The sequence below is a fragment of the Tiliqua scincoides genome, chromosome 1 (assembly GCF_035046505.1).
Source record: "Tiliqua scincoides isolate rTilSci1 chromosome 1, rTilSci1.hap2, whole genome shotgun sequence".
In the NCBI taxonomy this organism is placed as follows: domain Eukaryota; kingdom Metazoa; phylum Chordata; class Lepidosauria; order Squamata; family Scincidae; genus Tiliqua; species Tiliqua scincoides.
The window spans coordinates 56,542,498-57,627,105 of NC_089821.1; the positions used below are offsets into that span (position 1 = coordinate 56,542,498).

At 43.4% G+C, this 1,084,608-nt stretch overlaps 5 protein-coding genes across 12 annotated transcripts; 2 read left to right on the forward strand and 3 right to left on the reverse strand.

Moving 5' to 3' along the window:
• Positions 1-9,342: 9,342 nt before the first annotated feature.
• MOB2 (MOB kinase activator 2) lies at positions 9,343-150,403 on the forward strand. Of its 4 annotated transcripts, none has more exons than XM_066629889.1 (5): positions 9,343-9,646; positions 138,887-139,047; positions 139,287-139,380; positions 148,087-148,211; positions 149,060-150,403. In XM_066629889.1, exons 1-5 carry the CDS (start codon positions 9,630-9,632, stop codon positions 149,377-149,379), a joined length of 717 nt encoding a protein of 238 aa, XP_066485986.1. In that variant the 5' UTR covers positions 9,343-9,629; the 3' UTR covers positions 149,380-150,403. The 4 variants fall into 4 exon arrangements, with proteins under 4 accessions (XP_066485986.1, XP_066485994.1, XP_066485978.1 ...); XM_066629897.1 differs by lacking the exon at positions 9,343-9,646 and adding an exon at positions 10,087-10,105; XM_066629881.1 differs by lacking the exon at positions 9,343-9,646 and adding an exon at positions 86,785-86,888.
• A 25,991-nt stretch (positions 150,404-176,394) lies between these two features.
• Positions 176,395-641,102, reverse strand: BRSK2 (BR serine/threonine kinase 2). 4 transcript variants are annotated; one of them, XM_066627576.1, is made up of 20 exons: positions 641,009-641,102; positions 387,253-387,347; positions 309,182-309,267; positions 288,468-288,608; positions 275,987-276,103; positions 260,475-260,508; positions 259,227-259,295; positions 256,918-257,064; positions 249,245-249,276; positions 245,378-245,542; positions 242,242-242,339; positions 235,852-236,002; positions 219,673-219,733; positions 215,454-215,661; positions 211,289-211,337; positions 203,341-203,464; positions 199,164-199,344; positions 197,050-197,139; positions 188,542-188,589; positions 176,395-176,700 (listed from the first exon to the last, which is right to left on the reverse strand). In XM_066627576.1, exons 1-20 carry the CDS (start codon positions 641,100-641,102, stop codon positions 176,525-176,527), a joined length of 2,166 nt encoding a protein of 721 aa, XP_066483673.1. In that variant the 3' UTR covers positions 176,395-176,524. The 4 variants fall into 4 exon arrangements, with proteins under 4 accessions (XP_066483673.1, XP_066483665.1, XP_066483681.1 ...); XM_066627568.1 differs by having other exon boundaries at positions 176,395-176,748; XM_066627584.1 differs by lacking the exon at positions 188,542-188,589.
• Positions 641,103-740,179: 99,077 nt separating this feature from the next.
• On the forward strand, positions 740,180-783,440 carry TOLLIP (toll interacting protein). 2 transcript variants are annotated; one of them, XM_066630806.1, is made up of 7 exons: positions 740,180-740,297; positions 758,804-758,953; positions 760,530-760,712; positions 761,363-761,515; positions 764,730-764,820; positions 773,982-774,002; positions 779,962-783,440. In XM_066630806.1, exons 1-7 carry the CDS (start codon positions 740,265-740,267, stop codon positions 780,174-780,176), a joined length of 846 nt encoding a protein of 281 aa, XP_066486903.1. In that variant the 5' UTR covers positions 740,180-740,264; the 3' UTR covers positions 780,177-783,440. The 2 variants fall into 2 exon arrangements, with proteins under 2 accessions (XP_066486903.1, XP_066486909.1); XM_066630812.1 differs by lacking the exon at positions 773,982-774,002.
• Positions 783,441-794,479: 11,039 nt separating this feature from the next.
• Positions 794,480-864,207, reverse strand: LOC136644014 (mucin-5AC-like). The gene is made up of 49 exons (XM_066619475.1): positions 864,135-864,207; positions 862,586-862,657; positions 861,164-861,425; positions 860,104-860,218; positions 859,272-859,362; positions 858,206-858,315; positions 857,665-857,878; positions 856,479-856,604; positions 855,843-855,960; positions 855,162-855,300; positions 854,358-854,468; positions 853,274-853,343; positions 851,511-851,648; positions 851,236-851,400; positions 850,793-850,887; positions 850,438-850,564; positions 848,564-848,819; positions 847,407-847,471; positions 846,010-846,110; positions 844,607-844,758; positions 843,201-843,339; positions 842,990-843,103; positions 842,191-842,370; positions 840,472-840,711; positions 840,161-840,317; positions 839,134-839,262; positions 836,631-836,775; positions 835,869-835,912; positions 835,593-835,778; positions 822,116-833,944; positions 820,000-820,110; positions 818,313-818,608; positions 816,051-816,219; positions 815,518-815,768; positions 813,956-814,139; positions 812,599-812,812; positions 810,511-810,689; positions 808,660-808,732; positions 805,842-805,951; positions 804,815-804,846; positions 803,429-803,606; positions 801,787-801,891; positions 800,892-800,935; positions 799,614-799,733; positions 799,405-799,500; positions 797,879-798,007; positions 796,525-796,582; positions 795,945-796,056; positions 794,480-794,660 (listed from the first exon to the last, which is right to left on the reverse strand). Exons 1-49 carry the CDS (start codon positions 864,205-864,207, stop codon positions 794,480-794,482), a joined length of 18,405 nt encoding a protein of 6,134 aa, XP_066475572.1.
• Positions 864,208-925,908: 61,701 nt separating this feature from the next.
• MUC5AC (mucin 5AC, oligomeric mucus/gel-forming) lies at positions 925,909-992,426 on the reverse strand. The gene is made up of 52 exons (XM_066619489.1): positions 992,354-992,426; positions 987,287-987,406; positions 982,868-982,918; positions 982,190-982,451; positions 981,301-981,415; positions 980,056-980,146; positions 978,671-978,780; positions 978,251-978,467; positions 977,989-978,114; positions 976,646-976,763; positions 975,460-975,598; positions 975,164-975,274; positions 974,198-974,267; positions 972,753-972,890; positions 972,484-972,648; positions 971,145-971,239; positions 970,096-970,222; positions 968,813-969,065; positions 968,132-968,181; positions 967,388-967,488; positions 966,394-966,545; positions 966,131-966,269; positions 965,914-966,027; positions 961,622-961,801; positions 959,213-959,452; positions 957,817-957,973; positions 956,818-956,946; positions 956,040-956,187; positions 955,022-955,068; positions 954,719-954,922; positions 952,813-953,201; positions 952,541-952,568; positions 944,784-952,361; positions 944,363-944,571; positions 943,278-943,449; positions 942,881-943,131; positions 941,268-941,451; positions 940,038-940,230; positions 938,576-938,754; positions 937,639-937,708; positions 935,379-935,479; positions 934,346-934,377; positions 932,866-933,037; positions 932,399-932,503; positions 931,233-931,273; positions 930,789-930,911; positions 930,556-930,654; positions 929,242-929,370; positions 928,057-928,105; positions 927,300-927,308; positions 927,163-927,268; positions 925,909-926,149 (listed from the first exon to the last, which is right to left on the reverse strand). Exons 1-52 carry the CDS (start codon positions 992,424-992,426, stop codon positions 925,909-925,911), a joined length of 14,502 nt encoding a protein of 4,833 aa, XP_066475586.1.
• Between the last annotated feature and the right edge of the window lie 92,182 nt (positions 992,427-1,084,608).

The following is a 1,084,608-nucleotide window of genomic DNA, read 5'->3' on the forward strand; positions in this document are numbered from 1 at the left end:
CACGGGGACTCAGTGCGGAGATTAGAGGCACAGGAATCAGCACCCGGAGCATTTGCCCCACTAGATCCACTGCTGGAAAGAAGATTCAAAAGTGTTATTGTTTACAGAATTTTCTCTTTGATGAGATTGTCCTCCTAATCTATGTCATGGCGACTGCCATTGAGACAACCTTGCAGATGTGTTTTGCAACTGAGGCAAAGGAGGAAAATACTCAAGATTTTGAAATGTAAAGCATGCCTCAGTGCATGACTGAGTGCAGAGCTTTGATATATGCGCTGTATTGTTCCAGGAACCTACAGGAAGTGTTCCCAATAAAGTGTGCAGCTACTCAGCCACACAACTCACAACCAAGCTCCATGCAGCTGGGACAGAGAAGTCAGTAATGAGGTGATGAAGAAAAAGATAAATACCACCAATATTCAGAAAAAGGAAGTAAATTAAGTTTCAGTGGAATAAGTAAAAATTCTGCCTTAGACATATTTTCAGATGGCAGACAACTGGGTGGATCTAGGAGAAAGAGTGTTGGAAATGTGTGAAATTACATTGAGAGTAACAGAAGGAACAGAAAGATACAACTCATTCTCATTAGCTTAAAAATTATACTTAAAATCAAGGGACTGAATAAAACTTGGCAGTCTCCTGGTAAATGTAAATATAAAATAAAAGAGTTCCAAGAACCTTCCCCATCAAAGAGAGTGAGAAGGACAAAGAAGGAAAACCATGAACAGAAAAAGAACAAACATCAAGACAGGAATAAAATCAAGAAAGAAGAGATTGCCAAACTCCCAAATTGGCAAGACGTTCCATATGAAGAGTGCTGTAATTGACAGTATCAAGAGCTGAAGGGAGTTTCAGCAGACAAAGAACAAGAACAAAGTAAACATTAGAGCAGTGTTTCTCAAACTATGGGTTGGGACCCACTAGGTGGGTCGCAAGCCAATTTCAGATGGGTTCCCATTCATTTCAATATTTTATTTTTATTAGACTTGATGCTACCATGGTATGGTGACTGCATTTGGGGAAATGTTACAGGTCTGTACTTTTAGCAAGCTACTATGTATATTCTTTTAACAATGATAGTCAATGGGACTTACTTCTGGATAAGTGTGGGTAGGACTGCAGCCTAGGATTGTGAAAAATGTTCTTGCTTGATGATGTCACTTCCAATCATGACATCACTTCCGGTGGGTCCTGACAGATTCTCATTCTAAAATGTGGGTCCCAGTGCAAAATGTGTGAGAACCACTGCATTAGAGGTATAAAGTAGAGTAGCTGCCCTCAAGGGATATGGATGAAACCAGATTGATAAGAATTTAGAAAGGTGAGATGGTGAGACTAGGCAGCACATTCAAGCGAAAAAGCAAGCTCAATAGGAGATGTTTTTCTCCAAAATGGGTGACCCAATACTTGTTGAAATGACAAAGGAAAAACATGATGTAATGGAAAGTGAAGAGGTACAACATGACCAGATGTGCATTATTTGGCTGGAATTTCATAGAACACCAGCGAGTCAAAAGATAAATCAGCAGGAGTAGGTAACATCCCAGCTGAACTTTTGGAAGAAGAGAGAACTATAAAACCTAGCCACCTAAACTAATGAAAGAAATGTAGAAGAGTTATGATCTACCACAATTTTGACCACCTATTTCGATAAATGATAAATACAGGTAAATGTTATAAAAGAACCATACATTTATTAAATCAAATTTGTAAAATGCCAGCAAAGATCATTCAAAAAAGGATTGGAATTGATTCAGGTGAACAATCTGCAACATCTACTCAGAAGTAAGTTCTACTTCTGAGGCCTCTAGGTTCAGAGGCTTATTCCTAGGAAAGTGTGCACAGAATTGCAGTTAGAATCAATTTCATTTTAGGAAAAGAGGAACAAAGGAAAGACATCTTTGCAGTCTGGATATTGATAAAAAGAGGACTAGAAATTTGCATAGCACACTTATAGAGCATTTATAGACTTAGAAAAAACCTCCAACAACACAGACTGGCATAAAATATTCACTAAAGTTTACAAAACAAGAACGAACGGTAATGATGAAAATCATATAATTTGTATAAGTTATTATACTTAGAGTAAATTATATTGACAAAATAGCCAAATTTAGTTAAGACATTTATTTAATGTGCTTTCTCTTCCCTGTGCTGCACAGCAAGTTAATAGAGGATGCAATCCATACCATAAAAAGCATGGTAACTAGTTCAGTCATGTTGTCATGTGGAACCATGGTTTAATAATTCATTCTGTGTGACACTCACAAGCCTCAGGCTCATGTTCCTCCTTCCCCTTTGCACACAAGTGCAGGAAGTGTTACAATGCTAGAACAAACCAGAATTTGTATCCAAATACAGCAAACCCAGCTTGTTTCAACCAGAGTTGGAAAACAAATCAGGATATGAAACTGAGGGCCCAAACCTATCCAATTTTCCAGCAATGATGTAGCAGTGGCACATCCCCAAGATAAGGGAACAAATGTTCCAGAGGAGACCTCTGGCCTGAATCCCCCCCCCCCCCAGGATGCAGCACACACCCTATTGGCACAGCTGCATCAGCATTGCAAATTTGGATAGAATTGGGCTGTTGGGGCACAATCCAAAGTGCCCGATCATCTGGCACAAGTCCCTTGTTCTGGTAGATGAATGTCACAAAAGTGCTGTAAAGCATTTTCATTCCACTTGTGGGGGAAGATAGTCCAGCACATGGATGTGCACCAGCCTTCCTGCACCAACGTGGGCCCGGGTCAAGGTGGGTTTGTGCCAGCCGAGCTCAGCCAGCACGGGGATCTGGGAGGGTGTGGGGAGAAGGCGGAAAGGAGGTGTTTCAGAGTAGGGCAGGGTGAGTGGCAGCTGGTTCCATGGGTGGGTGGGCAGGGAGCAGGGGGTGGGGCCAGGATCCGGCACTTATGCTGGATTCTAGCCCCATTCCCAGACAGCCTGGGCCAGCCCCAGGTTGCTTGGATTTGCACCACCGATTTAGGTGGCATAGATCTGAGCAGCCCCATTGAGGCTCCTGCAGTATTATCCAGGGTAAGGGGAATTTTTTTCCCTTGCCCCAGGCTGGCCAGCAGCCAGCCCAAAACTTGCACTGGATACAGCTCAGGCCTGCCAGTCTGCCTGTTGCAGCGCAAGTTAGGTTTGTGTTGTTAGTTTCATAAGCAAATTAAGCAAGTACAAGAATGTAAATATCTTAGAAATGTTTTGGCCCAGCTCATGTGGATAAGATTGTGCTTAATCTTGTCAATCTTCCCCTGAACCTATCTCTGCTGATATATGATTTGTGGAAGCTGCACTATCTTGAGTTCCTTGCACTAGTTTTCTGTCTGAGCCTTGGTGTCTCAGTTGTCTTGGTGCATCTGAGCCTGACCACTATTTGTTTTGTAGAAACACTGAGTTGGTTTGTAAGCTAACAAGTGCTACAGAGGGACATACTGTTTAGGGCATAGGCTGGGTCTTAATTATTCAGCCGGCTAATAATTTTGCACATACTCCAAAATGTCTTCTCTCATGTGTACTGGAGTCTTTGGTTGCTTTGATTTGGAAAGATAACATTGCAAATCTGAACTACGTGTAAACAGATACAGTGGCTCTTGCCTTAGTCTGCAGACAATCAGGAACCATGGCTCTTAGATGTCCAACTGCCCTTTTCATTTTAACATGGGAGGAGAGATGGAGAGGCAATCATTCTGATGCCTAATGACAATTCTATCTACATTTATGGTCCTGGCTGCAATATCTCAGTATTTCAAACTTCAAAGTCTTCATCTTCATAACATCATCATGTGACAGAAGCCAGAACTGAAATTTCGTTAGGCAGCTTACACATGTCTGGAAATTTTGATTACAGTTCTTTAATGCAAAATGGCAGGGATGGGGGAGATGTGCAGCTGGAGGTGTGTGGCTGGAATTTCAAGGGGTGTGTGTTGCTTGCTCACAGTTCCAGTGATTCTCTGACCTCTGGCACAAAGGTCACCTCCACACTCCCATTTGCTTTTCCTCTCCCAAGATGGAAAATATATGTCTGAAACCCTGGGACAACCAGCTTCAGAAAGGGGGAAAGGTGTGGGTAGTGACAGGGCCAGCCCATCTATGAGGCTAACTGAAGTGGCTGCCTCAGGCAGCAGATTGGAAAGTGGTACCCACCTCCATCAACCCACTACTAGCATCTACTGCTCCCAAGAAAAATGGCCCTATCAATTGTCAAAAACCTGAAGGTGTGCCTCAGTGGCGTTGCTGGGGTGTGTGTGGGGGGGTGCGGGCCGCACTGGGTGATGCACACTGGGGGGGTGACACGCTAAAATCGCTGTGGTTAAGGGTAACCCCATCATATTATATACCGTTGGATGTGGAATTTTGAGCGGAATGCAATGCAAAAAACCAGAGTGAAATATCTCCTTTCTGTCAAAAGTTATGGCCAAAAAACCAGAGAACAAAAAATGCATGGATCCCTATGGAAAGTGAAAGTGAGCCGTATCGTGCGTTCACTTGTGAGTAGGCGAACTTGCCTTAGTCCTTCGGAAAGGGCAGGCTGAGAGGAATCCAATGACACCAGAATGGTCCTGATCCAATGAAAGCAGCCCCCCAAAACACCTGAGAAGGAAGTCCCTCCCTCCAAGCAGTGGAATGTATTGAGCCCTATGGAAAACGAAACTAAGTCTCATGGTCACATTTACCTCTGATCGAGGTCTCTGTTCTTTTGAGTTGTTTTGTAGATGTGGGGGCTTTTGGTTTTGTTTGTTTTTGCCTAATTGTTGAATTTTAACGAAGTTTTTGATGATTCACTATGTACTTGGTTTTCACTTCTGTACCATGTACCAGTTTGAACACCTGATGGAAAAGTGAGATACAAATTTAAAAAATGGATAAGAACAAAGGCATGATACCAGAACGAGCCTGGCTGGATCAGAGTAAAGCGCCATCAAGTTAGTCCAGCATCCTGTTTCCCCCAGTGGGTCAACCGGGTGTCCCAATGAAGCTTGCCAACAGACCACGGGGGCAATAGACCTCTCCAGTTGTTACTCCATAACAAATGATAATCAAAGGCACACTGACTCTGAATCAACAGAAAACAAGTAGCCATTGACTGTGTGTGGCCCTTTCCACAGTTGGCATCCACCCAAACTTTGACAGGGTGTTTGGGGGGTGGGGTCTCTAGAATTGAACCTCTAGAGTTGAAGATTTTGTGTACAGACAGGCTTGTGTGGGAGAAGCTGCTTCTTAGGTATCTGGGTCCCAATCTACATATGGCTTTAAAGGTAAGTGGTAGCACTTTGAATTGTGTATGAAAATAGATTGAAAGCCAATTTCAAAACTGGCAAGATATGCTCCCATCAACTAGTCTGAATTACCAAGCTTTTGTATTGTGACGTAATAGAAATTTATGAACAGTCTTCAAAGTCAGTCCCATGTACAATGCATTGTGACAGGCTTATCTGGAAGTGACCAGAGCATGGATACTGTGGTCGGGCTACCTCTGTCCAGGAGGGGGTTACTACTGGTGTTCAGGCATTGCTGGTGAAAGGCACCCAATGCAACAGAAGCCACTTGGGTCTCCAGTCATATATCAGTGCTTTCAGGCATGAACCCGATCCTTTTTAGAAAGAGTGAATTCCTGTCCAGAACAGGTTGAGCACAACTTCCCCAAGGAGACTAATTGCCTACCCACAGTACTTCCATCTTGTCAGGACTGAGATTCAGGTCATCGGCCTTCATTCAATCCATTACCAATCCCAGACACTGATTCAGCACAACCTCTGCTTCACTTGCGTCAGATGAAAAGGAGAAACAGAGCTGACTATCACCAGCATGATGAGAAAATTACACTCCAAGTTCCTGGATGACCTCATTCAGCAGTTTCATATAAATGTTTAAACATACATGAGAGACTAGTTGGCACCTTGCAGGACAACATAGTATATGCTAGGGGGGCAAGCAGTAGTCTCTTCATCTTCTGGAGTCAGTACTTCAGGAACAATGAAACCACGGAAACACTATGCCTCTAGTCCCCAGCCCAGACTTAGGATACAGTTTAAACAGTTTTGAAAAAGCCACTGTGCAGGAGAATTAAAAGGGTTACACTCCCCACCCTTCGCTCATCATAGATCATCCATCAAAATGACCAGGGCAGTTTCAGTGCTAAACCAAGCCTGAAGGCTAGATAAGTCTCAGAATCAGATGGGAAGTTAAATATATTGTCTCCTGCATGTGTTTTTTCCTTTTAAAATAGCAACTATGGAGCCCCTGATCTCAATGGGTAGAGGGAGCTTTAACCTTTTGTTCCAAGCACCATTTTTTTCACTGAAAATTGTCCACCTAGCAGCTATTGGCCTCCAATGGTAGAAATGTAGAAAATGGCACCTTCAGGGGCATATAGCTGCTTGGGGGATTTTTGGTAGGAAAATACCAGAGTGGAAAGGGCTACAGTTCCCTCCATTAGCACTGTAGGCCTAATCTAGATGGTCCCCCATTGCTATTTTAAAGGGGAAAACACATGCTGTAGACAAGTGCACAGTAATGATTAACAGTCCAGTCCTAACCAACTTTCCAGCGCTAATGCAGCCACAAGGCCACGCTGAGGTAAGGGAACAAATGTTCCATTGCCATGATGAGGAAGACTCTGTAACTGCTCCCCCGCCACAAAATACAGTATCTGTGGCTGGATTGGTACTAGAAAGTTGATTGGACTGTGAGAAACAGAGCTGCAAACAGGACTTCCCTGGTTCAAATCTTGCCTTCTGATTTCCTTTGGGGTGTACACCACACCAGTCAAGGGGGCTACACCTGGCAATCTGTTTGGAGATCCAGGGCAGTTTGGAGATTGCCAGGGCAATCTGTTTGGAGATCCAGATGCACATCCTCAGTGTGGTTGGGAACCACACCATTATCCCTTAGCATCTTGCTTTGCTTTCTCCCTTTCAGGCATCTCTTCCTTGCCCTCCTCTTCTTGGTCCTCTCTTTTGTCTCTTGCCTGTCCTCATCAGCTCCTTCTTTTCTTGGCTTCACTCTATTTGCCCTACTCTTATTTATTTAGTATTTATATATTTACTATATTTCTATCCTGCCTTTCTCCCTGAAGGGACCCAAGGCGGCTTACAACATAGCTTGGAATACAACAACACAAATCACAATTAAAACATTAAGGGCGCAATCCTAACCCACTTTCCAGCACCGACATAAGGGCAATGCAGCTCTGAGGTAAGGGAATAAACATTCCCTTACTTTGAGGAGTACTCCGTGAGTGCCACCCAACTGCAGGATGCAGCACGTGTCCCATTGGCAATGCTATGCCAGTGCTGGAAAGTTGGTTAGGCTTTGGGCCTAAAACAATCACAATTAAAAAGTCTTAAAAACAGCAATCAGACATTGATACAATAAAAAGAGCATCAGCAGCAATTTTATAAAACCCCAAGCCTTTAAAAACCATATATTAAAAAGATTTTAAGAGATGTTTAAAAGGCTGCCTTCTCTCTTCCTCTGCCTTTCTACTCTTTCTCCACCTTCTCTCTCTCCAAGTGTTGTCTCCACCTCTGCTCCAGTTCAGCATTGTCATCCTCACTTCCCTCTTCTGTCTCATCTACCCTGCAGCTGGCATCCTGTTTTATGTAGCATTGTTGGGCCCCAGCTGCCACAGCTGCAAGCAGATGGATAGGCTTGCGTCAGATCAGTTGGGCGGTGCACGTGCCTGGCAATGACCATTGCTGAATGCTTCCATGGAAGCTCTGAGCAATCTTTGAGTGAGCTGAGCATGCCTGGCTACGATGGCTCACAGGCTACTTCAGAGTGATATATTTACCAAATACCAAAGTAAATGGTGAAGAGCTCCAAAAGGATGTCTTCAAACTGGATGGATAGGCAACAAAATGGTAAAAGTAGTTCAGTGTTAATAAGTGTAAAATGACGCAACTGGAGCAAAAAATCTCAGCTTCACATAGACATTGATGACAAACAGAAACTACATTTTGGAGTCATGGTGGATAGCTCAATGAGGGTCCATTCCTATCCAGCTTTCCATCACCGATGCAGCCACAATGCAATCCCAAGGTAAGGGAACGAATGTCCCCTTACATTGAGGAGACTTCCAAGATTGTCCCCCACTGCAGGATGTAGCACAGCCCCCATTGGCATGGCTGCATTGGCACTGGAAAGTTGGATAGGATTGGGCCCTGAGAATATCAACCCAGTGTGTGGCAGCTATAGAGAAGACAAATGCTATGCTAGGGGTCATGAAGAAAGGGGTCAAGAATAAGACTGTTAATATTGTAATGCTCCCATACATATCTATGGTGCAGTCACATTTGGAACATTGTGTACAGTTCTGGTCACCACACCTTGAGAAGGATATTGTAGGGCTGGAAAAGGTGTCAAGCAGGGCAACCAATCAAAATGATCAGAGGGCTAAAACACCTTTCTGATGAGGAAGTCTACATTGTTTGGGTCTTTTTAGCTTGGAAAAAGTGTGATTAATTAGGGGGGACATGACTGAGACTTGGAACTGATCAGATTTATCAGATCAGAGACTTGAAACTGAAGATTTATGACAGACAAAGGAGGAAGTTCTCCACATAGCTCATAAGTAGCATGTGCACTTCATTACCACAAGATGCTGCAGTGGCCACTAGCTTGGGTGGCTTTTAAAGGGAACCGGACACAATGTATATAAACCGGCTTTGTGCTCTATGAAGGCTACAGATTAGGATGACTTTTGAGCCATGTTCAGTGCAGGGACGCGCGGTGGTGGGGAGGCAGCTGAAGCAGAGCCTCCCCACTGGAGTCCTTCGAAAGGCGCTGCCACCATGTGAGGTGTGTCGGGTGAGGCAGAAATGCTATGCACACTTTCCTGAGAGTAAGCTCCACTGAAGACAGTGGGACTTACTTCTGAGTAGACAAGCTTATGCTTGTGGCCTGAGGCAGGTGAGGCAGAGCCTCCCCACTCGAGTCCTTTGGAAAGAGCCACTGCAGCCATGTGAGGTGCTCAAGCACACTCAACCCACGCGCTTTGCCAACCCAACACAGCTTTCCAAAGGACTCCAGTGGGGAGGCTCTGCCTCACCTCCCACTGCACATCCCTGGTTCAGTGGCACTGTGCCCCTGGATATCGATGCAGAGGAGCACTACTGCGAGAGATGTGTGCCTGTCCCTCCTCCTTGAGTCTCCAAGCCTTGAGTCTCCTCCAGCAGTGCTCTTCTTAGGCTCCCAACCAGCCCAGCGCAGCCCTTAGAGATGCTGCCGGACTACATTTCCCAGCGCTCCTCGGGAGGGCGGTCGCTTCCGGGTTGCCGTAGCCGGGCGCGCGAGGGGGAGGGGCGGGGAAAATGTCGGAGGAAAGGATGTGTGTTTACTTCCGGCCACCGGGAGTGTGAGCGCCTGGAGAGTGTGTGTGTGTCACTCAGTAGCTCCGGCTGGTTGGCTGAAGGCGCCCGGCGGGCGCTGCCTTTGGGGCGGGAACCCTGCGGAGCCGCCCGAGGAGGAGAGCTGGCCAGGCGGTGCGGGGCAGCCTGAGGCACCCATGAGCCGCCTCAGAGGCCGGAGCGGGCGGTGAGCGAGGCAGCGACACAGTCAGAGCCGCCCGCTCGCTTGCCCGGCCCAGCAGCGCGGCGGCGCGGAGCGGAGTGGCAGACGGCGTCATGGACTGGCTCATGGGGTGAGTAGCCGGCCGGCCGGCCGCGCGGTGGAGCTGCCCTGCCCTGCCCTGCCCAGCGGGCGGCTTGCTGCCCTGCTTCCCCCTCCTGCTCCAGGGTTTGGGCGCTGCAGGAGCTGCACTCAAGACCACTGAAGTTGGTGGGTTCGTCTTCAGCACACTTTGCTTCTCTCCCTCCCTGACTCTCTCAACTGGAGCAGGAGAAGGTGGGCTGACCCTCATATACGGGCAGCGGGGAGGCAGGTGAGGCAGTGCCTCCTCTCCAGAGTCCTTCGAAAAGCGCTGCTGCCGTGTGAGGCACCCACAGGCTGTGAGGCAGGGCCCCCCCACCGGAGTCCTTTGAAAAGCACCACCATCATGTGAGGCACCCACAGGAGGTGAGGCAGAGCCCCCCCCACTGGAGTCCTTCGAAAAGCGCTTCCACTGTGTGAGGCACCCAAGCACCCACACGCGGTGAGGCAGGTGAGGAAGAGCACCCCCCAGTCCTTCAAAAAACACTGCCGCTGTGTGAGGCACCCACACCTACAGGCGGTGAGGCGGAGCCTCCCCACCAGAATCCTTTGAAAAGCACTGCCGCTGTGTGAGGCACCAAAGTACCTACAAGCATTGAGGCAGAGCCTCCCCACTGGAGTCCTTTGAAAAGCACTGCTGCCATGTGAGGCACCCAAGCACCCACAAGCAGTTGAGGCAGAGCCTCCCCACAGAGTCCTTCAAAAAGTGCTGCTGCCCTGTGAAGCGCTCGAGCACCCGCAGGTGAGGCAGAACCTTCAAAAAGTCCTTCGTGAAGCACCGCGGTCATGGGTGGCGCCCAAGCACCCTCAGCCCATGAGCTCTGCACTCCCTCCTCACTCTGCATGTGGGTTGCAGGTGCTTGGGCACCTCACACAACTTTTGCTTTTGGAAGAACTCAGATGCTTTTGGAAGGAATCCGGTGGGGAGGCTCTGCCTTACCTGCATGCCTCACCTCACCCACTGCATGTCTCTGTTGTGCAGTGTTTTTTGCCATCTATGCCAGTGTTAGTGAGACTAGGGAAAGCAATTCCCATTATCCTGAGTAAATATCCTGAGTTTAAAATTGTGATCTTGTGAAGAAATTTGGGAACACTTTTGCTGTCACTCATGCAACACACCTAAGTAGTCATTCAAGAACCACAGGCTACAATCCTGTGCACACTTTCCTGGAAGTAGGCTTTATTGAACACAATTGGACTGCCTTCTGAATATATATGCATAGGATTGTGCTGACAGATTTATAAGGAAAAGCAGGTAAGGGATGCCCTGAGGTACCAAGGAGCTGCGAGAAAATTGCAAATCTGGCTTGCACAGGGTGGTGTAGATGGATGTAGTTCCCATGGAAACCTTAACCTTGTCATGTCACTAAGTTTCCATGATGAATTATTAGTGGTGGGATCCTTGGCATGGGGTACAAAAGGGTCTGGTGTATGGGTGAGATGCAAAATACTCACTTTCATGTGAATGGTTTTATGAGAGTTTGGTGCCCTGTGTTCAGCTGAGTTGCAGGGACACCTAGTCATGTGTCAGTAGGTGACATTTCTTAGGCAGACACCATGGAGCATCACAGCATCTGGTTTGGAATCCTGTGTTGCTGGAGATCAGGGGATACAAAATGGTTGTTAATACTTGGTGGAGGTGAAGTTGATCTGTGTGTACTTAAAAGGAAAGATCTCAAAATATCATAACTTGTTCAGACTGAAAAGTGGAGATGTAATATGTAGTAACATTAGGAAGGAAAATATATGTAAATATATGTTTGTGCTGTTTAACTTGCATGTATTTGCTAAGGTTTGTTTTTTGTCACTCATTGGTTTCCCAGAACATGAATATTGCTTCATTGGGCTGGAGGATAGAAGAAATGTGGAGTACAAATTCTGTGTAATTCATCAATGAAGTGTTCATTACTCAGAATGAAAGGCAAGAAATTATTCAGAAAAGACAAGTTTCAGCATATTTCCGTTAACTTGGGTTTCTGTAGTAGCAGTTGGGTCATGCCTTAGAAGTTTTTCAACACTTGACTTGCCTCAACCTAAAAGATGAGATCTTGGCAGAGGTTAAAGCCAAATTGTTGCCATGCCAGGGAGCTCAAAAAGTCTGGGATTAATAGTACTAATTACACACAGACAGAAGGTAGAAAGCAGTTTGCTACTGGTTTTAGGGTTGAAGATCTTAGGAGGATGAGGGATGCTCGCTGTGACCAAACACAAAGATTTGAATACTGATTGTATGAATACTCTTGGCTTCAATGTTTTTGTGGGTAACTGTACTGTTAAATCTGCTGGTGAGTAAATTCTGCTTCATGAGGGTTAGTTTTGTCACTTAACACTTGTTCTCACATTGTTTGGTGTTTATCCAGTAGTTTAATCCTATGCTGAATCATGATGGTTTATAGCATTTCCTAAAATGGTTTATAGCATATCTTAAAATATATGGAGTTACATAGTGTGGTGTAGTGGTTAGTATGTCAAACTAGGTTCAAGTCCTTGCTCAGCTATGAAACATTGTATATCTTGGACCAGTGACTCTCTTAGCCTAATCTACCTCATAAGGTTAATGTGACAGTAAAAACTGGGGGGAGACCCATGTATGCCCCCCTAACTTCCTCGGAGGAGGGGTGGGATAAAAGTGTGATAAACACTAATAGAAGTGTCACAGCCTTGTACAAACAGGTTTCCTTGGTCATGATGAATGAATATAATGAATGTTTTTCAAAAGCGAACAGAGACCTTCAGCTGGGTGTGATGCTCTTCCAAGATATGTGTTGAAAAATCTAGAACAAGCATTGATTTTATGCCTGTTAACAGGTTATGCAAGCAAACTGTTAAGTTGTGAGGTAGTATATATTAATGTGTATGTCCATTAATGAAGATAAGCATGGTTCTACCCAACACTGTATGTTTACAAGGTTTCTTCTTGCAGATTTATTATAATTGGGGCCAGTACTCTAATTTTGGTGGCATGGGAAGCTCATTGGCATCATGCCTTCCAGTGCTGCCAGGGTAACATGAGAAGCCCCAGATCACAAAAAAGATGGGGAAAATATTCAATTTTTGATTATTAATGGTATGTGGGTAAGAGCCACAAAGTGAGCTCTTTCAGTGTAGTGCAGGGTTTCTTGCAGTAGCACATGAAGGAATTATGGTCCTAGCACTTTTGGAGCAATTATGAACTACATAGTTACCACAGTTTCTGTGCAAATGTCAGTATGTTTTACTTTGTGCTTTTAGTAACTGCTGAAACCTAAAAATCAGTTCTCAGAATCTTAATTTTGAGTTGTACTTGGGAGTTACATATAGTGCTTTGGGTAATTACATCAGTTATGCTCATATGCTTCTATACTTGGTTATATAGTAGATAGCTTCTTGTCAGACTCGGGTAGGGGTGTGTGTGGGTGCATGTTTAAACTAATATTTTCTGGTACTGTTATAGCCCTGCTATTTTTCAAATAACCCTGATATTTCTTATAGGGGATATTGTGTTTGAATCCTATTTCAAGGGAAAATTTACTTTCTGTAATATAATTCAAACTTCAGTAGATGCAAAGATTTGGTCTTTGCTGTTCCCTGAAGCTTCTGATAAACTGTCAACACTTGTGGTGCCTGTTTTGTTAATTTATATACGTTTTGTTTGGGTAGTCCTTTTGGATTTGAAGGAAGAAGCCTTTGGAAAGATGGGATGGAATAAGACTTGGAATTCTGCTGTTATCTTCAGCAGTGCATATATTGAAAGTTTTCTAAACTAACCACATGGTATTTGGTTACTGTAGTGAGGTATTGATATAGCAGGCAGCCTTATCTGCAATTCAAACTTTAAGACAGCAACACGTTTTAAGGGAAGGAGGAGTTCTGAGAATTGCAAAAATAGTCTTAAGCAAATGCCACATTGAGTATTCTGTGTTTTCCCCCTTTCTGAATAAAATTGTTTAGTGTCTTTCTAAATTTTTGTAACTAGAGATGTTGTAAAGCAATACATATCCAATAAGAGAGCTTTCAATGCATTTGGCAAGTATTTTCTTCCAAGAATGCACATGTTCTTAGTCCATCCTGATGCTGGAATACTGTACAGTATGCTGTAATTTCAAAGTCTCCTAAGGTGCAATCCAGAGCTCCACTTGAACTGGCGCAGGTCCCAACGCTGGCTCCTAAGTTCACAAATGTGCCAAAAGTCTGTTTTGTGCAGACTTGGGAGTTAACTGGGCCCGTGTGGGGGCCTGTGCTGCTCTGGAGGGCTGGATTCAGCCCTGGCGCCAGCCCAACAGGGTAAATTTGCACTGGGCAGCATGGGTGGGGAGGGGACATTTTGAGGTTGAGAGAAGGGTAGATTTGGAGGCAAATCAGCCAAGGAAGGCCGTGGAATAGGTGGTGACATGCCAGATCCTAATCCCAGTCCTTGTCCCACACAGCCTTATGTGGGCTGCTTGGATTTGTGCCTGCCATTTAGCAGGCTCAGATTTGTGTAGCCCATAGGGTAAGAACAAAAACATCCGCTTACCTCAAATGACCTCCAGTCTGCACCTAACTTGTGCTGGATACAGCACATGCTACTGTGGCCTGTCTGTTCCAGCATAGGTTAGGATTGGGCTGCTCACTGACTTTCAGTGAGAAGCATAAATTGTGTTTATGCTCTGCAACTTGCAGCACTGGCAGTTATCTTTATTTAGATTTTCACTATTTCCAGTTTAGCATTTACTGAAAATTTCTGGGTCTGGGACTGTGCTGTATGGGCTCAGTGCAGACTTGTTTCTCGGTCTGTTAACTGTGATCAGTGAGGGTTTGCTGTAATTTCTAAACTGTGGTTAAAACTAGCCATGATTAGGGTTAACCTCAGTGTAGACCAGGGGTGCTCAAACTTTCAACTTTAGGGATGCTGGACCTTCAACAAGTGTATAGAAGAGAGAATTTCAGCAGGTGTAACTTGTCATCCCACAGATGACAAGCTGCACCTGCTGAAATTCTCTCTTCTATACACTTGTTAAAGGTCCAGCATCCCTAAAGTTGAAAGTTTGAGTACCCCTGGTGTAGACATACCATTACACTATGTTTTCCCTGAATGGAAAGACAGAATTTGTGTCAAAAAAGGGGAGGGGATATCTTAACCCACATGGTGTTCTCTCTTAACCATCTCTTAACCATGATTAAAAGATGGAAAATGTTATGTCTGCAATGAGGTTGAGGAAGAAGTTTAATTCTGTTTGGAGGGTAGTAACTGAGGTACCTTAAGTTGCCCAGGAATTCTGCACTTCTCTTGCTATTCCTGAATTTTTAAGAACAGTTTTGAGTTTAATCAAGATTAAATGCTATGTTTTCCTGACCATACAACAGAACCAATATGTAGGTTGTCTTTCTGCAGTTTGCTAAAGTTTAGGGGGAAAGAGCTTGGTGTAATTCAGCCACCAAGTCTTTGTGACCTTTCCTTGCACTAGGTAAATACTCAGTGCCCTCTTGCTGAACAGTGTCATGTTAATGTCAAGGTTATTGACTTACCAGCCTGTGCAAATCCTTTTAGCCTTAATAGAAGTTCTACTGTACAGAGGCAATGTTATGTAATATTTTGTACCTTTTAAATGATAGGAACTTGAAGTGGTCCCATTAGAGATAGAAAACACAACATAGAGCTATTTATTTACAAACAAGCAAATTTATTGGTTTTCCTTTTTAGGGTTTGTTAATTTTAAATCTAATGTGAAGGCCTTTCCTCTTTAAAATGAAGAGAACTGGTTGCAATGAAAGATAGTTAATTTGTTGCTACTTTAAGTGTTACAATAAAGTCATACTGTTCTTGCAGTATTATAATTTTCTTAATCTGAATTTTAAAATGTAAATTGATAAGGAATGAAAACCTTCATTGAATGTGACAAGACCATGACTGTTTCAATGGAGGATCTTGAGTAATGCTTATGTGTCAAATAAAAATGATTTACATAAGGAAAACTGGTTTTAGGAGACATATTTAAATGTCCTTTGAAGTTGTTAGTCAGGAGTTGTATTCTAGCATTTTCTTCCTCTTCTTCTTCTCTGAATTGTCAGCACTTCTCTTTGAATAAGGGGGAGTGATTGGCTGATTTCCCCCTGCAGCTTGCTATCCTCTTCTAGAGGTTCCCCAGTGTCCAGTTCTCTGGAGTTTGCAGAAGAAAGAACAGTGAAAATTACACTCCCCCCATTTGAACAAAAGTTGCTTCCATTTGCAGAAGAACTTAGTATAACCATTAAAACTATAGCACCAGTTTGGGAGGGCAAGACTTATGAAGCATATTGTATTTCCCACACTGTTCAGAAATCTCAATTTTTTAAAATTTCATTTTTAAGGCAACATGCAAAACTGTAGTATCCAAAGGACAGAGTGTACAGTATGTTGTATTTCAATATTCTTTCTAACTTAGTGCAAGCAATCAAAGTATTTGTCAGTGTTTTGTAGGTGTTGCCACTAAATTAGTCATGTCTTTTTGAACAAGTTTTAGTTAACACTTTTGCACTTGGTAGTTCAGCTGTAGCCATTTTGTTAATGTAGTAATGTAAGTCATGTAGTCTGTTTGCCATCTTCTTGTCTTTTAGTCACTTAACTCTTCTCTCTTGTCAGTGCCACACCTGCCTATATAAAATAGGTTGAGGCTGCCTTTACTCTGTGAATCATCATAACCTCTTCAGTTGAGTGATCTTTCTTGAGCATACATATCCATGCGCTGAGTTAGAACTGCAGGGGTGCATAGTGAAGTGCCCCCATTGGCTGCTTATAACATCCCTTATAGACTCAACAAAGTTAGAATCTAAGTATCTTCTAGAAATGACATAATTCTTGAAATTTTGACTGTTGGTAGCTGAAGATTGAGTGATTGTGGAATGGAATTTTAATGTCTGTACGCTTTCATTTAACTTAAGATTTTACAAAAATATATTTTCATGTTTACCTATCCAAAGCTGATTTAGCATGTTAGGTGTATGACTTGGGAAGTCCAAGGAGCTGTGAACTGAATGACCTTAGGCAAATCACTGTCTTTCAGCTCTGGATGTCCTTCTAAAGTATGAAATACTGGCCTAACTTATAGGGCAGTGATAAGGTTTACAGAAATCATATTTCTGGAAAACTTGGGAAAAACACTGTCTTATGGTATTAATTTCTCTCCCCCCCCCAGTATGATTGTGGGAGTGCTGGTGCTGCAGCCTTCTCTCCCTTGCAACCATGTACAGCAGTCCAAACTCTCCCAGAGGGAGAGAGAAATCGCTGATATAAAGGATGATTTTTTCGCCATATTCTCTAACTATTCAATTCCATGTTTATGGCCAATCCAGATGGGTCATAATACTGACTAGATCAGTTGTTCCCAAACTGGTGGGTTGTGACCCACCAGGGGATCAGGAAGTAGGGCATTCCCACTGGAGGGAAGCGGCCCTGCCCTGATGGCAGGGACAGTGCTGCAGAGATTGCAGTGCTGCCGCGCAGCTTTTTTTACTTACGTGGGAGTCAGTGCTAAAGCTGCTTCCTATCTAAAGCTATTCCAGTTTTATCTAAAGCTACTTCCAGTTTTCAGGGGAAAACAGCAACTGTGGAGAAGGTCAGAGGGGGCTGTGAGCCTTCAGGACCCTGCAGGAGGCCTGTGCTTCCCCCCAGGTGAGTAAAAAAACCCATTGGCGGCAGCAGTGCCGCAATCTCCCCTCCCACGCAAATACCAATGGGAGGTTGTGGCACCGGCGCTCCTACAGTTGTGCCGGGGGGGGGGATTCTTTTTTTGAACTTTATAAACACCAGAGACATGTTTTGTCTGAAAACCAGAAGTAGCAGAGACATATTTTGTCTGAAAACCAGAAGTAGCTCCTGATAGCATTTTGGGGCACTTTAGAGGTGTGGGGAGGCTTGCAGAGGGGTCTGTGGGTTCCCTGCACCTTCCAGGAAGCAGCTGTGACCCCTGCTAAGTGTTTAAAGTTCAGAATAGAATCCCCTTCCCCTGGCACTGGTGTGATCACAGGAGCAGTGGTTCTGTTGTCGCCCTTGTCCTGCCCCTTAAGGTGGCAGTGATAGAAATTCCCAGGCTGGGGCGTTGTAATGCCCCAGTTTGGGAAGCTCTGCTTTATATCCTTGCATATATATGTATTTTGCATATGCCTGGCATCTCTTATTTTACTCTTCCTGTAGAATATCATGTGTATATATGTAGAGTCTGAACATGTTTAGTTTACCAATATTTTATTATTGATGATATTCACGCTAAGAGCAGGGACTGCTTATTGCAATGGAAATTTGCCCTGTTGAAGTTGTCTTCCATTCCCAAAGGTACCCAGAGAAGACAGATGTGGTAATGACACAGTTGTATGCTTGTATTGCACTACAGGGATAGACGGGTTATCTTGAATACAAATTTCCACTGGGCTTGTGAACATAATCAAAACTATGATTCAAAACAGCAAATTCAGAGGCATACTGTCTTGGATAGGGTGGTACTATTTAGCTGTAATGGCTAATAGTCATTGATTTACTTTTGATAATTTGTCTGAAGTCATCTAACCAGTGGCTACCTGGCTGTGAATTTCACAAGAAAATTATTTGCTGTGTGAAGGAACCTTGCCTTTTGTTTGGCTTGAGTTACTACTAATCAGCATTGCTTGTTACTTGTAATTTGTGAGTTAACCCTAGAACCTAACCTTGTCTGACAATTTTTTAGATGAACCTAAATAGTTCATTCATTCTACTGGGCATCTTCTGCAGGAAAGACTGATGCAGAGAAGCTCAACAAAATCTCGGTACTCCATTCACACATTTGTTGAATGACCCTAGCACCTCTCTGACCTCTGGTTTCCTGCTTCTAATATACTTAATGAAATCTTTGACCCTGCTTTTAGCATTACATTCAAATTATTTGTGTGTGTGTGTGTGTGTGTCAACTTAGGGCACAATCCTAACCAGGTCTACTCAGAAGTAAGTCCTATTGTGTTCAGTGGGACTTATTCCCAGGAAAGTGAGGTTAGGATTGCAGCCTTTCTCTTTTTGCTTTTGCTTTGTCAGAGCTTGTGCTTCTTTTTATTCTCCTTAGTTGGGCAAAACATCTGCAAGCTGCTTTGCTCTTGTAGCTTCCTTGACACTGCTTGCTTTACACAGGTGTCCTTGGAGTTGCTGTAACTTTTGCAATCTGTGATTAACATTTTACCTGCTTTTCTCTTACTGTAATTTTAAATTACGTCCAAGCATTTTGAAGAGACTTGATCCTTTTGACTCTCCCTTTCAAGCTTCTTGAAACGTGTAGCATTATTTTTGAAGTTTCTGAAATTTAAGTGTGAACTGAATAGTTCCTGGTCAGTTTTCTGTCTTGGGGTGTACTGAACTTGATAGCTTTTGTGACCACTACACTTAGATTGTTCAGTGGCTTACAGATTTCACATAATTTCTATTTCTACTTCAGGATGTTACTAAGAAGGCCAGAAATATGAAAGATTGGAATTTATAAACAAAATATTCATGGGTTAAGCATTATGCTGATAATCTAATTGGCTAACATCTGCACTGCAATGAGGCTTGTGAATAGGTGTTACTTTTTCATTGGAAAAGTACTGCTAGTTAGGGTACTTAATAACTTTTTTGAGGGTTTGCTGCCTTTCATCATATTGTTAGAATGGAGTTTGATATTGTAAAGTCTTTTTATGATACTTATTGTCTCAAAGACTGACATTTACTATGTAGATGTATTTCGAGAACTAGTTTTGTTTCTTTTGAGCAATCTGTTGTAAGTAGCTTGGAACAGTGAAGGAGTTAAGCATTGGTGTGATTTGCTATGAGGCTGGCAGCTGCCCAGAAAAGTTAAACAGATTAAAGCAAAAAAAAAATATTCACCTTGTTTGAAAATAGCAGAGATACTGGGAATGAAATGATGAACTGGATCTTTATGGTTCATTCAGGATCGGGGTGGGTTTGCTGAGGCATCTGGAAGTTAGCTGATCTTGAGAATATGCCTGAATAGATAGTTAACTTTGTAACACAATTCAGTCACTCTCTTACAGGTAGACTTTTTCCCTATGCTTTCCATGCTGCATAAAGGAGATCAAATCAAAGTTAGATACTGTACATACAGAGCAACTTGATGGTAGTTACACTGGATGAAAGGATCTTATACACTGGAGTATAAGGGTGTGGTTATGTCTAAGCCATAAAACTTTTCTTCTTTAGGGAAAAGATACCTCCAGCCTTTATAAACTGATATTCCCTCCACCTCGTTTGATAACGAGAAATGTGTGTGAATTTGATATGGGTATTTGCAATCAACTTTTGGACTAGTTGCAATGTATTGCAGGGCTTAGATTGAAATAATGTGTTTCATTTCTGTCACTAGTAATATCCTTTTTTTCCTGTTTCCTTCTTTATCTTGAAAAGGTTGAATAGTAGGCACAGTGATTAAGTTTTACTATTTATTTCCATTTAATCTTTGATCTGGATCTTCTGATCTTTTCCACTTCCATCTCAGTTTAGGACCAGTTTTCTTCAAGATCCATACCAGCTCATACATTCATAGTCAACCTGTTTCAAGTTTGTAATACGTATACATGGCTCTGCATAATACCTTCACTAACAAATATCTAGATTTTTTAAAATGACTTCTTTCCTGTGGAATCGTATTTTAGCAAAAGTACCAGAGAACTTTGGTGTTGATGTTTAGCTTTGGGTAGTAGTGCTTAAAGAAGAGTCTAGGAGACTGGAAACCTGTTGCATCTTGCAGTTGCACCCTTGCGGAGGGTAAGAAATTTGCATTAATTTAGCAATCTACAGAAATTCTGTGAAAGTAATGTGCACAGAGTTAGCACTATACTGCCAGTACTGTGTGCTTCTTGTTTTACATTTTTAAGGAAGCAAATGTTCCCTACTTTAGGTTTGTCCTCTGATTTGACCTGCTATGTTTGGGCCCAGCTCTTGTACAGTCATGCATTTTTAATAGGTGTTTATATAAAGCTGATGCAAGCTAAATTATTTTTTTGCAAGTTGCCCATTATTTAGGAATAGAGCAGGAAAAGAAGTTGCAGTTACAATGAATCAAAATCTTCCAGCAGGCTCATCTCAAACATTGAAGATGTTTGGAAGAAATGGTGGAACTACTACAGCATACTCTTATTGATGACTGCACCCTGAAAGCACCCAGCAGGCTCCACATCATCTTAAGGAATGTAGCAAGATGAAACTGCCTCCCTGCAGAGGCAAGCTTTCTGTAATGAAAGCATGTTTCTGTTCTTCTCATAATGATGCAGCCATTTATCCTGCCTTTTGACCCCTGAGGCAATTAACATATTAAATATAGATAAAACTACAATAATTAAAATATATTTTACATTTAATATAACATTGTATTAGATATGTATCAGTTGTATTATAACTATAAATAGCAAGTACTAAAGGATTAAGAAGACATGGAGCAGCAGGAGAGAAAAAACAAATTGGTTCAGTGGAATATAACTGATAAAGTTGCAAAGCATGACAAAGCAGAGAAATATTTGCCAGGAATTGTAAGGGGGGCAAACTGTAAGGGAGGGGGCAAATGGGCCTTCATGGATAGATAGTTCTACAGCCTGGGGCTGTAACTGAAAATATCCTATTCTAATTGAATGTGCAGTGGTTGGGGAATGAGAACCAGAAACTCAAATGATTAATACAGGTTGCAGGCAGATTTTGGGGGGTAGGAGGGTAGTGAATGAGTACTTGTGGTGTGGTCTATGGCTTAGAGGCCCTGGGGAAAGAGGAGTTAATTGTTGAGAAAATCAAAGAGTTTTGTTGGTCCTAGACAGGGTGATTTTGACTTGTGGAAAAGAAGAGGGGAGAGCACAAGAGATTTCTGAAATTGTGTTCTCAAATGAGTAGTGTTCTGCTAGGTATGGCAGCCCATTAATTATTTTTCATAATTGTAGTATTTTTCTCAATCATGTACTTTGTGCTTGTAATAGCATGATACCTAAAGCTACCAGTACTTTGATATTATATCAGTAAAAGTTAATTTGAACTAATATAATTCCAGGTTTGAATGACAGACTGAGGAAACTACTTTGGTCTGACTTTACAGAAGTTAGCTTCTAGAAGCTCTAGATGCAGAGGGAAATTTAAATATCTGTCTTTCACTGTTTTCTTAGTCTGGCATTTTGTGTGCGTATGCCTACAAAGTTGTTTCATTTCTTTATTGGGGATGACCTGCAGGAGAGTGCTGGAAAGAGTAAGAATAAAGTGCTATGGCTATCAAAATAATAGGATAATATGCATAGTATATGGGCACTAATTGCTTTGGTATGGAGCTGTTCAGAAAATAAGGATTTTTTTTTCCTTCATAGCCTGAACAGGGTTCACAGGAGGGCACTGCTTTAGATTTGGCCACAGGCCAGAAGATTTTTCAGATCTACTGGGCTGTAAAGTGAACACAGACAACTGAATGGACATTGACTTAATTATTTTATTTTGTTAAATCCTTGTATAACTCTGCTGAGTGTTGATGTGAGTTCATTTAGTGGTTGTAAGAACTCTTGTTGTGGTTGTGTTTGGTATGTTTGCTGTGCTGTCTCATGGCCTCTGGAGAATGTGAGTAACATGCATTGGCACAAAGGACAGTTGAAAGAACTGGAAGTTCATCTGGGTTTGTGACAAGACCCTGAATAACATAACATTGGTGCTATTAAAAGGTATATATTTAGCTTTCACACCGACCTGTGTTGTAAAGTGAAAGTCAAGGTCTCTGCTTGATTGTGGGACATAAACTTGTTAGGTCATCCCTTATGGGGACGCTTATGGAAGTTGTAGTCTGTATGAGGGCTGCTGCTATGGAAGTGCAGCACTTGCTCCTCACAAAGCCTACAACTCCCATAAGCAACTCGCTTCCTGTTTGGAAAACTAGGTAAAATTGTACCTTTTTTTCTTTTTTGCTTTTTGCTCTTACCTCAGAACAATTCGGCAAGTCATATGCAAAGAATTTCACATACCCTAATTTTTTTAAACCCCCCCCCCCCGGACTCATCTGAGGGTCATAGAAATTTCCATTATTTTTGGCTCAAAAAAGTCCTCGGCTTCTCTGTGAGAGTGACTATTACTTGAATGATTGCGGTAATTACTTTGGCATGTTATCTCTGGTTTGATTACTGTTCATCTTGTCTTTTTGTACATCAGTCTTCCCAGCTACAGTAACCTAGAATGGTTTGGATACATAGCCAGTTTTTGACTAGTTATCAAATTATCAAAATTTCTATTATCAAATACTGACCTCTAGCCATGTACCTGCTATACTTAGTTATTTAAGAAAATATTTTTATGGGTACACTGTGTTTTTTTAGATCACTTTGAATAATTTATGATGCTTTGAAAGCACTTTATGATGATAATGAGATTGATCTGTGACCTTCAGCTCTGCTGTATAGACGTCATTTGATCTAAAAGTGCTAATTTATGTTTTATGTGCATTTGTCACAGCGAAGGGCCTTTTAATGCTCTTGGGTGGATACTTGATTGCCTCCATTTGTTAGACAACAGTTTGTAAGGATGCTATACTTTCCTGACCACTCAGAGCAAAAGGACTTACATAAAATATAAGAGATAAAACTGATATATTCCTTTATGGATGCAAACTAATGGAATCTAGGGCTGCCATAGGAATTCTCTCTAGTCTCACTGTGTGCCCTTAAGTAATTGGTTCTTGCATTTCTAAAAGCAAAACTATGTGAGAATCTGATGAAGAAAAGGTCTGACAGAGTAATAGATGATAAAAACTGGAGATTTATTCATAACCACAAGAATTGAAATGGGAAGTGGTGGCCTGTCTTCTCCAGTTCCTCAACATATGAGACATGCAATTGTCAAAGTGTTGTGTGTTAGAGGTGTTTCTTCTGTTTGTGCAAGGGCAGAGGAGCAGTGACTTTTGCCCATCTTCTCTTCCCTCTACAGCACCCCCCCCCCGCACCTTAGGTTGGGGAACCTCAGGAGCAGATTTTCACAGGCGCTGGGGCTGTAAAGGGTAGAAAAGAAGAGCAAAAATGCCCCCCTTGTGTGAAGAGGGTTCCTGCCATGAACAGAAGCACCTTAAGAAACAACGCAGACTTCCCCTCATCAGAAATATTCTGAAGAAACACATTCTTGGTATTGACTACATGAAAGTGTACAGAGTGCAACACTGATATTGAAATACAGTCAGCCTCTGCCAAGTTGTTGTTTTGGGTGACATTCACATTGGGTAACATCAACAGTTTCCTTTTTCCAGGGTGAGAAACTGTGCACTACACATTATGCTTCTGCAAGGAGAGCTGTCAGGTAGAAGTATTTTCCTGAAATGTATGTGTAGGCCACAGTGTGTCTGAATGGACCTTGTGATGCTTCATGGTTCTGCATTTTGCGCCTCAAGCTATGGCTTCATGGAGGGGAAGAATTGACTACACCACTTCATTGCTTAATAAGGATGGTGGAATGGCTGTAGATGTCCTACAGTAACAACTGTCGTCAACTTTGCATATTGGTGAAACATTATGAGGAGAATATCCTGAAGAATACTCAGTTGCTGGTATCACTGTATATATGAGGGTGCTGTCTCTATTGATTTTAGTGTGTCTTGATTTATGCAATACCCATCAGTACTGGAAGGATTAGCAAAGGCCTTATGGATATGGCTAATCTTGGGTTGGTATTTTTGTTACTGTGTTTGACATCTTGATTTATATATGCATATAGTGAATGTTTCTTTTAAAACATTGATCCTGTTTTTCCCACAATTTGTCTTTCATTTGCTTGCATCTCCTTTACTTAATATTTGCATATAGTGTGCTGCTGCTACTTTTATTCTTTTCCAGTCTCTGTAATTTCTGCAAGGCAGACATGTGTGTGCAAAGAATCTTCTGTTCGTATCCTGTTTTCAGACCCTGTACTTTTCTGATGCTTTTGCTTAGAATGTGGCTCAGAGGAACAAGCAGTGTAATGCTAATCAGAACAGGGTTTCTCCCCCTTTAAAAAAAGTACTTCCCTCCTGATACTGTTGAAATTTGTTTTTAAAACAAGTTTGTAGTATAATTAGCATTACATTCTAGTACACTGTTGATATCCACGCACACTCTCCATGTTAGTAGTATTTACTGTTTAACAGTGCAATAAACATTGAGATTTTAATCATGCAACAATTCAACAACAGACAAACATGCCGAACTGCAGTGAAGGAAATGGTCTAGGACAGGATATGAAACTTTTTTTTTACTTTAAATTGTTCTCTATTCATATCACATCTGGATATGTGCTGAGGTGTGCCAGCCTCTAACATTAGAAAGTAAGAAGTGACCTTCATTTGATGTATTGCATTGTAAAAATGAAATCTGCACAGTACCCATTCTAGTCCAAGAGGTTTTAAACAGAAGCTTACTTGATTTGCTGCTGGGACTTCAGCTGCTGTGGTCCTCAGTGAATCTAATTACATGCTTGTTATCAGTTGGTCGGTTTACTATTTATTGGCAACATAAATAGGATCACTAAGTGTATAGATTCATTAAGATCCTATATAATTTTTTTGGTGTTTCTAGTTGTGCGTATTCCTTAATAAATCTTTTGTCTAAAACCACAGAACTGGGTACTGCTGTGGTATGTTCAGTGAATTCTCATCCTCAAGGCAGATGCAAGTGAATATTCATCTGGTATAAATAGATTAGGGCAGCAGGGAAGCATTTCTCCAGATGCTCAAACAGTCTGCGTCCCATCTTTGCAGTGTATAGGTTGCTTTTATGCAAAGGTGTTCTGCACCCAAGTCATTTGACGTCATCGCAGCTCTTTTAAACTAGGTAGCATATTTGTAAGCAACGCAGATTTGGGGTAAACTAATTTCCGCAATTTCTTCCCGCTTGCAGCTTGTTAACATGGGTCTTAATATACCTAAAAGTTAGTGCGAGTGTTCTTATGTAGCACATTCTACCTGGCTAGAAAATATTTAATTCTGAATTATTTTAATCACTCAGTGCAGCCTATAACAAAGCTTAATTTAAACTAGTCAGTTATTGAAAGTGTAGTTTGTTTAGTCTGAAATGTTTGTTTCTGTGGAAGAGCTAATAGTGCTGTCATCCTGTGAATACTTGCAACCAGGACTCCAGGCTCTCCATCATCCAAGTTTAATGTTGCTGATTGGTGCTGTATCACTTGTATTTTAGCGTTGTTACAGGAGAATAATATGTCTTTAGCTGCCTGTGTGGAAATACTTTCTAACCTAAAATCGTGACTAGCTCTGGTTTAACCTGATATCTGAAAGAATAGTGCTGGCATGGGAAAAGAATACAGTAGTCTGTGAATAAAGAGTTGTATGTCAAGAAGGTAGGCATATTTGCACATAGGAAGAGGGAATGTGTGTACTAAGCATTTCAAAGCAGTTCTCACATTGGAGCAAAACGCACTAGGCAATCATAGGTCTGACAGGTAGTTTTGGAACTTAATTTGTCTTATTTCCTCTTGTTGTTGGCATACAATGAAAGTATCTAATTTTAAACTTGATGCCTTAAAGGGCAGACCACATCTGCCAAGTTGAGAGAGTTAAGACCCAGTCAAAGGTGGGAAATGGAAGGAAGAGCCACTGATTGATAAGTGTCTTGTGAAAGTGATACATGTAGATAGATACGTTATTGTCATTGTACCAGGAACAAAGAAATTTCAACATACTCCCAGACACATATTGGTTCTGTTTGCACTCAGGTGTGTTTTGCATATATTGGTATAAGCAGCCATTGAGTTACAGCCTGATGTCATGCGGAGAACAGAGCACAAGCAAGGTCTGAAGGAGCCAGTTGGCTCATGGATTTGAGTCGTCCATATTATGAACTTATTAGGAAGTGTCCAACTGCACAGAAGAAGAAAACTTGGCCTCTATTCCTCACTTCAAACATTAGTTGTGGCTTGTCCAAATAGGCCAGATTTTAATGTTTCGAAGTGCGTGTTTCAAAGCCATGTACACTTGGCTAAAGGCTAAAATTTGTCTTAATAGTAGCATTGTATTGAAATGGGGGGAATTTGGTATTGCCTGTTTTTCCTTCTCAGTGGTTCTCAGGCAAACAGCTGCTAAAGAATCTAGGTGGACACTGGGACTAGGGGGAAGGATGGTGAAGGGAAGGGTGTGTAGGTTCTGCCCTAGCTGCTCACAGCATTAGTTGAAGCAGGGGTGGCTTGATTCACCTCTGCTGCCCCTATACACCTTTGGGCAAGTGCTGCCCTTGTGTACCTGCCCAATGTTGCTGCTCCTTGGAACCATTTCAGGCCACTTTGTGGGCAGACCAGTCTTATCTGAAATGTAGGAACTTACAGAATGACTTCAAGCTGTTGCTGGCTTCTCCTTTTAGATCTCCTGCCCCAAACCAACAAGGTCTCTGTTGTGGGGCAGGTAAGGGTGGTGCTCTGCCACCAGTAGTTTTCCAGTAGTGACTGCTGCTGATTGCTCCCAAAGTCATTGCACTTGTGTCTCTCAAGGGTCCTGCCCTGTAGTTTTATAGGTTATTGACTTTACTGTAAATAATGTGTACTGTTGGGGAGGGAGTTGGTGTAAAACCTAGGGCAAACTTCTTTCCTTTTCCAGTAATTGAAAACTTCAAATCATAGACCGGATATATCCAGCACATCGCAGATGCAATTCTATGCTATCCTTCTGGTTTGCTCAACTTGAATTTATTCTATCTTCTTCCTAGAGCACTTTTGTTTTGCTTGCTACTGCTAAACGTTTTGGGCTTCTTTCTGTGTCTGTCCCCAGGCTGACGAGCGGTGCATCCATATCCTGTTACAGCTCTTAAGTGTACTGTGACAGTTTCACAGCTCTCTAGTGTAATGTGAAAGCCAGCAGCATAGGTTTATCAGGAACAGCTGTTTCTGTGTGGTAGATGGCTGAAGTGGGAGGGAAGGAGAATAGTAGCTTTTACAGCACATTAAAATTGACAGTTCTCCTTAGAAGACTACCTTATTAAAGAACTGTATTTTCAGGCAAGAGCAAACAGAAGCAATATCAACACAGTTTTGTATGTTCTTATTTCTGGCCTTCTGTAGTAATACTGCTCTTGATACTGCAATCCTTAGAACAAGTGTCATGCAACCCGAGATTTGTTATTTGTAAGGAAAAAGATTTGTAAGGAATCTTTTATTGTACATTATGTTTGGATGTGACTGGATTCTTACTGAAGATAGTTGTATATGCTGGACCTTAGTAAAAGGTTCAGAATCACTGTGCCCTTGTCTGGGAGAGAGATGGCTGCTTGATTGGATTACCTCTTCTCGGCCATGGCAAAGCATGCTTCCTAAATCCTTCTGAGCAGGCAGGGAGTGGCATTTAATAAATGATAGCTTATTTTAGGAACACAATTTGGGACATGTGCACTTCATTTTTCTTCAGTTGATCTTTCACTGGTCCAAAAAGTGTTGCCCTAAGCATGTTGCTATGCTTAGGGAAGGCAATTTAAATTTCTACCCTTGTCTTTTGCCCTGTAGTCTTAGATGAATTTACAACATTGATTAAAACCATAATTGTAATCAACAGTACAGGTAAGACTTGCCTTGTGTTTAAACTTGTCTAAAACATCTGCCTAAATTTACCCAGCCTTCAAAGGATGCTTGAAGTTTAGATTTTTAGAACAGCGGTTCTCAAACTTCCAGGAAGCTTGAGAACCGCTGTAAGTCCTTGCAGGCAAACGAGGAAGGCAGTCTTTGTTATATACCTCATTTTGAAGGGGAACAATAGCAGTTGAATTGTTTGGGAGTTCTAAAGCTATTTGTTCAATGTAGGGTTAAACAAGAGATGCAGCACATTGGATCTTTATGGTGCTATTAATTTAAAACTGAATGAAAGTAATGCAAGTATCTCCTTAGAAGGATGCCTTTGTAGGTAAGACATTTTAGTTGGTAAATAGGGAACTCTGCAGTGATCTCTCTTCCAGTAAATAATAGTAATAATAATAATAAAATATAATATAATATTGGTAAAGAAAATACAACTGCAGAAGTCGCTGTTAGCTGCTCATCAGCTGTTGAGAATGTGTAGCTGTCTTCCAGAAACACAGCCACATTACTTTTCTCACTTACTGCTTGAAAGTAAGGCCGATCTCTGCCATGCTGTTTGGATACTTGATTTCTCTCATCTTGCCCCTCCTTCCCCCCAAATCCACTTTCCATTCCACCATAATTGGAAACATTTTACAATGGTAATGATCTTGGCAAGCACAAGACCTTGGTTGCTGTCAGAGTAAAGTACACAAATAAGGAAAACAGCAGCTCCCTCCCATCTCTCCCCACCCTTTTCAGTGAAGTGGCTGGCACCACTGTGCCCGTGCTGCGGGAAGGATAGAATGTCTTGCCTGCAGATTTATACAGATGGCCTGGAATCTGTCCATGCTGAGCAAGGGAGGGGAGAGCATCACTCACTGACCGCACTGCTGTTTGTTATTAAACAGGAGGAGGACAACATGTTTAATTTTCTTGTTACTTACCACAAAACATATTGGTGGATAAATTCTATATAAGCAAATCAACCACAAAGGATTCAGGTGGGATCCAAAAATTAGAGTCCTGCCAGCCTAATTTCTGTCCTTGGGAAACAGGTGAAAAGCATTATGGCTAGGATTTTTAAATGCATAGAAGGCCAAACCTGATAGAAAAACTATCAACATATAGTACTGCACTTCCACCAACTTTTCTAGAATTCTTTGATGGTCTCAACAAATGTGGACGGAGTAGTCCAATACATGTGATGTGCTTGAACTTTCAGAAAAGAAATTGGACCTGGAAATAGTACAGGAAAGGAGAGTTAAATTTATCAAGGTGTTGAAGTACTTTCTGTATGAAACACTTTAGGTTTTTGGTTTAGAAAAAATACAAGAGAAAACATGGTAGAGTATTGTAAAATGATGAATGGTGTGGATGGGCAAACTTTTCTACTCCCTTTGAAAAATACTAGACCTTGAGATTATTCAAACTGACAACGGAAGGCTACCCTTCTCTTGAGGCCATTTGCATTGCTGCAACCTGGAGTTCAGTACATACCTTTGCTATGGGGTTGATAGCAAAGCTATCAGCTGACATTGCCTTTGGTATGTGGGTACTCCAGATGGTGGCACAGGGGACCACAGTGTGATTCTCTTCCTTATGGAGGCTCTGCTTGGATGTATCCTAGATGCTAAAGTTTGAGCCAACCTGGAACCACTGGAGAATGGAGAAATCCAGGTTTACTTGTGAACTTCATTTCTTAGTGGTTCCTGGTTGGCCCTGTCTATCCACCTTAAATGAGCTGGACTGCACAGATCTGGAGCAAGGAATAGTACATATCAGCTTGGGATCCAGGACAAGAGGCGCAATCTGGTGAGTTCCCCCACCTTGAACAAACGTTATGCCTTCTCCTGTTCCTTCTATGTGGAGAAGCTGTGGATGCTTGGTCCTGTTTGGGGACCCAGGAAGAGCCCCATCTCTTTAAACAGTCTGGATCATTTAACCCTTCCTACACAATTGCAGGGAGCTTCCCAGATGCTCAAGACTGAGCCGCCCTGGAATTGCTGAGAAGGGGAATTCACAGGCAAGTTCCAATTTCCCCATTTTCTCACATCGGTTTGTAAGGAGATGGTCAAAATACAAATGCACAAGGGACAGTTTCTTTCATTAACTAGAGAGGAAAAGATTGCTATAACATTGTTCTTGCTCAGGGCAACCAAGGAAGCTGAGTCACTAGTGGTTGATAGTTGCTTTTATTTTTAAACTTCGGTGCCGGTTATGATCTGTCAAATGAGAGAATGAAATACTTTAGTGTTTTGGCCTTTGTGGTACTAGGTTATTTCAAGTGGTGCAATTTAGTAGTGTGTGCACATTGCACACATAAGTTATTTGATAGTTTCCCTTCCAGTATGAGAATGCTGAAAGAGACTGCCTGTAGTGAATGGGCGTGGTTTATTTTCTCCCCAACAAATTTTTCTTTCAGCAAGGCTCATCCAATTCTCCAAACTGCTTTCTTTAAACACAAAGGATTTAAAAAGTTACATAGGTTGGAAGCTGCTGCAAAATAATGTTGCTTTGCTGTCCTGCATGGCTTAGGATCCTGTTCTTTATTTTTTTCTTAAATTTCCACAGGAGAAAAGCTGGATGGGAGCTAGAACATGGTCTAGTTCTAATGTTAGAAGAAATATGCTAGGCCCCATGACGGTCTTTCTTTCTTTACTATTCAGAATGCGGATAACTATCGAAAGGGCCAGTCTGTCCCTTCCTGTAGACTTTTTGTTTAGTCAAACACGGGGAAGGAAATTGAAAGATATGATATGGGCACAGGTTGTTTCTTATAATTGTATAGTCTGCTGGAGGTCTCAAAAGAAGCAAGAATAATGAAAAGAAATTATGGAAGAGAAATGTTGTGGCTTGATGTAAACATATCAGACAAAATGTTTCAAAGACATTCTTACTTGAAAAGTTAAAGCACAACACAAATGTAGCAATATCTTTCAACTGTTATGTACTTTGATTGATGATGGAAGAACAATCTGGTCATATAATTTTGTAATTCGCTCTTCTAAAACTGACTTGTTTTGATAGAGGTGCAGGTGGCATAATTGTTCTGAATCAGCCATATGAATAGTTGATTTATTTTGCTGGTGGAGCTAAAGAGGCGTGTCTGCTCATTCTAAGTTCTTTGTTTGAATAAGGTGAAGAGTGCTATAGCCCTGTTAATACATGGTAGGAAAGCAGTCCAGCAACGGGAATTGCACTGTCTTGGAGAAAATTATTAGAACTCTATGTTGTAAAATAAGTGTGGTACAGTGAATTTGAATCTGAATCCACTGGATTTGTATTGCAGTTGAGCCATGGATTCACTGAGGGCCAATCCTAACCCCTTATGTCAGTGCTTTCCAGCTCTGAGGTAAGGGAACAAACATTCCCTTACGGAGGCCGCCATGAGTGACACCCAACTGCAGGATGCAGCACATGTCCCATTGGCACCACTATGCCAGTACTGGAAAGCACTGACATAAGGGGTTACGATTGTGCCCTGAGTGACTTTGGGCAAACTGTTTTTCAGCCTAAATTTTGAGCCTACAAAATAGGCATAATAACCAATTTGATAGACATGTTGTGAAGAGGAACAAATATAGTGCTTTAAAAATGCTGTATTTTGGGTTGCAATTACATTTCAGAATAAATGATTACCGTATTTATCGGCGTATAACACGCACTTTTTCCCCCTGAAAATAGGGAGCAAATGATGTATGCGTGTTATACGGCGATGTCTCTTTAAGGGATCCCGTTCCCAATAGTGCCTAGCGGCGGCACAGCGTCGTGAGGTGATGTCAGCGCTGCGCCTGCCGCATATTATCACAGCTGCTGGCAGCTGATGAATATGGTAAGTGGAGACCCTTTCTTTGGGGAGGGGAGGGGGAGGGATTGAGGTGAGGTGGCATAAGTAATGCTTTGGATGGTGAAGATGATGAGCTGATTTATGAAGATAGTAGCAGTGAAAGCAGCAGTGTTCATTGCGATTTTGAAGATAGCAGTGAAGATGAAGAGTTTCTTGGTTTCCCAGATAGTGATTTCTGAGTAAACTTTTGTAAAAACAAAATATCCAAGTTTCTTTTGTTAAAACAGTTGCTTTTACTGTCCTTTTACATTATTTACCTTATATGTGGTAATAATATTAATAAAAAAAAGTTCTGAGCTACCCTTATTTTTTTCCTGAAATTTCCCTCTTAAAATGAAGATGCGTGTTATACGCCTGTGCGTGTTATACGCCGATAAATACGGTAGTTTTTAAAAGCAATTGTGAATAGCAGGGAGACATCTAAGAGAAGGAAAACTCTGATTCCAAACCTCCACTGCCTTGTGGCAACATCCAGTTGTGGAAAAGGCTTCAGGAGTCAACCTCGAGGCAAAATCAGGAGCTGGAATCCCTCAGGCAGTTCGTGGCTGCACACAGTCACGTTCTGGCAACTCCTGCGACGCTGCTGGAACCAACCGTATTGGTTTCTGCCTTTCCATTGGATCATTCCAGCGACGTGGAGAGGGGGGATTTGCTGCATGGGTAACAGCCTATCCTCCATACCTTCTTTACCCAGGCTTCGCGCACTGGAGAGGACACTCCAACTTCGCCATACGGCGTCGGCACAACACGGGAAGCAGCAGTTACCGGTTATAAGTCTTTGCTCGATTGGCGTAGGGCATGACGCCAGGGGCTGCTTCCGACGGTGGGAGAGATCATTGCATCTCATTGGGCAGCTACCGCCCGCCTTAAGCTGGGCAGTCCCCAGCCAGTAAGGTGTTGCCTCGCCACGGTCCGTTAACCTCACGGGGTGCGTGGGGTTTAGGGTGAAAACTGACAAGCGGATCGACAACTCTGCACCATGCAATAGAAAACAGAAAACTCCTGCCCTAAAGCTGGGCACCTCGAATGTAAGGACAATGACACCTGGCTTCTCTGATGACCTGCAAGCAATAGACGATGCACACAAAACAGCTGTCATCGACATGGAGCTGAGCAGACTGCAGATGGACATTGTCGCCCTTCAAGAGACAAGGCTGCCAGATTCCGAATCTGTCAAGGAGCGAAATTTCTCATTTTTCTGGCAGGGAAAACCACCAAACGAAACCAGGGAACATGGTGTTGGCTTTGCGGTCAGAAATACCCTGCTGAAATCCATCATCCCACCTACTGTGGGAAGTGAAAGAATTTTGTCCCTGCAGCTCTAGTCATCAGCAGGACCTGTCACTCTCATCAGTGCTTATGCACCGACTCTGTCGTCTCCAGCAGAAGCCAAAGACAAATTTTATGATGACCTGGCCACCACTATCAAGAAGACCCCCGTAAAAGAACCATTGTTCATCCTCGGCGACTTCAGTGCTAGAGTTGGTGCTGATAACAGTTCGTGGCCCACTTGCTTAGGTCAGTTCGGCACTGGGAAGATGAACGAAAATGGCCAACGCCTGCTAGAGTTTTGCTGTCATCACGGTCTCTGTGTCAGCAACACGTTCTTCAACACGAAGCCCCAACATAGAGTCTCTTGGAGACACCCAAGATCAAAGCACTGGCACCAGCTCGACCTGATTCTCACCAGACGCTCCAGCCTTCCCAGCTTCAAGATCACACGCAGCTATCAGGGTGCTGCCTGTGACACCGACCACTCGCTGGTGTGCAGCAGAGTGAAACTGCAAACAAAGCGACTTTATCACACGAAAAGGGAAGGAAGACTTCGCATTGATACCAGCAAGACCCGGGATCAGAGAAAAGTGGAGGAATTTGCACAAGCGCTTGAGGAATCTCTTCCAGGCCCGGTCGATGCAAACGCATCCAACAGATGAGAACATTTCAAGAATGCCGTTTACAACACCGCCTTGTCCATATTTGGCTAGAAGACCAACAAGACAGCAGACTGGTTTGAAGCCCACTCTGAGGAGTTGACACCAGTCATTGAGGAAAAGAGGAGAGCTCAAGCAGCATACAAGGCCTGTCCCAGTGAGCGCAACCTGCAGGTCCTCCGAGGTGCTCGCAGCAAAGTCCAGCAGACTGCCAGGAGATGTGCTAACGACTACTGGCTCCAGCTCTGTTCCGAGATACAGATAGCAGCTGACACGGGCAACATTAAGGGGATGTATGATGGTATCAAGCAGGCCCTAGGTCCAACACAGAAGAAAATTGCCCCTCTGAAGTCTGCAACAGGCGAGGTGATCCAGGATCGGGCGCAGCAGATGGAACGCTGGGTGCAGCACTACTCTGAGCTATATTCCAGAGAAAATGTAGTCACCGAAGAAGCGCTGAACAACATTGAGTGCCTGCCTGTGCTGGAGGAGCTTGACAGTGAACCAACCCTAGAAGAACTTCACGTGGCCCTGGACTCCCTTGCCTTTGGCAAGGCACCTGGAAAAGACAGCATCCCTGCTGAAGTCCTAAAGTGCTGCAAAGAGATGATCATCACTGAGCTGCATGAAATCCTTTGTCTCTGCTGGAGAGAAGGTGGAGTACCTCAAGACATGAGGGATGCAAACATCATCACGCTGTACAAGAACAAAGGCGACAGGGGTGACTGCAACAACTACCGTGGCATCTCTCTCCTTAGCGTTGTAGGAAAGTTGTTTGCCCGAGTTGCACTAAAGAGGCTCCAGGTACTTGCAGAGAGCGTTTATCCAGAATCACAGTGTGGATTCCGAGCCAACAGGTCCACCACTGATATGGTATTCTCCCTTAGACAACTGCAGGAGAAATGCAGGGAACAACGACAGCCACTCTTTATAGCCTTCATAGATCTCACGAAGGCTTTCGACCTGGTCAGCAGGGATGGCCTCTTCAAGATTCTCCCCAAGATTGGATGTCCGCCCAGGCTCCTCAGCATCATCAGATCCTTCCACAAGGACATGGAGGGCACTGTTGTCTTTGATGGCTCCACATCAGACCCCTTTGACATCCGAAGCGGCGTGAAGCAGGGCTGTGTTCTTGCACCAACCTTGTTTGGGATTTTCTTTGCTGTCCTGCTGAAGCAGGCCTTTGGAACTACAACAGAAGGCATCTATCTCCGGACCAGATCAGATGGAAAGCTCTTCAACCTCTCCAGACTGAGTGCAAAGTCCAAAGTCCAGCTGAAATGTCTGCGTGACTTCCTCTTTGCCGACGATGCAGCTATCACTACCCACTCTGCCAAAGATCTCCAGCAGCTCATGGATCGTTTTAGCAAGGCCTGCCAAGATTTTGGACTGACAATCAGCCTGAAGAAAACACAGGTCATGGTTCAGGATGTGGACTCACCTCCCTGCATTACAATCCCTGCATTACAATCTCTGCGCATGAACTCTGCGCATGAACTGGAGGTTGCCCCCGGAGGCTAATGGATCCTGAAGGTTTCCTGAGGGCTCTGGGGGATTTCCCCACTGCCAAGACTGGCGTCTCATCTGAGGCCCTGGTTGACCTCTGGAATGGGGAAATGACCAGGGCAGTGGATGAGATTGCTCCGGAGCGACCTCTGCCACGTCGCAGACTTGGAGCGGCTCCTTGGTTCACTGAGGAGCTGCGAAGGATGAAGCGGCAGGGCAGGCGTCTAGAGCGACGGTGGCAGAAAACTCGGGATGAATCCGATCGGACACGGAGTAGAGCCCATTACAGAGCCTATTCCGTGGCGGTGGTAGCAGCGAAGAGATCGTTCTTCTCTGCTACCATTGCGTCTGCTGACAACCGTCCGGCAGAGCTGTTCCGTGTGGTGTGGGGCCTCTTTCATCAGCCCCCCCCCAGTAGACCAGGAGGAATACACGGTCAGCCGCTGTGACGTGTTTGCGCAACATTTTGCAGATAAAATCGATCGTATTCGACACAACTTGGATGCCACATTGACAGTGTCTGACGATGTCCCCTTGGCAACTGCTTGTCCTGTGTTGTGGGATTCTTTTCAGCTTGTACAGCCTGAGGATGTGGACAGACTCCTTTGGAGTGTGAGGCCATCTGCCTGCCTGCTCGACCCTTGCCCAGCTTGGTTGATAAGAGCTGCCCGGGGTGGGCTGGCTGAGTGGACAGGGAGGCTGGTCAACTCTTCCTTGATGGAGGGGACGTTACCACTCGCTTTGAAACGGGCGGTGGTTCGCCCCCTCCTGAAGAAGCCCTCCCTGGATTCCACTGTGTTGGATAACTACCGGCCAGTCTCCAACATCCCGTTTCTGGGCAAGGTAATTGAGCTGGTGGTGGCGTCCCAACTCCAGAGGGTCTTGGATGAAGCGGATTATCTGGATCCTTTTCAATCTGGCTTCAGGCCGGGCTTTGGGACGGAAACCGCCTTGGTCGCCTTGGTGGATGACCTACGCCGGGGACTGGACAGGGGGAGTGCGTCCCTGTTGGTCCTGCTGGACCTCTCAGCGGCTTTCGATACCATCGACCATGGTATCCTTCTGGGCCGATTGGCCGAGTTGGGAGCTGGAGGCACTGTTTTGCGGTGGTTCCGCTCCTACTTGGAGGGTCGGTCCCAGATGGTGGTGCTGGGGGATGCCTGTTTGACACCCTGGCCCTTGAGATGTGGGGTGCCACAGGGCTCAGTTCTGTCCCCCATGCTATTTAACATCTACATGAAACCACTGGGAGAGGTCATCCGGGGGTTTGGAGTGGGGTGCCATCAATATGCTGATGACACCCAGCTCTATCTCTCCTTTCCTCCAGACTCCAGGGTGGCGGTTGAGGACCTGGAGCGCTGTCTGGAGGCAGTGAGGATCTGGATGGGGGCTAACAAGCTGAAATTAAATCCGGATAAGACAGAGGCTCTCCTGGTTAGGAAATCCTCGATGCAGGTGCTGGACTATCGGCTTGCGCTGAATGGGGTTGCACTCCCTCTGAAGGAGCAGGTCCGCAGCTTGGGGGTCCACCTGGACTCGCAGCTGCTCCTGGATTCCCAGGTGGCGGCTGTGGCAAGGGGGGCCTTCGCTCAGCTTCGGCTGGTGCGCCAGCTGCGGCCGTACTTGGATCGTGCAGACCTGGCCACGGTGATCCATGCCTCGGTGACATCGAGATTAGATTACTGTAACGCACTCTATGTGGGGCTGCCCTTGAAGACGGTTCGGAAACTGCAACTAGTGCAGAATGCGGCGGCCCGTGTGGTTACTGGAGGTAGGCGGTTCGACCCTGTCAGTCCGCTTCTCCAGCGGCTGCACTGGCTGCCCATTCGTTTCCGGGCCCAATTCAAGGTGCTGGTATTGACCTTTAAAGCCCTATACTGCTCTGGACCAGGGTATCTTAGAGATCGCCTGCTCCCGTACAATCCGGCTCGCCCTCTCAGGTCATCAGAGAAGGCCTTTTTACAAGTGCCGCCGCCTAGGGAGGTACGTGGGGCGGCTGCAAGAAATAGGGCCTTCTCAGTAGTGGCACCAACGCTATGGAACTCCCTTCCCCTTGACTTAAGAATGGCTCCCTCTCTTGAGACCTTTCGGCAAGGCCTGAAGACCCTTCTGTTTAAACAGGCCTTCTGAGTTCGTGGCCTTTTAACATCTTTTTAACATCTTTTAATATTTTTTTACAGGCCTGATTCTTTTATGACTTGCTGCTGCTCTATGCTCTTTTTACCTATTCTTTTTACTCTGACTGTTGTTTTTAGTATGTGTTAATATGTTTTTATTTGTTTTTTAAATTGTTTTTAATATGTTGTAAGCCGCCTTGAGTCCCTTCGGGGAGAAAGGCGGGGTAGAAATAAAGTTATTATTTTATTATTATGACTTTGTGTACCTTGGCTCAACGATCTCCGACACTCTTTCTCTTGATACCGAGCTAAACAAACGCATCGGTAAAGCAGCTACCACGTTTTCCAGACTCACAAAGAGAGTCTGGTCCAACAAGAAGCTGACGGAACATACCAAGATCCAGGTCTACAGAGCTTGCGTTCTGAGTACACTTCTGTACTGCAGCGAGTCATGGACTCTTCACTCACAACAGGAGAGGAAACTGAATGCTTTCCACATGCGCTGCCTCCGACGTATTCTCGGCATCACCTGGCTGGACAAAGTTCCAAACAACACAGTCCTGGAACGTGCTGGAATCCCTAGCATGTATGCACTACTGAAACAGAGACGCCTGCGTTGGCTCGGTCATGTCATGAGAATGGATGATGGCCGGATCCCAAAGGATCTCCTCTGTGGAGAACTCGTGCAAGGAAAGCGCCCTACAGGTAGACCACAGCTGCGATACAAGGACATCTGCAAGAGGGATCTGAAGGCCTTAGGAGTGGACCTCAACAAGTGGGAAACCCTGGCCTCTGAGCGGCCCGCTTGGAGGCAGGCTGTGCAACATGGCCTTTCCCAGTTTGAAGAGACACTTGGCCAACAGTCTGAGGCTAAGAGGCAAAGAAGGAAGGCCCACAGCCAGGGAGACAGACCAGGGACAGACTGCACTTGCTCCTGGTGTGGAAGGGATTGTCACTCCCGAATCGACCTTTTCAGCCACACTAGACGCTGTTCCAGAACCACCTTTCAGAGCGCGATACCATAGTCTTTTGAGACTGAAGGTTGCCAACTACACTGTGAATAGCAAAATATTTCAAAGAGCTCTTGTTGCATTGAGATTTTTACGCTGCTATAGCAATACTACAAAGAATAAGCTTCATAGAATCCTCATGTTGATTGTAATTACTCAGTGTTGCATTGTTTTCATGGACTGATGTAATGCAGCCAGGTGAAGGGATGATTTTTGGTCTTTCTGCAGATGTTGCTTTCAAGAGGCAGTATAATAGCCTATTTAAGCATATTCAAATTACCAGTGAATTTTCTTAATAAAGATAAAAATATTCTTCATTTGTAGGGATTAGTAGAGTTTAGTGGCAGGGTTGCTTTTACAAAACTTTTTATTCACTTGTAAGAGAAGGCAGAGGGCAAAGCGGGCAGTGTCTAGCAGTTAGTAATGACAGGTGTACCCCAGTATCTGCTGGGAATCAGCAGATACCAGGACAAACACTGGTTACCATGAATGCCCCATATGCCCATTACATCATTTTAAACACTTCTGGGGCGAAAATTGGTAATGGGCGTGCAGGGGGTGTGTGCACAGGGGGTGGAGGCAACCCCCCACTCCCTGCGCACCCATTAGACTCTTTTTAAAACTTGCTGGGCGAGCGTTCTTGCTTAAACAGGCTGCGTTTGAAGTTGGCTAGTGGGAAGGAACAGCAGTGAGGTCTTGCTACTGACCTCACTGCTGTTCCCTTTAACCATTCTGGCTGCTTTGTTGCCTTGTTGCAGCTGGAACGGTTAAAGGGAACAGTGAGGCCAATAGAAAGACCTCACTGCTGTTCCTTCCCATCCAGCTACAGAAACAGTCTGTTTAAGCAAGAACGCGCACCCACAAGTTTTAAAAAGAGTCTAATGGATGCATCCAGGGGTGCATGGGGAGTGGGGGGTTGCCCCCACTCTGTGTTACCCCACGCCCGCCCATTACATCATTTTTAAAAGTTATAGGGGCGAAAACTGACTTGTTTAAGCAAGCCTTTTGCTCCAATTACTTTTAAAAATGATTTAATGGGTGTGGGGGGGGGGTCCCCCACATCCACAGATACAGGCTCTGCAGATATGAGGCCCCCTGTATACCTTTTCCCTTTGCCCACTTCATTCAGTTTATTGGTTTAACTGGGAATAACTAGGAAAAGATAGGCCTTTGATGCCATCACGCAGATTTAGGAAACCCCAGGAGAAATAGGGCACCTTGGGAACACTTCTCTCCCAGGTTAACGGAGAACCTGAAAATCTGAGGGATGGTTTGAAAAGAAGTATTAGTGGAATGTGAGCATCTGAGGTATTGGCAAAATGCTTCTTCCTAAGAGAATTTATACCAAGTAGGTAAGACAGTGTAAAGTTTATTAAAAGACTGAGGAATCAAAAGAGTGGATTAAAGCAAGTCAAGGGATGATGAACTGGCTGTTTGGCCCCGAATTTGTCCCCTGCCACCCCAGGGGGTTCTTGCCCAGCAGGTTCTATGAGGGGTCAAGTTTCATGGCCAAAGGGGGTGGCTCCCCTTTTCTAGATGCAGAGCTATAGATATGCCTGAGAGAGTCCCTGGGGGCAAGGGGGTTGCATCATCCTTGGTCCTTCTCCTCAGTTCCTGGCAGGCCACAGGCCAGCCAGCGTCCTCATCAGTCAGCCACCTTGCCACCACTGACCTTTATCCCTGGCCTGCTCGTGCCTTATGAAGGATTCACTGCTCCCCAATAGCCCTGCCCCTCCCTCCCTCCTTGGTGGTATAACAAGGCTTGCTCCAGGACTCTGCCTCCCTTCACCCATGTTCTTTTCATCCCTCTGCTGCCCTGTTGTGCTCCATCCATGTTGTCCCTGCCCTCCAAGGCTGCCCTCCTTGCAGGGCAGAGCAGAGCAGAGCAGCCTGCTCAGCTCCTTAGATGCTGCAGGCCTGGCACCTGTGGTAGAAAGGGAGGGCCACCAGTCTTTTGTTTTCAGTAACAGTTAATCACTTGCATGACTTGTCTGTAGAAAGCATCTTGACTCTATTAAGTGGGTATTTCTGGACACTATTGCTCCATTTTTTTAGGGTTGTTTATTTTGTTACAAATAAGCACAGGAATTCTGTGAAATGCAGAGCATTATTTTCAAGGCAATTAAGTGTTTTACCTTTTGTTATTTTTCCTAACTCTGAAAGCTAAGAGATTCTGAACATTCATTAAGGATAGGTTTTTATTTGAACATATAAGATTCCAGTAGGAAAGACCTACTTGTTTTGTATTCTGTATACAAGTATAGAAATGTTCATCTTGGTCTGAGGCCAGTGTGCCACAGCACAGTGGTTGAAAATGCCTAGTATAGAAACTGGTGGCGGAAGGATGCTTGTATAAAAAAAATGTTGATTTTCTTTGGTGAAGTGTCCTCTTATTTTCTGTTTTGTCATCTTTGTTCAAAAATTTGGCACTTGGAAGAACTGTCAGGTGAAAATCATTGCTAGGCATTTCTGTGGCAGTTGTTGATTCTGTGTGGTTTTTTCTACCACACCCAATGTCTTTTTCCCTGCCTGAACAAGTTGGAAAAGTGAGACATAATTGTGCTTGTTTTGCTTTGATAAATAATTGTCCTCACTAAATAGTTTTGTCACCATTCGAATTTTTTTAATGAAGAGAGTTTACTGCTGTGTAATTGTCATAAATCCTATTAGATAAGCTTGCTTGCACTAGGTTTCATGATGCCAGCAGGATTCCTCAATAGGAAATTGAACTAGTTCTTTATGTAGACCCACGGTTAACTACAGGTTCCCTTTCCTGCCACCTGATAGCAGCCCCCTTCGGGGAATTTCAGATATCTATTGTTTGAGGTCTAGTCCCACCTCTTAGCAAAACATCTGCAGCCCTTATCAATGTTGTGAATGAGAGAATGCAAGTGTTATATGTCTGAATTGTTCCTCCTCCTTGGTTTCAGAGACGTGTGGTGGAGTTGATCAGTGTACAAGGACTGTATACTGGAGACCAAAGAAGGAAGACTTTGGCTTTCACTTCCCATTTGTAAATTGTCTCTAGGCATTTGGTTGACCAATGTCAAAAAAAGAATGTGGGACTTGTCATATCTTCTGTCTGATCTGGCAAGACTTTTCCAAATGAAACAGAGACTTGTTATAGGGTAGTACCTATGAAGAGGTAGCTTAGAAATAGGGTTGCATAGAGAGAGAAGTTCTATTGCATCAGGCCAAAGGCTCATATAAGCCAACTTCCTGTTTGCCACAGTGGACAACTAGATACTTCTGGGGAAGTCCACAAGCAGATGATATCTGAGCAATCACTGGTTTAAATAGGTAATGGCATCTGAGTTGAAAGGAAGGGGTACATGGGATTCTTTTCCAGTCATTTTATTGAATCCAAGAAAATGTCATAGACATTTTTAGGCAGCAGTAGACTTCCACCTGTGGTGCTTATCGTCCTAACCAGAGAATTTAGTTGCAGAATTACACTATACAAGAACGCAATACCATCACTGGCATTGCTAGGGTTACTGCACCGGGTTACTTACTCGGAGTAGTGGTTTTGGTAACACCACTAGTGGCCAAAATGATGAAAATCTTGGTATTTTCAAATACCATCCTGTTGTTTATAATTCGATGTGTAATTTAATGCAGAATGCAATAAAACAAACCATGTTGACATATCTGTAGTCTATCAAAAGATATGGCCAAATAACCAGATAAGGAAATCAGAACCACCTTATGTAACAAAAAGTGCATTTCTTTAACTCAGAACTGACCAATGAGACTGATTGTTCTGAGAGTCAATGAGGTGTTATGACACAGCAGGAAACCAAAGAGTCATCTCTCACTTCCATGTATTAGACCTGGGGTCGGCAACCTGCCATTCTGGAGCCGCAAGTGGCTCTTTCAGCCTTCTCCTGCGGCTCCCTGCGGGGCCAAGCCGTGGGGGGAGGGGCACGCCCCTCCCGTAAAGCTGCCGCTGCTCACCAGCCCGAGCGCACAGGCGCAGCTCCCTCACCTCCTGCGGCTGCGCCCCATAGGAGAGGGCATGAACGGCTGGCGGAGCAGCTCCTGCCCAAAGAGCCCGCACCGCAGCAGCAGCCGCCGCCGCCGCACATTCCCTGCCACCTGAGCCGCAGCGCCAGCCGCCTGCCCGTGTAGGGGAGGGTGCGTAAACGAACCTGACCCCATGGAGCCAAGGCAAAAGCAAGCAATTGAGTGCAGCTGCTCTGTCCTCCTTCCAAGCTCAGGGCACAATCCTGTGCGTGTCTCCTCAGAAGTAAGTCCCATTGAACACTCTGAGCACACGGGCTGCAGCTGTGCCCCATTGGAGAGGGCGGAGCAGCTCCTCTGCCGAGAGCGAGCCCCCGCACGTTCCCTCCTGCCGGAGCCGCAGCCCGAGCCTGTGCCTTTCTCCTCAGAAGTAAGTCCCATTGAACACCCTGATGACCCCCCTTCCCACAAGCAGCCCTGACCCCACGGAGCCAAGGCAAAAGCAAGCAATTGAGTGCAGCTGCTCTGCCCTCCTCCCAAGCTTAGAGCACAATCCTGTGCGCATCTCCTCAGAAGTAAGTCCCATTGTGCTTGCTCCCAGGAAAGTGTGCACAGGATTACAGCCTTCAAGCTCCCCACTCAGCATCCCCCAGTCACTCACTCACACTCTCACTGCCCCATTTCCTTCACTTGGAAACTTGAAATGGGTTTGGAGACCCCCGCACCAGATGGTATTCTGTATATGTTTGTATACTGTATGTGTAACATACTGTATATGTGCACCAAAGCATATTTCATGGTTGGGAAGTAATCACTGTTAGTATGCCTTTTATTTTATGCAGTTTTGAACTCTTAGCTTGTTTATTCAGGAGCACCTTTGTGAACAGTGTTAAGTAGTACTAAGTGGTCTTGTTCAGAGGTAGTATTGTGTGGAAAGGCATTTACAGAAGTACAGAAGTAAATGACAGTAAAGAATGACAGTATCCTTCACAAGCAGTTCACCTGTGCACAATTTAAAACAGTTGTTCTCCAACTGTGGGTCTGGACCTGATTTTTAGTGGGACCTAGAAGAGGAAATTGTATTATATAACTGTGACCTACAAGAGGGGAGTGCAAACTATATATGCAGTGTATATATACTCTCCTGGGAGTGAGCCCTGTTGACTCTACTGTGGCTGACTTCTGAGTAGACAGGGAGATGAGCCACTCGCAGGCTGCACTCCTGTCCATGCATCCCTGGGATGAAGCCCCGTTGACTCTACTGGGGCTGACTTACCTTTCCCCCTGTTTTTGCACTGGTATGTATGGAGATCTGCCCCCCCCCCACTTCCATCTGTTGGTTCTGTGTGCAAGGGGTTTTGCACTGGTCTTGCTGTGATGTCTATATAGAGATCTTCCCTCTCCCACACCTTTCCCCTGTTTTTGCACTGGTATGTATGGAGATCTGCCCCCCCCAACTTCCATGTGTTGGTTCTGTGTGCAAAGGGTTTTGCAATGGTCTTGCTGTGATATCTATATAGAGATCTTCCCTCCCCCCCCCAACCTTCTCCCTGTTTTTGCACTGGTCTGTATAGAGATCTGCCCCCCCCCCACTTGTATTGGAATCTAGGAAGATCTGGTGAGTAGGTAGATGTGGTGTCAGCAGTGGCTCCTTTGAGGGTAAGGTCTGGGCATCCAGCAGAGTGTGCTGCACAGCTGCAGCCTCTTGAAGGCAATAGGGCCCTCAGGGATATAAGAGCACCTGAGGCAGGAAGGGTTTGTGGGTTGTAGAAGGAGTGCAGGTTGACTTTGGAATCTGACCTGGCTTATTGACTTTGGACTTTGACTTGGATACTCTGACTGATTTGACTGACTTTGGAATCTGACCTTGGATTGTGACTTGGCTTATTGACTTTGGACTCTGCCCTGGATACTCTGACTGACTTTGTGACTAAGGGACTGCTAGAGACACTGGAGTTTGAAGTGCGGCTGCTGTGCCCAAGACCTGCTGACGATCCAGGGTCTGCTGTAGTGGTGGGAGGCTGCTGGCAGGAGAGAGGACCTCTGCAGGTTGAACAGGCGAGCTACCCTGGAGGTGGGGTCCAGCAGGACTGCAGGGCAGAACCAGGGTCATTTGTTGGGGGAAAGGGGAGCTAATTTGCTTTAAGTGGGCATAATTCTCCAGGCAGAGAATGGCCTTGGAATCAGGCAAAGCACCATAGAGGACCAGGTGTCTGAAAACACAGGACAAGAATGTATGACAAAACTAACTAAAAGCTACAAGAGGGGGCTACTTTATAAAAATGGGACCTATAAGAGCATAAAGGTAAAAAAACAACAACTATATATGCAGTGTTATCTTCATTTTAGGTGTCAAAAGGGTTTTGTGGCTCCCGAGGTTTTTTTTCCTCTGGAAAATGGGTCCAAATGGCTCTTTGAGTGTTTAAGGTTGCCGACCCCTGTATTAGACCAAACACTTGAAGTCTTATTCAGTTGTGTGAATGTCATCAAGTTGGCCACTTTTTTGTTGGTTACTGATTTGTTAGGTGACCTTTACTGTTATGTTTAAATGAGGGTAGTGGGAGTTACACCACCCCTAGCGATGCCAATGAATTTAGGTTGTGCAGATGATATTGTAATTTATTCTGTATAGTCTGGTATGGAAGGAGGTCCATCATGGGGTGACATAATGAGCTCTTACACCAGGTGACACAAAACCTAGTAATGTCTCTGAATACCGTAACATCATTAAATTTGGTTTCCTTGTTCCCATACTGATATGAATTAGCTATGAGAGTGTACTGACTGTACTTCTGATCCAATATACTCTGTTGGCTGATACGATCAGTGGCAGAAGTATCACTGTCTGAAGTGGCAATTTAGGACTGAATTATTCCTTTCACAAAGCATAGTCTTTTTGAGGTCCATTCAAGGTTGGTTGTGTTAGTATTCTTTATTCTTATTATGTATTCTTATTATGTGATAGAATAGGAAAGAATAATGGTCTCTGGATTGAGTCTTGGCAAGTTCTTCTTCACATCCTGAGATGACATGTCATGAGCTGCATACTTCTGCCCCTCACGGTAGGGAGTCCCACCTTCCGCCTCCTACACACTTCTCCTTCTCCTTGGAAGAAGATTGGGTGCTTCCCATCTGTGGGTAACTGTCGGTCTCCTCCCCTGGTTTGTACAGCTCAGCTCAGGCTGGCAATATTTTTCCAGATGACTATGAATCACCATTCATGGTTATGAGCCTGGTACTTGTTGCTCCTGGTTATTCTGTGTCATATGTTTCCATGCCTCTACACTTTCCTTTGGGGTTTCCTGTTCCTTAGCAGACACCCCAACCTTCTGTTGCCCTTCTTTCAGAGCTTCTGCCTACAAAGTGATGGTATATTGGGTCTCTAGCATTGTGCCCAAGAGACAATTTGATTTTAATATCTTTGATTTTATCATTTTTTAAACTGGGTGTTCCCTATCATAAGCAGTTTACTCTTGATATTCCTTTGTATACAAAAATTAACTCAGGCTTCTTGTACTGCAGAGGGAACCTCATTTGTACTCTATTTGCTTTTTAAATCTCTCATTAGTGCAACGTCCAGGTGAATGGAATATGAAGTCCTGTGTGCAAAGAGACCCAACTTTGACTTTTGCAAGTGGTAACCTGTGAACAGTTTGAATTGCGTAGTTGATATGAAGATTTAATCATCACAAGGGTGAAAGCTGTAGGAGTGCTCATTTGGACTTTCTTCAATGAATGGATGCATGTCTGAGATGTATGTGGTTGTCTTCTTAACTAAATACTGTACAGCAGACCTCCAGGCAAACCACTCCCCCATTTTGCAATTGGAGAGTATTTTCTTTTCTGAATGATTTGTAAGGATTACTGAGATAATTTATCTGTAGTAAGTATATAGGAAAAAGTGCTATATAAAACTGAGACTTTGCCTTTTCTCCTCCCCCTGCTGTTCTGTACTAGAAAAGCATGTAGAATAACATTCTTGGTGACTGAATTTCTTTGTCTTGGAGAATTCTTAAAACCTAAGGATTTTTGCAGTGTAAACCCCTCCATCTCTTGTTGCAATGCAGTTGTAGAGTGCTTTAGGCTTAAAATGTGCTGTGTGTTATATGATACTGTTATAGTTATCCTATTGGAGATCTAGGTTAAAAAGTTACTCACTTTTTTTTAACAAAAAAATTGTAAATTTATAGACTGCTGACAACACAAGATAAATGAAATGGCATTCTTAAAATAAAGGTAAGCAAACAGCTGTAGCATGTTCCCCCCTCCCCAGGTAAACCTACATGAAATTATGAAACGTGTCCTTGACTTTCTTTTGACCTGGTCCAACTCGGGTTGCAGGATGCAGATCTCCTTGCAGTTCAACTTTTCGAGTGCCAGACTTTCTTGTGTTTGTAACTAGAGAAGCAAGGTCCTCATTTATATTCCAAGTCTGTTACTTTAGAGTTTATGGAACATCCGGTTTCGAACAGCTACAGTTGCTCAGAAGCAGAAATGGGAGCTGATAAGAGATCTGTCAGACATAATAAGAATGCACTTAATGGGATCTTTTCCAACCCCCATTTGAAGTTAGTGTTATGGCTTCTGTTGATATACTGCACTTGGAATAACTTGGGCCTGGGAGTTCAGGTGTGCAGTGTTGATGCCTCATCATTCTGGTTTTATCAGTATTTGTTCTTTTCGTGGTATTAGTAATGTCAGAGTTGGAAACTAAACATACACTTCAGCACATTTATTTGCATTACATTTCATACATGTTTTGATTTCTGAGTATCAGAATAACTCCACATTGTTGTGTTTAAAATGTGTTTGGGCAAACCTTGTATTAGCTGTAGTTCCTCTAACTTTATTATCCTTCCAGGGTGTTCTTGCTATGTACAAATGTTGTTCTGTAGGATATATGTAAAAGTGTTCTTTACCGGGAACAAAGGGGGCATAATTTAACCTCTCTTGTTTTCTAGGAGACATCTCTGGAATGTATCGTGGAGTTTTGAGTTGAGGAATGTGGCTTCATCCATAAGTGACATCAGAGCCAAGACGTGTTCTGTGAAGTTGCTTAGTCATGCACCTACTGCCAACCAGATATGGGTTTTTAATTTGTCTGTGCCACTCATCCTGTCTTCAGAGCCTGGCCCTTTAAATATGCTCCACCACCCTGAGAAGCTGTGTCTTGTACACAGAAAGTTCAGGACAGTATTTTGCCATAGATGATGCAGCTTAATTTCTCCAAGGGCAAGACATGTAACCCAGGGCCTCTGAGAGGAATTTTATCAGGGCGTACAAAGTTTATTTTGGGCCCCTTTGCAAAGGGGGAAGGGTGAAACAGTGGGGGAGGGTGGTGATGGGGGAGCAGAATAGGGGCAGGGAAGGGCAAAACAATGAGGGGGGGGAGGGTAGAGACAACTGAAAAAGTCTTTGGAGCCCAGGTCTCCCCACCCATGTGGCATCAGTAGTGTCCCCAGCATCAGTGTGGGCAACAAGTCTGAGTGGAAAGGAAAATGTCAGATCCCAGGACATTTCTGGGCCCCCCTTTTGACCCTGGGCTCGGGTACAAATTACCCCCTTTACCCCTCTCTCCTAGGCGGATGTAACCCAAGGGAAAGACATGTTACTGCAAGGTGTTTTTTGTGTGTGTGTGTGTGTGTGTGTGTGTGTGTGTGTGTTCTCATTTTCAGCTATAGTTACCAAAAATATCTTGCAGCCCTTTGATTTTTACCTAGTTTGTGGGAAAATACCCTTTAAATTTCCTGGTTCATTCTCACTGTGTGGACTTCTGATCCTCACAGTCAGATCCAATTAGGTCTCTGAACCCTCTCACAATCTGTGCTAGTCATCCCAAAGTGTGTATACATACAGTCCAAGCATAGTGCTGCAGTCACACAACATTGTAGTGGTCACACCAACTCCCCAAACTAGGTACAGTTTTGTAAACTCCAGTCAAATCATGTCAACTATGATTTTCATATTGCTGTTCCTGGGAAAATCCTCATTTGCAGTAACCTTGCAAAAAGAGTTTTTAAGTCTTTTGAAAAAATGCTCACTTCGCACTGTTCATGTCCTTGCTTGTTCCCAGTGCAGACTTGCGTGCCGAGGGTGGGAGAGATGAGATGGAGTCTGTACAAATTACTGTATGTTGAAGTGTGGTAATGAAGTCTGAAGCAAGGCAGCCTATATGCAGTATTTAAAATATTTCTTAGATGACTTTCAGTCTCAGTCAAGGAACAATCAAGATGTTTGACAACATTAAAACCAATTAAACACTATAATCAAACACTAATAACCAGAACTGAAATTGACCAGTGCACAGACTTTAAACAATAGAGTAGTAAGCAATTGAAGAAACTGAAAGAGAGGCCAAATGAAACGTAAGTGTCTTAACTGTAAGTTTAAAAGCATGTATTGGAGGGGTGCAGCTGTTGCCATAGAAATGTCCCGAATCAGTTGTACCTTGGACAGTGGGACATGAAGCAAGACTTCTGGACAGGTTGCTATGGGAAATGCGGACCTCAGCTATGCAGGTCCTAAGCTGTGTAGGACTTTATGGGTAATCATCAGCCCCTTGAATTATGCCTGGAAGCGCATCAGAAGCCAGTACAATTTGTGCAGAGCACAGATGTGAATTCTGATTGCCAGGTTCTTAAAAGCAACTTGGTTGCTTTTGCAATCCTTTTGCACCACCTGCAGGTTCTGGATGCTCTTCAGGGGAATCCCCAATTGAACTGCATTACAGCACTTCCAGATAGGAAGTGACTTGAATCACTGGGCAAGAATCACTGTAGTCAAATCTGCTTTCTTCGGTGACTACAACTGGTACACCAGCTGAAGCTCGGCTGAAGCTGAAGCGTTCCTGAACTGAGCCACCACCTTGTATATCTAGGAGTAAGGTGGTGTCCAGCAGCACTCCCAGACTGTGAATTTGATTCTTCAACGGGAGTGCAACCAGCTTTATTGGGGTTTCTCATTGGGCCCAAATACCCAGAAACACCTCCATTTAAAAAAAAAGAAAAGAAGAACAAAATGCTTTGTTCACCACTGAGCACCTGCTTACCCCTATTCCTAAATTCATTGTTTCTTTTTCTGATTAGGACTCAGCCCTTTTATGGAATTCTTTCTTTTTCCACCTACACTTCTAAAGAGAAAGCAGGGCCTTACTCACTTTGTTGATCTCATATAACTATGTCTCAGAATCCAGCCAGTCCTTTCAATAGGCTCTAGATCAGTATGGGGGGCTAGCTCTGAAATGTAAATGGTATCTTGAGAAAGACACTAGATTCTCAGTGAAGAAGCTGAGACAAGATATCTGCCAAATCTTCATTGTTCTGAATCTCTAGAGCAGCAGTGCTCAAAGTTGTGCACTGGAATTCAGGTCCCTGGTGTTTCCAGCACTTTTAGTTCCAGAGCACTGTGGGACTTCATGACCCCGATCAGGATGACACAACACTCCAGCTAGTTGCATCTATGATGCAATGCTCCAGAAGGCATTGTGCCTGGATTTCCGTGAAGGCGTGACAGACTGGAGTGTTGTGTTGTCCTGATCTGGGGACATGAAGTCCTGCGGCTTTCTGAAACTAAAGGAAGGGAAGAATTTACCCGAACCCCAGATCCAGCACTCGAACTGAGGTTCGGCAAGTCCTGCTCTAGAGGGAAGAGTTCAGTCTTGCTGCTAATTTAAATCTTTGTGAGAGACCCTAACTTGAGCAGGAGTGTAGCTTAAAAGGAAATATTCTGCAAGAAACCTTGTCAGGACAATTTAGGAAGTTAAGTAGTGTTAACCAATTTGAGGGAGTAATAGAAATAGAGTTAATATTAATATGTAATTCCATAAAAAATCAGTGAGCTTGTTCAAGTTCATAGCCTGCTCTGTAAAAAAAAGGTTCAAAGTGTCCAACAGCCCATTTTAATATAAAATAGCATTCCTCTTCCAAGTGGCCCCCTTTAGTTCAAGCCAATAAGGGTCACATTTGTTAACATGGTACTTGGCTTTCTACTTTATTGTGTCCTGTTTCTTGGTGGAATTAGTAGTGCCATTTCCCTTTCCTGTCCACCAGCCTTGATCCCTGAAGCAACGATTAAAATGGGGAGGGGGAAGATAGCTCCTAAGCATTCTCAACCCCCCCCCCCATGCTTACACCTTAAAGCAGTGGTTCACAAACTGTGTGCTGTGGGGACTGAGAGTGCTGTGACAAACTCACAGGGGTGCGGCAAGATGTCTCTGGTGACTTGTTCCCAGCTGCCCTGTGCACCACCATCATCGTGTGAGATCCTGCGTGTTTCTTGCGAGGTCTTATGAGAGTCCCATGTACTGTACATATTTGTTACAATGTTGTGTGTAGTTACAAAAATCAGAACTGTGAAAAGAAAGTCAAGAAAAGCAATTTCAAACTTTCACCTTATCTGAGTAGCCTTCTAGAAATTCAAATCTCTGTTTAGAATGTCCCCAATCTCCAAATTAAATTTGATATTTTCACATTTAGATCCTCTTGTGTTGTGCAGATAATTCATGTAATATTGGCATTTATTTAGCTCCATTATCATGCAATATTTCCTCCTAGTTCCACTTCAGTAAGCCACCTCAACTTCCCTGTGACTAATTTCTGTGAAAAACAATTGCAATTGCATGCAACAATTGCATGGCTCTAAATGATATGGACCAGGGGTGTCCAAAGTTTTTGGCGGGAGGGCCACATCATCTCTCTGACACTGTGTCGGGGGCTGGGGAAAAAGAATTAAATTACATTTAAAATTTGAATACATTTACATAAGTATACATAAATGAATATATTAAAGATGAACTTATATGAATGAATGAAGGTCTTGCAATAGCACAAGGCCTATAAAAGACCCTGCACAAAGCAAGGATGGCCTTTCCTTTGCTGCCACTACTGCATCACAGATGTGAAACAGCAAGCAGTGGAGGAAGCCCTTGTCCCACAACTCACGCAAGAGGTCTCACGCCGAGAGCAGTTGCTTCAGGCCAGTGCAGGCTCCAACAAATCTCCGGAGGGCCAGAGGCTCATTGGAGACTGGGGTCTCCCTGAGGGCTACATTGAGTGGCTTCGAGGGCTGCATGTGGCCCCAGGGTCGGGGTTTGGGCACCCCTGATTTAGACTCACAGTTTAATAGGAGACAAGAAACAAGTCAAAAGGGCCACTGTCTTCACACTAAGCTTACATGGTCAGATGCCACTTCATTGGTGTGGCCAAAAGTTTTGTCCTGATATCTGTAGTAGCTTTTGTAAGCCTGCTCATGTGGATGAAGTATGCCCCCTTTCTGGCTCAGCAGGGTTGGCTTGCCTTAAGCTCCAAGTGCCTGTTAGCTTGATACAAACATCTACAAAGGAATGTTCATTTTGTTGAAGCTGTGGCCCTCAAAGGTGGTGCAAATCCCTCACTGTCTCAAGATGCTCTTATTTTCTGACTCAATAAGGTACCTTTCTTATGCCTTTAGCTCACTTTACTGGGTTTAATGCTTGAAAGCTTGTCATTCCCCTTTGAGACAACCCTGATTCTAAATGCTATTGATACGAAACTACAATATCTCTTCCTTTATTATGCAGAATGTCTGAGATCTTCAGTTCTCTTTTAAAACCCAATTTTATTGTCAAAGTACAAAAATAGTGGTTGGAGGTGACAACACGTCTCTTCAGGAGCATACCAGTAATGGAACTGAAGCTAACACCAAAACAGGAAGCTATTAGTATCTCTTCTCGCTAATGGACCTTTTCTTCAATACTTTGTTATAGGTGAGCACTGATGCAAAGCATTATAGCTTGCATTTCAGCTACCAAGCACTTTTTCCTTTACCACATAGAGGCTGCATTCTTTTTTAGCTTCTAATACTAGAAGCGCCAGAGAGCTTTAAGGTTCCAGCACACGTAGGTCGCATTCTTTTTTTAGGTTCAAGCTTGCTATCCATGCCAGAATTTCTCCAAGTGAGCTCGGAGCTAGAAAATTTTTTCTGTCTAAATATTTCAATATTCACATCCTTTTTTCATGCCTGATATACTTAATCTACAGCTTTCTGTGGTTCCATTGTACCTATACATCAGGGGTCTCCAAACCCCAGCCCGGGGGTCAGATGTGGCCTGCAGCAAACCTCTGTCCGGCCCACGGCCAGCCTCTTGTCCCCTGAAAGCCTCTGGCCCACTCGACTGAACATGACCAGAGCTGTGCTCTGATTGCATCTGGAGGGTGTTCTGAGGGCCGGAGAGGCCGAGTGAATGAGCCCACTCATTCATTTATTCATTCATCTAAGTTCCATCTCTTATTTATTTAAATTTTATATTTAATTTTTTTTCTGGCCCTCAGCACTGCGCCAGATATTTCATGCAGCCCTCTGGCCAAAAAAGTTTGGAGACCCCTGCTAGACATCATGCCTGAAAAATTGTGTTTAACCTTTTTCTTCTTAAAGTGTTCTGTTGGGGTCAGGAAGAAGTAATCTATATTGGTACCATTCAAAACTTGCTTCTCACTTTTGCTTGTCTTCCCTCTGACTTTTTTTCTTTAGGCTTTATGACAATTGTTCCATGCAGTTTCTCTTATTTTGAAAGAAGAACATGGTAAAGAGTAGTATTTAAATGCAGCTAGCACTGTCAGATCTCCCTGGATAACAGAGTGACAATGATAACCCAGGTGGTGCCACTGACAAGCGTGCAATAAAGTAGGGGTTTTCAACTTTTGTGGTATGTGTGTGTGTTTTGCAACTATCATTTTTCTGGATATCGCTTCTCTGAGTATCACAGCTGTTGCTAGTGGTGGGTGGCATGCTCTGCAATCAGGGCTCTGCACCCCTGTGCAGTAAAGCATAAGTTTAGAACCACCCAAGATTGTCTAATGTCAGTCGGTCTCTGTGTGTGTGCGTGTGTGTGTGTTAAACTGGGATGTGCTGCTGAAACTTAAGAGAATACTTCTGTTACCCTAACTATGAGTCTAAACATAAAATGGCACAGTATCTTATAAACTGCTAAAGAGATGTTGCTTCTGAGAAATGCTGATGACACATGACAGTTTTATAGTTTCTAGAGAGGTAGCTGTCTTAGGGCCCAGTCCTATCCAATTTTCCAGCATTAATGCAGCTGCAGTGCAGGCCTGTGATAAGGAAACATCACTTACCTAGAGGAGGCCTCCATGACTGCCCACATCAGCAGGATACAGCGTACACACATTCTGTTGGCATGGCAGCATCAGTGCTAGAAAGTTGGATAGGATTGGACCTTAGTCTCTTGCAGCAAAAGCAACAGTTTCTTGTAACCTCTTAAAGATTAACCAATTTATTTCAAGCTTAAGCTTTTGCATTCTGCTTGCTGAGGATTTAACTTCATGCATCTGGGGAAGCGGACTGTAGTACACAAAAGCTTATGCTTGAAATAAATTGGTTAGTCTCTAAGGTGCTAGAAGAGTCTTTGTTGTGTTTCTGGCAGGTTTAGCATTGCATATTTCACCTGCATTTTTAATATCATGATAGACTGAAAAAATAGCTACTGGCTGATAGTTTTCCTTTCATGTTTTAAATTCTGTTTATGACTGTGCCAATGCCCAGTGCTTTAGCCTGATAAGACTGTTTCTGAGTTAATTTTAGGTGGGTCATTCTGTTTCTCTGTTCCTGTTTGCTCTGATAGTTAAAACGGTTTTTGTAATATTTCTTTCAATAAGAGACGGAAATACTCAGGTCTTAAGAACAGGCACTGCTTTACTATCAAGTATTCTGTTAAAACAATGAAAAGGTGATGATTGAATTTCATCAATGAAAACTAAATATACCATGTATTTAATAAAGAGCTGAACATAGGTGGATGTGTAGGGTTTTTCATACTATTGCAAGAAAGGGAGACGGATTGAGACCTTAAAACAGAGGCACAACCTGCTCACCTTCAGATATACAAGTTAACTTGTATGCAAACAGTTTATCCCTCAGCCAGAAAATCACCATGTTCATGCTGCTCAGCATGTCCAAATCAAACCTCCATTAGCCCCGGGTACTGCTACCTTTATGTGCCTCCAAAGGTGTTGTGGGCAAACTTGTCAGTATATTCTGTTCAGTCCACACGTACCTTGGTGTTGTGTGCAGGCGTACAGACAACCTTGGCTCTTGCCAACTTGAACGCCAAGTTTGTGCAGGGGTTGTAAACACACAAGCACAAATGAAGTGCTGCGGACACAGCAATAATTCATATAATAAAATTGAAGAGCTTTCTTGCAGTTTCTGCTTTTAACAGATACTGTACTATATTTAGCACTTTGAGAACGATCAAATAAAACATTTGTGTGATGGGTGCAGAAAAAGGGCATATTTCCTTTGGGATATAGCTAAGAATCATGCCAATCTGAACACTTTTGTATTTAACATTTTCCTTTTTAAAATAGAAAAATAACTCCTGTATTCCTAATGGAGGTAAGTGGATACACATGCTTATTAGTAAAGTTATAGGTCAAATTATCTGTTCGTATTGTAACTGAAAATACTTAAATCTAATGCTTTATATAAAGAGGGAATATATTAGCAATAGTTTTGCAATATATTTGTCATGCCCACTTGCACTCTGGAAGAGTTTTCTAGAGCATGTATAAGTAGACTGCACTTAATGCCCCGTTTTATACTTGGCAGTTCTCCATTAATGGTTCACCAGCATTCCAGAAGCTGGCCACCCCATTGCTAGAGGTGTTTCCAGTGAATAAGATAGGTTTACAGTCCAGGTCTTAGTGAACACAATGAGCTTACGAGTAAGGTAAAAATACCTCTACCCATTGCCGTGCCTGCCCCAATCAAAAGGTGTTAGTTGAACTAGCTGAATTCTGTTCTTTCTTGTTCTCAGAGTTGGTGCTGGGGTGAGTGTGGTAGATGATGCCTGCTAAATCTTGAACACAGTAACGCTTGAGTACCTTCGTGATCTGTAATGCTAAGCTTCCCAAGATCTCCCTGTCTTGTACTTGTTATTATATGTGTTCAATCTGTGTGAGGAGAAAATGAACCAGGCACATTCTGCACATTTAGAATGGAACTATTGTGAATGGCTGTTTCTGAAAGTAGTAGCCTGGAATATATTTGTATTCACTGTGCTGGCTCATGGCATTGCCAATTCCCTAATCCAGTGCTATTCAAACGGGGGCGTCGCGATGCCCCGGTTTGAGGGTCCTGGTCTCTGCCCCCTTAAGGGGCGGGGGCAGCCTAGTGGCGGGAGAAGGGGGCTGCAGGGGCTTGGGTGCACTTACCCAAGCCGCCTGCAGCCTCCCTGGGGTGCGGGGAGCCCGGCGTCACTTCTGGCAGGGCTCCCTGCAGCAGGGAAAGTGGATGCGGAGCGATCGCGCTCTACTTCCGCTTTAGTGGGCGTGGGGCGTGGTTGCTCTGCATTCATTTTCCCTGCTGTGGGGAGCCCTGCCAGAAATTGCGCTGGGCTCCCCGCACCCTGGGAGGCTGCAGGAGGCTTGGGTAAGTGCACCCAAGCCCCTGCAGCCCCCTGAGCGGTGTGATCCTGGGGCTTGTGCCACTGCCTTCCCCCTGCCGCCTCCTCCCCCCGCCCCTGCAAGGACTTACTGGCTCTCAAACTCTCCCAGAGAGTTTGAGAACCACTGTCCTAATCTGTTGGGGTGTTTCTCTAGGTCTAACCTAAACCAGTGACAGACAGCAGCTCTTTTCCTGAAATGAAGGAATCTTAAAAGCAAATTAGGTTTGTGTGTATGAGTGAGAGCAAGTGCGTCTGTCAGGTTGCTGCTTTGTCCTTGTTTCCTTCTAGTGTGTAAAATGGTTGAGCAGAAACGTTTATGACTTACTGCATTAAAGGTGAACCTGTGCACTTTCTCTTATTCCTCTAAAGAAGCCATGAGGCACCAGAGTGTGGTGTTATAGCTAGGAAATTGTCAGAAAAGCAAATGGTAGCAATGTTAGTTTGATACTTTTCTTTGCATAAGCATCTAAATAAGTATATGCAGTGCTTTTTTTGTGGAAAAAAAGGTGCAGGAACTCACAACTTGTTAATCATTTATTTATTTATTTTTAAACCATTTTTTATTGGAGAAATAAAATATTTTTTATGTGCTTCCCCCCTAAAGATGAACTTACTTCTGAATAGACATGCATAGGATTGGGCTGTCAATCTCCACATCCCCTTCCCCCTAACTATTTTTTCTACACAAGGGGAAAAATACTGTACAGGTGCACTTGTAGCGTGTAGTATGTAGTGTGGCACTACTTCGAGGAGAGGAAGCAGTGAATGGATTCCGAAAAATGGCTTACATGAGTTCCATGTAGTAAAATTACTCTAAGTAACTGTGGGAATAAGAACAAAAAAGAAATTCTTACGTGAGAGGGGTCCTTAGGTGCACATAGAAACAGCTACTTTTGCAAACAAGCGATTAAATATGGTTTAATTCAGGTATCAGAATACTCTGTGTCTTTGGGAAGGCGCTTGGCATGCAATTGTATGTTCTCTGCTGCCCTGAGCAGTTGCTGTGCATTGCTAGAGAGGAGCTGCAAACGCTGGCTGCCGGAGGGCATGCTTGTGGGGGAAGGACGAGGAAGATCTCTGGCAAGGCTGGACAGCATGTTGTACACACGTAGAATCCCTTTTCACCTGCCCTTAGCATGTGAAAACGGGTGCAGATATATATATATCTCTGCCAGGATTAAGAGCCCAATCCTAGGTATGTCTACTCTGAAGTAAGTCTCGTTCTACTCAATGGAGCTTACTCCCAGGAAAGTGCCTAGGATTGCAGCCTAAGAGCCCAATCCTATGCATGTATACTCAGAAGTCCACTTTAGTGAATGGGGCTTACTGTGGATAGGATGGCAGCCTTAGAGTCCAATCCTGTGCCTGTCTACTCTGCCTCTATTTTGCTCCCCCCTCCTGGAATGCCTCCGAAGGGGAGGGGCCCCTGCAAAAAGGTGCCGGAACTCCGTCCCCCCGCGTTCCATTAGAAAAAAAACCCTGAGTATATGGGAGTATATGCTGGCATAGTTTATACTTAATTTTCAGATTTGGTTTGAAAGAGTTGCACAAGCAAAATCCAGTTTTTCATTTAAAAGCACAAAAAATCTTTGGCTTGCTTTTACAGGATTGGAGGGAAGAGTATTTTCTGGGATAGAGGGCTGTGTTGTCCTTGTCAGTGGTCATTAGTAGTAAAATGTGCTGGTCCTCCACTTATTGTCTGAACACAAAGGTAATTTTTTTTTTAATTAACCAAGGCAAAATAATCCTACTCTGCTGTTATGGATCTTGTGCCTAGGAGTCAATTGCAGGCTGAGAGCCAGTGTATTGCAACAGCGAAGAGTGAGCTGTAACCTCACCTCAGCCATGAACTTATTGTTGTGTTTAAATATTAAAATGATTACTGACGTAAGGTTAGACCTAAAGGTTCCTTTCTGCATAGGCAGGGGACTTATGAATTCAATTCATTGTATGTGAAGCTTATTAATATTTGTATTCTGGTTATGTCTCTCTCAATTGTTCTAAATATCTTCCATGGGTTTTCTCATAGATGGGCTTACTCAAGAAATGTTAATGGGATGACTGAGTGAATGGATAAATGTGTTGGCACTTCTTTTGAGCCTGCTGTTCTAGTGTGTGTGTGTGTGTGTTATATAAAATCTTGCAATGTATTGTCAGCATCAGGTGGTCACAGTTTATTGATCTCACGAGACATTTCAAAAAGTGTGATATGCTCTCCATCTATAGTTCTGTAACTTCTGCAAACCAAATGTGTTTGAAAAATCCAGACATCTCAATGTTTTATAACAAATACATAACCTGGCTTTTACTGCAGAGTGTCAAAAAAGGCTTTATTCCAGAGAAGCCAAATGTGAAGCAGAAGTTCTACAGTTTGTGCTTTTTAATTGTACGTGATCCACAGACTGCTTTGGTCAGTCTGTAAAAATTAAGAATATTTATAAACTGTACTACTTTTCAACAGGTGTAGTTCACAAAATGGTGTATGTAGTAAAATAAATCAAACTGTTGCTAGGACCTCCTTGGATAAAAAGATATAGCCAAGGAGGTCCTAGCAACAGTTTGTTTTTTAAGTTTAAAAGGATGGACAAATTCATGTTGTTCTCTTCCTGTTTGAACTGTGTACAGCCCTTCAGTGGACAAAGTTTGTTTACATGTATTCATTTCTGTACTATCTAATTTATTTAAAGAGAATCTTGCCCCGTTCTTGGTTTTCTCTTTTAACACACCTCTGTTCCAACAGTGTGTAACGAACTTCCAGCAACTGAAGTCTTTACTTGGCATTTTGAGTTTAGCTGTTAAAGTGCCAGTTTGACTCATCACTTTCTTTGTGCTGTAAGAAACCGAGGCACTCATATTTTGTCTAGTTGTATGCACATTAACCTGGCTTCTGGAGGGAAGTAGCCTTGCCTCACATCTTTTCCCCTAGGAAAGGGGCTCTAGTTCAAGCCAAATGCTTTTCAATAACACTGTACTCTGTGTTTTTTGAATAGCATTGTTTTGCTTTAATATGACTTATAGAATATTGGGGGGGGGGTATAAAAAGATTGTTTAAACTAGATGCTGTCAAAATAAGTATAGTAACCACACAGTCATTATCTCTCTGTCTCACAGGGTTGTTGTGAAGACAAAAAGAACAGAGCCATGTATACCACCCTGAGCTCCTTGGAGGAAGAGTAGCATAGAAATGTGAAGAAACAGTTGCTAAATACTCATTTCAAGTGTGTATTACTGGTCCACCATTAGGGAACAGTGTAGCAGCTTCTCATTATGTTCTATATGACCAACCTGGTCCTAAACAGCTTGGACTTATCATTTGTAGTTGATTTTTTTAGCTGCCCTGCATTTTTGTCTGAATTATAAATGTGTTGAGAATTAACTTTGAAGTTCATGTAGTGCCCAGTACAGTGAAACATTTATCCTTTTTTGCGTGTTCAGATGTTATGTCAAATGATCATATTCCAAAGTATTTTTAGCAGCAGCATAAGTGCATAGGAATTCAATTTAGTTTTTGTCTAGAGTTAAACAATGAACCTGTAATAGGAAAATGTTTCCTATATTAACCATTTATTATGGCAAAAAGAAATATTTACATAAAGTATTTCCTCAGTTTGGTATCTGGCTAGATATTAACTCTTTTGTTTTGCACTAGAGGGCAGCACTTGCCCAGTTAGTTTTTATAGCCTGGTAACCACAAAATTGCAAGCAACATTTGCAGAAAATGGATGCTCTTTTAGCATGATCCACCTATTACAGCAAGAAAGCGTAGCTAGTTGTACAGAATGTTTTGTAGGCAAACTCCTCAACAAGTGTTGGGGTCGGCCTCTTCAAGGTGCCAGATCAGTATTTCCAGGCAATATAAGATGCATAACGATTTTGAACATACTGCACAAAGTATTGCAAACACTTCCTTTCATCATGAAGTTACTTAGAAAGTAAAAATGTTTTTGTGGCATACTGAATCTTCATTTCATAAACTACAACTAGAAACTCCCTTTATAAAATGAACCTGAAAGGTGAACAAAATACTGCCGGTGTAGCACTTGATCAAACCAGAATTAGAAAGTTCTGTACTGTATGCACAAATGAGAAAACACAGAAGAATGTCAGCTTGATAAATTATACTCTCCAACTTGAGATAACATCTGTTTCCCAGTCAAGCAGAGTCAGGACTCCAGGTGAAGTCCAGTGGAGTCTCCAGCTCACGTCAATAACATTTGCTGTTTGAGCGGTATGATCTATGCTTGGGTTTGATTTAAAAAAATCAAGATTTAAAAATTATTTCTGTGGGTGTTTTTCTTTGCATTTGTAATGGTGAAATATATTACCTTTTGAGACTATTTTGTTCACTCTCATTTGAACAACACTGCTGAAAAAATTGAGCTCCCTGTAATCTTTTAGAAGAAAAGTAAATCTAGTAAGGCTAATAATGATTTTAAGTTACAATGCTTGATTTTAAGTGTGAGGAATCACAGAACAGATTGAACTGTTAATGTAGGTGTCTCACCAGGTCATTCTGAGAGAGCTGCTTTTTCCTTTCTTTTTTGTGGCTTGAGCTGTTAGCATTGTAAGTAGTTGAAATGTGGCAGTGAAGTTTCATGAACAGTGTTTAACATATACCTGGAACTTTCTAGTGCGCCCCTGCAGTTATCACTTGTTGAGGAACTGGCATTTAGTGGTGTGTCTCTTTTCTTAGCCATATACAAGATATATGTTTGCAGAGTTTGAAGTTAAGACTGCCACCTGCCATGCCTGGGGGTATCACCACTTCTAATCAGAAGCACTGTTGATGGTGATGCATTTTCTCTTGAGAATATCAGGGTGTTTAATCAACAATGGTGTGTGTGTGTGTGTGTGTGTAGCATATGAACACATTTAATCATGGAAATACTCTTCCATGCTATATAATTCTGCTGTTGGTATGTAAGCTTCCAGCAGAAGTTATGAGCACTCATGGAATGCAATGGATATGTAATTCCTAGTAAACTTGGTTGCGTATATGAAGCTGAAGTATCTTTAAGAAAAGTCATTTAATTTGAACATGTCATTCTTATGAAGAGGTATTTGGAGGTAGGGGATAATATTTCCAAATATCTTTTTATTAATGTAGGGGCTTCTTCACTAGTAGAAGTAGAAGCTAATCACTATATTTATTTTTCGTTATTTTAGCATGGCAAAGACCAAAAATAATATTATAAGCCTTTACCTCAATGGAAATTCCCTGCTGATTAGTTTCAGTGGAATCTTTATACCTACTCATCCTGAAATGGCTGCTCATTCAAAGTTGTAATGCAAGTATGAGCAGGCATTGTTGATTTTACATGGGGCCATTAAGAAGGTCTTGCTCAAAACTGGAAGTTAGTGAGGTTGCGGGGGCGGGGGTGAAATTTCAAAAGGACAAGATTCTCTGGGTCATAACAGAGCCCATGTTGAAGATATTTGTGGGCATAATGACAACAATGAATGACATATTCAGGAACTCTTAATTAAAAACAGAGTGTTAATAGCCTAAAACTTAGTCTTGCCATTAGGTTTACTAATAATTTCATTTGTATTACTGATCTTTTTCATGGAATTTATCTCCAGTTACTATCTTGTTTATGTTGCTGTGTGGAATGTAGCAGTGAGAGCTTTTAAGATGTTAAGATCTTTATGACAATTCAGCATTGCTTTCTTTGAGTACTGCCTTGATAACTATAGTTAATTGACTTGAGGTGTCTCACTTGCATGAGGTGGAGCACTAATAAATACTACAGGCATTTACGTATGTGAAATGAACTTAATGTAAAACTGAATGATGAGTAATTGTGTCCTATTTGGCAGTACTTGGTCTATGTTAAAAAAAAATCACAATCTAAATAAATGGCTCCCAAACTATGGGTCTGGGGCCCAACATTGGGTCTTGACCCAATTTTGGTTGGATCACGAAACTGATAATATGACTAGACAAGACAGATTAGACTATGTGCATCAAATTTAAACAGTGTGCAACTTGGAGGAAGCACTATGGCCAAATAACCTTTATAGCCACTGAGGCTTGAGTGGTTAGTAAAGCTTTTTTTTTTTAAAGTGGCCCCGATGCTAAAAAGTTTGGGAATCACTGATCTGAAATAATTGCATCATAAGAAAACTGTAGACCAGGTGTGTCAAACATGCGGCCCACAGAAGCTTTTTATCTGACCCTCAGGCTCTCAGCTGCTGAGCCATGCTGAGGTGTTGCTGCTGAAAGCACAGCCCATTTGAAAATTGACCTCTTGAATATGATCAAGATATGTATGTTTTCTCTTCTGTCATTTGCAGCTAATTGGTTCCCAAGTGAGAAAAAGTGCTATTTTTGGTCTTGAACTGTTTAATGTCATCACTTCCTGCCTAATGACATCACTTTCGGCCCTCATCATGAGTTTTGGCCCTCATTCATGAGGCATCATGAATGCTATTCGGCCCTCTGTATGAAATGAGTTTGACACCCCTGCTGTAGACTAACTCAATCCTACAAGTTGGGTGTTTACACAAGTCAATGGTTGATAATTCACAACTGTTGGGCATCTAAGATGAAGCAAGTGATTGTGTCTTTTTTGATGCTATGTAGATTGAAGGCCACTTCAAATATGATCTTTTATTGCTTCTAGTGGACACAATAATCTTGAACAATGTACTTGCTAGGAGGAGCGTGGTTACACTGGGTGAGATCTGTAGAGCTCTTTTGAGCAGAATGTCCTTCTGCCTGCATATGATTTGGGTCCTTAAAGTCTTGAGAACATAAGAACAGCCCCGCTTGATCAAGCCATAGGCCCTTCTAGTCCAGCTTCCTGTATCTCACAGTGGCCCACCAAATGCCTCAGGGATCTCACCAGACAACAAGAGACCTGCATCCTGGTGCCCTCCCTTGCATCTGGCATTCTGACATAACCCATTTCTAAAACCAGGAGGTTGCACATACACATCATGGCTTGTAAACCTGTGATGGATTTTTCCTCCAGAAATTTGTCCAATCCCCTTTTAGAGGTATCTAGGCCCGATGCCATCACCACATCCTGTGGCAAGGAGTTACGCAGACCAACCACACGCTGAGTAAAGAAATATTTTCTTTTGACTGTTCTAACTCTCCAACACTCAATTTTAGTGGGTGTCCCATGGTTCTTGTGTTGTGTGAGAGGGAAAAGAGCGTCTCTCTATCCACTCTATACTTCCTGTGCATAATTTTGTATGTCTCAATCATGTCCCCCCTCAGGTGCCTCTTTTCTAGACTGAAGAGCCACAAATGCTGTAGCCTTTCCTTATAAGGAAGGTGCCCCAGCCCAGTAATCATTTTAGTTGATCTCTTTTGCACCTTTTCCATTTCCACTATGTCCTTTTTGAGATGTGGTGACCAGAACTGGATGCGATACTCCAGGTGTGGCCTTGCCATCGATTTGTACAACGGCATTATTATAATAGCCGTTTTATTCTCAATACCTTTCCTAATGATCCCAAGCATGGAATTAACTCTCTTCACTGCCGCTGCACATTGGGTCGATACTTTTATCGAGTTCCCCCCCCCAAAGATCTCTCTCCTGATCTGTCACAGACAGCTCAGAACCCATCAGCCTGTATGTGAAGTTTTGATTTTTTTTGCCCCAATGTGTATGGCTTCTTCCCTGTAGCTACAGCCCTGTATTCCACACCACATACCATTTTGCAGTGAACTCTGATTCTCAGGAGCTGCTTTGGTGTGAGACTGAAGGGGCTGCAGCAGGAAGGAGGTGATAGAAAAGCTCATTACTATATTGGTGTGCCTCTGGGTCCAAGCTACCATGTTATTTTTGATAGACTTTCTTAAGCCCCTTATATCCCACTTGGAGGAATGTTAAAAATTGGTAAATATTCTCAGGATCATTGAGGGTGTGAAGGTTTATTGTCAGAAGGGTTAACCTGAATTTTTCATTTCCAGTTTTGCAGTGTTTAGATCATTGAATGATTTACCATGCAGTTACTTAATGCATTTTTCTGCTGAATGTTTGTCTACTGAATCTTTTTAAGCTTCTCAGCTGAGTACAGGCAAGAAGTCACTGCTTATTTAGCTACTGTTTATTTGAGGGAAAACTTCAAGAACACATGTAATAGTGTTAGTAATAAATAAGTTAGTAATAGTAGAGCTTGGAATTAAACTTCTAGGAAAATAAATCAAAAAAGCAGATGTTATGTAGTATCCTAAGGAAACAGAACACAACACAGCAATAGTAGTACATTTCCTTGGGTACTACATAACATCTGCTTTTCTGCACTTGGGACCACCTCTGCCTTTGCCGCCTCCCCTGCCCTGGTAGTAATTGCAGTGACGTCATTGTCACTGCAATTACTTCCACACAGCTGCCTCCTCCATTCCCCCTTTGAAAAAAAGGGGGAAGGGAGGAGGCTGCCCAGGCTGCAATGGAGCCTTCTGCACTGCTTGCAAGTGGCACGAAGGGCTCCGTTGAAGTGTTTTGGGGCCACTGGAAGGGTGTCCAGGACAGGCAAGGACCACCTCCAATAGGTTAGCAGCGCTTGCCTCCTGGGTGCCACTTCCAGCGGCCCCAAAGTTCTCAATGGAGTCCAGAAGGCTCTGTTGGGGCCTGAGAAGCAGCACATGTCTCCTCCAAAATCAGGGGAGGCACCCGCCTCTCTCAAGGGTGCCCTTCCCCTTCCCTGTTCCCTTAAAGGGGAAGAGGGGGGGCCCTTAGATGTGGCCGGGAACCTCACTGAGAGCAGCTGCAGGAGCACAGTCACTCTCAGCACAGTCCCCCGCTGCTCTCCTCTTCTCCCCTTGAAGGGGAGGGGAGCAGCCCTCAGATGGCACTGCTCCTGGTGCACTATTGCAAGGCCAACTCCCCGCCCTTTATAGGAGAGGAGAGGGTGGCCTAGAGTGGCAGTGCCCTGGGAGTTGCAACTCTCAACATGTTGATGCTCTAGGGCTCCTGTTTCTTTTCCTCCTATAAAGGTAAGGCCATAACTAGAGTACAGGTTGAGTTTCATTATTTGTGAGGGTTCCATTCCCAGAACTTATGTAGATGGCAAAAAACACACTAAAGCAAATCAATTTAAAAAACAAAGTCCCTTTGATCTGGTGATTTAAATGCTGCCTTGCTGACCTTTTGGAAATGCACACAGAGGCAATCAGTCTCTCTCCAGGCACTTAGGATTCACTAGGAGGCAGCAATCCCTCCCTTCACTAGGAGCCACAGTGAGGGGGAAAGAATGGTGGTGATAATCACTGCCATTTAGCCTTCTTTCACTTCTTTCACTCTTTCACTTTGCTCAGCAGGAAGGGAGGGTTTCCCTTGTGCCTGGAGAGAGAATGATTGATGGTCAGCGGGCTGCCCTCTCTTGCATCAGTGAGGCTATTTTTAAATTACTGTCTTCCTTTAATTTAAGGGGTACTTCTCATCACATTGAGATAGAAAAATCTGTGGATAATTAGGTTATACCTGTAATCACTTGCATGACTGTTTCTCTACCACAATAAAAAGCAGTTTTTCAAACTGTGATTTTAAAGGGGTGCATTCTTCCCCTTCTCCAGGGATCAGCACATTCCTTCTCATTTGCAGTGGCCATTCACATTGAGTCAAATCTGTGTATAAAAAATCTGTGTATAACAAGGTTGGACCTGTATTGTGTACTGTACAGGTCACCACATCTCAAAAAAAAATATAGTGGAGCTGGAAAAGTTGCAAAAGTGAGCAACCAAGAAGTGAGGCTCTGCAGTCGAGAAAAAAAGATGCTGGGGGGACGACATGATTGAGACGTACAAAATTATGCAGGAGTTAGTGTGGATTGAGGGATGTTCTTTTCCCTTTCACACAACACCAGAACCAGGGGACATCCATTAAAATTTAGTGTCCGGAGGGTAGAACAAAAAAAGAAAATATTTCTTTACCCAGCATGTAATTAGTCTGTGGAACTCCTTGCCACAGGATGTGGTGATGGCATCTGACCTAGATACCTTTAAAAGGTAATTGGACAGATTTTTGGAAGAATGTCCATCACAGGTTACAAGCCATGATGGGTATGTGCAGCCTCCAGGTTCTAGAAGTAGGCTACTTCAGAATGCCAGTTGCAAGGGAGTGGCAACAGGATGCAGGTATCTTGTTGTCTTGTGTGCTCCTGTAGACATCTGATGGGCCACTGTGAGATATAGGAAGCTGAACCAGATTTACCTTTGGCCTGATCCAGTAGGGATCTCCTTAAGTTGTTAAGTTTTTCCAAGATAGCCCTTTTTATGGGAATAATTTTTAAAAAATCAGTCTAAGAAGAAGTTTGCATGTGTATTCTTCAGGATGATAGAAATTCAGTGGTTGAGGGTAGAAGTGTGTAGGAGGCATATTTAGGATATGGAGAGCTCTACATTGGTTACATTGCTTACTCATACATCAGTGTCTGGTAAATATGGCAAGAATGTCAGGGCAGTCTGGCTGATAGAGGGCACTCCTGGCAGTTAAAGAACTCAGTTGTCTGGGAGAGAGACTGCTTGTTTAGTTGGCAGAAGATAGTTGCTTTATTTGAACAAGCTTTGGTATGAAGTATTAAAATAGCAACTCTGGAACAGAAGCCCACTCACTTCCTGAGGGTAACCATTTGTAAGCCGCTAACTACAGCCTAACCTTCAGATGAGAAGGAACTTTACTTTAAGGAGGAACAACATAATAAGTAGTTAGCTTTGGCCCCTCATTTGCTTGCTTAAGTCTCATTTCCTGCAGAATTCATCAACAGTGGGGAAGACTTTTTTTTGCCGATAACTGTCCCCCTGTTTAGCTCTGTAAAGCTGACTGAGCTGCTTTTCTCTCCTCCTAAAAAGTTCAGAAGTATTCTTAAGAAGTACACATTTATCTGAAAATTCGTAGAAAACTAATGTGAGATTCCAGTCTATACTTTTGTCCTATCATATATACACCTTCTCCTATATCTTAACTTTCACATTTTTTGTAGTTTCTATACGTAGTTACTGTTGCACTCAAATCTTGTATATTTGGCTTACAAAAAAAGTCAAGCCCTTAAATTATAGTGACTGAGACAGAGAGCAAGGATGCTAAAAGTGTTGCCTGTCATTTACTTTTTGTTTTTTCCTGCACAGTTATTTAATTCTTGTTTCATTTCTTGCTTTTGGAATTTGAAGATGGGCAGCCCAGTCCTACCTTAACTCCCTGCGTGGTGATGCAGTGGTGCCAGTGTGGCTTCCACCACATACCGCAGGGGAGTTTTGGCCTCCAGAGGTCTTCTTGGGGGAAGGGAATATTGGTTGGATTAAGACTGATTTCTGTTTAATTACCTTAATGCAATATAGTTTCACCCCAGTCAGGTAGCAAAGAGGCCAAAGTTCTTGCATCATGGTTAAAGGGTACAGTCAGATAGCATGCACATGTGTGTGTTCAGTTCACATATATCAACCTCAAATTTGCATGCACCAGTGACAGGCAGCCCAATCCTAAGCTGCCTTAGGGTGCCCGGGCTCGGTGGCACTGAGAATGGCTGCTGCTGGATCCTGCACGCTCTGGGCTACTGCGAGAGGTGCCTTGGGAGAAGGGGACTTTTTTCCCCTTCCCCCGGGTAAGGTAAGCAGCCCTGTAATGGGACTACTCACTTTACCGCCGACCAAAAGGTCGACAGTAAGGTAAAGGCACTCATGTAGGGTGCAGAGCACTACACGAGTGCCTTGGATCCTCTGGAGCAGAGCTCTGCGGACCCGCCTCCCTCTCTCCCCCGGCATGCCTCCAGCCTGCCCCCCTTTCCACATCACGCCTCCTGCCCACCCTCTCTCCGCCCCTGCTGGCCTCCCCCCTCCCCTGAATACCTCCTCCCCGCCCCCGCCTACTGTGCCATGGCTCGGCGGTCCGGGAGACCGCTGAGCTGTGGATGCTGTGCAACCGCCACGCGCTAACTCAGCACTGGCCGGTCCTGGGCTAGCATGGGCAGGAGCCCAGCAGTAAGGCTAGCAAACATGCCTTATGGCACGTTTGTGACAGTGCTCAGTGGCATGGAGCCGTGCCACTGAGCACAAGATTGGGTTATCAGTCTCATGCTGATCACTTGTATTTTGGACCACGTTAACTGCACAACAGTTTGGTTCTTACTTTACCAGAATCCTGCATTTCTAGCTTAATGCACAAATGCTCAATATTACCTGTAAATGTACCATGGTTCTTATTTTGGCATGATTCAAACACCTTGTGTGTTTGTGGCTATGTGCTATTGTGGCTGGATTCTTCTATATAGCATGCTCTAAAGCTGTGTGTGTGTATGTGTATATGTATGTGTATGTGATGGGATTGAATAATACTTGTTGCAAAGTATGTTCCTTAACTTTGCCTGAGCCATCTTGTAAAAGTGTGATGTTACTAAATACCACCATCTTGGACCCATCACTGATAAGTTGAGGTAGCATATTTGACAACTATGTCTAGATGAAGTGTAATCGTGCCCCCAAGACATTCACCGCAGACAACCGCCCATAAGTCGATCTCACAGATAAGTCGAGGGCAGGTTTTGAGCCCCAAATCATGGAATTTTCTATGACCCTCGGATAATTCGGGGGTTAAACTTGGGGGGGGGGGGTCTGACTATAATTTTGTCTGATTTTACCAGAGGCCAGATCCTGAAAAATAACCTTCCAGTAATTGTTACCTAAAAACTGTACAGTTTCTAATTTATTAAAAATACAATAAAAGATCATAAGATGCATTTTTGTTCATTAACTTTTAAAATTTTGGTCTTCACAACATTTGTGTAAACAGTGTCAGAGTAAGTGCCTGTAAACAACATACCAGTAGAACCATTAGTCAGATCCTTCTTTAAGGTGCCTGGTGTGTGAAGCCAGAGGCTCTGCATATAACATGCAACATAAAACATGCAATTGGGATTGTGCAGTTAAGTTCACAGCAGGGAGACAAGCAACAGGGACTGAGCTGCGCACAGTTGAAGCCCTCTTTACTCAGAAGCAGATCCCCTACTTTCAATGGGTGTTATTCTTAAGCAATGGTGCATTGCAGCCTGGGACCTTATTTCAGATGGAAATGAGGATCTCATCCTGGCGTCTTAAAAACCAGACCGCTAAACTTGAGGGGTGTGTGTGTGAAATTCTTTGCAAATGACTTGCCTGGAATGTTCAGAGGCAGCAGCAAAAGAAAAGGAGGCATTTCCCTTCTCCAAACTGGAAGGGAGAAAGGGGCTTCTAGGAATTGTAGGGAGGCTTTGTGGGAGTATGTGCTGCATTCCATAGCAGCAGCCCATACAGACTACAGTTCCCAGAAGCGCCTTCACTTCTCTTCCTGTCTGGAAAAGAGGCTAAAATGGCTGCCTCTGAATACCATAATTACTGGTAAAAACTCTCCTTTTTCTCCACCTGCTTCCTGTTTCTCAGCCCATTTCCAAGTCCCGTCCCCCCACTAGGCAGCTGCTGAGCTTCCATAAGCTTCCCAGAAGCTCCCAGAGGATCCTGCCCCATTCACTGCATCGACCCAGGTATAAGTCAACCCAGGATCTTAGGCATAAATTTTTTGACCTATAGGCAAGTATATACGGTATATATTGGTCACCTTTCAGCTCTGTGCCTGGGTTCGTGGATTCCAGTTGTGGGTTCACAGAAGCCTGTGCCTTCTAGTTCCTAAAGATGGGGAAACTGCTTTCAAAACAATTTGTTGGTAAAGAATCAGATGCATAGGTCAAATCCTTTACTGGGACAGAAAGGCAAGAAATAAATAAATACATACATACATTACAGACTTGATGTATCATTGACAGATGAACTGCAAAAGGACATTACCGACTGGGAAGAGTATTATACATGAGAGCTTATCATACATGAACAATCATGTAATGAGTATTGTAGTAGCCACACTCATTGTCCTGCTTGCACTAGGCATGCAGTTACTAAACTTTTAAACTTCGTGAAACAAATTCATGCTTCATTGCTAGGATGTCCAAGGAACATTGATTGTTGATCTATCTGTACATCATTGGTCAAATGATATTTTAATATTCATCTCTCGAGCAGGGATGACCAAACCTGCTTAACAAAGAGCCACATACAATTAACTTCAGATGATTGAGCACCACTAGAGATGTTTGAGAACGACAATATTTAAGAAGCATTTAAATTCACGATGAACATTAAACACAGGTTTTAATTCAGTGGACTCTCAGTTTATACCTTGTAAATAAAGCTCAAAATTTGTTGTTTATGTTTTATATTAATTGTAATGCAAAAAGGAGCTCAGCCAATATATTTCCATGAGCTGCGCATTATATGTCAAAGACCCACATGTGGCTTGCAAGCCACACCTTGGCCACCTGTGATCTAGAGTCACAGCTGCATAATTCTCAAGAACCAGGATGTCCTGTAGTAAGTACCCAATATTTTGTTATTTTTTAAATGGTGGCGTTCAATGGAATGCTGCGTACTGATCTGTTTGCCTCTTCAGTTCTAAATTTAGGCTGGTTTTAATGTATTAGGGCAAAAAGTGTAAATCAATTTAGCAATATTTTATTGTGGGTATTTCAAGGTATAACTTTCATTTAATAGCCCTCCAAAAGGGTTACTTAGAATGAATATTGCAAGCATCTAGAAACAGAGCAGTGTTTCTCAACGTTTGTCCTCCACTGTACCACTTCGCATGGTAGCTCTATTTTGAAGTACCACTGAAAGTAACTGATGATGACATCATTGCCAGTTACTTCTGGGTTCGGAGACCAGATGTGATGCAGCAAACATCAGTAAGAGGCTCAGGTGGACAGAAGGTCTTTTTTTGAGTGTGGAAATGCATGCTTTGGAGCCTTCTACTGCTGTTTGTTGTATCACGTTCTGAGTGGCAGGTGTCCAGGGGTCCCATGAATACCACCAGACACCACCTCAAGTACCACTGGTGGTACCCATACCACTGGTTGAGAAACACTGAAATAGGGCAAGAGAACAATAAAGAGATCACCTAAAAAATGAACTGCTCTATTACTTTTTCAATATTACCAATGCATATCCCTTTTAAATAAATAAATAAATCCATGGTTCTGTGATACCTATTTAGGCCGCTTCAAGAACTTTGGTTGGAAAGTATGATAGACATCAATAAATAAAATGCCAAAATAGACACATAAGATCTAGAGCAGCAGTTTACTGAACTGCCACAACCCACTTCATCCTCTGCCCTGGGTCACTACCGGATACTGCCTGCTGTGCAGCAAAGCCTTACTGAGAGCCACTGGCGGCCACTTTTGGGTCGCTCTGGGCCCACAACTCACTCCATTGGTGCCTGCAGACCCCAGAATGCCTGCAAAAGCAAATCGGAAGTTGTGGTCATGAACTGGAAGTCACTTCCCAAAGGTGTTCTGAGGCCTATGGAGGCCAGTGGGTTGTGAACCTGGCGCGACATTGAAGCAGCCTCCAGTGGCTCCCAGTTAAGGGTTTGCAACACGGCAGGGAGCGTTTAGTTGCAGCCCAGTGCACATTGTCAGTCGCAATCCACAGTTTGAGAAATGCTGGTTAAATGGCTTGTGCTTTTTATTGTCTAGTAGTAGGCTTTCCATGGCAGTCAGTAGATGGGTCTAGGATTGTCAGCCGATCATGGTCAAATATCCCATAAAGCTATGATCCTTGGCAAGTTGGCCTGCTGCCTTCCTAGCGCATTTTTTTTAAAAAAAACCTGCTGTACCTTTGTTTTAATTTCATTAAAAAGAAATGTTTTAACTGCAGGCTAACCCTTGTGTTCTGAGATCAAAGCCAAAGACAAAAAATTGTTGCGTGAATTGTTCACATTCACAATTATCATTACTGTGTTCATTTGTTTCACAATCGTGATTTGTTGCAGTTAGCACAAGTATCAGCCCTGTTGATGGTTAAAGTTTCATTTTTTTCTAATCAAGCCAATGCTTTAAAAATACTTTACCAGTAGTTTAAATGACTACATTTTTTTAAATTGATAAAATGCCCAGCCCTAGCCTAGCACAAAATTTTAATGAGTATTTACATCCATTGTTAATATTTGAGGCACACCTATTTGTGCTGTGAATTAGAAGTTGACTTCCTTAAAAACTGGATTGGCCATTTGAGTAAACCTGCTTTTCTTCTCATTAGATGCTCTTTCCTCCCTATCTGCCTGTGGATACTTCAGAATACTTACAGATAGTGTCTGATTTTTATGGGTTTTGGCATGATAGAAGTAATTAAGTTGACTAGACTAAGCATCATCCCTCAGTGAATTGATATAAATACAAACTTTTTTGTCTTTGTTTTTTAAAAAAAAACATACATACAAAAGTGAACTGCTTTGATCTTCAGGAAAGTTATTAGTGCTCCAGCATAACGGTTTTAATTTCAAAGTTGTTGAGGAAACAAATAAAATGTGAGTGATGAAGGGACATAAAAAAGATTGTAACATTTCATCATTGAGGCTGCAGAGACTTCATGGGGTGCAACCCATGTGGTTCTTCATTTAGCTGTGGATAAGAACATAAGAACAGCCCCACTGGATCAGGCCATAGGCCCATCTAGTCCAGCTTCCTGTATCTCACAGCGGCCCACCAAATGCCCCAGGGAGCACACCAGATAACAAGAGACCTCATCCTGGTGCCCTCCCTTGCATCTGGCATTCTGACTTAACCCATTTCTAAAATCAGGAGGTTGCGCATACACATCATGGCTTGTACCCCATAATGGATTTTTCCTCCAGAAACTTGTCCAATCCCCTTTTAAAGGCGTCTAGGCTAGACGCCAGCAACACATCCTGTGGCAAGGAGTTCCACAGACCGACCACACGCTGAGTAAAGAAATATTTTCTTTTGTCTATCCTAACCCGCCCAACACTCAATTTTAGTGGATGTCCCCTGGTTCTGGTATTATGTGAGAGTGTAAAGAGCATCTCCCTATCCACTCTGTCCATTCCCTGCATAATTTTGTATGTCTCAATCATGTCCCCCCTCAAGCGTCTCTTTTCTAGGCTGAAGAGGCCCAAACGCCGTAGCCTTTCCTCATAAGGAAGGTGCCCCAGCCCCGTAATCATCTTAGTCGCTCTCTTTTGCACCTTTTCCATTTCCACTATGTCTTTTTTGAGATGCGGCAACCACAACTGGACACAATACTCCAGGTGTGGCCTTACCATCGATTTGTACAACGGCATTATAATACTAGCCGTTTTGTCCTCAATACCCTTCGTAATGATCCCAAGCATAGAATTGGCCTTCTTCACTGCCGCCGCACATTGGGTCGACACTTTCATCGACCTGTCCACCACCACCCCAAGATCTCTCTCCTGATCTGTCACAGACAGCTCAGAACCCATCAGCCTATATGTGAAGTTTTGATTTTTTGCCCCAATGTGCATGACTTTACACTTACTGACATTGAAGCACATCTGCCATTTTGCTGCCCATTCTGCCAGTCTGGAGAGATCCTTCTGGAGCTCCTCACAATCACTTCTGGTCTTCACCACTTGGAAAAGTTTGGTGTCGTCTGCAAACTTAGCCACTTCACTGCTCAACCCTGTCTCCAGGTCATTTATGAAGAGGTGGAAAAACACCGGTCCCAGGACAGATCCTTGGGGCACACCGCTTTTCACCTCTCTCCATTGTGAAAATTGCCCATTGACACCCACTCTCTGCTTCCTGGCCTCCAACCAGTTCTCAATCCACGAGAGGACCTGTCCTCTAATTCCCTGATTGTGGAGTTTTTTCAGTAGCCTTTGGTGAGGGACCGTGTCAAACGCCTTCTGAAAGTCCAGATATATAATGTCCACGGGTTCTCCCGCATCCACATGCCTGTTGACCTTTTCAAAGAATTCTATAAGGTTCGTGAGGCAAGACTTACCCTTACAGAAGCCATGCTGACTCTCCCTCAGCAAGGCCTGTTCGTCTATGTGTTTTGAGATCCTATCTTTGATGAGGCATTCCACCATCTTACCCAGTATGGATGTTAGGCTGACCGGCCTATAGTTTCCAGGGTCCCCCCTCTTTCCCTTTTTAAAAATAGACGTGACATTTGCTATCCTCCAATCTTCTGGCACCGTGGCCGTTTTGAGGGACAAGTTGCATACCTTAGTCAAGAGATCTGCAACTTCATTCTTCAATTCCTTAATAACCCTTGGGTAGATGCCATCAGGGCCTGGTAACTTATTGATCTTTAATTTATCAATGAGGTCTGAAACATCTTCTCTTTTAACCTCTATCTGACTTAACTCCTCGGTCAGGAGGGGCCGTTCGGGCAGCAGTATCTGCCCGAGGTCTTCTGCCGTGAAGACAGATGCAAAGAACTCATTTAATTTCTCTGCCATCTCTAAGTCTCCTTTTATCTCCCCTTTCCCTCCCTCACCATCCAGAGGACCAACCGCTTCTCTGGCGGGTTTCCTGCTTCTAACATATTTGAAGAAGCTTTTTATTATTCCCCTTAATGTTGCTGGCCATGCGTTCCTCATAGTCTCTCTTGGCCTCCCATATCACCTTCTTACATTTCTTTTGCCACAGTTTATGTTCCTTTTTATTCTCCTCATTAGGGCAAGACTTCTATTTACGGAAGGAAGCTTCCTTGCCCTTCACAGCCTCTCTAACTTGGCTGGTTAGCCATGCGGGCACCCTCCTGGATTTAGTGGAACCCTTCTTTCTTTGCGGTATACACCTCTGCTGGGCCTCTATTACTGTTGTTTTAAGCAGCCTCCATGCACTCTGGAGAGATTGGACTCTTTTTACCCTCCCTTTCAACCTCCTTCTAACCAGCCTCCTCATTTGAGGGAAGTCCGCCCGTCGGAAGTCAAGGGTTTTTGTTAGAGATTTGCCTGGTATTCTTCCCCCAACGTGCACGTCAAAACGGATCGCAGCATGATCACTGTTCCCCAATGGCTCAGTAACATTGACATCTCTAACCAGGTCCTGCATACCGCACAATATTAAATCCAGAGTCACCTGTCCTCTGGTGGGCTCCGTGACTAGCTGCTCTAAGCCACAGTCATTTAGCACGTCAAGAAATCCAGTTTCCTTATCATGACCAGAACACAAATTGACCCCCAGTCAATATGCTTCTATGTTTCTTTTGAGACTTGGTAATAACATAAAAAGATTGGTATCTTCTCAAAATTGCACAAAATACTAAAATGCAAACTCTCTTCCTTAGTCATTTTTTTTTAATGGCTGAATAAGATCTATACAAAATGTGATTTTTTGCATCAGTGTTTCTCAAACTGTGGGTCGGGACCCACTAAGTGGGTCGTGAGCCACTTTCAGGTGGGTCCCCATTCAATATTTTATTTTCAATATATGACACTTGTTGCTATCGTGGTATGTGACTGCATTTGGGGAAATGTTACAGAACTGTACTTTTGACAAGCTACTAGTCAATGGGACTTACTCCTGGGTAAGTGTGGGTGCGTTGCAGCCTAGGATATTAAAAATTTTTCCTGCTTGGTGATGTCACATCTGGTCATGACATCACTTCTGGTGGGTCCTGACAGATTCTCATTCTGAAAAGTGGGTCCCGGTGCTAAATATGTGAGAACCACTGGTCTGCATAATGATAGTGTTTCAAAAAGAAAGCAGTTTACTTAGCAGCTACTGGCTTTTATCCTTTTGTGGATAAGTGTCTAGATTAAAGCATAAAGAACCCTTGGTGTCCAGCATGATAAAATGTTAGCATCCTTTTTTTTGGGGGGGGGGGGGTTCTCTGAACTGCCTAGGATCTCTCCACAGTGCCTCCACAGTATAATCACAGTATAATCAGAAGATCAAGCAAAGTGTGTTCATAAGTAAGGAAGCAAACAAAAAAAAATTAACACTGGGGCTGGATGACATTAAAGGATTTTTAAAGATATGACATTTGCAGTGCAGAGGATCTTTTTCTTTACAACAGGGGTGCTCACACTTTTTTGGCTCGAGAGCTACTTTGAAACCCAGCAAGGCCCGGAGATCTACCAGAGTTTTTTTACAATGTTCGCGCCATCATAACATATAACATTTATGTGTACAATGTATGTTGGTGTACCTTGAGCCCCACTGAGTATAACAGGACTTACTCCTGAGTAGACATGCCTAGGATTAGGCTGTGAGGCTGCAATCCTAGCCACACTTACCTGGGAGTAAGCCCCATTGAGTACAATGGGCCTTACTCCCGGCGTTTCCTCCCAGAGGCACCTGAAGGGGGGGGGGGTCGGCACTCCGCGATCTACTCATTTTGCCTCACGATCTATCGGTAGATCGCGATCCACCTATTGAGCACCCCTGCTTTACAATATTTGGTCTTGATCGTATTGTGAGCAGCTGTGGAGTAAAACGTAAATACAAGAAAGTACTCTATTCAAGACTTCACTGAAGCCTGCCATCTGGGTGGAGGATGAGTGGGTCACTCCTGGAACATATAGAAAGGAATTCCAAAGGCTAAAATAAAATGTGCTGTAGTCTGTGGGAACAGGAAGCATTTGAAGCATGGAAAGGATGGGGAGAGCTGCATAACCTTGCATTGATTGTTGCAGTCAGAGAGTAGCAGCAGTCTTGCTATCAAAGGCACACCATAGTTCTCTTCCTGTTAGAAATCTGTTCTCTAATGTACTTAAGCCTTGAAAAGAATGCTTTTATGGGATGCTTTAAATATTACAAGAGAAACTTTTATATTTTTCATATATTACAACCGGAAAACCTTTCCATGTGGTGGCAGCTCCACATCATCATTGGCCCACAAATAGTGTCATCTCATCTGTTAATACAATATACTCATTTGGATTTATATTGTGATATATTCATGGGTTTTTATTAATAAATATTACATTAATATTTAGTTTTTTATGTCTCTGTCATGTAAACAGACACCGTATGGAGCTCTTTCATTTTTAAGTTAAGGAAAACATTGTGACCTGTATCTCCTTAAAAGAAGCTGTGGCAGAGGAGAAGGAGACAGGTATGTGATTTGACTAGTAAAAAAATTTTTTTCTTAGATTTGAGACTTCATTTCTAGATTTGAAATTTCAGAGATAAATTTCAAACCTGTTGTGCTAAATTACAGAGAAAGGTACACAAAGTTGATGGCACACACTTGTCCAGTTGAATAAACTGTTTTTATTCCTCTTTTTCCTTTACCCTTGTGTTCTCTGTGTGATTCACACATAAGAAAAGGCTAGTCATATATGAGCGCCCATGCATACAAGCAATGTTAGAACAACATTTAATAGGAGATTCAGGTTGACATAATTACTTTCTAACCAAGAAAGGCTAGAGCAGCCTAAATGAAAGGAATTGATTTTTTTTTTAATGGATCAGTTCATCTCTCTCTATCACTGAATAGCATGTTATCTTGATGTCAGCCGTTGACCATTTTTAATTTTTGCATTTGAAGGGGAAGCAAGCAGATACATCACAGGTGCTGAGATTTTATTCATGTTAGCATTAACATAGGATTTGACATGAACATGAACACGACTTGAGCTTGTTTGTAACTAGAGCTCTTCATACCTGTTTCAGAACACACAGTGCTTTCGTTTATTGAATTGGACTGTTGCACTATCTAGCTCAGTATTGTTCATTCTACTGGCAGAGGGGTTTTCGGTCCTGTAACCAGACATCTGGGGCAGAATCTGAGACATTAATCATGTGAGGATGTGCTATATATCACGTTGCGGTGTCAGTTAAACAACACTTGTACTCATTACTTTTCTCCAGCGAGCAGTTAGCAAGAGGAACCTCTGTATTAGCACAGCTTGCATAATTATTGATGGTGATGCAGGAAAGGAAGTTACAGTATTTTAGTAGAAAACACATCCATAATGCCTGCTGTTATAGATTGGAAAACTGAGGCTGCAATCCTATACATGCCTCTTTGGAAGAAAACCCCACTGCCCATCAGTAAGATTCGCTTCCAAGTTCTGCACTGTGATGCGTGACTAGAGTTTTTCCAGAGCTAAAAAATGAATCTAGGACATTCATGAAAACAAATCTAGATTCCTTTTTTAAAACCTCCTTTTCATGTTACAGTTCGGTTTTCAAGTTTGAGGCAAAATGTCTGACTTGGCTGAAGCGTGCTTTCTTTTGTGCAAGAACAAGTGATGACAACTGTTTAGATGTCTGCAAAGGCCAGTCCCACCTCCCACTCTCCTATGGAAATGCCTGGTATGCATGAGTTCAAGTCTGACACAGCACAGGATTACAATAATATTAATCCAGTGTTCAACAGCAGTGGTTCATGACATTTGTTGATATTGTGTTATATATTGCAGCCCCTTTTGTTCAGCTGCAGCCACATTTCAGGAAGACTATTTAAAGCAGGGGTGTCAAACTCATTTCATACCGAGGGCTGAATGGCATTCATGATGCCTACTGAGGGCCGGAAGTGATGTTGTTGGGCAGGAATTGATGTCATTAAACAACTCATAACCAAAAATTAGCACTTTTTCTCGCTTAGGAATTCATTAACTTCAAATGACAGAAGAGAAAACACACAAATCTTTATCATATTTCAAGATATGGAAGAGCCCATTTTTCGTGGGGGGCTGCCCTTTTAGCAGTAACACCTTAACACTGCTCAGCAGCTGAGAGCCTGAGGGCCAGATAAAAAGTTTCCGCGGGCTGCATCTGGCCGCTGGGGCTTATGTTTGACACCCCTGGTTTTTGACACCCCTGGTTTAAAGTGTGTGCAGTTGTAGTTTACTGATAGGAAAATTGCACAAAGCCTTCCTGAAATTAGAGATTTCAGTCTGTTTTATGTTTTGAGAAGTAGTGTGGTTAGCGCCACTCTCTTGTGCATGGCAAATAGGATGTTGTTTCTTTAAATCATATGATTAAATATTGAAGTTAAGATCTTTTCTCTTAACTGGAAGGTCAAACATGTTTCACTTTGTGTAAAGCTTCAGTGGTGCTACATTTACAATAGTGATAATAATTTTAAAAACTACTATACATTACATTCTGTCGCAAGAAACTTCCCCTCAAATGTATTTCTAAAAATAAAACACAATTGCAGGCTATAGAACTGAGCAAGGTGGTGGTTGCTGGACAGGCTTAAACCTTTGTCCTTGAGCTATTTTTCCCATTCACTATTGCCCTGCAAGGTGTAGTTCCTCCCATGTATTGAGACATTTACTCTTAAAACTTGTTGGTTTTTATTTTGTTCTTGTTGCTCACTTCCTTGTTCATGATTAGTCTCGAATCTTGAAAAAAGATTCTTGTTAGTTCTCACAAACAAATAAAACAAACAAAATATAAAACACTGGAGAAAATTGCACATGACCGCCTGTAACATATAGTGTACTTTGATGCGGAATCAAGTAGGAACTTAGAATTTCTGCAAAGCAAAGGGTTTACAGGTCCAGCCTATTTATACACGGATTTGACTCAATATGAATGGCCCCTGCAAAGGAGAAGGAATGTGCTGATCCCTGGAGAAGGGGAAAATGCATCCCTTTAAAATCAGTTTAAAAAACTGAACTGTCCTTTAACGATAGTCTTGTTAATGAGAGAGAGAGAGGGCAGCTGGCTGACAATCCATCAATCCTTCTCTCCCCAGTGGACCCCTCCCTTCCCCCCTGCGCATGTGAAAGAAAGGTGATCCCTTTGCATTGGTGAAGGGAGGGGCTGAGTGTAATCTATCAGCTCTTTGTAAGCTCTTGGAGGAGGACTGATTGATGAATTGTCTTGTTAGTGACTCTTATCTTACATCGCAAAGGTCATCAAGGCTGTTTTTAAATCACAGGAGCAAAGAAACTTTGTTTTTTAAATTGATTTGCTATAGTACGTTTTTTTGCCATCCATGTTTTTATAGTGCGTTTTTTGCCATCTGTAGTGCGTTTTTTGCCATTTTCTATAGTGCGTTTTTTGCTATAGTGCGTTTTTTGCCATGAGTGCTTGGAATGGAACCCAGGCAAATAATTAGTCTCAACCTGTACTTGTGCTATTTGCAAATGGCATGTTTCATGTTGTTGGTATATAAATAGGAGTTCGAACATGGGAATTTGCTCAGCTCTGCTCCTTCACTCCATGGTTGTTTTCAGAAGCACCCAGGAGTGACTTATTGCCTTTCTGTGTGCAGTACATGTCCTCAGTCCACTGTGGAGGAAAAAACTGCTTAACTCTGCTTGCCTTCAGGCTGTTGGACTAGCGTGTTAAAGCAGAAAAAATAGCAAGTTGCTGTATTTGTGTGTATGTGTGCAGTTCAAGCAGGGGAAGTTCTCTCTAACGTTTTTCTGAAGAATTTTCTACTCTTCTTGATCACATAGATATTGACATGAGAGACTAATGCCCTTCCCTGAATTCAGTCTCTCTTGTTCTCCCTCCACAGTACCTCCACACTTTCCTCCTCCTGCCAGATTGTGTCACAGGCTATATTTTGCAGCAAAGCCTTTTATACCAACTGGGAGTACTTGGGTGGAGCAAATTGGCAAGCTGCTCAGTCGTTTCCTGTATCTGGGCAAATGCTGTGCCTCTACATAATAACCTGATTGTTACTTTTTGGTGACGGGGGAAAAAAATCTCCAATAAGCTGCAAGCTTTCTTCCCGCTCCCCCTTTCTACACAACTTATACAACTGTAAAAACTTGGCACTCATTTAGAAGTGGTGGTTTCATGGGCTGGGATATTTTTGGTTATGATCCAGTATGCAGAAGCCTGCTTATCTTACTCTAAACTGTGGTTTTTCTTGGTGGCTGCAGTAACATCTCTTAAACTGAAGTCTTTGGAACATTATGTACTAGCTACTGGGCACTAAACCTTGTGATTTCATATGCCTTGTGGTCAACAGTGATATTTGTGTAACTCATATATTGTATTGGTATTATTAAACTCTTAATTTTAGGTTTAGGGTAACTTCATCTTCAACTACATTTGGAAAATAAGCTAGCAGTTTCACCCTAGAATGTATTGAGTTTGACATTTCAACTTATTGCTATTGCCTGATTAGAATAATGTGTGGTTTTATTGAACCCTGTGGTGGAAATGTGACACAGAACAGGTTTTTTTAGTAGCATTTACTGTATACTATCAATACCACCTTTGTTTTGGGTTTGTGTGTGCTTGTGTTTTCAGGCCACGAATGCCTGATTGCTGAATAACCTCTACAGAAGTGTCTAAAGTACATTATTTTGTGTGAACACTGTCATTGTGGTAAGATCAGCTCCTCCGCAGGCTACTTTGACTTTAGGATGAAATCAAAAGATGTCCCAGCTTACCTTCTTTCATGATGTAACTGAGTAAGAGTAGAGGAACAGTGCAGAAGCTCACAAGCCCAAAGTGGTCTCCTAATCTTATGCTGGAGGCAAAACAGTATCTTAACAGCTCTTAAAATGCCAGGTTTATTTAAGCCATCAGGCTCTGGGTTTGTGTGTGTATGGGAAGGGGGGTGGCAGGATCTGTCTTTTTTTCTCTTCAGTGTAGCTTCCTTGACCATTGGGCTCTTGAGGTTTGTCTTTGTGGTGGGTGTTTTAACTTCTCAAACATTCAAGCAAGTAGGTTTTGCTCTTACAAACTGGTCAGGTTGTAAAATATAGAGGGCCCTCAGTATCTGCAGCGGATCTGTTCCCAGATCCCCGGTGGATACGAATTTCCACAGATAATTGAATCCGCATAGAGGCCCAGCTCGAACACTGGAGCATAAGAACATAAGAAGAGCCCCACTGGATCAGGCCATAGGCCCATCTAGTCCAGCTTCCTGCATCTCACAGCGGCCCACCAAATGTCCCAGGGAGCACACCAAGATAACAAGAGACCTCATCCTGGTGCCCTCCCTTAAAGTGCTTCTCAAAAGGTTCCAGCAGGCCTTCTGAGGCGCAGGGAGGCCATGCATGACCTCCCTACACCTGAGAGCCTGCTGGAGCCTTCTGAAGAGCACTCCTGGTTTGGAAGTGACTTTTGGACACCTGCAGGAGGCTTTCTGAGTCTCAGGGAGGCAACACATGGCCTCTCTACACATCAGAACACGTCCTGGACATGGCCGGAAGGCATTTCTGGTTCCTGCCATTGAGTGAAATCTGCGGGTGCTGAACCCGTGGGTAAGGAGGGTCCACTGTACTGATTTTCTCTAATAGCCGTCATATGGAGACATACCCTTGTGCCGCTGTAATTAAAAAAGAGCAGAAATTCAGTTGGAAACACTGACAGTTGGCTGCCAGGAGGGAATGTTCAGATTTATTTTAAGGTACTAAGTAGGCCAGTAAAAACAAAGGAGTGATAAAATTGAAGTTGATCTTCACCATGACCACATTAGCACACACTGTTAACTTCATTTTCATCAGTGTACTTAGGAGTCCTTAAGCTTTTTTGATTCCTGCCCTGTTTGTGATGAGAGGAGTAAAAATGAGGAGCAAAGAAATGCCCAGGCTTTTTTTTAAGGAGTAAGAACTCTCACTCCTGCACTGTTTATGTATAAAACATTATGTATAAATGTTGGAAGGAGTCAGTCCTGTTTTTCTCTTCCTAAGATGCCTCTGTTCACCATGGGTTAAACAGAGGGCTATTTGGGCTACTTGCAATATAGGGAGCCACTAATAATTTTGGGATATCTCTCTGGTTTCTCTGAATGTGATCCCCAGGGCATGGGAAATAACAATTCTATATACTCCTGTCTATGTTAAATGTTAGTTACGAAGCATGGATTTCGCAAAGTTTTGGCATGCATATAAAATAAATAAAATTAAGGTACAGAGAAATTGTGCTGCTAAATGTTTAGTGTGGCCTGGCAGCTCATAAATGTGATTAAACTAGCATTGTGAGGCAAAATATATCATATCAAATGGTCGGGCATCCAAATTAGCATTGGACTGCATAGCTGACCGCTGTGCCAGAACCACCTTTCAGAGCGCGATACCATAGTCTTTCGAGACTGAAGGTTGCCAATACAACAGCATAGCTGACCATCAAGAGCTTAAGTAGCTATAATACCGCTCCTATAAAATGCCAAATAAAAACTACAATGCCAGCGAAAGATGATAAAGAATTCTTGTGGCTTACAACCAGGAAACAAGCAAGCAGATCTTGCTGATGTTCCTTACAAGTAGGCCATTCGCAGAATAATTCTAAAACAAATCATTGTGTTCTGCAGATATAAAGAGCAGATTGTAGACATTAGCTCAAATACAAATTACAGGTGTTCCCCCATAATTGTGGGTCCCATATCTGTGGTTTCACTTGTTCGTGGTTCTCAAATTCCCCTCCCCATCATGCTCATGACTCACCCATCTTTGTTTGGAAAAGGAAAATTTTTCTTCGTTTTGCTTTGGAACAAGAAGCAGACAGAGAAAACCTAGACTCATAGCTGCTAGAGGAATGCTATAGGAGGCAATAGGGAGAATGCTAAAAGAAAATCCTCTATCCACTTCCTGTTGGTGTTCGTAATATCTCCTCCTATAACGTTCCTCTAGCACAGCAGTGTTCAAAGTTCCAGGCTGTTGCATGCCCGGAATGTGGTCCCAACCCAGACTGCATTTGAGCGTTTTTCTCAAGCGCAGGACAGGAATGCTCTGCGCAGTTGCATCTGCATGGACATCCTTTCACACGGTCTTCTGAGACACGTCAGAATGCCAGATGCAAGGGAAGACACCAGGATGCAGGTCTCTTGCTGCCTTGTGTGCTCCTTGGGGCATTTGGTGGGCCACTGTGAGATAAAGGAAGCTGAACTAGATGGGCCTTTGGCCTGATCCAGAGGGGCTGTTCTTATGTTCCTATGACACTGTGCAGGCAATGCGATTGCCCAAAGTGTCCCTGTCCCCTGATCGAGGGGAAACTTACCGCAGCACCTTAGTGGAACCTAAAGGTCAGCTCACTGGGTGGACGGATCCATGCGAACACCGGATCTAGGCCCCTGGGGCACAGTTTGCATGGCTCCACTCTAGCGTAGTGGGTGCCAAACCATGGGTCATATCCAGCACCTGTGGAAATCCCTCTGCTGTGTGCATTCTTGGCCCTAAGATTTCTGGGCAGATGTGACTGCCCAGTGCAACGTTTGGGGAAGATCGGAAGCAAAGATATTGGGCTGTCCTGTGGAATGGTAGGTTCTGTTCACACACTGGGGATGGCTTTTCTGTGTAGCAACAGTCTGCACTTTAGAAATTGCTGCTCTGGCAACTGAGATTCTAGGTTCTCTTTGTCTACTTTCTGTTCCAAAGCAAAATGAAGAAAAATCTTCCTTTTGCAAAGCATTTGCAAAGAGAGGTGAGTCATGAGTATGACGGGGGATTTGAGTAGGGTTTACCTTTATCTGCAATTTTGTTTATCTGTCTAGCAGAAGGAACCTATCCCCATGGGATACGGGGGGGGGGGGGGAGAGACACAGGGATACACAGACGGAGATGCCTCTGTAAGTGCAATTTGTAGCTCCATTTATTAAACCAAAAAAGCTCACCCAATTCTATTTCTTTCTAGTCTGAGGGACCTTCGGTTTTGTACCAGTGCATTCCTTTAACTTGTACTCCTTTTTGCTACCCGTCCTTGCCAGGCTACATCTCCTGTCCAACTGGCATCATATCAAAGCTTGGATGGGAGAAAGCACAAAGATGTTAAAAAGCATGTGTTACCCTGGGTCATTTTTAGGGCATTTTAGAAAGGTCACCTTATATACCCCCAAATTGTTTTTGAAGCATAAGAAACAGAATGAAATATGTCTAGTTAAAGTATAGCTAGCTTTCTGCACACTGTCAAAATACACATTCTTCAGGGTTAGCTTTAAAGAGCAAATAGTAATAAACTTAGAGGATACACACCCATGCTGTTGATAAACTGACTCCTGACTCCTCCAAGTTGCTTATCAGTCTGGGCACTTAAGATCCTCTGCTTCGGTTTTGTTTTGTCTCTTATTTTGGCCTTTGAAAAATATTTAGTATGAAAGCCCAAGTGATGTTTTTCTTGTGTCGTTACTGGGCCATTTCACAATGGTGTTGTACTCCTATGTGGAAGTTTTCATGTAGTGAATGTGCAGTTCTCACATGTGGCTCTTTTACTCCTGCTAACATGCATTGTTCATATGTTGGGGAAAACAGTTATGGCTCCTCAGCAGGCATGCACAAATTGTGTCATCAAGCATCAATTTGCATGCATGTTCCCATTAAGTTCCTACATGAAAGTAACTTTTTATGCAAATTATGCAACTTTTAATGCTCCAGAGAAGATCTAGATCATTGGTTCCCAACCTGTGGTCCATGAGACCCTGAGAAGTAGTCTGTGAGTCCTCAGAAAAAAAGATTGCCTTTGATCACATCTAGTATCTCTCTGAGCAAGCACTCCCCCATGGGACCACCAGAGAGTACTGATGTGTTGTCTGTGAGTAGTTCATTCTCTGCCCTCTCTGGTATTCCATGGGGGGCTACCATGGGTAGTCCATGAGCAGACGTTTCCCCACAGACCACCAGAGAAGGTGGAGAATGGACTGCCTGCAGCTGGCACTGAAGTCGGCTGCAGCTGCGGGCAGTCTGTTCTCCACCCTTGCTGGCAGTCCAGGGGGTAGCACTCAGTCTGGAGATAAGAACACAAGAATAACCTTGCTGCATCAGGCCATAGGCCCATCTAGTCCAGTCTAGTTCCTGTACCTCACAGTGGCTCACCAAATACCTCAGGGAGCACACAAGACAACAAGAGACCTGCATCCTGGTGCCATCCCTTGCATCTGGCATTCTGAGGTATCCCACTTTTAAAATCAGGAGGCTGCACACACACATCATGGCTTGTAACCTGTGATGGAGTTTTCCTCCAGAAATTTGTCCTTTTAAAGGCATCTAGGCCTGATGCTTTACCACATCCTGTGGCAAGGAGTTCCACAGACTAACTACACACTGAGATGCTTTCCCATGGACCACTAGAAAAGGTGAAGAACAAAATCTTCTCTAGAAATAATACATCTAATAAATCTCTAATAGTTAATTATTACAAATTTAATTGTATTTTTTGTATGCAGGGGTGTGGGGCTGGGGGGTTGCATGTGGTCCATGATGATTCCAATTTTTGCCTCAGTGGTCCTTGGGTTCCTTGAGGTTGGGAACCACTGATCTAGAGCCACGAAAAAGATCCACTAGATCCTTTGTTCCACAAAACAAAAGCTTCACACACTGCATGAAGCTTTTGTTTTGTGGAACTGGCTGGTAAGCTTCAGTTCTCTTATGTGTAGCCCTGCTCTGGAGCATTAAAAGTTGCATAATTGCTACAGTTCTGTATTATAGAAACTGCATGATTCAGCAGTGGGAGGAACAGGGGGCTGTACAGGGGGCAGCAGCCTAATAAGAAACTGTGCGATCCACTGATTTATGTGGGGCAGCATGCCCAGGACTGGACTGCTGGAAGCTTCCTTCCCTCCCTCTGTAGTATGCATGACTTGAGAGCAGCCTGATTTTTGTCTTAAATGTAATTCAGCTACAAAACATTTGACACTTTTGTAATTACTCTGTCCCACCTACTCTCCTGCTCAGCTATCTTAAGCTTGATCTCTCTTCATGACATTAAAGAATCTGGATACCAGCTACTCTGCTTTGTTCCTCATTTGCCTTGTTCTCCTGAGGCAATCATGAATACTTGAGTAATAAGTCACAGCAGGCTAGAGAGGAAGAGGGAATCTGTGAAGCTGTTTACAGTGTAGTGAGAAGAGGCAAGCGAAACATCAGACCTGTTTCTTCTACAGATTTATCTCTTGAAACTTGGGGTAGGACATATTTTTGAAAACATTTCTTCCTCGACCCCTGCTTCAGCTTCCAATTTTTCTTCTGTTTTGGAGAACATTTAAGAGTTTTGCTCATAAAGAGGTGGAGTATTTTACATCCTCAGGCTTTTGTTTTGCCTGTGGTGATTTCCTTTAGATTTCCGGCTAATTGACGGTTTCTGATTGTTCCCAACCATGACTCTGTGAAACAGGAAAGAGATTCCCTGATGGTTTCCCTCAAATGTTTCTGACAAACAGGTGCTTCTATTCTCATTAGTTTAGGACAAGCACTCTTCATTCTGGATTTTTTCCTAAAATTTTTGTCGGCAAGCATGAGACTCAAGCGGAATGGGTCTTATACACTGAACAGGTAAGGAGAGAGAACCATAATCTTGTTTTGTTTCTTCCCCTCCCCTACTATGAAAAGAGTAAGTTTCTGGAGTGACAACAAAAACCTGCTAAGTATATATTCTACTGCCATTATGACTATTTATTTACAGCTTGTGCTTGTGCATGCACACAATCTTTTCAGTTAAACTAAAGCAAAGTCCACAAGTTTATTTCATTTTTTTTTTAATTTTTGCTGTTTACAAATCTTTGTATCCTTCCAGCTGCTCACTATTTATACACCATGAAACATATTGCTATAGGATACTTACGGGTATGATGTATAGGAGAGTGCAGCAGGCTTTGAGGAAATTAGGAAATGCAAATACGGGGAAGGTCACGCAGGGTGTGTGTGGTGTAGATTTGCAGGGAGCGCTGTGGAGAAGATGCAGGGACTAATGATAGGGGTATGCTGGTGGGTGACATTTCCTTTGTCTTCTGTGCCCACAGAGGATTTATCATAATGCTCTTTGTTTAGTTATGAGGCCTTGAAATATCTTAGGGCGCAGTCCTAACCCCTTATGTCAGTGCTTTCCTGCACCGGCATAGCGGTGCCAATGGGACGTGTGCTGCATCCTGCAGTTGGGTGTCACTCACGGAGCCCTCTTCAAAGTAAGGGAATGTTTGTTCCCTTATGTCAGAGCTGCATTGCCCTTATGTCAGTGCTGGAAAGCACTGACATAAGGGGTTAGGATCGCACCCTTGTTTGTTTAGTTTTTTATATCTGCCTTTCTAAAAAAAATCCACTCTGATTTAACTCTGCAACAATCATTGTACACATAACCATATCTAATAGTGACACAAAACTTTTAAAAGTGGATGCAATCCTAAGCTTAGGTTAACATGGGTGTTCAGCAGTCTCAAATCAAATCTTGGTAGCTGTTAAAGGACAAAAGAAAGGAGCAGAGTAATATTACTCTGATCCTTGTGAACTGATATACAGTTAAGGTAAGGCATGTGTTCGGAAGGGTAGGTTCAGCTGCTGTGAACCTATTGTGGCAAAGAGTAGTAGGCTCACGCTGCATATGCACTGAAGAAACCGCTCGGAGATCTGGTGAGAACTAGACCATCCTCACCAGATCTCTGGAGGTTTCTTGGCCCCTGGATCCCACAGAAAACAGGACTCGGCTTGTTGTCTTAGAAGTCCTTATCCCACGCTTGCTAGTTGCTTAAGTATCATGCATGGTTAACTTGTCCACCTTACCTACCATATATTTAATAAAATACTTTTGTGTGAACCTACTGCTAGTTGATATAGAACAGTGTTTCCCAATCTTTGTCCCTCAAAATACCACTTTGCATGGTCCAACTATCAGAAGTACCACAGTTATGTTTGGGTTGGGAGGCTGGATGCAATGCAACAAACACCAATAAGAGGCTCAGGGCAAGTGGGAGGGCTTTTTCGAGCACAAAAAAATGTGCTGGAGCTCTGCCCACTGAACCTCCTACCGTTGTTTGTCACATCATGTTGCAGTCTCACTGCTGGGTGTCATGTGTCTGGGGGTGCCACATGTACTAGTGGACACCACCATGCATTCCACCAGTGGTATGTCTACACACCAGTTGAGAAACACTGATATAGAACTCTACATGGTAGTTGAACATCAGCATAATATAAGAACCCCGCTGGATCAGGCCATTGATCCATCTAGTCCCGGTTCCTGTCTTTCACAGTGGCCCACCAAATGTCTTAGGGAGCACACAAGACAACAAGAGACCTGCATCCTGGTGTCCTCCCTTGCATCTGGCATTCTGAGGTAGCCCACTTCTAAAATCAGCTTACTAGACAAACACAAGAGCTTATTTGCACTTTCCTTACTATTAACATTTCTTTTAGCATAATTATATCCTAATCTAACCATAGTCTTCCTAAATTTCACCATTTATAGCCCAAACATTTCCAAATTCAAACTGGGAACACTTTACATTTTGGATTGAGAAAATTTAAATTCAGGAAACAATAAGACTAATAAGTCTTAAATGTTCCTCCTTGAATTTAAATTTTCTTAATTCAGAATTTGAAGTGCCCCAGTTTGAATAATCTAGAATGAAGATAGATATGAAGCAGACTGAAGTCTGGATCTGAATTGCTAATCTGTGGATTTTAGGAAGTGTCATCTCAATTGCAGTGTAGCAGAAAAGAGTAGCATGCTGAGGAAAGTCATAAGAGTCTGAGCAGCCCCTATCGTGGCTGTCATAGCTTCTCATGTAATATAAGTGTGCAGTGTTGATTTTCTATCACCTGGGTGCTAATTTGAACATTCACCATAGCCGGTGTTTTCAGTCCCTGGGCACTGTTTGGCCCCAAAAAGACTGTGTAGTTTCTAAATTAAGCAGCATATGTAAGAGAGAGAATCTTTCTAATTAAATACATTCCTAACTTAATGTTTGTCCCATCACAGGTGGACTCATAACACTGTGTAATGGAAACAGTGCCAAAGAAAATAGCCTTTTTCTTGACCAGCTTAAACTCTTACCTTGTCAGCAGAATAGAGTTTGTCCTTGCAGATGTTATCCTTGTATTTTCCAGTTTTAAAAATGGTCTCTGTTCTTCTTCTGAGCAGCTTGTGGGTGCGGGGTCAAAGAGGGGACCCGTATCTGCCGACCCCGGTTTCACTTAACTGTGGCGGGGGGGGGGGGTCTGGAATGAATCCTTGTGGATATGGGGCATGCCTGTATTTCTCGAACTGGCAGAATTTCACCTGGGGGGTCCTTGTCTCTTTTCCTAGTGCAGTTTATAGAGATAAACACTCTTTGCAGTACTATATTAACCTATCAATTCCTTCCTTTGCCCTGTTTGCAGATCGGACTTTGTACAACATTTTGTTTTAGCATGTTGTGACATGCTAGCAAGAGTAAGTCCTGACAGGTAACTTGCCTTCCAGTAGAGAAACATCTCTCTTCTCCTGCCGACCCTCTCTGTCATGGAAAGGTTCATAATCATGATTATTTTAGTCCTCCTCTAATGACTTTAAGACAAATAAGACAAAGGTGTTTGCCATCATCTGACTTGTACAGTTTGCCTTATGAGCAATTGTCTGTATTATTGTGGTACTAATATTTTAGAGCAGGGGTGTCCAAAGTTTTTGGCAGGAGGGCCACATCAGCTCTCTGACACTATGTCAGGGGCCGGGGGAAAAAAGAATTAATTTACATTTAAAATTTGAATAAATTTACATACGTTTACATAAATTAATATATTAAAGATGAACTTATATGAATGAATGAAGGTCTTGCAATAGCTCAAGACCTATAAAAGGCCTTGCACAAAGCAAGGATGGCCTTTCCTTTGCTGCCGCTACTGCATCACAGACGTGGAACAGCAAGCAGTGGAGGGAGCCCTTATCCCACAGCTCACACGAGAGGTCAAGCAGTCGCCCTCACGCTGAGAGCATTTGCATTGCGCCAGCGGGCTCCAACAAATCTCTGGAGTGCCAGAGTCTCATTGGAGACTGGGGGCTCCCTGAGGGGTGGCCCCAGGGCTGGGGTTTGGGCACCCCTGCTTTAGAGTGTGGGGTGGCTCCCATATTCACAGATACCATATCAGCAAATTCATTTATTCATGAATCAGGTCCAACGCCGCCCCGCAGGGTGTGTCACGTGTACTCCTTCGAAGTACTGCTTCGAAGGCAAGGGGAGCAAAGCTCCCCTCTCCTCTGGAGAGGCTTCTGAGCTCAGCCATTCTAAGCCTCTGTCGAGCTCAGATTGAGCTCTGAAGGTTAAAAAAAAAGAAAAAAGTTGAAGCCTCTGTTTTTATCCTTTTTATGGTGTGGGGGGCTGCCTTCTGGAGCATTCATTCATCAGTTCAGTACCATTCTTATTGCCTTGAATTCCCCTTTGCCTAACCTTCAACACAAGCCAAGACACATTTGCTTATTCATGAGTAAACTCAACTGTGTAGTTTAGTCTCTTTCCATAGGGCTCCATACATTCATCAGTTTGGAGGGAGGGACTTCATTCTCGGGTGTTGTTTGGGGGCTGTGTTCATCAGATCAGGACCATTCTGGTGGCATTGGATTCCTCTCGGCCTGCCCTTCACAGTGGACCAAGGCACATTTGTCTACTCGCAAGTAAACATGTACTGTTGCTCAGTTCCTGCTCTGTTATCAGCTTGTCAGTTTCAGCTTCACAACCCACCAACAATCAGGTTGTGTCCCACCAAGTAGGTCCTGACCCACAGTTTGAGAAACCATGTGATACACATTCTTGAGGAGCCTTACTTTTTACTTCCCTTCACTGTGAAAATTGCCCATGTATTGCTTCTCATTGTATCTTGTTCTTTAACTAGTTGCCAATCTTTGATATGCTCTAGAACAGTGGTTCTCAAACTTTTAGCACCAGGACCCACTTCTTAGAGTGAGAATCTGTCAGGACCCACCACATTTGTCATGGCCAGATGTGACATCAAACAGGAAAAATTTTTAACAATCTTGGGCTGCAATCCTACCCAGACTTACCCAAGAGTAAGTCCCATTTACTATCATTGTTAAAGGGATATACAGGGTAGCCTGTTAAAAGTACAAATCTGTAATATTTTCCCCAGTGCAGTTACATGCCATGGTAGCTTCAAATCTAATATATTAAAAATAAAATATTGAAATTAATGGGGTCCCACTTGAAATTGGCTCGTGACCCAGCTAGTGGGTCCCAACCCACAGGTTGAGAAACACTGCTGTAGAACTTCATCCTTTGTCACTTTTATTTGACTCTTTTCCTGAGAGGGTCAGTTCAGTCATGGGTATTTGCTTAGCCTCCTATAGTGAAGACAGATGCAAATAATTCACTCAGCTTCTCTGTAGTCTCCATATCCTCTTGAAACTTTCCTTTTTATTTCCTAGTTATCTAACGTTCCAACTGCCTCCCTGTCCAGTTTCCTACTATTGATGTATTTAAAGAAGTGTTTGTTTGCCTTGATGATTTTAGCCATGCACTTATCATATTCTTTGCATTCCTTGTTGTCAGCTTACATTTCTTTTGCCAGTGTTTGTGTTTCACTTTGTTCTCCTCATTTGGGCAAAACATCCGTTTTTTGAAGGAAGCCTCTTTGCCTTTTTTTTTTTTACTTTCTTGTCTGCACTTGTGAGCCGACCTTCTCCTGAACCTGGTGGTTCTTTTCCTAGATAGAGCCATACATTCTTGCTGAGCTTATGTTGTCGTGATTTTAAATAATCTCAATACACTCTGGAGAGATTTGACCTTCATGACTTCACTTTTCAGCTCTTCATTACTATTTCCCTCATTCTTGAGGTACCTCCTTTTGAAGTCAAAGCTGCCCGTACTGGACTTCATTACATATATGTTGAACTGGATAGTGCTCTGGTCATTGTTCCCAAACAGTTCAACAAAATGCTGGATTGTGGATGTCACAAAGTACCTGAAAAAAGTTTGTAAAGCTCTCTTAACTAGTTGCCTAGAAGAAATTTACTTGCCATACACAACTAGATAAATGTTTATTTACAAACCTGTCATTCTTTTTCATTGTCCAAGGATGAAGCAGAAATTGCAGCTCCCACTCTTCTCATGTTTGGTTCTACTGTGGAGGTCCAACCTTGTTTTTAATCAGCACTATTGCTTTTCAGTGCAGTTTTGTTCATCACACTGGAGGTCATTATAACTAATTTGCTTAGCATTGTACTTAATGGACAATATAAAGTACTTTTGTACCAAAAACTTGCTAAGTTTTAGTATTCATGAAAAGAACACCGGTAGATTATTCTTCTACATCACCCTTGGTGGATAACCTGCACAAGGAGAGTAGTGAGAGGGGTGTTTCCTAGTTGAGTTGCCTGTACTTCTTAGCAGCTTTCAATTCCATCAACAATGTTTTGGGGCACTTCTGTGCAGTGGTTCTGCTCCTGTCTGACAGGTTGTTTCCAAAAGGTGGTGCTGCATACTGTCATTCAGTGCCATGGAAGTGCAATAGTATTCTACAAGTGCTATAGTATTCTACAAGGCTCTATATCATCTCTGATGATAAACATTGGCTGAAATTGTTGAGAGCAGGCCAAGCCATGAGATGGACCAAAGTGACCACTTAGAGCCATGGGGGTGCCCTACGCTCCCTCTGCCTACCCAGTTGCTTCATCCCTTGCTCTGGTGCTGCTTATGCTCACTGAGAGTGAGTGAGAGCAGGATTTGGCTTCTTTGCAAGGGGTGCTTATCAGTGGTGGAGATGGGGCAGGATGCTGTTTGTAGGAGTGAAGGTAACGCAGCTGCCAAACTATTACCTGGCACCAGAAATTGTGACCAGCTTGATTGCAGATCTCTCTGCTTTATCTTTCTGAACACAATGCAAAGTGCTGGTTAGCTCCCAACCCATTTAGGCTTTTAGGTTATAGATTCTGGAATGACTGGCTTTCTCCATAGAATTTGTCCATCCCTTGTAGTCATCTAAGGGGGTCCTGTTGCAGGTACCATCGTCTTTGGAGATGTGGTTGGCAACAACTTTCAACAGGGCCTTCTCTGTTATTCAGCTTATGGAAGTCATTTCCACTGGAGATCAGGATTGCCTCCTCCTTGCTGGCATTCCTAAGGTGCCTTAAAACATCTTGTTTCCGCAAGGCATTAGTTCAGTGGTTCCCAATGTGTGCCTCGCAACACCCTGGGCCGTTGCGAGACACTCTCTGAGGCATTGCAAGAGGCCCGCCGCTTGCCACATGCTCACAGCACAAGCCTGAAGATAATGGTAAGGAGGCCCAGCATGGTGGGCAGAACTGCTGTGTGTGAATATCGTGCATTAGAAAAAGCCCTCCCACCTCCCCTGGCCTCATTACTGCTATTTTTAGGCTCCTTTTGGAGTCCAAATTCAGAAGTAAGTGGCTGGTGACATCAGCGCATGATGCATTTTGCACCACCACGCCTTCCAGGGTTAGGCGCATGAAGAGTGTTGCAAGCCCAGCAACTTTGGGTAGCGTTGCACTTGATTTGATTTGGCGTCCAATCCTATCTAAATTTCAAGCACTGATGCAGTTGAGCCAATGGGACATGTGCTGCATCCTGTCGCGGGGGGGCTGTCACGGAGACCTCCTTGAGATAATGGAACATTTGTTCTGTTACCTCTGGTCTGCATTACGGCTGCATCACTGCTGAAAAGTTGGATAGAATTGGGACTTTAGTTCTGTTGCTGACTACTTGTGCTCTGTTGAATGTTTATTTGTGGGTTTTTTTTTTACTGACTCTGTGTGTTTGATTGATGCCTGGTGCTGCTGATTGGTTGTATGTTATATTGTGCCTTTTGTTGGTTCTTGTTTTATTGGTTTTTTTATTGTTTTGTTACTTGGTTGTCATTTGCTTTGGGGTTTCAGATGAGAATAGGGTGTGTGGAATACTGTAATTCTTAACTAAAGAAGTAGATGGCAAGAAGCTTACATTTATGTATCTGTGCAAGAATTTGATAGGAGAGACAACTGTATTGTGATAAGTTAAGTAATTAGGCAGCCTTCTGCGGTTAATAAGCTGGAGCATTCTTCAAGCCTCTGTGTATTAACATGTGCTGTTCAGTGTTTCTGTTCAGACTGTCTCTAACCATTTGATATTTCGGTAAATGTATGCAGGCCAGTCTAAGGTACATAAGCAATTCAGCATTTTTCTCATGCCTGAAGTTCTCATTCACCTTAAGATTTCTTATTGAGTTTGATTTGTTTGACTTCAACACCTCCCTCATTGCTACCCTCCGAACAGCACACCATGTATTTAAAAATTAAAGATCACCATAGCCATAACTGTCAGAAATGTTTTGTGTTGCCAGCTAACTTGGGTAGATTGCCAACATTCATCAGTGTGTTCATGGGTCTTCTAGAGATGTATAAACCTGATGCTGATGCTGTAAACCTGATACTTTTCATAAACACTTTTCATTGAGACCCAAGTAATCCCAATACGCATCTTTCTTGGTTGCTGTGGAGAAAAGATGGAATCTTCTACCTTCCCTTGAAAGCTCAAAACATGTGATACATAGCAATTCTCAGAATTCATCTGTCTTGCAATCTTTATGCTTGACTTTTGACTTTTTAAACATGGTGTGTGAATATCCCTGGATCGGTTTCGTTACAAAGATTGCCATATGTGAACTGTATTAGTAATAAATGGGATTGCCTTAGATAATTCAAAAGAGTAGGCGCTGGATTGTAATCAAATAGTGTAAAGCTGTAATTAATTCCCTTCCATCATGAAATACTGATTGCTTATAAGATTGAATATGGAACTGGTATCGCTGAGAATTATTTTTGGATGATGTATGCTCCGTAGAATAGAATACTCTTGACTCATTCAAACCTAACAAATACTAGTCAGTCATTTAGAAGACAGTTGATTTGGGTATGCGGGCTTGTCGCAGGAGCTTTAAAATAAATTGTGCGATTCTCTGAAATTCTTGCTGTGTTGAGAATACATTTCCTCTGTTTGTGTAGGCTAATAGTTGTTTTTGGCAATTGTTGGATTGTGGATGCTGTTACAAATTACAGAGTCAGTATTTTCTCAGCTCCTTTGCTACAAACTGAAAAAAAATAATCCATGGCTACAAGGAAACATTTACATTCTCCAGTCGCTTTCTCAAAACTAAAGAGTTCTATTCTAGGATATCTGCATTTGAAAGTTTTTATTGGCTTTTTAATATGGAAGAAGTTTCAGAAAGTGAATGGAGTTTTCAGAGTGCTTTCAGCATGACTCCAATAACTGCCAAGTTAAAAAGGGTGATCTGTTTTGTTGCTCTCCTCTGATTTAATACTAATCAAACTAGCTTTTTAAATGCAAATTTGAACTTGAAGGTTGAGAGCACATACCAAATTTGAAATCTGAAGCAGCAAACCTATTTGACATTACATCATGCCTTGGCTATAATGGCCATGTGCACCAAAACAATACTGTTGCTGTAATTTCTGCAGTGCCTGGGGGGCACAGTGTGAGGACCAAGAACCCACTGATAATGAGTTGTCTTTGGAACTCATTTTTCAGGTTTTTGCAATGGACGTATTTCCACAGAGGAAGTCAGTTTTATTTTACAGATGGACCCTCGTTATCTGCAAGGGTTCTGTTCCTGGACCCCTCATGGATACAGAATTTCACGTGCAGCCTCTACGGGCCTCAGAAAGGCCCCCCAAAAGCATCGGAAGGTGAAACCGGAAGTCACCTTCCAGTGCTTTGGGGAGCTTCAGAACAGCTCTGGTCACGTTCAGAGCTCAGAGGACCCCAAAATCCACATGATTTGCTATTACGCAGAATTTGGTATCCTTGAGGGGTCCAGGAACTGAACCCTCGCAGATAATGAGAGTCCACCTGTAAAATAAAACTGGCTTCCTCTGTGGAAATATTTCTGTGTAATGGAGATTCCTTCAGAGTTAGTCACAGTAGTCATGGGTATGTATGTTGGATACAGTGGGAAGTAAGTGGAAAGAAATTTGAGGTAAGGATAGGTGGGGGTTATAGTTCTGCGATGCAGGAGGTCTTATGATAGAAGCCTTTTATCATTGTACACTGTAAGAGCATTGTTTGAGAATCCATAGGATTCATTTAGTATTTCTAGCATTATTGGAAAAGTTCTTTATCTCCTCCTAATGACTAATAGGAGCAGAATAAGTTATGCAAATATATGTAGGTTTCCTTAAGAGACATGACTTGTACAGTAGTCCACTTTTCTAGTCCTGAATTAGTATTACCTGTTTCTATTTCAATATTTTAGGTCAAATGCATGAAATGCCAGTGCAAGGCAAATAGTGTATTAATGCTCTTTGTTGATTTGTGAATGTACAAGTGTAATTTCACAAGCCATTACTTTATAACCAGCAAGTGTTGAAGCTTAAGGAGAAGCTTTAATACTAAAATACAGGATGTCTCAAAAAAAAATGTACACACACTTTATAGTGTCAAATTAATTATGCCTTAACCCATACATGTACTATAATACTATAATTCACACACATACTGCATATGGTATGCACAGAAGCAGTTGCTTGATCCAATTAATTAGGTAATGAATTAGACCAAGTGCTCAAAATGTCCCGTCCCCCCCACTGGCATCTATACACAACTGACATAGTTGACTAAAGAATCTACAGACATCCACCAGCATGTGTGCTGGGTTGGTTCTACACAACACCAATTACTTCCCTTAGATCAGGGGTGCCCAAATCCTGGCCCTGGGGCCACTTGCGGCCCTCGAGGACTCCCAGTGCGGCCCTCAGGGAGAGCCCAGCCTCCAATGAGCCTCTGGCCCTCCATAAACTTGCTGGAGCCTGCACTGACCCGACGCAACTGCTCTCAGCGTGAGGGTAACTGTTTGACCTCTCATGGTAGCTGTGGTATGAGGGCTTCCTCCCCTGCTTACTGTTTCACATCTGTGATGTGAAGAGGCCAGCCTTGCTTTGTGCAAGGCCTTTTATAGGCCTTGAGCTATTGCAAGTCCTTCATTCATTCATTTAAGTTCTACCTCTAGTATATTAATTTATGTAAACTTATGTAAATTTATTCAAATTTTAAATGCAAATTAATTCTTTTTTTCCTCTGACACAGTGTCAGAGAGATGATGTGGCCCTCCTGCCAAAAACTTTGGACACCCCTGCCTTAGATGTTGAGAGCAGCAATTTTCAACCTTTAACATCTCATGGCACACTGACAAGGCCCTAAAATTGTCAAGGCACATCATCGGTTTTTTTGACAATTGACAAGGCACACTGCACTGATAGCAGGGGCTTGCATCCCCCAGTAACCCTACTAATAATTATTGATCCTCCCCCAAACTCACATGGCACACCTGCAGACCGCTGCACAGTGGCTGAAAATGGCTGTGTTAGAGTGTTGCAGGTTTTCAACAAGGATGGATGAATTAGAGATTAAAATGTGTGTACATTTATGGAGACACCCTGTATGCTGCTTATGCAAGCAGTTTTGTACTTAATTCTTTAGAATAATTGATAAAAATATTTTATGTCTTTAAATGTTACATTTTAACTCTGCGAATTGCCACTAGGAGTGACCATCCATGAATCCAGCTGTCTTTTTGCTTCTCATTGCATTTTGACAAAACAAGTCTTGCCAAACTCCACCTTTTTCCTGAAATCCCTCTGTAGGAGTGATTCTCATTCTGTCTAACTGCTATTTCCTTTCTCCCAGACAAGGGAAGAGTTTGTGTTGCATGTAATTCCTTGCTCAGAAAAACAGGAAAATGCTAAAAGCAATGACTATGCATCACCTTCTGATGCTTGCAATGGTCTTGAATTACACTTTCAACTGCTGCAGGTTAGGCGTGTCTTATTTCAGGCTTATTTTATGTAACCCAAGCATTACTCTAACCTTATTAGAAGAATTGAGTTTGAAATGGTATGTTGACGGCCTTGCAGATATGAATTTGACATTAGGTATGCCATATACAGCTATAAAAGATATGTGAACTGGAGTCCCATTGGGGCAGATTTTGCATTGTATGCTAAGTATTGTACTTGTATTTGCGGAGAAGTTTTGTTTGCATAAAAGGAGAGGACAATTGTTGCTGCTCTCTCTCCCCCTTTTTATCCCCTGAAAATCCACTCCTGAGGATTGGGGGACTCCTATGGTCTGATTTGCAACGAAGGGTTGGCTGGTGGTCAGCAAACAGAAGTAGCTGTAACTATCCAACGTTGTGTCTATCCTCCAGTTTATATTGGTTGAGGCAGATGAGAAGTGACAATTCTACCTGTTGCTGATGTTTTGTCTCTCAAACACAGAACATTGCATTTGTTGTAGAAGTCAGCTTTTAATACCTCTGTAAAGAAGCTTATCTGGAAACACAGTGCAAAGCCCTCACCCTGCCCCCAGCTATTTTATGTTTTCACTACAAACTTGTTAGATAAGGAAAATATTTGCATTTTTCTCTTTTGGGAATTTAGAACCGCTTCACACTAGTAATTGTATTCTTAGATGCACAAATGTCTCCATCTCCCTTAAACAATTCCACCTTTTCTTTCTCACTGCCCTATATGGCAAGATTTCTTCCTGGAATTTTATAGGCTGTCAGATCCTTTCTCTTCAGATCCCTCATCATCACCAGCTCTTAATATGAAGATAGTTTTGGTCTTAGTTCTCATCCCCAGCTTTAATGAAACTTAAATACATATAACTGTATTTGTTTGCATTCATCCCTTGTTAGTATTGCTTCTTTTATTTTATTTTCTCATTGTAAACATTTAGATTGTAAGCATGGGATTGAATCAGTTGTTTAAGCATCTTTTTCGTGTAATGTGTGGTGACAGTGCTCTCTCTCACCCTTAGGCCCTTCCATTGGGTAGTATGAATGGAGAAGTACCATAATAATAATTCTACTGTGTGTCAACAGTTTAACTATGATATCTACCTGGTGATCATTGGCTTGCTTGAAGGTGGTTTAAATTTGGCACTGTTGGCTAGTTGGGTTAAAGAGAAAAAATTCACTGCCACTGGGAACTCTGACTTAATTAAAAGATTTGCATAGTTTGTTACAATCAAATATCCAGGGTAGGTCATTTGCGAGAGGGATCCTAAAGCCAAAATAACAATAAAACCAAAATTTAAAACATTCAAGTGTCCAGACAAATAATTGCAGTAAAACTTGTGCAGCAGGCAACTTAAAGGTGAAGATTCTACAAAAATTAAATGGCCTTTATCTAGCACTGAATACACAGACTTTAGGGTGCCACCACCAAGTTAGCCTTTCTGTGATCACAAACTGCTTTACCTGACGTAGTGATGATACCCAGAGGAAAGAGGAAATGGACGTCAGTGCACAAGCAGGTTGATGCTGGGATCAGAGATTTCTTCAGGTGCCAAATCTTTGAGGGCTTTAAAGGTAAGCACCAGCACTGAATTGTGCCTTGAAATGGAGCATGAGCCAGTGGAGCTCTTTAAGCACTAGTGAGATGTGTTCCTAATGGTTAACCCTAATTAGCAACCTAGCGACTGTGTTCCGAATTAACTAACAACCCAATCCTATCCAGTGCCGGTGCAGTGGGGCTGCTGGGCCCAAGCTGTATCCAGCACTGGATTTGTACAGGCTGGCAGTCTCCTCGAGATAAGGGAACATTTGTTCCTTTGTCCCATATTAAGCCCCAGCCTGTGCAATGATACAACTCATATCCATGCCATCTAAATGGCTAGTGCAGAACCAAGTTGCCTTACGTAAGGCTTTCAGGCTTGTGACAGGGTTAGGATGCATCAGAGGCCTACTCCGCTGTCCCCGCCCCCTCCCATGCCTGAACTGCCACCTCCCCACACCAAAACACTCTCTCCCAACCTCACATGCCCTCACCTGCCTCCCAACTGCTGGGTGCAGCATTTACCTACTCTGGCGGCCATCGGGTGGGATGCAGTGCCTGTGAGACTGTGCAGACATTCCCACCGGTGCTGCTTATTCCTGGGTGTCTAAAAGCACTTTACAGTGCTTTTATGACATCCAGCACCAGCACTCAACAGTCCTAGGATTGGGTTGCAAGTTTCCAGGCAGTTTTCAAAGCCGGCTTCTGTATAGTGCTTTCTATAGTTGAATCTGGATGTCACCAAAGCAGGTAACTATGGCTAGACCACAGCTATTCAAACTGGGGTGTCATGATGCCCCAGCCTGCCAGCCCTGGCCTCTGCCCCCTTAAGGGGCAGGGGCAGGGGCAGGGGCAGGAGGAAGGCAGCGACGTGATCCTCAGGATTGCATTGCTTAGGGGGAGCCCTCCGCGAGTGTCTGCAGGGTTCCTTGATGTTCCAAAAGTGAAAGTGGAGTGATAACGCTCCACCTCCGCAAAACCAGAAGTAGAGTGTGATTGTTCTGCTTTCACTTTTAGAAGGCCTGGGAGCCCTGCAGACGCTCATGCAGGTCTCTACCGCACCCCAGACAGGCTGCTGCAGGGACTGGTGAGTACATCCCAGTCCCTGCAGCCCCCCATAGTGACACAATCCTGGGGATCGCGTCTCTGCCTTCCCCCAGCCCCTGCTGTCTCCCTCCCCTCCCCTGCAGGGTCTTACTGCGGTCCTCAAATTCCCTGAGAGTTTGAAAACTGCAAGGCTGGACTATATTTGTCAAAAGATGTCACAGCTGGTGTATCAGCCAGAGCTGGCAAGAGGTGTTTTGTGCTGTAGAGGCCTCTTCTTGTTTAGTGACAAACCTGGATGTCTGAGCACTCGAGGCTGCAGACCTGTTAGGCTGAATACTGTCTACCTTAAAGACAGTCCTGTAACAAGGGAAATTAGTGCCCAGTGCTAGTAAAAAAAGAGCACTTTCTGCTCCCATAACTGACAGAATTAAAATGTGACACCACCTTTTCATTTAAAATGTACTCATTGAATTGCATACTTAGAATACATTTGGTATTCCAATTTTTATAGCAATTGTTGTTTGCTATTTTGTTGCGGAAGTCTTTGAAAGATTATTTCATTTATTGCAGATATATCTAATGTATGCATTTTCAGTACGTATGAGTTCAGTCCAGTGCAATAACTGTAAAGACTCTCATTGCAGGGAAAACAGAAATCCACTACTTTCTCCCATTTCCAAGAGGTGGGTGGTTCTTAGCATATCTGGTCTTGAACTCTCTTGTTTGGATGTGAATTTGGGCAACTAGGCACAATTCATCTAGTGCAAAAAATAGTTTTTTTTTTAAAAAGGTGACTGTAAAAGTTGTGGGAATTGAGTCTCAGACTGCACCCAACCCTTTAATATTTTTGTGCCCTTATTTTTGTGCCTGGGGCACGTGCCCTCATTGCCCCACCTTAGTTACATTTCTACTTAAAAGAGATACCTACCCACAGAATCTTCATATTGTCCAGACAGAGCTTCAGTTTATTGGCTCTCTTCCAGCCCATTGCTAATTCCAGACACCAGTTCTCTCCTCCCACTGTATTACCTGACTCAGATGTTAAAAGAAAGAAACCTCACACTTTGTCATCTCTCTCTGAAGTTTCATATAGATGTTATGAAGCATGGAGGGCAAATGGAACCCTGCAGTACCTTGTACCAGAAACCCCACAGGGGGCAGTTGTCATCTCCGCCAGCACTGCCTTCTGAAATCAGCTTGCCAAGTAGAACCTGCAGCTGTGAAGCACCTCCACCTGTCCACCAACTCCACCTGTCCAGAACAATATGCTGGGCAGTGGTATCCAAGGACACTATAAGAGTTGCACTCTTTCTCATGACAGTCATTACTTATCAGGGTAACCAAGGCAGTTTCTCTGCCAAGAGCTTTAGCTGCTGAGTTGTCCTGCTGATAGATTGAAGCCACCTCCGTTTCTGAGCTGTCTTATTTCTGAGCTGGCCATCCTGAGGCCAAAATGGAGAATAAAGATGAAATTGTGCCCAAAAACCATTTGTGGGTTGCAGGCTGTAATCTAGACTCAATTTTTAGCTGGGATAGTGGCACGAAACTTAGCCATGTCAGAAAATAAAAATACTCAGTTGGAGATGTTTAGGAAGAAAATTGCATCCATACCTGCGCCCTAATCTAATTTTGTACACTTTTTTCCGCAATAAATATAACCATGATTGAGGCCAATTTCATACAGTACTTTTTTCTCATTTTTTTTTCAGCATCTACACGCTTTCTAACATGTATGGTGTTATGACCTGGATTCACACAGGCACTAACCGCACTGTTCATATTTTTTTAGACATGTTGTTCCTGTTAAGAACATAAGAACAGCCCCACTGAATCAGGCCATAGGCCCATCTAGGTCTATACATAGATGCACACAGAAGGAGTTCATTTCTGGATTGGTCAGGTATAGGGATGTTCTACTACAATAGCAGGCAAATGAATTCCTCAATAACTACCTGGGTCCCTTCGGGGAGAAGGGCGGGATATAAATAAAGTTTATTATTATTATATTACCTCAGTGACAGATCTGAAACTGTGCCTGTCATCTCAACCTCCTCCTCCCACATGTGCAGCTCCACCTCCATGGGATTTGGGAAACTTACCAACATACCAGTCTGGACACAATCAGTGCTTGAGTCTCCATTTCTTCTGTTTGAACAAACTGGCAAACAGAAAATGAGAAGGGGTTCACCCTACTTCCTGGTGACTAACTTTACTCCTGTGGCCTCCGCCCCTGTATCTGCTTGGGGCCTCTATAGTAGAGGCTTACTGTCTGTAATGTAATCCTGTGTAGAGTTGTTGAGTATGCCCCATGAGCTTCACCCTTGTGCCCTGAATGTCATGCTTGGGGTTCCACTGTGATGGAACATGGCCCTGCTCCAGGGGAACAAATTGTCAGGTGCTGCCCCCTGCCGATTCCTTGCTGCCAGATCCCCTCAAGTTGAGTCTGGACTTCCCAAGGGGGGAGGAGATTAGACCTTTGCCTGTCCTAGTCCTCCTTATCACAACAGGGTTCTCCCCACCTTAGCACTGCTCTGTCCTCATGTCCCCCTTCTGCTCCTGTACCTCTTTCCCTCTCTTGGCCCCCCTTCATCATCTCTCTCCTCACTACTTTGCCTCTTGCTGTCTCTCTCCATGCCTCCTCCCTCACTGCTGTCTCCTTCCACCTGTCACCACTATCCATAGCATCTCCTGTCTGCTGCCTCCCTCTGCTATCTCCCCTCTCCTTCCTGCCAGGGCTCTTTATAGGGCCAAGGCCACCCCACCAGCCAGACCTGGCTGCTGCCTATCAGCTCCTCCTTTAACCAGCAGTGGACAAAGGTTGGGTGCCATGCCATGGCCTGGTTAATTGATATGGCTGACTGTTCTCCTGCTCACTTGGCAGGACACATGCCCTGCACAGCAGGGACACCTGCGACATTACCCAGCTGGCTGACAGAACCACACGTTCTTCTGACCAGGTTCCTGATGGAGTATTTCTGTCTTGCTGCTGGCCACCTGTACCCTGCCAGGGATTGCAGTGTATAACAGGACAGCCCTGCATGCTACCAATATACTGCAGAAATAGGTTCATGGCCTTAATATACAACACATCATTGGCCTTGTATGCTGAGATGTGTAAATGATGCCCTGTTCGTGAGTAAGCTGCTGATACAGAGTTCTGGATGTCTTGGCAGAAATAGTAGAATACAGCCAGAAAAACCATAAAATAGCTAAATATAGCAATACTTCTGGATAGAAATAAAGGAATTTATTAGAGAACTTAAAAGTTTTTGGTGGTTTAAGCATGATCTCATCATGCAATGATGTGACAGTGGGGATTAATGTGTTTCCAAAGAGTATCAAAAGAGGGGTATAAAAAAGTGAGGAAGTGAATTTCAACTATATACATGCACATTCCATCTGGTGAGATTCCTGTCTTTAAATACATCTCCTGTCACAGATGGAAAAATATTTGAGAATTCAGAAAAGAGTTCTTCCTTGTTGTTTAAAATGTTTGTAATCCATGCTTTCTCCTTCCATAAGGGAGACACTCAAGGTGGCCTACAACCAGAATCAATACACCAAGAATAACTAAAGTTTGTTTTAGGCCAGGATGGTATTTTTACCAATTCACGTTGGTATGCCGACTGCAGCCATACCACAGTATTTCCAAAGTGGTTCATGCATAAGTGACCTTGAGACTTGATTACTGAACATGGTATATGTGAGACAGCCCTTGAAGACTCTTCAGAAACTGCGGTTGATGCAAAATGTGACAGCACATGTAGTCCTTGTAGCTAGGCAGTTTGACTCAGTCAGATCGTTGCTCCTTTGTCCTGGCTTCCAGTTTGTTTCTAGGCATGTTTCGAGACATTGGTGTTGGTGCTGACTTTTAGAAGCCCTTCATGTCTTGAAACTGCTTCCTCCCACACAAGACAGCATGCCCCTTGAGGTCATCTGGGAGGGCCTCCTGTATTTGTTGCTAATTACCAAGGCTCTTTTGGTGGCAACAAGACAGAGGCCCTTTCTTGTAGCAGCACCTAAATTATAGAGCCCTTTTAAAAATTTGAACTGCCCCCTCCCTATCAGTGTTCCGTTGAGCACTGAATATCTTTTGATTTTGTTTTGCCTTTATACTGTGGTTTTTTAAAGTTGGTTTTCTTTGCTGTGTTTATTGTTGATATATTTTATTTTAGTTTTTAATGTTAGCTGCCTTGGACACCCTTGGGGGGAAGGGAAGTTCCGATATAAATGTTTTAAAATAAAAACAATAAACAGGTGAAAGCAGTAGAATCTGCAATGAGAGGACCCCAACAAAACAGCAGAGCAGTAGTCATGAGCAAACCATAAGGCAAAAGTCAAGCAGAACAAAAAAGGAGTTCCTGACTTTGATCATGGTTTTCTGCCTAGTTACCCATCTTTTGTGTCATGTTTATTGCTTATTTTTACACTTCCTTAAGTTTCCAAACGTATATGTATTGTTAACTAACCTGGCTTTGTGTATAGCTCAAAATCTTATCTACTTCAAGAGATTCCTTTGGAGCAAAATGATATGAATTGTACATTTCTTTGCTAATACACAGTGTTCCAAATAACAGTATTTCTCTCCTCTGGATAAAGCAACTGCAAGACGTTCTGTTCTTGTGCACATGTGCGTTTGAAGAGTGGGGGGACAAGAGAAATTCAGAAATCATACTTTGAAAAAAGCAAATTTTATGTTCTTTGCCTTCCTATGTTTTCATAATGTGTTGACTTGGTAAACAGGAGTTTCATTCCCCAGAAAGGAGTTCAATAGCATGTCTGGCTAGGACCCTGAAATTGCAAGCCTGAGCACTTATAAATCAACTAACATTGCAACTAACCTTTCTGGCATTCAGTAGTGGTAAGTAGGTCACTGGATGAGGTTCCTAAGCCTTTTTCGGTAGCTTTCTGCTTGCCTTGCAGACATGCTGGCACAGGAAGACTGTCCAAACAGGTTTTACCTTGAGGATATGAAGCTGTCCTCCTTCCCTAAGTTTGTATGAGGCAATGCAAGTGGGGAAAAAAGAACCATATGAGGTTTTTCCTGGCATATGTACATTACATGTATCCTATTCCTGAGATGTCTGTTGCACGTTAGATAAATGCTGCAATTATTAACATGCTTTTGGTCCAGCATCCTGTTTCCCATAGTGGGAAATCGGATGCCTTTAGAAATTGCACAAGCAGGGCATGAAGGCAATAGTTTCCTCCTGTTGTTACACCCCAACAATGTCTATTCATTGTCAGCTGGTCTCTGAACCTGGAAGTTCTATACAAGCATCATGACTGGTATCAAGAAATATTAATAAACAGAGGCTGGATGAGAAACGCAAACTCTGGTTCATTTAGTGATCTCATTAAAGTTTATAAAGCATGATTTTTTTTTAAAGAATGAATTTATTTCATTATTCAATTGTGTCGTATCAGTGGTATAATGTGAAACCGTCTTCAGGGAGAGAGTTAGTCATGCCAGTAGGGAATAAATACTGCATGTCTGGAAGTGGGAAAGAACAATTTTGAAGGTTTCCGGATCCCAGTTTTCTTCCATTTCCTTCCTAGCAAGAGTATACAGCGTTCAAAGTTCTATTGAATGCATATTTTGGGATTATGACCTGCCCTCTTTTTGTTTGTTTCTGATTCAGGTTCTGTTGCTTTTCATGTATGCAATAAATATGGAAAGAAGGCACAGCACATTGGACATGGAGGTCACAATTTAGAGATGTCCATAAATGAATTCTTCTGAATTTCTGTCTCCTTCAGATTCAGTCTCTGAAGTTTCCCTACAAAATGCTCTCTGAATTTCTTTGTGTCAAAATTCAGCTTGGGGATTGGGCTAAAGAACTTTTCTTCTGAAACATGAGCATATTACAACTTATCTCGTAAAGTCTTTAACCAAGTCTCCAAATTTGGGCGCAATCCTAACCCCTTATGTCAGTGCTTTCCAGTACAGGCATAAGGGCAATGCAGCTCTGAGGTAAGAGAACAAACATTCCCTTACTTTGAGAAGACCTCCGTGAGTGACACCCAACTGCAGGATGCAGCACATGTCCCATTGGCGGCGCTATGCCAGTGCTGGAAAGCACTGACATAAGGGGTTAGGATTGTGCCCTTTGTTTTTCGAAATTGGGAGCATTCCTAGAGATCTTTGGGAGTTGTGTTTCATGTACCTTCTGAAGAAGTTAAGAATTCAATGGTATGTTTATGCTTCTCTGGTTTAAAAGGGGGGTGGGTGAGTGGGTGGGAGGAGGGGGATATTAGAAAGCAAACTTAGGTATATGGCAGCTTTGCTCTGATAGTAGCACTTTGCATATTCAATATTGCCATCCTTCTGCAGAGTGCAGTGTCCAGTTGGGCAAACCAGAAGAAAAGTGCAATAAATGTTTCTCCATTATGTAAGTTAGATATTTAACTTCTGGCCATTTTAATGGCATTTTCTGTGTCAGTTTTGTTATGATATTGACACATGATTGTGAATACAGTAATTGTGTTGTAAAAAGTGGAGTGAAAGAGTTGCGTAGTGTGGAATTAATTGAGCCCTGGGGAGTTAGCCAAGTTTTTAGAAATTCTGACTCTTTTTATATGAAACTTAGCGTCTAAGATTTGGGCTCAGGGAAAAAGTCTTTCACTGTTTTCATATTCTGTGTGTTGCATTGCTTGGCAGAGCAGTGAATTTTGAACTTCAAAGGCAAAACTGAAAAATATTTTTAAAAACTGAAAGAAAGATTGTACCAATAACAAAGTGTTAAATGTTACAAGTGCCAAAAAAGCAAGATTCTCATCATTTTAATGTGCTGGAGTATTCTGTACTGGGTCGGTTGCTTCTTATTACAATTTCTTATAGATGAACTTGGAGCAAGGATTGTTCATCAGCTGGGATAAACTGGAATAATTAACATACCCTCACTCTTTCACACACTCAGCCCAATCCTGTCCAGGTCTTGTGGTGGTGGAGTCTCACAATCAGATTGGCTATACAAAACCTGTGCTGCCATTGTGTTCTTTGGGGGCATTGGCCCCGTGCATGCAACAGCAACTCCCGAATGCAATGTCAAAGTAGGCAAGTCAATGGCAGGGCAGGATCTTGAGTGGTTTGAGGCAAGATGCTGGAGGAGGAGGAGCTTGGCCATAGTGGCACATACTGAAATAATATCCCTCATTCTCCATCCCAACCTCTCCTCCCATCTCCTCAAATGAAAACCAGGGTCCAAGGAGACCCAATGAAAGTCAGGCAGCCTACAAGGAGGCAAGTATGAAAAAGTTGTGCTTACTTCTCCTGGGCCATCTGGCCTCCCCCCCACAATAGCATGCAGCACACACTCCATCAAAGAATGACCTTCAGTGTACTCAGATGGATGTTGTTCAACATATTTCAGTTAGGAAAGACCGACTCTCCCAGTTATGCAGTATGAAATGTTTTCCCCTTATACTTCCTGCTACTGAAACCCACAGCTATTTTTTTCAGCAAAAACCTCTATTAGCACCAAGTTTTTTCCCCCCAGCATTTTCAGAACACTCTATTTATATTCAAATATTTAGCATGCCTTTTTTGGTTGGACAGTAGTAAAAGTACTTTGAAGTCAAACAAAAAGGGGGCAATTAGTATTGAGGCATCCATTACACTAGGCAGGGACACATGGTGTAAATAGGCTGTAATTTAAATTAAGTGGTCTTTATAATTGTAGTCTAAATTCAGTTTGTCTCATACTTATTGGCCTGCATTTTAAATGAGAATAATGAACTGTGCTCCCTTTTTCAAATTTTTAAGGTATAATGATTTAACAAAAAGGTAGCTTGTTTTTCTCCAGACCTCCTAATATTAATATTTTTGGTGTTTACTGAACACTTTATTTTTATTGCTACAGAAAGAGGCAAATAAATACTAATTGAGCAATACTTGTTAATAAAGTGGTTTGTAAACTCTTAAAATGGTGTTCCTTATTTATATTTCCCAGTAAACACTCTTGGTGTTGAATAAGTCATTATTATGAATGGGATTGAAACAAAGATCCTGCTATATGGTCTGGCAGTGCCCCGTGTTGTATCAGGAGTCTCCACTTAGGTGTACAAGAGTGTGTTCCTGCATAAAAATGGTTGAACTGATTAATTTCATAACATATATGTTTTTTGAGACTTTCTTTGTGATGCCTTTCAGGCTATTGAAGAAAAATGGTATTTTTCACACATATAACTCAAGTCTCAGAATTCTAATGTTATCTCAATTTTTCATGTACTTTTGACAATTGTACTTTGCCAGTGCTCTTCTCATAGTAATGAAGGCATACCTAGTGGTCACTTTGCCTAGTCTCAGAAGATTACCTGTATCTCAAAAATATAGCAAGCAGTAGCAACTGCAGAGCTCAACACTGTAGTGTGGATGAAACAGGATATTTCAGAGAAAGATGCGTTGACAGATAGACTGGGAAAAGAATACTGAATAATCTTTCAGAACAGCCTTTTATTAGCCATGGATTTCAACATCCACGTACAGAGATGAAGACTGATTTTCCAATTATGCCTTGGAATAAGCATAGTCTCCTCAGATCCCCCCCTCCATTTTTGTGATGAGGACTCTCAGATAATACATTTTATCCTTGTTTGAAAGGGTTCAGAACCCTTTTGACTGTTTTCTAAATTTCTCATATCTAAATGAGCCTGTGTTGACTCTCAGTATCTTCCATGTTATAAAATACTCAAACAAAGTAATTGAGCTCTTACTCTTATACAAAAGAATTGGACTTGTAATTTCTTGACTTTTCTTTTGAGGCAGAATGCATTAGAAGTTTTGAATGACCATGAAGATCCTTTAAAAAAAGAAGTAATGGCATATTTTTTTCCAAAATGGCAGGAAAAGAAGGGATATAAAGGATGATGCCCAATTAGATGTCTCTGAGATTAATTTTCAAGACTATAAATTGGTTGACTGTTTTATAGTCATCCTGCCTCAGGCTTGTATATTTTACCTTTTCTGATTTTGAGAAGGGCACTGAAATAAAGCAGTTAGAGGACTGCAGCTTTAGTGTGCGAAGTCCGTTATGCAAGAGCAACCCCTGATTGTCATGAAGGCTGATGAACACAAGTCTTGAAGTAGAAGGTCAGGGTTCTGTCACTTGCTCCTACCGCACAGTGCTGTGTAATATTATTGGACAAGTTGCTGGCTTTTTTAAAAGGGGTGGCACAAATCATGCTTGCTGAAGGTGCCATATGCATGGAAGAGTATTTTTCTTAACGTCCCTCCCAAATTATAGGTAAGTGGTACTTCCTTGCAGTGGCTATACAGCCAGTTCTCTTTATGCAAAACAGCTATCTGGGAATTTGCTTATCTGCGAGGGATATTATTGCCACCTACCTCTTGTTATCTGCAACTCTGTTTTATTTATCTGCAAATATTGTGCTGGTGCCACATCAGATTTGCATTGGTATTGGCCTGTGGAGAATCATAGAACACATCTGTGTCAGCTTCCAGACTTGCCCCACTGTCTTGGGCACCATCTCTGGCAATCCAGCTGGGAATCCCTCACAACCTGCTGATGATCAGAGGCTAATGATCAGAGGTCTCCACAAGGCTACCTGAGGGCTGCTCTGGGGCTAAGGCAAGCCCAGGGAAGCAGCCAAGAAACAGGTGAAGGAGGTGAAGGAGGAAGAACCCTCAAAGAGAACCATTTTTTTTTAGTATTTACCTCAGCTAAGGGGTGTGATAAGCTGAGGAAATTGCTCTTAAGGTTGAAAGTTGATGTGGGGTGAGAGAGCAAGTTGATGCTAGGAAGTCTAGTCCTGGTTACTTGCCAACCGTATGTCATGTAAGTGTGCTCTGTAATGTTGAATTTACCTTTTGTCTTGGTGTAACCTTATTTGTTGTACTAAATTAAGGGCGCAATCCTAACCCCTTAGGTCAGTGCCATTCCACAAACATTCCCTTACTTTGAGGAGGCCTCTGTGAGTGACACCCAACTGCAGGATGCAGCACATGTCCCATTGGCACCGCTATGCCAGTGCTGGAAAGCACTGACATAAGGGGTTAGGATTGCACCCTAAATTGGATTAACCTGTTATCAGCTGGTTTGGGGGGGGGGGGCGGTGGAGTGCTGGAGAGATGCATTCATACAGTATGGTTAACATGGTGAAGCAATCTCCTCTCCACTGCTGAACTTTGAGGATGTTGGGCCAGCTACTTTCAATGCATCAAGAGATAGCCAGCATGGAGGAGGAAGCATTACATGTTGGAGATGTTGCTGGGTCATCACTATCACCCAGCCCTGTATACTTCAAGTTAAGATTCAGGTTCTTAGAGGGTATGGTGAAGAGGGTCCCCTAGAACCTAACCCCATTTTTCCATAGGCTTTATCGGGGCTTTTCCCATAGGCTTAATCAGGGCTTCTCAAACTAGGGTGTAGCATCGCCCCAGCCTGAGCAGCCTCCCGTGGGTGCGGGGAGCCCTGTGCGAGCATCTGAGGGCTCTTTGCAACTTAAAAAGTGAAAGCGCAGCAATAGCGCTCCACCTCTGCAAAACTGAACGTGGAGCGCGACTGCTTCACTTTAATTTTTTAAGACCTGGGGATCCCTGCAGTTGCTCATGCAGGGCTCCCCGCACCCCGAACAGTCTGCTGAAGTGACTGGTGAGTGAATCCCATTCCCTGCAGTCCCCTTAGAGATGCGATCCTGGGGATCACATTGCTGCCTTCCCCCCCACCCCTGCTGCCTCCCCCCCACCCCTGCAAGGACTTACTGCAGTTCTCGAACTCCCTGGGAGTTTGAGAACCACAGGGCTTAATGATTCAGTATCTGCTAATTCAGTATCCACTAGGTTTTCCAGGAACCTAACCGTAGTGGGTAACAAGAATTGACTGTACTTCATTTGAAAATACTGCTCTGCCCAACCGTTCCTGTTTAGGAGAACATATGTAGTTACTTTCATTCCTAAAGCTATCCATACCGTTGGCCCTTTGCTGGTTGCCTGTCATTCTTGAAATTTAGACCTTAAGATGAGCCCTGTTGGATCAGGCAGGCCAAAGGCTCATCTAGTCCAATTTCCTGTATCTCACAGTGACTCATGTGACCTTCTAGTGAAAACTCTCTTAACCTGAAACCATTGGTGGGTGATTTTAAAACTAGTGTGGTAAAGCACTTCCAGTATTAGTTCCAGTAGTCAGTGTAAAGTTAAGGCTAGTTGAAATGCAGCCTTAGTATTCAAGGAGGACATGTGGAGCTTGGTTTTTGCTGATGCCTGCAAAGTATTGCCTTGCCCTCTTGTTTACCTTAGTTTCTTAAATCAGGTGTTCCTACAGTGTGTCTGTTGACAAGGTGGTATTAGTGGTTTGGGGAAGGGTGAATGCCATGCTGCCTTCAACATGTGTCAGTTAAGAAACCCTGTAGTTCTGGAGAACTTGGCATTTAGTGTGCTGGGATAGTAACATGCCTTCTTGGTGAATGCGATATGTGTTTTGAGGTGGATGTGATTCTGGAAATGCAAAACATAGCTCCAAGACAAACTTCAGCATGGTTACTAGCTTTAGTATCATTAAGACTGGCTGTAGACAAGCGTAAATTGCTTCTAATCGCAACTGGATGCTTAACCAGTCATTGTCTTGGAGGGGATATTCATACTTAGCATCTGCTTAAATATTTGCTGTGACTGCAGGGTCGAACCTATTGCCCAATTTGAACATCAACTTTCACCTTTTGAACATCATGCCTGTCTCATTTAGAATTGGACTTGTGTGAAGTTGTGTTGGGCATGGACTTGCAGTTGCTCCACAGTTCACTGGAATCTAAGTGTCAAAGAGCTGCTCCCTATTCACTCAGTACCTCAGTAACACTGTACTGCAAAGAGAGTGCCTGAAAGAAGGTTGCTTGTCCTCCACACTACTTCTCTTGTCCTGTTGCACAGCCGGCGCCAGTCTGAAAAGGCCAATTCAAATGCTTCCTTATTGGCACTGGCTCCTCAGGCTTGGCTTTTACTTGGGGTTTGTAAAAAGGAGCAGCTGTTTGTCTTTTTCAGCCGAGGTGTTTTTTTTTTCCTGTTTCTGTTGCTGCTCTCTTATTGGCTGAGAGCAGGAGGGAGGGAGGGTTAGTGTGAAGTAAGCTGTGTAAAATCTGTGAATGTGGTTGGACTAGTTTTTTGAGAAGGGAAGGAGAGAGGTCTGGTAAAGCAAAGCGAGTCTGTACTAGCAGTTCCCAATTTTCCCCTCTTTCCTTCACATTCTTCTCTAATATGGTTGGGGATCACTGTAACATCAGCGGCGAAAGACCTGTACTCTCCCAAACTACTAAAACTGGATTAAGCTGCAAAATGGTTCTACAGGCAGTAGGCAAGGTGTTAAGGTAACAATATCTTAGAAACTATCTTGATTTGCGGGAGACGATGTCTATGCCACGTTCTCATTCTGGAGCATGCTGGGCTATTAATGCACTGGGGGTGAAGTTGTATTCTTTCTTATAATAGTCAGGGGCAAAATTCCTACTGATTTTAAAAAGAATTGGATTGAAGCCTTGATCCCTTGAGGAAACTGGTGTACAAGAGAACCTTTTAGAAGAAATTATGTTAAGAAGAATGGAACACTTAAGGGGGCTAGCGATTTGGCTTTGGTCTCATTTTCAAATCAGCAAAAATACTGACTTTTCTATTTATTTAGCTATAACTTAAAGTTAAAAGAGTAACTTTTATGAAACTTTTTATTTGTCATACATACCTGTGCTTGCCTGTTACAAATTTTATTGGACTTTAAGACATGGTGATTATTTTTTGTTACTGGTAGAGTTCCAATCCTAAACACATTTTCTCTGGGGTAAATCCCATTGAACTCAGTGATTCTTACTTTTGTGTAAAGGTATGCGAGACCTTTAGCTTGCGAGGTACTTGGATGAAGAATCTACCTCACAGATGCTTGCTTAGTTTTTGCTTTTTGTTCAGAAACTTTCTTGAAGTTGCAGTTTGCTTGTGCTGCTGGATAAGAACTTGTGTTCATAATTGTGTTAAGTCAAGGAAGGTGAAGAATGTAAAAGCATTGTTAGCACTGTGTAATGGTTCATATGAAACAAGAACTTAACGTTGAACAATTGGCTATGTCAGCTTTCTGACTACAGAGTGTATACTTATTCATTATGACTTGAAATAAACTTTACATAGGAGTGAAATGGAAAATAGTTGTCTAGGAATAGCATCTACTTAAGTCAAACATGAGCACTTATTTTAGCCTTGAAATGGATGATACAATAGAAAAGTTATTTAAAAAAAACAACCTGTGTTTGCTCTCCACTGGAGTTTGTTATCCTAGTGCAATTTTTGACAGTCTTCAGGGAATTGCTTCTCACTTTTTGAGGCTAGTTGTTAGAGCAATTTGACTGTCGGAATGCTGTCTCCTTTTCTGTGGTTCATATGCATTCTAGCATCAGTCCATAGTGTGAAGGTGAATCTTAAACTAAGTTTTACGAGTCACCAAGTAAAGGGATAGATCTGAGCTAAATATTTCTCATACAAGACTGGAAGAATTGAAGAATAACAGCTGAGCTTCCAAAGATAAAAATAAAACTTGAGTTACTTAAGAAGGCTACCAAATTAATTTTACCATTTATTAAAATAGGGTAAGTTACAAATGTTTTTGTACAGCAGTATGCTTGTAACTTCCCTTTTCCTATTCCAATCTGGTGGGTTCATTTCATAGGTTTAAGGGACGGATTATAAGATCTGCAGAGAAATGATGCCACCAGCTGTGGAAGTATTGCTCAAACTAGTGTAAATGACTCTAAATACTGGCAACTTCCTGTGACTTGCAAAGGGGAGTATGTACACTTCTGTGTGGTGAATGATTTTGAGAAGTCTCCATAAACCTTTTCTTGGTTCTCTTCTCCTTCCCCGCCCCCACATTTAATTATTTATAATACTTATATATCCATTTTCTCATAGACTCGAGGGGGGGGGTCGGCACTCCGCGATCTACTCATTTTGCCTTGCGATCTACCGGTAGATCGTGATCCACCTATTGAGCACCCCTGATGTAAGTGATGCCTGGTTAAACCAAACAAAGTCTCTGAATAAGTTTTGTAGTAGTGAGGGACAATGCGTTATAAATCCCACTGTGCCATGAATAGTTTTTTGCTGTTCTCCATGACTTGCAGGAACAAACATAAATTATGGAAAAGTATAAGATATTGCAAATGTGCTTAATTGGCATAATTTATATCAGGCGTGGAATTCTGCTTCCCTTATTGCAGAATTTGGGGTTCCTTGGTACAGGGTTTGGCTAAGATTATCTATAGCTCTGAGCAAGAGGTTATGCTGAAAGCAAAGACACATTGAGAGGAATTTCTTTAGTTCCTTCTGGCTATTCAAGAAAGCATTTGAACTAATTGTGAATTAGTAAATGTACTAAGTCACACATCTAAAATGACTTGCTCTTTATGCATTCATGTACCTACCATAAGGTTTCCAACAAGAAAGGAAATGGCCAATTAAATCTTTCCACACCTCTCTGCAATACTATGCTCTGCATGTAATTATTCTCCACCAGCAGGACTGAGGATAAAAGAATCTAGCAGCTTTTATTAGAGTAAATATGCAACTACTGAAAAGGATGAACAGAAATAGCACAAGAAGGATCCGCAAGTTGTGCCTTCTGGTGAGGAAGAGTAACTCATGATCATTTTTCTTCCCAAGTCCCATCTAAAGGAAAATGGCACAAAGGGTCTAGAAGGTTGAAATAACTAACAAATTTCAAATCACACTTTAAAGTTAGGTAGGTTAATCATAGTGAATCTTGGCTGTGTCTTTTTCTGTCCTTTCAGTTTACTCTGCTTTGGAGAAGAAAACCAGGTGACTTGGAAAACTGCAAAGGGTAGATTCAGGAGAAGTGTAGGCAGTTCTTCCTGCCATAGCTAAAATGATAAAATTATACAGTTTGCTGAGACTGTTGGGGGGGGGGGGGTTGGATGCACCTGGCTTTTCCATCATAGTATTTCACCTTTATAAAGGAAGCTTGTTCTCAACAATCTTCATTTTTCCATACACAGGTAGTATAAAACCCTTGGTCTTTTGTGAGGGGAAGAGATCAGGATGATGCTGTGAAGATCACTTTTCTAGTTCAAATTTATGATAAATCATGCTTCAAAATATGAAATGGCAGTAAGATTTGTCTATAATGTCGCCTGAACTGTTGAGATGTTAGGAGATAGGAAGTCAACACACTTAGTTGCAAACATCTTTGGAAACTTTTTGTTTAAAAGTAGTATATAAATAAATGTTTAAGGGTAGGGTCGTATGGATCTGTGATCTCCGACTAGATGTAAAGATTAAATCTACCACTTTGAGAACTCTTTGATGAGTAGCCATGGAGAAGAACCAGGAACTGAGTAGGGTCCCACAGTCCCACTGTAAGTGGCAAATGGAAATCCTGTTGATCATGCACTCACATATATTTCCAAACAGTCAGCAGAATCTGACCATGTTTTCCAGCATATTTGCATTACCATGAGTATTAGAACCCTATTTTTTAAATAAAAAAACAACAAAAAAACACCCAACTTCTATCTCCTTGAACTGCCTTTCCACAGTGGATTGTTGTAAAGATAAATATGTCAAAAGTGACAGTCGTAGATAACTTCTTATGTAATAGTTAAATTTTGTCGTATTCTGATGTGATGAATTTTAATGAGATGCTAGGGAGAAATTAAATGCATTCATAACACATTTCACTCACTTTTCTTTATAAACATGTCAGTTACATAATGGTGTGTATACTTTAAAACCAATTCTTAACAAAGTTTTGTTTGACAAGGACTGGACCAGATTTTATCTCCAATGACCCAAGTTAGGTTTTTTGTAAGTGTAGGCAAAAACCCTCTTAATCACAGCTTGACCTACTCCATAAACAATGCTAGAAAATAGATAATCTAGAAACTTGTTTAAATAGGTTGGAGACTTGTGAGCAAAAGGCAGTTGGGAACTGTCTGAACTATTTTTGTCTTGTACAGTTCTTTTCTCCAACTTTCCACTTAACTGAAATAGTTTAGCAGGGGAAATGTTGGGACGAAGAGCAGATTGTCTGTGGCTGAAGTTTAGTTGCTTTAATCTGATGAAGCTGTTTTATTAGAAATATATATATCAAGACCTGCCTGATTGGATCGTGGTGAGAAGTTGGCCAAAAATTTTAGTGAAACCTTTCTGGCAGAAAAGCTTAGGTAAAGTGTTTATATAGTATTTCACTAGTGCATGATAGTACAGTATGTGTATATTCTGCACTTGACAGAAAACTGTGTCCAAAAAAGCTGATTAATGGAAAACCTGTATATGATGTAAAATTCATATTTTTGCATTTATGTATTTTGCATAATTCTGCTTCTCATACTCATGGAGGGAGGGGCAAACCAGAGTTCACTGCAACAAAATGTTAATCCATGACCTCAGGACATGCTGCATCCAGAGGTTTCTATGCATGCACACATTCAAGCCTATTTTCACAAATTGAAATTGTTATTTTAAAAAAAAGGCTGGGATGCCAGAATAGTGAATTCTGTACCAAAGACACACATCTCCTCAAAGTGATACAGCCCCAAAATAACCGGATAGTTGTGATCTTGACTAGAAAGAATCTAAAATATGTTTTATGTCTGTTTCTGTCAAATATTTTGCAAGGTATGCAAGCTATAGTTGTAATAACAGGATACAAGAATTTCTGCAAAAGGAAAGCTGTTTTACAGAGATGTAGCTCTTGTTAACATCATTATGGCCCTGAACAACATGGAAACTCTCCTGTGTTTTAGCAAACATATTATGTGTAACATACAAATTTCTGAGCTTCTCTTACTCATACTATTTTTTGCTTCAGATTTATATTCTAGTATTGAATCTTGCTAATGAGTACAAGGAATCACTCCTCAAATCTTTGAGGAGAATAAGCAAAAATACCCCTCAAAAAACTGGTTCTGGTTCTCTTGAAGATCTACAAAATTGTTGCTCATGTTAGGGCAGGAATCTGCAACATTATGCCCTGACTAAAAGAGATATACAGTATGCGTTACTTGAAAAGGAAGCATTATGGGAGCATTGCTTAATTAAGTCAAGGAGAACTTCTGAAGTCTAAAATCCTGTTTACAATTGGAGGATGTTCTCTATTGGGTACAAGTTAGGGCATCAGTTTTCAACCACTGTGCCATAGCACATTACTGTGCTGCAAATGGTCTGCAATTGTGCTGTAGTGGTTTGGGGGAGGGTCATATATTAATAGGGCCATTGGAGGATGTAGCCCTTCACTGGCAGTCTAGGTTGCCTTGTCAAATGTCCAAAAACTAATGATGTGCATTGACAATTTTAGCACCTTCGCAATGTGCCATGAAATGAAAATGGTTGCAAATTGCCGAGTTAGATTCTGGTCAGTGGCTGCACAAAATTTCTCTGCTTTAAGCAGAGTTTTTCAACCAGTGGTACTAGTACTGGTAGTGGTACTTCACCTTATGGTAGGTAGTTCTCTACCCAATTGCCATAGTGACCATTTGACATGCTCTGCCTGGCCTGACATTGCTGGAGTAGAGATGGCATGGCTGTGGTGCACCAGTGGGCAAGATATGGCTGGGTAGCTGCCTGACCCTTTAAAAGGCACAAGTTGGGAAAGGAGAGTAAAGAGTGAAGTTTCAACTGTGAGGCAAGCTGCCTACTTCTGTGCATAGCTGCTATTTGGGGTGGCAGTGGTGCTACTCGCAAAAGTAGTACCCACAAAAAAGAGTGGTACTTGCCATTTTTTTCCTTTGCAAGTACTACCTTTTGAACTGGCTTCTTCACATTATTGTTTATTGAATTAATTGTATTTAGGAGTAATAAAATGTAGTTTTATAAACATTGGCTTGGTAGACATTCCCAAGATGTCTCTATTGGTTATAATGACAAACTCTAAAAATGGACATATGCTTTTATCAGTTCTGTGTTTTCATGTGTAGTCTGATGCTAGTTTTGGAATGCAATATCAAAGTGTCATCACAAACCATATAGTCCATAAGACTGTCATGTAAAGATTTTTTGTGTGTGTTGGGTTTTGATTAAAACAGAATTTTATCTAAGGTATAACATTGCAGTGTCAGCTGGGTCCAAGAGAATTTTTCAAAATACATTCAGTGTCATTGATTTTGTTCTAATTGTGTTAATTAAAGATACAATCTTATCCCCAGCTTTGAATTTAATGAGGTAGGCTCTCTTCTTGTGTGAGAGAAGTCACCTATAAGCTAGCGCTGCGGTTTTCAAACTCCCAGGGAGTTTGAAAGCCACAGTAAGTTCTTGTGGGGGTGGGCGGAGGCAGCTGTGCAATCCCCAGGATTTTGCCGCTCGGGGGGGCTTCATGGGCTTGAGTACACTTATCAGAGCCTCTTGCAGCCTCCCGGGGGTGTGGGGAGCCCTGTGCGGCTGTCTGCAGGGCTCCCCGAAGCTTCAAAAGTGAAAGTGGAGCGATCTGATAAGTGTACCCAAGCCCCTGCAGCCCCCCTGAGTGGCACGATCCTGGGGATCGCACCACTGCCTCTTTCCTGCCTCCTAGCTGCTGCCGCCCCTTAAGGGGAAATGGGCCAGGGCCCACAGGCTGGGGCATCGCGATGCCCTAGTCTGAAAAGCTCTGAGCTAGCAGCTTGTAAAAAACCTGGTGTGAAGTATTCTTAAAACACCTGATTTTGAATTTTTGATCTGAGACATTTCTGAAATGGAAACACAAAGGAAATACCTGTATAGGGCTTATAATACAGCAATGTTTACTTTCAGAGTAGTAATTTGTTTACAGTATTAAAGATTTTAAAGCGGGTGAACAGTAAATGACTGTGTGGCATTTACTGGGACATCATTTTCCTGCTGGCGTGACCAAACAAAATTCAGAATGCTGCTATTTGGAATGCCACTCCTGTCAAGCTAATGCACAGCTTCCTTTGTAGGCACTGCCTCAAAAGCATTTTGGTTTTATTCAGTCATGAACCGAACTTTGACCGTTGCTTAAGAAAAAGCCATTGGGTAGCATTCAGAGTACCTTGCTTGGGAGGAAAAGTAATTGTGGATGCCACTTGTGGTGCTTTGAATATTGCACACCCTTATTTCTAGTAACATCCCATTTTCTCATGACTGTATGCTTTCATCTGAGAGTGTGTACAGATGTTATCAAGGCAGAATAATATCTCTTCAGTGCATAGGTAAGAGGTGAGTGAGACCGGATGTGGTAAATAGACGTAAAAAATGTCTGGTTGGTTCTCCACTCCCACAAGATAGAAACCAAATCTCTCTCGCTCAGAGCACTTTGCATGCCTATATGGTTCTTCTGGCAGGACCAGGCAAGTTTGAACTAAAGACAGCCTAGTTAATGCTCTTTCCCCCTGAGGAACTCAAAGCAGAAATACAAAGACTGATGATGCTTGTGCTGAGCTGACATGTAGCACCCTGTTGAAAAATATTTTTCCTTCAACCTGTCTGAATGTTTGTTCTCTGACTGTTTTGTTTACTCCGATTTGTTGATGATGTTAGGTGAATATGGCCGCCTTTGCTTTCCAGCATAGCTTGCTTTCTAATGTACATCAGTAGATTTCTCACTGTACGAGTGTTTTCAGACTATGAATACTGGCACCCTTCTTCCATATCCTTTTGGTACTTGCCTCTGGGGCTGCAAGCTTCAAGGCTTGCTGTGAATTGTTTGCAGTAGACTTCACCTAGGTGTCTGTGCATTCTGCATACAGGTACCTCTTTTTTTAATGCAGCAGTTAATGTTCTTGAAAATAAGCACATATTTCAAAAATGCATAATTTAAAAATTGGAGGAACCATACCAAAGCCAGCTGAACATGCACGAGCACCAGGAAATTTTACCAGATTGTTTTGAAAATTAGCTTGGGTAACTTAAGTTTCAGTATTAATTTTCACAGTGCGCTATTTCAAAACCATGTAAATCAAATCCATGTAAAATGAGAAGTATCTGTACTTCAATCCCTGGTCTCTCCTGGTAGGGCTGGGAAAGACCTTGGAGAACTGCTGCACATCTGTGTAGACAATATTAAGCTACGAATAGTCTGATTCTGTTTAAGACAGCATTGTATGTACATCTTCCATATGACAGCCAAAGCCAAACCTTGCACTCTTAAGCTGCAGTCCTGTTCATGCTCTCTAGGGTGGTTAAATTCCATTGCACAATGGGACTTACTTATGAGTAAAATGTATTGGATTGCACAATTGAGTAGATCATCCTTGGTGTCAAAATTTTGCTTCCACGCCTCCCCCCCCCCCCCAAATACAGTGAAGCAATCAAGAAAATGAAAAAGTTGATTATTCACAAGTGTCAGAAATGCCTGGTCTTTATTGATTCCTTGACAGAGAGCAGAATGTATGGTTTTATTCATATTATATTGTTCAACTGTGTGGACTTACCCACTCTTCTGCAAGCCAAGCATCATCTTGTTCTGTGTTCGTAGCATTGTGTACCATGAAATCAACCTATGTACTGTCATAATGTTGGACTGGTTTACACAGGGCTTCTGCTTTTGTAGAACTATCCTCAATAGTTGTCCCTTTCAGATTATTTTGGTGAAATTACACTAATTGTAAATGTGATTATGCTATGAAAAATTTTGTGTCAATATATCTTTATATGTAATTTTGTATCCAGTGCTGAACTTTTCCATATCACTTCAGTGTAGTCACTGGGTAAAAATTGCACTGTTATATACTCATTTGCCTGAGCTCTGTACATCTGTGGGTATATCTCTCCTGCCAGTGTTCCCTTTGAGCTCTTTCCTAAAATCAGTACGGTTCTGCATCTGAACCACTAGCAAACTCTGAATCTGCTGTTAAGTATTGTATATAAACTGTTTTGACACGTGAGACAGATACAGAAACCTTGCTCTTTTACTGTATCTTAAACCCGCAGAGTTTGTGGATAAAAATGCAAAAAATGTTGCTATGATTTGAGAATATTTCATAGTCCCTTTGCAGAACATCAAATCTACCATAATACCTTAAGGGATATGGGACATCTGGAAATGACTTGCTGCCTTGAGGCAGCTTTTCCAGATACCTTGCTTCCTGTGGGACATTTCCCCTATGCATCAGCAATGATGTGTAACCCATGCTAAACTCTGCTGTGTCGAGAAAAGAAGAAATGCATGGTATAGCAGGGGTGCCCAAACCCCAACCCTGGGGCCATTTGCGACCCTTGAGGACGCCCAGTTTGGCCCACAGGGAGCCCCCAGTCTCCAATGAGCCTTTGGCCCTCCAAAGACTTGCTGGAGCCTGCGCTGGCCTGACACAACTGCTCTCAGTGTGACAGCCAACAGTTTAACCTCTTGTATGAGCTGTGGGACGAGGGCTCCTCCACTGCTTGCTGTTTCACGTTTGTGATACAGCAGTGGCAGCAAAGGAAAGGCCGGCCTTGCTTTGTGCAAGGCCTTTTATAGGCCTTGAGTTATTGCAAGACCTTCATTCATTCATAAGTTCCTACTCTAATATATTCATTTATGTAAATTTATACAGATTTGAAATGTAAATTCTTTTATTCCCTGGCCCCCAACTTAGTGTCAGAGAGATGATGTGGCCCTTCTGACAAAAAGTTTGGACACCTTGATATAGAGGAAGATTTAAACAATGCTTTACAATGGGACAATTTAACAAGTAACAATTCTCTTTCACCAAGTATAGGCCTTCAGGGTGGAAGATTAGAAATCTAGAGAAGACATTTACAGCATGCATGGTGCTTTGCCCACTGCAAAGATGGTGAACATCATGTGCTATCTAGAGAGCGAATGAGAAGACTTGGCCGTGGTATACATTAGTACTGATGACAGGAGAATTGTGTTGATGACACTGAGAAGAACTGTTTTGAGGTCCTGGAAGTTCAATTAAAAATGCTAGATTGAAGTTCAGGATTTCTAAGGTGGTCTGTGTTAGAATCCTACAGATTCCACACGCAGATTCAGCTACACAGGCAGAAGGAATGTCAGGTTCTTAGTGCATGTCTCACGAGTCTACAAGTCGGTGAAAAATGTGCATTTTTGTGGTTTGAGTCAAGTTTCCAACCCTGGAAGCTGGGATGTATCTGGTTCAGGGCCAGGGTGCTGTAGTGGTTTGGAAGATGGACTTAGACCTGGAAGATCTAAGGTTCAAATTCCAGGTTCAAATCTCCCCTCAGCCATGAAGCTTCCTGGGTGACCTTGGGCTAGTCGCTTTCTCTCAGCCTCACCTACCTCACAGGGTTGTTGTGAGGACAAAAGGAGGGGAGCAGCTATGTACAAAGCCCTGAGCTCTTTGGAGGAAGGGTGGTATAAAAATGTGATAAATAAATAAAAATATCTTATAGATGATGATGGTACAGTATAAGTGTTTCCAATTCTCCAAATGGAAATAAGGTAGAACTTGGCAACTGATATACTGAAACAAATGACAAGCATTCATCAGGAACCAGGAAAACAACTAGGAAAGTGACTGGATTGTTAGATGCATGTGTAAAAGAATTACTAGTGGAAGATGTTACAGAAAACTTAAATTAAGATGTTGAATAGAGGCTTACTCCTGAGCCAGTTTTTTTTCAGGAAATGTTGCATCATGCCTTATTATACTCTCTGCGTTGGCTACCAGTCTGTTTCCAGGCACAGATGCTTGTGGTTACTGTAGTTCTCTAAATGGCCTAGGACAGTGTTATTCAAACTGTGCAGCGCAGCTCTTTAGGGAGGCACCAGGAACTCAAAAGAGAGGCGCAGGATGTCCTCCCGCAGTGATACAGTCACACCCCTGGGCAGAATACAAGCCCGTCTTCTGCCCGTTGTCTGCGCTTTTTTTCAAAGCAGAAGAAACGGGAGTTGCTCAGCTGTGAGAGTGGCTGATGCCGCCGGCCTGCCCTCTTCTGAGCATGCTCGGCTTGCAGTCCTTAACCCTCGCTGATCCTTGTCTGGTTGGTTCCTAGTTCCCAGCCTGGAATCACTTCTCATCAAAGTGAAATCTCTCTTTTCAGCCCCCTCCCTCTTCCACTCCCCTTTCGATCTCCAAACCTTCCTACTTTCCTCCCCCTCCCCAAATAAAATGCTTCCTATTTTAACTGTCACCAGGGGTCTTGTTTCCATGCAGTTGGCAAAGGGGGGGGGGGAGAGAGAGAGAAGCACACACTTTACTTGGCCAGGAGCAGAAAAAGGGTACTATTTTAAAAGTGATTTATTAATCTTGTTGTTTGAGTGAAGAGGAAAAGCTGTATTTTTAAAGTGATGAATCTTGCTATTTGAAGGGAATAGCCATTGATGAAGTGATTGCCATTCATCAGCCATTGATGAAGTGATTGCCGACCCAATCCTATCCACTCTTTCCTGGGAGTAAGCCCCATTAACTCTAATGGGACTTACTTCTGAGTAGACATGCATAGGCTTGAGCTGTGCATCTCTTAGTATAGGAGACAAGTCAACTTCCTAACCAAACCCTTATCAGCTCTGATATATTTTCATAGCCTATTTTTGTTTTCCCCACCAGCTACCGGAAAAATTTAATTTCATTAAATTAATAAAAGGTTCAATCCTATCCAAGGAGAATGGGAGAAATGACTAGTTGGATTGGGGTCCACAGGGGTGTGTGTGTGTGTGTGTGTGTGTAATGTTGGTCAGACTGGTTGTTCACAAAGTTCATTTGATAAAACAATTCTATTGGTATGCTTACAAAGTTTAAAAAAAATGAGTCCTCCTGGACCAGACAAAATCTACCTACTCCAGCATCCTGACTCCAACAGTGATCAGCAGCTGATCATTTATTAAAGCATGTATATTGCTGTGTATTAATATATTTTTAAGATCTGCATTTAATTAATATGATTAATATAATTAATATTAATATAGTTAATATTTCTGGCCACTTCCTGTTTAATGATGTCATTTCCAGCCCTCAGGAACATGATGGGGAGTCATGGCCAACAGCCACGGGGGTCAAGGGAGCCACTCACTGGAAAAGTTTGAGTACCACTGGCCTAGGATGATCCTTAGATACTTAAAGGACTGTCTTTTTCCCTTTGAATCTGCTCATCCCCTGGGATTGAGTGAGACTACCAGGTAGTGGCAGTAATCACAGGATCAGTTGACTGCATGAAAGGTTTATGGCATTGTTGATGTCAGAGAATAAGCAGTAGTAAAATGTGTGTGGCAGAATCTTTTACATGTATGAACATGTATGAATGTGAAATCCTTGGAATTGCATGTAATGAAACCTTCCGGATAAGAGATGCATTGCAAGACATTGTATACTCCAGTATTATAAATTAATATTTCTGTTGGCCAGCATGTGGCCAACATACTTGATGAAAGATAGTGATAGAAGCTTGTGATAGAAGCTTATCTTAATCTCTTGAGTAGATTGAACCAATTCGAAAATATTTCCATCTTTTAAATTAATAGAAGTTCCATCATGCATTATTGCAATTCTGCTAACTGTGATTTGTGGTAGAACAGTTAACCAGCCTTACCTTTTGTTTTGTAGCTTAGGAAAAGGGGGGACTTCTGTAAAAACCTATCACAGGCAGCTAGTCCTTTAGAAGTTCAGTTAGGTTTAGGTGTGGACTAGTCCAACACTGAGAACCTTAATGGAGAAGCATGTACAGATGAAGGCGTAAAAGAATTTGCACATAATAATATGTGTTTAAACTGTGGAAGCTGAGTCATACCTGGTGGTAATTATTGGTCTCTTGTTGTCTTGTGTGCTCCCTGAAACATCTGGTGGGCCACTGTGAAATACAGGAAGCTGGACTAGATGGGCCTATGTCCTGATCCAGCAGGGCTCTTCTTAAGTTCTTATGAAGTGAAGCCTTGCATCAAGCCCCTTTAATAAACAATAGCATGAGTATAAAAGCTGGATTTTAAACTTATGAAATTTCAAATATAATTTGTTTCTTTTCTGATATCTGTGTTTTTAAATTGTCCTTTCAACCATGTGGGCTAGAATCACGGGTGACATTTTCTGAATTTTCATTAGCAGAAGTTCTAATAGTTGGCCACAAGTAACACATCTTTGTTCTCAGAGTATATGTCATCGCCTTTTGTTGTAGTTGTAGTCAGAATCCATGATTAAAAATAGAGAAGGGCCTTTCTACAAAGAACAGTGGCTCATAGTGGGTCTGCTGATGACTGCATTGTGGAAACCTTGAGGCAAGAGAAGGGTAGATTAGTGGCATGCAGGACATGTGCAAGAAGCCTTTCTGCATTCCTCAACGGGTTTTCCTGGATTGTAGCTAGTGCCTGGGAGGTTTGTCTTAAGTTCTAGATAAACTTCTGTTTCAGTGCAGAGACTGACTGCTCTGAGTTAAGACTTTGAGCGCATCTGTTTGTTCAACCTTACTGGGCACCCATTGTTGAAAGAAAACTGGGTCTCCATATGCAGCAGAATGAAGTAGTGGAGTGGACTGCACCAGAAACTGCTGATGGGGAATCACAATTTTGAATGCCCTTTGATTTTATTTATTCAGAAAAAGCTCCTTGACAGCAGAAAACAGCTATAACCAAGACAGATCTTTCTCCTTGATATAATTTTCTCCTTGCAAGGAACTTCTGTGTGGGAAAGCATTCTCCACATAAAATGGTATCTCCCACTGACAGTATCAAGGGTTGGTGTCTATTCTACCAGCTCATGGTTCTGTACCTGTAGATACATAGCAGAGCACTCTTTACAGTAAACTATCCATATAATTGTGGAGACTGAAAAAATAATTTTATTTAAAGTAGCATTTCTTCAGCTGTTTTAATGGACAGAAGATTGCCATTATCTGCTAGTTCCTGTAGCGCCACTTTCACACCCAGTTACTGAACTGTTCAGCATTTGCTCACAATGTTCTCTACCTGGGGTATTAAGTAGAGTTCTAAGCCTTAACATTTTTGTTTTAAATCTGGAGAGTACAAAGTCCAGTATCTTAATCACAATTGATCTGGGGAGACCTTGGCAGGGGGAGAGTGTCTAGTACTATACACTTTGCCACAGGAATAAACATGGCGCATTAACTGGACTTCTAAAGTCCTTGTCTCCATCCTTGGGGTTTAAGAGGCTGTCTTCACACAATGAATGCTCAGTTGAGAAGGCACTATTGTGAAAGAAAGTTATGCCACTTGTCATCAGTAAGATGCCTGCCATGCTTGGGCACTGGCTGCTTTACAGCCCAGCAGCATCTGGAGCCAAGGCAGAGATTGCCTTTTAAGGTAAAGAACTGCTGTGAGAATATGAAAGAAAAATTTTTCCCGGGCGTGCAAGGAACTTTCTTCCTTCCTCCCCTTAAATAAACTATTAGCAACTTAAAAAAAAATGAGGGGGAAGGGAGTTCTTGCATCCAACTTTTTTTTTTGAACTTGTGCTGCCTCTTTCTGACTTCCAGTTAGCTATGCCTGTTTGCTGACTCATAATAGGAAAAGATAAGCTGGAAAATGAGGTTCTGGGGTCAGACAGCTTGGCAAGCAAAAGGTTCTTCACAAAGGCCTTGCTGGCCTTCCCACTAGCAAAACCTAGGGAAACAAACTGGCCACAACAACTGAGGAATATCTTTCAGGCTTTGCAGGTAGACTAGATACAGTGTACTCATCTGAATCTGGTACAAAAGCTTGTAGCACTTTACATTGAAATGCTGGTCTAATAAAAATTTCTTATCTTTCCAGTAATGTGTTCTTCAGTACCCTGCAACCTTGTTCATACTCAGTTGTGCTCCTGTGCAGAGAATAAAGAGCTTAGATGAGTAGGTGTAGCATAGTAGCTAAGAGGTTGCTCTGCAAATCAGTTCTTCCCTTTTTGAGATGTCACTGTGCAATGAACTTGCTCTGTGGTTTTAGGCAAACCTCAGCTCTCCCACCCCACCCCCATTGCAATGTGGGGATAACACCTTTTAGGATTGTTGAAGGGATAACACAAAGGATAATGCGTATGAAACACTTCAGGCTCAGAAAGAACTATAGTGTAGTTGTATAACATTGTATAGGTAAACATGACCAATATTATTATTGATATGTTTATGGGGCCAAAATATGTGTTTTTCTAATTTTACTCTTGGCTGAGATTTTAAAAATGCACAACTGTAGCTGAAAAGGTATAAAAGCATTTTTAGCAGAAAAGTCAGTTATTGTTAGAGGTGGGTGAAAATGGTGTCCGTCCGTCCCCTCCATGGATTTTCGTCTTTTTCAAAAGTTAGAAGTGCAGAAAGTGGTGTTAGGTGTTTTTATTCAAAATGTTCATCATAATTATAAATTGTAATTGCTTTGAAAGTGTACTAGGTAGGTCATATAGGTGGTATAGTATGAGCAGATGCAGTCATTATTGTTATGCTCCTGATTAAATAATAAATAAAAACCAAATAAAAGTTTTTTTGGTTTTTTTTTTACAGAAATGAGAAGTGCAGAAAGCAGTGTTAGTGTTATTTCGCTATTGCCTCTAGTTATAGTGAAAGCAGACCATTTTTAACCAGCTGAGGTGGAATATAGAGGTTTAGTAAACAGTCGTATACTATATAAACTTGTTCAAATTGTTTTGAGCAAAGCAGAGCTAAAAAGAATGACCTTTGCCCTCAACGTAAACATTGAGTTTGAAACATTGGTGTGTTTGCTGAAAATGTAAATTATGTTTTCTTGCACGAGCATCTTGCGGTTGAGAAAACCCACTTGCATAACTTCTTAGCCACTTAGTGTACAACTACACTGATTCTGTGGAAGGTTGGCAACTGCTGTTTGAGAAACTTGCCAAAGTTTGACTGCCTGTATAACTGCTGTAAAGAAAACAGACGCCCTGCTGGCCTTGTGGGGAGAGGAGGGACTTCACACTATGCGGTGGGAAGAGGAGCATGGAAGGATGCTTTGGCAGGGCATGGAAGCACTCTTTTTTCCTTTTTTTTTTTAAAGGGTGGGACATGAGAGAAGACAGTCTAAGCAACTAAGAAAACTTGAGGGTAAGGGACAGACAAACAGTAACCTGGGAGGGGAAAATGGCACTGTAGGAATGGAGTGCTCTGTGTACATTGTTGAAAGAGGAGCAAGTGGGTAGGTTAGCAGAGTCTATTGGCTCTGGAGCCAAGGAGATGAGAGAGTTGAACAGGGTACGGAATGTTTGTAGAGGTGGGGGGGCAACTCATTCAGCAGCATCAAATCAGCCATCAGCTTGTCGCATTGGTAGCAATCTTGCTTGCTAACTGACCTTATTTACATTACTTCTGAGTGCAGGTGAGAGAATGACGTACAGTCATGTTTTGGAACTGAAAGGCAGGCTAAAAATTTTCAGTTAAATGAACACTTGAAATTATGCTCTGATCTGCTTCTTTATGAGAAAGAGATCTGTAGGAAAATGCACAGAACATTAAGCTTTTAGAGACATGGCAACAAGTGCAGGCACACCTGCGTTGGCATCTGGACACATCTAGAAGCCTCTGCCTTGTTCTCATTAAGTAGAAGCCGCAGACTTCTGACTCATTGTTTAGTATTGTAAACAAGATAAGAGAATGGAAAACCCCAGCCTGTTGTGTATTGTTTGAGAGGGAATAAAAGCCAGAGAAGGCTGAATCCCAGCGGCCTTCCTTCTGCATCTCGCTTCTATACATGTCTGTCGTTTTATTCTTAGCTAGGAAGCTAGCCGGGAGGACGGACTTCTCTCTCAATCTCATACGATCCTATTCTGGCTCAGCTCTCCCTGCATAAACCCTCTGAGTGAATGTCTCTCATTGCTCTGACTTCTTGCTGCTCGAGTTCTAACTTTCAAACCCTCAGAGTGCTTCTGCTTTTAGCACTCTCCCTCAGGCACCAAGGTTCTAAACCCTGGGTGCTTCCCAAGTAGCATTGCACTGCTACAGAGATCAGTTACTTCTATTTTGTTAGAATCTGTGCTGGACCCTGCAGGCAGCCTGCAACATGCTAACCTTGTAGACTCCTTGTAACCTTGTAGTCTACAGAAAGGGCTACATTAGCATAGGAAACAGTTTGATTTGAAACTTCTTGCATATGCAGTCCAGGTAGTCAACCATGTAAGCTCAACCCTTCAGTTTTCATCACATTCCAGGTTGGAAACAAGATTGGATACCCTTTCTACAAACATCCCAGAAAATTATATATCTCTTGTATGTTTGCATTAACACAGGGACCCTCCTAGATCAGGGAAACTTAGAAATTGCAGTTGGACTTTCTTACAACTACGTATTGTTGCTGCTGTTGATAATGTTAATGATAATATTTGGTGAGAATATAGGAAGCTGCCTTATACTTACTTGGGCCATTGGCTTACCTAGCGCAGTGTGGTCAGCAGTGACTGAGGGGGGCCTTTCAAGTACAGGTCCAGCCTATTTATACACGGATGTTTTATACACAGATTTGACTCAACACAAATGGCCCCTGCAAATGAGAAGGAATGTGCTGATCCCTGGAGAAGGGGAAAATGCACCCCTTTAACCTCCTTAATGAGAGAGAGAGAGAGAGAGAGAGGGCAACTGGCTGACAATCCTTCAATCCTTCTCTCTCCAGCGGACTCCTGTCCTTCCCCCTGAGCACATGAAAGAAGGTGATCATTTTGCATTGGTGAAGGGAGGGGCTGAGTGAAGTACCTTTGTAAGCTCTTGGAGGATGACTGATTGATGGATTGTCTTCTTAATGACTCTTACCTTACATCACAAAGGTCATCAAGGCTGTTTTTAAATCAATGGAGCAAAGAAACTGAAATTGATTTGCTATAGCACATTAGTTGCCATCCACATGAGTGCTTGGAACGGAACCCACTTGAATAATTAGTCTCAACCTGTACAACCAAATTGCTCATATTCTTTCAAAAAGCTTATTGCTTTCAAATTTGCTGGTGTTCAGCAAAGTGCTGGAGCTGAAATTAAAATGCTCAACTTAACTTTTCCTTTGAAATGGAATCTACTTTTAGAAAGTTTTCTTCACATGTCAAAAGCATGAAATGTCAAGGAATGCAGATAAGTTTTGGCTTATAAAATTAAATTTTAGCTCAGCACCTGCATAATTCTCCGTTGGTTAACCCTGAGACCCTCTTGTCTCACTGGAGGCTATTTGAACAGTAATATGGTGAAACTACATGATGATGGTAAGACTACTTCATGCTAAGATCAATGTACTTTCTCTGCTATGTTTTTGTCAGTATTGTTGGTTTTTTAAAATAATGCGGACTATATACAATTATTGTATAACAGAGATTGAATGGCAAGATATTTTTAAACTACTCCCAGGTTTGCATAATGTATATAGCTAACCTTATTATGCTTGCTCCAGGCTAGAATGCTCAATTCAGGGAAGTAACTTACAGTTTAAACAATTTCAGTGTGCCCTCATTACAAACATGGGATGATGAGGCATAGGTTTGTGGTAGAAAAAAATTGAGGAGGAGCTACAAATCTGTCCCGCTGATCTACTGCTCATCTTGGAACTGGTTACTTCCAAATGACTGTCTCACTGCTTGCAATCAATCAGCTCATTCCTTGTGGGCTTTTAAACCTGGTTTTCTCTGTGTGTAGTGGATTCTCACTTTAATCCTCACTGCAGGGCAGGATTGCTAGAGTCCAATTTATACAAGGAACACTATTTCTTGTCAGAAACATTGCATTTGTAAGAAGTAGCCCTTTTTAGATATTTTTCAGCTGTATACTAGCATCATCAATGAGGCTAATGTGCTTTCTTACCTGGAAAGAATGGTGTGTGTATATATCTATAAAGTACAGTAGAACCTCCAAAGTTGACCACCTCTCTATATTGACCACCTCCTTAAGTTGACCTAATTTTCACAGTATGGACATTGCATATACACTATGGGAGACGAACCTCTCTATATTGACCACCTCCTTAAGTTGTATCTTGACCACTTCGACCATTGCACAGAGTATTAATTTACCCTCCGTAAGTTGCCCACTGAACGCGATACTGTGGGCCTGTGTTTTGTCTGGTTTGTCCCAACTTGGAAAAGCAAGAAGCCACGTGACAATCCCTCCCCTATGCCTGCTAGTGCGTGTGTGAAAGGGTTTTTATAGGTGGGCACACTGCACATAGCCGACAGACCTGCGCCGGCTGCCGATTGTACCTGGACATGTACAAAGTTGTGAGAACATAAGAACAGCCCCACTGGATCAGGCCATAGGCCCATCTAGTCCAGCTTCCTGTATCTCACAGCGGCCCACCAAATGCCCCAGGGAGCACACCAGATAACAAGAGACCTCATTCTGGTGTCCTCCCTTGCATCTGGCATTCTGACATAGCCCATTTCTAAAATCAGGAGGTTTCACAATACACATCGTGACTTGTAAACCATAATGGATTTTTTCTCCAGAAACTTGTCCAATCTCCTTTTAAAGGCGCCCAGGCCAGGTGCTATCACCACATCCTGTAGCAAGGAGTTCCACAGACCAACCACACGCTGAGTAAAGAAATATTTCTTTTGTCTGTTCTAACTCCATTTTAGTGGATGTCCCCTGGTTCTGGTGTTATGTGAGAGTGTAAAGAGCATCTCTAGGGACATGAGGGACATGAGGTTGCTTGTGCATAGTGAAGCCACTATCCTTTCACTTTGGTTCCCATCACCAGTGCTTTACTTTACACTTATATTGAAACACAACTGCTATTTTGCTGCCGATTCTCCCAGTTTGGAGAGATCCTTCTGGAGCACTTCACAATCCCTTCTGATCTTTACCACTCAGAAAAGTTTAGTGTCATCAACAAACTTGTCCACATCCCTCCTTATCCCTGTTTTCAAGTCATTTATGAAGATGCTGAAAAGCACTAGTCCCAGGACAGATCCTTGAGGCACTCTACTTTCCACCTTCCTCCACTTTTTTTGGCAATTGCCCATTGACACCCACTCTGTTTCTTGGTCCTCAACCAGTTCCCAATCCATGAGAGGACCTGTCCTCTTATTCCCTGACTGTGGAGTTTTCTCAACAGCTTTTAGTGAGGGATTGTATCAAACACCTTCTGGCATTTAGTCAATCTGAGGAGACCCAATGGAGGCCAGGCAGCCCAAGTAAAAATGTGGTGGTGGTGGTGTTGTTGTTTTTTAGCTGTTGGGGCTATGTAACACGCTACATGCTGTGGGCTGGCAAGGGATAGCATTGGTTTGCCTGTCTGCTATGAAACCAAGTATTTTTTTTAACTTATAATTTTTTTTAAGCTTATGAATTTTCAGGGTTTTTTTTAAACACTGATTGTGGGCTGTTAATTTTCTGATATAGATGATATAAATAGTAAGCATCACAAGAGGATCAATTCTCATTGATATTTGCAATAAAACTTTTTAAAAATCCAATCTAAATAATAACTTGGCCTTGCACTTGTTGTCCTGAGAGCTAACAAGATAATATTTAAATGATATTTTTTCCCGTATGTTGACCACCTCCCTATGTTGACCAATTTCCTCCAGTCCCTTGAGTGGTCAACTTAAAGAGGTTCTACTGTATACTGTTTTATATTATCTGGAGTTTGTGGCATGCCAGCATGTACTGTGGTGCAGCTCACTCCTTTGTGCCCAAGACTGTTTTCTAGTTTCAAACTGTTGAATTTTCAGAATCCCTAGTACCATGTTCCATATCACATGTGTGTCTTAGTAGAGGACATTTGGGAGACAGACAGCAGGTGGCTCCAACCTAAGTAAGTTTAATACATTGGTCTGTTACTTCCTCTCTCTCTCTCTCTCGAGTGGTATTTCAGTAAAGAGCTCTGTAGCAGGTTGCTCAAACCCCAGCCCGGGCGGCCATTTTCAACCCCCAGGGACTCCCAATCCAGCCTGCAGGGAACTAATGAAACTATAGCCCACGAGACACTTTCTGGAGCCCACATTGGCCTGACGCGACTGTGCAAAGGCCAACTGTTCAACCTCTCTCATGAGTAACGGGTCGAGGCCTCCTTCCACTGCTTACTGTTTCACGTCTGTGAAGCAGCAGTGGCAATGAAAGAAAAGTCAGCCTTGTTTTGTGCAAGGTCTCATATAGGCCTTGAGCTATTGCAAGATCTTCAGTCAATCATTTAAGCTCCATCTTTAATATATTCATTTATTTAAATTTATGTGAATTTATTCAAATTTTAAATGTAAATTAATTTTTTTTTCCTGGCCCCTGACACAGTGTCAGAGAGATAATGTGGCCCTCCTGCCAAAAATTTGGACACCCCTACTCTGGACCACTACTTTATCTAGACAGTTTCTCTTAGGAATAGCCATTCATATGCAAGCACACCTTGTCATGTAGTTAGATGGCTCATGACCTCCATGGGCTGGCAGAAAAGAAGCTTGGCTTGGAATATCATCTGACATCTTAATGTTTCTAGGGGGGGGGGGGAAAAACGTCCAGAATAATCAGATCACAATGTGATATATATATACACACATTCCAAAGATTAACAGAATTGCCAAATTGAAACTTAAAAAGAAGAGACATTTCAGAGCTGTGGTAAAATAAAGGGGCATTCATTATGTTTTATTCACAGCTGTGACTATCTAAAACAAAGGACATCTGGCAACTTTAAATGTGATAGTAAATAGGAACAGAACCTATAACTATTCATTGTCGCCTTTCTGGATTTTAGCAAGATTGTGATTTATGACTACTTTTGTGAGGCTCTTCTTAGCTTATTCAGATAGGACAAACCCTTTGTTATGTATATCTGGGTTATGGCTGCTGGTAATGTAACAACACTTCTTCTTCTTCTTCTTTTTTTTTTTTTTTTGAAAGGCAAGAGAAATAAGTTACCTTAAAAATCAAAACATTATAATAACCTTTCACTTGTATAAGATACAATTGCCACTCCAAAACAGTTTATTGCAATGCTAATGTGCTTGACTTGGGTGAAGTATCTATACCAGAGCTGAATGGTGCAGGACTTCTTCATGCTATATTTTAGTTACTGGACATAATTGGGTATAATTTTCTGATAATTAACTAATGTTTTATGTAAGTTTTGATGTCTGTTGAGCTGTGAAATGGACCTGCAGTAGTTAATGCACCTATGTAGTCTCAATGTCTTCTGCTGCTTGAATAAGGGCAGATTTTAACTTGATGCATTGTACTTGGCTGTGAAGGGAACTTATGTATAAATAACTTTTTTCTTTTTCTGCTACTTTGGTTGCCATTTCTGCGTACTATGAACAAAAATATACTTATGCATTGTAAATGTTAAAGAGCGTGTTTGAGCCTTTCACAGTTAACGGAGACTGTGCAGGACCTGGCTGTGCTCTCAGTTTTAAAAGAAGAGAACCCAGAGCTTAATGTTAAGTGTGTGTAAACATCACAAAGCTCCTGAGGAATGTGGAATGGTTGTGATCCTGGGATAATTCAGAAGAGCATTTGAATCTTGAACATGAATTATGGTGCCTAAGGCTGCCACTGATCTGCTACCCAGAAGTGTTCCAAACTTGAGATCCGAGTTGATGCATGCTAGGAAATCACTCATTGTAAAGGAGTTTTAGGACCCGAACTAGATCTTCACATGCCAGCTCACCACTGGTGCACACTGTCGCAAACATTATTATTATTATTGAGAGTATTTATTTACCACTTTTCAACTAAAAGTTCACAAAGCAGTTTACAGAGAAAAATCAAATAACTAATGGTTCCCTGTCCCAAAAGGGCTCACAGTCTAAAAAGATGCAAAAAGAACACCAGCAGACCGCCACTAGAAAAGACACTGCTGGGGTGAGGTGGGCCAGTTACTCTCTCCCTGCTAAAAAGAGGAGCACCCATTTGAAAAAGTGCCTCTTACCCCTTAAGGCATGTTTTTGAGCCTTATCACAGGCCCAGCACTGGAACTAGTCCAGTGCAAATCCGCACTGGGCCAGCTCCAGTGCTGGGCTTGCGGTCTGACGCTCCGTGCAGAGCACGGAGTGGTGGTGAGGTAAGACGGGGTGGGGGAACGGCAGGGAGGAGGCGTTCCAGGGCAGGCAGAGGATGGGGAAGGCGAGGGAGGGAGAGGGGCGGGACTGGCAGAGCTCAGCTTTGCTGAATCCGAAGCCCTGTGTCAGGCTGCGCAACCCAACAAGGGACTCCTTGATTCTGTGCCAGTAAAGAGCTGCCACAGAATCGAGTAGCCCCATTGTGGTGCTACTTCCCTTACCTGGGGGAAGGGGACAAATGTCCCCTTTTCCTGAGGAGCTGCCTGTTTCTGCCCGGGACACTCAGGATACCACGGTAGCTGTTTTGGTACTGCGGTAGCCTCACGTGCTGGACAGCTCAGGATTGGGCTGTCAATCTCCCAATAACAGGCTATGATGCAATGTTGCAGTTGGCCACTTGCCTGAGACAGGTAAAGGTTTGGTCCAGACAAGTAGCTTGCCAGTTCCAATGCTTTGTGATTGGAACATGCAGAGATGAGCTTACATTTTGTTCCAGACTGATAAAAGTGCAAAGATATTATTGATGTGATTGCACATTAATTGTACAAATGTACAATTGTATTGTACAAATTGTACAACTAAATGTTACTGGTATTAGAGGAGTTTCCAGCAGTGATATTTTTCTCAGCTAAATATTCAGCTCTGTGGGGGGGGGGGGGCAGGAAGGCCAGGTAGAAACAGTAAAACTGTATCACATGTAACATTTTAAACAATGCCCCCAGTACGTTTCTCTGGCATCTGCCCCCCCCCCCCCGTAAGGTGATTTGTGCCTGAGACATCCACATCAGCTATCATTTAGATCTTTTTAAGTAACTGTTGCTTGTAGATTTGGTTTGCAGTTGTGTTTTCACTGGCTTACATAGATAAGGTTTAGTTCCTAGAAACTGCAAGAAGATGCAAACGGCCGAACAGAAGAAAAAAGCTTGCATTCCTCAAGCTGGATGATAGCTGACATTTAAGCCTCATGAAACAAACTTTATCTCCCTCTCCAACTCTTATATCCAAGTTCATGTGCTGGTAGCAGCACTTCAAACCAGTCAGGAGGTTGTGATGATGGAGGCTTGAATGACTGTTTCTGAAATACGCAATTTCTCTTTATCAGCACATTCCTTGATAGAATTCCTGTGATATCACGAGGAGGTTGGCAGAATAGGAAAGTAGGCATAATTATAGAAATTACTGCTCACCCACCACTTTTTGTGAAAGGAAAGTGAGATTACAGTGATAATTGTCCATAAATGCAGTTTCTGCCTTTTAGGAAGGTTTTTCCTCTAGAAAACTTGAATCAGGTTTTCTAAAGGAATTGGGATTAGCCGACTTTTATACTTTATCAAAAACATAATGCTATGTGATAGTTGACCAGCAGAAAACTGTGAGCTGTTTGGAAATAAATGGTATTGCATGATAGGAAGGCTTTAATGTTAGATAACAAGCAGCCTGGGTTTTATTTGTTTACTGAAAACCCTTCTTCATTTCTGTGTAAATCTGCCTCATTCCTTTCTCAGTGACTGCTTTTTGGCTTCCTGACACTTTCTCTTTGACTGTTAACCCTCTTCTCTTCCTTTCCATGTATAGTTACTCTCACTTAATGGGGCACTGGATAATTTATCCATCTTCCCTTTGATATGCCAGCAGCTTCCCAGCCTAAATAAACACATCAGTAATAAAAGGGAGTATTAAACATTCTTCAGGAATATTTTTCAGAGTGTCTTTTCCACCATGAGCAGCAGCTAAATCATTTAAGTGTAACCTCTTTTCAGACAGTCACCAGTGCGTTAAGACTTGGTTTTTCCTAAAATGCTCTTTGCCTGCTTGACCCTAGATTACCTTCTGTATGTGATATCTTTCTTGGTTTGCCTTTCTTATTTTTGCCTAGGGAAGAGAAAAGGAGTTAAAGGCATACTCAGAACTCAGCCAGGCTGGCTGCAGCTTTTTTTTGGGGGGGGGGATTCTTGTGGTGACTTCTTTTTGGAACAAAACAACTTTGTGCTGCTGTGCTTTTTCTTGGCTGGCTTGAAGCAAAGTGCGTAGTTTCAGTTGAACTTGTGCTGTGTGCATTTAGGAGAAACTGGTTCCAGAACTAGAGACTAGCACTCCTGGAAAACAGAAGGCTGCTTCACATGTTTATAGCTGGGCCACTTAGTGAAATATAGATCTGAATAGCATTTTCCATGAGCATATGACTCTTCTCATGTTACTTTTGATTGTGAAATATTTGGAGTTGAAGCTTGAATGCAACCAAAGAGAGAACCTGGGTCTTGAGGAGCATGAAACAGAAGCCTTTTTGAGAAGCCAGTAATGCAAAATACAGTAAAAACATTATCTGCTGTAGAATCTTATTATAGTCTAACCCACCTGGTGACCGGACTTGAACAGTTGTGACAGTTTCTGCTCCCATCCACCTCCTATGTTAGCCTTGCTAATGGTGTGTTTATAGATGGGACTTGGAAACACTTTTTGAATGCAATTTTGATGGCTACATAAATACAAGTTCAACTGATGATCAGAGGGTCCAGCTGAGTTTACTGAGCTACATCTTTCACAACAGCTTGTTACTTTCTGATTGATGGTTGAGATGCCCTTGTCACTCCACATCCTCCCCTTCCCCAAGAGTCCCAAGTGCTTCCTTTGTGATTCACTGAATTCATGCATGGCTTTAAATATTTTTCATAGCAGTCTTCTAAAGTGGACACCTGTGGTGTAGATGGCAGCATTAATCGATCATCTGGTAGAAAAAGGCTTAAATAAAACACAACTGGCATGCGATCAGTTTTGATGAGCTTGCCAGGGAACTTTTGGAAATCATTGGAAGGCCATGTACAGCTAGCCAGAGAGTACATGACCTTTCTTCAGTTGCTGTTAAAAACCTAGCAAGGTCTATACAAAGAGTTGGCATCCTTTGCTGATCAAGAAAATTCTCCTCCTCTGCCTGTCAATAGCAAACTCCAGCACTCCACCACCTATCAGTTTGTATGCAACACAGGACCACCTGCAGACAAGGTGCTGGTTTTCATACACTGGAGACTTTCTATGTATACAGGAGAGAAGTGTGTAAATTTAAAGCAGCTCATAATAGTGTAATACAGACTGTGTGCCACTCCCTCCAGGAACATTGGAGGTTGAGTTTTCAGTTGGAAAAAACAGTACTCTAGAACTTGGCCAGGGGAGGTGATACGGGAGGCTGGGAGAAGGATGTATCCTGCTTGAGTCAATTTGGCTTTAGCTTCAGGGGATACTTTGTTGCAGGTCTAGTTGAATTAAGTTGTCAAGAAAAGCCAAGAAATGATAGCCAGGAAAAGGTATGCAGGGTTATATGCATGGGGCGAGTTCAAATAAACTATATCTTTAATCAAAATTTATTATTTTCCTTTTTCTCTTGCAGGAAATCCAAGGGAAAACCAAATGGTAAAAAGCCAGTACCAGAAGAAAAGAAACTCTACCTAGAGCCGGAATACACAAAATCCAGGATTACTGACTTTGAATTCAAAGAGTTAGTCATGTTACCACGTGAAATAGACCTTAATGAATGGCTAGCCAGCAATAGTAAGTATTGTGATACTTCTGCCAGCTGAGCTCTTTGGCTAGCTACTTGTCATGCTGTTGGTTTATAAAAAAAATAAAAGAAATAAGGGGCAGGCTGTTGCATTTGGGTGCTATCTCTTCTACCGTGCAAAATTACTGTGCAATTTAGCAATTGAGAAGCATTAAAATCACTTGTAATTATGCCGCTCACAAGTTCAGATAACTAATGGAACCATCTTGGTGTCGTCTTTCTTTTTCAGCAACAACGTTTTTCCACCACATCAATTTACAGTATAGTACAATCTCTGAATTTTGTACAGGAGAGTCATGTCAGACCATGGCAGTGTGCAATACGTAAGTGTTTGTAACTGTTTGTGGTGTTGTTATGGTTTAGGATTATTAAACTGCAATAGAAGAACGAGGGAGGAAGAACAATGCTTTGTGATTTTTGCCTGGGAAAATGATCAGTATATAATGAAAGCATGGCCACTCTGCGAAGTGCTGGAAGACGAGGCAAAAGGCAAGAAAAAACAGTCTGAATAAAATATTGCTTAGCAAGGCTTTCCACAATAAAAATTTGCAGCAGTTTGGCATGCATCAAGTTCATGATAATGATCTGTAAATAATGTTACGTATCATTCAGATATGATTAATAGCTTGTAAGAGTTTCATTGAGCTCCTCATTGTAAAATAGATTATATCTCTCCCTAGAAAAATTTCACATCTTTGGTTTCCTTTTAGACTTAACAATTCTAAAATTCAGTAGCAAAATTCTGCATCTTGGGGAAGTGCCCACCAAAATCAACATGGAACGATTAAAGGCCAGTTTAGGGGACCTGTTTTACCCCCAAAATGAGAGTGGGCACCAAATAACCCCACAAGTAGTGTATCTGCCTAAACCAGGGCTGTCCAAACTTTATGGCAGGGGGGCCACATCCTCTCTCTGGCACTGTGTTGAGGACTGGGCAAAAAAGGAATTAATTTACATTTAAAATTTGAATAAATTTACATAAATGAATATATTGGAGATGGAACTTATACGATTGTATGAAGGTTTCACGATAGCTCAAGGCCTAGAAAGGCCTTGTGCTAAGCAAGACTAACCTTTCCTTTGCTGCTGCTTCACAGATGTGAAACAGCAAGCAGCGGAGGTAACCCTTGGGTGCGGTTCACATGAGAGCTTGAACAGTTGGCCCTTGTACTAAGAACAGTCACATTGGACCAGTGTGGGTTCCAGCAAGTCTCTGGTGGACCAGAGGCTTGTTGGAGACTGGGGACTCCCCATAGGCCGGATTGGGGGTCCCTGGGGGCCACAAATGGCCTGCAGGCCGGGGTTTGTGCACCCCTGGCCTAAATGGTGTGAGGATAGATTGGCACCTTCTCAGGAATTAAGGAAATCTGCTCTTGGTGTTTTCTCTCTGAAGTTGATTAACTGTGTTTTAAGTAAATGGTTGAACATGAAAGGAAGTGTTGTCACTTTATCATGTTCTTGGAAAAGGAAACCATTGTTAGCTCACATGGAAAATGTAAAGCAAACAACTTTTATTAATGCTCTCTGATGTAAGAAAATCCTTCCAGAAGTGAAACTTAACTTGGAATATTAATTTCTGAGTAGTTCTACAATTTCCAGCCACACTTCTAGTTTGTAGCTAGGCATCAAAATTTCTAGGTACAAATGGAGCAGTAGTTAAATGAAGTTTCATGCAAGAAAGCATTATCTTTCACAAAAGAACAACTTTTGATTTAAAGGACAAGAGCAGAGCTCTCTAATTTTTTTATAAATGTCATATTCTGTGACACTTTTATCCCAAATGTTCAGGTTGTAACCTCAGAAATATGGTGTATATTTCTTAATGTGGGTGGACTAAAGCAAAGTGGAAAAAAATATTTTTATATACTGGTGAAAACTGATAGGCAATTCACCACCCAAGTTCACTATATGAAATTGGGCCCACCCTAAAATAAAGTAGTGGTTATGGAATATTTCTGATGATGTCTTGAGCAAGTGCTAGTGGACACTGTGGTTCAGAAATTCAGTAAATACAATAAGAGCAAATTTGGGAAGCATTTCCCCTTCGCGTGACACACGAATATGCCCTCTACCATTGTTCCATACTGTCTGTACACTTTTCCTTTTGTGCAGCGGACATCTGGCAGGGAGTGCTTAGGGGCACGTAGTCATTCTTTGGCAAATGATCCATTCTGCATTTGTAATCTCATGTGGCTGTTTGCAGGGTTAAAGGAAGGCACTTACCTCTTTGCCTAACTGGAATCCATAAACAGGCGTGTCTGAGGCTGAATAATTCTTGGGGGTGACCAGTGCAAATCTTGCCAGTATCGTATATAGTTTGCACATCTGTGTATGAAATTCAGTGCAGAAGAAGAACCATGCTTATCCCACTGCATAGCAAATATTAGCAAAATATTAAAATGTGCAAGATGCTCAGGGCATAGCAGTAATTCTGGTTTATCCTCAATAACCAGGCAGAGATGGGGTATTGGAGAGAGTGATTTTGAGCCTGTGAGCGCTGTGGCTGAAGGGGTTTGAAACCTGATATCCCTTGTTCAGGCTTGATGTTCAACCAATACCCTTGTATTGGTTTGCTTGTAATTTGCATGGCATTTCTTACACTGAAGTGCAGTCCATACAAAGAATTCATAATGTTTGACACAAATCTGAATTAACTGGAAGTAGGGGGACAGCAGGCTGGTGGTTATGCTGGTTACCTTGGAAGCAGGGAAATATCCCAAGGAGAAAACTCATTGATCAATGTATGATTTTGTTTATCTAACAAAGTTTAATGTTCTATTCATGTCAAAATATCATGCAATACATTGGTTTTAAAAAACACAAGAAAACCAACACGCCCCCCCTCCCCCTCCAAAAAAGACAGAGGGGAAGAAAATGAATTCAAAGGCATTTGTAAATAAAGTGGTATTTTGCCTGGTTCGGAAAAGACAATAGCTCTGACACAGGGTGCTTCTTTCTGAAGGGAATATTCTGCAATTGGGATGTGACCACTGAGAAGGCCCCCTCTTTGCATTTCACTTGCCTCACTTCTGCTGTCCTGTGGAGGAAGGGTCTTTGGAAACGACCTGAATACTCAGGCAGTTCTTTGATACCCAGGTTCCAAGCCACCTTGATCTTAAAGCCTAACATCAGCACTTTGAATTGTACAAGGAAATGTTCTGTAGCCAGTGATGCTGTGAAAAAGTGGTGTGTTGAGTCCTGATCAACAGTCTAGCCACTGTATTGCAAGTGGTCTTCACAGACAGTCCCACATACAACATGTTTACAACGGTCTAACCTGGAGGATTGCAGGGCATACTGATACACTACCAGGCTCTCTATCCAGGAGGGGTCACGGCTGGCACACTAGTGATAGCTGGTACAGGGTGCTTACATAACCCGAAGCTTAAGGCCCTGTTGCGCTTCTTTAAGTGGAGGGCATCCCTGTCCACAGACATTATGATGGTATCACTTGGAGTGGCTGGGAGGCTTACCTTTAAACCTAACGTAGTCCATGAATGAACTGATCCTTTTCACCCTTCAAATTCTTTATTAGATTATGGGTGGGCAAAGGGATCAGTGGTCAGAATACTATCACTCCACTTTCACTTCAGACAAGCTGGGGAGCCCTGCAGCCTCTCTGAGCATTGTGATCCTGGGGATCATGTCGCTGTCTCCTCCCTGCCTCGCCCCTGCCCCTGCCCTTAAGGGGAAAGAGGCCAGAGCCTTCAGGCTGGAGCATCGTGACATCCCAGTTTGAAAACCACTGCCATAGAGCATTCCCTGTGTAGCCATTAGAGGAAATGGTGGTGGAAACACTGCATGCTGAGGGAGAGAGGTAAGCCCACCCCTCCTCTCCTCTTGGCATCTAGCACTGCTGCATCCATCACAGCTGCCTCCTCCTTTTAAGCAGTTGTGATTCTGGATGCACACAGAGCGAAGTAAATGGGGGCTTCTCAAGTAGGGTCAGGGTGGCTTATTTCTCTCCTTCAGCATCTGGCACCACCTCTTCTGCCCCAGAGCCCATCAGTCATTGGAAGAGGAGGCGGTGGCAGCGCTCAGTGGTTTAAGATAAGGAAGGTGTACTTCTCTCCCACTGTTGCTGCCACCACCTTCTCCTGTGCCAAGTGGAAAGAATGCTGAAACTTCAGATTTCCCTCTATGACTATTAATGAAGCAGCGGCAGTGATGCTTGATGCTGAGGAAGAGGTAAATCTCCAACCCCTCCCTGCTTTGTTTACCTTTTTTCTTCAGTATCCAGTGTCACTTCCTGTCACTTCCTCCAATGGCCACAGAGGGGTGCTGAGAGCAGGGATGCCCCAACTGGATCCACCACCTGATCCTGCCTGACACATGCACCCCCGCCACCCCCACCACACATACCACTCTCCTGCATAAAACAAAAAGACCTGCTGCCACTTACATTGCTCTTTCCTGATCTTTGAGAAAGCAGGAAATGCACTCTCTGTTTGATTTCAAGGGACTGCAAGGAAGGAGCAAGGTGGGTTTGTGCACCCTTTTCTTTAAGTCCAAAGGACAGTGGTTCTCGAACTTTTCCGGCTCACGTCTCCCCTGATCCTTGCAGCCATTGGCCACGGCTCCCCATTACAACACCTCACCTCAGTTACCCCCAAAATGGGGATGAAGGTGTTATAATTATACACTAGAAACAAGGCTGCCAGCACTCTGAAGCTGCAATCCTAACCACACTTACCAGAGATTAAGCCCCATTAAACAAAATAAGACTGACTTCTGAGTAGACCTGGTTAGGATTGTGTCCTGAGTTTGTTAGCAGCACACCTGGAGGGTTTTGGAAAGGGGGCGGGGAGTGATGAATTTGCAGGAGGGGAAGACTTTGTTTTGTGTGTATCTGCTAATTGCAAACTGAGACCTAGAGACTGTTTGACTGGAATCCTAACCCCACTTTCCTGGGGGTAAGTCCCATTGAACACAGTAGGACTTACTTCTGAGTAGACCTAGCTAGGATTGTGCCTTTTGTCTTACAATAGCAGCCAACAGAGTACCCCCCCCCCCCCAAGGAGGCAGGAGGAAAAAGGGATGGCTGAAAAGGAATGGGGATTTTTTATTTTTAATCAATTTTTGGAGACAAAGCCATGAAGAGTGACTTTTTTTCTTATTTGAAGGGGGAGGAAAAAGAGAAAGGTGAGCATCCTGGGTTAAGCTGACCCAGACCCCAAGCTTATGTAGGTCTACTCAGAAGTAAGCCCCATTTGAATCAATGGGGCTTACTCCCAGGAAAGTGTGGAAAGGATTGCAGCCACACCCAGCAAGAGTACCCCAAAGTAGATGGGGGCTGCTCACACACACACACCCAACATGCAGATGCCATCCCTGTTCCCCCCCAGGCAAGACGGAGGGATGTGGGCTGGGGCATTTGGACACCCTCCACTAGGAGCAGGCTGGTTCCTTCCTTCCCAAGCAGCCTTGAGCAATCCCAGGATGCCCAGGGTGAGGGGCACACTGGGAAATGTTGTCCTTGGGGCGAGGTTGCACATGGAGAGAGCTCCATGATGAGATGCGACACCTCTGCCTGCCGGCCCAGCCAGCCTTCTCTCCCACCCCCCCAGCATGTTTCACAGCCCTCCCAGCCTCACGCTGCCCCACCCACCTCGTTCACAGCTGCAGAAAAGCAGCAAGTCAGCAGGCAGCAGGTGCAGCTGAGCAGCCTCTCTCCCTGAGATGCCTGGCGATGCCCCTGGAGGCTAGCCAGATTGAATACCTCAGATTCACACAGATACACACAGATTGAATACCTCAGCCAAAGGACATTAAAAGCCCTTTTGTGAAACTGGATAGAAGAGTGTATTCTTCTAGCAGAGTTAAGTGAGATGCTGTATCAATCAACTTCAATTCCTAGTTGATTGGATCAACTAGGGGAAAAGGGAGTTTACATACTTTCAGATAATGAGGAGAGGTAAAAGCCTACAATAATGAGGCATTGAGTGAGGGGTACAGTCACTGAGGGTCACCTGTGGCCATTGGCTGTGTATACGATGCATTTTTTCCCAATGGATATGCAGCACTTTCCCATGCACCATAGTGGTTGTAAGTACTGCTGACAGTTGCTCATGTGTTCACTGCCACCAAGAGTTAAATAACTGCAATCAAGCAGGAGTTGAGACCATCTGCTGAGTTTTATGTAGGGTTTTTACTATGCTGCTAAAACCAGCTGGTATTGTGGTGCCATCTCCTGACAGCTGCTGCAATTACGCTGTTGACTTTTGTTGCAAATTAGAGTTTGAGCTTGACCTTCTTTATTAGATTAGTAGTCATCAGATATTTCTCATTTGTGCAGCATGACAGAAACATTTAAGCCTTACAATTTGTACATAAATGTGAGACTCCTCCCCTCCCCAATATGTCTAGAAAGAATGCAACAAGAGGTGAACTGTAGCACCCAGAGCTATATTGCATTGCCCTCAAAATAAGACAACACAACCATTATTAACCAATTATCTTAATCTGTTGTTTTATACTCTGTGTGTGGGGTTGAACAGCTTCAAGAGCTGTTGGGCAGAACAGAAATATTTCAAATAAATCAGATTCTGTGAGCCACTGCCAATCAGAATAGGCAACAGGGCACTTAAATGGACCACTGGTCTGACTCTGTATAAGACAGTTTCATAGGTTCACCTCTTGAACAAACATTGCATAAAGTGGAGAGACTGATATGTAGGTATTTTGGGAATAATACATTCAGAGGGGAGATTAATTTACAACAGTACCTGGAATAAAGTTTATTTACTGTATTTCTATCCCTCCTTTCTCCCCAAAGGGACCCAAAGCAGCTTACAACAGTGTTGAGAAATAAAAAGAACATAAAATCATAATTAAAAAAATTATTTATACATTAAAACCTTCACAATTAAGAACATCTTAAACAGCAAAGGCTGTTAATATCTCAGCCTTCTACTATGAGAGTAATCAAAATTGTTGCAGATAAAGTTTTATTAAGAAAAGCTTGCTAATATACCTATCACATAGTGGTCCTCCTAAAAGTTCTAATTTAAGGCTAGTAGAGCCGTGGGTCTCAAACCTTTAGCACTGGGACCCACTTTTAGAAAATTTGTCCAGGACCTACCCAAAGTGATGTCATTATTCTGGAAGTGATGCCATGGCCGGAAGTGACATCGTCAAGCAGAAAGTGCTTTACTAAGAATGCAGCAAGCACTGAAATTGCCCATGGCAAGCACTGAAATTGTGCCATTTTCCCCTAGATAGGCAGGCCCAGTTCAATTTAAGTTCTTATTTAAGCCACTTCAGTGTGATCTGGAACAAAATCAATTTTAAATCCAACATGTGCTTTGGGGGGGGGGGGGAGATTGAGTTTCAAAGCATCCTTCTAAGCAGCATTAAAAACACAGAATGATTAGGAGAGGAAATGAGACGGGGTGGGGGGAGGAATCTGTGAAAGACAACAACCCTTTCCAATCAAGCAGTGGTTCCAAACCTATTAGCACTGGAACCCACTTTTTAAAATCACACACCATCAGGACCCGCCTAGCTTTATAAGACTAGAAAGGAAAAAGTATCACCTGCTCAAGCATCTTTTTACTTTACTATAGTAGGGGAGGGAGGACTGCCATCTGGAGCCCTTGTTGAGCTCCATGTGCACAAGACTGGGACCATTCTGGTAGCCTTGCACTCCCTTTTGCCTGACCTCCCACAGGAGTCAAGGCATGGTTGCTTACTTATGAGTAAACACAACTGTGTTGCGTGCAGTGCAATTCTAACTTGCACTGGAACAGGCAGGCCAACGGGCCTGCGCTATATCCAGTGCAAGTTTTGGGTGCTTAGTGGTTCAGCCCAGATCAAGAGGAACCACTTCCCCTTATCCCGGGAAGAGCCACTGCAGCTCTGATGTGGCTACTCAGAACTGTGCCATCGCTGGAGGTAGCACAAATCCGAGCAGCCCAGGGATGGCCCAGGCTACCTAGGAATGGGGCTAGGATCCGGCATAACAGCAGAATCCTGGCCGCGTCTCCCGCTCCCCACCCAGGAGTGCCCACTGCCCACCTTCTCCCGCCCCAGAACGCATCCCTCCTGCCTGCACTCTGCCCTCCTCAGACCCCTATGCTGGCCAAGCTCAGCCAGTCAAACTTGTTGAGGGACTTGTACTGGCCTGAAAGTGCTTTACGGCACTTTAGCGAAACTTCTGGGCAGGTACATGGTACTTACACTGCCTAACATCATGTTAGGATTGGTGCCCTCAGTTTTGCTTTCCATAGGGCTCAATACATTTGTCAGCTTGGCAGGAGAGACTTCCTTCCTCAGGTGTTTTTTAGGGGGGCACATTCATTGCATCTGGACCATTCTGGTGGTGTTGGATTCCTCTCAACCTGCTCTTCTCAATGAACCAAGGCACATTTGTCTGCTCATGAGTAAACATGCGGTATCGCTGAGTTTCACTTTACATAGGGCTCAATGCATTTTGCTTGGCTATCAGCTTGTCAGTTGCAGCTTTGCAACCCACCAAGTGGGTCACAACACACAGTTTGAGAAACCCTGTACTAGAGGATTTGCCTATTTTTTATTTCAATAAACCTGCCAAAATGGTAATTTCAATTTCTTGGTGATGGAAAGGGTAGTCTAGGCCACAGCAACTAATACAACATGCTGTGCACTGGCAAGTAGCCTATTCTGTGTGAGGGTAATATAAGAGATCAGGGAAGAGAACCAAGAATAGGATTTGCTTGAGCTGTTGTTGCCAGATCTTTCAAATAGTCTCACCAGTGGCTGTGTATGCTGTTGTGATGCTACCTTGGAAACAGCAAGCAGCTGTTGCTAGTTCCCTCTCACTGAGCCTGTTGTCCCAAAACTGGGTCTCCAGTCAGATATTGGTATAGCAGTGAGACCTTTGCAATATCACATCTATGGAACCAAAGCATTGAGCAGTGGGGATTAGGCCCTTAGTTGGAATGTTCAGCTGCTGTGCTAGAACACAGTGTGCCTGGGATTACTGGAATGATCTATGTGGCATCGAAGATCCAGAACAGAGGTAATATTGATTCTGTTGATTCTCTCTACAGGCAATACTACTGGTATGATGAGCGGGGAAAGAAGATCAAATGCACTGCTCCTCAGTATGTTGATTTCGTCATGAGTTCAGTGCAGAAGCTAGTGACAGATGAGGACGTCTTTCCTACAAAATATGGTATTTATTCAAAATATTTATATCCTGACATGTCATAGTATAAGCCTGCTAAAATAAGACCACAATCCTAACCCACTTTCCAGCACTGACATAAGGGCAGTGCAACTCTGAGATAAGGGAACAAACATTGCCTTACCTTGAGGCGGCCTCCATGACCACCCCCCAACTGCAGGATGCAGCACACGCCCCACTGGCACAGCTATGCCAGTGCTGGAAAGTGGGTTAGGATTGCACCCTAAAATGAACTTTGCCTGCTGTCTAAATGCCATGGGGAGGGCGGGACTAACGGGGTCTCTTAGAGCAAAGGAGTACCAGACTTCGAGCACTACTATGAAGAAGGCCCTCTTCATGTGCCCTGCAGTTGAACCTCTGATGCTTTGCGACACAGAGAACCTCCCCTGGTGACATGGGTAGGATCATGCATGTGGGGAGATCATTCTTCAGATATCCTGATCCCTTGCTGTTTCTTACCAGAAGCAAATAAAACTGAAGTAACAATGAAATTCCCTGCTCCAAAAATTTGGCCCTGACCAAGACTCTAGCTGCAGCATTTTGCATGAGCTGAGGAGCTCTTTTCTATGTAAAACATGGGAGTTCCTTGTATGTGATTTGGGTCAAGGTCTAAAAGTGGAAAAACTGGCCTCCCCAAAAATCCAGACAGTTATAATTGGAGGAAAACAAACTTCTGAAAGCTTGTCAAGTTAGGATTCATCAGACAAAGTAAAAAAAAAAAAGAGGAATCTTTCAATGCAGTGAATGTCTCTGGTGTGTGTACATTAGCCATAAAGCAAAACGTTACAGATGTTTCACTGAATGTGACTTCTTTTCTCACCCCTCTCTCACGACAGGCAAGGAATTTCCCAACTCCTTTGAGTCCCTAGTGAAGAAGATTTGCAAGTACCTGTTCCATGTGCTGGCCCACATCTATTCCTCACACTTCAAGGAAACATTGGCACTGGAGCTGCATGGACATTTGAACACACTCTACACACACTTCATCTTATTCATCAGGGAGTTCAACCTGGTGGACCCTAAAGAAACCACCATAATGGACGACCTCACGGAGGTCCTCTGTAGCAGCAGCGGGAGCAGCAGCAGTAACGGAAGTGGCAATGGCAGTGGCGGCAGCGGCAGCAGTGCAGCACAGAACCACGTGAAGGAGAGATGAGTTTCCCCAACAGGAGCAAAACAAATGCTAACGTTTTTTTAAAAAAATACTCTATATTATCTGTGTGTATGTGTATGTATATGTGCATATGTATATATATACAGACATACACAGCCATGACAGTTTAAGCAATTATGCTGCCACCACAGGACATGTAGACATACGAGACTGTATGGAGCTTTTGTTTAATGCATCATCCTTGGCGAGAAGTTGCACCAGTTCTACTTTATTGTCTCCTGCTCCCCACTTCCTTTTTTTCTCCCTTATCAGTTGGATGATGAGTGCTGTTTTTAGAGAAGAACCACATTTTTTTTTCTTCAGTTGGGCCGCTGCTTTTTGTTTTTGTTTTCATTCTGCCCACTTCTCCTCCGCTTGTGGGGGTGGTGTGGGGCCCTTGAGTGCAAGCCCCTTTCTATCTTGTCTCTCTTTCTCTCTAGGTTGGTGGTACTGCCATTTTAAAAATATTGTAAGAAGTGTCTTTTACTTGTAAAGTGGCTTAAGATGCAGATATTTTGTTGTTTTGGGGGAGGTTTGGGTTTGTCTTTTGGTTTTACTTACACTGACCCTGTTTCTTTCCCCTTCCCTCGTCCCTTTTGCATCTAGCCCTTTGCTGGTTTGTAATGGGATGCAGAGCGTTTTGGCTCGACTAGAATAGCAATAAAACTTCCAGCATACCTAAAAGATGTGGTTGACCAGGTTCCCCAGACTCAGCTTATGGACCTTGGAAGAAAATCTGCAAACATCTTTTGCTTATTGCTTCTAGTTTCCCTGCCCAGTCCTCTGGCTCCTCCTCTCCCAGACACAAATCCAAGAATAAAAACAGTGAGGGGACTGGAGTCCAATATCAGTGGTAAAAGCCACAAATATTAATTTTGTGTTGAATGGGAGACTTGGAGCAGGATGGTAAGGGGCAGGCAGTTCTTCACCACCTGTGCTAGAGAGATGGCTGTTGGCATATAATTATATTGTTGGCTTATTTTAGTTCATCTGTCCAATAATAATAAAAAAATTCTATCAGGCATAAGCCTTGTTGTTCGGTCTGCAGTGTTGGCACTCATTAGCTTTATTTCCTTGCTAAGTAGATTTGTGGAGGATGAAATATTTACCAGTGTTTCTATTACAGTGTGGGAAGCTATTGACATTCCCTCTGCAACTGATTATAAACCTTTAGGAGCCCGTAGACCACTGCAGCAAAAATTGTAATTGTTGTGGACCACATGCAACCCCTACCCCCTGGACACAAAAAATACAATTAGATTTGATAATAAAAATTTGGATGTGGGGGATGCTGGAAAAGTCAGCTGTGACTGATCCATTTTCCATCCTCTCTGGTGATCCGTGAGAGAGCACTCACTTGATGAAAACATGGAAATGATCAAAGGCATTCTTTTTTTTTTCTGGGACCTCACGGGACCACTGGTGGTCCACAGACCACACAGGTTGGGAACCACTGTTATAAATAAACGTGGCCAACCTTTAGACAAGGCTGTTAAACTTTTGGACAAGTGCTTGGCATTTTCCAGGCAACCTTCAAACATTTGTATAGGTATTTGGCGTCTATTTTAAAGAAGCAGACATTCCAGCCATTTAAATCCTGAGGGAAATGCCCAGTCGCTATGAGAATTGGCATTTGAATGTAGTGCATACTGAGTTGCATTCAAGAAAAATTCATGTTGCGTATATAGTCTTAATTTGTTTTTAATCGATGAATATTATTAAAACTAGTAAAGATGTATTTCAAGTGGGCAAGACTGACAACTTAGAAGATCTTAAAGGAGTTTCATTGGCCAAGTGACAAGAGACTTATGGTCAGATAACCAGCATCACAGGTGCTTATGTGTTAATTTTGTAGACAGTTGTCCTTTTGAATAACACTTTGTCAACATTTCAGCCTTCTCATAAGAACATAAGAACATAAGAACAGCCCCACTGGATCAGGCCATAGGCCCATCTAGTCCAGCTTCCTGTATCTCACAGCGGCCCACCAAATGCCCCAGGGAGCACACCAGATAACAAGAGACCTCATCCTGGTGCTCTCCCCTACATCTGGCATTCTGACTTAACCCATTCCTAAAATCAGGAGGTTGCGCATACACATCATGGCTTGTACCCCATAATGGATTTTTCCTCCAGAAACTCGTCCAATCCCCTTTTAAAGGCGTCTAGGCTAGACGCCAGCACCACATCCTGTGGCAAGGAGTTCCACAGACCGACCACGCGCTGAGTAAAGAAATATTTTCTTTTGTCTGTCCTAACCCGCCCAACACTCAATTTTAGTGGATGTCCCCTGGTTCTGGTATTATGTGAGAGTGTAAAGAGCATCTCCCTATCCACTCTGTCCATCCCCTGCATAATTTTGTATGTCTCAATCATGTCCCCCCTCAAGCGTCTCTTTTCTAGGCTGAAGAGGCCCAAACGCCGTAGCCTTTCCTCATAAGGAAGGTGCCCCAGCCCCGTAATCATCTTAGTCGCTCTCTTTTGCACCTTTTCCATTTCCACTATGTCTTTTTTGAGATGCGGCGACCAGAACTGGACACAATACTCCAGGTGTGGCCTTACCATAGATTTGTACAACGGCATTATAATACTAACCGTTTTGTTCTCAATACCCTTCCTAATGATCCCAAGCATAGAATTGGCCTTCTTCACTGCTGCCGCACATTGGGTCGACACTTTCATCGACCTGTCCACCACCACCCCAAGATCTCTCTCCTGAGAGATGAGATCATGAATGAAATGAGCCTGAACAAAGGGACAGTATTTGAAAAAAGATTCTCACCTTGAGAATCCCATGTAGAATTGGAGTACTGCTTCCTGCCTTGTGGAATAGGGATCACTAATTTTTTTCCCTATGTTTCATAGCAAGTGGTTGTATATTTCATGTTTGTTGGGACAGTTAAATGTAATGGAAAGCAGTCCTAGAGAATTTTCAGTGTATAAACTTCTTTTCATAGTTTAGAGCAGTGGTTCCCAAATGAGAGTCGCATGGACATTCCTGAGGGTCACAGGAAGCCATGTTCCCTGTAAGATGCATAGCTGGAACTGAAGCCCTGCACAGCTTCCCACTCTGTGCTCTGGGACATTTTTATCACTATTATCAGCACGCACCAACTCCATGGATTGCCAGACTGAGAAGCTACAGGCATGTGCCGCTTAACAACCGTTTGCTTCACGATGGACTGCATATATGATGGTGGTCAAAGCACAATAAAGATGTTCTTAATGAGATAATTGCATCTGCCATAGCCTGCAGCAGAGTGTCTGTTTACATAACAGAGAGGCTCTTAATGCAAAGAAGAGGCAATCTATCTCTAGTAACCTGTGCAGCCAGCTAGTGTCTGGCAGGGAGTGTCTGTTTACACAACAAAGGCAATAGACTGGACTGAATGTTCACTTAATGACCAAATTGCGGAACAACAGGGATAGGAGAATGTATCCCCATTGTTAAGTGGCGCACACCTGTATAGTGTCGTGGTCAAAAAAGGTTTGGGAAATACTGGTTTAAAGGTATAAACATTGTTTATAAAATATGTTTTTCTGAGGAACTGTTCTCCAGTTAAAGAAAAACAGACTTATCTGTCCACATAAAAACACATACAGAAGAAATCGCAGTAGTTTTATCCAGGTCAAATTCTCTTCCTCAGACAAAGCAGCATCTGTCATCTTGACTAAAGGCTGGTGCTTTGCAGGTTGGTCTGTATAATGAGATTGGAGCTTTGCTTGAGTATTATTTGGTTTATTTGGAAGTAGCTGAAGAAGCAGTAGCACTCTATATTGATGAACCACTTCCCAAACTTAACCCTGTATGCCAGTGGTTCTCAAACTCTGCTAAAGCGGAAGTGGAGTGCGATCCCTCCACATCTACTTCCACTGCTGCGGGGAGCCCTGCTGCAGGTCGCACCGGGCTCCCTGCACCCCCTGCAGCCCCCCTGAGCAGCGCGATCCTGGGGATCACGCCACTGCCTCCGCCCTGCCTCCAGGCTGCCCTCGCCCTTTAAGGGGGCAGGGGCCAGAGCCCGCAGGCTGGGGCATTGGGATGCCCCAGTTTGAAAAGCCCTGCTGTATGCATATGCAAACTGCATCCTGCCTAGGAAGGTGGCAATCTAGGTTCTCATAACAGGAATAATTCTGTTGGTGGACTACATACCATTCCTTCACTATTGGAGGCACCTTTCACTAGATATAGCTGCATCGCAGCACTGGTTAAGCCTTTGAGAAATGTAACATGAGTGGGGGGGGGGTCGCAACTTTTTATGTCGAACATTATCTTTTTCCATTTCAAGTACTTCTTTCCAAATTCCTGTGTGTGAATTTGCTGGTGGCAACTGATCAATCAGGGCCGGCTTGGCTATGAGGCCAAGTGAGGCAGTCGCCTCAGATAACACATGGTGGGAGTACCCATTAACCCATCTGCCCACTCACCTCCACTCCATCTCCACCTCCTCCTCCCACTTTCTGAATAGGAAAAGGAATATGGGCAAGAAGCAGAAGTGTCTGAAGCTGTAGCCCATCACTCTTTTCTCTGTCATACTTACTTGTCCATTCCATCTTCCAGGAAGAGAAGTAGAGGCTGGTACATCACAAGTTAAGGGGGGCAGCATTTGGCATGGGCTGGCCCTGACTTCAATGCAGGCCTAATTCATACCTCCAAGCTTCTGAGAATGCACTAACTCAGTGCACACTTCTTTTCTCTGTTCAGAGTGACACTTGTGATATCATTGAGGAGAGCTGAAAAGTGATTAGGGAGTTTGAAAAAGGCAAAGAAGAGTGGACTAGTACCAGGGAAACTGAGGGACAATTTGCTCCCCTTCTACTAATCTTTGTATTGCATTACCATTCAGTATTTTCCTCATGTTGTGTGAAAAGAATAATTCTTTTGTGGATAATGGCTGAATTAGTTACTGTTCATGATTAATATAGTATTTTTAATGCATCACCTTCACAATCCCTACCCTCACAAGTGCCCATGAAGTTGTTTTCATCTATGCAATAATAGTAACAACCTATGACTGAGAGAGCAGAGATGTGATGATAGGAAAGAGGTGCTGGTTGTTGCACCATGCTAGTTCCATGTGGGAAGATTTGTGGCAGGGACACACATGAATGAAAATGAAATTTTCCTCTCATACTAGAACCAAGGGTAATCCAGTGAGGCTGATAGGCAGGAAAGACAGCATGGAGAGAAGGAGCTGATATTTCATGCAACTTTGGAATCTGTTGCCATAAGATGTGGTGATGGCCACTAGCTTGAATGACTTTAATTGGGAGATTGGACAAATTCACTGAAATCAGGTCAAGATTGCAATGCACTCACTCTCTAAATTCAACAACAGTATCACTCTGAATACCAGTTGCGAGGGAGTGATGGCAAGAAAGAAGTATACTTTATTGTATGCTGTTCCTTCCATGTATGTTATTTTCCCAGAAATGAACTCAACTAGGTAAGTTTGATTGTTATAACAAGAAATTACACAAGTGAGACCTCTGTAAGCAGTAATTTTCCTTTATTTTATTCAGCTACATTTCCAGCTTGAAGAACTTACATTTGACCAATACGTCAATTCAATGTATTGAATGGAATACAGATGACCTGTGAAGCCATCTTTGCAGCGATCTTGCAGAATTATACACTTCTTAAATTTGATCATCCAATGTTGTAGGTAGTGTTGCACTGCATAGATCAGAGCAAGTAAAAACTTTGTTGTGATGGTGGCTATGCCCCTTTCAGCTAGAGTACTGAGTTCTTTTATTTCTTCCATTTTTATCCTGCCTTTCACTAAGGTCCCAAGGCAGCTAACAGTTTTAAAAAAAAGAAAAAGCAATAAAAAGCAAACTGTTTAGAAGACCATGCAACCAAAACAGCACATACTAACTAGGGGTGCAATCCTAACCAACTTTCCAGCACTGACCTAGCTGCAGTGCAGCCCCAAGGAAAGGTAACATGCCCTTACCTTGAGGAGGCCTCTTTAACTGCCTCTCCACTGCAGGATGCTGTGCATGCCACACTGGCACTGCTATGTCAGTGCTGGAAAGTTGGTTAGGATTCTGCCCTAAGTTATGTCTTACTCTACATTTAGAACAATTGGCATCAGTCTGGTGTTGTTGGGGTCACTGCCTGGTAAGGCAGCATTCCAATTAATCAAGAAAAGACTTCTTGATATTTATTCACAGAATTTATATAGTGCTGCAAGCAAAGTTTGCTCTCCACTGAGCCTTCAAATATCTACCAGAGCAGGCCACATGCCATTGTACTTCATTTTGCTGAAGTGCCCCTATGAACGCAGGGCATTTACCCTGGCCAGGTGCAATGTGTTTCCTTTGGCGGTGCTGTACAGGAGATTTAGCAAGACCCCATATAACGAAAGATATTGCAGATGTGAGTCAGGTAAAATAGAATCTCCCACATGATCTTACAGTGTACACTTCATGAAACGATCCATAGAAAATTTTTAGCTGCCTATTTGAGCAAGCAAGCAGACTGGTCCGACGATATTCAATTGAAGAACTTACTATCATCTGAGGATCCAACTTTAATTGAGACTTTGGGGGCATTTTTAAAGCTTCTCCTGAAACATTGCAGTCCAATCAATAGTATTAGAGAAATGGGGTGTACCTCTTAACATCCTGGGAATTGGTATCACTTTTTAAGTCTGAATTGTGTGTCTATGTATGTGTGTAATATGCCAATAAAGGTTCTGAAAGTGAAAAAAAAATGCTCTACAGAAGCAATTTTCAAACTTTTTATCTAACAGTACAAAGTGCTAAAATGGCAAAGTGTTAAAATTGTCAAGGCACACCATCAGTTTTTTAAGGATATATTTTATCTTTTAAAAATAAATATTCAGATAGTGTTTAAAGTTCGAGAACTAAAATGATAATCATTGTGTTGATGAGTTTTCAGTTTCAGTCCACTATTTCTGACTTTTGTCAGTTCATCTTCCACAACAGTTAATTCTGCACGCACTGAACACAAACTGATCTCTCACCCAGTCCAGGAAAGATATGCCAAGTGACAGGAAAGACTTTCAATGTTTTTACTCAGTAGTGACAAACTTCATAGAATTAAATTGAGGTTTTTGTTCAGTCTGCAACTTTTTGACAGTTCAAACATTTCAACTTTGATTCTAGCACCCCAGTGTAAGTTTTTCCTTAAAGGAGGTTTGTTTAAAACATTTACACCCACCTTTCCAGAAGCTTAAGGTGGCTTACAATACTTGATAAAATACAAAATATAAATTAGAATACAAATTTTAAAAAATTAAAAATGTAAAAATATAATGGGTGTGTGTGTGTATGTATGCACGTGCGCCAGGAAGCAGCTGGAGGTCTCCTCAGGGGAAGAGGACTTTCATCCACTTCCCCTGGGGACAGCCCCAAGCCCCGCAATAGGGATTCTCAAGTCTGCAGTGGCTATTTTGCTGGGACAGATTTGAGAACTCCATGTTGGGCTGGAAGACTCGACACAAGTTCTAGACGCGGCAGAGCAGAGCTCCACCAGTCCCATCCCGGTTTCTCTCCCCTCCTTCCCCCTGCCCCAATGAACCTCACTGCTGCCCAGAGCTCTTCCTTTGCTCCAGGTAACGTGTAGCTGGTGCTGGGCTCAACACCAACTGGTGCCAGTGCTGATGCAGCGCAATCGCAGGTGTGCCTTAAGGCACATTTGCGACCCTCCATGCCAGCAGTATACCAGCATGATGAGCTCAGGATTGGGCTCTTTGTGGCATAAGGCTAGGAAGATAATGGATGATGTGTATAGCCTCTGCTTTTGCCCAGGAGGCAGTAACTCACTGGAAAAAGTAGGGTTCTTGTCAGGAATCAACTTTCTACAGTGCCAAAAGATGTAGCCTTTTGTTTTGTCATATAATGAAAATACTGATCTAGAAAGTTTTGCATAATGAATCCAATAATTCAAATTAAAAAATAAAATTCTGTTCCTGATCGGATGTGCTTAAATATATGAATGACCAAAGTAGCCAGAAATCTTCCTTCTCTTCCCTTACCCCTCTGTGGCCAGTAAAGGTAAGTAACCCACAGTGGCACTTGGTTTTTGAATACTATTTCATTGTATACTAATCTAGCATGTTCAGTAGAGGTTAGTACCTTGCCTGAGATAATGTTTTTATGTTTATTATTTTAGTAATCCTTACACCCCCTCCATTGCAGTCTGGGGGAAGGGGCAGGAGAGCATGCAGGGAGAGGGGCTTGTTTGAAGCTTAGTATTACCAACTCAGGGATTTTATCTAATACAGTGTTTCCCAGACTGTGGGCTGGGAGCCACCAGTGGACCATGAAAAGTTTTTGAAACATTAAAAAAAAAAAAGCAAGCACCCTTGCCTGATTTGCAGAAGAAAATAGCTGGAATGCTAACCTGTTGTATTCTTCATACCCCCAAAGTAAAATATCACACTTCCCCATTTTTCTCTAGTATTTGGTGTGCCATAGATCATGTGTTAACCCAGTTTCAGCCTTTTTGCTGGCCTGGAAGTCCTAACTGCACATCTTGCTGTCCAGTTCAGCCTTCTGGGTGCCCTGAAATGATTCTTAAGGTGTGGGGCAAAAGTCTCTGAACTCGGTTTCTAGTGAGAGACTAGCAAATGTCTACTAACACGTACTATATGTAAGGTCTCTAGCAGCCTCAGGAGAATAGAACCCCAATTATTAATTAATCATTATTTGTCTATATTTTTTTTGGTCTAGTGCAGTGATTCCCAAATCTTTTACCATTGGGACCCACCTAATATTTCACTAGCTATTCAAGCCTCTGTGGCTATAATGGTGATGGGCAGCAGTGCTCCCTGCAAGTAACAGGTGTTTTAACCCTTAAAGCATATACCCTTCCCCTGTCAGTTCCATGAGCCACCAAAACTTGGGTTGTGACCCACTGGTGGCCCAAGGACCCACAGTTTGGGAATTGCTGGTCTAGTGGGTCACAAATTGTCATTTAAAAAAATGGGTCCCAATGCTAAAAAGTTTGGGAAGCACTGATCTAATAGGTTTTTGCATCATTCTGTATCAGGTGTGTCTGGTTTTTTGTTGTTGAATAAACCAGACATTATGAGATGTGTTTTTTTAAACCGCCAAGACCCAAAATGGGTGGTCTCCAAAATGACCAGGATTATCTAACCGGATTGATATCTGGAGTTTATGTACTTTAAAAAATATTTCTCTGCCCAATTCATCATCATCCAATTAACTGATTAATCAAATGTTGCAGCCTTTCAAGTAATACCTTTAATGCTTATAGGATTCCTATACGACACTCCTATTTGGCCCAGTGAGCCTGCCAAGGAAATTGTCTGGCTGAGCAGAGATCATCTGAAATTTTATGTGTCTCTATTCAATAGTGTAAGCAGCCCTAAAGCCACAGGGGTTACAACCCTAACTGCTCCAAAGCTTTTGGACATGTACGGAAGTTGGTAAAATGTATTTGGAGTAGAGTCTTTTGCTCAGGATGGGGTTTAAGAGATGGGGCAGAGCCTGTCTCTGAATGTCAGATGCAAGGGAGTGGCAACAAGATGCAGGTATCTTGTCTTATGTGCTCCAGTGGCATCTGATGGGCCACTGTGAGATACAGGAAGCTGGACCAGATTGACCTTTGGCCTGATCCAGCAGGACTCTCCTTATGTTCTTATTTAGGGCAACAGCAAAGGCAACAGTTAATTGCTTCTGTTGTAAATGGCTGCAGTACTTTTCAAATACCTCTTAACGTGAAATAGCACAGAGCCCATCTTTCTTGTGCTTGCTCAATGTCATTGATCTAGAGGCAGCCCCTTATCATTTCCTTCTACTGCCAGAGGAAAAGTGATTATTTCCAGTACTTTTGTAAGGATGACAAAGACAGGTTTTCCAAAGTGTGGTCAGTTGGTTTTAACATACTTGTGCCATTCCCACAGCATTTATTTTCAGGACGGAGAATGTCCTGTGTTCAACCTACTTCCACCATAACAGGACTGTCCTCATCTCTAGCTGACAAGATGAGAGCCAGAGTCTCAAGACCTTCCAGTGCCTGAGGCAATAAAATAAATCCAAAAATTTTTTCCATCATGAAACTTGAGCTAGCAAATATGGGGTTCCTAAGTGTTTACCCATTTGGCAACTGATCAGACCTAGAGCTGCTCAGCTTCAAAACGGTGTCTGTGACACATCCTCAGATCATGGCCTAGAACTCAGATGGAGGCTGAGTTGCAAGCTCATGCATGCTGAAACCATCTTACAACCATGTCATCATGTCCTTAATTCTGCATGGATCACTTCCATTCAATTTTTCATCCATATTTTTCCATCCATTCATCTATCCAACCATGTTAAAACCCCTTTCTGTTATACTGGGGGAAGAAAGTTTATTCTGCCTAAAGACCTACAATTTGGAGAAAGTGGCCAAAAATAGCAAGACTAGGAGAGGTCATACTGCACAGTTCCTATGCAAGCCAAAATAAGTAGTACAGGCGTCAGGGGCAAATACTTTTTGGTTGAGTTTTTGGTTCATCTTAGAACCATGGCATTGAGAGGGTCCCACAAGTTCTTCTAGTCTAACCCCCTGCCAGCAGCAGGAAATCCTTCTAGAAGAACATCTCCAGAAGGTGCCTGTTAAGCTTCTGCTTGAAGATCTCCAGGAGGGAGAATCCATCACAGATAGAAGTAAATCCTAGTGACATCAGTGGGACGTTTCCAAAGTGAAAATGTGCTTCGTTTTTGTTTAAAATATTTTAAAATAAAATTTAAAGTGTTTTGTGGAAACACGAAGAAGGGAAATGGGCAATACAGTACAGTTGTGTACCATTTAACAACAGATAAGGACTGCATTCTCGCGTTAAGTGGTGCTTGATACGATCCGGACCCTCCGCAGGGAAGGGGATGCTCTGCTCCCCTCCCCTCCAGAGGGTTGCCTGAGCCTCCCAGAGGCAGCATGCGTCCACCTGCTGCCTCTGCAGAGCTCAGACAGGGAAATTGCATCTCTTGTGCAACTTCCGGTTTCACGGAAAAAAACAGAAATTGCGGGAGAGATGCAATTTCTCTCAGTCTGAGTCTTGCAGAGGCAGCGCACGGAGGCTCAGACAACACTCCAGAGGGTGGGCTGGGGTGTGTGCCCTCAATGGCCACGTGACCACATGGTTTATGCGATCCCCATGTAAGATGGAATGTTGCAAAGTGGCGCACACCTGTACACTGTTCCCATAAGAGCTTGACAATCTGTGGCCTTCATTCTCTACTGCAGTGGTTCTCAAACTGGTGGGCCGCAACCCACAAGCCTGACAACTGCTGCCCTTTTCCCTGTAAGGGCCAGGGGAGGAGGAAAGCAGTAACACAATCCCCAGGATCGCAACCAGGAAGTGGGTTGTGAACATTTTCTTAACATTCTACAAGCTGCAGGGAGCCCTGCAGAGGGCGCTGCGGGGCTCCCTGCCTCCCCCAACTCTGGCAGCAAGTAAGTAAAGTTAAAAATGAGCCCCCTTTCCCCACAGAGATCGCGTCGCTACTTTCCACCCCACAAGGACTTACCTTGGTTTTTGAACTCCCAGAGAGTTGAGAACCAGTGCTCTACTATGGAGAGCATCAGATAGCTATCTGATATCTACTATGAGGAGGTACTGTGCCAGTAAAATAATGGTTCCTTTAAGAGAATGAGGTAATAGCTGTGTTCATATATCCCTGTTGAGATATCCATATCTAAAATCTGAAGTTCTGGGGAAGCCGTATCCCTTTGTGGCTTTGAGGGATCACTAACAGGCAGCAAATGGTGCCTTTTATCCCATGTTAAAAAATCTGGGTTTTTAAGTGTGCAATATTGGTTGAGTCTGTGATTAAAATACAACTGATGATGTAACTATGATTTGAAAATGGGACCCGTATGTGTGTCCTGCTCAATTAACAGCTTCTGGCAGAATTGGAAATGAACCAAGAAGCTGGTCAAGTCAATTTGAGAGCCGCTTAGCCATATATCCCTGCCTCATCCTTTTGCAACAGCTCTTGTGTGGTGCCAAGCCTGGAACTCTATTGCCAGCTTGTGGCTAAAGCATCCAATTGCAGATAGTCTGAAATAGGAAGAGAAACTTCTTTAACATCAGCTTTGGAAGAACTTTTGTTTCTGAAACGCGAACCACATCCTAAGGTGTAAATGATGACCCTACTGTAAAGGTCACACTCAAGCCTACTTAGAGCAGTGATTCTCAAACTTCCTGGGAGATTTACTCTCGGGGTAAGTCTTTGTGGGGATGGGGGCAGCAAAGCGATCCCCAGGATTGCACCCCTGCTGTGGGCTATTTTTAAACTAAACACACATGCTCTCAGGATGGGGGTGTGTGGGGAGCCCCACAGAGTGCTCGTAGGTCTCCCTGTGGCTTCTAAATAGTGAAATTCCACTTCTGGATTAATAGCACTTGCAACTTTCACTATTTAGAAGCCAAGGGGAGTCCTGCAAGCACTCTGCGGCTCTCCCCACATCCCCCACACACTGAAAGCACATATGTTTAGTTTAAAAATAGCCCCTCTTCCCCTGCAGGGGCATGATCCTGGGGATTGCTTCACTGCTTTCCCACTGCCCCTGCCCCCTTAAAGGGCACAGGGCATTCTTATACGAGCTGGTGGGTCAGGACCCACCAGTTTGAGTACCACTGACCTAGAGGGTTTGGCACGTGTTGGACTGTGGGAAAACTTGGGTTCAAATTCAGCTACCTCCCAAAGTCAATTCTGTAATAAGAGAATGAGATATAAATTAAGGTAAGGGGAAATTCATATTATGCTACTAAACAAGCAGCTACCACGTTTTCCAGACTCACAAAGAGAGTCTGGTCCAACAAGAAGCTGACGGAACATACCAAGATCCAGGTCTACAGAGCTTGCGTCCTGAGTACACTTCTGTACTGCAGCGAGTCATGGACTCTCCGCTCACAACAGGAGAGGAAACTGAACGCTTTCCACATGCGCTGCCTCCGACGCATTCTCGGCATCACCTGGCAGGACAAAGTTCCAAACAACACAGTCCTGGAACGTGCTGGAATCCCTAGCATGTATGCACTGCTGAAACAGAGATGCCTGCGTTGGTTCGGTCATGTCGTGAGAATGGATGATGGCCGAATCCCAAAGGATCTCCTCTATGGAGAACTCATGCAAGGAAAGCGCCCTACAGGTAGACCACAGCTGCGATACAAGGACATCTGCAAGAGGGATCTGAAGGCCTTAGGAATGGGTCTCAACAAGTGGGAAACCCTGGCCTCTGAGCGGCCCGCTTGGAGGCAGGTTGTGCAGCATGGCCTTTCCCAGTTTGAATAGACACTTTGCCAACAGTCTGAGGCAAAGAGGCAAAGAAGGAAGGCCCACAGCCAGGGAGACAGACCAGGGACAGACTGCACTTGCTCCCAGTGTGGAAGGGATTGTCACTCCCGGATTGGCCTTTTCAGCCACACTAGACGCTGTGCCAGAACCACCTTTCAGAGCGCGATACCATAGTCTTTCGAGACTGAAGGTTGCCAATACAATACTAAACAAGCCACGTTGAGGCAAGCATCAAGGTTACAGTTCCTGCAAATGAACATGTGAAATTACATTTTATATTTACATATCACCTATATGGCCTACCCATCCTGACCTCAGTCATGATTACTACTAGGCTGGGGACCAAAAGACCTACGACTGTGGCCAAATCAGAGTTGAACTGGCTCCCAATCAAAGAATCCTCACCTAGTGAGCTATCTGATTTTGAAAAGGTCGAAGCAGCCTGGTGTAGGACCAAAATCATGTGACAATTACCTGGAAAGAAGGGATCCTCCTCAGGAGTTTTGTCAGGGGTTATAATTACACCTTGTCTGGACTCCAAATCAAAGCAGTGTCCTCTGGCTCTTGCTCTAGCTGTCCTTCCTGGGGTACATACTGTATCCACACTGGGATAACTGCTGAGGATAATGACTAGATTTTCCAGCTGTTGCACTGAAACAAGATCACTCTTGTCCAGGCTGACAACAAATCCATGCAAATGCAGGCAGGATAGGGTGCCTGCCACATCCTGCAACTCCTGATATCTAGACATCAATCAAATGAGACTGCGGTCCAGATAAGTGCATGGGTAAATGCTCTGATACCTCAGGTGAGCCACCAGTGAGATAAGAGTCTTTGTGAACACCCTGGGAACAGAGGCAAGGCTGAGGAGCAGCACCTCCTAGTATTCTTGCCATAGACAAAGCAAAGTTATTTCCTGTATGCTAGTGTGACAGGTACACAGAGAAGCATTCAGCAGCTCCACCAGGGAGTACGAGCTCTACCTGCTTGTTACTAGGTTGCCACTATGGAACCAAGTGGCTCCATCCTGAAATGCATCTTCTATAGCAGGGGTGCTCAATAGATGGATCGTGATCTACCGGTAGATCACGAGGCAAAATGAGTAGATCGCGGAGTGCTGACCCCCCCCTTCAGGTGCCTCTGGGAGGAAACGCCGGGAGTAAGGCCCATTGTACTCAATGGGGCTTACTCCCAGGTAAGTGTGGCTAGGATTGCAGCCTCACAGCCTAATCCTAGGCATGTCTACTCAGGAGTAAGTCCTGTTATACTCAGTGGGGCTCAAGGTACACCAACATACATTGTACACATAAATGTTATATGATATGATGGCGCGAACATTGTAAAAAAATTCTGGTAGATCTCAGGGCCTTGCTGGGTTTCAAAGTAGCTCTCGAGCCAAAAAAGTGTGAGCACACCTGTTCTATAGACTCCACAAGCCTGGGCAGGTGGCTCTGCCCCCTTTCTAAAGCATTCTTGCCAGAAGCCTCTCTTCTTCAGGTGTGAAGTCTTTCTCAAAAAGTTTGGCTATTTTCCTTGCCTCTTACCTTTATATGCTTGCTTTCTGTTGCTTATTGTTCCTCTGTAATTTTCCTATCACCATTCTTTTAGTTAAAGGTTGTATCTGCTGTCTTCCTATACCGGGGTCGGCAACCTGTGGCTCCAGAGCTGCATGTGGCTCTTTCAGCTGTCTGCTGCAGCTCCTCCGCCCGGTGAAAGTGGCAAAGGGACCAGCAAAGGGTCCTCCTTTGCAGGTGAAAGTGGCAAAGGGGGTAACAGGAGGCACCTGTGTTGGGAGGGCAGGCTGCTTCCCTCTGCCCCCTGAGCTCACTGCCCTCCTCTCCCTTCACCCCACCTGCCCCGCATTGGTTTCCATTTTCAATTTTGCCCGCTCTGCAGGCTTAAGGTCCCTGTTTTTCCCTTCCCCAACTCTCCGGCAGGCTCAGCCAATCAGCATCCAGCAGGCTCCTGGCTTTTTCTGTTGGAATGGCTCAGGGCCCTTCACTGGCTGACCACCAGCCAATCCTGAGCCGCCTTCCTCCTCAGCCATTGCGAGCCCTTGCAGCCCCTTTTCCTTGAGCAGGTCCCCACTCAGTGCAAGGAGAGGCTTTTCCTCCTCAGCAGAGGAGACAGCCTGTGTGTCTACTCAGTAGTAAGCCCCATTACAGCAGATGAAGCTTACTCCCAGGAAAGGGTGCCTGGGATGGCAGCCTTGGAGCCTGCTCAAGGCCAAGCGCAAGGACGGGTGAGTGGGAGCCCATGCAGGTCTGTTAGAGAGTAAGCTGGGATGTAGTCCCTGGGCTACTCCCAGGAAGGTGTGGAGGGCTGTAGCCTCAGCCTCCTCCTGTGCAGGTCTACTCACAAGTAAGCCCCGCTGTAGTCAGTGAGGCTTCCTCCCAGGAAGGTGTGGAGGGCTGCTGCCTCAGCCCCCTCCTATGCAGGTCTACTCACAAGTAAGCCCTGCTGTAGTCAGTGAGGCTTCCTCCCAGGAAGGTGTGGAGGGCTGCAGCCTCAGCCCCCTCCTATGCAGGTCTACTCACAAGTAGTCAGTGAGGCTTCCTCCCAGGAAAGTGTGGAGAGGACTGCAACCTGAGAGCTCCAACCAACTTGTCTGCTCAGAAATCCCATTGTAGCCAATGGGGCTTACTCCCAGGATAGTGTGGAGAGGGTTGCAACCTGAGTGAGGGAGGGCAGGCAGGCAGGCAGGCAGGGCAGAAGCTGGCCTGTGGCAGCCCCCCCTTTTCTCTTCCCCACCTCTGGAGTCTGTGTCCTTTTTTCCTTCCAGCAGGGTGCCTCTGGAAGGTGGGGGGAGTTCTTTGGTATCCATGTAAGATAAGCAGATGTCATAACCACCATATGTATTGGAATCCTGGAAGATCTGGTGAGGAGGTAGATGTGGTGTCAGCAGTGGCCCCTTTAAGGGTAAGGCCTGGGCATCCAGCAGAGTGTGCTGCACAGCTGCAGCCACTTGAAGGCAATAGGGCCCTCAGGGGTATAACTAGCACCTGAGGAAGGGGGTGTGGGTTGTAGGAGGAGTGCAGGTTGGAGAGGAGACTGACTGGGCTTATTGACTTGGATACTCTGACTGATTTGACTGACTTACTTTGGAATCTGATCTTGGACTGTGACTTGGCTTATTGACTTTGGACTCTGCCCTGGATACTCTGACTGACTTTGTGACTAATGGACTGCTGGAGACACTGGAGTTTGGTGTGTGGCTGCTGTGCCCAAGACCTGCTGATGACCCAGGGTCTGCTGTAGTGGTGGGAGGCTGCTGGCAGGAGAGAGGACCTCTGCAGGTTGAACAGGCGAGCTACCCTGGAGGTGGGGTCCAGTAGGACTGCAGGGCAGAACCAGGATCATTTGTTGGGGGAAAGAAGGGGAGCTAATTTGCTTAAAGTGGGCCTAATTCTCCAGGCAGAGGATGGCCTTGGAATCAGGCAAAACACCATAGAGGACCAGGCATCTGAAAACACAGGACAAGAATGTATGACAAAACTAACTAAAAGCTGCAAGAGGGGGCTACATTATAAAAATGGGACCTATAAGAGCATAAAGGTAAAAAACAACTATATATGCAGTATTATCTTCATTTTAGGTGTCAAAAGGGTTTTGTGGCGCCCGAGGTTTTTTTTCCTCCGGAAAATGGTTCCAAATGGCCCTTTGAGTGTTTAAGGTTGCCGACCCCTGTCCTATACCTCTCTGTCCCTTTGCTTTGGGGCCACCTTGTGGCTGGAATTCAGTGAGCAATAGCGTAATGTTCACATACTTTTCTGTTATTTTAATTGAAGGTATATCTTCCTCAGCTTCCTTCCCTTTTCAGCCTCCTCATGGATCTATTTAGATTGCAAGGGCATGTTTTTGGGTTGTCATCTTTTAGTTCTATGTTTTTAATACAATCTCTTGGGGGGGGGGGTTTGTTCTTTTTAGGTGCCCACCAAATAGAAAATGCTACCTCCTTCCCGGGGCTGAAGCTGCCTCTCCAATTCAAGGATGCTGTCTCAAGGTTTCCTGCTTTTACTTTTCTCTCTTGCATGATGAGGAGATATGGCTTCTCTTGCCCACCTGTTCTCCAACTTTTTCCTAACATGGATAATGAGCCAGCCTCCAGTGTACCACAGAGCACGCAGAGGAGGAGAGGGAAAGCAGGCAGAAAGAACTACAATTGTCCTCAGTGGCAATCCTGAGTACAGGAAAATGTCTACAAGCCCCAGCTTAGCAACCACACGTTGCATTCCAAGTCGCAGCCCTGGGGTGACACACACAATCAGGAAAGAAGGAAAGACTAACAGAGTTTCTTTCATGGTTAACTAAACTACCTCTCCCTCACCCATCAAGCATGTTTTGGCAAGACAAGGGAAGAAGTAGATATGAACATCTCATTAAATGAAGAAATTCATGGGGAAGGGTGTGTACATGCACACCTTGCTTCCTCAGCATTTGGTTGCAAACAGCTAGCCTGGAAAACAAACCAAGCCACTCTGCTCTTGAATTTTTAGCAGAGGTTGATGTGGAGAAGTCAGCAGGTGAAGCTTTTCCTGCAATGGAAGTAAAAATCACCAGTAGCAAAGAACTTCTGATCAAATGGCTATTAAAGGTTAGCCAGGCCAGAGGTTGGCAGCTTTACCCTGGCCTAGAGCCCTTTTCGTTTGAGTTGAAGAAGGGAGAGCCCAACCTAAGGAAAGCAGCCAAGAAGAGAGTTGGCACCCTGTGGGGTGGAACAGTTTTGTTTTTTAAACTATATCAGGGCAAGAGCTCAAAGATGAGGCTTCTCTGTATTGTGACATCCCCCAATGTGGGGAAACAGGGGCAGTTTCAAGTAAGTGACTCTCCACATGAACAGCCCCTGTGGGAGGCCCAGGGGAGGCCCATCCATCAGGCCAACTGAATCACCTGCCGTGGGCAGCAGGCTTTTGGAGGGGGGCACCCATTTCTGTCTGCCTGTTTGCCTCCAGTGCTCCTTTTCCTCCTTCCACTCCTGGCTTGCAAAAGAAAGAGGAAAATGGAAGAGAGGAAAAGGAAATGTGGATAGGAGGGGCGTTCAGAGCTAGAACATGGGAGAAGGCGGCACAGGGCACTTTAAAGGCCACTACTCAGGTTAATCTTTGCATGGTTTTTTATTTGCAGTGGAAAGTCCAGCTATGTCTAAGTGGCTCTTCCCCCCCCCTACTGACAGCACAATTGTGTGTGATATTACTGTGGCTAAGGATGAGGCCCCCTTTCCCCTGTGCTACTGCATGAGGGAGGCCAACATGCCTCTGTCAGGAGAAAGTCGTCAGCAGGCTGAGCTCCTTACCTATACTTACCTCCTGTCATTTTTTTGTCTTCACCCTACCTCATCCTTGCCAGTTTTAAGGGTGAGGGTCCCTTCAGGGACCAGGAAAAGTGTTCAGCAAGGCTCTCTCATTCTGGCCGTATCAGCAATTTGGGGGGGGGGGGTCCTATTCCATGCTACAGAGATGAACAGTTGCATGGATTAAAAATTGAGATTTTCAAAATGCTGAACTGAGTAGTCAGTACCAAATTCTATGACTTTTCTGTACCCACACTGACTAGATACACACAATACATGCAGTATTCGTTATAATAACAGGCTGAGTCATTTCTAGAATGCTGGGAACATGATTCTGCTTTGGGAATATATATGAATATATAGATATGGGAATATATATGCCATGTGACAGTATGCTTTTTTATCATGTGACCTGTGGTGTATGATACAGGAATTTTCGAGGCTTTCTACAAAGTGCTTTCTACAAAGCAAGGGCTTTCTACTCAGAAACTGCTTTCACAGTACACAAATTTTAGAAATTCAGCTCTGATATCTTGAACAGAGAAGGAAACAAGTGATTTGAATCAAGCTGTGCCAAGTGACAACCTGAACAAATTTGCTTAACACACCAACAAATATGGAGAAAACCAGCTAGAGCATCCTCTGAAGACACACACAAAGCATTATATGTGATGACTTGCTAATGAAAAGAGATACAGTATTGAACCTCTCCAACAATAACTAGTTATTTGTGCAAAAAGTCAAAACAAACAACTTCAATTATAACTTAACTGACCTGGGATCTGGATTCCAGTCCCTTCTAGCATTAGTTTCTCTTCTCAGGCCCAACCACATGCCAGGGCAGCTGCAATAAAACTGACACTGGAAGGCCTACAGAAGTCAACTTCTGGCCTGCCTCTTAAAGATACAGTACACAACGGTACTTGGCAGCCCCTTCTATCTCACCCACACTCCTATAGACATGCTCACGAATATAGACTGCTGAAGGGCCCAATTCTATCCCATTTTCCAGTGCTGATACAGCAGTCCCAATGGGTTGTCCACTGCATCTTGCAGTGGAGGGGCAGTCATGGAGGCCTCCTCAAGGTAAGGGAACATTTGTTCCCTTATCTCAGGGCTGCATTGTGACTGTATCAGCACTGGAAAGTTGGCTAGGATTGGGTCTGAAGGAACACCCACAGAATATGAAGCTGCTGTACACTGTGTCAGGCCCTTGACCCATGTAACTCAGCCTTGCCTACACTGATTGGCAGCAGCCCTCCAGGGCTTCAGACAAAGAGCCTTTCCTGCTCTACCTTGAGATATCTAGGATTAAACTGGGACTTTCTACATGTTAAACATGTGGGCTTCCCCTAAGGAAGAGGGGTGGGGCAAAGAAAGAAGTGTTACATGGGCCATTATTCCCAATAACTAGAGGTGTGATTTTTTTTTTTTTTGTGGTGGTAATGAAAGAAAAACACATAACACAGCTTTTTGCACTTCTCAATTTTGTAAAAAAAAACAACCCAAAACTGAAAAAATTTAAATCGGCCCACAAAAATAAAACACCTCTACATATTGGTCATCACTGTAGGCTGGTTGGGTGGGACTGGGGAGTGTGCATGGGTAACGACTGTGGCTGCATCTGCTGACACTCTTAACACCTATATCACCTACTAGTACACTTTTAAAGCAATTATAATTGATGAAAAAATAAAAAATAATAAAATAAAAACTAAAGCAATTATAATTTATAATTATAATTAATAAAATGTGCTCAAGGAATAAAAACACGTAACACACAACTTTCTTCTCCTTTCCTCCTTGGGGAAAAAATAAAATCTGTGAAAACAGAAAATCGTTTAAGATCACTTCTACCAATAACCAGTGTGCTGTTTACAAAGACCAGAACAGGACAAAGATCGAGGGTGATGGAAGGGGAGATAGGAAAAAAAATGACACAAAGGCACTTCTGTGCAGAGATAGTATGCAATTAACCCATTTTTTTGCCTGGTCCACAGGGGTACACATTTGATCCCTGTTGCATATATGCAGAAATGGCTTAAAACCACCACAGACGTCTTGCATTCTCACCTCTCTCCTCCATCCCCAGCTACCTAAAGGATGAGGCAGATTGAGTGAGCAGACTGGCAAGGTTGAGTATTGCCACTTAGGCCCCCATTCTCTACTGCCTCACAGCCCAACCCTATGCTTCCCGGTGCCTGCTTGGGCAGCAGTGGCTACTGCTATATCCAGCAGGTGCCAGGAAGCCACCAGGAGTCTCCTTGCGGGAGGAGGACTTTAGTCCCCTTCCACCAAGGAAAGCCCCAACCCTGGCAATGGGTCTTCCCATGTCTGCACCATCTATTTTGCCGGCGCAGATGTGAGCGACTCCATGTTGGGCCTTCTCGCCGGACAGAGTTCAGGATCTAGCAAAGCAAGGCTCTACTGGTCCTACCCCGGTTCCTCCCACACCCTGCCCTCATTCTTCCCTCCCCCATCCTCTCCCCAGATACTGTACCTGAAACCTGGTAGTTTCACTTACCCCAGGCGGTGGTGCATCCTATTCCTGCTGGCACTGGACTCAGTGCCTGAATAGCACCGGGGCAGCACCAGCACTACCTACTCTCTCTAGGACTCAGTGCCAGGCCTAAGTAAATATAGGATTGGACCCTCATTCTCCTTCAGTGTATATATAAAGAGGGATAAAGTATAAGTGTGGAGGAGAGAGCAACTCGGTACTTCCGTTTTTGTTCTTCTCTTTAGGTTTTTTTTAAGTTGGGGAGGATGGAGGAAGGAAAAGGAGCTGCAGCAAAGAATGGCAGAGGTGGCTCTTTTGGTGCAATGGAGGAGGGAGAATCTAGCACTTGGCACCACTGTGTAAGGGGTGCAACATCTGGTGGCCTGCTAGACACCAACACAGCACAGCACAACAAGATAAACATTTCAGGTGAAGAAAAAATAAACATACATCCTCCTATGCGACATCCTCCATCCACTCTCTTTTTTTTTTTAAGTCTGTTTCTTCCCTTTTTATTTTCCAAATATACATATAAAAAAATGCATCAGGATGGATCAGTAATGACAAAAAAAGGAAATAAGAATGGAAATAAAGGAAGAATTTTTGTATTATTGTTAAAATCTTGCTGTTCAATTAAAAAATGTATGTTAACCTGACAAACATCAGCTGTTAAAATTCCAATATTCTGGCATCCAGTCCTGCAATAATCCTGATAGTCCAGGATCGAAGTGAGCACAGAAGTGATAGAACTGCCACAAAAAAAAACAAGTTGCAAGGCAGCAGTAGAAACAGCTTAACCACCCAGAGCTGGCCAGTACTAGATCAGTCTGCCACTGCCATTGTATGACACCACTATGCTTGTGCTTTCACCAGCTGTTTCAATTCTGTGACTTAAATGGAAATCCTATGCACACCTTGGAGTCAGGCCCAGTGAACATAAAGGGACTTGCTGCTGAGTAGACATGCATAAGATTGTGCTGCAAATGTATGCATTAAAGTATATACCTCCTTATGGTCTCATAAATACGATAGTCCAGCATCACCGAGGTCCCAATGGTGCTGGAGTACTGAAATTTTACTGGAATAAAAGGGCAAACACTAATACAAGTTGAGCACCTTTTATCCAAAATTCTGAAATACAGAATATTCCAAAATATGAAACTTTTCTGAGCATCAATATGACTCTTTTTGTTCTACTTTTTTGCCTAAAGAAACCTTGTTTCATGCACAAAATTATTAAAAATTTTGTGGGTCCCTTTAGGGAGAAGGGCAGGATATAAATAAAGTTTATTATTATAAATAGTGTTTAAAACTACCTTCAGGCTATGTGTCTAAGGGGTAAATGTAAAATAAACGAATTGTGTGTTTAGACTTCAGTTCCATCACCAAGAGCTCTCATTGTGTATATGCAAGTACTCCAAAGTATGGAAAAAATCTGATATATGAAACAATTCTGGTCCCAAGTTTTTCAAATAAGGGATGCCCAACCTGTACGGAATTTACACTTTTAAAACGAACATAGGAGACTATGGAGTACGAAGCTTTGGTCTCCACAATTTAACACGCAACTGCAACTAGGGCATCTGATTGCATACAGTGTAGGAGAATCATACATCATTAGCCTAGAACTTCAGTGGGCTGTCCTCTTGTGGAAGACAGAGTGAAAAGATTAGGTTTTTGTTTTGCTTTCTTCTTACAAAATGAAACCCTGGGTCATCGCTCGTTTTTCCTGAGGCAGAAGTGTAAGATCAACTGCTTCACATCAGAATAAGTTATTTTGACCAGCTTCAATCTACTATGACCATCAATCATTGGTATCTGAAGCGCTCTCTTTGACATTCCTACATCACACGGACTCACCTGACACACATACAAAAATGTAACCTAATAATCTCTTGTGGTAGATGACACCAAATCCAAAATGCCTGCTGCCAACTTGCCTGACATACTCTGGTCCATGCCCTGAACAACTCCTTTTGCCTTCAGCACCCTGGAGGTACATGCAACATGAAAAGAGGACTCGCACCATGACCTGCCACTACTGTGTGAGCCCAGTTTCCTCCAGGCACTGCAATCTATGAGCAGATTTATGTGCTGCTAAATAAAATGCTGGTTCAGCCACTGATCCTGCTCCACACTGTTCAGATGAGCTGCTCACCTTTTAAAGAAACATTGTAAGCACCACATAAACATTCATGCACTTGTGTCTATCTTTCACCTAATTTTTATTTTAAAGAAATATTTTAAATACATTGCAAAACTGCAGTATGGATGGGGAGCAGAGGGGGAAAATTAGTTCATGATGTCACAAATGCCAGACCAGGCATTGTCCGTAGCTGATTTCTGCTGCATAGGTTTTCAGCTCTCTGTTCTGGAGATGAAAACTCAACATACATTTGAACAGTGCAAGGCTACTTCCAACGTAACTGCACTGTTGTATAAACACATATCACATGTCCTTCAACCAGAGAGATCTACAATAGCAACCTGCAGTGGTGGCCAAGCATTGTAAAGCCTCTTGTGATCTCTGGATGAATCTCAAATACAGACCCAGGGAGCGGCACTGGGGTTTAAGTCTCTTTAAGGCACTGGTTCCCAACCTGTGGTCCATGTACCACTAGTGGTCCACATCACCCTGATAAATGTCCACAAGGTCTAGGAAAATGTCACCTTTGATCACTTCCAGTATCTCCCACAGACCACCAAAGAGGGTGAAGACCACTCACAGCCACAACTACCAGTTTCAGTTGTGGCTGCGGGTGGTCCATTCTGTGTCCTCTGATAGTCTTTAGGGGAGCACTTGGGAAACAGACCACCAGAGAGGGCAGAGACCAGACCACTCACAGCCACATGTGGTCCACGATGATTCCAATTTTTGCCTCAGTAGTCCATGGGCTCCTAAAAGTTGGGAACCACTGCTTTAAGGGGTCCCTGCTTTTACGTTTCCCAAAGTTTGTGAAAGAGGGCCCAATCCTATCCTACTTTCCAGTGCTGATGCAATCACAGTGCAGTCCCAAGGTAAAGGAATCCTTCAGGACTGACCAGCTGGCATGGCTGCATCAGCACTGGAAAGGATTGGACCCACAGTTTCATAAGATCTTAGAATGGTACTTACCTTGTCTGGATGGAAGTAGCCTCACAAGCCAACCAGTCAACACAGGAGAAACAAGACACAATAACAGCCAGTATCTTTACTGAATGAATTTATTGTTTTTGAACTAAAGTTGCTCACAGTTATTTAACAAGGGATACATCAGAAAGGGGTTGGTTTTGTTTTGTTTTTGTCCATTTTAACTGTTAAATGATGTCAGTTTGTGTCCATATGTGTGAGTGTGTGTGCATGTGTGTTTGTGTCTTCAAAGTACAAAATAGGAAGGATAACAAGAGGTATTGCTTTCATTTATTCTTATGTCTTGTGTAAGTAATCCCCTTCCTGCTTGTACCATATGGGTGTTGCTGTATTATTAGTATTAGTATTATTTTGTATTGAAATCCCAGCCTTTTGTAGAGGTACAATGAAACAGAAGCATCAAAATCTATACACAAGGGAAGAGAAAAGAGGGGAAAGAGCTGAGGGTGATGGAGGGGAAACATGGGGGAGAGGGAAGGAGAAAGTGGAGACAGAAAAGACAACAAAAGCAAAAGAGACTAATTTACAGCAATATCATGCAATTAAAACTGTCTCCAGACCTCTGCGTCCTCACCTCCCTCCATCCCCGGCCATCACCTGCCCAGTGTCTGACATGCACACAGCAATACAAGAGAAAAGTTTCAGATTAGGAAAAAACAAACAAAAAACATCCTCCCTTTTTTGTGTCTCTTTTTCCAAAAGATTTTGTCTTCAAACCTATGTACAAGAAAAACAGGTCCGAGAAGGGCAAAAGAAAAAAAGGAAATAAAGTTCATAAAGAACAAAGATGGAAAGAAAAAAAGTTATATCAAAGAAAAGAAAGGTGCGAGGAAGAAATTTAATATTATCATTAAAAAATCTGGCCATACAACAGACACTCATAGAAACCCAACAAAGAGCAATTGAAGGTAACAGGAGAATTGAACACTAATACTAAATCTACATTTTAAAAATATTGGTAAAGGAGAATGTCCCCTGCTGTGTGGATTTTTTTTTCCCTTCGACACACATGATCGTGGTTTTTGAAACCTTTGAATGTGGGCCAGGTCAAGTTACACTTGGTCATGTAAAAGTTGGAGAGAGAAAAGAAAAAAGAAAAAAAAGGACATCAAATAAAATTTGGAATGTTGGTGAGATGAACAAGTTAAGCAGTCTTGTCATCATTCTTTTTCCCCCTCCCCAAAATAAATAGGAATCAGTGTCACCTCTACACAGTAATGAAAGCAGAAGATATATCTAACAGCTTAAATTTTTAAATATATATATATGCATTATAAATAATAACCAAGACCTAATAACTTAAATACGCACAAGGAAGTTCCAGCCCACCCACCCCCTTTTGAAAAAAAAAAGTTTATAAAAATATCTTGCAATACTTTTAAAAGTTTACAGTAGCTTTGTGTTTTAACTCGCCCGTAGTGCTATCTCCTCCATGTCTTGCTCAGATAAACTAAGCGGTGGTCGCACCCACACACACACGCACCCAGGAGGAAAAAAAATTACTCTCATTTCATTTTCTTCTGTTGCATTAAAAACGCACACAACCCAAATAAATAAATAAATAAATAAAACCATAAATAAACAAACCGGCAAATAAATAATACTGATATCTCAATGCAGCACGAACGACACAAGAGTTGCATCCAAATGCAGGATGCAGCAGAGAATTCAGCTGGCGAAAGGAAGTCCCAATGCAGAAGGAAGGAGAGAGGGGCTGGGGTGAGGAGAGGAGGTGAATCAGCAGCAGCGGTGGTGGTCTTGGCAACAACGCCTGGCAGCAGAAGAGGTGGTCCTCCAACAGGTGGATCCTTGTCCCTCCTCTTTGTTGCCAAAGTTGCTTTCTCCCTACGTTCCGTGTTTCTATTTGTTTGACTTTCACCTTGCAGTTTTCCCTAAGTTCGTGTCCTGCCCCTCCAGCAGGTTGAAAAGAAATTTTGGGATTATAAAAACACAATTTGAAAAAGGGGGGGGGGGTGGGGAAGGAAAAGGGACAGAGAACCAAATTAATTGGAGGACAAATCCTCTGGTGAAACTCCTTGATGTTGGGTGAGAACACGGCCTGAATAGATAAGGTAAGCATTTTTCCTCCACTGTAGTCCAGATGCACAAGTGGGGAAAGGGCCAGGGCAAGCATGTGGCCAAGGGCGAGGATGCCACTCCAGTGATTCCGACTGTGCAATTTCGTAACTGAGCAGTTCTCCAGCGCAGAGCACCAAAATAAAAATGGGTGTTGAGGGCGAGTGGAAGGGAGGAGACCCATTTCCTGCAGTGGGAGAGGGGAAGCTGGGAGTCCCCAACAGAACCAGTCCGTGGACAGTCTTACACCAGGGGCCTTCCGTGAACAAGTGTTCGCAGAGCACAGAAGGTGAAGCTGTTGGCTGACATGTTAACTTTTCGGGATAATTCCTGGTAGCAGAGTGGAAACAAGTGGTGTTGTCAGAAACACAGAAAGAGCAGAACAGGAACAAAACGGGGAAGGAAAAAAAAGAATATCAGAAGGGAGAAAAAGAAAAAGGAAGCGGGAGAAGAAAAAAGCAAACCAAGGTCTGCAGAACTGGGTTTGTCATCTGTGCTACCTTTTCTTTTCTTTTCTCGTTGCATTTGTGTTCGTTTCAGAGATATATATTATATCATATAATATATATATATATATATATATATATATATATATATATATATATGCACGTGTGCTCGCACACATGTGTGTGTATACATATACATATATATATATACATATATATATATATATATACACACACACACACACACACACAGTCATTCCATCGTACAAAAGTTGACTATAGACAGTTTTGTACTGTTGTAGCAATATATATATACATTTTTCTACTTTAGAGGCTAGCTTGCTAAAGAATATTCATTTTGGGTTTTTTTGGTTGTTTTCTTTTTAATGATTTAATCTGTTCTCTGTGCTTTTTTTAAAAAATGCATTTATTTAAGGTTGGTCTTGGAGGCCGAGTGATGAGACCATCTTTGCCTTCTCTTTGCCAGCAGGGTACTTAGTGTCTCCTCGAGACCCATAGTCATTAGCATCGGAATCGCTCCGCTTGCTGTTTGCGCTATGCTTGGTTGGCGTGCCGGGGGGATGGCTCACCTGCCCGTTCTTCTCGTCTGAAAAAAGTTGTTTAATTACGTCAAAGAAGTTACTCAATGGGCTGCCTGGGTATACAAAACAGAGGAGACAAAAAGAAAAAGAAAGCAAGAGAGAGAGAGAGAACAAACAAACAAATGAACAATGGGGTTTTAAACAAGAAGAACGTGATGAGCGGTCCAGAGCCACGTGCATGGGGGTGTGTGGAGGATGAAGACAATGAGCAGAAGAGGAAGAGCATCAGGATGGGAGCACTGCACTGCCTGTGGATATGAAAAACCTGGGGTCAAGAATGCCACGCTTGGCAGTGGCACAATTTGGCACCTACAGAAAAGAGCAGGGCTTTGGCCAGAAAGGGCAACTACATGAATGTAGACATCCTGTGCTAAACAATATTGCAGTACACATACGCAGTACACTGGCCCTCTGAAATTCTCCTGAGTGAAGGAAGTCAAGAGAAATGCAAAGTCCCTGGCACATCCATCTCAAGCATCGTTAGTGGAAAGTCCATCCCATTGATTTAAGTGGGCCTTGCTTCTAACCATAGGCACTTTAGTCTTCAGACCTAGCCCTCTCTGTTTCACCAACCCAGAGACATAAGTACTCCAAGGCACATACAGAGCTCTTGCGTACACAAGCTGGTTCCTAAACTTCAAGGGGAAGAAGAGACCTGTATGCTCAAAGAACTTGCTAATAATAATAATAATAATAATAATAATAATAATAATAATAATAATAATAATAATAATAATAATAATAATAATAACAGGTATTTATATACTGCCTTTCTTGGTCTTTATTCAAGACTTTATTCAAGGCGGTTTACATAGGCAGGCTTTTATTTAAATCCCTTATTAAATAGGGATTTTTACAATTTGAAAGAAGGTTCTTTCTTTCAACAACCACTACATTCAAGGTGTTTCGTTCCGATCTGGCTTCTCATTCTGGCCTCCATCCTCCCATGCTCAGAGCAGATGGAATAGCTTGGCTTCAGCTTGTCAGCTGCTTCAAGGTCGCACGGTGCCGGTGGCCTCAAACTGGCGACCTTGTGGATGTTATCTTCAGGCAGACGGAGGCTCTACCCTCTAGACCAGACCTCCTGCTTCTTCCATTGAAATGGGCATCCAAATCTGCTTCTTCCATTGAAATGGGCATACTAATAGATCCTTTTGTGTGTACTGAGCTCCTGTACCTATGAAAACCAAAATGTCTTGATCCATGTCTATGTTTATGCTGTTCTCTTTACATTGTACTTTGTGTGAGGTGCCTCAATCCAAACTAACTGAACCTTTCCTGTTGGGCTTCGTCACCTGCTGTAAGCCAAAAATATATTGTTGAGCCTGCATGAATTCTAGTAGCAGAGGAACATCTGAAAAAAGGCACAGGAGCACCCAAAAAGCAAACCACTCGTGTGAAATATGCACTGATATTTCCTCGCTTGTTATCCCTAGCCTAACTACAATCTGTTTCCCTGTGCCTTACTTTTCTTTGGAAATGGCTAAAACCCATTTAATCCCATAGGACAGGCAGATAATACTGGATATTCCTCTTGTAATGCTACATCTTGCTGAGGCGACTGGCTCAACACCACCCACATGGTTACTGGATTTAGATGTTACTGTTCTATATGGATACATAACCTCAAGGCACAAGTTGCAAGATCACCATAACTTAGATATTATTTACTTCTCATAAAATGAACTCTTTGTTTTGGAATATGCTTTCTGTCCTTTGCACAGACAAAAAAAGCCATTGCTTTCTGCAGGTCATTCTCCTGCAAGCATCAGAATTAGTGTCCAACAGACTTAGGCTGCAATCCTATATACACTTCCCTGGGAATAAGTCCCCATTGAATTTAATGGGCTTACATATGAGTAAACTTGCATAGGATCACACTGTTAGACATTTCCATCCTGACCAGGTTTATATATTAATCCACACAGCTAAACTGTGTCCACACAGTTTATTAATCCACACAGCTAAACATAAACTGGAAGTGATGTTTTTAATGCCTTATAAGGCCTTAGAAGTCATGGGGAAGCCCCCTGGGGCTTCCCTGGGCCTCCTAATGCCTTATTAGGAATAAAAACATCACTTCTGGTTTCTCTGTGAAACTGGAAGTTGCGTTATTTGAGCTGCTAGGCTCAGAGGACCCTCTCAAGGTGAGCCGACCTCACCTCTGGAGGGGGTGCACGTGGTGGGGCCTGAGGACTCTACTGCAGTTAACTGAATCTGCAGGTATGGGATCTGCAGATACAGGGGCCTCTCTGTATCCACTAGAGCAGGAGTATAAACTCATTTGATACAATGGACAGAAGTTAGCATCTATGGCCCCTATGCTGAGGGCCATAAGTGATGTCATTAAGCAGGAAGTGACATCATTCAACAGGTGATGACCAGAAATAAGCACTTTTTTCACCTCATTAGCTGCAAATGACAGAAGAGAAAATATGCCAATCCTGATCATATTTTCAAGATGCAGTATGAGAAAATCCAATGATCACATTGGCCACTCTTTCAGCAGTGCTGCTTCTGTTGAACAGTGTTCTCTCTAATTTTTTCCCTTATTGGCATAGAGTTAATGACCTGAGCAGGACATCGCCACTGTCATCTTAAAATGTACAATGGCCAGTCTCAATTAACTATAATGATCACACCACCCACATCCTCCGACCCTCCCTTGACCCTCCCTTGTTGCCTACTTGAGTCACCACAACCTTCAGTCACTACAACCTTAGCTGGCCCTAAGTTTACTGACTTTCTTAAAAGCTTCACTTCTATCAGCAATCTGCACACCCTGGCAGGCTCCAGCAGGCAGAGGAAGATAAGAGAATAAGAGGACAAAAATAAGTTTTTCAGCTTCCATTTCGCCTGAAGGCTCAATCCTATCTAACTGTCCAGTACTGATGCAGCTGCAATGCAGCCCCAAGCTAAGACATTCACTTACCTTGAGGAGGCCTCAGTGACCTCCACTACCCACAAGATGCAGCACATGCCCTGTTGGCATAGCTGCATCAGTGCTAGAAAGTTGGATAGGATTGGGCCTTCAGTTGTAATGGGAGCTGACTTATCTTTTCCCTTTATTCTCTTATCTTCCTCGGCCTGCTTCTGTTTTATCCCATGTAATTTGTGTTGATTTAATATTTTCCGATTATAAACCACATCGAATGCCAAGGCAGGAAGGTGGTTTATACACGTAGCAAACAAACAGAGAAAAGACACTGCTAATTGAGACATAATTACTCCCATTTTGGAGCACTTGCTAACTCTCCCCATATTTCCCCACCATGACTAGATATTTTGATTATGCCTGAATGCATTTTCACTTTTGGTGTGTCAATTCTATCTCTAAGGAGAGATAAACAGGAAGGAATAATATCTGAATGTGATAAATCTAATCTGTAGAGTTAGGGTCTAAGAAAAATTCTCTTAATTTATAATAATCTATACTCTGAGAGTTTGGAAACCAAGACCCCAACATGATGGCAGAGAATACACATGTATTTTATTTTGCTTCTTGAGCTCTAGGTTTGCCCGACAGGTAAGGTGTCTACAACATGGGGCTTAAAGTGGTCATTGATTCAATGATATTTGAAATGTAAATGTAAAACGTAGGTGATGCAGGTTGCATCAGCAATAGATTCTGGAGGATGGGGTGGAGGATTTGGGGTGCCCTTTACCCTGGGTCTGCTGCTGCCACTCTCCTGCCTGCCCTAGATGCAATCCACATTGATCCACAAACAGTGAGGGGAAAGCAGATCACCTGCCTCCTTATCTTGCTGCAGTGAATTTTTTTTTTTCAAACATGGAAGTGTGGGATTTCCAGAACCAAACAAATAGTCTCTTTAAATCAAACCAGAAGCCCAGCACTCACTTGAAAAATTCACACCAAGAGCAAGGGAAGGGCCTCCTGCTCCTCCTTTTAGGTTGGGATGCTAACTGCTGCTTCCTGCCTTCTCCTCCTATGCAGAGGCAGCAGTAGCAGACCAAGGTGGCACTGGATGGCATTCTGGGTCACACTACCCCTGATATTGTAAATGTATCTCCTATACATTGGCTACTGCCTTAACTATTGGACATTAACATAATGTCCAATATAACATAATGTCTGAGAATAACAGAGGATGGGCAGCCCAAACCTGTGCTTCCCAGCACCCAGGGCTGCAGCAGCGCCAAAATGACTACTGCTGCATCCCATGGGTCTGGGAAGCAACGCGCGGTCTACTTGGGGTATGGGAACTTATGCTCCCTTACACCATGTAATCCCCAGGTGGCCCCAATCCGTCTACTTGGACCTGTGTCCACTATTGAGGGACACAAATCTGAGGCCTCCCGGGCCAGTATGGGGTTAGGACATGGCAGCAGGACCTGCCACCATCTCCGCCCACTGCTGCTCCTTCCCCTGCCCTCCCCCCACCCGGGAATGCTTCTCCCCACCCCGACTTACTGGTCTGTCGCCTGGTGCTTGCCCAAAGTTCCAGGTAGTGGTCCTTGCTCCTCTGCCTGGCACTGGCTCAGCACAGGCTTGCGCTGAGCCAGTGCCCATGTCAGCCAAGTGATATGTGTCATAGGTGTGCCTTATGGCATGTTTTGCAACACTCCGTGCCAGTGCTGGGCCAGTGTGGGCCCATTAGGATCAGGCCCCTAGAGCCCAATCCTATGCGTGTCTACTCAGAAGTAAGTCCCATTATAGTAAATGGGGCTTATTCCCAGGTAAGAGTGGATAGGATTGCAGCCTTAAGCCTCATGTATGAAAGCAATCCTAAAGGAGAAAGAAGAATGCAAGATTTACCCTTAAATGTCCCTTTGTGGTTAATTTGGCTTCCAGTATGGCTTCAGACCCCATGTCTTCATACACCAGATGGAATCAGGAAACAGAAAGTGCAAAAGAAAGCACTAAAAAAAGCTATAGGTGCTGCAATTCATTCAGCAAGATCAGAAGGAAAGGGAAGCACAGAATAAGCAGGGAGAAGGAAGGAGCATGTGCACTGAACTATTTTCATAGAGAGATTCAGAAGACAAGAATGAACCTAAAGCATCAAAGTGGTTTATTTTAAAATGCACAGCATTTGGCACACTCTGATAGAGATTTTTAATCAAAGGTTAATATGTCACCTTAAGATATATTAATCTATAGTCCCCCATTCTCTCTGTATTCTCAACCACTCTGAGGTGAGGTTTTCTTTAAAACAGGTCATTGCTTGTTGTCACTCTTGTGTTCCTTTTTCTCAGTATTTTTAGATGAAATTTTGAGGTGGACTGTAGAATCCTTGCAAAAGGGGAAGAATCCTCACATTAAGGGAGTGGAAAGGTGGGGATAGCAGAGAGGTACAATATAGCCCATTTATCTTTGCATATACAGAGCCTAAGTTGAGAATTTTAAAAAAATGTTCTACTGGGAGCAAACCAACAGGAAAAACTGTCAAAGGATCAGACACTTTGAGAAACCAGTTAACACACATTCTTGACCTTTAGGACATGAGTAGATAGGCTCAAATAAATGCCAGACTGCAAAAAGGTTATCACACTGATCTCTGAAATTCTGAGGCAGAAAACATACATCATAAATGTCAACGACTGTGATAATATCATGATGACAACTACCATGGTTTGCTTGTCCATCTGCAGTACTAATGTGCTTTTTTTTTTTCTTTTCAAGATCACTGGAAAAGGTACTGATTTCATACTGCCCTCCCCTACCAAGGCTACAGTCATGTTGGAGCCACAAAACCCTATCAGAATGTTTTTAAATCCTTTTCTATGATGAAAACTATGCTACAGAAGCTGTGCTTGGGAAACCTAGCATAGCCTATGAAAGGTCTGTTGAAATATCAGAGTGTCCAGAAATCTGTGAGCCCTATTGAATTGAATCAGAAGTCTGAATACTATGAACTTCCCGTCTCTCCTTGGATAGAAATTCATACGGATATGCATTTCAAAAGAGGGGTTGACCTGAACAGCAAAGGTTAAAAGGATCATAGCTACATCAGAATCAGAATCAGACTGAGAATCAGACTGAGAATCAGACTGCTACAAAAGAGAAGTGATGGATGCTGCCAAAGTATTAAATAAGGAACTGAACACTGGATATGAAGGAGAGGATTAGGTGCCAAGGAATTATGACATATACAGTATGTCAGTTTATGAATGTGTTAGAAATGCTACTGAGTGTCACAAGAGAAACACTCCAGCTCAATGTGAACCTAAGTAGGAATTCCAAGCATAAGAAAGAAAGCTTCCAAGATGGACTGCACAGGTATTATCAGCCACCAAACATCCCTCTTTAATTTTTAGGAAACCATGTGATACGATGGAATCATTGTTACAGGCTACTTGACCAAAGCCAAAAAGATTTTATGTAGGTTAAAACAGATAAATGATGCGTTTTCCCCCTTTGAAGCCATATGGAAATATAAGGAGTTGGAGAAAAGAGGATGAGGGCTTGTCAAATTGTGAAAAGGAACTGCTAAGGTTAAAAACTTTTTGCTCCCTTTAAAAGGCCGCATCTTACTCCCATGAATACAACTAGCAAAAAAACTACCAGTGACTTTAACTAACTCTCAGGTCTTTTCCATCAGAAGACAATGCTTTACTTCCTCTTACAAATTAATGTATTTTTAATGGACACATCCCAGAGGTACTTGAACATAAACAAAATTACATGAATCAAAAAGCTGTCAACACAGAGCTATTTTCTACACTTCTCCTATGTGAAAGCTACCCTCTGCATTTATTTTAGTTCTTCGACAAATGCTGATGTTGAGAGAGAGAGACAGAGAGAGATCATTTTTCATGGAAGGTTATGGGGTCACTTTTATTTTTGTTTCAAATATACATCCTTTCTTAATTCACTTCTGGCTTTATTTCTGTATTATACACCTTCAGAAACCCGTGAGTGAATTCTGAGTCACTAGGTACATCCAGCAATCAACACCAAGAAACAATGCTTCATTCTGACACATAATAGAAGAACTGTACTCTCACTTGGGGCTTAGCCTTCAGCTGGCTATCACCTCCAGTTCTGGTTGCCCTATCTTTAAAAAAAAAAAAAGTCAAAGAGCTGGAAAAGGTGCAGAAAAGGGCAGCTAAAATGCCTGAGGGCCAGAAACATCTTCCCTATTAGGAAACATTTGGGAATTTTAAGTTTAGATATATGATGGCCAGTTCAACACCTGGGTCTTCTGACACTGCTGAGAAGCTGTTGTTTTTGTATCACTTGGAAGCAGTATTATGAAGTTGGTTCTACAAGGCACTGAATAGAATGCTGTTTTCCTAATTAAAATCCAGAATGCTAATTGACCAACAAAAGAGAAAAGGTGCTTCCTTTTGAAAAGTAGCAATTAGGGGAACACTACTGATTTCTTTCATTTTTTAAAAATTTTAATTAGCACACTTCAACTCTTACAGAAGGAGAGGTGATCTTCCAGAGCTGTTAAGCGGTTCTCCATATATCCAGCCATGGTGATAAAGGATAATAAGTTTCCTCTTCTTTTCTTGTTTGGACAGGAGAAGAAAGGTGTCTTGCCTTTCCACCTGACTCATCCTCCTTCCCCTCTGCTCCCACAAACATCACAGTCACATGCAGGTGCACCCATGGTGTCAGTCTGCCCCACACTGTTCTGTCATGGGAAAGGATCTTCATCTTTGGTTCACCTTCCCTGCCAACCCCTCCTTGGTCATCTGGTCTTTCCTTCTGCTCTTTTCTCCCATCTGTTGCCCCTCTCTTTGGTCCCATGCTTCTCCCCCCCGACCTCCCCCCCAGGACTCTTACTTTTTTGCCCCACTTGCCTGTCTTCTATCTTTCCCTGGCCCCCTTCCCATACCTCACTCCCATTCATGGTTTGCCCAGGTCTCTCCTGTTATCTGATCTCTCTATGCTTCTATCTCTTTGCTTCCTCCCTCTTTGCTTCCTCCATTCCACTAGGCATTCTCCCCACTGTAGCCCCATCTTTCTTCATTTGGAGGTTTCCCCCTCTCTATTCACTGGCTGGGCCAGTTCATCTCAGCCTTGTTGATGCCCAGCGACAATGTCACCACCAGTCATATTTGGAGCCAGATGGCCAGGCAGAGCAACCTTGAACAAGTTCCCCAACTCTGAAAGGCAGATCAGTATGCCACATGTGGTGAAATGTTTTGGAAGCCTCTCTCCAAACCTCAGTTGCAATAGGGTGAAGTTGTGGCCCTCCCCACTCAGATTTCTAGCTGAAGGAAGCAATTACACTTAAAATAATAAAGCAAATACATTTGCTTTAAATGTAATAGTGGGAGAAGAAATCAATCATCAGCACTTGCCATTCACTGAAAGACTGGTGTTCTAATTCTGTAAAGCAGAAAAGTCACCATAAATTGAGTCCTGAAAACAGAAGGTAGAACTACTTTTTGAAAATTGTCATGCAGTGGACTACCATCTGAGCTCTCCACAAAAAGGGTGTGGGAAAAGGTTAGCACTTTCAAATGAAATATCTAATGTAGAACCAACCAGTGACTAAAGGGGTACGTGATAGAGTTCTATAGAATAAAGCTGAGAGAGAGAGAAAGTCCATTTCCCCTCTCTCTTTCTTGACAGTATCACATAAGATCGCAATGAAGCTGATTGGCAATAAGTTTAAGGACTAATAAAGGAAGGATGTCTCTCTTCACACAAAGTATGATTAACTGAGGGAATTCACAGTCATAAGAGGTCATTATAGCCATGAACTTGAATGGTGTTTTTAAAAGGGCTAATGAAATGGTTGCACTATATGTCTGTCAACAGCTATTAGCCATGACAACTAAATAGATTCTCCATATGCACAACCCCTATACCACTGAACACCAACTGCTGAGAACAAACAGGAGAAAGCAATAATAGTATTGCTATACTATAAATAACAGTAGTGAAGAAAATGGAGGCTGTTCTTGACTATCATGTCTGCATCCAAATCATTGTCTAAATGTTTATGTTAAGTCCAAAGAGCCAGGAATCTCAAGAATGATACAAAAGGATCTGGGAAAAAGTTTCAGAATTAACCTCAGAGGAAGCATGTCCACATAGAGTAGTAGTAGACTGCATTTATTAGCTTTACTCCATTACTGCACTCTAGTGTTCTTTGGGTAAGAGAGTCAGCCAGAGCTACAGCAAGCAAAGTGAGCCAAAAGGAGGACTCAGAAGCAGCCAGCAGCTCACGGTGCAGTTAAAGCATTCTGAGCTGTATGGTCCATGCGCAAACCAACCAAGGGCTGCAACATTGATTTGGAATAACAACTGCACGCAATCTCTGAAACAGTTTTGGAATCATTCGCCATGGCTGTATTGGCTATACAGGACTTCTATTACATTGACGGAAGTACCATACATTCTTGCCGCACAAAGCTGGCAATCCAGGGTGAAGACAGACATAACAGGAAAAAGGGGAGCTCACAGTTTGTCTCTCAGTCTGAGGTGAGCCAACTTCAGAGCCAAGATGACAGAAGTGCACACCAACAACGTGGTCTAATCCATCACTTTTAATCTGGCACGACTTTTAATTCAAAAAGGTTGTCTGCCTTTTTTTTTTAAGTGTTTCATAAATGTTTGTGTGTTTATTCATGAATTGCCTCATGTATTAAAATGGGATACTTTTTTTTAAACAAGTGCAAAACTGTCCTGGCAATGGGGAGGGGTTTCAATCAGCAAAGTGCACAGTTGCCTTCTGCTTGAAACTTGCAGAACCCTTGAAACAACTGAACCCTGGGGCAAACAGGTATGTTTGAACTGAACATGGTGTGGCCACTTCCAATGCAGCCCAATGTCTTGAAAGTTTCCTCTCTCAAAGCCTTCCATCATTTTCTCCCTCTTTTGTTTTTTGATTCTTTCTCCTTCAAGAAAGTATAGTCAGATGTCCTTCCCACTGTATAGTTTGATATTCGGTGCTTGTTTTATTATTCACACTATTACCTGTGTTTATGAAGCATTTTAAAACAAAACAGTGGATCTCACTATGGCCTCTACTCCTAAACAAGCACAGATGACATTTTCCATGGGGTTCCTGGCAGGTGTAGCTATCCACGCTAGCTGGTTCATGGCAACAAAACACACTCACTGCTGACACTCCTTGCAATTTGCAAGGCACACAAAATGCACTCCTGTAGAAAAAGTATAAAAAAGGGCCTCTAAAAAATTCCAAGGAGTGAATAGGCCTTGCAGTTCTGCATATGTAGTACAATGATACTTCATATCACTGCCTTTTTAATTTTGCTTTAGGGTCTGTAACTGACCGACATGCAGAACTTTATCAGGTGAAACCTTAGCATGCCTGGAGATAAATGGTAAATTTCATTATGTCAAGCCACTGTCAAAGTCACAAGGGCTGCACGGCGGGGGGGGGGGGAGAGGGGAGGCAGCCAGACAGCCTGTTTCGCCTGTTCAGACTGACACCATAGGTGCAAAGAATGAACACCACAAGCAAGGCAATCACTAACACTTCACTTATTCTGCATGGAGCAAATATTTTCAAATGATACAAAAACAGTCTGCAGCAGTCATGTAAAGATGACATGTAAACATTCCTTCAGCCATCATTAGGTGTCCTGATAGCTATTATTTAAACAAGTCAGTCTCTTGCCAGCCTTCATTTCCTCTAGTAATACTGATGAAAGATCTCATATAACAAAACGTGAGAGTGCAGACAGAGCATCAAATGGATTATTTTCTGAGAAGTTTAATTAACTTAATTAAAGCAGAACATTTTAAGATTTCTGCAAGGTCTTGCTGCAAGGGGACAGGGGAGATTTGCTGTTTGATGATTTTAGGAAGATTCTGTCTAGGATTTAGAGGACTCTCCAGGAGGAGACTGGGGGCAACACATTCTGGGGGCTGAGATAACAAATCAATCTCCCTTAGAAAAGTGATTGTGAAGATCTCCTGGTACTTGAGCAATGGGACTTTAATGCAAAGCAGTGATCTGCAGATGCTGAATTCTACTCTCACTTATGCCCATGGAATTTCCAAAGCAGCTTTAGTGACATTATAGATGTGACTCCTCAGTTCAGCCATAGCAGTCAGCCATGAAATGCATCACCGTATTTAGAGCTCAGGTACTGCTAAGTGGCCAGCCACTAAAGAGAACCGGCAATCTGAAGTGATGCTGGATGCACTGTCTTACTCCTAAGTCAAAATATATTCAGTTTTCCTTCTGGGTTTCCATATCCCAAAGAGCCAAAGTATGAAAGGAGAAGTTTTTTACAATGAAAGAGCAAGGAAAACAGATCTAGTTGAACATCTCAAGCAAAGTGGGATGTGATGCTTGATGGAAACTTGTTCTCTCTGTATGATCTGCAGCTCTCACTGTCCGTTCCCATCAAAACAATTGGGCTAGAATTATGGGTGTCACTTGCAAAGTGAGAGATTTCATTTGTAGTGGGAGAAACTTGAGAGGAGTGTCCCTAGTCACATTGGGGTGAGACTGGGGGGGATTAAGGTGGAACCTTGTTGTCCTCTTCACAGCATGAAGTGTGGGGAGCCAGGCAGCAGCACAGCAGCAAGGAAAATGGTGCAGGGCTGCAGAGCAGAGAAAGGCCGATTTGAATGTGAAGTCAGAGTAAAGGCTTAAAAGCATATATACAGACACGGCAGGGGGTGGGGGTAGTGAGAGAAAAGAAACTCGCAAGTGGAACAACAGACACGTCTTGTGCAGCTTGAACCATGGCAGGCTTATGCGTGTGTCTCTGATGGAGGAAAAACCGGGTGAAGTATGTGTGTCCAAAAGGCAAGCAAGAGGTCAGGAGGTTATAAAGAGTGTACAGAGCAGGAAAGGTGTCCGCAGAGGGAGGGGGGGGTTGGGTCATCATGTTGTTCCGTGAGGACCAAGGGGAAGACAAGAAGGTGCAAGAGAAATTCTTACCACATTTGGAAAGTCTCCCAGTCATCAACTCCATACAGTTAGTGGTGTCTAGATCATAGAGCAGAAAGAGGAGGGAGGGAGGGAAACATGAAAAAAAATAATTTCCAGAGCTCTTATAAGTCAGTAAAGTAGCAAAATTATCTCCTGGAGCAGAATACGTGGGCTTGGCATTCCCAGGCACTTTCTCCACCTAGCAAAGTCTTCTGAAATTAGTTGTGTACCAGTGAACAAGCATTTGGAGCCTTTCTGTTATTCCACCCACATACACCACTGAGAGGAGGGATGATACTGCTGTGAGATCTTTGGCTTCTAGACTTGGGCCTTTCTGTGCTACCAGTGTATTGCTCTTCTGCAACCAGCTGAGTTGAAAGCAGAATTTTAAAAAGTAACTCCACAAATATACAGGGTGACCCAAAAGTAGGTGGACAGTAGGTGGAATAAATGCTATCATTTACTGTCCACCTACTTTTGGGTTACCCTGTATATACAAATACATTGTGTCCAATTCAAGGTACTAGTACTAACCTTTAAGGTCCTCCATGATTTGGGTCCAGGCTATCTGAAAGGCCACCTCCTTCCATATATTCCAGCCCAGTCTCTTAGGTCATCTGAGGGGGCTCTTCTACAAGTGCCGCCTCTGTCCCAAATGAGAGTGGTGGCAGCTTGGGGACAAACTATTTCTGTAGTGGTGTCACAACTATGGAATTCTCTTCCAGGGAAATTGAGCACTACTCTCTCTCCCATGGCTTTTCAGCGAGCGCTCAAAACACCAGTTTCATCTATCATTTGATTGCTGAGTGGATATCTGCCCTCTGCACTCTGAAACACTGCTGTGGCTCAACTGCTTCCCTGGACTAATCTGTTCCCCCAGTGGTTCAACGATACATGTTTTCGTAGGTTTTCGTTTTATTTTCTTTTGTTTTTATGTTTCACTAACATTAAACTTAATGTTTTAATGCTTTGTTTGATGTTTTTCTTTCTACCTGTTGTGATACTTTGTATATTAATTATGGAGTTTGGTAAGCCGCTTTGCGCATTTGCTTTGGCATGGCAAAGACAGGATACACATTTCTCAAAAAAATAAATGAAGAATAAATAGTGTAAAGTTATCCATAGCAATCCCACCACTGCCCATTCCCAGGGCAAGATCCTAATGTATGTTGATTTGGGAGGAAGCTCCATTCAGCAATGGTCTTACTTCACTCAGTTTTAATATGTTTTGTTTTTTTCTTTGTCCCTCCCACTGGCCCTTGAATTAGTTGTTTCTATTTCAAGACTGAGCAATATCACTGTTAGCTTGTTACTTTTACTACCACCACCACAGCAATAATAAAACAAATAAATGCTGGGATTGCCCTAAATATAAAACAAGCTAAACTGGAAGGCCAGATGCAACATAACAATGTGGTAAGAGACTCAGGGCTTTTTCAAGTATGCAAAAGCACATGCTAGAGCTCTGCCCGCCAAGCTGAGTCTTGTCGCTTTGCTTGATGGTCTTGCTGCCAGACAGTGGGGGTCTGGGGGGGTCCCATACATACCACCAAACACCATCTCAAGTCCCACTGGTTGAGAAACACTGCTCTAGAAATGTACAGGATGCTTCCCTGTGCTAGCACAGATCCTATAACTAAGATTGCGCAAAGATTATACATAGTATCTAGGGCAGGACTATTCGTTACAACTGCTTACAACAAATCCTACTGGAGTTTTTCTCCAAGAGAAAATATACTTTGGTAGGTGGTGATTTAGAACGATGGAAGTAGTGTAGAGGATGATGTGGTCAATTCTTTCCTTGCCTGCTACTTCTCTGTTGCAGTGGCCTCTTCTCTAGCCACTTTCTCCTCCTATGGGACTTACAAGGGTAAAAACTTTGAGCTGGGCAAAACCCGCCAATTTGAAATGGGTTGCATCCTCTTGAGCCTCTTTGGAGAATTCTAAGGAAAAAAATCTCCCATTTCCCCCAAGAATTTCCCAAAGTGTAGAAAGATCCAGCACAGGGAAGCACTTTTTCCATTACCAGCCAAGTATCTACCAAGTTTCCTACTTCCCTGCCAAATAGCAGGGGATGGGAAGAAGGGAAAATTGCAACTCAGCCATCTGGCTAAAGTTCTTCCCAACTTTTTGTGTCTCTATAATGAAGGCTTCCAAGACATCAAAGAGGGCAATGAGCTTGCTTAGCAGTCTTCATTACAATCTGAGGAACAGAGCTTGGCTTAAGTCTTAGAACAGTAGGGGTTTTTTCTCCTAATAAATCTCCTAATAAATTTGCACTTCCAAATGTTCATACTGGCAATGCTGAAACAGCTTAAAGGGGGCTTTGGCTGGCCCCCCATTGTGTTTGAGAAACAGGAGGAGAAGGTAAACTTACAGATGAGAGGTTGGTGTTAAACCACTGCAAAATAGATGAAGAGCTAAGTTAAATCTAGCCTAGAAATTCTGAATAGGGGAACTTGTATTGGATCTCTCCTTACCGATTTTGAAAATTCTTCTCAATCCCCCAGAAAACATTTCCCTATACAGTTTTTCTAAACAGGGAAGGAGCTGCCATGATTTTCCATGATTCCCTGTGTCACATATTACCTTATTCACACAAATTTCCACGTATAAACTGGTTGCAGTAACAACTTCACTAGCTCTAAATATTTATTCATCAAATAGCTAAAACAACAATGCTGATCAAAGCTGCACTGTAGGCTTTAATACACAGAGCATTCCCTCCAGGGCAATACACCCTGCTGAATCTTTCATCAGGTAAAACCCCATCAAGTCAATCAGCATTCCAGGCTAGCACTAAATCTATTTCTGGCACAGATTATTTCTAAGTTTTTCAGCTCATTTATAGAGTTGCAGTTGATAACTTTTGCTTCATTCTCTATCAGCACAGAAACACCAAACCAACAAACACTGTTTACCGTAATGTCAATACACTGAAGTTAATTTAATTCAGGGATGTCAAGACTCATTTCATACAGCAGGCTGAATAGCATTCGTGATGCCTGCTGAGGGTCAGAAGTGACATAATTAAACAAGAAGGGATGATGTCATTAAGTAGGAAGTGATGACCAGAAATAACCACTTTGTTCTCACCTGAACTCACTAGCTGCAAATGACAGAGGAGAAAATATGCAAATTTTTGCATTTGCAAAAATCTAGGAGGAAGGAATCTGAGAACAAAGAGGTAGGACTTGTTGGTAAGGGGGATAGCTTAACATGAGAGGGGCTCAGTAGGCTGTTTGGAATCAGGCTGAGAAAGGGCAAGCATCCGTCACCATCTGGAACTTGCAAAAACCAATATCCTAACAGGAAAGAATGAAGTCCAGTCTCTCTCTCTCTCTCTCTCTCTCTCTCTCTCTCTCTCTCTCTATATATATATATATATATATATATATATCCAGTAAGTAATACATGATGTGGTAGAGGAGATTTCACCACTTTTGACTACAGATAGGAAATTCCATTACAAAAATTCCTGCAAGCAGAAAGCTAGCGCATTGGAAAGAAAGAGCAGAAAAATGTAATCCTCGTTTCTGACCTGAGGTGGCATGGTTCCACCATCTATGAACTTTACCACATGTGCAACATTTTGCACATGTGTAGACCTATATTCCCTGCAGTGGTGTGCAGACCCCTTCTGTTCCAGTGTGGCATTGTGACGTGATGACATCACACATCATTGCCAAGCTTCCAGGTTGCTGAGCTCTGTGCTGCATAGAGCTTGGCTTGGTTGCACAGTCTGTGTGACCACATAGCTTATGGGGAGCACTGGTGTAGATCCAGCTTCATAGAATCATTTATGAGCAAATGGTATGGAAGATACATTCTCATAAGACATAGTTACACATCTGCAAGAATGGAATGTCCAAGATTGTAAAACATTATTAGAAAAGCCTCTTGCTTCGAAAGACACCATTAGATATACTACCATAGCTATGCAACGTTCACCTTCTTGGAATCTACAGATTTGATCTAAAATACTGTCCAGTTCCTCCATAAAGTACAAACGGAGGCTATATAATGAGTACATCACTTGTGCGCATTTCATCATCTACAGGTTCAAACTGTGGTCTCCTACTGAGGTGTATGAGCACATTTCAGAAGCAGAGCTGAAGAGAAGATTGGGAGACCTTTGCTGATACTGGCTTCAAGTTAAGCAACTCTTGATAGAGCTCTACTTCATAGACATTAATTTTTGAAATACTAGAAAGCAAAAATATTGTCTTCCCATAAAACTTGGGCATCTGAGTTGTTTGCTGGGGTTTCCCTTCGCCCTGAGCACGTGAAAGAACGCAAGTCATTATCACCGCCTCCATTCTTTCCCTGTGCTGGGCTCCCAGGGAAGGGAGGGGTTGCTCCCTCAGAGTGAAGCCTTTCTAAGCACCTGGAGAGAGACTGATTGCCTCTGTGTGCATTACAAAAGGTCAGCAAGGTTGTTTTTAAATTGCTGAGCAAAAGGACATTGTTTTTCAAATGGATTTGCTTTCCTGCAATTTTTGCCATCTTATGTGAGTTCAGGGAATGGAAGTTTCCTGAATAATGAGACTCAACCTGTATTGCCATTATAGGAGAGGGTCCCCCCAAAAGGCTGCTTCCACAAAAGGCCCTGCCAAAGATGCTCTCATTTTCATGGTTCATCCTTTGGTTATTCAGACGCCTGCATTAAATGTTTATAGATAGTCACCAGAAACCCAGAAAGGGGAAATTACATCCTTTGCCTCTGCTCAGACTTCCTTTTATTGCTCACTTTCTCAACTTGATTGTAGTTTTTTTTTCACAAACACAGACACTGGAAATTGCATTCCTGTTTAGGTATTACTAAGTTCTGTGAGTAACCAATAATTTTACTAAGGCTTTGTGTCAGAGATTTGATGGCTTTTGAGACCTACACATAAAAAAGGCAAAACCAGGCTCTCCTCTCAAAGCATTTAAATATGTGTGTTAAGTACACATTAGTACTCAGTGTGCTCATTCTCTCTCCCTCACCTGCTGTACCAAGAAGGGCTTTAATGCTCCCCTGTATCAGGGAGGGAAACTGAGTAAGCACAATAGCCAGAAAGGAGCAGACAGGAAGTGTGGCAGCAGCACAGTTTTTCACAGTTGTTATTGTTAAAGGCAAAGTCAGGTTTTCTTTGTTATAGCCTGGCTATCCTACTACTGAAATCTGGAAGCCGCAGCTGTGGCTGAGAACTTTGGAAACTGCCAGAGACATAAAATGAGGCAAGGGAAAATCAGGATATTAGCGAATTGCTGCCTAGAGGAGGAGCCTACAAGAAGAAAGGCATCAGTTATGCTAAATGAACCGACATGGAAATAACCACTCTTTGTTCTTGAAAACATTACTTTTTCCTAACTTGTGCAGATTACTTCCATAGAAGAATCCCTCAAAAGTGATGTTGGGCAGGTCTCAACTACATTGAGACCTTGAGAAAACTGTGGACATTTTCTCAATGTACAGAGGCAAGATTGCCCTTTCATCCAAGGACAAGTCACTCCATGGATTCAGGGACTTCCAGGCACAGTGGATATGCATGGAGATGGCATTATTTCTTCTCACTCTAGAGACTACAGTCCTTCCAGAACCAGTATCACAGAATTTCTGTGATTAACACTGTTCCACCAGTGATCATTTCAAGGTATTACTTTCCTGCAACACAGGGAGTAAAGTTTTGAAGTGCCACTGTACTGAATGGCATTTAATATAATAAATTACAGTTAACTCACAGGACTTCATTTTACCTACGTATTTGGGTTTCTTCCAGTTTGCTTTAGATTAGAAGTAATAAGCAGAGTGAATCCCAAGAAGCAGAAATGAGGATGAGAATGGAAGAACTGGAATATGGAGGTGTGACCACTGGAACACACCACTGAAATGAGATACATGAACACACAAGGAAATGTTGCAATGTCTATCAATGTTGGCATGAGCTTGCAAAGAATGAGAGACAGCAAAAAACAGTCCAGTTCTGAAACCCAGGCAAGCCAGTTTAATGGGCTGGCCCATAGCTCAGCAGGCCAAACAGGGTCAGGAGAGGTAGCAAGTGTCAACCTCCACGAAGTCCCAAGTCCTTGCTGGCAGTGATAAAGCTGGAGAAACATTCACAGATAGGTCTTCCAGCTTGAGGGCATATCTGTTGCAGTATATGGCACCACTTTCTCTCACATAAGCTTTGTACACACAGAAGCCACCCATCACTCACCTGTAGTGGCACCTGATCTGAAACACGTGGGACACTGCTTTGTTAGCAGATAAGCTGTGTGCACCTCTCCAGAGGCCAGAATCAGTACAAATGCTTTGCACTTTAATCTGTAGTTACAAATTAAATGAACACTGATTTTGAATGAGGCTGCCTTGGAAGTAAGTAACTGTTCCTCACAGAATATTACTTGATTCTGAGTTATCAAGGCTGAAAACACATTACGTGAAGCTGAACGGCCTATCATTCCCTGGGTGTCAGGGACAAGACAGCCATTTTTGTGATGGAATGATAAGAGCATTTCTTCCCATGCCCAGTCAAAGCTCACCTAGCACTGACTAGTCTCAACTTCCCATCTTCCCAGTTCCATCTCAAAATAGCTGGTGACCTGTTGGAATCTTGGAATCACCTCCCGTTGGTCCCGTTTTGGCTTCCATGGTTTTTCCCCAACCACAGCCTGGGCTTAGGTATAATTTTAAGTCACAGCCATGTATGAAATAAATGTTTCTCATCTAAAATTCCATCCAGACACAGGTTTGTTTTAGTTTGAAATCACACCACATGGTGATTGCTCATATATTACTGAGCATAAGTTGCCACCCAGGAGAAATGTGTTCTCTGTAGTGACAGTCCACATTGCACCCTCGCAAAAACAGGAAGATCTGGAGGAAGAAAGATGGTAGTCAATGTGAACTAGTGCACAGTTGTTACAGGTAACTGATTTCCCATCCAAATGCAGCAACTGCATCTATAAGCATTCATCATGCAGTGCTGAGCTGCGGGAATGAACCTGATTCTCTCTTATTCGCACTTTATGTATCCCCTCCTCTAGACTAATCAATGTCTGCAGACTCAAATCTGATAGCAGTCTTGCTGACCAGATTTAAAGGCCAGGCACAAGCCCAAACTCTGACCACCTTGATGAGTCTTGGACATCTGACAAGTCTTTTCCTAGCCCTGCTCTCAGTTTTTGATGACTGCTCCTTCTTACTTATTTGTACATTACAATTTCACACATGCTGTCATCGTAAGGGTGATTTTAGAGAACAACATGGAGTCTCACTGGTCTAAAGAGAAATTCTTTTGAGAAACATCTAGCAGAAGGGAACGTAAATAAGTTTAAGACATCCTCATTCTAGGTCAGGGGTCTCTAAACCTTTAGGCCAGAGGGCCACATCAAATATCTGGCATGGTGCTGAGGGCTGGAAAAATAAATTTTAAATACAAAATTTAAATAAATACGTTAGAAAGCCTCAGAAAGCCTAATGCCTTCAGATGGCCAAAAAAAGTCATTTCTGGTTTTTCAGGAAAACCAGGAAGTGATGTTTTTAGACCTTTAGAAGGCATTCTGAGGAGAGGCGCATAGCCTCCCCAGTCCTCAAAACACCCTCCAGATGCAACTGGAGCCCAGCTCTGGTCACATTTGGTTAAGTGGTCTAGAGGCTTGTAGGGACACGTTGATCCAGAGAGTTGCCGCAGGTTGAGTAGAGGCTTGCCACAGGTCTCATCTGGCCGGTGGGCCTGGGTTTGGAGACCCCTGTTCTAGGTAGATGGTAATACTGGTCTGTTAACATCAAGTTTTGTTTCTGGATCACACACTTTCCTGCTGAGAGCTGCTTGCAACTAGTGAGATCTGTTTTATTCTGGGATTTTCAGAAGATGGATCACTGACAAGCAGGGCATGTGTAAGGTTAAGGTGGAGGTGGGGAAATGTAACAAGCAGTTGCCATTTTAGGGAATGCTTCGCCATATTATGGGAAAGGGTCTCTATAGAAGAAAATGTGACATAAATCTGGATATTTCACTACTACTATTTTACTACTCAACCATTTTAACTGCACCAAAGAGGACAGATAAACTGGTACTTCTTCAGAGCTAGTTACCCCCCCCCCCAATCAGTCTTCCACTAGACTTCTAGCTACTCCAATCTGCTAACAAAATATCTTTTCCCAGGATCTAAATTACAGTGTTCTTTCTTTTTAAAAATGGATTGTAGATTCATTGGATCTAGTTTAAAGTATGCCTAAATGTTGAGGGAATTACATAACTTGCTGATGACACTTCCTGTGAGAAGGGGGACAAATGGCTCTTGGGGCAGGGCAGGGCTGTTCACAGGGGCGGGATATGCATTTGGAAAATGGGAACTGGTGCAAGGCAGGTGGGAGTGGAGCAAATGGTAGGGGAGAGATGTGCGGAAGAGTCTTTGCTTTATCTGAATGAAACTAGTTTTTAGGTGCAGCGTGAGGGCTTTGCTGATAAGTGCTTCCAATTCATGTCCTTGCCTGAAGCAAAGCGCTGAGCTGTGGAAGCTACTTACCTGATAACTGCTGCACTGAAGGCTGGTCATGTGTGCTTAACAACTGTGCCTGAATGGTTTCTACTACCCTCTTAAAGCGACGGCTTGGACCTGTGAAAAGACACATCAGACTGTGAGATATGGCAGAATGGATGGTAGTTGTATTGCAGAGTGTGTCAGGGAAGAAAGGAAGAATCCCTTTCCCTCCCTCCCCTTTCCACTTGGTATTAAAATTCACTTTCAAGTTTCTACTTCTTACTTTTAAATCTTTCCAACTACATCTTCTGTCCAATTATATCTTTTGTCTTGTATTCCCCCATTGTGCCACCTTTTCTCCTATTACACTGCTGCACAAGCTCATCTACTGTTAGCCACTGTGTCTTAGTCCTATCTCCCTGCCTGTTCCCATGCTTGCAATGGCTTCCACCTCTCTGTTCAGCAAGTCATTTCATTTTCTGCCTTCAAATCCTTTTCTCAAGACTCATTCCTTTCAAAAAACTTTTTCTGAAACCTTTCACCCTAGACTCACTTTGCTATTTGTTCACTGCTAATGGACTCTCTCTCTCTCTCTCTCTCTCTCTTCTGTCCCTATAAAAAATAAGACTTCTTTTAAACTTCCAGCTATTCCCATCTGCAAGCAAAACACCTTTTCCCAGTATCTAAATTAGGTTGTTTTCTTTTTAAAAATAAAACTGGATCTAGTTTAAAGCATGCCTATGTATTGGGGGATTTTGACATTACACAAGCTGCTAATGTTGCTTCCTGTGAAAGGGGGATAAATGCAAGAAAGGAGAATTGGTGCAAGACAGGTGGGAGTGGACCAAACTGCAGGCAAGCTTTTGGTCAGCAAAATGTGTGACTCATGAAACATGAGTGTACCAGCCATATACTGCAACCAATTCAGTTCTTTGACAACCTTATTTTTGTATTTCAAGATAGGCAACAAAAATAGATTTACAGGAATCTCTGGTGGACTATCATGGTGGATTTATTTTATTTATTTATTTACTTTATTTATACCCTGTCTTTCTCCCCAAAGGGACCCAAGCTGGGATTCAGCTGGATTCAGCTGAAGGGAAGGGATTCAGTTGGATAGGTTGCTGGCTATAGAAACCTGTTGTTGGGAGACTTTTGGATTATAAGACTTGACAGCCTGACTGTGCAACATCTAGTCTGATTTTAAGTACTGAACACCAAAACATGATGTTGTTTGAAAACTTGCTTCTAATATTTTGAAGTCTGTATTTTAAAATAGTTTGTATTTGTAACTCTATTTGTCTCCTTTCGGTGTTGCCTGAAACATGAACACATTAAATGGGTGACGCTCCCATAAACATCCAAACAATGTAATTCATCAGTGGTGGACCTGCTATTAAGTGAAAGGGCAAATGCTCTGGGCATGAAGCCTCGAGCGCCTCTAGGACTGCCGGAAGCACTGAGGCTCCCAACATGGTTGGAAACTGCTTCCAGTTTGCCGAAAGCACGGTTTAAGAGCGCGAGGAAGCCCAGGAGGCTTCCCCAGTGTGTCCTGCAGTTGCGCGAGGCTCCATTTTGCTCCAGATGGGGGGGGAGGGTGAATTTGCGCATGAGAGGTGGCTGCATCCTGCAGGGGGCACTATTCAAATCAAATCAAAAACCTTTATTGGCATAAACAATAAAACCAGTCTGTTAAACAAAAAACATCCGTATCATACATTAATTAGACTCAACTTCTTGAAACAATTCTTGTATAAATACAGTAAAGGTACTTTGTCATATTGACTAATACAGTCTTGTTCCTGCTGGTTAGTAACTGTCTAGGCATGGCAGGGGGTACCATCGCGGACCTTTGCCCTGGGGTGCAGGGATAGTGAAGTTCGCCACTGTAAATCATCATTTGCAATACATGTATTACACAGCATGTACATGTAAGAAATATATACCGGGGAGCAGCAATCAATTGTGCTTTCCCAACATATGCATACCCAACCAAAAAAAAGAGTATGATGTGCCGTTTTTAAACATGACAATCTGTGTGCCATTTGAATACTCTTTCACAGAACAGCTGTCTGTGTAAGAAATGAATGACATCTGAGGCAGCCCTCATTACTATCTTTGCTTCTCCTGAATGGAGACAGCATATCTGTGGCAGTTACCTGATAAAAGCGTGAAAGTGACTGAGTAGATCCCGTTCTCTTTCTGGGCTTCCCCACCTTCTGTGTATGTTATGTCCACTTGGAACTTCACAGGCTTCTGAAAGACCGCGGGGCCTCCTGTGGACTTGTATTCTGCACGAAAGCTTGTCTGTGAGATGACACTGTGACTGAGACTGGGAATCTAAATTAAAGAAAATTGTTAAGAAGAAGAAATAAATGGTACAGTTCAGAGGTGTACCTAGAAGCCCTGGCACTCGGGGCAGTGACGTCACTTTCGGTTTCTAGCCAGAGAAGGAGGTGCTGGCAGCTTCACACCCTTCTCCTGTGCAGAGTTCCTGAAGGGCTGACCACTTCAAGGGGGAGCCACCACAGAAGAAGGAACAGAAAAAGAAGAAGGAGAAGGAACAGGTGACATGAAGCTGCCAGCTGCTCTGGGAAGAACCCAGAAGTGACTACCTTGTGCTGCTTATGGTTCTCCTGGAAGAAAGTGCATTTGCTGTGGTGACTCTGCATCCCCAGTTTCTTCTCCTATGGAGGATCTCCCTTGAAGGGAAACAACTTGATGGGAGCGATACGGAGCAGAAACAGGGAGCCCCCTCAGTGAGTGACCCCTCCTCTAGGAGAACCGTCAGCAGTGCAAGGCATTCAGGCACTCCCCCTGATATAATGCCTAGAGTAGGTGCCCTTCAGGCTCTGCCCTTGTTACACCTCTGGCACAGTTACAAGCCTGATGTCAACACATCTATTTAATGATGATTTATTGAGAATTTAAAAGGGAGTAGACACTTTTCTTGCGCATATGAATTGTCTCCTTTCAAATCTGCCATAATCTAAAATGAACTTCAGTTGGATTTCATGCACAGACGAAAAGAAAAAGGTTTATAACAGACAGGCACCCCTAATATGGGGGGTGGGTGGAGGAAGGAATATCAGACAGTAGGCAGTGGCAGCACTTCTAAAACCTCAGGCCACAGGAGCTGGAGGAAAAAGAAAACCTGTATGCATGATAGTTGTTTTTAAAACAATATAAGTGCTATTCTTTCTAGTTTATAACTCCATCACCCCTTAAGGTTGCATTTGTGTTGAAGGGACAGTTATATAAGAAGAGCCCCGCTGGATCAGGCCATAGGCCCATCTAGTCCAGCTTCCTGTATCTCACAGCGGCCCACCAAATGCCCCAGGGAGCACACAAGACAACAACAGTCCTGCATCCTGGTGCCCTCCCTTGCAAACTTTGCATTCTGGTGCTCTCCCTTGTTATCCCACGGATATGGAAACTGCAGCTATGGGGGGAACCCTATCACTGCTAAATTTGCGGTCCCCCCCCCCCAGCATCCATTAATGTTGCTTATTTGCTTACAGGTTGCTATAAGCATGCAAGCATATAGTAATGCACAGGCAGGATGAAGGAAGCCTGAATGCCTGAAAAGACTATCACATGCTAACAGGAAGCAGTTAACTTCAATAGTCTTTTTAAGTACAGAATCATAGAGTTGGAGGGACCTAAAAGATCATCTAGTCCAACCCCCTGCCTGTAGCAGGAAATCCTCCTAGACCAGGGGTCGGCAACCTGCGGCTCTAGAGCCGCATGCGGCTCTTTCAGCTGTCTGCTGTGGCTCCTCCAGGTAAAAGTGGCAAAGAGTGTGACAGGAGGCACCTGTGTTGGGAGGGCAGGCTGCTTCCCTCCACCCCCTGAGCTCACTGCCCTCCTCTCCCTTCACCCCACCTGCCCCGCATTGGTTTCCCTTTTCAATTTTGCCCGCTCTGCAGGCTTAAGGTCCCTGTTTTTCCCTTCCCCAACTCTCCAGCAGGCTCAGCCAATCAGCATCCAGCAGGCTCCTGGCTTTTTCTGTTGGAATGGCTCAGGGCCATTCACTGGCTGGCCACCAGCCAATCCTCAGCCGCCTTCCTCCTCAGCCATTGTGAGCCTGCCTTTCCCTGAGCAGGTCCCCACTCAGTACAAGGAGAGGCTTTTCCTCCACAGCTGAGGAGACATCCTGTGTGTCTACTCAGTAGTAAGCCCCATTACAGTGGATGAAGCTTGCTCCCAGGAAAGGGTGCCTGGGATGGCAGCCTTGAAGCCTGCTCAAGGCCAAGCACAAGGACGGGTGAGTGGGAGCCTGCGTAGGTCTGTTCCAGAGTAAGCGCCGATGTAGTCCCTGCGCTACTCCCAGGAAGGTGTGGAGGGCTGTATCCTCAGCCTCCTCCTGTGCAGGTCTACTCACAAGTAAGCCCTGCTGTAGTCAGTGGGGCTTCCTCCCAGGAAGGTGTGGAGGGCTGCAGCCTCAGCCCCCTCCTATGCAGGTCTACTCACAAGTAGTCAGTGAGGCATCCTCCCAGGAAAGTGTGGAGAGGACTGCAGCCTGAGAGCTCCAACCAACTTGTCTGCTCAGAAATCCCATTGTAGCCAATGGGGCTTACTCCCAGGATAGTGTGGAGAGGGTTGCAGCCTGAGGGAGGGAGGGAGGGAGGGAGGGAGGGCAGGCAGGGCAGAAGCTGGCCTGTGGTTGCCCCCCCTTCTCCCCCCCAGCTCTGGCTTCTTCTCTGGAGTCTGTGTCCTTTTTTCCCTTCCAGCAGGGTGCCTCTGGAAGGTGGGGGAGAGTTCTTTAGTATCCATGTAAGATAAGCAGATGTCATAACCAACATATGTATTGGAATCCTGGAAGATCTGGTGAGGAGGTAGATGTGGTGTCAGCAGTGGCCCCTTTAAGGGTAAGGCCTGGGCATCCAGCAGAGTGTGCTGCACAGCTGCAGCCACTTGAAGGCAATAGGGCCCTCAGGGGTATAACTAGCACCTGAGGAAGGGGGTGTGGGTTGTAGGAGGAGTGCAGGTTGGAGAGGAGACTGACTGGGCTTATTGACTTGGATACTCTGACTGATTTGACTGACTTACTTTGGAATCTGATCTTGGACTGTGACTTGGCTTATTGACTTTGGACTCTGCCCTGGATGCTCTGACTGACTTTGTGACTAATGGACTGCTGGAGACACTGGAGTTTGGTGTGTGGCTGCTGTGCCCAAGACCTGCTGAGGACCCAGGGTCTGCTGTAGTGGTGGGAGGCTGCTGGCAGGGGAGAGGACCTCTGCAGGTTAAACAGGTGAGCTACCCTGGAGGTGGGGTCCAGCAGGACTGCAGGGCAGAACCAGGATCATTTGTTGGGGATAAGAAGGGGAGCTAATTTGCTTAAAGTGGGTCTAATTCTCCAGGCAGAGAATGGCCTTGGAATAAGGCAAAACACCATAGAGGACCAGGCGTCTGAAAACACAGGACAAGAATGTATGACAAAACTAACTAAAAGCTACAGGAGAGGGCTACATTATTAAAATGGGACCTATAAGAGCATAAAGGTGAAAAAAACCTATATATGCAGTATTATCTTCATTTTAGATATCAAAAGGGTTTTGTGGCTCTTGAGGTTTTTTTTTTCCTCCGGAAAATGGGTCCAAATGGCTCGGTTGCTGACCCCTGTCCTAGACCTACAGTATCTTCAGCAGGTGCCTGTCAAGACTCTGCTTGAACATCTCCAGTGAGAAAGAATTTATCACCTCCCTCGGTGTTCAGTCTACTTCCAGCCTGCCTGTACTGTAAGATTCCATATTTACAGTGACCTGTAAAAGGATGAATGTTTTCAATCAAGTAATTAAATAGACAATGTTAAAGAGTTCGGGGATCTGCAGATTAGTGAAACAGCAGATACCAGATCATTGGGTATGGAGGGTGACTATACTAGCGTTGTCTTTGAAGCTACAGTAAATGTTTATTTAGAAGAGGGCATCCATGAATGCTGAAGGAATTCTCCTCTCCAACCTCTTGCCCTTGAACACAAGAGTAAACAGAAAGTGCCTTATTAAAGGAATGATAATTAAAAAGAAGCTTCCTTAACAGGAAAGCACAATGACAAATGTCTAACTAAAGTTATAGTTGCAGGGAAAAGCAGGACCTTTGCTGAATGGCACTTATTTTGGAGTAAATACATGATGGGACTTTGCTCCTGAGAATTGATAAGGAAAATACCGTACTGTATGGAACCATCATTTAAAATTTGCTTCCAGACAATTGTGCAATTCAGCAGTGCTAAAGGGCTTGAGTGTGGAATCAACCCAAACAACTGGAACTGGATGATCACAGTCCAAGTTTCACTTATTTATGCGTACATGAATTTATGTATGTACTTACTGAGAGGAACGCATGAACAATGTCAGCCTTGATAGAACTCAGTGGTTTGTCCTTAATAACTACGAAGATCTGTTCTTCTTTCTCCAGGTTGATAAAGTTACCAAACCAGGACTTTTTGGCAAGCCTGTCCAGGCCAGGAGATGGGGTGAAAAGAGGGGGGAAAAAACACACAAAGCAAAGACAGTGTTTAGAGAACAGCATCAAGCAACCAATGTTGGGTATTTGTGTACCTGGTGAACTAATACTTAGCTGTGTGACATAAGTCAAGGTATCAAGAGCATCATTTTCGTTCCAAGAAAGCACATCAAAGAATTGTGTGGCTTTGCTACAACAGCATGTACAGCCACAAACAGCTGGCCAGGTACTGCTCAAGCTAATCTAGAGGAGCAGATGCAGTAATGGAAATAGCTACAAAACAGCTTTACGAGATACAGCAGGGAATTGAATAGAAGGCTGTTCAGAGCTGTACCTTGGGTAGAGCAAAGCAGGGCAACTGCTCTAACCCTGCAGTTTGATATCAGGGAGTCCAATGCAATATTTTTACATGCACCTAGCAGAGTATGAATGTGCCTCCACTCTTCCGTTCCAGCCCCCTGCACCATAACTTTGACAAACACAGTGAGTGGGAAGGGAGAAGGAGGAACACTGACACCGTATCAGTGATCAGTGCAACATGGTGGCAAAAAAGTTCTTAGAAGGGGAGGGGGAGGAGGCAGAAGAGTGCTTGCCTGCCACTGGTAGCAAAGCAGGGAAAGGGAAACAACAGACCCTAAGGCAGAAAATATTTTTAAAAAAGGGGGAAGAGTGATCAGCTTGCTATTGCAATGGCTGTTGCAGCAGCTTTGACAAAAAAGACGAACAAGGCCTGCCCACTTACCACTGATGCCACCAGCAAAAATGTAAGAAAAGGAGAGGAATACACATACACCCTAGGGCTTGGTGCACTCCACACTGATAAGAAAAAAGAGATGGGGGGTGCTCTAGCAATGCCACAGGTGCTTGGGCGAAGGCCAGGAGCAGCCTATATCAGCACTCCCCTAGGGACAGTTCTGAGGCTGTTGCTAGGTCCCTGTGCGCGCGCATCATTTTATACACATGCACACATAGTGTCCATGCACATTCTGCCTGTCCAAGTTTTTCTGCACAGGAATGGCATTTCCCCTCTGGTATTTTAAGAATCCCAGTTGGTTTAGCATTCATTGACAGTTCCATGGAGAGTTCACTACAACTGTCTAGTCTTGAAGCCGTTTATTCAACAATCATATCACCCACTTAATATACAAAAGAAAAACATGGAGTTAATGAAGGTCAGTTGTTGTTGTCATTTTTTAAGTGAAAGTCAAGCAAAAATAGCTACAGTTTAGTAAATCTCTCCCTGATCCTCAGTTAAAGTGGGGTCAGAAAGCACAACTCTCTAAAATATTCATAAGTTGCTAGAAGCATCTAGAAGCCAAAGATTAGCATGGGGAACAATAAAGAGAATGGGCCACTCATTAAAGTAGCTTGTTAAGAAGCCTGGGTTAGCACATGAAAGGCCGATACATATTGATGTGCTTGTGTGTATCTCAAACACACCATCGTGATTATGTAGGCTTTGTAACAATCAAGGCATCCAGTCTTTGCATATTAAAGGACTTTGCTGATTCATGGCTATTCATCTAACACACTCGATTTCTTTAGGGCTTGTATTAAACTTAGAGTCACTTAATACATTTTTTTTTTCCAGATGAAAAAATAATAAGGATGAAGCAAGTGCTTTTTCTACTGCAACTACATGGAGTACCCAGCTGATGCATGCAGCTGCTACATATGTGCATGGCACAAAGAAATGCATGCCACCTGCAAGATATACATGTTAATACATGAACATTTTTCCTCTTGAAGTTTTTATATTAAAAGGGGGGAGGCTTTCCTACATAGCAACTGTCTCCTACTGCTCTGTTGGTACAAATTAATTGCAACTGCTGCAAGGCAGAATACAGACCTCTGCGAAAAAATACCATTGTCACCACTACTCATAAAAGGGAATTTCTGCACAGGGCCTCAGTTATTTCAGATTGAAATTGTTTCAAATGGAATAGTGCATTTATACTTTCAAAAGTATAAAACAGCACTCAACTGGAAAGTTAAGCTGGATTGCTTCTCCAATTAAGCATTAAAAATTACAAGTGACTCAAAAATTGCAGAGGCCACAAGCAACTCAGTTTTTAATTTATTTCTTATTTTTTGAGGCACAGAGGGCACATGGTATTTATTGAAATGCGTTGTGTAATTATAAGTGCTAGAAATGTGCTGATCCAGGGTCTGGTCTGAAGGCAGGTGGGAGAACCACTTTGTTGAAGCTAAGCCAGTCTGTGTCTGATCACACCCTAGATGGAAAGTCTGTCTTGGGAACCTCATATACATTGTTGAGTTCCAGTATGGAAGAAAGATGAGATGCAGATAAAATGAATCCTCTCACTTGGCTGGACAGAGGCTTTCTCTGACTTGCCAGGAGACAGGGAATGCTAAAAGAGCACCTTTCACCAATTCCATCTAATGAGAAAGTTGTGACCTTTTTTTGTTAGATGTAGATTATTCATGTCATCATTACCTCAGGACTGGATTAATATAATGTGTTCTATGTCAGAATGGCTTTCAAGGTGAACTGGAAGCTCCAGGCGGTACAGAACATGGCAACCAGCTTGTAAATGGGCCTGGAATACCCTTGTGCTTTGGGTTCTGCCCTATCTTCCTATTACTTTTAGGGCACAATTCAAGGTAGTAGCTTTGCCTTACGTGACTTTAGTCCTATATTCTTTGGAGACCATGTCCTCTCTCATGTTTCATCATGACTCCCAAGATTTATTGATGGCATCCTCTGAATGATGCAATCTAGGAGCCAGATTCAAACAGTGCAGTGATGTGTTCTTAATTACTATGCCTTAGCGCCTTAGTTATAACACTCCTCCCTGCAAACTCTCCAAAATCTGACTGCTCATCTCTGAGAAGCACTGCTCAAATTAATTTTACTCCACTTTAATATCTGATATTTTCATGTGTTTTTAATATGATCTCTTACATCATGATGGCCTCTCCATGTAACACATGCATGCACGCACAGACACACACAGTCATGTGAATTGCTCTGTGGGAGGAGAGTGAAACATAAAAAGCAGGAGTAATACCTGTATTGTTTTGGAAATTGCTTTGAGAGCTTATTCAGTTGAGAAGAAACTAACAGCCCAATACTAATTAACTTTGTAGCATCGATGCAGCCATGCCAATGGCCACGCACTCCATCCTGTGGAGGGGGGGACATTCATGGAGCCTTCCTCAAAGTAAGGGAACATTTGTTCTCTTACCTTGGGACTAACTCAGTACTGGAGAGTGGGTTAGGCCTGCACTGTAATACACATATTAAATGAATGAATGAGTAAAGAGAATAAAGAAATAAACAGAAGGAGAATGTGAACTGGGTACTGGATGGCCTTAGAATTCAGAGGAAGAACTTTTGAGATTTAATAGATAGGAGGTAAACAGAACAAACAGCTTTGAGAAAAGATGCAGAAGTAACTAAACCCCTCCTAGAAAAGGTTCTTCAGGAGAACAGTAGACAATGACAGATTTTTGTTTATATATTTTGTTTATATATATAGATTTATATATATATATATATATATATATATATATATATATATATATATAAATAATGGAAAGAGTATAAAATCCTATGTGATGGGTAGACAGTGTAATAAAACCATTCCTTATACTTTATTTTAAATCACCCCATGGAATTGTCTCATATCTATGTTGATAAAACACTATCAGAAAGGCTTAAAAATCTCTATTTCTATAGAGGCTCTAGGTTCTACAGGGTGTCTCTATATGCCCCTATGGGCTCAATTCTAAACTGAAACCGTAGGGCACGCATACACAGATCCCAATCCAGAAAGTTTCATGTGAAACACATGATTTCGACCTTTGCTGAATTGAGCCTTACTGCAAATCAGCATAGCTCCATCTTCTGGCACATGTTGGGTACTTTTTTTTTTTTTGAACCATTGAAAGAACTTAAATTAGGCAACCCTGCTGAATTCATGAAGTTTCTGCTGGCTCAGGCTGCAATCCTATCCACACTTACCTAGGAGTATGCTCCATTGACTGTAGTGGGACTTACTTCTAAGTAAACATGCATAGGATTGGGCTCTTCCAGTCTAAAGGCAGTTATCTCAATGAATTGTTTCATGTGTCAACAATGTGATATACGTGTAGCTAACGAAGAGCCCAATCCTGAGCTCGGCACAGCGGCACGAAGCTGCTACGCACTGTTGCAAATGTGCCGTAGGGCACGACTGCGAGTCCTACTGCCGGGCTACTGCCCATGCTAACCCAGCACTGATCGGGGCTGGGCTAGCGCTGGGCTAGCACTGTGTGTGTGCCTGGCCTACACTGCTCAGCGGTCTCAAGCCGCAGCACGGTAAGCAAGAATGGGGAGGGGGGAGGCAGGTGGAGGGCAGAGAGAGGGCGGGGAGGAGGCGTGACAGGGAGGCGGGGCGGAGAGAGGGCAGGTGGGAGGCGTGCCGGGGGGAGGAAGCGGGGTGGCAGAGAGGTGGGTCAGTCGGAGCTCTGCTCCACCGGATCCTGTCTGTTTGTGTAGAGCTCGGTGCCCTCACTTTACCGTAAAGTGAGTAGCCCCATTGTGGGCCTGCTTCTCTTACCTGGGAGAAGAGGAAGAAAGTCCCCTTCTCCGGAGGCGCTGCCTGCAGCAGGCTGAGGTGAGTAGGATGCAGCAGCAGCCATTCCCTGAGGCGCCACTGCAGCCACGTGCCCCGGCAGCTTAGGATAGGGCAGTAATTCACTTAAGTAAGTGGGAGTTAAACATGATAACTAGGCACAGGATTAACTAATAACGATGCAATAGACCACGGAGCAGAGGCTCTGCTCTGCATACTGTGTGTTGTTTCTCTGGTTTTGCAGGTCCTCCCACCTGTCCTTGCCTATTTAGCTCTGGATTTGAGGCTCATCTGAGGTCACAGAACAAGGAAGTAAGTGCTGATAATGTCATTACAGCACATGCCGTAGTCTTTTTTAAAAAAAACTTTTTTTTGCTTCCAGTTTCTGTAATCAGTAGGAGCAGGACACTGCAGTTCTGGTAAGTTTGGGAAGTGCTGCCTTAGCCCCTTCAGTTCTTGGATTTCAAATGCTGCCACATAAAAGATGATCCCTGCTCCAACAAATTAAAAGCCTAAAATACACATAAATGAAGGTGCCCTATTTAATTTGTATTAGAAGACAAATATTTAGACTAGACTTTGTGCTAGCAACTGATGCCCCACTCCAATTCCGAAAGTATTTACTCACATGTGACTAAATGTGTGGGAATGTAGATGGGGAGGGACATTCAAATGCACATCTCACTGGAAGAAACACAGTGCAGGTAGACTATATGGATATTCAGACACTCATTCGAAAGTGCATTTGGATGTACATCAGATTTCTACCCATAGTTCCTAATCGGTAAGTGATGAGTGTGGGCGCTCAGTATAGAAGGCTAGTGTGGTATTGCAGAACATTTTAATAAGATGGCACAAGAGATCATATAAAGATATTAGAAGCAAAGTCATCATGAAAATGTTTAGGATGGAGGTGCCAGCTTGATGTTTGGTAATGATAAATATTTGCGTATTTGAATGGTAATTTTTTTCCCTTAAATTCATGTATTAAGATTATGCAAAATTTTAAAAAGCAGATGGAGTCATGCTGCTTTACACCAGAAGGCGATGTGGGCCTATCTGTTTAATTTCTATTAAATTATCTAGGTTTTTCCACAAGTAAAATGATACACATTACCTAGACATGTCAAGGTACATTATCCAGTCATCAGAACTGTTAAATGAATTAGAGTCATTAAAAGATGCAGCAACAGACAAGAAAACACATTTATATCGCATTTGAATCATGACGCCAGCAAGTGTTCTTCTGCAATCAAGACATCTGGTTTCTAAAGCAAGAATAATACAAAGCTCCAAAGTGGCCACAGAGCATAAAGGCCATGATGGTTGAAATAAAAAAAGCAGTTCATTATTTTTTACAACTTTTATTATGTTTACTGCAGGGTGCCATCCAATTCAACTCATTAATTCAGCAATTATATTGGAAAGAGGAAAAGGTCCTTAGGCTCTGAGTTGCATCCAAACTGCCTACTAAGGCTGGCTTTACCTCTTCCCTGCAGTTCTTAAAGGGAGAGCAAAGTGCAGAAAAAGGGTTCAAAGGATCTCATGTAGGAGAGAGTGAAGAAACAGTGATGGTGGTGGTTAAAAAAAACAGGAAAGGAATTAAAAAGGTCACAAAAACAGTTGAAGGAGTAGTCTACTTCATTTTCCATTGTTTCATTTATGTTTCTGTCTATACCACTAACTAAAAGGTGATTTTTATACATTTTTATACAGTTTTATGCTGAATGTAAACCTCCCCCAACTCCCTCAGTCCCTTCATCACTTGTTATTGCCCCAACTGCTGTTGCATTAATCATGGATTACTTAGTTTTCCCAAGGCAGCTTCAGATTTGGGAAAGCTGCTAGGACCATATCACCATTTCCAGTTAGTTACTGTTTTGGTTCATAACCTTCAGCCAGAGCTCATGCTTCAGAGTTCACTCTATGTCTCAACCAAGTGCCAGATCTCTGGTGAAAAGCTTTCAGACAAAGTATCCAAAAGGCAGTGAGTGGTGTGCAATTTTTCAGGTACATTTTCATTAATTGTTATTTGGCTTTTAAGTTCTGTATTTCCTGATCCTATCTGGATTTGCTATGCTAAGGGTTGTCAAACTTCCCCATGCCACAACCCACCTGTTCTGCAGCAGAGTGCACCACTACCCAACTCATTCTCTGGTACCTCTGCCTCAGAAGGCCTCCACAGGCCTCTGGAAGCAGCCAGAATTCTCTTTCACGAAACAGAAGTAAATCAGAAGTGAGGCCTGGTGCAGCTTCCAATTGCATCCAGAAGGCTCTAATTTGGTGCTAACCAGAAGAAAAGGCAGGTGGGAGGGTCCAACTTAGGACCCACTAGATATCAGATCACAGCACCCATCCACAATTTGAGAAACTCTATGCTATGGCAATAACTCTTTTTGAACTTCTGTAGCCACTTTTATTCCTGTATTAACTTTCACTGCATCACTAGGTCATGGAGCAAATCACACTAGACATTATCCTGCAAAGGCTCTTGCAAAAAAAAAAAAAAAATGCAATAAATTCAGAAAATGCAATTTTTCTTTTTTTGGTCATGATACTAAACAGAGTTTTGGCCAGGCTTAGAGTTTTCAAGGCTGGTCCTCCTACTAAATCCCAAAGAGAAACAACCGACCAATATATTTAAGGAAGGTTATTTGGAGCAAGAGTTACTTCCTGCCTACTCAATTCTGTAGAAAGGGGTGTGTTGACTTCACTAGAAACTGAATGTTATCCAGAAGAATTATTTTACACAGTTGGCCTGGTAAAGGACTAACATCTCTGTCTATCATTTGAACTACAGTGAGGGAAGTGGATAGGTAGGGTGGGAGGGAACACAATGAAGTATCTAAGATACTTTTGCATTGTGTTGGCTCAATAGACAACTTTTATTTTTAGGCATAGGATCTTATTAATTGCTCATTTTGGAGTAAAAAAAGAATGTTTTCTCTGATTTGATAGATGTGATTCTGTTTATACCTTTGAGCTACAGCAATTTTTATGCCGAAATATATTCCTTGACTATCAGCACCTCTGATTGTACATATCAGCTGTTTCTACCCCCTGCTCGCAACATGCTCGTGATAATCTTGTGATATGAACTAATGCAACATGCTCGAACATAATCTCGTGATATGAACTAATTTGTTAAGAGTGCTGGGAAAGATGTATTCTGCCCTGTATTGTTAAGCACACAGAAATCACATTGATGAATAGCACTATAGTGAATTACTTACTCTGGGGAAGATTCTGGCGTTAGATTGGACATCTCTTCTGGCGTCGGTACTGTAAATGTGCAAACATATGCAAAGAAAAAGAAGAAGGAAGGAAGAAAAAAAGAAATACAAATTAAATAAAGCCTCCTCTAAAATCCAGTAAAGTAACAGTGGGCTCAAAATCCACCATGCATATATACTTATATCAAATGCTGCAGGTTTGTCTTCACAACTAATCAATGATTCCACTTCTATGTTAACAGTGATCCTGTGTCCACCCAGATCCTATGTACCTAACCTATTTGAATATTTACATACAGAGATCTCACAGTTAAGAATAGGCTCAGCCTGAGATCTTAAATATTATGGTCATCATTATGTTGATTCTCTACCCAAATGCACAGGCTCAGTCATTTATTTACAAGGGTATCAAAATAATGAAACTAGTTCTTTAGCAGATAAAAAGCTGAAACTTGGTGCACTACTAGCCTATAACACACTGATTACAGTACTTACAAAAATTTGAACGTAGGGTATTTTTACCTCTCTTCCTTAAAATTCAGGACATGAAGATAGCCTTACATTATATGGTACAAAAGGTGCTGAAATTTTTAGAATTTGGAACACCCGATTTACACACTATATTCCCTACGAGTTAACATCTGTTTGCCTCCTGCCCGCCCCATCCCATTCTGCAGCACTCTGTCCAAAGGTTGTTGGCTGTTGCAGTTGCTGCTGTTGAAGAGGAAGAACATTCTAGGACTTGTGGGTAAAAATCCATATACCTGCTGGACAGAGGTCTAGACTACAGACACTCTCTCCATCATACTTGATACTGACTTCTTTCTTTTTTTTTAAAAAAAAATAGATTTTATGTTTTTAGTGTTATTTTGATTTCATTTGGCCTCTTTTATTCTTCCAAACCATTTTTTAAAAGATTGAAAGATTCCTGGCGACATTTAGAAAAAATAACACAAGGCATTATCGAAAATGGAATTGTACAGGATATAAATCAAATAAACAAACTTAAACAGAAATGGAAGAAGTGGTCTTAAAGTATTGAATGTGCTACATTAACTTGGATTAGAGTGGACCCTCTGCATCCGTAGGTGCCTTATCTGCAGATTTGACTCACCATGAACACGGGACCCCTGGATCCGGATGGTCCTCCTTGCACATGTGCAAATTTCCCTTAGCCTCTGCACCCTAAAATCAGAAGTTACTTCCACAGGCCTCCAGGGACTGTTCCAGGCCTGTGACAGGCCCATGAGGCACTTCATTGCCGCCTGAGGGCCTCAGAATGGTTTGCGGAGGCCTTCAGAAGCAACTTCCAGTTTTTAGACTCTAACCCTAGGCCAGCGGTTCCCAAACTTACTATGATCACGAAGCTCTTCTTTCATGGCGGCCTCTTCTTTCCAGCTCTTCTGGGCACTGCCATCTTGGAGAGAGCTGGAAAGTTGGCGCCACCATCTCGGATTTGCAAGATGATTCAAGATGGCAGCACCTGAGACAACTGGGAAGAAGAGGCGCCAGAGACATCCCACAGCATCTCAGTGAGTTTGCCATGGCACACAGTTTGGAAACTACTGCCCTAGGACAGCATGTCTCAAATCGTGGGTCATGACCCTATTTCTGGTGGGTCCAGCAAAGCCTCCAATGAAAACATGGGTGATGGAAAGAACAGATAACTAATTGCCTCAAGCTATTCAAAAATCAGCTGCTAACTGCCCTACAAACAGCTGAGCTCCTGCAGTTTGCAAGCTTGTGTAAATATAGGGAGATAAATGTTTGAGCGTCTTTTTTCTGGTGTGTTTTTCCCAAGTCTGTCAATGACAGGTAGTAGGGACAGGTGAAGACTGGGTCACATAACTAAGCCCCTCAAGCCTTGAGACTATTTTTTAGGGCTGCCTCATTATGAGAAATGGATCGAGTGCTTTGCAAATAAATAAATAAATAACTTATAAATAAATAAATAATTTCTTTCTGAATTACCTTTTTTTTTAAAGTCTCCTAAAGGGTCCTAACAGAGTGTCATTTTAAAAAGTGGGTGCCAGTGATAAAAAAGTTTGAGAACCAGTGCCCTAGGCAATGGATCACCAGCAACATTCCTATACATTCTCACAATTTGAAAGAAAGAATAATGTTACATAGAATGACTCTGTGCCAACCCTTTTTCCTAATCTCCACACGCACTCCTTCCAATCTGTGTTTTGGATCTTGCACGTTGATTGGATGCTGTTTTGCTATGTAACTGATGCACTAAGTACTGTTTTCACTTCTTAATTCATGTTCAGAGTCTTGAATGCATAGTTGAAAAAGAAATTTTGGAACAACATTATTTGGCCCCCTTGCAACCCAGTTTCCGGCTGGGCTCTGGGAGAGAGATGGCCTTGGTTGCCTTGGTTGATGACCTGTGCCAAGGACTAGATTGGTTCCTGCTGAACTTCTCAGGAGCTTTTGACACCACTGATCATGGTATCCTTCTGAATTGGCTGGCTGAGTTGGGGCTTGGAATCCTGCTGGAGGAGGGACTACTGTGGCTTTTTTGGAGTGCAGCCAATGTGTGGTCATAATTCCCATATGGGTGGAAACTCAGGAGTGTGACTCATGGATATCTTTTCCCACCATCTAACTGCATGTTTGGTCTATGTCAGTGATTTTCAAACTTTTTCATCTTACGGTACCCTGACAAGGTACTAAAATTGTCAAGACACAGCATCGGTTTTTTGACAATTGACAAGGCATACCATGCTGCTGATGGAGAGCTCACATCCCCATTAGCCCTACTAATAAATGACCCTTCCCCAAACTCTAACAGAACACCTGCAGACCATTCGCGGCACACCATTTGCGGCACACCAGTGTACCACGGCACTTTGGTTGAAAATGACTGGTCTAGGTCTTTTATGAGAGAGAATGCTTTCTTGCAGATATCACAGAGTGAGGAGCTCAGGACAGAAATAAAAGGAATCTGTAGGCCATGAGCAAGGACTACATCCATGACTGGAAGCTATCAGAAGAAGAGACCAGATAATACAGCAACCTTCTCCCCCCTCAACATTTGTCATCTTCAAATGAAAACAGATACTCTTTGCTAGTCATATTATTCTACTGGTGCCTGACCGAAGACAGATTTCTTTACAGAGACCCAAAGTTAGAACAATTCTAATGTACAACTTTTGCATAATGCAGGTCTATAACTGTATTCCCTTAAGACCTGCGGTTTTCAAACTCTCCGGGAGTTTGAAACCCACAGTAAGTCCTTGTGGGGGCGGGGGAGAGGTAGCAGGGGCGGGGAGAAGGCAGTGATGCAATCCCCAGGATCATGTCACTCAGGGGGGCTGCAGGGACTGGGGTGCAGTCACTAGTCCCTGCAGCAGCTGTTCTGGGGTGCGGGGAGCCCTGCATGAGCGTCTGCAGGGCTCCCCAGGTCAGCAGAAGTGAAAGTGGAATGATTGCGCTCCACTTCCGCAAAACCAGTAGTGGAGTGCGAGAGCTCCACTTTTACTTCTGACGACCTGGGGAGCCCTGCAGACATTCGTGGAGGGCTTCCCACACCCAGGGAAGGCTGCTGCAGGGACTGGTGAGTGCAACCCAGTCCCTGCAGCCCCCTGAGCGACGCTATCCTGGGGATCGCGTCGCTGTCTCCTCCCTGCCTCCTCGCTGCCCCTGCCCCTCGAAGGGGCAGAGGCCAGGGTCTTCAGGCTGGGGCATCACGATGCCCCAATCTGAAAACCTCTGCCTTAAGACAACAGTGCCTTGTAGCCTGTGCATCCTGGCAAAACAATATCAGCCTTACGAATAGTCCTGGAATCTTTCTGCCTGATAATTAGCCCTTCCTTCTCACCAGGGTCCATTTTCCATGATGTATCACAATACTATTTGAAATTGCAAAAGCCAAGCACAGTGTTTCTGTTACATGAGGTAATAGAACTTCAGGATTGGGGGGGAGGGGAAGGAAGACAGACTGGTGCTTAAGTGTATATGGAACTTAGGTACACTGGACCAGCAGCTTTGTGCTCACTGTTGGAAGAGTAAGTGGAGCAACACAGTCAAGCAGTGGCATAGAAACTTTCAAGTTCCCTTCCAAGCTGGCAATCTTTGCTACCCACTATCTAATTTTCATTTAATTAGTGTAACTATCTACATGCTGAAAGTAAAACTGCCATTTTGAGAACAGATATACCTTGCAATTTCCTGCGATGGAACCGAGGTGATCCCAGGAAGCTGTTCTTGATAGAGTTGAGCCGTGTTCTCCAGGGCATTCCTCCAATGCTGGGACTGGATGGTGGCGTAGGGTTGGGTGTGCCTGCTGGGCTCTCCTTTGGCGTATGGACAGGTGTCCCCTTGGGGGTAGGGAGGGGACTGCCCCTTGGAGAGGGGTGAGGGGTGACCTGTATGATGGGGATAGATTTGGTGCTTGGGTCAGTACTAGAAGGGAGCAATCTAACAGGAGATATAGGATTTGTTTGCACCGTAGGAACAGCCAGCTGAGGGTTAAACCCAGGAGCAGGTGAGTGGCCCTGAGTGTTCTGTGTAGGGGCATTTTGGGAAGGAGGGACAGTAGCATTGCTAGAGGGGAGTGGATTGGATTTGGTAGACTGGAGTGGTTTTTCAGCCAATTTGCTCTTGGATGGCAAAGTCTGTGTCTTTGGATTGGGTTGAAGTGTTGGCTTTGGTTGGAGGACATGTCCAGGCCTGGAAGCATTCCTACAAGCATCAGACTCCAAGGAGACTGGGGGGCGGGGGGTGAAAGGGAGGTCAGGGGTCTGAGGGGGGATGAAAAATTTTCTGATAGGCTACAAGATATACACACACAGAGAGAGTTTCCATGCACATCAAGAAAAGCAACACACGCGCACACAAGCACACAAAGTGGGTGAATAGAGAAATAAAGCCCATTTAAGTTGCAGTTGTGCACCACATCACAAGGGAGGTACAAGTTATGGAGGTGGGGTGAAGGAGGTGGGGTTAGGGGTTTGCAAAGAAACAAAAAACAAACACAAAAAAACACACAAAAAACATGCAGTTAGCTGGGAACGCAGCATAATCAAAAACAGCAGCAGTGGCGGCAGTGAGAACAACAGTTTTGTCACAAGCATCATCGTATTAACCAACCATGTGTCAGCAAAGAAAAATCACAGAGCAAAAATAACATGGAAACAAAATCAAAATAACAGGGTGGGCAAGGGAGGGACAGGAGAGAGAGAGAGAGAGAGAGAGAGAGCCGTACCCCTGCGTTGTTCTGGCTGACTCACAGGGAGAGAACAAAGCTGAAGGGAGGTGAGGAAGGGGAAGGAAGCATCATTCAAGCCACAGTGAAAACCAACATGTAAGCATGTAGGCTGAGCTTGCCCTCTCCCAGCTCAAATTGTCTACCACAATCAAACACAGTGGGAAAATGCAGATCAAAATAATGTGTGCAGCAGGTGATGATAGAGGCACACAAATTACCACATACATCTATTCCCCAGTCTCTGTCAAAATGCTACAAATTTCAGTAGCATGGTGTCTGTGAGAGTGAGAGACAGACAGAAAACAGGGGGGCTCTATCACTTCATCCCCCTTCCTCCCCTGTCCTTCCATCAAGAGGGGCTCTGTTTTCTCTGGAAGGCTTCAGCATGTGAAATCTTAGGAGATCAAGGAACTATGGCCAGTTTGGGGTTTAACCATGAATCCCAAAGGTCATCAAAGCAGGTTTGAAATCTGCAAGGACAGGAAGTAAATCCCCCCCCCCCACACTTAAGTTTTCCCATCCTATCAACAGGCAGCCAGATAACCTGATTGTGCTGTCAAAAAAAGCACTGCCAAATTTTTAAGAAAACAGTTCCAGTATCACATTCTGTCACTGATTACAGTAATTATGTAGAGGTGTCATTAAGAGAAATTCATAATCCACCATATATCAAGTCAAAAAAATTATGATTTCCTTTAAAACCAACACTGAGATAAGCACCAGTTAGTTTCAAGAACACTTCAAGAAATATCTTTTAAAATAGGCAACAAACAAATTTAGGGAAATCTTGAAAAAGGAATTAGTAAAGTGAAAGAGAACCTAAAAAACAAGATCAAAAACATCTTTTCATAGTGTTAACAACAGCATAGATTAGAAAATATAGTAATAAAAGAATATTTCTTCTTTATTGTGAAAGAGTGTGAGGTCATGAAAAGAATAAACATTGTGCTATAATGTACACTGCCTTGCAGTTAACTTACATGAAATGACACTAAGCATGCGATCCTACATGCATTTTCTTCAGATTATTAGCCCAATCCTATGCTTCGTGCCTGCTGGAGCAGAGGCGCCAAAGTGGCTACTGCTGTATCCAACAGGCACCGGGAAGCCACCAGAAGTCTCCTCAGGGGAATGGGTCTTTTGTTCCCTTTCCCCGGGGAAAGCCCCAAGTCCTACAATGGGGCTTCTCAAATCTGCACTGGCTGTTTTGCCAGTGCAGACTTGAGAGACTCCGTGTTGGGCTTTTCAGCCTCATGCAGAGTTCAGGATACAGCTGAGCAGAGCTCCATTGGTCCCACCTCCTCCTATCCCACCTCTGTAATGCCCTCCCCCGCCCCCAGAAGCCACACAGGCAGTTTCACTTATCCCTGGCAGTGGTGTGTCCTCCTCCTGCCAGTGCTGGGCCCAGCGCCTGACTGACACGGACCCAGCGCCAGCGCTCTCTACTCCTCAGTGCCAAAAACATGCTTTATGGCATGTTTATGGCATCTAGCACCAGTGCTAGGGTTCAGCACTGGCACTCGGAGGGTTCAGGATTGGGTCCTAAGTCTCATTGAAGTAAATGAAATTTCAGTCTGTGTAGACATGTATAGAATTGAGCTGTAAATTCTGCTTTTATGTGTATATATCTTACTGGTTCCAGTGCATTTCTATTTTTGTAATTAACAAATTGAAGCACAAACAATCTAAATAAACTGGTTTTCTGTCATTGTTGCAACAGGAGAAAAGCAGAACCAATATCTTCATATAATAATATGAACACATTTTTCAATCAGTCCTAAAGCAGAATGGGCTCAGTATGAGATGCAATAGGATGATTTTTGCTTTTCCTAATTACTTGTCATCTAATTAGGTATTTACAGGATGCAGTGTGCTTCAATTTAACTCAATGGGTGTTTTACTATTAACCTTAAGGGAATGTGAATGACAATAACACCCCCAATCTAAATACCATTAAAATCAGTGAGACAAGATGGGCACGAGTAACTTAAAACACACAGTACTAATTTCAATGGGGCTTTAAGATAGCTATGTTTATGATGAACACGATCATGCCCATCTTTTCTAAAGATAGCTCTCACAAGCTGAAGAGATAGTTATAGTGAATGGAATGTTCAAAACAGAAGTTAGTGTTTTGGGTCACAACTGTGAGGAGAGTTGTGCAACTGCACTGAACTCGCAGAAAAAAGGCACAACTGTGCAAAACAAGAGTTCCCCATGGGGCACCCAAATGTATCACAGCCAAAGATGTCTCAGCCGGGGGTTCTCTGGGCCGCCCAATGCCTTATAAGGCATTAAAAACTTCACTTCTGGTTTCATGGAGAAACCAGAAGTGATGTTTTTTAAGCTCTAGGTCTCAGACTGAGCCCAGCAGAGGCCAAGGATGGATGTCTGCAGCCTCCGCCAGGCTCAGAGGACTTCCAGAGGCGAGGGAAGCAGAGCTCCCCTCAGTTCCAGAGGGCTGAGGGAGGCATTCACCCTTATCCGTGGTTTCTGGCAACTGTGGGATGTTCCAGAACAGAACATCTGCAGATATGGGGGCCTGCCTGTACTTCATTTAACACAAACTACTGCTTGTGAAGAAGGGAATAAAAGAAGAAGCTTTGCTTCATTTGAGGACTCCCTAAAAACTGAGCAAGGGCCTATTAATCTGTCAGTGAGACTGAACTTATTTCCTGTTTTCCTCTCAAAAAAACCCGTCTCCATAATTCCTTCCTGTATGATCTCTTTTTAATCCTCAAATTCTATTTTTTGGAGCATCATAACACAACACTAGATGTTTCCTGTACTGACTATCCTTCATCATTTGTCCAATGTTGTTCAGCTCAGCTATTCAGTCCCCAGGTAACTTCAGCTTTTACAGTTCAATGCTCACCATGGGTTCGCAACAACTCACAGATTTTCTTCTCTTCGTACAATAAACTCCAGCAGGTTCTTGCCCCCATGTTAGGTCACAATGACACTTTAGGCAGGAACAAAGTGAGCAGTACAGATAGGCCCAAAGGAGGATCTATACCAACCTTTACAGGTAACAAGCTGTATTTACAAACATGTCCTCTCTGCCCCATATCCCTGACTGTCAAAATGTCCCTCAAATGCTGGGGGGGGGGGGTATTAGACATCACTGAATTCACCTGAAGAATTATGACCCCGAAATAATCCCACTTACCCTTGGACTGCTAAGAGGGCTGGTAGAGAGGCCAGATGAAGCTCCACTGATTGAACGAGACCTGAGTGAACACAACAGGAAGACAAGGCCCTGAGAAACCCCCATCAAAGAAACATCATACATCCACCATAACATTTAACCTCTCTATGATGTTGATGTACACATTTTCACTGTGAAATCTCCTGGAGGGTTAACATCTATTTTGCAGAGGTTATTATGTGCTGAAGCAACCAATCTGGTGTCCACCATCAATGTGTCTCTCTTTCTGAGGTCATACATTTTCTGTGAGGATCTGTAAATGCCTCTTGTAAGATTTGCTCCCCTGCAAGTTCATCATTAAGGAGATGTGATCTTCATGCTTACTAGCAGAGACATGATAGTGTAAATTTTGCCAGAAAAATTACCAAAGCTGGTCATAGTGTGGGAGGCCAAGAAATTATCTCATCGACTTTCTTGTTTGTTGAGAATCTCCTCATTTTGAAATCATACATATCTTTTAGGGCCTCTCTCTTAGGGCCTTTCATCATGTCTTTTTCTACTTACTAGCTGGGTAGATTGACTTAAATTAAACCAAAGTGGGGAAGGCCAATTTAAAGTATTGACTGAAATTAAACATTTACATTTCTTATTTAGATACTTCCTAAATAAAAGTGCATTCTGTTGGATTGATTGGTAGGCAGAGACATAAATATTTATAATTAGTGCACCAACTTTGAGTCAACTGCAGAGATTGGGTAAGTTACTAAGCATAAAACAGGAAGAAAAAACCACCCAGATGGATGAGGGGGTAACACCTGTGCACCTGTGGTGTCTTGCCAGTTCCTGGTCGCCCAGTATCAAGCAATAATGCAAGTTCAAGAATTATCATACATTGACTAAGATATTTTCTCTACTGTTCATAAGATGGTGATGTTCATAAGAAGGCAATAAGAAAACAGTCCAGTTTCAGGGGATTTTTTTTTGTAAAATTGAACATTTATTTTAAACCAAATTATTTTTAAAGAGAACATTATAGCAGAAGCCTTTAAAAATCTGATTTTTCAAAAACAATAGATGTTTATTCACCCTACTTACTAGTATGATGTTTCATACGAAATCATCGTTCTATATAGAAACAGCTAAGACTCAGCACATACCCATCACAAACTGTCAAAATCATGGTGGAAAGGTACGGTAAGTGACTCAGAAACAGTGTGGAGATCATATGAGCATAAAAGCAAAGAAACTCCCTCTCAATCCCAGGTCCTAATGCAAGTCCTCAAGACAAAGGACATTTTTCACACATAAGGCTATCTCTGGAACACAGAAGTAAAACCCAAAATGGTTATAAGCAGTGTACATTACAATCTTCTTTCCCTTAAAATTCCTCATTAATTCCATTCACCAACCTCACAAATCACATAAGAGAGGCTCAAAGGCAAACTAAATCATCACATGTGGAAGACATCCCTAGCTGCACTTCGTAGAGAATTAGCCTGACCTCTCACATCCTTAATGGAACAGCCACCATATATAAAAAGAAGAGATTGTGGAGACAAATTCAACAAATAATATACATTATTATTTAGAACAGTGGTTCCCAAACTGATGGGTCGTGACCACCAGGGGAAGTGGAAATGGGTCATTTCCCCTTAAGGGGAGTGGCCCAGTAATGGGTGCCCCAATAGTGCTTCAGTGATCACAGCACCGTGGGAACCCAATGACATGCTAAGGTACTTGGGGGTTTGCTGAAGCCTCCATGAGGGTTTTGGAGGCTCACAGCCTGTTCTGCAAACCTCCATGTGGTTGCCCTGAGCTCCAATTGCCAATTGGAGCTCACTTCTGGTTTGCACGATTAGAAGGCCTTTTGAGAGCCAGGGAAGGTTTCCTGGCCCTCTGAAGGCCCCTGTATAGGAGCCAAGGAAAGAGGTGCGGCGGCCCCTGCAGGAGTAGAGCATTTGCTCTACTTGGGCATTTGCCTCTTGACCTCCCTTAGGCATGCCTGTGGTCGTGTGTGTGTGTGTGTATGAAGAATCTGGAGTCCTAGTGTGATGACAAAAAAAAAATTCAGCAGGAAAAGCTTTGCGTATTTTGCATCTCCAAATCAGCACCTGTTAAGTTTCTGCCTGCCATGCAGTTATTGAAGGTAGAAGGTTATGCCAGAAAAAAGAAAGTCTTGGTCTGAAATCCTAGAAGTATGAACAGGTTATGTTTGCTGGTATGAATAAAATGGTTATACTGAGTCACTGGAGTCTTGGCACAACACTAAGTTCACGTAAGAGAAACAATAACACAATTTTGCCCCTGCCTTCATTCCCATCCCTTCTTTCGTTGTCTCCTTTGTTTCACTGTGAGTCACTTGAGGCAAGCACCAGTCCTCTCATTCCTTGTAATACACTATTCCTTGCATTCACACACACAGATGATGATGATGATGATGCAAAGAAAGAGTTTGAGTATTCTGCAGTGTCCGGTCAAAGTCAGATTGGAGGCCTTGACACACATATTTTAACAGCTTCTCTGAGCTCCTTTAAAATTCCTCAAAGGTTCAGCATAGTTTACCTATCCACTCATGTCATCCCATTACAGAGGATCAGTAACCATGTTAATGAAAAATATTAGATGCTTGTAGTTTGCTCAGCAAAAGGGTGTCAACACAGTTCCCTTTGTGTGCTTGTTTTAAGAACAGTCTAAGGAGAGTCTAGTATGTAGATTAGAAAACTACTACTACTACTAATACGGTATTATTATAATTATTAGGAATTTTTATGTACTGCTTTTCAACAAGAGTAGTTCACAAAGTGGTTTATATAATAAAATAAATACATGGTTCTCTGTCCTGAAAGAGCTCACAACCTTAAAAAAATGCAAAAGAAACACCAGTACCAGCCACATTAAAAGATGCCATGCTAGGCCGAAGACAGATAGTTGCTCTCCCCCTGAAGACACCATTTAAAAATATGTCTCTTTGCCCAATTAGCAGAAGTTATAGGACTCAATACCCTTCGCTCTGCAATATTTGAACAAAGATTCCTACAGGATACAGTCAAAGATAACCAGTTATTACCCTGCTTCAAAGAATGCTTAGACACCAGAACATAGGATCAGACAACAGTGGAGGCAATGAATCTACGAAGATGTTTTGTGTCCACTGCTCCTGTGATCACAGTTCATGTATAGAAATCCTATCCCACACTGCTTAGGCCATATTAATATCAGAAGCATATCCAATTGTACCCGATTGTTTTAAATTAAACTAAATGGCACCCCTAGAAAAAAGCAGCAGCACTGCTCCCGGCAATGACGTTGCCCTGAAATTGCAATAGCTCCTCCTACACCTCAAAAGCCAAGTGGCACCTGTAAGAGCACATGCTTAGTCATAGCTGAAGCAATGAAGATGGGAAGGAGCCAAGCCTGCAGTGGAATCAGCAAGCCAGCCGCTGCTGACCACTCAGACTTCTCATCCATAACGACGGGCTGCACCTGCAAAATCTGCTGTACAGACCCAACCCAACATATGATATGTTGATCCTGTGATCTCCCAACATCAGGTCTAGCTTGGCCCTTATTATATGAAAGCCCTAAGACAGACAGTGCTGGTGCCAGACTGCTATGGCCTGCAGCAAAATCATGCGCTGGACCTTCCATGGCACCACCTGATGGCACGCTGCATGTTACCACTGCCACTGGTATTGAGAGTTCACAGGTTATCCCAGCCAAGCGGGTGCTCTGACGGGATAGAGCCCTTGACATCACCTGTGGGTACAGGCAAAAGCATGACCATCACACACTTACATAGGGAGAACTGCACTAAACCAAGTTTTCTTCCTGGAATTTTGTTTCTGCAACAAAGTTTCATGTCATAATGAAGAATATTTAAACTTTGATCATCAAAAGAAAAGTCTCTCCCCCCAAAGAGAAAGGTCCCCCAACAGGTATAATCCAAAATGGGAGCTTACCCCAATGCGTCAGCACTCGTCATCCTTGGCAGAGGGGAATAAAGAGAGGAGAAGGAGAGAGAAAGAAAGGGATGTGGAAGCAGGTGGAGAGAAGAGTACGAAAAGCAGAGTGAAATACTGGTCGGAGAACTACATGGTCATAATTATCGCCACAGGCATCTGCTGTGGATGGAAGCACCAGTGCGGGAGGGGAGGTTTCATTACTGGACACACAGTTTTATACTACTCATAATAATGGAAGGTGTTTGTATCTGGAAATAAGGGGGAAATACAATAGGTGTAAAAGAAAAGAATAAAACACAGCTCACCCACCCTGACTGTCAGCCGGCAGAGCTACCAGTCTGTGTTGGAATTTGTTGCTTTCCAGGGCAAAACATTAAATTATGCACAGGGAGTTGTGATTACTGAAAAAGATATGCGTCTTCCCAACCTCTTATAGGTAACACATGGTACCTGTGTTAAGAGTCTCCTGTCCTTTTATTATAGTGAGCTGGGAATCTCCTTTTCTCATACACGTATCTACATTTTCATGTACAGTGAAAGCCACTGATCATTAAGATCAACATTTCTGGGTGGGTATAAGTGCCCATTGAACAAAATCACAGACAAAAGGATGCAACTCCCTGGAAATTTCTCCTTGGAAAGTTTGGCAGAAGGTATAAAAGGATTCATATTTTCCAGCTTATTCAAAGGGTACTCTAGCTAAGAAACCTGCAGCTTTTCCTTATGAAATTTAGAATCAAATGTTTTTATTAGATTAAAACCAGTGTCTGTAATGATAACTTTCTCTTCCTGAATACAATGTAAAACGATCATACAATACAAGGCAGTCTGAAACCTAAGCTATCAAGGAGATGTAAACTGCATGTTTATATGAACAGCAGAAGTTTAATAGGTGACAAATTGCAGTTGTATTTAGATTTAGATTTTGCTGTTAGTCAAGCCACAAAAAGGCGATGAACAAGTAGACATCTGTGAATCTATTGTAGATTGAGCTTCCATGAATATCACTCCTTTCTCCCTGTATTCCAGATCCTACTCTTGCTCTTTCCACTTTGGTGGCGATCAAATATTAACCTCCTTTCAAGAAGGTACTAGAGCCTACTTAATTGCAGATTCCCCTGAACCCGTGTTGAGCCAGATTTGGCTCAACCTGAAGCCTCCGAAGGCGATCAGAGCTATATTCCGATCATTTCTGATCATGGTTAAGAGGTGCTTTTTCAAGTGGGTGCTCCTCTTTTATTTAGCAGGGGGAGAGTAACTGGCCCACTTCACCCCAGCAGTGTCTTTTCTAGTGGCCGTCTGCTGGTGTTGCATCTTTTTAGATTGTGAGCCCTTTTGGGACAGGGAGCCATTAGATATTTGATTTTCTCTGTAAACCGCTTTGTGAACTTTTTGTTGAAAAGCGGTATATAAATACTGTTGTTGTTGTGCTTGTTATTTCCAGAGGCTCTTCTGAGGCCCACGGAAGTCTTCACAGGTCTCAAAAAGCATTCTAAGGCCTCTGGGAGGCTCCTGTTTTGCGTCAAAGGCCTTATAAAGCCTTTGGAAAGACTGGGAGGGCTTCCCCAGTTCTCCAAGGGCCTTATGTCTTTAAACATCCCTTCCGGTTTTGATGCAAAACTGGAAGTGACCTTCTAAGGCCTCCCAGGAGTCTTTGAAGGCTTTCTGAAACCTGCAGAGGCTTACCCGGGCCTCAGAAAAACATCCGGATGTGATCAGAGCACAGCTCCTGTTGTCTTTGGAGGCTTTAAAGGGTGCTTAACCACGGATTTTTTTTATCCATGGTTTTTTGGTATCTACGAGGGGTCTGGGAACAGATCCCCCGTAGATACCAAGGCACCACCTGTATGAATAATTTGTTTCTTGCTTTCACTCCTTCCCTCCCTCCTTTTCTACCTTTATATAAAAGGTTCTCAAGATACCAGAACCATGCTAGGGCTTCTTCACAGCTATAGACGTAGCAACTGTACTTCAGGTTCAACTGTACTTCAACATTTCTGAAGTACTTTTTGCTTCTGATCATCCCTATTTGGTCAGCACCAGGACTGCGCAACATAGGAGTTGTAAGGAAATCCTACAACTTAAAACACAACTCAGTAATACAGACCATACAATACATAACACCTCACTGACAGCTGCAGGGCATACAAACCACTCCCTCCCCCCATATTTTAGAAGGCTCAGGTCCCCTGGGCTTTTGGTGCCCAGGGCAATGCCGAGATGTCATGACACCACACTGAGTCATGACATCATTCCCAAACAGGAAGCAGTTGGAATGCAAGCGTGCTCTTGGCAGCCAGTTGGGTGATTTTGCTTCCTGACTGGGGAAGTAATTGGAGCCCATGCTCTGGCACCCAGGGCACACATCCTGTTTTGACCCAAGGGGGATATGCCATTGATGAGGCCCCTAAATCTTCTATCCTGGAGATAGAAGCCTACTAATCTACCCTAATTTGCACTCTCTGCCTGTACACAACCAAAATCTACTCAACTCTCTTGCTTTTCATAAAGATCACTGCTACATGTTCCTTTAGCTAGTGCTGAGGTATTGCTAGATTGACAGATACATACTTTTCCTAACTTGTTCACATTCTTCACATTCTTCTCTGTCCCTCACAGTTTCCTTGCCTCCCCATCCCACTTGTAAGATTCTGATATACATCACACATACAGAGGACAATTCATTCATTAAACCTCAATTTGTTCAGGAGTAAAAAAAAAGTAATTCATGTATCAAGGGCCACGTTTGGTTGTCGGTTATAGAGTGCAGATATCTTTAGAAAGAATGCTCCCAAGTAGACTGGCAGGTTCCCTGAGTCTGTATGTAAACCAATGTGTATGTGCCATAACATATACACAATGCAGAGAAATGAAACAGAAATCTTTCTATCTGTCAATATGGACATATTAATGCTATTCATTTTTCCTTCATGTACTGAAGTTTTCCCTGAAAGGGAAAGGCACTGAAGATTTTAACAATGCGAATGGACATCATATTGACAACGGGAAAAGAAAAAAGGGAAATGAGGCTGTTTAAACAAACAAAAAATAATCCCAGAACACAATAAACCCAGCAGCGCAGACATGTGCATTTCCTACAGTACTGAAGCATGTGAACTACAGAGCTGCAGCAACCCAGATACAGGAGAAAAGCACTGAAGGGACAGGGCAACAGATATGAGAGAGAGAGAGAGAAAGAGAGAGAGAGAGAGAGAGAGAGAGAGAGAGAGAGAGGAACAGTGGCCTCAGCTACCAAGACAACTGTGTGCATCTAGAGGGGCAGGATCCTTAAAGATGCAGTATTCCTCTTAAAATAAACCAAATGTGAGAGAAATATTGAGACATTGATCAGTTACCATTTCAAAAGTGATTGGTTCACCGAAAGCGGGAGTATTTTGATGGGGATTTTTTTGTTGCACCTTCCTTCTACTCTAACATTTCCCTTGACAAATCTCTTCTATTCCTTCCTTAAAAGAACTTTCATCAGGATACATAAAAAAATCAAAGTTAGGACATCTCTTTTCCCCTTTATACGAGAGATTATGGAAGTTCTTTCGATCTGGGTATCGTAGTTCTGAAAACCTGTAGTTCTGAAAACTGCCTCCATGAGGCAGAACTAAGAAGGTTTCCTGCAGAGTTTCTGAAGTATCAGTTGTTCCACAGTGTGAGTACAAAGGCTATTTTCTTCCATTGGAGAAGGGAATGGAGCACGTTGATGCTTTCAGCAGATTTGTGCATACTGTGAATGTCCTAATACGTTTTGAAACTGGGGTGCAGCATGTTCCAATTTAACTTTTCTAATACAGTTTCAAGGCTGAGCTTTAACCATTGTGTAAACTGACTCATTTAACAACACTGTTCAAAAAATGCATATCTCTGGGGGGGGGGGAATAAAAACCAAAGGGGAAGAACTAGAAATACTACCACTAGGGTTATGACAGAATTATCAGTGTCAGACTGAGAAGAAATAGTAGGATGAAGGCATGCCTTTGCTATTTTTGAAAAATCTCTAGCACTAGCTGGAAGAAATGGTAAGTTGGCTGCAACCGGAGTAACAGCAGGAAAAAAAAAGTGTGACAATAAGCTGGATTATGGTGGGAAGACCTCGTGAAAAAGAGTTATTCTTGAGGGCTAATGCATCAAAAGTCTCTAAACTGAGAAACAAGGGGGAAAGGACTACTGTAACTCTGACCTGTCTTGCAAGAACTTTGACAAGGCTAACAAGATGTGGTTTTCGGGACCCCACCTCCTAACAATCACTCTAGACTGAGATTTGTATCATGTCTCTGGCTCTCACAACAGTGCTTGAGGACTCCCTGATGAGCACTGCACAAGACAGCAGCTCATTATTTCTCCCCAGCTTGTGAACTCTTTATGAGTTCCTGGCAGCTTGGTTGCAGTGCTCATTTCCTGCGGGCCCTCATAAAATTGAGTGCCTTGTATGCTGTGCCAGAATCAGACCATCCATCTGCTGACAGGCAGAGTTCCTTCTCCCTACTGCTTTAAATGGGAAACCTATAGGTCATTAAAATTTTTATATAGTGGACTTTTTGAACTGACGGAAAAAGCGTACATGATCAGGGCTTCATTTCAGCCAAAGTCGACCAAAGTTCAGCCCAGGAACCCATTTCCAATATTAGAGTTTGTGCAGCATAGTGACTAAGCAAATCATCTGTACATCAGAAAGTATCCAGTTTGAATCTTGCTTCTGCCTTGAACTCACTGGAGATTTGGGGGGAGGCTTAGGCAAGCCTCTCAGTCTCAGTCCCTGCTACAGTACACAGATACTAATGCTGATCTACTTTGTAACAAGATAATGTATGCAACACATTTTGTAGATAAATGCTACGTGTTACTATGATATAATCAGTTCCAGGCAATGGCTGGTACTTCTTTTTCCTCCAGTTGAGGGTTGCTTGTAGGCCAAGGTATTTCTGAGTATATGCTGGGTATTTCCTTCCTCCTCATGGCTTCTAGGTCAGGGGGTGCAGTTGCTGAATGGGCTTGAGCATCAACGCTTTCTATGTTACAGTTTATAGGTGTAAAATTGCAAAAGGTTTCTAGTTAAGAAACTAAGGGGTGAAAATCACAGGCATTAAGGTCAAGAAGAGATTTCCCATCAACCTCAGGGGCATTTGGACATCATTTCATTGGCTATATTCCGAAGGAAAAAAAGGTTAACAGTCAAAGGTGAACTAAATTCTAATACCAAACAGTGAGAAATTTTCCATATGGATGGAACTGAATAGCCTCCATCTTCCCATTTCATGACTGGCTAATGTGACCTCTTAACTAGGTGAATGTGCAGGTCATGTGTCTTTGTATATGCTAACACAAAAAGTGCCCCCATGAATACTCATACTGATAAGTCGCATTTTTATTATTAAAGGCTTTCATAATGAAGTCCCAACAACACCTTTAAGGGTTGAGCAAGAGGGAATTTTGGTCGAAGTAGTTTGTTATGCAGAAGTCAGAAAGCTGCAACTGCTAAAATTCCTTCTACACAATTATTAAAGCTGCTTGCCAGTGAATGGCTCCATCCCTATCTGAAATGGCAGAGTGAAAAAAGCACAGATACTGTGATTAAGAAAGAGAAGAAAAATAAGAAAATTAGTCATAGCTACGTGGCAGGCAAGCTGATCCTTAAAGGCTGCTCTTCTACAAAGAGATGCTGTCTGTAACAAACGTGAGAAGAAGCCCACCTTGCCTTCAGTTAATTGGCATAGGTTAAAGTTTGGCAATTGGAGGTTCCAAGATCAAATCTGGCTCCATCAATTAGCTCCCCAGTTGCCCAACCAGAGGGAAGAGGCATAAAGGGAGAGAGTGATGGTTGGTCGGTTGGCTAGGGGTGGTAGGAGGAATTGCTGAAAGCTCACTTACAAATGGAGGGGTGCTAAAGACCTGGCTTTCCACCTTCCATTCCCTCCTCACAGCAGCCCTCCTGTAAACTAGCTACTGACAATCAGGATAGATCAGAAACCAGGGAAAAGATCATGCAGCACAGACTAGGGCAACCATACACAAAGGAAGAGAGGGCTCCTGTGCCTCTCATAGATATGCAGAGGAAGGCATTTGGATTGATTAAGCTTGTTATGCATTGCTGTAATGTTCTCTTCTACACAGTCATTAAAAATACAGGACCCTTCTCTACCTTTGCCTCTAGCACAAAACAAGCAATGCATAAAGCATCTGAAGACTGATGTGCCAAATCCAAACTGCCCAATGTAATGATGCTAAAGACAACTAGTTGTTCTATGCCCTCAGCTGGGTCTCTGAAGAGTGCAAGCAAATTTGTCCCCAGTGGAAAAGGTAAGTACTGCATCTTTAAGGAATAGCAGTGAGGTAGAGGAGAGGAACAGATTGTTGGTGTTTTATACCTTTCTTCTTTGTTGAATTTGGGATTGGCTTCACAGATATCCAGGCTTTTACTGAACATTGTTTTACTATGGCAGGAACAAAGTGAGAAAACAAAGTTACTAATGTGGACATTCATATGAGATTCACCTGATGCAGTCCCTGAGACCCACCCACCCAGTTACTTCACCCCTCTTGCAGGAATGCTCCAAAGCAAGGCCCTTGTTCCTTTTATTATTTGATGATCAAAAAGGACCAAAATCTCTTTAAAGTGAAATTGTATTTGGCCATATTCTGCACCAGCAAAGTTCCTGGGAGACTGGATATTGAATTTAATGGCGAAGGATCAATCCCAACATCTGTAGGAATCGTGGTGGCATGAGGTAAGATCCATTTCATACAAACCATGTACTTGGTACTTCTTGCACATAGCTTCCCAAAACAGCAGTTGCCCTAGAATCAAATGCTGGCCCACGCCAGTTTCATATTTGTTATAGCAGAGATGTGACAAACACGTCATTGTTCAGGTGGGAAAATAAAAAGGTATTAATATTAAACATGGTCTGAACGCCACATATTCAGTTTGGCAATTCAGAATGGCTTCTTCTGCTATGCATAGCTTTACATCACAAGTCCCATGACCACTCCCCAAGTACAAGGTCTAGTTTGCAAACATGGACTAAAAGAAATAAGCTGTTAGCAAGCAGGCATGTGACCTGCAGGCAGCTGATCTGACTGGAAGAGACCAGATCCTCCTATCAGTTGCTGTTCTAGAGAAGAAGCAGACTTCTGTTTATTTATAGAACCAGCTTGAAGAAGTTTCCTTCCAGGTTGTAACCTATTTACTGCATGCCACCTCATTTGCTTCAACACAGACCCTATGACACCCGTCTTTGTGGGGACAGGGAACCAAATATCTGTTGCAGGAAAATGCACCATGAATGTGACAGCTGCTATGGCATTGATGTATCTTGGGGGAGATGGAAGCCTGAGCTTAAGTATGATGAACAAGAAGAACTGGATGTATTAAAGCTCCCACAAGCAAAAAAAGAAAAGAAAAATAAGTTTACAATAACCAAAACAGCAAATGAAAGAAGGAAAATTCCCAGTAGAGAAATGCTGAAAACCAAGTTGACTTCAGGGTATTCACCACATGTATGCATTTCATATGCTTTGCGCTTGGTAGCAGTAAATAGGAACAGGAAAAGCAAGGAATATATGAAGAAGCACAGATACTGAGAAGAAAACATCAGCACTGATGGAGCTAGGTAACACTTTTTGCTCACAGTATATCTGAGTTGAGAAATAGCAGGATTAAGAAAGGCCAGCCAAACCAGGATGAAAACACAACAAATATTTGTGCACTTTCAAGTGTGTCTGACAGCCAGGAAGATAATGCAAGGCAACACAACATTTCAAGCAAAGGCAGGTAGAAAGCAATCAGAGGTATAAAGTTATGTTGGTGCAGCTTTTGCAGGCCTTCTACTACATTAAATGAAGGGCAGCTTCTTTGGGGGTCATGTAAAAGAAAAGCTAGATTCCTTTTATCTCCTGTTTCCAAGCTATCCATTCTGCACAGGAGGAACAATTCACAGAAGCAGGAGACTGGCCTTAGAGGTAAAAGAACAAATCAGAAAGAAGGAAGCAGTGTGACACAGGCAATGATTCTTTTGTCTTTCTTGATTTTTTAAAACTAAGAGGACAAGTGGTTATTCTCTTCTAGTCATCTGCCATTATACAACATTATTCAACAAGTCTCTTGAAATAAACCAATAAACCTCGCCTCTCAAAAAGAGCAAGCACACTGTATGTACATGTAATGTGAAACTATATTAGTTTATATCAGTTTAATTGCTAAATTTTGCCCCCAAGAATCTTAGGAAGTGTAGTTTAATAAGGGTCCTGGACCTTCTGTTAGCAAGTGACAAATTGGCAATAACCTTCTAAAGGAACTAGGAACTCCATTGCTTGTAGGCAGGGAAAGATGATGTGGATTTAAATCTGGCATTTAAATTTTAAATGCCTTGCAAGTATGGAGCAAGGGGAAGGGTAGTGAACTGCTCCTTCCCCGAGCAGCATTTAAATTTAAAAAGACGCATTCCCTTTAAACCCTATGCAGGAATGCAGCATGGGGAGGAAAGGGATGATCCAATTCCCATTTGCACTGAGAGAACAGCACTGCATGCCACATGCCAACAAAAAAATTTTGGCCACTATTTTGGATACACGTACTTTGGGTTGACCACTCCTGCCTCAGCCCACTTCACATAACTACTGTTCCCAGATTCCCTGGGAAGAAGGAATTTCTGTTAACCACTTACATTTGTAGTGTAAGTTACCCCCTGAAAATGAGTTTCTTTAGAGTTGTATGACAGCTTCCCAAAGAGGGGCTCTACACAAAGTTACCTCATATGAACTGCTTGGTGCTAAATTTCATGCTGTAAGCCTTAAAGTTTGCCTCATGTTTGGTGGTACTTGTATTTTGCTACTGATGGTTCTAACAGATGATGTTCTTGCCAGATATGCTCAATCTCCAGACACTTAGGGGCATGTTAATAAACAATCCATTTTCCAAATAACTGCTGTGTCATCTGAGGATGCATGCTGAACCTGACTTAACAAAGCTGAGGCCTGCAACAAGGAAATGTTCCTTTTCAAAGTATACACTCATGATGCTATGAATAATCATTCATTTGTTCTATGTCTCTCTCATTCCCTGTTCCCAATCACATACTTGTACCTTCTGTTGTCTAGTACAGGTGGAGCCCATTTATTCGCATGAGTTCCGTTCTATGACCCGACACAATTGAGAAAAAAAGAGTTGTGCTAAATTGCATAGAGTTATGCAAATACGCTGCAGCCTAACACTTGGAGCTGGAAGGAAACTAAGGCAGTAGTTCCCAATCGTTTCCCCCTCCTGCCTCCCCCTCCTCCGCTCCGTACTCAGCCCTCCCCGTTGCCAGCTGTCCCCGCTTCTTTCACAGGTGGGATGCTGAGCTTTTAAGAGTCCAGTCCTATGCATTTCTACTCAATTGCAGTCAATGGGGCTTACTCCCAGGAAAGTGTGGATCGGATTGTAGCCTAAATCTCATGCTTTGGCTTGCTGGGCTGTTTGTTTCCATAGACTGAAGCACGGAGAGCCTGCACCATCTCAGTCTGAGGGGGGGGGGGCAGAATTTGGCAAATATTCCCTGGATTTTTTAAAGCAATCTCCTCTGTTACAGTCGCACTGCCCCTGTGTGTGTGTGTGTGTGTGTGAGAGAGAGAGAGAGAGAGAGAGAGAGAGAGCTCCACTTTGCTGCTCTGGCTACTGAGGTTTCTGGCCACCCCTTCCCCTCTTCAGCCTCTTTCCTGGCTCAGGGGCTCCAGGAGTGTTACTGCTCCTTTGCAAGGGGAACCTCTTCCATGGCTCCAGGGTTATTTCCCTGCCTGTTTGAGGAGACTTTTTGCAGTGCTTTGGGCTGCCTTGATCAGGCAGCAAAGGGCAAAGGAGGCAAAGCTGTGTGCAACTTTTAATTCCCCCCACCCGATCTGCATTGAGACAAACCCACAGATAAAAAAATCCGTGGATAAATAGGTTGCACCTGTACACACATACAAGCAATTCTCCAGATGTTAAGCCTGGCATGCATTCTTATCACCTGGATGCATCCTTTACAAACACACCTAGGCTGGAGAGAGAGACACATATCTGAAATATTTGGACTTTCTTGACCTGACAACTTGCTGCGTAATCGAAATTGCTAGATGGTAGGAACTGCATAGCTCAGGATCAAGACAAGATCTTAGAATTAGTCAACAACCTTTTTCCTAAATGAGGTTTTCTTTCTGTTAGTTATTTTTGCTTTGCCCTACCTAGATGAGAGCCTCCTGCAAATAACTAGAATGTAAGTCTGCTTGCTAAGCTAGGAAGCAAACTGTCTGCAGATGAGTTGCTGAAATCACCAGAAGCTATGCCTGTGGCATTCCAATCTCAAAGAGCTTCATGGTTAACCAAAATCCTCAGCACCCAGCATGGAATATTAGTTTATTTAAAATATCTGTATCCCACTCTTCTAAGTCTGAAGAGCGATAGGGAAGCTAACAACATAATTAAAAATAACCCACCAATCAAAATATATATAAAAGAAGAACAGTACAAAGATAGGAAAGCAAGTGACACAAGTAAACTCAGTAGTAGTTCAGTGTCTATACCCTTAGCTATGCTACTTAGGGCACAATCCTATGCATGACTACTTACAAGGCCAATTGTGTTCAGTGGGGCTTACTCCCAGGCAAGTGTGTATAGTATTGCAGCCTTAGCCTGGCCTCTTTAATAGAAGTGGCCTCATGTACACTTTTACAAAGTGTACATCTTTGAAAAGTATCACCAGACCACTTTTTCAATAATATTTTTCATAATAATTTTTACCATTCACTGCTTCCTTTTTGAGTATCCCACTGCCATTGGAGACAAGAATTACACACACACCAGCTATCTATCCCATCAATAAAGCTTGATAGCACATTGCTCTTTTCACACTCACTGTGATGGACCATCAGCGAGCATGCAATTCTCAGGGCTTCTTACACTTTTTGTTTGGCTGCTGGTCAGCCAAGTAGACCAGAATGCTGGTCTATAAAATTCGGAGGGAGGGGTCTTTCCCTGCACAAAGCCCGACAGCTAAGGTCTGAGCTCATGCTGCAACACTAAACTACATTAGATGCTGAAAAAAAATGGCACGCCTAGATCCCTTTAGGGCCCAATCCTATGGTCCGCAGTCACAAACATGCTATAAGGAATGTTTGTGGGGCTTACCGCTGGGCTCCCGCCAGAGGTGGCTCAGCTCCGGCCAGTGCTGAGCCACCGCCCGGCGGGTGCCCGCGTTCCGCAGCTCGGCAGTGCCTGCCACTGCTGGGCTGCGGAACAGCAAACAGGGTGGGGATGGGGGCGTTGCAGGGAGGGGGGAGTCCAGCGTGACGCGGGGAGGGGGCGGGCAGGCCGGCGTGAAACGGGGGGGCATGCCAGAGGTGTGCCTGGGGGCGGGCAGGAGGATCTGCTCTGCAGGATCCTCGGCGCTCGTGGAGGCTGCATGCCTTACACGAGCGCCTTTACTTTAGCATCACCCTTTGGGCGCTGGTAAAGTGAGTAGCCCCATTGCGGGCTGCCTCCCTTACCCGGGGAAAGAGGACAAATGTCCCCTACTCCCGAGGTGCCTCCCACGGTAGCGTGGGAGGCGCTGGACTCGGCAGCAGCCTTCGTAGTGCGGCCGAGCAGGGGCTCCCCGGGCAGCTCAGGATTGGGCTGCCCATTAGGATTGGGCAGCTTGTTCGTACGTTCCTATATAATTTAAGACACATGGGATTTCCCTTCACCTCTTCAGTATTAAGAAGTCCCATTCAAAAGATTGCCAGGAGATCACAAAGAGCTTCATTGAGCTTATGCTCTCTGGAAACACTATTTTTTTAAAAACCATCCATTATTCATTGCAACACCAAAGCCACCATGTTTCCTCAGTTAGCAAAACGAAATAACATGTTTCATTGTATGTTCATGCCATAGGGTAAGACTTGGGGCCATAATTGCATTTCTGGCTTCGTCATGGTGTCCTCCTCAACCACAGTGGTTTCTTTTAGCTTATGAAGACCTGTATTGGTAATTGTTTTCCTAGCACAGATTTTACCAAGAAGCAAGGATGTGACTATAGAAGTAACAGCAACGAGCACAGATACCTCCCTGCAATAAACGTATCTTCCTTTAAAATGCTTTATGGCTCTAATGCCAAGAGGACCTACACCAAAGATGCTTTACCAAGTAAAAACTCCTGCGCCATTGTGCAGCTGGCTGAGGCCTCTGAACCTCAAGGCACAAGCTTCTTTTCTCTGGAGTTTGGGGACCACTTACCTCTGCCCATGCTGTGCCATTTCAATTGCTCTACGAGCTGGAACCGGTGATCCTCCATCTGTCACGCTGAGGACCTCCATTGATTTCCTCTCTGGTCTCCGCTTCCCATGTCTGTTCAGCATTGGAGAGTCTACACGTTTTCTGGGGGGATCTTTATGTAGAGATAATGCAGTCAACTTAGGATAATTGTGAATACCTCAGAGACTACTGAGGTATTCAGATAATACTTCCCAGGAGTGCCCCCATCACATTTTCTAAACTGTAGAGACATGTGCAACTTGATAGAGAGGTGAAATATTAACCATTCTTCTCCTGTACATCTAACTCTCCCTTCATTCCTGTCATACTTTAACTGCTTAGTCCTATGCATGCCAACTCAGAAGCAAGTCCCATGGAGTTTAATGAAACTTACTCTGAGGTAAATATATATATGATTGTTTTTCAAAAGTGACGTGCAGTGAAACAAATACACAAATACACTGCTCAAAACAATAAAAGGAACACTTAAACAACACAATGTTACTCCAAGTCAATCACACTTCTGTGAAATCAAACTGTCCACCTAGGAAGCCACACCGATTGACAATCAAGTTCACATGCTGTTGCACAAATGGAGTAGACAACAGGTGGAAATCATAGGCAAGTAACAAGACACCCCCAATAAAGGAGTGGTTCTGCAGGTGGTGACCACAGACCACTTCGCAGTCCCTATGCTTTCTGGCTGATGTTTGGGTGACCTTTGAATGCTGGCAGTGCTGTCACTCTAGTGGCAGCATGCGGCGGAGTCTGCAACCCGCACAAGTGGCTCAGGTAGTGCAGCTCATCCAGGATGGCACATCAATGCGAACTGTGGCAAGAAGGTTTGCTGTGTCTGTCAGTGTGGTGTCCAGAGCATGGAGGCGCTACCAGGAGACAGGCCAGTACACCAGGAGACGTGGAGGAGGCCGTAGGAGGGCAACAACCCAGCATCAGGACCGCTACCTCCGCCTTCGTGCCAGGAGGAACAGAAGGAGCACTGCCAGAGCCCTGCAAAATGACCTCCAGCAGGCCACAAACGTGCATGTGTCTGCTCAAACGGTTAGAAACAGACTCCATGAGGGTGGTATGAGGGCCTGACGTCCACAGGTGGGGGTTGTGCTGACAGCCCGACACCGTGCAGGACGTTTGGCATTTGCCAGAGAACACCAAGATTGGCAACCTCGCCACTGGCGCCCTGTGCTCTTCACAGATGAAAGCAGGTTCACACTGAGCACATGTGACAGACGTGACAGAGTCTGGAAACGGCAGGGAGAACGTTCTGCTGCCTGCAACATCCTCCAGCATGACCGATTTGGTAGTGGGTCAGTAATGGTGTGGGGTGGCATTTCTTTGGGGGGCCGCACAGTTCTCCATGTGCTCGCCAGAGGTAGCCTGACTGCCATTAGGTACCGAGATGAGATCCTCAGACCCCTTGTGAGACCATATGCTGGCGTGGTTGGCCCTGGGTTCCTCCTAATGCAGGACAATGCTAGACCTCATGTGGCTGGAGTGTGTCAGCAGTTCCTGCAAGATGAAGGCATTGATGCTATGGACTGGCCTGCCCGTTCCCCAGACCTGAATCTAACTGAGCACATCTAGGACATCATGTCTCGCTCCATCCACCAGTGCCACGTTGCACCACAGACTGTCCAGGAGTTGGCGGATGCTTTAGTCCAGGTCTGGGAGGTGATCCCTCAGGAGGCTATCCGCCACCTCATTAGGAGCATGCCCAAGCGTTGTAGGGAGGTCATACAGGCAAGTGGAGGCCACACACACTACTGAGCCTCATTTTGACTTGCTTTATGGACATTACATCGAAGTTTGATCAGCCTGTAGTGTGTTTTTCCACTTCAATTTTGAGTATGACACCAAACCCAGACCTCCATGGGTTAATAAATGTGATTTCCATTGATGATTGTTGTGTGATTTTGTTGTCAGCACATTCAACTATGTCAGGAACAAAGTATTTAATAGGAATATTTCGTTCATTCAGATCTTGGATGTGTTGTTTAAGTGTTCCCTTTATTGTTTTGAGCAGTGTAATACAGCTCTAGTTGATTATCTAAAGGGAGAAAAGGGAGCTTGGAAGGAAAGGAAGAATGCTAAATTCCAGGAAAGTTGTGTCAAAAAAGTCTCTTTCTCTAATTTGTACTGCTACCAAGTTTTATTTTCTTTCTCCAGTTATGAAATGAAGCCATCACAATACTAGACCAGGGGTGTCAAACATATGGCCTGCGGCCTGGATGCGGCTCCCAGAAGCTCTTTAATCAGCCCTTGGCTCTCTCAGAGCCACCATCAGTTGCTCCCAGTTAAGATGTGCTGAGGTGTCTCTGCTGAAAGGGCAGCCCGTGTGATAATTAGGCCATATCATGGAAAATGTGCTCAAGATTTGCGTATTTTCTCTTCTGTCATTTGTAGCTAATGAGTTCCCAAGTGAGGAAAAAGGTGCTTATTTATGGTCATGACTTGCTTAATGACATCACTTCCTGCTTTCTGACATCACTTTCTGCCCTCAGTAGGCATCATGAATGCTATTCAGCCCTCTGTATGAAACGAGTTTGAGACCCCTGCCCTAAACTAACAATAATTTGGAAAGCAGAGAGGGTAAAGAGCCATTAAAGATAAGAGGATTTTATATTATTTGTTGGTAACCAACTATTTAAGCTCAATGAAGGAATCTTAGAAAGGCATCAATATTGCACTTTTCTATTAAGATAGAGTTATTCACTGCAGAGGGGTCCTGTAATTAAAATTAGAAAACACAGTGTGTGACATTTCTAAACACTGCAAACTATATAGGATTCTGTTTGATGCTACACAACACTCTTGAAACAGAGGAAAGGTCCGCACAGTGCCCGAACTCCTTGCCGCAGGATGTGGTGACAGCATCTGGCCTGGATGCCTTTAAAAGGGGATTGGACAAGTTTCTGGAGGAAAAATCCATTATGGGTTACAAGCCATGATGTGCATGTGCAACCTCCTGATTTTAGAAATGGGCTATGTCAGAATGCCAATGCAAGGGAGGGCACCAGGATGCAGGTCTCTTGTTATCTGGTGTGCTTCCTGGGGCATTTGGTGGGCCGCTGTGAGATACAGGAAGCTGGACTAGATGGGCCTATGGCCTGATCCAATGGGGCTGTTCTTATGTTCTTATGCTTTTACAGTTTGCTGCATGTGTTAACATGAAGAATCTGAAGACAAATCTGTCCTCTTCTGACAAAAGAGGAATGTTCCATTATACCATTTTAAATACTTTGTATCTTGATCTGCAGGACCTTAAGACATTTCATAGCCATATAGAACTGGTGGCATCGCTAGGGGGGTGCAGGGTGTGTGGACTGCACCGGGTGACACACCGGGGGGAGGTGACACGCTCGAGGGGGTGATGTGCCCGGAGGGGTGATGTGCTAAAATCGCGCCGTTAGGAGCTACCATGTCATGCCATACACCATCGGATGCAGAATGGTCAGCGGAACACAATGCAAAAAATGCACAATGCAAAATGTTGAGATATGTCCTTTCCTTCAAAAGTTATGGCCAAAAAACCGGAAGGAAAAAATGCATGGAGCCCTATGGAAAGTGAAAGTGAGCCGTATCGTGCATTTACGCGTGAGTAGGCGAACATGCCTTAGTGCATCAGAAAGGGCTGGCTGAAAGGAATCCAACAACACCTGAATGGTCCTGATCCAGTAAATGCAGCCCCCAAAAAACACCTGAGAAGGAGGTCCCTATTCAGCCCTATGGAAAGCAAGCGAAACCACGTGGTCGAGTTTACTCGCAAGTAGGCGCACTTGCCTTAGTCCATCAGAAAAGGCAGGCTGAGAGGACTCCAAGGATGTCACAATGGTCTTGATCCAATGAGTGCAGCCCAAAAAAAACACCTGAGAAGGAGATTCTGTGAGTGTATTCAGCTCTATGGGAAGGGAAAGGAAGCCACGTGGCAACGTTTACTCACGAGTAGGCAACCTTGCTCTGTTGAAAAGGGCAGGCTGAGAGGACTCCAACTCAGAATGGTCCTGATCCAATGAATGCAGCCCCCCAAAACACCCGAGGAGGAGGTCTCTCCCCTCCAGCTGCGAGTGTATAGAGCCCTACGGGAAGTGAAGCAGCCTCACGGTCGCATTTACTTGCAAGTAGGCAGACGTGCCTTGGCCGTTGGTCAGGCCAGGCAAAGGGGAATGTGAGGACACCAGAATGGTCCCAATCCGATGGGACTGGAGCGCAACAAAAGCCCCAGAAGGCAGCCTTCCCCTCCCACTAGAAAGGACCAACAAAGAGGCTTGAACTGGTAAGGGGAATGTTTTCTATTTTGCACTTGCAGTTTCCCTCACAGCCCAATCCTACCCACACTTTCCTGGGAGTAAGCCCAACTGACTCTAATGGGACTTACTTCTGAGTAGACAGGCATAGGATTGGGCTCTCAGACTTGTAAAGCCAGGTGGGTCTTTGTACTGATGTGCTTGAAATAGAAAGACTTTAAACTAGGCACTGGGGAGGGCTGGAAATCTCACTGATTCTTTGGGGGGGGTTATTGCAGGCAGACTACAGAGAAAACTCACTTGGTGGAACAGGGCTGGCTCCCCCTTATTTAATTATTTCTTTCATTTTAATTTAACTATTTATAATTATTTATTTTAATTTGCTTGATGATGTCACTTCTGGCCATGACATCACTTCCAGTGGGTACTGAACAAATTGTCATTCCAAAAAGTGGGTCCAGGTGCTAAAAGTATGAGAACTGCTGCAATAAGGTGTTTGTACGTTGGGGTGTGTGTGTGTGTGTGTGTGTGTGTGTGTGTGTGACCCTACAAGTTTTCAAAATCACTAAAATCAGAGTCTGGAGGAATAATACCATCATATTATATATCAATCAATGCGTAATTTCATGCAGAATACAATGAAACAAACCACATTGAAAGATCTGTGTTCTATCAAAAGGTACAGTCAAAAAACCAGTGGGGCTGGGCGATAGTACATCACCAAGCCCACCAACTGGGGTGTTGCCCCTCCCACTGCATGGGGTGACATGCAGGCCTCCCGCACCGGGTGACACAAATCCTAGTGATGCCACTGTACAGAATGGACGTGAAGAAGCTTTCTTGCATACATGCTTATCTGTTTAGGACTCTGAACTAAAAAACTAAAACTAAAAGTAATTCAGAACAACAGAATACACATTTGCAGCTTTCCTTTAGCTTCAACTAGAATTTGAAAGCTGGCACCTTTTGCTCAAGTCTAACCTTTCTCAGATTTGTCCATGTGTACAAAAGAAAGGAAAGTACTTATTCTGCATGACATGCCTCTCTGAAGGAAGCAATTTCTGTAAGCGACTATTATTAAACTATCACCACTTCCCTGATCCTTTCCTCTCATCTCTTTATACAAGGCCACAGTTAATGGCTAACGATGAGATATTCATCAGAAGCATGATTGCTCTCAATTAAACCTTGCTGTGCATTCCCAGAGATACCGCTAGGAGCAAAGAATCTGAACTCGCCCACCCTGCTTCCCCTGGGAAAGGAAATGCAACTAACACTTGAATAACAATGCGCAAGAACGCTAAAATATGATGACACATCACACAGTTATATTCAGCTCAGAGATAAAGCGCACACATTTTTTTCTTCCTGTACAGATTAATTCAGACATTAGCTTGCATTAGTGTAGGAAATAAATGGGATGTTATATGATGTGAGAAGCAGGAGGAAAGAATATATCTGTGTAAAAACACTGCACCCATTTGCACAGGAAGTGAAAATTCAACCACTGCTGTCATTGAAGTATTGGCAGCAATGATCCTCTGCTCCCTTCCTGCCAAACTTGATGCCAAAATCAATGTATCGTTTGCAAGGGGAATCACTTTAGGAAGTCAGGTGGAGCACATCAGAAAACACTCTCCCACCATTTCCACATGCTACTAAGTGAGAAGAATGTTGCATGGAATTCATTTATACTCCCAGGAAACACCTCCCTCCTGACTGTGTATACACAGCTAAGAACACATCAGCTGTGTGAGGATACAGGGATACTGATTGTGATCCAGAGGTACTTGCTGTGATTTCAATCCAAAGTTTCAAGTGCATTCTGATACTGGCACAAAATTCTCACATGCAAAGGTTTTCACTTTAATGGATGGGAGCTTTTTGCATGTAGCAAGAGATATTCAAGTAGAGGTGGGTCCTCCCCACTGAAGTGAACATGGAAGGCTTTCCAGTGATGGGAGTTCTGATGTGTACACCAGACTTTTTACACACACAGGGAGCATCTGAATCCAACTGATGAGTTGAAAGTGTGTTATAATATATTTTATATAATAATGGACACCAAAAAACAGGGACAAAACAAAGATACCAGGATCATTTCTGGATATACCTATTTCATTTCTAGGAGGTAGGTCCTCATCCTCATGGCTGGGATATCTCTCTTTCCGATCAAGGAGAAGAAAATAAATCATTTTCTCTTGGTTTTCTCTGGAAAAACAACCACAACAGCAACAACAAGTTTATTGCCAAACTTAATAAAGTTTCCAGCTTGCTGCAGAAAATTTCCAGCTTGCTGCAGAAAATTTATCCCAGTGTTGATGTCTGAAAGGTTGAAACTAAGAGCCAGTGCAGATAATATTTGAATGGGCTTATCTATATGAGTAACTGCTTCCTGAAGGAAGGATAGAGTACTCAGATGAATAGACTACGATGAGCAAGAGTAGTTATTTTCACTGTTATGCTGGCTGCAGTTATGTTTCTACTGGTCCCAAATTATCTGTCTAATATACTGCTTCCAATTTTTGTGAGCACGCACACACATGTGTCTGTGTGAGTGACAGTCTGTACTAGTCACTGAATAAGAAAAATATGGTTTACCAACAGATGAAAGAACTGCATAAGAAGCAGGAAAATCACACAGTACTCTGGCTGTGCAACACACATTTATTTTATTTATTTATTCATTCAATTTTTATACTGCCCTTCCTCCAAAGAGCTCAGGGCGGTGTACACAGCTGCTCCCCTCTTTTCGTCCTTACAACAACCCTGTGAGGTAGGTGAGAGGTGAGAGAAAGTGACTGGCCCAAGGTCACCCAGGAAGCTTCATTATTTCACTGAACCTGTGTAAACTCATTAAACAAATGGAGACTATGCTGCAGCATATAGTCCTCCTTAATCACCCCCATTCATTGGCTTTAATGTCATGCTTCTTTCTGAGAACTAGCTGTTGCTTTCAAGTACAGCACATACTTTCTATGAATGAGTCCCTATGTTTTAGGATTCTCTTGGAGAAATGCTTGGGCAGATCTATGACTAAAGGCTTAATCACATGGGCAGATAGCATGTGATGCAGTCCTTTCTATGCTTCAGAGTGCACACGATCTATGCTTCACTTCAGAGTGCACACGAGGGTTCCATATTTGAATGTTTCCTGATATAACTCTGCTTATGAAAAAGTAGCAAGTAAGGGAGAGGGGCAGCTTTCCATGCAATGAGAGGTTTGTTTTGTTTTGTTTTACATGGAGGAATATCTGAACACAGAAGTCCCTTACCCTTGGTCTAAAGTGGTATAATTCAAGAAGGATTGCATTTTTTAACATGCATTTTCCCCCCAAGTGTTAGCTATTGATTTTGTTCAATAAAACAAGCATATGGGTAAATAATTATGGGGACATGGGAAATATGAGAGAAAGAAACATGCAAGGATGGGGAAGATAGGAGGGATATGAAGGGATCAGAGTGGGGATGTATCTCTTGTAACTGGAGGGGGGAAATCCACGAAAGACTAGATAATGACATGCTCTTTCTGCCCACACTGCATTAAACTCTCAGCAAACTCCATGAACCAAGGATGAGATCTACTGCTAGTGAGAACTGAGAGCAATAAGCTAGATCAGGGGTGCCCAAACTCTGGCCTGGGGGCCACATGCGGCCCTTGGGGGCTCCCAATCAAGCCCTCGGGGAGCCCCCAGTCTCCAGTGAGTCTCTGGCCCTCTGGAGTCTTGCTGGCACCCGTGCTGGCCCGATGCAACTGCTCTCAGCATGAGGACGACTGTCCTACCTCTCACCTGAACTGTGGGACGAGGGCTCCCTCCACTACTTGCTGTTTCACATCTGTGAGGCAGCAGTGGCAATGAAGGAAAGGCTGGCCTTGCTTTGTGCAAGGCCTTTATAGGCCTTGAGCTACTGCAAGACCTTCATTCATTTATATAAGTTCCATCTCTAATAAATTCATGTATGTAAATTTATTCAAATTTTAATGTAAATTAATTCTTTTTTCCCCCGGCCCCCAACACAGTGTCAGAGAGATGATATGGCCCTTGTGCCAAAATGTTTGGACACCCCTGAGCTAGATAAGTGGTTCCCAAACTGTGGGTCGGGATCCATCAGTGGGTAGCAACCCAATTTTTGGTGGGAAACAAAACTGCCCAGCTAAGCTGACAAGGAAAACATAGTGAGCATTATGGAAAATGAAATGGAGCCACGCATATGCACATTTACTTGCAAGAGAGTGAATGTGCCTCTGCTATTATTGAAGGCAATGCAAAGGGGAATGCAGGCCACCAGAATGGTCCTGATCTGATGAACGCAGAGCTCAACAAATGCTCCAGAAGGATGTCCCCCCACCATAGTAAAATTGATAAAAACAGACGCTTGAGCTGAAACTTTTTTTTACTCTCATAAAGCTAGGTGGGTCCTGATAAAGTGTCATTTTAAAAAGTGGGTCCCAGTGCTAAAATGTTTGGGAACCACTTAGCGAGATAGACCACTAGTCTGATTTAGTAAAAGGAAATTCTTTCATTTCCCAAACAGCTAAAAAAGAACAAGTTTATCTTAATACAGGTGGCTTAAAACAGGAAATTGCCACTTTAGTAGGTCAATTTTCAGGGGAAAACAGCATGCAAGGAGGAGAATGCACTCCTTGCAACTCTGGTTCTATCCCAGATTGCTGGCCTGCATGTTATTTTAAAGGAAAAAGGTGGGGCCTGTGATTCAAAGCACACCTCTGGAGTGTGCATTTACACTCTTGTGTAATTTTGCCCTCAAAGGTAGACATTCATACACTAGGCTAAGGGCCCAATTCGACCCAGTTTTCCAGTGCCGGTGCTGCTGTGCTAATGGGGTATGCACTGCTTCCTGCATTGGGGAGGCAATTACAGAGGCCTCCTCAAGGTATGGGAACATTTGCTCCCTTACCTCGGGGCTGCATTGCAGCTGCACTGATGCTGGAAAGTTGGATAGGATTGGGCCCTGAATTAAGTAACAGGGTTCCTGCACCTACAATTGTTTTGAAAAACAGAATTTCAGCAGCTGCCATTTGTCATATCACAGTGCAGCAGGGGTGAGATCTATGGCATCATCATCCAGAGCATTGATACAGCTCCTTTGGAGTGTGCAAAGCACTTTACATGTTCCCTCTTTAATATACAACTATCAAAGTTACAGAAGTTCAACCCTCTGTTACATCTGGCAACTCTTCCCAAACACCCAACCAAAATTATGTAAAGAAACATCTAAGCACTTACTCTTCTGATAGCAAGTCCTGTAAAAGTTTGTTTCTGTCACGGAAACAACCTAATGAGTGCATGCTATCTAAAACATCAGGATCAATATCCTCCAAGGAAGGGAGAGAGCGAATCTGCACCTTTCGAGGAATTGGTTGTTCTGGTTCCGGTTCATTCTTACCCCCTCTGCCAAAAAAAGGAGAAAAGATAAAAAAGGTAAAACACAGCAATGTTGATAGCAATAACAGACCATGAAAAGCCACCTGCTCTACCAAGAAGGAGGCCTGAGCCTGCTTTTCTCAAGGTTCACAGAGTTCAATAGGAGATGAGCATCTTCACTATCTTGCAGATCCAGCCTTTTAAAGAGTAACATCTTTGTGTACCCTATCAGAAAGGCAGTGGAAATCTCATGGGAACATCACTAACAGCCCAACAGCTGTGCAGTGTTTCAGCACCATATGCTTGTAGATCACTTGGAAGAGCTCCCTGCTGCAATTACAGGTGTTGCCCCATGAACAGATCAAACTTTGTGCTATAGGTCTATGAAGTACAGTTTTGTTTACTGATTAATAATGTCCCAAAGTGTGAACTGTGAGCAATTACTGCTTCCAAAGCTTTTGCTTTGGAACAGGTGTGCTTCAGGAAATAAGGCATCTGCAGCCTGCATTTCCATGAATGATTTGGTGCTTTAGGTATTGCGTGCTCAGCTTTAATAGCAACCTTAAGGCAACTCATTTGTTTCACAGAAGAGGTATTTCAAAACAGGTACCCCAAATCAATACTGATTATGTTTTTTTAATATGGTCCAACTTTTCCCATTTCAAATCCAATAGTCTAAAATAGATGTTGATGTTTACTCTTGCATTTCACATTCCACTTTTTGAATTAAGGGCCATTCTAGAACAAAGCAAAAAACAAAAAAACTCTACTTTTCCTTAAAAAAAAGAAAGAGGCAATGCTACTTTATTATTGATGGTCATACATATCCCATGACATTTGCAGCCCCACGTAATGGAAAATGGAGTTAGTTTGCTTGTGGGAAACTTATGTCAAGGGGCACAACTGTCTTTAAAAAAAGTGAAGATATCTGCTTGAGGGTTAGTATAGAATTAAAAAGGAAAAAAAACAGAAGAGGTAAAAGTTCAAAACTGGCATGATATAAAAAAGGCATGGGTAGGTCACATACAAACATGGCTGTTTAGTCACAGTCACCACATATGACACTTTTATTTGATAAAGGGCCCTATCCCATCCAACTTTCCAGTGCTGATGCAGCCACGACAACATAATCATGAAGGTCTCCTCAAGATAAGGGAACATTATCATTCAGCAGGTAAACAATTATTCCTTCCAAGGCACACCCAACCCAGACATACACTGGGATATATCATAATGTTTATTTCAATTGAATTATTTTCTAGTAGGTGTGCTTAGGGCTGGTATCTTGGGCAGAATTAGGAAGTTGTTGAGAAAGATACAGTTTTTCAACAACACAGACTAAGGAAGCCTCAGGGGGTCAGCATTCCTCAATGTTTGTCTCCTGCCATACCACTTTGTATGGTCTACCTATTGGAAGTACCACTAGAAGCAACAATGATGACATCATTGCCCATTACTTCTGGGTTGGCAGGCCAGATATGACAGGACAAACACTAGTAAGAGGCTCAGGGTTGACAGGAGGGCTTTTCTGAGCATGCATAAAGCATGCTTTGGAGCTCTGCCCACCAACCTAGGCCTCCTACCGCTGCTTGTTTCATGTCACTGGTCTTGCTGCCAGGTGGCAGGTGTCTGGGGGTCCCACAAGTACCACTAGATACAACCTCAGGGTACCTCTGGTGGTACCCATACCACTGGTTGAGAAACATTGCTCTAGGTAAATATTTACTGGGGGCCCAACCCCATCCAATTTTCCAGTGCCGGTGTAGCCGTGCCAATGGGGCATGCACTGCATCCTGTGGTGGGAAGGAAGTCACAGAGGCCTCCTCAAGGTATGGGAACAATGGGAACAATCGATTGCATTATGGCTACACCAGTACTGGAACGTTGGATAGGATTGGGCCCTACAACAATAAAGATGCCTCTGACATTAGAAGTCAAATATAACTTTGATATCAACCTGGTACAGGGGATTTTATCCGCAGCATACTGGCACTTTAACTTAACACAAAAGAAAATTCTATCCATAAGTTTCCATTAAGCACATCAATTCTATATGGAACTATACGTGTTTTATACGAAATAGAAAGTGCAGTGTCCTTAGGCAGTTAGCTGTATTTTCTGCACCTGACCTGTCAAAACATTTCATTCTTGCAGACCCTTCTTTATCTACTATCAGTAATGATGCCACTGCTATCATTAATGATAGCAGACTTCAGTAAATACTATTTTATTTATGTTAATATATTTTATTCTGCATTCCCCCTCCTCCCAGAAGACACTCAAAGTGGCTCACAATAAAATTTAAAAACAGTGATATAGTAACAAAATAAAGCAACAAAATGAAGGGTGCAATCCTAACCCCTTATGTCAGTGCTTTCCAGCACTGGCATAGCGGTGCCAATGGGACATGTGCTGCATCCTGCAGTTGGGTGTCACTCATGGAGGCCTCCTCAAATTAAGGAAAGCACTGACATAAGGGGTTAGGATTGCACCAGAAAACAATTACAACAGCCACAAAGAGCAACAAAAGCAAATCATCAAGGCCACAGTGAACAAAATAAACCAAACCAAACATTCTAAACCTCTAAATGAGTAGATTTCAAATAACTCTACATTCTAAAAAAAAATTTTCACATATCATTGAAAAATGTTCAGAGGGGGAACCAATTTGATAACTGCTGACAGGGAGTTCCACATTCAGATGGTCACTGTGGAGAAAGCCCTCTCCCAAGTTGCCACCAATCACATCTATGGCAATGACAGAACCTGAAGGAAGCCCCCAGCTGACCTCAAGGAGTTTAGTTTCAGAAGCAAGAAGGTGGTCCTTCAGGTACCTTGCTCCTAAGTAGTTTAGGGCTTTAACACCAACAACTAGTACCCTGAATTGCATTTGGAAATGAACTGGTGACCAGCAAAGCTGGTATAACAGCAGAGTCACACAGTCAAACCTCCTGATGTCAGAATTCGTGCAGATGTATTCTGTACCAACTGAAGTTTCTGGGTAGACTTCAAGGGCAGCCCAACATGTAGATCATGCTACAGTAATCCAATTGCAATGTACCCAGTCCATGGCTAACCACAGCCAGGTCTGCTGACCCAGGAAAGGATACAACATAAAAGTGTGAGCTGGACAAAGACCCACTTGGCCACAGCTACTACCTGAATATCAAGGAGCAAAACTGTATTCAAGATCACTCTCCAAACTGCAAACCTGATCCTTCAAGGGGAGTGCAACTCAATCCAAAACAGGTTGATAATCCATTGTGCAGTTCACAGGTTTCCTGTGTAACAGTGCCACTCTCTTGTCCAGATTTAATTTTAACTTATTTGCAACATTAGCAAATTATAACAGAAGTCCTGCTTATTTTAAAGGAAAATGGAATTTAAATATGGGCAACTACTGTTTGCAGAATGCATTGCTCCAGCTCTGTGGAGGTAATGCCCCACAATGCCAGAAAGAGACCCAAGTTTTTTGCTTGTGATTTTTAATGGGACTCTTGCCATGGATTCAGCCATATCCAAAGCAGGGAAAGGCTATACACTGACACTGCTCCTCTGACAGTGCTGATAACTGAACAAGGGAAGGGAAGGATGGGGGCTCTGTGAATGCCCAAATTATTCTCTTTTCCTGATGGTTTCCTGTCTTGTAACAGAAGCTATTTACAAGATTCTACTTTCCTCAAAAAGATAAGAAGATAATTGTCCAAACATCCATGAAAAGTTACTTACATATACCATATGTGCTTCTGAATGTGTTCTAGCTGAAAGGAAAGTGAAAAACAAAAGGAATCAGTACCATAGAAAACAACATGTTGCTAAATTACACTGTTGAGGATTGTATTTTGTAGTTTGATCAGTACAAAAGAGCAAGTCTTGGCACAAGGATCCCAACTCATCTATACTCACTGGATGGGAAGCTGTGACTATACCAGCTATTTCACTTTTGCCACCACTCAACTAAAATAGCTTTGCACCTGGTTTACTCCCCATGCTGAGACTGGAACTACACTACACATTTCAGATTAAAGCAACTTGAAGACAAAGAGATTCCAGAATTCATATCTGTAATTCTGAGCAGCACAGCACGCAAAACAAAATATATTGTTTAATGAAAACTAGGTGTCATAAAATGTTATGTCAAATTCCCTAATAGAGGAGTCACCATTTTTCCTTATCCATGAATGAACAATTTCTAGTTCACTCATAAACACCTAACATAAAAACTGGGCTACAGTAGTAGCTTGCCTGAGTTCCTCCCCCATATGAGATTCCTGTTTCCTTAAGAGCTCCATAGTAGGGAGAAGCTCAGCAAATCCAGCCACTTGCTCTGCAGTACGATATTGTCTTCCTTGCCTCTCTTGGATGTTTGTAAAGGGAAGGACGTAAGGAAACCTATGAGAGGATCAGAAATTTCTTGAGGACACAGCAGTTAAGGCTAACTGAGAAACTGACACGATGAAACAGCCAAGGTTTTCACTTCTAAACAGTACCAAATATGGTTCAGAATGACAGTAGCAGGAAGTCTGCGCCAAAGTTTGGCAGATGCTTTTCCACATGCAACCTTCTTTCCTTTTCTACCTAAATGTCATACACAACAAATACCCTGTGTCATCAGATGCCACCCTAGCTAGAACCAATCTCTTACAGAGTGGGCAGACTGTTTGCTGGCTGCTAATTTCAAGTGCATGTGCCTCAAAATGAACTGCTGAGTATGCAAGGCAGTAGGTGTGCAAGTGTGTACTGAGAATACATGCTGACGCAATGCATGATCAAGGAGTGTGCAGGGAACTGGAACATGCGTAAGCCCCAATGTTTGAAAGATGGGATCAGAGGCCCATTAAACTGGCCAGCAAGAACCAAGGCAGCTGTCCTTCCCTTATTATTTTCCACTTCATTTCCAGACTAATGAGATTTGGTGAGCCAAAACATGTGCATCAGTGTGTGAGGTAACACAACAAACTGACAGAAAACTGCTCTGAGACAGTGAGAAGGAGACCTATACAGACAGCAGGAGAATCAAAGGCTTCTGTACGTTATATAACAATCATTCCGTAGACTGGAAAGCTTTACTGAGCATAGACTTCTTTTTTTTAATGAGGCAGCTTGTTCAATGTGACAGGGATTTTCCTAAATGAAAAGTACATGAAATAGGATGTGAACAGTAGAACCTGAAGGTGACTAACAGTCTCTCATTAACAAGAAAAGGAAAGTGTTAGGCCAGCTAGTTAGAGTCTGAGAATGGAGGGATGTGTATGTTTTTTACAGCCCAATCCTACCCACCCCCTCCCATTCCAATGCAGCAGGGCCTATGTGGCCATGTGGCTGCATTCTGTGGAGCTTTTGGCAATGCTGGTGGCCTCCTTGGGGTAAGTGGATATTCATGGCCCAAGATAAGACCCAGTCAGCACAATGGGGACAGGGCAGCTCAGGCCTTCCCACCAATACCACTAACTTATGTGCTGTCTCAACATGCTGCCAGTACCAGATCCAAATGCAATGACAGTCTGTGCCAGAGGAGCATGTGCTCCACCAGCACGGGGGTGGGGCTAGGATTGGTCCATTAGTATGAGAAGCTCCCTTTTATTACTTGTGGTGGGATAGCGAGACTTTATGGACTATGTTGGTTTACAGTATATATGTGCAGTGAAGCAGTCCTCTTCAAACACCTTTTTCTGATTTAAACTCAAACCCACCCACTTGCTATTTAAACTGTTTTGGGAAAGCAAAGTGTTCAGACTCTCACGTGACACATGCTGGTAAATCCTATCAGGTTTCACAATCCCTGGGTTAAAAGCAAATATAAAGTATGGCCTAATTTGTATGCAGGGATCCTGAAAAGCTTCCATCTTATTTATTATAATGCATTTATATTCTGCCTTCCTCCACGGTTGTGCACACAGGTTTCCCACATGGTCTTTCATTCACTGAATGATGCACCATTGTGGTGCACCACTCAAACACAACACACCTTGGACTGGTTAGTCCAATGTTGATTTCATTTGAATGATTCACCACAGCTTGCAATACTGTTTAACAGATGGTTGGTAGTTTAAGGGATACTTTAAAACAGTGGTGCTCATGACTGTTGGCTCATGCACAAATGCTGGTCTGCAAGCACCACCTGCCAGTCAACAGAGAATTTCCAGGGGAAAAAAATAGTAATCATAAAGGTACAGACAGGGTACCCATCTGACACACTGGAAGATATAATTGCTAACACAGCTTTAAACAATATGTTGAAACTCTGAACAAATATATGAATAAATACACACCTGCTAACTGGGTAAGAGGCACTTTTTCAAGTGAGTGCTCCTCTTTAATTTAGCAGGGGGCGAGTAACTGGCATTTCTCACCCTATCAGTATGTTTTCTAGTGGCTGTCTGCTGGTGTTCTTCTGCATCTTTTTAGATTGTGAGCCCTTTTTGGGACAGGAAGCCATTAGTTATTTGATTTTTCTCTGTAAACTGCTTTGTGAACTTTTAGTTGAAAAGCGGTATATAAATACTGTTGTTATAATAAATAAATAAATAAATAATAATAATAATAATAATAATAATAATAATAATAATAATATTTTCTAGATTAACATCAGTGTACAATGCACACCTTGTGTACTGAGAGTGTTTCACAAGATTGGTCCATCTGGCCTGCATACACTATGTAAACAAACATACCATGACTTTGCCCAGAATGAAGATGCTATGGGTAGGGTATGTCCAACTATCTTTCATGTCTGCATATTCCCCAATATTTCCAGGTTATTATTATTATTATTATTATTATTAACAGTATTTATATACCGCTTTTCAACTAAAAAGTTCACAAAGCGGTTTACAGAGAAAAATCAAATAAATAAATGGCTCCCTGTCCCAAAAGGGCTCACAATCTAAAAAGATGCAAATGAATACCAGCAGACAGCCACTAGAACAGACAGTGCTGGGGTGAGGTGGGCCAGTTACTCTCCCCCTGCTAAAAAAAGGAGCACCCACTTGAAAAAGTGCTTCTTACCCAATTAGCAGGGGTACATAGCAGGTTCACATATTAAGATGTGGCAGTTTGGCTAAAGCAATGATTTCCAAGCGAGAAGGGTCTGTTACTTCATCACTCAAAGGATTCTTTGACCCTGAAGTATTCAGTCTGTGTGTCCCGCCTCCCTAGGGACACATCATGAGGCATCTGGAGAGAGAGGTGGCTGCAGCTGATTCTGCAGAGCTCTGCTCTGCTCAGCTGCACCTGCTGCCAACTGACTTGCTGCTTTTCTTCAGCTGTGAAAGAGGTGGGTGGGGCAGCATGAGGCTGAGAGGGCGTGTGAAACATGATGGAGGGAGGTGGGAGAGAAGGCTGGCTGGGCAGACAGAGGTGCCACATCTCATCATGGAGCTCTCTCCATGTGCAACCTCGCCCCAGGGACTACATTTCCCAGTGTGCCCCTCGCCCTGGGCATCCTGGGATTGGTCAAGGCTGGAGGAAAAGAGTGCGGAGGTGCTGCATCTCATCAGTACAGGGTGTGCTCCTGACAGGCTTCAAACTGGGAGGGAAGAATAAGCTCAGCGAAGGAGGGAGCCTGCCTGTTCTTAGTGGGGGGTGTCCAAATGCCCCAGCCTGCTTTCCTCCGTCTTGTCTGGGGGGAATGGGGGTGGCATCTGCATGTTGGGTGTATGTGTGTGAGCAGCCCCCATCTACTTTGGGATGAGTTGTAATCTTGCTCTGTGTCGCTGCAATCCTTTCCACACTTTCCTGGGAGTAAGCCCCATTGACTCAAATGGGACTTACTTCTGAATAGACATACATAGGCTTGGGGTCTGTGTCAGCTTAACCCAGGATCCTCACCTTTCTCTTTTACCTCCCCCTTCAAAAAAGAAAAAAGCCACTCTTCATGGCTTTGTCTCCAAAAACTGATTAAAAATAAAAATCCCCATTCCTTTTTAGCCATTCCCCCTTTTGGGGGGGGGGTACTATGTTGGCTACTATTGTAAGACAAAAGGCACAATCCTAGTTAGGTCTACTCAGAATTAAGTCCTATTGTGTTCAATGGGACTTAACCCCAGGAAAGTGAGTTTAGGATTGCAGTCAAACAGTCTCTAGGTCTCAGTTTGCATCAGTTTGCAATTAGCAGATACACACAAAACAGTCTTCCCCTCCCCCACAAATTCATCACTTCCCCCCTCCCTTTCCCAAACCCTCCAGGTGTGCTGCTAACAAATGCAGGGCACAATACTAACCAGGTCTACTCAGAAGTAATTCCTATTTTGTTCAATGGGGCTTACTCTCAGGTAAGTGTGGTTAGGACTGCAGCCTCAGAGTGCTGGCAGCTGTTTTTTTGTTTCTAGTGTATAATTATAACACCTTCATCCCATTTTGGGGGTAACTGAGGTGAGGTGTTGTAATGGGGAGCTATGGCCAATGGCCACAAGGATCAGGCGAGGCGCGAACAGGAAAAGTTCGAGAATCACTGCTTTGACCCTTAACGTAAGGAAATTAAATGAATGTCCCATTTGTTTTTGTTGTTCTTGCCTCTTCAGACTCTTCAAAGTATTCTACTTTAGGATGATTAAGAGGAACTGGTCAGGAATTGCCCTTAAAAATACAGTCTCGATGCTTTCTTTTATCTCACTGAAGGCATTTTGAGATTTATTGGTTGGGGATATGAGAAGTGTTTTGTAAAGCCAGCCTCTATTCTTTTGTCCCATTTAATTGCATTGAAATATGATGATGATATCACACATGCCTACTTGCTGCTCCTAACATGTTCATTTTTTCAAATACAGTAATTAATGCTTTATTGCTTTTCATCTACTTTAACGTGACAAGCAAGGGTTACAGCAGGGCAATTGGTTTTGACTAGGAGATGACTGTTGGCTTTTCTCTGTGCAATGCCAAGGCGGTTGATCCACAGTGGGAGTTGATCTCATTCCTTCCACCTTCATTTAAACATGGTATTTAAATATGTTTAAGTGACAGAAGCATTTAACAAGCCTTCCCAAAGGGTTTCCCCCCCGCCCCCTCATTTCACTAGTGCTTACCAAGTTCAGTACCATTGATGGGGGAGTGGGGTTTTAAATCTCCAAACTCTCTATATCACGCAGCCTTGTTTGGAGTATTTGCCACATGCATTATAAAAAACACAACAAAAAAGGGTCTATAGACACAGGTACAGTAGAAATGTCAGTGTTAATTCTGAAACAGAAGGGAACCAGGAGAACAATTTTGCAGGTGCCCATGCAGTGAAGATGCTAAGGTAATTATATGACAAGCACTATCAACAAACCACAAAAACAGAAAAAAAGAAACCCAGCAGCCTTATGAAAATGTTGGATGCAAGCCTCAGCCACTGACATCATTGGGGTTTTAAGGATTGATTGTTATGCAACTGGGATTACATCCATGGCTTGTAACTAAATGGAACCCACAATTACTTATAACCCTTAAAATAAACTGATGCCATGCTCCCCAATCTCTGGAATAATCACTATCTATTAGGAATCCACAGTAGAAATGAAAATACAGGATGTGCTATCAGGTTGCACAGAGCCTGTCATCAGGCATAGGAGAAAGATGAAACAAAGTTGATTACAAATGCAAATATTCTTACACATGCAGATAGCACTTCCACTAAATAAGAATCTGATCAGAAAACATTGCCATGACCTCAGAACCAAACTAGGCAATGTAGGGGGACGACGACAGGGACACACCATATCCATGGATCCCATATCCTGGATTCACTTATACTGGATTGGGTCTGAGCCCCACAGTGTGCACTTCCCTACCACATATCCCCTCCAGAGGCGAGGGGGGCTCTGGTCCCCTCACCTCCAGAAACGCTTCTGATTCCAGCAGAGGCCAAGGACATCATCCCCAGCCTCTGCTGGGCTCAGACTGAGGGCTTCCCCAGGACCTCCCAAAGCCTTGTAAAGCATTAAAAAGTCACTTCCAGTTTTCTGTGAAACTAAAGTCACATGGCCTGAGCTCTAGAGCTCTGTCTGAGCCTGGCAGAGGCTGGGGACGGATGTTCTTGGCCTCTGCTGGGCTCAGAAGCCCTTCCAGCCCCCTTCCTCCAGGGGGGCGGCTGCCGGACCACAGGGACAGGCATTAGTGTGAATTGCAGCACAATCCTAACTTGCACTGGAACAGGCAGGCCAGGAGGCCTGCGCTGAATCTGGTGCAAGATAGGGGCTCAAAGTGGCTCAGTTGGAGGCAAAAGGAAAAAAACTCTTCTCCATACCCCCAAATAAGCCACTGCAGCTCCAATGGGTCTCCTCAGACTTGCCCCACCTCAGGAGGCTTGCAGTCATTCCACGGTGCTCGGGAACGGGGGCTAGGATCTGGCATATCTGCTGGGTCCCAGCCCCGCCTCCTGCCCCCTACCCACTCACCTCCGGGACCACCCTCCACCCACCCTTCCCCGCCCTGGAACAACTTCCACCACCCTCCCTGCCTCCTCCCTGCCCACACCAGAGCCTTGCATCGGCCAGTGCAAGGCTCCAACACTTCAATGGCAGAATCCCAGATGCAAGAAGCCCAACATCATGTGGTTTCCAGGATGTTCAAGGTGCTTGGAGAGCTACATTTCCCTGAATCTCTAGTGATTGAGGTGCTGCTATTGCAGAATTGCCAGTGTCAGGAAGTGAGGGAAGAAGGAATACAGATTTTATGGGTTCAAGTGACATTGCCCCATCATTGCTTCACTGCTAGGTAAATGGGAATGGAAGGGGGGAAGGTAAAACAGAGTTAAGGAACTCACAAAAAGAGGCTTGGGGCTCACAGGCTGAGAGCATCTGATCCTGAAGATCTCCCAATAATCCCAAGGAGTATGACATGGTGCAAATTTCAGAAAATTTTTTTGGTGGAAGAGAGTTCTGATTGCTGAGCCCAATTTCAAAGCAGGGAGGAGTTTGTCCATAATGTATGCAAGGCATTAAAAGAATAAACCAGGAATCTCAGAGGCAGAATATAAGAGAACCTGAGGACTAGGAATTCAATCTGAAAGAATTAAAACTGCAAAATTTTACAATAGGAAGTCAGTTGGGTTGATGTTATAGGAACACACAAAAATATTTCAACCTCAATGAATCCTGCTATGAATCCTATAAGATCTCTGTTAATGGCAACAATCACACAATAGCATGGTTTTGTGAAAGGATCATCACAGATTTGGTAAATGAATGTATTATAGACTAACACAAAGCAAACAAAAATGTGGTAAGCTTATACCGAAGCAATTAGCTGGTCATACAAATTGGCCATCAGTCAAACCACTGAGAAGGAATACAAAGCTGATTCTGACACACATTTTAAAGCTGTGCTGAGCCCTAGCATTAAATAAAAGCGTGCTGTTTAGGTGCACTACTTGGTGTCTTGGAATGCTGAACTCATGAGACCTGCAGAGGAGGCCTGCTTACCGTCAGCCGTTTCGAGGCATCCACTTCAATCATCCCCCGCAAGAGATTCTGGCAGTCTGGGGGGATAAAATGTGGCATATGGAACACACCACGTTTCACTTTCTCCAACAGCTGCCGCAAGTTATCATCATCGAATGGTAGGGCACCCTGGAGAAGTATGACAGACGATGAGGAGACAGAAAGGGGAGGTGAATAAGGTGAATGAATGTTGAGTAGAAACAATGGAAGAAGAGTAGAGAGAAAAAAAGAGGAAACACGGGCAGCCCAATCCTACCTAACTCCCCGTGTGGTGATGCAACAGTGCCAAAATGGTGACCACTGTACCCTGTTGGGGGAGTTTTGGCATGTTGAGGTCTCCCCAGAGTAAGCCCCAGCCACTACCATCGGTCAACTTGGACCTGTACCAGGTCTATAGTTCACTTTGACCCATGAGGATGGATCAGGCCTGGGAAGGGGGTTAGGATTCTGCTGGTGTTGCTGCCACCAAACCCACCCGTCTCCTGAACTTGGTCCTCCCTGCCCCATCTCTTCCCCATTCCATCCTGCCCTCCCTCTGCCCATTCCACCCCCACATGGTCTTACCTGCAGCAGCGGGCGTCCCAAGTCCACTAGAACATAGACCCATCTGCTTGCTGCTTGCAGTGACAGCCAGGCCACGGCCATTGGCACAGTCGCATTTGCGGCTGCTGTAAAGCATGTTATGCCAGGGGAATGCATGTCCCACCAGCAGAACACGCCCATAGGACTGGGCTGTAGGAAGCTTCTCCACACTGTGCCATTAAAAACTAAACTGGGATACAGCCCCTTTCCCAGTCCCTGAAAGCTGGATATCCCTTAGCACTGGTTTACCTTTTCCAGTATGGAGAATAAAGCTCATCTTGAACATAACATAATCATTCTTAATTAGAAAATGAGGAACAGAATGTAGCATGAATGGTTTTCAAGAACATTTGCCATTGGTACAAAGATCCACTTAAATTCAACTGAGCAGATTAGTTGGAGTCATAAAGCTTTGATCTGCTGACAGCCCTCCTGGGTAAACTCTTTGTCACAGACCTGTTTATCTGCTCCTCAGTTTCAATCTCCTCTGGGCATACTTACACCAAATACTGAAAAGCTGCTGTTTAGCACTAGAGAGTTTTTCACCTTAGAAATGTCAAATGGCCAGAAGGAATTGCTACTGACCAGAATTTGATCTTTGTGAATAAATGCAAAGGCATTGCTATTATCTAGTTTCAGAATATTCATGCCAGATAGCAAGGTTTCCATCCATTCCTGATTGCAGCTACCAGAAAGAGGGTTTTTAAAGCTGAGCTGAGTTCACAATGAATAAGTGTTTTTCAGAAAGCCTAAAATGAAAGTTAAAAGCCACTGAATGAAATAATTGCTCTTTCAGAAACCTATTTGGTATTCAAGACTCTTTCTCATCTATCTTTTATCTTGGCCTTAAAATTGTAGCCTATTTTTTTTTCTCCAGTTCCTTCTTCTGTACTCTGCAGAAGGTTTTCCAATGTTACCCAATGATTACTTCAGTGAAATTATGCTGGATCAGTTAACTGCCCCTACTCACACCAACACAGCAACTTTTCAAGGGCTGTCTGCTGGTGTTTCTTAACTTTTGCATATATTTTTTTTAGTTTGTGAGTTCTTGGAACAGGGAACCATCTTTCCATTTATTTTGTCATATAAGTCACTTTTTTCAGTTTGTGAGCCCTTGGAACAAGGAACCATCTTTTCATTTATTTTGTTATGTAAGCCACTATGTGAACTTTTTGTTGACAGGCAGTATTGAGCTATTTTTATTTATTATTTATTTCAATGATTTATGTCCAGCCTTTGCCCCCAAACAACAAGAAAGGTGGCTCACAGTCATAAATTAAAATGTAATAAAAACAAATCACAGTAAAAAAAGCATTGAAAATGAATAATGACATTTCATTGATAAATAAGCAAATGACTTACAAGACCAATTACTACTTTGAACTTTAAAAAAAAATCATGGCTTTTGCCAGTCCCCCAATTACAGCAGAATGAAAAACATTCAGACCACTGACTCTCTTATAACTCTTCCCCTTCCCTTTATACTGGAATCAGCATTCTGGTACAGTAGGAAAATACTTATCATGGCTTTCCTTTATGGGAATGGTGTGGATAAGTTGTATTTAGGAGTTAAAGGAAGACACACACACACAAAGAAGGAAAACACACACACACAAAGAGAACTTGAGAAATATATAGATGTCAAAATCTAAAAGAAAAAACTGAGGAGCATTTTTGAAAAATAACAGGTAGTAAAGATAATGACTCACCACTAACAATGCAAATAAAATGACTCCACAGCTCCAGACGTCTGCTTTTCTTCCATCATATTTTTCTCCCTGTATAATAGGGAAACAGGAGATGTAACTGAAGGTTTGTTGGAGGAACAGAACATGCATCCTTCATTCAATCTCAGAGGGAACAATGGGGAATTTTCTTTTTCAAACAATGTATTACACAGATCTCAATTTTTTTTTTTAAATCTACACCTGGCATTACTATGGGACATATAAATTACACAACTACATACAGCATTACCCAAACTAGCATGAGCACTAGAGATTGACATAGGGTTCAAAGGAACCCTTTCCTCACACCCTCCCCCCCCCCCAGCATGAACACAGTGCTCCAGAGATGTGTATCTGAATGAAAAGAAAGGCTGGACGGAGATGGAAGTCATGCACAGACCTTGACCTCCCATTCCTGACAATGGTATGGGCAATGCAGTGTGCCTTATGCATGTGCCAAGGGGGGAGAAGGAGCAAAAGGATTCTAGTGTGTCAAACTCTCAGAAGCAGCAGTGCGTCTATGCTTGATTAGATCATGCCCATCAAATACAATAATAAACTCTGAAGGGGGAAAAAAGGGATAAAAGAGGATACTTGAAATTTTATATTTTAATGATGAGCTCATGGAAAAGGAAATAGCAACTGGAGAACTCTCATTAAAAATTGGTGATCCTTGTCTATGATCTGGAGGATGAGAGGGAGAACGTACTTGGATGCCATGAGTGAGGAAAAGATTGAAGCATCAGCACAAAATCTGAAATGTCAGAGATGCCTTGAGGATATCAGGAAGCTGATTCTTTCCCAGTTGGTCCTTCATGGTGCTTGGAATTAGTCATATCTGCCAGATCATAACATCAGCTGTCAATTCTCTGCTATTGATTTTATGAAGCTTAGCTCCACAATTGTTCCCACTGAAGGTGGAAAACAGCACTTTTTGTGTAATAGGCCACCAGAGGCTTCACATATATTCCCTCTGGAACAAGGATGGCACTGATTTCATCCAGGGCCACACTGAGAACACTACAGAAAATCCTGTAAGTAAAAGGCAAGGGTTGTTGGTTTGGTTGTTTGGTGATGGCATATTGATGTGTTGTCTTTGTTGAGATAATCAGGCAAAAATGGAAAATTTGCAGTGTTCCCTGAGGACTTCCCAAACTACCCAAATGAATGAACCTATAGTCTTGTTTTGGGATTGTTCTATAATGAGGTCAGGATTTCAAATTTGCTTACCCGTATTACTTCTGGACAGGCATAATGTGGCGACCTGAAAAAATAGACATGATGCAATGATTATGAAATCTCTTCTTATTTTTATTTATTATATGCAAGGCCTTTAAAAGCAGCTCTACAACCAGAGCATTTCAGTCAGTCTGTCAGTTCATCAACCCTCACACACATGTGTATGTGCCTACTGTGTCTGTCTACATATCTGTTCTTTCTATATATGCATGTATCCATAGAGGAAATTTCAGAGTCCCAACAGCAACAATAACATTTTAAAAATAAGAAGAAATTAGTGCAGATAAAATGTACAAGAAAGGTTCCTTTTGTGATCTAAGCATAAAAACTGGCATGCCTATATTGTTCACATTTTATGGTGAATGACCCATTCGTATGCATAGAATATTGTTCTGAACATATGTACATTCAGTGTTCATGTCTATTGCACAGGACGATGCATCCATATGGTTGCCTTCTAAAAAATTATTGTTACTATTCAACATTGGTGTTAGTGCCATATTTGTGATCAAGTTCTCAGGCACTCAGCCATCCAGTTTCATGCTTTTCTGGTACAATTCCGGAGCAATTCTGGAACAAACTGATGAACATCTTCACTAAACAAGAAGGTTCAGCTGCATTCCGCAAGGGATTTTTGGCTGCTGGAAGTCTCCTTGAGGCAGGGGGACATTTGTCTCCTCACCCTGGGGTAAGCCCCAGCAGCCGCAATGGGTCAACTTGAACCTGCACCAGTTCTATAGCTGCCGCAAGTCCACATTGATTCATGCAGGTGGATTGGGCAACAGGCTTGGGAAGAGGGTTTGGATATGGCACGCACCCACAGTGCTGATCCAGCCCCCTCCAGGGCCAATCTGCCCACACCCACCTATGTTGCTAACCTCCCCTGCCCTATTCTGCTCCTCTCCACACACACCCCTGAGCTGGACTTATCTAGTCCAGCAGGTGTCCTGGTGGCCACTGGTGCAAGCGGCTCCAGCCTCCCCACTGGCACAATGGATACTGATGCTAATAGTAAACATTTTACAGTGCTTTTGTGACAGTGAGCACCATTCAAACACATGTTCCACTGGCACAGGCCCTGGATAGGACTGCGCCATCTAACGCACACAATATAAAACAATATATGATTACATATATCATCACACAGTGAGTTATCACTTCATGACTCACAGATGAACATGTAAGCATGCAGGAATGCCTGAATAAACATTTATTACTGAAATCATTGGCCATAATGATATTAACACCAGTAAAATTTATTTCACTGGAAATTTCTTTTATTCTTTTTGTTTTTAATTGTTAGAGAATGCTGAACAGGATTTTTCTTACCAAGCAGAAAGTTAGAAAATGTTTGCTGTAAATAAACCAACATTGTGCCTGTAAGCTATATTGTGTAGTCATCATTAAGTATATCATCTGCAGCTCTTTCTGTTTTTACTGGGCATCACAGCTTGCTGATCCATGATTTCTACATATGGCCCATTAGAGCAGTGAAGAAGAAAAAAAATGGACCACAGCACTAACCCCCACCAACGTAACATGTGCTCAGACCACTGGAGGCTGCTGTGCTCCCTGCTTGGCAACTAATTGAGAAACAGTTCCCTGAAATCAATTATTTGTTCCAACCTGCCATGCAATAATTTTGTATCTTAGAAATTATATAGCAGCAGCCATTTGCTTTATAACCTTCATTAGAGGCAGCCTGACAAAGCAAAAGGGACCCAAATGGTTTTGATAATGTTTGCAGATCTCAAACAACACTTCTTTCCTATCATCACATGGCAGATTACTGGGAAGTCTTTATTGAGCACATAATCTCATAGGACAAAATAATCACACAACTGGTCGTGCCAATTTCATTTATATTTGTATCCCTGTGCCATACCCCTGCATTAATTCACTAGGATATTACTGGTGCACAGTGTGCAAGCTTCCTAACTCTATTGTGGTTGAAATGCCCTGAAGAAAGGGTTTCCTTTCACACTCATGGCAGAAACACATAAAAATTATCTGAGTAATCATCCTGTAAGCTAAATGAATAATACAGGCACACGCATATGAGGACAAAAACCTGGTGTGGGAAGCATAAATGCCATGCATTCATGAATGGAACAGTATTGGAATGCAGTTATGCACTGTGGCACATGGTATGTAGTTAGGCACACAAGGCCAGAATATTGAGTCTTCTACAATTGCTACTTTGTATTAACACTCATCCATCCAGGCAAAGTGAGTCTCAGGGTCAAACAGATTCAGGGTCAAATGATGCAGAGACCCATGAGTAAGATTTCCTACTTAAAAAAAATTAAAAAACCAAAGCACCCACAAAGATGGAATTTGGATCTGGGCAGCAACACTGGATGAGGGAGGAATAGTACCCATATATTTTCCTCTGTACAGAAAATAGCAGCTTCAGGGCAAGATGATTTAAATTGGGGAAGTGGCACAGGGAGAAAGAGGTAATAACTCCTCTCCCAGTATCACAGTTCAAACTAAGTCACTCCTCCCTGCCATGACTGGTCCAATTTAAAAAGTGTGGAACAGCTTGTTCATGGATCTCCCACAATGTTAGATTTACTGTGCAGCCCAATCCTAACTAACTTTCCAGTGCTAATGCAACCATTCCAATGGGATGCATGCTGCATACAGTGGTAGGGTGAAGTCACAGAAGCCTCCTCAAGGTAGGGGAATGCTTGCTCCCTTACTTTGAAGGGGGTGGAGCCCCCTTACCTTGGGGCTGCATTGGAGCTGGAAAGTTGGTTAGAATTGGACTGTTAGTTTGGCCTTAAACTTGAAAGAATCCTAGCAAATAAATATGATTGCATCCACGTGTTGAACTTCTCCTGTATAGTTCTTGCTTTGGGCACACAACACAAAGTTACCTGTGCTCGACCTGGGCTCCACCCAACTGGAATGTTATTGCATGGGAAGATTTTTTTTTTTTAAGGCTTGTCCTTGCAGGACCATAGACAAGATACATCTCTATACTGTCGTAACCAAAAACTTTCAACCAGGGGTGTGAAGTTAGTCATCAAATCTTCTAGGCAGTGTTTAAAAAGCAACTGGATGTTAAACCATGCAAAACGAAGTAAGGATTCTATGTAGTTGCATACCGGCTCAAAACAACAAAATGGAAAAAAGGGCCCAGTATGGCTAAAACCATGGATGAAACCAAGATTCAGGAATCAACAAGAAGAAAAAACAGGTTAATGTGACCAGTCAAAAGCTGGACCTTAATTGCTGTGACAGCAGCCCAAGCTCTTGGCATATTCACTCTAAATTTCCTGCCAATTTGCAGCAACTGTGTATCTACAGTTTTATCTTGGCTAACAGTTCTAAACAGGATCCTCCGGCCAGCCAGGATGCACAGAAAACTCATTTCCATGATGCCAATCACCAAACAACTTTGACTGCTTTCGAAAAGAAAATCCAAATTTAATCAAAAATCTATTTATCTTTTCACAAAGTCATGAATACATTTTTGGCTCTTATCGCTAATTATTCAATACATGCGCTTCTAAGCAACTTTCTCTGTGCTTCTTCCCCCAGGCCATCTCCTCATCCTTTCTGCTACATCTCCAGGCAGCAAAGCTACAATCTGCACAGTGTCTTCAATAACAATATCACTCAGTAAGATCAAGAGGCAGTTTTTGCCAGCAGCCTCTGCTGTGGTACACTGGAGGAGTCATGAAGATTATGAACACTCTTTTGCAAGGGGTTGCAAACTCTGTAGACAGCAATGGAACTCTGAAATGCCATTCTGTAGGCCTTGACTAGAGCACAAAGCAGACTCATTGTGCAGCACAGTCCCATTCTGACACTTTCATGGCAGAACTACACACAAGACTCATGTCGATGCTGCAGATTGCCCCTTTTCCTGTCCAAAGTTTCCCTTCAGCAAATTGCATTCTTCTAGCCCAGAGTTTTACAGAAATAGCTGGTTGGAAAGATGTGAGTTGGAGAATGTGTCTGCAGTTCTGCTATCAGAAGTGGTTCACACATTGTGCCCCCCCCATGTGATTATCTTAGGAGTGCAGAGGGCTACTGAGCTCCCATAGTGAACTTGCATCTTATGTAGGCAGTTTATATGTATATAGCTGTTTCCATTTGCCTGATATGTCGGTGGCCTGAAAAACGGATGTCATCCAGAATACACCAACTAGATGGAGGTGTCCATTCATACAAACAGGGATCTCCATGAGATCCCTGCCTGGTTGCAAATCTAACCTTTAGGTAATCACATGGAGATTGCCTAAATATTTACTGCTCTTTTCACTTTTCCACAGATGCTATTACCGGTAAACTGAACCTGCATTCCCTGATTGTTTATATAACAATAACAATAACAATAACAATAATAAAGGTATTTCTATACCGTCATCAGATTTCTGCTCAGACTTTAATTCAAGGCGGTTTACATAGGCAGGCAATACTAAATCCCAATAGGGATTTTTACAATTGAAGAAGGTTCTGTCTTTCAAGAACCACAACATTTCAGATGGATCTTTAATGATCTTGTATCACATTCTGGCCTCCATTTTCCTCCCAAACAGGCATATATTGTATGCTTTAATTGTTTTTATGGTTCTTTTAAGACATTTGCTTTGGTGAGGGAAAAGTGGGGTAGAAATTTTTTAAATTAATAAAATCAGCACTTAGTGCCTAGAGAATCTTCAGACATATGTTAAGGGGGGGGGGGAGAGTCTGTTTCCAAAAAATTGGACCTCCCCCACATCAACAGCCCAATTCCCCCTTCTTCCATTACTTGTGGGGTTCTGGGAACCCACTCCCACAATTGTAGTGTGTTCTTCCCACACAAACAGGATCTCCACAAGTCCCTGGCATTCTCAGATACTGCTCTAAACATTAACTTAGTTTTGAAAGAAAGCACTGGAACGCCACTGTCTCTTAAGCCTACCACCTTCCCTAGAAGACAAACAACCTGCTCTGAGAAATCATGGGACATGATCAAAGGCAGGAAGGGGGACAAAAAGATAACTAAAAATAAGTGGCTGCTCATAGCATGTCAGTCATCTGTTAGATGTACACAATTGGTGAACTGGCTCTTTATATTTGGAGCAAATAATGTTCAGCGCGGCAAGTAATGTTCAAAAAATAGTTCTTCCTGCTCTCATTTGGCATTTGACATCTACATGAACTCAAGAAAAGAACCAGCACTGCTATTTTTGCAGATGGCCAGACATAAGCCAGATCTACCAGCTACATTTTATTTCACAACTAGAGCAGTTGTTTCTCACCAGGTGAACCAGCTGCTGGCATCATGTAGGGAATTTGTATCTAGCATTGAAACATAGCCTTCAATAGTACCCATATCACTTGTGACTGGCTGCCAGGGTCTTAACCCTAGTTTTGAACAAGAGGGCACATGGTAATGTAAAGGGTTATTGGGAAATACAGACAAGGACAGCTGTGATCTAGGGAACTGACTATGCTGCAGTTTGAAGGAACTAAAGTCCTTTTTCCTGTTACATAAGTATTCCTCTTTCATGTCCCCACCAGTGCTCCACCTTGCATTTCTTTTTGGAATACTTTGCAGCTGTCCCTCCTAGTACATTCCTATGCCAGTGCCACAACTAGGTCATCTAACACCTAGGGCTCATAAATTTTTGCCCCCCTCCCATTATGACAAAACTAATTGATTGAGTGATAAATATTTTTCTCATTTAAATACCCTCCATCCTCTAAGGAGCACGGAGTGGTGTGCATGGTTCCTCCCCTTCTTTTTTCCTCACAACAGCCTGTGAGATAAGTGAGACTGAGATATACGAATAATCATAACATGAAATGAAGAATAATAATGGCCAGAAAAAAAATGCAGGGAATATTTCTTGACAAGCAATGAATGAATGTCAGTGCCCTCCCCTGCTATTGCTCCCCTGCACATAGTACTCAGTGACATACTGCTCCTGCAAGTGGAGGTTCAATGTAGCCATCATGGTTAATAACCACTGATAGACTATAGCCCACCATGAATGTTTAGAATCCACTTTAAAAGTTTTTTAAGCCAGTTAGTAACCAACAGCACCCAACCTTCCCACCAGTGGCATCACTAGGGTTGGTGTCACCCCCATTAACTTTATTTTTCTATAGAACAGTACAGGTCACCCAACCAGTCAGTAACCAACAAAAAAAGGGGGGGGGGCTAACTCGATGACACTCACACAATTGAATAGGAGTTCGAATATTAGCTCCAATACATAGAAAAGGGAGCTGACTTATAATAACATCTTATTTGTTCAATGCTGTGTCATAACAACACCTCATTAGCTCTCAGAACACTCAGACTCATTGGTCAGTTTTGGTCAAAGGATAATAACTTTGTTACATAAGTTGGGTTGCAATCCTAGCCACACTTTCCTGAGAGTAAGCCCAATTGAACAAAATAGGACTTACTTCTGAGTAGACCTGATTAGGATTATGCCCTTAGTCATGAATGACTTGTGAGTAGGTATCCCAGGCTGACAAGGTATCTTGGGATGTTTATCCATGTACTGTGAGGAATATTATGTGGAAGTAAGCAACTCTTTAATTAGGTGTAAACTTTGCATCAACAAAAGCTTGGTGCAATCACAGACTATCTTCCCCCTTAGAATAAAGTTAGAAACGAGTCATTCTCAGTCCTCCCACACACACAGAGCTTTCTGGATCAGAGTAAGGATTCCCTGCAGAGGCACTGATGTAAAATGATGTTACATAGAAACAGTTCGTTAAGGACCTCTCGTCAGCCACGTCAGTTTTTGTACAGAATGCCTCTCAGGATTTGGGCTGGAGGTGGAGGCAAACCACACAGATGTGTCAACTTCACCATAGTTACTGCTCACTTTGAACAAAGGTATTCTGAACGAGGCAGCACAGAGGCTTAGTGCTGCAACTTGTTTCTCAATCAGCCTGGCTGCCGGCAGCAATTCTGTTATATCAGGGGACTCAAGTTTTCTAAGCTATGATAAGAGAAAGGGAGAATTGGTAACAGTGCAACACAAAAAAGGAGGGGGAAGTTAGTTTCCGAGAGAGTACCACAGGCAACAAGGAAACATGAAACTGTCACATTCTCAACAACTGCCTGTACATTGACTCTCTTTCCTTTTATAGGTTGCCAAGACTGGTCCAAATCACTTTAGTGCTTGAAGTGAAAATGGCACTAATTAACGTGAAGCACTACTCTGGTAGTTCTCCTGCACAAGCCTCATTGAGCTGGGCCAGAGCACAACTGTGTCTTTGCAGAGAATGCATCAAAGTTCTCAGCCTGAGGCTACCTCCTCACTTTGCCTTCTGATAGGGCCATTGCCACAGGTTGCACTTTGTAGACTTAGGGCCCAATCTTACTCTATCTGAGCACTGGCACTGAGCTCCAGCACTGGTGCTAGTAGTTGCAAACATGCCATACAGCATAACATGGAGGAGGGGCCGCTGGCACTGGGCCTCAGCACCAAGTGGAAATACTATGGGAGCTGCCAAAAGTAAGTTGCACGGCCAGGTGGCAGTGTGGGTTTTCAGGGTGGGGGAGGCATTCTAGGATGGGGGAAGGAACTGGCCTAGGAGGGGGGTGGCGGGGGATATTTCGTCAGCTGGATCTATCCTCCATGTAAAGCTGAAAAGCCTGACACAGAAGTTCTCTCACCTACACTGGCAAAATAGCCAGTGCAGACTTGAGAAACCCCATTACAAAGCCTGTGTCCCCTTTCCCCTGAGGAGACCTCTGGTAGCTTCCACAGAATACAGTGGTTGCTATTTTAGCACCACTGTTCTTCCAAGTGCTGGGAACCATAGAATTGGGCTGCCCCATTGGCTGGAGATGCATTAGGGAAAGCTTGCAACATCCCTCCATTACCTAATATACGCATTACTACTCATTAAATCACAAGAAAGATTAAAAAGAAAGTGAAGCCCCAGAGTGAACTATACAAACATGCCACTGTCTCAGTGATCAGAAAAGTGGACCTGAACAGCCAGGACAAACAAACCAAAACCATTCCAAAGGCAAGCTGACAGTAACGCATTTAAGACACTTCCAAGGCTCTTTAACTAGGTTCTCAGACAAGGAGCCACTGCAGTTCTGTGAAGGGACTATGAGTCTACAGTGATGAGTCTACAGAATTCAGAACAATCCCCAGAATTCTTTGGCAAAACTCAGGCAGTTAAAACAGCTCCAAATCAGTTTAACAATACAAGCTTAAGGATATCTACTCAGAAGTAAATCCCACTACATTCAGTTGCATTTACTCCCAAGTAAGCTTATAAAGGATTGCAGCCCTATAGTGCAGTCGCACTCAGAATTATGTCTCACTCTGTTCAATGGGGCTTCCTCCTAGGATAATGTGCACAGGTACAGACATCTCTTGTTTTACATGGGGATTGCATTTTTTGAAAAGTAGTCTGTATTTCAAAAACATGTAGATTAAAAAATATTTTTACCATAAGCAAGTGTGTAAGAGCCCAATCCTAGGCATATCTACTCAGAAGTAAATCCCATCATAGTCAATGGACCTTACTCCTAGGCAGTGCTTTTTTTGTAAATAAAAATAAAAAAAAGTGCAGGAACTCACAACTTGTTAATCTTTTATTTATTATTTTATTTATTTTTATTTCTATTAGAAAAAAAGCCCTGCATATATACATACGTGTACATATATATGTATACACACACACAAACACACACACATATATACACACACATACATGAACATACAAACATACACCTCCAAACACATACAAACCACCCAACCAGTCCCCCAGACGTCCACCAGCCCCCCCTGAAGGAAATGGCTCAGGCCCTGCTCGTCTCCCAGGGCGGCTGGTGCTGAGGGCGGGGCTGCCCCTGCCCCCCACAGGTAGACTGCTGCTGCCCAAGGAGGCTCCATTCTGGCCTCGGCGGCCAGGCGCTTTCCCTCAGCAGGACGTGGTGCACCCGCCCCGGTCTGAGGCAGCCCACAAGCCGCCGCCCTTCTCACCATCGCGCCGCAGCTCCTTCGCGTTCCTGACGCAAGACCCGGGCCTGATGGCCACCATGGTCCTCTCCAGGAGTGCTTAGCAACCGATGTGCGCTGCCGATTGGCTCCCTGGTTGCCATGGGTGGGGCTCCCAGCCCGGTCCCAGCTGCCCGACCTCAGAGGTAGGAAGGCGGCTAAACTCACCTCTCTGCTCTGGTCATGGCCTGATCAAGAGCTTTCACGGTGACATTCGGGCTAGGTCGAGACTGGTCCTGGCTGGCAGGTGGCAAAAGCCTGGAGAAGGTTGTTGTCCTTGGCACTGCTCCCGCTCGTCCCCGTGGCTGCTGGCTTATTTATCGATACACACACACACACACACACATATGTATGTATGTGTGTATATGTGTGTGTATGTGTGTATACATATATATGATATACACACATACATACATATGTGTGTGTGTATCGCTAAATAAGCCAGCAGCCATGGGGATGAGCAGGAGCAGGTGAGAAGGGCGGTGGCTCGTGGGCTGCCTCAGACTGGGGCGGGTGCACCGCGTCCTGCTGAGGGAAAGCGCCTGGCCGCCGAGGCCAGAATGGAGCCTCCTTGGGCAGCAGCAGTCTACCTGTGGGGGACTGCATAAAAAAGGTGCCGGAACACCATTCCGGTGCGTTCCATTAGAAAAAAAGCCCTGCTCCTAGGTAAGTATGGATTGCAGCCTAAATGATACAGGTTAGGGGAATCTGGTCCATGTGTTCCATTATACAAGGCATCTCAAGAAAATGTATGCACACTTTATTGCTTTGAATTTATTATGCCATACTACACAGAAGCAGTTGCTTGACCTAGGGCACAATCCTAGCCAGGTCTACTCAGAAGTAAGTCCTATTTTGTTCAATGGGGCTTACTCTCAGGAAAGTGTGGTTAGGATTGCAGCCCTAGTTAATTAAGTAATTAATGTGTTAGACCAAGAGCTTGAAATGATCCTCACTGGCATTTATACAGAGCCAACATTGTTGACTAAGGGATCTGTAGCCATCCACCAACATGTGTGCTGGGATGGTGCCACACAGCTCTTCAATTGCTTCCCTTAGATGTTTGAGTATTGTAGATTTTCTGCAATGATGAATGTATAATTAGAGCTCATTAAAATGTCAGTACATCATTTGAGACACCCTGTAAACCTTCAAGTATAAGAGATTTTCTTTGTACTTACACATGTTCCTGATGTACTTTACCTTTATTTTCTCAGCACTGTCTCAAACAGTACCAATCGTGCTCCCACTTAAACCAAGCACATGGCCAACATCTGATACACATTCTCCTCACTGAAAGTGGTTGATCACATCCAATTTCACATCAATTGTGATTGCTTTTTGTACCTTTTTATCTTGACGCTCTCCAGACAAAGCAGATGGATGCTTTCCAGACATGGTTAATGCGGACAACAGAGTTTCACAGCTGAACGTGTGGGAGCATGTCAGAAGTTTGACAGAGTTATTTCAAAAATTTGAAAGCATAAATTGAACATAAGAACAGCCCCACTGGATCAGGCCATAGGCCCATCTAGTCCAGCTTCCTGTATCTCACAGCGGCCCACCAAATGCCCCAGGGAGCACACCAGATAACAAGAGACCTCATTCTGGTGTTTTGGTATTCATTACACAAGCATAGTCTTCCAAAAATGACTAAATCAAACGTGTAAAATAAGAGGTCCCTGTATTCAGGATAAACTCCATGACAAGCTACGAAGATACATTAAGAGTCGCTGCTGCAAAGAGGCTCAGGGTCTACATAGCTGGGGAAAGCAAGACAGGTGAGAAATAAAAGCAGGGGTACAGCAGTGAAGCTAATCCCCAAGTCAGACTGAAACTTATAGATGAAGATGGTATGAATCAGCTTGAAACCTTCATGACAAAGCCATTCTGACTTTCCCCTTGCTGACAGCCAAGCATTTGGGGCTATAAAACCAACCTGTGATATCAGAAAAGCATCACACAGTGGAGAGGTGGCTCTGGGACAGATGGGAGAGCCTTCTCAGCATTTAATTGCCTTGAATTTTCTTTGCCCGGAAGCAAAAGACACAGGAGAGAATGAAAAAATCTGAACTAATAAAAGCAGCACCATGCCAACTCCCCAGTTCCTCTCACTATCTGCTGTTTGCTCAGGGGCCTCCCTGGCTCCTGGAGAAATGCAAAGACTTGCTGAATTACCCCTGCGCTTCAGGGACCAGCTCTCCAGTGCAAAACTTGCCTGGCTCTGCAATTTTTACAGTAAGCAGTGCTTTTGGGGTTGCCCTCCTCCCAACAACCTTAATGTGGCACATTTGAGTCATCAGGGGTTTGGGCATGTGTGTGCCTCAAACATGTTTAAGAATGTTCCTCTCTCCCTATGAAGATGTGAGCAACAGAGGGTTGCAGTAATGGAGAATTTATTGCAGTCAAGGCCTGATGTGCAGTCCGTCAGTGACAAATTATGTCAAAGAAACAGCTAGCCTGCTTCCCCTCCCCACCTCCCCTATTCATTGCTCTCCAAGATATATAAAAACAATCAAGACTGCACTTTTTATCAGTTCCTCCAGGGATGTTTTTATCCATAGCCATCAGTGCATTTGTTAGAGCAAACAATCAGTGCTGATCTAATGAGTAATTCCTAGCAAATGCTAAAACTGAGACACGGAATCTTTAAAGAAAGAACCACTAGCAGCTGCATGCAGGTAACATTCAAGGCCATACAATGCAGCTTTCTGAAGTCAGCCAAAGGTGGGTGACCTAATGGAACCTTAAGTGGATGCTAGAATAGGCAAGATTGATCTGAACAGAGAATTCTTTAATGGAATTCTTGAACTTTCACACTACTACACCAATACAGAGTATCTATTTTGCTGTAGCATCAAACACCATTTGATCCTGACAGTTCACCAGACAAAAGTTAACTGGAGACTCCCTTTGGCACACATCAATGGCACACATTAAGTTTCATCCTGTAATCCAACAGGACCCACATCTAAGCATACAGGAGAACACCATTGTTAAGAGTTAATGGCTCATTCAGGATTCCCTTAAAATATAAATAACTGAAAGCACAGGCTCCACACTGAGGCCCAACTATTGGTGAAACTGTTGCATTCAAAAGCTCTGGTGTTGGTTTATTAAGTGCCCCAAGGAGACCAGTCAAAATTCCGATGCTAACTGTAATCTTTCATCATGTCTCCCCTCCACTTTTTCTTTTGGCAATTGTGTTCCGTGACATTGCATATTCCTTCCTCTCTCTTTCCCATTTTCTCCTTCCAAACCAGATACATCACAAGGTGCCAGTATCAGCCACGCTGGGCCACATGCCAGGAGAATTAATGAAGTGGTGTAATAGCTCACATGGAGACCCAGTGACTGGCGCTGGGCTTAAAATGTATCTGCAAGGCAGGGGATCACATCATGTCTATGTTCTTTTTCATTGCATGCATGTCTCTTTCCATTGATTTCTTTATTACCGCATTTTAAGGCAGCAACATGGGGGTTTGTTCTGCTCCAGGCACCAAGGTTTGAATTCCTGCACTGCCCAAAGACAGCACATTCTCGCTCTGAGATTTTAGGCAGGGCTGACAGAACCATCTGCTGCATTACCTGCTGAGTGGTTCCCTAGGAATCTGAATGATCTAACAACACAATCTAAAATTGGAAGGTGATTGTGTGGTGGTTTTGGGTTTTTTTTTTTTTTAGAGAGGAGGAAATAGAATAACAGAACCAAGTAGATTTTCCATCAGAGAGAAGGAGAAGATATGAGCAGACCAGTAGCAAACAAAAAGCAATGAAATGGAGGCTCATTGCTACCTGCCTATAGTTGATCTGACTTGAAATGTGGCCTGGGGGATAAATGGTGGTAATTATCAATCACATCACCTAAAATTCAGGTGTTAGCTACTGGTAAAATTCCCTGGGGTGGGGCAGAACCTTCTAGTTCAGTGGTTCTCAAACTTTGAGAGTGCTTTACTCCCTCAGTAAGTCTTTAAGGGGAAGGGGCAAGAGCAGGGAAGTGATCCTCAGGATTTCACCCCTAGAGGGGGTGCTTTCACTTACTTGGACTCAGTGAGGGCTTCTGGAGGCTGCAGGAGGTGTGGAGAGCCCAGCACAGCCCTCCGCAGGTCTCCCTGAGGCTTGGAATCTTCAAAAGGAGCAATTGCAATGCACCTCCTGCAAACAGGCAGTGCTTTGCAATTGCTCCGTTTCAAGATTCCAAGCCTCAGGGAGCCCTGTGGAGGGCTGTGCTGGGCTCTCCACACCTCCTGCAGCCTCCAGAAGCCCTCACTGAGTCCAAGTAAGTGAAAGCACCCCCTCTTTGCCCCCGTAGGTAGGGGTGTGATCCTGGGGATCGCTTCCCTGCCTCTCCTCTTCCCCCACCCTTTAAAGGGTCACAACCCACCAGTTTGAAAACCAGTGTTCCAGCTTGTTGTGGAAGATTTCAATGCATTGGGAAGATGTCAATTGAACAGTAAGACCAACACAGCATAACACACCAAGTAAAAGGATAGACATGTATGTCTGGGACAAGGTTGACATTTAATGAAGTTCATTCCCACTCCACCCCCCTCAATACCACCTAACTAAATTGCATTAAACCACTTGCCCAAATGTGCCTTTGGACAGAGAGAAATTGCCTACCGAAGGAGGCCCCGCTGGCTTGCTCCCAGATCAACATTTCTCTTTCAGAAAACTTGTTACAGGACTTTTCACTGCTGAATTGGAGTTGGTTTCACAGTGGGGAATATGTGTAGGTGAATTTTTCATGTTTGCATGACGGGTGTTTAAATTATTGATTGATTTTACATGAATGTTCTGTATTTTTTAACATTCTTTTGTGGGTTGCTATGAGAACCATTAGGCTCAGACGGCAGAATGTTAAATGTTATTTATAAATAAATAAATGAGGGAACAGGATGTGGTGGAAGGCTGCACAGGTTCATTCCTGCTGAATGGGTACTCCAGGTATGTAGCTGATAAACAGCCCCGAAAAGTGGATCAAAGAGACCCTCCTTTCTGTTCTCTCACAGGCTGCTTCAACTCATAGCCTTGTAATCATGAAAAATAAAGTAAGCACCACTAATATACAAGTCTTGGCATGTGTTGATCAATGCAACTTCTGTCTACCAAAATGCTTACTTCCTAGCACTTGTTGCACACATAAGGATGCTTTTCTTTTTCACATCTAACTAGAGACAACAGCAAAGGTTAGGAAAGTCGTTTCTTCTTATGACCAGTAGGTGGTGGCAGTGTACAGGATCTTCCACAAATAGCAAGTCTAAACTCCTTGGGGAAACCTGCAATTGAGTCTCCACTGTAGTCTAAACACAAGGGAAAATCTCACTGCTATGGTCTTTGGGGATTTTAGAAACATATTTAACAGCTCTCTTTCTATTTTTAGGTGTCTGCTGCAGAAATTCATGCCTGTAAGTTTTCTAAGGTTACTGGAATTACAGTTTTCTGCGCACAACCAGTATGTATGAAATCAGAGGTTTTACTGAAAAAGAAAAAAAAAATCTCTATGTGTTGCAGTCATTGTTATTTTTTAAAAGTAAGCATGCATAGTCAGATAGATATACATATTTACTGCATAGATATACATTTACTGAATATCAATTTTTCCGACTGTGGGAGGAAACTTAGTAAAGTATGGAGCCATCTTCTCAAAATGCAATTTCCTATTAAAAACTCTCTCAAAAGCTTGAAAACACGATGTGTATTATTTTTAGTTAACAAAAGAAAAAAATTGTTACAGGAGAGCCAGTTTTTTTTTTTTAAGAATTCCAACCTCTCAGCAAATCAGACTATTTTTCATAGAAACTATTGGTGCCTGGTTCAGGTGGACCTTTGGACAAAGCAGTGGCCTGGACCTCCCAAGATGCAATGGTGTAGCTTGAGCACTTGCCTGCACACAGTCACCTGTGTGATTTGGTCACTCCTTCCTTAACTTTGCTGGGTGCTACCAAACAACTTTTTTTCCCTTTTGAAGGTCCCAACACTGAGCTTTGCCCCGAGTCTGAATCTGCAGTCAATGCTGCAGGAGTCCTTGGTCAGTGCCCAACTTGACCAGTCTCTGATGTCAACTCTGCTTGCAGAGTGGATGCAAGGATAAAATGAGGGGGCAAATTAATTTAATCCAAAACACCTTTGAAATACTAATTTCAAATAGTTTAAAGATTTATCATTTTTCTTGGGAAAATTAACTGTTGCAGGAGTTGAAAAACTGCACGCTAAAACTTCCAAGAGAGTAGTTTTGTTCAAACAACTTACCGTTGTACTGCTGCACTACCTCATAACCCCTTCTGTCCTGAACCTGCTGAGAACATGTACATACATGGGCGCAAGCATATGCACATGCAAAAAATCCAGGAAACTGGGGGAGTAAATTTCTTATTGTACCATTCCTTCCCAGAAAAACAATCTGCAAAACATCATAATTTTTACAACATGAAGCTAGGTGTGGGGAGCACAGTGACTTCCATAAGAGGGAATGGACTCGTTAACCATTTCAGCTTTGTGATCCAATTTTTAACTTACCCGCAGCTTGTTTCAAGCAAACTGTCCCCAACTTGCAATGAAGCCATCCCAAAATCTGCTATCCGGATATTATTCTTTTCATCCAGCAATAGATTTTCAGGTTTTAAATCCCTGTGGCTGTAAAGATAGAACAAATACTTAAGATAGAGAAACTCTTCTTCCCAACATCCTTTACAGCTTACGGCAAATATGAGACTTGGGCCACATCTATTAATTCTAGGAAAGCTTTCACCAGCCTGTGGTAGTTTTGACCACAAGTCACTGGTTCCTTGAGGATAGGAACTACTTGTAGCAGGTGGCCATGGGACAGTTATATTCTGCTTAGTATTGCCTACTGTTGGTCCCAAGAACTCTCAATGCAAGTGCTGTGCTCTAAATGTGTCCAAACATTTTGGAAGGAGGGCCACATTATCTCTCTGACACTGTGTCAGGGGCTGGGGAAAAAAAGAATTAATTTACATTTAAAATTTGAATAAATTTACATAAATGAATTTATTAGAGATGTAACTTATATGAATGAATGACGGTCTTGCAACAGCTCAAAGCTTATAAAAGGCCTTGCACAAAGCAAGACCAGCCTTTTATTCGCTGCCACTGCTGCATCACAGAAGTGAAACAGCAAGTAGTGGAGGGAGCCCTCGTTCCACAGATCAGATGAGCGGTCCAACAGTTGTCCTCATGCTGAGAGCAGTTGCATTGGGCCAGCACGAGCAAGTCTCTGGAGAGCCAGAGGCTCATTGGAGATGCAGGGCTCCCCAAAGGCCGGGTCCCCTGGGGTTTGGGCACCCCTGCTCTAGAGGTTTCTGACCTGGGACCCCAAGATCCAACATTGATTTGTCTGGTTGGCCTTCTGTTGTCATCAGTCCCTGGCTTACAAGGTTTCTGCTATCTGCAAGGCACTTCCCACCTGCATTCTCAGCTTCTATGTTGACTTATGTGGCCCACTGCCAGAACTTAAGGCAAGGACATATGCAGAATCAACACAGCTCTTCAAATGAAGCTGGCTTTATTTACAAGGACAACTTTGGTAGCAGTATTTCTCTCAAGTAATTCAACAATGCAATCCAACAGTGAAACAGGCCTCTCTTCCGATTCCAACTTCCCATACAGAATGTTGAGGAGCTGGCTCTCACATACTCTTCAAGGCTGCCTAACTTCCTCCTTTCAGATAGCCCTTTGAGAGGGAAATTCAAAACCACATTTTTTAAACTTAAGGGTTTTAGTGGGAAACTCATAGCTGGATTTCTAACAGTTCTTTACCACCCTAGGAATGATAGCAACTAATAACAAAGAAATGAATGTAGCAAGATAAACAAGACATAAACAATAAAAATAACATTAAACCCACAAGAACATTAAAGCCAAAAAGGGGGGGGGGGATTGATGTCCAGAAGCAGGCATCATCAGCTCCCAAAGACTTTTTTGAATAACCAGGTTTTCAGTTAATAACCAGGGGAGTAGGGACTCATCTTGGTGGGTCTCCCATAGGAGTGGTATTTCATGTTCCATAATTGCAGTGTTCTGACTGAAAAGGCAATGTCCATTATTCCTACCTGCAGCACTTCCAAAGGCAGGGTAAACATGAAGTAGGACCTCAGGTGTTGATCAGAGTATCAGAGCCAACATGTGAGACAAGAATTTCCTTCAGATAACCTGGCCCCAAATCTTTAAGGCTTTAATGGTTGACACCAGTACCTTGATTTAGGCCCAGAAAAACACTGGAATAGTATTATACCTATATGCTTCATATAGCAAGTCCAGATTACATCTGAGTAGATAAGAGAGATCAACAGAGTACAACAAACTGTCAGGTGAAAACATGTCAAATTCCTGGCATTTATGTCCATATACTTGTGCATACCTTTGTAGTGACACAAGCTATGGCAGAAAACTGGCACAATTTTCAGCATAGTAACATTGCAATATAATGATTTCTGGATATGGTTATTGCAGATCGCATAGTTCAGGTGTGTACTGCTTGTGACTCAGATCATCGTTTACCTGTGATAAACAGATATTGAGGACTAAGAAAACTTGAGTTTGATGTAGGATATGTATACATTATCTCCCAATCTCTATTTGCTGCAAACTAAAGCAGAAGGCAGAGAAACATGTGGAACAATGGATGTGCGCTGCAATTTCCTCCAGAGTTCAACAGCCTGGATGAGCTAATTAATATTCAGAAAGAACCCTCTTGTGACAAAATGAAAGAAAACAAAAACAAAACCCCACAACATGTGCTAATTGCTCAGCATTTAATGGAACATTGCAGGGTAAATGAACTTCATTTGGTTCCTTTCCAGCTGATCTCTCTGGTTTCCTGTCTTACATGATCAGTGTCACCTCCTTGCCCTGTAGGTGAACAGAGGACATAACACTCTTTCATTGTTCCAGAGGCTGAAATGCCCCAGGGGCTTTCTCCACATCGGCTGGAAAGGAGGATTAAACAAGGCAGCGGCTTTGGTGAACAAGCAAGGGAGACTGCTTCATACAGAGCTGCATATGGCGAGAGGGAAGATGAAAGAGGAAGAGATGCAGCACTCAGTGCATCGGAAAACTTGTTCTAGCCTCATTTTGGATGACAGTTAATAAAGACCATAACTCTTCCACTAAAAGTGAGACTAGTGGCAAGTGTACAGATTCTGCATGAAGCATAGCTTTTGAATAGAGGTCAATATGGTTGCACACATGAATATGAGACAGACAGAGGGAGACTTACTAATCAAGAAATCATAAGGAATTGCATCATCTATTAAGTGAAGGCTCTTCTTACACAGTACAACCATGTCATAAAGAATAAAAAAATTGCTCAAATGGATCTAAAAGAGGACTCCTGCGATATAACATCAATGTTGGTTTTCTTTTGCATCAAACCCAAATGACAGGCCCGTTTATCCTGCCAGCCTTTACCATCTCTCTTCTCAATGCCTGACAGTCTGATTTCTCTGGGCCTTGTATAAACATAACACAGTCCTTCCACCCACCCACCACCCACCCCACAACTCTTTTTGTTTTGAGAAACTGGAGGATTTATTTGGGTCCTTTATCTTCTTTTAGTTCACTTTGTTTAAGCTCATGTTTCTCACAGGTTGATTTGCATTTATTGCCACACGTGGTAGTACATGTTTGTTAGGGCGCAATCCTAACCAACTTTCCAGCACTGTCATAGCTGTGCCAATGTGGCATGCACTGCATCCTGCAGTGGGGAGGCAGTCAAGGGGGACTCCTCAAGGTAAGGGTATGTTTGTTACCTTACCTTGGGGCTGCACTGCTGCTAAGTCAGTGCTAGAAAGTTGGTTAGGATTGCACCCTTAGTTATACATTAGTGACAAAAGCCCTTTAGGTGCCGTTCCCTGTCCTGGGCACTACTGTGAGACAGAGAGAACCATCATTGACATTGTTGAAGAAGGAGACAACTCCATCCTGCTCCCCCCATGAGGTTTCATTCTACCATCAAGCCAGCTGCCTGCAGAAACAATCTTGTGGCAGGAGCAGCTCTGATCTCCTAAACCAGCCAATGTTATTTGCCACACTGTCTGGGTGGTGGATGTTGCTGGGTTGGTGTTAGAGTCCAGTGGGCCCTGGGACATAAAGACTTTCTGAGCCCCTGTGTATATGCAATGTAGTGCAGAACTGCCACTACTGGGTCATCACCCCCTTTCTAGCTCAGTCCCACCTCCTACTTAAATGGATGTACAAAAAAGCAGGCAGCTGACAGGCTTAGTGGTAACAGGTGGGCTTGGCAGTGGATGAACAGGTGGGCTTGGTGGCAGTGGCATGTAGTTCCTTCTACCCTTTCTGTCTTAATATGCTCTTAGCAGCAGAAGTTTTACCACTGCTCAGGAAAGAGGATGCACCCAGCCAGACCTTCCGCTTCCATCCAACTTTTAGAGGTCAATCACAATTCTCCTATGGCTCCTAGGAGAATCCAGTTGGTTGTTGGGCGAGTTGTGGCAGCCTCAAAGTTCACAAGGAACCTGGCTCATGCTCAGATAGACCTGTCCTTTGGAGCTGGCCTTAGGTGGATGTTTCCAGGAAGGACTTGTTCTTTGCCATACACCAAGTCTGGGATAACCAGAACCATCAGTGACACTGGCAAGGGAAGAGGGCAACTCAGTGAAGTCTCCTCATCTCAGGATTCTAACAGCCATCAGTTTATTTCTTTGACAGATTTAGATTCTTCCTATCTCTAATGCTTTCTATTTCTCCATCACCATCATATACCATTCAAATGGTTGAGTCCAATCAATCTGCTTGAGTTCTGCTGTGGAACGAAAAAGTTGTCTGCGTGCAGCGCTTTCCATTCCATGCCGCAGACTCTTATCTTTCAGGCCAGTCTTCATAGAAACTTGCACTGGACAGCCGCTTCTGCTGCCTGCTGCCCCAGCAGGCTCTAGCCCCAACTTCTGGGTGTAAGTGGCTGCCCAGTACAAGTTTCTGTGAAGATCAGCTGGAAAGATGGGAGGCTGTGGCATGGGACAGAAAACACTGCCCTAGATAGCTTTTTTGTCACACTGGATCTGGCCCGCAGGCCACGGTTTGGAAGATCCTGCTATAGAATATTGGGGTGATAAGAGGAGGGGAGAATTGTGAGCTTCTGTTGCACAGAGATGATCTGAGTTCTACCAAACTCAAACTCCCTATAATCTGTTTCTATGATCATGTTTGGCACTTAGAGAACATCTCAGACTTTTGACTCCTGAAGGCTGAATTCTCTTTTAATAAATAATAATGTATACAGTCATAACATTATAACTTGCAGAATCATAGTAGCTCTTTTTGTCCCATGACTGTGGTACGCCTTTTAAATCAGTTCTCTCTCTTTAGAGGGACGGATGCAAACAAAGCTCTTATTCTTTTTCATTTGCTCCCACACAAACACACATGCACAGATTACTATGAGCCTTGTCTGCATACCCCAGCAGACATAGCCTCAGGCAATGGAAAGGGAAAGGCTCTAGTAATTGTCATTTATCAATATTCATGTAAAATCTTGTCTCACCCCCTCCATGCCCCCTAATAACCTCTCATAACCCAAATAAAAATAAGATGAAAACAGAACCCTGCTACTCATTACCAGAGGGAATTTTCTTTCAGTGTTCTCCCTCCCCTGTGGAATAATTGGCATTATTTATTACAACTGAGGCCTAATCAGGTTTGCCATTGGGTTTTTCCTGTAATCATACTTTCATTTGTCAGCACTGCAAAATACAGGCACCATACAGGAGTCTGACCAAAAGGGAAAAGCTAACAGAGAGCAAGAGAGAAATTAAACCAATCACTATGTTGCCTGGTGATGTCACAAACAACCAATCCCGGATCTTTTAGCTGTTCTCCCTGCTGTTCCTAAGCTGTGGGGAGTTTTTACTTCTCCTGTTGGGAGAGGGTTTCCTCTTAGGAGGAAATCTAAAACTGGAACTGCTAACGCTCTCCCCCACAGTTCTCTCTCAGGCTCTAACACCATTATTAAGTTACCGACAGCTCTGCTGTCTACAGTGTTCTTGTATTGCTCCCAGAGCTACTGCAGATAGAATTGAAATAGTTCCAAGTTCTGCCCACCATTACAACGTACAAGGTCCAAAAGCCCTCTCAGGCTCCTACAGCCAAGTGCTCTCACAACGCAGCCGGAGCCTGCCTCATGGGGACTCTACCTCCATTGCTGGCTAGTGTTTTCAAAACTAGCTCCCAGTTCTGAGTGCCTGATCCGTCGTGCTACAAATAAGATGATTTTCCAGAGAGGGAACAGTTAACATTGGATTTGCAACTTTAAACATTTTAATAATTTGGGGTTATATTCACTTAACACATACCAGCTCTTGATCATCAGCCTGGATTGCCAGGTTCAGTCCTCTACCCACCCCTATCTTCATACTTGTTTGTGAGATTTAGCTATTGAACATGCATGATGCAAAAGGATGCAAGTTCAGTGTTGCTTTAAAGTCTTGGCCAAACATCCTTTGGCACTGTAATAAATCACAGGACAAAACTCATTAGGGGTTCACTAGCTAGCAGTGCTATTATATTTTCTGTTGGAAGTGATACTTTGTTTGAGAACTATAGGTGGGGCAGCTTGTGAGTTCTCTCATGCAGGGCATAGCTGAGGTAGGGTCAGGGGATTATACCGCCTCCATACAGTAAAGTGTCAGTTTTCAGCTGTCTCCGCTGAGGGTGGTGACTGCGCTTAACTTGCCTGCATGGTAAAAAACACAAAATCAGCCCTCTTGCCCACCTTCATCTTCATTCGGCTCCAAACGGAGCTGATTTCAGATGTGAGGGCCGCACATTTGCTGTGGAGGGGGTGACACTGCAGACACAGGAGGGGGTGCCATGCTGTTCCATGATGTCACCCAGCCCCAGGAGCCACTGGGCCTGGCAACGCAACTGCTCTCATCCTTGTAACTCCTTCTCATACAATGCCCATTGCAAGGTCTAAACTATAGACGTGGACAAAGCTAGCCCATGATTTTAACTAGTGGCATCAAACACAGTTGATTAACAGAGACAATTTCCATTGATCCCAGCTTCAAATCCTAAGACAGAGGTTTCCAACCTTTCCTGATTGACAGTGCCCTCTGTGTTATCAGTAATTTGATCATAGTGCCCCTTGGCCAAAAGAAATACCTGTTTGCTTCCTTCTTTCCCTTAGAAATTTAAAATATCCTGTGGCGCCCCTGTGAGACTGTGTTGACCTGGGGCACTGCAGTGCACCATTTGGGAAGGAGGCACCTCAGATTTATTGCACAAGTATGCACCAATCCAAGATGGCAGCATTAATATGCACCCTGATTTCATAATCTGCAAAAATGTGTTATATGACCAACTGATAAAACATACTATATAACTAAAAATGGGAGCATCCTAAGAGAATGGTTCAGATTGGGCCAAAGGTCACATAAACAACAGAATAGGGCTGGTAGAGAGCAGGCATTCAATATGTGATGAGAATGAATCTAATCCTGCATTCTATTCTAAATTCTGCATTTGCCTAAATTCCCCCCCCCCAAAAAAAAAAAAAACAGAAACAATATGAACCTCCACTTAATTTGTGGTCAGCCGGTAACATCCTGCTTCCAGCTGAATTTAGCTGGAGGTGTTCCATAATGTGAAAAGTTGTAAAGGCATTTCAGTGATGAACCTGAGAGAAGCATGCATACGTCCTGCAGTCCAGTTTTTAAGAGAAAGGCACAGATCCCCTTGTTTCAGCAAGCCATTGGACAAAACTTTTTTATGCTGTCCTATCAATTTCTGGTAGAGTTCTGATAGCATTATCATTAAGGAGGTGGGTTTTTTCTCTCTCTTTAGAATGTCTTTATGAAGAATTGTTTCCAATGCTTTGATTTTTGTTAGCTTATTTGGACTCCAGGTAGGGGAAACAGAAGTATGGCAGAAAATTTTAAAATGGCCCATGGGGTGTGAACAAAGGAACACAGACTGTACTTTCTCTCAAATACACACTGTACTTGGTAGGTGATACGTGTCAGCAGATGCAGCCATAGTCATTACCCATGCGCAGCTAGAGTCCAGCCCAACCATCCTACAATGCCCAATGTGTGGAGGTGTTAGAAAACAGTTTTACTTTTTTGCAGATTTTAGGGTTTTTTTTGTTGTTGTTGTTTTTGCTTGTTTTTTCCAAAAACAAGTAGTGCAGAATGCAGTGTTTTGTGTTTTTATTTATCACTGAAAAAACACACATCTGACCATAATCAGTGGTTTCAGACCTCCTTCAACTCTGATGAAAAAACCTCCTCTGTCTCTGGATCTTTGCTGCCTCTTTCACTGAAACAAGTACTGTGATCTTCCTTTTATTTTAAGCAGAAAACCTGCTTAAACCCGTGGAACCTCATTCCTACACAGACGGGACTGAAGCCAGATCAAAAGTAGCACAGGACCAAAGAAATAAGGAATTGGGCTAAACAGGGAAGGGTTTGAGGGTCTGATTTTGTTCAACCTGATTTTGAAGAAAATTTTGGAATCTGATGTATCCCTAGAAAAGTGGTTCGCAATCTAGCAGGTCACCACCTACCAGCTGGAGAACCACTGCCCTTTTCCCTTTAAGAGGTGGAGGCTGGGGGAAGACAGTGATGCGATCACAGCTGCTGCAGAGGAAGATGAGGCTTTTTAAAACATGCCTTACCTGCTGCTGGGGTCCAGGGGTGTGTGGGAACCCCACAGAGCTCTCTGCAGGAATCCCCGTGGCTTGTAGAAAGTAAAAAAGCTATCACAACCCACCTCCGGTTTCGCAATAGCAATCCGGAAGTAGGTCGCGATAGCTATTTTAATTTCCTACAAGCCATGGGGAGCCCTGAAGAGGGCTCCATGGGGCTCCCCATACCTCCTGGACCCCAGCATCAGGGAAGGCGTTTAAAAACAAAAAAAGTCCCCTCTTCTCCCACAGTGGTCCTGAGGATTGTGTCACTGCTGTTCTCCCCATCCCTGCAAAGACTTGCCTTGGGGCTCAAACTCCAAGAAAGTTTGAAAACTAAGCCCTGGGATGAGCCGCATCCTTGCAAATCTTAAGGAGATATGTGATTTTTGATGAAGTTTAAAATCAGAGATATCTGATACATGAACTTATGGGGGAAAGTATTCAGATTCTCATAGCCAGGATTCCATTCTGGGTCATCAATAAATACAATGCTATGGGGGGAAAGCCATAATAGGACCCGGGGGGGATTTTTCTGTGCTTGCCCACTTGTGGTGGAAGAAGGGGATGCTAGCATGGCATAGAGTAGATACAAAACTATCGGTCTGTTCTATCAGTGAAAAACAAACACCCACATTCTATCATTAGCCAAAGGAGAAGCTTTCATTTTCAGTGTGGTCATGACTGGATAACCTGGTTGATTAGATGATTTGTCGTATTGCTGCCCTCTGGCAGGACAAGGTCAGGCTTCATCATTTAAAAAAGTACATTATGTGTGCCCCCCCTTTATGAAATTAATCCTCTGCTCTCTCCAATTTTTGATCATGATTTCTCAGAATCATGAGAACAACCACATTAATCTAGGAGTTGCAATGCTCTCTGATTACAGTGGTCAGAACAACGATAATAATTATCTTCTTAACAAAAAGGGCATTGTCTCACCAACTGCATGATTATATTGGATCAGCTATGGAGTTCAATCCAATTAATCTTATGAGTTGATAAATGATCACAGCAGATCACCGAAGTGGACAGTAAAGTTCCAGCTCAGGTCCTACACATGAGATCATGACTGGTGAGATTCATCATCCTGGAACTGGGAACCATTGTTTCAAATCCTTGGCCAAGTCCCAATCGCTAAGCCTCAATTTCCCATCTGCAAACCGTATCCAATGGTTTACTTACAAAATTTGGGTGTAAGATGGTTGTGATAAGGATTGCAGAGTGATTGGCATATCAAAAGTGCTACAGAAATTTAGATTAGATTTAAAATGATTGTGTTAGTATAACCACTCATAAATATATGGTTGGAAGATTTATTTCTTTTTAAAAATGGCAATGGTGGGGTGAATGGAGAACCTGGGTTGAAGTGGGACTTGACTCAGGTCTCCAAAATCTGGCACCACAACACTTCCAGCTAGTCGATATCATTATGCAGAAACATGCTAAAAATTATCTGAAAGCACAACACCAATCGCATGGAACATGCCAAAGATTAAACCTGCAGCCTATTAAAACAAGGCACTCCTGATCATGTAAGTAAGCAATAACCTGCAGGTGTTTTGTTTACTGTGAAACTGTAAGTGTCTGCTGGACTGATGAACTACCAGTCCAAAGGACTTATGCATTTGGTCATATAGTTTAATAAGGAAAAATCTCTTGGCCTGATTTGGTGGCTACCAAAGTAAGTGAGACTCTCTCCATTAATTTTAATGAGTTTCAGATTGGGCCCTCAAGCTGTTATTGATTTCTGTCAGCTCTCTCTTCTGCTGTGTTGACTGTTATAAACCCATCTGCGCTACTTGCCTATATTCTATGGACTTGACATTCATCCTATCCCATATCCTGTCACCCTTCTTTCCTTAGAGCTTGTCTACACTTGTAGCTTAGTGCAACTCAAAACATTTGTGGTGCTGGTTTGCAGTGCATCCACTGCCTCTAGATTATCAGGCTACTTACTCCTTTATTTGCTGCTATACTAGAAGCAAACTGTGGGTCCAAACATCAATAGGAAATCCCATATCAGAAAGGTCTTTCCTGCCAAGTGCTCTTTGTATATAATTTGTCAGTCCATCCCCACTCACCAATTGCCCTTTTATTTTTCTCCTAAATGTCATGGATAAATGTACAACTTTTATTTTCATGCTGCAGATTTATGCAGATGCACAAGCAGTCCTACCCAAACACAATGAGGTATAAAAAGTTTACCTGGGTAGTTGGAGCAGAACAGGGCAGGATAAAAAAAATGAGTGGTAGGCAAAGGGACAGATTCAGCCCACATATGAAAACCATGATGGTCTGTTATAAACTACAAGTTCTGTCATCATTCATTTTTGTATCATTTCGCACCTGAGTGAAAATCTTCTCTTCAAAATGATTCAACGTAAACTATACAAAGATGCATATAAAGATATTCAGATTTTTTTCAAAACTGTATACTATTGCTGCAATGCCGTGAACCAGCCTAGACTCAGTGGTGCTTGCTTTTGAATAAACATGCATAGAACTGTGCGGCACATCAAATTCAACTAACAACTGATGCATAAACAAGCTCCACAGCTTCCTTGGATTTCTTCTTGCTAAGTTTCCTACCAAAAGAAAGGCACATGGGAGAAAAGAAAGGCACAAAAGAAAGGCACTCTATCTGCAAGATCATGAGGCTTCCCTCTTTGTCATGGGCATAACAGGGTTGCAAGAAGCCAAGAAAAAATTGCCTCTATAATCACTGCACATTTATTATGTGGCAGCAGGGCCCATGAGAGGGGTGCAAGGCATATATTTTACTGAGTCCCAGGGTCAAAAAGGGGGCCCAGGAGACAAAGGAGGGGAGTGGGAAAATTTCTGGGATCTCATAAAATGTTTGCATATACTGTATGAAGACTAGCATTCATATTCTGTGTAAGCCTGCATATAAGTTTTATATACTGTGGTTCATAAAAATTATGATCCAATTATCATATAAAAATACACAAGCCTACATGCATTTCTTTATTGTAAAAGTTATACCTACTCTTGGGTATATTTGGGGTGTTGAATCAAAAAATGGTCTCAGTTTTGCCCAGTTGGTTCTAGTTTTGGGGACATGGCATTACCACTTTATATTCTGATTCAAGCAGCCATACCCCCAAAACTAGGGCCAACTGGGCAAAACTGAAGTTATTTTTTGATTCAGCACTCCAAAAATATCCTAAATTCATTGAAACATCCTTGGCAACTAAAATAAAGGGTTTGTGGTTTTGGGGGGTTAGTTTTTTTTAGGCCTGTGTTATGATTCCAATGGAGAAGAGGCCTAAAAGAAACTTTGAACCCCTTGATATAAAATTCGTCTCAGAGACCCTGAGTGGTAGCAATGCAATGGCTACACAGTCAACACTCCTCATCTGACTGTAGCCTTCAGCTTATCGGACAGAAGGCAACTTAATGCCATCTGTATTGAGAAACAGCCATACAGCCATTATGTAAATCACAGCTCTTAGCCAATCAAAGTTTAGGAAATGGCATTACTGAGAAATAAGTGTGTGGTTATGGGTCAGTAGCTGTACAGAAACCTTGCATTCCAACCAGCAGGAAAAACTCGGTTTCAGTGTAATTTAAAAATTACTCAGACTTGCTAAAGCAATAAGTGGAAACTAGTTCAATTTAAAACATGGCCTGCAAGTTGCAGGGTAAACTACACTCAACAGTTAAATCATCCAAGTGAGTTAATAAGTATCAATAACAGACTGATAAAGAAAATTACTCCCTACTGGAAAGGAAATTAAAGGCTACAGTGATTCAAATGCCCAGAAGGGGTCTAGGCAAGGCTGCCAAATACCAGAAGGTTTTCTATAACCCAAGGATGCCATAAAATGAGTTTGTTGAATTGGTAATTGTCCCAGGTTCCTTCAGGGACTAGGCTCAATACGACACATATTATTCTTATTTATTGGCAAGTGCCCCCAAGACCCTTATAAATTAAGCCACTGGTCCCACTGGGCTTTGGTTTTCCTAGTTAAGCCGCTCACTGTAAATGAATGTGACAGTAGGTGCTTCCCTCTCTTCAAGCTCACCATGGAAAAAAAAGATTTAGTGTACAATAGTAATCAGATCTGAACCACTTGTCATTATGTATGTTACATTATGTAGCCAAGAAAGAACATGGACAGCCTCAGCACATGTATGTAATAAGCACAAAGAGGACTGGCACAGAACAGTGCACACATAGCACCGTGGATTCCAAACTTTCATCATTCGCTGGTTAATGACCCATTAAAAGGTGCAAGAGTTCCAAGAACATACAGGCTGTTCTTCTATGCAATCTTCTGCCACAAGCTACATGCCATAAAGAGCTGAACTTACCATATTGAATGACTGTGACAAAAGTCTAAAGCAGAAATGATTTGTCGGAAAAACTTTCTGGCTTCTTTTGGTGTTAATCTTCCCTTCTTTACAAGATAGTCAAAGAGCTCTCCACCAGATACATGTTCTAGCACCAAATATCTAAAAAGAGAAATCAAAAAGGTATTTGTTTCCAAGCAATCACACAGATATCTAACACCACAAACCTATGCAAGAACAAACTTCCTGCATAGCCTATTAGTAACTTTGTCCGATTAGTAACTTTGACTACAAAACAAGGCAATTTGAAAACAAGTGCCCTTGTACATTTTTAGCTGGGCTGTAAGCAACTGAATTCTTGGAGTTCTTAGCACGGGTGTAGCAGGAGTCAAGTTCTGGGATTTCAACATCAGGAACACTCAGGTGCTGCCTTTGAAACTTTTTCAAAATGCCCTTAACTAAGAAGCATCAGGCTCACCAAGAGGCAGGCTAAGAAATTTGCACAGGGTCATGCATTGATGACTAGGCCATCGGTTCCCAAACTGGTAGGTTGTGACTCACCAAAGGAACCAGAAGTAGGGCATTCCCCCTTAAGGGGAGTGGCCCTGCTCCAATTGCAGCAACAGCACTGCATTGCTGGCATCCTGCTGGGAAGCTTGAAGCCCAAATAGCTGCTCATTGGAGATAAGGACTGTTTACAGAAGCCTTGGAGGACATTGGAGGGGGCTGGAAGCCTTCAGGGCCCTGCAAGAGGCCAGCTCTGCCCCCAAGGGAAGTAATAAGCCCCTTGATAGTGGTGGTGCTACAATAATTGTAGTGCTATTGCTGCCCCCTTCCCTGCCTCCTTCCCCACCCGCAGAAATATTTGCCTGGCTCCCAACTCCCTGTAGGGGTTTGGGAACCACTGGCCTAGGCCACTGTCTTTGTCAAGGGCTATTATTACTATAATTATTGACAAAATGTATATAATGCTTCTCAACAAAAAGTTCACAAAGCGGTTTACAGAGAAAAATCAAATAACTAATGGCTCCCTGTCCCAAAAGGGCATACTGGATAGGCATACCCAGGATACGGTATGAAGCTCATGTTACTTTAAGGGTATGGTCCTATAGAAATGTAGGTAAAGATAAAGGCATTAAGCCAAGTCGTGTCCGACTCTTGAGCCGGTGCTTATCTCTGATTCTAAACCAAAGAGCTGGTGTTTGTCCGTAGGCAGTTTCCATGGTCATGTGGCTGGCATGACTAGATGCCTAAGCCCTTGGAGTGCTGTCACCTTCCCATCAAGGTGGCACCCATTTATCTACTTGTATTTTTATATGCTTTTGAACTGCTAGGTTGGCAGGAGCTGGGTCAAGCAATGGGAGTTCACCCCATCACATGGATTCAAACTGCCAACCTTGCGGTCAACAGGTTCATCGGCTCAGCTGTTTAACCTGTCCCAGAAATTTACCTGGGAATAAATTCTATTGAATAGTTGAATTCCATAGTGAGACTTACTTCTGAATAAATGTGAATAGCTAGCACTCTTCTTCTGGGTTTAATTCTATTTTTCATTTTTTATACATTTGTTTTAAAACTACTGCAACCCACTACAACAGTTTAGGATGAAAGGAGCTAGATCTTTATGTGAAGCATAGTAAGTGTGAGATACAGGAAGCTGGACTAGATGGGCCTATGGCCTGATCCAGTGGGACTGTTCTTATGTTCTTAAGTGGCTGGAGAAGAAAACATTTTAATGAAAGATTTTCAAGTTTATTACTATATTTTGATTATAGTCTTAAAAGGGGCATGGCTATGTGGGGTCTCTGGACAAGTTCCTATGCTTTAAAATTTACCACTACACACTAATTCTTAGACCTTTTGAAATGTAGATTTTAACAAAATTGGATGCCTTTCTTGCTTTCAACTCAGCATTGATTAATTTCCAATGCTTGGAGGGAAATTCTGCCCCAAAAGACTGCAGACAGCAATCTAGATATGCTCTTCTAAAATAGCATTGCAGAAAATACGAATGCATATTTCAGCTCCATAGTTAGGGATATCACATTATTGTAATAATTTTTGTTGGGAAAAATAATGCACCAGATTAAGCAATAGTCATATGGGGGGAATGATTTTCACACTCCAAGATTCAGAAATAAGAAATGTATAACAAAGTATTTGTAGTTAGTTTGGTTTATTTTTTTGTTCCAAAAAAGTGTTCATTATTCTGTTTATATTTACGTGAGAAGGAGACTGGCAGTAATGATTTTTTTAGAGTATTATGTAATTATTATTAACAGTGCAAACCTAAGCATATTTAGTCAGAAGGAAGTCCAACTTGTGTCAATGATGCTTAATCCGACGCAAATGTACGGAGGATAGTGCTGCAAATAATCTTTATGAATAATACATTTCCATTACAAACTATAAGACAAACAATAATCTAAACAATTGAACAGTATAAACATTAAAACCATTTTCCCAGAATATATAATCATAGCACCTAATACAGCATCACTTCTTTCCATTTACCATTTATTGCATTTCTGTTTTGACTTCCATACGAACAATATAAAAATATATTCAGCACATCCAGAGCACTAATCTCCCATATCCTCCCTTCTCTAACTTCTACATAATAAAGTTAATTTCAAGCAACTAATAATTCCCCATCATATATTTTCCCATTCTCTAATAGCTGAAGGTCTTTTTTTCTGCTTCCAAAATTGAGCTACTTAACGTCTTGCCAAAGTTAGCAAACTGAAAATCACCCACATTTCTTGCTGTGTTCCTAACTAATCTGGGTCACTCATAATGAAGAATTTGGTCTCTTATGGAATTGAAACTCCATTGTTTCATAAATGGTGGTGGTCAGTTCTTTCAAATATATTTGAATGTAAGAACAGATTCATCAAATATCCAAAGGATTCCCTTCAACACTGTTATATCACCAACATAGAAAATCTACATCATCATATATATATTTTTTCCTCAGTCGCCAATACCACTTTACCAGATTCTTAGGACTAGAGGTGTTGTGGGCTCTCAAATGCAGGTACCCAGAGAATTGAACACCTTAGTTCCAATGCCTGTGAGGAGATTGGAAGCAAAACCTGCCTACAAATCTACTTTGAGCAGCCTCATATTCAATTTGAATTTTCATGCTGTCTGCCCCTTCCCCAGAAGCCAAGGACTTTCTGTTCTACTGGGCAAAGCAGAAGTCAGGATAAAAATAATGCTATAGGAAAAATAAGTGGTCTGGCTGCTTATCTGCCCAATCACACTATGAAAAGTCAGGCTACTTATCTCTGTGAACCCACCCTTTTACATTCAAACTTCTTGCAGACAGTCAAGTGGGTTGCTTGCACAGGGCTGAGCTTCTGCAGGCACTCACTAGGAACACATGTTAAAAGCCTGACCTGATTTGGGGTTGAAAATTGGGAAGCTGGTTCATAAAAGATCTGAGAGATTTAGGGCACAATCCAAACCCGCACTGGAGCAGGCAAGCCAGGAGGCTTGCGCTGCATCCAATGTGGGTTACTGGCCAGCAGCAGCTCAGCCAGAGGCAAGGGGAAACTCTTCCCTTACCTCTGGGTAAGGGCTGCTGGCCCCAATGGGTCTCCTTGGACCTGCGCCACCTCTGGAGGTAGCGCAAGTCTGAGGAGAGTGGAGCAAACTGAAGCCGCTGCATTCTCCCCGGGGACAGGGGTTGGGATCCAGCATAACTGCGGGCGGCTCCCCGCACGCCCACCCCCGGGGCCACCCATTGCCCACCCTCCCCACAGCCAGAAACGCCTCCTCCCGCCTCCTCCCTGCGCCCCCCACTCCTACCTGCCCAATCAGCTCGCAGGGCAGGTGCACTGGCACAAGCAGCGGGGAGGAAGTCACCGCAGAGGCTTCTGCCAGCCTCCGTGCATGTGGCCAATGCAGCTTCCTCCCATGGAGGTGCAAATGTGCTTTACGGCACGTTTGTGACCCTCCCGGGACTCCAGGTTATGCCCTTAGTGATATTTAATATGACAATGATGAGAAAATAACAGATACTGAAGAAACTACCAGTTGACAAATGACTAAACAAATGCCAGCAGATGGCTCTGATTGAGTGACAGAAAATCACTCTGAGCCTCTTCCATAAAATACTGGATTAAGAAGAATACGATAAAGGCAAATTAGGCAAATCTTTGTGCACCCCAATTCTATCCCACTTAATTGCTTGTGATCCCATTGGAATTACTTCCAAATAAACTAGTTTGCAACTGTTTAAGATTATATCTTTTAAGAAACAAAATTTTTAAAAAATGAAGGCACCACTGAACATATGAAGCTGCCTTATATCAGGTTGGTCCACAGGCACTCTACAGTCTGTTCTGGCTAGTAGCAGCTCTCCAAGGCCTGCTAACTTTTATCTAGAGATGTCAGACACTGAACCTGGGATCTTATGCATACAAAGTGCTAGTTCTGCCTCTGAGTCACAAGCTCTGAAACACCTGTTTCAACTAAAAATTATTAGCTCACTTTCAGGTTTCTTTTTTAGGGAAACATTATGTTTGAAAACATTTTAAGGGGTGAAAGAAGAGCCAAGAGATGATTACTTGGTGTCATCTTCAGATCGGGATTCAGCAGGAGAATGTGTGTCCTGCCATGATGTACAGGTAGGATAGACAGAGCCTCACCTAACCCAGCAAGTAGAACAAAAAAGTGAAGGGCCTAACAAGTTTAAAAAAAAAGAAGTTCCTTTTGTCTTTCCCAAGTTGCTTCTTTCTACTCCAGCTCAGTCCATTTAAAGCAGAATACACAAAAACACAGAGGGAACAAGGAGAGCCGCCAATCAGCTCAGTTACTATGATGGCTTGCAAGAGACAAAACAGGCAGGGATGTCTGTGCAATTAAAGCCAGCAGCAAGAGTTACCTCCCTTTGCCCAATAATAACAAAGACAGCAATTGTGTCATCAGTCCCTGGGGAGGCAGCAGGAAGAGTTGCCTCCAGCAGGTTAGACTAAAATAATGGGTGTCTTCCAATTTAAAAAAAGCAGCACAGCTGACTTCTAATCACAAAACAGCAGGATGCCTGCATCAGCAAGTTATGGGGAGGCAGCAGGAAGAGTTGCTTCTCTTCTGTTAAAAAAACAGCCATGAAAAAGCAGGGAGTCTGTGCAAATGACCACTTTGTATAGCACTGGGAGAGGCAGCTTTTTGGTTGCTTCAGAGGCTTTGCTGAGCTCTCACTAGTTGCAAGTGGGGCAAAAGAGGTGAGTTTTTAAAAATTGTACTTCTGAGAGGGAGGGAACAGAGAATGTTTTAGAGACTGCACTTAATTTATTTATTATTTCTGGGCAGGGTTGTATGCTTCAGAGACTGAGCATAAGAAGGGAGGGCAGTGGGAGTGTGTACTGCCTCCCTGGGCTTGGTCCTCAGGACCTATCATTAGTGTCCTGAGACCACTGATGTGAGGACCTGAAGGGGAACTTCAGGAGAAAGCTTCCAGGGTCCTGCATCTGTCTGAAGTGTGGAGCAAGCCTACTTTCCCAGGAAGCCTCTGGTGTATGTCATTGAGGTGGAGAAGAGGTAATTGAAAATATTTATTTACTTAGTGTGTAGTTAGTCTGTGGAACTCCTTGCCATAGGATGGGGTGATGGCATCTGGCCTAGATGCCTTTAAAAGGGGTTTGGACAAATTTCTGGAGGAAGAGTCCATCACAGGTTACAGGCCATGATGCATATGTACAACCTCCTGATTTTAGAAGTAGGTTACCTCAAAATGCCAGATGCAAGGGATGGCACTGGGATGTGGGTATTTTGTTGTCTTGTATGCTCCCTGAACAGGGACCAGACCAGGGACAGTCTGCACTTGCTCCCGGTGTGGAAGGGATTGTCACTCCCGGATTGGCCTTTTCAGCCACACTAGACGCTGTGCCAGAACCACCTTTCAGAGCGCGTTACCATAGTCCTTCGAGACTGAAGGTTGCCAATACAATACAATGCTCCCTGAAGCATTTGGTGGGTCACTGTGAGATACAGGAAGCTGGACTAGATGGGCCTATGGCCTGACCCAGTGGGGCTGTTCTTATGGCTATCCAAATGAGTTAGAGCAGTGGTTGCCAAAGTTCTTCTTAGGAGGAAGGAAGGGAACCACTTAAGTCTTTGCAGGGGCAGAGTGATTGTAGCAACACTATTTTCCCTTAGCTTCATTGCAGGAAGAAAGCATCCGTTTGCCCCCCCCCCCATCAGAACAGAATGTCTCACTCAATTGACTGGTGAGATGTTTTGGCATCATCTCATCTCACCCTCCTCAGCCATCTGTGAACGGGTTTTCTTGAGGAAACTTGTCTGAAGATGGGGAGGACAGGAAAAGATAGCATGCTTCATGAAGCACATGAGTTTGCTGCTGTCCCACATAAAGGTGAGCCCAAGGGGGCTTCAGAGGTTATCCTGATAAATGCTTGTAGGCCATCAGGCAGTGTCCAAACAACCTGGACAGCCACTGATGCCATCCATGGAAATAAGCATGATGGAACACTACAAAAGGGTGTAAACAAATCTTTTCATTGACTGCCTTCACATGAGATGAGGTGGATTTGGAAATATCATCAATTGGCTTGGACAACACTGTATCTTTTTTACTCTTCCTGCCATGAAAGACTTTAGGGAAGAGATTGTTAATGTTTGGATCTAGTGGCATCTGGAAAATCTAGTGACATGTTCAAAATTAGCTTTCTAATTAGGGACTCAGATAACTCATTTATTCTGTTGTGGAAAGCTGATGTTTTAGACAGGGTAGAGCCATAGGACAAAGTTGTTCATAGCTTTAAGATATAATACAAATTTAGACACACTACCAGTAACTTTGTATGTAACCAGAAATTGTCCTTCACGCAGATTGTGAAGGTCAAACTTCAGAAAATTACAAGCCTAACATCTTTGTCACCTACAGCAGAAACAGCACAGCCATTTATTTATTTTTAACCGACTTTCTCTTACTAAAAATGCCTCAATCTTGGGTGAAAAGCATACTGAGAGACACAGATAATTCAAGGGGTTATTTACTTTGTTTACCACTCAGAAAATCAGAGGAAATAGAAAGAAATGGACAAAGACATTTTAAAAAAAGATTTGTGCTTGTGTCTCATCAAGAGAATGCAAGAGGAGAACCCAGACAATCCACTCTGAATTAACAGTTCCGCTAATACAAGAGTGGCAGACTTGTTTGTTAGTCAGGGCTCAAGGTGCAGGAGATGACACACAAAGGGGATGATATACAAAGGTGCAGGAGATTATATGTGTTACCTGAGTTACGCAAGATCTGTCTTAATTTACTAGCATGCCAGAGACATGAACTGAAAATATGCTGTTCAAACAACTACATTTAAGATTGCATCCACCTGTTGGTTTTGATTACAGAATGTTACTTTAGCACCCAACTACTACTCTATGTGCTAGAAGTAGCTACCAAATGCATCACACTCTACCCAACCTTAGAATAGGAATATATTCTGCCTACAGTTGTAGTTAAGAGCTATAAAACAATAGCTAGAAGACTAGCTAGAAGTTTATTACCAGGAACTTAGAAATGATTGTTGAAGTCATAGCAATATATAGTTGTATCATCCAGGTTATAGATCAGCCATTTTCAACCTTTTTCAGCTCACAGCACACTGTCAAGGCACTAAAATTGTCAAGGCACACTCCCAGTTTTTTTACTTACATTAAATTACTACATTACAATTAATTTTTAATTATTATAATTAATACAAATAAATCATTACATGACAAAGGGCACAATCCTAACCAGGTCTACTCAGATGTAAGTCCTATTTTGTTCAATGGGGCTTACTCTCAGGAAAGTGTGGTTAGGATTGCAGCCAAAGGCTAGGGGGGACATTGGAGGGGAATGTGCCTGTGGGTCTTACTTCTGAGTAGACATGCCTAGGATTGGGCTTTGGGTTGCACTCTTTTTTTCTCAAATACAGAAGCAGGCAATTGGCACTTCTCTCTCCTCCTCTCCCCCTCCCCACCCCCTCCCACAGGCACATTCCCCCCTCCTCTCATAATTGCAGTTAGCACCTCTCCTACTGTCCCTCCCCTCACTCATCCCCACCTTCCCAAGGTCCAGAATCACTTGCCTCACATTCTCTCCCCCCCACTGCCAATTGCCTGCTCCTGTATTTCAGAAAAAGTGTTACCAAAAGCCCAATCCCGAGTGTGTCTACTCAGAAGTAAGTCCCCTTATAGTCAATGGGGCTTACTGCCAGGAAAGTGGGGCTAGGAGAGAAACTTGAGAGCTCAGCCCAGCTCAGGCATGTTTACTCAGAAGTAAGTCCCATTATAGTCAATGGGGCTTACTCCCAGGAAAGTGTGGATAGGATTGGGGCCCAACGCCCCTCCTCTGAAAGGCAAAGGTGAGACAGGGAGGGTCGATTTGGGGAGCTGCAGGCAACAGTGGCAAGGAGAAGGGACTTCAGCCAGTCCATTCTTAGGCTGGTAGCCTCAGCAGACCTGCTGGCTTCCTATCTGCTTGCCTGCCCCTCCTTCTCACTCACTCCTCCCAGACCTCCTCCAGGCTCCTCTGGCTGCCCAATCAGCAGGCAGGGCAGACAAGGGACTTTATACCCAATCCTAGGTGTGTCTACTCAGAAGTAAGCCCCATAATAGTCAAAAGGACTTACTTCCAGGTAAATGAGGATCGGGTAGCAGCCTTCCTCTTGCTCACAGCAGGAGATGCAAAGCAGCCGCACACCTGAGGCTGCCTCAGTGTGTTGTTATACCTTATATAAGTATGTAAGTTATACCTTATATAAGTGTGACTTATACCACGTTTGCATCACCCCTAGGTCGGTGTAAGTGACTTGTGCCGGCCTAACCTGGGGGCTAGGATTGCACCCTTTTTTTGTTAATCATGGAGGAATTTCTTGGTGGTTTCATTTCTGTTCACAGTGTGGAACTGAAAATATTAAGTGAAAGCAGAAATGACTGTTGGCGCGAAAGGTTGTTGCCCCCACCTGATGAAGACAGGCTGAGGTTTGCTCCTAATTGGCCCACCTGCTGCTGGGAGTGGGAAGTTAGGCTGGAACCTCCTCTCCCCCCATTACTTCAGTCTGAGATTAGCTGGCCCCCGTTGGGCTGGGTAGGAATTTTTTGCTGACATCCTGATTGGCCTTTGGCTGTCAGTTTTTTCGCCTACCCCAGACTGTCCTGGCTAGGTTTTCACATGGTTATGGTAATTTTGGTCACTTTAGCTTGAAGTGTTTGGGGTCAGGGTAGGTAGGCACACCCCAGTGTTTGTCTAAGACAGCAAGGTCAAGGGGTGAGCCAGTACCCCTCACATGATGTCTTCTCGGCTCAAAGAGGCTGGCTGGCAAGCCCCTTTGATTGGACTGGCACACCTGGCAAAGCTTGACCTGTGGGCCAGCAGTCCTGCTGTTTTAAATATTTGGGCAATGTTGACAGGTTGTCCTAGGCCGCTGGTCTGGTGACAGCCTGGAGTCGGACAGTTTCACCCTTTGATCTTGGGGGAGGTAGACGGCTAGGTTCATCTATCCCTATTAACAATCCTACACGATTTAGGACTGGGAGTTTAGTCAACTACCCCCAGTCACCCTGCTGTAACTTAAGATCAATAAAGTGGCCCAAGTTTTCAATCCAAGCCGCAGTCTGGTGCATTTATTTTGGGGGGGGGGGGGTGCGCCGGTAAACATTTTCCACTAATTTTCCACTATGAGAAATTAATTTTCTAAGAGGATTTCAATGAGGCCAAACAGCAGGATAAGAATATTCTAATAACTAAATAATAAAACAAGTCAGAAATAGTTGTTATAAGTGGTGTAGGCTCTCCTGTATGGTTAATGTTGGGATCTTGATTTCATCAGGGGGCACAATCAACCTCTCTGTCTTCCCAACATGCATACCCCCACATCTTTCTCATCAATATTGGCTGTGTTGCTGGTATATAGTTCTGCCAATGCAGCCTGACATATGGCATCACAAAATGTGGTGTTCTATAGCATGCAACCAGGTTCCTGCCAGAAACAGCAAGAGGTGCTGGCTGCATGGCATCAGCCTACCTGGAGCCCATGGCACCAGCAAGCCATAAATAGGGATGGGACGTGGGAGGGGAAGGAAGTGGAAGGACTGTGGCATTTTTTGACTGGGGGGGGGTGAAGAAATGGGATGGGGAGGAGGCAGGAGGAGTAGGTTCAGTGACAATGGTGCATACCAGCTCTTATTCCCTCTTTTTAAAACCTCCTCATCCATTTTCTCTCCTCAGACATAAGCCTCAAAAATAGGTAGTGTATGTCCAAGGAGATAGCTATATTCCACAGAAAATGGAAAATGAAAATTCCAGAGAAAATGTGGTCCTACAGGTAGACCACAGCTGCGATACAAGGACATCTGCAAGAGGGATCTGAAGGATCCTTAGGAGTGGATCTCAACAGGTGGGAAACCCTGGCCTCTGAGTGGCCCGCTTGGAGGCAGGCTGTGCAGCATGGCCTTTCCCAGTTTGAAAGACACTTGGCCAACAGACTAAGGCAAAGAGGCAAAGAAGGAAGGCCCATAGCCAGGGAGACAGACCAGTGACAGACTGCACTTGCTCCCGGTGTGGAAGGGACTGTCACTCCCGAATCGGCCTTTTCAGCCACACTAGACGCTGTTCCAGAACCACCTTTCAGAGCGCGATACCATAGTCTTTCGAGACTGAAGGTTGCCAACAGTCCAGTCCAAGGAGATACGTTGGTGATTGGGAAGCCTACCAGGAGGTAAGTGCAAAATGTTTTCACTTACCTCCTGTACCCTGCCCCCCACCCCACCACCATAGTCTGCAGTATGTACCTTTTTGGCATGGCTGCATGGGTGCTGGTGGAAGGGGATAAGATTGGGCTGTCAATGTCTATTTAAAATGTACATCCTTTCTTTCTGAATATAAATAAAAGTGGCTCACAATCTCAAAATTTAAAAAGCAATTAAAATACAAGAAAATAAGCCAAATGTCAATGAGCAACAATATAAACAACCCAGAGAAATGAACAACTGAAAATACTGAAGACTGCTATAGGAGACTGGCACAGTCCTGTCAAATATACAGGCCTTCAGCTGATGTCAAAGGCTAACAGAGAAAGCGCCCATCATTCCTAACTTGGAAGTGTGATAACAGAGTATTAAGAACTCTCCCTTTAACCTCTAAGTATGAAGACTACTTTTGTTTTATTTTTATTGTTTTATAGCTTTGTTTTATTATTTTATTTTAGAGCTCTTCTGCACAGTTTAACATGAAAACATTTGCTGCACACAGTCTGCGTGTCTTTCTCCCAAGCAGCGCTTTTCTGGGGACATTCTGGCATTTTCCAAGCACTATTTCCAAGCATTATGTACTATATTTAGCAGCTTGGAAAATAGGGCTCCCACCTCCCATGCAGGACTTACTGCATGGAAGATTGTTGGGAATAGGACCATTGCCTCAAATTGTGGGATGTTAAAAGGATTCTCCACCTCCCTCAGCAGCCCCTTTCCAGAGCCCAAAGCACTGTCAAAAGAGGTAAGAAGAGGTCAGAGAACAGGAAAACGTTGTAAGTGAAAGAAAGGGGAATGAGTGGAGGAAGGTTGGAGGAGGGGGGATGTAGTGGCCAGAGGTGATGGATGCAGATAGGCTGAAGGAGATAGGAAGGGAAAAAAATGTTTCTCCCCTCCCCCCCAAATTCCTTCTGAGTTGCCTCTTGTAGTTCTTATTAGATTCTGTAGGACTGCTTTGCTTCTAAAATATGGGCCAAATCCACTGATAATTAGGGTCTAGTGAATACTATGAGAAATCCATCAAAACATGCGAGGTGGGATTAATTCACACTAAACCATAAGAGAAAAAAACATCAGGATAAACAGAACTTTGAAAGAGATGAGATTCTGCTATTTATAGGGAAGGAAGCACAGAGCTCAATATGAGGAATAATTTTCTTTCGTTCAGAGAAAGAGATGATATGAAACAACATAAAGTGATTCTTCTAAAAATGTTTTATTTATCTTAGACTATGTGTGCTTGTCACTTTTCCATCCGTGTCCCAAACTCACCTCCTAATCACAGCTAACAAGCTCCTAACTCAAAGGGCCTCTAAGGTATCATAACATCAGGAAAACTAGCAGCTGCGATAAGCAGCAAAGCTAGACAATCTTTCTCCTCTAAATTCTGAGCAGAGCTTAAAGACACAGAAAGTTGTAAAAACGAAGCAGCACTGTGATGGCATAGTGAAGAAATGCCAACATTTCTTCACTATGAGCCTGATCAAACCTTAGGCCAGCATGTGCTGCCTGGGAGACCAGTAATGCAAAAGTGCATAAGGCAATTTGTGGTGGCCAGAAGGATAGAGGTGCCGGCAGGGAGGCCAGTGTGGGTGGGCACTGGGCTTCTGCACTGGTTGGAGGAGCCCTGGGAGCTGTCAGCGGTAAGTATGCCACCAAGTGGAAGGAGGCATTCTACGGAGAGGGGAAGCTGGGCCAGATCTGAATAGACATATAGAGGTTGCTGGGGCTTGACACAAGCTAAGGGAACAAATGTTCCCTTATGTCGTGGAGACCTCCAGCTGCCTCCCTGGCCCTGCAGGATACAGCAGCAGCTGTTTTGACACCACTATACCACAGCTCAGGCAGCCCTATTCAGATTGGGCTAAAAGTCCGGAAGGAGCAGGTCATAAAGTCAAAACCCTATTCAGTGTCCATAGTTGAGCTTCTCCAATTCTGAAGAATTTTAGAGTTATTTCCTAACAGACTATGGACTATTTTGGTGATCCAAACAAACTGGGACAACTCTCCCCTTCTGATTTTTGCAAGAAGCAGAAGTATACCTCCCTTTTCTGAGACACTGTAGGAGAATAAGAGGGTGAACCCAAAAGCTAGTCTAGAACAACTGGCAGTGAAGGCTGGAGGAGTTGCTGACTGTAGAGTATGTGGTTCACAAAGATGTTAATGTAGGGTCTTCTAATGCTACAACGTCCCTGAGGTATAAGCTGTCTTGTGGCCTCTGCTCTGCCTTCCTTCAGTGGCATGTCACCAAGTCTTTACTTGCTGAAACGGGAAATTGCAGGAGTGGGGTCAAAATTGAAAATAATAAAAGAATGGAAAAGTTGGCTAGTGAACATTTTCTGTAGGTTGGTGCTATGCATTGTGCAGAGCAAGTTCTGAACAAGAATATTAGGGTGTATGAAACAGAACCGGATTGACCATGGCTCTTCATATCCGCCCGAGATACCACTCAGTATCAGTAGGGGGTAGGCTGGCAGAGTATCTAGCCTGTTCATGTCGGTCCAACTTGTTTGGTGATGCTTATTGTGCTTTTATTGGCCGTTCGTTGGTTACATTGTTTTTTACATTTGTTAAAATTAAATGTTTAGCCCCTTTGGTTTATTTATGTGAGAAAGTTAGGTATCAGCTTTTAGGAAGAAGAATAATCAAGCAAACAAAAACGATCTTCCTTAGCAGCTAGGAGATGCACTTCTCAGTGTAGTTCTCAAAGTGCATCTAGTGAATGCAGTGTGGTGGGTGGGTGGAGTGGGGGGCCAGGGAGTAAAAAAAAAAACCAACCAGGAATTCTAGCATTAAAAAAACAGATCAATTGTGTCCACATTATCCTCAAACTCACCTAGCATCCTATGTAATTAGAACACAAGAATAAGCATAGAAATAAACTCAGCAGTAAATAGCATCATGACAATCACATTCTGAATGAAGCCAGTGATCCAAGTCAGAGGTTAAATATACACATACGAGTAGCTTTTTCCCTCCTCAAAATTCCTGATATATTTAGAAATGAAGTACTCCTTTCTATTGATTCACTCCACAATTAGGAAACTCATTATATTTCACAGCTATAGTTGCGCGCAGCAGTGATCTGGCTATTCGAGGATGAAAGGGCACCAGAGAAGAGCATGACAGGAAAACAGGAGCACTTCTACAGCTAAGTCTGCTTTATAAAACATCTTACTACTTCCCTGCTCAGTAGGAGAAGAGTTAAAAAGTGCCCAGTCCAGACCAACATACTACAATTCTTTGATGATTTTTTTTGCTGTGCCATTTTCTATTGATTAAATAATCTCTATTAGATATTAAGCTCCTTGTTATTGGTGCAGCATATAAATTATTCAAGAGCTATATAAATTCTTATGGCAGGCATGAATTTTTAAACCCTAATTTGGGACTGAGCCAAGACCTCTTCGTTTAAAAATTGTGGGATTTTTTTTTTCCTGTTTCCCTGGCAGAATATGAATACACGTGTGCTTGTAATTTTTTTAAAGGGCTGGTTTTAACCACCCAATGCTTATTTAAAGGGAAACATAAAAACAAAACAAAAAAAAGCTTTCTGGGCATATTTAGGATGGAGCGAAAGAGGTGTGTTTGGAGGCTGTCGAACCACTTCTGCCTTTGATTTATTGGGAATGAAAGGCTTTTTGAATGCTGCTTTGCCTGTTATTTATAGTGTGTAGTCGTGCATGCCTAAACACTACCAAGGATTCATGTAGGGCAAGTGATGTTCAGCAGAATTCAGCCAGAGGGATGTCTGGTGCAGGTTGGAAGAGCAGAATGCTCCAAGACAATCTTCATCAGCCAATATTCTTTCTGGGGAAGAGTGTTTCATTGGCCAATCCTTTGGGTACCTCTTGCAATCCCTAAACATCTGTAACATTCAGTTTCCAAATTATTTTTGTTTGTTTGGGATTTTTATTTCATTTTCGTGGTCCACACCCTGCCTGCCTGCCTGACTATGGACTTTTGCTCCTCTTGCTTTCCAGGCAGCCATCTTGCTCTTGTGCCCTGCTGTGACAGCTCCCTGAGCATGGAGAATGGATGATCTAATTTGTTCACTGTGAGCAGAAGCTGCAGCTTCCCCTGACACAATGCTGCAAACCTTCTCAATCTGAGTGAAGTAGTGGGATGCAAAACTGCAACATCTGCTTGTCAGATCACCCTAATCGCCGCAAAGGACAGACAGCCTCTATCTACAGAGAGAAGGGAAAAGCAGTAGGCAAGTTGTACGCACCAGCCCAGATTGAACCCCCATTCTTGCCTCTACAAAAATGCACTCAGTGGTTACAGCTGTATGCAGGATGCATACATTTTAGGAGAAGGATGCGAGACATCCCCATATTGGTGCCACCTTGGCACCAATATCATCATTTCTCGCATTATGTGATTCCTGGATAGACACTGCTGCTGTAACCTGCATCCCCACCACACTGAAGCAGTTTTTCAGTATCAGTGTAAGATTTGGGCTTTCATCTCCTTGTACCTTAGTTCCCTGTTTGAAAAGTTAGAACGAATACGGCTCTACTTCACAGAGATGCTGCCATAACATAGGAAGAATCTGTATTCGTTTACATGGCACCCCACAAAAAAGAGTGGCATTTTTCTATGAATCTGCTGTGGCATATTGTTCTGCTGCAACTTTGCTCAATTGAATAAACCTATATGTTCAGCAGAATCACATTATTTCTGGACAACACCACCAGGTCCAGCCTTGCCATGAAGCAACCTGAAGTAGTTGCACAGAGCAGCACCCCTGGAGAGACAGCAAACAGTTGAGCCCCCAGCCCCTCTATCCACCACTCCCTCCAGCATGCCACTCCATTGGGGCTCTGATCCTCTTCTGACTTGCTGAGAGCAAGTTGGAAGAGGATTGTGGCAGTAGTAGCACTGCTGGAGAGAGAAGGAAAAAAAGCTGCTGCAGCTCCAAATCACTTCTCTCCCACCCATTTAATACTTATGAAGCTCCAAACAGGCATGGAGAAATGAGCTGGAGCCCACAACCCTTGCTTTCACTTTATTTATAAGCACACAGCCCCCCCCCCCTCCTCTATGCTGCTTCTGTTTGAAATATGCTGTTCCTTTGCATTTCAGAAGTGGCATGCAGGAAGAAGTAAGGCAATACATAGAGCTCTGGTAAGCGAAAGGGAAAGTAGGGGCACTTTTCTCCTCCTACTCCCTAGCCAAGGAGGGGACCCACTCTTCTACTTGCCGAAGCTTGGTGTGCAGCCTCTCCTCCATGTGACTTTTGTGTGAAATGAACAGAGTACTGGTCCTCATCATTTCAAACAAAAGCTGTGTGAAGGAGAGGCTGCACACCAAGCTCCGATAAGTAGAAGGGACGTGGGCTGAAGGTGTCTCTCTTCCCCTCCCTAGTAACAGGCGCTTGGCTGGCCTACCCTTCTGCACTCTTCCCTCATCCCCTAGTGAGTGCAAGGTGGCAAAATTGAGGGTGATTAAGGCAGTGCGGGAGCACAGGCCACCACCACACACCACTTTGACTACAATGTGTGATCTCATGATCAAGGATTTCTCCACCAAAAAACTTTCTGCACATAGAAAATTAGCATACCAGGGAGAAGACTAGACTAGACCCTGATATGCTAGATTTCCAGGTCTACACAGGGATTTATATATTTATTCATTGGGTGGGGAAGCATTTGATCATGAGATTCTTCTACCTCTGGGACTCATTATAAGCTGATTCTACTGCAGGCGTAAATCGGCACTGAACCAGCTTAACTCCTCTGAATGCCAAGAAAGCAGGCAAGCAAGCGAGCTAGAATGAGCAGTTGTAGTAAAATGACTGTCAGTTTAGCTGGGCTTCGAAATTTTTATTTTTATTTTTTTTCCAAATGCATTTTCAGCCTTAAATAAACTGTGGAAAAAGGATTTGATTCATGACTGCATTAGGAATCTACTCAACCAAAGCCCCTTGTCACAAATTAAATCATAAAGCAAAAGTCAAACATGATTTGTGAAATTAACATTTATCGAGGAACTATTCCCCAGTGCTGCACTGCGATTAGTCTTTGGCATCCGAAATACCAACCATAATTCATAAGATGCCTAAGAAACCATGCCACCAGCACTGTCATCAAGACATGAGGTTTGATGGAAAGGTGATGTAGTAACCTGAGACTCATTTGTTCTAAGAGGGAGGGGAAGGCATCCTGCTTTGTTATTTATGCTGCTAACATCACATTCCTCCTCCCAACCTTGAAGTGGAAATGTTATGAAAAACATACCCCTTCATCCCTCTCACAAGCACAGTATCACCACTGCTTAGTGTTATTCAAACCAAATTTATTGACTAATTGATTAGGTTTCTATACTGTCAATCTTAACAGTTCATCTTAATAACAAGCAATGACATTTAGCACAAAATCTGTATAATTTTCTTTAAATTATTGTCATTAATTATAACAGCAAGCTATTTACACTTTGACAATGACTATCCTTCATTGGATGATCTCCCTGAGGAACATTTTATTAACCCCATCTTGCAGATGGATCAATGGAGGCTCAGAGATGCAAGTAACTTGCTCAAATTCACACAGCCATTCAATGGTGTTGTCAGGATCAAAATTTCAAGGCTATTGTTTTGTGTCTTCTAGAACCCAGTTACAGTAAATTTCTTGGGATTAAGAGACACCCTAACAGATCATAATGAGCAGAATGTGAAAGACCAGAGAAAATTTCAACAGACATGCAACTGATAAATGAGACACACACTTCATACCCAATGATAAATCCCAGTTCCCAGTCTATGAAGAAAGGGCACTGAAATCAGTGGGCTTTGGTGTGCCTATCTTTGGATAGGATTAGGCTGTTCTTCTGTCATAGAAACAACAAAAGAAAGTGGAAGCCTCTTCCCCTGCAGTGAGGTTATCCCACTGCTCCATTCCATATATAAAGTGAACACACAAATATTTCAGGAGCAGGGCTTTGGCTAATACTAAGGGAGTCATTGCTTCTGTTCCCTGAAGTGATTGCCTGTACAAGTCCTTATCTCAGTCATGGGTAAGGAGGTGAAATCCAACCAAGGAGCAAAGCACCAAAGGGCCTTGCAATACATTAATTCTCTCAAATTTATAGTGAACAGCTTTTGTGGGCTGTTCATCAGATGCATCATCTAGCATGACAGCCTGTATGGCTCACTGTCTAGTACTGCGAATGGATTTGGAGGCACCTCAGCTTAAATCTGAACTCAGCTATGAAGCTTATTGGGTAGCCTGGAGGACGTCACCACTCCTCAGACTAATTTGCTTTACAGTAGGATGTGCAACTTTTAAAATAGCAGTGGCAACTTAAATATATTAAATATTATTTTGTAATATGTAAACATGAGTATTATTTAGCTTCAGGTCAGTTCAAAAACAGCCAGGTGGTAATAATATACAAATATTGTAGGCCTATTGACCTTCAAAGCCTGGTCATTGGGCTGAAACCAAAATAAAGTGCAATCACTTTTACTAAGGTAACCCTTAAACTTTTGGAACTGTCTCATTGGATAAGAATTGCTCCAGCTTTATTATTCCACCCATTCCCATAATATAAAACTTAAGACTAAAGCTGGTCTCTTTTAGAAATTGGCAACAAATTCAGTCTTTTTTTGTATCTTTTTAATAAACTTGAGAGCTGAAGAAACTCTTTTCCATGGTCTTCTAAACCCATTGATTTATGGTAAAATAGCCTCTGTGGGTTAAATATTCCTGCTAAAGTCAACAGAGGAAGAAGAAAACTGATTATTTTCTTAATCAGTATCAGCCTAGTATCAGTGTGCCCCAGTATCAGCAGGAGTTCTGGAACCCAGGCAGATACTTGAAACCACAGATACTGGGGATCCTTGCCAACCTCCGGCGGCAAGGGGAGCTGTGCTCCCCATACCTCCAGAAGTGATGTCAGAACTGGAAGTGACAGCATGCTGGGCTTTTTCAAAAGTGAAGACTGAGGGAAAACTTGCCCCCTCCCCCAGCAGCTCACCACCCACTTGCTCTGCCACCTTCCCCCAGTCAGTAGCATAGCTAAGACATCTATCTGCTACTTGGGGTCAAAGAAGATTTTGAAACCCCCCCCCCATGACAAAATCAAATTTAATTAATAAAGTAAATAAATAAAAAGCATGCCCTTTATTGGTTAGAGACATTGGGCTGAGGTGAAGAGGGATGGTAATTCTCCCCCTGCTAAACAATACACAACACTGCTAAATATAAAAGCACCATCACTTGAAAAAATGCCTCTTTACCCAGTTAGCACGAGAAACTGTACTATGATACATGGAAATAAGAGTCGACTCATAGCTGTATCAGAATACCATATCATTGACTCTCAGAACAATCAGTCTAATAGGTCAGTTTGGTATTAAAGAAATCCATTTTTTGTTCCATAAGGCAGTTGTCTTTTCATTTTCCAGTGAATTGGCCATAACGTTTGATAGAATACAGATATTCCAATGCAGTTTGTTTTTGCTCATAGTAAAAATCTCTGGGTATACCAAACAACTAATGTTTGATGAATTAAAAAACACTATTTCGTCCTACAATTGCTGTAGACATCATCAGGCATCCAAAGGCAAAATTTCACCATTCCAAGGCATGTCAACTTCCTGTTCTCTATATAACAGCAAAGGTCTTCCCAAACTAACAGAGTTGATTAGAGGCATATAATTCACATGGGACTTCATCCTAATGTATTTGTAAAAGGCTGCAATTAGGATAGGATTGTAAAAATCCTATCCACACTTACCTGGGAGTAAGCCTCATTGAATATAATGGAACTTACTTCTGAGTAGATGTGCATAGGATTGGGCTCAAAGACACTTAGGGCGCAACCCTAACCCCTTATGTCAGTAATTTCCAGCACTGGCATAGTGGTGCCAATGGGACATGTGCTGCATCCTGCAGTTGGGTGTCACTCACGGAGGCCTCCTCAAAGTAAGGGAATGTTTGTTCCATTACCTAAGTGCTGCATTGCCCTTATGTCAGTGCAGGAAAGCACGGACATAAGGGTAAGGATTGCGCCCTCAAAATGACAATTTCCTTTAAGTTAGTTTTTACTATCAAGATTACTAAACACTTTCATTTAAACATCCAAACATGCTTAAAGATAATTGTTTAGTTGCATTTTGTTGCAGTTTGTTTTGTTGCATTCTTCATTAAATGACCTTTCCAATGATACATAACATGATGGTATTATTTGTACATACCAAAATTTTTACAGTTTTGTCCACTAGTGTTGTTGCCCCCCTAAAGCTTGTAGGCTGGTGCAATTGCTACCCCTTGCACCCCCTTAGATACACCACTGACTGGAAGTTACATTTTTGTTCCTTTAAAAGAGCATTATGAGGGCTGAGGAAGCCCTCAGCGGCTACCACATCCATGGTTAAATAAAACTGAGGATATGGGATCCACAGATATGGGGGCCCCCTATATTGCATTCTTTTTGGTAGGACCAATAAGAAATATTGAATATTTCAACTAAATTTGTAATTCTAATTGTATTTTAAAGAGGAGAATAAGATTTAATGCAAAGTCTCGAGGATTTTAATTACTAGCAGTTTTATTACTGAACGGTGCAATTTCACATCACAACATAACCACAAACTGAGTGGCCTTTATCAACTCACTCTCAGATAGCAGCGCCAAAAAATGTTCCTAAATCCAGTAAGTAATTTCCACAATGATAAAATGAATGTGATACTAACTACTGAACACTTTTTACACTTAAAACACTAGAGAAATAGTCAGTCATATAAAGAAAAATAGCATAAGAAAATTCCAGTTCTTCTCTTCCTAAGCTAGCGTATTAAGAGAAAAGCAAATGGTAACACAAAAAATGAACTAATAACATATACAAGTATCTTACAGGTAGAGTGACACATTGGTCTACTCGCCACATTAGGAAATGCTCAATGCATTTTCCCCAACCAATTTTTTTTCTTTTCTTCCCTTTCCTGTGAAATGAATAATACCTACAAATATTTTTTGTTTTCATAAACATCATGCAGCTTTAAAACATGGGGGTGTTCTATCAACTTCAGGATGGCTATTTCCCGCTCCACCTGGAAGAGAAAAGAAAAATAGAAGAAAGGGTTAAAAACTGTGCCATAGATTATATCCGGTTCTCTACCTGCTACCCCAACCCATTCACCTCCATTCTACAAAGTTCCATAGATCCTCTTCTGCTTGGAGAAATCATGGAGAAAACAATAGTTAGGAAATGACAAGATTAATAATAAGGGTAATTTGTTTATTTGCTGTTTACATGTTATTAAACTCCCAGAAAAACCCAGATAAACACAAATACCTACCTATACAACTGCTATCAATTGTATAATAGTTACAAAGACAATTACTTTTTTCCTTAAAATAAATAAAACATTCTTTCGGTATCTGCTACAGTGTTCAAAAATTCAAACATCTGTCCATGATCCTTTCAGAACTTCATAAACTGATGCCATTTCAAACAGAAAGATTTCTGGACTCTACTGATATAGCAGAATTCATCATCTCTTCCATAACAGCTACAGTCCATCTCCTACGTAATCAAAACTTCATCTCCAGAAAGGATTTTTAGAATCTTACCAAATCTTTCCTACACATATTTAGTAAGACATTTATATCCCACCTTTCCATTTCAGAATGAAACACCCCAAATAGCTAACATCAACAATTTAAAACAACATTTTTTTTAAAAAAAATGAACAGACAAAACATAGCAAGTGAAAAACAGTGACTAAGACAAGAAAAGACCAGGGATAAATTCAAATATGGATTTGGCCAAAGGCCTGCTGAACTAGAAGATCTTAATATGTTGTTGGAGTACCATCAATGGGTGTGGAGGGGGGGGGTCCAGATGGATCTCCCAGGGCAGGAGTTCCACATACTAGACACTAAGGTCCTTTGCCATATTTTGAATTAGATCTTGGTCTTCCATCAATATAGGCTTTGACACTGACCAACAAACCTTCATTGTATCCAGGGACTCTCTCAACCAAAACCTACTACACAGATTTGCGGTAAAAGGTAAAACGGGGAGAGAAACTATGTACTCCACCTTGGGCTCCTTAGAGAAAAAGCAGAATATAATGCAATTCAATAAAAAACTGATATATTAAAATTAATATTCAATACATCAATAATTCAATATTTATATAATATTTATATAAAATAATAATATATTTATATAAATGAAGCAAAACTATCAAGCTAAAATAAAACAATGCCTTCTTAACTGCAGACATTCTATTCTAATCAAAACATAAGGCATTTCAATGACTGAGAAAATCCTAAGGTCTAGGCTTTTGTGGATCCTCAGAGTTCCATAAGTATAGAACTAAAACCCAATAACATAGGAGATTAGCATACAGCTATTACTACCTAGGCTTGTCTTAGGTCACATTCACACAGTGCTTCTCATGCTCCCAGTTTAATGTTTCATTGTAAACCCTGAAGAGCAAGTAGCAGTACTCTTTTCGGACATCTAGTACAAAATGTTACACAAGGCTTTGCACAAACTCCTGCCCTTCTACCACAGTGCGGCACCCTAGTCCTGGCAGCCGTGCAATTCATTCCTTTGCAGTTTAGTAGACTGAAGACCACTATTTAGTGGGGTTGGGGGAGACAGCCTGAGTCATAAACCTCAGAAATTTTAGAAATTTTGATTGCCTTAGAGCCCAATTCTATGTGTGTCCATTCAGAAGTAAGCCTCATTATAGTCAATGAAGCTAAATTTCCAAGAAAGTGTGAATAGGATTGCAGCCCTAAACATTTGGCCAGCACACCAGTCTCCGGAATGTCTGATCTTCAGTGATGGGTGATGTGCCCATTTGCCCTCGGGCTTACTGTCTCGTTATGTGAAGCTGTATTTCTGAAGTCTTATGGGTCTTATGGGCGAGAAATGCTTCCAAGCAAGCTCATTTGCTTGAGTCCACAAATTTAATCCCTGTGAGTTTTCTTTCACATGGTATCCACAGCATCACAGGGTGATCCAGATTTTGAGTGAAATCCAGCAATGGTATATGCTACTAGAACTTTTCTGACATTTTTTTTCCCATTTAGAATTGAATAAAAAGCCTGCATGAACTGCTTGGGTAATCTTGCCTGCTGATTCAGAAGTCCTGTTTAATTTGGCGCTTATGAAATTAGTGGTAGCCATTTCATTCTGTTTCATAGACGAAGCAGGTATGAATTCAGTGGCCATGAATAACACATGGGCAAGTAGGCTTATGAAATAATGAATTACTTATGCCCTGATTCCATGGTCCAATGAACTGAGAAGGAAACTCACAGGATTGACCATTTGGCTTTAATAGAAACAGAATGATGCAGAATCAGACAAACCCAACTGTTAACCCCATTTAGGAACTGTTAACAGTGCTGTTCTCCCAGAGATGGCATTCTGGTTTGTTTTTATCATGGTGCTGCTATGAATGCACACTTAACAAGTCAAGGAGATACCTGGGCAGCCCTGTTATACTTACTCTCAACAAGAATGAAAACAGAAACATAGAAAAGCTGGTTCAATTTGCACATCGGTTTTCTGATAGTAAGGGCGAATGTAGGAAATGTGCCTGACCACAGTCAAAGACTAATGCCTTGGTTTCACTTCACTTATCATGTTGTCTTGATTGTAGTCACACAGATCACTGTTCACACTGCGCTGCAGCAAGAGTACATTTTTGTGTGGGCAGTAAGCTCAGTTTAGAGTTCAACCCTTTAGCTATATTCCAGGACAAGTTGAGCCCACAAGTCCCTATCTCAGTGGTTCCAAACTTTTTAGCACTGGGACCACTTTTTAAAATGATGCTCTATTGGGACCTGCCTAGCTTTACAAAACTGAGAAAGCAGTTTCACCTTACCAGCTGCTCAAGCCTCTTTTCTTATCCTTTTTACTATGGGGTGTGTTTTTGCGCTCATGTGACATCTGGAGCATTTGTTGAGCTCCACATTTATCAGGGTGGGGTCATTCTGGTGGCCTTCGCCTGGCTGTTCGTAAGATCCAAGGCATGTTTGCCTGTTTGCAAGTAAACATGCATGTATGGCTCAGCTACATTTTCTATAGGGCTCAATACAGTTTCCTTGTCAGCTTGGGGGACGACGACTTCCTCTTGAGCGTCTGTTGAAGCCTGCATTCATCAGGACCATTCTGGGGGCATTGCATTCCCCTCAGCCTGCCCTTTGAAGTGGACTGAGGCATGGTCGCCAAGGAGTATACATGCATGCTGCTCTGTTTTGTTTTCCATAAGGCTCAATACTTTTTCCTAGTCAGCTACCAACTTGCCAGTTTCACTACCCACCAAAAATTGGGCCACAACTCACTGGGGGTCCCAACTCACAGTGTGGGAATGATTGCACTATCTCATTCATTCATACAACAATTAATTAACAGTATTTATATACCGCTTTTCAACTAAAAGTTCACAAAGCGGTTTACAGAGAAAAAAATCAAATAACTAAATGGCTCCCTGTCCCAAAAGGGCTCACAATCTAAAAAGATGCAAAGGAATACCAGCAGACAGCCACTAGAACAGACAGTGCTGGGGTGAGGTGGGCCGGTTACTCTCCCCCTGCTAAAAAAGGAGCACCCACTTGAAAAAGTGCCTCTTACCCAGTTAGCAGGGGTTGAAACAACAATGAAATAGGTTTGCCTAATTCTGTATCAGGGAGCTAAATAAGGAGCTGAAGTTTTCCGTAATGTGCCCAAGGGCTGTCCAGTATGTCCATGGAGAAAGTGAAACCTAAGTATCTCTCTCTGTCTAGTTCCAACACTCAATTCCTTTGATCACACTGCAGTATTTTACTTACTGTGGGATTTCCCTAAGAAACTGGGATTTAGCAATACCTGCTGCTAATTGCTCATAATTCAGAGACATCAATTTTATACCATCAGCAAGTAATTACAATAAGAATCAGTATTCAGAGGCTTCATCTTCAACAGATGCCATCACAGTCCTACAAGTAACAGACCACTCTGTCTTGTCTACTGTACTGGAGTTGAAATTCATTTCTACTTTGCTTATCAGGGCAGTTCTCATCATATGCTTGATCTGACAAGACTGGATTTGCTTTAAAGAGTTTTTATTTTTTTAAACCTAGTTTATATTCAGAATGGTTTTCCTGGTACCAGTTCTCCCATCTGTCTCTAAGCCAGTTCCTCAGAAAAAGGAACTGCCCAACTGCAATGCAGTTTGCCAAAATATTAGTGATGGGCAGCTGTCAAGACACAATACCTTTCTAATGTCCGATGGCAGCTCAGCCTATTTTCACTCATTCTACCACTCTCCAAGGTCAAACCAGTTCTGGGGGAGAGGTGGTAGTGTGCTGATTGGCCTATGGCTGAACTCCCTAACCAGCTTCTATTTGCCTGACTGATGAAACTCATCTCAGACTTGAACAGACTTAGTATAAATCCTACTGAACCCATTTGGAAGTAAGCCCCCCAGCTGCTTCAGAAAGTTTTATAACCCCCTCTCTTTCTTCGAAAAAATACAAACAGTATGTTTAAAGATTTCTCATCAGCTGTATAATAACAGAAAGAAAAAGTGTTGAGAGGAGGATGGGGAAGGGTAGTTCTTGTCACACTGTCATTTGGGTAGCAGGGATGGGAAGGTGAGTCAGGTGACTCAAGTCCGATTCTCAAAAACACGTGTTTTTCACTGACTTGTGCAGACTCGAGTCACCTGCATCAATGACTCGGGCACTCTGAGGCCACTGACTCAGCACTCGGTCCCTACGTATGCAGACTCGAGTGTGTCTGGGTGTGCTCATTTCCTTTTTTGTGGCATGAAAGACCTTGTGGGGCCATCATTCAGACCAGGTGAGTGGCAGAGAAGTTCCAGCCAGGAGGCAGGGAAGGATTAATGTATTGCTTTTGCATTAAGCAGTACAGGGAGAGGCAGGAGCAGGCACTCTTGTCCATCTCTGAAGGAACCGATGGACATTGGATGAGGATGAAGGATGGGCGATCTGATTTGTTTCTTTGGATAAGGTAGGGGAGAAGGGGAAGCCCAAAGGGGTTCTTGCCTTAGAATTGACTAGAGAAACCCAGGGAGGGGGAAAAAGGAGACAGGGAAGCCAGGGGGAGGTGGTTCGTAGCAATTATGCTTTCCAACCACATGGCTCCTGTGGGTTCCATTATTACTTGAGAGAAGGAAGCCTCATTGAACAACTGGCACAAATGGGACTACTTCTGAATAGAGCTGCAAAGGATTGGGTCATATTGGGTCAGACTGCTGTTGCATGTGACTCTTCTCCCTGTCCCTGCTCTCACGAAGTCGGTCCCACCCCCTCCCACCCTGTTTACAGATGGGATGGGGACATTAGGGGAGTGGTTAAAGAGAACCTAGTCACACACTCTCTTTCTCTGTCTCACACACACGCACCCTGGCAGCAGTTCCATTTTTTTGTGCAGAACCACAACTGACTTTTGAAAGGGAAAGACTCATGACTCAAGTCTTTTTGACTTTTTGGTTAGCAGGGAACATGGATTTCCCACATGCAAATCCAAGAGTCAATATACCACAATAGGTCTAATGGAAGGATCAATTGTCCAAAGGAGACATCATGATGATGAAGCAGATCGGTTCACAGCTGGCTCATATACAGCTCTGATATACAGACTGTACATGCAAAAGGATGGGAGAGTGATCAGTGGGAAAGTTCATCTTCCTGTACTGTGAGTAGAACTTTTGAAATGCATCAGAGCTGATAAGTGCAAATGCTTATGTAAGTAGGTTATGCTCTTAGGATTCATCTCCCCCTCTTTGAAATAGCTCATGCTGTTGTGAGTGGAGACTTCCCACCTAAGTACAGGTGAAAAGTAAGTTCTAGTTCTCCTTACTTAAGGATGGGCTGGTCCAGGATACATATTGGTAACTATTGGCAAGACAAATGCAATGAGTAACTAATGTCCCTCTACCACCATGCACTATTTTAGTGACCTTTCATTCTTTTAAAAATAAATTCCTCAGAGGCTGAATGCTTTTTTGTTGAACCACTGAAATCAGGAGTGCTCATGCATGAATTAAGCGCCGAGTACCAACAAATGTCCCTTCCCTGTCCTGTACTGATTTCCAATTATTCTATTTTTTTTATACATGTGTATTCATAGCTATATACAGTAGTCATCTGTAGCCTGCATATCGCTTCTTCAGCATTCTAGAAAAATAACATGCAAATTTTTTTAAAGCAATTAGGCCTTCCTCCTAGCAACAAAGCTAGTCCCCATCCAGTACACTGAGGGGCTTAGAGTAAATGGTATTTACTGGTTTCTGGCTGGTGCTACTTTCACACTATAAATAAAATCATAGTTGTTGTTTTTTTTCCTGGAAAGGCCCTCAGCACAATAAAGATTCATTGCTTTTGAAAAACCCCTGCTGATGACGGCTGTGGCAACATGTCCAGCTTCAATGAGTGATGTGATGCTAGCACTCTCTCAGGGTACTTCTTAGTTACTGTCCAAAACCCTAAGATGAACAGGCACACAAAAACAGAGATTTATGACTTTGGTTGCTCAGACAAAGGCTTCAGCTATAGTTTTTTTTCCTGATTTACTTTCAAAAGGAAGAAGAAATAGATAACAAAGCAAATAATCACTTGCTGAAATGTGGTGTCTTGTGCCAGAATCCACACACTTTAATTAATGGATGCTGCACTAATATTTGGGTTATTTTTCCAAGGGCTTGCCACAGTCATAAGTGAAACTATTAACTGGCAATCCTGGTCCCTGTGCCACCTGAGGACAGGACAGTAGGATGCTGCCCCTCCGCCGAGTGCCCCATTCCACTGTCCAGGGGCCTTTGGAGCGCTCCAGAAGGCTGACAATTGCTACTTTTGTTTTTCAGTGAAAACTGGAAGCAGCTATTTTCAACCTTTCAGAGGGCTGGGGAGGCCACATGTGGCGTCCCTAGTTCCCAAATGAGGGCACTGAAGACGGTACTGCCTCAGGGGCATGGCACCCTGTGGCATTTGCTTCTAATGCCTCCCTAGAAATGCCACTGAAACAAATTTATTTATAGCCCAATCCTATCCAACGCTGGTGCAGCGGAGGCAAGTTTCTGGAGGAAAAATCCATTATGGGTTATAAGCCATGATGTGTATGTGCAACCTCCTGATTTTAGAAATGGGCTATGTTACGAGAATGAATGCCAATGCAAGGGAGGGCACCAGGATGCAGGTCTCTTGTTATCTGGTGTGCTCCCTGGGGCATTTGGTGGGCCGCTGTGAGATACAGGAAGCTGGACTAGATGGGCCTATGGCCTGATCCAGTGGGGCTGTTCTTATGTTCTTATGAGGTGCTGGGCCCACACTGTATCCAATATTGGATTTGAGCAGGTGAGAGGTCTCCTTCGGATAAGGAGACACTTGTTCCCTTACCCCTTGTAGTTTCCTAGCCTGCTCAGTGGGGCTCCTTGGATCTGTGCCAGTTATTTAGTAGCCCCATGTAGGGTTTTTAGGCCCAGGATAAGGGTTAGGAAGTAGCAGAGGCCTGCTCTGTCATCTCCACCTCCCTCCCTGGCCTGAACTGCTCCCCTCCTCCCTACCTGTGAAACCTCCCCTCCCCACCTCCCTTGTTGCCACCTGGCACAACACTTACCTGCCCTGGCAGGGATGCAGCAACTGCAAGATGGGGCAAGCCTTCCTGCAAGCAACACTTTCTGAATTCCAAAAACACTTTAAGGCATTTTTACAACACCATGTGATGGTGATAAGATTGGGCTCCTGGTTTTGTAACAGGGTGGAAAAGCTGACAAGATAAAGGGCTGGTCCACCCATGAGGCTGGATGAAGTGGCCACTTTGAGTGGCGGGTTAGGGGACAAAATGAATTGGTGAGAGAGTGCCCTGCATCTCCCTATCACTCCAACCAGAAAGGAGAGTGAGTGGAAAGAAGATCAGGATGGTGGTGACCCGCATCTTTCTCCAGTGCTGTTGCCGCAATCAAGCAATCACAGCAGTGGTTGCTGCAATCCTGCATCCCCTTCTTACCACCACCTCTACTGCCCCCAGACTCTACTACTTGTTCTAAAAAGTATGAACAGGATGTCGACTTCCACTCTCACACCTTCTCACCCTGCCTAATTTGAAGAAGTGGCAGGTATTACTGAGGGAGAGAGGAGGAGAAGGTGGTAGTGGTGGTAAAGGGGGGTCAGAGTAAGGAAGATTACAAGCACAAGCACACCAAAGTGCACACTAAAAGAAGGTAGAAACTTGGAGCAGTGCTTTAGGTGCAAGTTCACTTTGGGCTGAGCCTGACAATGTACGTATATTAGGAGTAAGAAAGGTAACTGTTGTAATAATATGGAGGCCTTTTATTCAGTACTGAATGATACTCCATAATACAAATGACCTGAAAGCTGACCTCTCTGAGACTTTTCCTAGGTGAATTAATCTCAGAATGAGGCATAGTGATATTAAGGCTCAGCCAGGGCGATCACTGACTGAAAGTCCCTGGTAATCAGGCAGCCCTCCTAGCCAGGACAACTCCTCAGTGCCAATACTGGTGGTATTGGTTGCACCTTATGTGCCACAGAGGGTTGGGAGGGGCCCAAGGGGACCCCATGTAGGAGTTTGCCCCAGGTCCTCAGCACTAGCATTGTGAGGGATGGAAAAATATGGTGTGGTGGTGGTTGAATGGTTAACTAATAATGTATTTGGGGCTCTTCAATCTAGAAAAAAGACACCTGAGGGGGGAAATGATTGAGACATACGAAATTATGCAGGGGATGGACAGAGTGGATAGAGAGACTTTTCCTTCTCACATAACACAAGAATCAGAGGACATCCACTGAAGTTGAGTGTTGAGAAAGTTAGAACAGACAAAATAAAATATTTCTTTACCCAGCGTGTAATTAGTCTGTGGAACTCCTTGCCACAGGAAGACGTTATGGCATGTTGCCTAGATGCCTTTAAGAGGAAATTCGACAAATTCCTGGAGGAAAAGTCCGTCACGGGTTATAAATCATTACAGGTATGTACAAGCTCCTGGTTTTAGAGGTAGGCTACCTCAGAGTGCCAGATGCAGGGGAGGGCACCAGGATGCAGGTTGTTTCTTGTCTTGTGTGCTCCCTGAAGCATTTGGTGAGCCACTGTGAGATACAGGAACCTGGACTAGATGGGTCTTTGGCTTGATCTAGCAGGGCTCTTCTTATGTATTTCTATTTTTTTCCTACAATTTTGTATTTATTGTATTTGTTATAAGATAAACCAGAATGTTAAGCAATTTTGGCAGAAAATTAGGAAATAGCTTTTCCATTTAGGAAGTGGCCTTTGCTTTCTTTGTGACCTTCAACAAGTCAATGATTTCTCTATGACTTCCATTCCCCATCAGTGATATTTGGTAAAACTGAAACAGTTATCAAATCTGGATTGTACTACCTGGGAACAGGGGAAATCAGACTCAGCTAAAATTGCAAGAACAACATGAGGATAATAAATTTCACCTGCCTTTGTCTCCGCTACCTTCAAATGAAATGCCTGTCTGTATTTATTATTGCTACCCCATGTAACCGAATTAAACACAGAAAGCCAGGGATAATGACAAGATCGCTGTACAGATTGCAGTGGAAATTGATACAATGCTGCTATAACTGTTTCCCCATTCTATGGAAGCATTACAGAGAACTGTGTAATAGTTCTATCCAAAGCTGAAAGTATCATGATTCCTACATTATCTCTGCAGGAGTGAATGTCTTCCAAAGAACATGATTTCACATTTGCAGGGAAGCACCAGTGGCTGATAGGTGGGGACATGGTCTGTTGTAATTCTGTCAGTGGACTGGTGAGGAGAAGACACTTACAGTAGTAAACCATATCAACTAACCATAGGCACCGACCTCTGAAATAAAACCAAATAAACCTTAAATATGGGATACAAGTCTGCACTCTTCCCCTGACCTTTGCCAGTGATTGGTATCACTTTTACGCCTCCTTGCACCAGGAAACCCACATATTGCTGTCTGGCTGCAAGCTGGGAAGGACAAGAGCCCTGAAGGGCTGACTGCTTTAATGCAGATACAATTACCAAAGAGCAGTCCAAGCCTCAAACTGCTAGACTAGAGAGAGACTCTGGTAGCCTGCAGTAAACAGAAATCATGGAGTGATATTTGCATAATGAGAAAAAGATACTTCCATCTGCCACACAGACTTTGGGTCGCCAAGAGAGGATTCTGGATTCAGTTAGTCTCCTTTCCTCACAATAGGCTTTTGTCCAGGTTGTGGCACGGGCATTTCTGTTAATGGGAGAAGTCAGAAATTCCTTCAAATGACCACAAAGATATAGCCCTTGGTTTGTGACCTTGCAGGTGCCAATTAGAAGATTTTAGGTTCTAAGCAGGAAGCTGATTAGTTAGTGGGATGCTCCACTGACTCTGCTAATAACAGAGACCAACAATCTGCTTAGTAGGAGCAATGTAAAAACCATCACTTCTGTCCCCATTCTACCCAGTTTCTCTCAGGGGGTCCAGCTTCCCTTTGTTTTAAGTTAATTTCACACCTATGGCTATGGATGTGGATTGCACTTTCCCATTTCCGGACAATATGCAGAGCCTATCAGATGGTTCAGGGTAAATGTCATGGCATCTCCTCTTTCCCAAACACACACATAACATGCACACAAGCACACCATTCTTTTGTATTAATTCTCCTTGCTACCTGTGACTGCTGTAGTCATGTCTTTGTCCTCAGAACTCCACGCTGCCAAATTTGTACCTCTCCTTGGACTCCTTGCAAAACTATGTATTCCAGAGAGCAAAACAAGTTGCATGGACTTATTTCCTGTTCATTGTCAACTTGCATGGCAGTACGCCCTCCCAGGGGTTCAGGGGAAAGTACTGCAAGATTTTAATCTGGCTTTTAACATTTTTTTTACTTATGCTTATCATAGGAATGCCTGGTAAAAATTCAGAGTACAGGGGACCTCCATATCCGTGGATCTTGTATCCATGATTACAGGTATACACTGGTGGGGGGAAATTTTTAAAAGTTATCAGGGCAAAAATCGGCTTGCTTAAACAAGTCGATTTTTGCTCCTATAACTTTTAAAAATTATGTAATGGGCGCACAATGGGACAACCCCCCGCTTCCTGCACCCCCCACACACCCATTAGACTGTTTTTAATACTTACTGGGTGCGTGTTCTTGCTTAAACAGGTTGTGTTTGCAGCCAGTAGTGAGGTCTTTCTATTGATCTCACTGGTGCTTCTATTAACCATTCCAGCTGTAACAGCAAATACAAAGCAGCTGGAAAATTGGCTCGATTTTCACCCTGGCAAATGTTTAAGGGAGTGTGGGGGTGGGGGGTGTAGGGGTAGGGAGCATCCACAGTATCCACGGAGGAGGGTTCAGAATGGATCCCCGAGGTTACCAGGGCACACCTGTATTGGAACAGCTTCTGCTCCACACACCTGGACAGATTTAGATGACTATCTCCTTCCCCTCTTCTCTGCCACTTTGACTCATCATCCAGTACTGGGAGTCCAGGTTCATGATGTGTTTCAGATGACTGAAACACAGAAAGCACAGAAAAGAGGTACTGTATTCTGAAGTAAGAGTCTTCTTCTGTGCATTCCATGTGCCTGTAATATTCTGGAATTAGGCAAATTCAGCTATAGGTATACAAAACTGCATCACTAGCTAAGAAAGACCATTCTTCTCCCTGAAAAGTGCCTCCTTCAGGGACTTTAATCATATCAACAGATTTTTTTTAAATTCAGTTTAATCTTTCCAATCCTGTTTATAAAGCTGTCTCAGCTCATGACTACTACATGATGTTCACTAGTCATCGTTTTAGCCACCAATCAGAGAACCAACATGCTCTTGTATGGCATCTGTGTGCGATGAGAGTCTCTTTTAACCAGTATCTAAGTTGCAGGCAGTAGTGATGAGAGTTGACAAGTAGATTTATTCATTCATGCAAGATTATCTGCTATTCAGTGGTACATGACCAGTGGTGTAGCTACTGATCATGTAGCCCGGTGCAGAGCTCAAAATGATACCCTGGAAGTGACGTCATACCCAGCCTTTTAAAAAAGTGAAAATGGGGGAAAATCCCTATCCTCCCCCCAGCAGCTCACTGCCCACTTGGTCTGTGGCCTTCCCCCAGGCTCCCCCCATATTAGCACCTTATTGGTTTCCTGCTGTATCATAATAACACCTAATTAGTTCTCAGAACAATCAGTCCTTTTGGTCAGTTTTGAGTTAAGAAAATCCAGTTTTTGTTACATAGTGCTTGTTACATAGTGCAGTTGTGTTTTTATTTTCTGGTTATTTGGCTATAACATTTGATAGAATACAGATATTTTGACATGGGTTTTTTTTTATTGCATTCTGCACTAAATTCCACATTGAATGGTATATAACATGATGGTATTCTTTGAAAATACCAAGGTTTTCACAATTTTGGCCACTAGTGTCAAGTTCAGGTTGTTGCCCCCCTAATGCTTATTGCCCAGTACAATTGCTACCCCCTGCACCCTCTTAGCTACGCCACTGTACATGGCAATTAAACCACTTGATGTATGGTTTTGCGACAATGCACAGAAGAATTAGCCTTTCTAGAAGAGGAACTTAGAACTGTCCCTGATATAACAACATCAGCTTCAATAATGTTGGGGATAACACTGGTTTATTTTGCTCTTATCTCCACAGACCCAGGTAGATCTTGTCAAGAGGGCCAATTATGAGCAATATGGCTAAAGCAATAGTTGGTTGCTGTTTCCATTCCACCACAAACGTTCAAATCAGCCATTCCCATTGACAACTCATTCAGAGTTGAAACTCTGGGGAAATTTGCAACTCACCATACTGAGGCATTGCTCTCAAGGTGCACCAATATAATAAATGTACGTTGGTTTTTCAGAAAGTTGATTCCATTGGTACAATTCAAGTTGTGCAAAGGTGCTGAGTATCCTGGGAAAAGGTTCTGCTCTGGCATCCCTCAACCTGCTCCATGATGGTATATTGGGTGCAACTAATGTCAGTAGTACAGTGGGCCCACTGTATCAGCTGGCTCCACATCCACAGATTTAACCATCCACAGGTTAAAAGTGTATTTTAATTTTTTTGGTTCATAAAACCTGCAGCATCCTCCTGTCATTTCACAGCTCTCTCTGCAGCACACCTTGTTTGCCTCAGACTTGCCATTAACACAAGCTTAGGCAATTTATACGAGTCTAAGCCATGCATGCAAATTGCACAAATTTATGCAATTTAGGGTGCAATCCTAACCCCTTATGTCAGTGCTTTCCAGCACTGGCATAGTGGTGCCAATGGGACATGTGCTACATCCTGCAGTTGGGTGGCACTCATGGAGGCCTCCTCAAAGTAAGGGAATGTTTGTTCCCTTACCTCAGAGCTGCATTGCCCTTATGTCAGCGCTGGAAAGGAAAGTGCTGGGTTAGGATTATGCCCATAGGCTATTTTCTCACCATGACATCTGTGAACTTGCAGATTTGGGTATCTGAATGGGGTTCTGAAATCAACCAACCAATCCCCCCCTCCCCATGGATATGGAGGGCCCATTGTTCTGAGGATTCAGGAGTTACTCTAGCCAAGTGGACCATTTGACAGGTAATGCTCATTGGCTACTGCCTGACTTGGCAGTCCTCTGATGCAACCTTTGACCATCACTAGACAAGGAATGCAGGAACTCTGATGAGTGTTGAGGACCTTTGCCCTTTTGTAGAACTCTAACAATGCAAAACTTTGGAGATGGTGGTCTTTGCTTTTCAGCATTCCAAGAGGGTATAATGTTTGAAATGCCTCAAACATTGCTACTGATGGAAGCACCCGCACTAGTTCTCCCCCCTCCCCATTCACCTTTCATGAAAAAGAAGTATACTGTATGCTGTTGGAACAAAACTGTAATACTCAGGAGGATACGAGACATTGTACAAGGCAAACAGCACCACCACAGACCATTATCCAGGGCCTCGGAGGAAAGCCAAAGGACAGAACATACACAATCAAAAAGTCAAGTCTGCACTTTTCTCTCTCCGCTGCTATTAAGGCAGGTGAGGGAGGAGTGGGAAAGCCTTAACTGAAGTTGTGCCAAGTGTACTTTGGTGATTGATGAAGCTAGGCTGACCTAGCCTTACCCCTCTTCCCTAGTGGGGCTTCTATGGCAGAGTTACCCACACTTGCAACTTATCCCATTTCCATTTCTTTCTTTGCCTTCTCAATCAGCGGCAGCAGCAACAGAATGCTTGGGTTCAAGCTCAATGAGCTGTTTATAGAAACAGGGAAACTAACTGGCAAAGTAATAAAGTAAGCATTCTAGGAAGAGGGAAAACCCCTCCTAAATCAAATAAGTTTCAGGAATACATTGTGCTTCCACACCCCTGCAGACTCTTTAGCAATTAATGTCATCACCTCTTAATAATATCTGTGCTGATGACAAGCTCAATACAAAGAGATACAATAATGAGATATTCAGAATGATGGGGCAAGCAGTGATTTTACTGAGAGGCATAACAATTCAAAATGTTGAAGCACACTCTTCTGCTTTGCTGGCTCAGTCGTGTAGCTGAGGGGGTGCAGGGGATAGCAGTTGCACCAGGCAGCAAGCTTTAGGGGGGCAATAAGCCGAGCTTGACTCTAGTGACCAAAATTGTGAAAATCTAGGTATGTATGGATAATACCATCATGTTATATATCATTGGAAAGGTAAATTAATGCAGAGTGCAATAAAACAAACCACATTAGAATTTCTGTATTCTATCAAAAATTATGAATTACCCAGAAAATGAAAACACAACTGTCTTGAGGAACAAAAAATGGATTTGCTTAACTCCAAACTGACCTATGAGACTGATTGTACTGAGAGCCAATGAAATGTTATTATGATACAGCATGGAACCAATAACTGTTTATTTATTTACTTAATTAAATTTGATTTCATCATGCGGGGGGGAGGGGCTACAAAATCTTCTTTGACCCCGAGTAGAAGATAGATGCCTTAGCTATGCCACTGACTGGGGTAAGGCAGCAGAGCAAGTGGGTAGTGAGCTGCTGGGGGGAGGAAGTGGGTTCCTCCCAATTTTTATCTTTTAAAAAGTCCGGGCGTGATGTCACTTCCAGTTGTGACATCACTTCCGGGGCAACATTTTGAGCTTGGCACTGGGCTACACTATAATTAGCTATGCCACTGGTTGGCTGCCTTAGGGCCCAATCCTATCCAACTTTCCAGCACTTCTGCAGCGGAAATGCAGCCCCAAGGTAATGGAGCAAACATTCCCTTACCTTGAGGAGGTCTCTGTGAATACCCTCTCACCACACGATGCAGCTCACACCCTGTTGGTACAGCTGTATCAGAGCTGGAAAGTTGGATAGGATTAGGTCCTGAATTTTGTACTGAAATGAAAGCTACTGGGATTATTCTAGAGCAGTGTTTCTCAAACTGTGGATCAAGACCCAAATTTCAGGTGGGTCGCCATTCATTTCAATATTTTATTTTTAATATATTAAACTTGTTGCTACCATGGGATGTGACTGCATTTGGGAAAATGCTACAGACCTGTACTGTTAACAAGCTACTATGTATATGCTTTTAACAATGATAGTAAATGGGACTTACTCTTGGGTAAGTGTGGGTAGGATCGCAGGTTAGGATTGTTAAAAAGTTTCCTGCTTGATGATGTCACTTTGGTCATGACATCACTTCTGGTGGGTCCTGATAGATTCTCATTCTAAAAACTGGGTCCCGGCGCTGAATGTGTGAGAACCATTATTTTAGAGACTTCCTAACACGGAAGAATGCAAATTGTCTACTTTTGTGATAGTGGCTCTACTTCCATTCAAGAGTAATCCTCAAGGTCCTACTACAAGTGAATAGCTACGAGTCTAGGTGCCAAAGCAGAAATGTAACCTAGAAAGTGGGACAAATTGGGTTTCCATGGAAGAATATTGGATCCTCTGACAGATGATTCCAGCCATACAGACTGCCCTGATCCATAATCACTGCTGCCTGCATTGCAAACAGGCATTAATACATGTTAATGTATTTTGAGGCTGGATTGTGTACTGGATTCATCCACCCCCAAACCATCTCATCCTTTGTAGTGGTCATGCACCATGTATGTTTCTGACAACTATCATGCACGGAAGACAATCGCACTGGTATTCGTGGTATCAGGATGCAAATAGAAAGCTGTATTAATTCCTTTGTCATTCCACATGCCAAATTTCACCACTACTATAAGTGATTTTTAAAAGCACCATTATTTGGTTCTTCTGCCTAGCATGGTGTACTTCCTCATGCCCTATTCTTTCCATTGTATCCACAGTCCTTCCTGGACTGTGGAGAAGGTCAGTGCAACCAAGATAACTTGCCCTCTCATCAGGATATAGCTTCCCTCCAAGAATTTGCTTCGCACAGGGCTGCTAAGCAAATATAGCTGCCTCACAGTTCACTGAACACACACGCACGCAAAGCCCCTGTTCTATGACAGAGCTGTTTTTCTCTCTGAAAACTTTGTGCAATTTAACAGCGCGATGCAGTAGCAGAGAGAAAGGAAAGAACAGCCATGTTTCAATCCAAACCTTTCCTTGGTTGTTATTGTACGCAGCCCAGGCTGCACAGTATGAGACAGCAAAGAAAAACAAGCACACATACACAGCCCCCCCCCACCAAAGCAAAATATCATATCATAAAATCAACCTCCATGTTGACAACAGAAAAGCTTTCTGTTTTCAGACCAGCATCACCTCGGGCTCACTGTGTGACAAAGGCAATGACAATAAACTTCTCAGACCCCCTCAGTGAAGACAAGAACATGCTCTGCCTGGTACGGGCAGCAAGAACAGCAACAGCATGAAATCATCCTATCAAAGCCACTGACAACCAGGATCCTACCTGGCAGGGATCTGAGTGATCAAAGCAGCAAGAAAAGATCATTTTATGTTCAAGTTATTTAGCCTCCTTTGCTTTCTCCCCATACCGCCACCCACGCGTCTCTCTCATTAGTGGGGACACTGGTGACATTCTGCCAGCCAATCAATATCAAGCGGTCATAGATAAGAGTTCTGTTAGAAATCTGTAGGGGAAGCCAGAAACAGCACAATCCTCAAGTGACTGGTGTTTATAGCTTTTTGAGTCACCCTGGGCACTGAACTCTCCCTTTTCCTTAAGAGAATTTCTCATTTTGTGGTATTTTGATGAATGCATTTTCCACATAGAAGAAAATCAGCTTGGAGAATCTCTCTCAGATGACTGCGAATTTACTTGGGTTTTATAGAGGTCTGTTGACCAAGCAGCCTCCCTCCCAGTTTGTTTTGCCTAGAAGGACTTAATATTTACTTGTTTTCAATACAAGTTTCCTTGTTTTCAACAGTTTTCTAAATCTTGCACTTGCTGTTCAGATAGATGCAGAAGAGTGACAAGTGACAATGAACCTGTGCATTCCAAGTGCAGGAGTCATGTAGGTTACACCTGCTCTCTGCCTATACAATTTCATGAAATAGGTTTTAACCACAAGTGAATGTTAATCTGTTTTTCAAAGTTCAGTACAACAACGTTGGTTGTAAATAACAGATCAGAAAACAGAACGTTAACTTTGTTTTCCGTTTAACCCTACCTCACCCTAGTCCTACACGACAGTTCACAAAATTTGAAGCACATTCTTCTGCTTTGCTGGCTCCCTTAATTCTGAACTGCAAAGATAGCTGTTGGAATTATTCTAGAGCAGTGGTTCTCAAACTTTTAGCACCAGGACCCACTTTTTAGAATCATAATCTGCCAGGACCCAACAGAAGTGATGTCATGACTGAAAGTGACATCATTCAGCAGGAAAATTTTTAACAAACCTAGGCTGCAATCCTACCCACACTTATCCAACAGTAAGTCTCATTTACTGTCATTGTTAAAAGCATATACTTAGTAGTCTGTTAAAAGTACAGATATGTAACATTTCCCCAAATGCAATCACATACCATGGTAGCAACAAGTCTACCATATTAAAAATGAAATATTGAAATGAATGGCAACCCACCTTTAATTTGTTTGTGACCCACCTGGTGGGTCCCAACCCACCATTTGAGAAACACTGTCTAGAGGCTTCCTAAAATGGAAGAATACCAGTGGTCTACTTTTTGTGACAGTAGCTCTACTTCTGCTCATGGGCAAGCATTGGGCTCTTGCTACCAGTGAACAGCTCATCTCCTCCATTTTGTTATAGAAGGCATATTGGACACAAATTGGTCATAACCAATCCCTGTGATAGATTCAGGTTGCTCGCAGTTTTGGGGCAAAGCCCTGCATTGGGCACCCTATAGCACAGCTGCAGGGTGCACTGGGCATTACTCGTGCCACCATTACTGAGGGCTCAGGTATCAGCTTCACCAGGTGAACTCTCTGATGGATGTGGGCCATTGGTCAGAACCTAACTCGGCCAATGCTTTGTCCCACCTCTGTTTACAATATATCTGGACAGCACATCACATTGAATCAAAAGATACAAAGGTCAGTGCTGCTAATGTACACTTTACTTGTAGGACACTGCAAGTTTTACATATGTTGCACTTTCAGTCCAGATTGGTCTTCTGCTCTGTGTCATTTTTTTTGTAAGGACAGAGAGAGTATGTACATAAAATCAAAGATGGTATTTCTTGTACAGAATTCTAGCACTCTAATATTTTCTCTGCATCCCAGCTGTAAAGCTCAGAATGAGTAACAATGAACCCTTATGGCTCTGTTGTTTGCATATTTTTTAATCCTCACAACAACTCTGTGCAACTGGTAATACAGCAGAAAGGCAGTAGTATGCTCAAGGTCATACAGTGATCTTCAGTGCAAAGCAGAGATTAGAACTTGTGTCTCAACACTTTGTCACACTGGTCCCCTTGGCTAATTTTTCACAGGAACCTGTTTCCCAAGGCACCCCTCTTTCTCACCATTGGACTGTGTGGTCCTAAACCCTCCCTATTCCTTGCTCCCAGCTGAGGATCACGGAAGGCACCAACAGCACATTTTTGTAACACTTTGCACCAGGTTCATAACCTATAACAGCTATTTTCAACCAGTGTGCTGTGGTACATTGGTGTTCTGTGAATGGTCTGCAGATGTGCCACAGAAGTTTGGGGGAATGTCATGGATTAACAGGGCCATAGGGGGATGTGATCCCATCACCAGAAGCATAGTGTGTTTTGTCAATTGTCAATAAACTGATGGTACGCCTTGACAATTTTAGTGACTTGTGCCTTTAAGTGACTCAGTGTGCCATGAGATGAAAAAGGTTAAAAATCACTGGCCTAGAACATGGTGGCCACTTTTTAAATTCTGCCCATGGTGGCTTCCTGTTCAGTCACCACAAAAAGAAACATCAACACAAAAAAATGCATCAGCAACCTCCACAATGCAAGTCATGGGTCAAAATGGTAAACTTATGGAAATCTAGTTAAAAACAAACACCTGTTTTTCATAAGCAAAAAGCTGCCATGGATTATCTTCGAAGTATACATGCTCCACAAAACTTTATATTTTATAACTCACCTTATGGATGGGTACAAGGTGGGAAACTATATCTCAGTGTTATGATCTGAAACCACAATGAAAATGTCCATCATTCCCCCTAACCTGACATAAAAATGAATTTTTTTAGCATTTCTAGAATTATTATTTTTTTAATTGAAAATGCCTGGGTCAAAATTGCCAACTTTTTACCCTGGTTTGGCTTTGGCACCTTAACCAGTGTATGATAGGCAGATGTTTAGTGGCTGAAATTTTTCCTGGCATGGAATGTTGGGGAAAATGCTCATCTGCTAAATCAGGGGTCTCCAAACTTTATGGCCAGAGGGCCGCATCAAATACCTGGCAAGGTGTTGAGGGCCGGAAAAAAAAATTTAAATATAAAATTTATTTAAATAAATTAGAGATGGAACTTAGATGAGTGAATAAATGAATGAATGGGCTCATTCATTCAACCTCTTTGGCCCTTGAACACCCTCCAAACGCAACCAGAGCATAGTTCCAGTCATGTTTGGCCAAGTGGGCCAGAGGCTTTCAGGGGACAAGAGACTGGCCGCGGGTCGCATCTGGCCCCTGGGCCGGGGTGTGGAGACCCCTGTGCTAAATGGCTGCCTTTTGCACAGCTGTTAACAGCATTGGAGTTTTGTCAGAGGAGAAAAAGCTGGCAACCATAGTCTGCATTTACCATTTCAACAGGAAATTCTGAAGCCACTATTTTTCATCTCAGTTTGCAACAAGAAAATAAAATGGGCTCTCCAAAGGTTTACAGTTTCACACAGTATAGGAAATCAATTTCCCAACCAGTCCTATTGTGAAGCATATGCTAAGCCAAGGATTTGTTCCTAGAGGTATCCATAGAATCATAAGTACCTTCCTTTTCTTTTTTTCCTGCAGAAAAGCCATAAGAGCAGAATGTGCTTATCAATGGGTTAAAAGAGAATCCTTTGCTACTTTGTATTCTAGATTGGAAAAATCCCCCCATTTCCACTTTCCTTGGTTTGGCACCCTGCATTTTGTTCTTAAGTTGCAGCCTTTTTCTTAGCTCCAAAGCCCACCAAACATCAATGGGTCAAAATGAGCATCTTAGCTCCTTTGTTCAACAGAGCAATGTGGGGTCGCAAGACACCTTCACACAGTAGCCACCACTGCAGCTGTGATGATTAAGATATCAGCATCATTAAGAGATGCTACCTTCTGTGCAGTCAGCTTTCCCGTAGCCGCCCACTGCCCCTGCCATACTGGAGCAGCCCACCTCTCCCTGGAGGGTCCCTACAGCTAGCTGTGTATCATGCTTGCACATTTCCACTCACACACAGAGCATATGCTCATTAATCATTTGAGATCCAGCAGCAACTGCTGCTACTGCCTGGAAAGTAAGGATATTATCTTTTTGAGACTGTACAAAGATTCCTCCTTCCTTCCCTAACATTGGTTTTAAAGGTGAATTCTCCTACTCAGTGCTACAGAACAGAGAGGTAGCTGCAAGCTGCAGAGAGGTAGCTGCGAGACAGGGATACAGGAAAGGAAAAGATTTTATACTGATGTTCCATAGGAATGCAAGTGGGATCCCTGTAGACTCCTTTATGGTTGACCACAACCTAAAAGGACCTTAAAGTAGAAGGGAAAGTCATTCCATTTAGACGGCATTTCAGATTTTTAAAGAGCTAGAATTCTACAGATGGAACTTCAAGGTGGATGGTGGAAAGAGCAAGAGATTCACCACAAATCTGCTAGAACCACCTCCATCCAGATTGCTGCAGTTGTAAGTCACACAGATCCACTTCCTTACCTACCTCCATCATGTTATTAACTTCTTTGCAAAATCCCTTTAAATCAGTGGTTCCCAACCTTTAGGAACTCATGGACAACTGAGGCAAAAATTAGAAGCAGCATGGACCACATGCAACCAGGACCTCAAAGAGGAATTTTATCAGAGGGTACAAAGTTTCTATTGGGACCCCTCCTTCAGGGGGAGGGGAGGGGATGAAACAGAGTGGGGGATGATAGCAACAGGGGTGGGCATAATAGGGGTGGGGAAGGGACAAAACATAACCAGGGAAGGGTGGCAACAGCAGAAAGAGTCTTTCCAGCACTGGCATAGTGCAATGGGATGCACTCTTTTAGACTGAAACTCTGTCAGGACCCACCAGAAGTGATGTCATGATCGGAAGTGACATCATCAAGCAGGAAAATTTTTAACAATCCTAGGCTACAATTCTACCCACACTTACCCAGGAGCAAGTCCCATTTACTATCATAGTTAAAAGATTATACATAGTAGCTTGTTAAAAATACAGGTCTGTGACATTTCTTCAAATGCAGTCACAAACCATGCTAGCATCAAGTCTAATATATTAAAAATAAAATATTGACATGAATGGCAACCCCCCTGAAATTGGCTCAGGAGCCACCTAGTGGATCCCGACCCACAGTTTGAGAAACACTGCACTAGGGGTTCTGGAATGGAACCCTAGCGGATAACAATACACAATCTGTAATTAGATAATATTTATTATAAATTTGTTAAATATTTATAGAGAAGATTTGTGGGTTGCTGCTTTTGTTGCTGGCTGCAGCTGCAGGTGCAGACAGTTCGTTCTTCGCCCTCCAAGGGAGAATGCTGAAAATGATCAAAGGCTATCTTTTTTTCCTGAGACTTTGTGAACTACTTCTCAGGATTTCAGCACTGATTGGGAACCCGAGCTTCAAATAAACCAGGAAATCCTGCACTTCCTGCTTTGGAAAAAGAACTGCACAATAGAGATAGGTAACAACAATATTTTAAAATTTTGGTGGATTTGGCACTGGGTGGGGAAATCACTTGCACCGTCCCTGATGCAATAGTTATATATACAACAGCTGTAGAGCAAGAGCATATATTTTGCATGTATATGGTCCTATTTCAATTCTTGGTGCCTCTAGGCAGTGTTGGGAAAGACCTCTTCCTGAGATACTGGAGATCATGCGAAGGCAGCTTCACAGGCCATCCCACAATAAGGAAGCAGAAATCCAAATACCATTCTAGGAAGGTCTGCTGAAGAATGGGCTCAAAAGTTCTGGAATAGATAATTATGTTTGTTTATTTCGTTTAACAAAATGGCACTCCCTACCTCACCTCACTTCAGTAAGACCATTACTGAATTGATTAATTATAAAAAGGATTCAACTCCATTGCACAACAGATGTTTTTAGATTCTTAGGCTTCATAGTGTTATGGTGTTAGAACAACCAGTACTCTACTTCTTGCAAGTCATGTTACTTTTCATCCATGCACCTGTAAACATGTAGTGAACACAATCAAGTAGTACAGTTCTATCTGAGCATTAAAATAGTATTTAAAAAAAATGCCCTGATACCACTATTCTGACTTTAAAAAAATTCAAACCTTATAAAAGGTATGCACTTGGCTTTCTCCCAAGGAGCCTAGAACTATCAAAGGATACCTCTGACAGATCTTTGAGACAGTCTCCATAGGGCTAGAAGAAGTACAATTAGTAAGTGGGATAGAAAATGTTTCAGTCTTAATGGTTCTAGGAGATGGGCTGCAGGGCAACCATCTACTATTACAAGACTGTGATAAAATGGCTCCAGCTGACAATATTGGACCAGTTTTATGGTCCAGTGGAGGTGTCATTGCTCGAGAGATTGATCAAAAAGCAAGCTGTGCTGAATGGCAGTTCACTCTGTGAACTGGATGGAGCTGCACTGAACTTCAGAGAACATTCTTATTCATTCATTATCCAAAATATTTGTTTGCTGACTTTCAGTCCCATTGAAAAGGCCCACAAGGCAACATATAACAGAACATGTATAAAAACCACATTAAAAAACAATGGAACCAACAAGCATGCTGCAGAGGGTGAAAATAATAGGATGGTGGGTTGCACCCGGGAATTGAAAGACAGATCAAGGCCAGAGTATGAGGACGTTAAGATGCAAGCTCTCTCTGCAACTACCAGGCAGCAGCAGAGTTGAAAGTGGTACAGAGAATACCTTAGAGAGGAAGTACTTGTTATCACTAGGGTTTGGAAGTACATTTGCCTAAGTGTTTGCTCAATGGTGGTTCCTCCTGTCCCGCCCTCCACCAATCCTCCTGGTGCATCTGAATTAGCAGCAGTTAGCATAGGAGCAGACACAGTTCATATGTGGCTTGAGCTGATGAGGAGCATTCTCCTTCACACTGCCATTACAGCAGAAGCATAAAGGAGAGATCTGTCCTCTGAGTTGGGTGCTTCCCTCTCCCATCACCTAAACATCACCCGATGTTCCTCGGACAGGGGCAACCCATCTATTAGGCAAGGTGATATGGACTGCATCAGAGCCATATGGTGGGGGCAGCAAGAGTGTGGTTGATTCAGGGTGCTCTTCACCCCAAGTCTGCCACTGCCTTCACCTTCTTCCAACCAGGCACAGATGCAACCTGCACAGATCCATTAAAAGCAAGTGGAAAGTAGATTGCCCACCTCCTTACCTTGTTCCTGGTGCAGTTTCTTCAAATACGGAACTAGAACAGATTGGCCTCAGATGTAGATATTCTGCTCAGATGCCACTTATCCCAGCTTTAACTGGACCTGTGTATGTTTTTATGTTAAAATGCTCTATCATGCAAGCAGAGCCTACTTATTTAGGTCTTCATGCATGAAGGCTAGTCCTGGTTCACATTAAATTGTTAGTCTGAGAGCTACAGGCGATTTGTACATTTAATTAAAAAATTATTTAATTTACTTGTATGGTCCCACAATGCAAAACCCACAGTCACAATTAGCTCCATAAGCTCCAGTAAGATGTTGGAAATGTGTCCCCTTGAACAGAAGGGGACTTTCCAAAGCAGTGTAAAATTGCATGGGCCCTACTATTCAAAAGTGAAACAAAACAATCTCACTGGAGAGACACAGGCTCCTGGGTGCACCTAAAGTAGTTCTTGGGTTTCTCACCTCTGGCATTATACCAAATCACAGCTGATGTATATCTGCTTACTACACAAGAAGGACTTTGAGTCCTAAATTGTAAAGACAAAAACAAATTTACGTCAATACTGATGTTGCTGGGGCCTCTGGGGCATAGCCCTGCCCTGTGGCCCTATATGGCATCTCTATCCCTTGATGGTGCATTTGGGGCTATCACTTCAACCATTACTGAGAGTTGAGGGGTCAACGTCACAAAGTAGGCTTTCTGATAGATGTGGGCCTTTGGCCAGAGTCCAACCAGGCCAAGCCTTGCCACCACTGCAGTCAATCCAAAAACCTCAAATGGTTCCCATCCCCAAGGTTCCCCTTTGAAATACCAGAGAGGTAAAGTCCTGGGCCATGTGTTTTCTCATTTAGCTACAGTCTCCCTGGCAGGGGCTTATACACTGAGGCTGTAATGCTGTGAACAGGGCTGGGGGCTATGGATAATGAGGTTTCCTGGTGTTTTCCCCTTTCCCATTGGTCCCTATGGGCTTATTCCTACCTAAGCCAGGTTTGTAATTGACACTGTTTTGCAGGTGGTGGGGGTGCATCTGTAATCTGAAGGAAGGTTGGAACATGGCACGCACCAACTCACCCTCGGCCTGCTTGCATTCTGTCCCCCCCATGTCCCACCTTGATCTTCTTGTTGCAGAGATGTACCAGCAACCGAGCTACAATCGAGCTACATCAGTACAGTATTTTTCTGATGTCATGCCAGTGTCCATGGCACATCTATCGCCAGGCAGATTTGAGGGGTTGTCATTGCATTGTGGAAATACTCCTGCATAGCTCAAGGGCAGGACTGGGCTACTAACTGTGCACAGAATTGCAACTCCAGCCTAAAGTAAGAAGTGACAGATTTCTACTGACTTGGCTTTCTTGTTACTCTGATTCACAAAGAGCTCTGTTCATGCTGGCTTCCTTTTGTTCGATGCATGCATTGCTGCTTCTTTAAGTGGGGAACTGGAAGCACCTTGATAAGTGGATTGAATGGGCTGCCCTGCTTCAGCAGCCGTTTCCTTAAGTGCCACTGTGTCCTCTACTGAACTGCTGTTTTGTAACATCTTGGAGGTGGAGCACATTTCTCCGGGAACTGCACTCCTTCCACAGCAACAGCCATTTAGAGGGGCTTCCCCCCTCTTCTCCAGAAGGGAGGGCTCACAATCCTATGCCAGAAGGCTTATTAATGAGATTCCTGGCCTTTCTACAACAGTCTCAGTATTGTATTTATATCCAAAAGATCTTTGGTACTTGTTACCTGCAATCTATGCTACGTGTGCTTCACTGAGTATGATTGCAGATCAGTGCGCACCACACTGCATTTTCTCCCAGAAGAGCAGTAATGTAAATGCTGCAGAGGGTTTATAGCTATAGCTCATAAGTCATAATAAGTACAAGTCACAGCCTCACTTTCAACGCTGCTGCTTTGCAGTTACTGTAACAGCCCATTCTGCAAAAGTAGCGTAAAGGGTGTTTTCTCCCTGCTAATATATAGGCCAAAACTAGATGACTTGCTGCCACACCTCATCAATGGCATGCTTGGGCACTCCGTGCATGGCATTTACAGGGGAGGGGATGCTGCTATTGGAGCCAATGGAAGCTTTTTCCCAAATAAATTTATTTGATATAAATAATACATAGATAGAGTCTCAGAGCCCAATCCTTTAAATATCTACTCAGAAGTAAGTCCCATTATAGTCAATGAGGCTTACTCCCAGATAAGTGTGGATAGGACTGCAGCCTCAATTCAGACTAAAACCACAGGGGGGAGATGGGACAGTTAAAGCCTCCCTAGTATTCATACTTTTGACCCCATGTTTAGACACATTCTAAAGCAATAAAAACAATAATAAAATAATAAAAACAGTAAAACAGTTTTCTATCTGTTTAAATGACATAGCTTCACCTAAGGAATCTTGAGAATTATAGCTGGGTGAGGGTGCTGAGAATTCTGTATTGGAGATCCCTACTTTCCCATCCTCAAAATTACTGATTATTCAATTACTACCAAAACCCATGATACAGAAGAAGACAATTGGTGATGTTCAGGTAAAAATATAAAAATACCAGATAAAGGAAACAAGCAATGAAGAAAATCTCCAGCAGAGTCAAACCCAGACACTTACAACACATGCAATACTATCTGAAAAAGAGAGGGGAAGTGTTCCACTTCACAACCCCACTAGCAAAAACTACTCTAGGAACTAGTCAGCATTTGAGGATAGGGTAACTATGATCATCAATGAGGCCTTGCACCAGGACTGGCCTTATAAGCTGCGGGGTCCATTTGGAAACCCCCTCTACTAATTTTTTTAGCTCTTAGCTTGAATGGAGTCAGACCACGAAAAAAACATCTGTTACTTCTGTACAAGTGGCTAGAACTCCTGTACCTTTAGTGGTTGTGCAGAATAGGCACCTGAAGTTCAGCTGGAGAGAGGAAGGACCACACGCCCAGCATCCAGCGCGCCCCAACTCTTGCCTGACACTGCCCCATCTGCAGCAGCCCACTCCAGAGAGAGATGGGGGAGAAGATAGTGCTGGGAGTTGCAAGGGCAGGGAAAGAGTGAGGTGCACATGGTGTTGCCTGCATAGCACCAGTTTTGGGCCAACTGGAAGCAGTGGTGGGGGAGAGTTGCTTCCAAAGTGACCCAATTTCAGACCAAGCAGAAGCAGCAGTGGGCAGAAGGGCACTGTGGGGCCCTCATCATGCACAGAGCCCAACTGGGAGAAATCTCCCCAGTTGCCTAAAAGCCAGCACTTCAGCACTACCTAGCACTTCAGCTGTTGCCAGTGCTTTCTTCCCTCCTCACCTACTGCCAAACCTTTTCTCTCTTTCACTTACTCATTGTAAGGGAGAGAGGAGGAGGAGGAAGGGAAAAGAACCACATGCATGTAAGGCCACTGGAATTTTTTGGAATTTGAATGCAATGCCGCCTACTTTTCGCACCCACTGAAGGGCAGTGTAATGTCCAGTCACCTGAGACCTCTTCACCTGCCCTTCTCTGCTTATTGCAGGAGGTGGGGTCCTTAACACTATTTCCTTCCTCCCCTCCTTCCCACATGCTCTCTTCTCTCCAGAGCACCGATTGAGAAGGATGTGTGCTCTCTCTCCACAATGACAGACCACATCCCCTTTCCCCCAGAGTTCCAGACAAAGGGGAAAGCACTAGGTTCTCTGTTCCAAAGTAGTAGGGCCTCTGATCACGCCAGAAGATGCACGACTACAACTATGAACTGGAAGGAGGTACTTTCACTTATTACTCTGCTTTCCCCCTTCCCTTCCAACACAATTCACCTATCATGCCACATTTCTACCTCTCTTCTTATCCACATAGGGTGTAGCAGCTGCCCCTGTGGTGGCAGGAGCAGTGATGGAAACAGCAAAAATGGGACATAAATTACCAAAATAAATAAAATGGGGGGGGGGATCAAAAAATAGAAGTAATTGATAATAGTAACAGGAAGTAATAATAGTCACTGTAGGGAGAGAATTATTTCACACTAAATACTTGGTTGGAAGTGTTTTTCTCTTGCATCCTCTTTGCCCTAGGCCTCATATTGGCAAGTGTGAAAAGCAACAGAGTATCATACAGTGCTATATTTAACGCAGAAATTAATGCAGGAAGTAGACTGAAATGTAAGTGATAACCATATTCGATGCCAAAGGAAAGCATCCTTGGCACAGGCCATGCCTTCAGTCAAACACAGAAATGAACTTACATGTTTTGTTTGCATCACATTAACATACTTTAAAGAGCATGGTATAATCACATCAGCCAAGATGTAAGACAGGTACGAGCTCAATAAGGAGACTATTCCTTAGTATTGAGGTTGAGAAGGCCTCTGAATCAATACCTAGGAACAGATGTTGGAGCTAGTTACCAAGCTGTCAAACTGTCCATACCAAAGAAACCATGGCATGTTAAACTATGGTATCAAAGCTTGGAGTATTGGTTTCTACCACAGTGATAAACTTGTCTTCAAGTAGACTTGCTTCCCATTTCTCCCGTGTTCCACCTGGACCTATCCTAAAGTTCCCCAGGAGTTCATAGTCTTGGCTATCTAGCCCCACAGATTCATCATTGCTTCATGCCCAGAGCAGTGCAGTAGACACATTAGAGATGTACTCGGCTTCAAAGCCCTTCTCCAGCTGTCTACCTCCCCGCCTTTCCCTGTGCACAGCCAAATTGACAGCACAGTTCAATGTTTATTCCCCTGCCTCTTTAAGAGTCTCCATACCCTTGTTAATGCCTATGTTCCCTACACATTTCCAGAGCCTGTGTGCTACTTCTGTTTATCTGTTTATTAGGTCTATTTCTCTCTAGGGGCAACCCTCCCCCCCATTCCTCTCTCTCTTTCTCTGCTTGCATCTTCATGTTCTCCCCCCCGCCCGTCTTTAGGAAGTTAGCTTTTCTTGCTGCACCTTTTGTCCCTAGCAACTAATACCAGTGGGTGTCGCTAGAAGGTATGGGGTGTGCAGGCTGCACCAGGTGACACACACAGGGGGGTGACATCAGCACTACTGGCCAAATTTTTTTAAAATCTTGGTACTTTTGAATACTACCATCATGTTATAAATCATATGATGTGTAATTTCATGCAGAATGCAATGAAACAAACCCTGCTGAAATATCTCTATTCTATCAAAAGTTATAGCAAAAAACCAGTGGGGCAGGACAATAGTGCATCACCACGCCTACTGCCTGGGGAGTTGCCCTGCCCGCTGCACGGGAGAAGATCCATCATGGGGGTGATGCACTAGTCTCCTGTACCGGGTGACACAAACCCTAGTAACACCACAGACTAATGCTGCTTGGGTTGAGATTGTAGGTACAGTCAGTTCTTGTTATTCGCTAGGGTTAGGTGCCTGCAAAACCTAGTGGATATTGAATTAGTGGATACTGAATCATAGAGCCTATGAGGAACTGGAATTAGGTTCCAAGGGACCCTCTGCACCATACACTCTATGAACTTTATAACCCAAACTTAACTTGAAGTCTATGGGGCTGGGTGATAGGGGTCATCAACATCTCCAACACCTGATGCTTCATTCTCCATGCTGGCTATCCCTCAACTCACTGAAGGCTGCTGACTCAGCAACAAGGCCTCAGAGTTAAGTAGTGGGGAGGAGGTGGCTTCACCTGTCCTCCTGCTTCACCTGTCTCTTTGCTCCTTCTCTGGGCTTGTCCCAGCCAAGCAGCCCTCAGGTAGCGTTCCAGAGGCTCATCATCACCAGGGTTGTGAAGGTTCATCTGGAATACCGGAGACGGTGTCCAAGATCGTGAGGCAAGTGTGGAAGCAGACAAATGTGTCTGACGATTCTCCATGGACCCTTTTCATGAGAAAATGACCCAATCCAGACAACTTTCAGCTTGCACTGGCACAGTTTTTTGCAGATAACAAGAACAGAGTCACAGATAGTGAGAAATACACCCACACTCACAGACACTCACCCACAAGATCTCACAGATAAGTTGAGGGCAGCTTTTTGAGCAAAATCATGGAATTTTCTATGACCCTCAGATGTTGGTGGGGTTTGGGGGGGGGGGGAACTGAAGGATGTGTGAAATTAATTGAAAATGACTTACCAGGAATTGTTCTGAGGCAGCAGCAGGAAGCCAAGAAAAGCTTCACTTTTCTGTTTAGAGTAGAAGCTAAAATTTTTAGCTTCTGGAGGAAAAATCTATTACAGGGTACAAGCCATGATGTGTATGCGCAACCTCCTGATTTTTGAAATGGGTTATGTCAGAATGCCAGATGCAAGGGAGGGCACCAGGATAGGTTTCTTGTTATCTGGTGTGCTCCCTGGGGCATTTGGTGGGCCACTGTGAGATACAGGAAGCTGGACTAGATGGGTCTGTGGCCTGATCCAGTGGGGCTGTTCTTATGTTCTTAAAATGGCTATATGTGTTTGTTTGCTTGCTTGCTTGCTTTCTGTTGCTGCCTCAGAACAATTATTGGTAAGCAAAATTGCCCCTTTTTTTCCCCTCACCTCCCTACATTCTGCTTCTCAGCCCAGTCCCCACCCCCACCCCATCCCACCAAACAGCTGCTCCTGGAAGCTTCAACCACCACATTGACTCATGTATAAGTCGAGTCATGTTTTCAGGGCCAATTTTAAGGCATAATTTTTTTCAACATACACAAGTATATACAGTAGGTGGCAATTCTGCCATTCGCAGGTAAGCAAATTCACATGTAAAGAAAACAGACTGTATGTATGATTGATTAACATACAGCCTTTTAAAAACACTACTCATTTATTTTATTACATTTTACCCACAATTTTGCCTTCCACTTATTGCATATTTATCTCATCAATAAATACTACTGTTTTTGCACCTATATCTCCATTTCACTTGTCCTTGTTAAATGTCAGGTTCTACTGAGATGTGCCATTAGCCCACATATAAGGACACTGCACACATTTGTTTTGCCATGTGTGCATGTTATCATGTGTGCTTCCCAAACTCCTACAAGGGAGTTGGAAGCACTATAAGTCAGTGCAGGGGACAGGGGAAGGCAGGAACATGTTCTCCAGGATCATACTGCTGCCGAGAGGAAGGGTTTTCCAACTTATCAGATAGAGTACTGGCCTCTAGTGGTGGGGGGGTGCAGAGAGTCCTGCAGACACTTCTTAGTTAAAAATAGTAAAACAACAACAACATTGTATTGAAAGCTACTTCCAGTTTTCAATTGTGAACAGGAAGTGGTTTTCAATCAAGATTTTTTTACTATTACACACCCCCTGGAGGCCAGCACTGCATCTGGTAAGTTGGGAGAAAAAAGCCCTCTCCCCCAGCAGCCTAGTGCGATCCTGGAGATCATATTGTTGCCTTCCCCCAACAGGCCAACACACATTTTGCTTCCTTAAATGTTACACCAATTCCTGGGTATATTTGGGGTGCTGATTCCAAAAATGGCATCCGTTTTGCCCTATCACATCTAGTTTTGGAGACATGGCATAGCCTCTTTAGTGAATGGTTCAAGCAGCTTCCTTATGAGGAAGCCTACACGATGGCTTCCATAAAGCCACCAAAGCCTTCCATATCAAACCACTATAAAGTTTGGGAAAAACTTTTCTGACCCTCAATTTTGTAGGCCTGTGTAATGGGACAAACATCAATTTTCCCAATTTTATGTCCCTTGTATTTTTAGCATGGTATCAGTTCTTCAACTCTCGCTCCTGAAAACAGGAGATGGAAACAGTGAGCGTTCCCTGCCCAGCAAAAAGATTGACAGTGCTCTTGTTTTTAACACTTCTACAAAACTATAGCCCATTCCTGCCACACACACATGCACACACACCCTGCAAAGAAAGCATCATAATGCAAAACATTGCTTTGGGGCTGGAGGTAGAAAAACTAGGACACCACAATTTGGAAAAAGCTCAGTGCTGCATAAAATATTCACTATCAAGTAAAGCAGCTTTACCCCAAGAAAGGGGTATCAGAGTGGGGAAAAAAGAAGGAAAGAGAATCAATTTCACTGTCCTGCTCTACAGAGTGTTTCTGTCATCTTTTCCTCAATGGACACTAGGCCTATGTTGGATACTTCATCTGATCAAATTCTCTTTCAGATTTTCTGCCCCTTTATTGCAATCCTAATATTATTCACATACAATACACAATTCAGAACAACATTACTACATTACTGCTACAACACAGGAGCATGCTTAGAGGGGGGCAGAGGATTGCCAAGCAGGGCAATCCATCATGCAAAGTCCATGAGGATGGGGAGTTTCACAGTGCCTTAAAAGACCTTCTTATTTCCTTATCTGGAAATAGAGAACCAAAGCAGAGGTCAAAAGACAGAGTAATTCCAAAGCTTCCTCTAGACTCCTCTACTCCTCCTCCTGCTACAGGAGCTGCACAGAGTGTGCCTGATCTTTTGGGCAGAAATCACATGGATTCAGCAATGCTACCCAGCCTGCCTGTCAACCTGTCTGCTGCCTTCACTGTTCCCAACCAGGGTTGGTCATCCTGGGAGAAATGAAATCACTTCGCTTGGGAAGAACTCCACCATCTTTCCCAAAGAACAAAATGTTGGAAAAGAACTTCCCTATTAAAGTTGGACTGGTCAGTTTTGGATTATGCCTGTCACTGGTGCTTCTGGTGTTAGACAAATTTGCAACACAGAAACTGGGTGATAGTAATAATTTTCCACCCACTGACATACCAGTTATTGGGGAGAACATAACATATCCAGGTGTTAATTAACTGCCCAATGAGATATTTTAAGTTACTTCATTATTATAGTGTTTGCATAGCTTTTCCTTAGGAACATTAATTTTTAAAACTATCAAACGTAAGGAATGTGATATTTCCCCCACTTTCCTCCCTTTACCATATTCGCCATCTTCCCCATTGAAAAGTACCTCAGTCTTCTCGCTGTTCCCAGAACTTAAAACATGGGGATGGCAATGGGGGGGGGGGGGTATTGGCTAGCTGCCATTCAGCTGAAATGAATTATGCTGTTGTCACACAAACTTTCATCATATTGTTGTCTCAACAGTACGCTCCCTTTCCTGGTTCCAACTGGATTAGGTTGTCCTGGTAACCAGCAATTAATTAGCTGACACCCCAAAATAAATTTATTGGGGAACTCCCTGCTCAAAAGCAGGGAGAGACACCAAACCACTTTCCTGATTTAAAAAAATCTGTCTATTTTAATGGGCATGTGCTGCTGGGATACATGCAGATGTAAGAAGTCTCCCAGAGAATGATTGGCAGTGCTAGAGTTGGGACTAGCATAGCTTTTGCCACAAAGAAACCCCCAAATTGCATTGAGCATGTGCTTGCAACTCCCACAAGAGTTGACACTCACGGATGCAACTCATGGGTGCATTTTGTCATGGAATAACTGCACACCTGGTGCAGACCTCAGTTTGTATTCTATTCTGTTGTCATTGACCTGGCAGCATCAGGGTCTCCAGTGGATGAGTAAGCCTGGAACTTCAGTTGACAGATAGCTGGAATGCAGCTCCCAGACGGCATTAGGTGTTTACATAACTCTCCTCCAAAGTCCTGTCCCTGAAATGATAGTGTATATTTTTAAAGTGTCGCTGGTAGCTTACAGTCCTGTTTGGCAATAGCAGGCATTGGGGATGCTGGGCGACTTCACATCTTGTAAACAATTGACCTTCCAATTACCATTGTTCATGTTTAATCCATTTCTGCCCAGCCCACAGGTACACATATTTGGTCCCTGTTGTGTATATGCAATGTCGGGCAGAAATGTTTATGTGATTATCAAAGAAAGGGAAAACTTGAACAACTCATTCTTTGCTAGTAACATTCTTTGGCCTCAAGGGCTGAAGTCCTCAGAACATGTAGGCAAAAAGTAGCCATGAACAGTTAGGAGGAGCTGGCAGAGAGGAGTAGGTGGGTGTTACCATGCTGGGAAATGGAGATGAAGGAAAGAACCACACTGGGTGAACTGGACAGCCATTTTGAATGTCCATCAGGGGGATAAAACAGGCTACACATTTATAATTAAATAAATAAATAAGTAAATAAATATTGTCACATGGAAGGAGGAGTTGAACTTAGGGTCCAACCCCATGGCTCAGCACAAATATGGGTCTGCCATTGCGGAAGTCCATCCACCAGCAGCTGCTGAATGGATACTGGTGGGTTAGTCAGGAAGTCACACACCACCAATAGCAGGGTGCAGATTGGCCACTAGGCACAACACTGCCAGAAGGAGGAGAAGAGGTAGGGAGCAGCATTGGACAAGGTGGAACTAATGGCCGCCAGGGCAGGAGGTCTGGTCTAGAGGGTAGAGCCTCCGTTTGCCTGAAGATAACATCCGTAGGTTGCTAGTTCGAGGCCACCAGCACCATGAATGGTGAGACCTTGAAGCAGCTGACAAGCCGAGCCGAGTTATTCCACCTGCTCTTTGGCATGAGCGAAGAAGCGTCTTGGCTGCCCTCCATGTGAGAGATGAAGGAGCTGCTTGTCAGCCAGCGTGGGAGACAACTGGGGGCCAGAATGTGATACCAGATCAGAAAGATCCATCTGAAATGTTGTGGTTCTTGAAAGATAGAACCTTTCTTCAATTGTAAAAATCCCTACGGGGATTTAGAACAGCCTGCCCATGTAAACCGCCTTGAATAAAGTCTAAGGAGAAATCTGAACAAGAAAGGCATTATTATTATTATTATTATTATTATTATTATTATATCCCCAAACCCCCATCCTGGACTTGAAGCGCCTCCAGTGGCTCCTCAGAATTCCAGCACAAGAGCTGGCATAGCTCTAAAGAATCCTATAGGGGACTATGCGATGACCAGAACATTCAGGGAAGTCCTAACCTTCTTATCCCTCCTGAACAGCCTCTCCCTGGCACACTGGATGTAGCAGACATTACTCCGGTGACCCTGCATCCAACATGCTGTTCCCACACAGGACTGGGGTCAGTTGTGTGCCTGCCAAAGGCTGACCTGGGGCAAATGCCCTGAGCGCCAGCCTCTAGGGCCTCTGAGGCTCCCGATGGGGGGGGGGGGGAAACTGTACTTCCAGTTTGCCAGAAGCACAGTTTATAGCCCTTTGTGAGGACACTGTTGCAGTTGCCTATGCTGAGCAATGGGTTGGACTACATGACCTCCAAGATCCCTTCCAACTCTAACATCCAATGAATCTATGGATTTGTGGGGCAAGACATTCAGAAGGGTAAATAGCAAACCCATTGTAGCTATTTCTGGATTGAAATCACCCAGTGTGGCTTGTGGCCTCAATTCTGTCATTGACCTGCAATGTGACTTAGGAAAAGCTACTTTGGGCACAGTCCTAACCAGGTCTACTCAGAAGTAAGTCCTATTTTGTTCAATGGGGCTTACTATCAGAAAAGTATGGTTAGGATTGCAGCCTTTGCCTCTCCGGTCTTTAAGTTTGCTCTCCTTTCAGATACTCTCTTAGAGCAAAACTACACATTAGGAAACAACCAGTGTTTGGCAATTTTTTCTTTGTTTCAGAATGCTAATGAAGGATGGAAGCATTTGCAGAGGAGAATCAGCAAGCAGGAGGGAGGGCTTAACCCATCCCACTTTCAATTATTTTTCCTTAACAAATGCCCTTTTTGGTTTGCCTTTGTTTCATACAATCTTCCCTCCCTCCCCCCAGCTTGGCTCTGGGGTAGGAAAAAGACCAGTTAAAGAGGCAAAACAGTGAAGGGGGGGGGAGGGCTTTTGTAGGGAGAAGCAGTAAGCCAAAGAAGAGTTAAGCAAACATTCATTCCACCTATCAATTCTTCCTTACAAATTCTCTCATGCACACATCACTTTCACAAACATGTGTGTTAGTGGATAGTGTACAGATGTACCCTCAGCAGGCCTGGACTGCTTCTCATTCTGCAACTCCATTTGTTTCACTAGACTACAACAACACTTTGAGGATACGGCATTTATATAACAAACAATTGCTGGAGTCAATATCTTTGGCTGCTGATGCAGTACAAAAACTAACCACGAAGCAGTTCTTTAAGGAAAAAAAATTCTTATGAAACTCCATGTATTGGTCCATTTCAAATACGATGTATTAAAAAGGAGTGCTAGGAACATAAGTAGGAAGAGACTACATTTCCTCATCCTCCCCCAACAGGAGCCTCTGAGATAAATAACCTTCCTATATCTAATTGGCAGCAGCTGTCTTATTGGATTAATAATGCCTGCTGCAGACCTGCCTGGCTTCCAGAAGGGAGACCTCTCTGGGGTCACCAGCGCTCAGTCGCATTTGCACTGCAGGAGGTGTTTACAACCAACACCTCTAAAGCCAATGCTCTCTTCAGGGGAATGCAGCCATTGGCTTGAGGTGATGTTGGCTGGTGATTTACTACAGTTTCTCCTCTCATCACTGTGACCCTTCTCCAAGTCCCTTGCCAAGAGGCTAACTAATCAGGGTCACCGGCAGACAGGACGATGCCTTTCCAAACAAAATGGACAGAACATCTTGGACATGTGCAGCTGGGCAGTGACAGCACATGCACTAGCCTTAAACCATTTCTGCCCAATGTTGCATATATGCAACAGGGAGCAAATGTGTACACCTGTGGACTGGGCAAAAATGAGTTAATTTGCACTTGGGTTGCAGAGTGCATTAACCAAAGCTGCCCCAGAACTCCATGTTCTCAAAAATCCAGTAAGTTCTGAAGGAAGTGGGTGGAATCTGGAAATAGCAAAGGAAGCAGAGCTGATGAACCATAAAAAAGCACAGTCAGATATAGTACTTGTTCAGTATATGCACACTTTACTACTCTGCATTCCTGTTTTGTTGACCTTGGCTGATGATTAATGTTTTTTTCTGTGGTGTGTGTTAGACCATCCTTTATTCAGACTCCTCTGGCATGACACTGGAATGAATGCCATTCAAGATGCAGGGAATTTTTGAAGGGAACTAGCACAAATTGTGAGAATCACTTTTACTTTGTTTCTTTGCTAAAGTTTGAAAGACTTCAGTGCCAGAACATTTGTTTGGTTCTATTAAAGCTCTGTGATTAATTACATCTAACTAAGGTAACTGTAGAAGGGAGAAATACTATAATGAAGTAAAATAAGGCATCTTATAATGCCCAATGCTCTATACCTTTTAGAGACTACATATAGACTATATAATAGAGACTACATAATGCGCTATACCTTTTAGAGACTACAGCCTCTACCGGCCAGCCAGAAATATCCCTGCTTTCTACAGTTCTTCCAAACATCTTGATTATGTCATTTTTGGGTAAATGCCATATTTTTTTTAATGAATTCACTATGCATTTGAAAAAATAAAACTGAGAAAAGCCTATTAAGAAATTCTATAACATTTTTCTGCTGAGGCAGAGTCCTACAGGTCTTCATTTTATATAGCTACATAAATACATTTCACAACACTGCAAATGATGGCTTACTTATACTCACTATATTTTCAGTGTCCTCAATTATGTTCATATTGTGCACATCATTCATGTTAAGAAAAATGCAGTTCCTTACTTTAATCCAAGGACATAGGATAGGCCTGTGATATACGAGTCTGTCCGGCTACTGAGAATAGGAAATCGCCTAGTTTTAGTTACAGCAAGGTGACAGCATTTGCTTGCTTTTGTACTTTAGCATCCATTTAAAGACTGCCAGCTTTTGGAAGATTCATCTGTTATTACACTTCTGACTGCAGAGTTCCACCAGAATCCAAAACTGCCACAAAGAAAAAAAAATACATCTTTTTCTGTTGTTGAAACTGGAAAGAAAAGTCTTGAATAATGCAAAGTGAACCCCAAATTCATACTATATGCAAGTCACACACTCAAAAACTCTTCTTCATTTTAAGGACTGATTGTATGAGCTACTTGCTGTTGTGCAAAACAAATAGTCCCTACAGTAGCAGTAAGTGCAGACAATTTATCTACTTTGGCGCTGGAACTCAATCTTAAGGCCACAGTGCTCATTGACAGTACATTAATGATGCTTCCTCTAGATCCAAAGTTTTTGGCAGGAGGGCCACATCAGCTCTCTGACAGAGTGTTGGGGGCCAAAGAAAAAAAGAATTAATTTACATTTAAAATTTGAATAAATTTACATAAGTTTACATAAATGAATATATTAAAGATGAACTTATATGAATGACTGAAGGTCTTGAAATTGCTCAAGGCCTATAAAGGCCTTGCACAATGCAAGGCTGGCCTTTCCTTTGCTGCTGCTACTGCATCACAGACCTGAAACAGCAAGCAGTGGAGGGAGCTCTCATCCCACAGCTCATGCGAGAGGTCAAATAGTCGCCCTCATGCTGAGAGCAATTGCGTTGGGCCAGTGAGGGCTCCAACAAATCTCCGGAGGGCCAGAGGCTTATTGGAGACTGGGGGCTCCCTGAGGGCCACATTGAGAGGCCTTGATGGCCGCCTGTGGCCCCACGGCCCCACGGCCGGGGTTTGGGCATCCCTGCTCTAGATCAGGGGTGACCAAACCCTGACCCAGGGGCCATTTGCAGCCCTTGGGGACCCCCAGTCCAGCCCATGGGAAGACCTCATCTTCAATGAGCCTCTGGCCCACTGGAGACTTGTTGGAGCCTTTGCTGGCCCAACACAACTGCTCATAGCATGACAGCTGACTGTTTGACCTCTTGCGTGAGCTGTGGACTGAGGGATCCCGCTGCAGCTTTCTGCTTCATGTCCGTGAAGCAGCAGTGGCAGCAAAGGAAAGGCGGGACTTACTTTGCACAAGACCTTTTATAGGTTTTGAGCAATTGCGAGACCTTCATTCATTTATATAAGTTGTACCTCTAATATGTTAATTTATGTAAATTTATTCAAATTTGAAATGTAAATTAATTCCTTTCTTTCCCAGCCCCTGACACAGTGTCAGACAGATGATGTGGCCCTCCTGCCAAAAAGTTTAGACACCCCTGCTCTAGATTAGGGGGCCCAAACCCCGGCCCTGGGGTCACTTGCAGCCCTCAAGGCCTCTCAATGTGGCCCTCAGGGAGCCCCCAGTCTCCAATGAGCCTCTGGCCCTCTGGAGATTTGTTGGAGTCCACTCTGGCATGACGCAACTGATATCAGTGTGAGGGCGGCTGTTTGACTTCTCATGTGAGCTGTGGAATGAGGACTACCTCCACTGCTTGCTGTTTCATGTCTGTGATGCAGCAGCAGCAGCAAAAGAAAGGCCAGCCTTGCTTTGTGTAAGGCCTTTTATAGGCCTTGAGCTATCGCAAGACCTTCATTCATTCATATAAGTTCATCTTTAATATATTCATTTATGTAAATCTATGTAAATTTATTCAAATTTTAAATGTAAATTAATTCTTTTTTTCCCTGGCCCCCAACACAGTGTCAGAGAGCTGATGTGGCCCTCCTGCCAAAAACTTTGGACACCCCTGCTCTAGATGATGGGTATGGAACAAGGCTGCTTCTCATACATTAAGAGTTCTGCAATGAACTTTTTTGTTCTTAAGAGTTACGGAGGCCAATACTTGTATGTGTTAGTAAACTATGAGGATGGACTTCCAACTATGCAGAGGTAAAAAACTCTGCCCTGCTTGTGATGAGGAATAGGATCCCAATCTACAGGAACATGTCACTGCTTGCACCACTGCAGGTCAAGCAAATCCTCAGAACTGGGGATTGGTTTCTCTTTTAAGATCCTGTGGTCCAAGTGTGGGGACACAACTGAACCTGTATGCTTCAGAATTGTACATAATCACCTGAAAGTCAAAGTTGAAGTGCTCTAGCAAACTGTGCATAGGGTTTAGAACTACGCTAGCAAATTAGTATGGGGACCACCAGCTATGTATATATATATCACATTTGGCAGGTCTGATTGAGAAACTCTCAGCATGATTCTCAGAATCGATGCTGACCTTAAAGAACAAAGCCTCTTACTACCAACACACACCAGAATTCCTCAGTGACTGTGACACCAATGAAACCCCATTTCTCCCAGGAGATATAGCTGTTACATGATGGCACGGAAGTCCCTGGATCTCTCTGGGGATTTGATGCTAGCAATCGCTCTGTGTTGCTAGGCATTGAGCCCAAGGCAGGCTTAATCCAAATCTGTCTCATGACACATAAGCCCCAAGTGTCTCGTACCCACCTTATTGCCATTTGTGCATTTCCTGAGGAGAATTCAGCTGACATATGGCATTAGTTCACAGCAAAGTTTCTGCTTTTTACTCAATTTTCCAGTTGGGTTGACTGAGGGACATAGAGGTCAAGTGACTTGCCCAAGGCACAGAGCTGGTTGGTAACTCCAGTAGCCTTAGATTCCAAATGCTTCCAGTCAGTCAATCCTTTGCCCCTAATGACTCTCCTGAGGACTCTCCAACCTATATATGCATGGAACCCATCACCCAGAGGACCAGAGTACCCTTCCTTTTGACCTTTAGATATCATACTACATGCAAAGAGGTTATCAGGGTGGTGGGGGGGGAGGAAGAGCTGAATGGGAGCAGTCATAATCAGCTCAGTCATAGTTCAGTCTAGCTGAGCTAGAGTGGGAATTATCATGTAGGTGACAAACAACTGTGTAAGTGACAGACAATGCCTGTAAGTGATCACTTTAATGAGAATGATTTATGAATATGCACCAGGGACTTGGACAGGCAGCACTGTACACCTTGCTAAAAAAATTCTTTACTCAATCCAAATGAGAGAGAGGAATAATCACTCTTGATTTAAAGAAAAATAGTGTTTTTCTACTGCCAAGCTGACCTCAGCTCACACAGAGAAGAGACTGCAGTATATAGCACAGCTACGCATTTTATTTGTGACAGTGATGTAGGTAAGGGAGGGAAGGTGTCCTAAAAAGAACCCTGTGTTGAATGAGCAATACAGCTAAATATTTGCGTGGGGGAGTGTGTTTCTAACTCTAAAACTCACATACACAAAAATAATAAGGAAAAGAAAAATGCATTTGGGCCAGGCTTATAGCCTGAAAAAGAAAAACACATTTGGGTAAGTTTTATAGACTGAATGGCAGTCAAAACCAAGTGATTGGTAACAGCCCTCTGTTTTCTCTCCTCCAGATGACTGCAGAAGGCAAACCTTCTGACTTAGAATTGCCTCATCACAATGGCAGAGAAAAGTAACACAAAAGCAGAAACGACACAGGAATGTCTATCTTACAAAAATAGTTTTCCTTCCCTCTCAGGGCTGAAGGGCTATATATTACAGTACTTGCCTAGCAAAGAACTTTCCACTGATTTTTTTGCCCTAAAAACAGACAAGCTGGGGAGATGGGAATAATTGTGTGTAACATTTATACAATGCTTTCCAAGTGTACAAAGTGCTTTACACATATTATCTTGATGCTATCCTTACAACAACCCAAGGTAAACATTATTACCTGTGTATTGAAGCTGTGGAGATCTAAGGCAGGGTAGCATGCCTAAGGCCACTAACAGAGTGCAAGACAGAGGCGAGATTCAAATTGAGGAAGTTTCAATTCAAAGCTGTCCCTTCGTTCCTACACTGTGGCTGCAATTCTGTGCACACTTTCCTGGGATTTAGATTTACTGAACACAATGGGACTTCTAAGAAGACATACATAGGATTGTGCATCAGATCCCTATGTGGACTAGGAGAAGATAAATCGCATATTGGTGGATTGTTTCATATAAGAGTGTTTTTTACTAGGATATCACTTCTATGTTAGAAACTTTATATGCACCTAACTTTGACAAATGCACATGCATGTGGCAAAAACAGAGAAGAAAACTTCTGTTGCATAGTATGGTGCCCATTTCCTGCACAGAAGCAGTGCCTATGTTAAAAAAAATATTGCGTGAAACTGTTCTAAACCATTTGTATTATGTAGTCCTAAAAACCTTTGTATAATTTACACAACAACAACATATAGTTTCTTTCGCGTTTCAGAATCCAATGATCTCATGAGCAGACACAACCCCCCTATACAAAAACAGAGACTTCCAGAACAGAAGTTCGGTAACATAGATACAGTATGCATAGAAAGCAAGTAGCCTCAGAGATGCAGAGGTTTTTAACTGCTTGTGCTGGAACATTATTCTTGACAGCAGTTGTGATTTCTACTCAGCTCAGCTGACTCCAATTCCTCTTAGTGCTGGGAGTTAGAATAGATGACCTCCATGGTTCCTTCCAACTCTACTATTCTACAAATATCCTAAACAACCTACACTAAAAACACCTGACAGTGCCTACTACTCCAGGTGAACTAGAGCCAAGGGAAGATCTTCTGATTACGCAGAGATTCTTCACTTACTTGATTCTCCCACATAATTTAGTTGTCTAGTGGGTAAACAAATCCAAGGTTCAAGTGAGTTCTGTTACTACAAGATTAAGCAATGATTTCATTTTTTAAGTTCTCAGTTTAAGATTTAAGTTTAAGATTCATTTTTTAGGTTCTCAGTAGAGCAGATGTATCTGGAAGGCTGATTATCAAACCTTCTCTTACTCCTTTTTAGTATGGACAGAGGAGAACAAAAAACTCTGTTCACTCGGCAGTTTGGCAAGTTTAGAGGAGGGCAAAACTGAGAAACCAATTATCTCTTCTCGCTCTCTTTTCCCTCTGGGAATATATAAAAAAACTAGTCAGCTAAGCAGATTATGAGCCCTACAGTGAAAAAGAGCAGCTGAGAGATGCAGAAGTCTTGAGAATATTATGCTGAACCTAAGTAGGAGACATTGTACAGGAGAGATTGTACAAATGAGCCTGGAGAATGACTTGGTGTTGCTTCCAGAGGGAAGAGGGAACAAAGTTATATTCATTTCTTTTGCTTTTCCTGGCATTTAAAGGTGGTGCTCTGCACTCTAAGATACTGTTGATTATTACATTTAATCTAAGCATCACAGGGCCAGTTGGGATGATACCTTTACCACCCAACTGGCCCACGCAATGATGGATGGACGCACTCATGGTAAGCACATGTCCTGACCTCTCCTCTCACCTCCTTATTAATTTCAATAATTGTGTGTGTGTGTGGGGGGGGGGGGTTGCCCAAATGGTTGAAAGAACAACAGGGAAAGGCAGGGAGAAGCCAGGATGTGTGCTCCATGACATGACATCTGTTTATATTTCTTGTGCTCCCAAGTACCCTCAAGTTCACCTAGTCAAGCAAAGGAATGGTCATGGGGAAGAGCCAATTTTGCCAGAAAGGGTGCAAAGGCCTACACTTTTGTGGTGCTTTCAGTATAGTAGGCATCCTTTGAACTGGCATCTTAGGTCTGTCTGAATGGTCCAAGCTCTTCCTGAATTTCTATATTGCTCATTCCATTGGGCTTTCTGTCCTTTTTATCTTCTTTCCTGCCTCTTGCTCTTCCTTTCATTTCTGCATCTCAATCTGCTGCTCATTCACTGCTTGTTACACTCACTCCTCACCCTCTGCCTCCCCCCCTTCAAAGGACAACAAACATCAGCGGCAATTCTTCCACTGTTGTGGGTAGCTCATCATTATTTTTAATGGTCTATTGCACTTTAAGAAGCAGCAGAGCTGACTGGGATACCCCGTGGCATGCCAAAACAAAAACAGAAAGCTGAGAAGGACCCTGCACCAAGTGACATCACTTTGAAGACCTGCTCTTGTTTTGATCACACGGTCTTGTACATCTTATAATTATTTTGTTAATTCCATGAGAATGAGAGAAATTCCTGTCTCCTTTTTGCATTTTGTTTGTTGCTGCCTGCTGCTCTGGTTTCCATTTGTAAGAGAGACTTGGTATACAATTTTATAAATAAATAATATTTAGGTTAGAAGGTCAGTTTCTTTGCTGTGCATTTGTACCAACCAGAACAGTGAGATCAATCCTTATTTGGATGTTCTTATGGAGGTAGTACTGCAGACTTTCGTGTACCAGATGCTGAGTCAAACAACCAGAGAGGGTTCTTGCCTTCGTGCCCTGCTTCTGAGCTTCCTGGGAGCATTTGGCAGGCAACTGCTGAATGCTAGAGTAGATGGACTTTTGGTCTGTTCCAGAAATGCAATTTTCATAATCTTTGGAACAACAGAAAGCAATTCTCCCTGAAACCAGTGGGATGAGCTAAAGGACCTTGTCCAGCTGTCATTTCTGCTTCAGTGAATACAGAACACATTAGGATGTGACATAAAGCCCAGGACTAAATCCTCGTCACATCATTATCAAACAAGACAAATTATTATAATACAGAAAGCACGATATTAGGGGATTGTGCATGACATCACTGCTAGCCAATCAGGCAGAAGATTCTGTTGCACAGAGAGCTCTCAAGCCATTTAGCAAATCGCTGAGATGGGGAAGCAAATCAGCAAAGAAAGGCTCATAGACGGGCAAGGAGAGGTACATTTATTATGCTGCGTGACTCCAAGCCGGGGTGACAACAAGAAGAGCCCGGGGTAGCACATTGAGAATTCACACAGTAACTTAGAGCAAGTAACCATCTGCAGTGATTTATGGTCTAGCACAGCAGTGGGTGCAAATTACAGCTGTGCTGACACAGGCAAAAATAAGCCCCAGAAATGAGATGCCAGCCAGCACACAGCAAAAGGTAGATGGAGGCCCCTAGAGCGTCTCAGATTGAGAAGTACACCTTCTGCTGCCATGACAGTTATTGTGCATGTCCCATTAGGAAGCCATTCGATTTTGATACAAAACTGCCATTTATTAGTATCAATATCCCCCTTCCAGAAAAGCCCAGAAAATCATTAAACAATTAAAATGTTTCCATTTATCCCTCATGTCAGAAAGCGGAACCATTTGTCTGCGAGGACAAGCGGAGGTGGAAACAAGCAAGCAATAAAATGCAATCCCTTTGAATGGCAGAACATTCTGATCCAATCAGTCAGTCAGAGATGTTAGCATGCTGCTCCTACATCCATGCTCTATTGAAATCTCCCACTGTTATGGTAGGAATTTATACTGTTCCATGAGCAGGGAACTGAAGCAGGAGGTGGCACATTTAGGCTCAAGCAATGCCTTTTCCAAGGCCAAAGACACACTGACCACACAGGTCAGTTTACAGCAGGGGTGCCCAAACCCCGGCCCTGGGGCCACTTGTGGCCCTCGAGGCCTCTCAATGCGGCCCTCAGGGAGCCCCCAGTCTCCAATGAGCCTCTGGCCCTCCGGAAATTTGTTGGAGCCCACACTGGCCCGATGCAATTGCTCTCAGCATGACTGTTTGACCTCTCGCGTGAGCTGTGGGATGAGGGCTATCTCCACGGCTTGTTGTTTCATGTCTGTGATGCAGTAGCGGCAGCAAAGGAAAGGCCAGCCTTGCTTTGTGCAAGACCTTTATTCATTCATATAAGTTCATCTTTAACATATTCGTTTATGTAAATCTATATAAATTTATTCAAATTTTAAATGTAAATTAATTCTTTTTTCCCTGGCCCCCGACACAGTGTCAGAGAGCTGATGTCGCCCTCCTGCCAAAACCTTTGGACACCCCTAGTTTACAGGAATGACAGCCCAAACCTAATGCTGAGCAGTACCAAGGCTCAGCAATGGCTGAGCAATGGCTGCCCAGCAATGGCTGTCATAAATGTGACATAAGGCACATTGCAGTGGCTAGGAGGGGAAAGGCGCTGGCGCGGAGGCCAATGCCAGTCAGTGCTAGTACTCTGAGTTGTTCGGAGGCCTGTCAGTGGTTAGTTCCCTGCTGAGTGGTGGGGAGGTGTTCCTAGGTAGGGGGAATGTGACAGGAAAGTAGGGAGGGAGTGGGCCAAGGGAGGTTTAGGCCTGAGAGGGGCGTGGGGCGGGAACCGAATCCTCTCCTCTCCTCTTGAACCTCAAAGCCTGACACGAGTCTCCTCTGCACCCATGTCTAACTATGTACCTGGTGCATATCTGAGTGGACCCATAGGAGCTGCTGAGGGAACGAAAGTTCCCTTACCCTGAGAAGACCTCTGTCTGCTTTCTTGGCACCACAGCATACAGGGGCAGCTGTTTCGCGGGCCAGCAGCCCCAATAGGATTGGGCTCTGAATGAATCAAATGTGCCTGACTTGGAATCACACAAAGCAGACAATAAGTAGAGGTCACGGTTGTGGTGGCTGCATGTCTGAATGCTCCCCCAGAAACATGCTGCTGCCCATAAAAAAACTAGGCCCAACTGTGGTGGGTTTTGTGTCACAATGCAGGATTGCCATGAACTGACTTTGCTAACAACTGTTAAAGTTTCCTGCTATGTCAGTTTAATTTCAAATGGACTGTTATGACAGCACATTGTAGGCCGCAGCGACTTTGCCAGGTCAACTGTTGTATAAGCACAGATGAAGCTGGCCCTCAGTCTTGTGCTCTGATTCCTAAGGAAAGCAGATTGAGTTGACAAGGGGATAGACTAAACCATCTAACTGCATTTTCCATCTCAAGTTGCTATGCCTCTGCAACTTTTGCTACTGTTTTATGAACCATAGTATTGGCAACCTTCAGTCTCGAAAGACTATGGTATCGCGCTCTGAAAGGTGGTTCTGGCACAGCGTCTAGTGTGGCTGAAAAGGCCAATCCGGGAGTGACAATCCCTTCCACACCGGGAGCAAGTGCAGTCTGTCCCTGGTCTGTCTCCCTGGCTATGGGCCTTCCTTCTTTGCCTCTTAGCCTCAGACTGTTGGCAGACATCTGAAGTACAGGCAAGAGGAATTCATTTTTCCTGTGTCTGCAGCAATAAAAGCACATGGCACCATCAGGTTTGCTGAAGTTAAATATATGAGGATTTCAGGTTTCTAAATCTAGTGCCCTTACTTGAACCAGTGTAGACATGCCGGCATTCAAGCCGCTTCACTCTTATAAGAGCAAAACCTGACGAAAACAGGTGCCAGAAAAGGCAAGTGAGAATACAATGCATCTCACACACACACAAATTTAGATTGGTAGTTGAGTTCTAAAGCAAGAGATTCTAAGGCTCAAGCCTGCCTCCAAAACTCAGCCTCTCTAACAGCAGCCTTACATTCATCTCACTTACTGGGAAGAAGAGAAGAACAGACATCCTGTGATGCCCTCTTTTCTATTTTATTTGTTCATATAGCTCCAGGGTGGAATTCTGGCATTAAAAATAGGCCCTTCCAGTACAATTCTATGCATGTCTACTCAAAAGCAAGTTCAATGGGGTTTGTGGGTAAGTGATACAAGATTGCAGGTTCAGTGGCTTGATTTAAACCAGGGGTGTCCAAACTTTTTGGCAGGAGGGCCACATCACCTCTCTGACACTGTCGGGGGCCAGGAAAAAAAGAATTAATTTACATTTCAAATTTACATAAATGAATATATTAGAGATGGAACTTATGAATGAATGATAGTCTTGCAATAGCTCAAGACCTATAAAAGGCCTTGCACAAAGCAAAGCCAATCTTTCCTTTGCTGCCGCTGCTGCATTACAAATGTGAAACAGCAAGCAGTGGAGGGAGCCCTCGTCCCACAGCTCATGCGAGAGGTCAAACAGTTGGCCATCACGCTGAGAGCATTTGCATCAGGCCAGTGCGGGCTCCAGCAAGTCTCTGGAGGGCCAGAGGTTCATTGTAGACTGGGGCCTCCTTGAAGGCCAGATTGGGAGTCCTCGAGGGCCGCAAGTGGCCCCAGGGCTAGGGTTTGGGCACCCCTGATTTAAACCAAAGCACAAAGGAAGATAATTCTCAGACACTTTGCTGACTGTACACGAGTTCATCAAAAATGCTTTTGCACACAGTCCTCTTTACCAGCCAGAGAAGCAGCTCCACTGGCACCTAGTTTGCCCTTCATCAAGCCCTTTGGTGCTGTCCCATCAAGTTCTCTCTCCAAACTTAGAAACCTTATGCCCATTTTAGGCTAATTAGCTTCCCTTATCCAAAAATAGCTACCCTTAGTTATGTACAAAGCCCTGGTGAACCCCACCACCCCTGTGAAGGCAATCAGCGGGTAGCTCACCTGTTCAACCTGCAAGGAGTTCTCCTTCCCCTATCCTGCTCAAGTCAGCTGGTTCTCTGGCTGCAATAGCAATGCCTTGGTTCTCCGCCATCTTGTGGCTCGGCAGCCACACAACAGTCTCCAGCAGTCTCCAGTGCCTGCACTGCAGCAGCCCTGCATACACACACACACGCACACCTCTCCTTTCCATCCCACTTCTCCTCCCTCTCTCCTCTTTCTCCTACCTTTCTTCTTCTACCCCCAGTGGCAGACCTTCCCAGCCCTGCACTCTGGGGCAAAGGTCCATGATGGTGCCCCCCTGTGGGATTTTGCCACCCCCATGCACAAATCCACCACCCCCCACTTACCTGAACCTCATGGAGCCTCATGCAACTCCAGAACGCATTGGGGAAACCTCTCTGAGGTTCCCCAACACTTTGAACTGTGCTTCCAAAAAACCAGAAGCACTGTTTCTGACCCAGAAAGGCTTCTGTGAGGTCCTAAAGGCACGTGAGGCTCTGAGCCCTGGGCATTTGCCCCACAGAATGAATGGGAGATCCGCCACTGTCTACCCCCACACCCTCTGGCAATGATTCTTTCACTTTTATTTCCAAAGTCCTCATTATTCCTACTAGGTTACAGAAGTAAACCACACCCATTGCAAGCAAAAGTTCTGGTGTTAATTCTATACTTCCCAGACCTGTCAACACAAGGGGCTACCGCTGACACCACACACTATCTCCTCAGGGAAATCTTCCACATTTCCACTACAGGTGCCAAGAGCACAGGTGCTCTACACTGTGGCCAAAGCTTTCACTTCCCATGATCCTCCCATGCCTCCCCTTGACGTATTCAATGCTCTTCTCCTTCCCTTGCAAGGCAACTCTGAAAAGAAGCAGGAAGCAGATGTGGGAAAGAGTGACCTGCTGAATATTTCAAGGCTACAGTTCAGGCACCAAGGTGATGAGAGGAGAGTCTATCTCAGATGCCACTGAATCCACTCGACTGATTCACGAGCAACATGAGTCTGACTGTCTTGATAATGCTTTTTCCTGGGTAACCAGGGGCTTAGCAAAGTTGCAAGTATTTCTTAGTAGCTCAAGCATTCAGAACCATAGCCCCCACTACTGTTTGGAAGAGGGGCAGAGAGAGAGTTAGAATAGTGTACAGTTTCAATTATGGCAGAAACAGAGAGGCACACTGCAGGTTGGGAGAAGCATGAAATAGTTCCAACTTTTAAAAAATAAAGTGCATTCTCCTGAAAGTTGACATTTTTAACTGGGGGGGGGGGAGAGAGAGAGAGAAAGAAGGGATATCGAACCTTTTTTCCTTGCTGCCATTGTTCAGTTACTCCCATAACAGAAAAAAAATATGTGAACATGCATTTAAAACTCTATTGGAGAAAAAATTTGACATATTTATGTATCTGGAGTCCTGTGGAGGGGGGGGGGGAAGCAGAAAGGAGAGATTTTGAGATGGAAAATGGTTGGGGGGAGTATTCCACAATTCTGGTGGTTGGCCTTGCCAAAGTGAGCGATTTATTGTCCTCTAGCACGGATAATGAGAGGAGATATACTTTCCTCTTCAACGTGGACTGGGAAGAGGGTTGAGATTGTCTCTGTATAGCATAGCTGTGGGGAAGGTCCTGTCTGTTCTTGAACTGGGAATAGCCATTTTTTTTGGCTAGACCCCTTTGCTTCAAGTGTCAAAACAATTCCCATTCTTCCCCTCCAAGTCTGGAGAGGAGAGGAGAGGAAAGAAGGTGGGGCTTATCTCTGAAGTTGCACTGGGCTTCCAAGGCCCTCCACAACCCAGTGCAATGCCTGTCCACTTCCCTGAGGGGAGCAGGGGACAGGCCCTGACCTCATGCAGAGGCACTGTGCAAGGTCAAGGACTAAGGAAGCAATGCTGTGAACACTTTCCAGGGAATAACCCTCACTTTGCACAGTGAAACAAATTTTCCATAGACTTGCATAGGACTGCCACATGCCCTGGTGCCAACAAATTTTGTCCTGGCCACCAAGGTCAGTCAAAAATCATGGAACTTGAGGAGAAAGCATTAAGCAGCCACTCCCACAGCAATCTTTCACTGGATAATCTCTTTCCAGGCCTGCTTCTTACTTTTTCTAAAAGGTCAGGCCTTTGTTACTTGCATTTACGTACTACACGTATAGTCACTTGATCCAGAAAGAGAGCAAGCAAGCTGTGAATTTAGTTGGACTGGAGGCAGACCTGAAAACTGCAAAAGGCGTCCACTCTATTTCTTTGGGAGGCTGATACAGGATTAACAGTTGTACTGCTTTCCTGTAGGAGTCTTCTTACTTCAACTACAGGTCCAACCTTGTTATACACTGATTTTTTATACATGGATTTGACTCAACATGAATGGCCACTGCAAATGAGAAGGAATGTGCTGATCTCTGGGGAAGGGGAAAAATGCATCCCTTTAAAATTACAGTTTTAAAAACTGCTTTTTACTGTTGTAGAGAGACAATCATGCAAGTGATTACAGGTATAACCTAATTATTTAGAGATTCTTCTGTCTCAAGAGAGAGGGCAGCCAGCTGACAATCCATCAATCATTCTCTCTCCAGGCATGTCGAACCCCTCCCTTGCCCCTGAGCACATGAAAGAAGCCTAAATGGCAGTGATTATCACCTCCATTCTTTCCCTCTCACTGCAGTTCCTGGTGAAGGGAGGGATTGCTGCCTCCTAGGGAAGCCTAAGCTCCTGGAGAGAGACTGATAGCCTCTGTGTGCTTTTCAAAAGGTCAACAAGGCTGTTTTTAAATCACTGGAGCAAAGGGACTTTGTTTTTTAAATTGATTTGCTTTAGTGGACTTTTGGGCAGAAGGTCTGGTCTAGAGGGTAGAGCCTCAGTTAGCCTGAAGATAACATCTGAAGGTCGACAGTTTGAGGCCACTGGAAGCTCCATGAATGGCCTTGAAGCAGCTGATAAGCTGAGCTGAGTTATTCTACCTGGCTGCCCTTCAAGTGAGAGATGAAGGAGTTGCTTATCAGCCAGTATGGGAGGCAGCTGGGGCCAGAAGTTATACCAGACCATGAAAGATCCATCTGAAATGTTGTGTGGTTCTTGAAAGACAGAACCATTCTGTTATTGTAAAAATCCCCTTGGGAGTTTAGAGATAGCCTGCCTATGAACCGCCTTGAATAAAGTCAGAGGAGTAATTTGATGACCAGAAAGGCGGTATATAAATACCACTATCAGTGCATTTTTTTTTACATCCACGTGAGTTCTGGGAATGGAACGAATAATGAGATTCAACCTGTATGCGCTAATTGAGTGATTTTCAACCTTGTTCATCTCAGGGCACACTGACAAGGCACTAAAATTGCCAAGGCATCCGATCAGTTTTTTGACAATTGACAAGGCACACCATGCTGCCCGTGGGGGGCTCACATCCCCATCAGTCCTACTAATAAGTGACCTTCCCCCAAATTCCCACAGCATACCTGTGGACCACTCCCAGCACACCACCGTGCTGTGGCTGTGCTGTGGCACAGTGGTTGAAAATGGCTGTGCTAATTGTACATTTCTAAATATGAAGATGTTACAAACACCGAAATTTCAAAGAAACAGATATCACAGTGCTCATTACAAAGAAACTAAACCCTGGAGCAATGCCTGTGGACTTCTCTCTGCTCAGGGAAGTGAGGCGCATGCAATGCATATAAAGATCTTAATTTTCATGCATGTATTTTACACGAACACACACCCCAGTTTGAACAGAATAGAAACACTGAACACAATAAAAATAAATACAAACAATTGGCTTGCCCACAAAGTCAGATTAAAATAGGTAAGGGAAATTATTTTAAAAAGCAAATGAAATAAATAAGGAATAAGGAATGAACAACAAATGACAAATGAATAAGGGAGATGGCAAAGTGTTATGCAGATTGCACATCACAAGGTTTTAGAGTATGTATCAAGGACATATTTACAGTTTGATTGGGAGAAATCACTATGGAGGGAATTTGAAACATTTTTAAACAGCTACAGCCATCATTAAGAATTCGTTTTGAAGAGAAAAGATTTGTGGGGAAACATTAAAATGAATGAGAAAGATAAAAAAAGGAGGGGTACACAAAGTGTCATTAAAAAATGACAGCTTGTTGCTGCTGAAAGCACAGATTTGATGTTAATCAGAACCAGGTCATATATAAGTGTTAGCCCTTCTCCCGCTGTTAAGAGTCTTCAGGCTCACTTCAGTGTTGCATTTCAGTTCCTTTGTACCAGTGTGAGATGACCACAGAAAAGGGAGGAATGAAGGGCAGATTCAAAGCGGAGGAAGACGCTGACTTCAGCTGTACATACATTGTTGTTTTTTTGCTCCTCTATAAGCAAAATTATTTTCAGTAAAACAATATAGGATGCACCTGAGTTCACATACACACAAAATATGCTTTCTGCTACTGAATCAGAGGCTCTCTTCTAACAGATGTATATTAAATCAGCATTGCAGACAGGTACACAATTGTAAACATTTATACTCAAAGTGTTACAACTGGAACCTGCAGCAAAATGTTACATCGTCCCATGCCTGCAACAAAATGTTACAACGTATTAGCTCAACCCTGGTAAACACCCTCTCTTTATCACCAATCCCCAGTGCTGTTGTTTTTTGCCACTGTCACCTCAACATTCTATGTTCCTTGGGGGTCACTGAGCATATTCAGTGCACATCAAACTGTTTCCCTCCCCCATTTCTCGTAATTCAAACTCACCCACTTTTGCAAACCTAGGGAGGACCCTGAGCATGCAGAAACAACGACCTTGCTTATGGGTGGACCCACTGCACATATAACTTGATAGGAACTCAACCACCTGAGGTTGATATGTAGATACAGATGTGCTTTAAATGCAACAGGCAGTCCAATGGTATTGAATTCCCTCTGAGCCAATGCAGTGGGGACAGTACGGCATGCACTGTATCCCATGAGGGAATTTTGTAGATTGGAGGCCTCCTCAAAGTAAGCTCCAGCCACAGTAATGTGTCTACTTGGACCTGCATCTGCTAAATCAATGGCAAAAGTCCAAGCGGATCTGTGCCGGTGGATATGGCCCAGGAAGAGAGATACAATGCACGCCAGCACCACCAATCCCACCCCCCTCCTGGGACTCAATCTGTGATCGCTGCCCCTCCCTACCTTTCCCCATTCTGTTGCACCTCCCTCCACCCTTTTACTGCTCAGTATGGAGCTTACCTGCTCTGGCATGCATGGAGGCCTGCACCAGCCTTCCCACTGGCATGGCTAATTTCTGCACAGTCACAAAGTGCTTTATGGAATGTTTGTGACAGTCTGCGCTGGCAGAACACTTGCACTGACAGTGCAGAGGCACAATAAGATTGGGCTGTAAGGACTTAATCCACACTTTACACAAAGTGAGCTGGGGTGGCCGGCTGTTTCACTTCAAACTGTATATTCATTATTATTTTTTAATTCTCCTCCATAAAAAATCATTCTGCATGTTTTAAACCAGAATATCAGGGAGAGGTTTGTGTTAGATCAAAGAAGAGAAAATTCCCATTCTAGTAGCAATATCCTATACATATAGGCATCCCCTACTCATTTGACTGGTTAGGGACCGGAGCAATGGTGAAAAGCTGAAAAGTGGAACTCAGTCTTTTTTTAGTTTACAAATGGTGCTTCCAATGCTTTTTTAGCTAGCAAATTTGCAAAAACCATTTTTATCTTGCCAATTCCTGCTGTCACACTAAGATTACTGCAAATGGACTCTTTAATGCCTTCAGGAATCGGAATAGACCAGGAACTGAAGTTGATGCGTGGGCGCTCTCTCTCTTGCTCTCTCTCACATACATAAAGATACCAAAACAGTTTGAATCACCATGATATATGCCAATCAACAGACAGGAGGGCAATTCTAGCCTTAGAACAGCAGAGAGAGGTTGAAAGAGCAGAGCATGCATTGAATGAATGACTTCTGGGTATAATTGTAATGTGTTGAAAGAGCAGATCATTGAAAAATGAACCATCCGAAAGTGGGGGATACCTGTACTTATCAACTCAGAAATAAGTCCCAAAATGTTAAAAGGTGCCTACTGTTTTCATTATACAGTAGTCTAAGAACAAAAAATTACAATGGATGCCATGTTCAAACCATATGTGGCTTCAGTGATAGAACCTCACATGATACCTCATGATTCTACTCTCTCACAAATATCTCTAGTTTTTTACTCTCTCGGCACTGTTGGTTACATTCTTCCCTTTCTAATTACGACAGATTGTCATTATTTGCACTGTCCAACCATGTCAGAAATTTAGCTGAAACAGTTCTAAGAAATGATTTTTCACATTTTCACATCCTTTACCTAGACTGCAAAAAATACCATAGAAACCTCTATCTAAGTGCCTTTTGAAATAGCAGCCACAAATAATGAAAGATGGGCACATTATCATTTTAAAAGCATTTTGCTTATTAATATTAGCCCTGGTTCCTTTAAGGCCCTGGTATTTTTCTCAATAATGCATGAAAGTGAGTTGAAGAGACTGCACAGAAATTCTGCTTTAGGACTCAGTTGACCCAAATACACAGTTCCCCTAAATGGTGCAGAGCAAAGTGTTGTCTGTTTTCTTTCTTCCTTTCCTGCTTCCCAGTGCTGCATTGCAGGACTTTAATTTCAGATTATTATGCAGTATCATCCTCAGATGGCTCCTAAACCCAAACTAAAATGGCTCCAATATTCCCAGGACCATGCTGGCTTTTGCTCTTTGTGTGTGCATTTGTACTTGTTTCAATACGTCGGCCTGAAAAAAGAGGAGTTCAGGCAGTGGCGAAGCTAGAAGGGGTGCAAAGCACTAAGTTTTGCAGGGAGCTTCACCGTAGCATGCAAATAGCCCCTCACCTCCCCTTCAGCATCATTCAGGGTGGGGGAGCAAAATGCTTTGCACCCCCTCTAGCTACACCACTGCGTTCAGGAAATAATCAATGTAAAAACTGTGCCCATTAATCCAACTGAACAATCCAATCCATCTTTTGGAAAGCTCTATATCTTCTTCATTTGATTTTATATATATCTCCTCTGGTGGTTGGGTTTGATGTACAAGCAGCAGAATAAGATACTAGAATCCTTAGGTAGTTAAAAACGCTATACCATTGCAAGGGAGAGTGCACTTTTTAAAAATTGTTCTCCTGCTAGTGAAAACAAAGCTAGACATCACGGAGAAAAGTTCTAATTCCCAGCCCACTCTCTGCTGTGCTAGTTTTCTGATTGGAGAATACTTTTTATATAATGGAGCATTTGAAACTGTGCCCTCTTGTCTGCAGCCTGAAATGTTACAATTCATTCTGCCACTTCAGGACATTTCCACGTCATTCCCCACCATGTATAGACAAGACCTCACATTCCTTGAAGAAAGTCTACCTAAAACAAAGATACTGCTAAAGAATTCTTTGACAGTGATGATCACAAAGGAACAATGTCCGTCTTTTACCTTGAAAAACATTTTCCACTTACAACATGTCTTATACAAGGAAAGGTTATTATAGTCGTCATCATTTTTGTTATTAAGAAGAGTCAACCAATGTGATTTGCAACTGCTAGTACTACTATTACAATAATGTGGATCTTGTTCCACCAACAGAGAGATTCCCTACATGAAAGATCGGCCCTTGTGCCCAATAGACCAACATCTGAGTCATTCAGAATGAAAAATTGAAAAATCTGAACCTATTCCTGAACTATGAGATGATCCATTCAAATCAGAGTAAGGGCCCAATTCTATCCAATTTTCCAGCACTGATGCAGCCGTGCCAACAGGGTACGAACAGCACTGCATTCTGTGATGGAGGAGCAGTCATGGAGGCTTCCTCAAGATAAAGGAACATTTGGTAAACATGGGGCTGCATTGCAGCTGCACTGGAAATGGAAATTTGGATAGGATTAGTCCCTAAATTCCCTGTTGCAGTGGTTCTCAAACTTCTCAGGAGTAAAACTCCCAAGGTAAGTTTTCGCTAACAGGGGTGAAGGGGACTGCTTTTACTTATGGAGGGCTTGGGTAAGCTACAGGAGTTGCAGGGAGTCTCACACAGTCCTCAGCAGGGCTCCCTGAGGCTCAGAATGTGGAATAAAAGTGAGCACAAACCACTTCCCAGTTGTGATTGCAAACCAGAAGTGGTCTGTGCTAACTTCTCTTCAAAATTCTAAGTCTCAGGGAGCCCTGCGGAGGGCTGCGCAGGGCTCCCCACAACTCCTGCAGCTTGCCCAAGCCCTCTGTAAGAAAAAAGCAGCCCCCTTTTACCCCTGTTAGCTACATGATCCTGGGGATTGTATTGCTGTCCTCGCCCCTCTCCCATCCCTTAAAGGGACAGGGGCACCTTTACACAAACTGATGGGTCACAACCCACCAGTTTGAGTACCGCTGCCCGATTGTCTGTCCCAGTACACACAGGATCAGTGCAACACTAAGGTAGCAGATACAACCATCAGTACCCCATTTCATTGTTTTTGTCAGATACTTTGAAGAATATCCCTTAGAACAGTAGTTCTCAAACTTTTTAGCACCAGGACTCGCATTTAAAAATGACACACTATCAGGACCCACATAGCTTTACCAGACTTAAAAAAAGGTTTTACCATATCAGCTGCTAAAGCCTCCATTTTTATTCTGTTTACTATGGTGGTGGTGAGGCCTTTGGGAACATTTGTTGAGCTCCATATGCATTGGATTGGGACTATCCTGGCAGCCTTGCATTCCTCTTTGCCTGGCTTTAGATAGGAGCCAAGGCATGTTTGCTTACTCATGAATAAACATGCAGCTGTGGTGCAGTTTCTCTTTCCATAGGGCTCAAAACATTTTGAGTTTGGAGGAGGGGAACTTCCTTCTCAAGTGTTTTTGGGGCATGTGTTCATCGGATTGGGACCATTCTGGTGGTGTTGCCTGCCCTTTGAAATGAATTGAGGCACATCTGCCTACTGATGTGTAAATATGCAGTGTGGCTCAGTTTCACTTTCTATAGGGCTCCATGCATTTTCCTTATCAGCTTCCAGTTTGTTAGTATGAAGACCCACCAACAATCAGGTCTGGATCTACTGGTGGGTCCTGACCCACAGTTTGAGAAACACTACCTTAGATATATTGCAAAGTGTCTTGTACTGAATGAGTTGGAGGATCAGAAGTCTATTTTCAAAAAAAAGCAATGCAAAACCAAAGAGCAATCGGGAAGAATTGTGTTAACAATACTGATGGTACGAGAAGTCTCTGAATAAACTATATCTGGAGTAGATATCTTAAGAAAAAGAGATGTCCATTTCTGCAATTGCTGTCTTCCATACAAAACAGTTTTGTTGAGTTTGAGTAAGCAAAGTTTACAGAAATGAAAGATCTTGTCCAAAGCAGAACCTCTCCCACAGTGTGGCATATCAAAGAGCAAGAGTTTCAGAACCAAAGAGACTAGAGAAACCTTGTAATATAACAAAGATGAGAGAAAAATGCTGCAAGCATTAAGAAAAGTCATAGCTTTGTTTTTGGTATACCATGTGTATCAGCTTTGTATTTGGAGAAACAGATTTGATAACAATTATAAGAAGGTATGGATGTCAAAAAACTGAATTAAAGTAAACCTGCTCATTTAATCTGGAGTGAGAGAACAGCAAGTGCAAACCATTTCTGGCATTACAGATTTACTTCATGAGCATGTTTTTCAAAATCAATGTCTTAATGTGAGAATGAGTTTGTAATGTTACAGATTGGGGGGGGGGGTTTGAACCCAGAAAGACTGACAGCTCTATTACTGGAACACTAAGGTAGCACAACACTAAATAAGAGGGGAAGATAGGAAGCGGGCAGCCAACAAAAGATTTCCAGCAGAAATGTGTGGGAATGCGTTTGGGAGGGGAAACTGAACTGACTACACTTCTTCAGGCAACTTCCTAATTTATTCACCACACTTCTTTTGCAAGCAAAAACTACATGCATCTTCATAACATCTGAAGGGGCTCTGTGTGTCTGCAAGCATGATCATTAAGATAAAATAAGAGAAATTTGTCTTGGGATTGTACAGTCCTTTACCCTGTAAGTAGCATCAGTCTGATGACCAGTTTTGACTTTTGCAAGCAGATTTGTTGCTTAAATTACACTGACAAGCCCCTATCTTACTGGTGCAGAGCACCTCTAGTTGAGAAGGTGAGCACTCAACAGGAAAGTTCTATCAGATATGAGAAGTACAGGTAATCAACTGGAGCTTCCTCCCTACCTATATCTTGGACTCATTCTTGTTTCTAAAATGAGACTCAGCAGCCATGAAAAAGCCATTCTAGCAGCCAAGCCACTAAGCATCTGACCTACTCTGCTGTTACCTTTGTGTCAGTTGCACCTGGAAGCAAGTGGAACAGCTGACCATAGATAGTTTCCGTCCTTGCCACCACCACCACCACCACCACCACCACTGCACTCCCTGCTCAATGCGAGGATGCCAACATGTTCTATCATCAGACTGTGGTCCAGGTTGTGGTCTCTGAATCAGCTGCTCAACTCCTCACCCATATCCACTATCAAATAACACTGAGAAAAGTCAATTCACCTGTGCATTGGTCCCAGGTATTTTCCCATGGCACAATCAATTTCTCTCTTGACTGGACAGTAGGGGCTAATTATTGAATTTGGTGCCAGTTTCGACCCTGATGTTATTTACCTGCAAATCTGTGAGTTTTCAAACAACAGAAATAACAAGTGCGTTGGAGCACAATTTGCACCTCAAAATTACTTCTATGCACAAGGTGGTAGGTGCAGATAGAAACCAAGCTATAGATTAAAAAAAACTGTGCAGGTTTTATTAGTGGGCTAGGAAGATACGCCAAGGTGAGAAAGGTGGGTTGCACAGACCTGGCAAGACATAGATGTCAAAGACTAAATTGCTTTGTAAAGAAGAGTTTAGCCTGTGCCTATAATTATATGTGGATGACTCCAGAAAGCCATGCAGGTGTCAAGATCTGGTTAATTGGGGGCAAGAGGAAAACAGAGTGCAAACTTGAGAATATACAATATGTGAGGGCAGCTGTTGAAAATCTGCTTTCCCTTGGGCCCCCATTTAGCACTAGAGTATGAATATTTATTCTACATAGTGTATGTTGGAGCTAATGCTGTGGAATTGGAAAGCCAGCATTGCAGCTCTTGCTTAAGATGCTTCTTCAAATGAAGCATCTGATTTCACACAAATATAACTTCAATTTTACATCAAGAGAACTGTAATGAAAACTAGCACAGGGATGCATCTATCCCTATAAACATCTAGCAATCAGCACCTTACATACAGGCAGCAGACTGACACTTTAGACACTGAGCCCTGACACAATTTAACAAGAACTTTAGCTGAAGAAAAGTGGGAGGAAGGGATCACTCACTATCCTCTCTGAAGCCTTATTTCCTGACTGCTATGCAACTGACACACTGAAACACAATATCCCCATTTCTTATTAGAATGGTTGCTATCGTCACACTGTATTCTCATCACACCGCCAGCCTCCACCTGCTCAGGCAGCATGAATTAATTTTCAGGTATGTAAGCACACCGAGAAAGGCCCTCGGTGCAACACACGGCTGTCGGATGGTGAGCTAGCCATGTTTTTACACCTCTGTGTAAATTTTTAGCACATCTGGCAGGACACAGAGCTCCATTATACACACTTTCTCCAAGGGCACTTAGAATCCTGCTCATTATGAAGCTGGGCTTATCAGTTCACAGAAGATTTATTGTCATGAAGCTTTTCCCGCCCCAGTAGCATAGCTAAAGGGGTGCAGGGGGTAGCAAATACACTGGGCTACAGGGTGGGAGGGGCTACAGCATGCAGGCTGCAGGGTGGCAACAATGCACATGCAACTATCTGGCTACTGCAAGACATACACAGGAGGAGAGAGGCTGCTGCAGGCAGGCAGCAGGAGACAGGAGATTGGGGGGACAATAGTCGACTCCCTCACTCCTCACTGCCATCCCCCATCCCCAGCAACTTAGATTGGGCTGCAGGTGCGGGGCAGGGCAGCTAGCCCAGCAGCTGAGATGGTGGTGGCAGCAGCTGGGGACTGTGTGGTTTGCTGCTGCTTGCCCTCTACAAATGCTGTGATGTCCATCAAGAAGATTGATCTCTGCTGCCTGCGGGGGGGGGGGGCAACAATTTAGCTCCAGATCGGGAGAGAGGAGAGACTTAGAAGCCCAGCCCTATGCATGTCTACTCAGAAGTAAGTCCCATTATAGTCAATGGGACTTACTCCCAGGAAAGTGGGGCTAGGAGAGGATCCTGAGAACCCAGCCCAGCCCAGCCCAATGCATGTCTAGACTATAAGTCCCATTATAGTCAATGGGGCTTACTCCCAGGAAACTGCATAGGACTGTAGCCAAGGTTCCGCTGCAGGGGCAGACTGGCAGCCAGGAGGGAACTGCTTGATGTTGCTCCTCTCCTGTTCTCCCCTCGCCTTCCTTCCTCCCTGCCTTCCTGGCTGCGATCTCGAAGTGCCAGTTACAGTGGGCTTGGGCACCACGATCTTCCCCTCCAAACATTGTCAGGCGGGAGGGAAGAGCTGGCAGCCAGACATTCAGCTCTGGGACCAGTGCAGGGGAGGGGGCAAAAGTTTAGCCAGTGCGTGCCTACAACTGCAGTCCAAGTTGCAGTCGTATGCACACTTTCCTGGGAGTAAGCCCCACTGACTGTAATGGGACTGACTTCCAAGTAGCCATGCATAGGATTATGCTCCAAGGCTGCAATCATATGAACACTTTCCTGAGAGTAAGCCCCATTGACTAAAATGGGACTGACTTCCAAGTAGGCATGCATAGGATTGGGCTCTCAGTTGGCTGGCTGGCCCTCGATGAGCTCCCTGCACAGGAACCTGAAGAGGAAAGCACACAAGGCATGCAAGGCAAGCTGCAGGAGCACTGAGCAGCACCTGGCACTCAGAGCAGGCCTGGCTTGGCCTCTTAGTAATAATCATCATCTCATCATTTATTTGTAATTCATCTCTCCCTATTCTATTCTAGTTCCTAAAGGTAAGCTGCTGGCTCTTAGGATTTTCTCCAGCTCCCTGCACCTCTCAAACTGTATATGCACACTTTCCTGGGAGTAAAGCTCCATTGACTATAATGGGACTTACTTCTGAGTAGACAGGCACAGGATTGGGCTCTAAATTAGATATGCCTTTTAGATTTGTGGAAGTAAGGGGGGGGGTTTGAAAGAGGGCCCCTTTGGTTTTCTCTCTTTTTAGAAGCCTCCAGTGATCTCTAAGAACTTTTCTATTTCAGCAAGCCTCTAGTTTTAGTCTTCTCTAGCACCTGACACCTGCTACTTTTATTGATGGTTTTATGATATATTGTATTTTATGTGCTTATGTGTTCATCCTTTATGCCTGTGATTGTTTGCTGCTTTTTTACATTGCAATTTACAGTTTTATTTTAGATGTATATATGTTCAAATTGTTGTAAGCCACTTTGGATGCCCCTCAGAAGAGAGTGGGATGAAAAATTAAAAAGGTAAATAAATAAATCACTCAACTTAGTTTTAATTCATACTACTTATGGCCCAATCCTAACTTTCAACAAATGCTTGCTTTTTCAAAATATTAACTAACATTTCTCACTCACTTTAATTAATAAAAAAGTAATAAAATTTAATTAATGAAATTTGATTTTGTTGCGGGGGGGGGGCTACGAAATGTTCTTTGCACTGGGCAGCAAATGGCTTAGCTGTGCCACTGGCCCGCCCACTTGTTACAGAGTGTTCCACTTGGTCATGGGGAAAACAGAGAGCAACTTTATGGATAATGAAATGCTCCCTGTCGCTGTCTGTGCCCTACAGTATGTTAGATGATATGTCAAGAAGCCACAGAACTCTCTGCATTCTTCTTGCTTCACAGTGGCACAGCCTGAGAAGGAGGTGCCCAAGAGCAAAGTCGTATTTACCATAATGAATCAAACTGGCTCTGAGCAGCTGAAATCAGCCACTTGACGTTACTGTAATGAAGTTTCGTTTTCTAAGGTTAACAGACTCCAGATGCGCAAATATTCCCTCTGGAAATTGCTTAAAAAATGAATGGAACAAACAAAAAATACCCAAGATCAAATTATCTGCTTAAGAAGTGGGACATTATGTTTCAAAAAATTCATTCAGCAGGTGGAGCAAAACCACTAGTGGGTGAATAAGAACTCTCATAGCTTTTCTACAAGTCAGTCTGAGGCTTTACGGACCCGCTTCCAGCATGGTGCAAGCTTGACTAAAGAAACATACTGCCAACATCAGTGCACACCAGTGCAAATTGTGTTGGCTAATACTGAACAATGACTTTGATCCAGTGTCTTTGGCAAGTGTCCAAGGAAGTGTAGAATAAAAGCATTAATTGAAGGGAGCAGGGTTGTGAAGTACACCAGTACATTCACCAGAATACTGGGTTACCTGTTTTGACTTAATTTTAGGAGCCAAAGAAAGGCAAGTCCATGGGCATGTTATAGATCAGTGCCATAACAAATACTGAATTCAACTGCATTGCTTTGGGTGATTCTTTGACTTTTCATTATACTGAAGAACCCGTTATTTGATCCTCCATTATCTGGATCCACTTTCCACTCGCTTTCAGAAAGCAGGAAGCAGATCAATGCAACTCACATTCTCAGTGGGCTGGAGGGAGATGGCAGCAGATTTGGGGTAAAAGGCACCCCAAATCTGCTGCCCCTTTGTCCTCTGCCATCCACTGCTTTTCAAGCCACACCAGCCTGCTTTATGGCTGGGGTAGCCCCGGTTGTATGTAGATACTCTGAATATTTGGGATGTCTTTTGGTCCTACAAGTAGAGACACTATGGTTGTGGCTAACCGAGGCTAACCTACCATAGCTCTCAGACAATGATGGCTGCACGAGAAGCAACTTCTCTACAGCCTCCCTGTTCTCCAGCTCTCTTGCCCCATTCTGTAGCAGGTGATTCTAATATAGCATTTCTCAAACTGCGGGTTGTGACCTACTGGTGGGTTGCGACTCCTTGTGTGCTGGTCCCAATGCAATGTTCCTGATAGTGCCAGAATACTTACTGGGATGCCCCTGAGGCCTGTAGAGCAGCTGAGTCCGAAGTGACTTCTGGTCATACCGGAAGTTGCGTCAGCAAACTGGAAGTCACTTCTGCGGGCCATTTTGAAGCATGCAGAGGGCAATAGAGTGGGTCATAGGCCTGGTGAGACCCAGAAGAGACTTCCAGGGCCTCCTAATAAGTGTTCTGGCACTACCAGAAGCATCACATTGTGACCCAACACAGAGGACGAGGTAGGTTATGCGCCAAAAAGTTTGGGAACCACTGCTCTCATATGCAGCAGAAGTTTTCTTTTGTAACTGCCCCTGAAAAAAATGGTTAGCCCCACTTTAAGGCACTGACACAGTTCATTTAAAAATATTGAAGAGGATTACAGTTAGGTCAGCTTAAGTGGTATATTCAGATTGTGATTACAAAAAATAATAGATTCAGGGATTAAACTTTTTAAAGTTGTGCAAATAAAATGTAAAACTGAAAGAAATGCTAATATAAGTAAATCTAAATATAATCTAATATAATATAATCTAAATATAATCGACAGCCACTCTTTATAGCCTTCATAGATCTCACAAAGGCTTTCGACCTGGTCAGCAGAGACGGCCTCTTCAAGATTCTCCCCAAGATTGGATGTCCACCCAGGCTCCTCAGCATCATCAGATCTTTCCACAAGGACATGAAGCGCACTGTTGTCTTCGATGGCTCCACATCAGACCCTTTTGACATCCGAAGCGGAGTGAAGCAGGGCTGTGTTCTTGCACCAACCTTGTTTGGGATTTTCTTCGCTGTCCTGCTGAAGCAGGCCTTTGGAACTGCAACAGAAGGCATCTATCTCCGGACCAGATCAGATGGAAAGCTCTTCAACCTCTCCAGACTGAGAGCAAAATCCAAAGTCCAGCTGAAATGTCTGCGTGACTTCCTCTTTGCCGACGATGCAGCTGTCACTACCCACTCTGCCAAACATCTCCAGCAGCTCATGGATCGTTTTAGCAAGGCCTGCCAAGATTTTGGACTGACAATCAGCCTGAAGAAAACACAGGTCATGGTTCAGGATGTGGACTCACCTCCCTGCATTACAATCTCTGAGCATGAACTGGAGGTTGTCCATGACTTTGTGTACCTTGGCTCAACGATCTCCGACACTCTTTCTCTCGATACCGAGCTAAACAGGCGCATCGGTAAAGCAGCTACCACGTTTTCCAGACTCACAAAGAGAGTCTGGTCCAACAAGAAGCTGACGGAACATACCAAGATCCAGGTCTACAGAGCTTGCGTCCTGAGTACACTTCTGTACTGCAGCGAGTCATGGACTCTTCGCTCACAACAGGAGAGGAAACTGAGCGCTTTCCACATGCGCTGCCTCCGACGCATCCTCGGCATCACCTGGCAGGACAAAGTTCCAAACAACACAATCCTGGAACGTGCTGGAATCCCTAGCATGTATTCACTGCTGAAACAGAGACGCCTGCGTTGGCTTGGTCATGTCGTGAGAATGGATGATGGCCGGATCCCAAAGGATCACCTCTATGGAGAACTCGTGCAAGGAAAGCGCCCTACAGGTAGACCACAGCTGCGATACAAGGACATCTGCAAGAGGGATCTGAAGGCCTTAGGGATGGACCTCAACAAGTGGGAAACCCTGGCCTCTGAGCGGCCCGCTTGGAGGCAGGCTGTGCAGCATGGCCTTTCCCAGTTTGAAGAGACACTTTGCCAACAGTCTGAGGCTAAGAGGCAAAGAAGGAAGGCCCATAGCCAGGGAGACAGACCAGGGACAGACTGCACTTGCTCCCGGTGTGGAAGGGATTGTCACTCCCGGATTGGCCTTTTCAGCCACACTAGACGCTGTGCCAGAACCACCTTTCAGAGCGCGATACCATAGTCTTTCGAGACTGAAGGTTGCCAATACAGAAATTAAATACAACCTCTACATGCCTGTGTACATTTTGGGATTTAAAAAAAGTTATAAAACATTAAAAACAGAAATCTCTAATGACAGATTGAAAAATGCAAACTATTATGCAATGCTGTGCTGCCTGTACTATCATTTTGAGAATCTGATACTAGCATTCACACACACTTACTGAAGTTCTGATCTCTATATGCAATTATTATTATAGTGCTTGCATGTGGTGTTGAGAGGGCCAGACAGGATTGGGATTCTGTTGGTGTACCGCCCGCCCTGCTGCCCAACAGTCTCCCTGCCTGAGCTGACTGGGGTGATCTCGGGGGTGGCATTGAAGGCCCCCCGCCTGTTAGTGCTGGGGGACTTCAATGTTCATGCCGAGGCCCCTGTGGCAGGTGCAGCTCAGGATTTCATGGCTGCCTACCTATATCGTTCTTCTCTGCTACCATTGCGTCTGCTGATACCGTCCGGCAGAGCTGTTCCGTGTGGTGCGGGGCCTCCTTCATCAGGCCCCTTCGGTAGTCCAGGAGGAATACACGGTCAGCCGCTGTGACGTGTTTGCCCAACACTTTGCAGATAAAATCGATCGTATTCATCGCGACTTGGATGCCACATTGACAATGTCTGATGATGTCCCCTTGGCAACTGCCTGTCCAGTATTGTGGGATTCTTTTCAGCTTGTGCAGCCTGAGATGTGGACAGACTCCTTTGGAATGTGAGGCCGTCTGCCTGCCTGTTTGACCCTTGCCCAGCTTGGCTGATTAGAGCAGCCCGGGGGGGACTGGCTGAGTGGACGGGGAGGGTGGTCAACTCTTTGATGGAGGGGATGTTGCCGCTCGCCTTGAAGCGGGCGGTGGTTCGCCCCCTCCTGAAGAAGCCCTCCCTGGATTCCACTGTGTTGAATAACTATCGGCCAGTCTCCAACATCCCGTTTCTGGGCAAGGTAATTGAGCGGGTGGTGGCGGCCCAACTCCAGAGGGTCTTGGATGAAGCGGATTATCTGGATCCTTTTCAATCTGGTTTCGGACCGGGCTTTGGGACGGAAACTGCCTTGGTCGCCTTGGTGGATGACCTACGCCGGGGACTGGACAGGGGGAGTGCGTCCCTGTTGGTCCTGCTGGACCTCTCGGCGGCTTTCGATACCATCGACCATGGTATCCTTCTGGGCCGATTGGCCGAGTTGGGAGTTGGAGGCACTGTTTTGCAGTGGTTCCACTCCTACTTGGAGGGTCGGTCCCAGATGGTGGTGCTGGGGGTTGCCTGTTCGACACCCTGGCCCTTGAGGTGTGGGGTGCCGCAGGGTTCAATTCTGTCCCTCATGCTATTTAATATCTACATGAAACCGCTGGGAGAGGTCATCCGGGGGTTTGGAGTGAGGTGCCATCAATATGCTGATGACACCCAGCTCTATCTCTCCTTTCCTCCAGACTCCAGGGTGGCGGTTGAGGGCCTGGAGCGCTGTCTGGAAGCAGTGAGGATCTGGATGGGGGCTAACAAGCTGAAATTAAATCCGGATAAGACAGAGGCTCTCCTGGTTCGGAAATCCTCGATGCAGGTGCTGGACTATCAGCTTGCTCTGAATGAGGCTGCACTCCCTCTGAAGGAGCAGGTTCGCAGCTTGGGGGTCCTCCTGGACTCGCAGCTGCTCCTGGATTCCCAGGTGGCGGCTGTGGCTAGGGGGGCCTTTGCTCAGCTTCGGCTGGTGCGCCAGCTGCGACCGTACTTGGATCGTGCAGACCTGGCCACGGTGATCTATGCCACGGTGACATCAAGGTTAGATTACTGTAACGCGCTCTATGTGGGGCTGCCCCTGAAGACGGTTCGGAAACTACAATTAGTACAGAATGCGGTGGCCCGTGTGGTCACCGGAGCCAGGCGGTTTGACTCTGTCAGTCCGCTTCTCCGGGGGCTACATTGGCTGCCCATTCGTTTCTGGGCCCAATTCAAGGTGCTGGTTTTGACCTTTAAAGCCATATACTGCTCTGGGCCAGGATATCTTAGAGACCGCCTACTCTCGTACAATCCGGCTCGCCATCTCAGGTCATCAGAGAAGGCCTTTTTGCAAGTGCCGCCACCCAAGGAGGTCCGGGGGGGCGGCTGCAAGAAATAGGGCCTTCTCGGTAGTGGCACCAACATTATGGAACTCCCTTCCCCTTGATTTGAGAATGGCTCCCTCTCTTGAGAGTTTTCGGCGAGGCCTGAAAACACTGTTGTTTAAACAAGCCTTCTGATTTCTGGCCTTCTTAACATTTTTATACATCTTTTAGTTTGTTACAGGCTTGATAACTTGCTCTTTTATTCTGTCTTTTAATCTGACTACTGTTTTTATGGCCTCTGTAATGTGTTTTTAAATGTTTGTTATGTATTAATGTTTTTAAAATCTGTTTTTTAATATGTTGTTAGCTGCCCTGGGTCCCGTTAGGGAGAAGGGCGGGATAAAAATAAAGTTTTTATTATTATTATTATTATTATTATTATTATTTATTAAAATGTACAAAGAGTATGCAAGAATTTAAAAGAAAAATCTTTTGGCTAAGGTGGTGAGTAACAGAGCAATACTCCTTACTTTACAGAAGCGGCATTAGGCTGTTGGAGGCTCTGGGGAAAAGTTCTATACTGAGTCCCCGCTTGTCCCTGATGGTGTACTGGATGCTACTATTGCCACCAGTGCTTAGAATTAGTTTGTGGAACTCTTTGCCACAGGATGTGGTGATGGCATCTGGCCTAAATGCCTTTAAAAGGGGATTGGACAGATTTCTAGAAGAAAATTCCATCAGAGGTTACAAGCCACAATGGGTATGTACAACCTACTCATTTTAGAAGTAGGCCATCTCAGAATGCCAGGTGCAATGGGATGCAGATATCTTGTTGTTTTGAGTGCTCCCTGAGGTATCTGGTGGGCCACTGTGAGATTTAGGAAGCTGGACTAGATAGATCTTTGACCTGATCTAGTATGGCTCTTACTATGTGCTTTTGTTCAGGATTCAGCCTACATTTGATGAGCATGAGTCCTCAAATTCTTCCCAAAAGAATTCAGGTCATATTTCCTGTGGCCAAAAGTGCAGTACTGACCACCAGAAATCTTTGATTTCTGAAATCTCAACAACAGATTTAACACATACATTTCAAAACCTTTCTTGAGATTCATGAGGGTTAGAGACTTAATTTGTAATGCAAGTTAAGATGGCGGCTCCTGGCTGAGCCAGAAAGAAGAGGTTATGGGGACATCTTAACACTGGGAACCACTGCCCTAACCAAACCACTAAGTTTGGGAACCACTGCCCTATCCTATTAATAACTACTCCTACTGGAGTAGGCAAGAGCAGGGCATGAGAGAACTGACAGAAACAGAAAATGTCAGTCATTGTTACTTCCATTTCCTTCTCCCAAAGGAGAAACTTCATCTCCAGGGGGTTCATGAGCCCAAATGACATGCAAACCACCAGTGATCCTCGGTAGATACAATCAGTAGGTGTTGCTATGAGGACGAAGGGCATGTCTGACTGCCATACATTTTCTAGTCTTACGGTCAAATGCATCTAATTCTGGTTGAGTCCCGTCAATCATTTCTGCACTAAATCGACTCATTGGAATGGCTCAGGTGTTTATGGCTATGATTGTGTTCCCACCAAATAATCCTGATTTTAGTATTTTCCATTCTTGTTTTGTGTATTTGGTGCTGATCTTTTTACTGTAGCATGTGTAATTCCTTCAGTTCTCAAAACTCCCTGGTACTTGTAGTTTTTCTCCTCATCCAGACCTTTTATTATTTTTCCATCCTTGAGTCGCATTCCTTCAAGTTAGGCAATTTTTCCTCTTTTTATTTGACAGTGTCACACATTTGTCAATTCCAAAGTCCACTGCTATGTCTTGGCTGAACGTTCAGACTGTATTTAATAGCTATTTGATTTCCACTTCTGTTTTTCCATAAAATTTCAGACCATCTGTATACAGCAAATGTGAAATTCTTCCAGCTCCTTTTGATATTTCAAAGCCACAGTTTGTTTAGTATTGCTGTTAGTGGTATGTTATTGTGAAGTGAGAGGAGAGATATGCATGAACCTCCTTGTTGTTCGCTGCATTTTACAAAGCTTCCTACTGAAATCTGCTCCCAGATTATGTGTTGCATTGCAAAGACAAGTCCTAGACCAGGGGTGTAAAACTTAAGGCCTGGGGGCCAGATGCAACCTGCAGAAACTTTTTATCTGGCCCTTGGGCTCTCAATTGCTGAGTAGTGCTGAGGTGTTACTGCTGAAAGGTTGACCTGCATGATAATTGGGTTCTCTGATATCTTGAAATATGATCAAGATTTGCATATTTCCTCTTCTGTCATTTGCAGCTAATATGTGCCTAAGCAAGAAAAAGTGCTTATTAGTGGTTATGACCTATTTAATGACACCATTTCCTGCCTTATGACATCACTTCTGGCCCTCAGCAGGCATCATAAATGCCATTTGGCCCACTGTATGAAATGAGTTTGACACCCCTGTCCCAGACAGCTTCCCAAATCTATTTACAAGCTTGTAGTACTGAACAGATTCCACTCTCAACAGATGCCAGTGTTTGGATTCCAGGCATGGCAGATACTTGAAAGAGAGCAGTGTTACATTTGATAGCTACATCTTATCCAACCTAAAATAGACCTTCAGTAATTGTGCCTATACTGAATACCAGATGGGGGAAAAGGTCTATCAAAGGCTATTAGTCATGATGCAAAGGATCAATAGCAGGAAAGAAAAATGCCTTTCCCCCCAGTTTGTGGGTTCCCCAGAAGCAGCTGATGGGACCTTGTGGGGAACAGGATGCTGGATTTTATGGGTTTTTGGTCCTATCCAGTACAGCTTTTCTTATATGGCTTTTTTTCTTACTCTGTCAAATCATTCACACACTGCAGTTTCTTAGTGAACAGAAGACTTTACAAAGAGCCGTATGGGATCAGATCAAAGGTTCATCTAATCCAGCATCTTGTTTCCCCACATTCGTCAACCAGATGCTTCACGGAAGCCCACGAGCAGCAGATGAACACACATATCCTGCCATTGCTCTCATGCAACCGTGATTCAGATGCAACACTGCCCCTGCACCTGGAGGTAGCATATAGCTCCATTCCTTCCCTGATCATTTTGTTTGCCATTTTCTGTATCTTTTCCAGCTCTACAATGCCCTTTTTGAGATGTAATTATCAGAAAAGGACATAATAATATTACCACTTTTATTTTCAGTCCTTTTTCTAATGACCCCAGCATGGGATTTGCCTTTTGCACAACTGCTGCACACTGGTTAAGCCTTTTCATAGAGCTATCCGCCACACACACACACACACACACACACACACACACACACACACACACACAGCGTTGTTGCCCATGCTTCCCATTTAGAGAGATCCTATTGGAGCTCTACACAATCAAGTTTGGTTTTCACCACCTTGGTTAGTTGGGTGTTATCTTCAAACAATGTTATCATATACGAGCACCAGTCCCAGATCCTTGGGTGGCCCTACTTGTTACTTCCCTCCATAATGAAAATTGCTATTTATTCCATTTTTTGATTTCATGTTTCCATATATTCCCAACATGGTATCCAAAAGCAGAGAGCAATCACTTGAGCAGCCCAAAGCCATTACCCTACAAAATTATTGAAAAAAATATAAGAAAAAAATCAGAAGTCTGGAGTTCAGGTCAAACCAGTCGTGAAAATGCTCGACTGAATCAATCAACATGCTATATTTAGAGTGAACAATCCTAGGCTCTTTGGCAGGTTTGCTCTTTTGACAGGTACAGCATGTGTTCATGATTCTTGCTTAATTTTCCCTCTAAAGAATAATTCAAAGTGCAAGAATTTGTGAGTGGGATTTTAAAAAAAACGGAGTGTCAGTTTTCTCTGCAGGGAAATACAATTATCCAACTTCTTGAAATGCTCAAACAGATGACAAGTAAGCAAGCTTTTAGTGTTACTTGCAAGTTACAGATTAAAAACAAAACAGTCTCTGCTTTTAGAGTCAGTAATAGATCCCCAGTCTCTAAACTCTATATAGCAGGAGGGAGCCAGGAAACATACCCCCCCTCCCAACAAAGATGTTTTTTGTCTCTTTGAACTCAGAGGACAGATTCTCACTCATGAAGTTCTGCTGAGCTAAATTGGTTGTTTCTGGAATACAAACTAGGGTCACAGAGGGGGCCTGCGTGTGTGTTTGTGCACTTGAGTTCTTTGATGAGTGCCAATCATTTCTACCGTTTGCTCACCACCTACGTGCTTTCAAACACACACCACAGACATGCATGCACTTCTAATCGGCGCTCCTCCACAGAAAAGGAAAATAGTACTTCTTTCAGACAAAGAGAAACCCTATAAGAGTTGGTTCCACGAATGAGTGCATCCATGTCTCAGTGAGTATGCAGAAATGACTTGTGAAACAATGGGTGTGTGATAGCTTGGTTATGGCTTATTTGTTGTAAGATGATCATTTTCCCCCTCAGTACAATTCAAGTCTCCTGAGGGAGCAGCAAATATGACAGCTTTCCTGACAATCAATCTATCAATCATGTGAGTCGTAATACAGCACAAGAAGTCCAAAGTGCTGGTTTTTAATCATTGACTGACAGGCTTCCACTTCTTCTTTGAGAGCCCTGTTAAGTAAAGCAATATTTTTTATGTTCAAATTCCATGGCTCTCGGTGTATGAATGTATGGATGGTTCAAAATCACTAGATTTGGTTAAGACCACAAGTTTAGGATATTTTAAGAACAGATAATTAGGCAAAAGGGTGTCTACCGGTTCCCATTAACTATGACAAAGAGATGCACAATGGAAGACTCTGGACTAGTCAAAGGCCAAAGTGAAGCAGTATGTGATTCTTTTTCAGCCCTTGGAAAAGAACAGAACTGGCTGTACTGTGTACACTTTTGACCAAATGTAGTGGTTAATCTCTCCATATTGAAGCATATTGCTGCAAAGTCAAGAAAGCATGGGTGGAAGTCTTCCCATGCTGAGATGTGATTTGGGCATTATAGTGAAATAAAATGCATCTTTAATTCATGCTTCCATTGTTACATATACGGGGGGGGGGGGTGACAAACATCTCTCCCCTACTCAGACGCATATATTCTGCATGCATCTAGAATGTTTACATTTCTCCACAAGGATGCTCAATTAATTTTCTATTGTGGTGTTATTTTGGGAGTACAGAGGTTGTCTGTGAAGAGCTGCTTCTCATGCTTGACTCAAGTCAAATCACAAGTCTCTGCCCCCTTTAACTAGTCTTGAAAATGAGTCCTAACGGGTGGACTCCTAATTCCTAACTGCAAGTCGCCCAGTGCATTTTGTTTTGGGAACTCTAAAAGACTCAAGTCCCAAGTCTTTTCCATAAAAAGCTGTGGCTTTGCAGGAAAAAATTGAGCTGCTGCCGTATGTGTGTGTGTTGGAGTTCTCATTTAATACTCCCCTGATGTCCCCATCCCATCTGTAAAGAAGGTGGGACAGGGTGGGACGAACTGCATGACAGTGGGAACAGAAGTGGCAAGAGGGAGGAGGGTCACACGCAGCATCTGGGAGGCTTACCAGTATGACCCAATCCTTTGCAGCTCTACTCAGAAGTAATCCCTTTGCAGCTGGTCATTCAAGGAGCTTGCTGGTGCCATGTCATGAGTTCCTCCTAGATGGTTAGGTACTGCCTCCTCCCCACTGTGTTCTTCCCTCACTCATCCAGAGAAAAAAACTTCATCCGATGTTCATCGGTTCCTTCAGAGATGGGCAAGAGAGCCCATCCCACCTCCCCCCTGCCTCCTGCTCAATGCAAAACCAAAACATTAACCCTTCCCTGTCTCCTGGCTGGAACTTCACTGCTGCTCGTCCAGTCTGAATGAAAGCCCCACATGCTCTTTCATGCTGCAAAAAGCATACCCAGACACAAACACACTCGAGTCTATATTGCTTGGGGACTTCCAAGTCAGTGGCCTCAGACTTGACTCAGTCAATGACATACCTCCACTGTACACAAATGAGCAAAAAACGTGTTTTGCGATTCGGACTCCAGTCACCTGACTTGAGTTCCCATCCCTGAGAAGAAACATGATGATTTATGCCTGGTTGGGTTACAGCTTCCCAAGAACAAGATGAGAGGTCTAGAGGTGCACCTTTCATCAACTGTTCTGTTCTGGTATTACAGACTGCTGGCTTAGAAATAATGATAAGAATCATCTCAGAAGACATAGCTGTGCAAAACATGCCTGAATTTAGCAGCTTGGGAAATCTACGTGGACACACCAAGGATAATTCATATGCCTACATTTAGCTATCTACCCACAATCCATCCATTTGAATAGGGCAACAGAGGATCCAATGACACACTTACAGTAGTTTCATTCACCACCATGCCTGCCTGTGTATCATCTCCACAGCAGCAGTTCTGTTAATTGAGACCAGCAGCTTCAATTCTGAATTATTCTCTCCAGAAATATTGATAGTATTACGTTATGATTAGAAAGCACTTTACCAAATGCCTCTCAATTCTGCACAGCTCAAATGAAGAGCAGTTGTAGAGAAAAGGCCAGTTCCTGAATGTATAAAATAAAAAAGCATTAGCTTCAAAAGAAAAAAAAGTATTAGAGGAAAAGATGGCAGGAATGAGAGAGTGAGAGTGAATAGGGAGTAGGCAGCAACTCACTCTGAGAACTTGCCTCAGTCATTTGCATGGTGATAAGGTATAAGAGTACAGCCTGCCTGGAAGCACTAGGTAAATGGCCCAAGGACATTAGCTAAGATACAAGACAATTAGCTGATTCACACATGTCCATATCTCATACACCTGAGAACCAGAATTGACTATATCTTCCTGTCAGGCTAGGACTACACATGTAGCTGAAGGAAAAGAGAGTGAATGAGGTGATAGAGCGCCGAAATGATGGAGTGCACTGTACCACTTTTGGGGTGAAGAGGGGAAAACATACTTTTGAATGCTACAGTAGGTTAAGTTTTTCTAAAAGCTCCCTAGAAGCAGAATACTAGCACATAGGAAATAAACTGGGTTAGAAGTTTTTTCTGTAATTTGTTAGGGTCCAATCCTATTCAACTTTCCAGTGCTGATGCAGCTGAAATGCAGCTCCAGGGTAAGGGAGCATCTGTTCCCTTATCTTTAGGAAGCCACCATGATTGCCCCTCCCCACTGCAGGATGCAGCACACAGCCCATTGGCATAGCTGCAGTGGCACTGGAAAGTTGGATAGGATTGGGCTCTTAGTTTTTAACCTACAGGCAGGGCTGGTATCAGAGGTTGACCATGTCAGACACTGAGCAACAGCTGTCCCAACTGACCCTTGAAGCCACCCAATACTGTGGTAGTAGCTGCAGAGCAACTCATTCAGCTGAAAGTGTTGCTCTCTTGCTACCTTCCAAACTTGATTGACTGGAAAGTGAGGAAAGGAGAAAGGGTGCCTGAGAGTCTCAAGCAGACTCCTCCTCCTTCCCCCTCCCAGTCAATTGGGTTGCTCTGCAAGAACCCTTTGGGCATAAAAGATTCCTAGTAACAAGCTAAGTCCAGAACATCTACACTGATTCCCTGCCATTTTCCACATCCACTGGAAGCTTCTTTACTTACATTTAAGGCTCTCCACATGGACCATTTCACCTCACAGCACTCCCAGTTCATACTCTCTTAGCTCAGTGAATTCACAGCTGCCATTGTCCCCATTTCTCCTCCTTCTGCTCTCCTCCGAGTCGATTCCTTCCTTGCACCTCGAAATACACTTTTGTCATATGTTTCAGAACCACATCCATGCTAGTCTGTAGCACAGAAAGACCCAAAAGTGCTGAGTGCTGAGATTAAAACCAGAGAAGTTCTGATTCACAGTTCAGTCTCAGGCAGCCCAATCCTAACCCACGCTGGAATGGGGAGGCTAGATGGCTTGCCCTGTATCTAGAGCGGGGTTGGGAGTGCCTGCAGTTCAGCTTGGGGCCAGGGGAATCCATTCCCCTTACCCTGAGTAATGCGGCAGCAGCCCCAGTGGGTCTACTTAGCTCCGTGCCACCTGAATAGGTGACACAGATCTGAATAGCCTAGAGCTACACCAGGTCAACCAGGACAGGCCCCACCCCTCACTCAACTGCAGCCCACCTATGGGTCCATCCACTGCCCACCCTCCCCCCCCCAGAATGCCTCCATTCCGTCCTCCCCCAAACCCCCACACCGGCCTGAACTTACCCATCCATCCCTGTTGGCATGGAGGCCAGATATGGCCTCTGTGGGCCACCGCACATTTGTGCGCTGGCCTGGCTGACTCAGAAGGATACACTAATGTGCCTTATGGCACATTTGCGACACTCTCAAGTCAGTGTAAGGAACATATGCCAGCCCAGCACAATCTGAATTGCGCCATTAACCACTATGCTACACCAGCTCTCTGCCAAAGAGATATGTAGAACTCCCAGCCCACCCTTGAAGCATGTAATACAGATTGCCACATGCTCAGGTGCCATCATGCTGATTATTTGCTATCTTTGCTCTCTACCATTGTCTGCTTCTGGATGAGATGGATGAAATCATTCACAATAATGATACCACAATAATGATGCCATAAACCCACATGCTATTTGGGGGGGGGGGGAGGAAGTAAAGACCTTGGACCAAATTACAAGTTCTGTATAACATACTACAACATACAAGTATAACATACTTGCATACAAGGAGATCTCACAGATAAGGCAAGGGCAGGCTTTCAGCCAAAACCATGGAATGTTGCATGACCCTCGGATAAGTCGGAGGTAAAACTTGGGGAATGGTGCTTTTGAGGAGGAGCTGCAGCTTGCTCTGGATCCTAATTGAAAGAGGGGACAGCATCTGAACATCTGAGCATCACTGTTTTTGAAGGCATTAACAAGGTGCTTATGTAGTTCTGTGTGCCATCGCCCCCATAGTCACAGAATTGAACATTGCATTGTATTTAAAAACAACAACAAAAACCAGTGAGGTTTCAAACTGCAGAAAAGCATTTGCAGTTTCAAAAACCATCCAAAACAAATGCAGCACCACTACAAAGCAACATAAACAGCTTACCACAGCACAACACCCTGCTGTCAATCTAAGCTTGTTTTATTGGTAGAAATTTCTTGCCTTATAGGCAAGTATCTACAGTACTTTGGCTCAAAGAGACAATGGAGAGAAGGGGGGAGTTATATGCACAAATGCCATTTTCTTCATCTGCTACATCTTTGCGACATCTAGCTATGAAAATCCCTTTTCTTAAGTATTTACTCTTTTTCATGTCTGTTTCCTATCCTGCCCTCAGAGTAGCACATGTGACATTTTATCTTGGCATCCCTAAAGTGTTCTTTTCAACCTAAAAATGAGATGAAACAAACCCTCATTGATTCTAATGAGACTATATTAATAGGATCAAATCCAGTATTAATATCAATTTTAATCCATCATTCATGCAACGTGTATTTCTGTTTACTTGAGAGCCAATATTATAAGTCTCATTTTGTGTACAAGCTAAAAACTGCATAAGTTCATGGCATTGCAAATTTCATGCCAAACCAATTTTTCTTTTCAGCAGATAACATGAAATCACTAATCTCCTAATAAATGCAGCTTCAATTCAGACCATTCAACAAGCAATATGTAATTTATTATTTGAAACCAGAGAGAGAGAGAGAGAGAGAGAGAGAGAGAGAGAGAGAGAGAGAGAGAGAGAGAGAGAGAGAGACCTACACCCTCCTTAACTTCAAATATTTTCAGGTATTAGTGAGTATAACAACACTTTATTGATTGATCAGGTAACCTCCATTTGCAACAAACTCAAATGGATTTCACTGAAATTCACTTCACATCAGCAGCATGTACTATCTCCATTAATATGTGATTAATATTTTCAGTACTACAGTGGTACCTCGCAAGACGAAATTAATTCGTTCCGCAAGTCGTTTCGTATTGCGAAAATTTCATCTTGCAAAGCACGGTTTCCCATAGGAATGCATTGAAATTTAATTAATGCGTTCCTATGGGCAAAACAAGTCAGAACAAAGTCAAATTTGGTTTACAAAATGTTTATTAAGTGCTCTTTAAAGGCATACATACTGTACAGAGGATTTCAAAAATTTCAAGCACAAAACTTCAACTTTTTAATTTTAAAAATTCGTCTTGCGAAGCACGGCCATAGAAAAAATTCGTCTTGCGAGGCACGGCATAGAAAAATTCGTCTTGCGAGTCACCAGAAAAAATCGCAAAAACGCTTTCGTCTTGCGAGTTTTTCGGTGTGCGAGGCATTTGTCTTGCGAGGCACCACTGTATAAGGTTATTATATCAATGAAAGAAAAAGACTGAATTCCATGAGACAGCTGCCATTTTGGTAACCAGAACAGCCACGATTCACCCTTCAGCAACTACACAGGAGTAAAAGAAACTTTCCATTATTCTTATTGCCCGAAGTGGACATCACTGGCTGTAGGGAATAAGAATGACTGCATAGGCAAGTGTAAAGAAAAGGTACTTCTTAAATTTCTCTGAAGATGGCATAGGCCAGAGGTTCCCAAACTGTGAGTCATGACCCAATTTTGGGTGGCTTGCAAAACTGACAGAGCAAATTAGCCTATGTGCATCAAGGGTTAAACAAGCTGCTACATGGGAGGGGGGAGCACTGCTGCCCAATCACCATTATAGTCACACCCGTTGGCATTTATAAATCAGGCAGCAGCCTCCAGGGCCTCTAAAAAGTTTGGTAACCACTAGCATAGGCCATTCTAGCCTTGGTTTTCAAGGAATAAGGAAAAACAGCAACAAAAAAGCCCAGATGGACTACAAAACACTGGTAAAGGCAGTCTGGTGGCATTATCAAAAGTATTTTATTACCTTTCTACTCCATCCACTTCTGTTAAACACTATCAGAATAACAAGACACACAAAAATGTAGCAGTCGTACTCAGCCTCCGTGGGTCTTGCCTACTGTGGAAGTCTTTCAAAGAGCCACATCTAGAACCACTAAAGCAAGGTTGAACCCAATAAAGCCCCCTTTACTGAGAGAAATTCCAACCTTAAAGAACGAATGTTCCCCAGCGCCCTTTACTTGCGCCTGTCAAAACAATGCAACCAGAACGACCTCACTGTAGGAGTGTGACTTCCATCAGCCCACCCTAGACATTAACTGTTTTACATTCAATGACTACACCACAACTGGACGTTAATTTCTGTTCTTAATTAAGGCACATGCATCCACCCTCCTCTTTAGTTTCACTCTCCCAACCCCCACTTCTGAATTATTAGTAGTATTATTATGCAAAGCACAATTCTAGCACTGACAGGGATGTTTGTTAAACATAATTAAAGATATTAATTTTACAAGGAACAGAAGCCACTGAGCCAAGAACTTTTTTTTTTCCAGATCTCCCATTAGAAAATTACCTTCATTAGCACCGACTCACTGAGCTTCTCTCTGTTGACAATTTTTATAGCGACCTTTTGACATGTTACACAGTGAACCCCCAACTTCACAAGCCCTGCAAAAGAAACAGAAAACGGTAGTTAGAGGTGTTTTCACTTCTGCATCTTGCTTCTGGCATATTACTCAAACATCATGGAGGTTTATAGTAAATATCTGCTTACTGGCCCCTCCTTTGCACCAATGTGAACGAAAAGACACACTCAAAACAGATCCTGCAGCAACAGAAGTAGCCAAGCTCCATCACTGTCATTTCTCACAACTTTCCCAGAAAAGCTGTGAGCTGCACAGTGTTATTCTTTTTCTATATCTTCCCGACACAAATAAACTAGAAGACTAGATTGTTCATATTGTTTGATTTTTCCGTCTTTATTTTCCTCTTCTTAGAGCTTGTAGTGCATTAACATACCATATTTAAAGCCTAAAGCACCTTATAGGCAATCCTACATATCTTTGTTAGAGATGGAACAGTGGTTAAGACCTCAATCTACACATCAAGACTTTGTTGTTTCGAAACTCACCTCTGTCATAAACGCACTGGGTGGTCTTAGACAAGCCTTAGACAAGCCATAGGGACAGTAATACTTGCTTATCTCGCTGGGTGTTGTAAGGACAACATCAAGATAATACACATGAAGCACTTTGCATGCTCAGAAAACTCAATACAAATGCAAAGCTTTATTATATATTCAAAAAGAGGTTTCATGAGGTTCAGTGGGATTTATTTCCCAAAGAACAGTCCAATCCTATAGAGGGCCTGAGCCTGTGAAATGTATATTCCACTGGCATATGCTGTCACAAAAGCGTGCTGGCAGGGAGCCAGCTGGAGTGGGGAGGAGGGCAGGGAGGGGGTTGAACAGAGTGGGGGAGGGCAGAACAAGGAAGCAACAGGGCAGGGGTGAGCAGATCAGGCCCGGGAGGAGGGCAGGATCAGCAATGCTATTGCAGGTCATATCCAAACCCCTTCCTGGTCTGCCTGCATGAATCAACATGGACTTGTGCCCAATGTGGCTGCTGGAGCTTACCCAAGGTTACATCTAGCAGCCAAAAATCCCATGAGGGATGCAGTGTAGCCTACATTGGTGCCACTGCATTGCCATATGGGTATTTACATTGGATTGAGTTGTACATGTCACTGGGATTGAAGTCCTGGTCACAGTGTGACAAAAGAGATGATGGAACCATCCCAACTCTACTTGCCCTCTAGGCTTTTGTCTTTACAGCTTGCTCTTACTCTTACGGCAATAGCAGTGCTGGCTTGCTAGTTCTGACACCAATCACATCAGAAAGAGTGGGAGGAAGTACATAACTCGACACAAGGTGGTTCTTTCTTCCCTCAGTCCCAAAATTCAAATCTGCGTATACATTCACTCTGCACATCTGAAAGCTGTGTGGGTTGGTTCACACAATTTTCAGAACTAAGCGGAAGCACTCCAGCCTGTGTTTTCACATTCTGACAGTCTGTAATGGAGAGGAGTTTTTGCATCCTCTGCCCTTTACATTCACAGAAGCAAATGGGCAGACTCTTCTCATTCCACCTTTTCTGTCCCCACCTTTCTCTTCTGTACAGACGTCTGAGTTGATCGAGAGCTTGCAGGGGCCAGAGGCAATCCTATCACCTTGATTCTATTGCTATTACCCATTTTCCTAATGGGGGACCCACTTCCTTTAACACCAGTTCCCATTTGTACAGGGAAGTTTTCCACATGATTCCATTGCAATTGTGATGGCATAAGACTTTCATTGCATGGCAGAAGCAAAAATGAGCATCAACAAAAGTCGGTCCAAAGTCAACCTATAGTATACTAGGGCCAGCACTCAAAACCCTGAATACTGGTGAGGTTCTCAACTCACCAGTAGCATGGCTGACAACCACCACATTCATATATCAGAACAGCTGCAGGGATGCTTTTAATATTGTGTTTGGCTCAGTTTCTTTGATTGGACATTAAATGACTACTTAGCTGATGTTTGAAAGTATGGAGAGAATCAATCTTTTATATTCAAGCTCTCCTTTATCTCCATTTAAGAGTTCCCATTATTGTACAAGAAAATGGCATAAATATTTCCAACATCAATAGCTTTCTGAATCCATGATACAAAGCTCTGCCTTCACTTCCAATTTCTTTCCCCTGTAGACTCCAAACATCCCATGGATGGTTCCAAAAGAACAATCTAACACACTGTCTTTCATCAAAGCACAGACTGTGAAGAGGGCATTTAAGGTTACAAAGTACTACTCAAAATTGCCACTTTTCTTCCATAAAGTGCTCAATTAGATTGCTGTTCCCTTAAGTCACAGCATCAGAATTTAAACCTGGTTACTTACAAAGCAAGGTGGATATGACTTCCTTAAAGATCTCTTAAAAATCTATAATATTACATTTCTGCTATCTCCCCAGATATATATCTCTTGAAAAGACATTGGATCATGGCATTATGAGAAAGTGTCATCTTGGACAGGCAGGTGTCAAAGACAATCAGAGAGGAGGGCCCTGGGCTCAGGGAGCATCACTGTTCTATTTTCTCCACATTGCAAAAAAAGGGTCTGTACTTCATAAGCAGCTTCCTCCCCCCCATTTCTTCCTCCATCAGTGCTGGATGGAGAAGGTAGCTGCCACTGCTGTGATTCTCTTCTAACTTGTTCCCAGCAAGTTACGCGGGTCACCCAGAAAGTAATGCACCACATTTTTTTTCTCAGCCTATAGTAATGGTACGAATGCGAAACTTCAGATATACATTATTTGAATTTTCAGGAGTGCGCACACAAATTTTTGGTTTCTTCAGACAGATAGTGTAGCTGCAGCAGTGTTTCGAAATGGCGCCTGTAAGTGATGTACGTTACAAGCAGCGTGTCGTCATTGAATTTCTCACTGCGGAGAAAGAAACTGTTGGGAACATTCACAAACGTTTGTGTACAGTTTATGGAGAATCTGCAGTCGACAGAAGTACGGTTAGTCGCTGGGCACAGAGGGTGAGGCCGTTAGAAGGCGGTTCAGCAGAGCTCCAAGATTTGCAGCGTTCGGGGTGGCCATCCATGGCTGTCACACCTGACAAGACGCAGCTTGCTGATGTGCTCATTCGCGAGGACCAACGCATAACGACTAGGCAGTTGGCGCTGAAGCTGTCAATCAGCAAAGGAAGTGTGGATGCAACCATCCATGCTCTTGATTACTCAAAAGTGTGTGCATGATGGGTTCCGCGCTGTCTTACGGTGGACCACAAATCTCTCAGAAAAAACATTTCTTCTGAGTTGCTGAAATATTTTGAAGATGAGGGGGAAGCGTTCTTGTCCAGGATTGTGACAGGTGATGAAACCTGGGTTCACCATTTTAAGCCCGAAACAAAACGACAGTCGATGGAATGGTGTCATCCTCAATCTCCACAGAAGAAAAAATTCAAAGCAACTGCTTCCGCCGGTAAGGTCATGATCACTGTGTTTTGGGACTGTGAGGGCGTCATACTCATTGATGTGATGCCAAGAGGCAGCACCATTAATTCTGAAGCTTATGTGAAGACATTAACCAAACTCAAGAAGCGCTTCCAGCGACTTCGGCGCCATAACAACCCAGGTGAATGTTTGATTCAACATGATAACACTCGGCCTCACACAAGTTTGAGGACTTCGGAACACATCACTAAACAGGGTTGGACTGTGTTACCCCATCCACCCTACAGCCCTGACCTAGCTCCCTCAGACTTCCACTTGTTTGGGCCATTAAAGGATGCCATTCGCGGAAGACTTTGAGGATGACGAAGAGGTAATTCGCACAGTGCAGAAATGGAGGAGTGGTACCGATAGGGCATACATGCCCTTGTGTCTCGCTGGAGGAAGGCCATAGAACTGGACGGAGATTATGTGGAAAAATAGGGAGTGTAGAAGAAACATCATTCTTTCTTGTGTGTAAGTTTCACTGTGTTCAATAAATAATTGTTGAAGAAAAAAAATGTGGTGCATTAAGACCAAAGTGCCAGTGGAGTGTTGGGCTAGAGAGGGTGGTGAGCAGATGGGTGGTGACTCACCCATTTGCTGCTCCTGCAAGGGTGATGCTCCATGCAAACACTCCAAGCGGCATTGCACCAATGCCCTTGACTGCACCAATATAAAAAATGCTTCACATCAGTCTCTAGCAAGAAAAGCCAAGCCAACTAATCCTGCCCCCCCCCCCCCGGCCCAAAGGAAAATCCACTCCTGAGACCTGACTAGCTGAAAAGGTTTGTGAAGGGCTGGGGCAGCTTTCCCTCCACACCGCGTCCTGAAATGCCATGTTGGCAGTGATCTGTATGGCTATTTATGACCACACCTCTTCAACAAAGCTGGCATCACAGCAAGAGCAAATATTGTCAGGTTTGCATCACCTGGTGCGGGATGCCAGCGCATCAGCCCCATGATGGACCACCTCCCACACAGCGGGCATGGCAGTACCCAGGTGGTGGGCATGGTAATGCACCATTGCCTCATCCCTGCTGTTTTGATTATAAGTTTTGATAGAAGAGATATTTCAACACTATTTGTTTCATTGCATTCTGTATGCAATTACACATCGGATGATATATGGTGGTATTATTTGAAAATACCAAGATTTTTAAAAATGTTGGTCAGTAGTGGTGTCACTCCCCCCCCCGTATGCATCACCCAGTGTGGTCAGCACCCCTGCACCCCGCTAGTGACACCACTGCTTTCGGGACAGGAGCAGCACTGGCAATTGCCACTAAGCTTGCGGTGACAATGGGGCTGAAATTCAAGCATTCCAGTCCAATGCTCCAGAACTGGACACTTAAGCCCACTATGTGAAGCACAGTGCCTCTTAGAAGGCTATAAAATACAGTCACTCTTTTAGAAAAGGACACACCTAGATAATCTGAAAAAAGGGACATGATTCGTTTTCCTTCCCTCTACCAAAACACAATCCTCAGATTAAAAATCTTTTGGTTTAAGAAAGAGTGTTACACATTCACTCATGAAACAAAAAAAAAAAATACAGTGTTGTAACTTGGTTCCTACTTTGGAAGCGCTATTGTAACTCAGGTGACTGCAATGTCACTGTTTAATTAGATCAACGCATTTAAATACTAAACTTTTGAATAGGACAATGTCTTGCAAACCTGCAGAACCCAATCTTGTACATGTTTATACAAAACTAAAACCAACTAATTCAACCATTATCAGATCATTAGACTTGTCAACATGCTTTCTTCTGGTTGTAAATGCTAAACATTTAATTAATTCATTCTAAACAGAATCAACACATTCTGAAGAGCAATTTCCATGCTTTTCAACACATGAATGGATTTTTAAAAGATAACACTTCTCTTAAATGGACAGTTTTTTGATTTCGGAATTTCAATTTTGTTGTCAAAGGAAATGTACTGAATCATATCTTGCATAGCAGTACCAACCTCCATATAATTCCTAAACACTAAATAGGTTTAAGATTTAAATAAAGGAACTGCCCAATGCACTGATGTAGTTGTGATGATGGAGCGGTCACTGCATCCAGAGGTAGGGGGGCAATCAGGAGGCTACCAGATGTATTTCTTAACAGCTCTACATAGGCCCCAATGGCCTATGTGTCTCCTTGGACCTGTGCCAGCTATGTGTTGGCATCCTTCAGTCTTGGAAGACTATGGTATTGCGCTCTGAATGTTGGTTCTGGAACAGAGTGTCCTCTCCAGTGTGCGAAGCCCGGGTAAAGTAGGTATGGAGGATAGGCTGTTACCCATGCAGCAAATCCCCCCTCTCCACGTCGCTGGAATGGTCCAATGGAACGGCAGAGGCCAATACGGTTGGTTCCAGCGGCGTCGCAGGAGTTGCCAGAACGTGACTGTGTTCAGCCGTGAACTGCCTCAGGGACTCCGGCTCCGGATTTTGCCTCGAGGTTGACTCCTGAAGCCTTTTCCATAACTGGATGTAGCCACAAGGCAGTGGAGGTTTGGATGGGACTCGTCAGCCTGGGAAGGCAGCTCATCTGAGAGAAGTGCCAGCTATACAGTTAGGGTAAGTTTGAGGAGAGAAAGGGAGCAGGGCAGCTGAAAAATCATGCATAAGATTCGGCATTCCTGTTTGCCACTGAGATTCTCCCCCTCTGGCCTGATCCCTGCCCTCTGCTCTCCCGTCCTCAGAACACCCCTAAACCCTCCACTTCCCACTCTCATCACCAACTTCTCAGTATCTACAGAGCCTCTGGAGCCACTGCCCTGCACACTGCACCTCCGTTCATTTGCAGCAGTAGCTCAGCAGCACTTGACAGCAGCCCAGGTTTTGCACTGCCATAAAGGTTTCTGTCTTGCTGGAACACTAGCCCAACATGACTGGGACCTAAATATACCGGTGGCCCTCCATACCCACAAATTTGAAGACATGTGAGTTCCACAGGGTGGGCCACCTGTAGCCCTCTGAACACGACCAGAGCTGTGTTCCAGTTGAGTCTGGAAGCCCTTCTGACATCATCAGAGGGCTGAAAATCGCAACTTCTGGCTTTTGGTCGGAAACCAGAAGCCATGCTTTCCGACCTTCTGAGGGTTGGGGAGACTGCACGTGGCCTCCCAGGCCCTCAGAAGGGCCTCCAGACCCAACCAAAGCACAGCTCTGGATTCTGGGAAGGAACCCTGTGGACCCTTCTGTTCCCTACACCTCAAAATGTTAAAAATAGCCATCGTGAACCACTTCTGGTTTTGCGATTGCAACCCAGAAGTGTAACTCAGACATAGTGCTCCACATAACCATCCAGTCCTAAAATATAGGAAGAAAAATATATCTGAGTCTATGCAGAGCACCATTCCCTCATCACTGTCACTTCCTGCCCCCCCCCCCCCACACAAGTCCCCATGCACTTAACATTCAAGAGCAGGTTGCCTCTGAGCACATGCTTAGGCAGTAAAGGGCTGAATTCAGTCTTTTCCCTCCACAAAAGTCCAGATTTCTCCCCACCCACCCCCTTTGACCCAAGTAACTCTATCTTTCGCTCTCTTTTAACCTATCCAGACAGAATAAGGGAAAAGGTGGAAGTCAGAAAGCATTTCTCTTGTGCACCCTCATCCTGCCCTTTCTGCCCACCCCTCAAACTTCTGCGGCGGCTCTGGGAGAAGCAGTGAGAGGTTCAGTTAGACAATATTAAAGCTATTGATTTAATCTGCATGTATACTGAAGGGTTTTAGGAGCAATGTTGGGGTGTGGGGGGGGGCAGGAATCAACAAATGCATTTAAAATAATACATTTTGTGTTAATTTATTTGCTTGCCTCAAACCATGTAACCTATAGTTATGTGATCAACAATCACAGTGTTCATGTCATCAGAATAGTAAGGTCACTGAAAATATAACCAGCTCAAGGGCTGGATCCAGGGTTTGGAGTAACCCTTCTGCCCTGTGACTGGTGCATACCGTTCTGCCAGGTCGCCACATGACTTCTACTGATACTGGGGGACAGGGATGTTCTTGGAAGTCGCATCTGCCTGGATGCCCTGTTGCACAGCCTGCTGCCAGGCAGCAGGTGCTACTGCCCAGAGCGCCCCTGTCCCCTGATATCAGTAGAAGTCATGTGGCAAGCTGATGGAACGGTAAGCCCCGGTCCAAACTGAGACCGCTTTTTTTGTAATGCAGCAGTTGTGAGTTTAGCGACTGCTGATCTAAACATTTTGGAGGAGGATTTCCCCTTGGGATTGGTTAAACATAAAATGACCTAGGTTGGGGATGATTTTTACTTTATTTAAAAGAACAACCATGTGGGGGCCTAATCTGAATCAGGACAGTGTCCGAGAAATAGTTACAAAAATAAAGAATTAAACACTCCGCTATTGATGTAGCATGACCCTAATTACTATTTTCAATTAAAAATTAGCCCTAAACTTGACAATGACATGTATAATGAATGTCACACCTAGTTTGACCCAGACCTCCTAAAAATATGGTTGTCCAGGCTTGAACTGGGGCAATTGGGCAGCAAGACTCAAGGCATAAGGACCAGAAGAATGTTGTGAGAGCATGTAAGGCTGTTACATTGCTAAAACATGCTAAGCAGTGTCAGTCTCATAGGATATTTTTGGGTGTCCTATGTAAGCTACTGTGAGCTTGCTAGTGCACATCAATAAAAATGTTAATAGTGTAATTAACATGTTGGTTGTACCAGCGCACTAGACAAAGCGGCCTTTTCAGCCACACTAGACGCTGTTCCAGAACCACCATTCAGAGCGCGATACCATAGTCTTTCGAGACTGAAGGTTGCCAACAAAGTAAAGTGTACCAGCGCAAGTTGTGACACAAACACCTGCCCGATATTATTTCTCTTATACTTACCAAGTCTTTCCACTTCTGTGTTGCTCCTAGCAATTCAGCAGCACAGAATAATCCTATGGCTAGGAGACAGATTGCCACAGATTCTGCTATACTGACATTCAGCTATTCCATAAATTTCCTTTGATCAGCCACTGAGCTTCACTAGGAGCAGAGCCCTATAATTTCAGGTCAGGAAAGAAAAGGGGGGACATAGAGCGAGGAGCTAACATAGTCTTTTCATTTATAATTAAAAGCCATGAACTGAACACTGATGAAAGCTCACTGCTCTTTTCTACCAAGAGAAAGCAAGAAACCCCAAGATGATACAAGAAAAGACTGACAAGAACAAGAATAGTAGGAAGAAATTTCCAAGTGTGGCATATTCTAATGGTCTGCTGATAAATTCTGTGGCTTGTAAAGTAAATCTTGCAGCACGCAGTTATTTACAAAGGCTCAGGACAGTATTTGGAGAGTATGCATACTGGAGACTGACAGCCTCACCCTACCTACATTTACACAGAAGAAAATCTCACTGAGTTCAGCGGGGCTTACTCCTTTGTAAGTGTTGCTTAAACTCATTTTTTTTATCCCATTTCTTCCCTAATTAACACACTGAGCAAAAATACATTTAATCCTTCCTCTTGCTACAATGCCAGTCAGCCTTACCCCACACCCTGGAGAGAAACTGTTCAAGGGTGAACTGTTAATCTCTACCCCTTTTAAAAACATTCCTATCCAGTGCATGCCAATAAGAATCTGGGATGGAACTCTCTCTCTCTCTCTCTCTCTCTCTCTCTCTCTGTGGAGAGAGAGAGAGAGAGAGAGCGAGCGAGAGCGAGCGAGCGAGCACGCACGCACGCACGAGCAAGAGAGATGCTCTTTACACTCTCACATAACATCAGAACCAGGGGACGGACACACACACATATGCATAAGTCTGCATAAGTATACAGAAGACACCAAACTTTTCCAGGTGGTGAAGACCAGATGTGATTGTGAGGAGCTCCAGAAGGATCTCTCTAAACTGGCAGAATGGGCAGCAAAATGGCAGATGCATTTCAATGTAAGTAAGTGTAAAGTCATGCACATTGGGACAAAAAATCAAAACTTCACATATAGGCTGATGGGTTCTGAGCTGTCTGTGACAGATCAGGAGAGAGATCTTGGGGTGGTGGTGGAAAGGTCGATGAAAGTGTCGACCCAATGTGTGATGGAGGTGAAGAAGGCCATTCTATGCTTGGGATCATTAGAAAAGGTATTGAGAACAAAATGGCTAATATTACAGTGCCGTTGTATAAATCGATGGCAAGGCCACACCTGGAGTATTGTGTCCAGTTCTGGTCACCACATCTCAATGTTGGGGAATAACAACACTGAGTAGTGGTTATTAGTTGAGTATCTGGTTCTTTAATGTTGAAATTCTATGTGGTCCCTTTAATGGTCTTTTTAAAGGGTGTGTCCCCTTGCTGATTCCTCCTTATGTATATATAGCTTCTTGTTTGCTGACTTTAGTAGAACAGGAGAGTGTATTTTAATCTCTGTTTTAACTATTGTTTTATCATACTTGCATGCATCCAGGGGCAGCTTTTTAGGGCTCCTGGTCTTTTAGTTTTAAGAACCTTGATGTGAGAAATGTTTGTATAACTGCATCAGATTGTAAGTAAACTGCCTTTGTTCTTAACCTTTGGATCTGAGTTTTTGTGCCTTAGCTTGCAAAGCAGCCTGGGTAGAAGATTTTAAGAGTTTTTGCCTGAACCAACACTCAAAAAGGACATAGTGGAAATGGAAAAGGTGCAAAAGAGAGCGACTAAGATGATTACAGGGCTGGGGCACCTTCCTTACGAGGAAAGGCTACAGCATCTGGGACTCTTCAGCCTAGAAAAGAGACACCTGAGGGGGCACATGATTGAGACATATAAAATTATGCACATGAAGGATACAGTGGATAGAGAGATGCTCTTTACACTCTCACATAACACCAGAACCAGGGGACATCCACTAAAATTGAGTGTTGGGAGAGTTAGGACAGACAAAAGAAAATATTTCTTTACTCAGCGTGTGGTTGGTCTGTGGAACTCCTTGCCACAGGAAGTGGCACCACTGGGATGCAGTATCTGGTGTGCTCCTGTATTGGAATCGTGGAAGATCTGGCAAGGAGGTAGGATGTGGTGTCAGCAGTGGCCCCTTTAAGGGTAAGGCCTGGGCTTTCAGCAGAGGGTGTGCTGCACAGCTGCAGGCACTTGAAGGCAATAGGGCTCTCAGGGATATAAGGAGCACCTGAGGCAGGAAGGGTTTGTGGGTTGTAGAAGGAGTGCAGGTTGGATGAGACGAGACTGACTTTGGAATCTGACCTCAGACTTTGACTTGGATACTCTGACTGATTTGACTGACTTCCTTTGGAATCTGACCTTGGACTTTGCCCTGGCTACTCTGACTGACTTTGTGACTAAGGGACTGCTGGAGACACTGGAGTTTGGTGTGTGGCTGCTGTGCCCAAGACCTGCTGAGGACCCAGGGTCTGCTGTAGTGGTGGGAGGCTGCTGGCAGGAGAGAGGACCTCTGCAGATTGAGCAGGTGAGCTACCCTGGAGGTGGGGTCCAGCAGGACTGCAGGGCAGAACCAGGGTCATTTGTTGGGGGAAAGAAGGGGAGCTAATTTGCTTAAAGTGGGCCTAATTCTCCAGGCAGAGCTTGGCCTTGGAATCTGGCAAAACAGCTCCCTGAGGCATTTGGTGGGCATACAGGAGATACAGGAAACTGGACTAGATGGGCCTATGGCCTGATCCAGCGGGACTGTTATGTTCTTATCTTCTACTAGCCCTTATGTTGAGTAGGTCCCCCTCCCACACTCCAGGCCAACTGTGGCTAACATGAGTTTTCACAAGCACAAGTTTGACTTTGGTCACCCAAGTATCTTGTTACTTGATAGATTCTAGAAATCCCTGCTGAATTTTGGGCAGAAGGAACCTAAGGGCAGGTGTGAGGTTATCAAGCAGCAACTGCAAGATTGTCAAATGGCAGTACAAGTCACAGATGGCTGAAATAAGCCTCCCATCACTACAGGGAACACTATTGGAAAACAGAGTCACTCCAGATTTGTGCTAACAAGGCCCCAGAATTTCAGTACTTAATGACTTAAAATCTCTCATGCTGTAAAATAAGGATAATAATATTTACTTACCTGCCTCACAGGGATTCTAGGAGGATTAATTGATTAATCCTTATAAAGAACTTTGCAGAAAGAATATTAAAATCCAATATAACTACTAAGCATTATTATTAATAATGTATGTAGAATATAATTTAGGGAATAAATATTTTGGGTCAACAGTTTACTTTAACACACTGTTAATAGTATGTTTGCCCAGTTTCCTGGGTATCTGTCTTTCTACAGGATACATTTCCTTGGGTTTTCTTGCTTGAAGTTACCACAGCTATGAAGCATCTTGTTTATCGAAACTGATAATTATTGTTTACTACTTTTGTCCTCCCATTGCATCAAAGTTTATTTATACAATTGTTACTTCAAATTATGCTGCTTGGTATCAAGTGATACCCAAAATATATGATGTCAGGTTCTAATTGCACACAGGGAGGAAGCACATTTCTTTAAACTTAAACAGAAGGGGATGGAACTACTCCATTCTTTAATGAGGTAATTCTAACCATTGATTTTCAGTGCTGACATCTTGGGACTAGAGGACTGTTCTCAGAATTTGTACAATAACTGCTTTTAAGCTGAATCAACTGTAATTATAGAAGCATCCATGCCAGAGTTTGGGAGCCCTGCAGAAATCCTTCTTGGGCACCAAAATTCACACTCCTGTCTTAGACAACAACAGATTCATGGAACCAGAAGGACCAAGGGCCCTCTAGTCCAGCAATTTCCAACATGTCTCAACAATTTTCAACAAGTCTAGGGTCTCTAAATCCAGCTAACAGCACTTGCTCATGCTACCCTGGTGCATTAACATGGCCACCTTAGAACTCCACATAAATTATGGGATTAGTTGTCTTCTGCCCTGCACTAAAGAAACATGCTTGTCTGACTGCAATAAACAGCAAGTATATTGTTTCTTCTGGAACATGGGGCCCTGTACAAAACCTGGGATTTGAGTCTCCCCCATTATTGTGGTACTTTGTCCACCCCTCTTGCCTCTTGTCAGCTACCACAGACTGTTGAATTCTCCTAGCTGTGCACAGGCAATGCCACCACTCTGGGACACACAATTCTTAAAACATTTTGCAGAGGGAGAAACACATCTCTTTGTCTAGCAGATGACAAGTCCTAGAGTTTGCTGTATAAATGTCCTTGTGCTCCTTGTCTCCAAGGGAGGATCAAGACCAGCAGCAACTAGTTCACAAGGCTGTGTTCTAACACTACTCCCAATTGGCTCCAGCTTTGTTCATTCCATGTGGATACATAGGTAAAGGAAAATATGTCTGCATAAATGTCTTCAGGCATGATCTACAATTACAGCCTTTCAGTTCAGGTCTCTCCTGCCTCTCCCCCACCCCTGCTAAAGTGTACCCATTACGCCCTGGCAGTGCATCATTAGTTGGCTCTCAGGCTGTTTCTTTTATCAATACTGCAGCACATCAGTTGCAACACAGTGGCACAGGAATTAATGTTGTCTCTAATAAGGCCATTCACTCAGCAACTGTGCATTATGCGACTGAAAGCAGAGGGTTAAGTGAAGCCTTGCAGGTACATACTGCCTCGTACATATCAGCAAGGAATTAACTGTAGTTTGTTCTGCAACATGAACAAAAGAGAACAAAGAGTCGAGTTTGGCTTGGAGAGTGCACCCATTTCCAAAAGAGAGAGGTGCATCCCAAGACTAAACCATCCGAGAAACACTGACATTAGCATGCTGCTCAAACTTCCAGGTTCCTAGCACAGTGAGGCCAAACCCTATAGCAGCTGGATTCACCCTCTGAAGCTCTGGCTTTAGCCACTATTGCTAGGTTTCAGACTTCACACCATGGAGATGATAGCAGGATTGTCCTCTGAGCTCAGCAGGATCAACATGTGCAGAGCTGAGATCAACTCTATTGATTTATCCCTTAGTATCTTTCTTATAATGATTCACATATCAGTATTCCTAGGGAAGGTTTTGCGCCAGCTGAACAGAGCAAAGCTATGCAGGTTTTGTTCTGTTTGAATATGCTATTTTAACTTGCCTAGTTACATACATAAAACACATGTATATAGTCATGTTCAAAGTACTTCCTTTGGGAAATTAGACAGAAAATTTAATGGGACATTGATACTTTGATGATGTTTTTATTTCCTCCAGGTGGAAAATAGAGAGATTTCTTCGATTTGCCAACAGCCTGTGACTTCCAGTAGTTGGGTTTTATTTTTTTTACTGGCTTTCCTTTCTTGTGCAAAATACTTGGTGAGCCATAACCACAATGGTCAGTGGCAGCAGTTTAAAACCTCAAGGGGAAGGCTGAGTAGCTTCATTTTCTCACCAAACAAGTTGGCTCAACATATCCGCTTTCTTCTGTGGCTGCCACGGTGCAAATGGCCTTTTCCACAGCTCTTAAATTTGGGGGAAATAAACTGTTAATTCAGCTCGAGCCAGCAGTAGACGTGAAAGCATGAAAGAGACTGTGGATTCCATCCTGCCTTCAGATGCCAGTTCTGTGACCATAACTCCTCTAACCCCAGATAATTTCATTAAAGAATGGCAAAATCAAAGTCCATCTGGAAGGGAGTTTTTCAGGCATCATTAATCTCTCAGGTACCAGAGAGGTGATAGGAGACAGAGCAGAGCCTTGTCTATCTTTAGTAAGGTATCTTTCAAAAACATGCAAGTGTAATTAGGCAGCATCTGGGTAACAAGCCATGCTGGCCTGCCTCGGTCCAGTGATCCACTGAAGAGGATTGATGCAGTGCAAAGAAGAAACATCGTGGGAGGGAGAGACAGCAGGGAGGAGATTATGCTTCATATTTTCTTTTAATTGATGTTTTAATCCTGCCAGCTTCCATCCCTTGCTACGTACTAACTTATTCCGCTCTCCTTTGCCCACCTTCCTTTCCATCTTTCTAGTTTCGAGTTTCTTCATACAGACAGATCCAGCCCCATTTTCTTCTCCGTTGTGGAGATGTGTCTTAGCACATTCTATTTTGTATAACTTCCCTCCTTATCGATACTGATGCAATCATCACCACCCATATTACATTAGCCTTGAACAGATGGACCTTTGTTGCCAGTACCCTGGAAGCTCTCAAATTTTGCATATGCATTTGGTATGGCCCACATCTGTGGTGCTCAGGTATAAATGCAGAGATGTTTGTCAATGAGGAAGAGTCGTCGAAGACAAAAAAACTTGTATGCAAGATGATTGCATATTAGCAGTTCAGACAAGCAAAGCAGGAGGAAGACTGGAGAGTTTGTCACCTGCATTTGCTGCCTGTCTTCAGGTGTCCAGCAAGCAGAAGCCTATGCATCGCGATGCATTCTGGGGTGACTCTGGGAAGGAAACTGTGCAACCTGGAAGTGCATCTTTTGAGCTATTTTAGGCCCTGGGAGGCTTGGAAAGTACGCTGTTTAACCACATGAAGATAAGAAATGTGATTTTGGCACACTTTTTCCCATTTTAAATGCATTTAAATGGCGACTCCGGTATCCACTGGCATCCACGGTGAGTTAAATCTGCAGGTGCCAAGGTCACACGTGTATATATTTACTACTGCACCCCAGTTCACAAGCTGCAGAGAAATAAAATGCTATATAATTAACGAGTAAGACTCCTTGAGCGAGTATAAAATAGAGGACCATCATATCTTCACTGAGGTTCCAGAAAACACACCACTATTGCCCTCTTGTAGCTAACGCAGGGTGGACAGTACAGAAGAAAAAAAAAACTGTGGCAATATACAACTGAAGCTGCAAAATCACAACTATGGCTGTATGTAGCTTCACCCCCACTCTCACAGAATGTGGGTGAGGACTCTGCTGAACATGGGAGGGACTACAACATAGTTCACTTTGGCAGAACTTTCAGTGACATTGTATGACGTAATTATGTCAAATGCAGGAAAGTATTATCAACAAGGTGAGGTATAGCAATATCCTAGTCACACAAGTGTGAGATGCAATCCCCCACCTACAGTGATTATGTAAGACACTGCTGTGGACAAGGTGGTTATCAGCAGCGCTATTTATTTACAGGAGGGCAAGGGAAGTCCTTACGATAAAAAATCATGCAGCAGTTCCTAATGCGTAGCCCTTCAACTCAATGCTCGTGGTACAGAGAAAAGCATAACCAATCTGGTACTCCTTTCCAAAAATTGATAATTTCCAAAAGTGAGATCCCAAGTTCCACAGGCAGCTATGTGGCTCGCCACTAGTTGAAGACAAAGATTGAAATCCACCTCATATGGTATTGTCTTATATCACTTTAAATACAAGACAAAGTTTGTATAAATCCTGTGCATTTTATATAAGGAGAACATTGAATAGATATTGTTTTGATATAATGTCACAATATGAAAAAAGATGAAGAACTTTTTCCCCCGAGACCTTTTGACTCTAGATGTTATGTTCTTTGTTTTGTTTTAAACGGACTGAGGTGATTTTATTGTTCATTCCTTTATAATGTATTGTTTTATTTTTTTTATGCATACCACCGTGGAAATATCTATTTTATACTGTTTGGTCGCCGCTAAAGTGAAGGCACTTGTGTAGGGCGCGCAGCCTGCCCGAGCGTGCTGGATCCTGCAGCTCCACGGTTCCACCTCTCTCCTGCCCCGACACACCTCCCCCATGCCCCCAGCCATGCCTCCCCCTCCCCGGAATGCTTCCCCAACGCCCCCGGACATGCCCCCATTTCCCATTCCGCAGCCCGGTGGTCACAGACACTGCCGAGCCGCGGAACGCGGGCGCCTGCCGGGGCTAAGCCAGCTCCAGCGGGAGCCCAGTGGTAAGCCCCGCAAACGTGCCTCACAGCACGTTTGTGTCTGTGGTCTGCACCACAGAGGTGCAGCACGGACCACAGGATTGGGCTCTAAATCTAGGCATTTGGGGAAGGGGTCCTTTTCAAGTCTACCGCTTTAAAATGGTTCATGGACTAATACACACACAGAGATTTCATAAGTCATCTAGTTTATCTGAATACCGACTAACATTAATCATTGCCTAATCCTCATTAATTCTAATTATGGTATAAATTTCTCTTAAGTGACTTTGAAAATAGGCTAAATAAATAAAAACGAATGCACCACCTCTGTGATGTTGATAGACATATGATTTCAAAACCATGTGAAAATATATTCTTGAATCTGGCCTCTGCTCAACAAAATTGCTAATTTTTAAGTGAGTATTATAAAGCACTTAAGTGATTTTGGCTGCAATTCTAACCACACTTTCCTGAGAGTAAACTTTATTGAACAAAATAGGGCTTACTTCCGAGTAGACCTGGTTAGGATTGTGCCCTTTGTAGTATTATATTTATTTATTTATTTATTTTTAAATTAACACACACACAGACAAACATATAACATACATTTAGGAGTGCTAAATACCATACCATTACTAATAAATCATACTATATCTCCTAATCTACTTACTCATCTATTTCTACCTCTTATTGATTTATCCATTTATTTATATAATATACAATACATTTTCCCTAATGCCCTATACTATATTTTCTAAATATTCACTTTCTACCACGCATAAACTAACTTCAATTGCTCATTAATATTAAAACAAAATAATCTAATTACCAAAATTATCACCTCAGCTATATCAACTCCAATCTAATTATCCATTCGAATTACACTTTTTTCTTTGACATAATAACCGCATATAAAACAATTCTTCCACACGTTTACATTTCCAGCTATATTTTAATACATTCTAATTCATATTTATCAATTTTATCCGTATTTTTTTTCTTCAAATAAATTTGGGCCATTGTTATTAGCTGAATAAATCCTCCAATTTTCTTTAACTCTCAGATTACCACTCAGTGTTCTTTTTCTTTCTTACTTTCCATTTTTTGTCCTGTAATATCTTTAATAATTTATCTCTATAACAGAATCTGATAGATTCACACTTTCTTATATAGGGTGTGTTCATTCTTCCAGTTAACTGGGATATATTTTCTCCTTCTTGTTTCAACAAATTTTGTGATTTGTGCACACCTGTTACTCTCTCCATCTTATCTTTCTTGATTTCCATCAGCACCTCTTCTTCGTCCTGTTGATTTTCCTCCTTAAACTTGCTTTATTAATCAATAGCAGGCTGAGAACCCATGAGACGTAGTGGAACCACACGGGGGGGGGGGGGCCAGTGAGGCCTACTTCTCTATATGCTATTCTTTGGGGGGGGGGGACTCTTATTGAAAGCAAAATGAAGTTTTCTTCTCAATAAAAACTGGAAAAGTCCCCTGGTGCAGTTCTGCCATGTCTTGTGGCCCCCAGTATGCTATTGAGTAATAATACAACAGTTCCATCCCCCCTGCACTGGGCCATGTTACATGTTTAGAGGCACATGTGTAACATGGTCCTAAGACATGCAAGAATCCTTGTGTGATGGCTTGAGCATGTTGCCATTTCTTAGTCATTTCCTTAGTTCATTTGTAAAACTGGAAAACAGAGGCTGACCTCTCACTAGATCAACAAAACAAGGCTTCTAAAGTGCTTTCCCCATTATATGCTTTATAATAATATAAAGGGTGCAATTCATCCCTTGACTTGGGCCAGCGCAAATCCCCAGAGCTGGCCCATGCTGCAATGCATGTTTGCGCCTCCTCAGGAGTTGGCTAGACTGGCGCGCAGAGGCACACTGGCTTGAGGAGGTTGGAACAAGTTTCCATGTCAATGGAGGCACTGAGGCTTGCATCAGCCCAGCTGGCCTGACACAAGGCTCTGAGGTAGGCGGGGAGGGGGCAGGAGGAGGCGGAAGGGAGGCATTCCTGGGTGGGGGGAGGGAAGGCAGTGGGCAACCCTGGAGGCAGACAGGTGGGGAGCGGGAGACGAGGCTGGGATGCAGCAGTTATGCTGGATCCCAATCCCCATTCCCGGAGACAACGGAGTGGCTTGAAGCCACTCTGCTCTCCTCAAACTTCTGCCATCTCAAGAGGTGGCACAAGTCTAAAGTGACCTATAGGGCAAAAGCACCTTGCCCAGAAGTAAGGGGAAAAGTTTCGTCTTGCCTCTGACTGAGCTGCTTTTGGCCCCTATCCTGTGCTGTATACAGTGCAAGCCTCCTGGCTTGCCTGTTCCAGTGCAAGGTAGGATTGCGCCCTTAGTTACATATTTACTGGCACATCTAATGTGGCCCTTAGAAAAGATCTAGTGAGAATTCCAGTGCACTTTGTCATGGTGTCCAACAGCTCCTGGACTGAAAGCTTAATGGAAGCAATAAACAGGCACATACAGAAATTGAATGATAGTGTAGCGAAATGACTGAGGGCCCAATCCTATCCTCACCCCCATGCAGCTGCATCAAAAGGCACATGCTTTATCCAGCGGGGGGTGGGGGGGGTGGGAGGTATAAACTGGGAGGGTTGGGGGGGGAATTATTTCCCCTTGTACGTCCATGAGGCTCCGGCTCGCCAGTGGGTCTCCTTGAACCTGCACCAGCTGTGTAGCTGGTGCAAATCTAAGGAAAAGAAGTGGGAAACCTCCACATGGAGGTACCAAAATACAGGGACAGTATCTGGTTACTATAATGACAGTGCTGATTATCATGACACTTGACAGAATTGTAATATGCACTTTTCTCATGCACTTTTTCCCTTCAACTCAAAATGTTCTGAAGGTATTTTCATTGTTCCTCATTTTAAATTGGGATCTTACTGAACCCAATAACATTTTAATAAAACCTTCAATTTAAAAACGGCAAAAAGAGGGGACGTGGAGGTTGAAACTTCACACAACAACCAATTCCATGTGTAAGTGTACCTGAAGGGGGCAGGGGGCACTGCACAGCATGCTTGGAGGGGGCACCACCCCATACACTATCCCCTGCAGCAATCCCGCTAAGCCGCACAACCTGCCTTTATTCTTGTTTTTAACCTTGGGTGTGGAGCACCAGCCCTTCACACCTCTGGGGTGTTAAGTGCCCAGCTTCCTGGGTCAGCAAGTGGTGAGGCAAGCTGCCTGGGGCCAGAGGCAGTCACTGCGCCACACAGCCTCCCGGGGCTACTTCTGGCCCCAACACTGAAGGCTGTCCCTCTGGACATGTCTCCAGGCAGGCTGCCAAGTAACCCCCACCCCAACAGGGTCAAAGCAAAAGTTCTGATGCTGCAACTGGCTACTATGGGAGCATCAGGGGAGGTGGGAAGAATTCAGAGTGGCAAGAGGGCAGGTGTGGGGAAGAAGGGAGAAACGGTGGAAAGGAGAGGTGGAGGTAACCCCCGGGCTGTTTCTGAAGCTCTCCTACAGTTCTAAAAAAAAGAAACTGAAGCTCTGGAGAATCATACTAAATTTGGAATGTGTTGAAGTGCCAAGGAAAGCCAAGTGGTCTGTTGGCTGGTCACAGAATAGAAGTCATAAATTTCCCTATAAGTGCTTTCTAGTTTATAGGGGGGGTGTTAATTATCCTGTAAGTTCTTTATTACAGGGGGAGTATTTCTTAAGCCATTTCTGCCCAACATTGCATATACGCAACAGGGACCAAATGTGTACCCCTGTGGGCTGAGTAAAGGGAAATTTTAATTGACTTGTTTTCATGGGCACTAAGCATATATATTATTGTTTTTTAATTATCTATTTGTAATATATCATAAATTGTCAAAAATTGTCCTGTCAGTGCTTTCTACTTGCCTTTGGCATTAAAAAAATATTGTAATGTTTATTATTAATGTTTATTAATTTTTCTTAATTTTGTAATTAAATTTTATTTCATCACATGGGGGTGCACCAAAATTTTCTGTGACGTAGGGCAACAGACGGCTTAGGTACACCACTGATATTAATAAGCAAATACAAGGAAAATGAAATGGCCCAGCTTACTGAGAACAGTTTAACAATTTGGTATACACCCTTTGGAGCCAGTTATGACCTGAAAAAGCATAGGAAGGTTAAACCATTCCATTACATTGAATCTTGCATTCTGACCATTAGAGTAGATATGTGTGTGAGAGATTATCTCCATATAACTGGAAATTACTTGGTAGTTTTGGTCACAGCAGACCTTAATAAGGAACCCAACAGCTGAATCCCTTGCAAGAACAGGCCCACCACTTAATACTTAACACCAATTCACTCACTGTTGATATAGCCTGTGATGATGACCTTCTGACCCTCCTTAATCCTCACTGTTAGAGCATGAATGGGATTTTTACCAGCTGCAGACATGCTGGTTGTCTATAATCACCCAGAGGAAATATCTTGAGTCACTGCACGTGTGTCAAATACAGAAGTGCCAATAAAGGTTCCTAAGTCAACCCAGCATTCCAAATTTGTGAGTAGGCACCTGAGTCTTAAGAGATGCAACACTCAACTGGTGTCTCTTCAGATCCAAGTCACAAACTTTAGCACAGTGTCTGACTTCAGTGGGAAGAAGGATTAGCACTGAGCAACAGAAGAGAGTCCTTAAATGGAGAAAAGATTAAAATGTAAGCATAACCTTGGATTCAGAAGGCCTCCTGAAATTGCTTTCCAGATATTTAGAACAACCTCTGAAGCTTAGGCTGCATCCTCACAATGTTTTGTGCATAAACAGAAATTAAAAACTCGTTAAAAATTTGTTATCTATTATGGCCAGGGCCATTCCATCCATGAGGCCAGTTGAAGCATTGGCTTCATGCAGTAGATTGGGGGAGAGAGCCCATCTCTGCCCACTTGCCTACACTGCCCCCCCTTTCACTCCCTAGACTGGAAAAGGAAGAGGAGGACAGCGAGGAAATTAGGAAGGGAGGAGAGTAGTGAGCTAGGAGTCATTGGAGAATGGGAGTAGAGGCTGGCACATCATCAGGGACAGGGGGCAGTATTTGGCATCCCACTTCAGGTGCCAGGAGGTCTTGAGCTGGCCCTGGTTATGACCTTTCTTCTGTTAAAAGATGATGCTAGCATCCTGACTTTAAGCCATTGTGCTGATATCTTTTTGTCTATTATGACATCATTACTTTCACGTAACAGAAGCATTTTGCATCAGATGTTGTTTCCTTTGCCTGCTGGTCGGAGCACCTTGGATTTGACAGGTATGCAAGGATTCTCACATAAATATGAGAAACAAGGTCCTCCATTTGAGACCTTTCACACTCTTGCATGCAAATATTCAGGAATTCAAGTTTAGTAATAGCATGTGCAGGGTGGCTAGAGGGAAAGAGGGTTTCCTATGCTGTCGTACTGTTGTGGCATCAATGGGGAGGGGGATGTCAGCTGTGCAAGAGATATTTCCTGTTGTGTTTTTTCTCCTCCAGCATAAAGGAGAAGGCTTTCTTCCCTCTCAGTTCATCCAGATATATTGCAAACCACCTTCCTCTGGCAATGCTGCTTTAGAGAGTGTTTGCAAAAGTTCCAAACAATGAAGAACCCTGATGCTTGAGTGTGCACAGTGCCTCATATGTATTATTTAACAACCACAAAGCAGAAGCATTCTTATCCCCATATTCTAGCTGGCAAACAGAGGAGAGTGCCTTTTGTTCACAGCAGAGATGCAATTTGAACTGGTGAAGTTCTGATATGTGGCTCCGTCTCACGTCGCATCTCAAATGGCTCACAACATCACACCAGCTCTGCACCCTTTTAGGATACTTATTAAGAACAACAGGTATCCCTGGAGTGGCAGCTGTTTGACATGTTGAGGGGAAATAACTGAGAAACCTGGCAACCATACTCCAAGGTATTTTCTTGAGTTTAAGCTGTTGTGCTGCTGGAAAGGAAGATGAGGGGTGCAGGAAACATTTGAACCCCTCATGATTTTTGAGAAAAACCTAAATTTTGAATTCCTAATTGGCAAACTGACAATGCTCCAGCAGGTCTGCTGAAACCACTGAGGTGAAAGTACTAATTTTCCTTTCATACTTTATACCATGTACCTCAACCAATTTAGCCCTGTTGTATAATATGAATATTAATTTATGTGAGGAGAGAATAAGCCTCCTGAACCAGCCCTGTCAATCTACACTGGACATCTGCCACACTATAAACAAAAGTCATTTTGCTTCTTATACTAGGCAGACTTACTACAAGCATTTCCACAACTGAGAATTTGGCAATTTTTTCTCATTGTTCTGGACTTTGTAGAGTTTTAAGAGTGATGTTGGTTAGCAAGATAAGTCTTTCTTCCCATAGGTAGCCTTGAAAAGTTATGTGATAGCAGAGACTGCAACTGGCTGGGATCATATTCTAGAGCAGGGGTGTCAGACTGGTTTTATACAGCAGGCCAAATAGCATTCATGATGCCTGCTGAAGGCCCTAACTAATGTCATGAAGCAGGAAGTGATGTCATGAAGCATGTCATGGCCAGATGTAAGCATTTTTTCTCACTTAGGAACTCATTAGTTGCAAACAACAAATACATAAATCTTGACCATATTTTCAAGCTATGGGAGAGCCCATTATTACCTGGGCCACCCTTTCAGCAGTGATACCTCAGCATTGCTCAGCAGCTGAAAGCCTGAGGGCCTGATAAAAAGCTTCCAAGGGCTGTATCTGGCTCACGGGCCTTATATTTTACACCCTTGCTCTACAGCTGCTGAGCAATGCTGAAGTATCACTGCTGAAAGGACTGCCCGCACAAAAATTGGGCTCTCCCATATCTTGAAATATGATAAAGATTTGAGTGTTTTCTCTTTTGTCTGTCAGCACTAATGATTAGTGCTGCCTGCCTTTTCACTATTTTATTTTAGTTAAAAGCATGTCCATATAACGCCCTTTAATATAGATAAAAACCTGATCAGGCTCTGCCCAGGGCAGCATCTCCTTTGGAGACTTTGGAACTGTGCCCACCGTAGCAATAAAGAAAAAAAAATGCAGAAAATTCTATGCATATCTACTCAGAAATAAATCTCATTGTGTTCAATGGGGCTTACTTGCAGGATAGTGTGTATACAATTTGCTAGTGTGTATTTACAATTTGCTCTTTAATTGCTTTGATAACTGTTGAAAGTATTATATAAAGATTCTTAACAACAGATAATAATAAACCTACCCCCCTCCCAACCAATGGGAGCTTTTTTCAGGGCTTGATTGGAGCTCCAACAAATCAGAACTGTAGAAGGAGGGTGGGACTGGGCCCTCAACCTTTTCCATGGTCCCAATCCATGACCTCTGTGGAGGGCAATCTGGGTAAGCCTTTCAGGGCTAATGAACACTTTATCACATGAAATTTGGCACTTAGTCTTTCCAGTGCATTTTCTCTTTCAGGGTCCAGGAGGAAGGGGAAGGGGACTAGAGAATACAGTTGTTTTACAAACCAATCATGTTGTTCTGCTCATGACTGTCCTTCTCTCAGACTGGAGCAAGGAATGGTATGGGGTAATTGCAGAGAGATTCACATGGGACCTGCCTTCCATAAGCAGCTTCACCCTTCCGTAAGTTCTATTCTCTCTTAGTCTTTAGCCCAAAAGCTTCACACAGTGGCTTGATCCTTACAGGAATTTGAAATAAAGCCTTGGCTTATATAGATTTACTGTATGTTCTTCTCTCCCCAAGACAGACAGGTGGGTCCCCCTCCTCCAGAGACAGACATTATTCTATATACTGAGTACCCAACTGTGCAGACAAAGTCCACAACTGAGTTACAGAAATGCAGTTCTTAGTACAGAAATGTAGTACAGAAACAGGGATCTCCCCCACAACACAAGAGTCTCTGCAGGCCAAAGAGGTGCCAAAAGAAATTATGTTCTTACACATAAGCTCCAAGCCAAAACAGCTCCGTGACTGAGGAATGAAAAGTTCAACTAAAAATGTGAACTCTAGCTCACTACAACAATGGCAAAGGGAGGGAAACAAGAGCGGGAAGACTAAAGGTCAGAATAATTAGACTGTTCTCACTTTAATGAACCAGAGAAAGAGGTACATTAGAAGAAATCTTTCCAATGTAAAGTTTTTAATGTAGAACACGTGGGAGTAATGATTTGGGTCACAGAACAGATTAGAGGCATTTGTAACTGTCAGCAGTGAGGAGAACAAGAACTACCAGCTTGGATTGTAGGAAATGCACTCATCCTGGCTCACCTGGCTCTATAGAAAGAGAGCAAGGGCTCAATCCAAGACATCTTTGCACTGGCAAAAAATCCAGCTGGTTCCTCATTATTTTAATGCTGTCCCTTTTATTTTATTAAATCTGCAGAGGAAGGTCTTGGCAGTTCTTGCAAAAGGAAAGGAGCAGAATTTCAATCTGCCTTTTCAAAGAAAAAAAATGTCAAGGCCAATGTGTTCATAACATGTACACAAAGGGCTTGGCTCTGACACTCAGTTAATGGGCTGTGTTAAGATTCTTTGTTGCCTTGGGTGGGACAACAAAGGTACACTGTGTGAAAACAAAAGGAATTCCCAACATCCTCGACTTATTGCACAGGATTCTGAGGCACAGTCCCAGTGTAGATGCTAGACACCAAGCAGGAGCTTGGATTTGCTTGCTGCTTCCAGAATGTCAGGTGCCCCTTTAAAATATGCCACCCCAGGTGGTTCCCTCATCCACCAATATGGTAGAGCCACTCCTGTAGGACACATCCATGTTTTCAGTAAGCAAGCCATGATTCGTGGCCCTCCCTGCCATCAAGTACTGTGGACTGTAAGTTCCATAACCCAGTATAAACAGGGCAGATTCTGCAGCAAAGTGGGGAGGCGGCAGGTACAGCTGAGCTGAGCTGAGCAGTGCAGCTACTCTACTTGGTCCTACAGCTACGGCCACCTCTCTCCTGGAGATGCCTCAGGATGCCCCTGGCAGTTAGCCACGTCTCCCTAGGGAGCTGGATTGAATACCTCAGGCATACGGGAAACACACAAAACCTTGGAGTTTTGTGTCTCTCTTTGTGTACACTCTTGGAGTAGATGCCACCAAGAGTGTCACTGCACACATTAGGCTGTTTTCATAAAGACATGTACGTTAGGATTGCAGCCAAACAGTCTCTGGGTCTCAGTTTGCAATTAGCAGATACACACAAAACAGTCTTCCCCTCCCCCAGCAAATTCATCACTTCCCCCCTCCCCTTCCAAAACCCTCCAGGTGTGCTGCTGACAAACTCAGGGCACAATCCTAACCAGGTCTACTCAGAAGTCAGTCCTATTTTGTTCAATGGGGCTTACTCTCAGGTAAGTGTGGTTAGGATTGCAGCCTCAGAGTGCTGGCAGCTGTTTTTTGTTTCTAGTGTATAATTATAACACCTTCATCCCCATTTTGGGGGTAACTGAGGTGAGGTGATGTAATGGGGAGCCGCGGCCAAAGGCCACAAGGATCAGCGGAGCCACAGGCTGGAAAAGTTCGAGAACCACTGCCGTGTGCAGTGCCTCTGTCAGCTAGCAGCGGTTGGTGATGAAAACTATTTTCAACATTTGGAGGAAGATAGTTAAATCTTCTGAGACCAGTTATAAAGCTAACCAGGATGAGATTTAGCTCATTATGAGCTACTCTAAAAGCACAATCCTATACTAGTCCCACTGAGTTCAATGTGTGTATAGGATTGCAGCCCAAGACTGACAGGCCCAAAGTCACTCAGTGAGCTTCATGGCTGAGCAGAGGTTTTGAAAGCTGGGTCTCTCTAGTCCTGAGTCTAATATTGTATCTGTTAATGTATGATTCTAGTTCTTTAATTAAATAACAGGAAAACAAGGACTGAACCCAATCCAGCATACACATGTAATATGATAATGTTTAGAGACTCTATTAATGCAAAAATAAAGGAAAATAAACCTAGCAATAGCATATTTCGATTGCAAACCCAACTGCTCTATAAGAATTCCTTGAATAATAGACCCCCATTTCTATCATTAGGATACATTCTGCTCTCAGCTTGAGCCAATGTAAATATACTACAATTTCAATTTATGCTGTCAAGAGTTCTTCCAGACTTACACCACTGCCAACTGATAACAAATCCCTCCTGACCCCACACCTGTATGAGTGAGTAAGACACGAACACACACATCAACTTGGTGAGCTGTTGGAAAATTTATATACTATATAAAAAAATAAAACATTTAGTGTGACGATAGCCTTCAGGAAGGATGGGGGAGGGAATGCTGGTTTATGGAAGCAAAATTGTGCATGTGGGGGAAAGACTATTGAAACCCATAAAGGAGAATATTTCTCCTCCCTTTCTTCTCTGCTTCAACTGCAAAAGTCACCCGGTCCCTCATCCTTGCAATAAAATTCTCAGCAACAAATTGATGGGAAAAATATATATATTTACATGGAGTTATTTAAATGCAGAGAGTAAAATTGATTCAGCTATTGGAGCAGGGCAGGCAGAAATAATCATCTTACAGGTATGGTAAGAAATATCTCTGGTAGCTGAGCTGCTGCAGGCTAGTTTTGTGTTCTAATATGGGTGGGTTATTTTTTCAAAAATATTTGCAGTTTACTTCATCCTGACATATACATACCAGTGCATACTATCCATTTATCCTTACAGCTCAAACAGTGCCTCTCCTGTCCATTTGATAATCCTCAGCACTGTTTACAAATGCAAATTAGTACCTGATTACACTTTCTTTCTCATCACCCATCATTTCACCCATTGTGAAAATAAAGATGCATTAAACATATGCACAGCAAACTATTTTTACTGCTCTGAAAATGTGATGAAGAGTTGAATGTCTGTGTTACCAGTTGTAATCCCTAAAATGGATTGCTGGAAAATTCTTTCACTCATTCAAAACACAGCTGCTGCCTTTGCGTCTACAACTAAGAAGGAAAAATGGTATACTACTTCAAGAGGCTGGATTTAGAGGGTAGAGGTCTGGTCTAGAGGGTAGAGCCTCCGTTAGCCAGAAGATAACATCAGAAGGTCGCCAGTTTGAGGACAACAGCAGCTCCCTGAACGGCTGAAAATGGTGAGACGTTGAAACAGCTGACAAACTGAGCCGAGTGATTCCACCTGCTCTTGGTGTGAGCAAGAAGCATCTTGGCTGCCTTCCATGTGAGAGATGGAGCTGCTTGTCAGCCTGCGTGGGAGAACTGGAGGCCAGAATTGAGACCAAACCAGGAAGATCCATTCTGAAATGTTGTTGGTTCTTGAAAAACAGAACCTCTATGATTGTAAAAATCCCCTTGAGGGATTTAGAAACACCTGCCTATGTAAACCACCTTGATTAAAGTCAGGAGTAATCCAATGACCAGAAAGGTGGTATATAAATACCTAGTTGTTGTTGTTGTTGTTTGACCTAGTGGGGGCACCAATTACAGGTGTGCATCACTTACCAATGTTCTGATCAAGGATAGACAGCATATATGTTGGTCCAGTGTTGCATTATAAACAGTAAAAAAACAAACTTGTTACCATTTGTCCCATCAAATTCCCCTTTCAATCTGGAGAAATCATATTCCCACTGCAGGCAAATTAGCTTCCCACATCCAGAAGATGGCCAACCCTAGTTATGTGCAGAGCACTGCTGAAGCCCACCACCCCTACAAACGCAATCAGCAAGTAGCTCGCCTGCTCAGGCTGCAGCACTCTTCCATTCAATAGTCCTTGCTCAGCAGTCTCTCTCACTGCAGCAGTGACTCCTCAGCTCCTGGATGAGGAAGCCAGTTTCTGGGAATCTCCAGCAGTCTCAGTGTTCGGCACACACCTCATTCCTTCCTCTCCCACACTGTCTCTGTCTTTGCCACCACTTTTATTTCCAAGGTGTTCATTACCTTCACTTGGTTGCAGCTGTGAACCACACCCATTGCAATTCAAAGCTCTGGTATTAAAGCAATAGCTCCCAGACCTGTCAAAAACAAGGGACCAGTGCCAATACCACACTATATCATCAAGGGAATATTCTGCCTTTCCACTACACCTTTGTGTTGGGGGTACCAGAATGCCTCATCAGGAGGCCCCAGAGGCCTCTTCCTCAGAATGGCCTGCAGAAGCCTCTGGAAGCTACTTTTGGTTTTGGTTTCCGGAAGAAAGGCCAACAGAGTAAGTTGCCCAGAGTACATTGCCCAGTGCAACCCAGAAGAGGCTTCCAAGGCCTCCTAATGAGGCATCCTGGTACCACCAACAAAAAGGTAAGGAATTAGGTTCGCATAACAACATCTCTTAATGATGGGTTGTGGCGAATGTATCCCCCTCGTTAAACAACAGATACCTAAACTTGCTTCAAGTCATTTAGGGCATAATCCTAACCCCTTATGTCAGTGCTTCCCAGCACTGACATAAGGGCAATGCAGTTCTGAGGTAAGGGAGCAAACATTCCCTTACTTTGAGGAGACCTCTGTGAGTGACACACAACTGCAGGATGCAGCACATGTTCCATTGGCACCGCTATGCCAGTGCTGGATAGCACTGACATAAGGGATTAGGATTGCACCCTTAGTCAAACATCCATCTTTAGAGAATTATGTTTCCAAATCCTTATTACTCAACATGCCTGAAAATATTATGCTTCAATCCAAAATAAACTAGAAACAGAAAATTAATGTTAGCACCGCTTATGGAGAAGCCCTGTTTGATTTCTACACTATCCATGTCACCTTTGGAAGACTGCAAACATAAAGAACTAACAGCATCAGAAATCTCTGCCTGTAAAACAAACCTGATGGGGACAATACAGTTGCTCAATCTGGGGGATGAACAGCAGAATGTCCTTAACTTGAAGTGGACATGTTACAGAAAAAAGTTCAAGTCTCGTTTGGTCTTGGCTGAATTTGCAGTCACATATTATTATTAACATACTATTATTATTATTATTATTATTATTATTATTATTATTAACAGTATTTATATACTGCTTTTCAACTAAAAGTTCACAAAGCGGTTTACAGAGAAAAATCAAATAACTAAATGGCTCCCTGTCCCAAAAGGGCTCACAATCTAAAAAAATGCAAAAGAATACCAGCAGACAGCCACTAGAACAGACACTGCTGGGGTGAGATGGGCCAGTTACTCTCCCTCTGCTAAGAAAAGGAGCACCCACTTGAAAAAGTGCCCCATACCATGGGGCTCTGTCTGCGCAATTCAGATATGGACTTGCAAGAGATGTCCAATGTGGGGAAATGACTATAATGACCAAAGAAAGTGGCTAGTATACCTACATCGGCTCTTGAATAACAGGAGATGCAAATGATTACATTTTTCTGTTTTCAATCTGGGCAAATTCTTGCCTCAACTGAAAATGTGAGCACAAATTGTTTGAAGATCTACACAACTCATTGCAGGCATAGTTACAATTTGTGCCATTAATGATGGCAAATTCACACAACCAGTTTACCATGCTCACAATTTAATCTGGGCAAAAATATCTGCACTGGGAAAATAAAACCCAAACTTTGAGAGCTGCTTCTGAGGAAAAGCTACATTATTTAAAACATACCAGACACAAGGATGAGAATTTTTTATTAGGAAAAAAAAATAAGCAGACATCTTTCCTGCACATTGCTGTTCCCCACTTTTTTTCTTGGTTTAATTGGTGCTGTCTTCCATCTTGTCCTTGACATGGGAAATGCCCCCATTCAGGAAGGAGCTGGATAACTGAAGTTTTAAGGTATTATATTTAATACACAGATAAGACTGAACTGTGATAAAGCTGCTCAGACATTCAGCAGCAAGGCAGCTTCCCAAAGTGAAAAGTCCTCATTTGTCATGGGCTATTGATAGGGGTTGAAGCATCCTCCAAAAAGATATTCTTAGTGCACAGTGAATTTTACAGAGGCAAAGTTGGCAGATGCAAATTATTGTAACACAATGAAATACCTGAGTGTGATGCCCATTTGTCAATAGAAAAAAAAGAATGCAAAAGCTTCTCAGTAGCATAACAGTAGCCCTAGCATCACCCCCTTACCAACAAGCCTTCATTAACCAAAGCTGTTACAGGTGGCAAGGTATATAAGGAACTCCAGTATACCAGAGGCCCTCATATCCACAGATTCCATATCTGTGGTTTCACTTATCCGTGGATCAGGTCTGCCCCCCCCCCCAGCATGTGCACCCCTGGAGGGCTTCCCTGGGCCTTCCAATGCCTTATAAGGCATTAAAAACATCACTTCTGTTTTTACCAGAAATGGCTTTTTTTTTTTTTTACCTACAGTGCTCAGTCTGAGCTCGGTAGTGGACGGGACTGGATATACTCGGCCTCTGCTGAGCTCAGAGGCCACTGAGCTCCCCTTGCCTCCAGAGGGGGGCGGCCCCCTGGGACTGTGGAGATGGGCGTTCGCTAGTATCTGCAGTTTCAGGTATCTGTGGGAGGGGGGAGTTCTAGAATGGAACCCCCATGGATAAGAGGGCACACCCGTACTGTATAATGGGCAGTCCTTTCAGTACTAGTATTTAGCAATGAGTTATATAATGCAAATATTCAAAGCATTTCACATACCTGTTCTCTGTAGTCTATAAGGGTCAGTATCATTTGCATGTTGTAGTAGATGATGGGTGGAGTAGGGGGAAGTTTAGAAAATGGTGGTTTGCTTAAGGCCAACTAGTAATTTCATGATTGGTGGTGCAAGGTGTGAACTGGGGACTTCCCAAGCCTACACTCATAGCCACTATGCTACACCACCTCTCACACATATTCTCTTCTCTAGCAATGACTTTCTAAGATATCAAACAGAGGCCTTTCCTCCTTCTGGTACCAGGGATCATTTAAGCAGAGATACCAGAGACTGAATGTAGGATCAGCTTATACATGCAAACCATGTGCTATGCTTGGACTATGGCTCCTCCCCAACCACTGATTATTCTCCTTAGGAGGCAAAACAAGCCAGTAGGCTTTGGCCTACTTTAACAGATCTGAGCAAAACTCATTCAAAGACCATCCAGCAGTTCCCTCCTTTATTTGAACTCACCAGAGACCATGTCAGTGACTGCATGTACTCTGGATTTGCAGATCAAGGGCAGCCCAGCACGTGGTCGTCTCCCGCCAGTTATTATCATGGCAATTAAAGTGGGAACGACTATGGGATGAGACATTTCATCACGGTTCAGATGCATATATTATTTGTCTCATTATGTAGATACAATGTGATTTTCAATTAGCTGTCTAACAGTGTGATCGAACGCAAGATATTTTAATTATGTATTTCATGGGCATGCTTCAAAGGTGCCATTTTATTTCAGAATAATTAGCCAAGTATACAGAAAACTTGAAAAATTCCAGAGGGCTTTCTGCTAACTTCACTTTCAGACAGCGAGCATGGATACATAAGCTGGTCCAAGAGGCTGGCAATATTATGTATAACTGGGTAGAAAGCCTTGCTTCTTTCTCTGAAGTCTTCTTTCTCTACTAAATCTGGGGAGAAAAATACCTTGCTATGAAGCATGAACAGTTCAGAATGTGCTTCTTTTACTGATAATTAATTTTAATTAGATTTCTGCCCTGTCTAAGGTGATGGTGGTAGTTACTTCTGCTGTCTTTACTTGGATTTGTAGGAGCAAGAGTATGCTGAGTGCATTAAAGGGTCACAAAGACCAATCTCTTCAGGCCAGGGTAGTTGACTTGGAGAGGCTGAGACGGACAGAAAGATAAGAAAAGATAAAGGAAGCCTCTATGGCAGTGGTGTCCAAGCATTTTGGCGGGAGGGCCACATCATCTCTCTGACACTGAGTCGGGGGGCCAGGAAAAAAATGAATTAATTTACCTTTAAAATTTGAATAAATTTACATAAATGAATTTATTAGAGATGGAACTTATATGAATGAATGAATGGTCTTACAGTAGCTCAAGGCCTATAAAAGGCCTTGCACAAAGCAAGGTCAGCCTTTCCTTCACTGCCGCTGCTGTATCACAGGTGTGAAGCAGCAAGCAGTGAAGGGAGCTCTCATCCCACAGCTCAGGTGAGAGGTTGAACAGTCGTCATCATGCTGAGAAAAGTTGTATCGGGCCAGCATGGGCTCCAGCAAGTCTCTGGAGGGCCAGAGGCTCATTGAAAACTGGGAGCTCCCCCGAGGGCCTCAAGTGGCCCCCGGGCTGGGGTTTGGGCACCCCTGCTCTATGGTGACAGCTCAGCTGAGTTTGAGGGTCTCAGGGTAGCAGAGTATAACTCTGAAGAGGAAACAATGGGAAAGGGTCAGTAATTCAGTGGCAGAGCACCTGCTTCACATGCAGAAAGTTGCAGGTTCCATTGGTCTACATATAGGAAATGATCTGGAAATCTGTGTCTGGTAATGCCAATTAGCCTAGACAAAATTGAACTAGATGAACCAGTGTTCTACAATATGGCAGCTTCATATGAACTCTTAGAAATACAGGTGGAGCCTCTTTATCCATGGGGGGAACCCCCCCCCCCCCCGTGAATACAGAAAACTGCAGATAATGATATCCTCCATTTTCAGAACCCACCTTTTCTTCAAACGCCATCCGGGCCTTGCTCCAGTTGTATCTGGAGTCATTCTGAGCCTTGGCAAGGCCACAGGCCACCTTGAACCAGAGGTCACCCAGAAACCGCTCCAGGTACCATTCTGAGCCTTGGAGAGGCCGCTTGAGGTGGCATGTGGCCTCTCTGAGGCTCAGAAAGCCACCCAGAGCGGTTTTTGGATGACTTCTGGAAGTCATTTGAAAACTGCTCCAGGCGTCATTCTGAGCCTGGAGATCGGAGAGACAAGTTCCGGTCGCATCTGGAAGGTCTGGGGGGGGGGGCAATCCGCGGGTTCGGCTTTCACAATGGGACAATTCTGTGGATAAAAAGGCCCCACCTGTACCTATCATATGGAAAAAGGGAATAATTCATTCTCAGCTGTCTCTGAAAGTAGAACCAGAACAAAAGGGTACAAACTGCAAGAGAGGAGATTTCGATTAGACATCAGGAAGGATGTTGAAAGTTTAAGGTTGCAATCCTATCTACACTTACCTGGGAATAAGCCCTATTGAGTATAATGGGACTTACTTCTGAGTAGACATGTATAGGATTGGGCTCTAAGACGTACATAGTAGTACTTTCACTGGATTTGAGCCAAAAGTTATAAAAGCCTTCAGCTCAAATTATGGAGGAAAAGTAGTGAAATTGAGGGCAAATCTTCCTTTGACATGGGGTGAAGGTGAGTTTGTGGTGTTCTTCACGGTAGCCACTGGGAACCATTTTTTCTTCAATACGGACCTCAGAATGACACAATGTAATGACATGGCATCATTCTTGAGCACTGTGGGGGAAAACATGGTGGCCACCAGGAGTTTTGCCCCTCTCAGGTCACATAAATTGACTCCCTTTGTGGTCTGCAAATGAAGCCACAAAATGGTTGTGGGGGCATTCTGGTTTGACCGCTTGCAGAAATTGCTCCCTATTCCACAAGCAGGGGCAAAGAGACATGCAGAGTTAGAACATCTTAAATACATAGATGAGACATTACAAAAATTTTAGTTTTAGCCTGGTTAGGCACTGGAGTATGTTCTGAAATAACCTGAGCAAAACACATGCACACAAAACATGCTCCAATTCAAAGCAAAGAACTAGACTGTTAGCATTTAGTATCACAAAGTTACACAGAAGCTTTTAAATTGACTTCTGGGACAAAGCCAATGGGGTCTGGGCAACATTTGGAGCAGATGATGATATAAATGTTCCAGGTCTGTTGTGCCTTGCTTAGGGACTTCCCCAAAAACATCTGGCTGGCAACTGTAGGAAACAGGATGCTGAACCAGCTGGGTCTTTGGTCTGATTTATCTGTATTTTTATAACATCTTGAACGAAATCAACCCTGAGACACAGAAACACGTCAGGGACATATAAGTATATACATGCACTTGCATGTTCTCAGCCAGTTATAGCAATGCTTCTCAACATTTCCTGTGGTACTTCTGGGAGAGCGCATTTCATTGGTAGGACAGGCAGGCTCAACCCAAGTTTTAAAAGGGTGAAACACATTTCACTCCTGTCAAATGGAGATGCTAGCATCTCCACGTTAGCATTCCTAATGAGGAGAGGGGAAAGGAGCAGCCAAAGGCTGAACATGAGTCTGAATTCACAGCAGACTGCTAAAGGAAGACCCTTGGGGTCTTGACTGACAAGTGCTGAAAGGATGTAGTATATCAGATGCACGGTTACCACATGAAGACAGATGGCTCAGCATTGTCACCAACCCATGGGATTCATGACTGGGAATTCCAGTGGGCCCAAGGGAATTAGGTGTCACACTTCCTTAGTCCCCTGCTGAAAACTGTAGCCTTAAAGTAGCAGATGATATGTTCAAAGTAGCAGTGGCCCTTAGAAATACTGATGTGCTATGCAAATAATCACAATTAATTAGTTGTCCAGTCATGACTATTAAAAACAGCATACCAATAAACCCCATCTTTCTTTGCCTAATCGGTTTTTATACATCTCAGCACTGCCGGAAAGTATAGAGACTCTAGAGAGGCCAAAATTGGTGCCAAATGGCATTAGGCACATTAACTGGGGGTGTGGGGGAATTGGGAAGTACAAATGCAACCAGAGGGATAATTAATTTCACAATAGCCTCAGTGCTGTGTGACATTTCTCTCAAGAAGCCTTTTATACTAGCCTTTGATACTTTAACTTTTATACTAACTGTTCAATAACTCAATTATCTGTGTCAGTGTCAAGGCAAGGCTGTGCCCTATTGCTCTTCCCAGTACATATTCACATCTGCCTACATCAAGTGAGCTTGGCCGGCTCCAGGGAACAATCTCCCTTCAAGGAAACAAGGTCTGACAGGGATGCAAGGCTCAAGTGTGAAGATAAAGTGGCACCTTCTGCAACTCAGAATTTCAGATAATTTTTCCCCCCGAAAAGCCTAAGTTTCTCTCGTCTTCCACTTTGAGAAACCTCTAAGTTATTTTTAAATTTCACAATTTGCTACTGCAAATTCCGTTCAAGTGAGAACGGAATACCAAGGAAACAATCTTGGATTCTTTGAAACGATCAGATGGGGGGGGGGGCTGAACCAAGAATACACTGTGTGGGGATAGGACCCCATAAAAGTCACATTATATCTTATTAACAAACAAGTAACTGGCTCCAACAGCACTAGAGGCCGAGGTTCCAGTCCAGTGGCATTAAAATCAAGTTCTGACTGATTTCAGTGGAAGGTAAACTGTACTTTTATGACAGAGCTGGGAGTCATCAGACAGGGATGGCTTTTGAGATCAGCCACACTGGGCTCTGGCTGAGGGCCAATGTCCATCAGAGGGTCCATTTAACCAGGAAAACCTTGAACCCACAGTATTGGTGGTAATGACAGCACCCAATGAATTATCAGGATTGGTGGAGGTGCCATGAAGGTCCCATTGCAGAACTTTGCCCCAGGTTCTCAGGAACCTGGTGCTGGCATTGGGCAAAGGGAAGGCCTGAGCTGGACCTTTGTTCCTGCTTCAGTCCCTTAAAGCTAACCCAGAAGAACAGCCAGAAACTAGTCCCTTCCAATTTGGAGCAGCGTGTTCTGTGTCCTTATGTGGACTTCACAAAGTTTACAGTTGCACAATTACCATAGCAGCACAATTACTGTGCTGACTAGTGCAGGGGACACTTGGTGACAAAGGGTGTTGGCAGAATGGATGATACACAGCTGTGCACCTCCTGCATGCTGCCATCTCGGCCCTCGAGTAGGAAGGGTTGCTTACATAGCTCCTGCAATACTTACAGCACCACACACCCCTCTGGCTACACTAACAGTTGGACTTTAACCTTGCAAACTAGTATATCGAAGGACTTTGGGCCAGTCACTCTGAGCTGAACCTTACAGGATTGTTATGAGGATAAAATGCAGAGGGATCCTGAAAGCCACTCTGAGTGCATGATGAATGGCAGGGCCACATAAGGTGGCAACAAAAGAGCATGAGGGAAGTATACAGATATGAACACAGAAGGTGGCAAGATTGATACAAAGGAGTAAGCTGCTTCAGGCATGTAGAACAGGATAATGGGAACAAATGTGGAGATAAGAAGGGAAGTAAAGGAAGATTAAAGATATCAGATAAGTTATGGTAGAATGACATTTAGGGACAAGGTATGAAATTCTCTCTCAAACCTTCATTATTTTGCTCCTAAATATATGCCTTCTCCAAGATGCTAACTACTAGTCTTCTTTGACAACTGAATTCAGGCACCACCATAGTTCTGGCAAGCTTCTGCTACTGAAGCTGCAACAAAACCAGGATGGGTGATAAACGTACTAGAGTACCAGGGCCTTCTCTTCACCAAAAGGCACGAGAGCATAGTTTGTAAATGGGGCTCATGACTTGAGACTTCTTACTTTTCTTGCCAGTGCCAAGTTATAATCAATCTGCAAGAGGAGACTGCGGCATAGCAAAGACTGCAGCCCAGCACAGCAACACTTCACTAGAGCGTTTAATTAATAAGATGATGAAATTATGACATTCATCTTCTCTAGAGGAACAGTGAAAAGCAGATTTTCCTGCGGTTTACTAAAGGTCACAGTTCCCTAGTGGATGACCTCACAAACTTTATCACAATTGTCCTGAAAGGCAGGATAAAGACAATGTAATGGTTGTTGCCTTTGAGTGACTCAGATGCAAAACATTAGCATTTCAGGTGTATTTCTGGTAAAAAGTTCTTCTTCTGCCCATGGAGAAGGAAGGGGAGAAATGGACAGACAGGCAGCAGTGGTTGTGGTGCTAAAGTACATCACAGGACAGCGTTTTCTTAATGTTTAAATGACTTTTTCAAAACGTCAAAGTGATTTTAGACTAGCTGGGGCTTTACTTACCCACAATTCAGCCAGATAGTCAAACACAGTTGGTAACAAGGCAAAAGACTGAATCCATAGAAGGATGCAGAGAATTGCGCTGAAAGCCATTTTCTAAAAACAAGAAACAAACTTTGGAGAAGAAGCAGCACCGCCACCCTCCATTACAGATCAATAACTCCACTACAAAGTGATTAAAATTATGCCAAAAATTTTAATCACCTTGGAGTGAGAGGAGAGAGAACTAAGGAGAGAACTAAGGGCTAAAGTTGGATGTGCACAATTCCTATGTAGAAATGAAATCTGCAGCTGGAATAACTTGAAGTTCACTTTGAAAACCATTAACACTGCATGTCATCCTCTGATGAAAAAAAAGGTATCACTGCTTAAGAAATGGAATTCTCAATTGGAGGCATCTAAGCCCTCAAGGAATTCACTTGTAGCATGAATGCACAAATCAGGGAAAGGGAAGAGATTAGGCAAAAAAAGATGATAATGCTGGACCCAGGCCAATGATGGCAGAAAAGAGGTCTCTCTGTGACAGGCAGACATTGTTGCCAAGCAGAGTTTCTTTCAATTAAAAAAAAAACAACCTGATTCAAGATTCGGGCTACTGATTATTAAAGGAATATTATTGAAGGCATTTGCAGTGCAACTTGACCAGTGTGTCAACACAGCACTGCCTGAAATTTGACCCTTTCTTTTAAGCAGTGATGTAGGTTTTCTGGAAAATGTTCAAGAACATCTTCCAGAAGTGTTTCTTGAAAATTTTCCAGGATCATACAATCAACTAGGATCTGATTTAGCATGTTCGCGTCATGTATTATAACAAAACTTTAAAAGTGCACTGTTAATTTTTATGTTTCACTTCCTAAATATTTAGGACACACAATGTGATTTAAAATGCTTTATTTAAGCAAATTAAAAGGTTTTCCTTGGATTAAGAAAAAAGTCTAAGTACTTTACGATATGACAGCTCAATAGCAGAAACATTCTTACACTGTTTAAATGTCAAGGAAAAGAATGAAAGCCCTGAAAACCGATAACCTACTAATTTCACAACTACTGAAGAGATAAGCATGACTTTTTTATTGCGTATGCATATGTGTGCATGCTTCCTAGTCACCTGAGCAAAATTAATTATAACGCCCAACTCTACCGATTTTGTATTCATTATGTTAGCAATTAATTATTTGAAATAATGAACTTTAAACAACAGAAAATGTTCCATGGAAACCATTAACCCACCCTGTCCCAATCTACTAAATCAAAAGAATTTCTATATCAAAAGAAACAAAAGACTATCAGGAACATACTTGATAAGGTTTCGTTTTGCCAATTTAGTTTCCTCCAAGTCTGCAGAAGACCTTCTGTGCTTCTATTGCATCGCACATGCATAATCCTGGTATTTATCACACTCTGGATGAAATTCTACATATGCTTACTTGAGAGCAAGTTCCATTGAACTCAATAAGACTTACTTCTACATCAACATGCATAGGATTGCACTGTCAGTGTTGAGCCTAAAGAAAGTCTTAGGCTGTACTCTGAAGTAGGAGAGTACATGCAGAAGATGTAGGAGAAAGCCCTATTTCTCTAATGTAGGAGAAAGCACCACTGAACATAGAAGGACTTTCTTCAGAGTAAAATGTGCATAGGACTGTCATAAAAACAGTTAGCAAAACAGGAAGGTATGAAAAGAGGTATATACTGGAATGGATTGCCGATCCATTTGCTAGTTCAATTTGCTAGTATGCAAAGACTCAGCATTTTACTGTCAAGCATGCCAAATTTGCAGGCCACAGCTGGGGTTCGCGTGGTTTTGCCTGTTAAATACAATCATGCGTTGCTTAGTGACAGGGATGCGAACTGCTACCACCGTCACCAAGCAAGGCTTGATGCTAAACAAAGCCTCCAAAGACGAGGGGAAGCTGTGCTTCCCTCATCTCTGGAGGCTTTTCTGAGCCTCTGAGGCTCCGAATGCCGAAATCGTGCGAGAGACGCGACTTCTGGTTTTCCTTGGGAAATCGGAAGTCGTCGCGTCTCTCACATGATTCCTGCATTTGGAGCATCAGAAAGGCTCAGAAAAGCCTCCAGAGAAAACCTCGCCTTCAAAGGCTTGGGGGTGTGTGCAAAGACCAGTGGTAGCATTGCATATGCAGCCTGTTGCTGGTCGGAGCGTTGCAAAGCAACATAACCTATATATACTTTTCCCAGATGGAAGACGGTTAGGTAAATTAATCCAAGGAAGAAATCCATTTTCGACAATAACCTTCATTCAGAACAAACATGCTGACTAACAGCATTACCTGGAGTCCCTCGGTTAACTAGCCATTCCTTCATCCAGTCGTCCATTCTAGTGACTCCTGCCTTAGCCTCACTTGCCAAACATGTCAGAAAAGTGGGTAAAAAGTATGAACTCACTTGACACACTACATAGACTCTCAGAAGCAGCAAGACTAGGAATGAGAAATGAGACTAGGAATGAGACATTGGAATGAGTGCCAATGAGATGTTATTATGATACAGTATGGAAAGCACTGACATAGGGGGTTAGGATTGCACCCTAACTTAATTAAATTTGATTTTGTCATTCAAGGAGGACGACAAAATCTTCTTTGACCCCAGATAGCAGATATATGCCTTAGCTATACCACTGACTGAGGGGAAGCAGCAGAGGAAGTGGGTTGTGAGCTGCTGGATGGAGGATGTGGGTTCCTCCCAATTTTCACTTTTTAAAAAGCCTGGGTGTGATCTGGTTGTGACATCACTTCCGGGGCAACATTTTCAACTTGGTATCGGGCTACATGATCATTAGCTACGCCACTGCACATAAAACAGCTACCTCCCACTCCGCTAAGGTCTCCTACCTCTTAGCTGTAAGGGAAGTTATGGGGAGTCCTGTATAGAAGACTGAGGGAGAACCTGCAATTCAGATCAAAAGCTGACAAATGTTCGGAACGTTTCCAGTTGATAGCTGCAATAGCCAGCACTTTGGAGACAAACACTCTGTAAATCTTAGCTGTTAAACCACAGCTAATCAAAATAAATGATAGTATATAAGCAGAGAGAGAGAGAGAGAGAGAGAGATGCCAGATGCTCTCATAACAAGCAGTACCATAGCTGGCAACAGAATAAGGCTGAAGATGTTTGCATTGAGGTCTTTGCTCAATGCACTCCTTGTGTGAACTGAGGTCTTTGCTCTCCTACACCCCTTGTGCAAAGTTCCCAGTTCAGATGATTCAATCTACAAAAATAATTGTAACAACATAGCCTGCAGCAACAGTGACATGTGGAGACCATAGGAATTGTAGAGTATTCACCACCTGTTACCAAAGAATACACAGAATCAATTCCATCCAGTGGCATTCCTGGGGGGTCCAGGCATCTGGGACAACCCCCAGTATTCTGCCCCCCCTGTTCCACCCCCTTCTCCGCCCCCCACGCACCAGACCTGGAAGTAATTGCGGTGACGTCATCATCACCGCAATTACTTCCACGCAGCTGCCTCCTCCATTCCTCCTTTGAAAACAATGGGGAACGGAGGAGGCAGCCAAGGCCCCCACAGAGCCTTCTGCACCACGGGGGTCTCCATGGCAGCGGTCTGGGGCTGCTTCCAGCAGGGGTGCCCAGGAGTGCTCCTGGGAGGCAGCTGGAAGCTGCCTCCCAGGCAGCGTCTTGGCACCAACTGGGCCACCCCCTCCTCCTTTACAGGAGGAGACACGATGGGCGCCCTAGAGCATCAGTGCCTCTCTAGAGCGCCTGTCTCCTATCCTCCTATAAAGGAGGAGGGGAGGGGGGTGGCTCAGTCAGCGCCACAAGCTGTCTCTCCGCAGTGCTCCTGGGAGCACAGGGGGGGCAGGGCGGGGTGAGGCTCCGAGAGGCGCCCCTGGAGGGTCGGGGCTTGGGGCATTTGCCCCATCTGCCCCCCTAGGTATGCCAGTGATTCCATCCAAGAAGTGAACACAGGCCTCGGGTTTCTGTAGTGCTCAGGTGGAAGCTGTTCTGGTTGCCCTGAAAAATGACTATCTGTGTATTTCAGATGTGAGGAAGGAAGTGAAATCCCACAAAGAAATATAGCAGTAGGATGTCTTGTGGCACCTTAAAGATTAACACATTTATAGAAGCTTAAGACTGACTACTTCAATACTAATAAACAATTATGTCTCCATCTACTTTCAGTTCAATCCTATGCATGTCAACTCAGAAGTAATTTCCACTGTGTTCACAGGGGCTCACTCCCAGGAAAGTGTGTATAGGAGTGCCATGTTATAGTAGTTATGCTCATAGGTACCTACAAAACTGTTCTCTCTCCTTCCTGTGGGCAGTGGCGTAGCTAAGGGGTGTAGGGGGGCAGCAATTGCACTGGACAACAAGCTTTGGGGGGCAACAAGCTGAACTTGACACTAATGGCCAAAATTGTGAAAACCTTGGTATTTTCAATACCATCATGTTATATACCATTTGATGTGGAATTTAATGAAGAATGAAATGAAACAAACCACACTGGAGTATCTTATTCCAATTAACCAGTTTTTGTTGTTGTTGGCAACCTTCATTCTCAAAAGATGATGGTATTGCGCTCTGAATGATGGTTCTGGAATAGTGTCTAGTGTGGCTGAAAAGGCTGATTCGGGAGTGACAATCCCTTCCACACTGGGAGCAAGTGCAGTCTGTCCCTGGTGTGTCTCCCTGGCTACGGGCCTTCCTTCTTTGCCTCTTTGCCTCAGTCTGTTGGGCAAGTGTCTCTTCAAACTGGGAGAGGCCATGCTGCACAGAATGCCTCCAAGCGGGCCGCTCAGAGGCCAGGGTTTCCCACCTGTAGAGGTCCACTCCTAAGGCCTTCAGATCCCTCTTGCAGATGTCCTTGTATCGCAGCTGTGGTCTACCTGTAGGGCGCTTTCCTTGCATGAGTTCTCTATAGAGGAGATCCTTTGGGATCCGATCATCACCCATTCTCATGACATGACCGAGCCAACGCAGGCGTCTCTGTCTCAGCAGTGCATACATGCTAGGGATTCCAGCTCGTTCCAGGACTATGTTGTTTGAAACTTTGTCCTGCCAGGTGATTCCGAGGATGCGTCGGAGGCACCGCATGTGGAAAGCGTTCAGCTTCCTTTCCTGTCATGTGCTAAGAGTCCATGACTCACTGCAGTACAGAAGTGTACTCAAGTCACAAGCTCTGTAGACCTGGATCTTGGTATGTTCTGTCAGCTTCTTATTGGACCATACTCTCTTTGTGAATCTGGAAAACATGGTAGTTGCTTTGCTGATGCATTTGTTTAGCTCAGTATCAAGAGAAAGAATGTCGGAGATTGTTGAGCCAAGGTATACAAAGTCATGGACAACCTCCAATTCATGCACAGAGATTGAAATGCAAGGAGGTGAATCCATATCCTGACCCATGATTTGTGATTTCTTCAGACTGATTGTCAGTCCAAAGTCTTGGCAGGCCTTGCTAAAACAATTCATGAGCTGCTGGAGATTGTTGGCAAAGAGGAAGTCACGCAGACATTTCAGCTGGACTTTGGATTTTGCTCTCAGTCTGGAGAGGTTGAAGACCTTTCCATCTGATCTGGTCTGGAGACAGATGCTTTCTGTTGCAGTTCCAAAGGCATGCTTCAGCAGGACAGCGAAGAAAATCCCAAACAAGGTTGGCGCAAGAACACAGCCTTGCTTCACTGTGCTTCGGATGTCAAAGGGGTCTTTGGTTGAGCCATCAAAAACTATAGTCCCCTTCATGTCCTTGTGGAAAGGCCTGATGATGCTGAGGAGCCTGCGTGGATCTTGGGGAGAATCTTGAAGGGGCCGTCCCTCTTAACCAGTAAACACTTACTTACTTCATAAATTTAGGGCCCAATACTAACCAACTTTCCAGCACCAAGGTAAGGGCTATGCAACTCTGAGGTAAGGGAATAAACATTGCCTTACCTTGAGGAGGCCTCCGTGACTGCCCTCTAACTGCAGGATGCAGCACATGCCCCACTGGCACAGCTATGCCAGTGCTTAGAAGTTGGTTGATGCACTCTCTATGTGATTTTGGCATTGGGGGGGGGGCTACCAAATCTTCTTTGACCCCAGGTAGCAGATGCCTTAGCTATGCCACTGCTCCATTTTCACTTTGCAAAAAGGTCTGGGTATGACATCACATCCAGCAGTGACATCATTTCTGGGACATCATTTTGCACTCGGTACCGGGCTATACTTTCATTTACTACGCCACTGCCTGTGGGTCATCCTTATTTCCTGTGGTGATCTTCTGGTCTAGTCTTGCATACAGACAATCATTTTAGTATAATACAAGCCCTCCTTTTCTTTCCCATTATAAAGATGTCCCCAAAACAAAATAATATTTATAACCTAGTAAATCCTATCAAGAAACCGAAGCAGCTTCTTTTACCTGATAAAACAAGGACTAGCACTGATTGCTTTGATTCAAATCCTTATAGGCAAAGGCAGAATAAGGATTTTGCTCTAAAAAGCCTCTAGGACCTCTCCACTGCCTTCCCTGGGTATGGGTTAATACATTCTATCCACAAATCTTCACATGTACATATTACCTTAAATCAGTCCAAATGGCAACTCAGCTGATAAGCAAGAGATGAGACAGAAAAAGACAAGGCAATTTTAATTTATCATGCAGCCAAATGGCAATAGAATACAAGAAGAAAGAAGAAAAGAAATTGGTGCAGGGGAAAAAGAACACATCCACATCTTTAACATACTTTAACCCATCATTCATTTCAGTACAAAGAGACTTTTTAAAATGTTGTCTGCTCGAGAATCTAAAGCCTGTAAACTAAGTCAGCAGAAACAGTTCAAAGTGGTAACTAGTTCTAGTAACCCTTTGAATAATAGTTCAAAGGGTTATTTTTGCCCAAAGACCAGGGTATGTCACTTTCATTGCTTCTTTTTTCCCAAATAAGCCGATAAAGCATTCTGACACCATCAGTGGATGGTTATCAGGATTTTGGTTGTGCACAGTAAGAGAGAAGTAAACTCCCATAGTCAATAATGTACCAAGGCCAGGGCGAGGCAGTGGGGGTAGACCACCCCAGTGTACCCAATGGGGTGGCAGAGTGCCTGTCCTTTAGGATGCTGCATAGACCTGGCCTCCTCTGTGGGGAATTTTGAGGTGGAGATCTGGTCTACCTGGCATTTGAAGTGGTGCTTCAAATTCCTGCTGCTTCAAATTCCAGGTAGAAATGTCCTCCCCCCGAGAATCTCAAGGTGGAGGCCAGGTCTGCCCATGGCTTCAAGTGGCTAAGGGCAGAGCAGCATGAGTAGCTTGATGCTGACTGTCTCACAAGCACACCCCTCACCATCCTGGTCCTCCTCACCTACTGCTTTTATAATGTTGTCAGGCTGGAGGATATTGGAAGCAGCAGCTGTCAGCGTGCTTTACAAGGCTGGGATGAAAAGGAGCTGGTGGTTGTGATCCTTTTTCTGAATGACTTCATGAGAGCTTTCAGGAAAAGATCACAGTGGCAGCAGAGGAAGAGGGGGAGGGGTGCATGTTCCTACCTTTCATCCTCCAGTTGTATTGTCCTACAGTTGTCTCCAAACCCCAGCCCCAGGGCCAGATGTGGACCGCAGCGAGCCTATATCTGGCCTGTAGCCAGCCTGTGATCCCGAGAGCCTCTGGCCCAGTTGATCAAACACAACCAGAGTTGTGCTTGTGGGGTGGGGGGATGTGGGTCAATTTAAATGTGTGCTTTATTTCTTGGGTAACGTTGGTGCTTGGAGAAATCCTGGACATTTAAGCCCATTCATTCATTTATTCATTCATCTAACTTCCATCTCTAATGCATTTATTTAAATTATATATTTTTTTTCCTGGTCCTGACACTGTGCCAGATATTTGATGCAGTCCTTCATCTGAAAAGTTTAGAGACCCCTGGTCTAAGGAAGCGATTTTCAACCTTTTTCATCTCACAGCACGCTGACAAGGCACACCATCTGTTTTTTGACAATTGACAAGGCACACCCATTGCCAGCAGGGGCTCTGATCCCCCAGTGGTCCTACTAACAAATGACTCTCCCCCAAACACTCGTGGCACACTTGCAGACCATCTGCGGCACATCAGTGTGCCAGAGCACAGTGGTTCAAAATGGCTGCTCTATGGAGAATGAGTGAGAAGAGGATTTGGGAGCCAGTTAAAGCTGACGGCCAGGAAGAGGGAGGCGGCAAGTGGGAGCAAGATGCAAGGCCCCTGCAGCCTGAACTGAGGGGTTTAGCCAGTCTCTTGATGGGTCACCCCTCTTTTCACTCTCTCTCAAAATAGCCATAGTAGGCCAACAGCAGAAAGTCAGACATGCAGCTCTACCCCTGTCAAGACGTGTAGACGGACACAATTAATACCAAATCATGGTTTGCCATTGTGAGCACAAGCAGGCATGAGAATCAGGTTTGTGCACTTCTTTCTCTGCCTCCTCTGAATAGAGGAGAAACAGTAGAAACTTCTGCTTCTTAGTAGTGGCAAGATGCCATTTTTCACTGCACCCAAACGTGACAAACCATAGCTCTACAAAGCAGGATCCCAAGCTAGAGTTTGCTTTTGTCTGGCATCCTGGTTTCTAGGTCACATTCAGATGTAATGGTACATCAGAAGCAGAAGCCTGTAACCTTTTCTGAAGGAAGAAGAGAAGGATGGAGATTGCAAATGTGAGGTTTGGGCTAGTCATATTTTCAACAGCAAATCATGGTTTGCCATTACATCTGAATGCACCCTGACTGAAGCACTTCAAATGTCTTGGATGACAGAGGAAGATGACACAGCATCCAACAGGACAATATCTGTGTACTTATGGAAATTATGCTTGGCATAATTCCTGGGAATCTTCGCCCTCTCTTTCAAATTCTTTTTTAGGCTCCACATGTGTTGGCACAACATGTATGCTCCCATATTTTAAAAATGTGTTTTCAGTAGTTTTATGTTTGCATGTTCTCCCACTTGGCATATTCTTGGTCTCTGCCTATATTTCATGAGCTTACAAAGAAATCAGAAGGGCAACAAAACACATCATAGTTTGTGCAGTGATCTGACAAAAAGAAGACCTGTCAGCTACAGCACCTTTTGGCCTTGAATCAAGCTACAATCCCAGCTTTCCCATCTGAAAATTTTAGGTTATAAGGGCATCTAACCAACAGCAGCATCTCCTAACTCTTCCACAACAGTAATGAAAAACATTTAGGCCACAGAATCCTGTCTCAGTCAATTTGAATGCACTTGTTATTCTACAGATAGATAATGCTGGAGACATGTGATATACACACATACATGGAAAGAAAGAAAAAATTATAGATTCTGGTTTCATTTTCCTACAGTGCATACAGACAATCTGACCCAGAAATCAGATGTCAGTGTATAGTCAGTCGGTCAAAAGTTGAGCTGAAAGAATTATTCACATTGAATAATTTAGTCAGTGACCTTAGCATCTTGCTCTGTTTGCAGAATGTCTGGGCAAATCATGTTTTGCTCCAATATATTTGCTACAGGGATCTGCTCACAATTCTCACATCACTTAATATTCAACCTTGTTCCAGTGATGCCCTCACTAAAGTCAATTATGTATTTTCTCAGGTCAGAACATTGCTGTGGATGCTTGTGCTCTCTGCTTGAACCACACTGTGAACTGGATTGTGAAGAAGGGATTAGTGCAGTGGTTCCCAAACTTTTTAGATGGGCAGTTCCCTTTACCTACTGGGTCACTGGCCATGGCTCCCCATTAGGGCTACAATCCTGTAAATTATATAGGTGGCAGGCTTTTTGCGAGTAATGTGCAACTCCCCTGGCTGATTTCCGTGGCTCCCTGGGGAACCATGGCTCACAGTTTGGGAACAACTGCTTTACAAAGGTTTTGGTTGATTGTGGTAATGCAAGTGAAGTGCTTTGCACACTCAAAAAGCTTATACAAATACTAAGTATTGTTATTAATCAGATTTCCTTCAAACCAGTACAGCTCCTTAAGAGCACATTATTGTGATGGGGAGAGCCTGGAGGGCATTTGAGGGCCTTTGGACTGCAGCAGGGACCCATTCTTCTATGCAGCCAAATCATCATGTATACTTAAAAAAGCACCGTATAAAAATAAGAGCTACAAAAGTCTGGAGAGAAAAAAATAGAATTCTAGTCTTCTACAACTGGCTATGTTTAGTCAGCATCTGTCTTCCCTCCTTGTACAGTACTGCAAGATTTAAAAATGTATCAGCACGGAGGACAGGTCTAACCAAGCTAGGTCATGTCAGAGGTCAGCCAGGTTGGTCAGAAGGTCCATGCTGGCTAGGCTGTTCACTGAACCATCAGTATTAGTGACAATGGTAGTGGTCAATGTGCCACCAGGCTGAAGGCAGAGGACAACATGGAGGGCCCAGCATAGGGCATTGCCAGTAGGTTCCAGCTACCTGGCACTAATCTAGGTAGTTAGATAAGTCTAACCCTCATGCACAGAGTAGTATAGATTTTGACTATCAGACACTGAAGAAACCACTACTGGCAAACAAATGTCAGACTACTTGGACTTCTTGTCAATTCATGCAGAACTCTTCATAGGCAGAGCCCTGAAAATTGCCCAGCTTATGCCGATTACAAAGTTATCCCTTGAAGCTGTGTAGATCCCTTACAACCATGTGAACATGCCTTACTGAGTCAGCCCATTGGCCAATCTATCCCAATGTTGTCTACTCCAACTGACAGTGAATCTCCAGGGCCTCAGGCAGCAGTCTTTCCTATTGCTGGTGATTTGACCTTTTAAACAGTGACCTCAGGCACTATGCTGTGGACTTTCTTCATAGCTCTTTTGGAAACCTAAGTGAGCTAACATCCTCAGTGTATGTAGATTGTGGGTGTCAGACACAATGTATCCAATGCCCCCAACAAGCAATGTGCAAATGTACTCCTAATACAGTGGTACTCAAACTTTTCCGACCAGTGGCTCCCTTGACCCCTGTGGCTGTTGGCCATGACTCCCCATCATGTTCCTGAGGGCTGGAAGTGACATCATTAAACAGGAAGTGGCCAGAAATCATCATACTATATTAATATTAATTATATTAATCATATCATTAATTAAATGCAGATCTTAAAAATATATTATTAATACACAGCAATATACATGCTTTATAAATGATCAGCTGCTGATCACTGTTGGAGTCAGGATGCTGGAGTAGGTAGATTTTGTCTGGTCCAGGAAGACTCGTTTTTTAAAACTTTGTAAGCATACCAATAGAATTGTTTTATCAAATGAACTTTGTGAACAACCAGTCTGACCAACATTACACACACACACCCCTGTGGACCCCAATCCAACTAGTCATTTCTCCCATTCTCCTTGGATAGGATTGAACCCTTTATTAATTTAATGAAATTAAATTTTTCCAGCAGCTGGTGGGGAAAACAAAAATAGACCATGAAAATATATCAGAACTGATAAGGGTTTGGTTAGGAAGTTGATTTGTCTCCTATACTAGGAGATGCACAGCTCAAGCCTATGCATGTCTATTCAGAAGTAAGTCCCATTAGAGGCTTACTCCCCTTTGACTGTATAGGATTGGGCTGGCAATCACTTCATCAATGGCTGATAAGTATTCCCTTCAAATAGCAAGATTCATCACTTTAAAAATACAGCTTTTCCTCTTCAGTCAAACAACAAGATTAATAAACCATTTTAAAAACAGTACCCTATTTCTGCTCCTGGCCAAGTAGTGCTTGTCTCTCCCCTCCCCCTTTGCCAACTGCATGGAAACAACTTTAAGGGGAGGGGGAGGAAAGCCAGAAGGTTTGGAGATTGAAAGGGGGGAGTGGAAGAGGGAGGGGTTGAAAAGAGAGATTTCACTTTGATGAGAATCGATCCCAGGCTGGGAACTAGGAACCAACCAGACAAGGATCAAGGAGAGCTTTGGAAACAACATGCAGTGAACACAGAAGGTGGCAGCCTCAGAGTGGAGGGAGAAGAGGGCAGGGCGGCAGAAGCCACTCTCGCAGCTGACGGAGAGGGAGAGCTGAAGGAGATGCAGAGACCAGAAGACAGGCTCCTATTCTGCCCAGGGGTGTGACTGTATCCCTGCGACAGGGCATCCCGCGCCTCCCCTTTCAGTTCCTGGTGCCTCCCTAAAGAGCTGTGCCACACAGTTTGAATAACATTGTCCTAATATATTAAAAGAAAAACGCTTTTCTGTTGACTCCCACGAGTAAGAATTAGTTAGAATTACAGAAGTCCACCCACGTCTCTTTCTACCACGTCTTCAGTCTTTTGGCACTGATGTCTGAAGCAGAGAGATTATGAACACCCAGTTCTCATAAGCTGGGTCGGCGCTGCAGGGCAAAGGGTAGTGAAAAGTCGTTTTGACAAGTTAGCCAGGCAAACATGACATGCAAGTCACTGAGTAAGTATCCCTGTGCAATTCTGTGGTGTCACTCTCTGCAAAGGCTGATGCAGTGAGACACATTTCATATCCATACGCAAGTCAGTCCCACTGGAGTCACACTTAAGAAAACAACAGACTCTTACACCTGCTAAACCACAAAAACACTTGAAGTTCAAAGTGCCAAAATGTTTGCTACTGAAATGCAAAGCTCTGTATGCACTAAAGTTCTGACCCAAATTTGCAAGTAACACAAAATCATGCACTGTTATACCCTGTCTATGAAAATATCCATGATGAAAATATCCATTTTCAATATCCATGAAAATATTGCCACCTTTTCTGTTACAGCTGGTTCAAATGCTCAGCAAGGCACTTGATGCAATCCGGCATATTTGGGGCACAATCCTAACCTGCGCCAGTACAGCCAGGCTGCAGTGGCCTGCACTGTATCCTATGCCAGTTAGGAGGCTGGAGGTCACCTCAGGGTAAGGGATATTTTCACACCCCAGCCTGCCCTATGGGGCTACTTGATCTGCTACTTGATCTGCTATTTAGCTGGTGCAAATCCAAAAAGCCTGTGTAGGGCTATAAGACCCTGGAGTGGGGGGGGGGGGGGGTCAGGCTACGCATTCACTGCCACCCCCAATCCTATCCCCACCCTGGGCCTATCCTCCCCTATTCTGCACTCTCCCCACCCAGAAACGACCTCTTCCCACACTCTCCCATCCCCTGTACTGCCCAGCGAAAACTTACATGCCCTGGCCAGCACAGGGATGGAATGTGGTGCTGGCAGACTAGCGTATATCCTTGTGCTGGCATGGATGACTGCTGAATCAGCACAAACATGCTTGGTGGCATGTTTGTAACACATGGGAGCTGGCGCAGACCTCTGTGCTGGCTCAAGTCTACTCTAGGATTGGGCTATAAGTATAATTCTCTCTGCCAAGCAAAGCTAACACAGCAGATGGAATGAAAGGACAGCCATCTTTCCTCTGATAAGTAATCTTTGTATCAGTGTGAGGTAGTGCAGTCCCACATGCTTTGGCTAATGTTTCACTGGCTCGCCATTCAAAGGAGAGCTATATTAGTAATTCTAAACCAGTTGGGTGCAGAAGGTACTTTTTAAGGGAAAGAATATAGTGAGGATGGGCTGAAAATAGGCTAACAACAACGCATTTCTTACAATACTGGCTACACTACTGGAAACATTGGCATGACCCTGTAGTGCCACTTCTCTGGAGAAATTTTGGGCTACTGCGGCATTGCAGTTTGTCTCAGCCTCTGTACCGCCACTTATAAATGACAACAATTTTTTTATTATTTATTAAAATTTCCAAATTCTTTTTACAAACATACATAACACAACTAATGTCAAAATAAGAAAAAAGAACTACAGTGGAGGGGCAGGAAAGTATTACCAGCAGAATGTGGATTTAGCTTTGATGTCCAATAGCACAGCCCTCTTTTACTGCTATCCAAAGCCACTTATGTGGAAATCTATTGAGATGAATGGATCTTACTTCTATGTAATTATGACTGAGACATGCATCATCTCTTTGGCACTTAGCAGAAGATTATTCTCATGGCTTCTATCAACCTTCGGTTTAAGGATGTTCATTCAGGCGGTACTAGGAACCAAAGGGGCAGAGGTTCCCCTAGAAAACTGCTGTGGCACCTCTCTAGTAAAACAAGACACTGGACCACAATTTTCAAAGTTTGATTTCAATCCACACCACTTCCAAGCCCAGAATTAGTTGTTACAGAGGATGTCTGGTAGCTGGCTATCTTAACCACAGACCCGCTTCCCCTCCTTTCTATCCAAGCAGGGTCTAATCATGCAAAATGTGTGTTGCAACATCATCACAAATCTCCCTGCCCCTGCAAGTAGCAGCCAAGGAAGCAGTGGGGAAACTCTGAATGTGATGATGTGATGTTGCATGTTGCGTATCACTAGTCACTATGACAAAGAGAGGAGAAGGAGGAGACTGAAGACTACTGTTATCCATGGCAGCCTGACACAAATTCTCCACAATGTCTGATTCTGAGCTGCGTTACTCCTTTCATATGACACCTAGCGGTTTACTTTTAATTGGTCAGCCACCAGTCTCTTTAAGCCTTTTTCTATTCCTTAACATTCACAAGACATGAACCCCTCTCACCACTCTTTTCTGCATAGTTAAGATTGTTGTCTATATAGTTCTTAGATGGTAAAAATGGGCCACAATTATGCAAAAAATGGGCAACATTTCTACATCTGCATGCCTCCTTCACAGCTTTTGAATTAAGGTACAGAAATCAAAGCTGTTTCCCACACAGCTGTTAAGCTGCAGTGGTGCAATGCAATGCAAGCAGTTGCTATACATTTCTGGTGTGAAGTCCAGCCAGTCAGCTCTGCTGGGTGCCTTCAGTCCTCCTCTTTCCCTTCACAGGTGATGCTGAATGCTGCTGTCACCAGCTCACTCTTCAACAGAGGGCATGTAATCTGCCACAGCAGGTGGTCCCGTTGTCTCCCTTGCTCGGTCTTGCTTGTGATAGACTCTTAATTGCATTTCCCTGGAAATGGGAAAGAACTTGAACCTACGCCCTCCTGTTTTAGATGGCATCACGCAGCTTACAGCAATCAATTAATATCTCCATTTGAGAAGTACTCCAGCAGTCACCCAAGGAAACGAAGGGAATTTCCAAGGGATACATTATTTGCTGTGCTTATTATTATGCTTCATTTCTTTCCATTCTCGGCAATGGGGAAAGAGTCAAGCATCCGAACTGCATGGCTTGAAATTATTATAAGAAAGGGTAAGGAGGCCTTTGCTATTGTAAGTCTGCTATTATAAACCAAATGTGAATCAGCAAGACATTTTAGAAAATAGAGTCCTTAACAGAGGTTGGCTTCCGAAAGGCTTCTGTATCTAACGGCAACATGCAACCTCTGACAAGTTGGAAGGCCAGCAAAGGATGAGTACTTAGTCTGATACTTTGATGATTTACAGCCCAATCCTATCCAATTTTCCAGTGCTGGTGCAGTTGTGCCAGTGGGGTGTGTGCTGCATCCTGTGGTGGAGGGACAGTCACTTGGGCCTCCTCGTGGTATAGGAACATGTGTTCCCTTACAATGGGACTGCATCGTGGCTATACTGGAGCTGGAAAGTTGGATAGGATTGGGCCCTTAATCAGTCAGTACAAAATCAAGGTTTTTATTTTCTTGGAAAGCATTAGGTGATTTTCTAAAATTTGGGAATGTCCACTAAAACATCTGAGCCATTGTTTGCAGATGTTGGTGCTTGCAAAACAAAAAAATAAAGCCAGTTACAATTACCCATCATGCCTTGTCATTATCCAAAGGATCACATGTATTAGTGCATGTTGGTGTCAAGGTGTAAGATAAAACATGTAGTGGCGTAATTATTTGACACCCACCAAGTCAATTTCTTGAGCATCATGCTTGCAAACAAAAATATTGTCCCTCTAGTCACCCTTAGACCTCTAGCTAATAGTGTGGAATAGCATGTAATAAAAGCTTTGTGAAGAATTCCTGTTCTCTCTGGAAAGCAGGAAGAAGAGCCAACTACAATGAATTCTAGTAATCTTTGCCCATTTCTGTTTTAAGACTATTTTGCTAAAGCTACTGACAGGTATTAGAGAGCTCCTGCTAGGTTTCCTATTATATTCTCCCTATGCCATTGCAACTAATAATGCAACGGAATACAGAATGTACAGCAGCATGTGAACTTTCATTACACTTTCCTATTGGATATATCTGACTGTTAAATGTGTCTTAATACATCATCATCTCAGTGATTTTGTATCCGAATCAATTACAAGTACACAAAGAGTATAAATAGCAAAGGGCTGCATGATGGTGGAAGGGAAATTGAATGTATTTTGACAAAAGCTCATTTTTTCATGACCAGGTACCAAAATAATTTCCTGGAGATAATAAACCCAAACAAAATGTGTACACAAAACATTATAAAGTTGCAATACTTTCTGGATTTTTTGTTCCACTGCTACTCATTTCAAAGTGGCACCTGGCTGTACCTTGTACTATCATGTAGTTCAGTGTCATACGCTGGGGGAGAGGGGGTTGCTATACAAGCATACTCCTGCCACAGTAAAATTCGCATGACAGACAGTGTATGCAGAAGGGACATTTTTTCTCAATATGGCAGGAAGCAAGTAAGGTAAGACTTGCTTGCTATTAGAACCAATGATTGGCTAGCAATCTCATACAAAATTTTTCAACACCTGTCTGCATTATCCTCCTATACTGCAAGGGTCTCCTTTTCATAGGAAAATCAAACTGATTTTATTCCTTTCTTTCTTCACAGACAATTAGCTAATTTGTTGGCTCTGGTTCTGAACTTGCACAATCCTGGCTACTTCACAATCCTAGAGATGTGCCAAGGTCATCCTCCCTTTTACACACTGCATCAGCATTTACTTACTTAGAGCCCACTCCTAGCCTTCCCCCCAAACTGATGTAGCCATGCTGACAAGGTATGCACTGTATCCATTGGGGGGGGGGGGGAGGTGGATCAGGAGGCTTTGGAGTGGAAAGGAGATTTATATCCCCTATCATTGCCTCTGATCTCTCCTGAAATCCATGATGCCCAGCTGCTTCTGCATTCTGCCATTCCAGCAGGCTCTGCACCTAGATTTCCAGGCAGATATGGCTGAGTGGCGCAAACTTTGGGGGAGATTGGAGGCAATGATAGCAGACTCCCTAGCAGAATGGTAAGCTCCAAGCTCCAGTCATGCCGGGAAGTGTTTTTCCAGTGTGCAGTGGCCCCAACTTTGGAGACCTGCTGATCAAAGGGCACAGGGAGGTGCATATGAAAGAAATGGTGTGAGAGATGAGAAAAATGGAATAAAGAAAATACAAGAAGGAATGCAAGTAGAAGCATATTTTAAATCTAGGCTGAAGCTGAAACAGTGCAAGATCTACATCGCTTACATTGGACATTGCAAAACATTCTCAAAGAGAGAGTTCCATAAACATTTAAGAGCAAATCTCCCAAAAATTTTTGTTCTCATTCACATGGAACTCTACTATCAGACAACTGGAAAGCCTTGTCAGAAAATCCATATGATGGTGATACATTTTCTTGAAGACTACTTGTGCTCAATCCCAGCTGTAAATATGCACAACTTTATGAGACTCTTTAGCAGAGTTTTCATCATGTACAAAATGCAGTGGCCCAAATGAATTCGTCACACAGGCGGTTTAGTTCATCATGAGGGCATTAATAACCCAGACGAAAACAAGCACCCTCTCTGATGAGTACAAAAGTCATACGATTTGATTCCCATTTTATTTTATTTTTTACTTGTTCTGCTTTATACAGTGAACAGTCTATTTAAATATGCCCTCACATGGTGAGAACTGGTACTTTCCACACTACAGCAACTGTTTTTCTTCAGTAGTCCATGATAGTAACAATCAGATTTTGAGGATATGTGTACATATGAATATGTTGAACATAATTCATCCTAAGAACTAATTTAGTAAAAATGCACATTTGAGCTCTGATACTATGCTCAGTCACAATTTACAGCTACAGAACATGAACATAAAAAGCAAACTATTGTAGAAAGCATAGAGAAATGGTTTATCTTATCATTGAGCAGTTCCTAATTGCCCACACGTACAGCTTGTACTATGCATTGGCCCTTTTGTCAGGTGGTAAAACATTTTTTCCATTGATCTAATAATCTACCCACCCAGTTATTATCTATGCTTGAAGACATATTAAGCCATCATGAAAATGTTGCAGGAATGTACATGTGATCTCAGAAATTATATATTCTCTCTCTCTCACTTTCACACTCAGCACTTGACAGCTGGACAAGAGCATATCAGCTTCGAGACAGGAGTGGATTCTCTAAGGGGTCAACTATTTTAGGATATTTTAAAATACTAGAGTGAATATAGAAAGCTATCTTTAGGTGTTGTTGGCTGCCTGAAACCTTCACGGGTAGAGTATGTTAAGTAGTTACATACATACTACAGGTGAAGGAAATTGCCTTGGCTGTATTTCAGGGTAGATTCACACATGTATTAACATAACTCATTACTCATCCTCACCCAAAGGAACTGGACATGTTAACTGCTCCAACTTAAAAGCATTTTGCCCAAAACAACAGGAATACTCTACCTGGGATGTCAGATCTGCAATGCCCCTTTCGCATATGAAAGTTGACATTTACCTTATACTGTACTTCAAATTCCCCTTAAGCTGGGAAGATACCTTTTGGGAGAGGCAATGCAGTGGTGGGCACATGGCAGATCAGGATATACTGGTAGAGTGATTTGCAGTAGGCTGGAAAGGGTTTCTGACCCCTAACTTTATAACAATAGAAACAATAAAAAAGTCTTCCCAGCCCTGCTGAAAGTGAATGCAAGAAAGCCTGGGGGAAAAACAGGATGAAAGGGCTATGAGCTCCAATTTTGCACCTGCCTCTGGTGAGGAAGGGGGGGGGGGGTTAGAGGGTTCTAGGAAGTAAAAAAAAGGAAAAAGATTCCACAAATCCAAACCACAGTCATCCCTGTATGGAGAATCCTGCTCAAAGTGAACACCAAGCAATTGGGTTATACCCATAGGTTCCCTCCCTCTGGAGCAAAAATAAATAAATAAAGTGTGGATATTACCCATTATTATTAATTTATGAGCTCTAGCAAGGATAAACATTTATGATGCAAAATACAACATATTCAATCTTTTGGAAAAAATGATTCTCTCAAAACGCTCTCTTAGTGGTATTAACCTTTTCGATGAGAAACTGAAATTCATTTATTGAATGTAAAATTATGCACTATTCTCTTCTTTTTCCATACTAATATTACAGAGAATCAAGGCTGCCCTAAATCCAGTTTAACTGATTGCCTTTTAATATCTTTTCTCATTGTTCTGATGTGTAGTTTTTCATTATAATTTATCAAAATCTAATAAAACCTTTACAAAAATGGTCAAATAATTCTGCTTGTGGAAGGTGGCCCTGACTACACTGGGGAATTCCTCTTCCCTCAGAGTCACTACTCCCTTCTGTAGGATCCCCTCACTCTCAGTAAAAATTTCATACGAGAAGCACAAGGGGTTGCGGTGGGGAGGAGAACAATCCTTTTACAAGTTTCATTCCATTCACAAGTTCAAATCCAACCAAATTAATACTGACCACTCATGGGTGAACTCAGTCTCAAATAAGACGGTCAATATACAGCAATACCTTGGAGGGCATGAGGGATACAATCCCCAAAAGTCAAGTACTGCATGAAACAGCACTATTGGGGACATCTTCAATCTACGTAACAGGCAGGAAACGGGTGCCGATTAGCCCAGCAAGCACTGCTCCCACTGGCTGTAATGGCTGCCAATTATGCTGAGCCAAAGTGCTGTAACTAATCAGCACTAAAGGAAACAGCACTATAGAAAGTATGCCTGCAATACGAAAAGCTATCTGTTGACAAGCTATGATGGGCATTAGTAGGGCCAACTCATCTGCTGTCAGGATTTCAGAGCAGTCAGAAACGAGCAATCAGCATTTTATTTTCATTTTAGGCACCACTATAGAAAATCATTCTTGCCCAAGACTGTATGACCACATCAGCAAATGATTAAGCAAATGGTTAAGTTCCCTTTTTGAGCATATGGAGCCTTGCCCTGAATATGGATGGACAAAACTAATTCCCTAAGTGACCTCCTGAAGAGTGGCCATAACACTGCAGTATCCCAATTAGCCACTGAAGCTCACAGATTATGTACTCTTTAATTATATGCTATTTCCAGTGGTAACTGCAGCAGCCATTCTCCGGACAACCAAGTTAATAAAATCTGCTCCTTTGAAAGGCCAGCACCAGCCTCACTCTTGTTTTTGAGCCTTCAGCAGACATAAAATTCTGTCTCGGAGACGGAGCTCTGTCTCCCACCCAGCCCAGGCTACTCTGCAGTACCTTCTCTAACCACCGTTATTGTTATTGGCAGTTTATGTCCCTAGAGCCCTGCCCAGAAGGTAAGTAGATGTTAACTGCTGCTTCTCCTCCTCCAGAGGCAGAACGTTCTCCACTGTACTAAGGACTGAGCTCTTTTTCCTTCTTTTTAGCTTTATCTATTTCTTTTCACTTAGCCAAGCCCACTGGTCTAGCTAAGGATGGGATGGAATGGCCAGGTGGTTTCCTCTTGTCCAATTCGGTAACCCTGTGACATCATCAAGCCTAGGTTTCTTAAGATCAAACACAAGGATGCTTGGGTGTGTTTTACCAGGCTTGCTGTTGAAACCAGCTGCTAGTTCATGGAAGATACACCTACTTACTCCCTAGTAAGTGCAGAATGCCAGGATTCCTCAGACAACATATTTCTAACAATAGTGCTCTTTCTACTGCAAGGCAGTCTGCAGAGGTGATGGCTTTGAATGTTTTGTTCTTAAGTAGGCGCTTAGTTTTCTCTGCTGGGCATTAATAGTTACTACATCCAATTTGGTCAAGCTACAGTATCTTTTTGCACCCATCCAGCCAAGTTCAGGCACTTTCCATCAGCCTGCTTCTTGTACTTCTCTCTACCCCTTCCTCATTTTGCTTAATTCCATTTTCTTTTGGGTTTTTAATAAATTTGATATACTTTGACTCCTTTCTTGCCTATAGTCTATGCATATGGGTAGTTCAGTGGATTCTCCCATCTGACCATTAGTGAACCCTACTGCAATTTGGTTTCAAACAAGAACTCCAGGGTTCTGTACTCTCCTGGGAGGATAATTTTTCCCAGATGCCCTCCCTCTGATTCCTGTTGCCAGGGAGCATAGCAGCAGATATATCTACCAGTGTCTCCTCATTCATCCATGGACCAAGTGTCAGGGAAGGCAATGGAAGAAAGCAGGCTAACTGAGGAGGGTAGCTCCAGGGATTAGTGTGCACGCACCCTTTTCCTGATCTTCATTTTTCCATTACTGGACCAGCAGCTGAATGAGGGAGGAAACTGGTATCCAATGCCAACATCTGAGGCTACAGAGAACCAGGAAGAGGAGGGCTATCTGGGAAAACCTCACTCCCAGGAGAGCACAGAACTTCCAAGATTTTTATTAAAATCACAAAGCATCTGTGAGAAATCAGAGACATGACAACCCACTGAATTATCCATTAGCATGGATTAGGAAGGCAATAGTCAAAATGTAACTACTAGTTCATTTAAATTCAGATGAGAGGGAATTAAATTGGAAAGGGAGAGTAGAAAAGAAGCCTAATGGAATATGCTTAAACCCAGCTGGATGGGTTGAGCCAAAAGACCCACAAGTAAGGTGGGTCCAGGACTGTGATCCTAAGGCCACAGTCTGATCTGCCTGGATGTTGGCACCAGCCTAACAGGTTCAGTATGCAGAGTCCCATTTCACACATTCTTGTCTGCAACTAACCGTATAACCCCCCTATGTTCAATGGTACATACTCCCAGGAAAGTGTATACAGTAAAGGATTTCAGCCTAAGAAACTTACTGGCTCTCTATCCATTTTCTATTGCAAACAAGCCTGAAACACGTTCACAGTGAAATTTCCAGTACTGTCTCAAAAGTGTCTCCCCTTCTTGTTTACCACACACTGATCAGTCGTCATGTGCAGAATCATAACAGGCTGGATGCATTCCCTGATTTAACAAAAGCAAATGTGTTTTCAGTCTCAAGGGATTTCATTTCAAGATATAATATTACATACTATATATTCTGGTCTGAATAGAGACAATTCTGTTCCTCTAGCACAGGAACAAACAAGATGTTTGGGTCCAAATGTATTCATTTTAGCTGCTTATACAAAAATCTTCTCAAAGCACTGAGCATTTTCCCCCTCCTTTGCAGGAGCTCTCCTTTGGGTGGGAATAGTTGTTCCATGGAAAAGCAGCTTGCTGTCAAGCGCTGAAGTTCTTTTGCTTAGTTTAATGAAGTCTTGCAGATCAGGGTGGGAATAGTAAAGTCCTTCAAGCAGGCTTAGCTCTTGATGGGATAAAATTTGCTTTATGGCAGAATTTTTTCCCTAATATAAGAGTTTATTACCCATTTTCAACCCATAAAACCCATGAAACTGTAACACATGTCCAAGATAAACTTCATATTTTGAAAATTACCTTCTGCTACTACCGTAACATTCCATTATTAAAATGGAAAGTGTATTAAAGTCCCAAATTACTTTTCACTGGTCACTGTCTGCTATTTGATTATTTATCTCATTTCACTAGGTTCACACAATGAACCATGTTTATTTGACCCTAAAAATTGGTTTCTGCCTTTTATTGACTAGTTGGGGCTTCATGGGAATATTTCACGACTCAGACTACCCTGTATCTCCTAAACCAGCTTTATCTGAGGTTATATTTAGAAAAAGGAATACATAACCTCATCCAGCAAGTATTGTAGGCATGTAGTGGCTTCAATATCCACAAGAGCTCTATGCTTGCAGGGACCAACCTTCAACCTCATGGACTGGGTAGGGTGAGCATTCCTTGACTCAGAACAGACTTGGCTTCTGCAGAAGCCTTTGTGTTTGCACTGCAGAGAGCTTTCCATGAAGCCAAGTGTGCATATGCATACATTATAACCACAATATGGAGCATATTTAAAATTTATCCACATTGCTCAGCCATACTCTCTCCCACTACACACAGCTCTGCCATCATGTGGAGAACATAAATCAGTTGTGCTGCTGAACATGACTGAATCACAAGTCCAGAGAAAGGCATTGATAAATCCCAAATTGGTCCCAGACTTCTGTAAGATGCTGTTCCAGTCTCTCCATACCTCTGCTTTCCTTCTCTAAAAAAAGCAAAATTTTACTTGACCCTCAATCATTTGATAACCCCCTCCCTGAATTTGGTGAAAACACTTCTTTACACAAAATTGGTCCTCATTTTGCTGTTGCTATCTGGTGCAACATCTTTGTAACTTTGGCCTACATGTTCACTAAGTCGGAAAAAGGAAAAGAAGGGCAGAGGTGACACGGAGATGGGGTTTTCTTTGCCTTTTTTGGTGATGCTCTCCCAGGGGGAGTGAGAGTGGTTTGCGTTTGGGAAGTAGGAACATGCTTTGAGATTCTCCCTGTACAGTATGCTTAGAATGGGAATTAATGGCATGGGGATATAAAGCTTGATGGCAAGGGGCTTCATTTGGCAGGAGTGGATTTTTCCAGATGACTCTACTTCTGCCTGGTCTCCTTAGTTTGGGATGGTGACAATGAACAGAACTATCAGTTTTTCTCCATTTCATTCAGGTCCAGATCCAGAAAAAAGGGAAAGTGGAGAACAGGAAGGGGTGTATGAGCACTAACCACTAGACACTGATCCTCTCAGCATGGTCTCTCAGTGGGCTCCCCTTACCCTGATGGATGGCTATTTGTCTTTATACATAATTGCACTAATCCAGAGTCTCGTATATGTTCTGCTGTACAAATGGCACAGAGCAACTCTGCACATATGAAGGAAGAAAGGCATACCCAGAGATGCCACTTCTATTAGGACATCCTGTATGGTCAGAGGAGCTGTGTATATGCATCAGAGCTACCATGTCAGAAGCAAATCAGTTAGTCAGGATGCTTAAATGATTGAGATCCCATGATAAGTGTAATAATGCAACCTTATTCATACCTACCTTATTATAGGTCTGAATCATAGATGTCAAAAACTAGCTATTGTGCTTAGAATCAGCAGGGACAAGGGAAAAATGTGTTCTTCTGGGAGTGCTGCTACAAATAATTACAAAGCAGGGTGATGGGCTAGGACAGGTCACTAGAAAAAAAAGAGGCTACAAATGCAAAATGTGAATGAGGATGCCTGGAGATAGAAAAAAGCAGTTCCTTGAACTGAAGGTGAATTTCATTTGCAGAACGAGAGAACAGAGTTCAAAAGACACATAGAGCCAATAAGCCTGAAGTCCAAGGAAACTCGGGCAAGTGTCAAAACAGCAATCATTCTCAGCAAGACACACCATGCCGCTATTTTCATCTGAATCAAACTATAACTGCCTGTACAATTTTCAGGTAGGAGCCAAACAACATCAGTCCCTTGAATTGTGAGAAATTCAACACAGTTAATGAGGCATGAGCTTTAGTGAGATACGGCATTCTTCCTCAAATGCTCTCGCTCCTAAAGGTTTAATGCCACCATAAATATATTAGTCATTAAGGTGTTATTGAAACTCTTAGCTGTCTCACATCTTTATGCGTAAATGAGCTGCTGCCAGTCAACCTGGGGGTCAGAATGTTAGAATAAAAATTGCATTAAATGTCACTTAAAGGAGAATGGTATTAAGTGGCAAAGTTGTTAAGAGTATTAGGTAAATTCCGAGTACACAGATGCAGATCCAGTAATAATGCCGGGCTTATCTGATCATAGTTGGAAGGTACCCTCGAGGTCATCTAGTCCAATCCCAGTCTGTAGCAGGAAATCCTGCTAGAGCATCTCCAGCAGGTGCCTATTCAGCCTCTGCGTGAAGATTTCCAGTGAGGGAGAATACATACCTTCCTTGGCAATCTGTTCCACTGCCTAACTGCCCTTACTATCAAGAATGTCTTCCTGATATCCAACTGAAATCTCTTCTCTTGCAGTCTGTACCCATTTGATCTAGTTCTACTCTTGGAGGCAGCGGAGAACAAATGTACCTTCCTCCATATGACAGCCCTTCAGCAGGGTGACCAGATGTCATAACTGCAAAAGAGGACAAGGCACCCCAAAATGTAGGGGTAGGACCCTATGTAGGACCCCAAAATGTAGGACCCCAAAACAGCCAAGAAAAATGTAGGACATGATAAAACACAAGCTAAAAACACTCATATGTTGATTTCATTTGGTTAATTTAAACACTATATTGCTTATTATTAAGTTTAAAATTATATTCCATATAATTTATTAATTACAGGAAGGCTATGTGCTGCCTGCAGGGGCCTGTCCACAGAGAAAAGGAGAGCATTAAAGCTTTTCCAGGACATGAGGCTAAAAAAGAAGACATGTCCTAGAAAAATAGGACGAGTGGTCACCCTGCCCTTCAGGTTTTGAAGAGTGCTATCATATTCCCTTTCAGCCTTCTCTTCTCCAGGTTAAACATACCACGTTTCCTCAGCCTTTCTCCTAGGGTTTTTTCTCCAGCCCTCTGACCATCCTTGTCGCTCTTCTCTGAATCCACTCCAGTTTGGCTGCATCTTTCTTAAAGTGAGGCTCCCAGAAGTAGACACCGTACTCCAAGTGAGGTCTGACCAACCTGGACGAAAGGAGAACTACAACTGCTTCTACATGGAAGCTTGATAAACTGATGACAGCAAGCACCAGATGAATGAATTGGCCATAAAGCATGGGACTTAAACTGAAAGCATTTTTTCCAGGTGTGCAATTGTATCAAATAAAAGCATTTGAAAAACACAACCAATTAAAAATGCTTTTACCTTTTGAAACAGAAATTTAACATAGGTCTAATCTCAAGGCACTAAAGAAACTGTGAGAGAATTTCCAGAAGAGACGAGCAGACTTTCAGGAAAAGTTCCCCCCAAAAGTCCCCAAAAAATTTGCATCAATTTTTGAGAAGGAAAGCTATAATAGAATGATAGTATGAGTAAGCAAAAGGTAGATGGAGGAGTGAGTGAAGGAACAATGACACAAATGAGCAGTCATTTCTTTGTCATTCAAGGACAAAAGATAATTTCTTCCACAGGATGGAATTCTGTCTTCATGTCATATATTTCAGAGGGAAAGTGTCAATACCAGCAATAATAACACAGATACTGGGTGACATTTAGAAAGAATGGAATTAAAAGCCCACACTAGAATGCTGAAGGTTTAAGGCTGCAATCCTATACATGCTCACCTGGGAGGAAGTCAATGCAACATACTTCTAAGCAGCCATTTTCAACCACTGTGCTTTGGCACACTGGTGTGCCGCGAATGTGCTGTGAATGGTCCCCAGGTATGCCACGGAGTTTGGTGGAGGGTCATTTATTAATAGGACCATTGGGGAATGAGCCTCCCACCAACAGCAAGGTGTGCCTTGTCAATTGTCAAAAAACTTATGGTGTGCCTTGACAATTTTAGTAACTTTTCAGTGTGCCATGAGACAAAAAAAGATTGAAAATCACTGTTTTAAGCAGACATGCATAAGACTGTGTTGTAATCTATGTGCAGAAATACAAGAGATCTCTGCTTGCAAGATAGAGACTATACTACCCATTTCTCTACCAGAACCAACCATCTGTCTGTCAGGAGTGGTATGGGACTGCAGAAACCTGGACAATTCTGAACAAATGGTTTAATGTTTTAAGCCAAGTTGCCTTCTTGATCAAAAGACCTTTTAAGTTGGAACTCAGCTAGGGACCAGTTGTTCATATACTACTACTTTCTAAAGAAGAATGAATACACCTGTGTATCAAGATTGCAGGTGCAGAGAAGAATGAAACAAACATGAGTCAATGTTGGAAACAACATTTTTTTTTGAGCACAACCTTTGAGCACACTGGTTGGGAAGCTGCCACATAGGACATTTTGGCATGCACCAAAAATGTTAACTACACCATCACTTTCATGTACATATTTTTCTCAATACTGTCCATTGGCTAGAATAGCTTTCAATCAAATCAGGGCAAAAAGAGCTATAATGAAACCGCACTAAAAGAAGCAGCATTATGGGGAGGAATTACTGTAATGGCAGCAGAATGCAGGCTACCCAATATTATTGACAGAAAGCAAAATAAGGACTCGAACACTTCAGGTGACTGGGAAAGACCCAACATAGGCTTGAACAGAAATACAAATGTTAAGACCCAAAAGACTGGTGAGTAAGATATGTGTGGAAGGGAAGTGACAGGATCACTTTTAGACACTTCTTACATGTTAACCTGTTAAAGTAAGTTTACACCTGGGAGAAGTCCAGGACTGAAAATCTGACCTGATGAGCAACACAAAGTCCTTGAACACTTTGCAGTTGTCAATATTCAATCCCACAGCAAGATCTATCCCAAGCTCTGATTGGAATTTGTACTTTACATGGTCCACCATTTCCTGTCAAGACTTCAGTGATAGATTTCAGTCAGTTTTCTTTTTAATTGCAGAGCAGCTGTTGACTAATTGCTTTTCATTGGTTAACACAGGGAAAGCATTGACTGACATAGTATGCTGTTGTTTACTACTTAGCAGAATGCAATAGAAAATCAGGCCACGGAACAGCCTTCAGAGGGGAGAAACACATGATCAAAACAAAGAAACCACAGCAGTGAACACCCTGTTTGGTTTGCAGGCACCAAAGGCACCTGTTCGATCATGCAGTGACAGCTAGCACTGAAACCCTTGTCCAACAAAAGAATCAGACAGACTGTTGTAATAGTTTTACAGTGTTGACGCTCATATTAATAGCAGAAGGATGGCTGAGCTAACCCTATAAGGAACAACAAATCACTAGACTCAGTTACCAAATGCTTGTTTATGAACCCACAAACTCTCTTTCCTGGACCTCCCCCTTCACATGCATGCACAGGCTTAAGTCGAGGTCATGTTCCTCACTTTACATACTGTGTGCAACCCCAGTAACACCAGTGCTCCATAACTAGCCTCAAAATGCAGGAAGACATTAGCAGAGCTGCAGAATCCTGTCTTCCCAACCTTTCACAACAATGAAATGCAAAAGCAGTCCTGCAGACCGTGCCCTGTACTTGAACCCAAGGAATCTACTCACAGGCTGTTTCAGACACCTCACAATCTCTTATTTTCGAGAAATGGAAACAGCAACTGTCCTAAGCTAATTTTCATTAGTAGACCCTAAAGCCACCAATCAACCTACACCAACGAGCTACAGTACAACTGGAATGCCCACAGTGTGCAATCATAGATGAAGAAGTTTGATTTACCAACCGTTGCCTTGAAATTCAAAATTCTGATTAACCCCATAAACACTCAGGACAAAAATACATCCGACAAGAAACACTTAAGTTGAGCTGCACAAACATGGAAGGAAATCAAGGCAGGTGGTAGAGGGGCTTTAGCAATTTGTCCCCACTGCAGTTGTGACCCTGATATCCTCCTGGCCCCTTTTCTTATTTCTTGTAAATAAAGAAGATACCTCTTCTTTTTTTTTTTACTGTAAATATTGCATGGGGAACACATGATCAGGATCAAAATCATGGTGGGTGAGAATTGCTAAAGTCCCCTACCTCCTTGCTGTGGTTTCCCTTCAGTTCTTGCCTACCCAGGTGCTATTTAAAACAGGAATAAACCCAGTTCAACTCATACATTTCTTGTAACGTATAGTTTTGGTGCTGCCACAGATGGCTCATCTCCTGATATTGGAGCAGACTTCAGAGGGGTGCAGTACTGACCCTTTGAGGGGCATGGTTTTATACAGATTAGTTTTTTTTAACCCACATTTAAAAATGCACCTGACAATTTATATTAAGATAAATACCATAATAGTGTTATGGAATATAATTAATTATAAAGGCTAGAGTGGAGCTAAATGCAGGGGCAGAATGGTGCTGAAAAATGCCATCTCTTATTGAAAACTTTCAGGACTGCAGCAAAAGAGTGCAAAAGCAATCCACTATTTAGAATGAAGGCAAACAATAATCAGTTGGGCTAGAAAAAATCTACATGGGACACATCCAGGAAGTCCTGCCCTTAGCCTCAGTTGGCTTTGCTCACGTGATCACATGGTTACATCTAACAGGTTATGTTGTGTCACAATGTCAGCACATTGGCAATACAAACCCTGATTGAGAGTGTTTGGCTGAAGAAGGAATCCTGACAAACACATGATGCTGAAGCAGAGGAAGAGAGGGAAAAACAACATCAGCAACATCAGCAAATGAAATAGCTGAAGTAGCTATTAAGGAGGTGGTTGGAGAGTATTTCAGTCTCATGAAACCTAGTATTTTGGCCCAACAAACAAAGTAAGTAAACATCCAGTGCTTCTTCAATCTTCACTACTTCATAGTTATATTTCAGTCCTTCTATAATTCTTCTTTGAATAGAGTAACTATGAATTAATACCTCATTGTACTGCTACATTCATCTGAAGCCAGCAGTCTATACTGAAGCAAGATAGACAACTTATCTTAATGGGTCACTAACGCTTTCTAAAGCAAGTGCACTGAGAACAGTGTAAAAACATGCAATACACATGTTTCAAAGGTTCAGGAAAAATTGATCTCATCATCAGACACAGGAGCTGAACATAGCTTTTAGGTCCATGCAAGCGACTGGGCCTGCACCAATATAGAATTGCACCAATCTATATAGGGAGCCCAAACTGCAATCGGGTCACAGTGCAGGGAGAGAACATTAACATTTTGCTCTATGCCATTTTTTCCAATCTCCCCCCACAGCTGCTATTTTCACATGGGGCTGAAAATACAGACACCTATAAGTTTTCCTCATTGGAGCAAACAGAGGCTTTGTTGGATATTTAAACTGGGAAAACATTAGACTTCTCTCCCAGTGCTGCTTCCCTGATCAGATTCCATGTACCCCAGTTGGTAGCCAATTCAACATTTTAAAAAATGCCCAGACAATGGATCTGCCAGTCTCTCATGCACTTCAGGCCATAGATAACCAAGATATTTGGATAAGGCAATTTCTGTTCTAATGAACAGAATATTCATTCTGCTCTAATGAACAGAACATTGCATATTACCCTTACAGCTGTATTGCTATGGTTATTGAGAGAAGATAGCAGCTCTTATTTGGGGGGCAGGGGTAATGTGTTAAGTTGGACACAACATGCCACCTAATTTCAGCACCATGGACAAGGTACCTGTGCTGATAGCCCTAAATGGATGTGGAGTATGGCGAGCCAGAACTCTGCAGTGCCACCTGGCAAGTATCTCCTGCAGAGTTATTGGTACATAGCAAGACATCTGGTGACTGACAAAGAGCCACTGATCCTCAGCCACTCTTGTTAAACCCTTCATCAGCTTCTACTCTCTTTTGCTAAATGCAAACAGCTTCTAAAGAAAGCAGAAGCTCAAATTTGTCTTTGTACCAAAATTGAGTAATGTACATAAATAGCCAACATTGACACATCCATCGTAACTGGGACATAAAAGTAGTTAATGCCATACAAAGCTGGTATATTAGTACTGGAACTTCTGCACTCATTATAGCAGAACTCTATTACTACATTTTGTCTTTTATTAGCCCCTATTTTTTTCCTTGGCATTTTGGAGTTATCTTTGTTCATTTTCTACTCACATATTACCCTTGTATCTCTGGATTAAAAAGTAATTGAGACAGGTGTATAGCTAAAAGATATAAATTTTTATTTATCTATTTATCTATTTATCTATCTATTTATTTATTTATTTTATCCCACCTTTTCTCACGCCGAATTTTTATCCCACCTTTTCTCACATTGAAGGGGATTCAAGGTGGTTAACAATGTAAAAATAAATAAATAAAACCAATACAATTCAGTTTCTTAAATCTGAAAAACACTTAAGACAAACACCCAGGATTACAGCTATTAAAATATATCTCATTAAAAATGCCAGTCCTCAGTATCAGTTAAAAGCCTTCCTAGATAAGAAGCTCTTGAGGCCTTGCTGAAAGGTCTCCAGAGAGGGAGAAGTTTTTAATTCCAGGAGAAGGGAATTCCATAAGTGAGGTGCCACCACTGAAAGGGTCCTATTTCTAGCTACCACTACCCTTATCTCTATGGGTGGTGGCACTGTCAGAAGGGTCCCCTCAGATGACCTGAGAGGACAGCTAGGAAATGCTGATTATCGGGGGGGGGGGAAGGTTGCTGAAATTAGGGCTTGGTACAAACCATACAAATATTTTCCACTGTTAACTTTTTCTCATTCTGATGCACTATTGTTGATCCTTCTCTTTTTCAGTTGACAAGTTGAAAAATTCTATAAAGCTGGACTTTATGAAATAACATGAAATAAAGTGAGAGTGTTTTGCTTCTATGTGTCAAATCATCATTAATTATGTCGTCTATCTTAATTATAAATTTCAGGCAATTATTTATGTGTCCTGCAGTTTGTTCAACATCATAAATAAGAACTGGAAAAATACCTTTACAACACAAAACAGTTTACAACCTCAGAACACAGTTCCACTGTTTTAAAATGGCAATTGCTTATTCTCCCTTCCAGTAGCACGCTGGGTACGCCATTGGTGGCCATTTAAGAATGTTGCCTCAGCATGTGGCAGCACAGGACAACCACTGCCAGACTCAGGAAGGTGAGTCCAATACTGGCAGGGAGTGAGTGGAATGGAGTGGGAAAGGAAGGGGAGAAACTGGGGCAGAAAGGAGGCCGGGAAGGGGGCAGTATCAGTGACAGTGCCATTGCCGATATCCTATTCTCCTTCTAGGCCTTGATCTGTCTTCCCAGGTCCATTCAAACTTGCACTAGGAAAATCACTAGTGTGGGTCCAAGTAGACCCATTCCAGTGCCAGAGGTTGAGTAAGAAAACAGATGTTTCCTGGAGGAGGCCCACCACATAATGAAGTGCAGGCCCCGGTGTTTACAGCTGCATAAACACCAGAAGGATTGTTAGGATTGGGTTGAAAATTTATTTAAAAGAATATGTCACGGATATATTTAGTTATACTTATGTATTTCACTAATATAGTACTATCTAATACTAGTCCTACCTTTACAAAGTCAAAGTCTAGAAGGTAAAATTTGAAAGGTGTTATTCAAGTGGTATCCTATCACAACAAACACAAGGAAGGGAGAATCAGTAACACATTCTATACCAGTCTTAACATGTTTCCTCAGAAGTAAATCCTACTGTGTTAAATGAAGCTTACTCCCAGGTAAGTGTCTACAAGATTGTTGCCTTAGATTCTTAATTTGAAGGGAGAGGAATCCACAAAGATATGTGAATAGAACGTATTACATTATAAATTGAACTAGTGATGCAATGAAGGACATTTATAAAGGACAAGAATTACTTGCTCCTCTTACCCCACAGACAAGTATCCTCAGTGTCAGAACAAAGAGTTCACATTTGCCATGCATTTTATCTTAAGTATGCAGTTTTTTGAAGCATTAATATTGTCTTATTTCTGCTATGACACTCTCCTATCTGCTTCTTTGCCTAGTAAAGTTAGGGACCTCTGCTGTTCCATCAGATTTACCACACTCGCAAAAACAAGTAAATTATGAGGATTTTAAAAGCAGGGATTAAGCTAAGGAATCTGACCTATTCTGATTGTCATAATCTGCTGTCAATTGTTGGGCAATGGATTCTACTCAAGGTAGATTAAAAGGGAGAAAGCACATATTTTGTTAGAGGCTTTAGTTCTGTCGATGATCATTTCTCACAGGAGAGTTTCCGGTTTAATTGGACTTCTGCAGTAATCTTTAAAATGCTCCACTCACCATCCCCTCTGCAGAGCATTCAACAAAAGCATAAGGCACTTTCCACCAGCTTGACAATGAAGGTGTTTTGCTTTGATAGGCTTACAACCCAGCAAGAAGCCATCTGCAGACTGGGAGGACACAAGGCAGAGTCTGATTAACAATTCCATGCAGGTTTTTCTGTCTTTCCCCCCCATTCCTCCCCTCCCCATTCTCAGTCCCCAAGGAGATGAGCTCCATATTCAAAGCAGCCTGGGGTCTTCAGACAGAGAAATGCCCATGATTTGTATTTGGCATTAAAGCTGGAATAGAACTCCAACATAATAGCAGCTGCGTCTTGCCCCTGAGACAGGTCAGACCTGATAAGGGATGCAGAAGGTCCCATAATTCATTTCACCTGCAGAAGCATCAACAGGGGAGGCTAAATATGTCACTCCACACAGAGAGTCAGTAGGAAGGGGGAAGCCATCATTCATCCTGTCAGTATCCCAACTCCCTTTGTTACATACCGGGGTGGGGGGGAGAAATGGGGAAGGTTTTGCATAAGCATATGAACAACTCAGTGGGGTGTTTGCTGGCCTTATGAGTTTCCCTCTAATTGTGAGCATCTGCCCTTCTTCCTTGATTGAACATCCCCTCACTCTGCCTCATCTTTTTTTCTCAGAGAAAAGGGATGGAGTTTGAAGCACTGATCCTCACAAGACATTTTGAGAAACATTTGCATCAGTGCTTCTCCCACTTCCAGGATAGAGTTTTTATTACCATCAAACCAAAACTTCAGAAGTCTCTGCCACAGGACAGAATGATACAGTACAGGATATACCTATAATTTACCTTGTCTTGCACTGTGAGACAGTGGAGTTTACCCTTGCCCATTTATGTGGCACTCAAACAGGGGACTACTCTAGGATACTATTCTATTCCTTCCATGGAAAACCTGGTGCAGATCCAACCTGATATTTGCCTTCTCCATTTGGGGGTGGGGGAAGCAGTGGGCAGGTATGAAGACACCAATATCAACATGGAGCTCCCTCTATTTATTTTAAAAGAAGAACCCCATCTTCACATGAAAGGAACATGGACAGAGAGGTGCTTGGCTCCTTCCACTGAAACAAATGAGACAATCTGCACACAAAAACAGTGTGGGTTTAGATGCAAAAAGGTCTTCGGCCTAGACTGATTGATTGTGTAATAGACTATTTGAGTCTATTACACAATCAAGACTACTGAGTCAACACTACTGGATGGGATTATGTTGTTATGTTCATTACAACATAATTAAGTTTAATGGTACATTCTTGGCAGAAGGAGTTCCATATGTATTGCCAAAGAATAAGTCAAGAACAGAATGTAGAAAATTACAGGAATTTGCCAGTACTTCTGGTTTTATTCCTTCAAAGTTTGATTTACCTGTTTCACAACACAGAAACTTTGTTCATTTGTTGTCTCAATTCAAATCAGCATGAAGTCTAAAATTCTATTAATTAAACTTTTTACCTTCTCATCAACAGTGTCCACACTTTCCACAGTCCATAGTATTGCCTTAGATATCACTTTTCCACATTGAATTATCAGCTCTTAAAATGGGTTCTTCCAGTGTTTTTCAAATGAGCTTTATTACATTAGGTAAATAGCAACAGTCTGCAAACAGTGCAAACTGGGGAGTGTGGCAAAGGACTTTCCTCTCCAAAGCAGAGATCTTGGGTCCACAATTCAGAGCAGGGGAGAGATCTTGAAACTATAGCTGTCAACATAATCCTCAAACTATGAACTGAAGTAAATGAACAGAACTGTGAAATGGACTGCAATGAAGAAAGGGGTCTTGGCTTCCAACACTGTCAAGCTACTAGTTTAACACAACAAAATGTCCTGCTTTACATTCTCCCCAAACCTCAACACAAATAGCTTAAAAACAAAAACATCTTGAAATTTAAATGAGTTTTTCAAATACATCATTCACTAAGCTTCCAAAAGATGCACCCAATGTTTGCAGGTTCCCAGAACCTAAATTAAATGTTTTCTGTATTTAATATGTATAGTCAGAAAAGCAAAAATTTTCCAACCTAAAGACATGTCTCAAATTTGAAATGTTGGTCCTGTCTTCATTTCTTCTATCCCAATTGTAGATTCCTCTTAAAATAATTTTGAATCCAAACATTAACAGATGGTCTAGTTCATTTTCTGCTCCACCTGTGTAAATATTCACGTTACCATGAGCTACTACAAACTAATTCTCCTTAATTCCAGAAACCAAACTCCTGAGGACAAAAATTGAATCCATTAGTCACCTTAAGAATTAAGAAATTCTTTGAGCATGAGGATTTGTTTGTTTGGATGGGGTGGGGTTTTGTTTGTTTGTTTGTTTTTGCCAAAGATAAAATAGAATCTTATTGAACACGATAAATAAGAATGTTGCAAGAATAAATATTTAATGGCTTGGGGCTACAGCTCTGACACATTTGTTTTGCAGTTTTCCTCTGGCGTGAGCAGCGGCTAGCCTTGGGCCTCTGACAATCTGTGCTGCTATGTGGCTGGTGGAATTCCAAACCTTATGGACAACTGAAGGATGAGCAAATATGCCACAGTCACTGATTTGTAACATTTGCAGCAAAGTAATTAATCAAAATTCAGAACACATTTGTGCCCTTCCATGTCTTTCAGCGTGAAATCTTAAGCACAAATTTCCTGCTTAAGCAGATTCTGGTGAATTAAGTTGGATGTGTATCAAAGGGAATGTTCATGGTCATGATACCATTCTAACAGCCTGATCCTAACTACGATTGCGGTTCATCTATGCTGAGGCATTTACAACAGCAGAACACCATGAAGTTTCCTGGGTGACCTCGGGTCAGCCTAATCTATGTCACAGGGTTGTTGTGAGGACAAGGGAGTAGGGAAAAGATCAGTGTACAGCACTCAGAGCTCCTTGGAGGAAGGGCAGTATAAAAATGTGAAAAATAAACAAACAAACCTGCATAGGAGTGCATTGTAAGAAAGGCAAAACAAAAGATCACCATAAAAGTACCAACTACTGCATATGTTGGACTGCAATGGCTTATGCATAAACAACTGAGGGCCCAATCCTATTCCTCTTTCCAGTGCCGGTGCAGCCGCAATGCAGCCCCGAGGAAAAGGAAAAACCATTCCCTCCATGGCTGCCCCCCCACCACAGGATGCAGTGCATGCCCGATTGGCACAGCTGCACCTAAGCTGGAAAGCTTATAGTCCTGGGGGTAAGGGAACAAGTGTTCCTGTTCTTGAGGAGGCCTCCATGATCATCCCTCAATCACAGGATGCACTGTGAATATCCTGTTGGCATGGCTGCATTAGCAATAGAAGTTAGATAGGATTGGGTTCTGAGATAAACTGACATATACTGTATTGCCTGACTAACATAGCAATAAAACATATAGGGGAATGTGAAACGTATTGGGATATTGGAATAGCAGTTAAACGAACTGATGCTGCAACATCTTCACAGGGTACTTCCAGGTACAATTCGACGTGCAGATTTTGACCTTGGAACCAGGACTGTGTTGTTCTGTGTGAACCTGGTTGTATGCTAAGATCATCAGAACAACTCCTGGGTTTCCCTCCAATATCAGATATGCTCATGGTAAATGAGATGCGGGAGAGACCTCTCTGCATCCCAACCCTGGAACACCCTTCATGAAGAGGTATGTCTTGTTACATCCTTTCCATAATTTTGCTAAACGATTTTATTCTAGGAAGTTTTCAATCTTTACTGCTTGTTAGGGTTTTATCTTGCTGCCTACCTCTTTTTTACTGGTCTTTTATTGTCTTATTGCTACCTTATTTTTGTAGTTTCAAGGTGTTGGGGTTCTTTTGGTGGATTTTATGGTTGTAAGCTGTTTTGGATATCATTTTTATGATGAAAGCAGTGGGATATAAATGCTTTAAAAATAAGTAAGATACTAAACCAATACATGATGAAACTAAAAGGAGGTAATACACAACCACATGATTATCCATTAAATGATCAGATATATGCAGTCTCTGGAATGCTGTCAAGTATAGCCTATTAGACCATAAATCCACTCTAAACCTATAAATCAATCAGTGAATCCATTTGGAAGACTCTTTTTGGCCTAAATGACTGCCACCTTGGCTCAAGAGGAGCACCATTCTACTCTCAACTATAGTCTTATGCATGATGTCAGACTTAGCAACGTGCAAGAGTTTTACAGCAGAATACAAAATCAATAATATACCAGTAGAATTAGTCTGCAATCGCAAACATACTTAATAGGAACTAAGCACCCTGGAACTTAAATCTCAGTAAACATGCACAGGGTTGCAGCATTACAGCTCAATCCTATCCATACTTTCCTGGGAGTAAAACCCATTGACTCAAATGGGACTTACTTCTCAGTAGACATGCATAGCATTGGGCTGTTAGTCACTCAGACCTACAATGGTTGGACGGGATGGTTCTAATAAATATATAAAACTGGTTCTAAAATACATAAAAAATGGTTCTAAAAATAAATAAAAAACAAATAAGAATATACCACTTCAGATCAAGTACAGAAAAGCTACGAATTATCTACAGATAATGACTTGGAAGTAGCCCTGCAATGGGGCTACTCAATTCACCGCCAACCAAAAGGTTGGCAGTGAGGTAAAGGCTTTCGTGTAGGGTGCTGAGCCCCACACGAATGGACAGGATCTGGTGGAGCTCTGCTTCACCAGACCCGTCTCCCTTCCTCCCCACTCCCTCCCCTGGCACGCCTCCTACCTGCCCTCTCCCCGCCTCCCTGTCACGCCTCCTCCTCGCCCTCTGTTCGCCCACCACCCCCGCCTCCTCCCTGCCCCCCCAATGAATGATGGCTTATTTACTATGGCTTGGCAGTCTGTGCGACCGCTGAGCAGTGGAGGGTGGGTGCCCGCCCAGTGCTAGCCCAGCGCCAGCCAGTGCTTGGCTAGCATGGGTGCTGGCCGGGTGTTAGGCCTTGCAAACGTGCCTTATGGCACATTTGTGACAATGTGCAGTAAGCCGGCGTGTCGAGCTCAGGATTGGGCTCTAAGACTACAAAACAAGAAATGCCACTAAAGTCTGTAATTACTTGGTTCAGAATACAATGTGTATGGCTTATAACAGGGCTTTTCAAACTGGGGCGTCGCGATGCCCCAACCTGCAGGCCCTGGCCCCTGCCCCCTTAAGGGGCAGGGGCAGCCTGGAGGCAGGGAGGAGGCAGCAGCGTGATCTCCAGGATCGCGCCACTCAGGGGGGGCTGCAGGGCTTGGGTACCCGGCTTTAGCAGAGGCGGGGCGCGATTGCTCCGCATCTACTTTCACTGCTGCGGGAAGCCCTGCTGCAGGTTGCGCCGGGCTCCCCACACCCCTGGGAGGCTACAGGGGCTTGGGTACGTGTACCCAAGCCCCTGCAGCCCCCCTGAGCGGCGCGATCCTGGGGATTGTGCCGCTGCCTTCCCCCGCCCCTGCTGCCTCCCCCCTTCCACCCACGCAAGAACTTAGTGGCTCTCAAACTCTCCCAGAGAGTTTGAAAACCAATGGCTTATAATGCTGGGCTGTATGACGAACCAAGCACTAGTTGTATCTATACAACTAGATACTTGCAGAACTACAACTTTCTTTAATGTTTACTCATTTCTTATGGTGAAACTCTGATTGATGTGAACTATTAGCCGCCTTGAGTCCTTTCGGGGAGAAAGGCGGGGTAAAAATAAAGTTGTTATTATTATTATTATTATTATTATGTGACCAGATCAGCCAACTAAACAGCCTTCTGTTTGGTATCTTCTATGTATATCTCTGTCCATTTGCTCTGCCACTGAGCTACAGCCTTGTGCCTGTTCTGATAAATATTTTATGTGACTTGTCATCCCACATCCACATCTCAAATGATCTCCTGTTCCTGGATAAAGTTGTTTTGGGCACTTTGACTTTTTTGTGCCCAATACTGCAAGCTGGACTCTTCAAAATGTTTTTTCTTCTTTTTTTCTGAGCATTCACTGTCAAAGCTCATAATTATTGAGTCAACTGAAATGGATGCTTAGACCAGTATCCTCATTAAGTCAAAAGTCCAACTACAACCTTTTCTGCATCCTGGTTCAGAAGTTAAGCTATACAGCTTGGTTAATACAGCTATACAGCCTGTAGTTGACTTTGTGAAAGGTCTATCTAAAAACATATGTGAATATGGACATATGGGGCCCGGTTTTCTCCCCAAACGGAAAAATAGTAAACACTTCAAAGGAATAGTAATGTTTTCATCTGAATGGAATAAAAAAGAGAGAGTCTGCACTCATGTATGCCCAAGAGTAGATTCTAAATGCCGGTAGGGCTGCCTGTCTGTCAGGGAGTCAAACTTTCCATTTTGCCATCCATCACAACTGCTGAACCATGGTGTCTTTTGGAGTCAAGTGCAACCCCCCTGAATTAGACTGATTCTATTTCTGGTGCACAGAAGCTCTGAAGTCTGTCATTTACTTGATTCCCCTGCTCCACCACTCACGTACCCTGACTCTCTTTTTATTACTGTCACAATGAGCTCATATACTGACAAGGTCCAAGTGAAGACAAACTCCATCACCTGTATGGGCTAAAATTATTCATTACAGCAGTATACTGATTGGTACCTACTACACCAGTAGTCTCCAAACTTTTTGACCAGAGGGCCGCATCAAATATCTGGCGTGGTGTGGAGGGCCAGGAAAAAAATTTAAATATAAAATTTAAATAAATAAATTAGAGATGGAACTTAGGTAAGTGAATAAATGAATGAATGGGCTCATTCATTCCACCTCTCTGGCCCTCAGAACACCCTCCACACACAATCAGAGCACAGTTCTGGTCATGTTCAGTTGAGTGGGCCAGAGGCTTTCAGGAGACAAGAGGTTGGCCACTGGCCAGAAAGAGGCTGGCTGCGGGCTGCATCTGGCTCCCGGGCTGCATCTGGCCCCCGGGCTGGGGTTAGAGACCCCTGTGCTACACTATAACCAACAATCAAAACAATCAATATAAGAGAGAATCCATTCACAAGCTAGTATAGCAAAACACAAGCGAGAAAGAGACATTACCTTATAAACTTACAGGCTAACCTCATCCCAGGAATGATAAGAGTGGGGAAAATGGAAAGCAGCAAGTAGAGGGAGAGAACTGTAAAGGTAAACAGTAGTTATTGCCACAAGAAGTCCACAAATACTACACATTAGTTCTTTAAAAGTCTTTAGAAGAACTACACATTAGTTCTTTAGTTCTTTAAAAGTCAACTGCAACTATATAAGAGAATAACATATGGAAATGTGAATTTCCATAAGTTGAATTAATAAAGTCTGCACCCAAAAGGAAAAAAGAAAATTATTTGACATAATTTAGGTTATTATTACGTTGGGTTTCATATAATCCAAATCATATAAAGTGTTCCTATGATGGAATATGTTTTCCTTGGAGACAACAACATATTCCACTTACCCTCACTGCAGTGGCTAAGAAAGAAACATCTCCAAATTGTCTTTGACATCCCACCCTGAAACTTGCTGGAATTCCTGCTTCAATATGGTTCCATTGGAACCCATATGATCAAACCACAGAGTCTATCAAACACAGTCCTGCTTCCTCTGCTAACGTGAGAAAACGGACTAAGGGGGTGCAAGTACAAATCTTCCTTTTTATTTGGCTTCAGAGATTTATTTATTTATTTAGCAATTTATACCATGCCTTTCCACCACCAAAAAGGCCCTGAAGGTGACTCACAACAAATAAAACAGCTGCAAAAATAAAATACAAAAAATACAATAATCAGATCATGAATCCATTAAAGTCAATCACAACAAACAAAAACCAGGCAAGGAGAAAAAATAAATTCAGCAGGTAGGTTGCTGTGATTGATAGTTCCTGGTTCTAAATGCAGCATAAAGGTATCGAATAATGTCTGCTATCAGCAGAGGAAGAATGCTCTCCATGCTTTTAGAAGGTTTCCTAGTGAGGAATGTTTGCCTTCCATCAGAACCATTTTAAAGGAGGGACTAATCAGTTGCCTGAGTAAACTGCAAGATAAAGCAATTATTACCGGAAGTAACAAAAAGGAATTCACAACTTTAAAGATTTTAAAAAGAGTCATTTATATTAACATGTTCTCCATATTATTATCTAGTGCAGGGGTCTCCAAACCCCAGCCCGGGGGCCAGATGCATCATGCGGGGAGCCTCTATCCGGCCCATGGCCAGTCTCCAATCCCCTGAGACCTCCAGCCCAGTTGATCAAACACAACCAGAGTTGTGCCTGTGGAGTGGGGGAATGGGAAATAAAGTGTGTGTGCTTTATTTCTTGGGTTGTGTTGGTGCTTGGAGAAATCCTGGACATTTGAGCACATTCATTCATTCATTTCAGTCATTCATCTAAGTTCCATCTCTAATGTATTTATTTAAATTTTATATTTCTTTTTTTATTCCGGCTCTTGACACCATGCCAGATATTTGATGTGGACCTTCAGTCGAAAAGTTTGGAGACCCCTGATCTAGTGTTAATAATCAACCACTTTGGTGCCTATCAGTACCTATGACAAACTCTGGATGTTGTGGTGTTAGCACTCCATTTTGCATATAAGTGGAAAGAGGCTCATGCATCCAAGATAATTAAGATTGCAACCCTTTACTCATTTACCTGGATGTAAGTTCCCTTGGACTCAGTGGCACTTAGTTCTGAGTAGACATGCACAGAATTGTGCTGTACATGGAGGACATAACCAGGCAGGGGTGGGTGGGAGGGAGAGCTGTCCAGCGGCAAAGCTATTCCCACCATGCTCTTCTTGGGACACCTCGGCAGGGAAGATTCCATGCTAGAGCATCATCTATAGAGCGAGGTGACTCTACATGTGCTCACTCAACACGCCAAAGCAGGGCCCCTCCAGCCATGGGGCCCAATATGGCCAAATTGATGAAACTGCCAGCCCCCCCCCCCAGAAATACATATGGATGACATGAAAGAAATGTCCTGCCCTCTAAAGATGCAAAAGATGAGGTAGTACTTTCCCTCCAGAGACTCACATACAGGTGGGCATCTCTAATCCCCATTGTTGTGTGATTAGGTTGTTAAAAACATTCAGCCCAATCTACTGCCTTTGTTGTGTAAATAGACACTCCCTGTCAGACTTTCACTGGCTGCACAGGCTTCTGAAGATGGATTGTCTCTTCTTTGCATTAAGAGCCTCTTTGTTGTGTAAACAGACACTCTGCTGCAGGCTATGGGATTCCTGACTGCCTCATTAAGAGCCTTGCTGTTGTGCTTTGACCACTGTCATATATGCGGTCCATTGTTAAGTGGAAGGTTGTTAAGCGGTGCATGCTTGTACTCTCAATGCAGAGAAAAACTAATGCAGTCAGTCATGGAAAGACAAGCCGCAAACAAGTCAGTCCTTTATTCCCCAATCATAAATCACCAAGTGTGGTGCAGCCAACAGAAAGTCAGGTGTGACCCACAAAAACCTGTTCAAAAAGCCCAGCTCACCTAAGTTGCTTGGGTAGTTTGGGGCAAGTCGCTATCACTCCAACTAACATAACTCATAAAGTTGTTGTGTGGGTAAAATAAGATAGCTGACATACTGTATACACTACTCTGCACTCTTTGGAGAAAGTGAGAGATACCAATGCAATAATTCAAATGGAGATGGAGTTAGTCAGCATTGCGATCACTTTACTCAGAGGTTTAGTGGAGGCTGCCTTTGTTGAAAGGAGGCAAGGTGCCCATTAATTCAAGTTTGTTGACCGGATCACTGCCTGAGGCTGCTAGCTCGCATTCCTGTTGTGTTTTCAATCCTCTTTTTCTCTTCAACGAAACCCATCTGTGAATGTCATGCCTCACAATCCTTTAGGTTTCCAACCATGACTATGGTTCTTTGGCACTGAGTGCTTGCTCAGCCTTCCTTAACGCTGACATTTAAGCAAAAAACGTCAAAAGATATCTAAGCATACAAAAGAAAAGAGAATCCAACTACAAACTGTACAGTCCACTGACCAGTCTTGCAATATAAAACAACAATGTGAAATCACATTCTCACTCCCCCAAAGCAAATGTAGTTCAATCTTCAGCCTCTACCATTGAAATTTCTTATTGAAGCTGAATTTCATTTAGGAAAAACATTAATCAACTACATAGTGTTTTATTATAAACACAAGAAATGACACACTTTCAAACATCTGCCCTGGAAAGCTTAGAGCCACACCAGCAACAGAGAATTAAACATTTTGCATGTCAGTATGATTAGACAGATGAAGTCCATAAGATGTACTGAGCTGTACACAAAGCTACCATTGGTAACTTTCATAATTTTGAGGTTAGGGTGCTCTGACATGCTACACAAGGTTGTTCCTGAAGAATATTTGGGACCTATAATTGACACAACATACGACAGCTCACCTCAGAACCCCCCTCATGAGGTCAACTGAAGTGGTTGCCTCAGGCAGCAGATTGGGGGGGGCGTTATTAGTCCATCTAAGGTGGGTGTCCAAGTGGCTGTGAAGCTCGGGAACCCAAACGTTTGGTGGTGGTGGTGATGATGATGATGATGGTGATGGTGATGATGATGATGATGATGATACAGGCAGTATTTATATACTGCCTTTCATGGTCTTCAGATTTCTCCTCAGACTTTATTTCAAGGAGGTTTACACAGGCAGGCCATACTAAATCCCTATAGGGATTTTTACAATTGAAGAAGGTTCTGTCTTTCAAGAACTACAACATTTCAGATGGATCCTTTTATGATCTGGTATCACATTCTGGCCTCCAGTTTCCTCCCACGCAAGCTGACAATCCTTCATAGCTCACTTGAAGGGCGTCCAAAGAGCAGATGGAAAAACTTGGCTAGTCTTGTCAGCTGCTTAAAGGTCTCGCCGTTCACTGTGCCGGTGGCCTCGAACCGGCGACCTTCAGCTGTTATCTTCAGGCAAATGGAGGCTCTACCCTCTAGACCAGACCTCCTGCCTGCCTATGATGATGACACCATCATATAATCACTGAATGTTCATAAGCAGCATTGCAATGAATCATGATGCTGCACAGTTGTCAGAGGGGTCCACACACTGGCACAGACCCTTTACAGAGAGTAACGGTGGGGGGTGCTCACATCTGTCAGCCTGCTTGTCTCCAGTGATCCTCCTCCCCCCACTCCCTGGAATGGAAAAGGAAGAGGGGGTCACAGCAGAAGTGTGGAGGAGAGAAGAGCAGTGGCTTATAGTGCTGGAGGTGCAGAAACCGGGACTTCACCAGGTAAGGGAGCAGCATTTGGCATGTCACCTGGGCCACCCCTGGCCCACCTCTTGAAGGAATGGAGTTAGCTAAATTTCATCACTCCTTGGGAGCCCACAATAGCTTCCTCACCCATTCAATATACAGTGGGCCCATTGCATCTGTGGGTTGAACCAACAGGACCCTCCAGAAGTAACAGGAAAAACCAGCAGTGAGGTTTGAAGGCCTTCACAGGCCTTCAGAGAGCTTGGGGACGGCTCCCTGGCCCTTTGAAGGCCTTTAAACGTCACTTCTGTTCTTGTCAACTCCTGTCAGCTCCTGTTGCCTCCGGAGGATTATAGGGCCCCCCAAACCCATGCATTTCATTATCCACAGGTTTTCTTATCTACGGGGGGTCCTAGAAAGGAACCCCTGGGGATAATGAGCGATGCCCTGTACTGTTATCAAATGATAAAACTCTTAAAAACTTATAATCTATCTAAAGGGCTGCCTATTTCCTGTAGTCCTGGGGTGATTTCATGACAGGCCATAAATAATATCTTAAAATGGCAACTCAAATCCAAAAACTGTACAGCATAAATACCTATAGAGATGGTCCTGCTTCCTTTTGAGAAGTCACCACAACAAGAGAATAGTCAACTTCTCAAAGAGCTATTAGATCTTTCTCTTTAGTCTGGCTTTTGGTGGAGGTTACATTGTTCCTGCAGGGCTTCTGAATATTTTTATTTAAAATTTTAATTTGAAACTTGTTCATGCATTTTCAGATATTATACACTGTTGATTTTAGACATAGTGCAGTCTTCCCTGAGCCTTAAAACTGTTTGGAGAAGAAATCCAGCTAACTAAATGAAAACTAATATGATCCATGTGAGACTTAAGAACTTCTTACTACCTTGCAAGAAAGACTCACTTTTTTTCCCCCCTCCTAAATCAATTGCTTTTGAAATTTCAGGGTCCTGCTGGCAAGGTAGGGTATCTTTGGAAGCTGAAAGCTGACATCAAATCCAGTGTTAGCAGGTACAGTGTCAGACAGAATGATAGCATTTCATCCAGATGAAGAGAACCCCTTTGGCATGCCAGAAAATATACCATAGCAAATCATCTCAGATTGGTTGGAGATTGACTAGATGACGGAATGCATTTTTCCAGCACTAACTTCAGAAAGTCTGTTGGAGTGAGGCAGTTTTTACCTGGTGATGGGGAATATTGAAAGTCATTTTATTATGCCTTTGTACTGACATCTTTAAAGGCCTAGTTACAGTGACAAGGAAAAGCAGCCAAGCACTCTGTGCTCTAGGCTAGTTCCTTATATCATTTGCTCATGTGTGCATTCATAAAAAGCCCAGCCCCAGGTTTCATCTTGTATTTCAATTGAAGGATTTGCTACATAAAATAAAATTCAGAACACTCCTTTGGTTTATGGCAGGGTTTCTCAAATGGTGGGTCACGACCCAATGTCCAGTGGATCCTGGGCTGGGCCCTTCCACCTGCCCTTGCATCTGGTTGTCTCCAAATTAAATTCCTCTGGGCGCAATTGGAGGCTGCACTGGGCCTCCACAGGCCTCCAGAAGCTGCTGGAAAGTCACTTCGAGTTCACTTTTGGGTTTGTAAAAGTGACTTGCAGTTGCCTCCAGAGGCCTGTGGAGGCCTGATGCCAGAAAAGGAGATAGGTCATGGCACCTTCTGCTGCAGAATAGGTGGGTTGTGGCAAGGGGAAGTTTGAGAACCCCTGTTTTACGGTAAAGATTTTTTAAAAATATCTGTCACCATGAGGGTTGCCTCCTCCTAATCCCCCCATGGGCATAGATCTATCTCAAAGGGGTTGTGGTGTGATATGCTTAATGGCACTGCATGATACTGACCAAGCTGCACACCTGGATAGTGCTTTTTTGTCTATTATTTAGACTAGGAAGAATAGAGGGGCAGGTATCACAACAGAAAACAGGGTGGTGCCCCAGCACTGACAGGTTCCTTTACCTTTCCCTTTGTCCCCACTTGTGTTTGTTCTTATGGCCTACAGAGAGTTCCTATGTCCCTATGGAGGTAGTGGCCTATGAGGCCAGCAAAGGGCCCAACCTACTTGCTGCAACAACAAGGTAGATCTCCTAACATTGGATCCACCCAATTGTGAGGGTGAAGATGCATAAGGCCACTTCCCTGGCACTGGATGTGATTGCTACCTTCTTTGCCAGTTCTCCTGGAGAGCTATAGAGGGTGTGATGTCCCTGTCTCCTTCCTACCCTTTCTCCCAAGACAAGGGCTCTGTGGGTGGCTTTTCACCTCTTCTTGCTCTCTTCTGTCTGACTACCCCCTCCCTCTCCCTTTCCTCTCCAGAAGAGCCACTGGCATGTAGCCATGTCCACTCTTAGTGGTGGACTGGCTGTGTTCTGTGTGTGTCGCCTTTAGCAACAGCTGTAAAGCACGTGGCACTGTGGAATACGCTTTCCAGTGCCACAGCTGGCCCTTAGGGTAGGGCTAATCAATTGCTGCAGTCTTACTTCATGTTTCTTTTACATACGTACTAGTTTACCATCTACACATTCCGACTTCTATCTTGCAAATGAGACTACAGAATCTCAGGAGAAAGTCCAGACAGTTTTTTTTAAAATTGCTGGTAAGATGCAATTGCAATTTTGAAACAATACAGTTTATGGTAATCAATTATGAAGCATTGGACCCAAAGTAGTGGAAATGAAACACAGAGCAATTGCAAACATGACGAAGGATTGGCTGCTTTTGGAGAATTCTGCAGTCTGCTAGAATCCTATAAATTCTCAGCACCAGCCTCTCCCATTTGCCAGTTGACTTGCAGGTCACATCACCTCTTTACCAATGCAATATATCTTCAAGTTACAAAATCTATGCCAGTAAACTGGTTCTTGATACTGAGTCTGAATTTCAGAAAGCCTTCAGGGTCGAGCATTTCACAATCCTGGTATTCTGCTTACTGTGAGGGTCGTCACAGTCCAGCTCCTAACCTAACAGGGGCAGACAAAAAGGTGGGAGCACCTGACTGGAAAGACAAAACAGGAGGTAAATCTCCATTGCCTGTGTACAGATGGATATTCCCCAGTGATACAACTCGCCTCAGGAGCACAAAAGAAAAGTTAAACATCTTTGTCAAGTTTCACATGAAATGATTGGAAAACAATTTGGAGCATTTCAGCAGTTGCCAATACCTCAAATACTGACAAAGGCCCACTCTAAGGATATCAACACTCCTGAGTGCTTTGTTCCGTCCTCTCAAGCCCCAGCTGCCCTCTCTAAAAAACAGACTGTTCAGTTTAATGCAATATCGATACCTATTAAAATCAAACTGTTGTACTTTTTTGTCAAGGATTTGGAGTTTCAGGAACAAGAGCCTTCTTGGACCATCGCTTTGATGTTTTCAGAGACATCAAAAGAATACATTTGCTATCAAGATCATTAGTGAGGCCTGGAGATGTTTTTAATGCTCCAGCATGCACAGAAAATGCATCACAGAATCTCCCAGGAGACTGCCTTATTTTTATTCGTTTAAAAATTAATTTTTTAAAACGCCTCAATGTGGTGACTCATAGGATGGAGTTGTAAGTTGCTCTCTGGGGCGTATGCTTGCAGAACATAACTCTGAGTTATGAGTGGGTGAGATGCCCCATCTCATGAGTGGGTGAGATGCCCCATCAGAGTCTGAATCTCTCAGGACTGACCTACACAAATCGGAACCCTATCAAGATGAAAAGAACCTGCTAGCCAAGTACAGTGGTCTGCCAGGCTCTTGATAGCCACTTAGCTTTAAGTCCCAACTAAGCATCAAAAACTGTTTTAAAGAGCAGTGACGAACCAGGGTCTCCTGGCACCCAGGGCCGGCCAACATGGTGATGTCACCCCGAGCCACTGCATCATCCTGCACCTGCGCATCGCCTGCTTCCTGAATGGCTTCATTTCAGATCTGTTCACAGGCCCCAAGTGATGAGCACTGCGCCCGCCCACCTGCCTGCCCATGCACAGCCACCCTCCCCAGCACCCCCCCCGCAGCCCATCACCTAGGGCCTGCAGCCCCCCCAGCCACCCCGCTCATCTGCTCCTGTTAATGAGTCCCTGATGCAGCCCCCCCCCCCCCGGCCACCATATATAGTTGATGATCTGTGCTTGAAATTGGTGTATCACAAGTTGTGGGAATGGTACCTAAGGTCAAATAGTAAATGGATTAGAACAAAGTGCATCCAATGAAGCCATCCCTGCAAACTTTTGTTGGTAGACTGGTTGGGACTCCAAGTAGTGGGAAAGCAAAGCTTCAATGTAAACTTTCATGCAGGTGGCATTGCTTGATCTTTGGGGAAAAACTCACTTAAACCAGGCTGATGATTCCTCATTTCTTAAGGAAATAGGAAACATGGTCCAGTACAGGTACCACACTGAGAGTAGCCTACAGCAGTAGTTCTCAAACGGTTAGCACTGGGACCCACTTTTTAGAATGAGAATCTGTCAGGACGCACTGGAAGTGATATCATGACCAGAAGTGACATCATCAAGCAGGAAAATTTTTTAACAATCCTAGACTGGAATCCTACCCACACCCAGTAATTAGTCCCATTTACTATCATTGTTAAAACCATACACATAGTAGATTGTCAAAAGTACAGATCTGTAACATTTTTCCAAATATAGTCACATATCATGGTAGCATCAAGTCTGATATATTAAAAATAAAATATTGAAATGAATGAAATTGGCTCCTGAAATTGGCTCGCGACCCACCTAGTGGGTCCTGACCCAGTTTGAGAAACATTGGCCTACAAGGATCAGAAATGTCCTTGAAATCTTCTATGTAACAATATCGGTTACAAACAGCACAATCCGTAACATGTTTACTCAGAAGAAAGTACCACTGTGTTCATGGGGCTTGCTCTCAGGTAAGTGGAATAAGATTCCAGTCCAAAAGACCTTAAATAGAATTCCAGTAGCAAGTAAAGTAATTTACTCTGAGCTTGGAGGAAAGATGGCAGGCAGCTCCCCATTCCGGCAAGATTTAGTATATCATTAGAACAGACTAAGGCATTCATTGTGTATGGTGGGAATTAGTTTTGATTTCAGCCATCTGTGTAGCTGCATTCTTGCAAACCTTTTGTGTACACAGCAAAGCCATTGTTTGATCTGGCATTACATAGTCCCTGCTTGAAACCTTAAGATGTTTCTTTACAGGGATATCCTGAAGCTTTTGTCTTCTGTGCCAGCAGCCTGCTTGGGCACAGCTCTGCTGCTGACAGAATCAGACCTAGCAAGCACAGCCTACAAGGTGAATGCCCTACCCAAATCCTCATCCAACCCCATGGATCAAAACCTGGAACTCTAACCAGTGGTGCAGCTAGAGGGGGTACAAAGCTCTCCATTTTGCTCCCACCACTGGGAATGGCTCTGAAGGGGAGGGGGAGGAACTGCTTGCACAACGCAGTGAGGCTCCCTTGCAAAATTTACTGCTTTGCACTCCCTCTAGCTACACCACTCATTCAAAATGTTTTTGCACAAGCCTCCACAATTGTGAGAACAAATCCAGCTACTCTAGGTAAACCATCACCTTTCCGCTCAGCAAACCTATTCCTGAAAAGAGAGAAACCCTTAATGAAAAAGTGTAGTCATTAACCAGCTCCCAGATAATAATTACTACAATAGATCCTACTGACTTCAAAAAGTAAAATGCCAGCTAGTTACCATATGCTGAATGTGCAAAAGAATTCATCTCACTCCTGGAGGTGGGGATTTAGAAGAGCTCACTTTGCATTTAGACAGCATGCTGTGGGTTTGTTTTGTTGTTGCTTCATAATCTGGACTTGAGTGCTACAGGCTGCTTAGAAATTATGCAAGTCATATTTCCTAAAGAAGCCACTTTGGAAAGAAAGCAAATGCAGTAATGCCCTTGAGTACACAGAAGTTCCATTCTTAGACTTCCCACAATAGTCTGAAATCATGCAAATTAGGAAATGGTAGTGTATAAAAAGAATACTTTTCAAAAACATGGGCTTACCTGGACACAATGACAAGTTAACTATCTGTGAGTCTCAGGGAGCACACAAGACACCTGTATCCTTTTGCCACTACCTCATCTTGCATTCTGAGGCAGTCTACTTCTAAAACCAGCAGGTTTTACATATAGCCATCGTGGTTGGTAACCTATGAGGGAATTTTCCTCCATAAATCTGTCCAACCCCCTTTTAAAGACACCTAGGCCAGGTACCATCACCGCAGCTTGTGGCTTGATATTGTACAAGGAATTGTACATCTTCAAATGATGCACCCAACCTCTACTTGCCATGACTTGATGATGATCTCTCACCACCTGACACCTTTAAAAATTTTTTATAAAGGGACACAACCTTTTTTTTTGGGGGGGGGGGATTCAGTCATCTCAGGGTACATGTTTCCTATTCATATTTTCAAGCCATAAATTTACAGCTGTTTCCATTTGTTTGTAACAGGATCGTGGGAGTGATGCAAGAATTTAGCCATTTCTGGGGCACAGTTTTCTACTGCTTCTCTTATTTTGGTCTTACATGTCAATATGAAACTCCTGAAGATTCATTTATCTTAAAAGGGTGGGCAACTTCAGCGATCATCCTCCTTGTTTTCACCATGTCCAAGATCTGTATTTTCAATGCAAATTCTCTCACTTTTTCAGTTTTTCCCTTTCTACTTGTCCCTTTTGCTTTCTCCCACTTTTCTTGCCATGAGGATTCATTTTAGAGGACATGATTGTGATTGAAAGTGCAAGAGTATTTATTATTATTATTATTAACAGTATTTATATACCACTTTTCAACAAAAAGTTCACGAAGCGGTTTACAGAAAAAAATCCAAAAACTATAAAAAATAACCAATAATGGCTCCCTGTCCCAAAAGGGCTCACAATCTAAAAAGATGCAACACCAACAGACAGCCACGACAAAAGACACTGCTGGGGTGAGGTGGGCCAGTTGCTCTCCCCCTTCTAAATAAAAGAGGAGCACTTGAAAAAGTACCTCTTAACCAGTTAGCAGGGGTGCTAAGTACAAAGTACAATGTACAAAGTACAGATATAAATCATGCACTTGATATTAGTAGACTAAATGCTGCATGATAGGGGTGGGTCCTCAGAAGCCAAACATGCTTCCACTGCATCCTACAGGGGATTTTCAGCTGCTGGAGGTTTCCCCAGGGTAACGCAGACCTGTGTTGGTACAAACCTGTGTTGCTTTATTTAGGCAGATCAGGATTCAGTGTGTTCTGCTGCTGATCCTGCCACCTGCCTGGGCCTGATCTTTACTCCTCTCTGCGCCCACCCCCTGCCCCATTCAACTCCCTCCCCACCTCTCTCCAACCCCTGCATGGGCTTATTTACTCCAGAGGGTATCTGTCAGACCACTGGCACACGGGACAGCTGCAAAGCAGCCTACAACAGTGCAACAGTAATTGTACGTTGGTGGGGAAAGGGGTTACAGCTGGGCCATGAGTTAACCTTGAGTTAGAGAAGTCTGCTTTTGTGCATTAGATGAGTCATCGTCCAGATTTCTGGGAACATGTAGATAGGGGAAAAAGAACCCAGCCATAGCATAGCTTAACTGCCTGAGAAGGGACCACAAGAAAGAGATTGGTCCAACTGGTAATGGCTGCACAGATCAGCTATGCAACCAGTTAGGCAGCCAACATCCCAGGAAAACAGGTCTGAAGAGAAAATTTTAAAAAACCTACTGTACCTTCCACAATAAGTCCCTCACTCCAACCATTAAGTGTATATAGAGCACCCCAGGCAGAAAAATCTGGATAAGTATTACATCAGAAGTGAACAAAAGAAGGAGGAGAAGAGACACTGTCAGTCATAAAGAATATATTTGGGTCCTTTCCCCACCAGTGTTTACAGCATTTTGAATTTATTATTATGCTTCAAGACAATCCTTATGAAATAGGCACACCTCAAAAGAAGCCTGAAGTCTACACACAAACACAATTCACATCCTCCCCCTTTAAGATCCAGAAGTACACCTGAGGAAATCTTTCCACCAGGAGCCTGACAGGCAGGCATCAGCTTGGATCACCTTCAGTGACCTGCAGGTTCAATTCACGCACCTGTGCAACGTGAGGTCAAGGGGGTAAAGTGTGCTTTCTAAGCTGAGCTCCTTGCACTGCCTCTCATCAGGCTCTACATTTTCTTCCTGTGTAAGCTCCTGATCATTAGCAATATAATTGGTTTCCTCTGTGAACCAGGCAGCTTTTCTGAGAGCTCCTGACACTATTCCCATTTGCCAATGCTGCTTTTGGAGCATGTTCTGAGCAACACACATCTAAAGTGCACATTGTATGGAGGGGGGAGGGAGATTACTGGATGAAGTAGGGCAATTAACCCAATTAAATCATGTTTGCATTCTAATTCAGGATCCTGGCATTGGGATGTAAGGCAGACAAGGCTGCTTTTCCATACTCCTGCCCCTTTTTCCTACCCTCCACTTTCCCTTCCATTCCAAAGCCCTTGTGCACCCATTGATATAAATGACATACAAGGTATTCATGAATGGGCAGGGAAAGAGTCCCAATACTATCTGATTTACTTCCTCCTTAAAAGAAAATCCAGTGTAAAAAGACTAGCGATAGTACAAATACCTATGAAGCACAAACATCACAATTTCATGGCACAGCTTAATCCTTTAATATTTATTCATCGCCTGGAAAATGAGATGTGAATTTTCTATCGAGAATTTTCAAAAATGTTTAGTTATACACAGCCACATATTACATGCCATGTTTGTATCACAGTGTTTGAAGAGAGCTGACTACCAAACAATGGACCTGAAGCTTTTACAGTAGTGGAAAATTTATTTATTCACATTGAAGCCCCCCATAGTTGTTCAGTGTGTTACCATAATGCGTTTCATACAGAATAGTTTTAGTAGGTACATAAAGTACCTATAGCATGTGATAGGGCACTGAAGGATTTTAAAACAGCCAGTGATATAGTGGATTCTCAGGATCCTATGCTCCATTGGGCTGAAAAGCCAGACATGGAGCTCCTCCAATCTGTGCCAGCAAAATAGATGATGCAGACTGGAGGAGACCCATTGCAGCACCTGCGCCCTTACTTGGGGGAAGGGAACAAAGTCCCCTTCCCCCCAGGACAGCTCCGGCAACCTCAGCAGTGCTACCAGATGCAGCTGTAGCCATTCTGGTGCCGATGCACTTGGTGGAGTTGCCAGTTTCAGGATTAGGCTGTAAGGCTGCAATTCTAAACACACTTACATGAGAGTAAGTTCCATCAAACTCAATTGAGTTTATAACTGAGTAGACAGTTATAAGATTGTGTTGTAACTACACAGCCACCCCCTCAGCCAGGGCTTTTCAAACTAGAGCAATGCCCCAGCCTGAGGGCCCTGGCCTCTGCTCCCTTAAAGCATAGGGGGGAGGCAGCAACATAATCGCCAGGATCATGTCGCTAAGGGGGCTGCAGGGACTGGGATGTACTCACCAAACCCTGCAGCAGCATCCTGTGGGTGCAGGGAGCCCTGCGCGAGTGTCTGCAGGGCTCCCCAACCTCCAGAACGTGAAAGCACAGCGATCACGCTCCACTTCCGGTTTTGCGGAGGTGGAGAACAATCGCTGCGCTTTTGCTTTTAGCAGGCTGAGGAGCTCTGCAGATGGTCCTATACACACTTATCTAGAGTAAGAATCACTGAATGGGATTTAATTCACTGAATGGGATTTAATTCAGAGTAAACATCCATGGGATTGTATTTTAGTCTAATAAAAATGAGGGTTAGAAGGGATAGGATTGTATTTGAATGTACGCAAGAATCTGACAATAGAAGGATGCATGATAATTATTTAAAATAAACTAATTGTTATAAATGTGGATCTGCAGTACATAACTAGAATATGTGAAAATACTCTTAAAGAGTCCAGTGATGCAGTGGTAAATTTTAAAGACCAGGAGCTTGACACCCCAATAGTCAGTAACAAATGAACTGAGCACTTATTCAGAAGTCAGCCCCAGGCATTTCTACTCGCAATAAAGAGTTTCCAATCACCACTTAGGATCCAGATTTTATATTACAAATACAAAATACCATCTGTGAGAACATAACATTTTGCTGGAAAAAAATTCAAAAACAAAGAAGATCCATTGTTTCCAAGCAGAGCCAAATACACTGAGGCAGTGTTTCTCAAACTGTGGGTCAGGGCCCATTAGGTGGGTTGCAAGCCAAATTCAGGTGGGTCCCCAATTCATTTCAATGTATATTTTATTTTTAATATATTAGACGTGATGCTACCATGATATGTGACTGCATTTGGGGAAATGTCACAGATCTGACATTTTAGCTGCCTTGAGTCCCTTCAGGGGAGAAAGGCGGGGTAAAAATAAAGTTAATGATCTGTATTTTTAACAGGCTACTATGTAAATGCTTTTAACAATGATAGTCAGTGGGGCTTACACGCAGGTAAGTGTGGATAAGATTGCAGCCTTTGGGATGTTTGGGGAATTTTTTTTTCAAACAGATCAGCAACTGCTTGGGAGGGTTAGGAGAATCCTTTATTTTGAATAAATTTTTAAACTTATACTTATTGTAAACTTTTTCTTTCTTATTTATTTAATTTAATTTGATGTTGTTGTATGGAGGGTGTTAAAAAAAATTCCTGCTTGTCCTGGACATCAGGAATTCCTGGACATCACTTCCAGGTTAATAGCATCACTTCTGGTGCATCCCAAAAGGCTGTCATTCTAAAAAAGTGGGTCCCAGTGCTAAAAAGTTTGAGAACCACTGCATTAAGGGATATATTTTTTCTTTTTGTTTTTAATTTGATGCCCACCTGAGTGAGATTCTTCAGGTCCATTCAAACTATCTGATTTTGTATTTTTATGAGTGTTGCTGAGAGGCCCAGTCTGGATCCAGCATAGGTAGTATTGTAGGTTAAGGTAAGATGTATTTGATCTGAGAAAAAAGCCTGGCAAAAGCCATAGTATTGATTAGTGTATAAACCCAGCTATTTGTTTGGATTACAGGTGCAGCCTATTTATCCATGGATTTTTTTATCTGCGGATTTGTCTCAACACGAATGAGGTGGGGGAACCAAAAGTCACATACACCTTTGCCTCCTTTGCCCTGTGCTGGCAAAAACACTGCAGCCCAAAACACTGAAAAAAGGCTCTGCCTCACCTAGGCAGGGAAATAGCCCTGGAAGAGGTTCCCCTTGCAAAGGAACAGTAACACTCCTGGAGCCCCTGAACCAGCAAAGAGGCTGAAGGGGGGGGGGGCAAAAATCTCTGTAGCCAGGACACCTGCAGCAGGGTGGAGCACTCACTCACACACACAGGGGCAGCTGTGGTAGCAACAGAGGGGATTGCTTTAAGAAACCCAGGGAGTTTTGCCAAATTCCCCCCCCCTTTGAGATGGTGCAGACAATCACTGACACAAGCAACCCCCCCCCCATGGTGCAGACAATCACTGACACAAGTAAGCCTTCCCACCAAGCAAAGCATGAGATATAGCCTACAATCCTCTCCACACTTTCCTAGGAGTAAGCCCCATTGACTACAATGGGGCATACTTGTGAATAGAAACAAATAGGGCTGGACAGCGGGGCTGGAAAGCTCAACGGGACAGCTGGCAACGGGGAGGGGATTGATAACAGCTGCCTTAGTTTCCTTCCATCCGGAAGTGTCAGGCTGCAGCCTATTTGCTTAACTCTATGGGATTTAGCACAAATTTTTTGTTTTTTGTTAATCACACCAGTCACAGAATGGAACTAACACGGATAAATAGGCTCCATCTGTATTTTAATTTACACAGGATGTGTGCAAAGGAGCTGCCATTTAAAGATGCATGTGAGCAATTTCTTCAGAACTCTTTTCTGTCATGTATTTGGTAGAATAACAACAGAGATGACTGGTTTTCAGAAACCATGTAGGGTCACAGGAATTGCTCTATGATATAAATAGCTCACTATGTAACACTTCTACATTCTTCTCCTAAGGGCAGTGGCATAGCTAATGATTGTGTAGCCTGGAGCCAAGCTCAAAATGTTGCCCCAGAAGTGATGTCACAACCAGAAGTTATGTCATGCCTGGGCTTTTTAAAAAGTGAAAATTGGGAGGAACCCACCTCGTCCCCCCAGCAGCTCACCACCCACTTGCTGTGCTGCCTCCCCCCAGTCAGTGGCATAGGTAAGACATCTATCCACTACCTGGGGTCAAAGAAGACTTTGTAGCCCCCCTCCCCGCATGATAAAATCAAATTTAATTAAGTAAATAAATAAAAAGTTATTGGTTCCATGCTGTATCATAATATCTCATTAGCACTCAGTACAATCAGTCTCATAGGTCAGTTTGGGGTTAAGCAAATCCATTTTTTGTTCCACAAGACAGTTGTGTTTTCATTTTTGGGTTAATTGGTCATAACTTTTGATAGAACACAGATATTCCAGTGCAGTTTGTTTCATTGCATTCTGCATTAAATTGCCTTTCCAGTGATATATAACATGATGGCATTATTCATACAAACCAAGATTTTCACAATTTTGGTCACTAGTGTCAAGCTCAGCTTGTTGCCCCACTAAAGCTTGATGCCCAGTGCAACTGCTACCCCCTGCACCCCCTTAGCTATGCCACTGCCTAAGGGGGTATATTCATGCAATGACTGGATGCACTCAGTTTTTAATAGCACATTGTCTGGAAGTATGGGAATAGTTAGAAACCTGCCATCCTTCACACATCCTTCTGATACTCTCTTGATCAGCTGAGTACTATAACTGCTGTAGCCAAGCATGTGTTCAGTGAAGAGGGGGTGCATAGTGCGAACCACAACTGAGTTGTACCTTCATACAACAGCTTAAAAGTTGGCCTAATGCCCTCAGCAGTCTAGAAATTGTCAAATCAATTCTTGGTACTATGTTCCTATAACTTATGTGTTTAAAAAAAAAAAACAAAATGCAACAAATATTTGGAAAACAGGAGTACCATGAAGGGTACAATCCTAACCAGGCCTACTCAGAAGAGTTCACTGGTGCTTACTCTCAGGAAAGTGTAGGAAAGTGTCAGAGTCAGTGAAAGATGAGATGGTTCTACTACTGACCTGTGTAACATAAAGCTCATGAGCTAACTGCAACTCCCTCACTTCCAAAATATTATTTATCACATCCTTGCAAATATTCTAGAAAACTAGACTCGATCATGAGAAGTGGAATCAGATTAATAGCTGAGGTGATGAAGCAGGCCCACCTTCCACTGTACACTAAATTTGGTGCATGTGGTGGTAAACAAAGAGAAGTGAACAACCGCATTAAGAACATATAAGAACATATAAGAACATAAGAAGAGCCCTGCTGGATCAAGCCAAAGGCCCATCTAGTCCAGCTTCCTGAATGAGTCAGAGAGGACACAAGACAACAAGATACTTGCATCCTGTTGCCACTCTTTTGCACCTGGCATTCTGAGGCAGCCTACTTCTAAAACTAGAAGGTTGCACATACCCATCACGGTTTGTAATCTGTGATGGACTTTTCTTCTAGAAATCTTTCCAATCCCCTTTTACAGGTATCTAGGCCAGATGCCATCACCACATCCTGTGGCAAGGAGTTCCACAGACACCGGGTCAAGAAATATTTTCTTTTGTCAGTTCTAATTCTCCCAACACTCCATTTTAGTGGATATTCCCTGGTTCTGGTGTTGTGTGAGAGGGAAAAGAACATCCCCCTTAAGCATGCAGTAGATGCATGCTAGGGACCCTCAGGCAATAATTACATCCTAGTGTTCATTTACTATTTATTTCGGGTCATATGAGTCCCTTCACACTGTAATGTTTATTGCAATAAACGTTCAACAATCTAACCCAACTTCCCTGTTAAAGTGTGAAACAGCCCTGGGGTCTTTCCTACAACACATTTCAAGGAAATTCTAGGAGACTTTGAGCAGTATTCTCAACACTCAGCATTAAGGTTCATACACACAGTCACCACTTCAGTTGTTCATCCAAACCCATGCTGTGTGGCAAGGACAATAGGGGTTAACTTTGCCCAGGCCATTCGCGAAGAGAGGCAGATTTGGAGGGGAAACAGAGGGGGTGGCGAAAATATGCCTGCCACCTCCTCCCCCAATCTGTCACGGAGCCGGCCTACATCCCAGGGCCTTTCTCTGTGTGAGCTGTTTAGTCAAAGCAGAAAATGAGAGGCACATGGAGATCACTCCCAGTATGCTCTGCATTCTCCATTTTTCTTAAGAAGCCTGCACCCAGGAAGGAGCAAAGCTTGTGCTTCCACCAGGTTTCTTAAACTACATAACACATTTCCCATTGTTCAAAAAGCCCAGTGAAGGAAAGAACCAAGTAAGGAGTATTTGGGTTTGAGGAAGGAGACACTGGCAGCAGGAGGCAACCCAATAGCTTCAGCCAGCCCAGACTTCACCATACACAAAGTAATCCAAGACTGCGTTTATACACTGGCACTTAGGTTTCAATCCTATGCATACTGAGAGGTTGGTTGGCAACCTTCAGTCTCGAAAGACTATGGTATAAGCCTACAGCACCTGGTATTCCAAGGCGGTCTCCCATCCAAGTACTAACCAGGCCTGATGCTGCTTAGCTTCCAAGATCAGACCAACAGCTTCTCTGGAAAGGACAGAGAAAATGCATACTGAGAGGAAATCCCATTGAACAGAGTGGGATGTTAGGATTGCAGGGTGAAGAGACCTAGAAAGGTGGCTGTGGTATTATTGCAGCTCAGGTTTGTTTTCTACCTTGCACTAATGCAGCAATTTGTTCGCAAGTTGACCCATGAAGGCAATAGTCTTAAAGCCATTTTATTATTTGACTTCATCTTCTTAGACAGCAATGTAAGATGTAGGAATCAGGGGTTGGTAATATGCCAGGGTCAAGTAATGGATTACACAACAGACTCTTCCTTGCAAAAAGACTGTAATAAAGTGGTGATAGAAAGCAGGGTAGCCATATTTAAATGCCCACCAGTTGAAATTCTGCTCAATGTAAAACACAGAAAATCCCATTGATTAGGGATTTGGGGGCCACCTGCATGTAACAAAGGCTGTAATCCTAACCTCACTTTCCTGGCAGTAAGTCCCATTGAACACAATAGGACTTACCTCTGAGTAGACCTGGTTAGGATTGTGTCCAAAATTATCTAATCTGAGAGATAGAAAAAGTGAAAGATGGTAACCTGAGAGTTTTCAAAACAGGTTTTGGACTATCTTCAAGGCCTGATGTACACCGAGATCACTACTCAGCATTAAAGACTTCCTTTACAGTGTTCGTGTTAAACTGTAACATTTCTTAACCTTAATTTACCATTAGAATGTAGGTACAAGCAAAGAAGCTTCTTTTATTAATTTGAAGCTTAAAACTTTCATCTGTGGGGAGCACAGAAATGCAGGGGTTCTAGCAATGAAACCTCTGATGTCTTGAGGAATTTCATTTTCTGTGTCTCCATCACTCAAATATGCCTGCATATGGATACAGCCAGAAGCCAGGATAAGCTGTTGCTATGTCAACACTAACTACTCAGGAGAAGAGAGGAGGGACTACAGGCAGCCAAAATTAGCAACATCCCCTCCTAAACTGCAGTGGAGTCATTTACTTCTGAGATGGTGGAAATAAAACAACAAACCTTTAATTAGCTTAGTGGAAATCTACCACCCTCTTTGCAATAATTTATAGCATCTGTGCTGCAAACTACATACACACCTCAAAGCGAGAAGGAAATTCAAGCTTTGGGAACAGGGAGGAAGGCTAGGAAGGAGCTGGCTGTAGAAACAATTCATCAAAGTCAGCCTGTCTGGATGTTCATCCCGTAAACATCCTATGTGAAAAACTGAAGTGGTTCCATGCTTTCCTCGGTAACCATGTTTGCTCTGGGTACACTGGTGTTCCCGGAAGCAAACAAGCAAAGTGTGAACAACAGAAGGACGTTTTGCTGTGTATTTTGCTATGTAAACTGCATTGTGAACGACTTTTTGTTGAAACGTGGTATATAGATATTCTCATTAATCATGTTCTCAAACACCTAAGCACCTGTCCAAAAGTTGTGGTTAGGCAATGGCTTCCCCGTGTTTGTACACGGATATTTAAGGACATGCCTGTTGTTCACACATTACATGTTTACAGCAGGAAATACCAGCGTACAGGCAGCAACATGCTTGGTGTATAAAGTATAGAGCTGGTCTCAGAAGGGATTAGTGCATCTAAACAAAATCTAGCTTTTCAAGCTGTGCAAACACTGCTAATGGGCAAAGAACAGCCGCAATGGTGCCAGAACAAACAAATGAACTGAACAGAAATGAACTTGGGGAAAACTGTACAGACCAAATATGGTACATACTACAGGGACATTCTGGGGCAACTGTCTGCAAGTGTACTAGCACCTCACTAACAGATAAATCCTGTGTGTGTCTACTCAGATGTAAATCCCATTGAGTTAAATGGGACCTACTCCCAGGTCAGTGTGTGTAAGACTGCAGCCTAAAGCAGTTACAGCCTAATCCTAACGTGCCTTGGAGCAGGCAGGCAGGCTGACCGGCCTGCGCTACATCCAGAGCAGGGCTGGGCCAGGTTGCAGCACAACTCGGAGTAAGGAGACTTCATTCCCTTCACCCCATGTCATGCGGCAGCTACCCCTATGGGGCTACTTGGATCTGCGCCACCTAACAGGGGTAAAACAGATCTGAGCAGCCTGGTACAAGGCCAGATCACCCAGGAAGGGGGTTAGGATCCAGGCTAAGTGCCAGATCCTGGTTCTGCCTCTGTCCTGGATCTGGTCTTCCCACCAGCCCACCCACTGCCCACCCTCCCCAGACCCCCGTACCAGCTTCATTCTGCTTGTGCGAATTTACCCTTCCACTGGCACAGCAGGGCCAGATTCAACATCTGGAGGTGGAACAACTCTCCCAACTCTCACGGTGGCACAAAAGTGCCTTACGGTGCTTTTGTGACACCTCAGGAATGGCACAACAGACTAAATAGAATAAGAACATCACAGTTTCTTTTGCTATGAGCAGAATTATAGCCAAATAGCATGGATTTCTTCTGTAATCACTCACTTTGGGAGGGCTGGTGTAATAGAAAATGCATAAAATACTGTGATGGACAGAGCAGATTTAAAAAAGAATCCTGCAAGAGTTCAGATCAGCAAAGATTCCAGGGAGGTGGCACAGTATAATTTGCACCTCATCAGTGAAGTGCTAATTGCTAGAGATTGAAACACAACAGCAGTGCCACACTTCGGGCAACTTCCAACATACCCTTTCACTAAAACAATTTATTTAATTACTAACATTGCATTTTATGAACTCTCCTGGCCATTAAGATCTACAGAAGAGTCTCAGTTATGTGTCATTTAAGCTGGCATTTAAGATTTTATTTTATCACCTGATATCAGAGTTTTTCTGATGATGTGTTACAGTGGAAACCTACAACCGCACACAAACACACAGAGAATAAACTTTCTTTTTGTTTATTTTATGTTACTCATTTTGAATTTTCTTTGTTTTTGGAAAGAAAGACTCATGATGATTTCAAAATATATTAATGAAGTAAAACGGACTCACAAGACTTGTGGCATACAGCATATGTCAATATAACTTCAGAATGGTTAAATATGTGCCTATATCTTCACTGAAACACATATTTGGCTGAAGGAGGCTAGATGGTTTTCAGAAACACATCCCTGCAGGGAAACCAATATGCAACAACCAAGTTCAGGTATTAAAGCACCCAAAAGAGGATAAGAATTCTTAAACTGCTATTGAGAAGAGGGAAAAGAACACCTGAGCCACAATCCAATGCAGAATTAAGCACGCTTTAATCATACTGATTTGTCTACTAGACTGATTTGTCTATAACACCCCATTTGGCTGGTGCAAGGGCTTGCGCCAGCTGAAGAGTGTTGCAAAAGTGCCGTAAAGCACTTTGAGGAGAGGCAGGCCCCAGGAAGAGCTGAGTTCACACTGGCTGAGCTCAGCCGGCATGGAGGTCTTGGGGGGCATGGGGAGGAGGTGAAAGGGAGGCATTTCAGGGCGGGGAGAAGGCAGGTGGTAGCATTCCCAGGGGTGGGTGGGTGCGGAGCATGAGGTAGGGCCATAAGTGCCGGATCCTGACCTTGTTCCCAGGTGGCCCAAGGCGGTCCTGGGCTGCTCGGATTTGCGCCAACTCTTTAGGTGGCGCAGATCTGAGTAGGCCCATTGGGGCTGCTGTGGCTCTCACTGGGGTAAGGGGAAAAGTTTCCCCTTGCCTCAGACTGAGCCTCAGACAGCCCCAAACTTGCACTGGATACAGCGCAGGCCCACCGGCCTGCCTGTTCCAGCACAAGTTAGAATTGTGCTGTTAAGTACACATAGTTATTGCTATGCTGAATTGTGACCAAGGTACATAAATAAGTGGAAGGAAATACAGAAAAAAGATGATAAACTTGGGACAGCCACACATATAGTGAAGGTCAAGGAAGCCTAGATGGACTAGACATAATAATGTTCTGCATTTCCTAACATTTAATATCTGGCAAGCAAAGGCCAACCATGGTCACTTCCCAGGGGTGTGTGTGTCCTCCTTTCTCCACAGTGCAATACACATAGTAATGAGTTTTTTATGGCTTAAATTATTTCTTCTGCAACAGGATAAAGAATGATATTTACTGAGTCCCTGTGACCTCTGCTTATTGATCCAGCAGGTTGAACAAACATTCTAGCATGAAAGGCCCACAAATCAATGGTTTAGTTTCACAACTACTGCAACAAACCGTTCCTGGAGTTGAGATACAAATAACAAGTGAGTAAGGTGCAGAAGCTAAAACTGAGTATAGCCAGAAACAACCTGCTATTATTTTGACATCTGTTCTGGTCAAGGGGACAAATGAGTTCAAACACCAGGAGCAAAGTCTGCAAGTACCGTACAAAGTACAACTGAAAATCTATAGAATTACGTGATGAAATGTGAACTTCCTTCCTTATTACTATCAGCTGGTTCTTTCTAGTAATGGAAAAAACCACAATCTCAAGAATTTAAATTAAACTTCAGCAGAGGTGAGGATGAGTGCACATAAGGGAATGACTGGCCTCTAAGCCACAACTATCAGACTGTGCCTGGGACACTCTTCAGAGGTGAAGGAGTTACACTGTATGAAGATACCCTTGGACAGCTCTTTTCACAGACAGGCACAGGTAAAGAATACCAGCTGTTTAAACAACACAACTCGAGTTGACACTACAGTTTCACTACATCCATCATAAATGATGAACTGTCAAACAGACAAGTACCTTCCTTTAGCTCAGTTCCACTTGGGCTGGCCGCCATCTAGGAGAAAAATCTCCAGTGTGCATAACACACTCAAAAACAGCTTGATTCAACAAAGAGACGTGGGGAAGGCATTTCAAACAACCAGACACAGTCAAATTAATGAAAAGTTATGTATGGATATGTGTTTTCTCTTCCTTTCTATGCTTATGGTACTAGTTTACAGTTAGACAAATTGCCAGAACCTTATCTTATGCATGTAAGATGAGTGTGTATGGTCTATGTATGGTGTTACAGCAGTGTCTGTTCTAGTGGCTGTCTGCTGGTATTCTTTTGCATCTTTTTAGATTGTGAGCCCTTTTGGGACAGGGAGCCATTAGATACTTGATTTTCTCTGTAAACCGCTTTGTGAACTTTTTGTTGAAAAGCGGTATATAAATACTGTTGTTGTTGTTGTTACAGGCATGCAAATTACTGAATCCATGTAAACATTAATTCTTATTTTTATTTTATTATGCTTCTCCCCTCATGAGTACTGTGTAACATTCCCAAGTTGTGGCCTTGTTGCTTGACAGGACAAGAGAAACTGGTTTACTCTCATTGTCTCATTGTCCACATAAAAACTGTTAGTTCAATATCATCTGAAAAAAAAATTATCAGCCAATCTCATCAGAAAATTTAAATTCTTTCCCTTCTCCCACACTGATACCATTTTATAATAATAATAATAATAATAATAATAATAATAATAATAATAATAATAATAATAATATTTTATGACCTGCAGTTGAAAAATGAAAACATGGCATTGATGTGGAAACTCTAGATGGAAATAAGAATTGTTTTGCACTCACGCTTAATTAGCCAAAATCACTTTAGTCTTTTCTCATACGAATAGCAGCCATTTGTCATGCATTGAAAAACTTGGGAGTTATTTTGTTCTCCCTAAGTTTTCTGGGGAATTTTCCCCAGCATTCTCTAATGCTCTTGATGCCCTCAGACCTTTTGATTATGGAAAGAATTTACAAAAATTCCCCCAAACAGTTTTCATATTTCTGCAAACCCCAAAGACTAAATTCTCAGTGTAGAACATTCATGTCAGTTTTCAAAATGGTGTTTCTCAAAATCCAGGTAAACCTGTTGTGCATAAGCAAAAGTTGACTTGCATTGTCTGATCATTCAACAGGTTATTGTTCTTATCATCACATAAGGACACAAAAACACATAAAGAAATAGTGATTGAAGGCCAGTGACTCAGTTCTAAATCACTAGGTGGCACATTCAACTATAGCAGTCAGTAAGCAATTCATACCCTCTTAATCTTCGATAGGGTACCTGTCTGAAATGAAGGCTGTGCTCCTTGCTATGATGGGTCATAGCCACTGAGGCACCCTGACTGGAATCCTAGACAGTTGCAATGGTAGGAAAGCAGTACTAGGCAGGTGTAGTTGGCTTGGATAAATGGCTGGTTTTTTCCATTTTTCATGAGGACTGAAAGCCATGCAACCTGCCCAGCTTCATAGGACACTGTACCCCAGTCTAACCAGCAGATTAAGGATAGGTAATTTTCATTCTCTCTTCCTTCTTTCTAAACCCTCCATTTCTAAATGCTCAAACCTAACTCCTCTTCCTTTTTAAACCCTCAATTCCCTAATGCCTGGTTTCAAACCTCCCACTAATTTCTCCACTCCATTGGGTTAGCAAAGGAAACTCAGCCCAGCTGGTGGTCTGCCTCCCTCTCTTTCTTCCCCTTCTCTTAACGTGTGCCTGTCTGAATGGAATCTATTTCAACTATTCTCAGTCCCCAACTGCTAAACTCTACGCAGATGGTCTATAAGCTAAATTGCCCTTTGGCTTGTGTTTTTATCAGCCCAATCCTATAGGCTGGAGCCACCAGCTGAATGTGCATTGCACTGACAGCAACTGCTGCAAAAGCACCATAAAGCACTTTCCAGCAGTGTGCCGAGTAGCATGCTGCCAGGACACCAATGGGAAGGCCAGAGCCTTCCTGCATACATCATCAGTTCTCTTGCCACCCACCGGAGCAGGTACGCCAGCAGGAGAGAAGGGCGCAGGGTGAGGGGCAGAGAGGATTGAAACCGGGCAGGGAGGGGGCATAACAGGATGGGGAGGCTGCAGGAGGGGGAATCCAGTGATGATGGCACATGCTGGTCCTATCCCCCTTTCCTGCAGCCTCCCAGCCCCCTTACTCTCCTCAGAGGAGGAGACTCATTGAGGAGCAGGAAGCTTATAAAGAGGGAAGAGGATTTATATCCCTTTTCTCTGCTGAAGCTTCCTGATCTGCCACCCTCCTTCCTGCTGGATATAGCGCAACCATTTTTGGCGCAGCTGCACCACGGGGCGGGGAGATAGGATTGGGCTGTATGTCTTTTAATAATATATGTATATTATTTTTTGGACACTCCATCTCATGGTTACTTGGAGGCACTTTGAGGTTATTTGCTCCATGAGCCGTTCACTGCATCCCAGCCTCTCTGGTTATTGAGTACAAATTCCCTCAATTTAGTTTTGATTCTGGGCTGGACAAACCCAATCCCAAAGTTGTGTGTATGTTTGCACATGTGATACACACATGCATGTGAGTGTGTGAGCAGTGCTGGCAACAACAGTGACGCAACAAGCAGGGAAAGCAAGCAACACATATTCAGTTCTGAAATGGAGCATTTCGTAGTAGGAAACTGTAAGCGCATATACCGTATTTTTAAAAGTGTTCTTTTATTAAGTGCCATACTTGGGGTCTGAACTTGACATAAGCATCAGTTTAATACTAGATACAACCAGCTTCTTTTTTAAAAATGCACTCAATTGTACCCCTGGGGTCTTAATATTTGCTTCTTTGAAATACTCAGAATCCTAGTTTCAGAGGGCTCTTAAGAAGCTTATGCAATAGCTCTGGAGAAACCAACTTTCCCCCCTAGAGTCAATTGCTGCTTTAGCAGCTTTGCTGATCGAGCAGCAAATGCGATTCTTACATTCCATAGAGTAGGCTCAAAATGGGGGGCTAATTTTCAGGTTGCTTTTCATTAGCTTCAATCTTTAAGATAATCCTCCCTTAGAGATCCATTCTTCCTTTTCACCTCTTACTCCCTCAACCATCTTCTCTACATCTTCTTTTGCTCTCTTTTTTTTCTTACAGTTCAACCCCAAACAGGTTTGCTCAAAAGGAAGTCAATAGGACTTTCTTCCTAGTAAGTGCATTTAGGTTTGCAGCCTCACAGCCCAATCCTATCCAGTATAGGAGCAGCAGCTCCAAACAGCTACGGCTGCATCTTGTGCTGGAATTCAGCAGGCTGGAGGTCTCCTTGGGAGAAGGGACATTTGTCCCCTGAGTAAAGCCCCGCCTGCTCATTGGGGCTTCCTGAGTCTGCGCCAGCTATTTTGCTGGCCCTGTGTCGGGCCCAACACAGGCAACAGGATTCAGCAGAGGAAGCCTCTGCCAGTCCTACCCCCTTCCCACGCCTGTTTCTTCCCCGTTCCGCTCTCCCTCCACTTTCCCTTTGCATTCCCTCTGCCCAGGAACACCTCTAACATACCCTCTCACCACCCTCCCCACACCGCTTGCACTTACCTGAGCTCTGCTGGCAGCCAGGCTCTCATGGCAGTGTGATGGGGCAACATAGGCCTCCCCACTGGCACATCTTACTCCTTGGGTGGCACAAATGTGTTTTATGGTACGTTTGAGACACCCAGGTCTGCCACTGCGGACACAGCGCCAGCATAAGGGCAGCACAGGTTTGGGCTGCACAATTCTTTGTCCTTCTTCCCTAGTCTGAGCTTCCATTTTCTTGTCCCATAAGAACATAAGAAAAGCCCCACTGGATCAGGCCAAAAGCCCATCTAGTCCAGCTTCCTGTATCTCACAGTGGCCCACCAAATATTTCAGTGAGCACACAAGACAACAGACACAACCTGCACCCTGGTGCCCTCCCTTGCATCTGGCAATCAGAGGAGACAATCTCATTTATGTTGTCCAATACAGCAAAGCGTGATGCACATCCAGGAAAAAGACTGATAAACCTGAATTTTTGAATGCTCTTTATTACTATTGCTATTACTATTACTATTAATATTTTATGTTTGCTTCAGAATGTTAAAAGATATTTTTTTAGAGGGTTAACTTTAGTATTTGCTAAAAAGCTCTCACTTCATGCTGTTGTACAATTAAAGTAGCTATGTGAAGATTTTTCTTCTTAGTTGACCTTGTACATTTTGTCCCATTAGAATTGTCACTTTCTCTTTGTAACCAAGATTCAGCCTTGTCTGGCTTATTTTTTTCACATCTTCTCGCTATTGAAAATAATAAATAAAAGGGACCCTAGAAGAACCAGCATGCATTATGTATAATGTAAATATACATTTGGAATGTTTTGCTGTCATGCGGTTATCTGTGCATTTTCTAAAATTGATATCTAATGTAGAGTGCAATCCTAACTGCGCCCTATGCCAGCTCAAGTCCCCTGGACTGGCCTGGAAGGGTAGCAAACATGCCATAAAGCAGGTTTGCACTTCCTCGGAAAGGCCAGCACTCCGAGAAGTGCCAGCCTGCGGAGGCCGACGGAAGCCTCCATGCCAGTTTTCCCCAGCTCCTTGCGTCGGAGGAGGACAAAAGGTAGGCATGGGGGGCAAGGAAGAGGAGGGAGGGAGGCATTCCTGGGTGGGGGGAGGGAGGGCGATGGGCAGCCTTGGGGGCAGGCAGGCGGGGAGCGGGAGGCGGGGCTGGGATCTGGCAGTTATGCTGGATCCCAACCCCCAACCCCGGGGAGAACGGAGCGGCTTCGAGCCGCTCTGCTCTCCTCGGACTTGCGCCACCTAAGGAGGTGGCGCAAGTCCAAGGAGACCCATAGGCACCAGCAGCCGTTACCCAGGGGTAAGGGAAAAAGTTTCCCCTTGCTTCTGGCTAAGCCGCTGCTGGCCACAATCCTGCGCTGGATGCAGCGCAAGCCTCCTGGCTTGCCTGTTCAGCGCAAGTTAGGATTGTCCCCATAGAATCCTAAATTCACAGTCTGCTTGATGTAATCTAATTAATTATTTATTCAAAGGAAACTCTGTGCTGTCCTTTTGCAAAAGAGAACTTGCCAGTGCTGTTGACTCACATGACATGTTATATAATGTTTGTCAAACTGTGGGTCGGGACCCACTTGGTGGGTTGCGAGCCAATTTCAGGTGGGTCCTCATTCATTTCTATGTGTATTTTATTTTGAATATATTACGACTTGATGCTACCATGATATGTGACTGCATTTGGGGGAATGTTACAGATCTGTATTTTTAACAGGCTACTATGTATATGCTTTTAACAATGATAGTCAAGGGGGCTTACTCCTGGGCAAATGTGGATAGGATTGCAGCCTTTGGAATGTTTGTGGAATTTTTTTTCAAACTGATCAGCAACTGTTTGGAAGAGTTAGGAGGATTTTTCTTTATTTTAAATAAATATTTAAACTTAGACATTTAGTTTACTTACTTGATTTGATTTTGTCATATGGGGGTGTTAAAAACTTTCCTGCTTGATGTTGTCACTTTCGGACATGACATCTCTTCCAGGTTAATGACATTCTTCCTGTGGTTTCTGACAGATTGCTATTCTAAAAAGTGGGTCCCTGTGCTAAAAAGTTTGCATGATGATAAATCCACAAAGATTTTCTCAGGCATCAGGTGTGCACATTCAAAGGTCATTCAACCACACCTCTTCATTTCCATTGACAGGAAAGAGGAGACTCTTGGGAGAGAATTACATCAGAGGCCATATTGAGATGGCTGCTAGCACAAAACACAGAGGGGCTGTACGCTGGGGAAGGGAAATAAGTTCTGGTAATGGACTGCTGTGAGGTAAACTGCAGGAGCATCTCCTTTCAGCATGCACCTCTTTCACTCTTCAAATCAGACCACCACCACCCACTTTGTACCCACTTTTGAGCTGACACCGGGGAAAGAAATGGGTCTGATGCCATCTTTAGTTTGAGCCCCCCCCCCCCCTTAATAAACATCAGAAACATATTCCTGTTAACTGGGCAAAGAGAAACTTTTTCAAGTGGTGATCTTATATTTAGCAGGGCAAAATTCACCTCAGCACAGTGTCTCTTTAAGTGACTGCTTGCTGGTGCTTCTTCTGCATCTTTTTAGATTATAAATCCCTTTGGGACAGGGTGCCATTCATTTATTCTGTAACCTACTTTGTGAACTTTTTTGCTGGTGCTTCTTCTGTATCTTTTTAGATTATAAATCCCTTTGGGACAGGGTGCCATTCATTTATTCTGTAACCCACTTTGTGAACTTTTTTGCTGAAAAGCAGAAAACAAATATTTTTATAACAACAATAGTCTGAAATATTGCATGTAGGTGACAGAATGTAGGTGTAGGGACAGAATGTAAGTGGAGGTGCATGTAGGTGCAGGTATGGCCCAACTGGATCTGCTGGCTAATGCCATCCCTGACCCGCTCCTACTGCTCACACCATCATCCTGCAAAAAAACCAGAAACAAACAAATAAAAATAAAGGCTCTGCTTTACCTCGCTCCTTCCTGTGTGACCCTTCTTAACAAAACAGGAAGTGTGGGCCATACTAGGAACTCCCAGTAGATACTGCACTTTTGGTTTTATTTAAAAGGACCACACAAGGAAGGAGCGAGGTGAGAGAAGAAAGACCACCACTGCCAACAGCCACACAGGGGTGGGCAGCAGTGATTCCCTACCCACTCACCTCACTCCTTCCTTGTATGGGCCCTTTAAGTTTAAAGGAAGTTTTGAAGCCAAAGGGTAGAAAAGTGGATTGATATGGTTCCAATTGCAGCAGGCAGGAGGAAGACAGTGACAGACTCGGGTAAAGGAGAAGAGTCTTCTGCTCCCCTCCCCCCCACACACACACACAATTGTTCAGTGCGATCCATATCATCACTGGTGTCATGGATTGGGCAGCCCTGGAACTGTGTTATGTCAGCATTTCAAAGTACTCTTTCAGAAGCCTAACTATTAAGTGCAGACTAGACTGGCCTTTCACAGTTAGGTATTTAAGAATATAACAACATAAGAAGAGCCCAGATGGATCAGGCCAAAGGCCCATCTAGTCCCGCTTCCTGTATCTCACAGTGGCCCAACAGATGCCTCAGGCAGCACATAAGACAACAAGAGACTTGCATCCTGGCGCCACTCCCTTGCATCTGGCATTCTGCAGTGGCAGAAATGGGTATCTTTCCTGAGGCTGAATACCTGAGTCAATTGTTATGGAAAATATTTTTGCTAACACTGCTTTAAAATAGCATCAATTGAGCGAAATAGGCATTTGAATTAAAACATCTGCTGAAATATTTTTTAATGGAATCTTCCATTCTTGTTCTTTTTTTTCTGTCTGAGTTCCCAACCAGTACAGACACTTTCCAAACTGCCTGCGAAGGAACTGCAATTTTTCTCTCCAATAGGGATGGCCATTCGAGGGCATTCCATAGTAACAGCAATTCAATCAGCCATTTGAGCTGGAGAGAACTTTGCCATTATCAAATCTTTTTTCAGCATGGTTCAGCGTGCAGCTTTTTGAGCGAAATGATTCCTGACTGGAAAGTTCAGACATGCACATAAGCAGACATAGGCCTCAGCATGTCATTGATCCAAATCCACAACAGTCATGCCTTTTCATGCTCCAGCCTAATCTTGACAGGGCTAGTCTCTCCATTAAAGTGTGAACCATTCTCTCAATCCACCTTCTCTTTTCTTGTAATATAGCATCATGCGAGAATGGACAATGAGGAAAACAGCCTCCCTCAACCAGGATCACTCAGAGAGAAAAAACTGTTCTGAGAAGATAATCTCTCAGGACCCTTCTAAATTCTAAAGCTGCAGCGGGAGGACTGCAAATGTATGGCTGAACCAACTTTTGCTCCAAGGTCTCCTTCAACTGCTAAACTAGGTCCTTGCTTTCCATAGCATCTGGAAAGGAATATTTCTAAAATTAGGCTAGGGTTACACTGTGAGTCATGCTGCTACAGCTCTGGAAAAAGCAGAGTTGCCTCTGAGGAATAGGTCTTTTTTCCCCTCACAAAACTTTCTTGGACAGAGGTCTTCAGAGAGATTCCACAGGTGACACAAAAGCACACAGCCATCCTATTTCAGAACAAGAACGCATAAGGAAACATTTTGGCAACCATTTCATACTGAGAATGACAAGGAAAAACTACCATTCTCACATGGCAGAATGTTTCTCCAGGAGTTGAGCTGCTAAATCTTGGAAAACTAAATGGTGGCTCAGTTAGATGTAATGGAAACCACAGTTTGTCATGATGTAAATCAGTTGTGGAGCATGTGGGCCCTCAATCACTGCCTGACCTGGTTAACCTTTGCTTTCACCCATGCATCCCACAATAAACTTGCAATGGTCCCTATCTGACATATGAATGGGTGAAGGAGCAGCCTAGATTGGAGCGTTCATGTATACGAATGCAATGGATTTCTGTTCCACCCCCACCCTCAGCCAGGATGCCATATGAAAACATAATGTGATAATTTGATCAAAATAAGTGTTTATTTTAGTACAGTATTTTGACTTGGGGTGGCCAACCATACGTCTTTGGTAAGTTCTTTAAGAAACACCTAAAGCAGCGTTTCCCCAAACTGTGAATCATGATCCAATGTGCAATGCGTTGTGAAGCAATGCTCAAATCTGCCTTACCAGAAAGCCTTACCTGGAGTCCCTGGAGGCTCTGCGGACCTCAGAAGCTACTTCCAGTTTTGCGGAAGCTATTTCTGTTTTACTTCCAGTTTGCTTCTGCGACTTCTTGTCACATCCAGGAGGCATTATGAGGCCCACAGCAAGCCAGCACAACCTGGAAGCAACTTCTGGAGACTCCAGGTAAGGCTTTTTGGTGCAGATGTGAGCATTGCATCACAACCCACAGCAGAGCACAAGGTAGGTTGCAACCTTCAAAAGTTTGGGAACCAATGACCTAAAGTATTAAATATGGGTGCAAACTTGCTTTAAATTGCACCATCCCTGGACCCATTGTTACATGTGCAAATACTTGCTTATGACTCTATATTCACTTGGGAGAGTTAGTACTTTTCTCACAATTTCCTTAACCAACAAGGATCTTGCCTCAACCCTCCTTCCTCTTCTGCAGGTTGGGCATTTTCCAGATCCCCCTCTACTATGTGAACTAAGGCCCAAACTACATTGCAATTGTGTGCAATGGTAACCCTATAATGGCCTGCAATGAACCGGGAAACCAGCTTTGGATGGGTGCATATCAATTAAATACTGGGTGAGGGGCTGCTTGGGTGGAGGATATGGAGCAGAAAAACAGAGGACAGAGAAAAGGTTAAGCATACCTGGCCACTTCCCCACTCCCAATTTCTGTTGAATTAGCATTACATGAATTTGCCTGTAACATCCTGAAAGTCTACACTAAGCCCTTTACTGTGTTGGTCCCAGAGCAGTAGACCGACCTCCCTGAAAAGGTCAAGAACTATTCTTACCCACTGTTTTCAACTGTTGGGAGGAGAAAGCCCTTTATACAAGATGGCATTTGACTGATAAGTTTTGATGATTGTGAAAGTTGCTCTCACTTGTTGTTTTTCACTGGAATCATGATTATGTATAGTTTTTTTTAAATGTGAGCTGACTTGAGCTCTGAAAAGGGAGAACACACGGGTTTTAAATAAATAAATACTCCCCACTGTGTCAGATCTTCTCCAAATTCGTCAGGGATGAAGTCAGTGGGCTTTTTAGAAATCTATTTTAATAAATATTCTCATAATAAGGCTCTTACAGTAAACCTCTTTCCTTATATAAAGCAACCAGAATTTACCTCTTAAACACAGTAAAATCATTCAAAGCCTACAGAGCTTGAAATCTCTCTCTCTCGCTCGCTCTCTCTCTTATAAAACCTGCACACTTTGGGGCTGAAATTACAACCAAGCTACAGTCTACTGACTCTGGAGCTTCATCAAGTCAGAGATGGTCAAGATATAGAAAAGAATTTGGTACTGTGAGCATGGGCCATGCAGTCTCAAATGCCATTATTATTATTATCAGTATTTATATATCGCTTTTCAACTAAAAGTTCACAAAGCGGTTTACTGAGAATAATCAAATAACTAATGGCTCCCTGTCCCAAAAGGGCTCACATTCTAAAAAGATGCAAAAAGAACACCAGCAGACAGCCACTAGAAAAGACACTGCTGGGGTGAGGTGGGCAGTTACTCTCCCCCTGCTAAAAAGAGGAGCACACACTTGAAAAAGTGCCTCTTACCCAATCAGCAGGGGTAAGGCACTTTCACCTACATGGTCATCTGCTTTTGACATCCAAGCTAGAAGAGTCAGAGTTATAGAGTACAGTAGTAGGACTACAGAGTTGGAAATGTATCCAAAATGTTAACTCATCTGGTGCCCCACTGCATATCAGCACCATCCGCTCAATAGCAGACCGCTCAGATCAGCCTACGCAATGGTGGTGCTGTGCTATAAACAAAGAGAAGATGCAGTTTAGCAAGGCTGACCAGCAACTGCAGAAAACTCTCAAACTCTTCACACTTGCAAGGAACACCAGCAGTCTGTATTCTTTGAAAAGGTCAACAGGCATGTGGATGCGGGAGAACCCGTGGACATTATATATCTGGACTTTCAGAAGGCGTTTGACACGGTTCCTCACCAAAGGCTACTGAAAAAACTCCACAGTCAGGGAATTAGAGGACAGGTCCTCTCGTGGATTGAGAACTAGTTGGAGGCCAGGAAGCAGAGAGTGGGTGTCAATGGGCAATTTTCACAATGGAGAGAGGTGAAAAGCGGTGTGCCCCAAGGATCTGTCCTGGGACCGGTGCTTTTCAACCTCTTCATAAATGACCTGGAGACAGGGTTGAGCAGTGAAGTGGCTAAGTTTGCAGACGACACCAAACTTTTCCGAGTGGTAAAGACCAGAAGTGATTGTGAGGAGCTCCAGAAGGATCTCTCCAGACTGGCAGAATGGGCAGCAAAATGGCAGATGCGCTTCAATGTCAGTAAGTGTAAAGTCATGCACATTGGGGCAAAATATCAAAACTTTAGATATAGGCTGATGGGTTCTGAGCTGTCTGTGACAGATCAGGAGAGAGATCTTGGGGTGGTGGTGGACAGGTCGATGAAAGTGTCGACCCAATGTGCGGTGGCAGTGAAGAAGGCCAATTCTATGCTTGGGATCATTAGGAAGGGTATTGAGAACAAAACGGTTAGTATTATAATGCCGTTGTACAAATCGATGGTAAGGCCACACCTGGAGTATTGTGTCCAGTTCTGGTCGCCGCATCTCAAAAAAGACATAGTGGAAATGGAAAAGGTGCAAAAGAGAGCGACTAAGATGATTACGGGGCTGGGGCACCTTCCTTATGAGGAAAGGCTACGGCGTTTGGGCCTCTTCAGCCTAGAAAAGAGACGCTTGAGGGGGGACATGATTGAGACATACAAAATTATGCAGGGGATGGACAGAGTGGATAGGGAGATGCTCTTTACACTCTCACATAATACCAGAACCAGGGGACATCCACTAAAATTGAGTGTTGGGCGGGTTAGGACAGACAAAAGAAAATATTTCTTTACTCAGCGCGTGGTCAGTCTGTGGAACTCCTTGCCACAGGATGTGGTGCTGGCGTCTAGCCTAGACGCCTTTAAAAGGGGATTGGACAAGTTTCTGGAGGAAAAATCCATTATGGGGTACAAGCCATGATGTGTATGCGCAACCTCCTGATTTTAGGAATGGGTTAAGTCAGAATGCCAGAAGTAGGGGAGAGCACCAGGATGAGGTCTCTTGTTATCTGGTGTGCTCCCTGGGGCATTTGGTGGGCCGCTGTGAGATACAGGAAGCTGGACTAGATGGGCCTATGGCCTGATCCAGTGGGGCTGTTCTTATGTATTCAGGAAGCCATTCTAACATCACAACTCAAAGCAAATGATAGACCACAGGAATGCTGAATGGATACACATATGTGTGAACAAGCAATTTTGAGCAGAGTATCATTGTCCCCCATGCCCTGTTTTGAGCTTAGTCCATAAAATCACCCATCCAGATCCTCTCTCCCCTCCATTGCTTGACTGTCACCATCTGCCCACCCACACCATGCCTTTTGGGGAGCAATTTTCCTAAATCAGAAACTGTCCAATTAAATCCACCCATACAAAAAGGCACATCTCGCCAACCCAGCCATGAAATTCATTTCATTTTCAGCCACTGTTATGTCAGCAACTCCATGTCACATTTAATAAACTTCTCCAAGTGAACGCGCTGATAACTAAACAATGTGACATTTTCAATAGTGAGAAGGCAGAAAACCAGAAACAATTACATTTTAAAAATGAGGGAGAAAAATACACAGAGATTGGTAGGAAGCTCTAACTGTGCAAGAGTTTAATGGGATTTACTTCCAGGTAAGTGTGTATAGGCTTGCACCCTAACACAAGTCTCTCAAGTTCTGCTCAAACATTCCTAGGGGAAAACAGGCTTTCAAAGCCCTTGTGTTAAGTTTCCAATTCCCTTCCTAGTAACCTCACCCTGACATTGTTACAACAGCAGAATGGAGCAAATTGTGCTGTCTTGGAAAGTGTCAGCACAGAAGTAGTTCCCTTAAGACTATTCAACCATTCCTAAATACCATCAGCAACAAATCAACAACCACCTTTAAAGGGGTGGGCACATTAGAAGGTATAGCTAGAAGTGGCACTAGGCTTTGAGGGGGGTGTCTAAATGAGAAATGGAAAAAATACTGAGCATTTTGGAAGTTGTATAAAGGAATTAAAACCTCTGCTCAAGTTTGTGTCTTGAGTTCCGGGTCCATTGCTATATGTGTTTTTGGCAAGGCATTTGTCTGAAATCACACACACTAAGACATGCACACACATATAGTGCCCAGGGTTGACCCATGGGGAAAGGGTGCCTAAAGTCACCTGCCTGATGCCACCCTGCATTGTTGCAGCCACTGTCAAACAGAAGGGATACATGCACATACCCTTTGTTTCCTCCACTTTATTTTAGAAGAGGCAATGAAGATGGTAGCAGCTGCCACCATCTGAGCCCGCCTGCTGCCTTTTCTGTGAGTGAGGAGGAGAATAAAAGACAGCAGCAATCCTCTTCCCAATCAGGGACCAGGATCATTGCTACCACTACCGCTACCTAACCCCTCCCTCTGCTTGCCCAGCACAGCAGAGTGCAGCACCTCCGGAAAGAACAAGAAACCAGGAGAAGTGGAGTAGTGTTTCTCCCAAATTCCTTGTCCCATTCCCCTCTACACTCTCTTTCACACAATAAAGCAGTAGTGTCAGGAAAAAGAGATGAGGGGGTAAATGGGAGCTGGATGAGAGAGCCACAGATGGGCAGAAGGGCCAAGCCTCATAAACCCAGTATGAACAATTGACTACATCCACTCATTGTATTTTGCAAAAGGGGGATGAGATTGTTAAACATGTAGAAAATAAACAGGTTTATCTTTATCAAACTTTTAAAAAAGGATAGAACATGAATATAATCTCAACAGATTTTTTTGTTTCCTGGGGCTAACGACTTTTCAAAAGAAACCTTAATAATTTCATTTTTATCATATCATTCTTGCTCTCTCTCTCTCTCTCTTTTCTCCACTGTTTCCTTGTTTGGTCAAGCGGCACCAAATGGAAAGGGAAAAAATCAAAGACGAGAGGAAGGTAGGTTATAATTGAAGAAATGTGAGATGTGACCAAAATGCCACGGTATCTTCAAAAAGATAGACATCAATAATGCTTCCACAGAAGTTATGAATTAAAAGGTGCTCTCCTTGTGAGTATGCTGAATGAAACTGATTTCAAAATGTGTACTTAAAAACAATTTCAAGTTGAAGTGATGTTGAAGGATCTATTGGCAGGATGAATAGGTGCGGGTGTGTCGTATTTTGCTTGAACAATACACACAGTCTTCACATGAAGACATCACTTGCCGACTAGATATTGCATACTGACTTGAGAATGCAAACAAATTCCAAGTTTATGCTGCTCATTTGCACACATTCTCATGTTCTCCATTCAACTCACATTAACTCCAGCATATATTTCATAAAATACCTCCAGTTTAGATTTGTCTGACTATAATACATTGTATGCTGTCTAATAGGATGAGACCTTCCTTCACTCAGTGGAGATAATGTTTTCCTTAGGATTTCAATAGCTGTGCATCAGGCTCTGTCCACGTGCATTTGCAATTATACAAGACGCATGACAGTACAACAGATTTAATGCCAGCAGGCAGACTACAGGGAGTAAATGATGGAATACTTTTTTTTTTTTAATGTTTCCATACTCTTATGTGACAAATATTGCATACCTGTCTACAAGCATTTGAATATTTGCATTCATGTAGATTATATTCTTACAACCCAATCCCCCTCCCCCACTGGTGCAGATGTATCAAAAAGGATGTGATGTATCCAAAGGGGGCTTGGATCAAGAGGATTTGGAGGTGAAAGGGGATTCAAATTCCCTTACACCTCCAGAGGCATCCCACTCTGCAGTGGGTCTCCTCAGACCTGTGTTAGCAATTTTGTTAGTGCAAGTTGGGAGAGAAAGGGTTGGGGAGGCTGCAGAAAAAAAGGATAGAATCTGATAGGATAGCACTCTATCACCACCAGATCCACCCCCTCCTGCAGCCTCCCTGCCACCATTCCCTCCTCCTTGCCCAGTTTCACCCCTCCCCATCTTGTTTCACCCTCCCCACCACCTTGCCTTCCTTGGTGGGATCTTCCTCTAGAGATCCACTGGTGCAGGTGGAAAAGCTCCGGCCTTCCTGCCAGTGTCCCAGCAATGCACTACTCAGCCCACTGCCAAAGTGCCTCTACAACTGGTGCTGAATGCTTTACAGGAGTTGGTGCTAGCGGAACGTGAATTAACAGGTCTAACACCAGACTTCTAGTAGCCAGGTTGCCAGGAAGGTGCAGTGTTTTGGGAGCTGAACTTCAATCTGGAAGATCCAGGTTCAAATCCCTGCTCAGTCTTGAAGCTTCCTGGGTGACCTTGGGCCAGTCACTTTCTCTCAGCTTCACCTACCTCACTGGGTTGTTGTAAGGACAAAAGGAGGGGAGGAGTTATGTACATCAACCTGAGCTCCTTGGAGGAAAGGTGGTATAAAAATGTGAAAAATAAATACAGGTGCGTGTCACCTGCATATGCGATAGCCACCACTGGCCCTGTTCATCCCCCCCCCCCCCAGCCTCCGAAGCCTAGGCCCTTGCCTCCTGAGGCTTTTCTGAGCCTTGCATCTACGGGCTGCCTCTATGAGGCTTAGATGGGCCATTTCAGCCAAAAACACGTGGCTTCCAGTTTCCCAGGAAACCAGAAGTCATGTGTTTTAGTCCAAAATGGGTATTCTGAACCTCATAGTGGCAGTGCACAGATTGACGCTGCCTCCGTGAGGCTCAGAAAAGCCTCCAGAGCTGTCAGGCCTCGCTTGGTGACAGGTGTGCTGGTTCATATCCCTGTCGCTAAGCGATGCATAACTGTAGTATTAGAAGCAAAACTGAGTGCAGAACAATTAAAGAACAGAATAGAGCTATTCTGGAACTGAGCTAAGTCTCTCTTATCATTAAGTTAATTGTTAGCTATTAATTAACAACAATTAAATGGATATCTATTGTGTATTTCCAAGGTTTTATTATACATGTAGCATCAATTACATTTTCTTATGCAAAAATCCTTTTTTCCCCTCTTCCTTGTTATTTCTTGGACTGGTTGAGATTAAATCATTCACACAGTATCCTACACACAGGGAAAAAGATATAAAAGTCTCCTCCTGTGGGCAAAAGGAAGGAAAAATAGAGAGGAAGCAGCATTATTTTCTAAATTATGGAAAAAGGTGATCAAAGTAAAAGGAAAATTGTAAGTATTTCTTATTTATAAACAAAAGAGAATATTCATAGCTGCAGGCAAGTTAACAAATATTTCTACTTCAGTTCACGCTGGTGGCAATTTATTTTCCCAGCATGACCCCTTAGTTTTAATAACCTGATGTCTCAGAAGCATTTATTTCCCCAACCCAATGTGCCACTTCGAACTATGGCAAACTGTTTGACCACAGGAAACCTGTAAAACAACACTCAAAAGCTACACACATGAAGGCAGAAGTATCTTTTTCAGACCCTTCCCCTGCATGCTCCCCATACAGAAAATGGGTAACTATAATAATGTATCAGGACTTAAGATCACATTTTTTAAAAAAATCCCAAAACAGGCTAATTGAAAAAAGAAAGAACATGGGTGACTCACTACATTAACCTTTTCAATCCATCAAACAGAGGGGGAAAAACTGCAGGTGACTCAATATGGTAACCTTTTATCTGAATCCTCCTGCATGGTAATGGTTTGGATAACACAGAAACACAAAGTAGCTGCCCAGGTTTGGTTTTGCCAATGGAAACAGCATGTGATTACAGAAGAATGAGTTCTGAGCTGTGCCACAGGTGGATTGACAGAGCAAAATAACAAGAATGAAGCAACATATCTGACTTCGTCTGAAAATTGAGTGGAAAGTAGTTAATTCTATGGCACAGAGGGCGCAAATCTTCAGTACAAGTTAAGTAACAGCTCCCAATACCCCATCAGCAGGCAGGCAGGGGTACCATAGGATCCAGTACAGGGCTCTGTCTAAGAGTTCTCCAGAAACCTGGGGACAACATTAATTCTCAGATACTGTCAACCATGTCCCAGGGACTAATAGCAACTGGAGCACGGTGATGCAGTGAAGTGGCAATGTGACCCTCCTGCATCATTATGTTGCCCGTGCACAAGTGCATGACATCCACCCCTTCTGGAATGGCTCCATTTTAGAGCCAAACCGATTTTCAGGAGTGCAGGTGGGTCCAACCTCTAGCAACAAGTGCCCCCCACCTGGAGCACTGTGGATGGGAGTTGCACCACCACACCTGCTCACCGGCACAGTAAGTTTGTGCCCAGCATTCCCGTTAAGTGGCGCCCACGGCAAATGCCCTACCTTGCCACATTCTAAATATGTTCCTGGACGCTATGGGCTCAGTTTACAGTCCAATTGGACCTGAAAGATAACAAACAGTATGTGGGTGCTAAAATGCTAGTTAATACATGAGGAGATATGACACTCTCTCTCTCCCTCTCTCTCTCTCTGTAACATGTCAACAATGATCCATACTGCCTGCTATGAATCAAAATTCTGCCTTCAAAAAATATATAATTTTGTATTTACAAATCTCTATGACGGAAATACACCAGAGATTAGAATAATAAAGTCCTTTCAAATGTCAACCCCATGGAACATCTACAGTATCAAAATTATATATCTGCTATAAAAAAATGTAAATTTGAAAAATGCTCCTTGAAAGGACATCATTCACCATGGAATTCAGTATGGCTTCTTCATCAGATTAACCTGCACACACAAAGAAGAGCATTCAGTGCATGAAAGGAGAGGTCATTCTATGGCCTCTTTGAAAAACTGCCCCACGGCAGGCAATTACAGAGCAGAATCACGCCGTTCATCTCACTAGGGATGTCAGAACAGGGCAGTCAGAGCTAAGGCCCCGAGCAGTATAGAAAGACACAGTCTGCCCTGATACAAGGAGCTCCAGTGTTATTGAAATCTCCCACTTTGCAACAGACACTGCAAAAGATTTTGGTTCTACTGACACAGCAAAAAAGCAACCACAACTCAGCGCATGGTGACTTCCCATTCTGCAATAAAGGGAAACACTCAGCATGCCAAACATGTGGAAGGCATTGGATGTGGCAGAAAATGAATAGAAGAGAATAGCTGAACTTCTAATTAGTGAGCTAAATACTGAGAAGCTGCGCACAGACTGACCCGCATATAGACCGACCAAGGCCAAATTCCAACTCACCCTCCAAGTGTAGGCATGAAAGAGAGAAACAACAGGTGTCTGCAATATGTGGCAGAGCCATGAAAAATATGCAGAACAGTGCTTTTACAAACTCCATTTTATTTCTATGGGGCACAACTCACTTTCTCACAATTCACTTGCGCCTACTGTGCTTTGAAAGTGACTTCTTTCCTAAAATTGCAAGGATGTTGTAGGACCCAATTAATTTATGAAAGCCAGCAAAAGTGGAGAAGGTGGCTTCAACGTGCTAAGCAACCTTGCTGTGCAACTGCTACATTTTCCTGGGCAAAACACACAGACCAAATATGACCATAAAGCAAACATAACCAAAGCACAACTGTCTAAAAGCGAAAGAAGAGAAAGACACATACAGAGGATTTGGTTCGCCGAGGATGGAATGTAAACCATTCCTTTGTAAAAAGTTTCTTTAAACATTTTACAAGCCGGATAAGGAAGAACCTGTGTAAAATGTATCAAACATTTTCCCTTGCAAGGCATTTGATGGACAATGGAAATGGATTAAGGTGTCAGCAGACTTCCTTTACATCATGCTACAGAAGCAAGGGCTACCAAATCAGGACCTGAAGAGATGACAGGAGAACCAGCTGCCTGCTACTTCCACCCCTGCCCACCATGCACACACATACAGAGCGCTATCTTTCACCTGATTAATCTTCCCCCAGGACAGATTAACGCTTATCTGCTCAATATCCATCTGCTTTGTGATTTCGCTAGATTGTAACCAATCCCAGGGCCCTATCTGCACCACTTCACCCATATGCAGATGGGAAAAGATAGGAATTGGCCTGTTCTATTAGTAGAAGCAATGACAACATGTTATCACAGTTATCTTCCCCAGGCTCCCTGAATTGAGGTTACACATCACAGAAACATGTGAAGCAAAAAGATCTGACAGTCTGGAGCAGCACTGGTAGAGCAATGCAAAACCTAAATCCCCACACCATTAAAATTCTGGTGTGATTGTGCCCCCCCTCACTCTCTTGTGACAGGGTGTGCAGTCAGGGCACCCTAGCGAGAGGCCTCAGACTTGGTCAGGGGAAGGGGGTTAAGGCACCCTGCCCTGGCTGGTCTGTCTTGGATCCTGGGCAGCAGCTGCATTGCACAGCCTCCTGCCTTGCCTCCAGATCTGTTTTGCCTGTCATCACAGGCCTCTCACCTCTTATGGGACGGCCTCCCTTCCCTGGCCCCTCCTCTTCCTGCTGAGAGGGTTGAAGATGCCTCCCTGTTAAAAGGACCCAGTCCTGGACCTTACCTGACCGTGTCTCCCTTGCCCAAAGACTTGCCTCGGGATCCTGGCTATGGGTCCTGGCCCCCTTCCTGCCATAGCACAACCCTGCTGACTGGTCCTTCCCCTGAGTTTGGTCCCCTGGTGGTTGCTGTGCCGCCCGGTTTGGGGTGGCTCCTCCCCCGCCTCTTGGCCCCAGCAGCTTGTGACATCCCTTGGTGACATCACTGAGAGGTGTCACTTCCACCAGGCTATGGCCCAGCCTAGTGGGCGTCGTGGAGGAAGGGACCTCTGGCCCCCCCCCCCGGGCCATCTCACCGTGTGGTTCTCCTCCCCAGGCCTCCTCCCCCGGTAAGTCGGGGGACTTGGGGTGCAGAGGGACCCCAACATCTCTCTTTCTCTCTCCCCCCCTCTGTTTGTATGTGTGTGTTATACACGCATTGCACCATTCACTCTACATTTATAAATGAGGTTTTTATTAATTATTTGGATAGATTGTGAACTTGTTCAACTCATTTGGAGCCCTCTTCCCCCCTATTTAAACAACCAGTATGGGAGCAAACTCAAACTGGCAGGATGTTAAATTGATTGGGGGTTGAATCTTGTAATGCACTAGTTCCCAAACATGTTAGAGGCCCAAATATTATAGCCTGATTTATGAATGCCAGGGAGTGTGGCTATAATGGTGATTGGGCAACAGTGCTCCCCCCCAAGTAGCAGCTTCTTTAACCCTTGATGCACACAACCTAGTCTCCCCTGTAGTTTCATGAACGAACAAAAATAGGGTCAAAACTTATTAGTGGGTCCTGGACCCACAGTCTGGTAACCACCACTGTAATGCATCCTGATCAAAACAAAAAAACACAACAACTGTGCACAAAACCTTGCGGAGAACTTTTAACCCAGGTTCAGTGGGTTTATTGGCTTTGTAAATCCATAGTTATCGCCATGGATTTTAGTACCCACATGGTAGAATGAAATATTACAACACCAGTCCTCAGTGGTCCAATGCTGGTCTAATATTCTCAAAGAAACAAACGCCCTCTAAAAAGGTACACGCTGTATGTGCCATCACTTAGAAAACAGTAAAGACAGCAGGCATCATATTCTGAGGAATTCCTCTACTCAAAGCTGTTTGAAATCGATTGACGTTTTGAAAAGTCTTGCCCAATTTCTGTAGATTTCAATGCACCTAGGGCAGAAGGAATTCCAGAAGGATTGTGACAGAAGCCAACTTTTTAGAAAAATCCCAGCTTTGAAACAAAAGTACTGTGAGATTGCCTGTACAGGAACAGCCATGCATATGTATTACATTTATTTGTTGCTCTGTAGTTTGTCGTGTGTTTTTCACTGCTAATTATTCAAAAAAATTTACACTAGAGTGATATTTACACTTGAGGGATATGCCAACAATGGTTATTGGTAAGAACAACTGAAGAAAGATTCTTTGCATTATTATTCACCCAAAGTACAGTCAGGAGAGACTCCATTGACTAGAGGATGTGGAGATGCAGCCATATCCTCTTTGGCTTTTCATGACTGTTGAGCATCAAAGTGCTATATTTAGGAATTTGCTTGCTATTACTTCCATAGCAAGAACAACAAGAAAGCACCAACTATTATCCTATCTGCACTGACATATCCCACAGCTTTCAGGGCAAAATTCAAGGGGCTTCCTTTGAATTTAAAAAGTTTAAATTGTTACGCATCATCACCTTCTCTCAATCCCATTATAATCCTTAAAGTCAACAACAGCATCCTTTCACATCCTTTTAAACTCACATACTCTGCATCCTGTGATCCACATGACGATGGCTCCTGTTGGACAAGTGCCACCAAAAAGATAATTTATTCACTACGGCACAAACCAACATGTGCTTTCCTGAGAATGATACACTTTCTTCCCATGTTGTTTATTTACAGCACAAACCTATGTATGTCTACTCAGAAGAAAGGCCCATTAAATCAAATGGGACTTACTCCCAAGGGATAGGACTGCAGCCTTATTCTTCAATTTGAATATGAAACATCTACCATATACCTATGCATCTCTCTCCCTCTCTCTCTAGTTTTATTTTTAAAAATGTTTGTAAATCACCATACTCAACAGAACAGTTTTGCATTAATTATCCAGTGTAGTTTTGAGCTGATATTTTCGAATCTGTCAGATTGGGTTCCCCTCTACAGCTTATTTCACACCAATTCTTTGGCACTCAAAACAAGCTGTAGGCATGTCCAGATTTCCTGCTCTCTGAGAACTGCTTGTACTTGTTCATCTGTTTGTCTGACTGAATGGCTCTCTAGGAAACAGTAGTAGCTTTTGCTTCCCACATCCTAGTTCTGCACACCTCATCTAATAATAACATTGGTATTTATATGGCACATAGTAAATTATCTCAGTAATCCTGACAAACATATAAGGTTGACCAATTCTATGCTTGGGATCATTAGAAAAGGTACTGAGAACAAAACAGCTAATATTATAATGCCATTGTACAAATCTATGGTAAGGCCACACCTGGAGTACTGTGTCCAGTTCTGGTCGCCACATCTCAAAAAATATATAGTGGAAATGGAAAAGGTGCAAAAGAGGGCAACTAAGATGATTGCTGGGCTGGGGCACCTTCCTTATGAGGAAAGGCTATGGCGTTTGGGCCTCTTCAGCCTAGAAAAGAGACGCCTGAGGGGGGACATGATTGAGACATACAAAATTATGCAGGGGATGGACAGAGTGGATAGAGAGATGCTCTTTACACTCTCACATAACACCAGAACCAGGGGACAGCAACTAAAATTGAGTGTTGGGAGAGTTAGGACAGACAAAAGAAAATATTCCTTTACTCAGTGTGTGGTTGGTCTGTGGAACTCCTTGCCACAGGATGTCATGACGGCATCTGGCCTGGATACCTTTAAAAGGGAATTAGACAAGTTTCTGGAGGAAAAATCCATTACAGGTTACAAGCCATGATGTGTATGTGCAACCTCCTGATTTTAGAAATGGGCTATGTCAGATGCAAGGGAGGGCACCAGGATGCAGGCCTCTTGTTATCAGGTGTGCTCCCTGGGGCATTTGGTGGGGCCGCTGTGAGATACAGGAAGCTGGACTAGATGGGTCTATGGCCTGATCCAGTGGGGCTGTTCTTATGTTCTTATGACCAGTATGTTGCAGATGACAGAGAGAGACAGTGTTTTGCATAAAGTCACCCAGTGAGTTTGTGGCTTAGTTAGATTTCAACAGAAGGCATTCAATCCATGGCTTATGATAGTGTTTCTCAAACTGTGGGTCGGGACCCATTAGGTGGGTCATGAGTCTGTTTCAGGCGGGTTTCCATTCATTTCAATGTAACTGCATTTAGGGAAATGTTACAGATCTGTACTTTTAACAGGCTACTATGTATAAACTTTTAACAGTGGTAGTCAATGGGGCTTACTCCTAGGTAAATGTGGATAGGACTGCAGCCTTTGGGATGTTTGGGGAATTTTTAAAAAAACAGATCAGCACTTCTTGGGAGTTAGAGGGTCCTTCTTTATTTTAAATAAATTTTTATACTTACCGTAAACTTTTAATTTACGAGGGTTGCCTAGAAAGTAATGCACCACATTTTTTTTTCTCAGCCTACAGTAATGGTACGAATGCGAAACTTTAGATAGACATTATTTGAATTTTCAGGAGTGCGCACACAAATTTTTGGTTTCTTCAGACAGATAGTGTAGCTACAGCAGTGTTTCGAAATGGCGCCTGTAAGTGATGTACATTACAAGCAGCGTGTCGTCATTGAATTTCTCACTGTGGAGAAAGAAACTGTTGGGAACATTCACAAACGTTTGTGTACAGTTTATGGAGAATCTGCAGTCGACAGAAGTACGGTTAGTCGCTGGGCACAGAGGGTGAGGCCATTAGAAGGCGGTTCGGCAGAGCTCCAAGATTTGCAGCGTTCGGGGCGGCCATCCACGGCTGTCACACCTGACAAGATGCAGCTTGCTGATGTGCTCATTCGCGAGGACCGATGCATAACGACTAGGAAGTTGGCGCTAAAGCTGTCAATCAGCAAAGGAAGTGTGGATGCAATCATCCATGCTCTTGATTACTCAAAAGTGTGTGCACGATGGGTTCCGACCACAAATCTCTCAGAAAAAACATTTCTTCTGAGTTGCTGAAACGTTTTGAAGATGAGGGGGAAGCGTTCTTGTCCAGGATTGTGACAGGTGATGAAACCTGGGTTCACCATTTTGAGCCCGAAACAAAACAACAGTCGATGGAATGGCATCATCCTCAATCTCCACAGAAGAAAAAATTCAAAGCAACTGCTTCCGCCGGTAAAGTCATGATCACTGTGTTTTAGGACTGTGAGGGCATCATACTCATTGATGTGATGCCAAGAGGCAGCACCATTAATTCTGAAGCTTATGTGAAGACATTAACCAAACTCAAGAAGCACTTCCAGCGACTTCGGCGCCATAACAACCCAGGTGAATGTTTGATTCAACATGATAACGCTCGGCCTCACACAAGTTTGAGGACTTCGGAACACATCACTAAACAGGGTTGGACTGTGTTACCCCATTCACCCTACAGCCCTGACCTAGCTCCCTCAGACTTCCACCTGTTTGGGCCATTAAAGGATGCCATTCGCGGAAGACATTTTGAGGATGACGAAGAGGTAATTCGCACAGTGCGGAAATGGCTTCGTGACCAGAACAAGGAGTGGTACCGACAGGGCATACATGTCCTTGTGTCTTGCTGGAGGAAGGCCATAGAACTGGACGGAGATTACGTGGAAAAATAGGGAGTGTAGAAGAAACATCTTTCTTTCTTGTGTGTAAGTTTCATTGTGTTCAATAAATAATTGTTGAAGAAAAAAAATGTGGTGCATTACTTTCTGGGCGACCCTCGTACTTACTTACTTGATGTGATCTTGCTGTATAGGGGGTGTTAAAACGCACAGACTGCTTGATGATGTCACTTCCAAACATAACATCACTTTCAGGTTAATGACATCTCTTCCTCTGGTTCCTGACAGACTGTCATTCTAAAAAGTGGGTTCCTGTGCTAAAAAGTTTGAGAACCACTGGGTTATGCTTTTAACTACTAACGTAGCAGCCTCTTGTGGTAGTATGTACGGTAAAGTTATGCATGACTGGGCTATAGAGGACACAGCAGTTCCAGGGCAGCTGAGCAAAGAAGGGTCTGGGTAATACTATCAGCAATTTACATTGCTATTTGTGAGTTATTGGTCCTTCTGGGGGAGGATATCTATGATCCCATGGTGGGTCACATCATCAGTCTTTTCCCTGAGTATGTTCTTGTACTGAAGTGAGAAGGGCATTATGGGATAACATGGCACTCAATCAACCAGAACTGCAAGCAGCCTGATGCAACCTGAGCACTTGTGACAAGTATAAATCACCTCCAGAGACCAGGCTTTGAAATTATACAAAAGTTCATTTTTTGCCTTTCTTTTTAGGCCACAAATAATACAGGCCAAAACACATTTTGCTTCCTTAAATGTTACACCAATTCCTGGGTATATTTGGGGTGTTGATTCCAAAAATGGCATCCGTTTTGCCCTATCACGTCTAGTTTTGGAGATATAGCATAGCGTCATTAGTGAATGGTTCAAGCAGCTTCCTCATGAGCAAGCCTACACCATGGCTTCCTCATGAGGAAGCTGCTTGAACCATTCACTAATGACGCTATACTATATCTCCAAAACTAGACCTGATAGGGCAAAACGGATGCCATTTTTGGAATCAGCACCCCAAATTCATATCAAACCACCATAAAGTTTGGGTAAAACTTTTCTGACCCTCAATTTTGTAGGCCTGTGTAATTAAAATAGATAAATATGAGCAGGTAGACTAGTATTTTTTGTGGGCTAGTAACTTATATGAGTTTATTTGTACGGCTTCAATAAGTTTTGGCACCTAGCATTAACAATTTAAAGTTGCAGAGAATACAAAAACTGATTTTGTCAGTGTGTTATATAGTATAGACCGAAACACCAATCAGTAGAGTAGCTAGAGGGGGGCAAAATGGTAAGTACAGCAGGTGCTGCAACATGCTACGTAAACAGCCCCTCCTGCTCGCTGTCCAAGCCATTCTGGTAGCAATGTGCAGGAGACACATTGGTTCTGTTCAGTGAGTGCATGCGTTTGGTTTGGTGAGTGCATGTGCATTGCTGCTGCTGCCTGAAATGGCTCTGAATTGGGAGGGGCTGCTTACACAATGCATTGCAGCACCTGCTGTACTTACCGTTTTGCCCCCCTCTAGCTATGCTACTGGCACCAATACCATTTCCATTGACAATTTGAAGCAAATGTGCCTTGCCTGGCATGGGCTATCATCATTAGTGACACATGCAATACACAAAACAACCTTTCTAAAAGGGGTGCTTCATGCACTACTGTTTTCATAGAGAAGAGAGAGATATTTCTGTGGAGGAAAAAGTTGGTGTAGGATTCCTCCATGAAGCAGGAAAACTTCCTCTAATTCTCAGCCTCACTTAGGTTAGCACTAGGGATCTCAAATGGCAAACATTTCCATAAAGGATTTCAGATAGCAAGGCTGTGAACGATCTCTGCCTAAGGAATGAGAACTTCATTATTTGCTGCCAGTGGTTGGATTATTTGACAGGATTGACAACGTCAAGGCTAGAGGCACATGTTTGCATTTCGAAGGTTTGGTTTCTATCTTTGGTGTCTATATTTAAAAGATATATGATAGCAGAGATCTTAAAGGCTGCTAGGCTGGCAGTATCTAGCCCTTCAGATGGCTACTGTGAGTCAGGAATCCCTGTTTGGCAAAATATACATTTATGATCAAGTGCAGTATGTGTATTTTTCAAACTGTAAGTGCATTCAACAGGCAGCCAACTTCTATCAGTATACTATTGGCATAAAGAAATCATACGACCTCACATTTTATGTAAAACTTGTATTCTCTTGAAAACGCACAGACTGTGATTTCTGCACTGGAGAGTCATCATCTTCATCTGTAGCTTAGGCAGGGGCAGGACTAGTGCAAGCAGGTGCACAGAGATCCCATTACTGATCATACAGTTCTACAGCGCAGGTGGTGCCCCAAGTGAGGATAAGTCTGAGCCCTCATTCATGTCATCAACACGCGCCACCACTGAGAGGTGTTGTATGGCTTTTCCTCTCATGCCGAAGTATGATAGCTAGAGGAAAAATGGCCTGCAGTCTCCTGAATGCCAGCTCTCCAGCTCTCCATTTCTTAAGTAGCAGAGCCATTTTGCCTCTTTATCTGGAATCTGAGGCTTCTAAATCTGTACTTAATTCATTTCGCCTGATAGCTCTGGCAACAGCACATTGGTTCATTTTTGTCCGGCCTGACTGAATGTGAAACTTCATGGCCTTCTAGTTACACTGTTGTATTTTTACATGGTGTAACATGCAGCTCTTTTATGGTCAGCTCTAGTGTAGGTTATGTGACTGCTCCCCACTTCCCAAGAAGTGAGAAGAAGTTCTGGGGCTGCTCTACAAGATTCCTTTTGATTCCTTTGGATGAGAACTGAAGACTTAGGGTGTCTTTTTCAGGAGTCAACCTCGAGGCAAAATCCGGAGCCGGAGTCCCTGAGGCAGTTCATGGCTGAACACAGTCACGTTCTGGCAACTCCTGCGACGTCGCTGGAACCAACCGTATTGGCCTCTGCCTTTCCATTGGATCATTTCAGCGACGTGGAGAGGGGGGAATTGCTGCATGGGTAACAGCCTATCCTCCATACCTACTTTACCCAGGCTTTGCGCACTGGAGAGGGCACTCTGTTCCAGAACCACCATTCAGAGCGTGACACCATAATCTTCCGAGACTGAAGGATGCCAACATGCAAGCAGAGCCTTATTGGGAGCAAAATCACTGATCTCCGATCTAATTCCTAGAGTGCTAAAACATAGAACTCTACAGTGTTCTGGCTCCTTGCCTTGCTCCTTGCCTTGCTTCCTGTCCAGCCAGTTAAAACTCGCAACTCTCTCTGGCTCTATCATTTGATACCAAACTGTAAAAACCCCTCCCCTTGCTTTTGCAGAGCCTTGGTCTCAGACCTCACCCTGAAGATAAATGGGCCATTCATCTCTAAATCATTAGCTCCCATGGAAAGAATTTCAACCAGTATGACTATTTACCAGCTATAAGATGAGTGAGGGTGGGGCCAGGATCCAGCACTTAGACTGGATTCTTACCCACTCCCAGCTGACCCGGAGCAGTGTCAGGCTGCTCAGATTTCCACCACCTCTTTAGGTCTGAGTAGCCCCATTGGGGCTCTGCCACATTACCTGGGGTGAAGGGTATCAATTCCCCTTGCCCCAGACTGAGCCAACAGCTAGTCCCAACCCCACACTGGATACAGACAGGTCAGTTGGTCTGCCTGTTCCAGTGGGGGTTAGGATTGGGCTGCCTGTTTTGCAGGCACACATGTTTTTTGAGTGCATGGTATGTTTAAAAAAATTAGCAAACCCCCCACTATTTTTTTTTTTTTTGCCTGAAGGAGTTTCCAACTTCCAGGTTTCCTGCCCACCCCACCCCAGGTTGTAGGTGGATCTCTGAACTGCTGGCAGGTACATCTTGAGAAGGGGGAACATGAAAAAAACCACAGAAACTATGCTGGAAGGCAGTACAAGAAGAGACATGGGGAGGGCCATACAACAAGACTCATGGAGAGAAGAGAAAATGGGAGAGAGAATACAACAGGAAGTGTCAATGGCAAAATGAGGAGAAAAGCATAAGCTCTGGAAAGCGAGGGGGCTAGGGTTGTGCTTATACAGAGGTATAATTCAGATATTCAAGGTATATAATCTGGTTGAAATACTGAGTACCCATGACACCTCACAAGATTCGGTTTTTTATGACAGGTGATGCACAGTCGCCTCACAATCTTCCCATGTTTTAAAATGAATGGGATACTTCACACCTCAGAAATGTGAATACAGTCTCTCTTGGCAAACGGAAGCAGTCAGCTTTTCATTGGTTGAGAACGCATAAACGTTCTGAAGATTTCCACTGCACCAGAGCAGACTGACTTTACAAAAGCAACTGGAAACAATTTCCTTATCTGTTTCTGGAAGATCCATACTGCCTTCTCTCTCTTTCCAGAAGGCAAATATGCATGTCTTCCTTTGATGTAGGTGTGTTTATATAGAAGATGGAGGCAAGAATTCACTGCAGGATGGATATATTTGGTTTAGCAGAGTCTTTATTTGCTGACCTTCAGGGAATATCACAAGTGATGAGCCAAGTCTTTTCTGCGGGCTTGCTGTTGTACAGTTTCAAGTACCATAGTAAATAGTTGAATGGCTGATTTCCTGGCAATCTCCTGCTGGTTTTACTGTTGCAGACTTTATATTATGGTAATCATAAATAGAACAATATAACAGTATTATAGCCAGTAGCTAAAGAACTACTGTTGGTGTGCCTAAGGACCTTCTTGTACTCAGTGGACATTTAAATTTTTCTCAAGCTGTTTTACTCAACTTTTGTCTGTTCTATTCAAACAAGGCACACTGTTTCCTATCCCAACAGGGCACCAGCCTGGATGAGATCAGCAATGTGTGGTCAGAGGTGGCAGGGGAGGCAGAGCCTTACCTAGCCCAGTAAAGAAAAAAAAGGAAAGAACCCCTCCCCCTCAAAAAAAAGTTTTCCCTTTCCAAAGCTACTCCATTCGGCTCCGGCTCCTGTTCCACCTCAGTCCATTTAAAACAACAACAACAACAACAACAACAACAACACACACACACACACACACACACACACAAGGAGGGAAGGAGAGCTTCAATCAATCAGATCAGTCAGTATGGTGATTTGCAAGGGACAAAACAGGCAGGGACGCCTGTGCAATTAAAGCTACCAGGGAGAACTACTTCCTTTTGACCACTAAGAAAAAAGACAGCGCTTGTGTCATCAGTTGCTGGGGAGGCAGCAGGCAGATTTGCTCTCAGCTAACTGTAGAAAGCAATGAAGAAACACAGTGTGACTGCATGAAAGCACCCAGTTCCTAAAACCAGCAGTGGAGGCATACCTCTTTCCTACTGGGGTTGCCGCACAGAGAAATTCAGCATTGCACCTGTATCAGTGCCAGACACCTGGCACCAATTCGTGAGTTCATCATGCACCAGAAGAGGCACTTTTCAAGCTGCTGTAGGGAGGGGGAAGACCTGTGATCCTGGAGGCAGAGGGCTGTGATTGGTTGAAAGAGGTAAGTAATGATTTGAATTTGTTTCCTGATCCCTTCCCTCTGAGACAGAGTGCATTTGGACAGTTGCTCTCCAGTTGGCCACACAGAGAGATGCTGACCTGCTCTGGCTACTTCTTTGATGGACAACACCAAAAACTGTGAGTGAGTAAGTAAGTGAAACTTTGAAAAGGGAGGTAAGATCTTTAGAAAAGGAGGGAAGACAGAGAGTGTGCAAAGTGCAGGCAGAGAGAAGGGAAGAGAGGAGAAAGATAGTATTTAAAGATGCTGTGCTTTACTGGGCATTGACTGGAAGCTGGCAGAGAGACTCTGTGTACATCACTGTTAAACTAAAACAAGGCAAGAGTTAGTCTCATATGCTATGAAATCATGACCTTCTCTCAGTCTACAACTTCTTTTGTTCCTCTTTGGCTCTTCAGCCTTCTCTTCGGGTCATGAGCTTCCGGTTGTGTTTATTTAATAGAGGTGAAAGACGCTGGGTTGGAGTGTCAAAGAAATGCAGCAGATTGGTGTGTTAATGCGAGAAACAGCTGTGCTTCTTTGATGCTCTGACCCAGTGTCTTTCACCTCAGTTAGATAAACACAACTGGAAGTTCATGACCCGGACATTTTGCTGGTGACATCATTGTGTCACTTCTGGGTCACTGGTCTCTGTTGAGCTGTGCCTTACTGGTCCAGAACATCACTGTATGTCACTGGATAAGTAATCCATTTGCTGCCCTGGCATCCTAAGCAAAGTCACTAGTCAATACCAGGCATATAGATCCTGTAGTCACAGACCAGACTACTAGTTCCTTTGTTAAAATGCCAAAATCCAAGTACACTCCTCAAAGGATATGTGGTAAAAATGGATAGATTCAGAAGATGATACCCCTACCCAAACAAGCACTAAAGAGAAATGTGACAGATTCTATTTTTTGAAACACTTGGGGAGATGCACTTAAGGATGAAGCAGATGCTGTGACTGCTATGGAGACAGTGGGGGGGGGGGAATCACACACACACACACACACACACACTGTTGTAGACAAATCCCTAACAGGTAAGGTCATATATCAATGTTGAATATTCCCTTCTGAACAAAGCAGAGAAGACTTGTCTCCAGCAGAACTTTAATGAACCTGACTTGCTATCTGCAATTCACACCATGGGGCTGTTCTCAGTGAAGACATCTCAACACCAGTGTCCATGCTCGTTACGAGACAGACAATTACTGTGGGAGAAAAAGCATTGTTTTCCCTCCAGCGCCAGGCCAACTTTGAAACATTTCTGCAGCAATGAACATCGCTGAGGATACCAGCCATAGCTTAGAGCAAGAAAGCCCAGAACCCCCCTATGATCTGGGCTGTGCTGTCTGCCTGTATGAAAGTGCGGCTGGGGCTGAACACCCTGGTCCCACCATGAGATGCTGAGTGCCACTGTGCAAAATTGCTTTGCGATGCACGTGTCCTGTTCAAAGCGGCGTCTACCGGCAGCACCTTTGGCATGAGAAAGGATTTAATTTCCCTGCAAGGGCCCATGAGAAATGAACAATACAATGTGCACAGTGTGCATAATCCTTGGCTCTTGTTGACGCCACACAGAAATCCATTCTGTCTTCTTCTAATCCTAGCACACAAGCGAGGCTTGCAAGATGGAGCTGAAGGGACAGGGGCTATTTATAGCCTTTAATTTCACCCTGCATCATTGGATTTTTTTCAGGCAAAGGAAAACAGAGCTTTTAGCTCGTTTCCATTTTTAACCTGTTCAGCGCTCAGAGATTGAGGAAGTCAAAACAGGTTTATTTTGAGTGGTGCAGAGCTCAAGGAAATGATTTGAATGAAAATGGCTTTCCAAGCGTCCGTCCGCGGCTCATATCTCCTCTGGTTCACCCACTGGAAAGCAATGCCTGTTTATCCAATGATGCCCTGAGAGCTTTGTAGATAAAATGGAATGGCTAAATGGCACAAAAGGTAATGACCATTAGTGATATGGGTGGGTGACCGATGTCTCAAAATTTCCCCTCCCCCTCCACCACAACTTTTATACCGACTTGTTTCTGCTTTCTCATGGTGACGAAAGGGCTCATGAATTCTCCCTCCCATTTCGTAACATAACAAAGGTGGTTGCACTGCTGCAAAGGATGAATTTTATGAAGCTGCACAAAGGAGAGAGCAAGCTGCTTGTGCAAGATAACAGACCTCTAGAGAGAACATGCTTGTTTAAACCACTAATCCTAAGCACACAGAATTCCAACTTCCTATGTTGAGAACAAATGAAAGAGACACAACAAATACATTATACAAACAATTTTTACTCACTTTTTTCCTTTGAAATTTTGCTTTTAAAAAATGGCTTATTGAATTCTATGTTCTTGAATATAATTCATGCCCTCCCCCCCCCTTTGATTAGCAATACTGCTTTTCTGTAGGGGACCTGGTTGGTTTTGCCTCAGCTGGGATAGATTCCACTGGAGTCCTGTCCACGCTTTCCCCATGCTTTTCCATACTGAAGCACAAAACCGGAAGTGAGGAGGCCATATTTGGAGAAGGAGACACATATTTGACATTGCATGCAGATCTTTTTTCAAATTGGTGGTACCTTGCATATGGTTCCATGCAACTGCACAGGGACAGGCAAGGAATCTGGGCAATCTGCAAATCAGATCCAGGACCTGCTCATCTATGAAGCCAGCTGAAATGTTTGCATCAAGAGGCCAGTTGGGGTACATGCCCTGCATCCCATATTTACCTGCCACCCAGCTCACTGCTCACCAAGCCACTTCCAGTGCTTCTTTGATTTGATTTCTGCTTGCTGAGAATGAGGAGGAAGAGGACTGGGCCAATGGAAGCTCCAAGGAGCAGCACAGGAGGAAGAAAGGGTAGGGAACCCTTGTGTTGCCTCAGCTGTCAGGTTGCTTGGCACTGATTGAGCAGTGATCCTGTGCCCTTACCTGCAGCTGTGGCACAGCTTCCCGGTAAACCGGATTGGCAGAGAGTAAGGGAGGCTGTGCCAGAGCTGCAGGTAAAGAGGAGGGACCAGGTGTGGGATCACCATGTGATGCCTACACTCAACCTCTCCCTGCCTATCTGGTTGCTTTGCCAAGCAGCTGGGTGGCTGAGCTGGCAGCAGTGACAGACCTGCATTAGACAACCCCAAAGCTTCCACTGGACCTGGTTCAATCCCATAGTATCTTCCACACACACTTGTCCTGGGACTCACTATTCAGACAGCTTCTTGCCCCTCACCCAGGGCCTAATTTGAACATGCTTAACTTTTGCAATTAGATTATCATGGCATTCACCACTCTTTTCTCTAAAGATCCACCCAAGCAAAGTAACCCTTTACAGAATGTTAAAATAAAATTAAATATACACAAAAAAGAGATGATGAAGTTTTTGTCTAAAACGGATGGAAAAGATAAGGTGCTGGATATCTTTTTTTTTTTTTAACATTACATCTCTGGCTAGACGTGCCACTTTCTGTGGATCCGTATTCATGGCTCAGGAGAGAAGTAATCATACAGCTCACTGAACTGTTTCAGTGGCATACACAGAACAAGAAATGCACAAGAACTTGGCCCAATAATTAATCTGGTGTAATTAAACTCAGTTAGTAAAACCACTCAGTCTCTCAGTGGACAGCCTTATTTCTCTTTACTAGTAGCTTAATATAGCATCTACACTGAGATTTATCTGGGTCATCAGGTTAACTTATTTTTATCATCAGAAGTCCTCCTAAGCCCCTTGTGTATGTAACCTATAGCCCATGCTAATATATCTGATATAAGAACATAAAGGACTTATTCCAATGGAATAAGGAATGGAACACCAGATTCCAATCTTAATGAAGGATATAGGAATATAATGAATATAGGCATAAAGCTAGTTATGCATATATTATAATTGTGGACCAGTCAGATGATATTTATCCTATGCAACCAGCCCTATGCATTTTAATGATGTACACATTCATGGCGCGTGAACGTCTTGGACCCTCACAACTCCTCTCCAATTGCATTGATTTATCCTAATTTAGCCAAACCACTTCCATGTGCACACAACACTCACATCATTAAATGAATGGGGCCAGTGAGGTATCATCAAAACCAAGTCACATTCAAATAGTGGATGTAATGAATAGGAGTAAGAAAACGGGGGACTTAAAATGAGGAGATGAGTGTAAGGTTGTCAGCATTGCAGCATTAGGTAGGCTTGCGAGCACAAAGTGAAGACCTCTTTGACAAGAACCACCTGACACCTGTTTTTCATCTTTAAAATATATGGTTAAATAAATAGGAGAATAATATGCTACCCACATCTAGGCTGCCTCTGTGATTTCTGGAGCCATATCAAATGCATGTCTCAAGGAGAGACCACTAAAAGAGAATTGTGCCCATATAAATTAATTTAAAGAAGGAGTTGGGTGTATTAAAGGAGAAAGGTGTGTGTAGAAGAAGCAGGCACATGGCAGAAATCACCTTCTGGAAGGTCTTCTGGAAGGACAGGCACCATGAACATGAGATGAGCACTGCTGGATCACAGTAAACATCCATCAAGTCCAGCATTCTGTTTCCCACAGTGGACAACCAGCTGCCTTTGGGAAGCCCATAAGTATTCAAAGGTATACGGCCTCTGAGCCTGGAGGTAGCACATCCCCATCATGACTCACAGCCAGTGATAGACCTGTCCTCCGAGAATGTGTTTAAGCAAATGATCATCATATCTTGAAGCAGACAGATTACTCAAACTACCATAATTATGTGTTGTGTGAAGAGGTACTTCCTCTTGTCCTAAACTCCTGACAGTCCGTTTCATTGGATAACTTTGGCAGTGCCAGGCTGCTGGAAGCTATGGGGAAAGCAGTGTTCTGATCCTCCCCCCTGGGTCCTCCAATGCCTCTAGTACTGAGGGTTCATGATTGAGCCCATTCAGATGGGCCCTCTTATAGGTGTGGGGCCTTGGCCAGTGACTATCATGGCAATCCCTAAAGCCACCCCTGGACCTCAGATTCTACTCTTACGAGAAAGGAAAAAAGCTTAGCTATGTCCACTTTCTTCTTACTGTGCATAATGACATATAAAGTAGTCATCATTTCACTCCTTAGTCAGCCTAAAGACTGCTTTCTACTGTACAAATGAGGGTCATCACAGACAGGCAATTTAAATACCACATTCCTAGTATTGTGGTAGCATATTTTTCAGCCACCACAAGGATAGACATGTTTGCTGACAACATCTACAATCACCTGGTTCACACACTGATGCAATCACATATACCTGGAATTGCTCTGCTGGAGACAAAGTATATGTTTGACCCAAAGCGTCTTCATTTGTATGTGAAGAGCTATCACTTACTTCTAACTTTCCTATATATTTTAGAATTATGATGCATTCTCAGCATTTCTTTAGAGCTGAAGTTTCTGAAATGGTAAAGGTCTTGGGTTTCTTGTTAAGGGTGTAACTTTCCAGCTCCTGTGATGGCAATGGAGCACTAGAAAGCTTTGGTGTGTCTAATTCATGTTGGGCAGCACTACAGCACTTACCTGTGCTGTTAGGTGGGCTACTGATTTCACCGGGACAGAGATGTCTGGATTGCACCCAAAATCATGACTCACGAGGACTGACTCATGTTTTTTTGAAATTTTGGCAGCAGCCAAGAGCGTACTTGGACAGGATGTTACAGATTTTTTTCCAATGCTGTGCAGTCTAAGGACACATTCAACGTTTTTGCTAAGCCGATGCAAGAGAGGTTGCTTTGGCTACAAACCAAGGGCCTGCTGCATGATGTGGTAATTGTCACATAACCCAAAATGGAAAGAACTAATTGACAGATGGATAGCTCCATCATCACCATTTTCTACAAACACTGTCAAAATAAATGAAAACACTTCAGACCAGCACATCGGTTTTCTACACACTGCTGAGAATAAGAGCTAAAAATAATATAATTGCTATGGACAGCAGGAAACTTGAGAAAAAGATGCTTCAGATTTTGATTCCCCCCTCCCATTTTTTGCTCTCTGTCATCAGGAGAGTGTCATCAGTTACTGGGAAAGACAAAAACATTTTACAATGCCAGTACATCCATCTATATATTCTAGGAATGTGTCACTTCTCTTGAGCATTCACTAACAGAGACATCAGCCTGTCTTCTCTGTCACAGACGAGCATTCTCTCTCCCTGTCTTATATATAGACACAAACATACCTCTGAATCACCACCGGAAAGGTATACAGTATACATATAACACTGACTGCTCAGGAACTTGGCAGTGCCCCTGCAAGTTGAGTAAAGTCTCTGCCTAGTGGACAGGAATCAGCAACATCACTGCCTAATTCAACAAAGTCTTTCACGAATTAGGGACAGGCTTAAAGCATCGCAATCATACTTCCATCAATTATGCAACATTATGGCTGATTTGCTGAATGAGGCAGAAATTCTGCTAGAGTCACAGAAGTGCATAAAAGTTTCATTAAACACACAAATGTGTTCTGATTTAATGAATGAAGCATGGGCATGAAATAGAAGGAATGCAATGTATAAATAGGCTCTCAGGTGGTTGCCTGTTAAAAGCACTGGCACATCAAGACATTCTACAGCCTTGGGGAAAGCAAGGAAGGGCACCAGGATGCAGGTCTCTTGTTATCTGGTGTGCTCCTTGGGGCATTTGGTGGGCCGCTGTGAGATACAGGAAGCTGGACTAGATGGGCCTATGGCCTGATCCAGTAGGGCTGTTCTTATGTTTTTATGTTCTGTATATCACCAAAGGGTTGAAGAGGATGACCAAAGGATTTTGAACCATTGAGCCTATCAGAAACTGTCAGCTTTCTATCTGCTGACTAATGTTGAACTCTAGCAAACTTGATTAAAGAACACAGATCCTTGCCTGGCAAAACTTGTAAAACCAATGAATCTTTAACACTGTCTGTAAAAGTCTCTTATAGGAAAGTGTATATAATTATGTTGCCTGTGTCTGTTACTGAGGGGAGATGTTGAAATTGGGCTCATTTTACATTTCTCTCACCCTTTGTGTGTATTTGTTTGCATGCATACATATCCAGAAAGAGAAAGGGTACATATCTCTTTCGCTCACGAAATATTTCACTTCATGCTTTTGATGAAATGGACAGAACTTCATGAAAGCTTCTGCTGAAATAAATCGGTTAGTCTTTAATGTGCTACATGACTGTTGTTTCTGCTGTAACAGCTGTTTTTGCTCTTTTTAGCTACCCTTCTGAAGTGTACTTTTGGCTCCCTATCATCATTTTTTAGTCTCTAATCCATCCATCAATCATTCTTATGTTATAATGCTCTTGTGGCAGTGAAGCCTTTTCAGGAACAGTGCATGCCTGAAGTGGGGCGGGGGGAAAAGGCATAGATTGAAAGATGGAAATAAAAAAAATTGGGACTTAACTTTTTTTGTGAGGAGAAAGAAGAAACATTCGGGATTCAGTGCTGGCATTTTAAACAGCTTCCTGGGCTGACAATGGGCATAAAGTAGTTCTGGACAGGGGCAAAAAATGGAAAATTCTTTTGCTTGTGGGGTTTGGGAGTCAGAGAACTGCAGAGAAAAATACAACTTTTTAATAAGGAGCTATTATAAAGATTTTTGCAGAAAAAGCTCCCATCATCTGGCTACACTTTTTGCTGGTAAAGGATGTGCAGTGCTTACATTTCTAAAAAGTGGGGGCGGGGGCGGATCTGGGGCTCAGGCCCATGAGATGCAACCTTGCCTCTAACCCTGCATCCTTAATTTATTTATTTGATCATTCTCTCTTCCCTTTTGGGACTAATAAGGGTCCTCAAGGCAGCTAACAATAAATCAAAATACAAATTGAAAAAATATTTATGATAGAGGCACATTCTCCCTAAATTATCAAGTTTGTAGCTTGAAAATTATGGGCAAACTGTACTTTACTGAATTTGGAGTCAGCTCAGTAGTTATGATCTTTCCTTGGTGAGTATTCAGAAAAAGCCTATCTGTTTTCTGGCTCACAATTTTGGTGCATGAATGCTGAATGTGCTGCAACTGATCAATTAATTGCACCCTGGCAACTGTACTTCCCAGCATCAGCTATGGCTGAGAGTCACTTGAGAATTCAACCTCCTTTCCCCAAAATAAGCACACAGGAGGAGTCTTTATACTTCAGTAGGGGAAAAGTAACCACCACCACAAAAAACAGAAATGTTTTCAAGAAACAATCAACCTCATTGACCCACACAGAAAAGATATTCTCTTCTTGGTCAGAACGTCTGGTCACAAAGTTCAAACCAATTAATATGAACTTTACAGAACGTGCCTCTGTCTAATCTACAGAACCTTCCCCCACCCCATAAAAATCTCCATTCTCCATCCCACCCCTTTCTAAAGCAGTGGTTATCAAATGTTTTAGCACCTGGATCCACTTTTTAGAATGAAAATCTGTTGTGACCCACCAGGAGTGATTTCATTAACCTGGGAGTGATGTCATGGGCAGAGGTGACTTCATCAAGTAGGAAAAATTTTCAACATCCCCCATATGACCAAAGCAAATCAAATAATTAAATAAGTATGTAAATTAGGGCCCTATCCTACCCAACTTTCCAGCTCCAGTGCAGCCACAATGCAGCCCCGAGGTAAGAGAACAAATGCTCCCATACCTTGAGGAGGCCTATGTGACTGTCCGCCCACCACAGGATACAGCGCGCACCCCATTGATATAGCTGCACCGGCCCTGGAAAATTGGATAGGATTGGGCCCTTAAAAGTTTACAATAAGTATAAGTTTAAAAAATTATTTCAGAGATGGTCAACAGGCTAGGACTGAGAATTGATCAGGTAAATGAGGGTCAAGAGGGCCAGAAAATAGAAACATGTTCTTGGACAGGCCAGTGGTCAAGTACAGGTTTATGGAGATGAGACAGGGCAATGGTGTGCTGTTGTTGCCCTCTCAAGTGACATGGCTAAGAATGAGGAACCAACCCTGGAGCAAAGGTCCCAATTGGTTTCTCAACTTATCTGAACTGAAAAAAACTGCAGTACTAGTTTCAGCCATTATATGGGTGGTGCTGCAGTGCAGAAAAGAATAGGCTGATACCACCATCTGCTGGGAGCTTCTGCAATGGAGCAGAGAGTAAGATGCCTGACCCAGCAGCTGGAGTCTCTGGTTTGAGGCCGTTGGTGCCTTATGGCAGATCCTATACATTGCAATGCTATTCCAACTTCCCCATGGAGGATTTCTCAGTCTGGTTTTTTCACATGCCCATTTGGCTTCAACTTCCAATCAGAGATTTCCACGGACTCCCTAAATGTCAACCGGGGGGGGGGGTACCCCAGACCACTCAGAACTAACAGATACTAACAAACGATTTTTACAGAACAGACAAAATTAATCTCAAACAAGTAGTTCTGCCTATCATGACAGGTTATCTTCTACTTTGACTGGCCAACCAATTGCAATGAAGACCCATGTGCTAATGAAAAATCCCTGTCCCCTAGTCCTTTTTCTCCTCCAGATTTTAGCCCTGAGGCAATAATCTCCTGGATTGTGACATCACTGTCTGTTGCTGTGGGGAATGATTGGCAAAGTCACAAACAGGAGATTAAGGGAGTGAATGATTCTAAAGGCAGCACAGAATTAAAAGAGGAGATTTTGACATGCATACCTAGCTGGGCATACACAAATAAATAGAGAATGTCTGGTATATCGGAAACAGACCATCATTGGATTTGGATCTTCAGGGCCATTTTTCTACTGGCAGCAGACCATCAAGCTAGGATCAAGGAGACATGTGCCACAACAAATACTACAGCTGACTCTGTACGTCCATCTACTCTCTATTACTGAAGTTCACAACCTCATCCAAAAGGGCTCTTACATGTTATAAAGTTTAATATACCTTCCAGCAATGAGTCCTTCAGAAGAGTATGTGAGTCAGACTGGACAGTCTCTGCATAAGAGAAACAGTGGGCGTAGATCTGACAAGATAAATAGGAACATACGGAAACCAGTGGAAGAGGGCTTGGTCTCCTCGGACACTGCCATCCCAACCTTTGTGTTACTATATTTAAACAAAAGCAGAATTGATGACAAAGGATGACTACTGCAATAGACTGGAGGAATGAAAAAGGAGTAAGGGTTCAAAACCTAACTGGCTTGGAGACATCATAAAAAGCATGCATAACAGCATATGTGCCTTTATGATGTTGCAAACAGTGTGATGGTCGTTTCAGAGACACTGCCATAAATGGCAGCAGTGGCTCCAGCACACTGCCACAGAAGGCGACCTGCGCTAAGGCAGATCAGTCATTGTGGGAAGGAGGGAGGTGATGGGTGAGGGGGTGGAATGAGGTGGGGTGAATGGAGGAATTTCTGGGAAGGGAGGAGGTGGGTGTGGAGAGGGTATGCAGAAACAGAGGGTGGATTCCAGGGGCACCGGCCTGCACCAGGATTCTATCTCCATTCCTTCCCCTGTTCCCTCTCCCTTACTCTCTTTGGTTCTGTACCAGCCCAATGGATGCTGCAGATCTGAGGAGACATATTGGGGCAGTGGAAGCTTACTAAAAGGAGGCCTCCCTTGCATAGGATTGCCAGATACAAATATGAACAGAATGCCTATACCTTAAACCAGGGGTCTCCAAATGTTTTGGCCAGAGGGTTGCATCAAATGTCCGGCACGGTTTTGAAGGCCAGAAAAAAAATTTAAATATAAAATTTATATAAATAAATTAGAGATGGAACAGATGTGTGAATAAATGAATGAATGGGTTCATTCATTCAACCCTTCTGGCCTTTAGAACATCTTCCAGATGCAACCAGAGCATAGTTCCAGTCATGTTTGGCAAAGTGGGCCAGGAGCTTTCAGGGGGCAAGAGGCTGGCCGCGGGCCGCATCTGGCCCCTGGGCCAGGGTTTGGAGACCCATGCCTTAAACCATTGTATAGAAGAGTGAATTTTGGCAGGTGCAGCTTTTTAAACCCTTCAATGCTCAGCGACACTTGCCAAAATTCCCTCTTCCATACAAGGGTTTAAGGTATAGGCACTCTGTCCACACTTGTATGTGGTAGCCCTACCCTTGCAGGATGCAGCACACACTCTGTTGGCGCAACTATCAGCTGGAGGGGGAGTAGTTAGGATTTGGCTGTTATTTGCCTCCTCCAGTAACAAACTAGAAAGGTTCTCTATTTAGTCTTCCCTGTCCAAAGGATGAGGTCAGCTAAAAATCTAGATACATCACAGGAAGTACTATAATTCATTCAGCTTGTCCCCATGAGCTGCTGTGCTGAGAATCCTAGTGCTGATGCTACAGTTCAACTCTCATCTGCCACCCCACTCAGCCTGCTTGGGGCAGAGCTGTGCTATCAATTATGCTTTGGACCACTCTTGCATGATAGAAAGGAGTTTCCCTGCTGCCTTCTTTTCAGGTATCTTACTGACAATGTTTTGGAGCCTATGGGAGCTACGAATGCCTAGGCAAAGCTATACAGGCCATCACCAGGAGTAATGGAAGGGTTAGGATTTTCCTGGGGCATTGGATAGTTCGGCAGTTACAGTAGCATAAGTAGTACTAAAGCCAATCAATGGGACTGGAGTAATAATCTTCCCGTCAAACAAGCGCATTGATGCAATACATCTTCATTCTTGGGCACTTCACTACATTTATAATACAACCTCTCTGCTTTCCCCACATGTGTTTTTGAAATCTGGGTGTACATGTTATGATTTCAGAGAAATGTCTGGTTCTGCTCCATAAATATTTATTCCTTTTCTGTCTCATATAAAAAAGCTCCTCTGTACATAGGGGAGAAATCATACAGAGAGGCATGTGGGTTACACACAAATCATAGCCACAGCACTTTTGATCCGATCTCCATTAAGCAGAAAAGCATAATTGTCCCCATAAGGAGTTCAATTCCTGTACACTGCAGCTCGCAATAGTTCTACGTACACCATCCTGGCTCCCGTCTTTCTTCAGTTACTGTAAATCTTTTTAAAATAATGAATAATTGAAGATGGCAGAGTACATGAATGCTACTCCAACCATAGATACAAAGCCACAATTCCAAGCCCATTTTGCCCCCTTTCTCCCTCCCACCACTATAATTTCTTCCCCATTTCTTAGTCTGTGCAATTTTGTCTCCAACCCCACGGACAGGGCTGTGCTATCCTATATGTCCATGGAGACTTCTAAAGAATGTGGCACCAAAATTGTCTCCCTATGAATTTCAGCTTTCATGTATTACTGCTATGGTTTATTTAGCACCATTTATGTGCCAGGCTCTGTACAACATAAATGTGGCACACTTTGTACCTAGAAGACTTACAATTTACAACAGATGACCAAGTCAGGGAACAAAAAGGAAAAGACTGACAGCAAACATCTGAGATGGGAAGGGAACAGAACAACCACAGCAGTGGACATGCTGAGAAAGTGTAAATGGAAACTACATTGATATACAGGTATAACCTAATAATCCCACGGTTTTATCTCAACACAATGAGAAGGGCCTTTTAAATCAAGAAAAAAAGACGTTTAACAATAGCCTCATTAATGGGGGAGAGGGCAGCCAGTTGAGAATCCATCAATCATTCTCTCTTCAGGCGCTTAGAACAGCCTCACTCCCAGGCAAGCAACCCCTCCCTTCGCCCTGAGCACATAAAAGAATGCAAGTCATCATCACCTCCTTCATTCTTTCCCTGTGCTGGGCTCCCAGGGAAGGGAGGGGTTGCTGCCTTGGAGTGAAGCCTTTCTAAGTACCTGGAGAGAGACTGATCGCCTCTGTGTCCATTAAAAAAGGTCAGCAGGGCCGTTTCTAAATTGCTAAGCAAAAGGACATTGTTTTTTAAATGGATTTGCTTTAGTGTGATTTTTGCCATCACGTGAGTTCTGGGAACAGAACCCTCGCAAATAATGTACAGTTATGCCTTAGCATCTGTGGGAATTCCTTTCCCGGAACCCCCATGGATGCAGAAACCCGCAGATAATCAGATCCGTGGTAAACCCTCTGAACATCTGGAGGGCCTTCTGATGGCCAGGGAGGCCTCCTCAACCTTCAGAAGACCTTCTGAGGCCTCCAGAAGGCCAAAAATGGCAACGTCCGGTTTTCAGTTGAAACTCCGCACAGCTCCGGTTGTGTTTGAAGGGTACAGGTCTGGCCTCCACCTGGATGTCGCAGGTTTGTAACCTGCAGTTAGTTAAAACCACAGATCCTAAATCTGCAGGTAAGCAGGTGGGACCTATACTGCATTTAGCAACATTTGGGGAAGAGGGTTACACATCAGTCTGCCTGTGCACTCAGATAAACTTCAGAGATCCTCCTCTGGGTTCCTCTGCAGTATGATGAAAGGCAGGATCACTTAATGCTGGTTAACTCATTTCTGCCCAGCCCACAGGTGTACACTTTCATCCCTGTTGTGTATATGCAATGTTGGGCAGAAATGGCTTAAAAACGTTTTTGGTCTTAAGCATTGTGGATACGAGACTGAGCTGTGAATCAGGACTTTCCCATTTGAAACTCTCCTCTACCATGGACTCAGCAGGCTTACTAGACAAGCAGCTCCCTCTCAGCTTCAGTTCCCCAGCTTATATATTGCTTTTAAACAAAAATAAATATATAAATAGACACTCAGTTTATAGAGTTGTTGTCAGGATTACTTCAAGATAATACATGTGAACCACTTCACATGCTCTGAAAATGCTATACAAATACTTATAATAATAACTGTGATTATTTTTTTTTTTAATGAACAGCCCTGGAAATAGTGCTGCAAGATAGCATGGCTCTTTTAAGAATAAATACTGTCTTCATATAGGACTCTGGGATCACTTAAACACGGATGATTGGGATGAGGCATCAAAGATGGTCCGGGGCTGCATGCCTCTGGGGTGGGAAGAGAGTACCTTTGGTGACAACAGAGGAGCAAGAAGGTAACTGGGCAGAGTGGTCAGAAGCTATGTTTTGCCACATCTGCTTAACACCATAGCCATGTTTTTAGCTCACATAATTGTGCAGTCACGTCACTGGACTCACTGCTGGGCAGCAGGTGTCTGAGGGTCCCATGTGTACCATCAGACACCACCTCAAGTACCCGTACTGGTGGTACCCATGCCACAGGTTGAGGAACACTGAATTAAGTGATTCATGTGAATGTGTTTGGTTTATTCTGACTGCATACATTCCATAACACCCAGGCTTTAAAATGGATAGGTTAAAACTGGCAAGGAGAGACTTGGAACAACAAAGGGGAAAAAGAGGGGATGAACTCAGGGGGCTGTAAAATCTCCTCAAAAGTCTGAAAGAGGAGAGTCAGGAAGCAAAACTCTGTGTTAAGCCAGCATTCAAAGAACTGAAATATGCACAAGAAGAAGATCCATGAACCCAGCTAGAGGTTTATCTTCCCCCTTTTTTCCCCCTGCAGTATTCTCAATGCCAAACATATAAGCTACTCTCTCATTTAAAATCAATCTGTCTGTTCAGCTGTGGCAACTGGTGCAGCAGTGCAGGAAGCAAAACTCCCAACTATATGAGTGATTCTCTTCCACGTCCACCTATCATTTCTGCAGGATTATGGCTTAAATATACTTTTGTATGACAACTCCCTGCTTCAGGATTATGCCGTCTGTGCTCAATCTTATATACATTTTAGTGTCATGTCATTTAAAAGCGCATTATGCCAAGGTGTTTCAGAGGCAGTCTCAGTGCAATATAGATTTAGTTACGTACCATGCCACAATCAAGCCCATTCTCTCTGGAGTATTGACTGACAGAGAGTCCTCTGAAAGAATGTTACAACATGGAAAGGAGAAACAGCACAACATGCATTGAGCAGTTCACTGCCATCTGCTTGTGTGAAAATGAAGCATCTATGACAGCCTTGGCGGGACAAATGCAGATGTCCAACTATTATTCCCTGGATTCAGAGTTGCAAAGTGTTAATAGGGTTGTAAATCACTGCCAAAATCAGGTGCAGAAAGTCTAAATGTGAACCTCTATTTGCATGCCGTATACGGTTTATGAAGGATGCTTGCTGTCGGTTGCACAAACAAGTTCATTGTTAAATACTTATCCGATTCATGGGGTTTTAGTTCACAAAAAGTGAAGGTTTGGTAATTGAAAATGGGTGATAAGAAAATATGATGGTGTTGGGGTTCCCCCTCTCCCCGGGGAACCCAACTTACCAGGACAGGGATCCCAGAAGACAGAGACCAGCAGCCAAGGCCCCATACTGGGTCAGTGGAAACCAGGGGCAGGGCCAGGGATGCCTAAGGGCCAGCGGCCGCCAGCAGGTGCCCTTTATCAACCCCTCAGGCAGGATGGGGAGGGGCAAGAGGAAGCAGGAAGCCCCATAAGAGGCAGGAGGCCCATGATGACAGGTAGAGCAGAAAGAGAGGCAAGGCAGGAGGCTGTGCAGTCAACAGCTCCTGCCCAAGACCCAGAACGTTTGCCCAAGACCCAGCCACACCAGGGAGGAGAACTAGGCTGCCTTAACCCCCTCCCCCTGAGCAAGCCTGAGGCCTCTCACTGGGGCATGCCTGTCTCAAACCCTTACAATGGATTACAGACGCGTGCCAAGCTTTGGTCAGAAAAAAAAGTCAGAGAGAGAAAAAGGGGTTTTCAGGTTTTAAAAAAATCCAATTCACTCGTTGCATTCTGACATGGTCTTAATGGTTCAGTAAATGTTCCTGCTCTTAAACATCACACTGCAGCCAATATACACAGCCCCCTAAGCAAGGAAGAAAAGAAAGAACAAAATAAAATGAAAAGCAAACAGCTTGACTCAGAAGCACTAACGCCAAGCAGTGTTCTCTGTTCTATCCCCAAATTCATAGCCCAGTTTCAAGCATGTCACTTCTATTCTCTTTGCATTCAGTACAAGGTCAGGGAGCTTCACTCCCTCTGGCACTCTCAAGATCTCGAGGAGGCCAGTTCAGTACAAATTTGGCACAGAGGCTATTGATAATGATTGTGGCACTGAAGTCTACAATCACAGCAAACAGAAAGACTCTGTGGTTGCAAGAAGGGTCTGTACAGTGACAGAAGCCTTCTAAGAGAAGGAATGACTGATGGGTCAGAAAATGTGATGTAGTTGCAGAGGGAAGGCAAGAAAATCCTGTGTGGGCTGAATTTTGGATGGCAGCCAGGTAAGCAGGCTTGGCACAGTAAATGGATGAGTTGGTCTAATTCAAGAGCACAAAACCAAAAAGTGACAGCTCTTGCATTTTCTTAAAGTAGCCCTCTTTAATAGGCACAATTGTTCAATTGAGCTTGCTTGAAACATCTGGAAATATTTGCTCCTCAGGGTAAAGCCTTGGCATGTGTTCTAGATGTCTTTGTTTCGCTGTTTTCCAGTTCACTGAGATCATTTGGAACTATGATCCTAATCCAGAGGGAGTTGGTCTAGATTATTTAGTCCTTTCCAATAAATATGATGGAAATTCCTCTTTACAAAATGGTTCTTTCACTTCTGAGGGGGGTTATTTTATTTTTCTCCATATTTGTTGCTAAAACGCAGCAGTGTTGCTCACTACATGTGGAAGGAAGGAAGGAAGGAAGGAAGGAAGGAAGGAAGGAAGGAAGGAAGGACGGAAGATTTGGCAAAAGGCACACTTTTACATATTTGAATATGAAGGACACAGTGATCAGTAGAATGTTTTATAACCCTACAAATGTAACAAAATGCAGAACTATGATTGCAGTTTTTGGACTTCTGTGTACTATGGTGCACCAATTCTCAAAAACGCAGAAAATCTATGCAACCACCATGGATATTCAATGCTCAAGGGCACAACATACCTTGTATTTCAAAAGACAGCTTTGGATAAGGCATCCTGGTACCCTGCTGTGTGAGGGATGTCCTCCATTAATACCACTATGTTCTCCAAGACCAACTGAGAGACTTACGAATCCCACTCTAACTACCACCCAGATCAGAATCAGCTTGTCATTCTCATCCACACAGCAGTTTTTTTAGGTATATCAATGACAGCGAAATGGAACTTCCCTATACAGAGACATACCAGTAGCCAGGAACAAATGGCACTGATTGTGTGTTTATAAAGGTATTTGGATAGCAGCTGTTGGAAGAGGAGTGCTGACTGAGGATGGTCAGATCTAGCAAGGCAATTCTTATGTTCATTGTCTTAGGGCCCAATCCGACCCAACTTTCAAACACTGATGCAGCTGCAATGTGGCCTTAGGAATAAGTGCTCACTTGCCTTGAGGCGGCCGCTATGGCTCCCTCCCCACTGCATGAGGCAGTGCACAACCCACTGGTACAGTGGCATAAACACTGGAAAGTTGGATGGAATTGGGCCCTTAAGAACATACATCTGCTGGGCCAAGTGTATAGGCTGCTGAATTTCTTCCTGGTGATACCAGATTCTAAATCTCATCTTTGGCATAGACCAACAGTGCATTCTTAGACACCAGACATTTTTTTAGCCTGACTTCCCCATCTGTGAAATTGGAATTACAGTATACTTTACAAAAGTACTGTGATAATTATAAAGATAAAAGGGCAAAAATTCAGCCACAGTTAAGCACTCTTTGTTCAGCTGATGTCAGTGGAAGAGAGTGAGGGCACAATCGTAACCAGGTCTACACAGAAGTAAGTCCTTTTTTGTTCAGTGGGGTTTACTCTCAGGAAAGTGTGGTTAGGATTGCAGCCTGAATCTCATACTTAATTTTCTAATATAAATCTATGGGACTTCAAAGTACTTAACTTGACTGGATTGTGCCCAAATATTGGAAAGTAGAAGATGCCAGCAGCTTAAAGAAATCATTTATATGCATATAAAGAAATTACACATATAGTCGGGACCTCCCCTTTCTTTCCTTTTTGCACATAAACTTCTACAGCAAATTTATGTTTTCAAACTGAAGGGCAGCTGGCATCATCTCTTAAAGAAAGAAGCAATGATGAAAACTGGAAAAAAAACTCAAGCTTGTATATGGCTCCCTTGCCTGCCTGCACATAAATTGCTTCTTTGGACCACAGCCAAAATAATAACAACACAGCCTTGCCATGAGTATACCAATAGGATGTACTTAGTATTAGATGGAATGTAGCTATAATACCACAGTCCTGTTAATAGCCACTGTGTCTCTGAGGGAAAACACACACATGGGGAAAAGTTGTTTGGGGGGGACCTATTTGAAGCAGGGAAATGGCAGGCAACCAAATTCCCCATTCTTCCCGATCATCCCTACCAAAAGTAATTTTTCCTGCTATAAAAGACCAATGAAGGGCGCAATCCTGAGTGCACCTTGGGCAGGCGCAACAGGTGGGAGAAAGGCAAGCAGAGGGCAATCCCAGGGGCAGGTAGGTGGGGAGTGGGAGGTTGGGTTGGCACCCGGATCCCAACCCTGTTCCCCGAGTAGCATGAAGTAGCTGCAGGTCGCTCTGTGCTTCTCGGACTTATGCCACCTCCTGAGGTGGCACAAGTCCGAGGAGGCCCATTGTGACTATGGTGGCTTACCTGTGGGTAAGGTGAAGAGTTTAGTCTTTCCTCCAGCTGAGCCACTTCGGGCCCCTATCTTGTTCTGGATACAGCACAGGCCTCCTTGCCTGCCTGTTCCAGCACAAGATAGGATTTTGCTGCACAGCATGTAGTTTGAACCTCAAGTTTATGATAGACTCTCTTTTTTCTTTGAACTATGAGCCCCTTCAATGTTCATATACCCTGAAGTATATTAATAATAAAGTTAATAGTGATATAATTATGTATATAAAAAAGAAACATTTATACTGACCAAAACTAAACTAGATGGTAAGCAGTCAAGGGAGGAGAAAGAAAGATTTTTTTTTTTATAAAAAGGGTCATGTTTCACCAAAATCAATGTAAGCATGAGCTGGAGAGAATTGTTTAATGAATCAATAAATTAACAGATGAAGCAACCATTACAGTAAAGGATTTGGGGCCTCCAGACTAGTAAGAAAGCTTTGAGATCACCCAGTGTCAAAAACTGGGACAGACAACACGGCCAGCTAAAAGTGGCCCATTGGAGAAGTAACAGGGAAATGTAGATTCACTAGTTTCCACAGGGAAGAGAAAATTATTTCCCAGTTTCCCATTTTTATCTGCTGCTGTACAGATTACATTTTGTTATGACTTATGGCGTAGACAGATAAACACTTGATGAATATGTTTTGCCACTAAATATCATTTGGTACTACGGTGCTCCAGATATGGCAAATACAGTAACTTGCATCAATGTACCTATAACATTTTCTAATGCTTAATAAATGGAGCAAGACTGTTCTGCTACGATTCCATTCAATTATATTGTCATTGTAAGTACCGTAGTTCCTACTGAATATTCAACATCTAGGATTGTGCTCACAAAAGGCATTTAATTGGCCAAAAGACCTTTCGTTTGCTCCACAGAAGAGCTGTCCTCAATCCTATTTCCTCCCCAGTGTGCAACGTACCACAAAACAGTGCTGCAACCTCCTTGGCCAACTCATAATATCACTGGGCATGCTGTGACACTGGCATACTCTATCTGTGGCATAGTAGGATCAGGCCCTTTCATACACTTTCAGGGCTTGAGCTATCCAACCGGATTAAGATGCTGATGATTAAACAGTCCAATCCTTTGCATGCGTACTTGGAAGTAAGTCCCGTTAAGCTCAGCAGGATTTTCTTCTGAGAAAACTTGCACAGGATTAGGCTGCAACAGAAAACGCGAGGGTAAAGGGAAAAAAGGCAACAAAAACTTCACATAACCAGGCTTACAAGAAGTCAAACCTATCTTGGTTGAACAGAGATTTTCATATAACCCAGGACTCTCGACTGTCTGCAACAGTAATTCAAACAGTCTGCTTCCTTTAAAAAATATTAAACATTTCCATTTTCTCTCTTGCATTTTCTTCATGGTATTGGTCTACCAGATTAAATTACTTCTCATTTCCTAGTTTTTTTCCATTATCTATGTTCTATTTTCCCCTTAACCTCTGTATTTGGTGGGCAAAGCTTTCTTTTCCCTCCACAGTCTTCCCCCTTTTTGTGTGTGCTTTAATTTAGGCTGTAAATCTATAGGAAAGGGCTTGTTTTATCAATATGGAGCGCCAGGCATACTGTAAAGTGCTTTGTGATGATGGCAATGAAGCTTCCGGGTGGGATGCAGAATCACTTTCAATAAAAGATTAGACATGCAGCTGCCAGTGATGTTTTGTGTGTATAAGATGTTCTATTACAGAGCAGGGCGTTGTACCTGATGATCCATTTGATCCCAAATTTGCAACTCTTGGTCTTATTCTATGATGGGTGTTGTATTGTGCATCCATATGAATGGGTATAGGGAAGACTCTACCAAGCACACACACACAAGGTAACAAGCACTTATGCATAATTCTAATCAACAATAAGTTACTCTCACCTACACCTGGTCTAAATTTGGTCCCATTTAGGTAGATCCTCAGCAGATATAAATAGATATTATTGCTGCTGAAATAATGGAGCTGATGCTCTATACATCCGCAAAGCATAAATGCATCTGACACTGTTTCATTTAGAGTTCTGGGGGAGGCATTCATTCTCCTTCAGCAAATTTAAATGGCCCTTGGTTACCATGGTTACTCTGAAGACATTCAAAACCTTCCTGCATGATGCAACCAGCTGAAATGACTAGGCACAAAAATTGATGTCCCTGTGAAAGAGGTTGCTTGTCCGGCACTTAAAAGCGAACGGCCTGGATGTAGTGACACTGTGGTGGTAATATTTAGATCAGTGACTCCAGCTCAAAGGCTGGCAGAGGTGTTAAAATTAGCATTCCCCACTGCAATCTATTCAGTGACATGGAGCACAAGTGCTTTTGTTTCAACAAAGCCCAGTGTGCTAAGTTCATGCCAGTGAGGCTTTAAGACAATACTTAAATTCCATTCAACAATGAGCTATTATCTCACCCATTCATCTGGCACTGCAGACAGAAAAGGGGGGTAAGCATTATTGCTACAGCAAATCATATCACCGATTACATGAGACGTTGGTGATGGAGACCCTTTATGTGGCTGCTGCCATGCCATACTCAGGAGGTCCTAAAGAGAAAGAACATGGAGTTTCTTCTTTCCTTCCCTCTACTTCCATGTTTTGCACCAGTTTAGACAAAAACTAACCTGAGACACAAAAAGCAGCCCATTTAACAAATAACCAACAGTACATACCATTTTTCTCCACAGCGTGCCTATTCATGAACACACACTGCTGAATATTTTTAGTCTGACAAAGCCTTGCTATTTTAATAATGATCTAAAGAAAGCATTGGAGTAATATTTTTTCTAACCCATTTCAATTCATTGTCATTCTCAAGGAGTGACTCTGGATGGCTTCTTCCTCTTACCCCATATTGTCTATGTTGCCAAGGCAAAGCAAGGCTTGCTAAACAAGACCTACTGGATGCATTCAGATATAACAATAATATCTGATTTTCATTACACTGAGGGACTGCCAACACTGTTTAAGACTTAAAAGCACTGAGTAAATACTACAGGATGGAAAACAGCAACAGCAAGCTGACTTTCGCCATCCCTTAGTACAAGAGACTTCAGGATTTTGTGCTTGTCCTACCAACACACACAAGAACATACTGAAAATTCCCATAGGCCACTGCAGTTTTAGGTCATGGTCTTGATTCTCTCAAATGCTATGAGGCAGGACCATCTGCCCAAGTGTCTGTGCATTTCACAGAGAGACTGGTCTTTCACATCATGGATATGATGTGCCACAAGCAGAGAGCAAGTGAAGGCTATAGAGATGCACATTTAGCAGGTGAACATGACCTGCATGAAAATTCCTTCCTGATATGTAGCCCCCAAACCCAACTTATCACCAAACAACCTCTTGTGGGTCAAGGAGACAGAAAGTTTTGAGGTTTAACAGCTTATCATAAAACCCCTAATGTTCAACAACTCTGGATTTTTTTGGCTTCATGTTTGCCAAGGGGGTAGATGCTACTAAGAATAGACACCCAATAGACACCCAATGTCTATTCTTTTCGTGCATTAGATCAGCAATTCTCAGCATATGCTCAAGTGAGGCATGAACAGAAGGGTCAGAAGGGTTAGTGTTTCCTGAACATGACCAGTTTCTTTTTGATTTACCAAACCATCTCCAACAACTCCCAAACAGTGCAATTCAAGGGACTGAGTGCACCATTCCATTTTACAGCTGACAAGGTCAGAAATCAATGAGACATACCTCCAGTTTGGACAAATGTCTTCTAAACTATCTTTGCATGACTGTAACCTATGCCATCTTGAGACCCCACAGAATGGCCAGAGTGGGGCCATGGGAGTTGCCACAACCTGACAGTAGCTGGCCACTCCCTGTCTTGCCAGTGCCATTGGCTGAGATGCTGTCAGCCCTGCTGCTAACAATAGGTTGCTAAAAGAGCCAAGCAGCAGGTGCCAGTCCTTATAAAAACAGAAGAAAGGAGATGAAGGGAAGGAGTGAGGAAGAGTACAGTAGGAGAGAAGAAGAAGGGAAGAAGAGAGAGGTGGAGGAGAGATTAACAGAAGTGGGAAAAGATGTAAGTGAGGAATGAAGAAGGGTGATAGAATGAGGAAGGGCGGAGGACAGAAGTGTAGTGAAGAAAGGAGGAAAGAACCACCAAACATGACCATGGGACCATGACCAGAGGTGGGGGCAAGGGACAGAGGTGGTCAGATTACACTTCACCACTCACAGATCATTCTGTCTAGGCCCATGGGGCACCTGTAAGGCCAAATTTTGACTTGAGAGTTACTGTCTGCTTTGTCATGTTTGTTAATATGAACCACTAAGTGAGCTGGGTCCTGCATTATTTCAATGGCACCTTCCAGAGATGATTGAAGACCCTCAGCCTAAGGCAGAAGACTGAATAGCATGGTGCTGGACAACTCTGACCCAGAGAGACTGTATTCTGGAAAGAGTTCTGGAATCTGAATGCCTGAAGGTGTTTGGTAAATCACTTTTCCCCATTTCTGCTACTCCACAATAAACATGTAAATACTAAAGCATGGTGTCCACGACCCTCACTCCCAATGCTCTGATGTTCTCCCCAGCCCATTAGACACTGAGCTCCCCCCTGATGGGAAAAAGACACTGCAACCATGGTGACAAGGAGCCATAAGGCATAATGTAGGCCCACATGGCTATTTTTCTTCCATTTGTATCCATCTCCTATACACAAAAGCAAGGAAGAAATTATCATTCTTTGTTTTTTGATGTTTTTTAAAGCAACATTTGATGAGGCTTGAACATTTGGGCCTACAAGTGGGCCTACATGGGAACGTCTGAGACATACACAGTCCTAGACACCAAGGAAAGTTAGACACAGGCTGAAATTTCACATATAAATGTCATTCTGAATCTGTAAGACTCCTGGGAACCTCTGTCATATGCTTACATGTACATACTTCTAAACTTTATATCCACACATAGGTTTTAATCTTTATGGTTTAATAAATATAGTTTAATCTTGATTAAATATAGTTTAATGCATTGATTTCCTGTCACCACCACACAGTTATTCTTTACAGCCCAGGCCTGCTCAAGATCCCCTCTTTCAGAGAAATGAAAGCAACAGGCTTTCTCTGTTAATGCCCCAAAGCTTTGGAATTAGCCCAGTGATGTTGCACAGACCTGTGGCTTCATAATTATTGTTAGGAGGAAGCTCTCTAAAGCTTGTCTTTTCCCACAAGTATTGTTAAATGTGTCAGGCTGTGGCAGTACTGTTTAAATTGGTGTTTCTTGGTGTTACAATAGTTGAATGCAGGAGTAGTATACTGGGGACATTTATTAGTCCCTGGTTTTTATTGTGTGCTTGTATTTATGCCTTAGAAATATAGTTAGATTGTGAGTCGCACCAAACAAATTGAATGAAGTATGATATTCACTTATAAATGCAGTTAAAAAAAACTGGCGCTACAAATAAGATGTATTGTTTACACTATCACACACGCACGCACACACACAATTACTTCTGAAGGGATTTGTCTTCTGAGGACCAGGGAAGAGGAACAGATCAACAAAGGAAGAGACTTCAAGTATTAAGCTACATTTCTAATGGAGCAGGCAAAAGAGCAGATCAATATGCTTCCAGATGTACAGTCTAAGATAAGAGTTCAGCCTTTCGTGAAGTACAAAATAGCATTGCAAATGGCAAAAGGTGATTCTGTCTTCCTGTTCCAGTTCCAGGAAAAGTGTAATTGCTAACTGTAAAGATTACTGTTTACTTAGGTAAGCCTATTGCCCACCTTTCAGCTCCTGCATCTTCCCAAACTCCTGGATTTATCACTGTCACATAAGCTGCTCTCCAAAGGTTGCTTCCAAAGGTAGATTACACTGTTACACAGGCAGATGTGACCATCATACAGTGTCATGACAGCAGGCAGCAGAACAAAGCCCAAATGTGGATGCATTTAACTTAACTCAGGAGTCTTCCATAGGTGCATATGAAGTTTCTCCTAGGGAAAGAAGCCAGGATTTCTGAACCCACCCTTCAGATAATTCACATCATGCTCTATTATTGCACACAACAGGAATGTGAACACCTGGCTATCCCACGTCTGTTTTTCTTTCAACAAACTAAAGCCTACAGAACAAGCAGCAGAAAATTCTTTGTTACCAGTCCATCCCTTCCATACAGGAAAGGGGAGGAATCTAAACCACATCCATTTTCTGTGCCCTCCAGGTCACCGTGACATGAAGAGACATTGCGTAGCTCTTCATGTGACAAGTGTCTGCAGTTCAAATCATTACTGAGAAAAAGCCTCTTCATTATGAGCCATACAAAGATAATCTATTAAAATGTGTACATTAAACCTTTCTTCCTCAACCCTAATAGCTTAAAAATAAACCTCTTGATTTGTGCTGCTGATGCGACATTACAAATGCATCAAGGAGGACACTGAGAATGAACACATGGAACATACGCTCTTGCCTCGCTGTTTATGTTTCAGTGCGTTCAAGGAAGCAGTTATTTCAAGCAACTCTAAATGCACTTCCACCATTTCTGAGACAAGAACATCAATACTGTTATTTTGACTACCAAGAAATGCAGATGCAACAAATTCATTTTCCAATACGTAAGCTTAAAAATCAGAACCATACCAATGCAGAAGCTGTTCTCTTATCAGCATTGCATGGAAAACCTTTTCTATGCTTTTTACATAAGAACATAAGAACAGCCCCACTGGATCAGGCCATAGGCCCATCTAGCCCAGCTTCCTGTATCTCACAGCGGCCCACCAAATGCCCCAGGGAGCACACCAGATAACAAGAGACCTCATCCTGGTGTCCTCCCTTGCATCTGGCATTCTGATGTAGCCCATTTCTAAAATCAGGAGGTTGCACATACACATCATGGCTTGTAACCCGTAATGGATTTTTCCTCCAGAAACTTGTCCAATTGCCTTTTAAAGACATCCAGGCCAGACGCCATCACCACATCCTGTGGCAAGGAGTTCCACAGACCAACCACATGCTTTTTAAAATTTGTTGTGCTTGTTCTAGGCAAAGACAATGCAAAAACTATGTAGACAATGCAAAAGCTATATATATAAAAAGGGAGACAGGAGCACAACATTTATCAGTGATACAAACAGCATTTAAAAGTTAGCCACGGAGAGATTCCCAATGTTGCACCTTGGCTGCATCTTCGAGCTACAGTTTCAAGAATAAAAAATAACTTGGAAGGATTTGCAAAGTGGAGCTTAGGTAAACAAAGAGCTGACACAAATAAAAAAAAACTGCCAGGTTTCACATTAACTATTTTTGTTCAGAGTCAGTTTTGAGAACTGCTGCAACTCTGTCCTGGATTTGAAAGTACCCACCTTCCTTCATTCACAGTTGCCCCTGATATGAGAATGAATCACGATGTATGGGCATGTTTCAGCTGTATGAGTCTGCTAAACACCTTCAGCTTCTTCTCTCTCCTCTCCTGGGATTACCAAACTATTCTTACTCACCCCCAAATAGTGAAAAATAAACTATTTTACTCCACATTAGTAACCAAATTAGAAAAGAAACTGCTGACTGCTAGTTTTCATATTTCCAATCACAAATAAGAATTTTGAGTGCATTCATAAGCATGCCCTACAAGGGCAGGCAAAAACAAACCTTTTACCCCTCCTTTAACTATTCCGGCGATGGTTACAGAGTACAGTATTGCTAATGTGGGTTAGTTTTCTCCTGAGCCTGTACCTTAAAATACACTAGATCCTCTCTTGCTGAAAGTGGAAATACAGATAGAGGAAAGATAGATTATCCTTAACAAAACAAAGAGAAGCAAACAATATTACCTGGTCTCAAGAGAAGGTGCCAACTGTGGATTGATTTAAACAGGACATATCTGGAGGATTAGAGCTGAAAATAGCAAGGTTTGCCAGCCATTTGTGAGCTAAAGAGGCTGTTTTTGCAGCTCAAGCCAGCCGAATCTTAGTAATACTTTACCCTCCAAGATTCCTTCACAAGAGGTTTATGATTACGGCCTCAGGGTATAAATGGAAAGGCCACACCAGCTACAGAAAAAATGAAACCCATACAAGATGCTGGAAATTTAATGACCAAATCAGCCTTCCAGCACAATGCTTCAGATGAGTTTATCCCAATGAGTCTAAACAGTTAGGCTGACAAAAAACATACGCGGGTCATTCCTACTTGTATGGGTCCTGTAGCAGTCAGAGTAGCCGATACTCAATCATTTGGGATTTACCTCCAAAGGGGGAAGGGAGTAAGAATGCAGCATTCACCACAGGAGCCACCTGAATTGCATAGCCGAATACCACTGCGCTGCATTTCTTTCATTTATTGGCACTATTTTCAAAATTATACACATTTGCCACCTCTGTATTACCTAAGAAGAGCTTGGCTGAGTCAGAGCAAACATCCATGTAGTTCAGGGGTCTCCAAATGTTTTGGCTGAAGGGTCACATCAAATATCTGGCACATTGTCAAGGGCAGGAAAAAAAAATTTAAATATAAAATTTAAATAAATACATTAGAGATGGAACTTAGATGAATGAATGAATGAATGCGCTCAAATTTCCAGGATTTCTCCAAGCACTAACACACACCACAGAAATAAAGCACACACTTAAATGGACCCCCATCCCCCCACTCCACAAGCACAGCTCTGGTTGTGTTTGGTCAACTGGTTGTGTTTGGTCAAATGTTTGTGCCAGTCTCTCATTCCAATTCTTCTTTTACATAAACAAAACAGTACTGAACTTTTAACAATTGAAATTGGTTTAAACATTATAGTTACTTTTCCCATCCTAGGTAACTGCTTGAAGTAAAAGTTTCAACAAAAACCTCCAGGTGTGCCTCCTACCCCTCTTCCAACCCAGTTCCTTCCCCCTCCCCACCCTCCCTCCACTATGGAACACCTTTCCCCCACCCCGACTGACCTCTCCGCCACCCAGGGCTCTTCCCTTGCTCCAGGCGACATGCGGCAGGCCTCTCACTCGCAATGGGCTCAGCATGGTCTAGTGCTGAGCTGGCGCCAGTGCTGACCTGGTGTGCACCTTTGTGACACTCAGCACTGGCGCAGGGCTGGTGCCAAGAGCTCAGGACCAGGCCCTAAAACAGCTCTCCTGATAATCAAGACATTAGCTCCAAGAGTTGATAAATATCCTTTGTTGCTGGACACCTCTTCTGTCACTATTCCTCTGCTTCTAACGGTAAACTGGACATCATCAAAATGTTGTCAAAAGCAAAAATCAAAAGACAATTGGGGGCTCCTCCTCAGGCAAATCACCTGAGGAGATTCTAGGAACACCACAACAGTTTAGAAAAAGTCACTCCTCTCTCTCGATGCTATGACCACACGATGCCCCAATTTGTATCCCTATGCTGGCTTCCTCTGTACTCCTGAATCGAGCACACAGTCCTTCCATGGCCTCACTCACCTTTATATCTGACATCCCCATCCTTTCCCATTGCCTCCTCTTTATCCTTGACCCCTTGAGCCTCCTCACCTTCCGGCCCTGCCAATCACCTTTCCAACTCTCTCTTTCCAGCAGACTCAATGGGCAGAGGCTGGAAGGAGCATGGGAGAAGGAGATCTCTTCTTCTACCGTCTCTTCCAGGCCCCACCTGCCCAGCTCTTTGGAAGAGAGGGATGGGGAGAGCATTGCGGCAGCAGGGCTGGAAGGCTCCCCTACTGTAGGCTCCCCTACTGCCACAATCCTCCTTCCACTCACTCTCCTTCCCACAAGAGAAAGGAAGCCGGGAAGCAAGCCATGACTGTCTTCTGTCTCACTTTCCTTGTGGGAAGGAAAGCAAGGTGGGCAGAGCAGGATTTCAGCTATGGCACAGGATGAGGCAGGCAACTGTTGCAATGGTGATCCTCTTCCTGCTCACTTTCCTTCTCTTATGTGGGAAAAGGATCACGGTGGTTATGTGGCTGTCAGGCTGAGCACCCAGACAGGTAGTGCAGCTGCTAGTCAGGTGCAGAGTGCAGAACATTCCAATTTACTTTACTGCCCCCAACCCACCACTCACCCTCCTTCATGAGCTCTTTCCCTGCCCATGATATTAACTTTTCCAGCTCCATCACACTCAGCCATTCAAGGCTCTCCTGCTCCTTCAAACACCTCTGCCCTTTTCCTCCTGGCTGCCCCTTATGCCTGGGACTGCCTTGCAGTGCATCTGCATGACATTCTCTCTCTTAGTCCCTTTAAAAAGCCTCCTCCAAACCTACCTATTCCACGAAGACTTTCCGACAAGGAGGAAAACCCAGTAAAGTTCAGGTGAAGTTCATGAAACTTGCTCAAACTTTTTTAGGGTGGAAAATGACTCACCACTCTGTCATGCTTGCCACAGAAAAGGCTGCTGGTTTGTAGGTGGCAGCAGCAGCAGCTCTTCAAGTATCACTCTTCTCATCATCTGGTCCCTGCCAATCACCACTTTTTTCTTCTCAGAATGCAGCGGAGAGTGATGCTATGTCTGTCCAAAGATGCCCAGCTTCAGTGTTATTCTAGGGGGGAAATGGCAGGAGCCCGCTTTTGGGAAGAGGAGCAGCACAGGAAGCACTCCTGCTACTCTGTCCACAGAAACACAGTTTGTTCTGTGGAAACAAGATAGACTGGAAGCTACTCCCCCCCCCCCCACAAATTTGAGTGAGTTCCATGGGCATCTCACATGGCCTCTCTGGGTGTCAAAAAGCCTCTTGTTGTGATGGAAGGAGCTGCCGGTCATGTCTGGAGGTGAAGTAAGCCCCAACCCACAGATCTGCTTATTCATGGGTTTCGGCATTCAGAGAGATTCTGGGAATGGAACCCCTGCGGATACTAAGAGCAAGCTGCATGGGATTGCAGTGTAAGACAAAAATGCTGATACAAAAACATTTTCACATTTCAGATAACATCACCTTGGAAGGGATGCTAGAACTCCATCTGAATGCATTCCTCTGAACACATTTCTTTCACTCAAAATAATTCAGAGTTCTCCTTTAAAAAAACCTCAAAATTTCTTTGCGTTAAAGGATATATTACAGATACATACCTATAAACCAGGGGTCTCCAAACCCCAGCCCAGGGGCCAGATGCAGCCCATGGAGAGCCTCTATCCAACCCACGGCCAGCCTCTGATCCCCTGAGAGCCTCTGGCCCAGATGACCAAACACAACCAGAGTTGTGCGGTGGGGGAATGGGGGTTCATTTAAGTGTGTGCTTTATTTCTTGGGTTGTGTTGGTGCTTGGAGAAATCCTGGACATTTGAGCCCATTCATTCATTCATTCATTCATTCATTCATTCAAGTTCCATCTCTAATGTGTTTATTTAAATCTTACATTTAATTTTTTTTCCCCTGACCCTCGACATGTTTGATATGGCCCTTTGGCTGAAACGTTTAGAGATGGCTGCTATAAACATATATACATACATACTGCTGGATACCTCTGAAACAGTGAAGGGATGGCATGGGCAGCTAAAAACCTGACCCAACAGATTTCACGAAGGGCCATCCATTATAAAATGGGGAGAGGGGGAGGGAGTAGGATCTCTTCTGAATTTCTCATTTTCCCCCTTTCTTTCCAAAATGACTGGAATAATCTCTCTACCCGCACCCTTCATCTTGGCTGTCGATAACAACAGGAAGGATCCTTTCGGGCCCTGACAGCTCCGACAGACCTCACAGTTACAGCTCATTAAAGAGTGCCAAGTAAGACACTTGTGCCTTAGAATCCCCTCCCAATTCCTGCATTTCCCGCACTCCACATTTCTTAACCTTGCCTGGCAGCTCACCTTGTTCTCCCGGGATTAGGTGCTTGTCAGTAACTGAGACTCTGTGACACCATCTACTGTACTGCCACACAATATAAATATATCAAGTTAAAAACCCTCCTACCCTTTCCATATATTACCTCACCGGATGAGAGAATGCCAAAGCACATGCCAATAATTCTGTCCAAAGTGCACCAACATCATCATCAGCATGACTGTTGTCTGCCTTCTACCATAAAGAGATGAGACCCATAAAGAATTTATTTGAAATTCAGAATATGCTACCACCTTATATATAGCCACTTAAAAATATCCTGAACCTTTCAGTGTGTGTTTGAATGACTTAACAGACCTTTTACATGTATTCCATCCAGAGTGGTTACTACCACTCTGACATTAATCCGGAGACCATGGAAAGAGGTCTTAGAATTAGCCTACTGTATGATTATGTATGTACCTGTTCCACAGATTCAAAGTCCGACATTTGTCCTGTGATCCTATGCACTGTACTTCACACTAATTCCTACGATTCCAACAGAATCTACCGAGAAGCTATGGCTGAGTTTCCCAGGAAGATTAAAAAAAAAATTGCTGGTGGAAACTAGCAGTTGCAACTGCAATATATGACTGGGCTTGATGGATGCTGTGACAGATGTTTCCCTTCACAAGGCATTCAGTTACAGAAGGAAGGAGAGAGAAATCAGCCCCATGGGCTTTTTTTCTTTAATTTCCAGCACAAGTTTACCCAAACCAAAGGGAGCTCGATGCCCAATTGTTGTTAATATTAATGATAATTAGGTATTCAAATGTAGGTGGCACATACATATTAACATGAAAACTTAACTGCTTTTTTTTTTTTTTTTTACAAGCCCACTGCAGCTGATAAAGTTCTCAAACCTCTTACAATGAGCAGTGGAAAAGGTAATTAACCACAACTTCCAAACAAATTGTATAAAGAGGAACTGCTTGTGAAAAGTTTACAAAAAGTCTATAATTGTTGACGTCCTACCTATGAAAGTTAAAAGTGAAGTATGAGAATGCCAGTCATCCATAGTCAGTGGTGGCTGTTCCTTTCCTGGTCTCATTCCCTGCACAAGGTTGTGGGGAAAGGATTAGGATTAGGGATTTTGTGTGCACTCTGATGTAGGCAAGAGACACTGGGGTACCAGTCGCAGGATGCTGTCTGGCTCTGAGATTCAGGCTGTGGCTTCAAGGGTTTTGAGTTGGGAAGTCTGTCTCAGATGCTGTCTGAGACTTGGGGTAGGTTGAACTACTTGGCTGCCTTGACTCCCCTTTCCAGGGGGTTGGAATAGAGAAGCTGGGGTTGCACTTGGTAACCCCAGGTTTGAGACAGGGAGCCAATGTCCAAGGGGCAAACAATGGGATTCCTGTCTCCTCCAGGGTAAGTGACCGTACTTTGGGGAGTGGAGCCCCTTATCTAGTATCTGCTGTTTAATAATTGATGTCATGCAACAAAGTGGCCCATTCTTCCAAAGATACTGGTTCCATATCGTGTGTGTGTGTGTGTGTGTGTGTGTGTGTGTGTGTGTGTGTGTGTGTGTGTGTGTGTGTTGGGGGGGTAACCTGGTCAAATGCTTCTTAAGAGAGCAACAGAAGACACAAACCTATTTTTATGCCCTGAACTTCAAACGAATCCAGCACACACATTTTTCTCCACCTAGGGACTGCCAACACCACTGTGCTGACGTACAGGGAATGAAATTCGGGCCAATGCCAATGTTTCGCACCATGACCACTTTATGTTGTAGGATGGCTAACTAAATGGCCATCTGTTTTCATCACTTTACTTATCCTGCAGATCTTCACAAAACATGATATCACAAACAGAATTCCTTCCCTGTCTTGTTCCAGTTGATGCAAACTACTGCACTTGTGGGCAAAACAGAGTACAGCAGTACAGCAAGCTGCTAGGAAGCAACAAGCAGGCTTACTTTTTAACAGTTTACAACTTTTTCTTCACTACAAGACATTCTTGAGTAAATTGAAAAGCATGGTTCAATCAAAGCCCTAGAAGTGAGTACTGTATTGTAACAACCCAATCCTATCCTCACTGAGCATCAGTGTACTGTGAGGTTCACTGGTGCAGCAGTGTGCTGCCACTGGCACAGCAGGTGGAAAGCCATGCACCACCAGCAGTGTGGCATGAGCTGGCCAGTGGCAGGATTCTGCCAGCAGAGGACTGGGGATTGGGCAGGGAAAAGGGAAGGTCACAGTGGCATTTACCTTAACCCTGGCCTGGCCCAGACACCCCCTGGTAGGCCCTTCAGATCATTCAGCATGCTGGCCCAGGATAGGATTGGGCTGTGCATATTACAGTGCTGCTTATATATTATAACCCACTGCAAATGTTGATTCTTGGAATTACCTTTTGCAAGAACATCAGAGCAGGAACACACCACCCACTTAAATCTAAAGTAGTAGCTATCTGCCTTTTTTCTTTCAGGCAGACTAGCCAATCTGTGAACAGGAGACAAAATTTACAGCCTGAATCACATTACAGGCTTACCTTATAAAAACATCTCTGACTTGCTATTTATCACAGACAAAGCTGCCTACTGACAAGGATTCCCTAAGCAGAGTCAAGTGGATTTTTACAGAGACAGAAGCCTGGCTGGCTAGCAGACAGAAGCACCACTATAGTGAATCCAAAAAGGGACTTTCTTCTCCCCTAACAGCTACCTGAACCTTCTTAAAGCAACTAGGGCTGCAGGATTGGGTCTGGGAAGGGGGTTTGGATTCAGCTGTCACTGCTGCCCCTTTCCCAAACCTGACCCACTTCCCTGTCTCTATTGCTGCCCCATTCCGGCCTCCCCCGCCCCCATTCCACCCTCCCCCCCGTCCTGCTTCCACCACCAATTTACCTGATTCAGCATTACTGTCCAGAACTGTCATCATACACAAGGCTGCGACAGCCTCTTTGCCAGCACTCTGGCAGCGCACAGCTTTGCGCACTGTTAGAGGCTGTTTTGCAAAAAAAAAAGCAGTATCTGTGGACAGAAAGCTCATTTCACCAACAGAACAGCCCAATAGGTTTGGGTTGTAAAGACAGTATATGAGTGGATGGTGAAAATTAGCCTTTGAACAGTCTAATAGTATCTTCAATTGAGTTACAATTTTGCACTACGAAGTAGTTCTGTCTGGCCTATGTCTAGCGGAACTAGAAAAAAATCATTTTAAAAATCATGGAATTTCACTTAATAGAATTGTTCTTGTGTTTTTCAATGTGCAAAGAGTTCCTGTGTCCTGCTACACAAAACAAGAAGTTACAAAAACTCCCAGTACATTTAAATGTATACTTCCTACACGACTGCAACAAAACTGGGTTCTCCTTTCCAAGTTCACTGCGTCGGTTGATTTTATTTGATTTTTTTATTAGCTTTCCTTTATGCCTCAGTTCAATATTTTTAAATTAGCACAATTCGATATTGTGATTCAATTCAATAACAATTTTGTATGTTGATGAGACAAATGGTTTTTACTCCATGTACTAATTTATTATGCCAGACCCTCTCCTCTTTACAATTAATATTATGTTTATTGTGATCCAATCAATAAAGAATAAATGGATAGTTTCCAATAAGAACTCAATGGTACAGTGAGTTACAACCTGACCCACAGTACAGTTAATCTGAAGTATGAGAACTGAAGTGGAGGAACTAAATGTATCACTTAACTGAAGTTTGATTGAACCAAAGTCTTCTTAATAAGGAAAGTAAGGGTGTTTCTACATCTCACTAACAGCCCAATCCTAAGCATCTCTACTCAGAAGTCCCATTATAGTCAGTGGGGCTCACTCCAAGGTAAGGTTTGTAGTGCAGCTTTATAGCAGCAAGTGTGAAATGCTTTCTGACTTGGTTACAAAAGAGTGATGTTTCCATTCTGCTTCTCCTGTCCATGTATACGACAGCCATGTGACCTGAGCAGGGATCCCAGCAGGCCACTCTCTGGCTCTCTACTGTGGCCCTGGTTGTGCGGCTCACAAGAGGTAACTGCAAACTTACTTGCCTGAGCCGCCCCCCCCCCCAAAAAAAAAAAATGTGTACTACTTAGAAGACTCTACATTGTGTACAGGTCGTGAGTCATTATCCAGTGATTTGGCATCCACTGATTTGACTCACCACTGATATTGGGATCCACCTTTAAATGCCTTGTAACAAAGGGGAAAAGTGCCAAAATCCCATTTCTTACCTTTGTGCTGGTAAAACTGCACTGGTTGCAAGCTTCTTAGGGTTAAAGATAGCTTTAAAGACCCCTACTAGGTTTCTTGCTCCTCTACTGTCAACCCAGAATGCATTAGTATAGAGTAAGAAAATTGGAAGTGGATCTTTACAGCTATTTTTCCACTGATTTGGTATCCACAGATTTTTTTTTTTTTTAAATCCACAGGGTTCCAGAATGGAACCCCAGTGGATAACGAGGCACTCGGAGGAAGGATTACATCCCACTGCATCCAATCGGGTGCATAAAGAAGTTTGAACCCTATTTGGAGTGGCTCAGAATAAGCCAATTTATTCCCAGTTTGAGAGGTGGAATAGCTTGGTTTGTTCTAATTCAGTCCAAATCAACCCTGGGCTCAGCTCATCCATCATTAACAAGTACTATTCTGCTGAAGTAAGAATCCATACTTCAGCAATATTGTTCTTTATTGTAGATAACTTTATGACATTTTAAATGAAGTTAGTGGTTCCTTGTTTCATGGTGCCAGGGTCCAAAGAGGGGATGCCAGCAACTGCATGCTGATCCAGGGGGGTAGTGCCTAGTGGTTAGCAAGCTTACCTCCTTCCTGTTCCATTCTCTTCCCTGTTTGGACACACAGCTTAATGGGGAAAAGCCTTGGTAGACTGAATCTGCTGTAGACTGAACCAACCCAGGAAATCATGCTAGCCAGAGGGGCTCCCCAGGCAGAGCCCCCCCCCCCGCCGCCCCAGAACCATACTGAACCTCAAGTATCTTTATCAAAATCACTCTCACAGTAGTGCCTGCAGAATGAGCAGACATGACATTCCACTGAATTTCCCTGAACCAGGAATCAGGCAGACTCAAGGTTAACTGTACAGAATTTATTAACTGTTTAAGAAAAAAGAAAGGGAATATCAAAACCAATTGAACAAGAAAAAAAAGTAAAGAGCTCTGAATCTGGTACAAAGGTTAGACCCTACAATCATACTACTGGCCAGCAGATGACAATGAGATGCTCTGGAATCCATGCATGTGTTGGTTAACTCAGAGGTTCTGCTTCGAGGTTTGAAAGATCTTACAATGCAATAGCATAGCGCAAAGAAGACAAACTTAAAATCAGCATAAAAACTAACAATTTCTGATTAATTACTCTGTATCTGGTTGTACATGGAAGATGGAACCACCAGCTTGTCCCACTCACTTTCTTTGTGAGTAAGTTGGTGGGCTGTCCCCTGGCTGGGCAGAAGAACAAGAGAATGAGTTTCTAGCCAGCTGGGAGTTATCATTCTGCTGGAATTACATCACATGTTACCTGAACTCTGCTTCCCCCCTTCTTGGGAGTGGCAGGAACATTAAGAACACGAGGCAGTGGCAGGGACTGGCAGGAGCCAATGCACTGTCTCATCCTTCAACTCCTGGTGTTCCAGTATGCAACAGTGGTATGGTATGGTGTTCCTCGCATACAACCCATGGGACACTTTCTTGTTGGTCCCCAAAAGCCCGACCACAGCCCTCCCCACTGACTCCTCCCAACTTATTTGCTTTTTTATCTCCCTGCTATGCGTTTCCAGTGCATCCAGTGGAACAGTGCATCAGGAAGATCTAAAAGCCCAGCCCCACCCTCTAATGGAAGTAATTGGCAGTGATGAAGTAATTGGCAGTGATGTTATCGCATCATCACCAATTATTTCTGGGTCGGTAGAGCTGTGGGTCACACCAGGCTCATGTGCTCTCCTGGCTGCTAGAAATAGGACCACTTTGCAAACAAAGGCTATTTGAAATACCCACACCATTAGAAAACATAGAATGACACAGAGAGAAGAGGCGAAACCCCACAGAAAGGAATAAAACACACACAACATATAGCAATTTTATGACACATGGGTATGTGAAAAACCCAAGATTTTATCATTGTGGGCACCACCTGAATAAGTATCTTCCCTACTCATGACTAACATTTCTGAAGACTTTTCTTCTCTGTCTGTGTTTCTCTTCCATGTTTAAGTATGAGAATTAAGCACTAAGAATTTTCCTTAAGAGGACATTAGTATTAAATATTAAAGTTTCCTGTTTAATATATGAGGGCAGAACTAACACTATTGGATTCAAAATAACTATTTGTACTAGCTGATTTAGTTCTAGGTCTGCTCTTGAGTAAGGACTTAATGTGTAGTACCAATATACTTGTATTCAAGTGGACTGTTCTGCTCAAAATGAGTTCCGTTCATAGGAATTTGCAGACTGAATTGACGGACCAGTCCACCATCAAGCGGGAGAGCACACTAGGATGTGCAGCTCTTTCTACTTCATGTATTATCTTGAAATTGCTTTTTTCATTGCATTAGACCATGTGTCACTTAATCCTCTACTTTGATTTTGGCTCTATTTTGCTTTCTCTGTATTGTATATTTATTGTGTGTTTGATTGATCGTACTTTGTATTTTTAATGCATGTGTAGTTTATTCCTTGTTTACTGCATGTATGATTTGTGTTCATGATATTTCAGCTTTATATTTATAATTTATTTGGTGTACTGAGTAGGTACTGCTCTCCTCTTTTTTTAATTTCTTGGTGATTTTTATACAAACATTTTTCTTCTTTTTTGCTTTGCTGTAGAGAAGTACCTTAGAATTAATTACTCCTTCTTACTCCATAATCCCCCCTACAATCTCATATAAGTGGTAACTTTCAGGCTGAGCCTGACCATCTTTCACAACTCCTAGAAAAAATTATCTTTGGATTGGATTTTGATGACTGAGATGACAGTGTAATTGAGGTTTTTCAGTCTCATCTGTAGAACCAACCCATATGCCAGATTTTTATACATCACGTTTATGCACAAAGACATACAGATTTTGAACTGGTCTCCCAATTAAAAAACTCCTTCCCTGGTGTTAAATTATACCTGATGGACAGCCTAATCCTATACTTACTTGCCATTGTCAGTAGGGGTTCTCTACTGGCACTGACTGCCATAGAGTAGTCAGTGCCACTTGTAAAAGATGCTCTGACAGCATGCTACTCAGCAACCTGCCTGTGTCATCACATCTACTGCCACTTGTCAGAGGAGGTAAGTCAGTAGGAGAGGCAGGAAAGGGTGGGGAAGGGTGGAACAGGATGGGTCGGGTAAAACTGGGTGGGAAAGGGTGGAGGACAAGCAGAGTGGGCCTAGGAAGGGGGAAGGTTAAGTGATAGTTGTAGCCACCGAATCCGAACCCCTAACTAATTATTTAGCTAGTGCAGGGCCAAGTAGATGCTCTCACACCAGTGCTTATGAGTGTAAGTCCCATTAAAAGAAATAAAATGTACTTCCGAGTAGACAGGATTGCACCATAGGAGTTGTCTGGTATCAGTGCTGCACGTCAGGCATTTGCTGATTAAGGGCCATATTTATTATTATTATATTTTCGCACAGAATATTATTATTATTATTATTATGTAGTAGTAATAGCAGTAGTAAAATTGTGGGTATTCATGCACTTGGCCAGATGTAGGGGAGTAGTTTTCCCCCCAAATAACAAGAAACTGGATAAAACTATAGCTTCGGGAGGGGCTTTAGCATTTTGACCCCCACATGACTTTGATCCCAGTTGCAACCCCCATGCATTATTTTTAGATGACAAATTCTGTTGGTTTTAAATTCAAGCACTTTTAAAATCTAAAAATAGCATACAGAGGAACCACAAGCAGCCACAGTCAAAACTGTGTGAAAGCGAAGTACTGAGGACATTTTGCTCCCTTTTGCCTTGTTTCATGGTTCCCCTTCTTGTTATTTGGGAGTTAAAAAATGAACTCCCTCACCTGGCCATGATTCTTCGCACATCTCATTTGGTCCTAAAGTCATCAAAGCTTCTTGGTATGCTCCTGGAGAAGCTTTCAAATGGATAGATGAAAGACAGGTTCTTATGTAAAAATGATGGAGACTGACAAACACCGGCATGGTGTAAGGTCACCTATATCACTTTTAGATACACCTAAGAATGCAAACCCTGATCCTTAGCACAGAGCAGGAATTGAACATGCTATACAGATGTTACAGTGTCTAAAATATAATGTGTACTGATAATACCGGATGCGTTTTGTGAATGTCCAAGGAAAAACTGTTTCCAAACACCTAAATATGACTAAGTATTCACCCATGTATTTCTCAAAAGTAGATATAAATTTTTGGACCTTCACAGAATTTATCTGAGTTGGAATTATTGGCGTTCACGGGATTTTGGACACTCACTGTTACATACTTTATTTATATTGTTATATAATAATATATAATAATGATTATTTTTATGAGGCAAAGCACCAGGAGGCTGTCACAACAGATTTCCCATCCCAGAAAAAAACAAAAACATTGCCACAATTAGAAAAGAGCCCTGATTTGCAAACATAATCCCAAAGTACTTTGCCACTATAAAGTAGGAGGTTGCTGCTAGCACAAGATCAGAATCAAAACAAAACAGATGGTGCTCATCACCACGGTCCTACCAAGCATTCCTTTAATGTCCACACAGATTAGAGTTCCCATTTGGAAGCTAGAAGGAAATGGAACTTAATGTCTGCAATAAAGATGGCATTGTAGGAATGTGCTATATACTGCAAAGCCAGTGGCATTCCCAGAGAGGGGACAAAACGGAAAGTTTTGCAGGTTGCCTCCACATTGCTGTCACCGCCTGGAATGGCTCTGAGGGTGAAGGGGTGGATTCGCTAAAATGGCACATTGAGGCACCTGCAAAACTTACTGTTTTACCCCCCCTCGGGGAACACCACTGAGCAAAGGGGCAGCTAACTAGCCTTCTACAAAAAGAATAATACAATTCACAACTTTTAATTTAATAACATTTTAGCTCAGATATCTTAAACTTTTGATATACATGTGTACAAATGCCACCGCACGCACTTTGCCACTCGTGCTTCACTACGTGCCCAAACTGCAAACTGCATGGGGAATGAATGAAAAAAGGGAAGGAGGGATGGAGGACAGCAGTGGGTGGGTGGGTGGGTGGAATTCAGTTCAGCAACTGACTTTGTTCTTTCTTTCCTACCCACCCTCCCCCCCTCCTCCTCAGTCATCCACCATGAAATAAGCTTGTTAATTGCTCGGTAACCAAAGCAGCCTTTCTCTCCGATTGACTGAGAAGGCAATGCTGCTGTCTAGGGATTCCAGGCCCAATGGTGACAGTTTTAATTCTGGCCAGAGTGGAGAAGTCAATAAATCGTTCTTGCAGAAGTCGTTACTGACCCTGAGCAAGCCCTGAGAGAAGAGGAGCAACCTCCATCTACTGGAAAATAATACATCTCCACAATCCCAAAGCAAGCAAATAAAAACAGAAGAAAATAATACTATTTCAGATTCAGAAGAGTAGCTCCCACTCCTCCGCCCCAGTAACTAGGGACTACAGGGAAAGAACTGAGCTTAGGGTAAAACAACAGGGTAGGATGCTGCGTTAACCACAATTTCTGACATAAGAAACTGCTGCACCACTTCAGCACTGCTACACCAAGGGAGAGCAGGGAAATTAATTCCTATTCCAGTATCCATTGGGAAATACACACACAGATTCCAGACTGAACGACATCTTCAGTTTTGGGTGATATTTCTCCAACCCAACAAACCAAGTGAGGCAAACCTCAAAAGATGCAGGGGGGAACAATTTATTTAAGCAGTCCTGAAGGTTTGTTATGCCTGACATATCTGAGTAAAATGTAGGTTATGAACGGAGACAATTATTTCATGTGTCCTGCATAAGAAGGTTTCTTGTTGAGAGAATGTTTCTAACGCCTTTGGAAGGTTTGCCTTCTGTGGTCTGGGAATTGGGACTCTCCTCTTTTTTTCTTTTTTTTTGGTTACATTTTTCCACATTAGAATTTACAAAACCTGAAAAACTGAACACATTTCAAAAGATCAAGTGGGTTGTGTTAGAAAGCAGGTACAACACTGCCTGCAGGACACTAGAGGACAGGGTATTGTCCAGGAGGAAGATGGCTCACAGGCTACCAGTCTTGATTCTTTATTTTGTCCTCTGTAATCTGTAGGAGTGCGTCCCTACCCTTGTTTCCTTCCTTCATGATCTTTCAAAGTGCAGTACCTCTCGCCATGAGTTCTGACAAGCAGCATGGTGTCCACCATGCAATGAGATCTCACACACACATGTGCACCTAAAGAGAATAGCTCTAGAACTCCTTACTCCAAGTCTAGGATCTGCACTATCAACGGAGATGTACAGGTTTGTAAGGAAACTATTTCTTTGAAACCTTTTTTGCTGCCTTTGCTGCTTTTGCCTTTGCAACAAACTAGCAGGGGGAGGTAGGAAGCAATCAGAGAAAGGGTCTTCCGCTATATGATTCTGCTTGATCCCTTTTTCCAACAGCTTGCTGGGTAGCAAGTTAACCAATTAGCCACTCAGCTGAACAGTCTTTTTTTCAAACAGATCATGCTCATTTTAGAGGACTGTTTAGATTCTGCTGAGTGTTCTGATGTGAACTGGCTGATGTGACTTACACAACCAGGATTGAGGCACCAAGTGAAACTGATTTGTCTGTTCACAAAGCAATGTTTTTTAAGAGCAGGGGTCTCCAAACCCCGGAGTGCCTCTGTTCGGCCCGTGGTCAGCCTCTGATTCCCCGAGAGCCCCTGGCCCAGTTGACCAAACACAACCAGAGTTGTGCTGGTGGGGTGGGGGAATGGGGGTCCATTTAAGTGTGTGTGCTTTATTTCTTGGGCTGTGTTGGTGGTTGGAGAAATCTTGGACATTTGAGCTCATTCATTCATTCATTTCAGTCATTCATCTAAGTTCCATCTCTAATATATTTATTTAAATTTTGTATTTCTTTTTTTTTTTCCCGGCCCTCGACACTGTGCCAGATATTTGATGCGGCCCTTCGGCTGAAAAGTTTGGAGACTCCTGTTTTAGAGCATGGATATTTTTAGGCAGCAGTTGCAACAATAGTTTGAATGGAAATAATGTAGGTTGCAAGCCTATGAACCAGAGGTTCTCAAACTGGGACACTGCAGCCCCAGCCTGAGAAACTCTGACTCTGCATCCTTAAAGGGCAACCCATTTCTGGTTTTTGCCATGAAACCAGAAGTGGGTCGAGTGAGCATTTTTCAATAATTCTAAGGTGCAGGGAGGCTTGCTGAGGTCCCCGCAGGTTTCCTCCACTCTCTGGAGGGCATCTGCAGATCTTGATAAGTCTAAAATTAGCCCCAATATCCCCAGCGTCGGAGCAATTGCAGGAGAGCCAGTACCACCACTTCCCACCCCTGCAAAGACTTACAGCTGCCCAAACTCTCCCAGAGAATTTGGAAGCAACTGCTATACACATTTATCTGGGAGAAAGGACCACAGAACTCAATGGAACTTACTTCTGGGTTGACATGCACAGGAATGTCTGTTGAAGTCTTTTAGCATTTTTTAACGAATTAATTAATTTCAGCCTTTAAGGTGTTACAAGACACTGTTGTTTTTGCTGCCACAGACTAAAGCCCAAAATCCTATCCAAATTTCCAGCACTGATGCAGCCATGCCAATTGGGTTTGCACTGCATCCTGCTGTGGGGAGGCAGTCATGGAGGTCTCCTCAAAGTAAGCGAAAATTTTCTCCCTTACCTCGGGGCTGCATTGTGGCTGCATCAGCACTGGAAATTTGGAAAGGACTGGGCCCTAACACAGCTACATTTTTGGAAGCTGGAAATAACTTGTACAGTTAAAAATAAAAAGGAGAAAGCAAGGATATGTGAATAAGACCACATGATTTATGCCTCACTATAAGATACAGTAGTTCATGCCACTTCAGCAGAAGCACTGGGTTTTAGGACACAAATATGAATGGTATTTTGTACTGTAATTCCATACACAGCTGAGTACCAGAGTGTCCATGTGTACAACAGAGCCAGTATCTATCCAGAATGCACTACCTGCTAGATTAGCAATGCCACCGCATTCAAACCCATTTCGGGATGGTGGTCACAAGTCTTTATAAGTATTGCCCAACAAAGTCATCTTTCTATGCACCTTCTGTGTGCTCCAGTAGCATATAGCATTTACTGTAACCTACATAACTCACTAGCTAGCAAATGCAGCATAAGCTAGGAAGCAGTAGAGTAGGGTGGGGCCATAGCTTAGTGGAAGACACCTGATTTGCATGTAGAAGGCCCCCAGGTTAAGTCTATAGGTAGGTCAGAGAAAAAACTCTGTCTGAAACCCTACAGAGCCACTGCCAGTGATGAATCAATAGTCTGACCCAGTATAACGTAGATTCCTATGATAACAACGCAGCCCCCCTGTACTTTCAGGCACAAACCCATAACATTTTTCACCATGCAGTAATGTAGTTTTTTGTTGTTTTTTTAAAAGCCATTCTGTAACAGAAAGAATCCCCTGGGAAAAGTAGGTTCAAATGTTGCATCTTTGCAATGAACAGTAAAAAGGTACATTCTGCTGTGTGTCAAGTGTATTGTTTCAAGTCACCTCACTCACTATTTATCTTTTTACGACTGTGATCTACATTTATGGACGTGACTACTGCAGTGTGAAAGTTTGCTATTTTGCAGCAAAACCTCCAGCCCAATCCTTACTGGGCTGCCCATGTCACAGTATAGCCGAAACGGCTACCACTGTATCCCGTGGGGGCATGGAGACAGCTGGAAGTCCCTTCAAAGTAAGGGAACATTTGATCCCTTACCTCATGTCAAGCCCCAGCCTGCCCAATGGGGTTACTCACATCTGGACCAGCGAAATCACTGGTGCAATACCAACTAACCCCGCGTAGGGTTTTCACGTCCAGAATGGGGGTTAGAATCTGGACATGAAGACGAAGGACTAAGACTTACTTCTAAGTAGACATGCAGAGGACTGTGCTGTAAGCATGACAGCCAACTTGTGAACATTTATAGTTATCACCTAGTTAGTAAATATGATCACTAAATAAAAGCAAAAGACCTTATAAGGCATTGTCATGAAGTGCTGGAAATTCACAATATACTGAGGAACAGAATTTTCATTAAAAGTTTTCCAATGAGAAATGGTGTGAACTAAGTAAGTATGACCCCATCAGAATTAGGCAAAAAAGGTAAAATTAGACCACAGGAGAATTAAGCATATGCTTAAATCCCTCCTATTTAAATAAATGAATTTAAACGTTGGCTGGATTGTGCCAATTCTTAGCCAAGAATACCTTTACACCAAAAACAACTGAAAATGGAGCAAATGGGAAGAAGAAATACTCAAAGCTTTCTTTGAGGAGGAGGAGTCACAAAAGATAGTAGCTGAAGTTGAAACTTCTGGCTGGTGCAATTTATAAAATTTCTCTAGCACAGAGTTTTTTCTCCACTACTATACTTCGCATAGCTAAAATACAAATTACAACTGTATCCAAGACACAGCAGAGGCAAAGAAAACAAGCCCGGCATATAACACGGTTTGTTATTGCTTCACTTCATCATTGACTGGAATGTGGAAAAAAAAAAATCAATAAGAACCCCATATGAACACATCCACCCTAATAAAATATGTGACTTACATATATCAACCACTAACAAGTGTGGCTTGCATGCTTAGAGAAGCAAATTGCCACATCAAATGGAGAAACCTCTGAAAGGGGTGCCCGCAAAGGGGGAGCGAGACTAAACAATGATGCCCTCACTGTTCAAAGCAACAATGATCATCCTAATGGGCTAAATGGCCTGATCTACTACAGCAAGCACTATGTCACACATTGCCTGGAAGAGTCACCTGATGCAAACACAACATTCTGGTAAGTACTTCAACCTATAGTCTCTAATCTGTTGAATTTAGGCTACAACAGTGGTTCCCAACTGGTGTGCCACAACCCACCAGCCTGGAAAGCACTGGCCAATGTCCCTTTAAGGGGCGAGGAGGTGAAGGCAGCTATGTATCTCCTCCAGGGATGGGATGGAGGTTTTCTACTTACCTGCAGCCAGCTCTGCAGTCCTGGGAGGTGCGGGCAGCCCTCCGCAGGACTCCCCATGCCTGCAGAAGTATAAAATAGAAAAAAAGGCACTTCCGGTTTCCGTGACAAAATTAGAACTGCCCATTTTTTCTCTTTTTTTACACTTTTGAAGGCACGAGGAGCCCTGTAGATTGCTCCCCTCACCCCCTTGGACCCTCCAGGAATGCAGCACTGGCTGCTGGTAAGTAATAGAAACTCCCCCCTCCCATCCCCGGCAGCAGGGAGATCCTGGGGATCCTTCCTCCCTTCCTTGCAAAACTTTACAGCGCTCCCAACTCCCTTGTTAGAGTTTGGGAAGCACTTGGCTACAACCCTAAACACAATTACACAGGAGGAAGTACTGCAGAACATAGTGACACTTATTTCTAAGTAAACGTGCACACGACCACTCTGTAAGGCTGTAATCTGCTACATATGTACCTGGAGGTAAGTTCCATTGAATTTAATAGAATTTACTTCTGAGCAGATATGTACAGGATTGTGCTGTAAACAAAGGTAGCAGTAGTAATATATTATAAAGGCACTTTATTAAGGGTCAATTTTTTCATAAAGCAAAATCCTAGAAGTTTCTCCATCCTTGCCCATGTCCTCAAAAAAGGTATGCTAGCGAGATGAGTCTTCAAAATGGAAATGATTACCTCTGGTCCAATTCAAGTTCTGGTTCTGAGGACTGGCAGTGTGAGGTACTTGAGCAGTCGACATCAAGGTAGGCAGACCTGTAGTGATATTAACTATTGGATAGGACAACACCCAGTGATACTAAAACTGTCCATGATTTTCTACTTTCAGTGCAAAACTCACAAATTTATTGTTGAGGATCAGTGTCCCACTAAAAACCATGGGAATGGAAGTCTGATTGCGGAATCTTGGAAGAAAAAACTAGTGACCGGATGCACAAGCTATTATGAAATTAAGCAATTTTTGATGATGCAGATTCAATGTGCAACAATTATGCAGATCTCTATTATATTACTGAGATATGTTTATGCTTTTGCATCGTCAGCGTGATGCACAATTAATCCGATTGCAGATAATCCTCATGTAACGTGCAACTGTGTTGTGGCCTGAATTGAAAAACCTCATTGCCACTTTCAAAAATGTGTGTCCTGAACACGTGCAATGACAGAAATAAAGGGATAAGTATCACACGTCCTTAGAGAGCCTTTACATTAGAGACTGAGAACTGGGACTCAGTATGGTCTGCAAGGACTTCCTGTCTCATTCCCAGCATTCTCCCTAATCCCTCTTCTTACCTTTGTTGCTTGTGAACAAAACAGAGACAAAGGGCTAAGACTCTGCCTCTGGTATAAACAATAGCCCAGGGTCAACCTTGTACTATGTACCTCAACTACTCATTCTAAGGCCTGATTTAAAAACCAGTACTGGGCAAGCAATGGGCTTGCAATGGGGCCTCTCAAGTCTGTACTGACTATTTTGGATTTGGTAAAGCAGAGCTCCGCCACTCCCATCCCCCTCCTTCCCACTCCCCACCTCCCCCAGACCCGAAACTACTTACCGCTGGCCAGCACTGCTGGGGTACCAGCTGGCCCTCCACATGGTGCTGAGGCTCAGCACCAACTGACACCGGCCAGTGCTGGTGGCCCCTCCTCTTTGGGGATGGCAGACATGCCTTACCACATGTTTGCAATACACAGTACCAGCACTGAGAGTGTTTAGGATTGGGCCCTGAGAGCACAGTCCTGAGATTTCTCTGGGCTAGTGTAAATCCCTTACACTGACACAGGAATGTCACAAATGTGCCGCAAGGCATGCCTGAGCCTCCTACATATTTACATATATAAATATATATAACAAACTTTTGTGTGTAAGCACAAAAGACTTTTATGATGTTTCAGAGTTCCAGCCCAATCCTATTCAGCACTGGCCTGATGCATTTCATGTGCCAGCTGAAACAAGCCTGGAGAGACAAGTAAAGTTTTACTTCGTTCGTGGGTCCCCAGTGAGCCTATTCTGGTCTACACCAGCTATTTTGTTGGCCTAAATCTGTTAGGGCCAAGGGGGTCCGGATCTCATGGACTCTGCTGCCATTGAGGTCCACTCCCCACCTAGCTCCCATCTCGATCTGCCCCTGCTGCTACCTTACCAGCTTCAACAGCTAGTCTGCTGCCTGCCCTTGCCAGCCCAGGGCTTAAGAGCTGCCTGCCATTGGCAGCACCCTTCAACAAAAACACCTTATACAATCACATTTTCTGAATATTGCACTAATCTAGAATGCAGAGGAAGGTCTTAAATGACATATAAACCACCCACTCCCACCAAATTAAAGGCCTTTTTATAAGGCTAAAGCTAAAAAATGCTAGAAACTCTCCCTTAACAAGTAATGCAGCTTATTCAATCTTTCTATAAATTTTACAATGCAATTTTCAGTTCCTCTCCACCTTTTATGATTCCCAGGATAAAAAGTGTTCTTTCTCCATTTTACAGGAAATTGTGAGAGTGGTGCAATTGCACAGCTCTAATACTACCCCAATCTCTCTTAAAGGGTGGTTCCAGTGCAACATAATGGATATTCTAATCACTGTATTTAATTACCAAAAGAAGAGGGAAGGTACTTGGGAAAAATGTGTTTTGGATGTTCCGTATTCAACCGTTATCCTGCACATGCCTGATCTCGGAAGCTAAGCAGGGTCAGGCCTGGTTAGTACTTGGATGGGAGACCGCCTGGAAATACCGGGTGCTGTAGGCTTATACCATAGTCTTGCCAACCAGCCAACCATAAACATATTTAGCAATCAACTAGCAAGATGCATCTCAGCATGCAATTGATGTAGAGCAGAAAGGACAATTACAATCCCGTTCCATTCAAAGTTTCAAAGAGGAGTTAAATGTGTTATATAAATTTTTAAGCATTAATTTAAAATGACAGATTAGAACAGTAATTTAACCACTAACTCTTGATTTGCAAACCACTTAATCTTTTGTCACACTGACAAAACCAGAGTGAGGTTACGCTACAGAAAGTTGTTTGAGGCTTACATCCAAATAGCATGGAACGGGATACTTGGATGAAGTCTACAATCCTATGCACAATTAATGGGGGGTACATTTGTTCAAACCCAGTGGAACTTGCTTCTGGGGGCACATGCACAGCATCAAGCTGTTAGTGACCACCTAGTGGCCAGCAGTAGTAGTTGGCAGTCATTGCTCTATTTTAGCACTGGCAAGATGTGTTCCAAATATCCCGTCCCAGTCATTTAGCCTAACAGCTGTACTTTGAACAAACTGCAATTTTTGATAGTTTTCAAAGGCAGTTCCATGTGCAACACTTTACAGTAATAATTCCTGGATGCTACTGGAGCATAGATAACTGTTGCCATCCTTTGAACCAGAGAGGTTCAAGCATACCATCCTCAGCTGGAAACAAAGCCACAGAGGCAATGTGTCTCTAGTTACCAAGCTGAATCTAGGAACAACCCCAACCTGTGAATCTGATGCTTTAGGTGGAGTGCAAACTGAGCCAGAACAGCCGAACACCATTTTTTAGGCAGATGAACCACTAATCCAGTGGTTCCCAAACTTTTTCAACTGGCAGCTTCCTTGACCTACTGGGCCATTGGCTGTGACTCCCCATTAGGGCTACAATCCTATACACTGTATAGGGCAGTGGTTTTTTCTCCAGGATTCCATGGCTTCCCTGACTTGTTTCACCACTACCCAGGGAGCCGTGGCCCACAGCTTAGAAACCACTGTGCTAACCCTAAAACCTCTATATAGGCAGAACTGAGCTTCAGTTAATTGATCCTCTTCCCATGTGTATTACTGACTCCAGACACAGATGCAACACTTCCACTACCATGTCTGAAGAAGCCCCTAAGTGGAAGAAAAATAACTGGTACTGCAACACCTTAAGGAGAGAAGGGCATTGCCCACTGTACTTTAAACATACTTATGCCATGCTCCCAGTCAGAAGGAGAGTAATAAGAAAAAGCATCATCTTAAAGAAGGTTGATTGCTGCCGAAAGGAGTATGCTTTAAGAATGCTTTACTTAACCAGGCTAAAAATATATTGAATGTGAGACATATTCCTACTCCTATTCAATTGTTTTTTTGCTTCTTTTCATTCATTCCTTCAGCCTTGCTAGCCAGCGTCCTCTTAACAAGTTGAGCTTTCTTTACGCCATTCTCCCATAAGGCCAGAGGTGCTTTTAATTCAATCTTTAGGACATCTGAATCAATCTCTGGATTGTGCCATGTCAAGGGAGCAACCCTCTTCAGAGTGCAGCAAGTCATATATGTCTCCAGCGTGTGTTATGTGAAATATCTTCTTTAATTCCGTAGGTGTCAGTGTTTAATCCTAGCAGTGGCAGCAAACATAACTCACTTCCTTGTGAAAACAGGGGAGAGGAAGAATAATTTCTTTTATAGACTCCATGGCAGATATCCTCATACACAGTGGGCCATCAAGGCACTGAGCTATGGAGAATGGATTTGGCCCACATACTCTACAAAATGAAGTTTGAGGAACTTCAGCCTCATGGTTGATTCTAAAACTTCTCGCCCCACTTTTTCAAGTAGTTCTGTTTCTTTTTTATCCCTTCTAAAATTATTTCTCACTTCAGGGGCCTTTATTGCAGTTATAAACACCTTAATTTTATTTCATGTTGTTCATAAACCACCTTTCTGTGCAAAAGTGTACAAGTTCAAAACACTAATAAAAACATTTGAACAGATTAGTTAAAAAGTAAACAATACACAGTCAATACAATTAACAATAAAAGGCAACATAGCAGGAAGCAACAAAGCAACTGTAACTTAAGCTTCACAACAATGAAATTAATTCCCCAAAGCCTGTCTAAATAGAAAAGTCTTAATAACCAAGGAGAAATTGCAAGAATGTCACGCTGAATCAGTGTGTCTGCAATACAGACTTCTGTCTAAAAGTGCCCTGCCTAAATAGTTCTTTCAAGCCACTTTAACATGCAGACAATCCAGATCAAACTTCTGCAAATATCATTAGCCTCTGGAAAGGTAGATGTTCTTGCTCATCCCTCATTCATTTCAGTAGTATTTGCACATGTTCCCATCAGCCATTTTAAATGTTATAAGCCACACTTAGGGCCCAATGCTATTGCCCTATAGCACCAGATCTCAGCACCGGTACCAGGTATTATAAATGTGTCATAAAGCACATTACAGCACTGGGAGAGGAGGGAATGCTGGCACTGGGCAAGCGCCAGTCAATGCTGTGCCTCAGCGCCAGGAAGACAATTCTACAGCACAGCCAGTGGTATGTCTGCCGCTGGCCGATGAAGCATTTTTTCTGTGGTGAGAAGGCTGGGGAAAGCGGAACTTGGTGAGTGAGGGTGGAACGGGGGAGGGGCCAGTGTGGGAGGGGGGTGGGAACAGCAGGGATCTCCTCTGCTGGATCCAAAGCTCTGTGTTAGGCTTGCAAGCCCAACACGGAGCTCCTGGGGTCTGCACCAGTGAATTAGCTAGCACAGACTCAAGGAAACCCATTGCAAAGGCTGGGGCTTTCCATGGGGGAAGGGGATGATTGTCCCTTCCCCTGAGGAGACCTCCTGCAGCTTCCCGGTGCCCGCAGGATACAGGTTTCACTATTTTGGTGCTTTTGTACCTCCAGGTGCCGGGAAGCAAAGGATTAGGCTGCCCTACTCCCCATGGTTCAAAGATGCCACTGTCTCCAAGCAGTCAAAACATACTATTGATTATGGTTGGCTACAAAGACCTCCACATTTCTTTTTCTTCATGAAAAGTGCTACATAAATATGAGGCCCTTAACATTCAGGTTGTTAACATTGCTCTTTCTAAATTGCAGAATTCAATAAGTCCTATATACATTTATTCAAGTTTATTCATTAAGAAGAGTGTAAAGGCCATGATTATCTCCACTCAAGAGACCAGTTTTATTTCATTATCAGACACCTTCTAAATGCATTTGCCTATGCAACAGAATAAGGATCAATCATGACCCTACACAGTAAATAGTATACGCGCCTTTAAAAACAAGATTTATTATCTGGCAGGTGATAGACTTGATGTCTTCCAGTTAGCAAAAGGTTTTCGCCAGCATTGTTTACTCAGAACAAAACACGGTACTTCCACAAGAGTTGCTAAGGATATTTATGTCACACATTTGGGAAACAAAGCTATATTTCTTGCTTGTTGATCAGAGGTTGGTGGGTGATTGTGGTGGGCTGCTGGGTCTGCGTGATAGTTTTCCTTGCTGGGTGGTCTCCTTATTTACTTACTTGTTTTGTATCCTGCTTTTCTCCCCAGAGGACACCCAAAGCGGCTTACAGAGCAATAAAAGCACATTTAAAATTATAGCTTAAATATAAACATTAAAACACCCTTAAAATATTACAGTTAAAACACAGAACAGCAGCTGCTGCTGCCGCTTAAGACAGGACAAGTCCTATAAAATCTAACGTGCATGACATCCTAGTTAAAAGAAACCTGCATACATCTAATATTAAAAAGCCATAAACTGAGAAAGCTAAAGAGAAACGTCTTTAGGCTCTGCCGGAAAGCCTCTAAGGAAGGAGCAGTTCATAAATTGAGAGGGAGGGAGTTCCATAACTCATCCAAAGCTTTGGTCAACCTCTGGAATGAAGAAAAGTCCAGGGCCATGGGTCAGATGGCCCCAAAGCAGCTTGTTCCTCACTGCAGGGCTAACAGGGCTCCCTGGTTTTCTGGGGAGTTCCATGCAATGAAGCAACAAGGACAATGTCTTAAAGCAATGATGGCAGAAATTCATGATGAGTCCATCTGAACATGGGTGAAAGCTCATATTAGGCTACTCACCGGTGGTGATGGCAGTGAAGAAGGCTGTTTTCTCTGCCACCACAGCATCTGCAGAGAGCTGTCCAGCTGAGCTATTCCAGATTGTCCAAGGACTGCTCCATCTGGTTCTTTAGGGGGACAAGGATGATCACTCAGGCTGCAATCCTAACCACACTTTCCTGAGAGTAAGCTCCACTGAACAAAACAGAACTTACTTCTTAGTAGACCTGGTTAGGCTTGTGCCCTCACTTGTTCACTGTGTTTTATTTGCTTCTTGTTTTTTCTATTCTTTATTGTATCTATATGTTCAGTGCATGTATTGCGTTTTTAATGCATTTGTCATGAGCCTCCTTGGGGATCCCATTTATGGGAGGAAAGGTGGGATAGATATGTTTCAAAATATTATAATATTGATAATAATGATATTATTATAATAATATCAGAATAATAAATATTCTGGAGGAATGCCTACCCTACTTTATACATCTCTTGATTCAATTTTCTTTTAATTTTGACATAAATTGCACTATGCATCCTGGTCTCTCGAATGGGAACGAAACATCTTACCCAGTGGCTGCCAATCATTTTGCCAAGTTATCTTGCTCTGGCTGCTGCCACAAGTGGTCTGGCAGCACAAGGGTACAGAAGACACAGTGTAAGCTCAGTCAGGTAAGCCAGACTTTCAAGGATTTGGGAGGTTCTGCAGGTGCTGCTGTCAGCACCATGGACAGCAGCAAGGGGAGCTGCTGAACAAAGGGGCCAAACACAGCATTCAAGAGTGACTCAGACAATATTCGAGTAGAGCGGTGAAGCTGCTGAAGTTTAAAGCAGTTAGTTTTGCCTCTTCTCCTGGAAAGCCTGTTGTGACTTAAAGGTTGCCTGGTTTCTCAAAAATTGATTCTTGTGGCATAGGGAAAACTGTGGTTCCCTTGAGACTTTCTCCAAGGATTCCCCTGAAGAGAGGGGAGGACTGTCTCCTCTGACCATGGAGCGGTGCTAAGTTCTATGCCTGCACAGGGGTTTCTGGAAAGGGGCAGCCTAGATCTGTGCTTAGGGAATTCCTGAGTCTGCAGTCTCCTTGGACTCATTTGCCTCGTATTCCAATTGTGAGGACTCTGTTCTTGGGGACAACACACAGGTTTACCACACCAGGCCAGGAAACAGCTTTGGTATGGAGGAAAAACCATGATGCTACAGCCTTTCTTTCCTATTATAGCCAGATGGGATATAATGATAATATTTAGCATTTGCATAGCGCTTGCTGAGTGAATACTCATAGCTGAGTGAATACTCTTTGCATAGCACTTCATATGTCTCATCCTGATGCTGTCCCTACCAAGACCCTGCAAGGTAAGTTTTATCATCCCCATACTGTAGCTGGAGTGATGAGGCTCTGAAAGAGTGGCTTATTTAAGGCCACCTAGTGAGTACAGGGCAGAAACAAGACTCAAACTGGGGAAGTCCTGAGTCACAGCCAGGTCTCTTAGCTTGGGGCTCAATCCTAAGGTGCAGCTGGGCTGGCACAAGTCCTTTGCACTGGCCCAAAGTTGTCGCAAAAGTGCTGCAAAGCACTTTCGTACTGACGCAACTGCACGTCGGCCAGAGCAAGTGTCTTGTGCCAGCCTCCTTGCACCAACATGGGCCCCGGAGAGGGTGAATTTGCACTGGCTGAGCTCGGCAGTGCGAGGCTCTGAAGGAGGTGTGGGGAGAGCAGGAAGGAGGTGGGAGGGAGACATTCCAGTGTGGGCAGTGGGCATTCCCGGGGGCGGGCAGGAAGCAGGAGACAGGGCCAGGACCCAGCAGTTATGCCAGATCCTAGGCCCATTTCTGGGCAGCCTGAGCCAGTCCCGGGTTGCTCAGATTTGCACCGCTGATTAAGGTGGCACAGATCCTAGTAGCCCCATTGGGACTGCAGTGGCTGTCCCTGGGGTAAGGGGAAAAGTTTCCCCTTGCCTTGGGGCGAGCCTCTGACTGCCTGAAACTTGTGCTGGATACAGTGCAGGCACACTGGCCTGACTGTTTCAGCGCAAGTTAGGATTGCACTGCATGTTACACCCTCTGGATAAGGTACCATCATTGTTGAGAAGTACTTGTGGAAGTACTATGTAATGGTTAATGCACCCTTGCTGTATGCTTTCTGTGATCAAACAGAAAACTTAAATTATATAAGGTTATATATGCATTTACTACTCCTAATTCAATTTATACTTTATATAGCAGGGGTGGTCAAACCATGGCTCATGAGACACATGTGGCTCTTTGACATATAAGGTGCAATTCATGGAAATATGTTGGCTGGGCTCTTTTTTTTGCATCACAATTAATATAAAAGATAAATAAAAATGTTCAAGTTTTATAATTATTTACAAGGTATAAACTGATTAAAACATTCAGGGTGCAATCCTAACCCCTTATGTCAGTGCTTTCCAGCACTGGCATAGCGGTGCCAAAGGGACGTGTGCTGCATCCTGCAGTTGGGTGTCACTCACGGAGGCTTCCTCCAAGTAAGTGAATGTTTGTTCCCTTACCTCAGAGCTGCATTGCCCTTATGTCAGTGCTGGAAAGCACTGACATAAGGGGTTAGGATTGAACCCTCACCGGATTAAAATATAAGTTTAATGTTCATGGTGAGTAAAAATATTTAAGAACTATTTAAATGATTTTTAAAGGGTGGAAACAGCTGAACTCTCTTCAATAGTTAGCCATTCTTGAAAACACTTGGGCTAAACACATAGGAATTTGGGGACTGATTTGGAAGTACAAACTTGATGGAGAGTGATGGAAGTCAGTGGAGTTAGGTGAACCTTGTTATTTGGTAAGGAATAGGGGGCTTAAAGGGCACTAAAATCTTGAGTGGGGCAGTGGCAGGGAACATATCCCCACATGGCAGCAAACTAGTGAACATCCCTGTTGCTGAAGTGATATGGTTTCCTCAGCAACAGGAAAGTTCCTTTCCCCCCCCCCCATCAATTCAATCTGACAGCAAAGAACTAGCTGTGTTTGCTTTCTGTGAAGTCCTTACACAGCCACAGTTGATTGGGTACACAGCACCACGACATCATGACATTCACTTTATGATCCATGACTGACTGGGAATACAAACAAGAAAGAAGCCTCAAAACAGCATTGAAACAGCAGTATAAGAAGGCTGTGAACAGGCATGTAAGAAAACATGAAAGGCACCAAGGTAGGGTTTTTTGCCTTTTGCAAAAGTCTATCAGGAAAATGTATGACTTACAAAAATCTGGTACAGTAACAGTTCACACTAGCTGAGTAGAGAGTGGATGTTCAGCGTGGTATGTAAATTTCTAGGGCAGTGGTTCCTAAAGTGGTTCCCAGCCAGGAAAGTACTTGAACCTGCCCCTTTAAAGAAGGGGGGGAAGGCAGCGACGCAATCCCCAGGATTGTGCTGCTGTAGAGGGTGGGATGAGTTTCTTTTACTGACAGCCAGCATGAGAGTCCTGGGGGGTTCAAGGAGCCCTCTGCAGGGCTCCCCGCGCTTCCAAACATCTTTAAAAAGAGAAAAAAGGACACTTCTGGTTTCACAACAAAAACCAGAAGTACCCTTTTTTTTTCTTCTTTTTTTCGATGTTTGGAGGCATGGGGAGTCCTATGGAAGGCTCCCTAGACCCTCCCCCTCAGGATTCTGGTGCTGGCTGATAGCAAGTTGAAAAAACCCTCCCATCCCCAGCACGATCCTGCTTCCATAGCCCCTCCCCCACCCATATTTACAGTGCTCCCAACTCTCTTGTAGGGGTTTGGGAAGCAATGTTCTAGAGATGTCTCCACTAAACAACATAATCCTGGTTAGGGGGTCACAGGAAGTCTATCTTTACGGAGTTGGACCATTGATTCATCTAGTTCAGAACTGTTGATACTGACTGGCAGTGGCTCCGCAGAGTTTCAGTAGGAATATTTCTCTGTCCTACCTGGAGATGCCAGGGATTGAACTTGGGGGCTTTTGCAGGCAAAGCATGTGTTCTGTTCACTGCGCTACAGCCCCTTTCCACAATCTGATATTATTTCCTGCCTTCACCATGGGTCCCAAGCCAAAGCAAAGCAAACAGCAAGCTGTGTCATTTGCTTCCGCTGGTAGGCTCATCTTTCTGTACTGCTCTCTCCTGCCAACGTACAAAGGCAAACATAAGAGCAGCACACATGCACAGCCTTTGGGTCCCTGCAGGGTTGGGTTTTTGCAGTGCTGCTTTCCCCTCAGTTTTCCTGCATAATTCAGGAGTCCCTGAGGTAGGCAGGAATCACCTCTGGCTTTGCCTCCCCCACAGTACCTTGCCCAATGCATCTACAGGCAAGAAAATATATTCTGAAAATAGGGTGATGATTTTGTTTCAAAAAAAACCCTGGTACAAAATATATGAGACAAAAAGAATGACAATTCCATAGCGTAAGAGCATCCTAGAAACACATTTCTTTCTTCATAATGAGATCATAATATTACAGACCTTGATACTCATAATTTACAAGGAACACTCTGGGCTTTATGGAATATTTTCTTTCATTCAGATGCACAATCCATTATGCATTACAGATAATGTATAGAGGAGATGTTAATGGCAGAAATTCCAATAAGCATTTCATCCAAGATAATGGAAATGATGCATGATACCACAGGCGCTCAGCGTGGATGGAGAAATCCCCTTATCAGACACTCTACAGTATTTATAGCTATTTATGTAAAGTCCAGGCTTTATTTTGCAGAGGTGAAGGGGGAATTATAGGGGGAAAGGTCTAGCCACTCATTCCAGTCATATCTCTGAAGAACTTAACAAGAAACTGGAAGACACGTACATTTGCTCCACAAAAATGTGCGGATTCATGAGAGAACTGCAAGTGCTCCAAACTGGATTTTTCTTCCACTGTCTCATTTCTCAAATAACATTTAGCAGAGGGCTAGGCATGTCTGCATTCCAGGAGCCCCGATTTTTTTTCCCCCACAAGTGTAGTTGCAGGTGAGCACATTTGAATTGCAACTCCAAGTCAGTGTCCATATATTTAAAAATGTGTCTTGCCACCCAAATTGAACTCCTCATTGGAGTTCAATGGTTCCAAAATGGTTGGAAATTTTTTTCTTCTCTTTGGGAAAAACTGTGGGCAATCTTTCTACCATACATTGAATAAAGCTTGGTAGTGCTATGAAGGACCTGATAAAGCTGCATGGGGTACCCGAACAAGCTTGCAGGGTGGCAGTTGGCCATCCTCTAGCTATCAGGAAAATGTTGTATTGCTGTCATTTGGGGCACAGAGATGAAGCAAATCAAAAGGAGAAAGGTAAGTCCCTCCGCCCCCCCCCCCACTGGACTAATTTCTATTTGTGAAAGTCAAGCAAGCTTTCAATGTACACAAAAGATCCCCATTAGTGCATACCTATACGTACAATTACAGCAGGAATTTTGTGATTGCTCAAACACCCAGACAGGTATTTGCATATCTGAGTTTCACAACTACCTATCACACAAAACAGGTGAGCTATGAATAGTATCTCAGATCTGAGTAGCAAACCTGTCTCTAGGTTTAAACCCAGCTCCTCCCACCCTTCAATAATTTGCATAGTTATGTTGAAATAAATTCTGAAAAATAAGACTAATAATTAGGGTGAGTATCAGCAGAAGCCTGTCTGCATGTTCCTTTGCTGCATAAACATTATCTGCAGTATTATGCATTATTTATTGTAATTCGCTTTAAACCTCTATGAGAAAAATGAGAAAATCAGGGTAAAAATCTCAAATCAATCAATCGATCAATCCCATTGTGCATCTCCTACTACAAGCATAACTTCTTCCTCCTGCAGCCACATCTTCCTGAAGAACAACAGTCATTCTGGGGTAGAGTGTATATTCCTACAGATATGTGTATTTACATATTGCATAAAAATTAACAAGTCCCCAAGTTGCTAGGTGCAAAGCATGCAGCACTCCAGGCAGCTCATTTTGGCATCACTGAATTCAGTTCACTACATGCCTTCTCTGCGTGGACAATATATGGTCCATCTTCAAGAAGATTTTTCTGCACTGCTTTGTCAGCTCAGGAACTTGTGTCCACTGACAATAATTCATTGCTTAATTTCCAAGAAAGCAAATAGTGGGGCCAAGGACAGATTATCCATGAGACAGGTTGCAATGGCTGCTTCAGACCAGAGGAGGCAGCAAACTGGTGGAGCATAGTGTGTACCCTACACCCACGTGCCACCTCCCTTTGTCTGCTGCCTGCCCAGCTGCTTCAAGCTGCCTGCTTTTCCATCATCTGCTTGTGCATTCTCCTTGGAGAATGACTTACCTCCTTCTGCAGCATTGCAGAGAATCATGGTGCTGGAGCTGGAGGAGGAGCTAGCTACCAGTGCAATCCTGCTTACAGCTGCAGCTTCTAGTCTGCTGCTGCCTCCTTCTTGTCCTCTCCCCCCACTTCTTTTAAACTGTCTGGGTGGGGAGAACATTGGAAGCAGACAGGTTCTGGTCCCAGGATCCTCTCCACTTAGCCAGTTTAGAAGATGTGGCAACAGCAAAGGTTAGGCAGTGGCAATGGGAATTGTCCATGCATGTACATGTCAGTAGTGGGTAGGAGACTTTGGCATTGTTGGATCAACTTGAGCTGGTCTTGGGTGGAGCTCAAGTCTGTCTGGAAATAATATTCCTAAAGAACTTTCCCAGAAACTGTGACATGCATGGGATCTGTACACTTACAGCTGAGGAAAGTGCATTCTGCACTGGTTCAGATGCATTTTTCATCTGTCCTCTCCCCATATGTTCTAGGTTTGAACCCTGGCTCTGAGGACAGATACTAAGGCAGAGCCTCACATAAATTCTGCCCTGATATTATTCTGAATAGCATTCCACAACTTTGAGTCAGTTTGAGTGATATTCTGGTCAGGCTCATTTGACTTTGTCAACAGTCAGAACTGAAAGTGAGTCCCGGAAAGTATCAAACACTCCCTTGTGATTGAGAATGGTAGATAGACTACTGTTTAGGCAGCTTGTCTGCTATTACCAATTTTCTCCTCAGGGAATGCTTGACAAGCTTCTATGGAATCCCTGCACTTTTAGGAACACGGTTTGATAACCTCTGCTCCATACAGCCTCAACCAATTCATACAGGAATTACATGGATTTCTTGACACAGAAAAATAAAAGTGAGGAAAATGACAGCCGCTGACCATTTTCCTTAACTGGTCTAGGAAAACTCCAGAGATCAGCATGCTTTTGTTTCAGCAAAGCCCTGGTGCTAAATGTTTAGTTCAAACATGCCTTGTTCAAAGCAATGATTGGCCCTGCACCTGCAGTGAAAACAGAAAGGTTGCGGAGAGAATTCAAGTGGCGTTCTTTTCATTTCATTCAATGGCATCCTTCAGTCTTGGGAGACTATGGTATCGCACTCTGAAAAGTGGTTCTGGAACAGCGTCTAGTGTGGTTGAAGAGGCCACTTCGGGAGTGACAACCCCTTCCACACTGGCAGCAAATGTAGTCTGTCCCTTGTGTGTCTCCCTGGCTGTGGGCCTTCCTTCTTTGCCTCTTTGCCTCAGTCTGTTGGGCAAGTGCCTCTTCAAACCGGGAGAGGCCAAGCTGCACAGCCTGCCTTCAAGTGGGACGCTCAGAGGCCAAGGTTTCCCATCTGTTGAGGTCCATTCCTAAAACAGCCACAATAATGTTATACAGGGAGCAACTCTCACTGGGCTGAAATGAAGCTGCTTCGACATGTGAATCCTTTCACTTCTTTTTCACCCACTACTCAGTTTAAAAATAGCTTCACCTCCGATGGAAACTGCATAATCAGTTAAGATAGCAACACTCTTTTCCCCCTCTACAAATGCCTTTCCTTTTGTTCTCTTACAGCACACAATTTCCTGTCATACACGTAAATGTGAGTCAGCCTTATCCCTCCGGCACAGTCATAGGCCATTTTTATAAGGGACGGTTAAAATTGGTTTTTGCATTTCCTGCATCTCTAAAATGTGAAACCTACCTTGCCTAGAAACTGGAATATACATTTAAGAATGGTCCTTGCCTGCTTTGTACTTCACATTAATGGCACACACAAGAGATGTGCCCCGGATAAAAGGCAGTGTCAAATGGAAATGCCCAGCCTCCACACTCACCAGATTCAGAAGGTCAAACATAAATTGCACAGGAATTGAATGAACAGTCTCCCAATAGTTGTTTTCTTTGGAAAAGCAACTATAGGAGACAGTCTGAGCAGTGAAACTGTGAAGAGAGAGGGGCTGTCTGTTCAAACTCACCCTCCCCAAGCTGCTTTTCTTACATGAAAGGACCCATCCACCTGTGTCTTTCCCTTACAGGTGGGAAAGCAGATGGTGGAGGGCTTTTGTCCAGGTAAACAGCAGAACAGGAAAGGTTTAAGCAGCACCTTACTGCTTCACATCAGATTACAGACTCTGAAACTGCTTCTCATTTCAAAAGAAACCCAAGCCACTGGGAGACTCTTCACATATCTCCTGAGTAACTTCTAGTTTGGCCAAGACTCTTTTTGTGTAAACAGACTACTGACACACAAATATATTCTGGAAAGAGCCACTATATTTGCAGTTATTATTACTAATTTACTTTCTATGAACTGCAAATTCTACAATCTGGGCACAAGTCAAGAAGGGGTTTCGTTTGTTTTTGTGTTTTACTTGCATCTACAAGATTATGAGACTCTTGGAATTCAGCTGGAGCAGGTTCAAGGTAATAAAACTGGTGTTCATTGTGAAGATGCTATGTTTGGGAAAACAAACCCTAAACAAAACTAACAGCAAAATCTCATGCATGTCTAATCAGATGTAAATCTCAGTTAATTCAATAGAATTTACTCCCAGGTAAATGTGTAAATGAATGCAATCTAAAAGTTTTCAGGATGCACATTCAATGCTGTGCCCAGATGCTGGGTCCTAGTGCAAAGTCTTGCACTGACCCACTTCATGGCTTCCCCTGCTCACAACCTGATGGTGCATTGGGCACTGCCACTAGTACTGAGCATTCAGAGTCTGGTCATTTAATGGTTGGTGAGCCATTTAATGGTTGGTCTGATTAAAATCTGCTGCCACCCCTGAGCACGCTGATAGACACCGGACACATGACGAAACATCTCAAGAGAGTAAACTAGGGATGCCTGGCTAAAATGTTTTCTGCATCTCTAAGCCTGCAATTCAATACACACGTACCTGGGAACAGGGCCTATTGAACTCAGTGGGTCTTAGGATTGCACTGTATGCCTTATGCTTGAAGGTAGCTATAAAATTGCTCTTCTTTCCTGTTATTAAAGAAAGGAGGCGCTTCACAGGATATTGCTCTGCATTTGTCCTGCGATCAGGGATTACACAAGCACACACCGCTTCAAGAGAGTCAGTAGGGTGCCAGCGGCTTAGATGATTCATTTGTAGGGAAAACGGCAAAAGGCCAGTGGGTTTCCTACTTCAGATGAAACCCTAATATTAGCTATAAAAGTAGCCTCAACACCCTGCAAGGCATACATACAGACCTGAGCAAATCATTCCCAAACTAAATTTCCATGCCAGCCAGAGCTCTCAGTTCCTGAGCGTGATCTTATAATTGGGAGCTTCAGTAAACTAAAGAAAATGATCAGCAATTTCATGCACTGGTCATGGCAAAACAGGAGAAATTTCACACTCTCTTTCTGGAAATGAACAGTAACAGAGGCATTTTTTTCCATCAAATCTACACATGTACATAGTGTTCTTTTTCACTGCTGATGCTTAAAGTCAAGGAGGGACGGGTTCGGGCAGCATTTCTGAAAGGTGGTTGAATTCAGACACATTTCAATTCTTCCCACAGGCAGCTGCTTTCACCTGAGTTGACACTCCTCCTCCCTGTTTTTGTAAGATTGTTTCTGAGCTTTGTGTTGGCACTTCCTTGAAATTTACAAATAAGCAAATCTAAGTTCACAGTTTAAGAATTAAAGACCAAAACGTAAGTAAAAAGGGAGCCAGCATAATATATGAGACAGTCACTGCAACTGCAGCCAGAATACTTGCAACTGTTTACCATCAGCATCCAATAGTACCTTGGTCTTGACCCTATATTCCTACCTCTTTCATTCCTTGTCCTTAAACAGTCAACCAGAGAGGACTGGGAGACACAGGGAAGTTAAAGCCTGAGGACACAATCCTAACCAGGTCTACTCAGAAGTAAGTCCTATTGTGTTCAATGGGTCTTACTCCCAGGAAAGTGAGGTTAGGACTGCAGCCTGATTCACACAACCTCTTTGTAATAGGGATTTGGCTGCATTACAATCCTATCATGGAAAAGTGTGAGGCAAAGTGCCTGTTCTATATACAATCACTGAGCGCAAGCAAGGCTTTCCCATTTTTGTCAAGCAGGGGAACTTTGCTGCATGTTACTGAAACTCTAAATTGTAGCTAATTTATTTACGGTTTGGGGTCAGAAGGCCACATTCTCTACAGCAGTCATTTTCAATCACTGTGCCATCGCACACTGGTGTGCCGCGAGTGGTCCACAGGTGTGCCACAGGAATTTGGGGGAAGGTCATTTATTAAGAGGGTCTATGGGAGATGTGAGCCCCCACTGGCAGCATGGTGTGCCTTGTCAATTGTCAGAAATCTGTTGATGTGCCTTGACAGTGTGCCGTGAGATGAAAAAGGTTGAAAATCACTGCTCTAGAGGACAACTAGGTGTAAGCTATATCACTCACTCATTTTCTGCGGCAGACTGGAATGGGGAGTGAACTTTGATACAAGGTTTTAAGCTATGAAGGATATCTGTGTGTTATTTCCTATCTTGTGGTTAAAAATTTTTTTTGATGTGATAGTTTCAAATAAAGGGAGTTTTACACATAAAGGGAGTTTTACATGGTGACCACCTCCTGTAGTCTAAATTGGCACATTATTGAGATGTGCTTTTTAACTTGCTTGAATCAGCTTTGAGCACCATGTTAACAAAGAATACTTCACTGTTTTACGTAGAGTACATCCTGTATCTTGACAATCCCTTGCGCCCTGCCATCCACTGCTGATGCAAGTTGCATCAGCCCACTCCATGACTAGACCAGCCCTGATTAGACACCTCCTCTCTAATTGTGTATTACTGGTTTCCTTCCCTCCTTATCTCCCTCATGAAGTTTCATGCAATTTTGGACACTGCAAAGCTACCCTCTCAATGTGCCAACACAGGCAGTGTCAGAATCAAGACTCCAATGGTGATTCAGCACAGGCAAAGTGTAGGGCATCCCTGGACTAGGTGATAAGTCTGTGACCACCCAACCCTGACTGGGCTTCACCAGTGTCTTCTTTGCTGCAACAGGTATAGCTGAGTGGGAGAGAGAGTGTGGAAAGGCACCAGGAAGCAATAAGATCCCACACTTGATCTGAAACCATTTATAGGGATCTAAGATTACGTGAAATCAAGCATAGTCTTCAAGGATGGGCTTCTTCAGAGAGTGTCAGCTTCTGGAGTCTATGGCTTTGCCTCAAAGTAGTTCAGCAGGGAAGAGTCCCTGGAGATGGACACAATATGAGCCAGTAGTAACAACTATCCCCTCAAGGGAATGCAGGTTTCCTAAGCAACAAGCATTTCAGACCAACTTTGTTCAGTTAAACCAACATTGCTACAAAACCTCATTTCTTCCAGCAAGCTATCAAGCTATCACTTTATTTCATTGCTTGTAGAAAGTTTCCCATCACTCATTTTAAGGTGCTTTGTCCATAATTACTCTTCCTGTAAAGGGGTTTCATTTCCTGAGAGAGTCTAGGGTCTGAAAGGTTTAGCCTAATGAGGCTGTGGCACCTTTAATTTGTCTTGATCTAATTACCACAGCTACACTAACTGGAGGCAGGCAGGTGACTAGATATATAAAGCAAAACAGGAAGAAGGTAACAAGAAGTGTGTACGAGAGAACCAAGCATACACCTGGGGCTTTTGTCAGAAGTTTTCCCGCACAGTTGAGTCATTCACACAACCTGAGAAATAAACAAACCACAACACTACATTATTGCTGGAGAAGTTGATAAAAAACCACATGTGCATGCAGTTCTCTGCCTCTGGGGAAATTATGGTCATCCAGTGGGAGGATATTTGGGGAGATTATGGTCATTCACCTCTGAGAGTCATCTTGTGGAGAACTTTTGCAATGACTAAAAAGAGAGCTCAAGCTCTCCTTGGATTGTACTGATACCAAGACAGCAACAATCAGTTTCTCGATTTGAACAAACAATTCAAGAAAGATCAAAATATGCAGCACAATATCATCGGTAAGCATTTCTAATCCACAGCGACAGCAACGGGTCTCTTGTGGAACTTCAATTACTGCTGTGAAGTTCTAAATGACACATATATGGTTGAGTATTGGGGGGGGGAACCAAAGAAAGGCACCTCACTTAAGCATAAGAAATCCATGCTCAATATGTAAAGCACACAAAGCACAACCCACATTTCCTGTAAAGACAACCATTTAGGCGCAAACAGGTGTTGCATTGTTATTGCTCAGACAAAGATTATACATCATAGCAGAAGAACGGATACACTAAGGTATCAGCCTCACTGGTCCCCAGCAAAATCCACTCTCTTCCTGTATCTTCTCCAGCCCCAGGCAGTATTCAGGTTGGAGGTTTCTTTCTCTCTCTCCTTTTCTCCCTTTCTACTCAGACTGCTGAGAGTTGCAGAATCAGCGCCAACATTGCCTTCTATATTGCCGAGCTATCACGGGAACTTTAGGCAATCAAACACATTGCCTGCCATGAAAATGAAGATGAATTACAGAATCCTGCCCTGCTTTCCCCAGACTGCCAATCACCTTTCATCTTCAATAAGGAGTTTTGGGAATGGACAGAAAGAGAGGAAGGAAAGCTTTCTGCAATCATATGTGAACCTCATTTAACGATTCTTGTACTGAAGAAAATGACACACAAACACACACAGTGATGCTTTCTAATGCAGTCTGGTCACAGTTATCCTTGTGAAGGAACGCTGCTTCATAATGCTTCTGTCTTCGATTCCTTTCGCATAATGGAGCTTATTAAAGTGATTTCTGCATTCTGGACATTAAGAGCAAAATCCGCTCAGGGTAGCACTTTCAGTAATGCTACAGAGCAGTAATAATTCCGCATTTTACAGCCAATAGTTTCAAAATAACCGACTTCTGTAATCACACATGCTTAAGTTGCACATCAGTAGATGGTGGCCTATGAATGGAGTGAGCACAGCTTCATAAACCAGGGGGCTTCCCAGGTGCACCTTCTAATCACAGTCCCCCTTGAGTCATGAAAAACTGTTTCCAAAGTTAGCAGTCCCTCAGGAGCACCAGGGGCTGCAGTTGAAAGTGGAAATTAGGAGCGTTCCTCAGCATGTTGTAAAGTGTAGAGTCTCTGGATCCCAGCCAGAGTCCTCCACAGTGGTAAATGAGGTTCTCTTAACCACCAACCTCACAAGAGAGGTGTAAAGTGCTTCTGATTACTATATTAAGCTAAGGATTATTTTCAATGACAGCAACAATGCAAATAAAACATCACTAGGAGTGAATGACCTAGGGACTAACAATAAAATTCTACAAAGAGGTTTGGAAATTTTGTCTATAATAACTGTCACAAGGCCCAGTCCTATACTCTAGAAGCGCTAGTGGAACCAAGCTCCATAAAGTATTTTATGACAGTGTAAAGGCCAAGGCAAGCAGGTGGGAAGGCCGGAGCCTACCAGTTGGTACTGCCAGCCGCACGAACACCTGCTAGAACAGCTAAATCCAGTGTAGGGGCGAGGATTGAAGAGGGCAGAGAGGAGGCGCAACAGGGTGGGGAGAGGGTGGCAATGGGAGCAGGGAAGGGGAGATCAAGACTGGTAAGGAGGCGGGATCAGTAGTGACAGCATGCACCATATCCTATCCCCCTTCCCAGGCTTGATGCGGCAACATGGATCAACTCGGACTAACACAAGCAATATCGCTGCCATAGGTCCAAGTTGACCCATGGCGGCCTCTCAGACTTACGCAGGGGCAAGAGGACAAATGTTCCCTTACTCCAAGGAGGATTCCAGCAGCCAGTATTCCCTCACAGGATACAGCATAGACCATGTCAGTGCCACTGTACTGCCGCACAAGAATTTAGTTAGGACTGGTCTGACAGCTACTATTTTCAGCATCCCACTTGCAACGGATGCCATTTACTCTCATTTGTACACATTGCCCATGATCAACACAGCTGGGCATTGTTCATTTTTCTTCAGATGCTACTTCCTTCTCCACCTCTTAAAACATTCATTTTGTGGGGCCTATACCAAAAATAACACTCATTAATTTTCCAAAAAGAATTTTGTAAGAAGTTACTATAATGTAGACAAGTCTTTCCTTTGCCTAGAAAACACAATGCTCTTAAAAGTATGTGGAATTTTAATTCATAAGCTCCTTGGCAGGGACCTATTTACCATTCTATCGGGGTTTATTACCTACCAGTCAATTACTGTGAATGCATTAGGCTAGGAGAAACAGAGGTGAATGATTGTTCATTAACTGCATAACTTAATTACCCACTCTAATGCCCTTGATGACATCTCTCTCCATGTTGTTCTTTTAGGTCAGTGGTGGCAGTGCTCCATTTGTTTTTATAATCAGGTATATGTGTATCTGCTTATTTCTGGCTCCCTTAGCAGCAAGAGGCAAATTAGCAGAGGGGAGGGGGCTTTGCAAGTTAAACGAAGATCAGCAGCCAACCCACTATTTGCAGATGACCTGCCATGTGGAAAAGTACCTACTTTCACAACATTGCCACATATTCACATTTGCCATGCACTGGGAATTCCAGGCTTCTCTGTGTGCAGATTCCTTCAGATGATTGTCACTCAAAGGCAACTTTCCCATGGCTATACTTAAAGAAGCCTCTGCACAGTGGCTGCTCCTCATGTAGTTTCCTCCACACAGAGCCACCTGTCTAAAATGTCTTAGTGGAAGCACTGCATTGTTCAAGAAATGTGCAGGTATGCAGAGGATTAGTGAACAGGAGGATTTGGAAATATCTCTTTCTCACAAACAGCAATGGGCATTAAACCCTTCACATCTGTTTTATAGTCTGGTCCTATCAGGGAATGGCACTTTGGATGCAGGGCTGCTGGTGCAACATCTGCTGCATCCAATGTACTATTTCAGAGGAGAGGCCAGGTGAGAGGGTTAGGAAGGGTGTCATCTGCCACATGGTCCCCAATGGGATTCCTCAGTACTATGCCAGAACTACTGCTTGCGTAACTCTGAAAAGCTTGCTTGGCGCTTGTCTGGCCCAGGACAGGGGCTCAGGATCTAGCAGCTATCAGATCCTGCCCCACCCCAATCCCTGCCCCTTTCCTGTCTCTCCACCAGTGAGGTTCTGTCAGTGGTCGGTCTCTACTGTGCAAGGTGGTGCAAGATTTTACGGTTGCTGCACTATCGGACATACAGCAGCTGCCAGTGGAAGGTGCACCTGGCAGTGTGCCAACATTACAAGATGATAGGATTGCGCTGTTAGACATGGGAAAGAGTTACAACGGTGTGTCTGTGTTATATATTTTGTTATTTTATGCTACATTTTTTGTTTGCTTGTGCATTGTAATGCAATGCAGTTCTGCAATGGAAATATCTGAAATGCAGCATCTTTGAACTCGGCATTGCTCAGATTCATGCTGCATCATTTTAACAACCTAAAAGCCACATATATCTGTACACCTACATGCCACTGTATTCATGCTACCATGCCTGTTCATGCCCTTTGTAGTTAAACAAATTCTAATTGATTAAGGAACTAAGTGCCTATTTCTTGAACTTATTGGCCAGAACAAAACAGCACAACTGATCTGAACCCAGCGTGTAAATAGTAGGTCATGGTCCCTGGCATCCATAATCTCATTTGTTAGATTTCTGCTTTAAAGTCTGAATGGCACTGGTTTCTTATCTAATCATTTCTTTCACGTGTTCAGCAGAATGAAATTAAAGGCTCACACTTTAACTCAAATTGTCCATTTCACAAAATAAAAGGAATTTTTCTTAAAGGAAAAATCAATGATCCATGCCTCGGTGACATTGAGATTAGATTACTGTAACGCGCTCTATGTGGGGCTGCCCTTGAAGACGGTTCGGAAACTGCAACTAGTGCAGAATGCGGCAGCCCGTGTGGTTGCTGGAGGTAGGCGGTTCAACTGTCAGTCCGCTTCTCCAGCAGCTGCATTGGCTGCCCATTCGTTTCCGGGCCCAATTCAAGGTGCTGGTATTGACCTTTAAAGCCCTATACTGCTCTGGACCAGGGTATCTTAGAGATTGCCTACTCCCGTACAATCCGGCTCATCCTCTTAGGTCATCAGAGAAGGCCTTTTTACAAGTGCCACCGCCTAGGGAGGTACATGGGGTGGCTGCAAGAAATAGGGCCTTCTCAACAGTGGCACCAACGCTATGGAACTCCCTTCCCCTTGACTTAAGAATGGCTCCCTCTCTTGAGACCTTTCGGCGAGGCCTGAAGACCCTTCTGTTTAAACAAGCCTTCTGAGTTCTCAGCCTTTTAACATCTTTTTAACATCTTTTAATATTTTTACAGGCCTGATTCTTTTATGACTTGCTGCTGCTCTATGCTCTTTTTACCTAGTTTTTATTCTGACTGCTGTTTTTTATGACGTGTTAATATGTTTTTATTTGTTTTTAAATTATGTTTTTAATATATTGTAAGCCGCCTTGAGTCCCTTCAGGGAGAAAGGTGGGGTAAAAATAAAGTTGTTGTTGTTGTTGTTGTTGTTGTTATTATTATTATTATTATTATTATATTACCTAGAACACTATTTTTCTCCTAGATGTAAATTAACATTAAGGTATGTAACATTTTAATGGAATTTATGGATCATAATTCCTGAGGCCATGAAGATATCTGTAATGTTGGGAAACTTGTTCACCTTGGCTCTCTACTTGAACATACTATAATCTGCAGGACTTTTGAGTTCTTTGCTATATGATTCACAGAAAGTAAGGATGTTTCATTACTACCTTAATCCCCCTTTGATTCACTACGGGTGCAATCCTATACACACTTTATGGAAGTAAGCCCCATTAAAGTCCATATGGCTTACATCTGGGTAGACATACATAGGATTGTACTATTAATATAAGAAATTGTGCTTTAAGGAGAACTGCATATTTATTTTTTTATTTAATTAATTTTTTAATTATGTTCCAAAATAAAAAACAAACAACAAATATAAACAAACACATAACAAACTCAATACACAGCACAAAAAACACAAAAACATACCGTTGAAGGGTGCAGACTATCATATATCAATATATCCAATCAATCAATACATATCTTCTAATCTTGTTCCTCTTCTAGTTTAGCCTCTTAATATCATTTATCTATCATATCATATCCTGTATAATATATCATGTATACAATATATTCATCTAAATGCCCTACCTTATACATCTACAACTTCATTTTCAACCAAGCATAAAATGGTCTCCATTGCGCTATCTGTGTCGGTTTACGCTGTTGATCCAAAATCTCTGCAAGCCTATCCATTTCCACCACATTCATTATTTTCTCTATTAATTCAGCTTTCGTTGGAATTTTAATAACTTTCCAGTATCTAGCATATAAAATCCTTGCAGCAGTTAATGTCATAATAACTAAATACACATCATTTTCTTTATCTATAATATCTAAGGTGATCCAGCAGTAGCAGTTGCTGTTGCTGTTGCTGTTGCTAACAACAACAACAACAACATTATTATTATTATTATTATTAAGCAAAAATAACTCTGGTTTCAGTGGTATCGTAAATCCAACAATTTCTTGTATTAGATTCCTTAACATTTTCCAGTATGCTTGCATTTTTTTTACATGTCCACCACATATAAGAAAAGTCCCTTCTTCACATTTACACTTCCAACAATTTTTTGATATGTTCTGATTCATTTTTAACAGTTTTACTGGTGTCATGTACCATCTATAAAACATTTTATATACATTTTCTTTAAAATTTGTTGCTTTGTAGCAACATTGTAAAATTTGTAGATTTGTAAAGTTAGAGTTATGCTCTCATATTTCCATAACAAGCTTGGCAGGTCTCCTCCAAAGCTTCTTCTCACACAAGCAAACAAATGAGCAGAGAAAACCTCCCCCCTCTTCCTCTTCCCAGAGGGGGAAAACCTGCCCCTCCTTCTTCCCTTGGACAAAAGCTTAATCAGGCAGTCAATTAATCAATCAGTGCCAGACACACACAGCAGAACAACACTCACTTAGTTCTTCCAACGTCCTTCCCTGAATGGGGCCTTCAGCTTAGTTTCAACATGTATCCTCACCAACACAGACATTGATGGCTGGGTTTCCTTGGAGAAAAAACAGCCCATGGCTGGGCCCTTCCTCTCTGAAACCATACACCATCTGTAGGATCAAACCTCTCCTGATCACAGATCCTCGGATCTCATCAGACCCACGGTTTTTTGGCAGGAAATAGCATGCTTTCCCAACAGCCTTCAAGAGCTCAGAAAAGCACAGCCATTCAGTTGCCTCTGGCCCCACCCCCCTCGGAGGACTGCATATTTCTTGAGTGTATGATGTTCAATATTGCTGTAATTACAAACAGGGTTCAAACAAAATGATAGCAAGGCAGAAGAATGCATTAGGGCGCAATGCTAACCTGTGCAGGAACAGGCAAACCAGGAAGCTTGCACTGTATCTAGCACAGGATAGTGGCTAGGAAAGGTGCCCTTTCCCCTATTGGTCTCCTCGGACTTGCACCACCTCTTGAGGTGGCACAAGTCAGAGGAGAGCACAGCAGCTTGAAGCCACTACGTTCTCCCCAGGATCAGGGGATGGGATCTGGCATAACTGCAGGATCCTAGCCCCACCTCCTGCTCCCCACCCACCCCTGTGACCGCCCACTGTCCGCCCTCCCCCTGCCCAGGATTGCCTCCTTCCTGCCTCCTCCTCGCCTCCCCCCTGCCTACTTTTGCTCCTTGCATCGGCCCAGCCAGGCCAACGCAACCTGCGCAGAGGAAGCCGGAGCAGAGGCTTGCATCAGACTCCACAGGCCAGCGCTTCTTTGAGCGCCAGTCTGGCTTCCTCCTGAGAGGTGCAAACATGCCTTACGGCACACTTGTGACCCTCCTAGGCCGGTGCAAGGGACTTGTGTTGGCCCGTGGACGCCTCTGGACACACCCTTAGAGAAAGAAAAAAACAACAGATGGATGAATGTCCCTCCATTTCTTACTACGTCTTGAATAAACTTATGAACCAAATCAATAAATGGCATTGCTCAAAGACAGCAATTACAGCAATCCATCTGATTTTGGTAGTGCATTCAAAGAAAGGCATTGCTTCCATCAGCAGAGCTCGAACAAACAAGTTTGCTTTGCTATCATTATTACCTGTCCCGTACAGGCTCTTTACCAAATTCCATTGGTTTGGGAATAGAAAAGTTTTGCAAGTTATAAAGAAAGGCAGGAAAGGGTATTTAAAAATAATAGTTTATTACTTGAGAGTCATGAAGAAACTGAGATTATTTTAATTACATTATTATTTCACTATACATAGCTAGGCTTGACAATGTGAACATCTTAGATGAGAAAGACTATTGTGAGAATTCAGTCAAAGTTTTCAGATGCTGTTAGATATCTATTCCTGACCATCCAACTGCTCCTGTGCATCCAAGCAACCCAGTACTAGATTTCATATGAATTCAAACATGGGCATATCACAGCAGCATAAATTATGTCCATGAACATAATGCAATTTTTCAATGCAAAAGAGTTGCAAAAACCCAGCATCCACTCAGAAAATGATTGCTAAGAACTCAGAAAAATGTACTTAGCTTCTATTTCTTAGAGGATTACATTATAAAAATAATAAAATATAGGTGAATGTCACTTAGCGACATTCCAACCAGCGACGGGCTACATATGCAACAGCCGGTGGTCACTGCTCACCCACCCCAACCCTCCGAAATGAAGGGGAGCTGCTTTCCCCTCACCTCCAGAGGCTCTGTGAACCTCCCAGAGGCACAACACATGCACCCAGTGACTGCAAGGTTCAGACTGACTGTTTCGGTCGAAAAAACATGACTTCCGGCTTAGCTTAACGTCAAGTCTTGCTTGACAACGGGGGTGCAGCAACGCATCTCTGTCATTAAGTGACGCACGACTGTAGTTGAAAAATGTTTATTGCATACAGAACTGCCCATCAAATAAGTGGCTTTACTAACATCATTTTTCAACAGTGATAGCTACTGTGGATTCTGAAAAGCTCCACTTGCGGTTTGATTTCCATACAGAGTATTGATCCTTTTTATAACAATGGGGTTCCCTGCCTGCTTTAGTTAATTGCTTTTGAAACATGCCACAAATATACAACAAGAAAGAAAACAACATTTGTTACTGCAGGAAAAGTCCCAGGATTTCCTCTTCAGAGTTGAAATTGACATCAACATTGTTATATTACAACTACCAGCCTTCTCAGAGCATGAAAAGTATGAAACTGAATAAGAAAGGATGCAGTGTCATTAGCATATGCAACATGCTGGAGCTGGGAGACTAGAGAGAAGGACTATCTAAGAGCAAGGCAAACAGATGAGGCTTATGCGCTTACTTTTTTAAAAAATGAATATTTTAAAGTATTCTTTTAAAAAAAAAAACACCACAAGCATCTTTTTCTGTTTTCTCATATAAAAAGAAAAACCTTTTCTGAAACTGAAAGGCTTTTTACATGTTAATGAATCAACAGCCCAAACTTAACTAAATTCCCTGTGCTGGTGTGGGATCCACTGCATTCTGAGGGAGAATTTCAGCTTTTGGAGGTCTCCTTGAGGTAAGGGAATATTTATCCCCCTGCCCTGGCATAAGCCCCAGCAACCATAATAGAGCAACTCAGATCTGCACCAGCGATAACGCTGGCGCAAGTCAAACATGATCTGTGCAGGCAGATCTGGTCCAAGAAGCAGGTTAGGATAGGGCACAAATCAGCACCACACATCCTGCCGCCCTCCTGAGCCCAATCTACCCATCCCTGCCCTTCCTTACCCCTGTGCTGAACTTACCTGGTCTGGCAGGCCTTGCGATGGCCATCGGTGCATGCAAAAAGGCTCCAGCCTTCTCACCAGCACACTGGCTATGAATGCTATTGCAAAGCACTTTATGGCACTTTTGTAACAGCGCGCACTGGTGGAATGCATGTTTTGCTGGCACGCCGTTTAATTAGGACTGGGCCGTAAGTTCCACAACAAACTTTAAGAGGGTGGAAGTACAAAGGGGTTGCCAAGAAATGAAAGAAAAAGTTCACATGTTTCACCATTTCCAAAAAAATGTGCCTGAGGTTCATTACAAATGGAAGCAAAAATTTTAATTTTCCACCTGGACCTCTTAAGCAGTAAAGCTCTCATAAAGAATCTGTGTATATACAACATGCTCAAGGCAAAGCACGTAGCACTGTTTCAGGCAAACTGCCCCAAAGATCTATACCTATGAATCAGAATGCATACATGCACACACAAAACATGCCATTTCTTCTTTCCCTTTTCAGATCAATGTCAACAGCAGGTCTCAAGGGACCAGAAGGGCAACCAAGCCAGTGACAATGTTCAAGCTCCTTCACTGACTTTAGTCGGCTGTACAGTAAATGCTGCACTTCAGTGAATATATGTTTTCCCCAAAGGACTTCCAGAGTGTATCATATAAAGTAAATCATCATGAAAACAATGGTCTAGGGCTGCTTTCATCTCACCCTGTCCAATCCTTTGAAGAGCTCCTACTGAGGAAAAGTCAGCAGGTCAGGTATGCTTAAAGGTAGGCTGGAATATGTTTAAAGCTACCAGTTTTAAATGTCAATATCTAAACTGGTTGCAGCATCTTCTCCTTGTTCTTCAGGCAGTGAAATGCTAATCTACATCATTACCTTAATTGTTATCATTTCCATCCCATAAAAGTACCATAATTAACCCCCTCTCTTATTCACAATTATCAATTAATAATAAGCAATTTGGTTTAATAAGTACTAGTTACTTATTAAACGAAGTCGGTCTTGCAATTATACCAATCAAGGAAAGAGAATGAGAAGAAAATGAGCCAATTTAACTATTCTTCCAAACATTGCAGACTGAACCAGAAGGGGACAAAGGGTTAACTACAAATTACAAGCAAATGCATGTAACCAAGTCTTTATGGTGTGTTTTGTTAAATAAAATGCCACTTTCAGGAGTGGAGAATTTAGAGTGGAGAAGTGGGGAGGAGATCACCCCTTTGTCTGTCCGCTTCTCTGCTCCAAATCCTCCCCAACAAGGTTCCAGAGACTTGTTTGTCTGTAACCTCATGGGAGATAGCTTTCTGGGTAGGATACAGAGCACAGAAATTGTGGGCAGGGAAAGAGTTACAGCCCAATCCTATTCACGTCTACTCAGAAGTAAGTCCCATTAGAGTCAATGGAGCTTACTCCTAGGAAAGTGTGGATAGGATCAGGCAGTTAAGTACCTCTCTCCCACCACAGTACTGAATTCCACTATAAATTTCCCCCCTTCCAAAGTAGTTTTCAACTTTAAAAAAAGAGCACCAGGAAACCAAAATGATTTGTGACTTGGCTTGGCTGAGGACACTTTACAAATAGAACAAAATGGGTCCCAATAATTGCTTTTCAACATTTCTCTGAAATGAATCCACACCCCTAGAAGGCAGTCTTGTCTGACTTCCAGCAGTGATGGACCTAGGATGGGGGCAGGGATGCAATCGCCCTGAGCACTCCGCTGCTGCTGCCTTCGGAAACAGGAAGCATTGTGTAAAACTGGCACTAGAAGTCTCAGAAGGCTTTTAGAGTTGGGCTGTGTGCCGCATGAGTCTCCATGAGTATCCCAAGGAGGGGGGGGTGGCATGATGGAGGGCGATAGCATGTCGCAGATGTGCCCTGAGGCACAAAGAGGGCAGGTCCGTTACTGACTTCCAGCTAAATCAGTGCACCTTGACCCAAGCAAATTTTTTCTGCCACCAGAATGCCAAGTTCAACATGGATCAGCTGTTGACAAACTACTGCAAAATAAAGTTTTGTTGAATCATTTTAATGGCATGCCAACTGCTATGCTGGTCTGAATTTAACAGGAGGGCTGACATGGTTGCTGAAAGCAAGCCTTTGGTTCCAACAAATAATGGTATATAGGGAATCATTTTATTCATCAATCCTGATTTACATAACATATTTTACATGCCCCATAAGATATAGGAGGAAGGCAATTCCTGAAGAATAATTAGAAAACTTATCACTTTAAAAACAACTTTGATCTGAAAAAGAAAAAAATTTGGAAAGTCTAGAATAAAAGCAGTCATTCAAACTCCCAAACAGGGAGGGTTTTGCAGTTTGTGTTGCAATATTTTTTCTCCATTTTTACATCTCAGAAAGTACCTTCAGATTCCTGGTGAAATGCAGTGGCCTGCCAGGAATATAACAGATATAAAAGCTCAAGGCTTGACTGTTAGGAAGTTACAAGGTTTGTTTAGCTTGTAACAACACTCACATCCCAGATGTCATAAGGTTACAGACTGTTTATCTATGAACTTCTTTCTCACTCTGGCCCCTTCTCCCCCTGCCCCCCTGCCCAAGGATAGATTAACTATAATGTGCCCCTCAAAACAGGCAGCTGTGTCCCCCTTGCTCATCTGGTCACACTTTGGTCTTTCAGCTGTTGCCATCTACGTATTTCATTATTGTGACAAGTGGGACCCCAAGGGGGGGAAAAACACAGACTGTAGGGAATCAGAATGCCCTTTCTACAGTTCCTTAAAAGAAAACATGTTAACCACTAATGCGGCATGTGTACGGCTGGTAAAAATGGAGAGGGGGGCCTACATAAATAAGATACTTTCACCATATCTCTAGCAACATTATGCCTGGTTTCTAACTAAGAAGTGCCACCAGAACAATATCTAATAAAGTTGGTTCTCCTGCCGTTTTCAGAGGTGTCACAAAGAATGCTTTTGGGGAGGAGAGAGAGAGCACAGCAGGTGACAGAGAAGAGGAACACTGAAACTGCAGTGCATCAGTTCAGAAGGCAGAGCCAGGTCCTGAAGTCAAAGGCAAAGGGATGCACTGTCCCCTTGTGTTGTCACTGAAACCTGAACACTGAATCCTTCTGCACTGCTGCCAGAGCTCAGGAGTCTGAGCTGTAATTCCAAGAGTCCGGAATTCAGCTTAAAAAAAAAGAATGAAAACAGAAACCACCTGCTGTCATTGTTGCTGTAGCATCAGCAACACTCTTGTAGAGCGTTCAGTCTTGATTGCCTAGTACTGGCACAAGGCTAGGCTGACAAATCCCTGTAGTAAGGGTTGTTATGTGTTTAAACAGCAATCAGATCAGAGCTTGATGGCCCTGCCTCCTTTGCCTATTGTAGCATGCTGCTTTAACTGCAGCAGCAGTAGAAACCTCCATTCCGCTTGCATCACAGTAACCAAAGCAAAAAAATCCGTTTGTGCTTTTCTCCAGCAGCAAGTACTCAATAAATCAATAGGGAAGCAAAATTCCTTCAAAGCATAATTTTTAAAAAAAAAAAAAACTTGAAAAGATAATAAAGCTGCAGTCTCTGCCCAAAACCACAGTTATCACTGAGACAACTAGTACAGACAATGTTAAAAGTTTTTACTCATGAATACAGGAAAAAATGAGGCTTGTAGAACGTATTGTAACCAGAGGCTTGAAAAAATATTGAACAGCCTCAGCAATTATACACTATTAAAAACTTTTAAAGCTTTTCACCTGCATTTGTGCCCCATAAAAAGCAATTTGACATGTCCTTCACTGGTACAGTAAAAAGACCTTTAATTCAGAGATGCAGGTACATACAGAAATATGTTTTATACCTGTTTATATATAGCATATCTCTCTCTATAAAATTTTGACAGAAGATATTTTATCTTTACTACTTTATGATTAGCCATAAATTCCCCAGGATTTTTTTTGTTTAAACTCTATGCACTATAAATTCAAAAAAGAGCCCTCCATCTCTTTACAGATAAACTGGCATCTAAATCTTCTCTTATCTGCCCAGCACAGCAACTTCACCCAACCCCTACCCACCCCCGCAATCAGAAAATATGTTTTCTAGCTATACAAAGTCAAGCCTCTGACAAGTCTTTTCCGTCTTCAAATGTCACCATCTTTCCAAGTTGTCATTTACTGGGAAAGTACTTTCTCTAAATGCATCATCTCGGAGCACCAAATTACATTTAAAATCCCCACTCATAGGGGTGCCTAAATTGCTACACAGAAAACACTTCCATACAAGAAAAAAGCAGAAGCCATACGTAGGCAAATTGATGATGAGTCCATGGAACATGTACACATCTATACACATCTGTATATGTGTGGACACATCTATACAGTGAAGGGGTGACACACAGTGGCAAAACTGAGACAAAATATGGAAGGATATGGGCATATATTGGACACAGTGTGACAAGGAGAAGGAAGGAGGACCTTTTTTAAAAGGTCTTTTTAAGTATGCGGTACTATGGATGGGCCCATACATTCAGCAAGAGCAATGTGTGTGACCCTTACTATCTCCAACATTTCTGTTTCTAGATAATAACTAAGTTGCAGCAAAAGTAGGACCAGGCTTAGGCGCTGTGGGGCCCAATTTGAAGTGCTGTTTTGCAGGACCCCAGGATGCAGGCATCCCCTCTGCTGCATGGCCCCTCTACTCACAACAAAGAGCGATACGGCACCTGGTAGGTTGGCGGTGAAGTGATGATCTCATTGTATCACCACCAACAGCTTCCAGATTTCCCTGATTTTAGACCAGTCACTAAGAGAAGTGGGCAGAAAGGTTGTTTAGCTGCAGAGCTCCACTCGCCACACTGGTCTTCTGATATCTCTGTATGGAGGTTCACCTGTTAAAGTGCAAGGTACAAACTGTGGCTGCAGGTGATCCATTCTCCACCCTAGGATGGCCCCCATCCAGGCACAGAGCCTGATTTGGCCTAATCAGCTTAAGGTCAACAGGGAGAGATAGATATCCAAAATATAACAAGCTGCTCTGTTGTGCCGTGAACCATCAAATGAGGCATTACTTATCAAGTTAAAATACTTAAAGTCATAAATCTTCATTAAGACATCCATTTATATTTGACACAAACCAATTGTTTTTGAACAGAGACGTGGCTATCCATAGGAAAAACATTGAGAACATCTGCATCAGTGACTTCTATAGGGAGCTTATGGGAGAACTATGGTTTGTACTCACACATAGTTAACAGCTGCCTTCTCAGAAATTATCGTATCCACCAAAACTGATAATAAAGAGCCTGGTTAGACGTTTTGCTGAACCAGATCCAGAGGGAAAGCAGTACAGATTGAAGCAGGAGTCTCAACCTAAGGTCCTCATTTCTTTTGGCAACCTTGCCTCTTTTCTTAATATTACAGCTCCCAAGACTATGACTGAAAAGGATTGTCTGATTCGCTATTAAAAATACCACCCACCTTTAGCCCCAAACAAAATGTGACAGCAGCAGGCTCATTAGTCACATATCAAGTGGAGAACCTGCTTTATGAGCAAAATGGGCACATGGATGAGGGAACCTGAACCTTCTCTATGTTCCCTACTTACTTTCTCTCATTCTGTCTTTCCAGGCCGTTTCCTCCCAGCTGGACTCACATCCAATATCTGAGCATAGCGGATATCAAAATGCCTGGGGAGACGGACTGTTGTGAAGTAAGCTACAGGAGTTGTGTGTGCTGCTTCCCCACATGCGTGCATCCCTTTGCCTCTTAAGTCTTCATCCCTCACTTTATATCTGACTGGGGCAGATTTACATTTAGAAGACAAAAACGACACCATCACATCTAGATGTCTCACATTTGGGTCTGTGGATCTCATTCTGAGGTTGAGAAGACCTCAGATATCTTGATATCACTGAGGATGGTAGCAAAGCACGTTTACTTCTTTTGTTCAGTAGCAGATTACCATGCCTGTTTCATGCCAGTGTGCAGCATGTCAATCAGAATGACTAGAAGTCTATGCTATGAATGAGCCAAGAAAACAAAATGGGTAAGCTCAGGTACTTGTCAACTCTAAAGAGAACTAGGAGGAAGAATGAGCTCACTCTTCTCAAGGGAGAAAGGAATGTTTGGCAAAATACTGACAGAACCTGTTCCTCACCCAGCTGGCTCTATGGCAGTGAGCTTGTGAGGTTTCTTTCCAATGCTACCTTTAACCATTCAGTATGACAGCTTGTCAGACATTTTGAAGCATTGCGAGGCTTTTCTTCTCACAGTTGTAGCCTATTTGCAAGCTAATGTTGCCCACGTCAAAACACAGAGACAGTACCTGATTCCGCTCTCTCACAACCAATGTTTGCTCCTTACACTGCAGAATTACAGCACCAGGCAGTTACTACTACGGTGGTTCCCAAACCTTTTAGCACTGGGACCCACTTCTTAAAATGACACTCTATTGGGACCCACCAAGGTTTACAAGACTTTTAAAAAATCTAGAAATAATCTTTTTATTTATTGACGCTGAATAATAACCAGAAAAAAAAGATGCTCCAACATTTGTCTCCCTATATTTACAAATGCTTGTAAACTGCAGGAACTGTTTGAAAAGCAGTTAGCAGCTCTCTGATTTTTGAAAATCTTCATGGCTTGAGGCATGATCCTTCCATCACCTGTGTTTTCATTGGAAGCTTTGCTTGGCTGCTATGGGACTCACCAAAAATCAGGTCACAACCCACCAGGGGGTCCCGACTCACAGTTTGAGAACCACTGACCTATTATAATGTAAAGAATGAGTCCAAGAAGATATAAAAGTCCAAGACTTCTATATCACCAAAGTCTATTGGAACAGAACAGAGTTCAAGGAATTATGGTCTTCCCCTGCTTCTGCTGTCACTACTAATGTCACTCCACTCCACACCTGCAGTTATTTATCCTCTGGTATTGCTGCTCCCAACACCTCACATTTTCTCTGTCCATCTTCTGCTTTGATCACCATTTGGACAGTTACCATGCATAGACTATTTTAAAAAAAAATAGTTCTGCAGATAGACAGACACGCTAACACCAATTCATGGTGGCACAGTAGTAATCAACTTTCTGTCATTCACTAAAAAAAACTGCCTCAAGTGATATGATCACTGAACTGACCACAGTTGTTTTATAAAGTATCTGAACATGTATTCACAAACTGACTCTAAGAAAAATCTGATGTGCATTCTTCTGACTGTTATATAGCTGTACTCTCATGACCCTCCAAGAAGCAATTTCTCTTTCTGTAATACTCAGACATTACTGCATAGGAGTTGCTTCCTTGCAACTTCTTCACAAACCACTACAGGTTGGAGCAAATGGAATGTCACTATCCTACATGAACATCACCAGCTCTGGAGGACCAAGTAATATTTGTGTGAGAAGGAACCTGGTTATTTTTTCATGTGATATCTATGTCTAAGCCAAAGTGCTCTGGGAAGAAGCCATAAGGAAACTGCTCCCATGCTGATGCAGTAACATATGAATCAGGTCTCCTAGACCACAATTTTATGAAAAAGATATGGTGCATATGGAGATATTCCCTTAGCATCAGTGCTGGAAGACATTCCAGTGCATCACAGCCGTTTCAACTACTGCTACTAATCATTGTGATCTTTGGACACATACAGAGTACATGTGTGCGCCACTTAATGATAGGGATAGATTCTCTAATTCCCACTGTTATGCAGTTAGGTCATTAAGTGAACATTCTGTCCATATTGCCTTTGTTGTGTAAACAGACACTCTCTGTCAGACACTAGCTGGCCACACAGGCTACGGTAGATAGATTGCCTCTCCTCTGCATTAAGAGCCTCTCTGTTGAATAAACAGACACTCTGTTGCAGGCTATGGGAGACGCGATTGCCTCATTAAGAACATCTTTATTGTGCTTTGACCACCGTCATTAAGTGGTTAAACTTAACCATTGTTAAGTGAACGGTTGTTAAGCGATGCACACCTGTAGAGGGAGTATCATTATCTACATGAGACTTGGAGTTACATCATGCAAAGACTGATACTTAGAATAGATGGTAAAACAAGTTACAAAGAGAATCTGTAAATGGCACCCTCCACAGTGAGGAGTGATGACAGTCTGATTTTGTCCTACTTCCACAAATAAGTTGCAGACATTACGAGATTATCAGAGATATCAGCAGAGCTTTTAACAGCTGCTTTGTGGCATTCTGAATTAATGTTTTCCTTCTTTGATGACTCTATTTTATAGAGGTTTCATGAAAACCAACCACAAAAGTCAGGCAGTTTCGTGAACTATTAATTCAGAATATCATTTTTTGAGGCAAATATTTTCTCTCATTGTTTCACAGGTATCAAAAGATACATAGCTCCAAAATGATAGTCAGACAACCTGAAAACATACATTGTAAAAGTTCTAGGAATAAGATGCTTGGGTCTTTTAAGGAGAAGCACCAAGCTCCCCCCACCCCCCACCTGCCAGCTTTTCCCAACGCCATCAGTGATTTGACACAAATTTGTATTTTGGACCTCTATCTGAGTGCCTCAAAGAATGTCACATCACAATATGACAATCTCTCTGAGGATGATGGACTTTCTGCACATCTCAACTGTTATAAAATCAATGGCCTGTGGTGTATTCAAGAGGAAAGTTGCAGATTAACTTGTGTCATACTGACTTCCAAGGATCAGACTGCAAACATTGTGCTTTGTCACAATGACCAATGACCACTTGAGCCAATGACCACAATGAGCCAATGACCACTTCAAATACAGGTGTACAAAACATACAGATATAAATCCGAAAGAAGTGAAAGAGATTTTTTCTTTTACAGCTAAAAGACAATACAGGTATGTGCCGCTTAACAAGCTTCCACTTAATGACAAACTGCATATATGACTGTGGTCAAAGCACAACAGAAGGGCTCTTAATGAGGCAGTCAGGTCTCCCATAGCCTGCAGCAGAGTGTCTGAGTTTGTTGTTTACACAACAAAGAAGCTCTTAATGCAAAGAGGCAATCTATCTCCAGTAGCCTGTGCAGCCAGCTAGTTTCTGGCAGGGAGAGCCTGTTTACACAACAAAGACACTAGATTGGGCTGAATGTTCACTTAACAACATTATCACATAACAGGGATAGGAGAATGTGCCCCATTGTTAAGTGGCGCATACCTGTACTTAAACACTCCATCTCACCCATCTCCACCATCGGTTTTTAGGTTTTACCAGTGCTTTAATGTCTTCAGCAATGAAGATGCTGGACAGCTCCTTTACCAGCTAGAGAAAGAATAATTTCCTTCACTTGCACATGACCTCTTTTAGCAGAAAACAGAACATAAAAGTTACTTCTATGGGGTCAAGAACAGCATGGAAGAAAATGCAGTGTGACAAATCATGGTGCCATAAACCCACATAAAGCCATGTACACAATACCACAGTGCTATTTTTAGGTCAGCACTTCAAACGGAGGATCAGCTAAGAAAAAGGGTTAGGCCCTGTGCCTGTAATTTCTATGCTCTATGTACAAATGTGCTCTCAACACTATGAAATTGGCAATAAGAGGTTGCCCTTTAATGGGCCCACCTGCTGGAAAGAGGGGGAAGAACAATCTGCCATAATTCACTCAGTGCTGCATTAAACCAGGAAGTTACAAAACAGCATTTCATCAGAAGCCGTAGAAGGAGATCTAAATGCTGCAGTGGTATGGGACAATCTTTTAATCCATTTATAAAAAGCACTAGCATTTTCCATTGCCAAGCATGCAAAATGGCAAATATTTAATGCAGGAAAAACACGAAGAATACAGCTATTCAGAACATATTCCTTGCTGGTATTGCTACAGGATAGTTGCCTCTCTGTATCTGAACAAGGTGCTAGTCACCTGTATCATGAGGAATCATATTAAAACCATAAAAGGTTTTCCTTTGGAATGAATGGTTAGAAGGTAGTTCATCCATAGGGGCAGTATCGGGTTAGGCAGTTTAAGGGAAAAGTCTTGGCAGACAGGATATGGCCCATGGCCTTACACTGCCCATGCACAAGCTAAATATGTTTTACATTACCAAAAACAGCCTTTGTACTACACAACTGTAATTGCCATTCTTCAGTACAACCTACCCCACAAAAGTGTTGTGAGGATAAAATAAGATAACCCCTTGCACAGTGCCACTTTGGAAGAAGGGCATGATGTCTATATAGATAATAAGAACAATCAAAACTACAAGAATGAAGGAAGATCTTCTAATTTGCAAGATCATTTCTCAACCTCAGACTTTATTAGGAAACCTAAAAAATTAAAATCCTTGAAAGTCCACTTCAGGGAAAGAAAAACAGAGGAGGGGAAGGGGGAGGAATTATGGAGATTTTTCAGTCCAGTGGATTGCAAAGCAAAATAGTGACTGTTCTACTGTGTCCATCTGAACCCACCTAGATAGCAGAATGTATCTTTCTATGCCACCCCACTGTATTATAAGAGAACAATTTCCATGATCAGACAACCATCCCCTAAACAGCTGGACAAGGTTTGCTGATTTCACAGCAATCAGTGATCACTGACCCCATCATCATCTCTTTCAAACTACAGCCTCCAAAAAAATACACATAATCAGCTTGAGGGGGATGAAAAACAAAATCTTCCATCTGTTCACATTTTCCTCTTTCTAAACTATGTGCTTTGTATGGGTTGATACTTTTTTTGGAAGCAGTAGGGAGAATCATCACATTCAGTGACTTCATAGCTGCACAGCTTTGTTTTAACTCAGCTGCTGCCTTGGAGGGAAATATATGAACATATGAAGCCGTGTTGGACCAAGTCAGATTATTGATCAAGCTAGCCCAGGGTTGTCTGGCAGTGGTACCCCAGAGGCAGAGGCTTCTCCCAAACCAATTTCTTGAGATCCTTGGAACTAGGTAAGTTACATGGGCAACCTGCTCTTGAGGTTATATAACCCATGCCCCAATTTTATAGAAAGAGAGCAAACAGAGTTGTTCTTGATGATCCTCTGGTACTGTGGAAATAACTTCTCTTGCAGACTTGCCAAAACACAAGAAAACCTATACCTGGGCACACTATCAGGTTTTATGCTCACTGCAAATGAGCACAAACAACTACATTCATCATCCGCAGAGTCCTTGATTTTTAAAGCAGGAGAGGCCGGGGTTCAAGTATGCCTAGTAGCAACATTCCAAGCAGGCCTGATGTGTCCAAATTAGGGATGCAAAAACTGCACTTTGTCTATGTGCCAAGACCTGTAACTGGTAGAAGTTCTGACTTGAATACCGTATACTGTATTCAACCTAGTAAGATGAACCATGGCAGCACAGATTCAAACACAAGCACAATATGTGAAGGTGGATGAGGGAATTTGTCTTTAAAGCTTTCTTTTGAGGCCAGTGGTCTCTCTAGCACATCATACACAATACCATCAAATTCTCATGACAGACCAGAAATTTGTTACACTGCACTTCTACTCTCAGTTAAACATGCTGTTTGACTCTTTGACTTTATATGGGACTATTGCCAATAATATCATGATTGATGATGATGTTTCAGTGTGTATATTGTATTTTTGATTTGTTTTTCATATACTGTGATCTGCTTTGAGGCTTTTGCAGAGAATGTGGCATAAAATGCAAAATTAAAAAAAAAAAAACGTTTAAGCAACTGTGGGCACAATCCTAACCAGGCCTACTCAAAAGTAAGTCCTATTTTGTTCAGTGGGGTTTACTCTCAGGAAAGTGTGGTTAGGATTGCAGCCTGTGATTCTTAAAAATAAGATCTTAAAGTTCTTTATACAAGACCTATCCTCAACTACAACAAAGCTGAAGTACACGTGTGTGCCTTCATCCCCTGGGACTTTCCCCTTCTCTCTTCCCTCTTCTCTGTTGTCTAAGTGTTGGACCACTGATTGCAAACTCATGGTAGGGATCTGCCTGTTTTACTAATGCTTGTCTGAAAAGGGAGGATGATGGATGGATGGCATTGTCTTACAGACAAGAAACAAAAATTAATATACCTTGCCTATATTAGAACGGTAGCAAACTTAGGAATTTCCCTTAAGGCCAGATTCAGTTTGACTACCAAATTGATCAAAATATAATCTATAATTTCATAGGTGACAGAATTAATGGGACCAAATTATCAGGGCCTCCTCAAAGTAATCGTTCTGGATATGTTTTGAACATTATTCAGTATTACTATTTATTATCTTCTAATTACAGAAGAAAAATGCCAACAAAAATACGATAAAAACAAACAACAAAACCCTGAATCCGCAGTTATCAAGATTGCTTGTTAGCTCTCCAAGGTCAGGCATACCATTCAGTATAGCAACTCTATGCATCTGTATTTGGTTGCTTATTTCCTTTTTTAATATCAGTTCATCAAGATGGCGAGATACGGCACTAATCTGTTTAGTACAGATCTGAAAGGGTATAGAATGGAACCGATTCCTTCTTGTAGCCTAAGAAAATATACAGTACATCTGTGATTAATCTGACAGGCTGCACCACCTCATGAGGAGTGAAATTTACCCAAGTGCTGCAGGCCAACACAATTCTAGTGTATCACTTAAGTGCCACTTAAGCCTTCAAGACAGGGACATAACAGAGTTAGGTAGCTGGGCAGTGTGACAGAAGATGAAATTTACTATTGCAAAATACAAAGTAATTGCTCAAAAGCATGTTCAGCAGTAAATTAACAGTTAACTATTGTGGAAAAGACCTAGTTATTGTATACTTGCACGCTTCTTTTAATGTAATATACAATAACACTCACCTACAGAAACTGTGATCACAGATATTAAGATCTTAACTATAGCATCCATATCTTTCAGACAAGAATAACCTATTATTTAAAGCATGAACTTACAGGTATAAAGAAAAAAACACAAAGTAAGTCCTCAAAATGGTGACATAATATTCTCTGTTAATTTATTTATGCCTCACCTTTCTCCCCAAAAGGCACCCAAGGAGGCTTACAAAAACATTAAAATACATGAACACAATATTTAAAAAATCAAACAGGTTGGTATTACCCTGCTTCAGTTTCCTCTCCCCTTCTTTGTTGTACTTGTGTCCACACTTACAGCCCAATTCTCCCCCCCCCCCCCCCCGGAATGATGCAGACAGGCCAAAATGGCTTGTGCTGTATACTGCAGGGGAGGGGCAGTTTCAGTGGTCTCAGAGGGAACAATTGCAAAATTGCTGGCTCAGGTCAGCATTGATCTGGGCTGTGGAATCAGGTCCAGGAAGAGGCTTTGGAATTGGCTGCTGCTGCCATCACCGAACCCACCCCCTTCCTCAACCTGTTCCACCCTCCCCCGTTCCATCATGCCTCTCCCTCCAACAGCATGCAGCAGTGCCAACAGAGTGCACCCTGCTCACTATGGACTAGCAGAAGGTCAGGCAGCCAAGGAGAGATAAGTAGAACACATTGAAAACTTCTCTCTCTGTAAGCTGCCCGGTCTCCTCTGACATATGCCAGCTCTTTACCTAGCATAAATTCAAGGAGAATCAGGGGGTGGATTTGGGCCAGGACAGGGCAAGAGGAATATGTGTGTGCTAGTGCCACTGAGCTCCAACCCTTCCTGCCCCCAAACTAGCCCCAGCCCAGTCCCCACCCAAACTGCCCATGATCCTCCCCTGAACCACCACATCACTGACTTACTGGTGGCAGCAGAGGATGGCAGTATTTCTGAGGGCTGCTGTTGCCCCTGCATGGGCTTCGGGTGTTTGCACTGGCAAACATGGCCCACCAAATGGAGGAGCAGCTTTTGCCCTGTTGGACTGGGACTTTGAGTGGTGGATTGCAAGATGTAAGCCCAGAACAGGATTGGGTCATTTGTCATGGAAGCAACTTTTAAGTATTTGTATTGTAAGAAACCCCTTCCCCTCTTCCATTCTCAGAAAATTCAAGTTCAGGTTTGAAGTTCAAATTTTGGTCCATCTCTAGGTATAAGCATATTTCGCTTTCATGATAACACTAATACAACAGCTGTGTTAACGGATAAATGACAACCACAAAAATTAGAGCATCCCAGTCTAGGAAAATATATTTTAAACATTTCAAAATCTGAAGCAAAAAGTTACAGTGGAGTAACCAACTCAGTCACCTTTAAATGAAGGATTATCCTTACTTTCAAGGACTTGATTCCAGTAACAAATTGCACCAGTGACCTTCATTTCCTCTTTATCTTCTGCTTTCCACTGTAAGATAATCAACTACTTGACTGATTTTGGGTTATCAAAATTTCAAAGAGGTAGAAATCATTTCTGGGTCAACCTTACAAACTGTAAATTAAATTGGAGCCTGAAGCTTCATTCATAGCTTTATCAGGTACCTGATTTAGCATTGAAGTTTTGGGGATTAGATGAGGCATGCAAGATGGGGCTTGGTTAAGATTTGGATGAGATGGGGTTGAATGGGTGTTGGATAGAGAACTGATGGATTTTCTCTTCTGTATGCTCAAGGAAAAATAATTGTTTTCAACTTCAAGTATGATCACTATATTTCAATTCATAAGGGATTTTTCTCCAAAATTTGAGTGAGTGGGTAGGTGATACCTTACATTTTTTTCCCTGTAGTTTTTTTGTTTTGTTTTGTTTTAATTTATTCTTAACAGCTTATACACTACCCTTCTCTCACAGGACCCAGAGCAGTTCACAGCAAAAACAACAATCAATAAAATATAAACATCACCACCAAATTCACATAAAACAGTCAAAACAAATTCTGAAGCACTAACCAACAGCACATTTGTATGCATGTATGCTCAAAAGTGGGTCTCATTGAGGTGAATGGGATATGCTCCCAGATACATGTCTAGAGCAATGGTTCCCAAACCTTTTAGCACCACGACCCACTTTTTAAAATTACACTCTATCAGGACCCACTTAGCTTTAGGAGAGTAAAATAAAACAGTTTCATCTTACCAGCTGCTCAAGTCTCAGTTTTTAGGGTGGACAGGTACCTTGTGGAGCGTTTGTTGAGCTCCACGTTCATCAGATCAGGACCATTCTAGTGGCCTTGTGTTTCCTTCACCTGGCTTTCGATAGGAGCAAAGGCACATGCACCTACTTAGGAGTGAAACCACAAGTATGGCTCAGTGTTGCTTTCCATAGGCTCAATACATTTTCCTTATCAGCTTAAAGGAGGGCCTTCCTTCTCAAGTGTCTTTGGGGGTCTGTGTTCATCAGATTGGGGCCATTCTGGTAGCATTGGATTCCTCTTGGCTGGCCTTTCGAAGTGAACTGAGGCACGTTTGCCTACTCACAAGTAAATGCGCAGCTCAGTTACATTTTCCATAAGGTTCAATACATTTTTCTTGTGCGCTATCAGCTTAACAGTTTCATGACCTACCAACAATCAGGGTGGTCACCCACTGGATGGTCACAACCTATAGGTATAGGATTGCAGCCCATATCAGCAATAACCAAGAAAATCCAACATCAAGAGAGCCAACAATATCAAAAACATTAACTAGCACCAAAAGCCTTCTCAAACAGCCACATCTTGAAGCCTAAAGACGTAGAATGTATGTAACTGTCTGGTTGGCAGGGATAGGACATTCCACAACAGCTGTAGTACCCTGGGGGTGAAAGCCCCTTACTATGGTCCTCATGCAGTTTTCAAAAACCCAGAAGGTGGGACTTCCATTTTATTTAAAGAGACAACATGAATGAACTAGCTCCTTTGGTAATCCCCCATCTGGTAAGGTAGACCTCCAACTGTTAAGAAGGCAGATCATCAGTTTCTTGCTCAAGTGAGCAGGAGGTGTATCAATGCAGCTCACATCCATGGTGGACTGTAGGGAAATGGTGGTGGTAAAGTTGTAGTGAAGGGCAACCCAAGTCTGCCACTCCCTCACACCCCTCTCATCAGTCACTTACATAAGCCACAGGTCGTGGCTGGGCCAGCAGTGCTTAAGGACAATTAATATACTACCAATCAGGCCTAACTTACACATATAGCAGCTAACATGGTCTACTTACATAAACAGAATTTGAAAGAGAGATACTCCTAGATTACCAAGAAGAAAACAAATGGAGATTTCCAAATTTTTAATACACCCTGATCATAGAAGCAGCAATGGCATCTTCCAAAATGCACCATTCAATTGTGGAATTCCCTGCCACAAGATGGGAGAATAACCAGTAGGTTCAAGAGATTAAATAGATATTGGGAGGCATATCCTACATCAATTTGAGGCTATTAGTCAATCAAGATGAATACTCATTAACAATGGGAGTACGCATGTGAATACCAAAAGCTAGAATTAACAGGGAAAAGTTGCCACCTTCATGCCTTGCCTGTGAATTTACAGAAGCACCTGGCTGCTATTAGGAACCAAGTACTGGATTGGATGGGCCTGCAGCCTAATCCATAGGACAATTCTTAGATTACCGCCCTCCTCCAACTTTACACTGCTCATATGAGTAAATGAGTTGTATTACCTAAATGTGCACGATTGAATCAGTTCATAACGTAGGAATGGCCTTTATTTTTTTGCCCTCTAGTCTCTGCTGCCATAGTGGAAACGGACTGTTCCTATTCTCGTTTGCTAGTCACTATAATCTGAACAATATTGCAAGTTATTTGTAACGATTGTGGATGGAGAAGCCTGCATTAGGACCAGGTTTTGGGCTAAATAACCTGCTCTCAGATCCATTCCAACCCTACAATTCAACTTTAGCCCTCCCCCCCCATCTTTAGAAGGCACTACATCCCTGTTCTAATGCCCACAAATTACACAGATGGCCACTTTACAGAGACGGCCACTAGACAGAAATACAAATTGGTGAAAATGATCACAAAATTAGAAGTTATAGCACTATGCGGACCATGGTGTTTAAGGCAATCCTTTTGAAATGCAGTTCTAAAGGAAATGAAGTTATCCTAGTCTACAATAAGTAATCACCTGGAGCATTCCACTTCATGGGCCTCATCACAAACAAAAGCTGTTTGATTTTCATAGGGCTTTCAAGAGAGCTGGGAATCACATATATAACCAACTGAGAAGAAAGCCATAGAGAAGAGGGGGGTGGGTGGGAATCAAAGAATAAAAAGGGAAAGCAAATCTCTTTCACTGACCCACTGATAGTGGTCAATGGAATAAAGGCATCTTAGCTGCTCAGACCAGTGAAAGGCATGTCAGACTCCAGTGATAGTTTGAAACTTAAGTAGCTGCTATCATGGGTGCCAGAGGCACTTTTTAAAATGAAGCAGAAGAGAAATTTAAAGGAAAAGGCTGAGTCATTTTCATAGCCTGAACCAGTTAAAGTGCTATTTGGCAATATACTGTATATACTGTATATAAAAAGTGACACTAAGAAGCTGCTTACATTTCTTTTTCTACCAGAGTTAAAACTGTTGATTTATTTCCACCTGGAGTTTCACACAGAAACACGTACACTGTCTATTAACTAATGAAGCATTTGGCCTGGATATGTAAAGGGAAGTGAAGGGCACCTGGAACATTTCAGGAACAAGAGCAAAGTGGTACGGTGCTACTTGACTTTTGCAGCCTTACATTTCTGAATTGGTCCATTACAGCAGCTTCATGATTATTCTCTGTGTGTTAAATGGCCACTGTCCCAAGAGTACCAGACAAAGCCAGAAAGCAACCAGGCCCAATTCTCACACTACTTTTTTCTTCCACAAGGCAAAGGCAGCATAGTGGTTTCACATGGTAATCACTTGATTTCACCAAGTGGTAAATATTCCGCCAATGGGGTAAGCCACACTAGAATTTGCCCTCAGCTAATTCTTTCACATGCACACACAATACTGTGAGAGCTGCTTTTGCATGATGTGATCCCCATACCGCTACATGCAAACAAAAGTGCAGAAAACCCTGAGAATACAGGAAGGGAGAAACTGATTTCTTCATTTGTATGGATGTTGCTCTTACAGGTATAAGATTAATGGTCAGGAAGGTATACATTACTCTGAATACAGTAGAGTAGCACTTTGCACTTAATGAGCACATACTTTATGAAGAGAATTAAATTACTACATCTGTGAACTGTTAGAAGCTCTACAAACATACCTCTGCCCTGTCCTTTCTCCCCCCGCCATACCTTTTTCCCCATATGTTTCTTAAAACTAGATCTCTCTGCTTTAGTGTGAGAAAAGTTAGTGATGCCTGTGCTAAGAGTTTTACATAACCAAAGTAACACCATTTTAACATCAGCTCATTGTCCCTACATTTGGGCTTGCAAATGTTGTAGGTTAAAAGCTGCAAGCCACCCCTCATCTTAGAGGTCTTTGTCTTAGAGATAATGGGCCTCAGGAGTTAGTCTGCACAAACAAATCTTCACAGCAAGGGCAACCTGTGTCTGAATGCCTGTGGTTTCTTTATCTCTCCAATACAGTACACTACGGTAAAGGGTGGAGGGGCAGGCCATGGGTAGGGGGACTGAGCAGTGAAGGTGGAAAGTTACTGGGCCCTTGTCTTCTTTGCTTTGCTAGCCGCACCTATAAACTAAAATGTGTATAAAAAGCTGGTTGCATCCAGTTAGCTCTCTGCACATGATCTGAGGTTATCTCCTCCGTGTGTCTTGCTTTGGTACCAGCAATAAACAACTGTTCTCTGCTACACCTTCCCTCGGAGTGTTTGTTTGGGATACTTGCATGCCGGGAATGATTCTCATGCTGCCTTTGGGCGGTTCAGAGGCTACATTAGAAACTCTGTGAGGAAAACTTGTAAGATTTTTTTTTTCAGAACTCCATGGACATTGATATACCATTATACTTTATGGTATATAAATCCATTATGGGTTATAATGGTATATAAATTCATTTATGGTACATAAATCCATTATGGGGTACAAGCCATGATGTGTATGTGCAACCCCCTGATTTTAGAAATGGGTTATGTCAGAATGCCAGATGCAAGGGAGGGCACCAGGATGAGGTCTCTTGTTATCTGGTGTGCTCCCTGGGGCATTTGGTGGGCCGCTGTGAGATACAGGAAGCTGGACTAGATGGGCCTATGGCCTGATCCAGTGGGGCTGTTCTTATGTTCTTACTTTCCTTAAACAAGAACCAAAAACTAGCAAAAAAACACCAAAAAACCACACAATCATCCTCTAATCAACATCTTGCTAAATGTTTCCTAGTTCCCCATGATTCTTGAATGGAAGTCAATTAACTTACTCCAGTTCAACAAATTGTACAACTCCATACTGGGAAAATGACATACATAGTCGTGTAAAAGACGTGTGCTGCAACTTACACCACTTGCAGAGCCACACGTATCCAACAGCTTTCTCCATCAGAGAGATTAAAAGGTCTAGGACACTCATGTCAACTGTGGGAGGTCAATGATCAAAGACTTCTGGTTTGCAAATGAATCCCTTCATATTATAGAACTTCAAAAGGCTGAAAAGAGAGCAGGTGTGTGGTGCTTACTGATTCCTACCAGGGCAAGTGTCAGGAAGGCCATGGTTATCACAGTTGTTTAGGTATGAAAGAAGGAAGGGAAAGATAAAACACACACACATGTATTAGAGAGGTGGCTTCTGTTTAAAAAGAAAGGGAAAAAAACACTTCAGGGGTTACAAGATTATGCAAAATGGAGAAAAATCTGCATTTCAAAGACTGACTATCACACTTAATGAAGGAGAGTTGAGTGAACATCAAGTTAGTGCTGTTGCAGTCATGGATGAGAGACATTTGCATTACAGTTCTCCATTTAGGTCTTTATAACTTCCCAGGGAAGCAAACAAAAAGAAAAACACCTACAGGGATTTAATTCTTCATACCTGCTACCATTCCAAATGCTGATTTTGCTGGGACCATTAAGGTCCACGAAGCTCTCCTTCAGAGACTTCAAAATGGAAAGTCACATATGCTTCTCAGTTGGACAGTCACTCTTATCGCCTCTCTTCCCAATCCTCTTTCTGCTAGTAAAAAATGTGTTTCTTTTTAAAAACATCAAACTCCCAGGACTGAGAACTAAAACCAATATATCCTGGAGCAGAGGGTTCTAGCTCCAGAATGCTGAGTGATATATAAAGTTGTTACCATACAGATCAGGTTCCAACACCCATTTAAGGAATTCTAAAAACAATTTTTGCTTTTCACCTCCAATCTGACAACACCATCTATTACAACAAATATCTCCAAGAACCTCTTTTTGACAATTAGATGCTCATATTAGTACATACATTCCAGCCCCCAAGTGAGAAGGGTGGCAGCTCGGGGCCAAGACTTCTCTGTAGTGGCACCACACTTACGGAATCGCCTTCCGGGGAACTGAGAATACTCCCTTGCTCATGGCTCTTCAGCGAGCACTCATACCTGTTTCGTCTGGCATTTGTTTGCCCTTTGTGCCTCTGAAATGCAGCTGTGACTTGACTGCTTCCCTGGACTAATTTGTCCCCCATTGGTCCAATGATATTTGTTAGATTTTGCTCTGTTTTGGTTTACATTTCAATTATGAAATGTTAAAATTAATGTTTTAATGCCTTGTTTGATGTTTTTCTTTTCTTTTTTTTAACCTGTTGTGATACTTTGTGCTGTATTATAAAGCTTTGTAAGCCACCTTGGGTATTTGCTTCGGCATGGGAAAAGCAGAATATAAATTTCTTTAAATAAATAAATCTGATCTTCCATTTACCAAGAAACAGTCAGCAAACTTGTTGCTGCTGTTTCCTCCAATGCACATGCATGTGTGTGCTCATGTATGTGCATACACATGTGCGTGCACAAATATATCTATGAAAAGAAATAAAAACTGATAACCAGAAATACCTACAGTACAGTACTGTGCTATGTGAGTGTACCATACCGAGAGAATAGTAAAACATTTTTATTCCCATTCGCCTGCAAAACATAAATGTACTGCTGGGGCTTTCAAAAGCCCTGACCCTTCAATCATATATTGCCTGAATCTTTACTTTCACTAGCTTTTGTGCATCTGTGTCACTTCTATACATATGGTCTCAATTTACACCAGAGAAGCTCTGCAGAACAGAAGGACTAATGTCTTTCCTGAGGCCTGTACTAGTAGCCAAGCAACCCAAATGACTGATGCCTCCAAAAAAAATGGATTAAATTATATCTGAGTCCAGCATACTTGAGGAATTGTCTCCCGCCCCACACATTATCATGCTCTCTGTAAAATCAGTCAGTATTGGGCTCCTTTATAAACTGAATATGGAACCATCAACATTGGAAAACCTACAAAAGGAAATTCAGATTACTGCTTCATATACCAAACCCTCATCCCCTTGACCCCACTACTTTATCACAATGCAAGTACAGATAAGTGAGTAGATATTTTCACTATTAACATTCATTCAGGTCATTTTTTAAAATGTACACTAAAAGCAAACACATCCGAGATACTTCTAGTTCTTCTAGCTCCTACAGTTCAGCTGAAAACATCCATTCAAATATTATGCTACTCTATTTGTAAATTTGAATCTTAGTTCTTTCCGCTTAGCCTACTAATAAAGAAGCTGATTAGTAATTTAAAAAAAACAACACAACAACCAACCTTGCTAAATTACCTTGCTGAATTACTGGATAGATAATATCTAAAGTCTTGCAAAGCCCACTTGCAAGACTTCAGATATTAGCTATGTAACACATCAGATTTAATAAAGGATTGACACGTGAATGAGCGACAATCGTTGCTTTTCTTCATCTACTTACTATGCACAGCTCAGCTTTCAGCTAATTTACCTGAAGAGGCAACTGCACTGCAGAAGATACCACCAAGAAGACAGAGGTGTACAGAATAAAGGAAGGAGATCCTTTTTCAAAGTGGAAGGAATTAAGAGCCCAATCCTGAGCTCCTAGTATGGGCCCTATGCCAGCACTGAGTGACACAAACATGCCATAAGGCAGGCCCATGACAATCAGCACTGGGTCAGCATTGGAGCTAGCTCAGCACCAGTCCGCATGGAGCCTAGTGTCAGCTGGTAGCCCGCTGCATGCCACCCAGAGCAAGGGGTAGCAGAGAGTTTTGACGGGCAGGGGGGAGACGTTCCAGGGCAGGGGGAGGGTGGGGGAAGGGTGGAGCGGAACTGATGGAGCTCTGCTCCACTGGACCCAGAACCCCGTGTCAGGCCTTCCAGCCCAACATGGCGCCTCTCAACTCTGCACTGGCAAAACAGCTGGTGCAGACTTGAGTAACCCCATTGCAGGGCCCATGCTCTTACCTGGGGGAATAGGACAAATGTTCCCTTTCCTCGAGGAGATGCCAACAGCTGCCTGGCACACACAGGATGCAGTGGCAGCCATTTTGGTGCTGCTCTTCTGAACACTGGGCAGCTCAGGATTGGGCAACCCAATTAGCCTTCAAATCAGGTGTCTTCTGACCAAAGTACAAAAATTGGTAGATAAGAAAATCTGTGGAACTGGACATTTGCTATGGTCCAAAGTTGAGTGTTCTCTTTCAGAGAGGACTGGGATTCAGTGACTGAAATAAGACTATTTGGGGGGGGGGGAGGGGGTAAGCATGTTGAGATTTTGCAATTGTTCAGGATTTTAAATTATTCAAAGTTTTGTCTGCTGATTTTAAACTAGGCTGTCACCAGCCTGGGGCCTTGTGTATAGGGTACTAAAGAGACCCAAATATAAACAAATCCAGCTCAGGGGAAATGGATAGTACATGGTAGCAGTGTTAGGGGAGAAATTAATCACCGTGATGCACTACTTCTGTACAACACAAGTACAATACATATTAGAAGAAGGGACAGGGTGGAATGAAGAAAGACTGAGCAAGTCCCCAGAGATTACTTCCCTGGGACCAGGGCCATCCAAAGACCTTCTGATGCCTGAAGCAGCATGCCAAATGCTGTCCCCCCCCCTTACTAGATGTTCCAGCCTCTCCTCCTGACACTCCAGTGTCTTAGCTCAGCACTCCACTCGCCTCCACATTTTGCTTTCCTCTCTGTCTCCTTCTTCCTTTTCCAATCCAGGGGGTGGAAGAAGAAGGAGCAATAGATGGGTGCCCCAATCAACATGCTGATGGAGGCAACCACTGGGATCTTACATTTTCTGATCTCACCAGGGCCCATGAGAGAGGGTGCAGGGGGTACATCATACCTGGTCTGGGGTCAGAAGGATCCCAGGAAGTTTCCAGGGATCTCAGAAAATATTTACATACATTGTATGAAGACAAGCATTCACATTTTGTGTAAGCTTACCTAGTTTTATATATTGTAATTCACATAAATTATGATCCAATGTTTGTATGAAATTATGACCCAGTGGTAAAGGGAATGGGCTCAAAAGAAATTTTGTACTCAAAAGGGGTCAAAAAGGAACTTTGTGCTCCTGATAAAATTCTTCTCAGAGGCCCTGCCAACATAGGCCTACAGGCTTTCATCAAGGCATGACAGCACACGTCTACATCAAGGTAGGACCATAAATGGCAACAAAGGGAGCAGGGAAAGCAAAGAGACAGGGGAGGGGAAAGCAAATACAAGAGGGGAGGCTGTGATCCAATACAGACCTACCTGGGAGTAAGTCTCATTTAACACTGAGTAGATATGCATAGGATTGTACTGACTGAGAGAGAAATTTGATAATATCCCACATATCCCATTATATGGACAAGCCGTCATCTATATTTTAATATCTCGAACAAAGGCTTAATTCTCCAATTCCCCAAGACTTGAAATGATAATTATTTAAGTAGTCTAACACTGTCTTAACAACATTACTTCCTTTCTTCTCCAACCCTTTCAAAGCAAAAATTCTGGAATACAAGGTTTGGTGAACATTACTTTGATAGTTAGCCTTGGTGTTACATTAAATGGCTGAATTTATCTACCTGGGTTTGTCTGCATTCTAAGTCACCAGGTTTCTGGTGGAAACATCACAATGGCAATTTAAAAATGCAGGTATTTTAAAAATTCCCTCACGGGCTTTGAGAAAAATGTACACGATACACTTTTCACACATATACACACCCCAAAAACCAGGAAGGAGGTTGCCTTGAAATTACAATTTTACAACTTTTAAAACATGTGTCAGTATTCTGTATGTTTTACGGCCACATAAATAAAAATAGTTGATAAGGATAAATCTTTCATTGGCAGAACACACCACCTCATATCAGAATAGCTCAGCCAGTGACATTTTGTTTGAGAGATCAGAGACAAATGTCCCTAAGGAAAGAGGCGATGGAAATCAGCATTGCCCAGGCTAGTCAAACCAGGAACATCAAAGTAATTTCTTCTAGTAGTTTATGCAATGTCTGAAATAACTCATTTTACAACATGGGCTACCCTTGAGATTTCTGTGACTGTTTTGTTGAAATTCTTCACCCTATAGAAATCACTCAGTAGACAAGTTGTGGAAAGGTGACAACAAGATGGCAGAAAGAAAAAAGAAGCGTAAATATCGGTGCATATCTTGTTGACATGACTCTTGTGAAGTCTAACAGTAGCAACTACCTGAGTCACTGTGACTGAACTATTTTTGGTACTGTGAATTTGACCAGCATTCATCTGTACTGGTGGTTGGCAACCTTCAGTCTTGACAGACTATGGTATAAGCCTACAGCACCTGGTAATCCCAGGCGGTCTCCCATCCAAGTACTAACCAGGCCTGACCCTGCTTAGCTTCCGAGATCAGATGACATCAGGCACGTGCAGTTGCTGCTCATCTCAGAATCAGGCATGGGATCAATAATGTTAGATGTGGGGCTGAGATAATGTGAACCACTATTGCTGTTACTTACCTGCCCCACTACCATTCATTTTACTTCTGCTAAAGTATGAGAAGTTGGACTGAAACCTGCTGCCGAGCAGGATGGACACTATATTGAAGGACTATGTCTTTATTCAGTAAATTGTGGTTCATGATATCCTACAGCTCCTGCATTTATTCCCTCAGCACTGAGTAAAGACCCAGGTAAGACTACAATCCACAGCTTACTTTGTCTGGAACAGTTTACAGTACGAAATTTAAAGTATGTTTAAGTTTCTACAAACACACACACGTTATTCTGGGAAAAAATAATCACCTACTCCACTTCCACTTTTATTTATTGAAATATCTTTGTAATGCAAAGAGCAACTCTGTAATATGTGCTAATAAGGCACAAGGAAGATCAACCTTACTCGTCTGAAACATACAGTGAACACAATCTGCCTCCTATCAATCTCAATGGCCACAGAACTTGCTTTCACCTAGGATTCCCCCTTAAGAGCCTACAGTGAAGGTCTATGTGGGCCTAACCCTATCCACCTCTCCAGTGCTGATATAGCTACAATGCAACCCCAATGTAAGGGACTAAACATTCCCTTACCTTGAAGAGGCCTCCATGATTGCCCTCCCACTGCAGGATGCAGTGCATGCCTTATAGTGCATGCCTTATAGGCATGGCTGCATCAGTACTGGAAAACTGGATAGGCTTGGGCCCTGTATCAGTTGATTATATGCATTTAATTCTGCCTAATCTTCACTGCAGAGGAAATCTGATCCAACTCTCAAGTGCTTATTGCTAAAACTCTGCCATAGGCATCTGACCTCAGCAACAACCAAAACCAGAAAGGGCTAAATTATCCTCTCACTTGAAAACAAGTGCAACATCTTTGAAATAATCAGGCCTACAAAAAGGAGAGAATATCAGTTTATGAAATTAACAGAGCTGCCAGAAAAGAGGCAGCAATATAGAATTGGCAGATCTCCCATGAAGTGGTTTTCTCATTCAGGAACATCCATAGAACCTACAGATACAGGAGCTGGAAAATTATTTCCCTTTCTGACCTGCAAAGACAGAAGACATTTGCGTGCTAAGTGGGAAGATTCTAGCAAGCAATATTTTAGTGGGCCCGTGAGACAATTACAGGTTGTGCCTAGTTATCCCCTGGGGGTTCCAGAACTTCCAGAGGATAAAAAAAATCAGCTGATATTAAATCAGTGGAAAAATAGCTTTAAAGACCACTTCCAGGTTTCTTGCTCCTTCTTTGTCACCCCAGAATGCATTGGTATAGACGCTATCACCAATGAATAATGGAATCTAGCAGAACGAAATTATAATTATTTAACAGTGCAAAGGTAGGAAATTGGATTTTGATACTTTTTTCCTTGTTACAAGGCATTTAAAAGTGGACCTCTACATCAGTGATGAGTCAAATCAGTGGCTACCAAATCTATGGATACTGAAGTCCCACCTGTACATCTAACAACTCAAGGGGGCTTTCTGAAACCCAATCCATGTTCCATGAAGATAGAGTGGATGGAGTTTGCTGCTGGAACCACTTCACCAGTAGGGGTAGCAAGTCATGTCCCTGCCAAGGTGCAATACAATTGCCTACTCTTGACAGACACTGCAGTCATACTGGCAACAATGCAATTATGTATGCATTTTGCTGCTACTTTGCAGCTTCAGCAACATTTCCCATTTTCCCCATTGCCTCTGACGGCTATACACACATTCCAAAGGGTTGCTAAAACCTCCACTTGCCCAAAAGCACTATTTCAGGATGGAGACGTGGCTCCCAGTCCTTAATGGCCATCATTCACATTAGATTATTGCATCTTCACAATACAACCATTACCTGGCCACAGTGTTCCTCAGTCTGAAGTGACTGATCGAGTAACACGGTACACTACTGGAAAGGTATAGAAACTCTCACACTTTGTCGGTGAAGGGGAAAACTTGAGCTAGACTCTCAGCTGCTGTGTATCACTACTGGTTTAAATGAAATCAGGTTAATTGTATCATATGATATGGCCCAGTTTCTTTACTTTTTAAAGACATTGTTTTGACATTAAGCTCCCAAAATCAAAGGAGAAAAATCCAGTTCGCAGCAGCTGGGATCTGCAAGCATAAAGCTTCTCCAAAGCTGCACAGCTCATGGCCATGCCCTTTTTATCTAAACAAATGTCTGTGTTTAACTGGATGACAGTGTGTGTCATTGCCAACTCTGAAAATAATACCATGCTTTGTCTTCCTGCAAGCATAATTACACAGACATGCCTGGGGAACACACACACACATACAGATCCTGTTGTACTCCGTGGCCTTCTCTAGGAATGGCCTGCTTGTCACAATGCCATATACCCAAATGACAACATGTGGCAAACACAGCCAGGACCACTTTTCCTCCTCCCCACTTTCTCTATGGCAAGATCTTGCTCTGCAAGTACAGAAAGCAGATTCGTGCTTCCCTGCTTTCCTCCAGTGGTCTGTGACAAACAAAAATCCAGTCTGAGATATCAGCCAGCAAATCCCACACGGGCATGGGAACCCCCACTGGGCTTCCAATCACAAGCCCCTCCTGTCCCTTGCATAACAGGCTTGACAGGTAAGGTGCAGCACAGTTGGAGAGATGACAGGTTGTTTCTTGTCACCTTTATAGTAATTGTGTACCTGTTCCAAACTGTGTTGCACTCCAGAGCCAAGTCACACACATGCCCAAACAAATTGGGGCAGCAAACAGAAAGGGCATACATCACGTCACATTGAGATTCAAGCCCTAGGCCTGCATCTTCATTCAGTTCCAAAACTTCCTTGTGAAAGAAACAAATATGGTTTCAACATACAAACACTGGAGATCAAACACATGAATCAAACACAAGCTTTCAGTTTTCCTAGGATCTAGAAGCATCACCAGCAGGGACATCAGTTAGCTAGTAAGGCTCCCAGTCCATTAGTTGACGCTTTAGGGCAAAAGTGAGATTCAGGAGAATGTGCCTCCTGAGTCTTCTGTTTGTCCAAAGAATATGCAATCAGCCAGGGTTATCAGCAGCTGAGAGACCCTGTTTTTCACATCAAGCATTAAGAAAAAATTATTTCTATTTCTAACCTGCCCCGTCTCAAGGTCTTAGTGAGGGTAATAACAATTAAGACGGCCATTCAATAAAGCCAACCAAAATATAAGACACCGTGAACTAAAATGTAAAATTATTCTAGAATAGGTTAAGCCCAGCCAGCACAAGCTTGCACGAATGAAAGCTTACAGTGTTTACAGAAGTGCTCTAGCTTGGACTTTGATGACTCTCCAGGGAAAGTGAGTTCTACAGTTATGCACTAGCTACAGAGAACATGCCTTTGTTGCTGTTATTTGAATTAGGGTACTGGCAGAGGCAGGAATACACTCTTGTATTGCAGTGGAACATTCAAACACTCTCATTTTTAAATATAATTTTTTGGGATGTTCATTCAGATCAGATAAATAAAGTTGTGCTTTATTGTACAACTTTATTTGTACTGTATATATGTGCATTTATTACCATGTATACGAATACACAGGGGTTTTTTTTAACCAAGTAAACTGGCAGCACCAAGTCCCTGGGAGAGTGAAAGCACAAGGATTTGCTTGTCAGTGACAGAGCAAAAAATGAAATCTTTAACTCCCTAGCAAAGGTGTTGCCAACTACTGTATATAGCTTCTTTAACATTACATGTTTTAAATATTCACAATATTCTTAAATTGTTGACCAGCTGGATTGCATGCCTGTAAAGGTTTTTGCTTTTGTGAGAATAAGTACAGTTCACGTCTGCCCTGTGACCTTGTCACTGACTCCGATAGGACAGAGGTGACTAAGGGCAGCACCATACAACTATGATGGTATCAACATATCCAACTTCTTCCTTAAACCTTTTTTAATATTACCACTACTGTAAAAGCATGTAAAGAGCTAAATGTGCTCCCCAACCCCTTCTCCCTTCAGGAAAATACAGACTTGAGAATAATGAATCTGGCACACTGCACCACTTTCTGGTTCAATGAGGTGACAGCATCCTAAGGTGAAAAAGAGAAAAGTGCAACAACTGGGAGAGAAAACAAAAGGAGGGGGAAGACCAAGGTTCTGTTACTGTACATTAAGACATCAGAAGAGCCATGCTGCTAGAACTCTCCAAAGGTTTATCAAGCCATGTGTCCCCTTTCTCATAGTAACCAATTATTGCCCACCCCCATGCCTTCTCCTTAGCAACTAATTTCAGAGAAAGCCTACTGTCTCTGAAGCTAGATATAGCATATAGCTAGCATGACTAATAGCCACTGATAGACTTTTCCTCCATGAATTTGCCTAATCCCCTTTTGAAGTCATCTAAGTTTCAAAACTACTTCTGGGTAGCACAATGAAAATACTGACTCAAGGAGTGGCAGCTGTGAAGAAAGTAAATTCCACACTAGAGATAATTAGGAAAGGAGTAAAAAATAAAACTGCTCCAAGATCTCTTTTCTAGTTGGTCATTACTAACTCAGATCACTTCAGTGTATATGTGAAGTTAGAGTTCTTTGACCCAAACTACAGCAGTACATCACATTACACCCACTGCCATTTTGTTGTGTGTTGTGTTTCCAGTTGTATCCCAGAGGTCTTTAATGGGTTGAGTGAGATTCAGTAGTGGGTCACAACCTGACCTTAGATAAGTTATGGCACTGTTGCCACCACCGTTTTATTTTGAGGATCACATTCAAGGCTAGATTCTAGGTGAGGTAAATGTTCCTGGAGATTTTGGCTTTGGAAGGATTGGCCAGCCCCCCCAGTCTTCAGTGGGCCCCCTCAATCTCCCACTCATCTGCCTCTTTCCCCTTGCCACTTCACTCCCTTTGCTCTCTGCCTTGCTTCACCTCTCTCATTCTCTCCTTCCACCTTCCAAAGCTGAGTGTGTGTTCTTGCCATACCACTTTCTGCCCTTCATCCGCAAATTCGCCTGGAGGGAAAGAAGGAGCACAAAAGTGCTAACTGGTTACCACTGGGCAGAAAAAGAACTGGAAACAACTGCTCACTTGACTGTTCCTTTTACCCACTGGGCTCTTCAAGATGGGTCCTCTGTTGCAGGTTGAAGTTTGTCTTGGGTTCCAGATCTTATCAAGTTGAAGAATACTCAGCTATATCGTTCTGAGTCCCCCACCCCTTCTGTGAGCTGTGAGATGTTGTAGGTGTACCGTGCTATTTTCTTTATGAGGACAGAAAGTACAGAAGTCTTGTATAGAGGTTTTATGTTTGGTTTAGTTTTTGCAATATTTGTTTACAAGATGGAAATAGCATGGGTATGCAATGATAGTCACAAGTAGCATCAGTCTAGCTCTTCAAGACCTTAAAAACGCAAGCAGAAACCTCATGGCAACCTTTCCCAGCTAACGCCAAACTCTTTTCCAATTGTGTTCCCACCCTAGGCCTTCACATAAATGGCACCTTTATAGCCCATCATAGACAAAGTCACATCAAAACCAAAGGGAAGAGATGCTTTGTGAACTCAAGATATTTACAACAATATTCATATTTTGAATCAGCCTTTGATAAATCCTAATACATTGATGTAGAAATAATGATAAACATTTAAGCTCCTTTCCTCTTGCCTTCTTACTACAGATGCTCTGGGGACTGTGTGTCACATCACACATCTGAAATCCTAACAAATTGTAGAAACTTAGGGCTTCTTCTTCATTCTTCAACTGCTCATGACCGTAAATGTGTAATGTGGCCCGTTGGGTTATATAAACAGCACAATGGGGGAGAGGCAAACATAGTAAAACCACATCAGGGGTACGAGGCTTTAGAACTTTGCCCTGTCATGCTTCCAGTTGTGATTGCAATTGTGAGTGTGTGTGTCTCCCCACACACATCCTTTGCTCGAAAGAAAGCTTCCACTAGCATTCGACTGAAGCTTTTTACCTGACCTGGCTGACCCAATATTCTACCTGCTTGGTGCAAGAGGCAGGTTCCACTTACTTCAAAGGACTGAGGTCTCATGCTTGCCTCATACACAGTGCTTGTTTATGCTTTGCAAGTCCCAAACACAGGCTAGCTAGTTCCAAGCCTTCACATATATGCCAGGCAACAACAGTTTTAATGAACCAGCTGGATAGTTTGGTTTATGTGAGTTCTCATTGGCACGTTGAAGTGAACCAGCAATCCCAGTGTCTTTTAAATGGGCTTGTATCACACCAACTACAGAAATACACACACATTCATTTTTTTTCTCCTATGAAAGCTTGTACTGCAAAACTGTAGTGTTACAAATGGCCAGAGCCTCAGGAGATAGGAAGGCCGTTGTTGATAAATTGTGCAAGCAGCTAGAAGTGCATTTATTGAATGGATGTCTGAAAATAGTTTTCCACTAACCTTTGAAAGGTTAAAATAAAAAGTGAAACACTTAATTGAAAATACACTCATACCTACAATTCAAGCATGCTGTGCAAACTATTTTTACAGGTCCAACCTTGTTATACACAGATTTTTTTATACACAGATTTGACTCAACACAAATGGCCACTGCAAATGAGAAGGAATGTGCTGATCCCTGGAGAAGTGGAAAATGCATCTCTTTAAAAATCACAGTTAAAAAAAAAAAACTGCTTTTCTTATTGTTGTAGAGAGACAGTCATGCAAGTGATGATCATTCCATTCTTCAGCTCAGTCAGGCAAAGGCAAGGGGTCCTTTGCATTTCTAATTGCTGACTGCCTCTCTACAACAGTAAGAAAAACTGTTTTTAAACCACAATTGTAAAGGGACGCACTTTTTAATTTTTTAAAAATTGCTTTTATTTAACACATTTTATGGTATCAGCAGGGAGCCACAGAATCAAACCCCTGTGAATGTCAAGACACAACCTTATTAGGAGCAATGGACGGGCAAGAAACCTGGAAGTGGGTCTTTAAATCTGTTTTTCTACTATTTTTTTATCCACGGAATTTTTTTATCCACTAGAGCAGTCGTTTTCAACCACTGTGCCATGGCACAGTGGTGTGCTATGAATGGTCCCCAGGTGTGCTGCGGGTGTTTAGGAGAGGGTCATTTATCAATAGGACCATTGGAGGATGTGAGCCCCCATTGATAGCACAGTGTGCCTTGTCAATTGTCAAAAAACTGACGGTATGCTTTGAACATTTTAGTGCCTTGCCAGTGTGCCGCAAGATAAAAAAAGGTTGAAAATCACCACACTAGAGGTCCTGGAACAGAACCCCAACGGATAACGAGACATGACCTGTATTTATTTTTCACATTTTTTATACCACCCATCTTCCAAGGAGCTCAGGGTAGTACATAGTTCCTGCCCTCCTTTTGTACTCACAACAACCCTGTGTGGTAGGTGAAGCTGAGATTATAGTGACCTGCCCAAGATCACCCAGAAAGCTTCGTGGCCAAGCTAGGATTTGAACCTGAATCTTCCAGGTCAAATTCCAACTCCTAAACCACTACACCATCCTGACTCTCAAACCATAAACATGTAACTGGGGCAGAGCTGGGCATGACCAGTATTTTTGGACACTTGTTTCACTTACCAGCCTCTTATCTCTCTGACTGTATCAAAATCTACTGCATAGTTATCAACAGCCATAATTTCTTCCAGTGTTAATAAGTACATTGCTGAACACCGATTGCTTGTTTCAGAGTCCTTCATGATCAGTCCAGTGATTAACTACTACTATGATTACCACTATTTGCCCTCTGTTTTCTATGAATAGTGAGAGAGGTATTGAGTTGGCACCAATAGTGGGCTAAACTGCCACTGATAGTTGATAATGGAAAATGCTCCACTAGAAGATCTGCTATATAGGATCTCTACTGTCGTCCCTTAGAAGCAGTAAGAAACAACACAGAGAGCCTTTGCAGGAATTACATACTCATATTTTTGGAGCTTTGACAAAAATTGTGTTCCCATTAATGAGGGGCATAGTTTGCTTTTGGATTCCACTTTGCAGCCATTGACTCTAGTTTTCTATACCTTTCACTAAAACATGCAAATTAGCTGCAACTCCCTGATCCATGTATTAGCATTTGCTAATACACAAGAGGATGCCCACTTTAGACTCATCTTTTTATATACATATTTTTGGTTTTCATCTGTAATCCAGGCTGCTTTCCTTTACTAAAGTGACAAAAATTAAGCAAACTGTATATCGGAAAGAAGACTAACATACAGGAGAGAATACCAACATACTAACATATGATGCAGATGTTCAAGGTCAATACTGAATCCTGAACTTGATGATCACATTAAGAATAAAATGTGATCTGTTAAAATAGTTTGCTTTAAATATTCTGCTATTTTTTTTTAGAAGCCATGCCCATGCTTTTCTATGTGTTTGGGAGTAGCTGGGATGACAGGAACTCTTGCATATAATACACAACATAACAGCATTTTGGGGCTAGGTCTAGATATATCACGTCCTGCATAAATTCTTAATTGCATGAGACCAATTCTAAGATAGATGTTTATGATACATATGTCTGAGACCAAGCATAACCATGAATTTCTCCAATTGGATATATAAATAAATTGGAAAGAAAAGAAAAATACATAAAACTGTCACTTCTCATGATTACAGTTAAATCACATACTAATTATTCAGGATGTTGACATCAAAAACCAATTATTCATAACCAAATCAATAGGATACCTATAATAATAATGAACCTTAAAACATTAGATGAGTATTGATATGAATAAATGTGTATATTAAATATATTATTTGCCTTTATGGCCCTTTTGCTTTCTGCTGAAAATGTACTGACACAAAATGAAATCAGTTGAGTTGGCGCAAGCCAACAAAGACAGTTGTTTGTTTGGGACACATGTAAAAACCAGTATCCGTGCATGGATCTTGTTACAGGCTTGGATTATACACATACAAAGAGGAAAAATACTGTATATGTGAACACATAGAATTGCCGTATTCTGACCCAGACCCACTTATCCAACAAGCACAATAGTATTGCCTAATATGACTTAATAAAACTTCCTCAGGTCACTGGTAGACATCTTTCCCAGATCAGCAACCTGAGCTCCTTTAATTGGAGGTGGCAGTCTTAAAATCTAAATGTGGTACATACAAAGGCTATGCCTTACCATTGAGTCATGAACTCTCTTATAATTTTTTTTTTTTTTAAACACCCAAATCTTCACCTGGTGGTCTCTGTTGTATCACATGCCCACATGGTTTGGTGCAGTCAGACTAAACAAAAATGAGCCTTTTGTTGGAGGAGTTTGTTTATATTTGTTTAGTGGATACAGTGCACATAGTCTACTGCTTCCATGAGGATCTCTGGATTAGAACCTGAAATCCTGCACTATCTCCAGAGACTGGGGAACACTCTGGAACGGCAGCGGTTTGGTCCAAAGCAACCAGCGATTATGTCATTTCTGTATGTTTCAGGAACAAGATCCTTGGGGGGGGGGGCTCTATAGTGAAATCTGAGGGAGGCAGAAGAGACAGGTGAGGAGGACTAGAGGAGTGTGGAGAAGCTGAAAGGAAAAGCAGTCAAGGGAGAAGGTAGGATGAGGATGACCACGAAGCAGGAAGGAGTTGGAACAGGAAGCCCAATGCAGAAGAGAAGGGTTGGACAAAGATGAGAAGACAAGGTGGTGGTACAGCAAACAATATGACAGTGGTGAGGAGGAGTGGCAAGAGAGCAACTGAGAAATGGGGAACCCGGGCAGAAGAGGGAAGCAAAGACAAGGGCAAGAAGAAGGGACATGAGAAAGAGGGCACAAAGGCAGTGGCATCACTAGGGTTCACGTCACCTGGTGCAGGATGCCAGTGCGTCACCCCCCATGCAGTGGACGGGGCAACACCCCAGGTGGTGGGTGTGGTGATGTACCATCACTCTGCCCCCACTGGTTTTTTGGCTGTACCTTCAGATAGAAAAAAAGATAGAACACATTCTGCATTGAATTACACATTGATTGATACATAACATGCTGGTATTATTCCTCCAAACTGTGATTTTAGTGATTTTGGTCACCAGTGGTGTCACCCCCTCCCCCAGGGTGTCAACTTACTAACAACTTATTGCAGCAGTTCTCAAATTTTTAGCACTGGGACCCACTTTTTATAATGACAATCTTTCCAAGACCCACCAGAAGTGATGTCATGGTGGAAGTGACATCATTAGGCAAATTAAAATAAATAAGTATAAATAATTAAAGTAAAACAAATAATTAAATAAGCAGAAGCCAGCCCTGGTTCACCAAGTGAATTTCCTCTGTGCCCTGCCTGCAGTAACACCCCCCTTCAAAATCAGTAAGGTTTTCAGCCCTACCCAGTGCCCAGTTCAATTTAAGAACTTCTGTTTAAACCAGATCACTGTCAGGATCCACCTGGCTTTGCAAGTTTACCTTATCAGCTGAAGCTTCTGTTTTGATCCTTTTTAATGGGGGGGGGGGGAAGGCTGCCTTCTGGAGCATTTGTTGAGCTCCAGTTCCATCAGATCAGGCCCATTCTGGTGGCTTCACATTCCCCTTTGCCTGGCCTGACTACCAGCCAAAGCACGTTTGCTTAGTGATACTTAGTTTTGCTTTCCATAGGGCTCAATACATTCATCTGCTTGGAGGGAGGGACTTCCTTCTCAGGTGTTTTTGGGGGCTGCATTCATTGGATCAGAACCATTCTGGTGTTGTTGGATTCCTCTCAGCCTGCCCTATCCAATGGACTAAGGCAAGCTTGCCTACTCGCGAGTAAACACACGATACAGCTCAGTTTCACTTCTCATAGGGCTCCTTGCATTTTTTGTTCTCTGGTTTATTGGTCATAACCTTTGATAGAAAGGAGATATTTCACTCTGGTTTCTTGCATTACATTCTGCTGGAAATCCTGCATCCAATGGTATATAATATGATGGAATTACTCCTAACCACCGCGATTTTAACGTGTCACCCCCCAGTGCGCATCACCCCCTGTGTGCATCACCCGGTGCGGCCCGCACCACTCTAGCGACGCCACTGCAAAGGGAGTCTTCTGGGCTAGCCTGGCAAGGGAATGAGATGGAGCCTCTTTTGCCTGGGTGGGCAGAGGTTTCTAGGCCATAACCCACCCACAAGTTCACAGGGTTGCTTGGAAAAGGGATTGTAGGACCCAGAGAAAGATGGCAATGTTACATAAGCCTCTGGGGCAAAGTAATTTCTGGTGACTGCCATGCAAGGATGGAAAGAAGCCAAGGCAACACAAAAGGGAAGGAACCTAGAAAGGTATCCAGGGTTTTTATTCCCCCATCCCAACCCCATGTTTGTGAAACTGCGCAAATAAAAGAATCGTCAGTAGCATTGTTTCCCCATCCTCTGTAATCTATGCATACTCCTGGTGGCGGTCAGGTCACAGAGTCCTTCTTCTTGCCATATGAGGGGGCAGGGGCCCCTACAAGCCCCCCGCCCCCCGTGTATAAAAGCCAAATTTAAAGTACTCCTTAATGATCAGCTAAATGAAAATGCAATGCCACCACAAGTAAGAAACTAAACATTAGGAAGCACACAATTCAACAGTGAGTGGAAATGAATCAGAGCCAGGCTTCAAGAGAAGAGGAAAAAAGTATGCTAGATAAATTCAGATTACAAGTAACAGTGAGGAAATCACCATCTGGGTTCCAAATGTTCCATGTAAGAAAGAAAGTTTCAATTCATTGAGCAAATTATTTAGAATCATGAGCCACTTTGCTGGAAAACACACACACAGAGACACACAGACACACAATCTTTTAGGATAGAAATATGTTGTCTTGTGTGACCAAAGACATGATAAGCAAATGTAAGAGGCCACATTCAGACTATTCTATGTGTATACAGAACGTCTGCAGAACTTGACTCAAATAGCACAAAACGGGCATGGATTTGCGCTTACAGAGATAGTCATGCTTTTCCCTTTTAAAAAAACAACTTTAGGTTGGATCCCAATCTTCAGCAAATGGAAAGAAATGTTGTTTACCAAAGGACAGAGAGGTAATTTTTATCAGCACCCCTATCCCTCTGCTGCCTACTGTGACTTCCCCCCACCCCTCAAAAAGTCTGCCCCATATTTGCAGGAAGCACAAAGGAACTGCAGAGGGACAGGAGGATCAACAAAAATTGTTCCTCTCCTATCGAGAGTACTAGTTGGGATCCACCTGTTTATTTCTTAAAATCCTACATGACCCTTAAAGCGATTGCACTGTTTATACGTCTGTCTACCAGGAATTACAACACCATACGGCACAACCATTTGTCTGGAATAGAAAAAGTTTCAGTTCCCAGAGAACCCAATTTAAAGTTAAGTTCACATCACTTCTGTTTGTCAAACCAGCATAGAATTAGCTGTACAAAACACTAGCTTCCACAGACAGGAGCTGCCATTTTCACAACATGGAACACAGATACCAGTCAAGAAAGGAAAAATTAGAGATATGCGAAACTAATTTCTATGATCTCATATGTCGCCCTGAGACAGATTTAGTGAAAGGTGTAATATAAACAGAATAAAAACTAAATAAAATAACCATACTCCATTCACTACATTTGGTTTTGACAGAACTGATAATTCCAAAAATGTCTAGGAAAACCTTCTTTCAGGAGGATAATTGGCCTACACCAATACAAATGTGAGCACATGCATGTGTGCATAAGAATGCTTGCATTTAAATTCAGCTGTATAAACACACTGCATTATTCCAGGGTTTCAAGTATCCCTCATGTTTCCTTTATTTATTTTTTGGCACATGTTATAATAAATAATAACTACCATAGATACTCGCCTATACAGCGATAAATTTGTGCCCCAAACTCATGGGAGAATCGCCCCCTCGTCTTTTCTCTGCAGTCACCCAGTGGGCGGAGGGGGTGGGGGCCATTTGCACTGGGGGGGCTTGATAGGAGGATGGGCAGCTGTGCCTCCCCCCAGCCTGCACCCTGCCTGTTGCACCTGGAACCTGGGAGGAGGCAGGGCACGGGGGTCAGCCTGCCCGCTGGTGCTCCCCCACACCCTCTCAAAGCCCTCCAGCCCCTGCCACAGTCCGGCCGCCAGCAGGGGCAGGGAGCAGAGCAGTGGCGTCCTGGCTGCCGCCTCCACCACCAGACCAACGGAGGGCAGGGAGCGTGCGGGGATCGTCCTGTGCTGCTCCCTGCCAGGTGCTCCCCGGCGCCTCCTTCCCTGCTGGCCGCAGCCGCGGGGCAGTGCAGGTCATTCCCCGAGTGCTCCCTGCTCTCCATTGGTCCGGCGAGCAGCGGCAGTAGCCAGGGCGCGCCCGCTCCGCTCCCTTCCCCCGCAGACAGCGGGACTGTGGCAGGGAGTGCAGACGGAGGGCTGTGAGAGGCAAGGGAGCACCGCTGGTAGGCTGCCCTCGCATGCCCTGCCCCCTCTGGGGCTCCTCCGAGGCTCCAGGCGCAACCAGCTGGGTGCAGGCTGGGGGAGGCACAGCTGCCCATCCTCCTCCTAAGCCCCCCCAGGTGCAAATGGCCCCCTCCGCCTGCCTGGGTGACTGCCCCACATGCCCTGGCTCCTCCGGCTCCAGGAATGATGAGGGGAGCAGCTGGGTGCAGGCTGGCAGGAGGTGTAGCTGCCAGGAACTCCACATGAGGCCCGGAGGCGTCACTGCACTTCCTCCACAGAGGGCACATGGGCAGGCAGGTAGGCAGGCAGCTGGGCAAGCAGGCAGGCAGCCCAAGCAAACGAAGGAGGGAGGGTGAGGGGGCAGGTGAGCAGGCAGGTATATGTGTGTGAAAGTGTGGACGATCTCCCCTCCACTTGTGTGTGTGTGAATGAATCAAACTGGCATGAAGATCCCCCCTTCTTAGGGTGAATGGGATTATAAACTGGCATGAAGATTCCCCCCCTCTTATTAGGGTGAATGGAATCATAAACTGGATTGAATTCATTCATTCATTTTCCATCTCTAATATATTCATTTATGTAAATTTATTCAAATTTGAAATGTAAATTAATTCTTTTTTTTCCGGCTCCTGACACAGTGTCAGAGAGATGTTGTGGCCCTCCTGCCAAAAACTTTGAGCACCCTTGCTCTAGACCAGACCTCCTGCCCTACATATTTCACCACCCTGCCCCCTTTCTCATATCCTTTAGTCCAGGGGTGTCCAAACCCCGACCTGGGGGCCACTTGCAGCCCTTGGAAGCTTCCAGTCCGGCCCGCAGGGAGCCCCCAGCCTCTGGCCCTCCAGAAACTTGCTGGAGCCCGTGCTGGCCTGACACAACTGCTCTCAGCTTGAGGACAAATCATCTGAGCTGTGGCCCTCCACTACTTGCTGTTTCACATCTGTGATGCAGCAGTGGCAGCAAAGAAAAGGCTGGCCTTGCTTTGTGCAAGGCCTTTTATAGGCCTTGAGCTACTGCAAGACCTTCATTCATTCATATAAGTTTCATCTCTAATAAATTCATTTATGTGCATTCAAATTTAAAATGTAAATTAATTCTTTTTTAATTAATTGAAATTAATTAACCCAGTGTCAGAGAGATGATGTGGCCCTCCTGCCAAAATATTTGGACATCCCTGCTCTAGTCTATCATGGATGGGAGGGCTTGAACTAGAAACCTCATAGACGGAGATGGAACCAGTGAAGTCAGTAACTTTAGACTACAGGGTGTGTAACATCAACACCTTCAGTTGGCAGGCTAAATAGCCCCTCTGAATTGGCCAGACCTGGTATAAATATTAGGAGCGCGGCCTTCACTCTTGCCTGAACAACACAGCAACGTCTTCTTCCTACAACACTTAAGCTCCAGTTTTGCCAGCTCCCAGATTCAGCTTAATCACCAGGTTCAGTTCCAGCAACTGACCACAAAGGCCCTAGTCAGGAGAGCATGGCCTCAGCTATAATTAGTCTGGCCCTGAAAATGTCCTGCTGATCAGCCTTGCTTCTCTTTAGGTTATCTACCTGTACTACTGCAATCAGCCTGTACTTACAGTTTTGAACTAATCACTACGCATCAACCCAGTTTTCAATCAGAGCCCAATCCTCAGAGGTCAACCCCATTATAGTCAATGGGGCTTACTCCCAGATAAGTGTGGATAGGATTGTAGCCTTACTTATAAAGTAGTTCAAAGCTATCTCATTTTCAAAACTTTCTTGGACCTGCTTCATATCACTTCTCTCTCTCTTCCCTCTCTTGTCTCATCCCTTCATTAACTGAGTAGCAAGCTCATTTCTCTTTGTTACATAATACCAGTACTGCTGATAGCTATGTTTTGTGACTTTAGTCTGGTTGTGTGGTGATCACACAACCATTAGATTTCATGTAACTTATCCATACCATTTCAGATCTAAGCAGTGCAACTAATGTTTTAACTCTGCAAAACATTTAGAATCATTGCTTTGATGAGACAGCATTTGCTGAAGCTGATGAGGATACTACAGTGCACAAAAGCAACGGCACAATAAATACACAACAGGAGTTCTTAAATTGGAGCTTTGAGACTTTGGTGCAAATAGTCCCACATCCTTTTGATAAATTAAAACCTATGTATCTTATCTTCTTGTTCTAATGCACAATTTGACTTTAGCAGTTGCGGACCTCCCATTACGTCTGATGGGGCAAATGCCCTGGGTGCAAGCCTGTAGGACCCTGAAGAAGCCTCTCTGAAGCTCCCAATGGGATCGAAAACTGTGCTTCTGGTTTCCTGGAAGAACAGTTTATCATGTCGGGGAAGCCTCAGGGAGTTTCCCCAATGCAGGTTTGGGTGGCGCAAGGCTCCATGAGCCTCAGGTAAGTTGGGGGGAATTTTGGGGGGGGCAGCAACAGCCTGCGGGGCTAGGACCTTTGCCCCAGGGCACAGGGCTGGGGAGGTCCGACACTGATAGTGAGTTCTCATTTAGTGTTGCCACTAGTGCTATCATTTGTGAACAACTGTAAACTACAGATATACAACGAGGCATTATAATTCATCTTGTGATCCTTCTTTTGATTACTTTTGTTTTAGTGATAACCATTATTTACTGGCCCTCATGAAATACAGCATACAGGTGGAGCCTATTTATCCACATTAGTTGCGTTCCATGACTCGGCACAATTAACAAAAAACGCTTGTGCTAAATTCCATAGGGTTATGCAAATAGGTTGCAGCCTGACACTTCCGGATGGAAGGAAACTAAGGCAGCTGTTATCAATCCCCTCCGCTCTGTACTCAGCCCTCCCGCTTCTGTCCTGCTTCTTTCATGGGTGGGATGCTGACCTTTTAAGAATCCAGTCCTATGCCTGCCTACTCAGAAGTAAGCCCCACTGTAGTCAATGGGGCTTACCCCCAGGAAAGAGTGGATCATTTTGTTTGTGTTAGCTGTAGCAGGAGAGCCTGCACCATGGGGGGGGGGGGAATTAGGCAAACACTCCCTGGGTTTTTTAAAGCAATCCCCTCTGTTGCTACTGCAGCTGCCCCTGTGTGTGTGTGAGTGAGTGAGAGAGAGAGAGCTACACCTTGCTGCACATGCTCTGGCTGCAGAGGTTTTCCACCCCCCCTTCCCCTCTTCAGCCTCTTTGCTGGCTCAGGGGCTCCAGGAGTGTTACTGTTCCTTCGCAAGGGGAACCTCTTCCAGGGCTCCAGGGCTATTTCCCTGCCTGTGCCAGGTGGAGCCTTTTTGCAGTGTTTTGGGCTTCCTGGAAAAGGAGCGAGATGCCACTGAAGGGCAAAGGGGGCAAAGGTATGAGTGACTTTCAGTTCCCCCACAAATACGCAGATAAAAAAATCCTTGGATAAATAGGCTGCACCTGTATACTGCATTAGCTAGCACTCATATTAAACATGCAAGCTCAATACTAAATGGATGGGGGAAACTGTCTTAACAGTGTAAAAACTGTAACTATTGAATTGCTATTTCTGTAACTCTGGTGACGTCTGAGTGTTAGATATATAAATAGCACTATAATCCTATTTCTCTGACAATACAGCAAAAAAGCAAGCTATGCGTTTCAAAGAAGCATAAAATATGAATGGTTTTTCCCTGCTTTTGAACTACAATTATAGTACAATCTTTCCCCTTATATTTCTTATTTATATTGCATGGGACTTTGAATTCCAGATATTTGAAGAATCTGACCCGAATATACTTCAAGATTGGTAAACTTCAGAAGAAGCTCTCAGTTTTTAAAATATTGCGCTCTCGATAACATCATTTTCTTATTTTCATATGCGCTCTCTCTCTCTCTCTCTCTCTCTCTCTCTCTCTCTCTGGAAGATAAGAGAAGAACTGAGCTTAAACCTCATAACATGGACATCAAACCCTTTTAGCTTGGGACAATAGGATAACCCAGTGATCTTCAACCTTTTTTGTGCCATAACCCAAATAAACAAACAAACAGAGGTATGAGACTGGGGACCCACTGCCAATCCTGCACCCTTCCAGGGACCAGACCTGTTCCCACCACCCAGCCCTGCCCTGGCCTGCCCCATTTCCCCCTACCTCTAGCAGCTTCACAACATCCTGTGAGGTAGTAGCCCGAGCAGGACCAGGCTTTGGAGTAGTGGGGCAAGACAGCAAGAAGAAGCTGTGCATGATTACATCAAGAGCTCGGTTTTGAGAAGGCAGGACCATTATTGGATTGTACCTTTATTGCATTATACCAAGCCCTCCCTTGCACAGACTTTGAAAGGTTGCTGCGAACACCAATATGATACTTTGTGACCCCACTGGGGTCCTGACCCATAGGTTCAAGAACACTGGGATAACCCACAGACAAGAAATCTATTCTCAGACCCACTCCTTCTCTAAGAGCAAACTTGAAGCTGAGATAGAAATGTTTTGCACGGAAGTATGAATCATCATCTAAATTTTGGGTCCTCGCTGTTAAAGCATCAGCCATGATACCGGTCTTTCTCACAGAGAATTTATGTGCTTAAGACAAACTCACAAGTGCACATATTGCTGATAAACCTGTACATTTTGGAATGGCTTGATGCCCTTTAGACTGATTGCTCAAAACCAAAACAGATCTATCTAAAATGTTAACAGAATATGGGCGCAATCCTAATCCTTTCCAGCACTGACATAAGGGCAATGCAGCTCTGAGGTAAGGGAACAAACATTCCCTTGCTTTGAGGAGGCCTCCATGAGTGACACTCAACTGCAGGATGCAGCACATGTCCCATTGGCACCGCTATGCCAGTACTGGAAAGAACTGACATAAGGGGTTAGGATTGTGCCCTATGAGTTTTATGAAAGGAACTATGTGTGATTTATGGCTAAGTTGTGTTTGTCATGTGGACTCATATGTAGGGTGGTCCCAAATGTTTTACTAAAAATCAGTCAGCATCCATTATGCATAGATCATACACAAGCATGCACTCATGCATCTACAAAGATGCCAGCATGGTGGCAGAGACAACATTCATCTTACTTTCAGCCAATATAGAAAGCATTGTTGCATATTAACTAATTATGGATAACCAGTAAATGGATTAAAATGAATATATACACCAAAGTGTGTTGTGTTGATATATATATATATATATATACAGAATGAAACAGGAGTGTGCAGAGTACAGACTGCATACATGCCACTTAGGCACTACAGGGAACATTCATATAGCACATAAATCTTGAAAATCTCAATATTCATATTTTAAAAAAATAAGTTTCTTGCACTTATCACAGTTGATGAGATCTTCAATTTATACATAAAGGCTTTTCAAGGACTGATTTGAATCGGGGCTGGAGGAGTGTGGGACCAGCGGAGCCCTGCTCTGCCATATCCTATCCTCTGTGTCAGGCCGCAAAGCCCAACACGGAGGTTCTCAAGTCAAAATAGCCAATGCGGCTTGGGGTTTTCCCTGGGGGGAAGGGGACGAAAGTCCACTTCCCCTGAGGCGGCCTCAGCAGTGCCGCTGGATACAGTGGTAGCCATTTTGACACCGCTGCACCCAGCAGAGGCACCAGGGATAGGATTAGGCTGCCCATTAGATACTGAGAAAAAGAAAGCTGGTCCAAAAGACCCGAGCAAAGGGCCAATCTTGAGGCAGCTCTTCCACTCCCAGCATCAGGAGTCATGAAAACATCTTGGTGCACTACCTGCCCTGCATCTTAAATGAATCGACACACCTCCCACTTTTGCATAAAAAGTCTCATTTCTGGGCAGTCCTTGGTGGCACCATTTTGAACACTCCTCTGCTCAGCATACAAACTCCGCTCCAGACTGCAGAAGCCCAAGCAGAGAACTGTCTAAAACGAAACCAGTTCTGCAAGTCTCAGGACCAAATGAGATGTCAGGGGCAACTATGGATTAATTAAACACATGCTCAACCCATCTGGATGGGGTCTACTTATACAACCTCTGGGTGGGGCTACTTTTTATACCCCAAGGACTGCATAGGTAAAGAGAACAAAACAGATTCTTCCCTTGCCTTACCTACACATCTCTGCTTTCAGCAGCTGTCCCTCTGCCCAGCTCTGATCCGGGAAGGGAGTTTGGCAGGGAGAAAATGACAACGTAAAGTAGGCAACTCCTTCCTTTTTTGATATAAAAAGCAGACCCCCCCACCCCAGTGGCGTAGCTAGGTCATTTGACACCCAGGCCCCATAAATTTTTGTCACCCCATATGACATAATTAATTAATAATTTATTAATTATTAATTCATTCATTCACATTTTTATACCACCCTTCCTCTAAGCAGCTCAGGATTTGAAATGAATAAAAATAATGGCCAGAAAATTAATGCAGTGAATATTTCCCCACAAGCAATGGATGAAGTTCTGCATCAAATGGTATATAACATGATGGTGTTATTCCTAAAAGCAATGATTTCCAGAATTTTGGTCATTAGGGTGCCCTGTCCCCTGCAAGAATGTCTAATTGACCTGTCTTGAGTTAAGGCAGTGGTTCTCAAACTTTTAACACTGGGACCCACTTTTTAGAATGACGATCTGTCCAGGACCCACTGGAAGTGGTATCATGGCTGGAAGTGACATCATCAAGCAAAATAAAATAATTATAAATAATTAAATTAAAGAGAACAAATAATTAAATAAGGGAAGCCAGCCCTGTTCCATCAAGAGAATTTTCTCTCTAGCCTGCCTGCAAGAACACTCCCCATTCCACACACAAAAATATCAGTGAGATTTTCAGCCCTCCCCAGTGCCCAGTTCAGTGTAAATTCTTATATTTCAAGCATAGCACTATCAGGACCCACCTGGCTTTGCAAGTCTAAAAACAAATCAAATGGACCTTACCCGCTCAATACTCTTTTTTATTCTTGGGGGGGGGGGGTGCTGACTTCTGGAGCATTTATTGAGCTCCACTTTCATCAGATGGGGACCATGCAGCTAGCCTTGCATTCCCCTTTGCCTGACTTGACCAGGAGCCAAGGCACGTTTGCTTACTCATAAGTAAACGCAACAGTGTGGCTTACTTTCACTTTCCATAGGGCTCAATACATTTGTCTGCTTGGAGGGAGGGACTTCCTTCTTGAGTGTTTTTTGGGGGCTGCTTTCATTGGATAGGAACCATTCTTGTGTCATTGGATTCCTCTCAGCCTGCCCTTTCCGATGAACTATGGCAAGTTTGCCTACTTGCAAGTAAACGTGCGATATGTCTCAGTTTCATTTTCTATAGGGTTCCATGCATTTTTTGCTTTCCAGGTTTTTAGCCATAACTTTTGATGGAAAGGAGATATTTCAATTTGGTTTCTTGCATTGCATTCCGCTGGAAATTCCACATCCAACAGTATACAGCAGTGTTTCTCAAACTGTGGGTCAAGACCAACTAGATGGGTCGTGAGCTAATTTCAGGTGGGACCCCATTCATTTCAATATTTTATTTTTAATATTTTTGACTTGATGCTACCATAGGATGTGACTGCATTTGAGGACCTGTACTTTTAACAAGCTCCTATATATATTCTTTTAACAATGATAATCAATGGGACTTACTCCTGGGTAAGCATGGGTAGGATTGCACCCTAGGATTGTTAAAGATGTTCCTGCTGGATGATGTCACTTCCAGTCATGACATCACTTCCGGTGGGTCCTGACAGATTCTCATTCTAAAAAGTGGGTCCTGGTGCTAAATGTGTGAGAACCACTGGTATATAGCATGATGGGGTTACTCCAAACCTCCGCGATGTTAGTGATGTTGGGGCATTTGTAGTGTCACCCTCCAAGGGTGGTACCCAGGGCGGACCACCCCCCCGCCAGCTACGCCACTGCCCCACCCCCTTTATATTAGGCAGAATGGGCAAGCACACATTTAACAAATACACAATTGCCTAACATGTCAACTTTGCACCCAACTAAACATTGGCCTTGAATATATTTCTACCCTTCAACTGAAATAAAAGATGTGTTCAAACCTCAGTGCATTATCCTGATCACTTCTATGTTTCCATTAGATTTCAGCGGAGAGGTAGTCATGTGTTGAAATCTCACACTACAATCAGTGAGATATGAAAAGTGCTTGACTTTGACTGAACTAAGCCCACACTAAATAAAAACATTTAAAACAGCAAGCAGGTTAAAAAACAAAGACCAGAAGTCACTCATAGTCCAAAAACCTTCCTAAAAATTGATACATTGGCTAGCTTCTGGAGAGAGAATCAGTCAGGCACAATTCTATGAGGAGGGAGTTCCAAAGAGCAAGTACCATCACCAAGAAGGCAAGAGGTCTAACCACCTCTACCCATCCAATGAAGGAACGACCAGCAAGGCTTCCTCTACTGCTTGATGAGCAAATGAGACTGGGAGAATGCAAATGATACATGGCACAACTTCAGATACCCTGGGTGGTTCTGGATCCTTTAGAGCTTTAAAGGCTGAAATTAGCTCCTTGCACTAAGCCTGGAAATCTACTGGACACCAGAGTTACTACTGCAGAAAATTACATATGCAGAAAACACATAATCTCTTCATGTTGAATGTGTCACAAACCTATACCACTTGCAGATTCTAAATGCTTCTTAAAAAGAAGCTCCAAGTAGTCCAGTCCCTTGGCATGCATCACAGAAGCCAGATCCCTAGTTCCTCAGAAAAAGGTACCATTGCTGCACCACATGTTGGTGGAAAAAACTCTCCGGATCACAAATGCCACGCAAACAGAAGCAGTGAATCTTAAGTTCAGCAGTACCTCAAACTGTGAATCTCAACAACAGCTCTGTTTTCACAACATTCTCCCCACACTCATTAAGAACATAAGAACATAAAAACAGCCCCACTGGATCAGGCCATAGGCCCATCTAGTCCAGCTTCCTGTATCTCACAGTGGCCCCACCAAATGCCCCAGGGAGCACACCAGATAACAAGAGACCTGCATCCTGGTGCCCTCCCTTGCATCTGACATAGGCCATTTCTAAAATCAGGAGGCTGCACATACACATCATGGCTTGTAACCTGTAATGGATTTTTCCTCCAGAAACTTGTCCAATCCCCTTTTAAAGGCATCCAGGCCAGATGCCATCACCACATCCTGTGGCAAGGAGTTCCACAGACCAACCACACACTGAGTAAAGAAATATTTTCTTTTGTCTGTCCTAACTCTCCCAACACTCAATTTTAGTGGATGTCCCCTGGTTCTGGGGACCACACAGGCAACACAGGCAGGGTAACTGGGACCACACTTGCAGGCAGTGCCCCCAGATTCCAATTTGGCATTCATGCTGCTATGGTGGCCTGTTTGGTGTTTGAGGGGCAGAGCTGAAAGCATGGAAGGTTTCTCCAAACAATTTGGAACTCTGATCAGGGTTCTAAAATACGAGGAGAAACCCTCTATAATTCAGCTCTTCCCCATCACAGACAAACAATGAATTCACAGTTGCCAGGGCAGTAGGGCCAGTGGGTGTGTTGGCATCAGAGGGCATGGCCAACAGGCTCCCATCCCTCCCTTTGCTGAACATGGAGAGAACTTAATGAGAATAAGTATTGTGTTTTCATCTGACCTGGAATGAATTTCACTTTGTTAGCCCCTATCTAGCACATTACCTGATTCAGACACCCATTCAGAGACCTCAATAAGGACAGAGGAAAAGCAGAGATATAATTGTGGATCGTCATTATCATAGGGGAAGGGCCATGGTTAAATGGTAGAGTAGACCATGTGCTTTGCATGCAAAAGGTCCTAGTTTCAGTCCCTGTGGTATCTCCAGATACAGCAAGAAAAATTTATATCTGAAACCCTGGAAAACTACTGCCAGGCTGTTTCCAATATGAGATAGACTGATTCAGTATAATGCAGCTTCCTATGAGCATTCACTAAGCTGTTTTGAAAATGTCTCCAAAAGCGGAATGGCATTTTTTTAAAAAGCCAGTTGATAAGAAAAGTCTTCAGTTCATCATCTATACATAGACACTAAAGTAACATGGAGTACTCTAACAGCTGGATCCTAAGATATGCCAGTACCACACGATGCAGTACACCAAAAGTTACATGAGTGCAACATCGCAAAGGCTTTAGAAGGAGACACGCTATTGTCCCTGTATAGGATTTGGAAGAGTTAGTGTTCAAACAGGAATGTAGTGATTAGTAAGGTGAAAAGAAATGCAGAGCAAACGACTCCTAGATTTTAAATAGAAATGTTGAAGTGATGAAACATACGAAATGCTGATTTCATGCAAAACGTCACACATAGCAAATTAATGAGGACTTGGTTTCATTTGAATAATAAATCTAAATTTTGGTGCTTTTGTCTCCACATCTGATCTGTTCTCTAAGCACAAATGTTTCCCGGTGCGTTACTGCAAGCACAAAAGCACATCGTTTTTGTTCATTACTGTTAATTACAGTGCAAACCTCCCATAATTAACTATGCTACAGTGTAAATTCAATGAAATGTATATAAACCATCTCTCCTCCATCCTTTATATTTCTTGCTGTCAGCATTTTCAAAGATGTTTCCTCATAATACAATTTTGCAAATATGATCAGATTATTGCACGCCTTCACGTATCCCGCCTCTCTACTGAATGCAGATTCCACAAGTCCAGTTTTCGGAAACAATAGTGGAACCCCTTTGAAATCTGCCTTATACAGTAACAAAGGGGCAATTGTTTTACCACAGCAGTCTAATTTAATTATACATGCATACAATTCTTACACTGCATTAAGAATTTCTTCCCCAGCTCTTGCCACACTCCCCACATTATGGAAAGGCTGCATGCAAATGTTTTGCAGGCTTTCCTTATGCGCCCCCATCTTGCATTTAGAACCAGGAGGCCATAATCCTCCCTTTGTGACATCAATCACTTTCAGCAAGCCTGATGTGCCAGCTCTGGAGGCTCCTCAGGACAAGCTTTGCTTCCCCTGCTTTGAATGAGAATCAGCACAGTCATCATCCAGCCCTTTGAAACGCATCCCTTTGCCAGGTCGGTTTTCCATACCAGATGTCACCAGCTTCCACTGATAGCACAGACACAACATCTGGACTTCTTTGCTGAAACCAGCAGGGTCATGTCTGTAAACATGTTGTTTCTCACTCATTAAGAAGGACACCATTTAGAGCTAAGTGGTGGCTGAAGCAAGCCACTCAAAGTTCAGGTGAAAGTTCTCTTCACTGCAGGGCTTTGCAATACTGACCTGTGAGCTGGGCAGGGACCCACACTTGCCTTCCTAATACCTTCTTCTTTGATCTTCAAAACCATCTAATCTTTTTAGAGAAGAGTAGGTGACATCCTAAAGAGACTTTTACGCAGAGTAGGGAAGGACCTCATAACTGAAATACTTTTGGAGTAAAGGTTTCTTCTACTTAGGGGTGGGGAAGGAAATGTGAATAGATCCATCAAGAAAAAGATCCATCAAGAAGAAACGGGACAATGGATAATGAGAGCTTCTGCTTTTGGTTACGCTGGGTCAAATTATTTTTCAAAGTGACAGCAAGCACTTTCCATTCCTCCTCTTGCACTCATGAAGCACTATGATCTGATTCACCACAGCACTGCCAGAGTTGCAAAGGCCAAAACAACTTTATGAAATTCTCTATCACATGGAAATAACAAGGTTATGCAGATCCCAGCCACTGAATTTTCATCTTCTCCACCACCAGCCTGGCACACCATTTCCCACTGAGAAACACAAGAGATGATGGATGCAAATGACTTTGACTTTCCTAACTCCGAATCTTTCCAATTTGCTTAGAGATCCAAATGCCAGGGCTTCTTCATGCAAAGTGTACCAAGAGTGAATGTAGGGAAAAGAAAATAAACATTCTGGTTCAATGAAAGTTTGCTCAGAAGTAAGTTTCATTTAGTTCAATGGGACTTGCTTGCAGCCAAGTACATAGGATTGCAGCCCAAATCATGCTGATACTATTTTTTGGCTTTTAGATATCATCCCCATATCACTGCATTGTGATCCACACAGTGTGCATGAACACAAAGAGCAGAGGTCCAACTACAATTAGATATAAAATCATAAAGCACAATCTTTGCTCAGCTAAGTCCCTCAAAGGGCTGCAAAGCCAGACAGCAGCAAACCTCTGAACACACGCACTTACTCTCCCCCCCCCCATCTCTCTCACTCTCTAATCACTTAGGAGAAAGATAGGAAGATTAGCAAGGGGAGGGGGAGGGGAAATTGCAGCCAACCCTTTAGGAACATAATACCAGACTCAATGGTTAGACTCAAGGACTGCAATCCTATGCAAACTTAGCTATAGGTTCTATGGAACTCAATAGGACTGACTTCTCATGAACATTCAATAAATCAGCCTGAAAAGCAGCTAATTTAGCTATATTTTCAGAAATTGAATGTTGACTTTTTGTAAATGAGTGCTGATCAGAGTGGCAGACTTCTGATGGCACAAGAACAAAATTGACATGGTGATGAGGATAAGACTGCAATTGTACATCTAGGGCCTCTTCCACAGTTACCAACCCAGAGCGTACAGCAAGAGCTCACCTCTGAATACAGCATACAGTATTTTTATTGACGCATCAGGACACTGCAAACGCGTTACTGAGAGTTTTATTTTCCTCCGCTCCTTATTCATGTTAAGATCTCTTTCACAATGAATCCGGTTGGTGAGAAGAAGGCTTTTTTAAACTCACCATTGCAAAGGAGAAAGGTGAAAAAGATGCATTAAGATACTGCAGCACAGGGAGGGGAATGAGAAAGAAAAAATAAAAGTAGCCTTCCTTTTTAAAAGCAGTGTCATTCTCATAACCAGTCTGATCTACAAGCGGTTGCTATGGGGTTCGAGGAGGATGAAAAAGAACTGAGGTGAAGGTGGGGGGGGGGGTTCTTCGTAATCAGTCATCACAGGAAAGGTTGGCCTCTTTCAGAGAAAGATCTGGATTTCAACTCAGTCCCTAAGAAAATTGCAGGGACTGCAGAGCTGCTGCCATGCAGGGCAGGCAAGAAAACAGGCAGAACAGAGGCAGCAGCTGGGGATGGAAACGCCTATTAAATCCTTTAGACAACAGATGGGCAAAGCTGGGCTGTCTTTTTAAAAAAGCAAAGCACAATGCACCATGTTTTATTGTCCCACCATAATGAACAACACTTCACACACAGACACACACAAGAGCCCAGAAAAATACCTATTTGGTTTCTCATAGATCTGTATTTTCCTGCCCATCTAAAAAAAAAACAAAAAACAAACCCACAGTAACCAGAAGAAACTCAGATCTACTTCTAGGGTTTTCCAGGCTGCCAGACAAGATCACCCACTGCACCTGTTACCAAAACAGGGAGAAAACTAGGCAAGGCTTGAGCAGGCAGAGATCTGACATTTTTATTTTTTTTATTTTTTATTTTTGCAAAGCTCCCTTCGTTACAATCACCGCTCTCCTGCCCTTGAAGTGCAGCTCGCAGGAACGCAGGCAACCAGATCTTGAATGCATGGAAGGGGATCTAATTATGTCACGTAGGGCAAAAGCACCTGCTCCCTGCTCATGCCCTGCACTACATTCCCTCCTTTTCATGTTTCTTGCCATTGTTCCTTGCAGACAAAAACAACAACAAAATCCCCCAGGCAGCTGATTGCAGGACAGGGAATCTCAAATCAGCTCTCTCTCTCTCTCTCTCTCTCTCTCTCTGACACACAGAGTAAGATTAAAACAAAATTAGGCAGCCAGATCAGGGCTTAGATCTTTGCTTCCGATTACTTTTTTTCCATTTGGGCAGTACCAGGGATGCTTTGCAAATGACCACAGAAAGCACTGTCATAGCTTGCACTGTGCATCATCATCTTCTTCTTCTTCTCTCCCCCCCCCCCCAACCTCTACCAACTGCACCTTAAGGACTACACCCTTTTCAATCATGATGTCATAAAACCCTGCTGGTGACTCCCAGCTGCCGCCTCCTGCTCTTCCTCTCCACTATGCGCTTCTCAATGCAACTGATTTCTAGGTTGTTTTTTTTTAAAGCAGGAAAAAAATGAAAGGGGTGCACTGAATCCAGGCGAAATTCACCACCAGCAGCAGAGCCTCCTTCCTCCCCTCCACTCCACCAGCCCCTCCCCGAATGCACTTTGACTGTCATCAGAACACCACCCCTTTCCAGGAGTGATCCACACAAAGCAACCTGGGCTGGGGAAAGCAAGATTTCAGCTGCCGGAGAGAGCGCTTGAGCCTCCAGCCCACCGCTGACCAGACGCCACCTCCAAACCCATAGCCCAGCCTCTCCTGCTGCGAGAGAACCCACCTGTCTGTCCCTTGCCCAGGGTCTTCTCCAAGCGGTAGGGTCCCACGTACTGCGCGTGCTGAGCGCCGCTGCCTTCCTTGCCCGTGGATGTCATCTCTGCCTGGCTCGGGAGCTGCTGCCCGGGTCGCGGCTGGGGAAGCTCCGGGCTCTGGATCACTGCAGTTCTTGAAATCCCCACTTTGCTGCCGCTCCGCTCCGCTCCTTCTCCCTCTGGCTGATCTTAGTCCACTGGGCTGAAGATGTGCGCCTCTTCCTGCCTCCTTCTCCCGGGCTGCCTGGGAAGCTGACGCCCAGCAGCAGCTACCAACCAGTGCGTGGAGAAGGGCTGGGGGAAGCTTAAGATCCAAGCCGGAGACGCATGGTGCTGGTCAGCAGCACTCGCACGCCTTACTTCTCTCTCTGGGAGCTGGAGCGGCGGAAGAGCTGGGGCCCCCGGCTCCGACTGGCATTAGAGGCAGCCAATCCCTGACAACACCTCAGCCTGCCTGCCCCCCTCCGCTACCTTTTCTTTTCCATCAGCATCAGCTGCTGGCTCTGCCTGCCACAGAGCATCAGAACCAATGGCAACAGCCAGCAAACGAGAGCGGGATTCGTCTCCTGATAAGGTCAGTAGTTAATCAGAATTCAAAACTCTGCCCCTGTTCTAAACTTCACATGCAGAAGAGCCCAAGCCTGTGCCTGTCTACTCAGAAGCAAGTCCCATTATAGTCAATGGGGCTTACTCCCAGGAAAGTGTGGCTCGGATGGCAGCCTCAGTCAATGAAGCCAGACAGGGAATAGATTCTGGATCGGCTACACACCAGGCAATCAAGAGCCCCCAAAACAGAGGCTGCACATAATATAGTATAGTGCACTTTATTGTCATTGTACAAAGCACAACAACATTTCAATGCACTCCAAGACATGGACATAAAACATTTATACAACAATCATATAACACATTTAGATCCATCCCACATTCAATATTACATATAATATATTAAATACTACATATATGATGCATATATGATACACGATGCTGAGGTTGTGGCATTAAAAAAATTACTCACACACACACAGAGAGAGAGAGAGAGAGAGAGAGAGAGAGAGAGAGAGAGAGAGAGAGAGAGGAAATCCAACCAGAGAAATAAACAGTGAGACTTCTGGGATTATTCAAGCACAGTTGGCTCATAAGGAAATCAGGAGGAACTTTGCTTTTTATGTCAGTGCCAGTGTAGGGGTGGGTGTCTTCAAAATGAACAAATTACACACAGAGAAACAAGTCACCGTAAAAGAATAAAAGAAACCTCAGTTTATAATTGCATATTAGAAGAACAAAAGAGTAAAAAGGATGTGGAAACCGAACTACAGTCCCACGCAAGATCTAAGGAGACATATTGGCACCACCCATGGGTTATGCTGGGCAGGTACTAAGTGGGTGGGCAGAGATGATTTAAAGCAGGGGTGGGAAGACTTCAGGCTTGCAGGACCTTTGTTTTTTACTAGAACCTCAAGGTCCACCAGGCTGGAACCAGGTGCAAAATAGAGGTTGGAGTGGTGTTGAGACCCAAACACAAAGACATAGAGCCATTTTATGCTCTATGCCATTCAGAGCTTGCGTCCTGAGTACACTTCTGTACTGCAGCGAGTCATGGACTCTTCGCTCACAACAGGAGAGGAAACCGAATGCTTTCCACATGCGCTGGCTCCGATGCATCCTCGGCATCACCTGGCAGGACAAAGTTCCAAACAAAACAGTCCTGGAACGAGCTGGAATCCCTAGCATGTATGCACTGCTGAAACAGAGACGCCTGCATTGGCTCAGTCATGTTGTGAGAATGAATGATGGCCAGATCCCAAAGGATCTCCTCTATGGAGAACTCGTGCAAGGAAAGCGCCCTACAGGTAGACCACAGCTGCGATACAAGGACATCTGCAAGAAGGATCTGAAGGCCTTAGGAGTGGACCTCAACAGGTGGGAAACCCTGGCCTCTGAGCGGCCCGCTTGGAGACAGGCTGTGCAGCATGGCCTTTCCCAGTTTGATGAGACACTTGGCCAACAGTCTGAGGCAAAGAGGCAAAGAAGGAAGGCCCATAGCCAGGGAGACAGACCAGAGACAGACTGCACTTGCTCCCAGTGTGGAAGGGATTGTCACTCCCGAATTGGCCTTTTCAGCCACACTAGACGCTGTTCCAGGACCACCTTTCAGAGCCAGATACCATAGTCTTTCGAGACGGAAGGTTGCCAACAATGAGAGCCATTTTAACCTATTGTGTCCCATGAGTCTTATTAACTACTGTGTCTCATAAGTCATCAGGACATGGGTGACCTCCATGTACATGGCATCTTTCTCTACTCTTTGTTCCTGCTTCTTGCAAACGTTTAGAAATAAACTGTACATATTCTGGTTTACACAAAACTCTACTCCTCCCCCAAGTTTGCAGAGATTAAAAAGAAAAATCCTTGCACAAGCTTTTCACAACTTTCTCCACGCCCTTTTTTCCTGTTTCTTGTCATGTAAAAGACTTTCATGCCGAATTAAGGTACAAGATGCCTCCAAGGACATGTGTAGTTAGGAACCTTTTTTGTTTTTTGTTTTGTTATTTTGCCAGTACTCAGCTCATAGTTATTCCACACAAAAACTAGCTTTTAGTTTTTTTCATTTAGTCATCTTAGTGGTTGGAACAAACATCTTTTTGTTACTATTGTTAAACAGCTAGAAATTGGAAACCCTTGCTGATTGACTGGAAATCACCCAGAGATCTATCAGTAGATCCCATCAACCTTTTGTCTGCTCATACCATAAGAGGAGAAAAGTGGAGGGCAGGGAGGAAGTGCTGAATTTTTTCATCCATGCTATTCCTTTTGAATCCATTTTCCCCTGGTCACTTTTCTCCCGACGTGACTTATTTTTGGTTTTGGAGCCTGGCCAGGAGACAAGTGGCTGGGACAGGGCAGTTGGTGAAGAAAGTACAAGCAGCGGGAAAGTGTACAATCCTCTTCTGCCCATCCTTTCTTCACAAGAAATAATCCCCACTTCATATTTGTTGGGCAGCAATTTATGTTTTAAAACAAGATGCTGCCACCATGATATCTCATTACACCTCTACATACAGTACCTCATATGTTTGGAGCAGAATGTGATGGTTAGGCTAAATGTAATAGTTTGGGTTCTATTGCTTCTCCTACTGGTCAAACAGGACTGTTACTCAAGAAGGCTCTTGAACAGGTAGCCTACTTTGACCTTTGCCATAAAATAACTTCAGTGGGATTTCTCATGTGCTAAAGCAGTGATGTTTCCTAAATCATAGGACTGTAAGGTTTAGAAAGGGGTTTAATATCATGATGCCCATCTTGGTCTTTGAAGTAAAACACTCAGTGGTTCTCAAACTGTGAGTTGTGGCTCTCCGGGGAGCTGTGGAAACCAGCCAAGAGAGCCATGGAATCCTCATGAAAAACCAATGTATAGATTGTAGCCCTAATGGGGAGCCACAGCCAATGGCCCACTAGGTAAGGAACCACCAGTTGAAAAAGTTAGGGGACCACTGATTTAGAGTACAGTTCAGGCTTGCCCTGGTATCTGTGTTTAATTGAAACTGCAGATACCCAGGGATGCCCCCCCCCCCAGTCTTCTGAACTTGACTGGAGCTGTGCTGTGGTTGGGTTCAGAGGCTTTTCTGAGGCCTGCAGAGGCCACACATGTCCACCCATGGCCTCTGTGAACTTCAGAATGGCCTTTTGGGCCATAAAAAGCAACTTCTAGTTTCTTCAGAAGACCTCACTTTTTTAAGGCCTCACTTTTTTGGCCAAAATGGCCATTCTGAAGCTTGCATATTCCATGGGTGGACATGCATGGCCTCTGTGGGCCTCAGAAAAGCCTCCGGAGGCAAAGGGAGTGGAGCTACCCTCACCCCCAGAGGGGATGTGTGGTAAGCTTGCAGATCTGATCTGCAGTTAATGGAAACCACAGACATGGGATCCGCAGGTACAGGCCCCCACATGTGCCTGAAACAAAAGTTTATAAAATATATCCAGTCAATTAAAGCAAGCAATATCATGGGCCAGAGATCAAGGCAAAAATAAATCCTTCATGAGATAGTACCTCAGTCTATCTGAAAAGAAATGTGCTTCTGAATCCTATCTATGGCCCAGGATATTTAAGAACTGCTTTGTTTTGACTATACTATCATTCTCCAGGTCCTTCAGCAATTGATGTTACACTGGAGAGGTACATTGGGAAGTGTCTTCTCAGAAGTGGCACCAAGGTTACAGAACTTCCTCCTGGATGAGGTTCACTTCATCCACTCATTCTCATTTTTGTTTAACTATTTATGTGCTGCCCTTCAGCTAGCAAACTGTCAGGGCAACTTATTTAGCCATAAAACAAGAGTAAAAAAATGCAAATCATCATCATAAGATGACACATCAGAGCAGTAAAATACAAACATTTTAGCACTATTCTAGCAGAAGAACTAATAGGTCACCAGATTAAAACCAGCTAGACAACAAGTGCTAGAACATCTGGGCAAGCCTCAGAGAGAAGCATATTCCACATGTGGGGTATGAAACACCCTAAAATGCCTTTTCTCTGGGCACTAATTGCCTCAGAAAGCAGAGGGATTTGGAAAACGTGGTCTTCTAGATTCCCTCTCTACTGATCTCTAGGTGCAGGCAAAGGCTAGGCTTTTGAATTTTTTTGAGTCTGGTTTTCTTGAGCTTGCTGGTTCCATTGGTTGTTTCATGCTGCTGAATCTTATCAGTTATTATCAGGTTCCTGTTATATTCTGTTTTTTATTCAACTGCATTTTTATCTTGGTTTTACTTGTGCATTTTGAATTTTAAAAATGTTAGCTTATATCTTTGTAGACCAAAATAATACAAATATTTAATCATCTTGAATAAAGTGAATATGATCATCAGTTAGTTCCGAAATCTGAAAATAAACTCTTTTCATTAGGTCTCTCTAAGAGAAAAATTTTCCAGGACTTTAGCACAGTGAAAGCTAATAATAAACCTTTTCTGGCTACCACATCTGTGAAATCTTTCAACTTTTAAACACTTACCATGGTGTGCAAAACATGTTGCCTGTATCATCTTGCCAAGTGATATGTATAATTTTATCATCCTTTGGGTACAGCTGTGTGTTAAAATCTTCATCTAGAATAGATCAACCCAGCTACGTGCAATTGACATTTTGAATTGCTTTCCTTTGGAGACTTCAAGCACAATCCTCTGCATGTCTATTCTGAAGCAAATATTAATGTGATCAGTGGGGTTTACTCCCAGGAAAATGTATATAGGATTTCAGTCCTGTTGAGTTGCATGAGCTAGAGCTAGAAGTGTTGAGAGACCATAGTTTAAGGTAGCCAGGGTTAAGCTGTCCAAGTTATATGGAGAAGAGTGTCTGGCCTTTTGTTCTGAATATAATATTTGAGTTTCTGAGGCAGTTAGTATAGGTTGTGCCTGCATATCTGTGGATTCGGTACCTGTGGTTTTACCTCACCATGGGCCCTGAACCCATGGATTTGCCCGACCTGTAAACCACTGAATGCAACCAGAGCTATGGTCACATTTGGAAGCCCTTCTGAGGGACAGGGAGGCTGTGAACGGCCTCCCCTACCCTCAAGAGGCCTTCTAGAGTGTCTGGGTCACCTCCATGGCCCTCAGAAGGCCCTAAGAATGCAACCAGAACACAGCTCTGGCCATGTTTAGAGGTTTAGAATACCCTGACCCATGGGTATGATTATCCATGAATTTTGGTGTGTTCCGAGAAAGGAACCCCTGCAGATACCGAAGCACAGCCTGTATACCTTTTTATATGTAGTGCAACAAGAGAGGAAGTGGGGAAGAAAAGAAGGAATATTCATCAATACAAATGTCCTACGGCCTCGTGGGAGTAATCAAATGGTCTGTTGCAGAACTTGCGGCAGCCTAGAATTTGAATTGGAAAAACGTAGTTGCATGGTGAATCTAGATTCGCTTAACTTTGTGTGTAACCCGCATGTAAGTTAAGAAAAGCTAGTCACTATAGAACTCTAGATTTTCCTCATGCAACTTCTAGGCTACCATGAGTCTTGCAACAGTTAATTGGTTTGCTCTCAGGAACCCTCTCGGACAGTGTTTCTCAAACCGTGGGTTGGGATCCACCTGGTGCATCGTGACCTGATTTCTGGTGTGTCCCACAGAGCCTCTAATGAAAATATGGTTGATGGAAAGATCAGATAACTAATTGCCTCAAGCCCTGAGGCTATTCAAAAATCAGATAGCTGCTAACTACCCTGCAAAGAGCTGAACTCCTGTGGTCTGCAAGCTTGTATAAATACAGTATAGGGAGAGATATGTTTGAGCATCCTTTTTTGTTACCCCCCCCCCAAGTCTGTCATTGACAGGTAGTGGGGGCAGGTGAAGGCTGGGTTACATAACTAAGGGCACAATCCTAACCCCTTATGTCAGTGCTTTCCAGCACTGGCATAGTGGTGCCAATGACGTGTGCTGCATCCTGCACTTGGGTGTCACTCATGGAGGCTTCCTCAAAGAAAGGGAATGTTTGTTCCCTTATCTCAGAGCTGCATTGCCCTTATATAAGTGCTGGAAAGCACTGACATAAGGGGTTAGGATTGCACCCTAAGCCCCTCAAGCCTCGAGGCTGTTCATTAGAGCTGCCTCATTATGAGAAATGGATCAGGTTTTTTGCAAATAATAAATACAATATTACTTGTAAATAAATATATATATTTTCTTTCTAGATCACCCTTTTTAAAAGTCTCATAAAGCTAGGTGTGTCCCAAGAGAGCAGTGGTTCCCAAACTGTGAGTCATGGCTCCTGGGGGAATCATGGAAACTAGCTGGGGAGTCATAGAAAGCTCACAAAAACCCACTGCCCTATACAATGTATAGGACTGTAGCCCTAATTGGGAACTACGAACAATGGCCCAATAGATCAAGGGAGCTGCTAAGCAAAGAAGTTTGGGAACCACTGTGACAGAGTATCATTTTTAAAAGAGAGTCCTAGTGCTAAAAGTTTGAGAACCACTGCTCTAGGACACTCCTGCTTCCCTCTCTACTGGGAGGAGGGAGGCGGCCGGAAGAGATCAATGCCTGACTCAGCAGGAAGAGTAAGGGGAGGATGGACTACCTCTGCCCATCTGGCACGGCTGCCACCAGCCAGCCCCAGCACCCAGGAGTGGGACAAACTGGATAAACAAGCCGAGGGTTGGGGGGGGTAGTGTAGCCAGAGAGACAGTGTTCATTTGCACAAGGGCTCAGAAATGGATCTTGTGCCAGGGGTTAGTGCAAGCTGGCTCCAGTTCAGAATTATGTACATAATGCGTTTAGCTGATGTACATGCTTCCATGAATCACTTCTAAGTCTAATTTCCATTCCCCCTTCTTCCTTCCCACTCATTTTCAGTTAGAGCTTTTCTTGACATCTGTAGGAGCTGTGATCCCTTGGATCAGGGCTAGAGGGGGGGGGGAAGCATGTACCTTAACAATGTGATGCTACTGCTTACAAATCCTGACATTTCCTATTCCTGCATAAGGCTGGCATCTTCAAACCTGACACCGACTGGTACATTTTATTCTAGTATCTAGGAATTTGAAATATTTGTTCAGTGTTGCTCCACACTGCTACTATTGAGCTGTGTTCATTCAGAGCTGGAAATCTCTGGTTCAAATGTATACTCAACCCTGAGCTCACAAGGCAGCCTTATGCAAGTCACTATCGCTTAGCTTAAGACCCAACGTTCTATATATGAATATCATTCCTTCCGTTTCTGAAGTCTCCAAGCTGTTTTGATAAACGTTTTCAACCAAAATGGGACCATCCACAGAGAAGATGAATGTTTCTTGGTGAACTTCAGAAATTTGCAGCGTTTATGCATTTCCAAAACCAAAACCCCAATGGGACAAAAAAAAAAATCTTCAAAATATTTTGCTTCATGAGGAATTAAAAGGTTAAAGAAAGAGAATCAAGATTCCCAGAATGATGTCACACTCTTCATGGGGGGCAGGCTGGGGAGAGAGTGAGAGAGCTGTAAAAATTCCAAAGACCTGTAAAGTTTTGAGACTGAGAAAACAGGGAAAGACTGAGAGAAAATCAGAACTGCTTTTCTCCCACCCAGTCCTTGCAATCTAACCATATGATCCAAGCAGAGTGACCAGATACAATGGAGGACAGAGTGCTCTGTACCTTCAACCAGTGGTTCTTACACATTTAGCACCAGGACTCACTTTTTAGAATGAGAATCTGTCAGGACCCACGAGAAGTGATGTCATAGCCAGAAGTGACATGATCAAGCACGAAAACTTTTAACAATCCTAGGCTGCAATCCTACCCACACTTATCCAGGAGTAAGTCCTAGTTACTATCATTGTTAAAAGAATATATTGTACATAGTAGCTTGTTCAAAGTACAGGTCTGTAACATTCCCAAAATGCAGTCACATACCATGCTAGCATCAAGTCTAACATATTTAAAAAATATATTGAAATGAATAGGGACCCACCTAGTAGATCCTGACCCACAGTTTAAGAAACACTGCCTTTAACCGTTGTATAGAAGAGGGAATTTTGGCAGGTGCAGCTAAACATGGAAGGGTTTATAAAGCTGCACCTCTCAAGATTTCCTCTTCTATACAATGGTTGAAGGTATAGGCACTCTGTCCTCCATTGTATCTGGTCACCCTAGATCCAGGACATGTGTATTCAAAAGTAAGCCCCACTGAGTCCAGTGGAGTTAATAGTAAGATGTACATACTGCAACATCTCATTGTGTGAGCCCTCTTGCCTATATCCATTCTACATCTTTATACAAATAATGAACTCAGGTGGTTGAGTGCTTATTAGTTTATATGCACAGCAGAACCACCTACAGACAAAGCAGTGGTATCTACATACTCAGGAGACTCCCTAGGTATGTAGAAGTCAATAAGTTCATAAATTAAAAGGTTGCAAAGAAAAACAAAAGAATACAAAATGGTCTGATGTACAATGAGCATGCTCAGTGGCTGCCAGGAGCGATGAATGTTGAGGTTGCATTTGGAAAAAACAGTAGCGGAACACAAGAGGAAGGGCAGGGGTGGGGTTTGGCCTGCTTGAACTGATTGGATGGTGAGGGTTGGGAGGATTCAATGCTTTCCTGCTGGCTCATCTGGTTGATATGACAAGATGATAACAGTGCTTTGATAGCAGGGTTGTTATGAGAATAATTAACCACTTTGGAGGCTTTTGTAAATAGGCTACTTAATAATTATTTACTTTAACTGTCATTGGCTCCAATAACTCCAACAGTTATTGACACCAGACATGGCTTTTACATCCTGACAGGTACTACTTGTTTTGCAAACTCTTTGAGTGAACACCGGATGACTAAGACAAGCTGTGCATTTGGAGATCTATTGCTGTCAGAAATCTTTTCATCATGGTTGAGGTCTGCTTGCCTGATTTCTGTTGTCCTTGTGCAATATTGCACAGCCCTCCTAATTCTATGCTGAGAATCCACAGGTTTAAACTTTACAACTTATTCTAAGGTACCACAGCAGTACTGCTGGATTTTCACCACCTTATTTGTATAGCAATGGGAAAATATTTGATGAGAATGGGTTTTGTAACAGGAGCAGCATTTGTGCTTTTGTGTTCATGCTCCGCTACTGCAGTGCTTTCTGTGTGGGGCTGCCCTTGCCAACAGTTTGGAAATTTCAGTTAGTGTGGAAATATGGCTGCCAAGATGCTGACTGGGGTCAGATGAATGGCTCATATGTCCAGCTGGTGTCTGGCCAACCTGTTTTGGAGCAGCTCCTTTCTGCATGAAAAACAGTAGAGTGAAGCTGATCATTAGGAGCTAGAGTGACCAGCTCTCCCACCTTTCTTGCCTTGCTGATTCTCTTTCTTGTTCCCTAGTTAAATCATTAATGTGTATGATGAGGAAAAGGGAAGGATAAACTGGTAGAGAGTTCCATGGTGTGCTTGGCAAGTGGAGGATCAAGGAAGCTGTCTTGCATGAGGATGACGGGCAGCCCAATCCTAAACTGCCTGGCGTGCAGAGTTGCAGCAGCTGCTGCTGCATCCTACATGCTTTGCAGACATCACTGGTGATTCCCCAGGAGAAGGGGACATTTGTCCCCTTCCCCAGGTAAGCCAAGTAGCCCTGCAATGAGGCAACTCAATTCCACACCGACCCTTGGGTCGGCATAGAATTTTGAGCCTCTGTGTTGGGCTGGTGGTCCGAAATGGAGGCTCAGGATCTGGTGGAGCTTTCTCCCCGCCCTCTCTCTGCCTCCTCCCACCTCTCCCCATGCCTCCGCCTACCTCACTGCTGCTTGGCGGTCCACACGACCGCTGAGTGGCAGAGCTCCACCGCTCGCCAGGCGCTAGCTGAGCACTGGCTGGCGCTGGGCTATCACTGGTGAAGCACCAGCTCTAGGGTTTGCGACAATGCACGCCGGCAGTGAGCTGGCATACCATCCTCTCCCCTATTGGGGAATCTGAGAAAGTACTTGGAGAAGGGAGAAGGTTGCAGAAAACTCCCCTGTATTTTGCCCTTCTGGGCCCTGGGGTTAAAGGTGGCCCCCCTCTCAGCTGGGCAGAGGCTGTGTTCCTGTGTCACACCATATTACACATACACTAAACCCCAAAATATGTCCTGGTTCCATTCTGGAAGTTTGTAGAAAAGTCAGAACGTATGCATTTTGAAACAGTCAGCTCTTGCCACTGTCACACCTCTGCAAAAACACCACCAAGGACGTATGGCACCTGCATGAAAACTCTAGTGCAGCTGTCCATATCTCAGGGAGCCAGTGTGCATTATACATGCTACACTGGTTTCTAGGTGCAATTCAAACTGCAAAGTGGTACAAAGTGGCATTAGCCTTTAAAGCCCTAAAAGGTCTGGAATGAAGTTACATTAATGATGATGGCCTGCTCTCATGTGAACCTGCTAATTATCAGCTTAAGAGGCCCTGCTCTCTGCCTTGCCTTTAACTGAGATACATTTGGAGGGTACCAGGGACAAGGCACTTGTATTGATATGGAAAGGCAGGTTAGAAATTGGTTAGTATCAATCAATATCAAATACTGTAATCTGATTATAAATGTCAGAAGCAGAATCACAATCAACATGAAGTGAGTGCTGTTTCAAGAAGTCAAACAAATATTTGTTTCAAAGGACATCGTAAGTCATCAGGTGACATGATGTGTTCTTACTGTCAGGTTACAGACTTAAATGCCAGTATTAATTATTTGCTACAGACATTTAAGTCTCTATCAGTATCAAAAAGAAAGACAGTACAGTATTTCCAAATGAAGATGTCTTGGAAATTTTTACATGTGAGTAGATGGCATTTTGCAGAGATATGCCAAAAGTGATTGTGGTTTAAGTGCTTCCTTTGGCGGAAATTGGTATGATAGCCAAATGGAGCAGGTGGTTATGGTTGTAACCATAATGGTTGTAGAGCTCCCTCCAAGGAAGCCTCATGAGGCCCTTGTACTTTTTAGAGGGCTGGTAAAACATTTTTATTGATCTCTAGTCCCTTGGGCTCTTGGCTTTCTGATATTGTTTGTTAACATCATGGTAACGTTTGTGTATTTTAACATTTTGCCATTGCTATTGCAAGTTACCCTTAGGACCACTGATGTATGAAAGGACCTTGTACAAGTTTTAACAATAAAGCAGGCTTCTCAAAAGCCAGTTGCCTGTAGCAATTAAGAATAACCTCCAGGTGAGCAAATATGGAGCTTTTTGGAGACTGGATGACATTTTTTTCCCTGTTCCCCTTCAGAATTATTGATATGCCACAAATGATTTTCATTGACATATAAGATCAGTTGAGCTATATTTAATATATTATATGAATATAATAACAATTTAATTATATTGTTGTGGGCTAGTAACTTCTGTGCAGTTAGTTGTAATGCTGTTAATAAAATAAATCAATCTGTTTGCTATTCAGTGATCCTCACAATCTCTGAACACTACAGTCCTTTGGTGTCAGTGCATTTTGGGGCATCATTGCTTTAGCCATTGGTGTAGCAGAAGTGATCTTCAACAGATCAAAGAACCAATTAATGGAAAAAGCTTTCCAAATATTATCATTATTGTTATTATTAACAATATTTATATATCACTTTTCAACAGAAAGTTCACAAAGCAGTTTACAGAGAAAATCAAACAAACAAGTAATGGCTCCCTGTCCCAAAAGGGCTCACAATCTAAAAGGATGCAAAAGAACACCAGCAAACAGCCACTAGAAAAGACAGTGCTGGGTTGAGGAGGGCCAGTTACTCTCCCCCCACTAAATAAAAGAAGAGCACCCACTTAAAAGTGCCTCTTACCCAGTTAGCAGGGGTAAATAGGCTCAAGTATTCTAGAATTCTGCAACCCTCAGTAGGCTCTGAGTAGACTCTCAGATCCACTATCAGTCAGGGCTCCAACATCTCTTTGTACCATTTTTTGAGCTTGTCAGTTTCCAACAGAGTAGAAGAAATCAAGAGGCATTCTGTATGTATGAGCATGTGGTTGAAGGCCAGCCAAGGGGAAAATCCCAAGCTTTATGTTTTCCTTTTATAGGCAAGTATAGTTAGAAGCCAAATGGGTCAGATTCAGTGCCTTTACATAGTCTCCCCGGTATCTTTCCAGAGCTTTTCATAAGTACATATAAATGAAAAACGCAGAAACAATTGCCACAGGAACATATCCTCATTTGACTGGTAAAAATTATATTCTGCCTTTTCTCTTGCATTTGTATTCTCCTCTTTTACCTGCTTGCTGAAAATGACTTCAGTGAACATATTAAGGAGTCTTTAGCAGCTCCCCATGGAATTTGAGTCCAGAACCGCCAGTTAGACTTGTTAACTGTAGTTCGAAGGGCGAAAATAAAAGCAGAATTCAAGTTGAATACAGCTACTCTTTAAAAGCATTCTCAAGAAGTGGCTCATTTTAAGGGGAGGAATGGTGAAGCATGGGGCTGCTTATCTTGTTCCCCTCCAGTCGTTTTTCTGCTCAAAATCACTTCTTCTGTCATTTATTCCAGTAACATATTCATGATACTATAAAAATTATCAGGCTTCTGTACTGTATCTGCCTTTCTTTTATTATTTTACATAGAATGCTATCCAATTCAGACTGATGCTTCATCATGTTTGCACAGCAAACATCTTCGCTGTTGTACCAGGCTGATGCTATACCTTTCCAGCATCATATTGAGAAAGCCTTTCTTCTCTCTTGTTTGCCTTTTTTTGTCTTAATCTTTGCCCAAACATCTCAGCCTTTATTTTTCTTTTTGCACATGTTTTGCTTAATACTTCACTTCTCATTTCCCAACACTTTCAGTTTATCCCTCTGTGCATGTTTGAAATGCAAACATGCACACTCCATATTTTCAAATAATATTTTGTATCAAAAAAAAAAGTATGCATGTGTGCATGCAAATTTGTGGAACACAACTTCCCCCTCCCCTTAAGGATTTTCAAATGCAATTTACTGACACCGGATTTAGTTCAGTGGTGTATAGGTCTTAATAGTTTAATAGAGTGCATCTGGTTATAGATCTTTTTGGTTACGGGGTCTAACTGGTTATGTCTAATTTGTTATAAGTTTAAGATGTTGCACAAGTGTAGCTATTCCAGTGTTTTCTTATTTGGTTATAAGTCTGATGGTTTATACCAGGAGGTGTTAAACATAAGGCTTGTGGCCTGGATATGGCCCACAAAAGTGAATTATTTGGCCCATGTGATAATTGGGCTCTCTAAGGGTCACCCTTTCAATAGTGCCACTTCTACCAAAGCACTGGGAGAGCCAAATTATCATGCAGGCTGCCCTTTTAGCTCCTCTTCTACTGAGGCATCACTTCACACAGCATTTCTTAGCCGTGGAGTAATGCCTCAGCGGCGCTGCTGAATGGGCAGCCTATGTGATAATTGGACTCTCCCATATCTTGAAAATATGATCAAGGTTTGCATATTTTGTTTTCTGTAATTTGCACTAAGTGAGTTCCCAACATGAGAACAAAGTGCTCATTTCTGGCCATCATTTGCTTCATGTCACTTCCTGTTTAACAGTGACACTTCTGGCCTTCAGCAAGGTGCCATATGAATGCTATTTCGCCCACTGTATGAAATTGACACCTCTGGTTTATACTTTGCTTATAAACTTGACTTTTTATACTTTCTTGCAATTAAGGATAAAATTAACAATATATGCATGTATGTATTTTTGTATTGCATTGCTTGGGAGGTCACGCATTAACAAGTTTGTTTTTATTTTAATTATACTTTCTTTAATTGTTCAATTTGTTCAGCAAGAAAAGAGTGTTAATAATTTGTCAGTTCTTCGGGACTTGGCTCTTTATAGTTTTTAACAATGGTTTTTGCAAATGGGCTTCTTAATTTACACTTTAAATATCGTTATGCTATGTTGGATACAGTAATTTACTGTTTTATTAAATTTTGGTGGGTATGAGTTGTATTTTTAATTGTATATCTCCCCCAAAGAAGATTATATGTGTGTGTGTGTGTGTGTGTGTGTGTGTGTGTATGTAATATATACATATGTATATATGTATATATGTATATATATGCTCCTGTCACTGAGGGTCACTGAACACTAGAAGTTGTTTTAAGAAGACTCAGTGGGCTGCAGCTAGAAACTGGAGAAATGGAAGATCTCTTCCATAAATTTCATTCCACTCACACAAGTTTGGATCCAGCGTTTAAGTCTGTTGCATTTCTCTGAGCTTTTAGGAGACCAAATAACAATTTTGTTGGCAACCTTCAGTCTCGAAAGATTATGGTATCGCACTCTGAAATGTGGTTCTGGAACAGCGCCTAGTGTGGCTGAAAAGGCCGATTCGGGAGTGATAGTCCCTTCCACACCGGGAGCAAGTGCAGTCTGTCCCTGGTCTGTCTTCCTGGCTATGGGCCTTCCTTCTTTGCCTCTTTGCCTCAGTCTGTTGGCCAAGTGTCTTTCAAACTGGGAAAGGCCATGCTACACAGCCTGCCTCCAAGCGAGCCGCTCAGAGGCCAGGGTTTCCCACCTGTTGAGGTCCACTCCTAAGGCCTTCAGATCCCTCTTGCAGATGTCCTTGTATCGCAGCTGTGGTCTACCTGTAGGGTGCTTTCCTTGCACGAGTTCTCCATAGAGTTGATCCTTTGGGATCTGGCCATCATCCATTCTCACAACATGACCGAGCCAACGCAGACGTCTCTGTTCCAGCAGTGCATACATGCTATGGATTCCAGCTCATTCCAGGACTGTGTAGTTTGGAACTTTGTCCTGCCAGGTGATGCCGAGGATGCATCGGAGGCAGCGCATGTGGAAAGCGTTCAGTTTCCTCTCCTGTTGTGACGAATAGTCCATGACTCGCTGCAGTACAGAAGTGTACTCAGGACGCAAGCTCTGTAGACCTGGATCTTGGTATGTTCCGTCAGCTTCTTGTTGGACCAGACTCTCTTTGTGAGTCTGGAAAACGTGGTAGCTGCTTTACCGATGCGCTTGTTTAGCTCGGTATCGAGAGAAAGAGTGTCGGAGATCATTGAGCCAAGGTACACAAAGTCATGGACAACCTCCAGTTCATGCGCAGAGATTGTAGTGCAGGGAGGTGAGTCCACATCCTGAACCATGACCTGTATTTTCTTCAGGCTGATTGTCAGTCCAAAATCTTGGCAGGCCTTGCTAAAACGATGCATGAGCTGCTGGAGATCTTTGGCAGAGTGGGTAGTGATAGCTGCATTGTCGGCAAAGAGGAAGTCACGCAGACATTTCAGCTGGACTTTGGACTTTGCTTTCAGTCTGGAGAGGTTGAAGAGCTTTCCGTCTGATCTGGTCCAGAGATACAATTACAATTGTTCGGAGATACTGGTCCGAACAATTACAGATGTAATATTCCCCATTATGGAAAATAATACTATGACTGAGATGTGTTCAAAGTCTAATTTCTGTTCACACTTTTCTTTCTGGCTGGTGGAGATCTTCACAGAAAGTTTACTAATAATGAAAAACTTTTTGCGGTTCTACTTATTTATAATTTTGATCGGTGTTGCGATGCTTGGATTATTGATGCAAGAGTTTTTGGCCTATTTTTCTGAACGTCATGAAGAAATGCCTTGGTACTGCTTGATCCCTTAATAATCACACAACTGTTTATTCAATTTTCCCCACACACGGAGCAAAACCCCATTATCAGCTCCCCTTTGATCTGAAACTCACTACTCACTCTTATTTAAATCTAGGTTATGTCCCCTGGTGTGAAATACTTATACAATAATTCCCTCAATTATTTGAAGCCTTATTTATCAAATGTTTTGATGTTCTAGAAATAGTTTGAATAAACAGGGGTTTGCCATCCCTTCCTGCATTTGATCTTATCATTAGAGACATGATGCTAATGTCTCAAATGGCCAAGTAATATGTACTTTTGGAGCCCGTTAGCATGTCAGACTAATCCCTGGCAGTCTCTTAACCCTGTTTGACTGAGTATACAGATGGCATTGTTCTTGTAATTGTTTGCCCTGACCCATGGAACAGTCTTCTACATGCACAGCCAGAGTGGCTGCAAATGTGCAGCCAGGGTCAGGATGTACCAGGTCCTGAAGCACGGCTGCATGCACATGTAGGTTGCCTGTCCAGTGGTGTGTCTAGAGTGTGGCAAGCAAAGCACATGCCTTGCACGCCACTTGAAGGAGGGAGCCTCTGAGCAGCAGCTTCCCGGCCAACTCTCAGCTTCTGCCAAGCTGCTGCTAACCTCCAAGCGCAGCACTGGGCTCAGAACTTGGCAAAACTGAAAGTTAGTTGGGAAGCTGCTAGAGAAGGAATGGGGCCACTTCTGTGCTGCAGCAGCTACACACCCACACACCTCACCCTCACCCCAAACCTGGAAGTAATGTCATGTGATGTTTGGCCATCATGTGATATCATGATGTCACCAGGTAGCACTGCCCCTAGATATGTTGCTGCCTCTGTGCCCCTCATGGGCATTCCCCATCCTCCCTCCTATGCACTTACCAGGAAGACTTGGAATTGGTGCCTCGTGACCCGGGCCATCCCTCACTAACTCCTTTCAAATGTCTCTAGTTTTACTATTACTGCTGCTAATTGTTCTCACTTCAAGCATTGTTCAAATCAGCTTACAATCTAGTACAGACAAAAAGAAAAGGTACAAAATAATTAACTGGAGGCGAGAAGGAGAATTTCAAAATTAAAAACAAACACAGGCATAACATTATAGCAGCAGTTCTCAACGCAGGGTGTTTGAGCTCCGCAGTAAGTCCTTGTGGCGAAGGGGGCAGGCAGCTGTGCGATTGCCAGGATCGCGTCACTTTGGAGGGGCTCAGGGGCATGGTTGGACTTGACACAGCCTGCTGCAGCCTCTTGGGGTTGCAAGAAGCCCTGCACCAGCCTCTGCAGGGCTCCCCAATATGTGGAGACTGTGAAAATAACCATCGCAACCCACTTTCAGTTTCGCGATCAAAATCAGCAGAATACAAAGACAAATAAAGTGCAGGAACCAATGATGAAAGGGAGGTAGAGAATGGATATATTTAAAAGTAAATGACACAATTCTGAATTGAATGCTGAATTTATCTACTGATAAAGGTAACAAAGAATGTTGTGTAACAGGGTTACTGTTAGCATCCATGGACTAAAGCTCACTTTGTCCAATGTATCTTATGAAGTGAACTCTAGCCCACAACAGAGTATGCAAGATTGCCAATCTTCAGGGTTAATCTGGAGTCCCTGGGAATGTGCATCAATCTTCAATAGTGAATTGTGAAAGCAATCCTGGAGATTTCAACTGGGACTGCCGGATTTTCCAATACTATATCTTGTTGGGGTGCTGTGTTCCCACTAAGCTGTGCACCCATGCAGCTTGAAGCCGAGTTCCTTGCAACACAGAGCTTGGCATCCCAGGCATTCTGGTGCAGATTGCTTATAGGCAATATAGTTAGGGGGCTGGAGGTCTCCAGAAGAGCTTCAGTCAGAGCAGTAACCCCCAAATTTTGCTACAATAAATTTATTAGATGGTAACATGCCATGAGATTCCATGTTTTTGTGGCAACAGGCTAAGGGCCCAATTCTATACAAATTTCTAGCACTAGTGCAGCCACAATGCAGCCCTGAGGTAAGGGAACAAAGGTTCCCATACTGTGAGAAGGCATCTGTGACTGCCTCCCCACCACAGGATGCAGTGCGCACCCTATTGGCATCACTGCACTAGCATTGGAAAATTGAATAGGATTGGGCCCCAACATGGCTACCACTCTGAAATTTATGTCTCAAAGGTCTTCTAACCCTTGTTTGTTCATCTCTAGTATCCTCAACCACCATCTTCGGACAGTAGAGTTCCTGCTCTCTTAGGTAACTCCACCCATTCTCTCATGTTGCCCCTTATTCCTGCAATGTCGTCCCAAACACCCATGTGGCTCCATTTCTCTTATTTATGTGTATATCATTTTTCAGACTGAGGCCTTTCAAAGTGGTTTACATACAATTTCAATAAGAAAATGATCAGGACTTCTGAGTGATGCTAGTTTTCAAAGTTGCTGCAGGCCTGATGTGAATAGCCTTCATAAAAAATAACCATCAGGAAAACTTCACAGCAGAGGGCTATTAGAGGAGGGAAAGCTTCTCCTCCATTAAATCACATAAATGGCTCCTAGCTGTTGTCTTCTAACTGTAGCAATACCAAATAGCAGAAAGGGCTGAAGGAACAAGATTGCTGCCTGCAATAACATCCCCCCCCCCCCCACACAAATAAATCACTGAGATTTTCAGCCGTCCTCAGTGCCCACCTTACCAGCTCAAACCTCTGGTTTATTCTTTGGGGAGGGGAGACTGCCTTCTGGAGCATTTGTTGAGCTCCACTTTCATTAGATGGGGACCATGCAGCTAGCCTTGCATTCCTCTTTACCTGACTTGACCAGGAGCCAAGGCGCATTTGCTTACTCGTGAGTAAATGCAACCCTGTGGCTTACTTTCGCTTTCCATAGGGCTCAATACATTCATCAGCTTGGAGGGAAGGACTTCCTTCTTGGGTGTTTTTTGGGGGCTACTTTCATTGGATAGGAACCATTCTGGTGTCATTCGATTCCTCTCAGCCTGCCCTTTCCAAGGAACTATGGCATGTTCACCTACTCATGGGTAAACGTGCGATATGGCTCAGTTTCATTTTCCATAAGGTTCAATGCATTTTTTTGTTCCCAGGTTTTTGGCCATAACTTTTGATGGAAAGGAGATATTTCAATCCGGTTTTTTTGCATTGCATTCTGCTGGAAATTCTGCATCCAACGGTATATAGCATGATGGGATTACTCCTAACCTTTGTGATGTTAGCGATGTTGGGGCATTTGTGGTGTTACACCCCCCAAGGGTGGTACGCGGGGTGGACCGCCCCCCATCCCCCGCTAGCTAGGCCACTGCTGCTGGTGCTGGTTGTTAGAACTATGGCAAGCTTGATGCAAACAGCTCCCAAAATGTCTACCACTCTTTGCGTGCTCTTTGTGTTTAGGATTGCAACCTGAATGTTTCTGTTCCAGTTTTTCAGTGAAGGCACATCAGGAGGTGAACACACTACTGCCAAGATGAATCTAAAGGGAAAAACAGAAGAGAATCCCCTTAAAACAGGCTATCAAAATACATTTCAGAAAAGTGACATCTAAAAAATCACATTGGAAAGGCAAATGAAAAAGTTGAACACCTTTAGGTTCACACAAACATCACAGAGAGACAATTCAATAACTGCAAACACAGTGATGTCAGATCAAGATCTAAACCATGTAGCAAGAAAACACTCCAATTTTCTAGTAATGATATCCTTTCTTACTCCAAGGGAGGCTAGTCCACTGACCTGTTTGAAGCATAAAATGGTTCCCCTGTCATAAAGGAAATACTAGAACACTCATATATACAGCTGATATGCTTTCCTTACAACTGCACTTTACAAGAGACTTTAAATATTCTTCTGTTCAAAAATAATCAATGCAGAGTATTTGCTTTAACTAAGGAAGACAGTGTACAATCAACATTGTAGATGCACAAACTGGAAATGTGTTATAACTCAATTAGAATTTCATGCCAAGTTCGGTGTCCCTGATTCTTCAAGAGGTTCCATGCAAGACTATTGTAAAGTAAAAGCCAGACTATTATAAAGATCCTCAGGGAAACAAAAGCAATAAAGACCTGTTTTATTGTTTCAACTAGAGAGTGAATGACTATAGATTGGACTAACATTGTTCTGGTAATCCTAGGTTCAAATCTTGAGGTAGAATGCAAGTTACTCTGTTCAGCCTCCACAGTGCATTTTTATTGTCCACTGTTTCATAACCACTTTGCAAATCAGCACAATTCACCATTTTGTAACTGTGCAGCCCCAAGCATAATACAATAATTTATTCCTGACACTTTCCTAGGTCTTCCATTCCAACACTTTGGACAGGAATTTCAATGCAATCCTATACATGTTTCTCAAAAACAAGTCCCACTGTGTTCTGTGAGGCTTACTCCCAGGTGAATGTGCATAGGATTGAAGCCTAAGATATGCATCTTACTTCAACTCTTGCCCCACTCAGAACAAACTGATCAAGTTCATAATTGATAAATAACCTCAAGGAATTGTGAGCCTACATACACAACTACTAGATCAAGGGTCACATTGGCCTCTCTACATATTGACTCCCAGATCAGGATTAGCTAAAGGTGTCTATGTACCACACACAGCATTCAGTTTGATACACTATCACAAGTACTCAGAAAATTGTATTTATAGTACTATGGCAGATGCCATATCATAGATGCAGTGGTGGAAGTTCATAATTGGTGTGCTATAATGGTTTCCAGTCTATATGTAGGCTACCACATAACTTAAGATTCTTGTGGTTCTTAGGAATGACATCTTGACTTATTGGGTGACCTGTTTAAATCCCTTCACGCCACACAGCCACTCACATACATGCACCAAATACTGAAGTTATTAGGTCTCTCAGCTCCCCCCTCAAACATACAGTATTGCCTTCTTACCTACCATTTTCACAGTCCCACCTTCTGGTGTCTTTGCCTGTTGCCTAGCTCTTTCTTGCCAACTGGGCCCTCTGTCTTTCCTTCACTTCCTGACATTGCAGGGAAAAAGAACTACAGGTAGCAAGATGGTGCTAGGAAGAGAAATGCAGCCATATCTGTTGCAATATCCTGTCTCTTGCAAAGTTCTACACTAAAGCCTCCTTATGGTGCATGCTTTGAAAGGGATGTTTGGTTAATGTGGCTCTTCATCTCTTTGAAGTTCTCTTAATTTCTAGCTTAAGGGCTTCCAGGAGAAACTTTAAACTTAACTACACCCAAGCCCAGCTTACACAAATTGCTGAGTCCTGGTAAAGCAATTTATACTCTGTTTTCCCAGTGTATCACTGTATTATATGCTTGTTGACTGTGGCTGACAAGAGCTTGTTCCTTCTCAGTGATCTGAAGCCAATGCCATCTGAGATCTGATCTGTAAAATGCAATTTTAATTAAGAGTAGCATTTACACAGTATTTGTCATTCTATTGTTCAAGGCAGTTTCTTCTTTTTTTAAAGTATAGCCCCAGAGACCTGGTAAGCTAAGGGTTGTTTTTTTTATCACTACGTTCAGCAGGGATGAATACTAATTTTGACCAGTACAGTAGTGTTTGATAAATCTATAACATTTGTGGTTTGAACTACAATACACACACACACACACACACACACACACACACACACACACACACACACACACCCTTTATTAGCAGTATTTACTGTACACTTTGAAATCAAGAAATGAAACATATAAATTAATTTGCACGGAACTAGTCCGTAAACCTAGTCTCGTTTACCCAGAAGTGTCATTGAACTCTGTGGGGCTTACTGTCCAGTAGATCGGTGTTTCTCAAACTGTGGGTCGGGACCCACTAGGTGGGTCATGAGCCAATTTCAGGTGGGTCCCCATTCATTTCAATATTTTATTTTTAATATGTTCGACTTGATGCTACCATGGTATGTGACTGCATTTGGGGAAACTTTACTGACCTTAACTTTTAACAAGCTATCATGTATATTCTTTTAACAATGATAGTCAGTGGGACTTAATCCTGGGTAAGTGTGGGTAGGATTGTAGCAAAGGATTGTTAAAAATGTTCCTGCTTGATGATGTCACTTCCAGTCATGACATCACTTCTGGTGGGTCCTGACAAGATTCTCATTTGAAAAAGTGGGTCCCAGTGCTGCATGTGTGAGAACCACTGCAGTAGATTGTCTTAGCATTGCCTTGCTAGTGCTCTAACAGCCTACTGACAAAAAGTAACAAAATATTTTGTATCTGATAATGTTGCCTCTTTCCTTTTTGCTCCAGAATGTGCTTTTAAATACTGTAAACTTGGCTTTTGTTTTGCACACTGTGTGTGCGCGCTTTTTCACTATTGTGAATTCCTAGAGTCTGAGTTATAGCATTAGTTAACATCACCAATAAGTAAAATATCTGACTAAAGCCACTTTCACTGATGCAATGGTTGAATACTAGGGCCCTAAAGAAAGTTTTTTTATAGCATCCATTAACTGCAGCCATTTATAGAAGTGACAAAGAGCTGTGTAAAATGTTTATTCTGACTTCTAGATGAGAGTATTGTGCATCATTTTTATAACATGCAAGCCAACAATATTGTACTTTGCTATTACAGATCAGAGTGACAGCCTTACCAGGTAAATCATACAAGCCGACATTAGGTAGCTCCAGATAGAGTCATAATTTGTGAGACGTAAGTTGACAGAGGTCATATAAGAGGTGCTTCACTGGGTTTTTTCCATTTACTCTCATTCCACCGAGTAAAGGGAAAATTGACTCCAACCTATCTACCAGGAAACAAATTACATGTAAAGATCAGGCACCAAACCCGGACAGATATATGGGGAAGAGGTAGTCACAAGAAAGTCAAATCTAAAGTTCACACTTGGTAATGCAGTAGCCACATGTAAGCTCACCGCAGACTGACTACAAGAAAGTAGGATAGAGAGTCATAGTTGTGAGTGGTGGTTGTGGATGATCTGAATCGGTGTTCTATTAATGTCAGTGAAAAGCTAGATGAGGGTTAACGAGCTGAAATTCTGTTGGGACAATGTGGAGGTTCTCTTGTGTAGGGTAAAACTGCTGCTCTGGTAAAGGTTCATCAGTCTGTTCTCAGTGAGGTCGCACTCTTGGAGGATCTGATTTGCAGCTTGGAAATGCTTTTAGTCCCAGCCTTGATCCAGAAAGTTTAGTGGCTGGTGCAAAAGTTGCACCTATTTTGCTCTCAAAGAACACCCAGCCATGATGATCTTTGCCCTAGTGATGTCTCCTTTAGATCACAGCAATATACATTGTATGGGGCTGCCTTGGAGACCCTTCAGAAACTTCAGCTGGTACAAAATGCAGCTGTTAGGGTACTGACAGGAAGCAGCTTTCCCCAGTTTTGGGGAAAAACAGGAAGTAGCTTTAGATCAGAGTTAAGGGCTTTTTACAGCCACTGCAGAGGAGATCAGAGGTGGCTGCGAACCTCCAGGACTCTGCAGGAGGCCAGCAGTGCCTCCCAGGTAAGTAAAAAAGCCCTTTGGCAGCAGCAGCACCACAATCGCTGCCCCCCTCCCTGACCATGCAAACACTTTTTAACAGGTTTCCAACGCCCCTGTAGGAGTTTATTTCAATGCTGCTTACAGCTTTCTCAGTCTTCCCCAGCAGCCACACTGAGCTATAGAAGCATAGTCAACATCCAACCTCAGTCTTGTCTATGGGGCACCTCTGTAGCCTCTTCATGAAGCCGTTCTGCCTCAGCCTTCACACAAGTTTTCCTGCTGGTCATTTTGTTGCCTGGAGTTCACCACCTGCTGTTGCCTTTTGCACACTGCGGCATTGCATAATGCGCAACAGTGAAGACCAACAGGGCTGATGTTGTATGTTCTCAAAACCTCCAATCTGATCATTTGCAGACACCATCCTCCTCCTCATGAACATTAAGCTGTGTGGCAATAGCCACTTCTCCACAGTGTTGTCTCAAGTAGTGGTGATGTCTGTATGGTCTAAGGGGGAAGGGTGGGGACAATGGCAGACTGCTGCCAAATCCTGTTACCCCCTCCCAAGCATTGGAGCCCGTCACAGGGTTCTGTTCCAGCTAAGTAGCTGGTACAGATCTGAGTAGACAAATGTTTCCTTATCCTGAAGAGATCTCCGGCTGCTGCTCTGGCCCTGCAAAATACAGCAGCAGCCTTTTCTGCACTGCTGTCCTACTCGGCACCAGAGCAGCATAAGATTGGGCTGCCCATGTGCAAAGCATTTCACATATATTGTTTTTATATCGTCCTTGCAACCAATCAGTAAGATAAAGAAATATTATTGTCCCTGAGCTCGAAAGCTGAAGCCGAGAGGGAAGAGCTTGTTTAAGGCCACCTAGTGAGTTCATGGCAGAAATGAGATTCAAACCGGGGAGGTCCTGATTTGCAGTTCAGTCTCTTAACCATAAGAATGACAGACCGACTATTTTTGCAGAAGGCTGTGACTACCTTTGGAACCAGATTTTGGCAGAATCCATTGCTATATTTGTCAATATATTCTGTCCCCTGATGGAATACCTCAAAAAACATATCAGGACAGTCATTTGAGTCTTAGTAAATTCATCTTCTGCACTCATTGGCTTCTGTTGCTGTGTGTGTTTGTGTGGTGTAGCCCTGATCAGCTCCCATCTACAACAGTGTAGGTGGAGCGGATCATTTTAGTGTTTTTCCATCTGATAATATAGTGGAAAATTTTGAAGTTTAGGAGCTCACTGTGACAGCTTCTTCATAACCACATTCCATTAACAAACAGGCAAAAATCAACTTTTAAGTTTCTTAAAATATTTTCTTCTCTTGCTATTTATTTCGACTTTGAAGTTTCATTTAAAGATGTGGCTCATTTCATCCCAAACTCTTGGAGTGAGTTGCAATAGTTTTAAAACAAATGTACAAAAATGAATTTTAAAAAGAGCCCAAATAAATAAAAACACTACAGTGCTAGTCTATGCATGTTTACTCAAAAGTAAGTCCCACTGTGTTCAACTGCCACCATCATGTCTGCAGAATACCGTCCTGTGGAGCTGCTTCACATTGTGCAGTTCTTTTACATCCAACATCTCAGGAGAATTGGGGAGATTCTTCTAATGCCTGCTGTGATGCTTTTGCAAAGCACTTTGCAGATAAAATCGCTTAGATCTGACTTGACTTGGACTCTGCATTGACAGGGTCAATAGATGTCCCTTGGGCAGTGGCCTTTCTAGTTATCTGGGATTCTTCTCAGTTCATATGGCCTGAGGATGTGCACAGGATTCTCTGGAGTGTGTTGCCTGCTGCTTGTTCTCTCAATCCTTGCCCAGAGTGGACATTACAATCAGCCCGGCAAGGAGAGGGGGGGTTGACTGAATGGATGGGAAGGAAAGTAAATTCTTCTCTTAGGGAGAGGGTATTGCCAAAAGCCCTAAAGGTGGCAGTAGTTCACCCTCTCCTGAGAAAGCCTGGATTAGGACTAATAAACCGAAATTAAATCCAAACAAAACAGAGGTCCTCTGGATCAGAAGACCACAAGGCAGGCACTAGATCACTGGTTCACAACCTGTGGTCTGGGAACCCCAGGTGGTCCATGAGACCCTGAGAAGTGTTCTGCAAGGTTTCAGGGGAAAAATATCACTTTTTGATTACTTCTTTGAGCAAGCAGTTCCCCATGGACCACCAGAGAGGGTGGAGAACTGACCACCTGCAACTACCGCTGGCAGCAAAATCAGCAAACCACAAATCTTCTCTATAAATAATAAATCTCTAATAAATCTTTTCTAATTACAGGCAGCTCTTGCTATCTGTGGGTTAGATATGAGTGGATTTCTTCATCCGTGGTTCCCAGAACCCATGGTGCAGGCCAACCTGGAGCCTCCTCTTTCACTCCTTCTGAAAGAGTGGATGCACAGTATGGGAATTCTCCTGGATCTCTAACTATCCCTGGATTGTCAGATAGCAACTGTGACCAGGGGGATCTTTGCCCAACTTCAGCTGGTGCACGGGCTGAGACCATATCTGAGTCAGTTGAATCTGGCTGCAGTGGTCCATATCCTAGTGACATCTTGTTGGTACTATTGTAATGCACTCTGTGTGGGACTACCCTTGAAGATGGTTCAGAAGCTGCATTAGTGCAGAATGCAACAGCCCTTGTGGTTTCCAGGGCTTGGTAGTTTGATCCTCTCATCCCACCAGTTACTCTGGTGTCTACACTGGCTGTCCATTCAATTTTGAGCCCAAATCCTAACCACCAATGCTTTGGTGATTATACTTTTAAAACCCTACATCACATGGAACTGGGATATCTTAAGGACTTCCTTCTTCCACCTGATCTTGCCAGTCTGCTATGATCATCAGATAGGGCCCTGCTTAGGATACAACCACCATCCAAAGCCAAGGGATGGCGACAAGTGGAAGGACCTTTTTGGCTATGGCATGATGTCTTTGGAATGAACTTCCAGCAGACCTGGACATCCTTGAAATGATTTCCAGTGGGGTTTAAAAAAACATTTATTTTGCTTGGCTTTTGAGGAGGGGTGACTCCCTTGGTGACCCCTTCCCCTTTCTTTCATAAATGTTTATAATAGGTTTTGTTATTTTGTGCTCCTTTTACGGGTTTGTTTTATTAGATTTTTCTCTCTGCTTCTATGTTTCATTGTTGGTTGGTTTTTATCTTATAGTATTTATTTTTATGGATTTTAAAGACATTTTAAGTTTTATTATAGTGAACACTACTTTGAGCCTATGGAAAAGCAGGTTATAAATCTTTTAAATAAATAAGTAATCCTATAGATTTGGATAAAAGAAGATTGTTCTTTAAATGAAGTACAATAAGTTTCAAAGTAGAAATAAGTGGCAGGAGAATAAAGATCTCTAATTAATGGTATAGTCTTAGGGCCCAATCCTATCCAACTTTCCAATGCTGGTGCAGTTGCAGTGCAGCCCTGATGCAAGGGAACAAATGTTCCCTTACCTTGTGGAGGCCTCCATGACTCCTTCCCTACTGCAGGGTGCATCGCACATCCCATTGGTATGGCTGCCTCAGTGCTAGAAGGTTGAGTAGGATTGGGCCCTTAGTGGGGCATGGCTATAGGTGGTGTCATGATGAGCATTTCGGATGCTTGATAAGCACTACGGCTTATCAAAGACCTCTTGCTTGATTCTGCCTGAAAGCCCTGTTGATACCTGTGATTACACTGTCCATTTCAGTAATTTCCAGTGACCATGTACATGCTGTGTGTTGTACAAAATGTACCTTATTACCTTGACATTGTATGCTTGTCTAATGATGTTTCCAGTCCTACAAATGGTTATGCACATCTGTAACTTAGCTTAATAGTCTCATTGATCCTGGGTTGCTCATGAGTGTAAAGTTACTCTTGAGCAGCCTTTAAAAACTGTACATTTGTCAAAGGGAAGCACTTCATTTTTTAAACATTTATGCGCTGTCATAATGTAGCCCTCTTTTTCTAAACTGCAGGATTATTTTTAGGCAACAAGTGATTCTGTCGTGTCCTCGTATCAGCAGAATGTGGGGTGGTGAGAAAGTGGTCTGTGTTAATAACAAATAGTACACAATATCCATTACTCTAATCATGTGTACATTCAGTTCACTTTATATGTGAATTTGCTATCTGAGAATTTGCTTATCTGAGAGGGGCGGAATTGCCACCTACTCTTGTTATCTGCAATTCTGTTCTTGTTACCTGCAAATACCATACTGGTGCTGCATCAAACAAGCATTGGTATTGGCCCACAGAGAATTGTTGGACACATTTGTGTCTGCTTCTGGACTTCCCCTACCATCTTGGGCACCACCTTGGGGGCTCCAGCTGAACCTTCACAACCCTGGCAATGGTGAGAGGTCTTTGGAAGGCTACCTGAAGTCTGCTCTGGGGCTGGGACAAGCCAAGGGAAGGAGCCAAGAGACAGGCTGAGGAGGAGAGGACAACCCCCTCCCCGCTGCTGATTTCTAAGACCTCGTTGTTGGGCCAGCAATCTTCAATGAATCAAGATATAGCCAGCATGGAGAAATCACCATCACCATTGCCACAACCTTCAACTCATCAAGAGCTATCCAGCACGGAGGAGGAAGCATCCGATATTGGAGTTTTAGATGAGCCCTCAGTATCACCCAATTCCATATACTTCAAAGTTAAGATTCAAGTTCATAAAGTTTATGGTGAAGAGTCCCCTGCAACCTAACCCCCTTTTTTCTATAAGCTCAATGATTCAGTATCCACTAATTCAGTATCCACTAGGTTTTCTAGGAACCTAACCCTAGTGGATAATGCAAACTGTTTGTATTTTTTAATGTTCAAAATCATTTGTTGGGTAAGAAAGAAAAATCCTGATTTTGTTCTGGCTAAAGAAAATAATTTTGAAGCTGGTTGTGCTTGGTGGCAATATAGGAAACAAATGAAAATATATGGAATGTGTGGTGTAAATACATATAAGTGGATTTACTTGTACCCATGGCATCTCACAGCATAGTCCCACATCTTAAAGATCCCCTTTCCCAACACTGGAAAGCCCCATAGTCACAAGATTATGAGAGAGCAGGTCAATCTACTGTAGACCACTTTCCTGTCCCTTTTCTGAACTTGATATCAGGGGCACTAGTTAGGAAGATCTAGCGAGTCTTCAACTTTTTCAAATCCTATTCATCAGGAGCATTTATATGCACTGGTGAATTCTTACGATAAAGGTCATGCTTGCTGGCCAACCCACGATCTTCAGTTCTTAGAGGAAGGCATGCCGCATGTGCATGTTTGATCTTGACCTTCCTGACTTGTGAAATCTGTCAAAGCAAGTTTGGTTTGTTGGACTACCAGCTGGAGTGCAGGTAAGCCAGTAAAGTGGGTGGGTGGTGGGTGGAACAGGGGAGATAGGGGGAGGAATGAGACAGTATCTGGGCAGGAAGGGGGCAGGTGGGAGACAAAATGCAGAAGGGGTGGATCCTGGTGGCAGGTTCCTCTCCTCTCTCTCTTACTCTCATCATACTTGTGCCAGTGTTGCAAGGTCAAGAGCAAAGTTCAAAAGCAAACTCAGTAGGCAAGAGTGGTGATCGTCTGCAAGCTTTATTTCGTTGCCAGCAACAGGCTTCTCAGGGACTCCTGTCCAAAATGAAGAGAGCAATGAGAGCTATGTGGGAACTCTCAGAGCACTCAGAGAAAAGCAATTTTCCAGTGTGTGCCTCTCCCTTATATTGGATTCTGGCTCCTTTGTTTGAGGAGTCTTACATTTCTCATTGGCTGGTGTGTGACATCAGAGATGGCGGCTTTCTCAGGGTTGGTCACAGATAAATTTACAAACATTTGATTGGTTAGTTTCAAGTTACAGACTCCAAATATAGTCAAAATTTACATTGAGACATATAGAAAACATTGTTTCTAACAACCACTAGATGGCACTGTTTACTCATTTATTGGCTTTGGTATGTCTTGTGCTTATTTATGACCTTGACAGAGTTACCTGCTTATCTCTCTAACATTCTTTGTGTCAGGTCTCATCAAACACTGTGAGCCTTCTGCTAACCTATGTTTAAACCAAGCTTTTGGTCTTCTCCCTATTCTATGTGTGATTCTCTATATGTATAGACAAACTAACTTCTTATTGTAAAAAGTATTTTAAGAAACCTTTCTTATTCATTTTAACTAAATCTAGCCTTTTTCTGTCAGCTTCGAGTCTCTCATTATGTTTTGCTGATCGGGGACCTTTTCTGGAATGCTATTGCTTATCTCTTATCTATTCCTGTCTAGTTGTCTCTCCGGTGTCTGTATTTTAGAATACTCTGTCTCTGTCTGTCAAACAAAATAAACTGTCTGCTTAGATCTCCTCATTAAAAATGCTTCTAACCTGAGTATAACCTTTCTTGGTGCCAAGAGATATAACTCTTCCTAATTAATGGTGCAAGTGCATCCTGCTTCCTGCCTACTCCCTAGTTCTCTGTATGTAAATCTGTCTCTGAGTTGTAACTCTCTATTCCAATTAAAAGTATCTAAATCTGTCACTTTGAGTCTACAGAGTTGGAATGTTTTTGCTTGAGATAAGAGTCCTCCTTGTTAATTAACTTCTGCCAGACACTTGTCTTTTCAAGGTTGCATTGGAATTACATTTTCAAACTTGTGGCTTTAAGTAAATAACTTTTCCATTTTCTGTGTATTTCATGCTTCGATCTAACTATTCTGACAGCTAAAATTCACTTTAAACTACCATACATTGCTACTAACATTAATTTACATTTTAAAGCAATAACTATTAAGTAAACAAGCACTGTGATCTCTTTGACATGAAACTCTGGTTAGTACCCTTTAAATACTTCTCTTAGTGCTCAACATATGTATATCCAGACTGTAATTTTGATTTAAAGGGAACTAATAGAATAATAGGTTGAAAAATCCAAAAACCTTTTTTTCTTTCTGGTTTAAGGAAGCCTGAATGCAAAAATCCCCTTTTCCATGTGTTTTCTTCTTATCTAGTCCTTGGTATGCATGCTAACTTAGTAATTTATTTGACACTTCTGTGATGCTTTGGTATAATGAATATACAAGCTGTAAATTTGATTCCAAGAGAAGCTTAAATCATTTGTCATACTAGCAATTAGCCTGACAGATGGAAATTCCAGCCTCTTATACTCCCTTTTTACATGAAGCAGTTCACCTTATCTGATGTCCTTGCTAAGAAGCATTCCTTGATTTACAGCCTGTCTCTGTTTCAGTTTCAGAGACCAGGAAAAATGCTTTTCTTGTTCCAAACATATAAGCATTGCTAATCATATAAACACTTTTCTTATTTCTTAAACATAAAAACTAATAACTAATTGAGCTATAAACACCCATAAACATAGCATAAACGTTTGGTTCATTAACATGAGTAAACATTTGAACATTTTCCCTATTAAACTTCCTAATGATTTGCTCTGTTTAACTTTTAATTTGTTTTTGATTGGCTTATGGCTTTCATTAGCCTGTATCACCAGCTGAATGACTGGTGCAGATTTATTATTATGTATTTTTCACATTTTTATACTGTTTGTCTTCCAAGGAGCTCAGAGTGGTGTACATGGCTTCTTCCCTTCATTTGTCCTCACAACAGCCCTGTGTGGTAAGTTAGGCTGAGAGATAGTGACTGGTCCAAGGTCACCCAGGAAGCTTCATGGTTGAGTGGGGATTTGAACCTAGATCTTCCAGGTCTAAGTCCAACTCACTTAGTCCAACTCACAGCTCATCCATACTTCTACATCCACTAGGCCATTGAAGGCTTGCCCCAAAGTAAGGGAGGAGCAGTGGCGTAACTAGCGGGGGGCGGGGTGGTCTGCCCGGGGTACCACCCTTGCGGAGGTGATATCACAAATGCCCCAACATAACTAACATTGCAGAGGTTAGGTGTAACCCCATCACACTATATACCGTCTGATGCAGAATTTCCAGCAGAATGTAATGCAAAAAACTGAATTGAAATATCTCCTTTCCGTCAAAAGTTATGGCCAAAAAACCAGAAATAAAAAATTGCATGGAACCCTATAGAAAATGAAACCTAGCCATATTGCATGTTTACTTGTGAATAGGCAAACTTGCCATAGTTCCTTGGAAAGGGCAGGCTGAGAGGAATCCAATAACACCAGAATGGTTCCTATCCAATGAAAGCAGCCCCCTTAAAACACCCAAAAAGGAAGTCCCTCCCTCCAAGCAGAAAAATGTATTGAGCCCCATGGAAAGCAAAAGTAAGCCACACTGTTGCATTTACTTATGAGTAAGCAAATGTACCTTGACTCCTGGTGAAGTCAAGCAAAGGGGAATGCAAGGCTAGTTGCATGGTCCCCATCTGATGAAAGTGGAGCTCAACAAATGCTCCAGAAGGCAGCACCCTCTAAAGAATTAGACAGGCTTCAGCTGGTGAGGTCCATTTGATTTTTCTTTAGACTTGCAAAGCCAGGTGGGTCCTGATAGTGCTATGCTTGAAATATAAGAATTTACACCAGGGGTGCTCACACTTTTTTGGCTCGAGAGCTACTTTGAAACCCAGCAAGGCCTGGAGATCTACCAGAGTTTTTTTATAATGTTTGCGCCATCATAACATATAACATTTATGTGTATAATGTATGTTGGTGTACCTTGCATAACCGCATGAGCCAATATTGCACAACACAACATAATTAACTATAAACATTTTTTGTAATTACTTGAGTTTACTTTGATGACTTGCACTGAAGTGAATCAGCCAAGGATGCATAGTCCGGACAGTAGCTGCTGACAGCCAGCCTCAAGCACACTTCCAAATGTTCATCAGTCATGGTGGAACGGTACTTGCACTTAATGATCTTCATGTAGGAAAAGGCTGACTCACATAAATAAGTGGAGCCCTTCCTGCCTCAGGTGCTCTTATATCCCTGAGGGCCCCTCCCTGGGCTCACAAGCCTGCCAGGGGCTCACTCCCAGGGATGCGTGGACAGGAGAGAAGCCTGCGAGCGGCTCCTCTCCAGGTCTACTCATGAGTCAGCCCCAGTAGAGTCAACAGGGCTCACTCCCAGGGACGGGAGAGAAGCCTGTGATTAACTCATTTTGCCTGGCGATCGACCCGTGGATCGCGATCGACATATTGCGCACCCCTGATTTACACTGAACTGGGCACTGGGGAGGGCTGAAAATCTCACTGATATTTTTGTGTGGGGGGAGGGGGGTGTTCTTGCAGGCAGGCTACAGAGAAAATTCACTTGGTGGAACAGGGCTGGCTTACACTTATTTAATTATTTTTCTTTAATTGTTTATAATTATTTTATTGTGCTTGATGATGTCACTTCCAGCCATGACACCACTTCCAGTGGATCCTGGACAGATTGTCATTCTAAAAAGTGGTCCCAGTGTTAAAAGTTTGAGAACCACTGCCTTAACTCAAGACAGGTCAATTAGACATTCGGGGGGGGGGGTGACATCCTAGTGACCAAAATTCTGGAAATCATTGCTTTTAGGAATAACACCATCATGTTATATACCATTTGATGCAGAATTTCATCCATTGTTTGTGGGGAAATATTCACTGCATTAATTTTCTGGCCATTATTTCATTCATTTCAAATCCTGAACTGCTTAGAGGAAGGGTGGTATAAAAATGTGAATGAATGAATTAATAATTAATTAATTATGTCATGTGGGGTAATAATTAGGTCATATCGGGTGTCAAATGACCTAGCTACGCCACTGGGGAGGAGACTCCCACCCCCATAGGATGCAGCGTGTATTCTGTTGGTGCGGCTGCATTGATTGGGGAAGGGACATTTAATTAGGATTTGGCTATAAGTCATGATCCACCTGCACTTGGTGACTCTTCAGAACTTACAAGACTTTTCACATCTTCACATCTGTAGTGGATTTTCTATACTGGCTGCTGAGGCATTTTGATGAAGAAAACTACATTCATAAAACTGCACGCAATCACCAGCAAATATCAATCACATTTCAGTAATGGCAGCAATAGTTTTCTACTGTCAGCACAAATGTCCTATAATATTTGTGTAATATACAGCGAGGCATGAATACTCTATAAGTCATAAGTAAGATCCTCCACTGATATATATCACTGGAGATCAAATTATTATTTCAGGTACTTACACTAGAATTTAGAAATTATTCAACATGTCAGCCCTTAAGTTTAGTTTTTCACAAATCAAACAGGACTTCCAAGGCATTTTCCCTTTAATCTTATATACATGACTTGTATTTACAATTACAATGCAATTTAGCTAGTGCTAAAATGCATTTAATCATGCAGGATGTTTCATTCACATCTTCTTGGTGGCTCCACAGGGACAGAGCCTCCTCACAAAAAGATATTAAGATATTCTGCTTGAGCCAGTCCTTAGTAAGATGTTGGTTTATCTTGATACATTTTGTGACGGTAACAGGGGTGATCCTGTCACACTACTTTAGCTCGCTATGACTATAGTAGGTCATAGCTGTGTCCTTTGATACACTCGGAGGACAGTCCTTAGCACACTTACCTGAACGTGAGCTCCGCTGAACAAAATGGCACTTGCTTCTGAGTAAACATGCATAGGATTGTGCTGACAGGTATTCTTGGGGCATCTTTGTGAGGAATACATCCATTTCAAACACACTGCTATCAATCTTCAACCCCTGCTTCACAGCTACACTTTACACTTGGTTCATAACCACCTCTGTGACTATGACTTTTGTGATTAAATATCCTGAAGTCTCTGCAGAATTCATTGTAGTTTCTTTTCCTATCATGAAGGGGAAAATTTTATTCTGCCATATTATTTGGTTATCCATGCTACTGTCTAAGTACCTTATACTTTCATTCTCATGGAAGTATGGTCAGCAGGCATTACTCAAGTTGAAGCCTGGAATTGGAAATTGCTTGTTTGTTATTACTGATCAGGAACATGGCTTTTGGAGGCCAATGACAGAGATATACATGGATCCTTGGTAACATCTGCCAGAATACCTTGCTAAAAATATCTACTGTAATGCAATGTCTGCCTCTGAAACACACTCATTAAATGACTCAGTTACCACTGATGGTCACAATACTTGTTCGTGGTGATTGCAAGGACATATAGCAGTGATTTTTCAACCCTTTTCATCTCACAGCATACTGACAAGGCTCACAATTGCTGGAGGTACAGCATCTGTTTTTCTACAATTGACAAAGCACACTTCTGCTATTTGGGGGCTCACATCTCCCAATGGTCCTACTAATAAATGATCCTCTCCCAATTTACTGCAGCACACCAATGGACCATTAGTGGCACACCAATGTGCTGTGGCACACTGGTTGAAAATAGCTGACATATAGGAAACCATATTATTTTGATACAGCTTTACTTTCTGTTCCATTGACAGTCCACCTGTCAATCACGCCATATCTAAGAAACAGAGATTTGCCTTTTCATATCTCATCAGTTATTTGCTGTACATGGTCAAGGGCCTGGTAGAGATCAATAAAGAACAGTGTGAAATAATGCATACTAAATAGGTTTGCATCTGCTTGAAAATTATTTTGGTTATAAATTATGTTAATACTATTTGGAATATTTGGGGCTCTGTTAAAGATCTTTGACTTTGGGACTATGTGGAAGTTTTTTTTCAGTTCAATGAAAATTAAGATGTAAGGTATTCATCTTCTCAAAGAACAGTTTGAGTGAATGCATTTTGCAAAGACTTTTCCAACTCTATGCTTGAGTTTTGATACACATCTGCACCAGAGTGAAATATTAAACTGTTCAAAATTTTCTTAGATCAAAGCTGTGCAACATGAATTGAGCCAGCTTATAGCATTCACACAATATTTGCATTAAGAAGACAACTGATTAGTGATATTTTGGTTTTGTTTATAAGTATACATGTTGAAGATGCTATTCTGAAGACAATTTTTGAAGAAACTCCCTTCAGGATTGATGGACAAGGACAATTCATCCAAAGATTAAAGAGACAGAGGGACCTATGATTTTTTTACAGCTTATTTAAAAGAAAAAGCAAGACACTTGTATTGGTGGAGTATACCTTTCAAATTAAATGAACTTTGTCAAGATGGATTGGTTTTTGTTTTGGTCTAAGAACTTTTAACAATAAAGATGAGAGAAGATCAGAAAATAAATAAATTGTATGCAGATGACATTGTTTTGATGATAACCACACCTAAAGACTCCTTGAATAAACTGGAAACAATAGTTTCAGAGTTTGTCCCCAAGCTGTAATCTAGGCAAAGAAGGTTTGTAAGATTGTATATAGATAGGTGACCTTGTTTTGAAAGACAAAATAAATTAAGACGTAACACTATCTTTCAGAAAGGTGGGAGTGGTCTGAGACTATACAAAGCAGGTGCTTGTGAATGATTGTCATAATCTCACCTGTTTCCACCAACTAAAGGTTGATATTGCAAGCCATTAGTGTCCTCCATTGATCATCTTGAAAATAATCCTTCATTGGACTGGATCTTATCAGTTGCAGTGCAGGTTCACTCTCTCTCTTCTGCCCCTGCCCTCCCTGGCTGAAGGGAGGTGACACTTCCTACTCTCTATCAAGTAGTTGAAAGTTGAGGAGTAAGTTGAGAAGTATTTTTAGATAATATTTTTACCATGCTCTTCTGAATTGAGAGTTCCGCCGAGCTTGACTGGGCATTCTGGTTCAACAGTCGGCTTCAGATGCCTCATTGAAGAACAAAGATTGTTAATGTCAAACTATGTAGCACTATATGCTAAACTGCCTGCCTTTGTCAGAAATCGGATTGTATTTTTCTTTGGATATTATTCAGAATTCAATCCACTTTGGCTTTTGCTCAAATGCTCCTTTCTTTACTCATCGTCGACCTGCCGCCACTCTGCTCCTGGCATTTGAAGGGCTGCAGCCCAGCACTAAGCTGACAACATCCCACATAGATGACTTAAAACAAGGCCATTCTTCACTGGATGTCAAAGGGGATAAGGAGATGGTCCCCAATGGATCAGTGCTTTAAGCAATTCCGCCTGAAAAACTGTCTTGTAGTTTGGTTTTAACAAGGAATTTTTTGATTGACTAACCCATTTTGGTACAATAACTGGCATGTCTTAAAGCTGCATTTGCATTTTTTGTCAGAAGAAACCAGTCCGCTTTACAGAGATGAGTCAGTGATCGTCAGTGATCACACTCTGTTGTTAATAAGGAGGTGATCAAAACTGGCTTAGGAAAGGCTGAGCCAAATCATCAATGGAGCATCCCCCCCCCCCAATTAGTAATTTTCCTTTCCTTCGAAAACTTTAAGCATAGGCTTTTCCATGGAGGTCACTGAACATTCACAACATTATGTGATATTGATTAACTCCGTATTTGTTCAAAACACTTTCTCAACTTTTATGGATTTGTGCTCCCCTTCTTAGTTGTCTGGCCCCTCACCCCCACCCTCTTTGTGATTGTTTTTAGGGCACATCATATGCCCCTGTGCCCTTTCACTCTCTTCCTGGCCCCTATGCAGCCTTTACTGGATGAACCTATTCTCAAAATGGTTTTCACTCCTACCAACTTGTGTCTACCTCCATTTGAGAAACACTTTTTTAAACCATTCACTTTTTTAAACATTAGTGGTGTGGTGGAAACAGTATTGCAATCTTACAATTAACAGTGGAGGAAATAGTACTGTAATCTCACAATTATTTGCTTGATGAATATGATCCAATAGACTGTGTACATAAGGATGTAACATCCGAATGCCTTCTGATGGTATGGTTGCAATCTTATACACAATTATCTGGGAGTAAGACCCGTTGAACTCAACAGGATTTGCTTCTGAGCAGACATGTGTAGGCTTGTACTGTAAAAGTAGCAAATCAACCGTGTGTTTAGGTGGGATTGGGGTGTTCCAGCTACACATGCACATGTGGAGATGGTGGGATGGAGATGACATGCCAGGTGGGTGGAGAACTGCTACTACTAGCTTCTCTCCAGGTAGTAAGGTGGAAGCATATCATTATCATTATTATTAACAGTATTTATTTTTTCAACAATTTTCAACACTTTTCAATAAAAGTTCACATAGCGATTTACAGAGAAAATCAAATAACTAGTGGCTCCCTGTCCCAAAAGGGCTCATGCGAAAGAACACCATCACTTGAAAAGACACTAATGGGGTGAGGAGTGCCAATTACTCTCCCCCTGCTAAATAAAGGAGGAGCATCCACTTTAAAAAGTGCCGTTTATTCAGTTAGCAGGGTAAGAGTTAGCATCCAGTTAGCAATGATCCAGTCCAATGAAGGATCATTTTCAGGATGATCAATGAAGGTATTTTCAGGACAGAAATGTGAGGCTTGTTGGTATCTTTCTTCTGTGAAGGATCCTCCAAATTCTCCTTACATTTTGCTTTAGGTAAAATTTGGGGGCAATTCCTGATTCAGCCAAGCAAGCAAAATGGCTTTTGCACACAGTTGACCCTGCAAACAATACATTCACCAGAAGCATAAAACAACTGTGCATAGGGGGCAGACGTGAGCAGAGAGGTCACATATGCAGGTAACAGGATCTGTAAATAGATAAGTTTTTTATTCAGAATATTAGTTCACTTTTCCAAAGTTTTCTCACTGATTTGAAAAGCAAATTTTCTCCTGGATTCTATTGTCTAGCTGCTGTATTTTGGAAGGGAAAAGAAAATCAGAATGAAATGTAAATGAAAATATTGTAGAGATGTCATGTCAGGTTTGTAAAGAGCCTGAAACAGAGTGGTATGAACTGTACTATTTGTATCAGTAGGTGCTAAAATGAGTGCCACCGTTGATGCCTCAAATCTTAGCACTGCTAGCTTGTCTAGTGTTGAAAGAATGTAAGAAAGGAAAGGCAATATAATATTGTGAAGAATTATCCTGACATTTCTCACGGTGCCTGGAGTACTGTAAAAGTGTGATAGTGGGTTTTAGATGTGGTTGCAGGACACTTATTTGAAGTTGGTGGGGAACTGGGGAAATTCTGCTTTAATGCAAAGGGTCAAACTACAGGTTATGTGGGAAATCCTAAATTAGATGTCGCCCATGTTTTTGTTCTTGTTTTCTTTAATGAAGTGAGCACTATATTTGATTTGAGGTGGGGACACTGGGCGGTGGCAGACAAGGGATTAACCCTTTCCTCGTGCTTTCCCCCCATTATCACTATACCAATTAAATTGAAAGCACTGCAGTAAGCAAAAATCATGGGAGATTCAGTCACAAATCTTCCTCATAATGTGTCCTTTGGCCCTTTCTGGATATTTTAGCTTCTGTTCTTGTCACTTAACACAGTGTCTCCCCACTAAGTATAAACCTCAAGTTTTTGATCTGGTGGGGGGCAAGAGAGATTGGGAACTGTTCATTTGAATTAAATGGTAGGCAATTATTCTTTGGCCTTCACTAATGGCTCTCTATTCCCCCCCCCCCCACAAATCTGCATAGCGACTGAGTCTCTGTCATACAAAATGGCACCCTACAAGAGACTTCCCATGTCTTGTAGAAATATGTCTTTCCTTGAACATTCTCTGATGGAACATTTTCTCTGCTATTTTTTTTTCTCCTCTTTCCTCTGTACTCCTATCATTCCCTCTTCTTCCACATGCATTCCTGGGTATATTCAGAAGTACAATGAGCCAGCTAGTCTTCTTTTAGGTGCTGGGTTTGTATGATGTGAGGTGGGTTAGAACCAACCTGAGCTGCGAGGACCCTAGCAAAGATCTCTTTGTGGTGGGGGGCTTTTCCAGATTCACAGCCAATATGGAGCTTCCTTGGGTCATGTGGTTACTTCTTCTCTTTATCAGTGATGCTGGTACAAGAATCAGTCCAGAACTGTTCAACTGGGTCCCTTCTTTCCCTTGGTAGATTTTCTGAAGAAATCCTTTCCTGAAGAAGACAGCTCTGGCCACAGATCTACATGTCCTTCTGCCTGGACTACTGTTATACGCTCTTTGTAGTGCTGCCCATGGAGGGGACATGAAAAGTCCTTTGGTACAAAATGCGTATCCAGGGACCTGGGGATCTGACTGAATTATGGCCTTGCTTTGTTACGTCCATTTCTGGGCAATCAAGGTGCTGGCTATGATCTTTCAATCTCTACATCAGTCTCTAGATCTTTCAGTCTGGGTGCCCGGATACCTAAAGGACTGGCATTTTTTCACATGAACTTGCTCCTATTCTATGTGTAATACTGGAGATCTTCCTCCTTGTCTCATCACTGGTAGTAGTACAGCTGGTGGGGATGCAAAATAAATCTTTCTTGATGATGACACTGAGTTGAGAAATTCCTTTCCTGAGAAGGCCCAGCTGGTCTGCTTTCTGCCCATGTTTGAGTAACATGGGCAGTAAAAACCAATTAACTGTACAGACGGGCCAGTGTTATTAGCCAGGCTGTGCTCCCGTCACCTCCAGAGGATGTTCTGCAGCCTTCCCTGGCACTCTGAAGGCCTTTTAAGGTCTTTAATAATCACTTCCAGTTTTCTCCCAAAACTGGAAGTGATCTTACTTCTCCAGAAGGCCCCAGAACACCCTCTGGAGGCAACTAGAGTACAGCTTTCGTTGCCTCTGGAGGGTCCATGTGGGGCTGATCCCATTAGTTTGGGACCCATGGATAGTGAAATCTGTGGGTTCCGAATCCATGAATACAGCAGGCCCACTGTAATTTGGTTGCCATTTTACTGGTTTTTGTTGTTTTTGGTGTCTGTTCTTGGTTGTTTTCCACTCGTGTATTTCTTTGTGTCTCCTTTCTGGTGAATTTTTAAAATTAGTTTGTTTTAACTGCTTTAAAGCTTGTTTTAAATTATGATGTGACTCTTTTGGGGACAGAAAGTGTGTGGGAGAAATATTTTAAATAAATTAGTCATACATTTTGGCTGACTGATGATGAACTCTAAGTTAAACAGAGCCAGGCAGGACTTCCTAGCCTTTTAATCCTGTCTCCTTGAAATCTCCAGCACTAAAAATAGAAAGCACTTTAAAAATGCTCATATCTGAGAAAGAAAATCTCTCTCTCTCTCTTTTTTCTATAGAAAAAAGTTGCAGTATGGCTACAGTACAGACCATTGAATATTTAGTGAATATTTAGTGGACACTCTGGTGTTTGAGCTGTAGGTGGTACTGTTGCTTTATTAGAATTCAAGTTCAGTGCAGACATGCTCACTGAAGAGGACAGAACAAGTGAAGAAAATCAGAAATAAATAATAAATTGTTTTCCATTTGCAGAAGACTTTTGCCTTCTCAGGCACTAGCACATTTCTTTAGGGCTTTTTCAGTCTGTCATGCCCTAATAACTGAAGATAAGCACAGAACAGGCAACATGTCAGTGCTTCTATTGCTATTTTAAAAAGAGACAACTGCTTCTGAGGTGATGTATAGGGAAATTACAGTAGTGCTCTGTTCATCATGGTGCTAATATTAGAGGGCGCTGCTCCCAGGGAATACTAACTGGCTCTATGACAGCAGAACAGTGGTTCTGATTTTGCAAATGGTTATACTGCAGTGCTCGCAGTGTGCCTCTGGTGACCATTGAGAACCGCTGCCTCAAATGAGAGCTAGAGTGGTGTAGTGGTTTGAGAGGTGGACTTAGACCTGGAAAGATCCAGGTTCAAATCCCCCGTCAGCCGCAAAGCTTCCTGGGTTACCTTGGGCTAGTCACTTTCTCTCAGCCTCACCTACCTCACAGGGTTGTGGTGAGGACAAAAGGAGGGGAGCAGCTGTGTACACCGCCCTGAGCTCTTTGGAGGAATGGCGGTATAAAAATGTGATAAATTAATAAATAAATGGTGGTGTTAGAGGCCCCCGCCACTGCCTACTACCAGCTGGTGTGCAGCTAAGCCAGTGCAGTGAGTCAGAGGAAAAGGGCAGGTACCGTTGGATGCGGAATTTTGAGTGGAATGCAATGCAAAAAACTTCCACCATGACATCACTTCTGGTGGGTCTTGGACAGATTGTCATTCTAAAAAGTGGGTCCCAGTGCTAAAAATTTGAGAACTGCTGCAATAAGGTGTTAGTAAGTTTACACCCTGGGGGGGGGTGTGACACCACTAGTGACCAAAATCACTAAAATCATAATTTGGGAGAATAATACCATGTTATATATCAATCAATGCATAATTTCATGCAGAATGTGTTCTATCGTTGTTCTATCAAAAGGTACAGCCAAAAAATCAGTGGGGGCGGAGTGATGGTACATCACCACACCCACCACCTGGAGTGTTGCCCCGCCCACTGCATGGGGGTGTGTGACATGCTGGCATCCCACACTGGATGACGTGAACCCTAGTGACACCACTGGCAGCACGTGCTCTGTTGGCATGGCTGCATTACATCAGAACTTTTCTATCTAGTGCTATAGCTGTTTCCTCCCCCCCCCCCACTTTTTGTCTGAAGAGATTGCCTATCCTTTCTATACTGGTCATCTTTAAAATTTCCTCACTCATTAGTTAATGGTGACTCTTCTCCAGTAGTATGACAAATACTAGCCTTGTCTCCAGCTGTGAGAAAGATTAAAACTAGAGATGGGTGAACTGCTGAAATCTTGTCTTGGGTTTGTTTGAACATTTCCAATTTCTTCTTGCTCGAATTAGAAAGAAATTGGATAACCTGCCAAACAAATCTGAGATGGTTCACAGGAGTTCTCCACCCACTCTCCGCCAACCTGCCCTTCTCTCCTTACTGTCTCTGTAGAACGACAGCAGAAAAACACCATCAGCAGCAGAGTCTGAGTGGGAAGAAAGGAGGCAATCTGTGAAAGGAAAAGGGACACAGGCCATGATTTTTTTTTTGCTGAGAATTCATCTTCCTCCCATCCCTGAAACACCATCTCCCTCCCATCTCCGTAGTAGTCACTCAGAGAGTGAAGTCACAGGGGTGCTTGGAAAATGGTATCCTAGTGCAAAATGATTTGCATTACAATCTCCCTAGTGAAGGTCTTCATTTCCCAAGCACATATGGGGTTTTACTCCCTGACAAAGTTACTATGATTTTTCTTTCCCCTCATGCACTTTCTTCCTTCACACACTGGGCTTATGCTGGCATTATTCTGTTGCCCTTCTACTGTGAAGGCAGGTAAAAAGAGGGAGGAGGGCAACTGGAGATAGTGGTAAAAAATGGATTCTGAGCTCAAATTCTTCTCTGAGCCCAAGCCTAGCAGAATTCTCTAACATGCCTTCTTAAAATATGGAAAAATCTATTGGCTGAGAAGCAGCCTTGTTCTTCCCAGTATTTCTCAAAAACTGGGCAGTGTTTCTCAAAACTGTTGGTCAGGACCCACTAGGTGGGTCGTGAACCAATTTCTGGTGGGTCCCCATTCATTTCATTGTTTTATTTTAAAATATTAGACTTAATGCTACTGTGGTATGTGACTGCATTTGGGGAAATGTTACAGACCTGTACTTTGAACAGGCTACAGTGTATATACTTTTAACAATGATAGTAAATGGGACTTACTCCTGGGTAAGTGTGGGTAGGATTGCAACCTAGGATTGTTAAAAATTTTCCTGCTTGATGATGTCACTTCCGGTCACGACATCATTTCTGGTGGGTCATGATAGATTCTCATTCTCAAAAGGGGTCCTGGTGCTAAATGTGTGAGAACCACTGCCATAGAGGTCTTCATATGGCCAGGGCGCAGACAGCAGGCACTAGTCCTGCCACAGGGCACTCTTGCTGATGCCCACAGCCATAGCTACAACCCTGACCCACACCCTGAGTTGGCACCCAGGATGCCCAAAAAATGGGTCTGCTCCCTCAGCAGGGTGGCCATGTCCTTTGTGCTTTTGCCTGGAACCTGCACTGCTCCACTCAGCTAGTTCCAGAAGGAAAACAAATATTGTAATACGATTGTTCAGTTGCCAAGGAAATGCAAATAGCAAATGTATGCAAGCTATGAAAAACCCATTTAAAATCCACATATTACAGACAGGCAACATGCACAAAGGATCACGATGGAAAAGTGTAGCTCTACTGTGGTTGATTTTCCCCATGAATACACTGAAAAGAATTGATATATGAAGGAACTGTGGCAAAAGCAATTGGGCATAAAATAAGCAAAGTTCTGTATAGTCAACTGATTGATAATGGGTTATATCAAAACCTAATAATGTTTATACACATGTGGAATGCAGTTTAATATTCCATGCATTTTTAGTATAACCATCTCTGTATTTACTTGTTTAATGAAATATGGATCTGAAGACCTTTCACAAGACTCCTTCAGAGAAAACTCGGTGGAGTGGAAGATAAATGTTCTCATACTGTGTAATGGGATCACTTATTTATGATTTCAATTAATTTTTATTACATTTTCAAATTAGAAGTCTATCCAACATCGGATATTATATGAAAAGAAATCCGTATAGGAGAAAGGTTTAAAAAATGGACCGCCATTTAAAGATATGTTCTAAAGCTAAGTCAAAACATGCTTTTTAGTTTTATTTTTTGCTTTTGTGATTACCAAAATCCCTTCCATTTTACTGTTGTGCTTTTAAATTGACCTTCTGAAATTTTTCTGTTTCTCATCCAAGTCCCAGATGAGGGAAGGAAGTGTGCAAAGGCCCCTGAGGCCTGCATTTTCAAGCTCCAGAGAAATGTGCAGAGAACTGTTCCTGAAGCACAGCCTGTATTTGTACAAGCAAGTACTTGGGTGCTTGCTGAGCTGGTCTGACCAAGCTCAGCTAAGTTCTCCAACACACTGAGCCAGAGTTTAGGCATAGCCACTTCATGACACATTTCCTCCGCTAGATCATGTGCTTTGCCCTAGCTCTACCCCCTACCTGCCTGCCGTTATATGGCACTTTCTTGAACATGTAAATATGTGGCCCTTTTACTATTTAGGTAAAGTCCACACTCTAACCAACTTTCCAGCACTGAAACAGGATGTGCTGCATCCTGTAGTTGGGTGGCAGTCACAGAGCCTTGAAGCAGCATTGCCCTTATCTGGTGCTGGAAAGTTGGTTAGGATTGCACCCTAATTTTGCCAAACATTTCCTTTGATTGGAAGTAACTCAGTACCTTAGTAATTGTGAGGTATCACAAGCTATTGAGCAGAGAAATCTATACCAGGGTATCTTTTTCCTTTACATTTCTCCCTTTCCTTTTTTTCCCCACATTAGCCTTCTTTAATACACTTCCAGCTCTTTGAAGGATGAGCTCTGCCTATCTATGTACAAAAGTTATAACCTGTAATGCAGTTACTGACCTTCTTGTTTACAACCAGGGTTTCCCCAGTGTCAGTTATGAAACAGTAGCACTGGAATTGCACTGCCTTCTGCAACAAAGAAGGGGACCTGGTTTCACAAATGGTGTATTTGACAGAGATTGTTTATGCTGGATAGTGGGAGGAACCCACTCTTGGCTGGAAGCGCAATCACAATTTTAATACCTCTAGCCTTACGTATATAAGTAAAAAGTAAATAAGTGGAGATTTAGAGATGCTAGAACATCTCTTATGAAACATTTCAGCAGGTTCAACACGGACTGTTTTGTTGAGATGAGATAGCTCTTAAATGCAAAGGCCATCTTGCTAAAGCCATTTGTTGTCAGTGGTACCAATGCTATCTAAGAGATCAGTCTCTCTAACCTGCAATTAAGATTGGGGGAATACAAGATTGATGTTAAGAGCCGGCCTTAATTTTTTGTTTTAAAACAAAATCATCCCTGTGGCAAAAGGCAAATAAATTGCATTTTTTAGTTTAATTAAAATGCTGACATTGCGATGTAAATAATTGTGTATTATTAATCTTTGGACTTCAGGCTTCAGACTTCAGAAACAGTAAAGTCAATTAAGTTGCTGGTGCTGAGTGCAGTGCCTTAATAATTACATAGTAATTAACAAAAACTGGGAAATTCTGCATAATTAGGCTATCTAAATGAGCATTATAGGACTGGAGACTAACAATGGCATCATCCTGGAGTGATGCTCACTGAACAATTTTATGCAGCAGGGCATCTATGATTGGATCTCCCCAATGTATTCAAAAACAACTTAAATGCTGATGCAGGGAGTGAGGGCTGAATAAAATCTGAGCAGCAGTGCTACAAGAAGTGTTGTTAACTCTTCCCCCCATGTCATTTCCTCAATCAAAATGCACCCCGAGCTACTGTTACCCATATTGCAACCCGTCTTTCCCAGTGAGGCTAATAGCAGATTTTGGGGCCATTTTTGATTAGGGAAACAGCACAGAGGAAAATGCTATCTCCTTCTACCTGATCCAATTCCACATCTTTCCATAAGTTGTATGGGTTTTGTTTTTTTTTAAGCCAGGTGATCTAATCGTAGGTCTCTTGCATAATCTCCTTGCACCCATGGAACACTATTGGCATAGTGGATTTTGCTATAAAGCAATTTGATTGCATCACCAGCCCATTATACCAGTGTAACTGCTACTGCTCAAAACAGGGAATCTACTTGAGAAGAGTTCAAGCTATTTGGAATATTTTTAGCTTGCTCTGCCAAAATTCAAGGCAGCTCACAGCATAATTAAAATAGTCACAATATACCTAAAAGCATAAAACAGAGGAAAGGAACTACATAAACAAGACCCATCAATTCAAAATGAGACAAAGATAGTTGTAAATTGTCCCACACTGGGCAATGGGAAGCGGAAATTAAATTAAAAAGAAAAACTACATTTAAAAAGCTATGTTGCTCCGTTTCTACAACATTATTTTATTAACACGTTCTGTAGGAGCAGAGAGAGGAAGATCAGATCTGGTACCCTTCTGCATGTGGAAAGTGTCTTCTCTGCTTGTGAACAGTCTGTTAGAGTATTACCTGAGAAAAGTGAACCTAAATCCAAAGCTGACTGTTATCCTGTTTCATGCAGAAAAAACATGAGAAATGCTATAGATTCTCTTGATGAGAAGTGCTCTAGAATGCCAGCAGAGAAATTTGTGAGCTGGCACTAGCCTCTATTTTCATTCTGCTCAGGTTTCTTTGGATCCAGCACAGTGTTCATGAGGCCACTGATGTACAGGGCACAAAAAAGCTAAGCATTAAATTACAATCTGCCCAGGGTAAATGGGTAGTAGTCCTTATGGAGATTATTATACAGTGACCCAGGAATCAGTTGTTTAAAAATTAGGAATTAATTGCACTCTTGGCAGTACAAATAAACGTACCATAAATGAGGTCGATCCGATCAGCAGATAATTATGAGATGAGACTCTTCTGAAGTACTAGCTAAGTTAAAAATCAAGAAAACAAAGACTTTGAAAATGATTGACTCACAATACAACCAAGCACTTTAGCTTAATTTGATTGTGAATAGGGGTCGGTTGTATTGTGAGTCAATCATTTTCAAAGTCTTTGTTTGCAAGATTTGCAGCTTGATCCTGTGAACTGTTGTGCTAAAGCAACACCCCATAGGATGAAGTAGGGTCTCAGGAGCGGATTCCCCATAACTTTGTGCATCAGCACTGCTGCAGCAATCAACCACACATTGAGATTCTTCCTGTCCTATCTGACATAATGTAACTGAACTGCACATAGGGGCTTATTTAAGGCAGAACCATTGATTGCTACCTTTATGGCCCAATCCTATGAGGATTGGACTGGTGTAAGGAGCCCTTTGTGACAGCAGAAGGCACAGCACTCTGAGCAGCCAGTTTAGGAGGGCTACAGTGCGAGGTGGCACTGTAGCACTCTGCAGGACCATTTCCAGAGTTGCCTACGCCCACAAGAAGCAGGTAAGGCAGCAGTAGAATTTTCAAAAATTCATTTTAAAACCAATATTTAAGCCACCCTACTTTTGTTTTGGGCCATTTAATACTGTTGGATAGGGAGTATTTTGAGAGTATTTTACCGAGGGCTTGGGATACAGTTGCTTGAATCAGTGGTGCTCCCCCCAATCCATAACTATGAGGAATTCCAGCTACAATGAACTGCAGTTGCAAGGGGCTGCCAACCATCACTCCTCTTCAGTCAGATTTATTGATCAATCCCTTGTGTTCTCAAAGTCAGCCAGAATGAGCAGAATGAGGTGGGCTTCTGATGGAGAGAATGACACATGGTTCATCAAGAACATCAGAGGTTCACCAAACTTCTCCTGGCAGGATCAATTTCAGTGACCACAATCTAATACAAGAAAAGAGTTTTAAATTTCTCAAAAATTGGAGGGCAACTTGCTCCTGCCTTCAAGAACTCAAAACATTAATTTTAAAAAAAATCTTCAAAGGAGGGGAGCAAAATTACTAGAAATTCATAGATTATTATTATTATTTTGAAAAAGAAAAAGAAATGTGGATAGTGGCTCTGCTAATCTGGGCTAAAACACAGATCTCTCTTCCACATATAACTTGTCTGCCTAAATATTGGGATGCCCTAAGTGACATTTTGCTCACTGGAATAGCAGAGTTCAGTTTGTAGAGATCTCAGATATGTCAGTTTCTTTAATCATTGCAAAATCCCTCTGGTCACTAATTCACGTGATGCTTCCATTGGTTTGCATAGCAATTGAAAGAGAACCTTAGGGTGTGAGACCAAATATTAAAATATAAAATGTATTTGGGGAAGGCATGCATGACAGAGGGTGGCATTCATATGTCATATAACTCCAAAATTGAATTCAAATACCGATGTATGCTCTAGGGTGGTGCAAGAGAGCACAGATTTATTTTTGAGTTCTGGCAGTGTCTAATCCATGTGTAGTTCGCTGTTGCTGTCATTGTTGTGTTGCTGCTTTCACATGTGCACCATTGTTCTGTAGTTACCACACTTGTGCTCAGATGTACAGTAATTTCAAAACACTGTTAGAATGTGGTGTTTGTGTGGCAGTAGTAATGTAAGAACTGTGAAGAGAGATGGAGGTCTGTATTATTTATTTACTTATATTTCCTACCATGAGACATTCAAGACAATATCACCATTGTCTTGATGATGAAAAATGCAGAACAGACTAAAGACAATAATGTAAAATATCACATCTGATAACATGAATAAAGCTGTGGTGACCTGCTGAAGATTGAGTCCTCACAGGTGACAGTTTTAGGGATGGATGGATCCCAGTTTATGAATCAGCTTTATGAACTAGTTTGTTGATTCAGACCTGAGTCTCAAATTGGTCTAAACTGCACCTATCTGATTCTTACCCTCAAAAGTGCATGCAAAAGAAGTGAGCACATGATATAGTTGAACATGGAGCAGATATCAATTACTGTTAAATACAAAACCAAAAAATAAACTGACCCTAAATGGCAATTCTGAGGCTCCATTTTTCTAGAACAGACTTGCTGCCATTCCCTAATGGTTGGAAGTTCTAAATAATTATTTTGATGACTTTCTTATGATCTTCAACAATAATAGATCTTCCAACACAAAAATTATTCTCAAACAGGAAAAGAGATGGGCCAGTCACTTCCTAAAGAAAATGCAGTGACTTTGCTAAGAGAGTAATCCTATGCACGTCTTCTCAGAAGTAAATCCAATTGTGTTTAGTGGGACTTACTTCCAGGTAAGCGTGCATAACATTGCAGCTATACTGACACTGTACCAGTCTGAGTAGTGTCAATGGAGTCACTAGCATTTGCATCACCTGGTGCGGGAGTCCTGTGTGTCACCCTATGCAGTGGGCGGGGTGGCGCCCCAGGTGGTGGGCGTAGTGATGTACCATCACCCCACCCCCACTGGTTTTTTGGCTTTACCTTTTGTTAGAACACAGATATTTCAATGTGGTTTGTTTCATTGCATTCTGCAAGAAATTACACATTGATTGATATATAACATGATGGTATTATTCCTCCAAATTCTGATTTTAGTGATTTTGAAAACTTGTAGAGTCACACACACACACATCAACTTACTAACACCTTATTGCAGCAGTTCTCAAACTTTTAGCACTGGGACCCTCTTTTTAGAATGACAATCTGTCCAGGACCCATTGGAAGTGATGTCATGGCCAGAAGTGACATCATCAAGGAAATTAAAATAAATAATTATAAATAATTAAATTAAAAGAAATAATTAAATAAGGGGAAGCCAGTCCTGTTCCACCAAGTGAATCTATTCTGAAGTAAGTTCTATTGTGGTCAATGGGGCTTACTCTCAGGAAAGTGTGAGTAGGATTGCAGCCTGTGAGCCCAATCCTATGCATGTCTACTCTGAAGTAAGTCCCATAGTGGTCAATGGGGCTTACTCTCAGGAACGTGTGGGTAGAATTGCAGCCTGTGAGCTCAAGTGTATGCATGTCTACTCCGAAGTAAGTCCCATAGTGGTCAATAGAGCTTACTCTGTAGTCTGCCTGCTATTTCAATTCCAGTTTTTGTATTGAAGTCTGCTGGGAATTCCACATCCAATGGTGTATGGCATGACAGGGTAGCTCCTAAAGGTGAGATTTTAGCGCATCATCCCCCAGGGCACATCACCACCACCACCTCCGGCGCATCAACCGGTGCGGCCAGCACCCCCGTAGCAACACCACTGAGTAGTGTACTGTATTGGAATTGCGGAAGATCTGGCGAGGAGGTAGATGTGGTGTCAGCAGTGGCCCCTTTAAGGGTAAGGCCTGGGCATCCAGCAGAGTGTGCTGTACAGCTGCAGCCACTCGAAGGCAATAGGGCCCTCAGGAATATAAGGAGCACCTGAGGCAGGAAGCATTTGTGGGTTGTAGGAGGAGTGCAGGTTGGAGAGCAGACTGACTGACTGGGCTTATGGACTTTGGAATCTGACCTTGGACTTTGACTTGGATACCCTACTGATTTGACTGACTTACCTGGAACCTGACCTCAGACTGTAACTTGGCTTATTGTTTCTGGACTCTGATTTGGCAACTGTCATTGATTAGGCTGGTTTACTTGGAATCTGTGGACTGGAACTGGACTCTGACTTTTGCTTGCTGCACTGGTGAGTTTCACAAGGGAAACTAATCAGCCTTAAGCGGGCATGAGGCCCAGTGGATTGGGATTTGGCAGAACATGTACACCATGGTGTTGTCCTCAGACACAGGTACAATAATTGGTCTATTTGTGGATGAGCCCTGGACATTGGTGCAACTTCTACCAGCAGGAAGGCTGAAACAAGCCTGAAACATGGGTGGGTTGGGTTGGGATGGAGTAGAATGAGAGGATGTTTATGGACTCCAAGCACCTCCCAGCTGACATACATGTCCCCAACACTGGGAAAATGCCACACCAATTGCAGAGCTTGCATAAGAAGGTGCAAACCCATAGGGAACAATAGTAAGGGGGGGGAAGCTAGAAAATCTCACCTTGTTCCACCCCTTCATCCCCATCCACTTCCCTACAATGGAGCATAGGACAGGGGTGGTGCAACTCAGAACATTGCTCAATGCTGCCTCTGCTAAAAAAAGGCCATGTGCCTGCTGTGGTTTCTTCAAATAAGGAAATGCAGGACTTTTGGTTTGATTTAATGTGGCCATGTGAATGAAGGCGTTTGTTCACCCTGGTGGTACTCCTCTGGCTACTGGCATTGGGGCTGGGTGGATGTGATTTGTTCCTTCCACACTGGCTCAATGTCACTTTGCCATCGGGCCACCATTCCATGGATGATGGAGTTTCCATGGAGGCTAGCAGCATTGTTAGGAGGACTGTATCAGTGTGGCCATGCCTGGACTCTGCTGTTACTCTTTCCTCTTTGCACTGGACAGGCTTTGGATATAGCAGTCACCCCAGCAATGGGGTGCCATTGTTGTTGCACAGCTGCAGCAACAGCAGCACTATAGGACTGGGCCATAAATTAAAGTCCAGAAATAATTCAGTAAGAAATTACAATATGCAGGAGATGATACATTCTTAGAGAGTTGGATAAGTATTTGTCCCCGCTACATAGTTGTAGTATTGACAGGTATACAATGCTTGTGTGAAATTATACCATGAGGAACGAGCTCCCACATGGCAGACTCCATGTGTGAAAGAGAGGGAGGAAGAGAGAAGATGATACTGTCTTGCCTGCACAGGGAGCAGAGTGAATTAAAGGTCTACAGGAGGTTGAGTGGAGACATATAAAAGTTATTACTGGCACTAGCTGTTTGAATAATCAGACTGATGAGGAGCTCAGGAAAGATATCAGTAAATTAATAGCAATTAGAGGCATTCTAACACTGTGAATTTTTAAAGGACATGTTTATTGCAAAGATGCTTGAATGCAGATAGAATTCAAAAGGCTGTGCTTAAACTGCTTCACTGGATAAAATGTTTCTTTTACATATTTTGTAGTGAGTAAAAGAGCAAAGTGTGTTACTGGGCAAGAAAAAAAGAACATGAATCAGAGTGGGGTGGGAAAACTGAAATAGAACCCTTTAATTTCTGATCGCCTGGGTCAAATGCTGAGTGTGACTTTGAAAAGACCTGCACAGAAGCACAAGATTTTCTGTCTGATACTCCCTCCTGCTGTTCTTTTGAATACATGTGAAGGATCTCTGAATCCTTAAAGAATGGTTAAGGTTACCTGCTTTTATGACTGAAGATGCAAAAGTGCTGTTTGGCGACTAATTATTACAGCTGAAATGTGCTTTTGCAGTGTGAAGCTTACGCATTCCTTTAAAACACACACAGCCATATAATCAACAGCAGGCAATCACCCAATGTCGAACAGCATTTAAGCTTCTCAGGGCTGATTAGCACACTGTTGATTTTTTGTTTTTGTTTTTTGCTTATCAGTCCACAGCAACAGGAGCATGAAATTAACTGAGGGGCAGATCCTGATCTCCTTCGTCAGTCAAAAGTCCCATTTGTTGGCAAGTGGTTGAGGGGTAGGTGCATTTTTGCACCTGTTGCACTTAGCGTCACTTGCTTTGCATTGCTGTAGCTCCCTTTCCATGAATGAAATACTCTAATCAAGAAAGTAGGCTCCAGTAATGGAATTAAGGGATTCATTCCATTTAGTAATGTGTGCAGCTTGTTTAAAGGAGAGCCTGGAGTGCACAGCTAATGGTTTCTATTCCTGGCAGGGTGCCTGGTTGTTTTACCTTTCTTTGACAGTAAGGTCATCACATAAGTTGTTGACACTTTGGAGAACATACAACTCCTCCAGTTTGGGGCTGTTGCATAATGTGTGTTCACCTATGTACATGATGCTGGTGTGCGCCCAGATGAACATGCCATGATCCAGTCAGTCATGTTGCTTTGCAGCGGGCTGATGCCAAGGTAGTATCAGCTTCTGGTAAAAGGCTGAACCTTGGTTAACTGGAGCCAAATTCTCCCAGAGATGTAGAGAACCCTCTTTGGAAAATCTGCACCTTGCAGCTGCACCTTGCCCTGTCATCTCATTCAACCCTAGTGCAGCCATCTTCAACCACTGTGCCACAGCACACATGTGCTCAGAGGCAGGAGAAGGGGTACCCTGATGCTCACATCCTGTGCTAGAATGCTATTCCCTTCCATGCCTTCCAACAAACCCCCTTTGTCTTTTCGGACTTGCGCCAGCTTTTTTAGCTGGCACAGGTTCAAGGAGACTCAACAGCAATTTGGAGGCAAGGGAAAAAATTTTCCTTTAGCCTTTCCAAGCCTTCCAATCAGTACCCCCCTCCCCACCATAGTATGCAGTGCAGCCTGTTTTGGAGCAGCTGCATGCTATGGCAAGGAAAAGGATCGGATTGGGCTGTAATTTATATACCACCTTTCCCCAGGTAGCTGCACCTTTGATGGCAAATAGCTACTAGGGGGGCAATTTTCAGTGGAAAAGGAGTTACTCTTTTAAAGGAAAAATCAATGCTGAGAGAGACAGTGATGTGTTCAACATAATGGCTAGATTGGGCCTATGTTCTCACCAGCCTTCCTCAATCTACCTCCTGAGGTGGGGACCTCACCCAGCTTCATCGTAGGGGTGCTTGTCCACTACTATTCATGTTCTCAGTATGGGACTCCCAGTAAACTTCCAAGGAAGCCCAGTTTTACCAGAACAAAGCTCAAAGATCACCGGGCCGCTGGGTCACGAAGCTGGTCAAACCTGTCACCTCAAGTGGCAGGCTGGGGGAGGTGACAAGCTGGCAGGGGATAGTCAGCACCCAGGACCCAGCTGGCCTCTCCTCAGGCCTGCTACCTAGTCAGCCATTCCACTTGGCTGCCCCATCTGTGTGCTTGGAGGATGGGGAGGGCTTACCTCTGACTGTTTCAGCTCTGCACTTGCTTCTGGTCAAGCAGCCTGCTAAGAGAATCTTGGTTCTGCTTCCAGGATTTTCCTGGCTGAGCCACTTTACGAAAAGTGGTGATGAAGTGCTGGCGGTGGAAGGGGTGGTGATACACCGGCAGGAGTAGAGGGTGGGGGTGGAATCTGGGGCTGGGTTCAGGCAGTGGATCAGTTTGGACCAACTCAAAGATCACTGTTCTATGTAGGTGCTACATAATGAGCCACAATGAGGAACAACCTTAGAGTGCAATAAAATGATATTACTTTGATAAAGTATTACATTCATTTTAATTATTTATTGAATTAAAATGAAACACTCATGTTAACTATTAATGGTAATAATAGAGTTCTCCTGGTGGTTTGATCAGTGCATATCAAGTCAGTTAAAATTTTTAGTTTAATCCAGGGCTCTCCATATGCCAGCTCACGGGCCAGATCCAACGCAGGGCCAGATCCATCCTGCGAGTGGACAGCACTTACCATTCTTCCAGAGAGCCACTGTTCAGCACCACTAATCTCCCTGAAATTGCAACCCGGGTTCTGTCACTCCAGCCATTGCACCTGGATTTCCAGGCTGGCCAGGGTACAGTTTTGAGGAGAATGGCAGTGTGTAACAGTGGCTACCCAGTGGAATGGGAAGTGCTGTTTCCTGGTAAGAAGCATTTCCTGGTGCTCCAGTCTCGAGTTTGGAGGTTGTTGGTTTAGCCCATCACTACAGGTGTTTATTTCTGGTGAGTAAGATAGAATCACAGCCTAAGGCTGCAATCCTAACCTCACTTTCCTGGGAGTAAGTCCCATTGACTACAACAGGACTTATACCTGGGTAGACCTGGTTAGGATTGTGCCCTTAGTCTTATCGAACACAGGGTTACTTTTAAGTAAAATAACACAACTTTCAAACACCACTACCCATCACTTCAAATGCCAACCCAGGCAACTTATTTTCATACATGTGTCTTCCAATGCAATCCTTTGCATGTTTACTCAGAATTTAGTCCAATTTAGTTCATGGAGCTTACTCCCAGGTAAGTGTGCATAAGGTTGAACCTTTGAGCTTCTCTCTCACCATTTACCTGAATGAGTGATTGGTACAGGTAATGTAGAACGGAAAGGGAAGAGAGACATCTGGAATGTACTCACTTGTTTACATTTACATTACAAATTGCTTTAGGCAAAACCTGATTTATGTTTTATGTGCGGGGAGGGGGACGGACGGACGGACGGACGGACGGACTTCCACACCAGTTCTGGAAGACTCTGAAGCTTTTCTCAGGAGCAAAACCAGAACAAAACCCAGGAGCCAATAAGCAAAACTGCATTGAGCCTCATGACCTCAGGACACCCTTTTTCCTCTTGCCACAAAGTGCTTTTGGGATGATAGGAACTCCTCTTCAGGAAGCGTTTTATTCAGGGCAAGGTTTTGAAGCCATCAGAACTGACTTTATCTGATGCACCCGATGTCCCTGCAGGGAACTAATTTGCAGCACGGGGCTTTGTAATTTCATGCTAGAACAGCAGAAAATGGAAGAACAACTCACCCAGAAGGAGGAGATTATATAACAGGAGCAAAGAAGAATCTGTAGTGACAGGAAAGATCCTTTGGAACAACCTTCTTGCTAGTTCTATAATACCGTATAGCCCTCTAATTGGTTTTAAACAAGAAGAGGATAAAAAGAAAATAACTCAGAATTAATTGGCCTTAAGTTCAGTGAGACAATATGCATAGTGCAATTGGATAAAATTATTTTCTGTCCTGTCCAAATTTATTCTGATTAGACACCACTTCCTCATGTCCCCTTCCTACTTTTCTCTTGCAAAGGTTCTGAGTCCAATAACTGCTTGTTCATGTGTTATGTACGTTGCAGAAGGCTTTGCCTGCTTCAGCTGCTGCTGGTGGAGTAATTTTACAAATTACCAGAGGCAAATTGGGTTTGCCACTGAGTGTATGCATGCTCAGCTCGACAGGGGAGCTACAGCCAGTCACAACTCCTTGATACACATTTTCAAAACAGCTGCTTGTCACATTCACACTTTACTTTTTTAGGTGTGAAGAAGGCTCCACCTCACAAATGTAATATTCATAGAGAGCTGACATGAAACTGGCCAGAGAATTATGAATGGTGGCCGACATTCCATCTGATTTTACTCATTTTTTGAAATGCAGTGCATTTTGCGAGGGCTCCTTTTTGAAATAGCACAGTTTGGCTTCCCAGGCTTCTGCTTACTTAGCCAGCCAAAAAAGAAATGTGTGACTTTTGGTGGTCTTTTCTCTGCAAAACCTTGTCAGGAGAGCTTCACTTTGTGTTGCCCTGTGTAACAGTAGCTGGTATCTAAGGCTCCTGGACTATAGACTTTAGCGTAACTTTGGATTCACCCAACCAATCAAGAACCCATTTTACAAAGATTTATTTAGAACGTCTTACATAAAGAGAACCAAAGTTCCCAAAAGATAAAATATGCAAAGGGAAACACACAGGAAGAAAAATAATAAAAGGTCTATATCAGGGGTGCTCAAACTTTCAACTTTAAGGATGTTGGACCTTTAACAACTGTATAGAAGAGAGAATTTCAGCAGGTGCAGCTTGTCATCTGTGGGATGACAAATTGCACCTGCTGAAATTCTCTCTTCTATACACTTGTTAAAGGTCCAACATCCCTAAAGTTGAAAGTTTGAGCACCCCTGGTCTATATACTATACTTATCCAACAGATGTTTCAGCTTGTAGTCTAAAATGATGCACGGCTTAGGAGAGTTCAGACTCCAGGAGGCAAAGGGCAAGGAGGAAGAGAGTGGCCACCAAACATTCCCCTTATATACGTTAGCTGACTTGTAGACCAATCCTATGCATGTCTACTCAGAAGTAAGTCCCATTAGAGTCAATGGGTTAACTCCATAGGCCAGCGCACATCCCTGAACTGGTCCAGCTGACTCCTGAGGAGCCACAAAGGTGCTTTACATAGGGTGCAGTTAGGATTGTGCCCTTAGTAATGTATATGGTTGATTAATCATGGCATTATGACATCAGAGTGATGTCAATGGTAAGAAGCTGAAAGTTCTAGAGAATGTCTCACCCTTCTCATTAATCCCACAGCATTCCTTCAACAAGAAGATGCAATTGATAAAGGAGGAATTTTCCTAGTCAAAGATGTAGTTGTAAAACTGGATGTCCCAGATCAGATGTTGACGGCAGAAAACAGCAATATAAAGTTGAGCGGAAGTCTAATAGATAAAACAAATAGTCTGAAGAAATGGGTGGAAGAACTGGCCGAAGAAGTGGATGCAATTATAGATCTGGTGAAGGAGAAAGAAGAAAAGATTCAAAAACTAGAAATCTCTAGTAAGAACTTGTTGAAAAGCAATGAAGAACTCAGCATGAAAATGATGGCTATGTCCTCCAAGACCTCTCAGTTTCAAAAGAAACCATTTCTTGATGCACGCTGGAAATCCAAGTTGAAAATCTCAGAAGCAGATTTGGCGTCAGAAAGGTTAATAGCTTGTGAGTTCAGTGATGTTCAGGATGACAGTGATGAGAACACCAGGGAATTCAAGAGAAATATGTGGCAGGGCATGGAAGGGCAGGTCACGAAGGCGGTGTCCCAAATATCAACATCGCCTATGCAGAAAGAGATGACTGAGACTGCTGAAACATTGCCAGAAGGTGATGAAAAGGAAGCCATGGAAGAGTTGCTCCTAAGATCTAAGCAAGCCAAATTATTCAATTGCTTCTGGGAACTTTTTAAGCTTTGGCTTGCAGGTGTGCTTTGCATGGGGCTTTGCTTAGGCTTAATATTATTATATGCCTATTTCTTCAACAATAACTTTATAGCAAACAGCCTTTTACTACTGTTTAGTGACTGTGACATTGCTGAACTGACACAATTTCTGTCTCCACACCTTACCTGGAAAAATAATGGCCTATTGCCATTTTAAGAATTGCCTCTCAACCTTTTAGGGACACTTGGGATTTGCTCAGAGCTACTTTCAAAACAAGATTTATTTTATAACCATAATGTTTTAGAGGGGAAAAAATGTCTGTCATATTCTTTTCTGACTATCTTGCTATCATCTAAGAATATCAACAAAGTATTTTTCTCTGCAGAAGACATTATGATATGCCTATTACATACCTTATCAATGCATATGTTTTAGAAAACTATTCTGAAGTACTTCAATCTAATTTTTCCTGGTACCAAACAAAGCGGCCCTGATTTATAAGTCTAAAAAAAATTTATGGTAAAGATGAAGAATAACAGTGGAGAAATAAAAGGGGAGTAATTATTTCATCCTTCCAACATTTATTTACTCAGACAGGTAAATTGGTGAAATCTGACTGTATTAGTTGGCTCTGAAGACCAAAGAGCAAAAGCATGTATTTATTATACTTACATAAGCTGGTCTTGTCTTAACTTTCTAGGGCAGGGGTGTCAAACTCATTTCATACAGCAGGCTGAAGTGAGCATTCATGGCGCCTGCTGAGGGCCAGAAGTGATGTCATTAAGCAGAAAGTGGCATCACTAAGCGGGTAATGACCAGAAATAAGCATTTTATTCTCACCTAAGAACTCAGTAGCTGCACATGACAGAAGAGAAAATATGCAAATCTTGATCATGTTTTCAAGATATGGAAGAGCCCAATTATCACATGGGCCACCTTTCAGCAACACTACTTCTGCCAAGCAGTGTGCTCTCTAATATATTTTCCCTGCCATGCAGAGCAGTTAATAACTTGACTACATACATAGTACATAACTACTATCATCTTAAAATGGGCAAGGTCCAGTCTGCTCTCGGGCAGCCCAATCCTCTCTCTGGTGGCTCAGCCAGGTGCAGCAGCAGCAAAATGGCTACCATTACATCCAGCGGCACCGCCAGGGTACTTCTGTCTCCCTCCCCCAAGTAAGGGCACATGTGCCGCAATGGAGTTTCTTGCATTCTGTTTTTCTGGTGCAGACTGGAGGAGCTACGTGTTGGGCTTTTCATCCTGACACGGAACGTAAGATCTAGCAGAGCAGGGTTCTACTGGTCCCATCCCCCTCCCAGCCTGGTTCCTCCCCCATCCCTGCCCTGCCCTGGAACACCTCCCCTCCACCCCCTAAGCCCTCACTGCCACCCAGAGCTCCTACCATGCCCCAGGCAGCATCCGTTCAGTGCTGAACAGTGACTCCTTTCAGGGTGTCACTGACATGCCTTATGGCACATTTGCAACACCAGTGCCTGCACTGGAGCTCAGCGCCAGCACTGAGGTATACTAGGATTGGGCCCTAAGCCAGTATTTCTCAACCTGTGGTACTTGTACTTGTACCACTGGCAATACCTGAGGTGGTGTCCAGTGGTACATGTGGGACCCCAGACCCCTGCTGTCCTGGCAGCAAGACCAGTAATGCAAAGCGACTAGCCAAAGTAGGAGGCTCAGTTCAGTAGGCAGAGCTGCAGCATGTGCATTTTGTGTGCTTGAAAATGCCCTTCCAGCCTCTCTTATTGGTGTTGTTGTGTTGCATCTGGCCACAGTTAGTGGAACTTCTAATAGGTGAACCATATGAAGTGGTACGGTTGAGAAACACTGCTTTATATGTAAGGTACTGCTCATGCATCTCAACTGCAGTGGTCAGGTAGCATGTTTACATAGAATTGTCATACATTTCATACAGTCTTTCATGACCGTTTGGCTCCACTATTCCAAAGTGACAGAAAATATTTTCCATCTACTGAATGCAAGGTATTTCTGCTAAAATGGTAACAGATCCTCTGAAAACACAGGTTTACAGGTAAAGTCTATGCATGTCTACTCAAAAGGAAGTCCCATTGTGTTCAATGAGACATACTCCTATTAAAGTGTGTATAGGATTACAGCCTTAGACTCTAAATCAGGGTCTGTTACCAGAAATTTCAGCCCTAAAAATTAGGGTAAACTTTATGGTACTAATAAAGATATATTACTAATTACTATATTGTGACTTTTTGAGCTTCTCTTTTTCTGCTCCCTAGTACAAACCATGTTTAATTTCATAAACCTACACCTCCCTGCCCCCTTTTTTTCCCCAAGCCCCAAAGCCCCAGATCATTTTGATAGCCATTCTTAGCACCTGTGTACAAGGTACAGGGTTCTTCCTACCTTTTCTCATGATTTTTCTTTGGAGATGACGCAAACAGAAGCACACTTCTAACACATGCCTGCATCAGTTCTATCAGTGATCGACACTTGTGTTTGGCTACCAAGCATCACTTCTATCACCAATCTGCACACATTGCCAGGCTTAGAGAACAATGGAAAGAAATAAGAGCCCACAGTTGTTGTCAGTGTTCCTATTACAACATTGAAGCTCCTCAACTGAGAGCAGATAATATCCCCATAATTGAGAGAGTCTGGCTATGACATTGGCTCAATACAGAGCTTCCATGGGCCTAATCAGACCCTTGGACCTTATGTTTGACACCCCTGTTCTAGGGCTTACCTGCCTAAAGCAGTGGTTCTCAAACTTTTAGCACCAGGACCCACTTTTTAGAATGAGAATCTGTCAGGACCTGTAACTAAAAGGGCTGTTTTGTTTAGGGGAATTGGTATACTACCCTTACTGGAACCTCAGGATCACAGGCTGGATAACAAGATGGCATAATGCAGAGAAATTCCCTTTAACTTAAAGAGGAGACTGGGAGAAAGATAACTTTTAATAAAAGATTATAGCTTTATTACAAAAGCACAAAGGTAAACATAATGCACATGGAGAAATGAGTAAGTATATGTTTCTTGGTCCTAGTACTTGAATCTAGTGTACCTAGCTTTCATGGTGGTTGCGTGTGGAGAGTATTTGGTGCATCGGAGGAAATTAGAAAAAGGAAAGGTTGTAGGGAAGGATTTTAGGGGTCCCTGGTCTGCCAAACCCAGTTGCTGACTAAAGATGGGGAGAGAAGGGGGGGGAAGGGACGGAAGAAGGGAAAGAGTTTCAGGCACCAGATAGTTACCTGTCCTGTAGAGCAGTTGGATGGGGGGGGGGAGAGTCCTGTGTGGAGGACCCTCTGACACAACACAGATGTGTTGTGTCCTTGGAGGGGGAGCCAGAGAGAGCGTGTGGCAGTCAGCCCTCTCTTAAAAAGGGTTTGTTTTTTTTAATGTGCTGAGCTGGATTGTAGCTTTGCTTACTACCACCCAGGATCAGGAAGTCAGTTATCAGCAATGGCTGGCTTCCTAGGTGGGGGGAACTTACACAATACAATGAATACAGTAACCCAGGAAGGCAGTTCAAATTTGCATAGAGTACTTAAACAGTGATTGAGTTAGGAGACACTTTTGCAAACAGTGATTGGGTTAAAACAATACAATGAATAGGAGACACTTAAACAATGATTTACGATGCCAGACTTCTTCCTATATGTGAATCATAGGGAGGTGAATTTTGTAACCATGAGCTTGTGACTTGACCTGATTGTGGCCTGTATGAGAAGTTTGGCCTGCATGATATTTTAGTCCATAGTAACATAACCAGATATAAAATCACAACTAAAAGGAAAAACGGGATTTTCACGTAACAGACCCACCGGAAGTAATGTCATGACCAAAAGTGACATGGGCAAGCAGGAAAATTTTTAACAATTCTAGGCTGCAATTCTGCCCACACTTACCCAGGAGTAAGTCCCATTTACTATCATTGTTAAAAGCATATACAGGTCGTGTCTCATTATCCGCTAGGGTTCCGTTCCAGAACCCCAGTGGATAAAAAGATCAGTGGATAAAAAAGACAGTGGAAAAATAGATTTAAAGACCCACTTCCAGGTTTCTTGCCCCTCCATTGCTGCCAATAAGGTCATGTCCTGACATTCACAGGAGTTTGATTCTAGGACTCCCTGCTGATACCATAAAATGTGTTAAATAAAAGCAATTTTTTAAAAATTAAAAAGTGTGTCCCTTTACAATTGTGGTTTAAAAACAGCTTTTCTTATTGTTGTCGAGAGGCAGTCAGCAATTAGAAATGCAAAGGACCCCCTGCCTTTGCCTGGCTCAGCTGAAGAAGGTAATGATCACTTGCATGACAATCATCTACATACTCTCTCTGCAACAGTAAGAAAAGCAGTTTTTTAAGCTGTGATTTTAAAAAGATGCATTTTCCCCTTCTCCAGGGATCAGCACATTCCTTCTCATTTGCAGTGGCCATTCGTGTTGAGTCAAATCCATGTATAAAAAATCTGTGTATAACCAGGTTGGACCTGTACATCATAGCCTGTTAAAAGTTCAGATCTGTAACATTTCCCCATACCGTGAGAGTAAATTCTAATATATTAAAAATAAAATATTGAAATATTGGCTCGCGACCCACCTTTTGGGTCCTGACCCACAGTTTGAGAAACACTGGCCTAGAGAGAGAGAGAGAGAGAGAGAGATACACATGCATGCATTTACCAAATGGAACAATTAAAATCATATTCCCAGAGTATCAGTGGTAGAACTCATCAGCATTTAGAAAAAGTAATAAAAATACTTTAATAACATACTTAGCATGTACGTGTATTCAAAATATTTCATGTATATGTTTTCAAAATGCCTTACAACACATGTCAGTCAGTATTATTATCCCCATCCTACAAATGGTGGGTTGAGACATAATGGCTTCCTTAGAAACACAGGGTGAGTTTATGGCAGAGGTGAGATTTTAACCAGAAAGTTCTTGGCATCAGTGCTGCACCAGTATTCTCATGACAGAAAAAAAATGTTTAATCAACTTGGGAGTCAGGGACCCATGTCATGTCAGTGTGGAATTAGCTTCTCCTTGTGAACTAAAGGAAGTAGGTCCCTTTATGAAAGTTTTTTTTCTTCCTGCTTATCATTTCGATTGGAAGGTAGTGGGAGATGGAAAAAAAGTCACATAATTTGCTTGGCCTGGTAAATAAATGTTGTCATTGTGGACTTTGGCCCAGATGTTCCATATTTGTTTTAAGCAGTCTAAGCAAATGTATTTTGTATGTGCATTTGAGAGCATATGGATCTGTTTAAAATAAACTGAAATGAACAGATAGCATTTTTGTGAAAGGCAAATAACAATCCTCAAGATCAACATGGCAGTTGGCCAAGTGGCAACCAAGCTGATGCTTCAGAATATCTGACATTTATGTGTAAAGCAGATACATGAAGCCTGCCAGGCAGAGGCCTGTGAATAAACAGTAAACTGAACAAACAAGATACAGAAAATTAAATTCTTACACTTTGACTCCTCTGCCTTGCTTATGTGGGGCAATGCATGCCTCAGGCTTGAACAAAAATCAGGAAAAAATAAAATTCCCAGATGAAAGGAGAACAGGAAAAATACTCCACAAATGTTCTGGAATTCCTTCCTGGCTCTTGCTTGGGAGAAGATTGCTGTCTCACAAAATGAACAGAAAGAAGAACATTTAAAAAAAATTCTGAAATTACAATGCCAAATTAATCTATCAGATTCATTGACATTGGATGTTATAATGTGTAGGAAGGAAGATTAGATAAACAAATGGAAATAGATATAGAGGCACTCTCTGTCTTACATAAAGGTTCTCCTCTGGACACTCCAATGTAAATAGAACAAGACCATGCAAGAAGGAGCCACCCATGTTCATTGCTATGGAAAGTGCACCACTGGCTTTGCTCTGTAAATTGGGGTCACTCTAGTGTGCTCTGCATCTCCTTTCACTTAAAGAGAGTGCATGGAGGAATGGGGGAGATCACTGCAGTCAGAGTGCAGCAGTCATCTCTGGGGGCTTTTTAAACAAAAGAGGAAATGCGAGGCACACTGGGAATAATCCCAGCATACAAAGCAAAGCGAGTGGGGAGCTTTACCCAGTGGAGTATGTGTGGGTGGTTCCTCTTGCACAGCCCCGACTTTACATCAACTTGAAATCAGTAAGTTAAGGCTTACTGACAAGTTGGGGCGTGCCTGTATTGGTGTCTACAGGCTATGGCTATCTTTGTCATGACTTGCTGATGAATGTCAATATGGCATCTTTCTAGCCATGGCTGGAACACAGAAGACTAAACTAGATAGCTATTGCTCTGACTCTTATTCTACTCATGTACTCATTTCAATTTGACGGCCAGTCCTGGTGGCAGGTTGCTGGGATCCTGGAATAAAGTCCTGTATTGGGCCCCTGTGGTACCTCCTGTCCAGTCCTGGAGGCACATTGGACACTTCCACTGGTGTCAAACTTACAGGCATCTGTTTGCCAAGGTGGACACTTTCATAGGAAAGTCAACACCTGACCTGATTGACACCTGATGCAAAAGTCTTGTCCCCTAGCCTAAGAACATAAGAACAGCCCCACTGGATCAGGCCATAGGCCCATCTAGTCCAGCTTCCTGTATCTCACAGCGGCCCACCAAATTCTCACAGCGGTGGTTCCACTGTCCCTGCCTGATACACTGATGGCACTGTCTGCAGGGACAAGTGACTTGAACTGATGTGTGAGTTCCTAAAGGATGAAATTGGTCCTAAGGTATGAAGGGTCCAGGTCATGCAAAAATTAAGACCAGCATCTTGAACTGAGTCCAGAAATGCAGTCATCATTAACATCATATTGAGCCACATCTTCAGATAAATATACTTTGTCTAACTTAGGGCGCAATCCTAACCAAATTTCCAGCACTGGCATAGCTATGCCAGTGGGCATGTGCTGCATCCTGCAGTTGGGAAGCAGTAATGGAGGCCTCCTCAAGGTAGGGTAATGTTTGCTCCTTTACCTCAGAGTTCCATTGCCCTTACCTTGGTGCTGGAAAGTTGGTTAGGATTGCGCCCTTAATTCATCTTGTTTCCCTTAGCATTATTTCATCTTCCCTAGATATACAAAAAATTAAACATGAGGGTAACACCTTCCATGGCCACCTCTGTCTCCTCTTCCCTCCCTGCTCCTGGCATTCACCTCAGATGAGGATACATTTTTAAAGTGTTGGCTCTTATACTTAACAGAAAAGCAACTATCCTTATTCATCCCGGCATTGCTCTGTTCTAGTTACTGTTTGTTGATGTATGTCATATGAATTTGTTTTTCAGACTGTGAGCTGCTTTGGGACAGGGAACCATAAGACATGCATCAGTTGAGGACACTGTGCTCATCTGCCAATAGTCTCTGCCTTTGGCCCTGCCATTGGTATTGCTCTGGGTGGTTGCATCTGCCTGTGGGACTCCCAAAGGATACTCACCTGATATTGTCCTTTTTTCCTCTGAAATGTTTTGAGCTGCTGTGACTTTTGTTATAGTATTGAACAAAAGCCAAAACAAAGACAGAAAATATATAGCAATTATAAAAATTATTTAATTTTTTCCGGTCAGCAGGGAATGCAAATCAGCAGAAATAGTCCTCTGCAAACAGCAGAAAACTGGGATTTAAACCTCAGCTAACAAGCAGACTAAATGTAGCCTCATCAACCTTCTCCATAAGCCTCCTTGAAAACCTATATCAGTGAGATGAAGATGTGGCCTGGTGGACTTCCACAGGTAAGTCATTCCACAGTGTAGCACACCAATTGAAAAGGCCCTTAAACTCACCAGCCCCATTCAGTGAGGGATTCCAGGCAGGACTTCTGATGTATGAAACTGTCTTCTATCAAGTTCAATCCACGGTCCATTGGTTCACACTGACTGACAGTGGTCCTTCAGGATTCCAGACAGGGGTCTTTCCCCGCGCTACCTGGAGATGCCAGGGATTGTACCTAGGGCTTTCTGCAGGCCAAGCAGATACTGTACCAGTGGGGGCAGCCCTTCCCCAATTTCCATTGTGATTGGAGTGTATGGGAAGGCCTCTATGGGAGAAAACAGACCTTCAAGTATCCAGGTCCTGATCTAGGCCATTCAGATTTTAAAGGTAAGAACCAGCAAATTAAACTAAGCCCAGAAATAGCCAGGCAACTTATGAAGATTGAAAAGACTTTTGAATTACTTCTCCATGAGTATGTTAGTTGCTCTCTGACTGTGAGATGGCAAAACTTATTCTACAGGAAGCCAGCAAGCATGTACACAGAGAATAGCATGCTGGAACTTCAGCTGTCATATCCTGACAAGGCTCTGCTGAAATCAGTCTTATTATTCTCAGTCATACCAAATGAGAAAATTTGGCCCAGAAAATCTCCCTCACCTGGCAATTTCCATAAGCATGTCGCTACAGGGCCACCACCTCAAGCTGCCTTCAAAACCAGTTGCTCTTCTTCAAAAAGTCTTTTCGTAAGCCTTCTGACAACCTGATAGACCCAGCAGGAATAGCCCAGTGGTAAGCTGGAAATGGAAAATAAAAAAACTTTACTTCAAACCAATTACTCAGTGCTGTATCGTTTAAAACTAAATCTTTTCCAAAGGGAATTTTTAGTCTGGGGTCTTTAAGACGACAGGGTTTTAGGGCTGACAAATGTGCTAGCGTGTCAATGTGGTAATGAAGTTAGTTCTGCACTGAGTATAGCATGAAAAACAGAAAATTTCCTTGCAAGGTTTGTGATTAAACATCTAACAGAAAATAATGATTTGCTTGAAGGCACTCAAGCTCCAAATATAGGGAAGCAGTGACAGGGGGGGAGAGAGAATATTGGGAGGGAGGAAACTTCCTGAATATCACTATTGGGAGCCTCTATTATCTTAAAATCTCTTTAATATTCACTGTTAATTATAAAAACTAATAGCTATAAAATTGGAGTACCCAATGGGGGAATGTATGACATTCAAGTGGCAGAATTCCTCCCCCCCCCCCCATTCTTGCTGCCTGACTTTCCTCTTCACACATGAAATTGATGGGGCTGATTTGCATGTCTATCCTGTTACAGCAGGGAGAGGAAAGGATTAGCTAAATTACAGAGGATAAACACAGTTTTACTGCATAAAAGCAAAGACTACTTGTAATGAACTGGAGTCAAAAGAATAATGATGTTGACTTTTCTTGGGAGAGAGAAATGTATTTTTTCACAGAGTTAATGAGAAGGAGGCCTCAACATTACCCTCCATTTAAATGCCATAAAATCACCAAGAGAATAGTTTCAAAAGGATATTTATTTATTTAGTGGCTACCCTGCTCTTTCCCAGTGGTCCAGAGCAAGAAAGCTAGGACAGATTTAAGTGAACAAGAAAGCTCTTTCAAATGTCTAGGTCAATGGTTCCTAAACTGTGGGTCACTTCCCCGATTTTTGGTGGGTCACAAAACTGACAAGCTGATAGCTGACAAGGAAAATGTATTGAGCCCTGTGGAAAATGGATCAGCACATGCATGTTTACTTACTATGGTGCTCCCACTGAAGTAAAAAAAAACAAAAAGGGCAGGAGGTATGGTCTAGAGAGTAGAGCCTCCGTCTGCCTGAAGATAACATCCACAAGGTCGCCAGTTCGAGGCCACCGGCACCGTGCGACCTTGAAGCAGCTGACAGGCTGAAGCCGAGCTATTCCATCTGCTCTGAGTGTGGGAGGATGGAGGCCAGAATGTGAAGCCAGATTGGAATGAAACGCCTGAATGTAGTGGTTCTTGAAAGAAAGAACCTTCTTTCAATTGTAAAAATCCCTATTTAATAAGGGATTTAAATAAAGCCTGCCTATGTAAACCGCCTTGAATAAAGTCTTGAATAAAGACCAAGAAAGGCGGTAAATAAATACCTGTTGTTGTTGTTGTTATTATAAAAAGAGAGGCTTGAGCAGCTGGTAAAAAATTTTTTTAAGCCAAACTAGGTAGGTTCTGATAGAATGTTGTTTTGAAAATTGGGTCCTAGTGCTAAAAAGTTTGGGAACCACTTGTTTAGGTGCTAACATAAACTTAGGCATACGCCCTGCATAGATCCAGGATCAAATGTGTGTGTATTCAGTTAACTGAGGCTACAATCCTATCTGCATTTATCTGGGAGTAAACCCTATTGACTATAATGGAACTTACATCTGAGTAGACATAACCATCTTTAAAATCAGGAAAGCCCATCTCAAGTTGTATCTATATAGGAGTGCATATTCAATTTTCTGGGAAAGAAGAAGAGGCAGCCCAATCCACCACTCAAATCCATCCCAAATCTACCTGTCTCCCTGCCTATCAGCACACTTGAATATCAGTGCACACCCCCAAGCACATCTCTCACATGTCCTGTTCCTACTTCACTACTGCTTTACATACCACAGCTACTCACACTGCTGTGGCTTATGATTGATAAGACTGATAGATACATGGCATGTATCCCACAAGCTCATTCTTGTTTTGGAATGCTCAGTTTGTAATATACATATTAAAACACACACACACACAAACACACAGTAAGGGTGCTGACTCTCAAATCTAGATGCACTAAAATTATGAACGTATTAAGTTGCTTTAGACCAGGGGTGCCCAAACCCCGGCCTGGAGGCCACTTGCGGCCCTTGGGGACTCCCAATCCAGCCCTTGGGAAACCTCCAGTCTCCAATGAGCCTCTGGCCCTCCAGAGACTTGCTGGAGCCTGTGCTGGCCTGACACAACTGCTCTCAGCTTGAGGGTGACTGTTTGACTTCTCATGTGAGCTGTGGAACAAGGGTTCCCTCCACTGCTTGCTGTTTTATGTCTGTGATATAGCAGCAGCAGTGAAGGAAAGGTTGGCCTTGCTTTGTGCAAGGCCTTAAGCTATTGCAAGACCTTCATTCATTCATACAAGTTCCATCTCTAATATATTCGTTCATGTAAATTTATTCAAATTTGAAATGTAAATTAATTCTTTTTTCCCGGCCCCCGACACAGTGTCAGAGAGATGATGTGGCCCTCCTGCCAAAAAGTTTGGACACCCCTGCTTTAGACTATACCACTGGTTTATCTAATCCAATACTCTCTAATCTGAGGGCCTAAAAATGAGTTTGTGGGAATGCACTGTTAAAAATCCCACTTCCAATCCGAACTGCCTCTTTTTTCTTCCAAAACTGTGTGTGTTGGGGGGGATCTAAACCTGATCAAAATCACAGCACATGAGGAGGGCAGTGGCATAGCTAGCGGGGTGGGGGCGGTCCACCCCTGGTACCACCCTTGGGGGGTGACACCACAAATGCCCCAACATTGCTAACATTGCAGAGGTTAGGAGTAACCCCATCATACTATATACTGTTGGATGTGGAATTTCCAGTGGAATGCAATGCAAAAAACCAGATTGAAATATCTCCTTTCCATCAAAAGTTGTGGCCAAAAAACTGGAAACAAAAAAATGCATGGAACCCTATGGAAAATGAAACTGAGCCATCTCGCACGTTTACTCACGAGTAGGTGAACTTGCCATAGTTTGTTGGAAAGGGCAAGCTGAGAGTTATCCAATGACACCACAATGGTTCCTATCCAATGAAAGCAGCCCCCCAAAAAACACCCAAGAAGGAAGTCCCTCCCTCCAAGCAGACAAATGTATTGAGCCCTATGGAAAGCCAAAGTAAGCCACACTGTCGCGTTTCCTCGTGAGTAAGCAAATGTACCTTGGCTCCTGGTGAAGTCAGGCAAAGAGGAATGCAAGGCTAGCTGCATGGTCCCCATCTGATGAAAGTGGAGCTCAACAAATGCTCCAGAAGGCAGCACCCGCCCTCCCCAAAGAATAAAACAGAGTCTTGAGCTGATAAGGTCCATTTGATTTGTTTTTAGACTTGTAAAGCCAGGTGGGTCCTGATAGTGCTATGCTTGAAATATAAGAATTTACACTGAACTGGGTGCTGGGGAGGGCTGGCAACTGATTTTTTTTTGGGGGGGGTGTTCTTGCAGGCAGGCTACAGAGAAAATTCACTTGTTGGAACAGGGCTGGCTTCCCCTTATTTAATTATTTGTTTTTCTTTGACTTAATTATTTATAATTATTTATTTTATTGTGCTTGATGATGTCACTTCCAGTCATGACATCACTTCCAGTGGGTCCTGGACAGGTTGTCATTCTAAAAAGTGGGTCCCAGTGTTAAAAGGTCAATTAGACATTCTTGGCGGGGGGGGGAGGGTGACACCCTAGTGACTAAAATTCTGGAAATTGTGGCTTTTAGGAATAATACCATTTGATGCAGGATTTCATCCATTGAAAGATTCACTGCATTTATTTCCTGGCCATTATTTTCATTCATTTCAAATCCTGAGCTGCTTAGAGGAAGGGTAGTACAAAAATGTGAATGAATGAATTAATAATTAATAATTAAATTATTAATTAATTGTGTCATATGGGGTGACAAAAATTTATGGGCCTTGGGTGTCAAATGACCTAGCTACGCCACTTGTCAAATAGTGGCAGGTAGCAGGTTGGGAGATGGGAAAAGGGCTTGGGGGAAAGGGTTGACCCCTCATTCTCTGACTCATGTTAGTCCTGATATTGGTGTGTGTGTGTAAGATGCTTCCAGCTGGAATATGGGGTTCTATCCTCATGGATCATTTACTGCAGGCCCAATACTATCCAACTTTCCAGTGCAGATGCATCAGTGCCAATGGGCCATGTGTTACATCCTGCAGTAGAGGGGCAATTATAGATGCCTCTTCAAGGTAAGGGAACTTTTGTTCCCTTACCTTGGGAATGCACTGCAACTGCATCAGTGCTGGAAAGCTGGATTGGATTGGGTCCCGTTAGCATGTGGACACAATATGCAATATAAGTCTGTGCTTGCTGGGGGAGGTAACATGATGCTCATGCAGGGTGGGAGAGTTGTTTTCCAATGAATGCTAAGAAGGGGAAAGGGGCAGCAGGAAGCCATCCTCTTATATGGCAAAGGCAGGACTATCATTCCAGCTATGCACAAAGAATTTTCTATCATGGGACAATTCTACCCTACGCTGGAACAGGCAAGACAAGAGGCTTGCTCTGTACCCAGTGCAGGATAGGGACCAGAATTGGCGCAGCCAGAGGCAAGGGGAAAAAGGCAAGGTGCCCTGGCCCCTATGGGTCTCCTTGAACCTGCACCACCTCCGAAGGTGGCGCAAGTCAGAGGAGAGCGGGGCGGCTTCAGGCCACTCCGAACTCCCTGGGAATGGGGGTTGGGATCTGGCATAACTGCTGGATTCCAGCCCTGCCTCCTGCTCCCTGCCTGCCCGCAGGGCCACCCACTGTCCGCCCTCCCTCCACCCAGGAACACTTCCCTCCTGCCTCCTCCACACCCACACCAGAGCCTTGCATCAGCCCAGCTGGGCCGATGCAAGGCTCGCCACACAAGCCACCATGGGGGCTGGATTGAGCCTCTGTGCGCCAGAGTGGCTTGCTCGTGAGGAGGCACAAATGTGCTTTACAGCACGTTTGTGACCCTCTGGGGCCGGCACAAGGGACTTACGCCAGCCCAAGTGCAGCTTAGGATTGTGCAGACAGCCTCCCAGCGTAGCACTTCACAGGGCACAGCTCCAGGCTGTCATCCTTTCTGCTGATTGTAGCAGCAGAAGAAAAACCCTTAGGATTCCAGAGGAGCCCACCTGGAGACCTTATCTAGCAAAGTTGTATGAAACATCAAAATGCGCGTCAAAATAAAGAACTATGCAGAGGCAGCCACTGTTGGAACTTGACTACAGTAATTGACAAAGAAAACACTTGGCTGCTGTTCTTAATTGTGTTGCTACCTTTTTTGTCACTAGACTTCAAAGAAAGGATATGGCCTGATCAGCAAAGATCCAACTGCATGTACAGTTCCAAACAGATTCTGCAACACAGGCCAGTTCAAAATGGATCTTAAGTTTCTGTTCAGTGACTTTTTAGTGAGGTGCATTTTTTTCCTTTTGCCCGTGCATCAAAAGGGCTTTCTGCACAGTCTCCGCCCCCCCCCCCCCCGGTTACCAGTGAAATGTCTCCCATTTAAGGGTGTGAACTACAAACGCTCTGTCCAGGTTGTACTTCTGTTATGTGGATATTGCATTTGCTGTTCGGTGAGAAATTAGGCGTACTTGGAAAAAATGTGATACCCCTCCCCATCAAGAGTTCTGTTTGGGAATCTCAGACTGTGCATTCATTCATAGCCATTATATATGCCATACTGTGGATTGTGATTGTATGAATGTCATAAGTACTGATTGGGTATAATTTGTGAAGTACTTCCCAAGAAACCATACATCTCTCACCTTCCCACTCAATCACATTCCATTAGTTAGCCACACATGCCTTTCTCTTCTATTTTCCATTTGTTTGGAGGTCCTGATTGCTGTGTATATGCAATTCTGCCCTTTGGTCCTGAGGAGGCATGTGGATAGCTGAAGATGACATGCAGCAGATGCTAGAGTTGGCCCAAGACATTCTGATGCCTGAAGTAAAGGGCAAGATTGGCTCCTCCCCCCCCGAGTACAAAAACAAAATAATAGAGAACCATGTTGGTTTACAAGAAGAAATATCCACAGTTCAAAGAAGAGTGATATTTTTAAGTTTGATCAAAACAAAGTATCAAAGAGCAAGCTTTGGAGTTCTACATAACTTTTCATCAAGCAGATGGCTAGCAATAGGATGATGGAAAGCATCCCATTTTCAGTTTGTAAAATATAAAGTAGTATTTAACTTACTAGCTTGGGTCAATCCAAAAAGGCATGAAATAGTTTTTGTTGCCCCCCCCCCGATGCCCTGACCCCCAACTTACACTGGAGCAGGGACCCAATGCCCAGGGTGGGGAGGCTTCCCTGTCCTTGAGGGGTGCAAAGAGGGTTGGCTCACCCCAACCAGGCAGGGGAGACTGGCAAGGCCAACAGGTAACACTGAGGGAAATAAGCCATGAACGGGAAAGGGCCTTTTCTGCCCCACCTGGAGGAAGGGGAGGGGCCAAAGGGGGCGGGCTTGCTCCATAAAACAGGGAAGCCAGGGATGAGAGGCAGGCAGTGTGAAGCAGGGAGCTGTGAGGTGAACATAGCTGAGCCAGGCTTGGCAGCTCTGCTAGGGAGGAGGACAAGGGTGCTGGAACCCCCACCCCCTCAAGCCAATCTGAGGCCTCCCTGGGGCTAGAACAAGCCTGCCCCAGGCCTCTCCAGGATGGAAACCTATAGTTTTAATACCATTTCATTAAATGGTTTTAATATCATACATACACAGACCTGCTAAGACAAAGGAATCAGCATGTGGTAGCTCAGGGGTCCCCAAACCCCAACCCAGGGGCCAAATGTGGCCCGCAGCCAGGCCCTTGTCCCCTGAAAGCCTCTGGCCCACTCAACTGAACACGACCAGAGCTGTGCTCTGGTTGGAGGGTGTTCTGAGGGCCAGAGAGGTTGAATGAATGAGCCCATTTATTCATTTATTCACTCATCTAAGTTCCATCTCTTATTTATTTATTTAAATTTTCTTTCCAGCCCTCAACACCATGCCAGATATTTGATGCAGCCCTCTGGCCAAAAAGTTTGGAGACCCCTGTGGTAGCTGGTGGCCCCTCTCTGGACCCTGACAGATGGCCTTTAAAAAAAGTTTCTGTTCCCTAGCAGTTGGAAATAACATGTTAGGTTGCTTAACCCCACTTCCTTTTGAAACTCTTAAACTATATCTAAAGATAACAATACACTATGTGGCTGGGACAAAAGGCTTTTCCATATTTTTGTCTACAATAAATAATGGACACAAATACAGGCAGTGTTTGCAACTCACTCCCTTGTCTCTGATACACTGTTCTATATGTGCTCTAAACTGAAAATATTGTAACCACAGAGGTGGAATTCCATTTAACAACAGAGTTATTTCATGCAATTGTAAGCAACTTCGCCAATGAACAACATCAATACATCTAATCACCCCATATTGTATCAAAAGTGAAAGATCACCTCCAAATATAAATGTCTCATTATGAATAAAGAAAGAGGATAAAGAAGAATTAGAAGATAATATGTACTTAAATTGATACCATGTTGTCATTCCAGCAAGAATGCTGGGATTGTGACTTGATACTCTGTTTAAATCATTTTTATATATACGCATACACATATATTGCACTGTACCATGAAAGAAAATACAGGCATGCAAGCTAAAAACAAAGAAAAACAAAGCGCTTTGCTTCAGGATTATTGGGTTGTTCGTATGCAAATGTATGCAGATTCAGTCAGTCAATCTATTAAAAGGTGTGCATTCATTAAGCTTTCTTTAATCAGATGTCAACCCTAAAACAAGAATGTCTGTCCTCAGCATCTCCTTAAAAATGAAAAGTGAGACGGTTCAATGTTTGGATGCTCCTGGAACACAGTTATATCTGAGCCAGCTTTCCTGCATGCCTGATCGTTGGTATTTCCAACCCTTCGATTGTAATGGCAGCCATTACTTTAATCAGAACCAGTATTGCTAAGCTTTGAAAACAGTGTATCTTACAAGGTGGTAGAAGAAATTGCAGTCTTGGTGCTCTTCCCATTAATCCAGCATGTCATATACACACTGAAATGAAAACAAAGCCCCGTAATCTATTCAGCTGGAAACAACTGCCACCTGAAATTATGTGTAAAGAGCCCTCTCTCTTCCTTCCCTGGGAAGCTTTCTGAGATGCTGGCGTGAACTTGATTCACATTGAAATAACTTTCATTTTTGGACTGGCCGTGTGATGAAGATGTAGCCATGAAATAAATAATGATTCTGCTCTAACGTTCAATTTTGTCCCTATTGAGCTGCTCAACCAGGTGTTGAAACCAATAGAATTTTCTTTTCTCCCTTTGAAAAGCTATTCCAAGTGCTGCACGACTGAAAAATGGCCACTTATTAGCTGCTTGGCAGTGCTCTCTACTCTTCTGCTACAGTCCCCGGCAATTGTCAGAACACCGATTTTGCCAATATTAATATAGTTCAATCAGTAACAATGACAGCATAGTACACAATTATGTTACCGGGAAGGGGGGAGAGAACACATGCTGTTTAGTGTAATGTCATTCTTTTACAACACTGTCTGATGTTGATTGCTGTCTTTTTTCTTTCTTTTAGCAAAGTAAGTGGCATGATTTTCACCTTTCTTTCATGTTTATCGTCTTATCTCATGAACCTGACTCAGTAGAGAGGAGAGGAGAGAGAGAAACACAGAGGGAGCAAGAGAGAGAGTGCACGTAAGCATATCTGTGAGAATGGCCTCAGAGACAAGAACAGGGCAAGCTGGCAATGCTCCAACATTGCTTGAATCTTCCACTGCAATCCTAACCACACTTTCTTGGGAGTAAGTCCCATTTAGAAACAATAGGATTTATTTCTGAGTAGACCAGAATAGGATTCTGCCCTTAGTTGTTAGCTGAGCTGGCACTCCAAGAGCAGCATCAGAAGTCACATAAGGGTCCATGCTCATAAAAGGGCCCACCAGGCCAAGCTAACCTCAGAACCTTTACAACTGGTGGCCATGGTGGCACCCAGTGCACCATCAGGAGGTAGGCAGGAACATCATGGGGGGGCCAGTGTAGGGTTTTGCCCCAGGAATCCCAGCAACCTTGTGCCAGCAGTGGGTGATGATAAGTGTGTTCTAAAATAATAAAAATGGAAAGTATTCTAGAAAGAATGGGTTGTACTCAAAGAATGCTAGTCATGACTAAGCACCACAGTAATCAGTGAGAGAAGTTTAATCACAGTAAATTTAAGTTCTAAGCTTTTCAATGCAACTGACAGTCTAATCCTAATGGGCAGCCCAATCCTATCTGTCCCAGTGCTGTAGGCTACAGCTGTGCCGAAATGTCCACCACTGTATCCTATGGGGCCAGGGCAGCCACTGGAGGTTTCCTCGGGGGGAAGAGAGCATTTGGTTCCTTACCCCAGGTAATGGCACCACAGCTCCAATGGGTCTCCTTGGATCTGCTCCTGCCGCTGAGCAGGCACAGATTCAAAGAGGCCTATGTCAAGCTTCCCAGCCAGGGAGAGGATAGTATATGACACTGTCTCCACCCCCCCCAAGCCCAATCCTTCCATACCCTGCCCTCCCCTGCCATTCCCCTGTCCTAGGAAGCCTCACTGCCACCTGGCAGTGATACTATCAACAGCTCCTCTGTGGCATTCAACTGGTGCTAAGGCCTAGTTCTGGCACTCCCTCCTTGTTGGGGGCTGCAAATGCACTTTATGGAACATCAGCAACACACAGAGCCCGTGGTACGCGCATACCAGTGTTGGCAATGTTAGAATTGGACCCTAAGGTTGCAATCTTATACACCAGTGTTTCTCAAACTGTGGGTCAGGACCCACTAGGTGGGTCACAAGTCAATTTCAGATGGGTCCCCATTCATTTCAATATTTTATTTTTAATATATTAGACTTGATGCTACCATGGTATGTGACTGCATTTGGGGAAATGTTATAGACCTGTACTTTTAACAGACTACTATGTATATTCTTTTAACAATGATAGGAAATGGGACTTATTCCTGGGTAAGTAAGGGTAGGATTGCAGCCTAGGATTGTTAAAAATGTTCCTGCTTGCTGATGTCACTTCCAGACATGACATCACTTCTGGTGGGTCCTCAGTTAACAGATTCTCATTCTAAAAAGTGGATCCTGGTGCTAAATGTGTCAGAACCACAGCTATACACACTTACCATGGAGTAAGCCCATTATACTAAATGAAAGATACTTCCAAGTAAACATACATAGGATTGTATAGTGGGGCCAGCATAGTACATGTGGGGGTGGAGAGGGAAGTAAAAATATGTTTTATTTACCCTCCTCTGCTCCTGCATGGTCATCAGTGGGACTACTTGTGCTTGCACCAGCTATTTAGCTAGTGTTAATTTGAGTAGAGTGAAGGGGGCGTGTCAGGAACAAAACAGGGTTTAGGGCTGGGTTTGGCAACCTGTGTTTTTAGAGCCGCATGCGGCTCTTTCAGTCCTCTGATGTAGCTCCCCAGTGGGGGCTGGAAGTGGGCGCCTTCCCCTTGGCCGCCGCCCAGCCAGCCCAGCCCCAAGGGCGCCTCACTCCAGCACGATGTGCTGTGGGCGCTGGCTGCTGGTGAGTGCGGGGCTGGGGCGCCGCTCCTCCCTGCAAAACTGCAGCTCCTTCCCTGCAAAGCGCCCCCCGCGTGCACAGCAGCTTCTTCCTCAGCAGGCAGGGGCAGCGGCGCTCTCCTGGACCTGCTCTCCGCGCCCCACTGCGAGCAGGTGCGGGGGGGGGGGCAGCTGGGCATTTCTTTCCTGCGCTCTTCCTTCCTTCGCCCTGCAGTGGGCAGGGGACTGAACGGAAGAGGTGAGGCTGGTTGGAGAAGCGCGGGAGACGCAGGGCTGCTGAGGCGATGGGCAGGAAGGAGCGAGGTGAGCTGCACTCATGTCCACACTTCCCTGCGAGGAAGCCCCGTTGACTCTACTGGGGCTGACTTCTGAGTAGACAGGAGAGGAGCCGCTCTCAAGCTGCACTCCTGTCCACACTTCCCTGGGAGGAAGCCCCATTGGCTCTTCTGGGACTGATTTCTGAGGAGACAGGCAGAGGATGTCCCCTGGTTCTGGTGTTATGTGAGAGTGTAAAGAGCATCTCTCTACCCACTCTGTCTATCCCCTGCATAATTCTGTATGTCTCAATCATGTCCCCCCTCAGGTGCCTTTTTTCTAGGCTGAAGAGGCCCAAACATAGCCTTTCCTCATAAGGAAGGTGCCCCAGTACCTACAAGAAGGAGCTACATTATAAAAATGGGACCTGTAAGAGGGGAGCGCATTATAAAAGTTGAATATACAAGAGGGGAGTGCATTATAAATTGGGACATACAAGGGGGAGTAATTACTATAAATCTCTTTACTGTATTGAAAAATACTAGTCATTAGATTTTGTATTTCATTGTACCTCTTTTACATTACTGTGGAAAAGACACAAAGATGACTATTTACTGTTGGTCCGGATTTTCTGCTAGGGAGGGCACCAGCCCAAGTCTTGCCTATAGCACCAAATTGGCTAGAGCAGGCCCTGGGAAAATAAATTAGTATTTAATTTAAATGTATTTTATTTTAGCTCTTTTGTTTTTTATATGTAATTCTAAATTTAAGATTATGGTGATCTTGTAACATTAAAATATGTTACATATTGTTTTCTCTGTAGCAGTTCATTCATTTCAAAAACGCAACACACTATAGTTTTTTTATACATAGCATAAAAAAAACTATATATGCAGTGTTATCTTCATTTTAGATGTCAAAAGGGTTTTGTGGCTCCCGAGGTTTTCTTTTCTCCAGAAAACGGGTCCAAATGGCTCTTTGAATGTTTAAGGTTGCCGACCCCTGGTTTAGGGTATTGGAGGAGCTCTCTCTGCTGATACCCACCTCTGCCTGTCCCAACTTGCCCCCCTGATCCACCCCACCTCCATTCCCTCTCCCACCCTACCTGTGGTTTGCTTGTGCTGGCAGGTGCAGGAGGTCCAGCAGTCTTCCTCTTGCACTGCTGTCTCTTGCAGCAGTGCTCAGAAAATATCTGCCCATGATCCTGCCAGCAATTTTACTGCTCCGCTTGGCCTGATCTTGTTTTGTATAACAGAAACAAAGGAGTGAAAAGCTGGAGAAAAACTGGGATAAGGACAGAACTTACAGAAAGAGCAGAGGGAGAGATTCAAGGAATGGGACAAAGTAGGAGAAATAGTGAAAAGGAAAAAAGAGGGGAAGGAGGAAGGTATGAGAAGGCCAGAAGTAATTCATGTATGAGTTCAGGGTGATTAAGTGCAGTCTTATTATTTGGTTCTCCCGGGTTAACAGTTGCTTAATTTCCAGTGTCACTAAGGGCACAATCCTAACCAGGTCTACTCAGAAGTAAGTCCTATTTTCTTCAATGGGGCTTATTCTCAGGAAAGTGTGGTTAGGATTGCAGCCTAAGTATCTGAAGAAGTAAATACTCCCTGAAATGTCCCTTCATAATCCATTCAGACGGAAAAGTGTGTGGCTTTACTTTGAGGTGGGCACCTGAGTTTCTCTCTAAGTGCCAAGGACAACATGTCTTTTCTTTCCATGTTTGTAACAAAATTCTTTTCTGTTACAGGCAATCAAAACCATCCATTGTGGTAAGTCTGAAAATGCCAATTATGTGCTAAATCACAGAGATTGGAACAATGGGAGAACTCAAATTGTAAGGTGGGGCATTTGGCATCCAAATTTTTATTACAAAATAAATTTTGTTTATTGCCATTTTAGACACCTTAATAGCTTTTTCAACCTGTTTTTAAAAATTACACCCATATGTTGGCAATAGCTGGATTTTAGAATTTCTCTTCTCTTGCCTCTCCCATGGTTTCAATTTTCACTTTAATTACCAAATTGCTATGAATTCATCACGTGATTTTGTGCACCAGTGATTTCTACTTCCGAGTGATGCTTCACTTGGGAAAATAGTAGCACCTGTCATGACTATTTGTAGACTACTTGTAATTCCCCAAATTGCTCACCAGGTGGCAATGGTAGATTTAATTTGCCACCCCTTTATATTAGGATCCCGGAAAAATGATCAGCAGTCTCATTAACGTGTTTTCTGTTTTGTGTTGTTTGTGGCTAAGATAATAGCACTTTCAAACTGCATCTATTTGATAGTGCAGTTCTTATGTCTTCATTGGGGATCATTATTACAATGTGGCAGACCAGAGCCTCACAATGGATGGGCTTTTTGCAATAGAGATGGACCAAATCTCTACAACAATTAGCTTCTCTTGTACTTTGTCCTGGCTTGAGTTACCTCCATTCTGTAAGGGGGGAGGGAAGAGAAAAAATATGAGAAAGAAAGTGGAAGAGGTTTCTTAAGATCTATGCATGTGACCCAGACCCTTGGAAATAGGCTTGTGCTCTCTCTTCCCCCCAACCCTCTAATCAATTCACTAATACTATATTATCAGAAATTCCAGAGGACCAGCATGGGTTAGAAAAAACTGTGGCAACTTCAGAGTAGATGTGCATAAGATCGCACTGCACATCTACTCTGAAGTTGCCACAGTTTTTTCTAACCCATGCTGGTCCTCTGGAATTTTCAGTGTGTGTTTTCAGTTAAATGGCACAAGAGCAGTAAAAAGCCTAGATATTTTACAATCAAATGCTTTTAACACTTGGGGTTCCCCCCTTTTATTCCAATTTTCTGAAGTGCTGGTTTTCTCCCCTCTTTTCATCTGAGTACATAAATCCAACTGTCTCATTCCCAGAGATGTTTGTTTCCGGTTAGTAAGACCATCTAACTTTTACTGAACACAATGGGCTTACTTCTGAATAAAGTAAATAACATTTTCAAATACCTCTATTCATATCATATTCAGGAATATATGTCCAACAGGGCTCATGCCTTGGGGAATATTTATTGAGGCCACAGGAACACTGACTTCAGGGGAGTCCCTCCAATTCTCTCTCTTGTATATATTGTTAAGGATCTGCTGACTTATAAGGGACATTTGTTGAACATGATTCCTGTACAGTATCTATGGTATTGCTATGCTCAATAGAAATTTGCATTCCTGCTTTGGAGGCAGATTGTTTTTATAGCTCCTAAAACAGTGGTTCCCATACTGTGGGTTGGGATCCTCCATACTGTGGGTTGGGATCCTCCAATGGGTTGCAACCCAATTTTTGGTGGGTTGCAAAACTAACAAGGCAGATTAACCCTTGATGCATATAGCCTAAACAACCTGCTGGGGGGAATACTGCTACCCAATCACTCTCACCATTATAGCTACACCCCTTGGCATTCATAAATCAGGCAGCAGCCTTAAAGTGACCCCCCTCCCCCAAGTAGGCTGCAGAAGCCTTTAGGTGGGTCCCAATAGAGTGCCATTTTTAAAAGTGGGTCCCAGTGCTAAAAAGTTGAAGACCCACTGTCTGATCTGTAAACATAAAAGCAAAGCAAAGATCTTATTCATATAATCCTTGTATCTGCTCATGAAAATGCTTTGTAGAATGGGAATAACCAAGTATCTATATGGAGAGCCACTGTGGTCCAGTCCAGCAGAGTCCAGAATAAGAGTTCATGTGCTGATTTTATATTATATCTGGCTTTCCCCTGAGGGTGGAACTAGATATACATTCTAAGCTTCTTCTTTCCTCTTCTTGGAAACATTTAGTATAACATATGATGCTGTCACACTGTCAATTTCCCTGCCCCACCTGACACCATAGGCTGGCAATGTCAAGACAAGGAAAGTACGCATTGTGATGATATTGCTATCTGTTTTGTGTTACTAGATATTACAAGGAAGAAGTGAGAATGAAACAGGAAGCCACTTCATGTTTCCTGTTGTTCCTAGTCCTGCCAACCAATAAAAGTGTTTAACATGAGACTTCATTCATTTCAGTTTACTAGGAGACATCAACACTGGACACATCCACCCCTACAAACCAACTTTGCTCTATTCTTTGGTTTGGCTCAGGCTCAGGATTATGACCATATGGTTTAATCCTAAAGTGAAGGGTTGTTCCCCACTCCCAATTCACCTAATCTTAAACAAAGCAGTTATTTCACTCTCCAATTGGATGTAATTATGATGGGGATTCTGAAACTTTACATTGTTTAAAAATGAGTTCAGGTCCCCTGTTAGGTGATGTTCTTTTAGTTAACACTTTACTGTTTTAATGAGCTAAGTATTTGCATTGTTTTGGCTGAAATGTGTCAAATAAGCTAATAAGCATGCTGAGTTTTAATACTTTTCTTTTTCTCCTTGGCATGGAAAAAAGCTTTACAGTACATAAAAGAATAACCTATATCTGAAGAGTCAGAAACTTTGTTAAACTTTAGGGGTAGACAGCTCCAGAAAGTAAACAACTAATCAGGCCACATTTAAATAATTTTTAAAATTGGTTTTCATTTTTCATTTTTAACTTTGTGAAAAGCCTAATGGCTTCATATATAAATTACACAGATGCATGTTCCAATAGAGAAATACAGATTCATTGAATTGTACCCCGGACTACTCATATTAGGCTGCTGCTATTTTGAGCTGGGAGAAGGGAATCTGTACCAGGACAGCATTTGAAAAGAAGTCTTTGTACAATTTTGGAAACACTCTCAGTTTTAATTGGGCTGATTCAAACAAGTCCTTTAGGTTACTGTCAGTTGGTTCGTACACAGAGAACTTATACTGTACTCATAATTGAGTCCACAGAAATAGAAATACGCTCCTTTTTTGACTTTTGTTACAGGTTTGAGGTAATGTTACTGCTGTGATCATCTCAGAGAATGGGATTCACAAAATATTTTAGGAGATGCTTTTTATTGATCTACTTTTGGTCGCTAAGCATATACAATCTAAATTCTGGAGTGCATTGTGACACCCCCATAGCCATGTCCCAGTTAGACTATACAACACCAACAAAATCAACTTTCTCCATTCAAGTTCACCTCATACTCTTGGAGTGGATTGCAATCATTTTACACAAATTATAAAAATTGAATTTAAAAAATACTCTGATAAATATAAAAGGTTAACGCACCTTTTATATTTATCAGAGTATTTTTTAAATAAAGCACTCTGCTTTACTGTGTAAATAGGACTTACTCCAAGGCAAATGTGCATAGGAATGTAGCCTTAACTGCACACAGTACTGTCTCTCAGACAGGCTTTGGGGAAGATGATGGCCTAGATATTAACATGCCCTAGGCAAATTTCTTAGTTTGCCTTCTGCTGAGCTTGATGTTCCTTCTCCTAAGGTCCTATGAAAGAGGTTTCAAAGGCAGTACATGAGCACTACTGCCAATGAGCTCACCTTTTTCTCTCTTGGCATAAGAGACATCCTGAAGCTCCACTCTTTCCCCCTCCCCCCCTTCCAGTTTAACCTGTTTCCATTAAACCTGTTTAGCAATGCTAAGTGGGTCATTTGTGCTCCTCCCCCTTAATCCTTTTTCTTAATTGCAATAATAGCCAGGGAAAGGGGGAGAGGAGGTATCAGGACTGGCACTGTGGTGTGCAGGGGAGTGCATGCTCCCCTCATGCTGCAGCCCGGGTGTAAATATCCCCCCTCCACTGCTATAGACCCTGATAACAAACATCCCATTGGCACCAAAGAGAGAGAGTTCAATTTGAATAGGGAGTGCAATGCTGCAACAAACTGCATAGATTCTCCTATATAGCATTCTGTGTAACTTTCCAGCTCTGTCCAACAAACCTATTTTCTCTTGTCTAAGGCAAGTGCCAGAGGATCGGAGATTGGAGGATTGCCAGAGGATTGGAGGATAGCAAATGTCATACCAATTTTTAAAAAAGCAAAAGAGGGGGGACCTGGGAAACTATAGACCCGGTCAGCCTAACATCTATACCGGGTAAGATGGTGGAATGCCTCATCAACGATAGAATCTCAAAACACATAGACGAACAGGCCTTGCTGAGGGAGAATCAGCATGGCTTCTGTAAGGGTAAGTCTTGCCTCACAAACCTTTTAGAATTCTTTGAAAAGGTCACCAGGCATGTGGATGCGGGAGAACCCGTGGACATTATATATCTGGACTTTCAGAAGGCGTTCAACACGGTCCCTCACCAAAGGCTACTGAAAAAACTCCACAGTCAGGGAATTAGAGGGCAGGTCCTCTCCTGGATTGAGACCTGGTTGAAGACCAGGAAACAGAGAGTGGGTATCAATGGGCAATTTTCACAATGGAGAGAGGTGAAAAGCGGTGTGCCCCAAGGATCTGTCCTGGGACTGGTGCTTTTCAACCTCTTCATAAATGACCTGGAGACAGGGGTGAGCAGTGAGGTGGCTAAGTTTGCAGATGACACCAAACTTTTCTGAGTGGTGAAGACCAGAAGTGATTGAGGAGCTCCAGAAGGATCTCTCCAAACTGGCAGAATGGGCAGCAAAATGGCAGATGCATTTCAATGTAAGTAAGTGTAAAGTCAAATACACTGGGGCAATAAATCAAAACTTCACATATAGGCTGATGGGTTCTGAGCTGTCTGTGACAGATCAGGAGAGAGACCATGGGGTAGTGGTGGACAGGTCGATGAAAGCGTCGACCCAATGTGCGGTGGCAGTGAAGAAGGCCAATTCTATGTTTGGGATCATTAGAAAAGGTATTGAGAACAAAACAGCTAATATTATAATGCCGTTGTACAAATCGATGGTAAGGCCATACTGGGAGTATTGTGTCCCTGGTAGCCACATCTCAAAAAGGACATAGTGGAAATGGAAAAGGTGCAAAAGAGAGCGACTAAGATGATTACTGGGCTGGGGCACCTTCCTTATGAGGAAAGGCTATGGCGTTTGGGCCTCTTCAGCCTAGAAAAGAGGCGCCTGAGGGGGGACATGATTGAGACATACAAAATTATGCATGGGAAGGATAAAGTGGATAGAGAGATGCTCTTTACACTCTCACATAATTGTAAGAATACATTGGGGCAAAAAATCAAAACTTTACATATAGGCTGATGGGTTCTGAGCTGTCTGTGACAGATCAGGAGAGAGATCTTGGGGTGGTGGTGGACAGGTCGATGAAAGCGTTGACCCAATGTGTGGCGGCAGTAAAGAAAGCCATTTCTATGCTTGGGATCATTAGAAAAGATATTGAGAACAAAACGGCTAATATTATAATGCCGTTGTACAAATCGATGGTAAGGCCACACCTGGAGTATTGTGTCCAGTTCTAGTCGCCGCAGCTCAAAAAAGACATAGTGGAAATTGAAAAGGTGTAAAAGAGAGCGACTAAGATGATTACTGGGGTGGGGCACCTTCCTTATGAGGAAAGGCTATGGCATTTGGACCTCTTCAGCCTAGAAAAGTGGTGCCTGAGGGGGGACATGATTGAGACATACAAAATTATGCAGGGGATGGACAGAGAGATGCTCTTTACACTCACACATAACACCAGAACCAGGGGACATCCACTAAAATTGAGTGTTGGGAGAGTTAGGACAGACAAAAGAAAATATTTCTTTACTCAGTGTGTGGTCAGTCTGTGGAACTCCTTGCCACAGGATGTGGTAATGGCATCTGGCCTGGATGCCTTTAAAAGGCGATTGGACAAGTTTCTGGAGGAAAAATCCATTATGGGTTACAAGCCATGATGTGTATGTGCAACCTCCTGATTTTAGAAATGGGCTGTCAGAATGCCAGATGCAAGGGAGGGCATCAGGATGCAGGTCGCTTGTTATCTTGTATGCTCCCTGGGGCATTTGGGGGGCTGCTGTGAGATACAGGAAGCTGAACTAGATGGGCCTATGGCCTGATCCAGTGGGGGTGTTCTTATGTTCTTAAGTGCATGGATAAGCTGCAATGTGTCACTATGACTCCCCTGAAATGCCCTTTAGTTTTCCTGGTCACTGTTCTGTATGTGAATACCAGGGTGTATGGAGGTCTTATGTGATCCATTGCAATTCTTTATCCATTACTGGCTATGCTTTTAAGAAGTGTAACAGACATACATGAAGGAAATGTGCAGTGGATAAAGGGCAGTGGCCAGTGGTACAACTCAGTGGAATACCATACAAGAAAGAAGGGGGCAAGGTTAAAGATGGAACAGTAAATAACTTTTATTGGGGAGGGGGAATAATATTGGTAATGGGAAGAGGAATAAAAAATAAAATGCAGTACAATCTGCATTCAATCACTCACACAACTAGACCCCAAACATTACTGGTTTTAGGTAGTAAGAAAGGGGAAAAAAGAGAAAATTCTTACAAAGGGAACATAATGGTGCTAGCAAGGAAGGGGGACAAGACAAAGCGGAATTGGGAGAGTTACCCGTGGAGAATTGGGGTTGATAAACTGGGGTTTATATAGTTGCAGGAAGTAGAGGTAATGAAGAAACACCTGGGAAATGGAGGGAAAGAAATGGGAGGAATATCAAGGTTTCCACTATACTACAAAATTGTGGCTCACTTGCAGTTCTCTGCAGTCCGAACCACAGACAAGGAGTGAGCAGTGGCAGGGGGTCCATGACTAGAAGTGACACAAGCAGCTCATGCCCGTGCCCGCTGCCTCCCTCTGGAGACATTTTGAGAGTTGGAAAGGCCGTGTGCAGCCTTCCCAGCCCTCAGAAGGCCTTCTAAGTCCTCTGGAGAGTCTTAAAACATTACTTCTGGTTTTTGGCTGAAAACCAGAGATAACGTTTTAAGGTCCTCCTGAGGCCTTAGAAGGGGGGGGCGGAGGCACCCCTAGGTGTGCCCCCGGGTGCCACAGTGACCAGGACCTCCACTGGGAGTGAGTCCTGCAGAATGTCATATAATCAATTCACTCATTTGCAGCAAGAGAGCTAATCTTTTCCACTGTCTGATTGCTCCTATAAAATGTTGCAAGCCCCCAGGACACCATCAATTAGCAATGGGGATCTTCCTTGTTCTTGATGAATTTGTTAGGGGAAATGGTATGCTTGAAGGCCTGGAGCTAATCTTCAGGTCGCCCTTAGAACTGTTTAAAACTAGACCAAGAATCTGAGACTCACAAATCCATAGGATTCATGCTAAGCAGGAAAAGACAGAGAGGCACTGAGCGTGTTGTCAATTTGACTGTGTACAAGATCCAAGAGATACAGGAGGATTTAAGAGCCAAAGCCAGTTTTGCCAAAGAACAAGGTCACTTATCCATATCTGCTGAGGTATTAGAAGCAGTGCAGAGATGGGGGGCAAGGGTGCTGAGGCACAGCAATCTCCTGTGGCACACGTTGGCAACCTTCAATCTCGAAAGACTATGGTATCGCGCTCTGAATGGTGGTTCTGGAACAGCGTCTAGTGTGGCTGAAAAGGCCGATTCGGGAATGACAATCCCTTCCACACTGGGAGCAAGTGTTGACTGTCCCTGGTCTGTCTCCCTGGCTATGGGCCTTCCTTCTTTGCCTTGGTCTGCTGGCCAAGTGTCTCTTCAAACTGGGAGAGGCCATGCTGCACAGCCTGCCTCCAAGCAGGACGCTCAGAAGCCAAGGTTTCCCATCTGTTGAGGTCCAATCCTAAGGCCTTCAGATATCCTTGTATCGCAGCTGTGGTCTACCTGTAGAGCGCTTTCCCTGCACGAGTTCACCATAGAGGAGATCCTCTAGTTTCCGGCCATCGTCCATTGTCCTGTGACAGAGGTGGGGAAAAAAGGGGCTTGAAAAGTAAGCCCAGATGGGCTGAGCAGTAGCTGCAGATAGTTCCAAGGAGGGAATCAAGGTAAGGGGACCAAGATTACTTTTCTGGAAGAAAGCATTCCAGTGGGTGCTGGAATAATGACGTGCAAAAGAATGGCTTCTCAGTAGGCGTTGGAGCAGTGGCTTTTCGGTTGTGCTTGGGAAATGAAGCAGGGGAGGACAGAGAAAGGGTAGATAGGAAGCACGTGGTGCAATACTTGTCCTGGGTGCTGACTGGCACAATGGTCCTTGGTAGCAGATGGAATGGAAGTACTTAATGCAGTTGCAGTGGGTCTCTGCATAAGTTATGGGTATCGGCAATGGCAAACAACAAAAGCAAATAAAGAACATGAGAGGTCTGTGATTTTTTATATTGTACATTCCCACAGGAAAGCATAGGGGCTTTTGTGGGATAAACTCATCTTTTCTTTTGTGCCTTGACTGCTTATCGCCAGCTCGAGATGGGTGCCTCTGTTGTTCTGCACTCTGCAAACTTGCTCTGGAGGCTGGAACCTCAGTTAACATACAACACTTGGGGCACAATCCTAACCAACTTTCCAGCACTGGCATAGCGGTGCCAATGGGACGCGTGCTGCGTCCTGCAGTTGGGGGGCACTCAGAGTCCTCCTCAAAGTAAGGGAATGTTTGTTTCCTTACCTAGGAGCTGCACTGTTATGTTGGTGCTGGAAAGTTGGTTAGGATTGCGGCCTTAATCCGATTTGGCATGGAGTTGGTGAGGACAGATAAGAATTGGGGACCTCCAATTGTGTGGCTAACAACTTTGTTTATTCCAAGTCATGATGCTCCCAGGGTGTGGCCTTGGTTTACAGTTCAAATCTGAAGTAGAATGCAACCAGTAGTGGAATTTGCCCAGGAAATGAATAAAAAGCAGGATTTCTTCTAAGCCAGCCAGCTACAGTGTGTGTGTGTGTGTGTGTGTGTGTGGGTGTGTGTGTGTGGGTGAGTGCACACACATTCCAATGAATCACAGTTACTTCAAGGCCTGTGGGATCTTGCCATCAGTCCAGCCACATGCCACAAGACTGGTTTGGGTCATGCTCTAAAATATCAATGTTGCATCGTAAAAATACCCAAATAGAAAACTTGACAGGTAACAACCCCTCCCTAAGCACTCCCCCACTTACCAGATTTACACCTTTGAGTAACTGACTGGTAGTTTTAGGCTGCAATCCTATGTATGTGCACACTTACCTGGGAGTAAGCCCTATTGACTGAAATGGAACTTAACTTCTGTGAAGATATGCATGAGATTGGGCTGTTAATTTTCTCATCTTTTCTGGCAGGTGTTCATTAACAGCTGTTTAATTAACAGAAATTCAGCAGCTGAAACTTTCCCCATCACTGATTTTCCATGATAGGAAAAGCTGCAGGAGCTGAATTTCTGCTCTTTCTGCAGTTGTTAAAAGTGCTGAAAACTTTGGATTCTTCGATAACCACCATAATGCCTGTAAACAGGTTTGCTACCTGCTGCCCTCTTCTGACTGCCACATTAGGAGCAAAACTGTTTTCATGCAGTTCGTTCCTGATTGATGTTGGCACTCAAACACTGAGGCAGCCACAGGATAGAATTCTTTGGCTAAACCAGCCTTCTATTTGCGCCATGTTGTACTGAATTCAGTCTTGCTGCTGACATTTGGTGGTCTCTCTCTCCCTTTTTACTTGCTCTTCTGGTATCTGGCGGCTGCTGTCTTCCTCCACACCCTATTAGCTACACCATATCATAATCAATTTCTTTATTGGAAAGAGCATGATGGTAACACTGAGGCGCCTTTCTCTCGTACATGTATTATAATGGTGCATAAAAATATCTGTTATAAATTTAGAAAGCTCTTAATTGCACTATTCTATTTCCAGCTGTTGGGATCTGCAGCATGAATTTTAATTAATGACTAAATTAATGCTGGGGATCTTAGCAGCAGGAAACAGCTACATTATTTAAATAGGCTTTGAAATAGTCAGATTTTATCTCCCAGTACAGCATTCAAATTAATATTAAGTTGTCTTTGTTCTGTTGAAGAGACCAGAATTACATGGAAGGCAGGAGAGGTCAGATGATGAGCATTCAAAAAGATTGCTCCATCTAAGCTCACTGGTTCACATTGCAGACATTTCTGTATTGAGGGCAGAAAATGATTGTTCTTCCACAAGGACCAACTGGACAGTTCCTGCAGAAAAACAGGGAAGGAATAGGAAATGACAAGTTCTCATTCTGTGGTACTGTCTATCACTTGATCCAGGGTCAGTCTTTATCCCAATGTGTAGGCTCAGAGGTGTAGAACAACAAGCTATAGCAGTGGTTCTTGAACTTTTCCAGCTTGCGCCTCATCTGATCCTTGTGGCCATTGGCCGCTGCTCCCCATTACAACACCTCACCCCAGTTACCCCCAAAATGGGTGTGAAGGTGTTATAATTATACACTAGAAACAAAAAAACAGCTGCCAGCACTCTGAGGCTGCAATCCTAACCACACTTACCTGAGAGTAAGCCCCATTGAACAAAATAGGACTTACTTCTGAGTAGACCTGGTTAGGATTGTGCCCTGAGTTTGTTAGTAGCACACCTGGAGGGTTTTGGAAAGGGAGGGGGGAAGTGATGAATCTGCTGGGGGAGGGGAAGACTTTGTTTTGTGTGTATCTGCTAATTGCAAACTGATGCAAACTGAGACCCAGAGACTGTTTGGCTGGAATCCTAACCCCACTTTCCTGGGAGTAAGTCCCATTGAACACAATAGGACTTACTTCTGAGTAGACCTAGCTAGGATTGTGCTTTTTGTCTTACAATAGCAGCCAAAAGAGTACCCCCCCCCCCTCAAAAGGAGGCAGGAGGAAAAAGGGGAATGGCTAAAAAGGAATGGGGATTTTTATTTTTAATCAATTTTTGGAGAAAAAGTCATCAAGAGTGGCTTTTTTCTTTTTTGAAGGGGGGGGGAAGAGAAAGGTGAAGATCCTGGATTAAGCTGACACAGACCCCAAGCCTATGTAGGTCTATTCAGAAGTAAGCCACATTTGAGTCAATGGGGCTTACTCTCAGGAAAGTGTGGAAAGGATTGCAGTCACATACAGCAAGATTACAACTCACCCCAAAGTAGATGGGGGCTGCTCACACACATACACCCAGCATGCAGATGCCACCCCTGTTGCCCCAGGCAAGACTGAGGGATGCAGGCTAAGGCATTTGGACCCCCCCCCCACTAGGAGCAGAGGAAAGCGCTGCACTGCCTCTTCAGGGTACTTACTCTTCCCTCCCAGTTTGAAGCCTGCCAGGAGCGCCCCTGTGCTGATGAGATGCAGCACCTCCGCACTCTTCTCTCCTCCAGCCTTGACCAATCCCAGGATGCCCAGGGCAAGGGGCACACTGGGAAATGTAGCCCGGGTTGCGAGGGAGGGAGGAGGCTGCCTCCGGGGCTGTACACGTTTACTTGAGCTCTGTCTAAAAACTTCCTTTTTTCCTGTTTATGAGTGCCTTCTTACAATATTTTCTTTTCTGCGGCACCTCTGAATGCAGTTTTGCAAGCCAAGTGTTTTGGTTTGCAAATGTCCCTATTGGGGATAAGAAATCAGCTTTTATCTGTAAGTATGAAGAAACGAAGTAAACGACAGAGAACCAGCCCAGCTGCCTCCGGGGAAACTGCCCTGAAGAAGAAACGCAGCGTCAAGGTCTCTAAACAGCTGCTGTTATCGGAATGTCCACTTAATCATGGAAAAGTGAGTAAGACTGTGGAATTAATCTCAGAGGGTGCTGAGGTGGTAGAAGAAGGGAGTCAAACATTAAGTCAACCTGGAGAGAGGAGTGAGACGCCATTATCATCCGGTGCTTTCAAGGGGGCAGTGAAATCCAGCTCTGTGTGTAATGCAGCTACCAGCACAGATAATTTGGAATTGATAGGTCTCAAGGAACTGAAAGCCCTGTCTGGCAAACAATGTGCTCTTATCTCACAAACTTTGCTTACTATCTTCAGAGGCCAGCAGGCTATGGCCTGTAAGTTAGAGGCTTTGTGTCGTCAGTTGAAAACACTCACAGTGAAGGACAGGCCTCCCTGTGTGGGTGACATTCCTGCTGTTTCCTCAACGTCGGAAGTGAGGACGGGAAGAAGATTGCAACCTTGCAAGATCTCCCTCTCCATTTTTCAAAGCCAGCTAAACTATGGCAGATGGCACACAAAATTCAGAGCAAAATCTTCTCTGAGCAGTCTTCTACACTGTGATTTGCACGAAGTGGACTTGCAGAATGTGACCAAATTAAGGTCTTCTCCCAATTGGCAAAATATCCTGTTGTCTTTTCGACAGGATGTTATACCTCAAATGCTTCTTAAGTCATCTTCTCTTTTACATCATTTTGGAATACGACCTAAGAAAGTCTATTATGAACCTCCCATTATCGCTTTTACCCAATCTCGGGGAGTTAGACATCCCGATACAGTTAGGGCAGAGGTTTCTCCTATTAGGCCTAGAACTTTTGAGCATCTGGATTCACAACTCTTGGACCCCATTTCTGAATTTCAATTGAAAGAGTCATTTTCAGAGCTAGCTCTGCTAGAACAGGAGCGTTTGATTTCTGCCTTGAAAGAGCTGGTGCAAGACTTTGAAAACATACAGGACACATCGGCTTCTACTCCTTTCCAGAAACAGGATGTTTCTCCAGAAGATTCGATGGATATGGAGGTAGCTGCGAAACAACCTACTCCTAGGACTCTTCATCCAGACCTACAGTGTCTAATGGACTTTAAAGAACAGTCCATGTTATCTTCTCTTTCTTCAACTTCTCTGTTACTCCCTTCTCAGGTTGGAGAGAATACCCTGGATGAAGTAAAGTCTGCATCTGTTGCCCATGGCTTGGTGCTCCTATCTGCACAAAGTGGATGTCAAACCCCTGGATTAATAGAAACTGATGTTTTACAGCAAAGTCATCTATCTAGTAATTTGACTGTGTTGGAAGCTGATGAACCTTCATCTAGCAATGATCAGACAATTTTGGATTATCCAGCTCAGGGTACTCAGTGTTCTCCAAAAACTGCAAACTTGTACCCTGTTGTGGAGTTGGGCTCAAGCCCAGTTGGGATCCAAAGAGTTTCCAATGGGGTTCCCTGTAGAAATGTGGGGGCTGTGACCACAGTATTGAATCCCTGTGTGGCAGCCGATATTAGTTTTACCATCTCCTCTGTTGCAAATAGTCAGGCTCCTTCAGTGGGTATTTGACCCGAGTGCAGCTAATGTACTTCATCTTGTTTCATGGAATGTGGCAGGGTGGGCCAGGAAATTTGGGCAGTCTGATTTTTTTGATTTCGTCAAGAAATGGGATGTTTTATGTTTTCAGGAAGTCTGGCTTTCCTCTCCCCCCCAAGTAGATGGCTTTAGAGCTTTCTTAACCCCAGCGGTCCCTGGTTTGGGAAGGGGCAGACTTAAGGGGGGATTACTTTCATTGGTTTCTACGAATTTGTCTATTGTAGTGGAATCCTTGCCCGCTTTTGACCGTTATACTCTGGTGGTAAAACTTAATTTACAGCCAATTCCCTTAATTTTGGTAAATGTGTACTTTCCGCCACTTGTGGGTTTAACAACCTTAAGGCAAATATGGATCAATTTTGAGAAGCATCTTGGGGAGATCCAAGAGGCATATCCTTCTGCTCAGGTGGTCATTTTGGGGGATTTTAATGCTAAAATGGGCAGAAATGATTTGGAACTTTTTACAAAATTTGGAGCTTCCCCCCCGTCTTTTTCTGACCCTCCTCCATTGCGCAAACGTGTTTCTAACGATTGTAGGTGCAATCGTCAGGGCTTATTTTTGGCCCAATGCTGCATAAAGCAAGATCTAATAATCCTTAACGGCTCATGGCCAGATGATCACCCAGCAGTGTGTTGCTTTTGGAAGGGGACTAAACCCTCACTTCTAGATTATGTGGCTATTTCTAGGTCGTTGCTACCGGATTTGTTGGATTTTAGGGTACTCAGTAGATCAGAGAGCGACCATCTCCCTTTATCGCTCAAATTGTCAACAGTTGAGCAGTTTAAGTCAAGAGAGATCCATCACCCTACTGACCACTTAGGTCCTGTGACAAGTTGTGTGAAATGGACCAGTCATGTTAGTGCTAAAATTCAAGGGCTTTTGAGTTGTGAGTGGGTAATGGGCTTTAGGGATGCAATTATAGCTAAGGAAGGTGATCCTTTGTCACATTATAATAATGTTGTTGCTGCCTTAAAACCTTTTTTAAGTAATTATACGCGCAACAATATTAGTCTGAGAAGTAGATCTTATGACTGGTATGATTCTGAATGTAGGATCCTGAAGAAGCAGGTTACTGCTGCTTTGATTATGGCGAGAGAATCTCAATTGGAGGTTCATTATGTGCATTTAAAAAATTTAAAAAAACAATTTAAGGAAACTATTAAATTTAAGAAGGAAATCTTTATAAAGAAAAATTGGGAAGATTTAATTAGTGCAGCTAATCAGAAAAATACATCTCTCTTCTGGCACATAATTAATCCACTACTGAAGGTGTTTCCCTCGGGAGCCCCAAATTATATTACAGCATCAGAATGGGTGGAACATTTTCAGGGGATTTATGCATCGGAAGAACCCCCTTGTCTAGATTTAAGATCTAAATTATTAGCTGAAGATCTTCCATCTTGGGAACCTGTAACCAGTGAGGAGGTTGTCTCTCTTATTAGGAGAGTTAAAAGTGGAAAAGCTCCAGGGGAAGATTTTATTAGAAGTGATTTCCTTAAAGAACATCAGGATTGGTGGGCTCCAACTTTGGCTGCCCTATTTTCGTATATTGATGAAACAGCTAATATGCCTTCTGATTGGGGTTGGGCGATTATAGTTCCCATTTATAAAAAAGGAGGTCATGAAATTCCCTCAAATTACAGGCCTATTAGCTTGCTCAATGTCATCAGTAAACTTTATGCCTTGCATCTGAGAGAGAAGCTATTGGCCTGGATGGAATCTCAAGACATTATAGCCGATATTCAGGCAGCCTTTTGCCCTGGAAGATCACACCTTGATCAGACTTTAGTGCTGCAATTTCTTGTCGAAAAACATCTGGCCACTAGGGGTTCTAGACTTTTTGCAGCCTTTGTTGATTTCAAGGCTGCTTTTGACCTAATCCCTAGATCAAGGCTATGGGATAAGTTTGCAGCCTCATCCATTGACCGTCGATTATTGCTGCTTATGGTTAGCTTGTACAGCAATTCTGGCATAAGGATTAGGTGTTCATCTAATGGTCATCTAACGAATCCAATTTTGGTTAATAAAGGGGTTAGACAGGGTTGTGTTCTTGCCCCCCTCTTATTTAACTTTTATATAAATTCATTGATCACTTCTTTTGATGATCTGGCCTTACATCCCCCAAAGCTTGCTGATCGTCATGTTCCTGTTTTGGCATATGCCGACGATGTGCTTATATTATCAAGAACACAGGGCGGCATGAGGAGGGCTCTTCGCCATCTAGCCCTGGTCAGTTCACAGGAGGAATTAATTATAAATTCTGATAAAACAAAGGTGCTGGTTTTTGCTAGACGTTATAAGGCCTTTCGATAGCTCCTAAATGGGAAACCCATTGAGCAGGTTAAAATAATAAAATACCTGGGGGTGATCTTTCATTATCAAGGAGGCCGTTTGGCCCACAAAAACTATGTCGGTCAATCAGCTCAGAAAACATCTGGTGCCATTTATCGTTTTTATTTATCCAAAGGCGCCAAATTTCTCCCTGCGGCTTTAAGGCTGCACACTGCTAAAACTAGGGTTCAATTGCTCTATGGCTCTGAGATCGCCCCATATTTAAATACCAGGTCTTTGGAGGTGATCCAGACCAAATTTTTGGGCCAATTGATGTATGTTCCCTGATGTGTGCCAAACACTGTGGTCAGGTTGGAATCCGGTACCCCAAGTATGGAGATGTCGATGTGGCTAAATGCCTTACATTATTTTTTGAAGATTCTCTCGCGACAGGATAACTTTACTTATTTGATCTTTTCGGATCCTTTTGTAGGCACCTGGGAAAAAAGGTGCTTGGATCATTTCAAACTCTGCAGTCTCTCCCCAGAGTCTTTAATGATGATGAGCCCGGGAGACGCAAAAGAAATTTTGCGTCAGAGGTTGGTAGACCTTGAATTGAGATCTGCGAGAGCCAGACTTTCTGTGTATGTTTTTCTTGGGGATCAAGCTCTTGCATTTTCTCCTGCTAGATATTTTTATAATATTGTTATACCTAAATTTAGGATTGCTTTTACTAAAGCTAGGTGTAATGCACTTTTATCAGCAGTTCTTTTGGGGCGTTATGCAAGGCGTCCCTATTCAGAGAGACTGTGCCCCTGCCCTCAAAATGTGGTGGAGACAACTGCCCACATTGTTTTGCAATGTCCATATTATGACGATTTGAGATCTAAATTTATCTCCCCGATCTTCAGTATTGAAACAGGGATGCAGGTGGAGGAGCAGCTTGCTTTTCTGCTTTCTGATGTTTACTCGGATATATCACTCAGGGTTGCCCGCTTCTGTTATGCTGCACAGTTGGTTAGGAAGAAAATTGAGAGTGTAGACCTCTGATTTTATGATTTTATATATGTGTAACGGGGTGTTGGTTTTAATTCTGTGTATTTTGTTTTGTTGTTTGTGACGAGCTGGTCGGATGACCGTAAATAAAGTATCTATCTAGCCCGGGTTGCACATGGAGAGAACTCCATGATGAGATGCAGCACCTCTGCCTGCCCAGCCAGCCTTCTCTCCCACGATCATGTTTCACACTGCCCCACCCACCTTGTTCTCAGCCTTGGAAAAGCAGCAAGTCAGGAGGCACCCAGTTGAGCTGAGCTGAGCTCAGAAGCAGAGCAGCTGCCCGGCCACCTCTCTCCCGGAGATGCCTGGCGACACCCCAGGAGGCTAGCCACACCTCACTAGGGAGGCAGGATGCACAGATTGAATACCTCAGAGCTATAGGATCACCTTCTGCAGCCTAGATAGAATGTGGTTTGATCTCCATTCTACTGTATGATCCCATACATTCTACTGTATGAATGTGGTGGAAGGTTGTAGAGTGAACTGTACCATTTCAGATTGTAGATGGTGGATGCCATTTTCAATATTTGCCGCGCTTAAACAATGTTGAGGAGAGAGAAAGGTTCTAGCCCTGATCACTTCTTGATGTGCCAGCTTCCTATATGCAGAATAGTTTTTTTAAAATGTAAGAATGCATATAAAAATGTGACACATGCACGCCCCCTAGAGTAATAGAGTTACTTCTACAACCTCAGAACTCCATCATCTCATTCTACTGCATGTGTAGATCACACTCATGTAAATATGTACACTCTGCCCACCACTTTGTAGCAGATAATGTCCTCACTACGTGCAGTGCCTGCATGCCAGAGAACGTGTCTCCTGCCCAACAGGACTCAGATGTGCAAGTGTGAACTGCCTCATTTGAACAGTGTTGTGACTGAGATAACACGAAACCTGTTCCTTTGACAGCTGTTGCAAATGTTTCATCGCTTGATATTGAAGTCATCAAGATTGCAGAAGAACATGTGAACAAAGGACGAATAAGTGTGGGAACAGAGTCTAAGCAGAACTCTAGAAAAAAGAAGCAACTTCTGGCATTATGAAAAATGTTTGCCTGAAAATGACTCTGATATGGTCATAGAACCTACAGTTCTGTTTAGAACGATACAAATAAGAGACTTGTTCCAGACAAAAGTGGAGGCAGTATTATGAGATAACTGTAGCTATTCTAGTGGATTACATGCTTGTGCCCCACTTCCTCAAGCAATGAGAAGTTCCAGGGGCAGCACTGACCAGATTCTGGTTTCCTTTGGAGGAGAAATCGGTAGAAGCTTATTGTGCCTTTGTACTACTTAGAAGGAATTAGATAGCAGAACATGCCTTACAGGTAATAAAAGATTACAATGCCAGCTGGCAGCTCTGCTCTGTAAGGTGCTCTGGTTCTTGGCTTGCTTCCCCCAACTTCTTCTTTGTAGCCTGCCTTGACTCTCAGCCTGACATGCAAGGAGCCAATAATCACACCTAGCCAGCCCCAATGCCAGTAGCCAGAGATGTTCCACCAGAGTAAACCACACAGAGAGAGGGGGCAGGCGAGGTCTAATGAGTGACCAACATAGAGATAACACCTCTCCTTCAGCCACTAGAAATGAGGACCACAGTGACAATCACTACCACTAACCACAGGGAGATGATCCAATGACACCACACACACACAGGAACTACTGTGGTACCGACAGCAAAAAGGCACCAATGGGTCCACGCTTGGGTTGCTACGCTACTTAGGGGGGTAGTATCCCAAAAACTAATGTGCATACCTGTCTTTGGGGGACTGCAACACGCAGGCTGGGAAACACTTGTTTACACATGTGGGATTGGTTTGGCAACATATGTCCAAGATTGGCTTACACACATGTGAGGTGGTAGATGTTGCATGCGAGGGATGGTATATCTGAAAAGCTCCTCTAAGCAATTCACACCTGGCAATGCTTTCAACAGAGATAATCTATTCAAAAATATTCACACACCGAGGCATATGAAATTGTAAGAACACATTGGGGCAAAAAATCAAAACTTTACAGATAGGCTGATGGGTTCTGAGCTGTCTGTGACAGATCAGGAGAGAGATCTTAGGGTGGTGGTGGACAGGTCGATGAAAGTGTCGACCCAATGTGCGGCGGCAGTAAAGAAAGCCATTTCTATACTTGGGATCATTAGAAAAGGTACTGAGAACAAAACAGCTAATATTATAATGCCGTTGTACAAATCGATGGTAAGGCCACACCTGGAGTATTGTGTCCAGTTCTAGTCGCCGCAGCTCAAAAAAGACATAGTGGAAATGGAAAAGGTGTAAAAGAGAGCGACTAAGATGATTACTGGACTGGGGCACCTTCCTTATGAGGAAAGGCTACGGCGTTTGGGCCTCTTCAGCCTAGAAAAGTGTGCCTGAGGGGGGACATGATTGAGACATACAAAATTATGCAGGGGATGGACAAAGTGGATAGAGAGATGCTCTTTACACTCTCACATAACACCAGAAGCAGGGGACATCCACTAAAATTGAGTGTTGGGAGAGTTAGGACAGACAAAAGAAAATATTTCTTTACTCAGCATGTGGTTGGTCTGTGGAACTCCTTGCCACAGGATGTGATGATGGCACCTGGCCTGGACAACTTTAAAAGGGGATTGGACAAGTTTCTGGAGGAAAAATCCATTACGGGTTACAAGCCATGATGTGTATGTGCAACCTCCTGATTTTAGAAATGGGCTGTGTCAGAATGCCAGATGCAAGGGAGGGCATCAGGATGAGGTCTCTTGTTATCTGATGTGCTCCCTGGGGCATTTGGTGGGGCTGCTGTGAGATACAGGAAGCTGGACTAGATGGGCCTATAGCCTGATCCAGTGGGGCTGTTCTTATGTTCTTAAGAAAGATAATCCACCATCTCATTGCGTTCAGGGTGAGCAGACATCCTTTTTTGCCAGGACATGTCCTCTTTTTCAGCCTCCTGTCCTGGAAAAGAAATGTCCTTTTTCCTACATCCATTTTGAGGGTCTTCTGATGAATTCTATTCACAATTTTAAAAAAATATTTTTATTGCATGAGTAGAATTTTTCAGGAAAGCACATTTTGGGGGTATTGTATGGGCCCCTTGTCCCTGCAGGGTCCTTGGGCTTCAGGCTAGTCAGCCTTATGCCTCCAGCCTGAGGGCAGTGCATAGCCTTGTTGTAATTAATGTGTTTTAAATTTAATAATAAGTAATATCATGTTTCAATTAACCACATGAGTGTTTTTAGCTTTTATTTTGTCACATCCTACATTTTTCTTGGATGTCCTACATTTTGGGGTGCCTTGTGTCCTCTTTTGCAGGTATGCCATCTGGTCACCCTGATTGTGCTGCATGTATAGACCAGGCTCATACATACCAGGAAGGTGTGGTGGGTGGGGAGGCAGGTGAGGCAGAGCCTCCCCACCGGAGTCCTTCTAAAAGTACCTCACATGGTGGATGGGTGGTGGGTGCTTGGGTGCCTCACATGGCACAGTGCTTTTTGGTGGACTCCTGTGGGGAGGCACTGCCTCACTATATATGGGTGGGGGGTTATTGGGTGCCTCACACGCCAGCAGTGCTTTTTGGTGGACTCCTGTGGGGAGGCATGCCCCTGGTGCATTTACATGAATGTAACAACATGGAGTTTATTCCGTGTACTTCCATGTGGGGCTTGGAAGGAGCCACTGCACAGGCGAGCTCGTTCTCCCCTTGACGTGAGGAGAGACGAACTGTGAGGCGCGCTCACAAAAACATCTTCCAGACTGCGGAGCCTCGAGGAGAGGAGGCGAGCCCAGCAGCCTCGAGCCCTCAGTGACCAGAAGAGAACAAACCGCCCTCCCAAGTTCAAAAACATCAGCGTCAAACCCCTCCCCCTCTCTGCCAGCCAATCGGAGGGCGGCGGGGGCGTGGCTACACCCATGATTCAGCACAGGCTGGGCTGGAAAAATGGCAGACGCTTTTCCTGTAGCGGCGCCGTCGTCAGTAGTAACAAACGGGCAGAGCGTTTCAAATCTACTCGATACAGACCAACCGACACCCCCTCCCCACCCCGCGTGCGCAGGGAATCCCGACGTCCGCAGCGGAAGGGGGATGGGCCAGAACGTGTCCTCAGACTGGCGCATGCGCGTTGCCTGCGTAGCGGTTTGGGACGACGTCGCCGGTGGCGCAAGGGATTCTGTGCGCATGCGCAGGATCGGATAGCGGCCGTGCGCGGGGGCGTGGCTAGGCGGGAAAGGCGGGGGATCAGCTGACTTTTCAGTGGTGGGGAAGGGAACGGTAATCGGCGGAGAGGAGGACGATCGACCACCTGCCTGAGGGAGGCGCCATGGCGACCACTGTTAGCACTCAGCGGGGCCCGGTAGGTACTGGCTGCTGGCGAAGGGCGCCTCTCTCTGGCGCTGCCCCCGTCAGGGCCAGAAGCGTTCTTCTCGCCGGCACCCTCGGGGGCTGTCGTAAGGGCTGGGGAGGCGCCGGGTGCGCTGCCTCCGCCCCTTCAGAACAGCAGCTCCGGCGGCCCTCTCCCCTGCGTGGGACGAGGCAGAGGGAGCCTGTGCCTCTCTCTGAGCCTAATCCTGTGCCTGTCTGCTCAGCAGTAAGTCCCATCAGAGTCAATGGGGCTTACTCCCAGGAAAGTGTGGCTAGGATGGCAGCCTCTGTCATCTTTCCCACCCTGTCACTCCAGGTGACAGGGAGAAGATCCAGTCCAACATCCTCCTCCTCAGTCTCAAGCATGAGGCTGGTTATAAACAGCAAAGCTCCATTTGAAGGCTCACTGTCATGATGCCTTTTCTAATTGTGTGTGTATATTTATATATATTTATACATTATATACAGGGTGACCCAAAAGTAGGTGGACAGTAGGTGGAATAAATGTTATCATTTACTGTCCACCTACTTTTGGGTCACCCTGTATAAATATACACACATACATATACACACACACACATATAAATATACACACATACACACACACACACACAATTTTTGCACTCAAACATACACACACACACACGTATAGTGTGTGTGTGTGAGCGCGCACGCTGTTTATTTATACACACACACAGGTATGTGTGTATATGTAATCTGTGGTGGTGTTTTCAAGGTTGTGTGCTGATTTGTACTTGTAGCAAAGCACCATATAAATCTTGTTAATAATATCAGTACTTTTTTTGACTGGCCTGAGATAGTTGTGGGGGGTGGCCTTTGTAGTATAGAGTGACTTCAGTTTAAGATTGATGTATGCCTGTCAACAATTTCTGTTTTTAATTATTTATATTTAAATTGTTGTGATCCAGGGTGTGTGTTTTAATTGTGTCAGTGTTTTAAAATATATTTTATTGTTCTTACCTTTGCATGGTTAGCCACCTTGAGTTCCCTTTGGAGAAAGGCAGGATAAAAATACATTATATAAAATAAGCAATGGCTGGTTTACACTAATAAAATGCGTGGAAATAATCAAAATAAATCATAGCTGCCTAATCAGTAAAAGCAATAATGCATAAGCAAATGTTAGAGGACCTGCCCAGAGATTATGGATTTGTAAGGAACACTTGCGAAAAACCACAGTGTTCTTGTTTGTTTAATAGAGGTGGGAACTGCTCATAAGTGAGCCTGTATGCATGCCAGGAGTAGGTTTCATATGCATAGGAGACTTAATGGCTATTGTTGCTTAGGAAAGTCTGGATTCATGTGCGAGATGTCTGTCAGTTTCCAAGAATGCGTCAGATGATTTGGTACTGGTCTTTCCATGTTACAAAAAAAAGGCACTGTCATACACAAATATGCATGGCTCAAAAATTCCCACTTTCTGGGTCACCCAGGCAACTAGAAAAGACCTTGGCCTATGGAGTTTGAAGTGCTTTTTTTTTTTTTTTGGTCCCTGTGTTATGGATATATGTAAATGTAGCATGGGAATTGGCCCTTAGCCGTGGTAATTGATGTAAAAACTAATTTAAGATTCAACTTATAAGATTAAACTTCTAAGGTTTAACTTGGGAAATTCTGGTAAGATGGTTTATTTTTATTTTTAAGAATGTTGGGAGACTTTTCCATTTTACTGAAAACCTTGTTTTACTCAACATTTTGATTCCATCTTCTTTCCTTCTTCATCTTGTTCCTAATCTTTTCCAACGCATCATAGTTGGCACTAAGTGGAGGACCATATATTTTAATGTTGATTGAACTGATTTTTTTTTTAACTAAAAGAAATGATGATATATAGTATCATCATTGAAGCACACAGGAGAATTTTATTAATGAGGATTATAATGAGACAGGAGGTCTGGCTCAGTTGGTAGAGGTGCCGCCTGTATGCCTGAAGATCAGAGACTGCTAGTTTGAAACAACCGGAAGTACCCAAGAACTGAGGACATGTTGATACACTGATGAGCTGATCCTAGGTGGCAGAGAGGAGTTGCTGTCAAGTGGAGCATGGGAGGCGAAGGGCCAGAGAGAGGCCAGACCGGGAAGGAATCCAGCTGGAAGTTCTATGAAAGACTAGAACTATTCAATTGTAAGGTTTAGAACAGCCTGCCTATGAAAACCTTCAGTCTCGGAAGACTATGGTGTCACGCTCTGAATGGTGGTTCTGGAACAGAGTGTCCTCTCCAGTGCGCGAAGCCTGGGTAAAGTAGGTATGGAGGATAGGCTGTTACCCATGCAGCAAATCCCCCCTCTCCACGTTGCTGAAATGGTCCAATGGAAAGGCAGAGGCCAATACGGTTGGTTCCAGCGGCGTCGCAGGAGTTGCCAGAACGTGACTGTGTTCAGCCATGAACTGCCTCAGGGACTGCGGCTCCGGATTTTGCCTCGAGGTTGACTCCTGAAGCCTTTTCCATAACTGGATGTAGCCACAAGGCAGTGGAGGTTTGGGATCAGAGTTTTCCTTCTCTCAGATGAGCTGCCTTCCCAGGCTGACGAGCCCCATCTACCCGGTGGCTGTTTAGTCGCCTCTTAGGACAAGTACAGCCAAACTGAGGGCCTATTCTTATCCCCAGCCCCCAGGGGACATTTTATTATTATTACATTATTATTATAGCATTATTGTTTGTTGTCATAATGCAGTGGTTCCCAACCTTCATTTGGGACACTACCCCCTTAAGGAAGGTAGCAACCTGACTGGGGACCTCTAGGTGCTATTAGTACAGCACTTTTGGGTTTTGTTGCTCCAAATACAAGTAAATAAAAATCCTTTTTTACTTACATGCATTTGGTAGCAATGAAACCCGGAAGGGCCATACTAAGGGCACTGATGAGTTCTTGATTGAGTTGCTACATTCCTTAAGGGTGTAGTATCCCAAAAGAAGGTTGGCAACACCTGCCCTGGGGAGTTATGATCCCCAAGTTGGGGGAAACAAATAGTATGGCTTCAGATAGTTATAATATAATGAGGTAATACAGTAATGAAACTTAGCATTTATATAGAACATTCTGAGCATGCAAAGTTCTTGACACGTATTGTTCTTGAAATGTAGTCCTTACAACAAGTTTGTAAGTATTATTCCCATATTGCAGTTGGAGCTTACCTAAGGTCCCAACTGATAATTCATGGCACAGAAAGGTTTGATCAGGGAAGTTCTGATTTGCAGCTCACTCTCTTCACCACTATTCTGTACCAGTAGTACTGGATTAGGTTCACCTCTCTTGTTATACTGTTGTAAGAGCCATTTAGTTATTTGATTTTTCTCTGTAAACCGCTTTGTGAACTTTTAGTTGAAAAGCGGTATATAAATACTGTTAATAATAATAATACTGTCTGCCAGAGTAGGCAATGCTAGCCATTCAGGTCTGGTATGAAAACTTGAACTGTATGAACAGTTTCTGTTCATAATGAGTTAGAAGAGACAAGAGAGCCATGGACTACCTCCTTGCATAAGACTGGAGCAGATATCTGGTAGTCTCCCCCAGATCTGCCTGTGAAGTCCTTGCCCAGCATGGACTTCAGAAGATGTCTGCAAAACAAAGAGCCAGGGTGGTGTAGTGGTTTGGGAGGTGGATAGACCTAGAAGATCCAGGTTCAAATCCCCCCTCAACCACTAAGCACTTCCTGGGTGACCTTGGGCTAGTCATTTTCTCTCAGCCTCACCTACCGCACAGGGTGGTTGTGAGGAAAAAAAGGAGGGGAGCAGCTGTGTACACTGCCCTGAGCTCTTTGGAGGAAGGGCAGTATAAAGATGTATAAATCTTTATACATAAAGTATAAGTATAAATAAATAAAATAAAATAAATAAATAAGTATAAATAAATAAAAATAGCTCTAGATCAGGGATGGCTAATTAGCATTTTCAGGGCTTCTCTGTTCTTCACACACTGGTCTGGACGGCAGATCTATGTTACTTACCTAATGGATGGTCAGAATCCATTGTTGGCTCTGCACTTAAGAGACTCCTGTGTTTTGATGAGATGAGAGCAGCAGAGACGTAGAGTTCTGGAATACCACTTGAAAGGATAAAACAGGAACATGGAGGCTAGGAGGAGAAAAGAAATTGGCCTTCTTGGAGCCCAGTCCTATCCAACTTTCCAGGGCCAGTGCAGCCACAATGCAGGCTTGAGGTAAGGGGGAAAAAAAACATACCCTTACCTTGGGAAGGCCTCCATGACTGCCTCCCTACTGCAAGATGCATCACATGCTCCATTGGTACAGCTGCATTGATGCTGGAAAGTTGAATAGGATTGGGCCCTTAAACCCCATCAACTATTCAGGTGTCACGAGGTTAGGCTTAGGAAGGACGAACATATGGACCATGAGTTTTGACCTCCCCCTACCAAGCAGGGACGTTTTCGGGAAGGTGGGAAGGAAAAATACACATCTTTACTTTCCCATTTTTCAGATCTATAGCCTTCTTGCACAAGCGCACACTTGTGCATGCACACATTGATTATATAGCATTAAAATACTTGGATTCAGGTCTAGAAGCAAGGCCCAGACTTGACTCTCCAACACTATATAGCACAACAGGGAAAGGCATAGAGAGCAGGAAAGAAAAAAGTGCACTTCTCTTTTTAACTCTTCCATCCTACACTCAGAAGACCTGAACAACACTATAACACTAAAACAACACTACAACCTGAACAGCATTACAATTTGTAATCTTAATTCAGGGATCCATAAACTTTCAGCTGATAGGACCACCTAACCCAGTGTTGCTCTTATGGTGGACTGTAAAGTAAGTTATAGAAAATAATACATACATATCTCTTTAGGAATCTTCTCCTATCGTGAGCGAATATTTGCAAATGTGGAACTGCTTTGTGTCTGGCTCTCTGTTGAACACTCAGTGAAAGAAATCACTTCAGCCAGTTCATCCAGTAGAAGTAAAATGTGGTGCTGGGAGAAAAGGATGAAGGTGGGGTGGTACATGTAATTAAAATCACTGAGCTCAATGGGCTAGTCAGAATGGATTGGTAGGCTGGATGTGGCCCATAGGCCATAGTTTGGAGATCCTTCCTTTAATTGATGGGAGGAAAGGAGAACAGTGAGAGACAGTATTTTGTGAGCTATTTTGGATGCAACCATTGAGATTTGAGATGTTCACTTCTAATTGAATACTAAATTTGTGGATATTTTTTAAAAATGTTTTGTGAGTGTGAAGAGAGGCACAAAATTAAAGCACAAAAAAGCACAAAATTAAAGTAAATAGATTATCAACTTTGTTCTATCAAATCCAAATTTATATTGTACAGATTCGGATAAAAATGTGTATTCCTTTCTCTTTTAAGAGAACCTAGTTTAGTTTTGTTTATAGTTTTATGCAAGATGAGTTCTGTTATGGCAACACTGGGAACGGGTGAACAGACTTGTGTGTTTCTTGTTGATGCCCTTGTGATTTGAAAAGCATTGTTCCTCACATCGCTTGGCTTTGCAGTGTTTTAGCCTCTAGCAGAGAGCAAGAGAATTGTCTTAGATGGTTATACAGTTTGTTCTAACTGGAATACTGGAAAGATAATTCTAGCTTTTATGTCTATGCTATGTTATGTCCCAGCTCCATGCTGGATACAGGGCAGGCCAGCTGGCCTTCCTGTTCCAGCGTGGGTTAGGATCAGGCCGCCCATATAGCACTTTACATAATCTTTTCAACAAAACAATTAACTATGTTTAACTATTCAGAGAGAGAATCTCTTAATGTAGAACACCAGAATCTGTCTTCATTCCACCCTCCCCAAATCCCTGTGCTAGCCTAGGGAGGCTGTTGCGAACTCACCCTTTTCTGTAGGTGTGGAGGCTGGATGTGGCCTCTGCAGGCGAGTGCACATCCTTGCGCCAGTCCAGCCAACCCACATGTTGTTGCAGGTGTGCCTTACAGAACGTTTGCTACAGTACTGGGCCAGCGCAAGGAACTTGCACCAATCCAGAGAATGATCAGGATTGTGCTCTAAAGGATTTCATTACCGCAAGCTCCTTTTCATATAGAAAATATTGAAATATGATTCAGTGTTTATAAACACTGTATAAATATAAGTTAAACCCTAGGATGAGTGCGAACTTTGGAATGAGTCCAGCACAGTCACCTCAGGAGTATGTAGGATTTCTTTCAGTCTTGTCATAGGAACAGCCCTACTGGTCAGGCCATCTAGTCCAGCTTTCTGTATCTCACAGTGGCCCACTAGGCCCGTCAGGGAGCACTCAAGGCAACGTGATATCTGTATCTTGTTGCCAATCACTTCACTTGCATCTGGTATTTAGTGGTAGGCTACCTCGAAAACCTGGAGGTTGCATATAGTCATCATGGCTTGTAACCTGTGATGGACCTTTCCTTCATAAATCTGTCCAATACCCTTTTAAAAACTTCTAGGTGCTGTAATGTAAATGCTCAAGATCCCTTGAGATAGGGTATGGTGTTGGCAGTGACCCCTTGCTCTGGCAGGCAAGCATAAGTTTCAAATCTAGGCTTTAAGCTGTAGGTGTGCTGCACAACTGTGGCCATTAGAGGCAGCCAGTTCATTACAGGGATAAAAGTAGCACCTGGATCAGTGAGAGTGTGTGGGTGTAGAAAGGAGGAGGTTAGAAAGACTGAGAGAGCAGAAGGAAGGAGCATGAAGGAGAGAGGACTGACATGGCCTAACTGACTGCTGGACTGATCACAGGCCAACACACATTTTGCTTCCTTAAACGTTACATCAATTCCTGAGTATATTTGGGGTGCTGATTCCAGAAATGGCATCCGTTTTGCCCTATCATGTCTAGTTTTGGAGACACAGCATAGCCTCTTTAGTGAATGGCTCAAGCAGCTTCCTCATGAGGAAGCCTACACCATGGCTTCCTGATGAGGAAGCTGCTCGAACCATTCACTAATGAGGCTATACTATATTTCCAAAACTAGACGTGAATGTTGTAGGTCTGTGTTATGGAGTGGCTGATGGATTACTGAACCTGCTGACTGACCAGTGGACTAACTCAGTGACTGGTTGACTGATGGACAGAGGCGTGAATGGATTTCTAAGGACTGCTGGAACAGAGACTGCTGGAGACTCTGGAAATTGGGGTGTGTCTGCCACACCCAAGACCTGTTGAGGACCAAGGTGTTGCCGTGGTGGCTGGAGAAGCTGTTGGTAGGAGAGGGGAGGAAGGAGGACTTCTGCAGGTTGAACAGGTGGGCCACTCTGGTGGTGGGGCAGTACCCAGCAATGATTTCAGCAGAATTAGGACTATTTTGAGTGAAGAGAAGAACTAATTAGCTTAAAGTGGGCATAAGTTCTTTAGACCAAGTTTGGAAATAATTTGGCAGAACAGGCGCAAGGAGTTCTACAGGTTATTTCCTTGCTGTCTCAATCATGGCATCTGCTTTCTGAAGAGCCTCAAACTTTGTAGCCTTTCCTTGCAAAGGAGGTATCTCAGGACCCAGTCCTGTCCAACTTTGGTATAGCCCCAGTGCAGTTCTGTGGTAAGGGAACACATGTTCCCATACCTTGAAAAAGCCCCAGTGAATGCCCCTGATGCTGCGCACACCCCACTGGCACAGCTGCACCAGCACTCGAAAATTGGATAGGATTGGGCCCTCAGTCCACTCTTAATCCAAAGGTTCTCAAACTCTCCTGGAGTTCAAGAACAAGTTTAAGCATTTGTGGGAGCGGGGTGGAAAACAGTGACACAATTCCCAGGGTTGTACCACTGCAGGGGAAGAGCGGCTGTTTTTTTAACTTTACTTACTTGCTGCCAGGATTGTGGGGAGCCTCGCAGAGCCCTTTGCAAGGCCTTCTAGACGCCAGCAGTAAGTAAACTTAAAGGCCCCCCTTCCTCCGCAGTAGCATGACCCTGGGGATTGTTTCACTGTTTTCCCCAGCCCCTTAAAAGGGAAGGGGCAGGGGTACTCAGTCTGATGGGTCATGACAAGGAAACAATTCACCAAAATCCAGTTTCTTACCTTCGCGCTGTTAAACCCTGGTGGTTGCAAGCTTCTTGAGGGTAAAGATAAATTTAACAAGCTACTTGTGGGTTTCTTGCTCCTCCGTTGTCGCCCTGGAATGCATCTGTATAGAAGCTATACAGCGTTCAGCCATTAGGTGGGGTGAATAATGGAATCTTGTGGACCATGGTAATTTCATTCCATTTCATTCCATTATTTACCTCATCTAGTGGCTGAATGCAGTATAGCTTCTATACCGTTGTGTTCTGGGTTGACAATGGTGGAACAAGAAACCTGGAAGTGGGTCTTTAAAGCTATTTTTCCACCGATTTGGTATCCACTGGGTTTTGTTTTTCTTAAATCCACTGGGAAATGCAATGGAACCCCAGTGGGTAATGAGGCACAACCTGTACATTATTTTTGAGATGTGGCAACCAGAACCGGACACAATGCATTCATACAATCATTCTTTCCAATTGAAATCAGGCTTTATCATTGCTTTGTAAGGTTGTTCTACTTTGAGTTGTTAAAAATTTAGCATGCTTTGAGATCTTAGACACATACAAATTTAGCTAAGCTTAGTGTGCCACAAAAAACTGTAGCATTTGTAAGGAGTAAAGACTCTTCCAGTATCCATTTTTGTGTGAATTTGTGTTTAATGCAAAAAGCAGATTATTGTAGGGGAGGAGAAGAAACAGTGGTGTAAATCTATCTCTGATTAGGTTTGTTAGATCAGGGGTGGGCAAACATTTTGGCAGTAGGTCCACATCATCTCTCTGACCCTGTGTTGGAGGCCAGGAAAAAAAAAGTATTAATTTAAATTTCAAATTTCAGTAAATTTACATAACGAGAAAGAACTTATATGAATGAGTTTTATTGAGCTTATTTATAATACACATGAGAACTATAATACAGGCATGTAGAATCACATGAGAACTATGAACTGTTTGCCACACACCTCTTGCACAGTGAAAACCAAGCCAGACCAAGTCAGAAACACACAGAGACATAGGTTGTTCAGAGGCAATGGGGGCAGGTTAAAATAATGCCAACAAAAAAGCAGAAAACACATGGAGACTATAAAAGGCCTTGCTCTGACTTGGCCCGCAGTTTGCATCTAGCGGCTGTGAATAGCAGTCTCCGGCCAGCACAGGCTCCAATAGCCTCCAATTGGTCAGAAGTTCACTGGAGACTGGGGGCTTCCTGTGGGCCGGATTGTGGGCCCCCGACAGCCACAAATGGCCCAAAGGCTGGGGTTTGCCCACCTCTGTGTTAGATGAAAAGAGAAGTGATCCAGTCAGTAGATTAAAAAAAAAAATCCTTAAATGACTCTACTGTGTTTGCAAGCCTCTATTTTAATCACAGATGAGAGTGAATAAATATTGAAGCTTTGCAGTTTTTGTGAGCTGGCTCTAATTAACATCCCAAGCAGATCTTTAGATGCATGACTATGGACTGATCTTTATGATCTGTTTGTAAAATAAATACATGTTGGGCTTTGTGACTTCATTAACAATTTCATTTTGCTCATGGCACTATGAAATTACATATATTACAGGTATCCCAATATAGCCAACATAATGGTTTGGGAAACTCTTCCATATGTGTGTCTGTTCTAACTGAAAGGTAAAGGTCTCTAATGCAAATGATGATGTTAAAGCTGTTTTTACAACTATGTTAACATACATTAAATGTATTGGATACAAGGCATGCAAAGTAGATTGCAAATTCAGAGGCCTAGATGAGGATTTAAAAATTTTTTTCCCCATTTGTTACAGCTAAGTGCCTAGTACTGTACAGTTTCGGTATCTTAGTTTGAAAATAGTTTCTGTACTCTCTCTTCGCCAGCATGCACTTAAGATAATAATTTTCATCCAAGAATATTAAGAGAGATTTCTGAAAAGATTCCCAAGCAAAGACTGATATTTATTGACCACAGTGGTAGCATATGGAGTTGCTGAATAACAAGATAATAGCTTAATATTACTCTCGAAAAAGAACAGTAATAATGCAAGGTAGCTATAGATCTGATTGCTTAACAAAAATCTAGAGAAATATTAAGAAAATAATTATTCCAACTGCATGCAGCAGTTAGTCAAAGTTATAGAGTTATAGAATAAAGCATTAAAAGCGAACGTGCAGTACAAATACATACAGTAGTCTTCTGAACAAGAAAACTTGAATACGTTTAGATGGAAATGTGAGTCAGTGCTTATGCTGCATGAGCTGGGAGGTCCTACCTTTTATGTGGGAATTTTATTAATCCTGTGGGATAAATCCCAACAGTCTGGTTTATTCATTTCTTCCTGCAATGAGAAGAGGAGGGGAAAGAGTACAGGTTGAGCCTCATTATTCACATGGGTTCCTTTCCAAGCACTCACATGGATAGCAAAAAAAGCACTGTAGCAAATCAATTTAAAAAACAAAGTTCCCTTGCTCAGGTGATTTAAAAACAACCTTGCTGACCTTTGTGATGTAAGATAAGAGTCATTAAGAAGGCAGCTAAACTGTTACCCTGCACGTGCCTGATCTTGTCTCGGAAGCTAAGCAGGGTCAGGCCTGGTTAGTAATTGGATGGGAGACCACCAGGGAATACAGGGTGCTGTAGGCTTGTACCATAGTCTTTCAAGACTGAAGGTTGCCAACCATTAAGAAGATAATCCATCAATCAGTTCTCCTCCAAGCGCTTAGAAATGTGCTTCACTCAGTCCCTCCCTTCACCAATGCAAAGTGATCACCTTTCTTTCATGTGCTCAGGGGAAGGGAGGAGGCGCCTGGATGGATTGATGGATTGTTAGTCAGCTGCCCCCCCCCTCTCTCTCATTAAGGAGGCTATTGTTAAAGGACTGTTCAGTTTTTAAACTGATTTTAAAGGAGTGCATTTTTCCCCTTCTCCAGGGATCATGTTGAGTCAAATCCATGTATAAAAAATCCATGTATAAATAGGCTGGACCTGTACTATCTTTTGTAGTCAAAGATATTGCAGTATTCAAACTATTCACTATGTTAACAGTGACTCACCTGATCAAACATTGTGAAGATTGTAATGGGAAGCATTAAAGTACAGTCTTATCAGTGTCAGTTGTGTCATGTTGAAAGCATTTAACATATTTTTTTTCAATAAGCTTTACGGCAATCTTGTATGGTTAGTCAATATTATCCCCATGTTACAGGACATGGCTAAGAGTGTGGTTTGATTAGGGCCATGAGCTCATGGTAGAGGCAAGATTTAAACCAGGGACTTTCTGATTTGTAACTGTTTCATAGTCGCTTCATATTGCCTCTTGGAACTTCATTTTATATTCTTGTACCCTTTTGTGGTGTTTTTGTGTTATTCTCTATTTGGACTATGTTTTAATATAGATTTTTACTTTCCCCATTGTATTTATCATTGGGTTGCCTCTCAACCTTGAATGCAGTGCAGTTCTGCTATAAGGAGCTCCCTCTGTAACCAGAACAAGTATTTTAGTTGTGCAAGGGGTCTTTCCACATGTGTAAGAATTCCTTGCATGAGCAGAATTTGCCCCTAAAGGTTACGATGCATCCATTTGTAAATTAATTCTGCTGTAGTCAGTTTCTAGACAATATTGAAGATCCTGTTGAGTTGGGTCGAGTAAAGTTGTGGTACAATTCTGGGTGAACAGGGTCTATAATATTTAAAAACAAGTTTCTGAGCTACATTGGCAGGAACATCAGTGGTAGTTCTCATGTTAAAGCCTAGAATCTTTGGGATGAACGCTTGCCTCTTTTTTTTTTTTGGTGTGGTTTTGTAATTAAAACCATTGAACTTGCTTTGTGGTCTGGTGCTTGAGCTTAAATGCAGTTTTTCCTTGTCTCATACTGACTGGTACTTTGTACAGTGCAAGTTGCTGAAGAGTTTTGCCTGCCCTCTCCATGAAATTGAGAGGTGAGTAAAATTAGTAAATTTTAAATAGGGTTTAAAGTAGATTTTTCTGTAGGAGAAATACTGTTACAGAGCAAACTAGAAACACTTTTTCTTTCTGTAAGTAAATTGATGATTTTTGCCAGTTTTGTAGCTCTTGTACAAGCTCTCATATTCACACACACAAGACATTAGCTAGAGTATTTTTTTTTTTTGCACTACCATATTAGTCACTGCTGACACCATGTTGCTGGGGCTCTGTGCAAGGTTTGACCACGGGCCTCCCTGTGAGCACCTCCACCCTCCTGTTGAGGAATTAAACATGATATTGCCATTTTATTGAGGACGCAGGGTTGACCTGAACAACTGGACCCACTGAGGGTGTGGGCTGATGGCCTGCACCTAACCTGGCCAGGTTCTGAGGTCACCTCAGTAACGGACCTTCCTAGCCCAATGCTCCAGGGCAGGGTTACCCAAACCCCGGCCCTGGGGCCACTTGTGGCCCTCGAAGCCTCTCAATGTGGCCCTCAGAGAGCCCCCATTCTCCAATGAGCCTCTGGCCCTCCGGAGATTGGTTAAAGCCTGCACTGGTCCGATGCAACTGCTCTCAGCGTGAGGGCAACTGTTTGACCTCTTGCGTGAGCTGTGGAATGAGGGCTCCCTCCACTGCTTGCTGTTTCATGTTTGTAATGCAGTAGCGGCAGCAAAGGCTTTGTGCAAGGCCTTTTATAGGCCTTGAGATATTGCAAGACCTTCATTCATTCATAGAAGTTCATCTTTAATATATTCATTTATGTAAACTCATGTAAATTTATTCAAATTTTAAATGTAAATTAATTCTTTTTTTTTCCCTGGCCCCCAACACAGTGTCAGAGAGATGATGTGGACCTCCTGCCAAAAACTTTGGACACCCCTGATCCAGGGCAAAAGTCCACAATGGCGCCCCCTCCACATGCAAATCCACACCCCCCCCCCACTTACCTGGCGCTCACAGAGCCTTGCCCGACTCCAGGACGCATTGGGGAAGCCTCCTAAACTGTGTTTCTGACAAACCGGAAGCATTCTGACCATGTCGGGAGCATCAGGCAGGAGCATGGTCCTAGGAGCCCGTAAGACTCACGCCCAGGGCATATGCCCTTTTCATTTAATGGCAGGTCTGCCACTGGCCACCCTTGATGTTGGCAACTGTTTTCTAGTCTAAAAAATGTTTGTGTTGCCTAAGCTTTTAAGGCTGCACATGTGGCTGCACTTGTATCTATAAAGACTATTATGGAATTAATCACCATTCAAGGAATGACTCTTCTTCTGGTCATGGAGTGGCAGAAAGAGTCTGGAAGGCACAAAATTGCACTCAGTAGCTTTTTAGTTTGGAAACTAAAAGCCTTAACTACTGCCGATTTTACTTAGTAAAATAAGTACAGGGCAGGTGAATTCAAGTACTACAGTTTCAAGTTTTGGAAAAATGTTTTCTTAAAGTTAGGAATACTTTGCATTCGGAATCCACTGTTGGTTTTGTGTACATGAATGTTTTCTGTGTTTGTATGCAGTATTTTTGAGGAACACAAAAGTTGTATTCCTACGTATGCTTGCTAACCTGAGAGAGAGTCTCATTGAACACAGTTGGATTGACTTTTGAGTCGACATGTATGGGATTGCACTACGTTTGATCTGGCGCATATAATAGACCAACAGTATTACTTCTCTTGAAACAGTCTCAGTGCGTTTCAGCCATGGCTTGCTACATTTAATCTTGCTGAAGTCCTGAGGCTCTTACTTGGAAACTGCTGTTTCTGCTAATTAAATTTTATGTTAACTCCTACACTTGGAAGATATTATCTTGGAGAACATGAGCAGCTCTATGCCATCTTCAAAAACAGTAGCCTAAAGGCTTTATATTTCCTGAAATAAGTAACTATTTATGAAGACGTGCCTTTGCAAGATTGGCAGGGTTGAGTACTCAGGGGTATAACTCCTGCCGTTACGGTTGTTTTTTGTTAAGCTCTGTAACAATGTCACCTCATTTTATATAGGACAAGATCAGTAGAATGTTAAAGCAGTAATGCATGCATGTAATCTATAAATCAAGTAAGCATGTACTGTAATCAGTAAGTATGTATAAATCAGTAAGCATGTAATCTATAAATCAAGTAAGCATGTACTGTAATCAGTAAGTATGTATAAATCAGTAAGCATGTAATCTATAAATCAAGTGGTCTTCTATTGCACAATGTTAAATGGGCACAATTTTTATCTTTTTATAAGAATCTCCATCATAAGATTAAATCAGACCAATTCACAACACACACTATCAGAATTTATCTTGAATGTTGTAGAATGTTTGCATGTAGATATTTTCTGAGACAGAGCAACATAAACTTGCAGTGCAATCCTTTGCATGTCTACTTAGAAGTGAGGTCCGTTGTGTTGTGGCTTATATCCAGGAAGGTGTGTATAAGATTGCAGCCTTAAACTCTTTTCTTTTCTTTTCTTTTTAGAATTTAGAGAAATATAGTTTATAATAATTGACTGACTTCATTACATAGATGAAGAATTCCGAACATGGTCAAATTTCTTCTTTACTCTTGGCAATATGAAGCGCTAGTTAAAAACTTTTTCTTGGTTCATAGAATCCTTTTGATGTATCCCTGAACTACAGGAAAAACCGTGAACTATAAATCTTCATAGTACTGGTAGCCTCCTACCTAAAGACAGCCTACTTAGATGTCCCAACTTAAGGACAACTGCTCTGTGTTTTCATACAGGGTGCAGTCCATCTACTCCAATGTTTTTGTGTAAGCATGTTGGCATTGTGTTGTGTTTTTGAGGTGGAGATACGTAACATTTTGGAAATACAGAAGCAGTGGGTAAAAGAGAGCCAGTATAGCACTTAATAGAACCACACAGGCTTCTTCTGTATATGCAGGGTATCTGTTTCAGATTCCACACACACACACACACACACACCCCGCCGATACAGAAACTGTGGATACGGGAAACCCCATCTCCATGCCCACAGCACCCAATATTATTGTTTAGAGCAGCAGTTCTCAAACTTGCAGTGAGTTTGAGATCCGCTGTAAAGTCCTTGTGGGGGAGGGGGAGGCAGCAACATGATCGCCAGAATCACATCACTTTGAAGGGGCACAGGGCTTTGGCTGGACTTACTATAGCCTGATGCAGCCTCCTGGGGGTGTGGGGAGCCCCACGCTAGCCTCCGCTGGACTCCCCACGATCGTAAAGCGGAAGTGGATCACAATAGTTATTGTCACTGTCTCTGCATGTTGGGGAGCCCTGGAGAAGGGGAAAAATCCATCCCTTTAAAAATCACAATTTAAAAAACTTTGTTTTAAAACTTTTGTAGAGACAGTCATGCAAGCAATCATTCCATTCTTCAGCTGAGCCAGGCAAAGGCAGGGGATCTCTTGCATTTTGAATTGCTGACTGCCTTACTACAGCAGTAAGAAAAACTGTTTTTAAACTACAATGGTAAATGGATGCACTTTTTAATTTTTTTAAAGTGATTTTTATTTAACACATTTTATGGTATCAGCAGGGAGTTCCAGAATCAAACCCCTGTGGATGTCGAGGCATGACCTTAGGATGTCGAGGCATGAATTTTGTGCGGTACGCAGGACCTGGTTAGAGATGTAAACGTTACTGAGCCATTGGGGAACAGTGATCATGCTGCGATCCGTTTTGATGTGCACGTTGGGGGAAGAATACCAGGCAAATCTCTAACAAAAACCCTTGACTTCCGACGGGCGGACTTCCCTCAAATGAGGAGGCTGGTTAGAAGGAGGTTGAAAGGGAGGGTAAAAAGAGTCCAGTCTCTCCAGAGTGCATGGAGGCTGCTTAAAACAACAGTAATAGAGGCCCAGCAGAGGTGTATACCGCAAAGAAAGAAGGGTTCCACTAAATCCAGGAGGGTGCCCGCATGGCTAACCAGCCAAGTTAGAGAGGCTGTGAAGGGCAAGGAAGCTTCCTTCCGTAAATGGAAGTCTTGCCCTAATGAAGAGAATAAAAAGGAACATAAACTGTGGCAAAAGAAATGTAAGAAGGTGATATGGGAGGCCAAGCGAGACTATGAGGAACGCATGGCCAGCAACATTAAGGGGAATAATAAAAGCTTCTTCAAATATGTTAGAAGCAGGAAACCTGCCAGAGAAGCAGTTGGCCCTCTGGATGGTGAGGGAGGGAAAGGGGAGATAAAAGGAGACTTAGAGATGGCAGAGAAATTAAATGAGTTCTTTGCATCTGTCTTCACGGCAGAAGACCTCGGGCAGATACCGCTGCCCGAACGGCCCCTCCTAACCGAGGAGTTAAGTCAGATAGAGGTTAAAAGAGAAGATGTTTCAGACCTCATTGATAAATTAAAGATCAATAAGTCACCGGGCCCTGATGGCATACACCCAAGGGTTATTAAGGAATTGAAGAATGAAGTTGCAGATCTCTTGACTAAGGTATGCAACTTGTCCCTCAAAACAGCCATGGTACCAGAAGATTGGAGGATAGCAAATGTCACGCCTATTTTTAAAAAGGGAAAGAGGGGGGACCCGGGAAACTATAGGCCGGTCAGCCTAACATCCATACCGGGTAAGATGGTGGAATGCCTCATCAAAGATAGGATCTCAAAACACATAGACGAACAGGCCTTGCTGAGGGAGAGTCAGCATGGCTTCTGTAAGGGTAAGTCTTGCCTCACCAACCTTATAGAATTCTTTGAAAAGGTCAACAGGCATGTGGATGCGGGAGAACCCGTGGACATTATATATCTGGACTTTCAGAAGGCATTTGACACGGTCCCTCACCAAAGGCTACTGAAAAAACTCCACAGTCAGGGAATTAGAGGACAGGTCCTCTCGTGGATTGAGAACTGGTTGGAGGCCAGGAAGCAGCGAGTGGGTGTCAATGGGCAATTTTCACAATGGAGAGAGGTGAAAAGCGGTGTGCCCCAAGGATCTGTCCTGGGACCGGTGCTTTTCAACCTCTTCATAAATGACCTGGAGACAGGGTTGAGCAGTGAAGTGGCTAAGTTTGCAGACGACACCAAACTTTTCCGAGTGGTAAAGACCAGAAGTGATTGTGAGGAGCTCCAGAAGGATCTCTCCAGACTGGCAGAATGGGCAGCAAAATGGCAGATGCGCTTCAATGTCAGTAAGTGTAAAGTCATGCACATTGGGGCAAAAAATCAAAACTTTAGATATAGGCTAATGGGTTCTGAGCTGTCTGTGACAGATCAGGAGAGAGATCTTGGGGTGGTGGTGGACAGGTCGATGAAAGTGTCGACCCAATGTGCGGCGGCAGTGAAGAAGGCCAATTCTATGCTTGGGATCATTAGGAAGGGTATTGAGAACAAAACGGCTAATATTATAATGCCGTTGTACAAATCTATGGTAAGGCCACACCTGGAGTATTGTGTCCAGTTCTGGTCGCCGCATCTCAAAAAAGACATAGTGGAAATGGAAAAGGTGCAAAAGAGAGCGACTAAGCTGATTACGGGGCTGGGGCACCTTCCTTATGAGGAAAGGCTACGGCGTTTGGGCCTCTTCAGCCTAGAAAAGAGACGCTTGAGGGGGGACATGATTGAGACATACAAAATTATGCAGGGGATGGACAGAGTGGATAGGGAGATGCTCTTTACACTCTCACATAATACCAGAACCAGGGGACATCCACTAAAATTGAGTGTTGGGCGGGTTAGGACAGACAAAAGAAAATATTTCTTTACTCAGCGCGTGGTCAGTCTGTGGAACTCCTTGCCACAGGATGTGGTGCTGGCGTCTAGCCTAGACGCCTTTAAAAGGGGATTGGACGAGTTTCTGGAGGAAAAATCCATTATGGGGTACAAGCCATGATGTGTATGCGCAACCTCCTGATTTTAGGAATGGGTTAAGTCAGAATGCCAGATGTAGGGGAGAGCACCAGGACGAGGTCTCTTGTTATCTGGTGTGCTCCCTGGGGCATTTGGTGGGCCGCTGTGAGATACAGGAAGCTGGACTAGATGGGCCTATGGCCTGATCCAGTGGGGCTGTTCTTATGTTCTTATGTTCTTATGTTCTTATTCCATTAGGAGCAATGGAGAGTCAAGAAACCTGGAAGTTGGTCTTTAAATCTATTTTTCTACTGGTTTTTTATCCCTGTATTTTTTTTATCCACTGGGGTCCATGATCAGAACCCCAGTGGATAAAGAGGGACAACCTGTAGAATATATATTATTTCTGTACTGTTTTTCAGCTAGTACAGATTTTGTTTATGGCACATAAATACTGTTTAAGTAGAGACCTCCAAAAGCTAAACTGTACTTAAGTAGGGAATGACATGAATTTGGTTTTTAAGAGTTTTCATAAGGTTTACATTGCAAGTGTCTAGAATTGCCAGGATCTCCTGTTAAAAGTGTGCAACGTGTGATAATGCAACCATGTTCTTGTTGACTGTGAAGTCAAGGGAAGACTGGAAGGTATAGAAATCAATGAATGCTAGAAAATTGTGGATCGAAAATTCTTGAGAGTATTCAAGTTAGGTGATGTATGAGAAGTAGAGAATGGCTAGAGTGAAGTTAAATGAAAGAGAATTACATTCCAAGTATGGAGTAGGTGGGATAGAAAGGATGATCTCCTCATTGGTCTATGTGTTTTCCAGGTATATATTGGTGAACTTCCTCAGGATTTCCTTCGTATCACCCCAACGCAGCAACAGCAGCAGATCCAGTTGGATGCTCAAGCAGCACAACAGCTGCAATACGGAGGGGCAATGGGCACTGTTGGGAGACTGAGCATCACTATAGTTCAGGTACTGTGAAATGCCATATTTAGGCACTTAGCTTTGCATTTTTAGATACCTACGATTTAGCGCTGAGGGCAGTATTATCATGGTCATTATGCATAGATGTGAGCTCTACCTCTGAATGAGTAACTCCTAGGGTCCTAGAGTAATAGGTTTTGATCTTGCAGAGTGAACCAAACTGCACAATACTGAGTGCTATTTGTGTTCAGAAGTGCATCACTTTAATGTGTAATAATGCAATCTTTTTCTAAAACTATTCATTAACATTTACTATGAGGGTAATATACAGGAATCAAGTGAACTTGTGCTTGTCATTAGTGGGTTTTAAACCTTCTAACTGGGCACTTAAAATTGAAGGTTTAAAACAGGACCTAACACAGTGTTTGTGTTTAGAACATTTTATCATAAGCCTCTCGTGAACATTAAAAGTTTAGTAGGTCTGTGATTGTGTTGGAATAAATATGGCTATTTCGATATTTGTAATTTGAAAATTGTTAAATGAAGGAACTTCAGAGACCTTGAGGACACATTGTCTGGGGTTGTGTTCTCTTGATCTATTTATACCAGGGGGGGAAAATGCAGAATTTGCTCTAGTCAGTTCTAAATATATCTAATGGCCCTTCAAATCTACTGCAAAAATAGAAATATGATACAAGAACGTCTTTTGTAATGGCCAACAACTCTTTCTGACAAGTTGCACATAACACTTACGTGTTGCTCCAAAATAAGGTGACAGTGCTGCTGATAGGCACTGGCTGTATAGCTAAAGTGTCTCAGTTACTCTTGTTTGCTTGCAGTAAAAAGAAAACAACTGCTAGTAGCCCTGTGTGCACCTTTCCCCCTAGCTCCAGTTCACTTCCCTCTGGTAAGCTTGGCCTATCCAAGAGTCATGGCTCTCTTGAGAGGCAAAAGAGGTAAAACTGGGACTTTGCTGATGCTGTGTCGCTGGGACATGGAGTAGCACAAGTATCCTTTTCAGAGACTGATCCCCACACGTAGGCACCTCACAACTGAAAAGCGTATTTGCTTTGAAGCCATCCACGTGTCTCGGCCAAGATCTTTGTAAATAGAGAGGCAGTTTGTTAGGATCATCTTGCTGTTCCAGGATCTTTTTCCTGTCAAATTTTGCTTCTTTTGGTTTGTGAATTCTTTAAGGTGGGAAGTCTGGCTTCCTTCTGTACATATACTGATCGCTCTGTTCAGTCATTTGGTCTTGCTGGAATGTCTATTTAGAAGTCTTGAACTTTTCACTGATAACACTTCATGAACTGTCAGTACAAACTACAACTACCCTAAAGTGTTATGAATTAAGCCACACAAGTATAGCTGAGCATATATGCATCTCCTGCGGTTGAAAGCACTGAATGTAATCCAAAAGGCAGGTGGATTTAATTTAAGGTAGATTAAAACATTGGGCAGGAAGCTTTAATTCTTTTTTTAAAATCTGTTTTATGCCTTTGTAGTAGTTGATAAAGTTATTTAAAATGTTGTTTACAATTGAAAAATGTTTCCGTTGAAGAAGGGGCATAACAAACTAATATGAAACATGATTGATTTCCTTCTTGTGTTTTTGTTTTCTTAGGCAAAACTGGCAAAGAACTACGGTATGACACGCATGGATCCATACTGTCGAATACGACTCGGCTATGCTGTCTATGAAACTCCTACAGCTCATAATGGAGCAAAAAATCCCCGATGGAACAAAGTCATTCAGTGCACTGTTCCTCCTGGGGTGGATTCTTTCTATCTTGAAATATTTGATGAGGTTAGATAAAGATTTTAAATACCTTACTGTGATTTGTTAAAGGGGTTTAAGGAACAGGGGACTGTCCATTTCATTCATTCGTTCACCTATCTTTATTGGCATAAACAATCCAACAAGAAAACAAAATTAAAACATTCAGGGTAGCCACCAAGACTGTCCATTTGTGTTTTGGTTTCAGTTCATCTTAAAAGTGTACCATCTTTCAGGGCCTTTGTGACCACTTTTGCAGAAGCATATGCGTCTTGCTTGAAGCAGTCAGATTAGTTTATGCATTCAGAGCATATCAAACAGAAGCTAGTTTGTGGTTGGCACTATGACTGGCTTGCTGCTAAATTCATTTATTGTATTGTGTTATCTGTCAGTAAGTCCTGGAATTCTGTGTGAGATGTGATTCCTAATGATTTTGTTTATGAATAGACATCTTCCTCTGTGGAAGGAAAATTAGTCTGTTTCTGAGGAAGAAGTTACATAGCACATATATCGCTGTGGTTCTGTATGGAAAGTGCAGTGGGTTATATATTACTTTTAGCATTAAAAAATTTGCTTCAAAGGCAACTTTAAAACTTTGATAGTAACACTTAAATATTTATTGCTGTATAATCTGTTTTCTCTTGTTTGAAAGACTGTGAATATTTTAAATTACTTTTCAGCGAGCTTTTTCAATGGATGATCGTATTGCTTGGACACACATTACTATTCCTGACTCACTGAAGCAAGGAAAAGTAGAAGATGAGTGGTATAGCCTGAGTGGAAGGCAGGGAGATGACAAAGAAGGAATGATCAATCTGGTCATGTCCTATACAGTAAGTTAAAAGACAGTGATTTCTTCAATGCAGGAGGTAGTATGTTTGGTGAGGGAAAGGGATTTTTGTGTGTGTGTGTGTGTGTGTGTGTGTGAGAGAGAGAGAGAGAGAGAGAGAGAGAGAGAGATGGTAATAGAGCTTCTATAACAGCAATTGCAAAACCAGAAGTGGTTTCTGATCACAATTTTTAGTGAATCAGAGGCGTGGCAACCCTGCGGAGGGCTCTGTGGGGCTTCCCACCTCCCCCAGAGGCCGGCACTACTTGCTGGTAAGTAACCCCCCTCCTTCTGTCCTGGCAGCAGTGAGATCGTGGGGATTGTGTCGCTGCTGCAGTCCCACCCTACAAAGACTCAAGTGGTTCACTCCTCCAACGAAAGACTTTGGGAACCATTGATCTAGTGGGTGTGCTGATTTTTTCCTAGAAGTGTATTTTCAGCTACTCCTTCCATGGAATCATTGTATTTCCCACAACTTATGGAGAACTTTTGTGCTTTAAGTATCATACCTCCACTGATGACAGATTCTTCTTTTTCCTAAAGAAAAAATGTAGGAAACGAACCTGTCATCCAAATTACTTTTGAAACACATAGGGTGCAATCCTAACTTGCGCTGGAACAGGCAAGCCAGGAGGCTTGTGCTGTATCCAGCACAGGATTGTGGCCAGCAGCAGCTTAGCCAGAGGCAAGGGGAAACATTTCCCCTTACCCCTGTGTAAGGGCTGCTGGCCACAATGGGTCTCCTCAGACTTCTGCTACCTTCTGAGGTGGCAGAAGTCCGAGGAGAGCCGAGTGGCTTGAAGCTGCTCTGTTCTCTCCAGGGATGGGGTTTGGGAACCAGCATAACCAGCATAACCAGCCCCACCTCCCTTGCCTGCCTGCCTGCCCCCGGGGCTGCCCATCACCCTCCCTCCCCCTGCCAAGGAATGCCTCCCTCCCTCCTCCTCCTCACCCCCCATGCCTACCTTTTCCGCTTGTGTTGGTGCAGGCAGGCCGACACAAGCAGCGGAAGGGAAGCTGGCGCGGAGGCATCTGTCAGCCTCCGCAGGCCGGCACTTCTTAGAGCGCCAGATTAGCTTCCCATCAAGGAGGCGCAAACATGCTTTACAGCACATTTGCGATCCTCTGAACATTTGGCTTGCATCCATAGACTTTGAAGTTTGTTTTGAAGGCAGCAGCAGAAAAGTTTGGGAATCTTTACTTGGGAGTCAGTCATTCTCTTTTCATTGCAGCTTACTCCTGAGTAAGTGTGTTTATGATTACAGCCTTAGAGGAATGTGTGTGTATTGCGTACCGCACCCCTTTGAATCCTACCCTTTTAAAGTGCATTTTTAGGATATTGTGTCACCTTACTTTAGAAGTCAGCTAAAGTAATGCCATTGTACAAATCGGTAGTAAGGCCACAACTGGAGTATTGTGTTCAGTTCAAGTCAACCTGTGTCGTTCAGTTCAGTAGTGGAGATGGTAAAGATGCAAAACAGAGCAACCAAAATGATTACTGGGCTGGGGCACCTTCCCTGTGAGGAAAGGCTACAGCGTTTGGGCCTCTTCAGTGTAGAAAAGAGGCGCCTGAGGGGTGACATGATTGAGGCATACAAAATCATGCAGGGGATGGACAAAGTGGATAGAGAGATGCTCTTTTCCCTCTCACATAACACCAGAACTGGGGTCATCCACTAAAGTTGAGTGTTGGGAGAGTTAGGACAGACAGAAAAAAATATTTCTTTACCCAGCGTGTAGTTAGTCTGTGGAACTCTTTGCCGCAGGAAGTAGTGATGGCATCTTGCCTGGATGCCTTTAAGAGGGGATTGGACAAATTTCTGGAGGAAAAGTTCATTATGGATTACTAGTACTACTAGTACTATACCTACTACTAGTCGTAGTAGGTATATGCAAGCTCTTGGTTTTAGAGGCAGGCTGCCTCTGATTGCCAGATGCAGGGCAGGGCACCAGGACGCAGGTTGTGTATGTTGTGTGCTCTCTGAAGCATTTGGTGGGCCACTGTGAGATACAGGAAGCTGGACTAGATGGGCCTTTGGCCTGATCCAGTGGGGCTCTTATGTTAATTACTAACTATACTAAAATGGATACTGCATTTTAGTATAGGTGGCTAAAGTGAGCAATTTTGCTTTCTGAAAAAATTTGTAATTACAACAGCAAAAATATTAAAATGAATTTGAGGAGATGAAAGAAATTGTTTGCATATTAATCTTCAGTAATGAAGTGTGCAAATATTGATATGAAGGGATACACAGATACAGGGTTTTTTAAAGTTAAAATACAGTACAGTATGTTTCTCAATTAAGCAATTCAGTATGTACTGTTGTCCAGCTAAAATAGTGTACATGGTATGTAAACTCTAGGAATTAAAATTACATAAAGTGATCATTCTGAAAGAAGGTAGTTAATGGTGAAGGATGGTTTTCATTTATGGTTTTCGGCATGGGGTTAAAATTTCCCCTCCCCCCCACTAGTAAAGTCTCTAAAAATTTGGAGTTGACATTTAGGTATTCAAACTTTGCTTGTATACCCTCTTCTTTCTAATTGAGAGAGTTGCAAATCCCATAATTATTTTGGAATGTAGTAAATACTTTGGAATATTCTTTCCCTTTTATGCTCTCTGAAGTGAAACAATTCTTAAACTTGCTTAGAATTTGCCAAAGCAGCCTAACCTGATTTGAAAAGGAGGACCTATAAGTTATAATCATTTACTTGAAATGTCAGTTAATTCAGGGATGTGCACAGCTGATTTTCCTGGAAAGAGACAAAGGCTGCAATCCTAACCTCACTTTCCTGGGAGTAAGTCCCACTGAACACAATAGGACATTTCTGAGTAGACCTGGTTAGGGTTGTGTCCAAAGAGACACATTTTAAAGCTATACTCCTCATGTACGGTATTTAGCAGGTGGAGAGAACTGTATTGTCTTTTCAGATAGCTATTTACTGGTGTTTTCATCTGCATCTTTTAAGATTAGGAACCTTTTAAAATAAGGAACCATTTATTTTGCTATGTTAAGCACTTTGTAAACATTTTTATTGAATAGTGAGATATATTTATTCTTAATAATAGTATTGGCAGGTACCAAATTCCTTGCCGTACTAAGCAGTGTGAAGTAACTGACTGAACCGGAAGGGTTTTGTGCAGAAACATTGTCTTGCTGCTTAGTTTTGTTTCTTGAATAGTTTTGTAATTTTCTGTTTATCCTTTTGATATCTAGTCCTTACCAGCTGCCATGATGATGCAGCCCCAGCCAGTTGTACTAATGCCCACTGTGTATCAGCAAGGAGTTGGATATGTGCCTATAACAGGTTTGTTTCTCCACTTTTCTCATTTTAATGTGCAAAACGTCTTGAAAATTGCTAATTATAAACAAAGGCAGAGGTGCTCTGTGTCCTCTGAATACAAAGTATTTAAAATCAAATGTCTAGTTTGGAATTCTGTATTTAGAAAGTTAATACAGTGTTTGCATAGTGAAGCTGCGTTCATATTACTGGAGACAAGTGTTGTAGGGCTGCAATTTATGTGTAGTACATACTCATTTTTTCCCACCTCATGTTGCGGAATTTCAGCCAAACTAGTTTAGCAGGTTTATCTAGCATTACTGACAGTATCTGAAAAAAGCCAAAAATACATCTTAATGGAGCAACTAGCATTGGTGTGTTAGGCACATATCTGTTTGGGTGCGTTGCATGGCTGTTAGTAGTTGGTGTACATGACAAGTAACACATTCCTCCTGTGCCTGGAGAAATTTTATAACTTTAAAAAATAACTTTTCTGTCTGTAAAAGAATGAACAGCCACTATCTACACGTATACCCATTGGGAACGCTTGTGATGATGAACAGTGAGCAGCTGTTTCTCCCTCGCTGTATTGTATGCCATTCAAGACTGCTTTCCTTGGATGTGAAATTCATTAAACCAGATACTTTGAAATCTGGTCTGGTCACCAGTGCAATTCTGTTGATTTCATTGGAGCAAGTGGGGGGGGGGATGTCACTATTAGAATATAGATGAAGGGTTTGGATAGTCTGAATACCCTCACACAGGAAAGTTCTTCCCCTCTTCTATATTGTCATGTCTTCTATATTGTCAATTGTTTATACTATTGTCATGATACCCAGGCTGCATAAGGTTTAGTGTCACAGTAGTGGTGAGTTGCTCCTATTGATCTTCAAAAATTACTGTATACAAGCCTTTGGTTATTTTCTCCCAAAATCTTCTCCCATTCTACATCACATATGCTTTTCCAGAGCTACTATGCATGAGAATAGTCTTTTATAAAAAAAAAAAAATGGTTTGAATTCAGTATTCAGTCTGAACCCAGGATGTTTTCTTTATTTAGAATCATAGAGTTGGAAATGTCCCACAAGGTCATCTAGTCCAACCCTCTGTAGCAGGAAAATCCTCCTAGAGCAGCGATTTTCAACCTTTTTCATCTCATGGCACACTGACAAGGACAAGGCACTAAAATTGTCAAGCACACAATTGGGTTTTTTTACAATTGACAAGGCACACCATACTGCCAGTGGGGAGCTCACATCCCCATTGGCCCTACTATTAAATGACCATCCCCCAAATTCCAGTGGCACACCTGTGGACCACTTGAGGCACACCAGTGTGCCATGGCACAGGGGTTGAAAATGGCAGAGTATCTCCAGCAGGTGCTTGTTAAACCTCTGAAGATCTCCAGTGAGGGAGAATCCACCACCTTCCTTGGCAATCTGTGCACTGCGAAACTGCCCTTACTATCAAGAATGTCTTCCTGATATCCAAGTGGAATCTCCTCTCTGGTAGTTTGTACCCATTTAATCTAGTTCTGCTCTGGGAGACAGTTGAGAAAAAAGTATTCCTTCTTGCATATGGCAGCCATTCAGGTATTTGAAGAGCGCTATCGTATCCTCTCTTAGCCTTCTGTTCTCCAGGCTTAACATATCAAGTTCCTTCAACATATCAAGTTTTCCTTTTAGGACTTGTTCTCCAGATTTGAAAGACTGAAACTTCTTGGCATATCTCATTAACTGGTTGTGCACTGTAATAGTTTTTATGACTAAAGATTAGATTGAAGCATATCTCATCTGGCTTTTCTGAATTTTTGAATGTTGAAGGACCAATGTGTAGAGTGATTTGTACATTCAAATATTGCCTAAACTTTATATAACTGAGGTTCCTTTTTGTTTCCTGAATTATAACTGAAACCCCACTTCACACCTTCACCTGAAAAGACTTACTTGTTAGAATGGGTAAATGGCAGTGGGTAAATCTTCTCTGGGCAATTTTCAGTCTCCATTAGGAGATTAGATCTTTCATTCCAATCACATCTGATGCAGAGACATGACAGAATTATCCACTGCTGCTAGAGGCTGATTGGAAGAAGTTGAGGCCAGAGCAGTTAATTGTATAAGGTTGAGGAGAGGGCAGTTCCTCTTTGGAGAGGTATTTAGCGCTTATAAGAGTTTTAATTTCTCCCATCACACTAATGTGCTCCCACACATCGGTGGAATTATTGGTATATTCCTAGGAATTGGCTGTTCTTTTCCGCATTGCTGTTTCATTTCAAAGTGTAACTCTAAAGTAGAGGTGTTTGAAAAGTTATTTATTTTACTCAGAAGTAAGCCCTTTGTGTTCACTAAGTCTTTGGCTGCAATCCACAGGAAACAAACACTTGTACTCTGGAGGCATTATCTTGTTCAAGAGCCTCTGGAAGTAAGCTGAGTAACTCACTTGAAGCTTTAATTTCCAGAGTATAACCTTATTAGTCTGTAGGAACCTAAACAGTTAAAAAGTTCCCTTAGATGACTTGGATATTGTGGCATGAACGCTTATGGATTTCGAGCCCATCTGGTCATGTGGTGGTCTCAGTTATTGTGGATGCATATCCCCATGGATCCAAGAGGAAAAAGGTAAGCAGTAGGGCCAAGAAAGAGAAGTGGGTTTGCAGACCCCAACTGTATATAAGATAAGAACAGTGATCCATTCATAGTATAGGAAGCTATCTTTGACTGAGTCAAACTGCTGAGCTAGATGGATCATTGTTGATACTGACTGGCAGCCATTTTCCAGGGTTTCAGACAGGCATTTTTCTACTACCTTTCCTTCTGCATGCAAGACATGCACTCAACTGACTGAGCTTAAATAACTGAGGGCAATGCCTTTTAATATGCTAGCTAATTCAGCATCTGTAGTTTGAAAGAAATTTGGTCCTCAGTTAAATGCACAGCTATTCAATGGTCACAGTGAATCAAATTGCTCATGAACTATAGTTAGAGGTGGGAGAAAACAGTGATAACGAAATAAAAACACATAACACCGCTTTCTGCACTTCTCATCTTTGTAAAAAAATAAACAACAACAAAATTGTGGAAAAATAAAACAGTTTTATTTCATTTTTATTATTTAATGGGGTGTGCATGGTAACGGTGGCTGCATCTCCTGACACTATACCATCTAGGTAGGGCTGCGGTTTTCAAACTCTCTGGGAGTTTGAAACCCGCAGTAAGTCAAGGCAGCGATTGCCCCACTCTGAACCCCACTCTGATTGCCCCACTCTCCCTTTTCCTGACCTGGGGAGCCTTGCAGGCACCCTTAAGGGGGCAGAGGCCAGGACCCACATTTTTATTTTATAAAAATAAAAACAAACACACACACACACACCCCAAACTTCCGAATGTGAGAGGAGCTCTGCTTGCCTCTGGAGGGTTGTTGGAGCCTCCCAGAGTCTCAGACTGAAGGAAATCGCGCCTCTTGCATGATTTCCGGCTTCCTCTGTGAGACCGGAAGTCATGTGAAAAGCACGATTTCCCTTAGTCTGAACTTCACAGAGGCAGCGCTTGAACATGTGCTGCCTCTGGGAGACTCAGACAACCCTCCGTAGGGGAGGGGAGGTGAACATTCCCTTCCCTGCGGAGGGTTCAGATTGCATCGAGCGTCGCTTGACAACGGGGATCGGGACTGTGATCCCCGTCAACTGGTGCACGAATGTAATAATAAAATATATTTTTTATTTGTTTAAAGTGTCACTCCTGTTTTCATCATCTTTTAGTTCATTTAACAGCCTTATCAGTTCTCCCTTCATTAAACTGAAGTGAACTGTGCATGGTGGCTTCTCCCCTGCCCCATTCCAGTGCCATGCATAATCTGCAAGACACCACTTCTCATCAAGCAGCACCCTTTTAAAGCGTGGAATAAGTAACAAGCTCTCACTTCTTGTTTGGAGCACAAAGGCAAGAGCAGTTATATAGTGTTGAGGAAAGGGCAGATCCTCTTTGAATAGCTACTGTGGGCTTATATCTGGACTTTGATACTTTATCCATATTCCATGCTGTGAGTGACTTGACTAAAGTTGCTTTCTGGATAACTTTGCCGATACTTTTGGCCTGACCTAGCAGCACCAAAGTTAACACAACTCTACTGCAGCTAGAGGAGTCTTCCTTCCCTTATGCTATTGTGGAGACTCTGGGCACACTGAGTCCAGGTGAGCAGCAGTAACTATCTCAAAAGCAGTGTGTTTCTGATTTGGCACCCCACCTCTCCCTCTTGAGAATGTCATCTCCAGTGCCAGACTATTGGAGTAATATTTCTTGGAGGGAGAGTCATGAGCAGGCAGGGAAAAGGGGTTGTCAGGTTTTTTACTCTCCAACTTACTCTCAACCATGCTGCTGGAGCTGGATCACCTGTCACCAGGTGGACTCCTAGGCGGTTTGGGGGGAATTTCACATTACTTGACATAAGATGATGACTCCTACTTTTTACATTTGGTGACTCATTCATGGCTCTGATACAAAAGTATCGCATTCAGCACAATCCTATTCTTCATTTATAGGATGTTGCAAGCATGCTGTAAAGCACATTAAGACCCCTGGAATGTAAGCAGGAAGTTCTTTTATGGTTGTGTGTGTGTGTGTGTGTGTGTGTGTGTGTGTGGTAGGAAATATTTCTACACCGCTAATATCTCTTTTCTGAATTATTATACCATGAATGATAATGCAAACCAGGGTTTCTCAAACTAGGGCATTGTGATGCCCCACCCTGTGGGCCCTGGTCTCTGCCCCCTTAAGGGGTGGGGCAGGGGGATGCAGTGACACAATCCCAAGGATCACATCTCTAAAGGGGCTGCAGGGACTGACATTTACTTACCAGTCCCTGCTGCAGCCTCCCTGGGATGCGGGTACTCCTGCGTGACCCTCCACAGGACTTCTCAACCTTCAGAAAGTGAAAGTGGAGTGATTGCACTCCCTTTCTGATTTTGTGGAGGCGGGGCACAATTGCTTTGTTTACACTTTCTGGAAGCTGGGGAGCCCTGCAGGGCTCCCTGCACCCACAGGAGGCTGCAGCAGGGACGGGTAAGTTCATACCAGCCCCTTCAACCCTGTTAGTGATGCAATCCTGGGGATTTCATCGCTGCCTTGAGGACTTTCTGCGGTCCTCAAACTTCCTGAAAGTTTGAGAACCGCAGATGTAAACCACATTTGAGAAGAATTGTATTGTATTGTATTGGCAACCTTCAGTCTCGAAAGACTATGGTATCGCGCTCTGAAAGGTGGTTCTGGCACAGCGTCTAGTGTGGCTGAAAAGGCCAATCCGGGAGTGACAATCCCTTCCACACCGGGAGCAAGTGCAGTCTGTCCCTGGTCTGTCTCCCTGGCTATGGGCCTTCCTTCTTTGCCTCTTAGCCTCAGACTGTTGGCCAAGTGTCTCTTCAAACTGGGAAAGGCCATGCTGCACAGCCTGCCTCCAAGCGGGCCGCTCAGAGGCCAGGGTTTCCCACTTGTTGAGGTCCATCCCTAAGGCCTTCAGATCCCTCTTGCAGATGTCCTTGTATCGCAGCTGTGGTCTACCTGTAGGGCGCTTTCCTTGCACGAGTTCTCCATAGAGGAGATCCTTTGGGATCCGGCCATCATCCATTCTCACGACATGACCAAGCCAACGCAGGCGTCTCTGTTTCAGCAGTGAATACATGCTAGGGATTCCAGCACGTTCCAGGACTGTGTTGTTTGGAACTTTGTCCTGCCAGGTGATGCCGAGGATGCGTCGGAGGCAGCGCATGTGGAAAGCGCTCAGTTTCCTCTCCTGTTGTGAGCGAAGAGTCCATGACTTGCTGCAGTACAGAAGTGTACTCAGGACGCAAGCTCTGTAGACCTGGATCTTGGTATGTTCCGTCAGCTTCTTGTTGGACCAGACTCTCTTTGTGAGTCTGGAAAACATGGTAGCTGCTTTACCGATGCGCTTGTTTAGCTCGGTATTGAGAGAAAGAGTGTCGGAGATCGTTGAGCCAAGGTACACAAAGTCATGGACAACCTCCAGTTCATGCTCAGAGATTGTAATGCAGGGAGGTGAGTCTACATCCTGAACCATGACCTGTGTTTTCTTCAGGCTGATTGTCTGTCCAAAATCTTGGCAGGCCTTGCTAAAACGATCCATGAGCTGCTGGAGATCTTTGGCAGAGTGGGTAGTGACAGCTGCATCGTCGGCAAAGAGGAAGTCACGCAGACATTTCAGCTGGACTTTGGATTTTGCTCTCAGTCTGGAGAGGTTGAAGAGCTTTCCGTCTGATCTGGTCCGGAGATAGATGCCTTCTGTTGCAGTTCCAAAGGCCTGCTTCAGCAGGACAGCGAAGAAAATCCCAAACAAGGTTGGTGCAAGAACACAGCCCTGCTTCACTCCGCTTCGGATGTCAAAAGGGTCTGATGTGGAGCCATCGAAGACAACAGTGCCCTTCATGTCCTTGTGGAAAGATCTGATGATGCTGAGGAGCCTGGGTGGACATCCAATCTTGGGGAGAATCTTGAAGAGGCCGTCTCTGCTGACCAGGTCGAAAGCCTTTGTGAGATCTATGAAGGCTATAAAGAGTGGCTGTCGTTGTTCCCTGCATTTCTCCTGCAGTTGTCTAAGGGAGAATACCATATCAGTGGTGGACCTGTTGGCTCGGAATCCACACTGCGATTCTGGATAGACGCTCTCTGCAAGTACCTGGAGCCTCTTTAGTACAACTCGGGCAAACAGCTTTCCTACAACGCTAAGGAGAGAGATGCCGCGGTAGTTGTTGCAGTCACCCCTGTCACCTTTGTTCTTGTACAGCGTGATGATGTTTGCATCCCTCATGTCTTGAGGTACTCCACCTTCTCTCCAGCAGAGACAGAGGATTTCATGCAGCTCAGTGACGATGATCTCTTTGCAGCATTTTAGGACTTCAGCAGGGATGCTGTCTTTTCCAGGTGCCTTGCCAAAGGCAAGGGAGTCCAGGGCCACGTGAAGTTCTTCTAGGGTTGGTTCACTATCAAGCTCCTTTCAAGCTATTTGAGAAGAATAGTGTGTTAGTATCTAATCTGCTTATATGGTTTAACCAAGCATTTTTTGCTTCTGTTGGTATTTTGTCTTAAGGAAACAGAAGCATTTTTTTGCATTTTGTATACAGTGAAAGTTTAAATTTAAGCAAGAATCTGTTAAGTAGCATGTGATCACTAGGTTTGAATTTGGATGGTACCACACCTGATTGCTGCAAAGATATATAATGGATAAAACATGCAAAGTATTTGGGGTCTGGCCCACTCATGAAGGAAACTGTTGAAGGGGCATGTTTCCAGCTGTGATATTATCTGGGAAAAGACCTAATAAGAGAGTTCACTGAGGCATCAGTGTTGTGGGTTAGAGATTATACAGTGATTTGGAACAGTTGTCATGCAAGTTGACCTGTATTTCCAGGGACTCATCCCTTAAAGATTAGATGTTTAGAGATTCACCATTCTTTACTGGAGAGGGGTTCTTCATTTTCTGCAATCATGCTAAATATGCAAATCTGTGCATATTGCTGTGGCAACAGATACCAAGTGGAGAATGTGGGCACAAAAGGGGTTAATAGCAGCTTGTCTAAAAGAGTGACAAGAGCCAGGCTGAAAATAGGCTACAGAGAGCAACTTGTAATGAAAATAATAACATGGAATATTGGTAAAATTCCATAGAAAACCAGAGATTACCCTCCCCCACTTTGACACATATGTGTAGAACAAACAGTGAAGGATGATGCAGACACATACTATTCTGTGAATCCCACCAATTTATGATTTACAAAGGTTTGGGGCACTTCTGCCACATGTTTTCTGTTAATAGACTTTTCCTAAAAGCATAAAACTCTTTCTGATTAACTTTTAATTAACTTCCAGTTACATGAGCAGTAAAGAGATTGGCCACTAGGTGTCATCATAATCTTGCTGATGTGGATCACAAGGAACCCTAGATTGAAATCTGTTTTGTGTTGCTTTTTGTTACAGAATTTGTAGCAAAGTAGCATTCGCTGTTTCAGCAAATGACTAGCAACTGAAATATTCTCAGAAATGCATAAAACTGCATTTTTTTTTTGTAATAAATCAGTTTAACGTTGATGGTAGGAGATTGCATTTGTTGTCCTGTATAACCATGAGATCCCAGTATTCTGCTGCTTGTGTTGGTTCTAGTTTGGGGAAAATGTTTCTTTTTTATCACTACATAGAACTTCTTTCAATAGAAGTTGATAAAATGTATCATTAATAAATGAACAAGTTATTAAATTGTGAAAAGAAATTGTGAATAGAAGCAAGTGGTGCTGGAGGGCAAGGACAGTCCTGATTTGTATGGGGATAATGATGAGCAAAGGTAGATGAGAAGCTGAATGTCAGAGAGCCAGCCTATAAAGGGTAGGAACAGGGATGGAAAGTATTTTTATAGTATAGGTGAGGTTTTTTACCTACTGATCTAGCATCCATGGATTTGCCTTACCACAGATGCTGGACCCCCCCCCCCCCGGATGCCCCACCTGCAGATTTCCCAGATGCAACTGAAACCTTGTTCCAGCCGCATCTTGGGAGAATTTCTGAGCCTCAGAGGCCACGCACCACCATATACAGCCTCTTTGAGGCTCAGAATGCCACCTGGAGCCTTTAGAATGCAACTTCCAATTTTAACCGAAAACCAGAAGTCGCGTTCTAAAGGTTTCGGGCATCATTCTGAGTCTCAGGAAGGTCGGGTGCAGTGGTGTGTGGCCTCTCCGAGTCTCAGAAGGTCTCCAATAGCTTTCGGATCCCTGATGGGAAAATCTTGAATTTGATTATCTGTGATTTTCAGTATCTTTGCGGGGTCCAGGAACAGACCTCCGCGGTTATGAAGGTGCCACCTGTATAGGAAAGAAGAGCTGGTGCTCTTTCCTGTATAGAAGTGAAGAGCAAGGTGCTCAGTTTGGGGCAATGTGGTATCCATAATACAAGAGACAGGGGATTGGTAAATGTGGACCATTGGGTATGTTTTTGAATTATTGCAATGAAGCATTGTCATTGTACTACATGTGGTTGTTCAAAATGGCAAGCAAAAATCATGGAATCTGAGATCTGGAGTGTCAGAATTGTACCTAGCTTTCTTCGTTGGAAGGATGCTGGCTGGTATAAAGTAGACTAATGTCTGTTTTCCATGTCTTGTTCCTTTCTCACACTTTCATCTGTCCTCAGGGCTTGAATACTTTGCTCTGGGTAAGTCATCTTAATCCTTTTTGCATCCCATTCCATTGGAACAAGAATTCTGCATGAAGTCATGCAAACTGCTTTTAATTATATGCAGTGTTTTTAATACAGGACATTGCAGGTAGATGTCACAATACTCTAGAATTATGCATTTTAACCTGTTTGATTTAAAAGGAGGAAATAAACCTAGAAAACAACAAGTAGTTCTCAGCATATTGTACAGTCTTCGGACTTTTTAGGGAATTCATTCATGTTTTTCATGTAAAGATGTTTTGTTATATCCATAATGTATAAGTTCATACATGCACATTTCACTCCCTTCTCAGCTTCTTATCTTACTTACTAGGTTGCTATCAGACTACAGACCCTAGTGTTACATTGTGTGTTACATAGCTCATTTTTCTTTTTTCCAATACCCATTTTTCTTTCCATTTACTGAACAATTTCATTCTGGATATTTGATATGATGAAGTTGGTTTGTTTTTTAGAAGAGATGTGACTTTTAGTTGCAGTAAGGCAGGAACCTAAGGTTAAAAGAGATTTAGTTTCTGTCTCTTGTGAATTTCAGCTGCATAAGCTACGTTTGGGTGAGTGGCGGGGAGGTCACAGGCTTGTATATTACACTACGTTTGTGTACAAGGGATGAGGATAGCAGAATTTGTTCTGCTCAGGAAAAATATAGCTGCTGTCAGAAGGCATGTAGTTCAAACAATCCTTGAAGAAAATATTGATATTTCTTTCTGAGTCCCATACTTTAAAAGAAGTAGTAGCTGCTTGAATGTTCATTTTCATATCTGTGGTGAAGGACTTCATCAACAGTGTAATCCTATACATGTTTACTAAGATGCAAGTCCCACTGAGTTCAATGGTGCTTACTCCCATGTAAGATTATAGGATTGCAGTTTAATAAAAGAAATTTTAAGTTTTAGTAAATGTGTATAGAATTTTGCTGCAACTGTATAGTGTAATGTGGGTTAAAATAGCTAGAAAAACTTGCATGTCTAGTTCCTTCTGGACGTAATCCCCAAAGAAAGTTGGTGTCAGCGTTATTTGCCTGTTCTGCTTCCAAGGGTGCACTGTGGAAACAGCTTTTCAAGAGTAGGCACAGGTATTCTTAAATAGCTTAGCAATCATTGTCATATGCCACTGCTCCTATTTGAAATTGGGACCCAGTTGAAATTTGAATGCAACTTATATCACACACGCTCACACTTTGTTCACTAGCCACCATTTTATTGGGTTGCAGGTTTCTGTTTCAAGGAGCGAGGCGGTTATGCAGCAGCACAGAGCATTCTAAAAATTAGAGAATTACGTTTAATATTGTGGACAAGTGTGTGCCACTGGGTTCAATGACATCTCAACTTGCCATCTTGTTTTTTTCTTTGCTTGCCTGTTGGGTATCTGCTTACACCTTCATTTTGATCAGATACTTAAACTATCATGTGTGGTTCTTCTGCACACTTCTGGTAAATGTATTCCATTAATAAGATAAACGAGAATTGAGATACCAGGCTGAATAAACTTTTCTTAAAAAACTTTTCTTTTCTTAAATTCCCTCAGGGCCACAGCTCTTGGATTCCTCCTGCAGAGAGGACCATGAACTCCAAAAACCATCTAGTATAGTACTTGCAGATCTCACAGTAGGGGCAATTGCAAGTCCTCTGTTTAAAGCAGATGCAGGGAAAGAGGAAATGAACGCTTCAGGTGCTACATTTCCCCCATTTTTTTTTGTAAGGTTGGAAGTGTCTATTGAAGAGCCACATGTTAGTACAACTTGAGTGACCCACCAGAAAGTGAGTACAGGTTGAGTCTCATTATTCAATAAGGTTCCCTTCCAAGAACTCATGTGGATGACAAAAAACAAAGTCTCTTTGCTCTGATGTTTTAGAGCAGGGGTGCCCAAACCCCGGCCCGGGGGCCACTTGTGGCCCTCGAGGCCTCTCAATGCGGCCCTCAGAGAGCCCCCAGTCTCCAATGAGCCTCTGGCCCTCTGGAGATTTGTTGAAGCCCACACTGGCCCAACGCAACTTCTCTCAGCATGAGGGTGACTGTTTGACCTCTCATGTGAGCTGTGGGATGAGAGCTCTCTCCACTGCTTGCTTTTTCACATCTGTGATGCAGCAGCGGCAGCAAAGGAAAGGCCAGCCTTGCTTTGTGCAAGGCCTTTTATAGGCACTGAGCTATTGCAAGACCTTCATTCATTCATATAAGTTCATCTTTAATATATTCATTTATGTAAACTTATGTAAATTTATTCAAATTTTAAATGTAAATTAATTCTTTTTCCCCCTGGCCCCCAACACAGTGTCAGAGAGCTGATGTGGCCCTCCTGCCAAAAACTTTGGACACCCCTGTTTTAGAGCCTTGCTGACCTTTTGAAATGCACACAGAGGCAATCAGTCTGTCTCCAGGCTTTACTAGGAGGCAGCAATTCCTCCCTTCACCAGGAGCCCCAGCAAGAATGGAGAAGAAGATAATCCCTGCCATTTAGCTTTCTTTCACATGCTCAGGGGGAAGGGAGGAATGAAACCTGCAGAGAGAATGATTGATGGATTGTCAGCCAGCTGCCCTTTCTAGAATTATCAAACAGCTGTTTTCCTTTAATTTAAAGGGCCCTTCTCATAAGTTTTGAGATAGAAAAATCTGTGGATACTTAGGTTATACCTGTAATCACTTGTATGACTGTGTCTCTGCAACAGTAAAAAGCAGTTTTTTAAACTGTGATTTTAAAGGGGTGCATTTTTCCTTCTCATTTGCAGGGCTCATTCGTGTTGAGTCAAATCCATGTATTAAAAATTCAGTGTATAACAAGGCTGGACCTGTATTGTGACATCTGCGCTGCTAACTGCAACATAAAATATCCAGTCAAGTGTCTTGAGGGAATGCGACTTGCTCATTCAATAACATGATCATTGCTCTGGATTGGGGAGCAGGCAAGACAGCTGAGAGCTGAAGTGAGGAGTCTGAAAAATAGTGCAACTGTTAATGTTTTTATCTTGCTTCACAGTGGTTCCCATCTCTGCCTTAAGACCTCAGAACAATCTTGGCCAAAAAAAAAAATGTTTCTCTAAAGAAATTCAGCTCAGGAAATAGCATTTTAAGGAGATAACAGATATTAATAAAGCTGCAGTCCTATGCACACTTTCCTGAGCGTAAGCTTCATTGAACACAGTGGGATTTACTTGTGAGTAGAAGTGGTACTGCCTGTTTGTAGTATTTGAAAATGTTCCACACAAACTTCATAGCTTTGTTTCCCCATAGATAATTGTAGGAAGAGGCAGGGTATAAGACTATGAAGACACTTGACTGTATTAATTTTTTAAAATTCTGTAATATTTTCTGATCAATTTGAATAATTTTTTCCCCACACAGTTTGCATTGCTTACTCATAAATAGCCTATGTACGCTATTAAATGCATCACCATTTTACATGTACATTTCACTGAATGCCATTGCTTATGTGTGAATGCTTCTTGCTGTGGCTCTGCTGGTGCATTTGAGATCAAATCTGTTTTACAGAATTTGAAGTACTTCCGTTGTGAGCAGGATTGTGAGTAATTCTTTGTACAGTGAAGTACCGATTATTTAGTGCTAGTGCCTATCCATTTTAATGCTGATGTCTCTGTATGATGGAAAGTACATTTTAATGTTCCTTATCTGGCAGTGTTAATTTTCATGTTATAAGTAGCTATGTTAATTGCACAGAATGAGAAATGGAACAAAGGAAGCCATATCTTTTTTTCTGTTTTTCTTTTTAATTGACCTAACAAATCTCTTGCATATTGGAAGTGAGCCTTGGAACTATATAGCTGTCAAAATGAAATTAAATGTGATCTTCTGAGCTATGAGTTTAGTGCTAGTTAACATTACTTTTGTAAACTCAAACTACACAAACCTTTTGAAGAAGGAAAATTGCACGTCCATTAAATCTTTGGTTTTCACCTTTTTAAACTCGGTACTGCACATTTAATTGTTAGAAAGAGTGTTGTATGATCAAAAATATAAAATATTGCTTTCCATTCACCCCACCCCCAGACATTTGGGAACAAATTATTCAGTACAATTATAAATTATTCACTGCAATACACTTTTTGTAATATTCCCCAGCTTGCGCTTCAGGTATGTCTGTGGTGGAAATCATGCACTTCATATGTACTAGATAAGTGCACACAATTACATAGTTACTTGTACAACTTTGACCAAGTGGATGCTTTGTGACTCTGGATTGCAGCCTACATAGTAGTGTATATAGTGTTAATCAGAATATTGTATTTGGGTGCTTTCTGCATTCATAAGTTTCTCCCAACTAGTACTCATGTATTTTGTCCATGAATGGCTGCCTTCACTTCCCTCCCCTGCAGTCCTGACAAGTTAACTTGCATTTTTACCATGGTGAAGATGATAATCTAATCCACTAGTTCGCAACTTGTGGTCCATGAACCACAGGTGGTTCATGAGACCCTGGGAAGTAGTCCACAAGGTCTCAGGAAAAAAGATAATCTTTGATTCCTTCAAATGTCTTTCCAAGCAAGTGCTCTCCCACGGACCACCAGAGGGGGTGGGGAACAGACTGCCTGCAGCTGGCAACTAAAGCAACAACTCAGAAATTTTCTCTATAAATAATCTCTAGTAAACTTCTCTAGCAAATTATATTTTTTGTGGTGGTGGGGAGGGGGGTTGCTTGTAGTTCACGACAATTCCAATTTTGCCTCAGTGGTCCGCGCTCTCTTAAAGGTTGGGAACCACTGATGTAACCTGTTTGACTTTACCAGATGTTTAACAAATTAATAGCAACTCTTGAAAGTGCACATCTTGGTTCCAGTTCAACAAAGTGTCTTCTGATTCCACAGACTTGGGTGTGCAGTCCTTTTATTGTTTTATTTTCTACGTTCAAGAAAAAACTTCTTGAACATAGAGGTTCAAGAAAACATGCCAGAAAAACCCAACACCTCTTATCAGCAGAATAGCGATTGGAATCGTACACACCTTGTGACCTTATGACATTATTAACTCTTCAGTTGTGAGAATTGTGAGTGTTCTGATTACTTTCTCTACAGATAAAAGCTGATTTTTTTTAAAATAACAAAATCCACCTGCCACCTCTTCCAAGGACACTTTTTTGGTTTTGTTTTTAAATCTACCTCTGAAAATGGTTTCCAAGGAGATCGTCTCTCCATTACCTTCTCCTTTTCTCCCCACCCACCTCTCAGTCCCCTTTGTTTTCTTTGTCTTTTTCATTGGTTTGCTTGGATCCAGGAACCAAGGAGAAGTGGTATCTCCTTGCTATTCCTTTTCACCATTGCAAAGTGGGATGCTAACTAAATGTCAGATTCCCTGCTGTAAGCACCAGACTCTAGTATCTGGGAGAAGTGCTTGGCTAATCAGTATGTGAGATTGGATGTGCAGCAGTTTTGTCTTGTCACAAAGTGCCAGTACCTGAGGCAGAAGAGCAACTGATGTGCACTTGGTCTGACATGGCAGCAACCTTATCTCTTGAGCTGGCTGCATATGCAGTTTGTCCTTTTCCTTTTATGGCAATTATCAATTGACATCATTGTATGGTCTTTAAAATGTGCCAGGTTGCTTTTGTTTATCACTGGTAAGTTCATCAGGGCTAGAAGCATGTTTTAAATTCCTAGGAGGCAGTATTAGGCAGCCGTCCTGCTAAACAGATTTCTGGTGCCAACAACCAGTTTTTATGTACTTAGGATTTACTAGCCTTGTGAATAGCTTTCTGAAGTAGCACTCAGAGGTTATATTTTTGTGGTATATTTGATTAAACAAGCTTACATTTGTACATGTGTAAACTTTTACATCTAAAACATAATAGCATTTCTCAAAAGGAAAATTTTGCCTACTGCACTTTTTGAACTGTTTGCTTTTGGGATGTATATGCCATTTTGAAGCTGTTACGTCGTTAATTTGAAACAGTTGTCAGTCTTCTTCAACTCTCTGCCTCTGTTTCTAGGAATGCCTGCTGTGTGTAACCCAGGCATGGTACCTGTGGCAGTGCCGCCTCCTGCAGTCAATCCTCAGCATGTGTGTAATGAAGAGGATCTAAAATCAATCCAGGACATGTTCCCCAACATGGACAGAGAAGTCATCCGTTCAGTGCTAGAAGCGCAGAGGGGGAACAAGGATGCAGCAATCAATTCTTTGCTCCAAATTGCAGAGGAATCCTAGATCCTTTTGCGCATTCCTCATCTTCATTGTTATCCTTACTTTTGATTCGCCAAGCCAGGGATTTAGATAAGAGAGAGAATTGCTTGAGAAAGCATCCTGTCTGAGAGATCATGTTCCCTTCGTGTTGCTGGTGGACATGTGCGCATTTTGCTTTATGTATGATCTATAGAAACCTCAGCCATTTTATTAACATCAATTCTGCTGCATATGGCTGCATTTCCGTTTGAGAGGTGGGGATGGGGTACCTATGCTGCTGCTTCTTTCCTTTTCCTATTCAGAGAATAAACACACAAAAGCATATTCATGCAGTTTCAACACTATGCGTTACATAATTGAAGGGACAGGGAAGTGTCAGGTGGGATATGAGAGAAGGCTGCTGTTTTGTACACTGCTTTTATTAAAAAGTTTGCTTTCAATAAATGATCCCTTTTCTGTCCAGACAGAGAAAATGATTTCGGGGTGCCCTTCTGTTTGTGATGTCTGAACATTGCAGTAATTGGTAACTATTCTTAGTATTGCTAGTAATCTTCAGTCTTTCTAATGAGAAGCCCCTTTTCTCAATCTATTGATCAGGCACCAGTGCAATATTTGATTTTGTACATTTAGGGCTTAATTGTGATCATCAGATATGTTGCTGTTCTTTAGAAATTTTGTGTTATGGGGGAGGGGGGAACATAGCAGCATATACTAGAGGAAGAAAGTTGTGTCCTAATGTGCTCCTATGTTTACTTGCACTGTTCCTGCTTCTGCATTCATGATGCATTCAAAAGGTTGAGAAAAGAAATAGTTTATACCTGAGAGAATTTGGCATGATTTAACAGACTTCCTTCTGATCTGTTGTCATAAAACATTTTACAAAGAAACCTACTTCTTTCTGAAGTATGGATGAAATATTACTTTCTTTTTTTAGAAGAGCATTATTTAAGGAATAATTTTACAGTGGATCTATGTTGTAATGATTCAGTGGGTGATAATTGACATTAATTCCACCATAGTTTGCGTCTATGAAAGATTCTAATTTATGGTATTGGAAGAGCCAACCTAATAATGTCAGATTAAATAAGAGGGGAATATACATTCTGTATTGTTACACCTTAGACCTACTGAACTTTGGGGGGATAACATCACTTTAATGTCTATTTCTTATTTGTTTGACACAGGTAAAGTAATGCACTTTAATATGCACACCTTTTCTTATGTGCAGTTGGAGGCTTTGATCATTTTAAAACTTTTTTAAAAGTATGTTCTACACTGGCCATACTTTATACTTCTTAAACACAATGCAGACTCCCAAGGTGGTTCTGAATTTTAATGCTTAGGAAGAAAATATCTCATATTTTGTATCCTCAGTCTCTTTATGTTTTGCTCTTTTCCCTCAGACCTAAATAGAAACCTGTTCACTAAAAATTTATTTATCATATCATCATTATCATGAATACTCCTGGCATAGCCAGCTATAGTTCAAATATTTATTTTTTTAATGATTAAAGTATAGATGGGAAAATAATTTTTAAATATAGTACCAAAAATGTGTGTTTCTTTCTACTGTTTTGTTTAAAACCTAACTGTCCTACTTCCATTTCATTAGCAGACTTGCATTTGTGAGTGCTAAGACTCCCCCCCTTTACTGTTTAAATTCATGGGTACAGTCTATCACAATATGGAATGTGTGGAGTTTTGTGGGTTTTTTTTTTAACACAATGTGCTCTAGAAGAAGTGTGTGTGTACCAGAAAATTAGATTTGTCCCTTCTTCCATACTTGAGAGAAGTTTCAGGTTCATGTTATAATTAATGATAAACATCTGTCAGTAGCATCATAGCACAGTTAATTTTTGTAGCATTTGTGAGCCAAGATCTTCAGTATCACTCGGAAGTGTTCAGCAAAACACAAAACAAAAAACCCCTCTATATAACTGCTTATTCTTCAGAAAACATCTTCTGCTGTAACACTATACCATTTGAGTAAATTAAGAAAATTGTACATGCATTTCTACATTTTAAAGTCACTTGGAGGTGACTTGTGAGGGTGGCTTTCCACAGGTTGATCATAGTTCTGGGATAACCTTGGATTGCAAACCTGCTGTTTTTTGAGGTGAATTGTAAACATAGTAAGAATGTATTTTCACAATCAAGGCAGTTTCTGAGAGGGCATGAAACCTGAGACTCATAGAAATCCATGAAAGCTTCCCCTAGTCATTAAGGTGCACTTCTGTGAAATAGAACATGGGTAGTAAATGTGATAGAAAAGTTGCCGTTTAAAGAAAAAAAATCATAATGAAAAAAATGACAATACGCACTCTTTGCTGAAATGAAGACCCAGAAAATACAGACTATTGTATTTTCTTTTGTCGTTAAAACTATTACAAGCATGGCTACAATTTTATATGTATCTCTCTCTCTCCTTGATTTCTACCTGGATAGAAACATCTTAAAAACAATGGAGCCCCTCTATACAAGTTTACTAAATGTAGGGATAAGGAGCACACCAGTTAGCCATGATTCCCACACCAAGCACCTTGGCCATTCCCCCCAGCCCTCTGTGTGTAGTACTTGTCTACAGAGGCAAGTACAATATGAAGATGGTGAGTTTCTCCCAGGATTCTAAACTGTAGGGAGAAGTTCTGTTCAGCACTTGCAACTGCAGGCAAGCTCTGAATGTATGGAAGGCCATGGAGCATGCCAAAATCTCCCCATGTTCAGTGAAGAGCGCTTGGTAGGAATTTTTCATGAGTTTCAGTGAAATTTACTTTCAGATGAGTGAATAAGATTGGGGTGCAAGCTGCAGATGATCAGAACTGAAATGAACCTGTTACCTGGCCATTGAACATAAATGCGCACAACTCAGTATCTGTTTCATAGATCTCCATGTAACAGACCAACATATTCAGCTTTATATGTCTCACTCAGCATCCCTCTTCAGCCAGAAGCTGCTGTGAAACCCTGATATCTGTTAAAGGTTGAACTGGTTTTCGAACTAGTGTTAAACTTGCCAAGGGGCCTGTGTGGTTAAATCCAGGAATATTTTGTTCAACTAGATGCTTGTCACCTTTTTCTGTACTGCTGTTTGAGTGTGCGCTGATGGTACCAAGTGTTCCCCTTTGCAGATATTCTTGCTTGTGTTGGCTGACCTGTAATACTGTATAGAGGATGTTTTGCTGTAATAATTCTGAAGACATTGTTTTTTTTACTGTATTGAGGTCCAGATATTTGTCTCTTGCATTGTAAAATCTCTTTTCCTTTCTGTCTAATTTAATAAATGTATACTGTATACCAATTTGTTCAAAAAGGAACATCCATCCAGGGTAACTTGATTTTTTTCCCCCCACCTTTCTCCAACCCATGTTGGGATTGCCTACCATGTCTTGCTTTTTCTCCATTCATCATATGCTTAAGTTGGTGTGTGATGCTTCCAAATTCCAACCAAGAAGTTGAGTGAGATGAGGTTTGTGGTAGCCTCTCCTCACGTGACCTGACTTTGTTTCCTCTCCTGAAGTAACCAGCTCTTTATGGTTTATGAGCTCCCTGTCTCTCTACACCTTTCTCTAATGAGGTGTTTTAACATAGAAGCATTGTTATCTACCACTGCTAAAGTATGAGCAGTACTGTGGAAGCATGTGGCAGTAGTTCCTCTAAAATGTTCAGTGAGTTGCTGTGCTCATTTACAGAAACTCCAGTGTATGTGTTGAAACAGGGGTTCACAGGCCTTGAGGACCATCCTCTGTGAAATGCCAAACTACGCCTGATTAGCATATATGGCACCAGTCTCAGGGGTGGATCATACCTTCACACAGCCTTTTAACTCCATCCATCCCCTATAATGAGGTTGTCATAGAATGATTGCATTGCAACTTTTGGAGCCAGACAGGAACATTCCAACATGCAAACTCATCATGCTCTTACAGCCTTGTAAATATCTGCATTGGTGGTTCTCAAACTTTCTAGTGCCAGGACCTAGCTTTTATAAGGACAATATGTTGGGACCCACCAGAAGTGGTGTCATGGCTGGAAGTGATATCATCAAGAAGGAAAATATTTTATCACACCCATGACCAAATCAAATTAATCAAATAAATTAAAGTTTACAATAAGTATAAGTTAAAAAAATTATTTAAACTAACCCTCCTGATGCTCCCAAGAAGTTGCAGATCAGTTTAAAAAAATTCCCCAAACATCCCAAAGGCTACAGTCTTATCCACAGGAGTAAGCCACATTAACTATTATTTTTAAAAGCACATACAAAGTAGCCTATTCAAAGTACAGATCTGCAACATTTCCCCAAATGCAGACACAAATCATGGTAGCATCAAGTCTAATATATTAAAAATAAAATATGCAATAAGATAAATGGCGATCCACCTGAAATTGACTCACAACCCACTTAGTGGTCCCAACCCACAGTATGAGCAACACTGGTCTAAATGGTTGATCTTTACCACATTGACATTTATGGTGTATTAAATTTGAGTAACTTTACTATAACCATTTGTTTCTGTGCCAACCCAATTAGATCCTTTATTCACTTGATGTGGGAATGCCTTATTAAACTCCCTTTGGCAATGAGCCCCTGGTATCACACCATTTTAGTACTGGAAACATTCACATTCTAAAGATGTGTATGCTCTTTGGATGTGCCTCCTCCCAGGCTATAAATGAGGGATTGTTCAAGCCTGGGGAGAAGCAAAACATTCCAGTATTAAAATATCAATTGAAAACCTACTGCCTAGCAATGGTTTCCATATTTGGGATTCAGCCATGGGCTGTGAAGAGTCAAGGAGGCTGGCTCTGATCACTCACTCATACATGGGTAGTAGTAAATAGAGGCTCCCTCCTCCTTCTTTGCTGTGTAGGGAACAACAGAAACTTGACAGAGTGACCTTACTAGACAACTACACGTGCAACCTATTTATCCACAGTTATTTTATCTGCTGATTTGTCACAACTTGAATGGGGTGGGAGGAACTGAAACACGCCTTTGCCTGCACTGGTGTCTTGTTCTGTTTCAAGGCAGCCCAAAACACTGCAAAAAGGCTCCACCTGTTACAGGCAGGAAAATAGCCCTGGAGCCATGGAAGAGGTTCCCCTGCAAAGGAACAGTAACACTCCTGGAGTCCCTGAGCCAGCAAAGACGCTGAAGAGGGGAAGGGGTGTGTGGAAAATCTCTGTAGCCACAGCACGTGCAGCAAGGTGGAGCTTGCTCTGTCGCTCTTGCTCTCACACAGGGGCAGGTGCAGCAGTAACAGAGGGATTGCTTTAAAAAACCCAGGGAGTGTTTCCCAATTCCCCCCCTTCAGACTGAAATGGTGCAGGCTCTCCGTGCTCCAACCTACAGAAACAAAACAGCCCAGCAAGCAAGTCTTCCCAGCAAGCCAAAGCATGAGATTGAGGCTACAATCCAATCCACACTTTCCTGGGAGTAAGCCCCATTGACTACAGTGGGCTTACTTCTGAGTAGAAATGCATAACATAAGAACAAAAGATTATCTGTACAGGGAAAAAAGTTCACTTGCCTTCTGTCCTGCTTCAGGTAAAGAACTAATCTTACTGGGTTGGAAACTGGCAAGAAAAGCTCTCATTGCCACTTCTTGGTATGGGGAGTGAATGACTGGCAGCTGAGATGAGGAATCTTCTTATGCCCTAAAGATTACAGTAATTGTGGGACTAGGTAACTTTTTGTCCAACGTACTGTGACTTCAAAAGTTCATTGATTTCTCTTTCTGAAGTTCAGGACCGTTAGTGCCTCACTGACCATCAGAAACCCTTCTTCCTAATAAATGAAACAGAGAGAACATATTCATTCTGTTTTAGATGCTTTCTTAATGGTTTCTATACTTCTGAAAATGCAGAAAATCAGCCCCAAACAGTGCTAGTTAACTTCTCTCTGGGGTGTGCTGTACTTCAGTGGAAATGCAAGAATGATTTATGTGGCATCTGGAGTTTCAGCAGTGTTAGTCAGCATGGAAGCAAAAGAGAGTGATATTCCTTAAGAACATAAGAACAGCCCCACTGGATAACACCATAGGCCCATCTAGTCCAGTTTCCTGTATCTCACAGCGGCCCCACAAAATGCCCCAGGGAGCACACCTGATAACAAGAGACCTGCATCCTGGTGCCTTCCCTTGCATTTGACATAGCCCATTTCTAAAATCAGGAGGTTGCACATACACATCATGGCTTGTAACCCGTAATGCATTTTTCCTCCAGAAACTTGTCCAATCCACTTTTAAAGGCATCCAGGCCAGATGCTGTCACCACATCCTGTGGCAAGGAGTTCCACAGACCAACCACATGCTGAGTAAAGAAATATTTTCTTTTGTCTGTCCTAACTCTCCCAACACTCAATTTTAGTGGATATCCCTTGGTTCTGGTGTTATGTGAGAGTGTAAAGAGCATCTCTCTATCCACTCTGTCCTTCCCATGCATAATTTTGTATGTCTCAATCATGTTCCCCCTCAGGCGCCTCTTTCCTAGGCTGAAGAGGCCCAAACGCGGTAGCCTTTCCTCATAAGGAAGGTGCCCCAGCCCAGCAATCATCTTAGTTGCCCTCTTTTGCACCTTTTCCATTTCCACTATATCTTTTTTGAGATGTGGTGACCTGAACTGGACACAATACTCCAGGTGTGGCCTTACCATAGATTGGTACAACGGCATTATAATATTAACCATTTTGTTCACAATACCTTTTCTAATGATCCCAAGCATAGAATTGGCCTTCTTCACTGCCGCTGCACATTGGCTTGCCACTTTCATCGACTTGTCCACCACCACCCCAAGATCTCTCTCCTGATCTGTTGCAGACAGTTCAGAACCCGTTAGCCTATATGTGAAGTTTTGATTTTTTGCCCCAATGTGCATGACTCTACACTTACTTACATTGAAACGCATCTGCCATTTTGCTGCCCATTCTGCCAGTTTGGAGAGATCCTTCTGGACCTCTTCACAATAACTTCTGGTCTTCACCACTTGGAAAAGTTTGGTGTCGTCTGCAAACTTAGCCACCTCACTGCTCACCACTGTCTGCAGGTCATTTATGAAGAGGTTGAAAAGCATCAGTCCCAGGACAGATCCTTGGGGCACACCGCTTTTCACCTCTCTCCATTGTGAAAATTGCCCATTGTTACGCACTCTCTGTTTCCTGGTCTTCAACCAGGTCTCAATCCATGAGAGGACCTGTCCTCTAATTCCCTGACTGTGGAGTTTTTTCAGTAGCCTTTGGTGAGGGACCATGTCGAATGCCTTCTGAAAGTCCAGATATATAACGTCTACAGGTTCCCCCGCATCCATATGCCTGTTGACCTTTTCAAAGAATTCTAAAAGGTTTGTGAGGCAAGACTTACCCTTACAGAAGCCATGCCGTTTCTCCCTCAGCAAGGCTTGTTCGTCTATGTGCTTTGAGATTCTATCTTTGATTATGCATTCCATCATCTTACCCGGTATAGATGTTAGGCTCTTCAATTCCTTAATAACTCTTGGGTGGATGCTATCAGGGCCTGGTTTCTTATTGATCTTTAATTTATCAATGAGGTCTGAAACATCGCTTTTAACCTCTATCTGACTTAATTCCTTGGTCAGGAGGGGCTGTTCGGGCAGTGTTTGCAATGGAGGTACCTGACATGCTTCTGCATTTGCCAAAACAGGAATAAGTGAATGTGTGCACCACCCTCTCCCTATACTGAAGAAACGGCATGCCCAGCTCAAAGATTGAGACCTTTACTCATGTTTACAGATTCAAGGCTTGTTGCTGGCACCATCTCTCAAGAGACCAAAAAGCCATGCCAGCTGGGGAAATCTGGAGAGCTTAATTAATGTAGTGTAACAACACAGCCAGTTGTGAGCAAACCGGAGGACCACAAGGACTACATTGTGCCTGTATCTCCATAAAGCAACCCTCAAACTTGCTGTGCCAGACAAGATGCCAGAACGCAGCATTGTTTGTTGCTTTGATATTTTCAGGAAGAATGCCCATTTTGTACTCTGTCAGCATGGGAAGAAAACAATGGTGCTAGTGGGGGAGAGCTGGAAAATCTTCCACTGGACACCAAATAATATCCAATTAGGGTGCTCTCTTTGATAGTTTTTAGAGAAGCAATATGATTTTCAATTCCTGTTTACGCAGCCAGTTACAATGCAAATGTCAAGGTTCTTTAGGGGTTTGGTTCCTGTGCCATAGTTTTGGCCCATATCTCTGTTGCTTAAAAAAAAGACCAGTAAAATGTAAGTATGTATGTACCAAGTACAATCAGAAGTCTGCAGTACACCTGTCCTATTTCATCTTAAAACTATACAGTAGGATTTCCATTATATCTTCTGCCAAGAAAAACCCCCTCATTCCCCCGCCACATCCAGTTTAAAGAGGATGTTTGCTGAACTCCACTTTAGAGTTTAGTGGTTTACACACCACTTTAGAGGTGGGAGTTGGTTCAATAAAAATACTGTTTGGTGTCCTTATGTTCTATATGCCCATGCAGTTTCTACTGGAGGGAAAACTAGTGCAACCTGAAATTGATTCTGAGGATTTAGTTTCCATACATGCAACTAAGCATGATAAACTGTTTTTCTCTGGTTTCTTGTCTGCTCCTTGAGGGAGCTGAAGGAGCATGAGAGGTCCTTTCGGGAACAGAAGAGCTTGCTCCCCAACTCCCATAACGCAAGTGCTGAATGTCTCCCAAGCTACAATTCTTGTCTTAAAGAGTAATTATGCTGATGAAATGTTAAATAGCCAAGTTCTTTAGCATTTCTGAATGAAAAGCTGAACCTTTATTTTTCTTGAACCCAAACAAAATTTAAACCCTGCTTGAAAGCCTTTGTTGGAGTGAGAGTGCAATGAATCCTCCTGCAAGTCATCATTCAGAAAAATAATTTAAAAACCACAGTTGGTAGTACACCAGAACATGGACCCAACCATCTTAACCTGGTATCTGAAGCTTCTTTTTCTATAATTTGGGTTTGTCCAGGGTTCTGCAATCTGTCCCCTTTAAGAGCTGGGGGCCTGGCTCTTTTTAAATTGCAATGCACTGAAGAGCGGGGTGTTCAAAATTTTTGGCAAAAGGGCCACATCATCTCTCTTTTCACTGGGGGAAAAAGGAATTAATTTACATTTAAAATTTGAATAAATTTACATAAGTTTACATAAATGAATATATTAATGATGAACTTATATGAATGAATGAAGGTCTTGCAATAGCTCAAGGCCTATAAAAGGCCTTGCACAAAGCAAGGCTGGCCTTTCCTTTGCTGTCTCTACTGCATCACAAATGTGAAACAGCAAGCAGTGGAGGGATCCCTCATCCCACAGCTCACGCGAGAGGTCAAACAGTTGCCCTCACACTGAGAGCAGTTGCGTCGGGCCACTGCGGGCTCCAACAAATTTCCAGAGGGCCAGAGGCTCATTGGAGACTGGGGGCTCCCTGAGGGCCTCATTGAGAAGCCTTGAGGGCTGCAAGTGGCCCCAGGGCCGGGGTTTGGGCACCCCTGCTGTAGATGAACAGCCTGGTAGACACAGGGGGAGAAGCCAGCATTTTTGTGTGCTATGAATGGCTCCTCTATGCCTATGACACCACCTCAAGTCCTACTAGTGGTACAAGTTTCACTGGTTGAGAAACACTGCTCCATGGAACTTAGCGACCAGAATGATTACATTCAACCCAATCCAACTAGAGACTATATTGAAGTAATTGCTTAAAACATCTTGATTGAATAAAAAGTACCTTTAACTAAGTGAACCGTACCTATAGATAAAGAAAAAATAATGTATTATTATTATTAACAGTATTTATATACCGCTTTTCAACTAAAAGTTCACAAAGCGGTTTACAGAGAAAAATCAAATAACTAAATGGCTCCCTGTCCCAAAAGGGCTCACAATCTAAAAAGATGCAAATGAATACCAGCAGACAGCCACTAGAACAGACAGTGCTGGGGTCAGGTGGGCCAGTTACTCTCCCCCTGCTAAAAAAAGGAGCACCCACTTGAAAAAGTGCCTCTTACCCAATTTATTACTAGTTCATGCAAAAGCCGTGGGTGTTATGTGTTGGAAGTGGCATCTCTTTCTGTGTGAATACGATGGTGCCTCTTAGTTAAAAGGCACCATCTTGTTCAAACAGGAGGGGATCCCTCTTCCAAGTTGGTGCCTGCTGACATAAATGCACATCATCAAAAAAAACAAAAACCCACCCCAAATATTTTACTTATACGCAAATTAATGCAGAACTGATTTATTATGCAAAACCCTCACACACTTAATCGGCCAAGTCTTCTTTAATCAGATGACAGCCCTAAATTGTATTCCTGCAGAAACAGTCTTCTGCACATTCAGCCCTTCTAGCTGGGTGGTGAATTGCATCAAATTCCCAGGCCTGATCAGGTGGGAAGCCCAAACAGACTTCCCTGCCAAAAAAGTGGCCAACAACATATGAGCAAAACGTATATACAGGTGGGGCTCAAAATGTATGTATAAGTAGTCATCTATGTATCTGGCTCAAGGTGGGTCCCCTGGACCCATGTGGCCAGACTTGGCCCCACTTGAGCCCTCTGGAGGCAACCGGCGCTCTGCTTTAGTAGCCTCTGGAGAGCTTTCTTAAGCCCACACAGGCAGCGTGCATCTGCCCACTGCCTCTGCAGATTTCAGAATGGTCGTTTCTGGTAAAAAAAAATGCAAATCCAGTTTCCCAAGGGAAACCAGAAGTAATGTTTTTTGCCCATATAAGGCATTTTGAGGACTGGGGAAGCTTCTGGAAACCAGAAGTCATTTTTTTTTCCAGCCAGAAATGGCCATTCTGATGATGCAGAGGCAACAGGTGGATGTGTGCTGCCTCTGTGGGCTTCAGAAAACCCTCCAGAGGCAACCGGACTGGAGCACCCATTGCCTCCAGAGGGCTTAAAGCAGTCAATCGCAGATTTATTTATCCACGAAATTCGGCATCTGCGGGGGGTACCGAGAATGGATCCCCCATGGATACTGAGGCCCCACCTCTGCTGTTCCATAACAGCCCTGTTGGATTGGGGCCAGCTTAATCCAACGTACTTCGTAAGTCTGCATTCACTGGTGCTTGCACCTTCCCATGCACTATGGGGTGATGGGGTGATGATCCAAAATGTAGGCATTTCTTTCACAGTTGTATCCAAACTGGGCCTGAGCAACAACACAGCCTAGAGCTGTGTGGGATCTTTTCTCAGTCTTGCAGTATTGTGACCAATTGCTTTGGTCCCAATTTCTTCTCTGTATAGCTATTAATAGCATAGGAGCCCTGTTCTGTATTCCATTCCATAACAGGCTATTATTCCATTATATTCAGAAAAAGAGTTTTTAAAAAGGACTGTGGACCTTTAATGCAAAGCAGATGGTGATTTTACTGATCTCATGAAAACTCAGTGAAATACAAAAGCAGGACTGTTCCTTCCATGAAACAAGCTAATGGGTTTGAAAGTGTCCTGTCATTTGGTCTTTCTCCTCTTGGCAGCACCACAGAGGAGTGCTCTAGTCCAGTGTGTTTCAACTTGTGGGTTGGGATCCCAGTGTGGTATTGAAGCCGCATTTAGGGTAGGGGTACAATCCAATAATGGTACTGCCTTATCAAAACTGAGTTCTTGATAGCATCATGCACAGCATCTTTTTACTATCTTGCCCTGAAGTTCCTAAGGCTGACCCTGATCTGGCTGCTACCTCACATGGTTGTTGTGAAGACACAAGAAGTAAGGAAAAAAGGGGGGGGGGTGGTTAGATTGGATCCTGGGAGGAGGGCAGGATTGGCAGTGGATCCCCAGTCTCATACTTTATTTCTTTATTTGGGGTCATAGCACAAAAAAGTTGAAGAACACTGCTCTAGCCCAACTGTCTGGGTAGGACTTCCTCAACCTGCCTCTTCTTCCACCATTTCCCTCTCCCTCCTCCTGTTTTCGCAACTGAGCTTGTGAAGAATAGGAAGTGTGGCCATTTGCCCACCTGCTGCTAGGAGTAACCTATGCCACTGCCACTGCCAGATAGTTCCAAGAGGCTGGGCACAGCACTGCTCTGAACTGCTGCTTGTCCTTGGAAGAGCGGGTGGGGGGCTCAGGAGCAACCACAGCAATAGCAGTGTGTTGTACAGCCACTGCTGCTTCTTACCCAGCCACCCTTAGGGCCAGCAGTCTCCAAGTCCCAGCCTAGAAGCCAAGGGGGTGGTGTTGAAGAGTGGCATTTGGTGTTTTGCCTGTACAAAAGAGTTACATGAATGGCCTGCAGATCTTTCTGAATGGATTGTATGACATTTTAAAGCTCGTGCAATTGCTTGAAAGAAGCGAAGGTTACAAAGACAAGGCCAGTGTCAGAGGTCAGTCCATTTGGACATTGACCAATGGTCAAGGCTCCCCTGAGGAACCAACCAGCTGATCCTTCCTTAGGCAGTAGAAGCAGAAGAGAGACCTCTTCTGCTTCCATCTGCTGCCAGAAACTGGGCAGGAGACAGGAGAATTTGCTTTTGGCCCACTGTTAGCCTCTACTGTGATATCAGCTTTCCATCACCTGGTAAGTGACCCTGTGGCTGGCTGTGTGATGAGAGGGGGAAATAACAGCTTCAGCGGTCCTTCCTGCTTCAGCTGGAGGAAGTGTTTGGGGCCGGGGCATCTCGAGCTGTTAAGATGGCATCTAGTAGCAAGGAGGAAGCATTGCTACCACTGTTCATTCCACCCAGCCCCCTATTGCCTGGTAAGTCACAGTTGCATACTTACTTACTGGTTGATGAGGGGAGCAGCAATCACAATGGACAGAGCTCTCCTTCATACCACTACTGCAGTGGCAGTGCCAAGGGAAACTTGTCTGTCTGCCACCCCAGTTTTTGCCATGTAAAGAGGCGTTCCTCACAAGCCTTGTGCATGAGGGCCCCTGAAACATCGGCATCAAGGCTGCGGGAGGCTACAAAAAAATGGAGAATGGTACTGGGTTTAGGGACTAGATACACATTGGTGTCTGTCTCAGAAACACAAAGGGTTGCTGATACACTGGGGAAGTCTTAAATTATTCCCGGTGGTGGTTGCCGCCATGTAGCAATACATTCATTTGCAGTGGGCTGCCATGTGCCACCCCAAATCCACACCTGTACATTTATAATGGCCCAAAGATCCTTCTGATGAAGAATGGCCCAAAGATCCTTCGGAGTGAGCCATGGGCGGGAGGTGGCCATTTGGACAAGTAAACTTGTTAGAATACCAATTTATGAAAGAAATGCAATATATTCTGAATCGAAGAAATATGAATAATTTTTCCTTCTGGTTTTCACATGAGTAAGGGCTCAATCCTATCCAACTTTTCAGCACTGGTGCAGCCACTGTGCAGCCTTGAGGTAAGGGAACAAATGTTGTCATACCTTAAGAAAGCCTCTGTAACTGCCCCACCACCACAGCATGCAGTGCACACCCCATTGGCATAGCTGCACTGGCACTGGAAAAGTGTATAGGACTGGACCCTAGAAATGGATCCCAAAGTGAGGTAACATAATGGATACCAAAAGTTGGTGAATAAAAGCAGCAGTTGTCAAAGTCAAAACATGCTTGATTTATTTAAGATACAGAGGTTAAATAAGGAAGCAGCTTTATCTTTGCCGCAGTCAGATGTCTGCTGACACTATACAGAAAATGCTTCCACCAAAAATGATGCTTTGTAATCTGAAGCCACACAAACACACACACACACACACACACACACACACACACAAAGCACAGAACAGAAAAATATATGTATAACAGTTTGGTTTTCTGCATAAAAATATATATGACTATTATCATTTTGTTGTATTTTTAAAGTTCCTTGGAAGGTTTTTTCAATGCATCCATTTTGTAAACAGCTAGCTGGAATGGCTATACATTTTTACAAGAGAACATTAATTTGGTTAGGCACCTAAGAAAAAGCCACTGTAGACAGTTTCAGAGCACACGAAGAGATGTTAAATAATATTAGATGATAACAATAAAGTCCAATGCATGTTAATAGAATGGTCTTAAACTTCCTGTGTTGTTCATCTAGGAAGTTATATCTGACTCATGTCAAGACTTTTATCCCTGTGTGCTGGAACAGTGCTAGTCTTCTCCATTCTGAAGTAATATTGTTTCAAAATTAAAGTTAAAAATGATAATCAGTTATTCTGGGACATCTGAATCTTTGCATTTAAAAAGGCAAGAAACGAATGGAAAGCTAAAGAAATACAGTTAAGTGTAAGCAAATATACAGATCATTTCATCTGCACAGCAATTGAGATTAGCTGCTTTGGTGCTCACTGGGTTCCTTTCGCTTGGGATAGATGCAGCTTTTTCTTTTCTTCCTCCTCTTTCCCTAGCTAAACTAGGGTTGTGGTTCCAGGGATGCAGGCGTCCAAGCATTGACATTTGTCCACATAGATGTAGTCATAATTGATGCTTCTACCATCCTGGCATGTCAAGGCCACTTGTCTCCTGTGGCTCTCGAGTTCCCGGCAGCAGGTACATTTATGTTGCATTGCCTTTGCCTCATTAGAATACCTGTCCAGGTAAAACAAATTTAAATAAAACACATTCCATAGAATGTAATTGCACCACACAAGCTCACTGCTGGATCTCACTATTCCTCACTTGGTTGTGCCAGATTCCAGTGATAGCACAGGCAAATACTACCCTCTGCTCTAAATGTTAGCCAAAATAGGCACAAGTGATGCTGCACTGATTTCAAAGAGATCTCTGATGCTACTGGCATGTTTTCAAGTCATCTATTCATGTTTATAATTTAATGGGCAATTTTATTCATCAGCAGGTTACTAAAACGAGGGAGAAATCAAAGCACCTTGGAGGAACTAAGTGTCTATATAGTGTTTCTTACTAATGGTTCACATTTTAGTGCAAAAGCAGAAGGAATATGGGAAGAGGAAACAGTTCCAGGAAACAAAGGTCGCAGTCCTAACCAATTTTCCAGCACTGACATAAGGACAATGCAACTCTGAGGTAAGGGAACAAACATTGCCCTACATTGAGGAAGCCTCCATGACTGCCCCCCAGCTGCAGGATGCAGCACATGCCCCACTGGCACAGCTATGCCAGTGCTGGAAAGTTGGTTAGGATTGTGCCCAAAGTCAGACGAGCAGGGTTTGTCACTCAAACTCCATACTTTCCTGTATATCCTGTGCTTTCTGTGATGCACCAGGATTCTTCAGGTATGCCAAGTGGATGAATGGGTGATCAGGGTGTACATGCGTAAATGGGTGCATGAAATTAGTACACACAAATGCCAATGTGTCTAACCTGAAAGAATGGTCTCCATTTCACCCATAACTTGCCCTTTGATTAATAAGAATGATTAAAATATTGCTGTATCCTCATTTCTCTTCTGAGATTTGGGGTAATCAGTAATCATTCTACTGGGTGTTGTAGTATAAAAAGAGCAGACCTGGGGCTATAATGTGCATCTTTTGAGCTCTGGATGGTTCCCTTGTAATTGTGCAGTCAATCACATTCACAATATCTTATTTGGCAGTGATTCTCTCTCTGATCCTAATGTTTAACTTTAGGAACACTGTGTTATATTGTGTGTCAAGCAGGAAGTTGAAGTGAGATGACACTGATATAACAGTAACATGTAATTAGCAGCCCCTCATAATGTGATATATCCAGACACAGGAGTCAACACAATCAGTGGGAGTGCTCATGTTTCAAATGCATATGAATTTCATTGTGAGGGCCTAGATAATTCTGTGCTCAATGTCACCTGAATAACTCAGTAGGAAGTGAATAAATAGATAGAAGAGAGGCATTAATGGACCTGCTGTCACTTACACTGAAGTACTTGGACAAGCCCCTTCACAGTATGTAAGTTCGATGAGTTCAGAAGATATGCATTCATTTTGACGAATAAGAGTTTGATTCTTTTTAATGTTGCAGTCTTTTGCTAAAAATGAAAGAGAGGAAAATAAATAAACATTGCATCTTGTTGTCATATTAACTGTTGTGAATGTGTACCTTTCTGCCAATAGATGAGCCATAGAAGAGAAAAAGTATACCAGCATAAGGTACCAGCACTGAAGCCTTGATCACCTCTCACCTTTAGGTCCTCAGTAATGGGTAGCATTACAACTGTTGGGTAAGAGGATTTTCAGGGTATTTGGGGACAACTGGACGACTCTACTGTCCTTAAGTAGAGTCAAGGCAACATGAAAGCTTCAGCAAAGGGAAACTAAACAAGATAAAGCCGTGGATCTCATACGATATTTCTCTCCATCTCAAGCAATATAAAAGGCTTAAAAAGTTTTCAATTTAGTAGAATGGGTTTGGGTTTAGACTTCTGTTGAGAATTTTTCAGCCACTCCTTGTAGAATGTCCCACTCGTTTTGTTGAAGAGGTGTAAAACTTCACTTACATGGAGTTGGAGGCTTGCATCTTTTACAGCAGCCATCTGGAGTCAGTTCCATTTCCTCCTTTAGAGCAGAAACAATAATCACTATTACAGCTGGATGCAGAGGCAAGGTATTGGTTGCAGACCACACTCACATCTCATTATTATTATTATTATTATTATTATTATTATTATTATTTACAAAGACTGTTCATGCTGGTAAATTATGAACTTCTCTCCAAGTGATAAGAAATGCCCTAGAAGCTATAGCCATTCTCTGCTCTGTCCTGCAAAAGGTATGACTATTTTCATTGAGAAAACAGATGCGATTTTTGTTAACAGAAGCTTTTTACAGAAAGTCTTCTTTTAAAAAATATATATCCCACCAGCTGAAATTCCAAGGTAGCTGGAAAGATAGATGACTTCTGGATTCTATACCAACCAAACACTGCAACTGTCTTTCTGCTCTGCTACCAGCAAAGACTAGCATCTTCAGGAGGTTATGTGTATGTCTGGCACAAAGGAATATCGGCAGAGGCTAGTGTTCTTCTTAAGGGGTCTATTGGTTCAGGGGTATTGCAAAAGAGACTTTATTCTGTCAAGATTATAAATTGCTGCCCATTGTGCTGTCTATTCTGATTGATAGTGGCTCTCCAGACTCTCAGGTCTTTTCTTAGCCCCAGTACTTGGTATATTTAGCCAGAGACACTAAACCTCTAACCTAGGACCTTATCCTTATATGGTCCTTATATATTAGCACCCAACTACTGAATTACAGTTCCTCACCAGAGAGATAAAGTGGCCATTCCTAGGCTGCCACACATCAGGAAGCAAGACTTCCATCCATTTGCTTTACAATATGAATAAACAGCAAGGAGCTAAGCTTATTCCTGCCCCTGTGCTATTCCCACTGAGGGAATTCTGGGAAAGGTAGCAAGGTGCCTTTTCTGTCACACGTTTTCACCATGTTTCATTAGCATTGGTAAATGAAAGGGTGTCAGCACAGTTTTTTGCCTTAAGATGGCACTGTTGCCCCTAGTTCCTTTTTTTTTTTTTTAAACTACTGAAACATTACTTAATGACCCAGCAGGTAAGTCCACCAACAGTAAGTGTATCCCTTAGGAGATAACAAAAGAATACACAGTACATGTACCAATAAACTTCAGGGAGAATGATCTTTATAGATCGGCATCAGTCTCGTTCTTGAGCAATTAGTGATAGGAATTGTACATAATCTCATATTGTACAAATTTGTAAGCTGTTTGAGAACACATGCTAAAAAATTTAAACCTCAACAAACATTTTTACATATTTAAACCTCCCCAAAACTAGAGCAGAAATAGTTATAAATGCAGCATTACATGTTAAAAATACTTACAGGATTACACTCTTCTGGGTCAATAATGGGGCATGTTCGTCTAAGGCTGACTAAAATGAATGCACCATCCTCTTCCTCACATTCATATTGACTGCAGTTATTAGCATCCAATGACCAAATTTCACCAGGCTGTCACAAATAAAAATTAGAGATAATATTATCAAAATTTAGTGTTACAAACCAGAAGAACTTCATCAACAATTTGTTTTAGTTAGTTTTTTCCTCTTTTCCATCTCAGTGCCTCAGAGTGTGTTGCAATTTCTCTTAATGTCCTATCTCAGAGAAACTCTGAGGTCATGGTCACAGTACCAGACACAGTACCAAATCCCAACCCCTTTCCTGGTCCTGCTCTGCCTTCCTGGGTCACCACAGACTTGAGACAGTAATCAAGCTGGCGCAGCCCAAATTGACACATAGTGGCTGCTGGAGCTTACCTCAGGGCAAGGGGACAAATGTCTCCTTACCTCAAGGATACCTCTAGCAGCCAAAAATTGCCTTTAGGATACAGCAGTAGTTACACCAGCACCGCTGAATCGCTACATGATGATTTAGATAGAATTGGGCTGCCCGCCTGATCTCACCTACTATTAGATTAAGCCTAAACAATTTCCGGCTTGTATATGACTGTAAGGAATGAATCATCCCTAATGGCTATGGTTGGGCCCGGTTCAGTTAAACAGGTCTAACTGAACTCAGTTCAAAATGAGTCCTTGATTAACACAAAGGAAATGCATCATTGGGAATGCATGGCTATAGATGCCTGGCTCAGAAACCCCAGTGTAGAGATGATTTAGTACTGAAGAGTTACCATACCCGGGTTTGCTCCATGTTAATTCTGAGATTTTATCAAATCTATGAGTGATTTGATAGTGACCTATGATCTTGCATTTCAACACTATGGATGACCAATGTAAACAAACAAGAAGGGTTCTTTAGTGAGTCATTTAAGTATTGTTGTTTTTTTAACTCGAGGACTGTATATCATCTATTCTAGTTAGGAGCTATTGGTTAGGACCTATTGGTGTGCGCTGTTCACCTCCTACAGATGACTCCCAACTTTGTAAACAATTCTGTTGACCCTTAGCTCACAACGAGAGTCACATTCTAATGCCCAGCTTTTGTATTTCTTCCTTATTTGATGTATCACAATTCATAAACACAGAGATTTCACATATTTAACTGAGCCTTATATATATCTTTACATATTAGGTAGACAGCTGCTACCAAAAAACCATGTTCAGTAGCATTGAATGGTCATTCACAAGTTGCAGAATTGCCTGTTCAGTTCAGCCAAGTCACATCTGAAGACCTATCTGAACATCCCAATGCTCATTTAAGTATTGAATGTAGAATTCTGGCATCTGGAAATATGTGTTCAAGTTTGAAAAAAAGCCTAGAGAATTAGTGTGAGCTGCTAGCACAAATGCAAGCAAGCTAGAAAGAGGCTTGCTAAATGTCAGTTTTGCCTAAATTCTTAATTGGCAACAGATTAAGAAAGTACAAGAAGAATGAAAAGACATATTTACCTTGAGCAGCTCAGTGGTGTCATTAAGTTTGATTACACAAGCGAATGGGACACACTCTCCACAACAGTCTCCCTCTTTTGCCTGGCGCTTGTAACCCTGGGAAACAGTAGACAGTAGAGTTAACAGTGCATGGATCTATGGGAGAGGCAGCCATCTGGAATGGTTTTGTTAGAAAATCAGCAAGAACAGGGAAATAAAGACTTGCTTACCATGGAACAATTAGCACATGTAATTGGTTTGCACTCCACACGATATTGATTAGTGGCTGGATCCTTTTCTGAACCACAAGTGCATGTTTCACAAGGACCACTTGGTACAGGCATGTCAGGCTAGAAGAAAAGGAATGGTCAGTCATCCTATAAACAAATCAAGCCCACAGCACCTAGAGCCTGATGAATTAATCATACTCGATGAATCATTTGAAAAATTTAGAGAAGTGCAGTGCTCAGAAAAAAATTCCCAAATTCCTACAATGGACAAAAGAAGAGGCACCATTGTGAGAATGCTGCAAGAAAAACTGAAACTACCAATTCTTAGAAGTGAGCAACAGTGGTTTAGATCAGGGGATACTGCATGTGGAGAAAAAGCTGCCTATTATTGATAACTTTCCAGAGCTAATGACGTGGTCATCTTTTTAAAATGGTTGCATATGACCCAATTCTATCCAGTCATGCTGGTGCAAAAGGTGCACCACAGTTGGTGCACCAGACCCACCAACACAAATGGCCAGAGGCTCTGGGCACCCACCAACAGCCCACCAAGGCCTCACTGAAGAAGGTAAGGTAGGCTGGGGGTAAGTTGTGGGTGGTTCAAGGGAGGATCAAGGTGATTCAGGAGAGAAACTGGAAGCAGTTTGGGTAGAAGGGTGGTGGATCTTGGTGGCAGTAGCGTCCACCAGATCTGGTCTCCACTTTTTCCCCTCCTCAGACTTACATCTGGTTGCAGTGTGTCTGAGGAGACCTATTGACAGCCAAGCAGTCTATGGAAAGGTAAGTATAAAATATTTTTACTTACCTCTCCTAGCCTGCCTGATTTCCCCTCCATTGGTGGTGCTGCATGCAACAGGGGATTTATATGGCAGGGAATATGATTGGGCTGCTTATCACTTAAGTCCATTAGAATACTTTGTTATAGATGGATCAGTACCTTTTGCACTTTTAAAGTTAGTACCTTTTGCACTTTTACTCAGTGTTGCCTGCATGGAAAGTTTTTTTCCATTTTTTCCATAGACAGTCTTAAATTGAAACTGTGGACTTGGAAGTTTAAATTGCCAATGGGAGTACTCCTAGGCCAATGCTCATTCATTGCACATATGAGAGCTATTAAATCATTCAATCATCTGAATGTAATGATGTATTTCTACATTATTTCTGTGACAAAGGAAACCTCCTACAAAATAAAAATATATCTATATATGACTGAAAAGCATAGGAAACAAGTTTTTTTTTCTTTTTTGCGTTTAATTAAGCATAACGCAGCATTCTTACCCTGTACACTGTTCCATTGACCACACAGACATCTGGAGATGGCACTGAAAACAGAAACAAGCAATTACTTTAAAGGATTGGGAAGGTGAGGCGGTGGGGGGGGATACGGTTTCCTATTAAATAGATTGTTTGGATTTAAATCAGTGCTTCCTAAACTCCTACAAGGGAGCTGGGAGCACTGTAAATGTGTGCGGGGGAGGGTCTACAATGTGATCTCCAGCATTGCACTGCTGCTGGGGATGGGAAGGTTTTTTTTGTTGTTTTTTTTGCCGCAAACAGTGCTGGAGTCATGGGGGATGGGGGGGCCTGGGGAGCCCCCATGCCTCCAAACATGTAAAAAAAGGGGGGGAACAGACACATCCAGTTTTGTTGTGAAACTGGAAGTGCCTGTTTTTTTCTTTTCTTTTTAACATTTTGGAAGGCACAGGGAACCCTGCAGAGGGCTCCCCAGACCTTCCATGACTCTGGTGCTGGTTGCCGGTAAAACAACATCCTTCCCATCCCCAGCAGCAGCACAATCCTGGGGACTGCATTGCTGCCTTCTCCCCTTCCCCGCCCCTTAAAGGGAAGAGACAAGTGCTTCCCTGGCTGGTGGGTTGTGACCCACCAATTTGGGAACCATTGATTTAAATGAAAGGAGAGGGTGAATTATTTATAGTTGTACTGGTGACAACCAATGTATCATTTAATACTTTGAAATACATTCTAAAATGTATTGTCATTATCCAGAATCTGTTTTCAAGGCATTGAAAATGTGTTCAAACCACCTTTGTTAGATTTGCTTTGGCCCTAAACTGATTTTTTTACAGTTCTTATATATCCTTTTCCCTTTTCCTCCATGTCCCCTTTGGAATGTGAACTCAGAATTCCCAGTGATGAATGTCAGAATCCTTACCACATTGGGGAGTAGGGCAGCAGTCTCCTTCATGAAGATTCAAGACTAGATCGTATCCAGGTTCACAAGTCATGCTCTTGTTGGAACAGGTACTAATATTGCAACCTGTGAAATGATCAGAAAGGAGAAAGAGCTGAATAACAAGGCAAGCATGCCACTTCTGAACAGTTGGGTGAATATCTTTCTCTCATGCTAGCACAGAAACTTGCATAAATTTCTTGTGAGTAATGCTGTCCCTGTCCAAGGGGAGTGCTGGCACAACTAGCATTAGGAGCAGGAGACTTTCAAACTCCTTTCTGATCAATATCCTAATCACATTTTCCTGAAAGCAAGTCCCACTGAATTTAAGTCCCACTGAGTTGAGACATAGTCTCAACTAAATACTGTATGTACAGGATTGCAGTGCAATTATGGTAAAGTTCCTTGAGTATGTGATGAGCATTAATTATATATTACAGAAATTACTGTTGGTACAGCTCCTGCATATCAAACTTGTGGCCATAGGTGTTCAATTACCTGTACCACCCTGTAAGGCACACTCTCTAATAAGAAAAACTGTTATGTACAATACAACTCAATGCATAATGTTTAGATCAGTGATTTTCAACCTTTTTTGTCTCACGGCACACTGACAAGGTACTAAAATTGTCAAGGCACACCATCAGTTTTTTTGACAATTGACAAGGCACACTGTGCTGTTGGTTGGGAGCTCATTGGCCCTATTAACAAATGACCCTCCCCCAAACTCTTGCGGCACACCTGCAGACCATTCACGGCACACTAGTTGAAAATGGCTGGTTTAGATGATGAACCTAGTCACCCAAGGAAATATGACCTATGGATACTCAGCTGCATACTGATAATTTTAAAGTTCAGTAACACTTTTATTTTCTCTTGATTCTTCACTCAGACTCCATGGTGATGATAAAAAAAAGTAAGTATGGCTATTTAACATAAAAATTTTGTGGTGACAGAATGGTGCAGTTGACCAATCAATATGTAATAAGGGAGTGTCCATATTTCCCTTCAACAAAGACATTTTTTGGTTAGAAGAGACTGTTTGTTATGGAGACTCAGGGCCCAATCCTATCCAATTTTCCAGCACCAGTGCAAGTGAAATGCAGTCCCAAGGTAAGGGAACAAATGTTCCTGTACCTTGAGGAGACCTCTGCCTCCCCACAACAGGATGCAGTGCATGCTCCACTAGCGCGGCTGCACCAGCACTGGAAAATTGGATAGGATTGGGCCCTCAGCCTTCAGAGACAGCAACCACAACAACATAAAATGTTTTATTTCAGTAATGGGTAGAATTCTGCCACCAAGCAGAACTGGTTCTCAATAACTAGCCCAGTTTTGCTACAACTATAGTATGTCTTAAGTAAGTTGACTGTGTAGATTAAGGGCCCAATCCTATCCAATTTTCCAGTGCCGGTGCAACCATGCCAATGAGGCATGTGCTGCATCCTGTGGTAAGGAGGCAGTCACAGAGGGGTTCTCAAGATAAGGGAACATTTGTACCCTTAACTTGGGGCTGCATTGCAGCTGCACCGGTGCTGGAAGTTAGGATTGGGCCCATAGCCAGATAACAGAGGAGAGAATTTGTTCAAAGTGATCTGCTGTATACTCAATAGTGAATACATACGGCAGTCAATTTTGGGGCAGCATGGGTCTTCCGATGTCAGCACAGAGACAGGTTCAAAGCCTTCCTTCTCACATATGGCTGCTTCTGATGTTGGACAGGCCACTGGCTTACACTGTACACTCACAGACAATTCATCACAGACACACTCTTGACAGTTGCTCCTCCATGTGGTTCCAATCTGTGAAAGAAAATACAAAATTTCAATTTAGCTTTTATTTAAACTGTAGCAATTAAACTGCCATGGTGCTTACCATCTGCTTCTTAAGCCTTTAAGCTTTCTTAAGGAAGGTCACTTACTTGACCTTAAATCTTCTGTAATGGCACATGCAGCTCTGCAATATCAAGTTCTTACCCCTGTCTAAGAATCTGGAATATCAGGGATTTTTAACCATTAACAGCCCAATCCTACTACCCACCCCTCCCCCCCATACCAATGGGCAAATGCTGTATTCCACAGTGAAGTTTTTGGATCCCAAAACATTTATTCCCTTGTCCTGGGCAAGCCTCCACTACCTCGATTGGTCTACTGGTCCCTGTGCCAGCTGCTTTGCTGGCACAAGTCTGAGTGGACCTGAGTTGGTGTATCAAGTCCGGGAAAGGGGATAAGATATTGGCAGTGCTTCTGCCACTGATACCGACCCCTTCCTGACCTCAATCTGCCCCCTTCCCTGCCCAAGTCTCCTCCCTATTCCTCTGTGCCTTGTGCTTCCTGTTCCCTGCGCTGATGTACTGGCACCAGGGCTTGTTGGCAGGCCAGTGGCACATGAACTTGACTGCTTGTGTTAATGGGCTGCGCTGCATGGGGTGCTGCATTATGTGACAGCTGTAAACACACTACACAGCCAGAATGCAGGTTCTAGTGGTACAGTGGGCCATTAGGAGTTGGCCCTAAAACTAGTTACATAGGAGCTTCTTAAATGACAGGAAGCAGGAGACTTTGATGGATCAGTTACTAGGTTGCTCTGAGGTGATTATTCTCAGAAACAAAAATGTAGTACTGGGTTCCTATGGGCCCTAAGCAAGAATTTCAGTGACAGCCTAAATCCCAGGGTGGGCTATTGGTTTCCCTCTGAAACTCTAAAGCAGAATATCTCTAATGGAAGCAGTGGTATGTCTATGATGTTGCAGTTGGCGCCACTTTCAGGCTGTTTCTGTCCACTTCAGTGGATGATGCACTGGTGCACTCCTCAATCCAGAACACACTGGAAAATGTGCAGGTGTTTCCATGCCTTGACTTTGTTAATAACCTTTTATAGTTAATGAATTAATTAGATATAAAACAGAACACAACCACAAGAAATGCTGTGAAAGTACACTTGACTAAACTAAGAACAAATCTGACCCATCCCGTGAGGTTTGGTAAAATATTCTGAGTGAAATACTCACGTCTTTGGGCAATCCATCTGGTCCCACACAAGCTGGAAAAGAAAAAAGGAAGGGATAAGTATTCTTATTCGTCCCCATTAGCACATATATATGTATGTATATATATATATATGTAAGCTGGTTAAAGCTTACCCAAGGGATTGTATCTTTCTTATTTTTGCTACCTGTTTTATTCCCCAGTATTCATAATAATTTGTTTTTCTATTGCTGTGACAGAATTTTGGTGCAAAGGGGCAAAATTAACATTTCTTTAATAAAATCTCTTTTGTCAGCAGTTGTTCACACTTCTGCCCCACAACAGCAAAGGGATGTTGTGCAGAAATTTATGCTGGATTGTGCTTTCATTCAAGGTAAGTGAGCAATTTATACAGGGAATGTTGCCCCAAGGTGAATTTCTGAATAATTCTTTTAGTTATTCTTTATGAATGTGTCTCCATGAGGTAAAATCAAGACATAAGCACAGCAAAGTTGTGTTTGTTTTCAGTTGGTAAATATAACATTGTGGTGAAACGTTACTTTACCACATGGAGGTTCATTTACAGGTAACTCCTGAGATATGCAGGAAAATTGAACCTCACAGTACCACAATTCTATGATCTTGGTGGGAGTTGAGGCATGCAAACAGCAGGGTGGTCACCCATTTTTCATCTATTGAGCATGATGAATACACCTAAATTATAAAATTACTCTCATGAAAGTATTAGAGAGAGCAAAAATTACACATGTATTACTTAGGCACATGAGAGAGTTTCTACATGCCAGCTTTAATGCTGTATGCCAGCAGTTTCCAAATTTACTGTGGTCACTGCACTGTTGCACTGGTGCCATTGCCTGGCTCTTCTTGGTGCCACCATCTTGAATCACGCAATTCAAAATAGCATCGCCCAGGAGAGCCAGAAAGAAGAGGCTGTCAGGGACATCCTACAGCATGCTTCTAGCTTTACTGCGACACATAGTTTGGGAACCACTGCTGTATGTCTGTAGACTAACTTGTAATAATTGCTCCAACATGAAAAGAGAAACTTACGACATGCTTTTGATTTTGGTACACAGATACCAGTGTACGAATTAAACAGGATTTTGTCTGTAGGACAGAAGCATCCTTCAGCAACATGTTCAGGCATACTGCTGGTTTGTCTGTAAGGAAAAGATGATATATAATATATTTAATGCCATAATCAAGAGCTATGACATCATCATTGCAAACAGACATATCGACAAAGCTTTCTCTTTTTAAAAAAGCCATATTTTTGTACGGAGTTTTTTTAGGCTCAAAAGGGCTCTTGCCGAAAAAGGAGGCAAAGATTTAAGAGTTTTCAGTTCTAAAATGGCTCCCAGAAGCGTAGAAAACAGCTTATTCCCTGCACGATAAGAGGCAACAAATTTAAACTGCAATAGTTTTTGCTTAGCGTAAATATTTTAAAGAAAAAATAATCCCAAGTGTATTATTAAGAAGTAGAACAATTTTATAAAAGGCAGTTTAGATGCAGTGCAGGGGTGGCCATCTGCAGAATTGTAGGCCCCATGCGTCGCTTTCAGGCCTAACTTGGGAATTTACAAGGTGGAATGTTCAAACCAATGAAAGTCAGCCTGCCAGATAGGATCTTACATGGCAAAAAGTATCCAGAACTGACTCTGACTGTATGATTGTAGTAGGCATAAAAGGGTGTTAATAAGGCATTCAAGTTTAACTTTGATCTTGAAACATTTCCATCGATGGAACCACCTCCACTAGTTTCCTGATGATTAATCAGAATCCCAGTTTTCCACAAATGATCCTGTTTCTCCAGCTTTTTGCCTTTTTCTCTGATGGACAGTGATAAAGTCTAGTCTCAAGCCATTTCTAGATCACTGCTGTGCCCTGACCCTTAGTTGCTGGGCTCTGTCTCAGTTCTACCCTCCCCACACCCCCATTTTTCAAGGTTAGGCAGTCTTGTGACCTCACCAGGCCCCATCTCAGACATCTCAGTTTTGGGCAGTGCTTTTTTTGTAAAAAATAGGTGCAGGAACTCACAACTTTTTATTTATTTATTTATTTATTTTTAAACCATTTTTTATACATGTGCGCCCACGCGCGCACACACACACACACACACACACACACACACACACGTCCATCCCGTGTGAGCTCCCTGGTAGCAAAAGCACTCCTGCCACAGCTGGAGTGAATCACTCCATTTTTTTTTAGGTGGGGAGGTGCTCCATTGGGCTATAGGAAACTCTCTCCATTGGGCTATAGGAAAGCCTATACAGTAGTTAAAGTGTTCAGAACAAATATATAAGGTCTTCAGCCCAGCTGGTGGCCATCAGTGCCTCAAGTGTTAGTTCCAAACACTTTGAACCTAAGACCTCTGGTGGCTCAGTGGTTAAATTATAGATCTGTGGAGCCGGAGGCCTGGGGTTCAAATCCCACTGAGGAATAATTTTTTTTAGGTGGGAAGGTGCTCCATGGTTGCAAAATATAAATGTTGGTTGCTAGTTGCCAAAAGGGGGGCCAGTTGAGGCTGCAAAACTCCTCAAAGTTCAGTCCCAGGCCGGCTCTTTTTTGACCTTTTTTTTTTTTTTAAAGTTCCAGTTAAGACTTAACCCACAGCCTCCAGCAGGGGGCTCACTCCAGGAGCTTAACTGTGGGTTAAGTCTTAACTGGAACTTAAAAAAAAAAAAAAAAAGGTCAAAAAAGAGCCTGCCTGGGACTGAACTTTGAGGAGTTTTGCAGCCTCAACTGGCCCCCCTTTTGGCAACTAGCAACCAACCTTTATATTTTGCAGCCATGGAGCACCTTCCCACCTTAAAAAAAAAAAAATTATTCTTCAGTGGGATTTGAACTCCAAGCCTCTGGCTCCACAGACCTATAATTTAACCACTGAGCCACCACAGGTCTTAGGCTCAAAGTGTTTGGAACTAATACTTGAGGCACTGATAGCCACCAGCTGGGCTGAAGACCTTATATATTAGTTCTGAACACTTTGACAACAGGCTTTCCTATAGCCTAATGGAGAGAGTGCTGGGCTGTGGAGCACAAGGTTGGAGGTTCGAATCCCTCCCTAGCCAGCAGTGCAGAGTGGGGTGGTGCAGACAGGGGAAAAAAGGTGGGGGCAAGGAGGAGGGAAAAAAAGGGGGCGGGGTGGTGCAGGCAGGGGGGAAAAAGGTGGGGGCAGAGAGGAGGTGAAAAAACAGTGCCGGTGCGTTCCATTACAAAAAAAGCCCTGGTTTTGGGGAAGCACCTGCAAAGCAACCAGGTGCATCAGGTTAAATGAATCAGGCCATTCCTAGATCTTGTGGAATCTCTTCTAATTGTAAACTTTTGTTTTTCTGGAACAGTGGGGTGTGTCTAGCAACAGTATTTACATGACCAGAGTTTTACAAATAAAGAATACTGTCCAGAGGTGTCAGAAATAAGGGGCATCTATTATGTTCTACAGAGCTGTAATGCACTGGAATAAGAGACAAGATGGTCACTGTGCCTCATGTTTTGGAATGAGGGGCAATGCTTTAAGCTAAGAGCTGCCTCTTAAAATAATGTGTGCCTTAAGAACCTATGAGCAAATAATGCATTAATGCAGAAACAGAAACTGGATAGAGCCTTGAACTTGATTTTGAGGATTCTTTGACAAAATGACTTGGAAATAATGTAATTTGATAAATGAATGGTAAGATTTCACTTGTTTATCCATACGGATTAATACAAAATCCTGCCACTGTTCACTGCTGGCATTGGGACCAAAAGCACAAGCACACTATTCGAGCAAGTCTGTGTGTGGGCTTCTTACTCTCCTGCTCAATGACTCCCATTATACCCATTAAAATCCAGTAGTTCAATGCTAATCATTTGTTTTTGTTTGTACCCTTTATCTTCGCAGGTGGCAGGATGAATAGGACCACATGCATCATACACCTTGTCTTCAGGGCAATGGTAGGCTGCATATAAAGAAATTGAAACAAAGAATTAAAGAGAATGAGGAGATGTTCTGAGAGCAGAACAACACATTACATGTAGAAAGTGGCGTCACTAGGGTTTGCATCACCTAGTGTGGGAGGCCAGTGTGTCTCCCCTATGATGGACCTCCGGGCAATGCCCCAGGTGATGGGCATGGTGATGTACCATTGCCCCACCCTGTTGTTTTTTTTTGGCTTTAACTTTTGAGAGTATAGAGATATTTCAGTGCAGTTTATTTAATTGCATTCTGCATTAAAGTACGCATCAATTGATATATAACATGTTGGTATTATTCAAAAATACCAAGATCTTAAAAAATTTGGTGAGTAGTGATGTCATCGCTCCATGCACGTCACCTGGTGTGGCCTGTACCCCCTGCACACCACTGCATGTAATTCAGTGAGGCTTTTGTTAAGGATTGACTGTAGGGGAAGGGATGGAAGGGGCCTTTTAATCTTTTTTTCCTAAACTGTTCATCTGTCCAAAATCACACATCCCAGTGCTTTTCTTCCTAAAAGTAAAAAGATGCAGATCCTCACAGTCCTGATTGTTCACAATTAAGTATGATTATGTCCTAGTCGATTTTTTAAATACAGGAAATACTCAACCTGTATAAATTATAATAATGAATTTTTTGTATAAGAAAAACACAGGAGGTGAGTTTTATGAAAGAACTTTTTTGGGTTTGTCTTAATACCTAAAAGATCAAGAGAGGGAGGGTTCTTATCTCGGATTTATAGAGGCCATTTTTAGAAAGTTCACAACTTATCTGCACATTTTTCATACAAATAAATTTTCAGTAACAGTTTTTGAAATTTCTAGAGTTCTCTGAAGTGAATTTTTAATAAGACTATTAGGCCCAAATCCTAACCAACTTTCCAGCACTGGCATAGCTGTGCCAATGGAACATGTCCCTCATCCTGCAGTTGGGGGGCACTCATGGAGCCCTCCTCAAAGTAAGGGAATATTTGTTCCCTCGGAGCTGCATTGCCCTTATCCCGGTGCTAGAAAGTGGGTTATGATTGTGTCCTTAGAGTGTTAATAGATCAATAAAAAGCTACATCTTCCATCTATTTTGACTTCCCATGTATTTAAAAACTATCAAGTCCAACTTAAATATCAGGAGATCTAAAAAGGTACATCCGCATGGGTAATATACGTTCTCATGTGCATAGGGGAGAAGCCAATTTTCTCATTGGACTGCAGCCCCTTGCACCACCACAACAATGTCATTGTCTAGAAGAGGATTTTTTGGGTGCCTGTAATGGGAAGGTTGACCTGAAAAGCCATCAAGCACATAAAATTCTCAGTCACAATTGGTTATAGTCACAGTCACAGCTACACAACCTGAAATGCAGAAACACGAATCCAGAGAATCTTTATTATTTAAAGATAAATTTCTAGCCTTCATGGTTGCAGCAGTAGGGGAGGGTAAATGTAGATGAGGAGAGATTCTTCAAAGATAGGACACTAGAGGGAGCTTATGTCCTGCCCATGACTCCTAGTTCTTGACTAAAAACTTATCAATACTCTACACCTCTTATTCTGCCTTTCCAAAAATGACTATCATTGTGAAGAGCAAAAATCAGAATAAAACAGGAGATGATGATAATGTGCAATTTTCTTGCTTTGCATTGTTCACTGTTGATTTCTCGGCACAATTTTGATTGATTAATTGGCTCATCCTGCTGTCCTTCCACAGTGTTAAATAGTCATTTGCTTTAGAATAAGCAAAAGAGTATTGTCTTATTCTACTTACGACATTTTCCTTGGGTCCTGCCCCTCCAGTCACTACAAAAACCTTGAGCTGTGCAGAGGGAAGCATACATCTCTATTTGGTAACACGTCTGGGTATCATTGGCAGTCTGACAAGATTCAGAGAGGCAGTTATGATAGAAAACTTCAGGAGGAAGAACTGTATGGCAATCTGCAAAGATACTTTAAAACAAAGGAAAACGTGGTTGAATGATGAATCATGAAACAATTTATCAATCTGTATTCACTGGCTATACTGGCTACTTGCTAGTTTTGACTTTCAAGACCCTTTATGGCTTGGAACTAGGGTATTTGAGGGACCACCTTCTTCCATATAATATGATCTTCCTTTGAGGTCACCAGGAGGGGCTCTTTTAGCTCTGTAGTCCTTGATGGAGGTGAAGGGGACAAAGGTGAGGAATAGGACCTTCTTAGGTGGCATGTCTACTATAGAATTCCATCCCCTTGGAATTAAGAACTGCTTCTTCCTTTAGTAGTGACTGTGGGCAATGTCATGCCCAGGGCCATGACTGCAGAGTGTTACCCCCCAGGCCAGCCCCCCTCGCTTACCTGGGCACTCCAGACCCTTGCACAGTGTCCCGGAGCGCTCGGAAAACCTTTTAAGCCTCAGAAGGGCCCTTAAATGGTGCTTCCAGAAAACAGGAAGTACTCTTTAAAGGGCCCTCCGGAGATTCAGAAAGCTTTCTGAGTACTCCAGGATGCCGCACAACACCTCGCTGCCTGGAACCACATGGCTTCCTGGCCCTAAAGCCAGGATGCTACTACCTTCCTTGGAGACCTTCCAGAGGGGCCTTAAGACATTTTTGTTTAGAATGGCCTGTGATGGTGAATGCTGACCATGACTGACTCACAGACATAATTTGACTGGTGTTTTTTAAGTGATGTTGATCTGTTGAGGTTTTTTTTTTCCAACTGTTTTATTGTTTTATTTATTGTTGTTTGCTGTTTTTATTGTATTTTAGATGCTTGTAAGCCACCTTGAGTGCCCATAGTAGGAAATGTAAAAATCCATTAAATGAATGAATGAATATTTTCCAATGTGAAACTGCAAAAGAAAGGCATAGACATGAATTTCATGCTGATATAAATCCTAGCAAGATCCATGGAGTACTATTGCTAAGTTATTGTTGAAATATAAATCCTAGATTGTGCAATGTTATATAGGCGTGCACCGATTAACAACCGTACGCTTAACGATAGACCACATATATGATGGTGGTCAAAGCACAATAAAGATGCTCTTAATGTGGCAATTGCATTTCCCATAGCCTTTAGCAGAGTGTCTGTTTACACAACAGAGAGGGTCTTCATGCAAAGAAGAGGCAATTTATCTCCAGTAGCCTGTGCAGCCAGCTAGTTTCTGGCAGGGAGTGTCTGTTTACACAACAAAGGCACTAGATTGAACTGAATGTTCACTTAATGACCTAATCTCATAACAACATAGATCAGAGAACCTATCCCCATTGTTAAGTGACACACACCTGTAATTCTTTATGATATAAAAGAAAATGGTTTGAGAGTAGTTTGAGTGTCTAGAACAGCAGTTGTCAAACTTTTTGGTCTCTTTACACTCCTTGACCTTCACACACCTAAAAAAAGACTCAGTGGGCCCAATCAGTGCATGGGCGGAGTCCTGGAGAGTCCCAGTGTGCCAGCATATACGTAGAGTGGCACAGTGCCAAGCCCAATGCTGAATACTAGTGAAAGGACAACAGGAGGTGAATGAGGAAGGAGAGCCATGAACAGGGGAGGCGGGATGGATGGAGGAGCAAACCTGGCAGGGAGCAGGTGGTGACCACTTATAGTGTGCTTATGGAGCCCCTGAGGCCCCTGGGCACTTAGAAGCACACTTTGAGAAACACTAAAGAAATACTTTGAGAAATGAAAGAGATGCTATATATTTTTAGAAAGTAAAAGCACACATATTGACTGTAATGATAGTAGTCTGTATAGTGTGGTTTTGTGAGGATGAAGGGGTTATTTTGGGTTACATGTGCATCAGCTATTAAAACTGCTGAATTAACTTCTCTGCAGGAGAAGGAAATGCTAGTAAAAGCTGAGTTGAACTTACTTGCTCTTAATCAGCTCACACAATGGAGATGGCGTAGAGCAGGGTGTTGGTGAAGGTGTTGGACTTGGCATCACAGATGGTGTTGGTGTTGTCAATTCACAATAAGGCTTATTCTTATCGTAAACTTTCCAGTAGGAAGCCATTTCTGTGCAGGAGTTTGCATCGTGACCGCTGGGCAGGCGGCAGTCGTCTGAGCGGTCATTTGAACAAGTCCCTGGGAAGGAAGAAGCATTACATCAAAAACCTAATGACACAATGAAGTGCCCGCTTTGAATGGGATCAAAGTCATAAAACTTTTCCAAATTGAAAAATTACATCATAATTATTTGTACGTTTTCCAAATACACATATTTAAAGTTTTCCAAATACACATATATGTTTACTGCCCCTCCATTTAAACATGATTCTGCCTTATACTAATGATGACCATTGGTTCATTTAGCCCAGTGTCATCTTCTCTTACTGGAAGCAGGTCTCCAAAGTCCTTCCCTGCCCTGAGATACCATAGACCAGTGGTTCCCAAACTGTGGGTCCATGGCCCACCAGTGAGTCCAGACCCAATTTTTGGTGGGTCATGAAACTGAAAAATAGACTAGACCAGGGTTGTCCAACTATTTTCATAGAGAGGGCCGAGGTTGACATTCATGGCACTGGCTGAGGGTTGAGAGTGCTATCATTAAGCATAAAATGACATCGTTAAGCAGATGATGGCCAGAAATAAGCACTTCAATAGAAATTCACTAGCTGCAAATGACAGAAGATAAAACATGCAAATCTTGATCATACTTTCAAGATATGAGAGGGTCCAATGATCAAGCTGGGAGAGCCCAATTATAATGGGGGCTGGAGAAATTGCTTCTGGGGACCACATTCAGCCTACAGGCCTTATGTTTGACACCTCTGGACTAGACAAGACAATTAGATTAGACTATGGCTGCAATCCTAACCACACTTTCCTGAGACTAAGCCCCATTGAGTAAAATAGGACTTACTTCTGAGTAGACCTGGTTAGGATTGTGCCCTTCGTGCATCAAGGTTAAACAATCTGCTACTTGAGGGGAGCACTATGGCCAAATAACCTTTATAGCCACTGAGGCTTGAGTGGTTGGTAAAGCTTTTTGGGGGTGGGGGGTCCTGATGATAAACAGTTTGGGAACTACTGCCATAGACTGAACTAGAACCCTTCTACACACAATGTGTGTGCTCTGCCAGTGTGGCCCTGATCTTGTCATCGTGAATCTTTATTGTCATTTTTTATTGATCGTACGTATTTTCTTATGTAAAGAAATTGTTTTGAAGGCATGGTCTAGTGTGGAAAAGGATTGCAATCACTTGAGCATCTAATTATTTTACTTACCGCACTGTCCTTCTGTGTTGTGTTGAAACAGACTAAATGGTAGTTGTATTGAGAAGGTGTGCCCATCGAAGGAAATAAAAGCATCGAGGGCCCGAATTTCAACACTCATGACAATACCGGCTCTGGTAACTGTGATGCCATCCTTGGTAAAACCTCCATTGACAACTTCGTTGTTGAAAATAACCTAAAAATGGAAATATAAAAGAGGTTAAAGAACATGCTTAAATTGGGCTAATACGTTAATCTGAATAGTAAGCGCAAACCTTTAACACAATTCAGGATTCAGATGATTTAGGCAGTGGTTCTCAAACTGATGGGTTGCAACCCACCAGCTTGTGTAAAACTTCTCCCATCTCTTTAAGGGGAAGGGGAAGGGGGGAGGTAGCAATATGATCCCCAGGATCATGTCGCTAACGGAGAAGGGGGCTATTTTTACTTACTGAGGGCTGCTGGCAGCTGCAGGAGTTGCGGGAAGCCCCTAGCAGCCCTCTGCAGGGTTCCCCAATGCTTAGAATGTTGACGTAGAATGTTAGAATGTTGAGAAAAACTGGTCACCAAGCAACCAGGAAGTGCTTAGTGACCAGTTTTTCCTCAGCATTCTAACATTCTACATCAACATTCTAAGCATTGGGGAGCCCTGTGGAGGGCTGCTAGGGGTTCCACGCAACTCCTGCAGCTGCCAGCAGGCCTCAGTAAGTAAAAATAGCCCCCTTCCTCCCCTGTAAGCGAAGCAATCCTGGGGACTGCGTCGCTGCCCTAGCCCCTCCCCTGCAAAGATTTACTTAGAGAGTAAAACTCTCTCTAAGTTTGAGAACTGAGTTAGAGGAATTAAACCTCAATCCTGAACACTATCTAATTAATAGGAATACAACTGGGGATTAAGCATTTATTTAATATTTATGCTATTTAAAGCATTCTTCTTGGGTGATTGTGAAAATGATAAAAATAAAATAAAAATCACAGCCTTAACTCATTTATACAGACTGCTCAATCCTATGGGCATGCTATGCCACTGGAATGCACATTCTGGCAGTACAGCATGCTTTAGGACAGTCACAAAAGGTGAAACACCATTCAGCTGAGCCACTGCCACAAAAGGTGAGTGGCCGCATATCAGCAGCCTACAAAAGAAATCTGTTGCCAGTAAATCAGCTCAGGGGGCAGGCTGGGTTGGGTGGAATGGGGAGGAGATGGAACGGGTCGGAGAGTGGGACAAGGAGGGGGCATGCTGAGGTTGGGAAGTGGTAATATTGGCAGTAGCAGTGCCATCAATATCCTATCCTCCTTCCTGGCCTTGATCTGCCTTCCTGGGTCCCTTCAGACTTGGGCTAGCAAGATCATTGGTGCAGGGCCTGATAGGGCCATTTAAGCAGCGGTGGCTTCTTCCTGGGAAAGGGAACAAATGTTCCCTTACCCAAAGAAGACGTTGCAGGATGCAGTGTGTGCTCTGATGGTGTAGCTGCAGTGGCATGGGGAGGATTTAGATAAGATCAGGCTGTGAATATAATTGTGACTTCATTGTTGTAGGAAGTTACACACCTTGAAAAGCTATGCCATATTACCTTGTTAGTTCTTACTCCGTCATGCATTTGACTGTTTAGCACTATTTCCATAGAGTTGTAATTTATAATGATGGATCTAGTGCAAGATCGATTATTAGCTGCACCACAAAAGCCATTGTCAATCAAAACACTGAAATTTCCTTGTTCGTTCACAATCTCTTTCACCAGGATATAGGTGCAACTGTCATCAAAAATGTACTGAGTGCCATCAAAAGTTACAAACTTAGAATAGTCCCAGCCGCTGCAAATACCTATAATGGAGAAACCAAAGATCCAAAGCTGTTAATGGGGACTATGGTCCTAGTTAAACTTGTCAATGGAAGTTATACTGTGTCGTCATTAGAGCTCAATGTCACTCAACTTATTAATCTGAAGGAGTGGATAAGACTGTTCTGCATGCATAAGAAAATGAAAACAATGAGTTAGAAATACACATTTGTAATACACATTGCAATCTTTTAAGTCAGCTATTTTAACACTTGAGAATATTAAAATATGCACAATTTCTCTGTCTGCCTACTTATTTTACTTACATTTGCATTCATAGTGGTAGGTACAGCCATCCTCGTGTAATATTTTTTGTGGTTGGAGTCCACTTGCACAAGTGATGTTGTCTACAGGGGGTGGAAGCACCAGAGTGATTCTGTTGTTTCCTTCACAAGTGGCCAATGTACAGTTATCCAACATCCAAGTTTCATTAACCTGAAAGAGAACCCAGGAAATGTATTGTAAAATTATTGTGTTTGTAGTAAGAAGTCATCTTGATGTGTTAGAACAGCATGACCAAAAACAACATTTGGAATAGAGATTTTTCTGTATGTGACTCTGTGGGACCAACAGAAGGAAGATAAGATTCACTTTTACAACCCAAAGAGATTATTGTCACAGAGTGCAAGTTCATATAGAACCTGTCCATGTTCCCAGTGCAGCATTGTTGCACACAAGAGGAACTGTGGACAATGCTCTTGGAAAAGTCAAGTATTTCTTATTAGAACATCCCTGCCTAAGACCAGAGATAATCATTTCAGGTAATTGAATGTGGAAAGAGAGAGAGACATCATAGCACCTGGTATACATAAACAATTTTGGAGTCTTTAATCTTTCACTAAAGAGGTTTGCAGATTCCTGAAACACTGCAAAACCTGTTCATTAGAGGGAATCAATCGGCATGGGACAGGTGATGATGCCTTCTCCATATAACTTCAAGCCCTTTTTGAAGTACAAGCAGAGTTGGATGGGGGTCAAGTGTGTCCATTCTCTAACTGTCCCATACCCCATTGTAAGTAAGTTTAAGTACAATACTATTAAGGGCGCAATTCTAACCCCTTATGTCAGTGCTTTCCAGCACTGACATAAGGGCAATGCAGCTCTGAGGTGAGGGAACAAACATTCCCTTACTTTGAGGAGGCCTCCGTGAGTGACACCCAACTGCAGGATGCACCATTCAGCCCATTGGCACCGCTATGTCAGTGCTGGAAAGCACTGACATAAGGGGTTAGGATTGCGCCCTACGTACTGTAATTGAACTCACATATCCCCCCTTCCATTTCCCATGCTTACATTTCTCTTCCTTTTCTCTGTTATCTTCCTTGTATCTATATCTAGCTTGTAGCCCTTAGGGCTACGTATCTGGATGGTGCTATATTAATAATGAAAATTAATGTCACTATACATCCCATTATAAGTTTTGAGTTATCAATTCTACTTTTAATGTTTCAGAAAATAATTACTTCAGCCATATTCATATTCCTTTTGTACCCATTTCATCAAAATAGATTCATATTATTACAGAATTTGTTTGCTGGATGACCTAATCCAAATGGGATAGGACAAATATGATATAGATGCATTTTTATATAGCAGGAATACCAATTAAATAAAAGCAATGTGCCAACCATTATACTGGTGTTTAAGCAAATGATTGTGAAGTAGAAATAATGCTGTCCAGCAGCGGAATTCCATTGATTCAAAGGGGCAAATGCCCCAGGAGTCCGCGCACCTTTAGGACCACATTGGAAGCCTCTGAAGCGGTCGGAAACTGTGCTGGAAGTACAGTTTAAGAGTCTGGGGAAGCGTTGGTAGGCTCCCCCGGTTTGTCCTAGAGTTGCGCGAGGCTCCATGTGCTCCAGGTAAGGGGGGCAGCTCTGTGCGGGGGGTGCCATCATGGACCTTTGCCCTGGGATGCCCCAAGGGGAGGTCCACTACTGATGCTATCAGAAAAAAATATGCCATTTCTTTGCAGATTTGAAATAATAATGTTTACTAAAGCCATCCAGAAAATACTTCATATTTAAAATTATTGTCCCATCTTTGGACAGAGGAATTATAAACATTACAGTTTGCATTATTGTTATGCTAGTAAAATGTTTATAATAGAGTTATTTGTGAGGCATTCAAATGTTTTCTCAGGATTGTTGCTAATAAGTACTGTTGAACTGGCAAATTTGAGACTATGCCTTTAGTGGGGGATTACTGTAGTCCAGATTACAATGAACTGTCCACACATTCTTTGAAAGATTTGATTAGTTCCATTTAGTACATCAGTGAATAACAGCCCAATCCTGTCCAATTTTCTAGTGCTGGTGCTGCTATGCCAAAGGGGTATGCACTGCTTCCTGTATTTGGGGGAGCAGTCACAGAGGCCTCCTCAAGGTATGGGAACATTTGTTCCCTTCACCCCGGGGCTGCATTGCGGTTGCACCGGTGCTGGAAAGTTGGATAGGATTGGGCTGTAAATTGCCACAAAAACCATATTGGTGATTTACATATTAAAAATAATGCCAGAACTAGATTACCTTTCTAGGTGGCTCAGCAGCAGGACAACCTGATGGTGGGGTAACAGGACCAGTGGTGACTTTTATTGGTTGGGTAAATACACCTGAAGTGGTTTGTAGCAGAGTTGATGGAACTAAAACTGTAGGTGTGGGAGTTGGTGGAACAGGTGATGTTCCTGAAGTTGTCACTGACGGAGTTGGTGGAAGGGAAGGAGTTGTTGAAAGACATCCCTGGAATCTCTCGACTTCACAATTTTTGTTGCAAACTGCATAAAAGCTGCATCCAGAGCTGTCAGTTCGATTATAGATTACTTCTCCTATTTAAAATAATGAATGAATTGCTTAAAAAGGTGCAAAAACTATAAACCAAAAGATATAACATTTTAAAATGCGTGCACAGCTCATGTTGCTTGATTTAGGCTGCAATCCTAACCACACTTTCCTGAGAGTAAGCCCCATTGAACAAAATAGGACTTACTTCTGAGTAGACCTGGTTAGGATTGTGCCCTTACTTACCTATGCACAGTATAACCTTAACTATGCTTACACAGAAAGAATTCCAATCAACTCAATTGGGCTTACAGCCCAATTCTGAAGCTGGCAGCTCTGCCTGGTGTAGCTGCACCAAAATGGCTACCACTGGTTCCAGCTGCACTGCTGAGGCCACCAGAGATCTCCTTGGGAAAGTCCCAAGCCCCGCAATGCGGCCTCTCAAGTCTGAGCCTGCTGTTTTGCAGAGCTCTATCAGTCCCACTCCCCTCCCACCCTAGTTCCTCTCCCAGCCCCATTCCGCCCACTCCCCGCCTCTACTGGAGCTCCGCCCACTACTTACCACCGGCTGGTGCTGCTAGAGCACTGGCCAGCACTCCACGCAGCATTCAGGCTCTGAGCTGACTGGTGCTAGCCCAGCACTGGTGGCCCCTCGGGTGCCACAGATGTGCCTTATGGCACTTCAGGAGTTCAGGATTGAGCCCTTAGTTCCTAGTATATGTGCTTAAAATCACAGCCTTAGGCAAAGTTTCATAAGACTGCACTGTGAGGTATATTTGTAGTGGGTAAGAGCCACCCATCTAGGCACAGCTGCAGACAAAAGTGGGGATCAGCATAGTGCTAAACAGAGCCCTCTTTCTTCCCTCTCCATTCACATGTGGTCCCCAGCCAGTTACTTAGGCAACACTTGGGATCCAGGACACTGTGGTGGACAGTTGTATGCTTATGTGGGAGACATTCATTGACCTCCTGTTGAAAGTATGGCCTGGTCCTTTCTATAAGGGCCAGCTGAGAATGGGGAATCTATCATGCTGTATAGTGATATCTCTCCGCATGCACAGCTTAGACTGCTGGAGCTACAGAATGGATCATATCTGATATTTTTACATCACATTTATATGAAACACTAAACTGACATATAGTAATAAAACAACAAATACATGTAAAAGTCAGGAAAACAAAATGAAAAATAGCACTGCCAAACTGCCAAAATCCACATAAAATATGATCAATAAAATTATTTTAAAAGGCTGTAGAGGAAAAGTACATCAGCTACTTCAAACAATACAGAGAAGCACCATAACAAGCTTCTTGGCGTACAGCCATGATGCAGTTATAAGAAATGACTTGTTCTAAGTACACGTACAATCAAAGCAAAATATGAATGAAAATATCATTTCAGTTGCTTCGGAAACAGATACATTGAAAAAAATCTTACCAGGTGAATATAAACCACCATTGACACCAGACACATGACAGAAACATGGAGTCGTTGTGCTTAAAGTCACGGGTGTAGTTCCTTCTGTGGAAGTAGTAGCTGCACTTGATGCTATAGAAAACATTGTAGAAAAGACACACATACTGCAATTAGTGGAGTTTGTACTATGTGGTATGGAATTAATGGGAGCATGGGAATTTTGTACATTGAGACTGTGGAAAGTGGTGCTGAAAACTGTAGATATGTGAAACTTAGGCAGAACATTGCAGAATCTTTCTAAGCCCAAATGGGATAGTGGGTAGAGAAGGCCCAGCCTGAGCCAAAGTGGCACCTGAAATGGTGCCCAAATTCTACTTGCTGTCCTTATATCCTCCTCCTGCTTCCACAATGTCTTCAGAACTGATCAGATGGGAAGGAACTTGGGAATTCCACCTGGAAAGGTGCAGAAGAGAAGAAGAGGCAGAGGGAGGCAAGCAGATGGCAACCCTCTTCTAGTTTACTAGAGAGCCGTGGAGAACAAGATCAGAATGGTTACCACTACCGCCTCCACCAGCTCAGCAACAGTACTTGAGGAGGAGGAAGTAAGTCCCCCTTCTATTCCCATTCATTTCACAAGGAGAGTGAGTGAGAAGAGGATTGGGCAGCCACTGAGTGCAGCAGGCAGTGAGTGGGCACAAGATGCATTAGGTCTCTTCCTCTTCTAATCTGTTGCTGTAAATGAATAATTTAGTTCAACTCATGCCTGAGCCATCCCTGGTCCACAGTGTTGGATGAGAACAAAAAAAATATGGGTCTGAATCACCACTCGACCATGAAGCTCACTTAGCCAAACACAATCTCTCAGCTTAACCCAGTAGCATAGCTAGAGTAGCAATTGTACTGAGCAGCAGGCAGCCTGGGGGCAACAGTTTGGCCACCCACACATGCAATTGCACCTCCCCCCCCCCATGATTGCCACTCACACCTCTTGCAAAAAGTGTCGGAAAAAAGGCACTCTTTGAAAGAGGGACAGCAGGGATTGCAGTCTCTGGCAAATTGTTCCCCTTGCTCTCGGGGCTTGGGGAGCGACTGAGGGGGGGGGGCTTGGGGAGCAAGCAGAAGGTGTCTGGGGGTGGGGAGAGGTGGCAGAGCAAGGGGAGTGAGTGGCCACAGACTCCAATCACTGCTCGGATCTCTTGGGAGGTGAGCAGGAGGGGGGCTGGAGGTGGTGGCAGATTTTTTTTATTTTTCAATTTAAAAAAAAGCAAGTGTGATGTCACACCCAGGGGTGATATCACTTCTGGAGGTGACGTGGGGAGGGACATCATTTATAAATTGCCCAGGGCTCCAGGGTAGCTAGCTAGATGACTGGAACCTAACAGGGTGATTTGGAGAATAAATGTGGTCACTAATGTACATCCCTGCTCCAATTCTCCATCTGATTCATGGATGTCCATGTCTCCTTGAAGAAACAGTGACATAGAAACAGACAATAGTAACACAAGTTTCACAGAGATCAGATAGAATGATTCTATAGAGGCCAGCTGACCACATGAGGAAATATATCAAATTCACATCTCTGCTATAAGACACCATAGCTCACGGTTCTATATAGATATATCTAAATAAAGAAGGATCGTATTCAATAAGAAGTATAGTAATGGGTGTGAAAATTCACATCCTAATTTGTCATTCAAGGTGTGATCCAGTCACATATTTATAATAGCATAGAATAGACACTGACATGCATAGTTACGCTGAGAGACAAATCTTTTGATGTGCCTTATACCAAAGAATCAAAAAGTGAATTACAATTATAAGAATCATAATAAGGAATTGGAATGTTCTGTATAATTTTTACAACTAAAAAGAATTTGTGTCAGTATCATAAAAAGAAACAGTTGAAATAGATTGTCTACCTACACAGTTATTCAAAATTCCAAAAGATCCAAGATGGTTATAAAAATACAAAACAGTTCAGTAATGGAAACAATTCTAATTTCTAATGGGAGAATAAGAACAAAAAAAGAAAAGAAAAAGCCAACACTTGGAAAGAATGGTAAAGTTTCGATTATCTAAAAATGGGGAATTCCTTCAGATACACTGAATGAAGTGAAGAGAAGCATGATTCACTTACCAATAGTAAAGGCAGAAGTGGGAGGAGGGAAGCTTTTAGTGATGGGTCCAGTAGATGGAAGACTTGAAGTAGTTGTGCTGAATTTGCTGATGGTTGTGCTGCCCTCTGTACTTATCATGATGGTGGGTCTGGTTCCAGCTGTGGATTGCAGAGATGTGGCCTTCGAGGTGGAGGTTGGCCCCTGAGTGACTGGGGGTGTGCTGACCCCACCTGTTGGTGTGACGATGACTGTGGAAAGCGGAGTTGGACGCGTAGTTGCAGTGGATTTTCCAGTGGAGACTTCTGGCTTTGTAGACAACTTTGTGGTGCTTTGGGTGGTTGTATGTACAATGGGAGGCTGTGTGGAACGTGTAGGAGTAGAAGGAGGGACGGTTTCAGTGACAGGTCCAGTAGAAGGAGGACTTGATGCAGAAGTAGTTGTTGTGCTGATCTTTCCAGTGGTCGTGCTACCCTCTGTACTTATCATGATGGTGGGTCTGGTTCCAGCTGTGGATTGTAGAGATGTGACCTTTGAGGTGGAGGTGGGCCGTTGAGTGAGTGGGGGTGTGCTGACCCCACCTGTTGGCGTGACGATGACCGTGGAAAGCGGAGTGGGATGCGTGGTGGCAGTGGATTTTCCAGTGGTGACACCCGGCTTTGTGGACACTACTGTGGTGCTTTGCGTGGTTGTATGCACAATGGGAGGCTGGGTGGAAGCTGCGGATGACGCCGGAGCAGTGCTGGGGCTATGCGTGGTGGGTAGTGTGGTCGACGTGCGGGCTGTGGTCGTGGTCGGCGGTGGGGTTGTTGGTTGGCAGTGCTTGTAATCGCAGCACTGGAATCTGACCTGATAGTTGTAACACATCTTGAACTTTCCGGTCTGGTCTGCGTTGTTGCAGATCAGCCCAACGTCAGTGTTACATTGCAGCTTCTGGCCAAGCAGAGACCAGCGGACGTCAGGGTAATCTTCTGCCCGGCACTCAATGTCTTGGGGGTTGTCACAGAACTGGCCTCCTGCTCCTCGGATGTTCTGGTAGGTCTCCCGGTCACCGTCGTCTGAGCTAGACGTTGGATGGTGAACATCAAACCAGGAGGTCCACTCACACTTAGGCCTGCAAACGGTGGTGACCTTGGTGCTTATCGTGGAGGTTGCCTGGGATCCGGTTGTGGTGTGTGGAGGTGTAGCGGTCAAGGTGGAAGTTGGTCCTTGAGTGACTGGGGTTGTGCTGATCACACCTGTTGGAGTGATGATGACAGTGGAAAGTGGAGTTTTATGCGTAGTGGCAGTAGATATTCCAGTGGAGACTTCTGGCTTTGTGGACAACTTTGTGGTGCTTTGGGTGGTTGTATGTACAATGGGAGGCTGTGTGGAACGTGTAGGAGTAGAAGGAGGGACAGTTTCAGTTACAGGTCCAGTAGCAGGACTTAATGCAGAAGTAGTTGTTGTGCTGATCTTTCCGGTGGTCGTGCTACCCTCTGTACTAATCATGATGGTGGGTCTGGTTCCAGCTGTGGATTGTAGAGATGTGACTTTTGAGGTGGAGGTGGGCCGTTGAGTGAGTGGGGGTGTGCTGACCCCACCTGTTGGCGTGACGATGACCGTGGAAAGCGGAGTGGGATGCGTGGTGGCAGTGGATTTTCCAGTGGTGACACCCGGCTTTGTGGACACTACTGTGGTGCTTTGCGTGGTTGTATGCACAATGGGAGGCTGGGTGGAAGCTGCGGATGACGCCGGAGCAGTGCTGGGGCTATGCGTGGTGGGTAGTGTGGTCGACGTGCGGGCTGTGGTCGCGGTCGGCGGTTGGCAGTGCTTGTAATCGCAGCACTGGAATCTGACCTGATAGTTGTAACACATCTTGAACTTTCCGGTCTGGTCTGCGTTGTTGCAGATCAGCCCAACGTCAGTGTTACACTGCAGCTTCTGGCCAAGCAGAGACAAGCTGACGTCAGGGTAATCTTCTGCCCGGCACTCAATGTCTTGGGGGTTGTCACAGAACTGGCCTCCTGCTCCTCGGATGTTCTGGTAGGTCTCCCGGTCACCGTCGTCTGAGCTAGACGTTGGATGGTGAACATCAAACCAGGAGGTCCACTCACACTTAGGCCTGCAAACGGTGGTGCCCTTGGTGCTTATCGTGGAGGTTGCCTGGGATCCGGTTGTGGTGTGTGGAGGTGTAGCGGTCAAGGTGGAAGTTGGTCCTTGAGTGACTGGGGTTGTGCTGATCACACCTGTTGGCGTGATGATGACAGTGGAAAGTGGAGTTTTATGCGTAGTGGCAGTAGATATTCCAGTGGAGACTTCTGGCTTTGTGGACAACTTTGTGGTGCTTTGGGTGGTTGTATGTACAATGGGAGGCTGTGTGGAACGTGTAGGAGTAGAAGGAGGGACAGTTTCAGTTACAGGTCCAGTAGGAGGACTTGATGCAGAAGTAGTTGTTGTGCTGATCTTTCCGGTGGTCGTGCTACCCTCTGTACTTATCATGATGGTGGGTCTGGTTCCAGCTGTGGATTGTAGAGATGTGACCTTTGAGGTGGAGGTGGGCCGTTGAGTGAGTGGGGGTGTGCTGACCCCACCTGTTGGCGTGACGATGACCGTGGAAAGCGGAGTGGGATGCGTGGTGGCAGTGGATTTTCCAGTGGTGACACCCGGCTTTGTGGACACTACTGTGGTGCTTTGCGTGGTTGTATGCACAATGGGAGGCTGGGTGGAAGCTGCGGATGACGCCGGAGCAGTGCTGGGGCTATGCGTGGTGGGTAGTGTGGTCGACGTGCGGGCTGTGGTCGTGGTCGGCGGTGGGGTTGTTGGTTGGCAGTGCTTGTAATCGCAGCACTGGAATCTGACCTGATAGTTGTAGCACATCTTGAACTTTCCGGTCTGGTCTGCGTTGTTGCAGATCAGCCCAACGTCAGTGTTACACTGCAGCTTCTGGCCAAGCAGAGACAAGCTGACGTCAGGGTAATCTTCTGCCCGGCACTCAATGTCTTGGGGGTTGTCACAGAACTGGCCTCCTGCTCCTCGGATGCTCTGGTAGGTCTCCCGGTCACCGTCGTCTGAGCTAGACGTTGGATGGTGAACATCAAACCAGGAGGTCCACTCACACTTAGGCCTGCAAACGGTGGTGCCCTTGGTGCTTATCGTGGAGGTTGCCTGGGATCCGGTTGTGGTGTGTGGAGGTGTAGCGGTCAAGGTGGAAGTTGGTCCTTGAGTGACTGGGGTTGTGCTGATCACACCTGTTGGCGTGATGATGACAGTGGAAAGTGGAGTTTTATGCGTAGTGGCAGTAGATATTCCAGTGGAGACTTCTGGCTTTGTGGACAACTTTGTGGTGCTTTGGGTGGTTGTATGTACAATGGGAGGCTGTGTGGAACGTGTAGGAGTAGAAGGAGGGACAGTTTCAGTTACAGGTCCAGTAGGAGGACTTGATGCAGAAGTAGTTGTTGTGCTGATCTTTCCGGTGGTCGTGCTACCCTCTGTACTTATCATGATGGTGGGTCTGGTTCCAGCTGTGGATTGTAGAGATGTGACCTTTGAGGTGGAGGTGGGCCGTTGAGTGAGTGGGGGTGTGCTGACCCCACCTGTTGGCGTGACGATGACCGTGGAAAGCGGAGTGGGATGCGTGGTGGCAGTGGATTTTCCAGTGGTGACACCCGGCTTTGTGGACACTAATGTGGTGCTTTGCGTGGTTGTATGCACAATGGGAGGCTGGGTGGAAGCTGCGGATGACGCCGGAGCAGTGCTGGGGCTATGCGTGGTGGGTAGTGTGGTCGACGTGCGGGCTGTGGTCGTGGTCGGCGGTGGGGTTGTTGGTTGGCAGTGCTTGTAATCGCAGCACTGGAATCTGACCTGATAGTTGTAACACATCTTGAACTTTCCGGTCTGGTCTGCGTTGTTGCAGATCAGCCCAACGTCAGTGTTACATTGCAGCTTCTGGCCAAGCAGAGACCAGCGGACGTCAGGGTAATCTTCTGCCCGGCACTCAATGTCTTGGGGGTTGTCACAGAACTGGCCTCCTGCTCCTCGGATGTTCTGGTAGGTCTCCCGGTCACCGTCGTCTGAGCTAGACGTTGGATGGTGAACATCAAACCAGGAGGTCCACTCACACTTAGGCCTGCAAACGGTGGTGACCTTGGTGCTTATCGTGGAGGTTGCCTGGGATCCGGTTGTGGTGTGTGGAGGTGTAGCGGTCAAGGTGGAAGTTGGTCCTTGAGTGACTGGGGTTGTGCTGATCACACCTGTTGGAGTGATGATGACAGTGGAAAGTGGAGTTTTATGCGTAGTGGCAGTAGATATTCCAGTGGAGACTTCTGGCTTTGTGGACAACTTTGTGGTGCTTTGGGTGGTTGTATGTACAATGGGAGGCTGTGTGGAACGTGTAGGAGTAGAAGGAGGGACAGTTTCAGTTACAGGTCCAGTAGCAGGACTTAATGCAGAAGTAGTTGTTGTGCTGATCTTTCCGGTGGTCGTGCTACCCTCTGTACTTATCATGATGGTGGGTCTGGTTCCAGCTGTGGATTGTAGAGATGTGACCTTTGAGGTGGAGGTGGGCCGTTGAGTGAGTGGGGGTGTGCTGACCCCACCTGTTGGCGTGACGATGACCGTGGAAAGCGGAGTGGGATGCGTGGTGGCAGTGGATTTTCCAGTGGTGACACCCGGCTTTGTGGACACTACTGTGGTGCTTTGCGTGGTTGTATGCACAATGGGAGGCTGGGTGGAAGCTGCGGATGACGCCGGAGCAGTGCTGGGGCTATGCGTGGTGGGTAGTGTGGTCGACGTGCGGGCTGTGGTCGTGGTCGGCGGTGGGGTTGTTGGTTGGCAGTGCTTGTAATCGCAGCACTGGAATCTGACCTGATAGTTGTAACACATCTTGAACATTCCGGTCTGGTCTGCGTTGTTGCAGATCAGCCCAACGTCAGTGTTACATTGCAGCTTCTGGCCAAGCAGAGACCAGCGGACGTCAGGGTAATCTTCTGCCCGGCACTCAATGTCTTGGGGGTTGTCACAGAACTGGCCTCCTGCTCCTCGGATGTTCTGGTAGGTCTCCCGGTCACCGTCGTCTGAGCTAGACGTTGGATGGTGAACATCAAACCAGGAGGTCCACTCACACTTAGGCCTGCAAACGGTGGTGACCTTGGTGCTTATCGTGGAGGTTGCCTGGGATCCGGTTGTGGTGTGTGGAGGTGTAGCGGTCAAGGTGGAAGTTGGTCCTTGAGTGACTGGGGTTGTGCTGATCACACCTGTTGGCGTGATGATGACAGTGGAAAGTGGAGTTTTATGCGTAGTGGCAGTAGATATTCCAGTGGAGACTTCTGGCTTTGTGGACAACTTTGTGGTGCTTTGGGTGGTTGTATGTACAATGGGAGGCTGTGTGGAACGTGTAGGAGTAGAAGGAGGGACAGTTTCAGTTACAGGTCCAGTAGCAGGACTTAATGCAGAAGTAGTTGTTGTGCTGATCTTTCCGGTGGTCGTGCTACCCTCTGTACTAATCATGATGGTGGGTCTGGTTCCAGCTGTGGATTGTAGAGATGTGACTTTTGAGGTGGAGGTGGGCCGTTGAGTGAGTGGGGGTGTGCTGACCCCACCCGTTGGCGTGACGATGACCGTGGAAAGCGGAGTGGGATGCGTGGTGGCAGTGGATTTTCCAGTGGTGACCCCCGGCTTTGTGGACACTACTGTGGTGCTTTGCGTGGTTGTGTGCACAACGGGAGGCTGGGTGGAAGCTGCGGATGACGCCGGAGCAGTGCTGGGGCTATGCGTGGTGGGTAGTGCGGTCGACGTGCGGGCTGTGGTCGCGGTCGGCGGTGGGGTTGTTGGTTGGCAGTGCTTGTAATCGCAGCACTGGAATCTGACCTGATAGTTGTAGCACATCTTGAACTTTCCGGTCTGGTCCGCATTGTTGCAGATCAGCCCAACGTCAGTGTTACACTGCAGCTTCTGGCCAAGCAGAGACAGGCTGACGTCAGGGTAGTCTTCCGCCCGGCACTCGATGTCTTGAGGGTTGTCACAGAACTGGCCTCCTGCTCCTCGGATGTTCTGGTAGGTCTCCCTGTCACCGTCGTCTGGGCTAGAGGTCGGACGGTGCACATCAAACCAGGAGGTCCACTCACACTTAGGCTGGCAGCCGGTGGTGGTGGGTAGGAGTCCGGTCGTGGATTGCGGAGGTGGGGCCTTCGAGGTGGAGGTTGGCCCTTGGGTGACTGGGGGTGTGCTGACCACACCCGTTGGCGTGACGATGACCGTGGAAAGCGGAGTGGGATGCGTGGTGGCAGTGGATTTTCCAGTGGTGACCCCCGGCTTTGTGGACACTACTGTGGTGCTTTGCGTGGTTGTGTGCACAACGGGAGGCTGGGTGGAAGCTGCGGATGACGCCGGAGCAGTGCTGGGGCTATGCGTGGTGGGTAGTGCGGTCGACGTGCGGGCTGTGGTCGCGGTCGGCGGTGGGGTTGTTGGTTGGCAGTGCTTGTAATCGCAGCACTTGAATCGGACCTGATAGTTGTAGCACATCTTGAACTTTCCGGTCTGGTCCGCATTGTTGCAGATCAGCCCAACGTCAGTGTTACACTGCAGCTTCTGGCCAAGCAGAGACAGGCTGACGTCAGGGTAGTCTTCCGCCCGGCACTCGATGTCTTGGGGGTTGTCACAGAACTGGCCTCCTGCTCCTCGGATGTTCTGGTAGGTCTCCCTGTCACCGTCGTCTGGGCTGGAGGTCGGACGGTGCACATCAAACCAGGAGGTCCACTCACACTTAGGCTGGCAGCCGGTGGTGGTGGGTAGGACTCCGGTCGTGGATTGCGGAGGTGGGGCCTTCGAGGTGGAGGTTGGCCCTTGGGTGACTGGGGGTGTGCTGACCACACCCGTTGGCGTGACGATGACCGTGGAAAGCGGAGTGGGATGCGTGGTGGCAGTGGATTTTCCAGTGGTGACCCCCGGCTTTGTGGACACTACTGTGGTGCTTTGCGTGGTTGTGTGCACAACGGGAGGCTGGGTGGACGCTGCGGATGACGCCGGAGCAGTGCTGGGGCTATGTGTGGTGGGTAGTGCGGTCGACGTGCGGGCTGTGGTCGCGGTCGGCGGTGGGGTTGTTGGTTGGCAGTGCTTGTAATCGCAGCACTTGAATCGGACCTGATAGTTGTAGCACATCTTGAACTTTCCGGTCTGGTCCGCATTGTTGCAGTTCAGCCCAACGTCAGTGTTACACTGCAGCTTCTGGCCAAGCAGAGACAGGCTGACGTCAGGGTAGTCTTCCGCCCGGCACTCGATGTCTTGGGGGTTGTCACAGAACTGGCCTCCTGCTCCTCGGATGTTCTGGTAGGTCTCCCTGTCACCGTCGTCTGGGCTGGAGGTCGGACGGTGCACATCAAACCAGGAGGTCCACTCACACTTAGGCTGGCAGCCGGTGGTGGTGGGTAGGACTCCGGTCGTGGATTGCGGAGGTGGGGCCTTCGAGGTGGAGGTTGGCCCTTGGGTGACTGGGGGTGTGCTGACCACACCCGTTGGCGTGACGATGACCGTGGAAAGCGGAGTGGGATGCGTGGTGGCAGTGGATTTTCCAGTGGTGACCCCCGGCTTTGTGGACACTACTGTGGTGCTTTGCGTGGTTGTGTGCACAACGGGAGGCTGGGTGGACGCTGCGGATGACGCCGGAGCAGTGCTGGGGCTATGCGTGGTGGGTAGTGCGGTCGACGTGCGGGCTGTGGTCGCGGTCGGCGGTGGGGTTGTTGGTTGGCAGTGCTTGTAATCGCAGCACTTGAATCGGACCTGATAGTTGTAGCACATCTTGAACTTTCCGGTCTGGTCCGCATTGTTGCAGTTCAGCCCAACGTCAGTGTTACACTGCAGCTTCTGGCCAAGCAGAGACAGGCTGACGTCAGGGTAGTCTTCCGCCCGGCACTCGATGTCTTGGGGGTTGTCACAGAACTGGCCTCCTGCTCCTCGGATGTTCTGGTAGGTCTCCCTGTCACCGTCGTCTGGGCTGGAGGTCGGACGGTGCACATCAAACCAGGAGGTCCACTCACACTTAGGCTGGCAGCCGGTGGTGGTGGGTAGGACTCCGGTCGTGGATTGCGGAGGTGGGGCCTTCGAGGTGGAGGTTGGCCCTTGGGTGACTGGGGGTGTGCTGACCACACCCGTTGGCGTGACGATGACCGTGGAAAGCGGAGTGGGATGCGTGGTGGCAGTGGATTTTCCAGTGGTGACCCCCGGCTTTGTGGACACTACTGTGGTGCTTTGCGTGGTTGTGTGCACAACGGTAGGCTGGGTGGAAGCTGCGGATGACGCCGGAGCAGTGCTGGGGCTATGTGTGGTGGGTAGTGCGGTCGACGTGCGGGCTGTGGTCGCGGTCGGCGGTGGGGTTGTTGGTTGGCAGTGCTTGTAATCGCAGCACTTGAATCGGACCTGATAGTTGTAGCACATCTTGAACTTTCCGGTCTGGTCCGCATTGTTGCAGATCAGCCCAACGTCAGTGTTACACTGCAGCTTCTGGCCAAGCAGAGACAGGCTGACGTCAGGGTAGTCTTCCGCCCGGCACTCGATGTCTTGGGGGTTGTCACAGAACTGGCCTCCTGCACCTCGGATGTTCTGGTAGGTCTCCCTGTCACCGTCGTCTGGGCTAGAGGTCGGACGGTGCACATCAAACCAGGAGGTCCACTCACACTTAGGCTGGCAGCCGGTGGTGGTGGGTAGGACTCCGGTCGTGGATTGCGGAGGTGGGGCCTTCGAGGTGGAGGTTGGCCCTTGGGTGACTGGGGGTGTGCTGACCACACCCGTTGGCGTGACGATGACCGTGGAAAGCGGAGTGGGATGCGTGGTGGCAGTGGATTTTCCAGTGGTGACCCCCGGCTTTGTGGACACTACTGTGGTGCTTTGCGTGGTTGTGTGCACAACGGGAGGCTGGGTGGAAGCTGCGGATGACGCCGGAGCAGTGCTGGGGCTATGCGTGGTGGGTAGTGCGGTCGACGTGCGGGCTGTGGTCGCGGTCGGCGGTGGGGTTGTTGGTTGGCAGTGCTTGTAATCGCAGCACTTGAATCGGACCTGATAGTTGTAGCACATCTTGAACTTTCCGGTCTGGTCCGCATTCTTGCAGATCAGCCCAACGTCAGTGTTACACTGCAGCTTCTGGCCAAGCAGAGACAGGCTGACGTCAGGGTAGTCTTCCGCCCGGCACTCGATGTCTTGGGGGTTGTCACAGAACTGGCCTCCTGCTCCTCGGATGTTCTGGTAGGTCTCCCTGTCACCGTCGTCTGGGCTGGAGGTCGGACGGTGCACATCAAACCAGGAGGTCCACTCACACTTAGGCTGGCAGCCGGTGGTGGTGGGTAGGACTCCGGTCGTGGATTGCGGAGGTGGGGCCTTCGAGGTGGAGGTTGGCCCTTGGGTGACTGGGGGTGTGCTGACCACACCCGTTGGCGTGACGATGACCGTGGAAAGCGGAGTGGGATGCGTGGTGGCAGTGGATTTTCCAGTGGTGACCCCCGGCTTTGTGGACACTACTGTGGTGCTTTGCGTGGTTGTGTGCACAACGGGAGGCTGGGTGGAAGCTGCGGATGACGCCGGAGCAGTGCTGGGGCTATGCGTGGTGGGTAGTGCGGTCGACGTGCGGGCTGTGGTCGCGGTCGGCGGTGGGGTTGTTGGTTGGCAGTGCTTGTAATCGCAGCACTTGAATCGGACCTGATAGTTGTAGCACATCTTGAACTTTCCGGTCTGGTCCGCATTGTTGCAGATCAGCCCAACGTCAGTGTTACACTGCAGCTTCTGGCCAAGCAGAGACAGGCTGACGTCAGGGTAGTCTTCCGCCCGGCACTCGATGTCTTGGGGGTTGTCACAGAACTGGCCTCCTGCTCCTCGGATGTTCTGGTAGGTCTCCCTGTCACCGTCGTCTGGGCTGGAGGTCGGACGGTGCACATCAAACCAGGAGGTCCACTCACACTTAGGCTGGCAGCCGGTGGTGGTGGGTAGGACTCCGGTCGTGGATTGCGGAGGTGGGGCCTTCGAGGTGGAGGTTGGCCCTTGGGTGACTGGGGGTGTGCTGACCACACCCGTTGGCGTGACGATGACCGTGGAAAGCGGAGTGGGATGCGTGGTGGCAGTGGATTTTCCAGTGGTGACCCCCGGCTTTGTAGACACTACTGTGGTGCTTTGCGTGGTTGTGTGCACAACGGGAGGCTGGGTGGACGCTGCGGATGACGCCGGAGCAGTGCTGGGGCTATGTGTGGTGGGTAGTGCGGTCGACGTGCGGGCTGTGGTCGCGGTCGGCGGTGGGGTTGTTGGTTGGCAGTGCTTGTAATCGCAGCACTTGAATCGGACCTGATAGTTGTAGCACATCTTGAACTTTCCGGTCTGGTCCGCATTCTTGCAGATCAGCCCAACGTCAGTGTTACACTGCAGCTTCTGGCCAAGCAGAGACAGGCTGACGTCAGGGTAGTCTTCCGCCCGGCACTCGATGTCTTGGGGGTTGTCACAGAACTGGCCTCCTGCTCCTCGGATGTTCTGGTAGGTCTCCATGTCACCGTCGTCTGGGCTGGAGGTCGGACGGTGCACATCAAACCAGGAGGTCCACTCACACTTAGGCTGGCAGCCGGTGGTGGTGGGTAGGAGTCCGGTCGTGGATTGCGGAGGTGGGGCCTTCGAGGTGGAGGTTGGCCCTTGGGTGACTGGGGGTGTGCTGACCACACCCGTTGGCGTGACGATGACCGTGGAAAGCGGAGTGGGATGCGTGGTGGCAGTGGATTTTCCAGTGGTGACCCCCGGCTTTGTGGACACTACTGTGGTGCTTTGCGTGGTTGTGTGCACAACGGGAGGCTGGGTGGAAGCTGCGGATGACGCCGGAGCAGTGCTGGGGCTATGCGTGGTGGGTAGTGCGGTCGACGTGCGGGCTGTGGTCGCGGTCGGCGGTGGGGTTGTTGGTTGGCAGTGCTTGTAATCGCAGCACTTGAATCGGACCTGATAGTTGTAGCACATCTTGAACTTTCCGGTCTGGTCCGCATTGTTGCAGATCAGCCCAACGTCAGTGTTACACTGCAGCTTCTGGCCAAGCAGAGACAGGCTGACGTCAGCGTAGTCTTCCGCCCGGCACTCGATGTCTTGGGGGTTGTCACAGAACTGGCCTCCTGCTCCTCGGATGTTCTGGTAGGTCTCCCTGTCACCGTCGTCTGGGCTGGAGGTCGGACGGTGCACATCAAACCAGGAGGTCCACTCACACTTAGGCTGGCAGCCGGTGGTGGTGGGTAGGACTCCGGTCGTGGATTGCGGAGGTGGGGCCTTCGAGGTGGAGGTTGGCCCTTGGGTGACTGGGGGTGTGCTGACCACACCCGTTGGCGTGACGATGACCGTGGAAAGCGGAGTGGGATGCGTGGTGGCAGTGGATTTTCCAGTGGTGACCCCCGGCTTTGTGGACACTACTGTGGTGCTTTGCGTGGTTGTGTGCACAACGGGAGGCTGGGTGGAAGCTGCGGATGACGCCGGAGCCGTGCTGGGGCTATGTGTGGTAGGTAGTGCAGTTGAGTGTCCAACAGTTGGTGTTGATGTTCCACAAGGTGTATACGTGCAGCATAAGAATTTGATCTCATAATTGTAGCAGATTGGTGGTGTCTGATCCTTGTTATTGCAAATTAGTCCATTGTTTATTGTACACTGTATCTTTTGGTTGAGTGAATCTATCTTTTCGTTTGGATAGAGTTTAGCTCTGCATTCTACTTTGTCTGGTATTTTGCATAGATTATATCCTTCGGCTCTTATATTTTCGGGTGTTTCATAATCTCCATTGTGTTCTCCAAATGTGGGGTAGGTCACATCATACCAGTCTGTCCATTCACATTCTCTGTGTACACATGTTGTTGTCTCTGGCAGTGTAGTGTATTCTATCAAGGAAGTAAAAAAAGTAGTTTCATTTTGTAATCATCAAGTCAACACTATATCTTCCAGGTTGCCAAGCTGTTTTTCTTTGAAAAGGCCCCTGGTAGAGCCTCTGTTTGGTGGTCTCTGGCCTGCTTCAGACATAGTTGCACTGTATTTTTTACTAGAAAACAGAGGACGATGCCTTACTTTGTCTGAGGACTGTTGAACAGAGGTCCTGTTGTGGGTCTTTTTGCAGAAAAAAATGTTACAGCTCGGCAACCCAGAAGAGTTGGTGGTGACGCCCTATATTATCTATTGTCAATTGGTTCATGACCCACTTTTGTAGGGATGTGAAACCCGTTTCATACACAGGGCCGAAATTTTCATTCATGGTGCCTGTTGAGGACTGGACGTGACCTCATTAAGCAGGAAGATATGTCATTAAACAAGTGATGGCCAGAATGAAGCACTTAGTTCTCACATGGAAACTTATTAGCTTCAAATGACAGAAGAGAAGTTGTGCAAATCTTGTTCATATTTTCGAGATATGAGAGAGCCCAATTATCACGCTGGGAGAGCCTAATTATGACACAAGCCGGATAAATTGCTTTCGGGGGTTGCATCCAGCCCACAGGCCTTATGTTTGACGCACCTGCACTTGTCAGTCATGAGCCATAATTTGAGAAACACTGGATTAGTATGTATATTGGACCCTTTCACTTTAATAACATTCCTGAAAGTTCAAAAAATAAAGTTCACTAAAAGCTACGAGTATTAATGAACTGTGGCAGGTTTTTTTTTTAAGTTTGGATCCTAAAAAATTATTTTAAATTAATTTCTATACAATATACTGAAATGTGCCAGTCATGTAATTATCGGATCCTATTTTCCTGTGGAAATAAAGAGCACATTGCATCATGTAGTGTTTTTAATGTTTTGCTATCATATTCATAGGTAGAAGAAAATGCGTAACATCTCCTTAGTGAAGAAGGTGTCTCCAAGGCCACTTAGAGCCCAATCCTAAGGGCTTGGAGTGACCACATCAAGCTCTAGCGTGGAATCTGAGTGCCATAAATGTGCAGTAAAGCCAATTTACTGCACTGCCTGAGTAGGGAGCACTGGTGCCAGCCCAGTGCCTGCTGGCACTGGGCCCAGTGATGGACAGACACCGTCAGGAGCAAGGGAAGAGCTCCGGGTGGCAGTAAGGACTTTTGGGGTGAGGGAGGTGTTCAGGGGCAGGGGAAGGGGAAGGGTGGGGCTGGGTGAGGAACTGGCCGAGGAAGGGAGTGGATCCGCCAGATCATATCCTCCATTTTGGGCTATGCAGCCAACACAGAGGCTCTTTTGTCTGCGCCAGCAAAATAGCTGATGCAGACTTGAAAAGCCCCATTGACCTTGGCAGAAGGGGACAAAAGTCCTCTTCTCCCGAGGAGACCTCTGGCAGTGTCATTTTGGCGCTTCTGCACCCAGCGGCACCACAAGGGATAGGATTGGGCTGTTATTGTGCAGAGAGATGCCCGTGATTCTATGGAAGGTTATCTGCTACATACTTGTCAAGAGGAAGTTGTCTCCCCACCTTCAGGAGTAAATAATGAAACTAATACGTGGTGTGTATTATGTAACATGCTGTGTTTTTTTTTTAAGAAAAGTTTTAGCTTTTCACAGAAATACCTGTTCCAGTTGATGTTGTAAACGTAAATGGTGGTGCTGTGGTAACTGCAGTGCACTTGTAGAGTTCTCTGACGATTGTTCCGTTAACATCACAGGTTGCACGAATGCACCAACCCAAGCCATCTGTGGTGTTGTAGATGACATCCTTGTAGATATATGACTTTCCTTCATAATAGCAGTAGCATGCTGAAATTTAGAGAATAAGGAAAGTCTTGTTAGGCAAGGTGTCATATGAAATGGTTCCTAAGGTCCCATTAATAAAATTCTGTAACTTACCCTCAGCATCGTAGTGACATTCTTTACCTCTACTGGTACACTGACTGTAAGAAATAACAGCAAAGTGTGAGACTGAAGATTCATAAAATGACACATTGCTATTTATTTTCTACCTAGTTCTTCCTGAAGGTTAATTTCATGGTGTGTGATTATTTTGAAAACAGTAGTGTTCAGCTGAAATGTACTTTTGTAAGGACATGCCCTCTGACATTTCATAGATGAAACAGGGACTGTCATGTAACATCTCTGAGGACCCCTGTGAATGGCTCTTTTCCTATCACATGCATTGCTGAAGGCTTTTCTATGTTTGCTGTACATTGTTTTTATGTTGCCTGTAATCACTGGTCCTGTGTAGGCTGCTAAAGCAGGTGTGATAGTAAATCCACCATAATAATTTTTCTGTTACTTATTTTTATTTTTATTGTATCCCCAAGTTTTGCCTCTCTAAAAATGTTTAGGAACATTTATGGATATGAAGGAAAAGATGAATGGAAAGGAACTTAATACATGCATGCACATATGCAATGAAAGAGTGCCTCTTGCTTACTTCTTTGTCCCTATCTATCTCTCCCAAGGAAATGCCTCACCTTGCTAGTTCCGATTGGGCTGTAAGTCCCATCAATTTTTGTGGGACTTATTTCTGAGTAGACATACTCAGGACAGGATTGCACTGCACACCTCATATTTTGCGCTGAGAACACATGGCTACCAAATTCTACTGTGGTTATTTCCTCTTGATATTGTCAGGCAGCACATGCTCACCATGTTTTACATGACTCTCTTGAGTAAAAAGTTGTTCCTACTGGATAGTAGGTATCAGGAGGCTCATAACAGCCACAAACGTCAACACATTTCATCTCATCTTCGTTGAAAAAGGGCTTATTTGCTGGACAGTATGGGTAGCAGCCTATGAGAGAGATGGTGTGAAAGAAAAAAGAAATATTCAAAATGGGTCATTGACATGTAAGCAGCACCATGTCAGTTTTCCTTCCATTTTGTCTAAAATGTGAAATAACAGATTTATTTCTGTAAAAGTTGGGATTCACTCCTCACCACTACCCCCACCAGAAAAATGATAGTCGTTCTCTAGGGTTTCTGTGAGGTGAAAATCAAATACCTGCTTTTCAGTGGTTCATAATTTAGCAAAAAAATCTTGACAGAAAAATTCAAAGAAAGTTAAGAATTTGCTTTTAACATTTGGATGGTTTAACAGTTTTGAAGACCAGGATTCCATTTCCATAATCTTATCTCAATCTTATCTTGTTGGCTGCTGTTTTGGTCTTATGATGATTTTCTGATGGTCTTATGATGATTTTATTTTTGTTTATATTATTTGCAATTTCGCATGTGCATGAATACAATTATGCACATGCAAATACATGCAATTGCATAAATGCAGTTCCCCATGAGGTAAGGGTGACAGATAAGCTTTCACAGTACATAAATATAATTCCTCTCTCTCTCTCTCTCTCTCTCTCTCTCTCAAAAAGGCTTTCTACTGTCTGGAAACATTACTTCACAATACAGCAGCTGGTTTATTAATTGAAATGAACAGACTGGATTATATTTCGCGAATGCTTAGAGATTTTCATTAATTGCCAGTTAATTTCTGCATACAGTTCATTGTGTTAGCTTTAACTTTAAAGAGTGTGGGCGCAATCCTACCAGGAGGCTTGCGCTATATCCAGCGCAGGATAGGGGCCAAAAGTGGCTCAACCAGAAGCAAGGGGAAACTTTCCCCCTTAGCTCTGGGCAAGGCGCCCTTGCCCCATGAGTCTCCTCAAACTTGCGCCACCTCTTGAGGTGGCACAGGTCTGAGGAGAGCAGAGTGGCTTCAAGCCTCTCTGATCTCGCTGGGAATGGGGGTTGGGATCTGGCATAACTGCTTGATCCCAGCCCCACCTCCCGCTCCCCGCCTGCCCCTCTTGGGCCACCCACTGCCCTACCTCCCCCCACCCAGGAATGCCTGCCTCCTCCCTGCCTGCCTCAGAGCCTTGCATTGGCCGAACTGGGCTGACACAAGGCTCGGTGCCTCCTTTGGCATGAAGGCTTGTCCGGTGATGGAAAGTTGATTAGGATTGTGCCCTTTTTAACTTCAGAAGGAATGTGTGTAGGATTTAACCTTTATTCTGGTGGCACTTGTCTCTGAAACTCTCATTCCAAAGTGAATGGCTATTTCACTGACTTGTCAGCAACAGGTAACAACTGGAAATGTTGAAAATATACCACTTTTCAACAAAAAAGTGGTTTGCAAAGCATTTTACATAGCTAAACAAATGATTCCCTGTCCCTATAGGGTTCACAATCTTTAAAAAAAAACAAAAAAACAAAAAAACAGATACCAGCAACAGCTTCTGGAAAATGTGCCATGCTGGCATGAAGAGGGACATTTCCTTTCCCTCTGCTAAATGTAAGAGGACACCACCTGAAAAAGATACCTCTTTGCCCAGTTATCCTGGCATCACATATCAATTGAATTTATGCTGTTCTTACACATTGCTTTTCTCTGACTTTTTCTGTGCTCTGTGAACTGTTTTTTTAAATTTTTGATAGTATTGGTTGTTTGACATAAAAATGGTTTCAAACAATGAGTTGTAAGTCAACTTGAGAACCATGCACTTGAAAAGGTTAGGTAGAATACATAAATACATAAAAAAAAATACAAACAGTGTGTCACATGAGCAAACTGTGATCTGAACTTTGGATGTCTTTTTCTTGGCTTAGAAATAACTACGGACCCCTCTGAACTGAACTGGGGGTTTGGCAGTGGGGAGAGAGTTAACCTTTTTCCCTCATGCCATTTCTCTATTGAAATCCATTTCCCCAGCTGTTATTAGTCGTGGGGGGGACGGGACACCTTGGTATAATACTGGTATCATCTTTTTTTCTCCAATACCAATTTGGGATAGTGACATTTATATTCAGGACACACTGCAGAAGGAAAAGGTGAATCCTTCTTCAGTGCTGTAGCCCAGATCCACTTCAACACCAACATAGCTGCTTTTAAGGAAAGAACACGATTTCAGATGTCTCATCTCATGTTTCAGGTCTAACCTGACCCTTTGTTTGGCAAACAATTAGCAAACAATTTGAAGCTGAAGCATATGGGAACTGAAGAAGATAACCTATTGAAACTGTGTTACTATGTAACCTATTACATACCGTACAGTAGTTAATATAATAAGTTATTATATTCATGTTATTTCATGGTATTTCATTTTTAGCATTTTAGACTGCCCTTAGTAATAAGATATTAGATGCTTACCTTCCAAGCCAGGTAACTGATAAAGGCATCTCCCACTTGGGTTCCTACATGTCTTCATACACGGGGCTCCACAAGGCTTGTAATGCCAATCACATTCTCCTTCAGCATTGTAATAGTCACAGAACATTGCTAAGGGGAACCAGGAGAAAAATATTTGAATGAAATTTTCCATTATGGACTTATATTACTGGCAACACCATTAAATTAATTGGGCATGCCATAGCAATGTATGCAAACTGATTAGAAGACATCTATTAAAATGACAGGATTTTCTAATGAACACAATATAGTCATATCACCCATCAGTTTGGCAACATATATTGGGTGATCACTGATTTATTATAACATATTTTACATAGTATCCATGGTATTACAAAAGTCCAGACATCTTCTTCAATGTGCTATCTAAAATTTTGTCAAATATTCAACATTTAAAAAAACCTTAAAACCAATATTTCATCTTTCCTCTTTGGGCAGCCCAGTCCTAAGGTGCCCTTAAACTTCTGGAACTAGAGTTCCAGCAGCGTAAGGCACTTTTTGGCAGCTGCAAACGTGACCCACCATTGGGAGTAGCTGGGCACTGCTGTGAGTGGTGAATGGTGGCAGTGGCCTGCCAACGGATCCGTCACATACACTGGCACTGGTAAGTGAGCATGGTTAAGGGAGGGGTGAAGAGGAAGGTGGATGGAATGGGGGGAGGAGGAACAGGGACGGGGGTAGGGGGATATGGCAGAATGAGGGTTGAAAGGGAGCGGTATCAGTGGTAGTGGCACCTCAATCTACTTTCCTGGGTCTACTTGGTTATGTGCCAGTGACATTGCTGGCACAGGTCCAAGTAGACCCATTCTAGTGCCAGAGGCTTATCCCCATGTAAGAAAACAAATGTTTCCAGAGGAGACCTCTGGGACTGCTCCTCCCAGCAGGATGCAGTATGTGCTCCAGTGGTGTGGCTGTATCAGCAGAAATTGAAAAGGATAAGAGGTAGCCCCTAATTTCACTGTCTATTTAAGATAGGGTTTCTACTCACGACAGACTGATGGTGATCTCCACGATATGCATACACCAAATTCACTACAGGCTTGAGCATAGGCAGCTACAGCTGTACAAAAACATTCACAGTCTCCCCCAGTGTCACAGGCACAGGCATCAGTCACACATGCTTCATAGTATTTAGTTGGTTCAACCTATTAAGAAATTAAAGAGGGCACTCTGAGTGAGTTTTCTTGGTGTTTCCTTATCATGTTTCCAGCTGTGACAATTCCTTCTAAAAACTGTTGAGTAATAGAAGTAGCAGGCACTTCAAAAAATTCTAGTAGGAAAATATAGGATTTGCTATACCTGAGAGTGGCAGGCAGCGAAGATCTTACTGTTGATGATGCTGCATTGCTTCTGTGACCAGGCCTTTCTGTAAGGGTTCTTGGAGCAAGGATCCTTGGTGCATTTGGCATCAGGGCACGTGGGAGACACCTTCCAACTGTTTCCAAACTCCATCACATCACCTACTATAGACTGACTCCGGGTAGTGAACTCATTAATTCCATTGTCATCATAATTCCCACATAAACCACAGACCTGACCCTGCACAGATGAAAACATAAAATAGTAATTGAACAATAGATAATGTGCATGGACTTCTTAGACCAGCTTAATGTTTAACTTTTCCAAGGCAACCAATTAATATGTCAGTTCAATAGATTTACTATAGGAAAACAATTTTTTTTAAAAGTTTAGAGAATAATAGCTAATAGGAAAAAATGTATTTGGTATCCTCTGCTAGAACATTATGGGCCCAATCCTATCTAACTTTCCAGCGCTGGTGCAGCCATTCCAACAGAGCGTGCACTGCATCCTATGGTGAGAGGGTAGTCTTAAGAACAGAAGAACAGCCCCACTGGATCAGGCCATAGGCCCATCTAGTCCAGCTTCCTGTATCTCATAGCGGCCCACCAAATGCCCCAGGGAGCACACCAGATAACAAGAGACCTCATCCTGGTGCCCTCCCTTGCATCTGGCATTCTGACATAGCCCATTTCTAAAATCAGGACGTTGCATATACACATCATGGCTTGTAACCCGTAATGGATTTTTCCTCCAGAAACTTGTCCAATCCCCTTGGAGGGCTCCTCAAGGTAAGGGAATGTTTGTTCCCTTGCCATGGGGCTGCATTGTGGCAGCATCGTTGCAGGAAGGTTGGATAAAATTGGGCCTCTAGTCATCTGGGCCAACGGAAGAGTAAATGTTTGCAAGATAGGATCATGTATAGATGTTGAGCTATAGCAGGGGTGCCCAAACCCTGGCCCTGGGGCCACTTGCGGCCCTCGAGGCCTCCCAATGCGGCCCTCAGGGATCCCCCAGTCTCCAATGAGCATCTGGCCCTCCGGAGATTTGTTGGAGCCTGCACTGGCCCGACGTACCTGCTCTCAGCATGAGGGCAACTGTTTGTCCTCTCGCATGAGCTGTGGGATGAGGGCTCCCTCCACTGCTTGCTGTTTCACATCTGTGATGCAGCAGCGGCAGCAAAGGAAAGGCCAGCCTTGCTTTGTGCAAGGCCTTTTATAGACCTTGAGCTATTGCAAGACCTTCATTCATTCATAAAAGTTCATCTTTAATATATTCATTTATGTAAACATGTAAATTTATTCAAATTTTAAATGTAAATTAATTCTTTTTTTCCCCGTCCCCCGACAGTGTCAGGGAGATGATGTGATCCTCCTGCCAAAAACTTTGGACACCCCTGAGCTATAGCAAAGTCATATTCCTGAGTGCCTACAGCACTTTTTATTATATGGCTGCAAGATGTAGACTGCTTGAAACTGTGTCTATATGGAAGCAGCTTCATGTGATTTGGCCCCAACGGATGTTCTGGCCCCAATGGATGTTCTGTCCCTATGCCTTGTTCAAACATCTCTCATAGCAGCTTGCAGCTGCAAGAAGCCAAATCATTCAGTGGGACCCAATTGGTTTTCGGGTCTTAGTTCCAGGTATTGTTCTTTTAAAATCAAAATGCAAAAAGAACATAAGAGTGCCTGTGGTACTAGGCAATATAAAGAGTCTCACCTTGAAATTAGGACTTAGTTTGATAAATATACTTGTTTTCTTGTCCCACAGGAGAATTAGCCCATTGGTAATCTCAATAACCAAAAAGATGCCCATGTAGCGAATCCGGTAGGGTATCTGACCTCCATCACCTCTTTGAACTACCTCATGGTGGTTGTCACTAAGGATCAATTCATAGCCCTGGGGAGCAAAATAAATAGTGGGGAAAAAATTATAATATTCAAAAAGAGGAAGACTAGTGTATATTGACACTTGCCATTGAAATGGTATCACTTGTTGTCAAAGGTGATTACATGCCGACCTCCATAAACAGTGTCAAAAATTTATGGGGCATGGGCAACAAATGACCTAACTATGCCACTGCCCTCTGCACATGAGGACTGTGTCAAAAGTAAGTTTATTTTTGTTCCAACTGCTTTCTTGAATATACAGTAGTTTTACTGAGTTTAAATGGCTAGTTTCAAACTTGAAAATACAGGCAAGAACTGGGACCTATGTGCTTGTATGCACTTAGTGGGATGTTTAATTTTTTTTTTTCCTGTTTGCACACCAAGGAATGGCTGGTGTTTGAGAATCACAAGTGCAAAACCCTTGAGTGCATGAAAGTAGTTGCATGGTTCATTGGACTCTTACTGTGAGGCTTACAAAAGATAATTTTTATTTAGAAAATTATTTTTTCATGAAGTTATTTATTATGAAAGGTGTTCTTTGAAGTCAGAAACCTAATGTAAATCTAATCTTTCCTGGCAAACATCAAACCTTGTTACTGTTGCACAAAGGCTCCAGCAGTGCCACTCACCTCCAAGAAGACTTTAATAGATTTTGAGCAAGTGGTTCCAGTTGTGCCACAGGGAACATTTTCAGTGATGACTCTGAATGTGCCCTGGGTGGAACTGTTCTGCCCACAGTAATCCTAAGAGGGGGAGTGGAATAAGGACACTGGTTATTTCCCTCTCTGGCAAATGTAGGTTATTTCTATGTTCAGAATGCCAAGGCAATTATTTAGTTACCTGGACTAGTGTATATTGACACTTTCCATTGAAATTGTATCGCTTGTCATCAAAGGTGATTATATGCCCATCTCCATAAACAGCACAGGTTCCTAGGCACCGCTCTGTGCTGCATTTCCACATCCTGTCTTTACATACGCTAAAAAGGGGGGAAAGACAAATTTTAAAGTGACACCTCTGTACAAATATAAGCTACCATTCATTAATTTAATACTGGGTGTTCTAGCCTTGCAAATATCTCCTGAACTAATCATAGGTAACATATGAAGAGGAGAGAGAGAGAAAGGGTACATAAAAAAGAGATAAAATAGCATTATTTCAAGTACGCTCTGGGAGAAATTAAGAAATTAATTATCAAATTGATAAACTACGTTGTTTCTTTTGTGGGTAGCATAAAGTTTAGGCCACTTAAGTAAATGGAAAGTTCAATGCCCAACTTGGCAAAAGGGAATCCAGGGTCACAATCCTAACCAACTTTCCAGCACTGACATAAGGCAATGCAACTCCAAAGTAAGGGAACAAACATTGCCTTACCTTGAGGAGGCCTCTACGACTGCCCCCCAACTGCAGGATGCAGCACATGCCCCATTGGCACAGCTATGCCTGTGCTGGAAAGTTGGTTAGAATTGCGCCCCTGGTCTCTTGCATAAAAATAGCCTGATTGGTTCTGATATAAGGCACTGCTTTCTATCTCCATGAGTACTTATGCTAGTCAATGGCTGATTATGGGGTGGGGAGTTTCTGAGATGAAGACAAAGAAATCCAGTTCATTTTATTTAAATCATGATTACTTGGGTCATTTCACATATTATAGCATGCATGGGTATGCCACCAAGTGGACATTCTACAGAGAGCTTCAACTAATCCTATTGTTCTTGTATACCAGGGATGTCAAACTCATTTCATACAGATGGCCAAAGTCAGCAATCATGGTGCCTGCTGAGGGCCGGAAGTGACATCATTAAGCAGAAAGTGACATCATCAAGTGGATGATGGCCAGAAATAAGCACTTTGTTCTCACATAGAAACTTATTAGCAGCAAATGACAGAAGAGAAGTTGTGCAAATCATATTTTCAAGATATGAGAGTGCCCTTATCAAACTGGGAGAACCCATGGGAGCCAGATAAATTGCTTCTGGGGGTGGCATTCGGTCCACAGGCCTTATGTATGACACCCCTGCTGTATACTATATGTATTTGCAAACATACCTCTGTCACAGTTGCACTATATTTTTAGGTGTACTCTGAAAACAATTCTTAAGTATAGGTTTTAAAATATAAAATATTAGGTGGCCTGTACGCTATCTGCTAATCCACTGTTCAAATAATATGTATGCATAATGCTAGTCATATTTGAATGTGTGAGATGAAAGAAACAAGAGGCATTCTCTTTAACAAATACTTACCAGGTGTTACAGTCAACTTTGATCTTTTCTCCTGGCTTATAAGTGGCATCATTGTGAATACACGGACACTCTTCCATAGCAATGCAGCCACCTTTCCCATCTGACACAAGCCCAGCAGGGCACATGCAGCCAGAGACACACTGTGTGCTATACTGTAATGGCCAAGAAGAAGATATCAAAAGAGAGAGGATTACACTGATAATCATAAGACCTACTTCTGTCTCTGCTCCAACTTAAGTAAGAGTGGTTCAAATAAGCACTTTGTTCTCACCTAGGAACTCAACAGCTGCATGTAACAGAATAAAAAAATATGCAAATATCATATTTTCAAGATATGGGAGAGCCCAATTATCACACGGGCCACCTTTTCAGCAGTGCTGCTTCTGCCAAACAGTGTTCCCTCTAATTTTTTTTTCTTTACCATGGAGCAAAATTAACAACTCAAGCAGTACCTCACCACTGTAATCTTAAAATAGTCAATGGCCAGTCTGACTTAACTATAATGACCACGCCACCTACATCCTCCCTCAACCAGTACTCACTCCTCTAGTGCTGCCTCCCTTAACCACCATACCCTGGGACAAAGTTCCTGACTTCCTTAGAAGCTTCGCTTACATCAGTGATCTGCACTCATGTCTGGCTATGAAGAATCACTTCTGTCAATGACCTGCACACCTTGTCTGGTTTCTCCAGCAGGCTCTAGCAGGCATGAGGAAGATAAGCGAGCAAAGGAAAGAGATAAGTTGACTGGCAACTGAGAGGCGTGCTGTAGGAGGTCACTTCAAGGTCACTTTGCAGATCTATTATCACAAGTCCACTTGTCCAGAGCAGAGTTTCTCAAACTGTGGGTCGGGACCCACTTCCAGTGGGTCCTGACAGATTCTCATTCTAAAAAGTTGGTCCTGGTGCTAAATGTGTAAGAACCACTGATTCAGAGGGCTAGAGAAAAAGATTCTGTGGGTCTTATATTTGACATGCCTGGTATAGACTGAGGACTTGTAGGACTTGCAGATCAATGGTCAGTGTCCCAGGAATGAAAGATGTTGTTAGTAATTGAATCAAAATCTCTTGTCCTCTCTCTCTCTCTCTCTCTCTCTGTGCACATGTATGAATGTATGAATAATCTATTTAAACAACACCATACTAAATAATAATAATGATTAGCATTTATATGTCACTTGAATTTTCAAAGCACATTCAAAGCACTTATATGTCAGCTTGTAATCCTTAAACCAACTCTGCAAGGTAAGGTCAGTATTATTCTCTTTGTACTGCAGATGGGAATGTGGGTTAGGGACTGTGACTTGTTGAGAATAGCATGTTCAAGGCCTTCCTGATTCACAGCAAAGCCTCTTAGGCACAACACATTAGGCAATAGGCAACAATAGTTCAGGCATACTTACACAATGCATGTCAAGAGTCTGACAGCTCTTCTGACATTCAGCTCCAGTGGTGCCTGCGGTGGCATTTCTGCAGTCAAAGTAGACCATGGGGGCAGCACAGACTAGCAGGGGGAGACACAGAGAGAGAGGTATAAGAGATACCTCTTAGTACAGGCATGGATGCCACAGACCATAAGAACTGGAATGAACCATTTGAGCAGGAAAGTGCTATGGTTTCAAGAACCATTGTTAACAAAGTTCTATAAAGTCTGCACCAACTTTCAACCTTTAATGCATATAAAATGTATATCCAAGCAACAATAAGGTAATTGTTTTGCTTTTGTATTGTTTTTAGTTACAGTTCAGCCATAGCACAGCAGCAGAGCAAACAGTTTGCATGTAGAAAGCTCCAAGTTCAATCCCTGACACCTTCATTTAAAAGTATCAGGTAGAAGATGATGGGAAAGTCCTACTCATAACTGAGAAACCTGGTGAGTCACCAAACAATAGTGGGCTAACAATGCAATCCTATGCATGCCTACTCAAAAGTAAGTCACACTGTGTTCAGTGGGGTTTACTCTCATGAAACAAGATTGTATTCTAATTGCTTAATCCTAACTCCACATGCAATGATGATGGCACAGCCTCCACTATATCCCATAGGGGAGTTTTGGCTGCAAGAGGTCTCCTCAGGTAAGAGGACATTTGTCCCCTTACCCCAGGGTAAGACCTAGCAGCTGCTATAGGTCTACTTGGACCTATACCAGTGATATTACTGGTGCAAGTCTGCATTGATTCATGACAGTGGTTCAGGCCAGGGAAGAGGGTCAGGATTTGGCGGGTACCAATTCTAATCCACCCTCCTCCTTGCCCCATCTCCTCCCTGTTCCACCCACATCTACCCTGCCCCTGCTCAGTTCCACCCCCTACACGGACTTACTGGCTCTGCCAGGTCTTTGTGCTTTTGCACAAGCAGAAGGACTCTGGCCTTCTTGCCAGCACTCTAGCAGCAGAAGCTGCTGAAGTGAGCTTTATGGCTGCTTTGCAGCAGCCATCACTGGTGGAACACACATTCCGTCAGCAGGGCAGCGCAACAGAATTGAGCTGTAAATGGAGCAGTGATGTCTCTTAGCTTCCTACAGACCTATATCTGTTTTTCACTATTTTTAAGACAAAGTCTGGTCATTTAAACAAACAACCCCAAAAATCCTTGCAGCCCAAATCCTGTGCATCTTTACTCAAAAGCAAGTTCCACTTCATACAGCATAACTCACTTCTAAGGAACTATGCATAGGATTGGAACAAGTTGTGTTTTTTTTAAGTTCTTGCTGTATTGACTATAGAGAACTTTAATCTTGTATTGTTTTAGCTATGATTGGACTAGTTCAAATTGAACAGCGAGATAGACAACAAGCAACAATTTTTCTTACCTAGCTTTGTGTCCCCATCACCAATGCAGTTCAACTTTCCTTGAGTACAAGTACTGTGAAAAAGAAAGGGAAATGATGCTAGTTTTTTAGAGTATTTTGGACAGAATTCACTTTCCTCAGAGTTCTGCAAGTTGCAACCATATAATCTTGCCTTGAAAATCACTACAAAGAGCAGAAAACCTGGTGATATTCCATGTGATCCAAGTACACCTGTGGTTTAGGAATTATTGGAATCTGAACATAGGGCCATGCCATCAGTAAATCTGATAATAATGACATTTCCAAATTCTTTGATTCTTCATGAATTCAGGCATTTTAAGGCCCAAACCTATATTTCCTCCCTGCTGCTGGAAGTAGTATTCCGATGGAGTGGGTTGCTTTACGGCCACTGTAAACAGTCTTATGAAAATGCATGGAGCTCTGCACTTCCATAGGCTGCAGAAGTACTGTGCATGGTGGTGGGATCTGGAACAGCCACTACCACTGGCAGGTAAGTAGGGAGGGTGGTAGGGGTTGAAACGGGGTGAGGAAGTGGCGGAAGGGGTGGATCTGTTGGCAATGGCGCATGCTGGATCTCGCCTTTTTGAGGCTATTTGCTCCTTTCTTCTCCGTGGACCTGCACCAGCTAATGAGCTGTCACAGGTCCAAGGAGGTCCATTGTGGAGCAGGAGGCTTACGGAGGGGTAAGGGAAAACAATTCCTCTCCAAAGCCTCCAATCCCATCACCTCCCCCTCCTGGATACAGCACACTCCTTTTTGGCAAAGATGCATCAGCGAAGGGGGGGGGGGATGGATAGGGCTGTTTGTACATTTATGGTATTTGAACTGTTACCTATAATAGAAGGGTTTGGAGGGAAAGGAAGAATGTCACCTTTCTGGCAGTATGTATCTGGCAGTATGTCTAGATGAGTGGCAGTGCCATTTTGATATAGAGTGGGTCACTGGCCTGGCACAACCCAGAAGAGGCCTCTGGAGGCTCACAAAAAGAGACCAAAGTACTTCTCAAAAGAGTAAGTTTAAGTTCCCTCTTATCCACGGTTTCCGGTATCCATTGGGGGGGGGCAGGAATGCATCCCCCATGGATACTGGGAAATTCCTGTATATATAAATTCTGATGATAGTAGATTGTGCCTTAATCCTCTTACCATACAACCCCAAGGTCATGAAGAACTTCACCAGAGCGTATCAGTGTTCCTTTGTAATAACAGGGGCATTTATTAGCAGGCACACATTTTCCAGAATCATCCATGTAGGTGTCACTATCACAGGTACACCCATCCACTGAGGCAAACTTGATATTGCAGGTGACATCGGGTTCATTCAGGGATCGACAGGTAGGTTGGCAGGTATTGACGTTGTATTTATAAATCAGCGATTTGGGGCACTGAGTAGTGTATTTCGCTTGAAGGAGGAAAGCAAAACAAAATGGCATTTATTCACATATTTCAAAATCATATTTCTATCCTGCCCTTCAGTCTTTTCCCCTCTGGTGACTTATAGACAAGAATAAAAACAATCTGTGAAAACACCTAAGTACGAACAAATTAAGGCAATACCAGGTTTTAAATGCTCCTTAAAACGGATAAACTAATGCCAGAAAATAAGCAGCAAGGGAATCAAGCCGACCTCCTTTGAATCAGCAATCTATAGTTTAGGAGCCATGGCTGAAAACTTCGATCCCTTGAGACCAACTGCCACAATTTCATCCACAGGGGGACACAGATGAAGGCAACCAAGGCTGCAATCATATACATATTTACCAAGGCATAAGCCCTCTTAAAAATTCACTAGGACCTACTTCTAAGTAAGCATGCATAGGCTTGCACAGCATGTGATCTAAGTTCATTATTACAGGTGTGCAAACCCAGTCCTGGGCTCAGTGCGCCAGCTCACTGCCAGCATGCATTGTTGCAAATGTGCTGTAAGGCACGTTTGCGGATCCTACCGCTGGGCTAGCGTCAGTGGTAGCCCAGTGCAGACCACTGAGCAGTGGAGAGATTAGCGGGGAAATGGGGGAGGAGGCGTGCCAGGGGGATGGAGTGGGGAGGGAGGGAGGTGGGACCGCCTGACTCAGAGGCACTTGATTCACTGCCAACCTTTTGGTTGGTGGTGAATCGAGTAGCCCCAATGCAGGGATACTCTCTTTACCCAGGGAAGGGAATGAAAGTCCCTTTCTCCCAAGGAGCTGCTGGCGGCTGCCCAAAGTACACTGGATGCGACAGTAGCTATTTTTGGCGCCACTGCAGCCATGCGCCCCAGGCAGCTCAGGATTGAGTTGTGTGTCCCTTTACGATAGGGATGCGTTCTCGCACCTCCATTGTCAAGTGACACTGGACACTAAACAAAGCCTCTGAAGCCAAGGGGAGCTATGCTCCCTTCGTCTCTGTGGGCTTTTCTGAGCAGAGGCTCAAAATGGCTGAAATGGCCGAAAAGAAGCAACTTCTGGTTTCCTCAGGAAACCGGAAGTGACCTTTTGCCTTATAAGTCATTCAGTAGGCCTCCAAATGTCTTATAAGGTGAAAAGGGGTCTTTTCAGCCATTTCAGCCATTCTGAGCCTCCTGCTCAGTGATGTCATTTTCGGCCCTCAGCAGGCCCAATGAATGCTAACTTCGGTCCTCTCTATGAAATGAGTTTGACACCCCTGACTTAGATCTTTAAAAATCAAGACCATCACTTTGAACTGAGCTCAGAACTGGATAAGCTGCCAATAAAAATGGAACAGAATCCCATGATGTAGTCCATACAGAAAACACCACTTAAATGCACTCTGTCTGCTGCATTTTGAACCAATTGTAATAACTGGTAGTTTTCAAAGGCAGCCCCACATTGGGCACATGAAATAGAGATCTGACCAAGTCACTAATGTCTGCATTTTTTCTAAGAAAAGAGGGAATTGAGAATTATTGCTATACAGTATTTTGTGTCCTTCAAATGACCAGCAGGGGCTAGAATCTGATAGAACTAACTGGCAGGAGAGTTCTTTCATTTAAGTTCTGAGATGGCAGTAAGTACACTTACTGCAGACATTGGCCCTCCATCCAAGAAGTTCAATTCCTTTGTCCGCACAGGCTCTGACATAGGAAGAGAGGGCAGCACACATGCAATCTTCACTTCTCTCACAGTTGCAGGTGTCAAATATGCAGTTCTAGAAAAGGGAAATGTTCTCATCAAAATTCACCCATATAATACATTCAAAGGCATTTCCCTTAAGTTTTTCCTTCCATGTCTCAATTTCTTCACCAGCTTGGATTTTAGCTGTAGCTTTTTCTAACCTGTTGAACACATATACCCCAATCAGAGTGGTGTCCCACAGATATTTTTAAAGTCTAGTCTACTTTGATTTTTAAAGGAGATGTTATGGCTAGCGAAGTACCTTTTGATAAGAAGTGGGATTCACTGAGGCATGGCATTTGGCAAAAGGGCCTTCAGTGTCAGCCAGCAATCCACACCAGTGGTGGGCATATTTTTCTGCAAAGAGAGGAATGAAACCACGTCACATTGTGAATTTCTGTAGGTACAAATGGCTGCTTTTAGCACATGGACTGCAAGTCAGTAATTATAGTCCTACAGCAATGCTTGTTTTACTCACTGTGATCTTTGCTGAAGTTACCAAAGCCATGGAATGAGAAAGGGATTGATAAAAGACTTGAATGCATGATGCCTGCTACAGTTGCTCAGATGGGCCAAAGGTACACATTATGAAGAATGAATGCTTGGCCCTTTTTTCATGTTTTACTTTTAAGCAAGTGTGAAGGAGACTGCAAAATGCTCCAAAGTGTCTGCATGTCATGCTTATAATTCTTCAAATATGCCTACCATTTTCAATGCTAAGTGTGCAAGGATCCTCAAAATTCTGCTTGATGTTAGGGCACGCAGCCTGAGTTTTCCAGGTATTAGCAAATGCAGATGCTGTTCCTTCCACCACACCACTTATGGCTTTGAAATCATCTGTCTGGCGGCTGTTGAAGTTTCCACAAAGGCCTTTAAAAGAAATCCAAAGAATTTGAATTGCTCAGTAAATCATCAATGATACACTTTGATGATACACTTTGGGGTCAGGCACTGAAGAAGTTTACATATATACTACTTACCACAGGTCTTCCCTCTGAATGATGGATCCAAATGAACAAATAATTGCATTGTGGGTACAAGTTGGATCTGTAGCTGAAGTCCAGAGTTTGTTTGTATAATGGTGAAGAAAGTGGAAGGTCTGAAGACAGTTACATTAGCTGTGGATAAAGAACAGAAAGGAACCGCTTTCATGAGATCCATATTTGTAAACCAACATTTTGGCAGATCACAATTCTTCAGCAAAAGAAAAACCAAAGAAGACCAAAATTCATATAACCAAACTGATGTTTTGGAAATGTGGGTTGAATGGATATGTACAGGCATTGATGGATGTACAGGCATTCAGCCTAGAAAAGAGGCACCTGAGGTGGGACATGATTGAGACATACAAAATTATGCATGGGAAGGATAGAATGGATAGAGAGATGCTCTTTACAGTCTCACATAACACTAGAACCAGGGGACATCCACTAAAATTGAGTGTCGGGAGAGTTCAGACAGACAAAAGAAAATATTTTTCTACTCAGCGAGTGGAACTCCTTGTCACAGGATGTGGTGACGGCATCTGGCCTAGATGCCTTTAAAAGGGGATTGGACAAATTTTTGGAGGAAAAATCCATTATGGGTTACAAGCCATGATGTGTATGTACAACCTCCTGACTCTAGAAATAGGCTATGTCAGAATGCCAGATGCAAGGGAGGGCACCAGAATGCAGGTCTCTTGTTATCTGGTGTGCTCCCTGGGGCAGTTGGTGGGCTGCTGTGAGATACAGGAAGCTGGACTAGATGGGCCTATGGCCTGATCCAGTGGGGCTGTTCTTATGTTCTTATGTTCTTATGATGCTTAGCAAATTGTTTGATAACTTTCAGTGTGTGCATAACTATCAAGCCAATTCACACTGACCACTATGGAGCCCTGTTTTGATGATTTTTGTATTGGTATAAATTAAAGTAATCATGTTACTTCTTCTGCTGTTGCAGAAATCAGGTCATCTTGCTTTTGTGGATACACTGTGTTCTGCCTTGATTGTGGGTTGGTGATGTCACCTCACACAATTCGGAAGGAAAAAATATTGCATGGATAACCAAGGAACAACGCTTTTCAGGAAGGGTGCACTAGACCCAACTTACTTTTTCCCACTAAATGAAAACTTACTGACTGTAGGGGTAAAGAACCACTTTGCTAAGCACCCTTCTGAGATTCAAACAACAATCCTATTGAGTTTTAGTGCTGGTGGAATGAGTGTTCTGCCAGCTCTGACTGCTGAAAAAGCACTATAAAGTGCTTGCCAGTAGTGCACTCAGTAGCTCACTGCTGGGACACAGGCGTGTGTGTGGCTGGGTCTCCCACTGCCTGCCAAAGCAGGTAAGTCAACAGGAGAGCTGGTAGGGAGTGGGGGAGGGTAGAATGGGGAGGCGAGGGGGAGAAACAGGGCAGGGAGGGGGCTGTAATGAGGCTGGGAGGCTGCTGAAGGAGTGGATATTCCTGCAATGGCACATGCCATATCCTAGTCTCTTTTCCTGCAACCTCTCTGTCCCTTTCTCTCCTCAAACTTTTAGTAGAAAAATCACTACAGCAGATCCAAAGAGACCCATTGCATACAGGTTTACAGATGCTTACATAGTTATAAGGGGATTTAAATTCCACTTTCCTCTGAAGCCTCCTGATCCACCCCCCCCCCTTGCTGAATACAGCATGCCAGCAGGGGAGGGTAGGATAGGCTTTGACTCTAAAACGTGTAAGGCTATGCTGTCAGCCAGAAGTTTCTGGTATTTAATATACCTGCTGAGAAAGGCAGCTGAGTGTAGATCCAGTTGACAAATACACCACCATCAGGCCTGACCACAATGCTCTAGTGACAAAGAGTAAAGAAGTGTTAATCAGTGTGATAAATTATCATACTATAAACTGGTAAAGGTGGGAAGTTGATATCCTGTTTGAATCCTGAACAATTCCATTGAAAATGTTTGCTTTTATGATTTAAAAAATCATGTTTTATTTGGTTTTAATTTCTCCTTCCTTCTTACAATTAATAGTTCTGTGGACACATTATTTGAACCGCATGAAGAACTGTTTTGTGGTAATTTAGCTATTGAGCATTTGCAAAAATGAGGTCACCTTGTTTTTCATGGACACATTGCCTCTTTAGAGTTGATTTTGAACAGATGATGTCATGTCTCTTTAGACAATTGGAAAGGAAGGAATACTGCTAGATCAATCATTATACCTGTACTGTACTGAGTGAATTATTTTAGACCAGGGGTCTCCAAACGCTGGCCCGGGGGCCAGATGTGGCCCGTGGGGAGCCTCTATGTGGCGCGCGGCCAGCCTCTGATCCCCTGAGAGCCTGTGGCCCAGTTGACCAACACAACCAGAGTTGTGCTTGTTGGGTTTGGGAATGTGGGTCCATTTAACTGTGTGCTTTATTTCTTGGGTTGTGTTGGTGCTTGGAGAAATCCCAGACATTTGAGCCCATTCATTCATTCATCTCAGTTCCATCTCTAATGTATTTAAATTAAATATTTAATTTTTTTCCAGCCCTCGACACTGTACCAGATATTTGATGCGGCCCTTCGTCTGAAAAGTTTAGAGACCCCATTTTAGACAATCCTTTCAGTGACACTTTCACAAACAGTTGTACGCAACATGTATTTGACCAACAATAAACCTCACTACAGGGTAATCCATGCTAACATTTAATTATATTGTCAAGAACTGCAAGCTCCACTGGTTTCCCTAGTCAAGATATTTCTGTCATACCTTGGCTGGAAAAACCAAACACCCTTTGCTATACTTATAGGTTCTACTGAATCTTGAACCATTGTGGCTCATAAAGTATCCTCTACTCATTGATTTGGATACTTACAGTCTGGTCTCCATTGATGTTGAGGGCTACCATCTTTAAGCATGTCTCGGTATCTGTTAGGCCACACTTGCGGAGTTCTCCCAGAACAGTAAATGTGTCTTCGTCACAGACCTGGAAAATACCACTGATTACCATGTGTTTGAAAGGCTTGCTGCAAGTGTTCCTAGAATTGAATATTGTGCTGAGACATTGTCGCAGAATAGTAAATATGGCAAGCCCCTTAAAAAATGAGGAAATGAACCCTCCTGATTCTTTTAGATCACTCTTACAAATATGTAGTGTTTTAATTTTTGTTCCTTCCTAGCACAGCTTAATCATTTCAGTGTCAACTCAAATCAACTTGAAATGGTATTAAAGGAATGGTTCTTTATTCTTTCAAACTACTCAGTGAAAATAGTTCATTCAGTTGCAGCAAAACTGCTGTCATACTCATGGAAAGGAGAATATAGAATATATATTCTCCTTTCCAGGAGTATGACAGCAGTTTTGCTGCGATTGAATATGTGATATGTGCATACATATGGATATGTGTATATATGTGTTATATATACATGTTATATATCATCATCATGTTATATATCAATTATGCATAATTTCATGCAGAATCCAAACTGTGTTGAGATATCTCTAGTCTATCAAATGCTATAGCCAAAAAACCAACAGGGCGGGGCAATGGTATACTGCCACGCCCACCACCTGGGGCATTGCTCCACCCAGTGCATGGGAGGAGGTCCATCAGAGGGGTGACACGCCGGTTTCCCATACTGGGTGATGCAAACTCTACTGACGCCACTGATGACTTGCCTTAGAGAGAACATAAGTACAATCTCCATGGACGTTGTAAGTTTTTTTATCATATGTGGAGATGTGTGATCCACCCTCTACTGAGCATATGCCAGGACATGGAAGGTTTGTGCAGTTCCATTGGCCTCCAGTGCAGGAACTGGAAGGAGAGAGAATCCAAGTGAAGAAATGCCCATTGTTAGAAAAGTTGTTTCCATTGATAATAGCTTGCATGACATTGTTCTTGTTCCACCTTTTGCAATCTTATCTGGAAGCAAACACTTTTAAAGCATAGATATAGATTCTGTTTTTTGTTGAAAGAATAAAAAATTTTGTGACTGGACACTAATGATTTTTAGCACAATGGTGTTGAAGCCACCTCAATAGGACTGAGAAACAATCTCACTACCTATCTTGACCAATCTGGAGCATGTTGCAGAAAGGCTTCTGGTCTGTTATTTGCATATGAACAGAGTCCATTAGTGGTTAGCAAGAACCTCATAGGGGAATAATGTATTATGAGAGGTTAGAATGAAGATCAGGAATCTGTCCAAATACAGATGAAGTCACACTGGTTGGTCTCTTAATAAAAAGTTTGGGAATCACTAATTTTAATAATATTTCAGCACTTTTATGGTGTCAAAACTGCAGAGACATTTATGCATAAAGTTTGAGTTATCTAACCAAAATACATTTCATTACCAGGAAAGGCAGTCATCTGAATAAGTTGTCCCTGGAGCATAGGATTTGCCATTGTAGAAACAGGAACACTGCTCATGGGGAATGCAGCCAGATTCGTTGATGTCATCATATACAGTTCCTAAAGGAACAAATAACATCTGTATTATGGTGTAGTGGTTTGAAAGGTGGACTTAGAGCTGGAAGATCCAGGTTCAAATCCCCCCTCAGCCATGAAGCTTCCTGGGTGACCTTGGGTCACTTTCTCTCAGTCTCACCTACCTCACAGGGTTGTTGTGGGGACAAAAGGAGGGGTGCAGCTGTGTACACCACCCTGAGCTTTTTGGAGGAAGGGTGGTGTAAAAATGTGAAAGATAAATAGATAAACACAATTGAAGAAAAGCCAAGGGGTAATTGGTTACATTCACAAATGGTTACAGATAAATAGTAACACTTTAATGAAAGATGACATAAGGAAATTACACCAATTATTTAAAAGCAAAACAAAATGCCGTCTATCCTGCAGATTTTCTTGCCTGCGTAGTGAGCATCATAAGGAAGAAAAGTCTCATTTAGATCAATGAGCAAGTGTGTGAAGTGCTTTGGCCACTGCAGTCTTTTAAAGAACCAGAATGGTTAGAGGTGAAGATGAAATCTTACCTGAAGGACAGAAACAGCCATCCACACAGTGGTCTTCGCAAAGCTGAGATCTTTCAGAGTTGGTACAAGTGTCAGTGCAGGGAGATCCACATTCTTGATATTGCATGTTGGAAGGACATGTCATTGCTGAAAAGAAAGATACTCACTCAATTCCCCTTTTAAGGATATAGTACCCTGCTTTAAAAGACAAAGCCCTATGGTGGATCAGTGTTGGCTAGAGAAGTGCTATTACCTGCCTTCTATGTGTTCTGATAATGTAGCTCATGACAAATATTTTGGCTGATGTCTATTCTGATGACAGAGTTTGTCAGAGTAAGCATGCACATCTTGTAACCCACCAGACAACAGTTGGGTTAGGCCGTGTCCTGGGCATCCCATACCTCTTGTTTTTGAAATCCCAAGAGATCTAGCCCATCACCAGATTACAGCCCAATCCTGAGCTGCCTGTGGCACCCAGGCTCAGCGGCACTGAGAAGGGCTGCTGCCGGATCCTTCGCCTCCCGGGCTACTACGAGAGGCACCTCGAGAGAAGGGGACTTTTGTCCCCTTCTCCCAGGTAAGGTAAGCAGCCCCACAATGGTAAAGGCACTCATGTAGGGCGTGAAGCCCTACACGAGTGCCTTGGATCCTGCAGAGTGGAGCTCCACGGACCCACTTCCCCCCTTCCCCCTGGTAAGCCTCCAGCCTGCCCCCTGGCACGCCTCCCCTGCCCTCTCTCCACCCCCCGCTGGCCTCCCCCCTCCCCGCTCCTGCCCCTGTCCTCACTCCCGCTTGCCATGCCGTGGCTCAGCGGTCCAGGAGACCGCCGAGACGCGTAAGCTAGGCGACCGCCCCGCACTAGCCCAGCAACAGCTGGCGCTGGGCTAGCATCAGCGGGAGCCCGGCGATGAGGCTTGCAAACATACCTTACGGCATCTTTGCGACAGTGCTCGGTGGCACAGAGCCGTGTCACCGAGCACAGGATTGGGCTCTTAGTCTTTTCCCATTTATATTCCATTTTTGGTGTTGAGTACATTTGCTTGGTGGGGGTGGGCCCTTTTCCTTTTCTTTAATAACGTATTATTAAAGTGAGAATGTGGGGCGGAGCAACATGCAATATCAAATGTTCTGCTGACATCAGGATTGATTATATTCCCCTACATTCCCTTTTGCCACCGACTACTCATTGTACTGGATAAATACTTACGGCACAGGTCTGGGGTTCTCCAGTTCTGAGGCTGCCCCCCAGCATGAGCACATTGCCTGGAGTATTCAGCAAAGGTGTCACAGAGACAGGAAGGTAGCTGAAGACTATCACAGAGACACAAATCTTGTACGCAAGCCTCAATATAGTCATTCACTCCCACCAAATGATTACACTGAGAGAATTCGGGGCCAGTCAGCACATGATGGCACACATCCTTGATAGAAAAGAAAAGGAAATTAATTAAACCAATACATTCTACTACTTCAAGAAGGCCTATTTTTAATGCTGATAAATTCATCTTGAACCTTATGATAACATAGTGATATCATCACTGTACATCAAAGTAACATAAATACATTTTGGACACAGTAACAAACAAGGTTAGGCCACCTTCCCAAAGATCTCCTAATCTAATTCAGCTATGGAAGAAATGACTGTGGATTTTCTCTGCTATAACACCAAGCAACACTTCCTAAGGATCCTAGTGTCCTTTTGGAAAAGGGCTCGTGCAAAGCGCAAAAGTAAGCAAATATGTTCTTACATATTGGTCAGTGCAGTTGTCCAGAGAGGATGGTGTAGGATCCTCACAGTCTTCTGTTGGCCCATTCAGCTTCTGCATATTCCCAAATTGCAAGGCAGTTATGTGGGCATCTGTGATAAATAGGGCAAGGGCACAAGATATGACATAGTTAACTGCTTTGTGAACTACTCTTGTTGAAAAGTGGTATATATGCTAAATAAATAAATAAATGTGATTAAAGTATTGCACTGAGATTTGAGAGACCTGGGCTCAAATTCCCACTCAGATAATGAAGTTTACTGGGTGATGTTGTGCTAGTCACTACATCTTAGCCTAACCTATCTTATAGGAGTATTGTGGAGAGGAGTGTCATGTATGCTGCTTTGAACCCCAGAGGAAAGGCAAAATAAAAAGGTGATCAATCAATAAGATCATGATATAGGGTCCAGTATAATCTGGCAAGGTGAGGTGGTACTCTAAATGGCTGTTGTCCCCGTTCTCAGTAGTGCATTATAACACAACTGGGAATGGAGTAAATCTATTGTAGAAAAAGAGGAACTGGGGCAGAAGGGGATGGGACCCATGGAGCTCTGCATGATCTTGAACTCCGTGTCAGGTCTTTTGACCCCACACAGAGTCTCTCAAGTCTGTGCTGACAAAATAGCCAGCACAGACTTGAGAAGCCCCACTGTGGGATTTGGGGCTTTCCCTGAGGGAAGGGAATGGTAGGAGACACCTGGAGGCTTCCCAGCACCTGCTGGATACAGCGGTAGCTGCTCTGGCGCTGCTGCTTCAGCAGGTGCCAGAAAGCTCAGGATTGGGCTGCCTGGTACTGTATTTTGATAAGCTTAAAAACTGGAATTCATCTCATGTTGAAATACTCAGTGGGTGAAATACAAAACAAAGAATGCTACATATTCTAAATATAGATGCTTAATGTATTTTGTGCTTTAAAAACTCTTTTTCTTCTTCAGAATAGATGAAGAGTAGGAATGTTAAAAAGATTGTTGCACCACAGCACTCACGGAATGGGTGATGCTTAAATGGCGGGTACTCATATTCAATAAGCAATGTTTTTGATACTTACTATTTGAAAAGAATTCATTATAGGTTGGAATGCCATTAAAATCCCCACAAAGTCCACAGGTCTGATTGGCATATTTCTTATCCAGTTCCAGCTGAAATTGTATAGAGAAAGTTGATAAAAGTTAATAGAGAGACCCTCCACAATATTGAAAATCAATGAATGCAGCTCCTCTAGATATACTGAAATAGTTTCCATCAATGTTGCATTTCACCAGCCTACTTCAAATTTAGTGGACAGAAAATTGGGGTTTCATTTGCGAGTCACACATTTTATGCTATTCATAAAAGTAAGATTATAACCTAGATAAGTAAAATTTTTACTAGGAAATGGAAATTGAGGTAACAGGTGGCATATCCTGCAAAGACGTTAATATGTTAAATATGTAATTCAAATGTGTTTTCATCTTTAAAAATAGGGATCAAATGCCAAGTGGGAACACAGCTTGGTTGCTGTCTTCCATTATATACAGTATATATATTATATACTGACAGCAGATAAGATATCTATGCAAAGTGTGAACTGATGGGGAATATAGCAACATGATAGATATGTATGCATATGCATGCACGCACACACAGACTCTCTCATAGCAGGTAGGAACACACACAAGCAGATTTTACTTATCTTCATTCCATATCAGAAGACTTTATGTTCAGAACAGTTATTCATTCTGTTCAGCGGTTAATGAGCATGTGTATTCTGAATCTGGATTTAGAAAGGAATATGCTTCCAACATCCAACCCCCACAAATAATGGCATGGTGTAATGCTTCATTTGTACCATTTCTTTATGGTGATATCAGTTCTATACATCAACTAGTACTTATTCTTACCATCACGCTGTCTTTTTGATTCCACTTCAAGGTCAGACCCATCTTGTCACTCACGATCACAAAGCCACTAGATTTCTCAATAAGGAATCCAGACCCACTATAAGGCAGCTGTACCCTAATGAGAAAGCACTGAGTGAAATATTGAGTGACATTTACGTCACAATAAAAAGAAAGGAATGGAGAAGAAATGTATGTGACTGAGCTTTAGTGCCCAGTATTGCCATGCGATTTGATGATGCACCCCTTTGCACAATTCTTTCTGGTTTTAAGTCTACAGATTGGAAACAACTTATACTGATTGCCAGCATTGTGAAACCTTACACCATAGAACTATGCAAGGAAAAGAATGCTAAAGAAGATTTTCTCCTAAGAGATGGGATTACTTCTGATATTATATTTTAAGTTTTACACACAAGAATATGGGACGCAATTACAAATGGACAAGGACATGCACTTCTTTATACTGCTGGAAGGGTCAACTGCAAGTATGAGCTCACATCTCACTAAACTCCTGAGACCATCATTGAACTTCACTCACTTTGCGCTCAAATGCAGCCTTTCTGTCATTACAAAAATATGTGCCTTTGAGCCATCTTCAGTCTAATTTCTAGCTTTAGTTTTAAAAACATTACTAGAGAAATATAAGATGCACAGAGTTTAGTGTGGATTCTGGATGGGGACCTCCACAGCATTTAATTTAAAGTTGCAATACAATTACTGAAGCTTTAAATTAAATACTGTGGAGGGCCCCATCCAGAATTCACACTAAGTAAAATCTGCTTGTGTGTGTTCATGCCTGCTTTGAGAAAGAGATATGAGTGAAGTTCAATGATGGTCTCAGCCCAGAATAGGATTGGGATAAAAATTAATTAAACCAGCTTCCAACCTTGTTCAGGGAGAGCATGTTATGGTCTTCAGAAGTCCAACTCAGTAACACCACTAGTTATTTTGGGCCCAGTGAACATGTAAACTGGCTCTTAGAAAATGGATGCTGGGATCTACTTATCTATGAGGAAGCAGCTTGAGGAAGAACATACAGGAATTTTTTTTTTTTTTTTACCTTTCACCATTAACCAAAATGGTCTCTGGTTCCATTTGAAAGTCCACTCCTACAAGCCTCATGACAATAGAACTGATAACCACATTTGTTCCCTCCACCATACGCCTGATCTGGATGTTGAAGTCCTCAAAGGCAGTGTTGCAATGGGAGGAGAAGACGTAGTTGCAGAGCCCAGGGAAACGATAGACTTCGCCATCAAATGTCTTGATGTGGAAATTGCCCCATGCGCTACACACTTGTCCATTGTGAGTTGGGTTGAAGGCTGTGAATTCACATCAAGTACACACACACACAGTTCTATATTAACCTGAAGATCATTACTGTCGTTTTTGGTCAATGTCTTGATTTCTTAAGGTCATTTCATACAGCTGATTGTATATCACAAGCATATAGCCTGTTAAAATGGATTTTTGTTCTTCACCAGTTTTTGTCTCTGTTGACAACAGGTATTTCTCAGGCCTCTTCCGTGTGCTTTGTTCAGAAGAGAGGCAGACCGACATTGCTACCAGACCATTTCCAGTGCAAGAAGGAGGGCTGCTGATTCCCCCCAAGTGATGGACAGATGGTAAGGCTTTCCTTTCTCAGCGAGGACTATAGTAGGGTAAGCAACAGTGCCCTTTCCAAATTTAACTCAGGGACAGAAGCATCTGCCCAGGTGAGTTGCTATGCATGTCCCCTCCCTGTATTTGGTGTGAAAAGGAGTTGGCAGCAACATTAGCCTAACTCCAATCCAAGCATAGGAAAAAGTAGGCAGACAGTCAACTGATAAGCTGAAGTGCAAGAAGAGAACTTCCCCCAACCCTCTTTGTGCCTCAGCCCTTCAGCTACAACACATTGAGCAGCTGCAACTCAACAACTGGGGATCATTTGAGGCACACTGCTCTGGTGTTCAATGCAGCATACTGCCACATGACAACACCCACATCCACACTCACACAAACTGTGGATGTGTGCTTAGTTTGTTAGTTTACATCCTAGCTCTCAAAAAATGGTTTGAGAAGACTTATAGGTAAAACTCAAGATGATCAATAAGTGACAAGCAATATAAAAGGAACCTTAAAGACAGCGCAGCAGCAAACAAAGTGATATGAATAAAATTCTAAATCTAAAGACAGTAGCCCCAATAAAGCAACAACACACCTAGTTAAAACGTCTGGGCAAATAAAACCACTTTTAGCTGGCACCAGAACCTCATCGGAGTAGATGTCAGGTGTACAGACCTAGGGAGGGCATTTTGCCAGACAAGGAATGCATTGTTTTTCACGTCTGTGTAAGGCATCTATCCAGTTACTTGTCTATTGCAGCATTTGTCCATCTACTGATCCTTTTCCTAATTTTCCTAATATGCATTTTGAACATGCATCCTGTGAACATATTTGATACACATTATAATAACTGAGATAATTCATTTTACTAACTCACATTTTATAACTGGAGTTGTCGTCAGCGGTGGAATGATGGTAACCCGTCCAGATACACTGTCTGTGCAAGAAGCTGGGGGGGGGGGGAGAGGGGAAAGAATAATTTGTATGCATGTATACATTTGTCTATTTCCCAATGCATCTATTGCAAATTATTAGCGCAGTCCAGCCCCTCCGGAACTGGGACATGTAGATGTGAATGCTGTACTAGGAAAGCCCATGGGTGAAAGGATGCAAAGCAACAACAGGAGAAATTCCCAAAGTACCTAGAGGCTCACATTACCCACAAAGTATTGGAGACTAAGGACCTAGTCCTATCCAACTTTCCAGCACTGATGCAGCTGCAGTATGGCCCAAAGGTAAGGAAAGTAACATTCCTTGACCTTGAAGAAGACTCTGTGAGTGCTTCTCCACTGCAGGATGCAGCACATGCCCCATTGGCATGGCTGCATCAGCACTGGGAAGTTGGACAGGATTGGGCCTGTAGACTGATAGACTTTCTAGTGTACAGATTTTTGAGGAATGTTGGGGCTGCCCTCCCTGTGCTAATTGAATCCCTACTGGATTTTAGAGATAGATGAAATGTGCAAGGTCTCTCGAGGAGATAGGGTGTGGTGTCAACAGTGGCCCCTTGTTCTGGCAGGCAAGCATAGAGCCTCAGGGCTCTGACTAGCTGTGGGTATGCTGCACAGCTGCAGCCACTAGAGGCTACCAGGTCATTAAGGGATAACAGCAGCATCTGATAGAGAGTTTGGTAGGTAGTAGAAGGAGGAAAGCTTGAGGAAGGAACCAAACTGATGGATTAATGGACTGAGGAGCTAATGTCTGATGGACTACTGGAACTGCTGATGAACTAACTGACTAAAGGACAGATGGGTGAATGGACTTTGGAGACACTGGAGACTGGTTGTTACTCCTAAGACCTGCTGAGGACCAAATTGTTGCTGCGGTGGCTGGAGAAGCTGCTGGCAGGAGAGGGGAGGAAGGAGGACCTCTGCAGGTTGAACAGGTAAGCTACCCTGGTGGTGGGGTCCAACAGTGCTGCACTGCAGAACTAGAGCCATTTTTGGGGGACCAAGGGTAAGTAATTAGCCTAAAGTGGGCATATGTTCTCTAGGTGAAGCTTGGACTGGGGATTTGGCAAAACAATGTACTATGCATCTTTAAAAATCAGATAGTGGCATTCCTACAGGCATTAGGAAATTTGGGAAACCTATATTTCATAGTATAAAATGCAGTTAGATGAAAATGTTTTAAGAAATATACATTTATAGAAGAACAGCAACTTCCAAAGATGTGCAACAATTATACTTTTTTATTTAGGCCCTATAGCTGTCTTCTTCATTGCCATGTCATTAAATGTATTTGCTTCATGTTGTACAAAATTTCTAATACAGAATTATCAAATATTTAACTGAAGTGATATTAAAAGGAAAAACTTTTAATTTAAATTGAAACAATTGTATGGCTTACAATATGGAATGAGTTACAATTATGAAAATGAATTATAATCTTTTAGAATATGAAATGAAAAGCAAAGGAGATTTTACCTTTTTGTTGGATATAGCAGATGGTTAATATTAGGGCCCATAATGGTACCGGCAATCCTTTACCAAACTCCATCTTGAATGGAGTTTGGTGTGAAGATATTCAGCCAGCCTCTGGCCAGAAGGGCTTGTTCACCCGTACTCTCAGGGTGTTTTATAGCAGGAGATGTTGGCTGTTTTCCCAACTTGTTTGACAGGGTCTAACAAGGTGGAGCTGTGGGGATCTTAGTAGATACAGAGGTAAACAGAGGATGCTCTTCCAGTTCCTTGGTGACTGGCCAAGCATGTTTGCCTTTGGGGAGTTGTATTATTTTTTTGTCAAGGTTCCATCTAATAAAGGAAATTCTAAACGAATAGCTAAAAGGTAAGATTTCTTCCCCATCAAAAGAAATTGAAGATCCTGGAAAAAAAACAACCTCAAGGATCTCTTGAGTCACTATGTGGTTTTCTGAATGACAGGCAGGTCACTGTTTAGTGTGCTGGTTACTTTTAAGTGATGCCCATCTCATCTGGAAAATTGTCCTTTCCTTGTAAGCACGGAGAAGGAGTGGAAGGTTTTAACGTAGGCGAAATCATGATAATCTGAGAACTACTACTGTACTCCTGGGTAAATCTGCTCTGAGAGGCTGATAGCAGGCGAGAACCAGAGTGTTTAAGAGCAGTATATTCTGTATATTCATATAATTTTTTATTTATGCAACTTGAGGATCAATAGGAAGAAACCCCAGGATGTAGAGAGCTATGGGATGGGATGTCTAGAGGAAGGGTGAGTAAAGGGAGGGGTGACAAAGTAGGTACCAAATGTTAATTAATATGAGCTAATACTCAAATCTTTGGATACAGTTGTGTGGTATCTCCCACAAAGACTTTGTTTTGCTTTTTGAGTCTTTGTAGCATGAGTGGAGCATCTCATCTCTTGACTTGGTTCTAAAACTGGCACAAGGGGACACCTGACCATTCACTCCAGCATTGGGACCTGACCTCTCTGCCTAGCATCAGAACTGTCAATGGTCAGGTTTGTATGTTGTTAGTATTTAACGTGTCAGTAAAAAATGTATTCTAGCCACAATTCTTTATCACAGAGAATTTTATTTTATTTTTATTTGTATTCAGCATTATAAGTGAATACTTGTCAGTTTTATTTATAAGTTAAATTTTCTGATATACAGACTTTTTCCACTCCTTCATAGAAGAAAGATGAATTAATGAATATTAGTGCCATTAGCAAACTATCATGTGTAGAACAAACATGAAGATAACTGAGGGCCCAATCCTATCCAATTTCCAGTGCTGGTGTAGCTGTGCCAATGGGGTTTGCACTGCATCTTGTAATGGAGAAGCAGTCACAGAGGCCTCCTTAAAGTAGTGAAAAATTTGTTCCCTTACCTTGGGACTGCCGTACGGCTACACTGGAGCTGGAAAATTGGATAGGATTGGACCCTATATATGTTATTGTATTTGTTAATTATTAATTTGTATTTTTATCAGTGTACAGTATGTAAATACATTTATCAAATCATAGAAGTATTTTAAAAATACATTTAAATCTAAACCAATAAATGACTTGCAGAAAAAGTCCAGTAGGAGTCTAAGGGCCCAATCCCATCCAATTTTCCAGTGCTGGGGCAACTGTGCCAATGAGGTATGCACTGCATCCTATGGTGGGGAGGCAGTCACAGAGCCCTCCTTAAGGTATGGGAACATTTGTTCTCTTATCTTGGGGCTGCATTGCGGCTGCACCGGTGCTAGAAAATTGGATAGGATTGGGCCCTCAAAGTGCAATCCTATTGTATGTCTATTCAGAAGTAAGTCCCATTTATTTCAATGGTACTTACTCCCAGGTAAATGAGTATAGGATTGCACCCTCAACAGCAGAAAGCACAATAGAAAGGGAAGATCTAAATCTGTCTGAAAATTCAGTGTTCATTTTTGTCTAACTTCCATTGCTAAGCGGTCGCCAAATACCCTGTAATCATGAACTGCCAGTTTTGCAGTTTTAACACATTTTAGGGTGCAATCCTAACCCATTTTCCAGCACCAAAATAAGGGCAACACAGCTCCAAGGTAAGGGAACAAACATTCCCTTACTTTGAAGAGGCCTCCATGAGCGCCATCCAACTACTGGATGCAGCACACGTCCCATTGGCACAGCTTTGCCAGTGCTGGAAAGTTGGTTAGATAGGTCATGGTTCAGGATGTGGACTCACCTCCCTGCATTACAATCTCTGCGCATAAACTGGAGGTTGTCCATGACTTTGTGTACCTTGGCTCAACGATCTCCGACACTTTCTCTCGAAACCGAGCTAAACAAACGCATCGGTAAAGCAGCTACCACGTTTTCCAGACTCACAAAGAGAGTCTGGTCCAACAAGAAGCTGACGGAACAAACCAAGATCCAGGTCTACAGAGTACACTTCTGTACTGCCACGAGTCATGGACTCTTCGCTCACAACAGGAGAGGAAACTGAACGCTTTCCACATGCGCTGCCTCCGACGCATTCTCGGCATCACCTGGCAGGACAAAGTTCCAAACAACACAGTCCTGGAACGTGCTGGAAACCCTAGCATGTATTCACTGCTGAAACAGAGACGCCTGCGTTGGCTCGGTCATGTCGTGAGAATGGATGATGGCCGGATCTCAAAGGATCTCCTCTATGGAGAACTTGTGCAAGGAAAGCGCCCTATAGGTAGACCACAGCTGCAATACGTCTGCAAGAGGGATCCAAAGGCCTTAGGAGTGGACCTCAACAAGTGGGAAACCCTGGCCTCTGAGCGGCCCGCTTGGAGGCAGGCTGTGCAGCATGGCCTTTCCCAGTTTGAAGAGACACTTGGCCAACAGACTGAGGCAAAGAAGGAAGGCCCATAGCCAGGGAGTCAGACCAGGGACAGACTGCACTTGCTCCCGGTGTGGAAGGGATTGTCACTCCCAAATTGGCCTTTTCAGCCACACTAGACGCTGTTCCAGAACCACCATTCAGAGCGCGATACCATAGTCTTTCGAGACTGAAGGTTGCCACCAACAACAACAAAAATTATATCTATTCCATGTGAAGTGGGAATGTTAGAACAGGAATGTCAAACATAAGGCCCACAGGCTGGATGAGGCCCCTGGAAGCAAGTTATCTGACCCCCTTTATAATTGGGCTCTCCCAGTGCCACCCTTTCAGCAGTGTCACTTTTGCTGAAGCATCACTTTGCAGACTTAGTGCTGAGCTGAGTTTGAGAACCACTACCCTATTCAAGACACAGAAGTATTCCCTCCCCCCAGATTAAGGTTATCAAAAGACTGATACATGTTTCAAAGAGGTTTTCCTCAATATTTTTTCCACATATTTAGAATTATAGTATCTTTTATATGAAGTAGAATCGGAGCATCTGAATATTTTCTGTTATTTTTAGAACAGTGGTTCTCACACATTTAGCATTGGGACCCACTTTTTAGAATGAGAATCTGTCAGGACCCACCAGAAGTGATGTCATGACCAGAAGTGACATCATCAGGCAGGAAAATTTTTCACAATCCTAGGCTGAAATTCTACCCATGCTTACCAGGAGTAAGTCTCATTTCCTATAATTGTTAAAAGAATATACATAGTAACTTGTTAAAAATACAGGTCTGTAATATTTCCCCAAATGCAGTCACATACCAGATAACATCAAGTGTCATATATTAAAAATAAAATATTGAAGCAAATGGGAACCCATTTGAAACTGGCTCATGACCCACCTAGTGGGTCCCAACCCACAGTTTGTGAAACACTGTTTTAGAAGATCAGCTTTGTTCTGTATGGGGGTGGGGACCCACTTCTGCTTCGAAAAACCAAAACATTGAAGCTTAGACATTTTGGATAAATACCAGCAAGGTTCCCAATAAGTTCTGGATCCCAAGTCATCTTGGCTGGTATCCAGGTCAAGCATTGCATATGTACTGTTCAATTTACTAGTCAGAAGCTCAATATGAACATAATGCTTATAGTTACAATATTTGTTTCCTCTGGTCATATAAGCCAGCAAGGAAGTAGTTTCATAATAGTCTTAGGGTCCAATCCTATCCAACTTTCCAGCTCTGATGAAGCCACAGTGCAGCCCCAAAGTAAGGGAACATAGGTTTCCTTATGTCAGTGTTCCCTTACTTTGGGGCTGCACTGTGTCTGCATCAGAGCTGGAAAGTTCGATAGGATTGGGCCCTTATTCTGGCAGCATATTTTTCACTTTTTGAGTCACTAGTCTTTTGAAAAGAATGCAATTGGTAGGAAGAGCCCAGGAACTGCCCTGCTCACAGGTAATCACTCCAGTGATGTATTTGATTGATATGTACCTGTGATCCATTCACCATGTAGCACATACACAGTTCTATAGGGAGGTTCCGTTTAGGTGGCTGAAAGATTTGATGAATGGTAAAATGCCCTTGTGGGATGAGGAAAAGGCAAGTGTAATCTCAGCTCACAAATTTTGTAGCAGGCTGGTAAAGGATAAAGAAGTCTGTGGCATTGTCAGTGTGGGCACTGCCCAGGGCAGGTGTGACCCCTGTGCTATGTGACACCCCTGGTACTCATCCAGAGTGACGTGCAGCACCTAGAAGTGATTCGGAAGTGATATGATTATGGGCCCAATTCTTTCCAACTTTCCAATGCTGGTGCAGCTGCAATGTAGCCCCAAAGAATGGGGAAAAAACATTTCCTTACTCTGAGGACGCCTCTGTGACTGTCCCTCTAATGCAGGATGCAGCACATGCCCTGTTGGCACGGCTGCAGCAGTGCTGGAAAATTGGATAGGATTTGGCTCTTTATCATTGTATCACTGTGTGCACTGCCAAATTGCTTCTAGGGTGGCCGTTTCCAACTGTTCCAAGCCTTGGGGTGGGTGGGACAGCCCATCCATAGCCAAATGAAGCATGGGCCTCTGCTTTGTGTGGGCTTGGGTGGCACACCCATCACCCCCCCCTCCACAGCATGTCACCCTGGGCATGTCACCCACTTGCTATTCTACTGAAAGAAGGCACTTCAACAGGAGCCTTTCCCTCCGTGAGGTTATGGGTAGAGGTTTTTTGGCTTGTTTGTTAAAAACACATAAAAATGCAAAACATTTTGCTGTTTACAATATCCAGATAAAAACTTGAGTTTTTGGTGTTTAAGATATTTTTCAGAAATTAAAATAGATTACTTTTCCAGTTTAGAAATAATGCAGTGGCTACAGCTGCTGACAATATATCACCTATCAGCTGCCTAGAACACTTATAAAGCATTTAATTTTTTTTTAAATGAGAATTTGGAATGAGAACTTAGAATTTTAAAGAATTTAAAGTTACTAAAAATGAGAACTTAGAATAAAAACACAGAAGACCACTTTCTACCTTTTTATCACAAAATCTGCCAACAAATAAAACCATTTTCAAACACCCCTAGTTACGGACACAGGAACATTTTGGTTTTGAAGAACAAAGCAAGTTTTATTCATGTGAAAAAGCTATCATAATTTTCTGTACTAATCTAGAAGAACTCTACAGGAAAACGAGGGAAACCAATTAAGGGCCCAATTCTATCCAACTTTCCAGTGCTGATGCAGCTGTGCCAACAGGGTTTGTGCTACATCCTGTAGTGGTGGGGGTAATCACAGAAGCCTTCTCAAAGTAAAGGAATGTTTGTTCCCTTGCCTCACATCTGCATTGCAGCACACACATATATATGAAGATATATATATAAATAATTTCTGACAAGAGATATATATAGAGAGAGCGTGCAGTACTATTATATATATTTCTGACTATAGATATAGAGAGAGATAGGACCGTGCTGTAAAGTAGCAGTGTAGAACCGTACCCCAGAGACTCCTTGTACACATTACAACACTCACATTGGTTACAGGCCTGATGTTAAAAGTGTTGTGGTGGTGAAAACATTCACCAAGTGACAGCTCCACCTCCTCATTTCTTCCATGGTGCAATACAGTACCCTCATAAAACTCTCCTCATTTGTCAGGCTGATACACATGACTAGTTTATCGAGTGGTCACATGCATACTAACATAGGTTACCATTTAATTGATCGTAACCTACCATCACTTGCATCACGCCTCCATTCTGTATATCAGTAATATCTGTAATCTCAATATTTCAACAAAATCAGGATGTGAGGGACAGCCAATTCTTGCATCAATGCCAAGTGCTGCATGTACATTCAGCAGAATTGAGTGCTAAAACTTTTTCTGGACTGTATCACTTCAGGCTATAGGTCACACAGTTCATAGCTCTCTGTATGAAGGTTCCTGGGTGACCGTAGGCCAGTCACTATCTCTCAGCCTAACCTATCTCACACAGGGTTGTTGTGAGGACAAAAGGAGGGGGAGATAGGTACACTTCCCTGAACTCCTCAGAGCAGTGGTTCTCACCCTTTTCAGCCCGGGACCTGAATGACAATCTGTCTGGGACCCACCGGAAGTAATGTCATCAACCTGGAAGTGATGCCATGACCAGAAGTGATGCCATCAAACAGGAAGTGACATCACTGTGACACAAGAGCCGGAAGTGATGTCATCAAGCAGGAAGTGACATCACTGTTCTTACCTAGGAACTCAAACTGTAAATGACAAGAAAAAATATTCCAGCTCCAAAGCTTTTTCCATTTCTCCCCCCTGCTAACCACTGCTATCAAGCAAAAAGAATAAAAATAAAACATCTGTAAAAGTACATCTGTAAAACCACCACCAAGAAGTAGGAAGTTCTAAACATATGTCAGAACTGTCAGCTGGCAACAGTTAAGCAAAATTACTGGTAAGACAACAGCCTATCGTGCACAGATTTCTCATTCAGATGTTTTGATTCCCTTTTCTGTGCATTTGCCCTGCTGACAAACTACAGCAGAAAACAACCAGCTTTTGATGGTTTGGGTGTGTTTTCCTTCGTATGCCATTTTACACATGAAAGGAAATACAGTATTTGTTTTGCATCTTTCCCTGACAAAAGTACAGCAGAAAATTTTTTGAATTAAATACCTATGAAACTGCTTTATACCCAGGGTGGGATTGGAAAACTGGAAATTTGGTAGTAGTGGGAAGGGAAAGGAACTGGGGGAAAGAGAGAAAGAAGTGGAAGAAATACAAAGGTTCAGACTTGGTGAAAGACCATGACAGAGCTGTAGTTCTCTGAAGATTGAACCAGAGATACAAGCAAGGAGTGAGCCCTGTGGGCTTTGAAATAACTCAGCTGCCAGGACAATCACCACCATTCCCATCATCAGTAACACACCCCATTTCACAAATTACCCTAAAGATTCCATATGCTTCTCTGCTTTACACTCTCACTTTACTTTCAGTCAATTTCACATACAACCCCAAAGATCACCAAAATCATGGAACTGGAAAAGGTCATCCAGTCCAACCCCTTGGCTGTAGCTTCTCAGACATATGTTCAGCGCAGAAGAGATGGCCAAGGGACTTGGAGACATGTATTGTATCTGTTTGACCTAATGGCATGCATCAGAGAAGTATGGAGGAGGGCGTGGAGCATCCCCCTCCAGACAGAGGGCGTGGAGCAGCTGAAGAAGGAAGATAGGGATGACCTACTATTCTCCTCCCAGCTAATAAAAGGAGCCAAACAGTGGGGTAGCTGCATTGGAAGGGAGCACTTGCTCGTCATGGCTGGGAGAGGTGGCAAGGTGCAACAATTGAGGGGGTCTCCATGATTGCCTGACTGGCAAAATGCAAGCACACAGGGGACCTGGCTCCATGCTCAGGAGAGGGGGGAGGGGGCAGGGGGCAAGCCTGCCTTGTGGGAGGGGTTCATGCTGCAGCAGGAGCAGCAGGCTCAGCTTTGCAGAGGGAGGGGGAGGGGTGGGGGCTGCGAGGTCAGCAGCAGCAGCAGGCAAGCGGAACCTCAGCACACTTACTGATGGAGCAGGGACCAACTGGGTGCCCCTTCAGGCTCCCTCACTTGCCTGTGTCAGGGAGAGGTGCAGACACTGCTGCCACCCATAGAGCCCTTGGGAGCCAGCAGCGGCAGCACCCACACCTCCTCTGGCACACCCTCAGCCAGGTGAGAAGGAGTGTGGAGAAGCACCCGGAGGTGGAGACTTGGTGGCAGCAGAGGCTGCAGCACACACGCACGCACTGGCACACACTAAGCCAGGCAAAGGGATTGCTCAGCCAGGAGAGGTGCAGGTGCTGCAGCCTCCGCCGCCACCCACAGTCTCCACCCCAGAGCACCTCTCCACACTCCCTCCTGCCTGGCTGCGTGCTTACCAGCACAGGTGAGCGCTGCAGCCTCCGCCGTCACCCACCCACGGGCTCCTCTCCACACTTCCTCTCACCTGCCTAAGGTTAAAAGGGAGCCAAACAGAGGGGCCTGCACCCTCCAATGATGAGGGAGCACACACCTGAAAATCTCCAAGCACGCTCTCCTCTCCTCTGCTTCAAATGGGGATGGGCAGCAGCATGCTCACAAAGGAAAAGTGGCATGCTGCCTGCCCCGCGCATCTGTGAGCCGCTCTTTCTGTTAATTTTCTCTGTGTGCCTGGAAGCCTAAAATGGTACCCCCAGGGTCTTTTTGCCTGTTTTCAAAATGGCACTGCCCACTTCATTTTTCCCTTTTTCAAGATGGCAGCCACCACCTTCTCGCAACCCACCAGAAATCTCGCAACCCACTGTTTGAGAACCTCTGCCTTAGAGGAAAGTGATACAAAAATGTGAAATAATAAATAAATAAATAAATAAATAAATAAAATTTATCCTGCACATACAACACTAGTTGAACATGTGAGGCACAAAGGGTGTGCTCTGTCCTTCTTCTTAATGTGATGCTGTCTTGTGGGCAGGAAGATTTTTTTTTTTAATGAGAAATCTTCAAACAGACATATACACACAACTTGGACTAATGTTGTGCAGTGTAGGAATAGCTTTACTATATGAACCTGCTGAAATATAAACTGTTCAGAAGTCTCACTGAAGTGAAAGGTCCTTACAGCCCTAGTCTGATTACACCATCAGATTTCAATTAAATTCCCTGAGAACCCTAGCAAGTGATGATAAATTGAAATACTTCCCCTCAAACCATAATGTTTTCTGTTGTGTAACATCCCTTCTGAAACTATTACACTGCATCTTGTCTCCATTTTACACTCCATTAAATACCATTATGACCTTTCTTTTACAATTTGACTTATAATCCTGTAATTGATGGCTTCCACTGAAAGTATCTGTACTGAATTTTACTGCTGCTTTAAAATCAACCCAATCAAAATAGTCTTTTCTGATTTGACTCAAAAGCATTATTGAGTTGAATTTTGGCTAATGTTGGAACCCCCAGTTCATTTGAGCCTTTCAGAATAAATGTGGAGCATCATTTTATTTAAACCTTTTGCATACTTAAAACTTGTGTTTTCTTAACACATGTAGAAAGTCTTTCTCCTAATTTGATTGTTTTAACTTTTCTGCCCATTTATGATATCTATCCTGCAAAGCCATTTTCTAACTTTTAAAGCTGTGATTGACCTTTGACCTCAGAACAGAACTTGGGTTGTATCCTGAATTTAGTTCTCATCAAACAAAAAGATTGTTATGATGGGCAGCTTGATCCAAACATAAGTCTCTCCACACTGATGCAGTCACGCCAACAGAAGAACTCTTTGAAATATTTGTTTCCTTGTTGCAGGGCAAGCCTCTGCTGCCCCAATGGGTCTACTCCAGTGGACTCTACTCTAGTTCCCAAACTGGTGGGTTGAGACCCACTGGCCAGGGAAGCACTTCTCCCTGTCCATTTAAGGGCAGGGGGGGGGGGAAGTCAGCAATGCAACATGAAAAGTACATGAAGGTACTTTTAGAACATAATATACAAGGTTTGTTTCATGTCTGACAACTTCCTTTTACTTCTTTTGTTAAAGTTTTTCTCTTAAAGCTGAAGTTTCATTATGATATCATTAGAGTATCAAGTGTATCATTATTTTTCTCCAAAGTGTCTAGTGCTGCTTCTGGCTTTGAAGATTAAAAAAATAAATTCATGTGTATGACCATTTTATTGTTAATTTTTCAACGAGGAGCAAATATATGACATCTTTTGCAATTTATAAACTACTGGCATGATACCCGTGCTTCACCACGGTATTTAACTACTTTGAATTTTGACTCCAATAAATTTTCTTTTGATTGTAATGAACTAAAATTAGTTACTCTGGCTGCCAGTTCATTTTCGGGTTGAATTCGAGGTGCTAGTATAGACTTTTAAAGCCCTATACAGCTTGGGTTCAGGGTATTTGAGGGATCGCCTCCTTCCATACAATCCAACCCGTCCTTTCAGGTCATCAGAGGGAGTCCTTCTAACTGTGCCACCACCAGCAGAGGTGAGGGGGATGGCAACAAGAAAGAGGGCCTTCTTGGTGGTGGCTCGCCGTCTGTGGAATTCCTTCCCCCTGGAATTGAGAACAGCTCCCTCTTTAGAGTCCTTCAGCAGGGTCATAAAACCATTTTATTCAGGGAAGCCTTTTTATGCTGACACCAGGGGGCATGGTGCTTTTAATGAATGTATTTTAATCAGGATCCAAGTTTTATTGTGTTATTGTTTTTAAATGTCTTATTGTATATATATTTCAATGTTTTTAGTATTGTTTTATTTGTAAGCTGCCTTGAGTGCCCTTTGTTGGATAGAAAGGTGGGATATAAATTCTATAAATAAATAAAATATTTAGCACAACTACCCCACGTCAGGCAACACCCTGTAATTATTGAAAGTCATGTGTCCTTCACATTTTTTTGTTTAATAAATTGTTGTTTTTGTATTTTGATTTGGTTTTGTGCTATAATAGCATAGTATCCATGCTTTTCAAAAGTATTAACAAAAGTAAAAGAAAGCAAATTTAGAAAAAGTATATGTAGTTTGAATAAAGTGAAATGTGTTGATGCAGAAAAATGATGAAGTGAAATTCCAAATATATTATTTGATGAAGAAATAATAAATAGAAGATTGTAGTGAAAAAAATCACAAAAAATACCCATGACCTTTGGTTCTCTATGTATGGACCTCTTGGTAGACTACATTGGTGGTTTTCCCCTCAGGTGCTAGGATCACCAGGCTGCTGGCTTAGCTGAACCACATGTGAGAAGCAGTCCTCCCTCAAATCAATCCCGGTGAACATTGTGGCCTCTAGGATGTTCCTGTGGAGGGCCTTCACTTGCAGCTGGTGCCATTGTAGAGTTTGGGTGAGTTGATGTTCTGAAGCAACATTATTGGTAACCCCACTTTGAGGAGCAGCTTGTGGGCTGGAACGCGAGGAGGGTTGAGGGTGTTTGAGGAACTCCATGGGATAGTGGACCACATCATCAGTTTGCACCACCAAGTCCACAGACCTGTACTCCATTTCTGCCCCTTCAAATGAAGTAAGTAGAGTGTCATTAATGATGGCAGCCTTGTTGCTCTTGGGGGTCAGAATGGCTTGGTTGCACAGCCGTTCCATGGACTTCTCTGATATCAGCGATATCAGGGTATATCCTGGTTGTAAGGTCTGCTAGGATCGTCACTACTGAGCCTAGGTCTGGAGAGATGGTAACTTTTCCTTTGGACTCAGGATACTCTCCATATCCTGTTTTGAGTAGGAGTTCAGACAATTGCCCAGTGGAGACATAGTCTCTCAAGTGGACCCTCATGATCTTCCTGAGAGAGAGTTGAGGACCCCTTGGATGTTATTTACAGCAACTACAATCAAGAGAAAATGCCTCCTGTGAGGGAAGCTAGACTATACCACAAAACCTTCCTAACTCACTTCGCACTGGGAGATGCAGAGTAGTGCCTCTTGTGAGGGATGCTAGGCTGCACCACACAACTCTTGAGCCAGTCCCCTTCCATTACTCTCCTCTCACTGGAACATAGGGATAAGCAGAGCAAAGGTTGGCAATAGCACAAGCTCTCAGGAGAAAGGCTTGTCAAAGCTTGGGATAGCAGAACTTCGCATTGAGCCAGAAATACACTTCATTTTACTGTTCAGAGCAAACACTAAAATGGCTGTTATTTTTCTGTTACTTTACTGTTACTATCCCGTGATTTAAAAAGGGTTAAGTTAAAAGGGCCAACCTGGCCTCAGATGCCATGTAGGTCACAGGCTTCTCTCAGACTGTAGCACGGGGGAGAAGCCAGCCAGGCCTAAGTAATAGGAAGCATTGTATAATTCACTCCTGAATTTAGATTCACCCCTTTAGGGGGCTGATTAGGGTGAAATCCTGAAGCATTTGTAAGCATTTGTTAGGGTAACCTTTTAAGCAAAAACCAAGTCTATCTCATTGTGCCTAAGAGATATTGAGGAATCCATGAAAACACATTTTACTTCTTTTCACCCCCTTAGGGGTCAAATTTCTAAAAATCCCTTCTTAGTGGGTCTTTATGTCGTATAAGGAATATACTTCCCAAATTTAATGTTTCTAGGTCCAGGGGTTTGGGTTGGGTGTTGATGCATTACCTGTTCTGAGCCTCTGATTGTTCTTCAGCTTCACTCATTTTGGGAACTTTCTTCTTGCAGGACTACTTGTGATTGAATCCAGCAGGCTTAACCAGTAGGTCAACACATTTGCCTTTTTGTTACACAACGTTACATGATCCCTATTGAGCAGTCCAGGATGTTTGATGAAGGCACATCTTCTGAAACAGTGGTTAGCTGTTTACACATCCCAAGTTTACATCTTCATGGTTCATAAGACTTGGAAAATAGAATGAAGAAAAGAAAAAATCCAGGGAAAATAGAATGAAGCAAAGAAAAAGCCCAGACTTCCTGCCTGTAGAATACTTTTTTTTGGGCCAGCACATAAGAAGGAATGTAAATACCTCTGTACACAATTGGCACCTCAGCAGTATAACTCCAAACACCAGTTAAATGTTTTAAAGTATACTTTACATGCTCATCTAGATATTTGTTCAACAGCACAATCTTAGCCAGTAGGCCTGCTCTGCATCTAGCGCAAGTTTGGGGCCAGAAGTGGTGCAACTCAAGGCAAGGGGAAAGCTTTCCCCTTATCCCGTGTTGTGCTGCACTAGCCCCAATGGATCTACTCAGATCTGTACCACCTGACAAGATGGTGCAGATCTTAGCAGACTGGAGTAGCCAGGGGCTCCACCATAGAATCTCTGTGGGTTAAATTACCAGGCCTGTGGAGCGATGTAATACTGGGGGCGTACTATTGTCCTCCAGACCAGAAATCAGAAGGGGACCTTGAAATGAGGAAACAGGTCAGGGAGGTGACAGGTCAGGGAGGGACAGGGTTGTAATCATGGGGGACTTCAATTATCCTCATATTGACTGGGTCAATTTGTGTTCTGGTCACGAAAAGGAGACCGGATTCCTTGACATGCTAAATGACTGCCTTGGAGCAGCTAGTCATGGAGCCCACCAGAGGACAGGTGACTCTGGATTTAATATTGTGCGGTATGCAGGACCTGGTTAGAGATGTAAACGTTACTGAGCCATTGGGGAACAGTGATCATGCTGCCATCTGTTTTGACATGCACATTGGGGGAAGAATACCAGGCAAATCTCTCACAAAAACCCTTGACTTCCGACGGGCGGACTTCCCTCAAATGAGGAGGCTGGTTAGAAGGCAGTTGAAAGAGAAGGTAAAAAGAGTCCAATCTCTCCAGCATGCATGGAGGCTGCTTAAAACAACAGTAATAGAGGCTCAGCAGAGGTGTATACCACAAAGAAAAAAGGGTTCCACTAAATCCAGGAGGGTGCCCACATGGCTAACGAGCCAAGTCAGAGAGGCTGTAAAGGGCAAGGAAGCTTCCTTCCATAAATGGAAGTCTTGCCCTAATGAGGAGAATAAAAGGAACATAAACTGTGGCAAAAGAAATGTAAGAAGGTGATATGGGAGGCCAAGCGAGACTATGAGGAACGCATGGCCAGCAACATTAAGGGGAATAATAAAAGCTTATTCAAATATGTTAGAAGCAGGAAACCTGCCAGAGAAGTGGTTGGCCCTCTGGATGGTGAGGGAGGGAAAGGGGAGATCAAAGGAGACTTAGAAATGGCAGAGAAATTAAATGAGTTCTTTGCATCCGTCTTCACGGCAGAAGACCTCAGGCAGATACCGCTGCCCGAACAGCCCCTCCTGACCAATGAATTAAGTCAGATAGAGGTTAAAAGAGAAGATGTTTCAGATCTCATTGATAAATTAAAGATCAATAAGTCACCGGGCCCTGATGGCATCCACCCTAGAGTTATTAAGGAATTGAAGAATGAAGTTGCAGATCTCTTGACTAAAATATGCAACTTGTCCCTCAAAACAGCCACAGTGCCAGAAGTTTGGAGGATAGCAAATGTCACACCTATTTTTAAAAAAGGAAAGAGGGAGGACCCGGGAAACTATAGGCCGGTCAGCCTAACATCTATACCGGGTAAGATGGTGGAATGCCTCATCAAAGATAGAATCTCAAAACACATATACGAACAGGCCTTGCTGAGGGAGAATCAGCATGGCTTCTGTAAGGGTAAGTCTTGCCTCACAAACCATATAGAATTCTTTGAAAAGGTCAACAGGCATGTGGATGTTATATATCCCACCCATAGATATTATATATCTGGACTTTCAGAAGGCATTCGACATGGTCCCTCACCAAAGGCTACTGAAAAAACTCCATCATCATCATCATCATCATCATCATCATCATCATCATCATCATCATCATAACAGGTATTTATATACCGCCTTTCTTGGTCTTTATTCAAGACTTTATTCAAGGCGGTTTACATAGGCAGGCTTTATTTAAATCCCTTATTAAATAGGGATTTTTACAATTTGAAAGAAGGTTCTTTCTTTCAAGAACCACTACATTCAAGGTGTTTCGTTCCGATCTGGCTTCACATTCTGGCCTCCATCCTCCCACGCTCAGAGCAGATGGAATGGCTCGGCTTCAGCTTGTCAGCTGCTTCAAGGTCGCATGGTGCTGGTGGCCTCGAACTGGTGACCTTGTGGATGTTATCTTCCCTCTACCCTCTAGACCAGACCTCCTGCCCCTCCATAGTCAGGGAATTAGAGGACAGGTTCTCTCATGGATTGAGAACTGGTTGAAGACCAGGAAACAGAGAGTGGGTGTCAATGGGCAATTTTCAGAATGAAGAGAGGTGAAAAGTGGTGTGCCCTAAGGATCTGTCCTGGGACCCGTGCTTTTCAACCTCTTCATAAATGACCTGGAGACAGGGTTGAGCAGTGAAGTGGCTACGTTTGCAGATGACACCAAACTTTTCCGAGTGGTAAAGACCAGAAGTGATTGTGAGGAGCTCCAGAAGGATCTCTCCAGACTGGCAGAATGGGCAGCAAAATGGCAGATGCGCTTCAATGTCAGAAAGTGTAAAGTCATGCACATTGGGGCAAAAAATCAAAACTTTAGATATAGGCTGATGGGTTTTGAGCTGTCTGTGACAGATTAGGAGAGAGATCTTGGGGTGGTGGTGGACAGGTCGATGAAAGTGTCGACCCAATGTGCAGCGGCAGTGAAGAAGGCCAATTCTATGCTTGGGATCGTTAGGAAGGGTATTGAGAACAAAACGGCTAATAGTATAATGCCATTGTACAAATCTATGGTAAGGCCACACCTGGAGTATTGTGTCCAGTTCTGGTCGTCGCATCTCAAAAAAGACATAGTGGAAATGGAAAAGGTGCAGAAGAGAGTGACTAAGATGATTGCTGGGCTGGGGTACCTTCCTTATGAGGAAAGGCTATGGCGTTTGGGCCTCTTCAGCCTAGAAAAGAGGCGCCTGAGGGGGGACATGATTGAGACATACAAAATTATGCAGGGGATGGACAGAGTGGATAGAAAGATGCTCTTTATACTCTCACATAACACCAGAACCAGGGGACATCCACTAAAATTGAGTGTTGGGAGAGTTAGAACAGACAAAAGAAAATATTTCTTTACTCAGTGTGTGGTTGGTCTGTGGAACTCCTTGCCACAGGATGTGTTGATGGCGTCTGGCCTGGACGCCTTTAAAAGGGGATTGGACAGGTTTCTGGAGGAAAAATCCATTACGGGTTACAAGTCATGATGTGTATGTGCAACCTCCTGATTTTAGAAATGGGCTATGTCAGAATGCCAGATGCAAGGGAGGGCACCAGGATGAGGTCTCTTGTTATGTGGTGTGCTCCCTGGGGCATTTGGTGAGCCGCTGTGAGATACAGGAAGCTGGACTAGATGGGTCATGGCCTGATCCAGTGGGGCTGTTCTTAAGCTCTTATGATAGAACATAGATATTTCAACGTGGTTTTTTCATTGCATTCTGCTGTAAATTACACATTGAGTGGTATATATAACATGATAGTATTCCTACAAATCAGAATTTTAACAATTTTGTCACGAGTGGTGTCACCCCTCTGGGTGTCACCTTACTAACAACTTATTGGTTCCATGCTGTTTCATAATAACATCTCATTAGCTCTTTGAACAATCAGTCTCATTGGTCTGTTTTGAAGGAAATGTATTTTTTGTTATATAAGACAGTTGCATTTTTGTTTTCTGGTTTTTTGGTCATAACTTTTGACAGAATTGAGATACTTCACTATGTTTTTTTCCATTGCATTCTGCTGTAAATCTTGCACTGAATGGTACATAACATGATGATATTATTCCTACAAACTGCGATCTTAGCAATTTTGGTCACTAGTGCACGTCACCCTCCCAATGCACATCACCCAGTGCGGCCTGCTCCCCTTAGCAATGCCACTGGTAGTACATGATGACAAAGAAGACAGCAACTACTGCTGATCATATAGCTAAAGCCACACTATAGCCAAGTGTAGTATTTCGGATGAAGAGGACATTTACAGTTGTATATCTCAGTGAAATCTTGCCTGGGCAACCATATCCTTCCACAGCTAGTAGGCTTGCCTGCACATTTGAAGGGGTTAATAAATACAGCAAGCTATGCATTCAGCTAAAACATCACCATTATGATCTATCAGTGTCTTCTGTTGCCATCCTTCAGTCTCGGAAGACTATGGTGTCATGCTCTGAATGGTGGTTCTGGAACAGAGTGTCCTCTCCAGTGCGCGAAGCCTGGGTAAAGTAGGTATGGAGGATAGGCTGTTACCCATGCAGCAAATCCCCCCTCTCCACGTCGCTGAAATGGTCCAATGGAAAGGCAGAGGCTAATACGGTTGGTTCCAGCTGCGTCGCAGGAGTTGCCAGAATGTTGCGTCGCAGAAGTTGCAGATACCACTGCCCGAACGGCCCCACCTGACCGAGGAGTTAAGTCAGATAGAGGTTAAAAGAGAAGATGTTTCAGACCTCATTGATAAAGTCACCGGGCCCTGATGGCATCCACCCAAGAGTTATTAAGGAATTGAAGAATGAAGTTGCAGATCTCTTGACTAAGGTATGCAACTTGTCCCTCAAAACGGCCATGGTGCCAGAAGATTGGAGGATAGCAAATGTCACGCCTATTTTTAAAAAGGGAAAGAGGGGGGACCCGGGAAACTATAGGCCGGTCAGCCTAACATCCATACCGGGTAAGATGGTGGAATGCCTCATCAAAGATAGAATCTCAAAACACATAGACGAACAGGCCTTGCTGAGGGAGAATCAGCATGGCTTCTGTAAGGGTAAGTCTTGCCTCACGAAACTTATAGAATTCTTTGAAAAGGTCAACAGGCATGTGGATGCGGGAGAAGCCGTGGACATTATATATCTGGACTTTCAGAAGGCGTTTGACACGGTCCCTCACCAAAGGCTACTGAAAAAACTCCACAGTCAGGGAATTAGAGGACAGGTCCTCTCGTGGATTGAGAACTGGTTGGAGGCCAGGAAGCAGAGAGTGGGTGTCAATGGGCAATTTTCACAATGGAGAGAGGTGAAAAGCGGTGTGCCCCAAGGATCTGTCCTGGGACCGGTGCTTTTCAACCTCTTCATAAATGACCTGGAGACAGGGTTGAGCAGTGAAGTGGCTAAGTTTGCAGACGACACCAAACTTTTCTGAGTGGTGAAGACCAGAAGTGATTGTGAGAGCTCCAGAAGGATCTCTCCAGACTGGCAGAATGGGCAGCAAAATGGCAGATGCGCTTCAATGTCAGTAAGTGTAAAGTCATGCACATTGGGGCAAAAAATCAAAACTTTAGATATAGGCTGATGGGTTCTGAGCTGTCTGTGACAGATCAGGAGAGAGATCTTGGGGTGGTGGTGGACAGGTCGATGAAAGTGTCGACCAAATGTGCGGCGGCAGTGAAGAAGGCCAATTCTATGCTTGGGATCGTTAGGAAGGGTATTGAGAACAAAACGGCTAGTATTATAATGCCGTTGTACAAATCTATGGTAAGGCCACACCTGGAGTATTGTGTCCAGTTGTGGTCGCCGCATCTCAAAAAAGACATAGTGGAAATGGAAAAGGTGCAAAAGAGAGCGACTAAGATGATTACGGGGCTGGGGCACCTTCCTTATGAGGAAAGGCTACGGCGTTTGGGCCTCTTCAGCCTAGAAAAGAGACGCCTGAGGGGGGACATGATTGAGACATACAAAATTATGCAGGGGATGGACAGAGTGGATAGGGAGATGCTCTTTACACTCTCACATAATACCAGAACCAGGGGACATCCACTAAAATTGAGTGTGGGGCGGGTTAGGACAGACAAAAGAAAATATTTCTTTACTCAGCGTGTGGTCGGTCTGTGGAACTCCTTGCCACAGGATGTGGTGCTGGCGTCTAGCCTAGACGCCTTTAAAAGGGGATTGGACAAGTTTCTGGAGGAAAAATCCATTATGGGGTACAAGCCATGATGTGTATGTGCAACTTCCTGATTTTAGAAATGGGTTATGTCAGAATGCCAGATGCAAGGGAGGGCACCAGGATGAGGTCTCTTGTTATCTAGTGTGCTCCCTGGGGCATTTGGTGGGCCGCTGTGAGATACAGGAAGCTGGACTAGATGGGCCTATGGCCTGATCCAGTGGGGCTGTTCTTATGTTCTTAACGTGACTGTGTTCAGCCATGAACTGCCTCAGGGACTCCGGCTCCGAATTTTGCCTCGAGGTTGACTCCTGAAGCCTCTTCCATAACTGGATGTAGCCGCAAGGCAGTGGAGGCTTGGGATCAGAGTTTTCCTTCTCTCAGATGAGCTGCCTTCCCAGGCTGACAAGTCCCATCTACCTGGTGGTGGTTTAGTCGCCTCTTACGACAAGTACAGCCAAACTGAGGGCCTATTCTTATCCCCAGCCCCCAGGGGAAAGTGCCCCCAGGCCCCAGTGTCTTCTAACGTATCACAATTTTCTGGGTAAAACATGCTGTCTTCAGGGCCTTTGAGAGGAATTTTATCCAGGGGTACAAAATTTCTTTTGGGCCCCTTTCCTTCTCCATTGGATCATAATTTCTACAAACAACGATATATAAAACTATGTAGGTTTAAGTAAAATGTGAATGGTAGTCTTCACACTAATATGCAAACATTTTCTGAGAGCCCAGGAAATTTCCAGCTCCCCTCCTTTGGCTCCAACGACCCCCTTTCGAGCTGGAGGCCAAATACAATGAACTTCCTGTACCGCCCCCCCCCCCAGGCCTATGGTGAGATCAGAAAATGTAAGATCACAGGACATTTTCAGGCCTTCTCTTTTGGCTTCTGGACACTGGTACAATTTTCTCCCTTGCACCCCCCCCCCCATGGGCCCTGTCTGTCTTGTACATAGACATGGACACAGCATTGATTCCTCTAGGCCCTTGGCTTTCTATAATGGCTAACTATCCTTACATTGGTCTCTGGAGCTTTTATGAGCTACAGAATTGTCCCATTTGTCCCTTTAAAGGTAGGCTCAAGAGTTACACATGAGCTACTAACGAAACAACTACAACAAAGACTATACACACAATTGCACACAAAACATTTTTTAAAACTTCTTGATGACTAGAGTCATCAAAGAATTCTGGTTTGAGAATTAAAAATTTGCATAATTCACATACTTTCTATACCTATCTGAAGCCCTGGAGAGCAGCTGCTACTCATTGTAGATGGTACTGAGCCAGAGAGACCAATGTCCAATTCAACAGACAATTTGGTTTATTTAATGGAATTGGAATTGGTATAATACTTTCTTGTGTTCATAGTGCCTGGCAAACCTTAGTCACCCTGGGCTAGTACACATTCTCTCTCTCTCTCTCTCTCTCTCTCTCTCTCTCTCTCATCCTATGCACAGTGGGAATTACTTTCAAGTAAACAAATAAAAACCAAGTAAAAAATAAGGCCTTTTTAGTACTGGCACTGAGTTGTGGAGCTCCCACCCATAAGACCAGCTCCCTCTTTCAAGATATTCCAGTGGGTGTTAAAAACTTTGGATTTGCATTTTGAGTGTTGGGAGGTTGCTTGAATCTCTTACCTGCCTTCTACTGCTTATTTGTTGCTCATTTTATTGAGGACCTTCTGTGCTATTTTATTGCTGCTGCCATTATCTGTATTGATTCAGTCATTTTGTGCTGCTCCAAATGAAAAGGGGAATCTTGTTGTTATTGGTTTCTGGGTGGCTCTGTGTGTGTGTGTGTGTGTGTGTGTGTGTGTGTGTGTGTGTGTGTTATGAATTTTTTTAGATTAATGTTATTATTACATTTATATTTTTGACTGATGCGCACTGGCTCCCTGAGTTATGGGCTTCTGACTTATGGTCATCCGAGTTATGACGGCTGCATTGATGCTTATGTAGTATGACACCAGTCAGGAGGCTGTTGCATACTCACAGCGGTCCTGTGCCAGACGTGCACATCTCCACTACCACCAGCTTCCTCCTCTTCTGTGGCCCTTATAGTTAGCAGGGTCTGCTGTTGCTGCATGGGGCCCCAACTAGTGGATGAGGTGGCACTGGTAGTCTGGCTACCCTGCTGATTGACACCCCCCCCCATTGCTGTTCCGACACTGTCTCTGTCAGCTTCATGTCTACCTGACCCATAGCCATAGAGGGGTGGAAACACACCTCTCTGGGGCTGATGGGGAGCTAAAGGGGTCCTTGACTGGACAATGGTTAACAAACTATTTTTCCATGCATGTTGTGAAGGATTTGAGGCTCTCTGTGCAAAGTGCTCCCTTTGTGTGCCATAGTAACATGTTTCCCCGTACAGAATGTGAACGTGTATGCAACATCCAGTGCTGGTCTCTGCTGGTTTTGAATGCCTAAGCATATTTACTCCAAATAAATGTAAATATCACATCTACACGTAATACTACTGTACCACTAAATATAGGGTCTGATCCTAACTGGGCCTTGTGCTGTCAGAACTAGTGCAGTACAAGGCTATTTATGGCAGGGTGACCAGATGGCATAACCACAAAAGAGGACAAGGCACCCCCAAATATAGGAGATCCAAGAAAAATGTAGGACATGACAAAAGAAAAGCTAAAACCACGCATATATTGATTTCATGTGGTTAATTTAAACACTATACTACTTATTATTAAATTTAAAACTATATTGTGTATAATTTATTACATATAATTTATTAATTACAAGAAGGCTATGCGCTGCCTGCTCACAGTGAAAAGTGTGAAAAAACAGTGAAAAAACTCAAACTGCCCCTTTTCACTCCTCAGACTTAACACCAGCTACAGAGGTGGCACAGGTCTGAGAAGACCCATACTGTACCAGGAGGCCTATGTAGAGATAACTTGAAAATATGCTTACTAATGGTAGGCCTCCTAATCACACCACCACCATTGGATGCAGCGCATGATTACTCAGCATGGTTACATTGGTGCCAATGGTGGTATAAGATGGGGCAGTCAATTTTACTAATTCCCTAGAAACAGTGGTTCAGGTATAATCTAATTATCCATGGATTTTTCACCCACTTTTTCATCTCAACATGATGAGAAGGGCCCTTTAAATTAAAGGAAAAAAGTCCTTTAACAATAGCTTTGTTAATGTGAGAGAGGACAGCTACCTGACAATCCATCAATCACTCTCCAGACACTTAGAACAGCTTTACTCCCAGGCAAACGACTCCTCCCTTCCCCCTGAGCATGTGAAAGAATGCTAAATGGCAGTGATTATCACATCCTCCATTCCCCCCCCCCCCAAGCTGCAGTTCTTGGTGAAAGGGAGGGATTGCTGCTTTCGAGTGACGCCTTTCTAAGCACCTGGAGAAAGACTGATTGTCTGCTTGATGCATTACAAAGGTCAGCAAAGATGCTCTTAAATCGTTGAGCAAACGGATATATTTTTTAATGGATTTGCTTTAAAGCGATTCTTGCCATCCACATGAGTTCTGGGAACGGAACCCTCGCAAATAACGAGATTCAACCTGTATAGGTATTCAGAGCCCAAGAGACATGATCTCATTTCTGATAAGATGAGGGTCAGCCCATCCATGAGATCAACTAAGGTGGTCACTTTAGGGAGCAAGTACATGGGAAGTGCCCACAAGTTTCCACTGCTCTTTCTCCCACTCCTGGATTGAAAAAAGGAAGAGGAGGACAGAGTGGAAGTGGAGAGTAGAAGAGAATGGTGGGAAGAACAGTGGCTTCTGCATCAACACACAAGGAGCACAACATTTGGCACACCACCTCAGGAGGGCCCAATCATTTCTAGTTTGCTTCTGAGTGAGGAATTTCTCTATCCATAGGCTCTCACTGAAGCACACTATGTAAAAGACAAAAGAGAAGATGGATGAAACAAAGGAGGACACAGAGGGGAAGTGCAGTCTTTCAGCAGCTGCAGTGTTGGGACCAGTAATGGTTTTCCAGGAAGCACAGAAGATTGCTTGCTTGACTTTTCTGAGGCAAAAAACTGGTGCAAAGGTGTATGTTTTAAATACATTTGAACACCTAGCATAAGAAACTTGTAAAGTGAGGTAGCTTGAATAGGTGAGACGGTACCATAAGTGATGAGGAAGTAGGAGACCACTTTATCCACAGAAATGTGATTTTTTTCTTCTTCCTGCTTTGCATTCTAGATATGCACAACCTACAAAAGTATGACTATTCTTTGGTTAAAACCCAGAGACAGTCCCTGGCTTACTTAACTAAAGCAAACTGGAAAAACCACAGAGTGCTAGCTGCCTACACACAGGAGCTTTCCGCTGAGCTCATGTAGATTCCGTAGAATCAAATGTTTCAGGTTGTCAAGTGATGGCACTGCACTGGCAGGCCATAAGCAGCGTCTGACAGGTATAATGGCTTTTCCCAGCCCAATAAAAGTTACCTGCTCAAACATGGTTTTACTGGTTGGACCAGTATAATAATGATTAGTAGACAGCTCTATGTGCTACATATCTCTGGATCAGTTAGGTTAACATGTAAGTAATTAATATATAGAAAAAAAATGTATAAACTGCATTTGAGTGGGGATCCCTCACAGAAGATAGCTGAAAACTTAAAAATGTGAAGTATGAATGGACCCTGACAAATGCCCAGTCCTGTCCAGGATGGGGCTGACATGTTCAGGGGTTTATGACAGTGGAACATAGTTCTGCTGTTGTAAAATGACTTTCAGTAGCATGCTGTGGACAGCCATATTGAGCACACTACCACAATTAATGGCAGTGTGGAAGATTCACTGCCAGACGGAGCACAGGCAGCAGGGGCAGAACGGAATAGGGAGGGGGAGACAGTGGCATCATTAAGGTTTGCATTACCAACACGTCACCACTTTGATGGACCTCCTCCCATGCAGTGGGTGGGGCAATGCCTGGGGCAGTGGGCATGGTGATGTACCATTGCCCTGCCCCCACACTTTTTTTGCTATAACTTTTGATATAATAGAGATATTTCAATGTGGTTTGTTTCACTGAATTCTGTATGAAATAATTCATTGATTGATATATAACATGATGGTATTATTTGAAAATACCAAGATTTTAAAAATTTTGACCTGTAGTGGTGTAGTTCTCCCCCACCCCATGTGTGCCACCCAGTGCAGCCTGCATCCCCTGCACCTCCCTAGCGATACCACTGGGGGGAGGAATGGGGTAGTCTTGGGCAGGGCAGGTAGAGAAGTAGACTATGGGTAGTATTGGTGACACATGCACCAATATCCTAACCCTGTCTGTCTCCCTAACAACCCCCTTGGATTTGCAGGTGTAGTTCTGAGGAAACCCATGATGACAGTGGTGGCTTTCCCTGGGTAAGCGAACAAAAGTTCATTTACCCTGTGAAGTCCTTTCTGACTGCCACTTCCTGCAAATACAGAGCATGCTCCATTGGTGTGGCTGCATAGGCAGGAGAGGGGGATTTGGGAAGGATTGGGCTGCGAACTCCTTATGAAGACTTTGTCTCATGTACTAAAGTAGCCTGTTACATGAGAGACCAATAATCATTATTTCCTCTGAGAATTGCTAGAGTCATGCTTGATTTAGTGGAAGTGCTTCAGTGTCAATCATCAAACAGAATGTAAGATTTTTGCCAGTTCTCACTCCCCCCCCCCCCAAATAGCAAAAATAGAAGAAGGAAGTAGCTGCAGAAAATAATGAGGGCTGGGATTTCCTTCATTTACTTTTGTCTCTGCTGATACGGTCCCTTAAAAATGTGTGACAAAGTACAGAACAAAGAATCACTGAGACGGTGGAGTTCATGTTTGTTAGATATCCCAACAGACATTAAGCTTTATTGTACCTCAAGGAGCAGGTTGACCTTAACTTTGCCTTGGAAAATATCTACTCCTGAGGTCAATAAATCTTGATACTCTTTACAGCTGAAGTCAATATTTACCTCATAGCATTTTTTTAAAAGCTAAAAAATCCTTGTAAGTTCAGTGAAAATGGAATATTTTCAAAATTAACTGTTTGACTTTTATATTCCCTCACAGGAAATTTGTGGGGAGAGGGGGATCTAAGGGGAATAAAGTGTCCACATTGCTTTATACCAGGGGTTCCCAAACCCCAGCCCTGGGGCCACTTGTGGCCCTCGAGGCCTCTTAATGCAGCCCTCAGGGAGCCCCCAGTCTCCAATGAGCCTCTGGCCCTCCGGAGATTTGTTGGAGCCCACACTGGCCCGACACAACTGCTCTCAGTGTGACAGCAACTGTTTGACGTCTTGCATGAGCTGTGGGATGAGAGCTCCCTCCACTGCTTGTTGTTTTACATCTGTGACGCAGCAGTGGCAGTGAAGGAAAGGCCAGACTTGCTTTGTACAAGGCCTTTTATAGGCCTTGATCTATTGCAAGTCCTTCATATAAGTTCATCTTTAATATATTCATTTATGTAAATTTATTCAAATTTTAAATGTAAATTAATTCTTTTTTTCCCCTGGTCCCCAACACAGTGTCAGAGAGATGATGTGGCCCTCCTGCAAAAAACTTTGGACACCCCTGCTTTATACCAGTGTTTATATTTTAATGATTCAGAAATCATTAACAGTTCGCACTTATTGCACTGAGGATGTACCCATGACTTCTTCCCAGCAGGCATTCATGTGGCATTCTCTTGCCCGCTATCTACCTTCATAACTAGTTCTGTTCATTTGCTTGTTTTCCTTTGGGGACTTGTATGACTGGAGATGCTGTCAGTGGAATGCTAATTGACTCTTTATGGCCATCACAAATGGCTATCTGGAAGCACCTGGAGCTGGGTGCTTCTGGGCCACTGCCACAGATGGCATTGAGGACAGGAAGGGAGGACGGGGGGGGGGGGAAGGGAGGACATGGAAGCAGTGAGGAGAGGGCCTGCCAACTTCAGTAAGTCAGGGGGTTGGTGGAATAGGGCAGGAGAGTGGATAGAATGAGGTGAGGCATAGAGGCATGTCGGAGGCAGGGGTGGCACCTGGTGTGGGTGACTTGCATCAGATGCTATCTCATTTGGAGAGAGCCGACACATCCTCTTTGTCTCCTTGTGCCAGCTAAAGAGTTGGCACAGGTCTGAGGAGACACATGGGCAGCCAAGGGGCTTTCTCTTCACTTTTCCTTTAGGAAGGGAAAGGAAAAATAATTTTCCCTTCCCAAACCTTCTGATCCTGTTTTGGCATAGTTGCATGCTGTGGTGGGGAAAAGCATAGGATTGGGCTGTAAGTTATTTTAAGGAGCTTGACTCTGAGGCAGGGAGATAGTAAAAGCCTGGCCTTCTTGCCCTGCTGATCAGCTCACAAAAATGCTTAACTCATGTTTTCCCTCAATGCTTTGTCACTGAGCCCCCCCTCATGTTCCTAGAGTTGGCTCTCTCTCTCAAGCTAGCTCCAGACTTATCTCCCTCTAGTTTTCCCTTGTGGCCAGTTAGAAGTGGAAGGGCATGTGTATAGGAAAGGGATGCAACTCAGCTTCTGTGCTGCACCACACTATAATGAGTGCTAACTGAATGTAGATTAGGGAAGGGGTCAGGCCCTGGGAAAAGCGATTTTCTTCAGAGAATGGACAATGGATGCTGATCAAAGTGAAGATGAACAGCCCAATCCTCGCGTGGCAATACAGTGGTGCCGATATGGTGCCCACTGCATCCCGTGGGGGAGTTTTACGCTCCAGAGGCCTGGAGGAAAATAAAGCCATGCACTCAGAGAAACTATTGGGGTGGGGGTTAAACCTATTTCCTATCACTGGTTACCTGAAAAATTAACAGTGCAAGCCTAACTTGCTCTGGAACAGGCAGGCTGGCAGGCCTGTGCTGTATCCATTGCTCGTTTGAGGTTGTCTAAGGCTCGGCTGAGGCAAGGGGAAACTTTCTCCCTTACCCTGGGGAGAGCTGCAGTAGTCCCAATGGGTCTACTTGGATCTGTACCACCTAAAGAGGTGGGGCAAATCCAAGCAGCACAGGGATGCACTGGGCTGCCTGGGAATTGGGTCAGGATCTGGCATTAGTGACAGATCTTGGCCCTGCCCCCACTCCCCGACCACCCACCCACAGGAACACCTGTCGTCCTCCCTCCCCTGCCTAGAAACACCTCCTTCCCATCTCCTCCCCAACCTCCCCATGCCTCCCCCAGATCCCTGTGCCAGCCTAGCTTGGCAGACACAAACTTATCGGGCTTGGAGCTCACATCAGTGCAGGCAGTGCACTCCCCAAAAAGTGGCGCGAAAGTGCTTTATGGCACTTTTGTGACACTCTTTGGCTAGCGCAGGGATGCCCAAACCCTGGCCCAGGGGCCACTTGCGGCCCTCAGGGGTTCTCAACCTGACCCGCAGGGAACACCCCAGTCTCCAATGAGCCTCTGGCCTTCCAGAGACTTGCTGGAGCCCATTCTGGCCTGACACAGCTGCTGTCAGCATGAGGGCAACTGTTTGACTGCTTGCGTGAGCTGTGGGACAACAACAACAACAGTATTTATATACCGCTTTTCAACAAAAAGTTCACAAAGCGGTTTACAGAGAAAATCAAATATCTAATGGCTCCCTGTCCCAAAAGGGCTCACAATCTAAAAAGATGCAAAAGAATACCAGCAGACAGCCACTAGAACAGACACTGCTGGGGTGAGGTGGGCCAGTTACTCTCCCCCTGCTAAATAAAAGAGGAGCACCCACTTGAAAAAGTGCCTCTTACCCAGTTAGCAGGGACGAGGGTTCCCTCCACTGCTTGCTGTTTCATATCTGTGATGCAACAGTGGCAGCAAAGGAAAGATCAGCCTTGCTTTGTGCAAGGCCTTTTACAGGCCTTGAGCTACTGCAAGACCTTCATTCATTCATATAAATTCCATCTCTAATAAACTCATTTATGTAAATGTATTCAACTTTTAAATGTAAATTAGTTCTTTTTTTGCCTGGTCCCCCACACAGTATCAGAAGGATGATGTGGCCCTCCTGCCAAAATGTTTGGACACCCCTGGGCTAGCGCCCTGGGCTAGGGACTTGCGTCGACCAAAGGGGCCCTCTGGATTGTGCACTAAGAATCCAACCAGCACTTATCTTTATAGAAATTTGCTTGGTCACACCAGAGTGTGACAAAGTGTTAGCTTTTATGAAGTGACCAAGAACAATGTGCAAAAATTCTATTGTCCTGGTGATACTCATCTTTATCCAAATGTGAGAAGTTCTGCTTGCAAGATTAGCTGCTGGTTGGTCTGGCCAGGTTGAGGGACAGCCAGTGAATGCATGAGCATTATCTCCTGTCAGTGGAATGTACATGGCAAATGGAAGCTTCTGTTAATACTGTGCCAATTAATTCAGTATTAACTTAAGAGAGCATCCGGCACACCCTTGCTTCCTGGCTCCCACCGGTCGTTGTTGACCGCTGTTGCTTACATTCCCATACACTTCCATGCATTTTCTGAAAAGCAGGTCTTTCTGACCACCATATGCATCTAGCTGTGGAAACCATCAAAGCTGGACCACATATTAGACAGTCACAAAACAAACATCAGTCCTCCAGGAGAGCTCCTACTGCTTTGGCCTTCCTCAGTGGTATTGCAGCCAATGGCTACAGATTATGCACCAAAAGCATCGGAGTCACCATCAGGGAACCACAGACATCAATCCAAAGCTATGCCCTTTGAGGGCTCACAGCACAACAAAATTAGAAAGCAAATTAAATATTAAGTCATTCACATTCAACAGGACTATTTAAAATTCAATTATATAGCTTAAACAAAAATAATAGTTATCTGATGCAGTCCTAACTCCCCGAAGCGCTGATGCAACTATGCCAATGGGGCATGCACTGTATCCCACAAGAGAGTTTCAGGACCCAGAGATAACCTCTGGGTAAGGAAACATTTGCTCCCAGGAGTAACAGCCCAATCCTAAGCTGCCCGGGGCGCGTGGGTGCAGCAACGCCAAGAACGGCTCCTGCCGCAACCTGTGCGCCTGAGCCTGCTGCGGGCAGTGCCACAGGAGAAGGAGACTTTTGTCCCCTTCTTCCAGGTAAGGGAAGCAGCCCTGCAATGGGGCTACTCACTTTACCATAAGGTAAAGGCATTCATGTAGGGAGCCGAGCCCCACACAAACGCCTTGGATCCAGTAGAGCGGAGCTCCATGGGACCAGCCTTCCTCCCTCCCCCTGGCACATCCTCCCGCCCGCCCTCTCCCCACCTCCCTGCCACGCCTCGTCCCTGTCCTCTCTCTGCCCTCCACCTGCCTTCCCCCTCCCCGGAACGCCTCCTCCCTGCCCCCCTCCCCCTGCTCGCTTACCGTACCGCAACTCAGCAGTCTGTGAGACCGCCGAGCAGCAGAGGATGGGCACCTGCCTGGCGCTAGCCCAGCACCGGGCTAGCACAGGTGCCGGCCTGGCGGGAAACCTTGCTGACGTGCCTTACGGTACATTTGTGTCAGTGCACTCCAACAGAAAGCCGGAGCGCCAAGCTCAGGATTGGACGCTAAGTCTCCACTGCCTGCATGAGTCTACTTGGATCTGTGCCAACTATTTTGCTGGCACATGTCTGAGTGGATCTGGAAAGGCAGACAAAGGCCAGGAAAGAGGGGGACCCACCCCCTTGCCTGTCCCATCTCCTCCCTGTTCCGCCCATTCCTACCTCCACTGCTGTCAGACTTACCTTCTTTGGTCCAGCAGTGATCCTCCTAAGCTGCTACCAATTGTGGAAGCACTCCTAAAATGGTCACTGTTAGCGCCCTGTGTGTGCTGTCAGAAGCCATTTTATGACAATGGAATTATGTTCTGCTGTGGTAAACCCCTCTGTGCACAATAAATGATAAATAATACATTTATAATACAGAATATTGCGGCATAAGCTTTTGGAGGCTAAAGCCCATTTGGTCAGATGCATGAAATGTATCCTCACCTGGCATACTATCTGCCTGTCGGTACACTGACTCACCTACCCACACATACACTGACACACATGTGTGAGCACACAGTAGAATGGGGAAGGGCAATATTATTACAAAGGGAGGCAGTTCTGTTCCTTTACTTTGCCATGTCAAATGCAAACAGGGTCCAGTAAAGAGGGTAAAACTGTTTTCATATTTAATTTTTATTTTTTATTGTATTTTATTGTGATTTGTTTTTATATTGAAATGATATACCCCTCCAACATTACCTATGGGTTTTTAGAATTATTAATAATAACAAATAATAATAACTAGGTATTTATATACCGCCTTTCTGGTCATCGAATTACTCCTCTGACTTTATTCAAGGCGGTTTACATAGGCAGGCGTTTCTAAATCCCTCAAGGGGATTTTTACAATCATAGAGGTTCTCTCTTTCAAGAACCAACAACATTTCAGAATGGATCTTCCTGGTTTAGTCTCACTTCTGACCTCCAGTTCTCCCATGCAGGCTGATAAGCAGCTCCGACTCTCACATGGAGGGCAGCCAAGATGCTTCTTGCTCACACCAAGAGAAGGTGGAATCACTCAGCTCGGCTTATCAGCTGCTGCTTCAAGGTCTCTCATTCAGCGAGCTATCTGGTGAGCTGTGTGGCCTCGAACTAGCAACCTTCTGATGTTATCTTCATGTTTTAAACAAGAAAAACGAATAAACCTTTTTGCTAGCTGCCTTGGGTATTCACACTGTGGGGAAAAGCAGAGTATAAATGTATCAAATAATTAAGTAAAGAAATAAAAGATTCAGAATGGGTGTGATCCACTCCCAACAGGAAATGAACTATCAAATCGGGGAGGGGGGGGAGTGTGCATAACCACCAAAGGGAGTAATTGGTCCTGTGGTGATTTTGCCAAGTACCGTCTCAATTCAACTGAGGTTTGAATGTTAAGCCTGCATATAAATTCCAATTCAGCAACTTCACACTGGAGTCTCCCTTTGAAACATTTTTGCTTAACAACAAAAACTTTCAAGCCTTCATCTGAATGTCCAGCAAGTTAAGAACATAAGAACATAAGAACAACCCCACTGGATCAGGCCATAGGCCCATCTAGTCCAGCTTCCTGTATCTCACAGCGGCCCACCAAATGCTCCAGGGAGCACACCAGATAACAAGAAACCTCATCCTGGTGCCCTCCCTTGCATCTGGCATTCTGACATTACCCATTTCTAAAATCAGGAGGTTGCGCATACACATCATGGCTTGTACCCCATAATGGATTTTTCCTCCAGAAACTTGTCCAATCCCCTTTTAAAGGCGTCCAGGCTAGACGCCAGCACCACATCCTGTGGCAAGGAGTTCCACAGACCGACCACACGCTGAGTAAAGAAATATTTTCTTTTGTCTGTCCTAACCCGCCCCACACTCAATTTTAGTGGATTTCCCCTGGTTCTGGTATTATGTGAGAGTGTAAAGAGCATGTCCCTATCCACTCTGTCCATCCCCTGCATAATTTTGTATGTCTCAATCATGTCCCCCCTCTTTGCTAGGCTGAAGAGGCCCAAACGCCATAACCTTTCCTCATAAGGAAGGTGCCCCAGCCCCGTAATCATCTTAGTCGCTCTCTTTTTCACCTTTTCCATTTCCACTATGTCTTTTTTGAGATGCGGCGACCAGAACTGGACACAATACTCCAGGTGTGGCCTTACCATAGATTTGTACAACGGCATTATAATACTAGCCATTTTGTTCTCAATACCCTTCCTAATGATCCCAAGCATAGAATTGGCCTTCTTCACTGCCGCCGCACATTGGGTCGACACTTTTATCGACCTTTCCACCACCACCCCAAGATCTCTCTCCTGATCTGTCACAGACAGCTCAGAACCCATCAGCCTATATGTGAAGTTTTGATTTTTTGCCCCAATGTGCATGACTTTACACTTACTGACATTGAAGCGCATCTGCCATTTTGCTGCCCATCTGCCAGTCTGGAGAGATCCTTCTGGAGCTCCTCACAATCACTTCTGGTCTTTACCACTCGGAAAAGTTTGGTGTCGTCTGCAAACTTAGCCACTTCACTGCTCAACCCTGTCTCCAGGTCATTTATGAAGAGGTTGAAAAGCACCGGTCCCAGGACAGATCCTTAGGGCACACCGCTTTTCACCTCTCTCCATTGTGAAAATTGCCCATTGACACCCACTCTCTGCTTCCTGGCCTCCAACCAGTTCTCAATCCATGAGAGGACCTGTCCTCTAATTCCCTGACTGTGGAGTTTTTTCAGTAGCCTTTGGTGAGGGACCGTGTCAAACGCCTTCTGAAAGTCCAGATATATAATGTCCACGGGTTCTCCCGCATCCACATGCCTGTTGACCTTTTCAAAGAATTCTATAAGGTTCGTGAGGCAAGACTTACCCTTACAGAAGCCATGCTGACTTTCCCTCAGCAAGTCCTGTTCGTCTATGTGTTTTGAGATCCTATCTTTGATCTAAAGCACTAAAGCACTAAATCACTAAATCACTAAAGTTGCTTTAGTGCTGTTTTCAGAATTACTTTACACATGTCAGTTGCACCAGGGGCCAGGGCTGCAAAATGCCCTCCCTTCTAAAACCCTATGAACAGGCCTAAAGGAAACAGAAAACAGAAATAAAGGTTGGGGGGGGGGTGTCATGGTGCTGCTTCCCATTGTGTGGCACCCGGGGCAATTGTCCCCCCTGGTCCCCCAGGTATGCCAGTGACCCATGTTAATTTCTGATATCTGTTTAGTGACACTGATCTGGCCAATGTAAATGACATATGCTAGCATTGCTAGAACATGATGGTTAATGATAAAATACTGAATTTTTGTATAGCACTGTGTGAGTATGCAAAGCACTTCACATGTATTACCTTGGTGGAATTCTTTCAACAGCCCTGTAAGGCAGGTAAGGCATTGGCATGCACATATTGCATCTGGGGAATGCAATTATTTACAGTGGTGTACGGTACATTTTGAAATCTAGGAGCTTGCCATGACATCCTCCTTAGCCATATCCCATGGCCAGCCCAATCCAAACTGTGCTGGAACAGGCAGGCAGGCTGGCTGTGCTGTATCCAGCACAGGATTGGGGATAGCTGCAGCTCAGGCCAGGGCAAAGGTAATTCCCCTTACCCCAGGTAACATGGCAGCAGCCCCAATGGGGCTACTCAAATCTGCCCCACCTAAATCGGTGGCACCGATCCAAGCAGCCCAGCACTGTGCCAGGTGGTCTGGCAGGGGGTTAGGCTCCAACCTGAGTGCCGGATCCTGGCCCCCCCCCCACAGGCTCCAGGCTGTCCACGGGTCCACCTGCTGCCTTTCCTCCCCCACTCAGAACACCCCTGTGAACACCCTCCTCCCCCCACTCAAAACACCCACTCAGAACACCCACCTCCTCACCACCCCAGACCCCTTCACCAACCTGACTCAATGGCACAAACTCACCACTCTCCTGGTATAACAGCACCGGATTCGGCCTTCCAACTCCTGAGGTGGTGTGAATATACCTTATGACACTTTTGTGACACCTTTGGGCGGTGCAAGGGCAGTTCAGGATTGCACCCTAAGACTGTCAGAGGAAAAACAAAATTTAAACTTCATCAGAGTGCTTTTTTCTCTGGCTGCTTATTTCTATTTTTAAACATATTATGCTTCATTTAAAGATCTAGCTCATTTCATCCCAAACACTTGAAGTGGGTGGCGATAGTTTTAAAACAAAAACATAAAAACTGAAAAAAATTGGATTAAAAAAATCTCAACAACAGGTGTAGTGGTGCTAGCCTATGCATGTTTCCTCAGAATTAAGTTCCACTGTGTTCAGTATAACTTACTCCTAGGCAAATGTGCCTGCAATGGTAGCCTTAAGGCAACATTAGGTACTTACTGTCTGTCAGGCATCTTTTAGAAAAGATGATTAGACATTAGCATATGCTCCTGGGCAAACCTTCCAGTTTGCCTCTTCCTAAGCCTGGTATTTCTTCTTGACTAAGGTGCTTTTGAAACTGTTTCAAAAACAAGTACTTGAGCACCCCTCCTGCTTATGGGTACAATCCAGAGTGCCCCTTCAGATGGCGCCCCTGCACCAACTGAAGCGTGTCGCAAAAGGGTGGGTGAGGAGTGGGAGGCAAGGCCAGGATCCAGCACTTATGCTGGATCCTAACCCCGTTCCTGGGCAGCCCGGGACAGCTCTGGACTGTTCGGATTTGGGCCACTAATTTAGATGATGTGGATCCAAGTAGCCCCATTGGGTCTGCTGCAGCTCTCCCCAGGGTAAGGGGAAAAGTTCCCCTTGCCTTGGGCCAAGCCTCAGACAACCTGAAACTTGTGCTGTACAGCGCAGGCCCGCCAGCCTGCGTGTTCCAGAACAAGTTAGATTGCGCTGTCCCTGATCCATCATAAGGGGAGTCCTAGAGCTCCACGTCCCTCAGCTGCCCTTGACAACACTTTAGGTTACTTGTGCACAGAATCTGTGGAGTAGCGGAGATATACTGATTCTGAATGTGGATGTTCCAATCAAAAACATGGTTTAGAGTTTACTTCAAACAAGATCATTCTAAAAGAGGCATCAAATCATGCTATTGGCACAGTTTAGTTCGTTTGTTATCCTTGGGTATGATTTTTGAAAGCGTTACTAATTTGGGATTTGAATTTTGAATGAAGACGTCTTCAAACTTCAAACTTCAGTGGGAAGAAGGAAAAGAGCAACTATTCCTACTTTTGAGTGGATTACCATGCTGCATGTGTTATTTGAAAGCTAAACCAAAGCCTAATAGAATGTAAACAGGATCTCACACGAACAAGTTTTGCTTTGGGGTGGAACTATAAGCTACTCTTTATTTTCTCTAATATTTGCTCGCCCTAACCTTTCTTTGTGTGCATGTGTATAAATGCTGTTCTATTAGTATGACTAGAAATGATTGTATTACAAACCACAGAGCAAACACACCTTGTAGGCTGGAAATAACTTTTTGCTTTGATTTGCAAAACTCCTACAGCCAACAACACTAAAACCAACTAATATTTGTCTTTTAATTTGTCTTTGATATTTAATTAAAATATCTTTTAATGGAAGAAAAATCTCAGCCTCTTAGATATTTTAGGTAAATGCACAGGAAACAATTTTGGCCAAGTTAAATAAAAAATACTTTTTACTTATGATTCTTCACTGAGAGACTAGCAACTAGGACTGCAATCCTAACCACACTTTCCTGAGAGTAAGCCCCTTTGAACACACTCAGCACAAGCCATGATGTGCATGTGCAACCTCCTGATTTTAGAAATGGGCTATGTCAGAATGCCAGATGCAAGGGAGGGCACCAGAATGAGGTATCTTGTTATCTGGTGTGCATTTGGTGGGCCTCTGTGAGATACAGGAAGCTGGACTAGATGGGCCTATGGCCTGATCCAGTGGGGCTGTTCTTATGTTCTTATCCTATCCATATGTACTTAGACATAGTTCCATTGAGTTCAATGGGACTTACTCCCAGGAAAGTGGGGATAGGATTGCACCCACTAGGACAACTTCTGAGTAGACACACATAGTTTTGTGCCCTAGTTTCTTTCAATGAAAATAACAATCTCATTGAGCTTTCTTTTCCCCAGTTAAACAAATTGCTAAAAGTAAATGGTTATGTGGGTGGAAATATTAATATTCACATTTAGCGTAATTCTCCTGTTTCATTGAATCAACTGGCAATGTTGGTCCAACTGTTCACTTGCAGTCAGAGGCAACAGTCCACAAATAGATGAGTGGAAGTAGCAAGATAGCTCTGATGTGAAGGAACACCTATACAAGGTGTGCTTTCCACCTTTTCGTCTTGCTTTTAAAAAAAAGTGTAGATGTCTACAGCTGAACAGGAGCTCTGAAGACTAACCAGCCTTTGAAGAAAATAAAATGCAACATAAAAGACTGAAATGGTGGGGCATTACTGCTGAGACTTTCCGTTTGCCTCCTCCACACAGTCCTGGAACGAGCTGGAATCCCTAGCATGTATGCACTGCTGAAACAGAGACACCTGCGTTGGCTCGGTCATGTCGTGAGAATGGATGATGGCTGGATCCCAAAGGATCTCCTCTATGGAGAACTTGTGCAAGGAAAGCGCCCTACAGGTAGACCACAGCTGCGATACAAGGTCATCTGCAAGAGGGATCTGAAGGTCTTAGGAGTGGACCTCAACAGGTGGGAAACCTTGGCCTCTGAGTGGCCCGCTTGGAGGCAGGCTGTGCAGCATGGCCTTTCCCAGTTTGAAGAGATACTTTTCCAACAGACTGAGGCAAAGAGGCAAAGAAGGAAGGCCCATAGGCAGGGAGACAGACCAGGGACAGACTGCACTTGCTGCCAGGGTGGAAAGGATTGTCACTCCTGAATTGGCCTTTTCAGCCACACTAGACGCTGTTCCAGAACCACCATTCAGAGCGCGATACCATAGTCTTTTGAGACTGAAGGTTGCCAACTAGCATATTGCTGAGAGGAAGAGGATGGAGACAGACTTGCTGACGCTCACCACTTTGTAAGAGGCAAGAAGAGTTGATGCCATCATGGTGATGTGCTACAGTGGGAGCCAGCTACGCTACTGAAGTATTACAAGAATGAAAAATGAAAGTAATGCCACAGAACAGCATGGCCACATTGAAGGGAAGAGAGGAGTGTCTGGTCACCACTGGTGTCCCAGGCAGTGCCAACAGGTGCCCAGCATAATTGCAGAACCATGTTCTGCAAAGCAGTTATAATTGCCATGAATGTGCCACCTGGATGGCACTGCCTTATGTGCAGTGCATTACGTATGTGCTGTACATCATGTGGAACCCCATGCTCTTTTTGCAATGGAACTGCAAACAATGAGTGAGCAAATGCAGTTTGGACCACACACTACAAATAGCTAGCAGCTGCTGTTTCTGTTTTCTGGGGAGGAAAATGGAGACAGGGTGTAAACACAATAGATTAACAGTCCAATTCTATCCTTTCCCTCCTTGCCAATGTAGCTGGGCCACCGAAGTGTGTGCTTCATCTTTGGGGTGGGGGGCAGTCCCAGAAGTCTCCTCTTGTAAGGGAACATTTGTTCCTTTACCAGAAGGTAAGCCTCTGCTATTAGTGGCACTGCTGCTGTCTGTATCACTCCCTTCCCAAGCCTTGTTCTGCCCTAGTTTCTCCCCATTCCTCCCTCTCTCCTCCCCCTCCCCATTTTCCTTTTGCCCCCTCCCCTGTGCTGAGTTACTGGCACCAGAGGACGTCGTGGGACTACTGGTGGCCAGTCTGCTCTGAACAGTGTGTTGCCTTCATAAAAGATGCTGCCAGAATGCTAATTTCAGAAGTGTATGGCTGTTATAGGATTGAGCTATAATTTAACACATTAGATAGCCATTGTTTTGCATTTTCAAAACTGCTATGGACATTTTGGGGCAAAGAAATCTGAGAGAATTTAGGCTGATTACAGCTCTTTCACATCTGTACCCTGATCCAATGATTCTGACAGCCATTTCAAAAATCCTTAAGCACACTTAAAGCTGTAATCCTTTACACACTTACCTAGGAGGAAGGAGTATAAGTAAGTGCACTTACCTAGGAGTGCACTTACCATTGCACTCAAGGGGGAAAATCTTTGAGCAGAGGTGCATAGGAAGTCCTGTAAACTTTGCTGGTTTGCTCTGCTTGGTAACATAGTAAGCTCTGCTGATACCTGACAATATTTCAACTGTTTCATTTTAGTCTACTCATGATATTTTAACCCTTTTGCTTTCAGCCATCTCCATCTGAGGAATGAAGCATATGCATGTATAAGCATTCTTCAGAGATCCTGCAAGAAATTGAGACATATTCAAGTAAACATATTACTTTAACTTGACAAAATGGGTAGCAAAGTAAGAGTTCCCTGGTGGGGCCTACCCTTCTCTACTGTGAGACCCCTGGCCTTTGTTTGTAGATTCTCCTTCATAAAAACTGGATTGGATTTTCCCCACATTCTGGCATGTTGAGAGCCAGGTGGTGTAGTGGTTTGGGAGGTGGATTTAAACTTGGAAGATCCAGGTTCAAATCCCCTCTCACCCACAAAAGCTTCCTGGGCGACCTTGGGCTTTCTCTCAGCCTCACCTACATCACAGGGTTGTTGTGAGGACAAAAAGCTGTGTACACCACCCTGAGCTCTTTGGAGGAAGGTCAGTATAAAAATGTGAAAAAAATAAATAAATAAATAAAGCTCCTTGCAAAACATATATTTATCAGCAGTACTACTGCAAACCACAACATCTGTGAAAAAAATATGTAAAAGAGTCTTTTACTTAAAGCAAGTGATTGATAACGTAAAGTGAACATACAAAAAATCAGATTAGCAGATCTAACAAAAAAAATCTGCTCCTTACTAGAACTGTTGCAAGGTGTTGCAAGGTTCAAAGGCAAGAGTGGTGATTGTCTGCAAGCTTTATTTCGTTGCCAGCCACGGGCATCTCAAGGGACTCCAGTCCAAAGCAGTGAGAGCAATTTTCAATCTGAACCTCACCCTTTTAATTCATTCTGGTTCCTTTGTTTGAGGAGTTTTACACCTTTCATTGGTTGGAGTTTGACATCATAGATGGGGCTTACTCTGGATTGGCCAGAGATAGCCTTACAGACATTTGATTGGTGAGCTTCAAGTTACAGGTTTCAAATAAGGCAATACCATACATTTAAACATATAGAAAACTTTGTTTTCAAGTACCAGTAGAGTGCACTGTAACCTCATTTTTATTCAGAACTGGACTTTTGGCATGTCCTTGTACTTATTTCTTGACATCCTTAACTTAGATGGCCTTGGTAAGAGCCACCTGTTTATCTCTCTACATTCTTTTCTCCTGCTCCCACCAGACACTGTGGGGCTTTCTGCCAACCTTTGTTTAAGCTGAGCCCTCTGGACTTGCCTCTGTTCCATGCTGTGATCCTATATGTGACCTGTTACCTTTTGAGTTCCCTCAAGGGATGTATAGTGGTGTACTTTTATATATTTAATACAAAACAAACCAAACTCTTATTGTAAAAAAGGATTTCTTTTAAGAGATATTTTCTCATTTATTTTTAACCAAATTACAGTTCCCTCTGTCTGTTGCAGCCCAGACAGAGGATCTCTCTTGGATGCTTTCACCTTATCTGTTTCTGCAAGTGTTTGTCTCCTTGTTTGTTAGAAAATTCTATTTTAGCTTGCCAAACAAAAAATAGCTTTTCACCTTTCTGTGTATTTTTATGATTTTATTAAACTTTTAACAGTTAGAACTCACTTCTAATGCTACTATGCCTTTATATATATGTTGATTACACTTTAAGACCATAACTATTAAGTATTGAAGAATTATTGGCAAGCATGCAATCATAGTAATCTCTTTGGCATTTCTATGAAACTTTGGTATAATACCTTCTAAATATTTCTCTTAGTGTTTAATATATGTATCTAACACTGTCCTTTGGTTTTAAAAGAAGCCTGAAAGAATGATGTTTTTAAAACTGCAAACTACCTTTTTTTTTGCCAAGGGTTTTCATCTGTTCATTGTTCTCTGTTTAGTTTGCCAAGCAGGGAGCTCAAGATGGGAGTTTCCCAGCATCCTCAATGGGTGTATTGTTCTGAACTGTTATCTCCTGCTGGATGCCTTGGTATGCCAAGAGCTTCCTTGAGACTGCTAATTTTAGCAAAGCTGTCTGCCTGCAGTTTCAGGCCTGCTTCAAACAGAGACAGTGATATGGATTTTAAGTTTTTTTTTAAGCATGTGAACATTTTCCCTATTAAGCTGTTAAGCACTTGCTTTATTAGGCTTTTAAACTAATAATTTGTTCTAATTGCATAGAATAAATGGCTTTCATTACCCTGTATCAGAATATCAAAATACAATTCTGCTGCAATTTAAAAAAATATATATTTTTTTATTTTTCCAGAAACAAACACACATACATACAAACATTGAGGTTGCAGGATACCATATACCAATTAATTAATAATTCATTCTACCAATAATTTCTTATATCTCTTAATATAATCAAAAAAAGAAAAAAAGGAAAGAAAGAAAACAATTATAAAAAGAAGAAAAAAAGGATATACAAAAAATACATATTCATTTCTAAAAACCCTGTTTCATATTCTATACACCATTTCATCATCATAATCATTTCTTCCCTTCTTTTCCCATCATTCTTTGTTCCTTCTTTCAATAAACTCTTAAACTCTTTTATTAATACAGCTTATTCTAATACAAATTTACTACTAAATACTTATCATATTTAGTATTATGTTTATTATAATTATGTTTATAATTATTTACTTATCATAATTATAAACAAATCTACCAAACCACTTATATATTGCATATCCATTGCTTTCTAAACTTCACTTTCTACATTCATATTATTTCTCCATCTATAAATTCCAAAACAATATCAAATTTAAATCTAATTCATCAAAATTTATCTAAATCTAAATTCATAAAAATTAACCTATAAAATACAAAATCTTAAACTCTTTTATTAATACAACTTATTCTAATACAAAATTACTACTAAATACTTATCATAAATCTAATTATAAACAAATCTACCAAACCACTCATATATTACATATCCATTACTTTCTAAACTTAAGTTTCTACCTTCATATCATTCCCATCTATAGATTCCAAAACGATATCAAACAAATTTAAACTTAGTTCATCAAAATTAACCCATAAAATACCTAGATATATTTATTCTTCTCTCAAATCAAATATTATGCCACTACCAAATCATGTTATTATCTTGAATAGCAATTCAAATCTTGCATATAATCTCTAAACTTTTTTCCCTTCTCTTTTCCATCTTTTTTTCCTGATAAACTTCACAAGAATGTCTCTTAAGAGTTCATGCTTTGATATACATCCTCTTCTTAGTCTTCTTATTCCTGCCAATAAATCCAGTTCCTGGCAGGTCATTTCCTTCTCTCAGTCAATCTCTTGGTCAACTATGCTTGTTGGTTGACATGTCTCTTCCCTGTTCTGGTCCAATACCTTTTGGGTACTTATCTTCCAGTCTGCCCCATCTTTCTGTATTTCCATTAAAATTGTCATTTCAACTTGTTGGTCATTACTCTTCATTGTTGTAGCTTTAATTTCCATTTCATTAAGCTTATTTATCTGTTGGCTTAAGGTTTCCACACTAATTTGGATTTGTAAAATTTGGATCACTTGTTGTCAACTCATATCAAGCAAATATTCTTTTGTTGTAATAGATTTTCCCAATTTGTTCCTGATGAATCCATGATTTTTCCCTTACAGTTTTCTTTTAGTCCACTAGATGTCATGAGCAATCTATGGAATGCAAACATTTAGTTTCCCACAAACACCGACCAAACAATGTTCAACTCACCACTCAGTGATAGGAAATCCTTCCGCACTCAAATAATCCAGAATTCAACATCCAATAAAATTTATATCTTATACAGGGTTGCAGATTTGTAAACTTGTATTGATAAAGTTATACTCCATATAGTGCCAAAAACTCAAATGTCTCTTCTCAGATTTAAAAACAACAATGAGGTGGAGGAATCCTCCCCCCCTTCTCCTTTTTCCAAAGTCAGTTGTTTGAAGCTGGGATTTACATAACACAAACAGCACTTACTTTGTTCTTCCACATATCTTCTTTCAATAGATGAAATCTGTTTCAGTAGATGGTATCTCCACAGGGGTTTTGCAGTTAGTTTGCAGTTTGCAAACTGCAGGGGGTTTGCAGTTAGATTTCACATCTCCTCCCCCACTGCCTTGAACAGCCAACTCCTGAGAACAAAGCCCCCCCCCCCCCCCCCCGGGCTGGGCTCCAACCTAACTCAGGTATTATCACCATCAGGATGACTAAACCTCTTCTGGCAAAGTCATCTGATCTCCTGGACCCACAGAAATAGAGGTGAGAAACAGGCTGAAATCCAGAGCCCCAGAGATGGTGCTTGTTCAGTTCACTGCATCGCCCCGCCCCCCCTGAGTTTCACGCATACCTACTGAGTGCACATATATTCAACTTCCTCTCCATCTTCCTAGATTGATTCATATTAGCACAGCAGGGAACCTTGTGAGTGCTTTTCAGGGTTTAGAAGTTTTTTTCTTTTGAACATGGGTATACTGACTGCTGCCAGTGGTGCTGGTGACTCACATATCCACTTTTGTAATGTTCAAAGATTACAATGTAGCAGATGTGTTCAAAGCAGCCACCTATAGTTGTGTGTGTGCATGTGTGCTCTATTGGTTTCTCTTTTGCTGTTATGAAGAAAAGCCATCAGGTGGATGGATGAAGTACTCACACATCTGGTTGTAACATCTGAAATCACTCAGGTTTTAATTTGGGCAAGAAGGACGCGCTCAAGGTATGCGAGAATCCAACTTTCAGCAGATCCAAGCACTGTGGACCAAGACTGAGTGGAGTCACTATGAGAGTGTCTGCAACTTCCATGAAGTACTGGAATTCAGAAAGGAAGTGTGCTTAGAAAGGAAGGGAAAAGAAGGGGGGAACAGCAGGAACACAAGCTAGTAACTCATGTTTGATCCATCTCTGCTTCTTCTGAGCACTTCTGTCCACTGTGTTTACATATCCTGTAACTTCATTCCAGATCTCCAGCAGCTCATGGATCGTTCTAGCAAGGCCTGCCAAGATTTTGGACTGACGATCAGCCTTAAGAAAACACAGGTCATGGTTCAGGATGTGGACTCACCTCCCTGCATCACAATCTCTGCGCATGAACTGGAGGTTGTCCATGACTTTGTGTACCTTGGCTCAACGATCTCCGACACTCTTTCTCTCGATACCGAGCTAAACAAACGCATCAGTAAAGCAGCTATCACATTTTCCAGACTCACAAAGGGAGTCAGGTCCAACAAGAAGCTGATGGAACATACCAAGATCCAGGTCTACAGAGCTTGCATCCTGAGTACACTTCTGTACTGCAGCGAATCATGGACTCTTTGCTCACAACAGGAGAGGAAACTGAACGCTTTCCACATGCGCTGCCTCTGACGCATCCTCGGCATCACCTGGCAGGACAAAGTTCCAAACAACACAGTACTGGAACGAGCTGGAATCCCTAGCATGTATGCACTGCTGAAACAGAGATGGTCATGTCATGGGAATGGATGATGGCCGGATCCCAAAGGATCTCCTCTATGGAGAACTTGTGCAAGGAAAGTACCCTACAGGTAGAGCACAGCTGCGAAACAAGGACATCTGCAAGAGGGATCTGAAGGCCTTAGGAGTCGACCTCAACAGGTGGGAAACCATGGTCTCTGAGCGGCCCGCTTGGAGGCAGGCTGTGCAGCATGGCCTTTCCCAGTTTGAAGAGACACTTGGCCAACAGAATGAGGCAAAGAGGCAAAGAAGGAAGGCCCATAGCCAGGGAGACAGACCAGGGACAGACTGCACTTGCTCCCAGTGTGGAAGGGATTGTCACTCCCGGATCGGCCTTTTCAGCCACACTAGACGCTGTGCCAGAACCACCATTCAGAGCGCGATACCATAGTCTCTCGAGACTGAAGGTTGCCAACTAATCATTCCAGACCAGATGTTTGGCATGTTGATTATATGCCTTAATAAAATGTACAAAAGTATTTAGAATCTGGGGAAAACATAAGTAATATATGGGAGGATCTTTCCACCAATAGATTATTCTTTTGGGTATAACCTTTGTTGGCATTATTTTAGCCAATATTTGCATATTAAGGGGGAATAAATGCAACTTCAGTGATCATCTGTTCCTTCTTTTCTATCAGAAATGGGAAAAGAGAGCCCAGTCCCACCTCCCTCTCCTGCTCACATTAACCCTTTCCTGCCTCTTGGCTAGAACTCCCTGCTGCTTGCAATTGGAATGCTTGCCCCACAAGGTTTTCCACATGTAAGCAAGCACCCCCAGACACAGGTCAACTTGAATCAGCATGTGTGGGAATGAGTGCCAAGTCAGGGGGGCTGTGACTCTTTTTCAGAGTCTTCTACATGTGACTCACGAATCAACGAGTCACCCCAAATCACACATTTTTGTGACTCAAGTCTGAGTCACCTGACTGAAGTTCCCAACACTGATAGATAATTCAAAAGAATGTAAACATCTACATATGTCAATGTTTGTTGTAGTACAGAAGTAATACAGCATTACTCCAGGAAAAGTGTCCATCACCACCATAGGACTCTTTGGATCTACGACTACTATTTAGCAGGCAAAAATCTGAGATGTGCAACGGCACTGGTAAGGGAGACAGATGGGGTTAGGATTATCAAGTGCACCTAGGTTAATCTTGTTATTGGGGTGAGAAAGAGACTCTGGAATCTTATGTTTTAGTGTGTAATTCCCCTGGGGGCTGGGGATAAGAATAGGCCCTCAGTTTGGCTGTACTTGTCGTAAGAGGCGACTAAACAGCCACCGGGTAGATGGAACTCGTCAGCCTGGGAAGGCAGTTCATCTGAGAGAAGGAAAACTCTGATCCCAAACCTCCACTGCCTTGTGGCTACATCCAGTTATGGAAAAGGCTTCAGGAGTCAACCTCGAGGCAAAATCCGGAGCCGCAGTCCCTGAGGCAGTTCATGGCTGAACACAGTCACGTTCTGGCAACTCCTGCGACGCCGCTGGAACCAACCGTATTGGCCTCTGCCTTTCCATTGGACCATTTCAGCGACGTGGAGAGGGGGGATTTGCTGCATGGGTAACAGCCTATCCTCCATACCTACTTTACCCAGGCTTCGCGCACTGGAGAGGACACTCTGTTCCAGAACCACAATTCAGAGAGGGTCACCATAGTCTTCCAAGACTGAAGGATGCCAACAAGTGTGTAATTGTGCAACCTGGAACTGGTGCAAAAGCAAGGAAAGTCCTTCTAATCAAACTGCAGACAGAGGATGTTGCCTAAGGGGTTGATCCAAAGCCTTAATGGTAACAGGTAAAATGCAAAGTTAGGAGGAATAACTCACAGACAAGATGTTTAATACAGTTTCATAATGCATGAAAATACAGTTTCGTAATGCACATGTAACAGAGGGCTGTCAGGCAGATACTCACAGGTGAAGATTGCATAGCACATTGGAATGGGGTTACATCATTGAAAGGTACTGTGTGCTGTCCTTCCCTCAGCACCATGGTTCAAATCCTACCCACAGCTGTGTTGTTTTTTTTTACAAAACTGGGAAGTGGCAAAAGTTCTGGTCAAGGCTCTCCAACATCTCATCTAGTTTGACCATCAACTGAACAGCAGTGCATTTGGCTGGTGGTATTTCTTTAATAATGTCCAAACCTGATGTCATGAACTGTTCTGCAAACATAGCCTGACGCTGGCACGAACATGCTGACATCATCAAGCTTAGGCAAACAAAATGACAAGCAAGTTTAGGCTGGGCCAACATGAAATCTGACACCTGGCAAGTCCTATGGAGCACTTCCGAAAGCTGTTCTTGGCCGTGAAGTGTAGCAAGTTGACTGTTTTAGGACAATGCACAGGTCTTTTCCAACATAACACCTGACGCACTTGTTTCTGTGTAGCATATTGTTTCACATGGATTTTCCCCCTGTACCTCTTTCTGAGATGAGTTTATCTTGCATTACAGTTCTGGGTAGGCTGTGGCAAATAAAGCGTCATGACAGTGGATTTTATTTATCTTTGAGGTGGTGCGCTGACATCCTTGTATCTCAGAGTCTCTTTTAAGTGACATTTCTTTATAGTTGCTGGTAAAATACAGTTTACAGTTGGAATTCTTCTTTCTTGATCCTTCCAAGCCTGAAGGAAACTATCTTTTCCTAGAGCTCATAAGAGACAGAGGACTGAAAACCAGCTGCAGAGGTTTTGAGAAATGGGAAATTGATATGAAATGGTACACTGAGGGCCACATTACATGTGCCATTTTTCTTACATAGTGATATGTGGTGAGAGGACAAAATGCACAAACCCTTGTATTTGCAGTAGAGTACGTTAATGACTCCCTTTTTCATGTAAACCTTCACATGTGTTCAGATAGTTCCTTCACTCTCTGCAGTAAAACCTTCGACTACCGGCTACAAATATCGGCTTTCGCTATGGTGGTGCCCTCAATATAGAACACCCCCGCCCCCCCCCCCCCACATACACATTCACACAAGGAGTCCTTGGAGCTCTTTCCCCTTGGTCTCCAGGACAGTTGATAATTCAGCAATAAGGGAATTGTATTCTGCACATTCCTGAAGGCACTCTTTTTTGTGAATCACTTCATGAGTTTTAGAGCTGAGCCCAATGAGTGACCTTGAGCCTTGTCTCTGTTTAACTTGAGCCAACTCTGACAACTGCTATGCTAATAAATGACAGAATAGCAGACAAAGAGTATCAAACTTGTGCTGGATACAGCGCAAGCCTCCTGACCTGTCTGTTCCAGCACATGATAGGATTGCGCTGTTTGTGTGATTTGCAAAATTGGCCACCTGCCTGATTCCGTCATTCTTCCCCAAAAGAAGCCCCCATTTTAGAAGCAGTAATCCTTATGTGCCTTTCTGTGGTGGAGCAAATTAAATGTGATTTGAACAGTAGCCGAGTGGAAATCATGAATAATTCTTAATACTGTATGAAGCAGTGTCATGGATATGTACAGTTCAGGCCTAGTAGCACTGCAAGGCCTGAACCAAGCTAAAACAGTAACACAGAAGTGGCTTGCATTTCCTGGCTGCTAGGATTTACATCTCAATGGATGGTGATTATGTAGCACCTAGGAGCCAGAAAGATGCCCATCAAGGATGGAATGCAGCTGTAGATCTCCAAGGGGGAGGGAAGAGCTGAGAGGGTGAGCTTCCAGCCCCACTTCCGGAGAAAAGGGTCTTTGTTCCTTGTCTCTGAGTGAGAGAGGTGGTGGGTGCACATCCTGCCCCACCAGGACCATGTGGCCATAGGTAACTGGCCTGAGGATCTACAAAAGAAGCTGACCCAGGTGAGGGTTAGAGAATAATAGAATTAGCAAGTTAGCTTTGTTGTTTTATGCTGATATTTCCTAGAAGTTTTTATGCCTCTAGCATTTGCTGCCTTTTGTAACCTTTTTGCAACCTTGTGTATTTAATAAAGTAGAAAATCTTTTTTACCATGTTGGTTCATTGTCTGTTGGGGACAAAGGTTCAGAATCCTGCCTAGCCGTTCTGCAAGCTACCAAAAATCCTCATTGTGGACTAGAAACTTGAGGACTGAGACTTTAAGTAAAGAAAGTGCTCAGTGCCTACAAGGGATATAGTTAAGCCTAAAGGGTCTTGGTTTCCCTGGACTGAGGCACTGGCTCTTACAGGGTGGTGGCAGTACTACTGACCAGGGATCTTTGAGAGCTCTAGGGTTCAGAACCAACAACTCTGAGCACCCAAAACCCTGGGAGTGAGACCCAAGTTTACGAATAATTCTTAATACTGTATGAAGCAGCTATATCAATGCAAGAATAAAGGGGGAAATGACCTGAAGAATGGATTTGTTATCTCATTGGCTCCATTAAACCGTGAGCATTTTTTATTTTTTTCATTGCCATAATCAGGCTCAGAGAAAGAAACACAAATGTGGGGGCAATCCAGAACTAACAAAATCAATATCCATTTTGCCATCGTGAGCACAATATATCTTGACTTCCTGTGTGGCTCCACATTGGAAGAAGTGGCCACCTTCGCTCACAGCGACCATGGCTTGAAGCAATGCCGCCCGCTTCTTCCGAAGTTTGCAGCATCGCTCTAAGTGTGACCGCACTGAGACTGACTGGAGCGGTGGAGGAGGCCGCAGCCAGTTTTGGGGATCATGTTCCTCGGAGTGATGTTGCCTACTTTCATGGAAGCACACGGCATAACTCTGAGCAATGGACTGTTGCAAAGGCGGCAACCAGGTCCTACTGTCTGCCACTCCTGCAGTCAGTGGCCAAATGTTTCATGGCCTGAATTGCAAGGGGGGTGGTGGCAGGCAGGAGGCTCTGCCATCCGGGATCCCCTCAGGGGAGACCTGAAGTGCTGCCTGGTACCATGTGGTACCGCGTGGCTCTATGGAGCTATACCACTGCCCTAGCACGGAATTTGCTTTCTTCACTGCTGCCACACATCGGGTCAATGCTTTAATTGGCCTATCCACGATGCACTGTTCCGTATAAGATGTGTGGCCCTGAAGCCGCAATACTCAAAGTTCTGGGAAGCTGATCTCCATGCAGCTTGGAGCTCAGCATTCCCAGAAGTCTTGCAAGGATGTATATTATTGCTGTGCATCTGGAAACAGTGCCAGGTTGCCACGCAGCAGCCAAAGGGGAATACTGCCACCACAGACCCAAGATCTTGTTCCAAGTTTGTCACCGACAGCTCAGATCACACCATACAGATATATGTGAAGCTGAGATTTTTTCATCTTATTATTCACAATAAAGGGAAGGGGGGAAATTGGGATTTATTGCCCCAGAGTTCATCACTTAACAGTTTCTGACAGTGAATCACATTTGCCATTTGACAGTGAATCACATTTGCCCGGTTTGGAGGAATCCTTTTGGAGTGCTTCACAATATGCGTTGGGGTTTACTATACTGAGGACACAAGCCTAACCAAATCTACTCAGAAGTAAGTCCTATTTTGTTCAATGGGGCGTACTCTCAGGAAAGTGTGGTTAGGATTGCAGCCTGAATCACTTAGGATGTAATCCTAAGTACACCCTGGAGGGTCGCAAATGTGCTGCAAAGCACATTTGCAGCTCCTCATGTGTTGGCTGGGCTGGCGCAAGGATGCCCGTCAGTCCACGGAAGCTGCATTCAGCCTCTGCTCTGTGGAGAGGTAAGGCTGTGTAGGCCGAGCTTGGCCGATGCAGGGGCCTGGAGAGGAGGTGGGAGGGAGGCATTCCGGGGTGGGGGAGGGCAGGTGGAGGGTGTTCTTGGGCGGCAAGCAGGGAATGGGAGGCATGGCTGGGACCTGGCAGTTATGCTGGATCCCAACCCTGTTCCCCGAGCAGTGCCAAGCATTTCTACGCTGCTGCAAGCTGCTCTGTTTTCCTTGAACTTGCGTCACCTCCTGAGGTGGCACAGGTCCAAGGAGATCCATTGGGGCTGTGGTGGCTTATCCGGGGATAAGGGGAAGAGTTTCCCCTTGCCACCAGCTGAGCCAATTCTGGACTCAATCTTGTGCTGGATACAGTGCAAGCCTCCTGACCTGCCTGTTCTAGCACATGCTAGGATTGTTAGTGTGATTTGCAAAATTGGCCACCTGCCTGATTCCAGATCATTTGCGAGCAGTTTTAAAAGCATTGATACAGATCCTTGGGGGAACCTATTTCTTACTTCCCTTGTTTTGAGTGAAATTCAACTTCTGATTCATTGTTCCTGTCCTTGTCCACTCAGGGTTACCATATGGGATGTCTCTACAGCTCTTTCATAACCTTTTTGTCTGACAGTTGTATTTTAAGAAGGATTTGCTGTGGATCCTGGTTGACGCACTCAGCCTTGGTAACATGGTGTGCGTGTATGGGGGTGTATGCTTGTCATGCTGTGGTATACAGCCAGGGCCACACCTCAAATATGTTGGTAGACACAAGGCGGAAGGCTGCCGCAGCTCAGTGCACAATGGCAGAGTCTGTCTGCTTCTTTTGTATGAGTTCTATTTGTGCAATACTAGTTACTTGGCTAAGCTGAGATTGATATGGGAATTCAAAAATAAGGACAAACTAGTGTTTCTTTTGGCTTCTGAATCAGGCAAAGAAGGATAAACTTATTATCCTAGTTAAGAGTCACTTAGTCTAGTGCAGCACTAGGGTTTTATAGGGATTTTAAGGACATTAGATACTCAATTCCCATAGTCTGCATATGTCTAACTCACTCTGCCTCTGCTTTTTCAAAACCCAAGGTAGATTCCCTCTTGATTTTTAGCACATGGTTTCTTGCAGTCATCTCATGATGAGCAGACAGAATTTCTGAGGCAAGTTCATCCCAATGTGGCCATGAGTTGATTGCATGTTAAACTATTCACATTACCTCAACCCACATGGATCTCCACTATATGACTGGCAAAACTATGTTTTGGTGAATTCATGCTCCACAGTGAATTCTGTACTGAAGTACAAAATCCTAGTACATAATAATAAAAAGGTTGCTACCAGCCTATAGAAAACTCCTGGTGCCAATTTGTAGCTATCAATAGCATTGTATCAGGTCTCCCAGCAAAAGCTGGTAGCAGTACAACTGAGGCTGGACACTTGAAATGGTATGAATCCAGTCTCTGATTTATGTATTAGGGAACTTTTATCCCATCTTTCCACTAAGAGAATGAGAATTCCCAGAACCAGAAGCAAGAAAATCAAAAATTGACTACTGTTTAGTCTCCTTCATTCCACCCCCCCCCCTCACAGCAATAGAGGAGCAAAAGGTAGGCTACTTAGGGGACAATCTTACCCAAATTTCCAGCACTATTGCAGCCATACCAACAGGGCATGTGTGGCATCCTGCAGTGGGGTGGAAGTCATGGAAAAGGTAGGGGAACATTCCCTTACCTTGGGTCTGCACTGGTGTTGGAAAATTGGATAGGATTGGGCCCAAAAAGTCTCTCCTGCTCTTCTGTCTGCCATGGGTTGCTTCTGCTGCATGTCAAGGGGAGGGAGGTCTGACTTGATGTTTACCCCTCAGCCCAGATATCCTTGGGAAAAGATAGTTCAGGTTTATTTTAACTAGCAGGGCTCATTCAAACTTATTTTCAAAGCAAACAAATTGCAACACAATTAAAATGGAACAAGTGATTATATTGTGCAACATGGACTCTGAACATGCTGCAGCATCAGTGCATATATTATGCATTTGCAAATCCCAGGCATCCTCTGTGTCAGTCTCTTGATGCCATCAAGCGTCTGTCAGATGGATGGAAGATGGATATAGATCTTCATCCTAAAGATGTCACTACTGATCAGTAACTAGCCAATGTTCTCAGTGTTTTCAGTAGCAAAACAAACTCCTGTGTCTTGTGACTTATTACTGACTTTTTTTTTTTAACAATTCAGGGCACAATCCTAACCAGGTCTACTCAGACAGAAGTCCTATTTTGTTCAATGTACTCTCAGGAAAGTGTGGTTAGGATTGCAGCCTCAGTTTAACAATTCAGTTAAATAATCACAACATTCTGACTGAATAAGCAAAGAAATTCAGGGGTTGAATGTGGTCCCTGGAAGCAATTTCTCAGTCCCGTTACAATTGTGCTCTCCCAGTGTGATATCCCTCTCATATCTTGAAAATATGAACAAGATGTGCACTTTTTCTCTTCTGTCATTTGCAGCTAATGAGTTTCTATGTGAGAACAAAGTGCTTATTTCTGGCCATCATCTGCTTAATGATGTCACTTCTGGCCCTCAGCAGGTCCCATGAATGCTAACTTTCGACCGTCTTATGAAACAAGTTTGACAGTCCTGCAATAGATTGACATGTTTGTATTGCTCATTCCAGAATGCAACAGAGATGATTAATCAGTTAATATTTCATTTATTTTCTTTCCTTCCCTGATATTAATATAGACCATGATTTCTGTCATCCAGTAGAATAGGATGGATGTTAGTTTTCCAGTGATGAATAATGTGGACACGGAGGCCCCTGTATCCGTGGAACTCATATCTGCAGATTCACTTATTAATGGATTGGGTCCACGTCCCCCTCTGGAATAAAAAGGGAAGCACTCAGGGGCTTCCCCCAGGCCTCCTAATGACTTATAAGGCATAAAAAAATCGCTTTCAGTTTTATGAAAAAACAGGAGGTGACATTTTTTACTCTAAGTCTCCATGCATGGATGGACATGCATGGCCTCTGCGGGGCTCAGAGGACCCTCTGGAGGTATGAGAATTTCCGCTCCCCTCACCTTCAGAGGGTGAGCAGGCATTCCCTGGTATCCGCTGTTTCAGTTAACCACTAGGGGTTCCGGAACGACAACCCCTGTGGATACCTGGGCATGCCTGTATATGCTTTTCATTTCCTGAGTTTCTTGAGAATCAGCATAAATACATAACTTCCTAATTTTGGATCCATGAAGTTTTGGGTGCTTTCCCTGATATACTGTTTATAAGAAATATTGCTCATGTGTAAGCTGAATCAGTGACTTGAAGAAGAAAATGAAGAAAACCAAGACAAAAATCAGTGACAGACCTCCCCAGCCCTGTGCCCGAGGGCAAAGGTCTGAGATGCTTCAGCCCCCCCCCCCACGCACAAATCCACCCCCACTCACTTGAGGCTCACGGAGCCGTGTGCAACCTCAGGCTACGTCGGGGAAGCTTCCTGAGGCTTTAAACTGTGCTTATGGAAAACCGGAAGCACAGTTTCCAATCCTGTTGGGATCCACAGAGAGGCTTCCACAGGATTCAAAATGTTCACACCTGGGGCATTTGCCCTATCCTTCTTAATAGGAGGTCCGCCACTGACAAAAATAAATGAAATTAACAACTACAGATAGATATACAAATGGCACAATTATTACACAGATTAGCTCTGCATTTCAGTAGGGCACATCAAGACCTGTTTCTGTAGAACAGCCAGTGTTAACCACTGCAGTATAGTTACATATTAAGTGACTCCTGCTAAAGTTGTGGAGGGGAGGCAATCTTACTCATTTTTGCAGCTTAATTCATATACATTTATGCACATTTTAATTCCCCTCCAATTTCAAAGTTCATTTCAAAGCACTGAAGCTCAGTTTACAAATAAAAGATTATCTCGATGGCAGACAAAAATAGCTAGATATCAACTTCTGTACTTTAATCTTCCTGTTTTGAGTGAATTCAGCTGCAAATTCATAGGAGAGAATATCCCCTGGAAACCTATTAAATTTAATGTATTAAATTAATTCCAGCTCATTCATATTATTTTCAACAATTATAAAAACAATAACATAAGAACATAAGAACAGCCCCACTGGATCAGGCCATAGGCCCATCTAGTCCAGCTTCCTGTATCTCACAGCGGCCCACCAAATGCCCCAGGGAGCACACCAGATAACAAGAGACCTCATCCTGGTGCTCTCCCCTACATCTGGCATTCTGACTTAACCCATTCCTAAAATCAGGAGGTTGCGCATACACATCATGGCTTGTACCCCATAATGGATTTTTCCTCCAGAAACTCATCCAATCCCCTTTTAAAGGCGTCTAGGCTAGACGCCAGCACCACATCCTGTGGCAAGGAATTCCACAGACCGACCACGCTTCAAGGATTGTCAGCTTCAAGGATTGTCTCTGCACTTCAAATAAATCTTGCCTTTGCTGTCTTTGAAAGCAGATTAGTGGTGGTTAGACTGTGTGGCTTAGATCAAAGAAACATGTGCTTAAATCCCCACTTGACCATGAAATTCACTGGTGACCTTGGGTTCCTCACCTTCTCACAGCCTAGCCTACCTCACAGGGCTTTTGTGAGGATAAAATCATGTTTTGCTCCTTGGAGGTAGTCACTAAGTTCTTACAGTGCAATCCTAGGTCTGTCTATCAGAAGTAAGTCCCACTGTGTTCAACTCCGGGAGAGTGTGTATAGGATTGCAACCTTAGTTATTTAATATAAAATGGTATCATTATTTGAAATATTTATATCCCACACCTCCTGTTACCAAAGGGACTGCCAGGGCAGTTGAAACAACAATTTTAAACAGACATTAACAGCCCAGTCCTATTGCACTTAGCCTTATGGCAGTCATGAACGCTTATCTGGAAAAGCCACATGCTGCTGGAGCACAGGCAGAGAGGCTGGAGTGGCCCAACATGCAGAGGTGGATCCAGGGAGTCCCGCTGACCCAGGTAAGCCAGGAGGGAAGGGGGAATGAGCAAGGAATAGGCAGAACAGGGAGGAGGGTGGATTGGGTCCGGGAAGGGGTGGGTTTGGCAGCCAAATCCATTGACTCCGACTACATAGACTGGTGCAGGTCCAAGCAGACTTCCCTAGGCTTCGGAGGCTTACTCCCAGGTAAGGAAACTCCCAGGAGATCTCTGGCATTGCCCTTCTTTGCAGGATGCAGCTCACACTCCAGTGGCATGGCTGCATTGGAATGGGGGGAAGGGATAGTATTGGGCCATAAAACATTTAAAACAGCATGATTTACAGACACAAAAAACTCAACAAGGGAAGCATAAGCAAATACACTAGTGAAAAACAATCAAGAGCCCCCCCCCCAAAAAAAAATCAGTGTAACACTAAAATAAATGAGTGATGGGACATGACTGGGCTAGTTGGGCATGCCTAGGAAGGAACTACAACTTTGGTAGCAGAAAGTTCTGGAGTTAACATTCCACAGTTTTTAAACTTGTCTGTGGTAGCAACTTCCTTATTTTGAAACTTCTTTCCTAATCGGGCACTAGAAAGCCCGAATTATTATCTTGTGTGTGTGTTATTGTTTATTGATTTTCTTATTTTGTTTAATACAAAGAATATAAAACAAACTTCCTTCAAAAATCAGGCTGTCCTGGGCAGACAATTATTTGGGGTATGTATACATGGCAGTACACATTGTAAGTACAGTCTATGACAAGGGTAAACAGAGTGCTGTTACTTTGCTGTATTTCTCAGCATATACAAAAATTATCCTTGAGTACAAGATATTTGTTTTCTAAACAAATTGAAATAATTTTTGCGTTTAATGTCTCGTACTGTTTGTCATGAGAGGCATATTAAGGAAGAATCTCTTGTTTGAGGCATAATTGTTATTTAACTCAAAAAAGTCAAGAAACTCAAATCAATTGTTGCAATTTTGTCTTCATCTGCAAGGTTCCCATCTCTTTAGCAGTTGTATGGCAAACAGAAACCAGCAGGTGAAGCTTGTCTAGGCACATTGCTGCCATAATGGGAAAACTTCCCCTGAAAAATTATGCATATCACACAACTTTAAAGCCACATGAACTTTCCCAAGGTAAAAGTCATTCCCCCATCCCCGCCATGCAGTAAACACAGTTTCACTGACTTTCCAGCAAAGACAGGATTCATGTACCACTTTGAAAATGTATTGATCTCTAACCCGAGGGGTTAATACACTCACTAGGCAGTGGGGAACTTAGGCCCTGACTCAGCAGGACTTCAACTTCAAAGGGAAAATGCTAATGTTTGTGGAATACTCAGCTGCTCTTTCAAGCAGCTTGATTGTCTAGCTTTCAGATCCAAGGCTGCTAAACCAAGATCTCATTGGGCTGTTTCAGGGCTCAAAGCTGTATGCATTCCACTTGTAGGGGTGAATTATCAGATTTGCTTTGCACTTTGTCACTTTCACAAACATTACAGAATTGTTAACCCTTCACTGAAGCTTCATGAGCAATAGCATTGGCTTGGACTTTTGTTCATCAATTTGTTTATTAATTTAAATGTGTAGTTTGCAGCCCTACCCCAAAGTTCTCATGGCAGCAAACATAAAAAAGCTGTTTTCAAATGGTGTACCAAGGAATCTCAGAGTTGCCCAGTAACTTCATCAGGTTCTGGTGTGGTCCGTTGTCTTGCTGTTACTGATTTCACCCTGCCTTTCTCAGCAACAGGGTATTGGGTGTTTGGGCACACACATAGGCAAGACCCAACAGGTTTTACTGATATCTGATATGAATTGATACCAATTGAGCATGAACCTCAGAACCTAGAATTCTCTGTATGTTTAAGGATTCCATGAAAAACAGATCTATGCGGAAAGGATTCTCTGGTGGCAGAAAATCTAGCACTGCTGTTTTAATATTTTAAAACAAAAGAATACATGATGCAGCAGAGCCAGTCCTTCTCTCCCCTGAGTTGTTAGCTGTGGGGAGTGAGAGGAGTGTGATTTGGCCAGGAAGAGAGGCAATTGCAGCTCAGCTTTGTCCACCATCTTTCTGGGTGATGAACAGCTGTGATTCCACAGACAAGAGAAGGGGGAATTGCAATGGTCTATCAGGAATAAGCACCCTCCAGTCTAGCAACAGTCTTCAGTGCTCACACTAGCCCAGCACACTCCATACCCCTGGGGAGCTACACAGTGGTGGAGAAACATGCCAACAACTCCCCGAAGGGAATATCTCCTCAGTGGGCGCTCAAAATGATAGCTTGCCACCACTTTCTCAACAAAAAGTCAGCAGTTCCTTCTTGAGAGAGCCAGCAAGGATCCTGTAAGCTCTGTGGAAGCAACTGAAAGCAATGTAAAAGCAGGTGAGTTTCCACACACCCTTCCTTAGATCCTTCCTAGATCCTTCCTTAGATCCTTCCACACACCCTTCCACACAGTTTAAGCCTGTGTAGATAACCACTACAAGGCTTAAAAAACTTTATCTTATTGTCTTTTAAAGTAAAGAATTAAAATGTTAATAAGCACGCAGTTTCTAAAATATCATAAGAGGGTGAGGACAAATTTCCCAAACAGCATAAAAATGCTAGCTAAATATAAGATGAGCTACTTCAGCTTTATTGCCCACACTACCGACATGTCTGCCTCCTGGCCAATACCAGGGCAAAGAATAGCTCTGAAGGACCATTACTTACAGACCAAGGAGCCAATCAAAATGTCAGAATAATGCTGATTCATGGTAGCTAATGACAGCACCTTGGGCACATAGTCTCTGCCAGGTGTACAATTTTATCTTGATTAGCCCAGATGCCTTTAAAAGGGAACTGGACAGCTTTATGGAGGAAAAGTTAATCACAGATTAAAAACCATGATGGGTATTTGCATCCTCCTGGTTTTAGAGGTTGCCTATCTCTGAATGCTGGTTGTAAGGGAGTAGTAACAGGATGCAGATATTTTGTTGCTTTGTATGCTCCCTGAGGCTTCAGGTGGGTTACTATGAGATACAGAAAGCTGGACTAGATGAACCTTTGACCTGATCCAATATGATTCTTCTTATGTTCTTATGATTAATTATCCAGAATACCTAACTTTCTTCCTTGCAGCTGGCCCTCAAAATATAACTCAAGATGGTATTCCTCAGCTTCATCGTCTCCCCCACTTTAGCTCTCAAGCTAAAAGAACAAAGGGAGTATCCAGCCTGATAAGCTGATATCTCCAGAAGGATCTTTTTTATAACCCACAAAATACAAGCTGAACTCCAGGCCAGAAATATAAAATAGAGTTGCAAATAAGCTACCCACAAGAAGTTCCGGACCTTGGCACCAAAGTGATATTTAAATCACCCTTGTTCGTAACAAAACCTAGCATTTCAAAGAAATAACAGTTTAAAGAAGTGGCAGTATTACTTTGACCACTAGGTAGTAAATACATCTCTCTGATAAAAATACCCAACTTCTTCACAGCTACTGAGCAACCTGTCAAAATCTTAGACAGGCTCCCTCCTGTTTTACAGAGGAGTTGCAAATGATGAAGTGACAGGACAGACAACTTGAATGACAGTAGTAGAAAACTCATGTTAAGTCTGACCAAACAGGGGCTAAAGTTTATTTTAGAGCCTACTCCAAGTGGTGATAGCAGCAATGGCGATGATGACAGCAAAGTGAATCTTCTTTGTCCTGAGACCTCCTCTATCTGGTCTGTCTAATTGATCAGGAGGCACACATGGAGTTTATAAGGCACTTTGCAGATAAAATTGCTCACATCCATCACAACTTGGATTCCACATTGACAGGGTCTGGTGGTGTCCCCTTGATGTCTGTTAGCCTGGCTTTGTGATGTTCTTTTTGGTTTGTCATCCCTGAGGATATGGACAAGATCCTTTGGAATGTGACACTGTCTGACTACTTGATCCTTGTCCAGCATGGCTTATTATTAGATCTATCCAGGAGAGCCTGGCTGTGTGGACAGGGAAGGTGGTTAATTCATCTTTGAAGGAGTCAGTACTGCCACTGACATTAAGATGGTTCAGAAACTGCATTTAGTGCAAAATGCAACAGCTTGGTCACTGGAAATTGGCAGTTTGATTCTGTTGAACTGTACTGCTCAGGTAACTGCACTGGCTACTGGGTCATTTCTGGGCCCAATTCAAGATGATGTTCTTAACTTTTAAAGACCTTTAAGTCTTGAGGCCAGCATATTTCAGAGACTGCCTTCTTCTGTATAATCTGGCCTGCACTCTTTGTTCATCAGAGAAGGCACTTTGAGATGTGCCATTGTTTACAGAGGTTACACAATAGCGAGATCTAGGACCTTCTTGTTAGTGGCACTCACTTTATGGAATTCCCTCCCCTTAGATTTACAAATGGCTCCCCTTTAGAAGTCTTCTGTTAGGGCCTCAAAATGTTTCTTTTTAGACTAACCTTCTGAATTTATTTTGGTTTTTTAGTATTGGATGTTCTGCAGAACAGCAGTAAAGCAAGGATAATAAAAATGCATTTGTAAATAATGGCACATCTAAACTACATTACTGTAGTCTGACCAGGGGCTTATCACATTATGCATAACTGTTGCAAGGCAATCTATGTCCTGAAGGGTTTCTACTGTTGGAAGGTGCTCCATGCCACTGACACTACTTGGGCTTCTAATGGCAATGCTGGAGCTATACCCACATTTCAATCCTAGTTCTTTAAGGAATCTGCAGTCTCATCCTAAACACTTTGGATACCACCTCCTTAGGCTGATGAAGCACTCACCAACAGCAACTCTGGACTTGCAACAGGTGCTAAATTAACACTGTTTTTTTTTAATGTATAGCAATTTAATTGTTTTGTTACTTTTGGTTTGATTAGTTTTGCTGCTGCTGTTTCTGCTATTTTTAAAATTCATTTTATTGTTCATTATTTGCCTTTTATAAAATTGATTTTATATTGTTGTCAACCTATTTAGGACTGCTTAATTGAAAGTTAAGATATATTTCTTAAAATAGAGAGATAAATACATTAGGCACTTACAGCCCAATCCTATGCATGCCTGTTCAGAAGTAAGTGTCATTCGTGTCAATGGGGCTTACTCTCAGGAAAGTGTGGATAGGATTGGGCTGTTAGGGTGCAATCCTGACCCACTTTCCAGCACTGGCATAGCTGTGCCAGTGGGGCATATGCTGCATCCTGCAGTTGGGGGGCAGGCATAGAAGCCTCCTCAAGGTATGGCAATGTTTATTCCCTAACCTTGAAGTTGCATTACCCTTATGTTGGTGCTGGAAAGTGGGTTAAGATTGGGCCCTTAGTCCCTTTGATTTCAGTGGAATTTAACTGATTTCAAATTTATGCAAGTCATATTTGCTGGGAGTACATTGGAGTTTTTAGCAGTCTGCATGTAAACCAAGCTTCTGATTTTTATATATATGATAACATTTGGAAACCTGCTGCCTGCTTGGGACACATATCTATAACAATGAATGTGAATGGGAAATCACAGATCATTACATATGCAGTGACAACACCAATATTGTTAAAACATGCAAGTTTCTCTTGTTGGACAAATTTTTGGAACAGAATTATTCTGCTTGTTGACAGATTGGAAATCTTGGTCCTGCTTTCCCTGATCTTCCAGTATGCAAACAAATGTTCAGTACTAAAAGGTCATACTGGAAGTTTATCTGGCTTGGAAAAGCATTTTCTATCAGAATTTCACTTATTAAGTTTAAATATAATTGCATCATAAGGTGTTGCTCTCAGGCACTTCAATTTGTAATGTGACTCAGTTGCAGGCAGTGCTATAAAGTACACACACGTTGCCCTCTAGTGTTGTTTCAACATGTTACAGAAACAGTTTTGAAAAAGATGCCCTGCTGTGCAATCTGTACAATAATTTTTGATGCACTACAAGTATTTGGTATTGCTAATAAATTTTACCACTTCTCGGCAGATCTAGAGTTGCATTTAACCCAGGCATTATTGCATTAAGAATAAATTGTTAATATTAAGCATTATATCCATTCCATCTTACCACTGTATTTTACTTTGCCTCCTTTTTAAAGTGAACCCTTTCTGCTGAATCCTATCTGGGCCTTGGACTGCCAGGACTCATGTTCCTGTCACTTTCCTGGAAGTCCCATCATGTGACGTCACATGACATCACTCCATTCCAGCCACAGTATGTGCCAGGATGCTATCCCCTCTTTTCCTCCCATTTTCACTCTTTGGATTTACGTCAGCTATGTAGGTGGTATGGGTCTGAGGAGACCCATAGGTCATCAGGAGGCCTACAGGAAGGTAAGGGGAAAATATTTTTTTCTTTATCTTTCCTGGGCCTCCTGATTAACACCCCCCTGCATCGTCATCAATGGTGTGGGACAGGATTGGGCTCATTGTTTATATCTGTATGAATTCAGAGACAGAGAATATATATATACTTCTTTCAATCAATGAAACCCTTCGGAACACTGGGAAAGGATGCAAGTTTCTGATTGCAAGGCCTCTCACAACCCAATACTATTTTGTATTGGGGCTATTGAACACAGGACGTTATGACAGCACAAGAGCCTTCCATTGTAAGATGTTTCATTGCGAAAACCAGAAGTGCCATTTCCCCCCCCCTTTTTCAGTCTTTTACAGGCGGGGCGGCAAATTCCTCCCATCCCCAGCAGCAGCGTGGTTCTGGGGTTCACGTTGCTGCCTTCCCCCCTTCCCCACAACAACTTACAGTGCTCCCAACTCCCTTGTAGGACTTTGAGAAGCACTGAGGTAAGACATTGGCAGGGGTGGGGTGGGCATGAAACTGAGTGAGGAGTGTGGAGGAACAGGGGTGGGGATGCTGTTGGAGGGGGTAGATTTGGTAACAGTGGAGCACACCTGATCCCATCCCATCTTTTCACAGCCTCCCTTCCCCCTTTGTGTCTTCAGACTTGCACGAGCTACAGAGATAGCACAGATCTGCAGAGATCCGTTGTGGAGTGGAAGGCCTACATAGGGATAAGGGTAAATAATTCCCCTTTATCCTCCAAACTTCCAGGAAACTGGAAATACTGCTTAAGAGCATTCTGGAAGTCTTTCTGAGCAGTCCCAAATGCTGTGCGAGGCTCAGTTCAGCTACGTTAGTATCCCAGGAGGGTGGTGTGCTGTGGAGGAAGCGGCATTGTGAACCTGTGCCCACACAGGGCCCACACAGGGCCCACAGCAACACAGGGGCCAAGTCTGTAACTGTGTGGCATAGCAGCAATCAGCAAGAGGCGCGGTGCAGCTGCTGTCTGAGAGGTGGGTCTCTGGCATACTGCCATGTTAGCAAAATGGTCACTCATAAAAGTGTTATAATTGTAGGTGAAAACTGATGCCTGGCAGCTCCCTAGAGTGCTGTATTGGCAAAGCTGAGTGACACGCTAGTGCATTGCCAAAGGAAAGCATCTATCACAAGGGAAGCATGGAGGACTTCAGCAAAGAAATCAAAGGGCACAACAGCTGCAAAATGCTAAAATTTATTGATCATTTAACTGTTCTAGAGAAACAAAAACAAACTAAAAAGGTGAAGATGTCCCTCATCCAAGTATCAGTTGGCAGACAATATCAGTTAAGAAAATAACCCCCAAGGTCGGTTTTTCCAGAAACAAATAAATATTCATGGCACAACGTTAAAAAATAATTCACCTTCCTAGAACAAAATTTATATTACTGCTATTTATTACTGTGGTTTACAAAATATGACGCTTTGGCAAATATATATTCATTCTGTAAACAATTATGAAACTAAACATTTCCAAAGTCCAAATATTCATACAATTACTATGCTGATGTGATCATGTAAACAGAGAGCCGTTTGCAGCAGCAGTACTTGGTGGGACTTTTCTTTTTCACAAGAATACATCCAGAAATAATCTCCTAGAATTGTAGCCCCAAAACTTTGGAAGACGAAAGTGTGTGGAAGAAGGAATTGGAAAAGAAAATGATGGCTGAGAAGAAGCATCAAATTAGGCAAGTGAGAACTGCATTTTGCAATTGCGCTTCATTTAAATAGAAAATCTTCGCCAGTTTAAGCTGGGATGGAACTAAATGGGATCCCAGTAATGGTTATTCTCCTCTCAAATAATGACCAGTCTATGTCAACTGGTGGTGGAAACTCTTGTGCCTGGCTACTCAGAATGCTTAGTTAACATTGGAGTCATTGTACTGCAAGGGAAAAAAAATCAGCCAAAGTCCTTATTTCCTCACCCTCAGCCTAATCAATGACATGAAGAGCTCCCCTTTCCCAAGTTGCCTGGAGCTGGATAGTTTAGTCTCACTCAAGCACAGTCCCGACTAAAGTCACTTAAAACAAGCCTTGGCATTTCTTAGTGTTTGACACCAGAAAAGATCCTTCTGCTGAGAAGAGATTTGGAATAACAAGAAAAGAAATGCATTTGTCTGTTCAAGATGCTGCTTTGGATACTTGGCTATTTAAGACAAGAAGATTCATTTTAATCGAGTTTCTGTTCATTCTTAGTCTTGATCATTGTTTATGATTATGTCTAGGCATACTCTTGCTGCTGCTGTTCATCCTGCTCTTGTTCCTGCTCTTCTTGCTGTCCTGGTGTCGGAGTGGCATGGACACCACATGGGCTGCTCACACAGCCGCACTCTTCAACATAGATGTAAGAATAGTCCTGGGTGGAGTCATCGGGGCATATCAGGGTCACTTGCCTCTTACTGGTCTTGAGTTCTTGACAGCATTTGCATGTGTGATCTATTGCATTAGCCTCAAAAGAATATCTGGATGGACACAAAGAGAAAACAAGGAAAGGTTTAGACTCACTACTGCAAAAACAGCTCTATTCATGGTCGGTTTTCATCAAATGTTTGTCTACACTGGAAGCAATTCGTCTTCTACTACAATACTTTCTACTACAAACAAAGGACACTTTGTTGTACGTTTTGATTCTCCAGGAACACAGAAAAAGTAAAGAATGCAGAATGGGATTGTAGTTTACAGTAAAACAACAACAAAACTCAAGTTTCTAGCCCTTGCAGTCAACAAAGGAAAAAAAATGGAAAAAAGGAAGCAAATATGATGTGATGTGATGAACAATGTGATGAACTGATCACGCTTCAAGAAAAGAAGGAGAAAACATGATGATAGCTTTCAAATATCTATTAGTAGGTATCCTGGATTCCAGATGGTGGCTGTGACCCAGGGGGCCCCTGTCTAGCTTCATTTGATGTGCCAGCTGGGTACCTGGATCATGCAGACCTGGCCACAGCGATCCATGCCATGGTAACATCAAGATTAGACTATTGTAACTAATGGGTGTAAATTACGTTATATATAAACCTGGAAGAGATTCCAGGATGTGCTGGACAGGTAACTGAAATGGCTGCTTGAGATATAGGTTACCCATCTTGACTTAGAGCAAGGGATTGATGCTCCTGGAATACTATCCACCTTCATAATTCTGTTTGCACAAATGTACTGGAATCTGATCTTGGATAAATACTTTGCATTTGTATTCCATAATGTCAGAAGGATTTCTTTGCAATATTTTTGGCCATAGTGATCTTGCATATTACTACAGATCTGCAATGCAAATTCCCTAAAATCACCTGTCAAACAAGCACAACATTGAGATCTAACATAAACTACTCTGCTCCTCCAGTACAATTTCCAAAAAGTAATCCTAGCCTGGAATTCAACTGAGCAACTAGACAATAGAAACAAATAGGATTTAAGAGACCCAAACTGAAAGTGCTTTACAAGGGGAGTGAGCAATGTTCTTGCTTCTACTTACTTTGAGGAACTATTACAGTTGCCACTGCAGGATGTTATCTCTATAGGTGTAGAAGAATTACAGCCATTGTGTCTGACAACTTTTGAGATCGGCTTTGGAATGCAATCTTTTTTCCCTGTGGGAGGAAAAAACCCGACATGAAAGAGCTTGACTATGTCATCGCAAACATTACCGAATAGGAAGCTGAGGAAGTTAAGATATATGTGTGTGTACATCAGTGTAAATGTGTGTGAGGTAGTGTGGATAGGGGAATGGAGGTCTGCCTATTTTAATTGTAATGAGGCAACCCTGTACTTCTTTATGCTTGAGGACATATAGAAGGGAAGAACGTTTTTGCGAACTTCATTCTTCTCAGAAAACAGCCAGTCATACTTTCCTGAGGTATTGATGGAATGTCTACTTGGATGGCATTAGTTCTGAAAGTGAACATACTCAGAAAGGCTGGTGGGTCTTCTTGACCTAGTTACATCAGCTGAGCACTGGAGACATGGAACCCTGTGCTGTTTGTTTGAATATAACAATGGGTACAATCCTAACCAACTTTCCAGTACAGGCATAGCTGTGCCAGTGGGGCATGTGCTGCATCCTGCAGTTAGGAGGCAGTTATGGAGGCCTCCTCAAGGTAAGGCAATGTTTGTTCCCTTAGCTTAGAGTTGCATTACTCTTATGCCAGTGCTGGAAAATTGGTGAGGATTGCGGCCAATGTCTCTTTTCAAAGTATTAGCTCCACAGCTTGCACCGAAGGTGCAGAAGCACAATGCTTCCAACTTTCTCTCTGCTCAGATATGTTATTTGCTCACTTGTTGCCCAGATGTAACCCCAGATGGCTAAAGGTGCCATTTAATGCACCTTGCCAAATTTGTTGTTTGTATTAACATTTTTGGTGTGACTTACGTGAACTGCATATCTTGCAGCAACCATCTTCACTTATTACTATATCGTCCTGAAATAAGAGAGAATAATTTAGAACTTCATTTGCAGATATCAAGATCATCACTTCTGCAGAGCAAACAATTTGCTAGTGACAGATCTACACTAGAGTTGGGGTGCCCCAAAGGGGTTCAGCAAAGGGAGACAAACCACACAGATCTAAAGAACACTGTCAGTCACAGTACACAGAATGCTCGCTATAAATATTAAGTATGTTCACAGTAATTATATATACAATTATATATTAGCATTTCCACTAATTCTCTTAAGAACAGTGATCCACACTTCCTAGGTGCCATGAAGTAAGCCAGATAGCTCATGGATGGGAAGAGAGTACTCATAAGCATCCAACTTATGCTGCCTCTGTTTTTTATCAATTGTTGATTCATCCTTGCAGGCGACTTGCTAGTTGGTCACCAATAGGTGTTGGGTGCAAAACATGGCACTGGAGGCAAAGGATGTATGTAAATTCCAAGGCAGAGGAGGGGGGTCAAAGAACTAGATCCCTGACAAAAGCAAAATTAGGAAGATGGAACAGCAGAATTTAGGAATTGCTTTTAAGGCTTGAACCAATTTCTGAGCATTGTAAGCCACTGATGTATGAGAGACTATGTTCACATAGTGCAGTGAAGGAAGTATTTTTAGACTTGGTAATATGCTTATATATGCTGGCCTGGAAGTGGAGTAGCCGAGAGAGGGCAGGAGGGACAATTGCCAGGAAGGCCAACCCTCAGAAGACCTGTTGGAGGCCTTAGAAATGGACTTGTGTTTTTGCTAAAACTGAGAGTGCTGGAACTGGAAGGGTGTTAAATTTTTTTTTGGTCTCAGATGCTAAATGGCACAGTCACTGGTGGCTGGTGATAGGAACTGAGGAATTGTAACGGGAAAGTGGGCACACCCCATACAGAGCAACATGTGTGGGAAGAGAAACCTGCATCTCTTCAGCAGCGGAGGCACCAGGACTGTCCTTTTAGGTGTCCATGGTGACAGACTGGCAGAATTTTCTTTTGCTTCCCTGCTTAAATAGACATGATAATTCCAAATGAGCTAATCAAGCCCATGTATGATTCACCCTATTTTTGAGACAATCATGCTCTCAGCTAATCAAACCAATAGATGAGAAAGTTTATGGCTGTTCAGGTAACTTACAGGTAAGCAGTCAGGTGGGTTTAGTTCAGAGCAGCCTCTCTTGACAGTGACAGGAACAAACTGACCCTCAATAGTATCACACTGGTAGAAGGTACAGTTGTCTCCTGGAAGGTGCCAGGTTTCTCCAGGCTGAAAGCAGTCATAAATTTAATTGTATTATTACAGGCAGACCGAGCATGTTTATTACCAAGGCACACTTATGGGGGGGGGGGGGAAATAAAGGGATGTTTTTGACAGGTGAGTTTTGAGAAGGATTGTGTAGAACTTCTGCAGAATTAGCAAAAGAATTATCACACTATTCTTTGGGTAGGTCTCCTTATTAAGCAACGCTGAAGAAAATGTTCTTCTGCCTACATATTTTGTGCTCCCAGCTCGTATAATGCACTTGCTTGTCTCTGCTCAGCTGTCCTGAACTACCGTCATAAAACTGTCCTTTGTTTTTGCCATCGTATTCCACATTGTGCATATTATGCAGCTGAAGGACAGGGGTCTATACATATGAATTTGGTATTGAAACCAAGAACCTTCCCTGTTTCCGAGTCTCCGTCCTCAAAGTACATATGCACACATGCACTTTCTTTCTCCTTTATATACATATACACTCACTCTGTCTCCTGAACATTAGAATTGTGGGATATATCTCAATATCACTCTGCCAAACAGCACCATTTCCATCAGCTTTAACGAAAGGATTCGGCCTTGTGACATTTCCTTGAGGTTGCCCAGAAGTCTGCTCTTAAAATACCCATCAGGGTATCCCACAAAGAACTCTGAAGGTGGAACCTTATTTCATGTTGTATCTACACAATATTTTTAACCTTTATGTCTAGTATGGGATGGGCCACAGCTCAGAGGTAGAGTATATGCGTTGCATGCAGAAGACTCAATTGCAGAGAGATCTTAGGTTGCAACAGGGTTTGGAAGGACCACCATCTGAGAACTTGGGGAGCCCCCTGCCAGTCAAAGTAGACAATCCTGGTGACATGGATCAAAAGTCTGATATGGCAGCTTTGTTTATTATTTATACAGTGCCATCAAGGCACATGGCTTATTTTAGAGTTTCAAAAATGAAATATAGTCTAGCTGCTGCTCCCAAGAAGTTTTTTTAAAAAGTGAGTGGGGAAGACGGCAGCGGATGCAGGGAAAAAGACTAGGGTTGTGAGGTACAAATGTGAGTAATCGTGCAGAAATAATGGTTATTGTTGCACAAAAAATCTAGACCCTTTGCAACCTGCAATCTTATACACCTCTGCATGTGAGTGTGATAAGCCAAGAAGCAGGAAAGTACAACACTGTTCACAAAACATTGCATACCTGTATAACATGAACATCGTTAGGGCTCAGTCTCAGTACACAAGCGACTGGGGTGCATTCACCACAGCACTGTCCAGATTTTTCCTTGTAAGCATAGCCCTGTGTTTGAGAAAATACAGAACGACAGTTGTAAGAGCAAAGACACTTTTATTCTTTTTTCAGAAAACTGGTGGGTGGATGAGTGAGTAGGTAGATGGAAAGTAAGGGAAAAATGCAAAGCGGGCATAACTCACCACTGGGCAATTTGTGTCACATGCTAGAGAAACACATTCCACAGCGTACAATTTGGTTTCTGGATCTTCTTCAGGGGAGCATTTGCATATTTCACAGAGGCCTTTCGGAACTACTGCTCCAGGCTAAAGGAGGACAAAAGAAAAATAGTAGTAAATCATCCTAACCTGATCCCACAAATCAGAAAACCAAATGAACTTTGATAAAACCGTGGTATTTCTTAGCAGGGTTCAGTACATCTCCAGGTTATTCCCAGACTTGGCATAAAATAAAAACTGAAGTTACAATATCTGAGAAATATCAAGGGTAGTCAAAAGAGTTTTAATAAAAGTAGCAACATTTTGCACTGACAGGAGGTGGTGAGAAAGGGCGAGTGTGCTCTTGCATGAGTGCGCACACACAAACACTTTAAAATTGTGTTTATATTAATTGGGGAATGTACTTACTTTGTAAAATATTTCATTGTCAATGCAGCCTGATAATTTCACTAAAAAACAGAAATACATACATCTTAAATTTATCTTGAATGAACAGAATGGAATAAAGGTCAACAACCGTGCTGGTACAATTGATTTAAAATATTTATAACCCGCCTTTCCCCTTTCCGTTGGAGATGTTCAAAGTGGACCTTTGTGAGTTCATGTTGCCCCATGCTGGCAGATCAGGACGGGGGGAGGGGAGGGGGGAGAAGGGGGCAGGGGAAGGGCAATGACCATATGTGATCAGGCTGAGAAGGGGGGGGGATCAGCGGTAGCTGTGCGTGCCAAATCCTATCCCCCTTCCCGGGTGTGATCTGCTGACACAAGGCAATGAGGACTTGCGCAGGTCCAAGCTGTCCCATTGTGGATGCTGGGGCTTATCCTGGGACAAGGGGACAATTTCCCTTTACCCCATGGAGACTGCCAGCCTGCAAAATTCAAGCCCAGAATGCAGTGCAGCCAATGCTGATCCCACTGCACTGCTATGCTGGGATTTGCGCTGGATTGGGCTGTCCATCAGCTTCCGTGGTGTAGCTAATGATCATGTAGCCCAGTGCTGAGCTCAAAATGATGCTCCAGAAGTGATGTCATGCCCAGTCTTTTAAAAAAGTGAAAATAGGGGAAAATTCATCTCCCCCCAGCAGCTCACTGCCCATTTGCTCTGCCACCTCCCCCCTAGGCTCCCCCCATATTAACACCTTATTGATTCTCTGCTATTACACCTAATTGGCTCTTGGAACAATCAGTCTCATTGGTCAGTTTTGAGTTTTAAAAAATCCAGTTTTCATTACATAATGCAGTTGTGTTTTTATTTTCTGGTTTTTTGGTATAACATTTGATAGAATAGAGATATTTTGACACCATTTGTTTCACTGCATTCTGCCTTAAATTCCACAATGAACATATATAACATGATGGTATTATTAGAAAATACCAAGGTTTCCACAATTTTGGCCATTAGTGTCAAACTCAGGTTGTTGCCTCCCTAAAACTTGTTGCCTGGGGCAATTGCTACCCCTGCACCCCCATAGCTACGCTACTAGTCACCTGCAAAATGGCTGTTTGTGAGCAATGTGGGGATATGAATGGACTGCTTTCAATGGACTGTCTTCTGCTTATGGTTCAATGCTTACCACAAATGGAATCCACGCAGCAGTCTCCTGGAAGTTTTTGTTGTTTTAATTCATATCCCAGTGGACAGGACTGGGTAGATTTGGGACAGTAGGTAGTGTTGCACCCTATATAACACAAGATAAGAAAAATTTTCAATAAATGAAATTAATGTTGGATATTCTGATATAACAAATATGTACAAGGAGTTTCTCAACATTCCAATGCTGTTGAGTGAAACATTTGCTGCAGGTTCTAATCGTGCAGACACTGATAGGTTCCCCTGTTGCTGCTACACATGCTTACAATACGGTTGTAACATTAAACAGATGGGCCACAATGCTCAAACAGTACAGGACCACCACCAAACTGGAGCACACCTAAATTATTTGGCTTTTCCCTGAGTTAAAGGAGTGTCCATTTTGAAAATTTTCAAAGAAGATATTCACAGCACACCTCTGGTTTCAAATATTCAAGGGATTGTACTTACTGCACTCTTTATGAGGACAGCAATCTGATGTTGTTACTGTGACAGGTATAAAGCCTTCAAATTCACAGGTCACTGGGGCAGGTGCTGGACATGTTTTTGGTGTACACCGCACATTAAGAGAATATCTCTCACAAGTACAATCCTGGCAGTTGCTGGTCCAGGTTGTCCCAGGCTGTGGAAAGTGATATTTAGAAGAAAATCAGATTCATATTACTGAAAGTCATGGAACATGTTAGAAAGTGATTCCTCAATATACGTATATACAGGCATTAGGTTTAGAATGTATAGTTGATAAGCAGGCACATTGACTGATTAAAAAACATCCTGATTGACTAAAAAGATGGCCCAATTAAAATGCCTTCCCCCAGAGATGCAAAGTTTTGATATGCTTTGTTTTGAAACTGTAAATATCTGTGAAAACCGTGGATAGCAAGTGACATCTTAAAATAGGTATTCACTCCTGGGCAAGAAAGAACAGAGAATATCTCTTAAGAAGATGTTTGTGCTCTCTCTCTCTCTCTCTCTCTCTCTCTCTCACACACACACACACACACACACACACACACACACACACACACGGAAGACAAAAAATCGCTCCAGTCATTCCATCTTCTGCTAGGAAGAGAGTGTTAGTCATCCTGTTTTGTTTCTGCTTCTTTGTTAATGTCCAAAGAAGTGGGATCATGATCAAGCATGGGGACAGTTCACACATTTCTCTGCCACTCACACATTTCTTATGCTTCCTGATCCCCACTCAAGATGCATCATGCAAATCACTGTGAACATGAGGGATTTGCCCTCCCACACAAGCTGAAGAAAGAGTTCTGTGCAAGTCCTTGGCAATTATAACACCGCTTTTTCAGGTAAACTTTTTAAGTACCCCCAAAGCTGATTAGCTCTGAAGATGTGTTAGTTCTAAAGATATCTTATGTGATGATGCACAACACACTTGACAGTAACCACAGTGACATCCTCTAGGAGCTAAGTGAAGTGAGTTCAGCCGCTTGTTGAACAGACTACTTTTATATCTATCTGCATATAAATATCAAAGTTCTGAGCCGACCGCAGATGGTTCTATGACAGTCTTTGTGATTGCACATAATCATCATCATGATTGCTTTTCTATATCCTACTTACTGACACTCATTCAGGTTTTTTATTGATTTGAAGTGCAGATATCTCAGAAATAAGATTGTATCCTATAGTCTCTTGGCTTCCAAATCTAGACTGTTGAAGATCAATGGCCTATTCATATCATGCCCATACAGTACCATCTCCCCTCTCATTTCTGTGCTGTACAAGTGTGCAGCAATGGATTCTGTTGCTGACAGCAGCTGTGAGTGACACAAAGGCAGCAATCCTCTCTCTTGCCTTCAAAAAGTTGTAAAATGCTTGAAAAAGCTCAGTTTTCATGATGCTCCCAACATCCTCTGAGCTCACCCATTTACATTTCATTAAGCATAATTATTTTGATACTTACCGCTCTCGGCAACCCGTCTGGTCCAATACAACCTGAAAGAAATATAATAATATAAAGATGAAGATTTTGTAGCCAACGAGTAGTGCTAATATAGAGAACAGGCCACTAAATTGTGGAAACTAGCTATAATATCTAGTTTCGTCTACAGGGTTTTCTGAGACAAATGGCAGTATAAAAGTGTTTTAAACATTACATGCTGGTGAGACTGCAATCCTAACCACACTGTCCTAAGAGTAAGCCCCATTGAACAAAATAGGACTTACTTCTGAGTAGGTCTGGTTAGGCTTGTGCCCTGAGACTCTGAGCTATACAGGAAGGCATCTACTGCAGCATACTAGAGCAATTGTGGAAGTCATGTTGATGGTTTCTCATTTTCATAAGAATGGAAGAGTATCCATCTATAAAGACCCCCATCGATGATCTACTGAATCTTGTGATACCATTGGCCATATAATATTTCCCAGGTATGGGAAGTCTGTGTAAAATGTTCTGTGACAAAATGCCTCTGCTCTGAGCATCACACTTTCTGCTGAACACAATTTTGGCACATCCTACATATTATTTATAGAGCTGAACATAACAAAAGCATCTCCCTTGTAACCTGAAATGCATGTTTTAGCCCTCATGATTTAATAACTAATTCCTGGTGCAATCCTATGGATGAGAACTCAAAGGTAAGTTTCATTGTGTTCAATGGCGCTTACTCCCATAGGACTGCAACCTTAGTTCCTGGAAATAACTTTTCCTTGGCTTTTGAACAATGTTTCTATGGAATACTAATCAAATAATAACAATAATGTGCACCCATCTTTTCTGCCACTATGAACTCAAGGTGGCTTACAAAATTCATTTAAAACAATTGATACAATCCAAGGGAAAATCAACACAATAACGTCAGCAAAAATAATCAGAGGGGTAATAGGAAATCAGGAGAACCCAGGAAACACCTGTGGGTGTTTCCATCAGCAAAGAGGGGACTGTTTATCATTCCACAGTGTGATACCTTTTCTGCCCTTAAAATATGAATACTTACCACATTCAGAGACACATATATCACTGTAGGAGCTGAAGAGTTTGGTTCCCTCAGGACAGAAGCAACCTTCGGTTATGCCAGAGCCACTAAGTTGTAAAGCTCTACAGTGGAAAATAAGGAGGGGTTAGAATAGTAAAACTTCTTTGCACCATGAAGATCTAATGTGTAGTTTCCACATTCTAATAACGGCTACAGAGAGATGCACAGAGTCTGTTCGTAACATGCTTGCTAAGCACTCTGAGGATAAAACAGCTCATATCTGCCTCAACATGAATGCTATGGTTTCACTAGTTCACTTAATGGACATGTCCGTAACAACAATTAGTCCTATTTTACAGTTCCAGTTCAGTTGTAGCGGCCTGAGGATGTAGACAAAATGATTGGAGGGATGCAGTCTACTAGATGACTGCTTGACCTTGTGTCATTCTAGCTTAGAACAATCAGCAGAGGGTGACTGACAGCTAGAGCCTCCTAGGACCTGAGGACTAACAACAAGGTCAAGGAGGTATTAAATGCCTCAATACAAGAGAGTCCCAAATGTGGTACACAGTCCCAAATGTGGTGTTTGTGAGACCACTCCTGAAGAAAGCCTCCTTGGGCCCCAGGGCTGGATCAATTTCATTCCTGTTTCAGGTCTGCTTATGACACAGAAACTGCCCTGGTCATGCTGATGGACACCGGCATTCTTGGAGGGGGGTGGGCAAAGCAGTACGTTTCTTCAGGCATGTAAAGCAACCCCTCCTCCTTGGCTTCTGAGCCAGTTGCAGCTCTCTGCTTTGCTCTTGCCTTCCCAAATGGCTCTGAAGCCAAGGGGGAGGGGCATTTTACATGGGCATCCCAGCACCTGAAGAATGTACTGCTTTGCCCTCCCCCCTTTCAGGAATGCCAGTGCTGATGAATAGCCTAACCCTGGAGAAGAAAAGGACTGCAGCCTTCTTAATTCTTCTTGGTTTCTTTTGTTCACATAAACCGGTGTTTCTCAACCAGTGGTACGGATACCACCAGTGGGACTTGAGATGGTGCCTGGTGGTACTTGTGGGATCCCCCGGACATCTGCTGCCTGGCAGCGAGACGAGTGACATGGCATAACAAACATCAGTAGGAGATTTGGCTTAGTGGCCAGAGCTCTAAAGTATGCTTTTCATGCACTCTAAAAAGCCCTCCTGTCCACCCTGAGCCTCTCACTGGTGTTTACCATATTGCATCTGGCCTCTCAACCCTGTAGTAACTGGCAATGACGTCATCACCAGTTACTTCTGGTGGTATTTCCAATAGGTGGATCCTGTGAAGTGGTACAGCAGGGGATTAATGTTGAGAAATGATGGCATAGACCATTTTGGGGCATTTGGTGGGCTGCTGTGAGTACAGGAAGCTGGACTAGATGGGCCTATGGTCTGATCCAGCAGGGCTGTTCTTATGTTCTTATGTAATACCCTCTGGATAGGCCATGCAGTTTGGTGTTTAGGAACATTAATAATATGATGGGATCCAGCAAAGTTATCTTCATGCTTTTTAACATCTGCATGAAGCAACTGAATGAGATCTTCCAGGATTTGGGGGTTGGGTGTCATCAATATGCAGATAACACCTGTTTTTATTTTACATCTGTCTCAGATGGGGACCTCTTGGTAAAAATGCTAAACAAGTGACTGGAATCAGTAATAGACTGGAAGAAGGACAATGATGAAAATTGGTCCTGACAAGATGGACATGCTTTTGGTATGTGGTCCATAAAGTCTCTAAGGCAATGATGCTAAATGTATTCTGGATGGGGCTGACCTAAGCAACCAAATTGTCAGGCTGGGGGATCTTCCTATCTCCATTTTGGTCACTGGAAGCCCATGACCTCTGTGGCACACTGGGCAGAGAAAGCTTAACTATGGTTATCTGTACTCTATGTTAGAGTCCATGTTAGAGTATGGGAACGCGTTGTAACTGTAGTTGTCCTTGAAGACTACTTAGAAAGTGTAGTTCAAGAAATAGGAATAGGTCTACAAGCTGAAACTTATCATTGTGAATACAACTTGCCAGGGCCAAAAGAACTAAACTGACTCTCGGTCTGTTTCCAAGCACAATTCAAAGTTCTGATGTCAGTTTTCCACAGTATCCCTGGTGCCAAAGTCAAAGAGCATACCTTACTGCTAAGCAGGAATTTGAATCCATGCTTCCTCAGTTCAAATCTAACCTACTATTTTCTGTACCAATCTAATTCTGCCCACTAAAATGAAACAGACATACAGGTCTTACGTTCTTTCCTTACCGTGTATCACAGGTGAGAGGATTGAGAGTGCCACATGGGTCATATATTTTGTTTGCCGGACAGCTGTATGCTACAAGTAATAGGAGAAAAGAACCAAGGTAAGCATAAAGATGAATTTATATACATATATATTACATTTCCAAAGAGCTTCTGTATGATTTGTTCCTCACTTTTTCTCCTGTTAACTGAGACAGTAATTAATTATCTGAGGTTTGCCAGTGTTTATCTCTACATGCTAATTCATTTACATTTTCTCATAGATTGGGAGCCCTATCTTATCCAACTTTACAGCGCGGGTGCAGCTGTGCAAACTGTCCCAGCTGTAGTGGGGCAGTCAAGGAGACCTCCTCAAGGTAAGGAAACGTTTGTTCCTTTACCTCAAGGCTGCACTGTGGCTGCATCAGCCCTGGAGCATTGGATGGGATTGGGCTCTAAATGAAAGAAAAATTAGTGAGAAGGAAACACAAAGAAAGCAAAGAAATCTAACTTTCCGAGACAGAAAGGTTTCATTAACATATGCTATATTATTACTGTACAGACTTCATGTTTGTAATTTTTTTTTACATTAATATGCTTTCTATGAAGCTGGAAGACTCATGACACATTCCTGAAATAATTATGAAATAACTTTGGAATGTTAAGTAAATCAGAAGTCACTTCTAATGGCCTTTCTGGATCTTATTTGCACATGTACCATAGTAAAGTCTCATCAAATTTGCACTTGCAAAGATTATCAGCCTTGAGTATGTCCTCTCCATGATGCTATACATTCTAGTCTTGCCATACGTTATTCTTTAAATTGGTATCTGCTCAGATACATCTGTATGCTAAAAAAAGAAATGAAACTGACAAGTTTCAACCCATTTCATAAGTAAGACTCTCTTTACCTTATAATTTATGAATGAACTGTGATGTTGATTGACACTTGAGTACTTACGGCATGCACCCTGAGTCTTGTTTCTCCAGTCAATACAAATGCCTTTAGAGGCACAGAGAGAAGCATACATCTCTAAGCCAGCACACTGCATAGAGACATTTTCGATGTGGCAAGCATCAAAGACACAACCTTGGAAGTAGGGTTGAGGAGGAATGATCTTATGGCACTCAGAGAAGATGCTGAAAAGGAACCAGAAACACATGATATGAAAATTCATTTTTTAACAAGTATACTCTCCTTCTCATTTAATGGGCGTTTCCCTGAGATCATTGGCCTAAATGGACCCCAGATGAAATGTAGATTGTCTGGTTACCATCCAATGAACACTTGAGACAGGACCACTTTATTAGCATTTTAATACGGAAAGGAGGCTTGCAGTTGCAGGGGCATTCTCACTTAATGGGTGTTTCCCTGAGATCACTGGCCTAAATGGACCCCAAATGAAATGTAGAAACTAGGAAATTGAACAACCTCAGGATTGTACTCAATTCTCACAGTGCAGAACCTCACTAGAAAGTCTGCTTTTACTGATTTAAAATTCAGCAGTATGACAAACACGTCCTGATATGGCAACGAATTTAATTTTCCCAGAATATACTCCAACTCCACAACAAAAGTGCTGCCTTCTGGAAGAAAGACAGTACACAACAGGTGTGCTTTTAATGCATAATTAGCTGAATAAACTGTACAGTTTCTTAGGAGTCTTAGGAATATGGTCTGTACTTGTATCATATTTGTAGAAGCAAGTTTCAAATAATAACAATAATATTAATATTAACTTTTTTTTAAAAAATAGTATGTCAGACTTCTGACTTGCTCCTGGTTTTGTACCTGGTGGTTTGATATGCAGGTGTGGGTGTGAAGCTAGAGTTCTATGCGTATGTTATGTTCCATGGCATTGACCTTTGAAGTTAGGGGTAGGAGTGTTCAGAACCTGAATTCAAGTGGCTTCTTGAATAGCCATTTTCTTATAGGGCCCAGTCATATCCAACTTTCCAGCACTGATGCAGTTGCAATGCAGCCTTGAAGTAAGGGAAAAAGTGTCCCTTACCTTGAGGAGGCCTCCATGACTTCCCCACCCCCATTGCAGGATGCAGCACTTACCCGATTGGCATGGCTGCATTTGCTCTGGAAAGTTGGATTGAATTGGGCCCTAACAGCCCACTCCTATGCATGTTTACAGGAAGTCCCATTATAGTCAATGAGGCTTACTCCTAGGTAAGTTTGGATAGGATTGCTCCATTAGATTCCCTAGTGATGACCAGACATGTAACTGCATCCATTGTTCTGAGGCTCATGCAATTTCAATACTACTTTATGCAATACCTTCAGGTGATCTCCCAAACCTGGATTAAACCTTCCAGTCTAAGCCACATAATTTTCTCTCCCACTTCTTCATGATATCCTCAATATTATACTCTCTTGATAGGAAAAAGTAAATTAAATTAGTTTTCCATCTTACTCGCTCATAATCTTCTGGCACAGAGGTGTAGCTTTACAGGGTATTGGTGGAGATGGTGTAACCGTTATATTTCCTGGTAAACAGTACTTCTGCTTGTCATCATGAACTCTCCAATGGGGAGCCATGCTAGGACAATCAGTAATTTCACCACTGGGTAAGCGACATTCATCTTTTTTATCATTTGTACATGTACCTGGAGGAAGCAAAACAGAATGAGAAATGAAAGCATAAGAACATAAAACGAGCCCTGCTGGATCAGGTCCAGGGCCCATCTAGTCCAGCCTCCTGTATCCCACAATGGCCCACCAGATGCTTCAGGGAGCACACAAGACCACAAGATACTTGCGTCTTGCTTCCACTCCCCTGCATCTGGCATTCTATTTACACTCACGCCCCCCAACAAAGACATCAGACTGCACTTGGGTTTAACTTGGGCCACTTTATTAAATACAAGTGACCAATTTTAATGCATGAAACCTACTGAACACACCTGCCCTTCCTCACCAGTCTGGGGTAGGCAAAAACACTGCCATATACAGCCAATTTGGATAACAGAAAAAAATTCCTACCCAGCCCTAATAAAAGCAGGATGCTTTACATCAGTGACAAAACATATTAAGCTTTACATTCTGAGCTGGGGCCACAGATATATGGAACATTTTAATTATTTCGATGAGAAATGAATCAATATGGGGGGGTCTGTATCCGCTGATCCTGTAGTGACTTTTTTGGCTGAAAATAGCCATTGTGAGAACTGTTGAGGCCACAGGTGGATGCCTGCGACCTTGATGCAGGGCTTAGAAGCCTCTCTGGAGGGGAGGGGAGCTGGACTCCCCTTGCCTCTGGAGGGTCCAGGCTGTGGGGACAGGCATTCACCTGTATCCACAGTTTCACCTATCCACGGGGGTTTCCAGAAAGGAACCCCCGCAGATCAGGGGGCACGTCTGTATTCCTTTTTTCTTTTCTTCAAAGATGCAAATGCCAACTTTATCTCAATGTATTTTTTCCAATTCTATGTCTGTCTATGGATAAAAACAGTTCCTATCTTAAGAGGAAAGTTGATAGGATGCAGAAAACTAGAGGGGATTTTTGACAATAACAAAAGTGAAAACAAAATATAAAAGTCTGTGTCGGTTCAGCTCTAATGGTAACAACAATATGATTCCAAAGAGTGGAGAAAAGTTTGCTGGAACAGCACTCATTTCAATGGTATTAAAACATCTTTCTTACCACATTGTCCTTCAGTATTGCCACCAAATTTGCTGAATTGAAGCTTGATGGAGAAAATTAAACCACTGAAGGTGCAGACAGCCCCAATTTCAGGTATCTCAGCCACCATATTGATGCCAAGCATGTAGACAAAAATGCCATCTTTCTGGAAACCTGGGCTGACAATCTCACCATTGAATATGATCTGCATAAAGGATAAAAATGTTGTGGCTGTAAAGTAATTCCCTTTTATTTGAGGTGGTATGTATATTTACGTACATACCTTTTTACACATAAGCTATGAGCACACAAAAAGCATTTCTGCATACACACAGGATTTGTGTATGCATGTTTCTCTTCTCGCAGAAGCCCTTTATACCTCATGGAATCCCATTACCTAGAGTCTCCTGATCATCAGGGGTGACAGTGTTGGGTGGGCAATGGGAACTGTGGCAGGAAAGACTTGTTTTTGCTAGAAATCAATTGGTTAAGAGAAGCACTTAAGAACACAAGGAAGGCCCTGCAGGATTGGCCAAAGGCCCATCTTGTCCAGTATCCCCTTTCTCACAATGCCCCACCAGCTGCTTCTGGGAAGATCAAATGCAGGAGAGAATGAGAGACCAATCTTTTGCATGTCTACTCAGAAGTAAGTCCCATTCAAGTCAATGGCGCTTACTCCCAAGAAAGTATGGGTAGGAATGCAGCCTCACATACTTCTCCCCCACCATTGCCACCCTGCAATCAGACTGCCACTTAACTTGGAGATAGCACATTGCCACCCTGACTTCTAGCCATTGATAGACGTGTTCTCCATGAAATTTTCAATCGCTTTTAGTGCTGTGTTTTTATTTGTGTTTGTCCTAAAGTTCCTGCCAATCAGTTCATTGAATGACCTCTGGTTCTAGTACTGTGACAGATGGGAAAAAGAAAAACCTGTTTCTCCACACCATGCACAATTCTATAAGTCTCATGGCCCAATCCTATCATTAGGCTCCGCTGTTGAAACTTGCATTCTGGAAGCACAGCCTGACTTACAGCATTGCAAAACGTGATGCGCTGTCATGTGCTACATCACAACCGCCAGAAAGAGTGGATGGTGCCGACCACACAGGAGTGGTCCTGCTGGATCCCTTGGAACCAGGAAGTCAGCTTTGGGGGTGGGCTGTGAGTGGGGAAGGAAGGGGAAGGAATGCACATGGCATTTCTGGGGAGAAACTGGGAAGTGGGGAGGGGGAGGGAAGGGTGGATCTGGCTTCAGTCGCACACCCCAGATCTTATCCCCTCTTTTAAAAACCTCTCTTAACTTACTCTACTTAACTCCTATCTGCCTTCAAGTCCCCGCCACCACCACAGCATGCAGTATGTGCCTTTTCAGGACAGCTGCATGCTATAGTATGGCAGGGGATAGGATGAGACTTTCAATCATAGATCCCCTGTCTTTTCCAAACGAAAAAGCCTCAAACATGGTAGCCTTTCCTTATAGTAAAAGTGCTCCAGCCCCCTGATCATTCTGGTTGCCCTCTTTTGCACTGTTTCCAGTTCTACAATACCATACTTGAGATGTGGCCACCAGAATTGTACACTGTATTCCAAATGTAGTTGCACTTCAGACATTTTACATAATTTTTTTTTACCTTGTTGGCCTCCACTCTGTTATAACGTTCACGGGTTAGCACTAATGTTGAAGATTTGTAGTGAATGATAATAGACCGAGGACAGGAAAGTCCATCCTCTGCATCACAGAAGTAATTTTCAATATGAACACTGAAGTTGTCATATTTAGGTGTGATCTGTTGCACCAGCACGTATGTGCAGTTGTCCAGGAAGGTGTAGTATATTCCATCAAATGTGATATAATGAGGATCACCCCAGCCACTACAAACACCTGATAAATTAGAAGAAAATGAATGCAAAATGAGAACTTTAGATGTCAAGAAAAATGTAGACAGAGATCAAGGAACAATTCTCTTTGTAATTTATACACTGTGAAAGCATATGGTATTATTATATGTGCCACACATGTTCACTCACATTCACACTCATAGTGGTAACAACAGCCATCTTCACTGAAGACTTTTACTGGTGGGTATCCATTCTGACAGACAATTTTCTGCACCGGAGGACAGGTCACTTGGCTTACGACAATGTTGTTGTTTCCTTCACATGTGGATTTGGTGCAGTTGGATATCCATGTCTCACCCGTCTGCAAAAAATGAGGTGGTAAGCTGGATCCAAAGAATGAATGGAAGACAAGTGGAAACTACTGTTGTTCCTCAAATATAAGAGCTTTTCCATTTGTACAGTTCTATAGTAGAAACCATCATTTTGTTTGTGGAAAAGGTTGCACAAACTCTTATGTACTCTCTTATACAAACAGAAGACAACCTTCAGATTTAGGGCCCAAACCTATACCCCACCAATGATAGCACGGCAGCTGTGCCAATAGGACTGGGGGGGGGGAATCAGGAGGCCTCCCGGAGGCAGGTCAAAATATATTTTACTTCTGGGTAGGTCTCCTGGTGGCTTATGGGTCTCCTCAACCTATGCCAGCTGTATAGCTGACATAAGCTATATAGCTGGCATAAGCTGAAGTAGAGTTAAGGGGCAGGTTCGAACAGAGAGGATAGGATACTGGTATATAGTGATGCTGCGGGCATTCACCCTGTCCTTCCCCTGAACTGCCCTTGCCCTCCTCACTCCAATCTATCCCTACCCGTCCCACAACAGAACTCCACTGCCAACTTACTGCCACTGGCTGGGCCTCCTGGAGCTGCTGGCATGCTGCCACACCTCTGGCCATTTACAGCAGTAGCCCAGAAGCATGTGATAGCGACTTCACTTTTGCTGTGCTGCAAAGAGCCTTGAGTTACCAGACGGCAATTTCCAGTAGTGCAAGGCCCAGACACACACACACACACACACACACAGCTCTAAATGAAGGTAGAGGGCAACTTTAGTTAATGCTTGTCCATTTTGTTTGATTATCAGTTATGCAACTCTTAAGTATCAGTTATCTCACTCTTTCACTCAGTACAGTATCTGCAGGGTCCCAACTTGTTACTACTTGATACTCCCTTGGAAAAAAGTATTTCAAAGCAGGTAAAAAAAATCAGTACCTTTCTAGGAGGTTTAGCATCAGGACAACCAGTTGGAGTTGTGACAACGGTTGTGGGAGTGGTAGTGATGGGAGTCGTAGTTTTAGCAGGAGTACTTGGTTCTGTTGTTGTTACACATGGTACAGTGAACCTTTCAACAGAACATCTTCGACTGCAAACAGCATAGAACTGGCAGCCATCACTGTCTGTTTTGTTGTAAATTATTTCACCTAGAAAAAGAGAAATTGACTATGTTATATACCAACAACATTAGAAGATGTCTGATTTGTGAGAAAAATAAAATGAAATAGTGAAAAACATTTAATTATGACTATAGTAAAAAATTGCAGAGAGGGTGAATACAATCCACAGAAAATTATCAGCACTGAGAAAGGAAAAGAAATTATAGCAGTCTACAGAAGATGATAAATCAAATACGTACCAGGTCGATAGATAGTTTTTCCAACTTGGCAAAAGCAAGGAGGAATACTGCTTCTCGAAGGTGTTGTGGTTTTTGTAGTTACAGATAAAGTAGTACTAATGGTTGTGGTGGGTTTGGTAATGGTAGTAGTTGGTTTCTTAGTGGGAGTTGTTGGAGATGATTGGCAGTGAATGTTTTCCTCACAGCACAAGACGCGTATCTCGTAGTTGAAGCACAGCTTGTATTTCCCAATTTGATCCTCATTCTTGCACACCAGGCCATAGTCCACATCACACTCTACAATCTGGCCAACTTGGTTAATGCTTAGGTCTGGGTGGCTTTCAGCTCTACACTGGATATTGATTGGCTTCCCGCAGATTTTGCCGCCCGCAGCCCGGATGTTGTTGTAGGTCTCGATGTCTCCTCCTTTGGGTCCGGAAGTGGGAAAGTCCACGTCAAACCATTCGGACCACTTGCATATGGGTGCACAAGTCGTGGTTGAAGGGGTGGTAGTTGGCGTTGTAGTTGGTTTTGGCGGGTGTGTCGTAGTAGGCAAGGTGGTGGTTGTCTTGGGTGTTGTGGTTGTTTCGGTGGTGGTAGCAGTGGTAGTTGTGGTTGTTTCTGTAGTGGTTTTTGGAGGTCTTGTAGTGATTTTCTTGGAAGTTGGTGTTGGTGTAGTTGTGGTGGGTGTTGTGGTTGTTTCGGTGGTGGTAGCGGTGGTTGTTTCCGTAGTGGTTGTTGGGGGTGCTGTAGTAGTTGGTCTGGGAGTGGCTGTTGTGGATTCTGTAACGGTAGTGGTTGGTTTCTTAGTGGTGGTAGTCTGGGTGGTAGTTGATTGGCAGTGAATGTTTTCCTCACAGCACAAGACCCGTATCTCGTAGTTGAAGCACAGCTTGTATTTCCCAATTTGATCCTCGTTCTTGCACACCAGGCCATAGTCCACATCACACTCTACAATCTGGCCAACTTGGTTAATGCTTAGGTCTGGGTGGCTTTCAGCTCTACACTGGATATTGATTGGCTTCCCGCAGATTTTGCCGCCCGCAGCCCGGATGTTGTTGTAGGTCTCGATGTCTCCTCCTTTGGGTCCAGAAGTGGGGAAGTCCACATCAAACCATTCGGACCACTTGCATATGGGTGCACAAGTCGTTGTTGGAGGGGTGGTAGTTGGCGTTGTAGTTGGTTTTGGCGGGTGTGTCGTAGTAGGCAAGGTGGTGGTTGTCTTGGGTGTTGTGGTTGTTTCGGTGGTGGTAGTTGTGGTTGTTTCCGTAGTGGTTTCTGGAGGTCTTGTAGTGATTTTCTTGGAAGTTGGTGTTGGTGTAGTTGTGGTGGGTGTTGTGGTTGTTTTGGTGGTGGTAGGTGTGGCTGTTTCCGTAGTGGTTGTTGGGGGTGTTGTCGTAGTAGCTGGTCTGGGAGTGGTTGTGGTGGGTTCTGTAACGGTAGTGGTTGGTTTCTTAGTGGTGGTTGTCTGGGTGGTAGTTGATTGACAGTGAATGTTTTCCTCACAGCACAAGACCCGTATCTCATAGTTGAAGCACAGCTTGTATTTCCCAATTTGATCCTCGTTCTTGCACACCAGGCCATAGTCCACATCACACTCTACAATCTGGCCAACTTGGTTAATGCTTAGGTCTGGGTGGCTTTCAGCTCTACACTGGATATTGATTGGCTTCCCGCAGATTTTGCCGCCCGCAGCCCGGATGTTGTTGTAGGTCTCGATGTCTCCTCCTTTGGGTCCGGAAGTGGGAAAGTCCACGTCAAACCATTCGGACCACTTGCATATGGGTGCACAAGTCGTGGTTGGAGGGGTGGTAGTTGGCGTTGTAGTTGGTTTTGGCGGGTGTGTCGTAGTAGGCAAGGTGGTGGTTGTCTTGGGTGTTGTGGTTGTTTCGGTGGTGGTAGCGGTGGTAGTTGTGGTTGTTTCCGTAGTGGTTTTTGGAGGTCTTGTAGTGATTTTCTTGGAAGTTGGTGTTGGTGTAGTTGTGGTGGGTGTTGTGGTTGTTTTGGTGGTGGTAGGTGTGGTTGTTTCCGTAGTGGTTGTTGGGGGTGCTGTAGTAGTAGCTGGTCTGGGAGTGGTTGTGGTGGGTTCTGTAACGGTAGTGGTTGGTTTCTTAGTGGTGGTTGTCTGGGTGGTAGTTGATTGACAGTGAATGTTTTCCTCACAGCACAAGACCCGTATCTCGTAGTTGAAGCACAGCTTGTATTTCCCAGTTTGATCTTCGTTCTTGCACACCAGGCCATAGTCCACATCACACTCTACAATCTGGCCAACTTGGTTAATGCTTAGGTCTGGGTGGCTTTCAGCTCTACACTGGATATTGATTGGCTTCCCGCAGATTTTGCCGCCCGCAGCCCGGATGTTGTTGTAGGTCTCGATGTCTCCTCCTTTGGGTCCAGAAGTGGGGAAGTCCACATCAAACCATTCGGACCACTTGCATATGGGTGCACAAGTCGTTGTTGGAGGGGTGGTAGTTGGTGTTGTAGTAGGTTTTGGCGGGTGTGTCGTAGTAGGCAAGGTGGTGGTTGTCTTGGGTGTTGTGGTTGTTTCGGTGGTGGTAGTTGTGGTTGTTTCCATAGTGGTTTTTGGAGGTCTTGTAGTGATTTTCTTGGAAGTTGGTGTTGGTGTAGTTGTGGTGGGTGTTGTGGTTGTTTTGGTGGTGGTAGGTGTGGTTGTTTCCGTAGTGGTTGTTGGGGGTGTTGTCGTAGTAGCTGGTCTGGGAGTGGTTGTGGTGGGTTCTGTAACGGTAGTGGTTGGTTTCTTAGTGGTGGTTGTCTGGGTGGTAGTTGATTGGCAGTGAATATTTTCCTCACAGCACAAGACCCGTATCTCATAGTTGAAGCACAGTTTGTATTTCCCAATTTGATCCTCGTTCTTGCACACCAGGCCATATTCCACATCACACTCTACAATCTGGCCAACTTGGTTAATGCTTAGGTCTGGGTGGCTTTCAGCTCTACACTGGATATTGATTGGCTTCCCACAGATTTTGCCGCCCGCAGCCCGGATGTTGTTGTAGGTCTCGATGTCTCCTCCTTTGGGTCCGGAAGTGGGAAAGTCCACGTCAAACCATTCGGACCACTTGCATATGGGTGCACAAGTCGTGGTTGGAGGGGTGGTAGTTGGCGTTGTAGTTGGTTTTGGCGGGTGTGTCGTAGTAGGCAAGGTGGTGGTTGTCTTGGGTGTTGTGGTTGTTTCGGTGGTGGTAGCGGTGGTAGTTGTGGTTGTTTCCGTAGTGGTTTTTGGAGGTCTTGTAGTGATTATCTTGGAAGATGGTGTTGGTGTAGTTGAGGTGGGTGTTGTGGTTGTTTCGGTGGTGGTAGCGGTGGTTGTTTCCGTAGTGGTTGTTGGGGGTGTTGTCGTAGTAGTTGGTCTGGGAGTGGTTGTGGTGGGTTCTGTAACGGTAGTGGTTGGTTTCTTAGTGGTGGTTGTCTGGGTGGTAGTTGATTGGCAGTGAATGTTTTCCTCACAGCACAAGACCCGTATCTCATAGTTGAAGCACAGTTTGTATTTCCCAATTTGATCCTCGTTCTTGCACACCAGGCCATAGTCCACATCACACTCTACAATCTGGCCAACTTGGTTAATGCTTAGGTCTGGGTGGCTTTCAGCTCTACACTGGATATTGATTGGCTTCCCGCAGATTTTGCCGCCCGCAGCCCGGATGTTGTTGTAGGTCTCGATGTCTCCTCCTTTGGGTCCGGAAGTGGGAAAGTCCACGTCAAACCATTCGGACCACTTGCATATGGGTGCACAAGTCGTGGTTGGAGGGGTGGTAGTTGGTGTTGTAGTTGGTTTTGGCGGGTGTGTCGTAGTAGGCAAGGTGGTGGTTGTCTTGGGTGTTGTGGTTGTTTCGGTGGTGGTAGCGGTGGTAGTTGTGGTTGTTTCCGTAGTGGTTTTTGGAGGTCTTGTAGTGATTATCTTGGAAGATGGTGTTGGTGTAGTTGAGGTGGGTGTTGTGGTTGTTTCGGTGGTGGTAGCGGTGGTTGTTTCCGTAGTGGTTGTTGGGGGTGTTGTCGTAGTAGTTGGTCTGGGAGTGGTTGTGGTGGGTTCTGTAACGGTAGTGGTTGGTTTCTTAGTGGTGGTTGTCTGGGTGGTAGTTGATTGGCAGTGAATGTTTTCCTCACAGCACAAGACCCGTATCTCATAGTTGAAGCACAGTTTGTATTTCCCAATTTGATCCTCGTTCTTGCACACCAGGCCATAGTCCACATCACACTCTACAATCTGGCCAACTTGGTTAATGCTTAGGTCTGGGTGGCTTTCAGCTCTACACTGGATATTGATTGGCTTCCCGCAGATTTTGCCGCCCGCAGCCCGGATGTTGTTGTAGGTCTCGATGTCTCCTCCTTTGGGTCCGGAAGTGGGGAAGTCCATGTCAAACCATTCGGACCACTTGCATATGGGTGCACAAGTCGTGGTTGGAGGGGTGGTAGTTGGTGTTGTAGTTGGTGATGGCGGGTGTGTCGTAGTAGGCAAGGTGGTGGTTGTCTTGGGTGTTGTGGTTGTTTCGGTGGTGGTAGCGGTGGTAGTTGTGGTTGTTTCCGTAGTGGTTTTTGGAGGTCTTGTAGTGATTATCTTGGAAGTTGGTGTTGGTGTAGTTGTGGTGGGTGTTGTGGTTGTTTTGGTGGTGGTAGGTGTGGTTGTTTCCGTAGTGGTTGTTGGGGGTTTTGTCGTAGTAGTTGGTCTGGGAGTGGTTGTGTTGGGTTCTGTAACAGTAGTGGTTGGTTTCTTAGTGGTGGTTGTCTGGGTGGTAGTTGATTGGCAGTGAATGTTTTCCTCACAGCACAAGACCCGTATCTCATAGTTGAAGCACAGTTTGTATTTCCCAGTTTGATCTTCGTTCTTGCACACCAGGCCATATTCCACATCACACTCTACAATCTGGCCAACTTGGTTAATGCTTAGGTCTGGGTGGCTTTCAGCTCTACACTGGATATTGATTGGCTTCCCGCAGATTTTGCCGCCCGCAGCCCGGATGTTGTTGTAGGTCTCGATGTCTCCTCCTTTGGGTCCGGAAGTGGGGAAGTCCACGTCAAACCATTCGGACCACTTGCATATGGGTGCACAAGTCGTGGTTGGAGGGGTGGTAGTTGGTGTTGTAGTTGGTGATGGCGGGTGTGTCGTAGTAGGCAAGGTGGTGGTTGTCTTGGGTGTTGTGGTTGTTTCGGTGGTGGTAGCGGTGGTAGTTGTGGTTGTTTCCGTAGTGGTTTTTGGAGGTCTTGTAGTGATTATCTTGGAAGTTGGTGTTGGTGTAGTTGTGGTTGTTTCGGTGGTGGTAGCGGTGGTTGTTTCCGTAGTGGTTGTTGGGGGTGTTGTCGTAGTAGTTGGTCTGGGAGTGGTTGTGGTGTGTTCTGTAACGGTAGTGGTTGGTTTCTTAGTGGTGGTTCTCTGGGTGGTAGTTGATTGGCAGTGAATGTTTTCCTCACAGCACAAGACCCGTATCTCATAGTTGAAGCACAGTTTGTATTTCCCAATTTGATCCTCGTTCTTGCACACCAGGCCATATTCCACATCACACTCTACAATCTGGCCAACTTGGTTAATGCTTAGGTCTGGGTGGCTTTCAGCTCTACACTGGATATTGATTGGCTTCCCGCAGATTTTGCCGCCCGCAGCCCGGATGTTGTTGTAGGTCTCGATGTCTCCTCCTTTGGGTCCGGAAGTGGGGAAGTCCACGTCATACCATTCGGACCACTTGCATATGGGTGCACAAGTCGTGGTTGGAGGAGTGGTAGTTGGCGTTGTAGTTGGTGATGGCGGGTGTGTCGTAGTAGGCAAGGTGGTGGTTGTCTTGGGTGTTGTGGTTGTTTCGGTGGTGGTAGCGGTGGTAGTTGTGGTTGTTTCCGTAGTGGTTTTTGGAGGTCTTGTAGTGATTTTCTTGGAAGTTGGTGTTTGTGTAGTTGTGGTGGGTGTTGTGGTTGTTTTGGCGGTGGTAGGTGTGGTTGTTTCCGTAGTGGTTGTTGGGGGCTTTGTCGTAGTAGTTGGTCTGGGAGTGGTTGTTGTGGGTTCTGTAATGGTAGTGGTTGGTTTCTTAGTAGTTGTTGTCTCGGTAGTGACAACGGGTTTTGTTGTCGATAGTGTTGTTTTTTGTGTTGTGGATATTACTGTTGTTTTTGTACCTTCAGTTGTGATTGTTGTGCCATTTTGTAGTGGTGCTGTAGGAGGCTTTTGAGTTGTAGTAGGTGTTGCTGTATGTGTCACAATAGTTTTTGGTGTTGTCAGTGGTGTTGTGGACGTTTCTGGAACTGTAGTCGTTAGTTTTGTGGTAGTAGTTTTTCTACTTGTAATTACAGGCTTCGTAGTAGTCTGAGGTCTGGTTGTTGGGCATGGTACTATTATGTTTTTGCAACATTCAATTTTGATTTCATAATTGTAGCAAATTGGTGGAAGTTGATTTTTGTTGTAACAGATGAGCCCTTCTGTTTTACTGCAGATTACATTTTGCTCTAATTCACTTAATGGTGTATCGGGAAATCTTTCTGCTCTACACTGAACATTCTTGGGTTTCTTGCAGACATCATATCCTTTTGCTCTTATATTTTTAAATGTATCAAAATCACCGTCATCAGGTGCAGGTCCTGGATAACTTATATCATACCACTGTGACCATTCACAGACTTCCTCAGTGCAAGATTCACTTGTTGTTAAAGGAGTTGTGGTCATTTCTGAGACAGTTGTTGACATCACCGTTGTAGTTGTTGGCAGCGGAGTTACAGTTGTGGTGGTTTTTTGTTTAGTTGTAACTACCGACGTGGTTGTTGTTTCTGGAGTTGCAGTAGTAGGGGTGGTAGTTTCTGTAGTAGTGGAGGTGGTGGTGGGTGTACTAATTGTTGTGGTAGTAGTGGTGGGTATAGTAGTGGCAGTGGTAGTAGGGGTGGTAGTAGTAGTGGAGGTGGTAGTTTCTGTAGTAGTGGGGGTGGTGGGTGTAGTAGTTGGGGTGGTAGTAGTGGTGATAATAGTAGTGGGTGTAGTAGTTGGGGTGGTAGTAGTGGGTGTAGTAGTAGCAGTGGTAGTGGGGGTTGTAGTAGTAGTGGGGGTGGTAGTAATGGGGATGGTGGTGGGGGTGGTAGTAGTACTATTTGTAGTGATAGTAGTAGTGGGGGTGGTAATGGGTGTCGTAGTGGGTGTGGTAGTGGTTAAGGGGGTGGTAGTAGTGGTAGTAGTAGTGGGTGTGGTAGTGGGTGTGGTAGTGGTAGTGGGGGTGGTAGTGGTAAAGGGGGCGGTAGTGGTCGTAGTAGTAGTGGGGGTGGTAGTAATGGGGATGGTGGTGGGGGTGGTAGTAGTACTATTTGTAGTGATAGTAGTGGGGGTGGTAATGGGTGTCGTAGTGGGTGTGGTAGTGGTTAAGGGGGTGGTAGTAGTGGTAGTGGTAGTGGGTGTGGTAGTGGTAGTGGGGGTGGTAGTGGTAAAGGGGGTGGTAGTGGTCATAGTAGTGGGGGTGGTAGTAGTGGGGGTGGTAGTAGTAGTGGGGGTGGTAGTGGGGGTGGTAGTTGAGATCACAATTGTTGTTGGAACTACTGATGTGGATGTTGTTTCTGGAGTTGTAGTAGTAGGGGTGGTAGTTGCTGGAACAGTTGTTGAACGTGTAGTTGTTGTTGCTGGAGTTGTGGTCAAGCAATTATTTTCACAGCAGTAAACTTTTATTTGATAGTTGAAGCACATTTGCAGCATTCCTGACTGCTCCTCGTTTCTGCAGACGAAGCCGAAGGACACATTGCACTGGAAAACCTGACCAATCTCATCGATGGATTTATCTGGGAATTTCTCTGCCCTGCACTGTATGTGCTCAGGCTTTGGGCAGATGTCTTTCCCTGCTGCTCTGATGATATCGTAGGTTTCAAAATCCCCCTTGTTGTCTAAAGTGGGAAAATGTACATCAAACCACTCAGTCCATCTGCAGATGGGTTTACAAGGAGTTTGCCTTGTGGTTTCAGTGGTACTGCTGACAGTTGTAATGGAAGAAGAAGTGGTTTCTGGAGTTGTGGTTAGTATGGTAGTTGTTTCTGGAACTTGAGTTGTGGAAGGAAGTGTAGTAGGCAATGTGGTCACTGGTTTTGTTGTAACGGTGGGAGGTAGAGAGACTGTAGTTGTTTCAGGCGTGGATGCAGTTGTATAACCACAAGGCACAAAGCTACAGCACAGGATCTTGATTTGATAATTGTAGCAGCTCATTGGTTCCTGGTCCTTGTTGTAACAGACGAGTCCCACTGTTTTACTGCATTCTACTCTTTGGCCCAGTTCACTTAATGGCGTATTGGGGAATTGCTCTGCTCTGCACTGAACATCCTTTGGAGCTCTGCAGACTTTGTAACCTTCAGCTCTCAGATTGTCAAAAGTGTCAAAATCTCCACCATCACTTCTGGGACCAGGCTTACTGGCATCATACCACTGTGACCAATGGCATTCTTCCTGAACGCAGAGAGTTGTAGTTACAGGCACTATGAGGAAAACAAAAATAAAGGAGGATAATTTTGTGTGATCGAGGGTTCTAATGAACATTTTATTTTTAAAGAAGCTGAGCATGTAAAGTACGTGCTAGGCCTAAGAAGAAAGGTTCCGCATGTTAACTAGATTATAAAACTTTTAAATTATATGTAACTAATATATCAGTGGATCTATCACCCTCCTCAGAACAATACTTGAATGCCTGAGATTATAGCTTACAGGAGGCTGTTAGCAAAGTAATACTTTTGCTATGTGCCAGAGTGAAATAACTTTCCAAATTTCTAAACTAGAGACCTAAAAACTGCTGCAAGAGAAAGGATTAAGGAACCCCACATCACTACCTCCCAGCAGAATGCAGCCTCTGTTGCTACGTATTATAAAGGACAGAACCAGGGGGAAAAATTTTGATACTTGAGTGAGTGTTATATGCCATTTGGCTGCAATCCTAAATACATACTTAGCTGGGAGCAAATCCCACTGAACGTCCTGGGACTTACTGCTGAGTAGCCATGCACAGGATTGGGTTGTTGATCACATATTTAGAAAGTATTTTTAAATCCCCATATATTGTCCTTATATCTTACAACCCAATCCTAAGTAACTCCCCGTGTGGTAAAGCAGCAGGCGTCAACATGGCGTCTTCTGCATCTCATGGGGGAGTTATGTTCCCTTGTCCCAGGGAAGGTCCAAGCCAGCCTGGTGGATCTACTTGGACCTGTGCCAGGTCACTGCATAGTATATCACTGCATAGTGGCACTATATATTTAAGTCACTTTAAATATATAATGCCACTATGAACTATCGTTCTCTATCCCAGTGGCGTCAATAGGGGGTTGCGGGCCACACCGGGTGATGCACACGGGGAGTGGTGGTGATACAACTACTCACCAAAATTTTAAAATCTTGGTATTTTTGAATAATACCATCATATTATACATCAGTTGATACGTATTTTCATGGAGAATGCAATGAAACAAACTACATTGAAATATCTCTCTTCTATTAAATTTAATAGCCAAAAAAATCAGTGGAGATGGAGTGATGGTACATCACCATGCCCACCGCCTGGGGCATTGCCCCAACTACTGTATGGGAGGAGGTCCATCATAGGGGTGTCATGCTGGCCTCCCACACCGGGAGTCCCTCATGACGCCACTGCTTTGTCCAAGGAGTCTTGAAAACTAGTTCTGTGAGAGGTTAGGAACTGCTAATGGGAAATACTCAGCACCTTCATCAAAGGGTAATTCCCATGGGAGAATTCAGGATAAAGCTAAAAAGGTCTAAAATATTGGCTTGTAGCAAAGATATGTTGTTTGTCTTTTCTCCCTTTGCCTGTTCTTGATAGCAGGAGGTTGTACTATATACACATGCCACATGCATGGAATGGAAACCTACAAATCTAAAAATAAAGTCAAGCTACAATTACAGCATTTAGAATGTCTGTTCCATCCAGCACAATTAGTATCATGTTCTGATTTGCAGATTAAGTTTCATTTATGAGAGTTTGTACCTGTGGTAGTAGGCGGTCGTGTAGAGGTGCTAAACACAAATGGAGTGGAGGTGGTAGTTGTGGTCGTAGAACATCCAAAAATATTCCTCTCTATTGTTCCATTGTTACCACAGATTGCAGTGATGCACCCGCCAATGCCATCTGTAGTGTTATAGACAATCTCCCCATACTTGACTTTCTTTCCTTCATAGGTGCAGTAGCATTCTGTCATTCAAGAAATAATGCTGTTATGAAGCATCTGCAAAGGTAAAAGGCTGTCCCAAATTTTCCCAATTCATATAGAAAGCTGCATTGTCAACATACCATTTTTATCATATTCACATTCAATTTTGCCTTCTGTTGTGCATTTGCTGGAAGGGAATAAAAGTTGAAGGTAGTTATTGTGAAGATGGTTATTAGAAGCAAGGGGAATAGCAACAGCCAATTTTATATATGGACACATATATACATGATATGTTCTATTGTTTTTTCTAGAAATGAGTGTCTAACATTTCAATTCTAACTACATTTACTTTCAGCATAGTACGACTTACTTCGGAGTATTGTGCTGAAGTTTTATTGTCATTATTATTTTAGAATCCCTTGATCCATAGTCATGATCAGCATATATGACACCTTCCTACAGTGGATCCCAAACTTACCTGGGCCACGATGCCCCCCACAGCCTCTTCTGCCCAAGATGACAGCATCAAAATCTCCCTAGATTTTGTGAGATTCAGCGGCACCTGGGATAGTAGGAGGGGCCACCGGGGATGTCCTGTGGCATCCCTGTGAGGGCGCCATGATGCCCTAAGGCATTGCAATGCATACTTTACATTACCTGCCTTACTAGATTCTCATTCAATAGCTTTAATAGTACTGGTCATAATTCAATACAGAGTTAATCAGAGTTACTGATTTCAACAGACTTGAGTACACATAAGTCTGTGCTCGAATGTGAATTCTGTTCTCTGCACCATTCTCTGGTAATTTACTGCTAGTCAGCATGGAAAAAAATCTGTTAGAATCTCTCCCTAAATAAAGATGATGAAAGGTTTAGCACAGAAAGGTCACATGAAAACCCACAGACTAAGTAAACAAATCAGTTCAGTAAGGATGAAAAAAGCATCTTCTTACTACAGAAACACAAATGGGCTGCAGGGAAAAATCTCATCCTATAATGTAGTAAGATATGCTTAAGTACATCATTTCTAAAAAGTACATTTCAAAACCTGGTCTTCTAATTCAGTTCCTGTGCTATGGAACAGGATTCTTTCTTATGTTATGCCAATGCCACCACTTTAAATTCACATCCCTAGCATATTTTTTAGACAAACATTACCATGATTGACAGTTCTGCTCTGAAGGGATCTTTGTTCCTGGCTTGTAATATTTTCCTGTGTCATCATAACACATGGAACACTGAGAGACACACTCCATGTCATCTTCATCAAAATAGGGCTTACTGGCTGGACACTGTGGATAGCAACCTATGGTTAAAAAAAGAGAAGTGTTCTAACTGTGATACTTGATTTTTTACTACTGTATACATGTATACATGCCAGAGTTTAAATTTATTTCCTATAGATTTTTCATCTGCCCACCAATCACTTCTTAAACAGATCTCACCCCCTCAGCCAGAATGTTCTATGGTCTTCCATTTGAAAAATGGGTGCACTGATATAAATCAGTTTTGTTACCATAACTTGACATGAGTAAGCCCTCTCCAGTTTGGCTGCGAAACACTCAGGCTGTTTGTCATAATGACGACTGAAGTTATCTCAGACGCCTTGGGTGTCTTACAGCCCAATCCGCTGCAAATTCCTGTGCAGCGGCGCAGCAGGGCCAGTGCAGGCTGTGCTGCACCCTGTAGGAAATTCTGCAGACTGGAGTTCTCCTCATGGTAAGGGTACATTTGTCCTCTTGCCCCAGGGAAAGCCCCAACCAATGCAATGGGTCTACTTGGACCTGCACAAGCTACATAGCTGGTGCAAGTTCGTGTGCACCTGTGTCGGTGGATTGGTCTTGGGAAGGGGGATAGGATGTGCCATGCATCAGTACAATTTTTAGTTTTCTTTAACCATTTTATGTAGTCTGGGTAAGGTCCATCATCCTTGTACCTTCTAAACCTTGTAACTCATGTAGGCACTTTCCACTTGGATTTCTGCAAGTCTTCAGGCAAGGTGAACCACAAGGCTTGTAGTGCCACTCACACTCCCCTTGTGGGTTGTAGTAATCACAGAATAGAGCTGAAGGAATAAAGAGAACAAAATTTTGTTGAAGCAAAATGTATTCTAACCGCTTAATACCTATCAAATCCAGTGACATTTCTATTTCTTTGACATGGTAAATAATACTAGGTTCTTGTTTTAATTTGATGTCATTATCCAACTAGCACTACAGTTTGTACAGGGAACAATGTGGTAAGATTACAAAGCAATCGATTCCTGCTGAAGTTCTGCCAAGAATGAGCTTCTTTCTCTCTTTCTCTCTCTCTTTCTTTCTTTTGAAAATCACCAGAAAAGACCAAAAAAGAAAAAAATGAAGCTTCTGAATGCTCTTGTTTTATAGCCTAAATTGTTCTGAGGTCAACATGGTTGCTGGTCTCTTGTGGCATCTTCCATTAAACCACTCCACTAACACAACAACATTGTGATCATGCAGGCAGGGCCAATAACAAAGTTACTTCCTGAGTCAACCTCTTGCCATCCCCAGGAAGAAGTGGCAGACCATCTTCAAGGTTCAAACATGAACAGAACATTTTGAGATAGAGACAAGAGGGAGCAGCAATAACGTGACTCTTCAGAAATAAGAATGGATCCCAAGTGACAGCACATGCTGGAGACCTTCCGTTCTTGCAGTATAAAGGGACGTTCTGACAAAGACATCATTTGAAAGTGAAGTGCAACGGTCATCACTATGTGGCAGCTTCATTACATCAAACGTTAATCTGAAAACAGGAATACTAAAATATGTAAAGTAGGGCATCTTTTTAACGAGGGTCATCTGATGTCGTCCTCAGACCGGATGAATCTTGAAATAGAAAAATGTTCTACTTTATTTTCTCATTGATCCATCATTTATATATATATTCCTTAAAATGTTTGGACAATACTCACGGCAGATTGATGGAGTTCTCCAAGAAACGCAAACCCCAGCCTCATTGCATGCCTGAGCATAGGCAGCTACAGCTGTACAGAAACATTCACAGTCTCCCCCAGTGTCACAAGCGCAGGCATCAGATATGCAGGCTTCATAATATTTAGTTGGTTCAACCTGTAACAAAAGTAATAGATCTTATGGAATTTGTGTCCAGTCCCCTGCACTGTCAGACTTGGAAAACTTCAATCAGCCAGGAAGGAGGGTAATTTTTGCTTTCTGGTTGCAATTCCCTTTCTCTTCTACAAATTCAGTATGGAAAAATTTGTGACATTCTCCAGTGTTTATTTTTTGTGTACTATTATTGTTTGCAGCTACAGAACTGCATACAAAAACAATTTCTTGTAATAAGCATGTTTGTGAAACATCAGCTAGATGTGAAAGGGTTATGAATGATCTGGCATGAGTAACTGCCAAGAAAGTAATCTGTCAAAGAAGCACAGAGCATATTTCACATATCCCCCAGAGGAAAAAATGACATTGGAGTGTGTTGATATCAGAATTTTACTGTGCAGGGGACCCTAGCCATGCTGGGGTTTACCTGTGACTTTCTTTTAAACAAATTTTTAACTAGTATGATTGTAGTGATATATTGATCAGTAAAGCGGTCATTTTTTACAACACCTAAAATGAAGAAATATTCGTAATTGCTTGCGAGTGATTAGCTCTAGCATTGCTTTAAGTCTGAAAATCTCCTTAAGCTCTGGTTAAAGATGACAAATGGTGAGGAAATCTATCCCATGTGTAAGAAGCTTTTTCTGTTTAGAGCCACTGTCAATAGTAGCTTCATCTTATAAGGGAAAACTAATCTATACAGAAAAAGCTCCTCACATTTAGGGGTACTTCGTAATATTCCCAACAAATGCTTCCACCATCAGGAATTCCCTCTGTGAACAGGAGTATTCCATTCTAAGAGAGATCTCCCAATGACAGAAGTGCTAGTTGGGATGCTACTCATAGACAGCCCAGAAATATGAGCAACAGTTACATTCCTTGAATCTTTGTGGTGATGTTTGATTCTGAAGGCAAGGAACTGGACAATCAAGATTGCTGCTCATGTCCTCCGCACTGCCAGTGGGTGCTGTCAAAGACAATTTCACATGCTACCAAAATTTATGTTAACTACATCACAGTGAAAGGTATTCTATTGTATGGCAAAGTGACTAGCTGCACCTTAAGCTCTTACAGCCATGCCAGATGTGCCAGAGAACAGCCATTTCCCCTAAACATAAAGCTGGTTATTAAAGTTAAGGTACACTATAAGAAGGCTACAAGATCCTGCAATATCACTGCAATGCCAGAAGGATATTACATTCAGCAAGCAATATATTAACCTGAAAAGACAATTGTACATACCTGAGAATGGCAGGCAGTAAACACTTGGCTGTTAATGATGCTGCATTGTTTCTGAGCCCAAGAATTTCGGTACGGATTTGCAGCACATGGATCTCTGTTGTTTTTGGCATCTGGGCAAGTGGGAGACACCTTCCAGCTGTTACCAAACTCCAATACATCTCCTACCACAGACAAGCTCCTGGTAGTGAAGTCATTAAGGTCATTGCCATCAAAGTTTCCACAGAGACCACATACCTCACCCTGTATAAAGACAAGCACAAACTAATGAGGAGTGGACATTTTTCTGTGGTTAATTAAGACCCCATTTTCAAAACTGAATAATACTATGATTATTTATAGGCACTCCTATACTTGGTGAGTTTGTAAGCACTTCCATTCACAGAAGCTTTTACATTAACTTCTGTAGTGCATGCTGATGCAGTGTTCATGATCTTTTGCACGTACAGATCTGTTGCATCCTCTGAAATAAATGGAGATGATCATATGCTCAATAACCCAGTACATGAGGCAGTGGCGTAGCTAAGGGGGTGCAGAGGGTAGCAGTTGCACCGGGCATCAAGCTTTAGGGGGGCAACAAGCTGAGCTTGACACTAGTGACCAAAATTGTGAAAATCTTGGTATGTATGAATAATACCATCATGTTATATATCATTGGAAAGGTAATTTAATGTGGAATGCAATGAAACAAACTGCACTTGAATATCTGTTTGCTATCAAAAGTTATGGCCAATTAACCAGAAAATGAAAACACAACTGCCTTGTGGAACAAAAAGTGGATTTGCTTAACACCATTTCGAACTTGGCACCGGGCTACATGATCATTAGCTATGCCACTGACATGAGGGCACCTGCAGTGCTCTAAATCAGTGCCTTTGCCTAAATGTGACTTCATAACCACTTCACTCTAAATCAGTGCCTTTGCCTAAATGTGACTTCATAACCAAATCATTGGTTTTATTCCTTGAGCTTCTCTACAAATCAATCACTTCTTATTACTGTCAAACAGCATTTTAGCAATGAAATGGACATGACAAGTTTTTGGGGGGCCTTTATTTTCTTGAAAGTTAGGGCCCAATCGTATGGGCCCATAGTGCCGGGGCTGGAGCCCAGTACTCTGTAAGCACATGTACAGCACCCAGAGATCAGGGAACACAGGGAGATTAGGAACAATGCATGGCCACTGGGACTAAGTAACACCTCCGAGTGACAGTGCGGCTTTTCAGGATGGGGGAGGCATTGCGGGATGGGGAGGGACTGCCTGGAAGGGAGGCGGGACTGGCGGATGCTTCCACCACCAGATCCTATGCTGCAAAGCCCAACATGGGACTTCTCTCATTTGCTCCAGCCAAATAGCTGGCGCAGACATGAGTATCCCCATTGCGGGACTCATCTAGTGGAACTTTCCTCTAGTGGCTTCCCAGTGCCCTCAGGATGCAGCAGTCGCCATTCTGTAGTGTTTGTCAACAACTATAACCCTACCTGCTGCAGTGTTCTGAACTGAGGAGGGAAAGACATTGACTGGCTGCTTCTCTGTGCTAACCTGGATGTTCCTGGTTTGCATGTTGACTTGGAGGACACTCATAGACCCACCATGGACTTATGAAGATAAAAATCATACTAGGATTTCCTAGTACGGTTAGTTGTCTTCTGACAACCCTATGTTCAATACACACACTTAATTTTCTACTGTATATAATACATATATTTTAGTGAAATCTGAAATGTGCAAAACGTTGACAGTCCCAATAAATATTCTAAAAACAAAACAAAACACAGACACACTACTGAACACGAACTATTCACTTGCAAATGTCCAAAGAGTGAAGAAATTCAGGCATTCACAAACTCCATCTGGGACTGGCAACATTTACAAGTGAATGCTAACACTCACTGTATTTTGGACATTTACTAAAACATAATATATATGTATTGCTCCTATATATAAACAACCTTTAACCATAAACAGCCATCTGTGCACTGATCATAGAAGAAAAATGAATATATCTCTGTAATAGAAATGCTAGCTAGATGAGATCACACAAAGAATAATCAGTAATGATTGAATTTCTCCGTATTCATAATATGTTGTTTGTGAACTAGCCTGTACATTGTCAGCAATGACTCAAGAGCCATCAACTGCTCTTCATATACACAAAGGACCTCTGCTTCAGTGGAGAAGAAAGCCAAATGGATCCTTTTGATAAGCTAATAGATTGAAGCATTTAAATGCTAAAGTGATGTATACTATCTCTTAACATTTATAATTTAGAAAATTTGAAGGAAGAATGTTATAGGACAACCTCTTCTTCAGTCTTATACATTTTTACCAATACAATTTTTTGCTTCCTTTTCAGAAGCAAATGAAGGATTTGTGTCATTTTTACCCATCTCCTGGCATCCATATCTCACCTCATATTCTGGGCCGAGTTTGATGAAGATGCTAGTTTTCTTATCCCACATCAAGACTAGACCAGCTGTGGTGTCAATCACCATGTAGATGCCCATGTATCGAACCTTGTATGGCACTTCACCTCCAGGAACTCTCTGTATCACTTCAAATTTTCCATCAGTAAGGACAAGCTCATAGTTCTGGAAGATGAAAAACAACCATCAGGTATCTCAGTATGGTTAGCTATAGTTCAGCTGTTCACCAAGAGTTTTCAAATGCCAAAACTCTCTGGGCTGGATAAATCCTTTGAAAATATAATGGTGTATGCTTACAGGGACCGGAATAAGTTTTGGCAGGGTAGGCAGTGCTCCACCACCAATGTCCCCAGAATCACTTCAAGATCCTGGGACCACTTCAAGTTCCCCAAGATCACACCACTACCAGGGACAAAGGGGAGGGGGGCCTTTACTTACTTTTAGAAGCACCAGCCTCTGGGGGTGCGGAGAGTCAGTGGAGCCCTCAGCAGGGCTCCCCAAGCCTCCGAATAGTTTTAAAAAAGCAATTGGAAACTATTTCTGATTTGTGACTGCAAATCCAGAAGTGGTTTTGGATTGCTTTGTTTTATTTTTATTTTACTATTCTGAGGCTCAGGGAGCCCTGCAAAGGGCTCTGCAGGGCTTCCTGCACCCCGCCCCCGAGGTCATTGCATAGCTGACTTCCCCCTTCCTCCACTCCTTAAGGAACCAGAGGCAGGACTTCTCAGGCGTTGCAACATCCAAGTTTGAGAACCTCAGCTATAATGTTTACAAACGCCTATAGGAATGTATTTCCTAGAAAATGCTAGTTGGGGTCCAGAAGCTGCTTTTGTTTCTGGAAAAGGCATACCATTTAGCCCAGGTGAATATTTTACCTTTTTTCCTTTGAAGAACAATCTCCTATGAAATCTTACAAACTGCCTTTGAAGCTCCCAAAAATAGTTCCCCCTGCAGCACAGTTTGGATGGAGAACGGGTGCTTTTTCAAGAAAAAACAAGTCTAAAGCTTCATTGAGCTCATGGAACAAATTCCACAGCTCTCTGGAACCTAGCCAATGGTGCACAAAAATCTCATTTAGCCTGTACTTGAGTCTTTCTGTTGGAATTGGATAGGACACTGCCTGCAGGACTCTGGAGGGCAGGGTCACAACCAGTCACCTGAGACCATCTACCTCTCCTCTCTGTGGTTCTTGCAGGAGGTGTGGTCTTTAACTATTTCCTTCCTCCTACTAAAAGTCTCTTTTTCTCTCCAGACACCAAAAGAGAAGGATGTGCCTTGCCAGAGCTCCATGCCTACAGGTCCATCCTCACCAAACTTACATAACAAAGGAAACAGCTCTAGGATTTCCTGTTCCTGAAAGACCAGGGCCTCTGATCCTAATCAGAAGATGCATGTAATCAACTATGAACTGTAAGTATTTCCTATGAAACCTTAACCAAGCCTCTGTTCCTGTGTATGTTTTACTGACAGCAACTTGCCTAAGTGGTGGGATACATCTTTATCATAGAAAGGAAGGCTTTTGCAAAAGGAGACTCTGAACACTTTCTGTATCCTGCTTGCAAATGCTGGAGCCAATTCTTAACCTAGCTATATTATGCTCCACCACTTCAAGATTTTCTCATAAGAACAGCCCCACTGGATCAGGCTATAGGCCCATCTAGTCCAGCTTCCTGTATCTCACAGCGGCCCACCAAATGCCCCAGGGAGCACACCTGATAACAAGAGACCTCATTCTGGTGCCCTCCCTTGCATCTGGCATTCTGACACAGCCCATTTCTAAAATCAGGAGGTTGCACATACACATCTTGGCTTGTAACCCGTAATGGATTTTTCCTCCAGAAACTTGTCCAATCCACTTTTAAAGGCGTCCAGGCCAGATGCCATCACCACATCCTGTGGCAAGGAGTTCCACAGACCAATCACATAATGAGTAAAGAAATATTTTCTTTTGTCTGTTCTAATTCTCCCAACACTCAATTTTAGTGGATGTCCCCTGGTTCTGGTGTTATGTGAGAGTGTAAAGAGCATCTCTCTATCCACTTCCCCTGCATAATTTTGTATGTCTCAATCATGTCCCCCCTTAGGCGCCTCTTTTCTAGGCTGAAGAGGCCCTGACGCCGTAGCCTTTCCTTATAAGGAAGGTGCCCCATCCCAGTAATCATCTTAATCGCTCTCTTTTGCACCTTTTCCATTTCCACTATGTCCTTTTTGAGATGTGGCAACCAGAACTGGACGCAATACTCCAGGTGTGGCCTTACCATCGATTTGTACAATGGCATTATAATATTAGCCGTTTTGTTCTCAATACCTTTTCTAATGATCCCAAGCATAGAATTGGCCTTCTTCACTGCCGCCGCACATTGGGTCGCCACCACCACCCCAGGATCTCTCTCCTGATCTGTCACAGACAGCTCAGAACCCATTAGCCTATATGTGAAGTTTTGATTTTTTGCCCCAATGTGCATGACTACACTTACTGACATTGAAGCGCATCTTCCATTTTGCTGCCCATTCTGCCAGTCTGGAGAGATCCTTCTGGAGCTCCTCACAATTGCTTCTGGTCTTTACCACTCGGAAAAGTTTGGTGTTGTCTGCAAACTTAGCCACCTCACTGCTTACCCCTGTCTCCAGGTCATTTATGAAGAGGTTGAAAGCACCAGTCCCAGGACAGATCCTTGGGGCACACCGCTTTTCACCTCTCTCCATTCTGAAAATTGCCCATTGACACCCACTTTCTGCTTCCTGGCCTCCAACCAGTTCTCAATCCATGAGAGGACCTGTCCTCTAATTCCCTGTGGAGTTTTTTCAGTAGCCTTTGGTGAGGAACCGTGTCGAATGCCTTCTGAAAGTCCAGATATATAATGTCCATGGGTTCTCCCGCATCCACATGCCTGTTGACCTTTTCAAAGAATTCTATAAGGTTTGTGAGGCAAGACTTACCCTTACAGAAGCCATGCTGACTCTCCCTCAGCAAGGCCTGTTTGTCTATGCGTTTTGAGATTCTATCTTTGATGAGGCATTCCACCATCTTACCCAGTATAGATGTTAGGCTGACCGGCCTATAGTTTCCTGGGTCCCCCCTCTTTCCCTTTTTAAAAATAGGCGGGACATTTGCTGTCCTCCAATCTTTTGGCACCGTGGCCGTTTTGAGGGACAAGTTGCATATTTTAGTCAAGAGATCAGTAACTTCATTCTTCAATTCCTTAATAACTCTTGGGTGGATGCCATCAGGGCCCGGTGACTTATTGATCTTTAATTTGTCAATGAGGTCTGAAACATCTTCTCTTTTAACCTCTATCTGATTTAATTCCATGGTCAGGAGGGGCCGTTTGGGCAGCGGTATCTGCTCGAGGTCTTCTGCCATGAAGACAGATGCAAAGAACTCATTTAATTTCTCTGCCATCTCTGAGTCTCCTTTTATCTCCCCTTTCCCTCCCTCACCATCCAGAGGGCCAACCACTTCTGTGGCGGGTTTCCTGCTTCTAACATATTTGAAGAAGCTTAATCACCATCCCCTTAATGTTGCTGACCATGCGTTCCTCATAGTCTCTCTTGGCCTCCCGTATCATCTTCTTACATTTCTTTTGCCACAGTTTATGTTCCTTTTTCTTCTCCTCATTAGGGCAAGACTTCCATTTATGGAAGGAAGCTTCCTTGCCTTTTACAGCCTCTCTAACTTGGCTTGTTAGCCATGCGGGCACTCTCCTGGATTTAGTGGAGCCCTTCTTTCTTTGTGGTATACACCTCTGCTGGGCCTCTATTACTGTTGTTTTAAGCAGCCTCCATGCACTCTGGAGAGATTGGACTCTTTTTACCTTCCCTTTCAACCTCCTTCTAACCAGACTATTCATTTGAGGGAAGGCCGCCCGTTGGAAGTCAAGGGTTTTTGTGAGAGATTTGCCCGGTATTTTTCCCCCAATGTGCATGTCAAAACAGATTGCAGCATGATCACTGTTCCCCAATGGCTCAGTAACATTGACATCTCTAACCAGGTTCTGAGTACCGCACAATATTAAATCCAGTGTCACCTGTCCTCTGGTGGGCTCCATGACTAGCTACTCTAAGGCACAGTCATTTAGCATGTCAAGGAATCTAGTCTCCTTTTCGTGACCAGAACACAAATTGACCCAGTCAATATGAGGATAATTGAAGTCCCCCATGATTACAACCCTGTCCCTCCTTGTCACCTCCCTTTTTCTCCTTTGCAAAAATATTTCATCCATTCCAGCTTTGCCAATATGTTCTATTGCACATGCACCATCAATGAAGTTACATACCCCTAGGAACACTTTTATAGCCTTTGAGCATGTAGTTCCAGTGGTGCCGCAAGGGATGTTTTCAGTGATCACTCTGAAAGATCCTGCATTTGTGCTGTTTTTATTACAGTGATCCTGTGGAGAATAGAATTAGTTAGTGTTCATACAGCTTAATATACCAAGATTAAAGATTCTGAATAACATGATAGCAGTGTTTGGTGAACAGTTAGTTACATACCTGCACCAGGGTGTATTCACAATCTCCACTAAAGCTGTAGCGTTTGCCATCAAAGGTGATGTAATGACCATCTCCATAAACTGAGCAGGTTGCCATGCAAGGGTTTTTGGTGCAGTCCCACTTTCTATTCTTACATGTGCTACAGAGATAGAAACAAATGACTGACAGTGTTTTTGCAAAGTAGTTGGAAGAGTTTGATATTTTTAGTTCAGCATGTTAACAGGCCATCAAATCAGGGATGATGTTCATTAACCAATACATACCATGTGTTACATTTCACCTTGATGGTTTCCCCTGGCTTGAATGTGGCTTCGTTGTGAATGCAAGGACATTCTTCAGCAGCTACACATCCACCTTTGCCATCAGATACCAGTTCATTAGGGCACACACAACCAGAAACACACTGTGTGCTGTACTGTAATGAAAGAGGGACAGTGAAAGATGTTACTTGACAACACAACAGGACAGAGGCAAAGTTACTGAAGTATTGGATAGGCACAATGAATCCATAAATGTATCCAATTTGCATCAGTCTCTACTGCTGAGACTTGACTGAAGGTAAATTCATTGTATAATTTCTAACATGGGCAAACTTGATTCAAATGTACTATTTCAGAGGACATTTGTTACAACAAACTCTTCTTGAGAATGTTCCAAGAAATATTCAGATTGTGTTCCTGCAGTTTGTTAAAAACCTTAGAAAACTGAGGGTGCAATCCTAACCAACTTTCCAGCACTGGCATAGCTGTGCCAGTGGGGCATGTGCTGCATCCTGCAGCTGGGGGGCGGTCACAGAGGCCTCCTCAAGGTAAGGCAATGTTTGTTCCCTTACCATGGAGTTGCATTGCCCTCACCTTGGCACTAAAAGTTGGTTAGGATTGTGCCCTGAGATGAGTACAGTTGAACTGAATAACGATGTATTTTGGTTAGTTATACTGGCTTATCAGAGCCAGGGTGCGGTAGTGGTTTGGGAGGTAGACCTGGAAGATCCAGGTTCAAATCCCCCCTCAGCCATGAAACTTTCTGGGTGACCTTGAGCCAGTCACTTTCTCTCAGCCTCATTGCCTCATTCCAGATGAGCTCTTATTTGGCAGTACTCTTTGCAGGTGCTAAGAGATCATGATTTGTGGTGGCTGGTGTTAGCAGTTCCATATATTCCAGCAACAACAGATTACACCTGCAATTACTAACTGATGAACTTAATGTGTGACTGGGCCATAAAGGTAAGAGAGGGTTATAATGTATATCCACACTTACACATCCCATATCGAGTGTCTGACAGCTCTTTTGACACTCGGTGCCAGTGGCGTCTCCCGTGATGTTGGTGCAGTCAAAGTAGATCATGGGAGCATCACACACTGATAAAAAGAAAAAGAAAGAGGGGCTGCAATCTGAAGTTTGAGATCAGATATGAGTTATTGCAGCAATAATAATACTCGTCATCCTCACTTAACAAGCCACCTAACACTTCTGAATGAAGTCTGGGTGTTATGCCAAACTGGGTGTTCAGGATTCTAATATCAACACAGCCACCACTCTTTAAAAAAAAAATGGCAGTCTGGCCTATAGAGCTGGACAGATAGTATTGTTCAGAATGAATGGTTGGAAGCACTTGACTCTAAGAGTTATAACACAGCTCTTCATAGTTGTACACTGGAGCACATGTATAGAGATGCACATCTTTGTCAAAAAATGCATCCAACCAAATCAGTCAGGCTTCAGTGAACACTGGGAGATAACTGCTGATGAGTCTTCACATGGGCACTGTGTCAGGTTAAGCTGTGTAAGTGCTGGCTTGCTTTGATGTGCTGATCTCCTTGCAGCAGTTGCCTTTTCAGCCACACTAGACGCTGTTCCAGAACCACCTTTCAGAGCGCGATACCAGAGTCTTTCGAGACTGAAGGTTGCCAACAACCTCCTTGCTTGTTGCCTTCACCATTACAGCAGGAAAAAAGATTACTTCAGTACTTCCTAAGAATAATGGAAATCAAATGGTCTTACCTGGCTGTGGTTTCACTCCAATGCACTGAAGCTTTCCTTGTGTACAAGTGCTAAAAGAAAATAAAAAAATTTACTTTACATTAATCCATTTTTGCCCAGCCCACAGGTGTACACAGTTGGTCCCTGTTGCATATATGCAACGTTGGGAGACGGCAGCTTTTGTGAAAGAAGCTGCAGCAAAAACATTTCCCTTCAGTGCATGAAATGCCAAAATGCCACCTTGTGGTCCTTTGCAAAGAGCTTCTTGAATTGATTTATTTAAGGTTATGTCTACGATGGGTTTTAGGGCTTTGAGGCATGTTTACCAGGAATGGACAGATCTGAGTCCCAACTATCCTGTTGCCAGTTCCTCCTATCACCAGCCAATCAAATCAAACAAATGGGGATGCCTGTACAAAGTTGGTGCTGTGTATGTGCCTGAACACAATAATGGAATCAATGTTGAATGCGTGAGAATCCCACATTTGGTGGATGCTGCAGGGTTCCACCAAACAATGGTCTTTTGTTCACAGTTTGAGCTGAAATTCTGTCCATGATCTACAGCAGGCATCTGATGTGTAGGGTCTGCACTGAAAGATGCATCTCACCTGTGTTGCCTGTATCTGACCAAGTACAGTAATACTCCATTACGCTTTCATGATTTCTATCATCTCACGGCATTTAGTTCAAATCATCTCTTACCAAATGACACCATTCTCATGAACAACCTCTCCAGATGGCAGGGGAGAGCCTTTGTAGTAACAAGGGCAGCTAGTAGCCGGTACACATTTGCCAGTTTCATCCAGATATGTTCCTTCATCACAGCTGCATCCATCCACTGGGGTAAATTTAATGCTGCAGGTGACATCAGGCTCACTCAGAGAGCGGCAAGTAGCTTGGCAGGAGTCAATGTTATAATGGTAAGCCAGGGTTTTGGGACAGATTTGGTATTTGGCTTCAGAGAGAGAGAAAGAAAAAAACCAAAATATTCCAGAGGTTAATCTAAGAATAATGTGGTTACAAAAGTACTAACTTGCAGGATGCAACGTACATTCAAATACATTTGCTGTATGCATGTAGCTGCATCTTCTGTCTCATGGTGGCAGCAGTTTTAAATTATTTATAGTTCAGAAAGAGTATCAATTTTATGCAGAAGGGGTCTGTTCCACTACGACCATTCTATAAACGTCACTGACTTTTGAACACTGTTGGGTTCAAAATTCATGTTTAAGACACACCTTTGGAAACAACACATTTCATACTTTATGTATCTTTCAATATATTCTCAAAAGTATACCCGTCAAGAATGTCTGAGTGTAACAGAAGAGAGAAATAAGCACATGCTGATTTATTCAAGTGCCATTGTGATTTTGTCAGAGTTTCAGTGCAATCCTAACACTGCTCTGAGCAGCACAAGTCTATTGTGCCAACTCCAAGTGTCGCGAACATGCTGTGAAGCATGTTCGCGGCTACTTGGGAGCAGGCTGAGCCAGCACATGGATGTGCTCTGGCCCAGTGGAGCCAGAGTGGATCAGGATAGCATGAGACCGGCTCAGGGGGTAGGAGAGGGCAGCGGGAGAGAGGAACAAAGGCAAAGAGGGGGCTTTTCAGGGCAGGGAAAGGGCAGCTGGGGGGCAGTTACAGTACTGGAAGGGCCTGTGCGGCCTGTGCGGCCATGGCGGCACAGGCCAGATCCCAAACACTGTCCCCAGCCTGAGTGGTATTACTTTATCATCTAGTAGTAAGTAAGAACTTTACATTTCCTCAGGAGTTCTATATGTCTCACTTGCATGGCAGCATCCCTCCCCTGGTAAGACTTTGGGGGAACTGTTACTAGCACTGTGGGATTGTCAAGACAACAGAAATCCCAAGAAAACAGAAGAGAGGTGCCTAGATACCACACATTCCCCCAAAGTCTTGTCCAGAATAGTTCTAACGGGCCTGCTGGCCAGTTGCTTTGTGGTTAGGATGGTTCTAATACTTACTGCAGATGCTAGTCCTCCATCCACTCAGCAAGACTCCTTTGGCAGCACAGGCTCTGACATAGGAAGAAAGTGCAGCGCACATGCAGTCCTCACTCCTTTCACAGTTACAAGTGTCAAACATGCATTTCTGGAAGCACAAAGAATACCCATTCTTAATCTTTTAAACCTTCATGCGCTCAATTCAATGACCAGCGTTTCAGAGAGGCATCTTTTCCAGCCATGCCAGGTATCAGGCCTGGAACCTTCTGCATGCAGAACATGTGCTCTACTATTGAGCTATAGCACTATCCCCAGATATACTGACAAGCTGTGTAGGGGAGACCCAAGCTGGTAGCAGCCAAGAATCTCCCATAATGCGTAGTTAGGGCGTAACTTGGTTAAAAATTAGTTAATTTACTTGAGGTTTACAGAAACATAGGAAGCTGCCTTATAGTGACACAGACCATTGGCCCATCTGGCTTAGTACCATTGATACTGACTGACAGTAGTTCTCCAGGTCTTAGACAGAGGTCTTTCCCAGCCATACCTGGAGATGCCAGGGATTGAATCTGGGAGCTTCCTTATGCAAAGCATATGCTTGACCCCCTGAAGAATGACCTTCTCCCCATATCTATGCTTGCATCTTTAAATAATATAATTTAATCATTTGCATTTTACTAGTTAGTTTAAATTAGCAGGGAGAGAGGAAGCTGTCAAACATTACCCAGGAATTAATGGTTAAAATCACACAATGTTTTTGCAAGGAACTGACAAAAAGATATTTCAAACTAGCATTTGATTGTTATCTTCCTGGTCAAAAGTCAGTCAACAAAAGTTGCCAGGCATGCAGAGTGGAATGAGGAGATATTTGTATTTACTAGTGGAGCAAGACACGTATATGTTGCATTACATGATATGGGGATTACTAATGAACATGAATGATATCTGGGAGCTTGGCAGGAGGCAAATTCAGATATGAAAGCACCTCATCCAGTTTATAAGTTATTTTTCTCTGCTAGCAGTTATTTCTCAGATTCTTATTGGAAGGAGAAAGAGAGCTGAACAAGTACCGTGTGGTAAACAGCTGGATTGACGACAGAGTGGCACTTCTGGAAAGGTCCATTGATGTCTGTCAGCAGTCCACACCAGTGCTGAGCATATTTTTCTGTGAATACAGAAGTCAATGGTATTGTATGTCTTTCCTTTTAGACTCGGTTTTTCTCTGAGATACATTTTGAAATAATCCTGATGAATTCAGTGGTATTTCACCATCCTAACAGAAACTCAAGGCACTCACTTTTGACTATACCAACATCTGCCAGATCCTGTCAAGTTCACTTACAGAACTGGGTATCTGAGAATCTAAAACAAATTCCAGCACACCATTCCAGACATTCAAGTGAAAGTCCAGTTCCCTCCAAATACAGCTATCCTTAGTTCTGGTGTAATATTTTCCACATGTGTGCACATTCACAGTAACATCAAAAAGCATTCATGTAGGGCATTTCTTATCCTTAAAACCAGCAGGCATTGTTATCTTTTTGCCGCCCCTCTGGATCATAGAGTTATGCTCCTTGCTCAAGCCATTTGCTTTAAGTCATCATATGTGAACTGCTGGAATGTATTGTTTTCTTATGTTCTGTTTTTCTCATTCATTATAGTTTGGCAGGTGGGCCACATTATCTCTCTGACACTGTGTCAAGGCCCAGGAAAAAAAGAATTTACATTTAAATTTAATTCACAGTTTAAATTTGGAATAAATTTACATAAATGAATATATTAGAGTTAGAACTTTATATGAGTGAATGAAGGTCTCGCAATAGCTCAAGGCCTATAAAAGGCCTTGCACAAAGCAAGGCCGGCCTTTCCTTTGCTGCCACTGCTGCTTCATGGACATGAAACAGCAAGCAATGAAAGGAGCTCTTGGCCCGCAGCTCATGCAAGAGGTTGAACAGTCGGCCTCATGCTGTTTGGTCAGGCCAGTATGGGCTCCATCAAGTCTTCAGAGATCCAGAGGCTCACTGGAGACTGGGGGCTCCCTGCAGGCCAGATTGGAGGTCTCCAAGGGCCACAAATGGCCCCCAGGCTGGGGTTTCGGCACTCCTGGTCTAGATTATGTACAATGTTCTGAACGGATTCTCCAGGCTATAGAAGATGCTGCCTTCTTGCAGAATATGCTTGCCTTCTTCCTTAGTCTAGAAGACCTTTATGCACTTACCAGATCTGGACATTCCCAATTTCAATCATGCAGGGCAATATTTCAAAGTCTTTCTAGATTCCTACTTATTTTTATAATCAAATGTGAAAGGTTTTCTTTTACAGGGTGTTTGTCAGTGTTATCCAGATTCTAGATATTTTCTTCAATGCACATATTATTCTGAATCAAAATGTGTTTGGCAAAGTACATACCATTTTCAATGCTAAGAGTGCAGGGGTTCTCAAATATGTTTTTGACATTAGGGCAATCAGCCTGTGTTTTCCAGGTATTAGCAAAAGCAGCTGAGGTTCCTTCTACCACTCCACTGATGGTTTTGAAGTCATCTGCCTGGACACTATTGAAGTTGCCACAGAGACCTGACACAAAACCAAGAGAATTTTAAGTTGTTCATACTATGCTTCAGCCATTTCAGTTAACTTTTTTCCTGCATGCATTAAGAGTGATTCATTAACTCGCTTACCGCAGGTCAGCCCTTTGTGGGTTGGCTCCAAGTGCACGAAGAGTTGCATGATAGGTACAAGCTGGATCACTAACTGGAGCCCAAAATTCGTTTGTGCAATGATGAAGAATGATGAAGGCCTGAACATGGTGATATTGGCTGAAAAAATAGAATATAATTAATCGGTCTGAACTGTTTTAAAACGTTCCATCAGATGTCAACAATAATTTGTCTGAAATCGATGACGGGTCAATGCATTTAATTTACACTTTGCATGCATTCAATGAATAATTGTTGCTTATACCAAATATATTTTATATTTGCAGCAGCACTTGCAAAATGGCTATTGGTGGCACGCGCAGCGCACCAACGCTGGCCATGTTATGACAGTGGAACACTGCTGTCGTAAAACCCTCCATGCATTGGACCAATCATAGTTAGGATTGGACTGTAAGTCCCTATCTTGTATTGTATTTGGGAAGCCTGGTTGATCATGTAACTAAATGCCACAATCCTATTCTCTGCCACTTGCACGAATGCAGCCATGGAGGTGTGGATCATATCCTGTGACGGTGGTAGTGGGGAGGATCAGAAAGCCTCCTTGAAATAAGGGCATTTTTATTCCCTTCCTTCTAGATAAGCTCATAAGAACAGCCCCACTGGATCAGGCCATAGGCCCATCTAGTCCAGCTTCCTGTATCTCACAGCAGCCCACCAAATGCCCCAGGGAGCACACCAGATAACAAGAGACCTCATCCTGGTGCCCTCCCTTGCATCTGGCATTCTGACATAACCCATTTCTAAAATCAGGAGGTTGCGCATATACATCATGGCTTGTACCAATGGATTTTTCCTCCAGAAACTTGTCCAATCCCCTTTTAAAGGTGTCTAGGCTAGACGCCAGTAGGCAGCTCCCCTGTTGCCCTATGAATCTACTTGGATCTGATCTGAACCAGCTGTTTGGCTGGCAGAAGTCTGAGTGGACCCAAGGAGGCATGAGAAGTCCAGGCAGGGGACATTGGATATTGGTGGAAACTTGGCAATAGAAAACCACCTCCTCCCGGCCACTGACATGCCTTCCATTAGCCTCCCTGCCCACCCCCTGCTTCAAATTACGAGAGCCAGACAAGCTACTGATGTGTGGCTGACACCACTTGTCATTTAAGACAACAGCCCAGTAGTGTGTGAGAGCGCATTGTGTTTTGCAAAGCTACAAACCATGCTGCACTGCCAGAACACTATTTCCAGCAGCATGGATGGGGATAGAAAGGATTGAGCAGTTAGCAACCTAGATCTCTGCAGTAAATATTTTTCTACAACTTTTTGAAGAGAACAGTCATTTACATTGTATGTGGACCAGAGTAAATATCTTAAAAAGAATGTAGTTTTTAAGACTGAGTACAATAATGGGTTAGGAAAGCAAAGAATGAAGAATGTCATAGGTTATCTGAAAAAGGATAACTCACCTGCTGAGATGGGCAACTGGGTGAGGATCGTATTCACAAAGACAACCCCAGTAGGCTTGATCAGAATTATCTGGAAGCAGAAAAAAGGCAAGATCATGATGACAGGCATTGTTAAAAGTAGCTGCTTTAAAACTCATAACTACACTGATTTCCATTACCCACAATATGAAGTATGTGCTTGTTTTACCCCTTTTGCCTTAGGGCCCAATCCTATCCTTCTTTCCAGCACCGGTGCAGCTGCAATGCAGCCCTGAGGTAAGGGAACAAATGTTCCCTTACCTTGAGGAGGCCTCTGTGTCTGCCTTCCCACCAAAGGATACAGTACACGCCCCACTGGCACCTGCTGCACCGGCCCTGGAAAATTGTATAGGATTGGGCCCACAGTCTTCACATACCAATTGTAAATGAATCTATATTTTATTTACTTGTGGTAGTGAAACCTCTGACACCAGATTATGTGAAGAAGGAGGAGGCTTGAGGAAAAGGGAAGAGGAAATAGGGAAGTAAGGAAATAACAGTATAATGTGCAACAAATGAATCAAGGAAGAAGCGAAATGTGGAGGGACTGAGGATGCGGGCCAGGGTGGAGTGTGGGATATAAAGCCTGTCTATATGCTAAAGGTGCCTTTAAGAGATTCTCACAAGGGGAATTCCAGAAGTTAGAGCTTCTACTCTCACTGAAGGATGGTGACCTGAAACCCTAAAAATGAGGGCCAAGAAGGTATGGAGACTGCGGCAGGGTGAGTGGGCTGAATCTCATGGGTTGACTGGACCTGGCAAGCCAATTTTTGGCTGCAAATGTCTAGTGCAACTTCACAGTTAGGTACAGTATTTGAGATCAGTTGAGAGCATTTCAGTTCTTTTTATAAGATTGATCCTACTTCCTACTCTGCAGAGTGAAGACAAATCAATGTGTAATCTACATACGCAATAAGCCTTTGGACTCTTTCCCCCCCCCCTACTTACTGTTTGTCCTCCACCAATGCTGATGGCAATGCCTTTCAAGCATGTCTCGGTGTCTGTCAAACCACACTTCCGGATTTCTCCCAGAACTGTGAAGGCACTGCTATCACAGAGCTGGAAATGAAGAAACAAAGGATTACATTGCCTGTATGTCACTTTTGTTAGCGCACTGCTTTTGGGTTAATTGGATTGCTGATTAAAAATGACTATATCCTACACTTCTTTGCAAAACCAGGATAGCTTCTTATAATGAACTCCACACCCTTCCAGTTCCTGAATTAAGATTCTGTTTTGATTACCTTAGTCAAGACGTAGCTACAGTCTCCAAAGAAGGAATATTGTTTTTCATCAAATGTTGAAATGTGGGAGCCTCCTTCAATAGAGCAGATTCCAGGGCATGGAAGGTTAACACAGGTCCACTGGCCACCAGTACATGTACTGAAGAAAAGACAGAAAAGTTAATCAGGAAGCCATAAACATAAGGGAACAAAACAATAAAAAACAGCCCAACAAGTAAATTGTTCTTTCATAATTTCTTTATTTAAAATGTTTGCATTGTGTCTTTCCCTTCAAAGTGAAAGATGAGTCACATTAGACCAGTGGTTCCCAAACAGGAGGGTCGTGACAGGGAAGCATTCGCTCCCGCCCCTTTAAGGGACGGGGAGGGGAGAAGACAGCAACACGATGCCCAGGATCATGCAGCTGCAGGGGGATGGGAGGAGTTTTCTTTTTAACCTCAATGCAGCCAGCACTGCAGTCCTTGTGGGTCCAGGGAGTGTGGGACTGCAAAAGTGTCAAACAAAAGTGCACTGCAAACGTGTGAAAGAAAAGGAAAAAACGGGCACTTCTAGTTTCTTCATGAACATTGCAAGTTCGTGTTTCCCCCCCCCTTTTTTTTACACAGTTTTGCAGGCATAGGAAGGCTTGCAGAGGGCTCCCTGCATCCCCTGGACCCCCCAGGACTGCAGCACTGGCTGCAGGTAGGTTAAAAATTCCTCTCCCACCCTGACAGCAGCACAATCCTGGGGATTGCGTTGCTGCCTTCCCCCTCTATCACAACAACTTACAGTGCTCCCAGCTCCCTTGTAGGAGTTTGGGAAACGCTGCACTAGAAAGCGTGATGTGGTCCAGTAAGATGATAACAACAGGGAGAACAATAAAATGCAGCCAAACTGTGGCAGGGGTAGGACTTTGTCCCCACAGCAGTTTGGCCCCTATTTATTGCTCCCTCCTAGCCACAACTTTCATTTCAGAAAAAAGGACCTCTGTACAGATCACATCTACTTTGACCCCTAAGATTCATTGTATCATGATTGGGTTAAAGCAATTAAGCACAACCGCATTGCATTTTCACTGACGTGACATATTTGGCTTTAAAAATTATGTCCACCACGTTCTCAGGCATTCACCTCGCTAAATAATGCACAAAAAAGAAGAGCAACATTACTCTGCAAGAACCCTGGTATGAACATGTGGACTGTTTACCATGAAGTGCACTGTGATGCAAAAGAAGCTCCAGGAGTGTAGGTTTCCCCCTTGTAAGTACAGTGACAGTCCTTAAGAGGGATGCAGCCTGAGTTGTTAATGTCATCAAACACAGTGCCTGAAAGAGGAAGTTATGAGGATGTTAAGTTACTACTTTGTGTCAGTTTTATTTCCAAGATCTAAGTGCAGTACACAATATTTTTAAATGATGTTCTATTTGATAGTGTAAGCCACATTGAGTCTCCCAAAGAGAGAAATAATAGCCATGGCTGCATTGTTCATCTCTCTGGCTAGGATTCTGCCTTGTTACCAATGCAAGAAAGCACAGTTTTGAGAGATATATTAAAACATCTGAAGCATGGTATGAAAGCAACAGGGAGCAGGGTGTGTGTGTTTTTTTCTGATTTTGCTTTGCTTTGTTTTAAGGCCATAAGAATTCTGGACCATGCCAGATCAGGCCATAGATTCAGCAAGCATTGCTGACATTAACCTCCACAGAGCTCACTCAATTATTAAATCCAAGCTTTGGGAACTTGAATTCAACCAACTCTCTTCCATTCTCAACCCCACCTGTTCTCAGTTTTTTGGCCTCCTTCCCTCACTTGGTCGTCCTTTTAATTATTTCTGCATGCTGATTAACCCTATTAAAAGGAGAGCGTTTATGCTCGCGAGATTTAATATCTTTCCCTCAGCCGTTCACTCCGGCAGATTTTCCCATATCCCGCCTGACTGCAGTCTATGCCCTTTTTGTTCTCTAGAACCGGACACAGTGGCTCATACGTATATTACTTTGTTGCCTGGCCCATCAGTCTCTTTGAGAAATACACTTGTATCCCTTGTTTTCTTCTCCTTTTGGTACTTTTACTGATCCCTTATTTGTTTTCTTGAGTGACTGCTCTGTAGCCACTACCAATGCTGTAGCAGAATTTCTCTCTGCAGTTTCCAAGTTAAAACCTATACCTTGATTTTATACCTTTCTCTGTTTCCCCTCTTTTTTTTTTTTTTTAGCCTGTTGCTGCGAATCTTCCTTTTGGCAACACAGCCATTGTGCTAGTTACTGCTATTGTATTATAATTTATTGTTTTAATGCCAATAAAGGTTATGGAACGGAATGGAATGGATTCAGCAAGCAGAGCATTTTTAACACTGGCCAGTCAGATGCTACGGAAAAGTCACAGTTTCTCCCTCTCAGAACACTAGACCTCAGTGAAAGTTTGTGGTATCAGTGGTATCAGTCCATCCTGTTTAAAACTGCAGCCAAGGAAGCTGTCTGCTTTATGGAAGGCAATTTTAGTCACTCTCAAGCAGGTGGGTGCAACCAAAGGACAAGGATGTTGATTTACCTGGGGGACAGAAGCAGCCATCTGTACAGTGCTCTTCACAGAGCTGGGACCTTTCAGGATTGGTACAAGTGTCAGCACATGGAGAGCCACATTCTTGATGCTGCATGTTGTAAGGACATGACTTGGCTGAAAGTAGAAATACATTTTGAGATGTGACTCTATAATGTTCTTTTCTTGAGATGGGAAGGGTTTACAGAGAGTGTGATCAGTGTTAGTGCATGTCATTGCCCTCTAAGCGGAAGTCCCTTTCAGAGATACTTACCACAAAGATCTGCAGTTCTCCATTCAAGTGGCTGCCCACCAGCATGGGCACATTGCCGTGAGTATTCAGCAAAGGTGTTACAAATGCAGAATTCAGTCATAGACTCCTCGCATTGGCACAAGTCTTGTGTGCAAGCATCAATGTAATCCTGCACCCCAACCAGTGAGTTGCAGCCAATAAAAGCTTCACTAGTAAGTACGGTCTGGCAGATAGTAGTCTGCAAGGAGAAAATCAGTGTAAGACAATGGGCTGGTTAACTATTGAACAAAAGATTTTGATTCATGGTATTCAATTTAGCATTTATTTCCAAGAGTTCATTGTCTATTTTCTTCCGCATTCTCTGAAGAAAGAAGGGGGGGGGAAGAAAAGAATAGGTTTCACTTAAAACAAAGACAAAGGTACAAAAACAAAAATCCTTACAAGCTCATGGCTGCAATTGCTGACTGCTGAAGGGGCAGGATCTTGGCATTGTTCTGTGGGTCCATCCATCTTCTGCATGTTTCCAAATTGCACAGGATTCAGCTTGATGTCTGCAAAAAGCATTACATAATGTCTTTTCCAAATGGTTATCCTAATAATGGTTTGTACACAAAGCAGACACAGATGGGAGCAGAGAAGGCAAACACGTAAATCTAGGGTGAAACAAGTCACACTTTATTAGCTTTACAATAGATAAGTTTGGCAGGTGGAGAAAGAGAGTGCATCAATTCCCAGAAGGTGGAATGCAGCCCAAGTGCTGTTTAGCAGCCCAATCCTATCCTCTCCCAGCACCAGCACTGAACTCCAGCACTGGCACTGGGTGCCATAAATGTGCTGCAAAACATGTTTAGGGCACTGGGAGAGCAAGGGAGGTCAACACTAGGGGAAAGCCAGCAGTTAGGTGCACTACAGGGCAGCAGTGTGGCTTTTCTGGGTGGGAGGGGAGGTGTTCCGGGAGCCCTGCTCTGCCGGATCCGATCCTTCACGTTGGGGTGAAAAGCCCAACATTGAGCTCTCCAGTGGCAAACTAGCCAACACAGTACTGAAGTAGACCCATTGCAGCTCCTGTGCCTTTACTCAGGGGAAAAGGATGAAAGACCCCTTCCCCCAATGAGGCCTCTGGTAGAACTAATGTGGCTGCTCATACAGTGGTCACCATTTGGTACCGCTGCATGCAGCAGCAGCGCCACTGTTAGGATTGGGCTGTAGGTCCTCTATGAGGAAAGTGGTCTTAGTAAGGGTCTAATGCAGATCAAGCACTGCTCCCCTTCACCACAGCCTTGGGATATAGCTTTTTTTCCTCTTTGCTACTGCAGGATTGGGTGGGTGCAATACGCACCTGAGGCCTATTAATGAGTCTCCTTTGGAGAGTCATAGTTATCCATTTACCTCTCTGAAGCCTCTCTACTTCCCCTGGTCTGGGAGTAGTGCTCCAATGTGACCCAAGCCAGGGAGGCAAGGCCTAGTTTAAGTGATGCTGCCAGGCAGCTCATCCTGAAGTAAACTGGCACAAACTCCAGCCCCCACTCAAAGCTGGGAGACCTCAACATATTTGGCAAAAATAAAATCCAATGTTTGGGAAGGTTTGTTGCATGATGAGTTAAAACTTTGTGAAAAAAACAAAGAAAAGAAAAGCCTCCTCAAGCTACCAATACTCTAAAGAGATTAGGTCAACAGACCAGCCCTGATCCTTAAAAAGTACTACTAGAGTCCTTATACAGAGTGTTAGCCAAAGTAAACATCTCTTTACAAATTAGCTAAGTATCCCACTTTCAAAAGCAATAAAGCCTGAAGTGCCAGTTTTGTTTTAGTGTTTTCACACTTACTGTTTGTCACAAATTCATTGTACGTTGGGATGCCATTGAAGTCCCCACAAAGACCACAGGTCTGATTAACATACTTCTCACTCAGCTCCAGCTATAACAATAGAAAAAGCAGCATGTAACTACAGTGAACATCCAGGGCATTAATTATTACAAGTGAAAATCCATGTTGATTTCAGACTTTGAATGAGATTGATAGAGGTGAAGATTGCTTCACTTACAGAGGTGAAGCAAATATTTACAACCATGTTTATAACTATTAAATTGAGCTAATTTCTAATGGTAGATTTGAGTTCTTCTCTGAGCCTGAAATTCCAATGGGAAATTTGCCTGACCAAACCAGACAAATGACCCATGTGCTCATGGAACCAATGGACAAGAATGTTCTAATTTTAATTTGTTCCTACTACCAGGAAGTCATGTCACTTGATGTCATGGCATAGTTTTCAAAAACAGGAATGCATGAGTGAAATGGAACTAACAAAAAAACAAAGCACTAATCATATTAACAGCCCATCCTATCCAAGTCACCTTCCACTATTTATAAATGCAGTGGCACCATCGGAAATGGAGCACAGCTGCTGGGTGCTTGTCATTAGCTCAGTGTGACTGCTGCCACGGAGCCCAATCACACTGACCTAGGTAAGCTGGTGGTGGAGTAGTCTATGGGTAGGCCATGGGTGGTTTGGGGTAGGGCATAATAAGGGAATAATAAGAGAATTTCTTATTTTTTAAGATAAACTTGTCTTTAATTTCAAACCCAAATAAATATAATAAAATCTAAATTGCAATTACTTGAAATAATTATGCATTTGCTATGTTATGGATGCCAACAAAGAATTCATGCCATGCCCTTTTCCTGGTATGTGCCACCCAACTTTCAACTGGTACCATCTCCTAGGAGTTAGAGCAACTATTTTGTAGTCTTTTTCTTTTGTCCAGTTGCTGTTCCATTTCCACTACAATACCTTTTGAAAGCCATAAACACTTGAATTAAATGTGGTATACAGTGACTGCTGATATCATAGTAGAATTTTATTCAACCCCTGTAAATACGATTTGGAAATAATAGCTGTTTGAATCAGGTGGGGAATTTGGTGATAGCAGACATTTGAGAAAGGGATCATAGTTGAAAGCATCACAGTAAAAAATGGTCCTCAACTTTGGTCCTCAGCTCTGTCACATAAGATCTAGCCAAAATTTCCAAATACAAATGAGTTCTGTGCAACACCTGGAATGTATTCTTACCAGAAGCCCATCCTCTTGGTTCCACATCAACATCACACCCAACTTGGTAGAGATTTTCAAGTACCCACTGCTTCTCTCAGCCAAGATTCCTGAGTGGCTGTAAGGCAGCTGAACACTGCAGGGAAAGCAAATTAATTGAAGGTGGACATGACAAAATATAAGTCACAAATATCTGATGGGCAGCGCAATCCTAAATTGCACTGGAACAGGCAGGCTAGTAGGCCTGCACTGTATCTAGTGCGAGTTTGGGGCTGGCTGTGGTTCAGCCTGAGGTAAGAGGCAAGGGGAATTACCCTGGGGAGAGCTGCAGCAGCCCCAAAGGGGCTAAAGGGGTGGCACAGATCCAAGCAACCCAGGACTGCCCGAGTTGCCCAGAGACAGGGATAGAATCCAGTACAAGTGCTGGATCCTTGCCACACACCCTGCTCCCCACCCACCTGTCACCCACTCTGGAACATTTCCTCACCACCCTCCCCATGCTTCCCCAGACTGCTACACCAGCTGAGCTTAGCCAGCACAGACTCATCTATCTCTGTTGGTGCGGAGGCTGGATTCGGTCTCCACAGGATGTCTGAAGAGGTACAAACATGCTTTATGGCACTGTTGCAATCCTCCCAGGCTGACGCAAGGGACTTGTGCTAGCTGAGTGCCCAGTTTGGATTGCAGTCTCAGCTTCCAAAGACTAAAATGTTGTATGGCATCATGTCATTATCAGCAGATCTATGCCTCTTGGTAAAACATGTGAAGTACTATCCACAAGCCACAATTAAGAAGACTATTCATTCAATATCTCATTTGCAAAACCTGTTTAATTTGTACCATGCTTATTTAGAGACTGCTGATATGAAACAAGTGAAATGAGATAGTTAAAAACAGTGGTTGGACTTACTGTTCCCCAGTGACAATAATGGAGTTTGGAGTCAGTTCTATGTCAGTTCCATCAAGTTTCAGGGCAATATGGCTGATAATGGTAGCATTCTGAACTACAGAGCGTCTTATTTGGATGTTGAAGTCTTCATAGGCAGATTTGCAGTGGGATGCAAGTACATAGTTGCAAAGCCCAGGGAAATAATAGATGTCCCCGTCAAAGGTACTGAAGTGGAAATTGCCCCATGTGCTACACACTTGCCCACTGTGAGCAGGATTTCCAGCTGTGAATCCAAAGCAACATGTAAGGATCTACTAAAAGCCCAAAATCCATCCTCTCTCTCTCTCTCTCTCTCTCTCTCTCTCTCTCTCTCTCTCTCTCTCTCTCTCTCTCTGATGAGACACAGTCCATCCATCTGTCCATCCAAGAATCACAGCCTCAATTTGGCCCAGTAACATTCCTTTATTTGACCATGATCCTGTGCTTATGCATTCAACTCTATGCCCACTGATTGCATTGCTTCCTTCTGATTTTTCAGTTTCTAATGAATATTCCACAAAGTTTCTGACTGTAGTTCCCAACCCTCTTTTTTTGGACAATAGTTGCTAAAGTTCCACTGAAGGGAACAGAACACTACTTGAGTAAATTATTTGAAGATTGCAGTCTAAAATGTGTGAATCGGAGCCTTTGGCAACTTACGTTTGACAGTCAAAGTAGTTCTCACTGGTGGGATGATGGTCACATGTGAGACTTTAGGAGGTGAAGTGGTAACTGAGGGAAAGAAATATCATTTTTACTGGTACAAATATTTCTATAATAACAAGGAAGAGAGAATCAGCTAAAATTCAAATGCTAAGACACCTGTAGAGCTTAAACAGTGCTGTGTTTCTTTTTTCACATTCAGGACTGTGATTTTTACGAAGATGCCAATAGCAGATTTGCTCCTGGGATTAATAGTGGGCAGGGATGTTTGTTGAAAAAACCACATGGAGGGATAGGGTTAAATATCCTTTCTCCATGCACCATGGCCCCACAACCATTATTTTAATTTTTAAAAGACAAGCGCCTTTCACTTTTCCAGGGCATGGTCTGAAGGCACCTTGCTGAAGGCACCTTGCTGAAACGAAGCAAGTCTAGGTCTGATCTGTTCTAGGAAGGGCGACTGCCTGGGAACACCCTGAATGCCACTATGGTGGAAGGAAATGCTATTTATATTGACAGCAGGAAAAATTACTACCCTTTCTACAATAAATGGCATATCACCTATTCTACACAATAGGCTTCAACAGGTGTTCCCTTTATTTAAAATAAGAACAGACAGAGATATGCTAGTTAATCAAATTCAAGTAGGTACTGCAGTCTAGCAGCCAATATCTATTCCTTTAACAGCCCGAGCCTATCTACCTCCCCTCACTGATGCAGCTGCACCATGGGAGCATGCTCCACATACTGCGGGGGGGGGGGGGCTGTCCTGGAGATCTTTACTGGGTAAGGGGACGACTGTTCCCTTGCCCAGGGGTAAGCCTCCACTACTCAAATTGGTATATTCAGACCTGCACCAGTGATTTTGCTGGCTCAAGTCTGAGTAGACCCAGAAAGATGGATTGATGCTGGGAAGGGGAATAAGATATTTGTGGCACCAAATGTGCTGCTGATGCCACTGCCGCCGATATCCTTTCCAGCCTAGATACACCCCTCTCCTCTCCAGTCTCTGCTTCGTTTCTCCCTCTCCCTGCCCCATTCCACCCACCCTTGCCCTCCCCCCAGCACCAACTTACCGGCGCTGGGACTCCTCAGCAGGCTGGCAGTGTGTGGCTGCTTGCCACTTGCAGTAGTGGCCTGGCTGTGCCAAACAGCACATTACCTTCGACCACTACCATAAAGCAAGCTGTGCTACTGGAACACAAGTTCCAGTGGAGCAGCATGCCCTTAGGACTGGGCCATCAGTTAGTCAAAGAAAGTTAAGCATGTACTGAATATACACTATTCCACCTTGCTGACTGTTTGCATATACAGTGTAAGTGTTATTTAAAGGACTCTTCATAATTAAAAAAAAAAAAAAAGCGCAACCATAGGATTACTGAAATTTCCCCACTCCTTTTGGGAGAATATAGTTAGAACATAAGGCAGAAAGTGAGGTGTTATACTCCCCACTATCTTGGGTGTGCCATTTGTTTGTACTCCTTTACTCACAAAGTGTATTTGAATGTCTGTACTGTGCAAATATAGTTCTAAATTAGATATCTGCATGGTGTGTCTGTATGTGTTTGCATGCTCCTTAGCCAATGAAAAAGAACATAATCTCAAAATACACAGAATTTCATTGATGTCTGCTATCTAAGAATCTATTCTTATCACTCTAAATATTTAATCAATGTAGATGTTTGTGAAGCTCAACTTCCATCTTAAAACAGAAAGTTGCAGATGTTGCTCATAAGGATGTACAGACTATTTTGGTTAATACTGTAACTATGCCTGCAATCCTATATGTTTTCTTCTGTAAATTTTTCAGTTTTCTTCTGTAAATTAGTGAATATTAGCTACAACTGAATGAAATGTGCAGCGCAATCCTAACTGCATGTTAGGCTGTCACAAGTCCCTTGCTGGGATCTGGCTTTTATGCCAGATCCCAACACCCATTCCTGAGCAGCTTCAAGCCGCTCTGCTCTCCTCTGACTTCTGCCACCTCAGGAGGTGGCGCAAGTCCGAGGGGACCCATAGGGGTTGCAGTGGCTTACCCAGAGGTAAGGGAAAGAGTTTCCCCATACTTCTGGCTGAGCCACTTTGGGCAACTATCCTGCACCTGATACAGCGCAAACCTCTTGGCTTGCCTGTTCCAGCGCAAGATAGGATTGCTAAGTTCGGGACGAACAGTGCAACTCCCATCCAGATATCCTCTTGCTTTGCTCCCAACTCCTTCTGCCAAATTCTGGTTCCCTCCCCTTGTCCTTTTCCATATTCTACCAGACTTGTGCCTGCAAGCCACCAATGGATCTGTCTTTCTTCTGTGCACAGGGGCACAGTCAGCAAACTGAAGCCCTGCTCAGTGGTATCATTAAGGTTTGTGTCACCTGGTGCAGGATGCCAGCGCGCCACCCCATGATGGACCTCCTCCCATGCAGTGGCAGATCAATGACCCAGGTGGTGGGCATAGTGATGTACCATTGCCCCGTCCTGATGGTTTTTTGGCTATACCATTTGACAGAACACAGATATTTCAACGTGGTTTTTTTATTGTATTCTGCTGTAAATTACGCATCAAATGGTATATAACATGATAGCATTATTCCTACAAATTGCAATTTTAATGATTTTGGTCACTAGTGATGTCACCCCCCTTCCAGAGGGTGTCACCTTGCTAACACCTTATTAGTTCCATGCTGTGTCATAATAACATCTCACTGGCTCTTCGAACAATCAGTCTCATTGGTCCGTTTTGAATTAGGGAAATGTACTTTTTTGTTAAGACAGTTGTGTTTTTGTTTTCTGGCTTTTTGGCCATTACTTTTGATGGAATTGAGATCTCTGGTTTTTTTCATTGCATTCCACTGTAAATTAAACATCGAATGGTATATAGCATGATGGCATTATTCCTACAAACTGATTTTAGCAATTTTGGTCACTAGTGCATGTCACCCCGCCTCGTGCATGTCATCTGGTGCAGCTCACACTCCCTGCACTCCCTAGTGATGCCACTGTCCCTGTTGCCTCTGGGGTGCTAGAAACTGCCTCCCTCTGCCCACTGCTGCTGTTGCTCCACCTCCTGTCATCTACTTTGTCTCGCATGACTACTCTGCCCACTGTGGGACACTCACTGAGAGTTGATGCCCTGCTGAATCTGAAGGGCTGTGCCAATGCCCACTATCCTCACTGACCTGCCTTGTCTCATAAACTGTGTTCAACTCTGGAAGATTGTGCAAACTTGCCACCCTCCTCTATCTGGGGTTCTACAAATACTTATTGGGAGATTAAGGGCCCAATCCTATACACTCCCAGAGCCAGTGCAGGGTGCTGTAAACGTGTCGTAAAGTGCATTTACAGCACTGGGAGAGCAAGGAGTGCAGCACTAGGCCAGCGCCAGACTGGGGCAGGAGGAGAGTGGGACCAGTGGAGCCTGCTTCACCAGATCCTATGCTCTACGTCAGGCTGAAAAGCCTGACACGGAGCTCCACCAGTCTGCACTGGCAAAATAGCTGATGCAGACTGGAAAAGACCCATTGTGACCCCTGCACCCTTACTCAGGGGAAGGGTACAAAAGTCTCCTTATCTCGAGGAGACCTCTGGTAGTTCCAGCAGGGCCACTGCATACAGCAGTCACCATTTTGGTGCCACTATACCAGGTGGCAGCGCCTTCCTTAGGATTGGGCTGCCCAGGAGGGGCAGGGAAATGAGAGAAGACAATATAGCAGCTGTAAGAAACGTAAAACAAAATAGGAATGGGATCCTAAGAGGAGACTGATACTCTGCAATTATATAAGAGGAGTGGGAGTAGTATATTGATCATTGGGTATGGTGAGAAGGAAACAACATAAGGAGCATGAAAGGGACTGACAGGCTGTAGTCGTATACATATAAATCATTGGATTTAGTGGGGCTGACTCCTTGGAAGACACGTGTAGGCTTTTGCTATGAAGACTCTTGCTGAGTATATGGAGGAAGGGATAAGTTCCAGGATTAGGGAACTTATCCCTTCCTCCTAGTAGACGAGGTAACACACTTTAAACTTTAGCAGAGAAAGGCTAGGACTTGCTCCAGCATTTTGCTAGATAATCTTTACTGGGCTAGTAAAAATGCATGCCTTTATTGCATTCAAATAGTATTTCATTCATTATCTAAAGAGAACAACCTGAGGAATATCAGCATGCTTAACTTTCTCTGGATTGCACCCAGGGAGGGAGGGCAGGAAAAATGTCCATAGCTCATTTGCACGTTTAAATTCACTAAAATGTAGACAGATCTAAATATACCATTATCTTGTACTGTGACTCGGATTTGAAACAATGAAATAAACAGAAAGCATATGTTGTGCCTCTTCGAGCCTGAATGGTTGAAACCTGAGGAACTGCAACCCTCCCCTTCCCCATTCCCATCCGCCCCCATCAAAAGGAAGTTAAAAACACCTACTGTCATGTGTCTGCTGCACAGACTGATAGTCGTAATATGACTGCTGGTCATCATACTGCTGGTCATACTGATAGTCTTGATACTGGGATTGCTGGTCATTAAATTTGGCTTGGACTGTAGCAACAATGGAAAGAGTAAGCCAGTAACAACAGCTGTGGGCTGCATTTGTAACAATTCTGTGAATTACTAAATGGTTAAAACACTGCGCCAAAGCTAATTCTTCTGTTAACATTAAATGAAATAGTTTTATTTCGTCTATTCACTAAACAGTATCTGAGGCAAGTCACAAAAGTCAGTTGGTTCAAGGTAGCTGAGAAGAGCACATGAAGTCATAGAAAAGCAATAAAATATCCATTTAAAACAGTATTCTTTAAACTTGGGGCCAAGATCCCAATGAGGTCACAAAGCCTCAGTTGTGGGGTCGTGGCAACTTATGGGAATGAAAAAGGTTGAAGACCACTGGAGTAGGGCTACAATCCTATGCACACTTTCGCTGGGAGCAACCCCCATTGAACAGAATGGGGCTTACTTTTGAGTAGACCTGCTTAGGATTGTGCTGTAGAGCACCACCAGTAAAGAGGGAGGTATCTGATGTACCCCTTCAGGTACCAGGAAATTGTGCTCCGGTTCTGCCCAGATTCTTAGCAATTGTGCTGAAACAGTTTTCACTAGTGCCAGGCTTCATGGTAACTTTTTTCTGTTCTTTCTAGCAAGAATATTTGGTTACAGTAAACAGTGCTAGGAGGGCATTTCAGGGCAGGTGGTGGGTTGTAATGGGGGTGGGAGTGAGCAGAAACGGTCTGGGGAGGGGGATGGAATTGACAGTGGGCTACTCAGTCTTTCTTTCTTTCTTTCTTTCTTTCTTTCTTTCTTTCTTTCTTGATTGATTGATTGATTGATTGATTGATTGATTGATTGATTGATTGATTGATTGATTTTGTAACTCAAAAAATGTTGAAGAACACTGATTTAAAATATAGGATGGAAAGCAGCAAACAACTTCCTTGAAACATTTATCCCATTTCTTTCAAGACACACCTAAACAAATTGTTTCACTTGTCATCTATAAAAGAGGAGAGATAACAACTCTTACGTGCAATTCTGCAGCCAGAGCTGTTTTGCTGAACTTCTACCAGAGATCTTTCCAGTTATTTGTTTTTAAAAAAATTGGCACCCTATCCCTCTTTCTGAATAAGAACTCCAAAGGCAGCTCACACCCAATTTAAAAGTAATAAAATACAAAACAAATTAACACTTAAACAAGCAAATTGACAACTAGCTAAAAACTGAGAAAAATCATAAGATAAAAAGACAGATAAGCTGCCAGACACAACCAAATAAGACCAAGTTTTGGATTAAAAAGCAAAGAGCTAAAGGCTTGTAGAAAAAGAAAGGTTTTAAGAATCCCTAACAACAAGGGGGTGGTCCTGATAATATAATAATAATAATAATAATATACAGTATTTATATACCACCTTTCTTGGTCTTTATTCAAGACTTTATTCAAGGCAGTTTACACAGGCAGGCTTATTAAATCCACGCAGGGATTTTTACAAATTGAAAGAAGGTTCTCTCTTTCAAGAACCACCACATTCAAGGTGATACACTCCGATCTGGTTTAACATTCTGGCCTCCATCCTCCCACGCTCCGAGCAGATGGAACAGCTCAGCTGCAGCTTGCCAGCTGCTTCAAGGTCGCACGGTGCCGGTGGCCTCAAACTGGCGACCTTGTGGATGTTAATCTTCAGGCAAATGGAGGCTCTACCCTCTAGACCAGACCTCCTGCCCATATGGGATCTCATATGGGATCCACAAACTGGGAGCCACAACAGAGGTGGTCCTGTCACAAGTTACCACCTGTTGCAGGTGCCATCACCTCCAAGACTGATGGCACCTGCAACAGGGTCTCCCAAGATGACCTCATAGCATAATAATAAACTTTATTTGTATCCCACCCTTCTCCCTAAAAGGGACCCATCAGCAGACTCATATGGAGAGAGATGGTTCTTCAAGAATCTGAGACCCAGGTTGTTTATAGGACAAAATCAGCACTTTGATTTGAGCTTGGAAATATAAGGGCCACCAATGCAGCTGGAATAGCAGGGATGGTATAACCTTTCAAGTTCTAATGGCCACAAGTTATTTAGTGTAAATGTTGTGCAATAGCTTCTTCCCAGCTTGTAACACTGGTTTTCTAACTCTTTTAGTTGACCCTGTCTCAGATCCAGAAATATTATACATGTGGTGGGGCTACAGGTACATTTGTGCGGTTCCTCACTGTCTGTGGTATAGGTGTGAATAAATAGCCACACACATATATTCAGGGCTGGTCCTTCCACGAGGCCAACTGGACAGTCGTCTCAGCCAGCAGATTGGTGAAGGGTGCCCATCTCTGCCCCCAAACTCTGACTTCCACTGCTCTTCCTCCTTTTCCTTCCAACTGGAAAAGGAAGAAGGGGACAGAGAGGAAGAGGAAATGAGGAGGGAGGGAAGTACTGAGCTAGAGCATTGAAGGGTGGGAGGAACAGAGGCTGGCACATCATTGGGTGGGGAGGCAGCATTTATCATGCTGTCTTAGGCATCAGGAAGTCTTGGACGGACCATCCACATGGTGTCCAATAGTTCTTTGATCTCTGCAACCTTTTCTCTAATGTGAAAATATCATGGAAATCATACACACATACATCATCACATATACATGTATACATATACATCATATATACACAGGATTTCTAGATTAGTATAAACTGGCCCTCAGGGTATAATTTCAACAAACATAGTTGCAGTAACAACCTGCTAATTTGCAGGGTAATAACTACAAATTAAATAAGAAAAGTCAGTTTTTGAGATATGAAGATTTATGTATCCTGCAAGTTCTTGACTTGGAAGAACTCAGTGCAGTCAAGAAAATAAGAACAATCTGGATCAGGCAAGTTCAGCATCTTCCTTCTTAGCCAGAACCCACCAACAGGGCTTTCCTTCATTGTTAGCTGCCCAGTGATTCCTACCCATAGTGAGACTGCCTCAAACTATAGGTGTCCCATTTAGCTATCATGACTGACAGATATTTGATAAGCCTCTCCTCCATGAATTTCAATAATTGTTTTTTAAAACCATCAAATGCAGCAACCACCACTTCATGTTATTTATTGATTTTTCAACTCTGAAATGTATATCTTTGCCTTTCAGCCCTGAGGCAGCTCAGAAAACTCAATTAAAAACACAGTAACTTAAAGTAAACTTGTGGCAGCAAATGCCATAAATTAAAGGTGGTCTGTGAAACATTTTATTTTGTGCCTGTCTTGAATATACTCTCTCTCTCTCTCTCTCTTGCCCCTTGTCCGAACACCATTCAAAATTTTCTAAACCTCTGTCTAACCCTTTTCCTAAATTAAAAAGCCCCAAATGCTTTGGCCTTCCACTGTAGAGAAGCTGTGTCAACTTTCTGCAAATTTTGACTGGCCCTTTTTTGTACCTCTTCTAGTTATTCAGATATTTGCCTTTTTCACTGTTGTTATGCTCTGATTTGAGATTTTCATCAAGCCACCTATCAACAATCACCCCAAGCCAACAGAAGGAAGCTTTGCTGGGAGTTGAATCTAGCAGTTAGATTTTACAAAGATCTGATGGAAGTAAATTGCCAGTAAACTGAAAGTTTAAAAATGGAAACCTGTTTGTTCATACACTTGCAATAGCAAAGCTTTTGGGGGAGTTAATAAATCAAACTGTGAGCACTGCCCTCATACCTTTTGGGGAGAGGCTGTGTTACTTCATATTATATGCAAACTTAACAAAAAGCACGTACAATGCACTCTGAAATAGCTGCACTGAATGATGGCATTTCCCCAGTATAAATGGCAGGAGATGGTATCTTAATTAAGGCAGATTTGCAGTGATAGCAACAGAGTGCATTCCACATAGCATTCTGTGGGAAACTCCTATGCATCACATCTACTGATGTACTTATCAAAATAGACTGCCTTTGTGGGTGGAAATCATCCAGTTCAATATGGATTTGCAATTCTTTAGCATGTGAAAGGATGAATGAAAGGTTATTTACACAAGCGCAACACTTATGGATTTGTTGCTGAGGAGTAATTGGCTCTGAGGTTTGTCTGTTCTTTTAATAGCTGGTTTTGTGCCATTTCAACACCTGAAACTTTCATCTCTAAGCTCTGGCAAATCAACTTGAATGGATTTGATACTACTAAGCCTCTTAAAATGGATCTATACAAGGACTCCCAATGGGGAAAGGAAGAATTTTCATATATGCTTGCCACAGATGCATTCTTTTAAGAGCTGTCATTATTTCAAAGTGTTGTTTCCTTTTCCCCTAACATCTTTGCTCCATTTTAATGGGCGTCCCTTATTTTAGAACTTCTCAATTTCATTGAAGGTTAGTGATGCTCAATTGTGTTCTTTGTTGTTATATGATTTGCACTGATTTTTAATTACTCCAGTGTGTTGCAAGCTACTTTGAGTCTACTTGAGTTTACTTTGGAAGAAAATTTTGATATTAATTTTGAAAAAAATCAGTCAAATTCCTATTCTGGTGCCCCTACTTGTATGGCTGATCGTTTCACGAGGTGGAATTCCAGTTCTTTACTGAAGTCAATGTGAGCACTGCCATTAGCTTGAAAAGGCACAGCAATTCAAACTTATAAGGAATCGACACTATTCTAATCTTTTATTTGTTCTATTAACCTGTTAGGTTTGTCATTTTTCACAATTTTAGAAACCTCACCTACTGTAGAAAACAAAAATCCAAACAAAAAAGCTGGAACTGGTTTTTGTATGCTTTTTTATATTGAAGCTGCTCCAGTAATTTGGTGTTTTGATCCATCAAACTACTACTTTTGACTAGGTAGTAGGGTAATAAAACTTGAACACATTGACATTAGAATGGGGAAATGGTGATAGCAAAGCACAGAGCAAGTATGTTTAAAGTCCTGATTAGATTTAATGAGGCAAAGCAAACAAAACCATTAAAATCTTTCAGACCTTGGAGGAGTCGGGCAATAGCTGTCCATATAGGAAATCAAATTGTGGAAAGTTTCCTACCTTTGTAGTGTGTTAAGGCGATTACTAGAATGGGTATCCATACTGGTATCCATGCCCTCCTGCCTGTCCCCATCTTGGCTGGATTTCGGCACCATGTACCGAATGGCAGGCTTCTGGAGAGAAACCTGTCTTTTGATGGCTTTTATATAGCTAGAGTGCTTGGCTTAGTTCCCAGATTGTTTAACAAGTTTCTTGAGAGGTGGAGCTTCAGAGATTTTAGCAGGTGCACAGGTAAATAGATGATGGGGCTGGCCAAGTATATTTGCATTTGGGGAGGAGTATCATTTTTAAAAGACCTTTTTTTTTTAATGAGGAACCAACAATGAGGAACATCCTTCCCCCTGGCTAATTTTCTTTAATTGTTTTTGCAGAGTCTCAGCAGATGTCATTCAAAGATCTTCAAGGAGAGAAATCCTGTTGATTTATAATGAATGATATTATGCTTTAAGAAAATATTTTTTTGTTCCAGGATGTGGAATAGGATATTGCATGTTTGTGACTCACATCTTTTCAGAAGTTACTTCGTGCTGGTTGCTTGGAAAGAAAGAGATCATGATAACAATCATGATAACTGATTCCTACACTTCTTACAGATACAGAAACAGACTAAACTTATTTATGCATAAAATTTCTGAGTTGCACTTTCCAGCTCATCCCAAGTGCTAAAAGGGACACGCTGAAATGCACTATATAAATCAAAAAGTAGAATACAAGGATCAGTTATTTCACAACAGAAACAACACCTGTCAAAGTGAAAATCCGTATAAATCAATGAATATCACAGAAGAAGAAAAAACACATAGTTTTTAGAGGATGGTGAAAGGTACACAGGGAGGGGAACAGTTGAGGTTTCGTTGGCAGGACATCGCATAAGGTGGCCTTTTCCACAGCTGGATAAAGGCCTGCTTTGTGCTTTTGTGATTCCTATTGTGGTAAAAGTCAGATACGAAGCAGCTTGTCACTTGTTCCTGTCAACAGGCCCACGCTGGAATAATGTGTCCATATGGATGGCAGCTGAACTGCCAACTCCTCAATCCTGCAACTTCACACTCATGTTCTCCCCAGGGAATATATGCTGTTTGGTTACAGCTGGTGGATCTGTGCTACTGCCAAGCAGATAGAAGTATCTTCCCGGAAATAGTTAGCTAGAGAAATAGTTAAGCCACATAGCACCTGCAGAAAGGCACAGGGTCTCACCTCACCTTTTCTTTCCACATAAAATTTGTATGAGCCCTTTTCCATGTTGCAGAACAAAAATATTTTATCAGTTCTGTTCTTTTACAGGAATTCACTTAAGAAGGTCCCATTGTATCAGGAACAATGCAAAAGCTGGACAGTGAGCATTTTTGTAAGGGGGCCAGTGCTTTTACTTAAAGAACTATTACCTTTCCCTCTTAGTTGACTTGTTGATGCATAAAAATGTGCAGAACAGATCCTAGTCCTGCAAGATACACTTTTCCTCAATGGGATTTGTTTATGCTTGGTGAATTTGTTTGAACTGGGAGAAGTTGGTGGGAAATAAACCCCACCCATCTTGCTCTCTTCAAGACTATAGAGACGGTGGTGTTTCCCTTGTACTCAATATGTGGTATAATAAATATGCATTGTACATAAGAATAGCGCAGTGGAGTGGAGGCTATCAATCACATTCTGGGCTCAGCTCTGGGAAAATCCATTGTTTGGTTTTTGGTTACACAACATATCAGACTGAAAGAGTCCAGCCTTGCCACATACAACTTCATGAATTCAATGAAAATACATACATATGTACATACAAACATCTTTTCCTGTGGGTTTTTTTTTATAGCATTCAAGGTGGTTTACATAGGCGGACTAGTCTAAACCATTTTTCAGTAGGGTTTTTACAGTATGTTCTGTGAAGACTCACAGACGCCTTGGTCCAGACGTTGCCTTCACAATGTAGTTATATTTCTTAATTAGTGGAAAGATGGTGAATTATAACAGCATAACCTCCATATAACTACTAATTTAGTAAACAAAAAGAAAAAAAATCCCAACCAAATGCTTTTATGCAAGTCATGCTAGTGATTTCAGCTGACTGTTCACTTTAACATAAGACACACTTACAGCCTAATCCAGTGGCAGCTCCTTGGGAGAAGGGGACTTTCATCCCCTTCCCCCCAGAAAACGGAGTAGCTCCGCAATGGGGCTACTCAATTCACCGCCAACCAAAAGGTTAGCAGTGAATCAAATGTCTCCGTGTCAGGTGGTGAGCCCAATGCGAAGACTTTGGATCTGGTGGAGCTTTGCTCCCTCCCTCCCAGCTCCCTCCCCTGGCACACCTCCTCCCCACCTCCCATCTACCTGTAACGCTGCCTCCCCCCACACTTACCTCTCTGCTGCTTGGTGGTCCGTGCAACTGCCAAGCGGTGGAGCTCAGGCGCCCGTCCGGTGCTAGGGCCCACAAACGTGCCTTGCGACAGTGCACGACGGTGGTAAGCCAGCGTGCTGAGCTCAGGATTGGGCTCTTAAGCATTTATCTGTCAGCTACAGACACACCTACAAAGCAGGATAATATGCACTGCATACACTACAGGAATCATTATGGGCTCTCACTTTGCTTAGAATTGTGGCCAAGTTTTTCCCTGATTGAATCACTTCAATAGGAAGAGGCTGCTTGCTAATACAAGTGAGCCCTCCTTATCTGCAGGATCACCATTCACGGATCCAAGTTTCAATGGATGCCGAGCCCACAGCTCAAGGGCCTTAGAGGACCTCCCAGATGTGACTGGAAGTGCCTTCTGTTCAAATCCAGGAGGTGTTCTGAGACACAGGGAGACAGTGCACAATTTTTTTTAAATTGATTTTAAGAGGTGTTGAATAATGTCCTTCCATCTAGTCCAGTCCCTTTATTCCATGTAAACACATGTCATGTAATAACCTTGATTCTGAGGACCAATTTAAGCAGCAGTGTTGGAAGTAGTGATAGGAACTAGTGCAACCGGAGAGTGTCTTTGTACCCAGCAAACACCTGCTCTGATTGCTCACGGGGCCCATAACAACGCACAGGATGTCAACAATAGGCATGGGAGAGGGCACTGTTGTGGTACAAAGATACAAGAAGCTCAGGAGTCACATCCTGTCAGCAGTGCCATGCCATCTTTTGTGGATACAGTTCTTAAACTGGATCCTATGGCAATGTAGTACTGACCTCTACAATTGGGCTATAAGGCTTCCAGTGGTTTCAAGGAGAAACTTGAAATAACATTTTATACATTTTAGATTTACATTTTTAGATATGAATTCTTGGGAATTGCATTTTTAGATATGTAATTCTTGGGAGATTTGCATTTACATGGTTGGCAACCTTCAGTCTCGAAAGACTATGGTATAAGCTTACAGCACCCGGTATTCCCAGGCGGTCTCCCACCCAAGTACTAACCAGGCCTGACCCTGCTTAGCTTCCGAGACCAGACAAGATTGGGCATGTGCAGGGTAACAGTTGCTGACAAGTTTATTGTTAAATAACTCAAACACCATTTTAGATAATCTGGAATCCTTTCTCAACCTGATGCAAGGGGGGAAAAAAACTCAAGCAAAAAAAGTTTTCATGATGCTTGCAAATAATTCAGCAATGACTTCACACTTACCTCCTGCTTCCCCATACTTTCTACTAAAGCACAATGCATCTCTGCCATCAATTGTCACACGCCTGATCAACAACTGTAATTCCTCCAATTATGCTGCGCATATGTTCCTGGAAAACAGACTGCTATAAAACAGAAACAGTACTATAGGAAGCCATTACAACACTCTTTTAGTGTAGATGTGTTAACTGTACAGTACTCACCAGTATAGTAGATTGGAGCCTGCTGTGTAATTGAGTCCTGCTGCTGCCACTTCCCCAAGATGGCAGAAGATGATGGGAGGAGCTTCTCCTAGGAGGCTGAGCCAGGTTATGACCACTGTTCCCAGTAAACTCTGCAGCCATGTAGCTCCAAGCCATGCAGCTCCACAGAATTTGGCAACCTGGAAATTTGGTGAGGGGGTGTGATGTTATTGTCATGTATCCAGAGATGGTGTCATGATGCAGCTGCGACACTGCACCACAAAAAAAGGGTTCGGTGCAGCACCAGTTTACCCCAGATCTTATCCTCTCTTTCTTAAGCTGCTACGTCCATTTTTTCCTCCCTGAGCATATGTGAGGAGATCTATAAGTGATCAAGCAGACTACCCGGGATTCAGTAAAACATATTTTCCTCAATCCTACTGCCCCCACCACCACCACTGAATACAATGCATGCTCCATCAGCATGGCTGAATTGGCGCCATGGTGGGGGATAGGACTGGGCAGCAAGGAACTGTTAGGCAGCATACATTGCCTTTGGTGTACAAAACAGATCAATGTTGGGAGGTAACCAGCAGCCCAAAGCTAAGCTCCGTGGTGCTGCTGGCTACAGTAGCCCTGAGGCCCCTAGAGTTCTTCTCAAAGGAAGGGGACATTTGTCCTCTTACCCTGTGTAAAGCCCCAGCCCTCCAAAGGGGCTAGTTGAGCCTGCACCAGCTAAACTTGAGAAGTTCTGTGTCAGGTTTCCGAGTCCAACATAGAGCATAGGATCCAGCCAAGGCAGGTCCCTTCTACAGTTTTGCTGGTTTTGACTTTTAAAACCAGGGTATTACAGAAACCACCTTCTTCTGTATAATCAAGATTGTTCCCTCTGGTCATTGGAGAGGACCCTTTTACAGATTCCATCGCCTATGGAGAAGGGAGGAGGAGCAGCAGCACGAGCCTTCTCAGTAGTGGCACAAACTTTATGGAACTCTCTCCCTCTCAGTTTACAAACTGCTCCTTCCATAAAGGCTTTTAGGTGGGACATAAAGACGTTTTTTTCACACTTGCCTTCTGAGTTCACGGTTTTTTAATGCTAGACATATGGGCAGTGGCATCGCTAGGGGGGTGCAGGCCACACTGGGTGACGCGCTGGGGGGATGACGCGCCCTGGGGGGTGACACGCTATAACCGCGGCATTAGAAGCTACCACGTCATGCCATACACCTTTGGGTGTGGAATGTCCAGTGGAGAGCAATGCAAAAAACAGAATTGAAATCGATCCTTTTGTTCAAAAGTTATGGCCAAAGAAACGGAAGGAAAAAATGCACAGAGCTCTATGGAAAGTGAAAGTGAGCTGTATCGCATGTTTACTCGTGAGTAGGCGTACTTGCCATGGTACGTCAGAAAGGGCAGGCTGAGAGGAATCCAATAACCCCCAAATGGTCCCGATCCAATGAATGCAGCCCCCAAAAAACACCGAGAAGGATGTTCCCCCAGCTGCGAGTCTATTGAGCAGAAACAAAGCCACGTGGCCAAGTTTACTCATGAGTGTTGCAAGGTGCAAAAACCAAGATGTTACAAGGGATCCTAGATGTTACAAGAGATCTCAGATGTTGCACTGTAATCCCAAGTACCAAAGCAAACTCAGTAGACAACAGTGATCAAATCCAGGCTTTTATTGTAAATCCATCAGCAAAAGATTGTAAATCCATCCACATCTCCAAAGGAGGCTGTGTGCATCAGAAATGGGGAGAAGAGAAACCCCAAAGGAGACTGCTTACACCAGAAGTGGGAAGAAGAGAAGCATGTAATGCCTCCTTTAGCTGACTTTTATTACAATCTGGGGTTCCCTCCTTGAAACACATTTGGAGACAATTCATTGGTGGGTTCAAAACATCCCTTGTTTTATAATAGGCCATCTCATACATCCATCATATACAATATACCCCCAGCAGTTAGCCAATGGCACTGCACACAAACCTGACCTCATCCATAACCATCGCATGATCCACTGTGACCTTCATGTGCAGCCTGTGAAATGCAACATACTTGCTATTGACCTCACGGTGTGTGTGTTCATCTAAAAACTGCTGTGAAATGATTTTCTCTGGGAATCTGACCTTTGCAATGTGTTAATCCGGAAGTGCTTTGATATCATGTCTCTTTAAACTCTAGAATGCAGTTAGTCCACTAAAACTCAGTTAAAATATTACTATTTGTTAGTCACACTTATGTGTACCCCAAAACTGATTTCAAAATGAAAAACAAGAAAATATAAGAAAGCTAAGCTTATTAGTGTTCTTCTATGAGAGCTGGTGTGAATATTTGCTTTCTAGCATGTGTGTGCACAGCTTAGTGCTCTAAAAGTCTTCAAACTGGACGTTAAAGCAATATTAAAACTTCAAGCCGAATTCAAACTGCTAGATTTTTTTTTCTGTGCTCTGAAGACAAAGACTTCATTCAAATGTATCAACATTGTTCTAAGAGAACATCTTGTGGCAGGCTGCCCAATCCTAGTCAAATGCTTGTGAGACTCAAGTTGAACTTGCTTGGACATTCAGAGAGAGAGATAAAAAACCATGCTGTTTACATTTCAGGTAAGCATTCTATACCATAACTAACAGTCCTTGATACCTTCCAACAGTGAGTAGGTGGACTTGCCTTAGTCAAGGCAGGCTGAGACGGCTCCAACAACGTCAGAATAGTCCTGATCCAATGAATGCAGCCCCCAAAAACACGGAAAAGGTGGTCCTGCGTCCCAGCTGTGAGTCTATGGAGCCCTATGGAAAGCAAAGCAGCCTCACGTTGTGTTTACTCATGAGTAGGCAGGCAAGCCTTGGCTGGTCAGGCCAGGCAAAGGGAAATGTGAGGACACCAGAATGGAGCTGAAGTGTAACAGATGCTCCAGAAGGCAACCTCCCCTCCCCAAACCAGGAGGGTCTTTATCTTGATATGCCTGAAATAGAAGAACTTTAAGCTCTTCAACATGGTCCCTCACCAAAGGCTACAGAAAAAACTCCATATTCAGGGAATTAGAGGACAGGTCCTCTCATGGATTGAGAACTGGTTGAAGACCAGGAAACAGAGAGTGGGTGTCAATGGGCAATTTTCACAATGGAGAGAGGTGAAAAGTAGTGTGCCCCAAGGATCTGTCCTGGGACCTTGTATTGGAATCACAGAAGATCTGGTGAGGAGGTAGATGTGGTATCAGCAGTGACCCCTTTAAGGCCTGGGCTTCCATGGAGTGTGCTGCACAGCTGCAGCCACTTGAAGGCAATAGGGCCCTCAGGCATAAAAGCACCTGCTGAAGGGAGCGTTTGGTGTGGGTAACAGAGGGAGGAAAGCTTGAGGAAAGACAGACTGGATTAATGAATTGATGGTGAGTGTACTTTGGAGACTGCTGGAGACACTGGAGTTTGGTGTGTGGCTGCTGTGCCCAAGATTTGCTGAGGACCAAGGGGCTGCTGTAGTGGCAGGAGGCTGCTGGCAGGAGAGAGGACCTCTGCAGGTTGAACAGGTGAGCTACTCTGGTGGTGGGGTCCAGCAGTACTGCAGGGTAGAACCAGGGTCATTCTTGGGTAGAAAAGGGGTGCTAATTAGTTAAATTTGGGCATAATTCTCCAGGCAGAGCTTGGATTAGGATTTGGCAGAACAGACCAGTGCTTTTCAACCTCTTCATAAATGACCTGGAGATTGACCTGGGTGAGCAGTGAGGTGGCTAAGTTTGCAGACGATACCAAACTTTTCTGAGTGGTGAAGACCAGAAGTGACTTTGAGGAGCTCTGGAAAAATCTCTCCAAACTGGCAGAACGGGCAGTAAAATGGCAGATGCATTTAAGAACATAAGAACAGCCCCACTGGATCAGGCCATAGGCCCATCTAGTCCAGATTCCTGTATCTCACAGTGGCCCACCAAATGCCCCAGGGAGCACACCAGATAACAAGAGACCTCATCCTGGTGCCCTCCCTTGCATCTGGCATTCTGACATAACCCATTTCTAAAACCAGGAGGTTGCGCATACACATCATGACTTGTACCCCATAATGAATTTTTCCTCCAGAAACTTGTCCAATCCCCTTTTAAAGGCATCTAGGCTAGACGCCAGCACCACATCCTGTAGCAAGGAGTTCCACAGACCGACCACACGCTGAGTAAGAAATATTTTCTTTTGTCTGTCCTAACCCGCCCAACACTCAATTCTAGTGGATGTCCCCTGGTTCTGGTATTATGTGAGAGTGTAAAGAGCATCTCCCTATCCACTCTGTCCATCCCCTGCATAATTTTGTATGTCTCAATCATGTGCCCCCTCAGGCGTCTCTTTTCTAGGCTGAAGAGGCCCAAAAACTAGCCAAAAACTGCATATAGGTTTTATGTAAATTACTTCCATGCTGCTTACAGGCTTTTCCTTTTCTTTAGAGATGACTGCTGCACAATAAAATTTTGTGTTTTATTGTGATATTTTTAAGATTGTTTTAAGCCATTTCTGCCCAACGTTATAGATATGCAACAGGGATCAAATGTGTACACCTGTGGGCTGGGCAGAAATGGGTTAACATTTAAGGTTATTTTAATGTTGTAAACTATTGTTTTAAATGTGGTTTTATAGTTTTGTATGCCACCTTGGTTGCCAAAGTGGGATACAAATTGAGTAGATAAATAAAATAAACTACCACACCATTGAAGGGAGATGCTGAATTGTTTACCTGAAAGACCACCTCTGGCTTTATAATTTGCCCAAGTTCAAATTCCCGAATACATTAAGCTACCGTTTTTCTCAGAGGAATACTTTAATGTGCCATGAAGTCACGTTTTTGCTGGGAAAACAGCCGTTTAAACATGACAGTACCATTTTCCGAAGGTATGGGACACATGTATTTTGCCCTCAACTGCCCATATGATTCCGTGCTACTCTGAACTGCCCCTCTTCCTCTCCTTCAAGGAGAGGAATGATGCAGCCCAGAGTAGCACACTGCTGCTCTGGGCTGCATCTTTCATCCCCTCAGAGGAGACAAAAGATGCAACCCAGAGCGATGCAGAATCATGGCCAGAGTGGTTGCCATTCCAGGCACGATGCCACTCTGGGCAGCGTCTTCTGTCTCTTCCAAGGAGATGAAAGTCACAGCCCAGTATCGCGGCCAGAGAGGCAGCACATCCGGCTGCTATTCAGTGCCAGACTGGGCTGTCCCCCTCCTCTCCTCCTTTATAGGAGAGGAAAGGGTTGGCCTAGAGCAGCAGCATGCTGAGAGTTATGACTCCCAGCTCGCTGCTGTTGTAGGCCAACCCCATCTCTCCTCCTGGAGGAAAGAGGCAGCCTAGAGTAGCAGCATGTCACAACTCCTGGCGCACTACCACTCTAGGCCGCTCCTCTCTACTCCTCCTTTAAAACATGAAAGAAGTTGGGGCCACCCTGTCTGGCGCTGAATTGCTGCTGGATGATTTTGGGCTGCCCCCTGCTTCATTAGTAGGAGAGTTGTTTTTTTATATAGGGAAAGAAGCCAGTGGAGCTGCGGCTTCTTTCTTTAAAAAAAAAAAAAATGACATTGGGGGGGAGACTGGTGGCGCAGCCCCCACAAGGGTAGTGCCCAGGGCATTTGCACCCATTGCCCTCCCAGGTATGCCATTGCCCATATCCAAAGATAAATATGAAAAATGGCCCTTAGAATGAACTTGAATTTCACCCATAGTCTCTCTCTCTAACACATTGAATACTTTTAATGGAAAAAGTTAATTTGACAGCTTTCAAAGTTTTCTAGAACATTTTTTTCTTCATATGGAGTTTTACATGTAAATCTCATGGGAATGGTTTTGATATATTTTATATGCTAGAAATGTACATCAGAACTGTTTAGAACATAAAATACAAATTTTGCAATAGGTTTGAACTTGCAAATTATTATTTTAAATTGGCTATTTTACTGATAACAATTCAGTTCCAAGAAATATGTACAAAGCAACAATTTTGTTAATTCAAAGGATGGATCGGGGAAGGTTGGTATCATATTGAAACAAGTTCTGTTTTTTATTTATATTTAAAAGTGTGAACAGGATTATTAGCATAAAAGTTAAACAATATTTTTCTTCCAATCCAACACCGTGGAGATAGATTTCCATATGCTCATCCAAGCCTGGTTCAAGTCAAAGCAGCACCTAAAGTGGTGTCCAAATGCCACACCCCTTTTTCTCATCAGTACATATGCTTTACCCATCATGACTTCTACTCTCTGCCACCTGCTGCCTCTACTAAGCTGTTCGAGCAGGGAGCATCTTGGCAGCAGAACACATTTTAGAAGAGGCAGTGACACATGGTGGAGGAGAAAAAGAGGTGGAAGGAGGCTATCCTGGAAGGAAAGTATTTAGGAACAGGAACACATCAGCTGCTACCTTCTCCTCCAGCTCCACCATTAAGATCTTGGGCAGCAGTAGTGCAAGAGGAGTAAGCCACCCACCTCCATTCCAAGCAGAGTGGCAAGACCAGGATGGTTCAGGTTACAGGATGGAGACAGCAGGCAGGCAGCAGGTAAAGAGAGGGAAGATTAGGGTGTGTGGAGTACCCCACCCCACACACACATACACACCGATTTGCCACCTCTTGAAGCAGTAGCATCACCCAGGCTCATGGGTGAGTTGGCTCTGTGCACATCCCTTTATGGATCAGAATCTCTGCACCAAAGACTACCATGGTAGCAGTTCCAAACACTAGATCTCTTCATTCAGTACTCAAAGCTGGCCGTGTGGTGATTTGTGACTGTGCCAATCTAAACTGTGGAGCCTGCCAATATTCTTTGTGCTAATAAACATTTGCAGTACTGCATGGGCAGCCCACAGTGGTGTGCCCATGTCTTGGTCATGGGTCAATAGATACAGACCAGACTGGATTCCTAAAGGAAGATAACATTAGAGAAGTATCAGTTAATATACCTAATCATTTCTACATAACAGTCCCAACTGCTCTTATTATGTACAATTATGTACTTATTATGTGCATTGCCTTGGATCAACAAAAAATCAGAAAAATGCTAATTGATATGTTACGCCCACTCCAATTCTCATGGCAGTGAACAAATACCAGCTGAAATTGAACCTTGTATCGCACCTCTTACCTCTTTTATACCAGATAAGTTTTGTAATCTGAATCATTTTACACAAGTTCAATGGTTTAGTTCAAGTAAATACAATAATATTTAGTCTGAGCCATTTAGTTATTTGATTTTTCTCTGTAAACCGCTTTGTGAACTTTTAGTTGAAAAGCGGTATATAAATACTGTTAATAATAATATCTTCTGGAGAAATATTGAGAAGAAACGAAAGGATAGCGTTTTCCTAATTGCCCCAATCCAGATATTCTCAAACACTCACCCTCCACCCATGCACACACGCAGAGAGCTGTGCCTAAAATATGTTTCCACCAACAGAACGACAGCCTAGATTAAGTCCCTCAAGCTTTCAGTAGGATTTGGTACTCCCTAAACTGACTCATGGCCCATTCCTATCCAATTTTCCAGTGCAGCTGTGCCAATGAGGTGTGTACGGCATCCTGTGGTAGGGAGGCACTCATAGAGACCTCCTCAAGGTAAGGGAACATTTATTCCCTTACCTTGGGGCTGCACTGTGGCTGCACCAGTGCTGGAAAGTTGGATAGAATGGGGACCTCATTCAACAATGGGCACAATCCTAACCCCTTATGGCAGTACTTTCCAGCACTGGCATAGCGGTGCCAGTGGGACGTGTGCTGCATCCTGCAGTTGGGTGTCACTCACAGAGGCCTCAAAGTAAGGGAATGTTTGTTCCCTTACCTCAGAGCTGCATTGCTCTTAAGTCAGTGCTGGAAAGCACTGACATAAGGGGTTAGGATTGCACCTACATAGGCTTTTCAGTATGGTATCAAACAGGAAAGTACCACTTGCTCAGTATTGTCCAACATTAAATCCTTTTTATGCTTTTTAAATTCATTTATTAAATTTATTAAATTATATTAAATTAAATGCTTTTTAAATCCAACCACTTTGGGTTGAATTGCTTTTTCTTTTTTTCACATTTTTTATTGGGCAGGAGGTCTGGTCTAGAGGGTAGAGCCTCCATTTGCCTGAAGATTAACATCCACAAGGTCGCCAGTTCGAGGCCACCGGCACCGTGCGACCTTGAAGCAGCTGGCAAGCTGCAGCTGAGCTGTTCCATCTGCTCGGAGCGTGGGAGGATGGAGGCCAGAATGTTAAACCAGATCGGAGTGTAACATCTTGAATGTGGTGGTTCTTGAAAGAGAGAACCTTCTTTCAATTTGTAAAAATCCCTGTGTGGATTTAATAAGCCTGCCTGTGTAAACCGCCTTGAATAAAGTCTTGAATAAAGACCAAGAAAGGCGGTATATAAATACTGTATATTATTATTATATTATTGTGTAGAATTTGGTTCCCATGCCCTCAACAACAAGGTTAGAAACACTTGTTGGCAAAGTAGCATCAGATTACTACAGGTTTCCATTATTACTTAGTACTTGAGTGTATTTAAGTGCACTCCATGCTGGAATGAAAGTTTCTCAACTTCTTGAAATATTCCCACTTCTATCCTGCATTATTTTTGCCCACACTTATTTCTATTTTTCTTCCCCTGTGGGGCTGGTACGAGAAACCCTTATTGCAAAACACATTTCATTTTCCTCTTCTCTACACTACTTCTTCCATTCCACCCATCTAGTTGCCCTCTACATTGACCTGAGCTTTTTTTACAATCAATAGAGGGCCCAGTCTTATCCAACTTTCCAGTGCCAGTGCTGCAGCAATGCAGCCCCAAAGAAAGGGAACAAACATTCCCTTACTGGGAGGAGGCCTCTGTGATTGCCTCCTACCAAGGATGCAGTGCATGCCCCATTATCACAGCTACACCAGCGCTGGAAAGTTGGATAGGATTTGGCCCTGATACTCCTATTCAACTTTACTGCACTGGTGCAGCTGCAATGCAGCACTGAGGTAAGGGAACAAATGTTTCCATATCTTGATGAGGCTCTGTGACTGCCCCATCACTACAGAATGCAGTGCACACCCCACTGGCACAGCTGCACTGGCACTAGAAAATTGGATAGGATTGGACCCTTAATTTCCTACCATTCCTACCTTATTATTGCCTTATAAGTTCCTAAATCCTCATCGTCATCTTGTAGTTCCAGTGTTCTCCTCCTTTGTTATCTTGTCTTTAGGCTGTGTTTCCCCAGCCTCCTTTTCACTGATTGGCTAAGAGGAATCATTAATAAAGGGGAAGTTCAGACCAACAATCCATCCTAAATTAAATATTCCCAAAGGCTTGGTCAGGATCTGTCTCTGAGTTTGGGGGCATTTCACCAAGCTGGTACCAAAGTGGAGCTTCCCCTTGTCTGTGTCAGATCAATGTACATGGAAAAGCAGCGTCTTACTCAAACATAAAAAACACTGGTACAAACAAATAAGCAAACACCTGCTGTATGATAATAGCAAATCACCATGCATTATTCAATCATATTCAAGACAACAGCACAGGGCTAAATGAAAAATACATGCGTTTTTACATAACAAGTGCAATGATGATAGGAATCCAAATAAAAACAAAGTATCCCAGGTTGACTCTCTGAGTAAATAATGGGCAACCCGATCCTGAAGCCAGAGGCTCTGTTGGATGCAGCAGCAGCAAAATGGCTACCGCTGAATCCAGTGTCACCACTGAGGCAGCAGGAGGTCACCTCGGGGGAATAGGACTTTTGTCCACTTCCCTTGGGGAAAGCCCCAAGCTCCACAATGGAGCTTCTCAGGTCTGCACAGTCTATTTTGCCTTCTAGTCTGACACAAATTTCAGGGTACGGTAGATTTCAGCAGAGATCTGCCAGTCTGACCCCCTCCTACCTGGTTCCTCCCCTGCCCTGCCCTTCCTCACACCATTTTGCCCACTCCCGCTCCCTGCCCCAAAATTGCTTACTGCTGGCCAGCGCAGCTGGCGTGTCAGCTGGCCTTCCACGCGGCACTGAGACTCAGCACTGATTTGTGCTGCCCCAGTGCTGGCAGCCCCTCCTGTCTAGGTGCCACAGATGTACCTAATGGCACGTCTGTAACACCCAGTGCTGGCTCTGGAGCTCAGTGCTAGTGCTGAGAGAGTTCAGGATTGGGCCCTAAGTAAGCAACTGAGACTGCAATTCTATTCACCAGTGGTTTCCAAACTTACCTAGGTCACAATGCCCCTACAGCTTTCCAGCTCAGTCTAGTGCTACCATATTGGATCTCATGAGATCTGTGATGGTGGCACCAAATCTCATGAGATCTCACAAGATCCAAGATGTTAACACCCAAATATCATGAGATTTTGTGTGATCCAAGATGGTGGCACCTGAAAGAAAAGGTTGGACAGGCCACTGGGGACATCCCACAACACTCCTCTGTGTGTGTGTGTGCCGTGATGCCTTAGGTGTCATGAAACTCACTTAGGTGTCATGGAAACCCTGCTATACACACTCATCTGGGAGTAAGTTCTATTGAAATCATCCTGCTGCATCCCTGACGCTAGGGAAGCTTAGGACTGGGCTGTCAATCCTATCCTGGGCCAGTTTACTGGATGCAAGGTTGCTAGAGTAGCATTTGCTACATTCAAGGTCCAGGCCAGTCAAGAGAGTTAAGAAATGAAAAATGTTACTTACCTTTCCTGGTTGCCTGCTGGGGGCATGTCCTGTTCAGGGGTTTGGTATATGGTGAATGCCAGCCACAAACTATCCCAATCCTCCCTGTCCTGGTGTGATCCTTGCCCCGCCACTGGCAGAAATCTGCCAGCAGTTAGTCAGTAGCACGCTGCTGGTAGCACATGGCTTTTCTGGCTGCTGCATTGGTGGCAGTGTGCACAGACTGGTGGAGAGGCTGCTGTGCCTCCATACTGCAAGGATAAGATTGAGTCGTCAAAAACATATATTTATGTTATTTATATTTACTGAAGTGTGCGCGGGGACGAACTGCGGATAACTGAAACCACAGGTACAGGATCTGCAGATACGGGGACCCCCTGTGTAGTATAGAGTATCTTAATTAAAACATAGTAGTTTGTTCACAGAGGCTCCTTCCATAAATGGAAGGTTGCATTCCTGGAAGGGGCTCTTACATGAGTACAATTCTTCCATTAACAAATGATACTTGTCTTACAAAGGATACTCTGCAAGCAAAATTCTCAGTTTGGGTCCAAGGCATTATATCCCACCTTTCTACCCAGGACAGTCTGCAAAGCTGCTAACAAAACAAAACAACAAATCAAAACGTAAAGGAACAACAAGGTATTATTATGAATAAGTATCATTTTTATAGTGTTTTATAGTGTTTCACATACATTATCTCAGCAATCCTTACAGCAACCCTATAAGGATTGCTGGTCAGTCAGTACTGTTAGCCACATATTACAGATAGGGGTTGCCGATGAGTACATTTGAACCAAGGTCTTTCGGGTTGACAGCTCTAACACTTTGGCTACTGTGGCAGTAACATGTCCAGTGAGCCCATCCAGTGAAAGCTTGTCCAGTGAAAAAGAATACTTCAGGTCTCAATTTAAATGAACATGCAATTAAGCAAAAACAGATACAGAATAAATGTTACGTGTAGCACAATCCTATTTTGCACTGGATCAGGCAAGCCAAGAGGCTTGCTCTGTATCCAGCATAAGATAGGGCTGCAAAGTGGCTCAGCCAGAGGTAAGGGGAAACCCTTCCCCTTACCCCTGGGTAAACCATTGCAGGTCCTATGGGTCTCCTTGGACTTGCCGAAGACAGTGAAATGGCTTGAAGCTGCTCCGCATTGCTCAGAGAATGGGATTGGGATCTAGCATTTGTGCCGGCCCAAGGGTGCCTCAGGATAGCGCCCTAAAACAGTTTAATCTTTAAACGAAGCGAACATTTTAATGAAGTAAAAACACTAGCATGCATGAAACAAATTGCTCACTTGTGGAACAACCGAATGTATGCAGATAGCAAATTGACGTAGAATAATGATAAACTGGTAGATCTCAAAGCCAGAATATGCACACTGAAATCATAGACCTGACGTATCTAGAAGCTTGTACTTCCTGTTGTGGTAATTCACTATTTTATGTCACTGAAACTGGTTTATAAATAAATTTTCCATGGTTAAAATTAATTCACAAATGGCATTTTAAATACAAATTCAGGCTAGTCATGGCTGTTTTAATGACCAAATAATTAAAAAAAAAGTGCAATGGTAAATTTCCATTAGTCAAAAATTGCTTTACCAGCAAGTTATGTTATATAGGGAATAAAAAGGAAAATCAAGATAAAACTCCAACCACTTTACGAGTACTCACTTTGTGTCTAATTACCCGCTAAATTTGGACAAAGCGATAGTTCCAAATTTTGTGATTACAAGAGCTGAACTGAATGTTCAACAGTGAAATGCATTTCTGACATATTTAAAAATGGACAGAACTCAGATTAAAGTGCCTGTGATTTGCACGCACAGATTTCATGGGATGACAGAATGCATGAAATGGTTAAAGGACACAATGTACTGGAACAAGTTAATCCACGAAACCAGAATACAAATTCTACTAGGTGGATACAGTGCTATTACATGTTGATACCACCTAATGCAGGGGTGTCAAATTTATTTCATACAGAGGGTCAAATAGCATTCATGATGCCTGCTAAGGGCAGAAAGTGATGTCATTAGGCAGGAAGTGATGTCATTAAACAGGTCAAGACCAAAAATAAGCACTTTTTCTCACTTGGGAATGCATTAGCTGCAAATCACAGAAAAGAAAATATGTATATCTTGATCATATTCAAGATATGGGAGAGCACAATTTTCAAGTGGGCTGACCTTTCAGCAGTAACACCTCAGCATGGCTCAGCAGCTGAGAGCATGAGGGCTGGATAAAAAACTTCCGCAGGCTGCATCCGGCCCCTGGGCCTTATGTTTGACACCCCTGACCTAATATATTATTTCGAATGGTGCTTGGATAACGGAGGCTGCCTCTTACACTTCAATCATGGACACACATGGTGGCCTTGGACAAACCCTAAAGCCTAGACATAGCTCCAGGGCTGATGGGTCCCTTGTGTCCTACAGTATGGACCCTCATGTTTTGGTGTGCTCCACTAAGGTTTTTGGGTGGCTTATGTTGGTGGAAGCAGCAGAAGCATTGTTCTTGGGGGTTATTAGCTGCTTTTATCCCACAATGCCCCTACATACACCATGTTCTCACTTAAAGTTGGAATGCGGGTGGAGAGTGGTTGTAACATGGTGGGTGGGGTTGGGAAGAGACAGATCATGTCCAGGAGGGGGGTGGGATCGGTGGCATTGGCTACTGTCACGTCCTATCCCCCTTCCTGGATCTGATTCCTGACATAGGGCTCCTCTGACTTGTGCCAGCTATTTTGCTGGTGCAGGCCTGAGTAGCCCCATAGCAGCATCACAAGTGGAAGACCTCCAGTGACCTCTCTTCCCACGCTGGATACAGCAGAGGCTGTTCCGGCACTGCTGCATCACAGCGCAAAAGGTTATGATTGGGCTGCCCATGAGACTTCCTTGAGAGCAGACATTCATTGGGTTGCAATGTAAAAGCCCTTCATAAATGTTTAACAATGCTACAGTTCTAAAAAAACCTCATAAAACCAATAAAATAAACAACAGATATAGCAAGCTTTGCCAGGCAAAGTGTTACAGTACCATTGATTCCAACCCTTGATGTTGTCATAGAGGTTTCAAAAAGCCCTCCTGTGAAACAGAACAAGACAAAGTTGAAAGAATTTTAAGTGTACAGATTTCCTGTTGGGGTTCAATGCACTGGCCTGACCCTATGACTCTCTTTACTGCGTCACATGTATCTATACAACAGGAAGTTTGATTATTGTACATCTGTAGAATGAATGATTGTTTATGCATATAGATCAACATTTTCATGGCAGAGAGAATCTGGGGAATGAAAAAGGAATGTATGACTCAGTGCATTACAATGTTTTTATGATGCAGTGAAAACATATGGCCAACAGAAGCAAAACTGGCATTGGAAGGATATTTTCATACTGGACAGCAGAAATATATAAATGATAATGGCCATTTTGCATGACTATCAATGTGCTAGGCCCAGTACAAACCACCCGGTGAAATGCCCCCTACACAGGGAGTTTACTCAGAGCTACTACATATTTACTACAGAGACTGGCATCTCATTTCACCTTCTCCCTGCCTGTTGTACTCATTAATACAATTTGTTGAGCAAACCAGAGCCATCTATCCTGACATGAATTTTTCATTCTCTGCGGGGAGTGTCAATGAGTAACAAAACACAGTATGTTTCTCTCTTGAGTAACAAAATACAGTATGTGATGGCTCCTGTGTTGTCTGCTGAACCCAGACCACAGAATTTTCAGTAATGGGCAGCCCAATCCTATGCAGTGCTGAGGCAGGGGGGTCACAGCGGCCCCCGCAAGCTGGAAGTCTCCTTGACGTAAGGGAATATTTGCATTTTTCAGCCCAGCATATATGGCTTGCCAGTAACTGCAGCCTCATGTTTGTGGTAGTGTCCCCAGTGTCCCATGCAGTTAACAAGTCTGAGTAGATAGGAAAATGAAAGATCCCAGGAAATTTCTGGGCTCCCTCCTTTGGCTCCTTGGCCCCCTTTCTGATCCTGGGCCCGGGTACAAATTACCCCCTTTACCCCCCCCCAGGTCCTGTAAGGGGGTATGAAATTTGGACTGTGAGTTGTGCTTAAGAGGACTGTGCAGAGTTAATTCATTGTACTGGAATCCCATACAGTTCTAACTCAAGTGGTAATATGCACAAAATGATACAGGTGTGTGCGTTTAAGTAAAATTCAGAACAGGAATTCTACGTGTTGAATATTATACCTAGGCAAAGTCTGAGAATACAGTTAAGACAAGGAACTATTCTGAAGCAGCTAAATCTTTTACTCTCACCATTAAGTAGGAGCATATTTAAAAAACAGATCCAAGACTTCAAAAGTGTTCCTTCAAGAAGTTTCTGACTTTGAATCAAAGTGGTTCCAGATTTGATGACATTCCCCTTTTGCTTTGAGCTCCCTAGTTCTTGCCTGTCTTGGACTCATTCGTATTCCTTTTACTTTTGTAAGACACATCCTTACATGGGGCCTTGTGAGTTTGCTGTTGTAGGTTATTTCTCATGTCTCACAATTCTTCTTCAATAAAGCCTTCCCTTCTGGTAGATCTTTTTTGTGGAAAGAACATCCAGGCTTTTTGTAGGCTGAACTGAATAAATTCCAAAGAAAAGACCAAAAGATTTAAAGAACAAGACATATTCCCATGTGCATTTCGGTACTCTTTTCCTTATACAGTTCCCTTCTGCAATGATGGTCTCCATTTCCTAAGTCAAGGGAATGAGATCGACCCAAAGCCAAGGACCAAAGCAGACAGTGTTTGGTTTGCCTTTGACATTTTTTTTACAACTGTTTGATTCATCTTGAGAACTGAAGAAAGGGCAAACTCATGAAAATTTCATTCTTTTGGACAAAAATTGTGCCCAGGGGAACAGATAGCAAAAAGAGCATTTTCACTACAAGAGATGCTTGCTGCATTGTATACTGTACAACCAAAGAGTGAAAGGCTGCAGACTAAACACACTTATTAGGAAGTAAAGCCCATTGAACATAGAGACACATAGGCCGCAATCCTAACCAACTTTCCAGCACTGACATAAGGGCAATGCGATTCTGAGGTAAGGGAACAAACATTGCCTTACATTGAAGAGGCCTCCGTGACTGCCCCCCAACTGCAGGATGCAGCACATGCCCCACAGACACAGCTATGTCAGTGCTGGAAAGTTGGTTAGGACTACGCCCGTAGTAAGCGAAGATGCATGCTCTTGGGCTGTGACTGTTCCAGACCTGTGACTTGGGCCTGGATTGAGCATCACTGCCCAGAATGGCTCCAAAAGGGAGGAGGAGGCCACTTGTGCTGAGGCTCCCTGCAAAACTTAGTGCTTTGCTCCCCTCTAGCTATGCCACTGAGCAGGGTTACCCTGATTTCAGAGTTAGACATGCTATTGAGCCCTTTTCAAAGACAGAAAGGAGAATATAATTCATTCCCTTTGTAAACAAGAGTTTCTCCTCCATTATTTATAAGCCATTAGTTATTTGATTCTCTCTGTAAACTACTTTGTGAACTTTTTGTTGAAAAGCGGTATTTAAATACTGTGAAGAAGAAGAAGAAGAAGTCCAGATAATATTAGGTTGTACGGGGTTTACAACAAGGTTTTACCAGCTCCACGATCCAAATGATACAATCCAGCCAAAAGTTAAGCACATTGAAGTTAAACATATGCCTAACTCTCCCATTGACATCAGTGCCTGTTATTTGTAAAGGGAGTATACAATTATTTCACTTCCCACAGGACTTTGGAGGTATACCCCCCCTTGCCTAAAGCAATTTCCTATCATTTTATCCCCAAAGAACTCCCAAACTGTTTAGCAGAGCCAACAGGAAACGTTATCCTAATCAGACAATTGTAGATAAAGCACTGAAGAGTGCAATGGGACAAAAGAAGTATTGTAATTTGAAGGCAACTTAACATGTATTTAGATTTTAGGTGTGGCTGCAAATGTTAACTGAGACCCCCTTAGACCGACTTATCAATAAAACTAAGCATTCAATTATAATGCCTAAGCACTCTCTGCTCTGTTATGTTACTTGAATGTGAGTTAATATTTAGTTGGCAACCTTCAGTCTCGAAAGACTATGGTATCGCGCTCTGAAAGGTGGTTCTGGAACAGCGTCTAGTGTGGCTGAAAAGGCCGATTCGGGAGTGACAATCCCTTCCACACTGGGAGCAAGTACAGTTTGTCCCTGGCCTGTCTCCCTGGCTATGGGCCTTCCTTCTTTGCCTCTTAGCCTCAGACTGTTGGCCAAGTGTCTCTTCAAACTGGGAAAGGCCATGTTGCACAGCCTGCCTCCAAGCGGGCCGCTCAGAGGCCAGGGTTTCCCACTTGTTGAGGTCCACTCCTAAGGCCTTTAGATCCCTCTTGCAGATGTCCTTGTATCGCAGCTGTGGTCTACCTGTAGGGTGCTTTCCTTGCACGAGTTCTCCATAGAGGAGATCCTTTGGGATCCGGCCATCATCCATTCTCACGACAAGACCGAGCCAACACAGGCGTCTCTGTTTCAGCAGTGAATACATGCTAGGGATTCCAGCACGTTCCAGGACTGTGTTGTTTGGAACTTTGTCCTGCCAGGTGATGCCGAGAATATGTTGGAGGCAGCGCATGTGGAAAGCGTTCAGTTTCCTCTCCTGTTGTGAGTGAAGAGTCCATGACTCGCTGCAGTACAGAAGTGTACTCAGGACGCAAGCTCTGTAGACCTGGATCTTTGTATGTTCCGTCAGCTTCTTGTTGGACCAGACTCTCTTTGTGAGTCTGGAAAACGTGGTAGCTGCTTTACCGATGCGTTTGTTTAGCTCGGTTTCGGGAGAAAGAGTGTCGGAGATCGCTGAGCCAAGGTACACAAAGTCATGGACAACCTCCAGTTCATGCGCAGAGATTGTAATGCAGGGAGGTGAGTCCACATCCTGAACCATGACCTGTGTTTTCTTCAGGCTGGTTGTCAGTCCAAAATCTTGGCAGGTCTTGCTAAAACGATCCATGAGCTGCTGGAGATCTTTGGCAGAGTGGGTAGTGATAGCTGCATCGTCGGCAAAGAGGAAGTCACGCAGACATTTCAGCTGGACTTTGGACTTTGCTCTCAGTCTGGAGAGGTTGAAGAGCTTTCCATCTGATCTGGTCTGGAGATAGATGCCTTCTGTTGTAGTTCCAAAGACCTGCTTCAGCAGGACAGCGAAGAAGATCCCAAACAAGGTTGGTGCAAGAACACAGCCCTGCTTCACACCACTTCGGATGTCAAAGGGGTCTGATGTGGAGCCATCGAAGACAACAGTGCCCTTCATGTCCTTGTGGAAGGATCTGATGATGCTGAGGAGCCTGGGTGGACATCCAATCTTGGGGAGAATCTTGAAGAGGCCATCCCTGCTGACCAGGTCGAAAGCCTTCGTGAGATCTATGAAGGCTATAAAGAGTGGCTGTCGTTGTTCCCTGCATTTCTCCTGCAGTTGTCTAAGGGAGAATACCATATCAGTGGTGGACCTGTTGGCTCGGAATCCACACTGTGATTCTGGATAAACGCTCTCTGCAAGTACCTAGAGCCTCTTTAGTGCAACTCGGGCAAACAACTTTCCTACAACGCTAAGGAGAGAGATGCCACGGTAGTTGTTGCAGTCACCCCTGTCGCCTTTGTTCTTGTACAGCGTGATGATGTTTGCATCCCTCATGTCTTGAGGTACTCCACCTTCTCTCCAGCAGAGACAAAGGATTTCATTCAGCTCAGTGATGATGATCTCTTTGCAGCACTTTAGGACTTCAGTAGGGATGCTGTCTTTTCCAGGTGCCTTGCCAAAGGCAAGGGAGTCCAGGGCCACGTGAAGTTCTTCTAGGGTTGGTTCACTGTCAAGCTCCTCCAGCACAGGCAGGCACTCAATGTTGTTCAGCGCTTCTTCGGTGACTACATTTTCTCTGGAATATAGCTCAGAGTAGTGCTGCACCCAGCGTTCCATCTGCTGCGCCCGATCCTGGATGACCTCGCCTGTTGCAGACTTCAGAGGGGCAATTTTCTTCTGTGTTGGACCTAGGGCCTGCTTGATACCATCATACATCCCCTTGATGTTGCCCGTGTCAGCTGCTATCTGTATCTCGGAACAGAGCTGGAGCCAGTAGTTGTTAGCACATCTCCTGGAAGTCTGCTGGACTTTGCTGCGAGCACCTCGGAGGACCTGCAGGTTGCGCTCACTGGGACAGGCCTTGTATGCTGCTTGAGCTCTCCTCTTTTCCTCAATGACTGGTGTCAACTCCTCAGAGTGGGCTTCAAACCAGTCTGCTGTCTTGTTGGTCTTCTTGCCAAATATGGACAAGGCGGTGTTGTAAACGGCATTCTTGAAATGTTCCCATCTTTTGGATGCGTTTGCATCGACCAGGCCTGGAAGAGATTCCTCAAGCGCTCGTGCAAATTCTTCCACTTTTCTCTGATCCCAGGTCTTGCTCGTATCAATGCGAGGTCTTCCTTCCCTTTTCGTGTGATACAGTCGCTTTGTTTGCAGTTTCACTCTGCTGCACACCAGCGAGTGGTCGGTGTCACAGGCAGCACCCTGATAGCTGCGTGTGATCTTGATGCTGGGAAGGCTGGAGCGTCTGGTGAGAATCAGGTCGAGCTGGTGCCAGTGCTTTGATCTTGGTTGTCTCCAAGAGACTCTATGTTGGGGCTTCGTGTTGAAGAATGTGTTGCTGACACAGAGACCGTGATGACAGCAAAACTCTAGCAGGCGTTGGCCATTTTCGTTCATCTTCCCAGTGCCGAACTGACCTAAGCAAGTGGGCCACGAACTGTTATCAGCACCAACTCTAGCATTGAAGCATTGAGTTAATATTATAGGTAAGGAATACAGGGAATCATTGAACTGCCACTGTCCCAAGGTTGGACTAATTAGCGTTGGTGTAGGATGCTTTTCGTTTGGTGGTAGTAGGGGTAACTGTTGCATTTATCATAGTGCTCTCCTGCTTTTCAGCTTTCCCAATACAATTCTGCTGGGGGGCAGGCGGCGGTTTTCAGCTCAGATTGGGTCCAGGCATGATGGAAGGATGCTTGGCTGGTGCCACCTCTCCTTCTGATCTTCCCTTGCGCTAATAGTTACCTAAGGTGATCAGAATCTTGAACCAAGGACTCCAGGACCACATTCACTGCTAGTGAATGGTTTCAGCACTGCTAGTGTGATATTCAGAGGATGATACTGCAGTTACCAGCTGATTGGGGGACACAAGGAGTCCCTAAGGTTCAACCTTGTCCTATAAAGCCTCTCACTCTTACCTGGCTTCTCAGTTTGACCAACTTGTTGCTTGGGCAAAGACTGACCTATTCTCAGACTGCCCATCTGTGCTTAACAACTTGACTGACTACCTGTAATCGACTCTGACACAGATGCTTGAATGCTTTTGAAGCAACTTATTATATGATTCAGACAGATCCTGGCTACCCATCTGTTTAGATCAGGGGTGTCAAACTCATTTCATACTGAGGGCCAAATGGCATTCATGATTCCTGCTAAGGGCCAGAAGTGATGTTGTTAAGCAGGAAGTGACGTCATTAAACAACTCATAACCCAAAATAAGCACTTTTTCTCACTTAGGAATTCATTAACTACAAATGACAGAAAACACACAAATCTTTATCATATTTCAAGAGATGGGAGAGCCCAATTTTCATGGGGGCTGCCCTTTTAGCAGTAACACCTCAGCACTGCTCAGCAGCTGAGAGCCTGAGGGCTGGATAAAAAGCTTCCACAGGCTGCATCCGGCCCCCGGACCTTATGTTTGACACCCCTGGTTTAGATTATTGACTTTGCCAATTACCTAGTTAATGCTGGTTCACCTTCAGATGAATAGCCCTGACATAAATCTTTCTTGCTAATTCCAACACAGAAATATTTTTCCTTGTGTGAAAATATAAATGGAAAATGTGAGAAATGCTTTCACTTACAGGTCTGCTGGTGAGAAATCAGTACAGTACTCATGTTGAATTTGGAATTGTTTATATATTAGTACAGGTTGAGCCTCATTATTCGCATGGGTTCCATTCCAAGCACTCAAATAGATGGCAAAAAAACGCACTATAGCAAATCAATTTAAAAAGCAAAGTTTTTTTGCTCTGATGATTTAAAAGCAGCCTTGCTGACCTTTGTGATGTAAGATAAGAGTCCTTAAGACAATCCATGAATCAGTTGTCCTCCAAGAGCTTACAAAGGCGCTTCACTCAGCCCCTCCCTTCACCAATGCAAAGTGATCACCTTTCTTTCAAGTGCTTAGGGGGAAGGGAGGGGTCACCTGGAGAGAGCTGGATTGTCAGCCAGCTGCCCTCCCTCTCTCTCTCTCTCTCTCATTAAGGAGGCTATTGTTAAAGAACTGTTCCTTTTTTAAAAAACTGATTTTAAAGGGATGCATTTTCCCCTTCTCCAGGGATCAGCACCTTCTCATTTGTAGGGGCCATTCATGTTGATTCAAATCCATGTATTAAAAATCCATGTATAAATAGGCTGGAACTGTATATATCATTCATTGGCACCCTTCACTCTCGGAAGACTATGGTATCGCGCTCTGAAAAGTGGTTCTGGAACAGCGTCTAGCGTGACTGAGAAGGCCAATCCAGGAGTGACAATCCCTTCCACACTGGGAGCAAATGTAGTCTGTCCCTGGTGAGTCTCCCTGGCTATGGGCCTTCCTTCTTTGCCTCAGTCTGTTGGGCAAGTGTCTCTTCAAACTGGGAGAGGCCATGCTGCACAGCCTGCCTCCAAGAAACTTTATATGTATTGTATATAATTGTATATATATTAGGGTGCAATTCAGCCCTTGACTTGGGTTGGTGCAAGTCACTTGTGCCTCCTCAGGCAGAAGCCGGGCCGGCTCTCAGAAGCGCCAGCTTGTGGAGGCTGACGGAAGCCTCTGTGCTGGCTTCCTCTGAAAGCCTTGAGTTGGCATGGCTGCGTCGATGCAAGCCTCTGAGGTAGGTGGGGACAGGGAGGAGGCGGGAGGGAGGCACTCCTGGGTGGGGGGAGGGCGGACAGTGGGCAGCCCCAGGGGCGGGCGGGAAGTAGGAGGCAGGGCTGGGATTGTATTGAAATCGTGGAAAATCTGGTGAGGAGATAGCATGTGGTGTCAGCAGTGGCCCCTTTAAGGGTTAAGGCCTGAGCTTTGAGCAGAGGGTGTGCTGCACAGCTGCAGCCACTAGAGGCAGTCAGGCCATTACAGGATATAAAGAGCACCTGATGCAGGAAGGGTGTTGGTTGTAGTGGAGAGAGAGTGGTGGAGGGAGAGGAGACTTGCCGTATTTTTCGCTCCATAAGACGCACCTGACCATAATGTCAGTAAGTGTAAAGTCATGCACATTGGGGCAAAAAATCAAAACTTTAGATATAGGCTGATGGGTTCTGAGCTGTCTGTGACAGATCAGGAGAGAGATCTTGGGGTGGTGGTGGACAGGTCGATGAAAGTGTCGACCCAATGTGCGGTGGCAGTGAAGAAGGCCAATTCTATGCTTGGGATCATTAGGAAGGGTATTGAGAACAAAACGGTTAGTATTATAATGCCGTTGTACAAATCTATGGTAAGGCCACACCTGGAGTATTGTGTCCAGTTCTGGTCGCCGCATCTCAAAAAAGACATAGTGGAAATGGAAAAGGTGCAAAAGAGAGCGACTAAGATGATTACGGGGCTGGGGCACCTTCCTTATGAGGAAAGGCTACGGCGTTTGGGCCTCTTCAGCCTAGAAAAGAGACGCTTGAGGGGGGACATGATTGAGACATACAAAATTATGCAGGGGATGGACAGAGTGGATAGGGAGATGCTCTTTACACTCTCACATAATACCAGAACCAGGGGACATCCACTAAAATTGAGTGTTGGGCGGGTTAGGACAGACAAAAGAAAATATTTCTTTACTCAGCGCGTGGTCGGTCTGTGGAACTCCTTGCCACAGGATGTGGTGCTGGCGTCTGGCCTGGACGCCTTTAAAAGGGGATTGGACGAGTTTCTGGAGGAAAAATCCATTATGGGGTACAAGCGATGATGTGTATGCGCAACCTCCTGATTTTAGGAATGGGTTAAGTCAGAATGCCAGATGTAGGGGAGAGCACCAGGATGAGGTCTCTTGTTACCTGGTGTGCTCCCTGGGGCATTTGGTGGGCCGCTGTGAGATACAGGAAGCTGGACTAGATGGGCCTATGGCCTGATCCAGTGGGGCTGTTCTTATGTTCTTATGTTCTTATAAGACGCACCTAGTTTTTAGAGGAGGAAAACAGGAAAAAAAATATTCTGAAACACATAGTGTAATAGAATATTTAATAAACTATAACAGAACAACATTTGAACCATGTAAAGTGAACAGCAGTCAACAGTGGCATTAAGAACCATTATCACTGTCATTAACAAATGGAGAGACTTAAAGGTTTGAGTACTCTAGTTTTCTGGAAACCCCAAGAACTCATCATCACTAGAGTCAGAATTTATGAAGCTCACAAAAGCAGGTGCACACAAATAGGGGATCACATTATCTTTCTGCTACAATGATGTTCTGCCAAATTCCAATCCACTGGGCCTCGTGCCCGCTTAAGGCTGATCAGTCCCCCTTGTGCAACTCACCAGTGCAGCAAGCAAAAGTGATTCCAGTTCCAGTCCACATATGCCAAGTAAATCAGTCCCATCAATCAGAGTTGCCAAATCAGAGTCCAGAGCCAATAAGCCAAATTATAGTCCAAGGTCAGATTCCAGGTAGGTCAGTCAAATCCATCAGGGTATCCAAGTCCAGTCACAATCCACAGTCAGATTCCAAATTCAATAAACCCAGTCAGTCTCCTCTCCTACCTCCAACCTGCACTCCTTCAAAACCCACAAACCCTTCCTGCCTCAGGTACTCCTTATATCCCTGAGGGCCCTATTGCCTTCCAGTGGCTGCAGCTGTGCAGCACACTCTGCTGGATGCCCAGGCCTTACCCTTAAAGGGGCCACTGCTGACACCACATCTACCTCCTTGCCAGTTCTTCCATGATTCCAATACAAATGAACAAGTGGAAAGTCCAACCACAACTTGAATTCTCAAGACACAACAAACCTCTGGATTTATGGTGAGAACCGAGCCTTACCTGGGGCTTGTGCAATAAGCAAACACTGGCATTCTGACCAAGGAGACAGTTTTTTCTTTGTGATGGGGGGGGGGGGGCTTACATTCAGATGCTGGATGAGATGAGTGAAAGCGCCCCTCCCTTGCTGTGTGAGTGTGTGGGGGGGCAGAGCATCTGTGTGTGTAAGAGAAGGGGACAGCCTGTGTGTGTGAGAGAGGGGGGAAAGTGTTTGTGTTGCAGAGAAGTTGTGATGCTCCAGGCTTGGGGTGGGGGGAAAGAGAAGCTGTGATGCCCCAGGCTTGGGGGGGAGAAAGAGTCTGTGATGCTCCAGGCTTGGGGGGGAAGAGAGAGGCTGTGATGCTCCAGGTTTGGGGAGCGGAAGAGAGAAGCTGTGATGCTCCAGGCTTGGGGGGAGAGAGGATGTGATGCTCCAGGCTTGGGGGGGGGAGAGAGAGAGGCTTTCCTGGGAGTAAGCCCCCCTGACTCTAATGGGACTTACTTCAGAGTAGGCATGCACAGGATTGGGCAGCGAGACTGCCACCCCACCCACGCTTTCCTGGGAGTGAGCCCCAGTGACTGTGACTTACTTCTGAGTAGACAAGCGGGCTTGGGCAGACTGCCACCCCACCCACGCTTTCCTGGGAGTGAGCCCCAGTGACTCTGAGACTTACTTCTGAGTAGTCACGCGGGCTTGGGCTCCATCCGGCGCTGCCACAGTCCACGCTGGCGCTGAGGGAAGGCAGGAGCCCCCCAGCCAGCTCAGCCTCTGACTGCCCGGGGAAGCCGAGCAGAGCGGGCAGAGGGCTGGGCCAGGGCCGGGGCGGTTTTTTTTTTTTTTTTGCAGTATTCACTCCATAAGACGCACACACTTTCCCCCCACTTTTTTTTTGGGGGGGGGGGAAGTGTGTCTTATGGAGCGAAAAATACAGTACATGCTGAGTAACTAACTAAATGGACTGACTTTGTAGCTAACAGACCTACTGAACTGTTGACTTATGGCTCTGCCTTGTGGACTGACCTTCTGGCTAATTGACTGACTGGCTATTGACTCATGGACTGACCCACAACTCTGCTGACCAACCAACAGATTGGCTAATGACTTACTGGACTTTTGGACTGATTATTTGGCTCACTAACGGATTACTTGAACAGGCTGCGGATCGCTGGAGAGCTGAGGTGTGCTGCTATACCTAGAAGGACTGCTGCCTTAGGAACTGGGAGGAGGGACCCTGCAGGTTGAACAGGCAAGCTACCCTGCTGGTGGGGTCTAGCAGCACCGCCAAAGAGAACTGGAGCCATTGTTGGGGAATGAAAAGGGAGCTAATTAGCTTAGAGTGGGCATAAGTTCTCTAAGTGAGGCTTGGATTGGGAATCTGGCAGAACAGATCCCAACCCCCATTCCTGGGGAGAATGGAGCGGCTTCAAAGTGGTGCAAAGGGGCTCTTGAGGTGGCGCAAGTCCAAGGAGACCCATAGGGGCCAGCAGCCCTTACCCAGAAGTAAGGAGAAATGTTTCCCTTTGCCTCTGGCTGAGCCGCTTATGGCCCCTATTCTGTGCTGGATACAGTGCAACCCTATTGGCTTGCCTGTTCCAGCACAGGATAGGAGTGCGCCTTTAACTTTTCTCTTGAACTTATTTGCACTGCAACAATGAAATACTATTAAGTAAATACATGAAAATTAACTAAGTGCTATGGAAATATGTATCTCCCCCCATTTTGCTTTAATTTCAGGTGCTCTGTATGTACCCACAGCCACATGGAAACTGCTGTTCCATGATCCACTCCCACTTAACTGGAGATAGCATAAGAAAGACCCATGTCATTGGTTCTGCAATGTGGATGCATCATTCACATGCAATTCCCAGCTGCATGGAAGCACAATGTAACAAAGTAGCTTCCATGCCATTGTAGGTTCATCTAATAGCAGCTGATATTTCCTCGTTGAGGTGGTTATGTTTACAGTAGTCCCAGTAGATCCATGGGAGATCTGCTCCTAAGGATATCAATACCCACGGATACTGGGGCCTGCATTAAAAATATTTTTAAAAGTAAAAAAAAGTTTTGAAAGCGTTCCTTTTCTTAGCGCCACAAACCACGCCAGCTGCAGGGCAGTATCTGGTGCTCCCAAAAGCCACTTCCGGTCATGTTGAGGCCTGCAGCTCCTTCCCTTGGCCCTGGTGCACCTCGGAATAAAGTCTTTCCTAAATGCTTCCGTGATACATTCTGAGGAGCATCGGGTTGCCTCGGTGAGCCCCAGAATTGGATTCTGGGAGCACCAGAGACTGCCCTATAGCCCACTCAGTTTGCGGAGCTAAGGTAAGAAATGCTTTAAAAAATTTTTTTATTTAATTTTTAAAGTGGTTTTTTAAAGAAGCGTTTGGTTTTAAGGGTCTTCCGGGAGTGCCAGAGACTTCCCTTGCCGTACACGGATGGTTAAGTGTCAAGAGAGTGGATAGTGGATTTTTGGAAATTTTCAAAAACAACAAGAATCAGCTCCTGTAAGAAGGTGGCCTTCTTGGCAGCTGCCAGTGCAGTACAGAGTATTCCATGAGAAATGTATCTCATATTAATATTGACAAAAAGGGCTGGTTGGTTTTGTTGTCCTTATCAACACACAACTTTGCATGATAAAACCCCAAAAGGCTGCTGTGAGCATTTCATTGATTCTGCCACCTTCGTAGAGATATGGGCAGGCATAGCAATGTGTTGTGCTCCAAACTGTCATACCAGAACGAAAACATGGTAGCTTTAAATACATCTCACAGTAGAAGTTTGGATCAAGGAGGGCAGGAGCTGAGACCGCTGTGGCCCAGTGGTCTGTCCTTTTTTCTCTTCCTCAATGCATTGGAGAGAATGAGAGAATCAGAAAAAGTAAATTTGCTTTTATGGTGTGCATCTGGTTGGTTTGGAACACCTTTGTATGCTCATTCATTCATTCATTCTGAATCATTAGAGCAAATGGGTGGGAAAACCTTTCTATTCTGACCGTGTCTGGATTCTGTGTAATACCTCTGAGAAGGTGACTCTCATAGCATGGTGTTGATCCAAAGTATTTCTGCTGACTTAATATGTGGGTCCTCATCCAGAAGATACACAAGTGTTTTGAGGCCAGGAGGGATATGGTCCCTAATGTGTGGTTTTTTAGCTCCTAGACTTCTTCATGCTTCAAATAATTTCGTTGAATTATTTCAACAAAATTATTATGTTTTTTGTAATACAGCATGCCGCCACTATGACAAGTACAGATAGTACAGATTGAGCCTACTTATTATTGTATTTCTTATCTGCTGATCTGGCTTAATGTGGGACTCACAGAGCTGTGCTCAGGTTGCCTCTGGAGGCTCTTCTGAGGCCCGTGGAAAATGGCCAGAATGGCTCCAGATGTGACTGGACTGAGGCTCTGGTCATGTTCAGAGCCCCAGTGGGCTGGAAAACTTTGGATTTCATTATCCACAGTTCTCTGTATCCACAGGGGGTCTGAGAATGGACCCTCACAAAGCCACCACCTGTACATCGCCACCATGCTTGATTTTTGCATCAGTGGCACCAACTTAAGCTAGATCTTGAAGAACTCTTAGAATTAAGTGCAATCAGATTTACTCATAACTCAACTGCACGCCAAACTATTTATTAGGTCTGTCACTCAAATAAAGAAAATTTAGTTGTTTGATTGTAGGACATGAATTAACTGATTGATTGAGAGCCCAATCCTGGGCTTGGTGCAGCAGCTTTGTGCAGCTGCACACTGTTGCAAATGTGCCCACGTTTGCAAGCCTCACCGCCGGGCTACCGCCTGTATTAGTCCAGTGCCGGCTGGTTCTGGACTAGCGCTTGGCTAGCTAGCATGGGGCAGGCGCCCAGCCCCCGCCGCTCAGCAGTCTCACGGACCTCCGAATCACGGCATAGTAAGCGGGGTGGGGAGGGGGGAGGCATGGGCTGGGCTGAGAGAGGGCAGGCGGGAGGCATGATGGGGAGGCGGGAGGTGGGGAGAGGGCAGGCGGGGGGCATGCAGGGAGGAGGGAGTGGGGAGGCGGGTCCAGCGGAGCAGAGCTCCACCGGATCCTGTCCATTCATGGAGGGCTCAGCTGTCTACACAAACGGCTTTACCGTCGGTGGTAGAGTGCGTAACCCCATTGCGGGGCTACTTCCCTTACCCGGGAGAAGGTCATGAAAGTACCCTTTTCCTGAGGCACTGCCTACAGTAGTCTGAGGCGCGCAGGATCTGGCAGCAGCCCTTTCTTGGTGCCACCGAGGCTGGGACCTCCGTGCAGCTCAGGATTGGGCTGCCCAGCCCCACTCCTATTCCCTGCTACCAGTGCCAAAAATCACGGAATTTGCTATGATAAGCCATGGATAAGTCAAATGTAAAACTTAAGGATTTATGAAACTCTTTGAATTCGATAATTTTGTCTGATTTTACCTGGCTGTCTCTCCAACCCAAAAGGTGTCCCATTCCCATCTTCCACCCTCCATCGCCTACCACCATAACTGGTTCAAGGGGGAGATCCTCCTTACTGCGCTGCCACAGCTGGCCCTGTGGCATGGCAGTGAGGCAGAAGGCACTCACCTCTAGCCCAGTGCTGCTGGAAGCTGCCACACAGCCCAATCCTATGCATGTCTACTCAGAAGTAAGTCCCATTAGAGTCAATGGGGCTTACTCCCAGGAAAGTGTGGATAGGATTGGGCTGACAGTCAGCTGTGTCAGTGTCGGCACTCACTGCATAGCAAAGTGCTGGGTAGCACTTTGTGCCTTGCCTGCCAATGCCCAGCCCACGCCACCACGGTTGGGCAAGTGTTCAGCCATTATGACTGGCACTGCTTCTAGGCCGTGAAATGTCCTTCTGTGAGGTCGCATGGACAGGTCAACCCAAGTTTTCAGGATAAATTATAAGACTTAAATTTCTTAAACACCTATTGTAAAACTATAGTCCTGAAGCAAAATCCTCCTTTGTATTTAGATGATGCATACACGCAGGGCTGGCTCATCCTTAAGGCCAACTGAAATGGTCACCTCAGGCAGCAGATTGGTGGGGGGGGCACCCGTCTCTGTCCACCAACTTGGCTCCACTGCTCCTCTTTTCACTCCCTGAATTGGAAAGGAAGAGGATTAAGAGAAGAGGAAATGTGAAAGGAAGGAGAGTGCTGAGCTAGGATGTTGGAGAGTGGGAGAAGCAGAGGCTGGCATATCATCAGGCAAGGGAGGATGCATTTGGTCTGCCACTTCAGGCATCAGAAGGTCTTGCACCAGACCTGCATTTGTGTATGTCACAGGAGGCAATAGATTAGGCAATACCTTCATTTCAAATGGAGCTTGCACCTGCCTTTTTATTTTTTTAAGTATTAGCTAAAAACTCTTGGCAGGGAAGAAGAGCTGAACAGAAGATGACACAGCACTGGGTCCTCTGGCTATTTTTGGTGTGAAAAAGGTAGCACAATTAGCTTTGAACAGATGCAGAGGGCGACACCAGCAGAAGAGCAGCACTAATTCATTATTAAAAAAACTCTCCACACAGTGGTGTCACGAGGGCAGTTTGGGGGGGCGTTGGCCACACCGGGTTACGCACATGAGGAGGGATACCACAAAATTTAAAAAATTTTGGTATTTTTGAATAATACCATCATGTTATATATTGATGGATGCGTAATTTCATGAAGAATGCAATGAAATAAACTGCGTTGAAACATCTATTTTCTATCAAATGTTATAGCCAAAAAACCAGTGGAGGTGGGGCAATGGTACATCATCACACTCACCGCCCAGGGTGCTGCCCCACCTGCTACATGGGAGAAGATCCATCATAGCAGTGACATATTGGCCTCCTGCAGTGGGTGATGCAAATCGTAGTGACCCCACCACCTCCACAAACACCCTGCATTCTTTTTCCTTGAAGGGCAGCAATGTGACTGTTCTTTTCTCTCCCCCCCCCCCAAAAAAAAAACTTGGTTTCTTAATATCACTTTGATTAAGAGATGAACTGTCTTTAGCTCCTGTTTCAGTTTTCATTACTCGCCATAATTCACCCTAAGACGCCCAACAGTTTTCACTTCAAGAGATGTCCTTCCTTTGAAAGCAATCAAACACTCCTGTTTCCTGGAACTGTAGCAAAACTATTAATAGCTCCAATGTTTTAAAACTGTGTTTTAGACTATCTTTTGGAAAGAAAATAGAGAAGGGAGAGGGGGAGTGATTTTGGGGGGTGATACGTTGAAGGCTACTTTTTGTACCATGGGGAGCCCAAGCCTTCCCTGACAATGCAGCTGCACCACCCAAGCATGCATCCAGGGAGGGGGGGATCCTAGAGGTCTTGTAAGGGAACATTTGTTCTCTTACCCAGGGTAAGCCCCCACTGCCCACTGTCAACTTGAACCTGTGCCAGTGATATGGCTGGCATATGTTTGAGTTGACACAGGAAGACAGATTGGGCCTGGAAAGGGGACAGAATATTGGTGGCATTACTACTGATGCTACATTCCCTACCAGGCCTCGCTCCACCCTCCATTCCATTCCAGTCTCTGTGTCACTACCCAGTCCCCCCCCACCTGCCTCCCTCCTGCCCCCTATGCTGACTTACCAGTGTCAGTGGTCCCTCTGATGGGCCACTGCTCATCGCATTTTGTGACAGCCAGTTCTGGCAGAGTAAGTTCTGTAAGGATTGGGCCACAAGTCTCTGACTGAGATTCCTTTTGGAGTACTGTACTGTGGAATATAAAGAAAAAGGTTCTCATGTCCAGGCTGCTCCATGCACCTGATTTCGGTGCATTGTACATTCAAATGTGAAAAATTAATCAAATTTTTTATTATTTGCAAATATTAAAGATTATACCTGGCAAAAAATTTTGTATTTAAATATTCCCAAATAAAAATGGGAACCACCTCTCCTTTCTAAGAGCATTAAAGTGTGCCCAGTGTAGAATAAATTCAGTGTCTCTGATATTTGCCTGAGGCTAGCTACGCAATTGGAAGCTTCTTGGAAATAAACTGAATTTGCTTCCAAAAAATTAAATGTGTTTAGGACTGAGGTGTAGGAAAATAATTGACAGGTTAGTAGTAGGTTGGCAACCTTCAGTCTCGAAAGACTATGGTATCGCGCTCTGAAAGGTGGTTCTGGAACAGCGTCTAGTGTGGCTAAAAAGGCCGATTCGGGAGTGACAATCCCTTCCACACTGGGAGCAAGTGCAGTCTGTCCCCGGTCTGTCTCCCTGGCTATGGGCCTTCCTTCTTTGCCTCTTAGCCTCAGACTGTTGGCCAAGTGTCTCTTCAAACTGGGAAAGGCCATGTTGCACAGCCTGCCTCCAAGCGGGCCGCTCAGAGGCCAGGGTTTCCCACTTGTTGAGGTCCACTCCTAAGGCCTTCAGATCCCTCTTGCAGATGTCCTTGTATCGCAGCTGTGGTCTACCCGTAGGGCGCTTTCCTTGCACGAGTTCTCCATAGAGGAGATCCTTTGGGATCCGGCCATCATCCATTCTCACAACATGACCGAGCCAACGCAGGCGTCTCTGTTTCAGTAGTGCATACATGCTAGGGATTCCAGCACGTTCCAGGACTGTGTTGTTTGGAACTTTGTCCTGCCAGGTGATGCCGAGAATACGTCGGAGGCAGCGCATGTGGAAAGCATTCAGTTTCCTCTCCTGTTGTGAGTGAAGAGTGAAGAGTCCATGACTCGCTGCAGTACAGAAGTGTACTCAGGACACTCTTGGTACTCAGCTTCTAGTTAGTACCTCTGTAAGAATATATTGCCACACTTTTTTCTTATAATATACAGCTTCCTTAACTGGAGTTATCTCCAAAGAGGTTATTAATTGCTCACTCGAAAGAGGATATTAATTGCTCACTAGCCGGCACAGAAACTGAGAGACATTCTTACTAGGAATTTCTAAGTAGCACCAGGTAATGCGAGTGTGACAAGCCCTCCATTCTCTCTTTTTTTTCAGCATTGGACATGTGCCACTAACACCTTTGCTTACACACTTGGAAATGTGTTGTTTAAGCAGGTGGTGATTTATACTGGTGCCCACCTAGGCAAACATAGCTAATGAGCCCAAGTAACCTGGTCAAAGCCTGCACTGCGTAGGGATCAATAAATCAATAGAGTGAAGGGCACTCACCGATCATGTATAACCAACAACCACTGAGTCACACTGTAAAGTATGAACAGAGGAGATTAGCCAGGGCAAACCCTAAGAAAATCTTAGATACACAATCAGCTCTGGGCAATGTTTGGAACAGCACCTGAGAGATCTTAGCAATTATTATTGCATAATGGCTGCAGGCTGAACTTCAATAGAGGGTGGGAGCTTGAGCAGAGATTACTATTGTCACAGCCCACTTTAGCTAATGGAGGGCAAGTCACTTTCCATTCTTGTATCCTCAGAACAAGGCACTTAAACTGCTAGCTATGTTTCACAGTGTGAAAGCAGTTCTTAATGAAATATTGGGTATTGAAGACAATACTTGTGCTGGCTGGCATCAATCTGTACTTTGTACCTGTTCAGTCTGTGAAAGAAACTTCTGCTAAGTGTGCGAAAAGAGGTCAAGATAAGGATCTCATAAGAACATAAGAACATCTCCTTGTGTGTTCCCCTGCTGGCCTACATTTCCATTCCAAGAACTACAAAGTATAAGTCTCCACTTCATGAAAGTGCTAACTGAGAATGATCTTGACCAGGAAGGCAGAGGGAACGTTTCTGAATAGGAATGAGCTGAGTGAGCAAGGAGAGAGTAGTTCTAGTTTGTAAACTTTCATAACCAGTTCAGTCATTCAGCCACTTTGGGCACTTCAATTAACCCATAGAACTGGCATGGTTTCCATCAAAGTTAGAATATGTAGGTCATTTCCCTCATGCATGGGCAGGCAGCCTGTGGCATAGTTGCCATCAGTAGAGCATGCAGCAGGGGTTGGTGGCACATCTTGCTGGAGGGTGAAGGGTGAGCCTGGTGATGGGATACAATTACAGCCACACTCTTGCCTACTTCTCATGTGCGGCACTGCTGCTTAATCAATGGCTCAGTAAACTAGAGAAAAATCATGCCAAGGAAGAGAGGTATACTGCACATTGGGTATACTGCACTTTTTGATCAACTACAGTTATGGAACTCTCTTCCCAGATAAGTCAGGCAGGTTTTTCTTCCTCGCTGGTTTGGAAAGTGTTTTATTCTACTGCTTAAAATGATTATCTCTGCTGCTTGTATTTTAATTTGGACAATTATTGCTGGGTTTTTTTTCTGGATTGCTGCTATTTATTACTATCACGTTTTAATTATTTTATCTTATTTTTACAGTAAGAACACAAGAACAGCCCCCCTGGATCAGGCCATAGGCCCATCTAATCCAGCTTCCTGTATCTCACAGCAGCCCACCAAATGCCCCAGGGAGCACGTAAGAACAGTCCCACTGGATCAGGCCATAGGCCCATCTAGCACACCAGATAACAAGAGACTTGCATCCTGGTGCCTTCCCTTGCAAAGTACTTTTGTAAGTTGCACTAATAACTTTTGAATTTTGAGTGAATGAACTAATGAATGAATGAACAGTAAAACAGGAATGCAGATAAAATCCTCAAGCTATACATTATGAGGGAACGGACCTGAAGCTGCTGCTTCATACATGATGTGATACATGAAAGAATGCAAATGCATCAGCCTCAACTTGCTGTTGATGAGAGATCTGAGCTGCCATGGCTGTGCTGACACTTCTAAACAGAGGATTATTTATACACCACATCAATGGCACGTAAGCAGACTCCAGCAGATATACAGCTCTCAACACTCGAAGTGATAATCGCAGAAGGGATGCTGAGACAACAGTGTGGAGCTAAATGTCAATGATATCCAACTCTGGCTTCTTTATATCTCAATTCAGCATAAGCTGAATCAAAACATTCAATCAAATAGTCCAGTCAAGTAATTGGATTTTGTTAGTAAGCTGATAACATTTTAGCTGAACATGCAAGAAATGTGATGGGTAAATATCCATAAATCTGAATGTGCTAAGTTACATCTCTGAATGATGTTTCAAAACAGGGGTGTCAAACATAAGGCCTGCGGGCTGAAGGTGGCCCCTGGAAGTGATTTATTCACCCTCTGTTATAATTAGTTCTCCCAGCATGGTAATTGGTCTCCCTCGTATCTTGAAAATATGAACAAGATTTGAACAACTTCTCTTCTAACTTTTGCAGCAAATGAGTTTCTATGTGAGAACAAAGCGCTTATTTCTGGCCATCTGGCTTAATGATGTCACTTCTGACCCTCAGCAGGCACCATGAATGCAAACTTCAGCCCTCTGTATGAAACAAGTTTGACACCTGTTTTAAAACATCCATGCAATATCTTGATAATGAAAGTCCTCAAAGTTTTAATGTTGTGAATGAATACAGGAAGTACAGGTAAGAAAACTTTATATTTGCATGTATTATTACATCCTTGTCACATCCTTGTAGGGTAATGCACATGTTCTATTTGTATGTTGGAGCAGGCTTATAAGTCTAGCCAGTATCAGAGGGTATTGGAAAAACTACATGGCAAAATGAACTGGCTGGATACATCTGAAAATTAACTGTACAACTTTTGGTATAGGGCAAGTGGAGTAGCCTCTTCTTGACCTATGAGTGATAGAAGAAAACAACTCAGGGTCTTCAGTAAAAAGATATTACCATCCACTTCAAGGGAACAATTACCCCCTTCTTGGAGGAGGCCTCAGAAGACAGAAAGAGCTCCACTGGATACAGGGGTGCCACCGCGTCTCTGTGTGAGGAGATAATTAGGATTGGGCAGCCCATTGTGGATACACCACATGGCTTAGGATGTTAAATGCAGGCCCTCTCAGAGCTCAAGAGAAGCCTAGTCCCCTTTCAGCTTTTGAGGCTCCTAGCCATGATCAAAATTAAAAATGATACATGAAAACAAAAATAAGGCACAAGAAAAGAGAGATATAATTTGAATATTTAAAAATTAGGAAGTGTGCCCCCTTTGAGCCTTGGGCCCAGGCCAAATATCCTCCTGGCTCTCCACTCTGATTGGTCCTGATTAATGAACTGCATAAATACAGGAAGTGAAAGTGAGTGGCATCTCCAGGATTAGCACATATCCCCCAGGGAAAGGCATGTGCTCCTAAATACAGATAGAGTACATGCATACTCCCACACAAATGTACATTCCCCCTGATGATAATATGTGCAAATATAAAGTGTCTTACCTCTGCTTCCTGTCTCATTGCAGCTTATATCAGGCCACTGAGGGCAAAAGTCCTATCCAACTTTCCAGCGCTGATGCAGCCATGCCAACAGGGTGTGTGCTGCATCCTGTGGTGATGGGGGCAGTCATGGTGGCCTCCTCAAGGTGAAGGAACTTTTGTTCCGTTACCTCAGGGCTGCATTGTGGCTGAATTGGCCCTGGAAAGTTGGATAGGATTGAGCCCTGAATCACTATTCAGAACTATTGTTAAATGCATGACCATGAAAATTGTGATGGTTTGCAAGATGCCATCCTGAGTTCAGACATTCCTTCTAATTTACGATGCTTACCTTTTGCAGGAAATGCAGTGGACAAAAGTATATTTGGCTTGTTTAATCACTCCTCAAACATGAACCTGAGTGTCTAAGCCTACAGTAAACACAATTACTACAGTGAGAATTCCCTTAAACTGTAGAGGACGTGATTAAATAAGCATGCAGAGGAGCACAGAATTGACTTATTTACCTTTCTCTGGAAACTACTCTTGTTGAAAAGTGGGACATAAATATTATTGCTAATAATTTTAATAATAATAGAAAATCATTAGAATTTGGGAAACTGGTGGAACAGACAGACATTAAACAAATCTAACCTTAGACTAAATTAGGCTGGCTGTTTGATATTGACCTCATATTAATACCTCATTAGATATTTGAGAGCTAGTTTGAAATTTGTAAAGATTTGTCTTCAGTAGCTTCCGCAAGCTTTTGTTACTGCTCTCCAATAGGATATAGAGGAGGTGGTTCAATCAGTACCTTATGGGCAGCCCAATCCTGAGCTGCCCAGTGGGTGAACAACAGGTGGCGGAACGTGGGCCCAGTGCCAGAGCTGGCCCAGCACGGGCTTATGCTAGGCTAGCTCCAGCACTGGGCCCACATTAAGGGCTCGCAACCTACTTTATGGCATGTTTGCGACAGTGTGCATCAGCACTGAGCCAGTGCACAGAGCTCTGGATTAGACCATATCCATACTGTAGATCAGCAATTTTTGACCTTTTTCATCTCACGGCATACTGACAAGATACTAAAATTGTTAAGGCACACCATCCATTTTTTGACTATTGACAATGCAAACCATGCTGCTGGTAAGGGGCTTAAATCCCCCAATTGCCCTAATAATAAATGACTCTCCACATACTCCCACGGCACACCTGCAGATCATCCACCACACACCAGTGTGCCACAGCACAGTGGTTGAAAATCACTGCTATAGAAATCCCATAGCCTAAACTGTATTCCATGTCACACTACATTACCATTGCTCTTATTCCCAGTTTTAATCTGTACAGTAGAAGTGCACAGTGGTGATGGGGGCAGGTTGTTACTTTTCCTGAGATGGCATGTAGGAAAACTAGTCAGGCTGGCTTGAAGTGAATGATGACTGTGACCTAAATCTGCAACTTTTACCCTATCCCTGTGCTGTGAGGGTTATCAGTGTTTTGCCCATCTTGCCTATGTCAGCAGAAAAACAATATGAGATCTGTCATTGTTACTTCAAACAGTGTTTGGTCCAAGCCAGACTTGCAAACCTTAATGCTGATTGCCAGGACTCAGACAAGATCTTCCCAAGTTTGACTTAGGCTCAGGGTCACAGAGCAGAGTGTGGGAACAAGTTCATGAATAGTATCGCTGTGGCCAGCGTAGTGGAGGTGTCCTTCTCTCTGACATTGTCATAGCCTCGTGGGCTCAGGGGATACATGACCACATACAATATTAGGTTCTATATGGACAGAGTGGGGAAGAGTGCTGAAGAGGGAAGTTGGCTGATGGCTAAGCTCGCAGGTGAGGAGAAAGCCAAGGAAACCATGGAAGGAAAGGTGGAGTTGGGTGAATGTAAAATTTCTTTCTACTTTGATCTCAAGCAGATAAGGGCAACCCTATGTATGGTCAATAAACAAACACCTTTAAAGCACCCAAAGGGCTTGGTCTGGAGGTTTTGAGTGAAGAGCTTCCTGAATCTGTATGATGTCAAACTAATGGAGACTGACACCACTGAGCTATGAATTTCCCCAGTACTTGATAACATCAGGTGTTCCTGGGAACACTGAAAGGATGAGTGCCCTCCTCATAATTAGAGGTATTTGTTTTTGTTGGTAACTTAAAACCACAAAACACGGCATTTTGGTGTTTAAGATTTTTTCCAGAAATTAAAATACTTGAAAATTACTTTTCTAGTTAGAAATACTACTGTGGCTGTATCTGCTGACACTATGGCTGCAATCCTAACCACACTTTCCAGAAAGTAAGCCCCACTGAACAAAATAGGACTTACTTCTGAGTAGACCTAGTTAGGATTGTGCCCTATATCGCCTTAATCACCTACCTAGTATACTTTAAAAGTGTTTAAAATTAATAAAAATTGGAACTTAGAATAAAAACACAACACTGCTTTCTGCTTTTTTTATTTGTTTCAAATCATGAAATCTTCAGAAAAATAAGACCATTTTCAAACTCTTCTAGTTGTAATCCAAACAGAAATACATTTAGAGAGAAGCTAAGTTTTGGAGCCCACCGCTGAAATGAAAATGTGTGCCTTAGAAATCGAGACTGCCAGAATGTCACAGCATCTTTTCTGCTCTCTCTTTGGGAAACACCCTGTATCTTTGATAACAACCACTTCAGTGGCATGAAGTAGAAAATCAGCACATGTAGATAGGTAATCTACATACAAACCTGAGTAAATAATATCAAAAGTAGCAGCATTTCAGCAGGCCTGGCTCTATCTGGCTGCTAACAGTACAGCAAAGGCCCATTTAAAAATGTAATATTATGTAAGGATGTTGCTCTTTCTTACGGACTGGAAGAAGAATTTCTCCTTTTAGCAGAAAGCTGTACAGGGTGGTTTTTTTTTTTGTTTTTCAAGTCACCTAGTTTTTCTCACCTGCGTTCTGCTCCGAGGGATCATGTTTCACAATTGGTTTTTGCCACATGTGTATGTAATTTTAGATGTAGTTAGGCAGCACATTATGTACTGAACTGAAGTTTTAAAAGACTGGGAGCTGGCAGTGAACCTCAACTCATTGTAAAGAAACGTTGGGTAATAATGTATGAACATTCTTTACACATTTGGAACTCCGGTATTCAAGCTTCAATTTGTTAGTGTACGTCTGGCAGAGAATATCCGACTATCTCCCCTAATACTATTGCTGTGTCCTCAGCCAAAAAGGTGGCTGGCCGTTAGGGATGGCCATTCATTTTGGAACAAATGAAAAAGAATGAATTGAATCAAGGCCCATTTGGTTCATTAAAAAAAGATATCCACAATGAGTGCCCACAGTACTGAATGGAGGACCAAATGCATTTTTGGGGGCTGCACTGATTGGATGAAGACCATTCTGACGTTCTTGGAGTTCTCTCAGCCTGCCCTTTGCTATGAACTAAGACAAGTCCGCCTACTCGCAAGTAAATGCGGCCACGTGACTTCGTTTTGGGCTCAATAGACTCAGGAGGGACCTCCTTCTTGGTTGTTTTTGGGGGCTGCATTCATTGGATTGGGACCATTCTGGTGTCATTGGAATCCTCTCAGTCTGCCCTTTCTGATGGACTATGGCACATATGCCTACTTGCGAGTAAATGTGCTATATGGCTCACTTTCACTTTCCATAGGGATCCATTCATTTTTTCTTTCCGGTTTTTTGGCCATAACTTCTGAACAAAAAGAGTGATTTCAATTCTGTTTTTCTGCATTGCACTCCACTGGACATTCTGCATCCAATGGTGTATGACGTGATGGGGTAGCTCCTGAAGCCGCTGTGTTAGCGCATCACCCCCCGGCGCGTCACCTGGTGCGGCCTGCACCCCCCTAGCAACGCTGCTGTATATGAACATAACATAAAAAGAGCCCCGCTGGATCAGGCCAAAGGCCCATCTAGTCCAGCTTCCTGTATCTCACAGCAGCCCACCAAATGCCCCAGGGAGAACACAAGACAACAGGCACAACCTGCATCTCATTGCTCTCCCCTGCATCTGGCAATCAGAGGCAGTCTGCCTCTAAAACAAAGAGCTTGCGCATACCTACTATGACTTGTAACCCCTAATGAACTTCTCCAGAAATTTGTCCAATCCCCTCTTAAAGGCATCTAAGCAAGATGCCATCATTACTTCTTGTGGCAAGAGTTCCACAAACTAATTACATGCTGGGTAAAGAAATATTTTCTTCTGTCTGTCCTAACCTTCCCAACACTCAGCTTTCGTGGATGTCCCCTAGTTCTGGTGTTATGGAAGAGGGAAAATAGCACCTCTCTATCCACTCATGCTTATGATTTCCAGTTCTAAGATCAATCAAGTTGTTCCTAGTTCTCAAGTCTAAGGTTGTCTATACAGTGGCCATGGTAACCAGCTGTGATGTGATACCTTTGTTGTCTTGCCATACTACGATAGCAGAACACTTCAGTCAAATGCACAAAATGAGGTGGGGCAGGCAGACTGATCAAAGGTCAAGTTGAATATAGAATAAGAGCAAGGGGCAGATCAGTGAGAGAATTGTGAGCAATATGTGAACAGGTGCTTGCTGGGACTTGAGGGATACTGTGCACTCCTTGCTTGTGGCTTGTTCATGATAAATGGATGTGGACAATCTCTCCAGCAGATGGAAGTAGATGGAAGCATGCTGCTTTAGATGTATGATTCACTATTCAGGTTCATATTCAAGATATGCAAGAAGCAACTTCTGAGCAATTTTGACCTTCAACTGGAATTTGCATATAGCCAGAGCTAGACAGGAAACTGCTATACTTAAGGGCTTTTCTAGCCCAGGACTGGAACCAATTCAATAAACTATGGTCAGAGGCAGTGACACTTGACCCCCTGTATCACCTCAAGATCCTATTTCTGGAAAGTCCCATTTCTATTGTATGAAATGGTAAGCAAACATTTGATGCAACAATAGAACAGGACCTTCAGGATTCTTGAAATGCTAATCAGTTCCCTGAATTCCCTTTACTCATATAAGTATCATTGCATAGCACTTTCTTACCCAAAGTGGTTTAAGGAGTTCTAGTGCGCAACTTTGAGGCAGGAAGGAGGGAGTCAAGTACATGTATATTTTCCTTCCCAATGCACACACTTCTAAATATTCACAATACCCTTAAAATTTGGGGACTAATATGAACAATAGTAACCCTGTGGTTATGTGATAAGCAGTTCAAATCATTTAGTAGTTTCCTGTTACCTTATTTACCTGTTACATTTGTATCCCATACTTCTTGAACTCTGGATAACCTCAGAGGGTTTCCAGCACTCTCCTAGTCAGAAATTGTATTGGTAACCTTCAGTCTCGAAAGACTATGGTATCGCGCTCTGAAAGGTAGTTCTGGCACAGCGTCTAGTGTGGCTGAAAAGGCCAATCCGGGAGTGACAATCCCTTCCACACCAGGAGCAAGTGCAGTCTGTCCCTGGTCTGTCTCCCTGGCTATGGGCCTTCCTTCTTTGCTTCTTAGCCTCAGACTGTTGGCCAAGTGTCTCTTCAAACTGGGAAAGGCCATGCTGCACAGCCTGCCTCCAAGCGGACCGCTCAGAGGCCAGGGTTTCCCACTTGTTGAGGTCCATTCCTAAGGCCTTCAGATCCCTCTTGCAGATGTCCTTGTATCGCAGCTGTGGTCTACCTGTAGGGTGCTTTCCTTGCACAAGTTCTCCATAGAGGAGGTCCTTTGGGATTCGGCCATCATCCATTCTCACGACATGACCGAGCCAACGCAGGCGTCTCTGTTTCAGCAGTGAATACATGCTAGGGATTCCAGCACGTTCCAGGACTGTGTTGTTTGGAACTTTGTCCTGCCAGGTGATGCCGGGGATGCGTCAGAGGCAGCGCATGTGGAAAGCGTTCAGTTTCCTCTCCTGTTGTGAGCGAAGAGTCCATGACTCGCTGCAGTACAGAAGTGTACTCAGGACGCAAGCTCTGTAGACCTGGATCTTGGTATGTTCCGTCAGCTTCTTGTTGGACCAGACTCTCTTTGTGAGTCTGGAAAACGTGGTAGCTGCTTTACCGATGCGCTTGTTTAGCTCGATATCGAGAGAAAGAGTGTCGGAGATCGTTGAGCCAAGGTACACAAAGTCATGGACAACCTCCAGTTCATGCGCAGAGATTGTAATGCAGGGAGGTGAGTCCACATCCTGAACCATGACCTGTGTTTTCTTCAGGCTGATTGTCAGTCCAAAATCTTGGCAGGCCTTGCTAAAACGATCCATGAGCTGCTGGAGATCTTTGGCAGAGTGGGTAGTGATAGCTGCATCGTCGGCAAAGAGGAAGTCACGCAGACATTTCAGCTGGACTTTGGATTTTGCTCTCAGTCTGGAGAGGTTGAAGAGCTTTCCGTCTGATCTGGTCCGGAGATAGATGCCTTCTGTTGCAGTTCCAAAGGCCTGCTTCAGCAGGACAGCGAAGAAAATCCCAAACAAGGTTGGCGCAAGAACACAGCCCTGCTTCACTTCGCTTCGGATGTCAAAAGGGTCTGATGTGGAGCCATCGAAGACAACAGTGCCGTCTCTGCTGACCAGGTCGAAAGCCTTTGTGAGATCTATAAAGGCTATAAAGAGTGGCTGTCGTTGTTCCCTGCATTTCTCCTGCAGTTGTCTAAGGGAGAATACCATATCAGTGGTGGACCTGTTGGCTCGGAATCCACACTGCGATTCTGGATAGACGCTCTCTGCAAGTACCTGGAGCCTCTTTAGTGCAACTCGGGCAAACAGCTTTCCTACAACGCTAAGGAGAGAGATGCCGCGGTAGTTGTTGCAGTCACCCCTGTTGCCTTTGTTCTTGTACAGCTTGATGATGTTTGCATCCCTCATGTCTTGAGGTACTTCACCTTCTCTCCAGCAGAGACAGAGGATTTCATGCAGCTCAGTGACGATGATCTCTTTGCAGCATTTTAGGACTTCAGCAGGGATGCTGTCTTTTCCAGGTGCCTTGCCAAAGGCAAGGGAGTCCAGGGCCACGTGAAGTTCTTCTAGGGTTGGTTCACTGTCAAGCTCCTCCAGCACAGGTAGGCACTCAATGTTGTTCAGTGCTTCTTCGGTGACTACATTTTCTCTGGAATATAGCTCAGAGTAGTGCTGCACCCAGCGTTCCATCTGCTGCACCCGATCCTGGATGACCTCGCCTGTGGCAGACTTCAGAGGGGCAATTTTCCTCTGTGTTGGACCTAGGGCCTGCTTGATACCATCATACATCCCCTTGATGTTGCCCGTGTCAGCTGCTATCTGTATCTCGGAACAGAGCTGGAGCCAGTAGTTGTTAGCACATCTCCTGGCAGTCTGTTGGACTTTGCTGCGAGCACCTCGGAGGACCTGCAGGTTGCGCTCACTGGGACAGGCCTTGTATGCTGCTTGAGCTCTCCTCTTTTCCTCAATGACTGGTGTCAACTCCTCAGAGTGGGCTTCAAACCAGTCTGCCGCCTTGTTGGTCTTCTTGCTGAATATGGACAAGGCGGTGTTGTAAACGGTATTCTTGAAATGTTCCCATCTGTTGGATGCGTTTGCGTCGGCCGGGCCTGGAAGAGATTCCTCAAGCGCTCGTGCAAATTCCTCCACTTTTCTCTGATCCCGGGTCTTGCTGGTATCAATGCGAGGTCTTCCTTCCTTTTTTGTGTTATACAGTCGATTTGTTCGCAGTTTCACTCTGCTGCACACCAGGGATGGTCAGTGTCGCAGGCAGCACCATGATAACTGCATGTGATCAGTCAGAAAAGAGCCAAGATTAAACCTGCTTAGTCATAAAGATAGAGCTAATTAATAACGTTCAGACCATTACCTAGTTTGCACGTTATCTTCATGAACGGCTCATATTTTTTTTATTTTTAAAAAGAAGTATTTGGAAATAGATGCTTAATCTGACTGTGAATTGCCTTGGAATTCTCTGTCTCTCTCACACTGTGTCTCTGTCTCAGCTGTACCATAGGGCAGTGTTTCTCACTGTGGGTCGGGATCCACTAGGTGTGTTGCGAGCCAATTTCAGGTGGGTCCCCATTCAGTTCAGTGTTTTATTTTTAATATATTATACTTGATGCTACCATGTTATGTGACTGCATCTGGGGAAATGTGACAGACCTGCGGAGGTCCATGGCTGCATCAGGCCCTATTCTCATTGAAAACTTTAAACTACATAACTACAAGACTAATTAGCACTACAAGACTAATTATCCAAGTATTTTTCACTTGCAGTTTTATCTCATTCTAATAAGAATGGCCCTTTCAATTAAAGGAAAAAGTCCTTTAATAATAGCCTCACGAATGTGGGAGAGGGCAGCAGGCAGATAATCAATCATTGTCTCTCCAGGAGCTTAGAACAGCTTCACTCCAAGGCAAGTGACCCCTCCCTTCCCCCTGAGCACCTGAAAGAATGCAAAGTAGAAGTGATTATCACCTCCTCTTTGCATTCTTTCCCTACCTTCTGGGTGAAGGGAGGGGTCGCTGCCTCAGAGTGAAGCAAAGGAACATTGTTTTTAAAATGGATGTGCTTTAACGTGATTTTTCGCATCTGTGTGGATTCTAGAAAGGGAAACCTCAAAGATGTCAAGACTCAACCTGTAAATTTTAGTGTTCCACAACTGTTAGTGATGATTCAAGCTTTGCTCTCTGAGCCCCCTCTCACCATGGCGTGCCCCCCCCATGCTTTGGAACGTAGATGGGACATGCCAGCAACTTGCCCCATGGTGCCCCAGAACCAGACAGTGGATGGGTGTGTATCTTCCTTTACTACCCCTGCTACCGTTGTCAGTTGTGGCATGAAGGAGGACTCCTATCTGCTGCTACCACTTGCTCACCACTGCCTCCTGGTCAGCCTCCTCAGTGGGCCCCTGACACGTTTAGCAGTGTGTTGTTGGGGAGCGATGACAGCAGGATTTGTAAAATGGCTTTGGGGAAAGAAGAGGATAGTCAGTTACTGCCACTATTCTCCCACAATCATATGGTAAGCCTCCCCTATGGGTCATGGCTTGGGGAGCAGCAGCAGGCATGGATCCCTGAGTACCTTAGGAACTGACTGGACAGAGGCACAACTCATTGTGTGGTCATGGGCCCCTGACACATGCCCCACCTGGACCCAGCTGTGGGTCCATCATTGACAAATGTCTAGCAACTTTATTACAAAAGATGACAGTTCATAAAATGTTGGACTAGAAGACAAAGTACCCTTCCACATCTCAGACCAATGACTGAAAAATAGCATCTCTCCTGAGGATGCTGAAGTTGGCTGTCCCTGCTGTCCCTTGTTGTGTTCATTGTGTACAAAGATGATTTAATTTTTGCATATTGTACTGATGGAGTGACTCATTCTGTGACCTTCAGAGAAGATAAAAGCCTTGCATTTCCAAAGGGCTATAACAATGAGGAAAAGGCCCCTTTCCTGATAATCTGATTAGGAGGTTAGTACTCAGGGTGAGGTTTTGAGCTTTCAAGTTTCTAATCATTTCTGGACCTGAATTCTTGTTCTACCACTCTGTGGAATTAGGTTTGCTGGCCTTCAGCACACTTTCTGTGCAGAACATTCTTTATGCATCTGAAGATAAGTTGCCCTCGTTATGTTTACCTTGCTGCCAGGTGAGGCCCCTCTGTTCTGTAGGATTCAGTCTTCTGAAGACTCATGTCAGAATATTTTGTTTTTCCATCAGATGCCCTGTATAGAGTAGTTGTCTTACTCTATACAGTATATAGAGTATATTTATATACAGTATATAGAGTATATTCTTACGTCCAATATAGGTGATGAACCAAACGTATTTTGTTCTAAAATAAAAGCATGACTCGATAGTTCATATACATGGATTAACATCTTCATATATAAATGAAGTAAGTGAACAGTTTGCCCAGCAGGATATAATTTAGAAAATGAGAACAGTCATATACTTTCCTTTGTTCAAATGTGTGACCCATCCTGACGTCATCTAGCTGGTGTAACTGGATTATTTAGCTTAAAATGTCTGAGGCACACGTTCTGTACAGGATCTTCCCTTTTCAAAACAAAGAGCTTTTAGATCCTGTTGATTTCAATGGATGGGATTTCAACAAATGCTTAACATTATGGCCAAGTCACTATGAGGGATTACATTATTCAAAAAGACCAAAAAAATGCTCTCTGAGAAATGTGTTCCCCATTTCAGCAATAATTTGGAAGAGTGTGAAAAGTGAAGTCAGGAAGAGTGCCTGCTGAGGTGACATCATTAAGCAGATGATGACCAGAAATAAGCATTTTGTTCGCATATAGAAACTCATTGGCTGTCAATGACAGAAGAGCACCCCAGCACCCACACTGTCTGTTCTAGTGGCTGTCTGCTGGTATTCATTTGCATCTTTTTAGATTGTGAGCCCTTGTGGGACAGGGAGCCATTTAGTTATTTGATTTTTCTCTGTAAACCACTTTGTGAACTTTTAGTTGAAAAGCGGTATATAAATACTGTTAATAATAATAATAAGAGAAAATGTGCAAGTCTTGTTCATAATTCCAAGATGTGAAAGAGTCCCATCGTCATGCTGGGAGAGCCCAATTATAACGGGGTGGTGGTGGATAAATAACTTCCTGGGGCTGCATCCATCCCGCAGGCCTTATGTTTGACACCCCTGTCCTAGTACATCAAGTTCCCTTGGTATGTCTCACATGCAATCTTATGCCTAGTTACTCTATGGAAACTGTGCTCTGTTTAGTTTATCCAAGTGTCTGAATATCTAAAGGTGTCCATGTGAATAAAGGAGCTTTTAATATACTTAAAATCCAAGAGCCTACGTACTCTAAAAGACCAGACTGTCTTGAGTTGTGCCTGTGTGCGTGAGGTACATTGTGTGTATTGTATTATCTTTGGGTGTTTTTCTAGGGTAGAGAGATACATCTGTCATTGCTGACCAAATGTGTATACTCCCACTTTGCTCCTTTTCTCTCACAGGATACAACTACTGCCAGTTTCTGAACAAACATTGACAATTTGCTTCGTCCACAAAGGGATCCCTCATTAACTTCTCCAAATTTGCCTTTCTTGGGCTCAGTGGCTGGGATCCAAAGAACCGCTATGGTTCACTCTAAAGGTTTACACTATCCAAGCTGTGCTTTGGAAGGTTTCTTTTTTTCCCTTTGAACTGCTGGCTCCCATGTAGCATATTGGAAACTGTTTTTGAAACTATTCTCAGTTGCAAAAGCAGTTTGCCATGCAGTATGGTGGGGGGGGGGAAGGAGAGGGTACTGATGAAGAAAAACATGAACTTGGGCTAATGGTTCTTGGGTCTGTATTTCATTGTTGGGTTTTTTTTTGTTTTTGTTTTACTCATGATGTTTGTGGGAGACTCACAGTGTAATGATAAGCATATCTACTCAAAATATGTCCCATTCTATTCAATGGAGATTATTTCCAGGTAAGTAGGTGTATCATTGAGGCACAGAATATTCATTAAAATATTGCACAAATAAAAAGGGGCAGAAGAAAATAATGCAGTACCCAAGTGTGCATGCTATTCTAGGTACTGGTTCATTCTGCTGTAGCTAAATCTTTTATTCCACAATCCACCAATGATGAAGCTGTTCAATGCACACCACTAAGCAACTGGCTAGGCAGGGGAAATGGTGCTATGGAACTGTGGAAGGGGAAACGAAAAGGATAATTTTAAAAAACTCAGTTCCACTAGCTAATTACTCCCTCTGTTCTTCCACACATAGTTAGATGTTTTAGGGTGCAATCCTAACCCCTTATGTCAGTGCTTTCCAGCACTGACAAAAGGGCAATGCAGCTCTGAGGTAAGGGAACAAACATTCCCTTACTTTGAGGAGGACTCCATGATTGACACCCAACTGCAGGATACAGCACATGTCCCACTGGCACTGCAATGCCAGTGCTGGAAAGCACTGACATAAGGGTTAGGATTGCGCTCTTAGTTTTTTTTCCTTTCCTTTTCCTTTCCAGCTATAAAACCTTGCTTGGTCTCTTCATGCTTCACAGAACACATGCTCAATTTTGGATGCCATAAATTGTTTGCCCCTTAACTTTTAAACATGCTTTCATATTCAGGATCAGGACAGTATTACAATAGAGTTTTTTTTAATCATACTTTAAATGCATGCTTGAGACAAAGTGAGAATCTGATCCACTTTAGTGTATATGAATATGAGAGTGCGGTGGTTCTTCTAGATTAATTAATGATAGGCAGACCCCTTGTGACCTATTTGGAATGGATACATAAAGATCAAGAGACCACTCCTAACCAAATTCCCACACTGCAGTGCAGCGGGGCTGCTGCAACCTCTGCTGATCCAGTATGGGAATCAAGGTTGCCTGAGGTCTCCTCAGGGTAAGGGAACCTTCATCTGGGTAAAGTCCCAGTGGCCTCTATAGGGCTATTTGGATCTGCCGCAGCTCTATAACTGGTGCAAATCCATACCGCCCCGTGTCAGGCTTTCAAACTTGGGAAGGGGGGATATGACAGAGGCCTCCTCCACCATCCCTGCCCTCTCTCAACCATGACTTGCCCTCCTCCCAACCCAGAAAACCTCCTCCCTGACCCCATTTTGCCCTCCCCCTACCCTTCCATGTTCTGTGAAGTGCCTACCTGCTCTGGTGGGCACTGGCCTCCAGTTGGCACAGGCCTTTCCGCTGGCAAGATGAGTCTTCGTGCTGGTACAATTTGCCATAGTGCATGTGCTTGTTCCGCCAGTGGAGGCTGACACAGGGTTGCATTGCTGAAATTATCAAGTGTTGAAAGAAATCAATTGTGTATCAGCAAGGCCCCTGGCACCATCCCATCCTGATTATTATCTCCCTCCATGTCTGTGCTTTAGTTTGATTCCCTTACCCTCTTTTTGTTTAATTTTTTCGCAATTAAGCCATTTCTGCCTAACATTGCATCTATACAACAGGGATCAAATGTGTGCACTTGTGGGTTGGGCAGAAGTGGGTTAAAGTTTGGTTGTTGCACCTTTCACCCTAATCTCCCTCTTCAATTTCCACCAAACCATTGAATTCTACCTTTATCCAGTACATAGGACCCCAGCACACATTTTCCCCAGTGCACACGTTACCCATATTTAAAAGCAGACTTTCCTATGAATACTCAGAAATATACCGGCTCAGGCCTATGGATGTTGCTAGAGAAGACCCAATGCAGCAGAAAGATGGAAGCCCCCCAGTTCTGAGCCTACATTCACAAGTGATGTGCAGAAATAAAGAAGGCTGAGTCAAAAGGTGGATCTGGCAAGGAAAGTTGTATTCTTTGATCAAAGGCAGTTCCCCCTCCCCGCAGGGTGAGGAACTCATAAGAGTATAAGCAGTTCCATTACATAGTTCAGTTAGCATTGTACCCTATTTGCAACATAATTTCGGCGAGTACCCTCTAACTGGCACTTGTCCCATCTTAGACAGTTCTGACTGCTTTCTGTAGTCCTTGATTTTAACTAGCTTGCATATTTCACACAAACAGAGCTTGTTCCAGGCAGAATTGAGAATGTTGCCATACCGAATTTGTCTAGGGGTCAAGATGGAGTCTGTCTCGTCAACACCAATGTATTGGATGGGGTTTCCTTGCAGGTAAATATGTAAAGGATTACAATCTGAACAGCTTCTTTCTTTCAACACAAAGCAGAGGACATTCTACCTTAAATCGAATCATGTAGTTATTGTTAGCTGTATTTGCAGATCATCTTAGAACGATATCAGATTATATATTGCAAACAGATGTAAAAAGTATTGCTTCTCATCATTTATGACTCACACAAAATTTGCATTGCTTCCTGGTGTTGTAAAATTGGTCTGTTGTCAGAATTGTTTTAGAAAGTAAATCTCTGTATTTTCTCCTTTGTCTGAACGCAGTAAAAGGAAATATTCTTTGATGTCAAGAATAACCGTAAAGGAAGTTTTCAACAGTGACTATGTGAAACCATGAATGAACACAGCAGTATGCATGGGCTGCGTTGAATTTAAAGGTTTGGCAGAAAATTCATTTTCATTCATCTGTAGCCGAGATGCTCTGTGATGTAGTCCTTGTTTGAAACGATGCAAGTAGGATCCATGTAGAGATTCCTTTCTGGGGACAGACCAATCAAATTGCAGTAGAGGCGAGAACTTCTGAGTGCATGTAGAACCAGCTAGTATGTTTGACATCTCCCACATGATCACCCACTGGAGCATGAGGGCTACTGGTGGGCTTACAACCTAGTGAAAATTGCAAAGAGGCAATGATTGCACAAACTGACGTTTCCATGCGAGACCCAGTCATTTGCATGATTGTGACTGCTTTTGGTTGAAACCATTCGTCTTCTTTTTCTTTGACATAGGAGGAGGGCAGATTTCACAATCCCTTGTGGCACAGGCTTTCAGACTGGGGCCCCAGCCTGAGGGCCCCGGCCTCTTTGCCCTTAAGGGGAGGGGGCAGCCAGGAGGCAGGGAGGAGTCAGGATCGCAACACTCATGGGGCTGCAGGGACTTGGCTGCACTTACCACAGCCTCCTGCAGCCTCCTGGGGGTGCAGGGAGCCCTGCGCGAGCATCTGCAGGGCTCCCCGAGGCTTCCAAAGTGAAAGTGGGGCAATCACGTCCTGTCTCCGCTAAACCAGAATTGGAGCGCGATTGCTCCACTTTCACTTCTGACAGGGCTGCAGGGACTGGGGTGCACCCACCAGTCCCTGCAGTAGCCTTCCCAGGGTGCAGGGAGCCCTGTGCGAGCCTCTGCAGGGCTGTCCAGGTCAGCAGCAGTGAAAGTGGAGTGATTGTGCTCCACTTCCTGTTTTGAGGAGGCCGAGCATGATTACTCACTTTCACTGCTGCTGACCTGGGGAGCCCTGCACAGGCTCGCCCAGGGCTCCTCGCACCCAGGGACGGCTGCTGCAGGGGCTAGTGAGTGCACCCCAGTCCCTGCAGCCCCCCTGAGCAGCACGATCCCAGGGATCACATCGCTGCCTTCCCACTGCCCCCCCCCCCCACAAGGACTTACTGTGGGTTTCAAACTCCGGAAGAATTTGAAAACTGCAGCCTTATGGAATGGGATTGCTTCTTTGACCCCATTCTAGCTTCCAGATACCTGAATACAGTACAACAACCAATATAGCACAACTAACCCTGTAAAACAGGTTACCAACTATCATCCAATAATCCCACACAAACCCAGATTTTTAAGTGATAGCCACGTAATCCTGAATAAACCCAATTCATAATATCTTTCTACCCAGATATACTCCATTGGAGAACCTACCTGATGATTGCACATACCTGAAAACAAGCCAAATGGACTTACTCCTTCACAACTCACTGGGGTTGGGACTTGGTGGGGGAACTGACAGATTTCCGAATTTGATTATGGAAATTTGAAACTCTTATATATGGATCGATGCCTTAGCAGACATTGGCATGCATTGTTTGAGGACTTTCTCACAAGACTGGCAGACTCACAACAGCTGCAATGGTTTTCGTTCTGTGCTGTAGTAAACAGGTTTGTATGAACTGTTTGTCCTAAGCAGAAGTGGTCAATTCTGTGTAAGGGCAGTGGTTCATGCATATTTTTTAGGATGACTAAATAAGTAAAAGCAGCCTGAACCATCCTTCTTTCACTGAATAGGCCAGGATATTACCTTAGACCAGTGTTTCTCAAACTGTGGGTCAGAACCACAGTGCGGCGAGTTGCAAGCCAATTTCAGATGGGACCCCATTCATTTCAATATTTTATTAGACTTGATGCTACCATGGTGTGTGACTGCATTTGGCGAAATGTTACTGACCTTTTAACAATGATAGTCAATGGGACTTTTTCCTGGATAAGTGTGGGCAGGATTGCAGGCTAGGATTGTTAAAAATTTTCCTGCTTGATAATGTTATTTCTGGTCATGACATCACTTCTGGTGGGTCCAGACAGATTCTCATGCTAAAAAGTGGGTCCTGGTGCTAAATGTGTGAGAACCACTACCTTAGACTAATGGCCTGAGTGAGTTCTCATAGTGAGCCATTGACCTGTGATACTGTGAAAATATGTCCAACTTCAGTGGACTAAATATTAATTCTAAGCATTTGGTAAATAACTTGTCTAATTGCTTCCAGGTGAACTCTCAGAAAACCCATGCATTCCTGTTTAGCTGGCAAACACAGTGTGTTGACTTTTCCCATGTTTCTTTAAAGAAAGGAAGTCTTAGATTAAAAGGGCTTAGATTTTGTACACATCTTAGCTTAGGCAATATGGAGAGCACAAACACTGCAAACACCAGCATAGCTGAGAAGAGGTCACAGGATTCTGGGCAGCCCCCTTCTGAGGGACAGCAATGGCAGCTCGGCTACCAAGATCCTGCCCCACTTGCTCAGCTCCCGGACCTTCTTCAAATGCAACTAGAGCTGTGCTCAGGTCACATCCAGAGGGTGTTTGCGGCTTCCCTAGGACACAGAAGGCATTTTAAAGCCTTAGAACAGGGGTCTCCAAACCCCGACCCACGGCGAGCCTCTATCCGGCCCATGTCAAGCCTCTTGTCCCCTGAAAGCATCTGGCCCACTTGGCCGAACATGACAGGAACTATGCTTTGGTTGCATCTGGAGGGTGTTCTAAGGACCAGAGAGGTTGAATGAATGAGCCCATTCATTCATTTATTCACTCATCTAAGTTCCATCTCTAGTTTATTTATATAAGTTTCATATTTAAATTTTTTTTCCAGTCCTCAACACCGTGCCAGGTATTTGATGCGGCCCTCTGGCCAAAAAGTTTGGAGACCCCTAGCTTAGAACATCACCTGATTTGGGGGGAAAACTGGAAGTGACATTTTTATGACTTTAGAGGGCCTTCTAAGGCCTGGGGATATTGCACATGGCCTCCCTGGGCCTCAGAACACCCTCCTCACATGACCAGAGTACTGCTCTGGTCACATTCGGAGGGGACATGGGGGGCAGCCTTGGAAGGTGTGCTCTGGAGTGGCAGTCCTTCCAGCTACGCTGCTGAATGGGAATAACAGATCTGACAGCTACACTCAAACCTTTAGCTATCTCAGAGATAAGGTTACTGTCAGTCATTGATGCGAGTTAACAAGTGATTGACTTTACTCTGCACACTGCCATTTCTTCCCTTTTATGGTCCAGGGCAATTCTATGCTAGGCAAATGGCAGAGGCTAAGTAGCTATCCAGTTTCTATACTCCAAGAAGCCATACCTCTAGGGAGCTATCTGCTTGTTGCTTGGTAGCCAAATGGACTTGCACTCTTTTGTACCCCTTGAATGATACAGGGTTGTGTAATTATATAGTTATAGACAGTTTCTTTGCAAAAGCTGTACACATGGTATTTTTAACGAATTCTTGTTCCCGATATCATATGACACTCTGAAACCAAGACGCCATGGGATCAAAACTTTATTTATTGAATAGGTTGAAACCACATGGATCAGCTCACAATCAGAATACTTATTCACAAGGTTGGTTCAGCAGTGTACAAATCCTTTTAAAAGTAGTCAACTCATATTGATTTCAAGCAGGGCCATGAAGAGCCCAGGGATGTAAAAAACAATTGACAAATAATGATACTACTGAAAAAGACAAAAACATATGCTGCATAAATGGGCCCCAGACCCCTTTTGGACAACTTGGCACTAGTAATTTGTACAGGCTCTTCCTCCCCAATTGGCTCTGATTCCATGCAGGAAGAAATGCCCATGAAAATGTGTTTTGCCAGATCCCCAGTTTAAACTTTGCTTAGAGAACTTATGCCCACTTTAAGCTAATTAGCTAATTACAACAATGTCTGTAGTTCTGCCCTGCAGCACTGCTGGACCCCACCACCAGGGTAGCTCACCTGTTCCTCCTGCAGAGGTCCTTCTTCCTCCCCTCTCCTGCCAGCAGCTCCTCCTGCCACTATATCAGCACCTTTGTTTGCAGCAGGTTTTGGGCAAGGTGGCCACACACCAATCTCAGCATCTCCACCAGTCTCTAGTAGTCCTCAGAATTCCATTCACCCATCTGTCCTTTAGTCAGTTAGTCCATCAGCAGTTCCAGTAGTCCATCAGACATTAGTTCCTCAGTCCATTACTCCATCAGTTCAGTTCCTCCCTCAAGCGTTCCTCCTTCTACTACCCACCAAACTCTCCCTTCATCAGGTGTTGTTTTTATCCCTTATTAACCTGGTTGCCTTTAATGGCTGCAGCTGTGCAGCAAGCTCATTGCAACCTAAGGCCCTGGTGTTAACCCCATGCTTGCCTGCCAGAGCAAGGGGCCACTGTTGACACCACACCATATCTCCTTGAGGGATCTTGAGTATTTCCATTACAGAATGTACCCTAAGAAGGTTAAAACTTCATAGCCAGAGCCATTGTGCCAGTCAACCTGAAATGAAAAAGTTTCCTTTGTTGCCTTTTTATAGATCCTTCCTTGCGTAGTGTTTAAAGTGGGTTCCATTTGTAGTTGTTCAGTTCTTATTTAGAGGCACATTATGGTTGATCAAACTAGGACATGAGAAAAAGAATAGGAGTATGTAAGGGGAGAGGGACTGTGCAAGCTCAAGGCTTGAATATGAATGATTAAGCCAGAGTTTGGCCACTATTAGGTCCAGCTCTTAGGGCCCAATCCTATCCAACCTTCCAGCACCGGTGCAACTGCAATGCAACCCAGAGGTAAGGGAAAAAATGTTCCCTAACATTGAGGGGACCTCTGTGACTGCCTCCTCACCAGAAAATGCAGCACATGCCCTATTGGCATGGTTGCACCAGCCCTGGAAAATTGGATAGGATTGGGCCCTTAGTCATTATATTATCAAATATGATCCCCACCTTGGCTCTTGAGCCTTCTTCCCTCTTACCTGCTGTCATCTCATCGTTTCTCTCTGCTGCCCAAATTATTCATTTGACCATCAGCAAGAGTGTAAGATACCATCCCTCAAATCCCAAATTACTTTCCTTCCCAGCTCCATGCTATCCAGCGCAAACTCCATATACTTATTTTTAAAAATCTACATAGGCCTGTCTCCAAGGTTGGTGTGACCTGGAATGCCATATTGCTGCCTCTGCCATAGTGCTCTAGAGAAGGGGAGGGAGCTACTTGCCAGGCTTCTTGTGTGGTTTTGTCAAACCTGGAAATGCGAGACTGCCCATTTTATGTAAAGGGGTGGCATGAACAAAGGAGCTCTTTTGTTCACTCTGTTCCTGTAAATGAAATTGGAAGCCCTGTACTTATGGCTTTAAGGAGATTGCAGAGGAAGCAAGCTAAGAAGGGGAATCAAACTTCTTGCTTGAGCAAGTGGGAAGCAGATCATTGCAGCTTGCATCAGCAGTGGCTTTGGGGACAGTGGCAGTGGTGGCAGACTCAAAAGTGCATCCCAAGTATATAACCCCCTTGGACCCCTTGCAATCTGCTGCTGTAGCTCGCCTCATGTTTGGGCCAGCAGTGTCTGCCCCCACCCTGTCCTTCTGCTTTCGTATCCCGACATGCTCCATCCGTGACCTTTTTTGCTTCGTTCTATCATGCTCCAGTGCCCAATCATCTACTGCTCTCTTACATGACTCCACCCATTTTGTCCTGCTGCTCATTATGCCTGAAACATCTTTCTGAACATGAGTGTGTGCCATTGCTTTCTTCCTCAAATCCCTCCGCAAAACCCCTCATTGCCCATTGTAAGCATGTTTAAATACATGAAGCTGCACTTGCTCATATTCATGCCTTTCTACCAAAGTCTCTCTCTCTCTCTCTCTCTCTCTCTCTCTCTCTCTCTCTCTCTCTCTCTCTCTCTCTCTCTCATATCTTCTCCATTGTTTTTAAAGATTGTAAGCCCTGACCATTATTCTTCCATTCTCCTCCACATGCTGTACTTCTACTCCTCAAGATTGGCCAGTCCTGACATCCTGATCTCTCAGCCTGACTGACTTTCTCACCCTGGTCATTCTTTTCTTTCTTGCCTGGCCACTTGAAAGAGTGAGTGGCTGGGAAAAGTTGCACCCTGACAAGTGAATGGCAGAGGCAGTGGTCAGGTAAGAGGTGTGCTTAGAACACTGTGCACCAGTCAGTCACTGCCTGCCAACTCACTACCTGAGGCAACCACGCCATCTGAAAAGCAACTTTGTTCTGTGTCTTCCCTGCAATAGCGTCGCCAGGGGGGGCGGCGCCTGGGGCGGTGACATTGTGATGTCACACAATGTTGTGATGTCACTTCCAGATCCTCCCAGAGGAGATGGCCTACTTCTTTTTGTGATGAACTTGAAGAGCCCGTCGAAAATCGCTGCAGCTGCTGTGAATGCACACATGCTCCAGTCACTTCTTAAGCATACACACCCACACTTCATGGCACCCCCTTCTGGCCTGGCACCTGGGCTGGACTGCCCCCTTCTTGCTACACCACTGCTTCCCTGTTCTTGAAAATTAGCTTATAAGCTTCTTATGGGGGTAGGGTAGGGAGAAGTTGCCTTTTTTCATTATGGAGCTTCAACATACTGTGTACATTGACAGTGTAGTGATAGTAAGAGAGGTGATTATGGTGGTAGAGCATGGGAAATATCCGGAAACTGTTAACAGAAAAAGTTGTAGATATAGTCTCATCAGCAAATAGCTGTAAGCAAACAACTTTGAATGGAAACGAAAGGTGTTATCACTACTATTCAAGACTTTGTAAATATATTTAAAAGACTACAGATATAGACATTTGTAAGACATGCTCAGATAAATTAGAAACAATAGACTATATAATAGCTGCCCTATCTTATCAAACACAAAATATCTTGCCATACATAATCAGGTTGCAAAAATGCAAAGATAAATGAGAAACAATAGAACATTTAGCAGCTGCCTTATCTTATACAAAACAGAATATTTTGCCAGACATAATCAGGTGGCCAAAATAATTCACAGTTAACTTGGTAGACAGTTCCAAGTAGTACTTAAGAGTATAAAGAACCACTCCATTCTACAGTGGTAGCGCTTATCCACTTTTGAGAATAATGGTTATACCTTGTGTGGTAAAATACCCCCTTTCCCCTCTATTTTTATCCCTAGAGAAACCCCTGAGGTCTGTTTACAACCTAGAAAAGGCTTAGTGACTACTTTAGAATCACTGCTATTATGAGCCTAACTCAGGCATCAACTATCCTAGGAGGCATCAACAGGCCCAGGTGAAGTTCAGGCAGTACCTGATGCAGCCCAATTCTGCCATTCCTCCACAGCGGCTCCTCCTCCTCACCTTCCTCCTGCGGGCAAAGACGTGGCTATGCTGCGCTCATTCTGTTCATATGAAATGGGATGGGGGTGGAGGAAGGAAGCAGTGCTAGGGCTCCAGGTAATGGGGCTGAGCTCCATATTGCTGTGCCTTTTTCCCCTTGATCCTTTCCTACATAGCTGGTCATGGTGGGTTGCAGTGGCAGCTGTTGATTTTTCCCTCTCCTTCCACCAGCAGTTTTGGAGGAAGAGATGGGTTGCCACTGGCTCTCAGCAAGTGGAAAGAGGATCAGAGAAATGACTGAAGGGGATTGGTGGGTGGTGGGTTGGAAGGGGTGTCGGAGAGATGGAGGGTGTATGGCACCCCTCCCACCAACCTAATGTCCAAGCCTTTCAGTTGGTGTTATGGTCAGGTTGGCCATTGGCATCAGCCTAGCTCATTCATCCTATGGGAGCTGGCACAAGCCAATATTGGGCATGCTTGTCCATCTAATAGGGCTCAGAAGTCAGGTAAGGATGCTTAGGTGACCATGATCTAGCCATTGAGGTGGAACAGTGGCATAATCAAACAGAGGCTACATAAGGGAAAACTGAAAAATGCTTTTTACTTTCTGAATCTGATGCTGACCAAGAGACCAGTGGCATATCTACACCCAGTGATGGAAGTGCTATGGCAGATCAGAAACATCATCAAGAGTAATTAAGATTAGGAATCAGGTCTAGAAACCCTCACCTGTCTTATGGCCCAATCCTAACTCCCCATATAGGGATGGAGCAGCATTGGTGTGGCCTCTGCTGCATCCTGTGGGGATGTTTTGGCTGCTGAAGGTCTCAGGATAAGGGGACATTTCCCCCCTTACCCTTGGATAAATGCCAGTAGCCGCTATAGGTCAACAAGTCTGCACTGATCCATGAAGGTGAATCAGGTCCAGGAAGGGTGCTACAATTCAGCGAGTGTCACTGCTGCTGAACCTGCTCCCCCTGGGACTAGACTGCCCACCCCTGCCCCTGTTACCTCCCCCTGGCCACTCTCTGCTTGTGGCAACAGCCCGAATGAGCTGAACGGCATTTTGCCTTTTGTGACCATCATAAAGCATGCTGAGCTTCTGGAACGTGAGTTCTGGCAGTGCTGCATGCTCCTAGGATTGGGCCCCTAGAGGAGTAGTTAAGCCATAAACAAAGGAGTTGCAGAGCCATAAACAAAGGATGGATTTGCCTTGCTCATAGGGAACTTTCCAACACCCACAAGGGGTCCTGGGCCCAATTCGAAATGTGCTGAGTGACATCACCCCAAGTTACCAACCAATCACATTTCCTGTCATGTCAGTCTCATCTCTTAGTTACCCAGCTGATTCTTCACACCTGTGCTACATTCCTGTCTACCCTTATCTCTCTTCAAGGTTTCCACTGGCACCCAGGCCTCTCAGCATTTGAAAGCAATTTGCCCTTTGTTTATGGCTCTACCTGCTTGACCACTTGGTCTCTGCAATTCATCCTGATTGTCCCTTTGTTCTTAAATGAGCCATCTTGCAGAAATACCATTCCTCAGTTGGCTTGGAAGTTACCAGGCCAGAGTTCTCTTCTTTGTTTGTTGTCAGGTCAAGCTCTTTTATTACCCAGCATCCCACTGCACCACAGCACTGTGCAATTTTATTAATAAATTCTACCCTAATACTCTAACATAATCCCGTTACCCAATTCCACCCTGACAGGCTCTAAATCCTCCACTGCTAATTCAGCCATATCAAAGGAGTGTGTGATGTATCCTGTGAAAGGGGCAGTCACAAAGGCAGTGGTGGACCTGGAGCCTGGGCACGTGAGCAAAAGGCCCGGGCACCATGCTCAGCACGTTCCCGTCACTGCCACCTTTGCCCACCATGCCGTCCTGCCTGCCCATCAGAGCCATTCCACAGACAGGCAAAGCCCCACGTGGCACTCGGCAGTGCACAAAAAGCCTTCTGAGCCTACTTGCACGATCTTAAGCAGTACTTGCTTAAGTTTTGTCAGGAAACTGGATGTATTTTTTTAAACCATGTGAGAAGCCTCAGAAGGCTTTCTGAGTGATGGCGAGTGTCACATGAAGCTCTGTGAGCTTTGGTAAGTAAAAAGGGTTGCAAATATATGCAGCTGCATCTCTCTGCTGTGAATTGAATTGCACACTCTCAGTTATGTGTTATGGGTTGTATGTAGAGCTTCTGGCTTAACACACCAGACACCTTGAAGGTGGATTTGATTCATGGTTTCCCAACCTTTTTCACTTGTATATCCCTTGACAGCCCATTTCCATAAATTGTACCCTTCATATTAGCAAAATGTTTGTAATAATAGAAGCCCTCAACTCCTCTCTATGAAAGCCCAGACTTCATGTATTCATCACATACTTTCTCTTTTCATCTGTTTGAAGAACAGAAGATTCTGCCTTTGCACTGTTTTGCACCAGAAGTGTGCTGAGAAACTCTGGGTGATTGATCACTTTCCATATTATGTTTCAGCTTTTTTACTGTGCTGGTTTTTAATCACTGGTGCATACATGAATTGATGACTAAAAACTAGCTATTGGTGGGGCTTTCACAGCCAACTAGTACCTCCCTTTCTGCCTTGCTAGCCCTGCAAGCCATTCTGGAGCATGACCTGCATTATGCCATTCTTTTTCATGTACCCCTAAAGGTCCTGTTGAGTGCCTCTGGGGGTACATGAATCCCAGGTTGGGAACCACTGTTCTACTGGTAGGTTGTTTACAGTGCATGGATAGTGCTTACAAAAAGGTGGTGAAGATCAGAATTTAAAAAGAATAAAAATGTATCTTATGATCTTTTACTATGTTTTTAATAAATTAGAGACTGTACACTTAGGTAACAATTAGTGGTAGGTTATTTTTCAGGATCTGGCCTCAGGTAAAATCAGACAAAACTATAGTCAGACACCCCCCTAAGTTTAACCCCCAACTTATTCGAGAGTCATGGAAAATTCCATGATTTTTTGGCTCAGAATCTGCCCTTGACTTATCTGTGGGGTTGACTTATAGGTGAGTGTCTACGGTGATTAACCCGATCATATGTGCAGTCAAAATTACTGATGCAATACATGCAATAGATTTCACAAAAGTAAATTCCACATAAGTTCATCCTATCACTTAGAAATGTCTTTAGAATAATAGGGTTGTTGGACAAGTTCCTAAAAGTCCTAAGAAATAAAAATCACCAATAATAATTTTTTTCTCCTGCTGATTTTAAAGAGCTTTGAACTGACCTCCTGGATGAAACTGGATAGAACTGCAAACACAGTGGTACTTCACTAACATATATCATGTACATTTAAGACAGTATTCTGTCTTCCAAAAACCTGCTGAGCTACTTCTAATCCCTTCTCGTATATGTGGGTGTTGTGATATCATACTTGCGGTTAACTTCAGACCCACAACATTTGCCCACAACTCTTTGTATCTTAGTTAAAACAGTGGGCTTCCCAGCCACAAGTCCAAATTAAGTAATATTTCAACCATATGGTAGTCATAGAATATAGTGTTAACTTTCCAGGCAGAAGAATTTGCAAGAGGGTCTGATCATTATTATAACCAAGCATTAATATATCGAACATTAAAGATTCTGCATGAACTACCATATCTTGCTTTCATGAATCATCTTAGCATATTTACAAGTATTTTCTGCAGGGTACTTGACCTTACTTCTTTGTGGCACACCATAGTCTTCAGCCATTTTCAACCACTGTGCCGTGGCACACTGGTGTGCTGCAAATGGTCTGCAGGTGTGCCATGAGAATTTGGGGGAGGGTCATTTGTTAATAGGGTCAATGGGGATGTGAGCTCCCCACCAACAGTATGGTGTGCCTTGTCAATTGTCAAAAAACTGGTGGTGTGCCTTGACAATTTTAGTACCTCGTCAGTGTGCCATCAGTGTGCTGAAAAAGGTTGAAAATCACTGGTCTAGACCAGCGGTTCTCAAACATTTAGCATCAGGACCCACTTTTTAGACTGAGAATTGTCAGGACCCACTGGAAGTGATGTCATGACCGGAAGTGATGTCATCAAGCAGGAAAATTATCTCTACAACAGTGATTTTTAGTCTTTTTCATGTCGTGGCACACTGACAAGTATTGAAATTGTCAGAACACACCATCAGTTTTCTGACAAGGCACACTGCCCTGCTGGCAGGGGGTTCACATTCCCCAATGGTCCTAATAATAAATGATCCTCCCCCAAACTCCCATAGCACACCTGTGGCTCGTACATGGCACACCAATGTGCCACAGCAAAGTGGTTGAAAATCACTAGTCTACAAGATAGGGGGAAAACCCTGTAGCACCCACTGTGTGTTGGGCCCCCATGCCACCTAAGCTTGGTGGTTGATGGTGAGTGGCCACTCTTTCCACTAGCTCAGAGCCCAATCCTATACATGTCTACTCAGAAGTAAGTTCCATTATTGTCAATGGGGCTTATTCCCAGGGATGTGTGGATAGAATTGTAGCCCAATCAGCAAACAGGAAGACTCTTCAGAAGCTGCGGCTAGGATTGGGCTGTCCGTCTACTTTCCTATAGTTTCAACCCATTGGTGCTAGTCTTGCCCTCAGGAACTATATAAAGTAAGGACTTCCCTTCTCCTCATTATAGCCCTTCAGATACTTGCAGATGGCTATAGTTTCTTCCCTTTGTCTTGTCTTCTCCAGGTCAAATGTACCAAGTTCTTTTAAACTATGGTTCATAGGACTTAGTTTCCAGACCTCTCATGATCTTAATTTCCTGCTTCTGAACCTGCTCCAGATTCCTTTATTATCAATGTTCCTTTATAAAAGTTATTCCTGTATAGCCTTTATAGATCCAAAAGTTTTGCCTGTCTGAGGTTTCTCTTTCATTACAGTATTCTCAGGTGCAAGTCTGCAACATTCACTTAATTTCTTGGGCATTGTTTCCCAATTCAACTTGATTTACATCTGTGAGAAAATGTGTGAACCAAAAAATACAGTTTGCATTTGCCTTATGGCTTGTGAACCCTCAATACTAACATTGCTGGATGGATGGTTTTTGTTGCCCAACTGCTTTTCAGATACATCTGTCCCCATATCTGGAACATAGACCTCCTATCAAGTGGCAGAGGCTATAAAGGAATCTTTAGATTTGAGTAGGATATAAACAATTTTATTTATAATTTGAAGGGAAAGTAGCTGTAAAGTGTTAAAATTATTACTGCCTGAGATTGTTAGTTCACTTGGTTTGCTCCTTGACCTCTATCTAACAGCTCTATATTACTTGGAGACTGGAAATACCATGCTTGGCTGACTATCCTTAATTCCAGTCTGAATTGATCTGCAGATAGTATGTTAAATACTCATTAAATCTAAAGCTCATAGACATATCAGTTTTGTAACATACTTCCAAGAAATCTATTTGCAAAAGATGGCCATGAGACTGAATGTCCTTGTTAGATAACCTTAGATTTATGTACAATGACCCCAAAAACTGTTTATGGAAAGGTTATGTAGATTTCATAGACTGTATAAATACCCACATGGAAAGAAATATGCTTTGACACTTCAAGTTTGCACATTTTATGTGCATATCTCAAGACAAATGTTGACAACAAACATCTCACAGGAAACATGCAGTGCTGGTCCGCATGATAGTTAGAATGCTAACAATCTTCCATTTTATTTTCTTATGTTGTATATAAGTAAAACCTTCAGGAGCCAGGCAGTCTCTGACACTCTGTTCATGTGGTGGTGTTTCTGGCCTGACTGTGATGTCAACCAGGCTAGAAGTGATGTTGGGTTGCTGTTGGTGTTTCAGAACCCTGCTGTAGCCCCAGAGGTGAATAAAGCCAAGGAAGGGCTAGAAGGGAAAGGGAGGAGCTAGAAAGGGTTAGAAAAGGAAGAGAAGAGCTGAGTTGCAGCAGAGGGAAGTCCTCCCTCCCAAAGAAGTCTCCCCTCCCCCCCCCAAATACCCATGTATGTTGTAGCATAGGAAAACCCATGAACCCATAGGAAAAACCATGAACCCATGAGAGCCAGGGTGGTGTAGTGGTTTGGGAGGTGGACTTAGACCTGGATGATCCAGGTTCAAATCCCCCCTCAGCAACAAAGCTTCCTGGGTGACCTTGGGCCAGTCACTTTCTCTCAGCCTCACCTACCTCACAGGGTTGTTGTGAGGACAAGAAAGAGGGGAGCAGCAGCTGTGTAAACCACCCTGAGCTCTTTGGAGGAAGGGCAGTATAAAAATGTGAAAAATGAATGAATGAATGAAAAAGCATGACCCACTGCCCTGGGACAGGGGAGAGGGAGAGTGTTAGCAGCAGTGGGATGACCTAGAATGCCATCCAGTGTCACCTCAGTCTCAATTTAAAGTGACTGGATGAATGAAGGAACTTCTTTGTTTGTGTGGTCCCTATGAATCAAACCAGAAGTCTCGCACTTCTGTGTTTGAATAAACCGAGTGAGGAGCGAGGTCAGGATGCAGCCACTTCCACTTGCTTTTAGCAGACAGAAAGCAGATCAGTACAGGCTGCGTTGGTGGCAGGCCAGAGGGAGGTTGTGGTGGCAGCAGGCATCCCCAATTTGCCCCCCTTTTGCCCCCCTGTAATACTCCCCTGATGCAACTTGCATCACCTTGCCTAATGGATGGGCTGCTCCTGAGTGTTAACAGTATACAGCCAAGCAATGGAGCATCCAGAATGCCATCACTTGGGAGCCAGAGGCACAACCTGCAGCACTTGATTCCTCCCTTTTAGATTTTGGACTCTGAAAACACCTGCAATCCTGGGAGCACACAGCCAGAACGGACCACCAATTGCCAGCAGCTGGGGAAGGGAGATGGGATGAAAAGCAGATGTGATGAGTAGCCTAAACAACCTAATGAACACTGGGCTTTGGGTGGGAGCAATTGCAGTATTAGTAACAATATGCATAGGAAGAGAAAGAAATAAGCCTAATGTCATGATATTGTACTATGTAAGCTGTCTTTGGGATCAATCCTTCTAGATCAAGCGGAAGGACAGAGATAAAATAAACAATCACTATCCATTGAAATTGTAGTCAGCCTAATCCATGTTAGCTCTGTTGTGGTCTTTCATTCTCAGTTCAGTGCCTGGATGCACTAGGCATGAGATATACTGAAGGAGCATTCATTTGTCTTGGACCATTCATGTGGATCCCGTCTTAACGCCCACGACAACAAAGGTGTGCAACAAATGCCACAGAATACAATGCAACAACCACCTTTAGCCCCACCATGTCTGTGCAAAGCATGGTAATTATATGAAATGAAAAAATGCACAAAATAGATACAATCTTCCCGCTCATGAGACATTTCAATTGTATCCCTCTGTGCTGAACAATTTGTTTGTCCCTGGCTTGGGTGATTAATATGTGCAAGCACGTTCCAGGTTGGCCTGATTCTTGTGTGGAACAGCCTTTTGGCCTGTGGCAGCTTGCATTGGTCTGCCATTGTTGGCTCATAAGAGTCAAACACCTTGTGATATTAGTGTCCTTTTACTGTTCCTTTTCCAGTCTTCTTTGCATGCTCTTCAACTTTGGGGTAACTATTCTTTACCCGTACAGGGAAGGGTTTCTCCTTTCCCCTTCCTTGCACGTAGTTAACAAAATCCTGCCAAGTCCTGGAAGGTTCTTTCAATGTAATACCCTGCACTTTCAATCAGTGCTTACTGACATTATCCTCCACAGCAGGGGTCTCCAAACTTTTTGGCCAGAGGCCCACATCAAATATCTGGCATGGTGTTGAGGGCCGGAAAGAAAATTTCAATATAAAATTTAAATAAATAAATTAGAGATATAACTTAGATGAGTGAATAAATGAATGAATGGGCTCATTCATTCAACCACTCTGGCCCTCAGAACACCCTCCAGACACAGTCAGAGCACAGTTCTGGTCATGTTCAGTTGAACAGGCCAGAGGCTTTCAGGAGACAAGAGATTGGCTGCGGGCCGGAAAGAGGCTTGCTGCGGGCCGCATCTGGCCCCTGGGCCGGGGTTTGGAGACCCCTGCTCTACAGGACAACAGGGTTGTGATGGCTACAAGTCTGTGGAATGTGGATTCCAGAGAAGCTTAGGGAGCAAGCAGAATCTTTGTCTGGGAATTAATCTATCAGCAGAGCACAAACGCTGTTTGAAGAAGACTCTGCATCAGTCAATCTTCTCTGTAAACAAGCTGTGTAGGTTTATGCTTGTTTATGCATTCATTCATTCATTTTTTTATGCAGGCAAATGAATGAATCGTAGGTGCAGGCATTTATTCCTTAGGAAATTAAGCAAAATATCAAGAAGTGAATGTGAAGGAATGTCGATATTGTAGCCTGATCTATCTGCTCCATTTATAAACATCCAAAGATTGCCTAATGCTAGGCAACTGGGTGATTCATATTCCTTTTCTAATGGGCATTTGATTGCAATGCGTTTTTCTTAATTAACGCACATATGTGTGGTTAGTATACAGAATATTGTGTTTGTGGTTTCAGAAACACCTTGTAGGCACATCCACCTCCTAGAGCAAGATTCCGCCCCTTCTTGGCAGTCTTTCCTTACTACTAATATTTGCGAGTGGAAGCCTGTGAATAGGGAAGATTTGTGAGTGGATCACTCTGATTCATTAGTGGAGCATGACTGGTGGAATGCAGGATGTTGGAGCCAGTAAATGTCAAACAGTGAAGTTGTCTTTTTCACTTTCTGCCCTATTGAGAAATCATTACCACTAATCCTTCTAGCATTGTGTCTGAAAAATCTATGAATCAGAAACTGCAATGTCAAATACTGCGGGTCAAAGCACACACGCATTGAACAGCTTATGACTCAAAATGCTGGTTAGGTTAATAGTTCTGTTGTTCCAGGAACTTAGTAGACTGTATTGGAAAGAAATTTTTTCATTGCTGACAGTGTTACCTGGTCAATTTTTTATTGCCTTTAACATCACGCATGCAGGAGACAAGCATGTCTACACATTGGTGCTGGGTATCTTCCAGGAGAATTAGAACCATGCCATAACGTGACTATTTTACTGAATGATGGCAAGAGGCCTCAAATGCACAGGCCAAGAAGGTCACATCAATGGTACTAGGTTATTTGCATCCTGGACAACTGCGTCCAGGTCAAAGGCATCCAGGTCATTAACATCCCTGGACATTCACATCTGGTTTTTTGGGTGTCCTAGTCATTTGCATCCCACTGTAACTGGGCAACAAACAATAACTAGGCAATATACCCCATTTTGGATATCCTAAGTCTCTTATCTCAACTCTAACCCTATATTTGTGTTTTAACAATAAAAAGTTATATGTATGGACACAAATGTCCAGAAAGCAAAAAGAATGGAGACCAACGTCCAATACTGGGATGCATTTGGCCAGGACACCGTTGTCTAGGGTGCGATGGTTCTGTCATTATTGATCAGCTAAGTAATCATGCCCCCCCTTTTTTATCTGATAGGATCTAACGGAGCTCTACCTGCCTCAAAATGCTAGCAGAGCTTTCCTGTTCCAAAATTCAAATGGAATTTTGCTGGCTCCAAAATTCAGATGTTCTACTGGAACAGCAATATTGTCAGCCCAATCCTATAGAGCAGGGCTTCCTAACATGTGGGCCATAACCCACTACTGGATCACGAGCCCATGTGTGGTGGATCATGAGCTGGGCCCTCCTGCCCATCTTGGGAGTGTTTTGCTTCAAATTGGAGCCATTCTGGAAGTGGGGGTGCTGGCCCAGCAACACTACTGACCAGAATGACTTACTGGGCACCTCCATGGCCTCTTTCTCTGTGTCGTGTGTCTTCTGCAATGCTGAATTTGCCTTCCATTTTGGTGTAACCTTATTTGCTGTACTAAATTAAATTGGGTTAATCTGTTATCAGCTGGGTCTTTTGGATTAGGAAGTGGTGGGGGGGTGCACTCATGCAGAGCATGTAATGTTAACATCTGAATGTTAACATCTGACATGGCTGCACCAGGCTGGCAACCCACTCTTTTTGCCTCCATGGGCCACGGAAGGGCTTGCAGAAACACCTAAAAGTTACTTCCAATTTTCTGAGATAAACTCTGGTTTGAACACACTTTTGGACATGTCTGCTGGCTGTTCTGAGGCCCATGGATGCCAGTCCAGCATGACCCAGAGAGTCCTCTGGAGGGGCCTGGTAAGTCATTCTGGCCAGCGGTTTCATGACCCACCACAGAGGAGAAACAATATAGCATTACTACATATTTGAACACTCTAAACTTACTCCAGTTTGGGTGCATTCTTCTTAAAGTGTGGTGCCTAGATTAGGACAGAGTTTTGTAGATGAGGTCTGACAAGTGTGGAGCAAAGTAGAACTGTTACTTCTTGCAGCTTGGAAGCTGCTTATCTGCCAATTTAACCAAAAATCATATTCACATTCCTTGTAGCCATTTCACACTGCTGAGTCATGTTATGTTTGTGATCCACGGCATCACAAGACCTCTTTTACACATTATACTGCCAAGCCAGGTATTGCCCATTCTGTACCTGTGTTTTTGAATTGTTTTGCCTAAGTGCAAAACCTTGCATTTATTCTTGCTGAACTTCATTTCTTTGTTTCAGCCCAGTGTCCCATTCTATCAAACCCTCCTGAATGTTTCTTCTGTGGTCTGAGCTGTTCATCCCAGTTTAATGTCACTGGAAAATTTGATATGAATTCCCTTTACCCCTTCACCTAAATCAGGTGACAGAGCTTTGCAGTACTCCACTTGAAACTGTCTTCCAGGCTTATATGGAGCCATTGATGAGCACTCTTTGTACAAAGTTGTCCAACCAATTATGGAGCCATGTAATGGTCGCATCATAAACCCAGAGATTCCCAAACTTTTTGTGTTCACAGCACCCTTATGGTCACTGTAGTTTCTTCACAGCATCCCAGGTGTTCCTGAAGCACCTTTAAAATATCCCACATTGCAAAAAGGGATTCTTGATCTGGAATAGTTGCTTTCAAAATAAAAGTTGGCACTGCTAAATCAGTGTCAGTGGGTATCATATTTTTCATCCTTGGCTCTTCAGTAAAGAGCAGTAAATAAACAGCCTGCTCCTGTCCACATCTCTCAAGACTGGCCTGGGGAGAAATGATGACAGCAGGTTAATTTGGCATATGGAAATGCCCTATAAATGAAACATTGTAACCATCTCCCTTTTCACATGTTTTCTTCAGTGAAATAAATGATATCATAATCTCTTTCTCCCCCTGGTGGCAAACAGTAGTTTACAGCTGTTTTTAGATACATATGTGATGTCAGTCACACATTAGCAGTCTAATATCAGCTCATCGTTGTCTCTTGCCTACCGTTCAGATGATACAGTTTAGCAGACCAACCCCACATGATAAAAGACATCAGTCTTGACACACTGATTGTCTTGACACACAAGGGAGAGTCTTGGTCTCTCCCTACTGGGAGAGTTTGGGGCATTTTCCATAACCACATCGAGAAGGGTTGTCTGAATCACTTCTCAAAGTGCACTGACAGACTTAGGGCACAATCCTAACCCCGTATGTCAGTGCTTTCCAGCACTGACATAAGGGCAATGCAGCTCTGAGGTAAGGGAACAAACATACCCCTACTTTAAGGCGGCTTCTGTGAGTGACACCCAACTGCAGGATGCAGCACACGTCCCATTGGCACCACTATGCCAGTGCTGGAAATCACTGACATAAGGGGTTAGGAATGCACCCTTAGGCTGCAATCCTAACCACACTTTCCTGAGAGAAGCCCCATTGAACAAAATAGGACTTTTTTGTAGACCTGGTTAAGAGTGTGTCCTTATTTTTAAAGTAAGTTTATCACCACAATTAGAGGAGTGGTTCACATGAATCACCCCTTTCGTGATCAAAGAAAATGTCCCATACTCTCTCATCAGGGAATCGACATGAATGTGCACATCCTTTATCATTTGCGGCCAGTTGGGCAATCAGAATATCACCTGAAACATCCCCTGGTTAGCTCCATGTTCCCAAGTCCTAATTGACTGAACCAGATTGCAAATAGCTTTTGCTCTGTGTGTGTTTGTGTGTGTATCATATGTGCACCGAGAGGCAGTGTGTGATGTGATGTCACAGTCAGTGTGTTGACCGAGAACTGGGAAGACCCAGCTTCAAATCTCTACTCAGCTGTGAAGCTCAGTGGGTGGTCTTGAGTCAGTCTTGGGTCAGTCATTGTTTCTCAGCCAAACATACCTCACAGGTACCTCACAGGGAGGGGAGAATCAGGCATACTGCCCCGAGCTCCTTTGAGGAACAGTCAGATAGAAATGTAAGGAAGTAAATAAGAACAGTCACACAATAATGTACACATTCCCTGCATCATTGCTGATTGCACCAGTGGTGTCGCTAGGGAGGTGCGGTGGGTGTGGGTTGCACCTGGTGACGCGCGAGGGGGTGACATGCACTGGGGGGATGACATGCTAACATCACAGTTTTAGGGGCAACCCCATCGTGCCATACACTGTTGGATGCGGAATGTCCAGCAGAATTCAATGCAAAAAAAAAAAAAATCAGAGTGAAATAGCTCCTTTCGTTCAAAAGTTATGGCCAAAAAACCAGAAACCAAAAAATGCATGGAGCCCTATGGAAAGTGAAACCAAGCTGTATCGCATGTTTACTCGCGAGTAGGCGAACTTGCCTTAGTCCGTCAGAAAGGGCAGGCTGAGAGGAATTCTACAACATCAGAATGGTCCTGATCCAATGAATGCAGCCCCAAAAAAACACCAGAGAAGGAGGTCCCTCCCAGCTGCGAATGTATTGAGCCCTATAGAAAGCAAACTCAGCCACATGGTTGTGTTTACTCATGAGTAGGCAGATGTGCCTTGGCTGGTGGTCAGGCCAGGCAAAGAGGAATGAGGCCACCAGAATGGTCCTGATCCAATGGAACTGGAGCACAACAAATGCTCCAGAAGGCAGCTTCCCCCCTCCCCCGCACTAAAAAGGACTAAAAAAGAGGTTTGAACTGGTAAGGGGAAAGTTTTTTATTTTGCACTTGTAAAGCCAGGCAGGTCTTTATCTTGATATGCTTAAAATAGAAGAACTTTAAACTGGGCACTGGGGAGGGCTGGAAATTTCACTGATTCTTTTGGGGAAGTGGGGAAGAGAAAATTCACTTGGTGGAACAGGACTGGCTCCCCCTTATTTAATTATTTATTTTATTTTAATTTAATTATTTATAATTATTTATTTTAATTTGCTTGATGATGTCACTTCTGGCCATGACATCACTTCCAATGGGTCCTGGACAGATTGTCATTCTAAAAAGTGGGTCCTGGTGCTAAAACTACTGCAGAACTGCTACAATAAGGTGTTAGTAAGTTGACACAGTGTGTGTTCGTGTAACTCTACAAGTTTTCAAAATCACTAAAATCAGAGTTTGGAGGAATACCATCATGTTATATATCAATCAATGTGTAATTTCATGCAGAATGCAATGAAATAAACTGCATTGAAATATCTGTGTTCTATCAAAAGGTACAGCCAAAAATCCAGTGGGGGCAGAGTGATGGTTCATCACCACGCCCACCACCTCGGGTGTTGCCCCGCCCACTGCATGGGGTGACAGTTAGGCCTCCCGCATCAGGTGATGTGAATCCTAGTGGCGCCACTGGATCGCACCATTAATGGCTCTTTTTGGCTTTCCATGGCAAAGTTTGAAGTTGTATGAAAGCCTGAAAAACCTATTGGTCAGATCATGGTGGGAAACAAGGAACTACATGGTAGGAAACAAGTGACAGTTTGGAGAATATTGACTCCAAGCCTCATGGTGAAAAATTCCTCCTAAAGAATGCTGCTCTCATAGTGCACTCTCAGTCCCTGGATACCCAGAATATACAACCATACATATGCAGGACTACATACATATACGACCATTGGACTGCCATTGCAGTAGACTTGAACTGCCCGTAGACTCCAGAGCTAAGGACCTGAAAATATGTACTGACCTACTATTCAGTAGTAACAAATAGTTCTTTCTGGAGGGAGTGTTACACTTCAGTGAAGTTCTGGTGCATGTTGGGCACTCAGTCTCATTAATTGCTAACCAGTCATGTGAAGTGAAAGCTTCAAGGTGCAGTGATGCAAGGCTGAGAGAAGCCAACTAGTTTACATGGAAGGATGAACCCATTGCTGTTTTTGGTAATCAGAAGTAATGGTTAACTTGGCATTTTCTGACAACAAGATATGGCAGATTTCTTTGCTAGTTTTTTTCCTTGCCCTTTGTTAATAAATGGTTTATTAAACAAATACTATACAAAGATATCTGTATATAAATGAAATAGATGTTGTTTTAACTCTTAGAGTTACAGTTTTACTTTTATAGTTTACTCTTATAGCTATTAAAATAAAGGAACCAGGTGAAAATTTGGAAAGAAATAAGGAAGATACAAAGGATATTGATGGGGAAAGAGGGGAGGTAAAGGAAGGATTCAGTACAAATACTATACAAATGTAAACACATTGGCCAAAACTACATCCAGTTTACCTCTTCTGCAGTGCATTACACATTCATGAATGACTCATTAAGAAACAGCATCTAACACTGTACTATTGTTATACTTTTAGCTGACTTTCAGTTTCCTCATACAAATCTTTGAACAATTCATATTCCATATTTGATCCATATTACCCCTCCCCATGCTATAGACTCTTTAAGAAAGATTCCTAGAATGGGTATTTTTCCCCTCTTAATATTTAGGGCAGCGATTTTCAACCTTTTACATCTCACAGCACACTGACAAAGTGCGAAAATTGTCAAGGCAAGTAAGCCATTAGTTTTTTCACCATTGTCAAGGCACACCATGCTGCTGGTAGGGGGCTCAAATCCCCCAATTGCCCTAAATGACCCTACCCAAAGTCCCAAAGTACACCTGTGGACCATCCTTGCACAGCAGTGTGCCATGAAAATGGCTAATCTTGGGAAATCTGTAGCATCCCATTTATTCTTACAGACACCTCTCCAAAATGTCTAGCTGTCAGCTACAAATAGCTGAGCTTCTCCATATGATGTGTTCAGTTTCTGTGTGTGTCCCCCCCCCCCATCCCATGCTGCTATATCTCTAGGAAGTATAACTAGATTTTAAGCCTTTCTTAAGCAATCTGTCTGGTGTTAAATAACCCCCCCCCCCCCAATAATGGCAACTTGGCATGTGAACTTAATTGTCCCCTTGTAAGTGAACAACAAAGGTGTGATTGGGTACTGGTAGAAATGAGGAATTTGCACAAGATCCCACAGCATCAAGGATTCTTGTACTCTCAGGAATCCCAGTTGCTATCAATCTCCCATTTTATTTTGTGCCCCTTAGGCCAGACAGCATATGAGTAATATAATCTTTTCCCTACTGGCTGCTCTCCAAGGAAAGCACCGTGACAGACAGTTATGAAGGGTACAGGCTCAAAAAATCCATAACGGATGTGTCTGTATTGTTGTAAATTTATACATATTAATAGCTGTTGGAAGAAGAGCAGTGTGTGAGGAAGAACAAAATATAGTTTACTTTTCAGATGGGTTGAACTGACCAGCTGATTTGGGAAATGAAACCATCTGATTTGGGAAAGCGTTCCTGGTAATACTTTCCTTGATATCTCCTTGCAGGATCCTGTTCCCGCCTGGATAGGACCCTCCCTGAAAACCCCTTCTAATCCCTGACTTGAGGTAGCAATGATGGAGAAGGTCCCATTTAGGCTGAATGGAATGCAGACTGCAGGGGGGCCTTGGACTGCTGTACTTGTGTGGTGTGTCCAAGGCATCACAGAAACTAGAGATTTCATTAGGACCAGTTCCAGGTTTGAGGGACTCTCTAGTGAACCTTCATCTACCTAGGTGGGCTCTCTCTTCTTACCTTGGTAGCAGATGTTATGGCAGAGTCAACTTCAACAGTAGCAGCAACAGTACACTAGCTAACATCCACTAGCTGCCATGTTGCCCATCTTCACTTCATACACTTTCATGCAACACTACATGGGGCATTATTGGGGGGGGGGGAGATATAGTGGCTGGCAGCAGGGACTGTTGAAAGCTGTTGCTGCCACTGGAACTAGAAGTGAACTCCTCCCCACACACACATCCACTGCAACATCTTCACCATGGTAAGGTAAGGAAGGCTCACTGAGCTGGTATGTTGTGAAAACTCCCTTTAATACATTGAGTATGTTCCATTTTGACACAATTTTTGTATGGAACTATATGAAAGGTCCTCAATTCAACTTTACTTTCAAAGTATGTCAATGCTTTCTCCCCTTTTCACTGTTACCAGAGTATGACTTCAGATGCACACTGATAAAATAGTTATGAGCTACATTTAAGGATTACTTGGTTGTGAAATGGGGGGATTTTGTTTCTACAACTTCCTTAGTACTCTTTGGCATTAGAAAAAAATAAGTTCAACGGGGTCTAGAGAAAAGTGTGCTGGAAATTCAAGTGTTTGCTGATGTCAAACACACTAGGACTCTTAACTGTACATACCAAATCAAGAGAAGATTGACCTACAAACAGAGTAATTTCATTTTTTGGCTCCCAGATATAACAGTTTATGCCAAGAACTGATAGCACCCTGGTCAATTTCTTAGAAACTAGGGCAGTATTCAGGGATGGGCACTCGTGACTTGCAAACTTGAGTCACGCAAACATGTGTTTTCCAAGACTTCTGAGAAGTCATGTGCCCCACTGACTCAAGCAGTGACTTGCAACTCAGAGTTTTTACCCTGAAAAGAGTCATGAATCGTAGATATACAAGTCATGGAGAGTTGTCATTTTGGGCCCACAACTTGTTTGTGTGCATGTGCTTGCCTACTTTTTTTTTCTGGCTGCTTCTGTGTCGCCCCAAAAGACCTTGTGGGTTATCTGGAAGCCGGCATCCAAGCCAGTGTGAGCAGCAGACGTGGAGGGAGGAGGGTAGATTGGTTCCAGGAAGCAGGGGCTGGGGGGTAGAGGGGAGGGGGGAGGCTGCACAAAGGTGGGGGGAGGAACCAGAAGAAGGCGAAGGCAGCCAGGACATGGGGGGAGTGGGCTCTCTTGTCCATCTCAGAAGGAATGGATGATTGATTGGCCGAATGGATGGCTTGATTTTTTTCTCTGGACATGGGAAGGGGAAGGAGAAGGAGGAGGCCAATGGAAGAGGGAGGGGTTTCCAGCAATAGAAAAATGCCTGGATAACCCAGGAAAGAGGCTGAGGCAGGCAAAGCAGGGGGGAGGCGTTTCCTTGTGATAGAAGAGGAACATCTTCCAAACTCATGCCTTGAAGTGAAGGACTTCAACACATCACTGATGGCAGATGGGATGGGAATCAGTACAGTGTTAAATGAGAATTCTAAACACCCCCACCAGCACCTCCATTTGAGGGCACTATTAACCTAGAAGACAGGCTTTCCCCAAAGCAGCCTCTTCTGTCTGTATTTCTTGGTTTTGGGTGGTGACAGTGAAGAGGCTACCAGTTCAATCCCATTAAATCTCAGCCTTCCCAGAACCCCTGCCAAAACCATTGTTTGAAGAAACTGTACCTCAGTCAAGGTGAGGAAAGTGGATGATCTGCTTTCCTCTCACTTTTACAAGATGAAAAGTGGATCAGGGTGGGTTGCATCTGTGGCAGGCTGGAGAGCCATGATGGTGGCAGCAGACTCAGGGTGAACAACACCCTGAATCCTTTGCTCTCTCATCCCTCCCCCCCCCCACCCTCGATGCAGTTCACATCACCTCATCTTATGGATTGCCTACCCCAGGGCAGAGAGAAAAGCTAAGCATCTCTTCTACCCTGAAAGTTGTGGCCCTGCTTTGCAGTGATGAAGTGCAGTTGGGTGCCCCAGATGCTTGATAGCCACTGAATATTTTGCTCTGATTCCAAAAGCCTGGGAAGCAGAATGACATTAATTCCTTGAAAATGTAACTGGCTTTTTCCCCCTCCAGGCTTTGAGCTCAACTCTTGCCACCCACTTGACCCCCATTAGGCCTGCAATCATTGCCAGATGTAGCCTGCACAGGTGGAAAACCAGTTGGGTGAGATTTTTCTGCCATGTTGAGTTAGTTAAATAGCAGAACATTTTGTTGACTGAATTCTTGAAACATTTGATAGAATCTGCAGATCTTGTGAGTCTGCAGACCTTTGCCTACCATATCTAATTTCTCAGTCCTGAATGGAACACATATCATCCTGACCCGAGATCCTGACCAGCCTCCTTGCTATATTAATTCTTTCAATGTGAATAATGAAGGATGTGTTCTTTAGATGTGAATCTAAAGACATTCTTTAGATGTGAATCGTAGACCTCGTGTTACCCTTTAAGATAGCATTTTCATGGGTCCAAGCTGTATTTTACGTATTCATTGTATGTACTCTGTCACACATGTTTTCAAGGTGTCTATCATTGTAGCATAAAACGATGAAAATCAAATGCAACACAATAGTATCAAAAGAACCAGGAATTAAAACATTAAATTAAAAATAAAATAAAATAAAGGCAGGAAGCAGGCCAAAAGAAACAACAGATAAAACATTAATGACTAGGCCTTTAAAGGCCTGGTCAGATAAAATCATTTCCACCTGGTGCCAAAGTCCTATGAGGTTGGTGGCAAATGAAAGAACCCAGGAAGGACATTCCATAGCCAGTATACCACTGTAGTGAAGGATATTTTGAGTGTTTCCTGATTCTTAAGATATTTCTTAAGGGAGAATCTTCTATGTTGCCTCAAATTTCAAAAACTGAGTAGCAACGCTAAACCCCGTGTCCCCTGTCCATGCCTTCAGTGAAACCACCACTCCACATCATGGGTTAATAGTCCTTGAATGCTTGATATCTACAGTACTGCAAGAGGGCTGGTGAAGATGACCCATGTGGCAAGTGCAGCACCAATCCAAAATGGCTTCTGTCCTACTCAGGACTCTTGCCATCAGGCAATGTGGCAGCAACAGCCCTATATTATGCTCTATTATCAATCAATGCAGGGGACAAATTTAGCCATCCCAAATCGATCCCTAGGAAAAGGAAAGCACTGTTCTTGGGGAAAACTGTACTATGGAACTAAACTGCCCCTCTGCCCTTTTGATAATGGGTGGCATAGAGTCCAACCCTGAGATCTGTGCGCCAGCTTACTGCTGCTGTGCACTGTTGCAAATGTGTCATAAAGCACATTTGTGGGGCTTAGCACTGGCCCAGAGCTGAAATCAGCCCAGCATGAACACACGGTGGGCCAGCACTGGTAGGAAGTCAGTGGTCACCTGAAACACCGGGTGGCAGAGAGGTGTGTGGAGGGATGGGGGGGAGGCATTCCGGGGCAGGTGAGGTGGAACAAGGGTGGGGAGGGGGCAGGGGAGGGGGCAAGACTGCCAGAGCACTGCTCCACCGAATCCTGAGCCCTGTGTCTGACCATGCAGCCTGACTGGAAGCTCTCCGATTTTGCGGCAGCTCCAGAACTGCTGTAGAATCAAGTAGCCCCATTGCGGGGCTACTTCCTTTACTTGGGGGAAGAGGACAAACATTCCCTTCTCCCGAGGAGGTGGTGGTGGCTGCCAGGGGTGCACAGGATGCCGCGGTAGCCGTTTTCACCACCACAGCAGCTCTGCACTCCGGGCAGCTCAGGATTGGGCTGTTAGACATCCTTAACATAAACTCAGGGTTGCCAGTGATACCCTTGGCACAGGTCTGAGTATTGTGACTTCTGGGTGCAAAGGGACAAATGTCCATCCCATCCCTCCAGCAGCCAAAATTCACCTGGGGCATGCACATCGCCTTGGGGGATTTAGTTAGGATAGGGCTGTTAGTGCAGAAGCAAACATTTACTTGCTGTTAAAATTTCCAAGCATTCTTTCAGTAGTCCGATATGCAAAAAGAATGGGCACAGATGTCCAATACAGGAACGCATTTGACCAGGACACAATTATACAGGATGCAAGGGTCCTGTTACTTGTGAGCCCATGGTTTGCTGAGATCTATTCCTGTAGCACTAAACATTACAGCTAAACTGGGTCTCAGTATGTATCACTTAGGGATTCCTGCCAGACACTGGTTTTGAAGGGGTTATGAAAGAAGGAAAGAGAACAGTGTTGGGAATTTCCAAGAGCAGGATAAAGCAGCAGGAAATCCTTCTGACTATTCACCCACTTATCTTTCAATGGCTCCCAATTGTTTAAGATCAATTATATACCATTTAATTATGCCAGTTTCCTTGTATGGCTTGGTCAAAAATTCAGGTCCATGGAGACTGCAACAAATATTGAGGTTAACACCTTAGAAATTCCACCTAAAGTTACCCTTCTTCTTCCTTCAAACCAAAATGACCACACATGCCTTGTTCTTATGGATCTCATTCAATTGCATTGAAATGAGATTTAAAAGGGGCTTAAAAGATACTAATGTCCATAGTAACGTATTCACAACTGTGTGTTTATCCTCAGACGCATGTGTGTATCTGTCTCCCATCTCCCCCTTATTGCATTTTTGCTGAATTCTCTGTGGTTTGTAAAGCAGAAGTTGAGCTGTTCAAAAAGAAATAAGGAAGCAATTAAAGGATTTATTTAACTCAACTGAGCATGAGTTTTCAAAGATAAACCTTGACAAGACAACCCCATAATAAAGAGAACCTCCATTGGTGTTTCCCAGCAGTTTGGCATAATTATGCCTTTACGCTAATTATAGCCTTCAAAATACATAGTGGTATCAGTGTTAGCACCAATATGAGACTGACAGCCTAATCCTTTTGGGCCTCGCCACCAGCCGAATGTGCATTCCTCTGGTAGCGACTGCCGAAAAATGGCCATAAAGTGCACTTCAGCAGCCCACTGAGTAGCATGCTGCTTGAGGGCCAGTGGAAAGGTCAGAGCCTTCCCGCTCCCACTAACAGATGCCCACCAAGGAAGATAATGTGGCGGAGGAGGTGGGGAGGGTTAGAACAGGGCAGGGAGGGGAGGCAGGGCAGGGGAGGCCAGAACAGGGCAGGGAGGGGGAGGAAAGGGGCAGGGAGATGGATCTAGCAGTGATGGTGCACACTGGATCTTATCGCCTCTTGCAGCAGCCTCAATGTCCCCTTTCTCTCCTTGGACTTGCGCCAGAGAAACAGCTGGCACAGGTCCGAGGAGAGGGAAGCCGAGCTTCTTTTGTGACCAGAAATGGTCTTGTTTTTGGTGAAGGAAACTGTTCTGCTCATCTTTCTCATTTTTAACATCTTCAACCTCTCAGTCTGTGCCTGTGTTCTCTCAGTCTCTCTCAGGCTTAGCCATGTTTCATCCTGTTGCACTGTGACATTGGTGAAGACCGTATGTTGACTATGGGCAATGGCAAAAAACCTAGTGTTTGCTGTGCACTGCTACAATGAGCAAGTATGTTCCTAAGCAACAGCAGTACTGCGCAGAGCAAATCTCTACACAGGTCTTTTCACCCTTCTGTTGATTCTCAGGGTGTATGTGAAGGCACTCAAGACAGTAAATAAAGTCATCATACACCCCTTTTTTACACACAGTTTAAAGACATTGAGATTGCTTTCAATTCTCCCAAGCAGTGTGGCTCATTTTCAGAAATACTTTACAATCAAATAGGAGATAACAGCTGCAATTTATAATAATTATACATTTGTAAATTATTTTTTAAAAATTACATTTAAGAACATAAGAACATAAGAACAGCCCCACTGGATCAGGCCATAGGCCCATCTAGTCCAGCTTCCTGTATCTCACAGCGGCCCACCAAATGCCCCAGGGAGCACACCAGATAACAAGAGACCTCATCCTGGTGCCCTCCCTTGCATCTGGCATTCTGACATAACCCATTTCTAAAATCAGGAGGTTGCGCATACACATCATGGCTTGTACCCCATAATGGATTTTTCCTCCAGAAACTTGTCTAATCCCCTTTTAAGGGCGTCTAGGCTAGACGCCATCACCACATCCTGTGGCAAGGAGTTCCACAGACCGACCACACGCTGAGTAAAGAAATATTTTCTTTTGTCTGTCCTAACTCTCCCAACACTCAATTTTAGTGGATGTCCCCTGGTTCTGGTATTATGTGAGAGTGTAAAGAGCATCTCCCTATCCACTCTATCCATCTCCTGCATAATTTTGTATGTCTCAATCACGTCTCTTTTCTAGGCTGAAGAGGCCCACACACCGCAGCCTTTCCTCATAAGGAAGGTGCCCCAGCCCCGTAATCATCTTAGTCGCTCTCTTTTGCACCTTTTCCATTTTCACTATGTCTTTTTTGAGATGCGGCGACCAGAACTGGACACAATACTCCAGGTGTGGCCTTACCATAGATTTGTACAACGGCATTATAATATTAGCCGTTTTGTTCTCAATACCCTTCCTAATGATCCCAAGCGTAGAATTGGCCTTCTTCACTGCCGCCGCACATTGGGTCGACACTTTCATCGACCTGTCCACCACCACCCCAAGATCTCTCTCCTGATCTGTCACAGACAGCTCAGAACCCATCAGCCTATATCTAAAGTTTTGATTTTTTGCCCCAGTGTGCATGACTTTACACTTACTGACATTCACCACTCGGAAAAGTTTGGTGTTGTCTGCAAACTTAGCCACCTCACTGCTCAACCCTGTCTCCAGGTCATTTATGAAGAGGTTGAAAAGCACCGGTCCCAGGACAGATCCTTGGGGCACACCGCTTTTCACCTCTCTCCATTGTGAAAATTGCCCATTGACACCCACTCTCTGCTTCCTGGCCTCCAACCAGTTCTCAATCCACGAGAGGACCTGTCTTCCAATTCCCTGACTGTGGAGTTTTTTCAGTAGCCTTTGGTGAGGGACCGTGTCAAACGCCTTCTGAAAGTCCAGATATATAATGTCCACGGGTTCTCCCGCATCCACATGCCTGTTGACCTTTTCAAAGAATTCTATAAGGTTCGTGAGGCAAGACTTACCCTTACAGAAGCCATGCTGACTCTCCCTCAGCAATGCCTGTTTGTCTATGTGTTTTGAGATCCTATCTTTGATGAGGCATTCCACCATCTTACCCGGTATGGATGTTAGGCTGACCGGCCTATAGTTTCCCGGGTCCCCCCTCTTTCCCTTTTTAAAAATAGGCGTGACATTTGCTATCCTCCAATCTTCTGGCACCGTGGCCATTTTGAGGGACAAGTTGCATACCTTAGTCAAGAGGTCTGCAACTTCATTCTTCAATTCCTTAATAACTCTTGGGTGGATGCCATCAGGGCCCGGTGACTTATTGATCTTTAATTTATCAATGAGGTCTGAAACATCTTCTCTTTTAACCTCTATCTGACTTAACTCCTCGGTCAGGTGGGGCCGTTCGGGCAGCGGTATCTGCCCGAGGTCTTCTGCAGTGAAGACAGATGCAAAGAACTCATTTAATTTCTCTGCCATCTCTAAGTCTCCTTTTATCTCCCCTTTCCCTCCCTCACCATCCAGAGGGCCAACCGCTTCTCTGGCGGGTTTCCTGCTTCTAACATATTTGAAGAAGCTTTTATTATTCCCCTTAATGTTGCTGGCCATGCGTTCCTCATAGTCTCTCTTGGCCTCCCATATCACCTTCTTACATTTCTTTTGCCACAGTTTATGTTCCTTTTTATTCTCCTCATTAGGGCAAGACTTCCATCTACAGAAGGAAGCTTCCTTGCCCTTCACAGCCTCTCTAACTTGGCTGGTTAGCCATGCGGGCACCCTCCTGGATTTAGTGGAACCCTTCTTTCTTTGCGGTATACACCTCTGCTGGGCCTCTATTGCTGTTGTTTTAAGCAGCCTCCACTCTGGGGAGATTGGGCTCTTTTTACCCTCCCTTTCAACCTCCTTCTAACCAGCCTCCTCATTTGAGGGAAGTCCGCCCGTCGGAAGTCAAGGGTTTTTGTTAGAGATTTGCCTGGTATTCTTCCCCCAACGTGCACGTCAAAACGGATGGCAGCATGATCACTGTTCCCCAATGGCTCAGTAACGTTTACATCTCTAACCAGGTCCTGCGTACCGCACAATATTAAATCCAGAGTCACCTGTCCTCTGGTGGGCTCCGTGACTAGCTGCTCTAAGCCACAGTCATTTAGCACGTCAAGAAATCTGGTTTCCTTATCGTGACCAGAACACAAATTGACCCAGTCAATATGAGGATAATTGAAGTCCCCCATGATTACAACCCTGTCTCTCCTTGTCACCTCCCTGATCTGTTTCCTCATTTGAAGGTCCCCATCAGATTTCTGGTCTGGAGGACAATAGCACGCCCCCAGTATTACATCGCTGCACAAGCCTGGTAATTTAACCCACAGAGATTCTACGGTGGAGTCGGACCCACCTTCAATCTCTACTTTGCTGGATTCTATCCCTTCCTTAACATAAATGGCCACCCCACCTCCAACACGCCCCTGCCTGTCCCTCCTGTAGAGTTTATAGCCCGGGATTGTGGTATCCCACTGATTCTCCGCATTCCACCAGGTTTCCGTTATGCCCACTATGTCAATATTTTCCCTTGTCACCAGACATTCCAGTTCTCCCACCTTTGCTCGTAGACTTCGGGCATTCGCATAAAAGCATTTGTACACGGAATGCCCCAGGATGCGCTGCTTATTCGCTCCTTTGTTCCCGCATCCTCTCATTGTGCCAAACCGTCTATCACATCCCATCACACTACCTTTCCCAATTTCTTCTCCTACTCTGCCTTTGTCTTGTTGTTCTCTAACCTCCCCATACTCATCCCATAGGGATGAGGAGTCCCGAACCGGATGCCCCTCGGCTCCTGTCGGCCTTCCCCCAGGGATCAGTTTAAAAGCTGCTCTGCCACCTTTTTAATGTTATGCGCCAGCAGTCTGGTTCCATTCTGGTTCAAGTGGAGCCCGTCCCTCTTGTACAGGCCCCGCTTGTCCCAAAAAGTTCCCCAGTGCCTAACGAATCTAAACCCCTCCTCCCTACACCACCGTCTCATCCATGCATTGAGACCCCTGATCTCCGCCTGCCTAGCTGGCCCTGCGCGTGGAACAGGTAGCACTTCAGAGAACACTACCTTTGAGGTCCTGGCTTTCAGCTTCCTGCCTAAAAGCCTAAATTTGGCCTCCAGGGCCTCCCAGCTACACTTGCCCACGTCGTTGGTGCCGACATGCACCACAGCCGCTACCTCTCCCCCAGCACTGTCTACTAGCCTGTCTAGACAAGAAGTGATGTCCGCAACCTTCGCACCAGGCAGGCAAGTCACCATGACCAAATTTAAAGTTAATTACGTAAATTAAACCTGTGATGGCAGAAGTAGAACATGCCACCAGAACCAGCAGCACTCTTGTTGTCAGCTTCTTCATGGGGCATAGCAAGGGAAAGTCTTAAGTTATCACACTGTATTTTTTCTCTCTTTCACTCCACGTTATTGGCTGTCACTGGGGCGGGAGTAGGGAACGTATGATCTGACCGTCACATACATGTTTCCTCACTAAATGTTATGGGAAGAGAAGAGGGAACTGAATGAAGGGCAACCTCATGAACTGTTTTGCACCATGTTCCATCTTTAGGCTGCAAGCAAGCTGGTTTGTAAATATAAGGCGACAACATGAAAACAGGCGATTTGATTCTGGCAGCCAACAAGCAGCATATTCATTCTTCAAGTGAGGGACTGTAGCTCACTGCTTGGTATTCAGTGCTGGCATATCCAGGAACAGTTGCAAAAGATCCTTTAGAGAGCCACTGCCAGTCGGGGTCAACAGTTCTGAGCTAAATGGATCATAGTCTGACATAGTTATATAAACACAGGGTGCAATCCTATCCTGCGCTGGAACAAACCTCACCATGTTCCCCAGAGGGTTAGGGAGATGTTGTTGGGTTCCTAATGGTGTTATTTTGAGCCCAGCAAGACTTGAAGCTCAGAATGGGTTGAGTTTAGATGAATTAATCTGGGCCCAATCTGTACTGGATGCAAATGAGCTTTTTTCCAAATTGAGTCTAGTGAATCCTGTCCAGGTGGACACACTGATTGGTTGAAGATTGTATTGATTTTTGTAGAAATGGCATAGCAAAGTATTTGGAAAAGTGCTACCAGCAAGTTACAGAGAGCACCAAAAGACAAATGATTTAATGAGCCATTTCATTAAACAGATGTTAAATACACAACAATTCTGAATGATGTCCAAAACAAGCTGTGTTGATGGACCAACACCCTCTTGTTACATTCACAGTTCTTCTCAATGGACAAATATTTACTGCATTATCTCAAGGGATCTTCACCTTATAAACAATTCCATTTTTGCAATTAAGAGAAAATGGAGGACCAGGATCAGATTTGAGGGAATGCTCAGCAAGGTGCCATCCGGTGGTCCCACCTACCTGGGGTTCTCCTTCCCCCTACATTGGCAGTAGGTCTTGCAGTAGACGCAAGTAGTTTTTTCCCCCTCACCAGCAATCCCTGTCTCAGTGTTCTAGCCAGCAGCTGCTGGCTGCCATGTTCCTGGCTCTTGCAGTGTCACATAAGGAAATTATGGTGACTGGCAGCCGGCAGCTATTCCTGTAACTAGGATGCTGTTGTTGCTTTTGCTGTTTAGTGTTGGAAAACTCCCACATCTGCTGCTACGACAAGGGGAGAGAGGCATCCCCAGCAGGCAGCTGCCACATGGCACAATCCTCCATGAAAGATTACCGGCTGTCCCCTTCCAGAGTGGCCCAACAAGTGTCAGCAGTGGAACTTGGGCTCTGAGAGCTGCCCAAGGATGCTGAGTGGGGGTGCTAGGACTCTTGTGCAGGGGTGTCACTGAATCCAGCCCTCAGTGAGGTGGTAAACCTGTGTCTGCACATAGAGAGTGTGATGTTGAGGAGAAGGCGAGGCTGGTAGAAGTCTTCTTTCTGACATTTTGTTTACTATGTGAATGAACTCTTTTGCATGGAAGAGCATTCACTCAGTTGAGTCCTTATGTGCAATCCAAAGCCACAAAGCTCACCAATAGGATTTACACATAAGAAAAACCTATAAAATATTCCTGGCCAGGGCTGGCCTTTGGAGCTGTGAGGCCCAATTCCAAACATTTTTGAGGGGCACCCACCTCCCCCATAGAGCCTCCTGTTCACTGGCACAAATGGCAGCAGCCAGACTGGGGTCAATGGTGCCCCACGCAGAGCGCAGCACCTGGATGTAGATGGTGGTGATTGGATGGCATAACTGCCAACTGCTTCTAGGAGGGCAGGCAGGTAGATCCAGAGGTGGCTGGGTGGGCCATGTGCTTACCTCCATGTTAAGTGCCAGCTGCGGGTGACCTGCCCTCTGCTGCAGCATGCCCCCACCTCCCACGCACAGGTCAGAGAGTGTGGAATCAGTGCAATCAGATTAAGGCTGGCTCTGTTACTGGCACTCGTCTGCACAAGAACAACTGCATGGCTCTTTTGAGAGTGGCGGAGAAGTAGTGTCCCCTCCACTCCCTCTGCATGTCCTTTTCTGATTGACAGGGATTGCAGAGACTGATGAACGTTAGTGATTGGCCATATCTTGCAATACTTAGGAAGGCTTGGGAGTTCTTGCAGGGTGGTCAACTGACTAGAAAAACACCCTGACCTGCTCCTATACCTTTAAACAGTTTCAACAGTGGGACATCAACTAGTAATGCATTCCTTGTCAGTGTGGATAAGATTACTACCTGTCTATGTATTATGATCATGCTTTTGTTAAAGGCAAGCACCAGGAGCTGGTAAAAAAGTTAGCAACCCCAGTTTGTTGGCAAGCTCAATTAAGCCTACTAGATTTGCCCTCTTTGCCAGGCACATGGCCCTGTTACTCTGCCACACTTGTACAAGTCACTGCTTGCGCTGCTGCACTTCCAGTCAATCCCTTGGATCAATTTATTTGATCTTGATTTATGCATGCTTGGAGGTTCTGTTCCACTGAAAAGAGTGAAAGAGCAATCTAAGTGAATGCTTTTAGGATAGAAGTGTTACTCTGCTAATTTGGAGTATAATGGAAAAAAGCACATCCTGCTATAAGGGCAGAGCTGCTAATGAAACATTTATCAAAAAAATCTCCAGATCTTTTACATCCTGTATACAAAAAAGGTGGAGCTATTTGTCAAACAGTTCCAAATGTTAGTGTTAGGAAGTGACAGATCTACTGCAGAGAGACAACAAATCATAGCCAAGGAGTCATGTTTTCTTGACATACGTGTGGGACTGAATTTTAAGCTACATTGTCTGCTCTGCTGTGGGCACCATATGTACCCACAAGCCAGTTGCTCCTTCTGTGGTTTGTAAATTGTCTTGATATTAAAAGAGCTTCCTGACAAAGACAAAGGAACGAATCTCAAAAAAGGGGAGTCACTACACCAAAGGCCAGGGCCTTTTCCCCCTATATCAAACATGTCACAGATCATATAGGAAGACTGCTGCAGAAGGTAACCATCAGGACAATTTACAAACCAAAAGTCAAGATGAAGCAGATCCTGAGACCACCAAAAGATGAAAGAGATCCACATTTACAGGCAGGGGTATATTGGATCGCATGTTGCTGTGGGAAGGTATACATTGGCACTACAAAAAGGAGTATACAGACCCGAGTGAAGGAACATGAAAGACACTGTCACTTAAAACAGATTGAAAAATCAGCAATTGCAGAACGCTCAGTGACAACAGGACATAAAGTAGATTTTGAACACACTGAGTTGTTGTCTAATACTGTACATTACCATGCACGTATGTATAGAGAAGCAACTGAAATATATAAGCATCAAAACAATCTGAATAGGAAAGAAGAAAAAACAAGAGTTAATACTGCAGGCTACCAGCCCTGAAAAATGTTACTCAGAGAGTAAGAACCCAGGTAGGGCTAACAGCTGACAACAATGTTCCTTAATTCAATGGACAATCAGTTACAAGCTGTATGAGAACAGCACCAAGTTCTGCTGGCTGAGGAAAACTATGGCCTCTGAGGGAGCTCACCAAAGCTATGGGTGAAACATCAGGTTTTAGTTTCTTGTTCCAGTCTTTTTAGTAGTTTTTATGGATGTTTAGTTTTCCGTTTGAATCCTTAGTTATTTTAGCTTCAGGTGTGGTTTTGGTTTTTAGTTTTTTTTAAAGAGATTTTAGCTTGGTTTTAGTTTTTAGTTTTAGATTTTTGGTTGTGTTTTAGTTGTTTTTAGTTTTCAGTTTTTAACTTAGTTTTAGTGTTGTGATAGTTAGCTGCCTCCCCCTTTCAGGATTGGTTTAGGCTCATTAGGTAAAAAAAGGTAGACCCAGCCTGAAAAACTGTTTATAGTTCAATATGATGTTCTGGATTTGTAAACTAGGTCATAGCTACAACATGCCTGAGCAATGTATGGTTGTGCCAACAAAACAAAATTAATTTAGCTGTGCTGTTGTACTTGCTTATACAGGGCCCAATCCTATCCAACTTCCCAGCTCTGGTGTAGCCACAATGCAGCTCCATGGTAAGGGAGAACATGTTCCCTTACTTTAAGAAGGCCATAGTGTCTGCCATCCAGCACAGGATGCAACATACTTCCTACTGGCACAACAGCACCAGCACTGGAAAACTGGATAGGATTGGGCCCATAGTTGGCTATGGAATTTATAAATTGTTTCCTGAGGATCCAGGAAGTAGGATGACATTCAAAGTGAAATGTCACCAATAAGCTATCATAAAACTATACGACGACATCAATAAAAATGAATAAAATCAGCATGCCCATAAAAAATAGAAATGGTCTGACAGTAAAAGGAGTTATTGTGTTAAACAGTTGCGTTGTAGTCCACTTCTCCACTTTTAACTTGTCTGTTAGGGCTCCCTAGAAACAGCATTTCCTATTTTGAGTGCCACCACAAGGAAAGCCCCCAGCGTGAAACCCTAACAGAACCTTCCTTAGGGCTGAACCCACAGTAACACTGGCTCCCAAGCACTGTTCCCCCTAGTGTGCAAGGCCTAGCAGCCGCACACCTCCGAGTCTAGCTCTGTGCAGCAAAGAGCTCCGCAACCCAGACATTCAGCAATGATGTGATAATGTCATTGCCAAATGTCTGGAAGTGGCATCGTGACTTTGTCACAACTGCTGTAGTAGCTATACTGGCTACAGAAGGTGTCTGTGCACCAGCGTGGATCCTTACGGGGACACGACTCCCTGGTGTCAAATATTAAGGGAGCTTATTTGAATCAGTCACAAGTTTGATTGCAACCTCCCCATTCTAGTCTTGGAGTCAGATTGCATGACCAACCCCGACTGCATCTGTAGCATACTTCTACCACTTTTATTTTTAACTCAAGGTGGTAGATATCAATCAGATTTTTATCAGTAAACAGCACAAAAGAGGTCCTGATTCCACAGCTGAACAATCTTTTAAAGGGAAATCATAAAACATGATCCTTGCTCTAAATAAATCCTCGCCCCAAATATAAATGGGCACTATAATGTTATCTTTGCTTGGCATTTACATGTAAATGACAGTAAATGCAGAGTATTGGGTTAATGAGACATTAGGCTGGAGGCTTTATAGGCAGCAAAAGGTGGACCCTTTGCAGTTAAGGTTGCCGTGGGAACCTTAACTCTGCTCCCGTGCAGTATGCGTAAGTATCATGATAACGGCTTCTCAGGACATGATTGTCTTTGACTGGCTGCATGACGTCCTATCAAACAAATATTTGTTCTTTGAACATGAGTAAGCCAAAGGGCATCACTTCCTCAAGTCTTGGGGTAGCTCTGTCAGTTGGGATTGCCTAAGGAGGGATGCAGCTAAAACTTGCTTCGCCCAGCTCCTACCAGTTGCTCAAAAATAGTTTCTTTGATTAAAGAAATCTTCAAGAATGCAGTAGCTGAAAGGCTGAACCCAAACTCATTCCCACATGCTCTCCTCTGGGCCTTATGTCTTCTACTTTTCCTCATGCCATCAGGGTGTGCTGGTCAATGTTGACCCTGTTGCATAGAGCAGTGTATAGTCCAGCCTGAAGTTCTCAGAGAGTCAGTTAGCCTGGCACATCAGATGAAATATTGTGGAGAACAGGTCATCCAAAGCACACCATCCACCTTTAGGCTAACTTTTTGAACTTCCAGGGACGTGAAGTGAAAAGAAACACAACTCCCAGAGACTTATTTTGAAGGTCTGAAAGTCAAGGAGATGAGGCAGTAGCAGGGCTCAGCTGAGAAAGAGGGCAAGGCAAGCACCCAGCCTAGAGGTGGTGGCAGAGGCTGCTGCCAGGCTGCTTAAAGGAAGAAAGTGGTGGAAGGTGATGGAAGGAAACAATAGAAGTGATCCAAACAGGATCACAGCAGCCCCCTGCTTTCTCCTTCCTGCTGCCTGGCCACCATGCTGGTGGCAGTGGCACTGGAGAAAGGGAAGAGCTGCTGCTGCTCTAATCCTCTTCTCACTCACTCTCAGTGAGCACAGGATCACTGTGCTCTGGATGGGAGGCAGGCTGGGAAAGGAATCAGGCAGGCATGAGCTGCTGCAGGGCAAACCCACCACCCACCAGTTCACTGCCTTCCCTAGCCTGCTGCTCAAAATAGCTGGTTCACCCAGCTTCATGGATAGGCCAGCCCAAATACCGACACTGCCTTTTTGTTCATGTGTCTATCTCTATTTCTAGTATCCCATGAATCTTTCAAACAGTTCACTAAGAACAGCCTACAAATGGTTCCCAGGCTGTCTCTCCTTTAGGCAGCACTTATCACCAGACCTGCTTTGCTGCAGTAGTAGAACTGCACAATGTATCATCATCAGATTGTTTTCTGGAATGAATTGGAATGAATTCACTGGAATGAGTAAGGCTATGCCATATGTCCTTTCTCTCTTCCTAAATTAGTTATGAGAGTGACCTCAACCAATCAGGAATTACAGGTAATCCCCAACTTACATCCTGGTTCTGTTTGGAAGTCAGAACCAATGTAAGCCATATCACACCTATACAAAAGCACAAGTCTAGAAAGACTGTGCCTGCACTGAAGCCAGACGGTCGTAAGATGGACACCTGTAAACTGGGGTCTATCTGTACACACTGAATGGAAAATTGTCAAATTAGACAACCAGATTTGGCTGTGTGAAATCACTGAGGACAAGTGACACCAACTGACAGCTCAATCCTGTACATATTTACATGAAAGCAAGTTGAATTGTGTTCAGGGAGGCTTACTCCCAGGTAAGTGTGCATAGGATTGCAGCCGGAGAAAGAAGGCAGCAATGTAAATAAACGGAATTATTTTCTCAGGCACTGCTGAAAAGTCATGGAAAGAAGAAAGTGTCAAAGTATTCTTGAAAACAAGTGCATAGTTTTAACTCAGGCTTGGTGCTGATGACCAATGCCACAGTCAGCAGCCAGCAGACAAGTGTTGTATCTGAGTATCATAAACATGACCATCTGAATGGAGCATGCCAACTCTTAGCATGGACTCTCAAGTAGTAACTAGTCATAAAGGAATTAAGCCAAGCCAAAGTGCCGGCTTGCTTCACGGGTGCACTGTCATGTACAAAGGCACAGTCTAATATTTGTCTCCCAATAGTCTCTAAATATAAATAACTTTATGTGTCTTCAAACCACAGTGCATGCCAATCCTAACAGGGGAAATGTTTAAAAAAAGTCACTCAACGTTCATAAACATTTTCTTTA

Coding starts and splice junctions, on each gene's coding strand:
- MOB2 (XM_066629875.1), top strand. CDS start 112,919: ATGGTTGGGGATCACTGTAACATCAGCGGCGAAAGACCTGTACTCTCC. Junction 139,381..148,086: donor ACCATGGCAGTGTGCAATAC/GTAAGTGTTTGT, acceptor TTCTCTCTACAG/GCAATACTACTGGTATGATG. Junction 148,212..149,059: donor CGTCTTTCCTACAAAATATG/GTATTTATTCAA, acceptor CTCTCACGACAG/GCAAGGAATTTCCCAACTCC.
- BRSK2 (XM_066627568.1), bottom strand. CDS start 641,102: ATGACATCCACGGGCAAGGAAGGCAGCGGCGCTCAGCACGCGCAGTAC. Junction 276,104..288,467: donor TGTCACAGTCATTCAATATG/GTAAGTTCAGCT, acceptor CTATCTTTACAG/CCACAGGGATTTAAAACCTG. Junction 203,465..211,288: donor ACGCCAGAATCTTCCCCAGA/GTAAGTAATTCA, acceptor TGGCCTGGACAG/GCTTGCCAAAAAGTCCTGGT.
- TOLLIP (XM_066630806.1), top strand. CDS start 740,265: ATGGCGACCACTGTTAGCACTCAGCGGGGCCCG. Junction 761,516..764,729: donor ATCTGGTCATGTCCTATACA/GTAAGTTAAAAG, acceptor TTTGATATCTAG/TCCTTACCAGCTGCCATGAT. Junction 764,821..773,981: donor TGGATATGTGCCTATAACAG/GTTTGTTTCTCC, acceptor ATCTGTCCTCAG/GGCTTGAATACTTTGCTCTG.
- LOC136644014 (XM_066619475.1), bottom strand. CDS start 864,207: ATGGAGTTTGGTAAAGGATTGCCGGTACCATTATGGGCCCTAATATTA. Junction 858,316..859,271: donor TAATGAATTCTTTTCAAATA/GTAAGTATCAAA, acceptor TATTTATCACAG/ATGCCCACATAACTGCCTTG. Junction 803,607..804,814: donor CAGATGGATTGCCCAAAGAC/GTGAGTATTTCA, acceptor TTTCTTTCACAG/ATTGGAACCACATGGAGGAG.
- MUC5AC (XM_066619489.1), bottom strand. CDS start 992,426: ATGGGGACAGGCAGGAGGGCATGGATACCAGTATGGATACCCATTCTA. Junction 952,569..952,812: donor CCACCGTTACAACAAAACCA/GTGACCACATTG, acceptor CAGCAGGGAAAG/ACATCTGCCCAAAGCCTGAG. Junction 940,231..941,267: donor CAATACTGAAGGACAATGTG/GTAAGAAAGATG, acceptor TGCTTCCTCCAG/GTACATGTACAAATGATAAA.